This window comes from Schistocerca americana, chromosome 4, assembly GCF_021461395.2.
Source record: "Schistocerca americana isolate TAMUIC-IGC-003095 chromosome 4, iqSchAmer2.1, whole genome shotgun sequence".
Classification (NCBI taxonomy): Eukaryota; Metazoa; Arthropoda; class Insecta; order Orthoptera; family Acrididae; genus Schistocerca; species Schistocerca americana.
In genome coordinates this window covers 747,436,496-748,589,928 of record NC_060122.1, presented here as the reverse complement: position 1 = coordinate 748,589,928, position 1,153,433 = coordinate 747,436,496, and the positions used below count along the sequence as shown (strand labels likewise).

The 1,153,433-nt window shown below is 42.3% G+C and overlaps 2 protein-coding genes across 2 annotated transcripts; both read left to right on the top strand.

Annotated features, from left to right (window-relative positions):
- Nucleotides 1–226,777: 226,777 nt before the first annotated feature.
- Nucleotides 226,778–227,401, top strand: LOC124613774. The gene has a single exon (XM_047142490.1). The coding sequence runs from the start codon at nucleotides 226,778–226,780 to the stop codon at nucleotides 227,399–227,401; it is 624 nt and encodes a 207-aa protein (XP_046998446.1).
- Nucleotides 227,402–227,723: 322 nt separating this feature from the next.
- LOC124613773 (hemicentin-2-like) lies at nucleotides 227,724–1,030,953 on the top strand. The gene is made up of 13 exons (XM_047142489.1): nucleotides 227,724–227,949; nucleotides 664,593–664,725; nucleotides 718,335–718,534; nucleotides 736,034–736,144; nucleotides 798,311–798,517; nucleotides 815,465–815,616; nucleotides 839,765–839,909; nucleotides 886,912–887,042; nucleotides 943,179–943,332; nucleotides 980,433–980,720; nucleotides 989,663–989,974; nucleotides 1,016,098–1,016,442; nucleotides 1,030,664–1,030,953. The coding sequence occupies exons 1-13, from the start codon at nucleotides 227,871–227,873 to the stop codon at nucleotides 1,030,951–1,030,953; spliced, it is 2,547 nt and encodes an 848-aa protein (XP_046998445.1). The 5' UTR covers nucleotides 227,724–227,870.
- Nucleotides 1,030,954–1,153,433: the final 122,480 nt, after the last annotated feature.

Here is a 1,153,433-nt window from a genome sequence, read left to right as displayed (position 1 = left end):
AAAATAGTCGAACTTTTTTTTCCCTGATTTTACGCATGGATATGTTTCTGCTGATCATTTGTGACTGGTGGCAGTACACTTTGCTGGTCGTCACAAAATAATGAAATGCGAGTGCAGTCGAACGTAAATAACTATACCGATTTTGCTCATAAAACTAAATGAAAATAGACTTCGTCCATTTTCATGGAAAGAGGACATTTATTATCGCCGCGAATGTTTATTTTCATTTTTTTAATAGTTGCTTTATTATAGGAGTCGAGTTGATGTTAAATAGTCCAGTGCAGAACGGCGGGCGACTTCCCTACGAGGCCGTGGCTTTCCCTGGGTCCCAGCTGGACCATTCTCCGGAATTTCGTTGTTGTTCCAGAGGGGCCTGGTCTTTCCGAGAAATACTTTTAACGGATTGCAAGAAAGAGTTGTTGACGTTATAGAAAGGTGTTTTGCATCGCAGAACGAGAGACCTATTGGAGGCGTTTCGGGCCTGCCTAGTCTTCGTCAGGTGCCCCCCTAATCATTAGGGGCGGCTTGGTCACTATATTTTAGACGAACAAGATGCATTTGGGACAGCCGTCCTTTTATCTCCTATTGCTTAGTTAACTATACCTGCTTTTGTGTTGGCGAAGGAGCATCTTCTTAAGGCAGACAGCGGCCAGCACATGTGGCGAGGCTGTTGGTGGAGTAGCTCCTTCGCTTTCCACATCCCCCCTTCCCCCACTCTAAGGTGGTTGGAGGGAGAGAGGGGAGAGGGCATCGATTTTCTTCAGTTTGTGACTGACACTGAGCAGAACGCATGTTCGACTACCATCCCCTTTGCAGACCTTTAGAACGACGTATTTCCCCAGTACATGTGCTGCATTATGACCCGTTTGTTACAAGTGCTGGTTTTTTCATGACAATTTCGAAGTGTGATTAGAATTCTACATCTACATCTACATCTATACTCCGCGAGCCACCTTACGGCGTGTGGCGGAGGGTACTTATTGTACCACTATCTGATCCCCCCTTCCCTGTTCCATTCACGAATTGTGCGTGGGAAGAACGACTGCTTGTAAGTCTCCGTATTTGCTCTAATTTCTCGGATCTTTTCGTTGTGATCATTACGCGAGATATATGTGGGCGGTAGTAATATGTTGCCCATCTCTTCCCGGAATGTGCTCTCTCGTAATTTCGATAATAAACCTCTCCGTATTGCGTAACGCCTTTCTTGAAGTGTCCACCACTGGAGCTTGTTCAGCATCTCCGTAACGCTCTCGCGCTGACTAAATGTCCCCATGACGAATCGCGCTGCTTTTCGCTGGATCATGTCTATCTCTTCTATTAATCCAACCTGGTAAGGGTCCCATACTGATGAGCAATACTCAAGAATCGGACGAACAAGCGTTTTGTAAGCTACTTCTTTCGTCGATGAGTCACATTTTCTTAGAATTCTTCCTATGAATCTCAACCTGGCGCCTGCTTTTCCCACTATTTGTTTTATGTGATCATTCCACTTCAGATCGCTCCGGATAGTAACTCCTAAGTATTTTACGGTCGTTTCCGCTTCCAATGATTTACCACCTATGGCATAATCGTACTGGAATGAATTTCTGCCCCTATGTATGCGCATTATATTACATTTATCTACGTTTAGGGAAAGCTGCCAGCTGTCGCACCATGCATTAATCCTCTGCAGGTCCTCCTGGAGTACGTACGAGTCTTCTGATGTTGCTACTTTCTTGTAGACAACCGTGTCATCTGCAAATAGCCTCACGGAGCTACCGATGTTGTCAACTAAGTCATTTATGTATATTGTAAACAATAAAGGTCCTATCACGCTTCCCTGCGGTACTCCCGATATTACCTCTACATCTGCAGATTTTGAACCGTTAAGAATGACATGTTGTGTTCTTTCTTCTAGGAAATCCTGAATCCAATCACAAACCTGGTCCGATATTCCGTAAGCTCGTATTTTTTTCACTAAACGTAAGTGCGGAACCGTATCAAATGCCTTCCTGAAGTCCAGGAATACGGCATCAATCTGCTCGCCAGTGTCTACGGCACTGTGAATTTCTTGGGCAAATAGGGCGAGCTGAGTTTCACATGATCTCTGTTTGCGGAATCCATGTTGGTTATGATGAAGGAGATTTGTATTATCTAAGAACGTCATAATACGAGAACACAAAACATGTTCCATTATTCTACAACAGATTGACGTAAGCGAAATAGGCCTATAATTATTCGCATCTGATTTATGACCCTTCTTGAAAATGGGAACGACCTGCGCTTTCTTCCAGTCGCTAGGTACTTTACGTTCTTCCAGCGATCTACGATAAATTGCTGATAGAAAGGGGGAAAGTTCTTTAGCATAATCACTGTAGAATCTTAAGGGTATCTCGTCTGGTCCGGATGCTTTTCCGCTACTAAGTGATAGCAGTTGTTTTTCAATTCCGATATCGTTTATTTCAATATTTTCCATTTTGGCGTCCGTGCGACGGCTGAAGTCAGGGACCGTGTTACGATTTTCCGCAGTGAAACAGTTTCGGAACACTGAATTCAGTATTTCTGCCTTTCTTCGGTCGTCCTCCGTTTCGGTGCCATCGTGGTCAACGAGTGACTGAATAGGGGATTTAGATCCGCTTACCGATTTTACATATGACCAAAACTTTTTAGGGTTCTTGTTTAGATTGTTTGCCAATGTTTTATGTTCGAATTCGTTGAATGCTTCTCTCATTGCTCTCTTTACGCTCTTTTTCGCTTCGTTCAGCTTTTCCTTATCAGCTATGATTCGACTACTCTTAAACCTATGATGAAGCTTTCTTTGTTTCCGTAGTACCTTTCGTACATGATTGTTATACCACGGTGGATCTTTCCCCTCGCTTTGGACCTTAGTCGGTACGAACTTATCTAAGGCGTACTGGACGATGTTTCTGAATTTTTTCCATTTTTGTTCCACATCCTCTTCCTCAGAAATGAACGTTTGATGGTGGTCACTCAGATATTCTGCGATTTGTGCCCTATCACTCTTGTTAAGCAAATATATTTTCCTTCCTTTCTTGGCATTTCTTATTACACTTGTAGTCATCGATGCAACCACTGACTTATGATCACTGATACCCTCTTCTACATTCACGGAGTCGAAAAGTTCCGGTCTATTTGTTGCTATGAGGTCTAAAACGTTATCTTCACGAGTTGGTTCTCTAACTATCTTCTCGAAGTAATTCTCGGACAAGGCAGTCAGGATAATGTCACAAGAGTCTCTGTCCCTGGCTCCAGTTCTGATTGTGTGACTATCCCATTCTATACCTGGTAGATTGAAGTCTCCCCCTATTACAATAGTATGTTCACGAAACTTCTTCACGACGTTCTGCAGGTTCTCTCTGAGGCGCTCAACTACTACGGTTGCTGATGCAGGTGGTCTATAGAAGCATCCGACTATCATATCTGACCCACCTTTGATACTTAACTTAACCCAGATTCTTTCACATTCGCATTCGCTAATAACTTCACTGGATATTATTGAATTCTTTACTGCTATAAATACTCCTCCACCATTGGCGTTTATCCTATCCTTGCGGTATATATTCCATTCTGTGTCTAGGATTTCGTTACTGTTCACTTCCGGTTTTAACCAACTTTCCGTTCCTAATACTATATGCGCACTATTTCCTTCAATAAGAGATACTAATTCAGGAACCTTGCCCTGGATACTCCTGCAGTTTACCAATATTACGTTAACTTTTCCTGTTTTTGGTCTCTGAGGACGGACGTTCTTTATCAACGATGATAATGTCCTCTCTGGTAAGCCGTCAGGTATTTTATCGTTTCGCCCAAGGGGGGGTCCCTCTAACCTAAAAAACCCCCGTGTGCACGCCACACGTACTCTGCTACCCTAGTAGCTGCTTCCGGTGTGTAGTGCACGCCTGACCTGGCTAGGGGGGCCCTACAGTTCTCCACCCAATAACGGAGGTCGATGAATTTGCAACCATTATAGTCGCAGAGTCGTCTGAGCCTCTGGTTTAGACCCTCCACACGGCTCCAAACCAGAGGACCGCGATCGACTCTGGGCACTATGCTGCAGATATTAAGCTCAGCTTGCACTCCGCGTGCGATGCTGGTTGTCTTCACCAAATCAGCCAGCCGCCGGAAGGAACCAAGGATGGCCTCAGAACCCAAGCGGCAGGCGTCATTCGTTCCTACATGTGCTACTATCTGCAGCCGGTCACACCCAGTGCGTTCAATAGCTGCCGGAAGGGCCTCCTCCACATTACGGACGAGACCCCCCGGCAAGCACACCGAGTGCACACTGGCATTCTTCCCCGACCTACCCGCTATTTTCCTGAGGGGCTCCATAACCCGCCTAACGTTGGAGCTCCCTATAACTAATAGGCCCGCACTCTGTGACTGTCGGGACCTTGCCGGAGAATCGGCCACTGGCCCAACAGGCGAGGCATCCTGTGGTGGCTCGGAAACGATGTCATCACCACTAGGAAGCACCCCGTACCTGTTGGAAAGAGGTAAGGCAGCTGCCACGCGGCCAGATCCCACCTTCGCCTTTCGGCCAGGCACGCGCGAGCCCACCACTGTCCGCCATTCACCCTGGAGTGATGGCTGACCGGTAAGATGCTCACTGCCGGAAGACGCAGCGACATCAGGGGTTCCATGTGATTCCAAGGCCACCGAAGTAGGCATAGGTCTCACCACAGTTGCCCCAACGCCACTACGAGCCGACGCCTGCGCCTCGAGCTCGATGAGCCTAACAGACAAAGCCTCCACCTGCCCCCGAAGAGTGGCCAATTCTCCTTGCGTCCGCTCACAACAACCACAGTCCCTACACATGACTATGTTTACCCTACTCTATACGGTGACAAATTCCCAAGATAATCTTCTGATGAGCTACTCTGATAATCAAGAAACACTCACTGAAATACGAGACGCGAAAACTACGCTAGGTTTTCCCAGAAAAACTATTTAAAACCTAAGCGCAGCAAATAAGTACAAAAACGCTTTATACAAACAGTACTCGCTGCTGCTGGTGCTCTCGCTCTGGCTGTCACAAGACAACTGCTGATTCAAGTGACTAGTGGCTAACGGCCGCGAAACAAACAAAAGACGGTTTTAGGGCGCTTTCTGTTCTAAACGATCAAGAAAACACTAAGAAATCTAACACGAAAACTACGTAAAGTTTTATCAAGAACTGTTAGTTACTATGCAGAGCAGATAAACACAAATAGAATCCCTTCCTTAGTGGAAGGTCGTAAACAAAATGCAAAATAAACGCTTTATACAAACAGTACTCGCTGCTGCTGGTGCTCTCGCTCTGGCTGTCACAAGACAACTGCTGATTCAAGTGACTAGTGGCTAACGGCCGCGAAACAAACAAAAGACGGTTTTACGGCGCTTTCTGTTCTAAACGATCAAGAAAACACTAAGAAATCTAACACGAAAACTACGTAAAGTTTTATCAAGAACTGTTAGTTACTATGCAGAGCAGATAAACACAAATAGAATCCCTTCCTTAGTGGAAGGTCGTAAACAAAATGCAAAATGGACGCTTTATACAAACAGTACTCGCTGCTGCTGGTGCTCTCGCTCTGGCTGTCACAAGACAACTGCTGATTCAAGTGACTAGTGGCTAACGGCCGCGAAACAAACAAAAGACGGTTTTAGGGCGCTTTCTGTTCTAAACGATCATCAGCTGTGATTGCGTGTATTGGCTTTGTTTATTTGGGCTGTAGGGTGATTTTCAGTAGGCGTCTGTAGCGAACTCTGACGTCAAACAACGATAGATACTATACGCTTGAGGTAATACACATTTCAAAATCCTCTTTGTCTAGCACCAACATTTCGTCAGTTGAACATACACTCCTGGAAATTGAAATTAGAACACCGTGAATTCATTGTCCCCGGAAGGGGAAACGTTATTGACACATTCCTGGGGTCAGATACATCAAATGATCACACTGACAGAACCACAGGCACATAGACACAGGCAACAGAGCATGCACAATGTCGGCACTAGTACAGTGTATATCCACCTTTCGCAGCAATGCAGGATGCTATTCTCCCATGGAGACGATCGTAGAGATGCTGGATGTAGTCCTGTGGAACGGCTTGCCATGCCATTTCCACCTGGCGCCTCAGTTGGACCAGCGTTCGTGCTGGACGTGCAGACCGCGTGAGACGACGCTTCATCCAGTCCCTAACATGCTCAATGGGGGACAAATCCGGAGATCTTGCGGGCCAGGGTAGTTGACTTACACCTTCTAGAGCACGTTGGGTGGCACGGGATACATGCGGACGTGCATTGCCCTGTTGGAACAGCAAGTTCCCTTGCCGGTCTAGGAATGGTAGAACGATGGGTTCGATGACGGTTTGGATGTACCGTGCACTATTCAGTGACCCCTCGACGATCACCAGTGGTGTACGGCCAGTGTAGGAGATCGCTCCCCACACCATGATGCCGGGTGTTGGCCCTGTGTGCCTCGGTCGTATGCAGTCCTGATTGTGGCGCTCACCTGCACGACGCCAAACACGCATACGACCATCATTGGCACAAAGGCAGAAGCGACTCTCATCGCTGAAGATGACACGTCTCCATTCGTCCCTCCATTCACGCCTGTCGCGACACCACCACTGGAGGCGGGCTGCACGATGTTGGGGCGTGAGCGGAAGACGGCCTAACGGTGTGCGGGACCGTAGCCCAGCTTCATGGAGACGGTTGCGAATGGTCCTCGCCGATACCCCAGGAGCAACAGTGTCCCTAATTTGCTGGGAAGTGGCGGTGCGGTCCCCTACGGCACTGCGTAGGATCCTACGGTCTTGGCGTGCATCCGTGCGTCGCTGCGGTCCGGTCCCAGGTCGACGGGCACGTGCACCTTCCGCCGACCACTGGCGACAACATCGATGTACTGTGGAGACCTCACGCCCCACGTGTTGAGCAATTCGGCGGTACGTCCACCCGGCCTCCCGCATGCCCACTATACGCCCTCGCTCAAAGTCCGTCAACTGCACATACGGTTCACGTCCACGCTGTCGCGGCATGCTACCAGTGTTAAAGACTGCGATGGAGCTCCGTATGCCACGGCAAACTGGCTGACACTGACGGCGGCGGTGCACAAATGCTGCGCAGCTAGCGCCATTCGACGGCCAACACCGCGGTTCCCGGTGTGTCAGCTGTGCCGTGCGTGTGATCATTGCTTGTACAGCCCTCTCGCAGTGTCCGGAGCAAGTATGGTGGGTCTGACACACCGGTGTCAATGTGTTCTTTTTTCCATTTCCAGGAGTGTAGTTGTGTAATTAGGACCGAATTTTGTGTTTAATTACTTCATTTGTATCGATCTTTGCGTCATTTTCCCAGCTAAAAAAGTATAGTACACTAACTTAAACTTACTCTCCCACATCTGAACAGTAGCCATGTGTTGGGGGTACACTTGGGCTTTCCATCCAGGAACACCAGGTTTCGAGTCCCAGAGAAGGCACCGCCATTTTTAATGTCCCGTCAATTTAATCGTTGTAGGTGGGTGGACTCCCCGCCCAAGAGGACCACTGATACACTGCGTTTTTAACATGCACTGAGTCTTTGTTCACTGCATTATTTTCGGGTGTTTAAGCGTTGTGAGTGCGTTTACATAGCATTACACATGCATTATTTCGGTGAACTACGAGTGGTTTGCAGGTTTGTATGCTGTGTGCTCAATTCTTTCGGTAATTACGAGTTTGGAAAATTTGGATATTTGTGGTAAGGCCTTATGGGACCAAACTGCTGAAGTCATTGGTCCCTAAGCTTACACCCTACTTAATCCAACATAAACTAACTTACTATAAGAACAACACATACACCCATGCCCCATGGGAGGACTTGAACCTGCAAGGAGGGGGGGGGGGGGGGGGAGGGAGTCGCAGAGACCACGACCAGTGCACATCAGTGTCCTGCATTATTTACTAGTACTTTTCAACTCTGTAGACTATTTACTGTGACCTCAAGTATGTCTGTGTGAGTTTATTGTATCAGCATAATAAATAAACTACGTGAAATCTGGTCCTAAATAAATTGTTTCAAAAATAAATAATGTACACTTCTTCCTTTCTCCAGCAGCCCAGAACAGGCTGACTCCTTTTCCCACCATTTTCTCCTCCAGACAGGAGGGACGACAGTGCCCTCTATGGCAGTGCTGTGTTCTAGGTCAGTTGCACTCTGGACCCTGTGGTGAACATACCTGATGGAGGGACTGCCTTAAATTGTTTAAATAAAGACTGTTTAAATAAAGACACACATCCATCCTATCCAGAACAGGCTGAGTCATTTTCCCACCAATTCCAAGGTGGGGGTGGGGGTGGGGTGAGTGTGATGTCAGCACAGCCCTGGGACAAAGAAATTCCCCCCAAAATTTAAAATTCTCCTCCAAAATTTAAAATATTCACAAATAGAATAGGTTTGAGGGAGGGAGGTAGGGGTGGGAAGTGGGGGTGGCGGATGGGGGGGAAGGGGAGGGGGATGCGTAGGCTGGGGCCTACGTGCAGCTGGGATAACATGTGACGTCATCTGGGCGTGGTTGGGGGAAGGGACGGGGGTGATTAATTGATCAATCTAATTAATTTGCGTATCAATTTGATATCAATACTGTGCTCGTAGCCCCACAACCTTACTACTCATAATACCCAGCGTGAGACGAAAACGTAGTTTATAAAGTGATGTACCACAGAAGTATATGCTGTAAAGTGTCTCCGTTTTCATCGTAAGTGTTCTCGGGACGCCATGTTGCATTACTGAAGCACATGCAACAATTTGTGCACGTGGATCCGAGGTGCAAAATTATTAGTTTTTCGCTTTCATTTAAGTGAAGTATCAAAATTGTAGTATCGCATAAAGTTTTTCTCTTGTGTGCCCCATGCCCTGCTGCAGGAGGGAAAAGAAGGGAAACAGCAGAAATGTGCCTGTACTGGAACACGAAAAAGGAAAATATGCTTGTGTTTTAGAAGAGCTTGTCCGAAAAGTGGAAAACCAGATGCCTTATTCTACCTTAATCGGGACCTTTAAAAATTTTCCCAAATATTTTGGCATGCCAACACATTCACGTTTTTCTGTGCTGAGAGTGAAGGAGACAGTGGTAGTGGGAAAGACACGGGAAAGTGAGCATTACTGGAAGATAATAGACTATGGTTGTGGTGTATAAAGAGCGAGGGCAACAATGGCAGTTGAGAGAAAGAGAGGGGCACGTTGACAGTGGGACATAGTTGTGCTAGGAAAAGAGTGAAGTGGACAGTGCCTGAAGGAGTGGAATAAAGAGAAGGAGAAAGTGGAAGGGGACGAGGAAGTGATAATGAGAGACAGATTCATTGACAATGACAAGGAGGAAGAGAGAGATACTGACAGTGAGAAGAGACAGCAGCAGTGGTAAGGAATGAATGAGGTAATAGTAGCAAGAGAGAGCAAGAGGCAAATAGCGACACTGAGAGGAGACAGTATTAGTAGGACTAAGGAGGCTGTGGCCGTGAGACAAAGGATGACACCTACAGAGAAAATGAGGTTAGACGGAATGTGTGAGTGAGAATATGCGGGGGGTTTGGATGGGTATGAGCGACTTATCGATGGAATAGTGGATGTGAGAGAATTGTAGTTAGGGGAACTTGTGTGATTGAGAAGTGAACTGCATGTTAAAAAGGAGAGCAAATATCTCGATTTTGGGAAAAATTTTAAAGGTGCTAAGGAAGATAGAATGAGGCAGCCGGTAGTCAACTCTATCAAAGTCTTTTCAAATAGGAGCTTATTAGCATTTTGAGTGCTCCGATAGCAGCATTGTTTTCGGTGGTGAAATACTGCTGTTGGGTGGTGGGAAGGTTAAGACGACTGATGGAACGTGAGGAAATCTAATGAGGTACCTTATAATCGCTAGGTATTCTGCGGCGCAGCCATTTTCCCGACAGATATCAAATGAATAACGCTCTCACTGCTCCAGTATCGACCGAACTTCCCGACCTGCCTAATGATACCCGCACCCTGCCAATTTGGCCGAGTAACAGGTGGGCTCGGAGAGCCTGCCACCTGCGCCGCGCTCTAATGACCGCTACTCCAGTTAACCGACGTCTTTTGTGTCCCTCGTAATTGGTCGCAGGGACGAGAGCGGAACACAACTTCCAAACTCGCCACCGTACCTCAGGGAACAAATGAAAAGGTGTAACGGTATAGGTTGGAAACTCTGGCGAAGTTGGCGCCAGTTGCCGCCTCTGGTGAACGATCTTCGTCCACGTTCCGGGCGTAATGTCTACAGTCGCCGTAACGCGGCGGCTGGAGACCCAGAACGGAGAGACGGAGCGTTTTTCGGCTGTTACCCGCTGCCGCCTCATTGGTCGCGCGCGTTCGTACCTGACAGAGCGGAGGCGGCGTCAACGCTTGCAGCTCTAATGGCGGCTCGAGGCGCACCTATTACGCCCTGAGACCCTCCGTCTCGCAGCGTTCGGCAGTGCGGCGCGAGCCGGGCGTCGTCAAAGGAGACGGTCCCGCCACGCGGACACAGCGCCGCCGCCCCCGGTCCCCTCCCGCTCCGCCCCCGCGTTCGCCACCTACGTCATCGTCTGTCTGCTCCGCGCCGGCTGCTTTCGGGATGAAATTAAATTGCCGCCGCGGGACTATGAGGGCCCTCCGCTCGCTGCCTTAATGAGGACCTCGATGCTGCGCCACGCCTGCCGTGCCTGGTATGCAATATTCTGTACCTGAAAGGGCATTAGGACCAGACAGTCGGAGGTGCGCGAGCTTCTAACGTGAAGACGCGCTTCGCGCCAAGTACCTAGAGATCACCACCTCACTACATTCTAGGGGAACGTGAGGGGCCATTACTCTGCCACCTCTATTTATCTGCAACATTTTTGTACGAAAGCTATTACAACACTTCGCAGCCAAAGTTTGCTCGTTGTGAAAATTCGCACGCTTTTCAACAGCCTCTACCCAACGCAGTAATTGGCAAGACGAACGCCGACCACCATTTCGCTCTGAAATACGAAAATTGCATCTGAAGAAAGCTCATTAAAACTAAAACACCTGTTCTACTGGATAATCAGGTCGGAGAATTATTTCCAGTGTACCTATAGGAATGAAAAAGTAGAGTGCCGTGAGTTAAGTGTCCTTTTTATCTCATCGGTCCAAAAAAAGTTTCAAGAAATGTTAAGTTCACGATTTTAATGTTTCAGGTGTTCAGCACAGTCTTCTTTCCACTTCACAGAGCGCACAAATCTCATACAACCATGCGAAACTGTCAGAAAGTCCTTCTCTGGACAGTTCACCTTTTACATCACATTGGCTTGAATGTTCAGTTACGTCATCTAAGCTAGACCCATCTTGTGACTTTCTGCACTTTCTCGTTTTGTGGTTGGTTCATATTCATAACACAAAGTCTCGTCACCCGTGATGATTTTATCCAGAAAATAAATGTCTACATTTCATATTTGAAACAAATCGCGGCAGTCGTCGATACGTCGTTGTTTTTGTTCAGAAGTCAAGGGTGTGCGGAACACACTTCCCTGTTCTTCGAAACATTCTGGAGAATGCCTTGAGTACAAAATGCTTCAAATAGCTCTCAGCACTATGGGACTTTAAATCTGAGGTCATCAGTCCCCTACACTCAAACTAATTAAACCTGACTAACCTAAGGACATCACCCGCATCCATGCCCGAGGTAGGATCTATCCTGTGACCGTAGCAGCAGCGCGGTTCCGGACTGAAGCGCCTACAACAGTTCGGCCACATCGGACGGCTGCCCTCAGCACACAACAGTGTTGATATACAACGGCTTCACGTGCGATACGTGAGACTGACTGATCGAATTTGAGTGGTCGAATGCACATCTTTTCCTTTCAGTTGTTTGTTAGGACTGCCACCAAAGATATTGTGCTGGCGTTGTTTGTACGCCAGAAATAAAATGAATCTCTGAACAATTTCAGTGGACGGTTTGCGATTCTACACTCATGAGAAAGGGTGGTATTTTTACAAATATGTGTCTTCGGTTTCTTTTCCTAAAACACGCGCGTTGGTAGCGGTTATTTTCGGGACTATTCTCACACCGGTTGGGTCGTCTAGGATTGCATTCGAATTCATCTACGTCACATTCATAGCCCTACAAGCCCATAAAATTTAGTTACGTTCAGTTTGTAGACCCCTTTTATTATGGGGAACAGGTAACTAGGATGTAACTGACTTATTCTTCGATAGGCTGGTGAAATGGGTAGGAAAGTGACACTACAAGCAACGGGTGAATTCAGATACTGATTTGCTTCATAATCACTGGCTCTTTCTCAGTTTCAGCATCTCAGTTATGTGTCGCGTATATTAATACTTCTTGGAACCATAGGAGGCATATTAGGATGTAAAAAAGAAAAGGCACTTCAGCTGAGGGTACTTTGTGAATTCACTAAACTAAACTCCGTCAGGGCAGGCAACTAAAGGCCCAGCGGTACCGGCCGACCGCCGTGTCATCCTCAGACTATAAGCGTCACCGTATGAGGATGTGGAGGAGCATGTAGTTAGCACGCCGCTCTCCCGGCCTTCGCCGATTTACCAGACTGCAGCCGCTGCTTCTCTGTCAAGTACCTCCATAACCAGCCTCACAAGGACTGAGTGCACTCGGCTTGCCAAAACCACTCGGTAGACTGGACGGTTATCCATCCGAGTTCTACCCAAGTCCGACAGCGCTTGACTTCGGTGATCTAACTGGGACCGGTGTTACCAATGCGGCAAGGCAGGTGACACTTGTTGAATATAGCACCCTAATATTCAGAAACACTTCAATTTACCATTACCGTCTTACACTGAAATGGTGGACCGGTTTATTGTTTAACAGTTATCTAAATTACTTTCCACAAACGGTCCCTTACTAGACACTTGCGTAAAGGAAATAGGAAGCTAATAAAACAAATGAGGACACATAAACTACTACTGCTCGGCTTTTGGAAACGGGCCCTGCAGAATAATGAAGCGGAGAACACTCAAATCACTTGCAGATGATCACATACAGAACACGATAATATTTACTACATAGGCTACTATTATTCAAATGAACAGTGAGCATGTCGAAAGTGTCACAGGTTAGCATCAGGACTGGGTCGTTGTCTCTACAGTAAGTGGGACAAAATGCATAAATCAGCAACTGGACTGACATTTCCGTAGAAGTAGGTAATTTTACTCAGCATGAGGTGCCTTATTTATTGGACTCAGAGATCCAATATGACAGGTTTTTATGCGCAAGTCCCATAATATTCAAAAATAGGAATTAGCTACAGTATACGCTTTATTTTCTACAATTTGAGAAACACTGTTTAATTGCTGTAGCTTCTTAGGAAGCACGAGGTGGGTTAAACGGTAAGATTTAGTTTATATGGAGTAAATTCAGAAATGGGGAAACAGAAATTCTGTCCACATGTAGGTATTCGTGGACTCTCCGCTTTCTGATCTACAATTTGAGCAACAACATTTAGCTGTAATATCATCTGAGTAAGACAAGATGAGCTGAAGGATAATATCTACATAGATTTTAGTAAATTCGGAATTGGGAAAACTATGTAACTGAACCCCACATAGGTGTTCTTTTGATCATGTACTTTATGATCTTCAGTTTGAGTAATTCCATATAATCGTAACAAGTCTTTCGAGTATGTGAGGAAATCAACAGCCAGACTCTACCCTGCCAGACACAAAGACACACACTTCACGATGTAAAAGAATCGCGGTCCACAAAACAGCACACAGAATATGAAGAAAATGAAATCCCATTATCAGCAAAATCATTAAGGGTCTTTTATCATTATAAGGGTGAGCTTCACATGTAGGCGACCCACTGTCAGAACGATGGGCGACTTCACAAGTCCACTGAAACAATCGAAATTGAGGGAGAACTTCCAAATAAAATGGGCAAGAAGCACTGCCTAATCACTGTGACTGGAATGAATGAAACTGACCCTCATTTAAAGACAACTTATGTAACACCAATACACTTATCCATATACTAGCGAATCGTTAACACAAGCGTCCAAAGAAACAGTGCTGGAAGTCTCCATCGTTCACGTTCTTCACCCTGTAACCAGTGGTAGGAAGACGTTACACTTAGTAGCGGCGGAGTGGTAACCACGTTTCTCTACTCTGGTGTCTTGACCCTTGCCCTGTTAGCAATTAGAATCTTTCTTGTTTCCACGCCTACCAGCTCCAAAGTTAGGTTGGTAATACAAACTCCATCTCAACAAACTCTGGCCCTACTGGAGGCATCTTCAAAGTACCCAGATATTCGCATTTACCCACTCACGAGTATTTATAATGGACAGTGAGAGGTGGGTCACTGCCGTTACTGCCCAAAAACGGTGACAGATCATCAGTCAGAACTTTTTTATCAACGCATCTTGTTCTCAGACATCTGCGGTTGTCATATTTCACGGACATCAACATCAGCGCTTTCTTATCATCAAGACTTTTCCCAGAACTCGCATTCGGCTACCTCCAGCCATTCTCGGAATCCTGACATTAGTATCAGCGTTTTGTTATCAACACATCCACCCACCGCACCATGCCGCCGCTGGATTTTTGCTGTGACTGTTGTGTTCAGAGGCAGATAAAGAATTTCCGTTTCCTTCCTCATTCCTTTTACTGCTATGTTATGATAATCATTACACACATTGAGGTGACAAAAGACTTGTGATCCCTCCTAATATCGTGTCGGAACTTTTTCCAGGCGTAGTGCAGCAAACCGACGTGGCACGGACTCCAAACGTCGTTGGGAATATTGAGCTATGCAGAATTTATATCTGTTTGCATTTGCGAATGAGTTGTCAGTGCCGGATTTTGTGCACGAACTAGCCTCTAGATTATGTCCCATAAAAATTCGATCGAAACAAGCGATTTGTGTGGCCATATCATTCGTCAGAATTGTTTAGAATAATCTTCAAACCAACTACGAACCACTGTTGTTCGGTAATATGACACCTTTTTAGTCATAAAAATTCAGTCGTTGTCAGGCTGAAAATGGTCGCCCAGTAACCCGACGTAACCATTTCCAGCCAATGATCGGTTCAGTTGCACCAGAGGACCAAGTCCAGTCCATGTAAACACAGCCAACACCACTATGGAGCCACCACCAGCTTGCACAGTACCTTGTTTACACCTTGGTTCAATGGCTTCGTGGGGGCGGCGCCGCACTCGAATCCTACTGTCAGCTTTTACCGATCGGGACTCATCTGAGCAGCCGGCCGGTGTGGCCAAGCGGTTCTAGGTGCTACAGTCTGGAACCGCGCAACCGCTACGGTCGCAGGTTCGAGTCCTGGCTCGGCCTTGGATGTGTGTGATGTCCTTAGGTTAGTTAGGTTTACGTGGTTCTTTGTTCTAGGGGACTGATGACCTCTGATGTTAAGTTCCATAGTGCTCAGAGCCATTTGAACCATTTGAACTAATCTGACCATCCACGGTTTTCTAGTCGTCTAGTGTGTAACTGAGAAGGTCATGATGCCGGTAGCGGCGCTGCAGGCGTTGTCTTGCTGCTAGCAAAGTCACTCGCGTCGGTCGTCTTGTAACCTCCCCCTCACTTATCGACCTTAATGACAGTGAAAAATTAAACCGCGTGTACCTAATGGAAATTTGGGAAAAGCAATCGTCACCGAAGTTAATCTGTCGGTAAAGAGGGAGGAAAGGGTTACATCTAAATGAAAGGAAAAATGCAAATGAAACTAGTGGAAATTAAATTTGAAAAGGTGTAAAGTTAATAAAGAAAGTAAATGTGCGGCCGTTACGTTAACAATTAACTAGCGGTAATTAGATATTTGAGATTTGGGGGAAATTACGGTCGCCAGTTCTATGGACAGTTACTATAGTAACTGAAAACGAAAGGTTATTACACATATAATTAGCACTAGAAGCGTGGCAACTGAAGGTTGACACGTGTAGTGTGAAAACTGAAAGTTTGTCAGAAGTAATAAATTTTGCTACACTCTGACTTAATATAGCAAAAGAATTAATAAAACCGGAAAATCGAAAGTTAATTTAGTGACTGAAGTTAATAGTGAGCTTTCTTTCTGAAGCACATCGGAATTCAGTAAAATACGGTTAGTCTTGGACTACCTCAACAATCATTTCAAAAGCTACTTGAATCTACGCAATTTAGAAATAAGAGATTTAACTTTGAACTTGAATTAAATGATTCTGAACAATTAACAATAGTAAAATTTAGTAGTACCAAGCTGAGCTGGAGTCACAGGTAAGCTAAAATATGCAAACAAAACTCGCACTCTTAATTTGTGCTTGTGTAATCTAAATATTGTAGCCAGCTATGAATACCTTAACTGAACTTTGAAATTAAAGCAGTGAAATCGAATGCTTTTACTTTAATGCTGGCGTTTGAATATCAACGACACTCAAGTTCATTCCGGAAAAGGAAGTGACCCTGCTTGGTAATGCAATTGGGACAATGAGCAACAAATGTTCATGCTAAGTTGCTGTCATTATAGTTACGAAAATGGAACAGTTTGAAAAGCTGAGGTCAGCCATACAGTTCTAAAACTTTACGTGCTTCCAGTCTTCCTTGTTGGTTGATTGAAGGTTTGAAGCCGTCGATCGAGGAGGTGGCGACAGTCACTCATTGTCGGCCGTCGCTGTTGCAGAAGCTGGATGTTGGCGCGCCTTCTTCTCGACACGGTCACCTGGCGAAACGGGCTCTTGATGTGCGCCAGCTAATGCTTCCCGTCCGCGACACCGTGTCAGAAACTATCATAGCAAGTCGAGCGCAATTACATGCTGTCCAACCCCGAAAGCGCGGCAACTCGCGGGAGCGTCACACAACACACCTGCTCCACTGCACCACCCCAGCCAGACTCCTTCTCTGCCCGCGCTCCACGCGGCAGAGTTAACACTACCAAAGATCCTAAACACTTTCGTTCTCCACACGACCTATCGATGTATTCGTTCGATAGTATAGTTTTCCCTAGGCCGGACCCAGCGTATAAATACAAATAATATTCACAAAACAAACCAATTATACATATATATACAAATAGCAAAACCATTACAATATACAAAGACACAGAAATGTTATATCTTCAGGTAACAAAATAAGGAAAAAAAATTGCAGTGCAATAGATGGATATAGGAGGATATGCATTTCCGGCGTTACAGTCTGCTGCCATAGCCCATTGACGTCAAATTTCGACGCACTCTCGTAACGAATACGTCCATCCCTGATCTCGCATTGATTCCTGCATAAGCGGCGTTTGTGTATAGTTGACAGTGCTAACAGATACGCAACTACGCGGATGCACTCCACACTGAAACCAGTTAGGATTTCAGGGCTCCGATAGGGATGATTCCCACGTTCTGATAATCAGAACGTCAGATCATGTAGTTAGCATTTTTTCCTGGACGCGTCAGAACATTACAGCTGCTGCAGCGACCAGTCTTCACCCACAATGTGCCGTTTTCTGCTGCCGCCTGATGCAAGCAGAAATAGTACAGTAATGCTGCCCTAGCGTAGGGTTGTTAATTGATATTCGCAGCTCCCTGTTCTGAAGGAAAGAATGAGGAAGAGAGAGTAGGTTTAACGTACCGTCGACAGCGAGGTTATTAGAGACGGAGCATAACATCGGATTGTGTCAAGGGTAAGGAAGGATATCGGCTGTGCCATTTCAAATGAACCATCCAGGCTTTTGCCTGGAGGGATTTAAGGAAATCACAGAAAACCTAAATGTAGATGGCCGGACGCGGGTTTGAATCGTTTTCCTCCCGAATGCGAGTCAAGAGTACCGACCACTGCGCACCCTCACTTTCTCAAGGGAACCGTAGTTTGTTGTGTAGTTGATCGCAGTTGATTGCATTTGAATAGAATTAGACCTCACAGTGGGTTCATGTAAATAACATCAAATTGCTCTGTAAAAGGGGTTAAGTCGAGGGAGAATTTATTTACTTTCCACCCCAATGTATGCTTTGCCCATCAAACATCATTCTTTATCTGACTTCTGTTTCTCATTTTTGTGTAAAATTTATCCAGATAGTAGCAGTTACTAATGGTTTAATAAAACTTGTTATTATTTTTGTAAACTTAAATACGCCACTGATCTCGTTCATACTCTCTCTACTTTTCACAGTTTTTTATATATATTGTGGTTGTAAATGAGTGAACCATGGCTCAGTATTGTTAAATTTGTTGATCTGATTATTAATTTGACTTCTGAAAGAAATTACATGCATAGGTCATTTACGATTTAACCAAGCTACGGCTTGCACTTGGAATGCTGAACTCCCTAACTACTTCCGAAATGGTGTGTCCCATACGTCTAGCTCCAATTACGATTTCGCGTTCAAAGTCTGTTAACTCCCGCCGTGGTGCCCTAATCACGCCGGAAACCTTTCCACACGAATCACCTGAGTACAAATGACAGCTCCGCCAACGCACAGTCCTTTTATACCTTACGTACGCGATACTGGCGCCATCTTAATATGCACATATCGCTATTCCATGACTTTTGTCACCTTAGTGTCCGCCCCCGGTAGCTGCGTGGTCAGCGCGACGGACTGTCAATTCTAAGGGCCCGGGTTCGATTCCCGGCTGGGTCGGAGATTTTCTCCGCTCAAGGACTGGGTGTTGCGTTGTCCTAATCATCATCATTTCATCCCCATCGACGCGCAAGTCGCCGGAGTGGCGTCAAATCGAAAGACTTGCACCAGGCGAGCGGTCTACCCGACGGGAGGCCCTCGTCACTCACACACACACACACGTCACCTTAGTCTATAGATATTCCTCCCCCCCCCCCCCCCCCCCAATGTATTTCATCTATCATCACGAAATGCTCACAGCTACGCACAGAGCATATGCCACTGTCACAACAAAAAGACTGTCACAGACTATTAATATCCATCGTCTTACGGTAAAGAAAGTCTCTGCGCAGCTAATCCATTTTCGATACAAGAAGAATAAGTTTTTTCTTTCTAACATACATTGTCCTTTCCAGTATAGGTTAACTTTTGAAGTAACTGATTCTACAAATAACATTATCCGCAAATACTAAAGTTCTCAGACACAAATGGCAATATTTATTCAAACAGTTTCTTACGATTCTAACAGATGGCTTAACTGGATACAGTCTAGGGACGGTGGTGCATGCTTTAAATTATTCAGATTTAATTATGGACCTAAATTAATAAACTCATAATTAAACATAGTAACAGAATCTTCCGTCGGTTCTTGGTAGAGCAACATTATAATAAATGAATAGCACCAGTTTGCTTTTGTTCTAAAATATTACTTTTATTGTTAATCGGTTTTCGGGTTACAAGGCCATCTTCAGACATTTACTGAGTATTATCACCAAAGAAGTTAAATGTTAGCAGACAACATTGGAAGGGAAGTAACACATCTAGACTCAAATACACTCCTGGAAATGGAAAAAAGAACACATTGACACCGGTGTGTCAGACCCACCATACTTGCTCCGGACACTGCGAGAGGGCTGTACAAGCAATGATCACACGCACGGCACAGCGGACACACCAGGAACCGCGGTGTTGGCCGTCGAATGGCGCTAGCTGCGCAGCATTTGTGCACCGCCGCCGTCAGTGTCAGCCAGTTTGCCGTGGCATACGGAGCTCCATCGCAGTCTTTAACAATGGTAGCATGCCGCGACAGCGTGGACGTGAACCGTATGTGCAGTTGACGGACTTTGAGCGAGGGCGTATAGTGGGCATGCGGGAGGCCGGGTGGACGTACCGCCGAATTGCTCAACACGTGGGGCGTGAGGTCTCCACAGTACATCGATGTTGTCGCCAGTGGTCGGCGGAAGGTGCACGTGCCCGTCGACCTGGGACCGGACCGCAGCGACGCACGGATGCACGCCAAGACCGTAGGATCCTACGCAGTGCCGTAGGGGTCCGCACCGCCACTTCCCAGCAAATTAGGGACACTGTTGCTCCTGGGGTATCAGCGAGGACCATTCGCAACCGTCTCCATGAAGCTGGGCTACGGTCCCGCACACCGTTAGGCCGTCTTCCGCTCACGCCCCAACATTCGTGCAGCCCGCCTCCAGTGGTGTCGCGACAGGCGTGAATGGAGGGACGAATGGAGACGTGTCGTCTTCAGCGATGAGAGTCGCTTCTGCCTTGGTGCCAATGATGGTCGTATGCGTGTTTGGCGCCGTGCAGGTGAGCGCCACAATCAGGACTGCATACGACCGAGGCACACAGGGCCAACACCCGGCATCATGGTGTGGGGAGCGATCTCCTACACTGGCCGTACACCACTGGTGATCGTCGAGGGGACACTGAATAGTGCACGGTACATCCAAACCGTCATCGAACCCATCGTTGTACCATTCCTAGACCGGCAAGGGAACTTGCTGTTCCAACAGGACAATGCACGTCCGCATGTATCCCGTGCCACCCAACGTGCTCTAGAAGGTGTAAGTCAACTACCCTGGCCAGCAAGATCTCCGGATCTGTCCCCCATTGAGCATGTTTGGGACTGGATGAAGCGTCGTCTCACGCGGTCTGCACGTCCAGCACGAACGCTGGTCCAACTGAGGCGCCAGGTGGAAATGGCATGGCAAGCCGTTCCACAGGACTACATCCAGCATCTCTACGATCGTCTCCATGGGAGAATAGCAGCCTGCATTGCTGCGAAAGGTGGATATACACTGTACTAGTGCCGACATTGTGCATGCTCTGTTGCCTGTGTCTATGTGCCTGTGGTTCTGTCAGTGTGATCATTTGATGTATCTGACCCCAGGAATGTGTCAATAAAGTGTCCCCTTCCTGGGACAATGAATTCACGGTGTTCTTATTTCAATTTCCAGGAGTGTAGAAACATACAATAAGTAACATCTTTGCAATGAAAAAGTTAAAACTGAACAGTTCATAAATAAACATCTTACTCACAGACCAGATCTCATCCTAAATGACCAGACACAGCTCAACACTTCCCCTCTCCTAAACTTCATATAATCATCTTTGTTGTTCATCACTTCCCACACTCTTTCTTCCTACATATTCCCATTTTCCTGTATTCATCAAGTTGTTTTGTTGGTTGAAGATGTCTTTGAATTCCACATAGACTGTAGTTTCAATAGTTAAGGCTTTCTTTTAACTGGCACTTGTATTACTGTCCATGTTTAACACCCCTTGCAGTTGTCTCATGAAATACTGTTCATATTTTACTTTGCTCATTTATTTAATGAAAACTGGTACACAGCCACTGCATTGATTATAATGTTAATGTTAAAATGCAGTACCACCTCACTCTCAAACTGTAGGTTCCCTCAAACACCTCCATTTTTCTGTATTTATTAATTTCTGTTTATCTTACTGATATTGCCTAAGTTCCTTATGTATTCTGTATTTACATTGATAACTGTCTCTTCTTTTAACTGGTTGTGTATCACTCTGCATCTTTCATATCTCCTGATGCAGCCTTGTCTAGTACTAATTTTATTTTATTATTTTTGTTTATTAAGAGAAGCTGTTATGTAGGCATGCTATTCCTATTTTGTGCTAAAGATTTTCCTGTCTACGCCATTGATATTTATTAACTGTTTAGTTTTAACTTTTTCATTGCAAAGATGTTACTTACTTTATGTTTCTACTTCAATCTAGATGTGTTACTTCTCTTCCAATGTTGTCTGCTAACATTTAACTTCTTTGGTGATAATACTCAGTAAATGTCTGAAGATGGCCTTATAAGCCGAAAACCGTTAACAATAAAAGAAATATTGTAGAACAAAAGCCAACTGGTGCATTTAATTAATCAGAATTAAACATTATACTGTGCTTCTGTGATCAACAAGCTAGTAGCATTAAGTGTGTAAGTAGGCTGTTTAGGTTTTCTTATTGGTAGCGCTACGTAGCACTCTGTATGAAAATCACTGGCTATGCTGTGTGCAGTCTGTGGCTAGTTTGCATTGTTGTCTGCCATTGTAGTGTTGGGTAGCTGGATGTGGACAGCGCGTAGCGTTGCGCAGTTGGAGGTGAGCCGCCAGCAGTGGTGGATGAGGGGAGAGAAATGGCGGAGTTTTGAAATATGTAAGACTGTATGTCATGAACTGCTATATATATTATGATTTTTCAACACTATTAAGGTAAATATATTGTTTGTTCTCTATTAAAATCTTTCATTTGCTAACTATGCCTATCAGTAGTTAGTGCCTTCCGTAGTTTTAATCTTTTGTTTAGCTGGCAGTAGTGGCGCTCGCTGTATTGCAGTAGTTCGAGTAACGAAGATTTTTATGAGGTAAGTGACTTGTGAAAGGTATAGGTTGATGTTAGTCAGGGCCATTCCTTTGTAGGGATTTTTGAAAGTCAGATTGCGTTGCGCCTAAAAATATTGTGTGTCAGTTTAAGCACTATCATGTACAATTTTTCAAAAGGGGACGTTTCAAGTGTACCGGATGTTACTGTCTTAAATATAGTTGTGCCGTTACACGGTTCATCAGATCACAGCGGCAATGTCCACCATGTGGAAATCGTTCCTCCGTCAAGGATAGTAGACAGCTACACGAGCAATAGATAAGCCGTAATAGGTCCAACTTCTTTGCAAGTTGTCTGCGAACTGAGTAGATGTCAGAACAAGACTGGTCGGCTGCAGACTAACATACTTCCACAGGGACGTAAGTGATATTTATATAGACCTGGCCCATGTGCATTATCATTGTGAGATAGCCTTCACATCACTTGGCCAGATTTCCTTGTCTGGTCAGCCTCTCTGGTCTCCCTAGTTGCAGCTGAACGGTGTCTCAGCTTCACTTTTCAGGACCAGTGATGGGTTTAATTTGTAGACTCAATAACTGTAAACAGTTAATCTTGCATCTGAGTATCACATTCTTACCCCACTCTGGATCATCCTGTCTCTATGATTTCATTCTGCTACAGTGGCGCTTTCGACATACAGTTCCCACGATGAGTAGCAATTAACTCCGTTTTCCGGCTCTATTAGATGCAATATCAGCAGTCCTTCTTTGTTAGCATTCCGCCTGGCTGCTGTGTACTGACTTACTTTGTTCACCTCTTTCCTTACCAACGGAAGCATATTATTCTGTGGTGGTTCATAAGAGAGAAAAAAAGAAGCGTATGTATCCACAAAAAATAAGTCAGAATTATGAGTAGAACAAAATGTAAAAAGAACAATTGCTAAATAAGGAGGTAAAAATACACACAGACCACTTTGGGACAGATATATAAGCAGCCTAGAAAATGACATTCATGACAACAAGCAATTGCCCATAAAGCCATGAAAAATTCAAACAGACAAGAAAAAGATACATTAAACATTAACACAATTAATGAGAATCAGTGGGAAGTACATAACTGATAGTTGCGGTGTGACAATAATGTAACAGAACAAGCACAAATGCATGACAGTGAGAAAAAAATAGATGAAGTGCCATTATTAGAACTCGAATAGGCTTTAAACAAAATGAAAAACAGAAAGCCTCATGATATAGATGACATTAATACCGAGTTATTAAAATGCGGCGGCTGTTTAAGCTAAGAATTTTACATTTCCTAGGAGAAAGCGAGAATATTGGAAATCTGGCTAACAACTGTTGTGTGTTCAATTTTTAAGAAAGTCGATCAAAAATACTGTAGTAATTATAGGTACAAAAGTGTTTTAACAGCTCAGTATAAAGTGCATGCTAAAATTTTAACTCTAAGTTTAAGACCAGTAGCTGGAATGATCTTAACCAGAGTGGGTTAAGATAAGAACAAACAACAATAGATGACATAAGCACTTTGAAGATATTAATAAAGAGAAGAAGTTGATAATGAGACACTCACAGCTTTTATCGTCTATGTCAAAGCATTTGACAGATTAAACAGGTCTAAATTCTGAACATTATAACCAAAAAGTACAGTTCTGCGATTCTTACTGTGAAACATAAATAGCTTACAAAATGAAACTAATTTGCAGATAAATACAGGGAACGGAATAAGTAAGAATAAGTAACCAAGAAATTCTATAAATCTGCAGTTTTTCCCCAGTTTTGCTCAATTTATATTCAAATGACGTGTTTAAAAAATCGTACGAGGATACAATAAGCAGCAAAGTAATAAAAGTAGGTAAGGACCGTTATTTGAAAACATTAATGTATAAAGCGTATAACAGTCACTTGAAAGGAAATCAGTTTGGTCAAAATTTCAACTTCAGATATCTACTGAAAAGAGCAAAGTAATGGTATTATGAGGAAACCTACAGTTTCAGTGAAAAACGGTGATAGAAAACGAAATAATGGAGGAATTATGTCATTTTAACTACCTGGTCTGCGACACTTCTTTTGAGCATGGTAAAGATGCAAAGAGTAAGACAGTAAATTACGAGTAGAGCGTCTGTGGAACAATGAAAGAAAACAACTGAATTTGTGTAAAACAATAGCTGTTACATTGCTACTTCACCAACGTGAGGCTTGGACAGCAAACAAGAAAGACATAAATCGAGTATTGACGTGAGGAATGAAAGTACTCAGATCAATAGATCATATTAAATCGAAGACAGGATGAGCAACGAAGATATCAGAAACGAGCTGCAAATGATATTAGTAAAAGAAAAACTCGTCACATATAAGCAGAAATGGAAGGTACATCTAAAAAGAATACAAAAAGGCAGATACCTAAAACTGCTCTGCAATACGTACCCAAACGTACAAGTGGCATGGTCGATCCAGGAAACAATGGAACAAAGAGGCTGAAGCTGGAACAGTTTGTAAGTTGTTTAGGTTTTTTTATTGGTAACGCCACCTCTGTATGAAAATCACTGGCTGTGCTGTGGGCAGTCTGTGTCTGCTTTGCATTGTTGTAATACTCGCCATTGTAGTGTTAGGCAGCTGGCTGTGAACAGCGCGTAGCGTTGCGCAGTTGGAGGTGAGCCGCCAGCAGTGGTGGATGTGGAGAGAGAGATGGCGGAGTTTTGAAATTTGTCATGAACTGCTATATTTATATATGATGATATCAAGGTAAATACATTGTTTGTTCTCTATTAATATCTTTCATTTGCTAACTATCTCTATCAGTAGTTAGTGCCTTCCGTAGTTTGGATCTTTTATTTAGCTGGCAGTAGTGGCGCTCGCTGTATTGCAGTAGCTTGAGCAGCGAAGATTTTTGTGAGGTAAGTGATTTGTGAAAGGTATAGTTTAATGTTAGTCAGGGCCATTCTTTTGTAGGGAATTTTGAAAGTCAGATTGCGTTGCGCTAACAAAATATTGTGTGTCAGTTTAAGCACAGTCATGTATAATTGTTCAAAGGGGACGTTTCATATGTCGACCCTTAGCCGAGGATACCTCACTGGAATCTTCTGATTTTTTTTCTTGTAGTTTGTGTAATTAGTGTAGATTTTGTTTATTGATAGCGCGTAATCATAGAGAGAATTTCCTTTGTAGTTGTAGTTTTTCATTGTTGTACGGTAAAACAGTTCTGGCATGCATGTAGATTTGCACCAAGTACTTCGCAGCTGCGCTGGCAATTAAGTAGACATTATTTCCATTGCTATGTTATTTTATTTTGCTCTTCAAATTGTGCTTTTCTGTGTTATCGTGTGAAATATTGTGACAATTATGGCGTGTGAAAAACGTAATACTAGGCTCCAAAGTAAACTGAGAAATGACAGTGAAGACGAAAGCAGTGTGTTAGCGCCGCAGAGTAATGAATTAACTAATGTTCAAAGTAGTAATTTGGTAATTGCGCATAGGGAAATGGAGCGGGCGGCAAACAATGGTGTAGACAGTGAAACAGGTAGTGAACAGGGAAGCGCTATCGATCGATTGGACGGCAACAGCTCGCCTCAGGAATCGGGAATGACAGAACACAATATTGCAAATACTGCAGACTCAGGTTTTGGGTTCTCACCGTTTTCTCAAATGAGTCAAGACACATTTTCCACTTGTCAAAATGTGAATGTTGCCGGTGCAACTTCACTGCCGAAAAGCACTGAGGAACATGTTTCAGACACCAATGCATTGTTATTACAATTAATGCAAGAAATGGGACAAAAGCTTGAAAAGTTAGACACAATGGAACAACACCAGAGACAAACACAGCAACAGTTAGACACAGTGGAACAAAATCTCAAAAAGTTAGACACAGTGGAACAAAATCTTAAAAAATTAGACACAATGGAACAAAATCAGAGACAAACACAGCAACAGTTAGACACACTGGAACAAAATCAGAGACAAACACAGCAACAGCTTCAAAAGTTAGACTCATTGGAACAAACTCTTGAACAAACGCGTGAAGATTTAACTACTGAGTTACATAACATTGAATCGAAATGTCAAAAAGTCTGTAATGACGTAAAAACTCAAATTTGTGAGCATTTTCAACCTATTTTTTCGCGGCATGAAAAGGCATTACAGAATCACGAAGCAGCCATAAAAGAACTGCAAATTATTGTTCATGAAAATCATGAGACCTTGCAAGCTAAATTTGACTCAGTTGCATCTACCGATTCGGTTACGCAACTTGCAAAAACTCAGGAAAACTTAAAGAACACAGTAGATTCGATTTCAACACAAATGGACACTCTGAAACTTGGTTCAGAAAAACACATTGAGGAAATGTGTTCACTATCGGAGAAAGTAGCCGAACTTTCGGATCAGTTCACTAACTTATCTACGAAGGTAGATGATAATCTGAACGACACAAAACCGGTAGTCTTTAATGACACAGAAGAGTGCGAACAAATTAGGAAATTCAAACAAAATCAGAATCAAATTAATACGCAACACAAAAGAGAAATCCGGGAAGTACAAGATCAGCTGACTCAGGTAATACAAGAATTACGTATTTCAGAGGCCACTCGCGCTCCAATACGGGAAGAGGGACTTAGAAATACGGAACAACCACAAAATAATAACACAGGGCACTTCGGAAATTGTGAAAGAGATTGGCAATGTGCACCGAATTTTGAGATGGAACGGCCGACACGACCTAACAATGACCGATATGCGACTCGCCGACATGATGATTTTGACTATAAGCTGTTCATTACTACACGTAAATTCAAAACATTTAAGAATTCTGGCAACGACATTCATCCACAAGCATGGCTCCATCAATTCTCTCATTGTTTTCCTCCCAACTGGTCATTAGAGCACAGATTAGAATTTATGTGTGGCTACTTAGAGAATGAACCAGCTGTAAGAATGCGGTCGGTCATTCACGATTGCCACAGTGAAGGAGAGTTTTACCATGCCTTCCTCTCAGCATATTGGTCTCAGGCCACACAAGACCATGTAAAACAAAGCATCATAATGATGAAACGTTTCGAACAATCTGAATTTTCCAGTCTTATGAAATATTTTGAAGACATGTTGCACAAGAGTCAGTACCTGTCAAACCCATACAGCCCCTCAGAACTTATCCGCATTTGCTTAATCAAATTGCCTGAACATTTACGACACATTATTTTGGCAGGACGTTGCAAAGACGACATTGAAGCTTTTCAGGGACTCTTACAAGAATTAGAAATTGACACTGACAATCGCGGAACGCGAAACCAGGAACACAACAATTACAGGTCACATCCGTCACAATTCCGCGATGACAGAAATAATAACTGGACGCGACAAGGCTATTCTCACAACACAAATCGTGACCAAAACAGACACCACCCATATGACAACCACTGGCAGAGTAACACTTGTTACAGAGAAAGATCGCATTTCCGTAGTAATGACCACCACAGAGACAATCAGAGAAACAGGCAATATGGGAACCAAAATAATTATTATCAAGGGAGACAGAATAACTTCCGATGCAACGGTCCAGCGCGCAGTTACGATTCAGGGAGAAATTCTCCACCACTTAACCGACAAGAAAGAAACTACAGGAACTACCGACATGACGACAGACGATGAGATCGTAACGACAGACCTGAATTGCATCAGAACTGGCGGGATTCAAACAGGGCAGGGCCTTCTCGTCAGAGTGAATTTGTAGAAGTTAGGTCTCCTAATCCCAATAACGGCGCGCGCCAACAAAGAGACAGACAATGACTCGCACAGCAGGCAGCCGCGTGCGCCCGCTGGCTCCGAGAAAAATAACATAAGACGCTAGCCTGGAGAAAAATTTTAGCATTCTTTACCGATGTATACAACATGATAATTGCTTTGAAGTTGAAACTCTGTGCACTAGGAAGAGTAAAGATTTACACCACATTTCACATGTAAAACCGTTTATTGAAAGATAATCTGCTTTTTAACTTTGTCTTTGCCATATAACTTTTCCCTTTACATTACTAGTATGCTGTGTTAGACTTAAGAAACTGCTAACATACAACAATGTTTGAAGTTAAATATCCAGTCTAGAACCTAGGGAACATTTTTAAACAGAAATTACGAATGCATTGTTATAGTGAACAGACGACACAGTGTTGTATTTGTACATTCTTGCTTGTTAGTTGCACGATTACGTAACGACTATCAGGCTTACATACTTAGGACACATACTGGTACTGCTAATGAGATTTTAATGCAACATTTTGGTTTACTTGAAAATACATTCTGGGTTTAATGTACTTTCTGTGAGATACCAGACGACACAGTGGTTAGTTTGTGTGACAGTTACACGATTTTATCACGACGCTACTAATGAGTGACAATTTACAATGTTGCTTTTGTAGTGTTTCTGTTTTATTTCTGCACAGTTTTTCTGTTTTATTCTGCAAAGTAAAACATGTTTTAGTAGTAACTTTTGTGGTATAGCTACAATGAGATTGCCTTTTCCGTAGCACAACAATATGTTACACCACAGTACGTTCTTTACCACAACAATAAGCGTAATAACTAAAATATCTATACGCAAAGCATTTCACTTTCGTTTATCATGAGGTAAGCACATTGTCTTCTGCAGAACTTAGCTTTCGGAGGACGATAACTACGACACTTCCACAGAGATTATCTTACAGCAAGACGCATATTTAGCGCTACAGGACACGTATTTGAGTGATTAATTTTGTACTTAAAACATTTATTTTTAAAGATTTTTGAATTACAAAGAAAGTTTTCCGTGATACATTTCATTCCATTGCTGTAATCTCTAACACCTGAGGGTATAATTACAATAATCCTCAGGGGGGTACACGCCTACTTTGTGTACCATGTGTTTGGCAAGCACAAGGAACCCTAGCTAATATGGTATTTGCTTATACAACTTTACACATCGGTACCATATTCCTCTAACACACAAATTACACAGCTATCTGATCATTTAACTGAGAGAGACAAACATTTATTTTACTATATCAGTGACAGATGTTTACGTAATTACACAGTTGGATAACTTCACACTTATGAAATTGTATTTCGTCTGTACTTTGTGAAATGCTCATATTTTTTCGGAACCATTGTGATACTATGAGAGCTTTGAATGATGTATTTGGTATGGATTCATGATTTTTAAAGTACGTTTGAGGCAGATGACACTTTTGACATGAGCAGAGAATTTTTTTAATTATTGGAGGAAGCTACGACGATTTTGAGATTTGACTGAGGTGTTATGATGTTATTTTTACGACGACGATGTGTATTATGCTGCTGAGGTATGTTTACGATTAATAGGCTGAGGCTATATGAGTTATTTGATTATGCTTCATATTTATAATGACGAAATATTGACGAGTGTCAATGGATACGTATATGTGTAATAAGGTAAGGAGTAATGAATAGTGGGTAGGGACTCTTGACTTGTGAAAAAGGATGTTGGAAACCAAGAATCGTACTTTAAGAGTTATGAAATGTGTGTAAATGCGTGAATGTATCACAATGCCGGCGAAAATTTTTTGGACAACGTTATATTCATAGGATTTTCTTTCTACAGATTTGCAACGCTAATTCTTGACCTGTGAAATATTTTTACGTGAGACTGTCACTGTAGCGGAAACTGGTGTCGTAAATATTTCCGTAAGAAAGTTAAGTGACCACCTGCATGTAATGCGTCGTGGGCAGGCAGCTGTGTCAAACACCTGGAGAACAAGCCATTAGGGTGTGCCTTTCCGGAAGCACAGGTAGAAAAAAAAAAAAAAAAGCAGGCCTTTATCCTCGCCATTGGCATTCCTTTAGAGAAAATATTGCAAATGCGACACCCTCATTACTTCCATTAACTTTGCTATTGACATTCCTTTGTAGAAAGCATTGCAAATATTACACACTCATTATCTGAAAACATATGATTACTCGTACTTTGTGCTAATTACTGCAATGCTTATGAATTGATGGGAAATATTCGTACATCTGCACACCTGATTATGACAAGTGACTTTCTATGAGAGTTGAGAGCTACTGACTTACGAAATGCCACATGACTATTGAATGATATTTTTATGCTTTGCTTTTCGTAGTTGCTTATTTCACTTGATATCTGGTTTCCAGCTGTGTTGCAGCATTGCTTTTATAAAATAAAATGCATTTGCTAATGTGAACACTTTCTGTCAACAGATCTATTAAATAATTATTTTATGATCCACATTCTTTAAAAAAGGAGCACTTGGAAAGGAAAGAACAATAAGAAGGAACTAGTAACAGTAACACATAATTTTCTTTTCAAGTACATGGTAATATTTCTTTTTACAATCAGTTGTTGTGGTGCACCACTTTAATTACATAGATATTAAGATGTGAATATACATTTCCCTCATCTGCATTGTTGTTTTTACTGTAATATTTTTTCTGCTTGAGCTTTGTCATGTATAGATATATGTTTTATATTTTTTACATTTTTTATATTTGCTGCTGCTGTTTGCCAGGCATAGTGCTACTGAATTTTAAATTGTGTTACTCTGTTAAGCTAATTTTACTACTGACTTATTTTTCTTGCTACTGTACATTGGCTCATATTAGTTGTAATGTTGCATTGCTTGGTAATTTATATTTACTGTAGCTTGCTTTGCAATTTTCCATTTTTTTTTTTTTTTGCATTGCTGTTTGTGTTAATTTGTTATGTGCTGCTGCATTGCCTCGTCCCTTAGTTTAGTATCTGAGCTCAGTAGATTTAAGTTAGCTTAAGAGGAGACTATATAAGAAACTAACTATTATAAATTTATAAGAAATGCATTGAGAAGCTATCAGAAAATGGTCTGGCAAAATAAAAAGGATACTGTACATTGGAGAAAAACTATTATTGACAGAGGATGTGAACAGAATACAGAAAGCAGTGAGAAAAACTATTTTTGACAGAGGATGTGAACGAAATAAAGAAGGCAGGCTTAGATAGGACTTTTGGGAATAATGATGAATGAAGGGAGATCTCCAAGAAGCAAAGAAAGTTTTGTTTGCAAAATACTGCAATGAAACAAACCCTGTCCTTTCCTTTTGTGTTATCCCACTATGTGTTTGGGTACCCTTGTGTATATATGTTCTTCCTGTCTTTATATGTTTACCTCTTCAGACTTTTGTTGTAGAATTTTTCTCATACACAGCTACATGAACTATGATGAGGAATACTGTTATCCTCAAATATAATTTGCGTTAATAATATGTTATTTACTTTGTAAAGATGTTAGACATTATTAATTCTGTTTTGTTTTAATGCTCATATGTAAAGTTGATGTTTCAAAAGTTATTCTGATCTTTTATGTATTTACTTATGTCATAATTCCTGTAACACTGATGTATATGTTTATTTCTATTCTTTTGTAAAGCCCCTATTACTACAAACGTTATCTGTATTATTATGTTTTTAATGATGTGTTTTGTACCTTTGTTATTGTATTCTTATGTTATAAAATTGTAATTGTCACCAGTTCATGATATTATTAACTTGTTAGTTACATTTCACTGCACACGTTTCTGTTGGTCATAGTATACGGACAATATGTGAGAAGTAGGGACTGATAGTGTTTGCACGTGTGTTAATGATTCAGCAAGGGACTGGATAACAGCATTGCTGGTTCTAAGGACAATTTCAAAGACTTTGTGAGTGCACAAGTGGTGGTTTATGGACTTGCTATATTATTTGCAAGACTCTTCAACGGTGATTGTGCACCTGCACAGTCACAACAGATGGCTGCTGGCTATCTCTCCAAGGACTACAGTGGGTCTGCATCTTTGATGACCCACCAGTACCATTATCTCTATAAGGACTACAGTGGGTCCGCATCTATGATGACCCACCATGCCATTATTTCTACAAGGACTGCAGTGGGTCTGCACCTCTGGTGGCCCACCAATAACGTAATCTCTACCAGGACTACAGTGAGTCTGCTCTGTGATGACCTACCTACCAATACTCTTCAAAATTTCGACTGACTCTGCTGTGGGTTTGCTCTGTTGTGGCCCATTACCTGTCTGCATGTCCAGAGTCAGCACTGTCTTTCCATTGGAAGGACAACACTACTTCTTCAAGACTGCATGGAAATCCACTACTTCCGTGTGCATTTTCTTTTACTGCTCAGACTTTGAGAAAAACACTGCTATTCTCCTGTTATGTACGATTAGGACTGTCTTTATGGACTGTGAGAAACTTTTAGCTTTTGACCAACATTGTATCAATAAGTGTGCATTTGATTTCTTTGTTATTGTAATTATGAAAAATTTTTTTAAATCTGTATTGGCCACTGCCCAATCCAGTTTGTAAAAATTTTTTGTGGGGAGCATGGGGGCTATGTAAGTAGGCTGTTTAGGTTTTTTTATTGGTAACGCCACCTCTGTATGAAAATCACTGGCTGTGCTGTGGGCAGTCTGTGTCTGCTTTGCATTGTTGTAATACTCGCCATTGTAGTGTTAGGCAGCTGGCTGTGAACAGCGCGTAGCGTTGCGCAGTTGGAGGTGAGCCGCCAGCAGTGGTGGGTGTGGGGAGAGAGACGGCGGAGTTTTGAAATTTGTCATGAACTGCTATATTTATATATGATGATATCAAGGTAAATACATTGTTTGTTCTCTATTAATATCTTTCATTTGCTAACTATCCCTATCAGTAGTTAGTGCCTTCCGTAGTTTGAATCTTTTATTTAGCTGGCAGTAGTGGCGCTCGCTGTATTGCAGTAGCTTGAGCAGCGAAGATTTTTGTGAGGTAAGTGATTTGTGAAAGGTATAGTTTAATGTTAGTCAGGGCCATTATTTTGTAGGGAATTTTGAAAGTCAGATTGCGTTGCGCTAACAAAATATTGTGTGTCAGTTTAAGAACAGTCATGTATAATTGTTCAAAGGGGACGTTTCAAGTTTCCTGGAACCTAGTTCATGGATGTAGACGATGACGATGATGATGATGATGATGATGATGATTATAATGATGATGTCATTGCAAAAATTGCGTTTTAGTGATAAGTGGCTTGCAGTGGTTGATACGAGCGAATCAGTTTACTTACATTCTTTTTAATTTTCTAATTAGAAAACTCCTATATCAGTCCTTAAATAAATATTGGTCGGCCGACACATATGATAGACACCTGTTTTCACTTTTTCTCATCTGGGCCAGGAGGAAATCTGATGCTTCTTAATAACATTCCGTAAGCACTGATTTTGTATTTAGGAAGGGAAGCTAAATGTTTCTGGTTGCTATCAATGTAAACGCATAAAAGTTTTCATCATTTCAGTTACTGACGCTTTCCTTGGATCACTGTCCTATGAGCAGGGAAAGTCCCCCGTATAATCCGACTCAAACAAAAAACAAAAGTACTTAATGAAATGACTTTACGGTCCTAAAAATGTTACGTTTCTCATATACGTATTTATCCTTCGTACGGTATCGTATTGTTAGCATATGCAACAACAAAAAGGAACTCCTTACCGTTGGTGTAAATACCGCTCTAAGAGGCTTTGAAGTAAGGGCCATTGATCAGGACTGGGTATCATACTGACACGATGCATCTGCTGCGTGTGACGTCAGCTTCAATGAAAAAACAGCTCAACTACTTTAGTTGTATAGCTAAAATGTGGACACTTCCACGCATCCAATGGACAAAGTTCAAGAGCATTTTACAATACGGTTTGGACAGGTATGTGCTAGCAGATTTGTGAAGAATGGTTCGAGAACAGTGTTAGAAAGCTGCCACAAAATCAAAGACAGCTTCACAACAAATGTAAACGTAACCAGATCCTCACAAACAACCAAAAACCAGACGGGACGATAGTTAAAAATTCAGTAACAAGTACAAATTTTTTGTTTTATTGATTTTTGTTTACTTCAAACTAGTTTTTGACTTATTAGAACATCTTCAGGAAACAACTGACTAGCGTCTGAAAGATAACGTTGTAATTTCCATGATTCTTACAGCGCGTGATGTTGTGTAGAGAAAGGTCGCAACGCTGAGGATTTGCCAGCTAAATGCAGGATTTGTCTCAAAGGACCGATTCTTGCTACTGGGAGTGTTAGTTAGCCAAAGACAAAAACAAATGTGAGGCATTGCGATTATATAGAGAGAAACACACCTCATTGCGTGAAAACACGACTGCAAAAAGATCATTCGAAATACTTTTTTTCCTACATAAGAATTATACATCCAACCGCTTGAAAATAGCTGTTGGGTGCAACTAATATAAGTTTCGACACCTACTAAGGGTGTCTTCATCAGAATGAAATTTTGACGAACCGTAAAATTATATATCAGATATTGTTCCACAGTAGGCACACATGTCAAGGCTAGAACCCGTTTTATTTAGTTTTTAACTTGAGCATAGCTGCTCTAAATTATGGCCATTGCCTTCTCGCAATGTAATTTTACTGTTACTCAAAATTTCATTCTAAAGAAGACACCTTTAGCAAGTGTCGAAACCTAGGTCAATTGTACAAAACAATTATTGGCAACCGTTTGGCTGTGTAATTCCTATGTTTGAAAATTGTATATGGTTGCTGAGAAACAGCCATGTTTAAATCTTATCAGTGGAAATAGCTTATTTGTATGAAATATTTAGGAGTATGCTTGCGGAACGATTTAAAGTGGAAAGAACACATAAAATTAATGGTGGGTAAGGCAGACGCAACATTGAGATTCATTGGGAGAATCATCAGGAATTGTAGTCCGTCAACAAAGGTTATGAAATCCTCGTTCGATTAGTCCTTGCATACTGCTCCGTTCCAAATCGGATGGATAGAGAAAATAGAGAAGATGCAAATAAAAGCAGCAGGTGCCGTTAAAGGCTAATTTAGTAACCGCGAAAGCTTCGTAGAGATGTTCCGGTGAGCCATCCGCGACTTGAACAATATAACGGGGACTGGTAGACAAAGTACCCTCCACTACACTCCGCAAGGTGACTTCGGAGTATAGCTTTAGATATAGATCTGTGAATACGCCCTTTGTTTGGAACGCGATGCAACAAGTTCTAACATTTTCAGAGAGATGTAGATCCCTGTTGGTGTGTTTTATCATCCGTTGTTCCATCTTGTAAATGCAGGTGTTCTTCTCCAAAGTTGTACGTATCTCTAACTGGATGATTTTTCAGCTTCAGTTGAGGATTCACTAATGCACACAAAAATAGCATTTTAATAGTGCGAACCATACAGAATTCCATCCGATTTGGAACGGAGCAGTATGCAAGGACTAATCGAACGAGGGTTTCGTAACCTTTGTTGACGGACTACAATTCCTGATGATTCTCTCAATGAATCTCAATGTTGCGTCTGCCTTACCCACCATTAATTTTATGTTTTCTTTCCACTTTAAATCGTTCCGCAAACATACTCCTAAATATTTCATACAAATAAGCTATTTCCACTGATAAGATTTAAACATGGCGGTTTCTCAGCAACCATATGCAATTTTCCAACACAGGAATTATACAGCCAAACGGTTGCCAATAATTGTTTTGTGCAATTGACCTAGGTTTCGACACTTGCTAAAGGTGTCTTCATTAGAATGAAATTTTGCGTAACAGTAAAATTACATTCCGAGAAGGCAATGGTCATAATTAGGAGCAGCTATGCTCAAGTTAAAAACAAAATAAAACACGTTCTAGCCTTGACATGTGTGCCTTATGAGGAACAACATCTGAAATGTAATTTTACGGTTCGTCAAAATTTCATTCTGATGAAGACACCCTTAGTAGTTGTCGAAACTTAGATCAGTTGCACCCAACAGCTATTTTCAAGCGGTTGGATGTATAAATCTTATGTAGGAAAAAAAGTATTTCGAATGATCTTTTTGCAGTCGTGTTTTCACGCAATGAGGTTTGTTTCTCTCTATATAATCGCAATGCCTCACATTTGTTTTTGTCTTTGGCTAACTAACACTCCCAGTACCAAGAATCGGTCCTTTGAGACAAATCCTGCATTTAGCTGGCAAATCCTTAGCGTTGCGATTCCTAACGTTAGATGAAGTCCCTTCACGTCCATCTAAGGTGTGGTGCCATTTTTGTTGTGTTCCCATGACATACAGCGAAAGTAGGTTAAAAGATATATGACTCTTTGTAGATGGTGTAAGTAAACACACACTCAAAGGAACTGTCAGTTCATAGCAGACGTTATTTGCATTATTAACACATTTACGAGGAATTGTTGTACGTGCCTGCTAAAGGTAGATATACAGTTTGATATATATTACAACGCAATTCTCATGAAAGACTTCGAGAAGCGCCAAAATAAGTCCACTTTATGATAGCAATGAGTCAGAGTGGAAGATCTTTTCCTGGACTCAGCGCTATTCATCACGTGGATAACACGTGCTGATTTGATCACGTGATGATGCCACGCTGTGAGAATTACAACATGGCCAGGCAGCGATGACATGTGCTGACATGTCGGGTCTGATATTTAGCAAAGATAGTGCATTTTCTGAATATGTCTGCAATTCGAAACCTAGATCAAATATGCGAATTTTACCGACAGTTTCAAATTTAGTGACACCAAAGACGATCAAGGAAAATTTAAATCAGTTCGTATTTATAACATTTCATGTGGTGAAAAAGGCCATACCACAGGCAGCATTGCCTACACGATTTTAATTTGTACATATACGTTCGTGGCACCTAGTTAAATAACAAACTAAAACTCTTTAGACTAGTCCCCGATCAACATTTAGCTTGAAAACCACATGTGTTGACCATCGAAAAGACACTAAACGATAGATCACTGGCGAAACATGGCAATAATTTAGAGCCTACCTTTCTCATTACACGCGCACAGCCTTCGTTAGGGTTATCCACTTCTACACAAATCTGCGTCATTGTTAGACAGCGAAATCGACCTTTGTCCAATATAACGCTATGTTTCCCAAAACCAAATGTATCCCTCATTTACCATCTTATCATTTACTGCCGTCTTCTTAAACATGGCCCAGACTTAATCTCAGTTTCCTACAATTCCAGACCGCAAGTTTCTGCAACCACCCTCTGACCTTAATCTTATGCCTATGTTTCACATCAAATGATTCGTTGGTTTTCCATGTCTTACGGTCCTAAAAAAGCAAATAAAACTGTATCTTCTAAAAAAATTACTTCACACGGAATTTCTTTCTATTTGGTATAGTTTCTTACAGTGTTACCTTTTACAGTTATAACGGCTCTACCATCATCCTTCTTATGTACGTTATTTAACATTACTTATGTAAAATTATAAATTTATTTTCTATGTTTCCATGCGTGCAATTCATCTCTTGAACTACACAAAAATATAAATAATTTTTGGCATGTTTGGACAATGTTGTCTCTATTGTGAATTATCATCATTTGTGATGATTCGTGGTGTCTTCCCAGTATCTCGTTTAGCTTTCCTTACACTCTTGTTTAAAAATGTTGCTCTTAACAAAACTTCTTCACATCTTCTCAAAACTTTTCGACGAATTTTACGAGTACATTTGCCTGATGCTCGACTATCTCTCATGTTCATTCTATAGAATTTTATGCAGTCTCACAATCTCTTCAAAAGCTTCTCCTTTGCATCTTAAACTCTTCTTTTCTTGCTTTCGTCGTACCTGCAACAGCTTTTGCAGTTCAAGAAACTTTTTTAAACGGTTTCTCCCTTTCTTCTATGTCATCATAAAACTGTATTCCAATTTTTTTTCGATTTGTTGCTTAATCTATTCCTATGTAACTTCTTAAAAAATTGTTGCCAACATTTCTGTTTTCTCGCCTAATGAGACTGTTCCATTAGGTATTTTCAATTTGTATTATACGATTTTGTGATCAGTAGCAATTTGAATTTAATGTGACTCATATAATATTCACGATATTCACATGGCTTTGTCTTAATGTATAGTGTCGAATTTTCTGGATCTCATTACAATACTTGTCGAAAATGCAATCTTCCACATTACGCGTTTCTGAAGGACAGAATTTTGACAGGGCATGGGCTGACATTAGTCTAAATAACATGGTGTTTTATAAAAAATTTATTTTACATAAAGCGTGAATGTATTCCATTTTCCATTCTTATTTTTATTTTCGTTAATCTATGCTTTGTTTCAGCAGCTTCGCTGCAGTTGTGACAGTGGCGTTATATGTAGCTCCGCAAATAACTTGTCGATGCGGATGAAGCGCTGGTTGGCAAACACACCTGTGTATTGGAGATAGCATGTCACTTGCGAAATACTGCACGGGTAGGTGCGAGCACACATAGGTGACATTTATTCCGTATCTGCTATTGACCTGCTGCGTTTTTACAGCAGATCAACTTGGTGTGCTGGTGTATCGAGAGGGAAAGCTATATGTCCAGTGAAGCAAATGGTATTTGCTATTGAAAGTCGATCCACATCACAGTTTATAGAACGCTACTACTGCGTCGTGTTAGAGTTTTAATAACGTACGAAATTACAGTGTTTATCACAGAAAATACCCTTCAAGCTGTGACCAGTAGCGTATTTCACTCAAGAGATGTGCTACAGATATTATCAGTAACTGCTCTAGTCCACGCGGGTTCTTTTCAGATTCGTGAAAAAGGCCCAGGAATTGGAAACAAATATGCTGTGAGTTTTGCTCCCCGTATTTCATTCATAAACGAGGGATATCATACACAAGATACAAGCTGCCGTGTGTGTCGGAGTATTTAATCTGGTTCGTACATTTCCTACACGACAGTTATTACAAAAGTCGCAAAAGGCTACTGCAGATCATCCACCCACTACTATTTCACTTTCATTAAAGAAATCTGTTTCAGAAGTGGCTTATAACTTTATGAACAATTTTTATGTTAGAAAAGTGTAGCAAAATTTACAGAAATAAGGAATATGAATTATGGAAGAATGACCACCATTTAGTTTTTTACACAGCAGGATAATAAAGAGAGTGTTTTTGAAGTCCAATCGTGTGAATGCTGCTCAAAAAAATAACACTTGCCACGTTTCTCTGTGGCTGCCTGCTAGTGATGAACATGTATATGAGGACAAGAAAGAAAGCTACAACAAGCTATACAACTTTAGCTCCTACAAAAGCTACAATCCCAAAGTTTAAGATCTGAAGAAAGAACAGCTGATTATGGCACATATGTGCCGAAAAATGTTTTGACAATGTGATGATTTTGTTGCTTGCATGTACAGGGTAGTCTAGCTTCCATTTTTTACAAAAATGGGAGGGAATGGTGACACTGCAACACCATTCGATCTGCAGACGGTAAAGATGACGACTTTGGTACGTCGATACATCATATTTCTGGTTTTATCAAATTCTCTTTCTCGTTTTGAAACAGCAGTGAATAACGCAACTGCATTTGTTACAAGTACTTTCCGAGCCCTTACTGTGTTTCTCTTCCAGGCATATGAAAGTAAAGTATCTACCATAACGATGTTCGTCGATCATCAACAATTTCCGAATGAAATGCAGATAACCAACAGTATCAGAACTCACACAATATCAACACAGCTACATATTAAGGCTCTGCATAATTTTACTTATTGCGTTACCCTGCTGCAGGAAAAGGAGTCTACAGTATCCTTATCTTCAGTCCCTTTTCTAATGAGTACAGAAGGTTGGTTCAGAGTGGCAATTTCCTACAGCCAAATAGAAGGACAGCATGTATTGAGACAAAGACACGTAAGTTGGGACTTAATTTTGAACCACAAAAGTTTCACAAAAAGTTCACAAATGTCCTAACATTATAAAAACGCAGATTTACTTCGGCGTCATTAGAAGCTGGTGAACTCCTTGTCGTATTTTCATTGTTGAACCATTTTAAAGTAACTAAAATCAAAAATTTATTATTGTTGACTAAAATTTTACGACTACCGCTCGCAATTATCATCGTCAATTAATCTGCAAATGAAGCTAATCGGTTTAAGATTTACTGCAGCCAAGGCAAAATTGATTGCAGCAATATGATAATCACAGCTTCAGCAACACAAAAATAGGAGCAGGAAAAGTAGCAGGGGAATGTCCACTGTTCACCATGATAAAATACCGGGTTCATGTTCAAAGTGGCGTGAACATTCCCATAACATCACAGAACCAATGGTAGCCTAAATTAAAAACTCCACACACTGTGAGCTAAACTCCTCATATCGCCGTATGTATAGTCGAACTGCCTCTTTGAAAACGGCAGAATAGTGACTCTTCGAACCACACTACAAGCTCCCTTTCAGCTGCTCTCTAGTTTCTGTGCTTTTCGCCACATCGTAGATGAGCAACAGCCGGGTGTGTCCTTTACTGAGCTACGTACCTCTAAATATTTACTGCATGCAGTTTCCGTTGCAGTGTACCTTAGGATAATGGTTGATATGAATTTGCAGTCATTCAGAACAGAAGTTTCTGTCGTGTATGAAACGATTGTGATTGCCAGGGTGTGGCACTTGGTGTGTTTCTTTCCGGTTAGGGACTTTGAATGACCACTGTTCTTATGATGTCTCTCTTGGCTGTGAATGGTGCACCATTTTTTATAGAACACACTGAAGATTCTATATCGATTCACCAACAAATTGGACAACTTCGTACTGGTGTGGTGATGAGCGCGTCTACCACGAGGGATCCTTTTCTACCATTCTGTCGTGTAGCCATGTAGAGCTAAGCTGAATCCACACAATCGAGTTGCACATACACACATTTTCACTAGCGTGAAGTGAGCAACTGGTGTCAATTTTGCACCATGTACAGCAGTCCAAATCGACCAGTGTGTTCTTTTAAGGGAGTGGCTAATACACTCATTATCGTAAAAAGAGCTGCACCCAGAAGGACACAAACAATGCACTACATGGGTACATATGAGGCACACCATCAGCTACGCCAGTGAGTTCTTTAGGACGGTCGGCCACACACTGAGTGAGCGAGATTGGGGTCATGATGTCATGTTTATGATTTGATACAAGAGGCCCCAGTGCTGGCCAGTACGAAAAAGGGTATCATCAATAGAGAATCATCTGAACATGCGTTGTACTCAGACGACACGTTTGACAGTGGTTGACACCTGAATGAGTTCGAGACGGGTTGAGTAATAGGGCTGAGGAGGATAGATGCTCCTACCTCTTCCTTCAACAACAACGTAATAATGCCAGTTCCAAAGAAATCAAGTGCTGACAGGTGTGAATACCAGCGAAATATCCGTTTAGTAAGTCATGATTGCAAAATACTAACGCGAATTCTTTGCAGAATAAAGAAAATGGTAGAAGCCGACTTCAGGGAAGACCACTTTTGTTTCCAGAGAAATGTAGGATCACGCGAGACAGTACTGACCCTACTACTTATCTCAAAAGATAGGTCAAAGAAAGGCAAACCTACGTTTATAGCATTAGTATACTTAAGGCTTTTGACAGCGTTGACTTGGATATCATCTGTGAAATCTTGAAGGTTGTTGTTGTTGTGGTCTTCAGTCCTGAGACTGGTTTGATGCAGCTCTCCATGCTACTCTATCCTGTGCAAGCTTTTTCATCTCCAAGTCCCTACTGCAACCTACATCCTTCTGAATCTGCTTAGTTTATTCATCTCTTGGTCTCCCTCTACGATTTTTACCCTCCACGCTGCCTTCCAATACTAAATTGGTGATCCCTTGATGCCTCAGAACATGTCCTACCAACCGATCCCTGCTTCTGGTCAAGTTGTGCCACAAACTTCTCTTCTCCCCAATCCTATTCAATACTTCCTCATTAGTTATGTGATCTACCCATCTAATCTTCAGCATTCTTCTGTAGCACCACATTTCGAAAGCTTCTATTCTCTTCTGGTCCAAACTATTTATCGTCCATGTTTCACTTCCATACATGGCTACACTCCATACAGATACTTTCAGAAATGACTTCCTGACACTTAAATCTATACTCGATGTTAACAAATTTCTCTTCTTCAGGAACGCTTTCCTTGCCATTGCCAGTCTACATTTTATATCCTCTCTACTTCGACCATCATCAGTTATTTTGCTCCCCAAATAGCAAAACTCCTTTACTACTTCAAGTGTCTCATTTCCTAATCTAATTCCCTCAGCATCACCCGACTTGATTACATTCATTTTGAAGTTAGCAGGGGTGAAACATAGGTGCAAAAGTCTATTTACAACTTCCACTGAAACTAGGCGGTGGTTATAAGAGTTGAGGGGCACGAAAACTATGCAGTGGTTGAGAAAGGAGTGCGGGACAGGGTTGAGCCCTGCGTGGCTCGCTTGCGTGCCGTCCCTTATTTAACACCCTGTTTTTACCGTACTGCCGCCTCGTTATGTTAATTTTCAATTACTGGTGTCACTGAGTTGCTGCATTGCCTCCCCGTGAGAGGCAGCAGCAGTGCTTATCGATATAGGCCCTGCCGTATTACCTTTGGGACTGCTATTTCTTCATGGTAGTCGTGTCGTCTAACGGTTAGAACACGCCAGCAGTGGAGTTCGAACATGGCAGTCGGACAGTTGGGACGCGGCAGAAGTTCGGTCGGGTTGGAGCGGCAGTGAGGTTCGGATAGCCATGACTCGCCCGACCGTTGCCGGCACAAATGGCTGGGGACAGTCTTGGTTGATCGTCGGTTCGTCGTCTTACCGGACGACGTGTATTTGATCGCCGATTCCTTATGGGTTGGCGGTGTGTGTCGCAACTCGTGGTTCGTCCTGGTGATTGTACAGTCACTGCTTTTAGTATTGGTCGCGTTCTTCGTCCAAGTGTTTGTGAAATTGTGTGTAGCCTGTAATGTTCACAGCCCAGTTATTTTAGTGCCGTCTCCGTGCTGATGTGTAGCATTTGATCGGTTGGCGCAGTCGCGTTGTAGCACCAGTGGGGCATCCTCATGATGACTGGGTGTTGTGTGCTGTCCTTAGGTTAGTTAGGTTTAAGTAGTTCTAAGTTCTAGGGGTCTGATGACCATAGATGTTAAGTCCCATAGTGCTCAGAGCCATTTGAACCATTTGAAACAGTGGGGCACGCAGCGCCAGGGAGGCGCGGATAGCCACCACTCGCCCGACGATTTCCGACACACACGTTTGAGTGGCAACGACCTTGCTTGGCCGTTTGGTCGGTCGTCTGATTAAACGACGTGTATTTGGGTCGTCCACCGCTTATGGGTTGTCTGTGATCCATTCTCGTTGTTGTTCCAGTCCAGTTTTGATGCAAGTGTGGAGCGGAACTGATCTTGATCATTGGTCTGTTGGCTGTCTGTCGGTTGGGTTCCCAGCGGATTGAAAAGGGTTGGGCCGACTGCCTGTCTCACCTAAGCGAGCGTTAGTGTTTGAATTACAGGCTTACCCTCGAACATCTGGGCGCCCTTGTGTGTATTGCCTTTAAAATGGTTCAAATGGCTCTGAGCACTATGGGACTTAACATCTGTGGTCATCAGTCCCCTAGAACTTAGAAGTACTTAAAGCTAACTAACCTAAGGACATCACACACATCCATGCCCGAGGCAGGATTCGAACCTGGGACCGTAGTAGTCGCGCGGTTCCTGTATTGCCTTATTTTGTTAAATTTGTTCTTGTTGTTGGTACTTGTATGGCTTCTAGCCGGTTTTGTGTTTTAAATTAGAGTTGTTTTACTCTTAAGGCCTTCAGCCTAGCTGAAAGCACTGTTTCACGTAAGCTCTTTGGCATTAAAAAAAAATTTTTTTTTTTAGTTTTTAAGTCTTAGGTCTTCAGCCGATTTGAATTTAACTTGTTTACTTCAGCCTAACACAAGAACTGTTTTAAGATAAGGCTTGCCTTCTAAATTTGTGATGATGCTGGTGTTTTAAGCTATTGGCCTTCAGCCGTTTTTAAATTAAAGTGGCTTTCAGCAGGTAATTAAGTCCCAAAGATTAAAGCTGTGTGTTTGAAAAATATTTTTGGTCTCTTGTAATGTTTAATAAACTAGTAATAAAGTTGTATGTTCGAGTGTAACCGACAGCCCCTTTGCAAAATTTACACTATCTGTCCTGTCCTGCGCTTTAAGCAGGGCGTCTCAAGGGTGGTAGCCTATTCCAGGTGTTATTCGATCTGTACACTTAGCAAGCAGTAAAGGAAACCAAAGAAACATTTGGAGCTGGAACTGCAAGTTCAGGGAGAAGGAGTAAAAGGTTTAAAGTTTGCCGATAACATTGTAATTCTGTCTCAGTCAGCAAAGGAATTGGAGGAGCAGTGTCTTGAGACGAGGATATAAGATGAACATCAAAAGATGCAAAACATGGATAGTCGAATTAAAACAGGCGATGCCGAGGGAATTAGATTAGGAAATAAGACACTTGAAGTTGTAGATGAGTTTTGTTACTACGCAACAAAGTAACTTATGATAGCCGAAGTATAGAGGATATAAAATGTAGACTGGCAATACAAGAAAAGCGTTACTGAAGAAGAGGAATTTGTTGACATCCATCATAGATTGAAGTTAGGAAATCATTTCTGAAAGTATTTGTGTAGGGTCTGAAACGTCGCCTTAGAAAAATTTATGAATTATTGTGCTGATAAACCTCTTACATTATTTGATTTTCAAACAGCTGAGCAGAACTGAACGTACTCAGACATTTCGCTCTTTACCTGTTCTGATCAACACTAAACTGACACACAATATTTTTAGCTCAACGCAATCTGACTTTCAATAATCTCTACAAAAGAATGGCCCTGACTAATAATAACCTATACCTTTCATGAATCACTTACCTCACAAAAATCTTCGTTAATCGAATTACTGCAATACAGCGAGCGCCAATACTGCCAGCTAAATGAAAGCTTTTAACTACTGAAGGCACTAACTACTGATAGGCATACTTAGCAAATGAAAGATTTTGATAGAGAACAAACAATGTATTTACCTTAATAGTGTTCAAAGGTCGTCATATATATATATATATATATATATATATATATATATATATATATATATATACTCCTGGAAATTGAAATAAGAACACCGTGAATTCATTGTCCCAGGAAGGGGAAACTTTATTGACACATTCCTGGGGTCCGATACATCACATGATCACACTGACAGAACCACAGGCACATAGGCAACAGAGTATGCACAATGTCGGCACTAGTACAGTGTATATCCACCTTTCGCAGCAATGCAGCCTGCTATTCTCCCATGGAGACGATCGTAGAGATGCTGGATGTAGTCCTGTGGAACGGCTTGCCACGCCATTTCCACCTGGCGCCTCAGTTGGACCAGCGTTCGTGCTGGACGTGCAGACCGCGTGAGACGACGCTTCATCCAGTCCCAAACATGCTCAATGGGGGACAGATCCGGAGATCTTGCTGGCCAGGGTAGTTGACTTACACCTTCTAGAGCACGTTGGGTGGCACGGGATACATGCGGACGTGCATTGTCCTGTTGGAACAGCAAGTTCCCTTGCCGGTCTAGGAACGATGGGTTCGATGACGGTTTGGATGTACCGTGCACTATTCAGTGTCCCCTCGACGATCACCAGTGGTGTACGGCCAGTGTAGGAGATCGCTCCCCACACCATGATGCCGGGTGTTGGCCCTGTGTGCCTCGGTCGTATGCAGTCCTGATTGTGGCGCTCACCTGCACGGCGCCAAACACGCATACGACCATCATTGGCACCAAGGCAGAAGCGACTCTCATCGCTGAAGACGACACGTCTCCATTCGTCCCTCCATTCACGCCTGTCGCGACACCACTGGAGGCGGGCTGCACGATGTTGGGGCGTGAGCGGAAGACGGCCTAACGGTGTGCGGGACCGTAGCCCAGCTTCATGGAGACGGTTGTGAATGGTCCTCGCCGATACCCCAGGAGCAACAGTGTCCCTAATTTTCTGGGAAGTGGCGGTGCGGTCCCCTACGGCACTGCGTAGGATCCTATGGTCTTGGCGTGCATCCGTGCGTCGCTGCGGTCCGGTCCCAGGTCGACGGGCACGTGCACCTTCTGCCGACCACTGGCGACGACATCGATGTACTGTGGAGACCTCACGCCCCACGTGTTGAGTAATTCGGCGGTACGTCCACCCGGCCTCCCGCATGCCCACTATACGCCCTCGCTCAAAGTCCGTCAACTGCACATACGGTTCACGTCCACGTTGTCGCGGCATGCTACCAGTGTTAAAGACTGCGATGGAGCTCCGTATGCCACGGCAAACTGGCTGACACTGACGGCGGCGGTGCACAAATGCTGCGCAGCTAGCGCCATTCGACGGCCAACACCGCGGTTCCTGGCGTGTCCGCTGTGCCGTGCGTGTGATCATTGCTTGTACAGCCCTCTCGCAGTGTCCGGAGCAAGTATGGTGGGTCTGACACACCGGTGTCAATGTGTTCTTTTTTCCATTTCCAGGAGTATATATATATATATATATATATATATATATATATATATATATATATATATATATATAACGGTTCATGAGATACAGTCTTACAAATTTACTGTCCCTGATGGACACACATCCAGATCATCCGCTCTCAAATCTCTATCATCTCTCTTCCTCCAGATCATCCGCTCTCAAAACTCTATCATCTCTCTTCCTACATCCACCACTGCTGGCGGCTCACCTCCAACTGCGCAACGCTGCGCGCTGTTCACATCTAACTGCCCAACACTACAATTGCAATATTCTAAGAATGCAAATCAGCCACAGACTGCACACAGCACAGTCGGTGATTTTCATACAGAGCGCTACGTGGCGTGACCAACATAAAACCTAAACAGCCTACTTACAGGTTTAGCCATATATGAAAGTGGAACATGGACGATAAACTGATTAGACAAGAAGATAATCTTTCGAAACGTGGTGCTGTAGAAAAATGATAAAAGATTAGGTGGGCAGATCAGGTAACTAATGAGGAATTACTGAATAGATTGGGGAGAAAAGAAATTTGTGACGCAACCTGAGTAGAAGAAGGGGTCGGTTGGTAGGACACATTCTGAGGCACGAAGAGGTAACCAGTTTTAGTGGAGAGATGTGGGGAAGGTAACAGTTGTAGGGGGAAACCAAGAGTAAGGGGAATCAGAAGAATATAAGTTGGAGTTGTTATTCGGAGATGAAGAGTCTTGCAAAAGATAAACACGGAGAGCTGCATGAAACCAGTTTTCAGAGTAAAAGGCACAACAGCAACACAAGAGCCTTACGGATGCCAATATTTCCAGTTGTTGGAGGCAATGTATGCAGGAAGGTACCAACGTACGATGTCTATGATCTGGGCGTCCTAAACTCGCCACGAGCAGGGAGCGCCGAAAGACTGTCAGCCATGTGCGAGCAGATATAAGGGTAACGATAGGGGCCGGTCTGCTTAATGTCTTGTCCTCTGTGCAACATCTGGTAAGTGCTAGTAGCACTGGCAGGCGGCTGCCCTCCGGATTGTCGGATGACACACAGCACAACGCACGCCAATCGTTGTGACGTCTCCACACACACCCCTGCGGCGTCGCACTCGACTCGCCTGTGTTAGCAACGACGGATGGATGCACGTCATCTTTAGTGACGAGTCGCATTTCTATCTCAAGGGCGACAACCACCGTTCTGTGCCTAGAGGCACTGTGGAGAGCACCGCGAGGAGCGGTTTGTGGTCTCCCATTACACAACCACCCAGCGGGGTATGATGGTGTTGGGTACCTTGTGCTACGGTGCTCATTCACACTTAGTGTTCCTAACGGTCTCCGTGACAGCTCCTCGGTGCATGAAAAAGGTCCTGTAAGCGGTAGCTCTTCTGTTCGTGAACGTCCAAGACCACGCCCTATTTCAACAGGACAACTTTCACCCTCACACTTCTGCCACGTTCCGAGCGTGCCTTACATCACCACGGCAAGCCGCATCGCCCAATCTGTCCCCGATCCAGAATGTGTGGAATGCCATGGAGCCTGTCATTCCACCTCCAACAAATTGTTAAGATTTGCGCACTCAGGTGCAAGCGGCATGTGATTGACTATCATTGAACTTGGTACGTGATCTGTACAGCTCCATGCTGCAACCGTTGACAATTGTATTCACAACCTAAGGGCCCTACGTCATACTAGCACATATGTTTTGTGGCCGTGTACTATAATGTATGTGCCCATTCCAAGTAGAAAATGTTAAGCACGTCGTATGTATGATACGACCTACTTGCCTGCCAACAATGATCACAGTCCCCCTCGTCCTTTTGAGTGCAGCGCTTTTTATGACTATAAACGTACTGTCTCCAACGAGACTATGCAGTGTTTCTACAGGAAGCGCCTATGAAACTGGTGTAGGTAAGAGTGTTCAAATACACAGACATGTAAACAGACAGAACACGGCGCTGCAGTCGCAAACGCTTATATACGACAACAAGTGTCTGGCGCAGTCGTTAGATCGGTTACTGCTGCTACAATGGCAGGTTATCCAGTTTTAAGTGCGTCAGAACTTGGTGTTATAGTGGGCGCACTAGCTACGGGACATAGCATCTCCGAGGTAGCAATGAAGTGGGGTTTTTCCTTACGACCACTTCACGAGTGTACTGTGAATGTCAGGAATCCGGTAAAACATCGCTGCGGCCGGAGAGAGACCCTGCAACAACGGGACCAACGAGGCTTGAAGAGTTGCCGGCACGGTAGCTCAGAGTGTTCGGTCAGGTGGTTGGCTACCCTCTGTAATAAAAAAACTGAGTGAATAGATCAACGAGGAACTTGGACGGGTGTCACAGTACGTCCCCCCCCCCCTCCCCCCCCCCCCCCCCACAAACAAATACAACGAACAAAGTGAGAGTAAAAAAAAAGAGAGATTCGTTCAACGTGACAGAAGTGCAACCTTTTCTGAAATTCCTGCAGATTTCAAAGCTGGGCCATCAACAAGTGTCAGCCGGCCGGAGTGGCCGTGCGCTTCTAGGCGCTACAGTCTGGAGCCGAGCGACCGCTACGGCGCAGGTTCGAATCCTGCCTCGGGCATGGATGTGTGTGATGTCCTTAGGTTAGTTAGGTTTAATTAGTTGTAAGTTCTAGGCGACTCAGAGCCATTTGAACCATTTTTTGAACAAGTGTCAGCGTGCGATCCATTCAACGAAACATCACCGATATGGGCTTTCGGAGCCGAAGGCCCATTCGTGTACCCTTGATGACTGGAGAACATGAAGCCTTACGCATCGCCTGGGCCCGTCGACAACGACAGTTGATGAGTGGAGACATGTTGCCTCATCGAAGAAGTCTCATGTGGAATTGTATCGAGAGGATGGAAGTGTACGGGTACGTACGCACCCTCATGAAACCATGGACACTGCATGTCAGCAGGGCACTGTTCAGGCTAGTGGAGGCTCTATAAGGTGTGGGGCGTGTGCAGTTGGAGTGATGTGAGACCCCTGATATGTCTAGGTACGACTTTGACAGGTGACACGTACGTAAGCATCCTGTCAGATCACCTGCAGCCATTCCTGTCCATTGTGCAATCCGACGGACTTGGGAAACTGCAGCAGGGCAATGGGACACACCACACGTCCAGAATTGCTACAGATTGGCTGCAGAAACACTCTTCTCAGTTTAAATACTTCCGCTGGTCACCAAAGTCCCCATAAATGAACATTATTGAGCAGATCGGGGATGCCAGCAACGTGCTGTTCCGAAGAGATCTCCGCCCCGTCGTACTCTTATGGATTTATGGACAGCCCTGCAGCATTCATGGTGTCAGTTTCCTCCAGCACTACTTCAGACATTAGTCGAGTCAATGCCACGTCGTGTTGCGGCACTTCTGTTTGCTTACGGGAGCCCTACAAGGTATTAGGCAGATGTATCAGTTTGTTTGGCTCTTCAGTGTAACAGGAGACAGTTGTTGTATTACGTGTGTGAAGGAAGGAGTGCAGTCTATGGATGAAGAAGGAGGAAGGCGAACACATCGGAATGGGTAGAGATGACGGTGGATGGATGAAATTTGGTAACAGCAATTGCGTAAGTTCACGAGGGCTACTTGTATTTGCATTACACAGTTACGTTTTGAATATTGAGAACGAAGGACGTACTTCTAGAACAGCAGCCCTGTTGGTACGAGAACAGCAAACACGGGGAGAAACATCCGCTGCACCCCAGGGTTCTGAACGCTGCCCTCCGGATTGTCGATAGACGGCGCTGAGGAAATGCATTGCTGCGCCACCAGATTTTCGCCCCGCCGGCAGACGCTAAAGTGAGCTCGGGAAGCAAGTCGGGCCCTCGGGGGAAATAACTATCCGCCAGTGATAAATCCGCTTAACTGTGCGCCTCGCGTTCGCCTTGGCTGCGGCTCAGCTGTCGGGCCGTCAGTTGGAACTGACAAGTTCTTTTATTCTCCCCGTTCCTGCCTCAGTCCTCCGCTTCCTCTCAACCCTCATTCAGAGTGCTGCCCCAGCGGCGGTTGCCTGGCTAACAACATGACCCGATAAACTAAAGTGGGATACCTTCAGGTCCTCTGCAGGCCCTTGTTTCTACTAACACCCAATGAATTCATAATGTCTGAAGTACTCCAGCAAGCGAAGAGCTGCGGGTAGCAAGTTACCAGGCCAGCAAAACAACACCTTATCCAGATAAGACATTGAAAAAAATTTCATATTTAAATTTTTTTAGTTTTAAGCACATGAACTTTAACAATAACAACTAGAAATAAGCAAGCCAAAAATTTAATAACTGAAAACTGAGAAAAATTCAGTTGATATTTGAGAGCGATACACTACGTGGACCTTCTGTCAAAACTATTTTAAATGGCGCTGTGTGGAATCCAGGCATTATTATAACATGCCAAGGACGTTGCAATGGAAAAAAAAATCGTTAGTGGTCAACCTATCAACGGAGAACCGTAAGCCCAGCAAATGGAAGCAAGAAACGGGTGATTGTAAAATACAAGTTAGTTAAATCAACTTTAGCTCTTTAGATAAAATGGAAATGAATTAGACTCTTTGCGTAGAAATCACTTCATGAAAAGTGTGCAAGATAATTGATAGATTACAAACTGGGCTCAAACCCGCTAAAAAATAAAACGACTGTGCTATGAGCAGACAGAAACCTACAGCCGTTTATGCTAGCCAACGGTAACCGTTTTAAATAAAATAAAAGTAACTCAAACCCAAAACACGTCATGTAATGATTCGTGCGACCGAGAGGCTAGCTCCGAATGCTCGTGTAGTCTACACACTACTGCGAACAAAATGTTCTCGAGCTTGCAGCAGCGTTAAATGCATTAAATTCCAAGAATTCGTCATTGTTCAGTGTTACAACACCCAATGGTCTGCTGGTACCCCCCTCACATACACTAGCTGATTGATTGTATCAGTGAAATTGACCCCTCCGACTTACTGTTGGCGATATACTAGCGGTTTTGATGTAGTGCCACTGTTCACGAATGTGGCTACCAAAGGCTGTTTGGACTTACTGTCACAGTTCTAAGAAAGTGGCGTGGTCGAACTATTTACGTACGCACTTACATCTTCATTACAGTCTGACGTATGGCGTTGCAACGGAAGGTCCAGCTGTTGAAAACTTCGTTATGGAAAATTTATAGGATACTGGCTTAGATACTGCGCCTTTAAAGACATGTTTCTTGCCATACGTTGACGACACGTTCTTCTTTTGGCCCGATCGTGAAAACTTTGACGATTCGTTGGAGCATCTTAACAGCATTAGCAGTAGCATCTAGTTCACCTCGGAAGTTGATAGAGACGTCCTCGTACGTCGCAAACGAAATGGATACCTTGGCCACAGAGTCCACACTAAACCTACTTGCATACCACCTACCATTATCATCCGACACAGAAGCGCACTTGTTGTAAGCACTGGTATATCGAGCGAGAACGATATCACACGCCCGTTACCCCTCCCACGATCTCAGCGACCAGCCCAGGGTCTTCAGGAATCACTGCCGACCACCAAAAAGATGAGGTGACCTCATCAAGATTCACAATAAGACCAGCGACGTTCTTCTGTAAGACACCTTGCGAGTGATGCCGGTCTTATGTGGGACGAACAGTGCACACTGTAGACCAACGCAGGAAGGAGCATGAACGGCTTTATTGCCTACGCCACTCCTAGAAACTCCCATTACGCGATTTTGCGCTATGAAACGGTCAACGGATCAAATTTGATGAAACATCTGTCGTGGGTATTGAGACACTCTAGTTAAAGGAGCCGTAGGGATAAAGATTCCGATAACACCCTTAATAGAGATGGCGGCCTACAGCTGAGCGTGGTGTGGGATCCGGCTATAGCCGGGCTGAATTGAAAACATCGAACGCTGAGTTCACGTATGTCCATACATGGTAATGCCGTAAGTACGGTGCCAACGACATAAACGGGCGCTGTGGTATGCGACACAGCGTGAGACACTTAAAAATCTTACGCATTGCAAGGAGCGTCTTCAGCTGGGATCGAATTATATGCGACCGTTTTAAAACTTTATAGACGCGTGTTTAAACAGACTTACGCTCTCGATAACATATAAGAAATTTAAGGACTCTATTGGGTACGTTCTCACTGATGTGCTAATCCCTGACCTGCACCCGGATGTAGCCGAACGTTCGCGACGTACATCGAGCAAGCCAACCAGTGTGACATCACACATTCGTTTCGGAGTCCATATTTCCCGTGGGCCCATCAGTGACGTCATACCCGGCAGCTAGTGTATGTAAGGGCGTACCAGGAGCCCACTGGAAATCGTACCTCTTTACAATGGCGAGGGAGGATTTGGCCGAATGCTCGCGGAAATTTGACTAGTTAACGTTCCTGGAAGCTCGATAACATTTTATTCAGTATTACCGCCGCGAGACTGCATTCTTACACTACACACTACTGAGCTCAGCAAGCAAATTCAAAGAGCGGTAGTATTTACAATCCAGTAATTCCATATTATTTGTGAGTTCTATAGCCGTGAAGAAACAGGGCTATCATGCACCAAATCCGAGTGACTTGGCTCTGGGGCGTACAAGCTGATAAAATAGCGCAAACCACTGGCTCGAAATAATATTCAATTCCAGGAATCCGCCAGCTTTGGTAGTGAACATCTGAGGGCGAGCTGATGTGAGCCACTGCAAGGTCAGCGCGGCAGAACTCGCAGATCCTCCCTGGGAGACACGAAACGGACCTTTGCTTAGCTACTGGCAAAGAGGTTATATCGCGCTTTCCATTACATAACGAAATGGCGTACAGGTCGATGTGATCCATACAAATGGCACAGAACACAGAGAATGTGTATATATTTTTCTTTTCTGCCTGGAATGTTGCGGCTTTGATATTGCTGTTGCAAGTATTAAAACTACTACACTATCGTGAAACAGAAAGAAAGGATAAAGGTAACGTAACAAATATAAGGAAGGTGAGCAAGTTCGGCTTATGTTGGTGTAACGCTGATGTTTTTCTTTGGCACGGTAATTGTGAATTTTTAAGCTCTGTAGCGTGCTACAAAAATTATTTTTGACATGTTTCACCATCTAGCGAAATACATTGTACCGAAGTAGGTTACACGATAGTTGCCGCATCATCACAGGACATTCATTTATTTCCTCCGAAAATTTTAACGGCAGATTTTTAAGCATTTGCAATATATGAATACTGAATTATTAATCCTTTTTACTCGACATTTAGGTTACATTTTTTTGGTGTTTAGGTACCAGGCCTAAATAGAGATGTCAGAAGAAACGTATACAGGGAGTAGCGAGTACAAGAGCAGATATTTTAATATGGTGTACGTTAAAAGGTACATTCATCGGTTTGTTGCTTGTTTCAAGACCGTTTTTGGCTTTTATATTGAAGCCTTTTTCTTGTGGAATGTGTAAATTATGTTTCACAACAGCAAAATTTTCTGATTACATTATGAAGTAGCTTCAACGTAACAGCCGAGCAAGGTAGTCCGATTTCATTACAATTTCCCCAGAGCTTGTGCCAACCTATTTTTCTCTGCTGCATTCTGGCGTATTTTAATGGGAGTGCTTCATACTCAATGATGGTAAGGCTCGCCAAACACTACCAGTTGATGGTAACGATATACGACAGTAGAAATAATACCTTAGAAATTTCTCAGATTAACCTCTCAAAATTTCACAGCCTCTGAGTTTTATAGTTAAACCTGTTTTATATTTGCTAACTCCTATTCGCTAGATCATATCTCATATGTTAGACGAATGAGATCCTCATTCGGCATTGATTCCCTTGGTGAATGTCTGGAAGATGACGGTCCACACTGAGTGAATGTCAAACACATGAGAAATTTGTGAGCAATAACTTTGTCCGTAAACCGACATTTTTTATTTCACAAGCGAGAAATCGGGTTGTCTTTATAGGTCACACAATTAAACGGACATATCTTGTGTGTATTGTGCAACATATCATGCTGCTCACATCACATGTTTAAATTATATTATTTACCTCAAAGCTGAGGGCGTTAGCTGTTGGGTGGAATACCCTATTTCACATACGTGGTCAGCGTTTATGCTGCTGACATACAGTTAAAATCAATGTAGTTGCGAAGACGCCCAAAACATTTACTAACTGTGATTTATCGCAGTTTTAGAAGCATAGAACAGGGATGTGTTCAGCTAATCCTGGTGGCTCAGGGAGTTAGCTTTGGAACAGTTACACTTTAAATTGAAGACAGCCCAAGAACTAACACTTGTATCCTTGCCCGTGATACGTATACAGCTCAGGAAAATCTTTTTCTAGATCAGCAACCTCATTTTTTTGTTGCATGATATTAATGGGAAACCGAGGTATTATGTGGTACAGAATGCATTCTACGTAGAGCAGCACCCAATTTTGGTTTGATGAATTCTAAAACCATAGTTATTGAATTTGAATTTACAATTTCTCCATCGGACGGCATGTACGCTTTTACCAAAATAAATTGCACCTATACTAGGTACAGTAAGATGGCTAAAACCCAACATTGACAACAGAGAGGTTTTTGAGGTATATCAAAGCGCACATGGAACTGTAGGAGAATGGGAAATGAAGGTCGTGTATTTATCGCAGTAAAAAAGGAACTCAAAACCACCGAGATAGAAATTAAAGTAGTATGCGAAATTGTCTGGACAAGACTGAGTATAAATGGTGGTCATAAAAGTACTCACAGATGCAGCTAAAAACCGCAGAGGACACATCGAACTGCTAATACGAATGAGCTTTAACTAGAAACTGTAGAGAAAACAACAGATCACTAGTACAAATGTTCCTCAGTCATAGTAACATCACTAGATATGATTGGAGTAATCCAACAATTAACTGAGATAGTTACAGTTTTGCTAGTGGTGACAATAACAAAACGAGCTGAGAAATACAATTGAAACTCTTCTCTGAAAACTACCTGTAACAGATTGTTCAGAAGCCCAGTCACGACAAATATTCATTAGACCTAATGGCAGCAACTAGACGTCATTCCTATGGGAATGTCTGCATTGAAGCCGGCGTTATTGTCTAAAAAGGAACTGTAGCAACAATCATTAAAGCAAAATGTCCTGTAAAATCATTAAGAAGAATTACATATTCAGCAAGTTACTTAAAGAAGAATTCATTTCGCGTCTTAAATAACGTAACATAATAGCTTAAATTTGACAGAAGGGAAACTATTAAAATTTTTCGATTGAATCCTGACTATAGAAAATTGATACATAACTAAATCGACGTTATCAAATGATGTTAAGAGTGTTGATGATTACTAAAGGTGTTAAATGTCTTTGACAAACTGTTAAAAGTAAATGCAGTAATAGATACTGATTAAAGAAAGCAAAAGTACAATAATGAATCTTTTTTATTATTATAATGACTGCAGCATTTGTAGATTATTTCAATATGAATATTACTTTAGACGAAGCAAACAAGGAAGCTGGGAATCCATTTTGGCTTTTCAACCCGGACGTTTGTGGGTAACATTGAAAATACGTTGCTTGGAGAGGACGGAATGTAACGAAAAGACAGCATTCGCAGGCAGGGCAGCCAGGTGTGTGAACGTAGCTGAGCTATGTCTGGCTATGTCAAAATATTGTGATTGCTGAAACTGTGCATAATCGAGTGAAAATTAGTGTGTTGCAAAATCGCCTCCACAAATTGCGGTTTTTGGAGAGCAAAAATGTTGAACATTAATCTAAAATGGAATTTAGAACCAACACAACTTCTAGGAAAACCGCTACCACAAAGAGCGTGGTAGTAATAAATGAAGTCCATTTCATTGGAGACTTGATGAGCCTTGCCAATTATCATTCTGCACTCTTCAACTTTAGCACCACGATATCTACGATAAACAAAGCTAAATTATTTTATTAAATGTAAGTGATCAAAAGTGTTTTAAACAGTACAGTTACAAACTTCATGTCCTAGGTTGCGTTCACACTGCCGGCCGGGCCGAGCCGAGCCTGGCCGGGCCGCCGCCCGCTTCGATATCAAACACGTGGTTTTGAATTGCGGTGTTCACACTGGCGGCCGGGCCGCGCCGACACGGCGTGAGCCTCCCGGAGCCGAGCCGGCGACATCCCAAGTGTTTAATATTGCCGGCGCGAGCCGACCGCAGGCGCGAGCCTGTGGAGCAGCACTACAGCTTCTGCAGTACACGCATCACACGTCTCCCTTCTGCATTCATCACAAGTGGGACTGCACACGTCTTTTATTTTAAGATGTTACCTCACATTTCACAATCAGTGAGGAAAAATTACGTTTATTATAATGATACATGCGAAATTACTTTTATTTCATTTATTTAATCTACCGTATTTACATGCATTTTCAACAATAGTTTGCCAGCGATCGCGGCATTGCCGCCACTGAATAGTTCGCATTTACTTGTAAACGGAGACAGATATGAGTGTCACTGAGTGACGGAAATGTGTCCCTACCAGATGATAATGCATTGTAAAGTCATGCTGTGGCAGTTTCTTATCAGTGGAAATAGAACCACTAAGTCAAAGGGCATAATCTCAAAACTCTTCGCCTATCAATCTGTCTATCTTACAAGGTAATGAAAAGAATTCTGTGAGGTGATCAGTGGCTCCACATGATGAACCATTAGCACTGCCAAGCGCTGTATCATGAAGAAAAAAGAAGAAAAAAGTTGGAAAATTCTGAAGGAGTATTTCTGCGATTCTTCGTTGAAGGCACAGCAAGACATTACCCAAAATGACGAAGCTAATTACTTCCTAATGATTCTCAGGAGTCCCATAAACACTCTTCCCCTCAGAGGTAAGCGTTTGTGAAATTTAAAATACAAAAGCATGACTACAATTAATTGGAGGTAGTGAATGCTGTACAAAGTTCTACTGCAAACCAAAAGGTGTCTACTAACGAATCTTACCTTATCGTTATACACACATTTTCTTCTGCTGTTATACTTCTGCGAAAATTTGTGTTCTGTTTAGAAATTTTGTCTTGAATGTTCTGCAGCACATACTGAAATGTATTATGATTCATTCTGTAATTTGAATAAAATTTTTGAGGATAGTTTTTAAGTCCTTCATATAAAGAAAAAAACTCTCCTAAATGTCTGTCGCTATTTATGGGATGAATCCATAACCTCCTAGTTCTTCTGTACTTCAAACCTCGACGAGTTACTGCAGAGTCAAAACAATACCAATAAAAGAGTGAAGACATTGTTCTACACGACAGCACAGACTAGCTAAAGGCGAGCAACTGTTGACTGCAGCTACGTTTTCTACTGACTTGCTTGTCAGCTGTCGAAGGGTGGGGAACTTTTTAAATTTATTTATTTGGCCTCCCGCCAGCTATTTAGCCAAAGAGTGGGGATTACCTCGACAGTGCAGCGCAGCCCGCCAAGGAAGAAAAAAAAACAATGAAGAACAATGACACGCACACCTGTGCCGATCTGTAGTAGTTTCATTAACTCTCCATTATTTTTTCTGACAAAGTAGACAACGAGACTACAGAATTGCGCTTCAGTTATCTTTTAGTTCGAAATACGAAATGTACATCATACTAATTGTAGGATGTTGATGAGAAATAGTTATTTGTCTTTTGTGATGCAACGTGTGGCTAATTATAAAAGCATAGCAGATGATTGTCCAGTAGCCGAGGGAAAAATTCTTATACATTTGGTTTTATCTAGAGAATGAGACCATTAAAATAATAAGAGGGGCCGGCACTAGGTCTGCGCTGTAATTAGTTTCCACTAGTAATTAGTTTTTTTTCTGTGCTGCATTATATGACTACACTAAACCAAGCTGTAACCGAGCGAACTCCGTGGCTTGCGGTCGCGGCACTTACGCCACTGAATAGCTCGCATTACTTGAGACCAGAGACAGGTATCAGTATCATTATCATTTCAAAAACTTTTTGGTACTATTAGCTACATTTCATTCCCAAAAATGTATGGTTCAAAACGGATCTAACAGTAAGCTACCCGCTACATAACTTTTTCACTACAAGATTTGTAAATCAAGTGCACAACGTTGACAAATAGCATCATTTCACAATGACTGTTAAGAAATATGGAAAGATAAATGATTCAATACGAAGCTAAGATGTTGCACTACCACGTGTACAAAAATCAGAATCTTTAACCCGTACTTTCTTCAAAATCGGTTGGGAAGCGTTACGAAACTAAGAAATCACGCGAAACGAAAAGTAGACTTTTTCTTCTTTCACGACGTAAGTAACGCCTTTAAGGAAAAAATAAATTCATAAAACGATGTCGCGAAGTCTTATATACCGCTAAGAATTTTTAAAACATGAAAATCGGAGAAGTGGATTTTCCCCCATTTCGCCGTCCCGGCTCGGCGCGGCGCGCAGTGTGAATGCACTACACGTCGGCCTGAGCTGGCTAGGCACGAGCCGAGCCAGTACTCGTCAGCCCGGCCCGGCCCGGCCGGCAGTGTGAACGCAGCCTTATTGCTGAATGGATTCCGTTGGTTAAAGTTTTTTTTAAAGTCATTATCCTAAACTCTTCAAGTGAATACTAAAGTCCTTTTTAATGTGTGTTTAAATAATTTTGAGTAAATGTTGTGGCCGTACCTAACGGTTGCCGCTTGAGTGTAGTTGCTCTTCCAAACACAATCACATACGAACAAATCAGTTTGCCTGATATTGCTCTTACCTTAGGTGCTTGTGCTTTGCTTGATTCTGTTTAACAGGAATAGCTCGATGTAGTCATAGGGTTGAGGTGCGCAAGTCTCCTTTCATGCCCAGCAGCTAATTCGCTGCAAATAATAACCTGTAATTGTGATCCTACAGTCAAATAGTGTTCAAAATGTTCAAATGTGTGTGAATTCTTATGGGACTTAACTGTTAAGGTCATCAGTCCCTACGCTTACACACTACTTAACCTAAATTATCCTAATGACAAACACACACACACCGATGCCCGAGGGAGGACTCGAACCTCCCCCGGGACCAGCCGCACAGTCCATGACTGCAGCGCCTAGACCGTTCGGCTAATCCCGCGCGACGTCAAATAGTGTATGCAATGGTTAGAACTGGGAGTTAATAAAATACAAAGAAGTGTAAATGAAAGATAAATCAATAATTTCATAAAAAGAGTTATTTCTAACATCAGTAACTGATATAGAGGAAGAAAATTATGTTGAATAATGTTTAATCAAGAAAGGACATCTCAAATAAACGGAAAGTAGTCCTACGACATTCGGTTAAAATACATACAGAAGATACACCTATTAGATGAAATGAAGTTACGCTCAAAGCGTTACGAGAATAATGGCAATCAGGGACACGTGAAAAATAATAGCATTTCGTGATCACAATACAAGAAATATTCAGCAGCTCCAAACAGTTCAGAGATCTGCATGATGAATCACAAATTGAAGCACGTGATTCAGGGAATAGTAACTCTGTCTATTGGCAGTTCCGCATTACAAGCTGAGATAGTTATTGTTCCGCTCTGAAGCACATTCACACCTCTAGAAATACAAAGTTCCTTCAGAAGTTGAAGTATGGTAGCGGCCGTTCACTATCCAGAATCAACCACCTATACGAGCGAGTAACGCTCGTTAACCACAAGCAGATCTGCCTTCTGCAAGAACTCGACATTAAGCGTGCAGAATCGCCCCCTTGAACCCTTCACTCGAAAAGTCCCAGCGTCCACTTGATTCTCGTAGGGTTCTGTTACTGTCTCCTTTTCCATTTGCTGAAGGCTATTCGTACGATAATGTACTAGAAGTGAAATTAAACTCTCGGTTGCCGTTATGCTTGTAATAAAGTACTTATGTACAGACATCATTATTTCCTTACGATAATACTTGTAGACCTATAAGGATCTTAACGTATGATAGTATATTTTTTATATTTGTCTTTTTCTAATTATTTTCTATACTTGTTGACTCACGTGGAGTATTTCTGTAATTCTGTTAGTAAATTCAATGCGCCTACGGTTATTGTCTGTTTACGCCGCTAAGCGTACATGTTTATCGGCGTATGCGCCTCAGGATTTTTTTGTTTTTTTTTTCTTTGTTAATCACGCTCTTCACTATCACTCAGTCAGTATGTAGATCCAGCATCTCCTAGGATATGTTATAACATCAGCTTAAAATTTACAAATGTACATAAATTAAAAAATTATAGCATATTAATTAAATGCCAAAAGAAACACATCAATATAGATAAACTCCCGAGTCAGCAGTTTGTTTTCATAATTTTTTTAACACTTTTGCACTCAATTGATAGCATCTTGCCTTGACCAACTCATCGTAGCAGTTCACTATCACAGAAGTGATCGGTGCTCTAGCGTCAGCTGTTTCGTAGTCCAGCCGTCTGTGCCCAAGTTTATGACGTCCATGACCAAATACTACGCCGAAGCCTGCGTCGGTCCGCAGTCGCCGTCAGTACTGAAGGTTGATAGGTGTCGAAATGTAACTATGGTTTAGCTACCAATAATCATATGACTTCCTGAATCGCCGTAGATCAGGCACTGAACGTCCTCCAAACTGGAATCGCTACATTCGCTAACAGGAGAGCAACCAAATGCTGGTGAACAGCATATCCAAAACATTTTTAATCCAGTTCGACATTTCAAACACTCTTTCCGTGTTTCCACACGAAAACACGTCTTTTATGCTGTTTTTTTTTGTTCGACACCATAATTCACTTCTCTACAATTTTACCATGTCTAAAAAGAAAATTTAAAACTAATGCTACCTTGTGCAGAAATCACACATTTAACTTTCCTTTCAGCTCAGCAGATTACTGCTTTTTAGATCTGCATCCACATCTTACTCCACTAGCCACCTAATGGTACACGGCAGAGGGCACTTTTCGTACTACTGACACAGCCTTCCCACCTTGTTCCACTGGCGAATAGCGCGAGGGAAGAATGATTGTCGGGAAGCCTCTGTTCTGGCTCTAATTTCTCGAATATCCTCCTCGTTGCCATATGTACATACAGGGTTTGCGTAAAAAGTAATGAGACTGATTTTTTGCTGACGTGACTGAACTTTGCAGGGCGCGCTCGCCCTGGGGGATTGGTGGTGGGGGTTGTCTGGCCGAAAACGCGCGACGTGCCAGTCGCCTGGAGGCTCTTGTCTCGGCAGTATCGTGCGTTGAGTCGACACGTCGCGAAGTCGTCCGCCGTGGCGCCACGTGCAGCAAACGATCGAGCCACGTTACGCCATCAGGTTTTGTGTGAAACTAGGAAAACCGGCTACGGAAACGATGGAATGTGTCGGCAAGCCTACGGCTATGATTGCATCTCAAAAGCCCAGGTTTTCAGGTGGATGAAGAGCATTAAAGAGGGCAAGGACTGCGTGGAGGACGGGGACCGCTCCGGACACCCGTCAATCAGCAAAACCGGCGAAAAAATCGACCGCGTCCACGTTTTATTGAACCGTGACTGTCGAATGACTTTCAGGATGATAGCAGGCGACCTCAGACTTGATAAAATGACAGTGCACAACATCACCACCGAAGAATTGTCGATGAGGAAGAACTGCGCCTGCATGGTCCCGAAGATTCTGTCAGAAGTTCAAAAGCAAACATTTGTGGACACCTGCAAAGACAGTCTCCAGAGCCTTGAAGCTGATCCGGAATTTTTAGATACCGTTATCACCGGAGAAGTAAACTGGGTGTTTCAGTACATCTACATCTACATCTACATGATTACTCTGCAATTCACATTTAAGTGCTTGGCAGAGGTTTCATGAACCATAATCATACTATCTCTCTACCGTTCCACTCCCGAACAGCGAGCGGGAAAAGCGAACACCTAAACCTTTCTGTTAGAGCTCTGATTTCTCTTATTTTATCTTGATGATCATTCCTACCTACGTTGGTTGGGCTCAACAAAATATTTTCGCATTCGGAAGAGAAAGTTGGTGATTGAAATTTCATAAATAGATCTCGCCGCGACGAAAAACGTCTTTTCTTTAATGACTTCCATCCCAACTCGCGTATCATATCTGCCACACTCTCTCCCCTATTACGTGATAATACAAAACGAGCTGCCCTTTTTTGCACCCTTTTGATGTCCTCCGTCAATGTCACCTGGTAAGATTCCCACACCGCGCAACGATATTCTAACAGAGGACGAACGAGTGTAGTGTAAGCTGTCTCTTTAGTGGACTTGTTGCATCTTCTAAGTGTCCTCCCAATGAAACGCAACGTTTGGCTTGCCTTCCGCACAATATTATCTGTGTGGTCATCCCAACTGAAGTTGTTCGTAATTTTAACACCCAGGTACTTAGTTGAATTGACACCCTTGGGAACTGTACTATTTATCGAGCAATCGAATTCCAACGGATTTCTTTTGCAACTCATATGGATCACCTCACACTTTACGTTATTTAGCGCAAACTGCCATCTGCCACACCATACAGCAATCTTTTCTAAATCGCTTTGCAACTGATACTGGTCTTCGGATGACCTTACTAGACGGTAAATTACAGCATCATCTGGGAACAACCTAAGAGAACTGCTCAGATTGTCACCCAGGTCATTTATATAGATCAGGAACAGCAGAGGTCCCAGGACGCTTCCCAGGGGAACACCTCATATCACTTCAGTTTTACTCGATGATTTGCCGTCTATTACTACGAGCTGCGACCTTCTTGACAAGAAATCACGAATTCAGTCGCACAACTGAGACGATACCCCATAGGCCCGCAGCTTGATTAGAAGTCGCTTGTGAGGAACGGTGTCAAAAGCCTTCCGGAAATCCAGAAATACGGAATCAACTTGAGATCCCAGTATGACCTGGAGACAAGCGCACGAGTGCCGAATGGCACACTGCAGCATCTCCACGTCCAAAAAAGGGTCGCATGAGCAAATCGAAATTGAAAGCCATGCTGATTGTATTTTTCGACATCAGGGGCGTTGTTCATCATGAGTTGTGCCCAATGGCCAAACTATCAACGGTGTTTCTTATTGTGAAGTGCTCAAGAGACTGAAGCCAGGGTCCATCACGTGACGCCAGCTATCACCGATGATTGGAAGCTGCATCGTGACAATGCGCCGAGTCACACCTACTTCATGGTGGCCAGCTACCTGGCCAAGAAAGGGATTCCAACGATTCCCCAGCCCCTACACTCCCAGTGTGGCCCTACCAGACATTTTTCTTTCCACAAACAATAAACTTCCCTGAAAGGACACCACCATAGGACCTTGGAGGAGGTCCAAGATGCCACGATAAGGGCTTTGAAGGCCATCACGAACTCAGCGTTCGCGGCAGCGTTTGAAGTGTGCAGATCTCGCATGGAGTAGTTTGTTGACTCTCACGGGTCATACATTGAAGAGTACCAAGTGGCTGTAGCGATATCTACAATAAATTTTTGTTCACAAGCTCAGTCTCATCACTTTTCATACAAACTCTGTATGTATACATGTTGGGCGAAGTAAGATGTGGTCTGACTCTTCCCGGAAAGTGCTCTCTTGAGATCTCTGATGCACAACACCTCTCTTGTAACATCTGGCAATTGAGTTTGTTGATCATGACTGTAATGATCTCGCTCCGGGTAAACGATCCAGTGACGAAACGCACCACTTCCATTAAATCTTTTCCATCTCTGCTATCAGTCCTGCCTGGTAAGGATCCCAGATAGACAATAGACAAGCAATGCTCAAGATTCGGTGGAAAAAGTGCATTATAAGCCACATCCTTGGTGTATGAGTTACATTTCCTTAAGATTCTTCCAGTGAATCTGAGTCTGGCATTTGATTTTCATACTACTAGTATTATGTACGTAGTCATTCAGGTTAAAGTCGTTCTGCATTGTTACTCCTAGATATCTTACGGTAGATACTGTTTTCAACGGTTTTTTATCAACAGTGTAGCTGTACAGTAGCGGATTTCTTTTCCTACGTACAGGTATGAGTATTATGTTATATTTACTTTCGTTCAGGATCAACTGCCAGACATTCACCATTCATCAATTAGCTGGAGCCCTTTCTGCAAATTTTTACAGTCTTCTGGCGTTCCTACTTTGTTATAGACAACCTAATTATCTGCGAACGTCCTTAAAAGAACATCCGAAGCTTTCTACTAGATCATTTATATATATTGTAAACACTAATTGACTTTTCACACTTCCGAGAGGTACTCCGGAAATTATTGTAACATCTGTCAATTTTGTTCCGTTAAGAGCGACGCATTGAGTTCTATCTGTAAGGAAGTCTTGAATCAAGTCGAGCTGAGTTTTGCAGGATCTCTGTCTGCGGAATTCAGGTTGATTTTTATAGAGGAGCTTTTAAATTTACCGGTATCCTATTTGCATAGCAAAACACTTGTCCCTAGAATCAGTCTCTTAAATATTACGTAGTTGTTCCCGACATATTACACACAAATCTATTCGAAACCCTTAGAAAATAGCATTCATCACAGAATTAACCCACGTGATGTTCCCCAAACCTTAGCTCACACTCTGAATACAATGACATGTTCCGCTCCCACAAGTAATTAAAATTTAATGAAGTCTGATGACCTCCAGGCACCAAATGTTGTGTGAACAGTAATTACAAACAAACCACATTTTTTACACGTGAAACCCATCCAAAATACTACAAGTAACATACACAAATAACCCCTGAAAATTTACCCACAAATTCTATGTTTCACTCCTCTGTAAATGGAGAAATGAATTATGATCCACCGACCTCCACTCAGCAAGTTATGCGGCCAGTGTCGACCCCTCACGCTAAGCTGTGACTACACATTTCACATACATCATAAATTCACCATTTTTAACCTTTACACCAAGCAGAAGTAACCCCCAAATTTCTTAAAATAACTACACGTGAAGAACATTTAGTTACGTATTTGTATTAGTACAAGTCACATTTTCATTCACAAGACCACGCGGGATTAGCCGAGCGGTCTAGGGCGCTGCAGTCTTGGACTGTGCGGCTGGTCCCGGCGGAGGTTCGAGTCCTCCCTCGGGCATGGGTGTGTGTGTTTGTCCCTAGGATAATTTAGGTTAACTAGTGTGTAAGCTTAGGGACTGACGACCTTAGCAGTTAAGCCCCATGTGATTTCACACCCATTTGAACATTTTTTTCATTTAGAAGATGCAACTCTGGACCATTGCCTCTTGTAACATTTTTCTTGTAAGCGAGAGTATCTTTTGAATTCTCTTTTTTCCTGTTTTTGACCTGCTCAGATTCAAGCCCTCTTTCCTCGTTCACCAACGGAGTCTTTTTTTCCCATAAAATTTTTGTCTTCTGTTGGAGCACCACCTTTTGGTTCGAGAAACGCACACATTTTTTCCTCATCAGCAGTGATCACTTAATTTACTTTCACCCCTCTCTGAACACTGTTCCCGGAAAACATTATTTTTAATATTCTTTCCTTTCTCCTACATATCTGTTGTACACATTACAACATCAGATCATCAATCAATTTCATTATGACTATCAAACAATTCATTAAACACTTCCTTGTCCCAAAGTTCGTCGTTCTTCCCTTCAAGACCTATTTATACTTCTCCCGTGCCCACCAGTGAGGCAGTAATGACTTCAATATTTTTCCAAACCATCTCCTGACATTTGTAATCAATATCTTCCTTGCCGTACCATTCAGTACTAACATCATCTCCTAAAGAAAGACTCTCCCCATTATCCACTTCTGCATTGTGCCGATCAGTCTCTAAATCACCTGTGTGATTTAAATCGCCCTCATAATCCTTTGTTTCACCTTTCTCGTAAGCGTCAAATATACTGTTCACTTCGTCTGTAGTAACATCAGTGGCCGTAACATTCTCACAATGAACCACACAACTTAAAACATCTTTTCCCTAACAGGAAACGTCATTTATTCCCGCCAAATCTAAACAAACTTTTCACAATTTACCTTATTAATATCCACCGATAACTCATTAGCTTCATTACTGGAAACTTCCGCTACATCCGCCGATACATTATTGACAACACCACCAATAACTTCGTCCACCTCCCCCGACACACCTCTCAAACCGCTGTTACTGCATCGCACCACGTCGGAATTCACATTACACTCATATTCATCCAAATTCGGAACCACCTATGTCTTCGTAACATAATCTCTCCTCTCATATCTCTCCGACATTTTGCATTCTGATCACGTAATTAGCATTACGTTGATAATTATTTCTGTCATATTTATTAATATTATTGTGGATATTACTACTGTTGACGAATGGGACCCACTTCGCTATGTACAGTTCCCATGATGTGGCTTGAATTTCAACGCCTGGTGAAAATTCATCGATGGAATCTGTCGGACTGTGGACATAATGCCGTTGTAAATGTTCCAGTAAGTATCTCATGATCATCGTAGTCTCCGTCGAACGTATATTACTCAGGTGACAACCGGTAACTAGTACACGTTCGACGCCAATGTGCTCCTCCTGTCGACACTGTCAGCTGTTACTAATTCTTACCGACAACACAATACCAATTATACCGGGAGGTCCCCCTCTGGTGACCTCAAACAGTCTGCTACGTACTACACAAAGTTGTCGGGATACTTTGTTTAGGTAGTGCATGCCCCAGGAACTGAAACTGAGTGTAACAAAACAAAGACAGAAAATGTGGAACTCAGTTTCCAGATTTTCTTTTACTGTGACCAAAAGGTATTACATAGTCCGCTGCTTGCTTCTTTACAAAGGCTGATGTAGAATTTGTTATCAGTGGCATTCAGAAACGCGTTGAACTGTTAAAACTGAACAAGGCCCATGGGTAGTGAGGACCTCTCCCAGATTCTAAACTGAATTTACAGCTGTGTTAGCTCCCGTTTTGATCATAATATACCGTGGAGCCCAAGAATAAACGTCTGTCCACAGTGACAGGCCAAAATTACAGGTCATACCCGTTTACGCAAAAAGCATCAGAAGTAATCCACGTAACTACCGCCCGACCTTAAAGTTATTTATCAGTTGTAGAATGGTAGAACATATGCTGTGTGAGCTCAGAGAAAGACCTCCTCCATGTCAAGCATTCACGATTCCACAAACATCCAGCTTGCTGATCCCAACTTGAGTTCGTCGTACATGCTAAAAGCCATGGATCAAGGCATACGGATGGATGCAGTATATCTCCACTGCAAAAACGTATTTGACTGATTACCCTACCAAACCTTATTAATGAAAGTGCGATAGTATGCACTACGAAACGAAATTTGCCCCTGACTTGAGAACTATTAGTAGGCAGGGCGAAGAATGTTACCTTGAACAGAGAGTCATCGACTTACACACAAGTATTTTAAGACTTCTTCCAGAGAAATGTGCTGAGATTCGTGTTGTTCGTATCGTAGACACATCAAAAAAAGTTTTGCATCACACCGGTTCCCAGAACTCTTAAAGACAGACGTTGACTAAGCATATTGTATCACAGACACAGTCCTTTTGACTGTTCAGAGATGTCAGTAAACCCGCCCAAAGATGTAAACAACCATGCATGAGCAGAGCCTATTAGACGCAGGGGGTCCGACAGCCGATCAGTTCCAGTCATTCCACCTGGCAGGAGGTACACGGCTCGTGATATCTGTAGTTCAACCATGCCTAGACGGTCAATACTGCAGTTCGATCACTTTGTGCCAGGAAGGACTCTTAACAAGGGAAGTGTCCGGACGGAGTGAACCAAAGCGATGTTGTTAGGACATGTAGGAGATACAGAGAGTCAGGAACTGTCGATGACATGCCTTGCTGAGGCCGCGCAAGGGCTACTACTGCAGTGGACGATCGCTACCTAAGGATTATGGCTCGGTGGCATACTGACAGCAACGCCATCATGTTGACTAATGCTTTTCGTGCAGTCACAGGACGTCGTGTTACGATTCAAACTGTGCTGATTAGGTTGCATGATGCGCAACTTCATTCCCGATTTCCGTAGCGAGGTTCATCTTTGCAACGACACCATGCACCGCGGTACAAACGGGCCTAACAACATGCCCAATGGACCGCTCAGGATTGGCATCACGTTCTCTTCACCGATGAGGTTCGCGTACGCCTTCAACCAGACAATCGTCGGAGATGTGTCTCGAGGCAACCCGATCAGGCTGAACACTGTCCAGCGAATGCTGCGAGGTGGAGGTTCCCTGCTGTTTTGGGGTGGCATTATGTGGGGCCGACGTACGCAGCTGGTGGTCATGGAAGGCGCCGTAACGGCTATACGATACGTGAATGCCATCCTCCGATCGATAGTGCAACCATATCGGCAGCATATTGGCGAGACATTTGTTCAAAAATGTGTGTGAAATCTCATGGAGCTTAACTGCTAAGGTCATCACTCCCTAAGCTTACACACTACCGAACCTAAATTATCCTAAGGACAAACACACACACACCCATGCCCGAAGGAGGACTCGAACCCCCGCCGCGACCAGTCACACAGTCCATGACTGCAGTGCCTAAGATCGCTCGGCTAGTCCCGCGAGGCAAAGGCATTTGTCCTCATAGACGGAAATTCGCGCCCACATCGTGCACATCTTGTGAATGACTTCCTTCAGGATAACGACATCGCTTGACTACAGTGACCACCATGTTCCCAAGTCACGTACCCTATCGAACACACGTGGGATAGATTGAAAAGGGCTGATTATGGACGACGTGACCCACCAACTACTCTGAGGTATCTCCGCCGATTCGTCATTGAGGAGTGGGATAGTGCCTTGATGAACTTGTGGATAGTATGCCACGATGAATACAGGTATGCATCAATGCAAGAGGACGTACCACTGGGTATTAGAGGTACATGTGTATACAGCAAACTGGACCACCTCTGAAGGTCTCGCTGTATGGTGTTACAACATGAACTGTGTGTCTTTCTTGAGCAATAAAAAGAGCGGAAATGATGTTTATATTCATCTCTATTCCAATTTTCTGTACAGTTTCCAGAACTCTCGGAACTGAGTTGATGCAAATCTTTCTTATGTGCGTATTTAATGGCCTGGCAGATATTTTTACTACCTTAATTTTGTAGATGTTGATGTAATTATCTGTTATGAAGGACTATTCGGGAAACGCAGCAGAAATATGGAATCACAAATTGATAATATTGCGAAGTTGTGAAAACATAGTCAACTTGCTGTAAAAGAAAAGAAACATTATAGTCACCAAAGACAGAAACTTAATAACATATCGAGTAAAATTGCTCTAAGTACTTCATCCGAAAGTTACCTTGAGCAGTTTTATCAGAAAATCGACTCGTGACCATCGGACACAAAAGCAGCTGCAATAGCTCAACAGATGAATGACCACAGGATCCGATGTGATACCAATCCCATTCTACGCAGACTATGAAAAGAACTTTCCCCTCTTCAACAGTAGTGCACTGTAGGTTTTTTTATACTCGCGTAGTATGACATTTCCGGAAAACAAGAATCCCCACAGTAGGAATCAACATGAGTTCCGGAATCAATGATTATGTGAAACCATGGCTCTGTTCGCCCACGAGGCCCAGAAAGCAGGGCAAAACAGGCTCTCGGATGGATACCATGTTCCTTGACTTACAAAGAGCTTGGATACAGTGCTTCACTGCCTCTAAATGAACAAGATACGAACTTACGGAATATCAGACCAACTTTGCGATTCTACTGAAGATATTCGAGTAAACAGAACCCAGCATGTCGTTCTGAATAGAATTCTTCAAGCCTAAAAGTAAATTCGGTGGTGCCCCTAAGAGTGTTTTACGGCCATTATTTTTCACAACATATGTAAATGACCTAGGAGATGACATCTAAAATTCCACGAGGCTTTTTGCAGATGATACTGGTGTATACAGAGGAGTGGTAACGCCAGAAAATTGTAGCGAAAAGAAGGAAGACTTCGTGGATGGGGGATCGACGATTCCTGCAGGGAGTGACACGCTGCGAACAGGTAAAGCCCTTTTATTCTGTGAGTACACAATGGTAGAAAAATCACTGGAAGCAACTAATTCCATATCATACCAGGGATTATGTGTACAGATCTATTTCAGGTGGAACGACTGTATAACGTTAATGGTGTGGAAGGCAGATGCCAGACAGGTTCATTGGAAGAATCCTGAGGAAATGTAGTCCACAACAAAGGAAGCAGCTTACAAGACCCTCGTTTCCCCAACACTGGAGTACTGCTCGTCAGTCTGGGATCCGTGTCAGATAGGACTGACCGAGGAAGTACAGCAGACATGAAGAAGAGCAGCACGTTTTGTTACAGGTTTATTTAGTAAGCGCCACAATCACGGGGATGCTCATCCAGTCCCAGTGGCAGACGCTGCATACGTTCTGTATCACAGTATGACCTACTATTGAAGTTCCGAGACTAATCTATCGCTTCCTCTTACTTATATCACACGAAGAGATCCTGAAGATAAAATCAAAGAGATTCGAGCCAACACATCAACTTACCAGCAATCGTTCGTCCTGTGAGTCGTACGTAACTGGAGCAGGAAAAAGGGGAAGTGGCAAGGATACCCCAAGTACCCTCCGCCACGTACCTGTTGGAGGATTGCGGAGTACTGAAGTAAATGAAGATGTAGACGTATAACTTACGAATGAAATGTCAATGATTAACAATTAGAATTGATCATCTCGTACTAATACCTCGAAGCACTCCCCTCTGGTTTGGATCTTATTTATCACCGAGTAGCAGTCTAATAAATGAGTTATACTGAGGATAAGGAGCTGATCTGTTACTAGTGCTGTGGGAGTGGTTTCGTATCAGTGTTTCGGCTGCTGAATAATGTATCAACACAACCAGTAAGGCTGTAACAGTAATCGCTATGGTGTTGTACCGTATTTAACTGTGGTATTCTCGATTTTACATAAGTATAAGGCAGTTACTCCCTTCACGATACAATTTAATTATGTTTACACTCATCAGAGGTCACTCCTTCGTATCTTCTTATGCTGTAGCGTATACACACCCCAATCCTCACTGCAGTCCAGTTGTAGCCTCCGGCGAGGTTGACGCGAAACCCGTAGCCACGGTACGATGTAGATACTTAACAAAAACACTCCAAAATAAACTCATTTTTCACGATCAGTAAATTGCTGAGGGTCAACCCGCAACGTCGGGGACTCACTCACTTGACAAAAACACTTATTACGGCCAGCCGGAGCGGCCGTGCGGTTCTAGGCGCTACAGTCTGGAGCCGAGCGACCGCTACGGTCGCAGGTTCGAATCCTGCCTCGGGCATGGATGTGTGAGATGTCCTTAGGTTGGTTAGGTTTAATTAGTTCTAAGTTCTAGACGACTGATGACCTCAGAAGTTAAGTCGCATAGTGCTCAGAGCCATTTGAACAATTTGAACTAATTACGGGCGGCCTTCCGCCATTACACCATGTCCTGCTCGCTTATTGCTCTCTTAGCGACTTCCGCCCCTGTGCACTGCCTGTACTCCACTTCCTAGTAATGCATTATTTCTCTGGCGCTCTTGCCCTCTACGCTTGATACTTGGTCTACCTCGACCTTTCTGAAGAGAAACTACATTTATCTTTACGAAAGGGGCTGTGAACTCCTTAAAACTTGGGTCTAACAATTTGAGGGTCATGGAAAGGAATTATCACTCATGTTCATCAGTAGGTAAGGAATACTGAAGACTTCGGCTTGTTGACAGGCTAGTGAGAAAATGCAGCCACGTGTGCGTCTCATCTTCGAATATTGCTCCAGTCCGTGGGTTCCGTATCAGATGGAAATAGCAGGTGACATTCAACATATGCGAAGAAAGTTGGCTCGAATGACCATACATTTGACTCGCGAGAGAGCTTCGCGGAAATACTAGAAAACCGAAGTTACAGATTATTAACGATAGATGCAAAATATTTCGCGAATGCCGACTTACAACATTTCAAAGACTAATATTAAGTGTATAACATAGAGATAATGGATAATCTTCAACTAGCTACGCATGACTTCAGTGGGGGCTGTTAAGACATTATGAAAAAGTTAGCCTAGATGAAAGACACACACACACACACACACACACACACACACACACACACACATACACACACACACACACAGACACACAAACATACATAGCCACAGCCATTTAATCGACCAATCGCCCTGCATTCCACATGCAACTGGAACGGAAATAATCCGTGGTACGTAATTCCTTGCTACGTTGCCACTGCCGCGTACATCCCACTGGTATGTATTCATACGTCCCCTTTGAACAATTATACAGGACTGTGCTTAAACTGACACACAAATTATTTTTTTTTTTTTTTTTTTTTTTTTTTTTTTTTTTTTTTTTTTTTTTGCGCAACGCAATCTGACTTTCAGAAATCCCTACACAAGAATGACCCTGACTAACATCTAACATTAACCTGTACCTTTCACAAATCAATTACCTCACAAAAATCTTCGTTACTCAAGCTACTGCAATACAGTGAGCGCCACTACTACCAGCTAAATAAAAGATTCAAACTACTGAAGGCACTAACTACTGATAGGCATAGTTAGCAAATGAAAGATTTTAATAGAGAACAAACAATTTATTTACCTTAATAGTCATCAAAAGTCATAATATATATGTATAGCAGTTCATGACATCCAGTCTTACAAATTTCAAAACTCCGCCATTTGTTTCCCCACATCCACCACTGCTGGTGGCTCACCTCCAACTGCGCAACACTACACGCTGTTAACAGCTAACTGCCCAACACTACAATGGCAGACAACAATGCAAACTAGCCACAGACTGCACACAGCACAGCCAGTGATTCTCATACAAAGCTCTACGTGGCGTTGCCAATAAGAAAACATAAACAGCCTACTTACATAGCCCCCATGCTCCCCACAAAAAATTTTACAAATTGTTTTGGGACGTTGCCAATACATATTTGTCAAAATTTTTTCACAATTACAATAACAAAGAAATCAAATGCACACACATATTGATACAATGTTGGTCAAAAGCTAAAATTTTCTCACAGTCCATAAAGATAGTCCTGATCATGCATCACAGTAATATTGCAGTAGTTTTTTTTCTCAAAGTCTGAGCAGTAAAAGAAAATGCACATGGAAGTAGTGGATCTCCATGCAGTCTTGAAGAAGTAGTGTTGTCTTTCCAACGGAAAGACAGTGCTGACTCTCGACATGCAGACAGGTAATGGGCCACAACAGAGCAAACCCAAAGCAGAGTCATTCGAAGTTTTGAAGAACATTGGTAGGTAGGTCATCACAGAGTAGACCCACTGTAGCCTGGTAGAGATTACGGTATTGGTGGGCCACCAGAGGTGCAGACCCACTACAGTCATTGTAGAGATAATGGTACTGGTGGGCCATCAAAGATTCAGACCCACTGTAGTGCTTGTAGAGACGGCCAGTAGCCATCTGTTGCGACTGTGCAGGTGCACAATCACCATCGAAGAGTCTTGTGGACAATATAGCAAGTCCATGAAACATCACTTGTGCACTCACAAAAAAATTTTTTTTAATGTCCTTAGAACCAGCAATGCTGTTAATCAGTCCCTTGCTGACTTATTAAAACACGTCCAAACACTAACAGTCCCTACTTCTCACATATTGTCCATATACTATGACCAACAAAAATGTGTGCAGTGAAATGTAACTTACAAGTTATTGAATTTGATGGACTGGTGTCAATTACAATTTTATAACATAAGAATACAATAAAAAAGGTACAAAACACATCATTAAAGAACATAACAATACATATAACATTGGTAGTAGTACAGGCTTTACAAAAGAATAGAAATAAACATGCACATGAGTGTTACAAGAATTATGACATAAGTACATACATAAAAGATCAGAATAACTTTTGAAACATCAACTTCATGCATGAGCAACAAAACAGAATAAATAATGTCTAAACATCTTTTCAAAGTAAATAACATATTATCAGAAAAATTCTACAATGTAACTCTCATCAGATAAACACATAAAGACAGGAAGAACACAAATATACAAGAGTACACTAACACATAGCGGAATAACAGAAAGGGAAAGGACAGGGTTTGTTTTACTGCAGTATTTTGCATGGAGATCTCCCTTCGTTCATCATTATTCTCAAAAAGTCCAATCTAAGCCTGCTTTCTGTATTCTGTTCACATCCTCTTTCAAAAATAGTTTTTCTCCACTGTACACTACTTTTTTGGCCAATCCATTTTCTTATAGCTTCTCAATGCATGTCTTCCAATTTATCATAGTTAGTTTCTTATATAGCCTACCCCCTCTTAAGCTAACTTAAATCTACTGAGCTCAGATATTTATATACCAAGGGACGAGGCAATGCAGCAGCACAAAGCAAATTAAAACAAAGAGCAAGGACAAAAAATTCTTATTGGCAAAGGAAGCAGCAATATTACAACTAATATAAGTCAATGAGCAGCAAACAAGAAAAATAAATCAGTAGTAAAACAGGCTTAACAGAGTAATGCAAAGTGAAATTTAGTAGCACTATGCCTGGAAAACAGCAGCAGCAAATGCAATAACTAATATCTAAACATGACAAAGCTCCAGCAGAAAAAATAGTACACTAAAGACAACAATGCAGATAAGGGAAATGTTTATTCACATCTTAATATCTATGTTATTAAAGTGGTGCACCACAACTTATTCTACGAGAATTATTAGCAAGTAGTTGAGAAGAAAATTATATATGCAGTTACTGTTATTAGTCCCTTCTTATTGTTCTTTCCATTCCAAGAGTTCCTTTTTCGAAGAATGTAGATCAGAAAATAATTATTTAATAGATCTGTTGACAGAAAGTGTTCACATTAGCAGATGCATTTAAGTTTATTTTATAAAACCAATGCTGCAACACAGCTGGAAGACAGATATCAAATGAAATAAGCAATTAGGCAAACCAAAGCATAAAAACATCATTCAATAGCTATGTGCCATTTCACAATTTAGTAGAAATTCTCTCAACTCTCATAGAAAGACACATGTCATAATCAGGTGTGCAGATGTAAGAATATTTCCCATCAGTTTATAAGCATTTCAGTAAGTAGCACAAAGTACATGCTCCAGAATATAATCATATGTTTTCAAGATTGAGCGTGTCGTATTTGCGATGCTTTCTACAAAGGAATGTCAATAACAAGGATGATGGCCTCTTTTTTTTTCTCCACCTGTGCCTCTGAAAGGCACAAACTAATGGCTTTTTTTCAGGCGACTGTCACGCAGCTGGGTGCCCACGACTCACTTAACTTTCTTACTGAAATATTTACGACACCAGTTTGCATTAGAGCGACAGCATCAGCTTATTGATCATAAACATACCTCAACAGCATAATACACATCGTCGTCGGAGAAATAACTTCATAACACCTCAGTAAAATCTCAAAAACGTCGTAGCTTTCAGCAATAATATCAAAATCTAAAAAAAATTCTCTGCTCATTTCAATAGTGTCATCTACCTCAAACGTACTTTAAAATCATGCCCCTCTACCAAATACATCATTCAAAGCTCTCATAGTATCACAATGGTTCTGAAAAATATGAAGGGTTCACACAGTACAGACAAAATACAATTTCATAAGTGTGAAGTTACCCAACTGCTTAATTGCGTAAGCATGTGTCACTGATGTAGTAGAAAAAATGTTTATCTCTCAGTTAAATGACCAGATAGCTGTGTAATTTGTGTGTTAGAGAAATATGGTACCAATGTGTAAAGTTGTGTAAGCAAATACCATATTAGCTAGGGCTCCTTGTGCTTGCCAAACACATGGTACACAAAGTAAGCGTGTACCCTCTTGAGGATTAATGTAATTATACCCTCAGGTGTTACAGATTACAGCAATGAAATGAAATGTATCACAGAAAACCTTTGTATCATTGTACTTCAAATATCTTTAAAAATAAATGTTTTAAGTACAAAATTAATCACTCAAATACGTGTACTGTAGCGCTAAACTGTGCATCTTGTTGTAAGATAATCTCTGTGGAAGTGTCGTAGTTATCGTCCTCCGAAAGATAAGTTCTGCAGAAGTCAATGTAGTTACCTCATGATAAACAAAAGTGAAATGCTTTGCGTATAAATATCTTAGTTATTACGCTTATTGCCGTGATGAAGAAAGTACTGTGCTGTAACGTATTGTTGTGTTACGAAAAAGGCTGTCTCATTGTAGCTATACCACAAAAGTTACTACTAAAATATGTTTTACTTTCCAGAAGAATTCAGAAAAACTGTGGAGTTATAAAACAGAAACACTGCAAAAGCAACATTGTAAATTGTCACTCATTAGTAGAGTCATGATAAAATCGTATAGCTGTCACATAAACTAAGCCCTGTGTCATCTGGTATCTCACAGAAAGTACTTTAAATCTAGAATGTATTATCAAGTAAACCAAAATGTTGCATTAAAATCTCATTAGCAGTACTAGTAAATTTTCTAAGTAAGTGAGCCTTATAGTCGTTACGTAATCGTGCAACTAACAAGCAAGAATGTACACACACAATAACACTGTGTCGTCTGGTCACAATAACAATGCATTCGTAATTTCTGTTTAAATGAGTTCTCTTGGTTCTTGATTGGATATTTAACTTCAAACATTGCAGCATGTTAACAGATTCTAAGTCTGACAATGCATACAAGAAATGTGAAGTGAAAAGTTTATGGCAAAGACAAAGTTAATAAGCAGATTACATTTCAATAAACGGTTTTACTCTCCCTAGTACGCAGAGTTTCAGATTCAAAGCATTTATCATGTGGTTACGTCGGTAAGGAACACTGGAATTTTTCTCAAGGTTAGCGTCTATGTTATTTTTCTCTGAGCCAGCCGCCGCACGTGGCTGCCTGCGGTGCGAGTCATTGTCTGTCTCCTTGTTGGCGCGCATCGTTATTGGGATTAGGAGACCTAACTTCTACAAATTCACCTTGCCGAGAGGGCCCTGCCCTGTTTGAACCACGCCAATTCTGATGCAATTCTGGTCTGTCGTTACGATCTTATCGTCTGTCGTCATGTCGGTAGATTCGGTAGTTTCTTTCTTGTCGGTCACGTGGTGGGGAATTTCTTCCTGAATCGTAACTGCGCGCTGAACTGTTGCGTCTGAAATTATTCTGTTTCCTTTGATAATAATTGTTTTTGTTCCCATATTGTCTGTTTCTATGGTAATCTCTGTCATATTCATTACTATGGAAATGCGATCTTTCTCTGTAACTATTATTACTCTGCCAGTGGTTGTCATATGGGTGGTGTCTGTTTTGGTTACGATTTGCGTTGTGAGAATAGCCTGTCGTGTCCAGTTATGACTTCTGTCATCGCGGAATTGTGACAGATGTGAACTGTAATTGTTGTGTTCCTGATTTCGCGTTCCGCGATTGTCTGTGTCAATTTCTAATTCTTGTAAGAGTCTATGAAAATCTTCAATGTCGTCTTTGCAATGTCCTGCCAAAATAATTTGTCGTAAATGTTCAGGTAATTTGATTAAGCAAATGCGGATGAGTTCTGAGGGGGTGTATGGGTCTGACAGGTACTGATTCTTGTGCAACATGTCTTCAAAATTTTTCACAAGAGTGGAAAATTCAGACTGTTCGAAATGTTTCATCATTATGATGCTATGTTTTACTCGGTCTTGTGTAGCTTGAGACCAATATGCTGAGAGGAAGGCATGATAAAATTCTCCTTCACTGTGACAATCGTGAATGACCGATCGCATTCTTACAGCTGGTTCATTCTCTAAGTAGCCACACATAAATTCTAATCTGTGCTGCAATGACCAGTTGGGAGGAAAACAATGAGAGAACTGATGAAGCCATGCTCGTGGATGAATGTCGTAGCCAGAATTCTTAAATGTTTTGAATTTACGTGTAGTAATGAACAGCTTATAGTCAAAATCATCGTGTCGGCGAGTCGCACATCGCTCATTGTTACTTCGTTTCGGCGGTTCCATCTCAAAATTCAATGCGCCTTGCGAATTTCTTTCATAATTTCCGAAGTGTCCTGTGTTATTATTTTGTGGTTGCTCAGTATTTCTAGATCCCTCTTCCCGTACTGGAGCGCGAGTGTCCTCTGAAATATGTAATTCTTGTATTACTTGTGCCAACTGATCTTGTACTTCCCGGATTCCTCTTTTGTACAGTGTATTTGATTTTGATTTTGTTTGAAATTTCTAATTTGTTGATACTCTTCAGTGTCAGTGAAGGCTACAGGTCTTGTGTCATTCAGATCTTCATCTACCTTTGTAGGTAAGTTAGTGAACTGATCTGAAAGTTCGGCTACTTTATCCGATAGTGAAATTAATTCCTCTGTGTGTTTTTCTGAACCAAGTTTCAGAGTGTCCATTTGTGTTGAAATCGTGTCTACTGCGTCCTTTTAGTTTTCCTGAGTTTTTGCAAGTTGCGTAACCGAATCGGTAGATGCAACTGAGTCAATTTTAGCTTGCAAGGTGTCGTGATTTTCATGAACAATAGTTCGCTGTTCTTTAATGGCTGCTTCGTGATTCTGTAATGCATTTTCATGCCGCGAAAAAATATGTTGGAAATGCTTACAAATTTGTGTTTTTACGTCATTACAGACTTTTTGACATTTCGATTCGATTTTATGTAACTTAGTAGTTAAATCTCCACGTGTTTGTTCAAGTGTGGTGTCTAACGTTTGAAGATTTTGTTCCATTGCGTCTAAATGTTGCTGTGTTTGTCTCTGGTGTTGTTCCATTGTGTCTAACTTTTGAAGATTTTGTTCCATTGTGTCTAACTTTTGAAGATTTTGTCCCATTTGTTACTGATTTGTTCAATCGTTGTGTCTAACTTTTGAAGATTTTGTTCCATTGTGTCTAACTTTTGTAGCCTTTGTCCCATTGTTGCATTAACTGTAATAACAATGCACTGGTGTCTGAAACATGTTCCTCAGTGCTTTTCGGCAGTGAAGTTGCACCGGCAACATTCACATTTTGACAAGCAGAAAATGTGTCTTGACTTATTTGAGAGTACGGTAAGGACCCAAAACCTGATCTGCAGTATTTGCAAACTTGGGTCCTGTCATTCCCGATTCCTGAGGCGGGCTGTTGCCGACAGATCGATCGATAATGCTTCCCTGTTCACTAATTGTTTCACTGTCTACGCCATTATTTGCAGCCCGCTCCATTTCCATATGCACAATTACCAAATTACTACTTTCAACATTAGTTAATTCATTACACGGTGGCGCTAACACACTGCATTCGTCTTCGCTGTCATTTCTCAGTTTATTTTGGAACCTAGTGTTACGTTTTTCACACGTAATTATTGTCACAATATTGCACATGATAACACAGAAAAGCACAATTTGAAGAGCAAAAACAAGAGAACACATTAACATAGCACTTAAAACAATATCTAGTTAATTGCACGCGCAGCTGAGAAATATTTGGTGTAAATCCACATGCATGCCACAACTGCTTTACTGTACCAGAACGAAAAACTACAACTACAAAGGAAATTCTCTCTACAATTACGCGCTAGCAATAAACAAAAGCTACACTAATTACGCAAACTACAAGAAAAAATCAAAAGATTCCAGTGAGGTATCCTCGGCTAAGGGTCGACATATGAAACGTCCCCTTTGAACAATTATACAGCGCTACGTGGCGTTGTCAATAAGAAAACATAAACAGCCTACTTACAGTATACGCGTATAGAGCCGGCCAGAATGGCTGAGCGGTTCTAGGCGCTACAGTCTGGAACCGCGCGACCGCTACAGCCGCAGGTTCGAATCCTGCCTCGGGCATGGATGTGTGTGATGTCCTTAGGTTAGTTAGGTTTAAGTAGTTCTAAGCTCTAGGGGACTGATGACCACAGATATTAAGTCCCATAGTGCTCAGAGCCATTGGAACCATTTATTCATGCGTATAGAAATAGACTGTACGTTAGTTCACAGGTGAGCTGCTGGATGATAAACAGAAGTGCACATTTTCAAAAGTATGATAGAGACTATTTCCTTATCAATGGGTGCTATAGTGCAATTTACCTCAAACGATATACTGGAACGTTTGTAATTCCACCATCTTTTTCTGAAGAATACCATTAATGTGTTTCCTAGTGTTTTCACTTACACTCACAGTGTTCTTCATTACTGTTCACTTTCCTTGTGCAATAACTCGTGCGATTACGTACTTACATTGGATACAAACGAATACAGAATAGTTAGAACAATATGAGGCTCAAACATTTGACGATACAGATATACAACTGAAAGATATGACACTTCAAGAAAACGATGCACATATTCCTGCTAAGTTAGATTCACGCAGGTGTTTCGGGTTAAATATAAGTAATTGAAAAGACAGAGATATAGGGGCGTTTAGGAATTCACAATATTAGTAGTTTACCCTACAAAATAATATACTAATATATGTATAATCAGTAAAGCATTCAAGATCACTTGCGATGTTCTAATGGTGCTATCAACAGCGCATTGTAAGTTTATTAAATGTTTGTTGCCAGAATTATTTCTGACTATGGAGGAGGCAAGCTACAATGTATGATTATTAACTTAATCTCGAGTTAGGTGGAGGAAATTTAAATATAGCACAGTGTGGACAGCAACTTCTGAAAGTATTGTAGGGCGGAAATTAACAATATTAGACGAGGTGGTGTCCTTACTCCACTCTAAACAAAATTGCCCCTGCAGATTTACATGTTACATACTGATAGGGTGGGGGCAGGAGGGGGTGGAGGCGTTGGAAAGTGGTAAGATGCTGGGGATAATTATAAACGCAAACGTGTCAATAACTTACTCAAGTACTGAATGACTTTTGTTTCTAATATATATATATATATATATATATATATATATATATATATATATATATATATATATATATATATATTGCGATGAATTTATAACAAGAACAACTTTCAGCTAGGTTAGTTTGGTAATGATATTTATCTCAATATAAGTGAGAGTTTTAAACAATATAAACAACAAGAGAATTTCAACTAGCTGTAATATCATACTTGTTTTATAACAATAAATGATTACTTCCGCTTCAGTGACGTTGGCATAACCAGTCGACTGGTGCCATGGAATGGCAATAACAGAGGGACAAGATAATACATAACACTTTACTATAACAGAAAGCAGCAGAATTAGAAGTAGCATGTAGAACGTGAAAAATCATTAGCTAGTTTAAACGCAAATACATTGTGGTCACTTAAAGCGCGGAAAAAGCACGAACATACGTGACTAAAATCTTAAAACATTTAAAATTACAGCAGAATGCAACAAAAGAAAGTTATGGTTGAGTGCTCTTGACTGCATTCTTCTTTGGCTCTCCCGGAAACAACACAGCTTAAAAACAATAAAAAATAATCATACTGAAAGAATTCCGCAGCTGAGGCAGTAATAAGAGAGTCACAATATTCAACCGTTACCATGCGACTCAGATGACTATCAGTGAATATTATGACTCACAATAAAAGAAACTGGTGAACATAAACACAAAATGTCTACCATGGGTGACAGGACAAGTTAAAATTCAAAGACAAAACTCCAGTCGGATCCATAACGAGAATAGTTAACGTGAGGTTCGCACCAAAATAATTTTCATCTGTGACTGTCCTTGAATAAAGATTTCATAGCCATCGGTGTAGTCGGCCTATGTTAATGCACACGGCCTAAATTCCTTCTTAATGGGGTTCTTGAAGGCAACAGCCAAGCCTGGATTGCCCGAACGAACAGACACCATACATTCCTACAATTTGTTAGACCTAGCTGGCCAATGAATACACTTCTTCAGTGCGGACACACAAATACGTCCGATCTCCTCTGGGAATCTCGGAAGAGCGAATATGGAGGAAACGGACAGGGGATGCCGATAGATGGCGTTCGATGGAGTGTTTATCGGCCGTTAGGTTGGTTCAAATGGCTCTCAGCACTATGGGACTTAACTTCTGAGGTCATCAGTCCCGTAGAACGTAGAACTACTTAAACCTAACTAACTTAAGGACATCACACACACCCATGCCCGAGGCAGGATTCGAACCTGCGACCGTAGCGGTTGCGCGGTTCCAGATTGTAGCGCCTAGAACCGCTCGGCCACCCCAGCCGGCGGCCGTTAGGGGAACCGAAAGAGTCCGGGCAGTTTCCCTAACACTGGGCCCCGGATGGTGCACTTGGTTACCCCACCTTCCTAGTAAGTAGGAGATCCCTGGTTCGAATGTCGGTCCGGTGCTCATTTTCAGTCTTCGCCACCGGTATCGTGTAATGACCCGTTGCAGCTGACAGCAGTTATCCCTCTCTCTTCTTTTCCTTTCCTTTCTTCACCTCTCCACCTTCAGTCTGCAATAACTCGTCACACTGCTTCCATCGAACTACTCTTCAGAGAGCACAATCGCTCCACCTAAGGCGGTATACACCGGTTGTCCCCTATGGGCACGGAAGGTAAATACGTACTTGTGAGTCTAGCATTCTTACACGTCACATAATGTGAATGACTAATGTAACATCCACGTGATAAGTTTTAGCTACAGTGCGACGAGAAGAAACTATGCCTCCAACAGTTATAAACATTATCTATCCAACATATAGGAAAACAGTTGAATGAAACAAAACGATGATAAATATTAATTATTTATATAATATTTTATGGTGTCATTGGACATATCGATGTGTATCATACAAAGATAATGATAATTGTGAATTCCTTTTATGATCTGCGTTCGTCTTCCTTTGTTTTTAACTTATTTTGGTTGGCTTTTGTAAGTTGCGGACGCAAGACGCATATCAAACTGAGGTCTGTTAAGAAATTGTAATTATTTGTTAATTATTACTTGAGAATAGAGTTCATTATTATTATAAATATGAGTGAAAATTTATTTGTAATTGTAATTCCTCTCTCAATAAGCATTATCTGTGTTAATTATTTCTTTCCGCTGCAAGGAGAGCAGCCATTGATGATAGCGATTTCTATCGCACTTTTATCAGTGTTTCTTGCGGAAGTATCAAAGGTTTGCTTGATGGAAATTAGTCTAAATACTGTACAATATAAAAGTAAAATTTAATAAGAATTAATTCAAATACTTATCCTGTTAAAAGGAAATTTGCTCTAACAATAGAAAGTCTCTGTCAATTGTCTGGCACTACTTAACAATCATCTCAGCGGCAAATTCAAATTACGCAACTCTGCAGACATAAATGCCGAAGGTGACAAAAACGGGTAAAAATAAATGTGCACCGGTGGTCCCGAACTCAATTTAATGAAAATAATTCGAATCAGATAGGTTCTTTAAAAACAGTGCTCATAGCACGATCCGTATAAATAATTTTTATTGCTGATGTATGGAACCGAAATTAATTACGCACGAGTTGCGAAGAATATCGTTTCAGGTAACATACGTCAGTATTGTGCGCGGCTGATATTCGGTGGTTTTAATGATCATTTTGCTGAAGATAACTGTTTCCATCACAATCAATACTTGTATAGAACCTGTTGGATGAACTGTGATTTAGTGACACTTACACAATTAACAGACAACACTGTAACACAACGTTAACTAGGATTTCTTTAGCAGCTTGACCAAATCTTTAGCCGAGAGAAAAAATTATTTTATAATTACCCACTGTAATGAAATAACATTATCATTTTCATTTACAAATTAGTTAAATACCAAACCACTGAATAACACAGCGGACGCCACACTAAATAACACAGCAAACTGGCCTTCAGCCTGAAATAAAAACACATAAAGTAACAATAACATTTTTAGTGCAACTCGACTGCATACGGTAGTTACAAGCGAACTTGAACACCAGCTGCTCTTGCCTCGCATAGAGGCGCGTAAGGTTTTCAGCGCTTGCCACTGTCATACTTGGCAGCAATATAATGCTTCCTGCCAGAAAAGCTGCTAATGTTCCAGAGAACCAGCTATACCTGAAGGGTAAGTTTGACTGCGTCATACCACTATATACACTCCTGGAAATGGAAAAAAGAACACATTGACACCGGTGTGTCAGACCCACCATACTTGCTCCGGACACTGCGAGAGGGCTGTACAAGCAATGATCACACGCACGGCACAGCGGACACACCAGGAACCGCGGTGTTGGCCGTCGAATGGCGCTAGCTGCGCAGCATTTGTGCACCGCCGCCGTCAGTGTCAGCCAGTTTGCCGTGGCATACGGAGCTCCATCGCAGTCTCTAACACTGGTAGCATGCCGCGACAGCGTGGACGTGAACCGTATGTGCACATGACGGACTTTGAGCGACGGCGTATAGTGGGCATGCGGGAGGCCGGGTGGACGTACCGCCGAATTGCTCAACACGTGGGGCGTGAGGTCTCCACAGTACATCGATGTTGTCGCCAGTGGTCGGCGGAAGGTGCACGTGCCCGTCGACCTGGGACCGGACCGCAGCGACGCACGGATGCACGCCAAGACCGTAGGATCCTACGCAGTGCCGTAGGGGACCGCACCGCCACTTCCCAGCAAATTAGGGACACTGTTGCTCCTGGGGTATCGGCGAGGACCATTCGCAACCGTCTCCATGAAGCTGGGCTACGGTCCCGCACACCGTTAGGCCGTCTTCCGCTCACGCCCCAACATCGTGCAGCCCGCCTCCAGTGGTGTCGCGACAGGCGTGAATGGAGGGACGAATGGAGACGTGTCGTCTTCAGCGATGAGAGTCGCTTCTGCCTTGGTGCCAATGATGGTCGTATGCGTGTTTGGCGCCGTGCAGGTGAGCGCCACAATCAGGACTGCATACGACCGAGGCACACAGGGCCAACACCCGGCATCATGGTGTGGGGAGCGATCTCCTACACTGGCCGTACACCACTGGTGATCGTCGAGGGGACACTGAATAGTGCACGGTACATCCAAACCGTCATCGAACCCATCGTTCTACCATTCCTAGACCGGCAAGGGAACTTGCTGTTCCCACAGGACAATGCACGTCCGCATGTATCCCGTGCCACCCAACGTGCTCTAGAAGGTGTAAGTCAACTACCCTGGCCAGCAAGATCTCCGGATCTGTCCCCCATTGAGCATGTTTGGGACTGGATGAAGCGTCGTCTCACGCGGTCTGCACGTCGAGCACGAACGCTGGTCCAACTGAGGCGCCAGGTGGAAATGGCATGGCAAGCCGTTCCACAGGACTACATCCAGCATCTCTACGATCGTCTCCATGGGAGAATAGCAGCCTGCATTGCTGCGAAAGGTGGATATACACTGTACTAGTGCCGACATTGTGCATGCTCTGTTGCCTGTGTCTATGTGCCTGTGGTTCTGTCAGTGTGATCATGTGATGTATCTGACCACAGGAATGTGTCAATAAAGTTTCCCCTTCCTGGGACAATGAATTCACGGTGTTCTTATTTCAATTTCCAGGAGTGTATAATAGTACCTCTTACAGATTCTTCGAGAGAGTCCACGAGAAACACTTACATTACTGAAATGCTTACATTAAATCTCTCATAGTGAGTAGACCAGTAGACAACAAGCATAAAATTCCCTACTACATATAAATTACAGAAATCCCCTGATGGAAAAGTAGAGACGTTTTGGCTTATATCTACACATAGCGACAGACGATTTTATTGGAGGAGAGATGCACATAGAATGTTCCAGAAACGTTGCTCGAACAGCGAGGCTTTGTAGAGGGTGTCTCGAGGAACAAATGGTGAATAGCATCCCGTGACCGGGAACGTCACCAAACGAAGCTACAGAGCGTCGAACTTGTAGGCGCCGGTGACTGGCACTACACCACCCTTTCGGCAGCAATCGTGACTTTGTACGCTGCCGGATCGTAGACAGAAAATCTCGCAATGTAGTCTATTATTCAGGGACTGCGTCTGACTGCCTCTACATTTAGTGGAGAAGGTGGAGCTAGCGGCTGTGTAGTCAAGTATTGTCTCCTATGAATAAGATGCTCTGTTACCTTGGTGGAAGACGGTTTCGGACACGAGTTTCCTTCTACAGTTTATATCTCACGTATACCGAGAAACATTAGAGATTTAAGAATTTTTCGGGGGAAAAATAAGCTACGGACGGAATCCAAAAACCATCATTCACCGAGGCAACAGAGCATCGCATTCATAGAAGACATGGCCTGGCTAAACAGCCGCTTGCTTCATCTTCTCCACTGGCTATCCTGGTAATAAGTCGCGAACACTGAATAACAAATAACATTGCGAGACCTACCGCCTACTTTCCGTCAGAGTACAAAGACACGTGTGAGGCCGCAGGGGTGGCTTACGGGCTGCAGCCGTCACCTACAACTTTGACGTTCGGTAGTGTATTTGGGTAATGTTTCCAAACACGGTTTCCTGTCCACAATTTGTTCCTCAAGACAACCTCCACAACCCCTCTAACTCTGCCGCAAAATTTCTCGGACACCCCACATACAATAATTAGTACATGTACATGCGATTTGTCACATAACAAAACTGAAGATTAAGTGAACCTCTGTCCTGACTTTTATAATGTATTCATTATAATGATCTACACAACACTAGAACGTTTCCAGTGATTTAACTGTATCCAACAACAGAGTATATTCCAAGAGTTTCTGATGAGTTTGCAGATAATGACTTGCTGGAACCATTTTGAGAATCGTGTGTTAGTCGCTGAAGCGCACCTTACATTTAAAACCGAACAAAGTATTTAATTACTTGTTGAAATTATTCATCGAATCTCACCAAGATCTGTTTCTCACACCGCTATTTAACTATTGATGTGGTTCCGTGTTTCTTGCAGAGTTATTGTTTCCTTTGTATGCACAACGCTACGACGTCCAACTCATTCCCTGTCTCGATGCCAATCAGCCCTGGCGGCGAGTACCCACCACGGCAAACCTCGCAATACCTCAATAAGACGCCTGGGTCGGTAGTCGAAATATTGTGCATAAAACTGAAACAACAATTCGGCAGAACACCTGAAAGAACACCATTAACCAATCGCGCCCAGAAAACCTGGTAGATCACGACACATAACTAGTGGTGTGCATCCGTAAATCGTCAGAAATATATATTGGTTACTTTTCGTCCTCTTTTGTATACTCTAAGACAAAGAAAAACCGACGCACCACGAAGAAATTACACGAATGGGACGGAAATCGGTATATGTCATTTTCATGAGCAGACAAACAAATTATAATTATTTCGGTGAAAAAGGATGATTTACTCAAGAGAACGAGCTTCACAAACTGAGGTAGTCAGTAACGCCTCAGCCCACCTCTTGACCTCTTGACGTTATGCAAGCAGTTATTTGACTTGACGTAGATTGACAGAGCTGTTGGATGTTTTCCTGAGCGATATATTGTAAAATGCCATGCAATTGGCGCCTTAAATTGTCCAAATCCCGAGATGGTTAGAGGCCCCTGTCCATGAATCTCCAAACGTTCTCAACAAGGGAAATATCTGGTGACCTTGCTAACCTAGTTACAGTGTGGCAGGCACGAAGACGAGCAGTACCATCTCTCGCTGCGTGCGGGTGTGCGTTATCGTGCTGAAATACAAACCCAGGATGGCATGACATGAGGGGCAACAAAACGGGGCGTACAATATCGTCGACGCACTGCTGTTCCGTACGGGTGCCGTGAACGGCAATCAAGAGGGCCCTGCTGTGACAACAAATGGCACCCCAGGCGACCACTCATTGTTGGCTGTATGGCCGAGGACAGTCCAGTATGTATCCCTCCGCTGTCCGGGGCTTCTGCAGACACATCTTCACTGGTCAAAGGCGTTCAGTTCGATCGAAGCGCGTCTCATCAGTGAAGACAATTCTACTCCATTAATTATGCATGTAGGCAGAAGACGCCTCTGGAGTCACCCCAGAGAGCGTTCGGATACCAACTAGACAGTCGCCCGCCGTACGTCCCAACAACCAGGAGCGTATCATTTCATAGCAGGTTGCCTTTGGTTATCATCCACGGCACCCTTACAGCACAACGATACGTCGACGATAGCTTACTCCCCGTTTTGTTGCCCCTGATGGCAAGCAATCTTGGGCTTATATTTCAGCAACATAATGGCCCTCCGCACACAGCCCAGGTTTCTACTACTTGTTTTCGTGATTGTCAAAACAATCCTTGACCGGAAGTTTGCAGAATATATCCCCAACTGGGAACTTTTGGACCACTACGGATACGACCCTCCAACCTTCTCGGGATTGTGAAGATATAACGCGCAAATTGGACATAATTTAAAACTATATCCCTCAGGAGGACAATAAAAAACTATATTAGTCGATGGCAAGCCGAATAACTGCTTGCATAAGAGCCCGAGGTGGACCAATGTGTTACTGACCCTCGCAATTTGTGAAGCTCTATCTCTTGAATAAATCAATTTTTATGAAATAGTAATGATTTCTTTTTCTGTACACGTACATCACATCTACGGATTTCCCTCCCGTTCGGATAATTCCTTCGTGGTGAGTCTTTTTTTTTATAGTATATATTAATTAGTACTGTATGTATATCTGCTAGTAGTGCAATGTACCCTAAAATAAAATAAGTAATTTACGATGTTTCATTTTATTTGCTTATTTATTTGACTTGGAAAGTCTCTGTTTCAACTAACAGATTGCTTATAGGATGTCTCTCGAACAAAGTGCGACTAAAGCAATATATAGACATCACATTACTTATTAATGTTAATTCAGTGGCAGATTCTTTAGGAGTAGTTTGTGTATGTTATAGTACCTCCTTAAGCTACAAAATTTGTTATAACAGCAAAATATTACTGGAAACACTAAATGATGCTATAGATGTAGTATGGTAATTTGGTTTATAAATGGGCAATTAGTGCGAGTTTCCGTTGTTGACAGAGTATGGCAGCTACTGTGATAAACTTAGTGTTAAGAGTCCGTTAAATACAATTGCATGTCACGCTAAACAACATTAGTGCTCAGTTCTTGTGATCAATAAATGTGCATGATATTAAAATGAAATAAGTTAACAGAAGCCTGGATGTTGTCATAACCAGATTAGCTCATCTGATGAAGATATTTGTGTCAGGTATTAATATGGACATTCGTAAGAGCCCCGGAAAGTTTATTGTAAGACGATAGAATTGCAAAGTAAACCATGGGGATGGGAATCTCAAAGATAAAGAAATTAGCTCTATTTATAATCTGATGACATTACAATACAAGGCAAGTCCAAAATGACTTCGGAAAATGAGGATTTGAAATGTATGTGTATGCATTATGTTTTCACCGTCAGAATCAAAAGCTTTTTGGAATTCAATCCAGGTCACAATAAATGACGTAATAGAGCGTTTCGCTTTTCATTACGATGTATTAGCTGTGGCATTAGAGGAAATAGAGTCAGTCGTTTAATTCTATGAAGTGTGATAAATACAGCTTTCGATGTGAAAAGGGTAAAGAGTGTGCTTGTTTTGAACACAAATATCTGAATGTGAAATCCTAATGGCGGAAAAGCCGGCCGCGGTGGTCTCGTGGTTAAGGCGTTCAGTCCGGAACCGCGCGACTGCTACGGTCGCAGGTTCGAATCCTGCCTCGGGCATGGATGTGTGTGATGTCCTTAGGTTAGTTAGGTTTAAGTAGTTCTAAGTTCTAGGGGACTGATGACCACAGAAGTTAAGTCCCATAGTGCTCAGAGCCATTTGAACCATTTTTAATGGCGGAAAGACTCTAAACCAAGAGAATTCGTTGTAAAGGCGTGATTTCAGTGTACCTTGCAAGTTTATAAACACTGGTTAATAAGATCCAAAGAGAAATAGCAGTTGAGTTAATGAAGATACTACAAAAAGATAGCCATTTTATGTGAATGAAGATGGCCACACCACGTGCCAAGACTGTGAACAACAACTTAAACACCTGAATTTTGGTAAATGATCTTTGTATAACTACTGTGGCCTGAAGATGATTGTTGTACTGTGAAACATGTCAATTTCTTTAAAAAAATTTAAGTAAATCAACAATAATTTGTTATAGGTAGAGGAATTTTGATAAACATTCTCCTTTCGAAAGAGTCACGGTCGATGACCAGGAAATATGGTTTTAAAATAGACGGTCATTCGCAGTCATGTAACGACCGCCATGTTCAACGTCTACATCTACATACATACTCCGCAATCCACCATACGGTGCGTGGCGGAGGGTACCTCGTACCACAACTAGCATCTTCTCTTCCTGTTCCACTCCCAAACAGAACGACGGAAAAATGACTGCCTATATGCCTCTGTACGAGCCCTAATCTCTCTTATCTTTGTGGTCTTTCTGCGAAATATAAGTTGGCGGCAGTAAAATTGTACTGCAGTCAGCCTCAAATGCTGCTTCTCTAAATTTCCTCAGTAGCGATTCACGAAAAGAACGCCTCCTTTCCTCCCACCCGAGTTCCTGAAGCATTTCCGTAACACTCGCGTGATGATCAAACCTACCAGTAACAAATCCAGCAACCCGCCTCTGAATTGCTTCTATGTCCTCCCTCAATGCGTCCCGATACGGATCCCAAACGCTCCAGCAGTACTCAAGAATAGTTCGTATCAGTGTCTTATAAGCGGTCTCCTTTACAGATGAACCACATCTTCCCAAAATTCTACCAATGAACCCAAGACGACTATCCGCCTTCTCCACAACTGCCATTACACGCTTGTCCCTCTTCATATCGCTCTGCAATGTTACGCCCAAATATTTAATCGACGTGACTGTGTCAAGCTCTACACTACTAGTGGGGTATTCAAACATTACTGGATTCTTTTTCCTATTCATCTGCATTCATTTACATTTATCTGCATTTAGAGTTAGCTGCCAATCTTTACACGAGTCACAAATCCTGTCCAAGTCATCTTGTATCCTTGTACAGTCACTCAACGACGACACCTTCCCGTACACCACAGCATCATCAGCAAACAGCCGCACATTGCTATCCAACCTACCCAAAAGATCATTTATGTACATAGAAAACAACAGCGGACCTACCACACTTCCCTGGGGCACTCCAGATGATACCCTCAGCTCTGTCGACGTGCAGTAACGTGCAGTAATCGCTCACAGAGGATAGGCGGCATCTCTAGCAGAGATGCAAGCGTAAATAGAGCAGACGTTGTTGTAATGCGGAAACAGAGCGATTTATCCTGCTTCCAGACGGGTTTGATCATTGGCTTTCGGACAAAGAGTGGAACCCTTCCCGAAAAGGCAAAGTTTGGAAGCTGTTCGTGTGACGCCATGGTTAAAGCCCACTGCGCATGAAGAAATGGCGCTATCGAAGACCGGCAACTGTGTTGCACAACGGGCCGTAGATGACAGGGTAGAATGTCGACTGCGGAAACGTGCACGGGCGAACAGGTGTGCAACTGTTAAGCAACTGAATCCCCGATGAACCAAGGGATCTGTCACAGTGGTTCCTCATCGACTTCTGCGAATGGGCCTCCGCAGTAGGAGCCTAGTTCTTGCACCCACGCTGTCTGCTGTTCATAGGCGACGATGGTTGGAATTTGTACTCCAGTACTGCAACTGGTCGTGTAGTGAATCGCGACGGGTGACCTTTTTAGATGAATCACGTTCTGTGCTCCATCCGACTGATGGCCGCTGGCGAGTACGTCGTGGAACAAACGAAAGCAGAGGGTTGCAGGTCGGAGCGGAGCTTTGTGATCTGGGCATTGCGTGGGTGACCTCTTCATTCTGAAACACACTGAAGTATCCATCTATCCTTGGAGATCATGTCCACCCCTACATGCAGTATGTTTTCCCTCTGCATGACGGAATGTACCAACAAGACACTTCAACGTCTCTGACAGCGTACTCATGTTGAAACTTCCTGGCAGGTTAAAACTATGTGACGGACCGAGACTCCGAACTCGGGACCTTTGCCTTTCGCGGGCAAGTGCTCTACCAACTGAGCTACCCAAGCACAACTCACGCCCCGTCCTCACAGCTTTACTTCTGCCAGTACCTCGTCTCCTACCTTCCAAAATTTTACAGAAGCTCTCCTGCGAACCTTGCAGAACTAGCACTCCTGAAAGAAAGCATATTGCGGAGACAACGCAAAGATCCCGAGTTTGAGTCTCGGTCCAGCACACAGTTTTAATCTGCCAGGAAGTTTCATATCAGCGCACACTCCGCTGTAGAGTGAAAATTTCATTCTACGTACTCATGTTGTTCGAAGAGCGTGGGTATACTCTAGTGGCAATAACCTTTCCGATTTAAACCTGATCTACAATCTGTGGGACCACATCGATTTGGCTGTTCGCGTCATGGATCCTCAAGCGAGAAGCCTAGTGCACCCTGTCAGTACCTTCCAGAATCTCATTGACTATGTTCCTGCATGTCTTGTAGCTGCAAAACACTACTATCCAGGCTAGTGACAGGTAGTCGCATTAATGTAACTGGCGTAATCCGCGATGATTCCGTCGTTAATGTCACACACCCGAGGGTAGATAACTGAACTGGCGCCACTCAAGGACTCATGTATCCGAGTACCGTGGATCAAGTCCTTACTGGTAATCTCAGCGTCCATACGATGAGCGAACCGTAGCGGCCAGAACGCCGTCCACTGCAGAGGCGCGCGGCGACCGTAACAAGCGCAGCGTCCCCACTCGTTAACAAGTTGGGGGCGGCTGCCAAACTTGTTTCAGCGGCCTGTGGCGTGCTGTGCTGTGCTGTGCTGGCGCAGACGCACCTCCATTACTGGACGCTGATAGGGTACTCCCTCGTTACCATGTAAACTCGGCTATCCGCCGCTGGAATGACGGGCGCACTAGATGCGCCAAATCTGTGCCTAATAACCGAGCTCGATTTATTCTTTTACTGTAGCGCAGGGCATCGAGTGCTATGGGATTGCGGATTTCACGGGAAAGTGTTCTAGTAGTAATTAAAAAAGCATTTATGCCGCAGGTGTTTACAGGTATTTTATCAAGTCGATACAAAGGGGCTCATTACAAAACCAATTCTAGCGGAACACGTTAAGAGGGACGCAATCTACAAGTAGAAAATAACAGGGCTTCATTTTACCTTGTCTGTTATTCTATTTCTTATTCGACATGCCGGTAAACCTAATGTTTTTCTCATCTTAACTTGGAGGCAGAGTGGCTACCAGCAAGATTGAATATACACTCCTGGAAATTGAAATAAGAACACCGTGAATTCGTTGTCCCAGGAAGGGGAAACTTTATTGACACATTCCTGGGGTCAGATACATCACATGATCACACTGACAGAACCACAGGCACATAGACACAGGCAACAGAGCATGCACAATGTCGGCACTAGTACAGTGTATATCCACCTTTCGCAGCAATGCAGGCTGCTATTCTCCCATGGAGACGATCGTAGAGATGCTGGATGTAGTCCTGTGGAACGGCTTGCCATGCCATTTCCACCTGGCGCCTCAGTTGGACCAGCGTTCGTGCTCGACGTGCAGACCGCGTGAGACGACGCTTCATCCAGTCCCAAACATGCTCAATGGGGGACAGATCCGTAGATCTTGCTGGCCAGGGTAGTTGACTTACACCTTCTAGAGCACGTTGGGTGGCACGGGATACATGCGGACGTGCATTGTCCTGTCGGAACAGCAAGTTCCCTTGCCGGTCTAGGAATGGTAGAACGATGGGTTCGATGACGGTTTGGATGTACCGTGCACTATTCAGTGTCCCCTCGACGATCACCAGTGGTGTACGGCCAGTGTAGGAGATCGCTCCCCACACCATGATGCCGGGTGTTGGCCCTGTGTGCCTCGGTCGTATGCAGTCCTGATTGTGGCGCTCACCTGCACGGCGCCAAACACGCATACGACCATCATTGGCACCAAGGCAGAAGCGACTCTCATCGCTGAAGACGACACGTCTCCATTCGTCCCTCCATTCACGCCTGTCGCGACACCACTGGAGGCGGGCTGCACGATGTTGGGGCGTGAGCGGAAGACGGCCTAACGGTGTGAGGGACCGTAGCCCAGCTTCATGGAGACGGTTGCGAATGGTCCTCGCCGATACCCCAGGAGCAACAGTGTCCCTAATTTGCTGGGAAGTGGCGGTGCGGTCCCCTACGGCACTGCGTAGGATCCTACGGTCTTGGCGTGCATCCGTGCGTCGCTGCGGTCCGGTCCCAGGTCGACGGGCACGTGCACCTTCCGCCGACCACTGGCGACAACATCGATGTACTGTGGAGACCTCACGCCCCACGTGTTGAGCAATTCGGCGGTACGTCCACCCGGCCTCCCGCATGCCCACTATATGCCCTCGCTCAAAGTCCGTCAACTGCACATACGGTTCACGTCCACGCTGTCGCGGCATGCTACCAGTGTTAAAGACTGCGATGGAGCTCCGTATGCAACGGCAAACTGGCTGACACTGACGGCGGCGGTGCACAAATGCTGCGCAGCTAACGCCATTCGACGGCCAACACCGCGGTTCCTGGTGTGTCCGCTGTGCCGTGCGTGTGATCATTGCTTGTACAGCCCTCTCGCAGTGTCCGGAGCAAGTATGGTGGGTCTGACACACCGGTGTCAATGTGTTCTTTTTTCCATTTCCAGGAGTGTACATCTAAAAGAGAAAATGCAGCCTTTCTCGGCGAATTTGGAAGATGAAGTCTTCTCGGGCTGTTAGCGGAGTCAAGGCGTCGTTGTGAGGCAAAGTTTCGACAAGTTTCCTATTCGTCTTCTTCAGGCGAAGTGTCCACTTCACCTAAAGATCTCGAGTAGGAAATGTATCGAAACGTTGCCACAGAACGACACCTTACTTTGCTGAAAACCCAGGAAGATTTCGTCACATCTAAAAGTGTTTCAAACACATTGGAAGATGCTGAATTATACGAAGTTTGTGGGGTAGTTCAGCTAAATATGATAAAAATCTGTATTTTTGAAAGAAAAAGAGTGAGTATTAAGAATCAATTTTAATTGTTAAAGAGTATAATCTACTTCAATATAACACTTACCTAATATTTTAAAATTGCAAATGTAAACTCTGAAAAATAAAATAAAAACTTTGTATCATTTCTTGGACTGAAATTCTTAAATATGTTACGACTCGTCCAAAATATGAGCTGCATGTGATGTCCTAACGTATACTGAAGATACCTGTTTACAAAAAGGGAATCAGAAGAGTTATCTACCTCTTATAGAATCATGTAACATATTCTGAGCGCAAACAAAATGAGACATCTCGAAGAGAATGGCCTCCTCCATGTCAAACAGTCTCATTTCTGGAAAAATCCAGGTTCTGGATCACAACTTGAGTTCTACGGACAAGTTAAATGGATCAAGCCAGTGATGTGGTTGCAGTACGTTTTTACTGCAAAAATGCTTTTCACTGAGTACTATACCAAAACTTATCAATGAAAGTGCGGTAATATGCAGTAGCAAACGAAATTTCTTACTGACTTGAAGATTATTAATAGGCAGGACGAAGAACGTTACCTTGAATGGAGAGTCATCGACTTACAGAGAAGTATTTTAAGACTTGCCCCAAAGAAATGTGCTGAGATTCATGTTGTTCATATTGTATTTAACAGCCTGGTGTGTGTCATTATTATTACCCTCATTTTTTCGCTGTTGATGTAATTATCTGTTATGGAGTACTGCCCGGAATAGGCAGCAGAAGTACTGAATCACATACAGACAAGATTTAGAAATTAGGCGAAGAGGACTTAAAATGCGATAGAAAACACTCAAATCGATATGCGTGTGTAACTGGGTTTCTTCTGGGGAAGATATTTCTAGTATATTTATGGCATTGAACGTACGTAAGAACTACAGAAATTTCTATATTCGCTTATCCTGTTTGTAATACCATAAAGTCAACTAGCAATGGGTAGGAACTGTTTACAGTTAGAATTAATATATTGGCACTTATAGAAAAATAAGAGACGTGCGAAAGAGAATTCTTGTTTTTTTTCTTGAATATCAACAGGACCCTTAAACACAAAGCAGATTCCCCTTTTGATATTTTCTAACCCAGGAGCAACTCGAGACATCCGCCATTTCTCTATCACATCCCTCTTATTAATAAAAGTGTATCTCATTTAATTGAAGAACTATGTTGTCCTTGTGCACAGACTTTAGAGACGTAACTTGTAGAGCATGGGTTCCCAAAATTTTATTTGTCGCGCCTCTCTACTGCCTCAAATGCAAACATCACGCCCCCCTTCACAATAATATTACTGTATTACCTAGAGAAAGCATCGGAAAATGCGTCGATTAGCTCATTGTCTCGGGGGTTGGGGTGGTGTTGGGGTTAAAATAGAAAGTAGTAAGGGCTTGGCGAGGAGACGGGGTAGTGAAAGGGGAAATGCGTATGTATTAATTTCTCTCTCGGCATCAACAACATTAAGGTGGTGCGTGAGCTTCTATCGATCAGCCTCTACGGTGTCCGCCTCCAGGTTCGATTCTCGGCTGGGTCAGAGATTTTCTCCGCTCAGAGACTTGGTGTTGTGTTGTCCTAATTATCATCATTTCATCTCCATCGACGCGCAAGTCACCGAAGTGGCGTCAACTCGAAAGATCTGCACCCAGCGGACGGTCTACCCGACGAGAGGCTCTAGCCATACGACATTTACATTTTTTTAGCCTCTACTGTGTAAATAATGCACGGAAGTAACATGGATTCAAGAAAAATCATTATTAGAGCCCCAATTTCCAATCCTTATCATATGTTAAACATTTGTGAATTCACGAACTGCCACAAGACCAAAATTGCACAGTAAAGCAAAAAATAATAGAAATACACATTATCCAAACGCAGTGTCAGTTTCACATTTATATTTACTTTCATTTTGGTACATCCTTTTATCTAAAACGTTGGTCGACGGGCACCAGTTTCATTCCATAGGAAGTCTACTCATCTGTGGGTCTGGAGCACAATGGAAATGGAAATGAGCGTTTGGCGTCATTGGCCGGGAGGCCCCTCGCGGGGCAGGTCCGGCCGCCATATCGCAGGTCTTATTACATTCGGCGCCACATTGGGCGACCTGCACGCCGGATGGGGATGAAATGATGATGAACACAACACAACACCCAGTCCCTGAGCGGAGAAAATCTCCGACCCAGCCGGGAATCGAACCCGGGCCCAGAGGACGGCAATCCGTCACGCTGACCACTCAGCTACTGGGGCGGACAGGAGCACAATGTGGAACCAAGTCAACATTCTACCTCTCACGAACACAGCGGCTGAAAATCACTCCCTCTGCATCGAACACGCCATTGAGATAAGCTGCTGACTAAAACCGCGTACAACAACCACAACACAAATGTCCGTCATTAAAAATTGTTTCTCCGGTTCGTTTTGGGAGAAGGTCTCATCTTGCGATACTGGTAAGTGCAACGAGTACATTTCACTCTTCTGCACAAATTTATATTAATGTCCACGCGTTCATTGGATTATGAGCGGTAGATTATTTGCTACGAAAGTTTGAAGTTAATGTTTTATAGCAAGGGCGTGCATGTGGAGAAGAGCGAGAAAGTACCATTATTGCTGCGGTCAGGGTTGGCGTGAGAAGGAGAAGTTTATCTGTTTCCGATTCGGAGCTGCCAACAGAGTTTGCGTGCATCGTATTAAAAAGCTACAACGATGTAAATTTGGCTACCGAAGAAACACAGGTTGAGATTTCTCATTATCCAGGTATACACTCTACTTCAAATGTGTAACTCAGATGTCCAAGGAAAGTGAAACTGTTTTAAAGGTGTCGTAGAACTAAGCAATTAATAGGGAAAAATGTATTGAGAGTTTTAGGTACCGTCAGATAATTTTACATAAATACAGTCATTACCACTAATAATTAATCACTCAATTCACTGTTATTTAAAGTGTCAAAACCAGACAGTACACCACGGCACAGCCACATTTGCCTTACATCTTTAGTGTCACAACAGTAAGATTTTGACGATGGCGACAATGGGAAAAATGTTTATCGACAAGAAATGTTCCGATTTGCTCTGATATGCCTTGCGAAGAAAAGCTAAAAATGCGCATACTGTATTTCCCTCGGGCACTTTTCTTTGTGGGCGAGAATGAAGTACTTTAGCTTTGTCGACTAACGTCTTGACATAGAAGAAAACGTTTTACACCTTTTTTGTTGTATTTTACACACAGTTGGTTGGTTGGTTGGTTTTTTGGGGAAGGAGACCAGACAGCGTGGTCATCGGTCTCATCGGATTAGAGAAGGACGGGGAAGGAAGGCGGCCGTGCCCTTTCAGAGGAACCATCCCGGCATTTGCCTGGAGTGATTTAGGGAAATCACGGAAAACCTAAATCAGGATGGCCGGACGCGGGATTGAACCGTCGTCCTCCCGAATGCGAGTCCAGTGTCTAACCACTGCGCCACCTCGCCCGGTTTACACACAGTTCTAGGAAGCAAAGCGCTTAAAGAATTGGTAATAATATTCAGTTATCAAATAATGATTAGGTTAACCACATTACCATAAATTTCAAGTAATTTTCAAGTTGGTCATATTTCACGTGAGAAAAGAGAGTATCTATTATGCCTATGCGAGTTATTGCAACATTTCTATTGCAGTCAGGAAAATTATTTATAGCCCTTATAAATTTCTAAATTCACACATCAAAAAAAGGTTTGCATCACCTCGGTTTCGAGAGTTCCGGAACCTGTACAGAAGATTGGAGCAGAGATCAACATAAACATCGTTTCCGCCCTTTTTATTGCTGATTAAAACCACACATTGGACGTTGTACCACCATACAGCGAGACCTTTAGAGGTGGTGGTCCAGATTGCTGTACACACCGGTGCCTCTAATACCTAGTAGCACATCCTCTCGGATTGATGCATGCCTGTATCCGTCGTGGCATACTATCATCCCGCGTCCGGCCATCCTGATTTAGGTTTTCCATGATTTCCCTAAATCGCTCCAGGCAAATGCCGGGATCGTTCCTCTGAAAGGGCATGGCCCTCTTCCTTCCTCGTCCTTCCCTATTCCGATGAGATCGATGACTTCGCTGTCTGATCTCCTTCCCCAAACTACCAACAAACCATACTATCATCAAGTTCATCAAGGCACTGTTGGTCCAGATTGTCCCACTCCTTAAGGGCGATTCGGCGTAGAACCCTCACAATGGTTGGTGGGTCACGCCGTCCATAAACAGCCCTTCTCAATCTATCCCAGGCATGTTCGGCAGGGTTCATGTCTGGAGAACATGTTGGCCACTCTAGTCGAGCGATGTCGTTATTCTCAAAGAAATCATTCACAAGATATGCACGATGGTGGCGTGAATTGTCGTCCATGAAGACGAATGCCTCACCAATATGCCGCCAAAATGGTTGCTCTATCGGTCGGAGGATGGCATTCAAATATCGCACAGCCGTTACGGCGTCTTCAATGACCACAAGCGGCGCACGTCGGTCCCACATAATGCCACCTCAAAGCAGCAGGGAACCTTCACCTGTCTGCACTTGCTAAGGCGTTCAGTCTGACCGGGTTGCCTCCAAACACGTCTCCGACGATTATATGGTTCAAGGCATAAGCGACACTCATCGGTGAAGAGAACGTGATGCCAATCTTTGGCGGTCCATTCGGCATGTTGTTGGGCCCATCTGTACCGTGCTGCATGTTGTCATGGTTGCAAAGATGGACCTCGCCACTGACGTCGGGAGTGAAGTTGCGCATCATATAGCATATTGCGCGTAGTTTGATTCGTAACACGACGGCCTGTGGCTGCACGAAAAACATTATTCAAAATGGTGGCGTTGCTGTCAGGATTCCTCCGAGCCATAATCCGTACGTAGCGGTCACCCACAGCAGTAGTAGCCCTTGGGCGGCCTGAGCGAGGCATGTCATCGACAGTTCCTGTCTCTCTGTATCTCCTCCGTGTCCGAACAACATCGCTTTGGTTCACTCCGAGACGCCAGGACACTTCCCTTGTTGAGAGCCCTCCCTGGCATAAAGTAACCATGTGGACGCGATCGAACCGCGGTATTGACCATCTAGGGATGGTTGAACTACAGACAACACGAGCCGTGCACCTCCTTCCTGATGGAATGACTCAGACTGATCGGCTGTCGGACCCCCTCCGTCTAATAGGCGCTGCTGATGCATGGTTGTTTACATTTTTGGGCAGGTGTTGTGACATCTCTGAAGAGTCAAAGGGACTGTGTCTGTGATACAATATCCACAATCAACGTCTATCTTCAGTTCTGGGAACCGGGGTGATGGAGAACTTTTTTGATGTGTGTGCAATATATCAAATAAAAAATTCTTCGGCATCCGAATTTATTCCCTAAAATTGTCAATACACACATTTGCATACGAATTCAGTTTCTACTCTTTACAGAATTTAATATGTGGTGCTTATTTGTAGCAAATATTGCGAAAATTACTAAGCCTCTTGTAACGCATCACAATGAACAGAAGAAAAATGGCGGCTACTGTTGGATCGGTGAGGCTGCGAGAAGTGTGAAACAGAAGACAGCTCACACAAAATGCTTCAAACAAGGAAGATATTGGGCGACCGAACTACGGCCTGTCACAACAATTCGTGCGGCTAAGGGAAATAACGGAAAAAAATCTTTCATGAACTTTGCAATACAAATATTTTGTTGTAAACATATACGATTTGCAGGAGCAAATATATCATTGTGATGGATTAACTTAAATATTTGGCAAAGAATTTCAGTTATTAGTCGAATAGAAGAAAGTGCGCAACGTAAATCACTAGCTATATTCAGTTTGCTTCTGTAGATTCTTTTCATTTCTACAACTGCCGAAAACGGCCATTCGCCAGAATAAGTGCCTGAAAGTGGAAAGAACGGCTGCAGTGCTTGCTTTGCACTGCTGGAGTAAAGTTTCGTATATTTTCCCCAAAATAATGACTTATCCACTTCTCAAAGTCATATTTGGCCGCATGTCGTTTTTAATTTCCTAAGCTTGTTCTTGCAGTGTTTCCAACACCACATATGTGTCAACGTTAGGAGGATCTTTTGCCAATTTTTAAATGTTGCTATCACACGAGCTAGGGAAGTAGCGTTAGGATTCGTCAGTTAGATGCTGCAAATGATTTGATAGTTTATTCGTAGTATCAATTTGCTTAAAGGCCACCATAAAAGTCGTTCTTCCACGATGAAAAATAGATTGTGGAAACAATAATAGTACTGGTTAAAATTTTTAAGTTTCCGAAGTTGCAACTTATCATTATATGCTGTGGTGACGCCCCGAGGATAAATGGTGTTCGAATCGCCACTTCGCAATTTGAAGTTCACTAAGTTCAATGAATCGTAAATATCTGACAGATAAACAAATACAACGTCAACACTTGGCTTTCGTAGTTCCACACACAGTTCAGTTTGATTCTGAATTCCCAAAAACTGAATCACTTCATCTATAAGTTCAAAAAATCTAGCTAACATATTTCCTTTTGAGAGCCAGCGTACTTCCGTTTGAAATAGCAACTTCTTTGCGTTCTGTTCCCAAATCTTTATAAATGGCTGAAAAAAGACGAGTATTTAACGCACCCTTTTTAACATGATTCACAATTTTCATGCATAAATTTTAAACGTCGTTGCGTTCGTTCAGAAATGTCTTAACAGCCAAGGCTTGACGGTGTATTTCAACAATGGAATTCTTTTCTCTGACCATCTACACGAATTCTGAGCGAGATCCAAGCACTGACGGAGCGCCATCTGCGCATACGCCGATCAGCTTCAGCCGCGACAGTTCATATTTGCAAAAGAATTCATATATCGCTGTCAGTATATGAATTGCTTTCTAAGAAGTCATTAGCTCTGTAGAAAATAGTACCACTTTTTAATTGTTCGTTTTGTATGTATCGAACGATCAAGAACTGCTGACAACAATTTGCTCATCTTCAATCTCATATAACTGATTCTTTCACGGCCTGCACTACCTGATTTGTTACGTCATCAGCCGTATCATTAATCCGACCTTTAATAGCGTTGCAAAAAGCAGCTTTGGTGGAAGTTGTTGTTTGTTTCATGGTCCAAGAACAATATAAGCTGCTTCCAACAAACAGGGTTTGACACGTGTTTTTCCGACATTAAAACATTTCTAAACATTTGCAATGAGTAGCGATAGCTCATGGGAACCTAGGATCGCTTTTTGAGGAGACTGAGTAATGGATCCAGTAGGCGTACTATCCAACTTCATACGTTTCAAAGTCGCACATTTTGCAGCAAATAACTCCATCGGTTTACGTTTCAAAGATGTGTACGGATGTCGTTTTAAACCCAAGTATCACAAATATCAACTGGTTTCACTCATGAAGCATCTACACGGATGCTATTCAATATATATATATATATATATATATATATATATATATATATATATATATATATATATATATATATATATACACATAATACAGGAAATGTTAAAAGTTCTTTTTCAAAGAAGTGTAAAATATACATGAATACTGACACGGTTAAAACGGTTTAAGCCACCACATTTGTGATTACTTACATAAAATGTAGAGCACGTCATGAATATACGATACGGGACTTCCCAAAGCAAACATACAAAGTGTACTCAGAGCGGTACTGATGAGAAAATCAGAACTAAAGCTATTACATTATACAATACATTGAGGCGTTAATCAAATACCATTAAAAAGTATTTTCGTCGTATGGTATAAAATTGTCTCTATGACATAGAATAACATCGACGTTACAGTACGAGGTAGAAACATTATAAAACCCTAATGTTAGACAGTATCATATTCATTGCTTACACTTGATGTAATGTATATACACAAATGTCAATGACATCATAAAAGAAACGGAAATCGCATCCGTAAACATTAAAACAACCTAAAATACAGTGTTCAGAAATGGGTGGAATGTCACTCAACATTCATGTGCATCTAAGTCATAGTAGTGAATAATTACTGTCTAATATCGACTATATTTAATGGCAAACTTCGTCAGTAAATATAATTTCGTTCCAGCGCTTTATTAGAGGCCTAGTATGTCAGTAATGGTAGTCTCATAAAGAAGGTAGGGAATAAATGGCCACAACATAACTAACCCCATCACCAAATTTGGCTTTAAGGAATATCTACAACACATGTGTATAATAGTGGTAGTGATGAGTAACATACTTTAACCACTGTAAAACCTTAGCTCAAAGACGTTAGAGGCTTACAATGATTTTATCTTGGAACTCTTCTATTTGGTCCGTGTCTGCATAGAAACACAGTAATATCAGAAATTGAGTCCGCCTTGATGCAAGACATCTTGTTATTCGTTTATTTCTTTATTATCCCAAACTAGTTCCGGCGACAAGCAACAGAAGGATCAGAAACAAGGTGCGAAAGTTTTATTTTTCTGTGTATAAAAACAGCCACATACCATCCAACGAACATGACACGATGTGCGCTAAGTAAAAATCGGCAACAGAGAAAAAAAGAGAGAAAAAAAGAGCACAGAAAATATGTCGCAAACAGCGCCAATAATTGCTTAAAACATGCTGTAACATACAATAAATAAGAATAAAAAATACCAATGATGATGGTGATATTTGTCGCCGAAACTTGTTTTGGATAATAAAGAAAAAAACGAATAAAAAGGTGTTTTGCATCAAGGCGGACTCAATTACTGATATTACTGAATAGATGCATTGTCAATAAGTATATATTTCGAGAGGCATGTAGAAAAAATCTTCACATAATCAAGACAGGTGATTGCAAAAAAAATATTTGCATATGTACAGACTTAGAACCATTAAATGGAATGTAGACCTCTGGTTAAAGATGACTTATCTAATATATGAATGCATGATGGTGATGTACATAATAGCATTTGAAAATAAACAGTTTTAAGTAAAAAAGGAATATATGACCTTTTGCTCATTAAAATAAGAACTAAATTTGAGAGTGAGAACATACTTCAGGCAAAGGCCACTTATTGACCAGAGATCTATGTTAGATACGACGGTGGTTTGAAAAGTTCTCGGAATCACCACGAGAGGTCAGTGTTAGCGCAATGAGTTGTTCACGTGATATTCACTGCACTGTTGCCTGTGAACATGCGCCACGTCAGTGCTTCTGGAAGAGAGCTGTGGTGCTGACGTGGCTCTGTTGTTGTTCCCGCGTAGTGATTTGCGAAGATGGAAAAAAAATCGAGATTCGAGCAGTAAGTACTTCGTAAAGAAAGGTATAAAACACAGGACATTCATGTCGATTTCCAGAATACACAGGGGACTCTGCTCCTTCATGTTCAACTGTTGCCAAGTGGACAAATGAATTTAAATTTGGTCGGAAGAGCTAAGATGATGTGTTTTAGACAGGTACGTCCCGAGTAAAACTGTGAGGGACGGGAAAAACCCACCGTGGTTCAACAACAAAGTTAGGAAAGTACTGCGAAAGCAAAGAGAGCTCCACTCCAAGTTTAAACGCAGCCAAAACCTCTCAGCCAAACAGAAGCCAAACGATGTCAAAGTTAGCGTAAGGAGGGCTATGCGTGAAGTGTTCAGTGAAGTCGAAAGTAAAATTCTATGTGCCGACTTGACAGAAAGTCCTAGAAAGTTCTGGTCTTACGTTAAATCAGTAAGTGGCTGGAAACAACATATCCAGACACTCTGGGATGACGATGGCATTGAAACAGAGAATGTCACGCGTAAAGCTGAAATACCAAACACCTTTTTCAAAAGGTGTTTCACAGAGGAAGACCGCAGTGCAGTTCCTTCCCTAAATCCTCTCACAAACGAAAAATTGGCTGACTTCGAAATAAGTGTCCAAGGAATAGAAAAGCAACAGGAATCACTCAACTGAGGAAAGTCCACTGGACCTGACGGGATACCAATTCGATTCTACACAGAGTACGCGAAAGAACTTGCCCCCCTTCTAACAGCCGCGTACCGCAAAGCTCTAGAGAAACGGAAGGTTCCAAGTGATTGGGAAAGAGCACAGGTAGTCCCAGTCTACAAGAAAGGTCGTCGAGCAGATGCCCAAAACTGTAAACCTATATCTCTGACGTCGATCTGTTGTAGAATTTTAGAACATGTTTTTTGCTCGCGTACCGTGTCGTTTCTGGAAACCCAGAATCTACTCTGTAGGAATCAACATGGATTCCGAAAACAGCGATCGTGTGAGACCCAACTCACTTTATTTGTTCATGAGACCCAGAAAATATTAGATACAGGCTTCCAGGTAGATGCCATTTTCCTTGACTTCCGGAAGGCGTTCGATACAGTTCCACACTATCGCCTGATAAACAAAGTACGAGCCTACGGAATATCAGACCAGCTGTGTGGCTGGATTGAAGAGTTTTTAGCAAACAGACCACAGCATGTTGTTCTCAATGGAGAGACGTCTACAGCCGTTAAAGTAACCTCTGGCGTGCCACAGGGGATTGTTATGGGACCATTGCTTTTCACAATATACACTCCTGGAAATGGAAAAAAGAACACATTGACACCGGTGTGTCAGAACCACCATACTTGCTCCGGACACTGCGAGAGGGCTGTACAAGCAATGATCACACGCATGGCACAGCGGACACACCAGGAACCGCGGTGTTGGCCGTCGAATGGCGCTAGCTGCGCAGCATTTGTGCACCGCCGCCGTCAGTGTCAGCCAGTTTGCCGTGGCATACGGAGCTCCATCGCAGTCTTTAACACTGGTAGCATGCCGCGACAGCGTGGACGTGAACCGTATGTGCAGTTGACGGACTTTGAGCGAGGGCATATAGTGGGCATGCGGGAGGCCGGGTGGACGTACCGCCGAATTGCTCAACACGTGGGGCGTGAGGTCTCCACAGTACATCGATGTTGTCGCCAGTGGTCGGCGGAAGGTGCACGTGCCCGTCGACCTGGGACCGGACCGCAGCGACGCACGGATGCATGCCAAGACCGTAGGATCCTACGCAGTGCCGTAGGGGACCGCACCGCCACTTCCCAGCAAATTAGGGACACTGTTGCTCCTGGGGTATCGGCGAGGACCATTCGCAACCGTCTCCATGAAGCTGGGCTACGGTCCCGCACACCGTTAGGCCGTCTTCCGCTCACGCCCCAACATCGTGCAGCCCGCCTCCAGTGGTGTCGCGACAGGCGTGAATGGAGGGACGAATGGAGACGTGTCGTCTTCAGCGATGAGAGTCGCTTCTGCCTTGGTGCCAATGATGGTCGTATGCGTGTTTGGCGCCGTGCAGGTGAGCGCCACAATCAGGACTGCATACGACCGAGGCACACAGGGCCAACACCCGGCATCATGGTGTGGGGAGCGATCTCCTACACTGGCCGTACACCACTCGTGGTCGTCGAGGGGACACTGAATAGTGCACGGTACATCCAAACCGTCATCGAACCCATCGTTCTACCATTCCTAGACCGGCAAGGGAACTTGCTGTTCCAACAGGACAATGCACGTCCGCATGTATCCCGTGCCACCCAACGTGCTCTAGAAGGTGTATGTCAACTACCCTGGCCAGCAAGATCTCCGGATTTGTCCCCCATTGAGCATGTTTGGGACTGGATGAAGCGACGTCTCACGCGGTCTGCACGTCCAGCACGAACGCTGGTCCAACTTAGGCGCCAGGTGAAAATGGCATGGCAAGCCGTTCCACAGGACTACATCCAGCATCTCTACGATCGTCTCCATGGGAGAATAGCAGCCTGCATTGCTGCGAAAGGTGGATATACACTGTACTAGTGCCGACATTGTGCATGCTCTGTTGCCTGTGTCTATGTGCCTGTGGTTCTGTCAGTGTGATCATGTGATGTATCTGACCCCAGGAATGTGTCAATAAAGTTTCCCCTTCCTGGGACAATGAATTCACGGTGTTCTTATTTCAATTTCCAGGAGTGTATATAAATGACCTGGTAGATATTGTCGGAAGTTCCACGCGGCTTTTCGCGGATGATGCTGTGGTATACAGAGACGTTGGAGCATTAGAAAATTATAGCTAAATACAGGAAGATCTGCAGCGGATAGGCACTTCGTGCAGGGAGTGGCAACTGACCCTTAACGTAGGCAAATGTAATGTATTGGGAATACACAGAAAGAAGGATCCTTTGCTGTATGATTATATGATAGCGGAACAAACACTAGTAGCAGTTACCTTTCTAAAATATCTGGGAGTATGCGTGCGGAACGATTTGAAGTGGAATGATCATATAAAATTAATTGTTGGTAAGGCGGGTACCAGGTTGAGATTCATTGGGAGAGTCCTTAGAAAATGTAGTCCATCAAGAAAGGAGGAGGCTTACAAAACACTCGTTCGACCTATACTTGAGTATTGCTCATCAGTGTGGGATCTGTACCAGATCGGGTTGACGGAGGAGATAGAGAAGATCCAAAGAAGCGCGGCGCGTTTTGTCACAGGGTTATTTGGTTAGCGTGATAGCGTTACTGAGATGTTTAACAAACTCAAGTGGCAGACTCTGCAAGAGAGGCGCTCTACATCGTGGTGTAGCTTGCTGTCCAGGTTTCGAGAGGGTGCGTTTCTGGATGAGGTATCGAATATATTGCTTCCCCCTACTTATACCTCCCGAGGAGATCACGAAAGTAAAATTAGAGAGATTCGAGCACGCACGGAGGCTTTCCGGCAGTCGTTCTTCCCGCGAACCATACGCGACTGGAACAGAAAAGAGAGGTAATGACAGTGTCACGTAAAGTGCCCTCCGCCACACACCGTTGGGTGGCTTGCGGAGTATAAATGTAGATGTAGATGTAGATCCGTGCAGTGGTCGGCCAGAAATCATTGCAAAAGTGCACAAAAGGGTCTGAGGGATCGCCGATTGAAAGTGGATGAAATTGCTCACACTTACCAGATGTCATCTGAAAGGGTATATCACATTTTAACTGAAGAATTGGAAATAAAAAATTAACTGGAAGATGGGTGCCGCGGCGCTCAATCAAAACACATGTGCCATCGCCTTGGCATAATTATTCGAAGTAAGGTCTGCATTGTAGCCGTACCCCCATTATTCACCTGAATGGCCCAGTCAGACTTCCATATCTTCCCAAAACTTAAAATCTTTCTTGGAGGGCGAAGATTCACTTCAAACGAAGGATTGATAGCTGGAGTTGACAACCATTTAGCAGGCTTGGAGGAAACGTATTTTCGAGATGGGATCAAGGCACTAAGGCACTAGAACATATTTGGACCAAGTGCGTTAATCAACAAGAACACTACATTGAAAAATAAAGAAAAATTTTCAATGATGTGAGTACGTTTTTTCTATTCCGTTCCGAGAACTTTTCAAACCACCGTCGTATAATAAAAGTTAAACTAGAATTACTGAGTGTTTGACACTGAACACGCGAACACTGGTCCAATCAGGTTCAGTATCTGCGAGTGACACAATACTAACGGAATTATCGCAATGCTGGAACTGCAGTTGAGAAAAATATCGCGACAGTAATTTTTTCAACGGGAAGGGAATCCAAATATTTCACGCGAAACACGTACTCGTCTGCTGCAAAATCAGCGGTGTGGACCTGATCAGAGTTCGTATAAATTGTTTTGCAAGCCAATCGTGGATTTCTAGAGACGTGGGCTGCACATGTAGCATTGTTTTATCGAAAGTAAAGCTCATGTTACCTTGTCGTGGAATACGCGTGGAAACCGTGGTAGCTATAACAGAGCGGCCGAAGCCGCAGCAAGTAGACGAACACAAAAAAAACAGTTGAGCGGAGAGGAAGCGCCAAGACTCACTCGGCAGGCAGAATAACACTAACGAGGAAAATTTCACGCAAACGACACTGCGGCAAGTGGGACGAACAAGAACCTTCCCGCTCAGCCGTCGAAGCGGAACCAGTCGGTCAGATACGGATTCCTTGGCTGCTGGTGGCCACACTTAAGTATATATACATGCCTAAGATATTCAAAGTCGATTTTCTCGAAAACGGTTGAGACCTGTGCCAGCGTGGCTGAGAGCTGGCTGAGGATTGTATTTTGAATAGTCTTCACCTACTATGGCTCCGGCTGTCTGTAATGGGGCGTCGTTTAAGTCTGCATATGAGCGATTTACTCGTACTTTAAATTCGTGCATTTACTTGTTGTGAAAATTTATATAAATCTTGGTGTTTTCTAGTATTTCCCACATGGACTGCTAAACCTAACTAACCTAAGGACATCACACACATCCATGCCCGAGGCAGGATTCGAACCGGCGACCTCAGCGGTCGCGCTGTTCCAGACAGGAGCGCCTAGAGCCGCTCAGCCACCTCGGCTGGCTGTATGCGAGGACTGTGGAGAACTTTAAGCTGTGGGAGCTTAATTTGTCTTGTTAAAAGTTCTGGGATTTTACGTGTAGTATGCTGCGCAATACTGCAACTCATGGTTATGTAATTTTGAGACTTAGCTAATATTTTATTCCAGATTATATATTTAATACGTATGTAAAATTCTTGTGCAGTCTAGGCATCAGATTAATTGTATTTTATCGTGTTTATAAGCTTGTTTATAATAGTAAAGTTTCAAGGCAGTGAGGCCCAGGTATTTTGGCCGATTGGGTCCATCATAAGCCTAGTGGGTTGGTGCAAGGATTTGCTAAGCAAAATTTAATATTCATAACGTAGTTCAAATCTGGTCCGTCGGTCTATTCAGGTAACTCGAGTTTTCCCTCTCTTATCTAGTCTAATAAATTTCTGTATCCTAGGTCTGCCTCCCACCCTAGCCGTTAATGTACCTGTTTGCACAGGGTATCTTTCTTGTGTTAATCATCCACACTAGGGTGACTGAGAGGGTTGCACTGGCTAGTCTACACTTCTGCCTTCCAGATGGGGCGCCTAGAAATCGGGTGACACAACTTGCTGTCGTAATCATTCTAGAGGGACTCCGTGTGTACATTATGCCTGTTGCAGCTAGCACATAGCTAATTAGCGAAGTTAAGTTGTTGTTCACTGTGGCTGGAAACTGACCTTGGGACTTTAATATTTCATGTAACAACAGAAACATGTTTTTCATTTTCCAAGGAGTCGCTTGCTATATTGCTTGATGCTCTTGCATCTTATCTGTCACTGTACTGATTAATAGATTTATGGGCCTAGTCTTCCTTTAACTATGCACTGTTTAGACTCTCATTTCCCCAAGCCAACAATAATCATAATATGTTAATTCATCTTCTAATTTTAATACAGTTAATTTCCTTAAAGCGTGCAATTTTTTTTCAGGTAGCTGTGCTTAAGGGGCTGGTTCTGCATCTTAAATGAATTTACTTTGTTTAATGCAAAATAATTAATACTCAATGTTCAGTGCTATTCTGGGCATTAGTCAAACTGTGAATCTTGATTTTGATGTTATTAATTAGAGTCACGTTAAATGCTCTTGAGGTTGGTGAAGTAAATCCTGTATTAATTGATGGTTTAAGTAACCTTCTTTTAACTGATTAATTTTTTAATAAAATTGTGGTTTCTCAGAATGGTTATGATAAATGTATATTTGTATTTGAAATTAAATGGTGAATACTGGAGAACAACTTGTTGTCAGGTCTTTCCAAGTGAGTGTCTCCTTGAAATTCCTTGGGCTGTAACTACCCCATCTCATACTTCAATCTTCATGTATTAAATTAAGGGAATCTAACATGGTGATGAAGTGTTCTTGATTTGTCTGTGGATTTTGAACTAGTTTGGCTCTTCTGGCCAGACGAAACTTTGGTTTTAATACTTGCAAAACGTCGGGAAGTGGGATCATTCCAATACGTGGTCTTGCTCAAACAATTTTCGAAACGTTTTCGAAGACATCGTTGCGTACAGTGAAATGGTTCTCGGTTGAGCGTCTCCTTGCCGAATCTTTCTTGTATACAACCTGTCAAGTATTTTGACAAGAACGCCTTCTCAAATTCACCGTAAGTTTGGTAGTTCAAGCTATTTCAGTTATACAAAAGGCACCTTCTTCCTGAATGAACCCTGCAGTGCAGTGTTTCCAGTCTTTTTTTCCAAGTAAAAGTATCCAGGCAACCAATAGAACCATAGTAAAAATGTGTCAGCGATTTTAACGGCAACGTATTTATCTTTAATACAGCGTATTTATTATAAAAAGACCTACATTATACTCATTTCATAATTAATGTTAAACAAGGAATTACATAATTTTAATAAAAAATAAATGCCATTTTTCCATAGGCCTATGTTTTTGTATTACAGAACCCCTAGTTTTGTGATATGTACCAGGATGGTTAATTCATTAACTTTCATTCAGGATCAAAAGAAGACGAAATTTCTTTTTCATTAATTGCGAGAATATGTAGTACGTATTTTTACAAATGATGGTACTAGTTTTTTTGGAACATATTTTTCAACTCTTTTATAAAGCACTATAAGGAAGCAGTGGTTCACTTCACGGCAATCACCACAATCAACTCCGCGAAAGAAATGAGAAATTAACCACGTGACCCGCAACGACGATTTTGTGGGAATCCCGATGAATCCACAGAACTAGGAAAATAGAAACGACGTCAACATGCAGAGTGTGAATTAAAATGTGAGCTGAGCTCTGGCATCCTGGATCCGCTCGTTAGGAACTGCTGTACTTCGTCCTATAAAATAAATAAATAAATAAATAAAATAAAATATTGGTTATTAATTATGTATTATAGTGATTGGTTGTAATTAATATTTCCTTATCTGGAACGTGGACGTTTAATTATTTGGTATCAGACGCTTGACAATGGCTTTTTCGTAAATGCAATGTTATTCGTAGTTGACCGTGAAATGTGATTCAAATAATCGGACTTCGTATTTAAATCGTTTCCAAAGTCTGCTGCGGTAGGTGCGGGCTCAAAATCTAAATCCCAATATTAGAATAATTTGCCACCCATGTCAATACGTCGTACAGAGGTGACTGTCTACTAAACATAAAAAGTTTACACAGTTAGTTAAATCAGATATATTCAACGAATAAGCCTACAGTTAAATAATTCTACTTACTTTCATAAATATAAATTCTTTACAGAATCGAGTGCCTAGTAAGATTGCAACTCGCAGTGTTCTTATATAACATCAAATATGGCGGTGTGCCAGTTAATAAAATATACGTGCTTCCAGCCTCAGCTATTCTACAGGACCTACTTCTTCTTAATGAAACATAAGAGTTTCATAATTGTATTTTGTTTTATTAGCGTCATAGCGTTGTAGTTCTGTGCCATAGGCTTTATTTATTTGTCAGAGATTAATTATTTAATTAAGATTTCGCGTTTCCGAGGAAACTCACGCACGGCATGCAAATGTGCCTTTATATTGCCCCCTGAATTGCGAGGCGAAAGGACACACCTACACGCAAGCAATTCACCTAAAGGCACAAGAAAATCTAAGTTATCTACAACTATTTACATGGCATCCATTATACAGTATCTTATATACAAAATTTGAATGACGAGCGTGCGCCGTAAAAGTTCTTATGTTGGCAAAATAGAGAGCGCGCATGTGCAGAAGCGTCTATGTGACTCCGGCACTGCCGTTATATCGTAAATTTAGATCACACGGCACAGTATTGCAGTTCATATTGTTCGTGTGCGCGCGCGTTTCTTAGTCGTTGCACAAAGAAAATATTCCACCAAGATTACATATGGAGAGTACATTCTATGACAGGTAACTTAATTTTAAAATTACGATATTTGTTATAATCTATACAAATTTAGATTGTTGAATATTCTTAGTTACATAGTATTGCATTGAAATGCTTCATAGAAAAAGTCTTTTTATTTCAGGTGCGTTGGCCTATACACATCGTGTCGTTATTACAGTTTATATTCATCTGCTGCACAGTAATGTTTCACAGGTTAGTGTCGTCGTGGTAAAGTTTTTTGATCACAGTAACATCGATGTGTAACAACGTAATTGATACATAAGCACGTCCATTTCCTATTCCATTATAGTCATTGTGATGCAGTTCGTTGTGACAACAAGCATTGTTTATTACAGATCGGACGTGACCCGTCGAGTAATTGGTCCATATGCAGTTCGTTTTCGATATTCCGTGGAAGCTTGGTTGCAGAACCTCGGACGGCACATAGCTGACGTCGATCCTTGGACAGTCCAGGTAAGTGTGTGTCCGTCATATTTAGAGAACATTCCATTCCCTGAAGTTCCAACCAAAATTCTTCCACTCGTCGTGTTGTTTTCTGGACAGGCACGTTGTGACCATTTAATCCACTTAACATCTTGAAGTTAGACACTGTAGTAATGTCACTAGACGATGCACCAGTTATGTACTTCACATTTTCAGTTTTTATTGCTAAATATAGCTCACGTAAATGTTTGTAATTACTTATCAAAGAAATCGTTCATCGCGTTTACAAAGGTACGACGCATGATGAATATCATTAACAGTTTCTTTCACATAGGTTTCTGCGTAGTTGCGGACTTAGTAATGTACGTTAATGTCCGTGAACAGTGGTTCATTATGCAATTTTTTTTAAGTTTTTCACATTTTCGCAATCGTTATCGTTCAAATTTTCACATAATTTAAGTTACATTATGCATCATTTTTTAAAAAACATAAGTAATCATACATATACACGTCACATATTTTCTTAGCATAAACATAATACAGTTACACATAAACATGTTTACATCATCATTACATAGCTATAAATTATTACGTTATGTCACATTTGATTACATGAATTGCAGATATTTACATTCTCTTTAACGGTTTTGCTGGGTTTTTATCGATGTTTTTTGTGATGTCATCTGAAATTAAGGTAGGTTAGACAGAACATTCATTACGTCAGTAGGCAAGACCAGGCGTTTTCACTACTCAATAAATACTCAAAATATAAGAGACGGAAAACTGTTAAGATTCCTCGCGTTTTGTGCGTGTGTGTATAGTGTCTGTGTGGCCTTGGCTACTGGTAAATGCTTTTCTTGCTGAGAGATGTGCGTCTGATCTATTTCTCGAAGTAAAAGATCCCTTCACAGATGACGTCTGTCGGTTCGTCGGGTCTCACACCAAGTCAGTGGTACCTACAGTCACAAATGTTCCGCGAAAAATTAATATATCATTCACTGCTACATAATCATAAATTTTACCTTAATATTCAGTCTTCTTGGTAGTGCCGCGGCGTTGAAAGAAAAGTTCTTCTGTCTTCAACTGCGTCACTGGCACAGCTGAAATGAAAATTTCTATACTACTTATTATCTATGTTGTAGCAAATAGAGTTTTGCGAGTTGCTTAGCAATGTTTTCATGGATATGACTTTGACAATATTTAGCATGAAATGCTCTAAGATCTCGGTGTACGTATAGCCCAATAAGTTTGTTAGTTTTAGGATGTTGTAACAGATACGCACCAGGGTGCGGTATGTTAACAATAATACAGGGTGATTCAAAAAGAATACCACAACTTTAAAAATGTGTATTTAATGAAAGAAACATAATATAACCTTCTGTTATACATCATTACAAAGAGTATTTAAAAAGGTTTTTTTTTCACTCAAAAACAAGTTCAGAGACGTTCAATATGGCCCCCTCCAGACACACGAGCCATATCAACCCGATACTCCAACTCGTTCCACACTCTCTGTAGCATATCAGGCGTAACAGTTTGGATAGCTGCTGTTATTTCTCGTTTCAAATCATCAATGGTGGCTGGGAGAGGTGGCCGAAACACCATATCCTTAACATACCCCCAGAAGAAAATATCGCAGGGGGTAACATCAGGGCTTCTTGGAGGCCAGTGATGAAGTGTTCTGTCACGGGCAGCCTAGCGGCCGATCCATCGCCTCGGGTAGTTGACGTTCAGGTAGTTACGGACAGATAAGTGCGAATGTGGTGGCGCTCCATCCCGCTGAAATATGAATTATTGTGCTTCTTGTTCGAGCTGAGGAAACAGCCAATTCTCTAACATCTCCAGGTACTGTAGTCCAGTTACAGTAGCACGTTCGAAGAAAAAGGGACCAAAAACTTTATTGGCTGAAATGGCGAACAAATGTACAACTAAATGAAACTTTATAGCTCCCTTAATTCGCCGACAGATTGTGCTTAGCTCTGCCTTTTGTCGTTGCAGAGTTATAAATTCCTAAAGTTGTGGTATTCTTTTTGAATCACCCTTCATATAGCAGACGCCGCTTAGCATTGCGTCGTTTGAGTGCTACAGATTTATGATGAGTACGAAGTAGTACAAGCATTCCTGCCTTCAATTTTTGTTTTCTTTTTATTATGTTTGTGTGATGTTTGTTTCGTATCTGTGCGTGATGTGTCAGTGTAGTCAATACTTCTTTTATTTTCTGTTCAGGTGTGATTTCCTTGTCTGACAACTTAGGTAATGGTTCTATCCATTGATCGTTCTGTTTGCAATTGAACATGATCTCGTTAGGTGTGTAATTTGTATTGTAAATATTTAAGTTATTGTGTACGTCTTCGAAAAGACTTAGTATGTTTTGATGAAATATAGGTCCTCATGAATCGGTTTAGTTCTCGGAAAAGTCTCTCAGTCGCGTTACATTGTGGACTAAACCTTGAAATAAATATACTTTTAATGTTATTGTCCTTCAAGAAATATCTCCATTTGTACCCAGAGTAGTATGCTGCATTATCTGACATAATTGCTTTAAGTTTTCCCACGTACGTCAGATAATCACTTGAGGATTTTAAAGCATAAAGTTTTACATGTTTAGAAAATATATCGTAAAAAGCTAAGATATATTTGACACCTCCAGAGCTTGTTGGATGCGGTCCACTGATGTCAGTACACATAATTTCCAGGGGTTTACTCAATAAAATAGAATGTATATCTGTTTTCGTGGATAAATTCTGAGGTTTTCATTTTTGACATATGACACATGTTTTCAGTTCCCTGTAAATTTTTCTTCTCATATTGCTAAAATAACAGTATGTGCTGAGCTTTGTCAAACACTTTTTCGTCCCATAATGACCCCAAACTAAGTGTGTGTGCCAAATCAAATTACGTTCAGACTCTTCGGGAATGGATACACACCAGTTAGTAGCATCTGGATGTCGGCGATAAAATAATACATCATTGTGTAACTTGTAATACTTAGTCAAAGGATGATTGTGTTTTTCTACCATTAATGTTATTATCTTATACCAGTGAGGATCAGATTTTTGTAGTTTAGCCATGTTTCTGCGCATATCAATAAAATATTGGTGATACTGCTTGTCTTGCATTAAGAGAATCCTGTAGTCATTTATATTTTCTAAGTCACTGTTGGTTTCGAATGAAAGTCTAGACAAAGCGTCGGCAATGGTGTTGTCCTTACCCTTTATGTACTTAATTTCAAAAGAGTAGTTCTGAAGAGTAACTGCCCATCGTGATAGTCTAGGATGTACAAGGTAACAAGGTAACAAAAGTGGTGATCGGTATAAATTTTTATATGATTGCCAAATAAATAATAATTGAATTTCTTGAATGCCCAGACTATGGAAAGTGTTTCTAACTCAGTAGTGGAGTATGTGCGCTCACATTCACTTAGAGTACGACTTGCAAACCCAATAATTCTTATCTGTTCCTTTTCTTTAATCTTTACAACTTTAAATAAGCTACAGCCCAAGCCAGAACATGAAGCGCCACAAGTCATACAAATATCTAAATTGAAATCTGGATGGCTCAATATGTTTGCATTCACTAAATCATGTTTAATTGTATTAAAGTCATTCTGGCACTGTTCCGACCAGATCCAAACTTGATTCTTTCTGAGTATATTTAACAGATGTTTACTGTTCAAAAGTGGTTGTGGTAAAAAACGTCTGAAAAATGAACGTAGCCCAAGGAATGATTTTAACTGCTTTTTTGTTCGAGGGCTAGGAAAGTTTCTGATAGCATCCAATTTACTTGGATCAGGACATATGCCCCGTGAATTAATGATATGTCCTAAATAATTTATCTCACTGCAACCAAATTTTGATTTTCTAAGATTGGCTGTGCCTCTAGCTTGTGCAAATTTTTCAAAAATTTTTTGAAGTGTGTCAACGTGTTCATTCCAATACTGTGTAGCTATCAGTATATCATCTACATAGTGTGTGACTGTCTCAACTAAATCATCGCCAAGCACGGTGTCCAGGGCTGTAATGAATACTCCAGAACTGACATTCAATCCGAAGGGTAGAACACAAAACTGATAGGTTCGCCCCCCGAACTTAAATGCAGTATATTTCCGGGAATCAGGAGTGATACCTACTTGCCAAAATGAATTAGCGAGATCTATTGTGGAAAAATAGTTTGCATCTAGAAATTTCTGTAATTGCTCTTCTAAATTTTCGGGTTGTGTGTGAACCGGTAAAATTATTTCGTTAATTGCTCGTGCGTCTAACACAAGCCTAATGCTACCATTTGGTTTTTTTACAACAAGTAGAGGACTACAGTAAGGTGAGGTGGATGGTTCAATGACCTTCCAGTCTAACATTTGTTTTAGTTCTTGCCACACAGCAAGTCGTTGAGATAACGGTACGTTATATGTCTTGTGGTAGAAGATCTTGTGAGGCTTAACTTCAATCTTGTACATATACGTGTTGATAACACCTAATCGTTTGGTAAAAACTTGTAAATATTTGGATAACACTTCCTGTAGTTTCATACGTTCATGTACACTGAGAGCTGTAGCTTCATTTATCTTATGATCATGTAATGTTTTCAAGTCCATTATCTCTGTGTCAGATGAGTGTGTGTGCGTGTCTTGAATGTCTTTGTCAAGTACTAACTGAACCTTGTATCATGTACAGTGTTTGTCATGCTTTAGAGTTTTCCTGTCCAAATCAATAATAATTACACTGCCTTTATCATTTAAAATACATTTACCTTTGGAGAAGTCTATAATGCAGTCCTTCTCGCTCATAATATCTAATCCTAATATGCAATTTGTCACAAGGTTTTGTACAACCAGGAATGGCCATTGTACGGTTCCATTACCTATTTTAATGTTTACAAAAACTTGCTTCTTAACCCTACATGACTTATTACTTAGAGCAGTAGTTATTTTATAGTTTTGAGCGGGAAACTCAGGCACAGGCTCCAATTCACACATCTTTTTATAGAAATTGAAAGACAAAAGGATCACAGCTGCACCTGTATCTCAGATAACAGTAGTAGGAATCGCACCTACTACACCAGTAGTAGACACTAAAACAATTTCATTTGTGTTTGAACGACATTGTGTACTGTCTTGCAAAAGTTCATCTGATATATTCTCATTGTGGTTGTGTCTTATAAATAAAGCAGGTAGTTTTTGTTTAGAATTATTAGGCATATCAATATTTTGTTGTTCAATGGTAGTGTCAAATAACTGATTAACATTGAAGTCGCCCTCCAAGAATTCTTCAGCCACGACCTGGGGCATAGAAGTGACTGTTTCTAGTTTGTTGGATTAGCATTTGCATTAGGTACTGACACAGATTGAGGTGGTGTATCAGGTGTCACTTCTATTATATTCATATTCGGATATTGCCTGTTGTGATCTCCAAACTTTTGCGGTGGTTGTTGCTGTTGCGCATTATGACTTACCTGTCGGTCGTAAGGTATGCTCCAATTTTGTCCTGGTGGCTGCTGTGGTATAGCAGTGTTTGAATGAAAGTAGTGATCGCTACGAGTCCAGCCTTGATGCTGTCTTGGCTCGTAGTTATTATTGTTTCTATTTCTGTTTGTGTTTTTGTTGTTATATTTGTATCCGTTGTTACCGTTGTTGTTGTTGTTATTACCGCGGTGCCTTTTGTATGGATTGCTGCATGAAGTGTTATTACTGTAGTAACTGTTGTTTGTATTGGAATACGCGTCTTGATTTTGATTTCCGTATTGAGACGGCATGTGAGTTTGCTGTTTTTGCTGTACCGCATATCCAACTGTGGGCGCGCCAGAATTGAGTTGGCAAGCCTGCATGTCTTGAATACAACTAGTATAAACATTGTGGCTGCTGTTTTGCCGCGCGAAGCGCTGATCTTCTAGTAACATGTCAACAGAATCTAAAGCTGTTAAAAAATAATCTGGATCGTCATCCGGAATATGCAAGAGTTTTTCTTTAATGTTGAAAGGCAATTTGGCCTTCAACGCACGGAGTATACCACGTGTTGCGACTGGTTCGTCCAAAAAATGTCCCATGTTCCAGTATTTTTCAAAATATCTGCGGAAGTTACCATTTTTACTGTTAAAACTTTCAGGTTCTAAAATTTGTTTTCTGAGTAGCTCCTGGACGGATTGCGACCAGAATTTGTTCAGAAAGGCACGCTCAAACTCACTGTACGTGGTACATACGTCAGCTTGACTGTATGCCCAGACAGCTGCGTCGCGTTGGATGTAACCGACAATATATGAAATCTTTTTCCGGTCACTCCAAGTGCGTGGAAATGGGTTGCTAAAAGATTTAAGAAAACTCACCGGATGAATGGTTCGTTTTTCTGGGATAAAAGTCTGAAATTGCCTGTGTTTTATTAAGATTTCTTCTTCCTTTGCATTATGATATGGATTTGTTCCACTGTAATTACTGTAACGTTCAGATGGCGAGTAATTACGATAACGTTGCTGTGGTTTACCATGATAATAGCTTGTGTTTGTGTTTACACGTCGTGGTATGTGTTGTTGTCGTGCTGTGTTTTGTTCCTGTGTGTTTGTTGTGTGCGGTATGTGTGCCTCATACTCGAACGTATATTGGTTTCTGAACTGTACATTTTGACTGATATTTTCGTTACATTCAGACTGTGGTTGATCGGTGAATTGTGTCATTGGTGCAGTGACAGACTGTACTTCGTCACTAATGAGCTGTTTGTTATTAGTGATGTATTCCGCTACGGAGTCCTGCACAATTGTTGGTAAGTTTTCACGTATACATCTATAAAAATGTTTGTCTTTGTTCTCTACCCAATCATGAAATTCCTTATTAATATTTTGAAAATGAGCTGTGGCATCAGATTGTAATCTGCCAGTCAGGTGTTGTTCAACATCGTCAAATTTATTCTGCACGTCAGTAATTCGTTTTTCAAGGTTGTCATGTACTGAAGGATATGTTTGAATTTGTCCAGTAAGAGCTTCACACGTGACATTAAGGTTTTTTACTTGTGTCTGTAAAAGTGCTACGTCATTTGTAGTCTTTTCTTGTATCGTATTAAGCTTGGAATATTTCGTACTGAGTTCAGCCATCTGTTTGGTCAGTGTGGCGTCTATAAGTTCCACACGTTTACATAAAGTGTCATTACCTGTCTTGATTGCTATGAGATCAGATTTAATTTCGTCATTTTGTGTCTTTAACTGTTCATTTTGTGTCTTTAAGGTTGCCATATTTTCTGCGTTTTGTTTCATTAGCTTTTGTAACATGTTGACAATGTGTTGTGGCGTAACAAGCTAGCTACGCCACATTGAGAAGGGAGCCGAAAGGCACGCGTACACACGCGCCGACTGGCGTCAAGTCTGGAACTGGGTAACTATTGAATGGTAGCAAGAAAAGTACGTAGCTGCTTGATACTAAACTTTTAATCTTTGTTGGTTTACAACGTTCTTCTTGAGACATTTATACGATAACTCTCAAAGTAGGTAAGGCTAATGGCGCCTTGCTAGGTCGTAGCCATGGACTTAGCAGAAGGCTATTCTATTGTCTCTCGGCAAATGAGAGGAAGGCTTCGTCCGTATTGTCGCTAGCAATGTCGTCCGTACAACTGGGGCGAGTGCTTGTCCGTATCTCGAGACCTGCCTTGTGGTGCCGCTAGGCCTGCGATCACAGTGGCGACACGCGGGTCCGACATGTACTAAATGGACCGCGGCCGATTTAAGCTACCACCTAGCAAGTGTGGTGTCTGGCGGTGACACCACATTCCTCCCCCGCAAATCGGCGAACGGTCGTGTTATAAGGCTTCCGCCCGCCGTGGGGAGGACCCCATGTTGACGTATGCGATGTGGTGGGGAGCCTAACAACAGGCGAGGCTGTGCCACCCGCACCCGGCCATTCGGTCCGAGGGGAGCTAGGAAACGCCTGAAAACCTAGTCCAGGGTGCACGTCAACATGCGGTGTATGCGCCCGTAAAGAGACAGGAGGGGCCGAAGGGTCGACCTCCATTGCGTCGGGGTACCCTACGCGCGATGACGTCATGTGGTCCGGAGCGGGCAAGAGTTCCATGGCGGAGGGTAGCTGGTCACGGGAAGCGACCGGCGGCGCATGACCCAGGGAGGCGTTTGGCGGCTGCTGCGAAGCGTCGAATGCGGGCGGCGCCGGCGGGAGAACAGGCGGCGGCGGCGGCGGCGGCGGCTGCGGCGGCGCGTCTCCATGGGGCAAAATGGAAGGCAGCGTCGGTAACACCTGGGGATGAGGCGAGCCAGTAGATGGGTCCCCAGGGCGCTGACCGGACGGCACCGTCGCTGAAAGCAGACGGGGAGCGGCAGAACCCGTGCGACGACAGAGGCGCAGCTGATTGAGATGCCGACGCGCCTCACCAGAGGCCCCCAAAAACAAATACATCGCGCGGCCGAGGCGGTGAAGAATGCGCCCTGCGAGCCAACGCCGTGAACCTCGATAGTTGCGATAAAATACAACGTCGCCTGGAGCAAAAGCAGGAGTCTGCCGCTGCACAGGAACCTGATGCGGCGGATGCAGCAAAGACATCAAGGTTCGATGAGGACGACCGTGGAGCAACTCAGCCGGCGAGCGACCATCTCGGGGCTGAGAGCAATACGAAGACAAAAAGAGCAACAACGCGTCCTCCCGAGAATGCGACTCTTTCAACTTCAACATCTGTGACTTGAAAGTCCGGACCAATCGTTCAGCGGCACCGTTTGACTGAGGCGAAAACAGCGTGGATGTCAGATGTTGAATACCATTGGCCTGGCAGAATGACTGAAATTCTGCGGACATGAACTGTGGGCCATTGTCGGAAACAATAGTCTGCGGAAGACCTTCAATGCAAAAGATAGCAGACAACGCTTGGATGGTGGCAGAGGACGTCGTGGAAGACATCCGGACAACAAAAGGAAAATTACTGAAGGCATCGACCAGAACCAACCATCGAGCATTCCAGAATGGACCAGCAAAATCGATGTGCAAGCGTTGCCAAGGGGAAGTGGCTTTTGGCCATGCAAAGACTTTCCGCAGCGGTGCGGATTGTTGTTCGGCACACGCCATGCAAGAAGAACACATATTCGTAATCGCAGCATCAATTCCGAACCAAGTACAGTGCTGACGAGCAAGTAGTTTCGTTCGCACTATACCCCAATGTCCTTGGTAAAGAAGCCGTAAAACAGAGGACTGTAACGACCGTGGGACCACGACTCTGGACTGATCATTATCAGAACGCAACAACAAAACACCACGTCGAACAAAAGGTCTCTCCTTGTAAGCAAAAAATCGGCGAACCAACGGATCCTCGATCGGAGACTTTGACAAAGGCCATTGCGTAGCAACGAAACGCAAAACGGTGGCAAGGACAGGGTCAGCAGCTGTGGCTGTAGCTACACGACGAAAATCAATCGGAAACGATTCGACCACTTCATCGGTTTCCGAATCATTGAACACGCAAGCAAGTTTGGAAGAATCGAATGCTCTATCCTCAGCAACAGGCAAACGGGACAACGCATCGGCGTTTCCGTGCTTAGCAGTGGACCGATACAAGATATCGTAGCGGTACTGCGAGAGGAAAAGAGACCAGCGAATGAATTTCTGCGCTGTACGTGGAGGTACAGGCTTGTTCGGATGAAAAAGCGATGTCAAAGGTTTGTGGTCTGTGATGATGGTAAAGTGACGACCATACAAGAAATCATGGAACTTAGTAACACCAAACACGAGAGGCAAAGCTTCTTTCTCTATCTGTGAGTAATTTCTTTGCGCAGACGAGAGCAATTTGGACGCAAAGGCAATAGGGCGATCATGCGAGCCAACTGTGTGCGCAAGCACAGCACCGATCCCGAAATCTGATGCATCTACCATCAACAAAACGGGTTTCAGGGGATCGAATGGCGTAAGGCATGTATGAAAAAGCAACGCCGATTTCAACTGGCGAAAGGCGCGTTCGCATTCCGTCGTCCAAACGAACGGAACACCTGTACGGCGTAAGCGATGAAGCAGAGCTGAAAGGGAAGAGGCATTGCGCACATTCACTCACACCTTGTGATTCTAGATCGTTTAATGTTCTGGCGACCTCATCACGCAATGCGTGGGGAACATTGCGCGCTCTGAAAAATGTCGGTTGCGCGTTTACCTTCAGTTCCAAATGTGCTTCATAGTTCTTAGCGCAACCTAAGCCCGGTGCAAAAATGTCTGCAAATTCGTCACATAGCCGAGAAACACTGTCTGAACGCACAGTCTGATTCACTGATAGGACCTGATTTACAATAGACATGTTAAACAACTGAAATAAATCTAAACCAAACAAGTTCACTGCAGAAGAAGAACGAAGAACGTAAAATGACACAAGTTTTGTTTGTCCCTTGTATGTGGCAAGAAGAGTGCACTGTCCTATCACAGGGATCAGCTGTCCTGAATAACTTCTTAACTGAACATTAGCGGCACGCAACTGAGGTTTGCCCATTTGTTTGTACGTGTCGTGATTGAGCAGTGAAACTGCAGCTCCGGTATCGAGCTGGAATGGTACGACCTTGCCATTAAAGTCCAAATGTACAAAAAGTTTATTGTCCTGCTGACGACAAGAGCGACTGTTTTGTGCAATTTGAACAGACACTGGTACAGAAGCACTTGCTAATTGACGTGATTTCCGGCGACGTCGATGCACAGTTTTTGTGGGACGAACACAGTCACTGTTAGAGAAAGTGGCACTGGACGAAGCGGAATTAACGACATGAATGTCCATGGGCGAAGGTCCACGAGCCTGAGTGTCCTTGGTTCGATTCCGGCGCGAAGCAAAGGGCCTGGAATGGTTGTGATTGTCCGATCTGAGCTTTTTCTGGCAAACACTTTGAACATGTCCTTTCCTATTGCAGAAAAAGCAAATAGCTTGGCGTGACAGGCAATGTTCACGCGAATGTCTAGTTGCACACCGCGGGCATGATTTCACTGCATTTGTGTGCTGGCGCAGCACACCTGGTTTAGAGCGCGGCGGCAGCTGTGTCGAAGTGCGCGAGGGCCGGTGACTGGGCCGCGCAGCTCACCCGGCGGGCCGGTTAATGTTACACACTGCTGGCGAAGTTTCAAAAGATTCCTGAGCACAGTCATGTGTGTCTTGTCTATCCAATATGTCTTTCACTTGTTGAAGGGAGGGATTAACTAGTTTCAAAATTTGCTCCCGTATGCGAACATCAGAAACGTTCTGTGCAATTGCATCACGTACCATTGTATCTGAATAAGAAAGGCCACAGTCACAGTCAAAGGCACAGTCCCTAGTAAGTCCTTGCAATGTTGCTACCCACTCCCTATTAGTTTGACCGGCCGTACGTTTTGTACGAAAAAACGTATACCATTTTGCAACCACATTAACTGTTTCTTTGAAATAGGCATCTAAAGCAGACAAAATTTCTTCGTAGGACGGAGTTGCTACGTCGCGTCAGGGAAACAATTTGACTATCACACGGTAGGTGGACACAGCGACACAAGAAAGCAAAAACGGCTGCCGCTCATTACCTGGAATTCTGTAGGCGGCTAGATGAAAACCAAACTGTCGGGACCATTCTGGCCACGATTCTTGCGCTGGATCGTAGTGCCTAAAAGGCGGTGCAACTGCGAGTTGTGGCTGCGGTAGCAGTGAAGCGGCGGCTGCCGCATCGGTTTGAATGGCACGTTGACCCTGGACGAGCTGTCCAAGGGCATCCAATAATGCCTGCGTCTGCTGATTCTGCAAGCGATAAAATTCGGACAGTACATCTGGCGAAACCATGACACAAGTAAATGTATGCAATCAGAAAGAACACTTCTCTCGTCGCCAATCTGTTGTGGCGTAACAAGCTAGCTACGCCACATTGAGAAGGGAGCCGAAAGGCGCGCGTACACACACGCCGACTGGCGTTAAGTCTGGAACAGGATAACTATTGAATGGTAGCAAGAAAAGTACGTAGCTGCTTTATACTTAACTTTTAATCTTTGTGGGTTTACAACGTTCTTCTTGAGACATTTATACGATAACTCTCAAAGTAGGTAAGGCTAATGGCGCCTTGCTAGGTCGCAGCCATGGACTTAGCAGAAGGCTATTCTATTGTCTCTCGGCAAATGAGAGGAAGGCTTCGTCCGTATTGTCGCTAGCAATGTCGTCCGTACAACTGGGGCGAGTGCTTGTCCGTATCTCGAGACCTGCCTTGTGGTGCCGCTAGGTCTGCGATCACAGTGGCGACACGCGGGTCCGACATGTACTAAATGGACCGCGGCCGATTTAAGCTACCACACCTAGCAAGTGTGGTGTCTGGCGGTGACACCACACAATGTTTACTGTTTGCAAGGTCACTGCCCCCGCCGCGTCATTAGACGTGACGTCATGTATTAACATGGGCTCTGACTGAGACTTTGAAATTTTTGTGGTGGACGGCCTGTTGTCAAAATTTCCGTTAACACTTGCGTCAATATTTGATGAATCGAAACTACCGGTTGCTGTCGTAAAATCATTTTCAAACATTTGTCTGGCGTCCGAGCCGGATTGCATCTGAATAGCATGTCTTTGCTGTTCCACCTTTGCGTATTGTTTTCTAGTTATGACCATGCCACACGTAAGATATGCTTCAAGAAAATAAAATTTGAAACTGGTTTAAAATAAGATGCAGTTGAACATGAATAGCTCGTATGAACAATGGCTGTTTGTTAATTTAAAAATGTAAACTGAATATCGGATTATTCTTAATGGCTGCTGGCCATGTTACAACGTATCGTACAGAAGTCGGCCATATTGTACACTCGTTTATCGGTATTGTTGCAGAAGTTATTGTTTAAGGAAAAGTGCTGAGAATGAAATTTATCACTGAAAACTGCTACGCGCAAAAGAAATACTACAGAATCTACTGAAGAGCTAATACACTGAATTATGCGTCTGGTCAAGCCTGCCAATGCAAAGACGCTGCGTTTTACCTTATTTTGCTGGAAGCTTCGTTGCGTCTTCCCGCAAAATTTTAGAGTTGGCAAATATCTTCAGATTTTTGTTATTTCTCATATATTCAAGTCCAGGTCCAGAAAGTTGATTTTTCTCATGAAACAAAGAGAACAATGTAACAAATGACAAACTGAACAACGTCCTGTCACGGTCGCCAATATAAAATAAATAAAATAAAATATTGATTATTAATTATGTATTATCGTGATTGGTTGTAATTAATATTTGCTTATCTGGAACGTGGACGTTTAATTATTTAGTATCAGAAGCTTGACAATGGCTTTTTCGTAAATGGAATGTTATTCGTAGTTGACCGTGAAATGTGATTCAAATAATCGGACTTCGTATTTAAATCATTTCCAAAGACTGTTGCGGTAGGTGCGGACTCAAAATCTAAATCTCAATATTAGAATAATTTGCCACCCATGTCAATATGTCGTACAGAGGTGACTGTCTACTAAACATAAAATGTGTACACAGTTAGTTAAATCAGATATATTCAACGAATAAGCCTCCAGTTAAATAATTCTACTTACTTTCATAAATATAAATTCTTTACAGAATCGAGTGCCTAGTAAGATTGCAACTCGCAGTGTTCTTATATAACATCAAATATGGCGGTGTGCCAGTTAATAAAATATACGTGCTTTCAGCCTCAGCTATTCTACAAGACCCACTTCATCTTAATGAAACATAAGAGTGTCATAAAAGTATTTCGTTTTATCAGCGGCATAGCGCTGTAGTTCTGTGCCATAGGCTTTATTTATTTGTCAGAGATTAATTATTTAATTAAGATTTCGCGTTTCCGAGGAAACTCACGCACGGCATGCAAATGTGCCATTATAGTTCCTCGTCTCACTGCTGTCAATCCTAGCGATCTAATGTTTGGTTCGAATCTTGTTACTGAAATGCATTCTAGTAACCGCGGTGCCAAATCTTGCACGTTAACTGCGTGCGTATATTTGCAGCCATTCCGTATCACATTTGAACTTGGGCAACTTTTAAATGCACTTTCATAATTTTTTCTCGTTCCGTGTGATATTGTTGTCGTAGCAGATGATTGGCACGTAAACTAAGTTGTCAGTAATATACAAGACGCTGCCACTGCACCGCCGTTCCAGCCGGGAAGTTGATGTGGTCCCTTCTTTCCCCTGAAAACCTCTCAGAGGTAAATACTATCTGTACGAGACTTACTGACCCTAGTTCCATTCCGCAGAAGGGGGAAGAGATCGATAGACATCGTGTTGCTTCTCACTGCTGCAAGTGTTTGCTTATTTGAACTCTTCAACAGGTTTAAATTAAATTAGCATTCATTATTATAAATAAGTACCAGATCTGAACAGGAGCGAATTTGCAAGGTGCTTCCACAGAACCTTGTCACTTCCGTGTGACATTTATACCATAGCAGATGATCGTAATGAAACACACGTTACCAGCCACGCTGCAACTGCTTTCTCCTGCGACCGTGACCCCATGAGGAAGGTTTCGTGACCCACGGGGATTCGCGACCCACAGGTTGAAAAACACTGCTGTAGTGAACCGCATTATTTGTTGATCTGTCTATGATCTCGTGAAACTCTTTTAAGAGAATGATTGAACATGACTTCATGTCAGGTGTGAAAAGCTGACAGTGCCTCAGTGTCAATAAGCTTCGTTATGATGCTACTGTACAAAACATAGCAGTTCTGAATGTAGCCCCTTCATTTATTTGTGTATCTTTCATTGAAATCCCCTGTGAAAATCCTGCGAAAAACTTTCCCCCCGTGCGTCAAACATTTTCTTTAACCTCTTAACAGCTGTGAGCGTTTATAAACTAACTGCTACGCCGTTTTCCAGGTGCTGTGGAAGCGGCTACGCGCGCCGCTTGGGTCTTCCTACAGTGCTGTGGACTTCTGTATGCGTTCTCAGCTGCTGACCTGCCACTGCTGCGGACGACTTACTTCCATATCTCAGTGAATAAAAGAGTTTCATGTTTTTATCGTAAAAATACGTAGTCCTTACATTTATAAGATAAGACGTTTGTCATGACCACGTACAAGGATGTGAAGACGCGTCACCTGTGACTGTTCATTAGATAGATAACCCAAGACCTCGAGAACGATATCAGATACCGTTCTGCTGTCAGTTTTAAATACACTACCGGCAATTAAAATTGCTACACCACGAAGATGATGTGCTACAGACGCGAAATTTAACGGAAAGTATGGAGATACTGTGATATGCAAATGATTAGCTTATTGACACATTCCTGGGGTCAGATACATCACATGATCACACTGACAGAACCACAGGCACATAGACACAGGCAACAGAGCATGCACAATGTCGGCACTAGTACAGTGTATATCCACCTTTCGCAGCAATGCAGGCTGCTATTCTCCCATGGAGACGATCGTAGAGATGCTGGATGTAGTCCTGTGGAACGGCTTGCCATGCCATTTCCACCTGGCGCCTCAGTTGGACCAGCGTTCGTGCTGGACGTGCAGACCGCGTGAACCGACGCTTCATCCAGTCCCAAACATGCTCAATTGGGGACAGATCCGGAGATCTTGCTGGCCAGGGTAGTTGACTTACACCTTCTAGAGCACGTTGGGTGGCACGGGATACATGCGGACGTGCATTGTCCTGTTGGAACAGCAAGATCCCTTGCCGGTCTAGGAATGGTAGAACGATGGGTTCGATGACGGTTTGGATGTACCGTGCACTATTCAGTGTCCCCTCGAATTATTAAACTGATAGTTCGGTAATTTTCACATATGTCAACACCTGCTTTCTTTGGGATTGGAATTATTATATTTTTCTTGAAGCCTGAGTGTATTTGGCCTGTCTTACGCATCTTTCTCACCAGATGGTAGAGTTTTCTCAGGGCTGGCCCTCCCAAGGTTATGAGTAGTTCTAATGGAATGCTGTCTATTCCCGGGTCCTTTCAGTGCTCTGGTGCTCTGTCAAACTCTTCACGAAGTATATCTCCTATTTCATCTTCATCTACATGCTCTTCCATTTCCATAATATTTTCCTCAAGTACATCGCGTAAAACTATGGTCATCGACTAGCCGATAATCTCTTGAATGAATGTCAATAAGATATACAAGTGTATTTCAGTAAGTAATAAAAACAGTTGAGATATGGAAATATTTAATTTGAAGGGCCATTGTACTTACAGATTGTGGTACAACAATCAAAGGTAGATTGTCAACAAGTTTTATCAGTAGCGCCAAATGCATATCACATACATTTTCTTAAAAATATCTTACGCAACAATAAATTTACAAGAGTAATGGATCATGTATTTTGTGCTCGAAATCTTACATATTTTGGGAAGTAATACAATTATATTGTGCATTACGACCGATGGAAGGGTTGTCGGAATCTGCGGACATCCAGTTTGTGAAAATGGTTGAAGTAAAAATTGAGAAATCCTGTGGTGTACTGGACAGTTTCAAGCCATATTTCCTAACAACTAAGGGGTACGACGGTGTCTCGGGAGGCCACCGATAGACATTGTGGATATGGCGTCGAAGAGAATAGGAAAGGGACGTCCGTTATGGTTGAGAGACGGCTGACAGGAGAAGCTGAATTCTGGGCCCTACCGCCCTTCTCATTCTGCATTATGCGCGTACGTGACTGTTTCCATTCTCTTTATTGGTGGACAGCCTCTACCGACACATATTCTGGAAACGTTATCTCGTCAGCGAAGCGAAGATTAAGTAAGATGTCACCACATTAGTATTGCCAAGTGGTTTTGCCCAGGAACGTGGACAGGGAGTCGGTTGACAATGGCATCCAGATATTATACGGGGCCAACCGGATAAATTGTTCATGAGTGGCACTAGAACAGGTCGGATCACGAGAATTTGCTGTCAATATACGTAGGTTAACCACGAGACAGCCCTCGCTGTCGTATGAAATCGCACCCAGGTGTTGCTACAGTCAGTCCAGCACGCAGACAACTTGGTTGCAGGCCCTCATCTGACCTCTTCTAACCAACGGAAGGTAATACTGCTACCTAGGCAAAACCGGCTTTCATCAGAAATCACAACAGACCTCCACTCTGCCCTCCAAGGAGCTCAGGTTGACACCACTTAAAAAACCCAAATGGCGGTAGGTTGGCTTCGGTGTTCTGCATGCTACAGGGCGCCTGGCTCAGACATGTCATTGAAGTAACTGATTTGGAACAGTCCGTCGTGTTACTGTGGCTGCAACTGCTGCTCAAATTGCTGCTGCAGATGCAGTACGATGCGCCAGAGGCATACGCTGAACATTGTTGTCACCCTCTCACTAGTGCCACGGGACTGTCTGGAGCCCTGTCACCTTGCGACCGTACGTTCTCGTGACCACCGGTGCCAGTATTAATATACAGTGACTACAATGCTGCTTCTGGGAGCTCTCTTAGACGACCTCGTTCAACTCAGTGACGTGTTGATACTGGCGTCTTTGACATCTTAACGGTATTCTTGACTATCGCAGCTCACCCCGTCCAATCTCAAAGGTAACTAATGCTCACGACCGTTAAAGCGTGTACTTACAGCAAACGTGATTAGCATCTTCATAGTGGCTCTGTTAGCGCTGCTCTTATACGAACGGTGCGAAATTTGAGTAGACATTAATATAATACAAACAATTGCTGCCAGTCACTCTCTTGAAATAGCTGTTTATTCGATGAACCGGTTTTCGAACATCTTCAGGCTCAACTTTGGATGGTGTACTTACCTACTTCAAGACGTATTCCTGCGTGCTGACTCTGTGACAAAAAGATGGCACACGATTTACCGCATAGCCATGAGGACTGTTTATTATCCGATTTAGATCCAAAATTTAATTTTGTACTTTATGCGACAGTATGGGCGTCGTTGTTGTTAACATGCACTGTCTCCTTCCACTGTGATGGACAGTTGGTGACACAGTGACCACGAAAATGGTTAAGTTAAACCCTTTACGTTATTATAACACACTTCTAGATGTAGTAATGATCCTGTAACACTTGACCACCACCATGTACCTGCTACAGTTATAGGTCTATGCTAGTCGAGAGGTGCAGACTAACCAGTGACTTAGATATAACGAGTAAGTTAGGTCACTAGTGCAAGGTTACACCGGTATTATCGATGTCTCTACGTAGTTTCTAAAAATGTAGTTTCTAAAAATGTTGCCAGTTTACGCTAAATTCGCACCTTTTAGATAAGCCTGAGAATCACTACGATTGTCGAGTTCCGTTTTAATAGCTGTTAAAATACTGTACTGTTGCTGGGGGTGGGGAGGGCTAATATGGGTATGTTTGATTAGAACCTCTCTGCGTGGTCTATTTCGAAGAGAGGAAAGGATACAGGAAAGGTGTAATAATAATCATATATATGGGGAGTGTCTCAGGAAGTGAGCATGACCTCCACTTGCAACAGTTCAAAGAATGGCCGGTTCTTCTCTTGCTACTGAGAGGAGCAAATCGATTCTTTGATCTAATTGTCACACAAATATACTGTATATAATTAAAATATCGTATTGTTTGACTGCAGAAATAACTAACAGGAAATTTTATTGTTAATTCCTGACATAGTTAGGATGGGGACATTGCACAAAAAATTAAAAATTGTTCTTTACTATATCTTTTAATAGTAGATATCGCAAATAAATAACATTAAGTGATGACTAGTTAGCCGGCCGGGGTGGCCGAGCGGTTCTAGGCGCTGCAGTCTGGAACCGCTCGACCGCTACTGTCGCAGGTTCGAATCCTGCCACGAGCATGTTTGTGTGTGATGTCCTAAGGTTAGTTAGGTTTAAGTAGTTCTAAGTTCTAGGGGTCTGATGACCTCAGAAGTTAAGTCCCATAGTGCTCAGAGCCATTTTTGATGACTAGTTTCAGCTGATTCTACAGCTATCTCAGTCACAAAAACGTGTATAGTGTATGCTTCTAAAATGAAAGTGAGACCAGAGGGGACGCTCGTGGAAGAGCCAGATCTCAATAAATCAACGATGTATAACGTTGAGGTAAGGCATTACGTATAAAAGATCTAAGAAATAAATAGAATATATGAGTCCATATATATTATAAAACTATATTTATGTTTGTGTGTAAGTTCCACATCTGCTCCCAAACCAGTGGACCGGTTTCAGCCATGGTTGCTACACACATCACCTACTATCGCTGTGTGGTAAGGACCTTCTTCCAACCGAAGAGGCTGGGGTGGGGGTGGAAAAGGAGTATGAGAATGCGTTGTCACAACCTGACAATCTGAGAGAGACTTCACTGTGGGTCTCCACCCGATCGGCTATTCGAATTGTGCAATATCCAGATTTGTAGAGCGTTGTGATGTGACAGTGACCCAGTGTTGCACTGCATGTAAACGCGAGGATACGCATAATCGTCGGAAAGACTCCGTTCGACTACGTCCGGCCACCAATTGGAAGGATAGCCGTATTATGCATTAAACACATCGTTACTCTTTCATATCTGCACTTCCCATCCGAGGACATGTAAAGGTCTTAATATATCTGTGCCATTCCGCACCATTGTTCGTTGACTGACGGGGACTGGACTACGGAATTGTCGTCCTACGCGTAGGCTACTGTTAATAATATAAAACCACAACACGAACAGCTGTCTTTCGAGTGCTGTTGCATGTGAGAATCATGGAGTACTGTTGATTGGTGTCACATTGTGTTCAGTGATGGATCGCGTTTTTGAACTATCCTGGGTGACCATCGTCAGCGTCTGGCGATCTGGCGACAGGTCCTGTTCTGCCAACATTTTGGAGTGGCACTGTGGTGTTACCCCTGGCATCATGTGAGGAGCCATCTGGTATGAATCAGGTGACAGTTGATTGAGTTTGAAGGAGCTTTGATGACACTACCTTACTTCATGGATATATTGCGTCCTCAGGTATTACCTCTCATGAAACGGTATTCACGTGCCATTTTTAACAGGAAAACAATCTAAACTTCCAGGCAGATTAGAACTGAATACTGGACCGAGACTAGATACCGGGACCTTTGTCTTCCGCGGTCAAGTGCTCTACCGTCTTATCTACCCAATTACGATTCACGACCCGTCCTCACAGCTCAATTTGGCCAGTACCTTGTCTCCTACCTTCCAAACTTCACAGGAGCTCTCCTGGGACCCCTGCAGATCCAGCACTCCTGGGGGATGCTTCCAGAATGACATTTTCACTCTGCAGCGGAGTGTGCGCTGATATGAAACTTCCTGGCAGATTAATACTGTGTACCGCACCGAGACACGAACTCGGGACCTTTACCTTCCGCGGTGAAGTGCTCTAGCATCTGAGCTACCCAGGCGCGACTCATGATCCGTCCTCACAACCTCAGTTCTGCCAGTACCTGGTCTCCTACCTTACAAACTTCACAGAAGCTCTCCTGCGACCCTTGCAGAACTAGCACTCCTGAAAGAAAGGATATTGCAGTGACATGGCTTAGCCACAGCCTGGAGGATGTTCCCAGGATGAGATTGTCACTCTGCAGAGGAGTGTGCGCCGATATGAAACATTCTGGCAGATTAAACTGTGTACCGGACCGAGACTCGAACTCGGGACCTTTGCTTTTCGCGGGCCAATACTCTAGCTTCTGAGCTACCGAAGCACGACTCACGACCCGTTCTCACAGCTTCTGTGAAGTTTGGCAGGTAGAAGACGAGGTACTGACAGCATTGAAGCTGTGAGGACGGGTGGTGAGCCGTGCATGGGTAGCTCAGATGGTAGGGTACTAGCCCACGAAAGGCAAAGGACCCGAGTTCGAGTCTCGGTCCGGCGCACAGTTTTAATCTGCCAGGAAGTTTCGTATCAGCGCACACTCTGCTGCAGAGTGAAAAACTCATTCATGACAATGATCGCCCACACATAGCGCTTATACACTCCTGGAAATTGAAATAAGAACACCGTGAATTCATTGTCCCAGGAAGGGGAAACTTTATTGACACATTCCTGGGGTCAGATACATCACATGATCACACTGACAGAACCACAGGCACATATACACAGGCAACAGAGCATGCACAATGTCGGCACTAGTACAGTGTATATCCACCTTTCGCAGCAATGCAGGCTGCTATTCTCCCATGGAGACGATCGTAGAGATGCTGGATGTAGTCCTGTGGAACGGCTTGCCATGCCATTTCCACCTGGCGCCTCAGTTGGACCAGCGTTCGTGCTGGACGTGCAGACCACGTGAGACGACGCTTCATCCAGTCCCAAACATGCTCAATGGGGGACAGATCCGGAGATCTTGCTGGCCAGGGTAGTTGACTTACACCTTCTAGAGCACGTTGGGTGGCACGGGATACATGCGGACGTGCATTGTCCTGTTGGAACAGCAAGTTCCCTTGCCAGTCTAGGAATGGTAGAACGATGGGTTCGATGACGGTTTGGATGTACCGTGCACTATTCAGTGTCCCCTCGACGATCACCAGTGGTGTACGGCCAGTGTAGGAGATCGCTCCCCACACCGTGATGCCGGGTGTTGGCCCTGTGTGCCTCGGTCGTATGCAGTCCTGATTGTGGCGCTCACCTGCACGGCGCCAAACACGCATACGACCATCATTGGCACCAAGGCAGAAGCGACTCTCATCGCTGAAGACGACACGTCTCCATTCGTCCCTCCATTCACGCCTGTCGCGACACCACTGGAGGCGGGCTGCACGATGTTGGGGCGTGAGCGGAAGACGGCCTAACGGTGTGCGGGACCGTAGCCCAGCTTCATGGAGACGGTTGCGAATGGTCCTCGCCGATACCCCAGGAGCAACAGTCTCCCTAATTTGCTGGGAAGTGGCGGTGTGGTCCCCTACGGCACTGCGTAGGATCCTACGGTCTTGGCGTGCATCTGTGCGTCGCTGCGGTCCGGTCCCAGCTCGACGGGCACGTGCACCTTCCGCCGACCACTGGCGACAGCATCGATGTACTGTGGAGACCTCACGCCCCACGTGTTGAGCAATTCGGCGGTACGTCCACCCGGCCTCCCGCATGCCCACTATACGCCCTCGCTCAAAGTCCGTCAACTGCACATACGGTTCACGTCCACGCTGTCGCGGCATGCTACCAGTGTTAAAGACTGCAATGGAGCTCCGTATGCCACGGCAAACTGGCTGACACTGACGGCGGCGGTGCACAAATGCTGCGCAGCTAGCGCCATTCGACGGCCAACACCGCGGTTCCTGGTGTGTCCGCTGTGCCGTGCGTGTGATCATTGCTTGTACAGCCCTCTCGCAGTGTCCGGAGCAAGTATGGTGGGTCTGACACACCTGTGTCAATGTGTTCTTTTTTCCATTTCCAGGAGTGTATCTACGGCCTGTGTGCGAGATGTTTACGTACTCTTGTGGCTGGCGAGATCCCCAGCTATGCCCCTGAAAGAACGTGTTGAACTAATTCGGACTTTCAATCCATCCCTTTGCCAGTGTCCTGGATATCTGGGACCAGTTACGGAAGGTTCTGACCAGTTTTCCACAGGAAAGGATACATCGGCTTTGCAACACTCTTCCCAACCATATCAACGAAGCGTCGACGACAATCGAGGTGCCGCGTCACACTGATAACTGGATGCATGCTGCCAAGTTCACTGTGAATTTGACTTGATGCTGTAATCACCCAAATAACATCAGAAAACCTTTCGATCTGTAATGTTTCATTTCGTTTTCTTCTACTCTAAGTGGAGATTCAGTGGAACTTGTAATTCTGAAACAGGAATTTATCCAACAACCTATCAAGCCAGATAACTTAGTGCAAATCACAGGAAGGGATTCATTATTTTTTACTTGCTTGCGTTTATGAACTGTACTTAGACAATCAAAGTCAATGTACGTAGTTCTATTTTGATTATTTGTCTAACTCTAAGCATTATGAAGCACTGAATCAGCTCCAAACTAACGGATTTTTGCGTTTAAGTGAACCCCTGCAGCAAATAATCCACTAATAGAACGTCAAGTAAACGTGAAAAGTTAACGCCACTTACTAGTGTTTTCATTAGATTCTCAGGCCACACTTTTAATGAAGAGAATGGTAAGATGAACTTCCTCGCGTTCTTTAAAAGCTTAAGAACGCTTCCTCTGACCTGGTACTGCGCCGCGAGAAAATGTCTCCCCGCTAAATAAGGCGTCACCGCATACACAGTAATAAATAGGCTGCAGTTAATCGTAATAAGAGCTCCGAGATCAGGGTAACCCAATCACTGCTAAAAGCCCGTCCCTGGTCAGAAAACGGCCGGCCGGCATCAGGAGTCCCGCACGGCGGCCAGGAGAAACAATTTGCCGGCAACGTGGCTTTCCTAATGGAGCCGTCAATTAGCGCGAGGGACCTAGCCGGGTGGGTGAGGTGCGGGTCGCCCGGCCTCTTGCTGCTCCCTCCCCACCTATCACTCCCTCTGCCCCCACTGCCGCCACCGCACTGACCCTGCGCTGTCCTTACGGGCCCATTAAAAGCCCGAACGGCCAGGCGTCCTTCACGGGGCACCTGCCATCGAGCGCCCGCAAGGTAGTTCCTCTGTCCGGAGGATGCCCTTCAGGAAGCGCCCGCCAAAATAAATCGGCTGCGCACAAGCCCTCTTCTGCAGCTGCCGACAACCGTTACCGATTTTCTGCTGGAAGCAGGTGGCAGTTTTTTTTTTGCGGAGACGAAACGCGCTATTTGCAGAGAGTGGACATTACGGAACTGTAATAACTAGACTTCAGTTAGGGACACACTGAGAAGCATTATTAACAAAAGGATATAGTGTTACATAAAACCAGTACAAGCAGTTACAAGTGCGAAATTAAGATTTGCACTACAACATTACGTGTTCACTCATAATTTAACTCTATCATATACTAGCTGAGTACCTGGTGTTATTCCATTCTTCTATTAGTCCATCTCCTCCTTCACTTCCTCTCAGTCCATCTTAACTTCCTCTCTCTGTCCATTTTCTCCCTTCTTTTCTCTCTGTCCACATGCCCCTGCGCACTCAGATCAGTCCCTCCCCCTTCCCTCTAATTTCATCTCCTCCTCTTTCCTCCCTTTACCCACTTCTTTCTTCCTCCTTTCTCTGTTCATCTCTCCTCTCCTGTCTCTGTCCATCTCCTTCTCTTTCCTTTCTCTGTCCAATTCCGCCTGTGCTCTCTCTCCCTCTGTCGATTTCCTCAACCTCCTCTCTATGTGTCTTTCCTCCTCCTCCTCCTCCTCCATGTCTATCTCCTCGATCCCCTTGCTTTCTGTACATCTCCTCCCACCTCCCACATATCACTCTCGACATTCTCATTCTCACTGCAATAAGAGACTGGTGATTTACACACCACCGTATTTCTTTCGTAATCGCAATTCATATGTATACCAAATTTGGTTGAAATCGCCCCAGAGGATTAAAATGAGCTTTATACTCTCGTCTTTGGCCACGTAAGTATATGGCAGATGTGTTTAACATGAATTCAACACATTGTACACCTAAGTATGTACATAATTCACCCGTCTATCTGCCGAATTCCGCCATGGATTTTAGTTTTCACGCTATTCAATGTTTATGACGTATTCCTGACATATGCGCTGTTCTGTGAAATAATTTTGCAGGTATATCGAGTGGCATATAGAGTGGTATACAAGGCTACTGTCGGCGAAATGTGTTCTACATAGAGTTGGTAGTAAAGAAGTAATAAATTGTAACGTCATGCGTGATGCGGCAGTTTTACGCTCATCTCAGTTTTATGACATTATATCTCTAGAACTATTTGCCTCACAATGACATATTTTTTAAAATAAATTCTGGTCTAAAAGAGAATACTGTCTGTCAAAAATGTTGTGAATACAGATAGTAGTGGCAAATTAACTAATTTAAACGTTCATTATGGTGTGACAGCTTTTCACTCATCTAAGTGTTTAAAGCGTCTTATCTCCATGAACTATGTGTCCTACAGTGATATAATTTTGCTGGCAGATTCAGTGGTATGTTTCAATACTGTCTGCAAAATGCCACGAAAATAGGTAGCAGTAAAGAAGAATACACTGAATACTTCATACGGCAATTTCACTGCAAGAACAGTGAAAACGTAGTAAGTGAGAAATTTTTTTCCTTTCATCATTTTTTGAGGAAGAAAATGTTTCGTGAACCTTTGAAATTATACCTAAAGTATGTTTCAAGTCACTAAGTGCTGTCGTTTTCATGTACTGGATGAATAAAATTTGAAACTCCGCGTGTCGTGGGCCACACTGCTTTTTCACCCCCACCAATTTGACAAGTGTGTGTTTGTTACCCCATACAGTAACTATTATGTGTACCAAGTTTAGATGAAATTGGTTCAGTGTTGTAGGAGGAGATGTGGAACATACATACATGCAATCATACATGTATATGTAAATCTACATTTATATGTGTGGATTTCCTTCTGGGTAAATCAATACTTAGTTATTACGCCCAGTAATAAGTAGGATATGGGGCAACAAGATTCGATCATGTGTCAGGTTTCCGGCTTCCACCCAGTTCGTTTCCATCCACTCGTTATCTGTCGTTTCTAGGTATTGCGAGGTCTTCCTCCTGTATCGATCTTTTCCACAACTGTGCAGGATAGTGGATTCTTCCATCTTTCTCGAGTAGAAGATGCCCCGCAAGCTAAAGTCTTCTTTCAGCAACGATTTTATGCAGATAGAGTAGACCTCTCCTTCTCAACACTTCATCATTAGAAACGTGGTCGTTTTCCTTTGAAGACATCAACCTGTTTTTTTCTACATTTTCCTAGGAGTTATATATTTCATCGACATGGACAATAATAATTATTTGTGAGTACAATGGCCTTTTAGAATAAACGACCGTTTTCTACGACGTCCACATAAAAATTTCGCACACACGCACACACACACACACACACACACACACACACACACACACACACACACACACACGCGCACGCACACACACACACACACACACACACACACACACACACACACACACACAAATAAGAGAATCTCAAATTGAACGGTTACAGTTTAATTACAACTTTTATCACAAATTCCAAGTAAAATAAATTATTATATTCATTACTGCCAATAATGTTTATAACCTTTCAGATAAGTTTTTCATTTTTGTGACTCAGCACATAAGTAGCCACTCTGATTATCTTCTATATCTACATCAAAAAAAGGAGCTTCTTTTGTATGTCCCTATAGTCGCAGTATGGTCATGGTGAGACTTAGATACTGTAGAGGTTTTGAGGGTAACTGCCATTGTTGAATTACATCAGCATTACAATAGTCCTTACGAACTGCCTCATGTTCCATACCCAAGTTGAGTTACATTTGGTGTCCCATTTTTGAACGTTCCATTAGGCCTTAGGTACATGTCTGTGATTTTTGTTATTTTTACATGTACGAAGTCCCTCGAGCAGAACTTATGTTTCTCTCACCTTGCTACATTACATTTTTTTCCATCTCTCTGATTACTGCAATGGGATAATCCACTGGATTTAGATGTAACATATTCAAGTTTGTTCCCATCTAATATACTTTAGAATCGTGTCTTGAAATATGAAACGCTAAGAGGACTTGTACAAGTGCAAAATTCCTATGCAATCAACCCAGTTTGCCAACAGCACATTTTATATTGAAATATTAAGATTGTTGTATCTAAAGCATACAATTTTTTATACTTGAATAAATATGCTAAGTGCTTCTGTAATAAAATTTCGGAAAATGTAAAAGCATAAAAAATTTGATATTTTCTGTGTCGCAGAATTTTAGCGATAATATGAAAACAAATGTTGTAAGGGATTTAGCTTGTGGGTTTCATCGCATGAATTCATTTCTTAATGAAGATGTGTCCAAAAAAGCGATCCTCGTGAGTGGAAAGTGCCATACGGATCGCTTTGGAATTGTGGTTCCGTACCTAATGTTGAAATGTGTTTTCATTTTTTGTCGATCCTGAAAATAGACTAAGGTAAAATATGAAGAGGTTCTTCACAGAATCTAAGAGGACAGAAATATATGGAAAATACTGATAAGGAGACGGAGCAGGACGATAACACACATGTCAAGAAATCAGGTAACTTCTGCCACCAAATGTAGCGGGAAGAGGTGGAAGGCACCGTCTTAAGACTCGTCACAGCTTTCCAAATGATTTATTGTTTCCAACTACAGTGCCCACGTACATCTCATCTGCGTCACAGGGCCACGCAATGCTGAAAGGGCACCCCAGTGGCCTACACAATGCAATGCTGTGTCGAGACGGCCTTGGCCAGCCATGTAGTTCCGATGGCGTCAGGATGCGCCGCTGCCGACTCAGCTGTCCCCATTCACATTGCCTCAGCGCCGATCCGAAGAGCCACCGAGCGGTCCGTTGATAACTCCAAGATGGTCTGTCCTGTGTTCCTTCACCGGCATGGCTTATGACATGGCGACAAAAAGTGCCCGCGATCCGCAGCCGAATCTGCGACCCTCTCCCCAGGTGTACGAAGCCAGGACGCCTGCCTGCTGTAGTGAGCCTTGGAGTGGCCCACCGCTGGCTAGCTACGGACCCCGCATCGGCCTCAGAGAGTCGAACCAGCGACCCGCTGTGGACTGGAACGCTGGCGCCCCATCTGCTGCTGTGTGCAGCTGGTGGTGTGATATGCCCCGCCATCCAGGAGAGCTGCCACACTTGAATGAATCTCATTAGAAACCCACACCTATTTATATGCAGCTGTGCATCTCTGTTTTGCTGTTTGCACTGCTTCGTGTCACCTTCTCATAACATGCTAGGCTGGCACGTGGGCCCCTTTGCCTGTGATTTGCGATATGCAAAATCTCTGTGTATACTCTTTCAGCAATTTGTCGGCCCTGTAGCCTCTATTCTACATCGCAACTGTAGGTATGCGTAACTCACTGCAATCTGGCCTGCACCTGGCTGCAACTTGTGCTCAGAATATGGCACAAAACTAACCATCCCTATTCTATACAGTGGTACCGCTACACTTCTGTGGTATTAGAGAGAGCCTTAGAGGGTGCAAAAAAAAAAAAAAAAAAAAAAAAAAAGTGGAATAAAACTGTGAAGTTACCATTCTTGATAGCTTTTTTATGGGTGCACACATTACCATCTGCTGCGAGCACTTGGTATTATAGGTTATTCACATGTGTTACGGAAACAAAATAATTCCATCATTCCACTCCTTGACTCTTAATTTACATACCCATATTAGGTATGTAGGCTAGATTATTAGCAGTATTAATAAATTGTTAATAACAGTGGAGAGAAATTGAGCGATTTTCAGGAGAGGAGAGGTTTATAAAAGTGTCAGTTCGAACGACAGAGGTACTTTTTATTTTTTTACTAGCTGAGAGACTCGGCGTTGCCGAGGTATTTATTTATACCTCTACATTCATGCTCGTATTACTCATTGACTGGTCTTGTGCTTAATGTTCATAATGTCTTATCTCCAGAACCATTAGACGTATAATGGTATGAATTTTTAGGTACATTTAGCGGTGAATGTGAATACTGTACCATAACCGTGTTGCAAATGGAGTGAGTAGCAACTAAGTAACAAATTTAAACGTCATGCATAACGCGACTGTTTTTCACGCATCCCACTGTTTATGACGTCATATGAACTATGTGTCGTATAATGATACAATACTGTACGAACATTCAGCGGCGTACATGGATATTGCCTGCGAAATTCATTGCTAATAGAGTTAAGCAAATAAGTAATAATTTTAAACATAATACATGACGCGGCAGTTTTTCACGCTTCTCATTGTTTATACGTCATATCTACTGAATTATGTTTCGTACAACGACATAATTTAGCACTTACAATCAGTTTTATTTGCGCATACTGGCTGTAAAACGTCTTGTTAGTAGCAAAGAAGTAATAAATTGTAACGTCATGCCTCAAGCGGTACTTTCACCATATGAAGAGCAGAAAATTAAAGTGACAAGCATTTTCCCGTTCACTGTTTTGCAGGTGTTGTCAGCGACGAAAAACTTCGTAAAGTCTTAAAATTATGTGTTAAGTTTGTTGCAAGTCGCTAAGTGCTCTCATTCCCGACTACTGGGAAGTCGGGAATTGACGTGTCACTGCTTACGCTTCTACTTCACCCCCACCACTGGCCTTTACATACATAGGCTGTTATTACACCAACAGTGACTATTGCCTGACAGTACGGTACATATGCCCCAAGTACGGTTTAGGAGGAGATTTGAAACATAGAAGCACACACACAAACATCGATCTTCATGATATGTATGGATTTATTTTTCTGCCTGAGATGGACTGACAATTTGGGTCACAGTTCGCAAGTCAGCAGCTTTGCTAGGTGGTGATGTTGCTCGGTGAGGATGGAGTAGCTTAGGTGTACAACCGAGCGACTACCTACGCGGAGAGTGTGTCATTTGAATGCACTATGCGAAAAGAGCGATGCTACCATGGAAACGCCGCATTGTAGTGCCCCACGTAGCAACAAGACAACCACTAACAGCAGAAGGCCGCGCTGGAGGCTGCGACCTCGGCACCATTGCAGTGCCCACTTGACTGGTTGCGAAGCCCTGCCAGAACCACAGGCCGCAATACTCTCAAGACTCAATATTTCAGAGACTTTATCGAGTAAAACTATTTTAGAAATATCTCTCTTTCCTGTTTATTTTTTCCTTTCCTTTACAGTTTTATTGGGCTTTAGTGGAACATATGCAAGAACATGTAACACTACCAATGTAATGGTTGGTTTGGTACTTGATAGTTTGATTAACATTAACTTGGAAAATGTAAGCAAATTAAGACATGTTTACAACCATTACGAATGCGCTCTCACCAAACTAAGCTGTGACAGCCTCTGTGCAATGCTGCACTCAAGCGTAGCAGTTTGTGAAAAGCGTGAATTGCAGTCACATCCCTGTGTGCTATTTGACTAATTTTCTGCTTATTTTTTTGCTATTTTTGAGGAGGGCACGTGACTTGCTAACTCAGTCAGAAGGCTTCACCTTTTCCTGTTAGAAACGAGCTGGCAAAGGTGTTCATCCCGTAGTGTGGTTTCGCTGCCGGACGTGGTCACAGACGCTCTAGAGAAGGGACGTCTATCCTCAGGGTACTGCAGTTCGTAGAAGTCAACTGCGTTAACCCCCTCCCCCGCACTTCGGCAAATGTGGTTATCTTCTTTGAAGGCGGTATACTGCTAATCCGCTGCTAGTCCCTAGTGTATCAGTGTGACAAATTCACCTCCTTGTACGTAGACCTAAGAGCGGGCTCAGCTCTACTAGGACAATATGAGAAAATACGTGGCCTCACACACTACAGTTCCTTGTCCAACCAGATACGTCTTGCCCGTCAACTTGCTCAAACGTAGAAGGATTGACCAATGAGTGGAACGTGGATGGCAGCCGAATCAAACCTCTTGCATGTTAAGATGCGTTCTCTGAGACAGGAGTGTGACATTTCCGCAGGGTTCCTCAGCATTCACGCAAATAAAACTACATTTTGTTGGTCTCGCTGGCAGTGGCATCGAATTATCCCTTCTACGAGGAGTTTCCAAAGAGGCATAAGCGAGGAAAATACCGCACACGTACGCCCCTGCCGTAGGAACTTCTGGGCCTGGATCCGAGTAAGATGAACGCTTGCTGACACTGATTTGAGCGATCTTAATCCAGTGGCAATGGGCGCGATCTGACCCAGGTTTACCAAGTTTGGAGGAAGTGTCGCATTTCACATTAGCGCTTTGCACTTTCTGAGCAGCTTACAATATGCGGTATTTGATACTCAGCTTGTGTTGGCTTCATAATTGTATTGTTTCGTGGGTCTTGGGACTCGTTTACAATGCATTTTCGAGCTGCTAGGGTTAGGAAAGCTTGTAGCGTTTCCCAAGTAGTGTTCCACATAAATAAGGCATCTTTCCGTAGTGTTAACGGGACATTCTCAATTAAAATGAGCTCCTAGAGAGTTCTATGTTTCACTAGTTTGCTTGACTTTGTGCTCGTTGCGTTGGAGCAATTTCACAGTAAATTTCACGAGACTTCATCCTCAATTCACCAGAAACTTAATTCTTGTTTCTTAATACGGCATGTGTTATGATCTCGAGTAAATAAATGACTTATTGAACTCAGACTTGATTTGCAGTTCAGATCCAAACAATTGCCCTAGGACTGATCCTCACTGGGCAACCGTTTGAAAATGAGTATAATCAGTTTATAGCTTTCGTAATTTCCGGTCACAGACCGAAAAGTTTTGAAGGAATTTCTATTTTACGTACGGAAAAGAGTGGTCAAAAACTCGATGTACCTGAAGAACTGGAGATTTTCAAGCATGTTACTGGAAGGATGACCTCATCCTCAATGAACAGTAACAAAGAGTTTCTCAATGGTTGTAATCCAGTGCCTGCAGATTTTTGATTCCTTTATTTTTTGCTATGTTTTCCTGCCTCTAATTCTGAAACATATTTTTCTTCAAATACCATATAGATGTGTACTATAAAAGTTTTTAAGTCCATGTCCTTTTGGACTCCTCGCATATTTCACTAATTTTCAATGATACGCCATACATTACGCAATGGACGTTTAATCAGTAAAGCCTAAAAGATGGCTTTTAGTTGTACTTCATTTATTTGACTACTGTGTATGTTCTAAAATAAATTAAGCAATCATCCTTTCAATTCCGTTTCCTTACAATGAACTGTTGTTTAATTCTATTATTTCTGTTATAATGTCTCAAATGTCACTGTTCGCATGTGACAGGAAGCGCAGCTTGTATCTTGTTTTCGTAGCAGCAATGTATAAACCATTGGGCTGCTCAGTCTGATGTTGTTCCTTGCATGGTGTACGTACCAAAGGCTGGAACTCTTTTAATTTGTAACTTTTGACTCGGGCATGTCGAAATGTTTTGCGAGAGCCAACGTATCCCTGAGGGCTGGCAACCCATATTACACCACAGAAGACGGGGTAGTCTATGTCCAAGGCGTACCAAAAGCACCATGGTAAATACCAGCTATTTACATACAAGACATTGGAAACAGACATTCCGAGCACTACTTCCTGCAGGGGGGGGGGGGGGGGGGGAGCTCGAACCACGGCCTGCAGGGAGTATCGCTACGTCAAAACCTGATAGGCTGGAGACAGCTGTTTAGGGCCTAGAAGCAGACCCAAAGTTATACAGGGTGGTCCATTGATCGTGATCGGGCCAAATATCTCACGAAATAGGCGTCAAACGAAAAAACCTACAAAGAACGAAACTTGTCCAGCTTTAAGGGGGAAACCAGATGGCGCTATGTTTGACCCGCTAGATGGCGCTGTGTTTATTTTAAATAAGAACATCCACTTTTATTACATATTCGTGTAGTATGTAAAGAAATATCAATATTTTAATTGGACCACTTTTTTCTCTTTGTGATAGATGGTGCTGTAATAGTCACAAACATATGGCTCACAATTTTACACGAACAGTTGGTAACAGGTAGGTTTTCTAAATTAAAATACAGAACGTAGGTACGTTTGAACATTTTATTTCGGTTGTTACAATGTGATACATGTACCTTTGTGAACTAATCATTTCTGAGAACGCATACTGTTACAGCTTGATTACCTATAAATACCACATTAATGCAATAAATGCTCCAAATGATGTCCGTCATCCTCAATACATTTGGCAGTACGTGTAACGACATTCCTCTCAACAGCAAGTAGTTCGCCTTCCGTAATGTTCGTACATACATTGGCAATGCGCTCACGCATGTTGTCAGGCGTTGTCGGTGCATCACGATAGCAAATATCCTTCAACTTTCCCCACAGAAAGAAATCCGGGGACGTCGGATCCGGTGAATGTGTGGGCCATGGCATGGTGCTTCGACGAACAATCCACCTGTCATGAAATATGCTATTCAATACCGCTTCAAACGCACGCGAGCTATGTGCCGAACATCCGTCATGTTGGAAGTACATCGCCATTCTGTCATGCAAGGAAACATCTTGTAGTAACATCGGTAGAACACTACGTAGGAAATCAGCATACGTTGCCCCTTTTAGATTGCCATCGATAACATGGGGGCCAATTATCCATCCACCCATAATGCCGCACCATATATTAACCCGCCAAGGTGGCTGACGTTCCACTTGTCGCAGCCATCGTGGATTTTTCGTTGCCCAATAGTACATATTATGCCGGTTTACGTTACCGCTGTTGGTGAATGACGCTTCGTCGCCAAATAGAACGCGTGCTAAAAAAATCTGTTATCGTCCCGAAATTTCTCTTGTGCTCAGTGGCAGAACTGTACACGACGTTCAGAGTCGTCGCCACGCAATTCCTTGTGCACAGAAATATGGCACGGGTGCAATCGATGATGATACAGCATTCTCAACACACTCTCAACACCGACGTTTTTGAGGTTCACGCACTCGCGCAATTTGTCTGCTACTGATGTGCGGATTAGCCGCGACAGCAGCTAAAACACCTACTGGGCATCATCATTTGTTGCAGGTCGTGGATGACGTTTCACATGTGGCTGAACACTTCCTGTTTGCTTAAATAACGTAACTATCCGGCGAACGGTCAGGACACTTGGATGATGTCGTCCAGGATACGGAGCAGCATACATAGCACACGCACGTTGGGCATTTTGATCACAACAGCCATACATCAACACGATGTCGACCTTTTCCGCAGTTGGTAAACGGTCCATTTTAACACGGGTAATGTATCACGAAGCAAATACCGTGCGCACTGGCGGAATGTTATGTGATACCACGTCCTTATACGTTTGTGACTATTACAGCGCCATCTATCACAAAGCGAAAAAAGTAATCGAACTAAAACATTCGTATTTCGTTACGTACTACACGAATATGTCATAAAAAGGGGGTTCCAATTATAAAAACACAGCTGATATCCGTTTGACCTATGGCAGCGCCATGTAGCGGGCCAACCAAAGCGCCACCTGGTTTCTCCTTCAAGCTAAACGAATTTGGTTGTTTGTAGTTTTTTCGTTTGATGCTTATTTCCTGAGATATTTGACCCGGTCACTATCAGTGGACCACCCTGTATATAAATAAATACAAATATATGAAAACTCGTTCTATAACACTGAAAAACCCTCAGTGACAATATTGTAAATCTAAGTTTCACTTAGAGTTCACTCGTCGACGAGAATCAACAAAATTACTGCCATGACGTTGGCATTGTCAACATCTTACGACCGCAAAAAGCAGTTCCAGCTAGTTTACCATTCATCTATACATCTTCCCAGGTTTGGAATGCATTTAGCGTAGCAATATGATCAGAAGATCTACATCAGCAGATTCTGCTGGTGGTATGTAAAGTGAAGATTCTCCAACAAAAACTAATGCAAAGCGGAACTGTTGATACATATTTCTCTCAGCAGCATCATTTTACCCAGTGGAGGCCGACCTTGTGGACTTCGACCGCTGAAGATTACGTCTTCGTCTCTGAATCAGACATTTACTAGTGTGTTTGTGTGTGTTTGTGTGTGTGTGTGTGTGTGTGTTACCACGAACCTTTGTGGAAAATTAGAAGTGAACTTTTGTTTGCCTCAATTAGGAGACTTTTACCGGCATCGCTATTTTTACCTTTCTTTTGTTGTTCAGTCATCAACCTTGTAAACTAACGTAAATAGAAGTCGTGTGTATGATAAATTGCGAATTGTCCGTCACAACACTAAACTCTGACTATGCCTTCTCGCAGTGTAACTATACGTAAGTAACCTTTCCATGTCACGACATTTTTCACTTAGGTTAATGCCTCTGTTTTCTATGTATTATTTTATAGGGCTTTTGAATTTTTGTTCTAATTAAGCAATTATAGAGGTATCGAAACCTAGGTAGACGTATTAAGCAATTATTTGCAACCGGTTGTCTCTGCTATTTCTCAGTGATTCGTCCCTAAGTTGTTTGCCTCATTGTGACGGATTTCCGTTGGAATACAGTGTTTGCTTTACAAGCAGATATTCTGATCTGTTGTTTAACTCATGCATAATGATCATTGAAATCACACGTCTTGTATACTACTCATGATATCGTAAGTCAAGTCGGATTGAACACTACATGCATCAGAGTGAAACAAACTACGCTTGCATTTCAGATGTTGTGACGAAATAAACTGTTATAATGAAGATTAATCACCCATGTGACCATTAGTCATTTCAATCACAACCTTAAATTACTGTAATTTTAATTACAATCTACGTAGCCGCTGTTAACAAGTTTGTTTAACATATTGTGACGCTGCACGACCGTTGATAGCGAGCCAATGTTATTGAGGACAGGGTGTTAGTGTTCTGCCGATCTCTTCAGTGGTGGTCAGAGTTTTCATTCATCTCAGGACGTACCTGTTTACATCAATACGGCGTTCAGTAAATAATGCAACACTGTTTTCTTCTTGGCCAATTTCGGTTGAGAAAAGGAACAGAAATTGTTGTGGAACATCGTGAAATATTCTCACTTCAGACCCTATAGTTTTATAAAATTCTGAAGCGTGGCAGCGTTACGTGTAGACTTCAAAACGGCCTCTGTAAGGGAGTTGCGTTTCAAGCAGAGAGTTGTCATTCATAGCGCTTGGAGAATATCAACGGAGAGATGGCAGTGAATCAAAGCACGGTGAGTCGGTGGGCGAGGCGTGCCGGCTGCTGTGGCCGAGCGGTTCTATGCGCTTCAGTACGGTCCGCAGATTCGAATCCTGCCTCAGGCATGGATGTGTGTGATGTCCCTAGATTAGTTAGGTTTAAGTAGTTCTAAGTCTAGGAGACTGATGACGTCAGATGTCCCATAGTGCTTAGAGGCATTTCAACCATTTGGGCGAGATGTCCCATAGTGCTTAGAGGCATTTCAACCATTTGGGCGAGGCATGCGTCATTATCAGAATAAGATCGCGCAAGCCTGTCCGATCTCCCATGAGAGGAGACACACAGCTGTGACTCCTGCGAAGTTGGAACTTGCGGATATTCTCATTCGAGGTGATCGACGCATCACAATCAAGCACCTCCCTGCTCAGCTGGACGTCTCAGATGGTGGTGCTGACCCGTCCACCAGTTGGGATACTGAAAGAGTGTGACCGCTCTGTTCTTCGTTCATCTGTTGGGCCTAATGAATTGTAAACTCCGCGAAAATCAGTACAGAGGTGATGGGAAGGTCACTAATGAAGCGAGGCGTTGGCTCTGACGTCCACCAGTAGAGTGGTACCATGCGGACATGCGGACGGTAGACTAAGGCCGTCGCATTGAACCAAGATTACGTTGAAAATAGGGTTTTGCAATGAAAATACTGGGGAAAAAAGTGGTCCATTGGAATCCTGAACATAGATGTGTTGGACGCCCCTCGCAGATGTACCTGTCTGAGTGAAAAAGAAAAAAAAAAGATTGGCTTTGTCAATTTCTTTTGCGGACGTACTTCACAGATTTCGCCCTCGTGGTCTCTCCAGCAGCGCGGGCAAGAGCTCGCATTCTTTACACAGCAGCCAGATTAGGGTAAACATGCAGGTGAATGTTTAGCCGGCGCCCAGGTCGGCGCCGTAATCAGAATAATTAATAACTCAAGTTGGGCGGGATTTACAGCCCTCAGGAGGCCCGGCGCTGCGCGGGGACGGTGCGGGGGTGGCCCTGCTCGGCCCGGCCGGGGGGCAGTGGCCGCCGGAAGTTGCTACTTGCCGGCATAATTAGCAGCCGAATGATGGAGGGCGGAGCGATTACGCGCGTCTGGCAGCCGCCTGCGACAAAACCGAGCGCGGAGGCGCCGGGCGCGGAGCGGCAGATAATAGCGCAAACTTGCGGCGCCGCCATCTGCTGCTGAGATCTGACCCGCTAACGACCGCCGCCGCCGTCCATTACGTCGCGAATTCTTAGAGGGCGCGCCGCACCTGCCGCCGCGTGTCCACCTCGCGGTCCGGACACGATTTCGCTTTGATCGCTCCACCGCTGCAGGAATAAGTCCAGCGAATTAGACAAGTGGAGAAGGAATAACCCTCTACTGTCAAATGCTTTATTACATAGAGACTAGAATACATACGATGCGTATTCCGAAAGTAAGGTCAGATCGGTCGCCAATTGGAAACCGCCGTGAAAATCGAAAGTGTTTTATTTGCAATACTTAGCCACACCTTCCAGCAATGTCTCTACATAGTCGCCGCTCCGTCTGAAACATTTGTCGTAGTGTTGTACCAATTTTCCCTTTTTTTAAGTAAATTAAAATATTATGGCGTCACTGGTAGTGCTGCAAGGTGGTTTCAGTCACATCTTACTAATAGAAAACAAAGGGTGGCATTACGTAACACTTCAGCTGTTGGCAATCTGACATAATCTGACAGGGAAGAAATTACATGTGGTGTTCCCCAAGGTTCCATACTAGGTCCACTACTGTTTCTTGTGTATATTAATGACCTATCATCTGTTACTTTACCTGATGCCAAGTTTGTCTTATTTGCAGATGATACAAACATTGGAATAAATAGTATATCAAATATAAATTTAGGAAGGGCAGCTAATCAAATTTTTACAGACATTAATAAGTGGTTCATAGCAAATTCACTGTCATTAAACTTTGAAAAGACCCACTATGTGCAGTTCAGAACTTGCAAGAGATTTCCTTCTGGTGTGTGTATAAAACATGATGACATGGAAACAGGAGAGTGTAAAATTCTTGGGACTACAACTTGATAATAAATTCAGTTGGGAGCAACATACTAACGAACTGCTAAAGTGCCTAAACACATCTGTCTTTGCAATGCGAATGTCAGACATAGGAGATATAAATATAAAAATAACTGGCTTATTTTGCTTATTTTCACTCCATTACGTCATACGGTATCATATTTTGGGGTAACTCCACAAACAGAGAAAAAATTTTTTGCGTACAGAAGTGTATAATAAGAGTAATGAGTAGTGTAAATCCAAGAACATCATGTCGAAACCTATTCAAAGAATTGGGAATATTAGCCACAGCTTCTCAGTATATTTATTCCTTAATGAAGTTTGTTGTAAACAATACATCTCTTTTTCCAACTAACTGCTTAGTACACATTATCAATACTAAGAATAAGAACAGTATACATAAAGATTTAAAATCACTTACTCTTGCCCAGAAAGGATTCCAATATTCAGCAACGCATGTTTCCAATAAGTTACCAGCAACCATTAAGAGTTTAGTTTAAGACAAGGCACAATTTAACCATAATTTAAAAGAATTTTTGGTGGCCAACTCCTTCTATTCCATCCATGAGTGCAGTAGACCATTTTAATGAAAATATATTTTGCTTTAATTTTTGACAATACTTGGTTGTAACAGCAAAGTAACTACCTACTGTGTGAATGATGGATGTATGGAAAGCAGATGTAAGTCTTAAGTCTGTAAATAGTGGAAGTTTAATTTTAAATCTTCTACATAATCTGACTGTTCTTAACTGAGGATTACTGAAATGAATAATTTACTTTAATTTTTGACAATACTTGGTTGTATGAATGATGGATTTAATGAAAGCAGATGTAAGTATTAAACCTGTAAATATTAGAAGTTTAAATTTAATTCATGTGCATAATTTTACTGTTTATTGACTGAGGATCATCAAAATTAATGAAACTCAAGTTTTTCTAATTACATTTTTGTAAAGTGTTTGTCTGACATGTTCCCCACTCAGGAGGATTCCCTCTTTTACGGGTCTATGGAATGAATAATTAATCTAATCTAATCTGATCTCCAATACCCACGTCACAGAAGGCAGCCGTCTGCACTTTTCGCCGATTCTATACACTGATCTGCTATTCGCTGTCTGTGCGGAAACGTTGACTTCATAGCCAGCTATTCATATCAGCAGAGGTGAAAATCAGAGGCACCAAAGTCCGGGCTGTTTGGACAGTGATCAGACTTCACGTCGAAAACGCTGCAGGGGCGTCCTCATTGCCCCTACAGAGTGTGGCCGAGAACTGTCAAGAAGAAGAAAATGATGACAGTTATGTTGTGTGGGCTGCATTAAATCAGGCGAAATCTCTCACGTCCACTCATACTTGGCGGGAGACACTGTTCCCTAGGCACCTTTATGTGCTCACTGTGCGCTCAGAACTGAAAAGATAGACGTGACGCGACCAACTGGCGTACTAGAGACACAGTCCAACACAACTTCGCAATGCTTTATCGGATATTCACTGTGGTTTCCATTTCGCGACCGATCGGACGTTACTTTCGGAATACGCTTCGAACGTTCGTTTGCAGTGTAAACTCTCATGGTGTGCTATATGTGTGAGGAAAATAATGAATCCGACCATTTACCTGCAAAGTTTTTACTTTTTCCAATAACAATATAGCCCCCTTCATAATAAATTGGCAGCTGTACAGCCGAGGAGTCTTTCCCAGTCTTGGCACCTGCGCTGAAGGGCTTCATTTGATAGGGCATTCAACATGACAATCACTCTCTTTTTAACCCTCTCCAGAGACCCAAAACTATGACTTTTTAAGAAATTTTTTTCAATTTTGAGAAAAGAAAAGTGAGAAGGACACTGAACAGGCGGATACAAGGAGGGGGGGGGGGGGGGGGTGCTGTTAACAGACATTGTCTCCTGAAGTAGAAAATTCCGTGTTGGAAGTGGCCATATGACAAGGGGTGTTGGCATGGTGCAGCATTCACTTGTCAACAGTGTTCGTTCTCACTCGTTTCACCTTTTTCCTAATCCTTTAAAGTAAATCTTTGTAAAGCACTTGGTTGACATCTTGTTCTGGAGGAACCAAGTCGTTATGCATGATACCTCTACTGTCACAAACGCAAATCAGCGTTGTTTTGACCTTTGATAAGCACATTCGAGATTTTTTCAATCACCTTAGTGTGCCATCGTCATCTTACCGCTTTATCTCAGGATCATACTCAAAAATCCAGGATTCACCATCTGTGATCACGCGACTGAACCATTCGTTGCCATTGGCAATCCTTTTAAGATCACACGTTTCTTCAATTGTTCTTCTGCTCAGTTTTGTGGTTTTTCGGTACTATTTTGGCACAAACATTACACATGTCCATAACTTTGATCAAAATGTGATATACGGTGAAGGCAGCTCACCCACCATCCTTACTGTTAAACGTCAGTCTGATCCAATAAGTGCATGCATACGTTCGACGTTATAGCCGGTTCTTGAAGTTGAAGGTCACCCTGAGCGAAATACATCTTCGACGTGTTCTCGGCCTTCAGAAAATTATTTTTGCCAGTGAAAAACTTGTGCTCTTGATAAAGAATGTTCCCTATATGTAATGTTTCAACTTTTCAACGGTCACACTCGCGGAATATTCAAATTTAACACAAAACTTGACTGCATAACGTTGCTCTAAATTCCACTGATCATTTTTGTAATACACAACAAAAGCACAACTTCACTGACGATTTTCTCAAAAATCACCTGGTGGCTGTACGGAACTGAGACTCGGACTGAGGTTCTGGAACGGATGAACTCCACCGATCTGCGTAAGTTCAACAACTCAGCATTGCTAACTGGCTCGCAGTGTTGTCAGTCATATTTTCTCACACACCTCGTATGCAACATGTAGCAAGTGTATTTATGGTTGCCTGATGTTGTCTCTGCAGTGGAATTCTCACACCTACAAATGATTAAAATGACTCTCCCAGAGTCAGCTTACACCTAGGGATACCCAAAAAAGAAGAATTGTGTTTTCCTTGCATTTCAGTTCAGAACATCAGTTATACCTGTCAGATTTCTACTAGAATGAAAAACCTGGTGGACTAGTAAGTGGAACTCAACACATTTATTGCGAATGTTTCCCTATTCGCCGAAATGGAGTGCGCAAGTCTCGCATTTAACGATGGATAGTAGTTATATTGCACCAATGGACCACGCATTGGATTGCTGGCTACTCTGCAGATGACATATATACTATACCCGCTACTCTCTGCCCACACGGTTGACGCAATATGCCATTATCAAGCTCCTAATGCTGAAATTACTTCAGCAGAAACCGCTGCCCCTCTGCACAGTACACCACTCCCTCCCATACATGTGGACATGCAGCTTACGAATTCCAGCTTCCATTACAAATAAATTACCTCCCACTACGTGGATCATGAATCTGTCAGACAGTCACCTGAAGCTCATACTCCTTTCAGAAGATTTCCCGTTCAACATCCTTAGCACTCTGCCAGTCAAATACGCATCTCTCCTTTTCGGTGGAAAGCTTGCCCTGACGCTTCTCATGAAAAGATTTATCAAAGGTCGGCTTGTGACCATCATTTGTGACTCTGCACATTGCTTTGCTCTAAACTGACGTCGTTTCGTCTCTTTGCGCCATGACACTCTTTCTCCACGGACACTATCCTGAAATATTTTCCGTTCCACCTGAGCCCAAAACCCACATCCACTCGCCATGCTGTGTGAGTTGTGCAGTCTCCAGCACTGTAGACCGCCACCTCCTTACTCAGCTCTCTCCGAGAGCAGTAAATGTCCACTCCTGTAGAATACAAACAGTCTCTTTCCATCCCTCTTTAGCGAATAGCATCGCCTATGTTCCATTTCTGTCAATGCTCAGCTATGATTAAGCCTCAGATATACAGCACTACAGAAATAGTTAGTGTGCAGTTCTAGCCAGTATTAGTTCATGAAACGATTAACAACCTGACTGTGCATTTTGAACATTGATCTAACGTAAATGCAAATCGAAAAGTATATACACAATATTAAATATATGGTGACAAAAATCTTGCACTCTTAATCCGTGCACATATTGAGCCTGAAACATGTTTTGAAAATGTGTTTCCGGCTTCTTGATGTGGACACCATTTGGAAAAATGTTTGGAAACATGTTTCGAAACATCTGTCCGTAGCAGTGTCGGTACAGATCAAAGGAAACAATGCTTCAGGATAGCTTCCACTTGTTACCGCTGCACGGCACTAGCGCGTTTGTGTGTATGTGTCTTCTACTGTTAAGTGGTGTTCTATTACCTATAGTGTCGATTTCGCTTTATTTTTCTGAAATAGTGGAGTGGTCAGGGCAGAAAATTGTTGATTTAATTGTCATGTACCAGGGGGAGGATTGCTAATGGAACGTCCGGAGCAAGGAGCATAAAAACAGCGTTAAAAACACAATGCACTTGCAAAAATTGCAGCAGCTTTTGGCACGGATAAGGAAAGCGTAGAGAAAAAATACGATCGTTCGTAGTTGCTTACAGGCGTGAGAAAAGAAAAATAATTTCCAGCAGACCATCTGGTAGTGGTGCAGGCACTGCACATGACTCCAACTACAGTTCTTGGACCATGTTCTTGATCCGAAGGAGACAACAGATACAGTAGAACATGAAGTACGAAAATTATGCTTGTTTGTTTTTATTTGTATTTCATGGTACACAGTCACATTCACCCATAGTTATATTGGCACTGTACACTTCCTTGTGGGCTTAAAAAATAGTTAGCAAACTCGTCTAGAAGTTGTTTATTCGTGGAAGCGGCTTTCCTTGGTATATACTGTGCTGCAGTGAAACCTGATGCAGTGTTATCTCGTCTCCATGTGCCTAGAATCATCTCACTTGTTTGTAAATCGTAGGAATCGAAGCTTCCATGTGGGCTGTATTGGTTCCTTGCCTCAGCGTTTCGCTTTAAAAAACTGTGGAGACATACAGCTGTAAGTGTGACAGTTTTTCCCTTCTCCAGTTGTAGCAACATAGCTTTTCTAAATACACGAAAAACTGAAGCCATAATGCCGAAACTGTTCTCAACAACCATTGGGGCCCTAGGAAGTCTGTAATTAAAAACTGTTTCTTTTGAATCTTTAACATGTTTTCCTGGGTAGGGTTTCATAATGTTTTCCTAAGGGAAGAGTATCATCTGCTACAAAAACATATGCCAGGGCCTTTATGACACCTGGTAAGCTTTCAGCTTGTGGCAAGTTACGTTTCGTTTTGTTAATTAAGTCACTTATGCTTGCGTTTTTGGACACACCACTACCTGATATTCTCCCTTGGTAGTCGATATGTGCGTACAAAAAGTTGTAACTGGCATTGACGACAGCAAGCAGCACAATGCTGAATGAACCTTTATAATATTCATTTCCACTACCAACAGGACACTGTAGCCCCATATGTTACCCGTTAATTGCTCCGAGACAATGGGGGAGCTAAAGAATCTCTGAGAACAAACACGCTGCTTCACGCCTGTCGCTTTCAGTCGCAGGTATCTGAAAGCAAGAAATTTGATTTCATGTTTTCGTACATTCGCCAGAGGGCATAAATGAAGATGAAGAGATTGTGGCTGGACCTTCCAGTCCTCCTCGACGAAAAATTAGAAGAATGGTCGAGAAGAAAGATATGAAGCAACCCTACAATATTGCGTCTCAGTTATTAACTAAAGTGCTGCAAAAACAAGAAGATAACAAGAACGATGAATGTAGTACATATTGGCAGTATGTGGGATCAGTGCTACGGAAATTGCCAGAGTTACAAAGAGCAAAAACAATGCCTTTTCTTAATGAAGAGTTAACGAAACAGCACGTAGCATATTTGTAAAGTCAGCAGTCGACAGTGGGTATGAATGTGGCAGTGCCATCATCATCACGTAATAATTACCCTGTTACATTTTCGAGTTATGAAGACAGTGATAACACAATTGAAGAAGTTGTGTTTGATGAGATCTGTAATGTAACTAGCAAATAATATCATTTCGAAAAGATACTAATTTAAAGATGTTTTTCATTTACTTACCTTTACACAATCCTTCAGTACTTCCACCAGAGCTCCACATGCTTCAGGTACTATTGGAGACATTGCTTGCTTCGAAATGTGAAATAGATACGTAAGGCTCTGAAATGAATCTCCTGTTACAAGAAAACGAAGAGTAACTGCAGCCTTTGGTTGACTGAAATCGTTTTCCAGAAATTCGTGTCCTTTTTTTAAACAAATTGTGATACCATATTTACCAGATATTCAAAATCGGTAGACGATATCCGAGTGAAGTTACGGAAGACACAGCCGTCTTCGATATTCAGCTCGCGTAGCAAGTTACGCCCGACAGTTCTATAGAATGATTTTCTCCACCAACGACAAGGACGCCTTTCATTTTGTTTGTGTAAACCTTCTAGTATTAATAATGCAGCACCAAATATCATTATTGTTTACTCGACACCAGATATAATGCAGCAGCAGACGATACGAAGAGAGTAATACAAGGAGCACTGCAGACGGTGTGAACACACAACTAGAAATGTTTGCCGCTAGTGTGGGCGGAAACAGAGTCCAGAAACGAAGTCGGAAACATTTGCGAAACATCACAGAAAACAATGTTTCCAACAGAAACATATTTCCAATGGCAATGTGTATGCGGCTTTACACTATCGACGCTTTATCAACTAATTTTTCCCTATGATCACGAAACAGTAGGAAGGAAGAAGGCGGAAAGATTTTGGTTCAACATCTCATCGATAATGGGGTCATTGGAGCACAAGCTCACATTGTTTTTCTTAAGAATGAGGAAGAATATCGGCCAAGCTGTTTCAAAGTAACCATCTGGGGATTTGATTGTAGTGATTAAAAGAAATCTGGGAGATCTAAACAGAGGCGGATTTGAACCTCCATCCTTTAGAATCTAATTCCAATGTGACCACCACTAAGCCCCTTGGTCGGCTCTAGAAAATTCTGGTCATATGTAAAATCACTTAACAGGTCGAAGGCTGCTATCTAGCTACTGGTCAACGAGTCTGGTGTGGTAAACGAAGACAGCGAAAGGAAAGCTAAAATTCTAAATTTCACGCTTAAGAAATAATTCACGAAGAAGGACTGTACAAACATACCGTAATTTGACAGTCGCACGGATCACCTCATGGAGCACATAGAAATAGCCATCCCTGGTGTACAGGAGCAACTGAAAGAGTCGAAAACAAGTAAGTCTCCAGTTGTAGATGGAATCCCAATTTGGTTTTACAGAGAGTAGTCTGCGGCATCGGCTCCTTACTTATCTTTCAGTTATCGCGAATCTCTGACCCTGGGCAAAGTCCCAGGCGACTGAAAAAAAGCGCAGGTGACTCCTGTTTCTAAGAAGGGTAAAAAAAAAAAAAAAAAAAAAAACAGACCCACATAATTATAGACTGATATCCTTAATATCGGTTTGCTGTAGAATTCTTAAACTCATTTTGATTTCGTATTTAATAAATAGACTTTAGACAGAAAAGCTTCTGCTCACAAATGATCATGGTTTTAGAAAGCATCGCTCGTGCGAAACCCAGCTTGCCCTTTATCACATGCAACCCTACTAACTATGGCTGTAAGGGCAACAAGCGATCCAATATTCCTAGATTTCCGGATAGCGTTTGACCTGATGTCGCACTACAGCCTGCTGACAAAGTTCTGAGCATACGAATATTTCCAGATATGAGGGTGGCTCGAAGACGTTTTAACTAATAGAAACCAGTACCTCGTCCTGGACGCTGAGTCTTCATTAGCGACAATGGTATCGTCAGAAGTGCCCCAGGGAAGTGAGAGCGAGCCCCTATTACTCTCTATAAACATAAATGATATGGCAGACGGCGGGAATAACAATTTACGGCAGTTTACTGATGATGCTGAGGTGTACGGGAAGGTATCATATTGTGACTGTAGGAGGGTACAGGATTACTTACTATGAGTTTCTAGTTGGTTTAATAAATGGCGTCTTGCTCGGCGTGTAGAAAAATACAAGTTAAAGCAGATGAGCAAGAAAGGCAATTCCTAACGTTCGGATTCAGCATTAATACTGTGCTTCTTGACACAGCTGCATCGATTAAATACCTAGGTGTCGCACTGCAGCGTGATATGAAATGGAATGAGTGTATCAGGTTGGTAATCGATAACGTGAATGCTCGATTTAGTTTTATTAGTAGAATTTTGTGGAAGTGTAACTCATCTATAAAGGAGACAACGTATAAAATGATATTGCGACTCATCCCTGAGAACTGCTCGCGTGTTTGGGATCGCCACTTGATCGGATTAAAGGATGTCATTGAAGCAATTCAAAGGCGGGCTGCTAGATTTGTTACCGGTAGTCTGAATCAGCACGTATATACTTCCAAATCTCAAATGGGGATCCCCTGATGAAAGACGGCACTCTATTCACGAGACACTTTGCGGGAATGTGGAGAACCGGCATTTGCGGCCGACTGTAGATTGACTCTATTGACAACAACATACATTTCCCGTAAGGACCACAAAGATAAGATTAGAGAATTTATGGCTCTTACGGAGCGATAGCTCTTTTAGCAAGTGGAACAGGAAAGGAAATGATTGGTAGTAGTACTTTGTACCCTAAGCCATGCACCGTACCTTGGCTGGAGCATGTAGGTAAATGTAGAATACATGTTGTGACTGGACGGGGTACACTTCGTATCAACATGCAAAAATAAACTCATCCTCAGTAACCAGTCTCTACAGTCTCATCACAGTCTTTTCAGAATGTCCATCGCTCGTAATAAAGAGGTTTGCAAAAGATGGCGTGAGTTTTGGTCGTCGTAACAATGTTTGCACGTCTCTTCTATGGGTCGTTGGGCAGATATTGTGTATGTTCCTCTGGCGGAAACGACGATATCGTTCGTCTCCCAGCCGTAGCGTGAGTTCCCTCTGAATGAAATGATGTGTGATGTGTGTGAATTCCTAAGGGACCAAACTGCTTAGGTCATCGCTCGCTAGACTTACACACTACTTGAACTAACTTATGCTAAGAACAACACACACACACCCGTGCCCGACGGAGGACTCGAACCTCTGGCCGGAGGGGCCGCGCAGTCCGTGACATGGCGCCTCAAACCGCGCCGCCACTCCCTGCGGCCAGAATGAGGTGAACGCACAAGCAGTGAAGTCAGCTCCCTGTCCTATCCTATTTTGCAAAGTATACACCTGGCGTTTTGGAATGCGTGGCTTGCTGATGTGGAGCCTGCAGAGGGGATGTGAATTCTAACATTTGGAGACACGCAAGTAATTGCGCTTTTCTAGCGTCTAGATCAGGGCTTAACAACTGGCCGGTTTTGAGCGCGAGTACTCGCGTCTGCTCAGGCACGTGCTCGCGAGCAGGTGCAAGGTTGCGGAGTAGGGAGGGAGGGGAGGGAGGGGAAATGTGCGCGCATGTTTGATTAGGGCCGCAGCGTGCCTATTGAATTCGCAGCGACTGTGTAACGTTTAAAGTTCTACGATCAGCTCTAACAGTCACTTCGCTGGTTAAGAATCATGTCAAGTCGCCGTTGTGTAACCCCAGCCATGCTTTCGCACTTCAACCCCCATTGGGAGGAATTGTATCTGTTTACAGAAAAAGATGGTGTTGAAAAATGTTTAGTATGTCACAAAACGCTGAATTCTTTTAGGAAACTTAATTTGCAGCGACATTATATGTCGTACCACGCGAAAAACTACGGAAGTGGAAAATGTGATGGACCAGATCGTGCACAGGAAGCTATTAAACTTAAAAGGAAGCTATCCGAAGATGATCTGGACGACGAAGAAAAATCAACTGAGGCAGCTCTCAGAGAGAGTTACAAAATTGCTTTGCTTTTAGCAAAATCCCTGCGCCCCTTCACTGATGGCGAGTTAATAAAAGAATGTTTGGTAGTTGCAGCGGAACATTTGTGTCCATCTCAAGTTGAACAGTTTCGGATTGTGCCATTATCTAACATGACCATTATGCGTCGCATACAGGACATGGCGGACGACGTCCAGAGCCAGCTTGCAAATATCTGTAAAGATTTTATGGCGTATTCTCTAGCTCTGGACGAAAGTGTTGATATCACTGGAACAGCGCAGCTTGCCATATTTATTAGAGGTGCTAATAGAGATCTTCAGGTGAGGGAGGAGCTCCTCGATGTAGTAGCCATGAAGAACACTACAACCGGAGGTGATATTTTAAGTAGTGTTGAAGAAAGTGTTGAAAAAATAGGATTGTCGTGGAATTCTTTAGTTTCAGTGTCTACAAACGATGCATCAGCGATGACAGGGAACAAAACCGGTTTCGTTGCGCTGTTGAAGGAGAAAATGCAAAAACTGATCGTGCCGAACGAAATAAGGGGCGTTCACTGTGTGATCCACCAGAAAAACTTATGTGCAAAGAGTATCACTATAAAAAATGTGATGAGTGTTGTTGTTCGTACAACCAATTATATAAGGAAGCATGGGCTACAACAAAGACTATTTAAAAGCTCTCTTGAGGATGTAGAAAGCCAGTATGGTAGCCTGCCTTATTACAGCGAGGTCCGCTGGCTTAGTCGTGGCGAATTATTAAATCGATTTTTTTGCCTATTAGATGAGATAAATATGTTCATGGAAATAAATAACATGTGTGTTCCTGAATTGAAAGAGCCTTCATGGAAATGTGATCTCGCGTTCTTAGCAGATTTAACTAGCCATCTGAATGGTTTGAACATTTCACTACAAGGTAAAGATCTGCTAATTACTCATTTCATAGATCGAATACGAGCATTTAAAATGAAATTGACACTTTGGGTGCGTCAGCTGGCAAAAGGAAATCTAGCTCATTTTCCTAAATTATCATCCATGCAAGATGTTCACAAAGACTGTGAACGTTATTCACATGGTTTAGTTGCCATTAAGGAAGAATTTGATCAACACTTTCAAGATCTGACAGCACTAGACAGTGATTTTGATCTGTTCTCCTGTCCATATTCAGCGAATATTGAAGAAATTTGTCCTGAGCTGCAACTAGAAATTATTGACCTGCAGTGTGACAGAGAATACAGAGACAAATTTCAGAACAAGAAAAACATTTTGGAATTGTACAGACACTTCCTTCAGGATAGATTTCCTCGTTTGCACGAACTGGCGGCTACAATAATGTTCGGTTCCACGTATGTTTGAGAACAACTGTTCTCTGCAATGAAATATAACAAGACGCGCCCGAGAAATGCATTGTCTGATCGAAATTTAAACTGCACACTGCGCCTACAATGCACAAGAACAATTACTCCGAACATAGATGCAATTATAAAGGGCAAAAAGTACAAGATAACCGAGAATCCCACACTTCAGTGACACCTTTTATTGTGTAACAGTTCACAAATTAATACGAATGTATAGGCATACACTAAGCTAATAAAATTATGTGGCATGTGTACATTCTCCTTTATTTGTTTCATTTGTGGCAGTAATAATTCGTGAGTGACATCCCTGCAGGTGGCCGCGGATTTACATTGACTGGTGCCAGCTGTTGTGTGCCCCACGTGACTCTCCCCACTCTCTGCTCTGCACTGCTCCGTGATCGCGCCTTGCTGCTCACAGCTTGCTCCGCGAGCACGTATGTTGTGAAGCCCTGGTCTAGATGAACTGAAAATGAAGTGCTGTATACTGCTATTTTGTTGTTTTCGCACTATCTTGCCGCAGGTTTTTAACAGTTGTCTTCACTGGGACTTTGTAACTTGTCATTAGAGGTATTGCCTATTACAGATTTGATTACGAGCCACAATGAAGAAAGTTTTCGTTGCATGTGAATGGCTGCAATCTGTGTAGAATCAGTTATTTTAATTAATTTATAAACTCTTTCATAGAGGATATCGCAGTTGTCATTGCGTATTGGTTTTATATATTACAAGTTACTGAGTAACTCTTGAAATACTGCACTGTAATCAGCTGCAAAATGGGGTGACTGTTTAGATGAAATTATGTTATAATCACGTCACATGGAGCCAGATTGATATGTCATAACAGCCAACTTTTCAGCAACATTGTCCAAGATCAAGACATGGGACCTATCAAACTCGTTACAATTTGTTTGATTTTTAAAACTGTGAAGTTATACAAAGTCTTGCTAGCCTGTGCAACAATGCCTCTAAAATGACTCCATATGTTGTTCCTGCCATAAACGTCAAAGTGAACAGTTGTAACAATTCTACAGTTCACATGCGGTTTCTCAGGTGGATGTACACAGAAGCGCCAAATAAACTGGTATATTTAAGCGTATTCAAATACAGAGATCAATCGGCAATGCCCACATATGACAAGTGTCTGTCGCAGTTGTTAGATGGCTTACTGCTGCTACAATGGCAGATTATCCAGTTCTTAAGTGAGTTTGAACGTGGTGTTATAGTCGGCGCACGAACGTTGGGGCACAGCATTTCCGAGGTAGCGATGAAGTGGGGATTTTCCAGTACGACCGTTTCACGAGTGTACCGTGAATATCAGGAATCCGATAAAATATGAAATTACCGATTTCGTTGCGGCCGGAATGCAAGAATAGGACCAACGACGACTGAAGCGAATTGTTTAACGTGACAGAAGCGCAACCCTTCCGAAAATTGCTGCATATTTCAATGCTGGGCTATCAATATTTAGCTTGCGAACTATTTAACTAAACATCATCGATATAGTGTTTCGGAGCCGAATGCCCATTCGTCTACCCTTGATCACTGCACGACACAAAGCTTTACGCCTCCCCTGGGCCCGTCAACACCGACATTGGACTGTTGATGACAGTAAACATGTTACCTGATTGGACGAGTCTCGTAGTCTCGTTTCAAATTGTCTCAAGGGGATGGAGACAACTTCATGATTCCATGGACTCTGCATGACAGTAGGAGACTGTTCTAGCTGGTGGAGGCTCTGTAATGGGATGGGGCGTGTGCAGTTGGAATTATATGAGACCTCTGATACGTCTAGATATGACTCTGACAGGTGATACGTACTAAGAATAATGTCGGATCACGTGCATCCATTCACGTCCATTGTGCATTTCTACGGACTTGGGCAATTCCAGCAGGACAATGCGACACCCCACACGTCCATAAATGCTACAGAGTTGCTCCAGGAGCGCTATTCTGAGTTTAAAACCTTCCGCTGGCCACCAACCCCCCCGACATGAACATTATTGAGCATATCTGCGATGCCTTGCAACGTGCTGTTCGGAAGAGATCTCCTCCCCCTCGTATTCTTAGGTATTTATGGAGAGCCCTGCAGGATTCATGGTGTCAGTTCCCTCCAGCATTAATTCACACATTAGTCGAGTCCATGCCACGTCGTGCTGCGGCACTTCTGCTTGCTCACCGAGGCCCTACACATTATTACGCAGGTGTACCTTAGGCAAACGTCGCAAAATGCCTTACTGCACTCACATCGCTTCTTCATATGATGTTCTTTCTCATGGAGCCGAGTGGCTGATGTTTCGTTGCTACTCAGCTCTGACGATACGATGCTACGAAGTAATGGGCAGATAGCAGACTGAAATGATTTTTCACCTAACAGTCTACAACTGTTTGTATGGACCTAGCGAACAGCCTGAACATGTAATATAGCAGCGAAAACCATATATGATTATCATGACTACATATTTCGCGCGAGTGATATGTTCAAAGGAAATTAACATCAATGTTACGACACCAATCTGCATCCTTCACAGGTGCGTTTTCCTTCCTAACAAGTCAGCTTTCAATGACTTCTAAATTTAGTGTGTGATTTGAATTTCATCAGCTTAGTAGCGAAGTCGATACTTTCTTACCCAGGTGATCAAAAGGTTGGAAAATACAAGTTTCCCTATAAGGTAATATGTGGTGTCTGTAAAACGTACAGTCCATCCAATACCCATTAGCAGCATTTTCCTGCAATAAATACGGGGTTATTCATAACATATTATATTTAAAATCATTTACTCGAACAAGTATTTCCTCATACATTTGTTTCTTTATATGCTTACCTACTTACGAGCTGATACCTTAATTTTATTCTCTTATAGTTGATTGTCCTTTTCATGGCTCATAAAACAATTCTATAACCTTACACAACCTCTTGTTTGACCAATTAGCTTCCAATCACATTTTATAAACATTAGTTATCTGATCTGGTTCTCATTTTGTTACTTCTGGCACTATTAATTTTGTCATGTAGTGACACTAAACTTATTGATTGTTTCACATCTCACACTCTACATAAACAGTAACTGCTATATAAATTTACTACATGTTTCCTGGCTGAATTATTTGAACGACCACTACCTATCCTAACTACTATACACTAATTTCTTACTCTATGGATAGAGAAAGATGGTAGAGGAGTGAAACTTGAAATAAGAAATAAAGTCTCACCCAGCTGGGAGTGTATCAGTCGCCAATTGGTATACCAGCAAAAGAGTTGCTGGCTCCCTACACCTCTCTTATTTCTTCAGTTTGTACCTCATGATCCTTTCGTCTATCTTCTCCCCTTTCATAATTGCTGTTATTATCATCATCATAATCTCTCCCATGATTGTGGTGAAACTGTCGGCCATTGCCGTGGTTCCTACCTCCATTACCCCCACCTCTACCTCTGTAATTTGGTGGGCCATTACGCTGACTTTGATGGTAATTATTTCCACCATGGTTCTGATCATGCATCTGATTATGTTCCTGAGCACGAATAGTCTCTAATTGCTCCAATACTTCCATTAAAGTATCTTTATGTTTAATCAGCCTTCCAGATAAGTTTTCTTGCATCCTACTACTTAACCTCCTCTTAATTGATGATATCATTATGTCGTCATTCAATGGCTGCTCCAATGTTTCATTCAACTCACATAGATGCTCAACAAATTCTCTCAAGGTACCTCTCCAGATATTAAGGGACTTTCGATGCAGGAAATCTTCAAGTGTTGCACACTGGTGAATTTTGGACCAGTACTTCTTTAAAAACTCTTTCTTAAATTGACTGTAGCTGGTAACTTCTTCTTTCCTCCTAACTCCCCAGGTGAAAGCTTCACCTTCCATTCTGTCTATTGCAAACTGAATTTTATCTGCATCTCGTAAGTGTGCTGGGAAAACTCCTCGTCATCACTTAGTAAATATCATTGGGTGCAATGCCCCTTTGGGTTTATATTTTTACCCCATGTGCGTCTGGGTATACCTATTATCTGCGTTCACTAATGTAACGATATTGCCCTCCCCTACTGTTGAGGTGGCACTATTTATCTTCCTATCAATCTCTTTGGTTTTAGTTTCTAGCTGTTAGGCCCCCTCCTGCAATTGTTTGATCTCATTTGTGACTATATGTTCCACAGCCTCCTCCAATTTCACTTTCCTATTTCCCAATTTACCAATATTAACTTGGCACTGCTGTTGTATTTTTATCACGTCCTTAATCTGTCAGTGCTGATGTGTTTCAATTTTTTGCATTCTCTCTTCCAATTCAGTTTTGACACCCTCGACATCTACCTCAGCTTTTCCAATTCTCTCTGCCTTCATATCGTTCATCTCTTCTCAGAGTCTATCTGACTTCACCTGCAGCTGGTCATCTCTCTCCTGAAGAGTTATTCTCGTCTGTTCCTGGACTTCCTGCAGTCCTATCCCTAAGTTTTCTTTGGACATCTCTTTTATACTTTTCCTGATTTCTCTGTTTTCTTTCTTGATTTCCTTTCTTGATTTCATCATTTCCTGTAGACATCTCTTCTAAACGCTTGTTGATTTCTTGGAGCATCTTGAATATTAATGACTGCGATTCTCCATTCTCTAGACTCAGTTCCTTTCTAATTGGTTTTACTGGTGTCTCAGAGTAACTGGTTGAATGACCCAATGGGCTGTCGATTGACATTCCACCACTACCAATTCCTGACTCATCCTTGTCGTCCTGCCCTATCTCCATCTTTCTAACTACCTCCTCCACAACTTTTTCTTTCAATTCAGGATCCATTCTCAACTATCCACTATGCGCAGAGAAGAAAAAATAAATAAAATAACCTCCTAGTAACCCAAACACTCACTAATTAGCTAAAAATTAAATACTACTTCACTGTATTTGGTTAACCCAGACTGGCAAAATAGACTTCTCCATTGAACACCATAAATTATAGAAGCTTACTCAGATCAAACATCAATGACTGCATTTAAGCACAAAATCTCAAACTAAAGACATATAAACATGTACAATAAATAATGCAAATGAGACACTATTCTGTGCTGTACAGCTTGAAAACACGCGCATATAAGCATACCATGCTTCAGAGCAAATTCACCAAAAATTTTTAAAAGATATTGTTTTTATATTTTCTGCAATTGACATATTTAATTTGAGGCTCCTTCCGCGCTCTCAAGATAGTGCGATACTAATTGATCTCGCGCCACCAAATCGTCCTCACTCACCCCTCGACGCTCGTCGAAGTCGCGATGTTTTGACGTCTGAAGTCGCGCTACTAGTCGTGTTGGCGTTGGCTCCTCCGGCGCGGCGGCTGTCAGGCGAAGCGTCTTTGTAGCTGGTGTGTAGTGCCGTGTGCAAAGCTAAGCTCGAGGCGAATCGCGCTGACGCAGTCTCGTAGTTCCGTGGTTGGCGACGGGATGCAGCTGCTGTCACGTATTTCGTTGATCGGCGGGTAGGTGGCGCAGACGTCGTATACTTCGAGGGTTCGCCACTAGATGTAGAACTCCGCGTCGTCGTTGTTTCTACTTCAACCACTTGGCTCCGCTGTAGACACTGGTCAGTGTGGTACATCTCCGCAATCTAAATCCTTGATGTCGCGGCGTGTGGACCTTCTTTGCTGCTTCAAATGCTTTGGTTAGCCGCTCACAGTCTGGGTGACGTCATCCAATAATCACGCCATAGTCAACACTCGCAAATGCAGTAACAGTTTATGGGTCCACATCAAATTGAGCGATTTACACCGTCCAAAAGATAATTTCGAATACAAAGTCACTTGAAAACATGCTCCGGATACTTTCGTAAAGGAATCTTGGCTGGTTCACACGAAATTATGTACGAACTCGTCTTTTGTTAGAGTATGAATTTTACAGTAATTCACACACGTTTTCCTGTCCATTCTTCAATACATTGTTTATTAACTCTATTCTTGTCACTTGAACTCGTAAAAAGAAATTGTTTATTGTTTATCAGTCACTTTTGCACTGTTTTGTCTAAATAAGTCACTTTTGCACTGTGTTGTCTAAATAATGTGCTTCATTTCCGCGATTTATAATTTCACCATAAATGTTATATTACACTGTTTCTAGCTGAAATTCTCTAATTTACCGGATTGCTCTTGCACTAAAATTGTCCGATAATTGCAAATGTCATTCCACTGAAACCGAAAATGGTGCTTAATAAATCATTGTTCGGATCCGAAGATTGCAACTGTCCTTCTCAGGGGAGCCAAGATGAAACACCCCCGTTTAAATTCTTTAATTGGGTTTTGTGTGATTACCGAAGCCCGCAAACAACTAATTATTATAATAATATGACTGTGTGCTTAATGGATGAAGGCTATCGGTTTTCCTGCTGTGGTTTCGGGGATATTTCAACCGAGTGCGGCTGTTCTGAGACGGAATAGTTAATGATTGAAAGTCTATAATTAAAGACCATAAACGTTGCGATGTGCTAACTGATATGGATTTTCTACTAACACACAAATTGTGAGACTGATACCTTCGCCTTACACGTCTAATTACGGTTATATCTTTTATTGGTTGCTGATTTTAGGTACTTCGTCACACGCAATGATGATGGTTAACATTCACAACAATCCACACTGCTATCCACGGTTGTTGCTGGCCGACGCGAAACACATAATTCGGCACGTGCCACTTTTGGTTTCATATCACTCGCGAATCGGTATAGACGAGGGTCCACCCTGTGACGATCAGGGGGACGCGCTCGTCCGTCATACTCCGGTGAATTTACCGTTTACTACTCACTCGACCGCCATCCTTGCCCGTCTCTCCAGCACTACTTCTCACTCAACACTCGCCTCACTGCCTCCTGCAGCGCTCGACAATCGACTCCTGTCTGCTATCGACCTGGGCGTCGGATACTAGCATGTATGTTCGTGGGATCTCGGATCCCTTACCAGTTCCATCTCGCAAGAGACCTATTACTAATAGGTTTGTTGTGCAGCAGGACAGTGATCCCACACATGCTTTTAAACTGTGCAGAGGGTATGTCAACAGAACAGATAAATGTGGGGAACTGAAGGATATGATGTAGGTAAATCAGTCACCTGACTTATAACCCGTTAACTCTTAAGGATGAGCTTGCCAGGAAGGTGAGAAAACTGAGGTGATGTAATGCTGAAGATCAATGGAATAATCCATAGACTTGTTGCACTGAAAATTCTGAAAAACTACTACGAAATCTTATCTCCAGAAAGCCAATAGTTTGTGCAGCTGTTCTGAAGGCAAAGATTGGATACTTTAAAGAGGCTAAAATCTAAACCATATTGTATTGTACTACAGAGAAAGTAATTTTTTTGTTGGTCTGTTTAGTTTGTATGCTGTATTTGGACACTAAAAGATACTATATGTTATTTGTGATCGAAAACTTTTGACCGTTAGTGTACCTTGAACAAAAAATCGGCCCTCGCAGATGAAAGAAAGCTAATGCCACATCCATCTTCAAGAAGGTGAGCAGAAGCGACCCACAAAACTACCATCTCAACTCCTTGACCTTCATTTGCTGTAGAGTCTTAGAACATAGTCAGCACTCAAACATAATGAGGTATCTCGAACAGAACGACCTTCTGTACCAACCACCATAGTTTTCGAAAACGTAGAGCATGTGAAATTCAACTGTCACTTTTCTCACATGACATCCTGAAAACCATGGATCAAGGCAGTTGAGGTACCCGCAGTATTTCTCGATTTCCGAAAGACATTGAACTCAGTACCACAACTACGATTATTATCAGAAGTACTATCGAATGTGATATCAAGCGAAATTTCTGTCAGGACTCAGGATTTATGTACAGAGAGCACGCAGCAAGTTATCTTGGATGCAGAGTCATCGACAGATGTAGAAATAACTTTGCGTGTGCTCTGGGAAATGGGTTGGGCCACTTGCTATTCATACTGTATATTAATGACTTCGCGAACAATGTTAATAGCAACCTGAGACTGCTTGCAGATGATGCAGTTATTTACAATGATGCAATGTCTGAAAGACGCTGCGTAAATATTCAGTGGTATATTGACAAGATGTAAAATTAAAGCTAAAACATGCAATATCGTATGACTATAATATCGAGTCACAGTTGAAATCGTTCAAGTCATTCAATTTGTTAAGAAATATAACTAAACGAAGACATAGCTTATTATTCCACGAGGAAGGGCATTCTATGGAAACTGAAGAGAACTTCACAAACTGAACTCGCTAGAAAAGCAATTTATTGGATGAGTGTTATCGACAGAGCCATGCTGTCACCACTTGATCCTATGCTTTTGAATAAGATCGGATGATGACATTGAACTTCGCAGTTTGTGGAACCAATGCACAAATCTCAACAACCATGCTCGTCTCAGTCATAGACAAGACAGTGGTGGGGTCAGAGGTCTTCCTTGTTGATCAGTTTTTACATCCTTTCCGGACAGAGAGCGACCTGTCACTTTATACGCGCCAGGTTAAGTTGCATCATGATGTCAGCATGTTAGCTGTCGCCAACGCTACAACCTGAATCATCAACATTGGTCCTCTTGGCACACTGACGGCAAGACGGCCGGTGTTTGTCGCAAGAACTTCGCTACTCGTATTGCGCTGTTCCCCCAGACCCTTTGACAGCGTACAACTCATGGCGCAACCATAAAAAATGCAATTCCAATCTTACCATTGGAAAAGTGTTAAATGAAGAATCCAACAGTGTAATATTTTGCAAGAAACCCTCTTTTTTAGGCTGACATACCGACTGCGCTAATAAAAGTGCATGGTTGGATTATCAGACTTGTTATTTTACTACTCTAAGATCGATCTCACGTTTATTTTCCCTTTGCTGATCACTTTTCATCAGTAGTACATATACAACAATTACACAAAATGACTAAAGCCTTTTCAATAAAGTATTTCAATAACCTCATTACTCACAGTATAATTTACCAATTGCTGATGTCAGTAGTATGTTTAGTTCAGACAGAAACATTTTATTTAAGAAATATTCGTTATTCACAACAACTCTACACAATATGAACATCAAAATTATATACTGTTAAGGAGTGTTTGCTTTAATACAAGGGTTGGAACATAAATAGTGGCAACTATTAATTCACAACCGATACAAAACACTTACATGTTTGCACCTGTTCCTGTCCTTCAAAATAGTCACCAGCGTTGTGTAGAGCCCGTTGCTAACGATGTGGAAGGTGTAGTATACCTGATCTGTTGATGAAGCGAATGGAGTGGTCTACTGTCTGTCGAATCTCTGGAACAGTTCTGAAGTGGATGCCACAAAGTAGTTTTTTCATCTTCGGAATCAAATGAAAGTTACAAGGACTTAAGTTCTGGGAGTACGATGGATGATACAATACTTCCCAGTCCTATCGACCGAACAGAGCAGCCACAGCTTGCGCTGTATGCGCCCGCGCATTGTCGTGCAATGACGGCACATTGAACGGTGGACGTTGCTTTTAAGATGTGTTACAACCGGTGGCTCTACCCTTCATTCGATCCCTGCGAAACCCAACATTTCGTCAGGATAATGCACGACCGCATTTTGCAGGTCCTGTACGGGCCTTTCTGTATACAGAAAATGTTCGACTGCTGCCCTGGCCAGCACATCCTCCAGATCTCTCACCAATTGATAACGTCTGGTCAATGGTTGCCGAGCAACTGGCTCGTCACAATACGCCAGTCACTACTCTTGATGAACTGTGGTAGCGTGTTGAAGCCGCAAGGGCAGCTGTACCTATAGACGCCATCCAAGATCTGTTTGACTCAATGCCCAGGCGTATCAAGGCCATTATTACGGCCAGAGGTGGTTGTTCTGGGTCTTGATTTCTCAGGATCTATGCACCCAAATTGCGTGAGAATGTAATCACATGTCAGTTCTAGTATAATATATTTGTCCAATCAATACCTGTTTATCATCTGCATTTCTTCCTGGTGTAGCAATTTTAATGGCCAGTAGTGTATTTTTGGCACTCGCTCTACTTAATATGTGAAACTGGATTTTCAAATGCAGTAATATGGCAGTTCCACTTTCCTTGTTGCAAGTGAACCACCTTAACCCTACTCATTTAACACGAATAGTTTTATCTGGGGATGGATATGTTCTTCCAACAAATTCCGGGAACGTCCCATGTGAGAAAATGCTCCACCATTACATAATCCCTTTTACAAAAACGGGCCCGCACTAGCTGTCTGTTTTCAGAATATATCAGAGTGACAACTGCGGAAAAGACACACCACAATCGCTTCTACCTCTGTGCAGATGTTCCAACAGCCAGGTAATCCGCATCCGTTGGTGTCGTTTTTCAGGCTGTAAATGGTAATTACGCCATATTATATGGGCAAAAGCATTTTTCGCACAAAGGTGCACGGAACACACTTTCACATAAACTTCGCGTCATCGTGTTTCGTTTCGTTTCATTTCGGTTAGCTTTTTCTCCCGCCCCTTTATTTCTTTCTGTGTGTGCGCTTGGTAATCACTTAAGCGGAACGTGCAGTGCGGCAGGCGGCAGCGAAATTATCCCGGGCGCAAACAACGGACTATCTGTAGGCGAGCGAATCGGCGCTGCAATGTTTTCGGCAGCCGAAATTAGCCAGGACCGCGACGGGTAATTCATACGCGCTAAACGTTATCGCAGAGGAAGGCTCGAAATGGGGAGGGACGTGGGAAACAATTCGGACAGTCTGATTCTGAAACACTTTGTGCACGTGCCATAAACACGGCAACCCTCACCGCTTGTCCGCGCATTATTTCCGTTACAATTTCTGCCAATTAGTTTGAAGTTATGCTGGAACTAAGCTGGAATGCAAGTCACACGCCGGCTGCGTTTCGACACAGTCCAGTACACTCGATTCGACTTGCGAAGTCTTTTTTAATTCGCAGGTAAAAAGCGTAGGAACAGTTATTTACGTTCTCAGTCGTTACATAAACATGCAGACTCGTTTACAAAAACGCATCTTCTAAAAGCGGTTCTAAACTTTTCCCATAAGGTGCTTTCTTCCTTCCAAAGGAGGATAATATTAATAAAAAAGACGCATCTGAATACCAAATTCCTCCCGAGCAACCATTTATGCACAGGATACCGGACGGGCTTTTACAAAATGATGTCGCTATAGTCGTCAGTCTGAACGCTGCTACGACGCTGCTCTCCAAGCTAACCTCACTTCACCTCTTCATAACTTCTGCAGCCTACTTCGACATGAACCTGCCTGTTAATTGTATGCTTTAGTCGCTCGTCACGATGTTCCCCACACCCGAAAATAATCACCATCATTATTGTACTTTCGGACTCGGTGCTCAGAATTTATTGAAGGTAAAGTTGTGGAAATGAGTCCCGGTCAGACAACGAAAGTGCTTTTTGATTTGAAGATACACCTCGCTCAGGTTCCACATTAAAGAGGAGGTCCCCTTTTCCCGGCAGGATAAGTAAGATGGGTTAAGGGGGCGTAAGTCGCCGGAAGGGAGTCCAATTGCAAGAAATTACCGGCCGGCTGCTGGTTTCGGGTACTGAACATTCTCAAGTTCGTCTGTGAAACATAACACACCACAAATCAAAAGAGCTAGAACATAAAAGTCAAATACATTAGATGAAATGCGAAACAAACGTCAGAGTTGGTCTAAAGTGACAGATGAGGAGATATCGTTGTCGTTTCGTTAAAACAGAAGCGAAGCGTTCTATGCACGTTTGTGCACAGCACGGGCGTCAACGGTTGTCATCAAAAATGTAAGGTGTATGACATGAAAGTGCTTTCGATAACAATAGTATTACTACGTTATTAAAATACCACATCCGGCAGGAAGCTCAAGCAAATAAACCTTGTAAAATTTACTACAAATCACAGTTTATACACGAATTCTCTGTCACTGTCATGCGCATACACATGACTGCGTGGGAACATTTTACGTCTCAGTCAGAGAATTAAAATATAGTGATCTTAGTGCAATATCCATACGATTTCAGAGTATGTATCATCTGTATTAGTTATGTGGGAGACATGAGTACTAACATACACAACAATCGGTGTCACACATGATCACCGATACGGAAACATTTAATACGATTTGGAAGATATATATCACAATCAGAACATATATATTTATACCATACACTCGGTACGTTATTGACAAGCGATGTGTACAGTGTCGAATCTCAAAACTAATATTTTGTTATATAAAGTTGAAGAATGTGAGAAATTATATGGCTTTACTGTAAGAGGAAACGTTCACAACGGAGAGCATACACCAAAATCGAATGTCGGTAAAACAAACTCGCTAGGCGTCATAGATAACTGGTACGCACATAGATAATAATTAAGGTTAAATATTAACAATGTATCTAAGATAAAACGAATTACATTCAGAGATCGATGTGTATTCAAGCTGTACATGATATACATCTGTACATTGCGCAGTATGTGTCGATTGGCGTGTGTGTGTAACTGTTTGTGGTTGCTGAACGCAGAGCGATTTTTTAACGAAACGACACGATCAATCCACATCTGTTACTACAGGTGGGTACTGTGTTTCATACTGCATCGAATGTAGCTGTATGGTTTTCATGTTCTAGCTCTCTTTACTTACAGTATGTTACGTTGTTTACAAGCACTTGAGAATGGGTAGTGCCCGAATCGAATAGTACAAATAAAATATTTGAAAGACAGACAGATGTGCCCTTTATTGAGGCTGTAGAAGAATTACAAACGAAAATAAGATATATATTTTACATGTACCGTGATCTGTAATATGCGTTTTCCCGAAATAATCCAGATCTGTCACTAACAAGTTTCTATATACATAGAAGAGCCGAAGGACCTCGAACACCTGCCTAGTACCGTGCAGGGCCCCGGCGAGCACGCACAAGTGCCGCAACACGAAGTGACATGGACTGGACTAATGTCGAAGTAGTGCTGGAAGGAACTGACACCCTGAATCCTTTTCTGAACAGCACGTTACAAGGCATCCCAAATATGCTCAATAATGTTAATAACTGAGGTGTGTGGTGTCTAGCGGAAGTGTTCAAACTCAGAAGAGTGTTCCTAGAGCCACTCCGCAGCCATTATGGACATGGTTCAAATGGCTCTGAGCACTATGGGACTTAACAGCTGTCGTCATAAGTCCCCTAGAACTTAGAACTACTTAAACCTAACTAACTTAAGGACATCACACACATCCATGCCCGAGGTAGGATTCGAACCTGCGACCGTAGCACTCGCGCGGTTCCGGACTGCGCGCCTAGAACCGCGAGACCACCGTGGCCGGCAATTATGGACATGTGGGGTGTCACATTGTCCTGCTGAAGTTGTCAAAATCCGCCAGAATGCACAATAGACATGAGTGGATGCAGGTGATCAGACAGGATGCTAACGTACGTAAAACCTATCAGATTGGTGTGGATTAGATGTATATCACTCCAACTACACACGCCCAACACAATTACATGGCCTCCACCAGCTTGAACAGTCGCTTGCTCTCACGCAGGCTCCATGGATTAATGAGGTTGTCTCCTTACCCGTGCACGTGCATTTCCTTGATGCAGCCTGAAAGGAGACTCGTCCTAGCAGGCAACATGTTTCCAGTAATCAACAGTCCAGTGTCGGTGTTGACAGGTCCAGGTGAGTCGTAGAGCTTTGTGTCGTGCAGTCATCAAAGGTACACGAGTGGGCCTTCGACTCCGAACGCCATATCGATGATGTTTAGTTGAATGGTTCGCACGCTAATATTTGTTGATGGTCCAGCACTAAACTCTGCAACAGATTGCGGAAGGGTTGCACTTTTATCACACTGAACGATTGTCTTCAGTCGTCGTTGGTCCCGTCCTTGCTGGATCATTTTGTGGCCCAGCGATGTCGGAGATTGGATGTTGTACCGGATTCCAGGTATTCACGGTACACTCCTGAATTGGTCGTACGGGAAAATCCCCACTTCGTTGCTACCTCGAAGATACTGTGCCCCATCGCTTGTGCGCCGACTATAACACCACGTTGAAACACACTTAAATCTTGGTAACCTGCCATTGTAGCAGCAGTAACCGATCTAACAACTGCGCCAGACACTTGTTGTCTTATATAGGCCCTGCTGACCTGCCTATTCACGTATCTCTTTATTTGAATACGCATATCGTTACCAGTTTCTTTGGCGCTTCAGTATATGTTGATGCAATCTTTTTGCATTCTCAGTGCCCAGTCGCTGACATAGTCGTAAGTCCTTGGCGATCGGTTTACTCTCAGGCAGTAGCACTGATTGGCGGATTTCAAGCCGCGTAGCTTCCTTGTTGGAGCAGAATTATCCATTACAATACATTGATACGTCTAGTCTGGTTCCGGCTGCAAGGGGGAGAGCTAGAGCCTATCTGCGAGGGAGCATGCTTTTCTACTGCAGTCAGGTTCGTCTGTTGGGGAGCTACGTTGTTCAACAGTCGTGACTACATACATGACGTCTGGTAAAATCAGTCCATTTAATATTCAGTACTGAAGTAAAGTTTTCTGTCTGAGGTTAGCTGACTGTTTACTTGTATCGTTCCGGGAGCAATTATTTGATGTCGTGTTTCCTTGCAGAGGAATAGGTGAGAAGAGATTGCGAATTCATAACTGCTTGGAAGCTAGTTACTGCTCCACTTGTTACTTCATTTCATTCAATTCTATCTTAAATTGTTCGATGTCAGCTGTTAATGAAGGATATGATTACTTTTTGTACTGATGATTCTGCGTTCCATATACGATGAGGTTGTCTTGGGTTGTCAGAAGGAGGGTACATTAGATTACCCCAGCCCAAGTAGTCTTTCAATCCTACTTAATTCATCACTGATATCGTGTGCTGTAAGCCTTTTTCCCAGGATCGTATTATGGTGTATACTTGCTTCATTTGAATGTGTTGTAAGCTTATTTCCTAGGATCATATTATGCTGTATTCTTGATTCATTTGAGTGTGACACGCTCGTGGGCCACTATCTTTTCATGCCACTGAAGTGAAGTATGCTATTCATATACACTTTAATATGTTGGTTGGTTGCTTGGTTAGGGTCAAGGAACTAAACAGGGAGGTCTTCGGTCCCACCGGATTGCGCAAGCGGCCGTGCCCTGTCAAAGGAACGTTCCAGGCATTTGCCTGAAGTGATTTAGCGAAATCACGGAAAATCTAAACCCGGTTGACCGGATGCGGGTTACTTTAATATGTCGCCTCACAGATGCACCGTAGACAGTGGGGATTAATAACAGTCGATTGAATCTCTAAGCATGCTAGTCAGCTTTCAGGAATATGATTTAAAAATGGATTACAAACAGTCTCGACCGCAAAAACATTTATTTCGATGGTAACCGGTCTCGGTCAAAATTTCATCATCCTCAGACTTGCCATGATTGTAAGCGGTGCTAGTGAATGGTGCGGGTGTTGTGACTCCATTAATCGCCTTCGTGATATGAAGGTCTAAGGATAGTCAAATACTGATTATTTCTGTTTTTATTCTGTTAAAACGTATTTATGTGTCTGTATTCGGCGCCTCGATAACTGTGTGATGATGATGTTTTTTGATTTGTGGGGCGCCCAACTGCGCGGTCATCAGCGCCCGTACAGATTCCCAATCTGTACACTGGCCGATCTGGTCATCACTTTCACGAATGATGATGAAATGATGAGAACAACACAAACACTCAGTCCCCGGGCAGAGAAAATATCCAATCCGGCCGGGAATCAAACCCGGGATCCTCAATAATTGGAGATTGTCAGTATCGCACAGTACAATGAACATGGCTAATTACATTTCATCCGATATTCAGGAAAGGGTTCACTGTACATTGAATGTTAGCGTATAGACCTTAGACAATTTTAATGTAGAGCGGCAAGTACTTAGACGTATTATTTGATGTATAATGTAGCAGGCACATTGTCTAATCAGCAGTACTTTGTGATGTAGAGAAGTTAGCAAGACTGCTAGGAAACGTAAACTTGGCCAGTAGAGAGTTGGTTCAAATGGCTCTAAGCTCTAATGGACCATTCCCCTAGACTTAGAACTCCTAAAACCTATCTAAGAAAGAAATATAAACGTCTCAAAAATGAGATCGACAGGAAGTGCAAAATGGCTAAGCAGGGATGGCTAGAGGACAAATGTAAGGATGTAGAGGCTTATCTCACTGGGGGTAAGATAGATATTGCCTACAGGAAAATTAACGAGACCTTTGGAGAAAAGAGAGCCACTTGATGAATAACAAGAGCTCAGATGGAAACCCAGTTCTAAGCAAAGAAGGGAAAGCAGAAATGTGGAAGGAGTCTATAGGGGGTCTAAACAAGGGCTATGTACTTGAGGACAATATTATGGAAATGGAAGAGAATGTAGGTGAAGATGAAATGGGAGATGCGATACTGCGTGAAGAGTTTGACAGAGCACTGAAAGACTTGAGTCGAAACAAGGCCCCGGGGGTATACAACATTCCATTGGAACTACTGACGACCTTGACAAAACTCTACCATCTGGTGAGCAAGATGTATGACACAGGTGAAATACCCCCAGACTTCAAGAAGATTATAATATTTCCCATCCCAAAGAAATCAGATGTTGACAGATGTGAAAATAACCGAACTGCCAGTTTAATAAGTCACAGCTGCAAAATATTAACGCCAATTCTTTACAGACGAATGGAAAAACTGGTAGAAGCCGACCTTGGCGAGGATCAGTTTGGATTCCGCAGAAATGTTAGAACACGTCAGGCAATACTGACCCTACGACTTAATCTTAGAAAATAGATTAAGGAAAGGCAAACCTACATTTCTAGCATTTGTAGACTTAGAGAAAGCTTTGGACAACGTTGACTCTAACACGCTCTTTCAAATTCTAAAGGTGGCAGGGGTAAAATACAGGGAGCGAAAGGCTATTTACAATTTGTACAGAAACCAGAAGGCAGTTATAAGAGTCGAGGGGCATGAAAGGGAAGCAGTAGTTGGGAGGGGAGTGAGACAGGGTTGTAGCCTTTCCCCGATGTTATTCAATCTGTATATTGAGCAAGCAGTAAAGGAAACAAAAGAAAAATTCGGAGTAGGTATTAAAGTCCATGGAGAAGAAATAAAAACGTTGAGTTCGCCGATGACATTGTAATTCTGTCAGAGACAGCAAAGGACTTGGAAGAGCAGTTGAACGGAATGGACAGTGTCTTGAAAGGAGGATATAAGATGAACATCAACAAAAGCAAAACAAGGATAATGGAATGTATTCGAATTAAGTCGATTGATGCTGAGGTAATTAGATTAGAAAATGAGACACTTAAAGTAGTAAAGGAGTTTTGCTATTTGGGGAGCAAAATAACTGAGCATGCTCGAAGTAGAGAGGACATAAAATGTAGACTGACAATGGCACGGAAAGCGTTTCTGAAGATGAGAAATTTGTTAACATCAAGTATAGATTTAAGTGTCAGGAAGTCGTTTCTGAAAGTATTTGTGTGGAGTGTAGCCATGTATGGAAGTGAAACATGGACGATAAATTGTTTGGACAAAAAGAGAATAGAAGCTCTCGAAATGTGGTGCTACAGAAGAATGCTGAAGATTAGAATGGTAGACCACATAACTAATGAGGAGGTATTGAATAGAATTGGGGAGAAGAGAAGTTTGTGGCACAACTTGACAAGAAGAAGGGACCGGTTGGTAGGACATGTTCTGAAGCTTCATTGGATCACAAATTTAGCGTTGGAGGGCAGCGTGGAGGGTAAAAATCGTAGAGGGAGACCAAGAGATGAATGCACTAAGCAGATTCAGAAGGATGTAGGTTGCAGTAAGTATTGGGAGATGAAGAAGCTTGCACAGGATAGAGTAGCATGGAGAGTTGCATCAAACCAATCTCAGGACTGAAGACAACAACAACAACAACATCTAACCTAAGGACACCACACACATCTATGTCCGAGGAGGGATTCGAACCTGCGATGGTAGCAGCAGCGCGGTTCCAGACTGAAGCGCCTAGAACCGCTAAGCCACAGAGGCCAGCAAGAAAAGAGTGCATCACTATAAGGCTCTGAGTTATTATAAAGTGTAAATGCACAAAAGCGCTATAATACATTTCGACTGGTCAACATGATATTTCTTCCCAACAGAGACATGTAAAAAAAAAGCGTATTTTTTTGTTCATTGCTGATACTGATATTGGTGTATACAGCTCACTGCAGTCTGTAATGGATCTGGGAGATGTGTTATTTTCTACCGGATTTGTCGACACCAAATTGTAAATGTTTTCTTATATTTTTTCAGAATTTTTATATTATAATTTGCCTTATTATATGTTAATTGACTTAAATTTTTGAGAGTGAAGGCATATTGATTACTAATAGTAAATGTGTCGAAGAATAGCAAAGAGACTGATTACAATGGAAGCTTGTGTGTTGTGTAAAATGTCTTTGACGCTGGAGTCGTCTTTGACTATAGTCAGTATGCAGTTAACTCTTGGTGTGTGTTGACGGTAGAACAATGTGCAGGTCGCCGTCATAAATAATTTTGAATTATGTTACTATTTTTTTATATAAACTTTAAGAAGAAACTACATTCGAAGAAATGGTATTTGAAGCACCAAAAATGAGGCAAACACATTGAACCAGGTCATTTCTGCAGCCGACAAAGATGCATTGTGAAATCATACTTCCACTAGACAACTGAAGCCAAGACCAATTCCGCCTTGTAAACATCTAACGGAAAAGGTACTGTCACGAAATATGCCAAATTTAAGAAAATAAAAAATAGTGAGCATATTTCAACTTTGTGTCTCAGCCGGGATACCATATTTCAACTGGGGACTGTATCTGGGATATTGTGATCACGAGATCTTCAACAGTGCTACGAGGAAGAAAATGTTTGTGTCTTAATACCAGCTTTTTTCAGAATGTGTGTTACATTATTTGTGTTCATCGGGAAGTAAAAGTTTTGGAGAAGTAATGTCTTGGCAAAAAATGTAGTTCATGACAGAAGAAGTAATTTCAAGAATTTTGGTCAACAATCACATGGATGGAAAACGTGGATTTGCAACAGTAGAAGACTGTTCCAGATAAGTCACGAAATCCTCGTATTTTGTTAAAACAATATTTTTATCTTGTTTTGTATTGTTGTGTATGAATTTTTTTCTTCACAATGACTTATGAGATTTTTTAGAGTATTGTGCCTAAAGTAGAAAGTAGTAATTTAATAGACTTCGAAAATCAGGACAGGTCAAATGAAACAGAAAGAACTGATCAATTTGATTTAAAAAGTTTTCTTGTAAATTTCACGGAACAAATTAAACAATCAGTTGACGACAATAAGACTTACTGGGATGAAAAAATTGATAACATTTTGTTGCAAGTCCAAGCAGTCAATACCCAAGTGGGTCATCTTTCGAACAGAGTTGGCGGTGTTGAGGAAAAAATTGAATCTGTGTAAGCAAAAGTAAATGTAATTGATGCTAAATTGAGCAGTGAAATTAATACTGTAAAAAATGAGTTACTGGCAGATAGGGAATGAAATTTAATTGATTTTAATGAGATAAAAGGGGAAATTAAAAATTTGGATGAGAACACAAAAGTTTTAGTAAAAAATGTACAACAAGAAACTGACAATCGTTTGGTTACTCTAGAAAAAAAGTAGAGTGCAATGATTTAGGAAACAATAAATCCGTCAAAGAACTTAGCAAAAAAATTGAAAGTTTTGACATTGAATTTCAAAGCAAAAATCACAATGTCAACACATGCAATCTTGTATCTAATATTCCAGTGAAGCACTTTTCGGTAGATGGACCATTACATCCTGTTGATTTCATACAGTATTGTAAGGATTGTTTTTTACCTCACTCACCAGATGATATGAAAATTAAATTTGTGAAAAAATTCTTGGAAGGAGAAGCTTTGACTTGGGCAATCCAGATTTTAACTTTGGGGATGACCTTTTCAGAATTTCAATCAAAATTTCTGGAAGATTTTTGGGATATTCTTAAACAAACTAGAATCAAAAGTGAATTTTTGAATGGGAGGAACTATAGAGAATCAGATGGGAACATGAAACAATTTTGCAAAAGTGAACTTCAAAAACTTATTCATTTAACAAAACCTTTGGATGACTTGATCAAAATTGATACCTTAAAGAGAAGATTGTCATCAGCAATGCAGCTGAGTTTAGTTCATTGTACTGATAGTAATGTAGAGCAGTTTCTCAATTATATTGAAAAGTTGGATAGGGAAACAACAAGAACACACAGTGGGTTTACTCAGAAAGGAAATGGTCAAAATTGGGGAAATGACAACTTTCAAAAAAGTGAACAAAACAATTATCATGGTGTCAGTCAAAATTCACAGGGATATAACAATTTTCAAAAGAAGGACCATAATTTTTATCCAAAACAAGAACACCATTTTCGCGGAAATAATCAACAAAATAGAGAACACATTAGGGATCAAAATCACAGAAATTTTGATTGAGATCAGTACAGCAGAGACTACCAACAATCAGGTAATGTTTGGCATAGGAATGGGAACAGAAATGTTGATCAGAGACATTGGCAGAACCACAATCAGCACTTCAAGCAGGAAGAAGTTGTAATTCAGGAAATAAAACACGAGTAGATGCCCCCTTGAAGGTCCGCAAGGTTGAGGCAGAAGGTGAGCCTGATGAAAGGACCTATGGATGTGACTATCATAAACCCAAACATGACAGTTCCAAACCTAAGCCATAATATGAGGTCTTTAATTGTTACTTATTGAAGAAATTTCAAGAGGAAAATAATGATGATATTCCCAGAATGAGATTTTCACTCTGCAGCGGAGTGTGCGCTGATATGAAACTTCCTGGCAGATTAACACCTTGTGCCCGACCGAGCTCGAACTCGTGACCTTTGCCTTTCGCGGGCAAGTGCTCTACCATCTGAGCTACCGAAACACGACTCACGCCTGGTACTCACAGCTTTACTTCTGCCAGTATCTCGTCTCCTACCTTCCAAACTTTACAGAAGCTCTCCTGCGAACCTCGCAGAACTAGCACTCCTGAAAGAAAGAAATAGCGGAGACATGGCTCAGCCACAGCCTGGAGGATGATTCCAGAATGAGATTTTCACTCTGCAGCGGAGTGTGCGCTGATATGAAACTTCCTGGCAGATTAAAACCGTGTGCCCGACCGAGACTCGAACTCGGCACCTTTGCCTTTCGCGGGCAAGTGCTCTACCATCTGAGCTACCGAAGCACGACTCACGCCCGGTACTCACAGCTGTACTTCTGCCAGTATCTCGTCTCCTACCTTCCAAACTTTACAGAAGCTCTCCTGCGAACCTTGCAGAACTAGCACTCCTGAAAGAAAGGATATAGCGGAGACATGGCTTAGCCACAGCCTGGAGGATGTTTCCAGAATGAGATTTTCACTCTGCAGCGTAGTGTGCGCTGATATGAAACTTCCTGGCAGATTAAAACCGTGTGCCCGACCGAGACTCGAACTCGGCACCTTTGCCTGTCGCAGGCAAGTGTTCTACCATCTGAGCTACCGAAGCACGACTCACGCCCGGTACTCACAGCTTTACTTCTGCCGGTATCACGTCTCCTACCTTCCAAACTTTACAGAAGCTCTCCTGCAAACCTTGCAGAACTAGCACTCCTGAAAGAAAGGATATAGCGGAGACATGGCTTAGCCACAGCCTGGAGGATGATTCCAGAATGAGATTTTCACTCTGCAGCGGAGTGTGCGCTGATATGAAACGAGATACTGGCAGAAGTAAAGCTGTGAGTACCGGGCGTGAGTCGTGCTTCAGTAGCTCAGATGGTAGAGCACATGCCCGCGAAATGCAATGGTCCCGAGTTCGAGTCTCGGTCGGGCACACGGTTTTAATCTGCCAGGAAGTTTCATATCAGCGCACACTCCGCTGCAGAGTGAAAATCTCATTCTGGAAACATCCTCCAGGCTGTGGCTAAGCCATGTCTCCGCTATATCCTTTCTTTCAGGAGTGCTAGTTCTGCAAGGTTCGCAGGAGAGCTTCTGTAAAGTTTGGAAGGTAGGAGGCGAGATACTGGCAGAAGTAAAGCTGTGAGTACCGGGCGTGAGTCGTGCTTCGGTAGCTCAGATGGTAGAGCACTTGCCCGCGAAAGGCAAAGGTCCCGAGTTCGAGACTTGGTCGGGCACACGGTTTTAATCTGCCAGGAAGTTTCATATCGGCGCACACTCCGCTGCAGAGTGAAAATCTCATTCTGGAAACATCCTCCAGGCTGTGGCTAAGCCATGTCTCCGCTATATCCTTTCTTTCAGGAGTGCTAGTTCTGCAAGTTTCGCAGGAGAGCTTCTGTAAAGTTTGGAAGGTAGGAGACGAGATACTGGCAGAAGTAAAGCTGTGAGTACTGGGCGTGCGTCGTGCTTCGGTAGCTCAGATGGTAGAACACTTGCCTGCGAAAGGCAAAGGTGCCGAGTTCGAGTCTTGGTCGGGCACACGGTTTTAATCTGCCAGGAAGTTTCATATCAGCGCACACTCCGCTGCAGAGTGAAAATCTCATTCTGGAAACATCCTCCAGGCTGTGGCTAAGCCATGTCTCCGCTATATCCTTTCTTTCAGGAGTGCTAGTTCTGCAGGGTTCGCAGGAGAGCTTCTGTAAAGTGTGGAAGGTAGGAGACGAGATACTTGCAGAAGTAAAGCTGTGAGTACCGGGCGTGAGTCGTGCTTCGGTAGCTCAGATGGTAGAGCACTTGCCTGCGAAAGGCAAAGGTCCAGAGTTCGAGTCTCGGTCGGGCACACGGTTGTAATCTGCCAGGAAGTTTCATAATGATGATATTGATAAAGATAAAATTTTCAGTACACAAGAACATACAGTAGATAAAAGAAATTGAGATTCATTTAATTTAACAGAGTTTTACACTTGGGGAGAAAAGAACAACACTTTGTCAGATGATGTAAATTGTAGTAATTCAGAGACGTGTGTGAATGAAAGAGAGAATGCATGCTGTGAGAATGAAAATATTGGTGAAAGGGATCTGGTAACTTTAGAAAGGGAAAATTATATTTTGGGGAATAATTTGAATGTGTATGACCTGAATATGTATACTGATAATGATGTTGATGATAAAGTTGATTATGATAGTAATGGTATTGAAGATGATGTTGAGGAAAGGTATTTCATTAGTTTAAATAGGGAGTTGGGTATACAGATGGTTGAAAACGGATGAAATAGTGAAAATGTTATAGAAATTCCCAGGGATGTTACCAGGATGAATAAGGCTCACAAGCTGGGTGTATGTAAAAGTGTGAATTTTGATGTTGTTGGTAAAGAATCTGACTACACAAATAATGATGACACATGTACAACTTCTAGCCTAAGTGAAACTTTGACAGATACTAATGACACACACACATTTCTAATGAATATATGGCTGAACAGTGAGACTATTTCTTTTGACAAGAACTTTAGAAAGATGCTTATTAATGTATGTGAAACTGTATGTCCTAAGTGGTGGAAAAAGATGAGATATTTTATTTTTGAAAAGCTGAAGGATAAGTACTTCAATAGTATACAATGTGATTTGGATGAAAATTCTTGGCTATTTGAGCTAATAGAGAGTACTAATGACAATTTTGTATCTTGTGCAAATTTTATAACTGGGACAAATAATACATGTAATGATATACCATATGATTCTGATATGTATAGGTTTGGGGAAATTGAAAGTGATTTATTAGATGAAGATACAGGTTCTGAGCAAAGTGATCAATTTTGCAGTCCTTATACAAAAGTTCAAATTGGGTCATGGATTGGTAAATGTTTAATTGATACAGGAAGTGAGATCTCGGGAGTATCTGAAAGGTTAAGCAAGAAATTGAAAGTGGGGAAAGATTTTGTTGAAATGCCAGTTGTTGGGGTAAAGATAAAGGGTGCTACTGGGAAGAGCAGTAAATTGGTAAAAAGCTGGGCTTTAGTGACATTTTTAATTGAAGGCAAGTTGTTCACACATGGGTGTTTTGTAATTCAGGAATTTATTGAGAATTTTCTTTTGGTATGAATTGGTTAGTAAAAGTAAATACAGCATTTGATTGGGTTGGAAGAAAACTTTTGATAGAAACTAGTGAAAGGGAATACATTTGGACAAATTTTGTGAACACACTTGGTGATCAGAGTAATGGAAATTTTTACAGTATCAAAATAGATTGGAGAATATTGAAACTCACAGATTTGATGTTGATGAAGTTGAATTTGGGAATTTAGTAAATTTGAAAATTTCAGAAACACAAAATTTATCTGGGGAGCAAAAACAACAGTTAGAAAATCTGCTGTGGGAATACTGTGATGTTTTCAGTGACATACCTGGTAGGGTAAAGGGATATCAGTGTGAGCTTCAGGTAAAACTTCATGAACCATTTTTCATAAAACCATACAGTATTGCAATATCAAAAAGACCTGCTGTTGAGACAGAGCTAAAAAAGATGGAAGGATGTAATACAATAGAAAGGGGTATCAGTGCATATAATAATCCTCTAGTAGTAGTTTCGAAGAATGATGGAGGAGTAAGATTGGTTTTGGACTCTAGACACTTAAATAAAATTTTGTTCAGACAGACAGACCTTCCCGAAAATATTGATGAGTTACTCTATAAATTTACTGATACAAAATATATGTCAAGTTTGGATCTAACTTTGGGTTTTCATCAGGTACCACTTTCGGTTAATTCTAGGAAATATACTGCTTTCTTGTACAATGGTAAGAGTTACCAATATTGTGTTGTGCCATTTGGGTTAAATTCTCCTGTTTCTGAATTTATAAGAGCTTTGGATTATGTACTGGGGCAAGAACTTGCGTCTAAACTGATAATTTATGTAGATGACATTTTGGTTACAGGTCAAAATTGGGAGGAACATTTTTCGATTTTGAAGTCAGTTTGTGAAAAACTTAGAAAAGGGGGGATGACATTGAAATTAGAGAAATATAAATTTGCAGTTTCTGAATTAAAATTTTTGGGTCATATTGTCACAGACAAGGGAATTTTGGCAGATCCAGAAAAAATTAAAGTAATTTCAGAAATTCCTATTTCTAAGACTAAAAAACTATTAATGTCGTTCTTTGGGTTATGCCATTATTACCGAGTACATATAAGTAATCAGAGTCTGAATGCACCATGTTTAAGTCAGTTACTTAAGAAAAACTCTGTTTGGGTTTGGGATAAAAGTTATCAGGAATAGTTTGATAAAATTAAGCAAGAGTTGAGGAAACAACACTTATTACACAGACCTGATTTTAATTTACCATTTTGTTTGAACACTGATAGCAGTAATTATGGGCTTGGAGCAGAGTTATTTCAAGAAAGAGTAGAGAATGGAGTTAAGATACATTGTACCATAGCATTTCCAAGCAGAATGTTGCTCAAGTACGAAAAAAAATATACAGTCACAGAGAAGGAACTTTTGGCAATTCATTGGGCTTTTACAAAATTTAGAATTTACCTTATTGGACATAAAACCATATTATTTTCGAATCACAAAGCTTTGAGTTACTTACAAGAGTGCAAATTATACCACAGTAGATTGACCAGATGGGCAATATTTCTGCAACAGTTTGACTTCGAAATCAAACACATAAAAGGTTCTGAGAATGTAGTAGCTGATTCACTTTCAAGGTTACCAATTGGGGGAGAAAAGGAGATTTTTGAACAAGAGGAGGAAAAGCAATTTAAAATTAGTTACTTGAAAGGGGTGGAAAATGAGGAAACAATTAGAGCTATGTGTAACAAAATTAGAAAAAATCAAAATTTGGATCAGAGTTGGAAATTAATCAAAGAATGTTTAGGCAAGAAGGGGTATGAGAAACTTGATAAATTTTACAAATTACATAAGGGGATTTTATTTTGGAGAACAGATGTAGATTCTGATAATTGTGTTGGCCAGAGGCAGATGCTGATAAGCTGGTCATTTACATACATGAAAGTTTTGGTCATTGTGGGATACAGAAGTGCATTCAAAAGATACAAGAAAATCTTTATTTTTACAATATTGGAAAGAAGGTAAGAAAAGAGTTGGCTACCTATGACAAATGTCAGAGAGTTAAAGTGAGCAATCAAAGATGTGGTGGAGAGATGCAAAACATTATTCCAGAAAAACCTTTAGATCTTATCTTATATGGAATGTTGCCAAAGAGTAAAGGTGGTCAATGATACATTTTTGTTATGATAGATGTATTTTAAAAATTAATTAAACTATATCCAGTGAAAAAAGCTACTAGCCATGAAATTATAATAAAAATTGAAAGGGATTATTTCGCACAGGTGGGTAAACCAAAAGATATATTACCAGATAATGATTCACAGTTCACCTCTAAAATTTGGAAAAAGTTTATTGAAAGATCATAATTGAAGCATATACTTATATCTGTTTATTCTCCATCCACCAATCCTGCAGATGATATATGAGGGAAATTGGGAGACTTTGTAGAACCTATTGTAGCCATAAACATCCAACCTGGTTTGAGCACATTCGAAATTTTTAAGATATTATGAATAGCCTACAACATAGTTTCACAGGATTTTCACCATATGAGATTATGTTTAATATTAGACCTCCTAATCTTATATCAGAACTTATTGAATTTCTTAAATGTACACCTTTAACTATGCAAGAGAGAGAAGATATTGTCAGGGAAACTATGAGGAAACAAGGGGAAAAGAGGAATAAAAACCATAGCAAGAGGGTAAAATTAACCACTTTCAAAATTGGGGATCTTGTTCTGGTCAAATCTCATGAAAAATCAAAAATGTTAACTTCAGAAATTAAATAATTCTTTGATATCTATATTGGGACTTTGGAAGTCATAGAAAATCCACACCCTAATGCTTATCGTTTGGCGTATCCTAAGTCAAAGAAATTATTTGGTCTCAGGAATGTTGTCTCTTTGAAACTATGTAAGCAGAAATCATAATTTCAAAATTTAAATAGCCTATTATCATCTAAAACAAAAGTCCTCCACTGGAATATGCTTGTTAGAACCAAACTACCTGTACAACCAAGTATGTATATTTGCATGTATAAATTAATAATTTGAAGTCACATGTTAATTGAAACTGATGAAAAAAGACTGTTGTAACAAAGAATGAGAGAAAGATTTATTTTTACTTTTCTACAAAGAAAAAAGTCTCCCTAGTGAGCATTTCTGAATTTTTCTAATTTTTGGAAGCTAAGTCTTCCCTGTAGGTGAAGGCATGCATGTGAGGACATGCATGCAAATGTATAAGTTTCTAAAACAATTTTAGATAAAGCCATGTGATATATGAGCAATTTTTTGTTGTTTATACTGATGTTGTGGGGAGCGAAAGTACTCTTCACAAGAATGTGACTTGTAGTAATATTGTAGTAGAGAGGCAAGTGTACATAAATAATTGCAAAAAATTTAGATAACACTGATGTATCTTTAGCTGTACTAAAAGAAGAAAATCATAAGTAAAAAAATACAAAATAAAAAAACGAGTAAAAAAATTAAAAAATTAAAAAAAAGAAAATCATAAGCAAAAAAATATACAAAAAACCATGAGTAAAAATAAATTAAAAAAAGATATTGAAAAGAAAATCATAAGCAAAAAATATATATAAAAAAATATGAGTAAAAACATTCAAAGAAGAAAATCAGAATTAAAAATATATAAAAGGCAAATATATAGAAAAAAACAGTACACGATATATGTCCAGTAACATTTTTACTGTACAATATGTAAGCATAATGAAATTAACATTAATATAAAAAAAATTTAATTCCTATTCTAGGAAATGAGTTTTACCTTCCTATTATTTTCAATCTGTATGCTGTATGTTAGAGTATTTCTCATGTAAGTTTTATACCATGTATATTTGTCATGTCAAATAATTTCTTAACTTGAATTTTTTGTGTATGAGATTGGTGGGGAATAATCATTGAAGCAACAGCCGGTAACAAATCCACAGATTCAAAGAGTCCAAATTTGGAAGAGGCTATCAGACTGCATCATTAATGTCCTAATTCTGTAATACAGATCCATTACTGAGAGTGGTCGGGATTCTGTTGTATACGTCCATAACAACAAAAGCCCTGGGGAGCGGTTGTAATGGATCTGGGAGATGTGTTATTCTCTACCCGATTTGTCGATACCAAATTGTAAATGTTTTCATATATTTTTGTCAGAATTTTTTTAATATAATTTGCCTTATTATATATTAATTTACTTATATTTTTGAGAGTGAAAACATATCGATTACTATTAATAAATGTGTCGAAGAATAGCAAAGGGACTGATTACAAGTGGAAGCTTGTGTGTTGTGTAAAATGTCTTTGAAGCTGGAGTCATCTTTGACTATAGTCAGTCGGCAGTTAACTCTTGGTGTGTGTTGATGGTAGAACAATGTGCAGGTCGCCGTCATAAATAATTTTGAATTATGTTACTATTTTTTTATATAAACTTTAAGAAGAAACTACATTCGAAGAAATGGTATTTGAAGCACCAAAAATGAGGCAAACACATTGAACCAGGTCATTTCTGCAGCCGACAAAGATGCTTTGTGGAATCATACTTCCACTAGACAGCTGAAGCAAAGACCAATATCGCCTTGTAAACATCTAACGGAAAAGGTACTGTCACGAAATATGCCAAATTTAAGAAAATAAAAAATAGTGAGCATATTTCAACTTTGTGTCTCAGCCGGGATACCATATTTCAAGTCCCATAAAACCTTTTGAGGTGTCTGTGCTGCCCTGTTTCACTACTGATAAATTATGTTTAAGCAACTTCCGTGTTGCTGATGTGATAACTATTGCCTATCTTAAGGGAGAATGTCCCCCTTTTAATGGGACGATTCATTGTTTTCGGTAACTCATTTTCCCAATTTTTTACTAATATTTCTGTTGAGTCGAGTCCTAGGATGGAGGGTATCCGGAACAAGTTAGCATAGGGACGCACAATTGGACGGACGGTACTCTGAACTGAAAACTTACTCAGACCAGATGGTGAGCGGTGATCCTGGAGCAACATTTGTCACACTTTACAACCTGGCAGAATGTCACTCACCTAGAACTGACGCTGGAGATTCTTTCGAGACAGAGTGACGTGCTAGCTGTCAAATGGCTGTGTGCACAGCGAATTCAGGGTGACGGAAAGAGGTCAATTTAGTGCAGCCATATTAAGTCGCCAAGGAAAAAACCGTATTCGAATGAGGCCATTTATATTGCCAAGTTTTCTCTATGAAGTATAATGCAGTTGTGTTGTGCCCGCCATACTGCCATGTGAGGTCATTAAATTGTCAGTGATGCAAGTTGTTCAATAAACCCTGCAAAGCTCAGTTCTCGTGTCGGTGCCCGCGTCAAATGGTTCAAATGGCTCTGAGCGCTATGGGACTTAACTTCTAAGGTCATCAGTCCCCTGGAACTTAGAACTTATTAAATCTAACTAACCTAAGGACATCACACACATCCATGCCCGAGGCAGGATTCGAACCTGCGACCGTAGCGGTAGCGCGGTTCCAGACTGTAGCGCCTAGAACCGCTCGGCCACCTCGGCCGGCCCCGCGTCAAAAAATAGATACAGTTACAGTAACGAGTTGAGCTATACCCTGCACATTACTTGCCAACAAGATGAGTTATTAAACGTTTTGAAACGTTGCTTTGAACTCGTTACAAATTAGTCCTATCATAGAATTCATTCGAAAGTTCATTTACGCCCGCAATTATTATGTTGCGCAAAGTAAGCTATACCTACACTATTCTTGTTCTATTTCTTTAAAAAATTATAGTCAGGTTGCGTTATAATATCATCTCTTGGATCTGAAGTTAATACTGAATAGGGCGTTTGTTCAGGGCATCACTCAGGCTATATAAAGCATCTCCCCCAAAGTACTTGGAACTATCATAACTCGAAGAAAAATGACAAAATCTATGATTTTTAAGACACATAAATGCTAAAATTACTGATGATGTTTTACTGTTGAAAGTGTTCAAAATGTCCTCCGTCGGCAGCAAAGTAGCTCTACAATCCTGCGAAACAGATTGAAGTATATTTGCTATGGTTGTCCATGGAGAGCTCTGTCATGTCATCCAGAGTACTTGGCTTTGTGGTGTGGACGGTGTCCGTCAGGGATCCCTACAGAAAGGAGCCTAACGGCGTTAGATTGCGAGATCTGGTTCTCTGCCTATCCACCTCTCAACCAATGTTTCATTCAGGAATTGCACGTCAGTTTGGTAACGTGAATGTGCACCGTTCTGTAAAACTCATTTGCACTACTCCTTCAAATAAGAATTGCCCTTCAAGTAGTCTGGCAGACCTACCACACCACATAAATAAACTGATAATCCAGGAAGATTTAAGGTCTCGTTCTTCCGTAACATGGGGATTACCTCTTGTCCAGTAAATACAGTTATGGCGACTGTTGGTTCCATTCAGTTTAAACATCGTCTCATCAGACCAATCAATGTTGTCGGTCTCCTGCTGATTATCACAAATCCATTCACAAAATTCGAGGCACCTGTTTGGATTCTCCTTATCTATGGTGTGAGGCAACCTAGAAATGTAGGGTTTCCGCTTCGCTTGTTTTAAAACGAGGTTAACACTTGATTGGCTTACACCAGATTCAGGTGCAGATTGCCGTATGGACTTCTTTGGGGATCAATTGAAAGAAAACAGCCCTCAGTCACTGTTTTTAACGAATTAACACTACAACCGCCAGAACTAGAACTATACTTAGAACCGCCGATGTGGTCAAAGGCCCACTTTCTTTGTAAGTACATGTTGTGCTGTTTAATGTAAATTTTAATGACCTTGATAAGAATGTACCACTTTCATAACGTTTAATAACAGTACCATTGTATTTCACAACAACAATGGGAACATCATATTACTAATATTAAAGAACATAGTTCACAATATTTATCTGCAACCATACTCATTGTATTGCAGTAGTTTTAAAATTAATAGAATTTAATCTTAATGGAGAAACTAAGTACCCAAGAATATGTTAAGAGAAAGACCATTCATAAAATATGACGATGTATAGTACCTAATACTACTTACAAGCGTTACAAACCACAGTCTTTATTACTTTATATGTACACGGCCCACAAACATATCTCTTGCATTTACTGCATACTTCATTTGTCTTGTTTCTGCATTTCCTCGTTTGGCATAGTTTTCTTACTTTCGTAGGAATTTCCACTTCTTCTCTTTCTTCATCACCATCGTCCTTTTCTTCCTTTTCTTTTCCATCCCTTGGCATCCTTTCCTGATTCCTGGTTTCCATATAGGCTCTACGTAATTCTTCTGCTGGATTTGGGATGAAATTCCTCCAACCTATTTTGATCCCTGTCACTAGCTTGAAAATGATCCATGCGTTGATGGCTGCTAAATCAAGGATATTGTGAAATACGTGTACAGGCCATCGAAGAGTACCAGAGTGGACAGAACATTTCCTCGTCATCTGGTCCGAGACATCTACAGCAAATTTTGTGCTATTGTAGAAGCTCACTGTTTCGGGAAGGCGTTTCGAATTATTTCAACATCTGTGTGCTATACAGAAGAATATTTTTGTTCTTTTTCCCTTGGTAAACAGTCAGAGTACCACCTTCCCTTTTCAGGACAACAGACGTATAAAGAGGAGTTTTCATTTTTTTATAGTGTTCGTAATTTCTTTTCTTACACGGTTGATAGTGCGGACAAGACTAGTTTTCTCTTTTTCCAGTCTCTCTCCAAATGTGACCGTAGTGAAAATATTATAAGTAGTCACATTTCGCCCCTCATTGTGATGTGGAGCTACCAACTTCATTACTACTTGTTCTGGAAGTTTCCCATCAGGTGCCCTCTGTTCGTTCTTTCCAACATAAGGGAATCCATTACAAAGATATTTTGTTTCTACATTCGCTAGAAGCCAGAATTTGATTCCGAATTTATCATGCTTATCCGCCGTATATTGCAAATACGGACACCTGGTTCTGCTGAGGAAAAGTTGTTCGTCCACAGTGACATTTGATCCAGGTATGTAATTCAACTGACAGTTTTCTATAAAATGGATCCAAGTAGATGATATAAGTGCAAATTTGTCACTTTTCAAACGTTCTGACCGTGTATTTTTTTCATCAAAACGCAAATATTTCAAAATTTCTTGAAACCTGTTTCTGCTCATTGTGTCAGAGAAAAATGGGGCTCCCCACTTTTTCGTCCACAACTCATCTACTTCAATACATCTGGCACCTAGTGCACCACGAACATACAATAAAGCAACAAATGCATCTAATTCTTCTAAATGCAAACTCCAGGAATTATTTCCAAGAAGCCGTTGTGCCTCTGCTTCTGTGCATTTCTTTATGTGTTTCAACATTGATTGATCAACTAAAAGACGCCAGGCCCTCGGAACATTACCATTTGAGACGTACCGCTTTGCGTGTGAAGTAGGTCCCTGTGTTTCTTTCAATATACTCTGTTGACCTATCCTACCTGTGGTAGTAACACCGAAGTCTGCTACAGTCCACTCCGTGATCCCGTCCTTCCCCAGGAGTTTTGAGCCAGGTTCTGGAAGTGAACCCCCACTTCGTTCTCCTACGTCGATTCTGTATTGGTCCACTTACAGGAGTTGCAGTTCTTTTTTTACCCAGGATATGTCCTTCTCTCGCATTGCTTGGTCCTGGTTAGGCAACTGCGTGAGGAAAGAGACAATTAGAAATCTACAATTCATTATAAGGATAGCATACCACACAATAAAACAGCAGTAACAGAAGTAGCAGTAGAAGTGTCAGCCCCATTACAATAGTGATCATTATTCATATAGTAATAATAATAATAATAATAATAATAATAATAATAATAATATAAGTGAAAGTACATTACCTTCATCTTCAGTTTCGGAGCTGTCACTCTCCACATTAGCGACAGGTTGGTATTCTTCGTCTGTAGAATCTTCCACAAGGTCCTCAACTTCAGGATCATTTTCAGCATCCGATTCATACAAAAGTGTGACAATTTCTTCATCTGAAACTGGCCGTGGTTTGTATCGCTGTGACATCTGAGCCATGTCTGCTGCTCTGAGATCAGTACGCCGGCCAGGGTGGCCGAGCGGTTCTAGGCGCTACGGTCTGGAACCGCGCGACCGCTACGGTCGCAGATTCGAACCCTGCCTCGGGCATGGATGTGTGTGATATCGTTAGGTTAGTTAGGTTTAAGTAGTTCTAAGTTCTAGGGGACTGATGACCACAGCAGTTAAGTCCTATAATGCTCAGAGCCATCTGAACCATCATCTGAGACCAGTACTCAAATAATCAGTCCTGTTTATCCGAAACCCAATAGCAAACATTAAATGAGATATTGCATTGTTGAGCTTTTAAATTCAAACAATGCGAGTAAACTTCCATAACCAACATATTTAGTACATTGTTGACGAGTGCTAAGAATAAATCCGGGGAGTGATGCACAACAATCTTTAAATAATGTTTTCAAATATGCATGTAATGTGGTCAAAGTTACCACTCGGCGGTTTTAAGTATAAGTGGTCAATCAAAGAAAACTAATGAAGATAAAATAAATATAAGACTATTTATACGATCTACATAAACATTTAGGAAAAGTCATTAACTCACAACAATATAGATTAGAAATTGACCGAATATTAACATGTTAAAATATAGAAAGTGGTCGAATTGACCACTCGGTGGTCCTAGTGTTAACCGGGTTTCAACACTGCTAGGAGTGTCTTCCTCAGAATTTAAATCAAGGAATGGTCTATAACATGGTCTCAGAAATATGAATAAAAACGTATGATAACGAGTATAAGTACAGAATCACCGTGAAAGACCGGCAGTCCTTGCATGTCATTTATAAAATAATAAATATGCCAAAAGGGCATTAGTCACAAAGATATTTAAGATAAAAAAATTGTGATAGCGAGCCACTCCCTCCGTCCGTTTGCAACCTGTAACCGCGTAAGTAACGAGTAGCTCTTCAGTCACAAGTTTTTGTCATTATACTGTGCTAGAAACTAACCTGAATAATAAAACTGATATTTACATTTAATTTTCTTTAGGAAACTGGACTAGTAAATAACTTTACAAGAATTCCAATAACTTGCTCTATATTACAACTAAACAGACCACAAATTGAAAATGACGACTGGTGGTGCTCTGAACAGTTCTCAAAGTTTTTTGACAAAAGTTTTCTGCCTTGGCTTTTGTCTTTACTAATTGAGCCGCTGTAGTTGAGATGAATGACAGCTGGATGATGTCTTCAAGTCTTCTTAGTGGTAGCCACTGTTACATGTTCGCCTTTGCTCATTTCTGAGTAATTACGCCCTGGTTCGATGCACGCCACCTTGCCATCAACTCATCTACATCTACCTCTACGTGGATATTCTGCAAATCACATTTAAGTGGCTGGCAGAGCGTTCATCGAACCACCTTCGCCGGCCGGTGTGGCCGAGCGGTTCCAGGCGCTTCAGTCTGGAACAGCGCGACCGCTACGGTCGCAGGTTCGAATTCTGCCTCGGGCATGGATGTGTGTGATGTCCTTAGGTTGATTAGGTTTAAGTAGTTCTAAGTTCTAGGGGACTGATGACCTCAGATGTTAAGTCCCATAGTTCTCAGAGCTATTTTTTTAACCACCTCCACAATAATTATCTATTATTCCAGTCTCGTACAGGACGAGAGAAAAACAAACACCTATATCTTTCTGCGCGAGCTCTGATTTCCCTTATTTTACCGTGGTGATCGTTTCTTCCAATGTACGTCGGCTTCAACAAAATATCTTCGTATTCGAAGGAGAAACTTGGTGATTAAAATTTCGTGGGAAGATTCGGTCGCAACGAAAAAGTCTTTCTTTTGGCGACATCCATCTCAAATTCTGTATCAGTTCAGCAACACTCTCTCCCATATTTAGCGATAATACAAAGCGTGATGCCCTTCTTTGAGCTTTCAGCCCTATATGGTAAGGATCCCACAACGCGCAGCAGTGTTCTAAAAGAGGGCGTACAAGCGTAATGTAGATAGTCTCATCAGTAGGTCTGTTACATTTTCAAAGTGTTCTGCCAATAAAACGCAGCCTTTTGTTAGCCTTCCCCACAACATTTTCTATGTGTTCTTTCCAATTTAAATTGTTCGCAATTGTAATTCCTAGATATTTGGTTTAATTTACGGCCTTTAGATTTGACTGTTTTATAGTGTAACAGAAGTTTAACTGATTCCTTTTTAGCACTCTTGTGGATAACATCACACCTTTCGCTATTTTGGGTCAATTGCCAATTTTCGCACATTACAGATATCTTTTCTAAGTCGTTTTGCAATTTGTTTTTATCTTCTGATGACGTTACTAGTCGATAAACGACAGCGTCATCTGCAAACAAACTAAGACTGCTTGCTCAGATTGTCTCCCAAATCGTTTGTATGCATAAGGAACAGCGGAGGGCCTGTAAAACTACCTTGGAGAACCCATAAATCACTTCTGTTTTACTTGATGACTTTCCGTCAGTTACTAGGAACTGTGACCCTTATGACAGGAAATCACGAATCCAGTCACATAACTGAGACGATGTTCAACTCAGCCGGAAATATTTGCAATCTGACCATTTATGTTATGCAAACGATTTTCCCTATCGTCAAACCTAGCTATCTTCAACCTTGACGCTGATCACATTTAAATAAGCACTCTCAATATTGTTATACAAGAACGGATCTACTCGAATTCACAGTCGTGTCTCTACCACAACAACCCTCTGACGTCTGACTGTTGCTTCCGATCCCTGCCGCTGCTCACGCTTTTTCCACACTGCACTAACCACTCGCAAGGGCACTCAGACCTAACGCCTGTACATTGTTTAATGAACTGAACAACATTAAATCTAAGAAAACGTAAGTCTGTTACATTTTCAACAAATCGGTTATTGAGCGACTTAATACAAAAATTGTATTTAGCACATCAGCATTTTGATATGAAATACATGTCATAAGTAAGTGTCATGACCTGCACTTGTGCGAGCATATGGACAGGATGAAAGTTTTCTCGCACCTTATCCCATATTGTGAAAAATTTAGTACTCAAGACCAGCTTACAATAAAAGGCACGGACTGTCTTCAGAGATGGCCTGAAGATTCAATTCCGCGGCGTGGTGGATCGTCTTTGTAATGTCATCGACTCCTTCCCGGACACTGTCATGGTGTGCTGTCAGAGGAAATTGGCTGTACAGCGTCAGGTTCGTCTCTCTGAGGACCCACCGTTAGGTGAATCCATATAGGAAAATAGTCACTATAATATCGCGCTAAGATCACCTCTAGATGTGATGCTCAGGCACGGACGTAGACGGCTTCGAAAAACTGATGACGGAGTATGACCTGTTAGGAGAGCTAAGGTGTGCTCTCTGTCTCAATTTCTAAAAGCAAATATCGTGCCACCAAGAGACTGCAACTACTACATCATGGGTAGCGAAGTCCCATAGCACCTGCCAATAATTAATTCTCCACATAGGAGCGATGGTCGATGAATTGAGTGGTGCAGTTCGTGAGATGTAAGTCATCCAGATGTATCTGCCAGTAACGTCGTTTCGGCTGTTGTCATCACCGCTCAGTGTCACTTTCAATAAAATCTGTACCCCCTTATTCACGCACTAAATTTTGACTGCATTTTACTGTTAACGAATATTTCAGTGCCGCCGGATAATTTTTCATTTTCATTTTATGGCGGTACAGTAAGAACGATACCATACAGACTGATATAAATACACTACTGGCCATTAAAATTGCTACAGCACGAAGATGACGTGCTACAGACACGAAATTTAACCGACGGGGAGAAGATGCTGTGACATGCCAATGATTAGCTTTTCAGAGCATTCACACAAGGTTGGCGCCCGTTGCGACACCTAAAACGTTCTGACATGAGGAAAGTTTCCAACCGATTTCTCATACACAAACAGCAGTTGACCGGCGTTGCCTGGTGGAACGTTGTTGTGATGCGTCGTGTAAGGAGAAGAAATGCGTACCATCACGTTTCCGACTATGATAATAGTCGGATTGAAGCCTATCGCGGTTGCGGTTTATCGTATCGTGACATTGCTGCTCGCGTTGGTCGAGATCCAATGATTGTTAGCAGAATATGGAACCGTTGTGTTCAGGAGGGTAATACGGAATGCCGTGCTGGAAACCAACGGCCTCGCATCACTAGCAGTCGAGATGACATCTTATCCGCATGGCCGTAACGGATAGTGCAGCCACTTCTCGATCCCTGAGTCAACAGATGGGGACGTTTGCAAGACAACAACCATCTGCACGAACGGTTCGACGACGTTTGCAGCAGCATGGACTATCAGTTCGGAGACCATGGCTGCTGTTACCCCTGACGCTGCATCACAGACAGGAGCGCCTGCGATGAACCTGGGTGCACGAATGGCAAAACGTCATTTTTTCGGATGAATGCAGGTTCTGTTTACAGCATCATGATGGTCGCATTCGTGTTTGGCGATATCACGGTGAACGTTTCACCCGGCGTGATGGTATGGGGTGCCATTTGTTGCACGTCTCGGTCACCTCTTGTTACCATTGACGGCACTTTGAACAGTGGTCGTTACATTTCAGATGTGTTACGACCCGTGGCTCTACCCTTCATTCAATCCCTGCGAAACCCTACATTTCAGCAGGATAATGCATGACCGCATGTTGCAGGTCCTGTACGGGCCTTTCGGGATACAGAAAATGTTCGACTGCTGCCCTGGCCAGCATATTCTCCAGATCTCTCACCAATTGAAAACGTCTGGTCAATGGTGGCCGAGCAACTGGCTCGTAACAATACGCCAGTCACTATTCTTGATGAACTGTGGTATCGTATTGAAGCTGCATGGGCAGCTGTACCTGTACATGCCATCCAAACTCTGTTTGACTCAATACCCAGGCTTATCAACGCCGCTATTACGGCCAGAGGTAGTTGTTCTGGGTACTGATTTCTCAAGATCTATGCACCCGAATTGTGTGAAAATGTTATCAGATGTCAGTTCTAGTATAATATATTTGTCCAATGAATACCCGTTTATCATCTGCATTTCTTCTTGATGTAGCAGTGTTAATGGTCAGTAGTGTAATTTCATGACACCTAATGGTGATCAGTTGTTCTAAACTAGTGGTTGTTAAATATTTGTTTCATCAGCAGGCATTGGTGATTCTTGAAAACGAATATTTTCAAATAATTGTAGGTTAAGGGCACCACCCACACTGATATTAGTATATAGTTTTATTTTCAAAATGTAGTTTCTTTCTGAAATTAAATAAGATTTTGCCAATTGTTAAACAGATTTTAATAAATGTTTCAACAAACATTAAAGTCTCCGACACGTCGGAAATAATTTTCTTTCCAGCATGTGGTCTATAAGTGATACCTAAAGTTTGGTTAACAACCTTTTCTTCACAGTGATTTATTAAAAGAAGCGTCCCCGGGTATGGAATTTGGCATCCAGCCATTCTCCTGTGATCTGAAAGAGATGAGTTCGATTGTTGTGTGTCAGTCCCACAGCCACACAGGACACCGAAGATTCACCGAGTTTCCTTGCTTGGGTAATCCTTATACAACAGAGATATGGTTGTTTTTTCCAGAGGTTGTATAATGTAAACTTTAGATGGCATAATTAATAAAATATTCCGCGATATTATGCCGTGGTCTAAAGGATTTCACTTCAAAACCTGACGTTTCGTCGCCATCTGCGGAGAACAGATTCAAGGGGGATGGTAGGTTGATTGAGTATCAGATTCACACCCTGGCCCGCTACTGACTACAGCAAAATTCGGCTTACGCGAGCTTCCGCGCAGTGGAGTGACGTCACGATTGCCTCACAATCACGTATTTCAAATAGAACGAAGAGCTCTAAGAACAGACGGATGGTGTCGCTAAGACAGATTATAGCGAACTTCTTTACGGGAAAACTCGAGGAGCAGGCTTTGGAAACTGCGAACGAGAAACAGAATTTGTGGTTCTTTAACGTGGATGATACGTTTGTTTTGTGGCAGCATGGCAAGAAGGAACCGCATTGGTTAAGAATGGATGGTCGTTCGCTGAGGTGGAAAGAGCGTTAAGACTACCGCGTAGAAATCATAACGTTGCTCAAGCGCTAGTGAAATCGTGGGTTTTCTGCCGTTCACTAAGGACGTGACTGGCAGCGTAGGAAAAATTTTGACAGAGCAGAACATCGTGTTAATTTCCACACCCACACAGAAGATACAAGATCGTCTAAAATCGGCCAAGGATGCCCGCCAACCGCTATAAAAAGCTGGAATTTGTAGAATTCCGTGTAATTGTGGGGAGGTGCACGTGGGTAATACAAAAAGAACTGTCAAAATACGACTCGAAGAGCACAAGGGCAGTTGCAGAAGAGGGGAGACTGACAGATCAGCTGTTGAGGACGTCCTTTACAGCCAGGAGACCACCACATTCCTTTTGATAGGACTCAAGTACTGGCAGCCACAAACGGATACTATGAAACGCTGTACAGAGAAGCAACAGAGATTGTGAAGCACCCCAGGAATTTTAATGGGAAAGAGGAAGGCGCGAAATTGAATGAAACTGGGATTCCGGTGCTGAAGAAGATGTTTACGTCTTCCACTATGGGATGATAGTAACAGTGGACGATGGCAGTCCAGAACGGCCTGTTGCGCTTGCGTATTCAAAACATGTGACGTCACACCACTGCGCGGAAGCTCACGGAAGCGGAATTTTGCTGTAATCAGTAGCGGGCCAGGGAGTGAGTCGACATTTATCAAAGCTACGATCCCCCTTGAAAATGTCCTCCGCAGATGGGGGCGAAACTTCGGTTTTCGAAGTGAAATCCCTTACACCATGGCATAACAGCCCGGAATATTTTATTAATTGTTTCCACAAGTTAGCAACAAACGACAGTATCGCCTCATCCACCCCATCAGCACGTAGTATATTTGTGGTTGAGTAATTTTTATTTTCACAGAGGCTTGTACGTTTGTCGCTATCAGAGTGGTCAAGTCAAGGTCTCTCTTCTCTGTGACACAAAGTATGAAAATGTTGTTAAACCTATGACGGTTCGCTTACATCGGCCGTACATATACTTTTTTAAATATTTGCTCTAAGTAATATGTAGTGTGTGAACATTGTTGCTGGGCTGCAGAATTAAGCTACAAGTGAGTGGCAACCCTTGACACAATTTTTATACTAGGAGTAGCGCGCCGCCGTGCAGTTACTCGTCTAGCTGGGTGATTCAGTACTCAGCCGAATCAATTTTTCACACACAAGTAAGGGATAATTTCCAAAAATTGCGAATATTCAATCATATCATATTAGAAAAGTATTTACTTTCTCATTTGTTTTCCGACTTCAGACTTAAAATTATAACATCCTAAAAGCCTTGGAATTCTTGAAACAGATATCCTGCTAGTATTAATGTAGATAACAGGCGAAAATCGTAGATGGATGAACTGGCTATATGACTAATTAAATTTATACCGAACCCTCACAGCTTGAGTTATACTCGCACCTGGCCATTTTTCCTGACATTATTTGTAACTTTAGAATGGACTTTGAGCTCTCACTTCAATTTCCACCATTTTCTTTGTGTGTGGTTGGCTGCTTTGATACGACCTCTGCGTAACAACGCCTCATTAAAAAATTTTTCTAAATTTCAGTTCACTGTGGTGTTCTTTTGTGCACCCTTTGTTTCCGATAAAAATGCATAGGGCTTATGCATTTCACTGTGCTGCTCCCCCTGCACCTGACGTTGCTACCAAGTTAACCTAATGGCTACTGGAATCCATGAAATGCAGAGGTAGCAATGGAATGGGCGTGTAGCTGTGAAGACAGGTGGTATATTAGTGCGGCCACTCGTGTGATGTTCATTTGTTTTTCCGACGTGCATATTTTTCTGTATGAATTTATACGCGTGCTTTAGAGTCAGCTGTTCAACATAAACTGCTGTATAACGTGATTCTGTAGGATTTTCCGTGCATTAAGGACTTAAGTTAAATGAATCCATATTACTTCCACATGTTTTATAATTTCATCCACCTCCCTTATCGCTGTCTTTTCTTACTTCTTGTAGTACAACAGCGAACAAGCTTCATCCATCTAACTGCCGTTGCCGCTGTAATTGTTTTAATGTGGGTTTTATGTCTCCCATTGAGTACCCCGATCTTCGTGTTCTCTAAATTAGCTGTTCTCAAATTTTTTGCGGCCAAATCCTATTGAAATACTTCGTGTTTTACCGAGACTAAGGCGAGCAAAAATTAGTGTTATATTCATTCTTTAATTAAAAAATGTTGGATGTAAGTTTCGTCATACTTCGTTTTTTTTTTTACCTTTAGTGAGTCGTTAGATATGACACTGCTTGAAACCGTGGACTCTGGAGTCGTTATATCACCATCTTGAAGTCTTTGACGTTGATGACACATCTTCCCGATGAAAGACCTTTCAACCTCCGATGCAAGTTTTGTTGGGACATCTTTAAACCAACGCCCCACTCTATCTTTTATCCGCGCGGGATTAGCCGAGCGGTCTATGGCGCTGCAATTATGGACTGTGCGGCTGATCCCGGTGGAGGTTCGACTCCTCCCTCGGGCATGGGTGTGTGTGTTTGTCCTTACGATAATTTAGGTTAAGCAGTGTGTAAGCTTAGGGACTGATGACCTTAGCAGTTAAGTCCCATAAGATTTCACACACATTTGAACATTTTTTTCTATCTTTTAAAATCAACAGTTTAACCTACCAATGTGACAAACTCAGAGTAATATCATCACAAAATATTGAATTACGATATTGTAGTCTATAACAAACACGAATCGAAATACCGCAATTCGAGAGCGGTGCGCGGATTCTCCGAGCGGAACTGGAATGCGCACTGAGTTTGAGCTGTGCTCTGTGATGCGCGGTGCGGATTGTTGTTCTTGTTGTTATTCTTCTGGAAGGGTTTCTGCTTATGCAGGTCGTTCACAGACTCCTTTCGAAGCTTCTCTTTTCTCCCACAGTCTATTGTTCAACATTTCCCCCCATGACAGCCCTCTTCGGTTCACATCATTCTTCACCTGATCATTCATCCTTGTTCGTGGTCTTCCAATTGGTCTTCGCCCAGATCTTCTCCGTTCTAAAGCTCTTATTGGAAGTCTATCTTGTAACACTCTTTTAACATGGTAAGACCATTTAAGCCAGTTTCTACCGCAGTTTCTTTAGGGGACTTCCCTGAAGGGCATTGTTTCATTCCTTATCACGTCCCGTCTGACCTAACACAGGACGCCTCGCAGAAATCTGTTGCTTGTATCGTTGGCGAGTTGTTGAGGTCGTTCTTTGTCTGCCGTGCTTTCCTATTCGTAACGAATCCTGCTCATGATGTATCATATTCTTCTGCTGTTGATATTACTCTATACTCGTCTTACCAGAAATCCTTATACGTTTCACTGCACTGACCCTCACTACAACGATTCTGTGCATTTGTACTTCCGTTTCAGATTTTCTAGCTTTCCTACCACTTTTAAACTTCTGAAATTCTATGCCTCGACTCGTACACTGTTATCCTTTCGTTGGTTTTTGCGTCTATTCCGTGCTCACTTCCCCCTTGGCAGCTCCTTCCGGAGATGCGATGGGGGGATAGATCTGAAATCTTTTGCAAATTGATAGATCGTTATGAAACATCTTCAGTTACAGGTCACATGTCCTCTCGATATGCCTTATGTCTGTCTAATACAGTGGTTGCTATTGCCTTCTGCCTTTTCATGCCTTTGTTCTTTGTGATTCACCTATCTTGCAAAGCTATGCCTAAATAATTAATGGACGTGACAGTCAAACACTACACTATTAACAAAATGGTTCAAATGGCTCTGAGCACTATGGGACTTAACATCTATGGTCATCAGTCCCCTAGAACTTAGAACTACTTAAACCTAACTAACCTAAGGACATCACACACATCCACGCCCGACGCAGTATTTGAACCTGCGACCGTAGCAGTTGCGCACTTCCGGACTGAAGTGCCTAAAACCGCGCGGCCACAACGGCCGGCTCTGACACATACATCAACAGCATTCAGCATTGGTCAATAGTTATCTCTCTTGCTTCCTCTTTTCTACTTCCTATGGAATACCTTAAGGATTTTCTGCTGAAAGCAGATTTCCTGTTTAAGAACGCACAGTGTGCATATTATGTTTAGATAAATACTCTGTTTATAACTGCGTAATTAGGGCCTTCGTGTTAATAGTTCGTTATAGCCAAGGGTTGCAGTAGACAAACCTCATTTCACTTCCAATGGCTCTGTCTATTGTAAAGTCTGCGAACAAAGAAGGGGCAAAAATATTTGTTTTCCAAACATGTAAAAAGGAGCAATAAACGCCACTAATGGTTAACCATGCCTTATCAATAACGCGAAACGATTCACGTGGCATGTTTAATGCAGGAAAAAAACAAATTACAATGTGCTGAGTATGGACTTCAAAACAAAAATATTACAAGTAGTGTATAGCATATGCTACCGATGTATCGGTATTTTGTTAGTGGCGGAGTCAGTAGCGTCTGAAACGTTGTTTTAGTCGGCTGATAGCTTTCTTCAAAATTAACGTGAACACAAAGCAGGGTTATTAGGGCTACTCTGATTATTAAGTACACGTTCATTTTGGCAATGGTTTTTTGCACGAGTTGTTGTCTATCTTTAAGTTTGTAATTGTTTGCTATAGTCGTTAAATTGGTTACCAATTGTGACCTGGTGATTATCGTATTTTCAGGCTCATATTAGTTCTTTTTATCACATTATAATGTCCATATTCCGTAGAAAAACATACATCAGTCACAGATGTTCTATCCGAGTTAATGAATGCCCGATTTTTTGTGCGTGTGTGTTACTTTGTGGAGCTTTGCGTATTTCGTGAAATGCCTTTGCAAATTCGTTGTTTGTCTTTCGTGCTAAAAGGAATTTTTTTCTTTGTTGATATTTTCCAATTCTTTCAGTCACCAGAGCTCGCCGAAACCCAACACATGCACCTCATTCCATACAAGTGGCCAAAAATGCAAGGAAAAAAGGAAAAAAAGACGCACGGTTTCACCCGCCATGAAAATATTATAGACAGAAGCTGGTGCGGTAATTGTCCTACACCAAAATAGCTACAAAACCGGCCGTAGAACTATCCATGTGACAACGGAGAGAGAAACCGAGGATTAAAATGACGACCAACGAAGCACGAGCCATGCGATAACGACGCCCTGAGAGAAAGCGTTTGCCCACGCGGGCAGTCAGAAAGTCACGAGGCTTTTGACGTCCTCACACTTGCCACATTCTGCCTGGTAATGAAATACATCGCAGAAACAAACAAAAAAAAAAGAAAAGAAAAGTACAACCACCGTCGTTCCATTCGTCACAAAATTGTTAATTACTTTCACTAAGATAAAGAAGATTCTGAGTCTTGAATAACAAGTAAGTGCGCTTCTACGGCGAACAGATAACTATTTTCTGATACCGCAAAATAGACACTGATCACTAATGCAACGGTAAATGTGATTTTCCGATAATCAAGCAAACAAGCAAAGCAGTGTTTTAAAATTTTCGTGCTGAAGATTACTGACGCTTTTGTCAGATGATCCTCATTCAATGTGAGCTGACAGATTCACCTTTTTAGTTAACTGAGATTATATTATGTTACGGTCATATCATTACACTGCCTGACAACCTCCTCATTTCAGATACTATTTATTCGGCCGTTAGTATTGACCTTGGTGTCTATGGGTATTCTGTGGGGAGACAGGAGAATGGGGAGGTAGTGAAATGTGTCGCGTCAGTAACACATATAACTTGGTACACTGTGTAACAGAAACTGTAACCTACAATGATTGTTAGGTAGTTAAAATGTAAGAGGGGAACAAATAACACCGTATCATCTCCATAAAAATATTTCAATAGAACATCTACAGAATCACAAAGAGGGAGCGCTGACAACTTTTCCAGTTACTTTGTGCGTCGTATTTCGTCCATACCTAAAGTAATCGTTGATTTTAAAATTGACAGTGTTAGCTATGGAAGATAAGAAGAAAAGGAACTCTAAGAAGTGGATGGGATCTGCAGAAAGCCGAGCATGCATATGTTTCAGTTCTACACATGCCACAGAATTTACTTGGTTTACAATCAGTGGTGATCGACCACCATGAGACAGTTTTCCTACGTAAGTTTGAACTTCTACCACTGGACGTCCAAAAATAGCGAAAGATATTAGCTTTTTCCTTGCAGGTAAGTTCGAAAGGTTTTTTTTTATTACAGCAAACAACATAGAGAAACAAATATGAGCTGGAAACAAATATGTCATCAGGTCCGGATGGAATCCCAATTCGTTTTAGAAAGAGTACTCTACGTGACTGGTAGTTTGCATTGATCGCAAATCTCTCGACCAGTGCGAAGTGCCAAGCGACTGTAAAAGAGAGCATGTGACTCCTGTATATAAGAAGTGTAAAATAACGGACTCACAAAGTTACGGACCATTATCCCTGACACCAGTTTGCTGCCGAATTCTTGAACATATTATCAATTAGAATAACATAAGTTTCTAGAAGGAAAAATTTCGGTCCCTGAATCAGGACAGTTTTAAAAACAATTAGTTGTGCAAATCTCAGCTCGCTCTTTTCTTACATGATTTGCTGCGAACTAGGTATGAAGGGAAACAGGGAGATTCCATATTTCTAGATTTCCGAAAAGATTTGACACGGTGGCTACCGAAGACTGTTAACGAAGATACGAACGTAAGAAATGGGTTCACAGAAATAGGAATGGCCCGAAGACAGGAAACAGGGCTCAATAGATTTCCGTCGATGACGAGTGTTCATCGGAGACATAAGCATCGCCAGGGGTGCCCCAGGGAATTGTGACAGAACTGCTTTTATTTTCTATATATATAAATGATTTGGCGGACAGGGTGGGTAGCAGTCTGGGGTTGTTTGCTGATGATGCTGTGGTGTACGGTAATGTGTCGAAGTTGAGTGAGTGTAGGAGGATATAAGATGATTTGAACTAAATTTCTCGTGTGTACGATGAATGACAGATAGCTCTAAATGTGGAGAAATGTAACTGATTGTGGATGAGTAGGTGAAACAAATCAGTGATATTGGTGGTGTCCTGCTTGACACAGTCACGTCGTTTAAATAGCTGGGCGTAACGTTGGGAAGTGATATGAAAGGAAATGAGCATGTGAGGATTGTGGTAGGGAGGTGAATGGTTCATTTCGGTTTATCGGGAGAATTTAGGGAAAGTGTGGTACATCTCTGAATTAGACAGCAAATAGGACGTTAGTGCGACCTGTTCTTGAATACTGCTCGACTGTTTCGGATCCGTCCCAGGTCGGATCCAACGAAGATATCGGAGCAGTTCAGAGGCGATCAGGTAGATCTTTTAACGGTATGTTCAACGCACACTCAAGTATTGCGGAGGTGCTTCGGGAACTGAAATCGGAATTCCTCGAGAGAAAGTGTGATAAAATGTAGAGAAACGGCCTTTAAAGCTGACTGCAGAACGATTCTACTGCCGCCAACGTACATTTCGCGTAAGGGCAACGGAGATATGATACGAGAAATTAGGGCTCTTGCGGAAACATATAGACGGTCGTTTGTGCTCCCTCTACTTGTGACTGCAACAGGAGAGGATATGACAAATTGTGGGTACAGGATACCCTCCGCCACTCATCGAACGGTGACTTGCTGACTATCAGAGCAATGCGAAATTATTCTAGTGCGATAATTGTTTTATCCGTATGTATTAATACGGACAGCAGAACTCGATGAATAACTAGGACTCCAGCAGCGAAAGTACCACCCTGGGAGATAATGTCATACAGGAGCACACTGTGTGCTAAGACCCTTCCAGTCCAATAGCAAAAGTGATCTTACGTACGCTCATACATTTTTCGTTAGGCGTCAGACCACAACAAAACGGAACACATACTCCAGAGGTTAAGAAACATATCCACCTGGGTGACACACCTGCTGTCATCTAGGTCTGGGGCGAGCATGAATATCATATGCTCAATGTTCGGACAATCTATGTAGAGTCCTACAGAGGAGATCTCCGGCCTCCAGAAACGTCATAATTCATGAGCATAAAACCCATGAGCAGTGTCGTAAATTTATACAATAGACTAACGTCAGCGCATGGGTCGATATTTTTATTTGTCTGATAGATAACAAGCTTAAGATGTTACTGACCTGGACATCCTTCCAGTCACTAGGAACGCTTGATACCTCCAGCAACTTTCGGCAGATTGCCGCTAGAAGATGAGTGAGCTCTTTAACATACATAAGTCTATCGGACGGGCATCCACACCTAAAATTTTGATTGTTGTTGTGGTGGTCTTCAGTCCAGAGACTAGTTTGATGCAGCTGTCAATGCTACTCTATCCTGTGCAATCTTCTTCAAGTAACTACTGCAACCAACTTGCTTGTGAATCTGCTTAGTGTATCCATCTCTCGGTCTCCCTCTACGATTTTTACCCTGCACACTGCCCTCCAATACTAAATTGGTGATCCCTTGATGCCTCAGAACATTTCCTACCAACCGATCCCTTCTTTTAGTCAAGTTGTGCCACAAATTGCTCTTCTTCCCAATTGTATTCGGCACCTCCTCATTAGTTGCGTGACCTACCCATCTAATCTTGAGCATTCTCCTGTAACATTACATTTCGAAAGCATCTATTGTCTTCTTGTCTAAACTATTTATCATCCATGTTCCACCTCTATACAGGGCTACACTCCACACAAATACTTTCAGGAAAGACTTTCTGACACTTACATCTACACTCGATGTTAACAAATTTCTCTTCTTCAGAAACGCTGTCCTTGCCATTGTCAGACTAAATTTTATATCCTCTCTACTTCGACCATTATCAGTTACTTAGCTCCCCAAATACCAAAACTCATCTGCTACTTTAAGCGTCTCATTTCCTAATCTAATTCCCTCAGCATCATCCGACTTAATTCGACTACATTCCATTATCCTCGTTTTGCTTTTGTTGATGTTCATCTTATGTCCTCCTTTCAAGACATTGTCCATTCTGTTCAACTGCTCTTCCAGGTCCTTTGCTGTCTCAGACAGTATTACAATGTCATCGGCAAACCTCGAAGTTCTTATTTATTCTCCATGGATTTTATTTCCTACTGCAAGTTTTCCTGTTGTTTCCTTTACTGCTTGCTCAGTGTGCAGATTGAATAACATCGGGGATAGGCTACAACCCTGTCTCACTCCCTTCCCAACCACTGCTTCCCTTTCATGCCCCTCCACTCTTATAACTGCCATCAGGTTACTGTAAAAATTGTAAATTGCCTTTCGCTTCTTTTATTTCACCTCTGCCACCTTCAAAACTAGAAATAAAGTATTCCAATCAACATTGTCAAAAGATCTCTCAAGGTCTACAACTGCTAGAAACGTAGGTTTGCCTTTCCTTAATCTATCTTCTCAGGTAGGTCGTAGGGTCAGTATTGCCTCACGTGTTCCCACATTTCTACGGAATCCAAAGTGATCTTCCTCGAGGTCGGCTTCGACCAGTTTTTCCATTCGTCTCTAAGGAGATTGTGTTAGTATTTTGCAACTGTGGCTTGTTAAAATAATAGTTCGGTAATTTTCACTCCTCTCAACACCTGCTTTCTTTGGGATGCATGTTGAATTTTGCGTGTTGAACGAAAATCTCTACTGGTATGATAAATCATTAGTTAAAGGCACGACCGGTTGCACAATTTAAATTACACCATCGTGTGTGATACTGAATACAAAGAAGAAAGACACCGTAAACAAAATTGTGCAAAGACCATATCATGATGATAAGAAGTGTCCAGAAGACTGAATTCTTACATTATAGTTTTGAAGTCACTTTCAAAGATCGATCCCAAACCACTCTTTGAAATTTTGGAAATTTCGCAAAAAGCGATAGTCATAGATTAAAGCCTGTGTTGAGTCGTACATGGATGCTCTGAAGTTCTTTTGTTGAGCGATTTCAGTTCTTCTTGTTTTCAACAGTACCTGTCAGTCAGACGTTCGTCTGACGGTTCAAGAGAGGAATCACAGCACGATCTCCCTGAGCGAAACAAATTCAGGAAAACGAATTTACTACATTGGCATTCCTTGTTGCCGTCCTCCGGTTTGATGCCAACACGGTCACAGAATGATTGGACACACAGCTTTCATCCTAATATATTCCTCAGAGATGCAAAGCACATATGAGATTTTGGGGCCGTCTGCAACTCAGGAAGCACTGAGTTCGCTGCTGTAGACGTGCTCTCCGTATTCCGTGCTGAGGGTGGCTTTTGTTATGGCTGTACAGCTCGTCAAAATAATGCTCGTGCCAGTGCTGAGAGACGGCATTCCAAATGTTATGAAATACTTCTCATCCGATATTTCGAAAACTAATATGTGAAAAAATTTGATTTGTACACATTTTTCAGTCTCATATCTTCACCTGATATCGGCGATACTTACCGTGCTGTATCAGATTAAGTAAAACACTGCACACAATTTTAAAGAGTTTGCAGAGGAAAAAACACACTGCATAAACTTTGCGTAAGGTTGATTTTAGTCCATACTTCGCAGTGAATGAAACGCAGGGAATACATCTAAATTTATTTAAAATTGGGAGCAGAACGATATCTCATTTCGTTTTCGAGTTATTGTGTTTTATATCCGGCAGACGGCCGCGAATCATGTGGCGGAACAATCGTCACCTCTCATAAATGATTCAATATATCGAAATGGGGTGTGTGGCCTATGATATAACGCCATGAGGCACATACGTCGTATGAAAAATACTCCAACATTTTTTATTCAGCGAGATGTGGAAGTAATTCGTTCACAACAGTGGAAGGTCGGCGGATCAGGACGCATACAAATGTCCTTAGTTTTGAAAGAAATGATCAGCACTGGCGGCAAAATACTTTTTACTAAACCTCACGAACGGTTTCGCGTCAACTGATGATGCATCCTCAAGTGATAGAGCTTATTTTTAACAAGTCATGGTAGAAAGGTAACTACCTTAAAGCCACTACCCATCATTCGCGTCTAGTGCTTGCTGCTGCTCAACCACCTTCCTGCATGTGGCACGGTTCTGCTAGACCCTTCATTTTAACTACCGAATACCGTTTATAACGCCCTATTTCTTTATAACTTGACGTAACTGATGCGGAGTGACCTTAAGACAATTACCTTCCTCCATGACTTGTTAAAAGGGATCTGTATCACCTGAAGATTCGTCTACAGTTGATGCGAAACCGGTTGTGACTTTTTATTAAAAGTGTTTTACAGTCAGTGTAGATAATTTCAATCAATACGTGGAAATCTGGCTGCAGTTGCCCAAAATTTAAACTAACATGCTCAAGATATCCAAAGCAGTTTAGGTGAACTCAAGCAGAGTACGTAAGCAAGTCGACTGCACCTGGGGAACGTCATAATAGGTAGTGTATAGCCACCTACAGCAGCGAAAGGATTAAAGCTAGTGTCCACAGAGGGCGTCTCATAGAAAGACCTATTTTACCCTCCATACGTCACTCAAATATTTCCAAGCGGACATCGAAGCATGGGTTTAAGCGGACCACACGATTCCTCTCAGCCAATATCACTTGGTGATGGGACTGCCGATTGTTGTTAACGACCGATCGGCCAGTCGACTGTTTTTCCGTTCAATCATTTTTTTTTCACGCGAATGAAACAACCGAATGAAACTAGTCTTCACTGCCATGTCAGGTATGTGTATGTTTTCACTCACTCATGTCGCCTATGTGGATTCAGTCAATGTGAGCTACGCTACTGAAAAACGTCTCCATCGGTTGCAGATGTTACACGAATATTTTTCACCCGTTGACCGCGTTTGAGTAGTTTCATTTAATATGAGACAACCCACCGACAATTGTGTCGGTTGCAGCAGTTATATGGACTTTTTCCAGCCATTTTGGAGTACGTGAACCATGTTCAGATGTGTGTGAAATGTTATGGGACTTAACTGCTAACGTCATCAGTCCCTAAGCTTACGCACTACTTACCTAAATTATCCTAAGGACAAACACACACACCCGTGCCCGAGGGAGGACTCGAACCTCCGCCGGTACCAGCCGCACAGTCCATGACTGCAGCGCCTTAGACAGCTCGGCTAATCCCGCGCGGCCGTGAACCATGACTGACAGCTTCTTTATACACAAGTAAATATCTTATTTTAAAGATATGTGGATAAAACGTAAATTTCTAAAAAAACATTTTCAGAACATATGTATTTACTTACTTAAATATGACTTTTCGTACTTGTGGCATTAAATACCACTTTTTGGTGATTTAAAAGTGCAAAAAATGGTTCAAATTGCTCTGAGCACTATGGGACTCAACTGCTGTGGTCATTAGTCCCCTAGAACTTAGAACTACTTACACCTAACTAACCTAAGGACATTACACACACCCATGCCCGAGGCAGGATTCGAACCTGCGACCGTAGCAGCAGCGCGGCTCTGGACTGGAGCGCCTAGAACCGCACGGCCACCGCGGCCGGCTTTAAAAGTGCACTTTTTCGTGAAACACTATACGTATATATACACTACTGGCCATTAAAATTGCTACACAATGAAGATAACGTGCTACAGACGCGAAATTTAGCCGATAGGAAGCAAATGCTGTGATATGCAATGATTAGCTTTTCAGAACATTCACACAAGGTTGGCGCCGGTGGCGACACCTACAACGCGCTGACATGAGGGAAGTTTCCAACCGATTTCTCATACACGAACAGCAGTTGACCGGCGTTACTTGGTGAAACGTTGTTGTGATGGCTCGTGTAAGGAGGAGAAATGCGTACCATCACGCTTCCGTCTTCGATAAAGGTCGGATTGTAACCTATCGCGATTGCGGTTTATCGTATCGCGACATTGCTGCTCGCGTCGGTCGAGATCCAAACACTGTTAGCAGAATATGGAATCGGTGGGTTCAGGAGGGTAATACTGAACGCCGTACTGGATCCCAACGGCCTCGTATCACTAGCAGTCGAGATGACAGGCATCTTATCCGCATGGCTGTAACGGATCGTGCAGCCATGTCTCGATCCCTGAGTCAACAGACGGGGACGTTTACAAGACAACAACCATCTGCACTGACAGTTCGAAGACGTTTGCCGCAGCATGGACTATCAGCTCGGAGACCATGGCTGCCGATACCCTTGACGCTGCATCACAGAGAGGAGCGCCTGCGATGGTGTACTCAACGACGAACCTTGGTCCACAAATGGCAAAACGTCATTTTTTGGAATGAATCCAGGTTCTGTTTACAGCATCATGATGGTCGCATCCGTGTTTGGCGACATCGCGGTGAACGCACATTGGAAGCGTGTATTCGTCATCGCCATAATGGCGTATAACCCGGCGTGATGTTATAGGGTGCCATTGGTTACACGTGTCGGTCACCTCTTGTTCGCACTGCCGGACCCTTCATTCGATCCCTGTGAAAGCCTACATTGCAGCAGGATAATGCACGACCCTATGTTGCAGGTCCTGTACGGGCCTCTCTGGATACAAAAAATGTTCGACTACTGCCCTGGCCAGCACGTTCTCCAGATCTCTCACCAATTGAAAACGTCTGGTCAATGGTGGCCGAGCAACTGGCTCGTCACAATACGCCAGTCACTACTCTTGATGAACTGTGGTATCGTATTGAAGCTGCATGGGCAGCTGTACCTGAACACGCCATTTAAGTTCTGTTTGACTCACTGCCCAGGCGTATCAAGGCCGTTACTACGGCCACAGGTGGTTGTCCTGGGTACAGATCTATTCACCCAAACTGCGTAAAAATGTAATCACATGTCAGTTCTAGTATAATATATTTGTCCAATGAATACCCATTTATCATCTGTATTTCTTCTTGGCGTAGCAATTTTAATGGCCAGTAGTGTACATACATGAAGAACCACTTTTAATACGTTTTTATTGGGACGGTTTCTTGTCTAGTTGTTTGGTACAAACTTTTAAACTGACTTACCGATAAGCTAGACACTTCAGACTCTCAACATAGCTCATAAATGGCTGATACTGTGTTACCTCTTTCGAGTCTGGCGTTTGGCGCAGAGTACTTTGTTTTCCGTTCTGTCTGTCGAGTACTAATTTTGCAACTGATTTTAAACTAACATCTCGATAAGTTAAGGATTTGAAGCTTTAATCTAGCTCTGAACTGGATGAAATGCAATATTAAGTCGCTTTCTTTTTTTCTGGATATGGCGGAGAGTGCTCGAGTACCACTGCTGTTTCACTGTTTTCCTGTTCTAGTTGCGAATGTTTCGGAGTTATAAGTAATTGATGCTAAGCTTCTTTATGAGCTCGATTCTCTCTAATTTTTACATTCCCTGCCTTTTCGCGAGATATACGTGGAGGAAGCAATACACTGTTTGATTCAGTTGAAGAGAAACTGGAATTTACTACAGGTCTCTGTTGGAATCTCATTAAAAAGTCTGAAACGAATTGAAAAATTTCACAGAAAAGATTAAAAAGCAGAAAATAACGATCTGAATAACAAACGTTTTAATATAACATGTAGTTGAAATAGACTAAAACGTGCTACATAATATCTCCTATCCCCATATAAATTCCTAACGCCATGCATATACTCCTGAAAAGTAGTGCTTGGGATATATAAATATCTATGACAATTCTTGTAAAACTGAAAACATGGGGTGCATACAAAAGAAGTTTAGAAAATAACTGCTGTTGAGAAAAATCACACAACAGTTCGTACCATTTTAAGTTCAATAAAATTGTAGCGACTTCTGTGAAATATTTTGCATCATGCGTCCTACGTTTCTCGTTTTTAATTTTACAAGTATTCTCATAGCTATTAAAATTCACAAGCATAAATTTTCAGGGCTATCTGTATGGCGTTAGGAACCTGTATGAGCCAGTGAGAAATTATTTAATACATTTTAATCAGTTTTAAAAAACGTGTTCCATTGAATCGTTTTTTACCCAAATAATTACTTTTAATTTGAATTTATTGAAGCTCTGTCTCTCTCTTCCCATCGGTTGGCCTCCAGCATCCATAATTCTTTTTCATTCAGTGCTGAGATGACGTAAAAGTAAACCACACACCATACAATATTTTTAATTGGTAACTTGATCAGTTGTATTTGAAGGATATATTGCCACTTGTGGAAAGTATTTTTTCACAAAAAGTATTTGTCATCGTTTGTTAATTTCCATTGAATTACATTGTTTGATACAGATTCATAACCACCTTTGCGGATACTGCTCGCATTAAATTTGTCTTGTGGGTTACGTCTTACTCATTCATAAGATTTCTCTGATTCAAATAATTGTATATTTCTGGTTGAGAAATACAGTAATTTATATAATAGTTAAGACTGCTGTGTTTTCATTAGGCTTCTTGTACATGAGAACCATCTCCAGTACAATCTGTTTCCGTTTAAGGGGTTCAAACGAACAAAATACATTTATGAATTTCAAACTACGCACCTTTCTTCACAACGATGCAACCAACGGTTACTTCTAAACGTAGTCTTACGCGTGATGAGCCGCGCTGTGTAGCCGCGTAATCTAGGGCGCCTTAACAATGGTTCGCCCGTTACACGCCCCCCCCCTCCCTCCCCGACTCCCCCCCCCCCCCCCCCACGCAGTCAGAGGTTGGTGTTTTCGTTCGGGCATTGGTGTGTGTGTGTGTTGTCCTTAGCATAACTTAGTTTAAGTTGGATTAAGTAGTGTGTAAGTCTAGGAACCGATGACCTCAGCAGTTTGGTCCCATAGGAACTTACCACCTACCTCCACCTATGCGTCATGAAATGTCGCTGCGCAATGGTGTTAATATCTAAATAGCGTTTCTGTGTCGTGTAAATACGGTGAGTGTGAAAAAACGGTGTAACCCCAGGCTGACTGGCAAAATCGATTCCAAGTGACCGGGATTCAAACCGAGACTTCTCTCGCCTTCCCAAGTCTGGCACACAGCTAGTAAACACATTTTAAAAACAACATCCTAAATTTACTCAGCTGAACTACATTATGACATCATATAACGATGTTCATCTAAGCTGTGAGCGTACTCGCTCCACGTTACTATGAGTACAAAAATATTGCTGTTAGTTAGCTTAGTGGCATTTATAATTTTACAGCATTAAGTTTTCCCGGATTTGTCCTAGTTTTGAGGGCGTCCAGAGGCATATTGGAGGGATTTTTATACAATTGCCCAGGGTAAACCCAGACCTATTTTCGTGTCCGGAGAAATTCGATTTATTGGAAATAAAGAGAATGTAATAAACCTTAGTTAAAATTCATGAAAGACGGACCGGACAGTAGGTAGTTTCTTCGTTTACTGAAAATCCAGAGGCAAGCAGGCTTACAATTACACGCTCTCCTATACACATACAGAACATTCCAAACTTGTCGAAAAAAATAAAGCAATAATATTCTAACCGGTGTGTAAAACAAATTCGATTTATTGGAAATAAACAGAATGTAATAAACCTTAGTTAAAATTCGTGAAGTACGGACCGGACTGTAGGTAGTTTCTTCGTTTACTGAAAATCCAGAGGGAAGCAGGCTAACAATTACACGCTCTCCTATACACATACAGAACATTCCGAACTTGTCGAAAAAAATAAAGCAATAATATTCTAACCAATGTGTAAAACAAAAACAGACTGAGTTGACTTTTAATTCGGTTGCTCCCACAGACTGGTTTCACTCAAAAGAATGAATGAGTAGTGCAACCTAGTGAATCGATAGTTTTCATTCGATTGCCTCCATGATGTGTAAAACTACAATGAAGGAGTCGTTGGTTTTTCAACAACGTAATTAATCGATTGTTTTCATTCGGTTGTTCTCATCACTGACGTCACCATCAGCGTCACTGCCCGTTTTATCAACATGTGGGGCGGCGGGTTGATAATAATAACAATAAATCATATTATAGTTAAAAGGAAATATTAGAATATTGTTCGCCGTCTTTTACGAGAGCCTGAAAACTATTTCTGTGGTCACCTAGAAAGCAATGGAGAAAATACTGACCATACTTTCCAGTCTGCAAGTCCACATCCTTCTTCAGCCCACTGAAAGAAATGTTTCTATGTTATATTTAATCAAGCGGTATCAGGGACTATGATTATAAATGAAGAGTTCTAATTGATAGATATATTTGATCAACTTTCACACGTACAATACAGTAATATTCCTGCCTCTATCCTAAACAGCACGACGAGCAGTTCAAAGGTGACCTCTGCGGTAAGTTACCATTAAAAGGTCTTTCGCCCTGACTTCTGAGAATCAAAATAACTGTTCGCCACAAAAGTTGAAAATAACTGTCACAACTTGCCACGCGGATTTGTTAACATGACGGGCGGCACACAAACAGTTACTTCAGCGAAATCTGAGCGATCCAGGACGGTGTATAGTCGTCCCGAGTTGACTTCCTAATTGTACCGAAAACATGTGTTTAGTTGCAGTCTGGCTGTGACGTCATCCGAGGCATCGCGTGCGCTAGCGTTTGACTGACGTGGGCCATACGGTAGCTAGGTGAGAAGTGAAGTATTGCATCTCAGGCCGTATTTATACACGGGCGCAGCGGACGGTCAAGGGAACATCTGCTGTTATCCCCTCTATGCCCACGCTAGTAGCCACTAAACGGCCGCTTTCTCTGACACAACATTTTATAACACTGTTGTGTATTACTTTACAATCTTCGTAATTTTTGTATGAATGTAGATGTGTTGATTAAAATCACAGAAAAAGGTTTAGCTCGCGTGCATTTAAACTTTGCCGCCTAGAATTTTTAGAATGAAACTGACAGTAGAATATGACCTCTGAACTACAAATTTAAGAGACCTTTAATTTGTTATAATTTGCATCCAGGCCTTGAAACTGGTTACAGTTGTATTATTTAGAAGGTTTAATCACCTGCTCTAGCATTAATATAACATACTTAATTACTAAAATAAGGACGTTTTTGTTGCAAATTTAATTTTCAATAAATAACTCGAAAACTATTAGAGGTAGCTTAATGGGGTCACGTAGTTACAATTTTTATGTTGTGCTGAAGATTCATACAAATTTTCATGTTTCTAAGTCTAACATTTAGCGCCTTAAATTTTTCTTAAAAATGTGGATTCTGACCAAAATATTGCTTTAATCACGTTGATACGTGTACTAGTTAATTTTGACATAAGTCTGCAAATTATGACCAGTTTTTGGCTCCCTAGCTTTATTACTTAGCGTTTCTTAAAACGATGTATTTAGAGAATGATATCCACCTTATAAATGTTAGATTTGGCAATTTCAACATTAATACACTGAAGCATGTGTTGATAGAGCTTGGAAAAGCAACTTTAATTTTTAATTTCATTCTTAATTTATGGTATAATACTTGTGTGCTACACACAGATGCGTTATGGTGACGTGGCGCTGCTAGCAGTGAACTGTGGTAAGTCCCGACCCACTCGCTCCCCTCTGTATCTCTCAAATGATATGGCGCTTGTTTCGCCAAAAACAGCAACTAAAGACAGCATCAGGACCATGCCTATAGTCGTCACCAAGAAGAGCCAAACTCGAAAGTCATCAGTCACGCCGGTCGGGCTGGCCGAGCGGTTCTAGGCACTACAGTCTTGAACCGCGCCACCGGTACGGTCGCAGGTTCGAATACTGCCTCGGGCATAGATGTGTGTGATGTCCTTACGTTACTTAGGCTTAAGTAGTTCCAAATTATAGAGGACTGATGACCTCAGAAGTTAAGTCCCATAGTGCTCAGAGCCATTTGAACCATTTCATCAGTCACTGGATTCAAGATAAGTCCAGAATTGAACATTGATTTTTAAAAAAATTGAACATTGTACATCGACATACACTATCTTCTATACTAAACTAGTCTAATATTTCCTTTACTACATAAACTATTGTAAACTGTTGCTCATCTTGTGTTCCCGATTATTTTTGCCACAGTGTTCCCCAGTCCTATGTAGCACTGTGACGGTGCTGTATAGTTCCTGCGTCCGAGAAAGCTTCCACACAACAGTAACTACATTAGGTTGAACGGAGCACTCTTCCACACACCTACTTATGTTAAGCATCCATTTATTATTTCAACATCACACCCAATTCTGAGACATCAAGGGATCACCAATTTAGTATTGGAGGGCAGCGCGGACGATAAAAATCGTAGAGGGAGACCAAGAGACGAATACACTAAACAGATTCAGAAGGCTGTAGGTTGTAGTAGGTACTGGGAGATGAAGAAGCTTGCACAGGATAGAGTAGCATGGAGAGTTGCATCAAACCAGTCTCTGGACTGAAGTCCGCAACAACAACTCTAAAATAAACCATTCGGGTAGCCACACGCGCTCACCGCTTCCAGAATTCGGGGAAGAGTACTGTCCACAGATCGATCTGTCTGGCGGATAAACGATGAGGGCTCATCCTGGGTGTGGTTTTAGGCGGTTTCCCAAACCAGGCTAAGTGAATACTGTTTTAGTAGTCACGTCCTGCCTCAGTTGCACGATTAGGAAACTTTTCGAAAACGTTCACACCCTTTCGCATGGAATAACACTTGACGCAGGCCGATGGAGTAGACCAAACAAGTCGTCAGATCAAAACTACTTTTTTGACAGATCCGTAGATGATCTTATTTTCACATTCGCTGAATGTTTAAAGCACAGCTTCCGCTAGTTTTGGATTTGTTTCATTTCAGTTTGTCGACGAACTGCGATGAAGATCTGTTTACTTTAAGAGTTATTCGTCTCTACTGATACCTCGTTAGCTAAATGTAGTAAACCTGTATTCGAGGACTACCACCTAGTACGTGAATAGGTAATAAAATGTTGTGAGCGCTCTGGTTTTCTCGGCGTGTTTCATTATTGGCGTACTTACAGTTGCTCACTCGTGTTGTTTTCTAATGAACTGGGACGGTGGTTTCAATTTAAACAAGGTCTGCAGTCCAGCACTTAGGTTACCAAAATATCATCAGCATCAAATCCACCAGGGCTACGAAGCGCTGAGAGAAATTGCGTTCCGTGGAATATCAGTACGCGTTCTATAAAACAAAAGACAATCAAATAGCGGAAAGTGCGTCTGGAGTCTAATTCCCAATCGGCTATAAATAGCGGCGCCAGATCAGCAATAGTTCACAATTTGTTTGGAGTCCATCCAGCGAGCAGGCCTAAAAACAATAGCAGAACGGGCATCTTCTGCACAGGACGATAAATTCCATCACCGTAATATTGTGCATGAGACGGATACACCCGGAAGTATTCATTACGGTAAGAAAATGGATAACGTTACTACCACGTAGCCTCCGACAGGTACTACACAATGACTTGTTGAGTTAATGTGTAGATGTCTGTCGTCTTCTAATCTTGTGGTCAATAAACCTAAGCTGTCAGACAGCTTACTGGTATTCGTCTTATGGGATTACGTCGACAAATAGTGACGCATTACACCGGCTGCAGTCCATCGCAGGAGTTTGGTCTCAGAGTTCATTTGTGCTAAAGAATCTGTCTTCCATTAATTAAGTAAGATGTCAAAACATGTCTCCGTAAATAATACGAATTATCTAAAAAGAGTGCACATACAGTGTCACTACTATGAATATCGATCAGTCATGTTTTTTCAATGTTGTAATGTTGACATCCTGACTTTTTTTGACAATCACAAAAAGTGAAGTATTGAAAGTCTAGCGACTGACCGCAATGGTAAATCACACCAAACTGCCAAAATGTCTGTTGTATTCCTTAATATATATATATATATATATATATATATATATATACCTCTCCCCACCAGTTTAAGGGATTTGAGATCAAAAGAACGAAATATAAATATAACTTCGTAGTAAAAGTAAGCTGCCTGATGGCTAGCAATATTGTAATGTATGTTAGCTTTTACATAAATCATGTTGATTATTAATGTCGTAGCGACAAACTTTCAGATGAATGTGCCTGGTAGCCATCGTTCTGCCATTTTAGCAACATAAAAAATTGTAATTTTCACGAAAATTAAGACGATAGTGAAATAACGTGTAAAATGTCTCTTCTGGAAGGAATTTTTTTACTGATTTCAACACATTTTGTATAGTTTAGTATTACCATCTATATTTCATTAATATTAATTCGTCTCGAGCGCTTAGGTTACAGATGTGTATGTAAAACGTGATCTTTCGTTCTCTAACAACAGTTGAGTTATTTCTTTGGAAACAATCGTTTGACCGAATGCAGCACGACATAAAAATTTCTCTCGTTGATGCTTGACACAATTTTTGAAGTATTTTTAAAAAAATTTTAAAAAAATATTTTTAAAGTTTAACTACAGTTTTCACCAAATGATGGTGTAAAAAATGGTTCAAATGGCTCTGAGCACTATGGGACTTAACATCTGAGGTCATGAGTCCCCTAGACCTTAGAACTACTTAAACCTAACTAACCTAAAGACATCACACACATCCATGCCCAAGGCAGGATTCGAACCTGTGACCGTAGCGGTCGCGCGGTTCCAGACTGAGATGATGGTATATAGGACGTGAATGGTGGGGAGTGGCTACAGGGCAATGTTCAACGTTACCATGCAAATAGCGTATGTCAGTATTTCCTTGTCTCATTCAAAAAACTGGTTGTTGAAAAGTTCGGTTTATATCTCAGAATTGGGGGATCGAATAGTTTAGATGAGTTCTTATCATATTATATTTTGTACAGGGTGCCTGAGGATGCACAGATAAGTGGACCGAAACCGGTCGCAGATTTAATAAAAATCATTGATACAGCCAGAGCGGAATTTTGTTTGGAAAAATGTCGAAGTTTGGCTGTGGTTGCCTGCCCTGCAAAAGAACATTTTTGAAGCAGCCAAAAGAATAGATACGCAGTTGAACCTACTGTCATCTTAGTCATAGTCGAACATCAAGTCATGGCAGAAAAATATGGGGTGATGAACATAATTGGCTTCAACATCCAAAATGTGAATTTCTTACAGAAATCCTAAAATACAACTTCATACTGATCATACGGTATCTACAGAATTAGTAAGCTGTCTAGTGCTGTTAAAAAAACATGTGTTATGTGCCAAAATATTGAATCCTTCATCACTCTAAACCTAACTCAATATCTGTAGACCCAAGAATAACGGTCCAAGACAGAGCCTTGCAGGACATAGAACAGCTGCCATGCCTCGGCAGCTATCTTTCAGCAAATGCAAATATTGTTGCTGAAATACAAGACCGCCTGAAAAGTGTCACTGATGCCTTTGGTCGTCATAGGGTAAAGGTACTTAATAATCACAAAGTCGGCCTTAAGACGAAGCTCTATGAATACCAAGCTACTGTTTTACCATCTCTTATATACGGGTGAGAAGCATGGACTACTCACAGAAGGCACGTCCGATGTCTGGAATAGTGGCATCAGCACTGCCTGGGCGGATCCTAAGGGTGAAATAGCAAGATCGGAGCACTAAAATCAGTGTTATAAAGGAAAGAAGCTTTACTAGCGTTGAAACCATTATCATCGAGCATCATCTACGTTGGCCAAGGCACGTTGTTGTGCTTAAATCCCGTCTACCACAACTAATCATGTATTTCTTAAAGGACATCATAGTCGCCGTTTACTGAATAAAATATTTATTGTTACTATTGCAATTTCGGCCTTATGGTCATTTTCCAGTAACACTGTAAAGTTACATCTCTCACACCTAGATTATTAGAACGATGGTAACATCGACAGTTCAGTATATATTTTGTAAGGTGTCAGGCAAATCCAACACCTTCCATGAAAACCCTAACATGATAAGCAAATCCAGTAGTATCTCACATAGCTCCGAATAAATCGTTACATTAAATTAACCAAAGTAATACGAGTAACGAGTGAGCAAATGGAATACCACAGACTAACACAAGAATGCCTAAATGCATGTCATACTGACCCACCGTGAGACAGACGCAGTTCCGAGGGGAGAAACGAGAACAGAAGCTGAGAGCTGAACCGTGTTAAGCTGGAAGGCCCTACGATAAGGGACGGACTGGACACCCACGTCGCCAGCTAACCACTAGGACCACCCCAGCTGCAAGTTTCAGCGTGAGACTTTTTCGCGTCTCTGTTACGCTAGGGCCACCCCCCAGCCCATGTTAAAAGATAGAGCCCTCCAGAGGAACAGTATAGATCTTACGATAACGCTAAAAGGACCACACCAGCTGCAAGTTTTAGCGTGAGACTTTTTCGCGTCTCTGTTACGTTGCAAACTTTAAAAAACATTGCCCCACCACGAAAAGTATAACGTTTCTCATTGGATAGACAGAATTTTTGTAGCCAGAGCTTAAGGTTAACATTGAGACCCTGATTGGTCAGATGAAAACACAGCCAGATAGATATTTTTTAAACCAACTTCGGTAAATTGTAGTAAGGAGAAGTTAGGCGAGAGTTGCTTCCGAGACGACGAGGTGAGCGGAGCTGTGCTGTCCGCCGCCCCCTGACGAACACCGACAAGGTAATGAATGCACGCGATGCCGCATAACAGCGCATAAAGCTTCACTCAGAACTGCAGAAGTCTCATCTGTTACACCTCCTTTTTGCGTAATACTAGTGTCGATCGTCAATTAAAGCTCATGGTGTTCACATTTGCCACTTGAAGTAAAAATCTGAAACGCGATATTTTTTCTGTTATATAGTTATTGAGAAGCCACATCAGCCAATGTAATTTACGACAAGTTAGATAAGTAATTAATGATAATTGAGGGTCACTGTAGACCATTTTTATAGTTTTCTCTTTTGTGAAAATTTAAACCTAGATTATAGATGTGATATGGCATAGGTCATCCTTCGATCCATTGTAGAACTTGGAAACCCATTCAGGGAATATTCGTTCACATTTTTGTTAAACGCAGTTGGTTTTTACCATTCTGTATTAAAACATTTCCTTTTATCAATAGTGAAATTTATAAACAATGTTTTGTGAGTAGAATAAAATTTCCAATGGTAAACTTAACTGCTTTTTCGACGTTATTTTACCAGCTAACTAAAAATAGGAAAGCCTTGAACCCCTTCCACTAAATTTAGTTAGTATTAAGATTATTTTACAGGGAGTGCAGTGGATCTGACGCTGAAATCATTAAGTATTTGGTTATATCATCGATAGTCTCACTGAACTCTTCTGAATGCTACGTGTCATGTGTGGTCTGACGTCTCCTTACCAGCAACAGGTCCAAGGTTCAAACTAGTCAATTCCCTAAAAAAACACGCTCAGAGCATCGTTGCGTGAAAGTGGTAGGGAGACACGATATAGAACAACAGACTTCATGCAGAATGTTAGAATTTAACAACATATTACGATGTAATAAGTGTCGTACTCATAAGATCATGTGAGACTCTCACAGTCAAAAGGCTGCATTTTGACGACGACACGTACTCATGTCAGATAGTTTTATATTCTGACAGAATGTAACTTTACAGTGTTACTTGAAAATGGCCATGAGGCCGAAATAGCAACAGTAACAATAAATATTTTATACAGTCAACGGCGACTTTGATGTCTTTTAAGAAATATTGTATGACTGTGAATCCCAACCATAAGAAGTTAATCAAATTATGTATTCCCAACTAAAGGATGATCAAAGAGAACTAGAAAGATCACAGACAAGATAAAAATATGTATTAAAAGACAACATGAAAATACTTCAAACTGAAACTGGTAACTAGGAAACTACAGAACTTAATTCTCCAGTCACAGTGTCTGGAAAGAAATTCAGCACTTCGAACAACTGAGGTGCGTAACAGAAACTGAAAAGCTCAGAGCTAGGAAACAACGGGAACTCTTAAAGATAAGCAACGCTATGCAGTCAGTCCCCACGAGAATAAAGGTTTGTCGGGTGCGAAGCATGGACTACTAACAGAAGGTACGTCCGATGTCTGGAATAGTGCCATCAGCACTGCCTGGGCAGGATCCTAAGGGTGAAATAGCAAGATCGGAGAACTAACATAAGTGTTATATGGGAAACAAGCTTTACTAGCGTTGAAACCATTATCATCAAGTATCAGCCACGTTGGACGAGGCACGTTGTTGCGCCTAAATCTCGTCTACCACAACAAATTATGTATTCCCTGCTAAAGGATGGTCAAAGAGAACTGAAAAGATCACAGACAAGATAAAAATATGTATTAAAAGACAACATGAAAGCACTTCAAACTGAATCTCGTAACAAGGAAACTACTGAAATTAGTTCTCCAGTATGGAGTCGCGGTGTTTGGAAAGAAATCCAGCACTTCGAACAACTGAGGCGGGGAACAGAAACGGATAAGCTCAGAGCTAGGAAACAACGGGAACTCTTAAAGATAAGCAACGTTATGCAGTCAGCCCCCACGAGAATAAAGGTTTGCCAACAATGTGTAAAAATTTGGAACTTCAGGATTGACCTCTACAATCACATATGATCCCATAGGAACTGCGCCTCGAAAACGGAAATCGAACTTATCAGAGCATGGAAGCTCAATCTCAAGTACACAAAATAGAAGTTAACTAATAACAATATAGATTACGCTCAAAGAGCCTGTTGCTGGTGGTTTTGATTGCACTTTAATATTCTATAGTTAATTATCGAAATATATAACAAAAAAGATGTGAGGTGACGTGGCAGGGATTCGAACCACACTCCTCCCTGCTGTGAAGCCAGTGCGCGGAATTTAAAAGTAACGACGCAACCAGGCGCAGTGTACAATATCACGGTGAATATTTCTGACCCAATTCCTGCAGTGGGACGGTCGCCGTTTAAAGGAGAAAAGCGCCGGAAACGGCGCCTGAATATTCAAGCAGCACCCGCACAGGCGGACGACGCTCGTGACGCCACTCACAGTCCCCTCCCCCCCACGATGTTTCACTCCCTCCCTCGCTTCCAGTCTCTTTTTCATCCTCCGCTGCTCCTCCGAAGAACGAGTCATTTTTAAAAGGGTTGTACCGTTCGGCGGTGCGCGCCTACTCGGCCCACGCGCACCTTTCAGCTCGTCCATCTCCGCCGTTGCGGTAATTTGCATTTCTATGACGCGAGCGTCCGGTTCCTCGTGCCGTAGTGCATCGCTGCTGGGTCCGCGAAGGAAGAAGAGCAAGAAGCGCGCCGCGGCCGGGCGAGACGCCGCGGGCCGCTCCCCGCCCCCCAGCCGTACTGGCGCGCTCTCGTCCGCCCCTCTCTCTCTCTTCCTCCGCCTCCCTGTCGAGCATCCGCCGCCGACGCTTAAGTGTCGAGAGCTACATTATTCACTGGGCCCGCCAGCAAGGGCGCGCCTCTGTCGCGCGACAGACACCGAGCGCCGGGCCGGGCCGGCGGTATCGGGCCAACGCAGCGGCGGCTGGAGCAGATGCCGCCGTCGGAGGCGTCGCCACGGCGCGTGCGCCGACACCCCGGCGTCGGCGGCGGCGGCGGCGTCGGCGTCGGCGCCCCGCTCCGATGACGTCAGAGCGCGTCGCGGTGCCCGCTCGCTCGCCGCCGGGCTGTGTGCGGCTGCTGCGATCGCTAGCGCGGCGGCGGCTACTGGTCCGACTGGACGCGCCCGGGCGATGCTGCTGGCGTCTGCGGCGCCGCTGGGGAGGCGAGGGGTGGCGCTGCTGCCGCCCCCGTGCCGCAGAGCCGACTCGGCCGCCTCCAGTGGCCGCGCCACGCGCTGACGTCTCGGCCGGATGCTGTGACCCACTTACGCGGCGTGACGGACCCCCCGCGAGTGCGTCGACGAGATTCGCCTCTCCATATGTTACGACGCGCGCTCGGCACCCCCCGAATCCTGCGTTCGCGCCTCAGAATACAACCTTTGACAGACTGCTCAGAACACTCCTCTGCTCAGGACTGCCGTTTTCTGGACAAACTGTGTACATGTGCTAACAATGACAAAGTTTTTCTTTCACTTGATAAAAAAACTCTGGAAGATCGTTTCTATCTGCCGTGCGTGTCCCGCGGGTGACTTTCGGAGCTTCCTGCAGCCCTCGAAGTGGTCAAACCATACTTTTCCGTCGTTAGTCGTGAGAAAATATGTGGTCGTATATCTGTGAGACCGCAAATGTACGTTAATCGTCAAAGGTGATTGGTTCGGATGGAATTTCATACGGAATCGAAGATCTGCAGACTCTAGAGTTCTAGAAAATGAGTGGCAGAAGTGGTTGGGATGGACTTCTGTTGGCCCTCGCGCTTGTTTCTTCGACAGGCCTACTGGCAAAAGAGAGTAAGTATCCTTCTAATTTATCTCTCCATAAACCTGCGCAGAAAATGAAATTTTCGTTTCGTTCAGCAAATGCCTACCATTACGCTCAACGAACCTGTTGTTGTATCACTTGCACCTGTGCGGGAATGATCACATTTTCATTACAGTTTCTTAGAAGATATTGACAAACGCTAAGATGACAAGTTTTCGTAGATTTAGTAACGAGGAATTCTTTACTTTGCCTTTTGCCTTTCTTTTTTCACGTCTTTTAAACAGAACAGATAAGTGAGCGGTAACATTTACCGCTGCTACAAAGAGAAACAGCTTTTGTGAGTCACGCAGCCAGCGTTACGGACCTGTTGTAAGAGTTGCTCCAAATGAAAGGCGTTGCTAATCCTGCCTCGGATCGTGTTGGTGCCTCAATTCAATTAAAATAATTTCACATTATTTTTGGTATGATACGGAGGTAATTTGTGGCTACTAATTATTATAATTCTTGTGTTTCCATATACGCAGAATTCCTATCTGCCCAACTCAGTAATTTCACAGTTTTTATTCCGGCACAGACACGGCCGTATATACTCTATCAGTTACTGCTTAAAGGGCTGCAATAAGCGAAAAACTAGCCAAGTTTGCGGATGTGATATCGAAGTCACTGCTTCTCACACCTTTTCCATATTTTTCCTATTTATTCTCTCTATTTTGTCACTGCACCCGTAGCTTTTTCCGTACCTGTAACTCTCTGACTCTCTCCCCCCCCCCCCCCCCCCCCTCTCTCTCTCTCTACGTCCCTGTCTCTCTGAGATACATACACACGCGCGCACATATACACTCTCTCTCTCTCTCTGTCTCTCTTTCTCACACACACACACACACACACACACTGAGAGAGAGAGAGAGAGAGAGAGAGAGATAGAGAGAGAGATAAGCACACATTGTTATGGATTGAGGAGATCAGTCACAGGTTAGAGAAGATAGAAGAGGATATAATCTATACAGATGCAGGAAGACGAAGAGACAGGCAAGGTAATAACTTGGTTCATGAGTGCGTGTGCACATATACGTGGATGGGGTGAGGAGGGGGTGGAGGGGTCAAGAAGCAGAGGGGAAAGGGATAGCTAGAATAGCTAGATTGAGAGTGGCGGGGGGGGGGGGGGGGGTATGAGGGAGAGAGTAGAAGTGGAAGAGGAAACCAAGAGAACGAGCATAAGGCACGGGGCATGGTGTTAGCAAAAGGAGGCAGAGTGAGGGGTAGCAGAGAAAAACAACTATCAGGTAGAGGGATAATGACGCTGTTCACTCCACGACAGGAAATTTTAATAGCGGTAGGTTTCGGAGCAAGTTGTTCTACTTACCTCGCAACTCACTTTATAGGTGCTTACCTTTACCTTTAAGTAAGTTTTAAACTACGTTATCAAATTCATGTATGCCGATCACGTAGGTGAAAATATCACCCCTCTTGTTGTCAAACTAGACACTTTTGATAAGATTTGGCTGTCAGCAACAAACCAGATTCCTTTCAAGATCCTACAAAAACGCCGAAAAGCACTACAGTTATAGTGTTCGTGTTGAAAATACCCTGCTCAGGATTGTGCACACACGCATAGCACAGCAAACAGCCTGGAATGAGGTGGTTTCACGCAACGCAACAGTTGACAAAGGCATCCAGTAATGCGAAATATATCCGTATTGTCGATGGGGTAAAGGAACGTCCCTGGAATATCCGCAGACTTGTAACTGCTCCGCCCCGCATCGTTCAGTCGGGAACAGCAGCAGAAAGAAGTGCACGGAGCGTGTGCCCGCCTCAGACATTACGCAGCCACTCGCCGAGTTTCTGCGGTCTCCGTCCGGCCGCGGAGTTAACCCTAATACTTCCACGTTGCGGAATTAAATTCCCTCTCAAGTTCTGTAGCCAGGGGCTGGCGGGAGTTTTGTTTGTGTTTCGTTACTGCTCCGTAAGAGCTCTTTAGCTAGTTCGCTCTTTGGATTTCACCTGGCCCCGTTTCTGAGCCGTATGATTTCCTCAGACACTGGTTGAAGGAAAAGGAGAAGCCATTGGAATAAAATTAAGGACATTTCTTTATAAAACGAAAACAGTTACAGTGAAACTAACTGATTAAAATGCAAGCACAAGTGAATGAAGTTCACCTGCTTCAATTTGTATTGTGGTCTTCTTCGCTGCAACACTTTTAATTACTCCAGTCTCTGTATTCTTACCTCCGACTCTGTAAATACATGGAATTGAAGCATGCTGGTATTACTTCCACTCAGTATTTTTCATTCCAAGTCGTCTGAAATTTTTCTGCGCTGATTGGGCAACAAAGAACACAAGTCAAAATGTTTCATATAGCTCACTGATTAACGGATAAGTGAAACGAATTGACAGGCTACTTTCTAACGATCAATTCCCGCACTAATATGAATTTGTCGAGGGAATCCTCGAAAGTACTTAACAATCAAGTTCGTTGCATTTAAAATTCATCTGAAATATTGTTGGAAAGACAGTTTACTGTCAGTTTTCAGCCAGCGTGATAAATATGAACGAATAGTAAGGAAATGATTTTTCGATATGAGTCGTGTTTGAAACCAATGAGAGGCATCCGTTAGGGATTATTTCTCGTTTTTGCGGCTTCACGCCTTATTATCTGTCTATGTTATTTACGATAGTAGCTTAATCTAGCGCATAGTTACAAAACTGCCGCACTATTAGGAGCTTTTTGCTGCCGACCTAGGTGCACAAAGCAGATCAGGGTTGTCCTGCAGTTCCCTTACAGAGATTTGATCTTGAGTAACATACACTCCTGGAAATGGAAAAAAGAACACATTGACACCGGTGTGTCAGACCCACCATACTTGCTCCGGACACTGCGAGAGGGCGGTACAAGCAATGATCACACACACGGCACAGCGGACACACCAGGAACCGCGGTGTTAGCCGTCGAATGGCGCTAGCTGCGCAGCATTTGTGCACCGCCGCCGTCAGTGTCAGCCAGTTTGCCGTGGCATACGGAGCTCCATCGCAGTCTTTAACACTGGTAGCATGCCGCGACAGCGTGGACGTGAACCGTATGTGCAGTTGACGGACTTTGAGCGAGGGCGTATAGTGGGCATGCGGGAGGCCGGGTGGACGTACCGCCGAATTGCTCAACACGTGGGGCGTGAGGTCTCCACAGTACATCGATGTTGTCGCCAGTGGTCGGCGGAAGGTGCACGTGCCCGTCGACCTGGGGCCGGACCGCAGCGACGCACGGATGCACGCCAAGACCGTAGGATCCTATGCAGTGCCGTAGGGGACCGCACCGCCACTTCCCAGCAAATTAGGGACACTGTTGCTCCTGGGGTATCGGCGAGGACCATTCGCAACCGTCTCCATGAAGCTGGGCTACGGTCCCGCACACCGTTAGGCCGTCTTCCGCTCACGCCCCAACATCGTGCAGCCCGCCTCCAGTGGTGTCGCGACAGGCGTGAATGGAGGGACGAATGGAGACGTGTCGTCTTCAGCGATGAGAGTCGCTTCTGCCTTGGTGCCAATGATGGTCGTATGCGTGTTTGGCGCCGTGCAGGTGAGCGCCACAATCAGGACTGCATACGACCGAGGCACACAGGGCCAACACCCGGCATCATGGTGTGGGGAGCGATCTCCTACACTGGCCGTACACCACTGGTGATCGTCGAGGGGACACTGAATAGTGCACGGTACATCCAAACCGTCATCGAACCCATCGTTCTACCATTCCTAGACCGGCAAGGGAACTTGCTGTTCCAACAGGACAATGCACGTCCGCATGTATCCCGTGCCACCCAACGTGCTCTAGAAGGTGTAAGTCAACTACCCTGGCCAGCAAGATCTCCGGATCTGTCCCCCATTGAGCATGTTTGGGACTGGATGAAGCGTCGTCTCACGCGGTCTGCACGTCCAGCACGAACGCTGGTCCAACTGAGGCGCCAGGTGGAAATGGCATGGCAAGCCGTTCCACAGGACTACATCCAGCATCTCTACGATCGTCTCCATGGGAGAATAGCAGCCTGCATTGCTGCGAAAGGTGGATATACACTGTACTAGTGCCGACATTGTGCATGCTCTGTTGCCTGTGTCTATGTGCCTGTGGTTCTGTAAGTGTGATCATGTGATGTATCTGACCCCAGGAATGTGACAATAAAGTTTCCCCTTCCTGGGACAATGAATTCACGGTGTTCTTATTTCAATTTCCAGGAGTGTATTATACATTGCGCAACCGTACTCTTCATTCCACATGGAACACTAAATCATTATAAGGGTACTTCAAGCAAATCCAGTTCCGCCAGGATGTGACTGGATGTCACAAACAATATCTCTGGCAATATGGCGCCTTATGCGACACTTCTCACGGTTTGCTTCAGTTGGCTGAATGAACTGACACATCGCGAGAAATCAGAGGTGTTATCCGGAGGGAAATGCATCGGTTATCTAAAAGACTTCAGTTGAAATTTACGAGTAGAGATAGCCTCTCTGCAGCGCCGACATCAACCTGTGAATCGAAGCTCATACACGTTGTCTAACGAAATCCTTATTAATTTTCTAGGAACGGTGCAAAAAAATTCTTGGTGCTAGTGTGTTCGATATCTGACTGGTTACAAGACAGAGAAAAAAAGGGTAGGAATAAACTTCTTAGTTATACTGTCCTATGACAAAATGGACAGAGATGGTTTATGCAGACTACAAATATAAAAAGTTACGCTGACCCCGCTAACACTAGTGTGGGTTCTCGAACACAAATTAACCATCAAACTAATGATGCTGCTTAAGACTATGTGCCCTCAGCTGAAAAGGGTTTTTAAACCACTGCAAATAATAGATCACTGTGTGCAGCTGCGGAAGACTGCAGCAAAATTCGCCGTAATTCTAATGTCATGGGCGTATCAGAAGCTGCTAGGGGCAAGGGAGAAGGGAGGGGGAGGTACCTAGAGGCGTCGTGGGGGGCGGGGGGAGGGGGGAGTGGAGAGAAAGAGGTATGGACTAACCCATCTTAGTCTCATGCTGAGTAACAAAATATTTTTGAGGTATCACTCGACTCGCAAGTGCTCTGGGTACACTTGCTACATGATGTGTTGTGATTACATAGAAAGTGATACTAAGTTTTTATGTCGCTCTGATTCGGTAACAGAATGTTGGTTTGTTTTGAGAAGTCTTTTTTTTTTTTTTTTTTTTTGGGAGGGGGACGGAGGGTCGTGGCAGCTTTCGCTGGGTGCGATATTGCTTGCGTTTTCGCTCTTCTCTACACTATTATCAAGTTCCACCACAGTAAGTTGACATAGATTGTTTCTTTCACATGTTAACGAAACTCGCATCATGCACTACTAAACGAAATAGACGATCAGAATATTTCCGAGGTAGATAGCTTTTTGTTTGAGTGAAGGTCGGTGATACTCTAGGTATCCAGTTTAATTTTTCTTTCTTTAATTTGAAGCTCTCGGTATCCTTTTACTATAAGTGCCTGCCATGTTTCTGCACATTCCCGTAAAGCATTTTTTGCATGCTCTAAGCAATTCGGATACGCCCGCGTGCTGACCGTCTAGGGACGAATGTCGTGGAGTTAAACATCCAACTTCTACAGTTAAGCATAAAGTAGAACGGGGTTTCCAAAGAATTCGTTCAAACGTTTCACTATACCACGAACTCCGTTGGAGTGCGTCGCAAAATTTTGTTAATCGAGAAGAAGTACGATTCGTTTCACTTTTTAATGTTTGTTATAATAATTTATGATCTAGTTCGAGAGAGTGTGCACTAGCTAGCGCCTTTAACAGTGTCCAGATGTCATTTCCGTTTGTCGGCAATCTGTCCCGTGGTAAAAGTCTGGAACACTGCTTACCTTACTCTTCCCCTTAGTGTAAACAACAGTAAGAACAATCTGGTCAATTACTGAGTTTCAATATACACACTTCCTAAGTATGTAATAAACATTTTACTTCATCTTTATGGTGGAGAGACGCGTTATTTATGAGAGGAAAGCAGAATACGCTTTTCATATCTGCGATGGTGGTAGTGAGGCTACAAGAAATGTGGCAAAATAGTTGTGGTTTTCATCGTATAATGTAGACTTCCATGGCCCCTGTCATTTGAGTTACAACTTCAAGTCTGAGAGGCTGTGGTTGGTATATCATATAACGATTCCTCGATGATTTGTCTCAGACTGCGAAAGGAATCTTTGGAGAGTGACGAATTACTTCCCCATTTGCTGCTGCACAAGGATGTCGTTATGTACAAACGACGATTCTCGTTTCGGCAGGTTCCGTGCCTATGAATTGTACATTTGTTGTAAAGAGATGTGTGACACTGGAATTGATTGTGCTGTGATACGAACGTAAGTGCAAATGGAAAGATGTAAAAGGTGACACAACATATATATATATATTTTTTTTTTTTTGATAAGCCTCAACAACGCGGGAACTGAGAAATAATCTCAGTAGACTCTCCAAGACAGTTTGCTGTGACATGTAAAAACGTAAATATCTGCAAAAGTAGAGTAGGCCATTTAACATATACTTTATAACCCTAGACGAAAATATTGCTTATTGTATATTGCTGGATTACTTGAAAATGGCAAACTGTCGAAATGAGTTTATATACTTAAAGAGATAATAAAATCATTCTGCAGCTGAAAACGAGAAAATACTTAATGTATCATCCACTGACCTAAGGCGTAGTACGTGTCCATCTGAAAACAATCTTTTGCGTCAGGGAGTACCCTAGCTTTACGTATCGATCTCGGCTTCTCAGTCCGGAAGTTTCGGCGTTTAGGATAACATGTTGTAAGTCATAGAAATTTACAAAGTGATTGCAAAGTGATTAATGAACCACATTTTAAATATTTTCCTTGAAACCACATTTCCCGCTTTTCGTCAGCAAGTGCTTTCATCATTTAAGCCTTGTCAGATGGATTCAAATTTTCAGTGTTACATGTATTTAGCGTAAATATTCGCCGAATATATTTTCAACGGTAAATAAGTGCTTTCCTCCCATCGAATAATATATTTTACTGTGGCGGCAGTAAGAACCGACATTCTGTGAATCTCTCTCTCTCTCTTTCTCTCTCTCTCTCTCTCTCTTTTTCTCTCTCTCTCTCTCTCTCTCTCTCTCTCTCTTGTGCTATTCGAAAGTTACTGGAAATAATTTGAACATACTTTCGGAGAACCTGGAGGTACTCAAATGTAGCATTTAGAATTTGAGTTGGTCCAAGAAAAATGCTCGGTTGATATAATTATTGATAAAGGCAAACACTAACGCACGAGGACAGGTCCGAAACCCACTTCTGATACAAATTTTCAAAAGCAAAATTTCTATTATCTTTACGAACGTCCAGTATTGACAAACATGATTCTTTAGTTTGAATAGTACGTTATTTGCAATAAGATTTTACGTGGAGTAGATGTGAAAGAAAACAGAAGCTCATATACGTTATACGTCGACCTGAAACTTCTTGAGTGGAGGACTGGGAATCGAAATAGCGACCATTGCCTTTTGCAGGCACTACTCACGAGCCACGCTTGCAGCACCAGTACCCCTCACGTCCGCCAATCCCGCATACAAGGTAATGGCGGAACTTAAGCTATGAGCGTGGGTCGATGGTCGTGCTTGGATAGCTCGGCCGGTTTTAGCCTATACAGTAGCTCGGTAGGAAGGCTAGCTGCCTGCTGTGATAAAAATAAAGAAAACTGAGTGAAGTATTCAACGATGAATTTAAAAAGGTGTCATGCGACGTCCGCACAGACCAAGTTACGAGAACAATGACGAAAACAATGTCGGTACAGCACCTGCCATCAAAAATAGAGGTCCGAGTTCGATTACCGTATCGGCACATAGGTTTATTCTGTGCGAATTTTCGAAACAGCTCACACTCCGCTGCAAAGTATAAATTCATTCTGTAATACGTACATGGGCGTACTTTTTCTTTCCTTTTTTCCAATTTAGTCACTGATATTGAAAACCATGTAGAAACTAATCATCCTAGAGAATACCTTGACCGTCTTTTAGAGTCACAAAATACAAAATTTCATTCACTATTAAATAGAGGTTTGGAATTAGGAGAACATCCTCACATGTTTCATGCGAGCTAGAAAGCTACAAAGAATAGAAACATGTGATTTGCTTAGTAGGATAAGGTCAGGGAAATGGTCATCCAACTCTAGTGGCAGACGCTGTAACAGAATCTTTGTTTAACTACGGAAAGAAAAATATGACTTTCCTCAGTCATAAATATTGCTTCAGTTACGTTGTGGAAAGAAAATTTGCAAGACTAACTACGAGAAGTTTATCAAGGACACACAGTTGAGAAGAAATTAATCATTACCGTCCTCACCTCAAGCACTAGGCTTCTTTTTATTTTGTCTGTTACGGTGCCCATCACTTTCTCGGCTTTCCTTGACTTCTTCTCCCAACCGGCTTAAATCTTCTTATCGGGAGGCGTAATTGTTCTTCAGTTATTCCTTCGAATTTCCATTCCGGTTCTCCTATTTCCTTGAATTTTATTGAGGACATTAAATATATTCAGTTCTTCCCCAGTTTCCGAATTTAGAAATCTGCCGCCACTTGAGCATCCCTTATTGCCCTTAGCAACCTCATTTCTGTGGCTCGTTTGCAACTTTCCTGACATTTATATAATACTCACGATTCACTTCGGAAGGGAAGCACTGAAACTGCCGTCATCTTGTAAAATTCCAATTTTGTTTCTATCGTCGTTTTATTTTGTAGACATCTGTCTGTTATTCCACAAATATTCCCAACCTCTGCCCATTTCTTCTTTCCGTCTTCGTCACACATATATGTGACGTCAAAGGTAAATAGTTAAAATGTTTGACTTGTTTTATTGTTAGTCACAATTTCTGTTTGTACAGTACATTTTCCTTTGAAAGCCATTGATTTTTCCTTCTTTTTTGAAATTGTCAAATGGTACTCTTCCCAAAGTACTGTTTCCAAACCTTACGTAACCCTTCCTACGTCGTCTTCGTTATCGGCCGGTGGTGTGGCATCGTCTGCATATAAATAACAGTTCAAGCGGGAATTACTGTTAATCTTAATTCCCCTTTTAAAAAATTCTTCTATTCCCGAATTGCTTCATCTAAATAAGCATCAAAAGTACGGATAAAATGCTGAAACATTGTATTACTCCTTGGTTTGTGGTTGCAGGCTGTGTTAGAGTGGAGTTTATATCCAAAATTATATTCGTTTGTCTGTACAGACTTTTTAAAACGCTTATTAGGACTTGTGATCACACACTTTTTCTCAAAAATCTCCACAGTTTTCCACCAATATAACCGAGTGCCTTAATAAAATGAATGGACGATGAATGGGTTTCCCTATTACACGCCGGCCGGAGTGGTCGAGTGGTTCTAGGCGCTACAGTCTGGAACCGCGAGACCGCTACGGTCGCAGGTTCGAATCCTGCCTCGGGCTTGGATGTGTGTGATGTCCTTAGGTTAGTTAGGTTTTAAGTAGTAATATGTTCTAGGGGACTGATGACTCAGAAGTTAAGTCCCATAGTGCTCAGAGCCAACTGAACCATTTGAACCCTATTACACTCACTCTGTTTATCGATTATTAGTTTTTATTATACGTTGATCAGCCAGAACATTACGTTCAACCTACTGTCGATATAAACCTGTCCAGCCGATAACGGCGTCCCCCGGCGAGGAATGACTGCTAATCAGACACTTTAACTGCGCATGCAGTATCAATGAGCGTACTGTTTGTGCGTAGAAAGCGGAAGGCGTCCACTCCATCTGAGTTCGACCGAGGGCAGATCGTGATGTCTCGGAAGCTCGGCTCGAGCATTTCGGAAACTGCACGACTTGTCGAGGGTTCGAGAAGTGCTGTGGTGAGTGTCTGCAACACGTGGCGAAACCAACTGGTACAATAGGACAGATGGTGAACTGTGGCAGAACTAACGTCAGAATTTAATGATCGGCAAAGCACAAGAGTGAACACACACAGTGCACGAACACGCCTAACGATGGGCCTCCACAGCTGACGACCCATGAATGTGCCAACATCGACAAATGCGGCTGAAATCGGCACGAGACCATCCGCACTGCACGTTCGCGCAGTGGCAGAGCATTGCAAGATCTGATGAATCTCGATACCTTCTTCAGGGGTACAGCTCCTTGACACCTGTAGGGCGGGAGAGAGACAATCTGGTGGCGGTTCCATTATGCCATGGGGAACCTTGACGTGGCCATCCATGAGTCAAAAAAATGGTTCAAATGGCTCTGACCACTATCAGACTCAACTGCTGTGGTCATAAGTCCCCTAGAACTTAGAACTACTTAAACCTAACTAACCTAAGGACATCACACACATCCATGCCCGAGGCAGCATTCAAACCTGCGACCGTAGTGGTCGTGCGGTTCCAGACTGTAGCGCCTTTAACCGCTCGGCCACTCCGGCCGGCTCCATGAGTCAAGTGGAGCATGACGGCCATGGAGTATCCTACATTGGTTACAGACCACATACACCTCTTCACGACGTTCTTGTTTCCCGACAGCAGTGGCATTTTTCAATAAGGTAATGCGCCCTGTTACGAGAACAGAAGTGTGATGGAATGGTTCGAGAAAGACAAGGGCGAGTTTCAGTCGCCGTGCTGGCCCCACAACTCGCCAGACCGAAACGTGATCTAACACGTCTGGGATGTCATTGAACGTGGCCTCAGAGCTCATCAACCTCTTCCCGGTATTTACTGGACTTATGAGTCTTGTGTGTCCAGATGTGGTGCCAGTTCCCTCTAGCGACGTACAATGGCCTAATTGCATCCATTCCCTGCCTCTGTTATTTGTGCCAAAGGGAGACATACCGGCTGTTGGATAGGCGGTCATAATGTTTCGGCTGATCAGTGTAAACACTGCATCTTTTGTCGACCTGTCCGTCCGAAATCCCATTCATTCTTCCCGTAATAAACTCCCAGCTATATGTTTCACCTCCTGTTCACTATTCTTGCATATACTTCGTGAGCGATGTCCTGTACGCTGATTGCTCTATATGCTCACTGCTATAGTGGTTTCCATTTTTAAACTGTGATATCACCTTTACTTATGAACGTATTAATGTTGTATGAAAAATATTTTTACAATAGCGGGATTCCAGTTATCCTTTTCAGTGTGTCAGGTACAGTTAAATTACATTGATATTCTAGAGAACGAGTAGCATATATTTGGAATAAAAGTGTAATTAGCCAGGAAGAGACAGCTTTAATTCAGGTAGAGTGTTAGTATAATAAGGAATTAATGGCGCATTATAATCAGTCATCAAAAGCACAGAAATCAAGTGGTGTGCTCGAAAAATTAAAATATTGCAAAAAAAAAACAAAGGCCATTTGGATCTTTATTAAGCTTGAATCCAATAAATTCGGTAAGACAAATGATATTCAACTGAGGGATGACAGTATCAGAGACACAGATGATATAAAATTCATATAATTATATCTGAATTCAACGAATTCTTCCTAACATTAGCTAAAATGAAGGGGCAAAAAATTCGACCATGGAAAGCATGTCCATTACACTTTCGTATATAGGCATTTCGTACTCCTACAGTTTGGCCGAATTATCCGTTAGAGAGGAGGCCAAAATAATTTGGACGCTGCATGGTAGTAACTTTTCATGGTCTGATGGAACATCAGTATACGCTCTATAATCGTATGCTAGCTTCATAATACCGCCCGTCAGTTACCTTTGTTAACAGTGGCTGAGTTACAGTGAATTTTTTAATAGAGTGAAGCAGTAGTAACACCTAAGTATATAAGAAGAAATTTAGTAACTAACCTCTAATAATAGTCTCATCTAACTGTTTCTTGTCATCTCAAAAGTTTTAGAAGAGATAGCTTGCACCTGAATATTGAACCACCTCTCTGAGAATAACGTTATAGCACCACCTCAGAAAGCTTACTGAAAAGGTTTCTCTTCATAGACAGCGTTATATGATTTTTTTGTAGTACTTTAGAACAAGAAAATTTCACATGAGCATTTTATGTTATTGTGGCCTTCGATAGTGTAGATCATTAAATTCTTCTAGAAAAACTGAAACGATAAGGCGTCTTAGCCATTCCCCTTGCTCGTTTGATGTATCATAACATGGAAGCGGAAGGCCACATAAACAACTGATTAAACAGGAATGAGACAATACTTGAAGTTGGGAAACTTTGAATATTGGTGACACACAAAGTTTGCTGCTAGTCCCAGTCCTGCTCTTTTCTGCTAATTCCAAAATAATCATGTTTTCTGATTACATTAGAATACTAATAAAGGACACAAAGAAGTCCATCACAGCCAGAAAAATAACGGAAAAGGCTTGCAGCTGATTCACAGAAAACAATTTAACCATTAAAGTTTTACAGGATATTCAAAATAGTTCAAGGACTGGAAGTACAGATGAAGGGGTTCAGATAAATAAGGTTCCTAAATATCCCAATCGATAATAAACTGAGCGGGCGTCAGTGTGTTAATACAGTAGTGAAAAAGCCAATTCTATTTGCCATGTACTTACAGATATCATTTATTGTATCACTGCATTGACCTGCAGACGTGTGCAGTGTCTATTTTGATTTAATACTATCCTTTGGGAGAATCTGGGCTAATTCAGCGTAGGTCAAAAAAATATTTACTCTGCAGAAGCGCAAAATCAGAATACTGTATCATTTTATGCCAAATGAAGTACAAAGGTCTCCTCAGAAACCTAGAAAATCTTACTCTTAACGCGTAAAAACAAATACCCCCAATGGAATTTGTAGTCTGTAAAAAAAGTGGATAAAGGTGAACTGAGAAAAACCACAAGAAAATAATACATGTAAAAATAATTTCTATGAGGCATGTGGATCCTTAAATAGGGTTCTACTCATATTTTACAAACTTGTCTATCTCAGGTTGCGGAAATACAGAATAACGTATTCCACTCAACTTGTTTTATTCACTATGAACTTGCTTCCATGTTTGTTTCATGTACACAGAATGACTAATGGCTCAATCAACAGGTGGATGTTTGAGTGTTTAAATCGGTTTGCGTTTTAGTGTTCTAATGTAGACATGATGTTTTCTGTAATTGCCGTTTGTGTAAAGCGTAAGGTGGAAACACTTACGCAGTTCACCAGTGTATTGATTAGAACGGGTAACGTAGACGAGAGCGGGTAACCACCTGAGAAATCACATCCAGGCTGACCACCAGAGCCGGCCGGAGTGGCCGAGCGGTTCTAGGCACTTCAGTCTGGAACCGCGCTACCACTACGGTCACAGGTTCGAATCCTGCCTCGGGCATGGATGTGTGTGATTACCTTACGTTAGTTAAGTTTAAGTAGTTCTAAGTTCTAGGGTACTGATGACCTCAGATGTTAAGTCCCATAGCGCTCAGAGCTATTTGAACTATTTTGACCACCAGAACCGATCCGGAACCATCCTATTGCAAGACAGGAATCAGAGCCACGATTTGACGATCTTGTGACATTTCTGCATGACGATGACAGCTCGTTAACGGCTTTCTTGTTGGGAAGGGAACAAAACGAGTTTTAAGGTTATTATGTAAGTGCTGCATGTAACATACACTGTGTGTACGTTTGGTTGCCTGAAACTGTCTCTGCAATGGAATTCTCCCGCCTTTGAAATGATTAAAACGATCCTGCCATTGACAACCTGCACCAAGGGAATTCCATAAAACGAAGTATCCTGTTGTGCTTTTATTTCACTTTAGTTTAGCACATCAAACCAATAATTCCTGTTAGGATACTACTGAATCACTGCGCGGGATTAGCCGAGCGGTCTGAGGCGCTGCAGCCATGGACTCTGCGGCTGGTCCTGGCGGAGGTTCGAGTCCTTCCTCGGGCATGGGTGTGTGTTTGTCCTTAGGATAATTTAGGTTAAGTAGTGTGTACGCATAGGGACTGATGATCTTAAAAGTTAAATCCCATAAGATTTCAAAACAAAAAAAACTTCAAAATCACAACTTTATACCGTAAATCATTTATTCTCAAAAACATGTCAAGTGCAAAGCATTGTATAAATAAGAAATAAGATGTCGGGTTCTACCCTACATGCAATTTCGTGCATGGCAGAACATATCTCTTCCACTTCCACCTCCCCTCCCCCCCCCCCACTTCAGCCCCCCTCACCCGTAAAGGTAGACGAAAAGTTGGGTGAGGAATAAAAGATCTTCCTCCCCCCACTTCACCCCCCCCCCCCTCCCCCGTAATGGTAGACGAAAAGTTGGGTGAGGAATAAAAGATCTTCACCTTGACTGGCACTTTGAGAAAAAAACATCAGAGGGTAAGCAAATAGAACTCGACACTTTTACTATGAGTGTTTCCTTATCCGCCGAACCGGAGTTCACATATCCCGTATTGAAGTACAGACAGCAGTTGCACTGCATCAGTGATCAACTCGATGGGGTGTTGGCCGCTATGCAGATGATGTACATGGCGTACCTGCAATTGTCAGCCTAAACAGTGCCGTCTGCCAAGTTCCAGGTCTGAAATTACCACGGTACAAGACAGAACACAAATCAAGATTTCTGTTTGGTCACTAGTCGCGAAAAGATATTGAACTCAAGTATTCTCCGATGTGTGCCAGACTCCATAGAGAGCTAAAGAATCGTCACTGGAGTAAACAGAATAACATCTCTGTTCACAGAGAAATGACTTCATGTACTATTTGTGTCGCGAGCAACACTTCTCAGAATTTAGAGACCAGTTTCTCTGCTGTGGTTCTCGCAAGTGTGGCCTCTAGTTCGATCTACAGAGAGAAGTGTCTTCGATCGATCCCTGTAAGGAAGTTCCTCTCCAAGCCATAACCCAGTTCCTCCTGGACAGGTGGCTTCTACGTTTGCGCACAGGCGACATATCCCGGCGGCCGTTACAAAAACATAACATGGGTCGTGAATCTGCCAGCCAGGCACATGAAGCTAACATCCCTTTTAGAAGATCTTTTGTTAGTTTCCATTTCCACGTCTGCGTACTTAGCAGTCCGGCAGTCAAATAGGCGCCTCTGCTTTTCAGTAGGAAGCGTGCCCTGGCGCTTTCCAGGAGAAGACTCTTCACAGATCAGCTTGAGACCATCGTTAGTGATCCCTCACATTCCTTCTGCCCCGATACTCCTTCTCCAGGTAAGCTATTCTGAAATTATTTCTGTGCACCAGAGTGCAACCTCACGCCCGCATTGTCCGTGCTGCAGAGGTTCTGCAGCCTCCAGTATTGTATATCACCTCTTCACTCAGCTCTCTCTCAGTGCATTAAATGTTCGCCCCTGCAGAGCACAAGTCTCTTCCCAGCCGCTCTTTAGCCAATAGCGGCTTCTACGGAATGCGTGGCCCACGTCACTCTTCCTGTCATTGCTCGGCTCTAATTAACTCCCAGACATGCAGTACTACAGAAATTGTTAGTACATCCTGCTAGCCAGTATCAGCCAATGGAATGGTTAATAGTGCTATTGTGCATCCGAAACGATAATCTACTATCAATACAAATCGAAGATAATGCACAGAATATTAAATGTATGGTGGCAAAATTTTACTGACTTACAAGCTGTGTGAATCACAGAAAGAAGGAAGATTAACAAGACATCGTCGATAACAAGGTTATCTAAATTGGAACACAGGTTCGGATTTTGAAGCGGTATCAAAGAAATTTTACTATGTTCTGTTGGTAGGTGCCTTACAACTATTCACTGTAAGCACTTTAGGGAAACCACGGAAAACCCAAATGTAGATGGCCAAACGGGGATTTGTACCTTTGTCCTCCCGAATGTATGTCCAATATCTCGTCTTTGCGTTCCATCGCTCAATACAGGAAAATACAGGTAACAGGAGTCAACTGTGATTGTTGGTTGTAGTATCATGACTAATGTTTATTATGTCCATGATGATTTATTTGTTCTTAGGGCTCCTTTTATATACAGTTATACAAGTAATTAGGGTTAATAAGTGCTACGCGGTAAAATAGAAGTCTTATTTAGACCATACACGTTTCGTTTTACTTCAAAGCATTTTCAGTGGCCACTATAACAATTTGGGTTTATTTACAGATCTGTTTCCCAAAATCATATATGGTTCTCAAGATTTAAATCACAACTAATTAAGCGGACTTAAATCACAATAAGTGCTCCCCTCCTAATGTTCTTACAGATATATATTTTTATGTCATTGCTCTTCACCGACAGTCGATATAATTCAGTCTGCATATTGTGTAGATGCACTTTCAACTCGTCTGCTTTATTTTGATGCTATGAAGTGCGATCGGTTTCTGTTTGTTTCTTGCGGCTGTAGAAACCGTCTACTATTGCTCGTGTATATGTGTGCATGTGTGTGTTTATGTCAGTGTGTGTGTCTTTGTTTTCTGTAGGTCTGCTCCCTAGTACGCGTCACGGACCAATGTTGGATTTCGGAATCTTTCACCACTCCGTAATCCTGCTGAAATCTTCTTGCGTCTCTGGGCCTTTTCCATGTCCAACACTTCCTCTTGTGATTTATGAACAGCGTGTTCCTAGCTGAAATTTATTGCTGAAGATTATTATTTCTCCACTCTCATTCCTACTACCAAGCCCACTTTGTACTACAATTTTTATACTAATCTTTATGCTACTTATTTGTAGTGCACCATGATTATTAGGTTATTTTCTCCCTTTACATACCGAATTCCACAATCAATATTATCATATTCCTTGTCAGACTTTTCGTCTTATGCTTTCGACGTTGACATTGTTGCTGTTGTTGTTGACTTCGTTTTGTTGTTAATTTTATGAAAACAAGCCTATTACTGAACTGTCGACCATTCTCTCTACCCTACCTTTCTGTTCACGACGAAACACGTTATACAATTGTCTGTCAACATTAATATTATCCTGATCCTGACCAGAAATCCTTATCGTCGTTCAATTTGATTTCCTGACTCCCACTATCTCCAGATAGAGCCATTCGACGCTCCGGGTCATAGAACATCACTGTTTCATCATTTTCCTCATGGTCACATCCTCCTTGGCAGTCTTCTTCCGGAGGTCCTTTGACGATTGCTCCTTCCGCCTTCTTGTGTCACATGAGGGGAAGAGATTGCGCTAACATTCAGTCACTCCTTCCTCCTGTTTGACAAGGCGGTTGACAGAATGAGGGTGACTTCTTACACCAGGATTCAAACCACCAGTGCTGATGGTTCTTTTAAAAAAATTGAACCAAGTGGCTGGATCCGAGCCCAGGACGTTTTTACTCCTAGTCAAGAACTCTGTCCCTAGACCATGAGGTTGTTGTTGTTGTCTTCAGTCCTAAGACTGGTTTGATGCAGCTCTCCATGCTACTCTATCCTGTGCAAGCTTCTTCATCACCCAGTACTTACTGCAACCTACATCCTTCTGAATCTGCTAAGTGTATTCATCTCTTGGTCTCCCTCTACAATTTTTACCCTCCACACTGCCCTTCAATGCCAAATTTCTGATCCCTTGATGCCTCAGAACATGCCCTACCAACCGGTCCCTTCTTCTTGTCAAGTTGTGCCACAAACTCCTCTTCTCCACCATTCTATTCTATGCCTCCTCATTAGTTACATGATGTACCCATCTAATCTACAGCATTCCTCTCTAGCACCACATTTCGAAAGCTTCTGTTCTCTTCTTGTCCAAACTATTTATCATCCATGTTTCACTTCTATACATGGCTACACCCATACAAATACTTTCAGAAACGACCTCCTGGCACTTAAATCTATACTCGATGTTAACAAATGCCTCTTCTTCAGAAACGCTTTCCTTGACATTGCCAGTGTACATTTTATATCATCTCTACTTCGACCATCATCAGTTATTTTGCTCCCCAAATAGCAAAACTCCTTTACTACTTTAAGTGTCTCATTTCCTAATCGAAGTCCCTCAGCATCACCCGACTTAATTCGACTACATTCCATGATCCTCGTTTCGCTTTTGTTGATTTTCATCTTACATCCTCCTTTCAAGACACTATCCATTCCGTTCAACTGCTCTTCCGAGTCCTTTGCTGTCTCTGACCGAATTAAAATGTCATCGGCGAACCTCAAAGTTTGTATTTCTTCTCCATGGATTTTAATACCTACACCGAATTTTTCTTCCGTTTCCTTTACTGCTTGCTCAGTATACAGATTGAATGACATCGGGGAGAGGCTACAACCCTGTCTCACTCCCTTCCCAACCACTGCCTCCCTTTCATACCCCTCGACTCTTATAACTGCCTTTTGGTTTCTGTACAAATTGTAAATAGCCTTTCGCTTCTTGTATTTTACCCCTGCCACCTTTAGAATTTGAAAGAGAGTATTCCAGTCAACATTGTCAAAAGCTTTCTCTTAGTCTACAAATGCTAGAAACGTAGGTTTGCCTTTCCTTAATCTTTCTTCTAAGATAAGGCGTAATGTCAATATTGCCTCACGTGCTCCAACATTTCTACGGAATCCAAACTGATCATCCCCGAGGTCGACTTCTACCAGTTTTTCCACTCGTCTGTAAAGAATTCGCGTTAGTATTTTGCAGATGTGCCTTATTAAACTGATAGTTCGGTAATTTTCAAATCAGTCAACACCTGCTTTCTTTGGGATTGGAATTATGGAATCTGTACTCTAATCGTCATACATAAAGTTAAGAGATACATTCTGAAGCACTATGAAATGACTGAAACACTTTACCGATCGTCTGCCACCGGTGCACAGAGAAATAAATGTATGGAACGTAACAACATGCAGTGCTTTACTGTACACGAATTTTCGGTCACTTGAAAATGTTCTTTTATAATAAAACTGGTTGTCAATTGATGAAAGTACCTGAAGTACACCTGCGGTGGTTTTTATTGACATTTATATAGTTTAGATGTAAAAACACAAAATGGTGAAGAGTACTGTAGCTTGCTTTTCTCCGTGGCTCAGCAAAGTGCAACATTTTGTTCCTAATTCGACTGTTGGTTCTCCTCCTTCTACCTGCAACAAACATTAGAGAAGTCCCGACGTAAGTATATGTACAGAGAACCAAAACTGGATCTGCACTGAAATGAATGGTAAGCATATGTTTTCACCGAGTCCTCTTAAGTAAGCATATTTTCACTAATTCTTAGTCTGCAACGCCATAATTCTGACTCTTGCGTAACGGGGGACTGTTTTGCAGAACTTCGAAGGCTGAGTTCATTTCACTCCAGGCATGACGTAAGAGGACCGACGTTATGATGTAACTGAATGTTTCGCTTAGGTCACTGTTTCCGAAACGCGTTTCGCTTTTCATTATTGAAACAATAAACATGTTTGTTTCGTCACCTCACGTAACGTTTACAAGGCAAAGGCGGTAAAGTAGCAACAACTTAACCCAAGTTTGCTCCGTGTTACGTGCTAATATAGCGCAATAGTAACAATACTACCTGCAAATAAGGAGGTCGAAGACAAGCGCTATCTAGCAAGTTGGTTTTAAGTATCAGAGATGTTCAGTTAGCGAGGTTGTTACTTATAATTCAAAAGAAGCGTCATGTTAGAAAAAACACTGAAGCCCATTTTGTGAGAGGTAGTTAAGATAGTTCTTTACAATATAGATACACTGGTGCTGAAAGAAATGTTTAATTCTAGACAGAATAATGAGAGACTCACCAGTGCAATTGATCTGTTTGCCGTGCTACTAAACAGAATACTATGCCTAAGCAGAAGCTACTGATTCCTGCATGTTGATGTACATGGATCAAATGCATGAGCCAAACTAACATTGCTTCGAAGTCGATCCCATATTCTTCGGAAAAACCATATGTTATTCCACCATTACAGCAGGGGTGTTACCGAGGGATACGGTTCATAAGTTAAAGCACTCTGTTAGTATCTTGTACGAGATCCTCAGATTTTACTATGAACTGACTAACAAAAACCAATGATAATATATTTGCTCTTGACCAAATCTATTGTCAGAAAGATAGCTCACTTTTCTGGAACTGAACTAGTCATGTGCTCCTTAGGACGGTAAGTTTATAAATAGGCATGAATAAAAAATGGAGTTTTAACAACTTTAGCAGCAACAAAATCAGGAACTTACGATTGGCAAAATCTGAGAAGGAAGAAAATGAATGACGAAGCAGCACTCTTAACTGTGCAATTATTTCATGTCACACTCTCGTGCTGTTTTACGCTACATGCTGCACTAATCACTACGTAGCAGAATTTTCTCGCTAACAAACGTACAGCTTTGAGTACATGCAAGCTTCGACGCCGTATCTGTATGTTTCACCGTATACATTGCGCATTTGCGCGTTGGGTCTACACACAAATCGCTTTAAGAGGCACATTATCTGATGAATACTCAGCATCTAATAGATGAAAGGTTAATACTCTATTTTGGAATTCTGCTATCAATAAGATATCAACTTTATTATGCCGGTAATTTTCACCACAGTAGTAGCAATTACTGATTTTCCGTAACCTCAGAACGTAACACAATTTGCGGTCATATACACTATCCGCCAAAAAAGCGCAGCAACTGGAAGACACGATCGCTGGTCAATGGCGTTTCATTTCAGCAGCGTGCGTACCCAGTTCTTTATTACTGTACACTTCGTGGGAGAAACTAACAACAGCAGTGGTTGCGTTTGGGTTTTTCCTATATCCATGTTGTGATTCGGCAAGCATTTCGTGTTTTGAGAAGAAAGCTATGAACTTTTTCAAGTAATTTACTGAAGGTGGGAATTAGTATATAAACTGAAGCTTCTTCCATTCTTCACTTCTTATGGATGTGCTGAATTACACTGACTTTTAAGGCACTTGCATATGTCTTTTCACTAATACTACAATTAGTTAGAAAGGTAAGGGGTTTTATGATTTCATTGGCACATATCTTTCACACAATACTGCAGGTAAATTTTATTTTTTACCTTTCGTATTAGGTGGAATAGCTCCTGTTGTCTCATCTCCACAAGTTCTACTCCTGCGTAGTTCGTAATATTATTCGGAGTCTCTGGCCGTGTATGTGTCACCGGAGAAAATTGGCTACAAGGAGAGAGAAATTAGTTGTGGAACGAATTACATATTGAGTTTTGAACTATCACTAGACGGCCTTAATTGCTTATGATGCGTGGCTCTCCTTACACGTGGCTGGAGGTTGTACGATGTCTGTTGGTTACTCAAGTTGGGTGGATGTTCTACTGCATCGTTGACGAGGCAGAGAAGCCGGTGGTCCAACGGCTACAAAGACATGTAATGGACATAAACCCTATACTTCACCTGAAATGACGACTAGGAAACTTGTCGAAACGATGCCAAAGAATGACTCCTTCACTCGGCCGATAATCCGAGAAAATCGCATCATCGAGATTCGCCAAGACAGCCTGCGTACCCATATACGTAGCTTTGCTTCTTTATTTATATGGTCAATGCCAAATATTGTATATTCTGCCTTAATTAGACAAGACGGAAGTTTCAATCTACACTCCTGGAAATGGAAAAAAGAACACATTGACACCGGTGTGTCAGACCCACCATACTTGCTCCGGACACTGAGAGAGGGCTGTACAAACAATGATCACACGCACGGCACAGCGGACACACCAGGAACCGCGGTGTTGGCCGTCGAATGGCGCTATCTGCGCAGCATTTGTGCACCGCCGCCGTCAGTGTCAGCCAGTTTGCCGTGGCATACGGAGCTCCATCGCAGTCTTTAACACTGGTAGCATGCCGCGACAGCGTGGACGTGAGCCGTATGTGCAGTTGACGGACTTTGAGCGAGGGCGTATAGTGGGCATGCGGGAGGCCGGGTGGACGTACCGCCGAATTGCTCAACACGTGGGGCCTGAGGTCTCCTCAGTACATCGATGTTGTCGCCAGTGGTCGGCGGAAGGTGCACGTGCCCGTCGACCTGGGACCGGACCGCAGCGACGCACGGATGCACGCCAAGACCGTAGGATCCTACGCAGTGCCGTAGGGGACCGCACCGCCACTTCCCAGCAAATTAGGGACACTGTTGCTCCTGGGGTATCGGCGAGGACCATTCGCAACCGTCTCCATGAAGCTGGGCTATGGTCCCGCACACCGTTAGGCCGTCTTCCGCTCACGCCCCAACATCGTGCAGCCCGCCTCCAGTGGTGTCGCGACAGGCGTGAATGGAGGGACGAATGGAGACGTGTCGTCTTCAGCGATGAGAGTCGCTTCTGCCTTGGTGCCAATGATGGTCGTATGCGTGTTTGGCGCCGTGCAGGTGAGCGCCACAATCAGGACTGCATACGACTGAGGCACACAGGGCCAACACCCGGCATCATGGTGTGGGGAGCGATCTCCTACACTGGCCGTACACCACTGGTGATCGTCGAGGGGACACTGATTAGTGCACGGTATATCCAAACCGTCATCGAACCCATCGTTCTACCATTCCTAGACCGGCAAGGGAACTTGCTGTTCCAACAGGACAATGCACGTCCGCACGTATCCCGTGCCACCCAACGTGCTCTAGAAGGTGTAAGTCAACTACCCTGGCCAGCAAGATCTCCGGATCTGTCCCCCATTGAGCATGTTTGGGACTGGATGAAGCGTCGTCTCACTCGGTCTGCACGTCCAGCACGAACGCTGGTCCAACTGAGGCGCCAGGTGGAAATGGCATGGCAAGCCGTTCCACAGGACTACATCCAGCATCTCTACGATCGTCTCCATGGGAGAATAGCAGCCTGCATTGCTGCGAAAGGTGGATATACACTGTACTAGTGCCGACATTGTGCATGCTCTGTTGCCTGTGTCTATGTGCCTGTGGTTCTGTCAGTGTGATCATGTGATGTATCTGACCCCAGGAATGTGTCAATAAAGTTTCCCCTTCCTGGGACAATGAATTCACGGTGTTCTTATTTCAATTTCCAGGAGTGTAGTATTACTTTCCATATGACAGTTTATAAGTATCCTGGTTAGTTCTTTGAAATAGCAGCGGTAATCGAAATGCCTTATCTGGGATTCCATAAAATTAATCCATTTGCTTTCTGACCCTTTAGCTTGATATATGTTGTTCCACCTCTCGTCTGCTAGCTTAGTTTGAAAGGTGCTGACACCGGTAATGCTCAGACTCTGCTTTTTCTCAAATATTTTAGTTGTTTTCTTTACATCAAAGCTTAATTACGCTAACAATTGACAACAGTGACAAGTGTACTGGAAATCAGTACTTCCGTAGTCTACATTGTGTTTCACATTTCTGTTGATCCTCGCACAATCTATTTTACTGGAGTTCGACCCTGTTATCCCAGCGTCAGAGCTTAATGTATTTGCGGAATTGTATCAATTTACTGTACCTGTCAGTTTCATGTATGTTATACTACAGGAGTGTATGGCAATATTTAAGTCACCGGCTGTACTAATGTCAGTGGGGCCTGTCTGCTTAATTGGCGTGTTAAGTGCATCGAGACAGTATAGTACACAGCATTTAGTGGACAGTACATTCCAGTAATTTTATATTTATCTAATTCACTTGAGTAACTGTATATGTCGGGCAAAACACCAGCCATTTCAGTTACTCCTTCTTTACGGAATTTCTACAGAAAGCAGATTCCTTCTATGTATAAGGGGCGTTCCAAAAGAAGCGAGCCGGAGACATAATTACAGAAACCAAAACCTGTATGTTAGAAGTACTGAACCTGGCTGTTGATATACTTGTCCCACTGTGACACAAGGCGGTGAATGGCTGTGTCATAAAATTCCCGGGGCTGCGATGTTAGCCATTTCCGCACGTACAGCTGGACGTCGTCGTCCGAGGTGAATCGGAAAGGTTATGCTGATGTTCCTCTTTGACCAAGATGGCCCCCCTTGTGATTCACATCCTGCAGCACGGGACAATAGTGAATGCCCAGCATTACTCGCAAACCTTGACCACCCTTCGCCAAACGATCAAATCAAAACTACGAGGCAATCTCACCCGTAGGGTTGTTCTGCTCCACGATAGTGCAAGGCCTCATACAGCCAACACAGTCGCGGCACTCCTGCGGAAATTCAAAGGGAGGTTCTCAGCCACACTCCGTAGAGTCTGGACCTCTCTCCCTGTGATTAGGCCATTTTTGGTCCCCTTGAAAAGGCTCTGAGCGGCAAACGATTCACCTCGGACGACGACGTCCCGCTGTGTGTGCGGAACTGGTTAACATCACAGCCCCGTTAATTTTATAAGACAGCCATTGACCGCCTTGTGTCACAGTGAGACAAGTGTGTCAAGAGCCAGGGTCAATACTTCTAACATACAGGAACTGGTTTCTGTAATTACGCCTCCGGCTCGTTTCTTTTTGAACGCCCCTTGTAAGATGAAGAATGACTCTGAGCACTATGGGACTCAACATCTTAGGTCATAAGTCCCGTAGAACTTAGAACTACTTAAACCTAACTAACCTACGGACATCACACACACCCATGCCCGAGGCAGGATTCGAACCTGCGACCGTAGCAGTCCCGCGGTTCCGGACTGCAACGGCAGAACCGCTAGACCACCGCGGCCGGCTATAAGATGAAGAAACAAATATAGCCGCCCTTCGTGTTGTGGCCTGTAGTAATTATGTGCTAATATGTAGCCATCTAATTTGTAATGTACGAATTCAATGACATACTCGTATGGGACTAGCATTATCAGCACCGGACAGAATTGGAAGTGGACCTCATTGTGGGCCTCCATTTTGCTAGTTGGCTGCATCGTACAGTATCCGTATGTGTGAGGCTTACGGATGTGGCAGTGGACCGATGGTGGCCTGATTATGAACGAGAGTGCAGGTATAGGCCCTCCTCGTCATTTTAATTCCACCACGTGCGACCACCAGACGGGATGACCACCACATTGTGCACCATGCTCATCGCATCCCCTTTTCATCCACATCTGCTATGTAAGAAGAGGTAATGGTCTTCTTCCAACTCACTTGTCATCTAGCACCATTGTTCGGAGGGAGGGCTAGGGAATAACCATTCCACGTGGAGGCTACCGTTAACACCACGACACAAATGCCAGCGTTGAGAGTTAGGCTGTGACTGGGAAGCATCGACTGCTGACGAATGACGTTGTGGTGTCACCGCCAGACACCACACTTGCTAGGTGGTAGCCTTTAAATCGGCCGCGGTCCGTTAGTATACGTCGGACCCGCGTGTCGCCACTATCAGTGATTGCAGACCGTGCGCCGCTACACGACAGGTCTAGAGAGACTTCCTAGCACTCGCCCCAGTTGGACAGCCGACTTTGCTAGCGATGGTTCACTGACAAATTACGCCCTCATTTGCCGAGACGATAGTTAGCATAGCCTTCAGCTACGTCATATGCTACGACCTAGCAAGGCACCATTATCAATTGCTATTTATCTTGTGATGCATGTACCGTCAGACCGATGTTCACCAATTATGGATTAAAGTTTAGTATTCCAGAAGCTACGTACTATTTTTGCAACTATAAGACCTTGACCTGTTCCAGACCTCACGCCAGCCTGCGTGAGCTTGCACGCGTGCCTTTCGGCTACCTCATAGTTGCTTGGCTGTCTTGCCAAGCCACAACAGACGTCATATTGTATTCAACGATTAATGGCGACCCTGTACTTCTCCAGATGATCAGCGAATATAGCGGCTACCTGTGCAGATGTCCCACATTCGAAGTTCTTAGGAGAGGAAAGCCGGGGGGTTTCTGGTGTCATGGTGTAAGGGGCCATTGGGTATGACTTCACGTTACGGATGGTAGTGACAGAGGGAACTCTGAAGGCGCAGTCATACTTCACGCACTTCCTACGTCCTCATACGTTACCTCTCATGCGACTGTATCATGGTGACATTTTCAGCAGAACAATACTCGTAAACGAATAACACGGGTCTCTATGATCCATGTCATGTTGAGGCACTCCCTTGGTCAATATGATCCCCAAATCGGCCTCGGGCAGAACAAGTGTGGGGCCAGATCGTACATAAAACCCGTTACCGCACCAGAATCCACGATGTAAGGGATCAAATACAACAATTTTGGGTCACCCTCTCTGAGGAGAGGACACAGGTCGTTCTCCAAAACCTTCCCACCCGATTCAACTAATGCATCCAAGCCAGACAGGGTGCTAACTGGGCTCACACAGCAAAGTTGTTAGAAATTGTGACTCGATTTTGTAAGTACAGAAATAACATCTTTTAACCCGCAGTATTTAATTTCGTTTCCTCCTCATGTCAGGCAATGTACATTGAAGCCACCTTCTATTTTTAGTAACTAGGTTAGTGCTGTTCTCAATTTTCGCATCTGAAAACAAGCCTATACTTATATCTGAATTTGTCCGCTAATGTGGCTAGTCGTGATGTATTCACTTTAGTTCTAATAACTTACGCATATTGCAATATATTACAGCTTGCGGGCGACTTCACTGTCATTAATTGTTACCAGGCACTGGTATACTCGGTTTACACACACAAACGTGCGCATACACACACACATACACACACACACACACACACACACACACACACACACACACACACACATAAACACAGACATGCGCATGCACACACTCTCACACTCCGTATGACGTAAATTATGATCACTTAGTGTTTGACGGCTATAACGTGTGTACTACGGTGATTTACGTGAATTTTAACATAACAGAGATCTCATACTTGACACACATTTCATTTAATATTGACGTGCACAATATATGCCACCGATAATGACCAGTATTTTTACAAGCAGATCATTCCACGCAGGATGTTACCAATTAACAAATGCTGGGCAGTGCAGAAAAGTAACGCCTCCGAATTTTTTATGTGAAATCTTCAATATTTTTAAATTAATGAAATGTTATTAATTTTCTGCATCTTTATTCTGCAAGTCTACATATTTATTTCTCAATATGCTCATCCTAGCGACGAACTTGATTCTCCCAACGGGGGACCATTTTCTTGATACCGTCACTGCAGAATGATTCACTTTGGTGACGAATCCATAACCTCACCTCTGCTTGCACCGATTCGTTGCTACCAAAGTAAAATTCTCGAACGTGCTCTTTAAGTTTTGGAAACAGATGGAAATCGAATGGGGCCAAGGGGAAACTGTATGGAAGAGGATCCAAGGCGTCGGATTGCTGCCAGTGTCGCAGCACTGGCGTATGGTCTTGCATTGACATATTGAAGAAGAGAGTGGACGAATTCTTAGAATTCGAGACTCCTTTATAGCACGCCTTAATTCACGCACCGACGTAGGAATGTTACACTCTGCCGTATTACAATCTGAAATTCTGAGCCCTGTAGCGGCAAATGACTGCCAATATGTAGTCAAGAAGAAGAAAGATGTTGAATGCTAATAAACTTTGTTTTTTTTTCAAAAAGCTTTCAAACTTTTCATATAAAAGATCACAGCCCTTGCATTTCAGCGCGCCCTCGTACTTCATTTTCACACTCACAGCCTTTTCACCGACGATTTTCCGTTCGATTTCGCGATGTAAGTAACATCTCGTACAATATGTACCCTCAGGTGAAACTGCCATGATTTAATTCCAAGTGCTCAACTCCTAGTCCGCGTCAATGTAACTCAAACTGCTTCTAACGCACTGAATATTTTAACATGCTCCCTGAAGTGAATTGACATAAAGATTGGCCCCTACTGCCTAAAATTACATCCTCTAGTTTTAGAAGATTTTAAATCTTTTAGCGAAGTTTCTTTTGCCTGTGGCCCATGTTCGCCTGTTGAAATACACCAATGGGACCGAAGGCCACGTAATTAAACTCCTATTTGTTCTGTGAAAAGGAAGATCAGCCCAGAAGTCAATTATCTGATGGTGAGCGACATCATGGAGTCTGTGGCAGAATTACTCTGTAAGACATCTCGAATTTAACATGTTTCTTGTAGTCAAAGTATGATTCACCCATTGTAAATATCATGTACTGAACTTAAATTATGAGAAGCTTACTCGATGAGAAACTATAGAATAATATTTCCATCGCGTACAGAAGGTGAAAACCGTCTTTCCTTGGGCTTTTTCTTGCGAAGACAGAACAGCTGTCACTTTGTAATTTATATGCGCAGAAAAAATAACATAAAAGTCAAACCAGCACCAAGTGCTCCATCCTACGCAAGTATATAAATCGTTGTGTCATATCGGAGAGAGTGTAGTTCAACATTTTCTACCTGATAAATGGCCTTAAGTTCCTAATAAGGATACCAACAATTTTGTTACAATTTTAATATAATGTTAAATGAGATGTAATGTATTTCTCTAGTGGACTTGAGATAAAAAAAGTCATCTAGAAGGATTTTAATGACGTCATAAGCATAGGAGAATATGGTAACCACTGCAATCGCCAAAATCAGAATGCACGCGGAACATCAAAGAAGATTGTACCACCATCATGACCAAGTTCATTGCTTTTCTGTAATTAGCCGTATTTTACGCTCATTTGATGCTACCATGGTTATCGTCTATTGTATACATGACCGCTAACCATTGTTCTAGAGCTTCCTTCTTATCAAGCTTTGGCGCAAAAATACGATTTAAATATAAAACTAATAAAACTAGTAGCAGAAAGATCTGACTATCTTATAACTATGTAATTTTATGATAATAAGAGACACATAAATGTGTTTCCTGCTGTTACGTCTTCACGCGTATTCTACGCTATTATATTCATACTACAAAGTATAGTGTGTGTGATTACTTATAGCTCCGTCACGCATTTAAAGTCTTTCGAATCGAAATGCATGTTGCTTGTTTGCCAGTGAAACATCCATATAATTTCTTTTTACAGCTTGAGCTAAGGATTAACAGAGCATGAATAACCATTTTCCTATCACTTAGAACTAATAGTAAACAGGTTTCCTGAAAGCGGAGCTATGGCAGGGAATACGTTATTAGGCTTTCTGATCAAGATTAACAACGCCCGTGGATGTAATTACATGTCACTGAACCGAGAGCAATGACTTTGTGTGCGACGTTCCTCAAAGTGAACTATTCTGCTATTTGATTCTGGCAAAGCGATCATAAATTTCCGCGTCCACACATTCGTAGTATCTTCTTTTCCGTTTCAAATCAAATATACTGGCTGTGCAAAGCGTAATTAATCGTTGTCTAGTTTTCAGTTCTATGGAAAGAAAGGAAAATTTTCTGAAATAAATTAAATCTGCTAAAATTTGAAATATACCTATTCGAAAAGCTTCAGTGGAACATTGCCATGGATTACTGTACACAGATTTCCGTAATCGATTTTCAGTTTTCGAGATACTGTGGCTTTATTAGTTACGAAAATATATTGAAATTTTGTCGTTATACACAACAGGCTCTAACATTTTGTTAGGCTTTTTCTTTGAGTTATTAGCCTTCTGACTGGTTTGATGTGACCTGGCATGAATACTTCACCTGTGGCAACCTTTTTTCATCTCAGAACAGCAATTCAAACTTACGTTCCCAATTATTTGCTGGATGTATTCCTAACTCTGTCTTCCTCTACACTTTTTGCCCTCTACAGCTCTCTCTAGTAGAAAGGAAGTTATTCCAAGATATCTTAACAGTTATCATACTATCCTGTCCCTTCTTCTTGTCAGTGTTTCCCATATATTCCTTTCTTCGTCGATAATGTAGATAACCTTCCCTTAGCAGGCCTCCTAATTTTAACATTATTTTGTAGCACTATACTTTACAGGCCTATAGTCCCTTCTGTTACGGTTTTTCCACGGTCCATGTCTCACTGCCGTACAATGCTATGCTCTAAACATACATTCTCACAAATTTATTCCTCTGATTAAGACCTAGGTCCGGTATTAGCTTACTTCTCTTGCCCAGGTATGACCGTATTTCTCATTACTAGTCTGCTTTTTATGTCGTCCTAGCTCCGTCCTCTCATGGGTTATTTTGATGTCAACTTAGCACAGTTCTTTAACTTCATCTCCTTCGTGATCCACAATTCTCATGTTAAGTTTCTCGTTGTTATCGTTTCTTCTATTTCTTATTACTTTGGTCTATCCTCGATTTACTCTCAATTCATAATCTGTACTCATTAGACTGTTCATTCCATTCAACACATCCTATAATTTTCCTTCACTTTCACTGAGGAGAGCAATGTCATCAGCTACTTTTATCATAGATATCCTTTCTCCCTGAATTTTATCCGTCTTGACCCTTTCTCTTATTTCCATCATTGCTTTCTCGATGTACAGACTGAACGGTAGTGGTGAACTATTACACATCTACATCTACATCTACATTTATACTCCGCAAGCCACCCAACGGTGTGTGGCGGAGGGCACTTTACGTGCCACTGTCATTACCTCCCTTTCCTGTTCCAGTCGCGTACGGTTCGGGGGAAGAACGACTGTCTGAAAGCCTCCGTGCGCGCTCTAATCTCTCTAATTTTACATTCGTGATCTCCTCGGGAGGTATAAGTAGGAGGAAGCAATATATTCGATACCTCATCCAGAAACGCACCCTCTCGAAACCTGGACAGCAAGCTACACCGCGATGCAGAGCGCCTCTCTTGCAGAGTCTGCCACTTGAGTTTATTAAACATCTCCGTAACGCTATCACAGTTTCCAAATAACCCTGTGACGAAACGCGCCGCTCTTCTTTGTATCTTCTCTATCTCCTCCGTCAGACCGATCTGGTACGGATCCCACACTGATGAGCAATACTCAAGTATAGGTCGAACGAGTGTTTGGTAAGCCACCTCCTTTGTTGATGGACTACATTTTCTAAGCACTCTCCCAATGAATCTCAACCTGGTACCCGCCTTACCAACAATTAATTTTATATGATCATTCCACTTCAAATCGTTCCGCACGCATACTCCCAGATATTTTACAGAAGTAACTGCTACCAGTGTTTGTTCCGCTATCATATAATCATACAATAAAGGATCCTTCTTTCTATGTATTCGCAATACATTACATTTGTCTATGTTAAGGGGCAGTTGCCACTCCCTGCACCAAGTGCCTAGCCGCTGCAGATCTTCCTGCATTTCGCTACAATTTTCTAATGCTGCAACTTCTCTGTATACTACAACATCATCCGCAAAAAGCCGCATGGAACTTCCGACACTATCTACTAGGTCATTTATATATATTGTGAAAAGCAATGGTCCCATAACACTCCCCTGTGGCACGCAGAGGTTACTTTAACGTCTGTAGACGTCTCTCCATTGATAACAACATGCTGTGGTCTGTTTGCTAAAAACTCTTCAATCCAGCCACACTGCTGGTCTGATATTCCGTAGAATCTTACTTTGTTTATCAGGCGACAGTGCGGAACTGTATCGAACGCCTTCCGGAAGTCACGAAAAATAGCATCTACCTTGGAGCCTGTATCTAATATTTTCTGGGTCTCATGAACAAATAAAGCAAGTTGGGTCTCACACGATCGCAGTTTCCGGAATCCATGTTGATTCCTACATAGTAGATTCTGGGTTTCCAAAAACGACATGATACTCGAGCAAAAAACATGTTCTAATATTCTACAACAGATCGACGTCAGAGATATAGGTCTATAGTTTTGCGCATCTGCTCTACGACCCTTCTTGAAGACTGGGACTATCTGTGCTCTTTTCCAATCATTTGGAACCTTCCGTTCCTCTAGAGACTTGCGGTACACGGCTGTTAGAAGGGGGGCAAGTTCTTTCGCGTACTCTGTGTAGAATCGAATTGGTATCCCGTCAGGTCCAGTGGACTTTCCTCTATTGAGTGATTCCAGTTGCTTTTCTATTCCTTGGACACTTATTTCGATGTCAGCCATTACACACTGCCTTACATCCTCTTTAATTCGAGCACTTCGTTCTTGGTCTTCTACTCTTATCGTTTTCTCTTGCTTCTGCTACATATTGTATATTACCCATGTTTCCCTATAGCTTACTCCTATATTTCTCCGAATTTCGAACACAATGATCATATTATATTGTCGAACGCTTTTTCCAGGTCGACAGATTCTATGAACTTGAATTTTCTTTTCCATTCTTCTGTATATTATTCATGTCGGAAACTTGAAAACATGAGTTGTTAAGCTGACTGTGCGGTAATTATCGCACTTGTAGGCCCATGCATCTTCGGAATTGTGTTTTTCCGAAAGTCTGATGGTATGTCGCCAGTTTCACACATCAACGTCAATAGTCGTTTCTTTGCCACTTCCCCCCCAAAGAATTTATAAATTCGGATGAAATGTTACCTATTACTCTTGCCTTATTTGATCTTTAGTCGTTCAAAGCTGTTTTAAATTCTGATTCTTATGCTGGTTCCCCTATTTTCCCCCTGTCGCTTATAGTCACTTCTGTCACATCAGACAAGTGTTCACCCTCATTGAGATCTTCAGTGTACTCTTTCCACTAATCCTCTCCCCCTCCTTTGTGTTTAACAGTGGATATCCCATAGCACTCTTAATGTTACCGCCTTTGGCCTTAAATTCACATAAGGTTGTTTTGGCTTTTCTATATGCAGAGTCCGTCATTCAGACAATGCTTTAATTTTCTATTTCTCCACATTTTTCATGCAGCCATTTTGTGTTAGCTTCACTGCAATTCCTATTTATTTCATTCTTAAGTGACTTATACTTCTGTATTCCTGAATTTCCCTGAAGATTTTTATACTTTCTTCTTTCATCGAGCAATTGAAGTGTTTCCTCTGTTATCCACTGTTTCCTCGGAGTTACGGTCGTTGTACCTACTGTTTTTCTTCCAAGCTGTGTGATTACGATGTTTGGAGACGTCCAATCCTCCACAACAGGACTGTCTGTTGCGCTGTTCACCCTAGCAGCATCTATAGGCTCAGGGAACGTCAAGTACAGCACTTCATCCCTTAATATTTCTATATCACACTTCTTTGCGCATTGATTCGTCCTGACTCGTCTCATCAGCCTTTTCTTCATCATTACTAAATTGTGATTTGAGTCTATATCTACTCCGGGGTAAGCCTTACAATCCAATATCTGAATCGGAATCTCTGCCTGACTTTGACGTCATCTAACGGATCTTTCCGTATCTCCCGGCCTTTTTCAGTTAGATTTTCTCGTCTCATGGTTCTGGAACAGAGTTTTTGCTATCACTAACTGATATTTGTGGCAGAACTTCGTTAGTTTGTTTTCCTCACTTATTACTATTAACAACCTCATATTCTCCCTTTCTTGTACTGCTTCCCCGAAAACCGGACTCCAATCACCCTTGTCTGTTATATTTTCATCTCCCTTTGCTTACTGAATTTATGCGTTCAGTATCCTCATATACTTACTTTCTCTCTTTATCGCCTGCTTGCGACATCGCCATCTATACCTGAACTAATGTTGTCGGTATTTGTTCGTTGTCGACATTGACCAACAGAACCCAATCACTGAACTCATCATAGTAATTCACGTGGTGCCCTATGTTATTATTCATAATGAATCCTACTCCCGTTATACCATTTGAAGCTGCTGTTGACATTACCCTATACTCGTCTCACCCGTTATCCTTGTCTTCTTTCCACTTCACTGACGCTCACTATTTCTAGTTTGAGCCATAGTATTCCTCTTTTCATATTTTATAGCTTCTCTACCGTCCTCAAACGTCTCACATTACGCGCCCCAACTCGTAGAGGATGTTAACTTTTCGTTGGCTATTCAACCTCGTGGTACGTAAATTGAATACAGAAATGAGAATGATGACATAAAATATTGTGTGGTCTGTTGTAGAAGTAATCAGAAATGATGTGATGTTTTATGAGTAAAGAAATACATCATGTAAAGTCTCTAGTAACGGACAGTGTAAATAGCTTGTGGAAGGTGCCATTAATGAGATGTTTTTTCTTAAATCTAGGGTCCCATAAAGTAGTGCAAAAATTTCTGAGACTAGAATCATTCTCAAAAACATTTTCCAGTGAGGAACGGAGCTATGCTATGTTCAATAATTAATCCCTTACCACTGTACTTACATTAAAATTAGACGAATATATAAAATATAGAAAATGATCATTGACAGTTGAAATACAAATCTGCGTGCATATATATTATTTAGTCTCCTTTAACAAACATAATAAATGAGTTATTTGCATCTGGAACCTCTCAAGGATAAGTGAAATACGAAACACATTTGCTGCTATTGGTGAATGGTAATGCAGAATCACAGAAAACTACAGGCCTATTTCTATACTGACGTCACTTATAATTAATACAATATTTTGTGAAAGATAGATAATTGGATCACTTGTAAATGCATCACAATTTGGGGTCCACTGCTGAATTTACCAAATACTTTTGATACTGTTAACCATTTGTTTAGTAATGGTAAAGGCAACAGAACGGCAGGTGTTACTTTACTCTACATAATGGACAAAAGTGAAGAAAAATCAAGAAACGTTCATTGTATTTGTTGACTTTGAAAGAGCCTTCCACAATGTAAACTGTTGCTAGACAAAGAACAAGGTGGTTGGATTATAAAGGGCTTTAGACAGGAAACAGTCTTTCGCCCCTACTGTTCAATCTGTTCATCGGATAAGCAATGACGGAGTTAAAATAATGGTTCAAGAGTGGAATTAAATGTCCGAGTGAACAGATATCAATGGCAAGACGTGCTGACGACATTGCTATCCTCAGTAAAAGTGAAGAAGACGTACATGATCTTCCGACTGGAATTGACTGTCTAATGAGTACAGAATATGGAATGAGAGTAAATCGCAGAATGACGAATGTAATAAGAAGTAGCAGCAATTAGAGCAACGAGAGAATTAGAAATCATGAAATTAAAGACTTTTGTTACTTTGGAAGCAAAATGGTTTCTAACGGACGAAGAAAGAAAGAGATAAAAAGCAGACAAGCACTGACAAAGAGAGCATTCTTGGACAAGAGAAATCTAGTGGTACCTAGCATAGGCCTCAATATGAGGTAGAAGTTTCTGAGAATGTGCGTTTGGAGCACAGTATTGTATTGTAGTGGAATGTGGACCATGGGGTAACCGGAAAAGAGGAAACTCGAAGCACTTGAGATATGGTACTACTCAAGAATGTTGAAAATTAGGTGGACTGACAAGGTAAGGAATGAGAAGGTTCTCCGTAGAATAGGCGAAGAATGGAACATATGGAAAACTATGACGTGAAGAAGGAGCAGGATACGTCTTACGAATCAAAGAATAACCTCCACTGTACTAGAGGGAGCTGTAGAGGGTAACAATTGTAGAGGAAGACAGGGAGTGGAGTACATCAATCAAATAATTGAGGACTTAGGATGCGAGTGCCATTCTAAAATGAAGAAGCTGGCGCAGGAGAGTTATTTGTGACGGGCGACATCAAGCCAGTCAGTAGATTGATGACACAGAAGAAAATTAAAAGAAAAAAGCGGTAGTTTATACTAAGTAAACTAGAATGATCACGATTAAGAAATGTAGATAATGACTGGTTCATATTACTCGTAGAAAATAGGGTGCAATGAGTGTAGACGACACCAGGCTCTTATATGCCAATTTAGTGCAACATCTATCAGTACCAAAACACATTAATACAAAAGTGCCTCATAGCGGCATATTTCTTCTGTACGTAAATAAAGTTGCCAACAGTGTTTACCATCGCGATAAATTCTTTTTGCGCTTCACAATAATTTTAACATCACAGAAAAAATAAAGCAACTGTGTGAATGAATATTCATTGTCAGTGGAAGTTGTTTGAACTTGCAAACAAAATATCATCTGCGTTTTATGCTGCATATTATCAGTATATATACACACTCAATCAGTTGCCAGGTACGAAATTAGTTTTTGGATAAGTTCACAATATATGACCACAATTTTCAACATACAGAAAAAGGCCAGATGAGTAATTACCAAAAATTGTAATCAAGTTCATCGTAAAATTTTGTTAAAGAGATTAGCTATTTTAACCGAACCTGATTAATACAGCTGCTAGCGTTACGTAACATAAAAGGACTTTACAATTACTGCAATAATAGCTCTATCTATGACCATCAATATTATCTACATTAGGACCGAGATTTTAGTTACTAGGAGTGAAGCGGTGTGTTTACTTAACTGACAAAGATGAGTTGAATATCATTTATAGAAACTTTCTTTTGAGGCAGGCTCTATAATCCTGAAGCCTACAGTAGAGAGTCCGTCGAGACTGTGGGACTACAAGCTTGGAAGTCAACGCAGGAAACCACCGACACCCAGTAATGGCCACAGACACTTTCCTGTAACTGAGTTCGGTATAAGAACCACTGTTCAATCACATCTCCTAAGTTCGGCAGGCTACACAATACTGGAGGTGAGCATTGAAAGACAAGACAAGTTCATATTAATCACGGTCTTAAGAATTTTATGTTTAAAATTTAGTAAATACGATATTAACAAAATTGTACAGGCTTACAAAACTCTCTGAAACCCACAGATTCTCACAATTTATAAAATGTTTCAAAAGTATTTCCATTGCTACCATTACTCGAGTGATTATACCTTAATCATTAGATAATACACATTCAATTTTTGACGATTAATGTCAGTGCTTAAATTTTCTTTTAACAGGCTTTCGCCGTAAATTAATTAAAGGCAAGTGAATTTGTTCGCTAGGTCCCCGTCGACGGGAATCACTCCCCAATAACAAATTTACTGCACTTACTAACTAATGAACCCTGGTCAACAACCACCAACAGACGCAATACACATCACACAGAACTACTATGGCCCAATGCACCATCTTAGCTACACAGAGTTAAGTGCTACGTTTTAGAATTAGAGGGCCACCCTGTCGGGCGCAAAAAAGTTTTATACTAGCGCTTGCAATTAAATTAAATACTATACTGACAGCGAGTATAGAAAGGCCTCGTAGACTGCGCTTTATCACGCTAACTAAACCATGTTTCACTTGCCCGCGAAAGGCAAAGGTCCCGACTTCGAGTCTCGGTCGGGCACACAGTTTTAATCTACCAGGAAGTTTCATGTCAGCGCACACTCCGCTGCAGAGTGAAAATCTTATTCTGTAAACCATGTTTTTTTTCTGCTTATACTTTATGTGGCAGACTGTGAATTCAATTACTGGTAATTTTCACTCGAATTCATACGGCGAACAATACTTTCATAACGACTACCGCTAACGGGGAGAGTCCTGCCCTTTTATAGAGTGAGCGGTGGCTCAACTAGGTGTCTCAACAAGAATCCTAAACACGAGCTTTATTAAATCTAGAACAATCAGCACACATGCGTAAAATGTCTATCACGTTCCTACAAAAAAGGCCTAAAACATCGTTAAAGCACACCTTTAGAGCAGTCAACGCAGGGACAGAAAGAGAGACAACGAACAGCCCACGACTTATTACAGATTCAACCAAGACAAACAGAATAACAAGCTATACTCTACGACACCGCTGGAACTCATAGCTTTAGTCGTACATCGCATCAGACTCAGACGATAGTGACCTCATTCCACGTCCATAGATGGTGAACGTGGCACACCAGTAGAGCTAAGAAACTGCTGCAGGGTACCGTGGACTACCATAACTAAGAGTAAACTACAGTAGTTTTCCTACTGGATTTTGCCAGTTAAGATCATACCTGCATTACCTTTATTTTAGGTGTATAACATACCTATCATTATCATTGCGTTCGTTACGTATGCGTTCAGTTTCGTACTAGATTGTCTTAAATACTGGAAGCGCTGAACCGCCTAGAACCTGAGTGAGGATATGTAAAAGGCCGGGTAATCTACGGAATATTTTTCTTCTACATAGTTATTCACCTGTCTGTTACGTAAGAATAAACAGTATTTCAAGCAAAACTCAAGTTCTAAATGTTTAGTTCTGGTTTTATTCAAAACTTGTTGTTTTGTAACGTGAAATAAAAAACATAAGGAAAACGATGCAAGTTTATCATTCAGCGCTACAAAAAGTAACTGCCTTAACATAAAAGTAAAATGAAAAAGACTCAGAACAAAAATATGTAAAGATCGATTCAGTGCTTCGTCGAACGTGTATAAAACGTGTCTATATTATTCATAAACAACTTTAAAATTTGTCAGCCGCGCGTAATGGCCGCGCGGTTTGAGGCGCCATGTCACGGATTGCGCGGCCCCTCCCACCGGTGGTTCGAGTCCTCCCTCGGGCATGGGTGTGTGTGTTGTTGTTAGCATAAGTCAGTTTAAGTTAGTTTAAGTAGTGTGCACCTCTAGGGGCTTGATTTCAGCAGTTTGCACCCATTGGAACCCACACACATTTAAATATTTAGAATTTGTCAGTAATAGAAGGTAACTCTTGGCTTTGATGATGATGAAGACATTTCTGTTGAGTACAAAATAGGAACAATAATTATATGTTTGTGCATGTATACTGCAGTTGCATCAAAAGTAATTTCTTTGGTTACATAAAAGCGTAGAAGCTACGCAATCAATTATTTGTGTTACTTATAAAATGCAATTTATGTACTGTAAGGTATAGAGTACCCAATGAACTAATACTGAACGATGTGCGGTTCGAAACACGCGCAAAACAAGCAACAAAAGAAAAGAAAAGAAAAAGAGTAGTCGTCGGCTCCCATGTTCTCTCTTACACATCATTTACGTTCCTTTCCTTACCAATGCTACCAGTGCTAAGGATAATAATACTGCTTAATACGTCACTTATGTAGCGTAGAGAAACTACTGAACCGTAGTTTCGGTAGAGCTCTGCAATGCCCACCATACAAAGTCAGGAGATAATTTGTGGTGACTGATTTCCAAATGATTCCGCAAAATTTCAGTACTGGTCGCTGCTCACGCAATAGCACCTCGTCTCACTGTAAGATTCTTTCTCCAAGCCAGTAGTGAACACTCGCGAGAACGGCAAAGGATAGAGCCCTCTACTGACAGAAACGATGGAACAAGATTCCATAGCACGCCACTCACAATCTCGTCCACAAGAGTGTGCTTGCACACTAAACAATTAATAGCAGATCTAAAGTATAAAATCAACTAGTTTAACTCAGTAATGGGACGGTCTCTATTCAATAACAGGGTTGCTGCCCATGGCATCAACAACCCCGCACACTATTGCAATACAATTCTTTCAGAGCGATAACTCAGACAAGGATATGGAAGTTACGATTGCTAAAATTTGCCGACCAGCGATGTGGTCACGGACACCAACCATAAACACTTTGCTCTATTATGCCTGAGCCGCACAACGCTACTTCGTCGATCAGACCAGAAGATCTAAGAGTCACCATGCCACAGAGCCGACACACGGCTCCTGGTCTCCGCCGTATACCGCGTGCCCGCCACAGAGGGCTTTCAAACGACAGCCTAGAGGCTAATTGCCAAGAAGAGGCGCGAATTCAAATCGCCAGAAAGATGTACAACCGGCACACCGTGACCTTAACTTCATCAAGAATAAGTACACTTAAAATCTAAAACAGGGTTTTCTACCGCGGAAAAAACTGGACTACAAATACCCTATGCAGATTAAACAAATTATGAAGATATATACAAAAGGAAGTTAAAAAGTACATGTTAATTAAATGAAGAACTATATTAAGAGATCCAGGCGGTTCTGTTCATGAAATATCCGTAATGACCTCAGATAATTATTTTATTTATTAACATTGGTAAGCAGTTGTATACTGAAGACTTACTTACAGAGCTCTGAGTAGGAGGTTGGTCAGAAAATAACACATGATGACAAGAATAAAACTTCACTATACAAAATAATTTAGAAACAATTCATTTTTTGTTTATTTTTTTTTATTTTTTTTTTGTTTTTGAAATCCTCACGCCGTAACATTACAATGAACAATGTTAACATCGTATCCTCTGAAGAACAAGGCACGTGATTTTTGCTCAATCAAATAATTTCTTCCCAAGAATGTATAAACAAGACAGTACGATGACACACAGAATCCAGGAGGTTGATAATGGTATACATTGTACACTCCATACCACAACCGGATTCTATGGTACAAACGCAGGAGGGGGTGTGAGAAAGTGGGCGAATGTAAGGTTTAACAGTAGGTCTATTTTTAGTGGGAAGAGAATTGTAGATTTCTATTTTCATTCTCACAGATTCGTAGTCTATAGGTAGTGTCCTTGGCTGATAATCAACACGTCCTGGGAACCGGGTTAGAAACTCACCACTGGCTAAATTTTGAATGAAAGTAGAAAAGTTTCCAAAGGATTCCGGCATAAGAAATCACCTTCGCTCTACCAACGGCCAAGAGTGCAGATGAGCAAACAGAGGTTCGGGGGACGCGCTTACCCTTGGAATACGAAACTGCCCCTAAAGGGCGACTGAACCAGCAGTGATCAAAGCCACGAGGATGCAGAAGTCAATACAAATCACTGCATTAAACTCACATAAGGTGTATCCACAGGACATTTGGCTTCTAATTGGGGAAGTCTCGTGATGATATTTCTATTGACAAAGAGTCCTGATTAGCTCCTCACTCGGATCGCCAGGGGAGTGTTGCCAAGGAGCAGGTGACCTAGAGAAAAAGAAGTAATAACCTACGAGCCGGAGCCTGAAATTTCAGATGTTTGAAGATTTTAAGCTAGAAATCACGAAAAGCGAAATGCAGCATCTCAGTCTAGATATACAGTCTATTAAATAAGAAATTGAAATGGCTCTGAGCACTATGGGACTTAAGATCTGAGGTCATCAGTCCCCTAGAACTTAGAACTACTTAAAACTAACTAACCTAAGGACATGACACACATCCATGGCCTATGCAGGATTCGAACCTGCGACCGTAGCGGTAGACTGAAGCGCCTAGAAACGCTCGGCCACACCAGCCAGCTGTTAAGTAAGAGCGTGGTCGGTATTAGATAACGATGGTAAAAGATACCGCCATAGTTCTTCCACATTCCAATAGAGGGAGCCTTGGTCCTTCGTGAAGTGTCCATAAAGCGTTCTTTTACTTTGAATTCTTGACTGATATACACAAAAAGATACTTGAGAGCAACTTACGCGTCGCGTTTCGAGGCTGTGTTTCTGTGTAGCCACCCGTATTGAGCTGTGGTGTCTAAATATATGGGGAAATAAATGTCGTTTGTAAAAAAAGCGGTTAACACGTTATAATTTGGTTAAATACGTGGATGATTTTGAGAATGCGCTGCACCCATGTCGCTTCTTGTGTATCTCAGTCAAAAATTCAAAGTAAACTAATACTTTATGGACGTTGCACAAAGAACCAAGTTTCCCCTCTGTTGGGCTGTGAAAGAACTGAGGTTCACCATCTGTGTGTAATGCCGACCAGGCTCTTGCTTAATAGGAAGTAATGGGAGAGTGAGTGAAGTTAAATGGTAAGAAGAGAAGGGTATCTGGTCAGACGAATATAGGATAATAACAACAGCAGTAAAAAATGTTATAAACGAAGTAGAATTCGTTATGACAGTAGGGCAGAGAGTCAGTTACGAAGAACCGTTCAGTCACAGGATTGTTCTCATCAGAACAGACAGCAAGCAACGCCGACTACAGCAGTTTAGGTATACATGCCGACACCGCAAGCGGAAGATGAAGACACAGAGAAAGTAAATGAGAATATTGACCGGGGGCTTCAGCACGTGAAGGAAGAAGAAAATCTAATAATCATTGGGGACTGGAAACCAAATCTAGGAGAAAGAGAAAGGGTTACAGGAGATTGTGGGCTCTATTCTAGGCTAGGAATGAGAGAGGAAAATGGCTAAGTTCTGCAATTAATTTCAGCTAATAGTAACGAATGCACAGTTCAAGAATCACAAGAGGTGGATGTATACATGTAAAAGGCACGGATACGTGACAAGTCTCCAGCTGGATTACATCATAATTAGACGGAAATTCCGAAACCAGATATTGGACAGTAAGGCGAACCCAGGGTTTGGATCACAATTTAGTAATGTTGAAGAGTAGACTGATTTTTAAAAGTACAGAACGATAAAATAAGCGTGGAAGGAAGTGGGGCACTGAAGTACTCAGGAAGGATGAAACCCGTTTGACCTACCAGTTGAGGTAGCGCAGTGGCTAACTCAAATGATTCGCATTCGGGAGGGCGACTATTCAAACCCGTGTCTGGCTACCCAGATTTTTTTCATATCCTAGCTTATGCTCCGTCTCTGACCTCGCTGTCGACGGAACTTTAAACTTTAATCTCCTCCTCCTCCTCCTCCTCCTCCTCCTCTCCTCCTCCTCCTCCTCCTCCTCCTTCCCCCCCGTCCCCTTCTCCTCTTCCTCCTTTGACGTTTGAACTTCTGAATACGTAGATACAGTGTTACGGAATACAAGAACAGTCAGTTCAGCTGAAGAGGAGCACACGTCTCTAAACAGAGCAATCACAGATGGTGGAAAGACGTAGGAACTACGAAGGTAACTGCGAAGAAACCTTTGATAACTGAAGAAATAACTCACTTGATTTACGAAAGAAGTAGCTACGAAAATTTCAGGCAGTTACAGGAACACAGTAATGTGTAGCACTTAGGAATGAAATGTATAGGAAGAGCAGCGAATTGTAGGCGAATTGTTTGCAGGAAAAAAGTGAAGACATCAAAAGGAATGACTCGGTATATAGAAAAATCAAAATAGTCTTCGGCGAAATTAAAAGCAAGGGTGGCAAAATTAAGAGTGCAATGGGAATTCCACTGTGAAACCCAGAGGAGAGAGCGAATAGGTGGAAAGAGTACATTCAAGGCCTCTGTTAGTGACAGGAACTATCGAATGACGTGGTAGAAGAAGACAGTGGGTCGATTTGGAAGAGACTGGGGATCTAGTATTACAGTCAGAATTTAAAGGAGCTTTGAAAGCTTTTAAGACCTAATAAGGCAGAAAAGATAGATAACATTCCATCGGAGTATCTACAATGAATGGGGGAAGTGGTAACAAAACGATACTCAAGTTGGTCTGCAGATTCTTTGAGACTAACGATGTATCATGGATGCTCTAGAATCGAAGCATTCGCGATGTGGTGCTGCAGGGGAATTATGAAAATTAAGTAGGCTGATAAGGCACTATGGTCTAGGGGTAGCGTCTTCGATTCATAGTCAGAAGTCTTTGGTCCCGCGTTCGATCCCCGCCACTGTCTAAATTTTGATATATAATCAGCATTGGCGGCCGGAGACTTCTGGCATAAGAAGTCAGCCTCATTCTGCCAACGGCCTTGTCAAAGAGGGTGGAGGAGCGGATAGAGGTTCAGGGCACTCTCTTGTCCTAGGGGTGGGAAATTGCCCCTAAAGGCGGAAGAATCAGCAATGATCAACGACATGAGGATGCAGAAGGCAATGGAACCCACTGCATTAAAGAAACGTAACATGTATCCAGAGGACATGTGGCCTGTAATTGAAGAAGTGTCATGATGATCTCTCCATTGGCAAAAGATTCCGGAATAGTCCCCCATTCTGATCTCCGGGAGGGGACTGCCAAAGGATAACGTTCTACGAGCAGGGGCATGGAATGTGAGAAGCTTGAACGTGGTAGGGAAACTAGAAAATCTGAAAAGGGAAATGCAAAGGCTCAATCTACACTCCTGGAAATTGAAATAAGAACACCGTGAATTCATTGTCCCAGGAAGGGGAAACTTTATTGACACATTCCTGGGGTCAGATACATCACATGATCACACTGACAGAACCACAGGCACATAGACACAGGCAACAGAGCATGCACAATGTCGGCACTAGTACAGTGTATATCCACCTTTCGCAGCAATGCAGGCTGCTATTCTCCCATGGAGACGATCGTAGAGATGCTGGATGTAGTCCTGTGGAACGGCTTGCCATGCCATTTCCACCTGGCGCCTCAGTTGGACCAGCGTTCGTGCTGGACGTGCAGACCGCGTGAGACGACGCTTCATCCAGTCCAAAACATGCTCAATGGGGGACAGATCCGGAGATCTTGCTGGCCAGGGTAGTTGACTTACACCTTCTAGAGCACGTTGGGTGGCACGGGATACATGCGGACGTGCATTGTCCTGTTGGAACAGCAAGTTCCCTTGCCGGTCTAGGAATGGTAGAACGATGGGTTCGATGACGGTTTGGATGTACCGTGCACTATTCAGTGTCCCCTCGACGATCACCAGTGGTGTACGGCCAGTGTAGGAGATCGCTCCCCACACCATGATGCCGGGTGTTGGCCCTGTGGGCCTCGGTCGTATGCAGTCCTGATTGTGGCGCTCACCTGCACGGCGCCAAACACGCATACGACCATCATTGGCACCAAGGCAGAAGCGACTCTCATCGCTGAAGACGACACGTCTCCATTCGTCCCTCCATTCACGCCTGTCGCGACACCACTGGAGGCGGGCTGCACGATGTTGGGGCGTGAGCGGAAGGTGGCCTGAAGGTGTGCGGGACCGTAGCCCAGCTTCATGGAGACGGTTGCGAATGGTCCTCGCCGATACCCCAGGAGCAACAGTGTCCCTAATTTGCTGGGAAGTGGCGGTGCGGTCCCCTACGGCACTGCGTAAGATCCTACGGTCTTGGCGTGCATCCGTGCGTCGCTGCGGTCCGGTCCCAGGTCGACGGGCACGTGCACCTCCCGCCGACCACTGGCGACAACATCGATGTACTGTGGAGACCTCACGCCCCACGTGTTGAGCAATTCGGCGGTACGTCCACCCGGCCTCCCGCATGCCCACTATACGCCCTCGCTCAAAGTCCGTCAACTGCACATACGGTTCACGTCCACGCTGTCGCGGCATGCTACCAGTGTTAAAGACTGCGATGGAGCTCCGTATGCCACGGCAAACTGGCTGACACTGACGGCGGCGGTGCACAAATGCTGCGCAGCTAGCGCCATTCGACGGCCAACACCGCGGTTCCTGGTGTGTCCGCTGTGCCGTGCGTGTGATCATTGCTTGTACAGCCCTCTCGCAGTGTCCGGAGCAAGTATGGTGGGTCTGACACACCGGTGTCAATGTGTTCTTTTTTCCATTTCCAGGAGTGTAGATAAAGTAGGGGTCAGTGAATTGAACTGGAAGGAACACAAGGATTTCTGGTCAGATGAGTATCGGGTAATATCAACAGCAGCGGAAAATGGTATAACAGGTGTAGGATTCGTTATGAATAGTGTTGTAGGGCAGAGGGTGTGTTACTGTGAACAGTTCAGTGACCGGGTTGTTCTAATCAGAATCGACAGCAGACCAACACCGACAACGATAGTTCAGGTATACATGCCGACGTCGCAAGCTGAAGATGAACAGATAGAGAAAGTGTATGAGGATATTGAAAGGGTAATGCAGTATGTAAAGGGGGACGAAAATCTAATAGTCATGGGCGACTGGAATGCAGTTGTAGGGGAAGGAGTAGAAGAGAAGGTTACAGGAGAATATGGACTTGGGACAAGGTATGAAAGAGGAGAAAGACTAATTGAGTTCTGTAACAAGTTTCAGCTAGTAATAGCAAATACCCTGTTCAAGAATCACAAGAGGAGGAGGTATACTTGGAAAAGGCCGGGAGATACGGGAAGATTTCAGTTAGATTACATCATGGTCAGACAGAGATTCTGAAATCAGATACTGGATTGTAAGCCGTACCCAGGAGCAGATATAGCCTCAGATCACAATATAGTAGTGATGAAGAGTAGGCGGAAGACATTAGTCAGCAATACGCAAAGAAGTGGAATACGGAAGTACTAAGGAATGACGAGATACGTTTGCAGTTCTCTAACGCTATAGATACAGCGATAAGGAATAGCGCAGTAGGCAGTACAGTTGAAGAGGAATGGACATATCTAAAAAGGGCCATCACAGAAGTTGGGAAGGAAAACATAGGTACAAAGAAGGTAGCTGCGAAGAAACCATGGGTAACAGCAGAAATACTTCAGTTGATTGATGAAAGGAGGAAGTACAAACATGTTCCGGGAATATCAGGAATACAGAAATACAAATCGCTTAGGAATGAAATAAATAGGAAGTGCAGGGAAGCTAAGACGAAATGGCTGCAGGAAAAATGTGAAGACATCGAAAAAGATACGATTGTCGGAAGAACAGACTCAGCATACAGGAAAGTCAAAACAACCTTTGGTGACATTAAAAGCAACGGTGGTAACATTAAGAGTGCAACGAGAATTCCACTGCCAAATGCAGAGGAGAGAGCAGATAGGTGGAAAGAATACATTGAAAGCCTCTATGAGGGTGAAGATTTGTCTGATGTGATAGAAGAAGAAACAGGAGTCGATTTAGAAGAGATAGGGGATCCATTATTAGAATCGGAATTTAAAAGATCTTTGGAGGACTTACGGTGAAATAAGGCAGAAGGGATAGATAACATTCAATCAGAATTTCTAAAATCATTGGGGGAAGTGGCAACAAAACGACTATTCACGCTGGTGTGTAGAATATATGGGTCTGGCGACATACTTTCTGACTTTCGGAAAAGCATCATCCACACAATTCCGAAGACGGCAAGACCTGACAAGTGCGAGAATTATCGCACAATCAGCTTAACAGCTGATGCATCGAAGCTGCTTTCAAGAATAATATACAGAAGAATGGAAAAGAAAATTGAGAATGCGCTAGGTGACGATCAGTTGGGCTTTAGGAAAAGTAAAGGGACGAGAGAGGCAATTCTGACGTTACGGCTAATAATGGAAGCAAGGCTAAAGGAAAATCAAGACACTTTCATAGGATTTGTCGACCTGGAAAAAGCGTTCGACAATATAAAATGGTGCAAGCTGTTCGAGGTTCTGAAAAAAGTAGGGGTAAGCTATAGGGAGAGACGGGTCATATACAATATGTACAACAACCAAGATAGAATAATAAGAGTGGACGATCAAGAACGAAGTGCTCGTATTAAGAAGGGTGTAAGACAAGGCTGTAGCCTTTCGCCCCTACTCTTCAATCTGTACATCGAGGATGCAATGGTGGAAATGAAAGAAAGGTTCAGGAGTGGAATTAAAATACAAGATGAAAGGATATCAATGATACGATTCGCTGATGACATTGCTATCCTGAGTGAAAGTGACGAAGAATTAAATGATCTGCTGAACGGAATGAATAGTCAAATGAGTACACAGCATGGTTTTAGAGTAAATCGGAGAAAGACGAAGTTAATGAGAAGTAGTAGAAATGAGAACAGCGAGAAACTTAACATCAGGATTGATGGTCACGAGGTCAATGAAGTTAAGGAATTCTGCTACCTAGTCAGTAAAATAAACAATGACGGACGGAGCAAGGAGGACAATAAAAAGCAGACTCGCTACGGCAAAAAAGGCATTTCTGGCCAAGAGAAGTCTACTAATATCAAATGCTGGCCTTAATTTGAGGAAGAAATTTCTGAGGATGTACGTCTGGAGTACAGCATTGTATGGTAGTGAAACATGGACTGTGGGAAAACCGGAACAGAAGAGAATCGAAGCATTTGAGATGTGGTGCTATAGACGAATGTTGGAAGTTAGGTGGACTGATAAGCTAAGGAATGAGGAGGTTCTACGCAGAATCGGAGAGGAAATGAATATGTGGAAAACACTGATAAGGTGAAGGGACAGGATGATAGGACATCTGCTAAGACATGAGGGATTGACTTCCATGGTACTAGAGGAAGCTGTAGAGGGCAAAAACTGTAGAGAAAGACAGAGATTGGAATACGTCAAGCAAGGAATTCGTGGCGGGCCGCATCAAACCAGTCAGTAGACTGATGACCAAAAAAAAAAAAAAAAAAAAAAAAAAGGCAAGGATGAGGATGTTTCTCCACAGAATCGGTGATATATACACCTTCATTACAAGTGGCGACTGGTTGAATTCTGATTTAGATCATCATCAGACCACACTCTATAATAAGAGTAAAACCAGAGACTTAGAACGATGTATAAACAAAATGTACAACTTAAACCTAAAAACAGCATCAATAATTAATTTAAGGTACCCCCAAAGGCGGCATGCGGAGACGATGACACGAAGAAGTAACCATATGTGCGGGACATGGATTTCGACTGCTGGTTGCCATAAAGAAGGTACGGGTTAAGCAGAGGACACTCCGTCCCCTGTCTCTTGGTTGACGTCAATAACAGCCACTGAAATACAATGTACAGAGAAGTGTGCTAAACGGTACTGCACCTACGGGCTTAAAATAAAAAGTATGAGTACAAACAGCGTACAAAATCGTGGGGGTGGGGGCAGGGGGGGGTGGGGGGGGGGGGAATATTATGACCTGTTTATCTGCTAAAATTTCAATAACTATTAGGTACACAGCTTCCGGGTCCTTATAGAAAAGAATGTAGCTGAAATGAATCGACTGTCTTAATTGAAATTACTCTTAAGATATAATTTACGTAATGCTATCTGGAAATAATTCTTTATATAAAGATTTAGGCCCCTAATAATTAATAATGAATGTTTCAGTTTTGACAATATCAAAACTATCAGCTTCCTGCCTATGCGTAATTGCCGATTCAGTTATCGATAGCAAAACTAGGAAAACGAAAAATGAAAAGAGAATTTTGTTTGCATGACAACTAAAGTATAACAACAGTGGTTTGACTGTAAAATGGTTTTTACTCATTTAAGTTAACAGTTGTGATTACTAGTTTTCGCGGTTCAAGACTGATGTTGCCAAATGGATCAATATGAAAAATTACATTATTTTATCAGAAAAGCAGTGTGTTGGTGATCAAATATATACACAGTTGTCTTTAGATATAGAATATATAATTTAGACATAAAAAGTAACTCAAGTCAAGCCAAAATTTATACGAAAACGAACATTCCAATTGAAGTACGAGAGTTCTCAGGAGGCAAAATTCTTTACAGTATGCACCTGTTCTAAAGGAAAAGTCAAAAAGAGTCACACGAAGCGGTAAAAAGTCTAATTGCTGAGATATATCACTATATCACTACAGTGTAGAAAAAATGTATCTGGGATAGTACAGGGAAAAAAACTGTATCTGGCATAGTACAGGCTTAGTGCAGGTACCACATCCCTGTGCCAAAGGATTCAGGTGGTCTAATGAATCGGTTATATATAATCCATATTTTCGTTGAAAATTCAAGTGTAAAGTCGACATTCATACGGATTCTATTCCATAAATTTATCTTGTTGTACAGAATAATCCTCCGACGGATCACTCATAAAATTCCTTTCCAAAACAGCTGTAGAGTGTAGTCAAAGTCCAGGCTCCCAACAGAATTCAGTCACAAATTTAAAGTCTAAAATTACCGTTCCAAACGAAAAGTTTCGAAGTCCAGACGACACCAGACTTAAATACTTCAACGAACAAAGTTCCTTCACCACTTGCGACGAAATTTTCCAAGTCTAAACAGCCATCTCACCGCCATCGCAGCGAAATCCCTACACGACTAAGGCGGTGTCAAGAGTTCCACGTGTGCAACGCACGCCACACGTAAACTGATACGGTCTGCTGCCCAGGTCCGCGATTTACATGGTAATGCTTAAATAGCCAATCAACCCCCGACTGGTGACAATGGATAATGTAGGAACGCTCCATCGAGCGTAAATCATCTCATTATCGATAACCATTTATTTACAGTTTACAACTGCTTTTCCGGCTAAAGCGTGGAATGCGGTAATGTGTGTAGCCGTTCATAGACCATCTGAAAGTTATCATGCGGTATTGTGCCAGAAAAAATACATATTTTTCATTAACATCATAAGCTTATTATACCTCCTAGCAAGTGCGCATCATTTACTCGTATTAAGTATTTCCCAGTTATTGTATGTAACAAAACACCACACCTTCCTAGTTCAAAAATTTATGTCATGGATTTATGGACATAGTACTCAGACAGCCAGCAGATCCAATTTCTCAGAACCAGTGTTAACGATATATCAACCTTCTTGATTTTTATTGTTTCTCGCTGCCACTTCGTTTTTACAAACTGAAGTTATTTGGCTTTTTCTACTCTTCTATGTCTAAAAATGTTGTTGAGGTGTTCTACTATATTTTTCCTTTCTCTCTAAGCTGAGGGCAAGTTTATACTTGGTTTATGTTGCTTCTGTGTTTTATGTAACTAGATAATCACTGTATGATTTCAATTCATTGGATTCCCCGTTATTTCATACATAATTGTTGTGGAGACTTTAGGTAACTGAAACGATAAACTGATTACACCTATGTTTAAATATGTACTTATGTCTCCTTGCTCCCACAGTAATTTGTGGTTGTATAACTAGTATCTCTGATCAAGTACCGTTTTAGACCGTATATCTCGCCCTCTCCCAATTTTCTGCTTTGATGCTCTGCTTAGATGCTCTGAGAATACTAATTTAAATGTAAAGTGCTCTCCAAGCTAATACGCCATGTCACTTGTTGATATTTACATTGAATATGTTTCATAGGTCTTATTTAACGAGATTATCCGCGGTAATGGGAAAGACTGTACGTCGCTAAGTTTGTAAAGAAGCATAAAGTAGAGGTACTTTTATATACCAGTGCCCCTAATAGCGGTCTAATGCAGCTCATTCTAAAATGATTTCAATGAATCGCAGTGGGCTCAGCAGTAACCACTCGTTTAAAACACAGCTTAGTTTCTAAAATCCTGAAAGACATTCGCTACTGTACTACATTCTATAGTAACAAAATGTATACGTCAATGACAATTTAGCCACTAATAGTTTTCTCGAACCTCTGTTTGGATAATAGAACTCTATTTATATTGGAAGGCAAACTTCAACAGGAACAAATGTGATAATTCATATGTCATAGAATAGCGGCATGATGCAGCTAATATTTTCAATTAACATAGATAATTTGTGAAATTTAATGCTTTATTAATAACTTCATTCGCACATGAGGACATGGTCACATCAACGTTTGACCTTCGCGTACAAAAATGGCAAATATGTAAATAAGAACGCCCAGTGTAGGAAGAAAAAGATAATTAAGCGAGGAAAGTAATATTTTTGATATTTCAGCATGACTCCTACCAACCAATCCCTTCTTTTTGTCGAGTTGTGCCATGACGATCAGTTCTCTGCGATTAGATTCACTGATTACCCAAACTACCATTCTAATCTTCAGCATTCTCCTGTAGGATCACGTTTCAAAATCACCTGATCTGCCATTGTTTACGCTAATTATCTTCTATTTGCCAGTTCAATATAAGGCTACCTTCCAGACAAATAATTTAACAAGAGATTTGCTAACACTTAATTCTATATTCGATGTTAAAATATTTATCTTTCGCAGAAAACAATTTTCTTCCGATTGCATTGAACACTCTATTTATTTCTTCGCCAGTTAGGATGCTGCCCAAATAGCAAACTCGTCTACGACATTTTGTGTCCAATTGCCCCACCTAATTCGCTTAACATGGCCTAATTTAATTCGACTATTTTTCCTTTGCCTTTCCCTCTCTAAATATATCTTTTGTATCAATATTTGCTCCATGTACAGATTGAATAACATGGGGGGGGGGGGGGGGGAGGGGGGGTTCATGAGGGATGGGTAGACTAGAGTCGTGTCCTTCAACTACTCTCTCCCTTTGACGACCTTCGACTATTATAGCTGCAGTCTGGTTTCTGCATTTGTTTTGGTTGTCTTTTCATTCCCTATGTTTTAAAGACTTTCAGGCATTTCAAAAGATGTATTCCAGGTTCGGACGAACATTTTTGCTTATACATAGGCTAAGGACCACGTTTAAGCCAGAATATTGGCTTGGTCCTTTCTACATGACTCCGTCTATTCACCTTGCTTCTTTCTTCTTTTCGGCTGTTCATTTCTTTTCCTTAGTTTTCCTGCCTCTAGATCACAGGGTCCCAGGTTCGATTCCCGGGCAGGTCGGGGATTTTCTCCGGCTGGGGAGTGTTGTCGCAACCATTTCATCGTAATTCAGTGAATGGCGAGACTGGAAAGTGCAAATATTATGACTTTGTACAGGCGTTGATAATCATGCCGCTGAACGCCCCACAAACCAAAGTCATCATCATCATCATTTCTTTCTATATCGGGTACTGTTTTGTCTTGGGAACATCCCCAGCTCTTAATTTGATTTTTGTATTTCTCACTGTCTTCAATTTAATGCTTAATTATTGCAGTTCCTGCTAGGTCTTCGTGCACTTTCTTTAGCCATTTAGAATTTTTGCAATGTTGTAAAATTTGTCCGTAAGTTTCTCTACATGCCTGCATACTTTTGTTTCAGTTCTTAATTTAAATGTTTTATCTGTCATTGTGTACCCTAGTTACTGTCTTGTAATGGCGAATTTTCTTATTTCCACTGAATATGTTTGTTAATGAATGTTCCACAGTATTATTTAACTTTTATCTTGTCGTGAACCGATTTTCTACGCCATTATGAGACACTTAAGACTAAACACAGACCACACAAATCGCGGAGAACTTCTAGCTCTTCAAACATATGTTACGATTTGAAAATAATTCACCTATACGAAGAGTACAAGGCTGAAGCTTTCACTACGACATTAGTACAAAAAAAGAGCAAAAGAAAATACGTAACGATATACTAAATGTTTTAGACTCCAAATGTACGAGTACAGATCCCTAAACCCACTATCTGACTGACCTAAAGTCATATCTTTATACCTTTAGTTTAAACCATTCAATGTATTGTCGCATAATATTTACTTATTTACGTAATACATATTTCTTGTGCGATCCTATGACCCAAAACAAACTGAAGCTCTGCAGTGCTGTATTTTTCGTACAGTTATATAATCTTCAAACAGTGACGTATGTTTCGAAATTAAAGAATTTTTACAGTTAGGAGTTCCCGTTGATTTTGGGTGGACTTTTCGTTCAATATTAAGCTGTCTACAATGCCGGAAGCTGGTACACAACAAAATATAAAATACGTGTTATTGTGGAACATCAACGATTCATATTTCAGTTTCAAATATGGCTATGTCACTTCAAGTACAGATGGAATATTTCATAAATATGAAATCGTTTTACATTACAAACAGTTTACTCTATCGGTCGTAATCTCGCTCCGAAGGATTATTTTTCCCCTGCACTAGGCTGCATGACTTCTGCTAGATATTAAAATTTTTCTGGACTTGTGTTGGTTCCCTACGTATGACAAATTTTGACTATTAGTGCAGGTCTCTGGTAATCCATTGAGCACAGTGGGAAAACAGCTGGAAATGAAGTACTTGAGTAATGATAATTTGAAACCAACAGCTGTATTGTAATCCATCATCGTTTATTCGAAACATGCTATCAGTTTAGACGCCAAACAACAGAGTCGAGTGCAGCAGGGCCAGAACCAACTGGATTCCGTATCATCCTACAGTAACAAATGGCTCTGAGCATTACACACATCCGTGCCCAAGGCAGGATTCGAATCTGCGACCGTAGCGGTCGCGCGGTTCCAGACTGTAGCGCCTAGAACCGGCATCAGTAACAAGCCCACCGATTGTCAGACCACTGATAGATTTATTACTAACATGAATACATTGAATCCGGTTGATTTTGACCCCGCTGCACTCAACTTTGTTGGTTGCACATGCTGTTGTAACATGCTACACAGGTCGTACTGTTTCTATTTGAAAACTTCGTTTGTCTTTGTCATCGTGTTTCGTACGTCGATGGCAGATTATGCTTGGGGGCCTAAATCGGACCAATTTTGACATCGACAATGGTAGCACGTTTTGAATAAACGGCGTTGGACTATAACATAGCTGTTGGTTTCGATTATCACTATTCAAATATTAGCACATGTGACCTACACTGCACCCATGTCGGTCCCCTCGTGGACAGTGAGTAAGGAGTCAGTGCCTCGTCGCCCGGCTGATACGTGCAGAAGGGCCAGCCCTGCGTAGCGGCGACTCGCCCTGCTTTACGAGGCCCTTAAAGCGGCCGGACAAATTATGGCCCCCAGCGCGCGGGGTCGCCGCCGTGGCCCCTTTTGTATTCGCGCCTGTTGGGCCATCAGTTTTCCTTATCACCCCATCTCGGCCCTCTCCTGAGCCCCCGACCTCCGAAGACTTATGCAAGCTTCCGATCTGACCCGCTTCCACCTCAGCCGGCCGTACGCACGCCGTAGATTGCTGTACCTGTAAAACGCAGTCCACGCAATTTGTCGCTACCTCGGGCTGAACAAAGGGCCTTTAGAGAGATGCTGGGAAATAGAAGTTACACCTACCATTCCGATATTGCAGTTGGAAAACTAATATCGCTCTCTTCCTTAACTGGAGAGACGATAACAACTGCCACAACTTCCTCTCCTGTCCCAAATCCTTATTACAGAGGAGCATACACCTACGGCTTCGATTATTTCTCGTATATATTCCAGTCTATGCATTCTGCCACGGTTTTGCTCTCTACGTCTGACGTACGATGAATATTATTCTTTGATGTCTTAACATATGGCTCTCCCGCTTGCCAAAGTTTTCTCCACATTCATTACACCGACAGTTTTGTGGAGAACCTTCTTTTATCTTATATCGACTTCCCACTTAATTTTCGGTGTTATTCTCTAACATCGTATCTCAAACGTTGCAATTCCCTTCTTTTACGGTTTTCCCACAAGCCATAATTCAATTCTTTACAGTAATACGCTCCAAATTTACGTTTTGAGAAATTTCTTTCTTAAATTAATTCCTACGTAGATTACATTCGCAATGCTGCTCCCTTTGCCTGTGCCAGATAATGATCTTATATTCTCTTGTTTTGTCCGTCATACATCATTGTGCATCCAAGCATAATTCCTTCACTTGCTGTACTACGTGGTGAGCAATTTTCTTCTTCTTCTTCCTCTTCCTCCCTTCTTCCTAGGCTAAATCCTGTTTCCTTCAGTACGCCCCAGTCTAGCTCGAGGTTTTCAGTCTATATTTTCTTTGAATGTCTCACTTTTTTTTGTTTCAAAGGAAGTGCTGCGGAACGTCTGTATTGGTCATTAAATAAGAAGTCACCAGCTGATTAACCAATGACTTTATTTGACGAGTTTCGGATAGAGTGCATCTTCACAATGTCATGAACGTCTAGATGATAACATATATGAAGATAAAATGTAACAAACAAAGCTGTCATGTCGGGTTCAACTTGTTTGTTTGTTTGTTGTTTGTTTGTCATGTTCTGTCACGTATCTCTTCAGCAAGACGTTCATGATACTCTCAAGATGGCTTCCAACAGAAACGCGACAAGTAAAGTCATTGGTTTACTAGCTGCTGGCTTCTTATTTAGTGATCAGTGCAACAATTCTGCAGTACGCCTATTGATTTGCAATAAGGTCGCCTTTACGTCATAATTACACATCATATTTCTTTTACAAGCCGATGATTTATTCCTTACGTTTATCGCAATATCCCCTTCATCCATCCTGTTTATATGTTCGTTCCATTCATGATTTCTCTTACGCACCGACCCATTAATGGAGGCCAATTTACTTTCTTCTCTAATGCTTTCACTTCTCCATCTCGTCTTCCCAGCAACCCTCTACAGAATTTTCGTTTCGGTGGTTTGTAGTTCAGGATGTTTTTGGTCTTAACCCAGCTGTGTATGACATATTTGATCAGTGTATTGTTTTGTATTTTCTTGCTTTTGCATCTTCTCCTAGATATTACTTTTACCAAACCCATATAAAAATCCTGCCACTTTATCTGCTTAACTACTTTTTCAGTAACCTCCTTTCCGACATTTCTACCGCAGTACAATTCATTACCAAGGTATTTAAATATAATTACCTGTTTACTAATTTTTCTCCTACTTCCAGCTTGCATGGAATTTGGATCTACATAAAAGTTCAAGCATTCGTTTTTCTAAGTCGATATCACCATATTTAGATTTTTGGCTGCCACGTTAAATTCATGTGAAAGTTTCCACAGTTTACCTTCACTGTCTGCTAGCAAAACTGCATCTTCAGCATAAAAGTAATTTATATTTCTTCGTCGCATGTTCTATAACCACTACCAGAAAATAGCTCCTTTACCACCTCGTGCATGGCTATACTACAAAGTAGCTGACTCAAGGGGTCTCTAATAACCACTGTTAAGTGCTACACAGCTATTTAACTTGTGCCCAATTAAGCCTGGTTGCTGTTCTTGGAATAATTATCTTCATTTGATTTTATTATGTTGGAAAGAATAGCCTGACTATAGAGCAGATTTATCACATTTGTTAAATAAATCCTGTCTGAAGTCTTGTGCAAGTCATTGAAACGAAGATAAGCTGGTGTGTTATATTCAATATTCTTCTCTACAACATGTCTGAGAAAGAATTCCGCATCTGTTGTTGATTTAGTTGATCTAATACCATACTGCCCCTCTGTGAGGTTTATAAAGTATTTTATTTTATTTCCTAATTTTATATATTTAAGAGCTAAATTCATTAGATCTATCCCTTTGTAACTGGACAAGTCTCTCTTATCTCCTTTCTTGTACGTGAGAGTTGTGATACGAATTCTGCATTCACTTGGAATTTTGTTACGAATTCTAACACTGTCGACTAACTTCGTTAATTGTTCAGTGATATAGTATCCTCCAAACTCTAGTAACTCATTAGCAATCTTTTCTTCCCTTGGAGACTTTCTAATTGTTAGCAGACTTACAACTGCTTCTACCTCTGTGTGTGAAGCTATTACGCCATTGTTTACTTATATGCTGATCACTGATATCTTTCCGTTTATTCGAAGATTTTTTTTACCTTTAAGGAACTCCGTTAGATATACAACTCATATTCCTCATTTATTTCGTTCACTTTCTAAATTTCATTTAATATTGGCCTCTGTTGTTTGATTCTATGAATTTTGATGTCCGCAACTTTGATGTCTAGTTGATCGCTACTCTCATATATGATACTTCCCATTACTTTCGATTTTCTGCGATACACGCTCATTCCATATTCTGTGCTCGTTATATTCGACAGATATATCTTGCACATGTTCGCTGAGGATGCCAATGACGTCAGCGAATCCTGTTATTGATAAACATTCACGCTGAATACTAATTCCTCTATTGAACATTTCTTATGCTTCGTCATTGCTTCTGCAATGTATAGATTGAACGGTAAGGGAATTATATTGCAGCGTTGCCATTCAGCTGTTTTAATCCTAGCTCTGACCTCTTGGTCGTCCATTCCTACGTGTATTGTCGCCTCACGGACCTTGAACATATTGTACGAGGGCGAGCTGAAAAGCAATGCCTCCAAACTCTAACACCTTTTTAAATTATATATATATATATATATATATATATATATATATATATATATATAGTTAAGGCTCACCGGCCATTTGACCATCTTCTTCTGTGCGGATGCACGAACAGTGCCCGAACTCTTACACCTGTATGCTGCTAGGCGTATTCATTTCATTATAATCTTTCTGTCTATGTGCTTGCAGCCCTCTACCGGTAGACGGCTGTGAAGTACAGCGTGTAATATAGCAGTATGTAACGTAAGACATCACCTACCATTCCCCATGCGGTCTCGACTTGGCCCCTTCCGATTTTCATCTCTTTCCAAAACTTAAAGAGGACTTCACTTTTATAATTGGCAAGTGGTGCAGACAGAGGTGATGTTGTGGATTTGTCAACAAAGACATTCTACAGTGACGGTATCAACAAAATGATTTCTATTTGGGAGAAATGTGTTCGTCGCCAAGTTGAATATAGTGAGAAATAAACATATAGGCACGAAGAATGACGTTGTAGAATGTTAATAATATTTGCTTAATAAAAAAAAATCGATCTCAGTACTTTTCAGCAACACTGGTACGTCACATATCTTTCCATAAGCCTTACACCTATACTTCATGACACCTTCAATCATCTTTCAAAATTTTATATTGGAGAATTGATAGATTTTATGAACGTGTCTTGTTATTTCAGAAGTCCTCCACCTTTACCCCAAAGCAAAACTGAACATCTTCTAACAGATATTCAGTTTTCTATGTAATTCTTAGCATAACTTTTGTCAGCCACAAGGATGCGTTTGTTGTGAAGCGGTTAGTACAACATTCCTCGCATTTATCAACCGTAGATATATTCAAGATTATGTCGATTCTTTCAGAAAGGCTGTATATACCATCTCTTAATATGAAAACATAGCACAGATGGCCGGATAAGAACTACCACTTTGTCTGGTATTCATAGTATTTTAGCTTTTGAGCTAGTCCAATGAAATGTGTATTGACACCTCTTGAGAAATAGGTCAGCCATTCGGTACCACCATCACTATCTAATTTGAAAATTAGGTCTTCGTTCAAAAGGCTCTGAACACTATGGGACTTAACTTCAGAGGTCATCAGTCCCCTAGAACTTAGAACTACTTAAACCTAACTAACCTAAGGACATCACACACATCCAAGACCGAGGCAGGATTTGAACGTGCGACCGTAGCGGTCGCGAGGTTCCAGACTGCAGCGCCTAGAGCCGCTCGGCCACCCCGGCCGGCGCAAATTAGGTCTGTCGTCTTGTTCAGGCGCAGCAGTCCAGCTCTTCCTTAATCATCCCAAACACATTTGCGTATCGATGGTTATAGAATAGATCTTCAGTTCTGATATCTTCGTGTGAAACTTCGTCCATTCCTGCAAATCAATCGATTCAGTATCCTTATTTCTGTTTCTTAAATGTGATTGATAGCGATGGGTTTCTGGGCAAAACGTGGGGCTGCCCTCTTCCATATTCTTGAATAACTTCAGCACTGTCTCTGAGCGGTACGTTTTAGAAACTGCTCTCCCGATTGTGCCATTAATCCGTGACAAAACTGAAAATTTCATCTAAATATTTCGCTCGTACCGATATGCGACATTGTAACATGAAAATTCAAGATTAATTCACCAAATATTAGTGTAGTGATGAAACACATGTTAATGCTATAGCTTCTGCTTTACTTCATAAGGATGGTGAAAGATATAAAAGGGAGTCAGAAAAGAAGTTAATGAAGCACCAAAGCTCTTTTCAGAAATTCTAGAGCAGCATCTCAGATCATTAAAATGTAAAAATGAAGAACAAATTCATATGAATATAACGCACTTGTGTACCGTCCTTTGGATGACGAGATTGTACTTAATACCTGTTGTGCAGGTAACCTTTAATAGCGAATGGATGATATTAATACAGTAAATTTTAATATTGGCCTTAACATCAGCTACAACGAGAGTAAAATAATTTGTCTGTGTCGTTAAGAAATAACGTTCCCTTATACTACAACAAGTAACCCGAAAAGAAGTTTACAAACGTTCACAATGCTTCCATGGTGGCGTTTCATTTTTTCGTCTTAGATGGGTGAATAAAATATCTTGCTGCATATAAAAATAAACAATCAACGACGACTGAGGAGAACCATTCAATTTGACAGAAGTGCAACCCTTCCACATATTGCTGCAGATTTCAGTGCTGGGCCATCAACAAGTGTCAGCGTGAGAAAAATTCGACGAAACATCATCTATATGGGCTTTCGGAGCAGAAGGCCCACTTGTGTACCCTTGATGACCGCACGACACTAAGCTTTACACCCTGCCTGGGCTCTTCAGCACCGAAAATGGACTGTTGATGACTGGAAACATGTTGCCTAGTCAGACGAGTCTCCTTGCAAATTGTGGACGTGTACGGTTATGGAGACGATCTCACGAATCTGTGGAACCTGCATGTCAGAAGTGGACTGTTCATGCTAGTGGAGGATTTATAATGGTGTGGGGTGTGTGCAGTTGGACTAATATGGACCCCTGATATGTCCAGATACGACTCTGACGGGTGACACGTACGTAAGCATCCTGTCTGTTGACCTGCATCCACTCAGTCTCTGTATAATGTTGAAAACTGACGGCTGAAAGGCGTTTATTTTGACATCCTACATCCATTCATGCCCACTGTACATTCCGACAATCATGAGGAATTCCAGAAGTACAGTGCGACACCCCATGCGTCCAGAATAGCTACAGAGTGGCTCCGGGAACAGTCTTCTGCGTTTAAACACTTTCGCTGGCCACAAAACTCCCCAGACATGAACATTATTGGGCATATCTGGGATGCCTTGCAACGTGCTGTTCAGAAGAGATCTCCACCCCCTTAGTCTTACGTATTTATGGAGAGCCCTGCAGAATTCATGGGGTCAGTTCCCTCCTGCACTATTTCACACGTTAGTAGAGTCCGTGAAAAGTCGTGTTGCGGCACTTGTGTGTGCTCGAGAGGGTCCAGCACGGTAAGAGGCAGGTTTATCAGTTTCTTTGGCTCTTCAGTGTAATTTCTGATGTCATTCATTATTATTATTTTTATTATTATTATCAATATTACTGTGAGTGTCAACTATTACTATTATTAGTATATTACTGTTAATATTATCATAACTATTATTACTGAGTTTTTGTGAAATCTTTGGTAAGTGTTGTTCATGGTAAGAATACATATATACTACTCCATAAACTGAAGGGCCTAATCTGGTTAGGCTAGATAAGCAATAAATAAATATGGAAACTAGATGTAGGCAACAACATCTGATAATGAAATAATATAAGATGTTGGGACAAAGCATTTAAGAAAGAGCAGAATATCACATATGGAACACAGTAGTCAGACTGGACTAGATAGTAGAAGTTTTAACGGACGGACTGAAGAGTAAAGAAATATATGGATATGCCATGTCACACTAATTGAAGGATGTGGTACACAATTGCGAAGATAATATTACCCAGGTCAAGAAAGAGGTGTAAAGACCTAAGAAAGACAATAACCTCTTTCAGGAGAGGCGTACAAGAAGTAATAGGCAAAAACGGAACAATTGAGGAAAGACGAGGCAGCAACCTGATGTTTCACTTGTTTGTATAAAAAAATATATAAAAAGCAACGATTACATTTTTCTAACTATAAATACTAACTTCAGCGGTGTTTCTTGCACAGAGGACGAAATAATCGCCACCATAAAATTACTCTTTTGGCGGAAAGATGTTCAGGATGCTGGAATGTGGAGCAATGAGGTATAATCCAACTTTACTCCTAATTTCCGTAGCAGTCGGTTTGTTCTCGGCTGTTGGTGGAAGAACTGCTTCGAGAATACAGATATACTACTCCATAAAAATCACGCTCACTGAAGACAGTACAACAAGAGAGGTAGAAGGATGACGTAATTTACGCAGCAAATTTGTATATAGTGGGCGGGTGCGCGATTAACTCCGTGGGTATTCTATGTGATTCCCATAATCAACTTCGGCACATAATATGCTGACGCTCTGATCCCACGTGACTTAGACAAGTTGGAATCGCATTAAGGCACGCAGTTCTGCTGAATACGAAATACAATAAAATTAATCTGTAACATTTAACATTTTTGTAGATACAATAACGCCATCCCTTACGCCTCACTTTGCTCAAATTCGACTGCACTCCAGCCAATTAAGAAATAATTGCTACAAATATATAATGTAAGATATTTTTATCTGCCCACTTATAATGTATCCTCGCCTTCAAAATTCAGTTTATTAATTAAAAAACTAAGCATACAAATTGCCTTAACCTTCAGTTGGATGTAAGCTGAAAATTAAGCTCATGGATCAAGGTGCAGTATTTTATTAAACATCAGTAGAAGTATTAGTTTTATGCTTTTTAAAAGGTTGTTAGACCTGTCATGGCATGGCAGTTTAATAACAGAAACATTAGTAATATTTTCATCCTTTCAGAAGAGATTTAGTTTGGTCAGGATGTAACAAGTACTAGGCCATGGCAATATCCTCAGTTGATAATTTCCGAATATCTTCGTAATACTGTCCCTACTAATCTTGAAAACGACATACAGAAAAATTTATACTTAAAGCACCAACATTCGGAAGATTAAGTTATTCTACTTAAGATTATCATTCGATGTACTGTTAAAGTTATTATTGCATAACACGGCCTGCCAATGTTCGCAAGAATCTCTAAAATATCGTTCGAAGTTATTATTGTACGCTGTTAAAATTGGAGAATGTTCCTCTTTCATTTCAATAACTAACGACTGTTCTAAAAGCATCTACTGCAATGTTTTATAATTTTTGTTTCTATAAAAGTATTGCTCAGTTCCTTTACATTCGTATTTGCTGCCACAGCAGTAACTAAACTACTATTTTCTTTCGATATTCGGCTGTCTTGTATTTGGACAACAAACACGCAGGGTAAGCTAATAGTAGCCGACGTTTCTTCACAACAGAACATGGCTTTCAGTTAAGCGGTGCGTCATAAATCTGTTGTGTGCATTGCAAATGTACTGTGCTGATGATGAGCAAATTACGGGTTTGTTGATAGACAATTTGCCGATGACGCACAGTTCAGTCTACTTGTTTGCATGTAGCCACATATTTGTGGAGAACATAAGTCTTTCAGCTACATGTAGGTTCGTTTCCATTTTTAACCGCATTACGCTCATAGTGCGTCTATCTGAAAAACTGTGTACACTTCTCATTTTGCTATCGTCTTTGCTGAAACTATCGACTTTCTTCATTCATTTTAATGGGAATTAAATACAAATAATAATTTCGCTCGCATTTTTTTAAAACAAGACTTCTTTACTTGGAATCTAGATGCTGTTCGCATGAAGCTTATTATGGTCGCTTATTCACTTATTACAAGACCCATTGGACGTTTGTCACTATTGCACCTCCTGTATCTTAGTGCACTGCATATTATAAGCCAGTTGCTTATTAACGGAATCAGTAATCTAAATATATCTGTTGTACCACTGATTGAGCGCTCCGCTGAAGCACTTCTATTCCCAGCTGCGCCACACAGCATACCATACCTGGCTATGACGAATTATTCTGATTTGCGACTGGACGCATCATCATCAGGAGACAAAGAGATGAGGGGAGACTAGTCACTATAGAGCAACTCCGTTGCTATCTTGGGATTATTTCCTTAAGAAGGACTCGTCTTCATTGTCTGAGTACCAAACATTCAGGCATCACTTGACTTGTACAACTTGCTGTCTTGCATACAAATTCAGTTGGACTGTTCAAGTCCTCTTAAACGTAAATGGACTTCTCCAAACATAATAACCATTAGTATCATTATCGGGAATTCGACGTTCATGGCTGGGTAAAAGCCTCCGTCAAACTTTTCGGTTACACTTATCAGTGACACACACCCATGCTGTAACGTCATCTAGCAACATGGTATAAGCTCATCGTTATTATAAATGAAAAAACACCGTTTGGATGAGAATCCCTTTCATTAATGACTACCGATTTCGATGACTCCCAGTTCTGATCGAGACTGTATTTGTTCACTGATTACAACAAATAAGATCACGAATCTTGAGACATAGTGGCAATTAAGAGAGAAGACCAACGTTCTGATCCTTTCATACGTTTTGGAGTCCATTAATGAACTTACTTTCCGCCACCCATTCACCTGAAAATACGTCTTGCCACCACGTATTTAATTTTCATTAGGTAAAATTTACGCTTTCCACTACAGATGATTCCTTTACTAACTTTTTCCCGTTCTTTCAGCTGCCAGTAATTCTCAACATGCGTTTGTTCACTGTTAATAGAGCAATTCTCAGCTTTTCAATGGTTTTCCCTATCAAAAGTCATAATCGTTAATACGCTCTGATTATATTATTTTCAGGCACATCTCAATACTAATTTAGAAAACCATATTCTATTTACAAGAAACATTTCAGACTACATTAGCTGTTCACTTTGTTTATTTTTACAGTCCCGTTCTTGCAGGATCTTTTTCCGGCTGCAGCGATGTCAGAGAATTGATGTTTTACCGGATTCATTATATTGACAGTACACGGGTTAAATGGTCGTACGGGAATATCCCCACTTCATCCCTAACTGGGAGATGCTGTGTCCCATCACTAGTGCGCCGACTATAACACCACGTTCGAACTCACTTAAATATTGATAACCTGCCATTCTAGCAGTAGTAACCGATCTAACAACTGCGGCAGGCACTTGTCTTATATAGGCACTGCTGACCCCAGCGCGGTATTCTGCCTGTTTACATAAACGTATCTCTGTATTTGAATCCGCATGCCTATACCAGTTTCTTTGGCGCGTCAGTTTATATAAACTGCGTAAGGACTTGTGTAAACATAGTTATATAAATATAGTATGTAAAAATATTTGTTGTGTGGAAAACTATTATCCTTTCATCACCATTTTATTCGGCGTTCTGTGTATGATCCCACTGATATAGTTCAATAAATTTTTTCGTTTTTTTTGTACAGTTGATTATTTTGTCAGTCTGCCAATTTCTCATATTTACGTACGTTACTTTATCTGTACACTCTTTAATCACGACGCACATATAGTTAGACGTAATCCATTACTATGATAATTTTCAAATTCCAGAGGAACGAAGACAAATTTACATGAACTTTTCACACATTAATAGAACAAAAGTTGCTTAGGTTGTTCTCAATGACTGCGCATATTCCTTACCTTTCAGTGATTTTTCGTTCTAACTTTAACGTCAGATTAACATAACGCATGTTCGCATCTTCATGAGAACCGGCTGATTAGCTACTAAGTAAACATATATCCTTAGGTGAAACTTCGTAGAACATCAGTCTGTATTACTGTTACACTGACAACCATTGAGCTTAAATATGGATAATATGAAATTATTATTATAGTGGCTACTAATTCTGTCTGTGTTTATAGACTTCTCCACACTATTCGTTGCAGACTACTATAATTTTACAGTGTCCCAGCTCTACATTCGCCAGAATAGTTGCTGTTGTTTTAAGTACAGAGTTATTACAAATGATTGAAGCAATTTCACAGCCCTACAATAACTTTATTATTTGAGATATTATCGCAATGCTTTGCACACACATACAAAAACTCAAAAAGTTTTTTTAGGCATTCACAAATGTTCGATATGTGCGCCTTTAGTGATTCGGCAGACATCAAGCCGATAATCAAGTTCCTCCCACACTCGGCGCAGCATGTCCCCATCAATGAGTTCGAAAGCATCGTTGATGCGAGCTCGCAGTTCTGGCACGTTTCTTGGTAGAGGAGGTTTAAACACTGAATCTTTCACATAACCCCACAGAAAGAAATAGCATGGGGTTAAGTCGAGGGAGCGTGGAGGCCATGACATGAATTGCTGATCATGATCTCCACCACGACCGATCCATCGGTTTTCCCATCTCCTGTTTAAGAAATGCCGAACATCATGATGGAAGTGCGGTGGAACACAATCCTGTTCAAAGATGAAGTCGGCGCTGTCGGTCTCTAGTTGTGGCATGAGCCAATTTTCCAGCATGTCCAGATACACGTGTCCTGTAACGTTTTTTTCGCAGAAGAAAACGGGCCGTAAACCTTAAACCGTGAGATTGCACAAAACACGTTAACTTTTGGTGAACTGCGAATTTGCAGCACGAATGCGTGAGGATTCTCTACCGCCCAGATTCGCACATTGAGTCTGTTCACTTCACCATTAAGAAAAAATGTTGCTTCATCACTGAAAACAAGTTTCGCACTGAACGCATCCTCTTCCATGAGCTGTTGCAACCGCGCCAAAAATTCAAAGCGTTTGACTTTGTCATCGGGTGTCAGGGCTTGTAGCAATTGTAAACGGTAAGGCTTCTGCTTTAGCCTTTTCCGTAAGATTTTCCAAACCGTCGGCTGTGGTACGTTTAGCTCCCTGCTTGCTTTATTCGTCGACTTCCGCGGGCTACGCGTGAAACTTGCCCGCACGCGTTCAACCGTTTCTTCGCTCACTGCAGGCCGACCCGTTGATTTCCCCTTACAGAGGCATCCAGAAGCTTTAAACTGCGCATACCATCGCCGAATGGAGTTGGCAGTTGGTGGATTTTTGTTGAACTTCGTCCTGAAGTGTCGTTGCACTGTTATGACTGACTGATGTGAGTGCATTTCAAGCACGACATACGCTTTCTCGGCTCCTGTCGCGATTTTGTCTCACTGCGCTCTCGAGCGCTCTGGCGGCAGAAACCTGAAGTGCGGCTTCAGCCGAACAAAACTTTATGACTTTTCTACGTATCTGTAGTGTGTCGTGACCATATGTCAATGAATGGAGCTACAGTGAATTTATGAAATCGCTTCAATCATTTGTAGTAGCCCTGTACTATACAAGCAGGATCTCCATGTGACTAACCCACAGCGATACTAGCGATTATTTGAAGATTATGGCATTACACAACAGTTAAAATACTTGGACCAAAACCGTTGTTGATATGGCATCTGCTCTGGTGTGCAACCAGATACATACGATGCGCTTCGTTGTCATTCTCTGCCGCTTCCTGTCGTTAATCCATCGCAAATGGTTCCTATTACCTAGAATGTGCCACAATTGTCACAACTGACGATTGAGCCTTAACCCATGGACCAATACCTTTATTAATGCTGCATCTGTTGTTGATACGATTAGTCAAAAAGACGTGATAAGCGACGTACCGCCACATACCACTGCATGCAATGTTCTTATTCAGTTCTCCCAAGGAGACTGTGCTTCTGTCCCTCCAATTACTTGCTTTCCCTTTGCCTTTGAAGTTCTGTCCTTCCGAACACTGTTTTCCAAATGAATCTTCTGCTTTAATACCATGCCTTGCGTACCATATTTTTTCCCCAGTTTATTTTGGCCATTAACGATTTTTTGTTTTAGTGTCTTACATATAGACTATTTTTTGTATGTTTAATGTCTATGGAACGCTTAGGACCATTCTACGTTCCTAAAATTCAGAAGAATCGGATTTCCTACTGTCGAGTATTTTCAGTCACCATCACCGTCATCCGCGCTATAATATTGGAAATAATGAAGTTCCTCCCATTCGTATTCGGCTTAGTAGCGAAAATCTCCTTTCCTTCAACAGATTGCATAATTTAGTTTCAACAGTTTTGTCAAGCTGTATCCATCTCATTTCCTCGTTACTATCGCTGCTTTTGGAAATCATAGATCGTAAATATATTTATCTATCACTACGATTTCTGAATCTACCATCTCATTTCATTTGCGAGTGCGAGCTTCTTTTTTTTCTAGTTAAGTGTTTTCAATATTATAGCACACCCACCAATACGTTATCCTCCTAAAATGTGCCGCTCAATAATAGCGCAGGAATATATAAGAACGCAGAAAAACATTGTTTCTCCTGAAAGAAAAGGTCATTATCGAGACAAATAAAAATGTGGTTTGCTTCATATCTAGCAAAAATGTTATTATAATTAAATTAAACTCAATGTTGGAATTGCAAATCAAGATAACTACTAGGTTCTGTTGGAATTAAATACACAACACTGCCGAAATATACTTTACCTTAAATGGAACTTTGATTCACTTAACAGACTCTCTTCAGCATAATTTTTTGGATAAATAATTCATATCACAAATTTTACTGCAAATGCAAAGCAGTTTTTAATAAAGTGGTGGCCGCCCCGATAGCTGAATGGTCAGCGTGACGAACTGCCGTCCTAAGGGGCCCGGGTTCGATTCCTGGCTGGGCCGAGGATTTTCTCCGCTCAGGGACTGGGTGTTGTGTTGTCTTCATCATCATTTCATCCCCATCCCGCGCGCAGGTCGCCCAATGTGGTGTCGAATGTAATAAGACCTGCACCAAGGCGGCCGGACCTGCTCGCTAAGGGACCTTCCAGCCAAAGACGCCAAACGCCCATTTCATTTCCAATAAAATGGTTTCCCCTAGAAAAATATCCTTCTCGTTCTCAGAGTACGCTGGAAGATATGTCACATATTTCAAATCGGTTAGAATATTACAACAAAAGCTCAGGCAAAGCAATCTATTTTCAATTAACATTACGACAGTCACAGGGCATTTCGCGATTGTTATTTATTTATTTGCGCTGTTATTAGCATCTTTCCTCCAATGTGTCAGGTACGCCGAGGTTTTATTAAATTTATATTGCCACAGGTCTCCATTTGTTTATCTACGATTTTCTTGTAACGACAAACGTATTGCTACAAGTTCTCATTTGTTTAGGGACCATGTTATTGGAATAAATCAAAGTAATTATAATTCGTGTTCATTTAATAGTCATAAGTCTTCCTACTGATTACTTTGAAGGGTTAGCTTGCAAATTTAATTGACGCCGCTCAGGATTCTGTTCACTAACCTGGATTGTTGGGCCACGATTGATGTAAAAACGCGAACGTTTCCCAACATAGAAGATGAGAGTAGCAATTGCCAACTGGAGCGATGGCCGCTTGGTTCAAAGTTGTCACAGTGAACTTCCATGCTCGTTGCCTCGGATCGTCGGTATTAAAGTGTACACTTTCGAAGAGAAAGAGAGCTGTCATGAAATTTTCTCTTTGTTATTTTAAATGAAATAAATATTGTATATTGTTGTACCAGTGTGGTGTCTTTTTCTTTCATTAAGTATAAAATACTCTACCAAGAACAAACTGAACAGTCAATTAAAGCACAATACATTTTACTACTCACAAGTAAAAAGTGACCAGCGCAGCTGCCTACAGACTCTGTGTTCCGACCCTCGGTGCAGATTGATGAAATGTATTAATTAAAGGTAACGAAGTTTTGCTTCCAGTCACATAACTGGCGTGCACAGAAGTGACTTTCATTCTGTATCCCTGTGGCAGAGGACTTCCCTGCTTCCCCTGATTCTGTGACGAATATCACACGTTATACTTAGTGAGACAGAATCACAGAAAAAGTACAGCATACGCCGACTATTCTACATTTGTCATCCGCGTTAGTTGGTAAGTTCACGAATTATTTTGTTTTCCTTTGTTCACAATAAAATTTACATAACTGAAGTGACAACATCTAAAATACGTTCAGTTTTCATTCTTTCGTAAGAGCAAAGAGTTTTGGAAGAAGTACAGTTCTGATCCACACTCACAGAAACTGCTCGAAGCCCTCGTACAATTTCTCTACCTCATAATTTAGTGCAGTTTTTTCTCGACAATTGTATCTGAAATGGAATAACTTGTGCACGCAGTTACATAACCAACGTGTTCATGCATCTGTATGAACAAATTCTGCGACGTTAATACTCGCATCAGGAATCTAATGGTCAGATGTTGGCAGTAAGGCAAATTGTAATTGTGAATTAAGCTGTAATGCACGATCAAGACCGCCATTTACCAGTAAACTTAGCTGACGAATCTGGCATTGCCGGGTATTCAGTCTGCGAATTTTCTGTTAGAAATGAACTGTATTTGTAATGAATTACCAAAAAAATTTCATTTATGTGTATTGGTGAAAACATCTTTGAAATTATTAGGCAGTCGTAAACAAAGAAGGATGCATAACGCATAAATGTGTAAGTACACTATCAAAATTAAGAAACGTGACACCGGACAGTTTCCGTGTGCTGAGCGCAACTTCTTCAGGAGTCTACAACGCGATGTCGCGAACGTCCCTATGGCGATGCCTGCTCACAGCTCTATAGACGGCTATTGGTTTCGCCTACAGCTGTTTGCGCTTCGCAGTTGAAAGCTGTCAAAAGCGCTACCAGGGGTCAGTGATTTCCTTAAGTTGACTCAACTGTCTTAGTAGTAAACGATAAATGTACTAAAACTTCATGCATGATGCGCCACTTTTTGAGGTATCCCAATGTTTACCAAGTCATACTTCTTGAACGATGTGCAAGGTTTATGAGAAAAGTTAATATAATAACTTTTTTACATAGAAAGGTTTTTGTCTTTTCCAAACAACAATATTGTCCTCTTAAAAGTAGTTTCCGTCGACAGATATACACCGGCGGAGTCGCTGTGGCCAACCTTGGTGGCAGCGTTAAATAGGGCCTTTAACATGCCTGTCACATTCTTTTAATGTTCTACAGAGTCCGAAAATAATGTCCTTTTAAGATATTTTTTAAATTTCAGGATACGCAAAAGTCACAAGAACTCGGATCAGGTGAATAGGGGGACGGTGGGAAAACAGGAAGGGCTTTTGAAGTCAAAAATTTCGTGATGGTTGTGGCCGTGCGACATGGGACGTTGTGATAGTGCACCATCCGCTTGTCTGTAACGCCTGGTCTCCCTCGATTCACCTGTTTCCGAGCATTTCAAGGACATCTTTTCTAAACAATTTAAAGCGTATTCTCACTCAGGTATGCCTAACTTCCACGTTTTCGCAGGATTTTTAAGTTGAAAGTCTCCCTGCGTGAGGTTCACTTTCAGCGTGTTCTCGGATTTCCAAAAATTATTTGTGCCAGTGAAAAACTTGTTCTCTTGATAATGAATGTTCCCCATGGACCTCTTTCATTTTTCATAGGTCACAGTCGAGCAGTCCCGAGGTTTAACACAAATCTTGATAGCATAACGTTGCTCCAAATTCTGGTGTTCCGTTTTTGTAACATACGCAAAAGAAACGTAACTTCACTGACAGAGCTCTCAGAAATCACATGATGACTGTAGGGAGCTGAAACTCGGGCTAGGTATCTGGAAGCGATGAGCACCCCCAGCTGCATAAGTAGAACAACACAGCATTGCCAGGTATCTCGTCGTCTTGCAAGTTTCATTGCTTTGCTAACACACCTCCTATTTGTGTAGGTACATTCAGCGGACTATATGTTTTTTTTTTTGTCATCAGTCTTCTGACTGGTTTGATGGGCGCGCCACGAATTCCTCTCCTGTGCTAATCTCTTCATCTCAGAGTAGCACTTGCAACCTACGTCCACAACTATTCGCTTGATGTATTCAAATCTCTGTCTTCCTCTGCAGTTTTTGCCCTATACAGCTCCCTCTAGTACCATGGAAGTCATTCGCTGATGTCTTAATAAATGTCCTCTCATCCCGTCCCTTCTCCTTATCAGTGTTTTCCACATATCCCTTTCCTCTTCGATTCTGCGCAGAACCTCCTCATTCCTTACCGTATCAGTCCACCTAATTTTCAATATTCGTCTGTAGCACCACATCTCAAATGCTTCGATTCTCTTCTGTTCCGGTTTTCCCATAGTCTATGTTTCACTACCATACAATGCTGTACTCCAGACGTACATTCTCAGATATTTCTTCCTCAAATTAAGGCCGACATTTGTTAATAGTAGACTTCTCTTGGCCAGGAATGCCCTTTTTGCCATTGCTAGTCTGCTTTTGACGTCTGCCTTGCTCCGAGCTACATTGATTATTTTACTGCCTAGGTAGCAGAATTCCTTAACTTCATCTACTTCGTGACCATCAATCCTGATGTTAAGTTTCTCGCTGTTCTCATTTCTACTACTTCTCATTACCTTCGTCTTTGTTCGATTTACTCTCAATCCATACTCTGTACTTATTAGACTAGTCATTCCGTTCAGTGGATCATGTAATTCTTCTTCACTTTCACTCAGAATAGCAATGTCATCAGCGATTCGTATCACTGATATCCTTTCATCTTGAATGTTAATCCTACTCCTGAACCTTTCTTCTATTTCCATCATTACTACCGCGGTGTACAGATTGAACAGCAGGGGCGAAAGTCTACAGCCATGTCTTACACTCCTTTATTACTCGAACTTCCCTCTTGGTCATCCATTCATATTATTCCCTCTTTGCTGTTGTACATATTGAATATGAATAGCTTACCCCTACTTTTTTGGAATTTTGAACCTCTTCCACCATTTTACACTGTAGAATGCTTTTTACATGTCGACAAATCCTATGACGTGTATTGGCAGCGCGGAGTGGTCGAGCGGTTAGGGGCGCCATGTCACTGATTGCGCGGCCCCTCCCGCCGAGCCGGAGGGTTGAGTCTTCGCTCGGGCAAGGGTGTGTGTGTTGCTCTTAGCATAAGTTAGTTTAAGTAGTGTGTAAGTCTGGGGACCGATGACCTCGGCAGTTTGGTCCTATAGGAATTCGCACACATTTGAATGTGTCTTTGCTTTTCTTTAGTCTTGCTTCCATTATTAACCGTGACGTCAGAATTCAGAATTGCCCCTCTCGTGCCTTTACCTTTCCTAATGCCAAACTGATCGTCATGTAGCACATCCTCAATTTTCTTTTCCATTCTTCTGTATATTATTCTTGCAAGTAACTTGGATGCAAGAGCCGTTAAGCGGAATGTGCGATAATTCTCGCACTTGTCAGCTCTTGCCGTCTTCGGAATTGTGTGGATGATGCTTTTACGAAAGTAGGATGGTAAGTCCCCAGACTCATATATTCTAAACACCAACGTGAATAGTCGTTTGGCATGTTATCTACCCCTTCTGCCTTATTTGATCTTAAGTCCTCCAAAGCTCTTTTAAATTCTGATTCTATTACTGGACCATCTATCTCTTCGAAATCGACTCCTGTTACTTCTTCTATCACATCAGACAAATCTTCCCCTCAAAAGGGCTTTCAATGTATTCATTCCACCTATCCGCTCTCTCCTCTGCATTTAACAGTGGAATTCCCGTTTCAATCTTAAAGTTATCACCCTTGCTTTTAATGTCACCGAAGGTTGTTTTGAGTTTCCTGTATGCTAAGTTTGTCCTTCCAACAATCATTTCTTTTTAGATGACCTAACTTTTTCCTGTAGCCATTTCGTCTTAGCTTCCCAGCACTTCCTATTTATTTCATTCTTCAGTGACGTGTATTTCTGTATTCCTGAACTTCACGGAACATTTTTGTACTTCCTCTTTTCATCGATCTTGTGTTACCCCTGGTTTCCTAACGGTTACCTTCTTTGTACCTACGTTTTCCCTCCCAGCTTCTGTGATGGCCCATTTTAGAGATGTCCATTCCTTTTCAACTGTACTGCCTACTGCGCTATTCCTTATTGCTGTATTTATAGTCTTGGAGAAGTTCAACCGTATCTTGTCATTCTTTAGTACGTCCGTATCCCACTTCTTTGCGTATTGATTGTTCCTGACTAATGTCTTAAACTTCAGCCTACTCTTCATCACTACTATATTGTGATCTGAGTCTGTATCTGTCTTTCAATCTAGTATCTGATTTTGGAATCTCTGTCTGACCATGATGTAATCTAACTGAAATCTTCCCGTATCACTCGGCCTTTTCCAAGAATACCTCCTCCTCTCGTGATTCTTGAACAGAGTACTCACTATAAATAGACTAAACTTATTACAGAACTCAATTAGTCTTTCTCCGCTGTCATTCAGTATCCCAAGCCCATATTCCCCTGTAACCTTTTCTTCTACTCCTTCCCCTACAACTGTATTCCAGTCCCCCTTGACTATTAGATTTTCATCCCCCTTTACATACTGTATGATCCTTTCAATATCCTCATACACTTTCTCTATCTCTTCGTCTTCAGCTTGCGACGTCGGCATGTATACCTGAACTACTGTTGTCTGTGTTGGTTTGCTGTCGATTATGATAAGGACAACCCTCTCACAGAACTGTTCACAGTAACACATTGTCTGCTCTACCTTCCTATTCATAACGAACCCCACTCCAGTTATACCATTTTTTGCTGCTGTTGATATTACTTTACACTCATCTGACCAGAAATCCTTGTCTTCTTTCCATATTCACTTCACTGACCCCTACTATATCTAGATTGAGACTTTGCACTTCCCCAATTTAGATTTTCTAGTTTTCGTACAACGTTCAAGCTTCTGACATTCCACGCCCTGACTCGTAGAACGTTATTCTTTCGTTGATTATTCAATCTTTTTCTCATGGTAACCTTCCCCTTGGCAGTCCCCTCCCGGAGATCCGAATGGGGGACTATTCCGGAATCTTTTGCCAATGGAGAGATCATCATGACACTTCTTCAATTACAGGCCACATGTCCTGTGAACACACGTTATGTGTAATTAAAGCAGTGGTTTCCACTGTCTTCCGCATCCTCATACTGTTGATCATTGCTGATTCTTTCGCACCCCTAGGACAAGAGAGTGCCCTGAACCTCTGTCCGCTCCTCCGCCCTCTTTGACAAGGCTGTTGGCAGAATGAGGGTGACTTCTTACACCGGAAGTCTTCGGCTGCCAATGCTGATTGTTAATCAAAATTTAAGGAGCGGTGAAATTCAAACCCGGGACTTAAGACGTTTTCATTATAAACGAAAGGCGCTACTCCTAGATCACTGATCTTACTCCTAGCTAGATACTGTCAGTGAAATTCGTTGCGTATAGAGTTAATAGCAAAGAAGTAATAGATTTGAATGTCATGCATGTTGCGACAATTTTTTTCACACTTCTCAGTTTTTATGATGTCATAGCTCCTAAAATATTAGTCTGACCATGAATTCTTCTGTAGGTGAATTTTTGTGGAGCATGTGGATACAGCCTGCGAAATTTATTCCTGATAGAGCTAGTAGAGCAGAAGTAATACATTTAAACGTCATGCATGATTCCTTATATTTGACTTCATGTGGTCCGAAACGGATCCAGCATCGAAGCTCGCTAAAATAAGCGCGTCAGTTAGTGTGCCCTTTCCTTCGAAATCCACCCCCACAACAGGACTAAAAACTTGGAAACATTGTTCAGAAAAACGCAGTAAAAACAGGAACCCTGCCATACTAATTTTATAACGCTCTCTCTGTCTTTCTCTTCGTTTTTGAGACCACTGTTACGGTGGAGCAGGTTGGCGTTGTTTTCGATGCACGCCGTTGCTTCTTTGCCAGACGAGCAACTTTTCGAATACCAAGCGAGTCACGTTTATCCGATTTCTCAACCCCTCGCTTCTTTCTATCGGGAACTGACGGTGCATGCATCGGAAGCGAATGTTCCATCGATTTCAAGCAACACGTTCCCCGCAAATTCCGCTCAGGAAACAAGAAACCGTATTCACAACATTTCTCTCCTCATTGATAGTGGCAATATTATATAATTTAGTATCTTTAAACTATCACGTTTTAAGAGACTGAATACTGATTCAGTTGCACAGTTACGTGGAGTGAAAGGGTAGAACAGAGATGAACCACCCCATTCTAGCCTCAAGGCATTAAGGAAACTACACGACCCGCATATCAAAATAGCCGTACTACGACACCAATCCTCGTTTTCTGCAATCCAGGAACAGTTCAGCACCGGTTTGGAGTAAGGAGTAACGTGTAAATGTAATCGATATTGACCAGTAGCACGTGTGCTCAGTGCCTTTTGTCACTTTCAAGTAGTAAGATCGCAACGAGAGAAAAACTGACAGAATGTAATCCTATCCTCCTTCGTGATACCATCTATTGCCCACGTTAAACAATGTCTAGTCCAAGCGATTAATAAGCAAAGTATTTTATGAAGATTTGAAAGGAGCGAAGATTACAATAAACTTTCAAGCCTACTTATCTTGTCATCTTGTTGAGGTGCCTCCAATTCTAGGGGTCTGATTCTTGAAGCTGAAAATCTCACAGCTGATTTGAACTGAATAAATTTGAAGATTGTCGTTGCAGCATTTTCTACGTAAATATATTTTCTCACATTTTAGTATATCATACAGTATTTTGATTTTTCACATTAGCAAAGCCGAAATCACATTGTTCGCTCAAAAATACAAAAATACCTCCGATCACACCAGTGGGAAGCTTACGACTCTGACACACAGCGGAAACAACAATATTCCAAAGGGTTTACAATTTTTCTTAACAAAGGAATTTCTATCTGTTTCCGTCACATTATTATTTACGATAATTATTTCATAAATGAATCCAGAAATAAGCATAGGAAACAGCACAGAATTGCGTAATTTATAATAGAAGCTTTAAGTGTGTAAATAATTCGTAATTTAAAAATTTCTAAGAAAAATAATGTTATATCTACATTCACAACTAGTACTTTTCGATTATAATATCGAATCCTCTAAATTAATTCCTTTTCATAAATTTCAGCTTGAAATATAACACACCATGTATAAAATTATATGAATGTTTTCAGAAAGCAACTGAGATAATATTGACCTCTACAAAATTCGAAAAATATTACTGGTATCGACAACTACTGCTGAGGGAAAGCAATGTTAGAGGAGTATGTCCCGTTACAAGCATATAGTACGAACGTATTCATTGTTGTCAGTCCGTTGCAGGAACTGACTGCCGTAAGTCTGTAAACGAATCTGGTGAATTTTTAATGACGCAGCTAGTGTCTGTGGATTAAACAGTGACTCCTTAAAAATCAAGCACCCGAATAACAGATTGGTATTTTATTTCTCGTCATACCAGAAGCTGGACATAAAAAGATGACAGTGTGTCCTAGCTACCATGAAAACTGCGACACGCGCTCTCACTGTGTTTCCGTAATCAACGTGCTTGCAGAATGTTGCAACATGTGTGCGAATGGATGAAAAACATTATATGTAGCGGAATTCAGTGCGTCGTTACATTTCTGTCCGGCAAGTATGAAAATGGCAAGGTAGGAAACGTGTTTTTACCTCTCTAAAGTTTCTGCAGACGACATAATGTGCGGAAATGTAAACTCTTACGATAATTTTAACGAAATCTGCAAAGACCTTCGGGTTACAACGTGTCGTTGCCTACAAAATTTTGCACTTGCACGCAAATACACAATTATTTTGAGGACTTCCGAGCAAATATAACTCAGAATTCCGTTCTTCTTGGAAGACATCGGCATAAGATAATGCAGCGTCCTGCGTACCACAGTATGTGTGTAACTTGCGATGCAAAGCTGTCTAGGAGGCTTGCAACATTTAAGTAATCACGTATTTTTTCAGATCGTTATAGTAGCTAATTACAACAGTTCACTTATTGTTAAAACTTCAATTGTTTACGCGTTTTGTGCACAACCGATCATCAGAAAGGATTGAAAGGAGTACCGCGTTATTTCATTTCGGTCTTAAAATTGGTGTACGAATTTTAGAATTGAAGTCGTATACAGAGTACACTATATTAAGTTCTTTCTTTTCAAATTCTGATGAGATATTCCGGAAACGGATAATTGAATGAAGTTTAACATGAAGGACACTGTTGTTATTAGTGGCCAAAATGTCTTGAAAAAATGTGGGTAAATGCTAGTAGGTCTCACGCACCGAGATTCCCACACAAATATAAACGTGTACATTAGATAGTTCATCCACCCTGGGAATCGAGAATTTCGATGATTTCTCCCTGTTATCGATATGGAAACTGCCGAAATATGTAGCATGAACGGCTGCACTTTCTGACTTCATTGACGTAGAAGCTTAAATGTTGTAGCCGCAAAATGACCATAGACCTTAACGTGTGACACCCATTTCAAAGATTGACGTAGAAGCTTAAATGTCGTACACCGAAAAAGGACTGTAGGCCTTAACATGTGACAATAAAAAAATGGTTCAAATGGCTCTGAGCACCATGGGACTTAACTGCTGAGGTCATCAGTCCCCTAGAACTTAGAACTACTTAAACCTAACTAACCTAAGGACATCACACACATCCATGCCCGAGGCAGGATTCGAACCTGCGACCGTAGTGGTAGCGCGGTTCCAGACTAAAGCGCCTAGAACCACTCGGCCACTGGGGCCGGTAATGTGACACACATTTCAGATTCGTACGTTTACTCGTTCCTGGAAGGAAGGGATCATAACAGAGGGACGGACAGACAGACAGAAAGGCGAAAAATAAATGACAAAATGTTTCCACATGAGGCACTTACAAATTAACGATGTCCGTTTTTTTGCTTTACTTTTACTATGAAAGTTTGGTTGTCGCGAAATTTCGTGATTGTAGGCCAACTGGAAGCATCCTACAGGTTTTGCTGAGTGAGATTATGAGCATCAAAATATGAGAGATAAATGGCTGTATGTTTTGATGACATTGACGTAGACGGTTTGTTTACACCGTTAAGCGACCACAGACATTAGTATGTGGCGTACATTTCAACTTAATTCTCCTACCTGTCCCTGAGAAACAAGCCGGACAGACGGACAAACAGACGGATATTAATGTGATCCTATAAGGGATCCGTTTTTTCCAACTGAGATACGGAATACTACAAAAATGCTCAATATTCAGTGCAGGATAAAACGATCGCAGATGTTCTGGATATGCATAAGTGATCTGTCAGATTATGTTCGCAGCTCTACGAGGATGGTTGCAGGGGACGAGTTTCAGAAAAGGGGGAGTGATATAGTTAGGAAATTGTTTCGAAAACACAGATATATAAAGGGCGTATTTCAATAATGGTAGAAGACCATTACCTCCACTTTTGTGTCTATAATGCTTTTGCATTAATGGTCCAAAGAAACAGAAAGAAAGGTTCGTCTCTAGCAAGAATCCATATGCTTGAATATATCCGGTATCTCTGAAACGCCCCCTTTGGACAATTTTACATGACTGTGCTTTAACTGACACACAATATTTTGTTAGCGCAACGCAATCTGACTTTCAAAATTCCCTACAAAAGAATGGCCCTGACTAACATTAAACTATACCTTTCACAAATCACTTACCTCACAAAAATCTTCGCTGCTCAAGCTACTGCAATACAGCGAGCGCCACTACTGCCAGCTAAATAAAAGATTCAAACTATGGAAGGCACTAACTACTGATAGGGATAGTTAGCAAAGGAAAGATATTAATAGAGAACAAACAATGTATTTACCTTGATATCATCATATATAAATATAGCAGTTCATGACAAATTTCAAAACTCCGCCATCTCTCTCCCCACATCCACCACTGCTGGCGGCTCACCTCCAACTGCCTAACGCTACGCGCTGTTCACATCCAGCTGCCGAACACTACAATGGCGAGTATTACAACAATGCACAGCAGCCACAGACTGCACACAGCACAGGCAGTGATTTTCATACAGAGGTGGCGTTACCAATAAAAAACCTAAACAGCCTACTTACATAGAGGAAACATAAACAGCCTACTTACATAGAGAAAACATAAACAGCCTACTTACATAGAGAAAACATAAACAGCCTACTTACATAGAGAAAACATAAACAGCCTACTTACATAGCCCCCATGCTCCCCACAAAAAATTTTACACATTGGTTTGGGCAGTGCCCAATACAGATTTGAAAAAAATTTTCATAATTACAATAACAAAGACATCAAATGCACACACTTATTGATACAATGTTGGTCAAAAGCTAAAATTTTCTCACAGTCCATAAAGATAGTCCTGATCATTCATCATAACAGTAATTACAGGTTTTTTTTCACAAAGTCTCATTAGTGAAAGAAATTGCACACAGAAGTAGTGGATTTCCATGCAGTCTTGAAGAAGTAGTGTTGTCCTTCCAACGGAAAGACAGTGCTGACTCTTGACATGCATACAGGTAATGGGCCACAACAGAGCAAACCCACAGCAGAGTCATTCGAAGTTTGGAAGAATATTGGTAGGTAGGTCATCACAGAGCAGACCCACTGTAGTCCTGGTAGAGATTACGGTATTGGTGGGCCACCAGAGGTGCAGACCCACTGTAGTCCTTGTAGAGATAATGGTAATGGTGAGTCAGCAAAGGTGTTCACCCACTGTAGTCCTAGTAGAAATAATGGTATTGGTGGGCCATCAAAGATGCAGACCCACTGTAGTCCTTGTAGAGATAATGGTATTGGTGGGCCACCAGAGGTGCAGACCCATTGCAGTCCTTGTAGAAATAATGGTACTGGTGAGTCAGCAAAGGTGTAGACCCACTGTAGTCCTTGTAGAAATGGCCAGCAGCCATCTGTTGTGACTGTGCAGGTGCACAACCACCACTGAAGAGTCTTGCGGATAATATTTTGTGGGGAGCATGGGGGCTATGTAAGTAGGCTGTTTATGTTTTCTCTATGTAAGTAGGCTGTTTATGTTTTCTCTATGTAAGTAGGCTGTTTATGTTTTCTCTATGTAAGTAGGCTGTTTAGGTTTTTTATTGGTAACGCCACCTCTGTATGAAAATCACTGCCTGTGCTGTGTGCAGTCTGTGGCTGCTTTGCATTGTTGTAATACTCGCCATTGTAGTGTTCGGCAGCTGGATGTGAACAGCGCGTAGCGTTAGGCAGTTGGAGGTGAGCCGCCAGCAGTGGTGGATGTGGGGAGAGAGATGGCGGAGATTTGTAATTTGTCATGAACTGCTATATTTATATATGATGATATCAAGGTAAATACATTGTTCGTTCTCTATTAATATCTTTCATTTGCTAACTATCCCTATCAGTAGTTAGTGCCTTCCATAGTTTGAATCTTTTATTTAGCTGGCAGTAGTGGCGCTCGCTGTATTGCAGTAGCTTGAGCAGCGAAGATTTTTGTGAGGTAAGTGATTTGTGAAAGGTATAGTTTAATGTTAGTCAGGGCCATTCTTTTGTAGGGAATTTTGAAAGTCAGATTGCGTTGCGCTAACAAAATATTGTGTGTCAGTTTAAGCACAGTCTTGTATAATTGTTCAAAGGGGACGTTTCATCTCAATTGCAGATTTTACAGCGCTCATTTAACGTTAGGACTCTGTATCTCAGAATGAACAGAAGTGGACTTGTACCACTGTTGAAATAAGCCCTTCATATGCAGCTGATCAGCATCTGGCAAAACGACTTGCAGCTAGCTATAAACATGATCAGTAGCACTGCAGACACTTCTGATAGCAATGTTAAGGACCGGCTGAAGCGGGCTGCACAGGTGCATATGCCGGAGACAGTGGCTCTCTAGTACCGCGGCGAGTGCGGAATAAACAACGCCCAACTCAACAATAGCATCCATTATTACCCGATGTGCAACATGCAGAACTTCGATGGTGCTGGTGCTGGTCGTAGCTGGTCGTGGCTTGTGACATACTCTGAGACGGCGGCAGGCAACTAATGCAATGCGCCTGGTCAGTTAGGCGGTAAAAGGCCAAACAACGAGACAGCGAGTACTGCCCCTCCTCCGTGACGCTTACGGGAACAGTGAAGGCCGTCGGAGGTTGGATGGAGTTTTATGTCGATGGCAGCCACTGCGCGACCTCGCTACGGAGGATACAGATTGACGTCGAAACTGTCAGAGCCAGATTAGTGGCTTCACCTAGCCGCTGACGCTGATCGATGAGGTTGGGGTAGCTTAGCGATACGGTTGAACTGTGTGTAGTGCGCAGAATCTGCCGGTCGAAACCTCAACTCCCCAGTGCTGTTGAGCTGGGAGCATTTGTACTCCGCCGGCCGGTGTGGCCGTGCGGTTCTAGGCGCTTCAGTCTGGAACCGCGTGACCGCTACGGTCGCAGGTTCGAATCCTGCCTCGGGCATTAATGTGTGTGATGTCCTTAGGTTAGTTAGGTTTAAGTAGTTCTAAGTTCTAGGGGACTGATGACCACAGAAGTTAAGTCCCATAGTGCTCAGAGCCCATTTGTACTCCATCTCGCCAGGTGTGTTCTGTTACGACAGGAAGGTAGACTCTCTCATGTATTTGGCTAAGGAAATACCGGGATGTGCAAGGACGTAGCCAGAGGGGTTCGAGGAAGTCTGGATCCCCCTGTCACGTAAATGAAGTTACACATGACCTAGCTGCGTCAAGTGAAACTGAAAGATATTTTGATTTTCAATCATACCACGCAAGTGAGGTACGCACTATCGATATTCAACAAGCCCACGGTAGATTTAAACTGTCTATACATTCATAGCATTATCAGCTATCGCACGCTCTTATTTTAGATAACAGCAACCTTTGGCCTAGCTTGAGGTCAGTACCTCTTTTGTTAATCGGTTTAGTTCTTACTTGCCGTTGAATTTAATGTAAGGTGTGCTGCCGTTTATTGTGATTTCATTCCCCTGCCCCATATCGTCAGGGGATGGCTGTCAGTGGCACGATCCGCCGCTCTTCAGCCGAGTGACATTACAACTAAGACGAGAATAAAATTTACAGATAAGGCCATAAAAATGGGGGACATAAAACAGAGTAAGAGGAGATAATGGAGGTTCAAATGGCTCTGAGCACTATGGGACTTAACATCTGAGGTCATCAGTCCCCTAGATCTTAGAACTACTTAAACCTAACTAACCTAAGGCTATCACACACATTCGTGCCCGAGGCAGGATTCGAACGTGCGACCGTAGCGGTCGCGCGGTTCCAGACTGTAGTGCCTAGAACCGCTCGGCCACACCGGCCGGCAGATAATGAAGGAAAAAATACACTGACATAGAGACGTTCATGGGGGAATCTGTGCTTTGTGTCCTTGTGATACTTTTTAATTATAGATAAGTTTGGAGCAAGAAACAAGACGAAAACCGATTTGGATTCGTTCGCTAGCGTTATGTTAACTTAAAAATATGTACGCACTACTATAATACCCTTATTATGAGGGCTGCACGGAAAGTAATGCACCGCATCTTTTTTCACAACTGAAAATAATGCTACGAATGCGAAACAATTCTGTAAACTACTTAAATAGAAATAAGGCTCTATTTAATTTTGGATATACGATCGGCAGTCCGTAACGGAAACGGGGTAATATTGTAGGGCATGGAGTGGCCTCTCTTTGGTGCGATTTCAGTTGGAAATATCTGCATCTACGGACTGCGAGTCAATGGAGTTTCTTAAACATCCACGTATATATATAAGCTTATGAAATGAGACTGGAGTGTCGTTTACACAATCTGGAGAGTGCAATCTACTTTCATTTACAAATTAAGGGAGATAAGGTATACATAGGTGAGAAAAGTTATTGGATAGTGATACGCACATATAAAAATGGAGGTAGTACTGCGTACACAACGTATAAAAGGGCACAACATTGGCGGAGCTGTAATTTGTACTCAGGTGAACATGTGAAAAGCGTTTCCGACGTGATTATGGCCACACGATTGTAATTGACAGGCTTTGTACCCGAAATAGGAGATAGACGAATGGGATATTTTATTTTCCAAATCGTTAGGGTATTCAATATTCCGAGATCCACAGTTTCAATAGAATACCATTCAGGCCTTACCTCCCTCCACGGAAAACGCAGTGGCCGACGGCCTTCACTTAATGGCCGAGAGTAGCGGCGTTTTCGTAGAGAAAAATTGCGTGTAATGACCTCAGAACTCAATGTAGGACGTACAACGAAGGTATCCGTTATGACATTTTGGAGAAATTTGTCGTTAACGGGCTGTGGCTGAAGGTGACCGACGCAAGTGCCATTCTTAACATCACGACATCGCCTTCAGCGTCAGTCTTGAGATCGTGACACCATTGTTTGGACTCTAGCTGACTGGAAAGCTGCGGCCTGGTCAGATGAGTCCTAGCTCCAGTTGGTTAGAGCTGATGGTAGGACTAGACTGCGGCGTAGACCGCACGAAGTCATGGACCCACGTTAGGAACAAGGCACGGTGCAAACTTGTGGTGGTGGCTCAGTAATGGTGTGGATTGCGTTTACATAGCATTCACTGGGTCCTCTGGTCCAACTGAACCGACCATTGACTGCAAATGGTTATGTCGGCTACTTGGAGACGATTTGCAGTCATTCATGGTCTCAATGTTCCCAAACATTCATGCCATGTCACAGGCAGTTGGTTTGAAAAACATTTTGGACAGTTCGTTCGAATCACTTGGCTACCCAGACCTCCCTACCTGAATCCGATCGAACATTAATGAGACACAATCGAGAAGTCACTACGTGCATAATATCATGCAGCAGAAATAATTTCACAGTAATGGACTGCTGTAGAGACAGCGTGGCTCAATATATTGCATGAGACTTCTAATGTCTTGTTGAGTTCTTTCCGCCTCGAGTGTCTGCGCTACACCGGACAAACCGAGATCCGACACGATACTATTAGGTATTCAATCAGTTTTTTTTTTACCTACGAGTATATGAAGATGAGATGCAGGACATGATATTGAGAGAAGAACTGACGTGACACTGGAAGATCTCAGTTGAAACAAAGACCTTGGAGTAAACGACATTCCTACAGAACTACAAATGTCTTTGCGATAGCCTAACCCTTCCATTTGATGTACAAGGTGTAATGTACAAGATGTATGAGAGAGGCGGAATACCTTCACACTTCAAGAAAAGTGTAATAATTCCTATTCCACAGATATATGTTGCTGACAGGTACGAATACGACCAGACCATCAGCTTAATAAGTCATGGTTGCAAAATGCTAACACGAATTCTTTACAGAAGAAAGGAAAAATGAGTAGAAGCCGACCTCTTGGAAGATCGCCAGACAGCCGTTAAGACTCAGACAGCATGAAAAGGAAGCAGTGGTTGAGAAGGGAATAAGACATCTTTGCTGCTTATCTCCTATGTTACTCAGTCTGCACATCGAACAATCAGTAAAACAAACCGAAGAAAAATTTCGGATAGCAATTAATGCTCAGAGAGAAGAATAACAGAATTTGAGTTTGCGGATGTCACTGAAATCCTGTTAGAGACAGCAAAGGAGTTGGAACAGCAGTTGAACGGAATGAAAGGAGGATATAAGATGAACATCAACAAAAGCGAAACAAGGATAATGGAAAGTAGTGAAATAAAATCAGGTGATGCTAAGGGAATAAGATTAGGAAACGAGACAGTTACAGGGGTTGATACGTTTTGGTGTTTAAACAGTATAATAACTGTATAATAACTGCTGATGGGCGAAGTAGTGACAATATAAAACGTAGACTGGAAACCCCAAGAAAATCATTTGTGAAGAGCAGAAATTTGTTGACATCCAGTGTAGATTTCAGTATTAGGAAGTTTTATCTGAAAGTATTTGTATGAACTGTAACTATGTATGAAAGTGAAACATGCACAATAAATAGTTTAGGCAACACGAGAATAGAAGCTTTTGAAATGTGGTGCTTCAGAGGAATGCTTAATGTTTAATGGGTGGATAGCTTGACTAATGAGGAGTTACTAAATAGAAATGGGAAACAAGACATTTGTGACGCAACTTGACTAAAAGGAGGGATGGGCTGATGGGGCACATTCTGAGTCATCAAGGGATCACCAGTTTAATATTGGAGGGAAGTGTAGGGAGTAAAAATTTTAGAGGCATGCTAAGAGATGAATACAGTACTTACATTCGGAAGGATGTAGGCAGTAGTAGTTGTTCGGAAATACTCACACAGGATAGAAATGCTCGGCGAGCTGCGTCAAACCAGTTTTCTGACTGATGACCACAACAGCTATAATATTAAGGGGAACTCAGTATGGGATATATCGTAACAAGCATCATCTCAACGGTATATTACCATAGAAAAGTGTTTTGTGTACTTGGAATATCTATCTCGTGATACTTTCACACACATTTCAGCAGTGAGGCTTCTCGTCAGTTGTTAATTATCTGGAAAAAACTTTTTAGAATACTGTTCACTTACCTGTCAGACACTGTGTATTGTTAGAAACAGATGGTTGCAATTACGTGTGCTGCAGTAATATCACACCACACTTACGCTCTTACAACATGCAGAGGCTTTTAACGGAACTTACGAGGATTTCCAGAACTCTATATCAGATTTTCCTGCAAGTCCACGTACGCTGAAAAAACGGAAATGCTTAACCCGAAAAGCAAAACGGAATTTCAGAATCTATCTCTCCATCGTGCACAGACCGAAACAGACAGCTGCAGTACTCACGTCAAGATGTAGTATGCGAAACGGTCAGTCAATACACCTCCCTTACTTTATAACTTTCAGTTTGTGTCCGGCTCTGCGAGCATTTGCTCCTGACACACCAATGTCAAGCGTAATTGGCACGGCTACTTCTTTCCATCGCCGCTCCTATCTCGCCTCGTCCAGCTAAAAGCCGATACTCCACCTGCCAATGTCCGGAAAAAGTGCGTAAGCGCCGCCGCCGATCGTATCCAGCATTCCTGGAATTGGTTCGCTCTTCGTCGTACGTGAAACAGGCTGTGTTTAGCGCTGGCATCAAGAGGAAAACAGCGTACTACTCAAAGTAGCGATATCACATGAACTTCGCAACATTTCATTCACTGCTTACTAAGCTGTAAGTAATAACACACGTTTTTAGAGCACCATTAAATGTAACAAATCTATGAATGCTACATGGGGCTCCGACAATAATACGAACGGGCATCAGACATCGAATACGACCTATTAGTTTACATTCGGCAACTGCACTACTTTAGGAAAGTAATTCGGGCAAGCGACTTATACTTCAGAGAAATCGAGAGACTGACTTCTAAAAAGGAAAAATAGTTCATAAGTAATTATCAACTTTTTGTTAAATTACGTTCTTATTACTGATTTGATTAACATCTTAAATAATTCTTATTCTGTGATAGCTTTGGCGACGTGTGCACTTATCTGGTACTAATCAGCCTATGAATGTGTCTCAGAACGGAAATGTAACCTGGTAGTAATAGTAAAAGCAGTAGCAGCAGTATTTAAACTTGGATCACGTTTACAAGCATTTTAGTCTTGTTCCTCTGATCAATCCTCTGGCATCCATAGCATCCGTGATATCTCGATCTCAGCTCTTCATAGATTGCCAACACTTCCTTGTTTCCTTTGGAGTCCATCGCCTATCGTCCGTCCATTCTAGATCTCCATAACATTTTAGATATTTCATCTGTATCGTGTTTATTACTGATTTATAGACACCTGTGGCTCCTTTTATGTTGGTATTTGGTACATGGTCCAGCTTAGAGATTCCACAACTTCGCTTGTCTCCAAAAGCAAGAAAAAGCGCTGAAGTAACTTGTTTCTATGACGATTATTTACTTCTTATGCTTCTGTGTTGAGAAGGTTTCAGCCACTGAACTTTATATAGGATTTTTGGGCCTTTTAGGTATTTTATTATTTCAAACCACTGAGCTCTGTAGTCGCATGGCCTATTTGCCCTGCCCTATTTTCTCATTTACTTCTCGGCAAACCCTACATTGTCCTGGCGTTTATTTATTCCAACCTTCTGTTAGACCATCTTCTCCTCTCTTCTCTCTCTGTCCATCTCCTCTGTCCCCCACTCTATTCATCTCCCCTTTACCCCTCTGCCCTTCTCCTCCTCCTCTATCTATCCACCTCCTCCTCCTCCCTCTGTCTACCTGTGCCATCACTCTTTATCCTCTTCCCCTTACTTTATTTATCCCCTCTGTCCCTATCATCACCTCCACTCCTTCCTGTCTCTGACCATCTCCGTCATCTCCTCTCTCTGTCCGCCTCCACCACCCCCACTCTCTTTCTATCTCCCCCTGCCCCTCTCTCTGTCCATTTCCTCCTGCCCCTCTTTCTATCCATCTCCTCCTCCTCCCTCTCTATGAATTTTCTCCTCCCCTCTCTCCATCTCCTCCCTCTCCCTCACTCTACTTTCTCCTCCTGTCCTCTAGTTCGCCGGCCGGTGTGGCCGTGCGGTTAAAGGCGCTTCAGTCTGGAACCGCGTGACCGCTCCGGTCGCAGGTTCGAATCCTGCCTCGGGCATGGATGTGTGTGATGTCCTTAGGTTAGTTAGGTTTAAGTCGTTCTAAGTTCTAGGGGACTGATGACCACAGATGTTAAGTCCCATAGTGCTCAGAGCCATTTGGACCATTTTTTTTTTGTCCTCTAGTTCCATTTCCACCAATCTGTCTCTTTGTCAAGCTTTACCTCCTCTCTCTGTCCATCCCTCCTCCTCACTTTGTCCACCACTTCCTCTCCTTGTTCATCTCCTCCACCTTTTGTGTCCATCTTCTCTTCTCCATTCCCTCTATCCATCTGCTCCTCTTCCATTTCTCTGTCTATTTCCTCATGCATCTCGGTCTGTTCATCACCTGCTCCACCATCTCTCTGCCTGTCTCTTCCTCTCCCTGTGGCTTCCATCTCGTTCTCTTTGCTTTCTCTGTCCATTTCCTCCTCTCCCCTGTCTCTATGCATTTCCCCTTTCACTGTCTCTACCTATCTCCTCTTCCTTATATCTACGCCTATCCCCTCCTTTCCCTTCGTTGTCTGTTCATCTCCTTGTCCTCCTCTCTCCACGTCATCAAACTCATCCCCAATTCCCCTACAGTATTTCTTTCCAGATTTGATGGAAATGGTTCAAGGGGTTTAGGATGAGCATTTTACCAGTGTTTTGCTCTTACATTCTAATCTTACTTACATTTTACACATGTTCAACATATTTCAAGCGTATTTGTACTCATATTTCTCGTACAGGAGTATTTCTAGTAAATTTCGCACTGTTGCTTCAGCTTCACGCCGCTTAATGTTTTTGACGTCTTATCTCCTGACCTATGTGCTGTACAATGATACAATTTCGTGCGTGCGTCCAGTGGTATTTCTGCTTACTGTGGGCAACATGTGAGTAGAGGAAGTAATAAAAAAGCAGTTTCTGATGCATCTCAGTGTTTGTAACGTCATATCCGCTGAACTATGTGTCGTAAAATGATATTTTTCTAGGTACATTCAGTGGCACACGTGGATGCTGTGTGTCAATTGTGTTGCGAATAGATTTAGCAGCAAAGAAATAAGAAATTAAAACGTCACGCATCATGTGAAAGTTTTCCATGCATCCCAGTACATCACATCATACATCCTGAAGAATGATACACTTTTGTAAGTGTATTCAGAGGCGAATGTCGACAATGTCTGCAAAAAGTTTTCCGAATAGAGTTAGCAGCAATGAAGCAATAAATTTAAACGCCATGTCTTACGTGGCTGTTTTACGAAATGAACAGCTAAAATGCAATAAGCGGCAAACTTTTTCCATTCATCACTTTGTGGACCCCATCAACGAAACAAAATTCCGATAGGTTTGAAATTATTGTGAACTCAGTTCCACGTCTCTAAGTGCCCTCATTCTGAAATACTGGATCACTAAATTACGCGAATCCACCCGTCGTGGGCTACACTGTTTTTTCATACCTACCTCCGTTCGATAGGTCGGTGGTTTAAGCCCCACTGTGATTCCAGACAGTAAAAGATACGTGTACCACTTTTTAGTTAAAATCGGTCCATTCGTTTAGGAGGAGAGGTGGATCATGTGTACATGGGTATATACGTACACACATCTTTATAACTTGTATAGATATCATCTTCACTTTTTCCCTTGGCTGATGGGATACACCTTAGATACGTAAAAAGACTTCTATGGTACTGTTGCCAGCCTTCAGATATTCGAATTTTCTCCAGCAGTTGTGCGGTCTCATCTACCAAATTCCTCCTTTGACTTCGGAAACTTGTACTTAGCATCATCCTGGTTCTGTTGCGATGAATCAGTCATGAGCAAAGGTACCCCCGTTCCTTCACATCTGCTTCTCCAGGATTTAAATGTCTCCTTCACATGGTTTTTAACTAACATTTGACACAAAAATATAACGAAACTACATAACTGTTGGTTCGGACGTTGTGCCACTTTCTACGCGGCTGCCAGTATAAGATACGCTAGAAATTTGACCCAATAGTTTCCATCTGGAACTGCCAAGTAGTTCCGTCATGTTCTGATGACAATGTACAGCGATTGGATCACCACTATCTCCGGCATTCGCATATTTCTTCATGGAGCACTCTGGAGAGCACGCTTTGAACTCTGGGACGTTGCATCCGCCATATGCTTCCTGAGGAATGTTGATATGGGCCTACCGTGAAAGCGCACCTCAGCAATTCGTCAGTCTTATAACTGGTGTCAATGCCAACATTAAATTTGTTACTGAGATGGAGAAGGATGAAAATCTACCATTCTTAGATATTTTAGTTGAACTGAAGGCAGGGGACTAGCTACGTCATTCAGCATACAAGAAACCAACGTACGCTAAGCGATACTTGAAACCCAATAGTTTTCACCACCCAGTAAAAAAGCGGTCCTCAACACGTCAGTACACAGTTTGAAGATTGTTTCTGACGTCGACTACCTAAAATCAGAATTGCAGCATTTAAGACGCTTTTTCAGAGAGATAGGTCACAGCCAGGGAGACAATGCAAAAGCTTTCAGATGCCACTGACGAAGAACGCCTTGCTAAACAGGCTTTTCTGCCATACTACGGGTCAACGCGAATGACATAATTGATACAGCCTGCCCCAAGATACGAGATCCGCTACGCCGTGTTAAAGACGACATAGCTCGTCGTGTGCCCGATGTGAACGGTGTTCCTTGTGAATGCGGGAGCTTCTACACTGAAGCGCCAAAGAAGCTTTGAGACGTCCCCTTTGAACAATTATACACGACTGTCCTTAAACTGATACACAATATTTTTTTTTTTTTTTTGCGCAACGCAATCTGACTTTCAAAAATCCCTACAAAAGAATGGCCCTGACTAACATTAAACTATACCTTTCACAAATCACTTACCTCACAAAAATCTTCGCTTCTCAAGCTACTGAAATACAGCGAGCGCCACTACTGCCAGCTAAATAAAAGATTCAAACTATGGAAGGCACTAACTACTGATAGGGATAGTTAGCAAATGAAAGGTATTAATAGAGAACAAGCAATGTATTTACCTTGATATCATCATATATAAATATAGCAGTTCATGACAAATTTCAAAACTCCGCCATCTCTCTCCCCACATCCACCACTGCTGGCGGCTCACATCCAACTGCGCAACGCTACGCGCTGTTCACATCCAGCTGCCTAACACTACAATGGCGAGTATTACAACAATGCAAAGCAGCCACAGACTGCACACAGCACAGCCAGTGATTTTCATACAGAGGTGGCGTTACCAATAAAAAAACCTAAACAGCCTACTTACATAGCCCCCATGCTCACCACAAAAAATTTTACAAATTGTATTGGGCAGTGGCCAATACAGATTTGAAAAAAAATTTTCATAATTACAATAACAAAGAAATCAAATGCACACACTTATTGATACAATGTTGGTCAAAAGCTAAAATTTTCTCACAGTCCATAAAGACAGTCCTCATCATTCATCACAGTAAAATTGCAGTGTTTATCTCAAAGTCTGAGCAGTAAAGGAAAATGCACACAGAAGTAGTGGATTTCCATGCAATCTTGAAGAAGTAGTGTTGTCCTTCCAACGGAACGACAGTGCTGACTCTTGACATGCATACAGGTAATGGGCCACAACAGAGCAAACCCACAGCAGAGTCAGTCGAAATTTTGAAGAGTATTGGTAGATAGGTCATCACAGAGCAGACCCACTGTAGTCCTGGTAGAGATTACGGTACTGGTGGGCCACCAGAGGTGCAGACCCACTGCAGTCCTTGTAGCAATTGGTGGGCCATCAAAGATGCAGACCCACTGTAGTCCTGGTAGAGACGGCCAGCAGCCATCTGTTGCAAATGTGCAGGTGCACAATCACCATCGAAGAGTCTTGCGGACAATATAGCAAGTCCATAAACCACCACTTGTGCACTCACAAAGTTTCTGGAATTGTCCTTAGATCCAGCAATGCTGTTATCCAGTCCCTTGCTGAATCATTAACACACGTGCAAACACTATCAGTCCCTACTTCTCACATATTGTCCATGTACTATGACCAACAGAAACGTGTGCAGTGAAATGTTACTTAATTTGAAGAACTGGTAACAATTACAATTTGGTAACATAAAAATACAATAACAAAGGTACAAATTACATCATTAAAGAACATAATAATACAGATAACATTTGTAGTACAGGCTTTACAAAAGAATCGAACTAACATATACATCAGTGGAATTATGACATGAGTACATACATAAAAGATCACAATAACTTGTGAAACATCAACTTCACACATGAGCATTAAACATAACGGAATTAATAATGTCTAACATCTTTACAAAGTAAATAACATATTATTAATGCCAATTATATTCGAGGATAACAGTATTCCTCATCATAGTGAATGTAGCTTAATATTAAAAGAAGAAAAAATTCTATGAAACTACACAGAGACAGGAAGAAAACAAATACACAAGGGTACACAAACATATAGTGGGATAACACAAAAGGGAAAGGACAGGGTTTGTTTTACTGCAGTATTTTGCATGGAGATCTCCCTTTGTTCATCATTATTCCCAAAAAGTCCTATCTAAGTCTGCCTTCTGTATTTTGTTCACATCCTCTGTCAATAATAGTTTTTCTCCACTGTACAGTATCCTATTTCTTATAAATTTATAATAGTTAGTTTCTTATATAGTCTACCCCCTCTTAAGCTAACTTAAATCTACTGAGCTCAGATGCTAAACTAAGGGACGAGGCAATGCAGCAGCATATAAAACAATTAATATAAACAGCAATAAAAAAATGGAAAATCGCAAAGCAAGCTACAGTAAATCTAAATTACCAAGCAATTCAACATTACATCTAATATGAGGCAATGCGCAGCAAACAAAAAAATAAATCGGGCTTAGCAGAGTAACACAAAGTAAAGTTCAGTAGCACTATGCCTGGCAAACAGCAGCTTATATCTAAACATGACATAGCTCAAGCAAAAAAAATAGTACACTAAAGATAACAATGCAGATAAGGGAAATGTATAATCACATCTTAATGTCTAAGTAATTAAAGTGGTGCACACAACAACTTATTGTAAAAAAAAATATTACCCTGTACTTGAAAAGAAAATTATGTGTTACTGTTACTAGTTCCTTCTTATTGTTCTTTCCTTTCCAAGTGCACCTTTTTTGAAGAATGTGGATCACAAAATTATTATTTAATAGATCTGTTGACAGAAAGTGTTCACATTAGCAAATGCATTTAATTTTATTTTATGAAACCAATGCTGCAACACAGCTGGAAAACAGATGTCAAATGAAATAAGCAATTACGCAAACCAAAGCATAAAAACATCATTAATAGCTATGTGGCATTTCGTAAGTCAGTAGCTCTCAACTCTCGTAGAAAGACACTTGTCATTATCAGGTTTGCAGATGGAAGAATATTTCCCATCAATTCAAAAGCATTTCAGTAAATATCATAAATTACGAGCTCCACAGTATGCTTTCGACAAGGAAATGTCAATAGCGAGTATAATGGCCCCCCCCTTTTGTTTTGTTTTTTTTACCTGTGCCGCTGAAAGGCTAATGGCTTTTTTTCAGGCGGCTGTCGCCCAGGTGGGTGCCCGCGACGCATTACGTGCAGGTGGTCACTTAACTTTCTTACGGAAATATTTACAACAGCAGTTTCCGCTACAGTGACAGTCATATATACAAAATTTCACAGGTCGAGAATTTACGTTGCAAATGTGTAGAAACAAAATCCTATGAATATAACAGTGTCCAAAAAAATTTTCAGTGGCATTGTGATACATTCACACATGATTCACACATGTACACACATTTCATAATTCTAAAGTATGATTCTTGGTTTCCAACATCCTTTTCCATAAGTCAGAGTCCCTAATCACTATTCATTACTCCTTACCTTATTACACATATACGTATCGTTCGACACTCGTCAATATTTCGTCATTATAAATATGAAGCATAATCAAATAACTCATATAGCCTCAGCCTATTAATCATAAACATACCTCAGCAGCATAATACACATCGTCGCCGTAAAAATAACATCATAACACCTCAGTCAAATCTCAAAATCGTAGTAGCTTCCTCCAATAATTAAAAAAATTCTCTGCTCATGTCAAAAGTGTCATCTGCCACAAACGTACGTTAAAAATCATGAATCCATACCAAATACATCATTCAAAGCTCTCATAGTATCACAATGATTCCGAAAAAAATATGAAGAGTTCACACAGTACAGACAAAATACAATTTCGTAAGTGTGAAGTTATCCAACGGTGTAATTACGTAAACATGTGTCACTGACGTAGTAAAAAACATGTTTATCTCTCAGTTAAATGATCAGATCGCTGTGTAATCTATGTTTTAGAGAAATATGGTACCGATGTGTAAAGTTGTATAAGCAAATACCATATTAGCTAGGGTTCCTTGTGCTTGCCAAACACATGGTACACAAAGTAGACGTATACCCCCCTGAGGATTAATGTAATTACACCCTCAGGTGATACAGATAACAGCAATGGAATGAAATGTATCACGGAAAACTTTCTTTGTAATTCAAAAATCTTTAAAAATAAATGTATTAAGTACAAAATTAATCACTCAAATACGTGTCCTGTAGCGCTAAATATGCGTCTTGCTGTAAGATAATCTCTGTGGAAGTGTCGTAGTTATCGTCCTCCGAAAGCTAAGTTCTGCAGAAGACAATGTACTTACCTCATGGTAAACGAAAGTGAAATGCTTTGCGTATAGATATCTTAGTTATTACGCTTATTGTTGTGGTGAAGAACGTACTGTGCTGTAACGTATTGTTGTGCTACGAAAGAGGCTGTCTCATTGTAGCTATACCACAAAAGTTACTACTAAAACATATTTTACTTTGCAGAATAATACAGAAAAACTGTGCAGATATGAAACAGAAACACCGCAAACAGATTCTAAGTCTGACAAATCATATTAGTAATGTGAAGCGAAAAATTTTGTGGGAAAGAGAAAGTTAAAAGGCAGATTATCTTTCAATAAACAGTTTTACATGTGAAATGTGGTACAATCTTTTACTCTTCAAAGTACTCAGAATTTCAGTTTGAATGCAATTATCATGCAGTATACGTCGGTAATTTTTCACAAGGTTAGCGTCAATGTTATTTTTCTCTGAGCCAGCCGGCGCACGTGGGTGCCTGCGGCGCGAGTCATTGTCTGTCTCTTTGTTGGCGCGTGTTGTTATTGGGATTAGGAGACCTAACTTCTACAAATTCGCCTTGCCGAGAGGGCCCAGCTCTGTTAGAATCCCGCCGGTTCTGATGAAATTCACGTCTGTCGTTTTGTCGGTAGTTTCCACAGTTTCTTTCTTGTCGGTCACGTGGTTGAGAATTTCCCCCTGAGTCGTAACTGCGCGCTGGACCGTTGCGTCTAAAGTTATTCTGTCTCCCTTGATAATAATTGTTTTGGTTCCCATATTGTCTGTTTCTCTGATTGTCTCTGTAATAGTCATTACTGCGGAAAGGTGATCTTTCCCTGTAACTATTACTACTCTGCCAACGGTTGTCGTACGGGTGGTGTCTATTTTGGTCACGATTTGCGTTGTAAGAATAGACCAGTCGTGTCCGGTTATTGTTTCTGTCGTCACGGAATTGTGACGGATGTGACCTGTAATTGTTGTGTCCTTGTTTTCGCGTTCTGCGATTATCAGTGTCAATTTCTAGTTCTTGTAACAGTCCCTGAAAAGCTTCAATGTCGTCTTTGCAACGTCCTGCTAAAATAATATGCCGTAAATGTTCAGGTAATTTGATTAAGCAAATGCGGATGAGTTCTGAGGGGCTGTATGGGTTTGAAAGGTACTGATTCTTGTGCAACATGTCTTCAAAATATTTCACAAGACTGGAGAATTCAGATTGTTCGAAATGTTTCATCATTATGATACCATGTTTTACTCGGTCTTGTGTGGCTTGAGACCAATATGCTGAGAGGAAGGCATGGTAAAATTCTCCTTCACTGTGGCAATCGTGAATGACCGATCGCATTCTTACAGCTGGTTCATTCTCTAAGTAGCCACACATAAATTCTAATCTGTGCTCTAATGACCAGTTGGGAGGAAAACAATGAGAGAATTGATGGAGCCACGCTTGTGGATGAATGTCGTTGCCAGAATTCTTAAATGTTTTGAATTTACGTGTAGTAATGAACAGCTTATAGTCAAAATCATCATGTCGGCGAGTCGCATATCGGTCATTGTTAGGTTGTGTCGGCCGTTCCATCTCAAAATTCGGCGTACCTTGCCAACTTCTTTCACAATTTCCGAAGTGCCCTGTGTTATTATTTTGCGGCTTTTCCGTGTTTCTAAGTCCCTCTTCCCGTGTTGGAGCGCCAGTGTCCTCTGAAATACGTAATTCTTGTATTACCTGTGTCAGCTGATCTTGTACATCCCGGATTTCTCTTTGGTGTTGTGTATTAATTTGATTCTGATTTTGTTTGAATTTTCTTATTTGTTCATACTCTTCTGTGTCAGTGAAGGCTACGGGTCTTGTGTCATTCAGATCATCATCTACCTTTGTAGATAAGTTAGTGACCTGATCCGAAAGTTCGTCTACTTTCTCCGATAGTGTACTTATTTCTTCAGTGTGTTTTTCTGAACCAAGTTTCAGAGTATCTACTGTGTCCTTAAAGTTTTCCTGAGTTTTTGCAAGTTGCGTAACCGAATCGGTAGATGCAACTGAGTCAAATTTAGCTTGCAAGGTCTCATGATTTTCATGAACAATAATTTGCAGTTCTTTTATGGCTGCTACGTGATTCTGTAATGCATTTTCATGCCGCGAAAAAATAGGTTGAAAATGCTCACAAATTTGTGTTTTTACGTCATTACAGACTTTTTGAGATTTCGATTCAATGTTATGTAACTCAGTAGTTAAATCTTCACGTGTTTGTTCAAGTGTTTGTTCCAATGAGTCTAACTTTTTAATATTTTGTTCCACTGTGTCTAACGTTTGAAGCTTTTGCTGTGTTTGTCTCTGATTTTGTTCCATTGTGTCTAACTGTTGCTGTGTTTGTCTCTGATGTTGTTCCATTGTGTCTAACTTTTCAAGCTTTTGTCCCATTTGTTGCATTAATTGTAATAACAATGCACTGGTGTCTGAAACATGTTCCTCAGTGCTTTTCGGCAGTGAAGTTGCACCGGCAACATTCACATTTTGACAAGTGGAAAATGTGTCTTGACTCATTTGAGAAAACGGTGGGAACCCAAAACCTGAGTCTGCAGTATTTGCAATATTGTGTTCTGTCATTCCCGATTCCTGAGGCGAGCTGTTGCCGACCAATCGATCGATAACGCTTCCCTGTTCACTACCTGTTTCACTGTCTACACCATTGTTTGCCGCCCGCTCCATTTCCCTATGCGCAATTACCAGATTACTACTTTGAACATTAGTTAATTCATTACTCTGCGGCGCTAACACACTGCTTTCGTCTTCACTGTCATTTCTCAGTTTACTTTGGAGCCTAGTATTACGTTTTTCACACGCCATTATTGTCACAGTATTTCACACGATAACACAGAAAAGCGCAATTTGAAGAGCAAAATAAAATAACATAGCAATGGAAATAATGTCTACTTAATTGCCAGCGCAGCTGCGAAATACTTGGTGCAAATCTACATGCATGCCACAACTGTTTTACTGTACAACAATGAAAAACTACAACTACAAAGGAAACTCTCTCTATAATTACGCGCTAGCAATAAACAATAGCTACACTAATTACACAAACTATAAGACAAAAATCTGAAGATTCCAGTGAGGTATCCTAGGCTAAGGGTCGACATATGAAACGTCCCCTTTGAACAATTCTACATGACTGTCCTTAAACTGATACACAATTATTTTTTTTTAGCGCAACGCAATCTGACTTTCAAAAATCCCTACAAAAGAATGGCCCTGACTAACATTAAACTATACCTTTCACAAATCACTTACCTCACAAAAATCTTCGCTGCTCAAGCTACTGCAATACAGTGAGCGCCACTACTGCCAGCTAAATAAAAGATTCAAACTATGGAAGGCACTAACTACTGATAGGGATAGTTAGCAAATGACAGGTATTAATAGGGAACAAGCAATGTATTTACCTTGATATCATCATATATAAATATAGCAGTTCATGACAAATTTCAAAACTCTGACATCTCTCTCCCCACATCCACCACTGCTGGCGGCTCACCTCCAACTGCGCAACGCTACGCGCTGTTCACATCCAGCTGCCTAACACTACAATGGCGAGTATTACAACAATGCAAAGCAGCCACAGACTGCACACAGCACAGCCAGTGATTTTCATACAGAGGTGGCGTTACCAATAAAAAAACCTAAACAGCCTACTTACAGCTTCTGTAGGCATGCGTATTCAAATACAGATATATGTAAACCAGCAGAATACGGCGCTGAGGTCGGCAACGCCCATACAAGACAACAAAAGTCTGGCGTGGTTGATAGATCGGTTACTAATGCTAAAGTGGCAGGTTACCAAGATTTAATTGAGTTTGAACGTGGTGTTAAAGTTGGTGCACGAGGGATGGGAGACAGCGTCTCCGAGGCAGCGATAAGGAGGGAAGCATTTCACGAGTGTACCGTGAATATCAGGAATCTGGTAAGACATCCAATCTCCGACATCGCTGCGCCCGGAAAAAGATCCTGCAAGAACGGGGCAAACGACGACTAAAGAGAATCGTTCTAAGTGACGTAAGTGCAATCCTTCCACAAATTGCTACTGTCTGCAATGCAGGGCCATCAGCAAGTGTCAGCGTGCGACCAATTCAACGAAACATCATCGATATGTGCTTTCGCAGCCGAAAGCCCATTCGTGTACCCTTGATGACTGGAAGGTACACAGCTTTGCTCCTCTCCTGGGCCCGTCAAAACCGACATTGGACTGTTGATGACCGGAAACATGTTGACTAGTCGGAAGAGTCTCATTTCAAATTGTTTCGAGCGGGTGGACGTGTACGGGTATGGAGATAACCTCATGAATCCTTGTACCCTGCATGTCAGCAGGGGACTATTGAAGCTGGTGGAGGCTCTGTAATGGTGTGGGGTGTGTGCATTTGGAGTGATATGAGACCCCTGGTACGTCTAGATACGACTCTGACAGGTGACACGTACGTAAGCACCCTGTCTGATCATCATCATCCATTCATCTCCGTTATGCATTCCGACGGACCTGGGCAATTCATGCAGGAGAATGCGACATCCCACACGTCCAGAAATGCTACAGAGTGGCTCTAGTGACACTCTTCTGAGTTTAAACACTACCGATGGTCACCAAACTCCCCAGACACAACATATCAGGGATGCCTCGCAACATGCTGTTCAGATGAGATCTCCACCCACTCGTACTCTTACGGATTTATGGGCAGCTTTACAGGATTCATGGTCTCAGTTTCCTCCAGCGCTTCTTCAGACATTAGTTGAGTTCATGCTACGTCGAGTGGCGGCACTTCTGCGTGCTCACTGAGCCCTACACGATATAGGCAGGGGTACCAGTTTCTTTGGCTCTTTAGCGTATATACGTCAAACAAGTCGCACAGTTGCGGATTGTTGTACTGGGCACAAGAAACATATTAAACCGAGGGAGCTTAACAGGTGGACCGTAAATCAGAATTGCCTGGAAGATGGACACAAAATAAAGTTTGAAAAAACAGGAATTCTTGCTCATACGTAAACTTATGGGGTTTCTGTAGTAAAGAGGAGGTCGAGATTTGTAAAGCTAGCAACAATTTCAGCAAGGCCGGGGGTATACTTGTTGGTAGGGTATAGGGGTGGGATTTTGTTTACCGAAGAAAAATCAAAGATAGGTGTTTGGCACTTGTAGGAAGGCGGGCGTGGCAGTTTCAAACGTGGTGCCGGCCCCTTGTGGTACGTGACGTCACTGGTCCCTCAGCGGACAGGAGCTGCTGCGAGCTGCGCAACTCGCCTTCCCGTATGCGTCGTTTCGGCCCTTTCTGGTCGGTGCCAGAGGCTGCTATCGTGGCTATATAAGCTATATAATCGTGCCGGCTCCTGCAGCCAGTACTTTTTACTTCTGACGACGATGCAATATATAGCCATCGAAAACAGGAATATTTTGTTCGAAACGACGCAGCTTGAAAATAAAGATTTCATTATGTCAACATTTTGTTTTGTGGTAACGTATCATAGGCTTTGAGCGAATCCACGAAGACTAAATGGTTCTCTGTCCTTCTGGAAATTCTCTATTACGTTCAGGAATGTGAATACTGTATCTATACATTAGCGTTCTGGCTAAAACAATTCAGTTCCTCAGATGTTTTAATCTCCATCCGTGCTCTTTCCTTCACGATTCTCCCATATAATCGTCCTAATGATTTCATCATGACCCGGTAATTTCCAGCTCTGCCTACTTTCTTTCTTATAGAATGAAGTAATAACTGATCTTTTCTATTTCATGGGTATCCACTACTCTTCCTATCATTTATTATACAATTGGAGCAAGATGTCATACATAACCTCATGATCTGGCTTTATTAACTATATATTTATTCCACCCAAACATGGTGATTTCCTATTTTTCATATGCTTCACACCTTTGCAAATTTAATACGAGGTTGTCTGCTATGTACATGCTCATGGAGAACAGAAAGGAACTCATACGAGGAATGTTAAATTTGACGGAAGAGGACAAACATTCATCAAGCTGTAACCATAAAAAATAAGTAAACGATTTTGTTCATACCCACAGTTCAAGTGCAGAATATTTCGACATAGATACAAAGTTGGTCGTCAGCTGCACAAAACCTTTATTTGGTATAAACGTGTTTTCGTGCCTTTATTTGGTGTAAAGGTGTTTTCACACTTGTAGATCTACTTTAACAAAGATGGAATATGTAAAAGACCGTGGCCTAATAGATACTAGGAGTAACTTTGCCTGAATTAATTTAGGGAAACAACAGACAATTTGAATCAGGATAGTCGGATGCAATTTGGAACCTCTAACCTTCCGACCACAAGGCTGGTTTTATTTTTATTTATTTACACGTCAAGTTCCGTAGGACTAAATTGAGGATCAAATCTCCAACGTCATGGAACGTGTCAGTACATGAAATTACAACATAAAAGTAATAAAAGATAAAAATAAAACGTTTATGAATCCGAAAAAAAGTCAAGCCATAAGTTTAGGTGAACGCAGTCAACAATGAAACAAGAACGAGCTTCATTTGTCAAGTAACTCCTCGACAGAATAGAAGGAGTGACCCATGAGGAAACTCTTCAGTATCGATTTGAAAGCACCTGGATTACTGCAAAAATTTTTGAATTCTAGTGGTAGATTATTGAAATGGTTGTCGCAGTGTACTGCACACATTTCTGCACTAGAGTTAAGGAAGTCCGATCCAAATGCAGGTTTGATTTCTGCCGAGTATTAACTGAGTGTAAGCTGCTTATTCTTGGGGATAAGCTAATATTGTTAACAAGAAATGACATTAAGGAACATACATATTGAAAAGCCAATGTCAAAATACCCGTACTCGTGAATGGGGATCGACAAGAGGTTCGTGAACATACACCACTTATTACCCGAACCATCCGTTTCTGAGCCAAAAATATCCTTTTGGAATGGGAAGAGTTATCCCAAAACATAATACCATACGACATAAGCGAATGAAAATAAGCAAAGTAGAGTAATTTTCGTGTCGAACGATCACTCACTTCTGATACTGTTCGAATTGTAAAAATGGTAGCATTAAGTCTTTGAACAAGATCCTGAACGTGGGCTTTCCACGACAGTTTACTATCATATCTGAACACCTAGAAATTTGAACTGTTCAGTTTCACTAATCGTATGCCCATTCTGTGAAATTAAAATGTCAGGTTTTGTTGAATCGTGTGTCACAAACTGTAAATACTGAGTCTTACTGTGATTTAAGGTTAGTTTATTTTCTACAAGCCATGAAGCCAAGTCATGAACTGCACTATTTGGAAATGAGCCAATATTGCACACAAAATCCTTTACTACCAAGCTAGTGTCATCTGCAAACAGAAATATTCCACAGTTACCCGTAATACTGTAGGGCATATCATTTATATAAATAAGGAACAAGAGTAGCCCTAACACTGATTCCTGGTGCATCCCCCACTTGACCATACCCCACTCAGACCCCATATCAGAGTCATGCTCAACACTGATTAATGACCTTTTGCTGCCTGTTGCTAAAGTAAAAGGTGAACCAATTGTGAGCCAATCTTCGTATTCCATAATGGTCCAACTTGTGGAGCAATATTTTTTGATTAACACAATCAAATGCCTTAATTAAATATGCCTAGCGCTCGAAACCTTTTGATTAACCCACCCAGTAACTCACAGAGAAAAGAGAATATAGCACTTCCAGTTGTTAATCGACTGCTAAAGCGGAACTGTACATTTGATAGCAAATCTTGTGAAATAAGAAGATCAGTTATTTTTACATACCATACATACACAGCCTTTTCAATAACTTTAGCAAATACTGATGGCATAGAAATAGGTCTAAAATTGTTTATATTATCCCTTTCTCCCTTTTAAAAAACCGCTACCTCATTCGGTGTAGCCATAAGACAGTAATGTTTTTCAAAGAAAGCATTTCACATTCGAGGAGTTATAAAACCCTCTCCATTCATTATCACCGCCCACTATCATGTTTCTGGAAATGGCCAAAAGCTGACCGAAACCGGTTACTCCAGAATACATGTATTTTTCTGCGTTCGATATTGATTGTCTTAATTTTTAGAATTATTTAACAATGTTAGAAACTAGTGCCACACTGCTCGTTCAGTCCCTTTTCCCGACAAAAAAACACTACCCGACCTCACAGTACCACTTCTGTAAGCTCCTCTTAATTACCTTTTACGCGTCAAGTAATCTGTCTTGAATATCTTGTAGCACTAAAACTCCTAGAAAAGAGGATAAATGGCTTATGCACACGCTAGGGGCCTTTATCACGGGAAGCTTTCACTGTTCATACGAGTTATTGCTGGGAGTAATTCACCAGGAAGTTTCCCCATTCATTTATTAGTCTTATAGCAACCTGTTTTTAGTAACACGTCTGTCTAGTGATGCATGCCCCATTAACAAACGCTTAGTGGTAGCACGAGCCTGCTTTCTTTATATTACGTAAAGAGAGGAATTATTGTGTGGTACGCATCAAGATGCATCCGCAGCCGATAGTATATACGGTTTCGGCATATGAGAAGCATTCGGAACATTTGCTGCAAACCGAACACGGTATTGCAGCGTCCTACACTGAATTCGTATTCCGGAAGAACTAACAAGAAATTCTACATAGGCCAACCGAAATTAAATTTTACTAGTTCCTATAAATTATTTTAAGATAACAGAATGTTTAATTTACGATACTCACAGTCTATTTCCTATGTAATTGTTACTCTATTAATTTAGTGCTCTGTCTCTAGAGGCATCCTAAACGACGAGTCTAGGTGTTCTATCCATCTTTCTTCATTTTCTTAATTTCATATATTCGGCTTCCACTATGATAGTATCTTTAAGAGAGCGAGGTCTTGAAATAAGACAGGATTTACTTTTTCATAATTAACAAATATTTCAACTTTGTTTGCACTCCAATTCGTCGAATATTCTGTCGAGCGTTTCATTTTTACGTATACTGAGTAAAGAAAATAACCTGTGTTCATATAATTTACGTATTCATAAGATTCTGTTTCATTGTGTAATTAACAATTACCTTATGATTCTTGATATGCCTAATTAACTTTTGTAATCTTTCTATTCAGAAAGAAATCGTTATCTTTAGTTCAGTGAACCGAAAGTCGTAAACAGTTCAGATGGCAATACCTATGAGGTGTATTGTTCGACAATGAAAGGTGACAACTGCCTCTCTGTGGATATTAGAGTGGTCTAGTGATGATTGAGTATTATGGAAATGGTTAACAAATGCAACCGGATAGCGTTTTACACTGTTCTTAAGATCAGTCTAATCAAACTAACCTGTATACGAACGGAATTTAAGCCAATAAAATAACAGGTATACCAGTTGCCACATTGCAACTTAAGTACATTATAATTATTCTTACTCCAGCAAAATTCATTTATTTTTCTTCGAGGCGAAGTTGCTGGTAGTTGTCCTTCACGAAATTACTTAATAACTTTGTCTGAAGTGTCTGACTTGCAATAACATACTTATTTAATTAATTACACTGAACAGACTAAATCACTCTCAGGTGCATGAAGTGTTAATAGTGATTCACTCCTCCACAAGCCCTCTACACTACTGTGACACTAATAATTGTAGGTTACAAGTCTGCAGGCCGTTACAGCCTAAGGGCAACTTTCTGCATTAGCACTGACTAACCATGGGCTAGTCATGGGGCACCTGATGTAGTAAACCGTCTCGTATGTTCTTAGATGATGTGCATATTAAAACTATCTTTATCTATTATTTATTTTTTTTTTGATGGGGACGTGGCTTGTCAGCGTAGTGTATCTATGTAGCTCTGAAGGAGTCTGAATACATTTTTGACATCAGGTTCCCGCTCATGAAATCCTATTCCCCAACGCCTCTTATTTCTTACGTCAAAACCCTCGCTAATGCCAGCATAACCACCACGCAACATGCGCCAAGCATTGCCTCCCCTCCTCACCCCTCTCCTACTGCGAATTGACGCCCTCCTTCCCCCTTCCCCTCTCTAGCCAGTCTCATCGTAGTCTTAAAATAAAGCAGCCAATCGGAAAATATTTTCAATAACTGAATAAAATAAATTATAAAAAGTGGGTGGAGATAGCTTTGTTGTGCTTTCTTCCCACACGGCCCCATGGACAGAATTGACTACAAGAGGAGTTGTAATCGGTGTGGAGAGCTATGCGTCAGGACTCATTATTCTGCAGTGCTTAGTCATAGAGCGTAAACACGTAACGACACTATTCCATAACTTTTTGGCTGAGTTAAGTCAGGGTGATCTGACGGTCCCAGCCATAGTCCTAAGTTCACTGCTGTTTCGATAAATCATTGTGCAGCAATTACAGAGCGTTTACATGTCGTACTGTCCTGGTGAATCATGGTAACTCCATTAGCATTTTCTAACACCAGAAATGAATTCAGATATTCTTCAAGCATTTTCTCATACACACATGCATGCAATACATACATACATTAATCCTTGTTCCATAGATCATGAATACGACATTTCGTAATGGTGTGGAACTGTCACTTTAACATAAGTTTTCTTTACACAAAATAATTAATAGTTTTCTATTTTTTCTTTCCTTTTTCCTTTTTTTCTTTTTTTCAAGTAACTACTTCATAACTGAGAATTCATCTATTGAGTAGGAGTTGTCATTCGGTAATTCTTTTAACTTTCTTTTAAACATTGGTTAGCTATCTGTCAGACTTTTAATACTGTTTGTCAAATGACCAAAGATTTTTGTGGCAGAGTTATTCACCCCTTTCTGTGCCAAAGTGAGATTTAATCCAGAACAGTGAAGTTCATGCTTTCTTCTAGTGCTGTAGCTGTGCACTTCGTTGTTATTTTTGAATTGGGAAGGGTTATTAATGACAAATTTCATAAATGAAGATATGTATCGCAAAGGTAATGGGAATACCCCGAGTTCTTTAAATAAATGTCTGCAAGTTGATCTTCAGTGGGCCGGCCGCGGTGGTCTCGCGGTTCTAGGCGCGCAGTCCGGAACCGCGCGACTGCTACGGTCGCAGGTTCCAGTCCTGCCTCGGGCATGGATGTGTGTGATGTCCTTAGGTTGGTTAGGTTTAAGTAGTTCTAAGTTCTAGGGGACTGATGACCACAGCTGTTAAGCCCCACAGTGCTCAGAGCCATTTGAACCATTTGAGCCATCTTCAGTGGGCTCTAGCTATTATTCTGATTAGACGCTTTTGTGCAATGAATAATTTCTCTCCTAGTGACGAATTGACTCTAAATATGATACCATAGGAAAACAGTGAATGTAAATAGGCATAGTAGGCTAATTTACTGATATGTTTATCCCCAAAATTTGCAATGAACCCAACAGCATAAGTAGCTGAACCTAGCCATTTCAGCAGGTTATCAATGTGCTCCTTCCAATTCAATTTCTCATCAATGTACACATCCAGAAAGTTTGAGCGTTCTGCTTAGCAACAGACCTCTGTTCATAGTCTATATTTATTAATGGTGTTATGCCATTTACTGTACAGAATTACATAAACTGTGTTTTCTCAAAATTTAGTGAGAGTCCAGAGAACCATTTAATAACCTTCTGAAAGAGATTATTTACTATTTTCTGAGTTGATTCCTGTTTTTTTGGTGTGATTATTATACTTGTACCATCAGTGGAAAGAACTACCTCTGTATCTTCGTAAATATAGAGTGGCAAGTCGTTAATATACACTCCTGGAAATTGAAATAAGAACACCGTGAATTCATTGTCCCTGGAAGGGGAAACTTTATTGACACATTCCTGGGGTCAGATACATCACATGATCACACTGACAGAACCACAGGCACATAGACACAGGCAACAGAGCATGCACAATGTCGGCACTAGTACAGTGTATATCCACCTTTCGCAGCAATGCAGGCTGCTATTCTCCCATGGAGACGATCGTAGAGATGCTGGATGTAGTCCTGTGGAACGGCTTGCCATGCCATTTCCACCTGGCGCCTCAGTTGGACCAGCGTTCGTGCTGGACGTGCAGACCGCGTGAGACGACGCTTCATCCAGTCCCAAACATGCTCAATGGGGGACAGATCCGGAGATCTTGCTGGCCAGGGTAGTTGACTTACACCTTCTAGAGCACGTTGGGTGGCACGGGATACATGCGGACGTGCATTGTCCTGTTGGAACAGCACGTTCCCTTGCCGGTCTAGGAATGGTAGAACGATGGGTTCGATGACGGTTTGGATGTACCGTGCACTATTCAGTGTCCCCTCGACGATCACCAGTGGTGTACGGCCAGTGTAGGAGATCGCTCCACACACCATGATGCCGGGTGTTGGCCCTGTGTGCCTCGGTCGTATGCAGTCCTGATTGTGGCGCTCGCCTGCACGGCGCCAAACACGCATACGACCATCATTGGCACCAAGGCAGAAGCGACTCTCATCGCTGAAGACGACACGTCTCCATTCGTCCCTCCATTCACGCCTGTCGCGACACCACTGGAGGCGGGCTGCACGATGTTGGGGCGTGAGTGGAAGGTGGCCTGAAGGTGTGCGGGACCGTAGCCCAGCTTCATGGAGACGGTTGCGAATGGTCTTCGCCGATACCCCAGGAGCAACAGTGTCCCTAATTTGCTGGGAAGTGGCGGTGCGGTCCCCTACGGCACTGCGTAGGATCCTACGGTCTTGGCGTGCATCCGTGCGTCGCTGCGGTCCGGTCCCAGGTCGACGGGCACGTGCACCTTCCGCCGACCACTGGCGACAACATCGATGTACTGTGGAGACCTCACGCCCCACGTGTTGAGCAATTCGGCGGTACGTCCACCCGGCCTCCCGCATGCCCACTATACGCCCTCGCTGAAAGTCCGTCAACTGCACGTACGGTTCACGTCCATGCTGTCGCGGCATGCTACCAGTGTTATAGACTGCGATGGAGCTCCGTATGCCACGGCAAACTGGCTGACACTGACGGCGGCGGTGCACAAATGCTGCGCAGCTAGCGCCATTCGACGGCCAACACCGCGGTTCCTGGTGTGTCCGCTGTGCCGTGCGTGTGATCATTGCTTGTACAGCCTTCTCGCAGTGTCCGGAGCAAGTATGGTGGGTCTGACACACCGGTGTCAATGTGTTCTTTTTTGCATTTCCAGGAGTGTAGTTCGATCGTAGTTTCAATTATTTTTCACATCTATATGGTTGTCAAGTGTCACAAGGTAGGCAGGCATAGACAAGAATGAACTTACTGACTAAGCATTTTGCATGTGCCGACAAGACTCGTAGCCGACTGGACATATTGAAAAACACACATGGCCACAACAGCGCAGAGCGCACTTGTCGATGAGAGTAAACAATATCATTACGAAGTCAAAAACTCATCTCATATCAAAGTCAGTCAAACATTATTATCCACATCTATGTTGCTTATCGAGTACCACAATGTTCTTCCCACATGTAAAGTAACTGCAAAAATTTGTCATAAAGGCAAAATGAATTGCAGTGTTTACGTCAGTACAGTAATGTTAATATTCACATTACACATTTCCTGCAATCAGTGCCAAAAACATGACCATGAACTCTAAAGTAAGTACAGCAATCCCATTTCCATGCCTCAATAGTTACGAATAAAATGCTAAACTAACATTGGACATAACAAGTTAGGCTAAAAAACCGTGTCATAAAAGTAACCTGATCAGGCTTCTAACATTACCCTTCTTGCTGTGAGTCGCACTACACACTCAAACTAAATATTTCCAGAACTAAATTTTCTGTAGTGCTTAGCAAGACTTACAATGGTATTGCTCCATCTGACTTACATAAAGTGTGGTGATATATCCATCTGAGAAAATATTACTGGTGGTTCATAGAATATACAATCATCACTTAATGGTTTTAGAATCTATTGTGTAATGTTTCATCAACAATCTAGCGATGAAGGAAACCGTGTTATTTATGTTATTTATGATGCTGGTTTTTATAACAAATGATTGGGTCTATATGAGAGTAAGTACAGAAACCAACTGCTCCAAAATTTATCAGTCAGAACTATAGTGCCAAGGCTCCCTAAAAACATTTACCAGTCGGAGTTATGGTGCTCTCAGATTGTACTGCCTATAATCTAATATAAAAATATTCGATGTAAACCATTACCCCCACACAGCTTAGTGCAGCTCGATTTTCGATGTAAGGGAGAGCTTTTACCACTTCAACTGCAACACAGTATGATTACAGAAGAAGATGTTTCAATGAGTGTATTGTAATAAACTAGAGACCTTCAGCTTTGTTCACACACACCCAAACACACACAACACAATCAAAGATGGTGACAGAGATGTGATATCTCTGAAGAGCACGTCAGAATCAATACCCCGAAAATAAATTATTTGAAAAAATTAATTTTCATTCATAAAGTACAAAAAAAACACACGTTCGTTGTAATTAAAGATCTTCAAAATTCCAACTTTGCACCAATATATTGTAATATTTCGAAAACGAAACACAATTTTTAAGAAGAACGTTCCTTCAGATTAGACACTTTGACAGTATCATGTGTAATTTTCTTATTAAAATACAGTTCTCTTAATGGCACTACTTAAATCATTTGCAGGTTAGTAAACGTCCGTAGTTCTGTCTCCATATCGCGAATAAATTACATCTAAATAGATAGAAATATGTTTGCAAAACACATACAAGGGCACTGCTCAGGTCTCACTTAGAGGCTAAAGTGATCTGAGAAGTAGTGAAGCTAAGAACGACAACATCTTATGCTTGCAACAAGCGGTTCATCTATACATCTTGAAATGCATAGCAGCATGATCACAATAGAAATGTGTTCATCCTACGTAATGTCAGTTCTGTCTTTGAAGATCTGGAGCATTGCAGTACGTACATCATTATTTATTATTTTCTCCTGACAAAAATTCTGGGGCCAGCTCATATGTTTTTTGGGGTAATTTGAAGCATTTTGTGGGTAATCGGATACTTTTTCTGGGTAAGCTGGTAGAGTTTTGTGGTAAACTGATACATGTTTTTGGGTTGTTGATATATTTTTGGGGCAAGTTCTCCATTCATCCTATTCCTTTTTCTAGTCAATGATTTTTGACATATTTCTCTCCTCGCTGACTCCATTGAGAGCACTTAAATGTCTTGGCTAATGAGTCCATCTTAATTTCAGCATCATTCTAGAGCACAGAAACCGAAACATTTTGATTTTCATTTCAGATTTTCTAATAAGCTATGTTTCACTTTTATACTCCACTGCGCTCCAAATGTACGTTCTTAGAAATTTCTTCCTTGAGACCGATGTCTGATATTAGTAGACTTCTGTTGACCAGAAATACCCTCTTTGCCTCCACTAATCTGAGTTTTATATCCTCGTCACATTTTCGTCATGTGTTATTCTGCTTCTAAGGCAGCAGAATTTGTTCACTTCATCCACTTCATGATCCTCAGTTTCGATATCAAGTTTGTCGCTATTTCATTTAGACCACTCCTCTTTACTTTCATCTTTCTTCGATTTCCTCTCAGCCCGCAGTGTATGACAATTCCTTCCATTTGATACGTACTGCAGTTCTTCCTGAGTTTCACTGAGGATAGAAATAGCATCAGTGAATCTTATGATAGATCTCCTTTCACCTGAATTTTAATCCCATTCCAGATTCTTTCTTTTATCTCTGTCATAACTTCTAGTGTGTTCAGAGTCAACATTAGTGATAAAGACCTATAACCGTATATTACACCCTTTCTAGTGCGAGTACTTCATTCCCAACTGATTTTTGTACATGCTGTATATTAACAACGTTTCCCTATAGCTAACATCACTTTTCTCATTACACATTTGTATTTTGTATTTCAGAAGTTTATTACGATTTATGTATATGTTTTTAGGGAAAATTATAACCATTGGTATAGACAAAACCAGAGCTTCTGACCTCTGCAGCCGGGCAAAAACTAGAGATTTCTTTGACTTCCCTGTGCATATTGCTATTACATCTTCACATTCCACTGCCAACAGCATCTGGGGCCACTGTGCTGCGTTCACGCTAGCGCTTTGGGACCATGTGAGTCATATTTCATACGGCATCAGAGCCACAACAGCAAGAGAGAGAGAAAGGGAGAGGAGATGTAGCGCGGGAGGGAGGGAGGGAAGAGGGAGACCGTGGTATTAGGACGCCAGCTTACAAGGGATGCTGCAGGGTTCGCCGACGGTGTGTGTATTTCTTCCAGGACGGGCGCAAGGACTGGACCAGGGTGGCTGTTTGAAAACACTCTCTTCGAAAATACTCTCATATCACTTGGTCACGAATACTTGCCGCACTTTGTTACGACCATCCCCTCTATTAATTCATCTAACGATAAAAATTTATAAAGTTGAGAAATGTCTTTAGTTGAGTTTAAATTAGGTACGCTACTTTAGCAATAGCATCGCTAGTGAAGTACAACCAAAATGAGTAAGAAAGAAAGTCGCACAATAAAAATTCAATTTCTCAGCTGGCTCCTGTTACTGCGCGACGAAAACGTGGCTCGATGAAAGAATAACTTTGGGTCTACACAGTATGATCCAAAGTGTGGTTAAAATGCTTACATTTGTCGATTTGTTGCCTTCACGTTCAGGTTTTCACGTTGCCTGCAAATTGTTTACTTTTTCATTACAGTCAGTCACAGTAATTCCACAAATCAAAACTTATACGTTTTCCTCAAAACAAAATTTATGTAAGCAAAATAACGCGTCAGTGCGTTAATACATTCTCAGCTCTCATCATACAGAATCATCTGAATTAACATCCACCACAAATGTTTCTTGAAGTTATTTTGAATGTATATAATTAACAGTTTCTAATGATGATGTCTGTAAATGGAAGTAACATTAAATCAACAAATTTCGAAATAAACCCAATATATGTAAAATAATTAAATTATTTGAAAATTAATAAAACTCATATTATTCGTGATATTATCACGACTAAAATTGTGAGGTAATAATTCTGAATACATTTCTAGCCTATAGTAAATTTATGAAGTGTTGCGACGGTGCGATTCTTTCCGTCCCTTTACGACGGACCTGCACCTACCTGTGAACATTGTCTCAGCAGATCATCAGTAGGGAAGCCGAGTGAAACCTACTGTACTTGACGTGAACCAGGCTGCAATATAAGTCACTAATCTACGTTTCGGGAAAAAGTTTTCACACAAATGAAAGTTTGAAAATTTTGTCCTCAATTAATGTATTCTGAAACTTAGGTGAACAAGTGTCACTGCCAAGCCCGTGCTAGTCTTAACACATTCACTCATAATCCCTTTCACTCACGTTAGCAAGTTTATGGTGTAGCATTTCCCGAAACGTAATAGCTACAAAAATACTAATTGTTTTTGGTTGATAATGCTCGCCAAATATTAAGTCTGTCGGCACCAAGCGCAGTCACAGTTTTTGGCTACCGACCTGCTCAATACGCCACGCGGAATATAATGTATCTTCTCGTCACAAAATTCACTGAAAAGTTCCGTAATTTCTACACACCAACCGGAATAATTATGCCGTCACTTTCCAAACTTTTGATGTATGAAACACTGCTAGATCCGGCAACTTATCATTTCCATCGGAAGTACTACTCACGTCTGATCTGTTTCATGGCTCTTATCTAGATTACAATAGTCTTCTCTACCAGCAAAGAAAGGCGCGCGAAGAATATTGCTTTACCATTGGTCAGTTTACTCAACATTCTCCAGCGTCAATCCACACTTTTCCTCAATAACCAATCGCAAAATAGTAAACCTAACGACTGCACATTTTACCGACGTAATTATATAATATGCTGAAGTTTTGCTTACGCATAAAGTTATTTACTATTGTTATTTATACCTGAATTAACTTTCCCTTTACCATAAACTTACTTTACAAATCTATCCTACAAATATCACCTTTGTCCATATCCATACTTCTTCGAAATGTTCCCACACTAAATCCCACTACACAATTCGTTATACAGTTATCTTCATATTAACCTTAAACCACACTCACGCATCATTCATACTGCTAAAGCACATTTATAACATTTTACGTACACAAAAAGATAGAAAAACACTTTATGAAAATACTAGAACAGTTAATGAAAAACATTCTATTACTTTAGTGCACTCTAGTCGGCACAATCGAAACAAAAATCACAGTCCCCCTATCAAATATTGTCCTCTATCGGCTGATACATAAACTACGTGCGCGCCCAGCCTAGCGTCACCATCAGTCACTATCCAGCTCTGAGACACATCTCCCACTTAACCACCTCCAAGGCTGGATCGTTATATGGCGCTACGCCTCAGTGTGTAGGTAATCCTATTCTGAACTATGCCGACAAGTTCTATACGTAGCGAAAGATGAGCCACTGATCAGTTCATTACAACTAAATACGGCTGTTCCGCCTATTCTGGCTCAGTACACGGTACAGAATCCGATGGAACATCAGTTTGTAAGAGGGAAGGATCTGCATTAACTAAAAATCAAGCAGAGACTACAGAGTGAAATAAAGTGTTTTATCAGAGAGATTATGAGAGAGCTTGGTTCTTGTTTTTCTGCAACTGAAATGTCGACGTGACAACATTTTTATCACTGCATACAACAGTACAGGATGAACATTAATAAAACCGGCAAACGGCAGGGACGGATTCAAATGATTCAAATGGCTCTGAGCACTATGGGACTTAACATCTGAGGTCATCAATCCCCTAGAACTTAGAACTACTTAAACCTAACTAACCTAAGGACATCACACACATCCATGCCTGAGGCAGGATTCGAACCTGCGACCGTAGCGGTCGCTCGGCTCCAGACTGAAGCGCCTACAACCGCTCGGCCACAGCGGCCTGCCAGGAACGGATTCCTGACTGGATATGGAGAAAAGAAGGTCCTAGGAACAAGTGTCCGGAAATGGACGGCGTGCGTGCAACGTTAACAAATCTATCGTCCCGGAGCACAGTACGTAGCGGCATCGCATCCAGATGTTCAAAGTAGCCTCCATGGGATGCAGATTGATTCGTACAGCCGTGCTGCTTCTCGACCGTTTCCATCTGCCTAGCGGCACACAAACATCATCTCGGCTTGCTCATGACACGAATACAGGACCGTAATGCTGCTGACAGTACACAACCTGCAACACACAAGGAACACATGGCATGTGGTCAGAGGAACTTCCGTTCGTCAGCACCATCTACCGTAGCACCTGAACATTTTCTGATAGATGTTCATAGCATCTTTTTTCCTCCATTTCCAGTCCGGAATCCGTCCTTGTAGTTCGTAGGTATAGTTAATGTTCATCTTGTATATTTTGTATATGGGCATACCATTATTAAGCATTATTCACTTGATGTAAAGTACATCTATATACTATGAAATATTAAAATTCCCTCCTAACTTCACCTCTTCTACCATTCTGTTCGTTGTTGCTTTAGCAGCAGCCGCGTAAATTCAACTATTGGTGCAAAGTAGACCTCTTTCCAGTACTTGACAGACTCCATTCGGTATTACCTTGATACCCACGTCACTGCTGCCTGACATTTGTCTGACGATAGTCTATAGACCGAAAGTGCACAAAACTACAAGTACACACGATTGAGCCTGTTTCCCACAATCATCATAAAGCTATCTATGCAACTGCGCAGACATCACGTCTAAAATTGTCTACATCAATACTCCGCAAGCCACCTGACGGTGTGTGGCGGAGGGTACCTCGAGTACCTCTATCGGTTCTCCTTCTGTTCCAGTCTCGAATTGTTTGTGGAAAGTAAGATTCCGGTATGCCTCTCTGCGGACTCTAATCTCTCTGACTTTATCCCCATGATCTCCTCCCGGGATATGCGTAGGAGGGAGCAGTATACTGCTGGACTCCTCGGTGAAGGTATGTTCTCGAAACTTCAACAAAAGCCCGTACCGAGCTACTGAGCGTCTCTCTTGCAGAGACTTCCACTGGAGTTTATCTGTCACCTCCGTAACGCTTTCGCGATTACTAAATGATCCTGTATCGAAGCGCGCTGATCTACGTTGGATCTTCTCTCTCTCTTCTATCAACCATATCTGGTACAGATCCCCCACCACTGAGCAGTATTCAAGCAGTGGGCGAACACGGGTACTTTATCTTTGTCTGGGATCTACTTTACCGATAATTAATTTTATATGGTATTTCCATTTTAATTCACTCCTAATGCCTACTCCCAGCTAATTTATGGAATTAACTGCTTCCTGGTACTGACCTGCTATATTATAGCTAAATGATAAAGGATCTTTCTTTCAATGTAATCGCAGCACATTACACTTGTCTACATTGAGATTCAATTGCCATTCCTTGCACCATGCGTCAATTCGTTGCAGATCCTCCTGCATTTCAGTACAATTTTCCATTGTTATAACCTCTCGATATTCTACAGCATCATCCACAAAAAGCCTCAGTGAACTTCCAATGCTATCCATCATAACAGCAACGAAGTCGTATTATACATCTGCATCAGTGAATATCGCCAGGAAAACTTCATTCACCACAGACCATGTGGAAGCAGCTCCTGTCGTTCTTGTAAGGACGAATTTCTCATCTTGCGGCGTAGTAAGGAAGCGCTACACACATTTTCTTTAAACCGCAGCTCACTTGTCTGAGAAGTCTGTATATGCTAAACCAAGACGTGTTTACTGCATACAAACTATTCTGTCTGCGCCTACGAGAACAGTGGTACTGTTAAAATAACATGTTTGTAGAACCACGAACTCAAATACGGTATTTACATATAAAACACTTTTACATCACAGTAACTTAAAGAAAGTAACATTTAAAAAATGGTTCAAATGGCTCTGAACACTATGGGACTCAACTTCTGAGGTCATTAGTCCCCTAGAACTTAGAACTAGTTAAACCTAACTAACCTAAGGACATCACATACACCCATGCCCGAGGCAGAATTCGAACCTGCGACCGTAGCGGTCTTGCGGTTCCAGACTGCAGCGCCTAGAACCGCATGGCCACTTCTACCGGCAAAGTAACTTTAACACGATAAGTAGTAACGTGCAAGCAACACAGTAGAAATACAGTCGATTAGAAACATCTAATGCCATTTAGAGTAACAACGTTAAAGACTAACAGAAATACTTCTACTGTGGAAAATTGTAATGACAATACGTAACAGCAGAAGAGACAAGAGGTATTCGTCGGTGTAAAAAGAGCTATTTTATGAAACAGCGAGACAGACTTAACCAGTTTCGGACTTGGGGTAATGAGGTAGTTTCGTTGAGTTGGCAAGCTGGCTGCAATAGAGTCAGGGAGGCATTACTGTCATTACGTCTTTCGAAGCTGACGATGTTATTTATTTCTCTGATATAATCAGCGTGATCATTCAAGTTTCGGGTTTTTGCTACTGTAAAGGACTTAGAAGAGGCGTCTCAGTGACGGAATTCATTAGAAAAGATTTACCTGTAATTTAAACGTATATTTCTACTATGAACGTGACAGAAATACACTTTACCATCAGAGATAAATCTTTCCTAATACATTCAGGTCAGAGCGCTAATGTCGAGGAGACAATGAGGGACCTTATACGCTGTATGGCGCTAAAGGAGTGTGTGTGAAAATAGCCAGTTAATCAACTAATCTAGTACTGAAATGAGCTTTAAATAAGACATAGCAAACACTACGTGGCGGGTGACAGACTACGTAACACTGAAAATGTTAGTAGTCGTAGCGCGGAGCAAAATCTATGGGACTGCTATTGTGCCAGATTCGGGTATCGTAGACAAAATCTTCATGAAAAGTTTGAACGAATGACATAAATGCCTACTAAAGTTCATTGAATTAATTTACGATCTAATATGCTACGCGAGATCTCATATTTGTCAACTTTCTCTCAATGAGCTTTCCAGAGACGTTGAAACTTAAAACGACGAAGAGAGTTAAGTTCCATTACTGTCTTTCTATGTAACTAGATCATCTCACACATGCCAGAAGCTGTTAGCTTCAAGTCCCCGCGAAGCCTTGTTAGCGCCGTTCTTCGCCGACTCTTAATTACATTACCGTTGCTGTTAGAGAGGGGAATACAACCACGAAACTTTTGAGTCAGTGTTACTGTAAACACAAGCAGTGTATTTGCAGTTCATACAGGATAATGTTATTGACTCATTGTCAATTGGTGTTTCAAATAAAGAGTTGTCAGGCCGGTAATGTACTCTTCACTTGAAACCAGACGTTTCAGTCGTTTCAAAAGTGTAATGAAGCTATACTTTCCATCTTCAAGAAATCCGTTCCACTGTTATACTTATAAGGTTGGTGCGTAAGTTCGTAGCATTTTTGTTTTGAATGTTGGTATACCGATTGCTACGGGGTTTATTTATAGAACGGCATTTTTTTTTATCTACAGATCAATGTTGTCAATTGAGTTTGCATATTGTCATTCTGTCTTTTATAGGTACTAAGTGAAGCTGTGAACGCTAGAAAATTAAGTTCCCAGTGGAGAAATCGTTACAGTTCCGGCACATTCTTCTGTTTGAGTTCAGTAGAGAGGTGACAGCAGCGGAAGGAGCCAGAAACATTTGTGCTGTGTATGGAAATAGTGCTACAGGATAGTGCGCGGCAAGAAAATGGTTTTCTCGTTTTAAGGAGAGTCGTTTCGACAGTAGTGGCTCTTCACGTTCAGGAAGCCCTCCATGGATTGATGGAGATCATTGAAAAGCATTAATCCAGTTATCCACGTCGGTGTCATCGAGAACTAGCAAATGTGATGAACTGTAGTAATTCCCACACAGTGTGACATTTGCATGCAATAGGGAAGATTCACAAATCTGGTGTATGGGTACCGCATGCTCTAAGCAAAAATCACAAAAAGCCGGCGGGTGGCCTATGTGCACCTGTGCTTGCTCCTCATCAACTGGCTTGCGAACTAGACAGACCATTCCTATCCCGTATCATTACTGGTGACGAGAAATGGTTTCTTTATGCTAACATAAGGGAACAAATGGTAGAGCCCTAACAAAGCATCAACTCCCCGGACGAGGATCTGTGAGCGTCCTCTACAGTTAATGTTGGGCGTTTGGTGGAACAGCGATGTGTGGTGTAGTACGAATTGCTTCCTCGAGTGTAATCGTCACTGCTGCCATTGTCAACAACTGAGACATCTGCAGGAGCAATCCGAGAACAACGACCAAGAAGACTGCGTGAAGTGATGCTGCACCATGATAACGCTGTCAGCATTCTGCTAGACGGACAAAAAACACTACACAGCAGTTGGGTTGCATGATTTCTATAGTTACCGAATCGAAAAGCTACCCCAGCTAAGACAGGCAGTTGTAAATAGTGATGACAAAAATCTCTGTTTCATGTATCTGCTGTGTTCGTTAAATTTACAAGAAAAACGCTACCAACTTATGCACCAACCCAGTTAACTGTATTATACGGTTTTAGTGTTGCTGTCGAAAGTATAGTTCTACATCTTCATCTACATAGGGTGATTATAATTAAAGTTCAACTTTCAAAACGCTGTAGGAATAACACCACAGGTCAAAATGACGTCAAATTGCAACGGAATACTATCGGAGAAGGGGAAAAATGTATGGCAGGAGCAAAAAATTGTGTGAAAATTGATCGATAGATGTATGTACGAGGTGTGGCTAGAAAAAAACCGGACTAGTACTGGTGAAACAATAAAACGAATACAATAAGGCTGAAAGTCGCGTGGCCTGTCACGTGACTCTCGCTCCGCCTACTGCTCGAGTTTCATCTGCCTCCTGCACTCAGTCTGCCCGTGGCGTCTGTTTTAAGTAGTTACGTTTTGTCTGTGCGTCGGAAAATGTTGAGTGTACAGAAAGAACAGCGTGTTAACATCAAATTTTGTTTCAAACTAGGAAAATCTGCAAGTGAAACGTTTGTAATGTTACAACAAGTGTACGGCGATGATTGTTTATCGCGAACACAAGTGTTTGAGTGGTTTAAACGATTTAAAGATGGCCGCAAAGACACCAGTGATGACACTCGCACTGGCAGACCATTGTCAGCAAAACCTGATGCAAACATTGAAAAAATCGGTAAACTTGTTCGACAAGATCGCCGTTTAACAATCATAGCAGTGTCTGAGTTAACAGGAGTTGACAAGGAAAGTGTTAGGCAGATTCTTCATGAAAGTTTCAACATGAACAAAGTGTGTTCAAAAATGGTTCCAAAGTGTCTCACAATTGAACAGAAGGAACGCCGAAGAATGATTTGTTCTGACATCCTGGAAAACATTGAAAGTGAGCCCACCTTCTTACAAAATGTTATTACTTGCGATGAATCGTGGTTTTTTACTTACGATCCCGAAACTAAACGCCAATCGATGCATTGGAAAACTCTTGGTTCTCCACGACAAAAAAAAGCACGAATGTCAAAATCGAAATTCAAGGCAATGATGATTCTTTTTTTTGACATCAAAGGGATTGTGCACATTGATTGGGTACCAGGGGGACAAACAGTGAATCAGCATTACTACATTAGCGTCCTGGCTACCCTACGTGAGCGAGTACGGAGAAAACGGAACAATTTGTGGAGAAAAAAGTCATGGATCCTTCACCAAGACAATGCCCCAGCTCACAGTGCGTTGTCAGTGAAGACGTTTTTGGCCAAACACAACATTCCCATCTTAGATCATCCACCCTACTCACCTGATTTGGCCGCCTGTGACTTTTTTCTTTTCCCTAAAGACAAGTCAGCTTTGAAAGGAACTAGATTTGAGACTGTTGAAGCAGTAAAAGAAAAAGCGACGGAAGTAATGTATGGACTTACCGAAAATGATCTGCAGCATTGCTATGAACAGTGGAAAATTCGTATGGAGCGGTGTAGAGACCGAGGAGGAGAGTACATTGAAGGAGATAACATGAAATTGTAAATAATTGTAAATAAATGTTTTTTCCAGCATCAGTCCGGTTTTTTTCTAGCCGCACCTCGTATGTATGTATGTGTGAGAATACGTGAACAAAGACAGCTGTCATGCGCACGAACCATTGAAGTTGGTATAGACACGCCGGGTACGCGGCTTTTCCTCCTTTCGCGTCTGCGACGTTCGCCTTGACAGTCTCAATGCGGGATCGCGCTCTGATTGTAAAGTTGTATTACAAGAACGATAACAGTACACACGTAGCTCTACAGAAGTTCCGGACGCTGAAAGGTTTGAAAAAAGACGTTAGTCCTATTGCCGTGGGTCTGGAGAAAATGATCTGGAAATTCGGAAAGACGGCTTCTTTTGGTGTGCAACCTGGTAAAGTGAGGAAACGAATTGATTCGACGTCAATAGAAGCAGTGGCCGCAGCAATGCTGGAGGAGACGAGTGGTGGTGTGCAAACGCGTAGCGCACGGAGAATTGGTCGAACATTGGTCACACCCGTGAGTACGGTGTATAAAATCCTACGAAACATCCTTCTTTGCTATCCTTTCAAAATTAGCCATGTGCACTAGTTGCTTCCTGTTGACCTGCCAGCAAGAGAGATCTTTGTTTTAGAATTTCTTGCTCACATGGAAGTGGGCAGTGATTGGTCGTGGAAGATTTTGTGGACAGACAAAGCCCACTTCCATCTGACAGGATATGTCAATACAGAGAATTGTCGAATACGGGAAGCGGAATATCCACGCGCAAATCAACCACTACCACTTCATCCTGTGTCCTGTGGGTTTACGGAACCATTTATCATAGGGCCCCATTTTTTCGAAGAGACAGGTGCTTCCGATCCTGTTACTCGTACCGTCACTGGTAAGTGCTATGAGGGTCTACTGAGCAAGCAGCCCTCCAAAAGCGTGGATTTGTGGATAGAGTCATTTTTATATAAGATGGCGCACCTCCGCACATTGCAAATCCAGTCAAGCAGCTGCTGAAGCGTCATTTCGGAAATGCTAGAATTATTAGCCACCATTTCCCTACAGCCTGGCCGTCGTAATCACCTGATCTTAGTATGTGTGGCTTCTGGCTCTGGGACTGCCTGATAGGTATTATGTTTAGTGTTCTGATTGCAAACTTAGTTGCATTGATGGCACGCATTGCGCAACCCCTTTTGATCGTGGCCCAGGAAACACTTCGCTCAGTTGTGGAGCATGCTGTTCCTCGATTTCAACTTGTTGCAGAAAACGGTGGACAGCATATTGAACATGCTTTGCGCCAGTCACACGGAAATTAATAGTGCAATTTGATTTTGATTGATGCTTTTTATGCGGTTTCTGGTCCCAGGACAGCTAAAGACCGATATTTCCCATCGGATGTGATATGACCTTGGTGAATGGGCTTACGTAACTGATAGTATCACACCTATACACCCATGCACACTGATTCGTACAATTTGTTTGACTTCAAACGTATACCTTAGCGAGTGCTGTACGATTCACTTGTCATTTTTAGTCTACCACTATTAGATTATGATGCTTATAGCGCCTTCTATTGCTACGTTTTGTAACTATTTATTTTTCTTTTGACATACGTTTTCCCCCTTCTCCGAAGGTATTCAGCTGAATATGACGTCATTCTGACCAGTGGCATTATTTCTTCGGCGGCCTGAAAGTTTAATTAAAATTTCCCTGTACGTCTCATGGAACCTAACGTAACGTGATAGAACATATGTGCCTGTTACTATTCGTCCTTTTCCAGTTCAAGTCGGAAACGGTGTACTGGAAGACCAGATTCTTTGTAAGAGTCCGTTAGATTTCGAGTCTAACTGATTTTACCTTCATGTTCTCCTCACGAGGTACACACAGGAGGGCCCTTCCAAGAAATTCTGTCTCGGAATTTTATCATTGAACCATACCGTGATACACAAACTCATCTCTTGGAGCGTCTGATACGATACTGTGACGAAACCCCCCGCTTTCATTGGACTTCCTATCCTGACTGGTAAGGGTCCCAGACTCAAGTACTGGGCTAAGTACGGTTTTGTAAGCTACGTCCTTCGTCGGTTAACAACACATGGTACTTCCAATGGAACTCAATCTGGCATCTAGCTTTTCTACAGTTAGTTTTATGTAGTAGTTTCATTATAAATCAGTCCGAACACGTACTAGGATGAGGAGTGTAAAAGATAATGGATTACACCGCATTAGAGTGATGTAGCTAAAGTCGTGACAAACAGATTGATACCGGACACTTATGGTCAGTCAAGTCGGAAACAATCTCCTATTGAACTTTTTCTTCAGGCAGTTGTCAACAGGTCAAATGCGTTTCACAAAATACAAAAGACAAAGCTGTACTGGGTTCTTTAAAGTATTACCGGTCTCAGTTACAAACCATCGTCAGGTAGCTGTATCATCGTTATTAGAACAAGAGTCGCAAACATACAGGGTGACAATTATTGAACTATATGAGATAAAATCGTCATAACTTCTGAAGTGTTGAGTTCAGGACTTTCAAACTGCACGGTTGGCCGCGTGTCATGATGGGAATTAGTATGCGCATGCAAGGTTTAGTTTAACGACGAAGCCCACTTTCATTTGGGCGGGCTCGTCAATAAGCAAAAGTGGCGCATTTGGGGGAATGAGAATCCGCATTTCGCTATCGAGACGTCGCTTCACCCTCGACGAGTGGCTGTGCAGTGTGCAATGTGCAGTCACCGAACAATCTGCGCAATATTCCTTGATGGCATGGTGACTACCGAACGGTACGTGAAGGTTTTGGAAGACGTTTTCATTCCCATTATCTAATGTGAGCCTGATTTCGACAAGATGTGGTTCATGCAAGACGGATCTCGACCCTGTTGAAGCAGGAGAGTGATGTCCTGGAGGAGCACTTCCGGGATCGCCCACTGGCCACTAGCATGGGCCTCGATTGGGCGCCATATTCTCCTGGTCCGAACATATGCGATTCCTGTTAGTGCGCTTATATTAAAGACAAGATGTTCAGCAATAACCCCAAAACTATTGCTGATCTGAAAACAGCCATTCAGGAGGTCATCGACAGCATCGATGTTCCGTTACTTCTGCGGGTGATGCAGAATTTCGCTATTCGTCTGTACCACATCATCGTCAATGACGGGAGGCATGTGGAACAAGTCATAACCTAAATCCGAATATCTGTAGTGACTCGAACAGTCCACAGGTATACTGCCGGTCCATAGTGTCCAACGGACACAATATTTCGGCTATCAGACATGTCGCCATCGTCAGGTGCGTTGGCGAACTGAGCTCCTGAGGGTGGGCGGCTGTCTTAAATCCCCTCCCCTCACGAGGCGTTTTCCACGAGGTCCGCGCCCGCGCGTCAGCGGTCGGTGAGACGCTGGTGTCGGCGTCTGTGGTGGCATCGGTGTAATTGCCTCGTCCGCCCTTGTCGCCTGTTCGTTTCCTTTGCTGAGCGTCTTTTTAATTAGACTCTCTTCTGGTAACCATGCCCTGCTGAGGTTGAAGCCGCATTCTCGGTTGATGAGTCCGTCCCTGGTACGAATTTCGATAAGCTCTCTCTACCGAAGCTGTCCCAGTATTTAGATGTCTGTGCCAAGACTCTGGTATGTTGGTAGTCCATTTCGTGATTTTCGGACAAACAGTGCTCTGCGACCGCCGACTTGTTGGGGTACCCAAGTCGAGTGTGTGTCTAATGTTCTCGGGAATGACCTTCGATGGACGCACTGTCTGTCCACTATAAGTCTTCCCACATTGACACTGAATCTGGTATATGCCCGCCCTCCCGCAAACCGAGATCGCCTTTCACACTTCCCAATAATGCTCGCGTTTTAATGGTGGGCAAAAGACAGTTCCTAGTCGGTGTTTCCTCAATGTTCGTGCTATTTTCTCCAACAGCGCGTCAGTATGCGGTATGTAGGCAGTGGATATCTCTTTATCCGAGACACCTCAAGGACCTGTACCGCCAAAACTTTATAAAGCCCCTAAAGTCCACAAGGAAGGGATTCCGTTACGCCCAATTGTCAGCAACATTAGGACACCTACATATTCGCTGGCCAAATATCTGGCACAATTAGTAAGCTCTTATGTGGGTAAATTCCCTCATCACGTTTTTCAGGTTATCAGGATATATCAGCCGCAGTGCTAAATAATAGTTTCACCATAGCGATGGGAAAGTCAAAATGCAGCGTAAAAATCGTAAGTTCAGTATACATTATTTTTTGGCAAAATCGTTGTTGAATATTAAAAACTACAGGTAAAAAATGTAATGCTGAAGTGTGTGTAAATTTTACCTCAAAATACTGTGAATTAATAGTTACATCGTTTTGTTTGTCTTCCATTCTTGCCACGAAACTACGTGGTTGTTGGAATCGAATTGTAAATGTAACTGTTAGTTTTTGCTTAACGTTTAGAAATGTCTTTTTTTCTTTCATTGCCCTCACGGGAAAGTTTAAATTTTTAATGGTTAGGAAAAAGACCGCTAAGACGGTGATCTAAGTGAGCTTGGTGCCCATGACTGGCTTTTCTAGGTGAATTTGAAGTTTATTTCTCGACTTGACACACAGTAAGTGTCCCGAACTCCCTAACACTGTTTGGTACATTGTAAACAGTTATCATTTAAACACTAGGTACTTAATTAATCTGACTGATTCAAGTTACCTTCGTTGATCCATTATGGATCGTGGGACGACGGCTGGCATGAACTTCTTGATGCAGTAATTTACCAACAGCCGTATGTATTGTATAAATTTATTTTATTTTATGAACTTCTATGTGCTACGAGTTTCGACATTACGTTGATGCCAGCTTCAGGCCCCACTCGTCACTATGACTAAACTGGTAGCACATAGAAGTTCATAAAATAAAATAAATTTCAACAATACATACGGCTGTGAGTAAATTATTGCATGAAAGAGATTCAAGTTATTGTTCGGTAATCGTGTAAGCATACGCAAATTGCTCTTTTCACCCAGTTATGCAAAATAAGTTGCATTCGATTGATGCTGGGTATCACCTGTCAACCCCTGAACCGTTGTTCGACCCTCATCAGGTTTTCCTGCATTTGTTTAAGAATGTTCCAGAGTTGATCTCCGTACATACTGGCGTCATCGGTGAAGAAACTCACCCCTAGGTCATTCATTTATGTTATGAATACTCCATGGTGTACGCCAGAATTTCCTTCTAGGTCTGAAGATTACTCATGGTTACCGACGACATGCCGTGTTCCCTTTCCTTGGAATTCCCCAGTCTAATCACAAAATACTGGTCACGTTCGCAATTTTTTTTTTCATCAGGCGACACCGTGCAGCTACTGAAATTTCGAACTGGAACGTGGGATCAACCTAGCCGCTGATACACAGCGTGATTATTATCTCAAGGCAGACTCTCAGGTTTCGTTCGTTCCTCAGAATTTCTTAAATTTTTTGTGAAATCAGAATAGCTACTTCGTAAGAAAGAAGTACGGTATGTTGAGGTAAGTGAAGTAGTTACTTGAAAGTATGTTAACTAAAGAAGGACTAAAATAAGACATTCTGTGTGTATCACACGGTATAATACTATACAATTCAAATTATCTTTTACTTTTCTTTAATATAAGGTACAAGAAATAATACGCAATTATCTACTTATTTTGCGGTGCATCAAAGTGCGTACTAATTTTTGCAGAGGACAATAGTGCACGAAACAGCGACATCCGGAAACCAACTCACTTGAGATCAGTTTACGATGGTCGCCAGTCCCAGCCTAGTTCCCATACACGAGTTTAGCTACACCAACAGAAAGGAAAACCGCAACACCAAAAGTTAATTAGAGTAATGAAATTCAGGGAAAACATTTGTCTAGATAACATATTTAATTGATTAACATTGCAAGATCACACGTTAACTTAAGTGCGAGGTAAGCCATGTAAATGTGAAATGCTGGAACATTAATAACTGATATAACCACCGGAATGTTTAACGTAAGCATGCAAACGTGCATGAACTGTGTCTATCTTGAGGTTAGCATCACCACACGTTTAAAGGAGTGACACAAGTTTTAGGGCTGCAGTATCTCCAGCAGAACAACTTCTTGTAACCCTTCGATTTTTTGCAGCGGGGGAGAGTTAAACAAGTTTAATGTACTCTCATCGAATATCACTGGCCAAAATTAGTGGAACTGTGCCTACATTTGCTGGATTATCGTGATGTACTCAAAGATTTTGTAAAAGTAAGTGCTGTTATATCCTTTTTTATACATTCTTAACACATTAATACATGCATTTATCGGCACATACTACATATTCGATACCTTACCAATATCCCACTATCTGAAGTCAAGGAATGAAGGTCTCAGAATACCGTAGTAGTGACATGAACTTCAACCTCCAAGTAAAATTCGAAGTTGCCAGAAACACTTCAAACACATGACCCTACTTTAACTTAAAGTAAAAAGATTGTTACATTGAAATAAATTATTCATGAAATTATTGAATCAGAAGGACTCCACAGAGGTTTCCTAACTCCAACTTCTAACAGAAACTGAACAGTTACTTCAGATGTGGACCACTTGGAAGTCGCCTTTATGTAAACACAAGAAATACACTACAATGTTCGTGCCTAGTCACTCATCTCTGCAGTGCTTTTGCTTACTGACCGTAAACTGCGGTGTTTTTGCTCGCTGACAGTAAACTACACTCGATACAAAACTTCCCTCAACTAGTTTTTCAAACTCGCGATTTCAAACAACTGTTGACAACATCTGGAAACAAAGTCAAACTCTGAGTTGACAACAGTTGTCAATTGAGTTTGCTGCATTTGATTTTCGGTCTGAATGTACCTTGAAGCTTCCTCCAGTTTGAATCCAACTTTTTTGGGAACGCAAATGTACAAAAGCAACACGCTCCAATCATAACTGCACAGACGTCCTCCTTTACATTTAGGGGGCGATGAAATATCAAATATTTGCCACTGTATGGATATTTAAATTTATCTCCAAGAGCAAATGCCTCATGTCTGACAAAACAGGGTGGAAGAGGCTCACTGGAGTCAGAGAATGGTCGTCGTTTAGGAAAATTTGACTCAACAAGAGGAAAGCCTCGAAACGTGGTTCTTCTGATAAATCACAGAAAAATATGTGTATTCTGATATGCTACATTTCCTGTCGTCTGTAATTACCACTAAATCGGCAGAGATGGAAGAAACTGTTGCTCATACTGATGAGGTATATTGTTATGGTGCTCAGGAAGGCGTGACCTCCAACTCTCGTAAGAGACAAAGGGTGACAGATGAGGAAAAACTGTTTCAGGTACTTGCAGCAAATACCAAGGGGGAAAAAATCTGTTATGGCTCAGGCAGACGACGCTCACAAGTATTTTCTACTGTAATTAGATTCGTTCCCTGTGCCACAGCATTTCAAGATGAACTCGAAATTTGGAGTAGTGTCGGTTTTCAGGAAGTACAGCTGGTGTTACAGTTCACTAAGACACTGTAAATTTCAGTACACTCCACACATACCAGTACCTGTACGTACACTGGAGAGCCAAAGAAACTGGTACACCTGTCTATTATCGGGTACTGCCTTCGCTGGCACGCAGAAGTGCTGCGACACGACGTGGCATGGACTCGACAAATGTCTGAAGTCGTGATGGAAGGAACTGACTCCATGAATCCTGCAGGCCTGTCCATAAATCCGTAAGAGTACGAGGGGATGGAGATCTCTTCTGAACAGCACGGTGCAAGGCATCCCAGATATGCTCAATAATGTTCACGTCTGGGGAGTTTGGTGCCCAGGAGAGGTGTTTAAACTAAGAATAATGTTCCTGAAGACATTCTGTACATTCTGTAGAAATTCTGGACGTATGTACCGTCGCGTTGTCCACTGGAATTGTCCAAGTCCGTCGGAATTCACAATAGACATGAATGGATGCTGGTGATCAGACAGGATTCTTACGTACACGTCAGCTGTCAGAGTCGTATCTAGACGTACCAGGGGTCCCATATCACTCCTACTGCACATGCACCACACCAATATAGTACGTCCAGCAGTTCGAACAGTCCACCGTTGACATGCAGGGTCCACTGATCCCTGAGGTTTTCTCCATACCCGTACACGTCATTCGCTCGATACAATTTGAAACGAGACTGGTCCGACCAGGCATCATGTTTCCAGTCATCAACCGTCCAATGTCTATGCTGACGGTCCCATGCGAGGCGTAAAGCTTTGTGTCGTGCAGTCATCAAAGGTACACGAATGGGCCTTCGGATCCGAACGCCCATATCGGTGATGTTCCGTTGAATGGTTCGGACGCTGACGCTTGTTGATAGTTCAGCACTGAAATCTGCAGCAATTTTCCGAAGGGTTGCATTTCTGTCTAGCTGAATTATTCTCTTCAGTCATCGTAGGTCCCGTTTTGCAGGATCTTTTTCCAGACGCATCGATGCCGGAGATTTGATGTTTTATCGGATTCCTGATATTCACGATACGCTCGTGAAGTGGTCGAACGGGAAAATCCCCACTTCATCACTACCTCGGAGTGGCTGTGTCCTATCGTTCGTGCGCCGACTGTAACACCACGTTTAAACTCATTTAAATCTTCATAACCTGCCATTGTAGCAGCAATAACCGCTCTAAGAACTGTGCCAGACGCTTGTGGTCTTATATGGGCGTTGCCGTCCGCATCACCGTATGCTACCTGTTTACATATCTCTTTATTTGAATACGCATGCCTATAACAGTTTCTTTGGCACTACAGTGTAAAAATCCGTCTATAATTAGCCTTGCAAACAATCCAAGACCAAGCAAATCAAAACGCGATGCAAGACTTTCACCTGTGTCATCGGATTCTTCAGTTGTCACCGATTTTTCTCTGGGTAGCGTAAATAATGAAGAATATACTTCCGAACAAATTACTTTTAATCCTGCCTTAGTTGCGTAGTTATAGAAATTTGCAGACTTTTTTCTCTGAATTCCTCATAACCTGTGATAAAGGCGCCATGTTTCTGACCAAAAGTTAACATAGGATGAAGCCAGATCTTTCGTTGACGTCGGTGGCGTCTTTATTTTCTTTTCAGCAACAGAGCAAAAAGCAACACTTCGTCAGAATCCATTTCGTAACTGGCTCCCACAAGCATAGATACCTCTATTGTTATAGATGTTCTGCCACGTGGTTCAGTCTCGTGCCCGGACATTCAACCGCGCGGCTAAGATGCGTGATTGTCGTACGTTGCAGCGATTGGACCACGCGACTGAATCGGCACCACGAATTCGCCATTGCGAAAGCAGCCTCAACGTTTGATATGTGGCACTTAAAAAGACTTCCGTATGTAAGACAGGTAAATCGGTGACTGAACAGGTGCAGATTTGAAATGTGCCTTACGTGACGACCCGAACAAAAGCTTATCCACTTCTAAATCTGTATCGACATAGATACTACGTAAGCCACCATATAGTGCGTGGCGGAGGGTACCCTGTTCCACTACCAGCCATTTCCTTTCCTGTTCCGCTCACAAATAGAGTGAGGGAAAAACGACTATCTGTATGAGCCCTAATTTCTCGTACCTTATCTTCATGTTCCTTATGTGCAATCTATGTTGGCGGCAGTAGAATAGTTCGGCAGTCAGCTCAAATGCCGGTTCTCTAAATTTTCTCAACAGTGTTTCTCGAAAAGAACGTCGCCTTCCGTCCAGGGATTCCCATTTGAGTTTCCGAAGCATCTCCGTAAAACTTGTTCGAGCCTGTCGGTAACAAATCTAGCAGCTCCCTCCTGAACTGCTTCGATGTCTTCATTCCGACCTGGTACGGATTCCAAACACTCTAGCAGTACTCAATCATTGGTCGCACGAGCATCCTACATGCTGTCTCCTTTACAGGTGAACCAGTCTTTCCTAAAATTCTCACAATAAACCGATGTCTACCATTCGCGTTCCCTACCACAGTTCTCACATACTCATTCCATCTCATACTGCTTTGGAACGTTACGCCCAGATATTTGAACGACTTGGTTGGGTCAAGTAGGATATTAGTAATACTGTATCCAAACATTACAGGTTTGTTCATCCAACTCATCCTCTTTAACTTACATTTTCCTACATTTAGGGCTAGCTGCGGGACTAAGGCTTCCACACAGTCCCTTGTTGACCAGTCTGATGCGCCAGTTGATGATTTGCAAAATAAAAGCAGTAGTTTTAAATTTCACGTTCAAGAAATCGTTCACACAGGAGTCTCGTACAAACACAACGTCATTTGACGACCGGAGACACTCCCGTATGAACCACAAAGTAAGAAGCATCCTTAGCGTAGAGAAACAACTGAAAGTTTTCAAAAGTAAATAAACAACCAGGTCCGGATGGAATCCCAGTTCGATTCTACTAAGAGTACTCTACTGGACTGGCATCTTAACTAGTCTGCATTTATCGCGTATCTCTCGCCCAGCACAAAGTTCCTAAGCTATTGGAAAAAGGCGCAGGTTACCCGGGCCATGTAAGATGGATAAAATAGTGGATGCACTAAATTACAGACCAATATCCCTAACTTCCGTTTGATGCATAATCCTTGAACGTACTCTCAGTTCGAAAATAATAAACTTTCTTGTGACTGAGAAGCTTATGTGTGTGAATTAGCATGGTTTTAGATGGGATCTCTGGTGCGAAACTCAGCTTGCCCTTTTCTCACATGATACACATCGCAATATGGATGAAGGGCAACAGGCAGATTCCATATTTCTAGATTTCCGGAAAGCATTTGACACGCTGTCCCAGTGCAGGGTGTTAACGAAGTTACGAACATACAGATAAAATCACAGATATGTGTGAGGCTGGAAGACTTCTTAAGTAATGGAACCCGTATGTTGTCATCGACTGCGAGTGTTTTGGTCTGCTTAGTAGTTCCCCAGGAAAGTGTGATAGAACCGCTGTTGTTCTCTATTTACGTAAATGATTTGGAGGACATGGTGAGCGTCGATCTGCGGTTGTTTGCCGATGACGCCATGGTGGGCGCTCAGGTGTCGAAGCTGAGTTATACTAGTCAATAGGCACGTAGAAATGCCTCAAAACTAGTTTGCTACAGAAGGGACGTGCAAGGGATAAAAAGTGTAGTGTGACACCAAGGCTCGGCTACAATAAGCAAGTTCAAACGGATGTCGGGTGCATTGCGCGGAGAGAAGACTTTCTCCACAGGGACTTGTGTGGAGCGCTGCATCAGATCAGTTTCCCAACTGAAGAAGACGACAACGTTTACCATTGTTTCATGCATTTTTAGAATCCGTGTAATGGAAATATATCTTTATGCCCTGTTGAATATTGAGCTGCCCGCATCTCGTGGTCGTGCGGTAGCGTTCTCGCTTCCCACGCCCGGGTTCCCGGGTTCGATTCCCGGCGGGGTCAGGGATTTTCTCTGCCTCGTGATGGCTGGGTGTTGTGTGCTGTCCTTAGGTTAGTTGGGTTTAAGTAGTTCTAAGTTCTAGAGGACTTATGACCACAGCAGTTGAGTCCCATAGTGCTCAGAGCCATTTGAACCATTTTTTGAATATTGAGCTCTTCAATGTGCCCGAATTATAGTCTGTGTTTGAGTGATATTCATACACCACTCTTTTGCTTTAGTATACATGTATAACTCCGTAAAAACTTCACTTGGGTTAGAGGTAATGTGGAAACCGTTTCGTTCATTTAACATCCAGAACGTGTTAGGAAATATAGGGACAGACAGCTGTTGATGAGTGACACTGATTAATTACTTCTGCCACAGTTGAGAAATGGTTCAGCTGGTAGTGATGGGTTTCAGTTTTCAGTTCTTAAATGGTCGCACAATGTCACATTCCTCACAGCATATTTCTCTCTCAGTATAAAAATCCAGTACACCGACTTCGTCGTAGTCATTCAAGGTGACCTGTTGCCCTCTAACCAATCTGTACGGATATACACATCAAAAAGGGGTTTGCATCACCTCGGTACCGAGAGTTCCGGAACTAGTAAAAAATTTTGGAATAGAGATCAACATAAACATCATTTCCGCCCTTTTTATTGCTCATGAAAACCAAACATGGCATGTTGTAACAACATACACCGAGATTTTGAGAGTTGGTGGTCCAGATTTCTGTACGCACCGGTGCCTCTCATATCCGGCAGCACGTCCTCTTACATTGTTGCATGCATGTATTCGTCATGGCATTCTATCCACAGGTTCATCAAGGCACGGTGGGTCCAGATTGTCCCACTCCTCAACGGCGATTCGGCGTAGATCCCTCAGGGTGTCTGGTGGGTCACGTCGTCCTTAGAACAGCCCTTCTCAGTCTATCCCAGGCATGTTCGATAGGGTTCATGTCTGGAGAACATGCTGGCCACTCTAGTCGAGCTATGTCGTTATCCTGAAGGAAGTCATTCACAAGATGTGCACGATGGGGGCGCGAACTGTCGTCCATAAACACGAAAGCGTAGCCAATATGCTGCCGATATGGTTGCACTATCGATCGGAGAATGGCATTCACGTATCGTACAGCCGTCACGGCGCCTTCCATGACCACCAGCGGAGTACGTCGGCCTCACATAATGCCACCACAAAACAGCACTCGGTGGACAGTGTGTCAAAGGCGTTCAGCCCGACCGTCTTGCCTCCAGACACGCCTCCGACGATTGTCTAGTTGAAGGCATATACGAGAACGTGATGTCAATCCTGAGCGATCCATTCAGCATGTTGTTGGACTCATCTGTACCGCCCTGCATGGTGTCGTGGTTGCAAAGATGGTCCTCGCCATAGACGTCGGGAGTGAAGTTGAGCATCATGCAGCCTATTGCGCACAGTTTGAGTGGTAACACGACGTCCTGTGGCAGCACGATAAGCATTATTCAACATGGTGGCGTTGCTGTCATGGTTCCTCCGCGCATAATCCGCAGGGAACGGTCATCCACTGGGCGGACTGAGCGAGGCATGTCATCGACAGTTCCTGTCTCACTGTATCTCTTCCATGTCCGAACAACATCGCTTTGGCTCACACCGAGGCCCCTGGACACTTCCCTTGTTGAGAGCCCTTCCTGGCACAAAGTAACAATGCTGACGGGATCGAACCGGGTATTGACCGTGTAGGCAAGGTTGAACTACAGACAACATGAGCTGTGTACCTCCTTCGTGGTGGAATGACGGGAACTGATCGGCTGTCGGTCCCCCTCCGTCTAATGGGCGCTGCTCATACATAGTTGTGTACCTCATTGGGTGCGTTTAGTAACATCTCTGAACAGTCAAAGGGACTGTGTCTGTGATACAGTATCCACCGTCAACGTCTGTCTTCAGATGTTCTGGGAACTGGGGTGATGCAAAACTTTTTTTGATGAGTGTACAAAGACTATCTGTAATATCCAAAACTATTCAAAATAATCGGAATCATTTAGCACTTGGGACTGAAATAAATAATGTTTCTTGTTAAGAAACGACTGAGAGGGTTCTTGGTCTCATCGTTAGGTATAAGGACTTCGTATGTTACCATCACGTAATGTGAGGATAGTGAAGTATATTATCTCTGCTCCACTGAACGGGTAGATAAAGGCATGAAGGTGTATGTAATGGAGATTTCATTTTTGCTTTTTGCGCTGTTGCTAAGTATACCTGTAGTGCAGTCAGATTCACGAATCCTTTTATCTTCAAATGATTCTTATTTTGAAAAGTGGAATTTAGTTTCATTTTCGATTTCGGGGAATTAATTTATTGTTTAATAGAGTTCCTTATTTTTACGGTTAGTTGAATATTTCATATCCACAATGCAAAGAATTAAATTATTCACATGAAAATGAACAATTTTCCTTTGTTATTCTATCATTTGTCTTTAGCAGGGCGAGTTCCGTCTCAGAGAACGGTTTCCTGCTGTTTCTTCTGAAGAGCTGATAATGAAGTTCATATGTCAATTATAAACTTGTTTAATTTTCAAAATACTGTGGGTAACTGGAACATTAATGAGGCATTAATGGATTTGGAAATGAAACTGTAGCGGCTTTTGATTAAGTTAATGTCAGCGTATGCATTACGAATGCAATATGGAAGCTATGTAAACATAAATAACGAGATGCAACGTATTCACGAACATTTAATCTACCAGATGTTAAGTAGCACTGTGATATCTCCAAGTGAAGCGTAAGGTCGTAATACGGTTTACATTTATATGTGGATTCACACGACAGAAGGAGTGTTAAGACTTAAACTCCTAAATCCATTACCTATAAGATGCACCGCTAATGTTACTTCCTACTATTCCACCGTAGGGCACACTCGGTGCATTACGTGTTCCCAACTCCAGGTATATGAGAGAAAGTGCGGCATTTCCAGGAATGATCGATTTTTTGGTCCAAGTGTTATGGCTTGGGGAATCATACGTCGCATGGGCCTGCTGACCTCAAAATCTTTGAACACGATACATTCATCGTTGAACATCATCGTAACACTGTACTCTTTCCCCATGTAGGTCTTTTTAGATTCGCATTCGACCCCAACTAAATTTTTGTGGATAACAATGTACGACTACATCGAGTAGTACAGGTGAAGGAGCCTTGGAACTAGAGAATATTCGGCAAATGGATTGTCCTGTCCCTTCCCCCGACTTGAATTCCATCGAGCACTTGAGGGCACTGGACAAACCTATTGTAGTACATCCATATTCACCAATGACCATCAAGCAGCTGCCAATCGCACTGATGGGACGCCCTACAACAAGAACTCCTTTCCAACCGTATGTCCATCATGGTAGCACGTTGTAGAGTATGCTTTGCCGTCCGTGGTGATCACACACCCTATTAAGAACCATGTCCCGCCTTTTGTAATGCCCAGCGGACCGTCGTAAATCGCCGCGACGATAGTGTAATATTGTCTATGAATATAAGTTTTATTTCTGTTCGTTTCATTATTTCTTTCAGTTTCTCTGTGGGGTACTGGATGGAAAAACAAAGGGTCTCGAACGCTAAGCATTTTTTTATTTATTTAACTAAGGTGTTTCATTGTGTTGATCACAAAAGATTGCTCAAGATGTTGGACGATTATGGAATACAAGGAGTAGTTCACAATTGGTTCACCTCTTACTTTAACAACAGATGGCAAAAGGTCATTATTCACAATGGTGAGAATGGCTGCGATGTAGGACCTCAGTGGGGTGCAGTCAAATGAGGAGGTGCCCCAGGGATCAGTGTTGGGGCCACTCCTGTTCCTTATTTATACAAATGATATGCTGCAGGTAATTCTGAAATATTTCTGTTTCTGATGACACTACTTGATAGTAAAGGATGTTGTGTGCAACACTGGCTCTGTTTCAAAAAGTGCAGTTCATGACATAAGTCCATGGGCTGTAGATAAGAAACTAACGCTACATTACAGTAAGACTCAGTTCTCACAGTTTCAAACACAACTCAACAAAACCCTACGTTTTACTTTCACGGAATGGGCATTTTATAACTGAAACTAAATTGTTCCTATTTTTAGTGCTCAAGTAGATAGTAAACTGTCATGGGAAGCTCACATTCAGGATCTCGTTCAAAAACTTAACGCTGCCATTTTTACTATTCGAACGGTATCCGAAGTAAGCGATCGTTCGACACGAAAATTAGGCCACTTTGCTTATTTTCGTTCGCTTATGTCATATGGTATTATGTATTGGGGTAATTCTTCCTTTCTCCAAGGATATTTTTGGCTCAGAAACGGACAGTTTGTGCAATAAGTGGTGTTAAGTTCGCAAACCTGTTGTCGACCCGTTTTCTGTAGTCTGGGTATTTTGACATTGGCCTCTCAATATATATATATTCTTTACTGTCGTTTCTTGTTGACGATATCAGCTTATTCCCAAGAATTATCAGCTTTCACTCAGTTAATACCAGGCAGAAATCGTCTATGCGTTTGAATTGCACTTCTTTAACTCTTGCACAGCATACTGCTGCATAAATTTTCAAAAATCTACCACTACAATTCAAGAATCTTAGCAGTTATCCACGGGCTTTCAAATCGAAACTGAAGTGTTTCCTCATGGGTCACTTCTTCTATACTGTCGAGGGGTTCCTTGAAAAATAAAATTGATTCCTATGATATATTGTTGATTGCATTTTCTTGCTCTTATGGCCTGAATTTTTTTGATTTCATAAACATTTTATTTTATCTGTTCTTACTTTATGTTGTAATTTCGTGTACTGACGTGTTCCATGACGATGGAGGTTTTCTCCTCAATTTAAGCCTACGGAACTAGACATGTAAATAAACAAATAAAAACAAATTACATTCTGAGCCCTACTCGTATTGTAGCAGTACTTTCTATGTACGGTCCAAGTTTCACCGTGCTTGTCTACTTTGCAGTGAGAAATAAATCAAAGTTACTTTTGCTTACCGGTGTAATGTAATTTACAAAAGTGAGCTTCAAGCGTTATACAAGGAAATGCACAGATTTTGATAGAAACTACTTACAGAAAAGAAACAAAACTCTATTCATATACACGCAAGCTCCTACATTTTTTTTTTTTTTTTTTTTTTTGTCCAACCCAAGACGTGTTTCTGAAATTACTTAGTCTTGAGAGTTTACTGAAAAAGTAAAATTTATTTATTGAGTTTTATTTTGCGCTAGAAATGACTTTTTGCAGAAACAGTTTGTCTATAATGTGGCTCTACAAGCAGTTTCTAAAATAGATAATCTGAAGCAGTTTGAACTTTTGTAACCACTTTTACTTTCCCCTTTATCTTCATATCTTCAAAATTACTGTTGGTGTAGTAACAGTATAACAAACCTACTTTTCTTCAAGTTTGTATTTTTCCACTGCAGAATACACTGAGTCGAAATTTGAGCACTTTCACCAGACATTTCTTCGAAGTTTAAAAGTTTGACTTGGATTCCCTCTTCGACAATCAAGTATCTCCGAACAATCGGCACAGCTGTCACTGTACTTCTATTTGACCTATCCATCGTTAGTGCTGCAAGACTTACGTCTTCCAACGAACGAAACACATCAAATGTAAATTGCGAAACAACATGAACGTCACTGCCTCGGTTTTGGTTATAGTAGGTGGAAGCGTTGAGTCAGATAGCTGCTTAAGCCACGTTAATGTTAAGTCTGATGTTTTGAATCCGAGTTTTAGTCCAGCAGTGTGGTGTAAGAATGCAGCCTCATTAGCAGCACACTCCTCTTCAAACACACAGTACCCACCTTCGGATTTAAATGAAAACCTGCTTTATTTTGAACTAGTAGTGTTAAGAGTACTGCTATGTTTAGCTGTTTCCACGTCGTCTTTAAGGTTACTCTTCCCTTAGTGGGTAGCTGAATAGTCTATAGTACATATTGTACTACAAATACATTCATTACTCCTGCCATTACACAATTTCAAAAATTTGTGTCCAAGTTGGAGGTTAACGTAATTGACAGTGATACGAAATCGTAGGCCTCCATGTCCGGTGTCATTTTGGACCAAAAATTACGGGTACTGATCCAAGTCAACGTAAACTACTAAAGCAACTAAACTGCCAACGTTTCGACCGACTGATGCGGTCCTCTTCAGGACGATTCACCTGAACCTACTAGAAGAGTATGTTTTAGTATATGTAGTTAGCAATGGAGTTTACAATGACTTGGCTCAATACCCAAAATTTTTTGTCCAAAATTACATTCCTTTTATTTTCCATTGTTGCAGTAAGAGACAAAAACCAATGGAAATGAAATGATCAAAACCCTGTAGACCAGTTACTTCACACAAGGAAAGAGCATAAACACATTGCCCCCGTTTTACCGCCAAATGACTAAGTGAAATCTTGTGGTGGAATCGGTAGTCACACCTCTCCATTGACGTCAGGGGTTGCTCCAACGTCGATCGACAGAGGCGTCGCAGTAACAGAATGTTTAAAAACGCAATTTCCAACATCCAGGTCTAAAATTAAAAATAAATACCTGTCAGTCATTAAATTCTCAAACACTAAATTTTTTACAATCCCGGACATTGCCTCGGATAGTACTAACGAACCAGGGTTGTCTGGCATAATCGCGGACGAATGGTAAGCCTACATAGAGGCACTAGAACCTCAGACTTACCGCATACAAGATTAGATTTTTGAACTGGTAAGAGGCTTTTAAAGAGAAGGTGAGATACAAGTTTACATTACTTCACCAGAAAGAGGTAGGTCATTATTTGAAAGCTTAAAAGTGATTCCTCAATATCCCATTGTGCATCACTGTCATTCTACACAGCGAAAATCGTTCGGTCTAAATTTTGGTGCGTACAAGACACAGTTTGATGTCAAAAATTTTACCGATCGTTGCAAGGAACCATTGGTGTTCCACACATTTTATCCCGTCCCTCATTTATTATACATGATGCATAACATCAAATTGCAAAGTTCTAGCCTCGGAAACGCGTCTCTAATTCCAAACGTGGGGTCCGTCTTTTGCTTTTCACAAAGTATTTCTCTCGCTGTGACTTCACTTTACCACCAACTTATAAACCAAATGATTGGATAATTATTACTGTAGTGTCCTGTAACGACGGATACGCGAGGAATACTAATTGCTTTTCTTAAATTATGCCATCACGCCGAGCTTTCACTGCTTTCGTTACAATTTCAACCTTTGAAGTATTACGTAAAATTGGGGACACTCTAATGAAATACGCCGAAATGGTTCTTCTGTATGAAATCTGAGGTAAGCAGTTCTGAAAAATAAGGACACCACGTCGTCAAAACAACGTGTACTGGACCAATCAACACTTTAGACTATATTTACCAGGCTTTCTCTGGATATGAAATATCAGTGACGTAATAAATACAAAGAAATTACCCAGGAACACATCAAGGGCATTTCGAAACCTATTTACATAGTATCCATTCTTGTCAGATTACAAATGATAGTACAATGCAACTCCCAATCTCAGATAAATGACAGACAGATTTCACTACAAGGAATGAAGGAAGGGAAGGAGATTGGATTTAACTTCCTGTCGACATCGAAGTCATTAGAAACGGAGTGCAAGCACGGATTGTGTCAAGAATTGGAAAGGAAGTCGACCGAGCCCTTTCAAAGGAACCATCCCAGCATTTGCTTGGAATGTTTTAGGGAAACCACGGAAAACCTAAATCTGGTTGGCCGTACGCGTGTTTGAAGTGTGCTAATCGCCGCACAGCCTCGCTCGGTAGATTTCACTACAGTGGACGTGAATTCTATCGGGTCTCGACGTATGATCTCACAGTGAGATAAATCAACCTGGCGCACAGCTTTACGAAAAAGAACAGGGTGACCCTACAATTCTACATAAACTGCCAGGATATCTGTTATTTAAGAAAACGACCAGAAACTGTAGACATCAAAGGAACTGATTAATTAAATTGAGATGTATCGTTTGAGCATGGGAAATAGACATTCCGTTAGCAATGAGAGAGGGTAAAAAAAAAACGACTTCTGTTTATTTCTGTTGTTAGATCCCGAGAGAAATGGCCATAGGCGCTACTCTACACAAGCAATCAATCTGCCTGGTGAATAAAATATGGCAGCTGTTTCATTTATGCCACATACACTGTGCAAGAGAGCACTCACCATTCAGTACGGGCACGGAGGTCCAGCACGTTAATTAGCGCAGCTTGGAATAGGGACCATGGCATACAGCGGGTACAACTGCAGTGCAAAGCCGTTTGTACAGCATCACACCGCGTCAGAGAATTACATCACAATGCCTACAAAGTCACCACAGCTAACAGCTGTTCAATTTGTTCTGAGATTAAGCTAAAAAATGACGTGAGTTATATCTTCGAAAACAGAGGGAGAAACATATTTTGGCAGCTTTCTATTAGACAATAAGAAAGCAGAATTTCATGGAAACCAAACTTACCTCGAAATATCTCAAAGAAATTGAATTGAAAGATATTTCGTAAAAATAGTACGAGGACTGTTTGGACAGTAAAGTCCGATCAGGTGCTAAATGGATACCACAGTTAAAATCCAATAAGGTGTGGGGCGGCGGGTGGAATATTTTAAAATAAATGTTTTGTATTTATGCTGTTTGCTGTTCTCAACACTGGCTCTCTAATTACAATATTGGCAACCAGAAAGTGATTAGCAAAACGTGAAGCCTGTAATTAGAATTCCTAGTGCCCACTTCATCTGATAAATACATTTATAGCTACAGCTTATAGCTCTGAGGAATTAGGAGATTGTCTGGGATTCATAATCAAAAACAATTCTCTTTAAAATGTTCACTATATTCAGAAAGTCACAGACCAAATAGAATCCACACAATCCAACTACCAGAGCAGTTCAGAGTCTAATGCGCTGATGCCTCTATAACTGTTCAAATTAAATGCTTAAGTGAATGCTCGCCATAATTTGATGATAATGTTCATCAAACGCCACGCTAATAATGGTAGAATGTCTGTCATGCGGCGGCACGTGAAAATACGACATACGCAAACTAAAGATAGATCATTAACGTCATCCCAAAATTAACACTTCACTCGAAAACGATTTCATGGTTACGCGTATCCCGAGTAACTTATTACTGCATCTGAGGCTGTTTGTATCAATGATACCGACGCGACGCGACTCCCGGCACAGGTGGTGCGCTAATCAGCGTCTGGAGAGAACTGGGGCCTTCCTCTTCTCGCGCAGCGTTCTTACATATAAAGCCGCGGTGCGGACGGCTAAGGGAACGCCTGATCAAATCTGCTCTCCCGACTAGCCGCTGGACTAGTAATGCACGACTTCAAGTTATCGAATAAATCATTGCTTCCTTTGCTGATGGCCGATGAAGCTCTCAATTTAAATGTGCAATCAGCACAAAGGTAAGTAATCATAATAAAAGTCTGGCGTGGCTAAGTCAACTATTTTGGGCGAGATAATTAATTTAATTACACTACACACAGTAGACGAGCTCTGAACTTGCCCTTTGGAGATACGCTATCGCCATAGTTTTATAGTTATTCAGTTGAAACGTCTCACATCTTTATGATTATAGCGGATCTCCCTTCTACTTAAATTTAAACATCCTAGCTTTATTTATTCGCCTACTTAATCTATCTTGCTTCGTTAATTTTGAAGATAAAAACCGGAAAATCATGAATTTCAACTAAAACTTTAATTTTAGAGATCAAGAATACTGTTTCTACTAAATTATTATGCAAAAGGAATCTAAATATAAATTTTAAAAGTTTCTAGGTCTTTCCTGTTGCGCCAATGACTTTTACAGAAAAACGTCCACATTTCGAAAAATGGTTAAAGTTATTGAACTGATATTCAACACGTATTGATTTAGTATTACTCTTGACATGCTAGAAACGTTTCAGGTTATTTACTCGATTTTTAAAGTATTGCGCAACATTTATAACGTCAGGGCTAGTTACAGCTGACTGGCTGGCACACAATGGAAAGACTGATGTGAGTTTTATAAGGCGTGAGTAGGCTGCTTCCCTACAAAGGCTTTGCACAGATGTGTTGAGCAGTGTCCCTAGCATGCCCATCGTACGCGACACATTACTCTTTTCAAATCTGAGCGCGCTGTGAGCACATGATGCCTAGCTAAACGGTGTCTCCTGCAAAGTATGAGGGTCAAGTGAGAGATATCGCCCGATGTCATGCAGCCAACATAACACAACTCTCGTGCGGTTCCTTCTTCGTAACAATACTCGGCCGCACTCTGAAGGGCAATGAAGATGCTCCTGCAGAGTTTTCGATAGGAAGTGTTTGATCATCCACAATACAGACCGTAACTGGATTCCCATGAGTTTCATCTCTGCTTACATGAACCGCTGGCTTTGAAGACAACTTCTTGGCACAGTCAACGAGCTGCAGACAAGCGTAGGGAATTGGTGGAAAGCACAGGCGGCTGCCTTCTATGACGAGGGTACTGGAAAGGTGGTACAACGCTAGGATAACTGTGTAAGTCGGAGCGGCGACTACGTACACAAGTAGCTGGAAGGTGTAGGTAGCTGTAGCAAATAAAACATTTTTGCTTCTCACAGTTGTTTTCATTTCGCGACCGATAGGATCTTACTTTCGGAATAGTCCTCGTATTTGTAGCTCTTTTCCGTATGCACCATATTACACACACCTATACATCGTAGGCAACAATTTAGATCCCCATTTAGAACTGTGTCTAATGCATAGTCTTTCCGCGAATCAGAAAGGACTGTCTTACTTTCAGTAGCAACATTTACACCTTCCTTAGCATTACCAGTGGCTTATTCTTGATTGTCTCGAGCACTGATGTAGAAATTTTCTTTATATTTTAGTGACACATTTACTCTTCACAGCAAAGCATTAATTTTGCAGTGAACAAATAGTGCGTAGTGGGGCTATCACACTGTTGTAGAATAATTCAAAAGCCAAGATCGCTTAAATACGGTTTACTGGATAACCGGTTTCAACACACTAAAGGTGCCATCATAGGATCTGAATGTAGATTAACATATATAAACCATTTGGATATAACGATACATGAGGTAGAGCAGCTGATATAATGATTTTATATCAGATAGTCTGCCTCATGTATCGTTATATCCAAATGGTTTATAAATGTTAATCTACATTCAAATCCTATGATGGTCAATATAGTGTGTTGAAACCGGTTATCCAGTAAACAGTATTTAAGCGATCTTGGCTTTTGAATTATTCTGCATAACATTAAGTTCCATTGTGGTATGTTTCGCAACGTTTCTGGCCTCTGAGAACGTCCTTTACAGTTGGCCTACGTAGAAAAGGTGGAACAAGAGTCAGTCGGGGACGAGCTACCAAACTGTGCACTACCATGTTAAAATTGTATATTGTGCTGGTTCCGAGAGAGGCTTTTTCTGCCACGTTTCAATGCTTCGGATGGATGGATAAATGGCTGGAACCATCTGGAATTGGTATTCATCATCGCCACCAAGAAGGGCCAGAGTCCAACAATTCTGCCCGTAAATCCACCTACCAACATGCACTTGCCACCACATAGCGCAATCACTGTATCGGAATGCAATAATAACGTACAGTGAAGGCTCAGCTTATTGGATATGTTCGTGTGCTCAAATATAAGATAACTTATGACTGAATTTATGTACCTACCTTGATTTTTTTCCCTATCACAACACCTTTCAGGTTCCTCTCCATTTGAACTATGAATACCAAGTGTCCTATTTTGTGAAAAAAATGAAAGCCTCAAAGCTAGACAGTTAATTACATAATGTTGTTTGATTTTTGATAAGAAGGGAATATTAAGATTTACTGTCGATTTAGTGAAATTGTGGGAGATAGTAAATGTAGTTTTGTGAAGTTTCAAAGTCACCTATTTAATTATTTGCTTGAAAATAGAAGACTGTGGTAATAAAAAACATTTTGCTGCTTTTTTTATAAATTAAAGCTCTTGAAATTGAGGCTGATAAAGCTTTGCTTAGTTAATGATCATAGTGCTACCTGTAGTAAATTTTTAAAGGTAAGTCAGTTTCTTGTAAATTTGTCAACATCGTGTATCACTGTAGTAAAAGTCGTGAACTGCATTTATGGAAAGTTATATACTCATGTTTGCTAAGCATTTGTTTCTTTTGGGTATTGAAAGTGCATACTAATAGCGTAATAAAATCCACAGCTTATTCTTTTCCATTATTTATGAAAACAATAATTTCTTTATTCAAAAGACAGTATGAAATAACCTGTTAGTGAATTCCATGTAACTTTCATTCTAAACAGAATAGTATATAGTTGAGAGATACTTAACCTGTGACCAGTTAATAATTTTGCAGTGAACTACATTTATAATTTCATGCCAGCTAGGAAAATGTTTGATCAATAATACTCTACCTATGTCCAATTAATGATCCTGCAGTAAATGTTAATTGTAATGTTATAAAGACCATTCAGTCTGAACAAGCCCTGAAAGTAATAGTGTGTTTCGGTATCTGTTACATTTTTGCAAATAGTTTGTGCTACTCCAGCTGTTAGCTTCAATCTTAAAACATATGTATGTGTCAGAGTTCATTGCACTCGTGTGGGGCCAAGTCTAGGTTGTGTTTATCCATTAAAGTTACTAATAACTATTTTCTTGCACGAGAATGTTAATCATTCTCTTGCCTAGTTAGGCTGGCGACCGTTTTCTTTCTCCGTTAAACAGTGCAGATAGGCAAAATTTTGTTTGTTACTGTTCAAATATTTACGTAATTCTGACTTTCATTTCCGATAAGCTACCTCCGTTAGGTACAACACGGTCAACATAACAAAATTCCTCTCAGATGGTTACACTGCTCTGTTGCTTTATACCATAATTGCTTTAACAAGATGGTTTTATTTCACGACCTGCCCACAACTTCAAGGCTATGGTACAGTAGTAGCAGACGGTAGTGTTATAAGTGTATCACTTTACAGCACAAAGTTCAGGAGATACGACGTCAAGAAGAAACTACAGGGTGAAATTCAATAGAGATGTGGCTGAAATATGTATTCAAATAAGTGTACAATGTGTTACATGTATTTGAAACGTGTCATGTGCGTACGCGGCGAAAGCCACGAGTAGAATGCTTATTGTAAACCCCTGGAATGATATAAACATCGTTTGCCACAAATGTTACATAGTTAGAATCTGAAAAAAACACTTTAGGTGTGGAAACCACGAGCCCCCTATTAGGGTGACTGTGATAAAGCAGAGAGAGAAGGGCGAAGGAGGAGATTGACAGACAATGAGGGGGGAAGGCGCAGATTGGCACAGATGGGGGGAGGAGGGGATGGACACAGGGGGCAATAGACAGATAGAGGGGAGAGGAGGAGAATAGCACAAAAAGAGGACATGAACAGACAGTGGAGATGGGAAATGAAAAAGAGAGAAGGTGCAGAAGGAAAACAGAAATAGGGGGAAATAAATGGATAGAGAAAGGGAACAGGAGAAGACGGACAGAGAAATGTGGGAGGAATAGATGGACGAGATGGACAAAGAGGGGTGGGGGTTGAAGGAGCAGATGGAAAGAGAGAGGGGAGAAGGAGTTGATGGACTAACGAAAGACTGACATAAATACAGACCCAGGCAACGCTAGGTACACAGCTGTGTCAAATTTTTATTAGTCCGCAATCCAGATGATCACGTTTTTCGCCTTTTTCTTGCAGAGTGGACAGCAGGAGATTGCGGCTAGTAACTGCTATTTTCACTCAGCACATACTCAGTAAATGTATGACCAGAATTCTGCAGCCCCGTTATGTTAACGTTCAAACAATCTGGACGCTATACGTCAACCTGTCTGACTAACATAAATCTTATTACAGTCAAATAATTTTGTATGCACAGCTGCTGTACAGCAATGAGGTCTGGTCTTTGCTGTAGGACGTACTGGATTATTGAGTTCATCATGTAGTAGGAAATCTTATAGTTCCTGGACTGCAGCGTTTTGGTAACCTGCATGCATTAATACGCCACTTCATTCAAACAGTGAACGGAACAGTAGAGGGAGCATCGGGAAAGAGTATGATTGAACCCTTTGTTTCTTATGTATCATGATAGTGGTCAATCAGGATTGGTCTCCAAATGCTGGTGAAGATAACGTTATGACGCCTAACTTTGCTCGTAAATCTTCTTTGGGTACTTAACTATTATAACAAAATCAGGAAAAAAATTACACGTACAAAATGCCATATACCTTTCATGCTTTCCCAATCTGTTGTCTTGATCATTACTAAGTTTCTCCTTCCACTACAGTGTCTGAGTCGAGCAGTAAACGAAACTATTGTGCGTACTTTTTACCGCTACAAATCTTTTATCGGTGATGTGTTTTAGTTATCCCTTTTCTCTCTTTACATCCGTCTCTATCCTACACCAACAGGAATTTTCGATCGTCTATATTTGAATACAGACACCAAATTTAGAATCTTGTCTATGCCTCCGTCATAGAATGCAATTTATCTATGACGCAGGTTCGAATCCTGCCTCGGGCATGGATGTGTGTGATGTCCTTAGGTTAGTTAGGTTTAAGTAGTTCTAGGTTCTAGGGGACTGATGACCACAGATGTTAAGTCCCATAGTGCTCAGAGCCATTTGAACCATTTTTATGACGCGTGTCACGAGATCTGACCTTTTAATCCTGAAAAATCCGTTATGCATTCAACTATTCAGCAACACTTTCGGCTACTCTTCTGAAAATCACAAATTGTATTCCTAACCCCATATATTGATCTGCAATTCATGATTTTAGACACAATCCTGTAAACCTTATAGAACATAAATGACGAAAAAAACTCTGCTAGAAACCTGTCACGCAAGTCGATAGAAGGCATTAATATTATTATTATTTGGCTCGAAGAGCTTGTTTTAACCTAATGGCTAGTGTGCGGATAAAGTACATAGTCAATAGTTTCCTATTGATAAATGATCTCTAGATTATATTCATAAGGATTTTATTCTAGTTAAAGGAACGTCGGTGTAAGGACACATTTCATGTGCGCGAAATCACGCTTCACTTGTACTATAGAGCCAAACAAGCCGACGTAACGTGAATTTGACGGAAAACGTCCCTTCACCGAGTATTTTTTCAAACGTTGTCTGATGCATCTAGTTTAATAACGGCATAGCTATAGCTTTATATTTTACGCTGTTACTCCCTTAGCCCAGCGTAATTTTAAGCTCACCGAAGTGTGAATAACGAGTCTGTTCTCAGTTCACGTGATGGAAACATCAGAATGTCGACTCTTAATCCTTTGTGAAATATTGCTCATTGTTTTATTAATTTTCTCGCACTCTTTATCACCTGCGGAGATGAGAAATGATGAGCACAAAGGGAGAAATATAACATGAGATGGTAAAAAGTTCATCAAAGGAAGCAAACGCTTACTCATAAAATACTCGTATTATTTACTACTTGGAACCGTTCGACATATTTTCTCTTAATTTTCATCTTCGGCGTTGTTTCACAGCTATTCTTAAATACAATGAAGGAGTCCATAAATTCATCTCTGTCACTGATTAACCGTGAATGTGTTTTGAATGCATTATGATATCAATCTGGCAAAATTAACACTCTTTGAGCCATATTGTAGCAAAACAAGCTTCATCCATTTATCAGTCAAATCGTAATTTGACATTATTAATTGTCTATCTGTATAACAATGAAAATGCTAGCAATCTATATTCGAAATGTTAATGATGTTCCACTGCATCGAAGTGCCGTTTAAAGATAATACAGTTTTCTATCACTGCTGTTAGGTTTCTTCAGAGGACCTAATTAAATATTACGGAATAACGTTGTGAGGATTCTAATTTCAATACGCCTTGTAAACAGCAGAACTGAGAAATCGCAAATATTTAAATTGTTGACATCATTACAAAGTGTCTCACGATCACTGGAACATACATATCAACATTCAGCCACAGAAACTGTTTGTTTGTAATGTTCCACTGTTTTTATTTCTACTCTGACATTAAATCAGCACTCAGCCACACTATTATCCCAATATTTGTACCAACGTTTGCTTATTATTATATCTGTCAAAAGAGAGACACTTCCCTATTTGACTGTCTGTCTATCAACGAATGAATTATGTTACTGTATCACCATAGCTCATACAGAAACATACTGCTACAGAAAGTCTAAAATGTAAGAAAAGTAGTTAAACTGCCAAGTTATTGTTAGCATTGGTGTAATACCTACAAAAACAGTATGGTAAGTACTGTTACATTGGATATACTCGTACACATGTCCCCTGTATCCCTAAAACATCTTTGGTCGACATGTACTTCATCTCGGTATCCCTGTCAAACTACTTCTCGAATTCAACAAACAGAATTATTACCTCCATTTAGTTTATAAAATACCTCCTGGAATCGTTCAATTAAAACTACTACATGTCCCACTGCGTGATCTCATATATACCTTCGTTCCTGTTGCAAGAGGTGATGACACATGTACTCTCCCGCTGTAGATAAATTATTTCTCTCCTTACATGACTCACATCGCTCTAAAATTCGCTTTGGGACACTATTTGTCGTCGATTCACATAAAAGAGAGTACCAGATACTAAAATGACATATTTGGCTGCCTGGCCACACAAGATTGTTGATGTTTCCAAGAGGTGTCAGACTTTTCGCCTTTTGGAAATCGAAACTTTAAGAAGTTCTTCTTATGGGACACCCGTAACTCTATATGTCCATTTTGTATAGAACGTAAAAGTCTATAGAAAATTGTCTACTAGTGAATTAGTTACGAATGTGGCATCGAACCACCCTTTAAAACATAAAACTGCTGCCTTCCGGTCCCCCCTAAACAGATTAAATAGTATTCCCCGACATCAGAGTCTTATGCTACAGCATTCGTTATAATCAAGTTTCCTGCCGCGCCTAATGGGTATCCGGGGTCCATAACTGAGAAATTGATAAAAGAAAATGAGGGGGAGCATGGAAGGGAATCACTGTGAACCCAGTAGAGAAAAAGGCCAAATTTGATAAGATGCCATACCACGAATACACATCAGAGAGGACTGGAAAGAAACTGATGTTAAACAACTGAGTTCCGGAATTTGTCATACCAAAAAAGTTTGGCGGTAGGTCAAGGAACCGTGAACTTTTAGAACAGAATCCGTTCTCATGTTCCGGAGAGTATCGTACTGTGCGATACAAGCCAGCTGTGTAAGAGCAGCTACATTGGCAGAACAAGAACAAATTTTTACACGAGATTTAAAGAACATAAGGACCTGGTCAACTGAAGGTCAGTGTAGTTGAGTCACTGAACTATTATTTGAACATTTTGGGGATGAGAAGAAATATGAGGTTGCAGGTTTATCGTCGGATGGCCGGGGAATAGTGAGCTCTTAAGCTATTATTCGTTTTATTCGCAGAGCAAACATGTAGTTACCTGAGATATTAATGGAAAAACAGTATCGTCATTCTTGGTCAGCACCATCCGTTGGAGGGACATATTATTAGTTAAGCCATCAGAAAGTCACTTTGACTGTCACAGCAACAAAGGTTATTTTGGAAAAGCCTTATGGGAATGGGGAGTAGTGCGAAAGAGGAACTACAATTTAGCTGTTACTACGAGCACTGTTTGTTTTACCCATTGTTACGAAATGAGTTACCGACGGAATCAATCATGAATGTATAACGTATTTCCTGTCATCCTTTCAAACCAACATTTTTCCATCTAAAATTCAAGGAACTTTGATATGCCCGACTGCAGCAGATTGGACTATTATAATGAAGCAGCAAGGAAAAGCACAGAGAAAGCGAAGTTACACCATTCGCTAAACGCGGAAATTTCTCAAAACTTAATTCCAGGCTGCCACGAAAAACGAGTATAAAAATGATATTCTTCTGGAGAAACCTTTTATTGATTTTCGTGTGACAAGTAATAGGAAGGGTGCTTCTCACGTTGTTAATAACAATGATTTGGACTCATGTAATTACCTGGAAGAGTTTTATATTCAAAGTAACGTATTTAAAGTTTATGTGACTTAGTCTAATTCTCCCGTACTAAGAACTAGACTTCCACTATCGTAACCGCTGAATACAGTAACGTACGCGTTATTTTAACTGAATGAAATGAAAAAAAAGAAATAACAATATTCTCACTTACAGAAAAGTCAGCACAGAATCTACAGCTAAATGATTGAAAGGATATCAGGACCAATTCAGTCACCATGGAATTCATTTATGTCACAGCAGCTGTCATCTCCATTTGTTTTGAGATCTTTGTAGAAAATAAGGAATGCAGGTGGAGCAAGTTTCTTTTTAAATTGGTAATGTGTCACGATAACGTTTTGCAGGCTGCAGTTAAGTGCCTACTTTCCCTCTAAGAGTTAAGCTTACCGACTCATTCTCATTCAGACTCTTTTTGAAAAACATTTTTTCTGGTTCTGCAGTTACATAGCCAACTTCCCGTGTAATTGAAGGTCGTCCGGCAGTCACTATCTTATACACATTTCTGTCTTCACCTCACTTGACTCACTCTCTTCTGGTACACTGTCGTCATCAAAGTTTCAATCGACAGATATGTCTGAGAAAGGATCACTATCGCTGCTTTTTGCATCCTCAGCATCCTGGGCTACTCCTAACTGCTTCTCAGTTAGCTCCGATGATACATGTGAGAACGTATCTCCCTGTTTCTACTGGTTTACGCTCATATTTCTTCTACTAAGTTCATTAAGGCTTGAAATACACAGAATAAAGTTTGAACAATAGGAAATTTTGACTGTGAAACAGCTCCTTATGATAATACGCCTTACTGTATTCACTACTATCAAGAGCACCTGACTATTTCATAATTTTTGTTCTGTGTTAAAGATTTCTTTGCTCGTTCTAATATTCTTCATGGCGCAGCAGAAATCTTCAAAAGTTGTACATGATAGCTTGACAATTCATAGAGAGAACAGTTCTTTTTAAATACAGGTTTTAAACTATTAAAATGAAATTGAATGAAATGTCCAGTGGTTCGCTGTAGCTGCACTCGTTAAGATCACTTATGACCCCACACCACCGGTTTCGCAACAGTTAAGTTGCATCTTCTGATGCTATGTCGTAGGTTACAGAATGTCGGAGAGTAACAGTTGGGGTGGCTAGGTAAAGTTTTCTGCTCTCCTCAACTGACAAAAAACTACCGTCAACTGATACAAACACCATCGTCACTGATGAGTATTATGTATGTGTTAAGTCGCGAACTGTACATTTTCCGATTAAAATACTCTCTTGGCGGCCTATGTCAAGCAAAAAATGCTCCTCGTAGATGACAGGCTGACAAGAGCCTATTGTAATCGGATAATGTACATTCCGCGACTTAATACACTCATGACATTCATCATTGACGATGGTCTTTTTATCAACTGATGGTGGTTTTTCATGAGTTGAGGAAAGCGGAGAAACGTTACAGACCCACGCCAATTGTTACTCTGCGTCATTCTGTAATTTATGACATATGACTTATATTTGCATCAGAAGATGTAACTTAAAAGTTGCGAAAACGGTTGTGTGGGGCCATAAGTGACCTTAACAAATACAGCTGCAGCAGACCACTGTAAATTTCATTAATAGTTTTAACACCTGTATTTTAAAGAAATGTTCACAGTATGAATTGTCAACCGATCATTTATAACTACTTCAGCATTGACTGCCCCAGTTTTTAAATTATCTGTAATCTTCAAAATTATACTGTTTTCTGTTACTATTATTATGCCTTATTTACGTGATCGAATCGCCACATATCACTACACTACACACTAATAATAGTGAGACTTAGTCTGTTTTCCCACTCTAACCAAATCATTACGGCGTCAAATAGTGCTCAAAGATATTCTTTAATGGTAACGTGCTTTGTCTCAAAGAGGTTAAGTTATCACCTGCATCATTTCCCATGACCAGGTAAAGCAGCACAACAGGTCTTTTACTATTTTGCACTGAGGCAATGATAGTGTAAGTTGACTTGTACTGTTTTTCGCCAGATATATATCAATATGTGTACATGTACTATTAGGAGCAAATGACTTACAGAATATTACGTTCAATTCTGACTTAAACTGCTTAGACCAGAAGATTGACGTCCTTCCCAGGACTAAAGTTTTGGGGTTTATGGCTTACACTATTTTTGCTCTCACAGCCTAGAATTCAATGTACAGCCACAAAATTCTTTGATCGCTGCCATATAACATAATTTTTGACTGGTACTAAAACAAACTTCCTATGAAATTTAACCCAGTGTACTCTCTAGTAATCTGCATGTGGCCAGCATATACTTACGAACATCTATATCTAGCCCATAAACCTGCAGGACTTAGATTATTTCGACAAAAAATCTGGAAGTGATATACGTAACATATAATTAACCAGCAATAAATGTAATTCAGTGCAACTTGTTTTCGTATAATGTTACTGCCATATTCTCCGCCTCCGGTAGATGAGTGGTCAGTGCAACAGGATGTCAATCCTAAGGACCCGGATTCGATTCCCGGCTAGGTCGGAAATTTTCTCCACTCAGGGACTGGATGTTATGTTCTCCTAATCATAATCATTTCATCCCCATCGACGCGCAAGTTACCAAAGTGTCGTCAAATCGAAAGACTTGCACCCGGCGAACGGTCTACCTGACGGGATGCCCTAGTCACACGACAATAAATAAAAAACTGCCATGTTTGGTAAAATACGTTTTATTTCCAAACACAGTAACATACGAACTCCTACATTATAAACAGAATCAAATGATAGTCTTCAGATCAATGTGCAGCACACTTGTCTTAGACGGTGGATTGTCACTGATTTAAAGAACAATAAATATTCGAAATTAGGTCACTGACTTTAATAGTAAATTATTGTAGTAATTGGCGGTCGATTATTACAATAGGTTATTCGATTTAGTCCAGTGTCTGGAAAGATATAAATATTTAATAGTATCATTTCCCGAAAAATTTACTAAACCCTTACGTCGAAACCTAATTGAGGTGCACCAGTTCTGATGTGAATCTTCACTATCGATATCGTATGCTCCCCCTGTCAAATCAGTGACAGCTGGGCAAGAGCTACCTCCCAAGTCCCCTGCACAAAATGAAACCATCAAGGCTTGTTACTATGGCATCATCGTTAAATAGCGTTGTCCAAGGCCTTTTTAATCGTCACACTCTTAGGTTTCTAGCTTAAATTTGATTTTAGACGAGAACATCGTGAGTTATCTTTTTATTCGATGAGTGAGACACATGTATTTAACAGTCTTCATTACGCCGGATGGGCTTTAAATACAAGCAATGTGATCTTTGGTTGTCCGCAATATTGTTGTTGCCTGAGTAGCATTTGGGAGTATCAAGTGAGAGAATCTGGTGTTGGTCAAGCTGCTGAGCGGTCTGGGGATAACTACCAGAACAGGGAGATGCAAACGGAGAGGATGTTGATTCTTGGAAATATGGTTTTGTAAAGATTAATTTTAGAAGTGTGAAGACGTGCAGGTAACGTTGTTGATACATTGCTTGCTCGAGTTTCCGATCGTCAAGTTTTCAGTGTGATTGTTCTTCATTGATTCAGATAGGTTAGCATGACTGTCTAGATGATATTAAGGAAAGTTGTCGACGCCCATGGCTGAGGCTCAGAGTTACAGATTCACCACTCCTTTACCATTTCATTAATGAATTACATGGCGCAGTTATATCTTATATAAGAAGGGAATAATGTAAAGACTGTTGTAATAGGTAAAAGTCAGATGACTGCAAGACACAAAGCTTTATGCTTCGCCTGGGTCCGTGAACACCGACTTTCGACTGTTGATCACTCGAAACACATTGCCCGGTCGGACGAGTCGCGTTTCTAATTGTATCGAGTATATGGACGTGTACGGGTATTTAGGCAACCTGCTGAATCCATGCACATCAACAGGGGTTTGTTCAAGCTGGTGGAGGATCGGTAATGGTGTGAGGCATGTGTAGCTGGAGTGATATGGGACCCCTGGTACGTCTAGATACGACTCTGACAGGTGACACGTAGGTAAGCATCCTGTCTGATCACCTGCAGCCATTCATGTCCATTATGCATTCCGACGGACTTGGGCAATTACAGCACGACAATGCGACGCCCCACACGTCCCGAACTGCTACAAAGTGGCTGCAGGAACACTCTAATGCGTTTAAACGCCGTGTGGGATTAGCCGAGCGGTCTAGGGCGCTGTAGTCATGGACTGTGCGGCTGGTCCCGGCGGAGGTTCGAGTCCTCCTTCTGGCATGGGTGTGCGTGTTCGTCCTTACGATAATTTAGGTTACGTAGTGTGTAAGCTTAGGGACTGATGACCTCAGCAGTGAAGTCCCATAAGACTTCACACACATTTGAACTCACATTTGAGTTTAAACATTTTCACTGTCCACCAAACTCCCTAAACATGAACATTATTGAGCATACTTGGGATGCCTTCCAACGTACTGTTCAGAAGAGATCTCCACCACCTCGTCCTCTTACTGATTTATGGACAGCGCTGCAGGATCCATGGTGTCAATTCCCTGCAACACTACTTCAGACATTAGTCGAGTCCATGCCACGTCGTGTTGCGGCTCTTGAGCGTGCCCGCGGGGGCCCTGTACGATATTAGGCAGGTGTACCAGTTTCTTTGGTTCTTCAGTGTAGCAGAACCATTTTGGACATGTATTCTTTCAAAGTACGATTTGTAATTTTACGCGACATTCTAACTCTGTTGGTTTAGTATGTCGAAATTTGGAATACGAACAGTGACGTGATGCGTGGCAACACCGTTCACTGCGCTGCTCAATACAGAATTTCACATGATTGCTTCTTTGGTATACAGTTATATGTTTTCAAATTACTTTCCGAAAGAGTTATTGCAACGCAATTACCTGATTACAGATGGAATTCCTCACTGATTTCATGACATAGCCTCTATGTAAGCATATTAACACAGTTCTCAAGTATGATTGTCCTTACCATTGTGTCATTCGATGAGGATGAAGGTCAACGACATATCAATAAATGGAGAGTGCTCTCCACACAGGAGGCAGAATCTCTTACCGTTGTCTATGTGCAAATGTCGGTACTTACAGCGACGCAGGATGGCTTTTTATTTTATATTGTAAAGCAGTAAGGAATATACCATACAGATTGACGTAGTATCGTACGGGTAAGTGCCAAGAATGCTGATGGACGACCACAAGGCTGTGCGCGCGGCGTATTGCCAGGCAATGTTGAGGGGCGCGACGGTGGCATCAACGGCACATTCTTTTTATCCGTTGTTACAACGGGTGACACATGGATGACGTTTCCAATACTGAAACGAACTGACAGTCAGCTCAATGGAAGCATACGCACTCAAACCCACAAAAAAAAAAAAAATCGAATAAATGCCAGTGCTAAGGAATGTATGGCGGCCATGTTATGGGGCAGGAGTGGCTTAATCATAACCGTTGTGTCCCTAAGGGCACAGTAGTGCCAGATGCATCCTACCGAGATAATTTGAACAACAAGCTAATTCTAGCGTTGCGTAGAAAACGGAGGAAAACGCTGCATGTGTGCTTTTTCAACATGACAACACACCAGTGCATAGGCCGGACATGACGCTGTAGTTCCCTCGTGATGACTTTGAAGTGATTTCTCATGTTCCCCACTCAGACGACTTCGCTCCTAGCAACTTTTGGCTGTTTTCAACAACGGAAGACGCTCTCCTTCGTCGCGCATTCAGTTTGAAAACAGCCGGGCCGCTATTTCATCGGCGATTTTCCAGTGGTAAAAAACGCTCCCAAAGAAGCGTTGGCAGTGACAATGAGATCACGATGTCGGCGTTGTGAAAAATGAAAGTTGCCACAATTTCACCGATTTCGTGTGAATAGCTGGCGGGGAAAGATATCGTAGACGTATAAACTTGAAAGTACCTCGTAAATACCAGAAAAGGATGACATGGCATGGTGTATAGGATACTACGTTTTCGATTTTGTGGAGTGCAGTATCTTACATCTCTGCATATTTAACGTAAGCTGCCAATCCTTAGCACCACTCTCGAATTTTACCGTGTTCTTCCTGAACACTTGTGCACCTTGTTTCAGGTATTACTTCATGACAGCATCACAAAAAAAGTGTTAGAAGCTACTTCTACATATGTTGATGATTCTTGATCGAAGTTGACATATCGCGTCCACCTTACGAAGAAATATCCAGTCGTGTCAAAAATTTAGTTTCAATGAAGAGACTACCAAACGTTCACTTGAGATCGTTAACTCTGTCTTTTCTTATTCCTCGACAACTGTTGTCTCTCCGCTTTAATGACAGATCATGGTCAGTTTTCTAAAAGAGACAGCTGATACGAAGGTCTGGAAACTAATGTACCCTGGTTATTCTACCACGCTTTTAGTTAACATTCGCTTTAATTCCTAGTTGAGGTGTTTTGTTAAATCGCTTATAACTGACGCATCTACAAAATTCAATTACATGCAGTCAGGATGCACTATACACTTTGAAGTCACGGTATGTGAACATGTCTACTGCAGATCAGAATAGTCTGCAGCAGATTTATGTAAACGATATTTAGTCAGGAACTGACGTGTGTATTTCAGTGATTCCAGATCGTCTACAAACGTTTACTGAAGCAGTATCCTAACCCACCTGTCTCCAAGTTTCTTATCCAGTGATCTGCTGGACTGTACGTGTGCTCCTGCACGCATTCAAATTCCCTGCGGAGACGTTGTGCTATTTTTGACATTATTACTGTTCTGCAAGTAGCGCAGTGTAAGTTTCGCAATCTCTCTCGAGCTACGAAATCGGCTAAGGAGTGTCTTCAGAAACTTCGTGTAGCAGTATAGCGTAGCAGATAATCCTCACTTTAAACTAGGAGGAAACTAGTATCCTCTTCGGATGAACAAAATTTTCGTACTGAATTGGCAAATGGGAGAGCTGTTCAGTTTTAAGATTTTCCTCAAACCCAACGGTAGTGCTTATTTTCTAGTCGCAGCTGTTGGCGACTGTCGGCTCAGCTGCAATTTTCGCTAACTACATGTGTAGATACCTCTGCGGATCAGCTTTTATGAAGACGTCAACGTTATTTTAATTGATACCGGTATCTTCATCTCTAATATTACATCCCACACCCTTTTTACATACCATTAGACATTTTCTACTCTACTGTTACTTTAAACCTTAAGTTTTTTTCCCTTTATTCTTGCATTCTGAAGCTTTGATCTCATTAATATTTCCCTTGTGCTAGTCTTTTTTATAGAGTCCGTCCATCAGTTTTTCTTTGTAATACTTCTTAATATTTACTCGGCCAGTCCATTTAATGTTTAGCATCCATCTCTCACTTCACAGTTCTAATGCTTCCTGCCTCTTCTCCAATTTACCTACATCCCTCCTTCCTACAACACTGATTTCAGATGTACTTATATTTCTGGCTTCAGCTATACTTTATAGTCTACTTTCCCGTCTAGAGAAGTGCTGTGCTTCCTCTACAGTTAAGTCTTGCTCAATTTTAGTATTAGAGACAAGACATTTGTTCTTCCTAGTTTTGACTTTGTTTTTTCTTAACACGTATTCTGTGCTGCGCTTGCTCTCCGTTTCATTCAACCGGTCTTTTAAGTCACTTCTGCTTTCGGATGCAAAGCAATCAACCATCATCATCTAAAGAGAATTTAGTAGTACCTGTGAGACTGTACATCTACATGGATACACTGCAGTCAAATTTAAGAGCCTGGCAAAGGGCTCATCGAACCATCTTCACAATAATTCTCAAATATTCCAATATCGTACAGCGCGCGAAAAAAACGAACACATATACATCTCGGTGCGAGCTCTGATTTCCCTTATTTTATTACGGTCATCGTTTCTCCCGATTCGGGTCGGCGTCAAAAAAATATTTTCGCATTCGGAGGAGAAAGTTGCTGATTGAAATTTCGTGATATGATTCCGCGGCAACGAAAAATCTTTTTTTTTTTTTTTTTTAACGATGTCCACCGCAAGTCCTGTATCATTTCAGTGACACTCTCTCCCCTATTTCGCAATAATACAAAACGTGCTGCCCTTCATTGAAATTTCTTGATGTACTCCATCAATCCAACTGGTAAGGATATGACACTGCATCACACCGCACAGCAGTATTCTAAAAGAGGACGGGCAAGCGTAGTGTAGGCAGTCACTTTAGTAGATCTATTACATTTTCTAAGGGTCCTGCCAATAAATCGAAATCCTTTATTAATCTTCCGCCAACATTTTCTTTGTGTGCCTTCCAATTTGAATTGTTCGTAATTGTAATTAACAGGCATTTAGTTGCATTTACGGCTTTTGGATTAGACTAATTTATCGTGTAACCGAAGTTTAACGGATTCCTTTTAGCACTCATTTCCAATTTTCGCACCATACAGACATCTTTTCTAAATCGTTATGCGATTTGTTTTGATTCTCTGACGACTTTACTAGACGATAAACGATAAACGGCAGCGTCATTAGCAAACAACCTTAAACAGCTATTCAGATTGTCTCCTAAATCGAGTATAAAGATAAGGAACAGCAAAGGGCCTACAACACTACTTTGGGGAACGCGAAAAGTCACTTCTGTTTCATTCGACGACTTTCCTTGAGTTACTACGAACTATGACCTGTCTGACAGGAAATCAAGCAGTCCCCAAACTGAGACGATAATCCATAAGCATGCAATTTCAGTACAACCCGCTTGTGTGGTACAGACTCAAAAACTATCTGGAAATCTAGAAATACAGAATCTATTTGAAATCCCTTGTCAATAGCACTCAACATTTCGTGTGAGTAAAGGGTCTTTTGTGTTTCACAATAACAATGTTTTCTTAATCCTTGTTCACTGTGTTTCAATAGACAGCAATAGACAGTTGTCGTCGAGGTAATTCGTAATGTTCGAACACAACATATGTTCCAAGATCCTGCTGCATATCGACGTAACCGATAAGGGTCTGTAATTCAGTGGATTACTCCTACTATCTTTCTCGAATACTGATGTGACCTGTGCAACTTTCCAGTCTCTGGGTACGGATTTCTCGTCGAGCGAACGGTTGTATATCATTGTTAAGTATGGAGCTATTATATCAGCATACTCTGAAAGGAACCAAACTGGTATACAGTCTGGATCTGATGATTTGCTTTTGTTAAGTGAATTAAGTTGCTTCACTACTCCGAGGATATCTAAGTTTCTCATGTTGGCAACGTTCTTGATTTGAATTCTGGAATACTTACTTCGTCTTCTTTGGTGAAGGAATTTCGGAAGACTGTGTTTAGTAATTCTGCTTTGGCAGCGCTGTCGTTGATACCATTTCCATTGCTGTCGCGCAGAGAAGGCATTGATTGTTTCTTGCCGCCAGCATACTTCACATACGACCACAATCTCTTTGGATTTTTCGCCAGGTTTCGTGACAATGTGTCGTTGTGGAGAAAATTATATGCATCTGGCATTGAATCCCGCGTTAAATTTCGAGCTCCTATAATAGATCGCCTATCTTAAGATTTTGCGTCCGTTTAAATTTGGCATGCTTTTTCGTTGTTGCAGCTACTGTGTTCTGACACATTTTCTGTTCCAATGAGGATCAGCTCCGTAGTTTGTTAATTTAATTCGTATAAATCTGCTGGCGATACCATTTCTTTGAGTTCAAGTCACATCTCGTCTACAATTACACTGTTACTTTGGAAGGAGTGGGGACTGTCTCCCAGGAAGGTGTCAAGTGAATTTTTATCTGCTTTTTGAATAGATATGTTTGTCGTATTTTTTTCGAGGATTTGGGGGTTACAAAATTCAATCTCGCAACGACAATCCTTTGTTCATTAATACCTGCATCCATTTTGTTGCTCGTTACTAGCTCAAGATTATTTCCTGCTAATATGTCAAGTGTGCCGGCCGCGGTGGTCTCGCGGTTAAGGCGCTCAGTCCGGAACCGCGCGACTGCTACGGTCGCAGGTTCGAATCCTGCCTCGGGCATGGATGTGTGTGTTGTCCTTAGGTTAGCTAGGTTTAAGTAGTTCCAAGTTCTAGGGAACTGATGACCACAGAAGTTAAGTCCCATAGTGCTCAGAGCCATTTGAGCCATATGTCAAGTGTGTTTTCACAACTTCACTCCTGGAAATTGAAATAAGAACACCGTGAATTCATTGTCCCAGGAAGGGGAAACTTTATTGACACATTCCTGGGGTCAGATACATCACATGATCACACTGACAGAACCACAGGCACATAGACACAGGCAACAGAGCATGCACAATGTCGGCACTAGTACAGTGTATATCCACCTTTCGCAGCAATGCAGGCTGCTATTCTCCCATGGAGACGATCGTAGAGATGCTGGATGTAGTCCTGTGGAACGGCTTGCCATGCCATTTCCACCTGGCGCCTCAGTTGGACCAGCGTTCGTGCTGGACGTGCAGACCGCGTGAGACGACGCTTCATCCAGTCCCAAACATGCTCAATGGGGGACAGATCCGGAGATCTTGCTGGCCAGGGTAGTTGACTTACACCTTCTAGAGCACGTTGGGTGGCACGGGATACATGCGGACGTGCATTGTCCTGTTGGAACAGCAAGTTACCTTGCCGGTCTAGGAATGGTAGAACGATGGGTTCGATGACGGTTTGGATGTACCGTGCACTATTCAGTGTCCCCTCGACGATCACCAGTGGTGTACGGCCAGTGTAGGAGATCGCTCCCCACACCATGATGCCGGGTGTTGGCCCTGTGTGCCTCGGTCGTATGCAGTCCTGATTGTGGCGCTCACCTGCACGGCGCCAAACACGCATACGACCATCATTGGCACCAAGGCAGAAACGACTCTCATCGCTGAAGACGACACGTCTCCATTCGTCCCTCCATTCACGCCTGTCGCGGCACCACTGGAGGCGGGCTGCACGATGTTGGGGCGTGAGCGGAAGACGGCCTAACGGTGTGCGGGACCGTAGCCCAGCTTCATGGAGACGGTTGCGAATGGTCCTCGCCGATACCCCAGGAGCAACAGTGTCCCTAATTTGCTGGGAAGTGGCGGTGCGGTCCCCTACGGCACTGCGTAGGATCCTACGGTCTTGGCGTGCATCCGCGCGTCGCTGCGGTCCGGTCCCAAGTCGACGGGCACGTGCACCTTCCGCCGACCACTGGCGACAACATCGATGTACTGTGGAGACCTCACGCCCCACGTGTTGAGCAATTCGGCGGTACGTCCACCCGGCCTCCCGCATGCCCACTATACGCCCTCGCTCAAAGTCCGTCAACTGCACATACAGTTCACGTCCACGCTGTCGCGGCATGCTACCAGTGTTAAAGACTGCGATGGAGCTCCGTATGCCACGGCAAACTGGCTGACACTGACGGCGGCGGTGCACAAATGCTGCGCAGCTAGCGCCATTCGACGGCCAACACCGCGGTTCCTGGTGTGTCCGCTGTGCCGTGCGTGTGATCATTGCTTGTACAGCCCTCTCGCAGTGTCCGGAGCAAGTATGGTGGGTCTGACAGACCGGTGTCAATGTGTTCTTTTTTCCATTTCCAGGAGTGTATTTACTACTCGCGTGGGCTCATGAACTGACTCCAAGAAATAATTTTCAGGGAATGCGTTTAGCACAATTCCGGATGATGTTTAATGCGTGCCTTTGGAATTGAACATGTATTTTCGCCAACATGTCGAGGGTAAATTAAAGTCACCACCGACTATAATTGTGTAAATCGGGTACGTGTCTGAAATCAAACTCATGTTCTTTGAACCTTTCAGCAGTTGTATCATCTGAATTGGGAGGTCGGTAAGAGGATCCAGTTATTATTTTGTTACGGTTGCCGAGAATGACCTATGCCCAACCTGACTCACAGGAACCACCTACTTCTATTTCGCGACAAGATAAACCACTTCTAACAGCAACAAACACGACACCCGCAACCGTGTTTAGCCAATCCTTTCGGAACACCGATAGGTTCTACGCAAAAATTTCGGCTGAACTTATCTCCGGCTTTAGCCAGCTTTCAGTGCCTATAACGATTTGGGCTTCAGTGCTTTCTATTTGGGCTAGGAACTCATACAGTTTCCCAACACAGCTGAGACAATTTACAATTGTTATACCGATGGTTCCTGTATCTACGTTCTTCTTGTGTTAAGCGTGCACCCTTTGTGAATGAAACTCTTTTTGTGTTTTCCCGAGACTCTGTAACCTACCAACCGCCCAGTCCATTCCACACTTCCCCTGCTACCCATGTATCCGCCTCCTGCGTGTAGTGGACTCCTGACCTATTCAGCGGAACACGAAACCCAACCACCGTAAGATGCAAATTGAATCTGCAACCTACACGGCCGCAGAACAGCATGAGCCCCTTATTCAACGCCTACTCAAAAATGGTTCAAATGGCTCTGAGCACTATACGACTTAACTTCTGAGGTCATCAGTCGCCTAGAACTTAGACCTAATTAAACCTAACTAACCTAAGGACATCACACACATCCATGCCCGAGGCAGGATTCGAACCTGCGACCGTAGCGGTCGCTCGGTTCCAGACTGTAGCGCCTAGAACCGCACGTCCACTCCGGCCGGCAACGCCTACTCGGCTCTGTACCAGAGAGGTCCGCAATCGATCCTGTCGACTATTCTGCAAATGGAAAGCAAGACCGGCAGCCTTTACCACTTCTGTCAGCCTCTCGAAACCAGAGAGAATGTCTTCCGATCCAAAGCGACACACATCATTGTTACCGATGTGAGCCACCACCTGCAGTTGGTCGCACCCTGTGCTCTTCATGGCATCCGGAAGGACCCGTTACACGCCTGGAATGAACCCCACACCCCGGTACACACACGGGGTGCGCCTTGGCTTTCTTCCCTTTCCTGGCAGCCATGTCCCTAAGGGGCCCCATTACGTGCCCAACCTTGGTGCTCACACCTATCAGTAATTCCACCTACTGTGTTATCCCGGATCTTGCAGGCTGAGAGGTTCCCTCTGAAACAGGGCCTGAGACTGCATCTGACTGAGCGACAGTGTCAGCCACAGACAGCCCTTGGATCCTGTTTGTCAGACTAACCGGGGAGGCCTTACGTGCGGCTCGCTGGAAAGTCTTTCGCCGCCCGCCATGCACTGAGGAGACCTCCCAATCGACCATGGGTGAGTGGTCAACCTTAATGCGAGCAGTAACTGGGTTGGTCACCAGTGAGCACCGAATGGAGGACTCTGAGGTTGGATCCCAACGGCCTGCCCATAAGAATGGTGCCCATCCACTGCAGCTTCCAGCTGTTTAGCGGAAGGCATTGCAGCCTGGAGCTGAGAGAGAAGTGTCACCAACTCGGCTAGCACACAAAGAAATAATTTTCAGGGAATGCGTTTAGCACAATTCCGGATGATGTTTTATGCGTACCTTCGGAATTAAACATGTATTTTCGCCAACATATGGAGGGTAAATTAAAGTCACCACCAACTATAACTGTGTAAATCGGGCACGTGTCTGAAATTAAACTCAAGTTCTTTGAACCTTTCAGCAGTTGTATAATCTGAATTGGGAGGTCGGTAAGAGGATCCAGTTATTATTTTGTTACGGTTGCCGAGAATGACCCACGCTCAAACTAACCCACAGGAACTATCTACTTCAATTTCGCGACAAGTTAAATCTCTTATAACAGCAACAAACACGAAACCCCCAACTACGGATCGTGGAAAAATACACTACCCAGACAAACAGACTATCGACACGTTCTGCAGAACTCTACTGTTGACGCTGACGAAAACGCAAGAACTGTGTCTAATAAATTTTATTGATACGCTGAGATTCAGAAACCGAACTAACGAAGCACTCAAGTGAGACTAAATAATTCGCCTCTGATTAGGAACCACACGGATTCTGTGAAAGTATTTGCTCCCCTTGTAACTGCAGTTTATCATAATTCACTGGAGCAACCAAGTGTAACAACCAGTTAGGAAAACGTGAAGAAGGGGCTTCCTACTGATGAACACAAATATATACGAGTACATATCTCGCTGACTTCTCAGCTGTTGAATAATTCAGTACCACCTTAAATGCTCACGTTTTATAACCTTTTTAGTGACGAAGATCCTTTCTATTAAAAATCAATATGTAGTCTGCGAACAGAGATCTTGTGAAACAGAGCAAGCTCAGATCGTCCATAAAATGTCAAACGTCGTGGACGACGGTTGCCACGTTGATGCAGTGTTCCTCGAATTCAGTAAAGTATTCGATACAGTTCAACACTGTCGTATAGTGGATAAATTACATACTTACCAAATATTGGACCACATTTCTGATTGTATTCAGGTCTTCCGCGCCGACAGGACTTAACACGTCCTTAACAAGACAAAGTCGACAATTGTAGAGACAATTTCGTGTGTATACCAACGGAGTGGTATAGAGCTGTGGCATTGTATATTGATAATATTGTGGCTAATCCTGGTGACTCTGTGGGGATGTTCACGGGTAACTACCTTGTCTATTGGAACGATAGATCACCATAAAACTGTAGCTAAATCCAGTGATACCAGTAGAAAATCGATAATTATTGCAAGGACTGGCGGTTGAACGTTAATAAATACTGCGCTAAACGGGTATAGAGATTCTCTACTACTAGATGATACCCGTGGCAATAAAGCATTAGAAACAGTAACTACTGTAAAATAACCGCCTGGACCGACCAAAAGTGAAATGACTACGTCAGGCAAATTATGAGAAAATCAGTAACAAGTTTCTTACTCATTCACGAAGAAAAAGGGCTTACAAAACACTTGTTCCACCGATTCTTGGGTATTTTTTAAATGAGTCAGGGATTTTTACCGTATGTAATTAACGGAAAAGACTGAGAATATCCAGGGAAGTGTGGCGCATTTCACGTGATTGTTCGGCGCCAAAGTAATCCCGAAATTCTCGGCAAGTTGGTGTTGTGCTTCATGGAGAGGTTTGCTTTTCAGATTTCAAAAGCGTACATCCCACCCACATGATGAAAATAAACACAATGAGAAAATCAGAGACGTTAGAACTAACGCTGGTGTTTATTGTAAACCATTCTTCCCAAGCACCATTCGCAAACGCGCAAGTAATGAAAGAAAAAGCCTGTGGTTACAGAAGTAACCTCCGTCACTCTTCGTAAGATGGATTGCTGCGCACAAATGTAGATGTACATCTACATCTACATGATTACTCTGCAATTCACATATTAGTGGTTGGCAGAGGGTTCATCGAACCACAATCATACTACCATTCCACTCCCGAACAGCGCGCGGGTAATACGAACACCTAAACCTTTCTGTTCGAGCTCTGATTTCTCTTATTTTATTTTGATGATCATTCCTACCTATGTAGGTTGGGCTCAACAAAATATTTTCGTATTCGGAAGAGAATGTTGGTGACTGAAATTTCGTAAATAGATCTCGCCGTGACGAAAAACGTCTTTGCTTTAATGACTTCCATCCCAACTCGCGTATCATATCTACCACACTCTCTCCCCTATTACGTGATAATACAAAACGAGCTGCCCTTTTTTACACCCTTTCGATGTCCTCCGTCAATCCCACCTGGTAAGGATCCCACACCGCTCAGCAATATTCTAACAGAGGACGAACGAGTGTAGTGTAAGCTGTCTCTTTAGTGGACTTGTTGCATCTTCTAAGTGTCCTGCCAATGAAACGCAACCTTTGGCTCGCCTTCCCCACAATATTATCTACGTGGTTTTCCAACTGAAGTTGTTCGTAATTTTAACACCCAGGTACTCAGTTGAATTGGCTGCCTTGAGAATTGTACTATTTATCGAGTAATCGAATTCCAACGGATTTCTTTTGGAACTCATGTGGATCACCTCACACTTTTCGTTATTTAGCGTCGACTGCCACCTGCCACACCATACAGCAATCGTTCTTAAATCGCTTTGCAACTGATACCGGTCTTCGGATGACCTTACTAGACGGTAAATTACAACATCATCTGCGAACAACCTAAGAGAAATGCTCAGATTGTCACCCAGGTCATTTATATAGATCGAGAACAGCAGAGGTCCCAGGACGCTTCCCTGGAGAACACCTGATATCACTTGAGTTTTACTCGATGATTTGCCGTCTATTACTACGAACTGAGACCTTCCTGACAGGGAAGTGTGTACAAGCGTCCGTAATTCCTTCGACAGTGTTGTCTGCTGAGGAAAAACGCCACATGGACTGTAGAACAACTATGAATTCGGAGCGGTACGGAATTTAGTACCTCGGTCGTGTGTTAATTACTCCAAACTCTTCAGGGTTGTGTGAAGTTAAACCTCACAGGCACACCACGCAACCGAGAGACGAAAATGAAGACAACGTCGGAAAAATGATTGCAAAGTCTGGGTTACCCTCTTTCTTGTGCCTGTGTGTATAACATCATAATCGTTGTTCTCATTTAAGATATCTTTCAATTCACTCTCAAAATGCAATTTTGATTACGGTACCACTTGACCACTACCTTGATGTCAAGTGCCCAAAATGGGCGATAAGCGCTCGCCCTGTTACTCTTGTGACAAGATACTGGTTATGATGATGATTCTTAGGAGTCAAAACCGATTTATTTATGTATGTCCATCCAGTACGCTCGAGACAATAGCGCATAAAACATTTCTTTTCAAAAATATATCACATGCTTATTGATGTCGGTGAAAACTACTATCGAGCAGAATCTGATGGTGACATTTTCATATAGCCAAGTGTTAATGTTTTTTCAGGCACTTGCTTTCGGGTCAGTTCGTTGCGTCACAGGTGTCGAAAACAATTGACAGATTGTATAGGGAAGTACTTAGGGTTTAATACCTGAAGTCGCAACCAACAAGCCAAGCACCAATCTCATAACCGCGCACCTGGAAATTGAAGCTATGGCAGATGCTAGTCCTACAGCGTGTTCCATACCAAATATAATCGAAGTTCGTGGGTTATAGCCACGATTAGCTACGATTGTTTTTCATTGTCGACAGTGCTGTCTTCTAAGTTAAGACATTTGTATATCTGATGGTGGGACAATAGGGTTATTACGTGAGGCAGGTTTTGCTATATAGTATTTAATATATGGTTATTTGTCTGCTATTATCTGTTACAAGCACCGGGCTGCTTCCTGATTGCGTGGATATAATATTTCAGTCCATTGATGCACTGGAGGACCTATCTCCTGAAAGAGATGAAGTCCTGAATGTATCTAGAAATTGGTCATAAAATGTTACCTGAATGGAGTGCTTTTTACGTGAGAGATCCAAATGGAGGATCACATAGATTAGCACCTACGCGTTACCGTGGGAAGCCATCGCCGCTGTCAGGGGTAGCCGTCAGCAATTGACAGAGGTCTCGCCGTGCAATTAGTGCGGCATTCCGGACAGGTGGGATGAGATGGGAGGGTGGTGGTAGTGGGGGGAGAGTGGGGAGAGAGAGCGGCGCTGCCACCGACGCCTACCTGCCCGCTGCCCGCATGGCGGCAGGACGCGAGCACAGCGCTAATTGGCCGGGGGGTGTGCGGGGGAGGCAGAAAGTGGGGTGGGCGCCCATCGACCCTGCGTCCCTGCCGCGTGTGGGTTAAAGGTCGTCAGCACTGCTGCTTTGCAACGAGCACTGCGTGCATAAAAACAACTCGTTAGCTAATACTTCACATCACACTGACTGGATATTACTACATTTTGGGAGTGGACACAGAAATTGGGGAAACTGTTGACCATCCACTTAGGAACTCCCTTCGAAGCTTTTTGTTCTTTTCCATACGGCGGCGGTGCTTGCCGGAACACCAGTTATAAAGAAACTGAGGCGCGAAGTTTAAACATTTGGCGGCAAACTCCGAGAGTTTGTGCTATCAACAAATGTACTAAGAGAGCAGTAATACCAACTGCTGGGAACCTGTGATCAGTGCGGCTGTGTATTAAGTCTTCGGCTTTTTTAAGGCAAAGAAATGTCTGTTGATACATTCCTAAATCTACACTTGCCTCTACAGCTACACTCTGCAAGTTAATACAGAGCGTTTGTTTGGCAATGTTTTCTTTGTGCCTTCTACTACTCCGTCCTCTTCTTCCTCCCTCTCTTTCCATCTCCACCATCCCATCCCTCTATCCACCTGCCCCCCCCCCCCCCCCGGCACTCTCTCTCCATATCTTCCCTCTTCTCTATCTGTCAATCTTCTCCCCTTTCTGTGTCAATCTGCTCCTCCCCCTGCATCCATGTGCTCCTTTCCCCTCTGTACATCTCCTCCTCCCACCCCTTTCTGTCGATCCACCACTCCTGTCAACGTTTATCTTCTCCCCTCTTTGCAATCATCTCCTTCTCTCTCCTTTCTCCATCCACCTCCTCCTCTTTCTCTATTCATGTCCTCTTCCCCCTTTTTCTGTTGCCCCCTCCTCCCCCAACTATGCCTGTTCCTTCCTCCGCCTGTCTGCCCATCTATTCCTCTTTCTTTTCTCAGTTCATTTCCCCTTCTCCCCTCTCACTTTTCATTTCTCCCTCCCTTATCTCTGTCAATATCCTCCTCCTATCTGTGCTTATCTACTCCTCCTCTCACTGTCTATCCAACTACTTGTCCACCTGTCTTTTTCCATGTTATCACACGCACCCTAATAGGAGGCTGGTGGTTCTTAACTCTACAGTATTTTTTTTTCCAGGTTGTAACTAACAATTGTACCAAATTTGACCGATACCAAAATGGTTCAAATGGCTCCGAGCACTATGGGACTCAACATCTGAGGTAATTAGTCCCCTAGAACTTGGAACTACTTAAACCTAACTAACCTAAGGACATCACACACATCCTTGCCTGAGGCAGGATTCGAACCTTCGACTGTAGCGGTCGTGGTTCCAGACTGAGGCGCCTAGAACCGCTCGGCCATACAGGCCAGCGACCGATATCACTGCATGGATTTAGGATGAGCTTTTCATCCAAGAATTGGCCCACATAAGCACGTGTGAAATATATTTCACAATTATTTAACATATTTCGCACGCATTAGTACACATATTTCACCTGCATGAATTTCGCCCTGCAGCTAAATCTTTGTGACATCATATATTCAGAATTACATGCTGTAAGAAATGATAAATTAAAACGTAATGAATGATGCAACAGTTTCTCACATAGCTCTTTGTTTTTTATGTCGTACCTCAGTTGCAAGTCTCTAAGTGCTCTTACTCTCAAATATTGGATGACTAAAGAATGGGTAGCCTCGTGTTGGCGGCTACACTGCTTTTTCAGTCCCTTTCCCACCCCTTTCACAGCTGAGTGGCTCTCATCCCCAAAGTGATTCTTTCCATACAGCGAATGATTTGTGTACCAAGTTTGGTTGAAATCGGTCCAGTGCTTTAGTATGAGATGTAGAACATACATATATATTTCATGTACATCCATTTGTATAAATTTTATGAGTATCACGCATTTTTTCCGTTCCATTCACTGATAGGCGGACAAAACATTGGTAACACCTGGGTCTACGTGTGACTAGTTATTTTCCCGTTATAATCAGCACAGTCTCTACAAGACAGAAATGAAAGAAACTGAAGGGAATTCATAGTTTCTGCCCAGAAAGATATGTAGTTGTGTTTTAAAAGCAGGTTTTCGAGAGATGTGCATCGTCTTTCTTTCACTGTTCGCCAGTTTAACACTTTCGCTACGCTCTCTCGCGAACCAAACGAGCCTGTAGCAATTCGCACTGCCCTCACTTGTATACACTCGATTCTCTTGCAAGTCTGGAATGTGATGTGTTTCATGTCCATAATTGTCATGAAATATCGGAGATACAAGTGTTTTGTATACAATCCCTTCTGTTGGCAAACTCTAGTTTCCCAGTATGCTACCAATCAATCGTAACTTCACGTTCTCTTTACCTACATGCCTACGTTCTTTCCACTTCGTATGTACGTGGACTAATACTGCAGACTATTTGTGCGACATGAATAAAACCTTGTTGCTTTTCATCAATCCTGTAGTGACAGGTAGTGAAAGGGTACAGAGCCTTTACGTTTCGTTCGATGCGTAACTTACGTTTGTGTGTACAAAGCCTGATGCAAAAAACCATGAAGCACACAGAAGGAAAAGAGGGAGAGAAATCGAGCTTCAGGGACTGAGAAGGTATGGGAAATTGTTTCAGTGATTACAAAAACGAGTTACTTTTAGAGGAATTTCGCAGTACACCGTTTTTGCTCTCAATACACGTAATAATTCGCCTGGGACTGTAGTTGTAAGGTTGTTGTATCCTCTCCTAACGCAGCTGGGCCACAACTGACGCAAACATCGCCGACATCCAGGATACTGGCACAGGGAACGAGGCCGGCCGAAGCGGCCGTGCGGTTAAAGGCGCTGCAGTCGGGAACCGCAATACCGCTACGGTCGCAGGTTCGAATCCTGCCTCGGGCATGGATGTTTGTGATGTCCTTAGGTTAGTTAGGTTTAACTAGTTCTAAGTTCTAGGGGACTAATGACATCATCAGTTGAGTCCCATAGTGCTCAGAGCCATTTGAACCATTTTTGAACAGGGAACGAGTTGCGGTCTGAACTGGCCCCACAGCTGTGGCATCAACACATATGAACTTATGCAACTCATGTAGGCGTCCGAGATAACAATATCCTATCAGTTGTACTGTTCAACAATGAGACTAAGTTCCATTTAAGTAGAAAAGTGAAACAACGTAAGAGTATGGATAAAACGGCAGAAACATTCCATGGTCGAATTCGCTACTCTCCAAAGCATAGTCAATTTTGCGGCGTTTCCCGAGAAATTTATCAAGGCCCGTTCTTCTATGTGGAAAAAGACGGTCACGGGAATTTGTTGGAGATCTGAATTTTACCACAACTGCGAGAATATGCTGAAGATATTCTTTATGAACAGTACTGAGCACCTCCACACTGACACCTGCTTATGGGAGATTGCTCAACCAAGGGTCAGCCGTAAGAGAGGTAGAGATCTCTCGCGTTGCATCATTGGAATCCACGGTCGCATCTTCTGAAAATCTGGACTGCGGTTGTGGAGCATAAATACAGTGCAACGGCGCCGTAAGAGCACAGTTTCCGTTGCCGATCTGCGCAGGTGGTACCATAAATCGTTCTACCCGAAGGAGTCAATGGCGCGACATGGGCGACAATTATTCTCGTAGGTTTTATGACCCTGTACCGCTCGATGCACTGAATCGTCTCTGAGATACAGACGGAAAAAAGCGCAGCATCAAAAATAGTTCAACTGGCTCTAAGCACTATGGGACTTAACATCTGAGGTCATCAGTCCCCTAGACTTAGAACTACTTAAACCTAACTAACGTAACGACATCACACATCCAAGCCCGAGGCAGGATTCGAACCTGCGACAGCAGCAGGAACGCTGTTCCGAAATGAAGGGCCTAGAACCGCTGGACCACAGCAACCGGCAGAGCAGCATCAAATGTAATTGAGCTACAGCAGTGAAAAATCGGGAATATATTTGTCTCTTTATGTGTTTAACACTGAAAGATCACATGTTATTTTAAGCGTGAGATCAGACGTTGCAAGTTCTAAATAACCGATGAAATCGCCAGAATGTTGCATGCAATCGTGCATTCATTGTGTTGCACTTGTGCCGGATGTCTGCATGTGGGATGGAGTTCCATGCCTGTATCACTTGGCCGCTCTATACAGGAATATTTAATCCTCTTTGTCGACGACGCTGGAGCTGTTATTCGATGATGCAGCATATGTATTCCATTGGAGAATGATGTGGTGATCGAGCAGGCCAAAGCTAAATAGAGCATGCTGGATTGCAACAGCGGTATATGGGAGATATTATCCTGTTGGAAAACACCCACTGGAAGGCTGTTCTTGAATATCAGCCCAACAAGTCGAATCACCAGACTGTAAAAATTGCAGTCGGAGACGTGCGATAACACGAAAGTGCTCATGCTGTCATACGAAATAGCACCGCAGACCATAACTCCAGTGGTTATCACACTGGACTCGCATTCAGGAGGACGACGGTTGAAACCCGCGTCCAGCCATTCTAATCTAGGTTTTCCGTGATTTCTCTACGTTAGAAAATTTGGAAATTTGTGTTAAGTTCTATGGGACCAAACTACTGTGGTCATCAGTCCCTAAGCTTACACACTCTTCACTTAAAGTAACTTACGCTAAGGACAACACGAAGGCCCATGCCCGAGAGAGGACTGTAACCTCTGCCCCTGGAAGGAGGGGGGGGGAGGGGGGGGGGAGAGCAGCGCGGACCGTGGAAAGGTGCTTTAGATCGCACAGCTACCCCGTGCGGGTGTCTATAACCCTTCTGGGAAATGCCATGTCTGGTCCCCTCCCGCCAATCAACCAACCATAGCTCCAGTGTGTCTAGCATTCACACAGGTTGGTCGCAGGCCCCCAGCTGGCCTTCTTCCAATCAGCACACAGTAGTCACCAGCACCAAGGCGGAACCAGCTCTTTCGTCAGAAAACACAACAGACCTCCACCCTTCCCTCCAATGAACTCTCGCCTGACACCTCTGAAGCCGCGGTGGTTTGTGGTCAGTGGAACGCACGCTACAGGGCGTTCAAATGGTTTAAATGGCTCTGAGCACTAAGGGACTTAACTTCTGAGGTCATCAGTCCCCTGGAACGTAGAACTACGTAAACCTAAGTAACCTAAGGACATCACACACATCCATGCCCGAGGCAGGATTCGAACCTGCCACCGTAGCGGTCTCGCGTTTCCAGACCTACAGGGCGACTGGCTCGGAGCTGTCCTTGAGGTAACCGATGTGTAACAGTTCGTTGTGTCACTGTGGAGCCAACTGCTGCTCAAATTTTTGCTGTAGATGCAATACGAAGCGCCAGAGCCATACGCCGACCTTGATTGTATTCCCACGTGGCAATGCGGAGTCCAGTCTTCTTGCTGCCTTACATTCTCGTGAACACCGCTGCCAGCAATAATGTACACTGGCTGCGTTCCTGATAAGTCTTTCTGAAATATCGCAGATGGAACATCAGCTTCTCGTGGCCCTATTATGTGGCCTCTTTCAAACTCAGTGAGGTGTTGAGAAGAGTGTATTTATCGCCATAAGGGCATACTTTACTAACATCAATTCACCACGCCTGATCTCAAAGGTAACTAAAGCTTTCGATCGTTACAGCGAGTATTTAAGCAAACCTGATCTGTGTTCTCAATATGGCGCTACTAGCGCCTCTCTTGTGTAACTAACGCGAAATAGGAATAAACATCATCTTTCAGATGGAGAAACACGCTTACCAACTTTCGTTTATGTCGCACAACTCCTTCTTGGTGTTGCGATCGCTTTTACGTCAGTGTATGTTCACACACGAAAACAGACAACAAAAATGCTTCGAACGATGTAGCTGCAGCAACGTCTGCCAGATATATTAATCAAAATTTAATAAACGATAATGGTTATGCCTCTGATATTTGATACCCGAATACTACAGTACGACGATCTCTCAACAGAAGGTAACATAATACGTTCACATATTAAATTTGAAGAGTTATAAAATAAGTCCGTAATAAAATCCGTGCCGGCCGAAGTGGCCGTGCGGTTAAAGGCGCTGCAGTCTGGAACCGCAAGACCGCTACGGTCGCAGGTTCGAATCCTGCCTCGGGCATGGATGTTTGTGATGTCCTTAGGTTAGTTAGGTTTAACTAGTTCTAAGTTCTAGGGGACTAATGACCTCAGCAGTTGAGTCCCATAGTGCTCAGAGTCATTTGAACCAACCAATAAAATCCGTGAATATTACAAAACGTTCTAATATATCTATACATTAAAATTTCGTGCCAAAAACTGAAATATCACGGTCTTTCCCCTGAGATAATACACTAAGTCGTCACACCCCATGACGAGCAGTGGTTGATATTCAGTTTCCAGGCTGCACGATCCGCGATGTTTGCTGGTGACCCGTGCCATCAACATCAATGGGCTCTCGGCGCTGATTTTGTCCTAACCGATTGACCACGGGGTACACTTGACGTGGTGGGACGTGAATAGCCCGGTGCCTCCACGACTACAGAGGACATGTGGTTCCGAACAAATGCGAAGTTAACGTAAGCTTTTGCTGTGACGGCCTGTTCAAGGCGTGATTACAAACCAGTCACATGGCGTACAGAGGTGTTCTATTCCCCGTGCAAACAAGAGCTCTCTCTCTCTCTGCAACAAAAGCAGCTGTCTATAAATAGCTAGTCGTCAAGCGAAGATAACGTAGGGACGACTAGGGCAAAATAAATATATTAGTGGGTAACCGATTTTAATAAATTCTGTTATGAAGGCAGTTTGTTTAACTTCATACGCATTAAGTAACTTCATATTGTACTTTACATAGTTTTATGACTTTTATCGTAATATAACCACAATTTTATCTGTCTGACCGGCCGGATGGCCGTGCGGCTCTGGGCGCTACAGTCTCGAGCCGAGCGACCGCTACGGTCGCAGGTTCGAATCTTGCCTCGGTCATGGATGCGTGTGATGTCCTTAGGTTAGTTAGGTTTAATTAGTTCTAAGTTCTAGGCGACTAATGACCTCAGAAGTTAAGTCGCATAGTGCTCAGAGCCATTTGAACCATTTTTTTATCTGTCTATTTTAAAAGCTAATGTAAAGGTGTCACCTTGCTCCAGTACGTGGCAAGATGAAAACCCTGATAAAAGGTAAGTAATTTTTGTTCTTGTAGCGTAGAAGACATAAGTATGTTACTTAATTAAACTATTGTCTGCATTTCTTATCGAATATAATTATTAATTTGTTAAAAATTAGCTCTATGTCAGTCTTCCTTTCAACGAAAATAAAAAATTTTTCTCCTTAGAAATGCGAGCATTCCTCATCCCATAACTGTAACATTCTATTCCTTCTGCTGCTACAGAGCCAACGTAGTGCACATTCTTGACGCTGCACTATACTTACTTTCAAATATTTTCTTTGTTGTGTTAAATATTATTGATAAACTTTGTGTCGTTCCTAATAAGTCAGCTTATTAAAACATTTGCACTTTGCGTAGTGTAACATTTCCACTTTTTCCAAACATGGCATTTCTTTAGGCAATAGTTCAAATTGGAAATATTGAGCAATGTTTTATCTTAATGGGAGCAGCAGTTTTGAAAGTATTCGTTATTCATTATGGTCTCCCTGAAGTTCTTGAGAAGAAATAAAAATGTGTAGGTTTCCCTTTAGGTGTTGTGCTCCGGTCAGGAGCATTCTCAGATTGGATCGCAAAGACGTGTTCATCACATACAAACATTACAGTCTCGACGAGCACGGTAAAATGTTATACGTGCTACTCACAATGATGAAATAACTTTTTATATGCCAGAATTAATGGCGCAATTACAGCTGTGAGGACGGGATGTTAGTCGTGCATTGGTAGCTCAGCTGGTAGAGCACTTGCCCGCGAAAGGCAAAGGTCCCGAGTTCAAGTCTCGGTACGGCACACAGTTTTAATCTGCCAGGAAGTTTATATGGTCACCTGAGTCATTCGGCTAGCCGTATACATCTATTTTAACGGCTCAGCCACACAGACGCGTGTACACTGTGACACTGTGCGTGACTTATTCATAAATATCGCGCCGACGAAGATGATACGTGCAGTGTGCCAGCAGACGTAAAAAGGATGAAAATAGTCAAATAGAGGTTTCTCTTCTAATTTCAAAGTTGCAAACCGCAAGTAGGTTATCCACTGTCAGTGAAGAGTCTGTAAAATCGTTCTACATGTGCGAGTTGCAGCGCGTAATTGTAACAGATTCGTAGCCGAGGCGACCTCTTTATCTCCGGCATTTAGCAGACGACCTCTATATCACTGACATTTAGCAGCTACAAGAGGCGTGTGCCTTGCCATGTGTCATTCACTAATACGGCACTCTTCTCGACAGCTGCTACTATTTACATATTTCCCGCAGCTGTGCATATTCGGACAGGCACTAATTTAATGGACCTACATAAGGGACGCCGGGCAAGTGAATGAGTAATGTTAGATGATTACTCTGTTTAAATACATTTCGGTTGCATCACCGTAATACAGAATGGTAACGAGATAGGCAGCAGTAGTAGTAGAAGCTGCAGGTCAGACAACACTAATACAGGCGAAGGTGCACACTCAAAAACTCGGACCAAATGTACAGTCACCGGAGTATTGCGGATTTATTAGACAGTAATATTATGTTGTAAGAGAAATATAGAAACAGAAGAGCAAGTACAGCCACGTAGCCTAACCTAATCTAAGGAGACAAAAGTCATGTGATAGCGATGTAAACACATAAAATCGGCGCTAGTGCGGGCTGCACCAGGCAAAAAAAGGCACTGCATTGGCGAACACGTCTTTTGCACTCAGGTGACTCCTGTGAAAAGGTTTCCGTCGTCGTCGTGGCCACACGACGGGAATTCAAAAATGGCTCCGAGCACTATGGGACTCAACTGCCGTGGTCATTAGTCCCCTAGAACTCAGAATTACTTAAACCTAACCAACCTAAGGACATCACACACACCCATGCCCGAGGCAGGATTCGAACCTGCGACCGTAGCAGCAGCGCGGCTCCGGACTGGAGCGCCTAGAACCGCATGGCCACCGCGGCCGGCCGACGGGAATTGGCAGACTTGTAACGTGGAGTGATAGTTGGAGCTAGAACCGTGGTATATTTTGTTTCGGAAACCGTTACAGAATTCAATATCCAGAGATCTACAGTCTCGAAGTGTGCCGATAATAACAAATTTCTGGCATTACCCATCACCACAGACACCGCAGTAGTCGGTGACATTCACTTAACGACCGAGAACAGTGGCGTTTGCGTAGAGTCGTCAGAGTCAACAGACAAGCAACAATGCCTGAATTATCCCCAGAAATCAATGTGGGACGAACGTATCCTTTAGGACAGAGCAGCGAACTTTGTCTTTAACGGGCTGTAGCAGCAGACGACTGATACGGGTGTCTCTGCTAACAGCGTGGTACCACCTGCAGCGTCTCTGCTGGGCCCATGACCAGGTCGGTTGGACTCTAGATGACTGGGAAACGGTCCGGTCAGCTGAGTCCCGATTTCGGTTCGTAAGAGCTGAGGGTAGGGTCCGAGTGTGGCGCAGACCCCACGTAAGCCATGGACTCAAGCCGTAAGCAATGCGCTGTGCCAGGTGGTGGCGGTTCCGTAATGGTGTGGAACGGACTGGGTCCCTTGCTCCAGCTTAACTGATCGCTGACTGTAGGTGGTTCTGTTTGTCTGCTTGGAGACCATTTGCAGCCATTCACGCACTTCACGTTCCGAAAATTTTTATGGATGATAATGCGGCATGGCACAGGGGCACAATTATTATTCGCGATTCGTTTCGAGAACGTTCTGGAGAATCAGAGCGGATGTATGACCACCATTCAAACATTTATGGGACCTAATGGAGAGGTCAGTTCCTGCTCCAAATCCTGCAGCGGCAACGCTTTCGCAATAATGGGCGGCTATGGAGGCAGCTTGGGTCAGTATTTCTGCAGGGGACTTCCAAGGACTTGCTGAGTCCATGTAAGGTCAAGTTGCTGCACTAAACTGGACAAAGGAAGTTCTGCTCAAAATTAAGAGTTATCCCACGACCTTCGTCACCTCATTCTATATGTAGTATTCTCGAGGCTCGAAGTGTTCCTGAGATCCTTGCCCTCAGATATCGAGTAGTAGATCAGTCAGTGGCTGCCTAGGAATGAAAGGTATTCCCTCGATGACAGCTGTGGCATTCTATAAACTCGTTTCCTTTTCTTCCTATTTTTTGAATACATAATTGTTGATTTTAAGCGTCTCCTGCCGACCGCTGTGGCCGAGCGGTTCTAGGCGTTTCAGTCTGGAATCGCGTGACCGCTACGGTTGCTGGTTCGAATCCTGCCTCGGTCATGGATGTGTGATGTCCTTAGGTTAGTTAGGTTTATGAAGTTTTAAGTTCTAGGGGACTGATGACCTCAGATGTTAAGTCCCATAGTGCTCAGAGCCATCTGAACCATATGAACCAAGCGTTTCCATTTTTTCATTATTTTTGTGTTTACGAGTATTTAAAACGGCAAAACTGTCAAACAAAAATTTCGAATAGGCGTAATCTTCATATTTCGTATAGTTACAATTTAATATTATGCAAACACTACCTATCTGAGTTAATAGGCAGCAAATGAAGTAAAACGAAGTAATAAACAGCACAACCATTCCGATGCTACTAAAGATTGACGTGTTTTACAGCAGTTATTTATTCACGTCTTAATCTTTTAATCTAGTACAAAAATTCAACCAGCGAGTTTGGAAAGTTGACTGGAAGACATTTGCGACCTCGTCATCCTTTGTGCTCTACTTACATAAAATGAGCTACAGTCGATAATCCAGGAAATGGGTTCAAAGAATGTTAGATGAAACCCAATGATGCCCTTGTGTTTAATGAGCATCATTAAGTTACGGTGAAAATCACTGATACGGGCAGCAGCAAACATGAGAATGCTACTGACTGGACTACAACAGCTAAATGTAAACCTCGCTTTTATATAGACGTTTCTGCTACTTACGCAAGGCTTACCCTTATCGTCACATAAATAATCAAGATTTAAGTGCGATATTTGAATGAAAATACTGCTGTTTAATCCCACGGATTCATGGTAAGCGTATAGCATTGCTCCTAGACACTCTGGACGGTAGCGCTGAAATGATTATTGTTTCCATATTCTGGCACGTAGAACACTTCCTGCCATTTTCACGTTTGTTGAGTGAAGCCATCGTAGTTATGCTAATTTAATGTGCAGCACTGTATTGCACTGAATGGTCTAACTCATTGGTAGGCAGTGGATGTGGGGTTAATTGTTGATTCCTTGAGTAGCATGTCAGCAAAGTGGTAGGGAGCTGGTGTTGAGTGGAAGGACACTGGGCCAGTAGGAATTAGCACACATTTATTAAAAACACAAACCAAATTTTTAAAACACAGAAAATGTTGGAAGACAACCTGAATGGAACAAAAAAGTATTTATCGAGAACATAATTAAATTAATAAAAAATCATACATGCTTAACACAGAGGGCTAATCAAAAACCCATTCCCTAAAATTAACTTACATATTCCAAATTATCAGTTTCAAAAATACATTTAACATAGCTAACACGTAATTAACACCCCCATTCACTAGAAGGAAGACCATTGGTCTCAAGAAAGTAGTATAACCTTACAGCATTAAATTCAAGTAATGCTGTAAGTGGGAGTTGCAGAGCAAAGCAATTTCTCTTCCTTCATTTGAGTGTGGATGGCGATGACCACTAGAGACAAAGACACTCTCAATAAAGACATTTATGGTAACTAGGACTCTTTAGCTGGACCTACCACATAAACAATAGATAAATCAAACTATCCTGTAAAAGACGATACATTAACAAACAATTTGCACTGGCAATGCAAACAGACGCCGTAAATACACTTGAAGAAGCAGACAGTTGCACATGAAGCTTCTTTTTTCAGAATAAACCACAAATTTTAATTATAGCTGTAGCCAAACATAGTCAAGCATCCCAGTAACTACTGGTTTAGCCATGCACATTCACAGAAACGTAGACTGAGTGAATTTTGTACATTATTGGTGAGTGGATAACCAGGATGGCGAGTTAAAATAGCCACTGCCCGACACAACAGAAACAGCTATATGATAATTAGGCGTTCACCATAATTTCTTGCAGATCGAAGTGTAAATTGGGAAACCGCCCAACCAAGACCCCCCCCCCCCCCCCCCCGCCCTCCATGAACCATGGGCCTAACCGTTGGTGCGGAGGCTTGCGTGCCTCAGTGATACAAACAGTCGTACCGCAGGTGCAACCACAATGTAGGGGTATCTGTTGACAGGCCAGACGTATATGTGGTTCCTGAAGAGGGCCAGAAACCTTTTCAGTGATTGCAGGGGAAACAGTCCGAATGATTGACAGATCTGGCCTTGTAACATCAACCAAAACGGCGTTGCTGTATTGGTACTGCGAATGGCTGAAAGCAAAGGGAAACTACAACCATAATATTCCTAAAAAAAAAATGGCTCTGAGCACTATGGGACTCAACAGCTGAGGTCATTAGTCCCCTAGAACTTAGAACTAGTTAAACCTAACTAACCTAAGGACATCACAAACATCCATGCCCGAGGCAGGATTCGAACCTGCGACCGTAGCGGTCTCGCGGTTCCAGACTGCAGCGCCTTTAACCGCACGGCCACTTCGGCCGGCTAATATTCCTAGAAGTCAGCTCTAGTGTATGGTTAAATTATGATGACACGCTGTTGGGTGAAGTATTCCGCCCGTAAAATACTCCCCCATTCAAATTTCCGGGCGGAGACTACTCAGGAAGACGTCGTTATCAGGACAAACTAAACTGGCGTTCTACGGTCAGAGCGCAAAATATCAGATGCCTTAATTGGGCAGGTAGGCTGGCTCTGAGCACTATGGGACTTAACATCTGAGGTCATCAGTCTCCTAGAACTTGAAACTACTTAAACCTAACTAACCTAAGGACATCACACACATCCATGCCGAGGCAGGACTCGAACCTGCAAACGTAGCGGTTGCGCGGTACCGTACTGCAGCCCCTAGAACCGCACGGCCACCATGGCCCGCTGGTCAGGTAGGTTAGAAAATTTAAAAAGTGAAATGCATAGCTTAAATTTAGATGCAGTGGGAATTAGTGAAGTCGGTCAGTAGAAGCAGGACTTCTGGTCAGGTGAAAACCGGGTCATAAAGACAAAATCAAATAGGGGTCATGCAGGAGAAGGTTTAGGAATGAATAAGAAAATACGAACGCGGGTAAGCTACTATGAACATCATAGTGAACACATTATTGTACCCAAAATAGATGCGCAGCCCAGACCTACCACAGTGGTACAAATTTACGCACCAACTAGCTTCGCAGATAAGGAGGAGATTGAGGAATGTATGATAAGATCAGAGAAACTATTCAGATAATTAAGGGAGCAGAAAATTTGATAGCTATAAGGGACTGGAATTCGACAGTAGGAAAAGGAAGAGAAGGAAAAGTAGAAGGTTGATGTGGAATGGCAGAAAGGGAAAGCCGGCTCTTAATAGTAGCTAACACTTGGTTTAAGAATCATGACACATTGTTGTAATGGTGGAAGACATCTGGAGATACCGAAAGGTTTCAGTAGAAGAAGAATGGGTAGCTTAGAGAGATGAAATAGTGTAGGCAGCAGAGGATCAAGTACGTAAAAAGACTTGGGCTAGTAGAAGCCCTTGGGTAATACTGGGGATATTGAATGTAATCGATGAAATGAGAAAACGGTCAGACAGAGATTAAGAAACCACAATTTAATTTGTAAGACGTTTCCAGGGGTAGATGTGGACTTTGAGCACATTTTATTGGTTATGAATTGTAGATTAAAACTGAAGAAACAGCAAAAAAGGCAGTAATTTAAGGAGATAGGACTTGGGTAAACTGAAAGAATTGAAAGGTGGCTTTCATTTGTGACGTTCATTTCGCAGATTATTCTGCATTTTTGAAGTAAATAAACCTATATAATGGTTAATTAGTCTTATTAGGTGGATTAGGAAGAGAGATACGTGATGATTAAACACATGTCTGAATTAATACGGGATTTGGTAATGATAATACACTCCTGGAAATTGAAATAAGAACACCATGAATTCATTGTCCCAGGAAGGGGAAACTTTATTGACACATTCCTGGGGTCAGATACATCACATGATCACACTGACAGAACCACAGGCACATAGACACAGGCAACAGAGCATGCACAATGTCGGCACTAGTACAGTGTATATCCACCTTTCGCAGCAATGCAGGCTGCTATTCTCCCATGGAGACGATCGTAGAGATGCTGGATGTAGTCCTGTGGAACGGCTTGCCATGCCATTTCCACCTGGCGCCTCAGTTGGACCAGCGTTCGTGCTGGACGTGCAGACCGCGTGAGATGACGCTTCATCCAGTCCCAAACATGCTCAATGGGGGCAGATCCGGAGATCTTGTTGGCCAGGGTAGTTGACTTACACCTTCTAGAGCACGTTGGGTGGCACGGGATACATTGGGACGTGCATTGTCCTGTTGGAACAGCAAGTTCCCTTGCCGGTCTAGGAATGGTAGAACGATGGGTTCGATGATGGTTTGGATGTACCGTGCACTATTCAGTGTCCCCTCGACGATCACCAGTGGTGTACGGCCAGTGTAGGAGATCGCTCCCCACACCATGATGCCGGGTGTTGGCCCTGTGTGCCTCGGTCGTATGCAGTCCTGATTGTGGCGCTCACATGCACGGCGCCAAACACGCATACGACCATCATTGGCACCAAGGCAGAAGCGACTCTCATCGCTGCAGACGACACGTCTCCATTCGTCCTGAAACTTCCCCTTTGAACAATTATACAAGACTGTGCTTAAACTGACACACAATATTTTGTTAGCGCAACGCAATCTGACTTTCAAAATTCCCTACAAAAGAATGGCCCTGACTAACATTAAACTATACCTTTCACAAATCACTTACCTCACAAAAATCTTCGCTGCTCAAGCTACTGCAATACAGCGAGCGCCACTACTGCCAGCTAAATAAAAGATTCAAACTATGGAAGGCACTAACTACTGATAGGGATAGTTAGCAAATGAAAGATATTAGTAGAGAACAAATAATGTATTTACCTTGATATCATCATATATAAATATAGCAGTTCATGCCAAATTACAAAACTCCGCCATCTCTCTCCCCACATCCACCACTGCTGGCGGCTCACCTCCAACTGCGCAACGCTACGCGCTGTTCACAGCCAGCTGCCTAACACTACAATGGCGAGTATTACAACAATGCAAAGCAGACACAGACTGCCCACAGCACAGCCAGTGATTGTCATACAGAGGTGGCGTTACCAATAAAAAAACCTAAACAGCCTACTTACATAGAGAAAACATAAACAGCCTACTTACATAGCCCCCATGCTCCCCACAAAAATTTTTACAAATGGTGTTGGGCACTGGCCAATACAGATTTGACAAAAATTTTTCACAATTACAGTAACAAAGATATAAAATGCACACACTTATTAATATTATGTTGGTCAAAAGATCAAAATTTCTCACAGTCCATAAAGACAGTCCACATTGTTCATCACAGTAAAAATGCAGAGTTTTTCTCAAAGTCCAAGCAGTAAAAGAAAATGCACATAGAAGTAGTGGATTTCCATGCAGTCTTGAAGAAGTATCGTTGTCCTTCCAACGGAAAGACAGTGCTGACTCTTGACATGCTGACAGATAATGGGCCACAACAGAGCAAACCCACAGCAGAGTCAGTCGTAGTTTGGAAGAATATTGGTAGGTAGGTCATCACAGAGCAGACCCACTGTAGTCCTGGTAGAGAGTATGGTATTGGTGGGCCACCAGAGGTGCAGACCCACTGTAGTCCTTGTAGAGATAATGGTATTGGTGGGTCATCAAAGATGCAGACCCACTGTAGTCCTTGTAGAAATAATGGCGTTGGTGGGTCATCATAGATGCAGACCCACTGTAGTCCTTGTAGAGATAGCCAGCAGCCATCTGTTGTGACTGTGCAGGTGCACAATCACCATTGCAGAGTCTTGCGGATAATATAGCAAGTCCATAAACCACCACTTGTGCACTCACGAAGTTTTCGGAACTGTCCTTAGAACCAGCAATGCTGTTATCCAGTCCCTTGCTGAATTAGTAACACAGGTGCAAACACTAACAGTCCCAACTTCTCACATATTGTCCATATACTATGACCAACAGAAACATGTGCAGTGAAATGTAACTTACAAGTTAATAATATCATGAATTGGTGACAATTACAATTTTATAACAGAAGAATACAATAACAAAGGTACAAAATACATCATTAAAAACATAGCAATATAGATAACAATTGCAGTAACACAGGCTTTACAAAAGAATAGAAATAGACATATACGTCAGTGTTACAAAAATAGTGACATAAGTACATACATAAAATAATGAGAATAGTTTTCGAAACATTAATTTCACACATGAACATTGAAACAGAACAGAACTGTAAACAACTTTACAAAGAAAATAACATATTATTAAAGCAACTTATATTTGAGGATAACAGTATTCCTCCTCATAGTGAATATAGCTTAGTATTAGAAGAGAAAAAAAATTCTATGAAACAGTACACAGAGACAGGAAGAAAACAAATACTCAAGGGTACACAAACACATAGTGGGATAACACCAATAGGAAAGGACAGGGTTCGTTTTCAGTGTAACATTTGGTACTGCAGTCCAACCCAAAACTTCATATATCTTTCCTCTTATTTCATCCTCTGTTTCCACCAAAAAAAATTCTATCTAAGCATGCTTTCTGTATTTAAATGTTCACACATTTCGTACCTCAACATTTATTTCCAAGAAAATCCTACCTAAACCTGTTTTCTCAATGCATTTCTTCCAATTCATCGCAACTCATTCTCTTAGAGGCTACCCCCTCTTAAGCTAACTTAAATCTACTGAGCTCAGATGCTAAACTAAGGGACGAGGCAATGCAGCATCACATAACAAATCAACACAAACAGCAATGCAAAAAAATGCAAATTGGCAAAGCTAGCAGCATAAATGAGCAAAAGTCAAATTCAATAACACTATGCCTGGCAAACAGCAGCAACTTATACTGAAACATGACATAGCGCAAGCAGAAAAAATATTACAGTAAACAACAATGCAGATAAGGGAAATGTATATTCACATCTTAATGTCTATGTAATTAAAGTGGTGCACCACAAGAAGTTATTCTACCAAAAAGTTACCTATTACTTGAAAAGAAAATTATGAATGCAGTTACTAGTTCCTTCTTATTGTTCTCTCCATTCCAAGTGCTCCTTTTTTAAAGAATGTGGATCATAAAATAATTATTTAATAGATCTGTTGACAGAAAGTGTTCACATTAGCAAATGCATTTCATTTTATAAAAGCAATGCTGCAACACAGCTGGAAACCAGATATCAAATGAAATAAGCAACTATGAAAAGCAAAGCATAAAAATATCATTCAGTAGTCATGTGACATTTCATAAGTTAGTAGAAATTCTCTCAACTCTCATAGAAAGACGCTTGTCATAATCAGGTGTGCAGATGTACGAATATTTCCCATCAATTCATAAGCATTTCAGTAATTAGCACAAAGTGCGAGTAATCATATGTTTTCAAGTAACGAGGGTGTCGCATTAGCGATGAAAGGCACACCCTAATGGCTTGTTCTCCAGGTGTTTGACACGTCCCACGTCCCCTTTTTTTTCTACCTGTGCCGCTGAAAAGGGCTCGCAATAATGGCTTTTTCTCCAGGCGTCTGACACAGCTGGGTGCCCGCGACGCATTACGTGCAGGTGGTCACTTAACTTTCTTACGGAAATATTTACCGCTACAGTGACAGCCTCACATAAAAATATTTCACAGGTCAAGAATTAGCGTTGCAAATCTGTAGAAACAAAATCCTATGAATATAAGTGTCCAAAAAAAAAATATTCGTCAGCATTGTGATACAGTCACACATGATTCACACATGTCATAACTCTTAAAGTACGATTCTTGGTTTCCAACATCCTTTTTCACAAGTCAAGAGTCCCTTCCCACTATTCATTACTCCTTACCTCATTACACATATACGTATCCATCGACACTCGTCAATATTTCGTCATTATAAATATGAAGCATAATCAAATAACTCATATAGCCTCAGCCTATTAATCGTAAACATACCTCAGCAGCATAATACACATCGTCGTCGTAAAAATAACATCATAACACCTCGGTCAAATCTCAAAATCGTCGTAGCTTCCTCCAATAATGAAAAAAATTCTCTGCTCATGTCAAAAGTGTCATCTGCCTCAAACGTACTTTAAAAATCATAATCCCTTTACCAAATACATCATTCAAAGCTCTCATAGTATCACAATGGTTCCAAAAAAATATGAAGAGTTCACACAGTACAGACAAAATACAATTTCGTAAGTGTGAAGTTATCCAACGGTGTAATTACGTAAATATGTGTCACTGATGTAGTAAAAATAAATGTTTGTCTCTCTCAGTTAAATGATCAGATAGCTGTGTAAATTGTGTGTTAGAGAAATATGGTACCGATGTGTAAAGTTGTATAAGCAAATACCATATTAGCTAGGGTTCCTTGTGGTTGCCACACACATGGTACACAAAGTAAGCATGTACCCCCCTGAGGATTAATGTAATTATACCCTCAGGTGTTACAGATTACAGCAATGGAATGAAATGTATCACGCAAAACTTTCTTTGTAATTCAAAAAATATTTAAAAATAAGTGTTTTAAGTATAAGATTAATCACTCAAATGCGTGTACTGTAGAGCGAAACTGTGCGTCTTGTAACATAATCTCTGTGGAAGTGTCGTAGTTATCGTCCTCCGAAAGCTAAGTTCTGCAGAAGTCAATGTACTTACCTCATGATAAACAAAAGTGAAATGCTTTGCGTATAGATATCATAGTTATTATGGTTATTGGCGTGATGAAGAAAGTACTGTACAGTAACGTATTGTTGTGCCACAAAAAAGGCTGTCTCATTGTTGCTATACCACAAAAGTTACTACTAAAACCTGTTTTACTTTCCAGAAGAATTCAGAAAAACTGTGCAGATATAAAACAGATACACCGCAAAAGCAACATTGTAAATTGTCACTCATTAGTAGCGTCGTGATAAAACCGTGTAGTTGTCACTTAAACTAACCACTGTGCCGTCTGGTATCTCACAGAAAGTACATTAAACCCAGAATGTATTTTCAAGTAAACCAAAATGTTGCATTAAAATCTCATTAGCAGTACTGGTATAGGTTCTTAGTATGTAAGCCTGATAGTCGTTACGTAATCGTGCAACTAACAAGCAAGAATGTACAAATACAATAACACTGTGACGTCTGTTCACTATAACAATGCAATCGTAATTCCTGTTTAAAAATGTTCCCTAGGTTCTAGACTGGATATTTAACTTCAAACATTGTTGCATGTTAACAGTTTCTTAAGTCTGACAAAGCATACTAGTAATGTGAAGTGAAAAGTTTTATGGCAAAGACAAAGTTAAAAAGCAGATTATCTTTCAATAAACGGTTTTACATGTGAAATGTGGTGTAAACCTTTACTCTTCCTAGTACGCAGAGTTTCAACTTCAACGCAATTATCATGTGGTATACGTCGGATTCTGTAAGGTCCATTGTAAACTAGAAAGAATTTGTGACTCAAGTGTTTCTTCTTATGTGACAATGAATGAGCTTTAATGAGAACTTTCTGACCAATATACAATTTCTTTGTATTTGCTTTACCGTGTAGTTTTCTCCTTTTGTCTGCTGCAGATTTTATATTTTTAAGAGCCAAATCAATTATGTCTTTGTGTCGAAGTTTACGTGTATTTGGGAAAGGTACAAGCTCTCTGATTCTGTTCGGTGGTTCTTCATTCTTTAGTACAAGAGTAGGTGGTAAAGCAGTGGAATCATGAGGCATTTCATTCAGCACATTTTGAAATAAGTGTAAATATCTGTCCCAATGCTGATGCTTTCTGTGACAATAAAGTCTGCAAAGCTTATTGATTTCTTTCATAATCCGTTCAGACGGGTTACAATGTGGTGAGTACAATGAAATAAAAACAGGTTTGATTTTATGGTTGCGAAGCATGCGTGACCAAACAGCAGATCTGAATTGCGGTCCGTTATCTGAAATGACTTTACTAACGTGTCCAACTTCACGTAAGAAATTTTTAACAAAGGCGTTGGATACAGACCGTCCAGTGGCTTTACGTAACGGTGTGAAAGAAACAAATTTTGAAGTAAGTTCAACAGCGACTAGAACGTACGAAAATCCATTAGATGTTCTGACAAGCGGTCCCAAGAGATCAACAGCAGCAAATTCTTTTAATTTAGAAGGAATGATAGGAAACAACGGAGCACGATGTGAGACAGTAGATGGTTTCGCCTTTTGACAAAGTTTACAAATAGACAAGACTCTTCGAATTCGCTTTTCCATATTGTTAAAATAACAAGTCGTTCGAAGAATATGATAACATTTTCGTGGACCAAAATGTGCGTAGCTGAAATGAATGTACCAAATGAGCTTATTAACAAATTCGTCAGGAATGCAAAGTACCCATAGCTTGTCATCAACAGTGCAGCGTTTGAACAGTATGTTGTTTCTAACCAGATAATAATGCCGAATCTGTGTGTGTGTCCTTTCATGCCATTTGCTCTTGATGTCTTTCCAAATCGGATCTTTATCTTGTTCATGAGCAATGTCCTTTAAAGATGTGGTGATGAAGTTTTCAAAGGCGACTTTCTGAATGTAAAGAATACTGAAATTTTTCTCGAGGTTGCCTTCTGTGGTACTTTTCTCAAGCCCAGCCGGTGCGCGTGACAGTGCGTCCGCAACAATGTTCTCCTTGCCGGGAATGTAGACTATTGTGAAGCGGAATTCTTGCAGAAACAATGCCCAACGTTTTAACCTGTCATGATTTAATTTTGAAGACATAAGAAATTGTAATGCACGATGATCACTGTATACTTTTACGTGCTTACCAGAAAGAAAGAAACGGAATTTGTTAAATGCCCAAACGATAGCTAAAGCTTCTAATTCAGTAACGGAATATTTTTTTTCAGATTTGGTTAGCACTCGGCTAGCAAAAGCAATGGTTTTCTGAATGGTAGTGTCATTTTCTATGGCTTCTTGAAATAAATGGGCACCAAGACCGACTTTAGAAGAATCCGTGCTAAGGCAGAAATCTTGTGACAGATCTGGATGAGCTAAGATTGGCGCGTGAAGTAACGCTTCTTTCAAAGAATTGAATTCCAATTGTGCTTGTTCGTCCCAGTTCCAAATAGTATTTTTTCCAGTGAGAGAACAAAGTTTTGGTGTAACAAGAATTTGCATATTCAGAAAACGACGGTAAAAATTTACGAGACCTAGAAAACTGCGGACTTGTCTTTTTGTGGATGGAACTGGAATGGCTCTGATTGCTTCTAACTTTTCAGGATCCGGCTGAATCCCTTCAGAAGAAATAATATGTCCCAAAAACTTCACCTTTGTCCTTCCGAATTCAGACTTTTCCAAGTTAACTGTAATTCCAGATTCTGCAAAAATACGTAACAAACTGTTGAGGATGCGATTATGTTGTTCCCATGAAGCTTCTGCTATCAGAATATCGTCCACATACAAGGTGATGTGACGTTTTAAGAACTCAGGTAATATGGAATTTAACCCACGAATGAATGCTGCCGAAGAAATGTTCAAACCAAAAGGAAGTTTCCGAAACTGATAACAAACGCCGAAACAAAGGAAAGCTGTGTATTTTCTACATTCTGGATGAAGTTCGATCTGATAAAAGCTGGATCTGAGATCAATGGAAGACAACACTTTTACACCATTAAAATTTTGAAGAAGTTCTTCTAACGTTTGCGGCCTGTCTGTTTCAGGAATAATGATCGTATTGATTTGTCTCGAATCTAAGACAAGCCTGATCGATCCATTTTTCTTCTCAACAACATGTAATGGATTGTTGTATGAGCTTACTGCAGGCTCAATAATGCCCTCATCGAGCATAGATTGTATTTCTGTTCTAACACGGTCCCTATAATGTGCTGGAATTACATATGGTCTAACACAAAATTTAGTATGCTCACGAACACGAAATTGGTATTGAAATCCCTTGATTGTTCCCGTTTTATGAGTAAAAACTGTGGAATGTGCTTGTAAAATCTCAAAAAGGTCCTGCCTATCAGTGTCATTACAATTCTCAATTGTTTGAATTTTATTCTGAATTAACTTATTAGTGTCAAATGCGCCGTCGATATCATCCCTGTCAGTACTTGCAGAGTGATTGTTAGTGTCTAGTTCCGTAGAAAATTCCGAACTGTTGTCTAACAGAACGTAAAGCCGATTAATTTCCTCATCATGGTTTGAGAGCCAATCTTCAAATTTCAAAGCTATTGACTTACCTTCTTTTTCTAAAGTTATTTCAGCATCGTGAAAGTTTAAGATTGCTTTGTATTCATTCAAAAAGTCTACTCCCAGTATAATTTCCGTCGACAATAATGGAACAATAAGGAAGTTCGTAGAGAAGCTGTGGCTTTGACAAAAGAATTCTAGGTTGGTTTGTTGGCGTACATCTACACTTTTTCCAAAGATTGCACCTTGTAATTTAATCTTACGTAACGGAAGTGTGGGGCAATCGTTCGATTTGTTGCATTTGCTAAAGGCTGTTTCACTGATTACTGAAATGGGACTGCCAGAGTCCAGTACTGCCGTAAATTTTACGTCATTTACTGTAATGCAAATCACAGGATATGCAACGTTGTTATGTTTTACGTTGTGTTCTTGGAGTAAGATGTCCCTAATATCTTCCATTTTTACGTAATTACTAGCTACGGCAGCTGCGTCGTTAGTGTCATAAGAACGTTTTGTGGCTGCCAGCGGTGTGAGTCATTGCCTATTGTCTCTTTGTTGGCGCGCGTCGTTATTGGGGTTTGGAGACCTAACTTCTACAAATTCACCGTGACGAGAGGGCCCTGCTCTGTTTGAATCCCGCCAGTTCTGATGCAATTCAGGTCTGTAATTACGATCATATCGTCTGTCGTCATGTCGGTAGATTCCATAGTTTCTTTCTTGTCGGTCACATGGTGGAGAATTTCTCCCTGAATCGTTGCGTCTAAAGTTATTCTGTCTCCCTTGATAGTATTTATTTTGGTTCCCATATTGTCTGTTTCTCTTATTGTCTCTGTGATAGTCATTACCACGGAGAGGTGATCTTTCCCTGTAGTTATTACTACTCTGCCAACGGTTGTCATACGGGTGGTGTCTATTTTGGTCACGATTTGTGTTGTGAGAATAGCCTTGTCGTGTCCAGTTATTACTTCTTTCATCGCGGATTTGCGACGGATGTGACCTGTAATTGTTGTGTTCCTGGTTTCGCGTTCCGCAATTGTCAGTGTCAATTTCTAATTCTTGTAACAGTCCCTGAAATGCTTCAATGTCGTCTTTGCAACGTCCTGCCAAAATAATATGTCGTAAATGTTCAGGCAGTTTGATTAAGCAAATGCGGATGAGTTCTGAGGGGCTGTATGGGTTTGAAAGATACTGATTCTTATGCAACATGTCTTCAAAATATTTCATAAGACTGGAAAATTCAGATTGTTCGAAACGTTTCATCATTATGATGCTATGTTTTACACGGTCTTGTGTGGCTTGAGACCAATATGCTGAGAGGAAGGCATGGTAAAACTCTCCTTCACTGTGGCAATCGTGAATTACCGATCGCATTCTTACAGCTGGTTCATTCTCCAAGTAGCCACACATAAATTCTAATCTGTGTTCCAACGACCAGTTGGGAGGAAAACAATGAGAGAATTGATGGAGCCATGCTTGTGGATGAATGTCGTTGCCAGAATTCTTAAATGTTTTGAATTTACGTGTAGTAATGAACAGCTTATAGTCAAAATCATCATGTCGGCGAGTAGCATATCGGTCATTGTTACGTCGTGTCGGCGGTTCCATCTCAAAATTCGGTGTACCTTGCCAATTTCTTTCATAATTACCGAAATGCCCTGTGTTATTATTTTGCGGCTGTTCCGTATTTCTATGTCCCTCTTCCCTTATTGGGGCGCGAGTGTCCTCTGAAATACGTAATTCTTGTATTACCTGTGTCAGCTGATCTTGTACTTCCCGGATTTCTCTTTGGTGTTGTGTATTAATTTGATTCTGATTTTGTTTGAATTTTCTTATTTGTTCATACTCTTCTGTGTCAGTGAAGGCTACGGGTCTTGTGTCATTCAGATCATCATCTACCTTTGTAGATAAGTTAGTGACCTGATCCGAAAGTTCGGCTACTTTCTCCGATAGTGTACTTATTTCTTCAGTGTGTTTTTCTGAACCAAGTTTCAGAGTATCTACTGTGTCCTTAAAGTTTTCCTGAGTTTTTGCAAGTTGCGTAACCGAATCGGTAGATGCAACTGAGTCAAATTTAGCTTGCAAGGTCTCATGATTTTCATGAACAATAATTTGCAGTTCTTTTATGGCTGCTTCGTGATTCTGTAATGCATTTTCATGCCGCGAAAAAATAGGTTGAAAATGCTCACAAATTTGTGTTTTTACGTCATTACAGACTTTTTGACATTTCGATTCAATGTTATGTAACTCAGTAGTTAAATCTTCACGTGTTTGTTCAAGTGTTTGTTCCAATGAGTCTAACTTTTTAAGATTTTGTTCCACTGTGTCTAACTTTTTGAGATTTTGTTCCACTGTGTCTAACTGTTGCTGTGTTTGTCTCTGATTTTGTTCCAATGTGTCTAACTTTTGCAGCTTTTGCTGTGTTTGTCTCTGATTTTGTTCCATTTGTTGCATTAGTTGTAATAACAATGCATTAGTGTCTGGAATCTGTTCCTCTACTCTTTTCGGCAGTGCATTTGCACCGGCAACATTCACATTTTGACAAGCTGAAAATGTGTCTTGACTTATTTGAGAAAACGGTGAGGACGCAAAACCTGAATCTACAGTATTTGCAATATTGTGTTCTGTCATTCCCGATTCCTGAGGCGAGCTGTTGCCGACCAATTGATCGATAACGCTTCCCTGTTCACTACCTGTTTCACTGTCTACACCATTGTTTGCAGCCCGCTCCATTTCCCTATGCACGATTACCAAATTACTACTTTGAACATCAGTTAATTCATTACTCGGTGGCGCTAACACACTGCTTTCATTTTCACTGTCATTTCTCAGTTTACTTTGGAGCCTAGTGTTACGTTTTTCACACGCCATTATTGTCACAGTATTTCACACGACAACACAGAAAAACACAATTTGAAGATCAAAAATAAGAGAACACATTGACATAGCACTGAAAATAATATCTAGTTAATTGCAAGCGCAGCTGCGAAATACTTAGTGCAAATCTACATGCATGCCACAACTGTTTTACTATACAACAATGAAAGACTGCAACTACAAAGGAAATTCTCTCTATAATTACGCGCTAGCAATAAACAAAATCTACACTAAATACACAAACTACAAGAAAAAATCAGAAGATTCCAGTGAGGTATCCTCGGCTAAGGGTCGCCATATGAAACTTCCCCTTTGAACAATTATACAAGACTGTGCTTAAACTGACACACAATATTTTGTTAGCGCAACGCAATCTGACTTTCAAAATTCCCTACAAAAGAATGGCCCTGACTAACATTAAACTATACCTTTCACAAATCACTTACCTCACAAAAATCTTCGCTGCTCAAGCTACTGCAATACAGCGAGCGCCACTACTGCCAGCTAAATGAAAGATTCAAACTATGGAAGGCACTAACTACTGATAGGGATAGTTAGCAAATGAAAGATATTAGTAGAGAACAAATAATGTATTTACCTTGATATCATCATATATAAATATAGCAGTTCATGCCAAATTACAAAACTCCGCCATCTCTCTCCCCACATCCACCACTGCTGGCGGCTCACCTCCAACTGCGCAACGCTACGCGCTGTTCACAGCCAGCTGCCTAACACTACAATGGCGAGTATTACAACAATGCAAAGCAGACACAGACTGCCCACAGCACAGCCAGTGATTGTCATACAGAGGTGGCGTTACCAATAAAAAAACCTAAACAGCCTACTTACATAGAGAAAACATAAACAGCCTACTTACAGTCCCTCCATTCACGCCTGTCGCGACACCACTGGAGGCGGGCTGCACGATGTTGGGGCGTGAGCGGAAGACGGCCTAACGGTGTGCGGGACCGTAGCCCAGCTTCATGGAGACGGTTGCGAATGGTCCTCGCCGATACCCCAGGAGCAACAGTTTCCCTAATTTGCTGGGAAGTGGCGGTGCGGTCCCCTACGGCACTGCGTAGGATCCTACGGTCTTGGCGTGCATCCGTGCGTCGCTGCGGTCCGGTCCCAGGTCGACGGGCACGTGCACCTTCCGCCGACCACTGGCGACAACATCGATGTACTGTGGAGACCTCACGCCCCACGTGTTGAGCAATTCGGCGGTACGTCCACCCGGCCTCCCGCATGCCCACTATACGCCCTCGCTCAAAGTCCGTCAACTGCTCATACGGTTCACGTCCACGCTGTCGCGGCATGCTACCAGTGTTAAAGACTGCGATGGATCTCCGTATGCCACGGCAAACTGGCTGACACTGACGGTGGCGGTGCACAAATGCTGCGCAGCTAGCGCCATTCGACGGTCAACGCCGCGGTTCCTGGTGTGTCCGCTGTGCCGTGCGTGTGATCATTGCTTGTACAGCCCTCTCGCAGTGTCCGGAGCAAGTATGGTGGGTCTGACAGACCGGTGTCAATGTGTTCTTTTTTCCATTTCCAGGAGTGTATTTAGTTGCAAGCTGTAGGTGTAAGCAAAGTAAATTTGCCAGTGGAGGCGAGGAGTGGTCGGGCTCAGCCGGGGAGGCGAAGGCCGGTGAGCGCCGGAAGAGCATTGTGCAGGGGCCGGGGGTCCCAGGGGATGGGGCCACTGACCGGCAAGCATCAAAAAGGAACCCTGCCGGGTGCCAGGTGCGAGAGGGGAAATGTCGAGCAGACAGAGAGCGTCCAACGTACGCGCTGGCGCGGCCCGGTCGCGCGTTGTTTTAGCGGCAAATGGGTTGAGCTCTGATTGGGCAGTTCATAAGAAAGTGCAGGAAAAGCTGAGGGTCAACGCCCGCTGTTTGAACAGAGAAAATTTTGGATAGGTGGAGAAATTATATCACTCCGCGAGGGAGATGTGGGACGCCTTTGCAGCGTCGGGATTGGCTGATTAGAGTTTGGCGGCCAGATTGTCCCAAGAGCATGGTGCAGAGAGCTACAGGAGAGAGAGCGTCTTGTGCCGTGAAAGCGGGTGGTCGCAAAGTTCGGTGGCTCTGAGATAGGGACTTAGATCCTGCCGGCCGAAGTGGCCGTGCGATTCTGGCGCTGCAGTCTGGAACCGCGAGACCGCTACGGTAGCAGGTTCGAACCTGCCTCGGGCATGGATGTGTGTGATGTCCTTAGGTTAGTTAGGCTTAACTAGTTCTAAGTTCTAGGGGACTAATGACCTCAGCAGTTGAGTCCCATAGTGCTCAGAGCCACTTAGATCCTGAATATTGGGCTGTGTATGATCTAGAGTCTAAAGCTACAGTAGGACATCAGCGTCCACGATAGGCATTGTCTTGACTACTAGTATAATTGCGGTTGATTCCGCCTTATAGGCTGGCAGTCACCATTGAACGTAGTCAACCAGTACACAGAGCTATCATACTGGTATCGCACGTTAGTACAAGACACACTGAGCTGCACCTTAAAGGTTGTTGAGCCAGTCTTGAAAGCGTTGTATACCATTTAGAGGAAATATAGGGCTTGTGGTATTAGCAGTTTCTGAGTAGTTTATTCTGCTCAAGATATTTGAGAGACTCATCCCATTTCAGCGACTTCGCAGCTGCAGTCGTCGCCCCAGCAATATAGACGGGGCCAGCACGCTGGTAGACGGTATTGTAAAACTTGCAGCAGTGGCAGTAAAGTTCAGAAATAGTTGTTGGATCGTGTTCTTGCCATCCGCTGAGCATCCGTGCAGTTTTGGTTACGATTCGTTATTGGTTATTTGTCGTTTCACATGTCGTTTGGTTTTTTTTTTTTTTTTTTGGTGGTGGTGTCCGAAGTGCGTATTATTTCAGACACAAAAGAGATTATAAGAATGCAGTCAGATCGCATTTACCATTTGCTTATCCAGGGGCGTAATTAAATACAATTTGCAATCAACTTATCATTGAGATTGTAGGAATGCAGTCAGATCGTATTTACCATTTGCTTATCCAGGGATATAATTAAATCTAACTTCCAATCAACTTAACATTAAGAGCTGAGAGCCAATCATACCATTGTACTATATATAAGAACAGTGTACAAATTGTTTAATTTGTTTTCATTCATGATTTGTTCGATATGATCTAATTTCTATCATGAGATAATTTACAATAAATACAAGTCAGTTACAATATCGCTTTTGGTAGTTAGCCGTGACTGTCACATTAATATATTTTAATCGTGTTTGATAACGGCCTCTACCCCAATGGGAACCCCTACAGAATCAGAGGTTGTAGAGAGGTTCAGAAGGAGCATTAGGGGACGATTGACGAGAACGGAGAATAGGAGTATAGAAGAAGAAGAATGGGTAGATTTGAGAGATGAAATAGCGAAGAGAGCAGAGGATCAAGTTGGTAAAAATACGAGGGCTAGTAGAAATTCTTGGGTAATAGTAGAGATATTGAATTTAATAGATGAAAGGAGAAAATGTCAAAATGCAGTAAATGAAGCAGGTGATAGGGAATACAAACGTCTAAAAAATGAATTCGACAGGAAGTGCAAAATGGCCAAGCAGGAATGGTTAGAGTACAAATGTAAGGATGTAGAAGCATATATCACTAGTGGTAAAGTAGATACTGCCTACAGGAAAGTGAAAGAGACCTTTGGAGAAAAGATAACCACCTGTATGAATATCAACAGCTCAGATGGAAAGGCAGTCCTAAGCAAAGAAAAGAAAGAAGAAAGGTAAAACGATTATATAGAGGATCACTACAAGGGTGATGTACTTTAGCGCAATATTATGGAAATGGAAGAGGAGTAGAGGAAAATGAGAAGGGAGATATGATACTACGTGAAGAAATTGACAAAGCACTGAAAGACTTAAGTCGAAACAAGGCCCTGGGATTAGACTAAGTACCGTTAGAGCTACTGATAGCCTTGGAAGAGCCAACTATGACTAAACTCCTCCATCTGGTAAGCAAGATGTATGATACAGGCGAAATACCCACAGACTTCAAGAGCAATATAATAATCCCAATTCCAAATAAAGCATGTACTGACAGGTTTCAAAAGTACCGACCTATCAGTCTAATAAGGCTCGGCTGTAAAACACTAACACAAATCTTTTACACAAGAATAAAAAAATTGGTAGAAGCCAACCTCGGTGAAGATTGGTTTGAGCTGGGGAGAAATGTAGGTACGCAAGGCAAAAACCAGGTTTACAACATTTGTAGATTAGAGAAAGTTATGGCAATATTGACTGGAGTAATCTCTTTCCAATACGAGAGGTGGCATGGGTAAAATACGGGGAGCGAAATGCTATTTATGATTTGTACAGAAACCAGATGGCAGCTATGAGAGTCGACGGGCACGAAAGGGAAGCAATGGTTGTGAAGGGAGTGAGACAGGGTAGTAGCCTATCCCCGATATTCAATCTTTATGTTGAGCAAGGAGTGACGGATACAAAAGAAAATCTTGGAGTAAGAACTAAAGTCCAGTGAGAAGAAATAAAAACTTTGAGGTTTGCCGATGACATTGTAATTCTCTCAGAGAGAGCCAAGGACTTGGAAAAGTAGTTTTTTTGTTAAATTTATTTTTTCATAACGGAATGTACATAGCTTGAAACGAGGATATAAGAGATGAACATCAGCAAGAGCAAAACGAGGATAATGGGATGTTGTCAGAATAAATCAGGTGATTCTGAGGGATTTATATCAGGTAAGACAGTAAGACAGTAAACAGGTTTTGGTGTGTGGGAACTAAGTAACTGATAATGGTCGAAGTAGGCAGGATAGAAAATGTAGACAGGCAATAGCAAGAAAAGCGTTTGTGAAGAAGACACATTTGTTAATATCGAATGTAGATTTTAAGTGCCAGGTAGTATTTGTATGAAGTGAAACATGGAGGATAAAGAGTTTACACAAGAAGAGAATAGAAAAATGGTTCAAATGGCTCTAAGCACTATGGGACAACATCTTAGGTCATCGGTCCCCTTGACTTAGAACTACCTAAACCTAAGTAACTAAGGACATCACACACATCCGTGACCGAGGCAGGACTCGAACCTGCGACAGTAGCAGCAGCGCGGTTCCGGACTGAAGCGCCTAGAACCGCTCGTCCACAGCGGCCGTCAGAGAATAGAAGCTTTTGATATGTGGTGCTACAGAAGAATGCTGAAGGTTAGATGGGTAGACCACGTAATTTATGAGGAGGTACTGAATATAATTGTGGAGAAGAGAAATTTGTGGTACAACCTGACCAAAAGAAGGGTTGCAGAAACTGGTAGACAGGAACCCAACCCGTCACAACAATAGACACAGGCCTCTTGTAAATTCAAATGGAGTGAACAAATCGGGTTCCATACATCATGCAGAGATAACTTTTCAACAAGCAATCTTCAGGGCCCCATCCGCCACTCTACCCCGCCGCACCGGCAGTAAACAAAAATGCAACTTTCAACAGCGGGCGCTGCACGGGGTAGCTGCGCGTTCGAAGTTCGCGTGGCTCCCCCCGTCGGAGGTTCAAGTCCTCCCTCGGGCATGGGTGTAGGTGTTGTCCCCATCGTAAATTAGTTTAAGTTAGTTTAAGCAGTGTGTAAGCCAGTGAACCGATGACATTAGCAGGTTGGTCCCTTAGGAACTTACCACAGAATTCCAGATTTTGCAGCAGCGGGCAAAGGCACGACATTGTGGTGTTTACTCCAGCTGCTGTCAAACACACCGCTCCACCGCCCGTCACTTCGAGAGCGCCTCTTGGCCGCGACAGCGCCTCCTGGCCTCGCGACATCGCTAAAATTCTGACGTAGAGACCTGCTCTCAGCAGGCGACAAACTACTCGCGGAGGTAGTATGGCCAGGGAGAGGGAACTATCGATATAAAACCATGTAAACATAGCACATTGCCCTGATTGTAGTGTTTCTATTTTGAAGCCCACTCGAAGTAATTACAGTGAGTGGCCGACATCATTAATAGGCAGCGAATGTTATGTTAATAGCGGGTTGTTCCACTGTGAGTCCTCCAGATTGTAAGAAAAGCTGCGGTGTTGGAATAGTTCTGGGCATGTTTTGATCCAAGCATCTTCTACATCTACATACAGTACAGGGCGGATGGTACGTTGTACCATTGTTAGTCACCCACAAATAGACCGAGGGAGAAGAGGGTATCTATGGACTTCCGTGAGAGCCTTATACTCTCTTCGCGGTCCTTACATGAGTTACATGTTAGTTGCAGTAGTACAGTGAACAGGGGTTGCACAGTTCGTGCAGTGTTTGTCGATTATAAAACATTCCGTAAATATTCGATTGCGTGTTCAAGGCATCTGCGTTAAACGAAAGAGCTATGATGTCTCGCATTGTTCTGCTGAAACATGTCACCTGCATCAGGGTACTGTAACGCAGAAAGATATATCAGTGAAATGCCGAAATGTCCACTTAACGTGCACCTGCCATTGGTCTTTGAAGCCAAGAGAATAAAGCCCTGGCTATAACTGAGTCATCTTCTCCATGGCCAAAAGATGTTGACTTGCTGGATTCATAGCTTTTCAGGGCCTTGCACCCGCTATCGTCATCTTGATATAACCAAAACTGGGATTCATCGAATCATGCGACTCTCTAACAGTGTTTAATGGCCTGTAGTGGGACTTGGCTAGTCATTTAGCTTGTAAGCCACCTCAACCTTCTGAAATAGACCTCGGGTATTCATAAAGGTTTGTAACTGTTATTCATGCCCTGAAATAAGCCCTCGAACAGAAGAAACAATTTAAGGAAACACGATCTGATTTGAATGACAAAAAAAGAGACCAGGTATGGGCAGATTAGCAACGAAATGGGGGGGGGGGGGGGGGCAGGCGAAGGCGATCGGAAAGGGGGTGGGTGGGGTGGAAGGGAGGAACTCGTTTGATACTAATGCCTTCTCAGTATTAAATAGGATTGTGAACAGCGAGCTGCTAGTTTCAGTTTCTCACATGGTAACGAATAGAACGTTATGGGTCTTATCAGTTGACGTTTATTGTTCAATAAACTGCAAATCTCTGTTACTTGGCCAACATTATTAAGTACAAGTTGTCCGTCTCCATCGCCTGAAACTCTCGCAGAAAACTTCATGGGCGTCAGACAAACTTTACATTCTGAAAATCTATTACGGAAGATAATATCAAAGGAAACATGCTGGTACGATATGTCATACGTATATACAAATGTGTCCCATGTATACTAGCTTTTGTGGATTAGAGTTTCTAGGGTTCATTCAGCGAATTTGTGGATTAGAGTTTCTAGGGTTCATTCAGCGAATTCACTCAAAATTCTAATACTGTTGCTGTACCAAGTGGAAAGTTTGAACTCGAGAAAAGAGTGAAATAAATTAATGAATATTAGTAGACAAATTAAATTTACTGAAGCTGTGACTGAAAACGGAATCAAGTAAACTATTCAGGCCTGGTTGCTGTGATCGTGCACTGAAATTGACTATCTGTAAACGCTTTCTGTGCAGTTTTTCAAAAACGCATTAAAAAATTAATGTTCCGCATGTACCTCATGTAAGGTAAAATAAGCTACGTTTAAGTCACAAGATGTTTAGAACATCACGTTCTATAAAACAACTGCTCGATCGAACAAAGGCCCATATTTATCACACGAAATTAAAAACCCGATAATCAGGCAAAGCTCATTTGAAAAGAAGCTACTTTCAGTGCATGCTGCGATATGCATCTCACCATATTATCACGAAGTATGCTACTCAAATTCTTCCATCTGGCTCACTAGACATATCTCTGAGTAACCGCTTGACACGGCGTACTCCAGACGGCGACGAGTGAAGAATTAGAACGTCGGGCCCACCGATGTAATACCAGCGGAGGAGGAAAAGCTTTTGTGAGGAGCGAACCGTGTAATCCGAATAAGCGAAACTATCGCCTAGTATTCGTTTTGGTCTGACCCAGATTCCAAGCACCTTAGCGTCTCAGAAGAAAACAATGCAGAGTTGCACTACCATAGATACGCTGATCGACAGCCCCACCAAACAAATGACGAACACAGTGCGTATTGCTAAATCAGGAGGAATGAAATAGAGTCCGTTATTAAATGGCCACCTTTCAAGCTCTATGTCGAAATCTCAATAAAGGGACTAGTCGATCGTCGCCCGTGTAGTCCTAGGTTCCTGCCGCTCCGCGATCAAATAAATGGTGATCTGACACAGACTGTCGATCGCCCTGTTTGGTTTTACGTAGGGCACGTGACGTCCTACCGTCATAGCTGCTCTGATCGTCATCTGCGGCAGTTTATACCGTTGTGCAAACATTGTCTCAACGACATTGAAGTTCCACTCAAGAGGCTCTTTCAGAAACCACAGTTCTTGCTTTATCTCCCTAAGCTAAAGCCCATGCATCTGCCTATGATTATCATCTACGTCCAAATTCACCTAACCCACGACGCTCACTACACATCTTTCTTTAAACGATTGCTCAGATATCATCTCACGTCAAGTGGTGTAACTGCCAACAGCCTCAATCCAGTGGTTTGTAATTTTTATGTATTATTCTAACTCATATACGTCAGTACAAACCGTTTTTTATGCTTTGCTGTTTCTACTATATCTGCGATAGCAAAATCTAACTTTAGGATTTCGCTCTAAAACTGAAACGTCTTTTAACATGTGACGTAAGGTGTGTAACATCAAATAAGAAGAACGTTGAGTAGTTAGTGGAAGAAAGCATTGTGACTACTGTCTTGCCTAGATAAATAAATAAATCAAATTTTATCGGTGCAGTTGTAGCATCTTCACCCGCACACTTATGTGTGCATTTTAGTACAGCTCAGCTGCTGTAAAAAGACATTTCACCCTACCTATACCGGGTATCATTGATCGCGAAGAGTGCATAATTTCTCTGATAATGAGCACACAAAAACTCCACTAAATAATTCTAGAGAATGAGATTAAATTTCTTCTCTTTCGTCGAACACCGGTACGCAGCACGAAATAACGACGTGTCCGTTCTGCAAAAGCAATTACGAACCTGAGTACTATCGATCAGTGAAAACACGTATAAATTTTATCTCGCGATTCAAGTCATCGCACGTCTCGTATAACGAAATATCTGAAAAACAGATGATCTTAATAAGGTACTGATTAAAACTGTTTCCCGTTGAAATGTGTAAACAACTGTGTGAGTTTGTGTGCGTAAAATTCCGTTAACTTAATTAGAAAATTAACTTTTTATTGATGTTTTCATCGCCAGATATTTACCGAGCTTTGCTGGTACCAATGGAAAAATAAAAAAAAGGTCCCCTTCATATTGAGCGGAAATTTATCTTTTTACAACTGCATTTTTATGCAAGCTATATTACATGTCACCTCTCATTTATCTCTGTGTCATTGGACAGGGGATTTAATGGATGTTTTCCGTTCCCGCGCAGACGCTCCACCCGTTTTCACACTTTTATTGCAGTGTGCTTTTCGCTGAACATTTGGTTATCGGATGTCACTTGTTGCATTTATTCACATTTCTACGTATTCTCTACATCTTTCGGAACGTGTGATTATATTCTACAAATACTCATATTTCACAGCTTTGTTCCTACAGAGAACTGTCCTTCACACTTCTTGCCCATTGCTTAAGGACAGGTTTCTAGAAGCTATCTGTTACTTTCTGAGAGCCTGTATCTCACAATTACGCAGTTGGTAGATATGTACTTCCTCTTGGAGACTGGATAGCAAGGTTACGATAGTTAATGCTAATAACGATTGCATCTGATACCCTAGATCGTCTTTACAAATCACTTAATAAAAGCAACTTAATAAAAGCAAGTCTTCTGGTCCAGACTGTATACCAATTAGGTTCCTTTCGGTGTATGCTGATGCATGAGCTCATACTTAACAATCATATACAACCATTCGCTCGAAGAAAGATCCGTACCCAAAGACTGGAAAGTTGCACAGGTCACACCAATATTCAAGAAAGGTAGTAGGAGCAATCAATTAAATTACAGGCCATATCGTTAACGTCGATAAGCAGCAGGATTGTAGAACAGATATTGTGTTCGAACATTACGAATTACCTCGAAGGAAACGGTCTACTGACACACAGTCAACATGGGTTTAGAAAACATCGTTCCTGTGAAACACAACTAGCTCTTATTCACATGAAGTGCTGAGTGCTATTGACAAGGGATTTCAGATCGATTCCGTATTCCTGGATTTCCGGAAGGCTTTTGACACTGTACCACACAAGCGGGTCGTAGTAAAATTGCGTGCTTATGGAATATCGTCTCAGTTATGCGAATGGATTTGCGATTTCCTGTCAGAAAGGTCACAGTTCGTAGTAACTGACGGAAAGTCATCGAGTAAAACAGAAGCGATTTCTGGCGTTCCCCAAGGTAGTGTTATAGGCCCTTTGCTGTTCCTTATCTATATAAACGATTTGGGAGACAATCTGTCGTTTATCAACTAATAAGGTCATCAGAAGATCTAAACAAACTGCAAAATGATTTAGAAAAAATATCTGAATGGTGCGAAAAGTCGCAGTTGACCCTAAATAACGAAAGGTGTAAGGTCATCCACATCCACTCAAATCTCGGTTACACGATAAATCAGTCTAATCTAAAAGCCGTAAATTCAACTAAATACCTAGGTATTACAATTACGAACAACTTAATTTGGAAAGAACACTTAGAAAATGTTGTAGGGAAGGCTAACCAAAGGTTGCGTTTTATTGGCAGTACACTTAGAAAATGTAACGAATCTACTAAGGAGACTACCTACACTAAGCTTGTCCGTCCTCTTTTAGAGTACTGCTGCGAGGTGTGGGATCCTTACCAAGTACGACTGACGGAGTACATTGGAAAAGTTCAAAGAAAGGCAGCACGTTTCGTATTATCGCGAAATATGGGAAAGAGTGCCACAGAAATGATACAGGATTTGGGCTGGAAATCATTACAAGAAAGGCGTTTTTCGTTGCGACGGAATCTTCTCACGAAATTCCAATCACCAACTTTCTCCTCTGAATGCGAAAATATTTTGTTGACAACGACCTACATAGGGCGGAGCAATCACCACGATAAAATAAGGGAAATCAGAGCTCGTACGGAAAGATATAGGTGTTCATTCTTTCCGCGTGCTATACGAGATTGGAGTAACAGAGAATTGTGCAGGTTGTTCGATGAACCCTCTTCCAGGCACTTAAATGCGATTTGCAGATTATCCATGTAGATGTAGATGTAGATGTACATGACAACTTGCGATATTTGTGGCTACCAGCAGTGTGTGACGTTTATAAAATTACCCACAAATATCTTCCTTACGTCTGTGTCTAATTTCAAGTTTTGACCCGCAAGAACACAGAAAGGTCTTCGGTAGCGCGCTTTCACACAAAAACCCATTCAACGGAACAAAATTTTCAACTACGATCAGCTATACCACAAACTATGGTTCACCTGACAACAGGAAGCTGTAAATATCATTCAAAAACCCTACGCCGGAGCAACAGTATTTTACCCTTTCACCTTGATTCAGGCGACAGCAGAAACGGTGCGCTGTGGACTAGGAGCGGTCATTGCGGCATCTGTAATGTTCTGACGCGTCCACGAAAATACGCAACCTAAGCTGTCTGGCATTATGATTGTCAGAATGCGTGAACTTCCCTGTCAGAGCCCTGAAATACCGGCAGATTTCAGTGTGAGGTGCTACCGTTCCCTGATCTGGCCAAACCAATCTGACACACAGGCACGATGGTGCGTGCTGAAATAGTCAAATATCAGACGGCCGACTCTGGACGAATAAGTTCACCGTCGTGACACACGATATGTTCCCGACGATACGCGGTTCCACTGTCGATACAGTTGGAAACTGCCACAGGCTCTTAGTCCACCACAAGATGCAGGCCACAAGTCTCACACACTAGGGAAAGACCTGAAGCTCTACACCAGGGGATAAACAGAAGACGAAGTCCCCACTTTCTACCAAGCTTCGGTATGGGAGCCAAATTAGCAAAATGAAACCGCCCCACGTTGCACTAACCAATCGAGCTATCTTCTACTGATAAAATCTCCTCTTTTGACTGCTTTGTTGGCCTGGTAGCCAATCGAGACACAGCACCAGGGTGCCCACGGTGGGGAGCAAGCATCCCCTTTAAGTATACTGAAAGGAGCCAATCAGCACATCCAGATCTCTCTTGTATCAAAACAGAAGACTTTAGATTAGGGAAGCGTCTTTCTCAGAGTAAACATGGCCATGTTTTGGTAAAAAAAAAAAAAAAAAAAAAAAAAAAAAAAAAAAAAAAAAGGTGCTTCAAATGGCTCTGAGCACTATGGGACTTAACATCTGTGGTCATCAGTCCCCTAGAACTTAGAACTACTGAAACCTAACTAACCTAATGACATCACACACATCCATGGTCGAGGCAGGATTCGAACCTGCGACCGTAGCAGTCGCGCGGTTCCGGACTGCGAGCCTAGAACCGCTAGACCACCGCGGCCGGCTTGGCAAAAAACATCTACCTAGATGGGACGATAGTCTCTCATTTATGGAGTGATCTGATCTTTTTGGGCCCACCATTTCCAATTTCTGAAAGGAGGCTGTTAATCTGCCGAGAGAGTCATGCGTGCGAAATATACGTTTATTCCTCTCGCTAGTAAAACCTGTCAACTCCCTGGCATCTGGGTGGTGGTGAGACCTCCACTCTAGGAAAGTTCGCCAGCCACTCTTTCCTATTGTCCCAGCTCTTAACATGGGAATGCACAGAGTTGTATGACCTTTCAGCTGCTCGCAAAAAAGCTTAGTTTACAACAGTCCCTCTTAAATGGCTTTCTCTACCTACCTCCAGCCATCTGGCTGTCTTCTGCAATGGATTTCCACCTGGCCTAGGTAAAGTGTTTTGCGAACTGGCGTCCTTCAGTCTGACCCCAAGTGGAAGGAGGAGGACGCTTCAATCAGAAGTCCCTCTGCAGGTAAAAGCCGCTCAACACTGTTTCCCAGATTCCCCCGAACAGCCAAGTCACTGCACTCAGCATTTACAGCTCCCAATTCATCTCGCACCCTGTTCTTTGTTGCCTCCGCTACAGGCTCCTGGGTACAACCTCTCTACAGGTTATACATAAATTACGAAGACATTCCGCCCTCAGTCTCCTCGTGTATAAAAGTCCTTAGCTACACACAGCATATGTAGTACGAGAACCTTCCTGATAATGTTGTTAAAGTGAAAGACTGGAGTGCCGCCTCTCAACTTTCCAGCCATATTTTTAGGTTAGATGAGAGAGTAACACTTCAATCATACCTCGATTAAAAATTATCATTGTTTCTTCAGGTGACCCTGCTAGTAACTTCAATATTTCAAAGGTAACATTTCGAAATGCTTATAACGTTTAGTCAGTCGAATGTGACGTCGTTTACATGGGTATTTATACACTGGAATACAGAGGTAATAAGATAGTTGTTAATATTTTCCAAGACTGTGCCATCAGTAAAGATTTTGTTTATCGTGAGACAATAAATGTTCACTGTCGACCAGACAGGTCGTAAAGGAGAGTGACAGATTCTACTATGGATTAGTAGCCGAGATGTACAGTGAACTATCTCCGTACGCCAAAGAAGAGCTCTGACAGTTGAAGTGGACTTGGTGCACGTGCTTCGCCCATCCACGACGGCCAATCAGATCATGAGATATTGTTTAAATTTTCATGACAACGCCCCAATGTTACCGTAGGTGTAGGCGACCCCTGCTTTCCTAATTTTAGTCGCGTGTGCGTCGAAGCTGTCTTCCTGTAGTGCGGCTGGAATTGAAGCTACACTAAATAATCAAGCAAGCGAATTTACGTACAGCTTGCGTGATGATTTTGGAATGGAATCAGACAGTGGTGGACCTTTGATACCAGAGAGTCAAGTGACTGACAGACTGGCAGAAGCATTGAACATCACTACAGCGACAGTGAAGACAGTCACTAATTATAAAGAGTCTGCCTATTCAGCTGATAGCCCTATTATTGTGGCGCCTCAAAACTCAAGGAAGAGATCGTAAAGTGTGACCGAGACATACAACTTTGACGAGAATGCTATCAGGCAGTATTTACCGCGTGATCAAAAAGTCAGTATAAATTTGAAAACTTAATAAACCACGGAATAATGTAGATACAGAGGTAAAAATTGACACACATGCTTGGAATGACATGGAGTTTTATTAGAAAAAAAAGTACTTCTAGACGCGGGAAAGATCTCTTGCGTCGGGCGTTTGGTGATGATCATGTGCTCAGCCGCCATTTTCGTCATGATTTGTCTCCCAGGTCCCCAGACCTCACTCCGTGCGATTATTGGCGTTGGGGTTACCTGAAGTCACATGTGTATCGTGATCGACCGACATCTCTAGGGATGATGAAAGACAACATCGAACGCCAATGCCTCACCGTAACTCCGGATATGCTTTACAGTGCTATTCACAACATTATCCCTCGACTACTGCTATTGTTGAGGAATAATGGTGGACATATTGAGCATTTCCTGTAAAGAACATCATCTTTGCTTTGTCTTTCTTTGTTATGCTAATTATTGCTATTCTGATCAGATGAAGCGCCATTTGTCGGACATTTTTTGAACTTTTGTATTTTTTTGGTTCTAATAAAACCCCATGTCATTCCAAGCATATGTGGCAATTTGTACCTCTCTATCTACATTATTCCGTGATTTATTCTGTTTTCAAATTTATACTGACTTTTTGACCACCCGGTACTTGCGTATTACCGCAGGAAGCAATACCTGTCACTTAAAAAGTTGATGACATCGCAGTCGGACAGTGGTTTGTACACAGCCAGAAACAAAAGCCTGCCCATCCTTAAAAAAAAATTCTCAGCAATAAGGATACTAATGGAACGCTGAGACATTTTGGCATGGAGATGTCATTTCGGGTATGGGTCGCTAGCAGTGAATGTAATATAGATTAACGAAACGTGGATCAACGTGCGTCATGCACAATCCGTCGTGATGACAGACGACACGTAGCACTACACGTGTGCCAACTGGTAAGGGAACGCCATTAGTTATTGTTCATGTTGGCTTAGATGGTGTTTCAATATATCACGAGTAAATGAATGCATTAGATACATTTAAAGACTGATTCGTTAATGAATGGAGATACATTTAAGAAATGTTTCGCCACTATTTTGCTACCAAATGACTATTCTTATAGTGTTTTTGTAATGGACAACGTGTCATACCATTCTGTACAATTAAATAAGGCACCAACGACTGCTGCAAAGAGAGATTTAATAGTTAGCTGGCTGAAAGACAGTAAAACAGGCTTGGAGCTGAGTTTGCAAAAAATGGAAGTGAAATAAGTGAAGCTATACAAGCTGAAGAACATGCAATATGAACTGATACATTAGCAGAGAGCCACGACCACAACCATTAAATGCCATGGTCTCGGCTCAAATAGAAGCAGATATCGCAGAGCGAAAGGAAATCCTTACGCGGGACACAGAGAGGCTGGTAAATGAAGCTGTCTCGCGAATAACGCCAGAAAATTGGAAGAACGTCGATAACCACGTGGGGAAAGAGATTACAGGGTCGAATATAGAAGGAGGCGTAAGAGAAGAATCAATATAAAATATTATAATTTGCTTAGCAAACGATGAGAGCAGTAACAGAAGCTAAGATACAGAAGCCTGTGTGGTCGTCACGAAAGACGATCAATGAGATAACGATGATCTTGGGATTTCCGTTCTGCCGCATGAAAAATAAGGGCAACGTCTTCATTCGATATTTTACATGTAACATTTGAGCATTTTGCTGAACCACGTTAATGCCGAAGATCTATGTGTGTGTGTGGTTATGGAAGGAGGTAAACGCAACTAACTCATGAGGAAAAACAGTTCATCAAGGAACACAGCGCTGAGTAGAATGTTGCCAAAAATAATGCTAGAACGCTGCAATGAATCATGCGGTATTGTTAGCTTCTGTAGCATTAGGTGCCACTGGACCAATGGGAGGGATGGGAGGGTCTGTCACCCCACTTCACGGTCCGCACCCACCAGTCACTGACCCATCTGTGTTGAACACTGTCAACTGTGCTGCCACATGTTCAGAGTTCTTCTGTCGCCGTACAGAATATCAATGAAAGAACTCTGCAAAGAACAAGAGAGAAGGCGAAAGAGATAATGATCATGTCAATCCTGTTGATTATAACAAATGTGGAGAAGACAATATGCTATTGCGAGAATTAATATAAAGCTAGTACGCGTTGAATAAATTAACCGCTGCGGTTTAGGAAACAAACAAGAGTCGTAAGACTTAATAACACATTCGTTTTGTGAAAGAAATCAGACTACAGTAAATTCAGATAATCTAAACATAAATAGCCAGACAATAGGTAGGTCGTCTTAATCAGCGCATGTCACCTGTACATGTAGCGCAGTATATCGCCTTTGCTTGCCTGTGTGAGCAGGCGAAAAAGTCCACAGCAGAGAACAAGTGTTTTAAATTCGTGCACTGGCTGTGACACTCCGTTATTTTGGAACTGTTAAAACCACTACACACTGTCCAGTAACAACCAGTTGTTGGACTTTGAGGGCCAAGGCACTGTCGGTGATGCTAAGTAAGTAGTTTATTATCGTATGGAATGTTCCTAGTGAGTAGAAGAGTAGAAGAAAAAAAGTCCCGTCTCCGCTAGTTCACAGGTTCCGCCGCGAGATGTCAGTTGCTCTGCTTGTGACCCACGGAAATACATGTTATTACGCCAAACGTTGCACACGAATTCATTCATTCATAAAATTTATGTAATCATATGAAAAGGATTTAATTAAATTACCTCAGTAGACATCAGATGTCAGCTAGTTTCGATAGTTTCCGGGCATTCTTGGAAGTTTTTGAAGACTTCAACTCTTTCCGAATTTGTTTAATGCCAATAAAAAACCGGCATTTCATATAATGAAGAATCAGCTTGGAAACGATATCCCTCACATGATCTTCGCAGCATCCAACGTTAATATTTCAACACTTATGTGGTCCAAACTGTTGATGCAATCATAAAAAATGTCGCCTCATAAACTGTCGTCATGGAGTTTTACCGCAACTATATTTTCCATCTGCATAAGAACGTTGAAATCGCCTTTCGATGGATATGTGAGCAATGTCTTTTCTGTAGAAGAGCCGTAATCTCTAATAGACGTAAGTAAAGAGAATGGGATGTCAGACGAATTTCCACTTGGAATGCACAAACACTTATGGCATTTTACGGCTTTTCTTGCTTGATGCACCACGTAACCTGCCAGATGATAAACAAAACGTTCCTTTCCGGTGGTGCTTTCAAGACTCTCCGGAATATGCTGTGGATTGGGATGAGCCTCTGTGAAGTTATGTGGAACGCACAGCTGTTTTTTAATTACTTCCATTTCCAGAACCCTGTCTCTGTTGTTTTGCTGCAAATGTCTGGCTAACGTCCGCATTTGGCATACGTATGACGTCAATGAAAATTCACACTTATGTTGTCAGTTTCCGCCGAAAGATAGCGCTAGTTTTACAGGAATGTAAACGCACTGTAACATGTGCAAGCTCAAGTAGTCTATTACTGACGGGTGATCATTGCAACTCAGAGACCTTACGATACCGAAATGACGTTCAAGTGGGTCCTGATTAAATTTTGCAGTCAAGACATAGCCGAAACCTTCTTCCCACAAATATTTATATATCTCCAATGTACTTTCAACGGTTACTCTTAGAGACTGGAGAGTTCTTTCGGAAGCGAAGCTGTTATTTTTATCGGCGAGAAAGCTTTTCCATTTCATTGTGAGCCTCTGAGTTTTTGTAGATCCCTCCTTAGGAAACGAAGAATTAAGTGCGACCACTACGTTGTTCATACATCTAGTGAATGATTCCGTTGATCACTGCCTTCGAATCCTGTTGCTATAATTTCCCAGAAGAATCTTATGCCGTTGGCTACTGAGTTACTGAACAACTGCAAGGCTAATCCTACATTCATTCGTTGAAATGACGTCGGGTTCCAGTGGGTGGAAATTAGCTTGTGGCAAACTTTTAATCCGGGAAATCCTGGGAAATTACCTTCTTGATAGATTATGCGATAAAAATTATAGTTGACGATCTCATCGTTAAAATGTACTTCAGTCTTATCACACAAATTATTTCTTACTCATTTTATTGCGTGAACAGCGTCTGAAAATGCCCAAACTCTTCTGGTTTCGTCAACAGGTTTTGATATAGAGCAAGTTACTTTTTCTTTTTTGCCGCTAATTCCAAGACATTGTCAGACCTTTTTATTCGGTTGACTGCCATCACAAGTGACTGCAACAATTCTTGTTCCACCTTGTTCCAGCTGGATGATCACTTGAATTACTATCTGCAAGACGACGTCGCCTGGAGTTGCATTGCGACTTGCATACACAGCAACAGGTTGGATCCAGTTACGCAAAAGAGGAGCAAACATGAACACGAGAGCATGATTGGCAAGTTTATTCTTACAGTCGTCCAGAGTATACTCTCCTAAATTGACGAAACCATCAACTTTCAGGGAATTGTTATTCTTGGAGCTTAATTTGATCAAAAATCAGCACACCTAAGCGTTTGTTTCCACCTTGTTCTTGCCTAAAATAATTCTTAATGGCCTCCACAGCGTGCGTATTGATTCCATATGAGTATTTGAGATCCTTTACTAAATTTAGGAGATGTGTTTCAGAAGGAAGTGGCTACAAACCATACTTCGAACAATGTCTGTAACCCTTGGGTGACTTAATTTTTAAGAGCACGCTGTTCAGAAGAAACTCGTCATCATACTGCATTCCCTTAGTGCTCTTTATTTGGCATTTCTTTATCATGATGTCTACTATCATTTTCTGTTTCTTACTCAGTTCGGAATGATGTAGGCGATTTGTGTGAGCTGTCTTACGCTTTTCGTCTGAGGGCTGCTTTCGCAGTAGATGGATTTCTGCATTCGCTGTTCTTAGTTTACTACGTAACCGCACAACTTCCAGCTTCTTACACTTTAATGTTCTCTTTAGTGAAATGAGCGCTGCATCCGGTACTTTCCATACATTTTCCTCGACAGGTGAAACACTGCGAAACATCGGAACTTCATGCTGAACGTTTTCTTTACAGCAGGTACTCTTTAGTGAGTGTTTTACTGGCGGTGATTTTCTTTTGTGTAATATTTTCGATAGATATTTCGGTACATTTTGAAATAAATGAGGAACTGCCCCTGATTTTAGAGACCACCTTTTTCTTGGAATTTTAACTTGTTTGCCGTGGATGATAAACACGTCAGCTTTTATAACTTCCTCACAGAAATGTGGATCACACACGAAATTAATGTGATTTAGAATTCTGTCTTTCCGAGGAATTGCTCTGACCCATTTTGCAAATTCTACTTCGTCTTTGGAGGCCTATTTCTTTTTATTGAGTTTCGATTCCCCCCGAAGGGGTGGGGGATGGGGGGGGGGGGGGGATGGCAGCAGCTTAGTATGCCGCTCTTCAGCCTACAGAATTTGTTTTTAAAAAGATGAAGAGAATAAACAATAAAAGTAGGCGATAAAATCGGAGACTTAAATGGTAACATGGCGGAAAAATCGTGGAACTTAAAACATAGAACAAAGGGATGTTGATGCTAATAAAATACATATGAAGCAGACAGGTAAAATAATAGACAGATAATTAAAAAACACAGCGACAGTCTGGTTTCTGTTCGCAAGAGACATAAACTTCACACCCAGCGACAGAATGATTTCCGTTCTTAACACTTTGGAAAGACGAACAACACTGAACATTCACTCGAACACTGCACTAAAAAGTTGGCAAATATGACATACCACAGTCGAGTGCAGGTGGGGGGAACCTGAACAGATTACGGCAAATAAAAAGGGGGGAAGGAGAGGAAAAACGAACGGGGGGGGGGGGGGGGAAGGGAGGAAAGGAGCCGATGGAGGACGAGGACCCGTAAGAGCGGGGCGGGGGGGAGGGGAGGGGAGGGGAGGGGAGGGGTGCTGGGCAGACGTGACAGAGGGTGGGGAAAGGCAGAGGATGGGAATACAAAAGGACTCGGGGGAGGAGAAGCGAGGGAGGGAGGGGTTAGGCCAGGAGAAAACATTGGAGGCCTATTTTTTTTTTTTTTTTTTTTTTTACTTTATTGTTATTTTAAAACCTGTACAATTCAGGTAGGCTGGCAGCGGCACACTACGCCGCTCTTCAGCCATAGCGTTTTACAAGAGTATGAAACATGGTGAATGACAATGAACAAAGTGACGGGCAAAAGAGAGAGGTCACAGAGACATAAAAAACACGGAGTCGTTCACAGGTGACGATAACAACACTGAAAACACGTTGGCACGGCGCACAAAACACTGGTGAGTCCGACGGCACAAGTGAACGTAGGAGTGGGACGGCGGACACCAAAAACACTATATGACGTCACACACACGAAGCACAAAAGGCGACGATCTCCGGCGCGCGAATGTTCACTATACGTGTGCGAGTCCGGGGACCTGCCAAGAGAGGAGGAGGAGGGAGGGGAGTGGGAGAGCGAGAGGGGAGAGCAGAGATGCCACGGGCAGGGGAGATAGGGGGAGGGAGGAAGGGGGATAGGAAGCCCGGGGGAAGAGGGGGAAGGGAGGGGACAGGGAGATGGGAAAAGAAGGGAAGAGAAGAGAAGGGAGGGAGGGTGCCGAAAGGAAAGGACACGGGAAGTGGGGGGTGGGGCAGGGTCAAAGTTGATAGGAGGGGTAGATGGAGGGGACGAGGACATCATCAGGGAGAGGGAGCCGGCGGAAGCCACCTTGGGAGAGGGCATGGAGGGTGGAGAGATGGAGACCGGGTGGGACGTGCGAATACAGGCGCGGCAGCGGGCGGGGGTGGGAGAGGAGTGGGGAAACGAGCGGGTGAGGAGGATCAAGTTTACGTGAGGTGTACAGGATACGAATCCTTTCAAGGAAAAGGAGGAGGTTTTGAGGCCTAAGGAAATGTTTATCTTTACTTTCTCGGTAGCCAGATCTGCACGCTGGAACGAAACAAATCGGCATTTTTTATCCTTATTCAAATACGAGTAACTACATCCCGAAACATCACTTATTCACCACAGACTACACCTTCAACGTTCACTCACAACACCATAAATACACTCACAAAATAAGCACAGGCAATAGCGAAACACACCATCGGAATTTCCAAACCGTGCGAACTTGAGTCTCAAGCGACAGTGCTGCTCGTAGTTCGTGGGCACGCCACGCGTCCGATGCTTCCTTTGTTAACGGGCGGGGAGCCGGCACACTTTCTCTTCTATTCGCTATGTTCCTAGTGTCAACTATTTTTAATCGAAACACAGCTACAGAATATTTTCCGGAGGTACTAGGATAACATATTATGGACACAGTTATACAATTTCCCTGAATAATTTGACTGCTTACTGTTAAATGTACAGAACTGTTCACAACTTAATGATTTTTGTCGTTATGATAGCAAAATGTCATATCTCAGAATCGCGTGTCTTGCGGGAAACTAAGTAACTTTCCGTCACCCTTGTGTCGGCTACCGACGGGCGACCGCTCACCCTGTCCAAGACATGCAACAACAGTGACGTCTTATTCCTCTATCTAAGAAAATAAATTCATTAAAACATAAGTCATCCTTTGTTGAAAGTGGTACATTGTTTACAGCGTAATTCCTGGCAGATGGACATCCAGCTTCTGTCGATACATGTCGTACAGCATGTGTTTCTAGCTGTCCTTCACATTTCACATCTTCCAGTATCCAAATTCTCCTAAACATAAATATACAGGGTGGTCCATTGATAGTGACCGGGCCAAATATCTCACGAAATAAGCATCAAACGAAAAAACTACAAAGAACGAACCTCGTCTAGGATGAAGGGGGAAACGAGATGGCGCTATAGTTGGCCCACTAGATGGCGCTGCCATAGGTCAAACGGATATCAACTGCGTTTTTTTAAAATAGAAACCCCCATTTTTATTACATAATCGTGTAGTACGTATAGAAATATGAGTGTTTTAGTTGGACCAGTTTCATTGCTTTGTGATAGAAGGCGCTGCAATAGTCGCATACGTGTAAGTACGTGGTATCAAATAACATTCCGCCAGTGCAGACGGTATTTGCTTCGTGATACATTACCCGTGTTAAAATGGACGGTTTACCAATTGCGGACAAGGTCGATATCGTGTTGATGTATGGCTATTGTGATCAAAATGCCCAACGGGCGCGTGATTTGTATGCTGCTCGGTATCCTGGACGACATCATCCAAGTGTCCGGACAGTTCGCCGGATAGTTACGTTATTTAAGGAAACAGGATGTGTTAAGCCACATGTGAAACGTCGTCCACGACGTGCAACAAATGATGATGCCCAAGTGGGTGTTTTAGCTGCTGTCGCGTATAATCCGCACATCAGTAGCAGACAATCTGCACGAGAATCGAGATTCTCAAAAACGTTCGTGTTGAGAATGCTACATCAATATCGATTGCACCCGTACCGTATTTCTATGCACCAGGAATTGCATGGCGAGGGCTTCGAACGTCGTGTACAGTTCTGCCACTGGACACAAGAGAAATTACGGGACGATGATAGATTTTTTGGACGCGCTCTATTTAGCGACGAAGCGTCGTTCACCAACAGCGGTTACGTAAACCGGCATAACATGCACTATTGGGCAACGGAAAATCCACGATGGCTGCGACAAGTGGAACATCACCGACCTAGGCGGGTTAATGTATGGTTCAAATGGTTCAAATGGCTCTGAGCACTATGGGACTTAACAGCTGTGGTCATCAGTCCCCTAGAACTTAGAACTACTTAAACCTAACTAACCTAAGGACATCACACACATCCATGCCCGAGGCAGGATTCGAACCTGCGACCGTAGCAGTCGCGCGGTTCCGGACTGCGCGCCTAGAACCGCGAGACCACCGCGGCCGGCGTTAATGTATGGTACGGCGTTATGGGAGGAAGGATAATTGGCCCCCATTTTATCGATGGCAATCTAAATGGTGCAGTGTATGCTGATTTCCTACGTAATATACAACCGATGTTACTACAAGATGTTTCACTGCATGGCAGAATGGCGATGTACTTCCAACATGATGGATGTCCGGCACATAGCTCGCCTGCGGTTGAAGCGGTATTAAATAGCATATTTCATGACTGGTGGTTTGGTCGTGAAGAACGTTCACCGGATCTGACGTCCCCGGATTTCTTTCTGTGGGGAAAGTTGAAGGATATCTGCTATCGTGATCCACCGACAACGCCTGACAACATGCGTCAGCGCATTGTCAGTGCATGTGCGAACATTACGGAAGGCGAACTACTCGCTGTTGAGAGGAATGTCGTCACACGTATTACCAAATGCATTGAGGTTGACGGACATAATTTTGAGTATTTATTAGATTAATATGGTATTTACAGGTAATCACGCTGTAACAGCATGCGTTCTCAGAAATGATAAGTTCACGAAGGTACATGTATCACATTGGAACAACCGAAATAAAATGTTCAAACGTACCTACGTTCTGTATGTTAATTTCTAAAACCTACCGGTTACCAACTGTTCGCCTAAAATTGTGAGTCATATGATTGTGACTATTATAGCGCCATCTATCACAAAGCGAAAAAAGAGGTCCAAATAAAACATTCATATTTCTTTACGTACTACACGAATATGTAATTAAAAATAGGGGTTCCTATTTTAAAAAAACGCAATTGATATCCGTTTGACCTTTCGTTCTTTGCAGTGTTTTCGTTTGACGCTTATTTCAGTAGACATTTGGTCCGGTACGATCAATGAGCCACCCTGTGTATAAAGTTACCAACGTCTTTCCTCCTGAATCCCGTTAATACTCAGCACAAACACACCTTGGCCCACATAACTCTCCTTCTCTCGCCCATTTACATTCGGGTGCCAACGCTTCTCACAGTCCCGTTGCCAGTTTTTTCACTCTATTAACGCGTATGCTAACGCAACGTCGGCCTGGACCTTAATGCCACAAACAACACTACTTCCCTCCATTCTAATAATAGCCCTATGAAACATCACCATGTAGTCGCTCTCGATACTTTTGGGTAGCAGAAACCTTTCCGACATTATACCCTATTATCACAAAAGATAACCCAGTCTTTCCCCTTTCTATTGCCACCTAATTACTTCTCCGATCATCACATTCATTGTAACCACCACGTTTTTCTCTCTCAAATGAAACATTTCATTGACCTCAGGCACTAACGGTTCGTTTCTTTTACAACGCCTCGACAAGTTTCACAACTCTACCATTTATTTCGGCGGCAGTGTCTCTTTTAATTACTGCATAAATAGCAATCATGCCAGAAGAAAACATCATAAAAGTCTTAGCTAACAATCAGTACTCATCTGAATTACTAATCTGTCCTTTTACCCCGAAATAATTTATCCAGCCAAAAGTTTTCGACATGACCTAAATGATACTTAGAAAAGAAAATGTAACTACGACTTTCGCTTCATTACGCAAAGCCGATTACCTCCAGCTTGCACTGAATTTCAGTATTTATTTGTTCCACACATAAACACCTCCTGAAAGGTTTTGACGTTGATGATACGGTCGACATCAACTGAGTTTCCTGTTTTCATCGATTCCAGTTTCAGCCCGTTCTAGTGTGTGAGTCTGAGGATTTGCATGAGTCCTTAATAGACAGAAAAGAATTTGTGACACAATATTGTTTGTTTGTTCGAGAGATGGGGAGAACGTACAAACGCCTTCTGTCCTAATTTAAATTGTCTAATCCTTGCTTTCTTGTCTGCTATTTCCTTCCTTTTCATAGCTGCCACCCTGAAATTGATTAGCTCCTGTTTGACAATGTTTCCATGTCGTCCCTTTCGTATACGCAGATAGTCCGTTATTTCTCTATTCCGATCTCGAGGTTGTCAGTTATTCAGTACCGTGATGGGCCGAAGCTTCTTGGAGCCATGTGGCAACTCATTCATGACTTCATGGAAGTCTGGCAAGGAAACAGCCCAGCTCGTGTACTGTTTCGAGCAATAAATCCTACACAGACTTCCTAAATCATGCATAATACGTTCTGCAAGGTTGGATACAGGTCTGTAGGATGAAATGAAAATATGCCTAATACTATGCCTTCTTAATTTCCCCATCGATCGTTCCGTTCGAAGCTGTGGACCGTTATCTCAAATATATCTTTCTGAATGACCTACATCTGTCAACAAATCCCCCACCCTTCCGAAACCGGCAGTTCTCTTGCATCACTCAGTAGCGTGACTGCCACGTATCTTGAAGTTAATTCCGTAACAATGAAAAATAACAGAAACCTTGTTTCAATCCGGGAAGTGGCCCTAGAAGGTCACAGGCCGCGATCTGATTTCATTTCTTAGGAATAATCGGCAACGTGGGTGCCTGCGTAACTTGTGTCGAAGGTTACTCTTTTGGTAGTCCTTCCAATTAGCCAACACTTTCTAATCCTCCGTTCCGTATTGTGAAAACAACGTAGCGTCTCTAATTTCAAGAAACATTTTCTTGGTACATAGTGAGCGTAACTCAAATGACTGTATCGTACTGTATGGTCGATAAAATCTTCTGGAAGGCAGGGCATCCACATCGATTCGTCTGTGTTCCTTCTATACAATAATATCCCTTTTTCCAAAAATAGTACTGCCTGATATTCGCTTGGCTCTTGTCCTTCCATCTATTCTTGGTGGGTAGTAGTGCTAGGTCTTCCTTGCCTTTTAGCAATGTCCTTTAATGAGGTAACTATGAGGCTTTCCCCAGCTACCTTTCTAAAATAAAACAAACTGAAGTGATTCTCTACAGCATTCTCATTCATGTCTTTCGTCAACACTACAGGAGCGTAATAATGAGTCTGCTACAACATTCGTCGAACCTGGTACGTATGTTATTGAAAAATCAAACTGCTGAAAATATAGGATCTATCTCGTAAGAAGATCATGTCTCAAAAATTTCTGGAAGGCCCATGTTACGGCCAGTGCCTCTAGGTCTGTCACAAAACAGTTCCGATCACTCTTAAACAGCACCCTACTTCCGAATGCTAGTGTTTCTCCTAACCATTCTGCCAACCTCTTTATAATCTTGAAAGACCTCCACACCGAGTCCCGTCCTTGCCACGTCTGTGATTATGCAGAAATCTTGCGATAGATCTAGATTGGCCATAACCGGTGCATTAATCAGTGCTGACTTTAAGGCTTGGAATTCTTCCTCTGCTGTCTCGTCCCATACCCAAGGAGTTTCCTGTCAACGCATACAGCCGTGGGGTCGGTAATATTTCAATCTGCACAATTTCTTTATAAAAATTAATGACACGAAGAAAGTTTCTCAACTTTTCCTGATGTTTGGGGAGGGGAGTTTAGCAGTTGTTTCCGTCTTCTCCGGATCAGGTTTATTCCTTGTGCTAAGTTCATGTGTCCCAAAAACTTTACATGCAGAGATCCAAAATATGATTTGTCTAGATTTACAGAAACGCCATGACTTTTCAGGTTTGTAAGGAGTGTCCTCAATACCACATTGTGCTCTCCCTACAAGCTTTCAGCTATCAGTATATCATCCACGTAGTTAGAGATACATTCCTTTAATGTATCATACAGTATGCTATCTAAACAACGGATAAAAGCCACTGACGATATGTTTTATCTAAACGGTAGGTGTTTGATCTGCGAACATCTAACGAAAACACGAAATGGCGTAAATGTTCATATATTTGCGACAGCATTGGTGGAGCTCTATCTGTCAGAAGCTTTCTCATAAATAGATTGTCGCAACTAATGACATCCCATTAAACTTCCGTAATAAGGTCTCCAGGTTCTCCAGCCTGTCTGCCTCTAGCGCAATTATACTCTTAATCTGCCAAGAGTTCAGTACAAGAGGGATTGATTGATCCTTCTTTACCATCACATGCAAGGGGATAGTGTTAGGTGGTGTTGCATGCTGGATTATTCCTTCATTCAGGATCTTGTTCGGTTCTTCACAAATATATTTTTCCATTTACAAGTGGTATTGCAGATCATGTTGCGCAAAACGTCTGATGGTCATTGACTTTGAATCAGTATTGGAGAGTCCTCTCATTGCACCTGTCTTCTGCAAGAATATCTCCATACTACCCTGTAAAATACCATATAATTCTTACTTGTGTCGATCCTCGACATCTTTCTGTGCCCCCCATTATTTCCTTAATCTTCTGATTTATCTCACGCCTCATCTGTTTCTCCTTTTGTCGGAATCACCACAGTTTCCGACGAAATTCTTTATTTGATTCTACCTACGTTTCTGGTTCCACGGGCCATCTTAGACAACTCTCTGTGACCTCTGCCCTAAGAGCTTATTCCTCAAAACGTATTAACACTACTTTATCTCCTTTATGCGTACATATGCCAGGTTTGTCTAATGTGGCCTCATTTTCCGTCATGAAATGTATGCTGAATATCAATTCTGTTGCAAACTTACACTCCAGTTCATGTCTCTCACATGTCAATTCTATTCTAGCCCTCCTATTTGCTTCCATGTATTTTCCTACTATCGCCCCCTTTATGCGTGTGTTTTTAAAGACAGCATTAGCCACTGAGACTCCTTCTCAGATTTTTCAAAGGTGACATCGTAAATCACAGAGATTTCTCCACCACCATCAAAACTTTCATTCAGTTCTACCTTCCCCACTCTTACCTTTACTTCTGGGTGTAGCTGCCGATCGCATTACGCTACCTTTGCTTCCATCATGATCTCCGACATGTCTTGGACTTGAGTAACTTTATATTGTTCGTCGCTTCCCATAACACATAAATGCTTATTCTCGATCCCCATCATTATTTGCAATCGTTCCTCTTTATTACTGACATCGCCCTCGTATTGTGCGTTTCACACACCATTTTAGTTCCTCATTTGCTGCTCCCCCTCTGACATATTTACGGAATCTACAACAATGTACTGGTTTGCCCAAAGTTGTTCTGTAGGTGTTCTAAAGAATGATACCGTTTCTGACATTGGCCATTGTTTATTCTGATCTTCTGCGTGACAGCTGTCATGAGCATCTGCTGGTCTAGTCCATCATTTCCGCTTGCTGCACACTTTCATTAGGTAATGGCCACGTTGCTGTTAATTGTAGGTGATTGTTCAGTTGTAAATAGTTTCCTGCATCTTTGTTTGGTGGAGCGTCTGGAACCGCACACCCATGCCTGGTTGTCTGTTCCTGTTGTTTCTTCTGCTATTTTCCCGTCGCGGCGTTCAATGAAAGTTATTAGAATAGTTCCTACTGTTCTCAGCTTCCCTCCTTGTTTCCTTGTCCTGTTTCTCGCTGAAAGCAGACTCTAACATCTGTAATATGGTTTTAGAATGCTTCTATGTCTCCATCACACTTGTGGGCTAATACTTGCTGGTACCTGATAGGTGATTCCGCTAGTGCTATATGGCGTGTCCAAATACTGGTTCTTGCGTAAAAGACTGTTGATGAACTTCATCGGTCTCTTCTGCTTCTGATGATTCTAAATCTTTGTGCATCACAATACCTTGCTTGACGCGCTCTTGAGTTCCCTTCGACCAGTGCGTCACAAAGAACTCATTTTTTAACTCCCGACATGAGCTACACGTGTGTGCTATCCCTCTCATTCGTTCTGCTGGATCTCCTAGTGAATATGGACCCAGGATGTCTAACTTGTGTTTCAATGGCCATGATGGTAGTAATGTTAATCTGAACTGATATATCCACGCCTTTGGGTGAATAGATTTGCCGTTGTCTATATACGTTTGGAATTCCTGTACGGGAAGGAAGTGCTTAAACTCAAACGTTTCTTCTTCCTGAGCATACGTCCTATCAGTTGTATGTGTTTCCTTGTATACTGGTACAGATCCCCCGTATTTTGTTGGCTCACTACATTTACACTCATGTTCAGAATAAACAGAAAAGCATGAACGACTAGAGATAGGACGTTCATTTCACAGGACATGTACATTAGTACGTTCTACAGAAATTTTTAGCATTTGAGCCATGTCGGCTCGTGGGTTGAAGGTCAATATTGATATCGTGCTGCAACACTTACCAATACAATATACCTGTGGCTCTAGTTGTGGCTATAAACCGTAGCTAACGGATCAGTGTGACTTGAGTAGACGTGAAGGATGCCTCGCAGACGTATACATAAACCTTATTGTCAAATTAGTGATTTTGAAAGAGAGCGCATCGTTGGCATGACAGAATGTGATGCATCCATCCGGAAAACTGATGCTCGTGTGGGACGAAGTATTTCCACGGAACAACGGGTGATGCAGAATGGTTCACAGAAGGACGTAGAACACGACGAGAGGGGTTACGTCGCACCACTCAGCCCCCCCCCCCCCCACCATCCCCCTGAGAAGATCGACACATGATCCGACTGGTACTGCAGGACAGATCTGCGTCCGCCTCACTCTGCCGCAACAGTGGAACAGTGTAACGCATCATAAACTATCAGGGGTGACAGTCCGTTGCCGTTTATTATGGTATGGGTTAAATGTGCGTAGTCCACTTCTCCGCCTACCTTTTAGGGATAGGCAGAAATATGTAGGATGGAAATGGTGTTTGGGACGACGTCACTGGGGACAGGAATGGCATCAGACAGCGTTTACAGCCGAATCCTGGTTCTATTTGTTGAAAATGGAGGCCGAATTGTAAGTAGGCTGTTTATGTTTTCTCTATGTAAGTAGGCTGTTTATGTTTTCTCTATGTAAGTAGGCTGTTTAGGTTTTTTATTGGTAACGCCACCTCTGTATGAAAATCACTGGCTGTGCTGTGGGCAGTCTGTGTCTGCTTTGCATTGTTGTAATACTCGCCATTGTAGTGTTAGGCAGCTGGCTGTGAACAGCGCGTAGCGTTGCGCAGTTGGAGGTGAGCCGCCAGCAGTGGTGGATGTGGGGAGAGAGATGGCGGAGATTTGTAATTTGTCATGAACTGATATATTTATACATGATGATATCAAGGTAAATACATTGTTTGTTCTCTATTAATATCTTTCATTTGCTAACTATCCCTATCAGTAGTTAGTGCCTTCCATAGTTTGAATCTTTTATTTAGCTGGCGGTAGTGGCGCTCGCTGTATTGCAGTAGCTTGAGCAGCGAAAATTTTTGTGAGGTAAGTGATTTATGAAAGATATAGTTTAATGTTAGTCAGGGCGATTCTTTTGTAGGGAATTTTGAAAGTCAGATTGCGTTGCGCTAACAAAATATTGTGTGTCAGGTTAAGCACAGTCATGCACAAATAGTACAAAAGGGGACGTTTCATATGTCGACCCTTAGCCTAGGATACCTCACTGGAATCTTCTGATTTTTTCTTGTAGTTTGTGTATTTAGTGTAGCTTTTGTTTATTGCTAGCGCGTAATTGTAGAGAGAATCTCCTTTGTAGTTGTAGCCTTTCATTGTTGTACAGTAAAACAGTTGTGGCATGCATGTAGATTTGCACCAAGTATTTCGCAGCTACGCTTGCAATTAACTACATATTATTTTCAGTGCTATGTTAATGTGTTCTCCTATTTTTGCACTTCAAATTGTGCTTTTCTGTGTTATCGTGTGAAATATTGTGACAATTATGGCGTGTGAAAAACGTAATACCAGGCTCCAAACTAAACTGAGAAATAATAGTGACGACGAGCGTAGCTTATCAGCGCCGCAGAGTAATGAATTTACTAATGTTCAAAGTAGTAATTTGGTAACTGTGCACAGGGAAATGGAGCGGGCGTCAAACAATGGTGTAGACAGTGAAACAGGTAGTGAACAGGGAAGCGTTATCGATCGATTGGTCGGAAACAGCTCGCCTCAGGAATCTGGAATGATAGAACACAATATTGCAAATACTGCAGACACAGGTTTTGGGTTCTCACCGTTTTCTCAAATGAGTCAAGACACATTTTCCGCTTGTCAAAATGTGAATGTTGCCGGTGCAACTTCGCTGCCGAAAAGCACTGACGAACATGTTTCAGACACCAGTGCATTGTTATTACAATTAATGCAACAAATGGGACAAAAGCTTGAAAAGTTAGACACAATGGAACAACATCAGAGACAAACACAGCAACAGTTAGACACAATGGAACAAAATCAGAGACAAACACAGCAAAAGCTTCAAAAGTTAGATACAGTCGAACAAAATCTTAAAAAGTTAGACACAATGGAACAAAATCTTCAAAAGTTAGACACCACACTTGAACGAACACGTGAAGATTTAACTACTGAGTTACATAACATTGAATCGAAATGTCAAAAAGTCTGTAATGACGTAAAAACACAAATTTGTGAGCATTTTCAACCTATTTTTTCGCGGCATGAAAATGCATTACAGAATCACGAAGCAGCCATAAAAGAACTGCAAACCATTGTTCATGAAAATCATGAGACCTTGTGGGCTAAAATTGACTCAGTTGCATCTACCGATTCGGTTACGCAACTTGCAAAAACTCAGGATAACTTAAAGGACACAGTAGATTCGATTTCAACACAAATGGACACTCTGAAACTTGGTTCAGAAAAACACACTGAGGAAATGTGTTCACTATCGGAGAAAGTAGCCGAACTTTCGGATCAGGTCACTAACTTATCTACAAAGGTAGATGATGATCTGAATGACACAAGACCTGTAGCCTTCACTGACACAGAAGAGTATGAACAAATTAGAAAACTCAAACAGAATCAAAATCAAATCAATACACAGTACAAAAGAGAAATTCGGGAAGTACAAGATCAGCTGACACAGGTAATTCAAGAATTACGTACTTCAGAGGATACTCGCACCCCAATACGGGAAGAGGAACACAGAAATACGGAACAGCCACAAAATAATAACACAGGGCATTTCGGAAGTTATGAAAGAAATTGTCAATGTGCACCGAATTTTGATATGGAACGGCCGACACGACCTAACAATGACCGATATGCGACTCGCCGACATGATGATTTTGACTATAAGCTGTTCATTACTACACGTAAATTCAAAACATTTAAGAATTCTGGCAACGACATTCATCCACAAGCATGGCTCCATCAATTCTCTCATGGTTTTCCTCCCAACTGGTCGTTGGAACACAGATTAGAATTTATGTGTGGCTACTTAGAGAATGAACCAGCTGTAAGAATGCGATCGGTCATTCACGATTGCCACAGTGAAGGAGAGTTTTACCATGCCTTCCTCTCAGCATATTGGTCTCAAGCCACACAAGACCGCGTAAAGCATGGTATCATAATGATGAAACATTTCGAACAATCTGATTTCTCCAGTCTTGTGAAATATTTTGAGGACATGTTGCATAAGAATCAGTATCTTTCAAACCCATACAGCCCCTCAGAACTCATCCGCAATTTGCTTACTCAAATTGCCTGAACATTTACGACATATTATTTTAGCAGGACGTTGTAAAGAAGACATTGAGGCTTTTCAGGGACTGTTACAAGAACTAGAAATTGACACTGACAATCGCGGAACGCGAAACCAGGAACACAACAATTACAGGTCACATCCGTCGCAATTCCGCGATGAAAGAAGTAATAATTTGACACGACAAGGCTATTATCACAACACAAATCGTGACCAAAACAGACACCACCCGTATGACAACCGTTGGCAGAGTAGTAATAACTACAGGGAAAGATCACCTCTCCGTGGTAATGACTATCACAGAGACAATAAGAGAAACAGACAATATGGGAACCAAAACAATTATTACCAGGGGAGACAGAATAACTTCAGACGCAACAGTTCAGCGCGGAGTTACGATTCAGGGAGAAATTCTCCACCACGTGACCGACAAGGAAGAAACTACGGATTCTACCGAAATGACGACAGACGATATAATCATAACGACAGACGTCAATTTCATCAGAACTGGCGGGATTCTAACACGGCTGAGCCCTCTCGGCAAGGCGAATTTGTAGAAGTTAGGTCTCCTAATCCCAATAACGACGCGCGGCAACAAAGAGACAGACAATGACTCGCACCGCAGGCATACACGTGCGCCGGCTGGCTCCGAGAAAAATAACATTATATCTGGTACTGCTAATGAGATTTTAATGCAACATTTTGGTTTATTTGAAAATACATTCTGAATTTAATGTGCTTTCTGAGAGATACCAGATGACACAGAGGTTAGTTTATGTGACAGCTACACGATTTTTATCACGACGCTACTAATGAGTGACAATTTACAATGTTGCTTTTGCGGTGTATCTGTTTTATATCTGCACAGTTTTCTGTTTTATTCTGGAAAGTAAAACATGTTTTAGTAGTAACTTTTGTGGTATAGCTACAATGAGATTGCCTTTTCCGTAGCACAACAATACGTTACAGCACAGTACTTTCCTCATCACGGCAATAAGCGTAATAACTAAGACATTTATACGCAAAGCATTTCACTTTTGTGTATTATGAGGTAAGTACATTGACTTCTGCAGAACTTAGCTTTCGGAGGACGATAACTACGACACTTCCACAGAGATTATGTTGCAACAAGACGCACATTTAGCGCTACAGGACACGCATTTGAGTGATTAATTTTGTACTTAAAACATTTATTTTTAAAGATATTTGGAGTACAATGATACAAAGGTTTTCTGTGATACATTTCATTCCATTGCTGTAATCTGTAACACCTGAGGGTATAATTGCATAAATCCTCAGGGGGGTACACGCTTACTTTGTGTACCATGTGTGTGGCAACCACAAGGTACCCTAGCTAATATGGTATTTGCTTATACAACTTTACACATCGGTACCATATTTCTCTAACACACAAATTACACAGCTATCTGATCATGTAACTGAGAGATAAACATTTTTTTACTACAACAGTGACACATGTTTACGCAATCCACAGTTGGGTAACTTCACACTTATGAAACTGTATTTTGTCTGTACTTTGTAAACTGTTCATATTTTTTCGGAATCATTGTGATACTATGAGAGCTTTGAATGATGTATTTGGTATGAGATCATGATTTTTAAAGTACGTTTGAGGCAGCTGACACTTTTGACATGAGCAGAGAATTTTTTTAGGCTTAGAAATTATTGGAGGAAGTTACGACGATTTTGAGATTTGACTGAAGTGTTATGATGTTATTATTACGACGACGATGTGTACTATGCTGTTGAGGTATGTTTATGATAAATAAGCTGATGCTATATGAGGAATCTGATTATGCTATGTAGCTATCATGATGAAATATTGAAGAAGTGTTGACGAATATGTATATGTATAATGAGGTAAGGAATAATGAGTAGTGTTTAGGGACTCTGATTTGTGGAAAAGGATGTTGGAAACCAAGAATCGTACTTTAAGAGTTATGAAATGTGCGTAAATGCGTGACTGTATCACAATGCTGACGAATATTTTATTTGGACACTTATATTTATAGAATTTTCTTTCTACAGATTTGTAACGCAAATTCTTGACCTGTGAAATATTTTTATATGAGACTGTCACTGTAGCGGTAAATATTTCCGTAAGAAAGTTAAGTGACCACCTGCACGTAATGCGTCGCGGGCACCCAGCTGTGTCAGATGCCTGGAGGAAAAGCCATTATTGCTAGCCCTTTTCAGCGGAACAGGTAGAACAAAAAAAAAGGGGAGGCCATTACCCTTGGAAATATTCTTACATCTGCAAACCTGATAATGACAAGTGTCTTTCTACGAGAATTGAGAGCTACTGACTTACGAAATGCCACATGACTATTGAATGATGTTTTTACGCTTTGGTTTGCGTAATTGCTTATTTCATTTGATATCTGGTTTCCAGCTGTGTTGCAGCATTGCTTTTATAAAATGAAATGCATTTGCTAATGTGAACACTTTCTGTCAACAGATCTATTAAATAATTATTTTATGATCCACATTCTTTAAAAAAGGAGCACTTGGAAAGGAAAGAACAATGAGAAGGAACTAGTAACAGTAACACATAATTTTCTTTTCAAGTACATGGTAATATTTCTTTTTACAATCAGTTGTTGTGGTGCACCACTTTAATTATATAGACATTAAGATTTGATTATACATTTCCCTTATCTGCATTGTTGTCTTTACTGTAATATTTTTTCTGCTTGCGCTATGTCATGTTTAGGTATAAGTTGCTGCTGTTTGCCAGGCATAGTGTTATTGAATTTGACTTTTGCTCATTTATGCTGCTAGCTTTGCCAATTTGCATTTTTTGCATTGATGTTTGTGTTACTTATTTTGTGCTGCTGCATTGCCTCGTCCCTTAGTTTAGCATCTGAGCTCAGTAGATTTAAGTTAGCTTAAGAGGGGGTAGCCTCTAAGAGAATGAGTTGCGATGAATTGGAAGAAATGCATTGAGAAAACAGGTTTAGGTAGGATTTTCTTGGAAATAAATGTTGAGGTAAGAAATGTGTGAACATATAAATACAGAAAGCATGCTTAGATAGAATTTTTTTGGTGGAAACAAAGGATGAAATAAGAGGAAAGATATATGAAGTTTTAGGTTGGACTGCAGTACCACATGTTACACTGAAAACGAACCCTGTCCTTTCCTATTGGTGTTATCCCACTATGTGTTTGTGTACCCTTGTGTATTTGTTTTCTTCCTGTCTCTGTGTAGTTTCATAGAATTTTTTCTTCTTTTAATATTAAGCTACATTCACTATGATGAGGAATACTGTTATCCTCGAATATAATTGGCATTAATAATATGTTATTTACTTTGTAAAGATGTTAGACATTATTAATTCTGTTCTGTCTAATACTCACATGTGAAGGTGATGTTTCAAAAGTTCTTGTGATCTTTATATATGTACTTATGTCATAATTCCTGTAACACTGATGTATATGTTATTTCGATTCTTTTGTAAAGCCCATATTACTACAAATGTTATCTGTATTATTATGTTTTTAATGATGTATTTTGTACCTTTGTAATTGTATTCTTATGTTATAAAATTGTAATTGTCACCAGTTCATGATATTATTAACTTGTTAGTTCCATTTCACTGCACACGTTTCTGTTGGTCATAGTATATGGACAATATGTGAGAAGTAGGGACTGTTAGTGTTTGCACGTGTGTTAATAATTCTGCAAGGGACTGGATAACAGCATTGCTGGTTCTAAGGACAATTCCAAAAACGTTGTGAGTGTACAAGTGGTGGTTTATGGACTTGCTATATTCTCCTCAAGACTCTTCAATGGTGATTGTGCACCTGCACAGTCACAACAGATGGCTGCTGGCCATCTCTACAAGGACTACAGTGGGTCTGCATCTTATACCATTATCTCTACAAGGACTACAGTGGGTCTACACCTTTGCTGACTCACCAATACCATTATTTCTACAAGGACTACAGTGGGTCTGCACCTCTGGTGGCCCACCAATACCACAATCTCTACCAAGACTCCAGTGGGTCTGCTCTGTGATGACCTACCTACCAATATTCTTCAAAACTTCGAATGACTCTGCTGTGGGTTTGCTCCATTGTGGCCCATTACCTGTCAGCATGTCAAGAGTCAGCACTGTCTTTCCATTGGAAGGACAACACTACTTCTGTGTGCATTGTCTTTTACTGCTCAGACTTTGAGAAAAGAAACGGCAGTTTCACTGTGATGAACAATGTGGACTGTCTTTATGGACTGTGAGAAATTTTTAGCTTTTTACCAACAATGTATCAATAAGTGTGTGCATTTTGTATCTTTGTTACTGTAATTGTGAAAAAATTTTGTCAAATCTGTATTGGCCAGTGCCCAACACCATTTGTAAAAATTTTTGTGGGGAGCATGGGGGCTATGTAAGTAGGCTGTTTATGTTTTCTCTATGTAAGTAGGCTGTTTATGTTTTCTCTATGTAAGTAGGCTGTTTAGGTTTTTTATTGGTAACGCCACCTCTGTATGAAAATCACTGGCTGTGCTGTGGGCAGTCTGTGTCTGCTTTGCATTGTTGTAATACTCGCCATTGTAGTGTTAGGCAGCTGGCTGTGAACAGCGCGTAGCGTTGCGCAGTTGGAGGTGAGCCGCCAGCAGTGGTGGATGTGGGGAGAGAGATGGCGGAGATTTGTAATTTGTCATGAACTGATATATTTATACATGATGATATCAAGGTAAATACATTGTTTGTTCTCTATTAATATCTTTCATTTGCTAACTATCCCTATCAGTAGTTAGTGCCTTCCATAGTTTGAATCTTTTATTTAGCTGGCGGTAGTGGCGCTCGCTGTATTGCAGTAGCTTGAGCAGCGAAGATTTTTGTGAGGTAAGTGATTTATGAAAGGTATAGTTTAATGTTAGTCAGGGCCATTCTTTTGTAGGGAATTTTGAAAGTCAGATTGCGTTGCGCTAACAAAATATTGTGTGTCAGGTTAAGCACAGTCATGCACAAATAGTACAAAAGGGGACGTTTCAGAATGTTTGTTCGCTGCCGACAGAGGGAGTAGCATCACAGTGACTACATTCGATCTAGACATACAGTGCCAATTCAAGGCCTTATGGTGTGGGATGCTGTTGGAAACAACCACATATCACAGTTGGTGCGAGTCTGGCCCACTGTGGCCAGTGCGATATATGTGAATGACATCCTGCGATGCGTTGCCTTTCTGCACGACACCCCAGACGTCATTTTTCAGCATGACAGTGCACGACCACGTGTTGCTGCACGAACACGTGCCTTCTTAGTGTCACAGGATGTCATCCATTTTCCATGGCCTGTCACATCACCAGACTCGTTTCCAGTCGAAGATGTGTGAAATATGGTGAAACGATGGGTGCAGTGCTGTGACCCAGTGCCAACCATCATAGATAAACTTTGGAATCAGATGAATGCAGGTTGGTTGGTTATACCACAGGACGCCATTTGCTCCTTATAAACATCGACACTGAACAATTTATCAGAGCCCATGGCGGACTTTGTGTCATCTAGGCAACATGTCACATGCTGAAGAGAGGTGCTTGAAATGCTAATCATTTCTGCAGAACATACAAATACACACATCCTGTGAATATGAAAATGCTAACACTAGACGTTCATCGTGGTCTGTTTTCTCTGAACATGGGTATATTTTCCCTTGCCACAAACTCGTTCGCTGCATGCTTCCTCATGAGTGGAGTGCAATTATTTCGTGGACTGTCATCCATCTCCAGACGTTAACGTGGCACTACCGGCTCACGAAAACCTTATCGTTATTAATTTTTCTTTCCTGTGCTGTCCTGGACTGGGCCTATGATTGAGTTTCCTCATTTTTCCTTGTTGGAACTATATTCCGATTCTCAGGATCCTTGCACCTCTTCTGAATTTCGCGGGAGATTAATAACTCCTTGCGCGATTCTGACAGAGCTGTGGCTTCATTGAATTTCGTGACAATGTCAGCATCAATATTGTCAAATCTACTTCCGATTTTTACTATGCATATATCTTGTTTTTTCTGCCTGGTACTTACTTTGTCAAATTCCATTTACAGTTCAGGAATTTGTTGTAACTGCGTATTTATTCCTCCCAGTGCTTTTTCTACGTCCTCTGACAACTATTTAGCTGATTGGCTTACGTTCTCTCACAATTTGTTTCCGTCGCTAATCTTTTTATACCTTTCAAATTTTCGCCCAAAATATCCAATTTTGCATGTCTTTCCTAGTTACCTTCATTTCACTTTACATTTCCTTTCTTGCTGCCTCATTATTCTGTTCAATTTTTGGCAAAAATTACAATAAAACAAGTTCTGAGTTATATTGCTCATCTCTTCTACTGGGAGTTGACACTTCTGAACTCAACTGGGAATGCGTCTCCAGTGGTGAAATTGCCCTGCTGCTCCCATCCGTCCGGTAATCTTTGATGCTTCTAACGGTGCCCTCGTGTCGTGAAGCGACAGTGGCGTCTACTTTCTCGCTCTTCCTGTCATATCCGATCGAACCCTCTGACTGGAAGTTCTGCATCTGTTCACTCTGAAACACGGATTGTCCGTTCTGTGGAAAACGTTATCTGCTCCTCCCTCATACCTGATGATTCCCGGTCGTGATGTTGCTCCATGTTTGAGATTTCTGTTAACTGAAAAAACTCTCCAGCTACTCAACCGGTCTCCAAGTTTCCATTCAAACACGTATTCAAGACACCTCATGTACAGGTACATAAAATATTATTAAACCCACCCAAAATAATTTCGATGCTGTAACAACGCTGATAGATCAACAGGATGTGGATCAAAATGCACGAAAACCAGAGAATGTCAGAATATCACATACGCCAATTATTTAATTTGCGCCAGCACGAGTTGTGTGACTAACGCGGATTTATGTCTCTAGAAATGTGAGTACAAACCATTCTAATTTTAATTGTCAAAAATTTGTTCTATGAACATTACATTAGGCCAAATCTTTTAAAAACATTCCTGAAAATTAAAAAGTTCAAATTTTTATTCCTGACTACGTCACGTAATCTCCCATCACTGTCGTTATCCTGACAGGATCGACAAAATTGTACTACGCCACCGCCAACCCTCTTAGGTAATTAACCTGTATCGGTAGGTAGAGGGCACATAAAGACTGTAAACTATCATTTGTTGCGCAAGGATTTTTTATTAACGCTAAATTATCGCCCTACACACTTCAAAAGTATGGTGAAATAGTGACACTGTAATACTGTTTTGTGACCAGGTGAGATACGTATGAATGTCAAAGTTACCATAAGTTCTATTGTATATTATAAACCCTGATAGAAACGAGTGCAGTAGTTGCCCTGAAATATGGTACAAACGTGTTTAATTAAGAATTCATGAACCAATTATCACAATAACAATAAAATGTTGCGCGTTATTGTTAGCGGGGATTGAAGGCAAGGAACCGATAGGTAGATTACAACTTTATTAGCACACTGATGCGTTTCCGCGATCCGACGACTGTAATTGCCAAAATTTGAGTTCGTAAAGCTATGCATGCCAGAAAGGCGTCTTACTTTCACTAACACTCAAAGTTCACTGAGTACATTTCGACCCATACACGAAGAACCCGATTGTTGACCTTACCATTTTTTTTTCTTTTTTTAACAGCGCCGTTGTGTTGTCCGCCAGTGCTGCTGTCGGCGGTCGATGTGTCGGATCATGCCTGTGAACCCCGAGAAGCTACCTAATGCAAACTTTACATTATACTCCAGTTGGAGCTGCCAACTGTCAATGACTATGTGTCACACCGCCATTCTGCGAGCAGAATTCGAAGTGATTCTCTCACTATCAGCGAATGAAGACATTCCTTAGTTCCTCCTGTCTTCCCTCGTAAACATTCGTTCCTTCTTAGAGAGCTAGTCCTAGCCTCTCACGAGTAGTCAACCGACGACAAGAGTCAATTCTCCTGGAGCGTTCTCCAACTTCTCAATAATTTTCCAAAATTGCTTGGTCAGACCGGGTCGACTAATGAAATACCCCCATTTTCACGCTCAGAGGCTTACAGCTAAGGAAAGAAATGTGTTTTATCTCTGTTCTGTCAGTGCTTCAGAGGAGCGCTTGAGCATATTGTTTTCCACGATCATCCTACGATTCCTGTCTCCTTTTTATATATATTAGGGACCAGTTACAGGCATTTTTTGGGACGAGAAAGCTGCAGTCTCAGACTTATGAAAGCCTCACACCCCACCTACCATGTTCGGCCGGGAGGATAGTGCCAGAAATACTATTAGCTTTCACAGAGCATGCATAGTTTCCATCGGTATATTATTCTGGCGCCGTATTTCTTGCATTTTCCATCCAAAGCTCATTGTTGCCTGCCTTCGGGGACATTTACTGCACTTTAAAACGCCCTTACCTCAGAAAAACGCTATAGAAACTTCGGAGCGGCGGTCATCTCGTGCAGAATTCCAACGAAGACGTTACCTGCTGCCCGCTTTGTGTCGGCTCGCGACGGGCGTCCCCTCACCACATCCAGTGCACAGAACGGCTTTCGTGGAACGCTGGCGTCGGCGTCATGTTTTACAAAGTGTGTTAAGTTAATGGTGTTCATTGGCCCGCTTTGATCTGCTGTCTGTCTGTAAAACTGACTGCCCAGCCAAACGTAATTCTCAAGAAATAAAACGCTTACAAGTACTTCATGTATTACCAATCACTATGATATAATATTTAATAAAAAGAAAGGAATATCCTATTTTCTACTAAAATTAATTTGATCAACATATCACGCTATATAACATAGATCTCAAATATCGATAATGTGGAATTCGACGAAATCGTAAGTTTCGCCGCCTTTCGCTGTTTTGGAGCGTCTTGGAAGTAATTTTTCAATCCTCTTCTACATCCATTTCATACACAATATTCACGGATGTATTTACCTAAGAACCGATGTGTTTGTAACATACTGATCTCTTACATTTTTCATCGGATTAATTGATTTGCAGTGCAGTACTTCAGAAAAGTCTTTCAAAAGTCAGAAGGTACATACTTCGTGCTGGCCATGTTTGTTACAACTTGAATTCGTCACATAAAAATAATTAGCAGGAGATTAGAGCGCCCTGTATCTCGTTCTGCGTACAATTGCGGAATGCACACCATCCCATTCCATTTGGGGATTTCCTTTAAGTAAATATTATTGAATGATTGCTGTGCCACTTGCTATGTTGTAATGTTGTTACACGTTTGAGAGAAGTACATTTTCGTCCTGAGTACAACACTTGTCACTGTCGGGTATTTTAGAATGTCTTCTGTTACAGTCTTTTATTTTCGTGTCTAAAAACCTCCTGCAATGAAAGCTGCAAACAGAGTAGCATCTCGCCAAACTTTTTATTTTACACGTCTAATTTTCCCTGGTCATGGAAAGAGTCAATATATGAATGTACATTACAGCAGATTAACAAAAAAATTTTACACGAATCCTTTGCAGACAGCAGGTATTAGCATTATTAACAATGTAACACATTAACTAGCTTAATTATTTTCTTAAGTGCTCCGTGATGGAATTGAAGGAGTGACCAATGAAGACATTCTCCAGTTTGCACCTGAAAGTGCGAGGATTATTGCTAAGATTTTATTATTCTTGTGGTAGCTCATTAAAAATGAGTGCACACATTTCTGCCCAAGTGTCAGGGAGTCGCAATACGTTGCAGACTGGGTTTTCTGCCTAGTATTAACAGTGTGAAAGCAGCTAATTCTTGGTAATATTGTTAACAACAGACTACATAAAAATATATACATTTCGAGATGAATCTCAGAATTCGCTGACTCTTGGACAGGGATCGACAAGAGACTCGCGAACTTACACCACATATAGGCCGTTTATGAGCTAAAAGATCTTTTTGTGTATGGCAAGATTACTCCATCAGAATATAATGTTTTGCCATATAAGTGAATGTAAATAAGGAAATTAGGCAAATTGTCAAGATGTATTATCACTTATTGTAGCTACTGTTCTAATGGTAAATATAGCATCATTCAGTTTTTCAAGAAGACCCTCACATGGACACCCATTCTAGCCTACGATCTATCTGAATACGTAGGCACTTGAATTGTTCAGGCCCACTATCATACGCCAATTCCGGGTAATCGAAATGTCAGTTTCAGCTAAAATATGTGTCACAAACAATAAAAGCTCAGTCTTTCTGTTATTTGCCAGCAATTTATTTTCTACATCCAAACTTATATTTTGAACCACAATATTTCATGCATTGCCTATGTTGGAATGGTACCTCATTCACTACCAAACTGTTAACATAAGCAAACAGAGACATTTTCGAATCACCTCTCATCTTAGCAGGCATATCATTTATATACATTAGAAACAGTAGTGGTCTTAGCACAGACCCATGAGACACCCCGCACACTCTCACCTCAGCGTCATCCTCGTAGCTGTTCTCATTACTGATCTTTTGCCGTCTGTGAGCTGCTGCTCTTATTCGATAAAGTTTCAACCCCTGCGACAATATTTAGTGATCAACACAATTAAACGCATTAGTTAATGCAGGTAAGGCGCCTAGGGTTCATAACGTTTTGAACCGTTAAGTAAATCACAGAGGAAAGAGACTATAGTACCTCTGTTTGCTAAAATACTTGCAAAATCCGACGTCATAGAAATAGTCTTGAACTGTTTGCACAATCCCTTTCTCCTATTTTACAACGACGTTTTACTACTGAATACTTTATTATTCAGGAAACCGACCATTTCTTAAGGCCTAAAATTTGCATCACCTTGATTTAATATCCTGCTAGATACCATACAATATCCTTGGGAGTCATTACAGTTTAGCAACTTCATCACAAAGTCAGTCTGCTCCTTGTCAGTATCACGGAGGTGTATTCCAGATAGAGGTATTTGAAAGCCATTTTCAGAAAGAGTTAGGTGTTTTTATTTGAAGGTAAGTTCTTATTTAATTCACCTGCTATATTGAGGAAGTAATTGTTAAATACTGTACATAAATATACCTTATTCGCTTAGTTCCTAAATTATAAAAAGTAAAACTGTGACTTGCCAGTTTCCTGAAACGTAAGCGACACGAATGAAAGAAAAAAAATGTCGATTAAACAGCGCCAACAGTGCTCTAAGCAGTTTCATACTATAGTTATATTTGATCGACTTTAATAAAACAGTATAATAGATTACATATTACAGTAAAATATATACAATATCAACTTGCATAATCCACACATATTACAAAAATGAGTGTATGTACATATGCAGCCCACGACGCACATGTACCCATACTTTGATCATCGAGTTTTTGAGAATGAGGGCACTTAGAGACTTCAACAAACTTAAAATTTCAAATGCTTGTGAGACTTCTTCTCGCTGACAACGCCCACAAAAAGATGAAAGCAAGAAAGTTTGTAGCTTACTATAGTTTTGCTGCTCATGCAGTAAAACTATCGCATGAAGCATGACGTTTCAGTTTACTACTTGTTTACTATAAACTGTCTTTGTGACACATTTTGCAGACAGTATTTGCATTTACCACTGAATGTACCAGAAAAATTAGATCACTGTACGAGACGTAGTTCAAAGGACATGATGCCATGAACTGTGACACACGTTAAAAATTGCCATTTCATACAAGACAATTAAATTTATTGCATCGTTGCTACTAACTGCACCTGCAGCACGTTCCGTAGACAGTGTCTATATCTGCCGCCGAAGGTACCTAGAGACGTATATCATTGTACATTTCAGGTGATATTCCATTATAAAACTTGAACTGCATGAAAACGGAACTTCACAGAGAAATTCACTAGAAATACAAGTGAAATGTGTGTACAGCTCGCTAGACACACAGGTGAAGTATGTCACAAATACATGTGAAATATTTTGAATTTATGTGATAATATATCTGACACGTGTGTATGTGGACATTGTCATGGGTAAAAAAAACTCATCCAAAATTCCTGAAACCATTTAAATCAATTTTTACACATAATGCTTACTATGTGGACCGAAATACCATGGTAGTGAGAAGCATCAACGTCCGATTTGGGTGAGTGTGATAAAGTGGATAGCGAAGAAGGATGAAAAGATGGACAGTGAGGGTGAAGGGTGTAATAGGAGGAAGACAAGAAGGAGATGGATGGGAACTGGCGTGGGAAATTTACAGGAAGGGGGAGTGGAGGAGAAAGAGAAAGGAGAGAGAAAATGGACGACAGGGGGAGGAAGCGATACCAGAGGGGGAGAGAGAGAAGGAGATGAATAGAGAGGTAGGAGACAATGGGCAGAGAAAGAGATGGACAGAGGGAAGGGAGAAGAGGAAATAAAGAAAGGAAATGAAGGAGATGAACAGGGAGAGAGAATAGGAAGGTGGATGTGTATAGAGAGAGGGAAGAAGGAGATGGACAAAGAGGAGGTGGGGAGGAGTGGAAAGCAGAGGTGGGAGGAGGAGATTGATAGAGGAGGAAGGAGCAGATGGAAAGAGGGGCGAAGCCGATTGAGAGTGTGAGGGCGGAGAACGAGATGCGCAGAGAGAGGAGAAGGAGGAGATGGAAAGAGAGTGGGGGTGGAAGTGTTGCGCAGAGAGAGAGAGTGTAGGAGGAAGTGGACTAACAAAAGATTCGAATAAATAGATACCTGGGAAACACCGCCAACTCAACTAGTCAGTTAAATAAAACTCTTAAAGCTGCATTGTGGACAACCAAAACAGGGCAAAACTTGTCACTCTAACACAACCAGAGAGTCAGTCAACTTGTACTTAACATAAGTAAACTGGTAAAAATATAATATTGTATCCTAGGACTCTACCTGCGACATTATAAATCAGCAAGGATTGCTCATCGGAACGGTAACTACGAAACTCAGCGTTGTGACCAAAGCAAAATACCTGTCAAACGATGTCCTTCAAATATTGCTTCACCATGCACTTGTACCCCACCACAGGAAAATGGGAACCATGCTAAACGGCTTTTATCGAGATTTGGAGACTGCAGAGCCGTTCACTCGCAAGGAAGTTCACATTGGACCCTGCCAACGGTTTGGTCCTCTTCAACGCGCTGTCGCTCCAGCCAGTGCGTAACTGTCACTTCCACGTGCAACCTTATAGAGAGTGACTGACATAGCTCACGCCAGCGCGCCGTCCTCGGAACACAGCAGGATTTATATGCGCTGTATAGTATGGATGTATACGTACATCTATGTGCTAAAAACTTTAAAATATGCATAAAAAATAAAATACATTAATTTTCTCATATTTATTAATGTACATGAAGCAACCAAATTGTAAATTTATTCTGAAAGTCATTGATAAAAAATAGTAACTGCCTCCGGATCTCTTTTATTACTACTTGTTTTTATTGCAATAAACAATTAAATATTTTTTGTAGTTTTCTGAGAGAAACTATTTGTTCCTGCCACTTAAAATGTTTTTATATGAAGAGAAAGATCATTTTACTTCACATGAATAGGACACTATCGAAAAAAGACTGTCACACACGGAATAAACATTAAGTTGATTTTCAGATTCTCCTTGTAGCATCTTAATCACATACCGAAGAAGCATTAAACCTGGGTCCCTTGCTTCAGTGTTCTCAGTTTCGGTGCACACACATTTTTCCCATTTCTCCTGGTATGCCTCCGGCGACAAGTGTTTTGTTCACTAGCAGGGCAAAAGATAGAAGCATCCATTCTTCTTCCAAGAGTGTGATTTTGTATGGGAGTAACCTAAAATAGGTCTTAATAAACACTAATGTATTCTGGAGATTCTTCTCATTGAAAGTACTAACGGCAGCAAGGATACTTGATGCTTCGCTTTCGTCTGTCATGTCGAGCATCTTTCTCCCATCTTCGTCTGATCACTGTAACATAGAGCTGCTTCAGTCCTTGTTCCTCTTCTCGTGAGGTTCGACTCTGGGGGTAAACGATTATCTCGCATCATATCAGAAAATAATTTTACCCTTGATGCGCTTTCACAAATATTTCTCTCACACAGGAAATTAAGGCATTTAATTCTGGATGATTTAATCGAATTTCCTTCGTCAAGCAGTAAAGAGCGTGTGCTAAGCAAGTCAAGTGAATTACCTTCGGATTATATACACCCAAGGCTTTAACAGCCTTACTAAGATATGCTGCTCCATCTGTGGCTACTACCAAGAGTTTGTGCTCATATTCCTTAGCAAGCCACAAAAGACGTAATACAACAAGAACAACACTTGCAATCGTTGATTGGCTCATTTCTTCCAGTACCCCGGAAATGATGGGCTGTACCTCATTCAGATTCTGTCAGTTTTCCAGTGACGCGAGATGCAATAAGTCTCCCACGCGAGTCGGTTTCTTCACCCACAGATAAGTACAAGTCTGAGTCACCGGTTTGGTCTCTTACTTCTTGTAGTACCCGCAAAGAATTATTTGACTGAAAATTAGCTGTGGGAGAGGGGGGAGAAGGGTAGTTTAAGGTCTCACTTTTGGGGGGAACACGTTTTAAAAAAATTATAAAAATACATTTTTTTAATCATAAGCTAAACTAGGTGCAGCTGTTCGTAAATCTCGTGTAAGCTGGTATTTTTGGCATGGGACACCTATAACACTAGTACAAAAATAATGTAACTAAAATAGTTTCATAAAAACAAGAATCATTATCTCTAAAGTCGAATTTCTCTTTAAAATAGTCTGAAAATACAAATATAAAACTAACGTTCTATTCACACACTTTGCAAAGTACTTTACTTCTTTCTGTTGTTATAGCTGTAGTTCCATCAGTCCACTGTCAAAGCAAGTAAGGTTCACTGCTCTTCTCGTTTGACATTATAACATTCGGTCACCTCATGCTCAAGCTGGCTACAAATTTAAAAGCCAGCTGAAAATGACACTTGTTTCTGCGGGAGACGTTTTCGTTGGTAACAAATCGTATCTAGTGTTACCGTACGGATCGAACTTTAAATATCTGTCATTCGATTATTGGCAACTGTTTTGTTTATGTTAAGCTCCTGAGTGGCATATTTCTTTATGCATATCAGGTATCGCACATTCTCGATAGCTATGTTCTCCTCATTTTTCGGCAACCTTTCATGAATTGAAAAACATGACAGATAATAGTCCTCCTACACAATCACACAATAAAAGAAATTTGCTCAAGTCTTTCTCTTCTTCTTAAAATATCGTGGGGCAATATTTGTAATTCCAGAATCATTGCTGGAAGAGTAAAATATATGCATAATATGCGCAAATTGATTAAGCATTTATGTGCACTAACATTCAGATATGCAAAAATCCGATCTCTGGCGATAACTACCTGCCTTCTCGCCTACAGGTTTCTGTCTTGTTAACCTTCCACGGACTGCAGGCTAGCAGCCTACCCACAGTTCAATGGGCAAGACCGAATCTTGCCGTAACAGCATCTGACGAGAACTTTATTTCCATAACGACAACAGTTCCTAAATTATACCCGGTTAACGTGTTAGAAAACTAGTCCTAGCATCGGTATCTTTCTAGTAATTCCGTGCACCACGTAATATTCGCAGACAATTCACGGGAATTGCAAGAGCGTTAGCAGATTATTATTCTCTAATCTAACATTAGCTCTTGTTGTATACAATTGTAGCATATGAGATATTATGGAAAGACTGTTTCATCCACAGCATGTGTAAAAAGTCAACCAAAACTGTCATACTACCAACCGGAACCGTTTACAGTAATTTAGAATGTAGTGACCACGGAAAGCTAGTTACCACAAAAGCCCGTGCCTTGCTCAGATTCGCTGATTGAATTCACAGAAACTATATAATTCACAATGAAATTGCTTACAAAAGTATATTCCAATAAACAGATTTGCATTCCTAATCAAACTTTGTCCAGAAGTGGAACACAGAAGTCCCAAATGACAGCATCGTTACGAAGGTAACTTTAGTGTGATTGAGGCTGTCGCAGGTAAATTCGGAATTCTAAACCAAAGAATGTGAAATACATGTATGGTAAGTCACAAGTCAGACAGATGTCGAAGTGTGCGACACATTCACCCGCGTACATTCACATCACCCTACCACTGGACTGCAAATTATCGAACCTCTGGACTGTTCAGAGAAGCCTCCGCTCCCACGCACAATTTATTGATGCATGGAATGGGGACAGAGTGACTGGCATGCACAAAGCGCATTAATTTTCCCAGTGCAAATACATATGTAGATGCTATTCATGAAGGAGAGGAAAACCGAACACACTACGTGTTCCGTAGCATCAACAGCAAGCAGAGCCAGATGGCACGTTATAGCTCTCCGAATTCTAGGGTGCGCGGTAACGCGGTCACCATCTTCTGTGAGTAATTCAGCGCGATAGAAGAACGTAGAAATGATAACAGAGAAATGATAACAGAAGTCCGTGTAAAACTTTGCTAGCGCCACTTTCTAGTTTTAGGTTAACAGCACTTAAATTCTAATCTCTTACGTGCCCCTCCCCCCTTGCCCTCCACCTCCCCCGCGCTCTTCTCCAGTCTAGAAAATCACCAGTTTCGATGTTTGAAATCATTTCTACAAAATAATGTTCTGAAATTTAGGTTCTTAAAACATGATTTCTTGCAGTATTAAACAACATTTAATGTAAACAACAGATGCGACGGTCTGTCCTCGTAACAGTGGCACTTTGCTCCCTAGTTCTGCTCGATACATATCGGCACAAGTCGGTAATCTTCATGATTATGACGTCCTTTCCCCAACTGCTGCCAGCGACAACATTTGAACAGTTGCACTATAGCTGCTCGATTAATTACACAACAGTATGTGCTGTCTTGGAAGAACTTTCAAAGCAATTAAGGATCACAGTCACTAAATCCACAGGTCAGTGATTGTCAAATTGCGGCCCGCGGGTCGCATGTAGTACCATTAAAATACTCGTGTGGACCGCGGCTCTCAGCTGTATTTCATAGCAGTATCTATCAACTAGTAGCCGTTTCCAAAAACGTCAGTTAACGTTAAGAGGTTCTTAACAGTGTAGCTTTCTTGCTCAGTGACAAACAAAAATACTTAAAGGGGCTGTAATATTTAAAGTTCTTAATTTTAACTGAGACTGGTGGAGTCGTCGGTGAACTAAAAGGTTAGTCGCTTACCTTATGGGTGGCAACGTATGTAGCATGAGCAGTGTGGAATTACAGGATGTGAGAGGGGGAATGCTTTATTGTTTGTGTTACAGTGCTGAAAATTCACATGTGTGTGCCACTCATACCGATCAGCTACTAAGGTGCGAATTCTGACACAGAAGTGACATACATTCGTGAATATGCATCATAGGGACGGGTATTTCCAAATTTGGTGCAGATCGGCAGCAAGGAAAACGAAATTAAATTAAGACAGTTATAATACATCCCAATGAGGTCGGGAGGCGGAGGTAGCGGGGGAAAGGTGTCAGCTGCATCAGGACTTTACCCGGAACGAGCAGCAACGAGTGAAAGTGTGCACTGAACCGCGATTGGAACCCAGGATCTCCTACATACTTGGCAGGTGCGTTAAACACTGCGTCATCCCGGACACAGTGTTAGCGCAACTGCACAGACCATCCCCATGGCCGACCCAAATCCCCATCGAGCGCCACCTGTCCGCAGTCCCTGTGCCCGCTACTCCGAGATTCCCGTAGGAAGTCTGACGTACTTGTGCATCAGCACTGAAGAAGGCCAATTCATTACCCAATCCGACAGCGTACTCGCCTGAAGATGGTGGCCAGGTGACCGCCGAAATATTGTGCCAAGATGATGTTATGTTCCGGCTGGGGACACAACGTCAATATCATCAATTACTACGCCGGGAAAGGTTAATGGTCGACATCATGGATAATATGTAATTTGTGTTGGTTTTGCCCCACTGCTAGTATCTATTTGAAGAACGTCACACTTCAGAACAACCAAGAACTATTAATTATATGAATCTTTATTATCTACCTTCTCCTATCATCGACTCATCTTCAGGTATATTAAAATTACAAGAAGAGTGTGGGAAGCTTCTTACTGTGGTTTTACATGAAATAATAACCCTCTCATTCAATAATCGATACTATAACTCAAGTCGGGAAATCCTACAGGCTCTTCTTAAGTGGTCCACTTCTAAACCCCTAAGTCCCTTTTTATTTCTTTCTGTGAATTCCCAGCACTCTCTCCCATTGATGTGGGGAGAGATAATCCTTTCACGATAGATTTGTGTTAACGAATTTTAACCTTCAGCTCGAATCTGAGAATCAAAGAAAGGGGGTTAAGTTTTGGATAGCCACCCATCCATCTCTGATCCGTTGTAGGACATCTTTGCCACAGCTTCCATCCCTTATGTGTATTCCTGTACAAGGGAGACAATGCATATCCGAAGGAACTTTGCATCGTACTTATGAACAACAAAAGCATTGCAAAGTCGTATCCTATCGTCTGAAATGATAATTAAGTTTACAAACTCTGTACAAAAGTACTAATTTCCTGTGCATACACGTGTTTGTTGCATATTATTAGGTATTGTACTGTATCTTTTCTACTAACTTCTCCATATACTAAACGACCCACGACGAAATCAAGTGAACAGGTTCAGCTGTAATTACCGATATCATTTGTCAGAAATGTGTACTTTCTTAAACATAGGAAACATTTGAAGATACTATCACCTTCAGTAGGAAACCATATTCATAGAAACATTGACACTAGAAACCTATTTCTCAGTTGTAATAATCCCTCCCCTACACGGTATTAAAAATGTGTTCACGTTGGCGCCAGTTGCGTACCAGTTTCAACATTTTGGCTGTCATATTAATCCTGTCTACAAATACGAACGGTTTCACATTCCAATGGTAGAATGACCAGTGTCTGTTTACTGGAGATGGTGTATAAATATTGGGAGCAACAACGCAGAGGAAGCTATCACCTTGATTCAAGAGTAACAGTAGAGCGTCCAGAGACACGTGGACAACGAAAATTTGCAGACACAATCGGAAGGATTTATCTGCTCCGAAGAAGTGAGTAACCTGTTCTCTACCTGCCCTTCGGCCTCTGGACAACAATGTTTTTTACTCGTGCGCAGTTATCTCATAGTGCGCCCATATCTAGCATGTTAGATAACTCGGGAGTATCGTTACTACGACGAAATTACTTCCAAAACACACACGGTAGTGTTTAACACAAAACAGACAAAATGTTCAAACAGTACCGCATGCTTTCTAGTCTATGAACAAGCAGAAAGCGCCGTATGCCCTTGAAACATGCCTGATGTAACTGTATAAGCATCCACGCATGTCTTTCTACTACTCATTTACAACAAAACAAAAACCTAAACGCCCTGATTTAATTTTTTGTAGCATTTTAGCACAAAATTCTTAGGCAACGTAAGTCTATGTAATATTAACTATATTTAACTCTTGAGAAAGTGGTTCATGAATGATTCTCTGGATCTACTCTTTCAGCTATACGTATCCATACTAATAATAAAATAGTAAAACCATCGTGTCTGTCTATTTGTATGTTTGGGCACACTAATTTCCACAACCACTAGACAAATTTTTATCGGGTTTTGAGTCTAGCTCGGGACAACGAACGGGCTTCATTTCATCAAAATCTGATAACAGAAAAAAAGATACGGTGATTTAGTTTTATATACTGTCATCTGCTCAGCTTAGCGGTTCGAATGGTTAAACATCGTGGCATAGTGCAGCAAAGAACCAATAGATGGCGATATTAGCTTTTCTTTAACTCAATTGTAAGTGTATTTTTGGAAGTTCATGTTACTGACAGAAATAAGCGCCGTAAAATTATCTTTTTATTTTTTGTAATTTCGCTTTGTATATTAAAAATTTAAAGGCATTGCTTCGCTTCTTTCAACAGTTTTTTTTTCTATTTGTCAGGAAAACGAAATTATTTAATTCGTTTTGTGATTTGGTTGCCTAATCATTCGAATCTGATTTTGTTTTGATAACAAATAAAAATGCCTAGAAAATGGTGAGGTCTTCCTGAATACTCGAGAATGGCTAAAAGACTGAGGACTATGTCGTCTAAAGAATCCAATAGACATCGTGAAGCGAAACTTCCTACAGCTTGAGAGTATCTGGCCTTTACTCGCTCTTTGGAAGCTCCTCCCGAAATCGAAGCATGACGGAACTGTGACCGAGAGCATCATGCATTATCTCGCTACAGAGAACTCTTCTTTCATTGAGGCCTGAAGTTACTTCCCTTCGACGTAACATCATAGAAATGGATATTTTGACGGGATGTGGTGCAGGCTACGGATTTTTTGTACCATGAGTACTCTTTGTTCTTAACTAGATACCATTCCTCTTAAAAGGTATTCAGTTCCCAGTAGCTTACGTTTTTCAGTGGTATAAACAAACCACAAAGGTATGCCCTTCGTGTTGTATGCGTGGATCTTAGTTTCAGTTGCTTGTTATATGGCCAGCTCTACGTGGCTCTCTCCCATGTGAGTGCAGCAAACAAGCCCTTTGTTCACACGAAGAGCTTTGTAATTAAAAAAACAAAATCCACGCGCCTCATCTCAGGCACAGCTATAAATAAACACCTGGGAAACTCTGGGTTTCCCAGCTAGTTTTAAATGTTAAAACACAGTTTTAACTTATGGAATTAAATCACAGCAGTATTCCACATTGTAGTTGCTAGAAGCTGCTTCCACTTCGAATAGTTCATCATATTTGTACAATAACTGCTAGTCTGTAAAAGGAACATTCATCTCCCAAAATTAGCACAGACGATCAGGAACTCTGGACATCCACCTGCAACATTACTTAATTATGCGGTGATAAAAAAAACTATACCTGGATTTATTAAACATGATTATACACATTTGATTATCATTCTGCACTAACACTGATCTGCTTGGCAAACGAATTAACATTCACAAAAGACAAAAAAACTGTTTTCTGCTTTTCCTTAATTGAATAAATATTTTATTGCACTATTGATATAATTGTTTTGCTGGTTATAGAGGCTATTGTGATACTGGCCCTTTCTCATGTTAGAATATTAAACATCAATCAAATGACTGTGTCACCAGAAATTTCAGTTACTCCTAACATTGAAAATTTCTCACCTGTTACAATGTTTTCTCTACCTGTTCTGTCTCCTAACTCATTAATAATTTTTTCATAAGGCGCGACAGATATCGACTTAGACGGATTAACGTGGAGTCGTGGTTATTTCTCAGTCATTCAAGTGTCTGTCTTTACCTTAAGCTGTATTTTCGACATAGTTAACAAAATAGCAACACATGCTTAATCGTTCGGCGACATCTTATGTTCTTGAAACTGCGTGGCCAATCTACATATACATCTACATCTACATCCATACTCCCCAAGACACCTGACGGTGTGTGGCGGAGGGTACTTTGAGTACCTCTATAGGTTCTCCCTTCTATTCCAGTATCGTATTGTTCGTGGAAAGAAAGATTGTCGGTATGCCTCTGTGTGGGCTCTAATCTCTCTGATCTTTATGGTGTCTTCGCGAGATATACGTAGGAGGGAGCAATATACTGCTTGACTCCTCGGTGAAGGTATGTTCTCGAAACTTCGACTAAAGCCCGTACCGAGCTATTGAACATCTCTCCTGCAGAGTCTTCCACTGGAGTTTATCTATCATCTCCGTAACGCTTTCGCGATTGCTAAAGGATCCTGTAACGAAGCGCGCTGCTCTCCGTTGGATCTTCTCTATCTCTTCTATCAGCCCTATCTGGTACGGATCTCACACAGGTAATCAATATTGAAGCAGTGGGCGAACAAGTGTACTGTAACCTACTTGCTTTGTTTTCGGATTGCATTTCCTTAGGATTCTTCCAATGAACCTCAGTCTGGCATCTACTTTACCGACGATCAACTTTATATGGACATTCCACTTTTAATCACTCCCAGATAATTTATGGAATTAACTGCTTCCAGTTGCTGATCTGCTATATTATAGCTAAATGATAAAGTATCTTTCTTTCTATGTATTCGCAGCAGCCCGCATCTCGTGGTCGTGCGGTAGCGTTCTCGCTTCCCACGCCCGGGTTCCCGGGTTCGATTCCCGGCGGGGTCAGTTATTTTCTCTGCCTCGTGATGGCTGGGTGTTGTGTGCTGTCATTAGGTTAGTTAGGTTTAAGTAGTTCTAAGTTCTAGGGGACTGATGACCATAGCAGTTAAGTCCCATAGTGCTCAGAGCCATTTGAACCATTCGCAGCACATTACACTTATCTGCATTGAGATTCAATTGCCATTCCCTGCGCCATGCGTCAATTCGTTGCAGATCCTCCTGCATTTCAGTACACAGCATCATCCGCAAAAGCCTCAGTGAACGTCCGATGTTATCCACAAGGTCATTTGCATATATTGTGAATAGCAACGGTCCTCGTTTTGGTAGTGGTAAAAGTACTGAGAGTGTGATGGCGGAATCAATGTGTTGAAGGACTGACGATACAGTACCAATGAATATTGAACGTATGGACGTACTGATGATCTCTGCAAAGAGGCATCACGACGGGTTGAGAAGGGTTATATGCGGACACCACCAATTCCGGAAGTCATCCATCGTCACAAAGGATCGGTGCCCCAACTGCCTCAAACAGGTGGCGTCTGCAAATCTCCAGGAAACACTACTGCCCACAATTCTCTTCTCTCCATTTATCCGACATTCACAGTAAGCATGGGTTCAGAGTCATCTGGCATAAAATATGAAGCAGTTGTTACCATACCACAGTCACAACTCCACAAATGTACAATGTGATTATAAACAGACATGTAAATGTTCGTTTGTACGAAATCTTTGCCGGCCGCTATGGCCGAGCGGTTCTAGGCGCTTCAGTCCGGAACCGCGCTGCTGCTACGGTCGCAGGTTCGAATCCTGCCTCGGACATGGATGTGTGTGATGTCCTTAGGTTAGTTAGGTTTAAGTAGTTCTAAGTCTAGGGGATGGTGACCTCAGATGGTAAGTCCCATAGTGCTTTGAGCGATTTGAACAAAATCTTAACTCTCCGATAGTTCCTGACCGAGCACTACTTTCCGCCCCAAGAAAAATAAATAAATAAATGACGCAGGACGAAGAATTATCCGAACGGAACGGAAACTGGTAGATGTGATGTACATGTATAGACAAACAACTGATGATACAAACGTGCCCACCTGGGGAGAGACGGAGGCGTTACTGGTCAGGGTAGGGTTTGACAGTCACGAAGACAAGCAGTAGAAATTTTCGCCGTGTGTAGGCGGTTGTAATCTTGCTGAAATGTACGTAGGATATTGTCAACGTACCACTGTGCTGCAGGATGCCACAGATGACAACCAAAGGGATCCAGCTATGAAACGAAAAGCACACCAAGGCAATCAGACGTTGTTGTCGGGCCGTATGGCGGGCAGCAGAAATTTAGGTACCTTAGGCGCTGTCCGATGCGACTTCAGACATGACTTCGGCCTGGAATCTCAATGATTGGAGAGGAATTGTCTTTGGTGGTGAATTCCGCTTCAAACTGAGTTCCAATGACCAGCGAGGATGTGTCTGGAGACGCCCCAGACAGTAATGGTATACTAACCACATAATCAGTAACGGTGATCTGGAGTCCAATATCTTTCAATAGAACGACCCATTTGGTTGCCATCCGCACACTCTTACAGCGCAGCTATACGTCAGCGATATTGTACACCCCTTTTTGTGGTCCTCCATGGAAATCCATCCTGGTCCTACATTTGAAGCAAGATAATGCATAATCCTTGTCTTTGTGCTTGCAAACCAGGTTACCGATCCTCCCCTCCTCCCCCCCGCCCCCAAAAAAAAGAAGGAACATTATCGTCAGAGCTCTCTAAATAGCTTGGATTTTGACGACCTAAGGCGCCAACTGGGCAGAATTTGGCAGGATATCCCTTAGGACAACATCCAACAATTCCGTTAGTCAGTGCCAAGCCGAAGAATGGCTGCTTCCAAGAGGTGGACCAACGCGTTATCGACTTGCTCAGCTTGTGAAGCTCTTTCTCTTGAGTGAATCATCCAATTTTTCTGAAATTATAATCACTCGTTTATTCATGTCATGTTCATTTTTTGAAAATCTGTAGTCGGCGGAAGCTGTTCACCGAATGCTTTTAAATGTTGGCACAACGTTGCATGCAAATGCGCGCGTCTTTTTATACAGATAGTTTTAATATATATGGGAATTGCGATAACGATAATTTTCGATGTATACACAACATAAATGAAAAGGTTTTTAAGTAACAATATATAAATTTTTTGTTAAATACGATTGCGAGAAAGAAAATGGCTTGTTGTAAAAATGTTTGGCTTCGTGTTCTTTTTCGCAGCCAGTTTTAAATACACTAGCGGGGCATTTAAACCGTTAGACAGATTGTTTCTTCCTTATATATCCTTGCTCATTATACATATTTTTAAACATTGACTTCATACAAAAAGCAATGTGTTGTTTGTTTGCTTCCTCGCTGACGGTTTTCCCATCGAACAGGAAAGTTGCAATTATGGTTTTTCGGCTTATGATCAGAATACTAATAAAGGATCTGAATTTGCAACTACAGTACACAGCGATTAAAGCCAAAAAGGTTGGTGGGAGAGGGAGAGTGGCCTGTTATGAAACTGACATAGTGGAAAGGGGGAGATGGACAGAGAGAGGGAGCAGGAGGAGTCGGACAGAAGGAAATTAAAACATATATCCAACTGCCAAACTTATGAGAAACGTGTGCCTCTTTCATCTCCACTTCATTATACTGAAACACAGCAGTGCGTGTAGTGCTTAATGTAGCCGTAAATGTAAAATAGATCACTTTAGGAGTTCTCGTTTGTCTGGTGAAACTGACGTATAATATTTACGTAATTTATGACATTCATAATAGTAGTCATGTACGAGAAGACTGTTCCTTGTAATATACGACCCAAACACGTTTTAATATCACAAGTTTACTAACTTCCTTTTTTGCTGTTGAAGACATTGCTCTTACTGCCACTGTGCATGTTTCTGTATCGCGAAGTGATGGTAAGAGTCAGATTATCTTGGCAGAAATGTTGTTCTAAATTCGCGTGTTAGAAGTTTACGACTCTCCACAGTTATTTGATCAAAATTTTTCCGACGACGTTATCAGTTAGGTTTAGTGATTCCTTTCCACAATGAAAAAGTGGAACAGCAATTCGAGGTGAGTTTAGGATTCATTGATCATGTTGTTGTTGTGGTCTTCAGTCCTGAGACTGGTTTGATGCAGCTCTCCATGCTACTCTATCCTTTGCAAGCTTCTTCATCTCCCAGTACTTACTGCAACCTACATCCTTCTGAATCTGCTTAGTGCATTCATCTCTTGGTCTCCCTCTACGATTTTTACCCTCCACGTTGCCCTCCAATACTAAATTGGTGTTCCCTTGATGCCTCAGAACATGTTCTACCAACCGATCCCTTCTTCTAGTCAAGTTGTGCCACATACTCCTCTTCTCCCCAATCCTATTCAGTACCTCCTCATGTGATCTACCCATCTAATCTTCAGCACCACATTTCGAAAGCTTCTATTCTCTTCTTGTCCAAACTAGTTATCGTCCATGTTTCACTTCCATACATGGCTACACTCCATACAAATACTTTCAGAAACGACTTCCTGACAATTAAATCTATACTCCATGTTAACAAATTTCTCTTCTTCAGAAACGCTTTCCTTGCTATTGCCAGTCTACGTTTTATATCCTCTCTACTTCGACCATCATCAGTTACTTTGCTCCCCAAATAGCAAAACTCCTTTACTACTTTAAGTGTCTTATTTCCTAATCTAATCCCCTCAGCATCGCCCGACGTTTTATATCCTCTCTACTTCGACCATCATCAGTTACTTTGCTCCCCAAATAGCAAAACTCCTTTACTACTTTAAGTGTCTCATTTCCTAATCTAATCCCCTCAGCATCGCCCGACTTAATTCGACTACATTCCATTATCCTCGTTTTGCTTCTGTTGATGTTCATCTTATATCCTCCTTTCAAGACGCTGTCCATTCCGTTCAACTGCTCTTCCAAGTCCTTTGCTGTCTCTGACAGAATTACAATGTCATCGGCGAACCTTATAGTTTATATTTCTTCTCCGTGGATTTTAATACCTACTCTGAATTTTTCTTTTGTTTCCTTTACTGCTTGCTCAATATACAGATTGAACAACATCGGGGAGAGGCTACAACCCTGCCTCACTCCCTTCCCAACCACTGTCTCCCTATCATGCCCCTCGACTCTTATAAATGCCATCTGGTTTCTGTACAAATTGTAAATAGCTTTTCGCTCCCTGTGTTTTACCCCTGCCACCTTCAGAGTTTGAAAGAGAGTATTCCAGTCAACATTGTCAAAAGGTTTCTCTAAGTCTACAAATGCTAGAAGCGTAGGTTTGCCTTTTCTTAATCTAGCTTCCAATATTAGTCGTAGGGTCAGTATTGCCTCACGTGTTTCTATTTTTCTACGGAATCCAAACTGATCTTCCCCACGGTCGGCTTCTACCAGTTTTTCCATTCGTCTGTAAACAATTCACGTTAGTATCTTCCAGCCGTGACTTATTAAACTGATAGTTCGGTAATTTTCACATCTGTCAGCGCCTGCTTTCTTTGGGATTGGAATTATTATATTCTTCTTGAAGTTTGAGGGTATTTCGCCTGTCTCATATATTTTGCTCACCAGATGGTAGAGTTTTGTCAGGACTGGCTCTCCCAAGGCTGTCAGTAGTTCTAATGGAATGTTGTCTACTCCCGGGGCCTTGTTTTGACTCAGGTCTGTCAATGCTCCGTCAAAATCTTCACGCATTATCTTATCTCCCATTCCATCTTCATCTACATCCTCTTCCATTTCCATAATATTGTCCTCAAGTACATCGCCCTTGTATAGACCCTCTTTATACTCATTCCACTTTTCTGCTTTCCCTTCTTTGCTTAGAACTGGCTTTCCAACTGAACTCTTGATATTCATAAAAGTCGTTCTCTTTTCTCCAATGGTCTCTTTAATTTTCCTGTAGGCAGTATCTATCTTACCTCTAGTGAGATAAGCCTCTACATCCTTATATTTGTCCTCTAGCCATGCCTGCTTAGCCATTTTGCACTTCCTGTTGATCTCATTTTTGAGACGTTTGTATTCCTTTTTGCCAGCTTCATTTACTGCATTTTTATATTTTCTCCTTTCGTCGGTTGAATTCAATATTTCTTCTGTCATCCGAGGATTTCTACTAGCCCTCGTCTCCTTACCTACTTGATCCTCTGCTGCCTTCACTACTTCATCCCTCAAAGCTACCCATTCTTCTTCTACTGTATTTCTTTCCCCCATTCTTGTCAATTGTTCCCTTATGCTGTCCCTGAAACTATGTAAACCTCTGGTTTAGTCATTTTATCCAGGTCCCATCTCCTTAAATTCCCACCGTTTTGCAGTTTCTTCAGTTTTAATCGACAGTTCATAGCCAACAGATTGTAGTCAGAGTCCACATCTGCCCCTGGAAATGTCTTACAATTTAATACCTGGTTCCTAAATCTCTGTCTTACCATTATATAATCTATCTGGAACCTGTCAGTATCTCCAGGCTCCTTCCATGTATACAACCTTCTTTTATGTTTCTTGAACCAAGTGTTAGCTACGATTAAGTTGTGCTCTGTGCAAAATTCCACCAGGCGGCTTCCTCTTTCATTTCTTACCCCCAATCCATATTCACCTACTACGTTTCCTTCTCTCCCTTTTCCTACTACCGAATTCCAGTCACCCATGAATATTAAATTTTCGTCTTCCTTCACTATCTGAACAATTTCTTTTTATTTCATCATACATTTCATCAATTTCTTCGTCGCCTGCAGAGCTAGTTGGCATATAGACTTGTACTACTGTCGTAGGCGTGGGCTTCGTGTCTATCTAGGCCACAACAATGCGTTCGCTGTGCTGTTTGTAGTAGCTGACCCGCATTCCTATTGTTTTATTCATTATTAAACCTACTCCTGCATTACCCTATTTGATTTAGTATTTATAACCTTGTATTCACCTAACCAAAAGTCTTGTTCCTCCCGCCACAGAACTTCACTAATTTCCACTATATCCAAATTTAACCTATCCATTTCCCTTTTTAAATTTTCTAACCTACCTGCCCTATTAAGGGATCTGACATTCCACGCTCCGATCCGTAGAACGCCAGTTTTCTTTCTCCTGATAACGACGTCCTCCTGAGTGGTCCGCGCCAGGAGATCCGAATGGGGGACTGTTTTACCTCCGGAATATTTTACCCAAGAGGACGGCATCATCATTTAATCATACAGTAAAGCTGCATTTCCTCGGGAAAAATTACGGCTGTAGTTTCCCCTTGCTTTCAGCCGTTCGCAGTACCAGCACAGCAAGGTCGTTTTGGTTAATGTTATAAGGCCAGATCAGTCAACCATCCAGACTGTTGCCCCTGCAACAACTGAAAAGGCTGCTGCCCCTCTTCAGGAACCATACGTTTGTCTGGCCTCTCAACAGATACCCCTCCGTTGTGGTTGCACCTACGATACGGCTATTTGGATCGCTGAGGCACGCAAGCCTCCCCACCAACGGCAAGGTCTATGGTTCATCGGTGGGGGGGGGGGGGGGGGGGGACATTGATCATACATTCGTAATTGAATTTGTGGTATTGATAATAGCACAATATCATAAGACCGATCTCATAATTAACATGATTCATAACGTGCGTCATGGTTACTGCGACAGTCGGCCAATCACGAATTCTTCGTGAACGGCGTCAGTTTGAAGTACTGAGGTGTGGTCATATACTGTAAGTGTCTTATGGGCGAAGTATGTGGAGCTGCCGCATGCAGGAGCTGAGATTTCGCTGTCTAGCTACACTAACGTCTCAGTTTCCGATTGGCCTTTTCTATAATGAAAGATTGGCGGCGTTACTGATACAGTTTTAATCACGCTTCTATGCGCAGTGAATTATGCGTGTATGTGTAACTAAGAGCCAAACCCCAACAAGCTCACCAAGCATCAGAGTGGTTGCTACTTTGAGGTAAGATGACGTGAAAACCTAGTTGGATTCAACATTCTCTGGCAAATGCTGCTTGCTAGTATATATATGTTTCAGTTTTAAAGTCTTACCATGTAATAAGATACGGAAGTTGTACTAATTCTTCAGTATATTTCTCCTTAGTATAGCATCTAGCGACTGACGAATGAACAATTTGGCAAAAATAAACCTACTTACGACCGGATGCATACAAATTCCTGTTATTACATGAAAAGTGCAAGCATGACAAGAGCAGAAATACGATGCTGGTAGTTTCGCTTCCCTAAGCGCAAACTTCGTAGGCGACGTGCAAAAATACGTCAGACGTGATTTTACCAACAGAAACACGTACACATCAAGAACGCAAATTTACATTTGGAGACAGTGACAGCGTATATCGCCTTTTCTTTCCTGTCAACTCCAAACCCCCGTTACTCGGAATTCTGCTTTAATTTCAATCGGAGTTTTCCTGGAAGCGTAAGTAAATAGCGGCTCTCGCTGCTACGAGATAGAGCACATCTAAAAGTAGTCCAGTAACGAAGTAATTGGGATCGATTCAGCAGTGATAACGACTTTTTGTTACACAAATACGTTCGTGCTTGCTGGTGACAGGGAGAGAGAGAGAGAGAGAGAGAGAGAGAGAGAGAGAGAGAGGAGAGAACGTTCGTGTGTGCGTGTGAGAGAGAGAGAGAGAGGGGGTGACAACGAGCAAGTGAGAGGGGAGAGAGGAATAACAAACTTAGACAGGAGGAGGGGGGGGGGGCGGAGAAGGAGGTGAGAAATATTTTCTCACTTGCTTCAACTGCACATATTTTTGCTTATAGCGTTTCCTTTTCGTGAGCCATTACACAGTATCATCCTACAAGATGGCGCATGGTTGGCAAATTGGACTCGTATTCGGGAGGACGACGGTTTGAATCACCATCTAGATCTAGTTTCCCGATAAGTTTCACGCCAGACCGTTTCGCATTCGGCTGCATGCCATCACATTCCATCAGTTCTCATCACCCCGTTACACCAATATGATTCTACATGCATTCTCTAACAGTCGATACCTAGCTGAAGGTCCGTTTGTAATTCCCAAGGAGTTCGCCTTCGACGTTGATGGTGCGATCACAGTGGCGCGCTATTTTTCATGCGGTATTCGCAGTGCAACTAAATGGTTTGCTTTGAACATCTCTTGAAAGTTGACGATATCCCTGTTGTGAACTATAACACGTACAGCCCATAGAAGGTTAGTCTCTGAGTCTTCCGGGCATTCATTTTCTGTCGCCCTTCTGATGCGCATGGTGAGTTATTAGCAACTTATATTTTTCCTATAATTAATGTTAACACATAACTTCCAAATTAGCCTTGCTAAAGACTTAACTTGCGGTCTAGCCCTCAAGAGGTTCCTTGTAAGAGGGCCTCAGTTCTCTTTTTCCTTTTTCTCTATATTTTTTTCACAACTTCGATTCATGAGATGGGAAGCTGACTATGAATTGTTTTCGCACGTATTCGTCCTTGTTAGCTTCAGGTTTGTGTATGTCTCCACCTTCATAGGTTCTGATGACAAATTCTCCCCAGTCCGCAGCTCGTGGTCGTGCGGTAGCGTTCTCGCTTCCCGCGCCCAGGTTCCCGGGTTCGATTCCCGACAGGGTCAGGGATTTTCTCTGCCTCGTGATGACTGGGTGTTGTGTGATGTCCTTAGGTTAGTTAGGTTTAAGTAGTTCTAATTTCTAGGGGATTGATGACCATAGATTTTAAGTCCCATAGTGCTCAGAGCCATTTAAACCATATTACCCCAGCTATTTTACAAATACTGAGTGAATCTTATTTATACCTTCCGCTTTTATTTGACCACTGGTTTTCCAAGGCTCTACGAAACTGTGATTAATACTGCATTCCCTATGTCTTCCATATTGAGTTCCATTCCTTGTTACATGTCATCAGACATCACCCCATCCTCACCCTCGTAGCAGTCTTCAATGCACTCTTTCCCCCTATTCACCCTCCCGTCTGTCATAGTTTCATTCCTCTTGAACTATTAGCGTTCAAGCCTCTTAATTTCACCGAAAGTAGTTTTGACTTTTCTATCTGTTGAATCATTCCTTAAAATGACCGTTTATTTTTCGATTTCTTCTCACTTTTTCTGTTGCTGTTTCGCTTTGGCTTCCTATTTATTCTCATCCCTAAATCTTATATATATATATATATATATATATATATATATATATATATATACGAGGTGCAACAATAAAGTAATGAGACTGATCTTCTTTGCAAGATGTGGCAACCCTGCAGGTTTGCTTAGGCACATATCTTTGACCATGGTCTATAAGCTGCTGCTAGTCCAAGCGACACATCGATGCAACTGTTCAGTCGTGAGTTGTGCTGTTATAATTTAACACGTGTTTGTTTCTCTCGTCACGGAAATGGAACCGTATAATATTGCGCAACGATATGCCATTTCTTTTTGTGTTAAATTAGGTGAAAACGCGACGACAACTTACGGTAAGTTCCAGAAGGCTTCTGGAGAGGAAGTTATGTCAAGAGCTCAAGTTTTTCGTTGGCATAAAATGTTTATTGAAGGCAGAACGAATGTTGAAGTTGAAGACCGCAGTGGACGACCATCAACCTCATGGACGGATTTCAACTTGGCCAGGGTGCGTGAACTCGTACAATCTGATCGAAGATTATCCGGAAAATGATAGCAGATGAAATGAACATGAATCGAGAGACGGTTCGTCTAGTAATAACTGAAGATCTTGGTATGAGAAAGATTTGTGCAAAAATGGTCCACAAAAATCTCACACCACAACAGCGAGAAACACGGAAAAATGTGGCAGGCGATCTGTTAGAGCAAACGGAAATAAATCCAAAATTGTTGGGCTTGATGAAAGTTGGTTTTTTCAGTACGATCCAGAGACAAAACGCCCAAGTTCGCAATGGTGCTCAAAGGGATCACCCAGACCAAGTTAAGCTCGCATGTCAAAGTCAAAAGCGAAATGTATATTTGTGAGCTTCTTTGATTCCAAGGTAATTGTTCATAAAGGGTAGGTGCCTCCTGGACAAAAAGTAACCAATATTACTGCAAAGAAATTTTAGAAAGACTTCGTGAAAGAGTTCTTCGTGCCTGTGCAAACATTGCTGATAATAGGATTCTGCATCACGATAGTGCGCCATCGCATACTGCTCTGTCAGTACAGCAATTTTTAACCTCAAAACAAATGTCAGTGCTACCACAGGCACCTTATTCACCAGATATCGCTCCGTGCAACTTTTCACCACAGCAACCTTATTCACAAGATATCGCTCCGTGCAACTTTTTTTCTATTTCCAAGAGTCAAAACGGCGATCAAGGAACACTATTTTCAAACAACACAAGATGTCCAAAAAGCTGTGTCGAATGTCTTGGGGGATATTACAAAAGATGAGTTCCAGAAATGTTACCATCAATGGCAGAAGCGCTGGAAAAAGTCTGTGCAATAAGAGGGGAAATACTTTGAAGGAGACAACACTAAACTTGACTAAAACGGTAAGCAACATTTTTTTTTTTCACATCAGTCTCACTACTTTATTGTCGCACCTCATAACCTCATATTACTGTGTTTTCCCTACTATTTTTGTACTACCTATTTGTTTAAATCAGTTGAAGTATTTCCTCTGTTACCTAAGATTCCTTCGCAGTTCCCTTCCTTCCATGAGTCTCCGTAACAGCCTTTTTAAGAATGTCCAGTCCTCTTCACCTTAAGTGTCTACTGTGGTATTCATTGTCACCAGTATCTACAGCCAATGATATCATTAAGCTCACTTCATCATTCCTTCATATTTCAGTACCCCCCTAATTACCACGCTGTCTCTCCAAACCATTCTTTAAACATGTTTACTCTTCATCATTACTAAATTTTGGTCTCTGTGTATATCTGCTCCTTGTGTACGTCTTATACTCATCTGATTCCGGTATCTCGATCTCCTCGTGTTCTATTAAAGTGGGAATTATCCCTTGACTTCAAGGTTTTTCCAAGTAAACTTTCTCCTCTTATTTTTCTGTTTCGCAGTAAATTCCGTAGTCACTGTGGCCATAGTTAATACCTTCCTTAACACATCTCATATTCTGTAGAGAGAAGGAAGGAAGATAAGCCTCTACTACGAAAGATTGTAGAAGGAAACAGACTGTTTCCTTCAGAGAGAAACCATTTCGACATTTGCTAGAGCTATTTAGGAAAACTATATAAATAAAAGATTCAAACTACTGAAGGCACTTACTACTGATAGGCATAGTTAGCAAATGAAAGATTTTGATAGAGAACAAACAATGTATTTACCTTAATAGTGTTGAAAAATCATAATATACATAGCAGTTCATGACATCCAGGCTTACAAATTTCAAAACTCTGCCATTTCTCTCCCCACATCCACCACTGCTGAAGGCTCACCTCCAACTGCCCAATGCTACGCGCTGTTAACATCCAGCTGCCCAACACTACAATGGCAGACAACAATGCAAACTAGCCACAGACTGTACACAGCACATCCTGTGATTTTCATACAGAGTGCTACGTCGCGTTACCAATAAGAAAACCTAAACAGCCTACTTACAATGGTTCCTTTCATATGCATTGCCTCTTCAAATGCCGATTGGTCGGAGTTGAAAACAAATTCCTTACTAAATGATGGGATACGTTTGCTTCTCTGATCTACAAATTTTCGAGCCGTTTCGGCATTTTGTTGTGCATCGTCAAGTTGACGCTTTGTTTCAAAGTTCTGCTGTCTTAAGTCTTCCAATACCATAGCACTGTTTTAAGGTCACTCACTGCCTCCCTTAAAATCTCGGTCGACCATGTTTCGTGTAATTTCATATGGATGACAAAGCAGCTATCATTCATATTCTGTAAATTGTATCAAGCATCCTTGAAAAGCGCGAACACCAGTTCTTGTAACAAGTGCATCTTGTCCTTCCTTGAATATCGGTAGTTTTTACTATGCACTTCACGATCATATTGCCGTGGGCTTATTCTAAATCTGTTCGTAATTGTTTTAGTCCAAATTCGGATGATCTTCCATGTTTTAATTACGTTTAGTACCCCCTCCTTGGACAACGAATGTCCTTTACTACGTTTCATTGGAGATGAACTACATCTCTCGACACCTATTTCAGTATTACTTTGATTTGATAAGCAAGTGTCATCTTCATTGTACTCCTCATGTACACTGTCCGCATAGTCGAGCGTAAACGACACCGCACAGTCCACTGACTCACAGAGCTGAAACGCTGATATTTAGCCTGCCACTTCTTTCTCACTCTGCGAAATTCCTTGGCTTCGTTTCTGACGAAATGTCAACTCCGGTAACTGTTTTGTAGACATAACTCAATGTTTGCTTTGTTTATTGTTGTCATTGCGCAGCTTTGTATCAATGCCACTACCACTGTAGCACTGTTGTGAGTTGCTCGCCGACGAAGAGGTTCTACTACTCTTCGTAGCCTCATGCTGTACTCACAGTTTTATACTTCCAGTCCGCCCGCTGTTACGATTAGTAGCCAATACTGTTGTTGCATCGCAGACAGTATGTGGCGCGTCCAATACCGTAAACATTATTGGCCTTCTGTGACCTCGCACTCAAGGGGTTCCTTGTTAGATGAGGATCAGGCAAAGGCTGTTCTGACGTAGCGGCTGACAGTAAGATCGAAGACCAAGAACGAAGTACTCGGATCAGAGAAAGTTTCAGACCGAGTTGCAGTCTTTCGCCGCTACGGTTTAGTCTATACATCCAAGAAGTAATGACACAAATAAATGAGAGATTCAGGTGTGGGAATGAAGTTCGTGATGAAATATTGCTGATTCTCGCTGATGACATTGCTATCACAGAAAATAACGAAGAATTTCCAGATTCGTTGAATCGAATGAACAGTCTAGTGAGCACAGGGATGGATGACAGTAAACCGAAGAATGACGAGAGAAATGAGGAGAAGCAGAAATGAAGTTAACGACAAACATATCAGCATTGGGAACCATGAAGTTGAAGAAGTGATGGAATTCTGATACCTCGAAAGCAAAGTAGCACATGATGAATGAGTCAAGGAGCACATAAGGAGCAGAGAATATACGTCTGAAGTATTGAACTGTGGGGAAATGAATCGAGTGGTACTTTATGGAGCTGTAGAGAGTAGAACTGTAGGAGAAGAGAGAGAGTGGAGCACAGTTAACAAATAATTGTCCGCCCCCATAGCCCAAAGACTGGTGTCGCTACATTCGGTGAAGCATCATGCTCCGCTTTCCAGAAACTTCTCCAATTTTTTCGAAGGTGCGGAGTCCACTTAATCCATATGAGGCCAAACTACAAGTTGCTTGAATACAGAAGCAGCGAGGTAGTGAGTGTTTATGTGCTCGCGATAGCGACTGTTGGGATTGGCTACCTGCTGATCACGTGTCCCATGATCATGTTTTGAAGGCAGCAGTCGGTCAGTCTGAACAGGGCTAAGGCCTAACACGTAAGCGGTTTTTACGTTTTAATAACTGACGACATTTGGTGCAATATCTGCTCTTAGATGAAGAGGTTGAACAGGAGAGAAATTCTTAGCGGGTCGCATCAAACCAGTTGGAATATTAACCAATTTTTTTGAATGTTAATGCTAAACATTGCCGTGTATCATGGATAGATACAGGGAATCACTTACCGGGCCTTAATCTTGTGCATTACATTTACCTTAGTGTCTTCTTATGTGATTCTTTTTGGATATAACTGCAGACAGCCTTTGGCTGTGTAGTTACTTTTCAGTTCTACATCTTACTTGTTTTACCTTTCTCACAGCGAAGCTCTCCCGTATATCAGGCAGAATTATTTTTGTACTCTGCTATCAGCACCACAGTCACACAATTCAGTTAGAACCAGTGACCGGTAAAGAACACTCAGTAATGCTTTAGATCCCATCGCATTAGCTGTATGTACAGCGACACTTACAAAGGCGGGAGCTTAAAGTTAGTGCGCTGTTGGCAGTTTGACGTATTATGTAATTAAATCAGCTTCATTTTATCTTTAATACTTTGACTACCAACAGGAAGTATGTGCCTCATAATAGGTTGTTAGAGAATTTAATTAGTTGCTGGTTATTGCTATTTATAAGTGTCCCACTGGTAAAGGGAAACCAACTAATGGTTAGCAGAATTCTTATAATTACAGATTGTACCTATAGATGGTGGTGATCTCAACTTTCATTGTTAACCCTCTTAACCATATTGTCACATCTTATTAGTTCGTACCTGCAGGGAGGCAACTCTGTCACCAGATTCGCAAAGCGGGCTGCCTTCACGTCTTCTAGGGCACATTGCATCAACTACTTGCACCTACGAATTCGCGCTTGTTACGTATCAAACGAACCCATATTAACCACCTGCAGTGTGTGTTACAAACATGGAGAGATGCTACGTCCACTGATGTGTGTCTGTTTCAATATGTCTTGTAGGTTTTGCGGACTCTTGTTCTGAAAGCGTGGAGGTATTTATGAACAATCCTGTTTGTCCTACACCCACCATCCATCTTCTAGGAAAACGAAATGGAGGGATATGCTCTTTTTCTTTGGTTATTTACAACTAGAACATTAAGTAAAACAATGATACGTTAATGTTTTTGAAATAAAATTGGTAATCAAAGGTTTAATATCCTATTAATTGGTTAGGGTGTTACGCACCAACGACTGGAAGCTGTAATTGGCCACTGTTAACAGACTACATCTGATCGTGACGAATTTCCCTTCTCGCTGCGAAGACGATGCGGAACTTCCGTCAACGTGCTCCGCTGTGAACTCCGGTCTGGCAGCAAGCGGTCGTCCCATGGTGCCGGGTAGGACGTGCTCAGATCCGGACTGATTTCGGTAAGTAGGTTGTTTGTGACTAATGGACGAAAATCTAGCACCATCCCTCCAATGAACAGGTTGAGCAACTGCCTCCTACTGATAATAATACCCGTAGATATGTTTATCTAACAGGGGAGCACCACTGAAATCTTGAAAATCTTGACTTGTGGGCAAATATTTTCCGAACAAGGTCTTTAGGATGTGAAAAACCCAATGTTGTGAAGGACCAGTGTTAAAAAACTGCTACGTACACAAAAAGAGCTTCATAGCAGATTCAAGAGAAGTCAAAACCAAGCTGACAAACAAAAGCTGAACGAAGCGGAACTGAATGTAAGAAATGAGAGAAGCGTTCTTTGACTTTCAATGTAAAATTCTGTCAACTGGCCTGACTGAATACCCAGAGAGTTTTGGGTCTTCTGTAATATCAATAGGAGGCTCGAAATCGTCGATGCAGTTACTTAGTGATGATACTGGCACCGAAACGGAAAGCAACAGCAAGAGGCCCTAAATTCAAAATTTTTATTTATATTAGTTTGCTGGAGCAAAGCAACGTACCTAGCAACTGGAAAAACGCGCAGGTCAAAGCCGTTTTCAGGAAAGGTCGTAGGACGGGTATATAATTACAGGCCTACATTGTTGACGTAAATACATTGTAGAGTTATGGAACACGTTTAATGCTCAAGATTCTGGTCATGGATTCCGCGGACAGAGATCTTGCGAAACTCAGATCCATCTGTTCATCCATGAGATCCACAGCGTTGTGGACAACGTCGCTCAGGTTGATGCCGTGTCCCTTGACTTCAGGAAGCATTTGACGCAGTCCGCCCACTGACGAGTAGTGAAATGAAAAGCGAGCTTCTCATGCACTGAACCAAATTTGCGTCTGGATAAGAGACCTCTTTATAGATAGAATTCAACACGCCAGTCTTAAAGAAAAAAATCTACTTATGTAAAGGAGTATCCCAAGAAGGTGCGATAGTAACGATACTGGTTTCATCGTACATGAATGATTAAGTGGAAAGCGTCGGAAGTTCTTTAAGACTGATCGCAGATTATACGGTTGTCACCGGCCGATGCGGCAGAGCGGATCCAGGCGCGTCAGTCTGGAACCGCGCGACCGCTAGGGTCGCAGGTTCAAATCCTGCCTCGGGCATGGATGTGTGTGATGTCATTAGGTTAGTTAGGTTTAAGTAGTTCTAAGTTCTAGAAGAACCCTGGAGATACTAGAAGGTTCCAGGTAGATGTATAATGGTAAGACAGAGATTTAGGAACCAGGTTTTAAATTGTAGGCCATTTCCTGGGGCAGATGTGGACTCTCACCACAATCTATTGGTTATGAACTGTAGATTAAAACTGAAGAAACTGCAAAAAGGTGGGAATTTAAGGAGATGGGACCTGGATAAACTGAAAGAACCAGAGGTTGTGCAGAGTTTCAGGGAGAGCATAAGGAGACCAATTGACAGGAATGGGGGAAAGAAATACAGTAGAAGAAGAATTGGTAGCTTTGAGGGATGAAATAGTGCAGGCAGCAGAGGATCAAGTAGGTACAAAGACGAGGGCTAGTAGAAATCCATGAGTAACAGAAGAGATACTGAAATTAATTGATGAGGGGAGAAAATACAAAAATGCAGTAAATGATCAGGCAAAAAGGAATACAAACGTCTCAAAAATGAGATCGACAGGAAGTGCAAAATGGTTAAGCAGCGATGGCTAGAGGACAAATGTAAGGATGTAGAGGCTTATCTCACGAGGGGTAAGATAGATACTGCCTACAGGAAAATTAAAGAGACCTTTGGAGAAAACAGAACCACTTGTATGAATATCAAGAGCTCAAGTGGAAACCCAGTTCTAAGCAAAGAAGGGAGAGCAAAACGCTGGAAGGAGTATATAGAGGGTCTATGCAGGGGCGATGTTCTTGAGGACAATATTATGGAAATGGAAGAGGAGGTAGATGAAGATGAAATGGGAGATATGCTTGACGGCACTGAAAGACCTGAGTCGAAACAAGGCCCCGGGAGTAGACAACATTCCATTAGAACTACTGACAGCCTTGGGAGAGCCAGTCCTGACAAAACTCTACCATCTGGTGAGCAAAATATATGAGACAGGCGAAATACCCTCAGACTTCAAGAAGAATATAATAATTCCAATCCAAAAGAAAGCAGGTGTTGACAGATGTGAAAATTACCGAACTATAAGTTTAATAAGTCACGGCTGCTAAATACTAACGCGAATTGTCAACTTCTGGGAACAGTATCTACCGTATAATGTCCAGCAGTAACTGTTCAAAGTGACCTTAAGTGTAACATCCACATAAGACAAATGGTAGGAAAAGCAGAAACAGAATGAGATTCACAGGAAGACTCTTGAGTACCTGTAACTCTTCCATGAAGGAAGTGGCTGACAAGGCTCTTGTTCGACCGTTTTTTGAGTATTTTTTATCTATCTAGGATCCTTACCACGCAGGACTGATAGAAAACAGAGGGAAGATCCACCGAAGGGCGGCGACTTTCGGAAAGGGACCGTTTAGTCGGTGCGAGAGCGTTACAGAGATGCTCAACAAACTCTAGTGGCAGGCGCTACAAGAGAGGCGATGTGCACCACATTTACTATTGAAATTTCGACAGAGTACTCTCCGGGATATCGGACAACATTTTGCTTCCTCCCACACAATTGTAGCGAAAAGACCACGACGAGAAACTTCGAGAAATTAGAGATAATATACAAGAATACGAACGTTTATTTCACATACAATTAGAAATGGCATATCTAGGTGCAGCAATAGTTCCTGGATATCTGATGATGGATAAGTTCCGAAACGCGCCATATGAGCAATAGAGTCATTCCTTGCCTCATTTAAGAGCACAGACTTTTACCATTGCGACCCAGTCAAGCTGAATTCTGTCTACTAATTATTTGAGTACAGAGGCTTACGAACAATCATTAACCCACGCGCCGTTCGCGAGTGGAACAGGCAAGAGGGTCCTGTTATTGGCACCGGAAGTACGCTCCGCCACACGCCGTCAGGAGGCCTGCTTACAACTTTGAAAAGTAGTATTAAGGAGGGATCCAGAAATGTTCTTCAGTTCCCTACATATTGCTCTCTTCTTCCCGTGCTGCTTACGCTACTGGATCGGAAAGAAACCATGGCCATTACTATTATGCACAGTGATTAACTTTTCCCGTTTATCTTTCAGTCGATAATGAGGCAGAGCTACTGTTACTCGTCTCTCTTACTCGTCCTGTGATCTATCTTCTGTTGCAGTCGGGTGATCCACAGACATTAAAGCAGTTGCTCGTAGTTGTTAGCAGTGCCAACGATATGCGCGTGGTAGCTCCTCTCAGGGGAATTGCGTTACGGAAGGGAAAATAACCCAATGTACACTCGGTACTTATTGCAGGAAGAATTATGCAGCAAATGGAAGATGCCATTCCGACAGCATTTAAGAGCACAGGTCAGCTGCAGGTAGACGATCACATCGGCGTCAACGACGTAGGACGCGTGAACCCTGAGACTATTCTCAGTTCTTTCTTGAGACCGGTGGACATGGTGAAGACAAAATGGTTCAAATGGCTCTGAGCACTATGGGACTTAACTTCTGAGGTCATCAGTCCCCTATAACTTAGAACTACTTAAACCTAACTAACTTAAGGACATCAACACACACCCAAGCCCGAGGCAGGATTCGAACCTGCGACCGTAGCGGTCACGCGGTTCCAGACTGTAGTGCCTAGAACCGCTCAGCCACCCCGGCCGGCATGGTGAAGACAGCTAGCCTTAGTCATGAGGTCAGTGCACAGCTGTTGGTTTTGTGACGTGCTTGGTTGTAGACTCCTTGATCAACACAACTGCGTTGCTCAGGAATGATCAATACACTGTAAACAGCCTTTCGGATACCAAGGTGCGTTTCGAATAAACATTTTCATGACTCGCAGTGAGAATAAGAGGAACTACTACAATTACCAGGTAACAATTGTGGAGATTGAGAATTTTAGTTGTTAAGTGCCACTGTATTTGCATCAGACTCCCGCAGCTCATATCTCTGCCAGAAAGCGATGGCCCCCACACCACAATAGAAGTTCAGAGCTGGTTGACATCCGAAGTACAGAGTAGAGATATTTCCGACAACACGTGTAACGTACAATTGCAAAGACAGCATGCTCTGCTCATGTGGAGGAGAGTTTATACTGACAAGTAGAAACAACAGCTATGTTCGAAACGAATCTAACCGCTATCTAACATGGACAAGAGTGAGTGAGATCCGCAGATATAGATAATAATGGAATGATTTTATCAACTACCAGATATAGACACATCTGACATAGATTCATTCAAAGATAGCTTAAAAATTATGGCACGGAAACACGCTAACGGTGGTAACTTTAGCCTGGCCTGTATCGACTGGGAAAACTGCTCTTGTATTGTCGGAGGTAATGACAGTCGTTCAAAGTAGTGCTGAATACATTGTTAACAACCTCCACTAACTAGTCCGACAGCTGCCACGCTAAGGAAACGTTTTAGACCTCCTGCGGCCAAACATAACTGACTGTTTCGAATTAGTCACCAATGAGAGAGGAATTAACAGTTAACACTCCTGTTACAGAAGGGACGGGTATCGGGATCACAAAGGACGTCAGAAAAATGACTGGAGTATTTGTGTTAGGTCGTACAGACAGGAAATCATTAACAACATTTCTGAAAGAACGCCGGGCGTGGTGGCCGAGTGGTTCTAGGCACTTCAGTCTGGAACCACGCAGCTGCTACGGTCGCAGGTTCGAATCCTGTCTCGGGCATGGATGTGTGTGATGTCCTTAAGTTAGTTAGGTTTAAGTAGTTCTATGTCAAGGAGACTGATGACCTCAGAAGTTAAGTCGCATAGTGCTCAGAACCATTTGTTAAGTCCCATAGTGCTTAGAGCCATTTGAACCATCTGAAAGAACGCACTGAAAACATTTAGTTCAGAACCGGAATGGGTAGGGTAATTGTTAATGGTGAAAAAAGTTATAGATGCGGTATAGGGATGTTCGTACCAAATAAAGCAGTAGAATATGCAAAGACCAAAATTCATTTAATGGTAGTTACCAATGTGTGTTCAGAGAGCTTAAACTGCTACATTAAAAAAAATCCACAGTGTAATTGTAACTCGTAACGATGAATGTTGTCCGTCAGTATGACTCTTACAAAGTTAGGATATACGCGTGAGATGAAAGAGCTTCAAAGCAAATCTTCTGCATTCTCCTCTTTCATATAATAATGATGTTCTTTTTGGATCTGGGAGTGCCTTCGTTACTACTTCCAGGCACATAACAATGTTTTACTTTGAAGTTAGTTCGTGCAACGAATACCATAGTGCTAAAATTGTGCTGAAACGATTATCAACAAAAAACATCCGACACACAATTTTGTCGAAAAAAAACATTTAAATGCTTAAACGAGCGATTATAAAAGCGCATGCACGATCACTCAGCTTACGCGCAGAATACCAACGTAACACCAATTATCTTTATCGTGTCTAAACACAGAATATAGAACAAAACCTGGACTTTTCTCTGTCAGCCATGCGATATTCACACAGCATTCACTGGCTCCGAGGGGAAGATAAAATTGCGTTTCGTGCGTTATAAGCTGTTTTGGCAGCGTAATGCCAGCGGAAAAGGAGAAACGAACACACACAGATAGTCGTCCGAGCTGCCGTTGGCAGTCCTGCGATCACAACAACGGCACGCGAGTACTGCGGCGTCACGGAAGTGCTGTAAACATGTCACGACTCCAAAATAAACGCGTTTGCGAGGCCCAGTGTGTGAGCTCGCCAGTCAATCGGGCCATCGGCAGCCGGTAGCACTGTGGGGCGGAAGCGCTGTTCGCCCGTGTGTGTGTTTTTGGCGCCGGAGAGCTGCTAAATGAGGAGCAAATATTTTATACATCGAATAGATTAAACAAGCGCTTCCGGCCCGCCAGCTACATGGGCGCGTGTGGCAACAACGGAACTTTTTCCGTTCCAGTGGAGCCAGTCGCACACATGTCGGACACTTTTGTTAGCCTTTTTGTTGCGTGCGATGTTTTGTCAATAGAGAGGGCGCTGCACATCGAAGAAATGTGAGATAATTCATTGGCACAACTCAAGAGTACAACTCGTTCGATTTGACTCCACCGCTGGCCACGGATGGCGCCAGTCTTTGTTGACATGGCCATCGCGATATCGCTGTGGGAGAGGCGGAGGTTTGGGGAGACGGTAGTTCTATAATCTACGTGCCTTGACAAAAAAAAAAAAAAAAAAAAGCGAAGCTCCCAAAAGACATGGTCTGATGTCAACGCAACTTCGCACACGTGCAGACCATCAATGAGTATGCAAACAATTAATTTGGCAATTCTCTGTGAGAGGTTCAGTGGCCATGAGAGTGAATTAGAGCTGGATTAGAGTGATTCAGGTGCGCATACAGATCTTCTCTTATGCAACCCGCAACGATGTACCTCGCCTCCCCTATTCTCTCGCCCACTACCCGCAAACCGTTGAAACGTCCCCTTGCAAAAATTGTACAAGACTGTGCTTAAACTGACACACAATGTTATTTTGCGCAACGCAATCTGACTTTCAGTAATCCCTACAAAAGAATGGCCCTGACTAACATTAACCTATACGTTTCACAAATCACTTACCTAACAAAAATCTTCGTTACTCGAACTACTGCAAAACAGCGAGGGCCACTACTGCCAGCTAAATAAAAGATTCAAACTACGGAAGGCACTAACTACTGATAGGCATAGTTAGCAAATGAAAGACTTTAATAGAGAACAAACAATGTATTTACCTTAACAGTCATAATATTTATAGCAGTTCATGACATCCATTCTTACAAATCTACTGTTTCTGATGGACACCCCGCCAGATTATCCATTCTCAAAAATTCGCCATCTCACTTCCCCACATTCACCACTGCTGGCGGCTCACCTCCAATGCGCAACGCTACGCGCTGTTAACATCCAGCTGCCCAATAATACAATGGCAGACAACAATGCAAACTAGCCACAGACTGCACACAGCACTGCCAGTGATTTTCATACAGAGCGCTACGTGGCGTTACCAATAAGAAAACCTAAACAGCCTACTTACATAGCCCCTATGCTCCCCACAAAAAATTTTAGAAATTGTTTTGGGCACTGGCCAACACATATTTGTTAAAAAAATTTTCACAATTACAATAACAAAGAAATCATATGCACACACCTATTTATACAATGTTGGTCAAAAGATAAAATTTTCTCACAGTCCATAAAGAGCGTCCTGATCGTTCATCACAGTAAAATAGCAGTGTTTTTCTCAAAGTCTGAACAGTAAAAGAAAATGCACACAGAAGTAGTGGATTTCCATGCAGTCTTGAAGAAGTAGTGTTGTCCTTCCAACGGAAAGACCGTGCTGACTCTCGACATGCAGACAGGTAATGGGCCACAACAGAGCAAACCCACCGCAGAGTCAGTCGAAGTTTTGAAGAATATTGGTAGGTAGATCATCACAGAGTAGACCCACTGTAGTCCTGGTGGAGATTACGGTATTGGTGGGCCATCAAAGATGCAGACCCACTATAGTCCTTGTAGAGATAATGGTATTGGTGGGCCATCAAAGATGCAGACCCACTGTAGTCCTTTTAGAGACGGCCAGCAGCCATCTGTTGCAACTGTGCAGGTGCACAATAACCATCGCAGAGTCTTGCGGACAAAATAACAAGTCCATAAACCACCACTTGTGCACTCACAAAGTTTTTGGAATTGTCCTTAGAACCAGCAATGCTGTTATCCAGTCCCTTGCTGAATTATTAACACGCATGCAAACACTATCAGTCCCTACTTCTTACATATTGTCCATATACTATGACCAACAGAAACGTGTGCAGTGAAATGTAACTTACAAGTTACTTAATTTGATGAGCTGGTGTCAATTACAATTTTATAACATAAGAATACAATAAGAAAGGTACAAAGAACATCATTAAAGAACATAACAATACAGATAACATTTGTGGTAATGCAGGCTTTACAGAAGAATCGAAATAACATATACATCAGTGTTACAGGAATTATGACATAAGTAAATGCATAAAAGATCAGAATAACTTTTGAAATATCAACTTCACACGTGAGCATTAAAAAAAACAGAATAAATAATGTCTAAACATCTTTACATAGTAAATAACATAGTATTTGAAAAATTCTACAACATAAATCTTATTAGCTAAACACTTAAAGACAGGAAAAAGACAAATACACATGGGTACATAAACACATAGCAGAATAATACAAAAGGAAAGACAGGGTTCTTTTTCAGTGTGACATTTGGTACTGCAGTCCAACCCAAAACTTCGTTCTGTAGATCTTTCTCCTTATTTCAACATTTGTTTCTACCAAAAAAAAAAAAAAAAATCCTATCCAAGCATGCTTTCTGTATTCTGTTCACATCCTCTTTCAAAATTCTTTTTTGGCCAAACCATTTTCTTATAGCTTCCCAATGCATTTCTTCCAGTTCATCGCAACTCGTTCTCACATATAGCCTACCCCATCTTAAGCTAACTTAAATCTACTGAGCTCAGATGCTAAACTAAGGGACGAGGCAATGCAGCAGCACAAAACAATCAACACAAACAGCAATGACAAAAAAATGGAAACTGGCAAAGCAAGCTACAGTAAATCTAAATTACCAAGCAAATGCAACATTACAACTAATATGAGCCAACGTGCAGCAACAAGAAAAATAAATCAGTAGTAAAACTAGCTTAACAGAGTAATACAAAATGAAATTTAGTAGCACTATGCCTGGCAAACAGCAGCATGACAAAGCTCTAGCAGAAAAAATATTACAGTTAAAATGGCCATGTTTAATACCCATGTCACATCTTAACGCTACAGTGATGCATCACCTTGACTTACTCTAGCAGGTAAGTTACCAACCTGTTGAAAAATAAATTTTGCAATTCCTGTGAAGGGAAATGTCTATATGTGCTCTCTTTTCTACGAAAGAGCATCATAATATTATTCTTTACTGGGTCTGTAGACAGAAAATAGTGATATTAGTACATCTATTAAATTTTTTTTTAACCAATGCTGCTGCCGCTAGAAACTTGATATTAAACAAAATGAGCAAACTCTCAACTAGAAAGACAATAGATGCAGAATGTTTCTCATCATTTCATTGGGCATTTTAGTAAATATCATAAATTAAGAGCTCCACAGTATAATCATATGTTTTCAAGTTTGAACGTGTCCTATTTGCGATGGTTTCTACAAAGAAATGTCAATAGCGAGGCTAATGGCCTCTTTTTTTTTCCTCCACCTGTGCCTCTGAAAGGCACACACTAATGGCTTTTTTCCAGGCGATTGTCGTGCAGCTGGGTGCCACGACGCATTACATGAAGGTGGTCACTTAACATTCTTACACAAATATTTACGACAGCAGTGACAGTCTCACATAAAAATTTCACAGGTCGAGAATTTGCGCTACAAATTTGTAGAAACAAAATCCTATCAATATAACAGAGTCCAAAAAATTTTTGGCGCCATTGTGATACATTCACGCATGTACAAACATTTCATAACTCTTTAAAGTACGATTCTCAGCTTATTGATCATAAACATACCTCAACAGCATAATACACATCATCATTGCAATAATAACATCATGACTGATCAATCACATCTCAGAATCGTCGCAGCTTCTTTCAATAATTTCAAGACCTTCAATAAAGCCATCTCCCTCAAACGTACTTAAAAAATCATGATCCCTTACCAAATACATCATACTAAGCTCTCATATTATCACAATGGTTCTGAAAAAATATGAACAGTTCACAAAGTACAGACAAAATACAATTTCATAAGTGTGAAATTATACAACTGTGTAATTGCGTAAACATGTGTCACTGACATAAAAAAATTTTGTTTCTCTGTTAAATAATTAGATATCTGTGTAATTCTGTGTAGGAGAAATATGGTACCGATGTGTAAAGTTGTATAAGCAAATACCATATTAGCTATGGCTCCTTATGCTTGCCACACACATGGTACACAATGTAAGCATGTACCCCCCTGAGGATTAATGTAATTATACCCTCAGGTGTTACAGATTACAGCAATGGAATGAAATGTATCACGGAAAACTTTCTTTGTAATTCAAAAATCTTGAAAAATAAATGGTTTAAGTACAAAATTAATCACTAAAATGCGTGTCCTGTAGCGCTAAATGTGCGTCTTGCTGTAAGATAATTCTGGGGAACTATTGTAGTTATCGTCCTCTGTAAGCAAAGTCCTGCTGAAGTCAATGTACTTACCTCATCATGAACGAAAGTGAAATGCTTTACATATAGATATCATAGTTATTACGTGCCTTACTGTGATCAAGAATGTACTATAATGTAACATACTGTTGTGCTACGAAAAAGGCTGTCTCATTGTAGCTATACCACAAAAGTTACTACTAAAACATATTTTACTTCCCAGAATAATACAGATAAACTGTCCAGATATAAGACAGATACAGCGCAAAAGCAATAATATAAATTGTGTCACTCATTAGTAGCATCGTGATATAATCGTGTAGCTGTCAAATAAACTAACTACTGTGTCATCTGATATCTCTCAGAAAGTACTTTAAGTCCTGAATTTATTTTCAAGTAAACCAAAATGTTGCATTAAAATCTCATTAGCAGTACCGGTACATGTTCTAAGTATGTGAGCCTTATGGTCGTTATGTAATCGTGCCACTAACAAGCAAGAATGTACACACACAATAACACTGTGTCGTCTGTTCACTATAACAATGCATTCGTAATTACTGTCTAAATATGTTCCCTAGGTTATAGACTGGATAGTTTATTTTAACATAATTACATGTTAACAGTTTCTAAGTGTGACAAAGAGCACTAGTAACGTGAAGTGAAAAATTTTATAGTAAAGACTAAATTTAAAAAAAAAAAACAGATTATCTCAAGTAGCGATTCTTTCAAAGAATTGAATTCCAACTGTGCTTGTTCGTCCCAGTTCCAAATAGTATTTTTTCCAGTGAGAGAACAAAGTTTTGGTGTAACTAGAATTTGCATATTCAGAAAACGACGGTAAAAATTTACGAGACCTAGAAAACAGCGGACTTGTTTTTTTGTGGATGGAACTGGAATGGCTCTGATTGCTTCTAACTTTTCAGGATCCAGATGAATGCCTTCAGAAGAAATAATATGTCCCAAAAACCTCACCTTGGACCTACCGAATTCAGACTTTTCCAAGTTAACTGTAATTCCAGATTCTGCAAAAATACGTAACAAACTGTTGAGGATGCGATTATGTTGTTCCCATGAGGCTTCTGCTATCAGAATATCATCCACATATAAGGTCATGTGACGTTTTAAGAACTCAGGTAATATGGAATTTAGCCCGCGAATGAATGCTGCCGAAGAAATGTTCAAACCAAAAGGAAGTTTCCGAAATTGATAACAAACTCCGAAACAAAGAAAAGCTGTGTATTTTCTACATTCTGGATGAAGTTTGATCTGATAAAACCTGGATCTGAGATCAATAGAAGACAACACTTTTACACCATTAAAATTTTGAAGAAGTTCTTCAATCGTTTGCGGCCTGTCTGTTTCAGGAATAATGATAGTATTGATTTGTCTCGAATCTAAGACAAGTCTGATCGATCCATTTTTCTTCTCAACAACATGTAATAGATTGTTGTATGAGCTTACTGCAGGCTCAATAATGCCCTCGTCATGCATGGATTGTATTTCTGTTCTAACACGGTCCCTATAATGTGCTGGAATTACGTATGGTCTAACACAAAATTTAGTATGCTCACGAACACGAAATTCGTATTGAAATCCCTTGATACTTCCTGTTTTGTGAGTAAAAACTGTGGAAACTGCTTGTAAAATGTCAAAAGTCCTGCCTATCAGTGTCATAACAATTCTCAATTGTTTGGATTTTATTCTGAATTAACTCATTAGTTTCAAATATGCCGTCGATATCATCCCTGTCAGTACTTGCAGAGTGATTGTTATCGTCTAGTTCCGGAGAAAATCCTGAACTGTTGTCTAACAGAAAGTAAAGCTGATTAATTTCCTCGTCATGGTTTGAGAGCCAATCTTCAAATTTCAAAGCTATTGACTTACCTTCTTTCTCTAAACTTATTTCAGCATCGTGAAAGTTTAAGATTGCTTTGTATTGATTCAAAAAGTCTACTCCCAATATAATTTCCGTCGACAATAATGGAACAATAAGAAAGTTCAAAGAGAAGCTATGACTTTGACAAAAGAATTCAACGTTGGTTTGTTGGCGTACTTCTACACTTTTTTTCCAACGATCGCACCTTGTAATTTAACCTTATGTAACGGAAGTGTGGGGCAATCGTTCGATTTGTGGCATTTGCTAAAGGCTGTTTCACTGATTACTGAAATGGGACTGCCAGAGTCAAGTACTGCCATAAATTTTACGTCATTTACTGTAATGTGAATCACAGGATATGCAATGTTGTTATGTTTTACGTCGTGTTCCTGGAGTAAGATGTCCCTAATGTCTTCCATTTTTACGTAATTACTAGCTACGGCAGCTGCGTCGTCAGTTTCATAAGTACGTTTTGTGGCTGCCAGCGGTGTGAGTCATTGCCTATTGTCTCTTTGTTGGCGCGCGTCGTTATTGGGATTTGGAGACCTAACTTCTACAAATTCACCTTGTCGAGAGGGACCTGCCCTGTTCGAATACCGCCAGTTCTGATGCAATTCAGGTCTGTCGTTACGATCATATCGTCTGTCGTCATGTCGGTAGATTCCATAGTTTCTTTCTTGTCGGTCACATGGTGGAGAATTTCTCCCTGAATCGTAACTGCGCGCTGGACCGTTGCGTCTAAAGTTATTCTGTCTCCCGTGATAATAATTATTTTGGTTCCCATATTGTCTGTTTCTCTGATTGTCTCTGTGATAGTCACTACTGCGGAGAGGTGATCTTTCCCTGTAATTATTACTACTCTGCCAACGGTTGTCATACGGGTGATGTCTGTTTTGGTCACGATTTGTGTTGTGAGAATAGCCTTGTCATGTCCAGTTATTATTTCTTTCATCGGAGAATTGCGACGGATGTGACCTGTAATTGTTGTGTTCCTGTTTTCGCGTTCCGCGATTATCAGTGTCAATTTCTAATTTTTGTAAGAGTCCCAGAAAAGCTTCAATGTCGTCTTTGCAACGTCCTGCCAAAATAATATGTCGTAAATGTTCAGGTAATTTGATTAAGCAAATGCGGATGAGTTCTGAGGGGCTGTATGGGTTTGACAGGTACTGATTCTTGTGCAACATGTCTTCAAAATATTTCACAAGACTGGAAAATTCAGATTGTTCGAAATGTTTTATCATTATGATGCTATGTTTTACTCGGTCTTGTGTAGCTTGAGACCAATATGCTGAGAGGAAGGCATGATAAAATTCTCCTTCACTGTGGCAATCGTGAATGACCGATCGCATTCTTACAGCTGGTTCATTCTCTAAATAGCCACACATAAATTCTAATCTGTGCTCTAATGACCAGTTGGGGGGGAAACAATGAGAGAATTGATGAACCCACGCTTGTGGATGAATGTCGTTGCCAGAATTCTTAAATGTTTTGAATTTGCATGTAGTAATGAACAGCTTATAGTCAAAATCATCGTGTCGGCGAGTCGCATGTCGGTCATTGTTGCGTCGTTTCGGCGGTTCCATTTCAAAATTCGGTGCACCTTGCAAATTTCTTTCATAATTTCCGAAATGCGCTGTGTTATTATTTTGCGGCTTTTCCGTATTTCTAAGTCCCTCTTCCCGTGTTAGAGCGCGAGTGTCCTCTGAAATACGTAATTCTTGTATTACCTGTGTCAGCTGATCTTGTACTTCCCGTATTTCTCTTTGGTGTTGTATATTAATTTGATTCTGATTTTGTTTGAATTTCCTAATTTGTTCGTACTCTTCTGTGTCATTAAAGACTACCGGTCTTGCGTCATTCAGATTATCATCTAGCTTCGTAGATAAATTATTTAGCTGATCCGAAAGTTCGACTACTTTCTCTGATAGTGAACTAATTTCCTCCATGTGTCTTTATGAACCAATTTTCAGAGTATCTACTGTGTCCTTTAAGTTTTCCTGAGTTTTTGCAATTTGCGTAACCGAATCGGTAGATGCAACTGAGTCAATTTTAGCTTGCAAGGTCTTATGATTTTCATGAACAATAGTTTGCAGTTCTTTTATGGCTGCTTCGTGATTCTGTAATGCATTTTCATGCCGCGAAAAAATAGGTTGGAAATGCTCACAAATTTGTGTTTTTACGTCATTATAGACTTTTTGAAATTTCGCTTCGATTTTATGTAACTCAGTAGTTAAATCTTCATGTGTTTGTTCAAGTGTGGTATATAACTTCTGAAGATTTTGTTCCATTGTGTCTAACATTTGAAGCTTTTGCTGTGTGTGTCTCTGATTTTGTTCCATTGTGTCTAACTTTTGAAGATTTTGTTCCATTGTGTCTAACTTTTGAAGATTTTGTTCCATTGTGTCTAACTGTTGCTGTGTTTGTCTCTGATTTTGTTTCATTTGCTGCAGTAATTGCAATAATAATATATTAGTGTCTGGAATCTGTTCCTCTATGATTTCCGGCAGTGCATTTGCACCGGCAACATTTACATTTTGACGAGCAGAAAATCAGTCTTGACTTATTTGAGAAAACGGTGAGGACCCAAAACCTGAGTCTACAGTATTTGCAATATTGTGTTCTGTCATTTCAGATTCCTGAGGCGAGCTGTTGCCGACCGATCGATCGATAATGTTTCCCTGTTCACTAATTGTTTCACTGTCTACACCATTATTTGCAGCCCGCTCCATTTCCCTATGCACAATTACAAAATTACTAGTTTTAACATTAGTTAATTCATTACACGGTGGCGCTAACACACTGCTTTCGTCTTCACTGTCATTTCTCAGTTTACTTTGGAGCCTAGTATTACGTTTTTCACACGTCATTATTGTCACAATATTTCACACGACAACACAGAAAAGCACAATTTGAAGAGCAAAATAAGAAAACACGTTCACATAGCACTGAAAATAATATCTAGTTAATTGCAAGCGTAGCTGCGAAATACTTGGTGCAAATCTACATGCATGCCACAAGTGCTTTACTGTACAAAAACGAAAAAATACAACTAAAAAAGAAATTCTCTCTATAATTACGCGCTAGCAATAAATAATACCTACACAAATTACACAAACTACAAGAAAAAATCTGAAGATTCCAGTGAGGTATCCTCGGCTAATGGTCGACATATGAAACGTCCCCTTAGAAAAATTGTTCAAGACTGTGCTTAAACTGACACACAATATTTTTGGCGCAACGCAATCTGACTTTCAGTAATCCCTACAAAAGAATGGCCCTGACTAACATTAACCTATACGTTTCACAAATCACTTACCTCACAAAAGTCTTCGTTACTCGAACTACTGCAAAACAGCGAGCGCCACTACTGCCAGCTAAATAAAAGATTCAAACTACGGAAGGCACTAACTACTGATAGGCATAGTTAGCAAATGAAAGATTTTAATAGAGAACAATGTATTTACCTTAATAGTCATAATATATATAGCAGTTCATGACATCCTTTCTTACAAATCTACTGTTTCTGATGGACACACCTCCAGATTATCCATTCTCAAAAATCCGCCATCTCACTTCCCCACATTCACCACTGCTGGCGGCTCACCTACAACTGCGCCACGCTACGCGTTGTTATCATCCAGCTGCCCAACACTACAATGGCAGACAACAATGCAAACTAGCCACAGACTACACACAGCACAGCCAGTGTTGTTCATACAGAGCGCTACGTGGCGTTACCAATAAGAATACCTAAACAGCCTGCTTACACCGTTAGTCCTACAGAAAAAATAAACCTGACCTTCCTGTAGGAAATTTAATGTAGTTATATTTTCGATTGGGATACGTTTTCAGTGGAGGCCATGGTCTTCGAGTTATTCAAGAAAACCGTACAAAACTGATCTACAAACGAACCCCCACCCCTCCACTCGTTCCTTACCAATCAAGATTTCTACTATATGCTACCACTATACAAAAATTTCCGACTACACGAACTATTCCCGATATTAGACCTTTCTTGGTCGCTACTGACTGGGCTATTACGTTACCAGCTTACTCGGCTATTTCCTTAACATTATTAATTTAAAAGTCCCCATCAGCGTATTGAAAAGTAGATGACTTTCGTAAATGTCCGCTAAAACTAATTACGTTGACAGTTCGATCTAAACTTAACCCTTACAAACACAACAGATTCGTAGTCAGAAAGCCTCAGGAGTACAACGATGCAAATGTCTGTTTTAAGTTGTTAAAATTCCGAAAACTCTCGGGTCAAATGTACACAAACTTCAGTTTTAGAATTTGTAAGTGCTCGTCTAAGCCGATGGCACAATACGGCCATTTGACGGAGACCAGGAAAGGTCGAATGTGGCAAATAATTCGTGCAGTCACCAGTTGTTGTACAGAGGTAGTAAGGAGTGTAATTAACAACATACTGGAAATTTTGAGCGATGAGAGGTGTGTGTGGGAGCATAGGGTGCATCTGAAGATCTCTTTTATATTTGTAACTCAAATAATTCTAAAACTACGGTCTCTAAATAAAACGTACCACAGAGCAAAATTTAACTACATTGAATTAACCACAAAAAGTTCTTATTAACTTTCTCTGCAAGACTGATAGTTTACGCGTAGTGAGCGAGAGAATATGAAAACCTTGCTCGTAGGTTTTGAAGGCAAGATGTAAAACTGCGGGTTGCATAAAATGACGTCGATAGTGGTAGGTGATTCTCTGTATAAGGGATGTTAGTAAGGTCACATTTTGAGAGACCACTGCGAAGAACAGAAAGGTGTTGCGTACTCCTGTCAGAAAGTTTTATCAGCACCACACATCATTTGAAACGGGTCTCACTGCTTTTCCGGTTGGACAGCTGGTCGAATCAGGCTATAGCAGGGTTTAAAAAAAAATGATTCAAATGGCTCTGAGCACTAGAACTTAGAACTACTTAAACCAAACTAACCTAAGGACATCACACACGTCCATTCCCGAGGCAGGATTCGAACCTGAGACCGTAGCGGTCGCACGGTTCCAGACTGATGAGCCTAGAAGCGCTCGGTCACCACGGCCGGCAATAGCGGTGTTTCCGGGGCATTGCAGTGTGACAATGACCCAAAGAAGGAGTGCATGGGAACCTGAGGGCAGGCATACTGGTCAAGGTAGCGGTTGACAAAGTACGACCACCACAAAAGGGGATCGCCGTTTTGGGCACCAGGAACATCGTAGCCTCTTCACATCCGTGCCTGCCATCCACAAACAAGTAATGGACTGCCAGCAACATTCTGCGTCATCCAGTACCATTGACTGGAGACCAGCAGCAACTGGACTGGGGTTTCAGTGTTGTATGCGTGGACTGCCGTGAACACCATAACACAAACGGCTGCGTTTCAGTAGTGCCCTGTCAGGGAAGTGTGGACAGCTGGTGAATGGCGTCGCACATTGTATAGCTATGAACCGCCGTTCTGCTCCACTCCGGACAGCCATGGCCAGCATGTATGGAATGAAATGGCAAAGTCCACTTCTTCAAGTACTTCGGACAGGCAGAGCGGTGTTAGTCGTAGTGTAGTGGTGTAAGCAGTGTTCGGCTATGACATCAGGTCATAGTTGATAGTGACTGAGGTAACTCTACGTCCTACTGTTTTATCACTCCTGCAACGGCATCGTACTATGATTTTTCAACAGAACCATGCCCGTCAAAAGATCACGTGCCTCTATGAACTATGTGCGAGTTGTTGGGGTACTTCTGTGGCCGTGAATTTCCCCAGATCTGTCAATGATAGACCACATGTGGGATCAGCTCGTACGTAAGCTCTGTCCCAGTGCCGAATCCAGGATATCAAGGATATCAGTTGTCTCCTAGATTGCCACAGGAGGGTACAACTTTATAACACCTTTCCTAGACTGACTGGTACATGGATTCAGGCAGAGTGGAGTGTAACTTCATACACGTATGCTCATACCACCAAGTTCTAGTAATTTGATTCAGTTTTGGCCGGCCGCTGTGACCGAGTGGTTCTAGTTGCTTCAGTCCGGGACCACGCGGCTGCTGCGGTCGCAGGTTCGAATCCTGCCTCCGGCATGGATGTGTGTGATGTCCTTAGGTTAGTTAGGTTTAAGTAGTTCTAAGTCTAGGAGATTGATGACCTCATATGTTAAGTCCCACAGTGCTTAGAGCCATTTGAACCATTTTTTAACAATTCAATTTTGTGATCTCTGAAGTAACATAACATAACCTCTCATGCTGGAAAATTTATTTCGTTTCCATCTCTCCTTTTGGGTGCTTAACTTTTTAGTTTCCATGCAGTGTGGTTATAACATTATGACCGTTCTCAGTCCAAATGTCCAAGCTTCAGGTTTGACAGGGCCGGTAACAAGATTTTCTCATAAGTGTTATGTACGACTGTTTAATATCTTGTTTGTAGAAAACGGTACCACAGTACCTAGGCTACTATATGTGCCATATATTCTAAAATTCACTGGTAATTCTTGTCTTGGAGGTATGTGGCACCAGATATCTACGCGAAGGTCACAGAATTCCGGTAAATTGCAAGCTGGTGGTTTGTGGACACGTAGCTGGATTCCGATACTGTCACATATGCGTTTATCGGGCTTGGATCAGGTGAGTTTGGTAGACAAGACATCAACCTGAGTTCCCTATCACGCTCCTGAAACGCCTAGACTTGTGACACTGTTATCGTACTGGAAAATGCCATCGCCATCGGGAATATCAAGCACGAGTATCTGCATGTGATCTTTGATAATGTTCGCCTAGTCCACAGCTGTCATTCTACCTACCATTACTACAAGAGATAGGTTGGAAGCTCACGTGAATGTCTCAAATAGCATAATTCTGTCGTCACTAGCCAGTGTCCGCGGCGTGCTTCATGTTTCGAGCAGCCGTTTGCCATGATGGTGCCGTATAGGGAGAAAATCATTTACCTGATGTGGCATGAAACGTGACTCATCCGATCAAGGGACGCGTGTACATTTATCCACGGTCCTGTTTAAGTGATGGTGTGCGCACTGCAATCGTAATTGATGATATCGTGAGGTCGACATGGAAACACCTAGGAATATATACCACGCAGCAGAAAGTTCAAGGACGTACTATGAACAGAGTGCTCCACAACATACTCTGTCCTTTGATTTGCCAGAGATCGCCGCCTACGTATCTCATAGTGCGGACAAGCCGACGAACTCCTTATTCCATGTCGCTTGTGTTAGTGGATTTTGCTAGAATGATTCCCCTTTCCTTTCTATTCCGCTTAATTTTTAATACAAACTGAAAATGTGTCGCCTTGACAACTTCTCGAAGAATTTCTATACGTCTTGTAATGTGTAACAAGTGTAGGGTGAAAATTACTATCCCTCAGCTGCACTAAAAAAAAAAAAAACCTTGTAAATGGTCGAAATGCAGGCATATCGCAGCCCGGCAAGAAAAGTGACACAAGTCCAAAAGCGGCAATTTTTAATTTTCCACTGAAAAAAGGTGTGAAGTGCCGTACGTGCACGAAAAATATAATAGAATTTACTACCAAATACACCTACTTGAAATTTAAAGGAAGCTTTTATTGTTTTAGTGTAAGTTTTATTGAATTATTTCGAGGCAAGTTTCTCAAGTACTGTATTTTTTAGTTATGTCATTCTTCTTGCAGGACTGCGATATTTATTATGAGGTAATATAAATTCAAATTGACTCGAACAATACCGTGACGATTACTGTACAAATGGTCTAAGGACATGAAACTATCTAACTAAATTCGAAAGCCAGTCATTGCCTTAAACTTTCACCTTACAGTTATTAAGTTAAAATAACCCCGGTTCAATGCCCTGGACATTGCCCTTTAAGTGGAACCTGACCCTCGCTATGATTAAATTTTACCTTACAAGTCACACTGGTCAAGAAATTTCGCATAGCGCAGCAAAATAATCAACGGAGGGTCAAACATAACCTAACCCACATAAGTTCAAATCACAGCCTACGCAACAAATCATGTCTAGCTATTACGCATCCGTGTTCATCAGTCTCTCCTTGTAGGAGTAAATGGTGCAATACAAATGGATTTCATACGGTGTCCTACAAAATCTAATAAATTGAAAATGAGGTTATATGACAACTAAGTATCGATGTTGTCGTCACTGCAAACTCTGGAACCGAAGTACCAATGGCACCCAAACTTACATTGTTAACTGAAAATTCATACAAATCAGAAAAATGGATGTATGTATGCGTTTATGTACTGTGTGCTTGTATCTATGTTCCATATCTCCTCCTACGACGTAGGATCTATTTCAACCAAATTTATCATTTACTGTCTGGAAGGAATCACTGGGGGGTGTAAGACCCACCCGCTTATCAAGAGGATGGGGGTGGGAGTGAAAAAGCAGTGTAGTTCACGAGGCGAGGATACCCATACTTTGGCTGCCCAGTATTCAAGAATGACAGCACTTATAGACTTGCAACAATCCTTACACATAATTTCTAGCCTCTACGCAACTTTTTATTGCTGAAAACCCCCAGAGTATAATGAAGGAAAAAGGTTTCTCGCTTGCTGCATTCTCGCTGTTGATGCTGTAAAACTTCCGCATGAAGTATGAAGCTTTAATTTATTACTTCTTTACTATTAACTGTATTCGTAACACATTTTGCAGACGATAGTGACGCATACCACTCAATGTAGATGAAAAATTATGTCATTTATGACATTTAGTTCAGGAGATACAGCGTCACAAAATTTAAGCAACGTGAAAATGGAACTGCACGGCGAAATTCGTTATAAATACATGTGAAGTATGTGTGCGTATACGCGTAAAATATTTTAAATATGTGTGTAATATGTTTCACATGTGCGTATGCGAGCGAAGCTATGGGTATAATGCTTATACTAAACCCCTAGGAGGACTTCAAAAATGGTTCAAATGGCTCTGAGCACTATGGGACTTAACGGCTGAGATCATGAGTCCCCTAGAACCTAGAGCTACGTAAAACTAAGTAACCTAAGGACATCATACACATCCATGCCCGAGGCAGAATTCGAACCTTCGACACTAACGATCGCGTGGTTACGGGACTGAAGCGCCTAGAACCACTCGGCCACACCGGCCGGCGGGGGTACTTCAGTCAAATACGGAACACATATTTGCTACGTTCTGGAAAGAAATACTAGGGGTAAGAAACACTGGTGCCCAATTGTGATGAGTAATAACGTGAAGAAAGAAAGACGAGGCGATGGGAAGACAGTTAGGAGAAGAGGAAAATATGCACCACAGGTAGGAGGAGGACGTGATGGGCTGAGAAAGGGGAAGGGAAAATGTCGAGAGTCAGTGGAGAGGAGCAGATTCACGCAGAAAGAAAAGTGAAAGATATGGACGGAAACAGGGGCAGAAAGAGACTAGCAGAGAGATGGTGGAGGAGGAGATAGATTAATATAACGCCAGGTTTCTCAGCTAGTTGCATTTAAAACTACGTAATCCTTCTGCTGAAGGCAGATTATTCTTCTTCTTCTAACGAAACTGAATAAATTATCTCTTGGGCGTGATTCTTAATTAAGAGCGTATAAGGATTCAACAAAAGCTCGTAGGAGTGAAAAATGTCTTAGCAATAATCGCATGTTATGTGAATGCTGAATAATCTCCATATACACTCCTGGAAATGGAAAAAAGAACACATTGACACCGGTGTGTCAGACCCACCATACTTGCTCCGGACACTGCGAGAGGCCTGTACAAGCAATGATCACACGCACGGCACAGCGGACACACCAGGAACCGCGGTGTTGGCCGTCGAATGGCGCTAGCTGCGCAGCATTTGTGCACCGCCGCCGTCAGTGTCAGCCAGTTTGCCGTGGCATACGGCAACACTGGTAGCATGCCGCGACAGCGTGGACGTGAACCGTATGTGCAGTTGACGGACTTTGAGCGAGGGCGTATAGTGGGCATGCGGGAGGCCGGGTTGACGTACCGCCGAATTGCTCAACACGTGGGGCGTGAGGTCTCCACAGTACATCGATGTTGTCGCCAGTGGTCGGCGGAAGGTGCACGTGCCCGTCGACCTGGGACCGGACCGCAGCGACGCACGGATGCACGCCTAGACCGTAGGATCCAACGCAGTGCCGTAGGGGACCGCACCGCCACTTCCCAGACAATTAGGGACACTGTTGCTCCTGGGGTATCGGCGAGGACCATTCGCAACCGTCTCCATGAAGCTGGGCTACGGTCCCGCACACCGTTAGGCCGTCTTCCGCTCACGCCCCAACATCGTGCAGCCCGCCTCCAGTGGTGTCGCAACAGGCGTGAATGGAGGGACGAATGGAGACGTGTCGTCTTCAGCGATGAGAGTCGCTTCTGCCTTGGTGCCAATGATGGTCGTATGCGTGTTTGGCGCCGAGCAGGTGAGCGCCACAATCAGGACTGCATACGACCGAGGCACACAGGGCCAACACCCGGCATCATGGTGTGGGGAGCGATCTCCTACACTGGCCGTACACCACTGGTGATCGTCGAGGGGACACTGAATAGTGCACGGTACATCCAAACCGTCATCGAACGCATCGTTCTACCATTCCTAGACCGGCAAGGGAACTTGCTGTTCCAACAGGACAATGCACGTCCGCATGTATCCCGTGCCACCCAACGTGCTCTAGAAGGTGTAAGTCAACTACCCTGGCCAGCAAGATCTCCGGATCTGTCCCTCATTGAGCATGTTTGGGACTGGATGAAGCGTCGTCTCACGCGGTCTGCACGTCCAGCACGAACGCTGGTCCAACTGAGGCGCCAGGTGGAAATGGCATGGCAAGCCGTTCCACAGGACTACATCCAGCATTTCTACGATCGTCTCCATGGGATAATAGCAGCCTGCATTGCTGCGAAATGTGGATATACACTGTACTAGTGCCGACATTGTGCATGCTCTGTTGCCTGTGTCTATGTGCCTGTGGTTCTGTCAGTGTGATCATGTGATGTATCTGACACCAGGAATGTGTCAATAAAGTTTCCCCTTCCTGGGACAATGAATTCACGGTGTTCTTATTTCAATTTCCAGGAGTGTATTATGCACAAAAGAAATCCAAAAACTTATATCTTGCGTATTAGTGCCCCTCAACGGACCACGTGACTTTACGAGACCACGTAGTTTCAAAAGTCAGAAAAATTATGCTGTATTCATTTTGACGCCCATGGTAATAGCTAATGAGTGGAAAAACACCTTGCTGAAAATGCAGTTGCAGAGAAAGTACCGCATCTCCAAAGCATAAATCTGAAAAATCATGTATTGTATAATTACGCAAATGCCTTGCCAGTAAGCAGTGATCTCACCGTATTCCTGGGCGATGTCGCTTCTGCGCGCTAGTTTCAATATCACGAGGTATGCGTTAATATGATCCAGATTAGCATGTCACAGGAGGAAAGCATAGCGTTCCGCTGAAACAGACGGAAGCAAGGTGTGTCCCCTTTCAACACCAGTCATGCGGTGCCTTGCCAACTGATTCTCTGCGTCGTGCAGTACCACTGGTTGGCTGACGTTAAAGTTTGAGTACCGTGATTATGACATACCTTTCCAGTTCCCAACCAAAGAGCAAATTGCTGTAACAAACATAAGACTGGTTACATGTTCGTTGAGATTCTCTTCCCCGACAACCGAGGACTTTAAAGCAGATGTTCACCGTTGATTCCACGTTGTTCCTAGATGAAATTAAAACCGCCAAAAGCCTTCTGTCTACCAGGCAAAGCAACGTATTCAGGGATTCGGACTCCAATTCGCGACTCGTTGCTGCCGAAGCAGGAAGCAAACAGCCACCTCCATCGTGGCTGCCCTTTTAAAGGTCAATATCGTAGCGGCTGCCGGCCGGCGTGGCCGAGCGGTTCTCGGCGCTTCAGTCTGGAACCGCGCGACCGCTACGGTCGCAGGTTCGAATCCTGCCTCTGGCATGGGTGTGTATGTTGTCCTTAAGTTTGTTAGGTTTAAGTAGTTCTAAGCTCTAGGGGACTGATGACCTCAGATATTAAGTCACATAGTGCTCAGAGCCATTTGAACCATCTTGTAGCGGCTGGTGTTCGTGCGTTGCATTTGAATATAACAGAATGTTACCGTGAATATCACAATCGATGCGCCTCTACAGACTGGGATGAAGTTCGGTGAAGGACCTCACACCCTTTCGCTAACAGCCAGAGAGGTTCTCACTTACCTGGTAATACACTGCCCGTTGACCGTGTAGACTGTCGGATTCTTCACTTACTTGCAAGGCTACAGTTGTCTAGTGGTAGGGAGGATTTTAGCTGAAAGCGGAAGTGAGAAAGCTACGGAAGATGAGAGACCTTTTCAGAATGTAAGACGCTAATATATCCCTAAAAGGCAGCTCTGATACACGCATTATAAAGACAGTACCACTATGAATGCTAATGCGATGGTGAGCTTTTTATCTTTCTGTAGCCAAAGGGACATAAACGACAAACACTTGAAATTCTAAGAAGCGATACAGTTGAGAGTTCCACTTTGGAGTGAGAATACTGGTGGGAATTTAACCTCGATCATATTAATGGCCTACAATTCGAGGTGAGTGAAGCAGGAGCTGAGGAGGGAAAATGTAGCTGACCACACTACTGCCTTCGTACCCGCGGATCTGCATCGATCCGGGAAATTCTCTTACCGGTTGTAAGCGAGCCCAGTGGCCGCTTCAATAGGCCAAATAGTACTCATCGTACACGGTAACTACCAAACAATACGTGAGACTGCTTCCATGATTTGAAGAGACAGTCTAGGAAATGGCGGCGTCCTGCTACTTACGAAGCGGCACGTGTTGCATCTCTGAAAGTTTGAGAACGACTGGCTAAGAGCTTCAGATTTTTGTTAAGGCGAGCACTTCAACACACTGCATTTCCGCGATACATAAAAAGGTGTCCAGCACCAATTTAACTGGAGGGGGAATAGTTAACGGTCGTATGGCCCGTCTGAGGTTTAGGTTAGCGGGCCCACATGGGTGCCAACTCTTCCATGACACGCCGTACTGGTGTTCCTGCGCGACAACGTCCCAGCTGGACATGCATGAACCTAACGGCTAGAAAACTCTAGGCGACCCGCCGTCTTGCCGAGCTATAATATTATTTAATCGGGTGACGGGAAAAATTATTCAGCCGTCTGCACCAGACAGTACGCCTTGGAGTCGACTTCTGTGTAGTTTAATGGTCTGATACATTTGCCTTCAGGCTGAAATCAGATGTTTTAATTAATGGACATGAAAATTAATCGACTAACAGGCATCTGCTCGGTACGAATCGACTCATTTTCTCGCCAGCAATATGAGTCACTAGTCAGATTAATCAAAATAATTTTCCCTCACTCTCACTCTTTGTACGAGGGCAGTTCAATAAGTAATGCAACACATTTTTTTTTTCTCGGCCAATTTTGGTTGAAAAAACCGGATATTTCTTGTGGAATATTTTCAAACATTCCCGCTTCGTCTTGTATAGTTTCATTGACTTCCGACAGGTGGCAGCGCTGTACGGAGCTGTTAAAATGGCGTCTGTAACGGATGTGCGTTGCAAACGACGGGCAGTGATCGAGTTTCTTTTGGCGGAAAACCAGGGCCTCTCAGATATTCATAGGCGCTTGCAGAATGTCTACGGTGATCTGGCAGTAGACAAAAGCACGGTGAGTCGTTGGGCAAAGCGTGTGTCATCATCGCCGCAAGGTCAAGCAAGACTGTCTGATCTCCCGCGTGCGGGCCGGCCGTGCACAGCTGTGACTCCTGCAATGGCGGAGCGCGCGAACACACTCGTTCGAGATGATCGACGGATCACCATCAAACAACTCAGTGCTCAACTTGACATCTCTGTTGGTAGTGCTGTCACAATTGTTCACCAGTTGGAATATTCAAAGGTTTGCTCCCGCTGGGTCCCTCGTTGTCTAACCGAACACCATAAAGAGCAAAGGAGAGCCATCTGTGCGGAATTGCTTGCTCGTCCTGTGGCTGAGCGTGACAATTTCTTGTCAAAGATTGTTACAGGCGATGAAACATGGGTTCATCACTTCGAACCTGAAACAAAACGGCAATCAATGGAGTGGCGCCACACCCACTCCCCTACCAAGAAAAAGTTTACAGCCATACCCTCAGCCGGTAAAGTCATGGTTACAGTCTTCTGGGACGCTGAACGGGTTATTCTGTTCGATGTCCTTCCCCATGGTCAAACGATCAACTCTGAAGTGTATTGTGCTACTCTTCAGAAATTGAAGAAACGACTTCAGCGTGTTGGTAGGCACAAAAATCTGAACGAACGTCTCCTTTTTCATGACAACGCAAGACCTCACACAAGTCTTCGCACCCGAGAGGAGCTCACAAAACTTCAGTGGACTGTTCTTCCTCATGCACCCTACAGCCCCGATCTCGCACTTTCGGATTTCCATATGTTTGGTCCAATGAAGGACACAATCCGTGGGAGGCACTACGTGGATGATGAAGAAGTTATTGATGCAGTACGACGTTGGCTCCGACATCGACCAGTGGAATGGTACCGTGCAGGCATACAGGCCCTCATTTCAAGGTGGCGTAAGGCCGTAGCATTGAATGGAGATTACGTTGAAAAATAGTGTTGTGTAGCTAAAAGATTGGGGAATAACCTGGTGTATTTCAATGCTGAATAAAACAACCCCTGTTCCAGAAAAAAATGTGTTGCATTACTTATTGAACTGCCCTCGTATATGGTCCTGGAAAAAGAAATCGTTCTTGCTACACCAAGTGCTGTATCTGAACACAAAAAGTCTATGCATTACAACGTGTCTGCCTTGATGGTCCAGGATGAAGCCAGTCCTTCGCTCATTACACGGAGCCGTCAGGAAAATGTCGCCAACAAGTTACGGTACTACAGTGGATGCTCAACCAGCCTCCTTTCCAAAGCTTACACATGAGCCTTGATCTTTGCAAAGCACAACGTTGCGGTCTCCTAGATGGACGCCCGGGCTGCAGTTACAAGGAAATGAGCCAGAGACGTACCGCTAGGGGGTCAGGTATCGATAAATGCTCTCGCACAGGTCACTACTTTAAATTAAACTTTTCTTGAGAGTCTCCCTACGAAACTAAGTGTTGTATCTGGCTCCAGATTTGCTTACATCTTTGATGTCATTTCACTTTAAATGGTTTCAGATTCTGTCATATACTTAATGGCTGTGATCCTTTACTACTGACTGGCCGCTGATTATTCTAACGTTATCGAACCATTTCATCTATTTTGTGTATTTCCTTACATTTTCATTACATTTAGACATTTCGACTCAGCTGGTAAGCTTCATAATGGGCACTGATAATCTGCAAATTTCGCTGCATTTCGTGACAAAAGTCTAGCACACATCTCCCTGCACATTACGACAAATCAGCACAGCCATAGACAAGCAACAGGAATGAAATTCCTTAGGACACTACTCTGACTCACACACCTGGATGAAATGAGATACCGGAATATATGGAAATCAATTACAAAATATGCAACACTGGAAAAAGTGGACGACCATAGAAGTAACAGCAGCGAGCATTTAGAAAGAATGGTCAGTACTAGGATTCCGGAAATAGCAATGTCAGACGTACTGGCCAAAGAGACCCACAAAGACGGAGCCAAAGATGGGCTGAGGTCGAAACAGGCCGAAGCGGCTAACCCCTGAATGGATGATGATTATGATGATAATGATGATGAGTTCCCTGTACATATCTCCGCCTTCTGCTACTGTCCTCCTTTGCATTCGTGCAGACGTCAGTTAATTGAAATATGGTAGAATTTACTCTGAAGTAACGGGTACAGACAACAGATAAGAGTAGAGTAGCAGTGTCGTCTCAGCCTAACGATGATACACTTGTGGAAATTTAAGTTTTATCCATTGTTTTTCAGTGTTTCGTCCGCGACTGTTTTACTTTCGTAAAATGAAGAACAAACCGCCTTCAGTCACAAGTTGCGTTTATTTACTGTACTATGCATTTCGAGCCCTAGAGGCTCGTCTTCAGGTGCTTTTTAGTGATTTACATCAGGTTTTTTATTTGTTTGCAGTTTAACATTGTATGATGTCTGCTTCTGTTGTGCAGTTGGTATACACAATACACATCTTTAATTTTGCAGTACATACTGGGATATATACAGGGTTATTACAAATGATTGAAGTTATTTCACAGCTCTACAATAACTTTATTATTTGAGATATTTTCACAATGCTTTACACACACATAAAAAAACTCAAAAAGTTTTTTTAGGCTTTCACAAATGTTCGATATGTGCCCCTTTAGTGATTCGGCAGACATCAAGCCGATAATCAAGTTCCTCCCACACTCGGCGCAGCATGTCCCCATCAATGAGTTCGAAAGCATCGTTGATGCGAGCTCGCACGTTTCTTGGTAGAGGAGGTTTAAACACTGAATCTTTCACATAACCCCACAAAAAGAAATCGCATGGGGTTAAGTCGGCAGAGCGTGGAGGCCATGACATGAATTGCTGATCATGGCCTCCACCACGACCTATCCATCGGTTTTCCAATCTCCTGTTTAAGAAATGCCGAACATCATGATGGAAGTGCGGTGGAGCACCATCCTGTTGAAAGATGAAGTCGGCGCCGTCGGTCTCCAGTTGTGGCATGAGCCAATTTTCCAGAATGTCCAGATACACGTGTCCTGTAACGTTTTTTTTGCAGAAGAAAAAGGGGCCGTAAACTTTAAACCGTGAGATTGCACAAAACACGTTAACTTTTCGTGAATTGCGAATTTGCTGCACGAATTCGTGAGGATTCTCTACCGCCCAGATTCGCACATTAAGTCTGTTCACTTCACCATTAAGAAATAATGTTGCTTCATCACTGAAAACAAGTTTCGCACTGAACGCATCCTCTTCCATGAGCTGTTGCAACCGCGCCGAAAATTCAAAGCGTTTGACTTTGCCATCGGGTGTCAGGGCTTGTAGCGATTGTAAACGGTAAGGCTTCTACTTTAGCCTTTTCCGTAAGATTTTCCAAACCGTAGGCTGTGGTATGTTTAGCTCCCTGCTTGCTTTATTCGTCGACTTCTGCGGGCTACGTGTGAAACTTGCCCGCACGCGTTCAACCGTTTCTTCGCTCACTGCAGGCCGACCCGTTGATTTCCCCTTACAGAGGCATCCAGAAGCTTTAAACTGCGCATACCATCGCCGAATGGAGTTAGCAGTTGGTGGATCTTTGTTGAACTTCGTCCTGAAGTGTCGTTGTACTGTTACGACTGACTGATTTGAGTGCATTTCAAGCACGACATCCGCTTTCTCGGCTCCTGTCGCCATTTTGTCTCACTGCGCTCTCGAGCGCTCTGGCGGCAGAAACCTGAAGTGCGGCTTCAGCCGAATTAAACTTTATGAGTTTTTCTACGTATCTGTAGTGTGTCGTGACCATATGTCAATGAATGGAGCTACAGTGAATTTATGAAATCGCTTCAATCGTTTGTAAGAGCCCTGTACATTGTCACACACTTTTTCGCACATTGTGGTAGCAGAACGTAAACATGTCAAAGATGGAAGTGTTCCAAGCAATAATAGTCTGTAGCTAATACCAGAGTCGGTAGTAAAGAACTGAAGAGCGATCTGAGAGAAAGCTCGCGGCATCTGTGCTACGTGCGAGGTAGCTCGAAGTTTAAACCAGGGCTGCGTCCAAGTGCCTGTCAGAGCGCGATGCGCGCTTCGCTTGACAGATCGACCGTCCTAACCACTGCGCCACCTCGCTCATGGAGTAAAATCGAAAAAAGATAGGAATCTCTGTCGAGACGAATTTACGGTAGTAACACCGGCAGCAGAAAATGGCGTAACGGGTGTAGGCTACTTTGTAAATAGGAAAATAGGGCAGAGGGTTAGCTACTGTAGGGAGTTAGTGATAGGTTGCTCTCATCAGATTCGACAGCAAAACCAACGCCGACAACTATAGTTCAAGTATATGTGCCCATAACCCAGGTTCGCAGAAGAGCTTCTGTGAAGTTTGGAAGGTAGGAGACGAGGTACTGGTGGAATTGAAGCTGTGAGGACGGATTGCGAGTCGTGCTAGGTTAGCTCAGTTGGTAGAGCACTTGCCCGCGAAAGGCAAAGGTCCCGAGTTCGGGTCTCGGTCCGGCACACAGTTTTAATCTGCCAGGAAGTTTCATATGTGCCCATGTCGCAAGGAGGTGATGAAGAGGAAGAGAAATTATATGACAAAAATAAATGGGTAAATCAGTGTGTAAGGGAGATGATAATGTAATAATCGTGGAGGACTGAAACGTAGTTGCAGGGGAAGGAACAAAAGAAATGGTTATCATACGATATAGGGCACTGATTGGGTCATTCAGCCTAGCTATTACATGTGGCTGTTCTCGCCTATCAGTAGCTTTGTTGCAACAACTGCAACAACTGGTGGTGAGTAAGGAAGCTTTTGTACATACAATAAAATCAGGTGCCTCAGAGACCTACCTATTTGTCACACCCCACAGCCCTCCACACCCAACCTGCACACTGACTTAATGCGTGATTCAGTGGCATGTGCATCATCGCTGCCAGGCTTTGCCTATAAAGGGACATGGTCCGGAGTGCACATCTATCGATCGTACTCTTCAAGCAGCTATACATTGCACAAAGTGTACATTTTGCTATTATGTAACAAATTTAATAGTATTTTAACATGGTTTATATTCTGTAATGTAAAAAAGATATTCAGTTACCTGCTACACCCACTTAACGGACGATTTTCTTTTTTGCCTTTTTTCTTTTTTAATTTCTTTAGAAGCGAGTGTTGTTCTTCAGGATTCAAGATACCTCCCTACCAGCTTCTATGGAAATCCGTTCAGCAGTTTATTAGTGAAAACGTTACATTCTCATTTATCATATTGTATGGGTAAAATTTTAAATTACGATATATTCCTTCTTTTTCATGAATCAGTTTTCATGAAACGAATCTTACACGTTGCCCCAAGCTACCCTCAAGTTACATGTGAAACCCCATAACAGTTCGTCTAGAAGATTTAGAAATGGGCGTGTTCATACAGATAGAGAGACAGACACAATGGTTTCACAGGCATTAAGTTGTAAGGGGTACCTAGGTGCAGATATAGACAGAGATCACAGTACTGAGGAAGAGCAAACTGAATAAGAGAATCGCCCAGAAGAATCAGTATGGATGTGAATGGCATACTGAAGTGCTGATGAAGGATGAGACCGATTTTTTGGGAATTTGTGGTGAGGTCTTATGGGACCAAACCACTGAGTCACCGTTCCCTAAGCTTACATCCTACTTAATCTAACTTAAACTAAATGGCGCTAAGGACGACACACACCCATGCCCGAGGGAGGACTCGAACCTCCGACGCTGGGAGCCGCGCGGACTGTGACAAGACGCCTAAGACCGCGCGGCTTCCCCGCGCGGCAAGACAAATTTGAATTTCGCTAAGGGTGTGGATGCTGCGATAAGGAATACCAGAGTAGTCTGATGAGTTGACTTGGACTGGACTTGTCTAAAAGAAGTAATCACATACATTGGACACATAGACATAGAAACAAGGAATGCAACTGCAAGAAAACATTGGGTAACAGAAAAAGTGCTTCAGCTGATCGACGAAAGAAGGAAGTGCAAAAATGAAAGAGAGGAATACAGTAATATATATCACTTGTAAACGAGATATATAGCAAATGCAGGGCAGCTAAGGTGAAATGGCTGCAGAGAGGATGTGAAGAAATCGAGAAAGGAATAATCGTTGGGACGACTGACTCGGCAAACAATCTTCGGTAAAATTAAAATCAAGCATGATAAACGTTAAAAGAGCATAGTTAATTCCACTGTTAAACGTAGGGAATAAGAGGAAAGAGTACATACCACTCAGAAAGTCCTGTAGACCCCCTTCTTTGGTCATGATGTGTATTTATGTATTTACCTTTTTGTTTATGTGTTGTTTTCTTTTGGTTCGAACATGCCATAGCAGATGTGTGACAAACGGTGATCCCAGTTTGTTTAGCGATCCAGACCATCGGTATGGGCACCATCAATGTCGCGGCAAAAAAATATGCGGCACCAGGTCCTGTGTGAAATTTTCTGTAGCATAGGCAGTGTGATTTTCTTTAATGCCTCCCAAACGGTTATGTTTGTTTTGCGACATGCAGCTGAATTACTCCCCACAGGGAAATGTCGCATAATGTGAGATCTGCACTCCTGGGAGTCCACTAAATCGGCAGATGTACTGATCCTCTATATCCACCTCTTGCGTAACATTTCATCCAAGAGCTCTCGAATACGGAGAGCGTAGTGGGAAGAAGCTCCACCTTTTTGAAGCCAACTGTCGGCAAGGAAGCTTAGTCTCTGGAGCTCTAGAAAAAACCATTCATGCAACACTTGCAAGTAAAAATGTTGATTCATTGCACCGTCAAAGAAATACGGCGCTATGAGGTGCCTACTGCACATTGCAGCCCAGATACCCCTATTCCGCTAAGATCTATAAACTGCACATTCGTCTGAGAAGAAAACCCTGCGCAGATGTGAGAGCGTCACAAACACATCGAGTTACCTCGAGCTAGCTTCATGTCTCCGCCGCATGTAACCGTCAAACAATTCATTTACGATGTTGGCGCAAAAGATTTTAATTCCAGACCTTTTTTTCATTTATGTCAGAATAGCCGTTGTTGGGATTCAAAGTTTAGGATACCTTTTCTACGATAATTTTATGTGAGGTCTAGTCACAGAATCCGCCACCGCTGTATATGTTTGTTGTACTGATGGCCAACCGGTACTGTTTCCATCCTAAACAGAAAGTGGAAGCGGTTCTCAAGAGCTTTTGTTGTCATCGTAGTATTGTCCATTATGGTGGAGCTTCTCTATGGAATCATGACGGAAAATCCCGTTGCACCACTCTTATGGTTTTTCCGGCGGGTGCACGTTCATTAGCCACTTGCGAGAACACTTTCTTCCACACTGTACGTACTTGTGTCCGCCATCGGCAAGGTAGAAAAGACGTTGGAGTCCTAATATACATCATAACCAGAAATATTGTGGCAAAAATTTCGGGCCTTATTGTACACGCCTCTATGGGGATGAAAACTTTTCTGATGTAACAGAAGAGGAAACTGGAGTCGATGAGGAAGACATAGGGAATCCAGTAGTAGAGTCAGAATTTAAAAGCGCTCTGTAAGTCTCGAAATCAATTAAGGCAGAGGGGCTAGATCCATCGGATTTTTAAACTCATTGGAGAAAGAAGTAACCAAACCCAGTTGGTTTGTAGGATCCAAACCAATCACCCAGATCATTATGACTACCCACCTAATAGCAGGAATGTCCACCTTTGGTACGGATAACAGTGGCGGTGCATCGTGGCATGAAAGCAGTGAGGCCTTGATACGTCGGTGAAGGGAGTTGGCACCACAACTGCAACCGCAATTCCCATAAATTCCGGGAAGGGATGATGAGCTCTGACGCCACGTTCCGTCACATTCCCGATGTATTCGACTGGATTCAGATCTGGCGAGTTGGGGGCCCAGTACATCAACAGGAACTAGCCACTGTGTTCCTCGAACCACTTCATTACACTCCTGGCCTTGTGACATGGTTTACTATTTTGCTGAAAAATGCCACTACCGTCAGCCAATATGATCGTCATGAAGGGCAGAAGTCGACTGGAACCTTTGTACGATACTCCTTGGCCGTCATGGTGCACCTGCACGAGCTCTACTGGACCCATGGATGTCCTCGTGAATGTTTCCCAGATTATAATTGAGCCACCGCCAGCTTGTCTCTGTCCCGCAGTACGGGTGTCAAGGGGCTGTTTTCCTGAAAGACGACGGTTTTCGCCCTCCCATCGGAATTATGAAAAAAGTTTAGGGATTAATCATACCATGCAACTCTCTGCCACTGCGCCAACGTCTAGGGCCGATCGTCACGTCCCCATTTCAGTCGTAGTTGCCGATTTCGTTAACATTGGCACATGCAAGGGTCATCAGCTACGGAGGCCCATCGTTTGGAGTGTTCGGTGCACTGTGTGTTCAGACACACTTGTACCCTGCTCAGCATTAAAGTCTGATGTTACATCCACCACAGTTCGCCGCCTGTCCTATTTTACCAGTCTGTCCAGCCTACGACGTCCGACATCTGTAATGAAGGGTGGCCGCCCAACCACACGACGTCTGTACATACGTGGTCTCACCTCGGTTTCGCACCACGTTGAAGACACTCACGGCAGCACTCCTCGAACACCCGACAAGTCGTGCAGTCTCTGAAATTCTCTTGCCGAACTCCGAGCCATCAAAATGTGTCCTCCGTCAAACTCACATAGATCTTGTGCCTTCCGCATTCTACAGACGGGAAGTATGTTCACTGATGTTTCATACACCGTGTCTGTATCTAACTAGCAGTCATTCCTCGCCAGGTGACGCTGCTATCACCTGGACTGGTTAATATCGATAGTATACCGGTGATGATAATGTTCTGGCTGATCAGTATATGAGGCTGTTGACGTACCATGAGACAGTACGCTGGTCGGTCCTAAAGCATAGATCATAAGTCCTGGACAGGAACTTACTATCATGATTTGGACCCATGATTAGTAAGAGCCCTATATAATAAAATAACTAATTTTCATGGATGTGTTGAATATGTAGCCGAGAAGCCCCTTCATTTGAGTGTCGTTTTACTAGATTCGTAACATGAGGTGTAAAAAAGAGCTCTACAGTCTCTTTCGGAGACTCAATTGTTCCTTGTCGTCTTAGCCACATTCTTTTGCCCACTGTATTTCATACGGAACGCCGATATTCTCAATATGGCTCCATAACATACTCGCGTCCCCTTTTGGCCCCGAATTTATAGCAGTTCGTATCATTACTATCTGGTGGGTTGCAATGAACCTCGTCTTCATTCTCAAACGTTGAATTAGTTGCAGTTCCTTCCGTATCACCATCCACTTCACTTTCATCTAAACCTGATTGGCTCAAGACTTCTCCAAGCACTCTTTCAACTGAAATATCATATAAACGTTGTCTGTTCATGTTACTTGTTCAACAGCAGCAGACCTACTTTATAAAAAGATGTTTGAAAAAATTGTACAAAATTTCATTCCGATTCTTCGTTTTAAATATTTAAAACCAAAGTCTCAAAGAAGCTTCAACCACCTGAAATCTTTCCTTGGTATTACCGACCGATGGGGGGGGGGGGGGGGGGGGTTTGTCTGGGGACTGAGGTGGGAGCTTCTAAGGCGCATGGAGAATAAAATCAAATAAATAACGGGGGTGGGGTTGGAGGGGGTAAGATGTGGTCTAATATTTTACAGTAGCATCCCCTCGTTAATCCCATCTGCGACCGTTTTCCAACAAATGTGTCTTTCAGTTATGGTTGGCTGAGAAACTGAAGCAGATGTTAAGCCCAGCTCTGAAACGTGTAGAAAGTAACAATATTGTGACTGTAGGTTGAATATTATTAATTAATGTATCACTAACCTAGGAGCTAAATGCGTAAGGGAGCTGGAGGGGGAAATCGTGGCTGGAACAGTTGTGGTGGAGAGGAGGGGGGACGAAGGAGGAAAGCCGAGAGCGAACGACGCAAGCTTCAGCATGCACGCCCACATTCTGGCAATTGCCCAGCGCTGGTTTCGACAGTCACCGTGAATGCTGAACTCATTGACGGTGCGGAGCCGGTCTGTTTATGTACAGTAAATAGCTTCAAAATTCGGACACTAAGAGATTTTTACTTTGCTGCTTCATAACTGTATTCTGAATAAAAATACTATATATCCACGTATTGTATGAAGGTACATGTCTAGTAAATAATAGTATGAATGATGTTTACACAACGTATACCACTTGTTAAATAATACGATTGAAAGAAAGCACTCTTCGATGGTCACGTCACTTTAATATCGGGACAGATAGCAGTGCCGCACTTGTTTACACCTTTCACACCGGCGTAAATCTTCGTGTCAGAAGGCAAATGTGTGTTTACAAGCGCAGTCGACTGTCCAGACGGTCCGATGCCACCCAAAGCTAACACTACTTTTGAGATACGACAGCTTGCGATTTTTCACAACGCGAAAGGTAAATTATATAGGCAAATTGCTTCCACGACCAACATAAGTAAGAATACTGTGGCAGATATTGTCAAACGATTAAAGAAATGAGGACCGTATCGACTCTATACCGCAAAACGGCCAGCCGCCGAAACTGGATGCACGTGACAAGAGGCAGCCAATACGAAAAATAAAGAAGGGCGCTACACTCAGTGTACCCAGAATAGCATCTGAGCTGCTAAACGAGACTGGCAAGAAGGTACATCCTCAAACCATTCGCAGAGCTTTGAATGAAAGTGGCTACAGTGGAAGAGTGGCCATGAAGAAACCGTACGTGAATGAACAGAATCGGAAGAAGAGGTTGTACTTTGCCAGGGAGTTTATTACGAAGGATGAAATATTGTGGAACGACGACATTTTTGCCGACGAAAGGAAATTTAACGTGTTTGGGTCGGATGGACGAAGCATGATGTGGCGGAAGAAGAACGAAGAATTTACAGTCACAAATATTAAAACGACTGTAAATCATGGAGGTGGCAGCGTCCCTGTCGGGGGATGAATATCTATATTTGGACATGGAGAATTGGTGTTCATTGACAGTATTATGGACAAATACGTCTATTGGAGCATATTAAAGAACAATTTACGGAAAACTGCTGAAATCATGGGGGTCAAATGTAATGTATTGCGAATACATAGAAAGAAGTATCCTTTATTGTATGATTATATGATAGCGGAACAAACACTGGTAGCAGTTACTTCTGTAAAATATCTGGGAGTATGCGTACGGAACGATTTGAAGTGGAATGATCATACAAAATTAATTGTTGGTAAGGTGGGTGCCAGGTTGAGATTCATTGGGAGAGTCCTCAGAAAATGTAATCCATCAACGAAGGAGGTGGCTTACAAAACACTCGTTCGACCTATAGTTGAGTATTGCTCATCAGTGTGGGATCCATACCACGATGGGTTGACAAAGGAGGTAGAGAAGATCCAAAGAAGAGCGGCGCGTTTCGTCACATGGTTGTTTGGTAAGCGTTACAGCGTTACGGAGACGTTTAGCAAACTCAAGTGGCAGACTCTGCAAGAGAGGCGCTCTGCATCGCGGTGTAGCTTGTTGTCCAGGTTTCGAGAGGGTGTGTTTCTAGATGAGGTATCGAATATATTGCTTCCTACTACTTATACCTCCTGAGGAGATCACGAATGTAAAATTAGAGAGATTCGAGCGCGCACGAAGGCTTTCCAGCAGTCGTTCTACCCGCGAACCATACGCGACTGGAACAGGAAAGGGAGGTAATGACAGTGGCACGTAAAGTGCCCTCCGCCACACAACGTTGGGTGGCTTGCCGAGTATAAATGTAGATGTAGATGTATCAAATATGTTCAAGTTTAACCAGGAGAGTGTCCCGAAACATAAGGCTCGCACTGTGCAGGAATATTAGTTGAACAGTTGCCCCAAAGTCTTACAACCACACATCAATCACCAGATCTCAACCCCAGTGAGAATGTGTGGGGAGAACTGGAGCGACGCGTTAGAAAAACACCAGTATTCTCCAGGGAAACTTGAAGCGTTCTACATGCGGACTGTCTAAAAAAGATCATTTACAGTATGACACAGCGTTTGAAAGAAGTGATAAAACAGAATGGCTACCCGAATAGGTATTGAAACATTTAATGTTCCACAAAATCTTGTCTTGAAATCATTTGTTCTGCAAAGTATCCAAATATTAAAGAAACGTGAATATAGGACCAAATTGTACTTAAATAGTACTATAAAAGAACTTATGTACATTATCTTAATAAAGTTTATGCTATTATTTGCAAGATATGTTTTGTTTGTTTTGTTATGAATAAAGTTATGATGCTACAAGATTAACATATCATAGTGTCCGAATATCAAAGTGATTCACTATAAATATCATTACCTGAGATGTTGCGTACGTGATGTGACGAGATCCTCTTGATGTGACGAGAAAAATACCAGCGATGGAGTCCAGACATCAACGCGCCCTACCGCGCTACTTCGATTTATGCAAGACGATAGCTTCAGTACTCACAATGGCTACACAAGAAGAACTATAAACTCGTTTCGGTTGGCTCGGTTGTCTTCAATCCAAATGCGTAAGTATTCAGATAATCCGTGAGTATATTTTTTACCCGCGACTGCAGTTCTACTGGAAACTTTGTGGGAGTCAAAGAAACACACGACCAACCTTCTGAATCTCGTGGGAAAGTTCTCAGGTGAGATGATATAACTGTATCGGCCGTTTGCTTAATTTGGCTTCCTTCCCAGTATTCTCGCACAACTTAAGTTTTCTTCCCTGGAGCTGCTGTATTCACAACGCACGTGAAAGATTCATGCGACCAGAAAACATTGGATGCCTGAAAACTTCACAAAATATGATTTATCCTAACTTAAAATGTTGCATGCTGTTAGTAAGTTTTTGACAAGCGCTCAATTACTCCATCTTTCACTGTGCCGCTAGCATCGAGATGACGTATAAGTTGCGAATTGTAACTGATCATTTTTAATCACTTATGTTCTATTTTCTTCTGAGACGAAGGTTTATCACCTTTCGTGACTTCTTCTTCTAAGGTGGCAAGTGTGCTCTCCTCATTTATCACTTTCACTACAGCTACGGACGCACTATTAGGTCCTCTTTTTTTCCTCAACATTGCTGCGGAATTCTGTTTTTCTTCTTCCTATTCTTATGCTGCCTAGTCCTTTTGTAGTTGTTTATTAATGTACTTCACCTTCTTTAATCCGGCACACCTTCTGTGTCTGCGATAATTACTCTTGGTTCTTTGTATTTGTGACATGAAGCTGCTTACGTTTTCCTGTTGACGTACAAAGCCCCTGTCTGCCCCTTCTTTGTTGAAAAGGTTTTCCGTGTGTTCTCTAAACTTTCCAGCGAAATGCTTCATTTCCTGCTCTTCGAGGAGGTTTCTATGTGAATTCTGAACAAAGAATAGCATTCTCTACGTACAGATGTTTTTAGGCGCGGATGTACTTTTGCACCTGGCTATGATTTTCAACACCTAATGCTACTTACATATTTTACAGCACAATTTTCAGAATGTTTTATATATTTTAAGTGACACGCATTGAATGCAAATACACACCCTGTCTGTTCCACAGACAAACGAAAAGCTTTAAAATAATTACAATTTCATTTAATTTTACAAACTGATGTGAAACTTGCTATTCGTTTTTGAAATAATATATTTCATTCTCTGCATTCGTTCATTAACTAATGAATGAGCACCATTGAGGAGTGCTCTTCATTAATTTGTTGTGCTATATGTCGGAAATGTATTGTAAAGAAGTCGAGGCAACGAATTTTCACCATTCGAAATTTAAAATTCACCTACGATACTGTAACGGCTAATGAAAAGTATGAAAATTTTAATAATTAACGTCACGACTAAGGTTTCTTTTCAGCTTCATTAAAGTAAGAGGAGAAAATAACGTACGATGAGATCAGATATAGGTTTAATATTTACCACATACATGAAGGAAAGAAACCATTACAAAATGGCCAAACAAATATGACTAACGGCTGACTGTTTAGATTCATTAATTGTATAACAGACAAACATCCGAACAGAGGATCCATTTTCTCTCCTGTTTACACACACACACACACACACACACACACACACACACACACACACACACACACAAACTTACATCAACACATTCACAGCCAGATGTAAACAATTGAACGTAAAAACGGGGTAAGATGGTAACACTTAAAAAAGTCAGTGCCACACTGGACTCCAAAAATGGCCGTTATAATATCATGTTTCGAAGCAGCAGTAACGATACGAGAAATTGGAGACTTTCAATCGGCTTTCCGCAAGAGAGAAAACAGTATGTTTTTTAAATAATGAATTTGACGTTATTTTGTAAGTACCTTTCTATTTTGTTATAAAAACATCCATAAACTTTTTAAGACATAACCAATATGTTAGAGCGAAAAAAAATTGTGTAATATTCCACGACACACAGTGAAGTGGCCTTATTAAAGAAGCAAAAGGTATCTTGATTTATAAATAAAATAAAAAATTTATGTTCCATATGCTAACGGTGTTTTTCTTTTTATCTTAACTTAGACTGGAAGGATAGAAGACTTCAAAAAATTTATATACGCAGGGGAGAGAGTGATATTAAGGATCTGCAATGAGGAATCAGATGGGTCAAGTATCGTAAGACGTGTTCCCTGTCATAAACGCTTTCCAATATTTGTGCTGAGAAACTATGACAGAAAGTATGAGCAGGAAGAACTGCATGGAAAAACAAGAGATGTAGGACAAGACTTGTGAAATGTCGATTGACATGGACGGAGTTAGCAGCAGATTACGGAATAAGCACAGTACAGAGGAATGTCAGGCATTGTCTACCGTCAGGCAGATATCCCACAGAAGAAGAGCAGTCGCATGTCATAGTTGAGCAATTAGCTATCACATTTACCGTTTACAGCTTTAGGTGAAAAATGGAAATAATTAGCACCACTGAATAATTCCATGTGGAGCATACACTTAACTAGTAGAATATGACACCTAAAATGTAAAAATTATAAATTAGTGCAACGAGTATAGAGCTTTCTCGTACCATAAAGTTATAGAAATTCTAGCTAAATTTCCGAGTGCCTATTATTTTGCGATCAGAGGTTAAGGGAGACAACTCAAAAGCTCTATACGTCTTGATAAACGACGTATCTCGTTGTTCGTGAAGTGTGTGTAATTAACTGGCACACAAAATTAATAACCAGTGATGACTAAGTTCCTGTGCAATATAAGACTATGTCCATTCGCCTTCAAACAAGAGGAAACGTGTACTTACGTCCTTCTCAATCACACTGATACTACATACAAATCAGTGACCATTTACTTCTCAAACGCCTCAGTCTGTTCGCGTTAGTTCAGTATGGATCTGTAAGTAGGTATATTATTCAGCGTTCTTTCGTCCACACTAACAATCGATATCCACATAAATCGCGTAAGTAGACATCTGGATCCGTAAATTTTCTCCTGCTCAATTGTAAACACAATCGAATTCACATATTCTCATTAATTTTGCTGCTTGTACTATCCACAGTAAATTCATGTGGCCATTTCCCGAGACTCAGCCGATACAAAACCACTACTAACCTGCTCGCTCGTTGCTCATAACGTGTACATGCGACTCATCTCCCGAAACACGAAAATCAAATTTCAGAAGTCGTTTCTCGCTGTCGTGTTTATATGTAAACGCCCAAAGCGCTTTTGCTATACCGGTCAAATATGGCGACTGGAAATCAGTTTTCCGGTTTCTGATTTAGACAGCGCAATGACTCCATCTCCTTATTTAAGTATAAGAGGTAGACACCTTCGTGCTCAGTCTAATGTTTCTGCTTCTTCACTGCACAGAAAGTTACTTGGTCCATAGGTTGGTTGGTTTAAAGGCGGGAGAAGAGACCAAACTACGAGGTCATCGGTCCCTTGTTCCTAATAAAACAATGCCACAAGTGTGAGAATAAGACGAAGGAAATATATAGCACAAAACGGAAAGAAAGGAAAAGCCAGAAGAATGAAGGGAAGGCAACGAACACTAAAAGGAACAAAAGAGGACCAGAAAACAACAGAGAGATGCTAGAAACAGAAGAGAGTAAAACATGAAAGCAGATTACAGTGACTGGCCAACCACGAGAATAAAAAGGGAAAGCCAGCCGCTCTGCAACACATTAAAACCTCCACCCTAAAAGCACTAGGGTGGAGGACACAGAGGGTCAAAGACATCCGCTAAAACCTTTATAGAAGTATAAAACCTACTCTCACGGATAAAACGTAAAACTAAAGCTGATGTGGAGGCATTGTCGCCCAACACCGAAGGCAGGGTTCTGGGAAAGTTAAAAGTCTGCCACAGAGCGGCTAAAAGTGGGCAGTCAAGCAAGAGGTGGACGAATGTCACTTGGGAGCCACAGCGACACTGAGGTGGGCCCTCGCGACGGAGTAGGTAACCATGCGTTAGCCACGTATGGCCAATGCGGAGCCGGCAGAGGACAACGGATTCCCTGCGTGAGGCCAGCATGAAAGACTTCCACACATTCATAGTCTTCTTAATGTCAGGCAGTTCGTTGTGCGTACTGTTATGCCATTCCGTCTCCCAAAGCCGGAAAACCCTGCGGTGTAAGAAAGAACGCATGTCAGCTTCGGAGATGCCTATCTCCAGAAGCGGTTTCCGCGTCGCCTGTTTGGTCAGCCTGTCGGCAAGTTCGTCGCTGGGGATTCCGACGTGTGCTGGAGTCCACACAAACACCACGGAACGACAGGACTGTTCCAGGGCATAGATGGGCTAATGAATGGACGCTACCAGAGGGTGGCGAGGGTAGCACTGGGCGATAGCTTGTAGGCTGCTCAATGAGTCAGTACACAGGGGAAATGACTCGCCAAGCCATAAGCAGATGTACTCAAGAGCACGAGATATGGCCGCCAGTTCTGCAGTGAACAAACTGAAGCCAACTTGCAAGGAACATATGCGAAGCCCTCGTGACCATCAGCCTTTGAGCCGTCGGTGAAAATCACTTCAGAACCCCGGAACACGTCAATATTCTAGAGAAAATAACAGCAGAGGGCGGTGGGGTTAACGGAATCCTTAGGGAAATTGCAAAAGATCTGGACGAAGCTGCTGCCGAGGCGTACATCATGGAGGCGTACGTGAACGGACCGTAAGTAGAGGTGGTAAAGGGAAGGACTCCAGTTCAGAGAGAAGGGACCGCACGCAAACCGCAATCGTTATCCCCGATCTGGGGAGGGAAAAGGAGACGGTAATTCGGATGCTCAGGGGAACTATGAATGTGTGCTGCGTAACTGGCGACCAGTTGCACACGTCTGATCTGCAGTGGAGGGAGACCAGCCTCCACCAGTACACTGGTCACCGGACTCGCTCTAAAAGCTCCTGTCGCTAATCGAACCCCACAATGGTGCAGAGGGTCGAGTAAATGCAAGGCTGAAGGCGCTGCCGAACCATAAACCACACTCGCCTAGTCAGTTAGGGATTGGACAAGGGCTCTGTAGACCTGCAGCAGCTACAGCGATCTGCACCCCAATTGGTGTTGCTCAGGCAATGGAGGGCATTGAGGTGCTGCCAGCACTTCCGCATAAGCTCACGAAGATGAGGGAGCGAAGTGAATCGAGCGTCGAAAACTAGTCCCAGGACCTGATATGTCTCCACTACAGTGAGTGGATGATCATTAAGGTAAAGTGCTGGTTCCGGATGAACGGTACGACGTAGACAGAAGTGCATGACACACGATCTTGAGGCAGAAAACTGGAAGCCGCGGGCTAGAGCCCATGACCGCACCGTGTGGCTGGTCCCTGGAGGCGTCGCTCAGCGACAACAGCATTGAAACAGTAGTACGAGATGCAGAAGTCGCCTGCACACAGAGAAGGTGAGGCAGAGGGCCCGACAGCTGCTGCTGGACCGTTAATGGCCACAGAAAACAGAGAGACACCCAATACAGAGCCCTGCGGGACTCCATTCTCCTGGATATGGATGGAGTCATCAACTTGGAAACGGAAAAACGGAGTGACAGAAGGTTTTGGATAAAAATTGGGAGTGGTCCCCGGAGACCCCACTCATTCAATGTGGCAAAGATATGCTTTACGTAAGTCAAAATGGACGGCAATCAGGTGTTTCCGTCTGGAAAAGGCTGTTCGGATGGCAGAATCGATGGACACAAGATTATCAGTGGCAGACCGACCCTGGCGGAAGCTACCCTGACATGGAGCCAGCAAGCCACGTAACTGCAGGACCCAACCCAGCCGCCGACATACCATACGGTCCAGCAGCTTACAAAGAACGTTTGAAAGGCTGATGGGCCGATAGCTATCCACATCAAGCGGGTTTTTACCATGTTTGAGCACCGGAATGATTGTGATCTCCCGCCATTGAGATGGAAAGACGCCATCGCAACAGATCCGGTTGAAGATGACGAGAAGATGTCACTGGTAGTCAGATGAGAGATGTTTAATCATCTGGCTGTGGATGCGATCAGGCCTAGGAGCTGTGTCGGAGCAATGTGCCAGGGCACTGAGGAGCTCCCACTCTATAAATAGGGCGTTATAGGATTCCCTGGAGCGTGTAGTGAATGAGAGGACGTTCCCTTCTAGCAGCCGTTTGAGTGTGCGGAAGGCTGGGGGGTAATTCTCCGAAGCAGAGGCTCGATCAAAGTGCTCAGCAAAGTGCTCGGCAATCGCTTTTGCGTCGGTACATAACTCGCCATTTCTGGTAACACCGGGGACAGCTGTTGGGGCCTGGTACCCAGACCTGGGAAGGTGACGTGTGGCACCCAATGGTGGAGACGTATCTCTCCCAACACACTTTCTTCCGTTGTTTGATAAGGTGGCGAACACGGGCACGGAGCCCTTTAAAGGCTATGAGGTGCTCCAGGGAAGGGTGCCGCTTACGCTGCTGTAGAGCTCGCCGACGCTTCTTAATTGCTTCAGTGACTTCCGGCGACCATCAAGAGACTGCCTTACGCCTCGGGTACCCGAAAGAGCGAGGGATCGCGTTTTCTGCCGCAGAGACAATTGTGCTACTCGCCTGCTCAACCGTCAAATCGATGTTACCGTGCGGGGTAGATTCAGCGGTGACAGCACAGGTGGAAGTTCCCCAGTCTACCTTGTTCAAAGCCCATCTGGGCAGGCTTCCGCCTAAGGCTGTGGCAGTGACAGGAAGATGGGGAAGTGGTCACTACAACACAGGTCGTCATGTGCTCTCCAGTGGATAGATGGGAGAAGTCCTGGTGTGGGGCGGCGGGTGGAATTTTTACTGTTGTATAAATGTTTGAATGTTGAAACACTTCCCGGCCGATTAACCATATGAGGGGCGGCGGGTGGAATTAATTGTTATATAAATGTTCCTATAATTTAGAATGTTATTTATGCTGTCTTTCGCCGTTCTCAACACTGGCTCTCTGACTACAATATTGGCAACCAGAAAGTGATTAGCAAAACGTGAAGCCTGTAATTAGAATTCCTAGTGCCCACTTCATCTGAGAATACACTTATAGTTACAGCTTATAGCTCTGATGAGTTAGGAGATTGTCTGGGATTTATAATCAAAAACGGTCATGAAAAAACGTTCTGTATTCTGAAAGTCACAGATGAAAACAAAAGAATCCACACAATCTAACTAACAGAGCAGTTCAGAGTCTAATGCGCTGATGCAACTATAAATGTCCAAATTAAATGTTTAAATGAATGCTCGCCATAATTTGATGATTAGGTTCATCAAACGCCACGCTAATTAATGGTAGAATGTTTGTCCCGCGGCGGCACGTGAAAATACGACAATACGCAAACTGAAGATCGATAGTTAAGGTCATCCCAGAATTAACACTTCACTCGAAAATGATTTCATGGTTACGCGTATCCTGAGTAACTTAATACGGCATCCGAGGCTGTTTGTAGCAATGATACCGACGCGACGCGACTCCCGACACAGATGGCGTGCTATTCAGCGTCTGGAGAGCACTGGGGACTTGCTTCCTCGCGCAGCGTTCTTATATATAAAGCCGCGGTGCGGACGGCTAAGAGAACGCCTGATCAAATCGGCTCTCCCGACTAGCCGCTGGGCTAGTAATGCACCACATTAAGTTATTGAATAAATCATAGCTTCTTTTGCTGATGGCCGATGAAACTCTCAATTTAAATGTGCATTCAACACACAGGTAAGTAATCATAATAAAAGTTTGACGTGGCTAAGTAAAATATTTTGGGCGAGAGAATTAATTTAATTACACTGCACGCAGTAGACGAGCTCTGAACTTGCCCTTTGGAGATACACTATCGCTACAGTTTTATATTTATTCAAATGAAACTTCTCACATCTTTATGGTTATAGCGAATCTCCATTCTACTTTAATATAAACATCCTAGCCTTATTTATTAGCCTACTTAATCTATCTTGCTTCCTTAAGTTTTAAGACAAAAACCAGAAAATTATGAATTTAAACTAAAATCTTAATTTGTTAAATTCAAAAGTACTGTTTTTATTAAATCATTACGAAAAAGGAATTTAAATATAAATTTTTAATTCTCTAGCTCTTTTCTGTTGCGCCAATGATTTTTACAGAAAAACGTCCAAATCTCGAAAATGGTTAAAGTTATCGAACTGATATTCAACACATGTTGATTTAGTATTACTCCTGACATGCTAGAAACATTTTAGGTTTTTCACTTGATTTATAAAGTATTGCGCAACCTTTATGATGTCAGAGCTAGTTACTGCGGACTGGCTGGCACACAATGGAAAGACTGATGTGAATTTACTACTGTGTGAGTAGGCTGCATCCCTACACTGGGCTGCAAATTGATAATTCAAAGGCCGAGGAACTACCACGAGCCACAATGAAACGTGTGGCGGACCCAGTATTTAAGAGACAGATGTAGAAATGCGACAGTAAAGTTTCGACATCACTGCCTCAGCCAGTAAGCATGGTGCCACGCCACAAGGGGTTATGGGCATTAAAATCTCCCAGAAGCAGGAAAGGATTAGGGAGTTGATCAATCAGTGCAGTTAATACATTCAGAGTTACTGCAACATCTGGAGGAAGATATACATCACTGGCCATTAAAATTGCTACACCAAGTAGAAATGCAGATGGTAAACGGGTATTCATTGGACAAATATATTATACTAGAACTGACATGTGATTACATTTTCAGGCAATTTGGGTGGGTAGATCCTGAGAAATCAGTACCCAGAACAACCACCTATGGCCGTAATAACAGCCTTGATACGCCTGGCCATTGAGTCGAATAGAGCTTGGATGGCGTGTACAGGTACAGCTGCCCATGCAGCTTCAACACGATACCACATTTCATCAAGAGTAGTGACTGGCGTATTGTGACGAGCCAGTTGCTCGGCCACCATTGACCAGACGTTTTCAATTGGTGAGAGATCTGGAGAATGTGCTGGTCAGGGCAGCAGTCGAACAATTTCTGTATCCAGAAAGGCCCGTACAAGACCTGCGACATGCGGTCGTGCATTATCCTGCTGAAATGTAGGGTTTCGCAGGGATCGAATGAAGAGTAGAGCCACGGGTCGTAACACATCTGAAATGTAACGTCCACTGTTCAATGTGCCATCAATGCAAACAAGAGGTGACCGAGACGTGTAACCAATGGCACCCCATACCATCACGACGGGTGATACGCCAGTAGGGCGATGACTAATGCACGCTTCCAATGTGCGTTCACCGCGATGTCGTCACCGATGCGACCATCATGATGCTGTAAACAGAACCTGGATTCTTCCGAAAAAATGACGTTTTGCCATTCGTGCACCCAGGTTCGTCGTTGAGTACACCATCGCAGGCGCTCTTGTCTGTGATGCAGTGTCAAGGGTAACCGCAGCCATGGTGTCCGAGCTGATAGTCCATGCTGCTGCAAACGTCGTCGAACTGTTCGTGCAGACGGTTGTTGTCTTGCAAACGTCCCCATCTGTTGACTCAGGGATCGAGACGTGGCTGCACGATACGTTACAGCCATGCGGATAACATGCCTGTCATCTCGACTGCTAGTGATACGAGGCCGTTGGGATCCAGCACGGCGTTCCGTATTACCCTCCCGAACACACCGTGTCCATATTCTGCTAACAGTCCTTTGATCTCGACCAACGCGTGCCCGCATCTCGTGGTCGTGCGGTAGCGTTCTCGCTTCCCGCGCCCGGGTTCCCGGGTTCGATTCCCGGCGGGGTCAGGCGTTTTATCTGTCTCGTGATGGCTGGGTGTTGTGTGCTGTCCTTAGGTTAGTTAGGTTTAAGTAGTTCTAAGTTCTAGGGGACTTATGACCACAGCAGTTGAGTCCCATAGTGCTCAGAGCCATTTGAACCATTTTTGAACTCGACCAACGCGAGCAACAATGTTGTGATACGATAAACCGCAATCGCGATAGACTACAATCCGTCCTTTATCAAAGTCGGAAACGTGATGGTACGCATTTCTTCTCCTTACACGAGGCATCACAACAACATTTTGACAAGCAACGCCGGTCAGCTGCTGTTTGTGTATGAGAAATCGGTTGGAAACTTTCCTCATGTCAGCACGTTGTAGGTGTCGCCACCGGCATCAACCTCGTGTGAATGCTCTGAAAAGCTAATCATTTGCATATCGCAGCATCTTCTTCCTGTCGGTTAAATGTCATGTCTGTAGCACATCATCTTCGTGGTGTAGCAATTTCAATGGCCAGTAGAGTACATAGCAGACAGTTATTTCCTTCGTCGTCTTTATTCTGACAGCCACAGCTTCAAGAGGCGTTTGAAGGGGCACATGTTCAGACCGAGTTTAGGACATAGACGCAAACTCCACCTGACACTTGATTATAGTCGCTACGGTTCCTGTAATATCCCTTATAGCCGTGGAGGGCAGGGGTCCGCATTGCTGGGTACCAGGTTTCCTGGAGGGCAATGCTGATAGCAGGTGTTAAGCTTAACAGTTGCCGTAGTTCAGCCAGGCGGTGGAAAAAAACCTCCGCAATTACACTGCAGGATGACATCGTGAGACTGGGAAGGCATCGAACATTCAATGAGGCAGTTTACGCCTCAGAGTCACTTGCTGCCACCGATTTATTGAGTGAACGGTCTATATCGATTGTGTCTGAGGGTGTGTCGAGATCTAGGTAGTCAGCGGGCGCCAAAATCTCCACCCCATCCTAAGATGCAGAGCTTGTAGGTAGCGGTGGTGTGGGTACCACCGCAATTTCCTTGGTCTTAGGGGTTTTCTTTTTGGATTTCTCTCGCTGTTCCTTGGGTTTCCCTGGCTGGGAGGAGTTCACTGGCTCAGTCTCCGGGACTGAGGATGAGTCAAATTGTTCAAATGGCTCTGAGCACTATGGGACTCAACCGCTGAGGTAATCAGTCCCCTAGAACATAGAACTACTTAAACCTAACTAACCTAAGACATCACACACAGACATGCCCGAGGAAGGATTCGAACCTGCGATCGTAGCACTGAGGATGAGTCGACGACTGACGATGAAGAGGATGCAAATCCTTACAAAATCAACTTTATACCCAAATGTGACGTAGCTGGAACACAAAGAAACTATTGGAAAGGAATGCCAAATCGAATAAATTTGAGCCAAACAATGCTGCATTTACAAGACATTTATGCATCTTCTTACATCGTTGCCCTGTAACAGGAACTACCAATCTATTCTAACCAGCTACTTTAGAAAACGGCACAAATTTCGAGGCCTGGCAACAGTTTCAAGGTTCACGAAAAATAACTCTACAAAACTCACTGTACTCTATCAGTAAAGTGAATTGTGGCCGTTTTATGCTTAGATTATACCTTTTATTTTAAATTTTAGCCTAAACCTGGAACAGCCTACAAATGATGCTCCTGTTGCATATAACGTGGTAAACCTCTCCTCATTTTAGAAACAACCATGCGTATCAACGTATCAAGTGTCAGGTATTCACGGTCTTTTCTTTCGGGCCATCTACAGCTGTGTTTCTGAGGTTAGTAAATTAATAAAATGTGTTCTGACGATGGGACTGCTAATTAACCTGCGCGCACTTCAAATAAACTAATTAATTGCAGTGGTGCAAATAAACATTAGGACTTCTGCTTTAATTAAGTTTTCTACCTTTTATTACATTATTAATTACCCGAGAAGTGGTATTCTCATTTATTAATTTGACAATCATCTATTGCTGACTATATGGAGGTCAGTCATATTGTCTTCTCGAGCGTGAAACTAAAATCGGTACAGCAGTATTTGCTAAGGTCTGTCACAAACAAATATAGAACAGAGAGGAAATACAACAAGATTACAAACAAAACAGAACGCTGGAAACAGATCAGTTGTACAAAAATAGACGAAACGACGATAAACTGATAATACAAAAAGTACATCAACATCCTTCGTATAAACAGATTACAAATATTGAACATCATACACACGGAAGGCAGAATTTTGCCTTTGAGATGTAGAACATTTACATCAGTTATAAAGAGAGGCTACAACTACTGTAATAAAAAAACAATAATGGATAAAACGTTAAAAATTATGTAATGAAACTTTTACGACAAAAATGGTATACGTAAACCATACAACAAGACTACTGATTCATTAATAGACAAGCTACAGCAGGTTATAAAAATCTTGTAAAATCGTAAATCCTGAGACTTAGATTGAATGAATTTCGATCTTATTGAGTATGGAAGGAAGCTATGTTTATTAATTTCTTTACATTGATTCAATGAATGCTGATGAAGTTATAAATTCCGTGTTAAATGGAAGACAGGATAGATGATCTCTGTTTTTAAAAAATGAATTAAGTAAAATATGTGACAACTACGCAAGTACAAGTCTTTTAACTGTAGTTTACTAAGTTTACTGAAAAATATTAAATGATCGCTTGGGAACAATATCTGCTTTATTCCCAGAAGACAAACAAATTGCACTTAGAAAGTGACGCGCGCCGAACGAAAATATTGTCAGCATTAAGAGAATTCTAGAGAAATGATGCGGAGTCAGTCGACACACACATGTTGTTTATATTGACCTCGAGAAACTTTTCGCTTCGGTGATTACAAAAAGGCTATGGGCAGTAAAGGAAAAAAGGGGATATCCTGTATATCTTATACAGACATTAAAAAGTTATATGAAGGTTCCAAAATGACCACAAAGAGAGGCAGCTCGAAAACAGAAGAGGTAACGCATCAGACGAGGATGTAACTTACCAACGACACTCTTTAACAAACTTATTCGTCATCAGGTAAGAAAATGGAAGAATGAAGTAAGGTACATGAGGATGCAACTGAAGGAAGTTGTTATCTGAACGCTAGGTCATAGAGACGATGTAGTCATAATACAGAGCAAGGAAGAAAACACAGAATATTCTGTGTTTAGATCACAGGAAGTACGAATATATATGTATAGTTTCCTGTGGACCTATAACAGCTTTACACTCAGACAATGAAGAGAGCATAATTCACACAGTGAAAACATCTACATCTGCATCTACATCTACATCCATACTCCGCAAGCCACCTGACGGTGTGTGGCGGAGGGTACCCTGAGTACCTCTATCGGTTCTCTCTTCTATTCCAGTCTCGTATTGTACGCGGAAAGAAGGATTGTCGGTATGCTTCCGTGTGGGCTCTAATCTTTCTGATTTTATCCTCATGGTCTCTTCGCGAAATATACGTAGGAGGGAGCAATATACTGCTTGACTCTTTGGTGAAGGTGTGTTCTCGAAACTTTAACAAAAACCCGTACCGAGCTACTGACCGTCTCTCCTGCAGAGTCTTCCACTGGAGTTTATCTACAGGGTGTTTCAAAAATGACCGGTATATTTGAAACGGCAATAAAAACTAAACGAGCAGCGATAGAAATACACCGTTTGTTGCAATATACTTGGGACAACAGTACATTTTCAGGCAGACAAACTTTCGAAATTACAGTAGTTACAATTTTCAACAACAGATGGCGCTGCGGTCTGGGAAACACTATAGTACGATATTTTCCACATATCCACCATGCGTAGCAATAATAAGGCATAGTCTCTGTATGAAATTATCCGAAACCTTTGACAACGTGTCTGGCGGAATGGCTTCACATGCAGATGAGATGTACTGCTTCAGCTGTTCAATTGTTTCTGGATTCTGGCGGTACACCTGGTCTTTCAAGTGTCCCCACAGACAGAAGTCACAGGGGTTCATGTCTGGCGAATAGGGAGGCCAATCCACGCCGCCTCCTGTATGTTTCGGATAGCCCAAAGCAATCACACGATCATCAAATATTCATTCAGGAAATTAAAGACGTCGGCCGTGCGATGTGGCCGGGCAACATCTTGCATAAACCACGAGGTGTTCGCAGTGTCGTCTAAGGCAGTTTGTACCGCCACAAATTCACGAAGAATGTCCAGATAGCGTGATGCAGTAATCGTTTCGGATCTGAAAAATGGGCCAATGATTCCTTTGGAAGAAATGGCGGCCCAGACCAGTACTTTTTGAGGATGCAGGGACGATGGGACTGCAACATGGGGCTTTTCAGTTCCCCATATGCGCCAGTTCTGTTTATTGACGAAGCCGTCCAGGTAAAAATAAGCTTCGTCAGTAAACCAAATGCTGCCCACATGCATATCGCCGTCATCAATCCTGTGCATTATATCGTTAGCGAATGTCTCTCGTGCAGCAATGGTAGCGGCGCTGAGGGGTTGCCGCGTTTGAATTTTGTATGGATAGAGGTGTAAACTCTGGCGCATGAGACGATACGTGGACGTTGGCGTCATTTGGACCGCAGCTGCAACACGGCGAACGGAAACCCGAGGCCGCTGTTGGATCACCTGCTGCACTAGCTGCGCGTTGCCTTCTTCGGTTGCCGTACGCGGTCGCCCTACCTTTCCAGCACGTTCATCCGTCACGTTCCCAGTCCGTTGAAATTTTTCAAACAGATCCTTTATTGTATCGCTTTTCGGTCCTTTGGTTACATTAAACCTCCGTTGAAAACTTCGTCTTGTTGCAACAACACTGTGTTCTAGGCGGTGGAATTCCAACACCAGATAAATCCTCTATTCTAAGGAATAAACCATGTTGTCAACAGCACACTGGCACGTTGTGAACAGCACACGCTTACAGCAGAAAGACGACGTACAGAATGGCGCACCCACAGACTGCGTTGTCTTCTATATCTTTCACATCACTTGCAGCGCCATCTGTTGTTGAAAATTGTAACTACCGTAATTTCGAAAGTTTGTCCGCCTGAAAATGTACTGTTGTCCCAAGCATATTGCAACAAACGGTGTATTTCTATCGCTGCTCGTTTAGTTTTTATTGCCGTTTCAAATATACCGGTCATTTTTGAAACACCCTGTATCATCTCCGTTACGCTTTCGCGATTACTAAATGATCCTGTAACGAAGTGCGCTGCTCTCCGTTGGACCTTATCTATCTCGTCTATCAACCCTATCTGGTACGGATCCCACACAGCTGAGCAGTATTCAAGCAGTGGGCGAACAAGCGTACTGTAACCTACTTCCTTTGTTTTCGGATTACATTTCCTTAGGATTCTTCCAATGAATCTCAGTCTGGCATCTGCTTTACCGACGATCAACTTTATATGATCACTCCACTTTAAATCACTCCTAATGCGTACTCCCAGATAATTTATGGAATTAACTGCTTCCAGCTGCTGACCTGCTATTTTGTAGATAAATGATAAGGGATCTATCTTTCTATGTATTCGCAGCACATTACACTTTGTCTACATTGAGATTCAATTGCCATTCCCTGCACCATGCGTCAATTCGCTGCAGATCCTCCTGCATTTCAGTGCAATTGTCCATTGTTACAACCTCTCGATACACCACAGCATCATCTGCAAAAAGCCTCAGTGAACTTCCGATGTCATCCACCAGGTCATTTATGTATATTGTGAATAGCAACGGTCCTATGACACCCCCCTGCGGCACAACTGAAATCACTCCTACTTCGGAAGACATCTCTCCATTGAGAATGACATGCTGCGTTCCGTTATCTAGGAACTCCTCAATCCAATCACACAATTGGTCTGATAGTCCATATGCTCTTACTTTGTTCATTAAACGACTGTGGGGAACTGTATCGAACGCCTTGCGGGAGTCAAGAAACACGGCATCTACCTGTGAACCCGTGTCTATGGCCCTCTGAGTCTCGTGGACGAATAGCGCGAGCTGGGTTTCACACGACCGTCTTTTTCGAAACCCATGCTGATTCCTACAGAGTAGATTTCTAGTTTCCAGAAAAGTCATTATACTCGAACATAATACGTGTTCCAAAATTCTACAACTGATCGACGTTAGAGATATAGGTCTATAGTTCTGCACATCTGTTCGACGTCTCTTCTTGAAAACGGGGATGACCTGTGCCCTTTTCCAATCCTTTGGAACGCTACGCTCTTCTAGAGACCTAGGGTACACCGCTGCAAGAAGGGGGGCAAGTTCCTTCGCGTACTCTGTGTAAAATCGAACTGGTATCCCGTCAAGTCCAGCGGCCTTTCCTCTTTTGAGCGATTTTAATTGTTTCTCTATCCCTCTGTCGTCTATTTCGATATCTATCATTTTGTCATCTGTGCGACAATCTAGAGAAGGAACTACAGTGCAGTCTTCCTCTGTGAAACAGCTTTGGAAAAAGACATTTAGTATTTCGGCCTTTAGTCTGTCATCCTCTGTTTCAGTACCATTTTGGTCACAGAGTGTCTGGACATTTTGTTTTGATCCACCTACCGCTTTGACATAAGACCAAAATTTCTTAGGATTTTCTGCCAAGTCAGTACATAGAACTTTACTTTCGAATGCATTGAACGCCTCTCGCATAGCCCTCCTCACACTACATTTCGCTTTGCGTAATTTTTGTTTGTCTGCCAGGCTTTGGCTATATTAATGTTTGCTGTGAAGTTCCCTTTGCTTCCGCAGCAGTTTTCTAACTCGGTTGTTGTACCACGGTGGCTCTATTCCATCTCTTACGATCTTGCTTGGCGCATACTCATCTAACGCATATTGTACGATGGTTTTGAACTTTGTCCACTGATCCGCAACACTATCTGTACTTGAGACAAAACTTTTGTGTTGAGCCGTCAGGTACTCTGTAATCTGCTTTTTGTAACATGCCTAAGAGCACAGTAGAAAAGCTTTTACCAGCAGGGAATACATGCTCCTACACTACCCTGGTGTAGCGAAATAGAACTTGATGGATACTATATAATAAATAGTTCATACAAAAGAGATGTTGATTGATATTGTCATCAAATTCTAGCTCTTGCGAATACGTATGTTCTGAGGAAAATTTTGTAGGGTAGTATTTGTAGAACAACTGCCATACGTACATTTATGCTCGTCCTTGGTATAACTTACAGGGTAACAATTATTGAAACATATGAAATAAGATGGTCATAACTTGTGAACGGTTTGCGTTAGGCCGTTCAACCTGCACGGTTGGCCGCGGGGCATCATTGGAATTTGTATGCGCATGCAGTTTCGTTTAGCAACGAAGCCCATTTTCATTTGGATAGGTTCGTCAATATGCAAAACTGACACATTTGGGGGACTGAGAATCCTCATTTCCCCATCGAGAAGTCTCTTCATCCTCAACATCACACCACTGTGTAGTGTGCAGTGTCCAGTCACTGAATAATCGATGCGATATTCCTTGATAGCACAGTGACTATCGAACGGTACGTGAAGGTTTTGGAAGATAATTCCATCTCCATTATCCAAAGTGACCCTGATTTAGACAAGATGTGAGTCACGCAAGACGGAGTTCGATACCATCGAAGCAGGAGAGTGTTTGATGTCGTCGAGGAGGACTTTGGGAACCGCATTTTGGCTCTGGGGCCACCAGTATTGGCCTCGGTTATCTGCCGTTTTCTCCGGGTCTTATAACATGCGTCACTTCCCAAAACCAATACTGAGCTGGAAACACCCATTCGGGATGTTATCGATAGCATCGATGTTCCGACACTTCAGCGGGTGATGCAGAATTTCGCTACTCGCCTGCGCCACATCATCGCCAATGATGGTAGGCATATCGAACATGTCATAACCTAAATCCGAATATCTGTAGTGACGTTTGCATGTTGAATAAAGTGTGTGCACGCCGTAGTTTGTAACTAATTTGCGTTTTTTCCATATAGTTCAATAATTGTCTTCCTCTGCCAAAAACCCATGCAACTTTACAGTGTATACTTTACGAAAATTTAGCAGATATAGACTGTTACTACATTTTAACCCTGGTGACTCAGAGCAAGCGTTGCCATGCGTATGCTCTGTATGGCCTACTTGCCGCCTTCTACACATGATCTCCTCATAGGCATCTCCAGTCATAAGAACTGAATGTTGGCACTGCTAATGATTCTCACGTGTGTTACTGCGGCTAGTACGCGCTTGTTTTCTTATAAACCTTCAACTGTATTACATAGCCATTTTATTGGAGACCTAAAATTTAATACGAACCACGGTAAAACTTTGTGTTTCTTTGCATGTAAGAAGCTTAGCCAGAGGATAAGAAACATTCTTCTACAGTACATTTAGCCGCAGATCTTTGAACTGACAGGTACCAAGAAACGCATTTAGACTCTTAGCCAGCCAGCAACAAACTTTGTTTATGTGTTCCGTGCAGAGTATTTTTACGATTGGATGGTAGATATACTTAATGTCCCGTCGCCGGCGAGATAATTAGTGAGTGAAGACTATTTCGGTTTGGCGGTAAATGGTAAAGGAACCACACTGGTTCCTTATCTAAGGAACGACAAGAGCCTCCGCCCATTGTGATTTACGCAAAATGGGAAACATTAATCTTGATTTCAGGACGGAGATTGGAACCAGAGATTTTCCGAATGAGGGTAAAGTGTCATATCAACTACGCCACCTCACTTGCTTTATTGAACGGAAACCAGCCGGCTGGAGTGGCCGTGCGGTTCTAGGCGTTACAGTCTGGAGCCGAGTGACCGCTACGGTCGCAGGTTCGAATCCTGCCTCGGGCATGGATGTGTGTGATGTCCTTAGGTTAGTTAGGTTTAATTAGTTCTAAGTTCTACGCGACTGATGACCTCAGAAGTTATGTCGCATAGTGCTCAGAGCCATTTGAGCCATTTGTTGTTGTGTACTTCATCGGTCATTTTACTGAAAATAACTGCAGTGTCGATTTCACAACTTCGAGCGTTAACTCATAAAGTGACTCCCTTGCTCTGTCCTAAACATTACATAAAGAAGCATGTGATGTTATAAAAGAATTAACACGTATTATTGCAGGTAGTAGTGTTGGTAGAAACTAGAACAAAGTTCCTACAACCACATGTCCGATAGGTCAAGAAACCAATACCTGTTGACTGCTGATATGTCGGCTAAGCTGTCCTCTCATTCGCATCTGTCTGCCATGTAGAAATAGACACTACAGGCAGTGATGTATGTGTTTACCAGGCACTCTGCTGCTAAATGAGAAACATCGTTCATAAATAAGTATTGTAAATATTTAGAATATGTCATCAACAAATTTTTTGTCTCTTATAGTTTAACAAGTTCTGTAAATGGCAGAATATGTTTTCGAAAATCCTTTTAACTCTTTAACGTTTATCCCTTTATTGCAGCTACCACACAATGTCATATCAGCTCCCTGTACGAAGCCGGGTACCCCATCTAGTTCACAATAACGGAACTCTGCCACCATTGTCATGAATAAATTTATGTCACGTTGTTGTTGTGCTCTTCAGTTCGCAGCCTGGTTTGATGCAGCTCTCCGTGCTACTCTGTCCTGTATAATCTACATACTTCTGAATCTTTTTACTGTATTCATCTCCTGGTCTCCCTCTGCGTTTTTACCCCCCCCCCCCCCCCCATTCCCACCCAACACATCTCTCCAGTACTAAACTGGTGATATCTTGATGTGCCTTATCAATCGATCCCTTCTTCTAGTCAGGTTGTGATTCATGTTATAGTGACTAATAATTCTACCTTCTCTTATCTCTCTGCCTTAATGTCCGCATCTTTGCTCCATAAACTTGATTAGGTTTGGAGACAATATTCCGCATTGTATTATTAAAATCTTTCCTCGTATGTTCACCAACGTGCCTGTTGACAAGTTACGCGGCTGCTACGGTCGCAGGTTCGCATCCTGCCTCGGGCATGGCTGCGTGTGATGTCCTTAGGTTAGTTAGGTTTACTTAGTTCTAAGTCTAGGGGACTTATGACCTCAGATGTTGAGCCCCGTAGTGCTTAGAGCCATTTGTTAATGAATCTGGATACCTATCGAGCGATGTACAACACTGGGCTCGCATTCAGAACAACGGTAATGCAAATCTTCGTCCAATCACTCGGACTGAAATAAATGTTAGAATGATTCCTGTGAGATGAATGCGATCTATTTTCTTCCCAATCCTTCCACAATATGAGGTGGAGTTCCGTTTGTCGGCCGGGGTGGCCGAGCGGTTCTAGACGCTACAGTATGGAACTGCGCGACCGCTACGGTCGCAGGTTCGAATCCTGCCTCGGGCATGGATGTGTGTGATGTCCTTAGGATATTTAGGTTTAAGTAGTTCTAAGTTCTAGGGGACTGATGACCTCAGATGTTAAGTCCCATAGTGCTCAGAGCCATTTGGAGTTCCGTTTCAAATGAGTTAGTTGTGGACGGAACGTCACCCCATAACTCTCCTTCTTCGTTGTTTTTCTTTATGTTTTCACGTTGATAAACGTGTTACTGATATAAAGCAATCCAAACATTTAACTCAAATAATCTCTTATGTCATGTCGTCAGTAGCGCTTAAGCTTTCCACAGATAATTCCTCTCGCATAGCAACTGTCTTAGATATGACGGTCGATAATTTTTTGTTGCGTATTTCCAGAGTTTCATTCAGTTTTTGCACAATTCCCTCACAAGTTCTTTTATGAGTTCTTCGCTCGTGAATGAACAACACTATCGTAAAAGCATTGTAACATCTCAAGTCCGTTCTTCAAACAGTACTGATGAATAGTGGTGATTTCTGTTTTTTGGGCATTGGGCCGTGGTCCAAGACTTAATTCTCTGCCTAACGTTTAGTCTGCCAATGCTGGAGATACCATCAGAGGCTACAAAAACTCAAAAGACAGTTACAATCTGCACAAGATCAGCAATACGAACTGTTTTTACGTTTCCAAGCAACGGTCGGGTCGTGACATCACCTGACCATTGCCGAAGGTGCCACAGTGGCACCAATATCAGTGGACTCCGCCGAACATCGACATCGGCGAACAAGTCCGATATTCACAAAGTATTACGCCATTACGTGCGCGGTCCAGTGCAGACAATAACATCGCACGAACGTACATACATCGAATGACAGTCGGTGAAATCCAAATAAGTTGGGTTTCTTTGGACAAATGGTACGACGTCCTCATACGCGAAAGATGAACTGTAAGAAACTGATGTAGTCTAAGAAAAAGAAAAGTTTGCGGTATCTTGAGGATGATAAATATCTTAACGGGGATATAGTTCCGAATGTATGGAAGCAGCTTTGTTGGAAATCACAAGGAGGTAAAATATTTATTGCAAATTTTACACTTAAATTATAACATCAAAACAAAATTTGTTCAAGTGTCTGTAAGTTCATCTTTATACAGGTGGTTGTGGACCTCGGCTGTTCAATGCAAAATGTCTAATCAAAACATCAGGCTTCTAAATTTCCAGTTATGTTATTTGAGCGACCAGTTTCAGTGCTACATTACGCCATCTTCAGGCCCCCTGACCAACGTGTAAGAAGGATCCCACCTCAAGTTCAGTCAAAAAAGGGACCAGCATTCACGGATTGGTATCCGTAGATTTCCTCTTACACAATGATCCCTTAGACCACTTGCTTACTGTTAGAGACACTTTCAATGAAGTGATGATCGATGGGATCGCTATGCTAAGAAGAAACCTGCGGATACTAGTTAGTGAATGCTGGCGCCTATTTCAAATGGACCGCAGGTGGGATTCAAGCGGCCGGAAGATGGCGCACTGTAGCACTGAAACTAGTTACTCATATAAAATAACAACCTGAAATTTAAACGGCAGAAGGTGTTTTGATTTGACATTTTATAATTTCTTCAGGTGACAAGTGTGAAGTACCTTACGTTTAAATTAGCTTTTTATTTTGATTGCGGTTCATGAGTGTTACACGTCTACAAATAATTATTACTGCCTACTGGTGCTTTTATGCCAGTGGGGTGGTGATTATGTTGTGAGAGGGAGTTTGCCAATGTGGTGTATGTGTTTCCATAATTAAGTGCTTGAGATTTGCAGAGTATTTTATTCTAAAATTTATTTTTATCCTTCACACGTATCCCGAATGACTGTCACTGGAAGTTAATTAACATATGTGTGTTTTGGTGAGTTTATTTGAAGTTGTGCGGAGTGTGTGTAACCACTCTTTCCAATGTCACCATGAATCATCTGGAGTATTTAATAGATCATTTCTCTCTTCGTCTCATACATTCGTTGCACTTGGCTCGTTATTCCAATAACTGAGGAAAAAGTTCACCGATACAGTACTCGTAATGTTCTTTTTCAGATAGATATAGTTCATTGACGTGCATTCGGCGTCTTTTTAATAGCGAAATCTGCAGTGCAGCACTCGTTCCTAAGACAGAAGCGTCGTGATATCCACCCGGCCCAGAGGGGTTGAAATCTAACTTACTTCATCGAACAGATTCTAACCTACTGTAACCCATCTTCCCTGTAACAGAGAAATCTGACGAAGGAGATCGGACGCACTGTGACAGTGCGATATTATCGGCCGATATTATCGGGCGACCAAAGCGAGCGGTGTCTGGCGATCGTTGTCGGTGCCACTGTGATCGCAGCGTAAAGGTCGCCCGGTGGTGCAGATGTATGTTATGGAGCTTGTAGTGAGTAAGAGTTGGGGAGAAGGGTTAGAGTTGCTCATTTTATTTAATGCTACGGGCTACAAACAGTCTCATTTCAATCCTCCTTCTTTTCTATTAAACTGGTTTGTGGGCTGTACCTCTCTGTACAACCCAGCACAGTAATTATTAAATCTTGATAAAACCATAGTAACGGGGAAAAGAAATTCCAGGGCACCGAAGATACCTTGCAGAAAATAAAGGCGAAAAGCGTATGGCACGGAAATTGTGTTTCATTTAGTTGTAGCCAAACGGTCCAGAAAGTAAAAATTATCAACAACTGAGGAAGACAGGACTACAAAAGTTGAAAATTTGTGTTCCTGATTCCACTGCATGATCGGCTACTGCTAATTTATCCATGCTGCCCAGACGACAGTTGCTCTGGATTTCCTTAAGACGGGTTTTAATTATTCTTTTTGTAGTTCCTATGTACACTTGACGGCATGCGGGAGCGGTTTTATATACTCTTGCTGTGGCAAGCGGCGGCCGTAGATCCTTCCCAGAGTTCAAATAATCCCATACCTTTATTTTAGGTTTGAACAGTGTACCAACATCTAGTCTTCTGGATACGTACCTATGCTACGGTGTACGTAATGTTTTCTGTGACACGTACGTAATGTTCCGCTATTAGTGGAAAGAAGGAGTCGAATCAGAAGACCAGTGCTCACCGATAGAATGCAGGTAGCCACAACCTGAATACTATCGCATGATCGTTTGCAGCTTATGTACAACAACGATCGAAATGTAAAGAACTCAGGTTTCACTGTAGTTTGCCGTAATTTTGAACGGCAGTATTTAGTTTAATAGCCACGCGAGGTAGCCGTGCAGTCTGGGGCGCCTTGCCACTCCTCGCGCGGCTCTACCTGTCGGAGGTTCGAGTCCTCCCTCGGGCTTTGGTGTTTGTGTTATCCTTAGCGCAAATTAGTTTAAGTTAAATTAAGTAGTATGTAAGCTTAGGGACTGATGACCTGAGCAGTTTGGTCCCATAGAACTTATCACAAATTACCAAATTTAGTTTAAATGAATTTAACTTGCAGAATTAAACGGTCGCCAACTCCAAAACAAGCAAAAGTAAAATTCTTAAACGGTTATAAATGACTTCGAAATCACGCAAATATCGCTAGAGAAATACAAGCAACAACTGGACAAATTGCACACGGGCTATCTTACATGTACAAGACGCGTGTAACATGAACACACAATACGTTAATTTGGAATCAACTGGTGTTAGTTATCAAAACGATCACGAATAATAACCAATGACTACAGTCTTTACGGAAACGGCAGTGTGCGACGTAGTTCATGATAATGCTATCCGTCTGTAAATATACTTAAACGTATTCGTTACTTATTAGTCTGCAAATTATCGCTTTTAAGGTTTATGCAGCATAAACTTTAATTCATGGTAACTACTATTTTCAGGACTAATGTTACGTTGATGTATGCACATTATATCGTTTAAAAAAAGCAACTAATATTCTAAAACTACTTTGACTACAAGACAGCCTGCACAATTTTATCATGGAATATAAATTCCTTTTTAATCAACTTTAATTTAAACATTGTCAGCAGTAATAGTGGAATACTATTTCAACCACTATAGTTCCTACTTCTTTTGAACACAATAAGTACTTGACTGAATATCAATTGTAAACCCATGTAGATTTGTCTTCTTTGGACTCTTTCTTTCATATGTGACTCTTTCGGAATTTATGGTGAAACGATAGGATGTTACTGATGGTTAACGACTTGAGTCAATTAAGATTCTCACGACTAGGCTGGACCTCACTCTGTGATGCGTTTGCTTGATGTGCGATGTAGTGCTTAGTATTACATCCGTTTTAGGCAAAAGAATCTTCTTGATTAGCGATCAGTTTGAGTAAAATTGGACGACACAGTATTCTTATTACTTGCAAAATCCTCTTGTGACCATACACTGTGCACACATACTTGCTCGCGCATTTATAATTTGCCGACTCACATATTACAACAACATTTCCGGCGCAATACACTCTCACATTTGGGCGCCAAAGCATACGTTTGTTCCACACCACTGATGCGTCCCAATTACTTCTCCAGCTTCACGTATACGACTGCAAGCATTCACGCCTAAGATGTTATTGTTACACGAAAGATAATCTCTATGATTAAGTTCCTGACATAGCCAGAGTGTTCTCTACAATAATTTTACATAAATTATTCTTACTTGTTCTATTAACATACATTACATTTTCATAAACACTAGTTGCTGACAAAATTAATTCATAATATATTTACAAAAATGGTTTTAAATTCGGGAAATCAAGTGGCTGAAAATACGTGTGGTGCTAGGTTATAGTATTACAATACAGCCTGTGGCACTTTTTAGAAATGGGTTGCAAAATATCCCTTTAGTTAGCTCTTCTCCGTTAGAACTTCAGCATTTTTTAGGGTGTATTGTCCTGTTTATCTGTTTGTCAAAGTAGCCGTTTGTTGTGAAGGCGGTTCTTAAGTAATCGAGCTCGTTCTCCTGTTACTATGAGTCACAGGAGAAGTTCCAGAGGAACGTATACGAAAGTATTAATGAAAATGTGGATGGATTAAGCGAACATCTGAACTGTTCTGTGAAGAATAGCAAAATGAGTCAATACAGGATTCCCAAACTTTTCGCCCTCAATATACAGCAGCCTACGGTTACGCGATGTTAGGTCTAAACCGTCGTGACAAGATATTCATGGAAAACATGCCGCATGATGAGACTTCAGTGAAAATATGCATAAAAAACTACGTAATACAAAATGACCCATCTCCAAAACCTGTAATTTCGAATACGTGCACTGTTTCGGGCTGTAAGCCTCAAAATAATGGAATACTCCCGTACATGCTGGGCGGGGAATAACAAGCTCAGCAGCAAAACAGACAGCGAGTTACATCAACCGAGCGACCGAGTTTGCAACACTTTCGGTTAAAACACGATTTTTTTCGCACCATATTAAAGCGCGCATCAGTCACCAGAATGAAATATTTTCCGCCCGGATTCACACCTGCTTTGTTCGGATGAATAATGCGGCGGCGGTGGCGGTGGCGGCGGCGTGCACGCGCTCCGCAGCAAGTGGGGCGTGAGCTGCGGGCACTGGCCGCCAGATCGCAGCACGCGCGCGGTCGGCCCTAGCTCGCCACCGGCGCTTAATAGAGTCACGTAACGGCAGCAGAGATTGCCGGCATTGCGCTGCCCGCCAGCAAATCAAAATTGAATGCGATGCGGAAGCGTTTCACTCTGTGTCGCCGGCCGCTTTGATGAAATTGGATTTCGGCCGTCCTTCCTCCGACAACAGTTTGCCGGGCGGCTCGTAACGGTCTGCCAGTTCGCGACGAGTTACTCCGGTCTTACTGCTGTGTGACCGCCGTTGACGTCGTTATTGTAACACGTTAAGTGCAAGTGCCTCAGGTCGTCTAAATGGCTTCTCATGACGGCTGCCGCTGCTATCGTCGACATCAATGTTTATGGGGAAAAAGTAATAGAGGTTACAGTTCGTAGTAATTGACGGAAAATGATCGAGTAAAACAGAAGAAATATCCAGCGTTCCCCAAGAAAGTGTTATATGCCCACTGCTGTTCCTGCTCTACATCAACGATTTAGGTGATAATCTGAGCATCCCTCTTAGATTGTTTGGAGATGATGCTGTCATTTACCGCCTTGTAAAGTCATCAGATGACCAAAACCAATTGCCTGAATCGTGCGAGAAGTGGCAGTTGGCTCTAAACATTCAAAAGTATGAGGTCATCCACATAAGTAATAAATCGAATCCGCTTAATTTCGGTTACACAACTAACCAGACAAATTTAAATGCTGTAAAAACGTATAAATTCGTCATTTTTTCTGTTTTCCGTCTTTCCTGTAGCTGCTTTAAATTATTGGAGGTATGTACCATATGAGCAACCAGTTGATGGCAATTTGATTGTTGCCATACACGTTTCGCTTCATTTATCTGGGAAGCATCATCAGTGGCCTGTAATACATGTTTCCTTTTTTACGTACAATAAACGTATTGTACGGTATATATAATATGCTGCTGTATTACATTTTGTCGTGTCTTTCTCTTGTTTTTTAGCTTAAAATGAACTTTTGTAGCACAAAGTTCATAATGTGAACTTATCGTTCGGTGATACTTACGATTTCCAGCTCTGTTAACTCATGGTGCGATCCTGGAGATGTATTCGTTATTTTCCATACGCTAGCTGGCAGGTTTCTGGCGTTTGAGTGGAAACCAATCATCAGTGGCCTGTAATAGATGTTCCCTTTCTACATACAATAAACGTATTGCGTGGTAGATAGAATACGCTGCTGTATTACATTTTGCCGCGTGTTTCTCTAGTTTTCTAGGTTAAAATCAACTTTTGTAGCGCAAAGTTCGTAATGTGAACTTATCGTTCGGTGTTACGAATTCTAGCGCTGTTGACTTATGTGTGTGGTCCTGGAGATGTATTCTTTATTTTCTACACTCTAGCTGGCCGATTTCTGGAGTGTGGGTGAATGCCAGCTGGAATATGGAAAATAACGAGAACATCTCCAGGACGACAGACGTGAGTTAACAGCGCTGGAAATCGTAAGTAACACCGAACGATAAGTTCACATTACGAACTTTGCGCTACTAAAGTTGATTTTAACCTAAAAAACAAGAGTAACAAGCGACAAAATGTAATACAGCAGCGTAGTATATCTACCACGCAATACGTTTATTGTATGTAAAAAAGGGAACATCTATTACAGGCCACTGGTGATTCTTCCCTAATAAATGAAGCGAAACGCGTATGGCAACAGACTGGCTTCAATTGGTCATATAAATAGTTCGGGATTACAATTACGATTAGCTTAGATTGGAACGATGACATAGATAATGTTGTGGGGAAAGTAAACCAAAGCCAGTTATTTATTGACAGGACACTTACGAAACGCAGTGCATCTACTAAAGAGGCTACTTCCGCTACTCTACCCCATCAGATAGGATTATCTAAAGTGACGGTGGAAGTGGTAGGGAGGGGGGGGGGGAGAAAAGAAGTGAAAGTGAAGGAAATGATGATGTAGCTGTTAATAGGCAGTTGCGTTAACCATCGGACCATCCGGACATGTTCAAAAGAATGGACACCACACATTCATGCGCGTCGATGGGTAATCAAACCACAACCTTCAGTGCGGATACATAATATCGTTCGTCATCCAGCGAGATTTTAAAATTAGCGAGCATGGATAACATAGTCGGGGACTGCAGATAGGGGGCGCTAGGTGGGAATGGGAGTTGGCAGGGAAGCGTCCCGAGATAGTTCACACATCTACCATGAGCACTGTGTCCGGATGGTGCAGTTCCTTCCCTTTCCTTTCTGTTCTCCCAGCTCCAACCCCACTTTACATACTACAGCTGCGGATTCTGCAAGATGTCTGTTCTTCCGGACATGTCTGAAGAAACAGATACCACGCAATCATATAATCAGATAGGATTGACAGAGGGTATCGAAAAAGTTCAAAGAAGGGCAGCTCGTTTTGTGTTATCATGAAACAGGGAAGACAGTGCCACGGATATGAGAAGCGAGATAGGATGGCAATTATTAGAACAAAGTCGTCAATCGTTATGATGAGATCTTTTCACGAAATTCCACTCAACAATTTCCTCCTCTCAATGGAAAGATATTTTACCATCGCAGACAGATATAGAGAGAAATGGTTATCATAGTAAAATAAGGTCAATCAGAGCTCGTACAGACAGATTTAAGTGTTCATTTTTCCTACGCGGTAGTAGAGAGTGGAAAGGTAGAGAAACAGTCCGAAGGTAGTTTGGGGAACGCTCTGCTAGGCACCTAAGTGTTGACTGCAGAGTGGTCCTGTATGTAAGTGAAGACTGTGAGGCATGTACGCAACTTACCTTGCACCTTCTATACCGCGTTGCGCTGCAACTCCCTGGTAAACGACTAATTTACTGAGATGAAGATAAAGCGCAAATTATGGCCAAATCATTGGAGTTACATTTTCGAATATTCGTCATCAATGACGACGACAACAGCAGCAGACGATAGTTCTCGAACGCGTTACTTAACTGAGAAAACAAATTCGGAGTAGGATATTTCACCTGGTGGATAAGGACACTAATTGTTGTCTCATCATTCATTAGTTCAATTATAACGCACTTGGTCCCCGCCGGTTTCTCCTCTAAAACGTTCCTCCACAGAGTCATCACCTGTTTACCCACGTTTACAGTCACTGTCTTTCCTTATCGTACTTTCCCTCGGCGCAGAAGTCATCACCCCTCCCCAATCTCAGAAGATCATGCTTCGCATTCAGAGGTGTACATCTCAATTCTTCATTTCGTAAGTAAATTACTAGAGCGTATTCTACTGGAGTCACTTCAGAAATTCCTGAATCACCATCCTCCTAGCCGGCCGTTGTGGCCGAGCGGTTCTAGGCGCTTTAGTCAGCAACCGCACTGCTGCTGTGGTCGCAGGTTCGAATCCGACCTTGGGTATGGATGTGTGTGATGTCCTTAGGTTAGTTAGGTTTAGGTATTTCTAAGTCTAGGGGACTGATGACCTCAGATGGTAAGTCCAATAGTGCTTAAAGCCATCTGATCCATTTTTTGAACCATCCTCCTCTCAGAACGGTTTGAATTTTGAACTGAATATTCAACAATCTAAAACTTCCCTCACTTGGTTTACATTTGTGCCGTAATGAACCATGGAGAGAGTTGTGTACACTGAAGTGACAAAGGTTGACACCTCAGAATATCGTTCCGGATCTCCTTTTTCCCGGCGTAGTGCAGCGACTCGACGTGGTATGCACTCAACATGTCGTTGGAAGTTCCCCGCAGAAATAACGAGCCAAGCTGTCTGTATAGCTGTCCACAGCTGCGAAATTACTGCCGGTGCAGGATTTTGTGCACGAACTGACCTCTAGATTAAGTTCCATAAATGTTCGATGGGAATCATCTGAGTGGCCAAACCATTCGCTCAACTTGTACAGAACATCCGTCGAACCAATCGCGTAGAATTGTGGCCCAATGACATGACACTTCGTCATCTGTAAAAATTCCATCGTCGTATGGGAACAACATTTACGAGTCAGTGATCAGTTCATTTGGGCCAGAGGACCCGGTCCATTCCGTGTAAACACAGCCCATATCATTGTGGAGCCATCACCAGCCTGTACAGCGCCCTGTTCATAACTTGGGTCCATGTCTGTTTGAAGTCGGCACCACAAGAAGCTTACCATCAAATCTTTCCTACTTCAACGTGTTCAAAAGTATTTCGCATGACTGTCCGTCTTGTAGCCCCCGCAATGAATCCATACACATACCATTCTAAACTTGGCAGGTTAAAGTCGCCTGCAACTAGTATTGCATAATCTGGGCTTTGCGTGCTACTGAACCTAGACTTCCTTTGAATGACTCTAGAACTGCCACAGTGGAATCGGGTGGCCGGTAAAAAATCCAACAATTAATCTACTTTCACCTACACCTGTTTTTCGAGACCAGGTGACTCTACTGTCACAGTCGCTTCGACCTCAAAAAAGACAATGTGTTTGTCAACTGCAATGAACAAGACCTCTCATATGGCATCTAATCTGTCTTTAGGATAGACGTTCCATGACTCGCTAAATGTCTCGAAAGCTTTGCACTTCCTAGACTGAGGCAATTTTTCGGTAAGAGTATTACACTGGTGCCATATTTAACATCCATTCTAATTTAATAAGTTGGTTAAATATCTCGAAGTGACTGTCTTGGCATTAACGTTGGGAAATATGATTTTCGTTGCAGTCGAGACGGAGGAACTACTGTAACTGCTGCATTCGTAATGTACGTCACCGGAATAACCAACTGTACATGACATTCAGAAGTACAAAAACGAAACAGATGTTTCTTTGTTATTTTAATTATGTAAGGATGGAATATCATCTACACATAATATAAATTAAATCACTGCCACCTTTTTTCTTTCTGGATGTGAATCCAGACACGGCCAGTATGGCGGTTCTGTTAGTTTCGTGTTCGATATGTCGAAGGAATACAACGCTGCGAATGGGATTCCCAATTAGAAGTTATGAAATACTGGTCTGTGCTACCCTCCCAGCGTGGAGACGGGGGTCGCACATGCCACTGGACAATCAAGGCAGCTGAGTAGCATGTCGCAAATTACGATTGTGTTCCCATTTCTGCTCCCCCGATTACAGCGCCATCTGTGACGAAACTAAGAAACTGCTTCAGACGAAAGGTGCATACAATTTTCCGTAGAATCGTTATCTGGAATACATAACGGGGGGTTCCTGTTAAAGATGGATGGGAGGTCGAATGTTGTATCAATGGATTTGCCCCTCCGAAACAAAAAAAGTTGGAAATTTTTTTTTTGATCCAGTGTGTAGTTTACGAGACGTTTCAATGTCCTCACGAGGTACACAGGGTGACCCACTTATAAGTTTCAGCGCAGGTAACTTTGGAACAAAATTAGATATTGACGAACAACTTTCACTGGTATGAGTAAATGACAGGGGCTCATGAAAATAAATATAATGAGACGTCCTAAAACGTAAAGAAATCGTAGTTTCAACACAAATGTATGTTTTTTTAATGGACGATTCGTATTATTTCTTATGCAATCAGTAACATGAAATATCATAAAAAATAATGGCGTTGGTTGCATCGCAATAAGTCAATTACATCCCGAGACAATTTAAAGCCAAGTTGGCGACTGAAATAAATTAAACACGCAGCTATTGCACATCTGGGGATGCAAGTGTGAACACCACGTTCCTCATAATCGCTATGTGATTGATGTACGTAATCTTACTTTCACTGTTGTCACGAGGGCGGAAAATAATAATACGGGTTCCTGCCATAATCCTGCAATGAACAGTGATGCACGGGGATCGAGCTTGCATCCTGCGATGTCCAATAGCGGCATGTTTCGTTTATTTCGAGTGTCAAGTTCGTTTTGCAATTCCTTGGGACGTCATTGGCGTATTGCGAAGCAACCGACGCCATTCTTTTTATGATTTTTCATATTACTGACTGTATAACAAATAATACAAGTAAATAGACGCCCCGTATTCTTTCTTATGCAAACAGTAACACGAAAAGTCACAAGAAGAATGGCGTTGGTTGCTTCGCAATATGCCATTGACGTCCCAAGCAATTGCAAAACGAATATATATATATATCAGCTTTAGCAAAATGATCTGACAATGAGTCACACAGTTAAAAGGCACTTCGCCGGCCGAGTGGCCGTGCGGTTAATGGCGCTGCAGTCTGGAACCGCAAGACCGCTACGGTCGCAGGTTCGAATCCTACCTCGGGCATGGATGTTTGTGATGTCCTTAGGTTAGTTAGGTTTAACTAGTTCTAAGTTCTAGGGGACTAATGACCTCAGCAGTTGAGTCCCATAGTGCTCAGAGCCATTTTTTAAAAGGCACTTCATAAAATAATTATCAAAAGAGAAGGAGGACTATACGTTGAAAATCGGGAGCATTAGGATCACAATCCAGGGACCATAAGTTGAACAAGTCCACACTTTACTACAAATGCCGAATCATGAATTATTATCCAGCAATATTCAAGCATATGACAGAATTAAATTTTGATCCATCTCGAGTAGAGGAAAAGAGGAAAACGGTCGCAACCAGCCTCCACACGAACAGAATGTCAATAGCAGCCGCCCTCAGCCACGTAACATTAAATACGGTTTTTCTAAAAAAAAAAAAAAAAAAAAAGGAGACAACTTTTAACACCACAGTACAATAACTTTTAAAAGCCCTTAAATAAAACAAATCTCTTGGAAATAAGTGAAGATAAAACGGCCAACGGTCTTGCCGCAGTGATAACGTCGGTTCCCGTCGGATCACCGAAATAAGCACTCTGCGAACCCGGACTGTCACCTATCCAAGTGCGAGCCAAACCCCATAATACATCACAAATGCACAGTAACGTTGAGATCTGGTGACTGTGGAGGTCAGAAGAGATACAAGAATTAATCCTGGTGCTCCCAGACCCAGTCACGGACCTTGTGGACCCTGTGAACAGAAGCCCTGCCTTCTTGGAAAGTAACACCATTCTTGTGGAACAAATATTGTCCCACGTATGGATACGATGAGCCAAAATTGATCAAATTACGCTTGGGGTTAAGGCGAATTTGCAGAGTATCCATGGAGCCAATGTTTACCCAAGTCAGCAGCGAACCACCACCGTGTTTCACTCTTCAGACGTGATCTCGGCCAGCAGTTGGAAACAGAATGCAGCGAGACTCGTCCGACCAAATGATTTTCTTCCATCGCTGCAAAAGCTATGTTTTACGGCTTCGGTACTACGTTATCGCGTTACGGGTATTTGCATTACTGACGAGTGATTCTGCAACTCCACCTCACACTGCCAATTCCCTACTTACGGAGCTCCGTTCGTGTTGATTTGCTGTTGGCAGGGTCCGCGAGTGTGACATTCAGCTCTGCAGTGACTATTCCAGTTGTCAACCTTTACATTTCACAGTCCTGTTCATACGTCGTTCACCACACCTTCACCCGTGTTGGGACTTATCGGATGATGTTATTCTGCTTTCACTGTACGCAGTATAAGTACTTTATATTTTGCCTCCAGAAATATTCAACATTTCGGCTACCTTCACTACGGATGCACCAACCATATGAGTACTAACAATATGCCAACTTTCGAATTCAGTTAGCTCCGACACAATGCAGTCAGAATTACACTGAACAAAATCCTGAACATGGCTGACACTTGCGGCGTATTGACAACACTGTATCGTAGTCAAATGTAGCAGCACGCCCAGCGTTCTCGTCTAGCATATGTAATTATGTTCAAGCATGCATATCTCGCGCTGTTTGCAAAAGCTGTAAAAGCAATTGTGTACTGTGCAATAATCTTTCCGCCCGCAGATTTTTGATGTACACGGACTAACAATCGGAAATGGTTGTTGTTGTTGTGATCTTCAATCCTGAGACTAGTTTGATGCAGCTGTCCATGCTACTCTATCCTGTGCAAGCTTCTTCATCTCCCAGTACCTAATGCAACCTACGTCCTTTTGAATCTGTTTAGTGTACTCATCTCTTGGCCTCCATCTACGATTTTTACCCTCCACGCTGCCCTCAAATACTACATTGGTGATCCCTTGATGCCACAGAACATGTCCTACCAACATATCCCTTCTTCTAGTCAAGATGTGCCACAAACTCCTGATTTCCCCAATTCTATTCAATACCTCCTCATTAGTTATGTGATTTACCTATCCAATCTTCAGCATTCTTCTGTAGCACCACATTTAAAAAGCTTCTATTCTCTTCTTGTCCAAACTATTTATCGTCCATGTTTCACTTCCATACATGGCTAAATTCCATACAAATACTTTCAGAAACGACTTCCTGACACTAAAATCTATACTCGATGTTAGCAAATTTTTCTTCACAATCGCTTTCCTTGCCATTGCCAGTCTACATTTTATATCCTCTCTACTTCGACCATCATCTGTTATTTTTCTCCCCAAATAGCTAAACTCCTTTACAACTTTAAGTGTCTCATTTCCTGATCTAATTCCCTCAGCAACATCCGACTTAATTCGACTACATTCCATTATCCTCGTTTTGCTTCTGTTGATGTTCATCTTATATCCTCTTGAAAAGACACTGTCCATTCCGTTCAACTGCTCTTCCAAGTCGTTTGTTGTGTCTGACAGAATTGCAATGTCATTGGCAACCCTCAAAGATTTTATTTCTTCTCTATGGATTTTAATACCTACTCCGAATTTTTCTTTTGTTTCCTTTTGTTTCCTAATGGTATGCAGTAATATATGTCAGGTTGAAAAACTGATGTTATGCAGCGACCATTCAGGGCACAAATAAATAACACTGCGATGCATTCGTTCTCTTGGTGCTGTTCCACAATGCTGGACGTACCCTCATATTAAGAGAGATGCGAAAACATAATGCACCCAGGAACATCGTTGAACGTGATCGTTTTAGTGTCCAGGTTTTAAGGTGTGGCGAGACGTAATGTTGCATGGCGTACCGACCTCCAAATCCTTTAATATGGCTTACTCGGCAGTCGAGGGTATTGCTACAATGTACGCCTATTACACGTGCATCTTGCAGTGGTGGAATCGGTTGTAACTTTCTTTTTAAAGATGACAGTTCGCGACCGCATCAAACTGCACGCGTGGAGGAGCTCTTGGAACGAGCGGATATTCGATGAATTGACTGGTTTCCTGTTCCCCACACTTAAATCCTATCGAGAACGTGTGGGATGCTTTGGTTAGAAGAACTGCAGCACGTCCTCATGCACCAATGACCATCCAGCAGTTGTCAGCCATACTGGTGGAGGAATGGTACACCGCCCGCATCTCGTGGTCGTGCGGTAGCGTTCTCGCTTCCCACGCCCGGGTTCCCAGGTTCGATTCCCGGCGGGGTCAGGGATTTTCTCTGCCTCGTGATGGCTGGGTGTTGTGTGCTGTCCTTAGGTTAGTTAGGTTTAAGTAGTTCTAAGTTCTAGGGGACTGATGACCATAGATGTTAAGTCCCATAGTGCTCAGAGCCATTTGAACCATTTGAATGGTACACCTTACCACAATAACCCCTTATCAGCCCTATGGCCCGAGTGGGAGCGCGTTGCAGAGCATACGTTACCATCGGAAGTGATCAGTCGGCCTATTACGAAACATGTTCCGTGAGTGGACCACCACGAAATGTGGTAATTTAAGTGTAAATATGCTCTTCGAATAAAAGCGGCATTTCTGTTTTCGTGTGTCTTTCAGTTACCTTCTGTTGCTGTAAGTATACTGTAGCAGTTTGTTTCTGTGTACGATCCAAGTTTCATCGAGCTATGTTACCTGACAGTGGCAAATCATCCGAAAGTTACTTCCGTACTTAAGGTTTGCTCACCAGTGTAGTTTATTTATGCAGGTTGACATTATTTTAACTGTCGTAAGGATGATAATAATGAAGTAGAGCGTCAGATCGGTGACAGAAATCACTAATCACTGAATCATCCTGTTCACTGAGGTAAGCCTGCGGCAAGTGTAAGAACAGTCATTCAGGTTCAGTTACATTAGAGAAAGTAGATTAGCAAACAGTATAGATCTTTGTTAAGAAACTTCGTACAAGCCCTTATTTCTCTTTACGTCACCTTGCGGTCCATACGCCAAATGCTCCTTAGCGACAGTACAATCTATCTCCATTCAGCTGCAAATGGCGATTCTCAAAATTTTCTCAGTAGTGTTCCGCAAAAAGTACGTTTTATTCCCTCCGGAATTCCCATGTGAGTTCACAGTGCATTTCCAAAACACTTTGTGGCGAAATAAATAAAAAACATTTTACATTTTTAATTCCACGTCATTGTTGATTTAATCAGAGTTCTCACCTTAGACGTAGAATTAGTCCTTCTGCCACAATATTAATTCATTAGTCGTCATCGATGTTCTTCTCTTTGTTGACCGTGTGTACCATCATGAGTCGGCATCGGTTCACTTCACGAAGACGGTGGAAACCAAGGAATACTATGCTACGTCGCTATAAATAATTTTCGTAACACTTCGATACTTTTCACTATTTTTTATTCACAACACAATAAGACTTGCTGTGCTCGTCGCACAAACCATAATTACCAACCATATGGCTGCCTTTCCGCACAGTCCAAAAATCACGTCCATCCTCCACAAGGCAACAATCGAAAGTGTCCCTTAGCTCCTTGGAGTATCAAACAAAAGAGAATCCAATGTGAACTTTACAAAGATTATAATATACATGCCTCTCAATTTATCTTTGGCGCAGCTTTTAAGATATTGTATGTCTCTGCATAGGAATGTGTCACTACAACTGCCCCCCTACTGTATACTGTCACTAGAAAATTTTATTTGATTGACAGGATACAGTAGTCGACCTTGCAATTGATAGGTTTGGGGGTCTTTTATTTACACACTTCATTTTTATTGTCTCATTTTCATGGCACTGTGAATTCTTTGGTATTTCTGAGTGTGTGTCAGTTTTTTGGTACACTTATGCCAATATTTACAAACCTTAATCCTAATATACAAAGTTCTGGTTAATACTGAGAAAATGACATCTTGTAGTAAAGTTTGTACAATAAAATATACTCTGAATACAACGTTACATACAAATGTTTCCTTCCTCATCAGAGGCGAAAATTAAGTCATTGTATTGCTTTCTGTATTTATTCTGGGGCGACGAGCTTTGTTCGCTAGCCCGTGTTGAATATGGGCGGGTGATACGCGCGCTTGATTGTTTGGTCGTCCGTTAGCTGGCGACGTTGGTTGAATGCGCGCGCCAGTGCACTGAGTATACACCGACGTGCGGGTACCGTCAAGACTTCCGAACCTCAGTATGCGTGTGCTTTTTGTAGTTCCTTCCAGTACTTAGACTGGATACGACGAGGTACATTGGAATATGTACCCCGAAGAACACACCACACTATGTGCGAGGCGGAGGACGATCCCGTCGATGCAGCTCCTGGTAAGAAGCGTACCATGTCAAACTTGTTTGGCATTGTCCTTTCCTACTGTGACGCCATGGGTCGTTTGACGATACAAGCTTCAATTTTCGATGTCACTTGTTTAGGCTCGCTGACACTTGCAACGTAGCACTACTTTGCACAATTTTAGTTTCTACACACACCACTTTAACCGCGAGTATTGCGATCGAAACTTCCTTTTCACTACACTTTTTTTTTTCTTCGCATTAACCCCTTTTACCTATTGTACTGAGATTCATTCCGCTCAATACTTCTGGTCAATGCACATAATTTGTAAGTCACGGGACTTGGCATGAAATACAAAATACATCACATACAATGGAATAACATATAATACATACAATACATTGTTTACATTTACTACAGGAAAAAACTATCGACTAAAATTGAAAAAATTTTTGACCACTCATAGTGGCTTCTTCGTCTTGGATTTTACTGACACACACACTCGCCTTTTTCCATTAATCTGTTAGAAGGAACAAGTCCTTTGTTTTCCTTCTTGAACTCGAGTATAAGTTAAGGTTTACCTCCGTTACGTATTCTTCATACGCAACGACATGCATCAGCATGCAGAGAATACACCTGTAGCCGCTCCACTGAAGCTTGGGAAGGGAATTTTCTACCTTCTACTTAGGGTAGTGGCAACGACTACGTGTATGCTACGGTTTTTTGCGTATAAAATCTGAAAATGCACGAAATAATCATTTGTATGCAGCACAACCCTAATATGTACAGTGTTTTGTGCTTAAGCACGTTCTGGTGTGCTTGTAAATCATTACCTCTAATAAAATTTCCTACATTAACATAGACATATAAACATACAATCTTGAAGTTCAGGGCGTAGCTACTATTAATATGTACAGTGTTTCATAATAGCGGCACGCCCTTGTGTGCGTGTATCATTTTCAATTAAAGTGCGCTTATAGGCGTCTTGTGTTATCATGGGAGAAAAAATAGACATTTTAATGCATCGGTTGTCATGAAAATCTATGTACACGAATAATCACACTTTCATAGCTTCAGTGCAGCATGAAATTCTTTATGACGTTTTTGTTCATAATTCATTTTATAGACGATTCCTTTGCTTACATGTCGTCGATCACACTACTTACTTGTTTCTCGTATAGCGGCGACATCATTTTCATTCTTTGTGACTGTAAATTGTTATATGTGTGAAAGATATAATTTTGACATGATTTTTCCTTTCATGTTTCAAGTGGGTAAAGTAATTCATACCTTCCTTTTGCATACATGAGTGAAGCATCGCTAATGTTACACTTTGTATCAGGTTTTCCGCATTTTCTCGTAAACTCGTAGAGTCTTACGGTTTTAATTAAGTTGTTTCTTGACGTTAGGTATACCTGTTTATACGAGGTTGTCTTACAGTTTAATTTTCCTTATACACTTCTACGTTGTTTAAGTTCCGTACATGTACAGGGCTTCTTTCGCCTTTCACACATTCATACATACGTTTATACACAAAAAAATATCTACCACTATAATATACACCTTGCTGGTGGGGCCCTTTTTCGGTACCCTGCACCATTCCTTCAATATTCCAAAATAATTCAGGGTGTGCTGAGCATCGTCCCTTATACTAATAATACTTACAACTAAATATTTCTTCTTACATACATAACTGCGCTTTCGTACATGTACCCTCGTGTATAGCTTATATATTCTACAAAGTTGTTTGCTGAGTGCTTCAGGTGTTTCCTAACGTTAATGTGTGTCACTCTCTCTATAAACCCCAGGTATTTGTTTTGAGAGCGATTCAGTTCATTACTCACGCTGCATAGATCTGTTTATTATTATCCTATTGTAAAGCTTGTGTCACTCTTTTCCTTAGTCACAAAAATTCCCGCGTTTACCTTGTTGTTCATTCTGAAAATCGCTAGCTACTGTGTAATGTAAATGTATGCGTTATCTCTTTGATTTCCTCTTTGCTGCTTTTTCCATATACGTAATTGTGTGCTGTTCTCGTGTACATAGCCTTTCTTCCGGTTATATATCTGCATTATTTATTTATTTATTTATTTTTTATTTTCTTTCTCCTTCCGTACAAGCTAAGATTTTACTCAGTATAATATAATATTACAATACCATCCATGACCAGTATGTACTTGTATGTTCACTTTTATTGCGTAATACCAGCTTATAATTAAATTTTCTAAGTTACTATTTACGAGACTTGTGTACCCTTTCCTTTCTTGTTTTTGAATGACTTTCGTCTCTGTGTCTCATAGTAAGAGTGGTCTCAAAACTTTTAAACGTTCCGCGCATGTGCGCTTACGTACCACGACTGGACTGTAGGTGCGGGGAAAACTCTGCATTGTTGGTGAACATTATTCGTGATAGCCACCATCGTGTAATAGTCACGTGACACCTGGACTCGACTGCGCATGCGCCTTCTCGCTTTGTGTACGCTCAGCTGATCGGACATGGAGGGGGGGAAGATTTATCCCCGGCTCGCTGCCTACAGCGCGGCCAATGACCTCGTCTTGACATGCAGCTACCGCGTGCTCATGAGCTAAGCGTTGGATTGCAACTTCGACGCGTGGTTTGTGGCTCGTCTCAAGCGAACAAACTCTGACCTTCGCGCTAATTTGTCTTCGTTCCTCTCTCTTAAATAACTGAGTTAGACTACAAAAGTACCGTATGGTTTATTTTATAGTGTTAAGACTCACAGTAACACATGTTTCATTAGGTGTGGTTAACTATGCGTTGTTTAGCTGGCATATGCCCCCAGTTGATTACTAGTTTCGATGTTTAACTGAAATTTCAGTTATGTTTTCTATAATTGACCATTACGCTCTATTGTTGACTTTACAAGATTGACCTTCACACTACGACTGCCCACTCGGACATAGCAAAGTCCACTGCCTATGTCGATGTTCACTTTATACTGCCGGAAAACTTCCATGCCTAAAATACAATTGACGATTAACTTGTCAACGATTAAGAATGTACAGTTTATCGTGACATCGCTAATGGTAACAGGTATTTGCGTCTGCCACTTAATACTTTTTGATTTGTTACCTACAGCTGTCAAGATCTTACAATTTTCCGTTGGCAACACTGGTACTTTTAATGCTTTCGAAACTTCTTTAAATAAACTGTTAGAAATAATATTCGTAGATGCGCCTGTATCTAAAATTACGTTGGTAATTATAGTTCCTATCTTTGCTGTTATTACAGCCTGCACGAGGTCACTTACCTTGTTCGGTGCTTTCATCTCTTCTTCACATAGATCATTTTCTACGGTCTCATCCTGATCATATCTTAAAAATAATTGTCTAAGATGTAATGTGTGCTTGTTTGTGCCCCCTGTTGTCAAATCGGTCGGCCGGTGGGGGCTCATTACGACCGATTGTTGTTTACCGGGGGAGACAAAGGCGTTGCTTCAGTACTGTCCGTTACCTCTACAAAGTGTACTGAGTGGTTATTCTGTCGCCAATTAGTTTCCGGACCACTGCGTGCAACATTTTCTTGCGACCGGCCGTCGCTATTCCTCCTTGGTCTATCATTCCTATTACTGTAACTATTGTAATTTTCATTTGTGTGCCGCCTTTCATCACGCGGGCCTGACCAATCATTCACGTGATTTCTATCATTTCCATACCGGCGTGGACCGTAATCTGTACTATACCTTCGGTCTTCACGTCTCTGTGGCGCCGAATTCCTCCGATTTCCGTAATTCCAGGTTCCATTATTTGGCCTTGTCGCATACGGATGCCAACTGTGTTGGTTTTGTCCATTGCCATTAAAATGATTCCCGTTACCGTTGTTTTGATTGGTTACGGAGTGTTCATTCCGATTACTTGTGCTCGGCTCTTCTTCGTATATTAGATCAATTGAGTCAAGCACGGAAAGAAAGTATTCAAGGTCGTTCTCCGGTATGGTTACCAATTTTTCGCGTAAGTTCGCGGGTAGTCTGTTTTTCAGAATTTTGAGAACATCTACGTGCGGTATTGGATTGTTCCAATAGCGCGTCTTATTCAAGTACTTTTCGAAATACTTTCTCAACCCGCCGTTTTTGAGGTTGAACGGTTGTGGGTTGAATACCTCACGGCGCAGTCTTTCTTGGACCCCAGCAGACCAATATTTCTCCAAGAAAGCCCGTTCAAATTCTTCGTAGGTGACGCACTGTTCAGCCATGTCAGTGGCCCACAAAAGTGCGTCGCCTTGTGTGAAGCCTACTACATATCTAATCATCTGTGCCTCAGTCCAGTTTCTTGGTAAGACATTTTTAAATGCTCTTAAGAATACGACTGGTTGAGTTTTTCTGGATTCTGTGGAGAAAACTGGAAACTGTCTATGTTTCAACAGGCTCTCGTCGACTAGAATCGTCGAGATGCAAGGCGACACACCTACTGCCTGTTGCAGCACAGCGTTTGGCGAATAGCCATTGTTTGCCTGTGCCGGTACGTGCACATACGCCGGACTGGGCGCCTGATGTTCTGCGTTATTGACATCGTAATCTGGCACGCGCGTATAAGTGTCGCGCTGCCTGCTGCTTGACGTAGGCAAGTCATTTGAAACATTCAGTCTACCAGCAATTTCCTTGCGTATTCTGTCCTCGGCTACTTTGATTTCATTACCTAATTTTTCAAAAAGTTTTGTTTCCCGGTCAGTTATTGATTCATTTACATTACCGTTTTCTAAAGTTTCATTTATTTTGATAATGTCCGCGTTGATACGTCGAGTCTCCTGTTTCAGAAAACCGACTTCTTCGTTAACTTTATTAACTTGGTCAGGTATTTCTTCACATGCGAACTGTACTCTTGTTAAATTTAATTGAATAGCCTGTACGTTTTCATGTATTTCCTTTTGTACGGTTTGTGTTTGATTGTGTGTTTCTACTATTTCTGACAGTTCCTGTTCCTGTTTGTTTGTAAGATCTGACAACTTCTTTTCTAAGTCATTTGCCAATACATTGTATACACTATTGACAGTTTTGATGACTTTGTCTTCGATCTTTTGATCGATTTCATTGGTGAGTTTATTTAAGCGTTGATCGAAATGTCTGTGTATGTTCTCAAATTGCGTGTTTACACTTGAAAACTGCTGTTGGAACCCAATTTCCATGTTTGACAATTTTGTGTTTGTCATGTTGTGGCTGATTTCTAGATTCGCCAGTTTCTCGCTCACGTTTCACATCAGACTATATAATGCCTCAAGCGTAACTGACGAACCTTGTGTGTTTGTATTTATGCCATTATTTCTTGCCATTGTTTCTCTGTCACGGTCTGATTGAATCGAAACCGGGCTAGGTTCACTGATTGCACACGAAATATTTTCATCTGATCTGGTAATCGATGCTTCATCGACTGTGCACAAGGTTTCATTTGCAAGTGGTTCGTTATTGTTAATCCCTGTGGAGTGCAATTGAATTGTATTTACTTCTATATTATGTTGTGCTGAAAAACTAATTGCGTCATCATTTACGTCACTATTGTCAGAATCGGTGACGTGTCCATGAACATTTGTCAAATTAAAGTTCTCCGATTCCATTGTGAAGATATTATTTTTATCTCTACTTTACTGTTAATCTAAATCTTTAAATTTTCTCGCAGTTGAATTAACAAAAATATCTCGCGATTGTTATTTGTTGCGCGTCGGAAATTTACAAGATGGCGCACTACGTCTTCTAATTCTGCGATTGTTGAACATAAAAAAGTAATTATCAAAGTGTAATTGTGTGCTGCCACAAACACTACCAGGATTTTAATATGGACAGGAAAAGGTTCTGCTTTAAGTGGAGCTAAGCCAAGGTGCAGCCACTGCATGCGTTTGCGCTTTCCTACCTTAATTCCGGCGGAGCTACGTCACTCACGATTACGTTAGTTTTGTAAATCCTTGTCCTTGTTCCTTCTGGTTATTGTGCCATCCGTTTATACAGTTAATATTGTTTCACTTTATTCGTCATTTTCCATGTGCATCATGTAACAGAGAAACAGTAATTAGTACAAGTACATTTGTAGCACAACAATGAAGTACTTACTCTTTGTTCCACCAGCACTGTCCCTGTCAGCGGACGCCAGTGTGGCGAAATAAATAAAAAACATTTTACATTTTTAATTCCACGTCATTGTTGATTTAATCAGAGTTCTCACCTTAGACGTAGAATTAGTCCTTCTGCCACAATATTAATTCATTAGTCGCCATCGCTGTTCTTCTCTTTGTTGACCGTGTGTACCATCATGAGTCGGCATCGGTTCACTTCACGAAGACGGTGGAAACCAAGGAATACTATGCTACGTCGCTATAAATAATTTTCGTAACACTTCGATACTTTTCACTATTTTTTATTCACAACACAATAAGACTTGCTGTGCTCGTCGCACAAACCATAATTACCAACCATATGGCTGCCTTTCCGCACAGTCCAAAAATCACGTCCATCCTCCACACGGCAACAATCGAAAGTGTCCCTTAGCTCCTTGGAGTATCAAACAAAAGAGAATCCAATGTGAACTTTACAAAGATAATAATATACATGCCTCTCAATTTATCTTTGGCGCAGCTTTTAATATATTGTATGTCTCTGCATAGGAATGTGTCATTACAACTTCCTTGATAATAAAACCTATCAGTAACAAATCTAGCAACACACCTCTGAATTGCTTCGATGCCTTCCTCTAATCCGACATGGTGGGGATTCCGAAAATTCAAAAAGCACTCGAAAATGTATCCCACTACTGACCTTTATGGTGTCTCCTTTGTAGGTGAGATAAACTGTCCCAGAATTTTGCCAATAAACCGAAATCAAACATTCTCCTTCCTTACACCCGATCTTAGTGCTCGATTCATTTCATATACCTTTGCAACGTTACGACAAGATATTTAATCGACGTTACTGACTCAAGCAGCAGATCACTAACACTGTATTCACACATTAAGGGATTGTTTTTCCTACTCATCTGCACGAATTTTCGTTTACGTATGTTTAGGGAAAGCTGCCTAGGGCGGTATGGAGGTGGTTGGGAAGTGCTAAGGAGCTGGAATAACAAAATAGTATGCGCTTAAACAGTAGTTTATTATAGAAAATCGCCTGAAACTTTAAAATCAATAAAATACACAATTTAATAGTGGAAGCTCTGATGACTAGTAAATAAGGCGGTTAAACACAAGGCTCGCCCCATTAGTGAATACAGTTCTTCATCTGCATCAGGTGATAATTTGGAGAAAAAACGTGAGTGGACAAAAATAGAATCTATTTCCTGTCTTTATTAAAATAATTTAAAGTACTAAGCAGCCACAGGAAAAATTATTAATAGCCTTACGATGTTGCTCGTTAACAGACGGTTACAGGCCAATAACTTTAATTGATCGGACAAATAACTACACGTAGCGACATACGGTGTTGCTCGTTAACAGACAGTTACAGGCCAAGAACTTTAATTGATCAGACAAATAACTACACGTAGCGACTGCACAGACGGCTTAAGGCCTATTGACAAATAGCTTAGTCTGTGAAGCCCTTTCAAGTAATCGAATTTGTCGTTCAAATGTCGTTAGCAAACAAGATGTCTCGTACCTTAAAGATCAACTTACAACACTGACCAGTCTTAAGAGAACAAATTTTTGCTTCTCGGAAAACGTTAATAATAGTAAAGACAGAAAAAGAATAAAATAATTAACGGCTAGCAGCCATAAAAACAAGTTTTCGAACGGGCAAAGGTGTTTTAGTATTTACACGAAATTTGGTTAAGAATTCAAGCTGCCGATTAGTAATTATTTTAAGGAACTTTGAGCTCAAAACCGAACACGACTCATTGGACAGTTTGGCTACAAGGCTTATAAACACAATTTCGTAAGTAGTTTTTACAAGGAATCGAATGTAGTAAAACATACGTGGAACTAATTATAAAGGCTCACTAACCGGTACGCCAAAGTAAGGTAAACGCTTAATCTTAGGGGGTTACAGGCAAGCAATGGCAGTAGCCAATCAAATAAACAGAAAGGATTAGCTAACCCTGGTGGGAGGAAACGGAAACAAACATTTCACAATTTAACTACTGCTCAGTAAACTGTTAATATCATAGAATGCAGATTTACTAGCATGAGCTGGCCAGCTGTCTTACAGAAATAAATTCGTTTCCCCAGTTCTACGAGAATTGTACATTACCAAATACGATCTAATGAATACGACAACAACAAGTAAAGCATATGAAGCGGCCCCTTCATTGATTCGCTCTTGAAATCGAAAAACAGGTATTAAATAATGGCTAATCTATCCTCTAACACGCCGCGCGGAGTGGCCGCGCCCTTTGAGTCGCCACGTCTCGGACTGCGAGACCCCTCCCAGCGGAGATACGAGTCCTCCCTCGGGCATGTGTGTGTTGCTCTTAGCATAAGTTAGTTTCAGTTAGTATAAGTAGTTTGTAAGTCTAGGGACCGATGATCTCAGTAGTTTCGTCCCTTAGGAATTCATACGCATGTGAACTTTTCCTCTAACACACATACAGAAGGTGACTTCCATAAATAAACACTATTCTAGTAAAATACGAAACACCAATAATTAAAAGAAGGTTGACAAGCACTAAATACGCCACACAAGTGGCCAGGAGAAAATTTTTAACGGTATGTCTCGGCTTAAGTATACAATCAATCGAGCTACGCTACCCAGTAGCACGGTAAATAGGAATTAAAATACAAAGTACATTACACCTCGGCCACAAATCGCGAATACGTGTCCACAAAATTGGCTAAACATAGCGTGAAACTTCCTGGCAGATTAAAACTGTGTGCCGGACCGAGACTCGAACTCGGGACCTTTGCCTTTCTCGGGCAAGTGCTCTACCAACTGACCTACCTAAGCACGGCTCCCGCGCCGTCCTCACAGCTTTACTTCTGCCAGTACCTTGTCTCCTACCAACCAAACTTTGCAGAAGCTCTCCTCCTCGCAGGAGGCCCTACACGACATTAACAGGTATTTCACGTCTTTTGTCACCTCATTGTACGACAGAAGGTTGATTCGTTTGTTTCCGAGATTAGCATTTACACGAAGCGCGAAAGCCGCTGAACTCAACTGTTTGACCAGCTCAGTCATATGCTTCTTCCGGTTCAAGTGTTCATCAATATGTACGCCCAAAAATTGTGTGCGTATACCCCCTATTTATTAACTCCTGATCATGTGCTGCGTCAGTTGTTTTTATGTCTCTGTTTGTTGCACAGAACTGAAACGCAGGGATTGAGCACAAGTCCCAAATGGAATACACTGTCGTTGGAGGATTAGATAGATGCAGTTAACAACCGGGTGCACTCGTGACATTGCCCACTGTGGCTAACCATAAACTGCATCCCTACATCTTTACTCGTTCTGGACATATTTGGTGTTGCCTGCCCTAGCTGTCTCACCCAGCGTAAGTAACCTCAGTGACGCTCCGGGCTACAACACTGTTCATTAGGAAAACCTGTTTATCTGCAGTTGAGCTTAGAGGTGAGGACGCGTAAACTTGTACCACTAGCAGGCTGAATGGAGAACGGCAGTGACGTGGAGGACGGCCGGTGGAAATTAACGCGGCCGCATCTGCAACGCGGCGGGCCTTAGCAACAGCAGCAGCTCGGGCGCCCGCCGCCCATCCACCCACACACCCACCGAAATCAAGGACGGTCTGCGGCACGGCGGGGCAGCCATCTGCGGCTGTGGCGTGTTTGTCGGCGCCTAACGACGGCGGCGCATTACGCCAGGTGCTAAGTACTCCGCCGAGAGCAATTACTGTACATTAGGCGCGCCGGGCTCGGCTGTTAGCGCGCGTCTCACCCGGGCAGGCAGGCAGCCAGCAAGCACCAGGTAGACGCCGTCCGTTTGCGCGTCCCAGGGCGACCGCCGCGGCGGTGCTCCCTGCGCTTGCGTGTTGCGGCACCGTGCAGTGCTTGCTGAGCTCAGCTGTGTGATGCGGCCAGTAACGAGGCGCTGTGTGTGTGTGTGTGTGTGTGTGTGTGTGTGTACAAGGTTTCCGTCGCTCTCGTTTTACCTCTTCCCAGTTTGTGGCGTTAACTCTCCAGCCATACGGTTTATTTAGGTTAGTTTCTTTACTGCTAATGAAGATAAATGTATTGTTGTTGCAGCACACTGATTCAATAGATGTATCTCGAAAAGATATCTCCGCCATTTCACTGTGTATTATGTGCTAATTTAACTATCTACATTATCGCCTAGGCCATTTTCATAGGTTACACTGGAATAAACAAACAACAAAACCTACAAATAAAAAAAACCAAAGGCAACGATACAAAAATAGATAATTAATATACAAAATAAATTATTTGTGACATTACTTATACATTAAGGGCAACGGCCTTGCCGGAATGGATACACCGGTTCCCGTGAGATCACCGAAGTAAAGAGCTGTTGGGCGTAGCCGGCACTTGGATGGGTGGCCATTCAGCGGCCAAGCGCTGTTGCCATTTTTCGGGGTGCACTCAGCCTCGTGATGCCAATTGAGGAGCTACTCGACCGAATAGAAGCGGCTTCGGTCAAGAATACCATCATAACGACCGGGAGAGCGGTGTGCTGACCCCACGCCCCTCCTATCCGCATCCTCCTTGAGGATGAGACGGCTGTCGGATGGTCCCGGTAGGCCACACGTGGCCTGAAGACGGAGTGCCTTTTTTTTTACCTATACGTTAAAATTCGTCCGATTTACACGACACCCAAGTCATCGTCGATTCTTATTATTTTTCGAAGCCTCCGAAGGGACATAGATGGCTCTCAGGTAAGTAACTTGATATAAGACACACAGGGCCGAAAATGTCGGGAAATTCAACAAACGTTGAACACCTGACGTCTCCAGATGCCGTACCTCGCCGCACGTGCTGCGGTTGAGCCTATCGGTATGTCGGACCTGTTCATCCCGATCCAAGTCAAATATACATGTGGGCGTGGCTCTGGGCGTACCTGCGCGATTTAGCGCGGGGGAGGGATCCAGGTTTCGAGTTCTGTGTCGGGCTAGCAGTGTTTCTTTCATTGGATTAGAACGTTATTTGTTTACATTGAGGCAAGATTCATGATTTTGTTTAACGGTCCCGGGGTCTCCACTGATTTATTGTAAAGTACAGTACAACAAAACTTACGTTATTGTGTCACAAGTATATAAATATAAACTTCCGAATTTCGTCGATTCCATTAAATGATCTACGTTTTATTTACTGCACAATGTCTGTAAACAAAAAAAAAAGAAGAAAAACAGAAAGCACAAAAGGAAAGAAACAGAAAATGAGAACAGTTCTTGCTTGGTTACAACGAGGACATTAATTTCGTAACTTCTACATCTACAACAGATCACAGGTGTTGTGGAGCAATGTGTAGTGCTGCCCCAGCCAGCGAGTGCAGATGAGGTACGTCGTGTTGTAACAGCTCATGTTCGTCATTTGTCATCCTCTTTGGGGGTATTTCCCAACAAATACGGCCCCATGTGTCTAATATCAAATCACCTGTAGCAGCGGTGTCTATGTCGTTTCGGTTGTTTTTAAACATAATAACAACTACCCTGTACAAACCAGTTGTCTTGTAAGTAAATGTGACAACGTATCTGCTGTACCCAAAAAGGAAGGAGACTAGCATGTCTGGCAAATACAGCTAGGCTGTGATGTAACTTAGACGTCAAAAACGCAGTTTTCAGCTTACTTTAACCGTATCCAAACATCATCCAACGTAAGCATACGTGAAAAGATCATCCAAGTTCATAGTTCATCAGGGAGACATCACAATTTGCGCCATGGAATCTATGACGTGTCTAGGATCAGTGTAATTGAACTGTTTATTTAACAAGATGATTACATTATCTTTTCAATAAATACTACGTGGCAGTGTTTAAAGTGTGTAAAAAGGAGATCTAGCTTCGAAAATCGCATGTAAAAATAATAAAAGGCGTTATTGTGATACAAATACCAAGAATCGTTAAATTTGAACCTCTGCGAAAACCTTAGAAAAAGCGGGTGTGACAGCGCTTCTCTACAGCAAGAACTTCCGTGTCGGCGAATTTTACCATGAGCTCGGCTTCATCCAGCCCGTGCTCTGCCACGGCCGTTACTTTCACACCTTCTCAACTTGCCATGCCGCTTATGCTCGTTGATTCTGGTGTTGATTCATCCTTCAGTCATTCCAACTTTTCCGCATGCATATGGTATATGGTATATTTCTGACATTGCAAGTGGCTCGCTTTTCTCCTTTGCTGATCGGAGTGGTGGCCAAATTCTTCACCGGTCTGAGGCGCTGCAGTCATGGACTGTGCGGCTGGTCCCGGCGAAGGTTCGAGTCCTCCCTCGGGCATGGGTGTGTGTGTGTTTGTCCTTAGGATCATTTAGGTTAAGTAGTGTGCACGCTTAAGGACTGATGACCTTAGCAGTTAAGTCCCATAAGATTTCACACACATTTGGACATTTGAACAAATTTTTCACCGAACATTTAGAAGTACAAGCTGTGGAATTGGCACCTTGTAAATCTAAGGTGTGCAGTCATGGTGAGTAACAGCTCGGTGACATTCTAAGACACCTCAATAGGCACCACGACAATATGATATTTACCGCAGATAGCAAAGGAGCAGCTGCTACCCTTACTAGACCTGCTTGTCACGAGGGTGAAAATCTGGAACACAGCGTGAATCGAAAACCGATACACACGGACCGACACCCGCACAAATTGTCAGATTGCCACCCGAGCCAGAAAAGACAGCGATTAATACACTCGCAACGCGGGCAAGACGAATATGTAAGCTGCACCACCTTCTACGCGAGATTCAACAAATGGAAAGGGTTCTGAGGAGCAATGGGTACTCCACCATTTGCATAAGAGGTGTCACAGACGCTAACACTCGGCTAAGTGACACATCGGAAAAGGAAATTTCGGGTAAGGTCTTTCTACCATACATTCGCAAAGCGACAGACGGAATAGAAGTATACTGCGCAAACACGGCGTAAAGGTTATTTATCAACCGAGAAATATGATCAAAGTGTGTCTTAGCTCGGCAAAGGAGGAAAGGGAAGTCTATGTTGGAATCACACGGTGATGAATAAACACCAGCTCACCGAACATAAGCGGCATTGCGGGTTGGGGCAGGTGGAGAAATCGGCCGTGGCTGAGCATGCGCTGTGGGAAATTCAGCGACACGGAAGTTCTTGCTGTACAGAAGAGATATCACACCGGCTTCAGAGAAGCTACCCTAACACAAAACATGAGGACGGCTTCATCAAGAAAGAAGGAAGACTGAAAGTAAACGGATTCTAGTGCTGCGGCGAACAGCCACTGTGGGTAGCAAGGGGAGAACCGTAATGGAAATGCCCACGGAAAGACTTTGGACGTTGGCGCGCCACGTGCATGAAATCTGTGGCCTCGAACTCATCTACAGTCCACCACCATCAATGGAGAGTGGAGCTTTTACAATTCCAACCACTCGTGCTGACGATAAGTCAGAAAAATCATCAAAAAAAGTCGGCCGAAGAACGCGAGACGGAAACCAACAGGCTGTTTGTCAACAAGTGACCATAAACGTCTTGCACAATTTTGTTCATGGGCAGTTATCTGCAGCATTTCCTTGGAAGAAATAATTGTAAGGAATAATTGTGGCTTTAGGTATAGACGGTGCTCTGAAATGAATAAATTTTCAGAGGAAAGGAAACCACTGTTTGTTGTCTAAAATTATTCGGGACACTTTTGCCTTAAAGGAATAACATTCCATCTCAGAAACAGTCCCTTGTCCTCCTCTACGGTTTAATCTCCGATGAAAGCCAAACAGTAGCGCAGTAACTCGTGACGCTTAAACCTGTTGAACAACCATCGTAGCAAGGGATCTTTGAGTTCGTTTAGTAACACAACCATTTCAACTAGCTTACTGGAAAAGTGAAGGAAGTTTTTGTGTTGTCTACAAGGATAATCGATTATGGACTGCTACTTGCAACTTTTATTAGCCTCAATTATTAACTGAATCGATCAAGGATAATTTATCAGTTCTGATAAGGGAAAGGCAATGTCAGCATTAAGAAAGTTATATAGAGCCCCATTTAGACTCATTAAGCACCGATGAATTATCAGCAATACAGTGTACAGCGATATAGTATCTCCACAAACCTAGTCAACGCTAAATGTACGACAAAGGTGCCCCACAAATTAGAACAAAGAATCGGATCAAAATTACGAAGCAAATGTAAAGAATTGCTAACGAAATACTTTGCCAATGTGTCGGTTAGTGATAGAAAAGTAAAGAGAAAAATTAAAAAGAACACATGAGTAATCTAAGAGTAACGAAGAAGTGAAAGCGAGCTAGAAATTGAAACAGCAACGGCAAGACACACTTTTCAAGGCTTGGATGGCCAACTGCAGGGACTGTACGGCAGAGTTAGCGATAGACAACTTCTACGAGGGGCGTTCACAAAGTAAGCTCCGATCGGTCGCGAAATGGAAACGACTATGAAAATCCGATAAAGCTTTGCACAGATGTGTTGGGTAGTGTCTCTAGTATAACCCCTGTTAGCATCACGTCGCTCTTCTTATTTCTGGGCTCGCAGTGAGTGCTTAAAGGTCTAGAAAATAATGTCTGCCGCCAAGTACGAGGGCCTGGTGAGAAATTTCGCCTGAAGCTATGCAGCTAACATTACATAACTGTCGTGCTGTTTCGTCTTCACGACAATTCTCAGCCGCATTCTGCAGGGGCAATGAAGATGCTCCTGCATCGTTTTCAAATGGAAATGTTAGATTACCCACAATACAGTCCGCAATTGTCTCCCCCTGAGTTTCATCTCTGGTCACATGAACCGCTGTCTTTGAAGACAACATTTTGACACAGACAACGAGGTGTAGGCCAGCGTGGAGAATTGGCGGAAAGCACTGGCGGCTGCCTTCTATGATGAGGCTATTGAAAAGTTGGTACAACGCTATGACAAAAGTCTAAGTCAGAACGGCGACTACGTAGAGAAGTAGCTGAAAGGTGTAGCTAATTGTTAAAACATTTCTGATGTTCACTGTGGTTTCAATTTGGCAATCAATCGGAGCTTACTTTCTGAACAGGCCTCGTACCTCTTGCCTAGATGTTGGCCGCACAAATATTTTAGCACATGCAACTAGATCTCCTTGAACAGATGGGGGTAAATTCATAACCTCAGTTACTAGTTCACTGTTGGGATACGAAGGAAAGTTTCAAAAGAACGTTTCTAGACAGTAGATTCTACACGGTGGACAAAGTAAACGTGACCTGGAAAATATTTATGTTACTGACGAGGAATGGTCTCTTCTTAACGAACAGGAGAACTTCCCAACGCAGAATGTGCCGTATACCCTGATATCGATGCATTAATCGATTGCTGCCACATGTCCGTACATGTTCGTCTTACACATGCTCTGTCTGGAGTACCTCTCTGTGTCATTACGTCTGAGAGCTGCTTCAGCCTGTCTGGGAATGTGAACGCGCAGGACATGCGCCAGTATGCATCGGAAAATCCCAGTCAGTACTTTGAAGAGGCTTTGCATGATCTCAAGACTGGTGTTTGGTATGCCATGTGTAGCTTCCGCATAAAGGAATTTATTTCACCAAATTCTTAGCGCTAACCCGTATGTCCAGAAACTGAACAGTGCGTGGGAAAAATGAACATATTAATCTTTGCGTACGAGCTCCGATTTCTCTTATTTTATGGCTCTGAGCACTATGGGACTTAACATCTATGGTCATCAGTCCCCTAGAACTTAGAACTACTTAAACCTAACTAACCTAAGGACATCACACAACACCCAGTCATCACGAGGCAGAGAAAATCCCTGTCCTCGCCGGGAATCGAACCCGGGAACCCGGCCGTGGGAAGCGAGAACGCTACCGCACGACCTCTCTTATTTTACGATGATGATCAGTTCTACTCATATCGACTGACATCAATAAAATATTGTAGCATCTCATCGCAACGAAAAATGCCTTTGTCTTAATGCCTGCCTCCCCAACTAGCTTATCATATTCGCAACACTCTCCTCTATTTCGCCATCGATCGCTCACAGCGCTGCATCCACAGCAGTGGTCGCCATTTCGAGCATATCAGTCATATGTAAATATTTTCCAAGCCAGTCATAATTTTTTACTCATATCGACTGACATCAATAAAATATTGTAGCATCTCATCGCAACGAAAAATGCCTTTGTCTTAATGCCTGCCTCCCCAACTAGCTTATCATATTCGCAACACTCTCCTCTATTCCGCCATCGATCGCTCACAGCGCTGCATCCACAGCAGTGGTCGACATTTCGAGCATATCAGTCATATGTAAATATTTTCCAAGCCAGTCATAATTTTTCCATCCGGTAGATATGATGGCAGCTATGAAGCCAGCGGAACTTCCATCTGTGAGCATCTGAGCATTAGAATTGAAGGCCGTCGTGGCCTCTTAGCGCGGTTTTTACCATAACGAACCCCACCGAACGTACTGTTCATACTTCCAACAGCAAACTGAACGACAGTAAACTGATTCTTAGGCCAGCAGTGTCTCTACAAAGGGAAAGCTGTCTAAGGTGCTACGCTATGATTATAACAACTATCAAAAGCTGTCTTCATTTCTTTTTCGTTGTGAACGAAGGAATACAGTTCACTAACTGAGGCCGTTGTATCTCTATTGGGCTACCGTAGGACAACAATTCTTTTATCCGGAATAATAACATTGATATAATTACGCCAAAAAGTAAGTCAACATTTGGTTTTAATTTAAAATGTCTTCCATCTCACCTCATTAGGAAACATTGTAACCTCCCCACAAAAAAACTTATAAGACAATATTTAATAGAAATGGGAGCCAAACGTAACCTCCCTGCATGAAATGTACTGACTATGACAATTAAATGTTTGAATCGCAATCTGACTCAAGGTGTAAGCTGTCACACAAAAAAAATGAAAGTCAATTCAGTGGTAATGATAACTCAATTGGACCGAAATATCAGTCTTTGGCCCTGTGCAAAAAATCAGAATTAATTTCTTACCTCAGTATAACTGCATGTCAAATTTCTGCTCTTACTGTTGGCCACGGCTTGGAGGAACTGCATTGCAAATAATATTTTTTTTTTAATTTAACTAAAACTTTTCTTTAAAGGAAATGAGAGGAAATCGTTGGTTCAATTAAAAGGTTCTTTTGTAAAAATTGCTTTGAAATCAAAATTATTATTGGGGCGATTATTGCACAAATTAGTTACAGTTGATTTACATTATTAGCTGAGCGCATTTAAAAATAATATACCTCGTCCTGTATATTGACCAGAATGCCATGTCGACGCCCGCCGACTCCTCACACACAACTGCACTCGACTGCTACTACCGACATACTGCACTGCTCACAGACTGCCCACTGACAGACTGCTCGCAACTGTACTGCACGACTGCTGACTGAGTACTGGACGCAACTGAACTGAGCTATTGCTACCGACAGAGTGCTGCTCGCAACTCTCGCGCGGTCAAGCGCAGACTAACTACGATAAAAGTCTCTCTGGTCAAAGATTTTATCATGCCTCACCATCGCTGCTACGTTACACACACGTTTCATAACCCTCCACTGGGGCAGCGATGGTGAGTCATTAGGACTTGCCATCGCAAGAAATTTTTACAATTTACAGAATACTCAAATGTAGTACATAAATTAAATGTGGTGCACACGCACCAAGTACAAAATATATCAGACAAAGACAAAATGTGAGTACAAAACATATAAGCAAATCAGAAAAATGTATATACAAATTATTTGACAGATAACAGAGTGCTACAGAATGAGTACAAATCATATTGAAAAATGAGATAAGTGCACAGGCACTGAAGTTCAGTAGAAAACATATTAACACATGATATAAGTGCACATGCACTATAGTTCAGAACATATCATCAAAATAAAAATGTATATACAATATAAAAGACAAGAGTGCACATATACTGTACTTCAGAACAAATCGAAAAAATGTATTTAGCATTTCCGCAACAAATAAACATAATGGCAAAAAATCATGCCGATAAGTGCCATAAGTGTACTCGCACTGGAGTTCAGCGAATCGAAAAAAAATGTATAACCCATGAACATAAATGATGTTAGCAAAAAATGATTTTCACTATTAGGATAGGAAAGGGAAGGATTGCATCATGGTTGTAGCACTTTAGATTGCACACAGCTATTCTGAAAGTCCATATCTTCCCACAGAAGTACAACACCAAGTGACACAATTTGAAGTTCTTTTCCCATCAGAATTTATCAGCGTACCAAGACACTGAACTGTCATAGTAATGTTCTATGTTTTCATTTTGGCAGTACACTAGGTACACCAAACAGTGGGACCATAATAACGTCTTCATCGCTCACGGTGGTGGAAAGCATGTCGTGTCAACACCACGCTCTTACAAGGCACACCAACGTAGAATTAGTGCAAAAACCAAATATAGTGCTCCATGATCATGAGGATGGACAGGACAAATTGACATTGCAGTAATCCAGGGTAGTTAGCTCATAAGGTGAAGGACATTAAGTGACATAATATTGAGAATTACAGTAGTAATTTGCGGCATTCATAGCTTAGTTATTGAACATTTCTGTACCATGTATTTAGTATTACAGAATAATGTTCATAAAATTAAATTATTGGCATCATGGGTAATCGTATTACAATGAACATTGGCAGTCCTTGGCCAGTTACAAAGCATATTTAGTATGACAGAATAATGTTCATCAGAAGTCTTCATTGAAAAAAAAAGTAAATTATTGGCCTAGCATTAACATAATACATTGAGTTATACAAATTATTGGCACTCATTGGCCATTTGCCAAAACATGAAAAGTCAACACTGAAAACAAGAGCTAATTAATGGCATAACTAATAACATAATTCATTTAGTGACATTAATTATTGGCACTCAGTGGCCAGTAATATAACATGAAAAATCATCATTGAAAACAGGAGCTAATTAATGGCATAATTAATAACGTAATTCATTAAGTGACACTAATTATTGGCACTCAGGGCCCAGTTATAGAACATGAAAAATCATCATTGAAAACAGGAGCTAATTAATGGCATAATTAATAACATAATTCATTTAGTGACATTAATTATTGGCACTCAGGGCCCAGTTATAGAACATGAAAAATCATCATTGAAAACAGGAGCTAATTAATGGCATAATTAATAACATAATTCATTTAGTGACTTAATTATTGGCACTCAGTGGCCAGCAAGTATTGAATAGAATAAAACATTGTTCATCATTCAGTATTATTCAGATCATTAAGAAGTCATTATTAAAAATCAGTTAATTACAGTCATAGCATTAATAATCAAGGGCATTATAAGTAGTCTCATTACAATAAACAGTGGCAGTTATTAGCCAGTTACAAAGCATTATATTATATTTTTTTATTTTGTATCATTAAGAAGTCATTACTGAAGTGACATACTATTCAGAGCTGATCAGCATTACTCAGAACTCTTTTAAACTGGTATCACTATTTGGGACTGGTAATACATTTTTTTGTTTGCAATGCATTGCGTTGGGATCGATAATTAATTGCTGAGGCATAACAATATTTGCTTTTGACCTATTGCTGCAAATGAGGATAGGTAACGTCATTCGTCATGAGTCAGCTGTAGCAAAGTTATGTAACAAGGCAGTATATGTGATCACATTTATAAATGATAGACACAAATGGGTAAAAAAAAATAAAAATGCAAGTACTATAACAGGTATAATAAGTAATAGGTTTAGTAAGTATCATGAAAAGCTTCTCCTGGAAAAAAATACAAAATGGATTATTGACCTGAAAGAAGAAACGCACACTATACTGAAAAGTAGTGAACTTCGAATTAACAGGTAGTGAAATGTGTATAAAAATGTGTTCCATAGCTGTCCTTTCCAAAACTTTCCGTCATCCTACTATGCAATATAACACCTGCTGTCAAAGCAAACTGCAACAAATACTTAAATAACTACATAGCCTAACTATAACTTCAACATTATCCTCATCTGTAAAGAAAAAACTTCATTATCCATCACTTCATTATCCATATTATCATAACTTCATTATTATCATCACCTGTAAAGAAAAACTTCATTATTCATAACAGCATATCCTTCATCATTATTCATCAGCATTCATTATCATCTGCAAAAAATATCACTTCATTACTCATTACACAACTATTCCTTATCTCTAGCATATTTCATCACTAAAACTAAGATGTGTAGTTCTGTCTGACAGCCTGCATCAATCGCCTTGTATTCTGAAAGAAAAATTAGTTAAGACTGCTATTCTATGATGAGTATAGTAAATTCTTGTTAATGCTTGTTAATCCTGATCCATTTACTCTTCCTCATAAAGTTACTGCATCTTCTTTCGTTTATTCCGTAGGTGAAATTCCCATTTCTGTTGAATTTATTTCCAACACGCATCATTTCTTTCTGAAATTGATGAACAAAGATTAATGTCTTGCATTTAAATCATATACCCACTAAATAATGACTGGTTTATGGTGACATAATTAACCATACAGCATAACATGGCAGAAAACGTAATATGTCAAAAGCATAGACAGTGTTCAAAGGCAAAATGTACACAGAATAATACAATGCAGCAGCAAAAAGAAAATGTAAAACAGTCACTATGTTGAGATATCATAGGGCAAAAAAAAAATGTCAAAGTCAAATGGTGTGTGTTATATCTTAACTATTTCACAGTGCATACAAACAAAACTGGAATACAATCATATATACAAAAAAATGGAAAATGTGCACGGTCTGATGTGCAACGACAAGAGAAGCGACCTGCTAACCTTACCTTGTCGGGCACTTGCCAAGAAAAAATACGATAATCATCAGTAATTAGTCATGTGAATATAATTTCATAAGTGGTCATAAAAAAATTAGTAAATGGCATCATAGTGTGTCGAATCATAAAGTGTCTTCATTCAATAAACGGTTTAATATTTGACCAATGGTGGTTGCCTTTCGATTTTCTGGTTCTCAAAGTTTCGACGTGTACAACATTGGGGTGAGGGATGCTGCGAATCCGATATGGACCTGCGTATAAAAGTTCAAATTTACTGCACTTACCTTTTATTTTGCTGGATAAATAGTGTGTACGTACTAATATCTTCTGTCCAACGTGAAAGTCGCGGCGTGTACAAACCTGTTTTAGCTGTCTTCTCCGGCGCTCTGCGGCACGTTTGATGTTGTTCAGCGCAATGTCAATTATTTCGTGGTGTCTTAGTCGACGACATTTAGGGAAGTTTACTAATTCTTTAATGTTGTTTGGTGGCTCAACGTTTTTCAGTATAACAGACGGAGTTAGCATAGTGGATTCATTTGGAATGGAATTAATTACATCTTGGAATGAGAGTATGTGTGTATCCCAATCAATATGTCTTTTGTGGCAGTATATTCGGCACAGCTTACCAATTTCTTTCATTAATCTTTCACAGGGGTTCGAAGAAGCATGGTACTTGGATATATAGATCGGAGAAATGTTTCTAGCTCGTAACATGCGTGTCCATATGCCTCAACGAAATTGTGGTCCATTGTCAGAAATTACTTTCATCACATGCCCTACACGAAATAGAAAATGTTTTACAAATGCTTTCGAAACAGTTTTAGCTGTAGCTTTGCGTAACGGAGTGAAAGTAACAAATTTTGAAGTGAGCTCAACAGCGACAAAGATGTAGCAAAAACCTCTGTTAGTTCTCGGAATTGGACCAAAAATGTCTACAGCGGCCATATGTCTTAATTTAACAGGTACAATGGGATATAAAGGAGGAATATGTGAAGTGGTGTCTGATTTAGCTTTCTGGCAAATTTTACAAGACGCTAAAACTCGTCGTATACGTTCCTCCATGTTGGTAAAATAACAGTTCTGTTTCAGTATAAGAAAACATTTTCGTGCTCCGTAATGTGCGTAACTTAAATGAGTGTACCAGATTAATTTGTTAACCAGTTCGTCAGGAATGCATAATAACCAATTGTTGCTGTCAGGATGAGAGCGGCGAAACAGAATGTCATTGCGTACAGTGTAATGGTTTCTAATCGTAACATTATTCTTATCTTGCCAAAGGTGTTTAATTTCTTTCTACACGTTGTCTTTATTTTGTTCTTGCGCTATGTCCTGTAATGACGATGAAATAAAGTTTTCAAATGCAACTTGCTGAATGTACATGACACTGAAATTTGCTTTGCAGAAGTTGGTTGCTACGTCTTGTTGACTGTTGCTCAGAGAACGCGATAGTGCGTCTGCTATAACATTTTGTGTGCCGGGAATGTGAACTATTGTAAAATTAAATTCTTGTAAATGAAGTTTCCATCTGCTTAATCTGTCGTGAGTGAATTTAGCAGAAAGTAAAAATTGTATAGCTCTGTGGTCTGTGTAAACGGTGGTATGTCTGCCATAAAGAAAATGCCGAAATCTCGTGAAAGCCCATACAACGCATAGTGTTTCCAATTCTGTAACGGAGTAATTTCGTTCAGCAGGTGACAAAATGCGACTTGAAAATGCAATGTTTTTAATTACTGTAGACCCATCTTCTTCAATTTCCTGGAAAATGTGTACGCCTAAAGCGGTATTGGAACTGTCGGTGGAAATGGAAAAATTTCTGGTAAGATCTGGGTGCGATAAAAGTGGTGCATTCAACAAAGCATGCTTCAGGTTCATGAATTCAGAATGTGCTTGCTTATCCCAAAACCAAATACTGTTTTTACCTGTTAATTGGCATAACCTGGGTGTGTCTAAAGCGGAGTGATGAATAAATTTACGAAAAAAATTAATTAAGCCCAAAAAACTGCGTAGTTGTTTCTTCGTCGTAGGAACAGTAATGTCACGTAGAGCTTGAAGTTTTTCCGGATCAGGCGCAATGCCTTCTGCTGAAATTACGTGTCCAAGAAATTTTATAGAAGTTTTGCCAAAGTGCGATTTACTAAGATTAACTGTAAGTCCTTGTGCACGAAAAGTTTGCAATAGTTGTTCTAGAATCAGATTGTGTTCAGTCCAATTAGCTTCTGCAATAAGACTGTCGTCTACATACGTCGTAATTCAGTCCTTTAGTTCTGTCGGAAGTATAGTGTTCAGACCGCGAATAAAAGCTCCAGAAGAAATAGTTAAGCCGAATGGTAATTTGCAAAATTGATAACAGTCGCCAAAACAAAGAAATGCTGTGTATTTTCTGCAATTCGGATGAAGTTGAATTTGCCAAAATCCCGATTTTAAATCTAGTGTAGAATAAATAGCAGTACCATGAAATTTCTGTAAAAGTTCCTCTAGTGTCTGTGGTCGATCTGTTTCATTAATAATAATGTCATTAATGTGACGTGAATCAAGTACAATGCGAAGTGAGCCATCTTTTTTCTTAACAATATGTAGCGGGTTTATGTACGGACTAACTGCCGGTTCAATAATTCCTTGATCAAGCATATCCTGCAATTCTTTTTTAACTTGTTCTCTGTGAATATATGGAATGGGATAATGCTTTGCTTTAAATGTGTCGTGCTGTTTCACTTGAAATTCATACATAAAACCGGCCATAGTACCAGGAATATTGTCAAAAACTGGAGCTTGCTGTAAAAGAATTTTGCGTAGTTGTGTGCGTTCGTCGTCTGTATTTGCACTGCTTTGTTTAACGTTATCGGAAATCATCTGCATGACGTCGTAGTCAGTTTCGTCTGGAGTATTATAGTTGTGTACGTACGTATCAGTGAACAATGTGGGATTACAGTCTATGTTACGTGTTGCGGAAATGACCTCTGTGCGGTTAATTGTTTGTTCTTCCGCAGATAGTGAGTGCTGAAATTCTAAAGGAAGTTGTACATTATCATCCTTTAGCATTAAATAAGAATTTTGAAAATCAATAACTGCGTCATGTTGTACCAGAAAATTAGTACCTAAAATTACGTCTGTCGTCAATAAAGGAACAACCCAAAAATTTGAGTGAAATGTGTGACCTGCGACACAAAATGATAAATGCGTCTGTAATTTAACGTCTACTCCTTTACTCGATACTGCTCCCTTCACTTTGGTTTTGCCTAAAGGTAATGTCGGATAAGTATTCTCTTTGTTACACTCGTTAAAAGTTTCTTTATTTATTACTGATATCGGTGAGCCGGAATCAATTACTGCTGAGAATTTCAGTGAACCAATTTTAATTTCGATAACAGGATGTGAAATGGATTTCTGAGCGACAGGTCTTTCCTGTAAAAGAGTGTCTCTGATATCGTCAAAAGTAATTACATTTTCGTGAACAACATTTTGCGTGTCAAAGGTAGTGCTTGTGTTATTGGAAGATGCGATCTGTAAAGTATCTGGTCAGATTTCATCTGACGCGTTATTATTATCAGGAGGATGCTGTGGCATTTCTACTATTTGAACAGTTCTATTACTTCTTCCAGACGTATTACGCTCTGGATGATACCTACTGTCGGGTTCATTCATGAGAATAGGTTCTTGTGTATAATTTTGCTGTTGGTGAGACCGACTGTTATTACATGTACGCTGATAATTGTGCTCATCGTTTTTACGTCTGTCGTGATAGTCATTCCTATACGGTGCATTGCGATAGGAATTGAAATACTGTCTTCTCTGTACGTAGTTGTTTCCTTGCTGTCGTGCGTTGCTATTTGTTGGATCTTAGACTATACGTGCACGCGGCTGAACATTAAAGTTTGGTTGACCTTGTGCATTACATTGTTGGTTACGTATGCTAACCGGCTGACTTTCATGCTGTTGTGGTGGAAAACTTCTATTGTTACCAAAATGTGGTTCCTGTTGCTGATGATTTTGACGATATTGATAATCAGAATTCTGTCTGTGATTTAAGTTCCGGTAGTTATCGTTCCTAAAGCGTCTGTTACTTTTCCTATTGAAATTACGTCCCTGATCATAATTACTGTAAGTTTGTTGACCTTGGTTATTATACGAAAAGTTTTTGTTTACAAAAGAATAATCAGATTGTTGTACTTCCAAGAGCTGTAACAAATCTCAGAATGCTGAAATATTTTCTTTTTGCTGACCTGTTAAGAGTGACACTCTTAGTGACCGTGGTAATTTGGAAATGCATAATTGTATAAGTGCAGATTCACTGTACGGTTCACTCAGGTATTGGTTTTGTTGCACCATGTGCTCAAAAAATTGCGTCACACTGGGAAAATTTGAGTTCTCGTAATTCGGCAAACTAATTAACTGATCTTTAATTCCGCGCTGTGTCGTCTTCGACCAATACGCAGATAGAAAAGCATTCTGAAATTCCTCTACTGAGTAGCATTGCCTCGCGATCGGTCTCATACGAGTTGCCGGTTCGCCTTCCAAAAAACTGCAAATAAATTCAAGTTTATGCGTTACAGGCCAAGTCGGTGGAAAAGCAAAGCTAAATTGTTGTATCCAGTCTAGCGGGTGAATCTGTGTTCTGTCGTTTTTAAACACTTTAAACTTTCTCACTGACAGAAAATGTTTGTAATCAAAATTATCGTCTCTGTGTGATGGAACAGGTTCAGGATTGTAAGAGAATCTGTTGAACTGTGGTTGTTCGGAATCAAAGTCCCGTACTCTCTGTAGATTACCCAAATTATACGCACTGCGAGAGTCTGACAGATGTTCGCAACGTGGCGTCTGCTGTGATGTGTTATTAACTGAAATACTTTTCATCTCTGTTACTTCTTGTTGTAAACTCGATAACTTTCTATGCAACGTGTTATTGGACGAATCGATCTCATTAATTGTCTGCTGTAAATTTTGAAATTCAGGTGTTTGGTTAAATGAAATCGGTGCAGTATCGTCTGATTTATTATCATTATTACTTTCAATAGCATCAATACGACTGGCTAATTCATCATATTTTTCAGTCAGTATTTTTGCCTGATCATCGGTTTTAGAATCGGACGCATTAATCTGTTTTTGCAACTTACGTGTAGTTTCGCTCAGTTTTTTAACATCAGCTTTGATGACATCGCAATCCTGTGCTAGTTCTAATTGTTCTAGTCTGTCGGTCACTGTTTGAAAATCGGTTGTGTATGTGTCTGTTTTCAATTTAAGGTCAGAAATTTCGTCACGTAATTCTGTGTTCGACTGTTTGATGGAATTAATTTCGCCGGACACTGTGGCAATATTGTTGTCTACGCATGTCTTCGCTTTCGCGAACATTTTACGTTTGTCTTCCTGTCTCTGTGCAGTGATTGTTTCCATTACCTGGCGTTTTATTTTAATTTGATCCTGAATAAATTTACGGAAACGCGTATCACTGTTTTGTATGTGAACACTAAGACGTTCGTTAATTTGAGAGTTCTGTTGCTCGAATTTCGCGTCTACCTTTTCATCCATTGTGCGCGAAAATTCTACCGTCATTGCTTTAAACTCGTCCCGTAATTGTGTAGCTTTTTCAGAGCATTGTTTAGCGACTCCGCTAATTTCGTCTCTGAGTGTTTCTGTTGCAGCTGTTTGCAATTCCCTTAATTCCTGAGCAACAGACTTAATTTCTTCGCTACTTTTTTTTGAACAAGCCTCAATTTCCACGCGCAACTGTTCCTTAGTGTCATGGCACTGCGCGGAAACGGCTCTAATTTGTTCACTAAGCTGTCTGGAATTGTCGTCTAATTTTTCATTTAAGTGTTGTTTGAGTTTTTCGTTATCTTGTTTGTTATCTACACTCTGTTGTTTGACCTGTTCACTAAGTTGTCTGAGATCTTCACTCTGTTGTTTGGAATTTACATCATTATTGTCTAGTTTTTCATTAATTTTATTAAATTTTTTGTCCTGTTCACTAAATTGTTGTTAGAAATCTTCACTAAGTTCGTTCCTAAACTGTAGCATTACTGCCATAAATTGATCCAAAGTAACATTACCTACTCCATTATCTGTGCTGTTTGATTGTGTACCTGCAATTGAGTTCGTTTGTTCATCATTAAGGTAAAAGTCATCACTAGTGGTTGGAATGCACTGATTGTCAGTGAACGCAGGATTGTCATCATTACACTGCGTGTCACAAGTCCTATCGGTAAAGTTGTTTGAGTCGTTAATTTCATTCATAATACCTCGCGACACACTATTCACAGTCTTTCGCGGCATTTTTGCAATAGTCACAATTATTCACAAAATAAATAAGCACAATGCAAAAGCAACACACAAATACAACAGAGCAACGAATTACCGTTGACCTGTAGAAAGAAAGTCACAATATTAGCAAAAGCGTTGCGCCATATCCTAATTACATCTAAGCAAATAAGAGCAGATATCTGACTGTTTTTCAAAAGACTCTCAACGAAATACGATCCTGGACTGGGTGTCGCCAAGTGTAACCTCCCCACAAAAATTTAAAAGGACAGTAATAATAAATGGGTGGGAGCCAAGTGTAATCTCCCCACAAATAAATTCAATGACAATGACAATTGGACAAAAATTAGCAATCTGACCCAAGTATAAATTCCTCACAAAAAATATAATAAAAGATAATTCAGTGCTAATGAAAATTCAGGGATAATGGTAACTCAATTGGACCGAAATATCAGTCTTTGGCCCTGTGCAAAAAATCAGAATTAATTTCTTACCTCAGTATAACTGCATGTCGAATTTCTGCTCTTACTGTTGGCCACGGCTTGGAGGAACTGCATTGCAAATAATATTTTTTTTTTTTTTTAATTTAACTAAAACTTTTCTTTAAAGGAAATGAGAGGAAATCGTTGGTTCAATTAAAAGGTTCTTTTGTAAAAATTGCTTTGAAATCAAAATTATTATTGGGGCGATTATTGCACAAATTAGTTACAGTTGATTTACATTATTAGCTGAGCGCATTTAAAAATAATATACCTCGTCCTGTATATTGACCAGAATGCCATGTCGACGCCCGCCGACTCCTCACACACAACTGGACTCGACTGCTACTACCGACATACTGCACTGCTCACAGACTGCCCACTGACAGACTGCTCGCAACTGTGCTGCACGACTGCTGACTGAGTACTGGACGCAACTGAACTGAGCTACTGCTACCGACAGAGTGCTGCTCGCAACTCTCGCGCGGTCAAGCGCAGACTAACTACGATAAAAGGCTCTCTGGTCAAAGATTTTATCATGCCTCACCATCGCTGCTACGTTACATATGTGTTTCAACATTCATAAAATATTGTTACTTCCACAGCGTATTACATTTAACACGCTATTAGTCAAGAAAGCCAAATATCTGCAGTACAACGAATGAAGTTTCTTTTGAAAGCCAAATATTTAACATTACAGTATATAGGTAGGTACATTATATTAAATTAAACAGAGTACTTTTAAGCCAGCCTTTGCTTCTTAATCTGATTTTCTTTCGTTGAGGCCAACTCGCATCGCATGATAATGTAGACCCGTGTAAGGAAAGAACAGCAGAGCTAGGTTTTCCAGTCGATTATATGTGTCAGGAATACTATTAGAGGTGATGAAAATGTGTTTTCCATCTCCAGGTCTTTCAAAGCAGATCACTTGTGCAGTGAAACAAGTTCATATTTTTTCTCAAATATTTTTCTATCAGGACAAAGACGTTAAAATTTCGACCTCTACAATTATTTGTCTCTTAAATCTAGATAATGAAGTTGCTAATGTAAATAATAAAGGGAGAAGAAATTAATCTTGTTGCAGTAGCATTAAGAGTTTTTGCTTCACAAAGTTGAACGTCGATTTGCTCTCTCTGAGTTTCTCAAACCGTTTTAGAATGTTGTTGTTGTTGTGGTTTTCAGTCCTGAGACTGGTTTGATGCAGCTCGCCATGTTACCCTATCCTGTGCAAGCTTCTTCATCTCCCAGTACTTACTGCAACCCACATTCTTCTGAATCTGCTTAGAGTATTCATCTCTTGGTCTCCGTCTACGATTTTTGCCCTCCACGCTGCCCTCCAATGCTAAATTTGTGATCCCCTGATGCCTCAGAACATGTCCTACTAACCGGTCCCTTCTTTTTGTCAAGTTGTGCCACATACTCGTCTTCTCCCCAATTCTATTCAATACTTCATCATTAGTTACGTGATCTACCCATCTAATCTTCAGCATTCTTCTGTAGCACCACATTTCGAAAGCTTCTATTCTACTCTTGTCCAAACTATTTATCGTCCATGTTTCACTTCCATACATGGCTTCACTCCATACAAATACTTTCAGAAACGACTTCCTGACACCTAAATCTCTACTCGATGTTAACAAATTTCTCTTCCTCAGAAACGCTTTCCTTGCCATTGCCAGTCTACATTTTATATCTTCTCTACTTCGACCATCATCAGTTATTTTGCTCCCCAGACAGCAAAACTCATTTACTACTTAAAGTCCCTCATTTCCTAATCTAATTCCCTTAGCATCACCCGACCTAATTCGACTACATTCCATTGTCCTCGTTTTGCTTCTGTTGATGTTCATCTCATATCCTCCTTTAAAGACACTGTCCATTCCGTTCAACTGCTCTTCCAAGTCCTTTGCTGTCTCTGATAGAACTACAATGTCATCGGCGAACCTGAAAATTTTTATTTCTTCTCCATGGCGTTTTAGAATAGCTTCAGTTATTCTTAAAAGGGATATTTTCAGACAGACCATATCAATGTCGGAACTATTTTCTTCGAAATGTTTCAACAGGCTTGGAAAGTGAATAAAGGGTTCTCTCTCTAAATCTTTGGTAAAAAGAGATAATTTGTCTTCAAATGAAGAAAACCTCTTATAACAACGAAAGAAAAAGTGTTTCCTTTCCCCTGTAGTTTACGATTAAGCTGATTAAGATGAGACGTAACGTCTGCTACTAAATAAAACTTTTCGTGCCACTGACTGTTAGTTGTGGATAGTGAATCCCCTTCTCTATGACATTGAATGATTGATTGATTGATTTGGGGGATATGATTAGGGAAGTATGGGGTAGGAAATCGGCAGTGCCCTTTCAAAGGAACCATTTCGTCATTTGCCTGAAGCGATTTATAGAAATCACGGAAAACCTAAATCAGGATGGCCGGACGTGGGTTTGAACCGTCGTCCTCCCGCATGCGAGTCCAGTCTGCTAACCACTACGCCACCTCGCTCGGTTTCTCAATGACAAATGCTTTTGAGTTCGTTGAAGAAGGAAGCGAAGGTGGGGAAAGCATCGCCCATGGAGGAATCTTGGAGTGGAAGCAAAGCGCTTCTGAGATAATTAAGTGTAAATGCCAAAAGCAGTTGTCTGAGTTTTAACGAGATCTCTAATCTTTCCTGAGCGGATACTCGCTCGGAAGTAATACAGTGTTGAAACTATAAGTAGGTACGACTTGACGAAAGGCGTTGGCATTTTATGTTTCTGGTAATGTTTGCGTAATAAGTCACTTCAGAGTGCTCGCCTAAAGATAGACACATAAACACCAGCTAAATACTTAAAGACAGAAATAAGAAAACGAAGTATTTTTTGCACAAGATAAGGCTATATTTCTTTTAGTCGTTATCGTCTTGCTTTTCACTTATTTTTGACTCAGAATAACGCGCTTTCGTAATGATTCCTTGTTAGTTCATTATTAACATAAACATATTCTGTCACCAAGTTTCATGCTTTTTTCCACACCTCAGGAGAAACTGTCCTACCCTATTTCACGGAATGGACATTCCGTTCACAGCTTTATTTATTTTATTTTATAGTATTTACACGTCAAGTTCAGTAGGACCAAATTGAGGAGCAAATCTCCAAGGTCATGGAACGTGTCAGTACACGAACTTACAACATAAAAGTAATAACAGATAAAAATAAATGTTCATGAACCTGCAAGAAAATCAGTCCATAAGTTTAAGCAAACGCTATCAGCTTAATATTTCAAGGAACTCCTCGACAGAATAGAAGGAGGGACCCATGAGGAAACTCTTCAGTTTCAATTTGAAAGCGCGTGGATTACTGCTAAGATTTTTGAATTCGAATGGCATCTTATTGAAAATGGATCAGCAACCTTTTTGCACATGAGTTAAGGAAGTCCGATCCAAATGGAGGTTTGATTTCTGCCGAGTGTTAACCGAGTGAAAGCTGCTTATTGTTGGAAATAAACTAATATTGGTAACTAGAAACGACAATAAGGAATATACATATTGAGAGGCCAATGTCAAAATACCCAGACTCGTGAACAGAGGTCGACAAGAGGTTCGTGAACTCACACCACTTATTGCCCGAACCGACCGTTTCTGAGCCAAAAATATCCTTCTAGAATGGGAAGAGTTACCCCAAAACATAATACCATATGAGATAAGTGAATGGAAATAAGCAAAGTAGACTAATTTACGTGTCGAAGTATCACTCACTTTCGATGCTGTTCGAATAGTGAAAATGGCGGTATTAAGTTGAAACTTCCCCTTAGAACAATTATACACGACTGTCCTTCAACTGACACACAATATTTTGTTAGCCCAACGCAATCTGACTTTCAAAATTCCCTACAAAAGAATGGCCCTGACTAACATTAAACGATACCTTTCACAAATCACTTACCTCACAAAAATCTTCGCTGCTCAAGCTACTGCAATAGAGCGAGCGCCACTACTGCCAGCTAAATAAAAGATTCAAACTATGGAAGGCACTAACTACTGATAGGGATAGTTAGCAAATGAAAGAAATTAATAGAGAACAAACAATGTATTTACCTTGATATCATCATGTATAAATATACCAGTTCATGACAAATTACAAAACTCCGCCATCTCTCTCCCCACATCCACCACTGCTGGCGGCTCACCTCCAACTGCGCAACGCTACGCGCTGTTCACATCCAGCTGCCGCTGCCCAACACTACAATGGCAGACAACAATGCAAACTAGCCATAGACTGCACACAGCACAGCCAGTGATTTTCATATTGAGCGCTACGTAACGTTGCCAATAAGAAAACATAAACAGCCTACTTACATAGAGAAACCATAAACAGCCTACTTACATAGCCCCCATGCTCCCCACAAAATTTTTTACAAATGGTGTTGGGCACTGGCCAATACAGATTTGACAAAAATTTTTCACAATTACAGTAACAAAGATATAAAATGCACACACTTATTGATACATTGTTGGTCAAAAGCTAAAAATTTCTCACAGTCCATAAAGACAGTCCACATTGTTCATCACAGTGAAACTGCCGTTTCTTTTCTCAAAGTCTGAGCAGTAAAAGACAATGCACACAGAAGTAGTGGATTTCCATGCAGTCTTGAAGAAGTAGTGTTGTCCTTCCAATGGAAAGACAGTGCTGACGCTTGACATGCTGACAGGTAATGGGCCACAATGGAGCAAACCCACAGCAGAGTCATTCGAAGTTTTGAAGAATATTGGTAGGTAGGTCATCACAGAGCAGACCCACTGGAGTCCTGGTAGAGATTACGGTATTGGTGCAGACCCACTGCAGTCCTTGTATAAATAATGGTATTGATGGATCATCAAAGATGTAGACCCACTGTAGTCCTTGTAGAGATGACCAGCAGCCATCTGTTACGATTGTGCAGGTGCACATTCACCATCGAAGAGTCTTGCGGAGAATATAGCAAGTCCATAAACCACCACTTGTGCACTCACAAAGTTTTTGGAATTGTCCTTAGAACCAGCAATGCTGTTATCCAGTCCCTTGCTGAATTATTAACACACTTGCAAACACTAACAGTCCCTACTTCTCACATATTTTCCATGTACTATGACCAACAGAAACGTGTGCAGTGAAATGTTACTTAATTTGAAGAACTGGTAACAATTACAATTTTATAACATGAGAATACAATAACAAAGGTACAAAACACATCATTAAAAACATAACAATACAGAGAACATTTGTAGTACAAGCTTTACAAAAGAATAGAAATAGACATATACATCAGTGGAATTATGACATGAGTACATACATAAAAGATCACAATAACTTTTGAAACATCAACTTCACACATGAGCATTAAACAGAACAGAATTAATAATATCTAACATCTTTACAAAGTAAATAACATATTATTAATGCCAATTATATTCGAGGATAACAGTATTCCTCATCATAGTGAATGTAGCTTAATATTAAAAGAAGAAAAAATTCTATGAAACTACACAAAGACAGGAAGAAAACAAATACACAAGGGTACACAAACATATAGTGGGATAACACCAATAGGAAAGGACAGGGTTCGTTTTCAGTGTAACATTTGGTACTGCAGTCCAACCCAAAACTTCATATATCTTTCCTCTTACTTCATCCTTTATTTCCACCAAAAAAATTCTATCTAAGCATGCTTTCTGTATTTATATGTTCACACATTTCTTACCTCAACATTTATTTCCAAGAAAATCCTACCTAAACTTGTTTTCTCAATGCATTTCTTCCAATTCATCGCAACTCATTCTCTTAGAGGCTACCCCTCTTAAGCTAACTTAAATCTACTGAGCTCAGATGCTAAACTAAGGAACGAGGCAATGCAGCATCACATAACAAATCAACACAAACAGCAATGCAAAAAATGCAAATTGGCAAAGCTAGCAGCATAAATGAGCAAAAGTCAAATTCAATAACACTATGCCTGGCAAACAGCAGCAACTTATACCTAAACATGACATAGCGCAAGCAGAAAAAATATTACAGTAAAAACAACAATGCAGATAAGGGAAATGTATATTCACATCTTAATATCTATGGAATTAAAGTGGTGCACCACAACAACTGATTGTAAAAAGAAATATTACCATCTAATTGAAAAGAAAATTATGTTTTACTGTTACTAGTTCCTTCTTATTGTTCTTTCCTTTCCAAGTGCTCCTTTTTTAAAGAATGTGGATCATAAAGTAATTATTTAATAGATCTGTTGACAGAAAGTGTTCACATTAGCAAATGCATTTAATTTTATTTTATGAAACCAATGCTGCAACACAGCTGGAAAACAGATGTCAAATGAAATAAGCAATTACGCAAACCAAAGCATAAAAACATCATTCAATAGCTATGTGGCATTTCGTAAGTCAGTAGCTCTCAATTCTCGTAGAAAGACACTTGTCATTATCAGGTTTGCAGATGTAAGAATATTTCCAAGGATAATGGCCTCCCCTTTTTTTTTGTGCTACCTGTGCCGCTGAAAAGGGCTCGCAATAATGGCTTTTTCTCCAGGCGTCTGACACAGCTGGGTGCCTGCGACGCATTACGTGCAGGTGGTCACTTAACTTTCGTACGGAAATATTTACGACAGGAGATTCTGCTACCGTGGTAGTCTCATATAAAAATATTTCACAGGTCAAGAATTAGCGTTGCTAATCTGTAGAAACAAAACCCTATAAATATAACAGTGTCCAAAAAAAATATTCGTCAGCATTGTGATACAGTCACACATTTCATAACTCTTAAAGTACGTTTCTTGGTTTCCAACATCCTTTTCATAAATCAGAGTCCCTAAACACTACTCATTATTCCTTACCTTATTACACATATACGTATCCATCGACACTCGTCAATATTTCGTCATTATAATCAAATAACTCATATAGCCTCAGCCTATTAATCATAAACATACCTCAGCAGCATAATACACATCTTCGTCGTAAAAATAACATCATAACACCTCAGTCAAATCTCAAATCGTCGTAGCTTCCTCCAAGAATTAAAAAATTCTCTGCTCATGTCAAAAGTGTCATCTGCCTCAAACGTACTTTAAAAATCATGAATCCATATCAAATACATCATTCAAAGCTCTGATAGTATCACAATGATTCCGAAAAATATGAACAGTTTACAAAGTACAGACAAAATACAGTTTCATAAGTGTGAAGTTACCCAACTGTGTATTGCGTAAACATGTGTCACTGATGTAGTGTAAAAAAATGTTTATCTCTCAGTTAAATGATCAGATAGCTGTGTAATTTGTGTGTTAGAGAAATATGGTACCGATGTGTAAAGTTGTATAAGCAAATACCATATTAGCTAGGGTTCCTTGTGCTTGCCAAACACATGGTACACAAAGTAGGCGTGTACCCCCCTGAGGATTAATGTAATTATACCCTCAGGTGTTACAGATTACAGCAATGGAATGAAATGTATCACGGAAAACTTTCTTTGTAATTCAAAAATCTTTAAAAATAAATGTTTTAAGTACACAATTAATCACTCAAATACGTGTACTGTAGCGCTAAATGTGCGTCTTGTTGCAACATAATCTGTGTGGGAGTGTCGTAGTTATCGTCCTCCGAAAGCTAAGTTCTGCAGAAGTCAATGTACTTACCTCATGATAAACGAAAGTGAAATGCTTTGCGTATAGATATCGTAGTTATTGCGCTTATTGTTGTGTTGAAGAACGTACTGTGCTGTAACGTATTGTTGTGCTATGGAAAACCCTGTCTCATTGTAGCTATACTACAAAAGTTACTACTAAAACATGTTTTACTTTCCAGAATAAAACAGAAAAACTGTGCAGATATAAAACAGAAACACCGCACAAGCAACATTGTAAATTGTCACTCATTAGTAGCGTCATGATAAAATCGTGTAGCTGTCACATAAACTAACCACTGTGCCGTCTGGTATCTCACAGAAAGTACTTTAAATCCGGAATGTATTTTCAAGTAAACCAAAATGTTGCATTAAAATCTCATTAGCAGTACTGGTAAATGTTCTAATCGTGCAACTAACAAGCAAGAATGTACACACACAATTGCACTGTGTCGTCTGCTCGCAATAACAATGCATTCGTAATTTCTGTTTAAATAATTTCTCTTGGTTCTTGGCTGGATATTTAACTTCAAACATTGTTGCATGGTAACAGTTTCTAAAGCATACTAGTAACGTGAAGTGAAACGTTTTATGGCAAAGACAAAGTTAAAAGGCAGATTATCTGTCAATAAATGGTTTTACATGAGAAATGTGGTGTAAACCTTTACTCTTCCTAGTACGCAGAGTTTCAACTTCAACGCAATTATCATGTGGTATACGTCGGATTCTGTAAGGTCCATTGTAAACTAGAAAGAATTTGTGACTCAAGTGTTTCTTCTTATGTGACAATGAATGAGCTTTAATGAGAACTTTCTGACCAATATACAATTTCTTTGCATTTGCTTTACCGTGTAGTTTTCTCCTTTTGTCTGCTGCAGATTTTATATTTTTAAGAGCCAAATCAATTATGTCTTTGTGTCGAAGTTTACGTGTATTCGGGAAAGGTACAAGCTCTCTGATTCTGTTCGGTGGTTCTTCATTCTTTAGTACAAGAGTAGGTGGTAAAGCAGTGGAATCATGAGGCATTTCATTCAGCACATTTTGAAATAAGTGTAAATATCTGTCCCAATGCTGATGCTTTCTGTGACAATAAAGTCTGCAAAGCTTATTGATTTCTTTCATAATCCGTTCAGACGGGTTACAATGTGGTGAGTACAATGAAATAAAAACAGGTTTGATTTTATGGTTGCGAAGCATGCGTGACCAAACAGCAGATCTGAATTGCGGTCCGTTATCTGAAATGACTTTACTAACGTGTCCAACTTCACGTAAGAAATTTTTAACAAAGGCGTTGGATACAGACCGTCCAGTGGCTTTACGTAACGGTGTGAAAGAAACAAATTTTGAAGTAAGTTCAACAGTGACTAGAACGTACGAAAATCCATTAGATGTTCTGACAAGCGGTCCCAAGAGATCAACAGCAGCAAATTCTTTTAATTTAGAAGGAATGATAGGAAACAGCGGAGCACTATGGGAGATAGTAGATGGTTTCGCCTTTTGACAAAGTTTACAAATAGACAAGACTCTTCGAATTCTCTTTTCCATATTGTTAAAATAACAAGTCGTTCGAAGAATATGATAACATTTTCGTGGGCCAAAATGTGCGTAGCTGAAATGAATGTACCAAATGAGCTTATTAACAAAATCGTCGGGAATGCAAAGTACCCATAGCTTGTCATCAACAGTGCAGCGTTTGAAGAGTATGTTGTTTCTAACCAGGTAATAATGCCGAATCTGAGTGTGTGTCTTTTCATGCCATTTACTTTTGATGTCTCTCCAAATCGGATCTTTATCTTGTTCATGAGCAATGTCTTTTAAAGATGTGGTGATGAAGTTTTCAAAGGCGACTTTCTGAATGTAAAGAATACTGAAATTTTTCTCGAGGTTGCCTTCTTTGTTACTTTTCTCAAGCCCAGCCGGTGCGCGTGACAGTGCGTCCGCAACAATGTTCTCCTTGCCGGGAATGTAGACTATTGTGAAGCGGAATTCTTGCAGAAACAATGCCCAACGTTTTAACCTGTCATGATTTAATTTTGAAGACATAAGAAATTGTAATGCACGATGATCACTGTATACTTTTACGTGCTTACCAGAAAGAAAGAAACGGAATTTGTTAAATGCCCAAACGATAGCTAAAGCTTCTAATTCAGTAACGGAATAATTTTTTTCAGATTTTGTTAGCACTCGGCTAGCAAAAGCAATGGTTTTCTGAACGGTAGTGTCATTTTCTATGGCTTCTTGAAATAAATGGGCAACAAGACCGACTTTAGAAGAATCCGTGCTAAGGCAGAAATCTTGTGACAGATCTGGATGAGCTAAGATTGGCGCGTGAAGTAACGCTTCTTTCAAAGAATTGAATTCCAACTGTGCTTGTTCGTCCCAGTTCCAAATAGCATTTTTTCCAGTGAGAGAACAAAGTTTTGGTGTAACAAGAATTTGCATATTCAGAAAACGACGGTAAAAATTTACGAGACCTAGAAAACTGCGGACTTGTCTTTTTGTGGATGGAACTGGAATGGCTCTGATTGCTTCTAACTTTTCAGGATCCGGCTGAATGCCTTCAGAAGAAATAATATGTCCCAAAAACTTCACCTTTGTCCTACCGAATTCAGACTTTTCCAAGTTAACTGTGATTCCAGATTCTGCAAAAATACGTAACAAACTGTTGAGGATGCGATTATGTAGTTCCCATGAAGCTTCTGCTATTAGAATATCGTCCACATATAAGGTGATGTGACGTTTTAAGAACTCAGGTAATATCGAATTTAGCCCGCGAATGAATGCTGCTGAAGAAATGTTCAAACCAAAAGGAAGTTTCCGAAACTGATAACAAACGCCGAAAGAAAGGAAAGCTGTGTATTTTCTACATTCTGGATGAAGTTCGATCTGATAAAAGCTGGATCTGAGATCAATGGAAGACAACACTTTTACACCATTAAAATTTTGAAGAAGTTCTTCCATCGTCTGCGGCCTGTCTGTTTCAGGAATAATGATAGTATTGATTTGTCTCGAATCTAAGACAAGCCTGATCGATCCATTTTTCTTCTCAACAACATGTAATGGATTGTTGTATGAGCTTACTGCAGGCTCAATAATGCCCTCGTCGAGCATAGATTGTATTTCTGTTCTAACACGGTCCCTATAATGTGCTGGAATTACATATGGTCTAACACAAAATTTAGTATGCTCACGAACACGAAATTGGTATTGAAATCCCTTGATTGTTCCTGTTTTATGAGTAAAAACTGTGGAATGTTCTTGTAAAATCTCAAAAAGGTCCTGCCTATCAGTGTCATTACAATTCTCAATTGTTTGAATTTTATTCTGAATTAACTTATTAGTGTCAAATGCGCCGTCGACATCATCCCTGTCAGTACTTGCAGAGTGATTGTTAGTGTCTAGTTCCGTAGAAAATTCCGAACTGTTGTCTAACAGAAGGTAAAGCCGATTGATTTCTTCGTCATGGTTTGAGAGCCAATCTTCAAATTTCAAAGCTATTGACTTACCTTCCTTCTCTAAACCTATTTCAGCATCGTGAAAGTTTAAGATTGCTTTGTATTCATTCAAAAAGTCTACTCCCAATATAATTTCCGTCGACAATAATGGAACAATGAGAAAGCTCATAGAGAAGCTGTGGCTTTGACAATAGAATTCTAAGTTGGTTTGTTGGCGTACATCTACACTTTTTCCAAAGATTGCACCTTGTAATTTAATCTTACGTAACGGAAGTGTGGGACAATCGTTCGATTTGTTGCATTTGCTAAAGGCTGTTTCACTAATTACTGAAATGGGACTGCCAGAGTCAAGTACTGCCGTAAATTTTACATCATTTACTGTAATGTGAATCACAGGATATGCAATATTGTTATGTTTTATGTCGTGTTCCTGGAGTAAGATGTCCCTAATGTCTTCCATTTTTACGTAATTACTAGCTACGGCAGCTGCGTCGTTAGTGTCATAAGAACGTTTTGTGGCTGCCAGCGGTGTGAGTCATTGCCTATTGTCTCTTTGTTGGCGAGCGTCGTTATTGGGATTTGGAGACCTAACTTCTACAAATTCACCGTGACGAGAGGGCCCTGCCCTGTTTAAATCCCGCCAGTTCTGATGCAATTCAGGTCTGTCGTTACGATCACATCGTCTGTCGTCATGTCGGTAGTTCCTGTAGTTCCTTTCTTGTCGGTTAAGTGGTGGAGAATTTCTCCCTGAATCGTAACTGCGCGTTGGACCGTTGCGTCTAAAGTTATTCTGTCTCCCTTGATAATAATTATCTTGGTTCCCAAATTGTCTGTTTCTCTGATTGTCTCTGTGATAGTCACTACCGCGGGAGGTGATCTTTCCCTGTAATTATTACTACTCTGCCAACGGTTGTAATACGGGTGGTGTCTGTTTCGGTCACGATTTGTGTTGTGAGAATAGCCTTGTCGCGTCCAGTTATTATTTCTTTCATCGCGGAATTGCGACTGATGTGATCTGTAATTGTTGTGCTCCTGTGTTCCGCGATTGTCAGTGTCACTTTCCAGTTCTTGTAACAGTCCCTGAAAAGCTTCAATGTCGTCTTTGCAACGTCCTGCCAAAATAATATGTCGTAAATGTTCAGGTAATTTGATTAAGCAAATGCGGATGAGTTCTGAGGGGCTGTATGGGTTTGACAGGTACTGATTCTTGTGCAACATGTCTTCAAAATATTTCACAAGACTGGAGAATTCAGATTGTTCGAAATGTTTCATCATTATGATGCCATGTTTTACGCGGTCTTGTGTGGCTTGAGACCAATATGCTGAGAGGAAGGCATGGTAAAATTCTCCTTCACTGTGGCAATCGTGAATTACCGATCGCATTCTTACAGCTGGTTCATTCTCTAAGTAGCCACACCTAAATTCTAATCTGTGCTCCAATGACCAGTTGGGAGGAAAACAATGAGAGAATTGATGGAGCCATGCTTGTGGATGAATGTCGTTGCCAGAATTCTTAAACGTTTTGAATTTACGTGTAGTAATGAACAGCTTATAGTCAAAATCATCGTGTCGGCGAGTAGCATCTCGGTCATAGTTACGTCGTGTCGGCGGTTCCATCTCAAAATTCGGTGTACCTTGCCAATTTCTTTCATAATTACCGAAATGCCCTGTATTATTATTTTGTGGCTTTTGCGTATTTCTAAGTTCCTCTTCCCGTGTTGGAGCGCGAGTGTCTTCTGAAATACGTAATTCTTGTATTACCTGTGTCAGCTGATCTTGTACTTCCCGGATTTCTCTTTGGTGTTGCGTATCAATTTGATTCAGATTTTGTTTCAGTTTCCTAATTTGTTCGCTCTGCTCTGTGTCATTAAAGAGTACCGGTTTTGCGTCATTCAGATTATCATCTACCTTCGTAGATAAATTATTTAGCTGATCCGAAAGTTCAACTACTTTCTCTGATAATGAACACATTTCCTCAGTGTGTTTTTCTGAACCAAGTTTCAGAGTGTCCATTTGTGTTGAAATCGAATCTACTGTGTCCTTTAAGTTATCCTGAGTTTTTGCAAGTTGCGTAACCGAATCGGTAGATGCAACTGAGTCAAATTTAGCTTGCAAGGTGTCGTGATTTTCATGAACAATGGTTTGCAGTTCTTTTATGGCTGCTTCGTGATTCTGTATTACATTTTCATGCCGCGAAAAAATAGGTTGAAAATGCTCACAAATTTGTGTTTTTACGTCATTACAGACTTTTTGACATTTCGATTCAATGTTATGTAACTCAGTAGTTAAATCTTCACGTGTTTGTTCAAGCGTGGTGTGAAGATTTTGTTCCATTGCGTCTAACTGTTGCTGTGTTTGTCTCTGATGTTGTTCCATTGTGTCTAACTTTTTAAGATTTTGTTCCACTGTGTCTAACTTTTTAAGATTTTGTTCCACTGTGTCTAACTTTCGAAGATTTTGTTCCATTGTGTCTAACTTTTGAAGCTTTTGCTGTGTTTGTCCCATTTGCTGTATTAATTGTAATAACAATGCACTGGTGTCTGGAACATGTTCCTCAGTGCTTTTCGGCAGTGAATTTGCACCGGCAACATTCACATTTTGACAAGCAGAAAATGTGTCTTGACTTATTTGAGAAAACGGTGAGGAACCAAAACCTGAATCTACAGTATTTGCGAGATTGTTTCCTGTCATTTCGGATTCCTGAGGCGAGCTGTTGCCGACCGATCGTTCGATAATGCGTCCCTCTTCACTAATTGTTTCACTGTCCACGCCATTGTTTGCCGCCCGCTCCATTTCCCTATGCACAGTTACCAAATTACTACTTTGAATGTCTGTTAATTCATTACTCTGCGGCGCTAACACACTGCTTTCATCTTCACTGTCATTTCTCAGTTTACTTTGGAGCCTAGTATTACGTTTTTCACACGCCATTATTGTCACAATATTTCACACGACAACACAGAAAAGCACAATTTGAAGAGCAAAAATAAGAGAACACATTAACATAACACAGAAAAAATATCTAGTTAATTGCAGCTGCGAAATACTTGGTGCAAATCTACATGCATGCCACAACTGTTTTACTGTACAACAATGAAAGGCTACAACTACAAAGGAGATTCTCTCTACAATTACGCGTTAGCAATAAACAAAATCTACACTAATTACACAAACTACAAGAAAAAAAATCAGAAGATTCCAGGTTCGAATCCTGGCAGGGTCGCCATATGAAACTTCCCCTTAGAACAATTATACACGACTGTCCTTCAACTGACACACAATATTTTGTTAGCGCAACGCAATCTGACTTTCAAAATTCCCTACAAAAGAATGGCCCTGACTAACATTAAACTATACCTTTCACAAATCACTTACCTCACAAAAATCTTCGCTGCTCAAGCTACTGCAATAGAGCGAGCGCCACTACTGCCAGCTAAATAAAAGATTCAAACTATGGAAGGCACTAACTACTGATAGGGATAGTTAGCAAATGAAAGAAATTAATAGAGAACAAACAATGTATTTACCTTGATATCATCATGTATAAATATACCAGTTCATGACAAATTACAAAACTCCGCCATCTCTCTCCCCACATCCACCACTGCTGGCGGCTCACCTCCAACTGCGCAACGCTACGCGCTGTTCACATCCAGCTGCCGCTGCCCAACACTACAATGGCGAGTATTACAACAATGCAAAGCAGCCACAGACTGCACACAGCACAGCCAGTGATTTTCATACAGAGGTGGCGTTACCAATAAAAAAACCTAAACAGCCTACTTACAAAGTCTTTGAACAAGATCCTGAACGTGGGCTTTCCACGACAGCTTACTATCTATCTGAACGCGTAGGAATTTGAACTGTTTAGTTTCACTAATCATATGCCCGTTCTGTGAGATTAAAACGTCAGGTTTTGTTGAATTCTGTGTTAGAAACCGTAAAAACTGAGTCTTACTGCGATTTAACATTAGTTTATTTTCTACAAGCCATGAACTGAGGTCATGTACTGCACTACTTGAAACCGAGTCAATGTTGCACACAACATCCTTTACTACCAAACTAGTGTCATCAGCAAACAGAAATATTTTGGAGTTACCCATAATACTAGAGGGCATATCATCGATATAAATAAGGAACAGGAGCGGCCCCAACACTGATCCCTGGGGCACCCCCCACTTGACAGTACCCCAGTCAGATCCCACATCACAGCCATTATCAACATTGTGAATAATGACCTTTTGCTGCCTGTTGCTAAAGTAAGAGGTGAACCAATTGTGAGCTACTCCCCTTATTCCGCAATGGTCCAACTTCTGGAGCAATAATGTGAGAGCAACACAGTCAAATGCCTTTGTTAAATCAAAAATCCGCCAATCTACATTATCCCTTTCTCCCTTTTTATAAAGCGGCTTTGCTACTGAGTACTTTAATCGCTCAGGAAACTGACCATTCCTAAAGGAAAAATTGCAAATATGGCTAAATACAGGGCTAACATGTGCAGCACAGTACTTTAATATTCTACTAGACACTCCATCATAACCATGAGAGTCCTCAGTCTTCAGTGATTTAATTATTGACTCAATCTCCCTCTTGTCTGTATCATGTATTCTGCATGAACTTCAGCCAGTTAATATTTATCTCTCGCGTCTGATTTCGGAACATTATACATCCCCCCTGCCCCTAGCGAAGACATGATCGCAAGCAGCAAAACCGCTGCGGGTGGCAACGAATACACGTGGTGTCAGCGCTGAGAGAGAAAGACAGTTTCACCCAAACCCCTCCACTTCCTCGAAATAGATTTGTATTTTGTGCATAGGCCACGAAGTTCAGTCGAACTTCACGTGCACTTATTTTGTGAAGGAGCCACTACCCCCATGGTGCCAAAAACCGAATGTGATTCAAGACTCGCTGTTTGCCAACCACTGCACTAAATGATGTTGGGGCCCATTAAAGGGATCTGCTTGCTGTGATACATTACACCTGTAAATTAAAGTAATTACCATTAGTGAGCGATAAACAGCAAGAAAGTACTATTAATTGAAGTTCAGTACAGAACAGGCAATATTATAAGTGAATTATTTCCATAGATATATAGTAATGTTGCGGTTATGAAAGGAGTTAAATTTGACGGTGACTGTTTGTTAATAGTAAAGGTTTTGGACTACTTTTCATTTCCCGAAGATATATTTCGAAAGAAGTGATAAAACAAACGAGAATCGAAACAAGGTTCCATTAGTAACCAGAAACTAGAAACTGAGAGTGGTTTTAGTTGCCTGAGACTGCAGTCGTGTGTGGGAGTTGCGTTTGCGTGTGTGTGTGTGTGTGCGTGTGTGTGTGTGTGTGTGTGTGTGTGTGTGTGTGTATGTGTGTGTGTGTGTGCGTATGTGTGTCTGTTGTTGACAAAGGCCATTGGCCGAAAGCTTTAAGTGAGAAACTCATTTTGTTGTGCCTATCTGCGACTCAGCATCTCCGCTATGTGGTGAGTAGCAAATTTCTTTCTCATAACATTGGAAACCTATATATTAATTATACCTTAAACTGATCCTTCAAGTTTACTAGACAGTAACTACTCTGATTATACTTTTATGCGGGTAACTCTAATACTGTACTGACATTTCAATAAGAATGACATTTAAGCTAAGCACTTAAATCTTCTCTTGGAAACTACACTTTAGTGAAACTTTAACTATACTTGTGTGAAACACACATGGAACAGTTCAGAAATAAAACTTACAAATGGTAAAGTAATTGGCTACAACACAAAACTTATTAAATGTTGTTTTTGTTCAGTAATATAGGATACTTGGAAATATCGCAGCACTTGGAATGGGATCATGGCTACTCAAATATCTGAGGACAACATAAAGGTGCTCAATACGAAGTTCAGAGAACACCAATTTATAAATTGATAATCAAACACGTAACTGTACCAAACAGCTATACAGCACTCGGCTGGTTCTGTAAGATGAAAATGGTGGCTGTGACGATTTCCTTTGGCTGCTCAAAATAAGGCGGCAAACGTATCCCTGGCTCTTACTGTATAAGAAGCTCCTTAAATTCTCTTCTTAGTGTCGGATTTTCATAATACAGAACTAACCAACTTATACCACGAATAATTAGCTAAATTTCTTCCAAATCAAAGACTAAATTATATAATCTTGTTGCTCTCATTGCCTTGTTCAGCACCCTAGATGTGAAAACTTTGCCCTCTAATCACCGGCTAACTCTTGCAACAAAAGGCCTTGCAGTGCGAACGTCAAACCCCACTTTTCTATTCCGCTAAGCCAGTTTCATTGTGGACGGAAATCTCACCATGTTTTATATGATTACAGTCATAAGTTCAATATGCATTAACTACTGCTACAAATATGTTTTAACATTTCCATTCTGTAATGGACATAGATAATGAATGAAACATTTACGTAGATGTTACATCAAAGAGCATGGTTACAGAGATGTCACAGTAAGTAATAGCAGACAAAGAAGTTATATGAGGCAAGCATAGAGAATGTCGATATTGATGTTACAAGCATATTCTAAAAATGCTACTGTTGATATTGCTAACGGTCTGAGATAAGAGTACTGCTACATGTCCAACTATTGTCTATTGATCTCTGCGTGTAGAAAACTGCGCGGTGTGGTGTCAGCTCCACGTACGTGTTGTCGACCATAGAGCATTTAGCACTGAAATCTCGGGATATCTTCTGCCCTTTGTCTCCCTACCGCCAGTTACAAAGCTGCCTTTCTACTTGGACACTTAGTAACCAACGTACGCAGTTGATTTGCGATAGTCTTTTCACTGTCTTTACTCTGTGCGGTGCCAATGGCTCCGTAGCGATGATGCAGTCCAGCGCAGTGGTTATTCGTCGTCTGGCACAGACTGAAGGTATTTCTGGCGGCGAGGTAGCTATTGACATTTGAGGTTGCCTGTTGAGACGATAAAGGCCAAACGTCTCATTCCCGTGGGACATTGCTGCCGCCCCGTTTGCTGTGTACTGTGATTTCGGCCTAGCGGAGCCTCTCTCTATTCCCCCCCCCCCCCCCCTTTCCTCCACATTCTCTTCTTCTTTTGCGTCACCAGGTAACATTTCAAGCTTAGGTAAATGTTAAACGAGACATGCTGAAAACTTTTAAGTCAATCACAAAACACAAAGCAATTTCAGGATTTAACACATCATCAAATGAAAGTACCTCTGCAGGTACTGTAACATGCGTATGCCCGTGCCCACCTATCGCATATTTTGGACCATAAACGACATACGTAGGTGCGTATTGCGTCAATAGGAATGCCACCATAGTAACATCGTCTAGAAAACTGACTTTCCGTACTCAGTTTCTCAGCAATATGCTATATCTACCCACCAAGGAGGCTGAATGTTGGCTTTGAAGTTTACCACTATCACTATCGCCGGTCCATGTTCGATGAGGGAACAGTCGACGGGATGAACTTCTATAGGTAAATATCTGTGTCTGCACAGTTTGTATGATTTCCTCGTCATTTCATAAAATACATGTGTGGGAAGGTATATGTTAGTTCACCCTTCTTAGACATACTCTCACACAGTTCTAGCTACAAACAACGTCTCTCACATGAGCTTCCACTGAAGACTGATGAATATCTCCGTATCTCCGTAATGCTCTCGCTGTTACTAAGTGAAACCATTACTAGATGCTCTGCTCTCCTTTGCATCTACCCTAGCTGCTTTATCAACGCTGCATGTTAAAGACACTAGGATGACGAACAAAAAGAAAAAAAAAAGTTTCTTCCTTCTATCGTCATTGAATTACACTCCCTTAGGATTCTCGTGGTGAATGTCAACTGGAAATGTGATCTTCCTACAATACGGTCGTTTCTCTTTAGATGAATACAGAAAAATATTTTACAATTTTTTTACTGTTTCCGGTGACTTTTCACGACTTACGTAATCGAAAGTAAGAGACACAGGTTACGTCTATTCACGATGAATGACTTTTGTCATCCGTGAACCAAATCTCGATCCACTATGTATTTGCCAGAAGTCAGCTGTAGCTCCTAGCTTGCTTCTGTTGTACAGAAGAGCCTCACCCTCGAAGGACAGAATGGTTAGACAAATTTCCATGCGAGAAAAATTAGTAAGAGCTGATGTTATGAAATTTTGAAGGGTATCCTGTACTAAGAATTCGCCTTATTAAGGCCCATTTTTCTAACTTCTGTTCATTACAGGTTTAAGTTGAGTGATTAACGACACACGCATCGAAACACTTGGGGATGTTGTCCAGTGCGTTCCAATTAGAAGCGATCGAGCAACAAGTTTTAGTTCACACCATTGTCTACAGAAGTCTTACTTGAATACGCAAACAGAAGTGAGGAAGGAAACCATTGCCCTCGGCGTGGATTTAACTTTTAACTACGTTTCCATTAAACGGTGATTTATTCATTGTAAAAAGAATGAATATTAACGAAGAATAATTTCGCTTGTCATTACTTCGTTCGATTCCTCAATGATGACCATTCGGCAACCAGCTTCTATACATAATATACTCTTCGTGATACATCCAATACTATTGCTAAAACTTCACATGATGAATAAATCCGCTCCAGTTATACGTGCCAGATCCTTTATTTGGATAAAATTGTGCCTCACCCACACGGGATCTCGCATGCCACTCAATAAAGTTGCCAGATTCTTTACATGACTGGTACGATTTTCTCGCACGCAGACAGTTCCCTGAAAATTTTATTTGCAGCGTCAAACCCGGGTCGTAAGTGTGAGTTTATTCAAATAAGGAATTTTTCAAGAATAACCGGAGCAGATTTATTCATCACGAAAAATGTCTCTGTACAGAACGACTTGCGTTGAATGCCGTCCCATTGACCGACGGCCCTGATAAGTAAACGAACACCGTCAGCCTTTGGCAATGTGTTGCGTTTGAGCTTTATTCGTCATCGTAGTATTAGTGTTGCAGATAGCGTGTTACTTGGCCTGGAAAAGGTTTCACGTAGTTGCTTCTTTGTTTCCGAAGTTTTACATCTGATTTTGTATGAATTACGATTACGCTGACACTGTGTTCGTGACTTTAATAAAGCACGTATCGTGAGCAATCACTCTAAAAGTCTACTACTGCAGGCATCTGTATCAACTGTACTCAGAAATGGGATGGTATATGGTGAACCACCGTTATTGCTCTTCTCTTGCGGACTGGTTATCAGATGTGTGCGAGAAAAACCGTTGCAGCTACCTTCCGTAATCACCACAGCGGCTTTAATTTTACTTCCCGCTATCTTTACGCGGGATAGAAGTTGAAGCAAGTGCCCACTCCCTGGGTTTGGAGTTCATTCTTCGGCCCAAGCACTTTTTTTATTTGATGAATTGATACTTATTTTCCCCCTGATAATGGTTAATGTGGAAACTGCTAAGCTGCACAATGGTTCGGCGTCCAAGCCAAACTGTAGGATACTCTATAACGATCGATATAGGTCTGTTCAAAGGTTAGTAACGTTATCACCCCCCCCCCCCTCCCTCCTCCAACATCACCACAAAGAGGACAGTGGAGATCAAACCAATATTCTGGATTACATTCCAGTTAAAATGTTGCAAGGTTCCTCTCGACCCCCAACACCTATAATGTGTTTTTTCTGGCTGCAGTTTATTCACCATTTCTAAGGTTCTCCGACATTCCCTAAATAAACCGTGATCAAGGGGGCTGATGAATATGGAAGGAACCTTCTATTAATCCAACTTGTTACGGGTTGTGAACTGGCTAGTGCAAGTCGTTCTTAAGAATTAGTCGCAGTTTTTGTAAGGGGTCTCCTTTCTTGCAATTTTTTTAGAATTCCTGTAAAATGATACCTGCTCCTTAAGGAGGGCCCTTAACGCAGCTTCTAATACTCTGCGTTCAGTCTGATCATTTCATTGCTGACATAGTAAGTACGAACTAACCGCATTCAAGAGGTGCATGAAATGTTGGGAATATGAACAGCCTTCAGCTGCATATGGAATGACGACAATGAAAATTTGTGCTTGAGCGGGACTAGAACCCATATTCAAGTTTATCGCGAGGGGCCACCTTACCATTATCCGCCCCCGGTAGCTGAGTGGTCAGCGCGACAGAATGTCAATCCTAAGGGCCCGGGTTCGATTCCCGGCTGAGTCGAAGATTTTCTCTGCTCAGGGACTGGGTATTGTGTTATCCTAATCATCATCATTTCATCTCCATCGACGCGCTAGTCGCCGAAGTGGCGTCAAATCGAAAGACTTGCACCCGGCGAACGGTCTACCTAATTGGAAGCCCTAGCCACATGACATTTACATTTTCCTTACCATTAGGTTACCCGAAAACGACTCACGAACAGACGCAAACTTTCACATGTCGTCAGGCATGTGTCTACTACCTGCGCTCTTACATCCTATGTATATTCCCACATGCGGGAGACATTTTAATTGAAAGTCGCTTGCCAGGTTTCGGGGGATAAATACGATACTGCAGTGCCTATGTTGTTGAGAACACTCAGATCACTTTATAATATTCTCCATTCAGATTTTCTACTGTTCCCTAAATGATATCAGGTGAACAACTGGATGGTTCCCTTCAACAGACCACGAAAGATATTCTTCCCCCTCGCTTGTCCGAATGAACAAGTACGCTGTCAGCATGGGATCAATCCTAGCATCCCTTAGTTTCTCTTAATTTATCGTCAACTAATATTTTCTCTCAATAAAAGGTTATATATAATTAAATCCTTTGTTGGAGAAGACAACTGGGTGGAAACTACAAACCATACGGAAAAACCGAGTAGGACACTAACTCTGAGGGTTCCGCAGAAATATAATTCTTTGTACAGCTAATAATAATTTCGCATGACTCAGTGGTATGGTGCAAGCCCTTCGATTGGTCGCCCATTAGGTGACTTCAAAGTTCCTAACCTACCCCAGTTATCCAACCTGGGAAATGGGATCTATAGTTTAAAATGTAATCCAAATCCCTGTTGTTTCCGGCAACTGCTCATCCCGTCATGAGAAGACTAGGGTGAAAGGAAAACTAAAAAATCTGTACTTCAACCGACATTCAATCCCACGACCTCTCGGTTTCCAGGCATGCGCTTTACTGCAAGACCGTCATAACCCAAATGTATGTAAATAGTTCAATTACAAGTTTCGATGAGTGATTTTGCGAGAGTCAAAATATGTCTCAGATATGGCTGTACCCTTTGACTGTATCGATCTAGAAGCTTAAATTATCTACGCCACCAAGGGAGCTCAGACTTTAGTACACTCCTGGAAATGGAAAAAAGAACACATTGACACCGGTGTGTCAGACCCACCATACTTGCTCCGGACACTGCGAGAGGGCTGTACAAGCAATGATCACACGCACGGCACAGCGGACACACCAGGAACCGCGGTGTTGGCCGTCGAATGGCGCTAGCTGCGCAGCATTTGTGCACCGCCGCCGTCAGTGTCAGCCAGTTTGCCGTGGCATACGGAGCTCCATCACAGTCTTTAACATTGGTAGCATGCCGCGACAGCGTGGACGTGAACCGTATGTGCAGTTGACGGACTTTGAGCGAGGGCATATAGTGGGCATGCGGGAGGCCGGGTGGACGTACCGCCGAATTGCTCAACACGTGGGGCGTGAGGTCTCCACAATACATCGATGTTGTCGCCAGTGGTCGGCGGAAGGTGCATGTGCCCGTCGACCTGAGACCGGACCACAGCGACGCACGGATGCACGGCAAGACCGTAGGATCCTACGCAGTGCCGTAGGGGACCGCACCGCCACTTCCCAGCAAATTAGGGACACTGTTGCTGCTGGGGTATCGGCGAGGACCATTCGCAACCGTCTCCATGAAGCTGGGCTACGGTCCCGCACACCGTTAGGCCGTCTTCCGCTCACGCCCCAACATCGTGCAGCCCGCCTCCAGTGGTGTCGCGACAGGCGTGAATGGAGGGACGAATGGAGACGTGTCGTCTTCAGCGATGAGAGTCGCTTCTGCCTTGGTGCCAATGATGGTCGTATGCGTGTTTGGCGCCGTGCAGGTGAGCGCCACAATCAGGACTGCATACGACCGAGGAGCACAGGGCCAACACCCGGCATCATGGTGTGGGGACCGATCTCCTACACTGGCCGTACACCACTGGTGATCGTCGAGGGGACACTGAATAGTGCACGGTACTTCCAAACCGTCATCGAACCCATCGTTCTACCATTCCTAGACCGGCAGGGAACTTGCTGTTCCAACAGGACAATGCACGTCCGCATGTATCCCGTGCCACCCAACGTGCTCTAGAAGGTGTAAGTCAACTACCCTGGCCAGCAAGATCTCCGGATCTGTCCCCCATTGAGCATGTTTGGGACTGGATGAAGCGTCGTCTCACGCGGTCTGCACGTCCAGTACGAACGCTGGTCCAACTGAGGTGCCAGGTGGAAATGGCATGGCAAGCCGTTCCACAGGACTACATCCAGCATCTCTACGATCGTCTCCATGGGAGAACAGCAGCCTGCATTGCTGCGAAAGGATGATATACACTGTACTAGTGCCGACATTGTGCATGCTCTGTTGCCTGTGTCAATGTGCCTGTGGTTCTGTCAGTGTGATCATGTGATGTATCTGACCCCAGGAATGTGTCAATAAAGTTTCCCCTTCCTGGGACAATGAATTCACGGTGTTCTTATTTCAATTTCCAGGAGTGTATCTTATATAAATTTCAACTTGGCACCTCCACCAGTACTTGAGATAAAGAGATCTTTGCAGACGACAGTATCCTTTGTTGTGACTGACGAAGAAGCTGAAGTTAAACACAGGGCCAAGGGACCTTAGACCTTAGTACCTAACATAAATTAAAACTTGGTATCTCTAACCTTTCGTGAGAAAAGGTGTCTTGACAGTTGGACAGAAAGAAGGATGGACAACAAAGTGATCCTACTGTGCTCCATTTTTACTAAGTGATGTACGGAACCCCTAAAATGACGCATATCAGTTTGTACGTAGCATCACCGCAAGTTTCAATTCTTAATACGCGTCGTGACATAGCTGCAGTGTACGCCACTACAGGGCAGGCATTTCATAGCATGTAGACTGTTCATCTGCAGTAAACTGTCACGTCGAATTACTTCGCCCCTGTTGATAGGCAACCCCACATACAGATTTGAAAAGCGGGACGCTATCGCTTAGCTTTCCCGGGAAGCTGCAGCAACGACTTTAATTAATTGCGGGTACGTGTTCTTCCGCTCGTAGTGGCACCTGTCGCGTCCATGTGCAGCACGTTTAATGCGAATTAAGAATCAAGAGAGATGCTCTATCCACTGACCTGCGTATGTGTTGTAGTTTTCAAGCTGTTGTCTTCTGAAACGATAGAGGAACTAATGACTTATCACGTATATGAGGGTACTGAGGCATCACTTCCGAAAGTCACTTTCATTGCTACACTGCATGAATTAGAGGTTAGGTACTGGCGTCTACTGTACGCGATTGTGTGTAGCATCCAGAAGGCAGTGTGAGATGATTGCAAGATTGTACCTTTGTGTGATAAAGATTACGTACGCTTGTTGCAATGGCATAGCCTAGACGGTGAAGTAAAAGCAGAGGTTCATTTTCTGTGAGAAGAAAAAAAGTAATGAAACTGCTTATGTTCGCCCTGAAACTGTAATTTATGTAGCGAATGTGAAGACGTGTGGGAGGGCAAAGTGATCTTTTACTCGTGCTAGTCCTATGGCAGACCAAAACTAACAACTGATGAAAAGAAAAGCTACACCCGCCCTACCTAACGTGTGCGTACACGGTACGCCGTTGAATCAAGGTTTCGATTGTTGGGGCAGAGAAGCATGAAAACAGTAAACGGAAGCTCGTCCGCATTTAGTCAATTGTCTTAGCGTCACGATAAATGTAGTTGCGTGGCGTGCATACAGTAAAAGTAGATAAAGGTGCTACTGTTTGGTCCATACGTATTCACGCGGTTTAAATGAAACCCAACATATTTTCAAAAGTCAACATTTGTGCTACTAATGTATAGAAAAATGTTTTTCCGGGCTCAGTTGAATGGACCTTATCACGTTTAAGATGTTCATCCCATCGATTTGCCCTCGAATGTAATATTTAATCTAGGAATAATGTGTGCTTTCATTCCTGAAAATAAGCCGGCTGGGGTGGCCGAGCGGTTCTAGGCGCTACAGTCTGGAACAGCGCGATCGCTACGGCCGCAGGTTCGAATCCTGTCTCGAGCATGGATGTGTGTGATGTCATTAGGTTAGTTAGGTTTAAGTAGTTCCAAGTTCTAGGTGACTGATGACCTCAGGAGTTAAGTCCCATAGTGCTCAGAGCCAATCCTGAAAATAATCCGGATACGTGCGAGGAGCAGCGCACCGAAGATGCCGTACAAACTGAATTATGTATACAGACAGTCCACCCATGCCGGGAATAGTGAATCACGACGATTTCTGTCTGTATTACATGTCGACAAAGGCAAAATATATGTCTACACGTTCCTGAGAAAATGGGGTCTTAGCAAGAGGACAGACAGATAATTAGACAACAAACAACAAAAAATTATTTTTCCCACGTGATATAATTAGTAATTAACTAGTTTCAGACGTTTTTCATTTACTTTTACTATGAAACCTTCGTTCTTACCGAATTGCATGATTGTAGGTCAACGGGAAGTATCGTACAGGTTTTGATGTGTAAGTTTGCGAGTGTCAAAATATGTGATATAAATAGCAGTACTTTTGATTGCCTTGACTTACAAGGCATTACATCGCCAAAGGAGTGTACACCTCAGTAAACGACATTTATTTCAGCTAGATGCGTGTACACGTTTCTGAGAAAAAGGGGTCTTAACAGACGGACGGACAGACAGTTAGATAACAGATGACCAAAAAGATTCCAGAATGAGATTTTCACTCTGCAGCGGAGTGTGCGCTGATATGAAACTTCCTGGCAGATTACAACTGTGTCCCCGACCGAGACTCGAGCTCGGGACCTTTGCCTTTCGCGGGCAAGTGCTCTACCATCTGAGCTACAGGAGAGCTTCTGTAAAGTTTGGAAGCTAGGGGACGAGATACTGGCAGAAGTGAAGCTGTGAGTACCGGGCGTGAGTCGTGCTTCGGTAGCTCAGATGGTAGAGCACTTGCCCGCGAAAGGCAAAGGTCCCGAGTTCGGGTCTCGGTCGGGCACACAGTTTTAATCTGCCAGGAAGTTTCAGACCGAAAAGATTGTTTTTCTTGTGTTATAATTACAAATTACCACTTTCTGATTACCTGATTGTACTGTAAATTCGGGCTTCTTGCCAAATATAATGGTTCTAGGTCAATGGTAAGTACCCTACGGCTATTGATGAATAAGTTTGCGAGTATCAAAATATGTGACGTAAGTGGCCATATTTTGTGACTGTATTGTTGTAGAAGCTGCAGTTTTTTACAGTGCCAAGGGATCGTATAGCTAATATTTGACGTAAGTTTCAACTTGAGACGCCCCCCCCCCCCCATTCATTATAAAATGGGTTTTAAGAGCCTGGTAAACATATAGAGAGAAAGACGGACTAAGAAGTTATCCAAAAAGCTTTCCATATTTACCGATTAATGTACAGAAGCCTAATATAGTTTTCGAAGTTAACCGCCAGATGCAATACGTACTATTTATGATAGAAATGACAAGAATCAGCATGAAAGTCTCTACTGCCAGCACTCGAATCGCAGCCCTAGCCTTCCGCATAGCTGACAGCAATAATTGAGATCTCTGAGGAGACCCTTCGTGAGTCTGGCCACGAATTCCTTCCTCTGTCACCAACTCCCTTCGCACCCCACAGAGGCTCAGGCAGCCGAACTTGCAAAACAGGCCGCCCCCGGAAGGAAGATACTGCGCAAATTGAGTTACCAAAATCTAACGGCAGTCGCCTAGAATGGAAGTAGATTGGCAGGCATTATGAGATTGATTGAAACATTGCGTCTATCCCCTTTCCTGCGTTCAGGTAAAACGACACGAGAAAGAATTATTAGTCGCTCTTGAGACTTAATGTCTGGAGTCTTAATGTGTGGAGCGAAAATCTTCGATTTCAGACAACTCAAATATTCTTACGACAGCTTAAGATTTGCTTAAACACTCCTAGACGAAGGTAATATCCAGTCATCTGAGCCCCGAAGAACATTTTTCAATACAGTACTAGCGTAAATGCTGATATTTGAAAATACGTTGGGTTTTATTAAAACCGCGTGAAAGCCTATGGAAGCTTCCAAGCGTAAAAAAAACTTGTTTTAGAAAGCAGTAGAAGTTTCATGCTCAGTTACACTCAAAAAGAGAAAATTTTGTCTAAGAATTCCCAAAATGATGTTTATTGTTCACCGGAGGGCTGGCTTAAGGACTGAAAGTGAGTATCTTGATATAAAGCCGGTGACATAAACATGCGACAGGCAGTAATGATAGCCTGCCGCGATGGCCGAGCGGTTCTAGGCGCTTCAGTCCGGAACCGCGCGACTGCTACGGTCGCAGGTTCGAATCCTGCCTCGGGCATGGATGTGTGTGGTGTCCTTAGGTTACTTAGGTTTAAGTAGTTCTAAGTGTTAGGGGACGGATGACCTCAGATGTTAAGACCCATAGTGCTCAGAACAATTTGAACCACGATAATGATAGCGCGAGGAGTTGCAGAATGACGCTACTAGCACGTAATTGCAAACTTGATACTTCAGTATGCATTACTGAATTTCAGACTCAATTATTAACGAGAAGCAAGCAGAATGCGCCACGTCTGACACAGATGTACGCTGAGGATTATGAATAGGGATGCAAACAATACATCGATATTATGCAACATCGTGATTTCGTCCATAAATATCGACTTTAGCCTCAACGTTTTGAATGGCCGATGTATCAACAACAAAAGTCTAAAGGCATCGACGTCGTTCGACAATTAATCATTCATTCCGTCTTCGATGCTTAGTCTTCGACGCGTCGAGTCTTATAATTCGTGCAGTGCTAAATCTATTTTAATCCTCGTGATTTTAACACTTCGGTAGGTACTTACAATATGAGGTATATAAGATTATCAGTTGCTTCAAATACTCTCCACTGGACTATGCACCAGAATCACTGGGTATAATATAGATGATTCACATTGTCCCAGTGTAGAAGGTGCCGAGCCGACAAACAATAGAAAGCAATATAGACGATTAGTGCCTAAATTCACTGATGATGCAAAACACTACACTGAAGCGGCAAGGAATGTCCAAGATATTGTGTATTACAGGGAGCGCCAATGCAGGTACGAGATGCGAAAAATACAGGTAAAGACGGGCCTGAAAGAAGGCTAAGTTAAAAAGAAAAATCATACTTGGCGTTCGCACACAATGGAATTCGTACTAGAGTATGTTAGAACGATTCCGTTGTGAGAGCGATACTTTTAATTAGACCTGAGGCTCCCCCAATGGTTTCTAGCAGCGAATTAGACTGTAAAAAAAAAAAAAAAAAAAAAAAAAAAAAAAAACGGTGACATTGCTACGACCATTTGAAGAATTAACAATAGAAAATTCAGGGGCTATTTACTCATTACTCAGTAAAGTGATTCCGTTACTTAGTTGTGTTCGGGACGCAATCAAAGTTATGAAACCCAGAAATGAAATGAGTGTTCAATTCAAAAACGAAGTAAAGGAAGAACTGACAAGAAGATTTGACAGCTTCGAACATACCGCCATTCTGGCAATTTCAACCTGTCTTCTCCTGTTGCACTAAGAAACAGAGACCCTACTGTAATCAGGGAGAATATGAAGCCACTTTTCACGGAACTTTCCACCGCTGCCACATCTGTGACAAACCAGACCTTGTTCTCGAAAGCGGGGGCAAGAATCACCCAGGAAAGAAAAGGGCTGCAAGGGCCAATATTATCTAACCCTCTTTTCCTAAGTTCTGTATCTAAATTGTTAAATTCTAAGAGATGAATTCTTTTAATGATTAAAAATAAATATTCTTTACAGGATTCTTTTTATTTAGTTTCTTAACCAGACTTTTGTGATGACAGTTAATCATTACATCGGTCAACATTATTTCGCCTAATGAAAGTTAACATTTTCTTTTCTTTTCTACATCGGTGGTTTTCTGTGTGGACGTCGGTGCTTCTAAAAGCGATGTTGCAATCATAATTACACACCAGCGTTTGTCTCGATATTTACCACAACTACCAGCATGCAAAGTTGACATTTATTCATGACTACGATGCAGCCATGTTCATGGGTCAAGCGAACAAATCCAAAGACGTACCAACTATAAATTTCAGCAGCGTTTGACGACTAAAATTTGTCACAAGCGTCGGCATGTAACAAGTGACATTTATTCATAACTACAACCACGGGAGTGCAAATGCGATCTCCCACTCTTTTCTCCGCCATGATGAATCTCGAGCTGTGACGTCACCTGGCAGCTACTGCAGTTTTTTTTTTACAACGGTGTCACTCAGTGTTCCTATCGAAGGCCTGCATGTGAGTTCGTGTTGTACGTTAGTTTGTGAGTAATTCTTGTCCTGTCGAGTGTTCAGTTGGAAAGGAATTGTTCCGTGAGTCTTGTAGCTTCGTTCTTGGAATTATTCAGCAAATTAGTCGTATTGTGCAGTTGCTGAATGTAGTAATAGTGGACGGAAGACTGAAGGCGTCATTTATTATTGTTTTCCAAAAAATGTTCAACTACAGCGTAAATGGATTGCTCGTTGTAAACGAGAGGACAAAATTAATGTTAATAATGCAAGAGTTTGTTCTGAACATTTTTGTGAAAGCGATTACAAACGAGACTTGCAGAATGAATTGTTAGGTCTACCTACACGGAAACTGCTACAGGATAATGCTGTTCCGCCTCTTACCAAACTGGCACGGAAATATATTCGAAGTTCCAGGTCCCAGCATCGCGAATGTTACCGGTAGCGTTCTAACAGTGAGAGAACGTCGCTGTGACACTAGAACAGTAAAAGAAAGAAAGAGAGCTCTCTCAACGTTGAAAACTTTATCTCCCAAGAAAAGTAAGCTGGACAAATCCAGCAACACAGACGTTTTTACTGATGCGCTAATTTCACCTAAATACCAGGAAATTCAAGCACTGAAGAAAGAATTGGTTAGTTTGAAGATTAAAAATCTTCGACTGGAACAAAGAATTAAGTCAATGAAAGAAATTATAAAGCAAGCTACATCTATAAAACGTAATGTGTCTCACACTAAGAAGCACAAATGTGTTTGCTCGGATGTGAGAAGTACACTTTCACGGTGTTTCACACCAGGACAAATTCGCTGTCTGTTAAAGATGAGGGAGCAAGTAAAGTGGTGCTCAGAGAACATTTCAAATGCTCTTACATTGAGAGCTTTGTCTCCTAAAGCATATGCCTATCTGAGGAGGAAGTATTATCCTTTTCTCTGCAAGTCAACACTCCAGACATGGACGAAACAGTCCAAGTGCCGACCAGGTATTTTGAAACCAGTTTTGGAGTTAATTAAACGTAGGTCAGAAATGTTCACATCATTAGAGGCGATTGGTGTGCTAAGCTTCGACGAGATGAGCATTGACGGTCGTGTGACTTACGATTTGTCCGACGATGTAGTACTCGGACCACACAACAATGTCCAAGTCGTCATGGTTCGCAGCTTGTTTCCAAAGTGGAAGCAGCGAGTGTATTATGACTTCGATGTTGCAATGTCAAGTGATTTGTTGCAGAATGTCATAAAAGAAGTTGAAACAGCAGGAATCCATATCGTAGCTGTTACGTGTGACATGGGACCAAAAAATATGAATGTTTGGAAGAAACTTGGTGTGTCTACATCCAAGACATTGTTTTCAAACCCTGTTGATCATAGCAGAAAGGTCTGGGTTATTTTTGATGTTCCACATTTGCTTAAGTTATTAAGAAATCATTTTCTTGATGACGGAATCACTTTGCGTGATGGTACTGTGATTACAAAAATGGATATAGAAGATCATCTTCGACATCAGAAAGGCGATCTTTCGACCAATCACCTCATATCGGAGTTTCGTCTTAACGTTAGTGGACGTGATCGTCAGAATGTTCGAAGGGCTGCACAGATATTTTCACGTCGCACTGCCCAAAGCTGTGAGATATGTTCTATATAAAGATCGCGAAGGAAGCTCCATTGAACTCGTGAACGATGTTTTCGATGTGCTGAATTCGAGATACCCTCAAGATGAGAAAGCTCCCCTTAGAAGTGGTTACGGGTTTAATATCAGAAGTCAGGAAAACTCTCTAAAAGATTTCTTGATATGTGTTCTAATATGCGAGTAGGAAACAGAAACAGTCTTCTCCCATTTCAGAAGGGATTCATTATATCAATAAATTCACTTTTTGGACTTTACAATGACATGAAAAATTCCGGAGCTACTTATATAGTGACAGCCAGACTTAATCAAGATTGTCTGGAAAATTTCTTTTCCAGAATCCGTGGCCTTGGTGTCTTCTACAACAAGCCCACACCTTTCGAGGTGAAAAACAGAATTCGTTTATAGATACTGACTGGAAGTGCAAGTGAAATACCTTTGTCTTCTGGTGCTTCGACTTCAGAGGACAGAAATGAGAATTCTGCTTCTGAAAACTACCCGACACCAGCTGATGAAACTGAGGAAGATTTTGCACGTTCTCTCTCAAATGATTTATGTATCAGAGTAACTGATAAATCATTTGACGTCGCTACAGATGACGAAAACTTGCTCTTAGATTTCGAGCTCAGTGATTCAGTGTGTACCAGTGAAGACGTGAATGATGATGCTTTAAAATATCCAGCAGGATATATAGCATTCGTATTCAAGTGCAAAAACGTTGACAATTCTTTGGGAAATACAGCAGGGAAGTGTGTTCTTAATACAGAATTAAGTCTGAAGCAAGACTGGATTACTATTATTTCAAAAGGGGGCCTCATTTCTCCCTCTGCTGACTGGTTTGCTAAAATACGTGAGTTAGAAATTACATTTGCTGCTTTTCATGGAGCAAATATTTCTCATGGTAATAGAGTGATGGCAACCTTAGCAGATCACATACGTGCGAAATTTCCCGAACTTAATAGCAAAATAGTTCAATTATATGTCAGAACAAGAACTTTTATACGGATTAGACATTTAAACAAAAGCGCCAAAATTGATGCAATGAAACGGAATTCGGCAAGGAAGAATCCGCTCTGGTCAGCGTCCCCTTCAACATCTTCGACGTAGCTTCTGCATCAATTTGTAAGGTAAGTTCAAAGATTACTATCTTTTCATTTACAAAAACATGTGTAAAATAGGCAGTACGCAATTGTAAAATATTTACCGTAGTCAGATGCCTAAAACACGAGCACGAATGCGGATGCGAACATCGGCCACTAGTTTTGCTTGGCGATATATCATCATTGCAACTAATATTTAACGCATTTCTTTCGGAAACCTTGTATATAATATTAACATGAAGTGTGTTCAACCCTGTGAGCGCGAAACTTTAAGTTATATGAGAAGAGAAGAGACGTGAAAACGATTATTTTGCAATCTCTCATATTCTACAAACGGAGTCTGCTGCCGCCTGGCTGCCGGGTGACGTAACAAGTCGCTGACCAATGAGAGTGCACTAAGCCAATCTGGCAAACCTTTTTTATTCTATGTTCCTTGACTACAACATTATTATCGTGGTCAACCTGCCACAGGCGTACTGGCCGCGGTCGAGCAGCCGAGGAGGAGCACGTGACCTAACATCCGCACAACCAATCACACTCAAAAAACTAATATTGTCGATAATCACGAGCTCTTCGGGTTGTTGTTGCATTTATATATATTCACTTATTAATATTACGACTGCGAGAAAATTTATAAAGTAAAACTAACGTAACGTTTGCTGTATTTTGTTCCTGATGAATTAAACTCACTCCATGGCTCATTTAGGTTACCGGTACGGATCTAAACAGTACTAAAATCTTCTGACTTCAACCAACAACATATTCATACATAATGTTTAGTCTTTATATTTAGACTTTATTCGGGTTCCTTTTGTGAATTAAGTAGAGAAGGTTACAAAAAAACCGGAACGCACCAGCCCTCTAACAATGACTGTAATGTGCGCTTAGTCCGACACTGCGTTCAGCACTGAGTTGAATCAAAACCGCACTTATAAACAAAGCGACTAGATGAACTTCCTTCAGTTACTGCCTCCCAATTTAACATAAAATTTCAAGACGTCTCGAATAGGAGCTATCTTAATTATGACAGGAATCAGCGTTACAAACGAAAGGACAAATGGAATCGCAATTTTGGATGTGTGTATTTAATACAAAATTGATGCAATTGGAGGTAAACACCGATACTTACTTTCAATTTCCGTCCCAAGACAATATTTCTTAATGTGACGCATTGTGTACGCGTAACTCCTTTTTTCTCCGAGAAGAGGAGATTTTGGTGGTGTGTAGTTGCCGTCCTGAGAGCAGACGAAGGCCGAGAGAATTCCTTTAACAATAAGGCCCTCAACTGCTTCCCTTGTCCTTCCTTATCAATGTAAGTCAACAATGGCAGGAAATCGGCCTTTCCAGAAACAGCTTCACAGTCATTGTCATACCGAACGTAAATTATATGAATCATGCATGATTGGAAGATAGCTTTAAAGCTGTCAAAGACTGTACGCCTTAATGTTCTTTCCCTGAATTTCTGCACGCCTGCCGAAACTATTGAAGATTAGCAGTAAGATTATCGGCAGTATTGGGCACCATACAGTTGGCGAGGAGACAGTCTCTGAGCACTACGAGACTTAACTTCTGAGGTCATGAGTCCCCTAGAACTTAGAACTACTTAAACCTAACTAACCTAAGGACATCACACACATCCATGCCCGAGGCAGGATTCGAACCTGCGACCGTAGCGGTCACGCGGTTCCAGACTGAAGCGCCTAGAACCGCAGGGCCACATCGACCGGCTGTGAGGAGACAGAATTATGTTACCTTGGAGAATCCATGTGTATCGGGCGAAACACGGAGACACGAAACAGACGTAGTCAAAGCAAATGTAACAGTATCAAATATGCCTCACTTAGAGACATATATAACTATGACAAGGTAGCACAGTACCGTGTGTTGGTGAATCACAGACTGGAATTCCACAATAACAGAACATAATCGAACCGTTTGGAATAAAGTGGTACATAAGTATGCTGAAAATTCTGTGGTGTAATTAGATAAGAAATACGGATATTGTCCGCAGAATCGAGGAGGAAAGGAATTGTGGAAAAGACTGACTATAAGAGGACACGACAAGAGTACAGGCTTTAACCCTAGCACCACCAAACCCTATTCCATAACGCCCATTATGGGGGATGGGGGAGGATGGGGACGGTATTTTATGTCCACTTTAAAAAAATTAAAAAATAGATTCTTTAACTGTTGCTGAAAAAGTTCTTAAATATGTGCTCACGTGTCAGTAGAGTGTAGAACCTGAAAGTATCTTTTAGCACATTCTTAGCAATATCAACGAATTTTCAATGGCGTGTTGTACAAATCTGGGGATACTTTACGACAACCACAAAAAAATTAAGAAATGTAATTTTCATAATTATTGTCTTTAAGAAAATATTTTCTAAATACTGACTGATGTGTAACTAAGTACCTCAACCTGAAAATACTAAATGTAACAATCGTTGTGGAAAGTGACACACACTGAATTTTAAACATGGCTGCGAAATAGCAACTGCGCAAATCTGAAGAGGTTGAAAAAACCAGCCAACCAGAAGCAAATAAAGGTTTATTAGCCCTTGACCATTGTTTCGATATTTGTAAAAATATCTTCTTCAGAATTAGTGGCCAAAAGACTGCAGCGATGATCAGTAAACTGCAGTGAGATCGAGACAAACTGGTTGCATAACACCTCACCACCGTAACCTCTTGTTCTGGTGTTCCTGCTGAGGTTTCCGTGGCAACCGGAACCCACACGCCCAACGCCACAAAGAGGGGCCGGCTGTTATAGCAGGCACCACAGTATACTTTTGAAACCCTAACCTAGAATTAAGTAGACTGACATATCAACACACTTTACTAAGCGATCCTGGGAGGCACTGCACAGGGGTGTCGGGCTCGAGGTTGATCCTTTGTTCTCAAAACACGTGAAGAGACCGTTATTACTTAATCTGTCTTATACTCTCTCTCTCCGTCAGAACAGGCCTCGAAAGGCCCAACGCTTCCGACCGACAGCCATGTGATCCTCAGACGATAGGACAGAGAGCGACTTGTGGTTAGCACATTACTCTCCCAGCCATTGTCAGTTTTTGTGACCGGAGACGCTACATCTGAATCCAGTAACTCCTCGAATTGGCCTTACAAGAGCATTTTCTTTTCTTTTGTAATTTTCTATTGCCAGTGAGGCACATACCTAAGGTCTGTTGGGCTTCGTTAGTACTTGGATGGGTGACCGTCTGAGTCTGACGAGCGCTGTTGGTAAGCGGAGTGCGCTCAACACTTGTGAGGCCAATTGAGGAGCTACTTGATTGGGAAGAAGCGGCTCAGGTCACGAAAACAACGGCCAGGAGACCACTGTGGGCCCTTCACAGTCGCATCCACTGGCGCCTATCGGCCATGGATGACACGGCGGTCGGTCGCAAACGTTAAGCCTACTGAAGCCTCTTCGAACGGAGAGTAATATGATATATAATAGTTATATACGTATAAAACAGTTGTTTTCTACACAATAAAACAGGACAAAATACCCCACATCCACGAGATGCTGCATGGTGTCGGCTGCGTTACATGAGAGCTGCACGGTGGGGGCCGTTGGTTCCGGCTAAGTGGACTGAGTGGAGCACTACAGTCCGCACAATACTTATTAGATGGCGGGAGCTAATTAATACGAATGCAGCACGAAGATAAAAGGAAAAAAAAATGCAGCAAGTTCTAAAATTCTTATTTATTGACGCGTTTCGGGCACATTCCATCATTAGAACAACAGAAAGTCGTAATCCAAAGTATGGAGCCAAGCGAAAGCATCGGTTGAGAACGCTCCAAGTTTATACACTGAAGAGCCAAAGAAACTGGTACACCTGCCTAATATCGTGCAGGGCCCCCGCTAGCACGCAGAAGTCACGCAACACGGTAGTAAGGACTCGACTTACGTCTGAAGTAGTGCTGGAGGGAACTGACACCATGAATCCTGCAGGGCTGTCCATAAATCCGTAAGAGTACGACAGGGGGGAGATCTGAACAGCACGTTGCAAGGCATCCCAGATAAGCTTAATAACCTTCATGTTTAGGGAGTTAGGTGGCCAGTGGATGTTTTTAAACTCAGAAGAGTGGTCCTGGAGCCATTCTGTAGCATTTCTGGACGTGTGGGACGTCGCATTGTCCTTCTGAAAGTGCCCAAGTCCGTCGGATTGCACAATGGACTTGAGTGGATGCACGTGTTTACGTACGTGTCACCTGTCGGAGTTGTATCGAGACGTAGCTGGGGTCCCATATCATTCCAACTGCATACGCCCTCCACCATTATAGAGCCTCCACCAGCTTTAACAGTCCCCTGCTGACATGCAGGGCCCATGGATTCATAAGGATGTCTTATAACGGTACACGGCCATCCGCTCGACACAATTTGAAACGAGACTCGTCCGACCAGGCAACATGACCCCAGACGCCAACAGTCCAGTGTCGGTGGTGACATGCCCAAGAGAGGCGTGAAGCTCTGTGTCGGGTAGTCGGTGAAGGGGCATGAGTGGACCTTCGGCTCTGAAAGTCCATATCGATTATATTTCGTTGAATGGTTGGCACGCTTACACTTGTTGATGGCCCAGCACTGAAATCTGTAGCAATCTGAGGAAGGGTAGACTTCTGTCACGTTGAATGATTTTCTTCAGTCCTCGTTGGCCCCGTTCTTGCAGGATCTTTTTCCGGCTGCAGCGACGTCGGAAATTTGATGTTTTACAGGATTCCTGATATTCACGGTACACTCGCGAAATGGTCGTAAGGAAAAATCCCCATCGCTCGTGCGCCGACTGCGTTCGAAAGCACTTAAATCTTGATAACCTGGCAGTATAGCAGCAGTAACCGATCTAACAAATGCACCAGACACTTGTTGTCTCATATAGGCGTTGCCGACCGCAGCGCCTTATTCAGCCTGTTTACGTATCTCTGAATTTGAATACGCAACCCGGTACCAGTTTCTTTGGCGCTCCAGTGTATAATGGATGCCGGTCTCCTGCACGATTACATGATGAACCTTAAACGTATAGGGGAAGACCGAGATTTCAGTATATTGAACATAACATAAATATCGTTGGGTGAAAGTTTTCGTCACAAGAAGTAACGGCTGGGTGCACAAAACCATGCAGAATCTTCTCATACTTCCCTCATCCCTCTAATTCTTTTTTTTTTTTGACCCGTCACACTGATAGGTGTAGAAGCGAGGGAAGGCAAACAATCAGTAAGGATAATACTTCAATATTTCCGGCAGATCAACAGCCATTAAGATTTATATTAAGGTCAGGTTTCAAGACCCATTATATTCAAGACCCATTATATTCAAGACCCATTATATTCAAGACCCAATTGTACTTCAGCATCTGCTTTGTTGACGACAAGTGTCAATCCTAGGACAGAATATCATATAATGAGGCACAATGAAGAATTAAAAAGTAAAACGGTACGAGAAGAGCTATTCTTGCATATACAGAAACATTGTAGAGGCTAACCGTATTGAGTCTAGGAACGTAACAAATACAAGAGTGTAAAACTCATACTAACTCAAAGCATTTGTCTTTGCCATCTCGAAATGAATCAAACTTAGAACACATACGAAAGAGGAATACACAAAGAATTGTTTGGTTTAGAACAAGAGTCGATTATCCTGCCGTAAGAGTGTGTGAAAAGCCGTTTTGCATGAGCAGCAATTTTGCGAAAGAAAGAGCCACCCAACTATTGATTTATGTATTAACGAACTATTGATTTATGTATTAACGAACAATTTGTAAGAATCGTACACTTTGTTCAGCCAAACTGAAAACTTTGGCGCTGACGTTACTGATTGTACCAAACATGATTTCGGAAGTTAATCGATGGAACACCATAACATACGATGAGTACAAGGATAATTACGTAAACATAGATATGACATATATGCAGATGTTACTAAAGTTTACTACATACTTTACATATACAGAACAGAAGGTTTCAGATTCTAAGCAACTCCTGGACGTCATTTCGTACAGAGTACTTGCATCGATGCTACGATGGGTATTTTAATATCTGTTAAGAAAGATTACAAAAGGTGAACATTAATAAAACGGACAAACTGCAGGGGCGGATTACAGACTAGAAATGAAGGTAAAAATGTCCTATGAACGAACAAGTGTCTAGAAATGAACGGTGTGCTTGCGACGACAACAAATCGTACATAGCTGCATGGCACCCACATAATAATAGATGTCCAAAGTGGCCTCCATCGGATTTCAGGTGACAGGGAGAGTAGTGGTTGTCATGCAGGATATATGTAATCGTACTTTAGCGTACAGCATGTAGACGAGCCACTTGTCTATAACCTGTACTGGGACTGCTCTCAACACCCTAAAGAACCCAGGTCTCCAGATCTGGTGTATGCGCAGTTCGCCACCTCCCTGCATGTCCGTCTGTCTGAAAGCACTCATGAATATACGAGGGTAGTCCTAAAAGTAAGTTCACCTATTTTTATTAGTACATAGACCTGTTTATTTCTACAATGGTTTACATCAGTTTACAGCTTGAACATTTACCTATTTTTCGACATAATCACCATTTCTGTCGATGAATTTTTGTAGTCGCTGTGGCAGTTTTTGTATGCCCATGTCATACCAGCTCGCCGCCATGCTGTTCAGAAAGTTATGAACTGGCGTGATTGTTTCTTGGTCTCAGGTGTAAAGTGGTATTCCCAGGTTTCGTCACCCGTGAGAGTTGAGTCCAGACAGTTGTCCTGTTCGCCTGCAAGGCGGTGAAGAAATGCGCAGGAAGCATCAACTCGTTGCCGCATGTGGTCCTCAGTCAGCACGCGTCGCCCTCATCTTGCGCACACTTTCCGGCAGTTCAATGTTTCCGATAAAATTCTGTGAGCAGTGCTTCGGGAAACCTCAGGAACCAACGTGCAGAGATCATCCAGGGTGATCCGCCGATCTTCACGCATGCTTAGCTCGACCTTCAACACTGTCTCCTCAGAAATTGACGGTCTCCCGCTCCTTTGTTCGTCGTGAAATTCAGTCCGACCAGCTGCAAAGTTTCTACACCACTTACGAACATTTGTGACATCCATGTACGAATCACCATACATTTCCGTCAATTGGCGATGGAATTCAATCGGCGCAGTGCCCTTTGCGTTAAAAAACCGAAGAACTGCGCGCAATTCGCACTTGGCGGTAACATCCAACGGGAGCTCCGATCTCAACGGCTGCCAAGCCAAGACTGAGCGCCTCAGCGCGGCGTGCGTATGTTTACACACAGCGAGTGAAGCACTCTTCATAACAGTGTGACCAACTGCCACACAAACAGAGTTCTGTACTTATAAAAAAAATAGGAGACCTTACTTTTGGGATTAAGCTCGTACAAACAAAAGGCCTTTAAGCGTCGTGTGATGTGGTTGGTGTCTGCGAGAGCACTTGTCTTCGTATAGCCGTACTGCCTCTCGCCTCTTTCCATCTACTTGGACATACACAAACACCATCTCGGATTGTTCCCGACACGGCTACCGGACCACTCTGTTGTTTACAGTACGCTGCGACGATCACACAGCCTGCAACACACAAGGAACACACGGCACGTGTCATAGGAAATGTCATTCGTCAGTGAATGAATTTCCGGACATATGTTCATGGGACATTCTTCCTCCTTTTCCAGTTAGGTATCCGTGCCTGCAGTGTGTCGGTTTTATTAGTGTCCACCCTTTATAGTATTCTCTTCTTTAAAAAAATGATTAGTTGCAATGTTTCAAAGCATTTGTCACGAGTAAAAACTGTCCTTCACTAACATGACACGCACTCTTTTTGCTACTTTGAGACGCTGGGACGCAAAAAAGATATATCGTGAATCTCATAACCGTAGTTCGCTGTTTCATCTGCTTCACATCACTTCAACAACGACACCAGAACGACTTAAGTTCGATTCCTGGACTCTTCTAGCATTTCCCTTTGAGAGCAGGCTGTACCGGAGTGCAGTCATTCACTTATTTATCAATTGAAGGAGTGTTCGAAGGAGACGTTGATAGCGGTTCCAAGGAAACCGAAGTTAAAGGACGGGAGAGCATATCCCATTATCCTATCTGAGAGGGCGTGCTGAAAGTTATGCCTCCGAGCTATATCTGTGAAAGCTCTTAAGGAACTTCGACTAAAACAAATGTTATTAGCAATTTATATCTTCATTCTTCATGTCTACATATCTGCAACCCCCTAGAGGGCTCCGAATTGTAGCGTGTCACATGGCGTGAAAATAACTTCGTTGGCGCATGAGAATCAGACGCTGCAATCGATTTGCGAATTCGAGGAGTAGGTCCACACAAGGAACACTCTCTCTTTCATCATAACAACGCAGACCACACAAGAGCGCTGCGATATCTGCAGCGGTCCGATGCCTTGGTTTCACCATCATCGATCTTCTTCCATACAGACCCAACTTTGCCCCATCTCTCTACTAGTCACACTGTAATGGCCGACGAAAATTTTCCCATGTGAGGCCGTTACTGCATCGTATATGCAACGCGCTGCGACTTCGACGTAGGCAAGAGATTCGTGTAGCATTCGTCTCTTTCCGATGTGTGTGCGGCAAATGCGGAAACGCGAACTACGGCGACGTTGTTCCCAAATGTGTACAGGTTGGACCAACGTGCTGTTATTGTTTTCTTAGCAGCCGAAGAAAAATCACCGGTACAGCTACATCTGCATCTACGTGATTGCTCTGCTATTCACAATAAAGTGCCTGGCAGAGGGTTCAATGAACCACCTTCAAGCTGTCTCTCTACCGTTCCACTCTCGAACGGCACACGGGAAAAACAAGCACTTACATTTTTCTGCTCGAGCCCTGATTTCTCTTATTTTATCGTGATGATCATTTCTCCCTATGTATGTGTGTGCCAACAGAATGTTTTCGCAATCGGAGGACAAAACTGGTGATTGAAATTTCTTGAGATGATCCCATCGCAACGATAAACGCCATTGCTTTAATGATTACAACTCCAATTCATGTATCATGTCTGTGACACTATCTCCCCTATTTCGCAATAATACAAAAAGAGCTGCCGTTCTTTGCACTTTATCGATGTAATCCGTCAGTCCCACCTGATGCGGATTCCACACCGTACAGCAATACTCCAGAATAGGGCGGACAAGCGTGGTGTAAGCAGTCCATTAGTAGACCTGTTGCACCTTCTAAGCGTTCTGACAACGAATCGCAGCCTTTGGTTTGCTATACCCACAATATTATCTATGTAATAGTTCCAATTTAGGTTATTTGTAATTGAAATCCCTAAATATTTAGCTGAATTTACAGCCTTCATATTTGTGTGACTTACCACGTAATCGAAATTTAGCTCATTTCTTTTAGCACTCATGTGAATAACTTCACAAATTTCTTTATTCAGGGTCAATTGCCACTTTTCGCACCATACAGATATCTTATCTAAATCATTTTGCAAGTCGTTTTGATCATCTGATGACTTTACGAGATGGTAAATGACAGCATCATCTGCAAACAATGAAATCGGCCGGAGAATTAATAATGTGCATGGGGCAGCACAGATGTCGAAAATCACCGTTGTGCAATGGCGTTGCTTCTTCACATCGCTAATATCATAACACAACAGTTACGCCAACGCAAGTGGGAGAGAGTCGAGCACCCGTCCCATAGCTCTAATCCCTCCACAACCCATTATCACGCCTACTGTCCCTCAAAAGAGGCCTTAAAGTGTCTACGATTTCCGTCGGACGAGGATGAGCAGCAGGCATTACGGACTTCTCCACGCAACAGGCCACAGTGTTTTAACAAACGGTAACTTAAACCTTGTGCGTCGGTGGGATGGTTGTCTCAATGCCCACGGCGATTCTGTCTGATAGGCATATTGATCAAGGACTGTATGGTCTTCGAGTGAAAACTGTTTGATCGCCCCTTGTAGCCCGCAGCTCGTGGGAAAGCGATGCAAACGCGCTCATTAGTATCGCCACTGGTAAATACGAGGGCCGTTTGAAAAGTCTGTGCGAAGTCCGAGAGATGGCGCCACCGGAGCATATAGAGGTCATGTTTAGTTAGTAGCATCTTTGGAAAGAACGCACACCAAGTTTCAGGCATATTGGTCTATTTCTTTGTGTTTCGCATTCGTGTGAATCAAGGAAGTCGAGTGATTGTCAAAATGTGGACGAAAAATAATTTCATGTGGTGATTAAACATTTCTTTATGAAGATCAAAACACCTCAAGAGACTAAAGAGGAGCTTGATAAGCATTACAGTGTCTCTACACCTTCGATTAGAACGGTTAATAAGTGGTCTCAAAATTTTCGGAGTGGCCATAAGGGCACAAGTGATGCTGAGCGTACTAGACGCCCTGTGAAGGTTACGACTGCAGAAACCATTGATAAAATCCATGATATGGTAATGGATGACAGAAGAGTTAAGGTGTGTGAGATTGCTAGTGCTGTGGTCACCTCGAATGAACGGGTACATAATATTTTGCATAAACATTTGGACATGCGATAGCTATCCGCAAGATGGGTTCCGCGATTACTCACGCTTGACCAAAAACGGAATCGTGTGAAGGGTTGCAAGGATGGTGTGTAGCTATTCAGCAAGAATCCGCAGGACTTTAAGCGTTGTTTCGTCACTGTGGTTGAAACATGGACACATTACTATACTCCTGAGGTCAAACAACAGTCTAAACAATGAGTTACCAAGGGAGAATCCGCACCTAAAGAGGCAAAGACCATTCCTTCGGCCGGAAAGGTTATGGCGACTGTTTTTTGGGATCCTCTAGGGATAACCATCATCGACTATCTGGAAAAAGGTAAAACTATTACAGGTGTGTATTATTCATCGTTATTGGACAGTTTGAAAACCGAGCTGCAAGAAAAACGCCGGCGATTGGACTGCAAAAAAGTGCTTTTCCATCGCGACAATGCATCAGCACACACCTCAGCAGTTGTTGTCGCAAGATTAATGTAAATAGGATTCCAACTCGTTTCACTACTATTTGTTCCCCAATTTGAAGAAATGACTGGCGGAACAAAGATTTTATTCAAATGAGGGGTGATTCCAGCAACTAATAGCTATATTGCAGAATTGGACAATTCCTATTATTCGGAATGAATCAAAAAATTAGAACAGCGTTGTACGAAGTATTTAAGTCTAAAAGGAGACTATGTCTAAAAATAAAAAAGATTTACCCCAAACAAGTAAGTAGTTTTTATTTTTGCATGGATTTTGAAACTTCTCTCGTATGAAGGCGTGCTGAAAACTTATGCCTCCGAATATTTTATTCTCTTCTCAATAACGGTAGATGTATTACATGTCTCGACTTTGCCCCATTTAATTTTAATTTGGTTTCCGAAACTTAAACAACGCCTTCCACGATTTCACTTTGTTAGTGATGAAGCAGTGCTAGCAAAGGTGTGGTTGTGCTCCATCAACGAAGTCAACATTCTACAGTGAGCCATGAAGGAATAGAATGTTAATAGATTTTTTTTTATTTAAGACGTTCAAAGAGTTTTCACTTAAAAAATTCGGAGGCATTACTTGTCAGTACGTGCCCGTACATCCACGTCTATATCCAGCAACTATCTTCCGGTTTGTATCGGATGGTAGGTAATGTACCACTTACCACTAAGGGCTACGCTGTTCCGTTTGTTTCCATCACACTGCCGTCGGGTAGCCTACGTGTCAGCTTGAATATTTCTAAACGAACTTAATCGTATTTCGCGAAATGTACCCAGGAGAAAGTTATTGACTGTCTGGTAGTCCTTGAGACTTAAACAGGGCTGCTATAAATGATTCATGATTCATCCGTTATCAAAGCTCTTTATATTCTAAAATATTAGGTTTACAAATATGATAGATACTGGAATAGAACCATAAACTCATCAACTGCGTGTTTTGCACTCTACAAGTGTTCTGTGATTGCTCCTGTGGTCACACGATACACATCCTGTCAATGGTCATCAAAGTAGGCTTTATCTCTGAGCTGTTACAGTGTTCTTGGCGCTGGGGGATAAAAACCACGGTCTTTAATGAAACTCCAAACGTAAAGCTTTAAAGGCGTTAGGTTACGCGACCTGGCGACCAAGGGACCACAGCCACTTAGTCTTTACCATTAGTCCCAGTCCTGCGATGCTGAAGTTGGTTCTTTAGGTAACGAAGAAGATTGATGTACTAGTGCCCCGCTTTGCTGGAAGGTGACATTCTCGTAATTACCAGTCTATTGTGGAACAACTGCATCATATCAAGGTAAGAGATACTTTCACTGTTCTCTCACAGGAGGAAAACGACCCTACAGATACGTCTGTGACACTGCAAATCTCATTCATTGTCACAATTTCATCATGACGGTCAGTGCCCTACATGCTCCAAATTAATGGTCAGTTGCTTCGTCGCTGAATATCAATTTGGAGACGAAATGTTTATTCTCAAGCGGTTCGTGCATTGCAACGGAAAATTACAGTTGCCGGTCATAATCTTCCGGTTTTAATTGTTGCACGAGGTGCAGACGGCGCAGTTAAAAAAATATAACAACCGTAGTAAAATTTTCCACACAGTGTGCTGCGTGTGCAGACCGTTGGGTTTTTTGAACTACGTATTAAACCTTCCTACCCTCCCCATGGTTGACTCTGGCATACTTGATCGACCGATGCTTTTCTGTTTACAGAGACAACAAGTATCCCTAAAATGTCGGTACCAAACCACAATGTTCTGTTTACATGGCAGTTCTTTCGTATAATTTCTTCTCAAAGCAGTCCGTATTGTTGTATCAGATAAACAAGTCTGATATTGCAACACACAATAACTCTTATTATGCTTTGTCGCCATTCTGTCAACGGACGGGCACAACGTAAACTCAGTGAATTTACGGTTCTCTTCTTGCATCAGTTATATTTTACATACTTTGGATAATACAGAACGTTAGTAACGAGTGAATTATCTATAGTAGCCCAGTATCTTGGAACGTTAACAAGTAGCATCTTCGAGAGGTACAATGCCATCTTGCAACGTCTACCGCTAGAATTTTGTGATCATTTCCATTACATTCTCATGACTTTTAAGCAAAACAGCGTAGAACCGATCTATCCTCCTTTGGAAACCCTATACGTCTGTGTACATCTGGATCTGCATGACTACCGGCACTCTATAATTCAGACGTAGGTGTCTGGCAGAGAGTTTTCCGAACCATCCTCAGACTATTTCTCTACCGGTCACTAAATCTTTCTGCACAAGCTTTGATTTATCTTACTTTACTGTGATGATCATTTCTACCTATGTTGACAGGCGACAACAACATATTTTCGCGTTCAGAGGAGAAAGTTGGTGATTGAAATTACGTGAAAAGCAACCGCCGCAAAGAAAAACGTCTTTGTTTTAATTTTGTGCCGTCTCACATCGTTCATCGTAGCCATGATGCCCTGTTCCATATTTCGCGAAACGAGCTGCCCTTTTTTGAACATTTTGCATGTCTTCTGTCAATCCCATCTGGTAAAGATCGATGCCGCACAGTAGAACTCCAGTAGCCAGCAGGGAGACGGCCACACGTAGTGTAGGCAGTCTCTTTAGTAGACGTTTTGCATCTCCTAATTGCTCTGCCAATGAAATATAGTATTTGGTTTGCCTTCCTCACAACACTATCTATGGGATCGTTCCAGTATAGTTTATCGTAATCGTACTTCCTGTGTACAAAGCTCAATTGACAGCCTCCTGACAGCCTCTAGAGTTGAATGATTTATCCTGTAACTGAAATTTAACTGATTTATTTTCGTACTCACGTGGATCACCTCACACACTCTTCAAAGTCAGTTGTCACTTTTTGAGCGGTACAGATGTTGTGTCTAAATCAATTTGCGTTTTTAATTTGGTTTTGATCCAAACGGTGAATGACAGTGTCATCTGCAAACAAATGCTGCTCAGATTTTCTCTAAAGGTTTGGAACAGCAGAGGGCCTATAAGACTTCCTTGGGGAGAGACAGATATCACTTCCGCTGTACTCGATGATTTTCCGTCGATTACTACGCACCGTGAACTTACTTACAGCAAATCACGAATCCTGTCGCACAACTGAAGTGATACTCCATAGACACGCCCTTTGATGAGAAGTCTCTAGTGATGAGCGTTGCAAGAAAGCGGCCAATGGTAAACAGTCCGTAGAGACAAGCTGCAAGCAGCATCTACCCTGGGTTAATTGCATTTCCTCATGATTTTTCCTACGAGTCTGCCTGAAACCCTCTATACCTACAATCTGTTTAATGTGAACTCTACACTCGCAGATATGTTACTGTTCAAATGGTTCAAATGCCTCTGAGCACTATGGGACTTGACTTCTGAGGTCATCAGTCCCCTAGAACGTGGAACTACTTAAACCCAACTGACCTATGGATGTCACACACATCCATGCCCGAGGCAGGATTCGAACTTGCGACCGCAGCGGTCCTGGGTTCCAGACTGTAGCGCCTAGAACCGCTCGGCCACTTCGGCCGGCTGGTACTGTTACTCCGTCTTCAGGCCACGAGTGGCCTACCGAGACCATCCGACCGCCGTGTCATCCTCAGAGGAGGATGCGGAGAGGAGGGGCCTGGGGTCAGCACACCGCTCTCCCGGTCGTTATCATGGTACTCTTGACCGATGTTACTGTTACTAGTGTTGTAAATTATGGGATGTAATGTATCGTACTATGCTGGCGGTAGTGGAAATTATTACACCGTCAGTAATTTGATCAAACCACACAAAAGTGATGCTTTAGTATTTACATGCCTGTGGGATGTTTTGATTAAACAAAGGTTTTTTCAAGTACCGAAAAGATACATTCTCACAAACGAAGAACAGTGTGAGTACAAGATGACTCTTGGCTGTGTCGAACGTTAATGTCATTTTTGAAGTGGAGTTTGCATCACTGCTTGCTCTGAGGACGTGCACCGCATCTCTGTCTGTCAGACTCTGAGAGAAATCTAATCATTTTCAGGAGAGATATGAGACCGTCTCTCCAACATATCGAACAGATTGTTAGTCGTAAATCAATGGCTCCAGAACGAATTGTGACGAGCTGGAGTCAAGACATTAGTGTGATAAGAAGAGTGGGCAGGTGTTTTTCCGGAAGAACTGGACCACGGAAGGATCATACAATTGCACGGCAGGCTCTGAGGAAATAGGCTGATGATAACAGCTGAAATACCATCAGAGGATCAGGCACGATGCCAATACCTACAATCGGTTATAGATTATTGGAATCTGAGGCCTTTCTTGTGTTTCGTGGCCTTCAGCTGGATACATACAAGACCGAAAACGCAACTTCTTAGAAAGTTAGATCAACTCTATGACATGGTGAACAAAAACAAAGAAAACATCTTCTTAGAACCACTCACAGATCAGGTCCTAGGTCTCTTCTAACTGCTGCCTACAACGCAGTACGAGGAGCGATTTATGGTCAAGAATCATGTGGCCAGCATGTCACCAATCCCTCCAGCCGTTATTTTTCAATAAATGAATCCTGGTGAGGCCGTTGCTTCTTTATTCAAGCTTCTCGTCATCTGACTTCACAAGTACTGAATGGACCCAGTACGAGATTTCCCTACATCCGAAAAGGTCAAAGGAGGCAATAGAAATCGAACCCGAGTCCATCCGCACCGATGTCAGCGACTATAACCGCCTTTCTTTCCTTCTCCACAAAAGGCATCGACAGTAAAAGTCCTTTTTTTTTCAAAAACTTCCCGGTTACGGCAGCAACTTTAGAAAATGGCTCCAGTGGCTCTGAGCACTATGGGACTTAACATCCATGGTCATCAGTCCCCCAGAACTTAGAACTACTTAAACCTAACTAAACTAAGGACATCACACAACACCCAGTCATCACGAGGCAGAGAAAATCCCTGACCCCGCCGGGAATCGAACCCGGGAACCCGGGCGTGGGAAGCGAGAACGCTACCGCGTGACCACGAGCTGCGGACGAACTTTAGAACAGAACGAAGATAAATGCGAGTTGAGAACTACAACTTTCTTGCTTCGTTTGCCGCTGACGATACTGCAAAGTGAAGAGCCAAAGCCAACTGGGACATTGATGGCATTCTGCGGTATTCAGAAATACGTCTCGGTTCTGTTTGTGACTGGTCGATCGGCGCAGTTGTGTCAGTATCGTGCACTGTCCCAGACCTCAGCGATTCTTGAGACCTACCATGGTGTGGGAAGTTACGCCCTTATTGACCAGCATGCCAATGGCATACTCCAGTAAGATGTCATAAACGCTTTCTCTAATATAGGGATTCCTGACAGTGTTGCACGTTTCTCTGCTCTGTCGCCCTTCGATCATGTCTGGGATGTGACGTATCTATTTCACGTATGGCTAATAATTCCTCGAGATTACATTCGAATGCTGTTCGTCTCCAAACCACAAAGAATGCAAGAGCGTCACAGTCCATATTAATGTTGAAGACAGATTTCGGCTACGGAAGGAATGAGTGTTTTACACGCCTTCCATTTCCGGTACTGGATAATGGTTCTTCCTGTCTATTAATGTGTAAAACGTGGCATGTTGAGCGTCACTGCCAGTCTAAAACCTATGAAGGTCGTTGACAGAAATGGCATAGCAGTCGAGCAGCAGCTCCACGTGCACATGGGACAGTATTGGAGCTCTTGCTATTATTCGAAAGGTCGTACTTCTTCATAATTCAAACAGAGGTTGCCTAGACGTCATGAACAACAGTGCCATTTATAAACCATACATTTATGTAAAAGATGTGTCTGTGGTAGCTATTGCGGACAGTACAGAGAAAACGAATAATGTAGGATCTGAGATGTGGATTATCATGTTCTCATTTTTCATAGTTTGCTGCATGAATAGATTTTCTCCTTTGCGTGTTATGTCGACTGGAGGCAGTCATTCTATTCGCAACAGACACCGAAGTAAAGGTGCAGCCGGCATTTGAAAGGGGAGCCGGTCTTTTATTCACTGAGGATAGCAACGCATTCATTAAGAGAATTCCAACGAGAATAGAGTATGGCCTAATCCCCCTAGCTGAAACCGAGCTAGAAGCTATGATCAAAGCGAATTCCGAGTGCTCCCGGCCGCTAGGGTAGTAAGAGTTCTGGTATATACCAGCGTCTCTCCTTAATTAAGCGAATGGAATACAAATGAAATACCTGGATCTGTGTGAGCGTGTAATTTAAACGCAGAGGCTCATACACTGCAATATAAATACGGCAATAAAATATAAAAGAGGTCTTCCTTTAAAAAGTAGTTACACTCCAGTTGAATTACTTACAGCGCTACATCACAAGCAGATCTTGTACGAGGACTGCTTCAGAGTAAAAATTGGTTGCGTCCAGTATGCTGTGTCTTCATAATTTATTTTTATAGCTATAACGAAGGAATCAATACAAGGAATTAAGTTCGTAATGATTTTGTTGTGTCTTATTCATACATATTAAAGAAGTGGATGTACATACCTGTGTTCCACATCGTGCTATCTGGAAAGAAATAATGTGGGTATAAGAACCAGAAATCTTCTATTATGATGGCGGTGATGCCGTGGAGAGAGAAGGGGGAAGGAGGAGGTAGACACAGGTAAGGGGAGGAGATCGACAGAGAGAGGGAGATGGGGAAATGGACATAAATGGAAGATGATAAGGTGGGTAGACTGAGGGGGAGAAAGAAATGATCAGAGAAAGGGAAGAGGAGGAAATGGCCAGAGAGGGAGGAGACTTGGAGAAGGACAGAGAAAGTAGAGAGGAAAAGCGCAGAGAGAGGGTGGAGGAGGAGATGGACAGTGAGAGGAGAAGAGGAGATGGACAGAGAGGGGAAGGAAGAGATGGACGGAGTAGAAGAGGTAGACATAGAGTGCTGAGAGTGTGGACGAGAAAGAAGTAGATGGGGGTGAACAGGTAGGACGAGATGGACTGAGGGGAAGAGGAGATGCTCAGTAAGTGAAATGGCTAGTAGTTGAGGGTTGAGACGTAGATAGTCAGAAAGGGGAAGGAGGAGCAGATGGACAGAGAAAGGGAGCAGTAGCTGATGGACAGAGAGAGTGGCTGCAAGAGAATGGAAGACTGAAATAAATACAGGCGCAGGCAACGCCGGGTACTTAGCAAGTTTCATTTACAATTATATGCGAATTCATTATGGTCACTGCCCACAGCGAGATAAAATGCGACGTGTTGCGGTAACGAAATTACGTAAGACAAGGATATACTAATGGATTGCCGACGCAATACGATCCACAAATGTGGAAATACACTGTCATAATCGAGCCTTGGAAACAGCGAAACAGGTCTGCTGTTCATGTACTGTTGTCGTGAGCATCTATCCTTTGGAAGTCGAAGCTTTTTCGTTCTGGAAAGCAGGCTATGCGTCGATCTGTGGTATATGGGATAACAGAGTGGAAAATTTGTGCAAGTGTTACGGAGTACAGCGCATTGCTGAACACGTAGCACAGCAGTAAACGACCCTTGCATGGTCTTTTGTTGACCCAAGACCGTTGTCAGCTACGACTGGCAATCATCGAATTTGGACCGTGAATCAGTGGAAACTTGTCACATGGTCGGAAGACTCGGGTTTTCTTGGTTACCACAGGTGGATGATCACGACCGGACAGGCCGTTGTCCAGGAGACGTTTGAAACGCGCACTGCGCTTCATGCTCAGGCCTGTCATGCTAGTATTACGCTAAGGCAACTTTCACCTGATTTTCCATTGGAATTATGGGAGTATCCATAGGCAGCATGACAGGTGTGGGCAGCCCTAGCAGTACTGCGGACCACCTGTATTCCTTCATTGCCAGTGCCTTCCCTGACGGCAATGGCATCAAGGAAGTTAACGATCTGTACCAGACGGCCAGAATCGTTCTACAGTGGTTTGAGAAGCATGGTACTGGACTCACCTTTTATGTGCTCGCCACCAGATTCCATTGGAACATGTGTGGGACGTTTTCGTGTACGAACTCAGCCCCCACAGAACAATGGCTCGTAGTTTATGGGAATTTAGTGACCTGTGCATAGACATTATGCGCCACATATCATCTGTACAGGATGGCCGTATGGGCAGGTGGTGGGCGTTATGAAATGAATAGGACAAAATTTAGACAAAGGCCATTTATTGGCAAAAGCGTGTTAAAAAGGGGTCACATGGGCCTAGGGAGGTGAGGGTGACCCAGAGCGTAGAGTCTGATGAGACATAGTTCGCGAAGCTAAGTCCACAGTGCCGCAGCACCGGGAGAAGTGGGAAGGTCTACACTGCTACAGGGCACACGTCCGACTCGCGGGTGAGCAAGAATACAAGAGAGCGGGCCCGGCGACGGGCGGCTGGGTATATTCAACACATCACGTGGCCTCCTCCGCCCTCATTGGTCCGGACCGAGAAACCCGCGGGGGCGGCAATGGAACTTTCCAGAGCGTTGCCTGCTAAGCTACAGCTCGGGCGGCGTTTCCTCGTAAGCCCATGAGAGAGGCGCATGATCTAGGTGCCCTTCCTCGGTGCTGTCTTCCTGTTACTAGACCGTGGCATGAAAGAAATTACAAGCAGCTAACACTGCCGGCCGTGGCTTGGCCACAATGGAAAAACGAATGTACCGTTTGGAAGCTCATATAATAAAGTAAAATCCCCTACTGTCTGGCTCATCCTTTACACATCGGACCCGTGCCAAGGACTTAATCGAACCTATGACATGTAGAACCGTGGTTGTCCAAAGGTGGACGAACACGATATAAAGCAGCTGGTCATAACATTTGGGTCATTCGTGTAAATGTATGTAGTCAGTGGACATTGGCTCCTTGCTCTCTGAGTAGGAGTTTGCCTTCGAACCGGGGGAAGCCCTACTTAAACACTGTCACATTACTTTTATCACCTGTTAAAAGGCTAAATAACAAACGTTTGCCTTAGGGTTCGCTGTGAGACGAGCAGCATCAGACTCAGTAAGGTTCTGGAAGGTACGGATAGTGTTGTGGAGCCATGCTGACTCCACTGCCGTGGCCCGCTAAGCAATGTTTTCGGTTGAAGATCCATGTCGCGAACAGCCCGAGGTAGGTGATACTACAGATTCTCAATCAAATTTAAATGCAGGTATTTCGGTAGTCAGGGTAGAACGGTAACATCCAGGGGTGTACATGGTTCAAAATGGTTCAAATGGCTCTGAGCACTATGGGACTTAACTACTGAGGTCATCAGTCCCCTAGAACTTAGAACTACTTAAACCTAACTAACCGAAGGACATCCCATACATCCATGCCCGAGGTAGGATTAGGACGTGCGACCGTAGCGGTCGCGCGGTTCCAGACTGTAGCGCCTACAACCGCTCGACCACCCCGGCCGTCTGGTGTACATGGTCCCCTAGGACAGAGGCATCCATGGTGCTTTCCATAACGCCCCCCTTCTTCCGGTTTCCTTCTGATGATCCAACAGCCTTCTGTGTAATGGAGCATAAAACGTGGATAGGCTACTTTTCGGCATTCAGTGGACGTCCAGTTTTGGTACTGGCGTGCGAATTCCAGCGATCGTCGCCGATTAACAGCAGGCAGCACGGATTCATGAAACAGGCGCCCTCTGCGAAGGCCCATACACAGCAACGTTCGATGGGCGATCGTTGAGAAGACACTGTTACTGGCCAGCCACTGTGGCCGAACGCTTCTAGGGGCTTCAGTCTGGAACCGCGCAGCTGCTACAGTCGCAGGTTCGAATCCTGCCTCGGGCATGGATGTGTGTGATGTCCTTAGGTTAGTTAGGTTTAAGTTGTCCTAAGTTCTAGGGGACTGATGACCTCAGATGTTAAGCCCCATAGTGCTCAGAGCCATTTGAACGAAAGTTGATTTTAAACTAAAAATCAAGAGAGAGACACGACAAAATGGAATATAGCAGCATATTATATCTACCACATTACACGCTTGTTGTACGTTAGAAAGGGAACATGTACTACTGGCCACTGATGATGCTTCCCAGCCTATGAACCAGACGCTGTTCCCTAGGTTCATCTGGATCGTCAAAATGGTTCAAATGGTTCTGAGCACTAAACTTCTGAGGTCATCAGTCCCCTAGAACTTAGAACTACTTAAACCTAACTAACCTAAGGACATCACACAAATCCAAGGCCGAGGCAAGATTCGAACCTGCGACAGTAGCGGTCTCACGGTTCCGGACTGTATCGCCTAAAACCGCTCGGCCACTTCGTCCGGCATCTGGATTGTCAGAATCTCAACAGTTGCACTTCTATTCGGCCACACCCATGTCCATAGGCATCGTTCACCATTAGGTTATGGTGCGTCGTTCATCGAAGTTACCTCGGTGCCGGTTTTGGATAGCATTATTTTGCTATGAACGATACACTTCAACCAGGGCAGCCGCGAACAGTTTAAAACTCAGCTACTTCGGAAGTGTTTCCACCTCTGGTGGTGAAATCGTTTCGTTTCCACATTACGACAAAGACTCCAATGTTTTTCTCGTCCGCCCTACATGCATGGTATATCCACCGCTGCTGGTGGTGCCATCTGTGAGTGGTTATAGCACGTTGAAATGGAAAAAAGGTGGTGTGACCACTATTAAAGTGACAGGACCGTGTAATTGTCTACAGTTCGGCCACATGTAGGTACAGTTGTTACTAGCAGCGTATACACAACTAGATTTCGTGGTGTCGCTTGAATGTAAGTCGTTCTAATTTCGTGAATCTGTGATTCATACACTGTAGTATTGGTGTCAATATCCCTTCAGTTTTTAATCCGAGAGAAACTACTACTTTTGTTTTCTCTTTTTAAATATATATATATATATATATATATATATATATATATATATATATATATATATATAAAGGTAAAGAAGTCATCGGAGGGAAGGTTGGTTTAAACGCCGTAATGCTTTGCTAAGTACGCCCGAGCAGGAAGTAGACTTTTGGTTTCCCACTTTTTTGAACGAACTGTGTTAGTCAATTGTGCGAGGGACGGGAAGACTGGGAGGGGGGGGGGGGGGGGGGTTAACTGGCTGACCAACAGCTATCCACGTGACCATGTATTTCACAAAGAAACATTAGGCTGTAACAGGATTTCAAGGTTAGTGCCTCGATATCACGTTTCTAACATAGTAAGACGCAGTTATTGAAAAAAACTCAAAAATTTTCATTTGGAAGTTAGAAGAGTGCCGTAAGGGATAACATTTTTATGGCTAACTGACGTAGTCTCACATACTTGCATCCACAGCGTAGTAGGATTCTAATTATAATCTCACTAGCAGCATGTGTTTTTATTCTTATATAACTTGCACTTTAATGGGAAATGGAAACATTACTTAAAAACAATCACAATCTCTCTATAAAAATGATGTGATTTCGTTCTTAATTAGTATTAGCTGCGTTCGCCATGCGTTGCAATATCTCTTTATCTTTCTAAGTAGGTACTAATATACAAATGAGGCACATTTACATATACAAAATAAATGATATATAATCAGTGTTAGTGCACTAAATTAAATCTAAAATGTTTACTTACAAACTTTGGGATATACAACAGTTCTGGTCTTTCTGTCTTCTTGTGAAGATAATACTGATTATGAGAGATATTTTTGTCTATTTCTTATTTCTTTTCTTTTTCTCCATTTGCTCTGTAGGTGTATCTTTGATGGTCTAGTATATTTTCTTTTTGTTTTATTCTGTAATATGAAGTCCAATTTTTGCTTTAGTGATATTGCTACAAGAGTCTCTTTGAACTGAGCAAGCAAAAATTTCAGTACATGTTTCATTAACTTTATAATGCTTATGTATAATGCTCTATGTAAAACTAAACTTAATACGATGCATTGTTGTATAAACTGTGATGTGAGAGCGATATCGATAGCTGCAGTCGGGCAGTGACGACAGTCAAAAGGTGGCAGGGTATTGGCGTACGCACGGTTTATGTTGTGTGGTAGGCAGAACCATACGAAAATTCATGACGGAGTTCTTATTTTTCGTTCACTGTTTACACTAAGTTTCAACGAGGACGTAATGTAACAAAATGTTAGACTGTGTGAGTGCTGTGAGATTCGTGGAGTAGCATAAACAGCAGAGGCCACTCTTGCGCGAGTGGACAGTGATTGTCTCGGTTAGAACTGAGCAGTTTTTGTAGTTAACAGAGCTGAACGGACTAATGTACTTTGAATTTATTATCTCGTGTGCAAATTAATGAGTTGTCACGCGTGTCAAAACATCAACTGTCGCCGTAGGGAGTTTTAAACTGTTTGTTACGTATGGTACTATTTTTGCCAGAACTGTAAATTCACAATCCATATTGTTAAAAGAGTACGGACTGTAACATCGCGATCAGCGAGTGTAATTGAATTTAATACTGTTTTGAAACTGTGTGTGAGATGCTGATAAAGGATCCGTGAGCGTAAGAGATGTCATTGACAAGCACATACGAAATTGGATGTACGCAACAACTACGTCTAACCAGCATGTGGGCAAATGGGTAATACAGAAGATAATGTTACCGCCAGTAGAATCATTAACTAGGCAAGGGGATGTACCCAGGGCAATCTCATGACTGATGGAAATACAATAATTACGCCGCCCGGATCTCCAAACCGCCGCTGACGTCACAATGCAACGACCAGAGAGACAGATATGCTGTAACGCAAAACGACGGCCCTGTAAAGACTTAAAGCATTTCCTAAAGATTCAATTGTATTTTTTTTCCTATTTTATGATAAACGTTTCTCAGTATTTCCTTTCCTTAGAAGTAAATGTGAGTTGACTGAAGCGTATTTGTTAGATATGTCAACACTCTTGAACCAACATTAATATTCACTATTGGTCTTTACTTTCTCTGTCGTAATCATTTCTTTACTGCAGCTATTGCATATGTTTTACGTGTTCTTTTGGAGGTTTGTGCTTTTACACATGTAGGTAATGTTTTATCATGTGAATTTACGTGTGTTGTTCTGGTATATTCCACCCAGGGTAAATTGTTGTGTACGCCATTAGATTCCTGGTGCTGACCAATCATACCTAAGCTGCTCGCTCGCTATTGGTGCAAGACACGGTACCGGCGGAAAGTTTTATTATGACAGCTGTTAGCTAAGTAAACTGTGTTCGCATTCTATAAGACCTCATATTACGGCATTCTTATTTCCAAATGCTCCTTCAGTTTTATAACAAAATTATGGTCATTTCCTTGATTATTATGAATTTATTTACTGGAGTTTTCATGTAAAATGTTTTTTTGGTATATGCTGCCATACTGTCACGTGGTTAGTTTAGTTAAATTTGGATGCCAAACGGGTTCTTTATAAATTCACTGTCGAAATTAGGGAAAGTAGATATCTGAGAACCGTTTTCTTGACATTCTGCAAAGACAAGCTGACGCACTGAACAACACGATTAATAGAGAGTTAGCGCTTCTTGGATTTAAAGTATTCGAGGGTAGGAATATCAACAGGTCGATTTTGAACGTTTTCAAATCTCGACTCCCCACTCCCACCAGGGGTAGCTGATGTATGATTTTCCCGCAACTGTTTTGCTAATAGTAATTTGTATATCAAAGTACTCGAGGAATTCCTGAATGAACCATTTATGTCAACCCTTCTCATCCCCACCCACCGCCAAAGGGCTCCTGGAGCTGTCTTAATGTCATAGTCATTTCTTCAAGTTATACTTGCACCACGTTTGGTAGAAATTGCTGCTGTTGCTACAGGCATATCGTGATATGTCACTGTCTTCGTAGTGGTGGGCAAAATTAAAGACGAAAGAAACTTTATAATGATGTGTCACTTGTCAAGAACCCTACTGGCCATTAAAATTGCTGCACCAAGAAGAAATGCAGATGTTAAACGGGTATTCATTGGACAAATATATTATACTACAATTGATTACATTTTCACGGAATTTGGGCGCATAGATCCTGAGAAATCTGTACCCAGAGCAACCACTTCTGGACACAATCAAGTTCATCAAGAGTAGTGACTGGCGTATTGTGACCAGCCAGTTGCTCGGCCACCATTGACCAGACATTTTCAACTGGTGAGAGACCTGGAGAATATGCATTTTCTGCATCCAGAAAGACCCGCACAGGACCTTCAATATGCGGTAGTGCATTATCTTGCTGAAATGTAGGGTTTCGCAGGGATCGAATGAAGGGTAGAGCCAAGGGTCGTAACACATCTGAAATGTAAAGTCCACTGTTCAGAGTGCCGTCAATGCGAACAAGAGTTGACCGAACCAATGGCACCCCATACCATCACGCCGGGTGATACGCCAGTATGGAGATGACGAATACGCGCTTCCAATGTGCGTTCACCGCGATGTCGCCAAACACGGATGCGACCATCATGATGCTGTAAAGAGAACCTGGATTCATCCGAAAAAATGACGTTTTGGTATTCGTGCACCCAGGTTCGTCGTTGAGTACACCATCGCAGGCGCTCCTGTCTGAGATGCAGCGTCAGGGCTAACAGCAGCCATGGTCTCCGAACTGATAGTCCATGCTACTGCAAACGTCGTCGAAATGTTCGTGCAGATGGTTATTGTCATGCAAACGTCCCCATCTGTTGACTCAGGGATCAAGACGTGGCTGTACGATCCGTTACAGCCATGCGGATAAGATGCCTGTCATCTCGACTGCTTGTGATACGAGGCCGTTGGGATCCAGCACGGCGTTCCGTATTACCCTCCTGAACCCACCGATTCCATATTCTGCTAACAGTCATCGGATCTCGACCAACGCGAGCAGCGATGTCGCGATACGATAAACCGCAATCGCGATAGGCTACAATCCGACCTTTATCAAAGTCGGAAGCGCGATGGTACGCATTTCTGCTCCTTACACGAGGCATCACAACAACGTTTCACCAGGCAACACCCGTCAAATGCTGTTTGTGTATGAGAAATCGGTTGGAAACTTTCCTCATGTCAGCACGTTGTAAGTGTCGCCACCGGCACCAACCTTATGTGAATACTCTGTAAAGCTAATCATTTGCATATCGCAGCATCTTCTTCCTGTCGGTTAAATATCGCGTCTGTAGCACGTCATCTTCGTGGTATAGCAATTTTAATGGATAGTAGTGTAACATACCTCGATGAAATTTGGAGCATACATAGAAAGAACTGCTACAGTATAGTACAGAAGACAAAAGAAATAACGCAATGACTGGTCTCCACGGGGGCAGTGCTTTCGTGTGAGACAAAAGGTTGGTAAGCCGTTCTTGTGGTAGTGTTTTCCATTCCTCCACCAGCGCGGTTGATATCTGGTGGACGGTGAGTGGTGCATGTGGACATGTTTTATTATGCTTCCGTAACGCATCAAACACTTACTCTATGGGATTTAATTCGGACGAACATGCAGGTTAATCCATTCGCCGCGTTTCCTTTCATTTCAAGAACTTTTCCATCTGTGCTGTCCGGTGCGGTTGCACATTGTCATCCTTAAAAATGAACTCAGCACCGAATGCACACTGCAAAGATACACATCCGGAAGGAGTACGGTGTCACAATAACGCTGAACGGGAAGTGTACCGTGTTGAAACATTTTGACGCTAATGCAACATTGGGCCACCACACATCCTAACATCTGGACCTCCATAAAGATCTCGTACGACAGCGTTCCTGGGTTCAGTACTTGTTTCCAGTTCTTTACATACGAGAGCGGATAGGACACCCAGGATCCAAGTCAAATATGGTTCAAATGGCTCTGAGCACTATGGGAGTTAACATCTGAGGTCATAAGTCCCCTAGACTTAGAACTACTTAAACCTAACTTACATAAGGACATCACACACACCCATGTTCGAGGCAGGTTTCGAACCTGCGACCGTAGCAGCAGGGCGCTTCCGTACTGAAGCGCCTAGAACCGCTCGGCCACCGCGGCCGACAGGAACAATGTCGAACAAGATCGGTTTGGTTGTCCAGATGTTAGAGTGTGGAGTGGCGTAAAGTTCCACGGACATACTGACGCCGGCCGGTGTGGCCGAGCGGCTCTAGGCGCTTCAGTCTGGAACCGCGCGACCACTACGGTCACTGGTTCGAATCCTGCTTCGGGCATGGATGTGTGTGATGTCTTTAGGTTAGTTAGGTTTCAGTAGTTCTAAGTTCAAGGGGACTGATGACCTCAGATGTTAAATCCCATAGTGAAGAGAGCCATTTGAACTATTTGACATAATGACCTCCAATTGTTTGAACGCACTACATTTTCCAGTCAAAGGCCACTGAACTTCTTCCCCCTATGCGTCTTTTAATGGATGCAGTGTGACTGTCTTCGTTTATATGGATGAGAATGCGTGACCACATCGAACAGGACAAATACAGGAGCTCTTGGAACGAGAAGACATTTGGTGAATTTACTGCTGGACTGCTGACCTGCCCGTTCTCTCGACTTAAATCCTATGGGTGCTTGTGGGTTGCTCTGAGGATACGTACTGCAGCACAACCTCCTGCGACAACGGCCATTGAGAAACTGTCAATCACGTTGTTGGAAGAATGGAACGTCTTACCACAGGAAAGTCTTATTAATTCTTTGGCCAGCATAGAAGCACGTCGCACAGCATGTACTGCCGTCGATGGTGATCACGCATTCTACGAAGAATCAAATCCCGCCTTTCGGATTGTCCTAGAGTCCATTAAAAATTGGTGACACCTCAATAGTCTTTGAATGAAAGTGTTATTTCTGATCGCCCCTTTGCGTATTGCTTTCAGTTACCTTACGGATGATACTGTAGCGGTTTATAAATGTTGCAGGAACGATTTAATGTTACAAATTGTAGTAGTAGAAACGAAGATCTCTTGAAGTCATATAATTTATTTCATGCAAGTTTCGACAGAAACTCGTCTTCAGATTCTTAGTTCTCCCAGAAATGTAGCTATACATCAGTTTCGTCGATGTACTGAGAACATGCGCCAATTACCATAATACCATTCCACACAGGTTTGTCAAATTTATAAATCTTTTGAAATAAAATATTTTATTTAGCCAGTTTAATATATTTGACATAAATACTGCTCGACATTTGTTTGACAAATGTATAAATCTTGGTGAATAAAATATTTTATTTAGCAAGTTTGATATATATGACAAACCGGTGAGGAACGGTATTATTGTAATTATAGCATATTCTCAGTATGTGGAAGAGTTACATTTCTGGGAGATCTGGGAATCTGAGGTTAACAGCTATTTACTGTCAGCTCTGTTCATCAAATAAATTGTGTCCCATCAAGCGATGTTTGCTTCTCATATTACAAATTACTATAGCAGTTGTTTCTGGGAATGGTCCGGGTTTCATCGAGCAGTGTTTTCTAGCAGTGACACATCAAGCGGAGGTTACGTCCTTCCTTAAGACTTACACACCAGTTGCCGCCCGCGGTAGCCGTGCGGTCTCAGGCGTCTTGTCACTGTTCGCGCGGCTCCGCCCGTCGGTGGTTCGATTCCTCCCTCGGGCATGTCCTTATCGTAAGTTAATTGAAGTTGGATTAAGTAGTGGGTAAGCCTAGGTTCCGATGACCTCAGCAGTTTCATCCCATAGTCCTTACCGCAAATTTCCAATTTTACACACCCGTATATAAATAACTGAAGATTCAGAGACTTGATGTCAAACATTATGTCACTGTAGTAGATGGTAGACAATGACTTCGGCCGGAGTTGCTATGAAATCAGGAACATGTGCGTCAGGGTGGAAGTCATTTAATAGACCAGTAATCCCAGTCCATGTCGTAAATTTTTCTACAGCAGTAGGAGGGACGGTCATAAAATGAATAACTCACTGGTAGCGTAACTATGAAGTCAGAAACATCTCATCAGGAATGATTATTGCCTCGTACTGTTTCAAGTTCACGCTTGAATGGACTGTGAACACTTTTTTAACAAAACTAAATTTATTCGATTGAGCTGTCCTCGTGCTTACCATTCTCCTGAGAGATAAAAGTGCAATGACTTTCTTTCTCACTCTTTCATCCAGTACAAAGTACCTGCAATGCGGCTTAATTTGGCTTCGATTGTTACTCAAATGCCGAAAAACGCTGCCTCTTCACATGCAACGTCCCCACAGCGGAGTTATATTCCAATTGTGATATTTCTGACGATGTAATCCGTAATTAAATTAGTCCATATCCGCATGTGAGATTACATATTCGGAGCGACCCGATAAAACAAATCCATAAATAAAGCGCTGTAATCTCACGTTCTAACCAACTCATGTATTTATGTGCTATTGGAGGATCACAGCTGCTGAGTCGTCGGAGTTGTATAATATGGAAACGCTATGTACGTGTGTGTGTGTGTGTGTGTGTGTTTGAGCGAGTTGTGTGTGTGTGTGTGTGTGTGTGTGTGTGTGTGTGTGTGTGAGAGAGAGAGAGAGAGAATACGAGAAAGGGTGGGATGAGCACATAGGGGAAAAAGGAACGTGGATGGGGGAGAGAGAGGAGAGGTAGAATTGCTTTATTGTGTACACACGATTGTGTTTTGAGTTAGTGATATAGTGTGACTATTGAGTAATTTGATGATTTAATCAGACAACCAAATCACATAATTTTCACTCCGAAAACTCAATTACAGCTCTAATAGAAATGTGAATTGCAGTCCAGTTTCTGCAAGCGAGTGGTTCTCTCTCATTTTAATCGAATGCGGTTTATTTGCAAAACTATCTCCGTTAATCAGTCTGGACGTGCGTTGGTGAAATTTAGCATTTTGTTCCAATTAACTTTCTTTAATAGGAGCGCTGCAAAATCCGAATGTTTTACGTTTCAAGGGGATACGCCAAAAATTAAAGCAAAGTAATATCGGAAATCTGATACGTAATGAAAATCTAAAGAACAATCTACAACAAATTAGTAAGCGACCAGCCCAGAAGCCGGAACCCAGGGCCAGATACTAGTAGCAGGTTTCCTATCCAATAGCTTCTGAGGGCAACAAAAAATTTACCATAATCGTTTCGAGTAGGTATAGACCGAATTTAAGAGTTTAAAACGCTGTAATAGTTTACTCATTTAGAGATATAGTCTCATACCAGAAATTTAACACAAAAACACAAGTATTACAGTTATAGACTGTATGTTGGACTTAAGGCAGCGCAAATATGCAGATTTTATTCATCCAGAATGAGAATGAGAACACTTAGCGACGTACGTAATTTCCAACCTTTAAAAAGCTTTTTGTCGGTAACACCACCGCCAAATAGTGGAAGGAAGAACGGTCAAACATCAGCACCAGGTATGACGCTTTAATTCATTATATCTTTATTGCTACCTCTATTCGCAATACTCTTTAAGACAGTAGATACGTACACTCGTATATCACAGTTGAACATTTAGTTCAGAAGATATGACGTCTTAAACACGGAGATGCGTGAAAAACTTACTTTGCATGAAGTGGAACGCAAATTACCCAGGCTATATTTGTCTAGTGTTTCATAGCGAGACGACAACAAACTGTGAGCATAATTTAAAATCTTTTATAAAATTTTTCTCGCTTTCTTGCATAACATCAAATAATTAACGCTTTAACTTATTTGTAATCAGAAATTTGATTCTGTTTTATAAAGTGGAATTAAATTCCTTGAAGAATCTGGCATTTCCTGGTATATCGTTTTTCTCGAATATTCATTCAGTACTTTGCGCGTTATTAACTGCGCAGCGATATCTTCAAAATGTGCAAACTCTGAGAAACGAATCTAATTGAAGATAAGCTGTTTAAGTATGTTATCTCCGAAGGAAATTTCAAAATGGTTCATTCACATCACTCTTGCGTTTCACTTTGATGAATGTGACACTTTTAATTTGGAATTTTGACTTTCTTATTTCTCCTCATATTACCTACTTGTTTCAGTGTAAGCCGACCTGGGTGTTCGAACGGTTCTAGGCGCTACAGTCTGGAACCGCGCGACCGCTCCTGTCGCCGGTTCGATTCCTGCCTCGGGCATGGATGTGTGTGATGTCCTTAGGTTAGTTAGGTTTAAGTAGTTCTAAGTTCTAGGGGACTGGTGACCTCCGAAGTTAAGCGCCATAGTGCTCAGAGCCATTTTGTTTCAGAGTAACATGTCCTTTTCCTGCCCTGTCTGGCATTAAAATTCAGCGAATTATTGGTGTTTACAGGTATTAATACCATTAGGACGATGACACTGGTTCTAAAATCATGTATCATGGAACTGAAGCTGACTGTAGTCTGTTGTCCATTACTTTCGTACAATTTTCGTACTCTTTTTTAAAATAATTATACAACATTTGTTACTGTGGTAGTTCGCGCTATTATTCACCCTTGTTTACGACAGAATTCTCATGGTTCTTAGGAAAGCGATCTCCTTATTAACAGTTCGAAACTCAAACAATGGGACCGGAAAGTCAAGAAAATTCTATACCGACTATAAACGCAAATGTGGCAATTTAGCGTCCTTTTTTACTTTGGTGTTTTGTGAAAGACCTATCTATGTGCTGTCTATGTCTGATACACGTGTTCTATATACCCATATTGCAATTTAAGTCTCCCGCCGCCTATCTCGGTCTGTTTGTGAAGGGTAATCTCAGGTTTTACTGTGGGGATTTTGATGTGGTTTTCAGCAACCGAAGGAGTGATTCACTAAGGTTTCCGTATACTATTTATTACCCTCTATGCTCCACAAGACGTCCAGTTGCCGTATGAAACACGAGCGAATCGCTAATTATGCTGTAACTGTTTTTTTTTTTGGTCTAACGATATGCTGTAAGGATATCTGCATTGTATACTACCTAAATTAAAATACAAGAGGATGAACTAACGTTGGCTTGTTGAAATTAAAATGATGGTGTCAATATACGGTCCTCACAAACTATTCCTGAGATAGATTTTAATATTACGTGTCGTTCTAAAATATTTTGTTTGCTGATGACACTAGCTTGGTAGTAAAGGTTGTTGTGTGAAACATTGACTCGGTTTTAGAAAGTGTAGCATATGATCTAAGTTCACGACTTGTAGAGAATAAACTAACGCTAAATTACCGTAAGACTCAGTTTTTACAGTTTATAACACACAATTCAACAAAACCTGACTTTTTAATTTCACAGAAAGGGCATGTGATTAGCGAAACTGAAGAGTTCAAATTTCTAAATCTTCAGATAGGTAGTAAGCTGCTGTGGAAATCCCACGTCCAGGATCTTGTTCAAAGACTTAATACTGCCATTTTTACTATTCGAACGGTATCTGAAGTGAGTGATCGTCCGACACGAAAATTAGTCTACTTTCCTTATTTTCATTCGCTTATGTCGTAAGGTATTTTATTTTGGGGTAACTCTTCCCATTCTAAAAGCAAATTTTTGGCTCAGAAACGGGCGGTTTGGGCAATAAATAGTGTTAAGTTCACGAACCTCTTGTCGACTCTGTTCACGTGTCTGGATATTTTGACATTGACCTCTCATTATATACTTAATCTTTACTGTCATTTCTTGTAGCAATATTAGCTTATTCGCAAGAATAAGCAGCTCTCACTCGGTTAATACTCGGCAGAAATCAAACCTGCATTTCGATCGGACTACCTTAAATCCTGTGCAGAAAGGTGTGCAGTATACTGCTGCATCCATTTTCCATACGCTACCACTCGAATTAAAAAATATTAGCAGTAATCCACGCGCTTTCAAATCGAAGCTGAAGAATTTCCTCGTGGATCACGCCTATTCTGTCGAGGAGTTCCTTGAAAAATTAAGCTGTTTCTTGTTGTATTGTTGATTGCGTTCACTTAAACTTATGAAATAACTTTTTTCAGGTTCATAAACATTTATTTTTATCTGTTATTACTTTTATTTTGCAATTTCATGTACTGACTCGTTCCATGACACTGGAGATTTGCTCCTCACCTTGCTCCTACCGAACTTGACGTGTAAATAAAAATAGGCTGATGGGCCAATTAATTAGATACAGCTGGTGCGTTGTACGAATGTGGCTTTTTGATTAGGCGATTGCCTTAGTTCGGAGTGATATGCGTCTGTGACGTTAATCATACGTAGAGCTATGAGTGTCTAGGTGAAATGACAGAGAAATGGTCGGCAGTGGATGTGCAACGGCTCCAATTCACTGACGAATATGCTGCTAGTGCATAAAATTACAAATCCAGGAAACATAGCAAGTAGCGAAAGTTTACTTACTGGGTGTGTACAGTACAGTAAGAGCACTACACGAATAAATCTGTTTATCATTGTGGGATATATAGTATAGGACGCGAAATTCATTATAAGGAGCAGCAACCTCTTGCTACACGGTTGGGCGTTAAGTCAATCATACCTTATGTACCATAATGTGATACAAAATCCTATACTGTTTGAATGCATGTCACGGTTCATCAGAGTGGATGGCGCCTACTGCCCTGGTTGACTATTGGTAACCCGTTAACAGATGTTTACAGTGGGTATACAGGGTGTTACAAAAAGGTACGGCAAAACTTTCAGGAAACATTCCTCACACATAGAGAAAGAAAATATGTTGTGTGGACTTGTGTCCGGAAACGCTTACTTTTCATGTTAGAGCTCATTTTATTACTTCTCTTCAAATCACATTAACCATGGAATGGAAACACACTGCAACAGGACGTATTAGCGTGACGTCAAACACTTTGTTACAAGAAATGTTCAAAATGTCCTCCGTTAGCGAGGATACATGCATCCACCCTCCGTCGCATGGAATCCCTGATGCGCTGATGCAGCCCTGGAGAATGGCGTATTGTATCACAGCCGTCCACAATACGAGCACGAAGACTCTCTACATTTGGTACCGGGGTTGCGTAGACAAGAGCTTTCAAATGCCCCCATAAATAAAAGTCAAGAGGGTTGAGGTCAGGAGAGCGTGGATGCCATGGAATTGGTCCGCCTCTACCAATCCATCGGTCACCGAATCTGTTGTTGAGAAGCGTACGAACAGTTCGACTGAAATGTGCAGGAGCTCCATCGTGCATGCACTACATGTTGTGTCGTACTTGTAAAGGCACATGTTCTAGCAGCACAGGTAGAGTATCGCGTATGAAATGATGATAACGTGCTCCATTGAGCGTAGGTGGAAGAACATGGGGCCCGGTCAAGACATCACCAACAATGCCTGCCCAAACGTTCACAGAAAATCTGTGTTCATGACGTGATTGCACAATTGCGTGCGGCTTCTCGTCAGCCCACACATGTTGATTGTGAAAATTTACAATTTTATCACGTTGGAATGAAGCCTCATCCGTAAAGAGAACATTTGCACTGAAATGAGGATTGACACATTGTTGGATGAACCATTCGCAGAAGTGTACTCCTGGAGGCCAATCAGCTGCTGATAGTGCCCGCACACGCTGTAAATGGTACGGAAACAACTGGTTCTCCCGTAGCACTCTCCATACAGTGACGTGGCCAACGTTACCTTGTACAGCAGCAACTTCTCTGACGCTGACATTAGGGTTATGGTCAACTGCACGAAGAATTGCCTCGTCCATTGCAGGTGTCCTCGTCGTTCTAGGTCTTCCCCAGTCGCGAGTCATAGGCTGGAATGTTCCGTGCTCCCTAAGACGCCGATCAATTGCTTCGAACGTCTTCCTGTCGGGACACCTTCGTTCTGGAAATCTGTCTCGATACAAACGTACCGCGCCACGGCTATTGCCCCATGCTAATCCATACATCAAATGGGCATCTGCCAACTCCGCATTTGTACTGTAGAGCAATGAGTCGCATGTTAACACAAGCACCGAAGTCAACATTACCTTCCTTCAATTGGGCCAACTGGCGGTGAATCGAGGAAGTACAGTACATACTGACGAAACTAAAATGAGCTCTAACATGGAAATCAAGCGTTTCCGGACACATGTCCACATAACATCTTTTCTTTATTTGTGTGTGAGGAATTTTTCCTGAAAGTTTAGCCGTACGTTTTTGTAACACCCTGTATACAGTGTTCGGTTGAGGATCCATAGGGGGAACAGCCCGATGCTGCTGGTCCCAGAGATCTTTGGCTTGTTTTGAATCCGGCGAGTCTGGTGGGCAAGGGAGAGTGATAAGCTCATACAGGTGCCTGAAAGTCTCTTCGGGTTTGCTGCCGGATCCTAAAATGAACTTGACTCGATATTTCGGGGATCCAGTTGGTCGCCATCTTCAGGAGAGTGCAGTTTCTGCTGATTATTCCCGCTGAAAACTGATGCCAGGCTGCAAATCGACATCCTATGTAGGCCACCGTTGAGTACGCGGCGCATGCGGCCGCCCACCACGGTTGCTGCCCTCCAAGACAGGGAGGTGGCACCGCCCTTGGTAGAACACTGCTGGCAACGATATATCGCACTCAGGGCCGCACCGAAGAACGCTCAATTTTGATGCAAGACAATACAGGATTCCACGTCTTGCTAAGAGGAAACCCACCGTCTCTGTTGATTAAATTATCCGCCAACCTAATTTCAATCGCGTCTTTATAGACAACTACCACAATTTTATCAAATTTCATACCGTGTCCTTCATTTAAGCCGTGTTCTGCTACTGCTGATTTTTCCTGCTGTTGTAACCTCGTATGGCGGCGATGTACCACACACCTGTCATGAATTGTGTGAATCGAACGGCCAATGTAAGCCTTCCCACAGTGACACGGATTTATGTATACACCGGGTTTCATAAGCCCCAAATCATCTTTCACAGAGCCGAGTAGTGCCCTAATCTTAGAAGGGGGACGGAACACATTCTTAAAGTTAAAATTCCTGAAAATTCATCCGATCTTAAACGAGATGCCTCCAGCATAAGGGAGAAAGGCTACCTATCTACGCTTGCATCCTTGGCCTGAAATCCAATCGTCATGCACTTTATGACGTCAGGTAAATCGCTCTGTTCCCGCAGGGCGACGACTGCATTGTTTTCTGTGTGTTCCCCGATATGCTTTGTATTCCCTCCACCGTTAGTGCTCCCAACTGAAGTTCGTGAGTTGTTGGACGTTGACCTCAGACGCAGGGGTGGTCACATTTGCGTGACTAGACCCTGTACATACTCGCTCGACTTGACAGAGGACAGTGATACGGTGCATAATAAAATTACATCGTAATGATGTGGTCTGTAGTATGGAGTTTACTGCACTCGCAGAAAGGATCATTTGAAAAACCCAGTTACTCAGCCGCGCGGGGTAGCCGAGTGGTCTGGGGCATCTTGTCACGGTCCGCTCAGCTCTCTCCTTCGGAGGTTCGAGTCCTCCCTGGGGCATGGGTGTGCGTGTTGTCCTTAGCGTAAGATTAGCGACCGATGACCTCAGCAGTTTGGTCCCATAAGACCTTACCAGAATCGGGCCACTTTCTCACGCAGATTTTACAACGACTCACTCCATTTCTTATTTTGTTTAACCTTGTTGGGAGGCCAAAACGTCTAATCCGCATCGATTCACTGAGCTCTACATCAATATTTTTAGTACAGGCGCTCATTGTCTATACTGAGGCGCAGTATTCTACAGTAGTATGAGGGCGTACTGGAATGTATAACCTCTGAATGTTTTTTGTGAAAACTCTTACAGATTTTAAAATAAAACTACCATTATTATCTTTCTGCGTCTTTATTCTACGTGATTACTTATTTATTTCTCAACGTAGTCACTCTGGCGATGAAGACAATCTTCCAACGTGAGACCAGTTCGTTGACACTGTCAGCGTAGAATGACTTTGTAGACGGACCCACCACCTTACCTCTTCTGGCACCGTTCCATCAATTTCAGGGTGAAGTTCAGGAAGGTGTTCCTTAAGTTCTGGAAGCAAGTCGGGACCATATGGAGAATGATCGATGATAGCGAAATCAAGACGACTCACCGATGCACATTTCGCAGCGTGCGTGTGTGGTCATGGCTTTCCATTTTCATGCGTGCACGAACTCTTCGGCACGTTTTCTGTGGTTGGAAACTTGATTGCAGCACGCTGGCTCTGACACCCGATATAGTTACATTACACAACGCCATGTTACACGCTACAATTTGGAGCCATCTTGCGGCCGATGGTTACAACTTGCGTAAGGGAAGCAGGAAACTCGACCCAGTAAAATGGATGACATAGAAACATCAAAAAAAGTTTTCCATTACCCCGGTTCCCAGAACTCCTGAAGACAGAAGTGCATTGTGAATATCGTATCACAGACACAGTCATTTTGACTGTTCAGAGATATCACTAAACCCACCCAAAGATGTAAACAACCATTCATGAACACCGCCTATTAGACGGAGTGGGTCCGATAGCCAAACAGTTCCGGTCATTGCACCAGGAAGGAGGCACACGGCTCGTGTTGTCTGCAGTTCAATCATGCCTAGGCGATCAATACCGCGGTCGATCAGGGCCGAATTGTTACTTTGTGCCAGGAAGGGCTCTCAACAAGGGTAGTTTCCAGTCGTCTCGGAGTATATCAAAGCGATGTTATTCGGACATGGAAGAGATACAGAGAGACAGGAACTGTCGATGACATGCCTCGCTCAGGCCGCCCAAGGGCTACTACTGCAGTGGATGACCGTTACCTGCGGATTATGGCTCGGAGGAACCCTAACAGAAACGCCACCGTGTTGAATAATTCTTTTCGTTTAGCCACAGGACGTCGTGTTACGACTCAACATGTGCGGAATAAGCTGTACGATGCCAACTTCACTCCCGACATCCATGGCGAGGTCCATCTTTGCAACAACGACACTGTGCAGGGCGGTGCAGATGGGCCCAACAACATGCGGAATGAACCGCTCAGGATTGGTATGACGTTCACTTCACTTATGAGTGTCGCAACCACACAATCGTCGAAGACGTGTTTCGAGGCAATCCGGGCAGGCTGAACGCCTTAGACACAGCGAGTGCAGCAAGATGTAGGTTCCATAGTTTTATGGGGTGGCATTATGTGGTGCAGACGGACGCCACTGGTGGTCATGGAAGTCGCCATAACGGCTGTACGATACGTGAATGCCATCCTCCGACCGACAGCGCAACCATTTCGGCAGCATATTAGCGAGGCATTCGTCTTTATAGACGACAATTCGGGACCCCATAGTTTGCATCTTGTGAACGACTTAATTCAGGATAACGACATCTCTCGCCTAGATTGGCCAGCATGTTGTCCAGACATGAAAGCTATCGAACATTCCTGGGATAGATTGAAAAGGGCTGTTTATGGACGACGTGACCCACCAACCACTCTGAGGGGTCCACGCCGAATCGCCGTTGAGGAGTGGGACAATCTGAACAAACAGTGGCTTGATGAACTTGAGATAGTGTTCCACGACGAATACAGGCATGCATCAATGCAAACGGACGTGCTACTGGGTATTAGAGGTACCGGTGTGTACAGCAGCCTAGACCACCACGTCTGAAGGTCTCGCTGTATGGTGGTACAATACGCAATGTGTGGTTTTCATGAGCAATAAAAAGGTGGAAAATGGTGTTTATGTTGATCTCTATTCAATTTTCTGTACAGGTTCGGGAACTTTCTGAACCGAGGTGATGCAAAACTTCGTTTGGTGTGTGTATAATACCTCAAGCGACCGAGCAAGGTGGCGCAGTGGTTAGCACACTGGACTCGCATTCGGGAGGACGACGGTATAATCCCGTCTCCAGCCATCCTGATTTAGGTTTTCCGTGATTTCCCTAAATCGTTTCAGGCAAATGCAGGGATGGTTCCTTTGAAAGAACACGGCCGATTTCCTTCCCAATCCTTCCCTAACCCGTGCTTGCGCTCCGTCTCTAATGACCTCGTTGTCGACGGGACGTTAAACACTAACCACCACCACCACCTCAAGCGATATCAAGAAAAGAATTAAAAAAATTTGAAGCCATTAGTGTCCAGCAAGCCTTCGTAAATACCGGTGCCAATGCCGATGTGATCAGTGTGTTTGCATCGCTTCACCATGAGCTGCGTGCTATAAGAGGCGATGGAGAAGTTCCCGTTCGAAGGCTGCGCAATCCAGAATCGGCATACCAATCTGGCCAATTCGCCGTAAGCATTGAGACATTCGTCCCACCGACGCACCACTTTGAAGATACCCTTTTGACAAAGCACCGTATCCTGCTGCGTAAAAATGTCTGTAAATGCCTGCTGCACATCCTCGTACGAAGGGAAGTGTCGACTTTTCGTGGCTGAAGGCGTGATAATCGCATGGTATGAGATCAAGAGTATAGGACGGGTGTTAGTGTGTCTCCCACTTGAGCTTGTGTAACTTCTGCGTAAGGACGTTTACGATGTTGGAACGCATTACGGAACTTGGTGTATCATTCCACAATGGTGGTTTTCGACAGACATTCTGCCCATGCCCATTCTTTATTCTCCGAGGGCTGTCTACCGATGTCTGTCCTTCGGCAGCCAAGAAAAGCATAACAGCAAGTTTGTCCATTGTAGACGCATTTGGTAATAACGTCGCCATAGTTCACGTTTCGACGTTTACTGCACACATGTCGGAAAGAGACGAACGCCACACTAATTCCATGCCTACATGTAGGTGTTTATGTATCTGCATGAGTCGAGCAGTGTTGCATATACGCTACAGAAACGCCGTCGAACAGAAACTTTCTTGTCGCTCATTATAGGTTGACACTAGTAGAGTTTCTATTATTCCGGTTTTTGCTTCAATTCTCCTAAGTGGTCACTGGAGAAAAGTGCACGTTCCTAACTATACAGGGATGTTTTCGAGTTTAATTTGCTCTCTTTTGCGTTTAAGTTTCAGTTTGCTGTCAGCTTCTTTACTGTTGAGACTCGAAGTGATACTGATTTGAAAGGATTATATTTCAAGTTCGTGAGGCCCTGCAGAACTTGCTGCCATGCGGAGATGTCGAATTGTGTCGTGGAGGGTCAAGAGTGGTTGGGAAACATATGCTCTTGCGATGTCTTGTGAAAAGGTAACGTCAGATAGATCTAGAGCACGGGGCTGAGCGTCCGGTTTTAACACGCCAGTTATGCAACAGCTGCTGCCAAGACGAACTTGTGAATCCATCGGCGCACCATACCACCACGACAGATACTGTCCCGTACGGCATTGACGAATGCCGTGTAGCAACAGTCGTTCTCATTGGCACCAGGACTCGCCTGAGAAACGGGCGTCGTGCTACTCCAGGGTCCAGTGTTCTTATTGCGTGCAGCACTGTCTGAAACAGTGATCACCTCGTTGTTTCAGACGTCGTCTGTGTATGTCTGTGTATGTCGAAAGAAATATGTCTATCTTTACGATTTCTGGTGGCCTAGGGCCAGTGAGATCCTGCAATGAAAGTGGCCATCCGGATCCCATCGATTCCTTATCACGACAGCAGTATGACCACGGTAACGATAAAGCGCTGCCTCGACAGGCCGCTATACTGCCGCTGCCAAGTACTGTCGCATGTTGGTAAATGTTCCTTCTGCTTGCTCGAAGCATAACAGGATCTTCTTGCTATCAAATATGTTTCCTCTATGACAAATGCACAATTTAACCTTCGCTTAGGTCTGTCGCACCACTCTTGTCCGTCCTCATTTGGAGTATTCCTGGGCGGTACAGGATCCTTATCAGATAGGGTTGATGGAGGACATCGAAAATATAAAAAATGGTCTGCTAGCTCTGCATTTAAGCGAAATGGCGCAGAGAGATATGATACACGAGCTGGTGAGGCAACCATTCAAGAAAGGTGTTTTTGTTGCGGCGAGATCTTTGACAAAATTTCAATCACCAACTTCCTCCTCCAATTACGATACTATTTTGTTGACGACCACCTAGGTAAGGAGGAATGTTCTTAGCGATAAAATGAGAGAAATAGCTAACAGAAAAATATTTAAGTGATCATTTTTCCCGCGTTCTACTCAGGAACGGAACGACAGAAAGAGACTTTAAAAGCAAATCGATAAACCCCTGCCTGGCGCTTAAGAGTTATATACAGATATGCCTGGTAGATGCAGGAAAAATGTAGATGTAGAGAAAGTTAGTTAGTTAGTTACATGTTCCATAGATCATCTGAACAATTCTTTTATCGTAATGATTTGGAATGACTTAATAGGCAACCAGTTTTTAAGCAGAATTTCGTCCATGGAATAGAAAGAGTTGTCCAGGAGAAATGGTTCTAGGTTATATTTAAAACTCACTTTTATGACAAGAAGATATACTACCTAAAAACTTCACTCCAGTATGTTTGAGATACTTGAAGTTTATATAAACCCTTTACAATTTCATATTTTTTATCTAATTTCATAATTTTTATGTAAAAATTGTTCTTGAAAGTAACATTAAACTTACGCAGACATTTCTATGGTGCTGATTATTTCGCTTCTGAGCAGCACAGGGTACAAATTTGTCGCATTCCCACTGTCCGCGCGTGGCAATGCCTTGTTAACAATATGCACGCAGCTGCGCTCTCCCTCAGACGTCATGGGCTTGCAGTAGGTGGACTTCATCTGTCGTGTACACCTGGTGATAACGCACAGCTTCAAACGTCAGGCAAAATGTAATGACTTTATAAAATGTTGGTCAAATATTAAATTACGTGGCTCTTGCTAACTAAATTGCGGCCTTTTAACAATTTATCTTTATCTTTCCCTTTAGCAACATACACACATCATAAAAAGTATTGTATCACGCCACTTTCCAGAACTCCTGAAGATAGACGTTGACTGTGGATACTGTATCACAGACACAGTCCATTTGACTGTTCGGAGATGTCACTAAACCCACTCAAATATGTAAACAACAATGCATGAGCAGCGTCTATTAGACGGAGGGGGTCCGACAGCCGATCAGTTCCAGTCATTCCACCAGGAAAGTGGTACATGGCTCGTGTTGTCTGTAGCTCAACCATGCGTAGACTGCGAATACCGCGGTTCGATCGCGTCCGCATTGCTACTTTGTGCTAGGAAGGGCTCTCAACAAGGGAAGTGTCCAGGCGTCTCGGACTGATGTTGTTCGGACATGGAGGAGATACACAGAGACAGTTACCGTCGATGACATGCCTTGCTCAGGCCGCCCAAGAATATCGATACGAAACCTCGATAATCGATACAGACTCAAATGCTACAGTCCGCCATCTTGTGTTGTGTGTATAACATCGAAGCAATTTGTGCAGTGAATTACGAATCGGTGAAAAAATATAATGTGGGACAGTGTAATGTCAATCAACAGCTCCGCCATTACACAAGTGATGCAAGTGAAGCAGCAAGATAATGAAATTGTAAGTGATCAACTGTAATATAAAAGCCTTTCACACTATTTTCGTAACACATAACTGACACAGATCTATCTGCATCCTATATAGGCTGTGATAAACATAGTCAACCACAAAGAAGAAACCCAAGAGAAGACATCACTGTTTTCGATTTCTAGCCATACACTGCCCCTCCCCCCCCCCCCCCCCTCACCACCTTCCCCCCAAATGCCACACCAGCAGCTACAGTTAAAAACCATGGACATAGAGTTCTAGATTAATCTAGTTTAAGATTGTTTATTTTTAAGTAACATTTCTCTATATGTATGTATGTATAAATGGCTGAAGATGAACTGAACATGTTCGAAACCTGTTGCATTATGTTAGATTAGGCATAAAATAAAAAGTGACTGGTAGCAGAAACTTGAAATAAGCAAGAACATTTTGTTCTTATGTACGCTTCCTCTTCTACAAATTTTAGTTAATATATGGGTATGCTGATTTTTTTAAGCATATATCGATTTCTCTCAGCTGCGTGTGATGTAAAACTGCTGTGCCACTATTCAGGGGACTAATATCTCTTCTTTTCTCCTTTGTGCCGGCAGTTCCCCTGCAGCAGGTGCACGTGTTGGCTGGAGGAGACGCCCGCTTGCCGTGTGACGTGTCCTCGATGGAGAGCGGCGACGCGGCTCAGTTGGTGCTGTGGTACCGCGAGGACCTGGGCACGCCCGTATACAGGTGCGTGGCGCGGCGCCTATCCTGGCAGCAGGCCTTAGCTGAATGTTTCGCAAAGCACTAACCAACTTTACAAATTTATTATCCGAAGAATTCTACGCCCACTCGCATGTCCATTGCTTCTACAGTCGAGCTATTTCTGTAGCACACGTTGATGGTAACGGAGGCATGTGTGGGCTATAGTCTGGCACAGTCGTATCTAGGTGACGCCATTTGGACAGCTTTCATTTCAGGTGTCTTGAGGCGTAGCGCAGTAGCATAACAATGGTTCGGCAATCTAGGCTCGTGCCCCAGGACCCTTTTCCGTGGGGGAGTAGTTGTGAAGGAGGAAAACTGTGGAAGAAAAGTGGAAGAGTAAGGGCGAAGGTTTACGGAAGGGCAGATAGTATCGCTCATAAACTTTTTCGAAATCATAATATTTTCAGGAAGTTAGATTTGAACATTCTTCACGGTAAGCAGCATTAGGAAGAGATATTATGCTACGATACATAATGTCATAAATAATACTTTCATTGGTTTGTATACAGGGTGTAAATTTTAAGTTGACAAACCAGAATAACTCGAAAAATAAGCTTCACAGGAAAAAATGTGTAGAATCCAAAGTAGATTATTTACGAGGGGGACATCTGATGGTGCTAAAATTAGCCCGCCACCCCAGCCCGCTGGGGGTGGGGCCGGAGGCAACTTTAAAATTTCAAATGGGAACCCCCATTTTATAGTGCAGAATCAGATTCTACATAAAGAACTACATTCATGTTGTCCTAAACAATAGTTTTGATTCTTCATGGTTGCTGCTGTAATTCAAGAAAATCCATGTTCTCATTTTTGCGTGGAAAATGATTAGGGATAGTCTTTTACTTTGTTTACTCTGTTAGTTAACGAGTTCTTGCATTAGTAAGTAGTATGTTTTTTTAGTTAGCTAGCTAGTCAGATGATTTGTTTGATAATTAAAAGTTGTGTGGGCTCATGACCACGAAACAATACTTATTCGAATCTGCAGAAAAAATTAGTACAGTACTTGGGTCAACATTTGTAAAACTCTAATTCCTCTCTCTCAAAACCCTCCCTATGGGGGAAGTGGGAGAGTTTTAGTTTAACCGAATCAAAGTTTACGAAGTAAATGAGTATTTTTTTATTTGTCCGTAACCATTTTCCACACAGAAATGAGTACATGGATTTTCTTGAATTACAGCTCCAACTACCAAGAATGAAAACAAATCTTTAAGACAAAATGTATGTAGTTTTTATGTATAATCAAAACAAACCTTTAAGACAAAATGCATGTAGTTTTTATGTAGAATCTGATTGTGCAATAAAAAATAGGAGTTCCCATTTGAAATTTTAAAGTTGCCTCCGGCCCCACCCTCAGCGGGCTCGGGTGGCGGGCTAATTTTAGCACCATCAGATGTCACCATCGTAAATAATATACTTTGGATTCTACACATTTTTTCCTGTGAAGCTTATTTTTCAAAGTTATTCTGGTTTATCAACTTAAAATTTCCCATTTCATCTTGACCTCTTAAATAACTGTTTGTCCAGATGCAAATTACAAAATGTTTCAAGCAAATGTTCTTTAGCCGTCAGGGGGACATCAGTCAGCATGATTGCCTCGTTGTAGCTTTGTTTTGCACAAAAGTATGAACAGCCGTTGACTTTTTTAAAAGACAACCTGCATTTTTTATTCGGTAATTCATTTCCTCTCCTAAAGGCCTATTCGAAAACGTATGACAGTGTACCATTCACTGAATCACGACGTTATTAATTACATAACACAACACTGACGTTGACGCTCCCATCGCTTAGTGTAGGTACTCGGGGTAATGGAACACATCCAAGTGCTGACGTCGACAGAGAATAAATATAAACATAGGCAGAATGCACACCCGTCATTCCCTCAACCAACGTCAGTTGAAGAGTTGTGTGAATAGAATGTACATCAGCGAAGAGGAGGTAGAAATGCTACTCATCTATGGGGAACGTAAGTTAGCAGAACAGTAATTGCTATACTATTTTCTTATTAACGGGTATATTTAGTACAGTAGTTTAGTCCTTTTAAATTCTGTTGTGTAGAGTAGGCATACAGTAAAGGCTGTCCTTCCTACAAACTGCATCGACATAACGTTTCTTTTATTGTTGTAGTTGAGGGTAGGTAAAATGCTACGCGGGCAGCGGATCTGTACAGAGAGCGATATTCCGACAAGAACCTACCTTCCCGATGGATGTTTTCTCGTCTTGTTGGACGCTTCAGGTAACGGGAAGTTTCAAGCCAGGACGACGCACTCTTCGTAGCACTCGCACGGACGAAGCTGCCGTAGTTACTGTTCTCGCTTCCGTTGCTATGAATCCACATTTGAGCACGCCACAGTTTGAACACGAGACTGGCATTTCTAAAACCAGTGTACATCGTATTCTTACATGTCACCGGTTCCATCCTTATCGTGTACACCCACATCAAGAATGCATGGGAGTGATTTGCAGAATCGTTTTCAGCTCTGTCAGTGGGCACAGCCGCAAATCCTCGCCAACCCGAACTTCTTCTCCAATCTTCCATTTCCCGGTGAATGTTTCTTATGAAACAAAGGACAGGTAAATATAAGGAACATGCATTATTGGTCCAGCGACAACCCACGATGGCTTAGACAGGTGGAACATCAGCGTCAGTGGAGAGTTAACGTCTGCTGTGGGATGCTTGGCACTACAATTATTGGCCCTTATTTCATCTATGGTAGTCTAAACGGCACTGCGTATGCCAACTTTCTCAGACGAATTCTTCCTCCTGTTCTAGATGAAGTGCCGCTAAGAACCAAAATGCCTATGTGGTAACAACAAGACGGATGTCCAGCACATAATGCCTTGCTTGCAGGTCGCGTTCTGAACCGAAGGTATCCTGCCAGATGGATTGGTCGAGGGGGAACAGTTACTTGGCCTGTTAGGTCTCCTGATTTAAATCCTCTGGACTTTTTTCTCTGGGGATGCATTAAAGACGTTGTCTATCGTTATATTCCAACAAACTCCAGAGGACATGCAGGAACGTATCGTGCTAGCTTGTAACTTTCTTCAGCAGGCAACACTTGAAGCAGTAAGTAATTCTTTCATTCAACGAGTGCACCAGTGTGTCGGTGTCCAGGGTCACCACTTTTAGCACCTTTGAATGTTCTACTGTTGGTATAGGAGAGTCAAAGTAAATTTTGTGTTACGTTACTACTTGGTGTTCATTTGTTTTCTGAAAATTCCAGCAAGTGGACGAGTTTGTGATACCGGGCTCAAAGTCAATGTTGTGTTACGTAATTAATAACGTAGTGTTTCAGTGAATGGTACGCTGTGATAAGTTTTTGGATAGGTCTTTAGGGGAGGAAATGAACTACCGAATAAAATATACAGGGTGCCATTTAAAAAAGTCATACCGCTGTTCATATCTTGGTAAAAAACAAAGCTACAACGAAGGCAATCGTGCTGATTGATGTCCCTCACAGCTAAAGAACATTTGCTTGAAACATTTAGTAATTTGAATCTGTACAAACAGATATTTCCGGTTATCAAGATAAATGGGACACCAGGGGTGGAAAAAAATTGTCAGGAAATTTTAATCCTGGATAGCTGTTACCAGTAGGAACCAAAATTACTAATGTGTTGGTCGACAATTCACCATTTTTAAAATATTTTTAAACTACGGAAACTTGGCGCCATGCGGTCCGATTGGCGTGCTTATCACGTTGGGGTAGTGACGGGGCGAGGGACATAAGTATGTGTGAACCGACAACCACAGCGCTGCCCGTGAGCGGACGAACGGCAATAGAAAAATCCCGCGGCCAATCGGAGCGCGTGGCGCCAAATTTAAAAATGGTGCCTTGTCGACTTACAAAACATTAGTAATTTTGGTTCCTACTGGCATCAGCTATCCAGGGCTAAAATTTCGTGGCACAATTTTTCTCCATCCCGTGTATATAACGATTTGCATTTTGTTTGTTCTAATTTTAGTTGATTTGTCGGTTCCATGGATCTGTAACATGTAAGAAAATAATTTCAGTTAGAAAAAAGTTTAAATTGGACTGGAAATAAATAATAATCAAAAGTATGTAGAAGTTGAACATTTTAGTACTAAGTTTCCACATAGGGAAAAAGTTAACTAAAATCATCAAAAATTAATAATCAAGTCTTTATATTAAACTTTTGAACAGAATAGCCCAAAAGCGAAGTATTAGTTTAACCTTTAGTGAAGCTTTTGTAACACATATAGTAAAGAAGTTCAGCTTTACATGGACACCTCATCGGTCCAAACTTACAGACGTGGTGTTAATTTCAGTCTTCTTCGACGCTCGCATTAATCGTACGGTATTGTTCCCTTTTCACCACGGAATGGAAAAAAAGACTTGTTATTTCCTATAACAGCTTTCATGGCCACCTCATTGTTTTCCGACGAAACATAAGATCTGGTCCCTGATAAACTTCTAAGAAAATATTTCTCACTCGCTTCCCGATCGTGAGTTGACTATTTCTATTGCTTCTGTCAAGTGTCTAGCGTGGTATTTACTTTTTCACTTCTCCATATGTGGCCATTAATGAAAGACATCGCAAAAATTTAAATTTGTATGCTATCCAGTACAAACCGAAATTGGTTTGTCCTATACAACCTGAACGTAACTTCCGCTTTCCCATTATTATTATTACTTTGACTAAACTGTCACAGCCTGCAATTTAGAGAATAATGTCAATTGTATCTGAAGATACAGTAAAAAGGTGATGTTAATTACTTGCAAACAAAACCATACAATACGAAGTTGAATTCGTGCACGAAAAACTCACTACTAGCCTCAGATAATTTATCGCGGATCCGAAACTCACTGGAGTTTTGAATGGAAATTGCGTGAGACATTTTGTTCTTGCTTAGTTCACATTACAGTACCGCTAAAGATGATTGCACTACGGCTAGAGTTAATGAGCTCTTGGCCGATGCATTCGCCTGTCTGATACTACCAGATCTTCTCATGGACCTAGATTGAAGAGCGTATAAGAAGAAGAAGGAGAAGAAAATGCAAAACAAAAAGGGTCAAAGGGAACTAACGTGAAAAGGGCACGGAGATGTGTGAATGTAACTAACGGAGAGATCCGGATTGGGCTGTTTCGAGCAGCAGTTCCATAAAGCAGTGAGTGTCTGGGCTAGAGGTACCCATAAACAAATGCTTATTAAGAAATAACTCGACGTTTCAGGTTGTTGGGTAAATACGTAGTACCCATAAACAAATGCTTATGTAGAGATAACTCGACGTTTTAGGTTGTTGGGTAAATACGTAGTACCCATAAACAAATGCTTATGTAGAGATAACTCGACGTTTTAGGTTGTTGGGTAAATACGTAGTCGGTAGAGATACTGTCCAAAATGTGATCCTCACCATTTCATGAACATTGCTGCGTAGTATGACGCATGCGCACAATTCTTTACTATCCAGCAAGCAGAAGTACTGCTGACTGTCATCAAGTGGATGCCGAAACGAAAGGTGCAGTATGTGCTGTCGCTAGCATGGGTAAAAATCTGTAAAACATATTTAGCGAAGTGCAAGAAGAAAATGGAATGTGGATCCTGATACCAGTAAATCCATTTATCAGTGGGACGGAACTCATCAAGAAATATCAAATGCCAGTCCTAGAGCTCATGTGAATGAAGAGATCCTGAAATGTGTGCACGAGACATTCGCTACAAGACCACGTAAATCCGTTAAAGAAACATGTAGGGAACTACCCGTCATCCTTTCGACGGTGCACGACATTTGTTTAAACGACTGCGGCTACGTGCTGACAAACTCCAGCTTATGCATGACGTTAAGCCTGAGGATCACCGCGGAAAGTGAGTTTTTTGAAATGTCGCATGGTTTAGACGAAAACAACGACTGTCTCAATGCAGTGGTGTTGAGTGATTAATCTACCTCCCACATTTGTGGCAAAGTTAAGCGATATAACTGTCGGATATGGGGCAGTGAGAGTCAAGAATAAGCGATTTAGTACCAAAGGCGCACGCCAAAAGCAAATGTGTGGTTGGGGTCACATAAAGAGAGTGTGATTGGTCCATTTCTCTTTGGTCTGCTGTGACATGGCACACTTATCTCGACATACTGGTGAACTATGCTGTTTCACAGATTGCCAGATGCCTTCCGACCTCATTTCCCAGCAGTATGGTGCCCAACCTCATTCCCATGGGGATATCACCACACTTCTCCGTGAGACGTTTCCTGAGTTTTGGAACTGTTGTTTGATTGATTTGGGTTGGAGACCAGGTGAATTAGGGGGGGATGGTGAAGGAGGTCGGCCGTGCACCATCTCGGCATTTGCATCAAGCGATTTAGGGAAATTAAGGGAAACATAAATCAGAATGGCCAGAAGAGGGTTTGGGCCGTTGTCCACTCGAAAGTGAGACCAATGTGCTAACCACTGCAACACTTCGCTCGGTGTTGAAATGGATGATGTACGGGGGTTCACAGTGCCTGGCCCCTTCCGTCTCCCAAGATGACTCCGTTGAATTTCCGTGCATGAGTACAATCAAGCGTTCGAGATCCGGTAGGCTAGAGACAACCGATCTACACAGTAGTAGGGGTCGTGACACCTCTCATTCTTGTGACCATGTGACGGGAAGTGGAATACCGTTTCGAGGTCTGTACAGGTTACAAACGGTGCCCATGCTGAACTGTACCAACATGTATAAAGATTAATTTTTATTTATAGGACAACCACAACTGTTCAGTAACATGTTCATGGTGAAAATATCCGCCACTGTAGTACAAACTTGACGGACGTCTTTCACGACATAAGTCGCTATACAATTCCAATAAGATCAGATTACTGTAAAAACTAGTATTGATCTTTTTAAATTTCTTGAAATGTTTAAAATTTTTAATCTCTTACCTCATAATGTCACTTGGATACAATCTGTTATTTGTTATGTTAGGCTTTTCTGCTACTAGATTCAGGTTTAGCCAATTATATGAATTTTAACCTTTGGCTTATGCTGTTATCTACTTTAGCTTTCCATGTCGTGTGTGTTGCTTTGTTGCACTTATTCTGTTATCAGTGATGCTGCTTTTTCTTATTTGTTTGCTAAGGCGAACATCTTTTGTGATGAACCGCCATTACTTTCGGTTATTACCTTTATTGTTTCCGCATTTTCTCGGCATTCGTACGTGTTTGTACCTTAGCTCCTCCCCACGCCGTGTTATGCGTGCTTTTCACGGTATTCACCACAGATACGGCCTGCAGCGTTACTGCTGTCAGCTTTCCGTAGCCGCACGGGTCACACACTAGCGCTGTTTCGGCGTTTCGTTAGTGTTGGCCTCGAATGTAGGCGCTTTCGCGCGGTTCGTCATATCAGTTTGTAAGTTTATTTGCTCTTTAGGTTAACTTCGGTTTAACCCCTGACTTCCACCTAATATCCTATGTGCTATTGGCCTTTTGTTATAGACTGTATGCATTCCCGGTAGCAATTTTGGGACAAGCGAAATTTCCCCAGGCCGCGACTGCAGATTGGAGTTCCTTGCAGCCACACTTTGGGATGTTATTTGGCGGTCCACCTGCGATAGATGTTTTCCTGTTAGTTCTAGAGCATGGGCGTGAGGTCCTACTGCTGCTAGGTAGGCTATTGTTCAATTATTTTATCTGTTTTTAATTTTAAAAACTTCTTAATTGCTTAAAGGAGTAGGTTACAACTGTTGTTTTAGTTCAGCGCTAAGACCCTGAAACCGTGATAGTGTATAGCGACTTATGTCGTGCAAGACTTTTGTCAATGATGTATTTTACAGTTGTGGCAGATTTGTTTACCATGAACATGCGTGCGCATGTTTGAGCTTCAGTGTACAACTTTGGACAAACAGAGTTGTAAACCTTAATAGATACTGAAATATAAAAAGATGTTTTTGTCTACCTCTAGCCGGGATTCCCTGTACGCCTCTTAGTGGTTCTGAGACACTTGCTTCTTTATGGATTTCCAGCATGTTAGATTAACTGCATGAAAACAACTTTCTATATAGAAATAGCCGAAGTTACACAATTCACTTTTGTCATTATTTAAGCAAAAAAAGTGAATCTTTCTACTTTTGCTGTTGCTATATCGAGCTCGTTTCTTTCTACTATCTGGGGACATGTTATGCCAAGTGAGGCTACACAACAAAAATGTAAGATGTACATTCAACGTTATTTTTTCCGTTACGGCTTTGCATTGAGGGGAAATGGAATTGGAAAACGAATAGTATTATTACAGTAAACAAGGAGACTCTGGGGCTGTGTGTTGTACCGTATTTTGAACTGTACCACACAAAAAAGCATTACTCAAATTTATAACTTTCCTTCCCTGTCAACGTAATGATTTCAGTAAACGAATATAAAGACTACGCGGTGATGAGTGCTACTCAAAAAGTGGTGAGGGGGAGGGAGCGGAAGCACGGTGGTGGGAGGTCTCTAGAAGTCAAACTTAGCCCTGGGTGATAGTTTCCATAATTATGCTAGTGGTGGATAGGTCTCAGGTAGCTCACTGCAATTTCTATTTACTGTCAGTGTTGTATGTGTTGTTGATTGTGATGATAACAGGAGAGAAATGAAATTGTCTGCGTCAGACACATTTTTTAATAACAATCATGGCGCATTTCAAAGAATGGCACTCATCTTCATGGGCTACTGAGCCTTATACGAGTATTTCTGCTTGCTAGTCAGCGTTGTCTGTTTAACATGTCATTTTGCTACGCTAATTTGTTTTTATCGTCATTGTTGAACGTGGCACTGAATTTAGCGGTGCAAACGTAACACATTAGGGCTCTAGCTGTTCAAATAAGCCGTCCGTGGTGGTCGAGCAGTTCTAGGCGCTTCAGTCTGCAACCGCACGCCCGCTACGGACGCAGGCTCGAATCCTGCCTCGGGCATGAATGTGTGTTGTGTCTTTAGGTTAGTTAGGTTTAAATAGTTCTAAGTTCTAGGGGACTGTTGACCTCATATGTTAAGTCCCATAATGCATAGAGCCATTTGAACCATTTGAATTTGTTCCAATAAGGTGTATTCTGCAGTACTACCGAATGAATACAAAAGAAGAGGTCGCCATATTCTGTAAAGATGGAAGTAGGCCGTGCTTTATATGTCAAAGAGCACTGCGCAGCTGTTCAAAGATACAGATAAAATTAAATAACTGAATCTAGTGTTTCAAATAGCTATATAAATGTGAGCACATGAATTACATCTTTGATAAGCTATATATTACTGCCGATACTCCTTCACGTATTCCATGCATCCTTGAATAGTTAGGCTGTGCCCTCGAAAGAGGACTTTCTAATTGCTGAAACTTGCTACTGTGTTCCCTATTGGCTTTCGTCTCATGCTCTTCAGATAACGTTTGTTGAATGATTTTTCTGACGTCTAGTCGGCACGAGAGTTTGGCATTGTCAGAGATTTACGACCCATTAAGAAGGCATAAGAAAGCCTCAAGGTAAGCTGATCCTGGATTCTTGAGCTGCAGCGAACGACCGTCACAGATAACAATGAAAGAACCACAGCGGCAATGACAAGGAAAATTATCGCAGTCTCTGGCGCAACAGGTAGACGTGCGTAAGTCAAAATGGTTCAAATGGCTCTGAGCACTTAGGACTACTGTAAGAAAAAAATTATCTATTTTTTAAAGTACAGTTAATCAATACAAAAATTTAATCAAAAGCTTTAGCGTAAAGCTCAAAGAAAATAATGCAGTAATAACGAAATCCGATAAAGGCATTGCTCTAGTTGTTGCTAGCAAACAGGAGTATGTAATGCAAGCTGTAAAGTCTTTTGAAGAAAACAACATTTTCGATCTGTATGAGGATCCCACTCTAGTTTTGCAAAGAGAAATTAGATCTGCTATTAATGATGTTAAATTTCTACTCAGACCGTTTCATAAAATATGCCTGATTAACGTACTCGGTTTGAAGTCCATAGAATAGATTCCTCTATTCGACAGATTTAGAATAGTATGAGTAGTGCTTATCACGACCTACCGAAGCTTCTTCAAGCCATGTTCAAAAATTTTATCATTTTTCAGAAAAAAAATCAAATTTTCAACAGTCAAAATCTGGTTAGTAAAATAAAAGAACTTGTATTGTAATCGAAATACCAAGGCGCTATCGTTTCATATTAAAAGTCATTCGACGAGCCTAACTTTAGATAAAGCAAAAAAAAAATCTGAATAGAACAGAGATTTCTGATAAGCAGGTTACTGACTTCACGAATTTAATTCAGACTGTAATGAAATAGAGCTGTTTCGAGTTCAATGGACAGTTTTATCAACAATACGACGGTCTGGCGATGGGTACCCGTTATCTGGTATTCTTGCAGACATAATCATAAATTCCTTATTAGAAGTAAAATTTTTTAAAATATTTTTGAGCCGCCACTCTAAGTATTCTCTCATATTCCAGATATGTACATGAAGTTTTGATTATCTACTGAGGGCCTAATACCAACACTCATTATCTCTTCAAAATTTTTACGGAACTTGACAAACACTTATTTCACATGTGAGCCAGGAAAAGAATTCCGTTAGACAAATTATTTGGATCTAGCATTAGTAGTAGCTGATAAATTTTCTTTCAGTACGCAACGGAAAGAAACCAGCACTGATTAAATACTATCGTCCTATTCAAACACCCTCATTCTTACAAAAATGTCTTTTCTCATTATTCCATCACATAGCTGTTCCAACTCTTTTATCTGATGAATACCTCGATTCTGAGATTAATATGAATAAAGTTATCGCAGTCAATAATGGATTCGAACCAACCATATCGGACAATATTTTCTAAAATAAAACCAATAATAGAATCACCACTCTTGGCACTTGTCCTAATAACGGAAGTAATGAAAAGAATTTTTTTTGTGTATCGTCCTCAGGACCTGCATCTTACAGTATTCAATGTCTTCTAAAAAAAATGATGATCGTTAAGTAGCATTTTCTAATAAATCGCCCCTTAACAAATTCAGGTGTTCATAAAATAAGGTGTCACACATTTCCAGCCTATTACATAGGATGGACAGGAGAACAATCAAAATATCGATATATCCACATATTGGTAATTTTCCATAGTAATATCGATATATCTCAACGATATACTGTATAATTACCGATGTACCGATTAATCGCTAATAAATATTGAGTATGGAAGTGATACTTTTTGGTGTCCGTCTTTTATTGACCCATAGGCACTATAGTTCTCATTGGCAAATTTCTTTCTCATTCCAGTTACTACCAATCCTTTCAATATAACAGTAAATCTCTTGCAATGGGCTTAATCTCATTTCTTGTTTAGGACTACAAATGAGCACAAGATTTGAACATGAATGTATCTGTACTACGTATTCATGAAAGTATGTTACTTCTGTGTGTCCATTCTACCATTACAAGTGATAGGTAAGACTTGCAAAACGAGCACGTTTGGTGTCGGCACTGAATGAGAATGGTGCAAGTTACCACTCTCTCCTTCCAACTATGAGACAGAACGTGCGCTCTCTTTGTCCCCTGACTGCCTGGGTCAAGAAAACGTAGACGTACTGTAGAAGTAAAGTAGTCACAGCACAGAAGTCACATTACTGCACTGATTTTTAATGAAGACCTCTGGTTTTCTGAAAAGTTTGTGATAGGTACAATAAATGGTTCAAATGGCTCTAGGCTGAGGTCATCAGTCCCCTAAACTTGGAACTACTTAAACGTAACTAACCTAAGGACATCACACACATTCATGCCCGAGGCAGGATTCTAACCTGCGACCTTAGCAGTCGCGTGGTTCTGGACTGACGTACCTAGAACCGCTCGGCTAAAGAAGGCCGGCTAGGTACAATATTTTACCCGCAGATCACGTATCAGAAGCGATACAGTTCCGAGATTTCTCTCGCGTAAGGGTGGGTCAAAAATATAGACATTTCAAAATACTTTCATTTTGTCTCCATGATATCGATGTCTTTTATAAATAAAAATGCGATTTAAATGGATATTATTAAAAGTTTGCATATCCCTCTTTTGTACCAGTTCAACTCACACAAGGTTACGCAGGACGAAAGTCGGGATTATGGAACTTCCAACCTTTATTTAAGGTACACCACACAGAAACGAAACAAACGTGGTCAGTTGCCGATTGGTCGGGGCTCAGTAATACAGAAAAATGGCTATCAGGTAGGAAAGAACGACTTTTTGTTTTTCTGTTGTGCGCTAAGCAAATAGACAGCGAGCAAACCGAAGGGCTCTAGTTGTTACGTCCGGTGAAGCGTATGCGTTTGTTTATGACAGTTAATTAACACTTTGCTGTGGCACTTTGACCACAGTACACAGTTCGCACGGAACACAGCGACTTCTGGCAGGAGGTAACTGCTCCCGCTGCTACCGGGTAATTTTAACGAGAATGCAGTTTCAATGCCCTCGCTTCTGCTAATGTAGCTATGCTGTCAATTAAAAAGTCTTACTCCCATAGCTCTTTCGTCAGCGATTGCTACTATGCGATGGAAGCATGTGCAAAACTGCTTACTACTGGTTCCACTGTTCCGAACCTTAGTTTCACTGATCCAGGTTGGCGGCTACATTTGTTAGCGTACAGATAACACAAATTAGGAAGAGCGAGTTGCTGACATTTTATGTACATTCCTCACTGAGTTAACCTCTCCGAAGCAGCAAGAAGGGACTGGTTATTGAACTCTTGACATGTTGTGCCATAACATTTAACACCGTTTTTGAAATATTTATCTGACATAATGAACTGTGATAATCTGCTAGCAAATATATATATATATATATATATATATATATATATATATATATATATATATATATATATATATATATATGGAAGCTAGATGATTCTGCGTATCAGTCACTCCATCATACACAGAGGTGACAAAATGTCACGGGATAGTGGTATGCCCGCTTACAGATGGCGATAGTATTGTGTACACAAGATATAAAAAATCAGTGCATTGGCGGAGCTGTCATTTGTACTCAGGTGAATAACGTGAAAATGTTTCCGACGTGGTTCTGGTCGCACGACGGGAATTAATAGGCTTTGAACGCGGAATGGTAGTAGGAGCTCGATACGTGAGACGTACCTCTTCTTAAATCGTTAGGGAATGCGGCTATCTGAGATCTACAGCATCAGGAGTACGACTAATACAAAATTTCAGGCATTACCTCTCCGTACAGACAATGAACTGGCCTACGGCCTTCACTTACCCCTTACCGGGGCCGCTGCGTTTGCGTTGAGTTGTCAGTGCTAACAGAGAAGCAACACTGCGTGAAACAATCCCAGAAATCAGTATGGGGCGTGCGATGAAAGTATCCGTAAGGGCCACTGAGGCGTAATTTGACGTTAATGGTATATGACAAAAGACATAGTTTCGAGCGTATTTCCTAACAGCACGACATCGCGTGTAGCGCCTCTCGTGAGCTCATGACGATATCGATTTCATCATAGACGACTGAAAAACCGTGGCCTGTTCAGGTGAGTCCCGATTTCAGTTGGTAACAGCTGATGGTTTCACTCAAGTGTGCCACGGTCTCCAGTATTCAGCAAGGTTTTTTTCAAGCTGCCGGTGGCTCCATAGTGTCTACATGGATTTGACTGTGTCCCCTGGTCCACCTGAACCGTTCAATGACTGGAAATGGTTATTTTCGCCTACTCAGAGATAATATGCAGCCATTCATTGACTTCATGTTCCCAAACAATGATGGAACTTTGATAGATGGTAATGCGCCGTGTCAGAACATTCTGGATAATTCGAGAGAATAGCTTGGCTACCCGGATCGTCCGACATGAATCCCATAGAACATTTATGGTACATAGTCGAGAGGTCAGTTCGTGCACAAAATCCTACTCCGGCAACAGTTTCGCAATTATGGACAGCTACAGTGACACCAGGGCTCAGTGTTTCTACAGGAGACTTCCAATAGTTTGTTAAGTCCACGCAACTTCGAGTTGCTGCACGATGCCTGACAAAGGAGGTCCACCTCAAAATAAGGAACTATTCCATGACTTTCGTCGCCTCAGCGCAAATTTTGTCTTATTCAAACTTATTCAAATAGAAATCATTTAATCATGTAGAGCAGGTTTTCCAAAGCGTTAGGTAATTACCCCCTTGTATAAAATCCGAACGATGGAAGCAGGAAATGCTCCATTAAGTTCACTCATGACTAAATAATTTTTTGAAATGTAGTCTCCATCGTCACCATTTCTTTAAAGTGTAATATTTATAAGATCACTATCTCAGCCACTTTCCATTCGCATATCGATGAACCCCCCTCCCCCCACCAACAAACGTAACCTGTACTGTGCATTTCTGTTTCCAGTGATGCACATTATCACTGCTCAAGGATATTTTCTATTGCGTTCCTCACGCTTTCGGTTACATCGCAGTCTCGATTGCTTGGAATCCTTTGTCGATTTATCACCAGTTCACTTACCATGTTTTACTCTACTTAGTATGTATTACTCCACTTCACATTCAGTATTCATAAATACTTGCTTCGTGAGTGGGTCCACAGTCTCGGTGTGATTTCAGATTGATGAAACGATTTTAAAAATCCACCGTAGACTATCCAGTTCCGTTACACAAGATGACCATTATTACTTCGTACATGTGTGTACGACATTACTGGTCAGTTTCGCCCTGTGGCCACTTTCCAGTGCATTTGCGTCGGTTACGTATCGTATTTAAAACTTATTTAGTGCTGCACGGGAACAAGCGTCTGTTCCCACGTTGCATTAAACGGGCTTAAATATGATACCCGCATAGTCGATCGAAGTACATTTCGGAATAGCCACAGGCCGAAACTAGCCAGCAATGCCGTATCCCTGTATAAAGATGGTGCAATTAAATTCAACTTGCATAATAAAACCGGGCAGCCTACGGTGAATTTTCAAATTCGTTTCATAATTCACAAGCTATAATTGGATTTCCCCCTTTACTTTCTTATCGGCTGATTCTCTTAATGCGTTTCTACGTTTATTCCTGACAAATGCTCTATTTTGAAAGGTTCCCTCTTACTAACGTTCCATTACAATTATCGAAACTAAGGACGCTTACTGATTGTACTGGTCAACAACGAACTAAATATAAAAAAGTACTCTTAGGAAGACGTAGTATCAACAGTCTCATTGATCAAATATTTATTTGTTTTGTAAGAAAACTTCAAGGAAACTAGAGTCTTTACTTCCTGGCAGATTAATACCATGTACTGGATCGGAGTACTTATTCGGAACCTTATCTATTGGGTGATATGCTCTACAAACTCTGGTGCTGAGGCCCGAATATGGCAGTTTTCTTTGCGCCTGAAGACAGATTTTACCCGCGGGATGACGTCATCATGCGCATAGGGATGTCCACAGCAAACTGTGTATCAGCAGGTAGTCGACTTCAGTACCACCATCGAATATATTTTAGAACCTACCGCAACATATGATTTTCTGTAGACGACGTCATCGGAATTTCGTCCACGATCCCCTTCAAATTATGTTTGGCTTGAAACCATTTAATTTTACGCGCATCAAACTTGAACTCGTGATAACATGTAACTACTAGTTAGCAGTTTTACGTTCCATGATGGGCTTACAGTAAGAGGAGTAAAGTGTAATGTTTAACTTGTAACACAAAATGGAACCTACTTCCTTCTTCTGGTAGGAAAGAAATTCTTTCGGAGCTCCTATTTTTGTTGAATTTTAGTGTTCTGATATATGTCAAGTTATACTTCAGCATCTCCTTACACAAGGAAATAGAGGAACAGCAGTTGTCTCTTACATTTGGAAAGACGAATCTGAGTTCGTTTGTGGAACGTTTTCTCTGCCTCAAATAGTGTTGCTGTTCGCTCTGTTTCCCCTCGTAAATATAACATTTATATAAAAATACATGAGGTACATGACGTAAAGGCCATATTTAGCAGTTTCCTTGGACATAAATATTTAGAATTGGTGTCTGTCTCTCATCAGCACATGCTTAATTCCCAATGGAATAGACACTCTCACAGGTAGATATATGGGAAATGTTTGATACAGCTGGTTCAGTATCATTTCTGTTCCTTTGTTCGCGAGTAGATGCGTCATCATGTCTCAGAGCCACCAGTAAAAGTTCATATCGTTTCAGAGATATGGTTGCACGAAAAACGGGACGTCCAGTACAGTCACTTGCAAAAAGTGATGCAACGTTTTGACGCTCAGACTTGAAAAAGGAGCATAGAACTATCAAACCAGTCGGTCTTTTTCAGTTTGGTCTCTGCCTTTATAATTAGAGGAGGAAGATTAAGGGTTTTGTAGTTCATTTCTTGTGTCTTCCTATTTTGAATTCATATGTACTACAACCTGGTGGAAAATATCACTGTTGGAAAACAAACGCCATATTTCTTCTGGGTCTGAACCAGTTGCTAAATGATTGTGGCAACCGCAATCTAATTGTTTATAATATCCTTGTGTCGGGTCTTAGTACCACAACTGGGCGCTCTGGAACTCAAAGTGAGACAGTTCATCTTGCCAAGATGAGATGTGTTGAATTCGATGTCATTAACGCCCCTACTCGGAACACGGACGTTCTGAGAACATCCATTTTTAAAACACTGTCATGGTCTGAATCTCAAATGAGATATTCTTCTGGATCATAGGGATCGTCTGGATTATAGTCATCGCTTTTGTCTCATTGCTCTGAAGCCAGCTGCAGCATTCATTTGATTCTTTGTGGCGTATCGCTCCACTGGTAGCCACCTGTAAATAACGAGATATTTCAATAGTAAGGAGTATGACACAAAAAATTTACACGTTTAAAATAATATCCGTCTATCAGAGGTAGGAAAAAGCTTTACCTCTACTATACGTTGTGAGATTTTATACCTGCCTATGAGACGGATGTTACAACTAAGGTTTGAAATATGCAGAAGACTCTTTTATGTAGAATCTTCCGAGGAATATTTTGTCTTATTAGAGTTATCAAGAAAAAATTAATCATTTTGTGAAAAATTTTGAAAATGGAAGAAATTATCTTTTGGTTAGGGGAAAAGGAGGGGGCGGTCCACCATCTCTATGAGCAGGGAAGGGACTTTTCCGTATCTTATTACTACGGTCCGTACGATAAATGTTCCGAAGTTTCAAAACCTTATAAAATCTTTCCACCATTTCCTGATTTTTGACTAATTGCCTTGGGTAGTGGAACCCAGATAGAAAACACATTTGAGTGTCCAAGAGTCTCAGTCATGGCACATGAGCTGCCAGTGCCCACCAATAGCTGAACAGCGCCGTTGTGATGCATCGGTCTGCACGAATAACGGCATCCGCGTGCTGCAGCATGTCAGCAGCTTTAGTTGTGAGAGGACGTTCCGAACGTAGCCGATCATGGTGTTCAATCTATTCGCTTCAGACTCCATAAGTCCCTTCACCCATCACCGAACAGTGCTCCTATCAACTGAATCATTACCATGCACTGCATACAGGGGTTTTTTCGTTGTTTACGACGGTTTATCTCTTCAGAACCAATAATTCAATTACAGTACATTACTACTAATGAGCGTCTTGCGAAGACGCTATTTACCCGTGTGTACGTGCAGAAGAATCATCAAATCTAGAGGTCACAAAAAACTATTGTATTTTCTGATATATATGGTGTTTGTTTTAACTTCAGGCAACCAAAGATATCGAAAACGACACATCGTCCGACAAAAATGTTATAGATGAAAAGTTAAGGTTAGTAAAGGGAACATTTGCGTGTGCAACAACTGGCCGACGTCTAACCAGCTCTCTTGCCCGCGGCAGGATTTGAATCTGCGACAGTAGCGGTCGCGCGATTCCAGACTGAAGCGCCTATAACCCTCGGCCACACTTGCCGGCCGACTCATTCGATTCTACATTTCATTTATAATGTATATGTAAGCTTGTGTGTTGTAACAGTAGATATATATGTTTGAAGCGTACTTTAGTGATGTAAATTTGATTTTATAGTGCGATACAGGTAGCCATTTCAGTGTCTGGTTAGAAACTACATTTAGCGTCATCCAGGAAAAACGACGTGGATGCAACAGTTTCCTGTTCCCATAGGTATGCTTGGAATCAGTCAGTTCCATTGCCATAGAACAAAGTTCCCCGCCTCTGACCACTGGGGTGCTTGATTTCTGGGAGTATCCATGGCAGCTCCGCCTTTCCCTATCACATCACGGACATTTTACCTTGTTACAATTGTTATGATTTGTAGTCACCTGGTAGCTGCATAGCGGCCAGTACGATAGTTACGGCGGCTGGATGGATACCCACACCGAGATCAGTCACTCTAATTGCGGGGTTCGAGGGCGACAACCGAACAAGCATTCCGTTGGTTTGGGGACTCACCACAACGGCACTTTAGGGAACAGGAAAGTTGCTTACCATACAAGTAGCCTATTTGCCAGAACTTTCAGTGTCTAGGTACATTATTTGTACTGTACAATTACATTTACAATACTCAAGTATCGTTTGAACGTTTGTATCAGTCGTTAGAAAACCAAGGTTGACATTTACATCGTAAATGAAATGTAGAATAAAATGCGTCAGTTCATAATTGCAAAAACAGGCACACCTGATATTTTCCAATTACAGCCTCATCTACCACGTATGAAAAATAATGTTTCAGTGAACTGTACAAATTTTTTTCCGTAGAATCCGAATATGCAATAAAAAGCAGGGTTCCCATTTGAAAATACGATGTTGACCACGCCCACACAGAAGGGGTGATTAGCAGGTGGGTAGTTGTAGCACAGACGCATGTCCTCTTGTCCTCTTTACTGATATTAAGTTTTCACCTTGAACATTTTTTTCGTATGATGCGTCATTTTAGAGTTATTTAGTTGACTGAAGTTGAAACTAACACCCCATTTATTAACGACAGAAAAATTTGGGGCACTGTGTAAGAAAACAACGTACAGAAAATTTTACCGCGTACGGGTTCAATTCGCCGGAAATGTCGTTCGCTTACATTAATGCACAAGTGGCATCTGCAGTTCTCTGTCTCCCTCAAAGTAATCAGGTATTACAAGAAAAATGGCTGAAGCCTCTTATCAATGTCTTGTACACAATACGAGTATGCTTCATCTCACCCCCCCCCCCCCTCCCCCACCTTCCAAGAGAAACACAATGGAGGTCAGCAACATCTACAAAACAATATTCATTCCGTGGCAACCTGAACAAAATATCAACGTAGTTGAAAATCACTAACGTCAATACCTTCACGAATCTGTAGCAGGATACTGTACGCCTATGACATATTATGTAACATGAGAAAAGTTTATCATTTTATCCTCTCTAAACAGTCTAAAATTTTATCTACCTCGTTTTTTTCACCCAAGAGAGGAAATGTATCATAACCAAATAGTTAATATAAAATTAATTATCTCTGTAGATTACAGAAAACATCTAAAGCTACAAGACACAAAAAGTTTGGCTAGAAGCAAATATCAAATTCAATTCCTCAAGACATTTAGTGTAAGGGAGGAAACTGAAAACGTTACGCCATGAAGCTCCTGTCTGACATTTGTCATATTTCGTGGAGATGATCGTTAAATGATTATTCATTCATTTAGCCTGAATTTGATGTGCATCATCAATATCAGTAAAATGTGACCCCACACCGCCACGAGTACACTCTTGTATTCGCTGTGGAGTGAAAGGAAACGACATCCGTATGTCATCTTGAAGAATTAACTGCCAAGCATAACATACATGACGTGTGACTTCATGTACACTACTGGCCATTAAAATTGCTACACCAAGAAGAAATGCAGATGATAAACGGTTATTCATTGGACAACTATATTATACTAGAACTGACATGTGATTACATTTTCACGCAATCTGGGTGCATAGATACTGAGAAATCAGTAATAACGGCCTTGGTACGCCTGGGCACTGAGTCAAACAGAGCTTGGACGGCGTTTACAGGTACAGCTGCCCATGCAGCTCAACTCGATATCAAAGTTCATCAGAAGTAGTGACTGGCGTATTGTGACGAGCCAGTTGCTCGGCCACCATTGACCACACGTTTTCAATTGGTGAGAGATGTGGAGAATGTGCTGGCCAGAGCAGCAGTCGAACATTTTCTGTGTCCAGAAAGGCCCGTACAGAACCTGGAACATGCGGTCGTGCATTATCCTGCTGAAATGTAGGGTTTCGCTGGGATCGAATGAAGGGTAGAGCCACGGGTCGTAACACATCTGAAATGTAACTTCCACTGTTCAAAGTGCCGTCAATGCGAACAAGAGGTGACCGAGACGTGTAACCAATGGCACCCCATACCATCACGCCGGGTGATACGCTGTAAACAGATCTGCATTCATGCGAAAAAATGACGTTTTGCCATTCGTGCACCCTTGTTTGTCGTTGAGTACACCACCACAGGCACTCCTGTCTCTGATGCAGCGTCAAGGGTAACCGCAGCAATGGTCTCCGAGCTGATAGTCCATGCTGCTGCAAATGTCGTCGAACTGTTCGCGCAGATGGTTGTTGTCTTGCAAACGTCCCCATCTGTTGACTCAGGGATCGAGACGTGGCTGCACGATCCGTTACAGTAATGCGGATAAGATGCCTGTCATCTCGACTGCTAGAGATACGAGGCCGTGGGAATCCAGCACGGCGTTGGAATGTTTCCTCGTGTCAGCGCGTTGTAGGTGTCGCCTCGGGCGGCAACCTTGTGTGAATGATCTGAAAAGCTAATCATTTACATATCACAGCATCTTCTTCCTGTCGGTTCAATTTCGCGTCTGTAGCACGTCATCTTCGTTGTGTAGCAATTTTAATGGCTAGTAGTGTATATTACTGGCTACAGACTGATATACTGACGTGTAGAAGGTGAATTTCCTCTACTGGAAATATGATTTCGTAAGGACCAAAATTTTTAAAAAGATTCTGATAATCATGGAAACACTGGCGTATCAATTTCTTAGCGTTCAGTCAGTGTGTAATACTTGCCATTTACGTAAGTTTACTATTCCTGTATATAAGATAAACAGCGTACAACTGACTAAGACTGGAGGCAAATGTAAATACTACAACATTCTGATACTAATGTGGCTGACGAGTTTTCCTAATGGGATCGATTACTTCTTCCCGTGTGCTCTTGTCGAAACAACGGTAAAATTTACTGCTATTGAACTGTTGTTGTTGTTGTGGTCTTCAGTCCTGAAACTGGTTTGATGCAGCTCTCCATGCTACTCTATCTGTGCAAGCTTCTTCATCTCCCAGTACCTACTGCAACCTACATCCTTCTGAATCTGCTTAGTGTACTCATCGCTTGGTCTCCCTCTACGATTTTTACCCTCCACGCTGCCCTCCAATACTAAACTGGTGATCCCTTGATGCCTCAGAACAAGTCCTACCAACCGATCCCTTCTTCTAGTCAAGTTGTGCCACAAACTTCTCTTCTCTCCAATCCTGTTCAATACTTCCTCATTAGTTATGTGATCTACCCATCTAATCTTCAGCATTCTTCTGTAGCACCACATTTCGAAAGCTTCTATTCTCTTCTTGTCCAAACTATTTATCGTTCATGTTTCACTTCCATACATGGCTACACTCCATACAAATACTTTCAGATACGACTTCCTGACACTTAAACCTATACTCGATGTTAACAAATTCCTCTTCTTCAGAAATGCTTTCCTTGCAATTGCCAGTCTACATTTTATATCCTCTCTACGTCGACCATCATCAGTTATTTAGCTCCCCAAATAGCAGAACTCCTTTACTACTTTACGTGTCTCATTTCCTAATGAAATTTCTCAACATCACCCGACTTAATTCGACTACATTCCATTAACCTTGTTTTGCTTTTGTTGATGTTCATCTTATATCCTCCTTTCAAGACACTGTCCATTCCGTTCAACTGCTCTTCCAAGTCTTTTGCTGTCTCTGACAGAATTACAGTGTCATCGGCGAACCTCAAAGTTTTTATTTCAACTCCATGGATTTTAATACCTACTCCAAATTTTTCTTTTGTTTCCTTTACTGCTTGCTCAGTATACAGATTGGATAACATCAGGGTGAGGCTACAACCCTGTCTCACTCCCTTCCCAACCACTGCTTCCCTTCCATGTCCCTCGACTCTTATAACTGCCATCTGGTTTCTGTACAAATTGTAACTATATTTTCGCTCCCTGTATTTTACCCCTGCCACCTTCAGAACTAGGTGGAGTAAAATTTAACACACAGAGGTAAGTTTAGATCGCCATTTGGAGGAACCTCAGCAACGTATTCAACGCTTTCCTCATGTCTCTCAACATAGGCGATACGCTTTGCTCTGATATTTTCCTCTTGATCAGTGTCTTGGTGCGATCAGTTCCAGTGGGTCTCATGAAGGTTAGAATTATGGTATACAGAAGATGTGCCTCTCAGGGCTATGTAGTTACATGTCATCGCATAGAGTTAATAGTAGAAAGATTGTGTGATTATCGAATCCATCGATCAGCAACCAAAGGCACTTCAGTTGCAGTATTATAAGAAGTTTCTACTTGTAAATAACCGTAAACACCACTTACGGATGAGGCGTTCTGACTGGTCGACTGCAGTGTACAAGGCAGAACAAGGAGCGATCTAAGATCGTGGGCCATGATATCAGCATGTCGTCTTTCCCATCAGCCGTTAATGGCACTGCATGAATCCTGATGTTGCCACTGGTTCTATATTCCGACAGCTCCTCACTTGACCTCACAAGGGCTTTGTGAACCCCGTAACAGAACTCCCTGCCACGGACAAAACCTGAGGAGAAACGGGGGATCCTTACGCACCGACGGTAGCAACGCAAAATTTTTTTCGATTCATCTGCCTTTTTGTTCGTAATTTTTCGTTATTACGTCTGTGGAGATGTCGCTTGACGCCTCTCAAATCATTGGAGACTTCACTCAGTTTTTGTTAATCACAGGCGTTGGGGAGTCTCCTGATCGAAGACCATTGGGCGATGGAAGTCATTCAGTTGGAGCTGTGCAAGAAGATAATAAAGAATCAAAAAGACTTTTTTGATCCCTGCTAAAGTGATACAAACTGTTACACAACCGCCTGATAAATATATGAAAAAAGCAACCTGTCAGAAGCTGATGCAGATGCGACAAAAGCCCACTTTCGTTTATAAAGGAGCGGTGCGTGGCAAACATCAAGTCTTTAACTGATGATCCAGTAGTACTCCAGGTACTGAAGCTCAGAACATTCTATAGCTACACACAGCGCTGAATATGGTTTGCCATTGCACCTGGAAATGAGGGTGCCTTGATAGTCTTACCATGAGTTTTTATAGTAACATTTCGCGAGGACACGCTGGACCTCTTAATAGTATATGCACAACTGTCCAGAAGGCATTCAGAGTGCCATACTTTCTGCTTAGTAACCACCGTAATTTTAATAGTCAAAAAGTACAATACAAAGTATGACATAATAGGAACACTGCATAGAGCCCACTAGCAAACTTGGGACAGATACATTAGTAATACAGACCATTATATTAAAGCCCATCAGCAGAAACCTACAAACCCTTGAAAACATTAAATAAAAGAAAAAAAGGATATGTTTCAATGAATAATTTTACCACAGAATAGTGGTTTAAGTACTATGAAACTAAGTGGTATGATGTTAAAATGAAGAATAAGAAAGAAGAATATTCAGAAATAGACACAAAAGGCCGTAAAAACTTTGAAAGCCGCAAAAAATATAGAAGAAAAGGAATTAATTGGGATTAATGTAGAGTTAATTAAATATAATGAATTATCATACACCTTGAATTGCTACACTTGCTGGAAGCAAAAAGAAACATCTAGAAAATAGAAGGAAGCGGAAGTAATGCCGATATATAAAAAAGGAGAAAAAATATTTGGGAAAACTACATACACTATGCGATCAAAATTATCCGGACACCTGACTGAAAATAACTTACAAATTCGTTGCGCCCTCCAACGGTAATACTGTAATTCAATATGGCGTTGGCTCACCCCCACCCTTAGCCTTGATGACAGCTTCCACTCTCACAGGCATACGTTCAGTCAGGTGCTGGAATGTTTCTTGGGAAATGGCACACTATTCATCACAGAGTGCGCACTGAGAAGATTAGATTAGATTAGATTAGATTAATATTAGTTCCATGGATCATGAATACGATATTTCGTAATGATGTGGAACGAGTCGAATTTTCCATGACATAATTAGGTTAATTTAACAACATACTTAAGTTAATATAACTACTTTTTTGTGGTTTTTTTATTTTTATTTTTTTATTTTTTTTATCTTTTTAATATTTTTTTTCTTAATTTATATCTAAAAATTCCTCTATGGAGTAGAAGGAGTTGTCATTCAGAAATTATTTTAATTTCTTCTTAAATACTTGTTGGTTATCTGTCAGACTTTTGATACTATTTGGTAAGTGACCAAAGACTTTAGTGCCAGTATAATTCACTCCTTTCTGTGCCAAAGTTAGATTTGATCTTGAATAGTGAAGATCATCCTTTCTCCTAGTATTGTAGTTATGCACACTGCTATTACTTTTGAATTGGGTTTGGTTGTTAACAACATATTTCATAAGAGAGTATATATACTGAGAAGCTACTGTGAATATCCCTAGATCCTTAAATAAATGTCTGCAGGATGATCTTGGGTGGACTCCAGCTATTATTCTGATTACACGCTTCTGTGCAATAAATACTTTGTTCCTCAGTGATGAATTACCCCAAAATATGATGCCATATGAAAGCAATGAGTGAAAATATGCGTAGTAAGCTAATTTACTAAGATGTTTATCACCAAAATTTGCAATGACCCTTATTGCGTAAGTAGCTGAACTCAAACGTTTCAGCAGATCATCAATGTGTTTCTTCCAATTTAATCTCTCATCAATGGACATACCTAAAAATTTGGAATATTCTACCTTAGCTATATGCTTCTGATTAAGGTCTATATTTATTAATGGCGTCATACCATTCACTGTACGGAACTGTATGTACTGTGTCTTATCAAAATTCAGTGAGAGTCCGTTTACAAGGAACCACTTAGTAATTTTCTGAAAGACAGTATTGATTCTCAGGTGTGATTACTATACTTGTATCATCAGCAAAGAGAACTAACTTTGCCTCTTCATGAATATAGAATGGCAAGTCATTAATATATAATAAGAACAACAAAGGACCCAAGACTGACCCTTGTGGAACCCCATTCTTGATAGTTCCCCAGTTTGAGGAATGTGCTGATCTTTGCATGTTACGAGAACTACTTATTTCAACTTTCTGCACTCTTCCAGTTAGGTACGAATTAAACCATTTGTGCACTGTCCCACTCATGCCACAATACTTGAGCTTGTCTAGCAGAATTTCATGATTTACACAATCAATAGCCTTTGAGAGATCACAAAAAATCCCAATGGGAGGTGTTCGGTTATTCAGATCATTCAAAATTTGACTGGTGAAAGCATATACGGCATTTTCTGTTGAAAAACCTTTCTGGAAACCAGAAGAGGTATCGATGTCCGTCGGTGAGGTCTGGCAAGAAGTCAGGGTTCCAAAACATCCCAAAGGTGTTCTATAGGATTCACGTCAGGACTTTATGCAGGCTAGTCCATTAGAGGGATGTTATTGTAGTGTAACCACTCGGCCACAAGCCGTGCATTATGAACAGGTGCCGATCGTGTTGAAAGACAAATTCGCCATCCCCGAATTGCTCTTCAACATTGGTAAGCAAGAAGATGCTAAAAACATCAATGTAGACCTGTGCTGTCATAGTGCTACGCAAACCAACAAGGGTGCAAGCCCCCTCCATGAAGAACACGACCATAAAATAACACAGTTGCACCCGAATTTTACTGTTGGCACTACACACGCTGGCATATGACGTTCACCGAGCATTCGCCATACCCACACCACTGCCATCGCATCGCCACATTGTGTACCGTGATTCGCCACTCCACACAATGTATTTCAACTGTTCGATCGTCCAGTGTTTACGCTCCTTACACCAAGCGAAGCGTCGTTTGGCATTTACCGGCGTGATGTGAGGCTTATGACCAGCCGCGCCATCCATGAATTGCAAGTTTTCTCATCTACCGCCTAACTGCTATAGTATTTGCAATGTATTCTGATGCAGTTGGGAATTCCTGCGTGATGGTGTGGATAGATGTCTGCCTATTACACATTATTGGTAAGAGATGGAACTGATCCCCTATAGTAAACAAAGCATGTCCGAACGCTGTTGCAGAGGCAACGGAAAAAGCATGCGAAGTTCAGAAGAACGCGAAATCGCGAAGATTGGCTAAAATTTACAGAAGCGCGAAATTTGGCACGGAGTTCAATGCGAGATGCCTTTAATAGGTTCCACAACGAAACATTGCCTCGAAATTTGGTAGAAAATCCGGTCGTATGCAAAGTACACAAGCGGCAAGACGCAGTCAATACCTTCGCTGCGCAGTGCCGATGGTACTATTACCGACGACTGTGCCGCTAAAGCGGTGTTATTGAACGCAGTTTTCTGAAATTCCTTCACCAGGGAAGACGAATGGAATAGTTCAGAATTTGAAACATGAACAGCTGCTAGCTTGAGTTTCTTAGAAGTAGATACCTTAGAGGTTGCGAAGCAACTCAAATCGCTTGGAACGGGCAAGTCTTCATGTCCAGATTGTATACCGATTAGGTTCCTTTCAGATTACACTGATACAATAGCTCCCTATTTAGCGATCATATACAACCGCTCGCTCACCGATAGATCTGTACCTACAGATTGGAAAGTTGCGCAGGTCGCACCAGTGTTTAAGAAGGGTAGTAGGAGTAATCCATCGAACTACAGACCTATATCATTGACGTCGGTTTGCAGTAGGGTTTTGGAGCATATACTGTATTCAAACATTATGAATCACCTCGAAGGGAACGATCTATTGATACGTAATCAGCATGGTTTCAGAAAACATCGTTCTTGTGCAACGCAGCTATCTCTTTTTTCTCACGAAGTAATGGCCGCTATCGACAGGGGATCTCAAGTTGATTCCGTATTTCTAGATTTCCGGAATGCTTTTGACACCGTTCCTCACAGGCGACTTCTAATCAAGCTGCGGGCTTATGGGGTATCGTCTCAGTTGTGCGACTGGATTTGTGATTTCCTGTCAGAAAGGTCGCAGTTCGTAGTAATAGACGGCAAATCATCGAGTAAAACTGAAGTGATATCAGGTGTTCCCCAGGGAAGCGTCCTGGGACCTCTGCTGTTCCTGATCTATGTATATGACCTGGGTGACAATCTCAGCAGTTCTCTTAGGTTTTTCGCAGATGATGCTGTAACTTACCGACTAGTAAGGTCGTCCGAAGACCAGTATCAGTTGCAAAGTGATTTAGAAATGATTGCTGTATGGTGTGGCAGGTGGCAGTTGACGCTAAATAACGAAAAGTGTGAGGTGATCCACATGAGTTCCAAAAGAAATCCGTTGGAATTTGATTAATCGATAAATAGTACAATTCTCAAGGCTGTCAATTCAACTAAGTACCTGGGTGTTAAAATTACGAACGACTTCAGTTGGAAAGACCACATAGATATATTGTGGGGAAGGCGAGCCAAAGGTTGCGTTTCATTGGCAGGACACTTAGAAGATGCATCAAGTCCACTAAAGAGACAGCTTACACTACACTCGTTCGTCCTCTGTTAGAATATTGTTGCGCGGTGTGTGGTCCGTACCATGTGGGATTGACGGAGGACATCGAAAGGGGGCAGAAAAGGGCAGCTCGTTTTGTATTATCACTTTATAGGGGACAGAGTATGGCAGATATGATACGCGATTTGGGATGGAAGTCATTGAAACAAAGAACATTTTTCGTCGCGGCGAGATCTATTTACGAAATTTCAGTCACCAACTTTCTCTTCCGAATGCGAAAATATTTTGTTGAGCCCAACCTGCATAGGTAGGAATGATCATCAAAATAAAATAAGAGAAATCAGAGCTGGAACAGAAAGGTTTAGGTGTTCGGTTTTCCCGCGCGCTGTTCGGGAGTGGAATTATAGAGAGATAGTATGATTGTGGTTCGATGAACCCTCTGCCAAGCACTTAAATGTGAATTTCAGAGTAATCATGTAGATGTAGATGTAGACGACCCTTTCCAACTGTCGGCGGTCTCTGTCAGTCAACAGACGAGGTCGGAGTGCACGCTTTTGTGCTTTACGTGTCCCTTCACGTTTCCACTTCACTATCACATCGAATACAATGTAGCTAGGGATGTTTAGGAGTGTGGATATCTCGTGTACAGACGTGTGACACAAGTGACACCGAATCACCTGACCACATTTGAAGTCCGTGACTTCAACGGAACGCCCCATTCTGCCCTCTCGCGATGTCTAATGATTACTTAGGTCGCTGATATGGAGTACCTGGCAGTAGGCGGCAGGACAACGCACCTAATATGAAAAACGTATGTTTTGTGGGCGTGTCCAGATACTTTTGATTTCATAGTGTAGGTATAGGCTTAATTGACACAGTATATAAACGTTATGAAAGAATTTTAAACACAAGACTGATAACAATATCAGAATGATTACCAATGGAGAAATGGTCGGATAAACTATTGCTGCAGTTTTTATTTTACAGCAGCTTATTGAAAAAAAGAGATTCTGCAGATTTTTAAACTTTTGTAATTACTGTAAAATACTACGTAAAGTACCTCATGAACATCGAATTTCTGTGCAGTTCAAACCAACATATAAATATTTTGGTGAATACTGTATGTTTTGTGCAAGAAATCTAGGCGTAGAAAGTGGCGTAACTAATTATCCTGAAACGTACTTTTCATGTATAATTTTAGTCTGTAATGTGTCTACGGGGTGTTCGTACTTCATAACAATTACCCTTCTGATAAAGGTTAAAGGATACTAGACCCCATAACGGCTTGCGTTTCGTTATGACGACACCGTGGTACATGAAAGCATGCTCATTAAGCGGAGGCTGTACAGTATTTTCCATGTGAATTATGCGAACACGCTGCTGATTTCAGTTTTCGTGCAACAGGGTGGTGGTTCAGTATATCATGAAGACAAGATGTAATAAGCTTACGTCAGTGTTAAACTGAGGACGTCGAATGTGCCTTTAAGTGTGCAAACAGAAGGAGAAATCTGCCAGAAGCTAACAGATAGTCGACGTTTGTTCAAGACCCAACTTTAGAGAATACACCAACTGAATACAAAATGTGGAAGTGTACAGCGCGCATATTGAAGCGAGATTAATCTTGTCCTTGCTGTTTGTGTAACAACGGGTGATAAATGGCAATGAAAATACAATTACTGCGTGTTAATTTTGCTCAATAGAGTTATCGAAGCGAAAAGTTATTCCGCTGCTGACATTTCCTGTGAACTGTGCAACATTTGCGGACCTACAGCAACGGGCGAAGGAAAAACGCCCCTACTCTGGAAGATATTACACGAGAGATGAATACATGAATGAAAAAGATGAACAATAATGTCGTTTTCACCTTACTTATAATGCTACAGAAATTACGAACTGGTTCTTCATGACACTTCATAAAATTGTTGTGGAAAAATGAGATTACCGAATACTGTGTGTTCCAACAAAGTACAAAAAATCTACAGAACGCTCACGGAATTACATCAGCAAATGCGTATTTAAACCATTACAGAGAAGTAAAGAAAGGCCGGCCGGTGTGGCCGAGTGGTTCTAGTAGGCGCTTCAGTCTGGAACTGCGGTCGCAGGTTCGAATCCTGCTTCGGGCAAGGATGTGTGTGATGCCCTTAGGTTAGTGAGCGTTAAGTAGTTCTAAGTTCTAGGGGACTGATGACCTCAGATGTTAAGTCCCATAGTGCTCTTAGCCAATTGAACCATTTGAAGTAAAAAAAGTTTTCTTTTACTGTTTCAGTGACGGTGAAACATAATTCTTTTCGTTTGAAGCAGTATGTACCATGATATCATTAAAATTCAACAAAGCCTAAAAATGTTATAACGAAAATCACAAACGTCACGAAGAATCAGAACAGCTTGTTTTGGGGCCGCACGGAGGCCTGTTACTGTCCGTATTTATGTAATCGGTTCCAGCAGGGTGTCTTCTCTGACTCGTTGTCAGCCCTGATTTCTCTGAGTATTTTGGTGGACTTTTTGAACAATTTCAGTTGCTTCAGTACCTCTTATACCAGTTGCGTTCCACCAAGAATTAGTTTTAAAAGTCCTTTAACTTGTCGTTGAAGTTCAGTGGCATTGCAGTACTTTTCATTCTCCTGGTATTTCGGCAGTTGATTCAGATCACTCGTATGAGGCTGCCAATCGATAATTTTTGTAGTTAAAAACGCAAAGTTAGTCAGTTTAAAAGAAACGGTACCCGATTCCTGTAGCGGCAGCAGTGTTTAAAGTGATGAGGTACATGAACAGTTCTGGTACAAAGTAACTTGAATAGAAACGCTATCGGAGCAAAGGTAAAATACTTTGCAATGAAGTGTTATCGCAGTGGTAATGCATTATGAATATGCGCTCATTTTGGATACTGATGTAACTCAGATTACGTAATTCCTCCCAGGGGCAACGGTTCGCCCCTAATCGCTGCTCGTTACCTCACCTGCATCGACTGACTAATTGCTGGTCATTTAGCATCCTGTTTCAATTTGCAGGATGTTGCTGCCGCAAATTCGTATGGGGAGCAGCAATTAGCCAACACATTCCATTCTCCTGACCATTTGCGGATATTCTAAACTTATCTTTCGCCTTAATAGACCCTTTTTTGACATTATAAAGCCTCCAATTAAAATCATATGTTAGTTAGTTAATTAGTACTTCGCTTTAAGGTGATGCTCGAACGCCTTGAATCTTCCCATTAATTATGATGAAGTTAATATGAATTTCTCTCGCTTTCATTTTCCTTTTTATATTGCGAGAAACATGTAAATACGTGACGATGCAATAAAAATATCCGTAAAAGCTTACCATTGAACAGAATTATTTCTTTAGCCGATGGGAATTGAGATTTTTCACGAAACATACACACTTTCAGCATATGCTACGATTTCTAATAGATTTCTAGTGTTCAGATAAGCAGAAAATGTTGTTATTTTCTTGTTCAGTATCGATGCCAGTGCGTGTACTTCCTGGAACATATATGGTACAATACAACCACATTGCGACGTCGGTATGAGGTACGTTGCTTTTTCTTTTCTTGAACGTTTCCACCACATAAATTTTTTTGTTGATTCTACTAAATTTTTAGGTTGTTGTTATGGTTTTTGCTGTGGTAGTAATGGTAGTGGTCCCTAGTGTGAAGGCTAATTGGTGCAGCCTCTCCACGCAGGCAGTGAATGGGCATGCCTTCGAGAACTATAGCGGCTGTATTTTCCCCTTGCTTTCACCTTTCGCATTGCCAACGTAGTGCAGCTACAGTACACTCACTTGTATGATTGAGGTGCATAAGCCAATCTGCCTCAGCAAGATTCATGTTACTTTTTTGAATTATAAGTTCAATATGTGCTTCAAATGAAACTTACATAGAAATTCAGTCGTATGAATGTCCCATAAAATACTCCTTCTGAAATTAAGGAAATTAAATATTCTCTCCAAAATAAAAACTGGTCTACATTTGACCATGTTTCCAAAACACTACCAACGACTTGTTCCCATATAATAATCATTGCCTTTTCTGAAATATGTAATGCGTAACTAGCTTAGAGCATTTTTTCATTAAGATTGAAATATTTCATTGTAAATTCTCACTGAAAGAAAGGTGATACGAGAGATTTCAGTAGCCATTGACCCATTGAAGTACTGACATTATCTTCCGAAAATATTTAGAAGTTTAGGTACCCAAGAACAGTATACCACCTATACCGTAGTAGTATCCACAGTAAACCCTAGTTCGAATTACGGAAGATTTACCACGTTTTGTAAGCATTAAATAACAAATAGCACCGACTGGTAATTTCACTGATCTATCTAAAGCATTTGACTGTGTCATTCATAACATTCTCGAAGGTAAAATGAGGTTTCATGGAACTGATCGTATAACCACCGGTGGACAATGTTATATCCAACTAAATGAATGCTGAAAGATGTATTTTTTAAATAATTAAACCAATGTAAGTAGGGGAGATTCTTCTGTCTTATGAGAAATCTTTAGAGATGGTTCCACAAGGATCAGTCTTCTGTCCAGTATTATCCCTCATATATGCAAACTAGCAACTGTCGAATGTAGTACAAGCACAAATAGCTCTTTGTGTCAATGTAAGCAGTCCAAACGTACAGACAGCAACAGAAGACCTGACAAATAATATTCCTAAAGCTTTTATTGGATACTTGCTAGGCATATCTCACTCTCAGTATAAAAAATAAACAACACATTCAGATCTGTACATCTAGAGGTACTGCAATAATGATAAGTGTAACACAGGGGGAGGAAATAAGAACTAGGTGGTAACTTCGAAATTTCATGGTCTCCGTATTAATGAGAATTTAAACTGAAAAAAATTTATAGCTCCTGAAATAACTTAGTTCAGCCATTCAATCACATTTGCTCTATAAATCATTGCAAATGTACATTGATATACTTTGCGGGGTGTGTTGAATAATGTCATATGGAATAATGTTCCAGGGCAAATGATCACTAAGACACAATGTGTTCACTGAAGAAACATTGTGCTCATCCACAATTAATTTCTAAAACATCTGTTTAAGGGTTTAGGCATTCTGAAACTGCTTCATATACATTTTTTTCTCTGAACTTGTAACACACACAATGACGTACTCAATTACTATACCAGATGGAAAATTGAAGTTTATACCGAGTGCTATAACCTAAATTTTTGCTCACTTATCAATTGACGCAAGATTTCTGGCAGTCAGGATAGTTAAATCTGAAAACAATGTGGAATAGTATCTCCTTGACAGCTTATTCTATTCCGTGGTATAATTTTTAGTTTGTAATCAGGAAACAGCCACAATCTGTGCAACAGGTATTTAAAATGACTCGTTCCCTTCATTACAAGCAGGTGTAAAAAAAGATCCGTGTAACATGAAACAAAGTGAGTAGCTAAAGAGTGTAAAGCTGTCATTAACTCGAAGATTAATTTGAATGCCAGAGGTATAAAAAGCTTTACGTGAATATGATTCGACTGATGTTCTTTGTTTCAAATCGTAAGGAGCATTGTAACTGAACATGGTTTACCATTTAATCTTCCGGTTTCCTCTGAGGAAGTTTCTGCTAAAGTTTTAGTTAGATATCTTATAACCGTAGAATGGTTTATAAAATTCAGTAACAGTTGTGTAAACCTTGTGATCGTTGTTATCAGATCTTCCCAGCGCAGACTAACCCACATTCCTAGAACCTTCCGTTGCTATTTTTTTTCCACCCAATGGAAACGTCTCTCACTCTGTACGTGTGGTACATACAAGGTACCAGTCACCTGTCTTCTGTATGACATTTAAATTCAGTTATTGCTGTCTATATTACACACAAACACACACACACACACACACACACACACACACACACACACACAGCAGTATACAAAGTTCTCGGATTTCCACGTCTTGACTATTAGCTTCTTTGTGATTTATCAGTCTTCTAACTGGTTTAACGGGGGCCCGCCACGCTGTGACAATACTTTCAACTCAGAGTAGCATTTGCAATCTACATTCTCAATTACCTGCTGGATGTATTCCAATCTCTGTCTTCCTCTAAAGTTTCTGCACTCTACAACTCCTCTAGTACCATGGAAGTCATTCCCTCTAGTCTTAACAGATATCCTGTCATCCCGTCCCTTCTCCTTATCATTGTTTTCCACATATTCCTTTCCTCTCCGATTCTGCGCAGAACCTCATCATACCTTATCAGTCCACCCAGTTTTCAACATTTATCTGTAGCACCACATCTCAAACGCTTCAATTTGCTTCTGTTCCGGTTTTCGCACAGCCCATGTTTCACTGCCATACAATGCTGTACTCCAGACGTATATTCTGAGAAATTTCTTCCTTAAATTGTGGCCTATGTTTGATACTAGCAGACTTTTTTTGGCTAGGAGTACCCTTTTTTCCATTGGTAGTCTGCATTTGATGTACTCCTTGCTCCGTCTGTAATGCTGTATTTTACTGCCCAGGTAGGAGAATTCCTTAACTTCTACTTCGTGACCATCAATTCAGATGTTAAGTTTCTCGCTGTTCTCAATTCTGCTACTTCTCAGTTACGTCTTTCTTCGATTTACTCTCAATCCATATTCTAAACTCATTAGATTGTTCATTCCATTCAGCAGATCATCTAATTCTTCTTCACTTTCACTCAGGATAGCAATGTCGTCAGTGAATCGTATCATTGGTATCCTTTCACCCGGAATTTTTAATTTTTATCATTGGTTCTTCGATGTATAGATTGAACGGTAGGGGCAAGAGAGTACATCGCTGGCTTACACCCTTTTTAATCCGAGTACTTCGTTCTTGGTCGTCCACTCTTATTATTCCTTCTTGGTTTGTGTACATGTTGTAGATTACCCGTCTCTCCCTATAGCTTACCCCTATTTTTTCTGAATTTCCAACATCTTGCACCATTTTACATTGTCGAACGCTTTTTCAAGGTCGAAAACTTCTGTGAACATATCTTGAGTTTTCTTTAGTCATGCTTACATTATCGACCGAAACGTCAGAATTGCCTCTCTCGTGCCTTTACCTTTTACGAGCGAAACTGATCTTCGTCTAGCATGTAATAAATTTTCTTTTCCATTCTTCTGTATATTATTCTTGCCAGAAACTTGGATGCATGAGCTGTTAAGCTGACTGTGTGATAATTCTTACGCTTGTCAGCTCTTGCAGTATTCGGATTTGTGTGGATGATATTTTTCCGAAAGTCAGACGGTATGTCGCCAAAATCATACATTCTACACACTAACGTGTATATGGTATTCATCCCTTCTGCCTTATTTGATCTTACGTTCTCCAAAGCTATTTTAAATTCTGCTTATAATACTGGATCCCCTTTCTCTTCTAAATCGCTCCTGTTTCTGCTTCTATCGCATCGTACAAATCTTCCCTCATAGATATTTTCAGTGTATTCTTTCCACTCGTCCTCTCTCTCCTCTGCATTTAACAGTGGAACTCCCGTTGCAATCTTAATATTACCAGCCTTGCTTTCCATTTGACCGAAGGTTATTTGTACTTTACTATATGCTGAGTCAGTCCTTCCAACAATCATTTTGTTTTCGATTTCTTCGCATGTTTCATGCAGCGATTTCGTATGAGCTTTTCTGCGCTTCCTATTTATTTCACTCCTCAGCGACTTGTATTTCTGTATTCCTGAGTTTCCCGAAACGTTTTTCTACTTCCTCCTTTTATGGATCTCATGAAGTATTCCTTCTGTTAGATATGGTTTCTTCGCAGTTACCTTATTTGTACCAATGTTTTTCTATCCAACTTCTGTGACTCTTATTATTGATCGCCCCGAGTTTTAATACCGCTCCTGAACGTTTCTTGTATTTCTGCCGTAGCTTCATCGATGTATATAGACTCAAGAGCAAGTATGAAACATTACATCCCTGTCATATACTCTCTTCGATCCGAGTAATATGTGTTTAGCCTTCGAGTCTTGTCGAACGCTTTATCTAGGTCGATAAATCCACGAGCGTGTCTTGATTTTTCTTCAGTCTAGCTTCCACTATCAAGCGCAACGTCAGAACTGCCTTTCTGGTGTCTTGCCATTTGTTAAGTAAAACTGATGGTCATCTAACATACATTCAGTTTTCTTTTGGATTGACGTTGGCAAGATGTGGTGGGAGCCCCGTACCTCTCACGTGAGTTTTACCCTATAATTAATTAATGCATAAATCTACTTGGTATGTTCATGCTTTTACTTCATATCACTAAAACTACCTATCAAAATGTTATCCGTCAAAATAATTGGTATTCTCTGAGTATTCTCTGCTGTCTGACAGCTTCCATGCAACTGATTTAATTAAACTCATTTTAGTGCAGCTTAAAAGTAGTTAACATTATCACCACTTATTTCACAGAAAAAGTTTGGTACATAGATTTGGAAAGTGTATTAAACAGTGTTTTGTCACGTTATTAAATACCCCTGATTTTAAACAAGCAAGTACTAAGTAGTATTCGGACGGGCATACAGGGAGAGACTGACAGACATATAAGAGGTTAATGCGGGAGTAGTATTAACCGTTCTGACGGACCCCTAAAAAATTGACCTGTTTTCGTATATTATATGCATTAAATATAACTGAACCTTTTCTTTGCAGATGAAAGACCACATTGTTTGTATCTTAGTTTGAACCTTATGACTACGTAACTTTTCATTCTCTTCATTTCCGTGATCACTAAAGGAAGTCTTGTCGGAAAACTTCAGCTTAACTGTCTTGCAAAAATTGTTAACCTCTTGCTGGCTCGTTTGTTTTTACTTGTCTGTACGCAGTCTAACATACGGATTGCAATGTTTTTGATACAGATTCATTCTGAAGACAATAACGTTGGCTTTACATGCGTTGCAGAATATCACGACTGACTGACACGCATTGATATCGACCGGTGCGGCAGGGAACTACCTGAATGAATTTGATACTTGTGCAGCAGTTGTCTCAAATCGGTTGATCTGGAGCATGCGCACGTGTAAAGTAGTCAGTATACAGAGACCCTAAAGACTGGCGGGTGAGGATTTAATTTTATAACACAAAATGTTATCCTTTATAAAAATGAATAAACTACGACTTAAAAAGTTGACATGAGATTTCCATTGTCCCCACTCCCAGTCCTTAAATGGGATTCGGTGAAATTCTGCCGGATCCTTACCCCTTCCTCTCCAAATTTGAGCTCATGTAATTAATGGACGTCCCCTTATTTGATCCCTAGTATTCCAAAACTTTGTTAAACTCTGACACTAGTACTGATCTCCTATGTACCCATATGCACATTCATTTGTTCTCCATAACGTCATCGGAGCCGCGCGACTGCTACGGTCGCAGGTTCGAATCCTGCCTCGGGCATGGACGTGTGTGATGTCCTTAAGGTTAGTTGGGTTTAAATAGTTCTAAGTTCTAGGGGACTGATGATCATAGATGTTAAGTCCCATAGTGCTCAGAGCCATTTGAAACAATTTCCATAACGTCATCGACAGAGCCTTCCGTTCATAGATGTCTTCGATGGACTCATTCCTTACAACTGGTCTCTCATCTACATTTAACAGTGGTATTCCCACTACAGTCTTGATGTTCTCGCCATTGCCTTTAATTTCACCATGTGTTGAATCAGTCCGTGTGACTATTATTCTCTGTCGATTTCTTCGCATTATTCCTGCAGGCTTTTTGTCTAGGCTTCCCTGCAGGCTTGTCTGTCAAACTTCTGCGACTGGCATTTTCTAGCCCGTCTATGAACTGCCTATTGTGCTATTCGTTGTCAAGCTATCTACAGCTTCAGAGATGTTTCCGACGTACCTCATCATTTTCCGCACCCCACTTCTCCGCACATTGGTTCATCCTGATGATTCTCTTCAGATTCAACCTACTTTTATCATTAGTGAATTGTTGTCTGAACCAAATTTATGATCTCGGAATCTTTGTCTCACAATGAGGTACTCCATCTCTAATTCTTCCTTATCTACAAATGATATCCGTGTATACCTTCTCTTCTTGCGATTTTAGAATAGTGTATTCACCATTATTAGCTGAAATTAATAATATATTCATTAGTCCTTACTCATTCTTATTACGAAGGCCAGTCTCATTCCTACTCTCGAGCCTAAATTTTGCATTAGTTCTGTCTTCTTTTACTTCCCCTACTCTGTTCCGTAATTCATTAGAATTATCTGCTTAGTATGTTGCCTCTGTCTCATCATTTCATGCTTATCACGTTGACAGGTATACATGAACAGTTATTATTGGAGTTAGTTTCCTGTCGATTCTGACAGAACAACCCTATCGTTGAACTGTTCACAGTAACTCAGCCTCTGTCCTACCGTCCCGTTCTTAACGAATCGTACTCCCATAATATCATTTTCTGCAGCTGTTAATATTTTTCAGTCTGCGTTTACCGTAGAATCCACCTCTAATCGATATGAAGGTATACGAGGATCTACATGCGTCTCGGATTCCGATTTAAACTGTAGGCGTTATAGTCGCTAGGATTCCTGGAGTAGGCTAGTCTATGACAGTCCTCACACTGGCGTCCAATTGAAAGACTTGAACATGTGGTTCAACATCCCACTTGAGGGATCAGTCAATCGTACAACGCGACTATACTTTTCCTGTTCCACAACCTCAGTTTCTCCTCACTGTCGATAGAATGAGAACTTTACATCACATTCAGTGGGGAGCGGCTTTCAAAAGAACTGCGTGGACAGATATTTTGACGATAGTTCAAATGAAGTCAGCAACTGAAGAGTGGAAATGTCAAACAATCTAAGTGCCATTTTTCGTAACAGGCCTGGTCAGTGCTATTGTGCTCTCAGTTAGGTTCAGCTACTTATGCTATTAGGTTTATTGCCAATTTTGGTGATAAACATATCACTAAATTAGCCTCATATGCCTATTTTGATTCATTGCTTTCATATGGCATCATATTTTGGGACAAAAACGTCATTAAGAAAGATAGTATTCATTGCATAAAAGCGTGTAATCAGAATTATAGCTGGAGCCCACCCAAGATCACCTTCCAGACATTTATTTAAGGAACTCGGTATAGTCACAGTACCTTCGCAATTTGTCATTAATAACCCATTCCAATTAAAAAATAACAGTGAAGTACATAGCTGCAACACTGGAAGAAAGGATGATATTCACTATTCTTGATTAAATCCAACTTTCGTACAGAAAGGGGTAAATTATGCTGCCACAAAAGTCTTTGGTGATTTGCCAAATAGTATGTAAAGTCTGACAGATAGCCAACCAACATTTAAAAGAAAATTAAAAGATTTTCTGAATGACAACTGTTTGTACTCAATAAATGAATTCTTAGATATGAAGTAGTATTAATTAATTATTTTGTGTAAAAAAACTTATGTTAAAGTTAGACGTTCCACATAATTACGAAATGTTGTATTCATGATCTATGGAACAAAGATTAGTGTATGTATATATAATGCTCTGTCACATGTACAAATCATGTCCATTATAATTATCCGGGCTGTTATGCCGTGGTCGGTTGATGAATCCTGTGTCGATTCCCAACGTTTCGTCTCCGACTGCGGGAGACATCTTCAAGGGGGTCCGTAGCTCAATGGAAGGTCCAACACACCCACTGGCTCGCTACTGAGCTATGGACCCCCTTGAAGATGTCTCCCGCAGTCCGAGACGAAACGTTGGGAATCGACACAGAATTCATCAACCGACCACGTCATAACAGCCCGGATAATTATAATGGAAGTGATATTTCCGGTCGTGAAAGTCTACATTTTAGTATCACATGTACAAAGCCCTTTGGCTGCTGGAAACGTGCTCGCTGCATTCCGCGGAGAGCATGGCTTTGTTGTCGATCTGTATCGCTACTTGGGCTGAGACATGGCCTGCCAACCTACACCTGTGTACTGGTTCTGCCGCAACGTCCGGCTTACCTATGCTGAATATTCGTGGAGCGTCGGGCATGCCAATTTCGTCTGCCGCTCTTGGTTTCCCAGTACACTATACAAGATCTACAGCTACATCTTCATAAATACTCCGCAAGCCACCGTACGTGCGTAGCGGAGAGTGTTCTGTACCACTACTAGTCACTTCCTTTCCTGCCCAACTTAGAAATGGCGTAAAGCAAAAGCAACTGTCTATGTGTCTCCATATCAGCCCCAGTCTCTTATCTCATCTTTGTAATCCTTACGCGAAATGTGAGTTGGCGGTAGCAGAATCGTTCAGCTTGAAAAGCCGGTTCTCTAAATTTTCTCAGTAGTGTTCCTCAAAAAGAACGTCACCTTAGGTTCCCATCTGAGTTCCCGAAGCATCTGCGTAACACTTGCGTATTGTAAGAATCTACCAGTGACAAATCTAGCAGCCCATCTTTGAATCGCTCGAACGTCTTCCTTTAATCCGACCTGGTACTGATCTCAAACATCAAGACTGAAGATTCCTGCCCACCTTGTCCGCCAGATCATTTATGTATACAGAAAATAACAGCGGGCTTACGACACTTCCCTGGGGCACCACCGACGATACGCTTGTCTCTGAAGCAAAGTCGCCGTCGGGACAACACACTGGGTTCTAACCACACACACACACACACTCTATTACTTGATAACTCTTCGTGACACTCACATTATGGGTACCTATTCCACATGCTCGTAACTTCGTTAAGTGTCTGCTGTGGACACGTTGTCAAATATTTTCCGGATACTTAATGATATGGACTCTGCATCTTTCACTTCATCCATAGTTCACGGTATACTGTTTGAGAAAAGTGCGAGCAGATGTTCGTACGAGCGATACCTTTTAAATCCTTGCTGATTCATGGACATAACCTTCTCGGTCTCAAGAAAATTAATTATGTTTGAACCCAGAATACGTTGAAAGATTCTGCAGCAACCCAATGTTAGGGATACCGGTCTGTAATTTAGCAGGTCCGTTCTTTTACCCTTCTTATAAACCGTACAGGAACCAAAGAAACAGTTACTCTAACATCTTACGGGTTTTCACGTCTAACTTCCTCTAGAAATGAGTCATTATAGGGATAAACACACAAGTATGTCAGTAGTATTTCACGCCGTACAACTGTATCTTTCCTGCTGTTTTTAGTAGGCTGTTAGATGCCTGTGATAAAAGCGACATTTCACATTGCATTCATCCCAGTTAACTTATTCTTCTTTCAAAATTACTCTTTTTGACACTCCACGTTTGTTTTCGTTCTCTGATTCTCAGCGACGCGATTGAGCGGACGTGCGGGCCGCTGCTGAAATGTTTATCATTTGATTAAAAAAAAAAAGGTTTGGCGAATTGATTCTTTCACATCTTACAGTGTGATATATTCGCTCGACTTTCTTCTGTTTCAGTCATCGTCTCCTGACTGGTTTGATGTAGCCCGCCACGAATTCTTGTTCTGTGCCAACCTTTTCATCTCAGAGTAGTACTTGCAGTTAGTAGCAGGATGTATCCAAATCTCACTCTTCCTCTACAGTATTTACCCTTTACAGCTCCCCATAGTACCATGGAAGTCATTCCCTCACGTCTTAACGTATGTCCTATCATTCTGTCCCTTCATCTTGTCAGTCCTGTCCATATATACCTCTCGTCGCCGATTCTGCGGAGAACCTCCTCATTCCTTACCTTATCAGTTCACTTAATTTTCTACATTCTTCTGTAGGACCACATACTAGTAGACCTACCTTGCTCAGCAATGTCCTTTTTTCTCTGCTTGCTACGTTCGTCATGGGCTATTTTGTTACCTAGATAACTGAATTCCTTGACGTCATCTACTTCGTGATCACCAAGTCTGATGTTACGTTTCTAGGTATTCTTACTTTTGTTACTTATCATAACTTAAGCCACTCTTCGATTTACTCTCAATCCATTTCTGTACTCATTAGACTTTTCATTCCATTCAATACAGCATGTAATTCTTATTCACTTTCACTGAAGATAGCTATGTTATTATCGAATCCTTTCGCTGATGTACTTTCACCTTGAATTTTAATCTCACTCTTGAATCTTTCTGTTATTTCCGTCTCTGTTTCTTCGTTGTGTTGAAACATTAATACGTGCCAAAGACTACATCCCTATCTTACACGTTTTTTAATCCGAACGCTTCGTTCTTGATCGTCCACTCCTAAGCGTCCCTATTTGTTCTCTCCAGATTGTATATTACACGTTTTTCCCTATAATTTACTCCCGTATTTCTCATAATTTAGAATATCTTGCACAATTTATTTCATCTCTAAGTGACTTGTATTTCTGTGTTCCTGACTTTCCTTGAACGTTTTTGTACTTCCTTGTGCCCTTCATCAGCTGCAGTATTTCTTCTCTTACCTACTGTTTCTTCGCAGAAAAACAATTTAGCAAAAAATTTGGTTGTTTCACGTGTTGCAGTATAGTATCTTCTCTCTACATAGAACCAAACTTATTTTTGTTAATCGTCTCTGTTAATGCGCTGCATCTAATGAAGTAAGGCATTGAACGATATTTTAAGGTTTTTGCCAAGGTAATAACAAAAAAATGGCTCTGAGCACTATGGGACTTAACTTCTAAGGTCATCAGTCCCCTAGTACTTAGAACTACTTAAACGTAACTAACCTAAGGACATCACACACATCCATGCCCTAGGCAGGTTTCGAACCTGCGACCGTAGCGGTCGCGCGGTTCCGGACTGTAGCGCCTAGAACCGCTCGGCCACTTCGACCGGCAGGTAATAACACATTGCGTAGACCTTGCATATAGTTTTTTACGTAATTTATTGCTGTGTATGTAATGTAGCTAGCATATCGAAAATGTATTTAAAGCTGAGGACAGAGCGATGTATATTACCGTTCTCAAATCATTGGTTTTTATGTCTACAAGCCGGTTTCGCGAATTGGACCTAGTGAAAAAAATGGTTCAAATGGCTCTGAGCACTATGGGACTAAACATCTGAGGTCATCAGTCCCCTAGAACTTAGAACTACTTAAACATAACTAACCTAAGGACGATATACACATCCATGCCCGAGGCAGGTTTCGAACCTGCTGCCGTAGCGGTCGCGCGGTTCCAGCCTGTAGCGCCTGGAACCGCTCGGCCACTCCGGCCGGCGGACCTAGTGATCTGTCAAAGTGAAAATTGAGCCCTGATGTTGTAACACCCATCGTATCTCATAAATGGTTCGAGATATCGAAACGAGGTTTCTTGCAAATAATAACACACCAAAAGGTGCGTACATTTCCGTATGACTAATACTCGAAACTTTTTCATCTGTCGAGGTACACACGTAAATATAAATTTTTTCGATGGAAAGATGTACTTCAATTAACAGCTGTGATTCAAAAGGCCTCCTCCAAAGGTAATCACTTACGGCCAGAAGACAACCAACACTTGTAAGCTGGTATCAGTGATATTTCTACATTTACTGTCTCTTCTAGAGCCATTATCCCTTGACATCGCTCTAATAATTACATCCTAGAGGCATATGCTAGTCTTGTTTACCAACTTTGTACTGACTTTACAGATATGACCTGTTGATGGTCTAAGAAGTAAGAGAATATCTCGTAATTTTATATCAGCGTGCATCTAATATTTTTTGAAAAATTCTCAATTTTTTACTATGTATCTTACTATTTGCAAGTTTCACCTTTTAGCATTATATTCCGTAAAGACATAAAAGGCGAAGTCTAGATATCACGGAATAAAAATGCAGTCATATACAGTTAATTGGCAGTTTATTCTTTCAGAAAATAAGACTGAATTATTTAAGCTCAACGAATAACAATTTCTTCCACAAAAACGTCTGATAGACCTACCACCAAATGCCCAAAACGCAAAGCCATCACCCGCAACTCATCGCTTTACTATTCTTTAAACGAAAGCATAACGGTTCTGACCGCATGGGAAGACCCATATTATCTGTTATACTATTCTGTTTCTAACCATGTATCTGTAATCTTGTTGGTAGACTGCCTTACACCGGTACAGAAAGTTGAGAGGAAGAGGGTACCTTAGAATATCTTGTAGGAAGAGATCGTGCAATTAAAATGATTTGGTGCCGACTACTTGAATTTTAAAGTTATGTTCGAGGGATCTTCAGAAAGTTAATTACATAATGCATGGAAGGCAAAGTTTACTGAATGCTGCACTACATTTCAAAGTGACGCAGACACGTGACAATACTTTTCACCATAGCTGCCATAGCTCTGCAAATAATGCTCAGAACGTTATCTACTGGTTCAGTTCTTCAACTACAGAAATTCGCTCTTGGGCACAGAGCCACTCGAGAACTACTGAATTACCCTCCCCATAGTTTGGCAATCTAGTTCACCCAGACGTTCATTCAGCTTACGGGAATTATGGAAATCTCATGATGCCAAATCTGGACTTTCCTATTGCTCAAATGTGTGTGAAATCTTATGGGACGTAACTGCTAAGGTCATCAGTCCCTAAGCTTACACACTACTTAACCTAAATTATCCTAAGGACAAACACACACACCCATGCCCGAGGCAGGACTCGAACCTCCGTCGGGACCAGCCGGGACTTTCCTATTAACATCGTGTGGCCTTAGTCAACTTGTTGCCATCATGTCACCACTGCAAAGACATGAAACTGCATTTGGTCCATACAGAATTCTGCCAGAAATTCATTGCAAATCCTCGTACAATTTAGCCACAAGAATGGTACTGTCCCGTGTACTTCAGCTTCGGAGTACGTTTCCATTTGGAGCGCCGCTTCACTCCCTCACTGTGATGCACCTGTTATCCGTAGGGCAGCAGAACTCTGTCTGCACGAAACACAGTATAGACACCCTATTTTGACAATGCGCAATTCTTGTTGTGCAGTGTTCTTAGATGTGGTATTCAAACCTACGTATCTCTCAACTAGAGAATTTTCTGTATGAACAATTTCCGTGAGAATCTCAATAACATTTCTGACCACATAGCGGCTTAATTCTGAAACAAGATGACCACTTTAAAATAAATTATCGATCTGTGTTCAAAGACGGCATAGATTAACGAAGCGGAAAATGCGAACGCGTTGCTCTGTGGCTCAAAGTACCTTTGCATAGGTGCACACATAGTCATTACACATCGCATGTAGTGCACCGTAACGATAAAAGCATTCCGGAAAAAAAGAAATGTCTTGCTTGAAACAAGACTCACCAGGTCTTCTTGCATTTAAAGAGCAGTATCCATACAGAAAAGTATGAGTAACGGTAGAACAATATGAATGATATGACAAATGGGTAATGGTTCAACCAGGCAAGTCTCCAAACGTCCAGTTGTTTACTAGGCAAATGAGTCACATACAGGTTTTACAAACTGCCTATTGGCTTCTGTTTCGGGTTCTTCGGCCGACGTTCATCTAATGATTTTTGTGACGGTTCGCCAGCACGAGTGGCTGGCATTGTCAAAGTTTCACCCTCCATTGCCGGTGGTGAACTGGAGCCGAGCTCGCGGCCGCAGACTATATGTACCTGGCGCGCCAACGTCCGAGGGCTTCTCCGCGGTCATTTCCGGTGCTACCTGCGACGGTCGTTCGCTGCAGTACGGGAAGCCAGGATCCGTTTGCCTTAAGGCTTTGCTCTTTCTTGTTGAAAATGTTCGCGTGTTTTTGTATTTCTACAGCTTCTCTGAACAAGCGCGTGTGATAGTGCTTCTCTACAGCCAGAACTTCCGTGTCGGCGAATTTTATTACGTGGTCGGTCTCATTCAGTGCGTGCTCTGCCACGGCCGATTTCTCCACCTGCCCCAACCTGCAATGTCGCTTATGCTCTTTGATCCTGGTGTTAATGGATGGTCCAGTCATTCCGACATGAACTTTTCCGCATGTGCATGGTATACGGTATATTCCCGACATTGCAAGTGGGTCTCTTTTCTCCTTCGCCGATCTAAGACACTCTTTGATCTTCCGTGTCGGTTTGAAAATCGTCTTTACGCCATGTTAGCGCAATATACGGCCGACTCTGTCCGTCACTCTGGGAATGTATGGCAGAAAGGCCGTACCCGACATTTCTTTTTCTGGTTCCTTACTTCGCCGAGTGTTTAGCTCTGTTACACTTCTAATGTAATTTGTGGAGTACCCATTGCTCCTCAGAACAGTTTCCAGGTGTTGCATTTCTCTTTTGAGGTGTTACGTCTCACATATTCGTCCTGCTCTCGTAACGAGCGTACTAATCATGGCTCTTTTCTGGCTCCGATACCTGCACAAACTTTCAAACCACCACCCGAGCCAGCATGATTCGTACGCTCGTAACAAGAGCAGGACGAATACGTGAGACGACAACTGAATTCCTACGTGCTATAAGTGCACCAGTCAGGAAATGTCCAAAATGGAATTAAGCACATTGAAGTATTGCTGAAAGGTAGCCGCATCTTTTAATGCTAGAAGGCACTCAGTCAGATGCTTGGTTATGGTAGGAAATATGTTATCGAAATCATGTTATGTGCTATGAAGACTTCAGTCTGTGACTGAACCTGATCTCTCGTATTAGGAGCCCTGCCATCAGAATCAAGAGAAACTATCCAGCAACACACTGAAACATTTCCACTAAAGGAGAATCATTATGCCATTAAGGACAGATTTGAATGCCTCACCTAACCTTTTAGTGATGTATAAGTTATTGAAGGAGGAACATTCCCAGATGACGGTTACCTTATCCTACATTTTTAGATGAAAATTTCAGTTTGAATTTCGGACTCTCTCAAACAGGCTGCTGATGCGCATCTGAGGAGCTGAAAGTGAGGATAAAAATGTAAATGCCGTGTGGCTAGGGTCTCCCGTCGGGTAGAACGGTCGTCTGGTGCAAGTCTTTGGAGTCGAAGCCACTGCGGTGACTTGCGTGGCGATGGGGATGAGATGATGATTATTAGGACAACACAACACCCAGTCCCTGAGCAGAGAAAATCTCCGACCCAACCGGGAATCGAACCCGGGCCCGTTGGTACGACAATCCACCGTGATGACCACTTTTTTCTTCTGAATTCTTTTTTTTTTTTTTTTTTTTTTTTTTTTTTTTTTGATTTTGCGTTTTGTTCGATTTCGTTCGTTGCGTTTGGTCTGGGCGGACGTCACAAGACATTCGTTCAAGTTGATCGTTGATTCCTTTACTCAGTTTTTTTATTACTCAACTACCGGGGGCGGACAAAGAGAGAATGGGGAGTCCACACTTTATCGAGTTTGCAAGGCGATATGCCACTGGAGAGCTAATCGTTTACAAGAGAAGGGCCCAAAAATTTTGCACTGAGTTTACAGAAGAAGCTAAAAGGAGAGACGATCCCTGTGTAGCTTTTGTCATTTAACTACGAGGTGCATTCAAGCTCTAAGGCCTCTGATTTTTTTTCTAATTAACTACTCACCCGAAATCAATGAAACTTGCGTTACTTCTCTACATAATCGCCCTGCAGACTTACACATTTTTCACAACGCTGACGCCATGATTCCATGCCAGCGGTGAAGGCTTCTTTAGGAGTCTGTTTTGACCACTGGACTATCGCTGAAGCAGTAGCAGCACGGCTGGTGAATGTGCGTCCATGGAGAGTGTCTTTCATTGTTGGAAAAAGGCAAAAGTCACTAGGAGCCAGGTCAGGTGAGTAGGGAGCATGGGGAATCACTTCAGAGTTGTTATCACGAAGAAACTGTTGCGTAACGTTAGCTCGATGTGCGGGTGCGTTGTCTTAGTGAAACAGCACACGCACAGCCCTTCCCGGACGTTTTTGTTGCAGTGCAGGAAGAAATTTGGTCTTCAAAACATTTTCGTAGGATGCACCTGTTACCGTAGTGCCCTTTGGAACGCAGTGGGTAAGGATTACACCCATGCTGTCCCAGAACATGGACACCATCATTTTTTCAGCACTGGCGGTTACCCGAAATTTTTTTGGCGGCGGTGACTCTGTGTGCTTCCATTGAGCTGACTGGCACTTTGTTTCTGGATTGAAAAATGGCATCCACGTCTCATCCATTGTCACAACCGACCAAAAGAAAGTCCCATTTATGCTGTCGTAGCGCGTCAACATTGTTTGGCAACATGCCACACAGGCAGCCATGTGGTCGTCCGTCAGCATTCGTGGCACCCACCTGGATAACATTTTTCGGATTTTCAGGTCGTCATGCAGGATTGTGTGCACAGAACCCACAGAAATGCCAACTCTGGAGGCGATCTGTTCAACAGTCACTCGGCGATCCCCCAAAACAATTCTCTCCACTTTCTCGATCATGTCGTCAGACCGGCTTGTGCGAGCCCGAGGTTGTTTCGGTTTGTTGTCACACGATGTTCTGCCTTCATTAAAATGTCGCACCCACGAACGCACTTTCGACACATCCATAACTCCATCACCACATGTCTCCTTCAACTGTCGATGAATTTCAATTGGTTTCACACCACGCAAATTCAGAAAACGAATGGTTGCACGCTGTTCAAGTATTTAAAACAGTTCTCATTCTCGCCGCTGGCGGTAAAATTCCAGCTGCCGTGCAGTGCTGCCATCTCTGGGACGTATTGACAATGAACGCGGCCTCATTTTAAAACAATGCGCATGTTCCTATCTCTTTCCAGTCCGGAGAAAAAAAATCGGAGGCCTTAGAACTTGAATGCACCTCGTACATGCAAAATTCGCAGATTTCACAAATTGCTGTCCATGGTACATTTTATCTGCGACGGGTGACAGCTCATATATTTTGTTTTTATGAGATTAAAAAGATAACGCACACATGCACACACATGATATTATATGACGGTAGGAACTTTAATAGTGGTAACTATTTATTTACGGCTCGTACAAAACAGATACGTGTATCGAAGTTTTACTAATCTTCAAAGTAATCACCAGCATTGTGTATAACCCGTGGTCAGCTATGTGGAAGTAGTAGGATACTCTTAGCAGTGCCAGTTGTGTTGACAGTTCGCGCGGGGCGGTCTATCGCCCGACGAATTTGTAGCAGTTCTGAAGCGAATGCCGTGAAGTGTTTCCTTCAGTTTAGAAATCGAACTCACGAGGGCTTAAGTCAGGGGAGTTCAGTGGAAGGTATAGCACTTGGCAGCCCCATCAGTCAAATAAATCAGTAACAGCTTGCACTGTACGTGCTTGAGCATTATCCTGCAAAACGATGGTCAGGTTCTGCAGAAAGTGTCATCCCTTCCGTCTCTAAGCTGGTCGAAGGCTGTGTTTCAAAAATGAACAGCAAAGAGACGTAAGTGATGACACTTTCTGCAGGACGTGACCATCATTTTGCAGGACAATGCTCAAGCCGGTGTAGTGCAAGCTGTTACTGATTTGTTTGACTGATGGGGCTGCTAAGTGCTATACCACCTACTGCACTCCCCTGACTAAAGCCCTCGTGAGTTCAACTCGATTTCTAAACTGAAGGAAACACTTCACGGCATTCGCTTCACAGCTAATACAAATTCGTCGGGCGATAGACCGCGCCGCTCGAACTGTCAACACAACTGGCACTGCTAAGAGTATCCTACTACTTCCACATCGCTGGCAACGGGCTGTACTCAACACTGGTGACTACATTGAAGGTCAGCAAATCTTTGAAACACGTACCTATTTTGTACGAGCTGTAAATAAATAATTGCCACTACTAAAGTTCCAACTCTCGTATATATATATATATATATATATATATATATATATATATATATATATAATCATTTGTGCTATCCCCTTCAAGAGCGCATTTAGACTAAACTCCATGTCCATTTCCCTTTTGTTTTCTCATTACGTTCTGCCCAAACTTCCCTCATACGTGTGCTGTGTTTCTGCTTTCGATTTTCGCTCCACTTTAGGTCGTGCTTTCTCTTCGGCTTCTCTTTTTTCCTGGTCGCCCAGTGTTCCTTCACCCTCTAGCTGTGCTCTTGTCGTCTGTGTTCGGTCCATTGTGTTCATTTGTTGTGTCGTGCTATTATAATTTGTTTCTTGTGATCAGGTTCCTAAGGAGTGTTTTGTTTTGTATTATCTCCTGTGTGATGCTGAGTTGTTCCATGTCATTCCTTACTTCAGTCATCCATTTGCTGTTTTATCTTGTGCTAACCCAGTCCAGGATCTGTCTCGTTATCCTATGTGATGCCGTTCTGATGAGTTGTCCGTAAAACTACAGTCTTCGTTTACTGAATTGGTCTGTTATTTTCTCTATGTATTCGTATAGTTCCTCAGCTGGGCTGTTTATCCATACAACGTTTTTTGCGTCATTCCGAATATTTTCCTCAGTATTTTTCGTTCCGTCTTCTCTATCCGTTTGATTCGCGTCTGTCCTTGCACTACTGTGGTCTCGGCTGCGTATAGTACTTTTGGTAGCCCCACCGTCTCCTAGTGTCGTAGCTTGGCCTTTCGTGAGATAGCTTTCTTATTGTAGTGATTCCAAGTCAGTTTTTTGGCCTTCTTTAGTTTCGATCTTCTCTCTTCGTTAGATACCTTATTTCTTCCTGTAATCTGTATTGTTTCTCCTAGGTACTAGAAATTCTCTGTTCTGTATATTGTCCCATATTTTGTGTAGTGATTGGTGTTTCTGGTTGTCATATATATATGTATTTGTGCCCTCATCTGTTGGCATATAATTAATGTAATTCAGTAACTGATACAGGAACGATCAGCTGAAGCTTACAGAAGAAAGTGCATACTTCGTTAAGCTCCAGTTTTCCAATATATATATATTGGAGCTCAACGAAGTATATATATATATATATATATATATATATATATATATTGGAAAACTGGAACTCAACGAAGTATATATATATATATATATATATATATATATATATATATATAGTGGTTACACAAACTAACAAGGCTCAAAACAAATACTAGCATTGACCAAATTTTTTCTCACACAATTCGATGCAACGGATATAGTTGACTTCAAGACTTTTTGGCAGCGGTTATACAAGAAGATTTCTGCGTCAGATGAAACTTCGGTAAAACTGTTCAAGAGATAAGGCGATACTGTTTATTATATTTATATAATTCAGTTTATGATATTTTACATACAACACCAGATTACTTTTTTCAACACATTTGTAATTTTCGGTTATTTTTAAAGCCACTCGTTTGCTTATGCAAGTCGGTCACAGAGCTTTTGCTAAGATTCTCTTTCCTACCATTTAGCTTATCCTCCCATAGCAGTCCTCCTCGGTTCAGATAATCCTTCACCTAGTATTTCCGACTTCTGCGTCGTCTTCCAATCGATTTTCGTCCGGATTATGTTCATTCTAGGGCTCTAGATCTCAGTAGTCTGTCTGGCCACAGTATTTTACGTGACCAAACCGTTTAATCCTATTAATCTCCGTAATTTCTTTTAGGGGCTTGATCGTTATTATATTTCGTATTATTTCATTCGTTACCCTTCACTTCTTACCCAGGATCCCTTGCAGAAAGCGCATCCCTGTTGCTTGTATTCTAATCAGTTCCTTCTTTGTACAACTCCAGCATTCTGATCCATAGGTCATAACTGGAATGTAACATGACTTGTACGTTATGATCTTTGCTTCGGCAAGTATTTTCCAATTTCTAATTACGTCCAATAGACAATAACAAAAATTTCGAACAGTTTTCTATTCTCTACGAATTTTCATTCTTGTGTTTCCTTTCTTCATTAATTTAATCACTCGGTACCTGAAAATATCAACTTCTTTAACAACTTTTTCACTGCAAGTAACATCCTTCATTTTTTTCATTTTTCCTGCTTTCATTACATCAGTTTTTATTAAGCTTATTTGCATGCCTGTTTCTTGAATTACTCTCTGCCAGGTGTTTAGTTGTTGTTGAAAATTCTGCTCAGTTTCTTCCGAAATCAGAACACCATCTGCATATGATACCATTTTCCTATCATCTGCTGCTGAACCTTAGTGAACTTTTCTTATGTTGTTGCCTATATATTAAAAAGCAATGGCTACAGCACACTTCCCTGCCGAGCCCGTTGTAAACGATTCTGATTTTTTGTCGTCCAATATAACGCGGTTCACGTATTTCTTGTACATAGTTCTGATTCTGAGTTGCATTCCTGTTGACAGTTCCCGTCTATTCATACCTTGTCATAGCCGTTCCTTTCTAGCGGTGTCATAAGCCGTTGCCCGTGTCCCATGTCGTGAAGGAGAGCTTGAATTTGTGGGTGGAGTTAAAGCCACTGTGAACACATTTCTAAAGAGCAAAAACCGTAACTACTTTAGGAAATCCCGAAATTTGCTAAGGGGACATCAGGCAACATGGTTTAAATTTTTTACGTTCGTTTCTTTAATTGTTTTCACATGGTGTAACGAATTCTGATTTTTACCCCAATATTATGCTTAATGATACTTTTTCTGTTTCCACGAAATTTGGTTGGAATGACTGAAGCTCTTTTAGCATGGCATGTTCGTCTTGAAACCTTCCCGTCCCCTCGATATCTCTTTTGTTACGCAGCCTTCCCTTCTACAATAACCTATGAAACCTTCCCTTGGGATTTCTGTCTCTTGCTTAATAATAACAAATGAAATCTTCCCTATGACATTTATTATCTTTCTCAATCTTCGGATACAAATTTAATTGCTGCTTATTAAAAGTGATTTTATGATTATTTCCACGAAACATAGAATGTGTCGTTATTTTTTAATAGCAAAGCTGACGTTATTCTTTAATTAATGTGACTGACGTTACGTAATTCACAGTTAAACTTTTTCTTGGCAACAATAAAATTTTGCAAAGTTTTACGTTGATGGTTTTCGGGATGGATTACTATCATAATGCAACATTGCTGGCAAAAATTAATTATATTCTGAATGAAATGATTTTACAAACGTTCAAATGGGACTTACTTTTTTAAATAATCTTACAACTAGCATTGCGCAAACATACCTTCAGTAGTCTTGAGTTTCTCAAAAAAGAATAATTCAGTAATATTAGTTCCCCTTCTGAAAGATTTTTATGGAAGTGAAAGATGGACGATAAATAGTTTAGACAAGAAGAGAATAGAAGCTTTCGAAATGTGGTGCTACAGAAGAATGCTGAATGGTTCAGATGGCTCAGAGCTCTATGGAACTTAACATCTGAAGTCATCAGTCCCCTAGAACTAAGAACTACTTAAACCTAACTAACCTAAAGACATCACACACATCCATTCCCGAGGCAGGATTTGAACCTGCGACCGTAGCTGTCGCGCGGTTCCAGACTGAAGCGCCTAGAACCGCACGGCCACTCCGGCCGGCAAGAATACTGAAGATTAGATGGGTAGATCACATAACTAATGAGGAAGTGTTGAATAGGATTGGGGAGAAGAGAAGTTTGTGGCACAACGTGACTAGAAGAAGTGATCGATTGGTAATACATGTTCTGAGGCACCAAGGGATCACCCATTTAGTATTGGAGGGCAGCGTGGAGGGTAAAAATCGTAGAGGGAGACCAAGAGATGAATACACCAAGCAGATTCAGAAGGATGTAGGTTGCAGTAGGTACTGGGAGATGAAGAGGCTTGCAGAGGATAGAGTAGCATGGAAAGCTGCATCAGTCTCAGCACTGAAGACCACAACAACAACAGTTCCTCTTAGTTAGCTGATGTCTCTGTACATCCGTTTATAATCTCTTGTAAATCATAGCTGGTGGCTGGCAGGCACACCGCTCCTCTCAACCACTCGCTTCAGACCTGCTACCGACTCTCTTCACATCTCGCTTACTACTGACTGTCTACGAACGCTGAAGTGCGGTCTCTCACCCGGCAACAATGCTTTCTGGTACAGACAATCCCTGCTACTATTAGAAACTGTATCAATGCGCGGTCTTTCCCGCTCTTTTCTTAAAATGTATCCACACGCGGTGTCTCCCGCCCTTTTTAAAATTGTATCAACGTGCGGTGTCTCCTGCCAACAATACTTTGGTGCAGACATTCCCTGCTACACAATTATTTTCTAACATTACAAATATTAATTATTGCTAAACATCTTGCACAAATTGTGGTTTGACAATAGACAATAGAAAGATACAAGTCTTACAGTCTGTATAACATTTTACTTCTTAAATAGCCTTTGTATCGGCATTCTGATAAGTCGTGAGTGTATTTGTGGGAGACGGCCCCAGCTAGCCTGCCATCCGCGTGTTGCAGCATGGACGCGCGCGGCGGGCAGCTGCAGCGCTGGTCGGACCAGGAGGTGCTGGACGGCCGCGCGCACTTCTGGGCCGACCGGAGGCCCGCCGAGCTGCTCATCCGGCGCGCGCTCGCCTCCGACGCCGCCGTCTACCGCTGCCGTGTCGACTTCCGCGTCGCCCAGACCCGCAACTCCAGGGTCAACCTCACCGTCATCGGTAAGCAGCACTAGATTTAGCATCCGTACACATTACAAAAAGGAATGTATATATGTATGTATGGTCCACATCACTTCCTAAACCAGTTGACCGATTACAGCCAAACTTGGTACGCGAAACGCTTAATGTATGGAAACAACCACCTCCACCCCAAAGAAGATCAGTAGGGGGTGAGAAAGATTGTAGCTCCACAAATGGCAAGACTAAATTCAAAAAAATGGCTCTGAGCACTATGGGACTTAACATCTGTGGTCATCAGTCCCCTAGAACTTAGAACTACTCAAACCTAACTAACCTAAGGACATCACACACATCCATGCCCGAGGCAGGATTCGAACCTGCGACCGTAGCAGTCGCGCGGTTCGACTAAATTCATCCGCTAGTTGGGAATGTGTGTTCTCAGTGGCTTGAAACGAACTCTCCGCATAATTTCAAAGCTTTACGAGACTCTTTTTTGCTGATGAAAGGAAAAAAGTTTCTCGGTCACTGCATTTTTTCTGTTCCTGCAGTAAAACTGCCGGGTCATGCATGACGTTTTAATTTATTACTTCTTTACTGTTAACTCTGTTCGCATCACATGTAGTAGATAGTGTCCACATATACAACTGGATGCACCTACACAATGTCCACCTCCGGTAGCTGAGTGGTCAGCGCGGCAGAATGTCAATGCTTAATGGCCCGGGTTCGATCAATACCAACTAAAACTTTCTCATCGCTGCCCGCAGAGCCTTACTAGCCTCCTGCTTCACAACTTTGCGCCGGCCTCATTGTCCGCCCCCGTACTGGTATCGACCATTCCAAGCCCCTTTCATTACATCCAACGATTTTTCCTGGAGTTCAGTTATGTCTACCGGTCCTTACCACTTACACGTTTGTACCTCTTCGAATTGTTACAACAGTGCCGCCTGTCCAACCCCATCGAACGTAAGTATCCACAGTACGTGTGGTGACACATATGGAAGGCGATCCATGCACGTTTTCTCGAATCAGACGTTCAATCAGCGTGGTACATCACCGTGAATGGCAAACCAGTTAACCGAGATCGTCTACACCGCATCCATATCGCAGGTTAATCCCTCTGCACCCACTGTGGAGTGGATGACACGGATGTCCACCGGTTCCACTGTGGCACAGCATTCGACGTCTGGACACTTGGGCGGCGATTTTTGGCGTTTCTTACTCGACAGACACCAGCTCAGATCGACGTCCACATGCTATTGTACCCCGATCAGACTTTCTACCCCTCCACCAAAACTCACTCTGTGAATTGGATCTGTGGCCACACGATCCGCTATCTTTTTACTTCTGGCGACAAGTCTACGCTAGGATATTGGACTTATCTCAACGAACGACACTGCGTCCTGATACGCAACCCACGCTATAAGCAATATTTTTCCAGTTTCTTACGGAGCACCTTCGATGAGCCACCTCGTTGCTGGAACGTCCAAGCCGTGAAAAGCTGAAAACTGTATTAACCGAACCGAACTGAATAGATCTGCTACCCAGAACCCACGCCTACGCAATGAGAAGACACGTTTGGACGAGCTGGCGTGCTGTAGGCGGAGACACTTCAGGCGCTCCTATAAGAACTGGTCTTTACCTACAAGTCGCACGACGACTTTATGTATTAAAATAAGAAAAATAAAAGAAAACTTTTCCTTATTTATTCCTCATAATTTCTTCTTAAAGGAAAATGAAATTTGATTTTGGCTTTGAGAAACGTTTCTTTTTTTTTTTTTTTTTTTGTTCCACAAGATTGCTTCTTCGCCATCAAGACGCGAAGGAGACTAAAATTTTTGTTTACTGGAAGGCGAAGTCAGTATAATTGGAGTATTTGTTTTCAAAAAAATAAAGAAATAAAAAAGTGGTAATCTTAAAAAAAACCTGTATCCAGTTGTTGAGTAGGGCTCTGGTTCGCGTGTTTACACTACCAATTTTTTTTCCTAACATTAAAAAAAAAAAGAAAAAAAAAGTTTCACGGCTAGGTCGGAGATTTTCTCCGCTCAGGGACTGGTTGTTGTGTTGTCCTAATCGTCATCATTTTATCCTCATCGACGCGCAAGTAGCCGAGTGGCGTCAAATCGAAAGACTTGTACCCGGCGAACGGTCCCTAGTCACACGACATTTACATTTTACATGCACAATCATATACCAATTTGATACACACTTGAGGAAATGAAATGAAACGAGCGTATGGCATCGTTGGCCGGGAGGCTCCATCCGGAGAAGTTCGACCTCCAAGCGCTAGTCTTACTCCAGACGACGCCACACTGGGCGATTTGCACGCCGGTAATGAGGATGAAATGATGATGAGGACAACACAACACTCACTCCCCGAGAGAAGAAAATCTCCAACCTGGCCGGGATCCAACCCGGGTCCGTTTGCGTTTAAGGGCGAGCACATTATTACCTAGCTAAGCAGGTGGACACACTTGAGGAGAAGCGTCGTCATAGGCACTGAACAGCAAGAAAACGAAACTACAATGCTAAATTCGCAAAAGATACAGATGAAGTACGTGCACAAATAAGAGCGAAATGTGTTAATTACATGTGAAATATATGTAACACGTGCGTACGCGGACAAAGCCGCGTCTAAAAAGCTCCTTCGAAACCACTGCATCGATTTCAGCCAAACTTTGTACACCTATTACTTACTATCTCGAAAGAAATACTGTGGGAGTAAGAACTAGCAACCTCCTATTGGGCGTGGGGCTTGATGATGAGCAGAGAAAAGCCAACGATGAAACTGGACTGACGGAAAGGGGTAAAGGAGTAATTAAGAGCTGGACTGATGGGGGGGGGGGGGGGTGGAGGAGGAGATGGACAGCGAGAAAGGGAGTAGGAGATGGACAGATAGGTGGAGAGGGGGCTGGAGATGTACAGATAGAATATTAGAATAAATACATACCATCCGGGCAACGCAGGGAACTCTTCTTGTTTGGACAACGCAAGCGTCGTTACGTGGATCAGACAGCTTACCATCTGCAGTGAGACTACATTAGGGTATTTAACAAGTATAAAGCATATCCAGTGTACTAGACGTTTTCGAAAAGTAAGACCCCCTCAGTCGTATAAAAAGTTAATCACTAGGAAAAGTTATACTGGTGGTCCTAGTTTCCTGGAAACCTGCTTCACTTCTAAAAGCAATCCTCATTCACTCTAATCCGTTGTAGTAACAGTGCATTAATTTCTTGATGGTCTCTGTATTCGCTATATCCACATGGGAAATGAACCGGTTGACAATGGCGGTCCGAACACACTGTCGTCCTGAAACACTCGTAAACCCATTACAGTTTCAATTGAAAGAAGACACATTATTATTTTATGAAAGACTGTACTCTAAAAACAGGTCACCATCCAGTATATGCAGTCCTGCGAGCCTCATCTGTAAGATGAACCTAAAAATGTTCGATCAGTTATTCATGAAAATAAAGAAGTATTTATTGAGTGACTGTTCGCAGCTCTTTGAATTTTTGTACCTATTTCATCAAAAGTACCCGGGTAACTGTTAACGTTCGTTAATATGGGGTGTGTAGAACTTTCGACTTCGTGCTGTCATGGTTTCTGCTGGGGCCTCTTTCAGTGAGGTGTCTCAATGTCTGTGGACGAATGGCAGCGCATTCTTCCTCAAGAGACGATACCAGGGAAGGTGGGACCTGGAATGAAGGAGAAATACGGAGCTTTGGGCAGGCACATCCACTTCTGGAATGCTTGTGTCCACATCCAGTGCTTCACGGATGCTGCTTCATAACAGGGTGCATTTTCACGCTGATACAGTCAACGTCTCGGAACTGTTCCTCTATTTACGAAGTGCTCAACGCTTTAAAATGTGTTAGTATCCTTTCGCACTAAGCCTTTCTTTAAGCGCAATAAGGAGACTACAACCTTACCACGAGAAACAGCCCCATACTATAACATCACTTCCCCCCTACTTCACTGCTGGCAGCACACGTGATGGCAGGTTGCTTTCTTCTGGCATTCACTTAAACCCAAGCCCTTCCATGAGATTACCACAGAGTGTAGCTTCATTCAGCACTCCAAATCACTCGCTTCCGGTCACCACCTGTCCAGTGGTGACGTACATGGGGCAACCGCAAGCGTCGCTTAGGACTGATTACTAGAATGTGTATCTTGTGATGAGCTGCTCTACCATTTCCAGAGCGAATTTTCAAACTGCAGCGTAGTTGCTCTACCGTCGTACCCCATTCTTCTTGGCTCCCTTCGCACACTCGTTGAGCTAGCTCGGCTGCTGGTAGTACTTTGAAAAACCAATAGTGACACCTCCCACTAGTTCCATGCGACATTTTTCAACCATCCCCCGCAGTGGTCGACGGTCTCTGTCCGCAGTTACGAGGTCACTCTGGCCTTGATTTAGTTGTGGTTGTTCCCTCGTGTTTCCACTTCACAGTGACACGTTAAGTGTGAAACCTCATCAAAAATGACTTTGTTGCTTCAACAAGAGGTGCGTCTGAATTTCTAGTGCAATACTGTGAAAATTTCTCACCCCCAGGGTTCCTTGACAGAGATAGTAAATTTCTAATTTCTATAAATTTGTGGCTGCTGCAGTCCGTGGCGTTCGCCAGACTCACAGACAGGCACCAGAAATCATGCCCACTGTGCCTGCTACGAGGGGTTTTGTGGGGGACTTAGCAGATGAAGTTTTGATGACGGACTCTTGTTCGGAAATGTACTGTTTGGATGTAAAATCAGTTTAAGGATCGTATAGCTCTCAAATCTCCCGCTTCACGGTTCGCTCACACAGGAGACAATGCACTCTGACCTGAGTGCTGTAGGAGTACAAAGCATAGGCAGTGTCTTGAATATGTCTCTTCACGTTCTCTTCGATGTGACGAAGAACGTCCTCTTCAAAGACAAGAGTGCAGGGTGACTGTGGAGCACGTCCAAGTTTCGAATATACTAATTTCTCGCTGCGGTTGTTGTATTGGTACTAAGATGTTAACGGATGCCATAATTGTAACATGGGCTCTATTCTCAACTTGTCCGCGTACCATGAAGTGAGAGATTTGAAAATGATCCGATCTTCAAATTTATTTTCTGCCCAAACGGTACATTTACGTACAGACGCTCCCCATCAAAACTTCACCTACAACCTCTAGAGGTCTGTAATAGGAATTTTGAATAGTCTTGGATATGGGACAGTTATCCTGGCCTTATGCAGGGTTGTTCAGTAAATATCGTTATGGAACAACGTCATGGGACTGGAACATGGTCTAGTCAGGCACTCAATGACAGGGAAAATGGTTCAAATGGCTCTGAGCACTATGGGACTTAACATCTGAGCTCATCAGTCCCCTAGAACTTAGAACTACTTAAACCTAACTAACCTAAGGACATCACACACATCCATGCCCGAGGCAGGATTCGAACCTGCGACCGTAGCAGTCGCGCGGTTCCGGACTGCAGCGCTTAGAACCACGTGGCCATCTCGGTCGGCTGACAGGGAAAAGGAAAACATGCTTACAGTGATAGTCTCTTCACTATGTTCAGTGACACTCTTACGTACACACACATTCATACTACTACACGTTCAGAAATTCTGAAATATAAGGCATTGTCATGCAAATATGATTTTAGTTTGGGTCTAAAGCTAATTTTGTTATTCATTCGACTGTTATATTACTGGGTAGTTGGTCAAACATTTTTACGGCGAAGGCCAAAGTCCTTTCTGTAGGCTGTGTGATGGATAAATGTGTGATCTTCTTCCTGTGCGGTTCTTACAGCTGCCGCTGCATCCCACATAAGTGAAGAAAACGGTTTCCACCTGGGCATGCTTCGTCGCCTTCTTTTATTTTTCTGCTCTTTCGTGACCTCTTTTATCCCCTCTAACCGGGCAGCCTCTGGGGTCCCTCTCCTCTTTGTTCCCCGCGGATGGTACCTCAAGGTCACATTTTGCACCTGTCATTCGTTTTCTGTGACCATACTAGGCGAGCTGCCTTTCTATTTGTGATGCTTTCTTGAGTCTATGTAATTTTTCTAATTGTATATCTTACGTGGTGACGCCGAGACATCCTACACAATCTCCTCAGCTAGTTCACTTCTATGACTGATTTTTTAATTTTTTTCCAGTAGAATCCTAGCAGTTGCATTCGTAGGTCTCGATAGGCTCTCTGGTTGATAGCGTATATCATTTCTCCTTCTAGCGTTATGATGATAAATGTTACTGTAATACTCAAACTGTGACTGGTTGTTGACAACGAATTTTATGAGGGGGTAAATGTACAAAAGGGATGTTACCAGTATGACCAACTGTTTAAATATACGTCAACAAGAGGTTCTTTGGGGTCGCTACAGTTTCCCCTTATACAGGCATCCGTGCAAGAAATAATTTTGTACCCCAATGAGCAGTTACCCCAGACAATGTTGCAATAAGACATTGCGGTGAGTGGAAACAGGTATCTAGTACATTGTTTCTATGATATGACGTGCACCTCCATACAGCGTGAAGAAAAATTGGCGCACTCGGAGGTCGATATGTGATTTCTCATGCACATTGAAGACAAAAGTTTACCTGGCAAAATCAGAGTGGGTGCATTTTGCAAACATGTATGAAATGGCAAAATCAGATTGGGTGCATTTTGAAAACATGTATGAAAACGAGAAGCTGGCAACACTAACACATCGTGTAGCTCACCAGAATGTACAGAGTAGCGTGTACCACGTCGTACCACCGTGCCAGCAGTGGTAGTTCACTGAGAAAATTGTAGGGACGTCAGACCTACGATGAATACGTCGATATGATTTTGTAGCTGCGTGCATTCGATAACGTAGCTGCTGCTGCTCTTGCGTATGTTGCATGGTAGCCATAAAGGCGAAGTCCCGATAAGAATGGTTTTCGTAGTCTTCGAGAAATCTTCATTCATATATACACATCAAAAAAAGTTTTGCATCACCCCAGTTCCGAGAATTCCTGAAGATAGACATTGACTGTGGATATTGTATCACAGACACAGTCCCTTTGACTCTTCAGAGGTGTCACTAAACTCACCCAAAGATGTAAACAACCAGCAATGAGCACCGCCTATTAGACGGAGGTGGTCCAACAGCCGATCAGTTGTCATTCCACTGGGAAGTAGTTACACGGCTCGTGTTGTCTGTAGTTCCACCATACCTAGACGGTCAATACCGCGGTTCGATCGCGTCCGCATTGTTACTTTGTGACAGGAAGGGCTCTCAACAGGAGAAGTGTCTAGGCTTCTCGGAGTGAACCAAAGCAGTGTTGTTCGAACATAGAGGAGATACAAAGAGACAGGAACTGTCGATGACATGCCTCTCTCAGGCCGCCCAAGGGCTACTACTGCAGCGGATGACAGCTGCCTGCGGATTACGGCTCGGAGGACCCCTGACAGCAACGCCACCATATTGAATAATGCTTTTCGTGCAGCCACAGGACGACGTGTTACGACAGGTCAGGCTGAACTCCTTAGACACACTGTCCAGCGAGTGCAACAAGGTGGAGGTTCCCTGCTGTGTTGGGATGACATTATGTAGGGCCGACGTACACCGCTGGTGGTCACGGCATGCGCCGCAACAGCTGTACGATGTGTGAATGCCATCCTCCGACCGATAGCGGCAACCATATCGGCAGCATATTGGCGACATTTCGCACCCCCATAGTGCACATCTTGTGAACGACTTCCTTCGGGATAGCGACATCGCTCGACTAGAGTGGCCAGCATGTCCAGACATGAACCCTATCGAACACGCCTGGGATAGATTGAAAACGGCTGTTTATGGACGACGTGACCCACCAACCCCCTTGAAGTATCTACGCCGAAACGTCGCTCTGGAGTGGGACAATGTGGACAAACAGTGCGTTGATGAACTTGTGGATAGCATGCCACGACGAATACAGGCATGCATCAATGCAAGAGGACGTGGTACTGGTATTAGAGGTACCGGTGTGTACAGCAATCAGGATCACCACCTCTGAAGACCTCGCTGTATGGTGGTGCAACACGCAATGTGTAGTTTTTATGAGCAATAGAAAGGGCGGAATTGATCTTTATGTTGATCTCTATTCCAATTTTCTGTACGGGTTCCGGAATTTGCGGAACCGAGGTGATGCAAAACATTTTTTGATGTGTGTACAGTGGACAGTTGCCGTCAAAGCACTAGACGTACGCCAGTAACCACGTCGAAGTACCCGTGGTACTGCAAGGCAGTTCCAGATATCTGAAAGGCTAGTTGTTAGTTTCACGACGTAGAACTGCATCCATTATCTTTACGTTAACTCAACACCACCGGTCAGAAGACTGAATTCGAGGTACAATTTTGTGATTGGGTTTCGTGTCAAGTGGAAGATAATGAACATTTTATAAATAATTTGATATGGAATGAAGAATCTAGCTTCACTCGTGAATACGTTTTCAACCGCTTCAACAGTCATTATTGCTCGTAACACAACGTACGTGTCATCCATGAATGTGACTCCCAGTCATGCTTTAGAATAAATCTGTGGGATGATATCGTGAGAGAAATGCTTTGGCACCCTTCCCTATTGCCGGACAAGTTTAATGCACCATGTATCGTACGTTCCTTTTCAATACTTCGCTTGACGCATTAGAAAACTTCTAACCTGGTGCTCGGTGACAGCTATGTTTTCAGTATGATGGTGCATCGCCACACTTTGGAATGAATGTGCGTAACGATTTAAGTCTTCCAGGGAAATAAATTGGTCATAGAGGTCAAACGTTATGCGCTCCACGCTCCCCGTATTTTAATCCACTAGGTTTTTACATGCAGAAACATTTAAGGGGAGCTTTACTATCTTTGGCCCGAAAAAAGCATGTTCTTTGAGAATTTTTTTGGGGGTGTGTTATAGATATGAATGTCCAATTTGCTCAAAATATTTATTGATACGTCCTCTACAAACTGGAATTTTGTCGACCGGAAATGTCGAAGAGTAAAGGCGGAAGTGCTGCAGTAACGAAACAAAATATCGATGTAGACCTCCACTCGCGATGTGTCACAGGTCAGCCGTCTGGTCTGAAATCAAAACTGAGTTGACGGTAGCGAAGTATATAAGATTCTTTAGAAGTTGTACCTCGCTTAAGTTATTTGGACCATAGGAAACAAAATGGCGACCATTTGAAGAGAAATAGGGTTTTTTCATCGATTTTTCGACTTCGTCGGCCAAGTAAAAATATTTCTGTTTGATGGATCGGAATAAAAGTGGTACAACTCCTATACAATTTAGTTAGCTTCGTCGGAAACAAAGAATTATGCCAATCGATTGAGTAGGTTTGTAGTTTCCATACCGCGCGATAAAAGAAACGTCATTTCGAGAAAAACGCGTTTGAAGTTTTGACTACATGTAAATGCAACATTATAGTACGTACGTTCAATCTGCTATTCCTGGTCCATAAACTAGTCCTTCTTCTTCCTCGCATAGGGCGTTCTGCTCGATCTGGAACATACTGCCCTGCTCCAGAGGCGCTCGTACGGCCGGTCGGTTTTCGGCCGCTTGAAACATGTGGTGGTCTGAATGCTTGGCGAACTGCGTGGAATAGAATCCCAGGGTGACGTCCATCGTTTTCACTGTCTTCAGAATTGCTGAATACACTTCGCTGATGCTGTTCACTGTCAGGAAAGTCACAATCTCCACAGCCTTCGCACCAGAATGCAAATGCTTGGGGGCTAAATTCTAGACACACGCGTTCAAACTTTCATTTTAATTTTGTGTGTTTCCTCCCAAGCACCGGCACAGTAACTCGTCCTCCAAAAAAAAAAAAAAAAAAAAAAAAAAACTGGTACGTGAAAAAGGCCGATTTCAGGCAGGTGCGTTTTTTGTTCAACCGCGAATAACAAACATTTCCGTCCCTACTTCGGAAATATCGTTTCAGGGGTGGATTCTAAACACTTTTATGGATCCAAAAATGCAATTTTAAAACAAATCGATTTTTGAACCAAAAGACAGTAAACCTCCCCTTAATGAAAAAAGTTTATAGTACTCCTGCCATAGATGTACACGACCTAAGAGCTCCCGTGCCTGCCGCTTCGGCAGTGGTGCATGCAGGTGTGTTGTGTAGCGTTCAACAAATTATGATCCGGCAAGTGGTAAAGAACTTCCAAATACTAGGTGGTCGCTTTGAACATCTCTAAAGGGAAAGTTATTCGTACGTGTACGTACCGTCTCTATGACGATAAGCCTCGACGTCATAAGTACAGAATGGAGCTACTGTGCGTAGCATAATCTGCAATCTGGTGTAGCTTACCTGTTGTGTTTTTTGTGCCTCGCTGGAGAGAGATGATGTTAGTGGATCCAGTATTATTTTCTGTTATCTTTATTTGTTTCATGGACGAATTACTTTGGTTTACGTCTGTAAGAAGCTCATATTATGTCTTAATTTCTAAATAAAAGTAGTAGTAACACAATAAAATATACAAGTTACAGAATTTTTAGGTATAATATTATTAAATTTGAAGCTTTAACTGGAAAAAAATATTTGACTGGAACGCCACATCTCTTCGTCTCATTTGGCTAATGAGTCACCTCTGCACGGCTCTGCGTTGATGGCACCTGTTCTTGACCACGCCGCACGCAGTTATGCGTCGCCAGAACCTCGTTTTTTAAGCGGCATCCTGTTGGCGGGACAAGGTTTTGCTGGACACACTTTGGCTTGAATTAGGATGTGGAATAGCATGGCAACTGCCAATTGTGGCATTATTTCTTACATGACGCTGTTAGTAATGTTCTTTTTGGAGGTCCTGATTCGAACCGTTCATTGCACACAGTCCTCTTCCCAATGTTTTTTTTTATTTTCTTTGTTTTACACTTCTATTTCCGTAGGGTGAAACTGAGGAGCAAATCTCCAAAGTCATGGTACGTGTCCAACAGGAAATTACAACATAAAAGGAATAACAGATAAAATAAAATGTTTATGAACCCGAAAGAAGACAAGGAACAAGCTTATGTAAACGCAGTCAACAATATAACACAGGCGTCAGCTTAATTTTTCAAGGAATTCCTCGACAGAATGGGGGGAGTGACCGAGGAGGAAACTCTTCAGTTCCGAATTGAAAGCTCGTGGATTACTCCTGAAATTTTTAAATTCTTGTGTTAGCTTATGAAAAGTGGACAGTGGCGCCAAAGCAGAGTCACTAAACACAGCCTTCCGAAATACCTTCACAAAAGAAGACGAAGTAAATATTCCAGAATTCGAATCGAGAACAGCTGCCAAAATGAGTAACGTGGAAGTAAATATCCTCGGAGTAGCGAAGCAACTTAAATTACTTAATAAAAGCAAGTCTTCTGGTCCTAACTGTATACCAATTAGGTTCCTTTCGGAGTATGCTGATGCATTAGCTCCATACTTAACAATCATATAGAATCGTTCGCTCGACGAAAGATCCGTACTCAAAGACTGGAAAATTGCACAGGTCACACCAATATTCAAGAAAGGTAGTACGAGTAATCCACTAAATGACAGGCCCAATAGTTAACGTCGATTTGCAGCAGGATTTTGACCGAGCGAGGTGGCGCAGTGGTTAGCACACTGGACTCGCATTCGGGAGGACGACGGTTCAATCCCGCGTCCGGCCATCCTGATTTAGGTTTTCCGTGATTTCCCTAAATCTCTCCAGGCTAATGCCGGGATGATTCCTTTGAAAGGGCACGGCCGACTTCCTTCCCCATCCTTCCCTAATCCGATGAGACCGATGACCTCGCTGTTTGGTCTCTTCCCCCAAAACAACCAACCAACCAGCAGGATTTTGGAACATATATTGTGTTCGAACATTCTGAATTACCTCGAAGGAAACTGTCTATTGACACACAGTCAACATGGGTTTAGAAAACATCGTTCCTGTGAAACACAACTAGCTCTGTATTCACCTGAAGTGTTGAGTGCTACTGACAATAGATTTCAGATCTATTCCGTATTTTTGGATTTCCGGAAGGCTTTTTACATTGCCCCACACAAGCGACTCGTAGTGATATTGCTTGCTTATGGGATACCGTCTCAGTTATGGGATTGGATTTGTGATTTCCTGTCAGAGAGGTCACAGTTCGTAATAACTGACGGAAAGTCATCAAGTAAAACAAAAGAGATTTTTGGCGTTCCCCAAGGTAGTTTCTTATCTATATAAACGAATTGGGAGACAATCTGAGCAGCCATCCTCGGTTGTTTGCAGATGACGCTGCCGTTTATCGAGTGACAAAGTCATCAGAAGATCAAAACAAACTGCAACATGATTTAGAAAAAATATCCGAATGGTGCGAAAAGTGGCAGTTGACCCTAAATAAAGAAAAGTGTGAGGTCACCCGCACGAGCGCTAAAAGGAACTCGTTAAATTTCGGTTACACGATAAATCAGTCTAATCTAAATTCAAATAAATGACTAGGTAACACAATTATGAACAACTTAAATTGGAAAGAGCACATAGAAAATGTTGTGGGGACGTCTAGCCAAAGACAGCGTTTTATTGGCAGGTCACTTGAAGATGTAACAGGTCTACTAAGGAGACTGCCTACTATAGTGCTGCAACCCTCAGTGTTTGACCGGTCACTGTTCGCCTGTTGACGGGGGCACGGAGCAGCTCGTGTCCGGCCCCACACGTCTCGGTCACGTACTCGCCCCATGTCTGTTGTCCGGATTCCGGACACGCAGATAACCGAGCATGACCGGTCACCGCTGACGTCTCACCTCGCCTCGCCCTGGCTCGCTGCACTGGACTGTACTAATCCAACGCCTCTCTCTCTCGGATAGAAGACATTTCCAAACAGTAGATATATTTTTCCTTTCAATAATAGGAAACATTAAATAAGTGCTGTCCCTGAGATCTAGAAGACAACCATCTTCATAAAGAAAGCACACAAAGAACATTAAACATTTACAGACTAAGTTGTCATACTTTTCACTTGTCTGTGACAGAAACAAAATTATAGTTATTGTTGATCAGCAGTAAATCACTAACGCGTTCCGGATTTAATTGGCTGCGGCGATTTGTTGGTAACATGCCGGCTTTACTAAAGCATCTTTCGCTAGACGCACTTGTTGCTGGATACATAAAACACGCCTTGCAACTGCAGCCAGTCCTGGCAGATCTGTTTCGTGTCTGCTACACCGATTCAAGATGTCATCATCATCTCCGGGGTGCAATAAAATGTAGAGATCTACTTCATCGGCTGCTGATGATCTGTTGTTCCTCCATTCTTTGAAACGATCTCTCTTTCTGGGTGGTAATGACACAGTATTTGAAGGACCTACGACAATAAACAAAAGAGACAAGTAATACAGAACTGATGTGGAAATCATCGAAACGTTCCTGTAAAAACGAGGTGTTTTACGTTAATGAAATATTATACGAATCATAACATTCCCGTTTCTCTAGACGGCCGATGTGGCCGTGCGGTTCTAGGCGCTTCAGTCTGGAACCGCGTGACCGCTATGGTCGCAGGTTCGAATCCTGCCTCGGGCATGGATGTCTGTGATGTCCTTAGGTTAGTTAGGTTTAATTAGTTCTAAGTTCTAGGCGACTGATGACCTCAGATGTTAAGTCGCATAGTGCTCAGAGCCATTTGAACCGTTTCTTTATATAATAGACTATCCACTAACTATGCAAAAACGATTATTATAATGAGTGCATGTTGTACCTGATCAAGAAGGACACATTTGTCGCACATTATTAAGAATTTCCTGCTTTTCATTTATTTCAAGCACATTAATATCACAGAAAGACGGCCAATGAAACGTAGCAATTTTATGTCTGGAAGTGATGACAATCATCTCTCAAACGAAAGTCAAGGCTTGATTTTTAATCCTTTGTACCTGCTGTTAAAAAATACATCTCTGTTAGTACACATCAATTACGCTAGTTAATGATGAATCTATAGCGTATCGTAACAGTGCTTTTAACTGCAGTAATTACTCACCTGACAGTCAGTGTCATTGACACTGCAAATTTGTTGCAGTTTTTGAAACCATAGAAGAACTAACTGGATTGTCGGTTCTTTTTCGCCTTGTAATTCGTCTGTGGCCTCTTTAAATGGTCTCAGAAAATGCGCAATTTTTCAGCCTGTAAGCGGAGTCTTTTTCCATCAGCAAAGCAGCAACTTCGTTATACTAAGTGCGTAAGGATTCCAGCTTAGTGTAGAAGCTGTTCTAGCGTGTGCAGACCTCTTGTTTCAACGCTGATTTCAAAGACGAGCAGAGGCCACTTTTCTTAGTGTACCTTACAATGTATTTTGCAGTATTTACTGTTGATGCGATGTTCGGGGTATGATTTAACAAGAAGTTACCTTCATCGAAAGTATGGCTAAGTGCTGCGTTTATACAATGAGCAGCACAAGGAATCCTTTCATGATTTTCCAAAGCCTTTATTACATTGGCACACTACTCGGAGATAAAAACAAAACTGTGCAACATGGCCAGCAAAATGTCCCAATCAGCCATCATCTCTTCAATTTCTTTCATAATATTTACTCCCGTCTTCTTAACGTCCGGGAATTTTGTTGTAAATAAAACATTGTTCACAATAGACCAATCTGTGTTAATGTAATGTGTTGTAAGAGTCAAATGATGCACGTGATTTTACGAATCAGTCTACATATGAACTGTCGCAGCACATGTTTTATTAATAACTTCCGCAATAACAGAGGGCAATATGCTGTTTATTATTGGATCAGCTTGTTCTTTGACATGTCTGTTTATAGTAAAGGGATGTGTCATGACATCTGCCAAGTTAACTTCTCTGTAATGCGCACCTAGATGTATTAATTCTTGCCGCAGTTCTCTGAAACCTTCACCGGAAACAGCATTAAAAGCTCTCATATCTTTAGCACACATTGCTGTAATACTATTTTTTATTACTGTCAGTATCCCTGAAGGAGCTGTATCTTTGTGAGGTTTCTTGCAACTGTGTTTCTTTAAATGAATGTTTCCCGACTGGAAACACAATAATGTGGAGCAGTTTACACACGATACGTACCCAGTAGACGCACTGGGCCGGCCGCGGTGGTCTAGCGGTTCTGGCGCTGCAGTCCGGAACCGCGGGACTGCTACGGTCGCAGGTTCGAATCCTGCCTCGGGCATGGGTGTGTGTGATGTCCTTAGGTTAGTTAGGTTTAAGTAGTTCTAAGTTCTAGGGGACTTATGACCTAAGATGTTGAGTCCCATAGTGCTCAGAGCCATTTGAACCATTAGACGCACTGTTTTCGTCTACAACCAACCGAAATGCACTCCATACTTGGCATTTTAGACCTTCCCTTTTCTTCAATGTGTAAACATTGGTTTCAGTCTTACGTCTTACTGCTTCCTCGCGCTGTATGATTGCAGAGAGAGAGACACCACAAATGAGAAACCCGTACTGGCTGCAGTCTCACACGGATAATGACATGTGTAATGTGTTTGAAGTTACGTGCTACGTATTCGGTCCGGGCTTCTGTACTCGGTCACTAGAACTTGTCCGGCAGCCTATCCAGTTAGGGTGTGTTCGCCCCATCTCGTATTTTGTGCTCGCTTACTCGCTCATGCAGGACTCTACTGCCTACACTATACTTCTCCGTCCTCTTTTAGAATACTGCTGCGCGGTGTGGGATCCTTACCAGATAGGACTGACGGAGTACATCGGAAAAGTTCAAAGAGAGGCAGCACGTTTTGTATTATTGCGAAATATGGGAGAGTGTCACAGGAATGATACAGGGTTTGGGCTGGAAATCATTAAAAGAAAGGCGTGTTTCGTTGCGACGCAATCTTCTCACGAAATTCCAATCACCAACTTTCTCCTTCGAATGCGAAAATATTTTGTTGATACCGACCTACATAGGGAGGAACGAACACCACGATAAAATAAGGGAAATCAAAGTTCGTACGGAAAGATGTAGGTGTTCATTCTTTCCGCGCGCTATACGAGACTGGAATAATAGAGAGTGGTGAAGGTGGTTCGATGAACCCTCTGCCAGACACTTAAATGTAATTTGCAGAGTATCCATGTAGATGTAGATGTAGATATACTGCACGCCGTTCTGCACAAGAGTCAGGGAAGTGTGATACAATTTCAGATTGGATTTCTGCATAGTATTAACCAAGTGAAAGCTGCTAATTTTTTGAATAAGCTGAAATTGTTAAAAAGAAACGACAGTATAGAATATACATATATTGAGAGGCCGATGTCAGATTACCCAGACTAAAGAACGGGGGTCGACAAAAGGTTCGCGAACTTACACCACTTATTGACCGAACCGTTGGCTTCTGAGCCAGAAATACCTTTAGAGAATTGGAAGTTACTCCAAAATATAGTACCGTGCTCCATAACCGAATGAAAATGAAGTAGACTACTTTTCTTGCAGAATGTCACTTACTTCAGATACCGTTAGAATAGTAAAAATGGCAGCGTTAAATCTTTGAACAAGATCTAGAACTTGGGCTTTCCGCGACAGTTTACTATCTGTCCGAACAAACAGGAATTTTAAGTGTTCAGTTTCACTAATCATATGCCCATTCTGTGAAATTAAAAAGTCGGGCTTTTTTGAATTGTGCTTAGAAGCTGCAAAAACGGAGTCTAACTGTAGTTTAGCGTCAGTTTATTTTCTAAAAGCCATGAACTTCGTTCTGAAAATTATTGAAATTGACTAACATTCAGTGGCATTAGCAAGTCATGCTGGGTTCTTCTTGAGAAAGCTGTAAACGTTTCCGGCCACTATCTGTTAGGGTCTTTTATCGACCACTGTTCTGTGTTACATGGCTTCAAGTGGAACACATCACTTAGTTTGACTGAATGTCATGAGTGGTTGTGGGTCACGTGATCACCCAGCGCACAGGATTCTGCAAAGTAGTTTGCTCCTTTTAGCTGATGCTATTGCTTTGCCCAGTGAGTTTAAATGGTTCAAAATTGCTCTAAGTACTATAAGATATAACATCTGAGGTCATCAGTCCCCTAGACTTGGAACTACTTTAAACTAACATAAGGACATCACGCATGGCCGGCGAGAGTGGCCGAGCGGTTCTAGGCGCTACTGTCTGGAACTGCGCGACCGCTACGGTCGCAGGTTCGAATCCTGTCTCGGGCATGGACGTGTGTGATGTCCTTAGGTTTGTTAGGTTTAAGTAGCTCTAAGTTCTAGGGGACTGATGACCTCAGCAGTTAAGTCCCATAGTGCTCAGAGCCATTTGAACCATTTGACATCACACACATCCATGCCCAAGGCACGATTCGAACCTGCGACCGTAGCAGCAGAGCGGTCCCGGACTGAAGCGCCTAGAACCACTCGGCCACAGCGGCCGGCAGTTTAAATGGAAATGACATTCATTCAACTTGGTACTGTTCAGGGATAAGTCGAAGAGTTGTATGAGACACTTTTGTTTGTAAATTACACTTGCTTGCAAGTAGCAGTGTGTGTGTGTGTGTGTGTGTGTGTGTGTGTGTGTGTGTGCGTATGTGGGTGTATGTGTTGACTTGAGTTCCTTGAGTTGTGGCTAGGGCTTTAGATTTAGGTTGCCACGCAACTGAGACGTGACGGCCACTAATTTTCTGCTGCAGTGCCTCCGACGCGACTGTTGATCGAGGACGACGCCGGCCACAGGTTCACCTCCGTAGCCGGGCCCTTCTCAGAGGGCGACACGCTGCACCTGCGATGCATCGCCTTCGGTGGTAAGTCGGCCGCGAGACCGCTCTACGCTGCGCCATGCAGATTCTTTCAGATGCAGGGAGCAGGGAGTGGCAACTGACCCTTAACATAGACAAATGTAATGTATTGCGAATACATAGAAAGAAAGATCCTTTATTGTATGATTATGTGTTAGCGGAACAAACACTGATAGCAGTTACTTCTGTAAAATATCTGGGAGTATGCGTACGGAACGATTTGAAGTGAAATGGTTATATAAAATTAATTGTTGATAAGGCGGGTGCCAGGTTGAAATTCATTGGGAGAGTCCTTAGAAAATGTACTTCATAAACAAAGGAGGTGGCTTACAAAACACTCGTTCGACCTTTGCTTGAGTATTGCTCATCATTGTGGGATACGTACCAGGTCGGGTTGACAGAGGAGATAGTGAAGATCCAAAGAAGAGCGGCGCGTGTCGTCACAGGGTTATTTGGTAAGTGTGATAGCATTACGGAGATGTTTTGCAAACTCAAGTGACAGACTTTGCAAGAGAGGCGCTCTGCATCGCGGTGTAGCTTGCTGTCCAGGTTTCGAGAGGGTGCGTTTCTGGATGAGGTATCGAATATATTGTTTCCCCCAACTTATACCTCCCGAGGAGATCACGAATGTATAATTAGAGAGGTTCGAGCGCGCACGGAGGCTTTCCGGCAGTCGTTCTTCCCGCGAACCATACGCGACAGGAACAGGAAAGGGAGGTAATGACAGTGGCACGTAGAGTGCCCGCCGCCTCACACCGTTGGGTGCCTCGCCGAGTATAAATGTAGACGTAGATGTAGGTACAGGGTGCTTATGATTAAACGTCGCTACTTGAGAGGACCGCCATGAAAAACGACTATGAAAGTGATATTTTGTGGAAACATTTCTGAGTACATGCGGAACGGAAATAATGAGTAAACCGCTGAAAGAAACACATTTTAATTTCCACATGGGAGTCTAACCTTTATTAATTGCATACCATGCTGACATTTCGGGTTACAAACGTAGCTCAGTGTGCACGAAAGGCTGGAACTGCACTAGATACCATTTCACAGTAATTGTCCACTGACTTTTTGAACGGTGGACCAGGGAATGTTCAACTGTCGTGACAAGGCTCGCTGTTTGAAGATAGCACATTGCGTCCAGCATGCTCAGCCGTGACAACAGCAACTTCTTCAACAATTGTTGGGCTATTGGCCGTCGGCCTCTCTCGGGAGCAATCCCAAAATCACCAGTTAATTCGAACTTCCGAAGCATGTTCCTCAATCTTGGTGCGGAAAGAGGACCTCTTCGTATTCCTTTAATTCATCGATACCGGCCAATAGCAGCTACACTATTGCTGTGGTTTTGATAAAACAGCTAAGCGAGAAAAGCCCTGCTCAACGTGTCCTCACCAGTTACGGCAAGTCATGATACTAGACTACTAAATTTCTTTTATTTCACGTCCGTGGTCACAAACGTATAGGTCCTCAGACTACCGGTTTCGGTCAGCAATGACCGTCATCAGATCTGCAGCAAAATATAGAAAAAACACACAACTAGTTGATTGCCTACAGCTTCAAACAATAGAACAGGCCATGATGGAAAGTACTACTGGCATAGACGTGAAAATTGTGCGCTTTAAATGTAACGAGGCACCTCTGTTTCATAAAAAAAATATCCTAATATACTGAAGCCAACGTTGCATCGTCAAATGCTAAACACAAAATCAGCGTCAGCATCGTCACAGATATATTACTTATAGTTTATACAGGAGTCGTCTTGTCAGCAGCGCTTTTGTTCAAAAGATACTGCCGCACAGGCCACAAAATGTTTGTGTCGCAAGTTCGCCAGATGCCGCTACTGTAGGCGTACATACAGGATGTTTCGAAAATGACCGGTATATTTGAAACGGCAATAAAAACTAAACGAGCAGCGATAGAAATGCACCGTTTGTTGCAATATGCTTGGGACAACAGTACATTTTCAGACAGACAAACTTTCGAAATTATAGTAGTTACAATTTTCAACAACAGATGGCGCTGCGGTCTGGGAAACTCTACAGTACGATATTTTCCACATATCCACCATGCGTAGCAATAATATGGCGTAGTCTCTGAATGAAATTACCCGAAACCTTTGACAACGTGTCTGGCGGAATGGCTTCACATGCAGATGCGATGTACTGCTTCAGCTGTTCAATTGTTTCTGGATTCTGGCGGTACACCTGGTCTTTCAAGTGTCCCCACAGAAAGAAGTCACAGGGGTTCATGTCTGGCGAATAGGGAGGCCAATCCACGCCGCCTCCTGTATGTTTCGGATAGCCCAAAGCAATCACACGATCATCGAAATATTCATTCAGGAAATTAAAGACGTCGGCTGTGCGATGTGGCCGGGCACCATCTTGCATAAACCACGGGGTGTTCGCAGTGTCGTCTAAGGCAGTTTGTACCGCCACAAATTCACGAAGAATGTCCAGATAGCGTGATGCAGTAATCGTTTCGGATCTAAAAAATGGGCCAATGATTCCTTTGGAAGAAATGGCGGCCCAGACCAGTACTTTTTGAGGATGCAGGGACAATGGGACTGCCACATGGGGCTTTTCGGTTCCCCATATGCGCCAGTTCTGTTTATTGACGAAGCCGTCCAGGTAAAAATAAGCTTCGTCAGTAAACCAAATGCTGCCCACATGCATATCGCCGTCATCAATCCTGTGCACTATATCGTTAGCGAATGTCTCTCGTGCAGCAATGGTAGCGGCGCTGAGGGGTTGCTGTGTTTGAATTTTGTATGGATAGAGGTGTAAACTCTGGCGCATGAGACGATACGTGTACGTTGGCGTCATTTGGACCGCAGCTGCAACACGGCGAACGGAAACCCGAGGCCGCTGTTGGATCACCTGCTGCACTAGCTGCGCGTTGCCCTCTGTGGTTGCCGTACGCGGTCGCCCTACCTTTCCAGCATGTTCATCCGTCACGTTCCCAGTCCGTTGAAATTTTTCAAACAGATCCTTTATTGTATCGCTTTTCGGTCCTTTGGTTACATTAAACCTCCGTTGAAAACTTCGTCTTGTTGCAACAACACTGTGTTCTAGCCGGTGGAATTCCAACACCAGAAAAATCCTCTGTTCTAAGGAATAAACCATGTTGTCTACAGCACACTTGCACGTTGTGAACAGCACACGCTTGCAGCAGAAAGACGACGTACAGAATGGCGCACCCACAGACTGCGTTGTCTTCTATATCTTTCACATCACTTGCAGCGCCATCTGTTGTTGAAAATTGTAACTACTGTAATTTCGAAAGTTTGTCCGCCTGAAAATCTACTGTTGTCCCAAGCATATTGTAACAAACGGTGTATTTCTATCGCTGCTCGTTTAGTTTTTATTGCCGTTTCAAATATGCCGGTCATTTTTGAAACACCCTGTATATTCAATGGTAATTGTAAAATGTAAAATAAAAAGAGGGATAAAATCAGTAAAGTCTGTAGTGCGCTTATAAGGTGTAAAAATAATTACAGGAATAAAACGAAATACATTCAATGACGACAAAAGTCATATTGTTAAAAGGGAAAATATTAAGTGACAGTAATTTTGATACTCTCTAGTGGCCTCGTCTTATTTAAATCGTAGAGTTTTCGCTTGCATGTCAGTAATACGTTTCATCATGGCCTATGTCACTGTTTTCAGCTGTAGGTAACCCACCAGTTGTATTGTGTTTTTCCTATATTTTGTTGAAGATCTAAAGATGGTCACTGCTGACCGAAAACGGTAGTCGGAGGACCTACAAGCTTGTAGCCATAGACGCGAAATAAAAGAAATTTATTCTACATTTTCAGGCCACTGTTCCATTCGCAGCCATGTCGAAGCTTGTGAGACCAACACTAGTAACAACGTAAATACTTCAGCGCATACTCTGAACATTATTTCTATACTATGTGGTACCCGTATCGTAAATAGTTTTCCCTATACACTGACCCATGTAGCGACAGCTTAATTATAACCACCTTGCACCTAAGATGGTGTAGAATATTACCGATTAGGTCCGATGGTCTTCATCGAGGGCGTGGTAACTTCTCCACATGATACTATCCATCAAACGGCAGTGGACATCTATCAACGAGGGTGTCTGTGTGGGTCATTGGGCGGTAGTTGTCCAGGTATCCTGAACGCTGAACACTGATTTTACGTCTGCACCTACATGATTTTATTGCTGTATGAAATGCTTTGTGCTGCCAATCATATATGCAAATCGATAATGAAAATGAAATTGTTTGTAACTTATTAAGGCTTCCGTCAGAGTTGCAAATAATATTTTTATTACTGACTAGTTTTGAACTTCCTCGTTCATTTTCAAACTATTACCTACACTGGAAGGCACAATGTTATTAACAAAACCTGAAATAGAGTATTTTCAAACTTCTTGTGAGCACAGGTTACAGAAAACATTTAAATCATACACTCCTGGAAATGGAAAAAAGAACACATTGACACCGGTGTGTCATACCCACCATACTTGCTCCGGACACTGCGAGAGGGCTGTACAAGCAATTATCACACGCACGGCACAGCGGACACACCAGGAACCGCGGTGTTGGCCGTCGAATTGCGCTAGCTGCGCAGCATTTGTGCACCGCCGCCGTCAGTGTCAGCCAGTTTGCCGTGGCATACGGAGCTCCATCGCAGTCTTTAACACTGGTAGCATGCCGCGACAGCGTGGACGTGAACCGTATGTGCAGTTGACGGACTTTGAGCGAGGGCGTATAGTGGGCATGCGGGAGGCCGGGTGGACGTACCGCCGAATTGCTCAACACGTGGGGCGTGAGGTCTCCACAGTACATCGATGTTGTCGCCAGTGATCGGCGGAAGGTGCACGTGCCCGTCGACCTGGGACCGGACCGCAGCGACGCACGGATGCACGCCAAGACCGTAGGATCCTACGCAGTGCCGTAGGGGACCGCACCGCCACTTCCCAGCAAATTAGGGACACTGTTGCTCCTGGGGTATCGGCGAGGACCATTCGCAACCGTCTCCATGAAGCTGGGCTACGGTCCCGCACACCGTTAGGCCGTCTTCCGCTCACGCCCCAACATCGTGCAGCCCGCCTCCAGTGGTGTCGCGACAGGCGTGAATGGAGGGACGAATGGAGACGTGTCGTCTTCAGCGATGAGAGTCGCTTCTGCCTTGGTGCCAATGATGGTCGTATGCGTGCTTGGCGCCGTGCAGGTGAGCGCCACAATCAGGACTGCATACGACCGAGGCACACAGGGCCAACACCCGGCATCATGGTGTGGGGAGCGATCTCCTACACTGGCCTTACACCACTGGTGATCGTCGAGGGGACACTGAATAGTGCACGGTACATCCAAACCGTCATCGAACCCATCGTTCTACCATTCCTAGACCGGCAAGGGAACTTGCTGTTCCAACAGGACAATGCACGTCCGCATGTATCCCGTGCCACCCAACGTGCTCTAGAAGGTGTAAGTCAACTACCCTGGCCAGCAAGATCTCCGGATCTGTCCCCCATTGAGCATGTTTGGGACTGGATGAAGCGTCGTCTCACGCGATCTGCACGTCCAGCACGAACGCTGGTCCAACTGAGGCGCCAGGTGGAAATGGCATGGCAAGCCGTTCCACAGGACTACATCCAGCATCTCTACGGTCGTCTCCATGGGAGAATAGCAGCCTGCATTGCTGCGAAAGGTGGATATACACTGTACTAGTGCCGACATTGTGCATGCTCTGTTGCCTGTGTCTATGTGCCTGTGGTTCTGTCAGTGTGATCATGTGATGTATCTGACCCCAGGAATGTGTCAATAAAGTTTCCCCTTCCTGGGACAATGAATTCACGGTGTTCTTATTTCAATTTCCAGGAGTGTATATATGTGCACTCAGCCTCGTGATGCCAATTGAGGAGCTACTCGACCGAATAATAGCTGCTTCGGTCAAGAATACCATCATAACGACCGGGAGAGCGGTGTGTTGACCCCACGCCCCTCCTCTCCGAATCCTCCACTGAGGATGACACGGCGGTCGGATGGTCCCGGTAGGCCACTCGTGACCTGAAGACGGAATGCTTTTTTTTTTATATGTGCATTTGTGAAGTGTCACTGTGAAAAATATATTTGTTTTTTCACCATACCAGTACAACAAACGTCATTTGACTGTATTACGATTGTCTTCACACATTCAAAATTCGACAGGCGCCCTTATTTCTTTATACACAAAAAATTTGAAAGGCGGTCTCAGTTGTTTATTTTGTGGTCGAATACTGCGTGCTTTAGAGATCGTAATGTTGCAGCCAAATACATAGTTACTGCATTTGATAAAGGTGTACTATTCTTTAAGTTACAGATATATCATAAGCTAACTACTTTACTGAATTTTGAAACATTTTTAATATATATTATTTATCACACTACTATAATCCGTGCAAAAAGTTTTAAAAATTGTATTTCAAGTTTCGGTTATAACACTGTGCTTTCAAATGTAGGCAATGGTTTGACAATGAACGAAAATGTTCGAAAAATGTTATTTGCTACTCTGACGGAAACGTTAATTACCAACAAACAATCCTGCTGGAGTAGAGGTTGAATATACAGCTTCAGTTGTAAGCTTGTATTTATTATTCAGTACTTAAAACACGACCGTTTTCGGACTCTTACAAGCCCATCATCAGCAGTGATACTGGAAATACACAAGGGACCGAATCTAACAATAATTTTTACACGCGATAGTACACATGAAAAAGCAAAAATAGAAATTCAGTATAAGATTTTAGAAAACATCTGTCGTGATAGCTGTGGTAAAACCTAAGTAAAGGGCAAAGCGACACCAGACAATACTACGAACGACTGCCTGGTTAGTGAAATACGTGAAGAAAACCAAGACATTTACGCTGTTTGCTGTGATCCCGAGCGTCTTTATGGACAAATATAATACTTAGAGTACCACCAGCGAGCGCAAAGCACGGAGTAGCGTACAGAAAGACGGACGCAAATTGGTAAACCAGAGACGCAAAGGTACTGACGGCCATTCACAATTTGAATTAGTGATTTACATTCAAAAGGAAAAGAAAACCACAAGAAAGCTACATGAAAAGCATTCATAGTACATTATCAGTGGTAAAGCAACATACTGAACACGGGCAGAACAGAACAGTGGTAAAATTAACTGGAACCCGACGACATAAAGTTTATGTATAAACCGTAAAACACAATGAAACATATTGTTCCTTTCTGTGAATGGTATGCAAAATTTTATTTAGTGGGGACACATACGGTAACCTGGAATAACGTGCAACAGTCATGAGTTAAAAGAACGCACACTTGTGCCACTCCTATTAAAGAAGCATCTCGCTACTAAACAAAATGGAAGGTAGAAAAAGCTTGAAGTCCACACTGACAAAAAACTCCTATACCAGTTAATAGCCAGCAGCAGTAACACTAAGGGGGCACATTAAAAGTAGGAACAATTCAGAAACAGCTAACCCACACGGCAAGTCAAAGAGGTTTACGTGAGATGAGATGTGAGACAGACTGCATATGTAGAACGACAGACAGATTTTCATTTAATGAGGGCACAGATAATAACGCACAATAATGCGCTGCAGTCACAGGACGAAAAAATATAAATATGCAAACTTCCATTAAAAGAGGAGCTTTCCAGCTATGTTTAACAGAACGTGGGTGGACCATACAGTCATTACTATAGAAAATGGGCACATGCCTTATAATAGCTAAGCTTCATTAGGCCACCAAAGCAATAGCGAAAACACTGACCCAGTTAAGAAGTACACATGTGTAACGTACAACTACCAGTAAACAGGAGGAGGAACTGAGGCTGGGCGCTACTTCAAAACAGAAAAGTTATTCAAAAAGGCTGCTTGCTTAAGCGAAGTTTGCTCATTAGAAATGTCCGACGGATCACGGTTAATGCTGAGGATAATTTTTATTTCTTCTAAAAGATTTAAAACAAGTCGTTTCGTTGATTACTTAAAATGCTGCAGTTAGTGTTTATAAATGAAATGAAATAATTATGATTCTTCAAGTGATTAGTGAGGGCGGATTTAGAATTTCTAAGGTCCTGGTGCTCTCTATAGTGTATGCTAATGGAGCGGCCACGTTGGCCTATGTAGGCGGTGGGACACTAACTACACTGGATGCGACAGACACCCGATTCCGCGTTGCGAGTGTCTTCTCTGTTTTAGTGGTACTTCAGTAGGTGCCAGATCTTAGTGGTGATATAGAACACGGGTATAACGTCCTCTTTCCTGAGCCATTAGCCGATCCTATCGGATATGACATCTACGTATGGTTTTTTTAGGGTTATCATTACTATTAGATGATGTGGTACAGATCGCTAGAAGCGACTTCCGATTGCCTTTTTTGGAGTGAACATCAATAACGTTCAGCTAGTAACCATTAGCAAGTGCCATACGTTTAGTGATATCCTACTCATGCTGGTAGTTTTGCTTTGAGAGAGGGACTCTAATAATTCGGTAAAGTATTGCACGAAGAGCAACCATTTTTCGCTGTTTCGAATGAGCTGAAGAGCAGCCAGTAATAGAACCAGCCGTCGTTGGTTTCCTAAATATATGAAAGCGAACTTTACTGTACTCTAACGTAATTTCCAAATCCAAAAAAGGGAGTGTAAAACCAGAGTTGTAAACTAAATCATGACATTAATAATAAAGAGGAGCTAATTACTCACCTCACACGAGTGACTGTAAGCAGTGAAAAAAATCTAGCAAGGATACGAATATCGCCGTTAAGGAGGTGACTCTTGTTCCTGAATCCAACTTTTGGGGAAACTCTCGTCTAGATTTACAAGAAAATAATAATTTCCTTCGTTTCTTCAGAATTTTTATCTGGCTAACTACTTTGCTTTTAAAAACACCGTATATGTACTGACTGATGAGTTAGCCATATGATCTTCATTGCACGTGTAATAGCTAAAGTTTACATCAACCACAGTGAAAATCAGCTTTTTTCAAACCACCCCCAACACCTTCACGTCAATGACATCAGCAAAATGCACTTAAAGATTCAGTGTAGGCTTTCGACTCCCAGTTTTGTATTTGGAAATCACGTTACAGGACACGAAAGTTCACATCAATATATTTAGGAAACCAGAGAGGATTTATTCACTGTTCTTCAGTTCATTCAAAGCAGTGCTTTACCGCGCGATTGGAGTTCCTCTCTCAAAACAAAACTGCCAGCGTGAGTTGGATATCATTAAATTTATGGCACTTGCTAATGGCTACCAGCCAAACTTTGTTGATGTTCTTCTCCACCTAATGCAAACAAAAGTCACTTCTAACAATAGGTTCCAGATTGTCCTGTCGTCTACTAGTATTGAGAATTCAAAAAAAAAAAAAAATTGCATGACACCATATGTAGATGTTTTTTCCTATAGGATTGGCTAATGGCTTAGAAACACGGCAGTATATCCTTCCTCTATAACTCAATAAGATCGGATACCTATTGAAACCAGAGAAGTCAATTTCTATGCAGAATCTGGTGTCTACTGCATCCTTCCGCTTATATTGGCCAAACTGGCCGTTCCTTTAGCATTCTTTTCAGACAGCATCAGGATCTCGGCAATTCTAAATCCGCCCTCACTAAACACCTGAAGAATTATTGTCATACGATTTCAGATAGAAACACCATTCTGTATGATCAACGTAACACCTTTCTTTTAAATCTTTCTGAATAAATAGGAGTTATCCGCTGCATTAACCGTGGTACACCGGGCATTTTGAATGAGCAAACTTCGCTGAAGCAAGCAGCCCGTTTAAATAAATTTTCTGTTTTGAAGCAGAACCAGCCTCATTTCCTTCTCCTGGTTTCTGATTATTGTACATTACACCATTTCCTATAGTAACTATTGCAGGGTCCACCCAATATGTATTAAACATAGCTGCAAATTTCCTCTTTTAATAGAAGACAGCATATTTTAAATTTTTAATTCTATGACTGCGAGGCATTGTTGTGCGTCGTTATCTGTGTCCTCACTAAATTGAAATTTCCCTGTCATTCATGACGTACAATTTGTCTCACATCTTATATTACGTAAGCCTCGTTGACTCACCAGCATTTACATAGCTGTTTCTCAATTGCTCCTACTTTTAATGTGTCCCTTTACTGCTATTGCTGCTAGCTTTAATTGGTACAGGACTTTTTGACATTGTGAAGCTTTTGCTGCCTTCCATTTTGTTCAGTAGCGACATGATTTTTCATAGGAGTAAGTATACGTTCTTTTAACATACATGTTTATGTTCTTTTAACTCATGAATATGAAACGTTATTCCAAATCACCTTAAATGTCCTCATTAAATTAAAAACTTGTATGCCATTCATAGAATCGAAAAAAGTTTTTGATTGTGTTTGTACCTAAATTCTATGTCGTCGGCCTTCAGTTAGTTTCACTACAGTTCTGTACAGCCCCTGTTCAATTTGTTCCTTTACCGATCATAATTTACCCTTAACGTTTTTCATTTAACTTTCTTGTAATTTTTTGTCTTTTCAATGTAACTCACTAATTAAAATTGTGAACGGCTATGCTAGTTGGTCTCTCGTTGTTCTTCCCGTCAACAGATGGCAGTACCTTTGCCTGTCTGGTTTACCAGTTTGTTTCCTTGTTCGTGTACGTTGCCCCGTGTTCTGCGCTCCTATACTCTACTACGTCGCTCGGGGTCAGAGCACAAAATGTAAGTGTCCTTGTGTTCATTGCAAATTTTTTTTCCCCGGACTGTCATTCGTATTATTGTCTGCTATCGCTTTGCCATTGACTTAGGTTTGTATGTAACTATTAAATGTTATTGTAGATTTTTATTTTGCTTTTTCATATATACTACCTCGTGTAAAAATCATTATTAGATCCGGTCTCTTGTTCATTTTCAGTACGACACCTGATGGTGGGCATGTAAAATCCCAAAACCTGCCGTGCTGTACTGAAAAAAGAAATGAACCCAACAAGTGAAGCGGTATCTTCAAACCGTAACCTAATTAATAATTTACAAATGTACTTAGTTACTGATCATGATACCAAGACAAGGCTGGAATTGCACAAGGAAACTGTTGATCCTTGTAACTCTTTTATGCCATCATGCAGCCTTTGTGTTAACTTCTTAATGCACTTTACTTACGTACACCCAGACGTTACAATGTATGGTAGAACGTGTTGTTTTATATTTATTTGTTTCTAGACACAAGATCGTACTGTATACCCAGCTGGCACTTATTTATCAGCAAGACAAACGTGTTTTGTTATTGGATACAGCTGTTTCCATCAGTTCTGTAATTTATTATTGACCCTGTACATGGGCAGTACGGGCATCTTTTTTCTGGGTCATGAGTGACAAAGTTTCTCACGCCATTCAACATTGTTTTACGGGGCATGTTAACATGAGTATGAGGGAAAACAGACTGGTGATCGGAACCAGCCGGAAAGAAAGACAGAAACAATCACATGTCGGCTGACAAAACATTTTAATCAGGCCATGTACATTGCCGCTACATCCGGCATTCGGTGTTCTCGAATATGTGAAGTAATCAAGCGAACATACGGGTTGACGTCACGCACCGCACCTCGCCTGTGTTTTCCAGCTTTCAACATTATGTGCCACATCTGCAGCCTATGACCATCGTTCCGTTACCTTTAATGGTACATAGTTTCATAATTTTATTCAAAGAATGAAAGAGATTTTTTCCCTGTAAAAATAACAATGAAATTCGGTAACGTTTAAGAAGCTGTTCAACTGCAAGAAGAAATGCTAAGACACAAAGTGCTATCCATACTTACTGCAGTACACACTGATCCTCTCTGTCGCCGGCCATTTGCAGTTGCCGGTGGACTACGTCATTCTCTATGTTTCTTTATGTCTGTCTTTGTGACACATGAGTACATTTTTAGTCCAAAAACATTAATCGCCACACTCTCTGTGATACAGGCCGGTTTTCAGCGCATAATGGTTTGTCCTCCATAAAGCGACCCATTAAAACTGTTGCCTTTTGAGTGCTACCAGTAGCTCAGAATTCCTTCTCGTGTTGTGTCAACTTACAAAGGAAACCACGCAGTACTTATTGATTCTGATCCTGAACATATCCAGCTATTTGAAACTGTGTCTTGTTATTTGATCCTTACTATGTAATCCTCCATACATTGTCACTATTATAAATATTAATTACCTTACCTTCCTTCCTACTACAGGTGTCATCCGAGGCTCTGTCCTATGTCCTTTCCTTTTCTTAATTTAAACTATCGATAAGCCTAAATTACTTCCATCTGTTGACTTTTTCGCCTCCTTCATTACGGTGAGGGAGCAGCTTACCTATCTTTTCTACGTGTTACTGCACGAATACCCGCTTTTCTTATGACTTTACCTTCATTAGCTAGCGTCCACGTGTAACCAATAGCCTATACACTATTCCCTCTCTCATCACTTCTAAATAAGAACGTCTCCTCTCTCCTCCATCATGTTTACCCTTTTCCTATTCATTATATGCGTTGGTTATAGGATCGAGAGTCGAGAAAGGCTAACTGAGTTCTGCAATAAATTTAGGTTAGTAATAGCAGACTCACTTGTTCAACAACCACAGGAGGAGTGGCTGCACTTTGAGAAGGTTTCAAGACGTGGGAAGATTCTAGATGAAATACATTATGGTCAGACACACATTCCAAAACCATATACTGGATTTCATGGTGTGCCAATGAACACATATAGTCCGGAATAACAATTTAGTAATGATGAAGAGCAGGATGAAGTTTAGGAGACTAATACGCAAAGTGGGATACTGATGTTCAAGGAATGACGAGTTGCCCTAGGAGTTCACCGAGGCTATTAGATACTGCAATATTAAATATCTCAGTGGGCAAATAAATTAAACGTTGAATGGGAGTCAAGTAATTTGGAATGAGAACACAGCTACAAAGAAGGTAGTGGCGAAACTCTGGGAGACAGAAGAAGTACATCAATTGATCGAAGAAAGAATGGAGTACAAAAATGTTGAGGGAAATTCAGAAATACAGAAATATAAATCACCAAAGAATGAAACATATATGAAACGCAGGGAACCTAAGGCGAAATCGCTGCAGGAAAAGTGTGACGAAATTGGAAAAGAAATGGATGCCGGATAGATCGACTTAGCATGTAGAAAAGTCAAAACAACCTCATGTGAAATTAAAAGCAAAGGCGGCAACAATAAAAAAGAGATGAAAGTCCAATGTAAAGTGTAAAAAGGAGAGTAGATATGAGGAGAGAATACACTTTATGGCCTTAGGAGGGGAACGACTTGTCCGCTGACGTGATTAATGAAGAAACAGAAGCAGATATCGAAGACATAGAGATCTGGTATTAGAATTTAACAGAGGTTTGGAAGACTAGCGATAAAATAAGGCAGAAGAAACGGATAACATTCATTCGGAGTTTCTGAAATCATTGGGGAGTTGGCGAACAAGTGACTATTCAAGTTGGTGTGCAGAGACATACCATAAGATTTTCGAATAAAGATCTTCTACCCAATTTCGAAGATAGAAAGGGCCGACAAGTCAGCGAATTATCCCACAATCTCCTTCACAACTCATGCATCCAAGTCACTGATAGAAATAATACACGGAAGAATGGAATAGACAAACTAAGATATTTTAGAAGACGAAAATCAAGGCTATCGGTAAGAAATAGAAACTGCTGAGGCAGTTCGGATGTTGACATTGGTCATGGAAGCAAGACGAGAAAAATCAAAGACGCAATCAGAGGATTTGTCGACCTGGAAAAGCGTTCCAGAATGTAATATGGTGCAAGATGTTCAACATTCTGTAAAAAATAAAAGTAAGGATTCAAAGTTTGTACAAAAATTTAGAGGGCACAATAAGAATGGAAGATCAAGAACGAAGCGCTCGAATTAAAAATGGCTTAAGCGAGAGATGTAGACTTTCGCTCCTTCTGTTTTACCCATAAGTAGAAGAAGCAGTGGCGGAAATAAAAGAAAGATGGAAGAATAGAATAAAAAATCAGGATGAATGTGTCACAGTGAAGATTCTTTAACTATATTGCCATTCACAGTAAAAATGAAGAAGATTTATTTGGAATGTTGAATGAAATATCAGGATAATATGTAAAGAATATGGAGTGAGAGTAAATCGAAGGAAGACGGAAGTTAGGAGGAGTAGCAGAAATGAGACAACGACCAATTTCAGAATTGGGAATACAAAGTAGACGAAACGAAGGAACTCTGTTACCATCGAAGCGCATGACAGACGAAGTAAGGAGGACATAAAAAGTAGAGTAGCACAGACAAAGAGGCATCCTGCCCAGGAGAAGCCTGCTATTATCGAACATCGGCTTTAACCAGACGAAAAAATTTATACGAGCGTAGTGTGAAGCACAGAAGTGTACGTTAACGCATTATGGACTGTGGGAAAATCTGAACAGAATCTATGCGTTTGGGATATAATGGTACAGAAGAATGTTGAAAACGATACGGTAAGGAATGAGGAAGTACTCCGCAGAATCGACGAAGACAGGAAAATATGGAAAGCACTGACAAGAAGAAGGTACAGGATGTTGAGACATGCGTTAAGACACCAGGAAATAACTTCTATCGTGTTAGAGAGCTGTAGAGGGTAGAAACGTTAGGGGGCAACTGACTTTGGAATATATCCAACAAATAATGAGATCGTAGGTTACAAGTGCTACTCTGAGATGAAGAGGCTGTCACAAGAGAGGAATTCGTGGCGGGCCTCATCAAACTAGTCAGCAGACTTACTACCTCCTCAAAGTACTACAGCTCAACCTACACACAAATTTGCTTCTCCCTTATTGTATTTTTGCCATCCAACCCGACACCTACACTAATCCCCATTTTTAGCACTCGAACGCCTCCGGATCCCTCTTCTTTTACCCACACCCTACAACACTGTAGAAAGCCGAACTTTTCCATCCCCTAAATTTCCTTCACAGTGCACTTCCTAATGTCCTTTTCTTTAGCAGAACAAAACGGAATTTGGTTTGTTTTCAGTCTTATACATAAAAGTAACAGATTTTACCCGTGGAGCACCCAGTTTCGCATTTCCAAGGAATTGGAAAGTAGGCTTTTTGATTCTGAGGGCCTACGACATGGTGCAAAGAATGAGTCAGAGCCTTCCGAAACCTCCTTTAAACAACAAACCCATAATATGAAACACAGTAACATTAATTACATAGCCGCTTTTAATGTTCTAATGAACATCCTTTCGATTCAGAAGGATTCATGATATTTAAGGAAAAACCAATGAAAGTAATTATGAAAAATTTTCCCCAATTGGGAACAGGTTTCATCATAAACAGAAACGTATTAAACTCAGTAAGAGATCTTAAATCAATAAATGTAGGACTTCCCACAGTAAAAATCAAATAATCAAACAAAGCTTACACCGTTTTATTTGCACATGCACAACAAATGAGAAAAACAGAACACTGAAAGAGCAAACAGGAAATTTAGGGCGAACTGTGTCAAACACCCCAGATCACATTCAGTCGAAAAACACAGTTTTACTTCGTGGAAATTTTAATGCAAAAACTGGCAACGAACGTCAGCACAGATCAAAATTAGGAAAATTGCCTGCACCTAAAGGGACCAACGTAAACGGAGATTCTTCAAAACACTTGCTAGAATATAAACTGCATGGATATCACCAAATCTGGTTTGTAGCCAACAACGAACGACTCGATGGCATTGCAATAAGTGGACATTTGCGATGGAGGTTTGCAATTTACACAAGTTGCCAAGAGCGCCGGTTCAGATTCAGACCACTACCCATCTGTTATTAAATTCAAGGAAGACCAATATTTAGAAAAAAGAAGCAATACCATCCCACAAAGTTTGACATACAGAAGTAGTCTAGACAAAATGATTAGAAAATGCGGTTGGGAAAAAGAATACCAAAATGTTGGGAACAACTTGAAAAAGACATTACTTAGCCTACAGAAGAAATTATCCGTCTTTCAAAGAAATGGAAACAAGCATTTTGGAATAATTATTGTATTGAGCTAATTAAAGTGGTCTCAAAAATATCAGAGTGCGACATATAAAAGATCAGGTAACGTCAACTGAGTTACAGTTTAAGCAGAAGAAGTGTTTAAAGAAATACACGCCACCACTTTACAGCTCATACAGCTAGAAACACAAAAGGCTGCATATAATATCAAAGAGAACAGCACAATATTGCAGACTACTTCAAAGAATTACACAACTGCTATCCACTGAAAACAGAATTTAATTTTTATAATTTAATCCAAATACTAGCAGACTCAAACTCACGAACAATAGAGGATGTCAGAAAAATCATAAAACAAGTTAAAAATAATAAAGCATCAGTAGAACACAATATACTTGCAGAACTGTGAAAAAACACTGGTGACAACATTATTCTATGTCTAACAGAAATAAGTAATGAAATTGGGACAACGAACAGCTTACCTTAAGAATGGACATCGGCATTAATACATCCACTACACGAAAAAGTGAAGAAAACTGATCCTAACAATTATGGAGGGATCTCCAGTTTACTAGTGACATTCAAGATCTTGTCCATGGCACTTCGAAAGGGAGCTGAAGGAATACTCGACCCACAACTAGCAGAGTATCAAGCAGGATTTAGAACCGGAAGGTCTTGTGCAGAGCAAACATTACATCGAAATAATATAGTGGATGTGAGGTAAATCAGACAATAAAACGCGAGAGAAATTAAAGGAACTTTAACGATCACAATTTTAAAAGTAAGATTTATGAGAAACTGTCAAAAAGTTTCGAAATAAAATCAGGAGTATGACAGGGAGTTGGTTAATCGCCCCTACTTTTTAACCGCGCATTATACAAGGTAGCGAGAAAAAGAGAAAAACCCTAAGAAGTAAGGTGTTTAATTATAATAAAACCAAATAAAATCATAATAAATTGCCTAACATTTGCGAATGGTATGGCATTAATTAATGACTCACGGGACAGAGCCAAAGAACAATCACAGAACTATAGGGACAAGCAGACTATATAGGACCAAAAGTATCGTTTGAGAAACACATCACATGGTAAACATCAGTGATGCCCCACCATATCATAAAATTCATAATAACACAATGTCTAAAACAGTTTTAAGTACCTAGGATAATGCATGATGAGCAACACAAAACAAAAGATAGCTATAGAAAAGTACATGTAATGGAAAGGGCATTCCTATTGACAAAAACATATACAAGAAAAAACTTTGTTCTGGAACGCTAAACTAAAGCAATATCAAACATTGGTCAGCTATGAGACACTTTATGCAGCAGAAACACTTAGACTAATAAGATTTGGGGATCTTGAAAAACTGGAGAAACTTGAAAGCAGAGGAAAATAACTGGGACCTGGAAGTAATAGTAATGGTGAATACGAATTAAGATTAAACGAAGTGCTCTGTTCGAAAATGGGAAAGGTAACTGATGTAATGAGGAAAATAAGACTACTGTTTTTTGTCGACATACAACAAATGGATAATAACAGACTAATCATGATTTTCAGTTTACATACATCTTGAAAGTTGAATGTTAATACTTCTTTGGAAAGTTGGCCAATGATTCTGCTGGTGTGGATATACAACCTGTGAGGTTTTATTATCGCGATTGGCTGTATTTAAATTATCATTAATCTCTTCCCGTTTGCTTCTAGATTCCTTAATCTTGTCATTTATCTCGTCACAAAACAATTTTAACTTCTCTACCTGTAACTTGAAGTTTTGTTCCTGTTTGCTTCTAGATTCCTTGATATTGCCACGAAATTCGTTGATAAACTTTTGTATCTCATTATGAAACCCTCTAATTTTATTATTGGATTTTCTAAACCATTCGTTATTGGAGTTTCTAAACTAATCATTATTGGATTTTCTCACCTAATTAATTTGAGCCACACACCGTCAGGTGGCTTGCTGAGTATGGATGTAGATGTAGAATAATTGTGTAACATTGTTATTGAAAGAGGGGAAGACAAAATAATTTTTCTCGGTAGGAATAGAGGCAGTACCTGAATCTCTCATAACAATATTGGATTGTGTTACCTGATCACCTGAATTGCGTCATGTATGACAAACAATAATAGCCTCTACTCTGATTACTCACTGTATTGTTCGAAAGTTTCCTAACTTCATTATGCTGAGAATAATTTTCTACATTCTGTCTCAGATTTTCCGACACTTCATTTGAAGCTATCTAACGATAGCTTGTCTTGTCCATTACTGCCTGTGTTCTAGTTTTCATTGTCGTTGCAAAAGTAAAGGAAATAATAGAAAATGAAAACATCATGCACAAAACGGTTAACTTCACTGTTGCAAAATAAATTCTGAAGTAGAAAACTGCTGAAATGAGAGTGTTGCTATTACTGCAAAGCAGCGCGCAAGCAACAGAAATGCTATGTAACAACTACTGACCAACTACTATAGCATAAAATTTTGCAAATGTAGTAGCAAGACGAAGCACCTCTAACTGCAAAATCGTCCAACGAAACGAAATCCTGGCAGACAGGTGAAATTTAATTCGTAACTGATTATTAAACTCGTGCAAATTTGTAGTTATTGTTTTGTTCTGCTGAAGGAAGCACGGAAATATCTGACAATTACTGAATTCTGATTGAGAACAAAACGAAACTGAAATCACTTATTTGTGTATTTGTCTTCTTGTATGGCAATTTTCCATCGGGGCGGGCTCGCAGCAGCGTTTGCGGATCATAAACAAATCAGTTCTCAACTATCGAGTTTTAAAAATATCTCTAACAACCCCTAAAAACAGCTCTGCAAAGCTTGTGTAAGTAACAGATATTTCAAAAGCAAAACTGCGATCGACGCAGTGTGCAATCATGGTCATAATTTGACTGCAACAACAACGACCATAATTTTTTTTTCTGGTAGAGAGAGCTTGTATGGTCAACTAGCCTTAAGAGGTGTAAAGAAAGGAAAGAAACTAATAAAGACTTTAACTTACTACAATCAAAAAACAGATTGTTTAAACACTGACACACTTTACACAGACCTTAATTATTCCACAACGTCTATACTCAACAAACACGTCTCTGGCCACAACAAAGATATGAATATTACTCTCAATGTATGCATACACAAATCTGCCAAAATCCCCCCAGTTCTCAAGCAAGCAACAACTACGCGCAATAAAAAGGCGAAATAGCAAAAAGCCTGAATTAACACCAAAGTTTCCTCCGGCGCTACTGACACGATCACCGCGGGCTGTAACCTCACATGTCGCGCGGCATCTTTCCAGCGCAGGCTGCGCTGGCCGACTTTTGACTCCTCTCAACAACTGTTCGCTCGCTACTAATCGCGATAATAATATCTCACACTCAGAGTTTGGGTGTCACACCAACAGAATCATTGGTCAACTTTGCAAAGAAACTTAAACGTCCAAGTTTTAAGCTACAAATCCAAACCCACATGGATCACCGACATTGGCATGAAAAACACGGGAATTTGAATAGGCATAATAGAAAACAGAATACTTTTTAGATAAGCAATACGAACGAACCTCTCAGAAAGGTTATTCGAATAAACAGATGACATGAAATTATTCCACGAAGAATAGGTAGAAGACTTTTTAAACATATCAAACTGTTTATTTACTTTTCTGGTAACATCAGTGCAAATTAACTTCTAGTAGTTTGAGAAACCTATGTAAATGGTTTTCTATATTTATTGGACATAATGTATTTTCAAACAGTGACTGAAAAATCACGATATTTCTTCACTGTCGCACCCTCATGTAGCAGGAGAATAGAACTCGAGAAACCAAATCTCTAGTGGGAACTCTACCTGCTATCCATCCAAGGAAAAGCTTACGATAGACTAAAGCTGCTTCACCGTTCTCCACACTTCGGAAGTTCCGATCAGATTAATCGTCTTCCCTGCTAATTTCGCATTTTCTCAATGAAAGCACTTGATCGTCGTAAACTCTGCTTTGCTTACATTATCCCATCACCCGCATTGTTTTGAATCTTTTACCGAATACTCAAAATTTTCCTCCCTCCTTAGCTACAATGAACGTCTCCACTTACACTGAAGAGCCGAAGATACTGATACGGCTACCTAATATCGTGTAGGGCCCCGTGAGCACGCAAATGTGCTGCAACACGACGTGGCATGGCCTCGACTAATATCTGAAGTAGAGCAGACGGGAACTGATACAATGAATCCTGTAGCGATGTCCATAAATCCGTAAGAGAGCGAGAGTGTGGAGATCTCGTCTGAAGAGCACGTTTGCGAGGCGTCCCAAATATGGTCCATAATGTTCATGTCTGGGGAGTTTGATGGCCAGCGGAAGTGTTCAAACACAGAACACTATTCCTGTAGCCACTCTGTAGCAATTCTGGACTTGTGGAGTGTCGCATTGTCCTGCGGGAATTGTCCAAGTCCGTCGCAATGCACAATGGACATGAGTAGAGCAGGTGATCTGACAGGATGCTTACTTAAGTGTCACCTGCCAGAGTCGTCTCTAGACGTATCAGGGGTCCCATATTACTCCAACGGCACACGTTCCACACCATTGCAGAGCCTCCACGATCTTGAACACATGCAGGGTCGAAGGATTCATGGAGTTGTCTTTATACCTGTACACGTCCATCCACTTGATACAGTTTGTAATGAGACTCGTCCTACCAGCAAACATGTCTCCTGGGAAGAACTTTGGAACGTAAGAGACGAGGTATTGGCGGAATTAAAGCTGTGAGGACGGGTCATGAGTCATGCTTGGATAGCTCAGATGGTAGAGCACTTGTCCGCGATAAGCAAAGGTCCCGAGTTCGAGTCTCGGTCCCGGGCACAGTTTTAATCTGCCAGAAAGTTTCATATCAGCGCACACTCTGCCGCAGAGTGAAAATTCATTTTGGAAACACCTTTCCAATCATTAACAGTCCAATGTCAATGTTGACGGTCCCAGGCGAGGCGTAAAGCTTTGTGTCGTGCAGTAATCAAGGGTACACAAGTGGGCCTTTGGCTCCGAATGCCGATATTGATGATGTTTCGCTCAGTGGTTCGAACGCTGACACATGTTGATGGACCATTATTGAAATCTGCTGAAACCTGAGAAAGGGTTGCACTTCTGTCACGTTGAACGATTCTATTCAGTCTTTTTGGTCCGATTCCTGTGGGATGTTTTTCCAGCCACAGCGAAGTTGGCGATTTGATGTTTTACGGGACTCCTGATGTTCACAGCACACTCGTGAAATGGTCGTACGGGAAACTCCCACTTCATCACTACCTGGGAAATTCATTGTCCCATCGCCCGTGCGCCGACTATGACACACCGTTCAAACTCACTTAAATCTTGCTAACCTGCTATTATTGGTGCAGTAAGCAATGTAACAACTTCGCCAGACACTTGTTGTTTTACATAGGCGTTGCTGACCACAGCGCCATATTCTGCCTATTTAAATATCTCTGTATTTGAATATGCATGAATATACCAGTTTCTTTCACGTTTCAGTATATTATACACACCCCGCTTATGCGACTACCAGTCTTAGAGTTCGCTATAGTAAATTAATAATGTCGTGTGGCTCGAAGTCCTAGTGAAAGTCTGTCAATTGGATACTATGTCGGTGACTTGCGTGTCCCTAAAGTAACCTAGGTATCCCATCGGGAAAAGACGACTTACACTTTAACCTGGAATTCAAAACAAATGTCATTACTGGTGAATCCTTACCTTATAGAGAGATGAAAGGTATGTTCGACTAGGCCATGAGGCACGACCAGATTACCATTCTTACCAGTGCTGACATGTTAACAAATCTAGACCACGAAACTTTATCGACTTCACGTACATATTCCATACAATCACTCTACATAGGGACTTCAACAGCCCTCCACACTACAACTTGTATTTTCTGTCTCACCTACATCACTCCTACATGTTAATTTTGTTTATGTTCCTCGCCTCCTCTTCTCCATTTGAATACTTCTCACCTCTCTCCATAACCATGGCTTTGCTTCTAATCCAATTGCCCACTCCAGTTACTGTACAGACAAGTTGCTATACAGACTTTATTCAAGGTACTAAGGTACAAATAATTATTATCGTCATCAGTTTGCACAACCTTTTAGCAGTTTTAAAATACATGTATATCATAAATTTGCTTTTTTTTGGTAGTTTTAATTGTGATTTATTATAAATTCTGTCATCTGAAAAGTAGAACAATGAAGTGTTTTTCGCAAGGAAATGAAAAACAATTAGTACAAAAGAGATGGAGCAGAGAGTGCTTTTGAAGGAACTATATTATCCCAAAAGCTGATAGCACACAAGTGAATATAGAATAAGTAACCATTAATTTGAAGAAGAATTTTAGCAGCGAAGGGTGGTGAAACCATTTAATCTTCCTAAAATGTACACTGCTCTGCAAAACGTAAGGGCGAGTTAGATGAAGTAACATAACATATTCCCTACTTGGCGGAAGTGAATGACGGTGCGGGAGCGTATTGCCAGAGGCCTCCCAGTCATATACAGAAAGCTGAACGTCACTTGACGTGAGATCAGTGTGACCTCAGCGCCAAATATAGCTGGCTCTGCAACACGAGGCAGTTGAAGGAACGGAAAAAGACAGTGCGTCAATCAGCGAGCAGTTATGGTGCAGTTAGATGCTGTTCTTCGTTACAACATGGCCCGGAAACAACATTTGGATGACTCCACACGGGGAAAAAGTCAGCGGAAAATTGCGAGAAGGATGAAGTGTATCGCGAATAGCCAAGTAGTTTGGCATTACTCACATCATTCATTCATGTGGTTGGTTGGCTGGGGGGGGGGGGGGGGGAGAGGGGATAGACGAAACAGCAACATCATTGGTCCCATTGGATTAGGGAAGGATTGGGAACGTAGACGGCCGTGACCTTTCGAAGAAATCATCCCGGCGTTTGAATAATGCGATTTATGGGGAACACGGAAAACCTAAATCAGGATGTCCGGACGCGGGTTTGGACCGTCGTCCTCCTGAATGCGAGTCCAGTTTGCTAACCACTGCGCCACCTCGTTCAGTGTTTCATGTGCATGTGGAGCACTTCAGAATACAGGAACTGTCGAACAGCGGGTGCATTTGCAACAACATTTGAAATGACTGCAGACTCACTCTCCACAGTCAGACTGCAACTGCATGAGGGCGGTCCCTTTGGCCGACGATAAGTCTGTTGTGTTCTGTTGAACCTGCACATCGGTGACACTTTTTGCGGTGGTGCTAACAGCAAACGGAATGGACCTTCGAGAAATGAGTCGCTCTCTCTTCTCGGATAGCAGCAGTTTCAGTCTGATTCTGAACATATAGCGAGAGGTAGGAACACGTAATGCACCTAGGAACATCTCGAATATGATGTTTTAGGCGTTCTACGTTTAACGGTGGCGAGAAGCCTGCGATGAGGTGACAAAAGTCACCACCTCCTAAAATCGCGTCCCACCTCCCCTTTTAGGCTGCGCAGTGATGCAGCTCGACGTGACATGGACTGAAAAAGTCGTTGGAAGTCCCCTGTACCGCCACTGAGCAATGCTGTCACTATAGCCGTCCATAGCTGCAAAAGTGTTCCCGTTGCAGGATATTGTGCAAGAACTGACATCTCGGTTATGTCCCATAAATGTTCGACGGGATTCATGTCAGGCGATCTGGATGTTCAAATCACTCGCTCGAGCTCTCCAGACAGTTCTTCAACCCAATTACGAACAATTTTGGTCCGCAACTGGTGCATTATCATCCACAACAGTCCGGTCGTTGTTTGGGAACATGAAGTCCGTGAATGGCTGCAAATGGTCTCCATGCAGCCTAATATAACCATTTCGAGTCAATAATCGGTTCAGTTGGGCCAGAGAACCCAGTCCATTCAATGTAAACTCAGTTCACACCATTATGAAGCCACCACCAGCTTCTACAGAACCTTGCTGGCAACTTGGTTTCATGGCCTCATGGGGTTTGCGCCACACTCGAACCTACCATCAGCTCTTACCAACTGAAATACGGACTCAGATCTTCAGGCCACGGTTTTTCTGTCGTTTGGGGTCCAACCGATATGGTCACGAGCCCAGGAGAGGAGCTGCAGGTGATGCCGTGCTGTTAGCAAGAGCACTCGCACGTGTTGTCTGCTGCGATAGCCCATAACCCAAAGTCTCGCCTCACTGTCTTAACGGATACGTTTCTCGTACATCCCACATTGGTTTCTACAGTTATTTCACGCAGTGTTGCTTGTCATTTAGCTCTGAGTCGTTGAGTGAGGGCTGCTGGCCCCTGCGTTGCCCTTGATGGGAAATAGAGTCTGAAATTTATTATTCTCGGCACACTGTTGACACTGTGGATCCCGGAATATTGAAATCCCTAACGATTTCCGAACAGTGTGTCACATGCGTCTAGCTCCAGCTAGCATTTCCCGTTCAAAGTCTGTTAGATCCTTTCGTGCTGTTATAACGATGTCGGAAACTCTTTCACATGAATCGCGTGAGTACCAATGACAGCTCTCCCAATGGACTGCCCTTTTATACAGAGCGGCCCAAATAAAACCGTCCCCTGCCCTGAAAGGAATAGGAATGAAGAAAATCAATGTACATCATCATTTTCTTACATTTTTATTGTACAGTTTCTGTGGTGTCACCGCCAGACACCACACTTGCTAGGTGGTAGCCTTTAAATCGGCCGCGGTCCGCTAGTATACGTCGGACCCGCGTGTCGCCACTGTCAGTGATTGCAGACCGAGCGCCGCCACACTGCAGGTCTAGAGAGATTTCCTAGCACTCGCCCCAGTTGTACAGCCGACTTTGCTAGCAATGGTTCACCGACAAATTACGCTCTCATTTGCCGAGACGATAGTTAGCATAGCCTTCAGCTACGTCATTTGCTACGACCCAGCAAGGCGCCATTATCAATTGCTATTTATCTTGTGATGCATGTACCGTCAGACCGATGTTCACCAATTATGGGTTAAAGTTAAGTATTCCAGAAGCTACGTACTATTTTTGCTACTATTAAGACTTTGTCCTGTTCCAGACCTCACGCCATCCTGCGTGAGCTTAAACGCGTGCCCTTCGGCCTCCCGTCCTAGTGGATTGGCTGTCTTGCCAGTCCACAACAGTTTCATTATTAACTATGTAATTAACAGTTAAAGTAACAGATTTAATTTTATTAGTTTAATAAGCATATTATAGAAAGGAATTTAAAGTCTGTGTTCAAAATGTTCTCCGCCAACATCCAAGCAAAGTTCTGCACGGCGAAGCACGTTAACGAAAACCCTTTTCAGTACTCTTTGAGGAATGTTCGAAATTTCTTCACATATGTTGTTTTCTAATGTGTCAAGTGTTCTGGGATTGTTCAAATATTCAAATGTGTGTGAAATCTTATGGGAAGTATCTGCTAAAGTCATCAGTCCCTAAGGTTACACACTACGTAACCTGAATTATCGCCGGCCTAAGTGGCCGAGCGGTTCTAGGCGCTACAGTCTGGAACTGCGTGACCGCTACGGTCGCAGGTTCGAATCCTGCCTCGGGCATGGATGTGTGTGATGTCCTTAGGTTTAAATAGTTCTAAGTGACTGATGACCTCAGACGTTAAGTCCCATAGTGCTCAGAGCCATTTGAACCATTTTGAACCTAAATTATCCTAAGGACAAACACACACACCCATGCCCAAGGGAGGACTCGAACCTCCGCCGGGACCTGCCTCGCAGTCCATGACTGCAGCGCCTTAGACCGCTCGGTCTGGGATTATTGCAGTCGACTCTAGCTTTAGAAATCCCCAGACGTAAATGTCACGTGGTAACAAATCGGGAGAGCGGGGTGGCCACAAGCCCTTGCTAATGGTCTTCTCTTCTGTAAAATCAGTATGTATACGAACTAAGGACAAATCCGACGTATGAGAAGTTGCCTCATCTTGCTGGAAATACGCACAACATTTTTCGTTTGGAGTTAACAGAGCCGAAAATTCATTGTAGAATGCAAGTAAACATGTATGTTGACAGAATGAGATATTCACTCTGCAGCGGAGTGTGCGCTGATATGAAACTTCCTGGCAGATTAAAACTGTGTGCCCGACCGAGACTCGAACTCGGGACCTTTGCCTTTCGCGGGCAAGTGGTCTACCATCTGAGCTACCGAAGCACGACTCACGCCCGGTACCCACAGCTTTACTTCTGCCAGTACCTCGTCTCCTACCTTCCAAACTTTAAGGTAGGAGACGAGGTACTGGCAGAAGTAAAGCTGTGGGTACCGGGCGTGAGTCGTGCTTCGGTAGCTCAGTTGGCAGAGCACTTGCCCGCGAAAGGCAAAGGTCCCGAGTTCGAGTCTCGGTCGGGCACACAGTTTTAATCTGCCAGGAAGTTTCATGTATGTTGACAGTTTCGTTGAAGAACAATGGCCAGATAATTCTGTTACCAGATACAGCACACCATACACCAATTTCTAAATCGTGTAACGGCTTTTGTAGTATGCCATGGGGATTCTCTGTAGCCCAGTATCTTGTGTTTTTTGAGTTAAAGTAGCCCGACAGATGAAACCAAGCTTCATCCGTCGGAAAAAGGAGAAAAGGATCAAGTGGCCCCCAGCGACATTTTCCAGCAACCAATTACAATAATGTGTACGCTTGCCGTTGTCCGCTTCTTTTATTTTCTGAACAACACTCACACGGTAAGGTTTCGTTTTTAAGCCATGAAGGATGCGTTGACATGACCCGCAAGATATTCCTAATTGCTGTGATAATCGTCGTGTTGACTTGTAGGGACACCTTTCAGTGTGTGCCGTCAAGTTTGCAACAACGTGTACGTACAGTCGGTGCCGTACTTCTCTTTGAATTGACAATACTGCCCGTCGAACGCCACTTTCTCACTAGATCATAAATCGTTGATTTTGCAGGAATATTACTTTCACGAAACTTTTCATGAAAAGTGTCACGAATAACATTAATGGATTCAGACCGCACATATTCTTCAACAATGAACACACGTTCTTCAGTGGAGTAAGGCATGATAATGAAGTACACGGTTTATAATGACTACGCTCCGTATGAACTACTCACACGCTACTGCTGTTGGAAGGTGACAAAGAAACTGAGAAGATAGTAATGCTACTCACGCGCGTTCGCATTCCGGTTCGGTCTGGTTTTATGTGCGCCACTCTGTACCTTGTGTACGCGATAATACCACCACCTTTATAAGTTGATGTCGCTTTCCCATGAGTTTTGTCCCATCAGTGTAATTTAAAAATTAGCATAAACAGTCACAACCGCAAGAAACTTCTCTTTTTTTAGGTTATCGGTTTCGGTCCGTTTCACTTGAGTAGTTAGTGTTAGTGGAGTCGTAGCGCATGCTCGGTTCACCGCCACCGTCATCATGGTGTGAGTTCTGATGATTGTCTGAAACAGACCGAAACCGGTAACTTCTTGCGTTTGTGACTGTTTATGTTCATTTTTAAGTAGTAAAGAAAACTGCTTCTCTCCAAGAAAAATGTTCTCAAAAATTACGTCAGTGCAATGTTGCACTGACGCAATAACTCCAAATCGTTCAATTCGGTACGCTACCGGTCAATGTTCTTACGACACTGTACTTCTTTTCATGTTTGTCTTTTAAGGTGTGCATTCGTCCTTATTTCCTTTTTACGGCTGCGTACCTCAGTTCTTTAAAAACGGAACCTTAATGGGGTCAATTGTTGCCTATCCGTTGGTCTACCTACCTCTGTGCCTGTTCGACTATTAAAAACGCCGTTTCTCAGAAATGAGTAGACATATTAAACTGACGTTTATGTCCCATATTAAAGTCTAGATTCTCTTGTCAGTGGAAGAAATTGAAGCTTCTACGTCAATGCAGTGAAGAATTGCGGCCATTTATGACACATGTTTTGTTACTCGCAAAGTCACTCATCAAAGCCTGTAGAGTGCTTGCCTTTAACGTACAATTGTGAAATTTGGTAAGAAGCAAAGTTTCACCGTGAAAATAAATAAAGATCCTTAAATACCTAATTTGTAGTCATATCACATAAAAATAAAATCTTTTTTGTCATTTGTTATCCCACATTCTGTCTGTCCTTCGGTTAAGCCCACTTTTCCTCAAGAATGTGCAGACATGTGTCATGCCTGCATCGTTATCGATAACAAGCAAAAATCGTCCGGGATCCCGCATGCATTGCTGTACGTGATGATCACACACCCTATTAAGAACCACGTTCCGCATTTTCAGTGTCCAGGGCACCGTCATAAATCGCTGTGACGTCCTGCTTGACATAAAACAGTCTCAGTCGAAAATCTATTTTTCTACGGGAAATGACGCGTTTCGCCCTTTTGGGGCATCATCAGATTAGCGTAAAAATTAATGTGGAAAACGAACATTCTTCCCTCAGTGCCACATATGACATTAAGATAAAATTTTACAAGGAACCATCTTAGAGCCATAAGTGGGCATTAATGGACGAATGTTGGTTTTCCTCGGTAAATGGTTCAAATGGCTCTGAGCACTATGCGACTTGACATCTGAGGTCATCAGTCCCCTAGAACTTAGAACTACTTAAACCTAACTAACCTAACGACATCACACACATCCATGCTCGAGGCAGGATTCGAACCCGCGACCGTAGCGGTCGCGTGGTTCCAGACTGAAGCGCCTAGAACCGCTCGACCACTCGGGCCGGCTTTCCACGTTAAGCTGTACCCCAATGTGCTGATACCCCAAAAGGGCGAAACGCGTCATTTTCCGTTAGTAAAAAAGATTTGGCAACCCATACCGTCGTATTTCAAGAAATTCTTAACCGGTTGCTGTATCAATCGTCCTGTATGGAATGCTAACACTTTAGTTAGCGGTAAAGTCGTTTTAATTAATGTTTTTGAGTAGCAGCTTCATTTCTGTTCTTCTCATTACGTATTTTATTCACTTACCTTATGTAGGATACTGTTGCAGCTCGTTCTCTGTATAGTTCAGATTTCACAGAGCTATGTTACTCTGCAATGACGAATCATGTGGAAGTTACATTCGTCCTTACGTTTTGCACACCAGTGTATACATACTTTCGCTTCCAGTTTTATTTGTTACAACTTATTCACCAGCGACAAAAGACTACGATTTGAGCTACAAACTGGAGAACATTATATAGAAATGTTTGGTTATTATTAGCACACAAAACAATCCTAATCATTCTGAGGGGCATCCGATGAGCTATATGATTAATAGTTCATGTAGTCTAGTTTCTAACAACGATGAACACTCAGTGAGTCTCCATCCTTCAGTTTCGTTGTGTCATCACGGTTCATAGTCTGATCTTGCCTTTCACGGAAGTTAACGTCTGGTGATTAGCTGCTTGCATTGCTGGGTGACCACTGGTCTCGACATCTGAGAGCCAATAACAGGGCACAGTGGCTCCTCAGTCGGACTGCCGGATACCTGTGTGCGTCTGTGCTGCAGCTATCAGATGGTTAACCTCTCAGCTAAGTGACTGACCTCTCAAGCTTAGTTCAGTACCTACGTGGCGTATGGAGAACCACATAGCAAGCATTGATATGACGATTACGCTAGCCTAGTCCACGCTTCAGAGTGTTAATTTGAAAGCTTGACACTGTATGTGGCTTCCTCTGATCTGCTAGTTTTATTCATCGTCCACAACCAAAGACATAGGTTAGGCATCACCAATGAACTTACGATCGATTATCCAAACACATATCGCTGCACTCTTTTGGAAACAAACGTGGGTTGCGACTTTGATGAGACAGTAGGATGACAAATGCATTACGCTGTAAAATATTACACTTACTGACAGAAAAATGTGGGAGATAATAGATGCACATACAGCGCCATTCTTAGTTTCTCTAGGGTTTCTGTAGAAGAATGTAAGAAAACTACAGGGCATACAAAAAAAAAAAAAATGTTACTCGAGGGAGCATATGTCCTAGTTCCGATTTGTAATACACACCATGAAGTGGTTGCACTCTCGGGTGGGCATGTCACAACGGGTTGACAAGTCATCGTATCATTAATGTCGCCTCGAATGACGTCACACCTACAGGTATATAACACCGTGAACAGACTTTGTAGAACTGGCAGCTGTCTTGCAATTTCGAGCCACCTGTGTCCGTGACTTCAGTGATCTGCGCTCATGTATTGGCGTTTGCCGCATCACGCACGAAGTCTATAGAGAGCACCCGCAGTGTGAGTTAGATGCTCTATCCACTTATGTGTCATTTTTCTGTACGACTTGCAGATTTCGAGTAGTCATCTACTGAAACCCTATGTACACGCACAGTCACGTATAAGAGACAATAGTTCATGTTAGAATTCTGTGGAAACGCATACTAAGCTTTTAAACCCTTTATGTATATAACAATTTTAAATGTTTCATTTAAATGTTGCGAATGATAGTAATTATGGACTTGACTGTGTAACCTCCCCCTCACTTATCGACCTTAATAACAGTAAAATTTAAGCCGCATGTACCTAATGGAAATTTGGGAAAAGCAATCGTCACCGAAGTAAATCTGTCGGTAAAGAGGGAGGAAAGGGTTACATCTAAATGAAAGGAAAAATGCAAATGAAACTGGTGGAAATTAATTTTGAAAAGAGGTAAGGTTAATAAAGAAAGTAAATGTGCGGTCGTTACGTTAACAACTAACTGGCGTTAATTAGATATTTGAGATTTGAGGAAAATTGCGGTCGCCAGTCCTGTGGATAACTACTATAGTAACTGAAAAAGAAAGGTTGTTGCACATATAATTAGCACTAAAAGCGTGGCAACTGAAGGTTGACACGCGTTGTGTAAAAACTGAATGTTTGTCAGAAGTAATAAATTTCGCTACACTCTGCCTTAATTTAGCAAAAGAATTAATATAACCGGAAAATTGAAAGTTAATTTAGTGACCGAAATTAATAGTGAGTTGTTTCTGAAGCGCTACGAAATTCAGTAAAATAAGGTTAGTCTGGGGCTACCTCAACAATCATTTTGAAAGCTGATTGAATCTACGCAATTTAGAAATAAGAGATTTAACTTTGACCTTGAATTAAATGATTCTGAACAATTAACAATAGTAAAATTTAGTACGTACCATCTGAGCGGCAGTCACAGGTAAGCTAAAATATGGTAACAAAACTCGCACCCTTGATTTGTGCTTGTGTAATCTAAATATTGTAGCCAACTATGAATACCTTAACTTAACTTTGAAATTAAAGCAATGAAATCGAATGATATTACTTTAATGCTGGCGTTTGAACTAGAACGACACTCTGGTTCATTCCGGAAAAGGAAGGGACCCTGCTTGGTAATGCAGAAACTAACATAGCAAGTCGAGCGCAATTACACGCTGCCAAACCCCGAAAGCGCGGCCACTCGTGGGAGCGTCACACAACACACCTGCTCCACTGAACTACTATCGCCAGACTCCGCTCTGCACGATCTCCACGCGGCAGCGTTAACACTACCAAAGATCCTACACACTTTGGTTCTCGACACGACCTATCGATGTAATCGTTCAATAGCATAGTTTTCCCTAGGCAAGACCCAGCGTAAAAATTACAAGTAGTATTTAGAAAACAAACCAATTTTTTATATATATATATATATATATATATATATATATATTAAAATAATTACAATATATAAAGACACGGAAATGTCATATCTTCAGGTAAGAAAATAAGGAAAAAAATTATAGCACAATAGATAGAAATAGGAGGATATGCATTTCCGGCGTTACAACTGGAAGGAACTTTTTTTAAATCTGCTCGACAGGACGTTTCGTAGCACACAATGAAGCGTCATCTGCTGGGCAGTCTGTATAATAATTTAAATATTACTAAAGGGAAGGGAACAACTATAAAACAAGTTTGTTTGCGTGCTCATCCTCTGCAGCAAGCATAGAAATACGTATTTTGTAAATAAACCCACCTCTCCTGCTGCCACTTAATTTATTTATCCCAGAAGCGTTTCGCCCTTTTCTTGTTCTAATGCATCATCAGTGGGTTGATTTGCTGATCTGTGTTTCCTCTCATCTGGTCTGGACATCGCTCTACCACTTTATTACTGACATATAAGTACAACTTTGCGTCGTGACCTTCTTCACACTTCTTCCAACGTGTAATGGAGTTGCAATACTTAAGTTGTTAGAAGCAGTGTCCGTCGGAATAGTTATACCTAGTGGCAAAAATAGCAATAGTACATCACAAAAAATCAGAAACATGGCGAACAATGTGAAGAAGGTCACAACGCACAGTTGTGCTTACATGTCAGTAATAAAGTGGTAGTGCGACCTCCAGATCAGATGAGAGGAAACGCAGATCAGCGAATCATCTCATGATGATGCCTCAGAACAAGAAAAAGGCGAAACGCGTCTGGGATAAATAAATTTAAGTGGCAATAAGAAAACGCGATTTCAAAAAATGGTTCAAATGGCTCTGAGCACTATGGGACTTAACATCTATGGTCATCAGTCCCCTAGAACTTAGAACTACTTAAACCTAACTAACCTAAGGACAGCACACAACACCCAGCCATCACGAGGCAGAGAAAATCCCTGACCCCGCCGGGAATCGAACCCGGGAACCCAGGCGTGGGAAGCGAGAACGCTACCGCACGACCACGAGATGCGGGCAAACGCGATTTAATATACAAAAAAAAATAATTATAAAAGTTTGTCTTCCTTTCTTAAATATTCACTTGCTGCAGTTGCCGCAATATTAACATTCTGCAGTGATAACTTTCGAGTACAAGTTCCCCAGTTTCGAATCAATGGCCCACCACGATTTCCCACTACCACGGTAATTTTCTCATGCGAAATCTGACATTTCGTACGGCTGGATAAATTCGCCTACAAACTACTACCTTTTATTTTTAATCTTAAAATTATGCATGATGTTGTGACGTAACAAGACTGTTACGCCACACTGAAGTAGCCGAAACAAAGGCACGCGTACACACACGCCGACTGGCGTCAAGTCTGGAACAAGATACGTTATGACTGCTATCAAGAAAATACGTAGCTTTGGAATATACTTAACTTTATTTACTCCTTGTGATACATCTCTCTGGATTATACAAATGAGACTCGTAAGATACATGCACTGTTACAATTGGCGCCTTGCTAGGTCGTAGCCATGGACTTAGCAGAAGGCTATTCTAACTGTCTCTCGGCAAATGAGAGGAAGGCTTCGTCCGTATTGTCGCTAGCAATGTCGTCCGTACAACTGGGGCGAGTGCTCTATCGTATCTCGAGACCTGCCTTGTGGTGGCGCTAGGTCTGCGATCACACAGTGGCGACACGCGGGTCCGACATGTACTAAATGGACCGCGGCCGATTTAAGCTACCACCTAGCAAGTGTGGTGCCTGGCGGTGACACCACATTCCTCCCCCGCAAATCGGCGAACGGTCGTGTGATAAGGCTTCCGCCCGCCGTGGGGAGGACCCCCTGTTGACGTATGCGATGAGGTGGGGAGCCTAACAACAGGCGAGGCTGTGCCACCCGCACCCGGCCATTCGGTCCGAGGGGATCTAGGAAACGCCTGAAAACCTAGTCCAGGGTGCACGTCAACATGCGGTGTATGCGCCCGGAAAGAGACAGGAGGGGCCGAAGGGTCGACCTCCATTGCGTCGGGGTACCCGACGCGCGAAGACGCCATGTGGTCCGGAGCGGGCAAGAGGTCCATGGGGGAGGACAGCTGGTCACGGGAAGCGAGCGGCGGCGCGTAACCCGGGGAGGCGCGTGGCGGCTGCAGCGAAGAGTCGAATGCGGGCGGCGCCGGCGGAAGAACTGGCGGCGGCGGCGGCTGCGGCTGCGGCGGCGCGTCGCCATGGGGTAAAGTGGAAGGCATCGTCGGTAACACCTGGGGATGAGGCGAGCCAGTAGATGGGTCCCCAGGGCGCTGACCGGACGGCACCGTCGCTGAAAGCAGACGGGGAGCGGCAGAACCCGTGCGACGACAGAGGCGCAGCTGATTGAGATGCCGACGCACCTCACCAGAGGCCCCCAAAACCAAATACATCGCGCGGCCGAGGCAGCGAAGAATGCGCCCTGCGAGCCAACGCCGTGAACCGCGATAGTTGCGATAGAATACAACGTCGCCTGGAGCAAAAGCAGGAGTCTGCCGCTGCACAGGAACCTGATGCGGCGGATGCAGCAAAGACATCAAGGTTTGATGAGGACGACCGTGGAGCAACTCAGCCGGCGAGCGACCATCTCGGGGCTGAGAGCGATACGAAGACAAAAAGAGCAACAATGCGTCCTCCCGAGAATGCGACTCTTTCAACTTCAACATCTGTGACTTGAAAGTCCGGACCAATCGTTCAGCGGCACCGTTTGACTGAGGCGAAAACGGCGCCGATGTCAGATGTTGAATACCATTGGCCTGGCAGAATGACTGAAATTCTGCGGACATGAACTGTGGGCCATTGTCGGAAACAAGAGTCTGCGGAAGACCTTCAATGCAAAAGATAGCAGACAACGCTTGGATGGTGGCGGAGAACGTCGTGGAAGATATCCGGACAACAAAAGGAAAATTACTGAAAGCATCTACCAGAACCAACCATCGAGCAGTCCAGAATGGACCAGCAAAATCAATGTGCAAGCGTTGCCAAGGGGAAGTGGCTTTTGGCCATGCAAAGACTTTCCGCGGCGGTGCGGATTGTTGTTCGGTACACGCCATGCAAGAAGAACACATATTCGTAATCGCAGCATCTATTCCGAACCAAGTACAGTGCTGACGAGCAAGTTGTTTCGTTCGCACTATACCCCAATGTCCTTGGTGAAGAAGCCGTAAAACAGAGGACTGTAACGAACGTGGGACCACGACTCGGGACTGATCATTATCAGAACGCAACAACAAAACACCACGTCGAACAAAAAGTCTCTCCTTGTGAGCAAAAAACCGGCGAACCAACGGATCCTCGATCCGAGACTTTGACAAAGGCCATTGCGTAGCAACAAAACGCAAAACAGTAGCAAGGACAGGGTCAGCAGCTGTGGCTGTAGCTACACGACGAAAATCAATCGGAAACGATTCGACCACTTCATCGGTTTCCGAATCAATGAACATGCAAGCAAGTTCGGAAGAATCGAATGCTTTATCCTCAGCAACAGGCAAACGGGACAACGCATCGGCGTTGCCGTGCTTAGCAGTGGACCGATACAAGATATCGTAGCGGTACTGCGAGAGGAAATAGACCAGCGAATGAATTTCTGCGCTGTACGTGGAGGTACAGGCTTGTTCGGATGAAAAAGCGATGTCGAACGTTTGTGGTCTGTGATGATGGTAAAGTGACGACCATACAAGAAATCATGGAACTTAGTAACACCAAACACGAGAGCCAAAGCTTCTTTCTCTATCTGGTAATAATTTCTTTGCGCAGACGAGAGCAATTTGGACGCAAAGGCAAGAGGGCGATCATGCGAGCCAACTTTGTGCGCAAGCACAGCACCGATCCCGAAATCCGACGCATCAACCATCAACAAAAGGGGTTTCTGGGGATCGAATGGCGTAAGGCAAGTATTTGAAAGCAACGCCGATTTCAACTGGCGAAAGGCGCGTTCGCATTCCGTTTTCCAGAGAAACGGAACACCTGTACGGCGCAAGCGATGAAACGGAGCTGAAATCGAAAAGGCATTGCGCACATTCATTCACACCTTGTGATGCTAAATCGTGTAATGTTCTTGCGATCTCATCACGCAATGCGTGAGGAACATTGCGCGCTCTGAAAAATTTCGGTTGCGCGTTTATTTTCAGTTCCAAATGTGCTTCACAGTTCTTAGCGCAACCAAGGCCCGGTGCAAAAATGTCTGCAAATTCGTCACAAACGCTAGAAACACTGTCTGGAGGCACAGTCTGATTCACTGATAGGACCTGATTTACTATAGACATGTTAAACAACTGAAATAAATCTAAACCAAACAAGTTCACTGCAGTAGACGAACGAAGAACGTAAAATGACAAGTTTTGTTTGTCCCTTATACGTTGCAAGAAGAGTGCACTGTCCTAACACAGGGATGAGCTGTCCTGAATAACTTTTTAGCGTAACATTTGCGGCACGCAACGGAGGTGCGCCCAGTTGTTTGTACGTGTCGTGATTGAGCAATGAATCTGCAGCTCCGGTATCGAGCTGGAATGGTATGACCTTGCTATTAAAGTCCAAATCTACAAAAAGTTTATTGTCCTGCTGACAACAAGAGCGACTGTCTCGTGCAATTTGAACAGACACTTGTACAGAATCACTTGCTAATTGACGTGATTTCCGGCGACGTCGACGCACACTGTTTGTGGGACGAACACAGTCACTGTTAGAGAAAGTGTCACTGGACGAAGTGGAATTAACTACATGAATGTCCATGGGCGAAGGTCCACGAGCCTGAGAGTCCTTGGTTCGATTCCGGCGAGAAGCAAAAGGCCGGGAATGATTGTGATTGTCTGATCTGAGCTTTTTCTGGCAAACACTTTGAACATGTCCTTTCCTTTTGCAGAAAAAGCAAATAGCTTGGCGTGACGGGCAATGTTCACGCGAATGTCGAGTAGCACACCGCGGGCATGATTTCACTGCATTTGTGTGCTGGCGCGGCACACCTGGCTTAGAGTGCGGCGGCAGCTGTGTCGAAGTGCGCGAGGCCCGGTTACCGGGCCGCGCAGCGCTTCCAGCGGGCCGGTTAATGTTACACACGGCTGGCGAAGTTTCAAAAGATTCCTGAGCACAGTCAAGTGTGTCTTGTCTATCTAATATGTCTATCACTTGTTGAAGGGAGGGATTTACTAGTTTCAAAATTTGCTCCCGTATGCGAACATTAGAAACGTTCTGTGCAATTGCATCACGTACCATTGTATCTGAATAAGAAAGGCCACAGTCACAGTCAAAAGAACACTCCCTAATAAGTCCTTGCAATGTTGCTACCCACTCCCTATTAGTTTGACCGGCCGTACGTTTTGTACGAAAAAACGTATACCGCTTTGCAACCACATTAACTGTTTATTTGAAATAGGCATCTAAAGCAGACAAAATTTCTTCGTAGGACAGAGTTGCTACGTCGCGTCGGGGAAACAATTTCACTATCACACGGTAGGTGGACACACCAACACAAGAAAGCAAAAATGGCTGCCGCTCATTACCTTGAATTCCGTAGGTGGCTAGGTGAAAGCCGAACTGTCGGGACCATTCCGGCCACGATTCGTGCGCCGCGTTAAAACTGCGAAACGGCGGTGCAACGGCATGGTGTGGCTGCGGGAGCGGTGAAGCGGCGGCTGCCGCATCGGTTTGAATGGCACGTTGACCCTGGACGAGCTGTCCAAGGGCATCCAATAACGCCTGCGTCTGCTGATTCTGCAAGCGATAAAATTCGGACAGTACATCTGGCGAAGCCATGACACAAGTAAATGTAAGCAATTAGAACTCTTTACTCGTCGCCAATCTGTTGTGACGTAACAAGACTGTTACGCCACACTGAAGTAGCCGAAAGAAAGGCACGCGTACACACACGCCGACTGGCGTCAAGTCTGGAACAAGATACGTTATGACTGCTATCAAGAAAATACGTAGCTTTGGAATATACTTAACTTTATTTACTCCTTGTGATACATCTCTCTGGACTATACAAATGAGACTCGTAAGATACATGCACTGTTACAATTGGCGCCTTGCTAGGTCGTAGCCATGGACTTAGCAGAAGGCTATTCTAACTGTCTCTCGGCAAATGAGAGGAAGGCTTCGTCCGTATTGTCGCTAGCAATGTCGTCCGTACAACTGGGGCGAGTGCTCTATCGTATCTCGAGACCTGCCTTGTGGTGGCGCTAGGTCTGCGATCACACAGTGGCGACACGCGGGTCCGACATGTACTAAATGGACCGCGGCCGATTTAAGCTACCACCTAGCAAGTGTGGTGCCTGGCGGTGACACCACACATGACACACACCTGTTTAATTGTTCTTTGTTATAACTACCGGCTCCAGTTTACACCATCATCGAAGTATGAAATATAAAATATTAATCGTGCCGTAGCATACCATATTAGTGCGCTATAGCATGTGATTAATTTTATACGCAATGGTGAAAGTATAAACTGAAGCTTATAGATATAATAATAGACAAACCGCGGCATATCATGCTCTCTAAAAAATTTGTAACAGCTGTTGGTAATCGTCTTCAGCTTGCTGATTGTTCATCTTCATTTCTCAAGAATACATCCAAGAATCATTATTGTGAAGTACTACCTCGATGGACATAATCTACAGGTTCCATCGTCGTTAAAATGAATATCTCTTTGTAGGTCAGTAGGCGTATATTAGGACGAATAATCCACTAATTAATCCCACACAGCTGATGTTCCTGATATGTATTACCTGTCACCTTTACCTACGACAATGATGTAGGCTTAAGGAATGAATTAAAATATTTACGGTACGTATTCCGTGTAGTTTTAGCTGTCGCAATGTTAAGTGTGGCGCAACAGGTAGCGCGTCTGCCTACTAATCAGCAGACGTTGGTTCAAATCCTAGTGCTGATGCAAATTTTAATTCATTGCTTCAGCGTACATCGCTGTCGTAAGTTTGCTAATTTTTGATCTTTTAAATTTCATGATGCATTTGTATATTCGCACATGTTTAAATCAAAGCTGTGACTCCACTAGTACCTCTTTTGTGAATTACCACAAAAGAACTTTTGACATTGCAGCACGTCAGCAATAGTGAATAGTTTAATGATTATAAAGGATCCGCATCGATTGCAAATAGAAACCAGATGTTGACCAAGGTTACACTATTTTGGTACATATCCGATAGCACTATTCAAAATTACTTCTGTCGGTCATTAGGTATCAAGGGCGATGAAGGCGTCGTTGTACGTCCTTTCACGCCATTACATTAAGCCTGTCATAGTAATTTGACCCGTTTCTGGTCAATAGTGCTTAGAATTTAATATAGTAACTTTACACGCTTATCCAAGCGTAGTCGTTAAATACTGTCACCGGCCCCAAGTAATTGAAAAATGGGTTATTCATCCCCTATATTTTTAGCCTGCTTGTGGCTGATGGTATTTTGTCTGTCCCGCGTGCATGCGTTTTGACCATCGGTGGAATTTGCTATCCCACATATATAGTTTCAGCCTGTCCTCGTTTTATAGTTCTATAAAATCGTCCTCGAGCTAGGACATTATACATACACACGCATTAATTCCTGCGCCTTTTTCCCGGTCATAAGATCACTGTCGTAACACATTTTATGCCAATCACACGGAAGAAGACGATTTCTGAATTTGCGCGTGCTCGTTCCTTTCTGACATTCTCACAACCTAGCTGTCTAGCTGAGAGCCCGCGGCTCACCGAACGTTGGATGGGGTGAGAAAGCACGCTTCCGACGTTTGAGCTAAGTACAGCTATTGACATGGTACACACGTACCGTTTATTTTAGATTTTATGCGAGTCTTTTGCTCTTTTGGGCGTTCTGTATTAATGTTGGACCATGCCTCTTTAGGCAGTTTGTAGTTTTAGTGTGTTCCGAAGAAGGCGTGGTTATCCGCGCCGAAACCTAGGTCAACATCCGGTTTCTATTTGCAGTCGAGGCGGATTCTTTATAATAATTAATTACTGCAAACATTTAATTTCCTGACAGATTAAAACGGTGTACCAGAGCGAGAATCGATCTCAGGACCTTTGCCAGGTCCCAAGTCCGTCTCTCTGTCTGCCAAACATTTTTAATCTTCCACTAAGTTATATCAGTACCCCCTCCACTAAACAGTGAAAATTTCATTCTACTAGAAATATTGTCACTGAACTAGTTTTTTTATTATTTCCTTTGAACTTTTCAACCAGTTTTCTCCGTATGTCGCTATTTCAAGTTGCACTACACCGCCTTTCCAACTCACTAAACACTTCTCCAATGTGACTATCCTCCAAATTATGCCCAATATACAGGTAAAATAAATGCATAAATAAATAAAATAAAATAAAATAAATCACTTAAAAACTTGCACCTCTAATACGAGTTGTAATAAAATGTGTACAGCACGCATGTGTACACTAGTTACGTGGGTTCTGACCAGTAACGAGACAACTGACCACCACAGGTTGTGTTTGAAATGACCAACGGCATCGACAATACACGCTCCCAGATTGGTATGGAATGAGTGCTGCACGCACACGTGCTTGCATTTCAGCGGAGATATCCCAGTAGTCTGCAGTAGTACATCGTTGTTTATCATCAGTTGTAGTTGTTAAGTCCTTCTAGACAGCATCTTTCAGCTGTAAACATAGAAAAACGTCTAGAGCCGGCAAATCCGTGCGAGCAATCTAACGATCTGCAAACAGTTCGTGAAGACATGCTGTAGTACTTTGTGCGCTACGGGCTGGACACCCATCATTTTGCTTCCAAAGGTTCCTCATAATCTGTAGCGGAACGTCGTCCAGCATCCGCGGAACATCACCTGTTACAAGGCTACGATTACAAGGCTACGATAGTTTGGTCGTTCAGTGTTCTGTTATGAGCTGTTGGTTCACTAACCCACGACACACGTTTGCATTCCACGCACGCTAACGTTCCACCTGACGAATCCAACGGGGACTTACAGTGGACCAATAATGGTGGTTTACCTGGCTATGATAGGTAAATATGGCTTCGTCTCTAAACAAGATACATGATACATTTGGAGTATCCTGTCTGAACGCCTATGTACAGAAGTTAACACATTTCTCATAATCGTTTCCATGTAGAACTCGATAGAGAGAGATGTGATGTGAATGGGACCATGTTGATGGAGTGTACGTAGGACACTTGCCTGACTCATGCCACTTTCTTGTGCGAGGGTGTCTTCTTTGTAGATTTTCACTTACTCGACTCCTTAATAATAAAAAAAGTTGTTTCAGATGGCTCTCAGCACTGTGGGACTTAACATCTGAGGTCATCAGTCCCCTAGAACTTAGAACTACTTAAACCTAACTAACCTAAGGACATCACACGCATCCATGCCCGAGGCAGGATTCGAACCTGCGACCATAGCAGTCGCGCGGTTCCGGACTGAAGCGCCTAGAACCGCTCGGCCACCGGGCCGGTGACTCCTTAGTCTTTGTGTGTAAACAAGACTTTCGATAATTTCCCGCTGTCACTGCAGGCACCACTGAGATTCTTAGAATCCTTTTTCACCACGAAACAATCGGCCGCCATAGAGCTATTGCCGATTACTTGCAGTCAGTACAGTCTACTTTAATCATCGTCGCGAAGTCGTTAGGTATGATTAAAATTCATTCCTGGTGTTTACAGGCCGAAGTTTCATTTACTACATAAGGAACTGTTATGATATTGCTTACAGCTAGAACGGCGTTATCGTGAACTACTGTCCTAAAGTCCTCGAGTACTTCCGCCCTTCAGTGACAAGATCGCTAACGAACGGTACTGGAACGACGCCCGATGGTGACATAGTAGTTAGAATCCTGGTACCGGTAATGGAGAATATTTTATCGCTTTATCTGTATGGCAAAGAGAGGAGATGTGATGACGTTAAGTTCTTGCCACCAGCCCGCCTGGTAGTACCCTACATTAAAAACTAGATAACGCTTGAAAAAATAGATTATTGGCTTGTAGATGATGCAGTTTTCGATAGAATGAGATAATCTTCGCAGAAATGTTGTTGCTGTGCGACAAGAGGAGATTATTATACGAGGGGCGTTCAATAGGTAACGCGAAACATTTTTTCTGTAGGCCAGTTTCGGTTGATGAAACGTGAAATTTGCTATCGGACTGAAGACTGTTCCCGCTTCATCCCCTACCGCTTCCTGAAGACCCTGTAGGTGGCGGCCTTCAAAATGGCGTTTGGGACAGAGGTGCGTTCCAAGGAGAGAGCTATCCTTTTGGCGGGGAACCAGAGCATTGCAGATATTTATATGCGCTTGGCGAATGTCTACGGAGAACTAGCCGTGACCAAAAGCACGGTGGGTCATTGGACGAGGTGTCTGCCATCATCACAGCAGGGTCGCACAAACCTGGTCTTCCCCCCGCATGCCGGCCGGCCGCACATAGCTGTTGGAACGTGCGGACAGTCTCATTCTAGACGATCGACGGATCACAGTCACACACCTCGCGTCTCAACAGGACGCCTCTGTTGGTAGTGCTTACTCACACGTTGACTGGTTAGCGTACTCAAAGGTCTGTGCAAGCTGGGTTCCCAGCCGCCTATCACAATACCATAGAGACCAACGTAGAACCATTCGTGGGGAACTGCTTCTGCGTTTCGAGGCTGGCCTTGACAATTTTTTGTCGAACATTGTCGCAGGCGATGAAACATGGGTTCATAACTTCGAACTGTGGATTGGCACCACACCACCTCTCCTCTGAAGAAAAAGTTCAAAGCTGGACCCTTAGCCGGTAAACTATGGCGAAGGTCGTCTGAGATTCTGAATGGGTTATTCTGCTTGATGTGCTCCCTCATGGTGCAACGATCAATTCTGAAATGTAGTGTGCTACGCTCAATAGTCGAATTAAGTCGGATGATGCTGAGGGAATTAGATTAGGAAATGAGACACTTAAAGTAGTAGATGAGTTTTCCTATTTGGGGAGCAAAGTACGAGGGTCAGTCAAAAAGTAATGCCTCCTATTTTTTTTTCTACGTTTAATTGTCAGGAAATTTAAATGCAATTACATAGGTTGAAAACCACAACATTGAGGATCATTTTGTCATTTTTCAATGTAATCTCCGCCCATCTCTACAGTTTTGGTCCATCTTTGAACAAGGGCATGTATCCCAGCACGGTAAAAATCACAGCTCTGCTTCCTAAGCCATTGACGCACGGATGTTTTGACGGCCTCCTCATCTTCAAAATGAATCCCACGATGAGCTTCTTTTAGTGGCCCGAACAGATGGAAGTCTGATGGTGCCAGGTCAGGGCTGTATGGGGGATGAGGCAAAACTTCCCATCCAATTTTGACAATCTCGTCAGAGGTGTGACGACTGGTGTGTGGTCTTGCATTGTCATTCAAAAGAAGAACATCTGCCATTGATTTTGTTGGGCGAACTCGCTGAAGACGTGCTTTAAGTTTGTTGTGACGTATTGAACAGAATTTATTGTGCATCCCTGCTCCAAAAAATCAACCAGAATCACACCCTCTGTATCCCAGAAAACTGTTGCCATAACTTTCCCTGCCGATCGCACAGTTTTGAATTTTTTCTTCCTCGGCGAGCTTGTGTGACGCCACTCCATTGACTGCCTCTTTGATTCGGGTTCAAAAAAATGCACCCATGTTTCGTCCCCGGTCACAATTTTTTTCAGAAACTCATCTCCCTCCAAACGGAAGCGCTGCAAGTGTTGGGAGGCTATTGTTTTCCTTGCCTCTTTATTCTGATCGGTTAACATTCTTGGAACCCACCGTGCACAAACTTTTGAGTACCCCAATTGTTTAATAATCGTGATCACACTGCCTTTACTAAGAGAAATAATGCGACACACTTCATCTGCAGTCACCCAACGGTCACCACGAATGATGTCATCAACTTGCTGAATGTTGTGTGGAGTCACTGCACTCACCGGCCTGCCGCTCCGCTTTTCGTCAGTCAACGGTGTTTGCCCTTCAGCTTCCTTACAACGACGAACCCATCGTCTAACAGTGCTGACATCCACTGTCACAACACCATACACCTTCTTCAGTCTTTCATGAATGCGTATGGGCGTTTCACCTTCTGCATTCAAGAATTCAATCACACAACGCTGTCTCAAACGAACATCGATGTCGGCCATCTTATAAACTTCTGCTGTGCTGCCACCTGTTGACACAGAAAGTTACTACTGCAGTGGATTGCAGAAGAAGGTTTGAGGAATGGCGCCAAATTCAAATTTTTCACTTAACTTAATTTCTTTAAGTAGAAAAAAAATGGGAGGCATTACTTTTTGACCGACCCTCGTAACTGATGATGGTTGAAGTAGAGACGATGTAAAATGTAGACTGGCAATGGTAACGAAAGCGTCTCTGAAGAAGAGAAATTTGTTAACATCGAGTAAAGATTCAAGTGTCAGGAAGTCGATCCTGAAAATATATGTATGGAGTGTAACCATATATGGAAATGAAACATGGACGATAAATAGTCTGGACAAGAAGAGAATCGAAGCTTTCAAAATGTGGTGCTACAGAAGAATGCTGAAGATTTGATGGGTAGATCACATAACTAAGGAGGAGGTATTGAACAGAATTGGGGAGAAGAGAAATTTGTGGCACATCTTGACTAGAAGAAGGGATCGGTTGCTAGGACATGTTCTGAGCCATTAAGGGATCACCAATTTAGTATTTGAGGGCAGTGTGGTGGGTAAAAATCGCAGATTCAGAAGGATGTAGGTGGCAGTAGGTACTGGGAGATGAAGAAGCCTGCACAGGATAGAGCAGCATGGAGAGCTGCATCAAACCAGTTACTGGACTGAAGACCACAACAACAACAACACGCTCAGGAAATTGAAGAATCGGCTTCAGTGTGTTTTTCGCCACAAAATGGAAACGAGCTTCTCCCCAAGAGCCGTCCGGAGTGGCCGTGCCGTTCTAGGTGCTACAGTCTGGAACCGAGCGACCGCTACGGTCGCTGGTTCGAATCCTACCTCGGGCATTGATGTGTGTGATGTCCTTAGGTTAGTTGGGTTTAATTAGTTCTAAGTTCTAGGCGACTGATGACCTCAGAAGTTAAGTCGCATAGTGCTCAGAGCCATTTGAACCATCTCCCCAAGACAACGTAAACACATGTCTCCGCACCCGAGAACACCTTGTCAGACTTCATTGGACTGTTCTTTCTCATCGATAGTACAGCCTGGATCTCGCCTGGCGTTATCTTTGCGCAATGTCTGAGATTTTTTAAAAATCTGTAAGTTCCAGAAATTAAAATATACCTTGACAACACAAAATTCTTTCATTTCCCTCGCGACTTTACTTTCTTAGATGTTATTGACTTATTATGGCATAACTGCTGACGTTCGCCGCGTATCTGACCGGTCCAGCTATTATCCACGTTTTTTCAAACTGTTGCCGTGCTGGGCGTCAGTGACGTCACACCACCTACTCTAAGAACGGCTAATGCTTTTAATATTATGGAAGCTTACATCGATTACTCCATTGCATACAAAGAACGACATCTGACACAGTGTCTCCTACCACTTCATTTTGTCGGTACAATTTTTCCTCTGTCGTTCAGTGTTCCCTTGGACTCTTTCACCATGTCTTACTGAAGGCGTGTCCACTTCTGCAAAATATGAATTATTTTAGCTTTGGATACCGTATTCGGCCCTTCCAGATGGCGTTAGCCGAGTCCAAGTACGGATGAGATGCGTTCTCCTGGTAAACGCAACCCTGTTACGCGATCATGGTGGTATGTACTCATCTACGGATCGTATGAATTGATATCAGTCTCGTGATTCTCCACTTGGATCACGATGCTGTTTTGAGCAAACTCATTCTAATAAAATTTTCTCTGCTGCTCGACTTGCTCCGGGTCACAGTGTCGCTCGCTCGCCTTCGTCGTTCATAGTTCGCTAGCCGAACTCTTCGGACGCAGAAAGGGAGACAGAGTCGAGGGAACGTCAAAGTCCCGCTCAAGCAGGAATAGGCTCCAGTTGCCGGTCGGTAGGATCCCCCGCGTTCGGCGCAAGGGAAACTTCGCCGTGCGCATCGGCGCCACGCCGTCATGGAGTAACTCGCAGATGAGGTGCTCGAATTGGCCGGAAAAGCGGCTCGCGACAACAAGAAGACGCGTGTCACCCCGCGCCACTTTCAGCTCGCAATTCGCAAAGACGAGGATGTCAAAAACCTACTGTCGAGCGTTATCGTCGCACAGGGTGGTGTCTCGCCCAACATCCTGACCGTGCCGCTAATGGAGAAGACCGAGAGGAAGGCCTAAACAGCTCGGTCAAAGCCCGCCGTCCCATCCAGCGCTGTGTGCCGTCCCTGCCCCCCTCATGCAGCGGGCCCAGCCGCGGCACGTCGGCTACGAAACAATGACTGACAACAATACCATGGATTTCGGCAGTCATCGCCTTTTTAAAAGTAAAACTGATGAAAGAATACTTCATAACACTCCACATCTAAGAATTGCTTTTACAGTCTCGAAAAATATTTTAAATTCAGTAACGGAGGTAAGCCTATTAATAGTAGACTAATTAAAATTTCTCTTAAATGCGCAAATAAAGACATATGCCAGTCAGTGAGGAGAATCGTCAAAAACCTGAAGAAGTTAATGAAGCTTGGGAAACGTTTGAAAGCATCATCTCGAAAATTCTCCATGTTAAAATTATAATGGATGATTTTAACGTTAAATTAGGTAAGGAGAAAAAAATATAAGAAAACGGTAAGTAGATTTTCTGCGCGTAAATTGACAAACCGAAATGGCCGAAGACTTGTTGAAACATGAAAAAATTTTGACCTAAAAATCATGTCAACACATTCTGAAAAGAACCCTTTTAAACAAAAAACTTGGCGGGCACCCAATACATTTATTGAGGAATTTCAAATCGAACATATAGAAATTTCATACCCTAGGTACAAAGAAATTTTACATGTTCCAATTAGGAAAGGGACTAATATTGATTTTGACCATTATTAAAGCGAATAAAAGTAAAACTTCAACCTCAAAAACTCTTCAAAACTAAAACTGTTGTCCCAGAATTTGACTCTGCTAAAATAACCCCAACTCTAACAAGTGAACTTAACAAAAAATAATCCAACAATTGGCAAAGCCTGAAAGAAAAGTTCATCAGAACCACACAAAATTTAATTCCGCTTCGAAAGAAACAAAAACACCTTTGGTGGAATGCGGATTGTGAGACAGCAGTTAAACCTAGGCGTGAGGCATTCAAAAACTGGAATAGTAACAGAACTGAAATTACGTGCAACACCTATCTAAATGTAAGAAAAGAAGCATCAAATTAATCAGACAGACTAAAAGAAACTGCGAAAATGCCCAACTTTTATAAATCGAAAAAGACTTACGAAAGAATAATACAAGAAACGTTTGTAAAACATTCAAAATAAAACTAACCAGTCACCAACCTCAAAGTCTTTGCTTCAAAATTGAAAATGGCAGTTTGGCTCGTAACAACCAGTGAAACCGTAAGGTACTTGTTAATTATTTTGAGAAACTATTAAACTATCCAGAACCAGCTAGTAAATTTCAACCATAACCAAGTAATAATACCAACCCTAAGTCTAAGAAACCAGACAAATTCGAAATAAGTAATCAAATTAAGCGACTTATAACAATAAAGCATCCGCAGAAGGAGTTATAATTGCAGAACTACTAAAATCATCTGGCTCTAACATTATAAAGGAGATCACTCAACTAATAGGACATATCTGGCAAACTAAGAAAACACCTCAGGATTGGAAAATAGCCGTAATTCATCCCTTTGCATAAAAAGGGGGATAGAGCACATGTTAATAATAACCGAGGAATCGCTCTTCTCCTGGTCACGTACAAATTTCTCTCGCAACGTTTACATGATTGAGCCCAAGAACAGTTAGCACCTAAAATTGGTGAATAACAAGCAGGCTTTAGACCAAAACATCCTGTGCAGAACAAATTCCTCATTTAAAACTAATCCTTGGGCATCAAAGGATTTCTGGTAACAATATTATATGTACATTTGTAGATTTTAAAAAGGCCTGTGACTCAGTTCATCGTGAATCTCTTTTCTAAGTTTATAAGGAACCAGAAGTAGGTAATAAAACTCTAACACTTATTAAGGAAACATTAACCGACACCAGCTCTAAATTTATATTCATGGGAGAAATTTCTGAACCATTTGAGATAAAGACTGGTGTTAGACAGTGAGATGGTTTCTCCCCATTACTGTTTAACTGTGTTTTCGAAAAGGTAGTTACAGAATAGGGAGAGCAAAGGTCGAGTCAAACTGTAGATCAATCAATAAAATTGATAATGTTTGTGCATGCACACGAATGTATTTACATATTTCACCAACTCAATAAGTGATGACAAGTTAGGGCTTGCAAAATGAATTGTCAGATCATGCTTGTTACTGCAAGAGTTTCATATTTGACTGAGTAAAGATATGTAGAAAGACTGTGACTTGCAAAATGCATAATCACCGAGTGCAGGCTTTCCAGTGGCTAATCAACATGTATCTTAATAAAATGGCGAATCCAAACATCTTCAGCTATCTAAGTTTCTCGTTATTATATTATTCGAACATCAAGTTTCAGTTCAACGTTACATCATGTTCAGGCCTCCTGACAGACTTGTAGGAAGAATACCGACTCTGGTCCAGTCAGAATAGGGGACAGCATTCAGTGACTGGTATACGTAGATTTTTGACACAGCGATCCCATCAATAAGTACTTGCCGACTAAAATCTAAAGGATCGCTGTGTCAAAAATCTTCAAGAATCTGCTGACATCAGTCACTGAATGCTGGTCGCTATTTTCACAAGATCAAAAAAATGGTTCAAATGGCTCTGAGCACTATGGGACTTAACATCTATGGTCATCAGTCCCCTAGAACTTAGAACCACTTAAACCTAACTAACCCAAGGACAGCACACAACACCCAGTCATCACGAGGCAGAGAAAATCCCTCACCCCGCCGGGAATCGAACCCGGGAACCCGGGCGTGGGAAGCGAGATCGCTACCGCACGACCACGAGCTGCGGACTCACAAGATCAGAGGTGGGATTCTTCCTACACGTCGGTCATGGGGCCTGAAGATTTTGTAATGTAACACTGAAACTGGCTGCTTAAACAAAATAACTACTGGAAATTTAGACTGTGTTTGGATTCACCATTTTATATAGAACAGTTTATGTCCGGTACCATCTGTACAAAGATGGGCCTATGGAGAGTTTTGTCGTATAAGGTCAAATGGATGTCACAGCAAAAGATTTGTCGGAACAAGTAAAATGCTCAGTCAGTGGGAAGGCACACAGCACATTCCAATATGGTTTGTAGAGACATCAAGTACTATTTCGTTAAGTGTCAGTTATGAATTAACCTAAATCTGTAGTATCATCATTGAATACGATAGTTAATGGAGCATTTTTAAAACATGCAACAAATCGTTCAGAAAAGCTTTCAACATAGTGCTAAACTGCGTAAAATTCAGACGGTTTAAATACTTCTGAACACGACGAAAAATTCTGATGCTTTTGAACACGACAGGATACTACACAGCTTGCCAGTGGTGCGGTGTGGCACAGTAGTGGGTGGAAAGCATATCTCGTGTAATCAGAGCTGTAACTGACTCGCCTGATTTGTCGTTTGAATGCTGCCAAATGGCGTACACATATATTTATTAATTCAGTAACGGCTGCTAAAGCAGTCATCTCGCAAATGACAAGTTTACGGACTCATATCTACTGCAAACATTTTCTTGCAATTAATTATGGTATTCACTGTGTATAACTGAGGTATAATTACCGTTTACTAACGTGGTTACGGACATATAGCACTACAGTATGCAAACTAACACCTCTGACCGTGATATCAAGGTGTCAAATCATCCTTGAGCTCGGTTAATCTTGTGGTTCTGTCAGCAAATCCATGTCGTGTCGTTCGGAAATTTGTCAGTGTGCCTGTTCCATACCTTACTCAAACAATACCTTATGAATTTGCGCCTAACTAACCCTATCTCACTCGATGACACATCGGTTACCTGGCTTTCTGAATTGCTTATCTTTCCCCTTACGACAACTACAAATGACAGCATAAAAAATGCAATTCATGTGAGGACCAACAGCGTTACAAATATTTAAAAACTGCAGAATACTCAAGTTCTCAAAATTTATTTGAAAAATTGTGTACATTCCTGTTGTGAATTTGTTAAATCCACGACGTTAGCTCCACAATGTGTCAACTTGCATTGTCTTTGCAGCTCAAAGAGTAATTTTTTTTCTCTCCCACGATGATTTACTGCTATCATGCAGACTTTACACAAAATTTATAGCGTTTCTGCTGTTTCATAATCTCTTTGTTCCTATTCATACAATACCCTAACATATCCAGATTTTGTGACTTAATGCAGCATATAAGCATTTTCTTCAAAGTTTCACTTTCGCCATGTAAGTAACACGTACATTATAAAACGAAAAGACATGTTCTGTTATGAGCTATGTTACTAGAAATTGGTCGACAGCTCTTATTTAGTCAGTAAAGTAAATTATGCAAGATGAGCATTAATCAGTTGTTTTTATATAAATGTTCTGTATTTTCATGCTAGTTTGTAAATGTTGTTCTATTCTGTCGTTAAGTGGCGACGAATTAATTTTTATTAGAGCGTCGCTAAATGTTGGGCTCTGTGGAGACGAGAGAAAAGATTGTTGTCACTGTATTGTTGACCTTCCTGTCAGGCCTGATTATTATGAAGTGAGAAGTTGCTAACTGTGTGTGATATAAACTGTAGACAGAAAATGTTATTTGTAGCTGCTGTGAATAAATATCAGTTCGACAAAAATGAGCAAGAATACCAAAATGGCTGATTTTTATAATGCTCGCAGGTAGTCACGTACCACGTACTAATCTCAATTAACAAAATCTGTTTGTTTTCTTGGGAAAACAACCCATGTCGTCGATATGTAAGCAAGAGTAACGTATAACGTGTGCATATACAATTTGTCAGCTACATAGAACATGTCAAATTATATTCGTAGGAGCGTAAAAAGAGAGTACTAAGTTATTGAATATGTAACTGCAATCTACGAGTGTCGTGATGATGCTTATTTCAGTTATCTAGTTATTCGATAACTGTAAAATTTTTGCTTGGTACTTATCATTGTAAGTTTCACGCAACAGTAGGGAACTCCTCAATACATCTTCAGTACATTAAAACACGTTAATGCAGATTTATAGTGCAGTTCTATGAGGCATCAGAGTATGGGATTTTATATATAATACAAAAGTGTGGTGGTGATCAGTAAGTAGATCTTTGTGGTAGTTATGTATGGAAAGAAATGTTTTTCTCCTTTGACTTATTAGAATTTCATGCAATTTTACATTTTCACTCTTAACAGGACGAATAGTGTTGTACAAAGGTAACAGTGCATAAGCTCACTTGATAGGTATTCCTCACTGACACTACTACGTTTGTATAATCTCATTATTTCTTCAGTTTTTGCTTATACAACCTATCTAGCCATTCCAGTAATACATCATCACATAATCTACTAAAATATTCAACTGTGTAATGATTCAACCACTTAAACACTGACAATTTAGCGTTGACAATTTAATATTTGCGGCCTGCCATTTTCTGTGTAAGCATTTATCATTTCCCGGTAAAAACCTAGCAATTGTTTTTAGAATGCGTTTCAGGGTGTGTATGTGCGGACTGGCATGGCTGAGCAGAGGAGTACGGAGGAAGAAGAGAAGGATAGTGAGAGGGTGAAGTTGAGATGGACAGAGACAGGGGTGGAGGAGATAGAAAGATAAAGATGGGACGAGGAGTTGGACAGAGAGAGAGAGTGGTGTGGAGGAAATGGACGGGGAAGAGGGCGGGAAATGGGGGAGAAGAGCTTGACACACAGAGAGAGATGGGAGGAGATGGACAGAGAGGGAGGAGAGACACATAGCCAGAGAGCCTGTGAGGAGGAAGTGGACAGAAAGGTTTTTGAGGAGGAGATGAATGGAGAGAAGTGGATGAGGAGATAGTAAGAGATAGAGAGGGGAGATGAGAAGATGGACAGATCTGGAGGATGGGAGATGAGGTTAGTAGATGTGAAAGAGTAGGTGGTTGGGAGATGGTCAGAGAGAGGCAGGAAGAGTTGATGGACAGAAAGAGGCGGGCGGAGTAGACGGACAAGGAGATGAGGGAGGAGATGGAAAGCAAGTTTTGAGCAGTGATGGACAGAGAGAGGGGGTGCAGCAAATGGACAGCAAGGGTAGATAGGAGGAGACAGATGCTATATATGTGGCACATGCCTGAAAAAGTGAAGCTGCCAGTATAAGGGTAGTGCTTCATAATTAATAGTGTTTGCCCTTTTATTATCACGTATTTATAAAGTGCTTTTTTATAGATCTGTTGGATTCAAATTTTGCAATTGATTTTAATCAAACATCCTAGTGAGCTAGTGAATTGTAACTGCACACATAGGCCAGATCTGTGAGCTAGTGAATTGTAACTGCACACATAGGCCAGATCTGTTTAAAAATGCAAAATCTGTTCTGTAACAACCATCATGGATTCCGAAAAAAACGGTCCCTACTCGCTCTGTTCGTCCACGATATAGGCGCCCTGGTAGATGCTGTGTTCCTAGTCTTCCAGAGGGCATCTGATACAGATCCCCACTCCCGACTAATGAACATAATGTGAGCATATGGAATATCAGACCAACTATTTGATAGGGCTGAAGAGTTTCCAGCAAACGCAACATAGCATTTCATTCTACAGATGTAAAAGTAACTTCGAGCGCGCCCCAGCGGAGTGTTGTAGCACCATTACTTTTCACAATACACATAAATGACATACTAGAAACGTCAGAAGTTCCACGAGGCTTAACGTACTGCGAATACGTAGACAAAAAATATCCTTTAATGAAGTCACATTCTTCCATGTTGTTAGACCACGTAATATTTCTTCAAATGCTCGACGTTTCGACATCTCTGCTTGGTTCGTCTTCAGGATCTTGTAGTGTCCACTGTTGTTTGAGCACTTTCAGAGACCAGTGTAGTCTTCTCTTATAGAGGAGAGTGCTGGAGAGGTCTGCTCATTAGTTAAAATGACTTAGTGACACTGGTCTCTGACAATGCTCAATCTACTGTGGAAACCATAAGATCGTGAAGAACTGTGACGCCGCCTAACAACCAAGAGATTTTAACGTCAATAACATCGGCCACGAAACTCTGCAAACTTACATAGATCCCTTACTGTATGGTTGCACAATGGCAGAAAAATCACGGAAAGCAGTCACTTCCATAAAATAACTAGGAGTATAGATGCCGAGCCAACTGTAGGGGAACGAGCACATAAAATAAATCTGAAATAGAGAATATCCAAAGAACAGTAGCCTGTTTAGCTGTAGTTTATTGTAGTAAGCGCAAAAGCATTACGGAGATCATCAACCTACACCAATGGCAGACGCCACAAAACAGGCATTCTTTGACGTGGCCGGGTTCCGAAGCGTACGTTCCTAAAGGAGTCGACAAATACATTGATTCCTCCTACGTACATCTCGCAAAAGAGCTCACATGGAGGCTTACCAAAGACGCTGAAGATCGTGCTTGCCGCGAAGTATTCGCGACTGGAACAATTGGTTCAAATGGCTCTGAGCACTATGCGACTTAACTTCTGAGGTCATCAGTCGCCTAGAACTTAGAACTAATTAAACCTAACTAACCTAAGGACATCACACACATCCATGCCCGAGGCAGGATTCGAACCTGCGACCGTAGCGGTCGCTCGGCTCCAGACTGTAGCGCCTAGAACCGCACGGCCACTCCGGCCGGCACGACTGGAACAGGGAAGGGAAGAAGTGACACTAGCACGCAAAGAATCCTCCACCACACACTGTAGTGTGGCTTGCAGAGTGTGGATGTAGGTGGAGACTTAACTCGGTTTCTTGTCAGTCTGTTTGAAAGAGATGGTGCTGAAGGTGAAATGCGTCAGCCCCTCTGGCATGCTAGAGAGTGAAATCCACCGTTTATTTTGACTTCCACCTTCTGAAAAAAGGGAGAGAGAGACCAGCTCCAAGATAGTGATCTCTATTATTCTCACAGGAAACTATCTGGATCTGCTCTGTTACAAATCTCTCCTTCCCCTTATGAGTGCGGAACTGCGTCAGCCAAAGGCAACTCCATGTGGAGTGAGATCAGCCTTTATGTAGAACAGAAGGGAAGTATTTCAGTGCCTGATCTTTAAAAAAAATAAAAAAAATAGAGAGAGTGAGGTACAGACTGGCAGTTTCTCAGAATTTTATATGCAGGAAGAGAGTCCACTTTCTGGAGTCTTATTGAAAAACATATAAAGGAGACTTCCGATTAGTGGAGTTTGTAGGGAGCGGAGGGCAGGCAGCAAGCTGTAGATCAGTTTAATTCAGTCTCTGCTTCAGGTTTTTCTATTTTTCGTTGATGACTTCGGATTGGAACGCCAAACTCGCTTAGGGGAACTTGAAATTCTGGCTTGGATATGGGGTGTAAGATGACTGATTTTCCGGAGAGAGGTTGCAGCTTTCAGTTGCCGACATTTAGCTTTAGGCAGCTAACCACCCAGTTTGGACTCTCCAGCACAAGAATAATGGTGAGAATCTTCAGCACAGCGAAATGGGAATACGATTTGTTAGTTGTTTGTTGTCGCACGGTTTTTCCTGAACTAGGTTTCGTGTCTTTTTTAACATTTGGATAGGTAGCCGAAGACTCATCAATGACAGATCGATTTGTGTTACTTCCATGTGGATTTGATATGCATTTCTGGTACAACTCAGCAGTTCCTGTAGGTACATCCACGGTCTGCTTACTAAAGACTTATGAGGTGATGATAATTTCATTTCCACTTAATATTCGTAGACTTCATCAGAAGTAAGCCTGTCATTAGTTAAAATTGTTATATATTTACAAATGGCAGTTTACCTTTCTCTTCGTTTAATTTCCTGGTTCTTCTTTTTCTTGTGCCCTTGTCCTTCATCGGCCCAGGGTCTGTATAGTTCTTAACAGATTTACTATTTTTAATTTACAGGGTAGCAGGACGCCTTTATTGTCACCATTCAATTCCTCTCCCCTCCACCCCCACCCACACCCTGTCTGCATGTGATTTATTGATGCGATAGTGAGGAAAGCTTTTCTAAACGTTTGCGAATCGTGTGAGTGTGAGGCAGGCCTTGGATACTAGCCCGGTATTCGCTCATTGAAATGTGGGAAACTTCCTAAAAACTACAAAAAGGCTTGTTGTCATATCGCCTCCTGACATTATCCGTCTGGTGGATTCAGTCTACGGCTGGAGCGGCTCGCTGGAGCAGGTAAGTGGGCAGACGTGTCATTTCTTGTTCCCATTGACGCATTTGCTAAGGAGAATATCGTAATAAATTAGAGTCAATTTGGCCTGGTGTTTCCTTTCAGTGGTTGGTCTTTCCTCTTTCTTGTTACTGATATTCATTATTCCATCGTGCCACAAAGTCATACTCCTGCTCCCAGATTTTTTTTATATGGTTATCGAAACTTTTCTATTAGCTGCGTAAATCGATAATGCCAATACTATTGTTGCAAATATCTACAGATAAAAACAAAGGCAAAACATGTGATGATTCGTAGGACAGACACCAGATTTATTACAAACACTGTGGAGAACAGACTGCAGAGGTTATTTTTGGTAAACCTTACATGCTCTCACGACTCGTTTGTGAGAAATTTATAACTCTTTTACTACCCTAGAAAATAGTTCTGCACGTCATTCATTACTGAAAATAATATGCCAAACAACTAAGCTTTTGGGAACCCCAGTAACATGCTCTTCTCAGTTCAAATTCCCATCAATATTTATAACTTAAATCTTCGAGCATTCTGCTCTATTCAGCGACTCATGATCACATGCTACTTTATTATGTGCATTATTTTGTCTGTTCCGCATAACGAAATGCACGGTGTACTGAGTACTCAAGCGGTAAACCCATTTTCCCCACATTGTTAACAAATTCTCTGATCAGATTTACAAAACTTTTGTCAACTGTAAAGAGAGCCTAGTCTTTACCTACGAGGTCTTTGACAGATATAGGGAACGACAGAAGACAAACGGACCCGACGTTTGATCCTTTAGTGCTCTTCGGTTACTTCTGTATTCTTTCTTTCCACAATTACGGAACATAGCTTTTTACGTTGTATTCTGTTAAAACTGATTCATACCATGTAAATTTTTCAACAGTTAACGTTGACAGCAAAATCTCCCCACTCTTACTCGTAGTGAGCGATCAGTCACTGTTTGTTGCTACAGTGCCTCTAACAGGTAGTACGCCAGCTGCACCACTGTATCACTGCATGTACCACTTTAACGACTACTTTCAACAACTCTCTTGTGGTAACACATTTCCTTCAAAATCACAATCGATGCTAAAATAATTACTTTATCCTCCTGAGCAGTTTCGTGTCATTCATACGTATAAAACGTTTACCTTGCGTATGAATGGGAAACTCCATAGGCGACCGATTGCCATTAACTGTGCTCAGCATACATGCTGCCGATGCGTATGTGTTATGAGAAGTTCTGAAGCTACGCCACTATTAGATTTCCATCGGGAATCAGTGCTTTACAGAAGTATTGAATAGTCAATCAAAGCCCATAGAAGTTCATTCGAAGTCCGCTACGCTGGCGGGAAAATCCAGGACTTCTTCTCGCAGCTCTCATGACAGGAAAACCAAATCTCACTTCAGGTGTCATAGAAGAGTGTGTAAATGTCAAGTCTAAAAAAGCACATGTGATCTGATTTGAAGTGGAAGAAAATTTCGTGTTTTCATAAGGAATGAGAACGTTAAAGACCAATGAGAATCTACAAAAGATGAAGTCGTATTTTACAGATTTTACATTAGAGATGCCGCTAACATCATATCTTAACATTATATTTTTACATGACGCAGTTACCAAAATACGTATTTCACAAGTCTGATCCGCTTTACCCCACTACTTTATGTAAAGTGGACCACCTGTGTATTTTCGTATTTAAACAACAGTATCCCGTCCACGATGAAATACCGATCATTATTAGAATTTTTTAGAAGAAATAATGATGCACAAGTTGAACATTAATAAAACCGACAAACTGCGGGTGCGGTTTCCTGACTGGAAATAAAGGAAAAATATCCTATGAACATGTGTGCAGAAACGCGTCGTTGGCATTGTAGATGGCGCTGACGAATAGCAGTTCGTGTCACACGTGCCATGAGTTCCTTGTGTGTTACTGGTTGTGTGACAGACGCAGCATACCGAAAGGAGAAGAAGGGTCCGGTATTCGTGTCAGAAACAATCGGAGGTGGTGTTTGTGTACGACCAAGCAGGTGGAAACGGTCGAAAGGCAGCACGGCTACAACAAAACAAGAAACTTCACAGACATCAACCTCATCACTCCATCTACGTGATTACTCTGCTATTCACAATAAAGTTCCTGGCAGAGGGTTCAATGAACCACCTTCAAGCTGTCTCTCTACCATTCCACTCTATAACGGCACGCGGGAAAAACGAGCACTTAAACTTTTCCGTGCGAGCCCTGATTTCTCTTATTTTATCGTGATGATCATTTCTCCCTATGTAGGTGGGTGCCAACAGAATGTTTTCGCAATCGGAGGAGAAAACTGGTGATTGAAATTTCATGAGAAGATCCCGTCGCAACGAAAAACGCCTATGTTTTAATGACTGCCACTCCAATTCACGTATCATGTCTGTGACACTATCTCCCTATTTCGCGATAATACAAAACGAGCTGCCCTTCTTTGTACTTTTTCGATGTCATCCGTCAGTCCCACCTGATGCGGATCCCACACCGCACAGCAGTACTCCAGAATAGGACGGACAAGCGTAGCGTAAGCAGCCTCTTTGGTAGACCTGTTGCACCTTCTAAGTGTTCTGCCAATGAATCGCAGTCTTTGGTTTGCTCTACCCACAATATTATCTATGTGATCGTTCCAGTTTAGGTTATTTGTAATCGTAATCTCTAAGTATTTACTTGAATTTACAGCCCTCAGATTTGTGTGACTTATCACGTAATCGAAATTTAGCTGATTTCTTTTAGCACTCATGTGAATAACTTCGCACTTCTCTTTATTAAGTGTCAATTGCTACTTTTCGCACCATACAGATATCTTATCTAAATCATTTCGCAAGTCGTTTTGATCATCTGATGGCTTTACAAGACGGTGAATGACAGCAACATCTGCAAACAATCTAAGACGGTTACTAAGATTGTCTCCAATGTCGTTAAAATAGATCAGGAACAATAGACTTCCTTGGGAAACGCCGGATTTTACTTCTGTTTTACTCGATGACTTTCCGTCTATTACTACGAACTGTGACCTATCTGACAGGAAATCACGAATCCAGTCGCACAACTGAGGCGATACTTCGTACGCACGCAGTTTGATTAGAAGACGCTTGTGTGGAACTGTGTTGAAAGACTTCTGGAAATCTAAAAATATGGAATCAATTTGACATCCCCTGTCGATAGCCCTTGTTACTTCATGAGTATAAAGAGCTATTTGTGTTTCACAAGAACGATATTTTCTGAATCCGTGCTGACTATATGTCAATAAATCGTTTTCTTCGAGGTACTTCATAAAACCCTACTGCAAATCGACGTTAGTGATATAGACTTGTAATTCAGCGGATTATTCCTACTTCCCTTTTTGGGTATTGGTGTGACTTGAGCAATTTCCCAGTCCTTAAGTACGTATATTTCTCAACATTTCAAACCCTTTTCTGGCGTTTATGGCATTAAAGGTCCTTTTCGACAGACAAGAATGCTGGGAGGCGACGGACTGCGCGCATATCAGAGTTGGGGGGCCGGGCTACACAGGATATTGTGACAAACCCTTGTGCAAGTTCCAAGCAAGTGGCCTGCCAACATAGCGTAAGCAAAAAAAAAGGTTATGTGTATCCTGCATGACAATCGCAACTATCCTTATCACCTGCATTCCGATGGAAGCCACTCTGAACATCTGTCTTGACATTAATGCGATGTAGCTCTCTAATGTGTTCCAGGACCTTTTATTGGCGTTGCACGCACACCGTCCATTTTGGACACATGTCAATAGTACCTTTTTCCCTCTATTTCCAGCCAGGAAACCGTCCCTGTAGTTTGTCGGTTTAAATAATGATCACCCTGTAAATTTGAATAAAAAACTTTTACATTAAAATTACAACTAAAATACAGTTTGATTACCAATATTTTTAAGAACTTGAACACGAAATCAACAACTTAAAAATGTTATAACATCGCTTATGGCAACTCTATCTAACTCACATTTTCTACACTAATGTCAGACACATCATATCCGCCCCTCTTCAAATCTTGCTTTTTTACCTTACAGGTAATGTTTGTAAGCTGATATATCATGACGAAAAATTTACCTAACCTTAGTTTTGTAATTCTGTTAGTAAAGAGATTGTTTAGCGTTGTAATGATATCTGTATTTTACAGCCTGTAGCGTAGCGTACCTCAATCGCTTCGTTCAGTGCAGTTCCCTGTGAGGGAGCCAGGTGCCTATTTATCGGCTTCCAGGGAGAACAATAATTTGATATGCTGCCATAACCTACTCATTATGGAGAATAATATTCCGTGAAACGTGTAACACAACAAGACAACTATTAAAGCTAGAAACTACGTACACGTCATGAAACTGCCAACTCATGGCGCGCAAATAACCTAGTATACATTGTTCCAATGTTTGAGAGTGTGGTCGCTTGGCAACCTCCTACGAACTTTGCACATAATTCCATATCTTTTCGAGACTTTTCTCGCTGACAGTAAAAAGGCGAGTGAAAGTAATAAAAGTTTCCATTTACTATATTTTTAAATTATAAATGAAGAAATTCCTCCAGCTGTTTTTAAGGTGTCGATTTTATTTTGACAACTAGTTTCAGCGTTGTAACAACGTCGTCTTCAGGCCCGTACACTTGTTGACGTCAACTGCGTGCGGCTGATATTAGAAGTTAGCGGTGAGATACGGACGTGCTCCGTGCGGAAGGTGAAAGTTACTAACTACCTTCCGCATGGAGCACGTCCGTATCTGCCACTGACTTCTAATATCAGTCACACGGAGTTGACGTCAACAAGTGCATGGGACTGAAGATGACGTCGTTACATCGTTGACACTAGTTGCCAAAATAAAATTGACACCTTAAATACAGCTGGAGGAATTTCTTCATTTTTAATATTAATTTATACCAGCTGACGTCCCACTGTCCTCCCTTTCAAATATAGATGTATGAAGATTACTATTTTTTGTTGTTCACGTTGTAAAACTTCGGAATCATGCATGACGTTTCGATTTATTACTTTTATACCAGTAAATCTATTCGCAAAACAAGGAGATATTGTGCCGTAAACGGTGAGATGCGCGAAAGACCAGATTTTTCTTAAAACGGAGCTGTTGTATGTATGGCACATCGATTCTTTGCATAATCGGGTTGTGTGGGTGACTAGTAGAAAAAGAGTAGGGATTTAGGTACCCATTTCTATTACGATATAGAAAACCATACAAAAAACTGGAAACGGTGGACCACTAGGAGCTGGAAATTATAATGTGTCAGATCACAAAGAACGTAACATGCCACTCAGAAAGGATAAATTAATTTTATTTAAAAAGTTGTGGAAGCTATTGTGATGAATCTTTTATTAAACGTGAAATTTGACAAGCTCTGATCTACAACAATCGAAGAAAATCAGCAATAAGGTTTTACTTCTCCCAAAAGGCTTAATACAGATTACAGATTTAAAATCGTGACACTGTGTAGAGCTGTACCTCACTCAGGTGGTGGTTCTGTCTCAAAACAAATTCAAGTGCTACTAAGAAGAACATTTCTGTTAACTAATGTTAAAGAATGTATAGTACAACCTTTACGTAGCTGAAAGGAGCATTATGATTAGTCTTTTAAACAAGCAGCAGTTGTTTCATCAAAGAGCCAATGATTAGGTGCAAGTATCCGAACACTGAATAGGGTGGAATGCGAATCTCAGGCAAGAGAAATTGTAACAGAGTGCGCTGTCTCACCTTAAGTTTTTATAATAGTTTTATAAAGGAATGCATAAATAAAATTTAAACAAGAACGCCTACATGGTTTGAAGTAGTACAGCAAATACTTGAATGTGATTTACATTAATCCTGAGTACAAAACCATTTCCACGTAAGCAGCACATATAATATTCAAAATTTACGAAGATGGATCAAAAACCGTTAGACAGGAACTAGACAACGGAAAATACAGATATATATATTTATTGTTATCATAAAATCTAGTCATCCACAGAGCAACATGAGAAACCGTTGACCTGCTTCTGTCGGTAAAACAACAAGTTCACTGAAGATGTTCATATATTAATGAAAGCCATGGATTTGCGTATCTGTGTCCGCGGGTTCAGTCTCGTGCCTATTATGAATGGAGTGACCTATATTCTAATAAATACGACTAAGGTTTTCAGCAGGTGCGATTGACCTTAGCTCTAGAGCATTTTCATTCCAAATAAATGTTATGTACGAGAACGTACTGAAAGTAGTGCCTTTTAATTTTATGTGTGAAAACTGTTCAGGTTTTTAATGAAACAAACGTTATTAACATTCTCCATCTTTATTCTTCATGTCTACATATTTTATTTATCAGCACTGTCAACCTGGCGACGAACACATTTCTTCCAACGACAGACCAGTTTGTTGATGTCAACAATGGTTTCACTTTGTTGACGGAGCCACAGCCTCACTTCTGGTGGCGCCGCTTCAACAATATCAAAATGAAGACCTCGAAGGGGTTCTTTAAATTTTGAAAACAGATTAAAATAAAATGGTGGGAAATCTGGACTGTATGAAGGCTAATAGACGACAGCAAACACAATGCGTCGGATTGTTGCAGATGTCTCAGCGCTCGTGTGTGGACTGCCATTCTAATAGTAAAGGAGAGGATGCTCCACATGGGCACAAACTCTTCACATACGAGCCGCGCGGAGTGGCCGCGGCGTTAGAGGGGTCATGTCACGGATTGCGCGGCCCCTCCCGCCCGAGTTTCGAGTCCTCCCTTGGGCATATATGTGTGTGTGTTGTTCTTAGCATCAGTTAGTTTAAGTAGTGTGTAAGCGTAGGGACCGATGACCTCAGCAGTTTGGTCACTTTAGAATTCACACACATTTGAAAATTCTTCACATACGTGCTTTTGGTTTTCTGAGGGTCTGCCATGTTACATGCTACAATTCGGAGCTCTCTGGCGGCGATGGTTGCAATTGGTGTAAGCAAAGAGTGAAAGTCGAGAGAGCAGTATGCATGACATTTAATACCTGAATCGACAACGAGAACACAATGGCCGGCCGGAGTGACCGTGCGGTTCTAGGCGCTACAGTCTGATGCCGAGTGACCGTTACGGTCGCAGGTTCGAATCCTGCCTCGGGCATGGATGTGTGTGATGTCCTTAGGTTAGTTAGGTTTAAGTAGTTCTAAGTCCTAGGGGACTGATGACCTCAGAAGTTAAGTCGCATAGTGCTCAGAGACATTTGAACCATTTTTTTTAGAACACAATAAAAATCAGGAGGCATTACTTCTCAGCTCCCCTTTGTAGATCTTAATGTAAAATTTTTGTTGTGACCATTGTGTGCGCAGGGTCGCCACCACCCACGGTGCAGTGGTTCCGCGAGGACGAGCCTCTGGGAACGCTGGGGGTGGTGCTGCCGGACGGGTCAGCCGTGCGTGCTGACGTCACTCTGGAGGGTCTCCAGCGGGCGGACCTGAACACGAGGCTCACCTGCCAAGCAGCCAACACGGAGCTCACCGCGCCCATCGAGGACTCCGTGCTCGTCGACATGAACCGTAAGAATCAATGTGTTCGGTGTCCTCTTAACCATGGAGTCCTTTGTAGGGGAGGAAATCGTATATTTTTCTCTTGTTGTTGCAACGCCGTCAATTCTCATAGCTCTGGCATGTAGCTGAATGTCTAAATCTGTTGGTGCGAATTCTCAGTGATGCCTGCACAGTTGCAACAGTAGTATGTAGAGATGGCAGTGACTAGAGTTGGTGGCTTGCATAACACTCCTACAAGAGACACCAATGACAACTCAAAATTTGTACAGTCATCGACTATTAGTTTATTTACTTGAGGACACTCACAACGAAATACTCAGAAAACGTATACTAATCAATTTTGTTTAGAACTCAGATTTGCATATGCAGCATAAAGTTCTACGGTTGTACCACTTGTCTGGTGTAGCAGTAAATTATGTACACTAACCTTGCTCATGTATAAGTCTGTTACTGGAAATAGTACTCCCTGGTATTAGCCTTCACACACAGACAGATAATGAAGGTGGGGAAATTTTATTTATTATAGATGTAGAAGAGTATAGATCCCTATCAAGCTTCGCAGCAGATGCAGCGTCTGGTTAACCTTTACCCGCCAGATACAATCTACTCTATAGATAAACATCTCGTAATTCGCTTCATTGGCACAAGATGACACTGCAAATGACAATTCAGTATGGAACAGTTAGCAACACATATTATTAAACACTTGCCATTAATGAAACTTTCAGCCAGATTAAAACTGTGTGCCGGACGGAGACCCAAATTCAGGTTCTCTCCCTTTCACGGAGAATTGCCCTACCGACTGAGCTATCCAAGAGCAACTAACGACCCGTCCGCATGGCTTTACTTCTTCCAGTATATTGTTTCCTACCTCCCAAATTTCAGAAAAGCTCTCCTGTGTAACTTGCTAGGCTAGTTTCCTGGGAGAAAGGATTAGGAGGGACATGGCTTGGCCACAGTCTGGGGCATGTTTGCGGAATGATGTTTTCACCCTGCATTGGAGTGTGCGCTGATATGAAACATCTTGGCAGAATAAAATCGTGTGCCAGTCCAAGACTCGAAATCGGGACATTTGCCTTTCGCGAGTAAGTGTTCTACCGACCGAGCTACTCAAGCAGGACTCACCAGCCGTCCTTACATCTTCACTTCCACCAGTAGCTCCTCTCCTACATTCCAGTCTTAACATAATGTCTCCTGTGAATTTTGCAAGAATAGCACTCCTGGAAGAAAGGGTATTGCTGAGATATGGCTTAGGCGCACAGCCCGGGGGATGTTTTCAGAATTAACTTTTCACCCTGTAGCAGAGGGTGCCCTGAAGTGAAACTTTCTTGCAGGTTGAAACTTTGAGCTGGACCGACAAACGAAATCGAGACACTTGCCTTTCGCGGACAAGAGCACTACCAACATTTTTAAATAAAATATAGCCCATTTCTAGCAAGTACTCTACCAACTTAGCTATTGACCTATTTTTTTAATTTTTGTAAGAGCTCATTCGCATTTTTAGTTGTGATCATTTGCCTAAACTTCTTTTTTTTGCTTTTTATAATAACATCACGTTTGTTGGAAAAGAATGATTCCATATCTTTGTTTTTATAATTCCCGTTTAACAGAAATATGGAATTTAAGTTAAAATAAGAACAGAAAAATTTGTTGTTAAGAAGAGCAGTGTAATTTATTAACAAACAATATAGAAAGGAAACTTCCGGTAGTACAATATAGGCCTAAGAACGACGACCACTTGAGAACATCAGAAAGTAAATTTTATCTGGTCCCAGTGTTCCACATTGGGAACTCGTATATGTGTTCTCAGGATACAGTCATGTTCAGTCGTCCGTGCCAAGAATCAAGTCATTGTCCACCAGAATCAACTTCTCGTAACTGGTGCTACTTCGCTTCAGATACACACACACACACACACACACACACACACACACACACGCATGCACACACACACACACACACACACACACACACACACACACACACTTTAATACACCGTTAAAGTAATTAAGAAAGGTGTGACTATATTTGGAAATTTATTGTAATTGCTCGTGTCGTTCCTGCAAGGAAGTCCAAAAGTCAAACAGTACTTTGAGACCGTTCCGAGAAGGATAGCGCACGCGAAATCCTTTGATCCAGTTAATCGTATGTGTCTTTGATTGAAGAAAGTACGTCTTAACCGTCGAAGAAGCATTTCAGGCTCGATAACGTGAGGCGGTACTCGGAGACAGAAGGAAAGCGTCTTGAGAATTAGGTCATGCGAGTACATCTGCAGAACGTCCACATTCCAGGCAATGTTCATCCGTGTATTTTGCATGCACATCGGAGAGCCAGGCAGAGCAACGTTTTGCAGTCTTTGTCTTGTCGGAAACTGTTCGTTGACGACGAGGTTATTGGTGAAGCAGATATATGTACAGTATTTAACAAACACTTTCTAAGCTTTGCTAGTGTATTAAATAACAATTTAGTTTCTACAGGGAATCATATAATTCTCTTGGCAAATGTCTTTCCGAGATTGAAATCTGAAATACCCCTCTGCCATACAGAAAAGGGGGAGTTTCGGTCAATAATTAAATCACTGAAGACTAAGGACTCTCAAGGGTATGATGCAGTGCCTAGCATAATATTAAAATACTGTGCTGCACACTTTAGCCCTGTTCTTAACCATATTTGAAATTTTTCCTTTAGGAATGGTCAGTTTCCTGAACAATTTATATACAAAGTAGTAAAGCCGCTTTATAAAACGGGAGGAAGTATACCTTAGACAATTTTAGACCTATTTCTATCCCATCAGTGTTTGCAAAAGTTATTGGAAAGGCTGTGTGTGTAAGTGTAATTGATTGTTTTATATCACATAATTTGCTATCAAATGTACAGTTCGGATTTAGAAGTCGTTTAACAACTGAAGGTGCTATATTCTCCTTTCTATGTGAGGTACTGGATGGGTTAAACAAAAGCCTTAGAACGTTAAGTATATTGGTGAGCTAACTAAGGCGTTTGATAGTGTTGATCACAAAATATTGCTCCAGAAGTTGGACCATTATGGAATGGAGGGAGTTGCTCACAATTGGTTCACCTCGTACTTTAGCAACAGATAGGAAAAGGTCATTATTGGGAATGGCTGTGATGTGGGGTCTGAGTGGGTTGTGGTCAAATGGGGGGTGCCTCAGAGATCGATGTTGGGACTACTCCTGTTCCTTAAACGTATAAAGTATATGCTCTCTTGTATTATGGGTAACCCTAAAATATTTCTGTTTGCTGATGACACTAACAAGGTAGTAAAGGATGCTGTGTGCAATATTGTCTCGATTTCCAATAGTGCAGTTCATAACATTAGTTAATGGCTTGTAGAAAATAAACTAACTCTAAATCACAGTGAGACTCAATCTTTACAGTTTCTAACACACAATTCAACAAAATCCGACGTTTTAATTTCACAGAATGGGTATACAATTAGTAAAACCGAGCAGTGCAAATTTCTATGTGTTTAGATAAATAGTAAACTGTAGTGGAAAGCCAAAGTTCAGGATCTTGTTCAGAAAATTAATGATGCTATTTTTCCGACACAAAACATAGTCTACATTGCATATTTTCATTCCCCTATGGCGCAAGGTATTTTTTTTCTGGTAACTCTTCCCCTTCTAAAAGGATATCTTTGGCTCAGAAATGGGCGGTTCGGACGATATGTGGTGTAAGTTCGTAACCCCTTGTCGACCCCTGTCCAATAGTCTGGGTGTTTTGACACTGGCCTCTCAATATATATATTCTTTACTGTCGTTCCTTGTTAACAGTGTCAGCTTATTACCAAGAATAAGTATCTTTCACTCGGTTAATACTCGGCAGAAATCCGACCTGCATTTGGATCGGACTTCTTTAACTGTTGTGGAGAAAAGTGTGCAGTATACTGCTGCATCCATTTTCAATAAGCTACCACAAGAGTACATAAGTCTTGCCAGTAGTCCAAGCACTTTCATATCGAAACTGAATAGTTTCCTCATCGGTCACTCCTTCTATTCCGTTCAGGAATACCATGAAAACTTAAGCTGATAGTTATGTTATATTGTTGATTGCGTTTACTTAAACTTGTGGCTTGATATTTTCGGGTTCATAAACGTTTTATTTTTGTCTATTATTACTTTAATGTTGTAATTTCATGTACTGACACGCTACATGACCTTTGAGATTTGTTCCTCAATTTGATCCTACTGAACTTCGCGTGTAGATAAATAAATAAATAAATAAAACGAGGCGAGGATCCCCGCCGTAAAATACCGCAGATGAGCTGTGCTTAGGTAGCGCAGTCGGTGGCGAACTTGCACACTAAAGGCAAAGGTCCCCAGACATAATCTCCGTCCGGTACACTACTGGCCATTAAAATTGCTACACCACAAAGATCTCGTGCTACAGACGCGAAATTTAATCGACAGGAAGAAGATGCTGTGATATGCAAATGATTAGCTTTTCAGAGCATTCATAGAATGTTGACGCCGGTGCCCACTCCTACAACGTGCTGACATGAGGAACGTTTCCTACCGATTTCTCACAAACAAACAGCAGTTGACCGGCGTTGCCTGGTGAAACGTTGCTGTGCTGCCTCATGTAAGGAGCACAAATGGGTACCATCACGTTTCTGACTTTGATAAAGGTTGGATTATAGCCTACCGCGATTGCGGTTTATCGTATCGCGACATTACTGCTAGCGTTGGTCGAGATCCAATGATTGTTAGCAGAATATGGAAACGGTGGGTTCAGGAGGGTAATACGGAACGCCGTGCTAGAACACAACGGCCTCGTATCACTAGCGGTCGAAATGACAGGCATCTGGCCGGCCGCGGTGGCCGTGCGATTCTAGGCGCTCCAGTCCGGAGACGCGCTGCTGCTACGGTCGCAGGTTCGAATCCTGCCTCGGGCATGGGTGTGTGTGATATCCTTAGGTTAGTTAGGTTTAAGTAGTTCTAAGTTCTAGGGGACTAATGACCACAGCAGTTGAGTCCCATAGTGCTCAGAGCCATGTTTTTGAAAGGCATCTTATCCGCATGGCTGTAACGGATTGTGCAGCCACGTCTCGATCTCTGAGTCAACAGATGAGGACATTTGCAAGACAACAACCATCTGCACGAACAGTTCGACGACGTTTGCAGCAACATGGACTATCAGGTCGGAGACCTTGGCTGCGGTTTCCCTTGACGCTGCATCGCAGACAGGAGCGCCTGCGATGGTGTACTCAACGAAGAACCTGGGTGCACGAATGGAAAAACGTCATTTTTTCGGATGAATCCAGGTTCTGTTTACAGCATCATGATGGTCGCATGCGTGTTTGGCGACATCGTGGTGAACGCACATTGGAAGCGTGTATTCGTCATCGCCATACTGGCGCATTATCCGGCGTGATGGCATGGTGTGCCATTGGTTACACGTCTCGGTCACCCCTTGTTCGCGTTGACGGCTCTTTGAACAGTGGACGTTACATTTCAGATGTGTTACGACCCGTGGGTCTACCCTTCATTCGATCCCTGAGAAACCCTACATTTCAGTAGGAAAATGCACCAATTGAAAAAGTCTGGTCAATGGTGGCCGAGAAACTGGCTCGTCACAATACGCCAGTCACTACTCTTGATGAATTGAGGTATTGTGTTGAAGCTGCATGGGTAGCTGTACCTGTACACACCATTCCAGCTCTGTTTGACTCAATTCCCAGGCGTATCAAGGCCGTTATTACGGCCAGGGTTGGTTGTTCTGGGTACTGGTTTCTCAGGATCTGTGAACCCAAATTGTGTGGAAATGAAATCACATGTCATTTCTAGTGTAATATATTTGTCCAATGAATACCCGTTTACCATCTGCATTTGTTCTTGGTGTAGCAATTTTAATGGCCAGTAGTGTATTGGGATGGGTCGTGAATTGTGCTTGGACAGCTCGATTGGTAAGCACATGCCCGCGATAGTTAAATGTCACGAATTTCAGTCTCGGTCCGGCACACAGTTTTAATCTGTCAGGAAGTTTCATATCAGCGCACACTACGCTGCAGAGTGAAATTTTCATTCTGCTCTCATTATTTCGATAAACATAAATTATATAAGCAAATCTTGCTTGTGAATCATCAATCTGTCGATTAGTGTAAACCGTATCCATGGCCCTACACTGTTTCCTGACAAGAGAAACTTTCCATTGAACCCCCTCCAGATTTAGTGGTAAAATGGTCCAGTAGATGGTGCGTGAAAAACGGAACCCAGATCAAGCGTGAAAACAGGAAGAACGAGCACAGAACTGCGAAAAGAAGGAGCAAAATAGAAACAGTGTGCTGTCGAGCTCAAGACGTACAACAGCGAATGAACTGAAGAACACGGCGTTGTGGTTACGTGGTCACGGTGTTCGATTGCAAAGCAGGAGCTCCTTGGTCAAATCTCTCCCACTCCATTATTTTTTCAGAAAATCATGTACTGTACAAGGGGTCGCTGAGGATTTGTTATCATTCTGTAGTCTCGGCAATTCTCGTGCAACAGGTTGGTTATACAATATAAGCCATGAGGTAAGAATATATTTCCGTCGACACAGACCTATCACAGAAACGAAACCAACAAGTAGATGGGTGTGTACTGCTAGAAAGAAGCGAATCAAGAGTCAAAACTTTCAAAATACAAAGCAAGACTCACAACATGTGGTACTTGTGCTGAAGAAAGAGAAGGTTAGTATGTCTGGAGGTCCCTCCCTTACACTTCGCTGTGGCAAACTGACGTTACACTATGACAGACACAAATCTAAGTACAGCCAACAGACATGTCAATGAGCGGACGGACAGTTCATAATTTTGCAAAGAAAATGTATACGGTGCAGGAGAAAAATTCGAACACAATTCTCCCCTTTCGCAGTCCAAAATCGTGACTACATAATCACAAAACTATGGCTTCTCAAATTATCTCGACGTAGCACATCTTAAGTTTGGACCGTTCTCTGTTTCTATTTTGCTCCTTTCTTCTCGGTTCAGGAAACCTAGCCCCTGTTTTCATTCTAGATCTGTGTTCATTTTTTGACGGGCTATCCACTGGCCCATCTTACCACTACATCTGGGAGGGGGTGCGATGGGAGGTTTCCCTTGTTAATACAACACAGACCTACCCTTGGATGCTGCATACTTCAAGTCAAGCAGCACATTTTTGACTTCTTAAACCTACTTGCCGTTACCTGTGGTGCGGTTGTTCTTACACTCGCTACCATATGTGCATCTAGTTGAATCTTGCGAGAATACAGCTGAATGCTGAAGGGGTCGGTACACCACTGAAGGAAGAGCATACTAATCTGGTAAAATAAAATGTATTCATGAGACCCATTGTCCTCTATTTAAATTTGTGTACATGAGGCCTATGTTAAAGCATCTATGCTAAAGTCACAATAGCGCTTACCAGGTGTTGAACCACGACTCAGACATAAATCTGAATGCAGCGAACAGACACGTCATAGACTGGACGGTCAGTTTATTATTTAGTGAAACAAAAGAGGCACATGCAAAATTTGAACACAGAACTCTCCCTTCACAGTCCAACGCCGAGACCATATTATTATTATTTTTTTATAATTTCAATTTCTTTAATACTAATCCTTGCTTGATTTTCTAAACTATGCTCAGTGTTGCACTTTTAAGTGCAGGTATCTCGTGTAGTACAGCTTCAGAAGCCACGCAGCAGCTCTAACCAGACAACAGCAAAAATGATGCCTGGGCCGGGAATTGAACTCGGGCCGCTCCCATGGCCGGCAAGCATTCTACAACTTTTTTTGTTCAGAAATAGTTAAACAACATTATGAAATTGCTTATTATAGTGACATGGTCCTAAAGGTAATATTCTACATAACTGTAAGCCTTTGCGAAAACAAAACATTTCTTGAAAGTGATGTTCGTCGTTTGATCGTACGTGCTTTTCATCGATCAAATCGTCTCTCGTTTTTCCATTGACCGTTCATCCACGACGTCGTAGCTGTTCAAATGTTCCAATGTGTTTGAAATCTGCATCGCCTTAGACGTCGTAGCTGTCCGAATTCGCTCGAGGTTGCACATCTTGAGCTTATACCTCTCATTGTTTCTATTTTGTTTCTTTTTTTGAGAGTTCAGAACACCTTCTTCCTGTTTTCATGCTTGATGTGTGTTGAGTTTTTGACAGGCTATCCAATGGACCATCTTATCGCTGAATCTCAAGAGTGTGTGTGTGTGTGTGTGTGTGTGTGTGTGTGTGTGTGTGTGTGTAGGACGGAGGGAAGCAATGAGGGGTTTCCCTTGTGAGATTAGCCTTTATATAAAAAGAGAAAAAAAACGGTATGGGACTTTAATTTAGGAAACGGTAAAAGTTTCTTTAAACACTTACAAACATTAACAAGAACAGTCCATGATGGGGGAAAATCTATGACAAAATCATCTTTACCAATTTCACTTGCCTTAATCACTAGTTTATTGTCAACTAGTAAGTCAAATAGTTAGTTGTACTTTCCATAGTTCATTAAAACGATTCCTTATTGAAATGATATGAAATGAATCATTTTACGGAATATGTATTCATCAATATTGTTATAATTAATGAAGAAGCAATCATTCTATTGCTACTTGTGCACCTATGCTTTAAAATAAGTGTTCTTTTTTGTTTCAGCTGGCTACCAGTTTTTAAGCAGAAATTTGTCAGTGAAATGGAATAGTGGTTCAGTATAGCTGTAGCAGTAGTTCTACGTCACCTAATTTACAACTTTACGCCTTATGAGACACATCCAGAGGGAATAAAGTTTACACAACACATCTGAAGTCTGTTCACCAGATTCTACTTTAAGAAATTTGCTTTTAACATTTCCCCCAACTTATCTCAAGATGTATGAACAATGTTTCAGACAGTCCCTCCACCTCCCCCTCTCCGGAGCTCTAGTACCATGTGCAACAGGAAATTCTTTTTTACAACTTACGCATTTCACTGTGAACGAATTGACACATGATGTTGTTCGAAATTTCTTTTTCCCATGTTTCTAAAAAATGCTGTATCACCTGCTTGGGAAGTACATTACATTTTAGTTCGAAGTTCTCGTAATTCGCACGAAAAACTGCTAAGTTGAGTTTCGACTGTTGATATTAACGTCCATTGTCTACGTGTAGTTGCCGTTGGTTCGGAACTTCAATTACTACTGGTATTTTTAAATAAGGCGTTGACCATTTTTCATTGGTGCCACAACTTTTCAAACTTTTCTAACTATAAATATGTGAGGTAAAGTGCTGTACGGTGATTCTGAACAATCGTGTTATAAGACAAGTTCCTACTTCAACAATATAAGGGCCTAATATTGATATAATTTCGACAAATGAATAACTGGAGTAAGATAACAGAATAAGGTAAACTTGACCAAAAATATCATAAAGTAGATTTTAGCGTTCTGAACGAGGTCCATATGCGGTATTTATTTTAAGTACAAATTACGGGAAACTCATTACAATGTGGGACATTTGGTAATCTAGGCAATGAGAGACATCGCTGATGTACAGGCAGCACCCGAATCTTCACCAACGAAATTTCAGACATTTTTCAAGGATATTTTCTGGTATAAAGCGCGCTTGATATCCTAGAGCCTGGTACATAGTATTGACGCAGTTATTACTTATTGCTAGATCACTGTAATTACCTTTGTGTTAGTGAAATAACCTTGGTCATAGTGGAAAAGCCTACAACAGGAAATCATTCTAACATGTCAGGATCCAGTTTCTCGTAGACGTTTATGTACAGACGCAAAGGTAATGTAAGGTGATGTGGTAGGCGTCGCCTCTAGAACAGCTCAACATATCGTTGTGGTGACACGCTTCAATTGTATTCAGTGAGGACACACACGAGGTACATTTCGGACAACTCAATATTTGCAAATCTATCGTTACTGCTATCGTTAGTAATGTAAAACTAACAATGGAAAAGTACAGAAATGAGGAGAAGCCGAGCAGTAATGAATACAAGCTTGAAGCAGAATAAGAAGAGACGCTGGTACTGTCAGAAGTAACTATCGTGAGTCAGTGGGGCAAGTTAATTTCGAAATAATACACACAATTCCTTCTATCGACTTTGGCACTAGTGTGCAGACAGTTTTAATTCAATAAATAACTAGGATAAATGTGGGGGTAGTTAAAAAATGTGGAATTCAGTGACGCAGTTCACATCATATCTCACAAGTATATTGAAAACTGAATCTAAATCGTTTGAAACTATCTGTCAATGTTAGTTTCTGTTGCATTACTGATATAGCAATCATAGAAGTTACGAACTATTGTTTCTTCATGTTTCAAGTATTCTGATAGCTTTTTTAATTTCAAGGTAAGAGGTAATCTGTTTTGATTTATGGAGGAAAATGAAACAAGCAAACATACATTCCAACTTTCACATAGAAAAACTTTTGCAACTGTGGAAAGGAGCAGTAAGGAACAGAAATATCCTAAGGCTGAGCTAGGTTTCAAGCGTTAGGCTTTGGATTTGCTAATACACATCAAGTAACACGAAGTAGAGTATTTTAAATTTAAAACATTGTTTCAGCTACAAATGCTTAACAGTTTTTATGTTGGAGGAGCTATTACTATGTGATGAAATTTTGTACTATTAAATTGATGTAAGGCCCAGTTGGCAACATCTTTCTTGACCACCACAATCACCAGATCTCAGTTCTGTTAAGACTTTGTAATCTACCCCGGAGAGTAGGATGCGTCACCACTATCCACCTCCATCTTCGATACCTAGAACTCTTGCAGGAGGAATGCTGTAAGATTCCCTTGAAAACTATACAGGGCCTTTATTCATTCCGAGACGAATTGAAGCTGTTCGAATGCAAAGGGTTTGCCTACACTGTATTAGAGTGGTAATGCTTTGCGTTTCGTGTTTCCATAAATTTTGTCCACCCCATGTACAAACTTTTAAAATATAATGAATGAATTGTGATGTACAGTATTCAACTAGCGAAGTTCCGGCGATTCCATCATTCAGTCATCTCTGTGTATAAAGTAACTAACCATATCTCTGACATGTGTAACATTTTTTATGTGAACACGTACAGCACAGAGCACATGCAGGAAACAGCAGTATGTAGCATCTTTTCGACTATCCTTCCCTTGTACGAGAGTGCGATGAAAGGCAATGCCTCATAATTTTTTATGTAAAATTAATGATTTTTAAATAAAACAAACGTTATTAACATTCACCATCGTTGGATAAAATGATGATGAGGATAACACCGAGTCCATGAGCGGAGAAAATCTCCAACCCTGCCGGGAATCAAACGTGGGATCGCTTGCATGGGAGGAAAGCACGTTACCACCCAGATAGGCAGGCGGACTACAACAGGTGTATTTAGAACAGGATAAGTGCTTACCAATAATCAAACTATCACTGTGCCCTTCACTGTTAGTACAGTAATTCTATTCTCATAGACATCATCACTCCTAGAGGCCCATCTAAATATAGTCGCGTCCCTCCACTTGTTCCACAGTTTGCACCTGGAGCAGTGTCTTCAATGGGGACGAACATCAATTACATATCCCGATATCCGTGGCTTGGGGTTGGGTTGTTTTGGGGAAGGAGACCAGACAGCGAGGTCATCGGTCTCATTGCATTAGGGAAGGACGGGGAAGGAAGTCGGCCGTGCCCTTTGAAAGGAACCGTCTCGGCATTTGCCTGGAGCGATTTAGGGAAATCACGGAAAACCTAAATCAGGATGGCCGGACGCGGGATTGAACCGTCGTCCTCCCGAATGCGAGTGCAGTGTCTAACCACTGCGCCACCTCGCTCGGTCCCGATATCCGTGATCCACTCTCTGAACTAAGGCAAGACAACACAAGCCGAGTATAGACGCGGAGACACTGTGCTGTTCCCTTTGCCTATCAGAGCCTAACACCGGCACATACAACCGCGACTCGCCGCGGGACACAACACACAACTCGACGGCGTACTGATAGTAGCTCTGTCGTTTCCCCTCTACTCTCAGCAGCGAAGAGCGTTCACTCACCTGTCGCACCAAGTGCGCTCGAAGCCCGTGCACTGGGTGTACCCCTCCAAGGCGCTAGTCTCACTATCTATCCAAGCGCTCCTAGTGCTCAGCCTTTTAAATGGCAGTACCAGACTTCCTATACCAAGCAGAGCTCCGAAACTATAGTGAGACATCGAACAAAGATACCTATAGACACATAAGCAAAGTCAAACGCGCCCGTGGTTCGGTTCTTTGGCTTCGGCACCATGTTTCCTGTTATGGGCTTTTGCACCACTGACCTGTGATTTTGTAATTAGAGCTCACCCGGCAGAGCATTTGCACCACTGACCTGTGATTTTGTAATTAGTGCTCGCCCAGCAATTCACAGCTTATGGACCTGCCTTCGCGTTGTTTTGGTGACGCGACATTCAGTTCTGCAGTGACGTTTGCAGCTGTCGTCCTCTTATTTCTAGTCATTGTTCTCTCCAGTGATCGTTTGTCACTCTTTGTCACCGCGCGGGGTAGCCGCGAGGTCTTGGGTGCCTTGCCACGGTTCGCGCGGCTCGCCCCCAATCCGACGTTTGAGTCCTCCCTCGGGCGTGGGTGTGTGTGGTGTCCTTAGCGTAAGTTCGTTTAAGTTAGATTCAGTAGTATGTAAGCGTATGGACCGATTGAAAAATTGTACCCTTGTTTATTTGTAAAGTATCAATTATAAGATTGTTCCAAATTAATTATTCAACAAACCTGCATCTGACTGCGTCTGTGAACTTGTTTCGTGCACTCCTCCATTTTGGCAGAAATGCAACATGTATTTGACTCAGCAAACAAGTTGAAGAGAATAATGCCGTTTGTGCAATGGCATTAAGATGGTACTGAAAAATTAACTTTTGGCCCTGATGTTTACTTAATGAAATTATATCTTGACTTGAATAATGGCAGTTGCGCAGTGGCATAAAATTAGTTATTTGAAATAACTTTGCTCTGATAACGTTAGTTATACCAAAATCGATTTCAAACTATGAACTGCACATATATTTAGCATAGAGGCCTCATTTTACTTACGTTCTTTCATTGGTGGGTAACTTTACTTTACTTATCATTTTCATATTCAGTACAAGCAAAGGGTGTGGATTATGATTCAGGCTGTTAGATTTAAACACAATGTTGATCCCAATATATTTATTGTTAAAATTTTAAGTCATACACAAAACCTACCATTTCCAACAATTTTGTAGCACGGATCATTCTTACAAAAAATTTTACAAAACGCTTACTGTGTCGAGCCTTGGACATACAAATCCTAACTCTGAACATTAACTAACAAAAACCAATTTGAAATCATTATATATCTTCTCTCATTCACGTGCTAAAGTTTGGTCACAGTAACTGTGCAGTGAGCGCTACCTACCTTAAAGCTGTCACCACGCGTCTGCTTCCTCCGGGCACCTAGCTGAGACTCTACGGATTTTTTCTACGCCCGCCCGACTCTCTTAGCCATCAAAGATCCTTCTACTCAAAGATATTATACTCGTTCCACATTGCGGTTGGCCACTACCGACTTTATTTTCTGGATCTACCCTGATCTGACCTTAGCACATACCTTTCACGATGTCCTCAACAGTTTGGTCCCATAGGAACTTACCACAAATTTTCCACTACCATCAACAAACATTCTCGTCCACGCTATGACTTAGAGGATGATGTTTTCGGCTTTCTCTGTATGCGGTATAAATCTTCGATACGATGCCTCCTGAAATACCTAGCGCTTCGTCCACCTTGGTTAGGAAGCACCCACCGTCGAGCAGTAACAATTTGTCCACGCTCGAATTCACTGTGCTCCTACATAATGCACTCACAACTACACAGAACATGATTCTGATCACGACTAACACTTGCAACGTACTGAGAGCATTTCACAGGTGCCTGTAGTGTTCAAATACAACAGTGCCTGTTCCACCTGGAGACAGGCTTCTCTATATCTGCATTCACGTTCAGGCATGCATTTGCCTCTGTGTTCCCATACATTTGTCCAATCCCTTTGTATACATTGTGTCTGTCTTACAGTTGGTGAGGCGCACTTTTGCTGGTGTTTCGTCTGATATTCACAATTTCTTTTTCCATGTGTATCTGGAGACAACCTAACCGTTGCTGCCTTCCACCACTTTCCTGTGACGTCTGATGTTAATCTGGTATCAACGGAAAACGTCGGTATGTTTCCTGTTGTAAACAAAATAATTTTTGAAGTGGAATTTAATAAGCACCTTCCATAGAAACCATTCGCTGGAATAACAGTTACAGAACGTTCTTCTCGTTGCAACAAAGTAATTTATTGACTGTTGTCCGTGGCTCGTGGTCTAGCAGATAGTCTTGCTTCTTTAGATCACGCTATAGTCATTTTCCTCTCTCATTTGTTGCTCCAAGCTCATATTGTCCTTTTCTTCTATTTCTTCTATTTCTTTCCCTACAACTTCATTCCACTCCGCCCATTGCTTTTAGATTTTCATCTCCCTTTACGCAGTGTATTACCATTTCACTACCCTCATATACTTTCTTATCTCTTCATCCTCGGCTTGTGACGTCGGTATCTAAATCTAAATTACCGTTGCTGGTCCTGGTTTTCAGTTGATTCTGATAAGAACCAATCTATCACTGAACTGTTCATAGTAACACACTCTCTGCCCTGAGCTGCCTTCCTGTTCATAACGATTCCTGCTCTGTTACATCATTTTCTGCTGCTGTTGATTTTACCCTATAGTCATCTGACCAGAAATTCTTGTCTTCTTTACATTTCACTTCACTGACTCCTACTACAACTAGATCGTGCCTTTGCATTTCCCTATCCAGATTTTGTAGCTTCCCTACCACGTTCAAGTTCCTGACATTCCACGCCCCCACTCGTATAACTTGTCCTTTCGTTGATTATTTAATCTTTTCCTTATGGTCACGTCCCACTTGGTAGTGCCCTCTCGGAGATCCGATGGTGGCTATTCCAGAATCTTTTGCCAAAGGAGAGATCACCAAGACACTATTTCAATTACAGGCCATACGTCCTGCGGATCCATGTTATGTGTCTATAATGCAGTGGTTTCCATTGCTTTCTGCATCCCCATGCCGTTCATCACTGCTGATTCTTCTGCCTTTAGGGGCAGTATCCCGCCCCAAGGATAAGAGAGTGCCCCGAACCTATGTCCACTACTCCGCCCTCTGTGAAATGGCGAAATACGTGAGTGTACAGGAGATGAGCACATGCTGACATTTTACGTAAACCTAATGGAGTATCGAAATAAGGCTTCCAGTATTTCCTGTGGTGAGCAGTTCCCTTGCTCATTTACAAGTGTCTGTTACGCGCCAGTCTCATAAATACACTACTGGCCATTAAAATTGCCACACCATGAAGAAATGCAGACGATAAATAGGTATTCATTGGACAAATATATTATACTAGAACTAACATGGGATTACATTTTCAAGCAATTTGGGTGCATAGATCCAGAGAAATCAGTACCGAGAACAACCAACTCTGGCCGTAATAATGGCCTTGATACGCCTGGCATTGAGTGAAACAGTGCTTGGATGGCGTGTAGAGGTACAGCTGCCCATGCATCTTCAACACAATACCACAGTTCATCAAGATTAGTGACTGGCGTATTGTAACGAGCCAGTTGCTCGGCCACCATTGACCAGACGTTTCCAGTTGGTGTGAGATCTGGAGAATGTGTGGCCAGGGCAGCAGTCGAACATTTTCTGTATCCGGAAAGGCCCGTACAGGACCTGCAACATGCGGTCGTGAATTATCCTCCTGAAATGTAGGGTTTGGCAGGGATCGAATGAAGGGTAGAGTCACCGGTCGTAGCACATCTGAAATGTAATGTCCACTACTCAAAGTGCCGTTAATGCGAACAAGAGGTGACCGAGACCTGTAAACAATGGCACCCCATACCATCGCGCCGGGTGATATGCCAATATGGCGATGACGAATACACGCTTCCAATGTGCGTTCACCGCGATGATGCAAAACCCGGATGCGACCATCGTGATGATGTAAACAGAACCTGAATTCATCCGAAAAAAATGACGTTTTGCCATTCGTGCACCCAGGTTCCACTTTGACTACACCATCGCAGGCGCTCCTGTCTGTGATGCAGCGTCAAGGGTAACCGCAGCCATGGCCTCCGAGCTGATAGTCCATGCTACTGCAAACGTCGTCGAATTGTTCGGGCAGATGGTTGTTGTCATGCCAACGTCCCCATCTGTTGACTCAGGAATCGAGATGTGGCTGCACGAACCGTTACAGCCATTCGGATAAAATGCCTGTCATTGCAACTGCTAGTGATACGAGGCCGTTGGGATCCAGCACGGCGTTCCGTATTACCCTCCTGAATCCACCGATTCCATATTGTGCTAACAGTCATTGGATCTCGACCAACGCGAGCAGCAATGTCACGATACGATAAACTGCCTTCGCGATAGGCTACAATCCGACCTTTATCAAAGTCGGAAACGTGATGGTACGCATTTCTCCTCCTTACATGAGGCATCACAACAACGTCTCACCAGGCAACGCCGGTCAACTGCTGTTTGTGTATGAGAAATCGATTGGAAACTTTCCCCATGTCAGCATGTTGTAGGTGTCGTCATCGGCGCCAACCTTGTGCGAATTCTCTGAAAAGCTAATCATTTGCATATCTCAGCATCTTCTTCCTGTCGGTTAAATTTCACGTCTGTAGCACGTCATCTTCGTGGTGTAGCAATTTTAATGTCCAGTAGTGTATTTCCTCGCTTGTATTTTACTGCCCAGTTACACTTTGCTGCCATTTAGAACACGAACAGCAAGGCTGCTAACACTTCTCTGAGTCGCACCTGAAGTTGCTGTCGATGACTGTCGATGAGTCTCCATCCACGAGGGCATGCCGTGTTCTCCACACCAAGAAACCCTTAATCCTGTCACAAGTGTGTCACCATTAACGGCACCTGTGTTTTGTGTGTATGCTGCAGTGCGGCCCCTGGATGTGCGTCTGCTGGGGGTGAGCCAGCCGCTGTCTGCCGGCCGCCGTTACGACCTGCTGTGCCAGTCCTCCGGGTCTCGGCCACCGGCGCGCATCACGTGGTGGCTCAACGGACAACGCCAGCAACACAGTAAGCTCACGGTGAGCCACCGCGCAACTGACGCCAGCACTCGCCTAGTCTAGCTACCCCTCATAAAATCTGCCCAATATGAACACACAGACCAGGGGTAGTCTATCTTGTTTACCTACCGCCCACTGTCGTGTCTCTTAGTAATAAAACTTCGTAACCATTCACAAAGTCCACAGTAACGTCTATCTGTCGAGTTGTTGTTGTTGTGGTCTTCAGTCCTGAGACTGGTTTGATGCAGCTCTCCATGCTACTCTATCCTGTGCAAGCTTTTTCATCTCCCAGTACCTACTGCAACCTACATCCTTCTGAATCTGCTTAGTGCATTCATCTCTTGGTCTCCCTCTACGATTTTTACCCTCCCCGCTGCCCTCGAATACTAAATTGGTGATCCCTTGATGCCTCAGAACATGTCCTACCAACCGATCCCTTCTTCTGGTCAAGTTGTGCCACAAACTTCTCTTCTCCCCAATCCTATTCAATACTTCCTCATTAGTTATGTGATCTACCCATCTAATCTTCAGCATTCTTCTGTAGCACCACATTTCGAAAGCTTCTATTCTCTTCTTGTCCAAACTATTTATCGTCCATGTTTCACTTCCATACATGGCTACACTCCATACGAATACTCTCAGAAATGACTTCCTGACACTTAAATCTATACTGGATGTTAACAAATTTCTCTTCTTCAGAAACGCTTTCCTTGCCATTGCCAGCCTACATTTTATATCCTCTCTACTTCGACCATCATCAGTTATTTTGCTCCCCAAATAGCAAAACTCCTTTACTACTTTAAGTGCCTCATTTCCTAATCTAATTCCCTCAGCATCACCCGACTTAATTAGACTACATTCCATTATCCTTGTTTTGCTTTTGTTGATGTTCATCTTATAGCCTACTTTCAAGACACTGTCCATTCCATTCAACTGCTCTTCCAAGTCCTTTGCTGTCTCCGACAGAATTACAATGTCATCGGCGAACCTCAAAGTTTTTATTTCTTCTCCATGAATTTTAATACCTACTCCGCATTTTTCTTTTGTTTCCTTTACTGCTTGCTCAATATACAGATTGAACAACATCGGGGACAGGCTACAACCCTGTCTTACTCCCTTCCCAACCACTGCTTCCCTTTCATGTCCCTCGACTCTTATAACTGCCATCTGGTTTCTGTACAAATTGTAAATAGCCTTTCGCTCCCTGTATTTTACCCCTGCCACCTTTAGAATTTGAAAGAGAGTATTCCAGTCAACATTGTCAAAAGCTTTCTCTAAGTCTACAAATGCTAGAAACGTAGGTTTGCCTTTCCTTAATCTTTCTTCTAAGATAAGTCGTAAGGTCAGTATTGCCTCACGTGTTCCAGTGTTTCTACGGATTCCAAACTGATCTTCCCCGAGGTTGGCTTCTACTAGTTTTTCCATTCGTCTGTAAAGAATTCGTGTTAGTATTTTGCAGCTGTGACTTATTAAGCTGATAGTTCGGTAATTTTCACATCTGTCAACACCTGCTTTCTTTGGGATTGGAATTATTATATTCTTCTTGAAGTCTGAGGGTATTTCGCCTGTTTCATACATCTTGCTCACCAGATGGTAGAGTTTTGTCAGGACTGGCTCTCCCAAGGCCGTCAGTAGTTCCAATGGAATATTGTCTACTCCGGGGGCCTTGTTTCGACTCAGGTCTTTCAGTGCTCTGTCAAACTCTTCACGCAGTATCATATCTCCCATTTCATCTTCATCTACATCCTCTTCCATTTCCATAATATTGTCCTCAAGTACATCGCCCTTGTATAGACCCTCTATATACTCCTTCCACCTTTCTGCTTTCCCTTCTTTGCTTACAACTGGGTTTCCATCTGAGCTCTTGATATTCATACAAGTCGTTCTCTTATCTCCAAAGGTCTCTTTAATTTTCCTGTAGGCGGTATCTATCTTACCCCTAGTGAGACAGGCCTCTACATCCTTGCATTTGTCCTCTAGCCATCCCTCCTTAGCCATTTTGCACTTCCTGTCGATCTCATTTTTGAGACGTTTGTATTCCTTTTTGCCTGTTTCACTTACTGCATTTTTATATTTTCTCCTTTCATCAATTAAATTCAATATTTCTTCTGTTACCCAAGGATTTCTACTAGCCCTCGTCTTTTTACCTACTTGATCCTCTGCTGCCTTCACTACTTCATCCCTCAAAGTTACCCATTCTTCTTCTACTGTATTTATTTCCCCCATTCCTGTCAATTGCTCCCTTATGCTCTCCCTGAATCTCTGTACAACCTCTGGTTCTTTTAGTTTATCCAGGTCCCGTCTCCTTAAATTCCCACCTTTTTGCAGTTTCTTCAGTTTTAATCTACAGGTCATAACCAATAGATTGTGGTCAGAGTCCACATCTGCCCCTGGAAATGTCTTACAATTTAAAACCTGGTTCCTAAATCTCTGTCTTACCATTATATAATCTATCTGATACCTTTTAGTATCTCCAGGGTTCTTCCATGTATACAACCTTCTTTCATGATTCTTAAACCAAGTGTTAGTTATGATTATGTTGTGCTCTGTGCAAAATTCGACCAGGCGGCTTCGTCTTTCATTTCTGTCCCCCAATCCATATTCACCTACTATGTTTCCTTCTCTCCCTTTTCCTACACTCGAATTCCAGTCACCCATGACTATTAAATTTTCGTCTCCCTTCACAATCTGAATAATTTCTTTTATTTCATCATACATTTCTTCAATTTCTTCGTCATCTGCAGAGCTAGTTGGCATATAAACTTGTACTACTGTAGTAGGCGTGGCTTCGTATCTATCTTGGCCACAATAATGCGTTCACTATGCTGTTTGTAGTAGCTTACCCGCATTCCTATTTTCCTATTCATTATTAAACCTACTCCTGCATTACCCCTATTTGATTTTGTGTTTATAACCCTGTAGTCACCTGACCAGAAGTCTTGTTCCTCCTGCCACCGAACTTCACTAATTCCCACTATATCTAACTTCAACCTATCCATTTCCCTTTTTAAATTTTCTAACCTACCTGCCCGATTAAGGGATCTGACATTCCACGCTCCGATCCGTAGAACGCCAGTTTTCTTTCTCCTGATAACGACATCCTCTTGAGCAGTCCCCGCCCGGAGATCCCAATGGGGGACTATTTTACCTCCGGAATATTTTACCCAAGAGGACGCCATCATCATGTAATCATACAGTAAAGCTGCATGCCCTCGGGAAAAATTACGGCTGTAGTTTCCCCTTGCTTTCAGCCGTTCGCAGTACCAGCACAGCAAGGCCGTTTTGGTTATTGTTACAAGGCCAGATCAGTCAATCATCCAGACTGTTGCCCTTGCAACTACTGAAAAGGCTGCTGCCCCTCTTCAGGAACCACACGTTTGTCTGGCCTCTCAACAGATACCCCTCCGTTGTGGTTGCACCTACGGTACGGCCATCTGTATCGCTGAGGGACGCAAGCCTCCCCACCAACGGCAAGGTCCATGGTTCAAGGTCCATGGTTCATGGTTCATGTCGAGTAGGGAAGTTAAAGTACTTCACGAAATTTACGAAACACAGTTACAGCAAGTTAAAGCAATGCTTAACAAATACTTTGTGTCAAAATTTTATGTAAACCTAATGAAAATTCCTTGAAAACTCCCAACAGATGCCGTCCACCATGAGAGCTGCAGAGCCTACTACATGGCGGTATTGCCGGCCGCGGTGGCCGAGCGGTTCTAGGCGCTTCAGTCCGGAACCGCGCTGCTGCTACGGTCGCAGGTTCGAATCCTGCCTCAGGCATGGATGTGTGTGATGCCCTTAGATTAGTTAGGTTGAAGTAGTTCTAAGTTCTAGGGGACTGATGATTCAAATGGCTTCGAGCACTATGGGACTTAACTGCTAAGGTCATCAGTCCCATAGAACTCAGAAATACTTGAACCTAACTAACCTAAAGACATCACACACTTCCATGTACGAGGCAGTATTCGTACCTGCGACCGTAGCGGTCGTGCGGTTCCGGACTCTAGCGCCTAGAACCGCTCGGACACCCCGGCCGGCGGGACTGATGACCTCCAATGTTAAGGTCCATAGTGCTTATAGCCATTTACCATTTATGGGCGGTAGGGAGCAGGTTGACTGCCACTGACCTAAAGTGTGGCACGCAGCATTAACGGACCATTGTTTTCATCTACAATTGGGCGAAAGTACGGCTCACCATGGACGTAACTGAAAGGAACATCAAAATATTTCCCACCGCATTTCAGACTTGGCTATCATGCAGACTGTCAGAAGAAACCTTTCACTATGACCTTAATGCCGAGATAATTTTGTCGTGTGCTAAGGAAATCTGTTCTCGTCACCCCTCACTCTCGTTTTAGTAACGACCTTTGCGCTTTTGCTTCTGCTATACAGATAGTCTCTTGTAAGAGTCGTCGGGAGCGTTTAATCTAGTGTTTTGGCCAATACTTGAAATTTCGTTTTCTCATGTGTAGCTGTGGTCAGCCCAAAGAAATGATGCTCACCGGGTCTTTCATGCGACGCCTGGTGTCGTAGGAAAGCGTCGATCTATTTTCGTTTCCAAACAAAATTATATTTGAAGTATAATTTTACTTCCTAATTCAGTACAGCGATCCCACAGTAGTCTAGTGCGGTATTTGTTGTATACATAAATTAACAGGGACACTGAAACACGAGGAATAACCAGTACTCCAGCAGCGAAAGCACCGCTCTGCACTGCGCTCCATGCTACCGCTATGCAGAAGTGTGCTGCTCAGTTGCTCGTGGAGTACTACTTTTTTCATGTTGTGTTGTCCCTGTTTCTTCATATCGATGAAACAGATATCGCATTACACTAATCTGGGACCGCTGTATCCACAGAGTACGTAAAATTACGCTTTAAAAATTATTCTTTTGTATCGGGAAAAAAACTGACGACACTGGTGTCGCACAGTGCAGCGCCAAAGAAACTTGTGTAGGTATGCGCATTCAAATGCAGGGGTGTGTAAACAGGCAGAATACGGCAATACAATCGGCAACGTCTACATAAGACAACAAGTGTCTGGCGCAGTTGTTACATCGGTTACTGCTGCTACAATGGCAGATTGTTGTTGTGGTATTCGGTCCAAAGACTGGTTTGATGCAGCTTTCTATGCTATTCTATCCTGTGCAAGCCTCTTCATAATAACTACTGCAACCTATATCCTTCTGAATCTGCTTAGTTTATACATCTATTGGTCTTCCTCTACGATATTTACTCTCCAAATTGCCCTCCAATACTAAATTGGTGGTCCCTTGAGGCCTCAGAATATGTGCTACCAACCGATCCCTTCGTCTAGTCATGTTGTGCCACAAATTCCTCTTCTCCACAATTCTATTGAATATCTCCTCATTTGTTACATGATATACCGGTCTAATCTTCAGCATTCTTCTGTAGCCCACATTTTTGAAGCTTCTATTTTCCTCTTGTCTAAACTGCCGGCTGTCTATGTTTCACATCCAGACATGTGTACACACAATACAAATATTTTCACAAAGGCTTCCTTACACTTAAATCTATACTCGATACAAACAAATTTCTCGACTTCAGAAACGCTTTCCTTGCCATCGCTAGTCTACATTTTATATCCGAACACATCCACTACTTTAAGTGCCTCATTTCCGAATCTAATTCTCTCAGCATCACCTCACTTAATTCGATCACATTCCATTGCCCTCGTTTTGCTTTTGTTGATTTTCATCCTATATCCTCCTTAAAAGTCGCTGTCCATTGCGTTCAACTGTTCTTCCAAGTCCTCAGCTGTCTCTGACGGAATGGCAATGTCATCGGCAACCGACAGAGTTTTTATTTCGTCTCCCTGCACTTAAATTCCTAATCCAAATTTTTCATTTGTTTCCTTTATTGCTCGCTCAGTATACAGATTGAATTACGTCAGGGATTGGCTACAAACCTGTCTCACTCACTTCGCAACCACTGCTTCTCTTTCATGCACCTAAACACCTATTACTATCATCTGGTTTCTGTACACATTTAACATGGCCTTGCGCGCCGTGTATCTTACCTCCGCCACCTTTAGAATTAGAAAGAGGGTATTCCAGTAAACATTGTCTAAAGTTTTCTCTAAGTCAAAAAGGGTACAAATGTAGGTTTGCCTGTTCTTAACCTAGCTTCTAAGATAAGTCGTAGGGTCAGTACTGCCTCACGTGTTCCTACATTTCGACGGAATCCAAACTGATCTTCCCCGAGATCGGCTTCTACCATTTTTTCCATTCGTCTGTAAGGAATTCGTGGTTGAAGTGGTGTTATAGACGGCGCACGAACGACAGGACACAGCAACTTCGAGGTAGCGATGAAGTAAGGATTTTCCCGTATGACCATTTCACGGGTGTATCATCAATTATCGGAATCCGGTAAATCATCAAATCTCCGTCATCACTGCGCAGGAAAACGATCCTGGAAGAACGGGACTCACGACAACTGAAGAGAATCGTTCAACGAGCAACAAATGCAACCCTTCCAAAACTTGCTGCAGATTTCAATGTCCGGCCATCAACAAGTGTCAGCGTGCGAACCATTCAACAAAACGTCATTGGTATGGTCTTTCGGAGCCCAAGGTACACTCGTTTAGCTTTGATGACTGCACGACACAAAGTTTTAAGCCTCTCCTGGGCCCGTCAACGCCGACATTAAACTGTTGTTGACTGGAAACATGGTTCTTGGTCAGACGAGTCACGTTTCAAATGGTATCCAGAGGTTGGACCTGTGCCGGTATCGACTCAGCCTCATGAATCCATGGACACAGCATGTCAGCAGTGAATTGTTCATTTTGGTGGAGGCTTTGTAATGGTGCGGGGCGTGGGCTGTTCGATTGATATGGGACCGCTGATACGACTCTCACAGGTGACACGTACATAAGCATCCTGTATGATCATCTGCATCCATTCATGTACATTGTACATTCCGATGGACTTGGGCAAATCCAGCAGGACAATGCGACACCCCACACCTCCACAATTGCTACAGAGTGGCTGCAGAAGCACTCTTCTGAGTTTAAATACTTCCGCTGGCCACGAAACACCCCAGACATGAACATTATTGAGCATATCTGCGACGCCTTCAATGTGCTGTTCTGAAGAGATCTCCAACGCCTCGTACTTTTACGAATTTATTGACAGTCCTGCACCATTCATAGCGTCAGTTCCTTCCACCACTACTTCAGACACGAGTGGAGTCCATGCCACGTCGTGCTGCGGCACTTCTGCGTGCTCGTGGGGTTCCTACACGATATTAGGCATGTACCGGGTGATCAAAACGTCAGTATAAATTTGAAAACTGAATAAATAACGGAATAATGTAGATAGAGAGGTACAAATTGACACACAAGCTAGGAATGAGATGGGGTTTTATTATAACAAAAAAAAAACGTTCAAAAAATGTCCGACAGATGGTGCTTCATCTGATCAGAATAGCAATAATTAGCATAACAAAGTAAGACAAAGCCAAGATGATGTTCTCCATCATTCCTCAACAATAGCTGTAGTCGAGGAATAATGTTGTGAACAGCACTGTAAAGCATGTCGGAGTTATGGTGAGGCATTGGCGTATGATGTTGTCTTTCAGCATCCCTAGAGATGTCGGTCGATCACGATACACTTGCGACTTCAGATAACCCCAGTGCCAATAATCGCCCGGACCTGGGAGGCCAAACATGACGAATGTGGCGGCTGAGCACACAGTCATCACCACCCCAATGCCAATAATAGCCCGGACTAAGGTCTGGGGACTTGGGAGGCCAAATATGACGAATGTGGCGGCTGAGCACACAATCATCACCAAACGACGCGTGCAAGAGATCTTTCACGCGTCTAGCAATATGGGGTGGTTTTTTTTTTTGTTGTATTAAAACCCCATATCATTCCAAGAATGTGTGTCAATTTTTGCCTCTCTGTCTACATTATTGGTTCAAATGGCTCTGAGCACTATGGGACTTAACAGCTGAGGTCATCAGTCCCCTAGAACTTAGAACTACTTAAACCTAACTAACCTAAGAACATCACACACATCCATGCCCGAGGCAGGATTCGAACCTGCGACCGTAGCAGTCACGTGGTTCCGGACTGAAGCGCCTAGAACCGCACGGCCACCGCGGCCGGCTGTCTACATTATTCCGTGGTTTTTTAAGTTTTCAAATTTATACTGACTTTTTGATCACCCGGTACACCAGTTTCTTTGGCTCTTCAGTGCATAAAAGACGTGATGAGTTTGAGCTGATTCCAGCAAACACGAAACCACAAATATCTGCGGAGACACATCCTACACAGATTTATTTTATTTATCTGCTTTGAATTCGTGACATTTTGAGAAGGTTCCATAAGGACTTGGGTATTTTCACTATGAGTGTTCTTTCAGAAAAACCAAATATCTGAAAGCCAAAATTAATTTGTGTGTTACGGCACCAGAACCAGAATGTTTCTTTTTAAGACTTCTTTTGACATTGGAAAACACTTCTGTATTTAAGGGACGAGTACAGTTGCTTTCCACTTTATTTGGAACTTACTCTTACCAAGAAAACGAAACAGTGGAAAAAGTAAGGAGGATGTATTGCCTTTTACGTTTGGTTTGATGTGTTTGTACATACATATTTTCTCTATCAACTATTTTTCCCATTGTTCCTCTTTTCAACAATATGAAAAATTTACCATCAACCGTGGTTAAGAACATCCTATATAAGATTTGCTTTGGCCACTTTTAAAGTTGACAATCATTGTTATTCCCTTAACTATGTAAGGTTACAGTTAGGTGGTTTCTTGATCTATGACTGCACATAACTGTGTAAGCTGTAATGACATTGTTTAATATTGCAATTTTCTCACGGAAATACACACTTTTACACAGTTTACAATGTGACAACGTTAAGACAGTTGTCAAAATGATGCATCTAGGCCTCTGAAAGTGAACTAATCCTAAACACAGAACGTGAAATAATGCTAAACACAACAATTTCAAATTTTAAGTAGAAGTTTATTTACAAAATTATTCTTACGGTTATGTAATGATGTTGGCCAGTACTATGATAAAAGCTGGTGAAACAACAAGTTTACGCCTCTGCACACGGTATTTACCTTTGCTACCATGAGTTGTCTTCTGAATGGCTCCTCTCACCCACTGAAGTTCGTATAAAATCTAATTAAGCCTTTGCTCAATTTTCCAGCACAAACTCTCACTATGTTTCACAATATGTAAGAAAACATGAACTCATCCCTAGTCTCATAATATGGCGATATGCATGCACATGGCTGGAGCAGAGTGCATATTGTAATGCCCTCTCAGCTCTTGCAAGAACAATTAACTAACTGTCTGGTTTGTTTCTCCACAGTTGGAGCTCAATCATGCTACAGCTAATTTTCAGCTGTGAACGCAGTGTTCACACAAATTTCCCCTATGCGTTGTACAGAGCGTTATGTGCTCTGTTCTGCAGTTGACGCCAGTTCAGTGAAGAGGCCCCTAAAATTTCCGTATTGTCTTTCTCATAGCTGAACTGTCTCTCCACCTGGGTTCTGTCGTTCTCGACATCACGGGTTTTCTCGACCAGTAGGAGCGTTCCTCTTATTTTGTGGAAACTCTCTCTACCAATCGCAAGGATCCTACTATTAAACATGCTTTGAAATATCGGCACTTTACTCCTTCCTGGTGCGCTTCTTCCCATCGGACATTTTGTGCCTACTCCAGACGCCAAAAAAGCTACATTTGCCTATTACGTATGTACCACTTGCAGTTCGTGTGATCGAATGCGTCACTGGTTTTAGTCGTATCCCTTTGGCATTCCAAAACTAAGTTTTCTAAAGCTTCTCTCTGTCCTACTTCTGGTGGCCCCATTACGCCCCCTGCAGTATGCATCCCTGTCCAGTCGTTGACCTGCCATGGGATGCGCCACCTTAGGAGTTTTCTGTAGTGCCTCCCGGGGTGCGGCCTCTGCATCTGCCCACACTGGCTTCCACAAAAGAAGTTTCCTCTCGCTGCTTGTTTCACCTTCTGCTCATTGGCATGCATTATGTAGGAGTGGTGTGTTAATACCTCCTATTGAGTGTCATCCCTTTTTCATTACATCCTTATAGGAAGATATGCTCATTACTGCCGAAGTAAGTTAGGTGTCATATTCACTTTCCCGTTCCGATGTATAAAACTCGTATGTAAGGTGCGAAATTGGTCTTCATTGATCCTGCCACCGTAGAACTATTGTGATATTGTATTATAATTTTATATCGCTGATGGTACACTGTGACCTCAGTTTCGACGTTTACTACTGGGGCAATCAAACTAATGTTATATTGGCGTTCCATTCAGAGCGAAAAAGTCTCCATTCGATGGTGACGTTCTGTTCCCTTATCGTTTGTGTAGCGATGGGTTTTACCTATGGGTTGTGCAGGCTTAGGCTTATTTTGGCAATAAAAACGCAAATAATTTCTTCAACGAACAAAATTAGAAAATTAACAAGAGGGGATACAAGTGTTTCGTCTAGCTGTAAAGAATCTGCGCAACAATCAAAGGTAAATAATATAAAATGTCTTCCAGTGCTATAGTACGTCAATTTGATATTAAATACCACCCCATTGACAGAAAATGTTGGTGCGATAACAAAACAGTGTAAAACCAACAATTCTTGACCTCTTGGCACATTTACCATAATAAAACACAAGAGAAAGACCATTACTTAGACAGACAAACATAGCAGCAACTATAAATTCACAACTGCGGTCCATAACATTGCAATAGTGTGTACATTCACATAAAATAAAATCCACCTATACGTCTACTAATGACTCTCTTCACTAGCTATTCACTACTGCTAATACTACTACCAAAGAACTAGAATTTTACCAAGAGTAAAATCACACCAATTAAGTAAATCTCTGTATAGCTACAAGTACACACTCATATAATCCGAATCAGTTTTGCAGTGTGCTGATCTCAACAGAATTTATAGTGCTCTCCTCACGAGATGTATTAACACATACCCAATGCGTGTAAGAAACTTCCATCTAACCAAACATTTGACATTGTGTTCGCGACACCTCCGTTCTAGATATATGTCTTCCTGAAATCAGATTAAATGGTCCATCACTGCACCCTGCACTAAGTTCACACAACACAGAAGGCGACCATTTGACCAAAATGGCTCCCAGCTGCAACAGCAGTAGTGCTTCCTTTCTCGTACAGGAATCGAAGCTCTTCTCAGCGTTTCTCGTGGAACATTCGACCTCTCACGCCACTGCATGTTCGTAGGAACTTTGCATCTTAATTCGGAATAACAAAGGCAATTAAATATCGGTATTTATCCGCCGACACCAGGCGAGCGACTTTCGAATAAATTGTCTCCCGTGTATGGGGAAATACGTAATGGACATACTAATATAGGTTGTGGACACATGATTGATAACATGTGGAACTTTGGGTCTCCGTGTATCGTGCTATGATAGCCTAATGGTAAGGCGACCACTCGCAACAAGCGGGATATCCGGATTCGAATCTCGATCTGAGACACCTCTTCATTGTCGTCATTCCCTTATATAGCTGATGGTTGTCCATATTCGCAACTGCGAATACATTACATGTATTTCATAACGGCTGTAATCGGTGCAGTGCCTGTTCCTTCAGAAATGCACGCATGTCCGAAGGAAAACTGCATCATAATTTGGAATAACACAGATACAGAAATACCTAATGTTGAAAACCAAATTGACTGATAAGGAATGAGGAGGTTCTCCACAGAGCCGCTGAAGAAAGGAACACATGGATAACGGTGATAAGAAGAAGGGACAGCATTATAGAAACGGTGTTAATGCCTCAGGGAATAGCGTCCAAGGTACCGGAGGGAATTATAGAGCTTAAAAAGTGTAGGGGCAGACAGAGATTGGAATAGATCCAGTAAATATACGAGGACTTCGGGTACGGATTCTACTTTGAAATGAAGAGATTGGTCACAGCGGATGTATTCGTGGTGGTTCGCATGGAATCAGTAAGATGGGTGTTGACTAGGAAAAAGAAATCCGTTGCTGCATCCATGGCTGCTGTGCAAAGCATAAAAATTATACGTCACTCTGATAAATACCAGTTTGATTAACAAAATATCCCGCTACACATAATAGCAGTGCAAACGTGTGCTAGGTCATCTTTACGTACAGTGAACGCTATACTACACTCCTGGAAATTGAAATAAGAACACCGTGAATTCATTGTCCCAGGAAGGGGAAACTTTATTGACACATTCCTGGGGTCAGATACATCACATGATCACACTGACAGAACCACAGGCACATAGACACAGGCAACAGAGCATGCACAATGTCGGCACTAGCACAGTGTATATCAACCTTTCGCAGCAATGCAGGCTGCTATTCTCCCATGGAGACGATCGTAGAGATGCTGGATGTAGTCCTGTGGAACGGCTTGCCATGCCATTTCCACCTGGCGCCTCAGTTGGACCAGCGTTCGTGCTGGACGTGCAGACCGCGTGAGACGACGCATCATCCAGTCCCAAACATGCTCAATGGGGGACAGATCCGGAGATCTTGCTGGCCAGGGTAGTTGACTTACACCTTCTAGAGCACACTGGGTGGCACGGGATACATGCGGACGTGCATTGTCCTGTTGGAACAGCAAGTTCCCTTGCCGGTCTAGGAATGGTAGAACGATGGGTTCGATGACGGTTTGGATGCACCGTGCACTATTCAGTGTCCCCTCGACGATCACCAGTGGTGTACGGCCAGTGTAGGAGATCGCTCCCCACACCATGATGCCGGGTGTTGGCCCTGTGTGCCTCGGTCGTATGCAGTCCTGATTGTGGCGCTCACCTGCACGGCGCCAAACACGCATACGACCATCATTGGCACCAAGGCAGAAGCGACTCTCATCGCTGAAGACGACACGTCTCCATTCGTCCATTCACGCCTGTCGCGACACCACTGGAGGCGGGCTGCACGATGTTGGGGCGTGAGCGGAAGACGGCCTAACGGTGTGCGGGACCGTAGCCCAGCTTCATGGAGACGGTTGCGAATGGTCCTCGCCGATACCCCAGGAGCAACAGTGTCCCTAATTTGCTGGGAAGTGGCGGTGCGGTCCCCTACGGCACTGCGTAGGATCCTACGGTCTTGGCGTGCATCCGTGCGTCGCTGCGGTCCGGTCCCAGGTCGACGGGCACGTGCACCTTCCGCCGACCACTGGCGACAACATCGATGTACTGTGGAGACCTCACGCCCCACGTGTTGAGCAATTCGGCGGTACGTCCATCCGGCCTCCCGCATGCCCACTATACGCCCTCGCTCAAAGTCCGTCAACTGCACATACGGTTCACGTCCACGCTGTCGCGGCATGCTACCAGTGTTAAAGACTGCGATGGAGCTCCGTATGCCACGGCAAGCTGGCTGACACTGACGGCGGAGGTGCACAAATGCTGCGCAGCTAGCGCCATTCGACGGCCAACACCGCGGTTCCTGATGTGTCCGCTGTGCCGTGCGTGTGATCATTGCTTGTACAGCCCTCTCGCAGTGTCCGGAGCAAGTATGGTGGGTCTGACACACCGGTGTCAGTGTGTTCTTTTTTCCATTTCCAGGAGTGTATGATCAGCTAGAATGTTATGACCATCTACCTAATAGCCGTTATGACCAACTTTGGCACGGATAGCAGCGGCAACGCGTCGTGACATGGAAGCAATGAGGTTTTCGCAGGTCGCTGAAGAGAGTGGTCACCACATCTGCACAGACAAGTCACCTCATTCCTGTAAATTTCAGTGAGGGGTGCGATGAGTTCTAACATCCGAGATGTGTTAAATCGGATTCAGATCTGGTGAGTTGGGAGGCCAGCACATCAATTGCAACTCGCCACTGTGTTCCCGGAACCACTCCATCACACTCCTCGTCTCGTGTCATGACGTATTACCGCGCTGAAAAATACCATTACAGTCGGGAAACATTATCATCATGAGAGGGGTGTACATGGTCTCCAACCAGTGTACGAGACTCCTTGGACTTCATGTTGCCTTGCACGAGCTCTACTTGACCCATGGACGCCAATGTGAATCTTCCACAGAGGATAATGGAGCCGCTACCAGCTTATCTCTGTCCCGTAGTACAGATGTCAAGGATCTGTTCCCCTCAAAGACGATGGATTCAAGCCCTCCCATCGGCATGATGAAGAAGCTATCGGAATTCTTCACACCATGCAACGATCAGCCATTGCGCCAAAGTCCAATTTCCATTGTCACGTGCCCATTTCGGTCGCAGTTGACGATGTCATCGTGTTAACAATTGCACTTGGGTCGTCGGCTGCGGAGGCCCGCCGTTAGGAGTACTCTGTGGATTGCGTTTTCAGACGCACTTGTACTCTCCCCAGCACTAAAATCTGGTGTTAGTTCTGCCACAGTTCGCCGCCTGTCCTGTTTTATCAGTCTGCCCAGCCTACGACGTCTCACATCTGTAATGAGGGGTGGCTGCTCAATCCCACGACATCTGGACGTGGTTTCACCTTGATTTTGGCACTTTTTGAAGATGATCATCATAGCACTCGTAGAACACCCTACAAGTCGCGCAGTTTAGGAAATGATCATGCTGAGCCTCCGGGCCGTCACAATCTGCCCTCGGTCAAACTGAGATAGATTGCGCTCCTTCGCCATCCTACAACACGGGTAGCACACTGACTGATATTACACGCACCATGCGTGTATCTGACTACAGTCATTCCTCACCAGATGATACTGCTATCGCCTGGACGTGTTAATATCGATAGTAGGTCGGTGGTCACAATGGTCTGGACGATCAGTTTGTGTATAATGCATATTGCATGTTATTTAGCTATTGTGAACTTATTAATATTTTTCTAATTAAAACCATCTGTAGTCTAAATTCTTTTTACTTTATAAGTAGTCTAATTCTACTAGGAAAAGGGGGAGCAGTTTCTCTTCAAAATTATGTGCCACTTCGTTTGCTGATAATAAATATCAGGCATTGTTAATAATTTCGTACAATTTTGTCTTCTGGATAACTACGTTTTTTTTAATTTCTTTTTTGGGGAGGGGGGGGCAGAAATTGTACAACTTACTGTGACTCACAAAAGAATCTAAAGGAAAGTGTGGTTCCTCCAACGTAAGAAGAGTTTCATTAGACTTGAGGACATTGAAACTGTAATTTTATACTGGTAAAAGTTGTGAACCTCGTGACAGGTAGTACCGGGAAGCCCTGCTCTAGTGTGTACACGAAGGAAAATATTTCGGAAGTTGTTCAAGGTTTATTTATTAGTAGTTTTGCGTAAAAGCTTGCGATGCTGATTCAACTGTTACAGAGTAATGATTACTATTTATTCGATTAGCTAGCCGAAATACCTGCATATCTCGGAAAATACTTCCACAGAAACAGTGAAAAATTTGTAATATGAAGTTGCCATCATTTATAACACAAAACATACGACACTCAGTTATAAAAAACTATGATGTGGTTGCAGTCGCTACGCTAACGTCTCAGCTTAGCACCGTTGTACCACTCGCCGAGCATTCAGTCAACCCATTAGCAAATGCAGTGAGGCGTAAGTCGTCATACAGAACGAACAGTCGAGGAATGGTGCCAGCAGGACACGAGTGACGCTAAATTCTAGCAACGAACTGAACCTGCGGTTGCCAGTTATTGGATATTTATAGACGGCTCTACGAAATATGAATAAACGGAAGTGTCGAGGCAGACCCCTTCGTTTTGGACTTGTGTTTGAACGGAGGCTCTTGAAAGACGAGTGGCCTGCAGGCTCATCAATAGCCCTAATCACAGTAAGGGGCGGGACCTAGTGCTCACCCAACAGAAGTCATAACGTCTACTGAGCGCGACTTCCGAGCCCCACTGTGGTGGCAGCGTTGTGGGACCGGTGTTCCGGTGTTCGCGCCCAGCATTCCACGGTCGCATTCCGCTCCCCCTCACCCCCACCAATCTCCATCCCCCACTACTAAACCCGACGAGTCGCGTGGCCGGGTAATGAGGGAAGAGATGGAGAGCTGTAGGGGTAGAAAGGAGGAGCCACGTAGCAAGTATCACTTGAAGGTGACGCAAGTCACCCATCGAAATATCGTGTTTCGTAAATGACTCCACCAGGCTGGGCACCCGAGAGTGATACTAACAGTTGATCTGCCAGGAATTATTACAGATACTGAGTGGTATTTCAGTTGTCAACAGGAAGTCAGTGACTAAACTGATGCAGCTGTGTTTACATACAAGACACACAACACTTACAGTCAGCATTTCCACTGCTATACAAATACTTTCAGTACAGCGCATGTAGAGTGATACACTGGGATAAAAAATCAAACGACATACAATTAAACTTCCTGGCAGATTAAAACTATGTGCCCGACCGAGACTCGAACTCGGGACCTTTGCCTTTCGCGGGCAAGTGCTCTACCAACTGAGCTACCGAAGCACGACTCACGCCCGGCACTCACAGCTGTACTTCTGCCAGTACCTCGTCTCCTACCTTCCAAACTTTACAGAAGCTCTCCTGCGAACCTTGCAGAACTAGCACTCCTGAAAGGAAGGATATTGCGGAGACATGGCTTAGCCACAGCCTGGGGGATGTTTCCAGAATGAAAATCTCATTCTGGAAACATCCCCCAGGCTGTGGCTAAGCCATGTCTCCGCAATATCCTTTCTTTCAGGAGTGCTAGTTCTGCAAGGTTCGCAGGAGAGCTTCTGTAAAGTTTGGAAGGTAGGAGACGAGGTACTGGCAGAAGTAAAGCTGTGAGTACCGGGCGTGAGTCGTGCTTCGGTAGCTCAGTTGGTAGAGCACTTGCCCGCGAAAGGCAAAGGTCCCGAATTCGAGTCTCGGTCGGGCACACAGTTTTAATCTGCCAGGAAGTTTCATATCAGCGCACACTCCGCTGCAGAGTGAAAATCTCATTCTGGACATACAATTACTTTGTTACTATCTATAGAGTACCACAGCCCGCTTTGGGATGTGTCAGCTTGTGCAAACCAACCTTTCGCCCAATGTAACAATGTTTTCCGGCTGGACCAACCGAGAGACAGATACTTCCCCATGAACTCAGGTACAGAAATGAATCTGTCGTCCTACAAATCATATGATGAGATAAAATTCGCTTTTATAAATGAGTTCTAGGAGCCAGTTTTCACAAAATCACTAAACATTGTTAATGGGAGAGGTTTAATTACTTAGCGTATAGAAAATCTTGGACTTGGTTAACCGTAATTTTATTTACTTTTCTCGAGCCCACGCTCGAAAAGAAGGGAAGCTACACATTAATAAGAGTAGCACGAATATAAAACAGACATGACAAGTATTGAACATTGAAACGATTTAAATGGATATGAGATCGACTGAACAAGGCCTACAAGAAACAGATAAGATGTGAGTGACCATCATTTCAACAGGAAATTCTCAAATGCATAATAGTTTGGAGGGCAATGATCGCTGCAGTTGTGCCATGAAACAAGATGTAGGTTCGACTTACAAATGCCTGAAGCTGCTAAGTCTTTGATGTGTACTCAACTAGGAGACAAGATATTGTGTCATATTTTCTAACCATCTCTAAAAGAATTGAATCGAAAACGCCTAATCACAATCCTCCCATGATAATCCACACTGCAACCTATTCTCACCAGAATCGTCAATACAAGGTCCAGTACCCTCTGTGACCAGCTGATGACACCAATTTGTCAATGGTGATGTGATGGGTTCATTCTGGAGATAGCAGGCTGTTGATCTCCTAGTGTCTCCCAGCAAAATCTGTTTCCCTCCGCATCTCCCGAGCCAGACTGTCATCTTTCGCAACTCCAGCATGAGTCCCCCAAAATTTTACGTCTCCTTTCTGCTCCGCGCCAAAGTCTGAGCAAATGCTCTCCTACCAAGGGATTGGCATGGCCAGTAATTAACCAATGAGATTTCTACAAACTGTTGTCGAAGACTACATCTACCATCTATCTCGTAAGCCACCCATTGAGCTGCCCTCCCACATATAAAATTTTTAGAAGTGAAGTTCTCAACTCCCACTTAGCTTACTTTTTTCAGGTTACCCAACAAATGCCTTCCCACACCACACCTCCCCCATAATGGGTAAACTGAAATAGTTTTAACAATAATTGCCACACGTCTTTCTCATTTAAGCAATGAGGTGACAACGTTTCAACCAGCCTGGTTCCCTTCAGTTTCCTCCGAAGTCCATTCAGCAAAAAACGCACCACCGGACTTTCCTGTGACAAGAGATACCCATTTGCCAAACAGTTTATTTTGCTTTGGCTTGGTTGTGCGACGTTACCACCCCCCACCCCCCACCCCACCCCTCTCCATGCCGGCCGAAGTGGCCGTGCGGTTAAAGGCGCTGCAGTCTGGAACCGCAAGACCGCTACGGTCGCAGGTTCGAATCCTGCCTCGGGCATGGATGTTTGTGATGTCCTTAGGTTAGTTAGGTTTAACTAGTTCTAAGTTATAGGGGACTAATGACCTCAGAAGTTGAGTCCCATAGTGCTCAGAGCCATTTGAACCATTTGAACCCCTCTCCATTACCCATTACTGCATAGGGTGGAGGCTGCTTTTCTATAGAATTTTTTACATATCTGATGCTATGGTAGAAAGTACGGTCTGTCCACTAAAGTTTACTTGCTGATCAGCGTTTAGGCTATTTACCCCTACTATAGAGCGACTCAGATCTTGGCAGTTGCTCTTGTTCCCCAGCTCTCCAGCCATTCCCGGGATTTGCCTTCCCTTACTGACTGTTGTAGCTCACCCAAGAATCTGCAGAGTCGTACAACTCATTAAATAAATTCAAAAACTGGTATTAGACTTGACCGCTGTATTTACTAATTTTTTCTGCCTCAGATTTCGGCCTTAGACATTTCTCAAAGGCACAGATTGCACGTAATACATTGATGTGTAAAACCTAAACTTCCAAACCTGTCTACCTTCCATAATGATATTTGAGTGCAAACTAATGACACCATGTAAGGTAGACCACGTAGTTTGTATCCATGTTTGACAAATCCGGTTTTGGTTGTACACACGAATGTTTTAGATACGCTACCGCTCATTAATTTCAATACACCCAGATACTTCAGATTTAAAACACAAATCAAAAGTTATTTCTCACAACATGTAATTATATTCACTTCCACATCATTATATTTTACTTTCATCAAAGTACCCTCCCCTGGATTTAAGGACTGCCTCACAAACTCGAGGTATGTGGTCAATCAAATTTTGTAGGTATCGTGAATCTATAATTATGATTCCACACATTCTTAACAATATTCCAGAGAGGTTCTTTGCTGGATTTATTAACTTCCCTTATACGTAAGTCCACTTAATCCCAGAGCATTTCAATGGGATTACAGTCGGGGCTTTGGGACGGTAATACCATATCATTCATTACTTTCTGTTTTTCCTTTGATGCAATGTACTTCGTAGAGTATACCGGCCGATGTTTTGGGTAATTATCCTGTTCTAAGGTGAACCCTTTTCCACTTTGTAGTGCATCATACTGAAGTATGCGGTGGTACTGCTTCTGATCCACACATCCTTCTATTTTCACAAAGTCGCCAATTCTATCTCCGGAAAGACATCCCCAAACCGTAATAGAACTTCCACCGTGTGTAACTGTAAGCAGAAAGACTGATCGGCTACCCCTTCCCCTAAAAAAGGAAAACAAGTATTCTCCTTCTGATTCCAAAAACTCGAACACCGATTCATCGGTGAATAACACCTTCGTCCACTCTTCCGGTGTCCTATTACGATGTTTTCTAGCCCATTCAAGTCTCTTCTGTTTATTTTTGGGCCTTAGAAGGGGTTTTCTTGCTGTGACATATCCTTTCAAGCCAGCTTCAGTTAGCCTCCTCTTTACTGTTGCAACAGATATTGTTGTCCTGTTCATTTGTACCAATTCTGAACGAATTGGGGGCGCTGTCTTGAATCTATTTCTCTTACTGGTAATTCTGAAATATTTACAACCACTTTTAATTGTTTTACAAGGTCGTCCTGGTCGTGATATGTCCTTACAGCTATCTGTTGTCTTCCGGCGGTGAAGGGTGTATTGCACTCCCCCGGGGGGGCAAATAGATAAACCTACTTGGCTAAGTGCTGCAATTGCAGCACTTTTCTATGGATATCTCCACTCGAAGAGTCATACTAGCGATGTGCTCACTTCAATGTCGCAAAGGAACTGACGTGCAGGAACCGCATGTTATGTATCGTAGCAATGCTTGCCGTTTGCTGTGGGCATAACATCACCACAGGGAACGACAAAGGTGCCCCAAATGCGGCGTCCGTTGGTATATAACTGAACAAACATATAAGATAGGTAGACAACATTTATGTACACACCATTGTTTTTGTATTCTATTGTATCTCGATAACCACAAACAAAAATCTTGACATGTGTACAACTGTTGTACTATTCCTTTGCTTCCTAATCCGTATTACGTTATTAGACATTATCTACAGAGAACTAGATAACATTTGTTGGGTGTATTGAAATTAATAAGAGGTAGTGTGTGTATTTTGAGCCTTTGAGAATGACATTAGGTTGTAACGCGCAAGCCAGAGTAAAATAAACTAATACGGTGACCCGAAGTAATATCAGTTTTTGCGTGCATCAAAACTGGTCGCTACATCTCATAAAGCATTTATGCATTTTGCTAATCAGGTTTCCACTCATGTGGTACGCTCGTACCGAATTGCGTAGCTGCGAGTGCTAGCGACAGTTGCAGCGAAGATGGCTGCCGTTACCAGTTCCAAGCATGTTCGCTGTGTGTTGTGGCTTGAAGAGATATCTTGGAAGTTTTTTAACCTCCTAGACTGACGTTAGCGACCAAGAATGTAGCGTACAGATTACGAAAGAGGGCACACCGTCACACTACTTCTCTGATGGCTGCGATTTCTTGAATATCCTCTTTCCAGGTAAATGGATTGGCCGATATTCGCCAACTGCAAGGCACCCACGTTCACCGAAAATGACAATTCTTGACTTTTCCTTTTGGGCGTTCGTCAAGGATACCAGGTTCGTTTCACGTTTACCACCTTCTCCACCAGAGCTCAGAACTATGATCTTCCTCGCAACTGATCTAGTCATGCCTGATGTGTTACAGCGAATTTGACATGAAATCGTACAATCAATGGAAGTGACATTGAACCTTTTTGAGCACAAGATAAAATAATTCATCGATTTTGTTACAAAATGGCACCAAACCAATGTCTGTAAGTCAAATGAATAAATCAATATTTGTTTTCAATGTTGTAAAGTCCTTTTAGATACACCAATTACTTATTGAACCTGTCCCACTATGCTAAGAAAAGATTATTCGGATTCATTTCAGTTCATATGGCGATATCAGAAACGTCTTTAGGAAAAACTTTATAACCCTAGGAAGCAGATGTTTCGTGTCAGTCTGTTATACTGGGCGGCAAATATTCATGAGAAACAGAAGTAATACAAGATAAGTGTAATGGAATCTTTAACATTGTCGTTATACGTAAATAAGCCATTAGATCGAATCAATGGCATCATCAGTTTGTTTACTAACGAAGATGTTGAATGTGGAAAAGTTTAGTTGGCCAATCATAAGGAAAGATGGATCTAAATATTCACTTTTTGTAATTAATTTCATTTCTTTTTATGTGTAGATAGAAGCAATACAAAAACTTTGTGTTTATTTTCCAGACTATTTTAACGCTTTCTACAGATGATTGAAAATGGAGCTACTAGACATAAACCACTCTTTTAATAAATTTCACAAAATTCATCACAAAAGTTATTTGCTTGGTTGATCTTCTTCCTCAATAGAAAGAACTTAGTCATAGTTATTCATTATGCAAAATTTTTATTCATCCCCTTCTCTATGTCTCACTTACATCTGTATTTCATCTCCAGATTTGATTAAGCCAATACTGATGTCATACGTTTCTGTACCATGTCACTGCCCACATTTAACAAAAGGCCAATGAAGAAATTTCTTTACACAGTTTTAATTAGACTGACATTTCCAAAATACCATATATTCATCACCATAAGTATTACATTTTGTATGTATTATGCACATTGTAATGATTGCAACATAACTTTGTCTATTACATATTAAACAAATTGTAATGTTAACTTACCAGAGGATGAGAGGTTAAGTAAAAGTGGCAGCCAGAAACTCCTCACCTTGCTTGTTGAGATAAATACATAAATTAATGTTCACAAAATATATTATCTCTACTTTTCTGGAACTTTACGACAGTATGCTCGTTGACCATCAATCAACAATCTCGAATCAGCGAGTCCACATAAGTATGAAATGTGACCTCTTTCAGTCTGAGTGGGTCTGAACAGTGCTTCTCCAGAACATATTTTTATTTGTTGTGCTGTGAGAATGCAGCTACAAGCCTAACTTATGTACTGCTCAACCATTCTCTCCACACATAGAAATGTGAATTTCACAGGCAAACTGACATTCTCATATTGCTTAGTCATATTGCCTTGTCTTCTTCGTTGGATGCATTGGAAGCAATATATTCAAATGTATGGCTGACGTTGGGCCTATTACAGTTAAATGACCATCCCTTATCATCACCCATTGTGGTCTTTCCATGTTTGTGTCAAACGTAGTAGATATTGACGTAAGTTATAACAATCTATATACAACCCGTTTAGAGTAAAAAATCTGGTCTAAATTTCATGGCGATAAAAAGATCTGATATTTGCTCGTTCTTTCGTCTTTTCAGGCTTAGTTTCCTATTACAACACATATTAAATTCTTGGCAGCATGTTTGAGAAATGCTCCATTTATGACTACCAGTAAAGCTCTGGAAACGATGTTGAAGTCCATCGTGGACACATCACAAACAATAACAAGAGCAGTAATAGCAATGTTAATTATAATAATGGAATTTAGTCATCTTTTCATTATTGTCTACAATTACAGTATAAGGGTATATCGCTGAGAAAGAGGTATATATTATGTAGCCAATGCTACATGGAAATCACTTCTTGTCTTACGTCAAATACAATGAAAAGATGTTCAAATTCACACACAACAGTGACACTGTATAGAAAACTTCACACGTATTTCAACTCATAAAATTATTATTAATTTTCAGCAAACTCACTTCAACAGCTGTATGAAATAACTAGATCAGAGAAACAGTAGCAGAAACGCTATTTATATGCGAGACATTGTCAAACACAGCATATGTGTTCTTTATGAAAGAGGCTCGTTTTCCTCATTGGGAACAACTCTTAGATGTTATAATTCCAAGCAGGTATAGGCATTTTTTCACTTTGTTCTTAATTATTTTGTTATTGAGGTTTTGTTTAATGTTATATAGAATACCGTTCCGATGTAGGAGCTTATAAAAACCTACTTCTAGTTCATTAGTTGTGAAATTGCCTTTTTAACACACAGAATTCCCTATATGATTAAAGGTAACATCTAGTTTCAGTTACACACAGTCATAGAAGAGCTAAATTTCAAATGCCAGAAAGTGTTCTTGCATGACTTCGTATCTGTAATCCCTTTTCCTTATTCTTGTTGTACGTTCTTGCATTTTCACAGACTGGTGTGTAAAACATGTATTGGCTCCAAAACGTAACACCATACAGTAACAAGCTATCCACTTTTCATAGTAATCACCTCGAAGCGTTCTAATCTTACAGTACTCCCTAAGTATTTTTAAACCCTTCGTAAATTTATGCAACCCTTTGTTCAATAACTTCTTCCTAACCAAAACACTGTAAGCTTCGTAAAGATGGTTGCTTAATGCTAAACACATTTTAATACGATTATTATGTTACCGGCTTCTCTTCTAGTGTCTCTGAGTTCACACATACCATTTTCTTTCTTTTTAACGCTATAAAATTCTTTCTAAACCATCTTTCACAATTATATATTGATTTCTAAGATTTTGACACCATCGTCGGTGCAATGGGCAGAGATTTGTTATGAAACACAAGCTTTTCACAGACATGTGTCCCAAAGGATATGCTCATTGGTAACTTCATACTCCCAATATTGTCCATTTACGACCATTTGCTCTTTGACTGAACTTGGTTTATGGTGCTCTGCCCTAGGCGTAATTTCTACCCTATTAATTTGAGTCACTCCGTGTTATGTTGAGATTAAGCGAAATCTGACGTGGTCTGGGCCAAACGTAACTGAAGATGGATTTTTGTTTCAGACGTCGGTGGACGGAAACACAACGACGTCAACTCTTTCTTTCGTGCCAAGCAAGGAGGACGACGGCCGCTTCCTCGCTTGCCAGGCTGAGAATCCCAACGTCTACACTGACGTGCCCGAAGATGGCGCCAAGCTCACCATTCACTGTAAGTAAGGATACCTGAGGACCTGTTACACGACTATCAGTTTGACTTTAAGAACGCTGCATGCACCCACAGAGGAATTTGATGATGGAAGCAGGACTTACGAGAAGTCGGAAACATTCATACGATTTGCTGATCTAGAGAGGGCATTCGACAGCGTAACATGGTCGAATATGCTTGAAATTAAGTGAAAACAGTAGGGACGGAGGAGTATGACGAAATGCATAAATACACTTATTTTCTGTCTGATGATCACTGTTTCTCTTTAACTGCATAACAGTGGCCCGTTTCTGGCAATGTCTCTAGATCATTTTTCCCAGTTACGCCGCAGTCGGGGTAACAAAACACTAATATATTTTCAACAGTTGACAGGCAAGAAATTCAGTACGGAACCGCGCTGCTGCTACGGTCACAGGTTCGAATCTTGCCTCGGGCAATGTGTGTGATGTCCTCAGGTTACTTAGGTTTAAGTCGCTCTAACCTACGGTACTGATGACCTAAGATGTTAAGTCCCATAGTGCTTATAGCCATTTTTGACAGACGAGAAAGAAGTGTATTTCTTGCAGTAAGGTTCACAGATAACTCACCTACCGACAAGTATGAAAGAAATTAACAGGAAAAGAGGGCACTCGTAACCAGAATAGGCCTATTAGCATTAAACAAGGTCTTAAGTTGAGTAATAAATTTCTCAGACTAAGATTCGAGCGTTGTATGGAAATGACTGATAGACTGAGGGAAAACATAAATACAAAATAGGCTAAGTGGCCTCAGATGTGACGCTACAGAAGAATGTTTAACGTTAATGGACTGGTAGGATAATATAATATTTGAAGAGATTCACTGCAGGATTGTGAAGAAAGGAACGTGAGGAATATATTGACAAGAATAATAGACAGAACTATAAGATATGTTTCAGACATTAAGGAATAATTTCCTGTGGGCTACGTTATTTCCAACTATCAAACGAAGATTACCCTGTCTTGAAATAGGTCCATGGACGTTCTAAGTAGTTTACCTTAGAATTATGCATGGGAGAACATTAAGGAAAACACATGAAAGGTGGACCCACATATTTAGCCATTTGTTGTTCCATTGAATACTCTTTATTGCTTAACAGTAATATTGTAATTACAATTTAAAGGAAGCCTTGTTAAAAGAATCACAACGCTCACAATCCTTAAAAAAATTTTAACAGGCTTAATTAATTAAAAACGAATTTTAACAATTAGTACCATTAAGAGCAGGCCCTGAAATTGTAAGTATACAGTTCCCAGAACAAAAAAGAAGTCGCACCAATTAGTCATGGCTGCAAGCAGGTCCAACAAACAATTTTATCAGTGGAATGAATTACAATAACAGCCACTAAATGTACTAACACTTTCCAAGCTCGGGTAACACAGTGCGCAGGAGGATAACGCCCATTCAAAATACAGAAAGCATTAAAAGTCACGCCACTGATTGTGGCTGTTGGGAGCCCTTAACATCGTATAAGCCTTAATACAAGTCCCTTAAGCAATAAAATATGCAATCAACCAAAAAACAGACAAAGCTGGTATCGAATACCATTTAAATGTGTCTCCTAGCTGGTAAATAACGACAGAAACGTTCACAATGACCTTTAATAAGCTTACAGTTGCCCAAAATGCAAGATAAGCTGGTAGGACACTCAGTGTAAATAAGTCTCCCAACTGGTACACTCCAGCAGAGACGTTGACGATGACTTTGATAAAAACACAGTTGGTCAAAGCACAAGATAAGTTGGGAGGACACGCATTTTAAATGTGACTCTCGACTGGTACACATCAGCAGAAACGTTGACAATGACCTATAATGTATATATAATTGCCCAAAATCCAACGTAAGCTGAGAACCACAGTAAACGGCTATGACACCCGACGAGGAAGAAGCAGGCAAGTTTCACAATGAATGGAGTTAGCTAGTGTCTGTGAATCAAAGGAAACGCTGAATAGTTTATATTGATAAGGAAAGGGCCTTAAACGTAAAACTCTCAGAAGTAGCAATAAGGGTTCAAGCCTTAAAAGAGTAGTTAAAGAGCAGCTATAGCAAGGAGGAACTTCGTGGTGGCAGCACACGCTTTAAAATAGGACAGACTTATGTTCCCGGTTAAACTGCCTCGCTCAGCCGTGGAACCCATCAAACTATCAACTTTACTTAACTTGAGCCACCACGACGCAGCTGGTAGAGGCACCAGATTATCGGCCAACCCCGGACGCCGTGTGACGACGGAAGTGCCGCTACGGCAGAAAGCAAACACGTCTCTGCTCCGGGCCCAAGGAACATAAACGCGCCGTCCACTACCAAACCAACCCTGTCAACATACATCAAAGGCGAAAAGTAATCTGCGCAAATGGGGCTACAGACGACAATGTCTAAGCTGTAGAAAGTCTCAATTGATCGCGCAAGCGCTTACACCTACAAGTTATAAGTTTAACACTTGTTAAAAGTACTTGTTACTTAGAAGCGGGAATTTCAGTGCATGCTGATGCAATGATTCAGGCATACTCATCAAGAGTGGTTGCTTTTCTTCCGTCACACATCATGTTACAAAAATAATTTCGCCCATTCAACTTATAACAGAGAGTACTCATACACTTGCGCGGAATATAGCTTAGATTACAAACTGCGATCAGTTACACTGCCAATGATCACACACACAATCACTCGTAGGTGCTTTAATATTACCCAAGTACCCAAAAATAAGAAAACAACACTTAACACCACTTAGGTGTGAAGGAGCCGTGACTTGCAGGATTCCAGCCGGGGTGTTTCTACCTGTAATCTGTACAGGCGGTCTTCGATGTGCAGTAAAGTTTAAGCTTGCAGATAGGCCGGGAACTAGCCAACTAAGGTGTACACGACGTCATCTGCTCTTCCCACAGCTCGCCGCTACAAATCCTTTGGGGGGGAGGGGGGAAACCACATTAGGAGGCTGTTTGACACAGATCTTTTGGGATTTTTTTGGATGGGAATAATTAATTAGAATTTAATCAAATTTTGCAACATTTTATTCATATTTCTAAAAGTTTTGTGAATTTTTTGAATACTTTCAGCCAAAAATAACAAAGTTATGCTCTGATGTCCGCTGAAGGTTGTGAGTGTAGTTCTCCAATCGCGTGCAGTGTAGCCATTCCGATTTTCATCTGAAATCAGAAAGATTAAAAACCTATTTTCTAACAATTGCAGGTGAAAATAATGAAAATTAAAGATTTTGAGGCGTAGGAACTATTTACTTCGATTTCACAATTTTTCTCTAATAATGCAAAGAAAAATACCCTTAGAATCCTGACAGGTTGGTCCATATAATTCGTAATTTTATAAAGAATCATACGTCAGTTTTCGTAAAGATCGGTTCTATACTTGTTGAATTAGTCTGCACGAAAATGTGAAGAAACCCATTTCGAGATAAACACGTTTGAAAAATAGATTCACGGAAACTAGAAATAGCCACGCGGGATTAGCCGAGCGGTCTAAGGCGCTGCAGTCAATGACTATGCGGCTGGTCCCGGCGGAGGTTCGAGTCCTCCCTGGGGCATGGGCGTGTGTGTTTCTCCTTAGGATAATTAAGGTTAAGTAGTGTGTAAGCTTAGGGACTGATGACCTTAGCAGTTAAGTCCCATAAGATTTCACACACATTGGAACATTTTGTAAGTAGGCTGTTTAGGTTTTTATATTGGTAACGCCACGTAGCGCTCTGTATGAAAATCACTGACTGTGCTGTGCGCAGTCTGAGGCTGGTCGGCATTGTTGCAATATTCGCCATTGTAGTGTTGGGCAGTTGGCTGTTAACAGTGCGTAGCGTTGCGCAGTTGGAGGTGAGCCGCCAGCAGTGGTGGATATGGGGAGAGAGATGACGGAATTTTGAGAGCGGATGATCTGGACAGAGACAGTAAATTTGTAACACTGGATGTCATGAACTGATATATATATATATATATATATATATATATATATATATATATATAATGACTTTTGAACACTATTAAGGAAAATACATTGTTTGTTCTTTATCAAAATCTTTCATTTGCTAACTATGCCTATCAGTAGTTAGTGACTTCAGTAGTTACAATCTTTTATTTAGCTGGCAGTATTGGCGCTCGCTGTATTGCAGTAGTTCGAGTAATGAAGATTTTTGTGAGATAAGTGATTTGTGAAAGGTATAGGTTAATGTTAGTTAGGGCCGTTCTCTTGTAGGGATTATTAAAAGTCAGATTGCATTGCGCTAAAAATATTGTGTGTCACTTTAGTGTTGATCAGAATAGGTAAAGAGCGAAATGTCTGAGTACGTTCAGTTTTGCTCAGCTGTTTGAAAATCAATAACGTAAGGGGTTTACCAGCACAGTAATTCATTAATTTTTCAAAGGGGACGTTTCATAATTTGAAATTAGAAATTCAAGGATGTTAACAATAATTAAAATGATTACCGATTAATCTGCGCTTCCAGCACCATGTAGTAATCCTCCTCCTTCCTCAAAGGCTTCGATTTGCCCTTGCAGCAGAGCTTTCCGAGCTTTCCCACCTCCCTTCGATTCCAGTGAGCGACGTCGATTCTGCCGGATCACGCGCTGGTTAACCATTTCTTCGGCATAATTGAAGCCTTGGGTGCCTACTACAATTTCTGCTTCGTTCATGACCATCAGAAGGGATGAATTTCCTTCATTGAGTAAGCCCGCTGCTAAATACGATGCCAATCCCACGACCTTTAGTCCAGAGTGCAAGTGTTTAGGAGCTAATCACCAAATAGTGGGATAAAAACTTTCATTGGCATTTTGTGTGTGGTCACCTAAACGTCTCTCCAGTAATTCATCCCTTGATAAATCTTCGTATATTGGAAGAATTTCCTTCTGTACGTCGGGGTGCAATGCCGTAGGGTACAGTTCATGCTCCATTCCAAGAGCCGTTCGTTTCTGCCACTTGCACCAGCTGTCTTCTCCCTCTGGGCAATACTCGTGTCGAGGATTTTCATCCGTGGAAATCATATGATAGTATGTCGCCATAATTGCTTGCACTCGGTTCTAAAATCTAAACGAATGCGAATTTCGCTTTAAAATTTGAGGGCGTATTCTACGATTTATGCAATAAAAAAGTGGTATTTTTTAACCTCCTATGTGGTTTCCCCCCTTACGCGAGCCGGCAAGTCTTGCCGCCTACCGATTTAACTATTCGCGGCTTCTCCGAGGCCCGCACCGCACGGCCGGAGTCTCCCAAAAGTAACCAGCCACCAGCCCTGACTGAACCAGGCCCCGCCAAACCAACAACATACGCCCCCCCCCTCCCCCCCCCCCCCCCCACCAAAGAACATAGCCCGTGACATACGATCAGATCGACGTCGGCAACGTAAGTGGCACCAGAAGAGTCCCGTGCCGCCAAGATTAAAGCCGCCACTGTTAAACTACCGGAATAAATTTTCACTCTTCAGATGGGTGTACGCTCATTTGAAACTTCCTGGTAGATTAAAACTGTGTGCCGGAGCGGAACTCGAACCAGGGAAATTCGTCTTTGGAGGATAAGTGGTCTACCGGCTAAGAGACCCAAGCACAACTCATGACCCACCCACACAGCTTTCCTGCCATCAATACCTCATGTCCTGTCTTATGTACTTTGTAGAAGTTCTCTTGCATACGTTGCGGAACTAGCACTCCTGGAAGAAAACATGGGGAAACATGGCTTAGCCTTAACGTGGGGGATGGATTTCAGAATGAAGGCAAAGGTTTCTCCGTTGAGTCCTGGTTCCCCACATAGTTTTAATCTGCCAGGAAGTTTCAAATCAGGATACACTTCATTTCGTGACACGACAATTAATTCTGGAAGCAATCTGCAAGGCTTTCGGTAATCCATGTCTCCACAGTATCCTCTCCTGCAGCAGTGCTATTACCACAGTATACAGGAGAACTTCTGTGAAGTTTAGATGGTAGGATATGAGGTACTGGTGGAAGTAAAACTTTGAAGCCAGGTCATGTCTCATGCTTGGAGAGTCCAGTTCGTAGTCCACTTGCTGGCGAAAAGCAAAGGCCCGAGGCTCGAATCCCACCCCACCACAAAAAGCTTTTATCTCCCACGAAAATTAAGTTGATCTTGAGATTTGAGTTTCTTTTCGATTGCGTGACAGCGGAGACTCTATGTTTCTGCATTTGAGGCTTCTGGTTTAATCACTGCCGTAGATATAGAAATCAATGTTCTACATCTACATCTACATCCCCACTCCGCAAGCCACCTGACGGTGTGTGGCGGAGGGTACCTTGAGTACCTCTATCGGTTCTCCCTTCTATTCCAGTCTCGTATTGTTCGTGGAAAGAAGGATTGTCGGTATGCTTCTGTGTGGGCTCAAATCTCTGTGAATTTATCCTCATGGTCTCTTCGCGAGATATACGTAGGAGTGAGCAATATACTGCTTGACTCCTCGGTGAAGGTATGTTCTCGAAACTTCAAAAAAAGTCCGTACCCAGCTACTCAGCGTCTCTCCTGCAGAATCTTCCACTGGAGTTTATCTACCATCTCCGTGACGCTTTCGCGATTACTAAATGATCCTGTAACGAAGCGCGCTGCTCTCGGTTGAATCTCCTCTGTCAACCCTATCTGGTACGGATCCCACACTGCTGAGCAGTATTCAAGCAGTGGGCGAACAAGCGTACTGTAACCTACTTCCTTTGTTTTCGGATTGCATTTCCTTAGGATTCTTCCAATGAATCTCAGTATGGCATCTGCTTTACCAACGATTAACTTTATATGATCATTCCATTTTAAATCACTCCTAATGCGTACTCCCAGATAATTTATGGAATTAACTGCTTCCAGTTGCTGACCTGCTATTTTGTAGCTAAATGATAAGGGATCTTTCTTTCTATGTATTAGCAGCACATTACACATGTGTACATTGAGATTCAAGTGGCATTCCCTGCACCATGCGTCAATTCGCTGCAGATCCTCCTGCATTTCAGTACAATTTTCCATTGTTACAACCTCTCGATGTACCACAGCATCATCCGCAAAATGCCTCAGTGAACTTCCGATGTCATCCACAAGGTCATTTATGTATATTGTGAATGACAACGGTCCTACGACACTCCCCTGCGGCACGCCTGAAATCACTCTTACTTCGGAGGACTTCTCTCCATTGAGAATGACATGCTGCGTTCTGTTACCTAGGAACTCTTCAATCCAATCACACAATTGGTCTGATAGTCCATATACTCTTACTTTGTTCATTAAACGACTGTGGGGAACTGTATCGAACGCCTTGAGGAAGTCAAGAAACACGGCATCTACCTGAGAACCCGTGTCTATGGCCCTCTGAGTCTCGTGGACGAATAGTGCGAGCTGGGTTTCACACGACCGTCTTTTTCGAAACCTATGCTGACTTCTGCAGAGCAGATTTCTAGTCTCCAGAAAAGTCATTATACTCGAACATAATACGTGTTCCAAAACTCTACAACTGATCGACGTTAGAGAAATAGGTCTATAGTTCTGCACATCTGTTCGACGTCCCTTCTTGAAAACGGGGATGACCTGTGCCCTTTTCCAATCCTTTGGAACGCTACGCTCTTCCAGAGGCCTACGGTACACAGCTGCAAAAAGGGGGGCAAGTTCCCTCGCGTACTCTGTGTAAAATCGAACTGGTATCCCATAAGGTCCAGCGGCCTTTCCACTTTTGAGCGATTTTAATTGTTTCTCTATCCCTCTGTCGTCCATTTCGATATCTACCATTTTGTCATCTGTGCGACAAACTAGAGAAGGGACTACTGTGCAGTCATCCTCTGTGAAACAGCTTTCGAAAAAGACATTTAGTATTTCGGCTTTTAGTCTGTCATCCTATGTTTCAGTACCATTTTGGTCACAGTGTCTGGACATTTTGTTTTGATCCACCTACCGCTTTGACATAAGACCAAAATTTCTTAAGATTTTCTGCCAAGTCAGTACATAGAAATTTACTTTCGAGTTCATTGGACGCCTCTCGCATAGCCCTCCCCACACTACATTTCGTTTCGCGTAATTTTTGTTTGTCTGCAAGGCTTTAGCTATGTTTATGTTTGCTGTGAAGTTCCCTTTGCTTCCGCAGCAGTTTTCTAATTCGGTTGTTGTACCACGGTGGCTATTTTCCAACTCTTACGATCTTACTTGGCACATACTCATCTAACGCATATTGTACGATGGTTTTCAACTTTGTCCACTGATCCTCAACAGTATCTGTACTTGTGACAAAACTTTTGTTTTGAGCCATCAGGTACTCTGTAATCTGCTTTTTGTCACTTTTGCTAAACAGAAAAATATTCTTACCTTTCTTAACATCTCTATTTACGGCTGAAATCGTCGATGCAGTAACGGCTTTATGATCGCTGATTCCCTGTTCTGCGTTAACTGTTTCAAATAGTTCGGGTCTGTTTGTCACCAGGAGGTCTAATATGTTATTACCACGAGTCGGTTCTCTGTTTAACTGCTCAAGGTAGTTTTCAGATAAAGCACTTTAAAAAATTTCACTGGATTCTTTGTCCCTGCCACCCGTTATGAACGTTTGAGTCTCCCAGTCTATATCCGGCAAATTAAAATCTCCACCCAGAACTATAACATGGTGGGGAAATCTACACGAAATATTTTCCAAATTATCCTGAGGCAGGGGGCCTATAGAGACATCCAATTACCATGTCTGAGCCTGCTTTAACCGTGACCTTCACCCAATTTATTTCACATTTGGGATCTCCGTCAATTTCCTTCGATACTATTGCACTTCTTATCGCTATAAACACGCCTCCCCCTTCACTGTCTAGCCTGCATCTGAGGTATAAATTCCAATCTGAGTTTAGGATTTCATTACTGTTTACGTCTGGTTTCAGCCAACTTTCTGTCCCTAGTATTATATGGGCATTGTGACCGTTTGTTAATGAGAGCGGTTCTGGGACCTTTCTATAGACGCTCCTGAAGTTTACTATTAGCACATTAATATTGTTATTCCCTGTTGCATTTTGCCTACTCCTACCTTACCGCGTCTCAGGAGGCGTCTTGTCGAGCCTAGGGAGGGAATTCTCTAACCTAAAAAACCCACATGTGCACTCCACACGTACTCCGCTACCCTTGTAGCCGCTTCCGGCGTGTAGTGCACGCCTGACCTATTCAGGGGGACCCTACATTTCTCCACCCGATAGCGGAGGTCGGGAAATTTGCACCCCAGATCTCCGCAGAATCGTCTGAGCCTCTGGTTTAAGCCTTCAACTCGGCTCCAAACCAGAGGACTGGGATCGGTTCTGGGAACGATACTACAAATAGTTAGCTCAGATTCCACCCCGCAAGTGAGGCTTTCCACCTTCACCAATTCCGCCAACTGCCTGTACAAACTGAGGATCACCTCTGAACCCAGACGGCAGGAGTCATTGGTGCCGATATGAGCAACAATTTGCAGTCGGGTGCACGCAGTGCTCTCTATCGCCGCCGGCAGGGCCTCCTCCACATCTCGGATGAGACCCTCCGGCTAGCAGAGTGAACACTGGCCGTCTTCCCCGACCATTCCGCTATTTCCCTAATGGGCTCCATCACCAGCCTAACGTTGGAGCTCACAGTCACTAATAAATCCCTCCCCCCGTGTGCCTGCTCGGACCTTGCTGAAGGAGCGGCCACATGTCCAGTCACAGGCAGAGCGGGCGATGCCACACGGCCAGCGTCCACATTGACCCTCCGCCTCGTGCGCCGCGAACGCCGCTGAACCCCCCACTCCCTTGGGGAGAGGGTGGCCCAACCGCGCCCGGTACCCGCGAAGATGTCTCGACAGCAGGGACAGTGGGTGAAGCATGTAACACCTGGGTTGTACCATGCGACGCACCAGACTCCCCACTGCCGCTAAACTCCGAGGCAGCAGCCTGAAGACGGCTGACCGCGGCCATCAACACGTTCAGCCGTTCGCGAACAGTGGCCAGCTCCTCCTCCGTACACAGCAGTCACACATCCTATCCATCCTAAGAAATCAGTTTACTGTAGAGAGTTGATCAACTTTTAACTAGACTGCTAATTCACTAAATTCGGCTGATAGCTGACTAAACTGTGGTTACTAGACACTTCTTGTTCAAAACAATGAAAGTAAGCACTACCTGTCTCTGGACTGTATTCAAAACGAACGCTAGCACTACTGGCACTACAGCTGACTAAAGGGACTCTCTGACTGTATGTTCCGAAAAGATGATACAAAGCAATGCTTCATAATTGTTTTCTTGTTACTGGAAGTCATTAAGTATTGTGAACTGCTCGAAGTGAACTAAGTATCATTTTGTTCGAATTAATGAATTTAACACCACGGCCTAAACACACTGTCCTTTCTTTACTTGTTCTTTTTAGAGACGAAGTATTGAAATACTAGTCGGGATTTAAGAAATTAGACACCATTGACGTACCTGCCTTCCGCGAACCTACTCTTTCTCGCTAGTTGTTAGCTAAAGGATTTCACAATGTCCAATTATACCACGTGTTCTCTGAGTTTCTTTAATGGTATTTCCCCACAATAGAGGCACTGGTTCTGATATTTATACGGATACCGAACACATAAATATACTATAGAAAATGCTATACAATATACCATCGGTACACCATTCCTTCCGAAGAGAACAATTTTCATTTGGTATTTTTGGAACAGAGCAAAATTTCCCTAGAGTTACTTGATTTCATTTACCAGTTAACATAAATGAAGGTAGCTTTCGCAGAACGTAGAACAATATGCGTGATATGTTAACAGTGGTTCTAAATATTGGTTACGAACAGAAACCATATACAATCCACATTAATTAAGCACACACGATTTGACAGTTTTGGATGCAGCAGGCGTAATGTTAAACTGGAAGAACGATCTACAGTATTCGAGACCGCTGCCAATCGATCCTAAATTTTCTTTCGTTTCGCACCAAGATCGATTTCGGCCAATTACCCAACTTCAGGTAGCAGTCACACGTAGGAATGTAAAAAATCATGCAGAGCATGTGTAGGTATATGTGCTACACGAAAGTGGATATTTTTCCGAAAGCAACTGCGGCTCGATGTATAAGGAAATTAGGATCGAGGCGTTCTGGTTCTTAATTTTGAAAGACATTTTTCTATATTTTATTGATGATGATGAACATGTTCGATTCTGTTAAGGACTGATCTCATCTCATGGTGAAACACATGCCCTGTATTTACCCCTGCTTTTTCTCTTACACAATTTCTCCCATGATATTTCAAAATATCGTTCATCAATTGCTATCCACTAAACACTATAATCCGGTACGCATATTAGTGTATTTGTCCTCAGCATCAAGGAAATCTCAGCAAAGGAGTAAAAGTTTCAACCGAGAATGCAGGAAATAATTATATTTCTCTTTAGTTACTCAACAATACGTCATCGTAGCTTCATATAGAACGATGTAGTACTGATGAAAAAGAATCGTTGACCATTCCCTCAGCACTCATGTTAACCCTCTGTGGTCATGACTTTTGTTTCTGAAACCAGTTTCAATAAAAACAATATCTAGAGGTAGGATCTTACACAGAAATTAGCATGTGATAGTTTTAAAACAGGAAGTTTAACTTAATTTTTATTTATTCAATATTTTAATTTTTTGCCGTACGGCAGCATCATGTGTGTCACAACATATTCATCATATTTTTAATTTCTTATTTTATAAACTGGAAGAGGACTGGAGACACTGGAAGGTTTCTGATTCATTATACGATGGTAAGACAGAGATTTAGGAACCGGATTTTAAATTCTAAGACTTTTCCAGGGGCAGATGTGGACTCCGACCGCAAATTACTGGTTATGAATCGTCGATTAAAACTGAAGAAACTGAGAAAAGTGGACTACTTGATGAGATGGGACTTGGATAAACTGAGAGAACCAGAGGTTTCAGAGAGTTTCAGAGAAAGCATTAGGGAACGATTCACAAGAACGAGGGAAAGAAACACAGTAGAACAAGACTGGGTGGAGAGATGAAAAAGTGAATGCAGCAATGGATCAAGTAGGTAAAAGGACGAGAGCTAGCAGAAATCCATGGGTAACAGAAGAGATATTCAATTTAATTGATGAAAGAAGAAAATGTAAAATTGCAGTTAATGAAGCAGGCAAAAAGGCATACAAACATCTCAAAAATGAGGATCGATAGGAAGTGCGAAACGTCTAAGCAGCGATGGCTAGAGGACAAATGTAAGGATGTAGAGGCATATATCACGAGTTGTGAGATAGGTATTCCCTACCGGAAAATTAAAGAGACCTTTTGACAAAGGAGAACCACTTTTATCAACATCAAGAGCTCAGATGGAAACCCAGTACAAGCGAAGAAGGGAAAGCAGAAAGGTGGAAGCAGTATATAGAAGGTGTATACAGAGGCGATATACGTGAGGGCAATATTATGGAAATGGAAGAAGACGCAGATGAAGATGAAATGGGAGATATGATACTGCGTGAAAAATTTGACAGAGGACTGGAAGACCTAAGACGAAACAAGGCCCGAGAGTAGACAACATCCAATTAGAACTACTGACAGCCTTGGGTGAGTCAGCCCTGACAAAACTCTACCATCTGGTGAGCAAGATGTATGAGACCAGCGAAATACCCTCAGACTTCAAGAAGAATATAATAACTGGAAGTATTATATTCCAGTTCCACAGAATGCTGGTGTGAAATTTACCGAACTGTCAGTTTATATGCCAACACGAATTCTTTACAAACGAATGGAAAAAGTGCTTAAAGCCGACTGGAATACTCTCTTTAAAGTTCTAAGGGTGGCAGGGTTAAAATACAGGGAGCGAAAGACTATTTACATTGTGTACAGGAACGAGACGGCAGTAAGAGTCGAGCAGTATGATCTACATCTACATCTACATCTATACTCCGCGAGCCACCTTACGGTGTGTGGCGGAGGGTACTTTTTGTACCACTATCTGATCCCCCCTTCCCTGTTCCATTCACGAATTGTGCGTGGGAAGAACGACTGCTTGTAAGTCTCCGTATTTGCTCTAATTTCTCGGATCTTTTCGTTGTGATCATTACGCGAGATATATGTGGGCGGTAGTAATATGTTGCCCATCTCTTCCCGGAATGTGCTCTCTCGTAATTTCGATAATAAACCTCTCCGTATTGCGTAACGCGTTTCTTGAAGTGTCCGCCACTGGAGCTTGTTCAGCATCTCCGTAACGCTCTCGCGCTGACTAAATGTCCCCATGACGAATCGCGCTGCTTTTCGCTGGATCATGTCTATCTCTTCTATTAATCCAACCTGGTAAGGGTCCCATACTGATGAGCAATACTCAAGAATCGGACGAACAAGCGTTTTGTAAGCTACTTCTTTCGTCGATGAGTCACATTTTCTTAGAATTCTTCCTATAAATCTCAATCTGGCGCCTGCTTTTCCCACTATTTGTTTTATGTGATCATTCCACTTCAGATCGCTCCGGATAGTAACTCCTAAGTATTTTACGGTCGTTACCGCTTCCAATGATTTACCACCTATGGCATAATCGTACTGGAATGGATTTCTGCCCCTATGTAAGCGCATTATATTACATTTATCTACGTTTAGGGAAAGCTGCCAGCTGTCGCACCATGCATTAATCCTCTGCAGGTCCTCCTTCTTGTAGACAACCGTGTCATCTGCAAATAGCCTCACGGAGCTACCGATGTTGTCAACTAAGTCATTTATGTATATTGTAAACAATAAAGGTCCTATCACGCTTCCCTGCGGTACTCCCGAAATTACCTCTACATCTGCAGATTTTGAACCGTTAAGAATGACATGTTGTGTTCTTTCTTCTAGGAAATCCAGAATCCAATCACAAACCTGGTCCGATATTCCGTAAGCTCGTATTTTTTTCACTAAACGTAAGTGCGGAACCGTATCAAATGCCTTCCTGAAGTCCAGGAATACGGCATCAATCTGATCGCAAGTGTCTACGGCACTGTGAATTTCTTGGGCAAATAGGGCGAGCTGAGTTTCACATGATCTCTGTTTGCGGAATCCATGTTGGTTATGATGAAGGAGATTTGTATTATCTAAGGACGTCATAATACGAGAACACAAAACATGTTCCATTATTCTACAACAGATTGACGTAAGCGAAATAGGCCTATAATTATTCGCATCTGATTTATGACCCTTCTTGAAAATGGGAACGACCTGCGCTTTCTTCCAGTCGCTAGGTACTTTACGTTCTTCCAGCGATCTACGATAAATTGCTGATAGAAAGGGGGCAAGTTCTTTAGCATAATCACTGTAGAATCTTAAGGGTATCTCGTCTGGTCCGGATGCTTTTCCGCTACTAAGTGATAGCAGTTGTTTTTCAATTCCGATATCGTTTATTTCAATATTTTCCATTTTGGCGTCCGTGCGACGGCTGAAGTCAGGGACCGAAGCAGTGGTTGCGAAGGCTGTGAGACAGAGTGTAGCGTATCCCCGATGTTTTCAATCTGTATATTGAGTAAGAAGTAATAGAAACAGAAGCAAATTATGGTGTAAGAATTAAAATCCATGAATAAGAAATAAGAACTTTATGGTTTGCATATGGCATTGTAATTGTGTCAGGGACAGCGAAGGACCTGGAAGAGCAGTTGAACCGAATGGATAGTGTCTTCAAAAGAGGACATAAGATGAACATCAACAAAAGCAAAACGAGGATAATGGAATGTAGTCGAATTAACTCGGGTGATGCTGAGGGAATCAGATTAGGAAATGAGACACTTAAAGTAGTAAAGGAGTTTTGCTATTTGGGGAGCAAAATAACTGATGATGGTCGAAGTAGAGAGGATGTAAATGTAGACTGGCTACGGCAAGGAAAGCATTTCTGAAGAAGAGAAATTTGTGAACATCGAGTATTGATTTAAGTGTCAGGAAGTCGTTTCTGAAATTATTTGTATGGAGTGTTGCCATGTATGGAAGTGAAACATGGACGATAAATATTTTAGACAGGAAGAGAATAAAAGCTTTTGTATTGCGGTGCTACAGAAGAATGATGAAGATTATATGGATACATCACGTAACAAATGAGGAAGTACTGCACAGAATTGGGGAGAAGAGGAATTTGTGGCACAACTCGACTAGAAGAAGGGATCGGTTGGTTGGATATGTTTTGAGGCATCAAGCGACCACCAATTTAGTATTGGAGGGCAATGTGGAGGGTAAAAATCATAGAGGGAGACGAAGAGATTAATAAACTAAACAGATTAAGACGGATATAGTTAGCAGTAGTCACATGGAGATGATAAAGCCTGCACAGGATAGAGTGGCATGGAAAGCTGCATCAACCAGCCTCTGGACTGAAGCCACAGAAACAACAACAACCTATTTTATGCAAAACATAAATGCACTATTAAATAAATCAAGAAAAATTTTATGTAAAACTATTAGACAAGGTAACAGTTTGAACCCACTTCAGTTCAATACAATTAAGAATTTGTTGATAATCAAGGTTTTGGCTAACAGTGGTTACAGAGTAGGGAACGAAGAAATAAGAATCAATTGTTATGCTAACGATAATGTCCTGCTAGCAACCAGTAAAGTTAACACATATAAACTTTTACATACACACTGAAGCGCCAAAGAAACTGCTATAGGCATGCGCATTCAAATACAAAGATATGTAACTAGATAGAATACGGCGCTGCGGTCGGCAGAGCCTAAATTAGACAACAGGCGTCTGTCACAGTTGTTAGATCGGCTGCTGTTGCTACAGTGGCAGGTCATCAAGATTTAAGTGAGTTTGAACGTGGCGTCATACTCGGCGTACGAGCGATGGGACACGAGAATGCTGTAGGTATCAGGATTCCGGTAAAACATCAAATCTCCGACATAGCAGCGGCTATTCCACGTCGTTTTGCGGCATTTCTGCATTATCGCGGTGGCCCTACAAGATATTAGGCATGTGTTTCATTGGCTCTTCAGTGTATTTAACTTTGCAATACTTCAAGAACGGGACCAAGGACGACTGAAGAGAATCGTTCAACGTGACAGAAGTGCAACCCTTCCGCAAATAGCTGCAGATTTCAAAGCTGGGCCATAATCTAGTGACAGCGTGCGAAACATTGAACGAAACATCATCGATATGTGCTTTCGGAGCCGAAGGCCCACTCGTGTACCGTTGATGACTGCACGAAACAAAGCTTTACGCCTTGCCTGGGCCCGTCACCACCGACATTGCACTGTTGATGACTGAAAACATGTAGCCGGGTGGGACGAATTTCGTTTAAAATAGTATCTAGCGGATGGACGAGTATGGGTATGAATTCATGAACTCAGCATGTCAGCAAGGGACTGTCAGTCCGCAGCTCGTGGTCTAGGGGCTAGCGCTGCTGCCTCTGGATCACAGGGTCCCGGGTTCGATTCCGGGCCTGGTCGGGGATTTTCTCTGCACGGGTACTGGGTGTTTGTGTTGTCCTCATCATTTCATCATCATTATCATCATTTGTGAGAGTGAGTAGATTGGATCGTGAAAAGAAAATGGGCCGTGTAAACATTGGGACTTTGTACGGGCGCTGATGACCTCGCAGTTGAGCGCCCCACAGATCAAACATCATCATCATCATCAGGGTACTGTTCAAGCTGGTGAAGGCTCTGTATTGGTGTGGGGCGTGTGCAGTTGGAGTGTTATGGGACCCCTGATACATCTAGACACGACTCTAACAGGTGACACGTGCGTAAGCATCCTGTCCAAACATCTGCATCCATTCATGTCCATTGTGCATTCCGACGGACTTGGGTAATTCCAGAAGGACAATGCGACGCTCCAGACGTCCAGAATTGATACAGATTGTCTCCAGGAACATTATTTTGAGTTTAACCACTTCCGCTGGCCACCAAACTCCCCAGACACGAACATTATTGAGCATATCTGGAAAGCCTTTCAACGTGCTGTTCAGAAGAGGTCGTCACACCCTCATACTCTTACCGATTTACGGACAGCCCTGCAGGATTCATGGTCCCAGTTCTCTCCAGGAGTACCTCAGACATTAGTCGAGTCCATTCCACGTCGTTTTGCGGCATTTCTGCATTATCGCGGTGGCCCTACACGATATTAGGCATGTGTTTCATTGGCTCTTCAGTGTATTTAACTTTGCGATGAGAAAGCTAAATACGGTCATATCTACTTAAAAAACCAGATGTATCACCATGTCTGTGAAACCAACTAGACGAGAACTGAAATGGTATGAAAAATTGTTCGGCACGTATTAACATTTAAAAATCTTCGTAGTGGACCTTGCAACAGTCGAAATGTCAGATAGAAACTCAGAGTTCAAGTAATGAAAGCAAACACTGGTGGTGTTACACTACAAAACGAGCGATCCGTGTTGAAACCTCTCTCATGCCTTTCTTCTTTTTCTCACAAATTTATCAACTGTCCGTCCGGACCTTTGTGCGCATGTTCTCCTTCTGTAGTCTTGGCATTTGTCACACTGTACATGTTATAGAACATGAGTCACGAAGTAAATGTGATGAATAGTGAGAGCAGGCGATATGCCTCATAGATCTCTCACAGAAATGAAAACAGCAATTGAACTGGTGTGAACTGTGTAGCACCGAAGGAATTCTAGAATCAAAACTTCCGAAAAGGAACTAAAGTGGCACAACATGTGGTACTTGTGTAAAATGAATAGCAGGTACATATGTCTAGAGGTCCCTTCGTTACACGCCGCTGTTGCTAACAGACGTTGCATCACAATAATGACCGAATGACAGCGAACAGATACGTCAGTGACTAGACAGTCAGTTCATAATTTTGTGAAAAAATGGGGCACGTATGAGATTTGAACCTAGTACTGCCGTTTCGTAGCTAACATCGTGACCACATATAAAAGACGCCACGGCCACTCAATCCGCTCGATGTTGCACACGTCGATCTGGGACCGTTCACTGTTTCTATTTTTCCTCTTTCTTTCCACAGTTCAGTACATGTTCTTCCTGTTTTCATGCTTGATCTGTATTCAGTTTTTAACGGGCCATCCAGTGGGTCATCTAACCACTAAAGTGGAAGGAGTTGTCATGGGTAGTCTCCCTTGTAAGAAGTACCGCAATTGAGAGGACAGAATTGGGCACAAATAAATTATTTAGGATCGTATTAAATTGAAATTTATTAGAAGTAAACGTTTTATGGCTGCTGGTAGGATACTGAAAATGTGTATTCCAGAGTAATGGACTCTTTCTTGAAGAAAGTGGCCTTAAATCCTTATGCAGATCATTCTTATTTCTACGACTCACGCCATGAACTGAGTTGTTTGTTTGAAAATGAAATACAGCAGGGTATGTTGGGCGAGTTGAGAAAAGATGTAAGATGACTGAACACTTTCACTCCAACTTCCATGTATCATCGTCATACGGGTATTACTGAAGCTTGACATGGTGAGAAACTAAAAACTAGCACAGTGAAACCTCTGCCATATAGTCAGGGTGCGTTAGAAAATTGTCGCGGACGTTGATTCACGTTTCGCAATTTTCAAGTGTTTCAACATAAGCGCCTGTGGAATAATTGACAAAATATTTGCTTATTGTTTCTTATAGATGTCTAAATAGACTACGTGCTTTGCACAGTCACTACTGATTCATGTCTTATTCTCCTGACCAATTTTAAAATAGCCGAGTGGCACAGTTTTTGGACGTTGCCACCTACTGAGCTCTGCTTACTAAGCAGCTGCAGCCGGTAATGTGGATAGGATTGTAAGATCGAACCTTATGGACTCCTAGTGTTGGATGACGCCTATTTTGCTGCGGCGAAAACCACATGTCTTGGTGTTGTATGGATTATACCGAAACCTGAAACTACTACTGCTGTCCCACACAACTCATTAATCGGCTGGCGTCCATGAGACAAAAGTACCAGGACTTGCAAAAACGTCTGCCCCAAACAGTGTAGAAGTATTTTCGGTTATAAGACATTGCTTAAGGGAAAGTTATGTGTGAAAAAATCCGGAAAGCCACGCAACGCTAAGTGCTGGTACACTTATTTTGACAAGTTCGCCTCTAAGAGCCGATGATGACTGATAAGGAAGCACGTAGCATATAACACGAATAATTGAAACAACAAAGAAAAATTTCCAGAGAGAGTGGTAGTGTGGTTTTCTGCACGTGATTTGACCAACGTTTACCCTACATCAGAAAAATGGATACTGAGTAGTAAAGGCAACACACGGTGGCAAATGCAACAATTGGTGGGATGAAGAATGGTCGAGCCTGAAAGAGAAAAATGTGTGTCAGATTTTCGTTAGTAAGGAACAATGATCTAGAGTTACATTAATATTCATCGCAATGGTCCTTACACTAAATACTTTTCACCCTTTCACGCGTAGTTGTCTTATGGATTTTATGAATAAAAGGTTTATTGAACCTCCACGGGTATTTTGGTATTGCCAAGTGGTCGGAGGCATCTTGCCCCAGCACTGAGCAAGTTGATACTTTTGCCTTAGACTGAGAACTTGAGAAAGTATTTTTGATTGTGTTATTATATTAAAATGAAAATTAATGCCACTACACAAAATACAATGACTGACCGTTCTATTGATACATGTGCAAAAAATTGAATATCTTTCTAACATGAGCTTACTAAAAAGGTTTAACGCCTATCATCTCCATCCTGTCCCGATATCCCCGACCTACGGAAGGGGTGGATGTCAGATACGGCTATTACACGGTGAACAAATGGAGTGGACTGCATCCTAACAATTAAAAGAGCCGTGTGAATGACCTCCTCAGAGTGTGGACGAGAAGCCAGCGGCGTCGTCCGAATCGACGCCGGAAGGCCGCGTCTTGTCGGCCCTCGCTTCAGGGTTGGAGTGCCGATAAGGACACAAAAGGACGTCTCACCCCACCACCCAAATCCCTTTAAGTGTGTTTCGGCACAGATACGCCAGCAAGGGTGGACGTTTTAAAGAGCAGCAGCAGTAGTACGAAAGTCGAACAGTACTCGGCCGTCATTATCCTGGAAGAATCGCTGACCTTGAGTCCACATGCTGTCGTATCTTAGCAACGTGTCACTGAGTGAAATGATTTCCATAGCCATATTACGTACATTAGCAATATATATGAAGATGGTATCTGTTTTTTTCGGACATGTCCGGAAGAACAGATACGATCTTCATATACAGGGCTATTACAAATGATTGAAGCGATTTCATAAATTCACTGTAGCTCCATTCATTGTCATATGGTCGCGACACACTACAGATACGTAGAAAAACTCATAAAGTTTTGTTCGGCTGAAGCCGCACTTCAGGTTTCTGCCGCCAGAGCGCTCGAGAGCGCAGTGAGACAAAATGGCGACAGGAGCCGAGAAAGCGTATGTCGTGCTTGAAATGCACTCACATCAGTCAGTCATAACAGTGCAACGACGCTTCAGGACGAAGTTCAACAAATATCCACCAACTGCTAACTCCATTCGGCGATGGTATGCGCAGTTTAAAGCTTCTGGTTGCCGCTGTAAGGGGAAATCAACGGGTCGGCCTGCAGTGAGCGAAGAAACGGTTGAACGCGTGCGGGCAAGTTTCACGCGTAGCCCGCGAAAGTCGACGAATAAAGCAAGCAGGGAGCTAAACGTACCACAGCCGACGGTTTGGAAAATCTTACGGAAAAGGCTAAAGCAGAAGCCTTACCGTTTACAATTGCTACAAGCCCTGACACCCGATGACAAAGTCAAACGCTTTGAATTTTCGGCGCGGTTGCAACAGCTCATGGAAGAGGATGCGTTTAGTGCGAAACTTGCTTTCAGTGATGAAGCAACATTTTTTCTTAATGGTGAAGTGATCAGACACAATGTGCGAATCTGGGCGGTAGAAAATCCTCACGCATTCGTGCAGCAAATTCGCAATTCAACAAAAGTTAACATGTTTTGTGCAATCTCACGGTTTAAAGTTTACGGCCCCTTTTTCTTCTGCGAAAAAAAACGTTACAAGACACGTGTATCTGGACATGCTGGAAAATTGGCTCATGCCACAACTGGAGACCGACAGCGTCGACTTCATCTTTCAACAGGATGGTGCTCCACCGCACTTCCATCATGATGTTCGGCATTTCTTAAACAGGGGATTGGAAAACCGATGGATCGGTCGTGGTGGAGATCATGATCAGCAATTCATGTCATGGCCTCCACGCTCTCCCGACTTAACCCCATGCGATTTCTTTCTGCGGGGTTATGTGAAAGAGGCAGTGTTTAAACCTCCTCTACCAAGAAACGTGCCAGAACTGCGAGCTCGCATCAACAATGCTTTCGAACTCATTGATGGGGACATGCTGCGCCGAGTGTGGGAGGAACTTGATTATCGGCTTGATGTCTGCCGAATCACTAAAGGGGCACACATCGAACGTTTGTGAATGCCTAAAAAAACTTTTTGAGTTTTTGTATGTGTGTGCAAAGCATTGTGAAAATATCTCAAATAATAAAGTTATTGTAGAACTGTGAAATCGCTTCAATCATTTGTAATAACCCTGTATATGTAGTTACGGCTCACCGGCCATTTGACCATCTTACATGCGGATGCACAAATAGTGCCCGAATCCTTACAGGAATCGGCAGTAAAGCCGCGAGTAATGAGTATGACGAGCAGGGGCACTATGTATATAGTGTGGGAAAATAAGATTCGAATGTGGGTCTCACGGGAGGCGTGCCAGAGATAAGTCCGTGCAGCCGCATTAATCTCTGTGTCCTACGTGACTCAGATGGATAGAGCGTCTGCCTTGTAAGTAGGATATCCCAGGTTCGAGTCCTGGTCGGGGCACACATTTTAAAGTGTCCCCGTTGACTTATATCAACGCCTGTATGCAGCTAAGGGTATTCATTTCATTGTAATTTCAATAGCAATATATTTATAGCAGAGGTGCAGTAGCATGGGACTTCCGCAGAGACGGCAGAAATCACTTCCTAGGGTAAGTTCCACCATCAGGAACAGAGGACCTTGCGATGCCGCTCAGCTGCCGTATCATCGACTGCCATGTGGCGTCATTTACACAGCCTGGTGGCAAAAAGAGTGAAAAACCCTCCATGGGAAGAGAAAACGAAATGAAACTTCACGGGATTGAGAGGGTATGTAGTGTTGTTGCAGTCATTACAAAACTGATTCAAATTTGCAAATAACTAGGCAGTAAGAACTCACTTATCAATATCATGCTACACCTTCTGTGTGGCCTGGGTTCATTAACTGATTCGGTTGGGAAGAGTATCATAAAGCCATTGTAGACTTTCCCGAGGTAAACTGGCTGACAACTGTTGTAACTGGTCCTTCATACCGTGGACACTGGAGATCGAGATAGTCCCACACATCTTCTAACAGAGATCTCACGATCTAGCTGGCCGCAGGAGTGCCTCAACATCTCCCTGTCACTTCAAAGAGACACGTGCCTTGTGTAGATGAGCATCGCCCTGTTCAAAAATGACAACGAGATAATGTAACATGAGACGTAACACACGAGGACTCAAGATGTCCGTGACGTGGAATTGTGACGTTTGACCTGCCAGCTGTGGCCTGAAGTAACACCCGATATCTTCCCCACATCTACATCTACGTCTACATTTCTACTCCGCAAGACACCCAACGGTGTGCGGTGGAGGGCACTTTACGTGCCACTGTCATTACGTCCCTTTCCTGTTCCAGTCGCGTATGGTTCGCGGGAAGAACGACTGCCGGAAAGCCTCCGTGCGCGCTCGAATCTATCTAATTTTACATTCGTGATCTCCTCGGGAGGTATAAGTAGGGGGAAGCAATATGTTCGATACCTCTCGAAACCTGGACAGCAAGCTACACCGCGATGCAGAGCGCCTCTCTTGCAGAGCCTGCCACTTGAGTTTGCTAAACATCTTCGTAACGCTATCACGCTTACCAAATAACCCTGTGACGAAACGCGCCGTTCTTCTTTGGATCTTCTCTATCTCCTCTGTCAACCCGACCTGGTACAGATCCCTCACTGATGAGCAATACTCAAGTATAGGTCGAACGAGTGTTTTGTAGGCCACCTCCTTTGTTGATGGACTACATTTTCTAAGGACTCTCCCAATGAATCTCAACCTGGCACTCGACTTACCAACAATTAATTTTATATGATCATTCCACTTCAAATCGTTCCGTACGCATACTCCCAGATATTTTACAGAAGTAACTGCTACCAGTGTTTGTTCCGCTATCATATAATAATACAATAAAGGATCCTTCTCTCTATGTATTCGCAATACATTACATTTGTCCATGATAAGGGACAGTTGCCACTCTCTGAACCAAGTGCCTATCCGCTGCAGATTTTCCTGCGTTTCGCTGCAATTTTCTAATGCTGCAACTTCTCTGTTTACTACAGCATCATCCGCGAAAAGCCGGATGGAACTTCCGACACTATCTACTAGGTCATTTATATATATTGTGAAAAACAATGGTCCCATGACACTCCCCTGTCGCACGCCAGAGGTTACTTTAACGTCTGTAGACGTCTCTCCGTTGAGAACAACATGCTGTGTTCTGTTTGCTAAAAACTCTTCAATCCAGCCACACAGCTGGTCTGATATTCCGTAGGCTCTCACTATGTTTATCAGGCGACAGTGCAGAACTGTATCGAACGCCTTCCGGAAGTCAAGGAAAATGGCATCTACCTGGGAGCCTCTATCTAATATTTTCTGGGTCTCATGAACAAATAAAGCGCGTTGGGTCTCACAGGATCGCCGTTTCCGGAATCCATGTTGATTCCTACAGAGTAGATTCTGGGCACAATGTGATTCCTTTCATAATTACTCCATTTTTCTCGGTCCCGGCACCACTTAAAACGCAGCTGTTTGTCTGCTGTGTTAATGCCGGCCTATTGATGGGGCGATGAATACCAAGCCCTCCTGCTGCCAGACTTTGATCAACAGTGAGGAATCGCACAGAATTTTGTTCGGAGTACATAGTTTATTCTCGGATGCCAGGCACGGATGTGAAGGGATTATGAATGCTTCGTGTACGGTACTTCCATCCGTCCTCTTCGTGGTGAGACGTGGTCCATTAGAACCTTGACGACGAGTATACCAGACGCGCGGGATTAGCCGAGCGGTCTGGGGCGCTGCAGTCATGGACTGTGCGGTTTGTCCCGGCGGAGGTTCGAGTCCTCCATCGGGCATGGGTGTGTGTGTTTCTCCTTAGGATAATTTAGGTTAAGTACTGTGTATGCTTAGGGACTGATGACCTTAGGAGTTAAGTCCCATAAGATTTCACACACATTTGAACATTTTTGACGAGTATACCTGATCTCACGTTCCCATGCGGTCAGTCATCGGGCTATTGTCACATGCGAATGTCCCACACTTCTGGATACTGCATTATTAGACCAGCCAGTCAAATGCAGATCCACATTGAAGCCCATTTCCGTGTCTCAAACGAGTACGTGGCATCTCCGTATACTACACTATTATTACGTCATAAATGGCGCTGTTCATCCCCCGTACTTACCCTACTAAGCCTGGTAACAGCACTAGACACGTAAAACACTAATACACTTTTGAGGGCGTTTCCCTGCCACAGAGAATAGCAGCTTCAATCATTCACCTATCTAACAATGTTGAAGTCACATTGGTATTCGACTATGGCTTCTGCGTGCTTCATTTTTTTATGTCGGGCAGTGGAAATGTGGCAAATAGCGGCATTTGGTAAGCACGCCTTCCTCACGGCAACTGACATCTTCCCAGACACTGGAGCCGATTCTCATTCTGATAGCTGGTCAATAGGCATCACGACGGTAAGTATATTCCGTTTCGGTTCTCCAATTAAGCAAGAATCACTGGCACTACCAGCGACTTTCACATGATATTCATAAGCGCAGACTGCTCAGTTACAGAACCGGATTCATAAAGGAGCAAACATTTGTATCAACATCTATACTCTACAAATTACGTTACGGTGTGTGGTGCTGTAAGATATTTCGGGTGCCAGTATCAGTTCTTACCGCCGGCCTTGGTGGCCGAGCGGTTCTACGCGCTATAGTCTGGTACCGCGCCACCGTTACGGTCGCAGGTTCGAATCCTGCCTCGGACATGGATATGTGTGATGTCCTTAGGTTAGTTAGGTTTAAATACACTCGTGGAAATTGAAATAAAAACACCGTGAATTCATTGTCCCAGGAAGGGGAAACTTTATTGACACATTCCTGGGGTCAGATACATCACATGATCACACTGACAGAACCACAGGCACATAGACACAGGCAACAGAGCATGCACAATGTCGGCACTAGTACAGTGTATATCCACCTTTCGCAGCAATGCAGGCCGCTATTCTCCCATGGAGACGATCGTAGAGATGCTGGATGTAGTCCTGTGGAACGGTTTGCCATGCCATTTCCACCTGGCGCCTCAGTTGGACAAGCGTTCGTGCTGGACGTGCAGACCGCGTGAGACGACGCTTCATCCAGTCCCAAACATGCTCAATGGGGGACAGATCCGGAGATCTTGCTGGCCAGGGTAGTTGACTTACACCTTCTAGAGCACGTTGGGTGGCACGGGATACATGCGGACGTGCATTGTCCTGTTGGAACAGCAAGTTCCCTTGCCGGTCTAGGAATGGTAGAACGATGGGTTCGATGACGGTTTGGATGTACCGTGCACTATTCAGTGTCCCCTCGACGATCACCAGTGGTGTACGGCCAGTGTAGGAGATCGCTCCCCACACCATGATGCCGGGTGTTGGCCCTGTGTGCCTCGGTCGTATGCAGTCCTGATTGTGGCGCTCACCTGCACGGCGCCAAACACGCATACGACCATCATTGGCACCAAGGCAGAAGCGACTCTCATCGCTGAAGACGACACGTCTCCATTCGTCCCTCCATTCACGCCTGTCGCGACACCACTGGAGGCGGGCTGCACGATGTTGGGGCGTGAGCGGAAGACGGCCTAACGGTGTGCGGGACCGTAGCCCAGCTTCATGGAGACGGTTGCGAATGGTCCTCGCCGATACCCCAGGAGCAACAGTGTCCCTAATTTGCTGGGAAGTGGCGGTGCGGTCCCCTACGGCACTGCGTAGGATCCTACGGTCTTGGCGTGCATCCGTGCGTCGCTGCGGTCCGGTCCCAGGTCGACGGGCACGTGCACCTTCCGCCGACCACTGGCGACAACATCGATGTACTGTGGAGACCTCACGCCCCACGTGTTGAGCAATTCGGCGGTACGTCCACCCGGCCTCCCGCATGCCCACGCTGTCGCGGCATGCTACCAGTGTTAAAGACTGCGATGGAGCTCCGTATGCCACGGCAAACTGGCTGACACTGACGGCGGCGGTGCACAAATGCTGCGCAGCTAGCGCCATTCGACGGCCAACACCGCGGTTCCTGGTGTGTCGGCTGTGCCGTGCGTGTGATCATTGCTTGTACAGCCCTCTCGCAGTGTCCGGAGCAAGTATGGTGGGTCTGAAACACCGGTGTCAATGTGTTCTTTTTTCCATTTCCGGGAGTGTAGTTCTAAGTTCTAGAGGACTGATGACCTCAGAAGTTAAGTCCCATAGTGCTCAGTCTTATGACTCACATGACTATTTTTACAGTTTCTACGGACACTAGAGGCCAGTTTTGAAGGACTCGCGCAGATGCCGTTTCTGTTTGCATGCAAATAATATTTAAATCTTATCACGTTATAATTGGGATCTGAGGGAAGAAAACATACAGAGATGATAATCACAGCAAAAAGGAAAACGTCAAAATCAAAATAAAACAAAATGTGACCAACCACGACAAGAGACCATGACATTAACGTTGCAGGACATGGCCTACGCCTCCCCATACGATGAATACTTTGATAGACACTTGTCTTCTTTCTGTGCCTTAGTGAAGTAGGCTGCATTATGTCAATATGAGTGGGTGTTATGTGGCTATTTAACCATACTCCAACGACAAGAACCAGAGAAACTACCCTAGGAAAGCAGTTTGGTGGTTTCGCCTCGGTCGTTAGGCAAATATCAATTTCGAACGCACTAAGTCAACCAGAAAGACCAAAAATCACTGAACGTGAGAGAACTTATGAGAAATGCCATAGCCAATTTCCTCTGCTCATAAAACTTTCTCTGTTTTCCGTCGGAAGATACCGTTCATACCCATGGCCCTAGACGTTTATCACGGATGTTTGAATTTTACGACGTCACCACCGCCCATTTTGGGTCTTGTCGTTGTTGTTGTTATGGTTTTCAGTCCAAAAACTGGTTTGATGCAGCTCTCCATGAGACTCTATCCTGTGCAAGCCCCTTCATTTCCAAGTAACTACTGCAACCTATATCCTTCTGAATCTGCTTACTGTATTCATCTCTTGGTCTCCCTCTACCATTTTTACCCTCCACCCTTCCCTCCAAACCGAGCGAGGTGGCGCAGTGGTTAGACTCTGGACTCGCATCTGGGAGGGCGACGGATCAATCCCGCGTCCGGCCATCCTGATTTAGGTTTTCCGTGATTTCCCTAAATCGCTCCAGGTAAATGCCGGGATGGTTCCTTTGAAAGGGCACGGCCGACTTCCTTTCCCATCCTTCCCTAATCCGATGAGACCGATTACCTCGCTGTCTGGTCTCCTTCCCCAAAAACAACAACAACAACCTTCCCTCCAGTACTAAGTTGGTGTTCCTGTGACGCCTCAGAACGGGTCCTATCAACCGATAGCTTCTTCTAGTTGGGTTGTACCACAAATTTCTTTTTCCCCCATTCCTATTTAGCACCTCGTCATTGGTTACGTGATCTACCCATCTAATCTTCAGCATTCTTCTGTATCGCTCTCTCTTTGGAAGCGGTAACATCCGTCAAGTATCTGGGTGTGACTATTCGAAATGATCTCAAATGGAATGATCAGAATACACAAGTAACGGGTAAGCAAACTATAGATTGCGGTTTATTGGTAGAATCCTGAAATGATGCAGTCCTTCAACAAAGGAAATAGCTTACAATACGTTAGATCGTCATGTCTTAAGAATAGTGTTCGTCTCTATGGGATCCTTACAAGTTGGTTCTGATTCAAGAGATTGAGAAGATCCAAAGAAGAACGGCAAGATTCGTGACTGGTACATTTAGCCATAACGAGAGCGTTACAAACACACTTGCAGATAGACGGTGCGCTAAACGGAAGGGACTGCTCACTAAATTCCGAAATCCGATCTTCAACGAGGATGTAGAGCATATATTATTACCACCAGTTTTCAAATCGCTCAATGATCACCATTTATATATAAGGGAAATTAGAGCTAGTACCGAGGCGGTCAGACAGTCGTTTTTCCCTCACGCAATCCGTGACTTGCACAGAGGGGGGGCAATATCACTCTGGAGCAAATTGTGCCCTCCGCCACATACCGCTTGGTGGCTAGTGGAGTATATATGTAGATTTAGATTTCAAATGCTTGCATTCTCTTCCTGTCTAAACTGTTTTATCGTGCATGTTTCACTTCATTACATTGCTACACTCCATAAAAATACATTCAGAAGAGACTTCCTGACAATCATATATTCGATGTTAACAAATTTCTCTTCTTCAGAAACGCTTTCCTTGCTATTGCCAGTCTACATTTTATATCCTCTCTATTTTAACCATTATCAGTTATTTTGCTTCCCAAGTAGCAAAACTCATCTACAGCTTTAAGTGTCTCATTGCCTAAAATAATTCCCTTAGCTTCACATGATTTACTTCGACTACATTCCATTATCCTCGTTTTGCTTTTGTTGATTTCATCTTGTATCCTCCTTTCAAGACACTGTCCATTCCGTTCAACTGTTCTTCCAAGTCCTTTGCTGTATCTGACAGGATTGCAACGTCACCGATAAACCTCTGTCTTTATTTAGCCGGCCGGTGCGGCCGAGCGGTTCTATGCGTTTCAGTCTGGAACCGCGCGACCGCAACGGTCGCAGGATTGAATCCTGCCACGGACATGGATGTGTGTGATGTCCTTAAGTTAGTTAGGTTTAATTAAGTTCTAGGGGACTGATGACCTCAGATGTTAAGACCTATAGTGCTCAGAGCCATTTGAACCAAAGTCTTTATTTCTTCTCCATGGACTTTAATTTGTACTCCAAATTATTCTGGTGTTTCCTTTACTACTTCCTCAATATATCGATTGAATAACCACGGGGATTGGCTACAACCCTGTCTCACTCCGTTCTCACCCACTGCTTCACTTTCGTGCACCTCGGCTCTTATAACTGCCACCTGGTTTTTGTAGAGATTATAAATGGCCTTTCGGTCCCTGTATTTTACTCCTGCCATTTTCAGAAAGAGTGTTCCAGTCTTTGGTCTTAGGAAGTTATTTTAATGAAATATGGATTATTATTACTTCTGTGTGTTAAGGCTAAAAAAAAGGTACACACCACGAAGGAATTACCCGAATGGAACAAAAATCGGCAGATGTGATGTACATGTACGGACAAACGAATAATTACAATTTCTGAAAAACTGGATCATTTATTCAAGAGAAAGAGCTTCACATACTGAGCAAGTGAGTAATGTGATCGAGTTGTCGGATGTGCTACTGAGGGATACCGTGTCAAATTCTGTCCAGCTGGCGAGTTTCATTGTCAAAATATTTAGATGGTTTGAGGGCCCTGCCAATAATGCTCGTTACATTTTCAGATGAGAGACGGGTGACCTTGCTGGCCAAGGTAAGGCTCGACAAGCACGAAGACAGGAATTAGAAATGTCGTTTGCGATCGGGCAATATCTTTCTGAAATATAAGTTGAAAATGACCTGCTATAAACCACCACAAAACGGGGTGTACACTATCGTCAGCTTGCTGCCGTGCTGTAACGATGCAGCGGATGACAACTGACGGGGTCCTGCTATGAAAATATATGAAACTCCAGACCATCACTCCTGGCATCGAGTCGCGTGGCAGTTGACATCAGGTTGGTATACCGCCGCTGTCTGGGGCTCTAGAGACGTCTTCTTTCGTATTTGGGCCCATATCAAAGCGGGACTCATGACTGAAGTCAATTATACTCCAGTCACTGACAATCCAGTCCGAAGACGCGTCTGAAGTAGCCTCCGACAACGGTAGGATACCAAACTGACTGTCTCCCGCAATGCGGGGCTACAACTAGGTTCAAGTGGTTCAAAGGGCTCTGAGCACTGTGGGACTTACTATCTGAGGTCATCAGTCCCCTAGACTTAGAACTACTTAAACCTAACTAACCTAAGGACAACACAAACATCCATGCCCGAGGCAGGATTCCAACCTGCGACCGCAGCAGCTTCGCGGTCCCGGACTGAAGCGCCTAGAACCGCTCAGGCACTGCGGCCGGTGCTACAGCTAGGAATGTAGGCCTGAGGTGCTATTTCTTTTCATAGTACGACGCTTTTGGTTGTCATCTGCCTCCACCCTTACACTGTAGTGACACGTTGGTGATATTCTACTCTCCGTTTTGTTGCCATTTACGGCATGTCATCCCTGGGTTTCAGTTTCAGCAAGATAATGACACGTCCCCCCCCCCCCCCCCCCAATACCATGGACTTTTCTATTGGTGGGGAGGCTTGCGTGCCTCAGCGATACAGATGGACGTACCGTAAGTGCAACCACAACGGCGGGGTATCTGTCGAGAGGTCAGAAAAACGTGTGGTTCCTGAAGAGAGGCAGCAGCCTTTTCAGTAGTTGCAGGGGCAAGAGTCTGGATGATTGATCTGGCCTTGTAACACTAACCAAAACGGCCTTGCTGTGCTGGTACTGCGAACGGCTGAAAGAAAGGGGAAACTACAGCCGTCATTTTTCCTGAGGGATTGTAGCTTTACTGTATGGTTAAATGATGATGGCGTCCTCTTGGGTAAAATATTCCGGAGGTAAAATAGTCCCCCTTTCGGATCTCCGGGCGAGGACTACTCAAGAGGACATCGTTATCAGGGGAAAGAAAACTAGCTTTCTACGGATCGGAGGGTGGAATGTCAGATCCCTTAATCGGGCAGGTAGGTTAGAAAATTTAAAAAGGGAAATGGATAGGATATAGTGGGAATTAGTGAAGTTCGGTGGCACGAGGAACAAGACTTTTAGTCAGGTGTTTACGAGGTTATAAATACAAAATGAAATAGGGGTAATGCAGGAGTAAGTTTAATAATGAATAAAAAAATAAGAGTGTGGGTAAGCTACTACAAACAGCATAGTGAACGCATTATTGTGGCCAAGATAGACACGAAGCACATGCCTACTACAGTAGTTCAAGTTTATATGCCCACTAGTTCTGCAGATGGTGAAGAAATTGATGAAATGTATGATCAGACAAAAGAAATTATTCAGGTAGTGAAGGGAGACGAACATTTAATAGTCATGGGTGACTGGAGTTCGAGAGTAGGAAAAGGGAGAGAAGGCAACATAGTAGGTGAAAAGGGATTGGGGGTAAGAAAAGAAAGAGGAAGCCGTCAGGTATTATTTTGCACAGAGCATAACTTAATCGTATCTAACAATTGTTTCAAGAATCATAAAAGAAGGTTATATACAGGGAAGAATCCTGGAGATACTAGAGGGTATCGGATAGAATATATAATCGTAAGACAGAGATTTAGGAACCAGGTTTTAAATTGTAAGACATTTCCAGAGGCAGAAGTAGACTCTGACCACAATCTATTGCTTATGAACTGTAGATTAAAACTGAAGAAACTGCAAAAAGGTGGGAATTTAATGAGATGGGACCTGGATAAACTGACTATACCATAGGTTGTAGAGAGTTTCAGGGAGAGCATAAGAGAGCAATTGACAAGAATGGGAGAGAGAAATACAGTAGATGAAGAATGGGTAGCTTTGAGGGATGAAGTAGTGAAGGCATCAGAGGATCAAGTAGGTAAGAAGACGAGGGCTAGTAGAAATCCTTGGGCAACAGAAGATATTTTGAATTTAATTGAGCCGGCCGAAGTGGCCGTGCGGTTCTAGGTGCTGCAGTCTGGAACTGCGAGACCGCTACGGTCGCGGGTTCGAATTCTGCCTCGGGCATGGATGGGTGTGATGTCCTTAGGTTAGTTAGGTTCATCTAGTTTTAAGTTCTAGGGGACTAATGACCTCAGAAGTTGAGTCCCATTGTGCTCAGAGCAATTTGAACGATTTTAAATTTAATTGATGATAGGAGAAAATGTAAAAATGCAGTAAATGAAGCAGACAAAAAGAAATACAAACGTCTTAAGAATGAGATCGAGAGGAAGTGCAAAGTAGCTAAGCAGGGATGACTAGTGGACAAATGTAAAGACGTAGAGGCTTATCTCACTAGGTGTAAGATAGATACTGCCTACAGAAAAATTAAAGAGACCATTGGAGAACAGAGAACCACTTGTATGAATATCAAGAGCTCAGGTGGAAACCGAGTTCTAAGCAAAGAAGGGAAAGCAGAAAGGTGGAAGGAGTAAATAAGGGGTCTATACAAGGGCGATGTACTTGAGGGCAATATTATGGAAATGGAAGAGGATGTAGATGAAGATGAACTGGGAGATACGATGCTGCGTGAAGAGTTTGACAGAGCACTGGAAGACCTGAGTCTAAACAAGGCCCCGGGAGTAGACAACATTTCATTAGAACTACTATCGGCCTTGGGAGAGCAAGTCTTGACAAAACTCTACCATTTGGTGAGAAAGATGTATGGGACAGGCGAAATACCCTCAGACTTCAAGAAGAATATAATAATTCCAATCCCAAAGAGAGCAGGTGTTGACAGATGTGAAAATTACCGGACTATCAGTTTAATAAGTCACATCTGCAAAATACTAATGCGAATTCTTTGCAGACGAATGGAAAAACTTGAAGAAACCGACGTCAGGGAAGATCAGTTTGGATTCCGTAGAAATGTTGGAACACGCGAGGCAATACTGACCTTACGAGTTACCTTAGAAGAAAGATTAAGAAAAGGCAATCCTACGTGTCCAGCATTTGTAGACTTACAGAAAGATTTTGACAATGTTAACTGGAATACTCTCTTTCAAATTCTGAAGGTGGCACCGGTAAAATACAGGGAGTGAACGGCTATTTACAATTTGTACAGAAACCAGATGGCAGTTATAAGAGTCGAGGGGCATGAAAGGGAAGCAGTGGTTAGGAAGGGAGTTAGACAGGGTTGTAGCCTCTCCCTGATGTTATTCAATCTGTATATTGAGCGAACACTAAAGGAGACAAAAGAAAAATTCGGAATAGGTATTAAAATCCATGGAGAGGAAATAAAATCTTTGAGGTTCGCGGATGACATTGTAATTCTGTCAGAGACAGTGAAGGACTTCGAATAGCAGTTTAACGGAATGGACAGTGTCTTAAAAGGAGGATATAAGATGAACATCAACAAAAGCAAAACGAGGATAAGGGAATGTATTCGAAACAAGTCGGGTGATGCTGAGGCAATTAGATTATGAAATGAGACGCTTAAACTAGTAAGGCAGTTTTGCTATTTGGGGAGCAAAATAACTGATGATGGTCGAAGGAGATAGGATGTAAAATGTCGACTGGCAATGGCAAGGAAAACGTTTCTGAAGAAGAGAAATTTGTTAACGAGTATAGATTTAAGTGTCAGGAAGTCTTTCCTGCAAGTATTTGTATGGAGTGTAGCCATGTATGGAAGTGAAACATATAAGATAAATAGTTTGGACAAGAAGAGAACAGAATCTTCTGAAATGTGGTGCTACAGAAGAATGCTGAAGATTAGATGGGTAGATCACATAACTGATGAGGAGGTATTGAATAGAATTGGGGAGAAGAGGAGTTTGTGGCACAACTTGACTAGAAGAGGGGACCGGTTGGTAGGACATGTTCTGAGGCATCAAGGGATCACAAATTAAGCATTGGAGGGCAGCGTGGAGGGTAGAAATCATAGAGGGAGACCAAGAAATGAATACACTAAGCAGATTCAAAAGGATGTAGGTTGCAGTAAGTACTGGGAGATGAAGAAGCTTGCACAGGATAGAGTAGCGTGGAGAGGTGCGTCAAACCAGTCACAGGACTGAAGACCACAACAACAACAATGACCGCTCGCACATGGCGATAGTATCTCCTTCTTGTCTTCATGCTTGCCAAACATTACTTTGACAGGCAAGGTCACCGGATCTCTCAATTGACAATGTTTCGAGCAATACGAGCAGTGGCCTCGAACCAGCTCGGTATTTCGATGCTCTAACGCGACAGTCGGACGGAAGTTTGCCTGATATGCCTTAAGAGGACATCCAACCACTCCATCGATCAATGCGAAGCCGAATAACTGCTGATACAAGGTGCAGAGGTGGACCAACGCTTTTATGAAGCTCTTCCTCTTGATGGTTCAAATGGCTCTGAGCACTATGGGACTCAACTGCTGAGGTCATTAGTCCCCTAGAACTTAGAACTACTTAAACCTAACTAACCTAAGGACATCACAAACATCCATGCCCGAGGCAGGATTCGAACCTGTGACCGTAGCGGTCTTGCGGTTCCAGACTGCAGCGCCTTTAACCGCACGGCCACTTCGGCCGGCTCTTCCTCTTGAATGAAATTGTAATCATTCCTTTGTCTATACATTGCATCCAGCGATTTTCTCCCCATTCGGGTAATTCCTTTGTGTTGCCTCATTTATTAAATTTTTTTTCTTAGAATGTGCATTTGATACATGACAAAGACAAGGCATTATCCGTAATGAATTAAACAAGAATTTTTAGTATTCGTCGGTAGACACTAGGATGTGTTTCTTTCAGGGAAGATAATAGCGGTACTGTTTTATGCTTCTCGAACTAAGTTGAAATGGTTAAGCAATATAGGGATCAGGGAGCTCACGGAAGTAATGTTCTAAAAAAAGAATTACAAGATTAATCAACAAAGGAAATATAGCACATTTTAAAGACAAGCTTCAAGTTGACTATAGCACCAGTCAAGAAAAATAAGCACTAAGCAAGTTTCAACTAAACTGATCACAGTGAAAAGAACTGAGACAAGGTATCTTCAGTTAACATCGTACAATCACAAAAGCAGTATTCAAGGAAACTTAACGATTTTTACCATTAGCAAGGTTAACAGATAGAATATAGCATCAGTGATTAAAAGTAATATAATTTATATGCTTCCCTGTAATAGGACCGTTAATCCAACACATCGATCAAGGTTGCCTTCTTACAGGTGAGCGTATTTTTTAAAAATTACGAAGACCACTAGTGCAAATCGGCCATGTTTATACCACATAACGGAAACAGAGTTATACGCATCGCACATAAATTAAAACATCCAGTAAGTGGGCCACGGATTATAAGATACTTTCGGAAAATAACTGCAAGCTAAGCAATACTCAGTGCATCACGGGGCATGAACCTCTTAATATGTGCGTATTACCGATTCCCGTACACAATAAAAATTCGGGTACCACAACAGTCAAAGCTTGGAGCGTGGCCTCATTTGTAACGAGTTTCAAAAGAAGTAACTTAATACAAGTGAACTTCATCACGTGGAAAACTCCTTATAAACACGTTGATAATCTCCAGCACTTCTACGCTTCCTTTTATTTCGTCGAAGCTCAGCCAGGGACGTTAAAATATAATTAGGTTTAACAAATGAAGGTTCACTAGATGCTACATAGTCCAGTTTCTTATGTGGAATCCCAGCATATCATCAGTGACGTCTCCCTGAGTAATCTGCAGCCAAGAGTTCAAGGGCCGTCCGATGAATTTCTTCCATCCATTGCCACCCACCACACACAAAGAGACGCACACTCGAAACTCATTGATAAGGGCCGGTGCGCGTCTCAAAATTTGTTTCTATGCCTTTTAACTGTGGTTACCGAATTAGGCCGTCTTCAGAGCTAAAACACACGACGATCGCTAGTGATATCTACAACACCTACGTGATTACTCTGCTATTCACAATAAAGTGCCTGGCAGAGATTTCAATGAACCACCTTCAAGCTGTCTCTCTACCGTTCCACTCTCGAACGGCATGCGGGAAAAACGAGCACTTAAATTTTTCTGTGCGAGCCCGGATTTCTCTTATTTTATCGAGATGATAATTTCTCCATATCTAGGTGGGTGCCACCAGAATGTTTCCGCAATCGGAGGAGAAAACTGGTGATTGAAATTTCATGACAAGATCCCGTGGCAACGAAAAACGCGTTTGGTTCAATGACTGCCACTCCAGTTCACGTATCATGTCTGTGACACTTTTTCCCCTATTTCGCGAAAATACAATACGAGCTGCCCTTCTCTGTACTTTTTCGATATCAGCCGTCAGTCCCACCTGATGCAGATCCCACACTGCACAGCAATACTCCAGAACAGGGCGGACAAGCATGGCGTAAGCTGTCTCTTTAGTAGACCTGGTGCACCTTCTAAGCGTTCTGCAAATAAATCGCAGTCTTTGGTTTGCTCTACACACAATAATATCTATGTGATCGTTCCAGTTTAGGTTATTTGTAATTGTAATCCCTAAGTATGTAAGTGAATTTACAGTCCTCAGTTCTCTGTAACTTTCCGCGTAATCGAAATTTAGCTGATTTTTTTAGTACTCATGTGAATAACTTCACACTTGGTCCTTCATATTTTGGGCTTGCAGCCGGATCGCGTTGACATCTTGGCACGATATTTCGGCTAACAAACATGCAGCCATCTTCAGGTGACTACGAGACTGAAGATTACTGGTGCGCGTCGTTCTATATACACCGAAAATTGGCGCGGCGGCGCCTGCGCAGATGGAGAAGGTTAATACCGCGCCCTCTATCAAATTTGGCGCGCTCTGCAGCAGAAGCGCGCCGCGCATGCGTAGTGGTGTACCTACATTTGCGCTATGTGTCGTAAAGAGCCTTCGCGCAGTTGAGGCGCGGTAATCGAAAGTATAAAGTCAACTTTCGTCAGCCGTCGCACTAGATGCAGACCCATGTCTCTGTGAAGCGATTAAAGAAATTGCAGGATCCCATGCTTTATCCATCTGAAAGCCGCCGTCTCGATTAATATCTTTTGCCAATCGTATTTCCACGGACTCCTTGATACTGGATTCCCAAAAAGATCTAGTTGTCGCTAAACTTTTTGTTCCACAATAATTCATGGAGTGTCCCGTCGAAATACAGTGTTCTGCTATGGCTGATTTGTTGGGCTGTGTGCTGTCCTTAGGTTAGTTAGGTTTAGGTAGTTCTAAGTTCTAGGGGTCTGATGACCTAAGTTGTTAAGTCCCATTGTGCTCAGAGCCATTTGTTGGGTTGTAGTAGACGTGTGTGGCGCTCATGCTCCACGCATCTTTCCCGTACTGTGCGAGTAGTTTGGCCAATGTAGGATTTGCCACATTGACAGGGGATCTTATAAATACCCGCCTTCCTCAGACCCAGATCGTCCTTCACAGAGCCAAGCAAAGCCGATATTTTCGTAGGTGGTCGGAAGATCACTTTAACACGATGTCTCTTTAAAATCCTTTCTATTTTAGAGGAGAGGTTACCCACATACGGAAGATATGCCCTGGACCTGACCACCTCTTTGTCTTCTTCTTCTTGTTTCTCTTTACATTTCTTCTTTGTTACAGCTGTGCGGATTGGGCGTGTAGAATATCCATTCTCCCTGAAGACGGATTGCAAATGTTCTAATTCTTTAGGAAGGCTGTCCTTATCAGATATCACATGCGCGCGGTGCTCCAGAGTTCGCAGCAAACCCATGGTTTGTGCAGGGTGGTGGCTGCTTGTCGCTTGCAAATACAGATCTGTGTGTGTGGGCTTCTGGTAGACGGTGTGCCCCAAAGATCCATCGGTTCTACGATTGACAATGACATCCAAAACGGCAGACATCTATCTTTTTCGACATCCATGGTAAACTGAATATTCTTGTGAATGGAATTCAGATGTTTTAAGAATCCTGCCAGTTTTTCTTCTCCATGGGGCCAAACTACAAATGTGTCATCCACGTAACGCCAGAAGACTTTCGGTTTAAATTCAGCCGACTTGAGTGCCTCCTCCTCAAAGTCCTCCATAAAAAGGTTTGCTACCAAAGGGGACAAAGGACTGCCCTAGGCCACACCGTCAACTTGTTCAAAATATTCATTACTGAATAAGAAATAAGTTGAGGCCAGGCAATGATGAAATAATGCTGTTATGCCGGCTTTGAACATTCTGCTAATGAGTACCAGTGAATCCATCAGTAGAACCTTAGTAAATAAAGAGACGACATCAAAACTCACTAATAAGTCAGAATTGTGGAGTTTGAGCGACTTCATTCTACTAATGAAATCGGCGAAATTACGAATGTGATGTGGACACTTGCCCACGTAAGTTCTCAGTAACGAAGACAGATGTTGTGCTAAGTCATAGGTTGGCGCACCGATATTACTAACAATAGGGCGTAATGGTAGTCCCTCTTTATGAATTTTCGGAAGACCATAAAGCCTCGGTGGAACAGAGCTATGCGGTTTCAGTCTTTTAATGACTTCAGGTGGAAGCGTAGAAGAGTTTAACAAAACTGTCGATTTTCTTTCTACTCTGCTCGTCGGATCTTTGTCGATCTTCCGATATATGGATTCATCAAGGAGGCTATAAATCTTCTCGTTGTAGATGTTTCGTGGCAAAAGTACCGTCGCATTGCCCTTGTCCGCTCGGAGAACCACAGTGTGGGGATCTTCACGAAGTTTGCGAAGTGCAGCCCTCTCGCTAGAAGAAATGTTGTTCTTCAGAGGAGTCGCTGTCTTAAGTGCACGGCATGTTTCACGCCTGATTTCTTCAGCTGCGTCGCTGGGAAGGGGTCTAACAGCTTCTTCATTAGCACTTATGAAATCCGCGAAAGGTGGAGTCTTACGTGTAGGAGCGAAGTTAAGTCGTTTTCCGAGTACAGACAGCGTCGTGTTGTCCAAAACTCTATCCACGAAATTAACCACGGAGCGTCGAAAAGTGCCTTCTTGCGGCGATGCTGTCGATAGGCGTGCAAACTTCGATGACTGCCTAGAGCCGGCCGCGGTGGTCTAGCGGTTCTGGCGCTGCAGTCCGGAACCGCGGGACTGCTGCGGTCGCAGGTTCGAATCCTGCCTCGGGCATGGGTGTGTGTGATGTCCTTAGGTTAGTTAGGTTTAAGTAGTTCTAAGTTCTAGAGGACTTATGACCTAAGATGTTGAGTCCCATAGTGCTCAGAGCCATTTTTTTTTGACTGCCTAGAAGATGACTTGTTGTGAGCCCAGTCCATGGGCAGTCCATGGGCAGTCCTTTGTCCCCTCTGGTAGCAAACCTTTTTATGGAGGACTTTGAGGAGAAGGCACTCGAGTCGGCTGAATTTAAACTGAAAGCCCTCTGGCGTTACGTGGATGACACATTCGTAGTTTGGCCCCATGGAGAAGAAGAACTGGCAGGATTCTTAAAACATCTGAATTCCATTCACAAGAATATTCTGTTTACCATGGAGGTCGAAATAGATAGATGTCTGCTGTTTCTGGATGTCCTTGTCAATCGTAGAACCGATGGATCTTTGGGGCACTCCGTCTACCGGAAGCCCACACACACAGATCTGTATTTGCAGGCGACAAGCTGCCACCACCCTGCACAAACCATGGGTTTGCTGCGTACTCTGGTGCACCGGGCACATGTGATATCTGACAAGGACAGCCTTCCTAAAGAATTAGAACATTTGCAATCCGTCTTCAGGGAGAATGGATATTCTACACGCCAAATCCGCACAGCTGTAACAAAGAGGAAATGTAAAGTGAAACGAGAAGAAGAAGACAAAGAGGTGGTCAGGTCCAGGGCATTTCTTCCGTATGTGGGTAACCTCTCCTCTAAAATAGAAAGGATTTTAAAGAAGCATCGTGTTAAAGTGATCTTCCGACCACCTACGAAGATATCGGCTTTGCTTGGCTCTGTGAAGGACGATCTGGGTCTGAGGAAGGCGGGTATTTATTAGATCCCCTGTCAATGTGGCAAATCCTACATTGGCCAAACTACTCGCACAGTACGGGAAAGAAGCGTGGAGCATGAGCGCCACACACGTCTACTACAACCCAACAAATCAGCCATAGCAGAACACTGTATTTCGACGGGACACTCCATGGATTATTCTGGAACAAAAATTTTAGCGACAACTAGATCTTTTTGGGAATCCATTATCAAGGAGTCCGTGGAGATCCGATTCGCAAAGGATCTTATTAATCGAGACAGCGACTTTCAGATGGATAAAGCATGGGATCCTGTAATTTCTTTAATCGCTTCACAGAGACATGGGTCTGCATCTAGTGCGACGGCTGACGAAAATTGACTTTATACTTTCGATTACCGCGCCTCAGCTGCGCGAAGGCGCTTTACGACACATAGCGCAAATGTAGGTACACCACTACGCATGCGCGGCCCGCTTTTGCTGCAGAGCGCGCCAAATTAGGTAGGGGGCGAAGTATTAGCCTCCTCCATCTGCGCAGGCGCCGCCGCGCCAATTTTCGGTATATATAAAACGACGCGCACCAGTAATCTTCAGTCTCGTACTCACCTGAAGATGGCTGCATCTTTGTTAGCCGAAATATCGTGCCAAGATGTCAACGTGATCCGGCTGCAAGCCCGAAATGGTATGGACCAATCAATACGCCGGGAAAACTTCAAGATACACAACTTCACACTTTTCCTTATTCACTGTCAATTGCCACTTTTCGCACCACGCAGATATCTTATCTAAATAATTTTGCAAGACCTTTTGATGAACTGATGACTTTACAAGACGGTAAATGACAGCATCATCTGTGCAAAAAATCTAATACGGCTACTCAGATTGTCTCATATGTCGTTAATACAGATCAGTAACAACAGAGGGCCTACAACACTTCCTTGGGGAACGCCGGATATTACTTCCGTTTTACTCGATGCCTTTCCGTCTATTACAACGAACTGTGATCTATCTCACAGGGAATCACGAATCCAGTCACCCAACTGAGGCGATACTCCGTAGGGACGCAGTTCCGTTAGAAGACTCTTGTGAGGAACAGTGTCGAAAGCCTTCTGGAAATCTAAAAATATGGAATCGATTGGACATCCCCTGGCGATAGCACTTACTACTTCATGAGTATAAAGGGCTAGCTGTGTTTCACAAGAACGATATTTTCTGAAACCCTGCTGACTATGTGTCAATCAATCGTTTCCATCGAGATACTTCATAATGTTCGAATACAGTATATGTTACAAAACCCTGCTGCAAATCGACGTTGGTGAAATAGGCCCGTAATTCAGCGGATTACTCCTATTTCCCTTTTTGGGTATTGGTGTGACTTGGGCAGTCTTTAGGTTTGGATCATTCTGTGAGCAAGTGGTTGTATATAATTGCTAAATTTGGAGCTATTTTATCAGCATATTCTGAGAGGAACCTGACTGGTATACAATCTGGACCGGAGGCCTTGCCTTTATTAAGTGATTTAAACTGCTTCGTCACTCCGAGGATATCTACTTGTATGTTTCTCATCTTGGCAGTTGTTCTTGATTGGAATTCAGGAATATTTACTTCGTCTTCTTTGTTGAAGGAGTTTCGGAAAACCGTGTTTAATAACTCTGCTTTAGTGACACTGTCATCAGTGACTTCACCGTTGTCATCGCGCAGTGAAGGTATTGATTGCGTGTTGCCACTGGTGTGCTTTATGTATGACAAAAATCTCTTAGGGTTTTCTGATAGATTTCGAGGCAGAATTTCGTTGTGGAAATTATTAAAAGCATCTCGCATTGAAGTACACGCCATATATCGAACTTTTGTAAAACTTTGACAATCTTGGGGATCTTGAGTTCTATTAAATTTGGCATGCTTTTTACGTTCTGCAACAACAATCTGACCCGTTTTGTGTACTATCGGGGATCAGTACCATCACTTATTAACTTATGTGGTATATATCTCTCAATTGCTGTCGATACTATCTCTTTGAAAACATTCCACAACTTTCCTACACTTACATGATCAGATCGGAAGGAGTGAAGACTGTCTCTTAAAAAGGCGTTAAGAGCATTTTTATCAGCTTTTTGAAATTGATATACTTCGCGTTTCTTTTTGATGGTTGTAGGTGTTACGCTATTCAGCCTAGCAGCAACTGCCTTGTGGTCGCTAATCTCTGTATTAGTCTCAATATTCACTGTTTGTCCAGAATTATTTGTTGCTAAAAGGTCAAGTATGCTTTATCAACACGCGTCAACTGGCGCACGTTGCTACAGATCAACGTCTTCGATTTCTCTGCAGTCGAATATATGAAACAGCTACACGTTTGTTATTGATTTACATGTCACGGTCTGCTGTTTACTATCATCATGAAACCAGATAATGTATTTAAATAAATTACAATAATAATGCAACTGGTGCGTTAATTCGACTGTAAATCAAAAGTGCATTAGCGTAATCTGCCCTACATTAGACAAATAATGGTTTAATGCTGTCATCCTTTTTCCTACCTATCTCTATTGCCCATAACCTGTTATATTTTGTCTAAGGTACTTCTGTCCCTCTCTGTCACTATTGCTCTTCCATTCGACAGCCATTTCCAACACCAATCCAAATCTCGCAATTACCTCTACCTTCTGCCGGCCAGGTTCTTTCATATATTACTTTCTTCTAGTCTGTTTCCTTCACTTCTTACTTAATCTGTCCACATGCTTTTAAACATTCTCTGACGCTGTCGCACTTCAAATGCTTCTCCCGGCTTCCGATGATCCAAGTTTCCCTTCTCTACATTGCTGTGTTAGACACATACTCGGTCTGCAAATTATTATCCTTTTCTCTAAGCAGATATGATACCAAAAGACCTGTTCTATTGTAGACATCTTTCCTCACGTCGACATTGTTTTTGATATCTTGCTTACTTTTGGCATCATCTATTAACTTACTTCCAACATAGAAGAATTTTGACACTTACTCTACTTCAGTGAAGTCCCTAATTTTCATGTTCAGCAAGTCATAAATCTTTCTTCACTACTCTTGTATGTTTTCTACCGATTTTCAAATACTCATCCTACTCGATGGTAAGACTGAAAGCGAGCCTAGAGCTCGTTTGAATAGGATATGTCTCAGTCAGTTAAATTTACGAGCTGGTGAGTAGTTAAATCGTTTTAAATTCTGAGGCCATCAGTTCCCTAGAACTTAGAACTACTTAAACCTAACCAACCTAAAGACATCACACACATCCATGCCCGAGACAGGATTCGAACCTGCGACCGTAGAGGTCGCGCGGTTCCAGATTGTAGCGACTAGAACCGCTCAGCCACCCCGGCCGGCTACATCATTTTAGATTACAATGAATCACTGGAAATGTATCTTCCCGATTTCATTAAACTGAATTAAAGATGCTCAGATTGACACATAAAATATAGAATGCTATAAAATCAAATAGTCATTGGGAATTAGATGCATTTGAAGAAACCAGACTGGGAAGTCGGGTGGGTTGTACTAAATAACGCTGGTATCACAAGTGAAAAACTACTGAACATTTGTTCAAGAATTTAAATTACGAAAACACCATTAACTTAAACAATAATCGCAAAAGAATACGTGATTTACAGTACCTGCTTTGTAGCCGTATCTCAATACGTGGGAAAAATATAGGATAAGTATGAAAGGGGTGAGACAGGATTGTAGCCTCTCCCCGATGTTATTCAATCTGTATATTGAGCAAGCAGTAAAGGAAACAAAAGAAAAATTCGGAGTAGGTATTAAAATTCATGGAGAAGAAGTAAAAACTTTGAGGTTCGCCGATGACATCGTAATTCTGTCAGAGACAGCAAAGGACTTGGAAGAGCAGTTGAACGGAATGGACAGTGTCTTGAAAGGAGGATATAAGATGAATATCAACAAAAGCAAAACGAGGATAATGGAATATAGTCAAATTAAATCGGGTGATGCTGAGGGAATTAGATTAGGAAATGAGACACTTAAAGTAGTAAAGGAGTTTTGCTATTTAGGGAGTAAAATAACAGATGATGGTCGAAGTAGAGAGGATATAAAATGTAGACTGGCAATGGCAAGGAAATCGTTTCTGAAGAAGAGAAATTTGTTAACATCGAGTATAGATTTAAGTGTCAGGAAGTCGTTTCTGAAAGTATTTGTATGGAGTGTAGCCATGTATGGAAGTGAAACATGGACGATAACTAGTTTGGACAAGAAGAGAATAGAAGCTTTCGAAATGTGGTGCTACAGAAGAATGCTGAACATAAGGTGGGTAGATCACGTAACTAATGAGGAGGTACTGAACAGGATTGGGGAGAAGAGGAGTTTGTGGCACAACTTGACAACAAGAAGGGATCGGTTGTTAGGACATGTTTTGAGGCATCAAGGGATCACAAATTTAGCATTGGAGGGCAGCGTGGAGGGTAAAAATCGTAGAGGGAGACCAAGAGATGAATACACTAAGCAGATTCAGAAGGATGTAGGTTGCAGTAAGTACTGGGAGATGAAGAAGCTTGCACAGGATAGAGTAGCATGGAGAGCTGCATCAAACCAGTCTCAGGACTGAAGACCACAACAACAACAAGTAAGAAAGGAAGAGTTTGTCAAACTACACGAACACTCCCATTCGAACCAATTATTCACACATAGAAGAGACCGCAAGGATAATATCGGTCAGCAAACTCATGTACGATGCGCCAGTGAGCAATTAACTTTACCCGTCAGCTGCTTGGTCAGTAACTCTCATTCACCTTCTCTGTTTCGGAAGTACGAAAAATACGGAAAAATTTACAAATAAAGCAAATTGTCACACGACTTCTAATGTGAACCAATAACAATGTCCAGCTGATAGCTCACAGGTGAAGTAAATTCACGTGCTGTAATTCATATAATAAAACAACGTAAAACACGGAATTCAAGAAAGACTTTCAACAAAAATAAAATTACATTCGCGCGGCAAGTAGTAGAAAGGTTGCAATAAGAGGGGAATGAATTACCGGAGCGGAAGCTCAATATGACACATGAGAAGCAGTTCACGCGCTACGAAGAGCACGAAACTCTCGAAATGAAGTCAAATCGAATTAGATAGAGAGAATTATAATACCAGCTTATAGAAAATATATGAAACATTCACAAATGAGATGCACATTAACTGAATTGAGTTATATTGGTCACGGCAACCTCCCATAGCTAAGCTACCGAAGGATAAAGAATCGAGTTACAGAAATGACATATTAGTAAGCTTTGATGGTGCTCCCTACAGGAAAAAAAAATTACTGTATGCATTACCATGGCTAGACGTGAACTAACTCGTTAACATCTCAACTAAACTAAGATCTGAGACGTTCCAACTTCCTAACATAAATCACGATGACCAAAACTGTCCCGTTCCATGCTGCCGGACAGAGGTCCACAGATAGCAGAGGAAAAGGGCAAAAAAAATTGGTCCTGCCTATCTGTACCAACCTATCAATAGCTGTGTACAGCACCTACTAATGTCCCTTTGGCCAGGAAGAACACTACTGAAACTCTGCAATAATGCTGGCTTGACTACCACTCCCATTCAATGAACTCGTATCCGTGAACCACAGTATTTGGAAGCATCGCACAGAAACTCACACATTCCAGGAGACCAGGTAAAAATCAGGAAAAGCAAAACATAAATATAGCATGGGACACAGAAATACAGTATAAACGTGGTTGTAGGAGCACATACACACTTTGTATACCTACAGATGTGTCAAACGTAGGATAAAAGTTAAGAAATTACAGAATCTGAACGTCCTTGTACCACACTAATGATACGCTCTACTGTTCGTCCTCCCCAGCTTCAAAAGCACAGTTGCACAGACAAACAGAGGTGCTGCAGGGTATATAAAGGTCGAAGGAAGCTCAATAGAGGCGATGGAATAGCTCATGTTAAGACGTTTCGGTCTTGATCGCCTTCATTTTTGCTCCGTTGGTTCTTGAGTCGAATACTGTGCTAATTACGCTGCCCATTCCTTTCGGTAGGTCTTGCATTTTTCCTTTCCTTCCTGTACGAAATGCCATATCGTTTGTGAACCGTAACACTGACATCTGTTTCTCTTGCATGCTTTCTCCGTTCTGAAATTTTCTTTCATTCGCTGCACTGATTTTGTAATTTGTAGCCTCGAATCAAATTCGGTATAAGCTGTGGTTCGTATCCTTCGTAATACAGAATTGTCTTTCATTACTTTATGTTTGTGCTACTTCAACTTGAATTCTATACATATTGTATCTCATTCGTCTTCCACAAATTTTAATGTTGCTATCGTATTTTGGCATCATACATAGCTGAGAGTTTTCTCTGGATCACAATTTCAAGGGATTTAACCCGATTCTTCCTCTATCTTCTCCAAACCAAACTGATATTTTTAGTGTCTGTTCTTCGTTCAGAATAACCAAATAAAACTGAGACTAAAAGTCCACTGGGAATATAACCGATATTCTTTGCGACGACAAATTCCCCTAGTTTATGCAGAAGGAGAACTAATTAAGAGAGATCATTTTGTCTGCTGTCTGACAATTGAGTTGTATTTTGCATGTTAAAATTGGAATTTTGATGAAAAGGTTCCCCATATGGCGAGAAATGTAAATCACATGCATGCAAAACTTGAAAGACTCGGTTTTCAGTTCTTTGTTATGAATTCACATGTTGCTGAGTTAAACCAACTGAATTTCTTCACAACTTAGGTTTCTGAATCCGAGCAATCAGTCTGCGTGCAGGGATCAATAAGAAACATCATTTGGAGGCAGGTGTTTAACACAAGTTATTTACTTTCTTTGTAGATGGTTGTACTACAGAATATGGCCAAATAATGGCTCTCGGGTATTAAGCCACTTTTAGAAAGAAGTGTAAGAGAACATGCTACTACATTATGGAAGAAATGTTGTGGTTTCGTTAAGCATTAATTACACAAAAGTGGCATACAAAGCTTCGAAAAAATTGCCGTACTTAATATGCGAAAAACAGCAGGACATTAGCAATTTTTATGTTATAGTAGAGGAGCGTAGGGTTCTGAGAACTTTTTCGAGTCAGTTAAAACGCCTTTGCTATAACACCCCATTAGTGGAAGTGCACTTGTATTGAAGAAAGGAATTATGACATGCTTTACTGAGCAAGGAATAGTTATTCACATATACTGATTTTTGTACCACGAGTAATAACAGTAGCTATTCTACTGCACAGCGTTGACACGCTATGAACACGCTTGGATGTAGGGATCAGTGGAGCTTCAGCGAAGTCTCTGTTTGTCCTTCCAGACGCCCCTGAGGTGACGGTTAGCCTCGGCCCTTCTCTGGACCCAACGGACATCCGAGAGGGCTCGGATGTGTACTTCGACTGCCGCATCAAGGCGCAGCCGCAGGCGTTCAGGGTGCAATGGCTGCACAACGTAAGTACCCGCGATGTCTGCTGTGCTTTTGATAAAGCTAAGAGCGTGATCTGAGTCAAACATTTCTAACGAGTGTGTGTTATTTAAGATATGTGTTGTAGCATAATTGTCTCGTGAGTCATTATCTTTGAATTTCTGTGCTGGTAATAGTAATAAAAGCGGTGACACGTGCGAAATTTTACCAGGGTGCTACAATGTGATGGCCAGCAGCTTTTTGACTCACAAGGATACTAATCATAACTAAAATTACTATATTAATTTTGTGTACATAAACTGAACTTTTTAAAGTAAATATTATACATTAATATATTTAAATTTCAGCCTCTAAAAATGGGAGGAGTAAAATGAAGTATAAAAGAATTACCGGAGCAGCGGGAATCAAAAGTGAGCCGACAATCTGTTAGGCAGTGCTCTTAAATAACTGGCCTATCTGCCGTTGCATGAAGCGGTGCTCATAAAGCGCTTATACTCTACACGTAAATCTTTAGAAAGTGGTTTTCCTTTTCCTACGTCACACTCAGGCGAAATATTGCACGAACTTGAAAAGGGAGTCAACCTACTTCTGCTCACATCGTTTTATTTTATCTACAGTTTCTGTCAACGGAATCAATGGAATTTTGGATACCAACAAACATCTTTTTAATCCAGGAATCTGTGGCAGATGATTGACATGACATCAAGTAGTTATTCATAACATGATGTGCCCTATCTAAATCCACCTTACTATTTACTACTTGTAGCTGTAGGTGTAGGAAATATGCAGCAGTCCTCAACAGTTAGGAGGCCCAAGTCAGATGCAAAGTATAACAGGCGGAATAAGGTTCTGCTGCTAGGTAGTTCACACGCTAGAGGTGTGGGCCAGAAGTTGCAGAAAGTGTTGGGGAGTGAGTACCGGGTCACCAGCATCGTGAAGCCTAGTGCAGGGTTGGCTCAGGTGACCGGCAGCATAGGGGAGCTATGTAGGAATTTTACGAAAGGGGATCAGGTAGTGACTAATGTGCATTTCGTGCAACTGTTTCAGCGTCGTGATCGGCCTCATCTTAATGCGGCAATTAGGCAGGTTAACATGGGGCTGGTCAAGGCACGGAGTTTGAGGGCATGGGCCACAATGCAGTGTTGCCAGTTGAGTCTATCAGTAGATCGTGTTTTACTGGGCATGGACTGCACCTCGATAGGTATGGGAAGGGGAGGCTGGCAAAGCTTATAGGTGACAGTGTTGAGGGGTAGTGGGATCACTCACGGAAAAATTCCTGTAGTAGTTAGTGTAGAGCTGCACCGTTTTTAGACTGAAGTCAGGTGATAGGTATATCTGCTTAAAGGAAGCCCCTCTGACTAAGGAATCATCTTTAGAGGCCGTCATGTCTCCAAGTAGAGAAGGAATCAGTATATTTCATCAAAACGTAAGAGGTATTAGAGATAAAGTTGGTGAACTGCTTATAGATGTTGACTCTCAAATTATTGGTATATTGGAGCACCACTTAAGTAATTTGGCAATTCAGTGGCTTCCTTTACCAGAATACAGATTAGCTGGCTGTTTTTCAAGTTGTTCCTTGCGGAGTAGGGGAGTGGCCATGTACGTATAAAACAGTATTCCATTTGAGTGCATAGACGTATCATGGCACTGCAATGAACAGATATCTGAATGTTGTGCAAGGACAGTAGAATTTAGTGAAACTAAACTTGTAATTGTTGTTGTTTGTAGGTTTCCTAACTCTGACTTCAGAGCATTTCTGCTCAAGCTAGAGAGGGTACATGATTCACTTTACAGGAAGTACCAGGAACTAGTTATACGTCGTGACTTCAATATTAATTTTGTGTATGATTGTGCAAGACAAAGGATGTTGGTAAATCTCCTAATTCATATGGTCTGATGCTGACAGTGTCTCTTCTAACTAGGTTGCAGGGTAGCAGTAACACAGTCACAGATAATATTTTATTCATTCTTCATTACTAGATGGGCATAATATCAATAAAAGGGTGAATTGCCTTTCATACCAAGATGCACAAATTTTAACACTAAAAGGCATTTGTACTCCTACAAGTGTTACAAACTATGCAGTAAAGCTATTCCAACGGCAACAGAGGTTTTTTTTAAATTTCGTGAAGGAACAAGAGTGGCAGGATCTTTATAACGCCAGTAAACATAATTGACAAATATAATGCTTTCCTTAACACATTTCTCGTGCTCTTTGCGAGTTGTTTGCATTAGAACGTTCTGAACGGGGTACTAGCAGTGAAAGGGAGCCTTGGAGGATGACTAGTGGGATAAGGATATCAAGTAGAACATTGCGAAAAATATATCACAATATTAGAAGTAGTGACAATCAAGCTACAAAGCCCATTACAAACAGTACACTAAGGTGCTTAAAACTGTTATTAGGACAAAGAGTATGTGGTACGCAAATAAAATAGCTAATTGACAGGATAAAATTAAAATCATATGGTCAGTTGTGAAGGAAGTGTCTGGTCAGCAGCTCAAGGTCGACGATATAAAGTCAGTCCTCAGAAAAAATATTTCTGTTACTTATAAATCAGATGTATGTATAGTATTTAACAATCATTTTCTGAACATTGCTGGTGAATTAAACAAAAATTTAATTTCTGCGGGGAATCATATAACTGCCTTGGCAAATGCCTTTCCCAGATTGCTGTCTGAAATACTCCTCTATGATACAGACAAGGGAGAGATTGAGTCAGTCATTAAATCAATGACGACTACGGACTCTCTTGGATATGATGGAGGGCCTAGCAGAATATTAAAGTACTGTGCTGCACATTTTAACCCTATACTTAACAATATTGTAATTTTTCCTTTAGGAATTGTCAGTTACCTGAACGATTTAAGTACGCACCAGTAAAGCTGCTTTATATAAAGGGAGAAAGGGATAATGTAGACAATTTGAGACCTATTTCTATGCCATTAGTGATTGCTAAAGTTACTAAAGTTATTGAATAGGCTGTGTATGTAATAATAATTGATCATTTTGTATCACATAATTGGCTGTCAAATGTACAGTTCGGCTTCAGAAGTGGTTTTATAACTGAGAATGGTATATTCTCTTTACTCTGTGAGGTACTGGATCGCTTAAAGAAAACGTTTCAAACGTTAGGTATATTGTTTGAGTTAATTTGATTGTGTTGATTGATCACAAAACATTGCTCGACAAGTTGGACCATTATGGATTACAGGGAGTAGTTTACAATTGGTTCACCTCTTACTTTAGCAGCAGGCAGCAAAAGTGTTGAGAATGACTATGATTGGCTGTGATGTGTTGTCTGACCGGGGGGGGGGGAGGGGGGGGAGGGTATGGTCAAACTGGGGGGGCGGGGGGGGGGGCGGGGGGGGGGAGGGTGGCCCTGGGATCAGTGTTCGGGCCACTCCTGTTCCTTATTTATATAAATAATATGCCCTCTAGTATTACGAGTAACTCTAAAATATTTCTGTTTGGTGATGACACCAGCTTGGTAGTAAAGGAGGCTGTGTCCAACATTGGCTCAGTTTCAAATAGTGCAGTTCATAACATAAGTTCATGGCTCGTAGAAAATAAAATAAGGCTAAATTACAGTAAGACTCAGTTTTTACAGTTTCTAACACACAATTTAAAAAAACCGACGTTTTAATTTCACAGAATGGGCATATGATTACTGAAACCTAAGAGTTCATATTTCTAGGTGTTGAGACTGATAGTAAACTGTCGTTGGAAGCTCACGTTCAGGATCTTGCTCAGACTTAATGCTGACCTTTTACTGTTCGAACGGTACCAGAAGTAAGTGATCGTTCGACACGGAAATTAGTCTAGTTTGCTTATTTTCATTCGCTTATGTCGTATGGTATTATATTTAGTGGTAACTCTTCCCAGTCTAAAAAGATATTTTTGGCTCAGAAACGGGCGGTTCGCGCAATAAGGGGTGTAAGGTCATGGAGGTCTTGTCGACCTCTATTCAGTAGTCTTGGTGTTTTGACATTGGCCTCTCAGTATACTGTATATATATCTTTACTATCGTTTCTTGTTAAGAATATTAGCTTATTCCTAAGAATAAGCAGCTTTCACTATGTGAACACTGGCAGAAGTCCAACCTGCATTTGGATCGGACTTCCTTAAGTCTTGTGCAGAAAGGTGTGCAGTATACTGCTGCATCCATTTTCATAAGCTACCACAAGAATTCAAAATTCTTAGCTGTAATCCACGTGCTTTCAAATCGAAACTGAAGAGTTTCATCATGGGACACTCCTTCTGTACTGTCGACGTGTTCCTTGAAAAATTAAGCTGATCCTTACGTTGTATTGGTGATTGCGTTTACTTAAACTTGGACATTTTTGGGTTCATAAACATTTTATTTTTACCTGTTATTACTTTTATGTTGTAATTTTATGTGTTGACACACCTTGGAGATTTACTCCTCAATTTTATCCTACGGAACTTTACGTGTTTCTACTCTGTTTGGAATAATCTTGGAAAATACGTTATATGCAACTGCATGCAAAAAATGTCTTTGTTGTGTTAATATTTATTGACTTTCTTATGGGAGTCCTTCTGTTTCCAGGTTTTCTCCGATATTAGCTTTTGCTTACTTTTTTATTTTCGGTACAGACTAGTATAGATTCTTCTCCACTAGGTTCATATTGATTTAATAACTTTTTCAGTTTCTTTCACAGCTGCGGGTAAATCTTATAGATTTTCGTGAGCGTTTGAGTATTTCAGCTCATGTATTTGTTCTGGACATTTAAGAATACAATCAAAATATTTTGCAAGTATTTCGAAATTTTCAGTGTTACGTACGCCTTATCAGTGATCCTCGTCCCAAACTCCCTGTTCTTAGACTTACATTTGAAGTAGATCCACCTGTTGTTGTTGTTGTGGTCTTCAGTCCTGAGACTGGTTTGATGCAGCTCTCCATGCTACAGTATCCTATGCAAGCTTCTTCATATCCCAGTACCCACTGCAACCTACATCCTTCTGAATCTGCTTGGTGTATTCATCTCTTGGTCTCCCTCTACGATTTTTACCCTCCACGCTGCCCTTCAATTCTAAATTGGTTATCCGTTGATGCCTCAGAACATGTCCTACCAACCGATCCCTTCTTCTAGTCAAGTTGTGCCACAAACTTCTCTTCTCCCCAATCCTATTCAACACCTCATTAGTTATGTGATCTACCCATCTAATCTTCAGCATTCTTCCGTAGCACCACATTTTGCAAGCTTCTATTCTCTTCTTGTCTAAACTATTTATTGTCCATGTTACACTTCCATACATGGCTACACTCCATACAAATACTTTCAGAAACGACTTCCTGACACTTAAATCTATACTGGATGTTAACAAATTTCTCTTCTACAAAAACGGTTTCCTGCCCATTGCCAGTCTACATTTTATATCCTCTCTACTTCGACCATCATCAGTTATTTTGCTCCCCAAATAGCAAAACTCCTTTACTACACTGCTGGCCACCGTAAATGCAACACCAAGAAAGACAAGAGGTAGCACAACAAAATTTATTTTGTAGATAACATGTCGGCCAAGTATCAAATGATTACGTTTACAGATGTCTGTGGCATGTGGTTCCTGCCAGAATCAGTAGCCAGAGTAGCCGCCATTGTTGGAGATCACCGCTGCCACACGTCTCGGCATTGAGTCAAAGAGACGTTGGATGTGTTCCTGGGGTACAGCAGCCCAAGCAGCTTCCACACGTTGCCAAAGATCATCTGGTGTGGCAGCTGAGGATGTCATCTGGGTCACTCGTTGAGCAACCATGGACCACATGTTTTCTATCGGCGAAAGATCCGGAGAGCGAGCCGGCCAGGGAAGCACTTCAATCTGGTTATTGACGAAGAACCTTTGGACAGTGCCTGCCACGTGTGGTCGCGCATTGTCCTGTTGAAATATGGCTGTGGCCGAGCCCTGAAGGTAAGGAAGGACAACTGGCTCCAGCACCTCGGATATGTAGCGCCGGCTATTTAAAGTACCGGCAATGCGTACTAGAGGCGTGCGAGAGTAATATCCAATACCGCCCCGTACCATAATACCCGGTGCAAGACCAGTGTGGCGGTGCATAATGCAGCTGTCCAGCATCCTCTCTCCACGGTGTCTCCACACTCGAATCCGACCATCGTGGTGCTGCAGACAGAAGCGTGCCTCGTCAGTAAAGACAACGTCATTCCATTCTGCCGTCCACATCCGTCTGTCATCACACCATTGGCGACGGAGACGTCTGTGGTTCTGCGTCAATGGTAGACGAAGCAATGGACGTCTTGCGGACAGACCACTCTGCTGTAAACGGCGTCGAATGGTACGCGCAGACACTGGATGATGCGTTACAGACGCAATGTGCTGTGCTATGGTTCGGGATGTCACTGAGTGATCCGTCACTGCCATGCGCACAATTTGCCTATCAGCATGTGCAGTGGTGCACCGAGGTGAATGCGATCGACCACGTCGGTCCGTCGTACCCTCCTGCATCCAACGGTCACATATCCGCATTACAGTTGTTTGGTTTCGTCCAACACGACTAGCGATTTCTCTGTATGATAATCCACAATCTCGGTAAGCCACCATCCTTCCTCTGTCGAACTCGGATACTTGATCAAACGATTTTCGCTGTTGTCTACGAGGCATAACTGATCGTCATGTGAAACAACCACAAGGTAAACACACGTGTCGAACGTATACTCGTCGAAATCGCCAAGCTTTAAATGGCGCTATGAGGTGGCGCCACAGGCGCGCGTGATGTGCGTCTGCGCTGAAATTCTAATCAGTTGCATATCTCATCGCTGCAAACCCATGGTGTAAATTTCACATGATTCGGATTCTTCCTTCAGGGTGCTGCATTTACGGTGTCCAGCAGTGTACTTTAAATGTGTCATTTCCTAATGTAATTCCCTCAGCATCACCCGATTTAATTCGACTACATTCCATTATCCTCGTTTTGCTTTTGTTGATGTTCATCTTATACCTTCCTTTCAATACACTGTCCATTCCGTTCAACTGCTCTTCCAAGTCCTTTGCTGTCTCTGACAGAATTACAACTCTTTAAAACTCTCTTTCTCCTCCAATGATCTATTGGAAAAGGGCTTGTGTAGAACATCGTCTAAAGACAACACTTTCATACTAAACTTCTCGTGTATTAGCTCGTTTTATCATCATTTAGCCCACAGCCTGTTGGATTAAATGGTATTTTCTTAACTAAAAAGAAAATTTTAATTTTACATATATAAACTGAACAGCGCCCCCCCCCACCCCCCACCCCCTTGACAACAGTCGGGATGATTGACTGACCTGGCCTTGTAACACTAACCAAATCGGCCTTGCTGTGCCGGTACTGCGAACGGCTGAAAGCAAGGGGAAACTACAGCCGTCATTTTTCCCGAGGGCAAGCAGCCTTACTGTATGATTAAATGATGATGGCGTCCTCTTGGGTAAAATATTCCGGAGGGAAAATAGTCCCCCATTCGGATCTCCAGGCGGGGGCTACTCAAGAGGACGTCGTTAGCAGGAGAAAGAAAACTGGCGTTCTACGGATCGGAGCGTGGAATGTCAGATCCCTTAATCGGGCAGGCTGGTTAGAGAATTTAAAAAGGGAAATGGATAGTTTAATGTTAGATATAGTGGGAAAAAATGAAGTTTGGTGGCAGGAGGAACAAGACTTTTGGTCAGGTGAATACAGGGTTATAAATACAAAAACAAACAGGTGTAATGCAGGAGTAGGTTTAATAATGAATAAAAAAGTAGGAGTGCAGGTAAGCTACTACAAACAGCATAGTGAACACGTAATTGTGGCCAAGATAGGCACGCAGCCCACGCCTACTACAGTAGTACAAGTTTATATGCCAACTAGCTCTGCAGATGATGAAGAAATTAATGAAATGTATGATGAGATAAAAGAAATTATTCAGGTAGTGAAGGGAGACGAAAATTTAATAGTCATGGGTGACTGGAATTCAACAGTAGAAGAAGGAAGAGAAGGAAACGTAGTAGATGAATATGGATTGGGGCTAAGAAATGAAAGAGGAAGCTGTCTGGTAGAATTTTGCACAGAGCATAACTTAATCATAGCTAACACTTGTAGCAAGAATCATGAAGGAAGGTTGTATACATGGAAGAACCCTGGAGATACTAGAAGGTTTCAGATAGATTATATAATGGTTATTATATTATTATTAGATTTAGGAACCAGATGTTAAATTGTAAGACATTTCCAGGGGCAGATGTGGACTCTGACCACAATCTATTGGTTATGAACTGTAGATTAAAACTGAAGAACCTGCAAAAAGGTGGGAAATTAATGAGATGGGACCTGGATACGCTGAAAGTACCAGTGTTTGTACAGAGTTTCAGGGAGAGCATAAGGGAACAATTGACAGAAATGAGGGAAAGAAGTACAGTAGCAGAAGAATGTGTAGTTTTGAGGAATGAAATAGTGAAGGCAGCAGAGGATCAAGTAGGTAAAAAGACGAGGGCTAGTAGAAACCCTTCGGTAACAGAAGAGATACTGAATTTAATTGACGGAAGGAGAAAATACAAAAATGCACAAAGTGAAGCCGGCAAAAAGGAATACAAACGTCTCAAAAATGAGATCGACAGGCAGTGCAACATGGCTAAGCAATGATGGCTAGAGGACAAATGTAAGGATGTAGAGGCTTATCTGGCGAGGTGTAAGATAAATACTGCCAACAGGAAAATTAAAGAGATCTTTGGAGAAAGGAGAACCACTTTCATCAATATCAAGAGCCCCGATGGAAACCCAGTTGTAAGCAAAGAAGGGAAAGCAGAAAGGAGGAAGGAGTATATAGAGGGTCGATACATGGGCGATATTCTTGGGGACAATATTATGAATACGGAAGAGGAGGTAGATGAAGATGAAATGGGAGATATGATAATGCGTAAAGAGTTTGGCAGAGCACTGAAAGGCCTAAGTTGAAACAAGGCCCTGGGAGTTGACAACATTCCATTAGAACTGCTGACAGTCTTGGGAGAGCCAGTCCTGACAAAACTCTACCATCTGGTGAGCAATACGAATGAGACAGGCGAAAATCCCTCAGATTTCAAGAAGAATATAATAATGCCAATCCCAAAGGAAGCAGGTGTTGACAGATGTGAAAATTACCGAACTACCAGTTTAATGAATCACAGCTGCAAAATGCTAACGCGAATTCTTTACAGACGAATGGAAAAACTGGTAGAAGCCGACTTCGGGGAAGGATAGTTTGGATTCCGTAGAAATGTTGGAACACGTGAGGCAGTACTGACTCTAAATGGCTCTGAGCACTATGGGACTCAACTGCTGTGGTCATTAGTCCCCTAGAACTTAGAACTACTTAAACCTAACTAACCTAAGGACATCACATACACCCATGCCCGAGGCAGGATTCGAACCTGCGACCGTAGCAACAGCGCGGCTCCGGACTGGAGCGCCTAGAACCGCACGGCCACTGAGGACGGCCCAGTACTGACCCTACGACTTATCTTATAAGAAATACTAAGGAAAAGAAAACCTACGTTTCTAGCATTTGTAGACTTAGAGAAAGCTTTTGAAAATGTTGAGTGGAATACTCTCTTTCAAATTCTGAAGGTTGTTGTTGTTGTGGTCTTCAGTCCTGAGACTGGTTTGATGCAGCTCTCCATGCTACTCTATCCTGTGCAAGCTTTTTCATCTCCCAGTACCTACTGCAACCTACATCCTTCTGAATCTGCTTAGTGTATTCATCTCGTGGTCTCCCTCTACGATTTTTACCCTCCACGCTGCCCTCCAATACTAAATTGGTGATCCCTTGATGCCTCAGAACATGCCCTACCAACCGATCCCTTCTTCTGGTCAAGTTGTGCCACAAACTTCTCTTCTCCCCAATCCTATTCAATACTTCCTCATTAGTTACATGATCTACCCATCTAATCTTCAGCATTCTTCTGTAGCACCACATTTCGAAAGCTTCTATTCTCTTCTTGTCTAAACTATTTATCGTCCATGTTTCACTTCCATACATGGATACACTCCATACGAATACTTTCAGAAATGACTTCCTGACACTTAAATCAATACTGGATGTTAACAAATTTCTCTTCTTCAGAAACGCTTTCCTTGCCATTGCCAGTCTACATTTTATATCCTCTCTACTTCGACCATCATTAGTTATTTTGCTCCCCAAATAGCAAAACTCCTTTACTACTTTAAGTGCCTCATTTCCTAATCTAATTCCCTCAGCATCACCCGACTTAATTAGACTACATTCCATTATCCTTGTTTTGCTTTTGTTGATGTTCATCTTATATCCTCCTTTCAAGACACTGTCCATTCCATTCAACTGCTCTTCCAAGTCCTTTGCTGTCTCTGACAGAATTACAATGTCGTCGGCGAACCTCAAAGTTTTTATTTCTTCTCCATGAATTTTAATACCTACTCCGAATTTTTCTTTTGTTTCCTTTACTGCTTGCTCAATATACAGATTGAACAACATCGGGGAGAGGCTACAACCCTGTCTTACTCCCTTCCCAACCACTGCTTCCCTTTCATATCCCTCGACTCTTATAACTGCCATCTGGTTTCTGTACAAATTGTAAATAGCCTTTCGCTCCCTGTATTTTACCCCTGCCACCTTTAGACTTTGAAAGAGAGTATTCCAGTCAACATTGTCAAAAGCTTTCTCTAAGTCTACAAATGCTAGAAACGTAGGTTTGCCTTTCCTTAATCTTTCTTCTAAGATAAGTCGTAAGGTCAGTATTGCCTCACGTGTTCCAGTGTTTCTACGGATTCCAAACTGATCTTCCCCGAGGTTGGCTTCTACTAGTTTTTCCATTCGTCTGTAAAGAATTCGTGTTAGTATTTTGCAGCTGTGACTTATTAAGCTGATAGTTCGGTAATTTTCACATCTGTCAACACCTGCTTTCTTTGGGATTGGAATTATTATATTCTTCTTGAAGTCTGAGGGTATTTCGCCTGTTTCATACATCTTGCTCACCAGATGGTAGAGTTTTGTCAGGACTGGCTCTCCCACGGCCGTCAGTAGTTCCAATGGAATATTGTCTACTCCGGGGGCCTTGTTTCGACTCAGGTCTTTCAGTGCTCTGTCAAACTCTTCACGCAGTATCGTATCTCCCATTTCATCTTCATCTACATCCTCTTCCATTTCCATAATATTGTCCTCAAGTACATCGCCCTTGTATAGACCCTCTATATACTCCTTCCACCTTTCTGCTTTCCCTTCCTTGCTTAGCACTGGGTTTCCATCTGAGCTCTTGATATTCATACAAGTCGTTCTCTTATCTCCAAAGGTCTCTTTAATTTTCCTGTAGGCGGTATCTATCTTACCCCTAGTGAGATAGGCCTCTACATCCTTACATTTGTCCTCTAGCCATCCCTCCTTAGCCATTTTGCACTTCCTGTCGATCTCATTTTTGAGACGTTTGTATTCCTTTTTGCCTGTTTCACTTACTGCATTTTTATATTTTCTCCTTTCATCAATTAAATTCAATATTTCTTCTGTTACCCAAGGATTTCTACTAGCCCTCGTCTTTTTACCTACTTGATCCTCTGCTGCCTTCACTACCTCATCCCTCAAAGCTACCCATTCTTCTTCTACTGTATTTATTTCCCCCATTCCTGTCAATTGCTCCCTTATGCTCTCCCTGAATCTCTGTACAACCTCTGGTTCTTTTAGTTTATTCAGGTCCCATCTCCTTAAATTCCCACCTTTTTGCAGTTTCTTCAGTTTTAATCTACAGGTCATAACCAATAGATTGTGGTCAGAGTCCACATCTGCCCCTGGAAATGTCTTACAATTTAAAACCTGGTTCCTAAATCTCTGTCTTACCATTATATAATCTATCTGATACCCTTTAGTATCTCCAGGGTTCTTCCATGTATACAACCTTCTTTCATGATTCTTAAACCAAGTGTTAGTTATGATTATGTTGTGCTCTGTGCAAAATTCGACCAGGCGGCTTCCTCTTTCATTTCTGTCCCCCAATCCATATTCACCTACTATGTTTCCTTCTCTCCCTTTTCCTACACTCGAATTCCAGTCACCCATGACTATTAAATTTTCGTCTCCCTTCACAATCTGAATAATTTCTTTTATTTCATCATACATTTCTTCAATTTCTTCGTCATCTGCAGAGCTAGTTGGCATATAAACTTGTACTACTGTAGTAGGTGTGGGCTTCGTATCTATCTTGGCCACAATAATGCGTTCACTATGCTGTTTGTAGTAGCTTACCCGCATTCCTATTTTCCTATTCATTATTAAACCTACTCCTGCATTCCCCCTATTTGATTTTGTGTTTATAACCCTGTAGTCACCTGACCAGAAGTCTTGTTCCTCCTGCCACCGAACTTCACTAATTCCCACTATATCTAACTTCAACCTATCCATTTCCCTTTTTAAATTTTCTAACCTACCTGCCCGATTAAGGGATCTGACATTCCACGCTCCGATCCGTAGAACACCAGTTTTCTTTCTCCTGATAATGACATCCTCTTGAGTAGTCCCCGCCCGGAGATCCGAATGGGGGACTATTTTACCTCCGGAATATTTTACCCAAGAGGACGCCATCATCATGTAATCATACAGTAAAGCTGCATGCCCTCGGGAAAAATTACGGCTGTAGTTTCCCCTTGCTTTCAGCCGTTCGCAGTACCAGCACAGCAAGGCCGTTTTGGTTATTGTTACAAGGCCAGATCAGTCAATCATCCAGACTGTTGCCCTTGCAACTACTGAAAAGGCTGCTGCCCCTCTTCAGGAACCACACGTTTGTCTGGCCTCTCAACAGATACCCCTCCGTTGTGGTTGCACCTACGGTACGGCTATCTGTATCGCTGAGGCACGCAAGCCTCCCCACCAACGGCAAGGTCCATGGTTCATGGGGGGGGGGGGATTCTGAAGGTGGCAGAGGTAAAATACAGGGAGCGAAAGGCTACATACAATTTGTACAGAAACCAGATGGCAGTTATAAGAGTCGAGGGATATGAAAGAGAAGCACTGGTTGGGAAGGGGGTGAGACAGGGTTGTAGCCTCTCCCCGATGCTATTCAGTCTGTATATTGAGCAAGCAGTAAAGGAAACAAACGAAATGTTCGCAGTAGGTATTAAAATCCATCGAGAAGAAATAAAAACTTTGAGATCGCCGATGACATTGTAATTCTGTCACAAACAGCAAAGGACTTGGAAGAGCAGTTGAACGGAATGGACAGTGTATTGAAAGGAGGGTATAAGATGAATATCAACAAAAGCAAAACGAGGATAATGGAGTGTAGTCGAATTAAATCGGATGATGCTGAGGGAATTAGATTAGGAAATGACACATTTAAAGTAGTAAAGGAGTTTTGCTATTTGGGGAGCAAAATAACTGATGATGGTCGAAGTTGAAAGGATATAAAATGTAGACTGGCAATGGCAAGGAAAGCGTTTCTGAAGAAGAGAAATTGTTAACATCGAGTATAGATTTAAGTGTCAGGAAGTCGTTTCTGAAAGTATTTGTATGGAGTGTGGCCATGAATGGAAGTGAAACATGGACGACAAATAGTTTTGACAAGAAGAGAATAGAAGCTTTCGAAATGTGGCGCTACAGAAGAATGCTGAAGATTAGATGGGTAGATCACATAACTAATGAGGAGGTATTGAATAGGATTGGGGAGAAGAGGAGTTTGTGGCACAACTTGACTAGAAGAGGGGACCGGTTGGTAGGACATGTTCTGAGGCATCAAGGGATCACCAATTTAGTACTAGAGGGCAGCGTGGAGGGTAAAAATCGTAGTGGGAGATAAGAGATGAATAAACTAAGAAGATTCAGAAGGATGTAAGCTGCAGTAGGTACTGGGAGATGAAGAAGCTAGCACAGGATGGAGTAGCATGGAGAGCTGCATCAAACAAGTCTCAGGACTGAAGACCACAACAACAACAACAAACTGAACTGATTATATTTAAATCTATAATTAAAAGTTTAACACTGCAAGGCTTAAAAGATAAATATGGAAGGAAAGTAGATAACAGTAGGGATCGGACTTGAGTACATTAGTTACCAGACCGTGCACTATACCACTAAGTCACGGCGCCATTACAGCGACAGCTTCTCAAAACTTTCTTGTACTCTACCCTTCCACAATATACATCACACAGTTTCAAAGAAAATTATTTTCCTGGTGCACTGAGCTACACAGCAGTCAGAGGGCTAGAAGGGATGATAACACATCAGAGCATGCCTACACTGAAACAGATAGCTGCGTCTCTACTCCGAATTGAGCGTAGTATGGCTGACCGTCATTTCAGCAAAGGATACTGGTTTCTAATTGTAGTGGAGAGAGCGCTACAAAACATTTTTCTGATCTTTTTATTGGCATATCAGCATGCGTTCGAAAACAAGTGGCGTAGTTTTACTGCTATTTCCTGCTCATGTTCGAAGAAGACTGGCGTAATTGTAGTGCAATTTGAGGCTCGCAGAAATGGCTTAATTTTAGTGCAATGTCTACGGTGTGGTGTAGTACATTAGTGCAAGATAAGCGGCTGCCCCTGTGACAGACTAAATAATAGAGAAAAATCAATTTCCAACGCGCTGGTAATGAAGTCTGCCTCTGTGACAGACTCCATCTTGTGAGCTGTTTCTTGTAATTTTTCTTACATATTTATGCTAGTTTCAAACAAATATTTCTGCCCTGAGACATACCGTCACATAGGAAAATCTTTTAGCAGTAAGTATGCATTTAGTGTAGTGGTGAACTGTTCCCTTCACTGTTTCAAATCGTAACGAGTAGCTGGATGGATTCTCTTACGTCTAAAACTTGCTTTAATATCAACCTGAAAATCTTTACTATTTACCCACGAATAATAAGTGCACGTAGTTCCTTTCCGCTGCCTAATGACCGCTGAGAAATTGCATCATCGTCGAACAAACTTTATGATGTAAAATTACTAATGATAGTTAAGTTCAAAGGGAATATGTTGTAATCTTTCGCTTCTGTACTAGTTTATATGTATAATATAATAGCGTTCACAGATTTCTGCTGCTTCCGTCCTTCTTCGATTTACTCTAAATCCACATTCTGAATTCATTAGACTGTTCCTTCCATTCAGAAGATCCTATAATTCTTTTTCGCTTTCACTGAGGATAGCAATGTTATAAGCGAATCTTATCGTTGATATCCTTTCACCTGGAATTTTAATTCTGCTCTTGAACCTCTCTCTATATTACTTCTTCGATTTATGGATTGAACAGTAAGGGTGAAAAATTATTCCCTTGTCTTACCGCCTTTTTAATCCGAGTACTTCGTTCTTTTTCTTACAATTTCATTATTCCTTCTTGAATCTTGTACATGTTACATATTATCCATCTCTCCTTATAGCTTAATCGTATTTTCTTCAGGATTTCGAAAATCATGCAACGTATTACATTGTCGAACGCTTTTTCCAGGTCGACAGATCCTATGTACGTGTCTTCATTTCCTTTAGTCGTGTTTTCATTATCAACCAACGTCAGAACGTCCTCCCTGGTGCCTTTACCTTTCTTCAAGCCGCAGTAATTGTCATCTAGTACACCCTCAATTTTCTTTTCCATTCTTCTGTATATTATTCTTTTAGGCAAAAATGGATGCACGAGCTGTTAAGCTGATTACGCAATAATTTCCACACTTGTTAGCTCTTGCAGTCTTCGGTATTGTATGGATGATATTTTTCCGAAAGACAGATGGTACGTCGCCAGGATCACACATTCTACACACCAATGTGAATACTCGTTTTGTTGCCACTTCGTCCAATGATTTTAGAAATTATGATGGAATGTTATGTATCCCTCCTGCTTTATTTGATCTTAGGTCTTCCAAAACTTCTTTAAACTCTAATTCTGATACTAGACCCGCAACCACTTCTACATCGATACTTGTTTTTCGTCTATCACATCAGACAAATCTTCCACCTCGTAGAAGCCTTCAATGTACTCTTTCCATCTATCCGCTCTCTACTTTGTATTTAATAGTGGAATTCTCATTGCACTCTAAACGTTTCGTCTTGTTTCCCTGCATTTCCTACTTATTTTATGCCTCGGTGACTTGTATTTCAATGTTCAGAATTTCCCTGAAGAGTTTTGTACTTCCTTCTTTTCGCGATCAACAGAAGTATTTCATCTGCTACCCATGATTTCTTCGCAGTGACCATCCTTGTACCTATGTTTTTCTTTGCAACTTGTGGTTGTCCTCATTTGGAATATCCGTTCCTCTACAAGAGAACTGCCGACTGAGCTATTCTCTATCGCAGTATCTTCAACGTCAGGTAGCTTCAATCGTCTCACTTCATACCTTCGTACTTCCGTATCCCATTTCTTTGCGTACTGATTCTTCCTGACTAGTTTCTTCAACTTCAGCCTACTGTACGCCTTATATAATATCGTTCACCGATTTAAATGGAAACAGTACTTTGGATGTCATGTTGCATGCCAGGCTTGTGATTTAGGAAAAGTTGAAATAAGTTAATAAATGTCTATAGGCAAATGTCTATGGCAGAGAGTATAATTGAATTATGAATCAATTATATAATTCAGCTTTGGTGACTGTGGGCGCATACTGAAATTCACTGATTTTACGTATTCAGCTACTAACTTTTTTATTGAGTTTCATTTTATTTTATTTATTTACTTTTTTACACTAGTCTTCCACTTCTGACTTGCTTGATGCTGTCCGCCACGAACTCCTATGTCACCCTCTTCATCTCAAAGTAGCACTTGCAACCTGCATCCTGAATTATTTGCTAGATGTATTCCAATCTCTGTCTTCCTCTATAGTTTTTCCCTCTAGAGCTCCCTCTAGTACCATGTAAGTAATTCCCTGAAGTCTTGACAGCTGCCATATCGTTCTGTTCCTTCTCCTTGTAAGTGTTTTCCGCGTATTCCTTTCATCTCATCTTCTGTGCAGAACCTCCTCATTCGTTACCTTATCAGTCTACCTGATTCTCAAAATTTGTCTGTAGCACCACATCTCAAATGCTTCGATTCTCTTCTGTTCCGGTTTTCCCATTCATGTTTCACTACCATACGTCCATTAGTCTTGTCAGTATTGTGTTATACTTCTTTCCTCCCCGAATTCTGTGGGTATTTCACACAGTGTTGCGTGTCTGTTACCACTGACAATTCAACGCAAACACCACTGCTCTCAAAGTCAATTCCGTCGGCCACTGCGTTGCCACTGGTGAGATATAATGCTACAAATGTGGTATTCTCACCCATTCTTGACACTGTAGATCTCGGAATACTGAAGTCCAAACTATTTCCGAAATGTAGTGTCCCGTGCGTCTAGCTTCAATTACCATTCCATCTTCCAAACTGTTAATTCATGTTGTGCGGCCTTAATCACATCGGAAATCTTTCCACACGAATCATCTAAGTACAAATGACAGCACCGCCAATACACTCCCGTTTTATGCCTTATATAGGCGATACTACCACCATTTGTATACCGTATTTAACACAACCAAAATAGACGTTCCTTTACAAGTTACTGTAAGGAACATCATTTGCTATTTCGTAAAGTATTTTAATACACCTTACAGATTTCAGTCATTTGAATGGAGGTTATATGAGAGACGCCAATGTCGTTGTATGTTGGAATATGCAACAGCGTTAATGACGTATGGAGTTCTATAGTCGATTTTCCTGTGATTGGGAATCTTTGAGTCTTTTATGAGAATACGTTTATTGCATTTTTTGATTCACAAAGCAGAATTTAATTGTTAATATTGGAATAAGCTCATGAAGCCAGGACATCAGAATCTCATATCTCAGTGGAATAACAAAACTAGGAAGAAAATTTTATAAACTGTGGATTCTACGTCACGTGCCGGTTAAAGAGAAGCTGTTGTAGAAAACTCTGCTGTACCGTTGTGAATATTTCCACGACGTAGAAATTAGGAAATTAACTCAAATATTAGGGCAGGCCTATGGCTTCAAATTTACACAGATTATGCATCAACAACTATAATGATAGAAGAAATCGTTAGACCAATTACCGCCGAATATTATCAGAGGAGACGAAACGCAGGATTCTAACTGGAACCAGTGTGCTGCAATGTATTACTTACGGTATAGCCCTAATCCTATGCTCCAACGTATTGCTATTAAGCAAGAGTGCCGTCGGTTGATGTCGAGTAAAGACTCGATACACGTCTAATGTTGCAAAACATTATGCACTCCAGGTAGCCACAGCTGTGGAAACACATCTTCTTAAATAAAGAACCGCAACAGCTCTTTAACCCTAGAACACTAAAGGGGGGAAAATGTCACGTTTTTACCTAACCATCATAAATTTTGCTATACTGCATTTTATTCAATGGGAATCACAATTCATAGTTTATGCACTAGTTAATTCCAGTTATAATGTCTCCAGTTATATGTCACATAGAAAATGCACTAAAAATACCAGACTGAGGGGAATTGCGAATTGTGGCTATCTAAAAATAAAAATTTTACGCGGGGTTAGTAATCTAGGGTTAATGATCCTTTGTTGAAACGACCTGTTTCGCAGCATATATCTGCATTCTCTGACACACATCTGCGTAGAAAAATTTGGGAAAATAAAATAATCAACATTGTCTGTATTCCAAGTTTAGAAAAAGGATGTAGTAAGTAACAGATAGGTACACTCACAAAAATTCATATAAAGTCCAGACCATGATTGAAAGGGCCACTCAACATTCTCAGTGAAATGAAAACAAATCATCGAAGGAACGGTAGTCAGATAATAAACTGGGAGGAACAATGGAGTCGACTACCACAACTGCTAAAGATCCTACAGTAGAAAACGCCCAGGAAACTGATAGCGTCTAAAATTCAAAGTTTCAAAATGTGGAATTAAACTGAAGGTAATTAATGAAACCGAATATAATTAGATAATCTCAGCGTTTGGAGAGCAGCATGGAATAGATACACGTGTCAGTAGCGTGCGGTGGTGCGTAGACAGAAAACTAAACCAGACCAAAACCACGGTAAAGAAGGGAACCTAAAATAAAACGTTCCAATATAGACAAGTTTGGGGAAAAATTGGTATAGAAGGACCAACTAATTAACATACGCTGAGAAAAGGATGATTTTGAGGAACTTACTAGAAGGTGAAGCTCACTAGTCACTTATCCAAAAGAAACATTGGAGAGAGCTGGCGAAACACTGGGCACGTGAGAGGATGGAACCAACAGGAAATTCAAGCACACAAACTAGGTATTAAGCGATACCACTCGTGAGTAAGAGAATGCTACAAATTAACGGGACGGAGAAAGTAAGGTGGCTTCCTAATTAATACAAATATGTCAGAGTATAATCCGACTTTATACGAAAAATAATCTTAACAGAAAATATAGGTCATTAGGTACAGCTGATAATAATCAGATTCCAATAATGTTGAAAATACCTATTCAGAAATTTCGGCGATGTATTTAACGTATTTTAATTTCTGTTGCTGGTTGGACTGTATTTTTTATTGTAGGGTCCCTAGCAATCTGGGCCGGGGGGGGGGGGGGGGGGGGGGGGGGGGAACTCTATTGTTCCGCCGGTTTTAATACCTGGCTACCGTTCCTTCGATGGACGTTTTATTTTGATTTGGCGTTTATCCCAGGTCTGTATTTTATATGAACAGATTGTGAATACTCTTATCCGTCATATTCCATAACTCACGAGGTGACTTTTGTGTAACGTACACCACGAGGTGGGCACTCTGGGACCCCCTATATTCAAACCGAGATCTAAGACAAAAATCATATGAAATTTTTAATTTATGCTATATAACATCTATCTTTACAATTATAAAAGCGTTGTTTAAATGCTCCTAGTTTGTTTTATTGCAATTAGCAAAGCCTGTACCATTTTACTAATAATCACATAAAAGCACATAATTTTGTGTGGTTCTTAAAGTAGTACACGTAAATGGACTGTTACAGAACTGAATTTCACAGTTTGAAAAATTATATGATCACTGTAGCAAATAAATTTCCAAATAAATTCAAATTCCCGGGCTTGAATTTGCGCATAAAAGTTCCACCCGATAGGTACAAAAAGAACGTCTGTTAGATTGACATTCATTACTTATCACCACTCAGAACACATTCGATTTTAACTGACACTTTAAGTTTATCATTGAACAAATAGACAGATCCCCATCACATCATTCCTGAAGTTCCTCCTCTGAATTATACCCTTGTTCGGTAGCAGAACTGTGATCACTGGCTAAAGTAAAATCGTCTTTTTCGTTTGTATCTTTATCCATATCACTGACACCTTCCTCCATAGACCGGCAAACAATTTCATTAAACTTGAGAAAGTTAAAACTGACACACTCGTGCGAACACATTTTGAGCTAGCCGGCCGGAGTGGCCGTGCGGTTCTAGGCGCTACAGTCTGGAGCCGAGCGCCCGCTGCGGTCGCAGGTTCGAATCCTGCCTCGGACATGGATGTGTGTGATGTCCTTAGGTTAGTTCGGTTTAAATAGTTCTAAGTTCTAGGCGACTAATGACCTCAGAAGTTAAGTCGCATAGTGCTCAGAGCCATTTGAACATTTTGAGGTATAGGGTATCGTACTGAAGGAAACAGGTACTTAGTTCACGAGGTGCGGTCTAGGAGACTCCATCACCTGTCAATAACACGTGTCATCCTAGGCTTGGCAATTTAAGGTTGGAATGGGAAGTATAGAAGCATTCCACCACATCTGGCTGTGGGCGTGAGTTAGAATATTTTCACGCGGTCTGAGAGACCATACCTCGTGAGTTAAGGGATGTAATACATCCTTTTTTAACTTGGGGTGTAGACAATATCATTTCATTTACTTTTTTCTCATTTTTCAATACAGATTTATACCTGATACGCAACCGACGATTATTTGAATAAAGGATCATTCAACAACTGTTGCGGTTTCTCATTCTCCTAAAGTTGATCTCTATGTTGGAGTGATGCATTAAACTTGAAGAAATCCGTATGAGAAAGGCTTTCATAAAGTACCTTATTTTTGCTCCATAGAAAAGGAAGTAACTGATGCCTTGACATTTCAGAAGAAAACACAATAAGTAGGAAATGGAAACGCCATGGCATGGGCATTTACTGAAGGTGAAGCTCCTGGAACTCACTGATCTTCCCCGGCAGGAGTGCTTTTGCAAATCTAAAAGCCAACTTAGTGTGGATGCTTTGCTAGTACTGCACATTCTCACACGATAACAGGTAGCCTGGATAACAGGCTTACCACAGAGTGAGAATTTTCTCTCCAGTGAAAAAATACTACAGCTTGAAAGACTTAAAGAAGGGACTGGACTGGAAGTGGTTCAAGAGAGGTCTTCTCAAAGTTTAGCATAGAAGAAGAATACCTGCATCAGTAGCAGAAGCTCTTTGGTAAATTCTGACAGAACCAAACTGTTGGTGTTAAGGTAGGGAGATTGAAGTAACCTACTGTTGAAAAAGTGGAATAAATACCGGGAGATGGGAAAGATACTGGGATGGAAGACGCAGAGCGGTAGTTGAGTGTAGTATTAGACGATAGGGAATAGGACAGAGAAGCGGTGCACAAGCGTCGACTTGAGCAACGAGAAGCCAATCGACTGCCACAAAGTTATAATGGTGAAACATTTCACTCTGTTAGACGTGTCTCGTTGCGTGGTTTTAGTCAACTCCTACTCTATGTGTTTGTAGACGGCAAGAAAAATTGATGCTTTTTACCGACAGTTCTGGTATTATAATGAATCTCGTTAGAGAGAAACAGCAGAAGAGATTGAAGACTATGTTGTAATGTTTTTTAAAGAAAACGGACTGTCTCTAAACTATGAGAAAATACACTGCATTCATTGCTGCACAGCAACCAGAATTACACCAACAAGTGATGTAGCACCTAAACAGGAGTCAGTAGACCGGGTAGTATGCTACAAATATTTATGTGAACATGCTGAAATGCACCCGTAGTGTAGGGGTTTTGTCTTTGATTAGTAATCAAAACGTCATCAGTTCCGCGTTCGAAAATAGCCTCCGCTGAAATTTTGATGAATAATCAGCTTTGGCGGCAGAAGATCTCCTGCATAAGAAGTCTCCCTCATTCTGTCAAAGAGGGAGGAGGTTCAGAGGATGGGAAACTACCCTTAAAGGAGGATGAATCAGCAATGATCAACGGCATGAGGACGCAGAGGGCAATGGAAACCACTAAATTAAAGACTCATAACGCGTATCCACAGGATATGTAGCCTGTAGTTGAAAAAGTGCCATGATGCTCTCTCCATTGGCAAAAGATTCCGGAATAGTCCCCCATTAGGATCTCCGGGATGGGACTGCCAAGGTGTAGGTGTCCATGAGAGAGAGACTGAATAATCACCGAAAGAAACGTTATACGAGTCGGCGTGTGGAATGTAAGAAATGTGAACGTGGTAGGAAAGCTAGAAAATCTGAATAGGGAAATCCAAAGACTCAAACTAGATATATTAGGGATCAGTGAAGTGAAATGGAAAGAAGACATTTCTGGTCAGATGAGTGTAGGGTAATATCAACAGCTGCAAAAAATGGTATAACGGTAGCGTGATACGCTATGAACAGTAAGGTCGGATAGGACAGAGAGTGTGTTTCTGTGAACAGTTCAGTGATAGGGTTGTTCTTATCAGAATCGCCAGCTACCGAACACCGACAACGATAGTTCAGGTACACATGCCGACGTCGCAAACTGAAGATGAAGATATAGAGAAAGTATATGAGGATTTTGAAATGGTAATACAGTACGTAAAGGGAGATGAAAATCTGATAGTCATGGGTGACAGGAATGCAGTTGTAGGGCACTGAGTAAGAAAAAAGATTAAGGTAGAATGTGGGCTTGGGACAAGGAATATCAATTGAGTTCTGCAATAAATTTCAGCCAGTAATAGCTAATACTCTGTTCAAGAATCACAAGAGTAGGAGGTTATGGGGGAAGATTTCAGTTGGATTACATCATGATATGGCAGAGGTCCAATATCGAATGCTCGATTGTATGGCTTACCCAGGAGCAGATACAGCTCAGATCACAATTTATGGGATGAAGAGTAGGCTGAAGTTTAAGAGGTTAGCCAGGAAGAAGCAATATGCAATGAATTCGGATACGGAAGTACTAAGGAATGACGACGTACGTTTGAAGTTCTCTAAGGCTGTAGATACAGCAATAAGGAATAGCTCAATAGGTAGCACAGTTGAAGAGGAATGGACATCTCTGAAATGGGCAATCATAGAAAGTGGAAAGAAAAATATAGGTAAAAAGAAGGTGGCTGCGAAGAAACCATGGGTAACAGAAAAATACTACAGCTGATCGATGAAAAAAGGAAGCACAAATATGCTCAGGGAAATTCAGGAATACAGAAATATACGTCACTGATGAATGACATAAATAAGAAAACGCTGATAAGTTAAGACAAATTGGCTGCATAAAAAATTTGAAGAAATCAAAAAATTGGTGGTTGTTGGAGAGAAAGTCAAAACGACGTTCGGTGAAATAAAAAGCAAGGATAATAACACTAAGATTTCAATGGGAATTCCACTGCTAAATGCAGAGGAGAGAGCAGGTAGGTGGAAAGAGTGAATTGAAGGCCTCTGTGAGGGGCTAGATTTGTACAATGATAGAAGAAGAAACAGAAGATGATTTAGAAGAGATAGGGGTCCATTATTAGAATCAGAATGTAATGCGCTTTGGAGGACTTAAGATCAAATAAGGCAGTAAGGACGAATACCATTCCAACAGAATTTCTACAATCATTCGGGGAAATCGCAACTAATTGACTATTCACGTTGGTATATAAAATGTATGAGTCTGGCGACATAGCACCTAACTCTCAAAAAAATATCCCTCTCAAATTCTAAAGACTGCAGCAGCTGACAAAGGCGGGAATTATCGCACAATCAATTAATTGCTCATACATCCAAGTTGCTGACAAGAATAACATACAGAAGAATGTAAAAGAAAATTGGGGATGTTTGGCTTTAGATAAGGTAAAGGCACGACGGAGGCAGTTCTGATGTTGCGGTTGAAGAAAGAAGTAAGACTAAGGAAAACACAAGAAAACAAGACACGTTCATAGGCTTTGTCGACCTTGCAAAATCGTTCGACGATGTAAAACTGTGGAAGGTGATCGAAATTCTGAGGAAAATAGGGGTAAGCTGTAGACAGGCAAGGGTAATACACAATACGTACAAGAGCGATGGGGGAATACTAAGATTGGACGACCAAGAACAAAATGGGAGAGGAAAGCAGCATATGTTAAACACTGACAAGCGGAAGGGACAGGACGACAGGACATCTGTTAAGACGTCAGGGATTGACTTCCATTGTATTAGAGGGAGCTGCATAGGGTAAAAGCTGTAGACGAAGACAGAGATTGGTATACATACAGCAAATATTGAGGACGTAGGTTGCACTCTGCTCTGAGGTGAAGTGGTTGGGACAACAGGGGAATTCGTGGCGGGCCGCATCAAACCAGTCAAAAAACTGACGACTCAAAACAAAATGATGAAAACTTGAACCGGAAGAATCGTATTATTGAGCTTCTGAAACAATTAAGTTCAGCTGCTTTTGCTGTCTGTACTTTTTTTTTTTTTTTTTTTTTTGGAAGCAAGCGAATCAAGCTGCTGACATACGAGTATTTTACATACATTCCCTTAGTAATGTTTTATGTAATATATTTCTGGAGTAGGAAGTATTGAATAGGATTGGGGAGAAGAGAAGTTTGTGGCACAACTTGACCAGAAGAAGGGATCGGTTGGTAGGACATGTTCTGAGGCATCAAGGGATCACCAATTTAGTATTGGAGGGCAGCGTGGAGGGTAAAAATCGTAGAGGGAGACCAAGAGATGAATACACTAAGCAGATACAAAAGGATGTAGGTTGCAGTAGGTACTGGGAGATGAAGAAGCTTGCACAGGATAGAGTAGCATGGAGAGCTGCATCAAACCAGTCTCAGGACTGAAGACCACAACAACAACAACAACAACAATTTCTGGAGTAACTCATCACGTAGAAGAATATTACTGATTGCACAAACGCGAGGAGTAAGTATAATATGAGTTGTTCACAGGGTGGTCATGAAGTTAATTCTTCAAAGAGTTTGGCATTTTAGCTGCTTCTTTACAAGACACATACTCGTTACTGAAACTCATCGTAAAAAATTCATCACAATTTCAGAAAAATTGTGATGACAAAAGCTACAACTGTAGGAGCAAAAATGGTCTTAATTAACTAATATGAAAGTTGTGAATGAGTCAGAAAAAACTGCAGTATCCAAGAGTAAAATTTTTGCCGTTTGAACAATAACTTAGAACATCTGACCGCTGTAAAAGCAAACTTTAAATGCCATCTAAAAACATTTCTCCTGGAAAACTCATTCTATTCGATAGATTAATTTCTGTTTAAAAATAAGTAGCCGTTAACAGAAAAAAGTTTTAAAGTCTATTTGCATGATTAGAACTAAGGAATACGTTCATTAATTTTGACACTAATCGTGATTGTATACATGAATCTGCCTCGTTGCGCATCAATACGATAAAAAAATCATTCAAATGATGTGTGGAACATGTAATTAACTAAGTAAATAACTGAATGTTTTTATGTGAACATGGTCAGTCTGTCGCTACGGTGTAATCATATTTAATTCGATTTCTAAAGCCCCCCCCCCCTCCCCACACACACGCATACTCACATACATTTATCTTTGTATTTCAATGTTACTGAAAACATCTGCCCAGCAATGCAAATATCGACGATATTCACTGTATTCCATGTTCAGAAACAAACTCGTTCCGTTCACCCAATTTACTTAATGTTGACAGCAGTAATCCGCTCATGCTTGAAATCAATACTGCTCCGGTGATGTTAGTTGCACTTTAACAAAGGTACACGCTAATGTGGACAGGATTGCCGATGAAGAGTGTTCGATATGCATCTCGTGTGTGGTTACACAGAATAAAATGGAAGAGCTGCAAAACAATGATTTGCTGAACTTTTTGCACAGAAACACCTTCATCTCAATTGTTTTGCATCAGTATGCTACTCTATATTTTTGTTGGATGTTTACGTGATACCGTGTTAGAGACGTTTGCACTTGCGTGAAGATATTTTCACTGAGACATTGGTAACTGAGGTAACAAACCGAACATATTATGAATATAAATTATCTGCAAATCCCTCTGGCCGATTGCAACGAAAACCGTATAAAGATTATTTTTGAATAGAACAGTTTCGGTTGCTAAAATATCTTTTTAATGACGCGCTTCGCCTTTGTAAGCCATCATAGATTATCTACCAAAACAAACAAGGGAAAATAATAGTTACGGTATTGTCCTATCACGCACAACTGTAATAAAATATCAAAGGACAAATTTAAGAACCATGGACTGAGAGACGTTCCTAGAACTACTGCGTTAGAGAACGAGCACAGCTCCAGATCGAAATAATCTGGACATGATCCTAGACACGAACTGATAAGCAAACCTTAAAAAGGAATAAATAACGTAGTGCTAAGCCAAATAAAAGTTAAAATACAAAACAGTTAATTAAAAAGCACTCAAAGGACGAACCTGACATGTTAAATCTTTTTAATTTTTAATATGTATCTCGTCGCACTCATTATTTCATTATTGTTCTTCTTCTACAGTGCTTCTGCCGCTTAGTTTCGGAATTTTTATTGTAAATCTTAGTTATGATGTTAAATCTGCTTATGGGTGCCTTCTACATGTGTTCCCGCTATTTAACTGTACCTGGCGCTCAGGCTAATAGTCTGTTCTATACATGATCGGCGCCTTATGTGGTTTTAATTGCACTTTATTCAGTGAAGCAAGATGTGTCCAACTCTCATAATTGTGCGTTCCTGCACCAGCCGTCATGAATATATCGGAGGTATTGTTTTGTATTTTAATATTTTATTTGACTTACCACTGCGTCATTTGTTAATTTTTAAGTTTTTCTTATCCATTTGTGTTCATTGTCCAGGCACATGCCCCGGTTAGCTTGATCTAAAGATATGCTTATTCCACTGCATAGTAATTCTATGAATGTCTCTCAGTCCTTGATAAAGCGATTTTGTTGATGTTCCCAAAGTACCAATGTCCTTATGGTTTGTTGAGAGTAATCATTTCTGCGGTAAGATGGCTGAAATTATAGGTGATAGTCTGTAGCAAAATTTTCTTAGATATGTCATTGCAGCCTTGCTTGATAGGATGATACTTTAACCGTTATTTTTCCTTTATTCCTTTTGTAGATAATCTGATGATGCCATACAAAGGCGGAACTCGGCATTAAGTCAATATTTTCCCAGTAAAGACTGTTTTATTAAAAAGAAATAATAATGATATAATTAATCGTTAACGCAATGACTTCCTAATTAGAAGGTATTCATATGTGCGCAGATAATCACTAAAAACTGAGTATACTGTACACTGTCAATGAAATATGGAGAGAGATCTCAGCAGTTAGTAGAGCAGTTTGCATGCCTAGTGAGGACTGTGACTGGTATGTGAAAAGAAGGCGGTGCTATCGAGAGAGGAGGTGGTGGAAAGAATTATCCTACACAGACATTAATCATATTCATCCAGACTGTGTTGATACTTCTGAAAATCAATTCGAAAAAATGCGAAGCTGACTTCAGAGCAACGTTTCCCTAGGCAGAGATGCGCTATTTGTGACATTCATTAATAGTGAATTATTTTGACTTTTGAGACTGTGGTATCACATGCACACACAAACGAAAGTTATCACAAATGTCATACACGTTCGCCCAATAGCTACTACTCTTGTTAGACTTCTAGTATACCACAGCAGACTAAGTCACCGAAGAGAAAATGGAAACGTGAAAGCAATGCTCATGACGTAATCGACATCAAAGGACACAATATCGGTAGGTTGTGAGTTGTTCGTTGGTCTTTAAGCCTATGTAGTAGTATCCGGGTGACATGCCTGTAGCCAAATTATCCACAGATCAGTGATCGTGCGAATCTCAATTTGCCCTGCTCACACAGTACACCTTCCATATCGTGGTTGATTTGGTGCTTACAGATTCCCGAAACGCTTTTCATTCGGTACGAAATCGGAGCTTTGAAACAAGAATACGTCAATGTGTGATATCTGACCAGATTAGGGAGACGGATTGAAAACCCTGTGACAAAGAGCCTCATCACGTTATCCCGCATACAGAAACTCTGAAGATACATGTGTAACGGTCAGTGTCATGGTGCAGAGCGCTATAAGACCCATCTTTTCGTGTATACTTTAACCACTTATTAACGTTACATTTTGTCTCAACCAATACGACGTTCATTCAGTTCTCTGCAAGAACTTATAGCCAGTAAAAGTGCAGTAACAGACTGATAAAAGTCAATAAGGTTCCAGCCGTTTGCAAACGTTTATGACCATACTCTTCAAGTAGACGAAATTGAAGTTGTATGTATCAGGAAATTGTGATCGTGTATTACTACATTTCTAAGAGGCCGCTAGAGTGTGCCTCTCAAACACCTACTTACGACAAAAAATGTGAAGAGGTATTAAGTGAAGGGAGCACATAGGTAAAAAAAAAAAAGGCAGGCGTACAGTTACTGATGTGATTCTGGCAACCTTCTGTTCCCAGCGAAATAGTCTGCGTACAAAATATTTGTTCAGCGCCGACTTGAGTACTTGTTTTACGCTGTTCTTCAAAAATCTGCCTGATCCCGGAGGAGGTTCGAGTCCTCCCTCGGGCATGGGTGTGTGTGTTTGTCCTTAAGATAATTTAGGTTAAGTAGTGTGTAAGCTTATGGACTAATGACCTTAGCAGTTAATTCCCATTAGATTTCACACACATCTGAACATTTGAACATTCAAAAAATCTATCAAACTTTGACCCCAGTACGGGATCGATTAAGTTACTCACATAAAACCATTTTTTTCTTCTTTGACGTTATCAGACAGTTCCTTCTCCTGGCAGAAACGTTCTCTGTATTCTACCCACCTGATCACTCGCTTCTCTGCGTTATACAGCGTAATTCCAGTCAAGCCTTTAATGTTGTTGCGTAGCATATCTTTTCAGTGGAGGTTCTTTTGATTTTACTGCGTGTTCAATCAATTTTCCTATTCGAATACTTCGCATTTTCCTGCAGCCATTTCGCCTTGACTTTCCTGCACTATTTACTACATTCATAATTGAATTTGTACGAGTATTTTTCGTCAAACGCCAGGTGTTTTTTCCTGTCACCAAAGGCTTCTTTCAATTACCTTTCTTTGAGTAAGTTTACGTAACTATATTAAGGTATTGTACTCTGTATGCAGTTTCAGTGAAGCATTTTGTTTTATTTATTTGGCACTGCAGTAGTAATGGTATCATCATACAGGCTGTTATTACATGTCTTAAGTTTTCCTATGCTGCTCGGTTGCTCGAAACTGGTACTGTATAAAATTTGGGCGCGCGCGATTAGCCGAGCGGTCTAGGGCGCTGCAGTCATGGACTGTGCGGCTGATCCCGGCGGAGGTTCGAGTCTGTTTGTCCTTAGGATAATTTAGGTTAAGTAGAGTGTGTAAGCATAAGGACTGATGACCTTAGCAGTTAACTCCCTTAAGATTTCACACACGTTTGAACATTTTTATAAAATTTGTTTCTGGAGCAGCCCTTTGTGGCTGTCAAATTACTGTAGGAGTTGTTGGACGCCAGATAAGCACAATATTGAGCGTACTCTGTTGCTATCTAAATCTCTAGCGCTTACCCTCTGACAGCAGTTTAAATTTTTCTTTTAGTTGACATTTTATGGTCAAATTCTGAATTGTATTCTATAACTATCAGGGTTCTGCCATCTAATTAACATCCTTTGCTTTCCCACAATTTATTGCAGCAGCAAGAATACGACAATTCTCACCTTGGTTTATCTCGAAATGTAGACGTGGTGACAACATTTGACGGTGTGAAAGCTGTTTGCAATGGGTGTTTATTTGGGACGGGTCACGCAGTGGCGGCCGGCGTCTGTTGGCGAATATCGCCAGTTGCGGCCGCTGCGGTGGGAGCCTCGCTGTGGACACAGCTGTTCAGCAGCCGGCGCTACCCACGGCCCCAGTTGGGCCGGCAACCCGCGCTACGCGGTCAACAAGCGATACAGCAGAAGCAGGCGGCGTTTCCACTTTGCCCTCGCCGTGCTTCGCTTCACAGCGCCGTCCCTCTTTCCTTCCCCGTAATGTCCTTAGTGACCACTTACACGGATGGCTGGCTCCAGGTGGTCTCGCAGTTCCGCTCATCGTTAGCAGCGAAGCGAAACGCCATTTAATTCTAAACACTCCCGTATACCCCGGCGTTTAACCTAAGGAGAGGACCGTGGCTTCAACAGTTTTCACGTACGTACCAGTTCCTACCGTCGGTATGTTCGTCATTCCCTTCTGTGTTCAATAATTTCATACAAGTCCGCCGAAACAGCTACAAATTTACCCTCATGCAGTTATGTACCGCATGGCACAAGTGGATGTAGCTCTCTTCGTTTTATTCCTTACCTGTCTCTAAGTACAGTCCGCCTGAATTGCATTGTGAACCTATACTTTTGGGCAAATTCGCTTAAAACGATGGAAACACGGTATAGAGTTCATTCAGTTGATTTAACAGTCATAGAATACGAAGCCTTGCGCTTCCTATTTCTAGAGCTCTGCATTTCCGCGTTTGTGTGTGTGTGTGTGTGTGTGTGTGTGTGTGTGTGTGTGTATGTGTGTGTGTGTGTGTGTGTATGTGTGTGTAAAAGGGGGGGGGGGGGAATGTTGTCTTGGTGCTCATTTCCCGTTTGAGCTACGAACATGGGTTGAAAATTTGTCGATTTGGTTATGACCAGCAGACATTTGTATAGTCATTCGAACGTCTGTCTTACTCTAGCTATGTTACAGAATATTAAGAAACGTTTGAACGACGAGCAAAGCCTGGAGCCTGTGAAATTGTGCGAATCGATGAATTTCTTTTGTAAGAGATGCTAACTGGGTTGAAAGTGATGCTCAGTTAATGGCATCGTTCGCCTATGCACAGTACGGATTTTATGTTCTGCTTCTGTGCTTTAAAGATGTACGAATAGGATCAAACCTTTGACTAAGGAAGATAAATGTTTAAAGTCAACACAAAATATTTCTTATTCAATAATCTTTAGTCGTTGACAATATACGATGGTTTTATGTCAGGTTAAATGTAGTACGTAGAAATCATTCTTACGTGAATTGAATTTACGGAAACTGTTTAAAGTTATTCAGGTAAATAAAATGCTTTCGTAACTTAACAACGAAAACTCGCTTTCAAAAATGTCGCTTCATTCGTATTTTACGTAAAAAACAGGTTTTCTGTTAGTTTGTTTACACGTGCCACTTACAGGATTCAGACTTGCGCAAATCGGTTCAGGTTTTGTAATAAGACAGACAAGTAAGTGTAATTAATGGTCGTCCTGACGTTTTGTGAAAGCTTTATCCTTTGTAGCGATATAAGCAACATGGTTCTAAAGACAATAAAAAAACGTATACAGGAACAGTCATCACTCGAGTCAGAAAAAAATCGGCATTCGTAGCCAAGCTAAGGCCGTGTGCTGTCAAAATTATGAAAGATTACAAGTTGGGAACCAGAATGGAAAATGTTCCTATCATAAAAAACCAAGCGTGTCATGGGTATAGTTAGGGACGTAAAAGAAGTTAATTAACTTTCCTACCAATCTAGATTTAAGTGTCAGGAAGTCATTTCTGAAAGTATTTGTATGGAGTGTAGCCATGTATGGAAGTGAAACATGGACGATAAATAGTTTGGACAAGAAGAGAATAGAAGCTTTCGAAATGTGGTGCTACAGAAGAATGCTGAAGATTAGATGGGTAAATCACATAACTAATGAGGAAGTATTGAATAGGATTGGGGAGAAGAGAAGATTGTGGCGCAACTTGACCAGAAGAAGGGATCGGTTGGTAGGACATGTTCTGAGGCATCAAGGGATCACCAATTTAGTACTGGAGGGCAGCGTGGAGGGTAAAAATCGTAGAGGGAGACCAAGAGATGAATACACTAAGCAGATTCAGAAGGGTGTAGGTTGCAGTAGGTACTGGGAGATGAAAAAGCTTGCACAGGATAGAGTAGCATGGAGAGCTGCATCAAACCAGTCTCAGGACTGAAGACCACAACAACAACCAATCTAGTAGCTTCAAAGACATTTAAATTTAAACATCTTGACAGTTCCGCGGCCTTTTACGAGTTAACCCTACGCTGCAAGCGCACTGAGCTCTCTTAGCTGCAAGGTATTGGCACATCTGCATCTTACAATTTTGGCTAAAGTCTCTGATCCTCTGCCCAAAATCCAGAGGAATCGTCAGCCATGTTAAGCAATATATATCAAATGGCTGAAGACTATACATGTAATAGCTAAAAACGTTTTTCTGGATGGATACAACTTCTGGGGATGGATTTATTCCTGGCGGATAACATCATGCATCATATTATTTTCCTTGACACGGTGCATTATAGTACGTGACATGGAAGCTAATACTAACAAGTAAAAATATGTCAAGATATTTTGATTGAAATGTCTTTGAAGCTACCAGATAAGTCGAAAAGAAAGTTACGATCTTTTACATTCGAACTCTGCCCAGGACACATTTGTCTTTGGTTGTTCTTTGTTTCTGATTCTGGTCTTACGAAGATGTTAGTGCCATACAGCTGATGCAGCACACTGTCGCAGATCATTTTATGATTCGGGTGAAGATTGCATTCGTGCTGCAATACATTTCTAGAAGGTTCATGAAATTCCTTTTTTTTTGTATATTATGGAATATTCGATGTTTGTTTAAACGGCAGTACTCTCTGTCCGGCCACGTAGTTCTGTTCTCACTATACCTTGGTGTTTCTAATAAATGTGTTTTCAGTGCTAAGTACCGTAATTCGAGGACCAACTTGCTTTTCGGTTTGGACTTCAGAGTGCTTCCGACGTGACACCTCAAATCTTGTGAAGATGTTCTTCCGAAATAGTAGCAAAATGATTCAAATGTCTCTGAGAACTATGGGACTTAACTACTGAGGTCATCAGTCCCATAGAACTTAGAACTACTTAAACCTAACTAACCTAAGGACATCACACACATCCATGCCCGAGGCGGGATTCGAACCTGCGACCGTAGCGATCGCGCGGTTCCAGACTGTAGCGCCTAGAACCACTCGGCCACTCCGGCTGGCGAAATAGTAGCAACTGCACATGTCTGTAAGCTCTTTTATATGTTCACTCACCTTTTATGACGGAAGGATTGTTGTTACGTTTGAGCCTGATATTTGACACCACACAGGCAAATGATTACAAGCAATATTATTATGGGATGCGCCATTTCTTTTATTAAGCACAAATGTGACACATGTCGATATTATGGTAGCATGTGGAACGAATTTCACACGAAATTCATGAATATTGTAAAAATGTATGTATGTGTGAAAATGTGTGTATGTTCCACATCTCCTCCTAAACATCGAGCGAGGTTGCGCAGTGATTAGCACCTTGGACTCGTATATGGGAGAACGATGGTCTGGCCATCCTGTTTAAGTTTTCGTGATTTCCCAAAATGCCGTAATGGTGCCTTTAAAAGGGCACAGCCGATTTTTTCCCCATCCTTGAGATCCTGGAGCTTGTGCTCCTTCTTTAATAAGCACAATGTCGACGGGACATTAAGCCCAGTCTTCTTCCATCCTTTTCTCCCTAAACTACTTTTGAACAGAACTTGATACACATATCCCTTACTGTTCTGCAACAATCGGTGATGGTGTAAAAACCACCTACCTATTATAGTTCAGCAGACATGACACCATAAACAGTGAGATGCGTGAAAAACTGCTGCATCACATTTGACGTTTAAATTGGATACTTCTGTGCTACTAACTCTGTTCGTAATAAATTTCACCAACAGTATCCACGTAATAGCTGAATGCACCTACAAAGTTATATCGAGGTATCACACACAGGTCAGGAGATATGACGTCTTAAACACTGAGATGCGTGTGAAACTGCTGCATTGTGGATGATTTTTAAATTTATTACTTCTTTGCTACTGCCTCTATTTGCAATCCATTTCGCAGACAATATCCACATACGTCTCTGAATGTACCAACCCAAATCTATCATTGTACGGGATGTAGCTCAAGAGATACGACGTCGTAGACACTGATGTGCGTGAAAAAAGCCGCATTATGCATGAAGTTTTAATACACTATCCTTTACTGCAGTGGGGTATGTAATAATTACGAATAATAGTTGGTGTTATTTATGGTTGTTCAAAGCAGAAAAACACGTAAAGACTTATTATAAGTTAAGTCAATATTTTAGGCAGCGGTCGAACAAGGAAAGCCGGCATGTGTGTCGATATTGGTCACAATTCTGCCCAACGTGAGAAGGTCGGTTACCAGTGGAGTTTGTGCAGCAGCAGTCAGAATTTCAGCAGATCAACGACCGAGAAGACGGACAATGCTTTCAAGGAGAACATCGACTAGCGCAGTTCGCACATCAGCAGCCAATGCTCCAGGACTGACTGTATACTGAACTCACGTGCCTGACGTGTATGGCAATGCTGAGCAGAACGACAGGGCAATGCCCGACCATGGCAGCGTAGAGGTAAAACAGTGAAACGGCGGTACGTGTGTCCACATTGGTCACGTTTCTGCCAAACGTGAGGAGCATAGATCAACTACTGAAGAGTAAATCGCTGTCCTAGAGAACTTCGCGAAACTGGCAAAACCTCCGGGCATGAGGTGCTCCTTGGAGGAGGTCCTTCGAGGGAAGAAAGAAGACACGAAGAAACGTCTCCTGGGCCGACAGAACGATGGTTGGTCAGCAGACGTCATAATTTGTTACAACGACTTAGCCGCTACGCTGCTTGACAGAAGAAGATGTCGGTACCACGCCAACAGTTCAACACAGAAAATGCCATCCCAGATGTTACCAGAAAGAAGTTGGTTTGGTACTTACCCAGGTGGCTGGTGAGGAGAATGGCACTGCGGCCGCACCAAATGGGTCTCGTGTGAATTCACAAGGAGTAGGCCACGCCGTCGCCACAGAGAGTCACGGGCATGTACTGACCGAAGAACACAACACCTGACGCACCGCTGCAACAGGAGCCGTCACCGTATCAGTGGTCACTGGAATCTGCATGCTACGACTCCTCCGCTCTGCAGCCGCGATGAAGTGAGCGAGTTAGGGCACATTGTATTATTCTGTTTGATTAAACGGTCCTACGTGTGAATAAATGTTAGTGGAACCACCAATGTTTCATTCACACCTCACCCAATGAGACAAGGAAAGACATTCCACAGACCACAAAGTCTTGTTTTCCCTTCCGCCATCCCTGACAAAATAATGACATTTACTCCCCTCTGTCACTGGCTCTAAATATCTAGTGTCACTAAACCTGACCCGCTACATGACAAAGCCTCTCCTACAGTCGAGTCTACTTAAGGAAATCATTGACACCTGGCAGTGCTTTTCAGAACTTGCGACTGCTAGACGCAAACGGCTTATGCGAAAACGATCTCCATCTATAGAGCTGTAGGAAGACGTTGCCACACAGACGATTACAAAATTGCGTTTTAGACACGCAAAGCAGCAGCACCCAGCGTGCAGAAACTGTCCGGGATATACACTGCAAACACAGTTTATTTTTAATTTCCGGTTCTAATATAAAATTGGTAAAATGAATGTTGGGACAACGCCAGGTTGTCAGCTATTTGACCTACGTAAGATTAATATGCAGTACTGACATCATTAAGGTACTTTTATGAAAGCTACTTCTAAAGTAAAGACGTACGGAATGGTTGGCTGAGAGACCTCGAAGGTCTGTTATTCTGAGCACCCAGAAAATTGTGTCTGAACCAAAGCCCCTGTGTCACCCCACATAGTCGTCAAGTCGCACTGGCGCCATCTCTTCTGCACCACGAGCCAATCAAAAGGTAGAATCTGATGCACCTCCATGTAAGGGAGATACTGAAGCATATACAGAGGGGTCCAAAAAAAATGTATCCACTGTTTAAAAGTCTATAACTTGCAAACTAATTGACGGAGTTGTCTCATTTTTGGTGAAAGCGTAGCTTTAACTCCAACTTAAAGATATCACTGTAGGTGGTCGAAATGGTCTCCATTAACATCCACACACAAACGATGCCGCCGAACTGCAGCAGAAACTACTGACTGCAACGTGTTGAGTTGGATATTTGCAAATGAATGTACGATGGATTCTCGAAGTTCATCCAATCGTGTGGCTTTTGTCGACAAACGACGTCCTTTAGTGTTCCCCACACGTAAAAGTCCCGAGGAGTTAGGTCTGTGGAACGTGGTGGATACTCCACAGCACCTCTACGGCCTATCCATCTTCCTGGTAGATTTTCGTCGAGATACGCCCTAACACGACTTTGGTAGTGGGCTGGGGCACCATCTTGTTGAAAGTAAACTCTTCCGTCTCCATACAAGTCTTGGTTGTCAGGTAAAATGGATTTCGGAAGTTTCTGAAGGTACACCTCAGCGATAACGAATGGCCCATTCAAGCTCCGGTAAGATAACCCACACCACACATTTGCTCCTGGCAAATTCACGGCTTTGTCTAAATGGAAGTTCGGATTTTCGGCGGCCCAGTAGATGCAATTGTGGCGATTTTCTATACCACTGAGTTTGAACTGTGCCTGATCAGACCACACAATCATCTCTGCAAACTCTTCATCGTTGCGCATCATGTTAGTAAACCACTCGCAGTACTCCATTCTACGACCTGGTTCGTCTTCGTTCATTGCGTGTAGCAATCGTGGTATGTAGCACTTCCACTTTGCAGTCTTCGAAATTCGCCCAACACTTGAGCGACTCATTCCAGTTTCAGGGGCACACTGTTTTACAGACTTCTGTGGTGAGCGAGTGAATTGTTGTAACGCACGACGGGAATTAGCTGGACTCGTTACTGTTACAGATCGTCCAGATCGTTGTTTGTGTACATCATTAACACAGCCTTCGGCCTCAAATTTGTCTCGAAAGCGACGAATCGTTAAACGTATCGGTGCCTCTGTTTGATACTCATTTCGCCATTGCCGTTGAACCTCATTAATGTTTTCGTACTTAAAATATCACTTCAAACCTGACTTCCTTTCATCGAATGTAAGCCATTCGCCAGCCACGTTTACTCTAGTAACTAGGAGCAACTAAGAAAAAACACTGACTACCTGGCGACTGCCATCTGACATAACAAAACAAAGCAATACAACGCTTCTGTGGCGATTTCCAGAACTACAAACTATTACACTACCAAAGTTGAAACACCTCCGTCTATTAGTTAGCCAGTTATGGACTTTTAAAAGGAGGATACATTTTGTTGGACCCCTCTGTAGAGATTAGAAACGTGTCGCTGCATGTCCTTTCACGTAATCGTCAACACCACCAGTGCGTGATAATGACGAAGAACGCTACCCGAAAGTTCTATGTCGGACGCTTCCAGGTAGGCAATGCCACATTGTACGATGTTGCTTAACTAAACGTTTTTAATGTAAGATAAAACCAAAACGTCCAACCGATTTTATTGTCAGCAACATCATTTCCTGTCTTATCAGATAAATCTTGTTTAAGGATGGCACTAATTCACCATAAATATTACATACAATGCTTGAGAAATGTCAGCTTTTATTCACATTTGTCCTCAGCCACTATAAATATCATTAACGAAGTTATTTTCCTACGTTGTTTTGAAATAAAAACTATATTTAATTTCACTGCGTTGGTCAAGTCAAGTGTTTTCAGTTTAGAATCTATGTTATTATGCTGGCAGGATAAGAAAACTGTGTATATGGATTTAATTTATTTCATATATTTAATTATTTTCACATCTATGACCAACATTCACCTTCGTAAAAGCTTAACAGGGATGTCATTACATGATATTATGTGGGCAACAACATGTTGCAAGTAACAAATAATTTATATTGTGCTGCATTTTTAAAACGCCCAGCGGGGTGATATTTAATTAATTACTAACAATGAAGAATATTTAAGAAATCTTCCAGTACTTTCGAATGAATAAACGAGAATTCGGTTAACTGCATGTGCAACAGAAGAATTCTATACAGAACAGAAACATTCGTTAGAGAGTTGTTTGAGCATACATAGGTTTTTGCCCAACAATACTGCTCCATACGTTTTTACATACCCATGTACGCAGCTCCGAGAACCTAATAAAACACAAAATAAAAAATAGGTAGAATGAACGTAGCTACAGTTACTTTTGAAATCTTTAATTTGTTTGTAAGGTCTCTGTTTAGAAGATGTATGTGAACTTCAGTACCTTTATAAGTACATTCTCTTAGAAGAGCAATAGTTTCCCTCTTCTGATATCCATCCCTCTCGTCAAGTATTTTTCATGTTTTTTGTATAGAAGATATCAATAGTTTCAGAAGCGAGAATGAATAAGTACCATCCCTGTTATTGCCTCAATATGCAAATGTCCTACATTTCACGACGAGCTTTCACCTACTGATTCAATTGATCTTCCGTTTCTAGCATTAGGTAGTGGAGCCACGTCTCGCTTGTCATAATGAATTGTAACACAAAATAAATTTCATTCTCTCGAAAATTGTTGCAATGTTGCTGAAATGATTCTGTCTCGATTTTCTATTTGACGAGCATCCAATAAAAGTTTTCTCATAGTTCATTATATTGCTTTGATTTAACTGTTTCACAAATCAACACTTTTAGTCGCCGATCGCCAAATAAGTAATCTGTGCGCTTTCTTGACGCTTTAAAAATGCGCTCACTGTTACATCTGAATGCAGGCATTTCGTAGTTGTTCAAATTATTGAAACTGAAAGAGCGGAATCCTTGTAAACTCACGTCACTCTAAAAATAGGTAAGACGAAAGCAGAGAAGTATCAGCCTAGCTCATTACTGCCAGCAAATTACAGTTTTTTTTAGAAGTCATGTACCCTTGAATTTAGAAGTACTTTATACAGAAAAACATTTTTATTGGCTAATTGTTGCGATAATCAGAGCTCCCGCCAACCTCCTTGGCCCTCCGTCCAGTCCATGTTTAGAGCTTATTATGGCATTAGAAGGAGTTAGAATTAATTTATTTTGGCCTTAGAGCTCAGATAGAGGTAAAGAGGGAAAGGCTAAGGTTTGTGACTGACTGTTCATGTTTCCATTTAAATATAGGGCAAAGGAAAAACGCAGCTCTTGGAGGTCGGCATGCGATTCATCATCCAGATTCTAGACAAACCTTTGTCTAGAAGAATTAGGACGCGTGCAATTTGAAAACACATGTATGATAACGAGGAACTGGCAATACTCTCACATCGTGCGGTGAATCAGGATGTACAGAGGAACGTGTGACCCTGTGCTACCGAAACATCCGTCATAGCTGACTGAGTAGACTGCAAGAGCAGTGGATCGAATCGTCGTCACGTTCCTTTGTTCTATTTTTTAGGCGTCTGTTCCTCAGCTCTCGTTGTTTATAAATAGGGCATCACTTAGTCACATGATAATAGTCTACCATATGATACTGCGATCTATCAAATTCCATGCATATGTCTACTGACAGCGCAGTGCACAACCATAACTCGTCTTGTCAAGTTTATTTAGAGCGGCTTCCAGATGGAGTACACAAGCGATGAATACGTTAGTATGCTTTTTGTGCTGGGTGCATCCGCTAACCAAGCTGATGCTACTGTTCGGTACCCTCAAATGCACCACCACGATAAGAAGGTATTTTCAGCCTACATAGAAGCCATTATTGGTCGGAACACAACATACATATTACATGGTATTCGACGACAGCTATGGTTTCAGCATGATGGGGCAGCACCACACATTAAATGAATGTGCATAACTGTTTAAATGAAACATTTTCAAGGAAATGGTTTGGTAGTGGAAGTCCAACGTTCTGGCCTCCAGATTCCCCAGACCTTAATCCACTGGAATTTTGTTTGTGGCGGCTCTTAAAGGAACAAGTTTATAGTACTCCACCCACGGATGTACACAACATAATAGCTCGCAAGCATGCCGCTTTGGCAATGGTGACTGCCGGTGTTTTGAGTAGGGTCCAGCAGAGTATAGTCCAGTGAGTGGCTAAGTGTTTGCAGATGCAAGACGGTCGCTTTGAACGTCTTCTCTAAAGGAAACGTTGTTCCTTTATGTACGTATCGGCTACATGAAGATAATGCTGGAAGTCCAACGTACATAATGTAATTATTGTGTGTAGCATAATGTGAAATCTAGTGTAACATACCTATTGTTTTTTTGTACCTCATTGGATACAGACGATGTTATTGTATCCACTGTTATTTTCTAATGGCTTTATTTTCGTCATGGACGAAACAAAGTGGTCGTTTATGTCTGTAAGAAGTTCAAGTTACGTCTTAATGTTTAATACACTAACAGAAAGAGAAATAAATACACAATATACCGCACTGTTTAGGTGGAAACTGGATATAATTTGATGCTTTAAGTGAAAAAGAAGTTTGGCGCCAACATCGGCGAATATCCATATGTGTTGTAAGTAGGCTGTTTATGTTTTCTCTATGTAAGTAGGCTGTTTATGTTTTCTCTATGTAAGTAGGCTGTTTAGGTTTTTTATTGGTAACGCCACCTCTGTATGACAATCACTGGCTGTGCTGTGGGCAGTCTGTGTCTGCTTTGCATTGTTGTAATACTCGCCATTGTAGTGTTAGGCAGCTGGCTGTGAACAGCGCGTAGCGTTGCGCAGTTGGAGGTGAGCCGCCAGCAGTGGTGGATGTGGGGAGAGAGATGGCGGAGTTTTGAAATTTGTCATGAACTGCTATATTTATATATGATGATATCAAGGTAAATACATTGTTTGTTCTCTATTAATATCTTTCATTTGCTAACTATCCCTATCAGTAGTTAGTGCCTTCAGTAGTTTGAATCTTTTATTTAGCTGGCAGTAGTGGCGCTCGCTGTATTGCAGTAGCTTGAGCAGCGAAGATTTTTGTGAGGTAAGTGCTTTGTGAAAGGTATAGTTTAATGTCAGTCAGGGCCATTCTTTAGTAGGGAATTTTGAAAGTCAGATTGCGTTGCGCTAACAAAATATTGTGTGTCAGGTTAAGGACAGTCAGGCATAATTGTTAAAAAGGGGACGTTTCATATGTCGACACTTAGCCGAGGATACCTCACTGGAATCTTCTGATTTTTTTTTTCTTGTAGTTTGTGTATTTAGTGTAGCTTTTGTTTATTGCTAGCGCGTAATTATAGAGAGAATCTCCTTTGTAGTTGCAATCTTTCATTGTTGTACTGTAAAACAGTTGTGGCATGCATGTAGATTTGCACCAAGTATTTCACAGCTGCGCTGGTAATTAACTAGATATTATTTTCAGTGCTATGTTAATGTATTCCCCTATCTTTGCTCTTCAAATTGTGCTTTTCTGTGTTATCGTGTGAAATATTGTGACAATAATGGCTTGTGAAAAACGTAACACTCGGCTCCAAAGTAAACTGAGAAATGACAGTGAAGACGAAAGCAGTGTGTTGGCCCCACCATGTAATGAATTAACTAATATTCAAAGTAGTAATTTGGTAACTGTGCATAGGGAAATGGAGCGGGCGTCAAACAATGGCGTAGGCAGTGAAACAGGTAGTGAACAGGGAAGCATTATCGATCGATCGGTCGGCAACAGCTCGCCTCAGGAATCCGAAATGATAGGACACAATTTTGCAAACACTGTAGATTCACGTTTTGGATCCTAACCGTTTTCTCAAATGAGTCAAGACACGTTTTCCGCTTGTCAAAATGTGAATGTTGCCGGTGCAAATTCACTGCCGAAAAGCACTGAGGAACATGTTTCAGACACCAGTGCATTGTTATTACAGTTAATGCAACAAATGGGACAAAGGCTACAAAAGTTAGACACAACGCTTGAACAAAATCAGAGACAAACACAGCAAAAGCTTCAAAAGTTAGACTCATTGGAACAAACTCTCGAACAAACACGTGAGGATTTAACTGCTGAGTTACATAACATTGAATCGAAATGTCAGAAAGTGTGTAATGACGTAAAAACACAAATTTGTGAGCATTTTCAACCTATTTTTTCGCGGCATGAAAATGCATTACAGAATCACGAAGCAGCCATAAAAGAACTGCAAACCATTGTTCATGAAAATCATGAGACCTTGTGGGCTAAAATTGACTCAGTTGCATCTACCGATTCGGTTACGCAACTTGCAAAAACTCAGGAAAACTTAAAGGACACAGTAGATTCGATTTAGACACAAATGGACACTCTGAAGCTTGGTTCAGAAAAACATACTGAGGAAATGTGTTCATTATCAGGGAAAGTAGTTGAACTTTCGGATCAGCTAAATAATTTATCTACGAAGGTAGATGATAATCTGAATGACGCAAAACCGGTAGTCTTTAATGACACAGAACAGAGCGAACAAATTAGGAAACTGAAACAAAATCTGAATCAAATTGATACGCAACACCAAAGAGAAATCCGGGAAGTACAAGATCAGCTGACACAGGTAATACAAGAATTACATATTTCAGAAGACACTCGCGCTACAACACGGGAAGAGGGACTTAGAAATACGCAAAAGCCACAAAATAATAACACAGCGCATTTCGGAAATTATGAAAGAAATTGGCAATGTGCACCGAATTTTGAGATGGAACCGCCGAAACGAAGTAACAATGACCGATATGCGACTCGCCGACATGATGACTTTGACTATAAGCTGTTCATTACTACACGTAAATTCAAAACATTTAAAAATTCTGGCAACGACATTCATCCACAAGCGTGGCTCCATCAATTCTCTCATTGTTTCCCTCCCAACTGGTCATTCGAGCACAGGTTAGAATTTATGTGTGGCTACTTAGAGAATGAACCAGGTGTAAGAATGCGATCGGTCATTCACGATTGTCACAGTGAAGGAGATTTTTATCATGCCTTCCTCTCAGCGTATTGGTCTGAAGCTACACAAGACCGTGTAAAACATAACATCATAATGATGAAACACTTCGAACAATCTGAATTTTCCAGTCTTGTGAAATATTTTGAAGACATGTTGCACAAGAATCAATACCTGTCAAACCCATACAGCCCCTCAGAACTCATCCGCATTTGCTTAATCAAACTGCCTAAACATTTACGACATATTATTTTAGCAGGACGTTGCAAAGACGACATTGAAGCATTTCAGGGACTCTTACAAGAATTAGAAATTGACACTGACAGTCGCCGGATGCGAAAACAGGAAAACAATCACTACAGGTCACATACGTCACAATTCCGTGACAACAGAAACAATAACTGGACACGAAAAGGCTATTCTTACAACGCAAATCGTGACCAAAACAGACACCACCCATATGACAACCGCTGGCAGAGTAATAATAGTTACAGAGAAAGATCGCATTTCCGTAGTAATGACTATGACAGAGATAACCATAGAAACAGACAATATGGAAACCAAAACAATTATTATCAAGGGAGACAAAATAACTTCAGACGCAACAGTTCAGCGCGCAGTTACGATTCCGGGAGAAATTCTCCACCACATGACCGACAAGAAAGAAACTACAGGAACTACCGACATGACGACAGACGATATGATCGTAACGACAGATCTGAATTGCATCAGAACTGGCGGGATTCGAACAGAGCAGGGCCTTCTCGTCAGAGTGAATTTGTAGAAGTTAGGTCTCCTAATCCCAATGACGACGCGCGCCAACAAAGAGACAGACAATGACTCGCACAGCAGGCAGCTGCGTGCGACCGCTGGCTCAGGGAAATATAACAAAGACGCTAGCCTTGAGAAAAGATTTAGCATTCTTTACCGATGTAAACAACATGATAATTGCTTTGAAGTTGAAAGTCTGCGTACTAGGAAGAGTAAAGGATTGCACCACACTTCACATGTAAAACCGCTTAGTGAGAGATAATCTGCTTTTTAACTTTGTCTTTGCTATAAAACTTTTCACTTTACATCACTAGTATGCTTTGAAAGACTTAAGAAACTGTTAACATGCAACAATGTTTGAAGTTAAATATCCAGTCTAGAACCGAGAGAAGTTATTTAAACAGAAATTACGAATGCATTTTTATAGTGAACAGACGACACAGTGTTGTATTTGTACATTCTTGCTTGTTAGTTGCATGATTACGTAACGACTATCAGGGTTACATACTTAGGACACATACTGGTACTGCTAATGAGATTTTAATGCAACATTTTGGTTTACTTGAAAATACATTCTGGGTTTAATGTACTTTCTGTGAGATACCAGATGACACAGAGGTTAGTTTATGTGACAGCTACACGATTTTATCACGACGCTACTAATGAGTGACAATTTACAATGTTGCTTTTGCAGTGTTTCTGTTTTATATCTGCACAGTTTTCTGTTTTATTCTGGAAAGTAAAACAGGTTTTAGTAGTAACTTTTATGGTATAGCTACAAGGAGACAGCCTTTTCTGTAGCACAACAATACGTTACAGCACAGTACTTTCTTCATCACGGCAATAAGCATAATAAGTATGATATCTATACGCAAAGCATTTCACTTTGTTTATCATGAGGTCAGTACATTGACTTCTGCAGAACTTAGCTTTGGGGGACGATAACTACGACACTTCCACAGAGATTATCTTACAGCAAGACGCATGTTTAGCGCTACAGGACACGTATTTGAGTGATCAATTTTGTACTAAAAACATTTATTTTCTAAGATATTTGAAATACAATGATACAAAGTTTTTCCGTGATACATTTCATTCCATTGCAATAATCTGTAGCACCTGAGGGTATAATTACATTAATCCTCAGGGGGGTACACGCTTACTTTGTGTACCATGTGTGTGGCAACCACAAGGAACCCTAGCTAATATGGTATTTGCTTATTCAACTTTACACATCGGTACCATATTTGTCTAACACACAAATTACACAGCTATCTGATCATTTAACTGAGAGATAAACCTTTTTTATTACATCAGTGACAGATGTTTACGCAATACACAGTTGGGTAACTTCACACTTATGAAACTGTATTTTGTCTGTACTTTGTAAACTGTTCATATTTTTTCGGAACCATTGTGATACTATGAGAGCTTTGAATGATATATTTGGTAAGGGAGCATGATTTTAAAGTACGTTTGAGGTAGATGACACTTTTGACATGAGCAGAGAATTTTTTTAGGCTTAGAAATTATTGGAGGAAGTTACGACGATTTTGAGATTTGACTGAGGTGTTATGATGTTATTTTTACGACGACGATGTGTATTATGCTGCTGAGGTATGTTTATGATTAATAAGCTGATGCTATATGAGGAATCTGATTATGCTATGTAGCTATTATGATGAAATATTGAAGACGTGTTGATGAATATGAATATGTATATGTGTAATAAGGTAAGGAATAAGGAGTAGGGGTTAGGGACTCTGATTTATGAAAAGGTTGTTGGAAATCAAGAATCGTACTTTAAGAGTTATGAAATGTGTGTGTATATGCATGAATGTATTACAATGCAGACGAAAATTTTTTGGACACTGTTATATCAATAGCATTTTGTTTCTACAGATTTGCAACGCTAATTCTTGACCTGTGAAATATTTCAATGTGAGACTGTCACTGTAGCGGAAACTGCTGTCGTAAATATTTCCGTACGAAAGTTAAGTGACCACCTGCACGTAATGCGTTGTGGTGCCCAGCTGGGCCAGCCGCCCGGAGAAAAAGCCATTAGGTGGAGAAAAAAAAAGGAGGCCATTAACCTCGCTTCTGACATTCCTTTGTAGAAAACATCGCAAATCCGACACGCTAATAATAACTTGGAAACATTCTTACATCTGCAAACCTGATAATGACAAGTGTCTTTCTACGAGAATTGAGAGCTACTGACTTACGAAATGCCACATAGCTATTGAACGATATTTTTATGCTTTGTACATAATTGCTTATTTCATTTGATACCTGTTTTCCAGCTGTGTTGCAGCATTGCTTTTATAAAATTAAATGCATTTGCTAATGTGAACACTTTCTGTCAACAGATCTATTAAATAATTATTTTATGATCCACATTCTTTAAAAAAAAGGAGCACTTGGAAAGGAAAGAACAATAAGAAGGAACTAGTAACAGTAACACGTAATTTTCTTTTCAAGTACATGGTAATATTTCTTTTTACAATCAGTTGTTGTGGTGCACCACTTTAATTACTTAGACATTAAGATGTGATTATACATTTCCCTTATCTGCATTGTTATCTTTAGTGTACTATTTTTTCTGCTTGAGCTATGTCATGTTTAGGTATAAGTTACTGCTGTTTGCCAGGCATCGTGTTACTGAATTTTAATTTGTGTTACTCTGCTAAGCCAGATTTAATTTTTTGTTTACTGCGCATTGGCTCATATTAGTTGTAATGTTGCATTGCTTGTTAATTTAGATTTACTGTAGCTTGCTTTGCAAATTTCCATTTTTTTTCTCATTGCTGTTTGTGTTAATTGTTATGTGATGCTGCATTGCCTCGTCCCTTAGTTTAGCATCTGAGCTCAGTAGATTTAAGTTAGCTTAAGAGGGGTAGACTATATAAGAAACTAACTATGATGAATTGGAAGAAATGCATTTAGACGCTATAAGAAAATGGTTTGGCCAAAAAAAAAAAATGGTATTTTAGGTAGGATTTTCTTGGAAATAAATGATGAGGTAAGATAATGGAAAATAAAAATGAGGTAAGAGATGTGTGAACATATAAATACAGAAAGCATGCTTAGATAGAATTTTTTTGGTGGAAACAAAGGATGAAATAAGAGGAAAGATATATGAAGTTTTGGGTTGGACTGCAGTACCAAATGTTACACTGAAAACGAACCCTGTCCTTTCCTATTGGTGTTATCCCACTATGTGTTTGTGTACCCTTGAGTATTTGTTTTCTTCCTGTCTCTGTGTAGTTTCATAGAATTTTTTCTTCTTTTAATATTAAGCTACATTCACTATGATGAGGAATACTGTTATCCTCGAATATAATTGGCATTAATAATATGATATTTACTTTGTAAAGATGTTAGACATTATTAATTCCGTTCTGTTTAATGCTCATGTGTGAAGTTGATGTTTCAAAAGTTATTGTGATCTTTTATGTATGTACTCATGTCATAATTCCACTGATGTATATGTTAGTTCGATTCTTTTGTAAAGCCTGTACTACAAATGTTATCTGTATTATTATGTTTTTAATGATGTATTTTGTACCTTTGTTATTGTATTTTTATGTTACCAAATTGTAATTGTTACCAGTTCTTCAAATTAAGTTACATTTCACTGCACACGTTTCTGTTGGTCATAGTATATGGACAATATGTGAGAAGTAGGGACTGTTCGTGTTTGCACGTGTGTTAATAATTCTGCAAGGGACTGGATAACACCATTGCTGGTTCTAAGGACAATTCCAAAAACGATGTGAGTGCACAAGTGGTGGTTTATGGACTTGCTATATTCTCTGCAAGACTCTTTGATGGTGAATGTGCACCTGCACAATCGCAACAGATGGCTGCTGGCCATCTCTACAAGGACTACAGTGGGTCTGCATCTTTGATGGCCCACCATTACCATTATCTCTACAAGGACTACAGTGGGTCTGCATCTATGATGACCCACCATGCCATTATTTCTACAAGGACTGCAGTGGGTCTGCACCTCTGGTGGCCCACCAATACCGTAATCTGTACCAGGACCACAGTGGGTCTGCTCTGTGATGACCTACCTACCAATACTCTTCAAAATTTCGACTGACTCTGCTGTGGGTTTGCTCTGTTGTGGCCCATTACCTGTCTGCATGTCGAGAGTCAGCACTGTCTTTCCATTGGAAGGACAACACTACTTCTTCAAGACTGCATGGAAATCCACTACTTCTGTGTGCATTTTCTTTTACTGCTCAGACTGTGAGAAAATTTAAGCTTTTGACCAACATTGTATCAATAAGTGTGTGCATTTGATTTCTTTGTTACTGTAATTGTGAAAATTTTTTGTCAAATCTGTATTGGCCAGTGCCCAACACCATTTGTAAAATTTTTTGTGGGGAGCATGGGGGCTATGTAAGTAGGCTGTTTATGTTTTCTCTATGTAAGTAGGCTGTTTATGTTTTCTCTATGTAAGTAGGCTGTTTAGGTTTTTTATTGGTAACGCCACCTCTGTATGACAATCACTGGCTGTGCTGTGGGCAGTCTGTGTCTGCTTTGCATTGTTGTAATACTCGCCATTGTAGTGTTAGGCAGCTGGCTGTGAACAGCGCGTAGCGTTGCGCAGTTGGAGGTGAGCCGCCAGCAGTGGTGGATGTGGGGAGAGAGATGGCGGAGTTTTGAAATTTGTCATGAACTGCTATATTTATATATGATGATATCAAGGTAAATACATTGTTTGTTCTCTATTAATATCTTTCATTTGCTAACTATCCCTATCAGTAGTTAGTGCCTTCAGTAGTTTGAATCTTTTATTTAGCTGGCAGTAGTGGCGCTCGCTGTATTGCAGTAGCTTGAGCAGCGAAGATTTTTGTGAGGTAAGTGATTTGTGAAAGGTATAGTTTAATGTCAGTCAGGGCCATTCTTTAGTAGGGAATTTTGAAAGTCAGATTGCGTTGCGCTAACAAAATATTGTGTGTCAGGTTAAGGACAGTCAGGTATAATTGTTCAAAGGGGACGTTTCAGTGTTCTCCACTGCACTGTCTCGTCTCACAGAGCTAATGAGACAGCTGCTTCGGAGCACAGAGTTCATCCTGCCTGTTATTGGCCACTGTGCATGTACTACAGCGTTGCCAAAGCCTCGGTTTTTGAACAGCATTTCTATTAAACATATTCGCCAAATGTCCTGCAAATTATGATCATTACTGGTTTTCATTCAAATAGTCAATAAAAACGAGAACTATAATTCAGCAATTCAGAACGAGAAAGGTAAATAAATATAATCGCCATTTGTTTGACGAGTTTTTCAACCCAAACAGATCCAGCTCGGACTTGCACTCATCACTACGCTTACCCTATGATCGTAGTCATGCACGATGGTACTCCACGTAAAGCACGAAGATTTAACTGAAATTTCGTATTGCACAACTTTTTTTAGTGATCAGTCTTCAGATTGCATCAGTGAGACCCGCCAACAATTTTTATCCTCTGCAGCTGCTCCGAGGACTAAGGAAATTAAATATTGATGCCTTAGCAAATGTCCCATCACCCAGTTCCTTCTTGTTGTCAGTCTTTACTTTATGTTACTTCCCTCTCCATTTCTCTAAGGAAGCTCCTCATTCCTTATTTTATCAGTCTGCCTGTTTCTAACATCCTAATATAGCACCAGGTCTCTAACACTCCTCTTCATTTTCGATTTTCCCACAGTTCTTGACTCACTGTCATAAAATGCTGTGTGCTCCATACATAAATTCTCAGAATTTTCTTACATACATTATTGCCGTTGTTTGGTAGTAGCAGACTTCTCCTAATCAGGAATGTCTTCTTTGCTAATGATAGTCTACTTCTTATGCTCCCTTGTTTCATCCATCGTGTGTTATCATGTTTTCAACGTAGTATATTTATATTTCTTTAACTTCCTCTGCTTCCTGGTTTCCAATTAGGATGTTAAGCTTATCGGAAATCTCATAGCTGCCACTCCTCATTGCTTAAGATTTTTCTTTTTTTTGGTTTAGTGTCAGTCCACAGCATTTACTCATTAGATTGACATTCCATCAATTCATCTTCTCATTCACTGAGAATAGCAAAGTCATCAACAAATCCTATCAAATGGTTCAAATGGCTCTGAGCACTATGGGACTTAACTGCTGTGGTCATCAGTCCCCTAGAACTTAGAACTACTTAACCCTAACGACATCATACACATCCATGCCTGAGGCAGGATTCGAATCTGCGATCGGAGCGGTAGCGCGGTTCCAGACTGTAGCGCCTAGAACCGCTCGGCCACTTGGGCCGACCAACAAATCTTATCATTGACATCTTTGCAACCAACATTTTGATTCCACTCGAAGGAAGGAAGGAAGATTGGGTTTAACGTCCTACCGACATCAAAGTCATTAGAGATGGAGCACAAGTTCGGCATATGTCAAGGACGGGGACAGAAATCGGAAAATATTTATATTTCATCTCCCATGTCCGTATTTTCCGCAGTTTTCATCCTTGAACCTACGTTTGTCACTCAAACTCCTGTGTTTACCTGTCCAGAGTTTAGAGATGTCGGGTCTTCAAGTGGTTTGAATCGCAGTATCTACAGCCCTCTTGAAATTCATATTCATCATAAATCACTGACGCTACCGGTTGGTTCTCTTAATATTCCAACTACTGTCTATCACTAGGGGGTACTTTCACCGCTGCTGCGGTCATCAAAGCTGCCCGACGATGGAAGTCAGCCGCTCTCGCCCAGCGCCACCTGTCGAGGCGTAGCGACTGGCACTGCTCTACTGCCCGCGATTCCAGAGACTGTTACAGTCCCTGCTCAACACCGTCTTCTGCCTCGTTTGGCCTGCTCTGTCCGACCATGGGACGAGGGTGGTTGTACTCGTCACCCATGGCCCTCGGTCACTGCTACTCCCAGGACAGTACCTGACTTGAACCTGCACCCTTCTGGACTCCGTGCCGCAACTGGCAGCCAGTGGTGCTTGCCGGATGGCAACACCCACTGCCATCCCTAACGCTGTTTCAGCGCTGTTGCACCTCCCACACCGTAAGCCTCACCCTGACCCCGGTACGCCAGGTGGGAAGCGAACGTGGCCCATCCTGGACCTGCTGCAGACCACTGTCACTGCCCTCCTTCAGGCAGATCATGCCATCTCCAAGTGCCCGGCTGCCGTTCCATCCCACCATGGTCTTATGTCCCCAGAGGCAGAACACAGCCCGAAGAAGTACATAGACTCAAAGCACAGGTTTACACAGTATATTTACAACATCGCTGCCAGAGAGGCCCCTATAAGCGTAGACCAGTAGAGGTCCGAACCGACTGATCTGGCACAACCCCTCAAGCTAAAAGTGCCTGACTATTTATACTGCTTTTCCCCTTGCTTCTGACGTAGTGTCAGAGAGAGACAGAAACTATGGCAGGGGTAAATTCCCATACGTCAGCCACTTACACATCGCCACACCTGGCTCTGGCCTACTGCCACGCCTCATACATCGCAATAACATAAAGCAACGCTGTAGTTCCCTGCCTCGCTGTTGTTCCACTCCAAACAAATCGTATGTGCAATATGCCGCTGCAGCTCCACGCCATGTTTACTCTGCCTGACGTACTGGCTGCCGAATATTACCACACACTGCCGGCCCCCCAGACATCATCGCCCATCCGCGCCTCCACTGAACTTTAACAAAATTCCCCTTTCCTACGACTAAGACTAATACTAGCGCAGCACACGTTTCTCCTTTCAACAAGATTCGTCCCAAACCCCAATATAACAGCCGTGGCCTGTGGCTGTGTAAACATACCTTGCTCACAAAACTTCTATGCTACAGACTAAAACTAACGAGAACATAAAAACATTATACACTGTTTACACTGGTTACCCATGCCGTAGCAACAGATGTGTTGGCACATCCTCTACTGGTGCACGTTTCCACACTCTCCACGCCGGCCGCGGTGGCCGTTACGTCCAACGGAATGGAGCAACTGCCCACACAGCCAGCCGAATCTTGGAGCACATTTACACAATCTTCATGCCTGACCGAGTTGTTAACAGAGGTCAGGCTCGTCGAAGCCCTAGCTAACTACCAGGTCACCTGATCTGCTATTCTGAGATTGTGTGAGGAGCCCTCAAGTCCAAAGTGTATTACTACAACCCTCGTAATCTTCAGTAACTCTAGCAGAATATTTCGGATGAGACTGCAGCACTTCCAGGAGTCCAGATTCGATCTGTCTTCACCAAATTGCTGATCAGGGCCGAAAAATGCCAAGAGATGAATGGTGCTCACTTTAAACATCTGCTATAGTCAAGTTAGTACAAAAAAACGAAGTACCTGGGACGGAAACAGCAAATGAAATGAAACTTCGTTTTCAGAGGATAAAGATATTATTTCAGCGATTACATAGTCGAAACTAATTTACAAGGAAATTGCGAGTATGAGCCCACATTTCGGTATGACGTTGGCCTGGATATGTGCACTGATTTGTTTGGGAAGCCCTTTCTCAGGAAAGCTCACGGCGGCTGTAACTGGTTACGAATGCTTGTTTTCGTCGTACCTAGGTTTTCGGCTCTTTGACCGTATTTCACAGTGATATGTACAGATAACCTGGCTGTGTACCGACAAGCACAGAAATATCCATATCCTCTGTCTTCTCTATTGTCTAACTCACCAACACGGTCCTTCATACCTTCCTCTCTCCGCGACCTCATCTGGTAAGGCTAAATAAACAAAACAAACCCGTTGCACCTTCTTTCCTGCGATAAAATGGTCTTAGATATCCTGGATACTCGCACTGGGACGAAGATGTCTTTAGGTCTGGTACTACACATATTCTTTGGGGGATAGATGTGTAGATTTCGATGGACACAGAGTAAATCAGCCTATCGCAGACATGTTTAGAGACGGCGAAGAGTTCTCGGGCTTCCACCCGGGTGGCGGTGTCTTCAAACTGCGACGTTTCGACGAGTGACACACTCATCATCTTCTGTCGAAGTGCCGAGACTTTGCGGATGCCGGTCGCTTTATACCTGCGGTGTGCCCCCACCACCTGGCCGCGTGAGGCTGGGTCCAGAGGAGCCGGCGGGCGGGGTGGAGGGGGAAGCGAGTGCACCGTTCGTGTCTCCGTCAGAGCATTCTGATCGCGTCTCGTGAGCTGGACGGTTCTTGTTGCGTTCCTGGCGTATTGCGGCTAATGCTGGATTCCAGGCCGCGCTCAGTTGATAGCCTTCGTCCCTGTTCACAAGATTCTCGTGGACCGGTATTTCTATTGATTCTTTAATGACGCTATCCCAGTAGCTCCCGGCTCGGCACAGCACCCTGGTGTTTTCGAAATCAAAGGTGTGGTTTTCTTTGATGCTACGTTCAGCTATAGCAGATTTCTCTATCCGTCCAAGTCGAACATGCCTGATGTGCTCCTCGCACCTTTTAGAGATGCAGCGCTGCGTTTGACCAACGTACTGCACACCACATTCGCAGGCAATGCCGTATACTCGTATACCAGGTGTGTTTAGTTCGAGTGGGTCTTTAGCTGAGCCCAGCAGCTCTTTCGTCTTCGTCGGTGGTCGGAAGACGGTATTTATGTTTGATTTTCTTAATAGCCTCCCAATTTTGGCTGATGTAGGTCACGTAAGGACGGGAATTTTTCAATAAAAAATGATACTGTCTCATGAAAGGTGACACTTGAGGAGGTAGGAAGTCCGTAACGTGCTGCTATGCTCTCAGAGTTCCTTCAATCACTACCAAGCATGACCAAGTCGTATTAGTAGGCTCCACACACCGTGACACCACAAGTAACTCACGCCAACGGTGGTCATCCAGGTTGGTGCAGAACTATAATTCAGAATACGACGTCATCATTTATTTATTGGTACATGCTTCTGGTCACAAGTTGCAGTTTATGTTGTTGTGTTAATGGTATCCTGCTAATGGAACGCTAATTCCCCAGCTTCGCTGGCGTTAGTATGGTATGGGATAGCACAGAGTTTTGCTGGGAGCCCATTGTTTGTCCTCAGATGGCTCATGCAGATGTGAAGTCATTACGATGTGCTTGGCGCATTATATAGCGATCGTCTCTCGAGTGCACAGACGTGACAGATTGGTGTCTTGACTATGCATATGCCTGTCCTGTCATTTTCATGGATACTAATTTCGTGTTACTGTCGTAACTGAATGTTCCGCAAATAATAACATTGTACGATTCGACCAGCCGGCCAAATCGACACCACATGCTAATGATCGTGTCTCACACGAGTATGTAGCATATTCACGTCTTTCACAGTGATCGCTCAATATCTGACGCTGTTCGCAGAAACCCGAACAACAGGGGACTGACGTACTGGGACATGCATTGATACCGCGAAATAGTGCGTTGATAATGGCTAAGCACTAACCGAAATCTAGATTTGCCTAATAAAACCTGAAAGAAAAGGAAGACTGATTCTTGTGCTCCATCATTTGAATGAAACCTTTATTCATATTCTATGCAGTTGGATAAACAGTACAAATACTCGTAATTAAAAACAAAGCTGCGAGGTGGCAGTGTTGTTTCTACATCTACATCCATACTTCGCAAGCCACCCGACGGTGCGTGGCGGAGGGTACTTTGAGTACCTCTATCGGTTCTCCCTTCTATCTGAGTCTCGTATTGTTCGTGGAAAGAAAGATTGTCGGTATGCCTCCGTGTGGGCTCTAATCTCTCTGATTTTATCCTCATGGTCTCTTCGCGAGATATACGTAGGAGGGAGCAATATACTGCTTGACTCTTCGGTGAAGGTATGTTCTCGAAACTTTAACAAAAGCCTGTACCGAGCTACTGATCGTCTCTCTTGCAGATCTTTCCCCTGGAGTTTATCTATCATCTCCGTAACGCCTTCGCGATAACTAAATGATCCTATAACTGCTCTCCGTTGGATCTTCTCTATCTCTTCTATCAACCCTATCTGGTACGCATCGCACACTGCTGATCAATATTCAAGCAGTGGGCGAACAAGTGTACTGTAACCTACTTCCTTTGTTTTCGGATTGCATTTCCTTAGAATTCTTTCAATGAATCTCAGTCTGGCATCTGCTTTACCTCTGAGGCGCTGCAGTCATGGACTGTGCGGCTGGTCCCAGCGGAGGTTCGAGCCCTCCCTCGGGCATGAGTGTGTGTGTTCGTTCTTAGGATAATATAGTTTACGTATGTGTAAGCTTAGGGACTGATGATCTTAGCAGTTAAGTTCGATAAGATTTCACACACATTTGAACATTTTTGATCATCTGCTTTACCGAAGATCAACTTTATATGATCATTCCATTTTAAATCACTCCTAATACCTACTCCCATATAATTTATGGAATTAACTGCTTCCAGTTGCTGACCTGCTATATTGTAGCTAAATGATAAAGGATCTTTCTTTCTATGTAGTCGCAGCACATTACACTTGTCTACAATGAGATTCAATTGCCTTTCCCTGCACCATGCGTCAATTCGTTGCAGATCTTTCTGCATTTCAGTACAATTTTCCGTTGTTACAACCTCTCGATATACTGCAGCATCATCCGCAAAAAAGCCTCAGTGAACTTCCGATGTTATCCACAAGGTCATTTATGTATATTGTGAATAGCAACGGTCCTACGACACTCCGCTGCGGCACACCTGAAGTCACTCTTACTTCTTTAGACTTCTCTCCATTGAGAATGACATGCTGTGTTCTGTTATCTAGGAACTCTAGTTCCGTACCATCTGTCACCCCTTCAGCTGATTAACTAGTTACTGCTACGGAAATATATCTTTACGTCTGTGTTGTAAAGTAACAAAGGAACTGAAAAAAGACGTTTGATGGAGTGAGGCGTAGTAGTAAAAAACAATAGCAGTGCTTTAGAGTCATTTTATTAGAAGGAAGCGGCTGATATATTTAAAAAAATCGTTCTAGTGATAGTGATGTCGGTTTATGGAATAGTTTTTATTTATTAATTTTTTAATACTTCTCTTCGTTATAGCGAAATACAGCCGCCCAGTGAAACGACTAATGCAGGTAAAATAAATAAAACAGTGCCAGAAACTGCACTGTATTGGTGTATGAAATTGGTGTTTCTAGCTTGCAGTAAGGTTGACCAAACAAATGTTCAGATGCGTCAGTAGAGTTAGCTGTGGACGTGTAGCACCAGTCATTAGGTACGAAGAATACATATGTTCCTTTTGCACCAGTGTGCTTGAAAAAATTTTGGCGAAGGAAATTATTTTGCACCAATCTGTTTCTACCCTCGATTTGAAACTAGTTTTGCCACGCGGAGTGGCCGCGCGGTTTGAGGCGCTGTGTCACGAACTGCGCGGCCCGTCACGCCAGATGTTCGAGTCCTCCCTCGGGCATGGTTGTGTGTACTGTTCTTAGCGTAAGTTAGTTTAAGTTAGTTTAACTAGTGTGTAAGTCTAGTGACCGATGACCTCAGCAGTTTGGACCCTTAGGAAGTCACAAACATTTGAACATTTACAAACACGTTTTTCCTGCAAGGGTGTGAGCGGACCCTCGAGAAACGTGCTGAGCTACTGGAGACCGGTGTGTTCTGCTGCGCAGGGCCACCTGCTGCGGCCGGGCGCGGGGGTGGTGCTGAGCAACCTGAGCCTGGTGCTGCAGGCGGTGGGCCGCGCCGCTAGGGGCAACTACACCTGCGTCGCCTTCAACGCTGAGGGCTCCGGCCAGAGCCGGCCCTTCCCTCTCGACGTGCTATGTGAGTACCGCAGCCGGAAAATGTCACGCTAGCCCGCTAACTTTTCATCAAACAATAGCTACGCACACTGGAGATATAGCTCACTCCCCCCCCCCCCTCCCCCGCTCTTTGGATACCTGTAAGTGACGCAAGCAGTTTCTGATGATTTAAAAGGGAGCTTTAGGCAACTATTGAAACATCGCTACAGGACACAACAGAATGTGAATGACTAGCCGCGAGAGATGAAACACGCAGGCAGCAGAAGAGCACACAAGGATGAAGATGACACTCACAAGGGGAGTCCACGACGTTTGGAACGCGGATTTACTTCAAACTTCAGACACTCGTTGCAGCTACTCCATTAGGACAACAAAATGTGTAAGCAGTATCGCGTACTTCTCAAGCGTTATTGAGAAAATCGCAAGATAATTTCGGTCGTTAAATATATATGGCTGTGCGTGGGCGTTTTTACCAGGAAGCGGCGGCAGCCGAGTGGGTAGCGTTCAAGCCCCGTGATCGTTGGACCGAGTCCCGTTCGTCAGGTTTTTTATTTTTAACACAGTCATTCTCTTTACTATTTATACAACAATTGATATAACGGGAAAACTACGTGTAATCGGATGAACTTTAATTAAATTTACAATGTTATTTGGCAGTTTACAAATTTTTATTATCATAAATAATATAATATTCATAACTATCATCCAGTAAACGACCAAACGCATAAAGTGATACTGAAAATGTATGAGAAATCCCTTATACCTGGAAGGAGCCCGAAACTACTGGTTACCTCCAAGTTTTCACGAGCACAGACGGCTTTCGAAAGATGTACAATTAATCGTCGCTTTCGACATTACGAGTACAATGGCGGGATGGTATTTTTCGTAAAAACATGGAAAACTTGAAGTTAAACGGCACCACCTGCATTGAATAAATGCTGTTTCCGCATACGCAAAGTCTTTTGAGGTTTTCCGTGGAAAAACAAACCTCGTTAACATTTTAAAAAACATCTCTTTCAGCCGATAATTTGGAAGCAAACCACGCATAACGCAGCATTTTGTCAAATATCGGCGCTGATAATTGATCATGGAGTATCGAGTGTATTTTAATAGTGTCTTCACGAGAAGCAATTTCTCGTTCTTTTTCGATTAAATACAAAAAATTTTGAAGACACGGACAGGCATACATTTTCAGTATCACTTTATGCCTTTGGTCGCTTACTAGTTGATAGTTATGAATATTATATTATTTGTGATAGTAAAAATTTGTAGACTGCCATATAACATTGTAAATTTAATAAAAGTTCATCCGATTACACGTATTTTTCCCATTATATCAATTGTAATGTAAATAGTAAAGAAAATCACTGTGTTAGAAATGAAAAAATAACTGACGAAAGGGACTCGATTGAGCGATCCAGCGATTACGGGGCTTGAACGCCCACGCACAGCCATATATATTTGACGACCGAAATTATCTTGCGATTTTCTCAATAACGCTTTGGAAGTACGCGCTACTGCTTACACATTTTCTTTTCCTAATGGAGTATTACGAGAGTGCGAAGTTTGAAGTAAATCCGCGTTCCAAACGTCGTGGCCTCCTCTTGTCAGTATAAATACAAGGTGTTTCAAAAATGACTTCACAACTTTCAAAATTCATGTAAATTAATCCATTGTACCTACAGAGATTATTTTAAAGTCAGTTTGTAGGAAAATACATCAAGTTTTGTCTCGCGTAATTCTGAAGTACCGAATCCTGCCGTAAGGAGCGCTAGCGGCAGTTGCGTTAAAGATGGCTGAATTCACTGGACTCGAGCATGCGAGCTGAGTGTTTTGGTTTGAAGAATCGAAGTCGGCAACAACAGTTCAGCGTAATTTCCGTACCAAGTTCGCTAAAGATCCTCCTAGTAGGCCTAAAACTTATGAGTGGCATAGATGTTTTGAAGAGACAGGGTGCTCGGTAAGACATGGGAAATCATCAAGTAGTCCAAGCGCATCTGACGACGTCGTTGAGAACCATCAGTGGGATAGTGTACCTGGATATGTTACAACAATTTTTGATACCACAGATTTATAGCAGTGACCAGGAACTAAACTACCTGCATCTGTTGCACCACCTCACAACGTGGATGACGTCTGGGATTTTCTCAGTGACCGCTTTCCAGACCAATGGGTTGGCCATGATGCGCCAATTGTATGACCCTCACGTTCCCCTCACCCGACACCACCCGACTTTGTTTTGTGGAGATTCATCAACGATATCGTTTTAGTATCTGTTGTGCTGGCTTCGCTAATGAACTTAGAGCAATAATTTATGCCGCCACTGAGCAAGTTACACCCGCAATGCTACAGAGAGTTTGGGAAGAAACTGACTTCCGAAGGGATGTGTGCAGGATAACCAACGGAAACCTCAAGCAACGTCTTTAGTTTAAGGTAAAAAAAAAAACCTTTATGTGTTTCCCGACAAAATAACACTAAATCCAGCTCTATACTTTCTTTTCAATAAGTTTATATGCATCTTTAAAGATGTAAAGTCCTTTTGAAACACCCAGTACGTATATGACAAACAAAATGTTGAGTGTAACAGAGGAAAGGAAAAATATAAAAAATGCAGCAAGTGGTGCAAGAAAAAGCAAATACAAACATGATAGTGATTTTAAGAGCAAGATGACAAACGAGAAATTTCTGGACGAGAAATGCTAGGATGTAAAATCACCTACATCTAGAGGAAAGATAGGTGCCGTGTTTAGGATATCAATAGTCCTTTGAAAAAGCATCTGTATCTCTAAATCTACAAACATACTCCGCAGAGCACCATACGGAGTGTGGGGAAGGGCACCCTTTCCTTTCGAGTTCCACTCGCAGTTAGATAGAGGGAAAAACAATTATCCATATGTCTCCGTATGAGCTCTAATTTGTCATTCCGTATCTTCGTTGCCCCTACGCGAAATGTATGTTGGTGGCAGTAGGATCGTTCTGCAGTTAGTTTCAAATGACGGTTCTCTAAACTTTCTCAGTAGTGTACTTCCAAATGAATGGCTTCTTCCCTCTATGTATCCCCACTTGAGCTCCCGAAGCATATCCGTAACACTTGCACGCTGATCGAACATTCCGGTAACAAATGTAGCAGCTCGCCTCTAAATTGCTTCGATGTCTTCTTTTAATCCGACCTGGTGCGGATCCCAAACACTCGTGCAGTACCCAACAATAGGTTGCATATGCATCTTACATGTGGTCCCGTTTGCAGATGAACCACACTTCCCTAAAATTTTCACAATAAACCGAAATCGGCTATTCGCCTTTCCAATCACAATCCTGACATGTTCAATCCATCTCAGGTGCTTGGCAACGTTACGCACAGATATTTAAGCGACGTGACTGTGTCAAGCAGGACACTACTAATTCTGCATCCGAATATTAACTGTTTTTTTTTCTCCTACTCATCCGCATTAACTTACATTTTTCCACTTTTAGGGCTAGCCGCCACTTATCACACAGACTACACTCCTGGAAATTGAAATAGGAACACCGTGAATTAATTTTCCCAGGAAGGGGAAACTTTATTGACACATTCCTGGGGTCAGATACATCACATGATCACACTGACAGAACCACAGGCACATAGACACATGCAACAGAGCATGCACAATGTCGGCACTAGTACAGTGTATATCCACCTTTCGCAGCAATGCAGGCTGTTATTCTCCCATGGAGACGATCGTAGAGATGCTGGATGTAGTCCTGTGGAACGGCTTGCCATGCCATTTCCACCTGGCGCCTCAGTTGGACCAGCGTTTGTGCTGGACGTGCAGACGCTTCATCCAGTCCCAAACATGCTCAATGGGGGACAGATCCGGAGATCTTGCTGGCCAGGGTAGTTGACTTACACCTTCTAGAGCACGTTGGGTGGCACGGGATACATGCGGACGTGCATTGTCCTGTTGGAACAGCAAATTCCCTTGCCGGTCTAGGAATGGTAGAACGATGGGTTCGATGACGGTTTGGATGTACCGTGCACTATTCAGTGTCCCCTCGACGATCACCAGTGGTGTACGGCCAGTGTAGGAGATCGCTCCCCACACCATGATGCCGGGTGTTGACCCTGTGTGCCTCGGTCGTATGCAGTCTTGATTGTGGCGCTCACCTGCACGGCGCCAAACACGCATACGACCATCATTGGCACCAAGGCAGAGGCGACTCTCATCGCTGAAGACGACACGTCTCCATTCGTCCCTCCATTCACGCCTGTCGCGACACCACTGGAGGCGGGCTGCACGATGTTGGGGCGTGAGCGGAAGACGGCCTAACGGTGTGCGGGACCATAGCCCAGCTTCATGGAGACGGTTGCGAATGGTCCTCGCCGATACCCCAGGAGCAACAGTGTCCCTAATTTGCTGGGAAGTGGCGGTGCGGTCCCCTACGGCACTGCGTAGGATCCTACGGTCTTGGCGTGCATCCGTGCGTCGCTGCGGTCCGGTCCCAGGTCGACGGGCACGTGCACCTTCCGCCGACCACTGGCGACAATATCGATGTACTGTGGAGACCTCACGCACCACGTGTTGAGCAATTCGGCGGTACGTCCACCCGGCCTCCCGTATGCCCACTATACGCCCTCGCTCAAAGTCCGTCAACTGCACATACGGTTCACGTCCACGCTGTCGCGGCATGCTACCAGTGTGAAAGACTGCGATGGAGCTCCGTATGCCACGGCAAACTGGCCGACACTGACGGCGGCGGTGCACAAATGCTGCGCAGCTAGCGCCATTCGACGGCCAACACCGCGGTTCCTGGTGTGTCCGCTGTGCCGTGCGTGTGATCATTGCTTGTACAGCCCTCTCGCAGTGTCCAGAGCAAGTATGGTGGGTCTGACACACCGGTGTCAATATGTTCCTTTTTCCATTTCCAGGAGTGTAGAAATGTGGTCTATGTCATCTTGTATCAACCTACAGTCACATATCTTCGATACCTTCCTGTACATCACAGCATCATCAACGAATAGCCACAGATTGCTGTCCACCCTGTCTGCTTGATCTTTTATGTGTATAAAAAATAGCAACGGTCCTATCATACTTTTCTGGGGCATTCCTCATGTTATCTCTGTCTCCGATGGGCACTCGCTGTCGAGGACAACATACTGAGTTCTGTCACTTAAGAAATCGTGGAGCCAAACATGTATCTGGGATCGTATTCCTTATGCACGTACCTTCGTTAATAGTTTGTAAGAATATTACGAATGTCCAGAGCTCTGACTCTAAACCGTTTCCGAGCAAAGAAGTGGAGGCTGAACAGTGGAAGGTTATACATAACGGATATACAAGAGACAGGGAGGCCACACTATTGAAAGGGAAGAGGAAGTAGATGATTATGAGTTGTGAGATCTGATACTGAGAGAAAAATTCCACGGAGCCCTGGGAAGTCTACTTCAAAAATGGTCCATGGAGTAGACGACTTTCTCTCAGAATAGGAGCAGCCAGCCGTGTAGAAAATGTTCCACCTGAAGTGCAAAATATTTGAGACAGGCCAAATACCCCCAGACTTCCAGAAAAATGTGATAATTCTTATTCCAAATAATACAGGTGGTAATAGTTGGGAATATTACCGAACTATCGATTGAATAACCATTGCTTGCAAAATATTGACCCGAAATATTACAGAAGATTGGAAAACTGGAAGCCACCGACTTGAGGAAATTCAGTTTTGGTTCTGGAGAAATGTAGAAACACAAAAGCCATACTGATCTTACGACGTATCTTGGAATAAAGGTTATAGAAAAGCAAACTTTCGTTCATAATATTAGTATACTTAGAAAAAATATATTTCACAATGTTGACTGGAGTACACTCTTAGAAAGTCTGTAGTTATACGGTACAGGGTTTGAAAAGTTATTTGCCATGTGTACAGAAACTAAATTGCTTTTATAAGTGTCTAAGAACATACTGGGGAGAGATTCATGGTTATAGATTTTCCTCGATGTCATTCAGTTGTGCTGCGAGCAAGCAGTAAAGAAACCAAGCAGTAATCTGGGGAGAAAATTAAACTTCACGGAGAAGAAACAAAAGACTTTCAAGATTGCCAATAACTTTGTAACTCTATCAGAGAGAGATAAGTGCTTGGAAGAGCAACTGAATGGAACGGATAGTGTCGTGGAAAGAGACTGTAAGACGAACATCAACAAAATTGACACAAGTGAACTGGAATATTATTGAATTAAATCTGGCAATACAAAGTTCATGATGTTAGAAATAAGATACTAAAAGTTGTAGAAGACGTTTTTTATTTTAGCAGGAAAATAGCTAAAAATGGCCGAATTAGAGGAGATATAATGGAGGCTGGCTGTAGGAAGTGCTTATAAGGGAAGGAATTTGTTGACATCTAATTTAATTTAAATGTTGCGAAGTCTTGATTGAAAATATTCGTCTGATATGTAGTCTTGTGTGGAAGTGAAACGTGGATAATAAACAGTTTAGTCAGGAAGAGATGAGCAACTTTGGAAATGAGCTGAAGAGAGCTGAAGAATAGATACATAGATCAAGAAAGTAATGAGGAGACAATGAATCGAATTCCGGATTAAAAAAAAAAAATTGTATGGCGGTTTCTGTGGGAACTGAAATCGTGTCAGTGTTACCAAATCTACTGAGGGGTTGTTTAGCCGGATTTCAAAAGACAGAATGTTCATATACGTCGAGGAGCAAATTAGATTACAGTAGAGAACATCGTGCAGTGGCTACATTTTGACTTTAATACAGCTAATTGCAAAGAGACTGAAGAGGAATCTGGGTAACGATTTAGTGTTTACTGTTCTCGAGAAGGAGTGTGACACAGAACCGCTGAAGAAAGTGAAGTCCTGAAGTGGAGTGGGCTTGAAAAAACGTATGTTACAGGTACATACAACTTATACAAGTTGTCAGATTATGTAATCAAATTGCGGAATAAAATTTCTACTCACCCTTTCAAAATTGCAAAAGACGGAGACAGGGATGCTGCTTGTCTTCTCCATTGTTCAAATCATCGAGTAGTTACGATAGTGAGCTGTAATTATTGTATGGCAGCGAAACTTAGTAGATATGCTAACGCTGGCAAAAAAAAAATAGTTTCAGTTGTGACCACCAAGTGCAAATTGGGCGCTCTGAGCTGTTTGTATGACGATATGACACTCTCGGTGCCATTTGACAAGCCATAACGTCAGTGAAGGGTATGGCTATCGAGAAGTGAAACCGTGCACTGTTAGTGAAACTATTTCATAAGATCTGTAGCAGTTACAGTGCTGCACTGAGAGAGCATCGCGACTGAAAGGTCGGGCGTTAGGCCTGATGTCATTAAATAGATTAAAGAAGATAATAATTAAATTCGGAAACACGGGTGTGCTCGGTGTGGCACCTGGAAGAGAAAGGCGTCCTATCCTGGTGGAAGTCATTAATGAAGCTCCTGTTCCTGTAACTGACTATGCCAGTTCTCATACAGTGTCACAAGAACTGTCCATCCTGTAGTCACAGTACGGAAAATTAGCTGTGTATTTGGCACTGAATGGTCCAGACAGCGCAGTAACTGAAACCTCATGTTCGGCATTTACTACTTCAGTTTCTGGTACGGATCGAAGGTGATGACATGTGGCCGGGCAGTATTGACTGACGAGGTACATTTTGCACTACAGGGGACAGTGAGTATACTGAAATACCCAGTTTCAGATACCGTTAAGGGACGGGTTGTGCACGAAGAGTCACTGCACTTGCCGTACATGTGTGACGTGTGGATTCACTCTCGGCCCGTAATTCTACGAAAACAAAAACGTACTCAGATGGTCTGTCAGGTGCACGGTAACGTACGCATGTTATTGAGACTGTCTTGTACAGCATGTGAATCCTACTATGGTAGAGCGCAATTGTATGGAAATCAAAGGTTTAGTGCAAGAGGACCTAACACCTCAGGGCGCTCGTCCAGAGAAAAATCTGCTTAATGCAACCTTCCAAGAATGTGGTATCTCAAGAGGTTTTCCAGATAAGTGGCCTGCTAGACGACCTGATCGGAATCTATGTAACTTTTGTTTCCGGGGATATCTAAAGTACATGTTTACCAGGGACACATTTGGCCTCTACCTGATCTGAAGGCCAGTATGGGAGGACACTGTCGCTCAGACTTCACTGGAACTGCTGCAAACAACTGTTGATCACGTAGTTTTACGGATGAAGCTTCTCCTCGACGTCTACGGTGCCCACATAGAACAAACAGGGTAAGCAGCGGTTAATAATAAAATCAACATTGTGTCTTTCTCGCTTGTCTGGCCTTTTATGCTCACGTCCTGTTCCTAATCCGTGCACGGAAACGTTTCTATAGATATTTCTGTATTCACAGCACCAAATTGGCAACCTGGTGGCCAAAATTGGAAATAATTTTTTTCTAGAGTAAACCGCTTACGGGTGTATTTATCAAGTTTTGCTGCCATACAACACTGAAGCGCCAAAGACACTGGTATAGGCATGCGTATTCAAATACGGAGGTATGTAAACAGGCAGAATACGGCGCTTTGATCGGTCACGCCTATACAAGACAACATGTGTCTGGCGTAGTTCTTAGATCGATTACTGCTGTTGCAATTGCAGGTTATCAAAATTTTAGTGAGTTTGAACGCGATGTTGCAGTCGGCGCATGAGCGTTGGGACACAACATCTCCAAGATAGTGATGAACTGGGGATTTTCCTGTACGATCATTTCACGGCTGTGCCGTGAACATCAGGGATCTAGTAAAACATCAAATTTACGACATCGATGTGGCCGGAAAAAGATCCAGCAAGAACGGGACGAATGACGACTGAAGAGAATCGTTCAATGTGACAGAAGCTCAAGCCTTCCAGAAATTGCTGCGAATCATTCAACGACACATCATCGATATGGGTTTTCGGATGACTGCGCGACATGAAGCTTTGCGCCTCACCTGGGCCCGTCAAAATCGACAAATGGACTATTGATAACAGGAAACAAATTGCCTGGTCTGACAAGTCTCGTTTCAAATTTTATCGAGCGGATGGACGTGTACTGGTATAGATACAACCTCATCAATCCATGGTCCCTGTATGTCAGCAGGGGATTGATCAAGCTGGTGGAGGCTCTGTAATGGTGTGAGGCGTGTGCAGTTGGAGTAATATGGGAGCCCTGATACTTCTAGATAACACTCTGATAGGTTACACGTGTCTAAGCGTCCTGTCTGATGACGAGCATCCATTAATGTCCATTGTACATTCCGACGGACTTGGGCAATTTCAGCAGGACGATGCGACACCCCACACGTCCAGAATTGCTACAGAGTGGCTCCAGGAACACTCCTTTGAGTTTAAACAATTCCGCTGGCCGAGAAAGTCCCCAGACAAGAACATTATGGAGCATATTTGGGATGCCTTGGGACGGGCTGTACAGAGGAGATCTCCATCCTCTCTTACTCTTAGGGATTTGCTGATTTCCCTGCAGGATTCATAGTATCAGTTCCCTCCAGCACTACTTCAGATATTACTCGCGTCCATGCCACGTCCCGTTGCGGCCCTTCTACGCACTCGCGGTGGTCCTGCACGATATAAGCCAGGTGTCAGGTGTACCAGATACTTTGGGTCTTCAGTGTATAATTAAGGCCGATACTGGACCTCTGTCAGTAGCTACACTTTTATTATAACCCCTTGTATACATGCAGATTGCATTAGAAATGTGGAGTAGGAAATGAGTAGCAATGGGTATCAAAATAAGAGTAGATCAGTTTATGTAGACCTTGTTCTTCGCAGATGATCAAGTAGTAACACCTAGTGAAGGGGGTGATATCTGTAGCATATTAAGAAATGCATTTGAAGAATAAGATAATAGGGCGCTGAAAATAAATTTTCAAAAGACTGAATAACTATGCCGTGGAGGAAATGCAGGACACGTAACAGCAAATGGCCAGCACACCTAGCAACGTAAATATTTATGTTTGAGGTAAGCATCCTATAGGAAGATGGGACAAGTAATTGGGAAATGCAGCAGAGACCAGCCCGTGGGCCGCGCGGGATTACCCGAGCGGTCTATGGCGCTGCAGTCATGGACTGTGCGGCTCGTCACGGCGGAGGTTCGAGTTCTCCCTCGGGCATGGGTGTGTGTGTTTGTCCTTAGGATAATTTAGGTTAAGTAGTGTGTAAGCTTAGGGGCTGATGACCTTAGCAGTTAAGTACCATAAGATTTCACACACATTTGAACATTTTGAACCAGTCCGTGGAAAAACAGCAGTTCAGAATCTAGAGCGTTTGTTATTGTCTTCTAAGTTAAGTTGATACAGGGTTCAAATGGCTCTGACCACTATGGGACTTAACATCTTAACATCAGTCCCCTAGAACTTAGAACTACTTAAACCTAACCAACCTAAGGACATCACACACATCCATGCCCGAGGCAGGATTCGAACCTGCGACCGTAGCGGGTAAGTTGATAAATGGAGATGATGCTGTAAAGAAACACTGTAGTAACTACAAGACTTGTGAATGCAAATGCTGCAACCTTACTGGAAAAAATAAAAACAAATTTAGAGTTGTAGAAATGGAGTAACAAGGTCGGAGAGGGCATCTCTGCGAGAAAATGTAAGAAATTTAACTATTAGGGACATGATCCGAGCTGAAGAAACCTCACAGACAACATAAAACAGCAGCTCGGCAGGGATGCAGATGTGATGTGAATCACAGACTACAGATGGCCAGATAAATCTTTGATATACCAGCCTTTGGACAGTGAGAGAGATGACCGAATGTTGCCTGATTGAAAGGGTAAAGTAGGCTATCAAGGAAAGAGAAATATAGGACGACGAGGGCGCATGGGAGGATAGAACCAGAGAGCGACAGATATGTGGGTTTCTACGCCGCATGCAGTTACCTTACAGGAACAACAGATAAGTTAAGGCAAAATCTGACTGATCGGAGGAATCAGTTGATTGGATTGATTGGATACATCCTTAGGCATGAAGTAATTCTAATTTTGGTAAAGGCGTGAAATGTAGTGCATTGAAAATGTCGAGGGAGATCAATGGTTGTAAACGGAAAGCGAGTTCATATGGATGTTGATTGTAGTAGATGTTTGGAGATGGAAAAGGCTTCCACGTGACAGCGCAGAATGAAGAACTCCGTCGAATGGGTCTGCGACCAAAAGCCAGTGATAATGTTTCAAAAACAGATTGTATGCAACCCATACAAGGCGGTCATATGGCTCTCCACTACTGACGTAAATCATTACAGTGGTGTAGTGTGTATGTGGCAGAAGCTTGTATGGAATGAGCGCAATAACACGGGCCGAGATCGAGATATTATAGAATGTCAGGATGGAACGACTTTGTTTTGACGTGCATATGATACTACTGTGAATGAGGCTGCCAAATTATTTGGTTTATCAAGGAATAATGTACTATTCGCATCCCTATCTAAATGTGCTGAAATGCCATAAGAAGATCATTACCAACACGCACCAAAGACAAGTGTCGCGCCTTGTAAATGATAATCGCTTAGAATAGTTGCTGCTAGTGAATGCAGATGCATCTCAACTAATCTCCGAGTGAACACCGCAGAGAGAACTGCTTGCAATAGGCGTTCGGAATCAGCAAACTCACAAGAGATCATTAATCAGTTGCTTACAGCGGCACATAAAGCTGCGCGCTTGATCCATTCATCAGGGTGAGTTTGCTGCCTAGGTGGCTGAATTTGTTAACTTGGTCAACCTCATGATTAGAAATTATTACTTTAAATTTCTCGCGGTTCTTGGTTCTGTTGTTTTCATTACTTTCGTCGTCCTTCGATTTACTCTCAAATCATTTTGTTTAGTCATTCCATTCCACACATCCTTCGCGTTTCTTGACTTTCGTTCAGGAAAGCAATGTCGATGTGAATCTTATCACTGACGTACTTTCATCTTAAATTTTGATCCCACTCATGAACCTCTCTTTTATTTCAGTCACCGAATCATCGATGTATAGACGAAAAAGTAGGGATGAAAGGCTACATTGCCCTCTGTTACCCTTTTAAATTTGAGCAATTCGTTCTTGGTCTTCAAGATTTATTGATCGCTGTTTATTCTTGTACATAATGTACGCCCGCATCTCGTGGTCGTGCGGTAGCGTTCTCGCTTCCCACGCCCGGGTTCCCGGGTTCGATTCCCGGCGGGGTCAGGGATTTTCTCTGCCTCGTGATGGCTGGGTGTTGTGTGATGTACTTAGGTTAGTTAGGTTTAAGTAGTTCTAAGTTTTAGGGGACTGATGACCATAGATGTTAAGTCCCATAGTGCTCAGAGCCATTTTTGAACATAATGTATAGCGCCCATGTTTCCATGTAGCTCACTACATTTTTTCTCAGAATTTCGAACATCTTGAACAACTTTAGACTTAACAAGGGAACCTCCCCATCGCACCCCCCCCCCCCCTCAGATTTAGTTATACGTTGGAACAGGGAATAGGCCTTGAAAAACTGAACACAGATCAATCGAGAAAACAGAAAGAAGTTGTGTGGAACTATGAGAAAAATAAGGAGAATATGCAAACTCAGTAGTCCATGCGCAAGATAGGCAACATCAAGGAGAATGTCATCTCAACAGCTCCGTGGTCCCGTGGTTTGCGTGAGCAGCTGCTGAACGAGAGGTCCTTGGGTCAAGTGTTCCCTCGAGTGAAATGTTTCATTTATTTTCAGACAATTATTATATGTTTGTCCGTCCGTCCGATGTGAGGTAACTGCGCCGTATTATGGGGACGCTACACCTAAACAAACATCTAAACAAAACATATGTTTTGACAGAGCACAGGGAAAACTGTGCGACTGTGAAACTGTTGCATTCATTTGTTGCAGTTTATGTGACAAACTCTTTTTTGGGCGTGATTATCACATCCACAAGAAACCTAAATCGGGCAAGGTAGAAGAATCTTTTTACCCATTCGCCAAGTGTACAAGTTAGGTGGGTCGACAACATATTCCTGTCATGTGACGCACATGCCGTCAGCAGTGTCGTATAGAATATATCAGACGTGCTTTCCTGTGGAGGAATCGGTTGACCTGTGACCTTGCGATCAAATGTTTTCGGTTCCCATTGGAGAGGCACGTCCTCTCGTCTACTAATCGCATAGTTTTACGGTGCGGTCGCAAAACACAGACACTTAACTTATTACAGTGAACAGAGACGTCAATGAATCAACGGACAGATCATAACTTTGCGAAAATAAAGAAAGTAAACTCTTCAGTCGAGCGAAGATTTGAACCGAGTACCTCTCATTCCACAGCTGCTCACGCTAACCACGGGACCACGGCGCTCCCGAGCTCGCACTGTCCTTGATGTTGCCTATCTTGTGCATGGACTACTCAATTTGTATATTTTGCTTATTTTTTCGTAGTACCACACAACTTGTTCCTGTTTTCTTGATTGGTCTGTGTTCAGTTTTTCAAGGCCTATCCACTGCGCCAACTTATAACTAAATCTGAGGGGCGTGCGATGGGGAGGTTCCCTTGTTAAGAACGCTTTCTCCAGGTTGCCAGAACCGATGAAGGAGTCTTGATTTTCCTTCATTCTTGCTTCCATTGCGAACTTCAACGTCAGAACTACCTCTCTGGTGCCTTTACCTTTCCAAAGCACAAAATTATCGTCTTTAAGAGGGACGACATAGAAATTCACAAACACGACAATGGTATTAACAAAAAAGAAAGTATCAAGATAAACGGAATTTGGATTCCATTGATGCACCGACCGACAATTACAATGAGCTAAGGCAGAGCCACAGTGCTGATGACCTGGAAACAAACTCAGGTGTTGGCTTCAAAGGTACATAAATATTTCCGGCCGCGTTGCTCTAATACTCTACCAACACCGTAGGATACAACTTCGACATTTTCATCCACTCGTCTTGGCGAAACGTCAGCAATATCGTCGAACAAGATCCCGTGACAGAAGCCAACACATAATATCTGAACAAACTTGCGGTCCCTTCGGCCAACTTTTCCAAGCTTTTAACTTTTATTCCGAGTCGGTCGGTGTATTTAAAAAATAACGAAAGCTGTATGCTTATGTCAACACTGGACTATATGTCACCTGGATGTGTACAGTAGAATTAAACAAATGAACGAAGGTGCTCATTCGATCTGCGATCGAAAGATTCGCTTCGTTCCCAACCCCGCTGCCCCATTCGATTTCGCTGTTATCGCGTTTTCATGCCAACCCCACTGCGATCTGCGGCCTCATGTACGATCAGGAATTACATCGACTGATTGTGTTTCCATTATTCTGTAGGATCAAACAATAAATCAACGAACGTGGTCAATTTACGCTCCAAGGGAAAAGACAATGCGTAATAGTCTCCCGACGGGCGCACTAAATAAGCTGCGATATTAATGCGTGCTGGTTGGGAGGCTACATTACTGAAACGCAGAGCAATGACCATGATTAACGAATGAGTGTGACGTAGTGAATTGCGACCCGAAAGTTGGAGCTCCAGCAGTAATAAATACATTTTCATTTGGCGGGTTCGCTATTCCGTTGCTGCTTATTATTTCACGAGGTTTCCAGCGGTTTTTATTAAAAACTTCGGCAAACAATCAGACGTACATTTCGTGGATAGTATTCCTTCGCCTGCCAAAATAAGTTATATAGAATACGTACCGTAAAACAACAACGGAATAAACCTCAATTTCCTCAAAAAATATGAAGCCTGTTACAAAAATAACTATACTCCCTTTAAAATAATAAGTCACAGATATTTTGCTGTCGCCTCGCCCGTTCAGCGTAGTGCCCTCTCATTTTCACACATTTGCCCCTGCGGTGTTTCTACTGTGCTTTGCAATACTGACAAGTGCGTTTTGAAACGTTGTTAAGAGTCCATGATGACTTATCCTTCACACATGGGGCGAAGGTACACCACACATGTCGAACAACACATGTATACACATAAACATACACTCATATCTACACCAGGTTTCACGCTCTGTGTTGGAGACATACCTTCCCAGAATTAAATTAAAAATATATTCCATCCCCCGTTTCTGACAAAATAGTTTGGCTGTAACGGAAATGCTAGAGATCGAAACTCCCTCAGCTCCGCTAAATGAAGCATCACTAACTCTTTAATGGGTGGCTGCTCGAATATTCCGCTCCAACTGCTAAAATAGAAAAAGGGTGGACATTAACGAAACCTACAAACTGTAGGGATGGATTCACGACTGGGAATGGTGGAGAAAAGGTCCTCTGAGCATCTGACCGCAAATGCATCGCTGCCACAGCAGATGGTGCTGACGAACGGAAGTTCCTCTGACGATGTGCTGTGTCTTCCCTGTGTGTTGCAGGCTTTGTGATTGACGCAGCGTACTGTAAGCAACAGAGTAGTCCGGTATTCATGTCGAGAACAACTCGAGATTGTGTTTTTGTGTGGGCAAGCAGATGGAAATGGTCGAGAAGCAACAAAGCTATACCAAAACAAGTACCTTCACAGACACCAACCACGTCACACAACATTTCAAGCCTAATTTGGGTTACTTCATTGAAATGAACTTGCAGCGGACTTGCGGCGGACTGAGTGTACTCCACATTTGAAGGGCCATATTCTGTAGGGTACTGAGACGAACGCTAATACAAGCTCCAGGCAAGTGGCCCAACGAAACGGTGTGAAACGAAGTACGATTATATGTACCCTGTATAACAACCGCTACTATCCGTATCACCTGCAACACAATGGAGACCACTTGAACATCTGATGTGACGTGGATGCGATGCAGCTCTGTCCTGTGCTCTGGGAAGATTTGTCGTAGTTGCACGCTCGCCGTCTATATCCGAACACAAGTTCGTAGGACATATTTTCCTCCATTTCCAGTCTGAAATCTGTGCCTCCAGTGTCGGTTTTACTAACTTTCGTCCCGCACATTGTATCGCCCCCCCCCCCCCCCTCACTGAAAAACAGTCTGTTTTCAAAAAGAAACCCATATCCGCAAACACATACCTTGGACGCTGGAGAGCGTCGAAGTCAGAGAACGAACACCTAGTAATGGTTTGTTCCGATTCGTTTTGGCGTCTGAATACTGAAGATATGCAACCCTTTAGCCATCTGTGTGCTGCAGATGGACGACCTGAGCCTAATAACGTACCTGACTAGGGAACCTCCCCATCGCACCCCCCTCAGATTTAGTTATAAGTTGGCACAGTGGATAGGCCTTGAAAAACTGAACACAGATCTGTCGAGAAAACAGGAAGAAGTTGTGTGGAACTATGTGAAAAAAATAAGCAAAATATACAAACTGAGTATCCATGTGCAAGATAGGCAACATCAAGGAGAGCGTGAGACTAGGAGCTCCATGGTCCCATGGTCAGCGTGAACAACTGTGGAACGAGAGTTTCTTGGTTCAAATATTCCCTCGACTGAAAATTTTAATTTCTTTATTTTCGAACAGTTATGATCTGTCCGTTCGTTCATAGACGTCTCTGTTCACTGTAGTAAGTTTAGTGTCTGTGTTTTGCCACCGCACCGCAAAACGGTTCGATTAGTAAATGAAAGGACGTGCCTCTCCAAAGGGAGCCGAAAACATTTCATCGCAAGGTCATAGGTCAACCGATTCCTCCACAGGAAAACACATCTGATATGTTCTATACGACACTGGTGACAGATAATAATTGTCTGAAAATAAAAAATTAAATTCTTCACTCAAGGGAAGACTAGAACCCAGGACCTCTCGTTCCACAGCTGCTCACGCTAACCACGTGACCACGGCGTTCCTCAACTCATACTTTCCTTGATGTTGCCTATCTTGCACATGGACTACTCAGTTTGTATATTTTGCTTTTTTTTTTCATAGTTCCACACAACTTCTTCCTGTTTTCTCGATATATCTGTGTTCAGTTTTTCAAGGCCTATCCACTGTGCCAACTTATAACTAAATCTGAGAGGGGTGCGATGGGGAAGTTCCCTTGTGAGTATGAGCTGCATTTCTCTACACAGAACTTGTGCGCATCCTGCCGTGCCCGTTGGTTTCCTCTTCTGTCAATTTGCATTTTGCGCCGCTGCGGTTCACAGTTCCTCTGTTCTCCACGGAGTGTTGACTGTTCCTACGTGCACGAGTGCCGGTGTGGTGGCGTTAGTGGTGTCAAAGCTGACAGCGTGCGGTAGTGTGAGCTAGGTCGGGCCCCCAGTTCCTGACTACCGGTGTTTAGGGTCACAGTGTTGCATGGGGGCACCGCAGCGACGAGGCGGAGCTGTGCTGGCCAGGGTCGTCGCTGTCGACAGCAAGTGTGTCCTCAGGCGTTAAACTCTGCGAAAGCACTGAAATACGTCCGTGGCTGAGCAAGTCTCACCACTAAATCTTGCGGGAGGCTTTTCTGGAGGGTCGGCCAAAATCCAGAGCTCCATCAGGACCGAGACACCGTTCGCTTCCTGTCATCACAGAGCGGGCAACGGGTGTTGAACATTCGAAAAAGTTTAATTTTTAATTGCTGAATCCCATTTAAGGAAGTTAAAAAGACTGATTCCATTCCACTCTCGACAATAATCCAGCCCTCCAGTTCTACGACAGTTGGAATAAAACTCTACCACCTAAGAAGGCTTCCAGTAAGACTGGACGTTGAGACTGGAACCCAGGACAAACTTACAGCACTCTGTGGCAGGATCTCTAAAACTAAGACCACAACCACTACCTTCGTCCTGGAAGTCACTCAGCGCAAACTTAGCAGCGGCGTTAACAGTCTAAGCTTTCAATAAACCCTTAAATTTCAGCATCGGTCCTTTTTAGCTCTCATGGGTGCGGCTTATGCCCGGAAGCTCAACTTTATATAGGCCAAGCATATGATTACTAAATTAAATTAATAGAATCCAGCGTTAGCAGCAAGGCCTTTTAAACTTACTATGCTGAAAAACCTTTATACTGGCCAAGAGAATGATTACTATGAGGGTTGTCCAGACAGTAAGTTCCGATGGCCGCGAAATGGAAACCAGAGTGAAACCAGAAACGTTTTATTTGCAACAGTTAGGTACACCTTCCATCTACTTCTCTACCCTGTCGCCGCTCCAACTTCGAGTGCTGTCGTAGTGTTGTATCAACTTCCCAATATCTTCTTCATAGGAAGCAGCCGCCAGTGCTTTCGGCCAGTTAACTACACTGGTCTGCAGCTCGTTCCCTGTGGAAAACTTTTTTCTTCATAGCCAGGGGTTCTTGTGAGCAGAGATGAGACTCAGGGGAAGCCAGTTACAGACTGTACAGTGGGTGATCAAACACTTCTCATCGGAAACGCTGTTGGAGTTTCTTCATTGCCGCTGCAGTGTGCGGCCGTGAATTGACATGAAGAAGCAACTGATCCACAATTGTGTTATATGGGCTGCATGACACAGGCGAAATCTCTAACAAGGCCCTCATACTTGGCGGGAGACGCTATTCCCTACGCAGACACGACACGATTCACGGGCTTACCAGAGAACTACCCAACACATCCGTGCAAAGCTTTACCGGCTTTTCTAGTGATATCCATTTCGGCACCGATAGAAACATACTTGTTCGACAACCCTCGTATATTCAAACTGAATGGGCTGAGAGGGCTTAGGCAACAAGGCTTTCAAAACTTAAAACACTAAATTTAATACTGGCCAAGCTCAATGACCACTACATTTAGACAATAAGCTACTGCCACCCAGGCGCTCTATACGCTGACAGGGCCCCCACCGCAATGAGAACGTTATCGGGGCCTAGCCACGTAAGCGAGGACGAACACGCGCCATGCTTTAACTGTGCGCACACTAAGAGCTGCGCAAAACAATGTTAAATAAGCCCGTGCGGCAGTCCGCAGTTCATCACCTGAGGTCATGCACTCTTCCTGTCAAAGAACACACTCCGCAATACAACCGCCCCAAAGGGCAACATACGGACTTTATGGTATAAACTTTATTGCCAATTCAAAGGTACAATACTATAAAATCTCTGACCATACTACGGCCTCCACTGCTACAACATTGTGAACCCAACACAGCTCAGTGATGTCTCTACTATGAACGTTGTGTAGCCTGCCAGTGCAATTACCTCGTTGACAGCAGTGCGACAAGTTCCAGTAAACAGCTGCGGAAATGACCGACCTGGTGCTTTCTCCTGGACAGAATATCAGATGCTGAAGTGTAGCTATGTGGATGTTAAACGATTACTCTGTACTCTCATGTGTAGCCCATGCCTGTGTGCAGTTCCGACCTTGCAGAAAATACCCTGCAGTAAATTACACTGAGGTGACTAACGTCGTTGGTTACTTCCTAATATCGTGTCGGAACTCGTTTTGCCAGGCGTAGTGCAGCAACTAGACGTGGCATGGACCCAAGAAGTCGTCTGAAGTCTCCTGCTGAAATATTAAGCCATGCTGCCTCTTTAGCGGCCCATAAGTGCAAAAGTATTGCCGGCGCATGATTTTGTGCACTAACTGATCTTTCGCTTATGCCCCATCAGTGATCGATGGGATAAGGTTGCCAAAGTCATTCGTGAGAATAGTCTGTAATGTTCTACAAGCCAACCACGAATAACTGCGACCCGCTGACATGGCGCATTGTCGTCCGCACAAACTCCATCGACTTTGGGAACGTGAAGTCCATGAATAGCTGTAAGTGGTCTCCTACTAGCCGAACATAAGTATTTCCAGTCAATGATCGTTTCGGTTGGACCAGAGGACCCAGCCCATTCCAGGTAAACAGAGCCCACACCATTTATGGTGCCGCCACACGCCTGCACAGTGCCTCATTGACAACTTGGGTCCTTACTTTCATGGGGTCTGCGTCACACTTGATTCCTGTCATCAGCTTTAACGAACTGAAATCTGGACTCATCTGACTAGGCCACTGTTTTCCAGTCTGCTAGGGTCCAACCGATATGGTCACCAGCCCACATTGATTTCTGCGGTTATTTTACTCAGTGTTGCTTCTCTGTTAGCACTGAAGACACTACGAAACGCCGCTGCTTTCGGTCGTAAGGTGTAGGCCTTCGGCCACTGTGTTGCCCGTGATTGGAGGTAATGCCTGATATTTGGTATTCTCGGTACACTACATTGTGGATCGCGGAATATGGAATTCCTATATATATATATATATATATATATATATATATATATATATATATATATATATATATATATAATTCTGGCTCCATTGGTGATGTGGGCTGTGTTTAGATAGAATAGGCTAGGCCCTCTGGTCCAACTGAGCCGATCATTGACTGGAAATGTTTATGTTCGGCTACTGAGAGACCATTTGCTCCCATTCATCGACCTTGCATTCCCAAACACCAATGGAAATTGCATGGGGATATATTTAACTTATATATCCCTTAAGAAACAAAGTTTCTTCAGCTCTAATATTAATTCTGAACGCAGGAAAAGTACCATTGGCGTGACGCGACGATAGTATGGTGGTGGCGAGGACCATGATGCGTTGGTGTACCTAAGTGGGAAGGCACATGATCATGTCGAAGTAATCATGAGTCTTTCTTTAGGACTGTGGTCTCGTTTTCCGAGTGTTTCTGCATTTCTTAATAACTCAAAATTATCTGTTTGACCTAGTCGAAGAAATTTTAAACCGACGGTTCCACTGAGGACGAGGTAGCTGTTAGCGTCACTTTGGATTACAATGACTGTCTTGCAGTATGGTTGTTGAGATAGTTTGCCAAACGACTGTGATGACTAGACTTTTCTGTCAACGTTGTAACCATAAATTTAATCCTTATTTCCTTTAATGGCCTTTTCCATTAACACGATACACGTTTGAACGAACTGAGATTCCAACTCTTGTGAAAAATCTCTGACTATAGACGGAAATACTCAGCAGGTACTTTACCTGAACGCAACCAACGTAGGTGGACAGCCTTTCAGAATTAACATCATCACAAGTAGACTGCCGACCATTTTTGAATCGAGAGAACCTTCATACGTCGGGTGTAGATACTCGTACATTGGATATTTAGACGTACGTCATTCAAATACACATGAACAAATATATTGTGCAGATGACCTAGCTAGTCTGATCCGTATTTCAAAATTTTTACTTTTCTTCTTTTGCTTTCTAATATTTTACGGTGATGGTCAAGTACAATTCATTGTCATCTGCAGGGGGTGCTCACAAATATGGGAACATCACAAACGCAACAAACTATCCTGTGCAGTACTACTGGAATTCAAAACTGTTTCTAATCGTATAGGGATGGATAAATACAGTGCTCTATGGTTATCAAGGATATCTTATACTATTTTTCCTGCCAAATAATGGAAAGTTCGGATAACGATGACGTAGGTGGATAGCGGTCAGCCAGCCTTCTCTGTAACGTCGTCCACACAGGCGCAATAATACTGTAATCTGGTGTCTTTGGTGGCTAGGGGATGTGTGACGATTCATCCTTGTGCTCAGAAAACCAGTCTTGGACAATACGAGCTGTGTGGCCAGCGGCCATGTCGTCTTGAAACAGAGAATCACTATTGGTGAACAAACATCGTTCTATGAAATGGACCTCATCAGTCAGAAGGCCATTATGCATGACAGTGATACTACCTTGCAGAGAAACCATGGGTCCCATGGAATAACACGATATGGCTCCACCCCCCCCCCCTCCCCCCATGTTTCATTCTTGGCATGAAAACTTAGTCAGATGTTGGAAACAATATGAAACTACACTCATCAGAACAAATATGAGATGTCGTGTGACGAGGGCCTTCCGTCGGGTAGACCGCTCGCCTGGTGCAAGTCTTTCGATTTGACGCCACTTCGGCGACTTGCGCGTCGATGGAGATGAAATGATGATGATTAGCCAGTCCCTGAGCGGAGAAAATCTCCACCCCAGCCGGGAATCGAACCCGGGCCCTTAGGATTGACAGTGTGTCGCGCTGACCACTCAGCTACCGGGGGCGGACATCAGAACAAATGACATTTTTCCATTGCACCCTAGTCAAGGTTTTATGGTTTTGCCTGCGCAGTTTTCTGCAGCAGGCACTCTCATCACTGGGTGGTCTTGGAATTAAGACTAGCCCGGCAATACCGTGTTTATGGAGCTCCCTCCGTGTTATTCTGGGGCTCACAGGGTTCACATGTGAGATAATCAGTGGTGCAGTGACTTTCGCTGCTATGATCCTCATTTCTCGTCGCAAACCTCTACAATGAGCGTTCATCACGATCACTCAACACACACTTTCGTCGACATTGTGATTTAACGAATGATGTTTGTCCGGTTTCCCTGTAAGCCGTAAAAATCTTTGATATGGTGCCACTTGTAACATCAAATACTTCGGCTCTCTTTGTTACGGAAGCAGTCACGACACGAGCACCAGCAACGTGACCACGTTCAGATGCACTGCGTTCGACATAATGCGTCCACAACTGCACAGGACGCTGTTCGGACCCTGACTGACACACGCAAACTCAAGATATTGCACATCTGTGTCGTTCGTGGTCAAAAAGAACACTGTAACGCGCCGACTACCTCTGCCTTTAAGAACGCATTGCTCGCGGTGTTTCCCTATATTGTTCAGTCCCTGTACGTGCTATGCAGGATCCACCCCTTAAGCAGTCTGATTGTTCCTGTGGAGCATGATCTCCTGACACTCTACACCAGTTCTCGGAATCCAAGTGGAAGCGTGTGAGAGAGTTCACTTATGGACTGCTGCACCCCGGCTGGAGCCTTCGTTTGCAGCTTGGAAGCTCTCTTTGGCACGAGCTTCGAACTAGCAGGGACGGGAATTCTCTCCTACGCATTTTTCAACTGACGTAAATCTAATACTGGAATTAATGTCTTCTCGTGACCTCCATGACTGACAAACGGCTTCATGACCTGACCTAGATGCGCCCGTATGTATCCTGTCTACTGAATACAGAGAGTTTAGTAGCTTTTAACCAACGCTTCCATTGAAAAATAAAAAAAATCCCTTGAGATGCACACATGCTATTTATCCTGACCAGGGCCCATAGTGAATCCCTACACATCTCTGTAAGCAAGTTTCAACTGCACAAACTTCTCATTAGCTTTTGCTTTCTGTGTTTTAATTAATGAAACAGCTGGGGTGCTTCCACTGCAAAGGAAGTGGTCGTCTTCCCTCCTTATCTTTCCTAACCAGATCGGTTCAATGACCACGTCGCCAACTCGATGTTAAAGCGTAATCTTCCTTCCTCCTAAATTTAAAATTAAGGCCCGCTTACGGAGACTTGGGTATGCTGGATTTTAAGAGAAACATACCCGTGTGAAAAACAGTACAGAATTTTAGGACATAGAAAGCTGTAGCGAGGCACTCCTTTTCAGTACCAGTGTAATTTACATCCCTAGACGTCTCCTTGGAGTGGTAGGAAATTGGCTGCTGTGATCTGTTTACAGTTTATTTTACACGACGGCCCATATTCCATTTTCAGAGGCATGAGCTGACAGAATTTCCATAATGCTTCTTGTAACATTATACGTAAAGCGCTTAAATTCTTTTCCGGTTCCCACAATCCGTCATTCACTTCCACATGATGCGGTGCTTCGATAAGTATTCTCAGAGACCTTTCCCTCGAATTATGGCCTCCACTCGACACTAATGAACGTTTTTTAACAAAGGATGCACTCTTTTCCAGCACTCCTTTCTGGTTTTTGCTGAGGATATCATTGTAATCAGCGATTCTTATCATTGATATCCTTTCGCCCTGAATTTTGATCCCACTCCATCACTGCCTCTCACACTCAGCGGCTGAAGAGTAAACTGTGCGCCCTGTTCGATCCGAACACTTCTCTCTTGGCCTTCAACTTTTATCGAGGCTTCTTATTTCTTGCATATCTTTTATATTATTCTTGTTCCATTTCTGTATAGACTTATTTGTCTGAGAATTTCAAATAACTTCCACCATTTCACGTTTTCTAAGGTTTTTGGGTAGCTCCACACTCATATCACTGTCTTTTAATTTATTGTAACTCTTGTTTTTATTATCTTGCGCAACGTCAATAAATCATATCTTGTGGATTTACCATTATTAAGCCAAACTTGTAATCAAAGAACCCTCAGTTTTCTTTTCCTTTCTTTCTCTTTAACAGCAACACTGTTTCATCAGACACGTGGCTGCTTGTCCGATGGATGTCGCTTGTATGTGCCCTTGATAGCCATACGAAAGTCCGATGTCATGATTTTCACTCTCATAATTGTTTCATATTAACTCGGATCATTATTTTTGTGTCATTCCCTGTTGTGGATTGGCAAGACAGCCAACCCACAATGAGAGGAAGCCGAAAGGCACGCGTTTTAGCTCACGCAGGCTAGCGTGAGGTCTGGAACAGGTCAAGGAAATGAGACTAACAAAAAAAGGTACGTAGCTCCTGGAATACTTAACTTTAATCCATAATTGGTGAACATCGCTCTTGACGGTACATGTTTTACAGCATCAATAGTTACTGGTAATGGCGCCTTGCTAGGTCGTAGCAAATGACGTAGCTGAAGGCTATGCTAACTATCGTCTCGGCAAATGAGAGCGTAATTTGTCAGTGAACCATCGCTAGCAAAGTCGCCTGTGCAACTGGGGCGAGTGCTAGGAAGTCTCTAGACCTGCCGTGTGGCGGCGCTCGGTCTGCAATCACTGATAGTGGCGACACGCGGGTCCGACGTATACTAACGGACCGCGGCCGATTTAAAGGTTACCACCTAGCAAGTGTGGTGTCTGGCGGTGACACCACATTCCTCCCCCGCAAATCGGCGGACGGTTGTGGCATAAGGCTTCCGCCCGCCAGGGGAAGGACCCCATGTTGACGTATGCGACGAGGTGGGGAGCCTAACAACAGGCGAGGCTTTGCCACCCGCACCCTGCCATTCGGACCGAGGGGACCTAGGAAACGCCTGAAAACCTGCTCCAGGGTGCACGTCAACACGCGGTGTATGCGCCCGTAGAGAGTCAGGAGTGGCCGAAGGATCGACCTCCATCGGGCCGGGGCACCCGACGGGCGATGACGACATATGGTCCGGAGCGGACAAGAGTTCCATGGCGGAGGACAACTGGTCACGGGAAGCGATCGGTGGCGTGGGACCCAGGGAGGCGCCCCGCGGTTGCAGCGACGCGTCCACTGCGGGCGTCGCCGGCGGGAGAACAGGCGGCGGCGGCGGCGGCGGCGGCGCGTCGCCATGGGGCAAAATGGGAGGCCTGGGGCTGAGGCGAGCAAGTAGATAGGTCCCCAGGGCGCTGACCGGACGGCACCGTCGCTGAAAGCAGACGGGGAGCGGCAGATCCCGTGGGACAACAGAGGCGCAGCTGATCGAGATGCCGACGCACCTCACCAGAGGCCCCCAAAACCAGATACATAGCGCGGCCGAGGCAGCGAAGAATGCGCCCTTCGAGCCAACGCCGTGAACCTCGATAGTGGCGGTAGTAGACAACGTCGCCTGGGGCATAAGCAGGTGTCTGCCGCTGCACAGGAACCTGATGCGGCGGATGTAGCAAAGACATCAAGGTTCGATGAGGACGACCGTGGAGCAACTCAGCCGGCGAGCGACCATCTCGGGGCTGAGAGCGATACGAGGACAAAAAGAGCAGTAACGCGTCCTCTCGAGAATGCGACTCTTTTAATTTCAACATCTGTGACTTGAAAGTCCTGACCAAACGTTCAGCGGCACCGTTTGACTGTGGCGAAAACGGCGCGGACGTCAGATGTTGAATACCATTGGCCTTGCAGAATGACTGAAATTCTGCGGACATGAATTGTGGGCCATTGTCGGAAACAATAGTATGCGGAAGACCTGCAATGCAAAAGATAGCAGATAACGCTTGGATGGTGGCAGATGACGTCGTGGAAGACATCTGGACAACAAAAGGAAAATTACTTAATGAATCTACCACAACCAACCATCGAGCATTCCAGAATGGACCAGCAAAATCGATGTGTAAGCGTTGCCAAGGGGAAGTGGCTTTTGGCCATGCAAAGAATTTCCGCGGAGGTGCTGATTGTTGTTCGGCACGCACCATGCAAGAAGAGCACATATTCGTAATCGCGGCATCGATTCCGAACCAAGTACAGTGCTGACGAGCAAGTTGTTTCGTTCTCACTATACCCCAATGTCCTTGGTGAAGAAGCCGTAAGACAGATGACTGTAACGAACGTGGGACCACGATCCGGGACTGATCAGTATCAGAACGCAACAGCAAAACACCACGTCGTACAAAAAGTCTCTCCTTGTGAGCAAAAAATCGGCGAACCAACGGATCGTCGATCCGTGACTTTGACAAGGGCCATTGCGTGGCAACAAAACGCAGAACGGTAGCAAGGACAGGGTCGGCAGCTGTGGCTGTAGCTACACGACGAAAATCAATCGGAAACGATTCGACCACGTCATCGGTTTCCGCATCAACGAATATGCAAGCAAGTTCGGAAGAATCGAATGCTCTGTCCTCAGCAACAGGCAAACGGGACAACGCACCGGCGTTTCCGTGCTTAGCAGTGGACCGATACAAGATATCGTAGCGGTACTGCGAGAGGAAAATAGACCAGCGAATGAATTTCTGCGCTGTACGTGGAGGTACAGGCTTGTTCGGATGAAAAAGCGATGTCAAAGGTTTGTGGTCTGTGATGATGGTAAAGTGACGACCATACAAGAAATCATGAAACTTAGTAACACCAAATACGAGAGCCAATGCTTCTTTCTCGATCTGTGAATAATTTCTTTGCGCAGGCGAGAGAAATTTGGACGCAAAGGCAATAGGGTGATCGTGGGAACCATCGTTGTGCGCAAGCACAGCACCGATCCCGAAATCAGATGCATCCACCATCAACAAAAGGGGCTTCCGGGGATCGAATGGCGTAAGGCAAGTATTGGAAAGCAACGCCGATTTCAACTGGCGAAAGGCGCTTCTCATTCCCTCGTGGAGACGAAAGGAACATCTTTACGGCGTAAGCGATGAAGCGGAGCTGAAATGGAAGAGGCATGGGGAACATATTTGTTATAATAATTTATTTTTCCCAGCACACTCTGTACCTGCTTCATATTCTGCGGCTAAGGCAAGTCTTGTATGGCACGGAGGTGCTCGGGACTGGGATGTATGCCTTGGGCATTGAGTACATGTCCCAGGTAGGGTAAGTCACGAGCAAAAAACACACATTTGTCCTTCCGCAAGCGAAGACCAATTTGTCGCAAGACCTGAAATAATGTTCTGAGATTGGCTAAATGTTCTTCTTCCGTCTTTCCGGAGATCACAATATCGTCCAGATAGTTTGCTGCAGTAGGGGCCGACGCACAAACAGTTTGTAGATATTGCTGAAACAATGCAGGGGCGGATGCACACCCGAATGGCAGTCGTTTGAAGCGATACAAAACAAGATGCGTGTTAACGACCAAACCGCGCTGGGATTCTTCGTCCACCAGTATTTGCAAGTACGCATCTGCTAGGTCCAACTTCGAAAAATATTTACCCGGGCACAGTTTGTCAAAAAGATCTTCCGGGCGGGGTAAAGGAAAAGTTGCAATCACTAGTTGTGGATTCACTGTTGCCTTGAAGTCCACACAAAGTCTCAATTTTCCGGAAGGTTTTGGCAAAATTACTAACGGTGATGCCCAGAGAGAAGCCTGCACACGTTCAATCAGATTCCAAATCGTTTAATATTCGTGCGACCTCATCACGCAATGCGTGGGGAACATTGCACGCTGTGAAAAATTTCGGTTGCGCGTTTACTTTCAGTTCCAAACGTGCTTTATAGTTCTTAGCGCAACCAAGGCCTGGTGCAAAAATGTCTGCAAACTCTTCACATAGACGAGAAACACTGTATGAAGACACAGACTGGTTCACTGATAGGACCTGATTGGATATAGACAAGTTAAACAACTGAAATAAATCAAAACCAAACAAGTTCACTGCAGAAGAAGAACGAAGGACGTACAATGACACAAGTTTTGTTTGTCCCTTGTATGTTGCAAGAAGGCTGCACTGTCCTAACACAGGGATCGCTTGTCCTGAAGAGCTACTGAGCTTAACATATGCGGCACGCAACGGAGGTGTGCCCAGCTGTTTGTACGTGTCTTGATTGATCAGTGAAACTGCAGCTCCAGTATCGAGCTGGAACGGTATCACTTTGCCGTTAGTATCCAAATCTACAAAAAGTTTATTGTCCTGCTGACGACAAGAGCGACTGTCTCGTGCAACATGAACTGACACTGGTACAAAATCACTTGTGACATGACGGGATTCCGTCGATGTCGACGCACACTATTTGTGGGACGAACACAGTCACTGTTAGAGAGAGTGGCACTGGGCGGAGTGGAATGAACTACATGAATCTCCATGGGCAAAGTTTCACGAGCCGGAATATCCTTAGTTCGATTCCGAATCCTGGCGCGAAGCAAAGGGCCTGGAATGGTTGTGAGTGTCCAATCTGAGTTTTTTCTGGCCAACACACTGAACATGTCCTTTTTTATTACAGAAAAAGCAAATAGCGTGGCGTGACGGGCAATTCTCACGTGAATGTCTAGTAGCACACCGCGGGCATGATTTTAGCACTGCATTTGCATGCCGGGGCGGGACACGTGGCTGAGAGCCCGGTAGCAGCTGCGCAGCCGGGCGCGAGGGCTATTTACTGTTCCGTGCAGCGCGCCCGGCGGGCGGGTTAATGTGACACATGGCTGGTGAAGTTTCAAATGATTCCTGAGCAACATCAGGTGTGTCCTGTCGATCCAATATGTCCATCACTTGTTGAAGGGAGGGATTGACTAGTTTCAAAATCTGTTCTCTTATACGAACATCAGAAACGTTCTGTGCAGTTGCTTCACGTACCATAGTATCTGAATAAGGGAGTCCACATTGACACTCAAAAGCACAATCCCTAGTAGGGCCTTGCAAAGTTGCGACCGCTACAGCCGCAGGTTCGAATCCTGCCTCGGGCATGGATGTGCGTGATGTCCTTAGGTTAGTTAGGTTTAACTATTTATAAGTTCTAGGGGACTAATGACCTCAGAAGTTGAGTCCCATAGTGCTCAGAGCCATTTGAACCATTCTGAACCTTGCAAAGTTGCAACCCACTCCCTATTAGTCTGACCTGACGTACGTTTTGTACGTAAGAAAAATGGTTCAAATGGCTCTGAGCACTATGGGACTTAACATCTAAGGTCATCAGTCCCCTAGAACTTAGAACTACTTAAACCTAACCAACCTAAGGACATCACACACATCCATGCCCGAGGCAGGATTCGAAACTCCGACCGTAGCGGTCGAGCGGTTCCAGACTGTAGCGCCTAGAACCGCTCGGCCACCCCGGCCGGCTTGTACGAAAGAAGGTATACCGTTTGGAAACTACATTGACTGATTCTTTGAAATATGCATCTAATTCAGACAAAATTTCGTCGTAGGACAGTGTTGCTACATCGCGTCGGAGAAATAATTTGACTATCACACGGTACGTTTGCATCCCGACGGATGCTAACAAAAAAGGCTGCCGCTCGTTACCTTGAATTCTGTAGGCGGCGAGATGGAATCCAAATTGGTGTGACCACTCCGTCCAGCTTTCCAGTGCAGCATCAAAAGGTCGAAAAGTTGGTGCAACAGCGTGTTGTGGCTGCGTGATCGGTGGAGCGGCGGGCGCCGCATCGTTTTGCATTGCACGTTGACCCTGGACGAGCTGTCCAAGGGCATCCAGCAAGGCCTGCGTCTGCTGGTTCTGTAAGCGATAAAATTCGGACAGTACATCTGGAGATAGTGGCGAAGCCATTACACAAGTAAATCAGAGCAGTATAGTTACGAACGCGAATTGGCCTCGTCGCCAAATGTTGTGGATTGGCAAGACAGCCAACCCACTATGAGAGGAATCCGAAAGGCACGCGTTTTAGCTCACGCAGGCTGGCCTGAGGCCTGGAACAGGTCAAGGAAATGAGACTAACAAAAAGCGTACGTAGCTGCTGGAATACTTAACTTTAATCCATAATTGGTGAACATCGCTCTTGACGATACATGTTTTACAGCAACAATAGTAACTGGTAATGGCGCCTTGCTAGGTCGTAGCAAATGACGTAGCTGAAGGCTATGCTAACTATAATCTCGGCAAATGAGAGCGTAATTTGTCAGTGAACCATCGTTAGCAAAGTCGGCTGTGCAACTGGGGCGAGTGCTAGGAAGTCTCTCTAGACCTGCCGTGTGGCTGCGCTCGGTCTGCAATCATTGATAGTGGCGACACGCGGGTCCGACGTATACTAACGGACCGCGGCCGATTTAAAGGTTACCACCTAGCAAGTGTGGTGTCTGGCGGTGACACCACATTTCCCACAGAGGATTAAGATATTAGCAATTGATGCTATCGGTGTCTTCTGCCTTGTTTGATCATAAGTGCTACAGCACACAGACTTTATTGTAACTGCCAGAAGTCTGTTACAGAGTGAATACAACTGCTACTGATTAGCCTTAAACAGAAAACTAAGCGCCAGCGAAAAACACCTTTATTTTGATGATTTCCAGCCCAAATCCTGCATCATTTCTGTGACACTCCCTCCCATATTTCGCGATAATACAAAACGTGCTGCCTTTCTTTGGACTTTTTCGATGTGATCCGTCAGTCCTATCTGGTAAGGTTACCACACCGCGCAGCAGTACTCTAGAAGAGGACGGTCAAGCGTAGTGTAGGCAGTCTCCTTAGTAGGTCTGTTACATTTTCTAAGTGTCCTACCAATAAAACGCAGCCTTTGGTTAGCCTTCCCCACAACATTTTCTATGTGTTCTTTCCAATTTAAGTTGTTCGTAATTGTAATACCTAGGTATTTAGTTGAATTTACGGCTTTTAAATTAGACTGATTTATCGTGTAACCGAAGTTTAACGAGTTCCTTTTAGCACTCAAGTGGATGACCTCACACTTTTCGTTATTTAGGGTGAACTGCCACTTTTCGCACCATTCAGATATTTTTTCTAAATCGTTTTTCAGTTCCATATGATCTTCTGATGACTTGATTAGTCGATAAACGACAGCGTCATCTGCAAACAACCGAAGACGGCTGCTCAGATTGTCTCCCAAATCGTATATATATATATATTTTATTATATATATAGGGGACAGCAAAGAGCCTATAACGCCGCCTTGGGGAACGCCTGAAATCAGTTATGTTTTACTCGATGACTTTCCGTCAATTACTACGAACTGTGACCTCTCTGACAGGAAATCGCAAATCCAGTCACATAACTGAGACGATATTCCATAAGCACGAAATTTCACTACGAGCCGCTTGTGTAGTACAGTGTCAAAAGCCTTCCGGAAATCCAGGAATACGGAATAGATCTGAAATCCCTTGTCAATAGCGCTCAGCGCTTCATGTGAATAAAGAGCTACTTGTATTTCACAGGAACGATGTTTTCTAAGCCCATGTTCACTGTGTGTCAATACACCGTTTCCTTCGAGATAATTCATAATGTTCGAACACAATATATGTTCTAAAAATCTGCTGCATATCGACGTTAACGATATGGGGCTGTGATTTAGTGAATTACTCCTACTACCTTTCTTGAATATTGGTGTGACCTGTGCAACTTTCCAGTTTTTGGGTACGGATATTTCGTAGAGGGAACGGTTCTATATAATTGCTTAGTATGGAGCTAAGGCATCAGCATAATCGGAAAGGAACTTAATCTGTGTACAGTCTGGACAAGAAGACTTGCTTTTATTATATACCGACCACAAACTCGGAATGTAGCAAAACGGTCGTATCTTTCCAAAGGAACCATTTCGGGAGTCACATTAAGTGATACTGGGGTTTTGAAAACGTACTTTCGTTGACTGGACCAAACTTTGTACTCCATCTTCCCGAAAAAGTGTCCAGGATGTGATCACTTCACCTACTCACAAGCTATTAACGAGAGAGTTTGCAAAACTCCGGCCACGGTGGCCGTGCGGTTCTAGGCGCTGCAGTCCGGAACCGCGGGATTGCTACGGTCGCAGGTTCGAATCCTGCCTCGGGCATGGATGTGTGTGATGCCCTTAGGTAAGTTAGGTTCAAGTAGTTCTGTGTTCTAGGGAACTGATGACCTATGATGTTAGGTCCCATAGTGCTCAGAGCCATTTGAACCACTTTGCAAAGCGTCACCGTGGGCGTTGTAGTCAAGGGTTCGCTGGCTTCAAGAAGTAATCCGCATGTCTTTGAAGTCCAAGGTAGCACCGTCATAATTGAATCCCGAGCTAAAGGCGTCATGTTTCAATTGTCACAATTCTATCTCACATTAAGAAGTTCGTGGAGTGTTGATTTTGTCACTGACTCTTGTTGCGCGTCGCCTGCGTTAAACACTGTGCAAACAGGACTTTGGGTCACACTCGCATCGACAGTCGTATCGGAGATGCTGATATAATCCGGCTAGGACACAGGACGATGCCTCTGCTGATGATGAAGATGCTTCCGTTACTCATGATAAAGATATTGACGGTCTTACATGTGTTTTGGGGCAATACAACATATTTTTCATCGATCAAACGAAAAGGTTTAAGAGCTGTAGTTTCTTAAGAGACATCCACTTGAGTTTCAAGGTAATTAAAATATACCAATTCCCTAAAAACCAAGACCACATTTGTGTATAGTTTTCTGTCATCAGTTATCCGTATATAACTCGAAAGGAAAAAGAAACACAGAAATATGGAAAATAGAAGTACACAAATAATCGTGGCTGACTGATCACTGGACTAAAAAGGACAAAAAGGACCAACCAGCAACTGGAACACACTGAAACCTCATAGGTGGAGCATCTGAACGATTTACATTATTTTAAAATGCCTAGCACACTAGTATTGTGGGATCCGAGAACAATGCGTGAGATGAATGTTGCTTTTGTACGATTCTGGCCGCGAGAAAATGCGGAGTGTATGTTTAGACAGGTCTGAAAGGGAATCGCCGTTATTTTTAGCTCTTACTTTTGAACTGTGGATGAAACTTGGCTACACCAGTCATCCCTCAAAATGCAACAAAAATCAAAGTAGCGAAAGTATGTCTGTGATTACGAAAAAAGCTGCCTAGTACACATGTTGTGCCAGAAAAGCATTGTTATTATTACATGGACTGCAAAAGCATTCTTTTTATTGGCTGCTTTGTGGAACAGCAAACGACGAATACTACGTACGTATTCCGAAACAACGGCGTGGCTAGAGTTCCAAACTAAAAACAGTAAATAGCAATCAGGACAATGAAACAACCGTAACAGGTGCTTTGAGACGTTGTTGACCATATTTAGTATCTTGTATCTGCTACCTGTGTCACGCATCGAATGAAATTTTCAGCCATAGAACCTTTTCTGTGCAGATTATGACATCTGTGAATTACTATTTTTCATACTTTCCAGAATAGCAAGATGCGATGGAATATTGCCATTAAAACATTTAAATCGAGTATTAGCCAATAATATGTGGAATTTGGAAAAGAGGGTATGTCTTACCTACCAAGCCGAAAACTGAAGAAGAACAAGAGAGAACCTTACCATAGAAACAGTATTTTATTTTGAACGAAATACAAAAAAATCTCATAATGTTTAGCTACTTGATTTACGCATTGTTATATGAAGGTGAACACTGGCTTGCAAATATTTTATCAATGAGATTAGTTGAAAGCACTACTCAGATGTTAATCTCCAGCCACAAAGAGCCCTTCGAAAACGTGAGTTGTATCCGGTCAGCATATTTTTCGCTAGAATTCACTATGCTTACAACCAAATATAGACATGAAAAAGATTGCTACACTACCATCGTTCACAAGGTGCGACATAATCGCGAATAAGGTCAGTGACTCAGGAAGCATAGCAACTGTTACTTTAATTCTGGTCCATGTTCAGAAAAGTAGTTATCAGACCATCGATTTCCATCCATGTGACCATCGTCACATCTTAAAAGGTATCCTGATATAAAAAAAACGCAACTGGCTTGTGATCATAGACTGGAATTTAATAAAAAAAAGGAATTCTTCGTCACCATCCGATGGTTTTATTTACAATAAAGAAATGAACGTCTTGTTTTAAAATAAATACCATAGAATTTAGATTACCGTCTGTCACTGGTATCGAAAGAAAAATAATATTCTTCCAGTTTCTTAGGCCCAGAACTGTAAGCGGACATATAAATACAGGTTTCTTAATGTTCAGCGTGTTGAGTAGTTACTGAACAGTCCAGTGCAAAGAAAGCCAGCTGTTTGCTAGATTCCCAATTTTTTTTAATGTTAGGGTATCAGAAGCTTCGGGCAACATCTGCAACCATAGTCAGCATTATTTTCTTGTATATACTGTCAGTTTCATTTGTGACAATGTCATGTGCGTGTAAGAGCATCTAGTATCAGTCTTCCGACGGATGAGCTTTTCCCATACATGTATAAACTAGGCTTCACTTGCTGTGTATTACATTGCAATGAATTAATGTCGAACTCCCACTGGACTAAAGTGCCCTTTGTTTTAGCCAACGGCACTGTGGCAGATGGTGTTTACCGAGATAACGCTATATATCTTCAAAGACCGTATTATCTGCTTAACGACTTTCACATATCACATGTATACGGTTCTAGTACAGAGCGTTTCACGAAGGACGGAAGCAGCGTCTCCTGCGACTCGGGAGAACTAATTCCCCTGTAGGCAGCCCTCAGTAACCGTACCACGCTTCGGACAGTGTGGGAGGCTGCTTATCGGTATTACCTGACCATAAATTGAGCAAGCTAGGAGCGAGCTTGCAGAAAACCGTGAAGCCATTTAGTACGACAAATAGGTGTGTCAACAGAATCTGCCCACAGAGCTATAACAAACTGAAACCTTACAAAATAACAGCTGTTCGTCACCCGTCCAATTAAGATACTGCTGCTCGACTTCAATGCTGAAAGTGGTTACTGCGTTGTATAGTGTCGGAGAAGTTTAGACTTACCGTCCCTTTTTTACGGTGGAGCACGGCTACAGCTGCAGCTGCGCTGCACAACACAGTTAAAGGGTCAGTTTTTCTAAACCCCTTAATTGCTTGCCATTGTGACGCAGAAGTCAGATCAAAGGTGTCTCCCTCTGCAGCGATGTAAAAGCGTGGCTCCTAGTGACGTCACCTTCAGGTTCCGTAACGCTTTACACAGCAAGGTACAGAACATGCGATAAGAAGGCAAGAGCTGAGAAACTGATGTGAGGTGTAAGTTAGTTGGTTTAATGATGTCACGTTGACACCAAATTTCACCAAAACTCTGCCCAGCTCCATCGAGGACCTGTCACACGATGAAAAGGTCGTCAAACCCCTCTCACTCACACATCACGCCTTACTTTCACAACTCTACGACGGATGTCATATCCGCGACGTCCATCGTTGAAATCATTAGGTTTTCTTGAGGGTGGCCGAGTAAATCATTTCAGACTCACCGCCGCTCAGAATCGACGTGTAAAGGCCCGACGGGTGGCATAAAGACCGTCAATGAAACCACCCCTTCACATGGGGCGTTGATTCGTGCTTGACAACCTTCGACACTGCTGTCACTCCCCATCATTAACACTATCCGTAGCAACGCAAAGGTCACTAAGCAAAATTGTCAAGACAGATGGTACTTCATACCCAACCTAAAAAAAGTAAAAAAATAAAAGAAACAGATTTCTTTAAATGTTGTTGACTTTTATTAACGACATAATTTTTCAAAAGTTGCTTATGTGTAAGTAGGGTCCATATTCTGAAAATATCTTTCTGCACACTCTCAGCAACGTGAACATATTTTTAACATTGTTGATTACCAATGTGTGGGTAGTTTATGATCAACACATGAAATTTTTTTTTAAAATACGAATTTCGTTACTTGCAAAAAATCTCTATTCACGACATAGCTTCTAAAGAGATTCCGATGTCTATGTGAGGTACTGAAAATATAGAATATGACATTCACTGAGGAAAGGGATATCTGCTAATTAGATTTAAATTTTTGGATTAATTTTAAACAAAAAATTACAATATTTTAAAAAGTTCTGCGGGTGTTATCCCCCTCCCCCCCACTCCCCCAGGGGATTGCGAGGGTTAAACACTTCTCTAAGGAAAATTAGGGGTTGCGACCCTAGTAAACGTGATCTGACCTCTTCGGAGTGTTGGGCGATCCCAATTTGTGATCTGGTATACAGGATGGAACCATTTCATCTCCATCTACATCTACATCAACATCCATACTCCGCAAGCTACCTAGCGGTGTGTGGCGGAGGGTACTTTGAGTACCTCTATCGGTTCTCTCTTCTATTCAAGTCTCGTATTGCTCGTATTGCATTGAGAATGAATTGCTGCGTTGTGTTATCTAGGAACTCTTCAATCCAATCACATAATTGGTCTGATAGTCCATATGCTCTTACTTTGTTCTTTAGAGGACTGTGGGGAACCCTATGAAACGCCTTGCGGAAGTCAAGAAACACGGCATCTACCTGGGAACCCGTGTCTATGATCCTGTCATAAACATTCGACGTAATTCAAACATGACCTGAAGCAAAAGAGTGCGTTTATGATTTTTCAGCCCTCGTGTTCAAAAATGATTCAAATGGCTGTGAGCTCTGTGGGACTTAACATCTGTGGTCATCAGTCCCCTAGAACTTAGAACTAATTAAACCTAACGAACCTAAGGACATCACACACATCCATGCCCGAGGTAGGATTCGAACCTGCGACCGTAGCGGTCACGGGGTTCCAGACTCAAGCGCCTATAACCGCACGGCCACACCGGCCGGCTAGCCCTCGTGTTTCGCACCTACCTGTGCCTCGATCACAAGGTGTTGCGACATTGACACACGCGTGAATAAATCAGCAAACGGTATCTCTGAGACACAAACAGTTCGGCAACACCTTCAGTGCCACCCACGTACCTTTGTTAGGCACTTTAAAAATTTACCTGTGCAGAGATAGCCTTTGCTTCCATGGTGCCATTGCAGCAGGCAACCACTTCGACACATCTCCGCTGAGTAATTCTAAGTCGCTGAAGTAGCATCTGCTGGCCGCATGCATCTACACATTGATTCATTAGCGAATTGCGCATGACCACACTGCACATGAACGCACTAATCATAAAATCAATGCTGTCACGGTATGCCTCTTTACTTCCCCTACAACCAGTAGTGCGCCTAGAGCTGACCCTGCCATCACAGTAGATCCTGCCGCTTCCCGGCCCCACCCTTCCCCGCACTCCCTGCTTTGCCTCTGGCTCGGCGGCTGTCGTGACGGGCGGCAGTGTGTGGCGGTGCGCAGTCGCGCCCGTGTGCGCAGTGTCGGGCGGCGGGGGCGGCGGGGGCGTGCGGACGCTGGCGGTGGGCCGCGGCGAGCGCGCTGACATCCGCTGCGAGGTGGACGCCAACCCGCCGGCCGGCGCCTTCCGCTGGGCCTTCAACAGCTCCGGCGGCGGCGACGAGCTGGCGGGCTCTGCCAGCATCTCGTACACGCCGCACACCGACCTCGACTACGGCCACCTGCTGTGCTGGGCCGCCAACAGGGTGGGCCGGCAGGCGGCCGCCTGCGTCTTCCACATCGTGCCCGCAGGTACGTAACACCTCTTCTCACATGTTAAAGAAAAGCTACACTGGTCTATCAACGTACACTACAGTTTATGATGTTCTGTTTGCCTGACCCTTCAGTTGTAACACAGCAATACAGTGCAGTACCATTTGGCCTTATCTGACGCTTGTATGGTATGATGATGGTGAAAGAAGATTCGTTCAGTTATTTATGTCAATGAGCAAACCAGGAACCTCCTTTCATTCCGTAAATTACTTTAACCTAACAGCAGCATTTATTGTTTCGTGCCGTAAATACGAGGCGTGTTTTTTAAGCAAGTACCGTTTTCAAATTAAAAAAAGCCGTGCTAAGATATCTCAGTAATTTTATTTTTACATGATAGCCTGTACCTTAGTCTACGCTCAGACGCCATTAGAGTCTGATTCTTCCTTTTTTACGTTGTGTACTGAGTGTTAAGATGCCTCCGATAATTGTGAGTCCCGCTGACTGTGAGGTACAGGCTGTTATAAGAGTTGTTAGTGCTGAAAGCTTAAAAGCGATCGTTTAGACAGTGGATTCACTTTCCATGAGCGGTACCACAACGACGGTGATGATTTCTTAAACCAAATTGTTACGGGAGGTGAAACTGGGTGACCTACGTCAAACCAGAATCAAAGCAACAGTCCATGGAAGTTGAGGAAGAGCATCGTTTTGCTGCAAGACAATGCCCGTCGGCATGTGGCGAATCAGACCAAAGATCTCACCCCATCTTTTCCATGAGAAACTCTAGATCATCCTCCGTACAACCCCGATCTTGCGCCCAGTGACTGTCATCTGTTCTTGCACTTGAAGAAACACCTGGTCGGTCAGCGTCTTAAAGACGATGACGAAGTCAAAACAGTGGTGATGCAGTGGTTAACAAGTCAGGCGGTAGACTTCTATGAGGAGGGTATACAAAAACTGGTAGAACGTTATGACAAGTGCCTCAATATTGACGGAAATTATGTACAACAGTAGATTAAGGTACAGGCTTTCATGTAAAAATAAAGTTATTGAGATATCTTAGCACGTCCTTTTTTAATTTCAAAACGGTACTTGCTTAAAATACACGCCTCGTACTACACTGACGAAGAAAAAGACTCCAGCACCAAATAGAAAGTGTGCGACACAAACGGAAGTTGGTAGGCGTGTTTCTACATCTAAAAGATGATGTCTATCCGGATTTCGCGCCAGTCGCGTAAGAGTGGCGCTAGTAGTGCCACTATGAGGATCCAAATCAGGTATGGTTTAAACACACACTGTGATGGTCGTGAGCGTCACTTACCACTGAGATTGGACGTGGTGAGTTGAGTTTAGTCAAGAATGCCTTAAAGGCAACAAAGACGTCATTATCAGCACCTCACTGTCTTTCAACGAGATTGTGCAATAGGGTTACGAGAAACTGAATGTTCCTTCTGCCATATTGCTGAAACACTTGGCAGGAATGTAGCCTTTGTACATGACTGCTGACAGCGGTGGTCACTAGATTGTGTGAATGTGGGAAGACCGACTCTAAACAGACGCGTGGCTTTACCGAGAGGGAGTATGGCTCTGGCGCATCGTATCGCATCTCCAGCAGCGGTTTCAGCAGCACTTGGTACCACAGTGACACAACGAACTGCTAGTGCAAGGTGGCAACCGATGTGGCCCCTCTAAAATGAGTGCAAGACCCACATCACAGATGAGAATCTTAATTGGAAAAGTCATATTTTGGATCTCCTAAAGCTACTTGGTTCAGCAACTTTTGCAATCAGAGTAATTGCCAATTTTGAGGATGTAGAGATTAGTAACCTAACATACATTGCATACTTCCACTTGTAACACTACGCTACTGCGCACGATACTTATTAAAGCCTGTACTATGGTACGTTGACGGGCTTCACATTATAAGAAACGATTTTTGTATATATGTTGACCGCGTGTACCAGAATGGAGGCAAAATCAGACTTTCACCCACTCAGTAACAACAATGATACGTCAAGCAAGTCTGAAGTGCAACTACACGTTAGGACGGACAAGAAACGCCCACAGCAGATGATACCAAATTGTTAATAATACGGTCGCTAGCCTAATTAGGCATTAATTGAGTTTCTTCCCCGTACAAGTTGAAGTACGTGTATGCAAAACAACACGCATTAACACTGCATAATATGGTAAATTTTAGAACCAGAAAATCTACTGAACTAATAATTTCACTTTCTGTACTAATATGAACAAGCCATAAATACACAGCAATATACTATAATGTTTACTACAAACTTCGTACAGTCTATTGATCTGATTAAAATCGGGCATAGGTTACCCTAGAAATAGCACTTTCGAAACACACATACAATGTCAATTTTGAAAAAGGTAAAACACTAATAACTTTTGGTTTTATCTCGACTTTAACTTTGCTGGTCAAATCAGTTCAGTACATTTCAGAATTTGCATGAATAGAAAAGAAAACGGGGGGGGGGGGGGGGGGGGGGGGGGAAGGGGACCCTGAAACTGTTATGATCACTGTACTGAAATTTTTGATTATCGAAATCGTTAATCACCCAAGATTTCCAATATATGAGTTACTACTCTTTTTGTCTTATTTCTTGCTCATTTAACTACCATTATTTTTGTCTCAAATTAATTAGCCTTCATTACTAAACCAATTTCAACATTATCTTCCAACTTTGTCAGACCTATATTATTTACCTATTTATTCATTAACAACAAAGTTCTTTAACATCATTCTAACATAGATAGGTCTGCAGGTAATTATTATTAACATAAACTTTAAATCTTCATCTCGGGACAGTCGGACTGCACAACATGTGGAAAGGACCCTGTCTAGGTTAGTGATGAGGATAATTAAATGATAGGACAGTTCTGGTAAAAGTTAAGTTGTTATTGAACAGTAAGAAACAAAAGTAACACTGGTCCACACGAATACAGTACTAAAAGTTTCAACCTGTTCGTATCGATGCGGCGGTTGGCGGGCGGCGAGATGGCGAGGCGCAGAGCACACATACAATCACAGCTATGGCTCTTGACGTATCGGCACTTTACTTCTTCTGAGCGTCGCAATACATTTCCATTTAGTGCCTATAGAATATAACCATGCTGTATAGTCGTCGGAAACGGCACATCCGAGGCTCAATGAAATCACGTTTACCAGGAGAGCCTCCTCGATCCAGAGCGTGTTTCTCAGACCGATGCCCAACTCCGACTACTACTGCTGAGCCCGTTATGCCGTGCCGCGCTCGCCTGCCATCCACCTTTTACCGCTCCCCTACAGACAGGGTATTCACCCGAGGTTTTGCATTCTACATATCCTAATACATTGTCTACGTATGGACCAGGCGCACAATTACAACTTTAACATCTTACAACAGTTTCAACATTTCTTACATTTCAATTTTGTTATAAAATTGCTTGCTATTTGACATAAACATTAATATTTACATCGAAAATTGTTTTCAGTTTCTTTAACATAATGACATGACAAGAAAAGAAATGAATTCAGAACATTGATTACACTAATTTATCGAAAATCAGAAGAAGAAATTATTATATGTACAATTGTACAGCGTTGTTGTTGTTACACACTCTCTGATGTCATACGGAAAAATATTCTGGGGCAACTCAACACCTAGGCTAAAGGGATTCACTGCTCAATAGAAAGTAGTTAGAATAATGTGTGGGGTTCATAGTCGCACATCTTGTAGGCATCTGTTTAAAAGGTTAGGAATTCTTACAACTACTTCACAGTACATTTACTCAGTAATGAAATTTTTTCTCAACAACATGAACCAGTTTGAAATCAACAGCGACATTCATTATTACAATATCAGAAAAAAGGAAGCCGTGCACTGTCCTTTACTTAACCTATCTTTGGCACAGAAATGGGTAAAATATGCTGCTATAAAACTTTTTGATACATTACCAGATGAAATAAAAAGTCTGACAGACAGCAGTAATAGTATCAAAAACAAATTAAAATCATACCTCCTTGACAACTCCTTCTATACCATAGATGAATTCTTGAATATGAGTAAATAAATCTGGAGATACAATATTTATGCATTTTGTGCCATTTAAGGGAATAGGTATAACACTATAATGTAAAAAAAAAAAGAAACACTTGTTTCCTGTGCGCATTTCTTGTGCATTTGACACGTTTCACATCATAACGGTTTTCCGTTCTATTGATCAATGGAACACGTAGCTAACTAACTAACTAGCCCACTTTACATTTTTAAAACACAACGATGAAGTTTGGGTATTGTTGCGCGGAATCATTCTCAATATTTCTAGTTATCTTCACACCGAAGTAACTAAACTGGGCATGTGGTGATTAAATGTCTCATTTCACGCAAGTAGCAAATTCTGTAGCAGATGAAAACAACGCAGTTAGCTTCGGTTTTGTGAGCGACTACAATCTTTGGACAGATGACAGAGGAGTAGCGGAAATTTTGTCGCAAGGTGATGATTGGGCAGCTGCTGGTGCAGAGTAGGAGACACTGAGGCTATTCTCGACCTAATAAAAAGAACATATAAGATGTTGGAAGAACGAAAGAAACCATTCCGCATTTGTAGAACATTTAGAACACCATAACCACCATCTTTCCAACATGGAACAAGAAATGAAAATAATGAGAATAAGAAACCATGACAAACATCTGATACAAACGCCAAAAAACTTCCAAATTTAGAAAGCCATCGCCGAAAACAAACATCTGATAAATGAACAAACACACTTCAGCACAGGCTCCCTACTACACTTAATAAAATAAATGATAAGATAAAAAAATCGTACCTCATACACAATCAGGAGAGAAAAGAATGAAAATCTCTTACCTCCTTCGCCTTCTGGACACACACACACACACACACACACACACACACACAAACACAGCCCACAAAAGAATTACATCTAAACACACACACACACACACACACACACACGCACACACAAATGCATACGTAAGCAGACCACAGATACTTCAATAATTACACTCAAAAGTTCGGCAATAACTTTCGATCTTTGGCAATAACATCTGACAGTCGGCAACACAAACCAAAACATAGCCTCGAAACAAGTGTCAAATTCATAGTGCTGAGAAATGTGGGAAAAAAACCTAAACTGGCATTTACAAGAAGAACAACACCAAAAATGCAACAGGAGCATAATATGAAGGAAATCGTCCACGCCACCTGTAAGTACTGTTCAAAATATTACTACGTAATAGGAAATACCAACCACCAGAACTGTTTATAACCCATAGCAAAATAACATCAGACGGAACGACACAAGAAGCAGGGTAGCACTGGAAATCGGACATTCCAGGCCAAAGGTAATGTACAAGCATCAAACATCGGCGTTAAGGAAGAAATTTCTGAGGCTGTAGGGCGACAGTGTATGGTAGTGAACCATGGACTGTAGGGATACCAGAACAGAAGAGTTAAAGAAGTATTAGAGCTGTGGTACTATACACTGACGTTTAAAACTATGAATGGAAATGTTGTCCACAGAATGGGAGAGTAAAGCGATATGTGGAAGAAACTGGAATTGGCCCTCGAATTCAATTGGAATTGGTTTCCGCCTCGTAAGGTCGCTGAACTGTGATGAGCGCTATTGTGACTTTTGCATAAATGCTGTAACGTATGTACACAAATGTAAATGGAGCACAGTGGGTCTCAAGAATATATTTGATTTTATCAAATTAGTATGCGCTTTCTTGAGTGGTGTAACGACCAGTTACAGCATGCTGGTGTATTCACGCAAGGTTAAATTAGGTGTACGTATGGCAGGAAGGGAAAGAACAACCGCACCACACGTAAGGGTAAGTAGGTTTAAGAGGTCGACGATGGGCGGTTGGACTTGAAGTGTGCAGGATCCAAAGGTAGGTCTGTGTTGTAACTACCAAAGGAAATTCTCCATCGCAGTTCGTCAGTTTTAGTGGTAAGATGGCCCACTAGATAACCAGTCAAAAACTGGACACAGGTCAAGCATGAAAAGAAGAAGAAAATTTATTGAACTGTGAACGGTCCAAGCTCAATACGAGCAACATCGAGCGAATTTGAAAAGCCACAGTGTTGTGGTTATTTGGTCAGGGCTTTAGACGCCGATGGGGAAGATCTGTGTTCGAATCTCAGTCATGCACCGTATGCACCGTATACATTTGTTTGCAAAGTTATGAACTGTGGCCGGCCGAAGTGGCCGTGCGGTTAAAGGCGCTGCAGCCTGGAACCGCGAGACCGCTACGGTCGCAGGTTCGAATCCTGCCTCGGGCATGGATGTTTGTGATGTCATTACGTTAGTTAGGTTTAACTAGTTCTAAGTTCTAGGGGACTAATGACCTCAGCAGTTGAGTCCCATAGTGCTCAGAACCATTTTTTTATGAACTGTGCATCAGGTTAGTGACGTGTCTGTTCCCTGTATTCAAATTTGTGTCTGTATCTTGGTGTAACTTCAGTTTGCAACAGCGAAATGTAAGGGAGGGACCTCCAGACGTACGTACCTACAACTTTTTTTTTTTTTTTTTTTTTTTTTTTTTTTTTACGCACAGGTATCACATATTGTATCACATATTATGAATCTTGCGTTCCGTTTTGTAAACTTTGACTCTTGAATTCCCTTGTTATATCATAGTTGACACCTGTTTATTTTTTATTTTCTTTTTTGTGGAAGGTCTATTCGGCATCTCTCCTGCTCTCACTATTCATCACATTTACCTGCGACGGTAATATATTCTTACCATACGACTCATATTCTACACTCATGGTTATAAATTAAGGATAATGCTGATACATGGTGAAACAACGCTCTGATGGGCGGTTTGCAGGTGTAAATCACCTTGGGGTGTGACCATGCGGTGCATTTGACGTGCGGTCGTCGCACGGTGGCACATACGCAGAGGTGTGTTGGTGTATGTTGGAGTACGGTGCAGCGAGTAAGTATGCAAACGTTTTGAGAGGTGCTAATGGTTACTGTGTGTTGAAAATGGCTAAAAGAACACATATTGATGACGTCATGAGGGGTAGAATACTAGGGCGATTTTAGGCTTGTCAAGCACAGCAGGTAGTAGCACGGGCCCTCCGTGTGCCACAAAGTCTGATCTCAAGATTATGGCAACGATTCCAGCAGACAGAAAACATGTCCAGGCGCTGCAATACGGGTCGTCCACAGTATACAACACCACGAGAAGACCGATACCTCACCTTCAGAGCCCGCAGACGGCCACGGAGTACTGCAGGTAGCCTTGCTTTGGACTTTACCACAGCCACTGGAACAGTTGTCTGCTGACAGACTGTCTACAGACGACTGAACAGACATGGTTTATTCGCCCGGATACCTGCAAGGTGCATTTGACAGACCCCTGGTCACAGGAAAGCCCGTAAAGCCTGGTGTCAAGAACACAGTACATGATCATTGGAACAGTGGTCCCAGGTTATGTTCACGGACGAGTCCAGGTATAGTCTGAACAGAGATTCTCGCCGGGATTTCATCTGGCGTGAACCAGGTTCAAAAAATGGTTCAAATGGCTCTGAGCACTATGGGACTCAACTGCTGTGGTCATAAGTCCCCTAGAACTAAGAACTACTTAAACCTAACTAACCTAAGGACAGCACACAACACCCAGCCATCACGAGGCAGAGAAAATCCCTGACCCCGCCGGGAATCGAACCCGGGAACCCGGGCGTGGGAAGCGAGAACGCTACCACACGACCACGAGATGCGGGCTGGCGTGAACCAGGAATCAGATACCAAACCTTTAACGTCATTGAAAGGGATCTGTATGGAGGTCGTGGTATGATGGTGTGGTGTGGGATTATGATTGGTGCACGTACAGCCCTGCATGTCTTTGACAGAGGAACTGTAACAGGTCAGGTACATCGGGACGTAATTTTGAACCAGTATGTCCGCCTTTTCAGGGGTGCAACGGATCCCACCTTCCTCCTAATGGGTGATAACACACGGCCCCGCCGAGGTGCCATCGTGGAGGAGTACCTTGAAACAGAAGGTATCAGGCGAATGGAGAGGCCTGCCTGTTCTCCAGAACTAAACGCCATCGAGTACGTCTGGGATGCTCTCGGTCGACTTATCGCTGCACGTATTCAAACCACTAGGACACTTCAGGAGCTCCGACAGGCACTGGTGCAAAAATGGGAGGTGCTCGACTACCTGGTACAGAGTATGCCAACCCATTGTGCGGCCTGTGTACGTGTGCACGGTGATCATATCCCATACTGATATCGGGGTACATGCGCAGGAAACAGTGGTGTTTTGTAGCACATGGGTGTCGGGACGGTTTTTTTCAACATATCACCAATACCGTGGACTGTCAGATCTGTGTCGTGTGTGTTCCCTATATGCCTATGCTATTGGCGCCAGTTCTGTACAGTGCCAGATTGTGTAGCACCACATTCTGCAATTATCCTTAATTTATGAGCATGGGTGCATAACCAATGTATCGTATAATAATTGCCAAGACTACGGAAGGAGAGCACAGACATCAGTCATCGGAGGGGAAGTTCATATTTTCGTGAAAAAAAAGGGACACGAGGGAGATTTGAACACGGATCTCCCGCTTTGTAGTCCAACACCTTTTGCACACTTCAATACACTTTCTTCTTGTTTTCATGACCGATCTGCGTTCAGTTTTCACGGACTATCCACAGGGCCATTTCACCACTAAATCTGATGGGGGTGCGATGGGGAGTTTCCGTTGTAAATCACACAGCCCTGCTGGACCATGGCTTACCATTCTAGATAGGTTGTTCGACATTATTTCACAGATGTGAGTTTTGCCTGGTTATTTCTCTTGGTGGAAACAATTGCAAGTATACTGCAGGAATAACTGAGCAGTAACGTAACATAGGTCTAAATAGCTTTAAGCTCCTTAAGTACCCGAGCATGCTGTAACGACTGCCACCTGCGAGAGCTGACCCCTTTGCCCTGCCCCCGGCAGGTCGCCCGGACAAGGTGCAGAACTGCACGGTGGGAAACGTGACGGCGCACGCGCTGTCGCTCCGGTGCGCAGAGGGCTTCAGCGGAGGCCTGCCGCAGTCCTTCCTGCTGGAGGTCCGCGAGGACGACTCGGGCGAACTGCGCGCCAACCTTAGCGCCGGCGCGCCCACCTTCCACGTGCAGCAGCTGCGCGCCGGCGAGCTGCACCACCTCGCCGTCTTCGCGTACAACTCCAAGGGCCGCAGCGAGCCCGTCTTCCTCGCCGTCACCACCATGGCGGCGCTCGAGCGCCAGCTCAAGGCCGGCCACCACGGTAAGGCCGCGCCCTGGGCGCTCTGTCATTAGACGCTTCATCTTCTTCACATCTAGTTGCTATGTGAGGGTCACAGTCTACCGTTGTCAGGGAAAGTTAAGCTCAAAGTACAATTTTTAAACCACAATAATTTGCAAAACTCAAAGATTGATGTGCCACAGCCAAGTAACATACATAAAATGAGCTGCTAGAGTACAGTACAATATAGAAAATAACAGAAAGAAACATGCAATGACATACATAAACGACACCTCTACTCGAAGTCCATAAGTAGACAGAAGCCATTCCGATTTATGATGGTCACCTAGATATTAGAAAAGGTGGGACGGGATTCGAAATTGGGTGTGTGATCACCAAGAATGGCACCTGTACTCTGCTACAAGCTCACATGCTGGCCACAATACTGGAAAGGAGTTATTAGAGATAGGACGTTCTATTCCTCCAACAGTGCGGTTGACAGATGGTGGATGGCAACGGTGCATGGAGGTACTCAAATAGATCTCCCCAAAGCGTCCGACACTTATTCAATGGGATTTAAGACGGGGGAACGGCAGACCAGTGTTTCTCCGAATGTAATCTTGTCCGAAGTGATCCTCCACCAATGCTGATCAATGTGATCGAACATTGTCATCCATGAAAACGAACCCAAGACGCATACAGGGACGGAGTACTGTGCCACAATATCACAATAACTTTGAGCAGCTTGTGTACTGTGTTCAGGGATCTGGAGATCAGTACGCCGATGCTGTGTTATGCTTCCCCACACCATACCCCCTAGATCAAGGAAATGATCTAGTTCGACAGTTTTTCCTCGATCTATGGCGTGTTCCCACATGACGCCATAGAAGGTACGCCCCACATTGTCGAACATTACCGCTTTGGCCACCCAGATGCTGAGTTGTGTGGAAATATAATGTTGCAAGACCATAGTTACAACGAATCTCTGACTGCAGTTCACTCACAAGTCAACTTTTTTGTGACACAGTACTCATTTCCCAAGCGCATGGCTTCAGCGGTGGATTTGGCCAGATTTAATTTTTGTGTATGGCAATGCGGGACTGACGGTGGAGGAGCTGTTGGAAAGAGAGGACCTTCAGCGAATGGATGGCCTATCCTTTTCCCCTACTTAAACTCCATGTACCCGTGGTCTAGGTCCCGAAACCGCCTCAGATAATGGTCCTTCGAATGGTCGACGCAGGAGACATAAATACCGCCCACACTGGCAGAAATGGTCAAGATTATATGGCTTTCTGCCAGGTTTATGATGCGACACCGCGTGCTTCAGGGATTATGATGCAGATGATAACTTCATTTTCACTCCCGCCCGTGACTAGGATTGTCATTCACTTTATTCCTGCTACAAAAAAAAAAAAAAAAAAAAAAAAAAAAGAGGGCGGCCTTTGCGTTGATTTTATGGTTTCCAAATTTTTTTTTGCTGTCTTGATACTTTTCTCATCCCTAGGACAGCACAATTGTACGATTAAAGATTGTTTGTTTACCCTGCCTTCCTATTCCCAAAAAAAACATAAAAAAACAAAAAAAAGTGGTCGCGTTGTTGGACCATAAAACGGAGGAACAGCGTTTCTATTTTTATTTTATTTTACCAGAAAAAAGGGTCGGTAGAGCAAAAAAAAACACCAAAAAAAGGGTAGCGTCTTTGATTCATAATCAAAACGTCTCCGGTCCCGCGTTCGATCCCCGTCACTGCTTAAATTTTGATAAATAATCAGCATTGGCGGCCAAAGACTTCCGGCATAAGAAGTCAGCCTCATTCTGCCAACGGCCTTGTCAAAGAGGGTGCAGGAGCGGATAGAGGTTCAGCGCACTCTCTTGTCTTAGGGGTGGGAAATTGCTCCTAAAGGCGGAAGAATCAGCAATGATCAACGACATGAGGATGCAGAAGGCAATGGAAACCACTGCATTAAAGACACTTAACGTGTATCCACAAGACATGTGGCCTGTAATTGAAGAAGTGTCATGATGATCTCTCCATCGGCAAAAGATTCCGGAATAGTCCCCCATTCGGATCTCCGGGAGGGGACTGCCAAGGGGGAGGCTACCATCAGAAAAAATTGAATAATCGACGAAAGGATAACGTTCTACGAGTGGGGGCGTGGAATGTCAGAAGCTTGAACGTGGTAGGGAAACTAGAAAATCTGAAAAGGGAAATTCAAAGGCTCAATCTAGATATAGTAGGGGTCAGTGAAGTGAAGTGGAAGGAAGACAAGGATTTCTGGTCAGATGAGTATCGGGTAATATCAACTGCAGCAGAAAATGGTATAACAGGTGTAGGATTCGTTATGAATAGGAAGGTAGGGCAGAGGTTGTGTTACTGTGAACAGTTTAGTGACCGGGTTGTTCTAATCAGAATCGACAGCAGCCCAACACCGACAACGATAGTTCAGGTATACATGCCGACGTCGCAAGCTGAAGATGAACTGCTAGCGAAAGTGTATGAGGATATTGAAAGGGTAGTGCAGTATGTAAAGGGGGACGAAAATCTAATAGTCATGGGCCACTGGAATGCAGTTATAGGGGAAGGAGTAGAAGAAAAGGTTACAGGAGAATATGGGATTGGGACAAGGAATGAAAGAGGAGAAAGACTAATTGGAGTACTGTAACAAGTTTCAGCTAGTAATAGCGAATACCCTGTTCAAGAATCACAAGAGGTGGAGGTATACTTGGAAAAGGCCGGGAGACACTGGAAGATTTCAATTAGATTACATCATGGTCAGACAGAGATTCCGAAATCAGATACTGGATTGTAAGCCGTACCCAGGAGCAGATATAGACTCAGATCACAATATAGTAGTGATGAAGAGTAGGCTGAAGTTCAAGACATTAGTCAGGAAGAATCAATACGCAAAGAAGTGGGATACGGAAGTACTAGAGAATGACGAGATACGTGTTGAAGTTCTCTAACGCTGTAGATACAGGAATAAGGAATAGCGCAGTAGGCAGTACGGTTGAAGAGGAATGGACATCTCTAAAAAGGGCCATCACAGAAGTTGGGAAGGAAAACATAGGCAAAAAAAAGGTAGCTGCGAAGAAACCATGGGTAACAGAAGAAATACTTCAGTCGATTGATGAAAGGAGGAAGTATAAACATGTTCCGGGAAAATCAGCAAGACGGAAATACAAGTCGCTGAGGAATGAAATAAATAGGAAGTGCTGGGAAGCTAAGATGAAATGGCTGCAGGAAAAATGTGAAGACATCGAAAAAGATACGATTGTCGGAAGGAAAGTCTCAGTATACAGGAAAGTCAAAACAACCTTTGGTGACATTAAAAGCAACGGTGGTAACATTAAGAGTGCAACGGGAATTCCATTGTTAAATGCAGAGGAGAGAGCAGATAGGTGGAAAGAATACATTGAAAGCCTCTATGAGGGGGAAGATTTGTCTGATGTGATAGAAGAAGAAACAGGAGTCGATTTAGATGAGATAGGGGATCCAGTATTAGAATCGGAATTTAAAAGAGCTTTAGAGGACTTACGGTCAAATAAGGCAGAAGGGATAGATAACATTCCATCAGAATTTCTAAAATCATTGGGGGAAGTGGCAACAAAACGACTGTTCACGTGGGTGTGTAGAATTTATGAGTCTGTCGATATACCATCTGACTTTCGGAAAAGCATCATCCACACAATTCCGAAGACGGCAAGAGCTGACAAGTGCGAGAATTATCGCACAGTCAGCTTAACAGCTCATGCATCGAAGCTGCTTACAAGAATAATATACAGAAGAATGGAATAGAAAATTGAGAATGCGATAGGTGAAGATCAGTTTCGCTTTAGGAAAAGTAAAGGGACGATAGAGGCAATTCTGACGTTACGGCTAATAGTGGAAGCAAGGCTAAAGAAAAATCAAGACACTTTCATATTATTTGTCGACCTGGAAAAATTGTTCGACAATATAAAATGGTGCAAGCTGTTCGAGATTCTGAAAAAAGTAGGGGTAAGCTATAGGGACAACCAAGAGGGAATAATAAGAGTGGGCGATCAAGAACGAAGTGCTCGTATTAAGAAGGGTGTAAGACAAGGCTATAGCCTTTCGCCCCTACTCTTCAATCTGTACATCGAGGAAGCAATGATGGAAATTAAAGAAAGGTTCAGGTGTGGAATTAAAATACAAGGTGAAAAGATATCAATGATACGATTCGCTGATGACATTGCTATCCTGAGTGAAAGTGAAGAAGAATTTAATGATCTGCTGAACGGAATGAACAGTCTAATGAGTACACAGTATGGTTTGAGAGTAAATCGGAGAAAGACGAAGGTAATGAGAAGTAGTAGAAATGAAAACAGAGAGAAAATTAACATCAGGATTGATGGTCACGAAGTCAATGAAGTTAAGGAATATTGCTACCTAGGCAGTAAAATAACCAATGACGGACGGAGCAAGGAGGATATCAAAAGCAGACTCGCTATGGCAAAAAAGGCATTTCTGGCCAAGAGAAGTCTACTAATATCAAATACCGGCCTTAATTTGAGGAAGAAATTTCTGAGGATGTACGTCTGGAGTACAGCATTGTATGGTAGTGAAACATGGACTGTGGGAAAACCGGAGCAGAAGAGAATCGAAGCATTCGGGATGTGGTGCTATAGGTAAGGTAAGGAATGAGGAGGTTCTACGCAGAATCGGAGAGGAAAGGAATATGTGGAAAACACTGATAACCAGCATTGTATGGTAGTGAAACATGGACTGTGGGAAAACCGGAGCAGAAGAGAATCGAAGCATTTGGGATGTGGTGCTATAGGTAAGGTAAGGTAAGGAATGAGGAGGTTCTACGCAGAATCGGAGAGGAAAGGAATATGTGGAAAACACTGATAAGGAGAAGGGTCAGGATGATAGGACATCTGCTAAGACATGGGGGTATGACTTCCATGGTACTAGAGGGAGCTGTAGAGGGCAAAAGCTGTAGAGGAAGACAGAGATTGGAATACGTCAAGCAAATAATTGAGGACGTAGGTTGCAAGTGCTACTCTGAGATGAAGAGGTTAGCACAGGAAAGGAATTCGTGGCGGGCCGCATCAAACCAGTCAGTAGACTGATGACCAAAAAAAAAAAAAAAAAAAAAAAAAACTCCATCATATTTGGGTTGAGAGGTACGCTGGGGTTTCCACCTACCCTGTGGATGTCAGAATGATCGACATTAGTTGGACAGGCCGACAGCTGATCGCTCTCCGTGGGCAGATTTGCGTTAATGAACTGTAGTGCAGTGGGGAAGTAACGGGATATGGATGGCCATAGCAAACATGTTACACTGATGTTGCGGCTCACAAAATATAATAAACAGAGGAATCAGCTATATATTAAATGAAACACTAGTCCCAATAAACCACCTTTTATTTCAAACTTCCCTGCATACATAAACATGGAAAAAAATAATCACAGGATTTATTCCGTCTTGAAAAGAGCAGAGAACACGAAAACAAGCAATTGTTAACATGGAATAGCTGTCAACTATGACACAAATGACCAGGAAAAGAACAGATAGTTTAGGAGAATGGAACAGAACGGGAATCTTACAAATGAGACATGTGAAGACAAATCTGCAGTGGACGCAAAGTGATTACCCGATAGCGCCAGAAGAGTGAGTAACTGTAATATGGAAACAACATCGCTCGTTGAGTCATAAATGAGCCATTAATCACTCGGAAGAAATATAAGATTCGCATAACCTACTTAACCCCAAGAATACTTGTACTAAAAATGTAAATACCGTGTGGCTAGGCCCTCCCGTCGGGTAGACCTGGTGCAAGTCTTTCGAGTTGACGCCACTTCGGCGACTTGGGTATCGACGGGTATGAAATGATGATGATAAGGACAACACAACACCCAGTCCGTGAGGGGAGATAATCTGCGACACAGCCGGGAATCGGACCCGGGCCGGTAGGAATGATAGGAATGATATTCCGTCACTCTGACCACTCAGCAACCAGGGGCCGATAATACGTGTACTAACGCACGTGAAATCTTATGTCTAATACCCTGCTCGCCTAAGCTACAGTTTCTCACCATATTCTGCATCCAGCACTGTGGAATGCTGTGGGTGCCATGTCCTGCTGCATTTTGCAACACATCAGACTGCGTTTGTGGGAACATAACTTTTTTATAGTTACAGGCTAAGGCCTCCCTCAAGAGCATTTCTTCAGTATCTCCAACGAAAGTACTCTCTTCTGAATCCCCAGACCAAGTATTAACTAACAAAGACCTGTCCATCCTCTCTGCAAGTCCACTCAGTTGTCATGCACCAATGAAAAACGCTCTGCAAAATGGTAGCCAATGATACTGTTGTGCCGGCCGGAGTGGGCGTGCGGTTATAGGCGCTACAGCCTGGAACCGCGTGACCGCTACGGTCGCAGGTTCGAAACCTGCCCCGGGCATGGATGTGTGTGATGTCCTTAGGTTAGTTAGGTTTAAGTAGTTCTAAGTTCTAGGGGACTGATGACCGCAGCAGTTAAGTCCCATAGAGCTGAGAGCCATTTGAACCATTTGATACTGCTGTAAATAAAGGCACTATCTCTGCAGCTACCAAAAGATACACAGAGTTAACCAATCACCTATCCCCCATGAGCTCAGTCCTCAAACAGTTATGTGTTACACTCTTAGTGTGTAGTTAAGTCATGATAGTCGCCACATCGGAATTTCTTGGAAACTGGCGTTCTGACTCCCCCTTCTCTGCTATTTTTTAGGATTAACCAATAATGAGCCCTCTTTCAACTTCTTCGACAACATCGTGGTCATCCGGTGCCAGGAAGTTGGCCCATCGCTTAGTAAAACATAATAACTCCTTGAAAATAATTAAGCTGTGTCGCTTCCCACGGAACAGAACCCCCCCCCCCCCCCCCCCCCCCTCTGGCTCCAGCAGCGTTCCAGGAGGAAAGACACACTTTTGCTTGAACCGGAGTTCTTTTGAAATATATTTTGACCAGATGACAAAACTTGTGAAAGCCAAGCTTCTGCACAAGGGCGGATACTCGTCATTGCAAGTCACATAACATCTTCGAGTGTTGTGAACATTACATGAAAAACTGCTGGAATGCGACTCCCAGACGTCCAGGGCACAGAATGCTTTGGCTGTAGCTTTGTACATGCCGCAAGCGCACACTTCGCTTCATGCCCCTCGCATTCTTCCCGGACAGGGGACTAATAGAATTGGGAGAGGGGGGGGGGGGGGGAGGAGTGTTGGGGTAGGCTCGACCGGACACCGAGTCACTGCCATGGGGCTCTCTGCTTACCCTAGCTCATCTAGGACGCAGCTTAACTACAGAAAGGATCACATGCTAAACAGCCATCAGAGAACGAAAAATTATAAAGAAACTGCTTAATCCCTGCCACGACTTAAGTTACCTATTAAAAATAAACGGGCTAGAACTTAGACTGTAACAAATTTCAGTCAATTTACAGTGAAACGTAAGAAATAAGAGTACAGAAATGAACTAACACGTATCACCCGCCTACAACCTTGGAAAAATTAGCACAGATGTAGCTTCATTCAAGCAGATTTTTATTAGGACCTTGTAATGGCAATGGAGAGGCTTCGTTGAGGCTATACGAAAAAGGTTCTTTGCCAAGACTGAAAATCACCTCTGAAAGAATCAATATGGCTTCGCAAAATAGCGATCGTGCGAAACCCAGGCCTTTCCGTTCGTCCTCGAGGCCCAGATCACGGTACATAACGATGACCAGTTTGACGCCGTGTTCCTTAAATTCCGGAAACGTTCAATTCGGTTCCACTCTGCGGCATAATGAGGAAAATACGAGTCTACGGAATAGAAGGCCACTTTTGATAGGATTCAAGGGTTTCTAGTAAATCGGAACTTAGCATTTGAGTATCAAAGAAGATAAATCTTCAGACGTCAAAGGAAACTGGGGCACATACCAGGAAGTGTTGCAAGACCACTGCTGTTGGCAATATATAATTTATAAATGACCTAGCGGATGACATCGGAAGTTCCATGAGACTCTTTGCGGGTGGTGCTGCTGTACTCACAGAAGCCGTGACACAGAAAATTATGGCGAAATGGAGGTAGACTTGCGGGGATTGGCAGTCGATCTTAGCTTTAAACAAATAAGAGCTGAGTAATGCACATACGTAGGCAGAACTACCGATTACTGCATGATCACACAATTTCGGAACAATCTGTGGAAGCGGTCACAACCATAAAATATCTACAAGTATGTGTATGGAGCAACATTAATAGGAACGTTACGAAATGTTTCACAATGCTGATATTTTAGATATGTGCTGTATTAAGAATAAGAATTATACCTACTGGTGCACCTGAAAACTTCCGCCAGATCGGGACTCGAACGTTGATTTGGCTCTTATTTCGAGCGTTCTGCTTAATAACCTCACCTGTCCCTTCACGTTTCCAGGACCGATCAAATCGTCCATATGCCAGAGTTTCAACGCTCCCATAGCTCTCAGGATACCTGGATTCCTAAAACATCGTTAATGGGACTAACGTCTTCAACGATAGTATTACCGTCGTTTTGTTCGTCAAGGCAGTAATAATAAACACAAACGACCTCCTAAAACTAATCTCAGGTAAGGCCGTTCCAGACTGGGATTCACTGGAAGTCGAAGTGAAGGCAATGGTAAGTGATAAGATCTTATGGGGCCAAACTGGTGGTCGGCCGGAGTGCCGAGCGGTTCTAGGCGCTACAGTTCGGAACCACGCGACCGCTACGGTCGCAGGTTCGAATCCTGCCTCGGGCATGGAAGTGTGTGATGTCCTTAATCCTGCCTCGGGCATGGATGTGTATGATGTCCTTAGGTTAGTTAGGTTTAAGTAGTTCTAAGTTCTAGGGGACTGATGACCACAGCAGTTAAATCCCTTAGTGCTCAGAGCCATTTAAACCAACCAAACGGTTGAGGTCATCGGTCCGTAAGCTTACACACTACTTACACCACTACTTAAACTAACACATACCCATGCCCGAGGGAGGACTCGAACCTCCGACGGGAGGAACAGCGCGAGCTGTGACAAGACGACTCAGACCGCGCGGCTACCTCGCGCGGCGAAGTGAAGGCCATCCGCAAAGAAGACAGCTTACAAAATCCTGTTTCGCCCATACTAGGTAGTATTTGCAAAGGAAATAAGAGAAGATCCTAAGAAGGGCAGCGTGTTTACTTACAGCTTCATTTAGCAAGCGCGAATGTGTGACAGAGATGCTCACACCCAAACCTCCAGATGTCAGACACTCAGATCGGTACCAAAACTCGTGTTTCGATAGAGCATCAAACAAAATACTGATTTAGTTCCTGCTGTGTGCTGTCGTCCAGCAGAAGATGCGTAAATGGTAATTAAAAATATCAGAGTATAGGCAAACCGTATCTGTAAGCTCTAAGTCTGAATGTTTCTGATAAGTAAGTTGGTAGAGCTTCAAATCGTTGAATTAAAAATTCGGAGCTCGAAACCCATTGATAGCGATTTTTTTAACAGATTGCACGACAGACTGTTATATGGGAGAACATTTTTCTGTCATGCAGAAGGACATTTCAGAGTTTGTAGCAATGTTGTTTTGGTGGTCTGCTTAGTAGAAACTACCGAACCTATAGCGTATATTTGTATAGATTACACCAAACCTATCTATACAAATGCACTTTATAGGTTTTCGAGGACGTACGTTCTTCGTACGTACATCTCGAGAAAAGACCATGAAAGTAACAGTAGAGAGATTCGAGCTGACATGACGGTTTACCAACAGTTTATTATCCTGAGAACCTTCGCGACTGGAACGGGGGAGAATTTAAATCGTTGTCATGGATTTCCAACGTACTTGATGATTATTTATGCATATGTTTTGTCTCAAGATCTCGCCTCTGTGCGCTTGGCCAGTGGCTCCAAGTACCCGCGACGGTAAGCGTGCAAGATTTTGCACTTGCTGTTTGTTACTGGATACACCCGCGGTGGTCGCAACTTTTCACCACAGCTCTGCATAGTGTCGGCTCGTACAGTATTCACAGCGCCTCGGGCAGGGTCGCCACTTCGGCGCTCTGCCTCTGCACAGCTCAAACTCGTGGAGTACCAGTACTGCCCTGCGCATTGTTACGGCAAGTGAAATATGGGCAGGAATATCTTTGGACCGGTAGCCCCACAGGATGCAGTTCTCTTCTTGAGAGCATCGAATAGCTCCAGGCCTAGAGCTTACAAAAATAAGTAATCACTCTTAATTCTTTCTTTCGCTTCGGAAAATTTTGTCGACCGTCTATAGAAAATGGGCACTCAGCGCAAAAATTATGTTTTTCAATTTCATGAAGACACTATGAAACACATGGTGTAAAGGGGAACGTATATGAAATTTCTGTGTATTTAGATGAGATAAAAACACTTTGTTCTCTGACGATAGTGCCACAGGTGTACTGTTTCACCGCTAGCGGTCCGTGAAGTTATTGAAATTAGTGATGTTCATCGAAGATTTTCGGATGGCCATGTTATGAGTATTACTTTATATAGAGATACTACTGAAAATGCGCAACTGGATTCTGTGTGCTTTTTTGATTCTTTGAGTCATCAGTCAATTGACTGGTTTGATGCGGCCGGCCACGAAATCCTCTCCTGTGCCAACCTCTTCATTGGCATTTTCAGCCTACGTCCTTACGTATTTACTAGGTGTATTCCAATATCTGTCTTTCTCTACAGTTTTTGCCTTCTAGACATCCCTCTAGTACCATGGAAGTCATTCCCTGATATCTTCATAGATGTTCTATCATCTTATCCCTTCTCCTTCTCAGTCTTTTTCCGTATATTCCTTTCCTCTCACATTCTGCGCAGAACCTCCTCATTCCTTACCTTATCAATCCAACCAATTTTAAACATCCGTCTGTAGCACCGTATCTTAAATGCTTCGATTCTCTTCTGTTCCCGTTTTTCTATGTTTCGCTACCATTCAATGTTGGTCTCCAAACATACATTCTCAGAAATGTGTTCCTCAAATTATGGCCTATGTTTGATACTGACAGAGTTCTCTCGGCCAGGAATGCCTTTTCTGCCAGTGCTAGTCTGCTTTTGGTGTTCTCCTTGCTCCGTCCGACGCTGGTTATTTTCCAGCCTAGGTACTAATACAATTTCTTAACTTCATCTTCTTCGTGACCATCAATCCTGATATTAAGTTTTTTGCCGTTCTCATTTCTGTCTTCCATTTACTCTCAGCCCATATGCTGTCCTCATTAGACTGTTCACTCCATTAAGAAGATCATACAATTCTTTTCACTATCACTCAGGATAGCAATGTCATCAGCGAATCGTATCATTTTTAGTCTGAGCACTTCGTTCTCGGTTGTTCACTGTTATTATTCCCTCGAGGACCATGTACCTTTTGTATATTACCCGTCTCTTCCTGTAACTTACCCCTATTTTCCGCAGAATTTCGAACGTCTGGCACCATTTTCCATTGTCGAACGCTTTTTCCAGGTCGATAAATCCTATGAAAGAGGCTTGTTTTTTCGTATGTATTGTTTCCATGACCAACCGTCCACCCCCGGTAGCTGAGTGGTCAGTGCGATGCACTGTCAATCCTAAGGGCCCGAGTTCGATTCCCGGCTGGGGCGGAGATTTTCTCCACTTAGGGACTGGGTGTTGTGATGTCCTAATCATCATCATTTCATCCCCATCGACGCGCAAGTCGCCGAGGTGGCGTTAAATCTAAAGACTTGCACCAGGCGAGCGGTCTACCCGACTGGAGGCCCTCGGCACACGCCGTTATTATTATTGCCAACTACCAGGTCAGAATTGCCTCTCTTGTGCCTTTACCTTTCCTGAAGCCAAACTGATCGTCATCTAACACTTCCTCAATTTTCTTTAATTGCGTAGCACGCTCAAATTACCGGGATATTTTGCAAGTAATGGCTGCAGCCTTAGCCAAACGGACAGCCAACTGTTGTAGATTGTCTATGTGCGTCTCGTGTGCTAAACGTTTCATCTCCCAACACACAAAGTAATTCATAGGAGAGAGATGGGAAGTACGTGGCAGCCACGGTACTGACGCACCCCTCCCAATCCAAAGAACGAACGTTATCTAAATGTTCTCTACATCAACGTCAACGTGTGGTTGGGCCTCATCACGTTGGAACCATAGTCATTGCCAGACAGCAATCGAAACATTTTGCAACATTGCTAGTGGCGCTCCAGGAGGACAGACACGGTAATGTCCTCCACCGACGGTGTTACGCAGTAGATACGGCCTGATCAAACAATAATAGACCAAACTTTTATGATAAGTCTGCGTTGGTGGAGGGACACATGAGATGCCTTAGGTTTTCACAGTTTCCAGATAAGACTGTTGATACTATTGAATATTTCTTGCTTTGTATAGACAGTCCCATCTGTAAAGGAAACACACGATTGTGAAGTCATGAATATTTACGTCTCCTGTAGATTCCATTGGCAGAATTACATGCACAGGTGAGATCCATTAGCTGATAGGTATTGTACCTACTGATACTTCAGTTGTTTCATGTCCGACGTGTACTGGAAGTTGCACACATTGGTGCAGGAGATATTTAGTTCCTGGGCTACGAATCGTGTGCTGGTGCTGGGTTGCCCTCATTCGTCCGAACGCAGCTTCCTCAAACTGAACAGGTCGTGCACTGCGAGGCCTACCAGTTTCTCATCGGTTTGATAGAAAGGATCTTGTTTCACCCGCACTGCCATCGAGTCTTCGATATGTGATATGATTTGGTAACTTCCTCGCTGGAAACAGTTCTGCAGACAGGCGCCGCCTTGTTGGTCGACTCTTGCATCGTGTCTCCCCATAAATGAGATGCATGGCAGCTAAGTCAGTTAGAGTGAAACCAACTAGGAAGAATTTGTACACCTCGGTAGAAATGGTCATGCAAACACGAAGCAGCATAAACACTAATAATGTGATTTTTGGTCCGTTGATGTGGACACTTTAGTAGTAAGCGAAACTTAAGTTTCCTAGCAGGAAAGTGGGCCAGTATTGCAACTCAGAATACCATGTCGACTTGTTGCACACGAAGCAGTTTAAACAGCAGCAGTGAACACTGCCCTAAGCGAAATACGGCGCCATACTCTTCAATAACCTCCAGCTGTAAACGGTGCACCTGCGACTTTCGGGCAAAAAAAAAAAAAAAAAAAAAAAAGTGTCTTTCAGTCTTGTATAACATTAAAAATTTAATTTCAGGCAAAATTTTAAACATAGAAATATTTATTATTTTAGATCAAACATGCAGTTCCGAACTTGTGGACTAGGAGGTGTGGTGGGACAAGATATGTTTAACCATCACATTAAAAGAACTTATTTATTGTGCTAAATACCAGAGACGGTTAATTTCAAAATTACAACTTACTGAAATCTCTTGTACTTTGTATTACCGAACCATGACAAATGAATTTAGGTACATTTTGTAACGAAATAGATTAACCAAAATGTTTACACAAACTTTACAATAAATATAAAGCAATCAAAACTTTCAACTTTCAAATGTTCAATAATTTCTACAAAACCTTTAGTTAAAACTTTACAATAAGTTAAAAAACCAGCTTTCCAAAATTTTTCAACAAACAAATCATTTGAAAAGAATCAAGTTGGACAATCCCTTTAACCGTAAGTGATATCAGGAGCCTTATTTCCATAAGGATCCCGTTTGTATAGCGGCGTTTACTCTAGACTGGGCTGTTGAGTAATACCGCCTATACATTCCGCCTCTATAGCTTCCAATTTGGCCGGACATCAATTTTAGTAATAAACTTCAGCACATAGTAATAGCTCATGCAGCACAACTGGTAAGCACTTACAATAATTAGGTAACGTGAGTAAGACATTTTCAGTCTTGAAACAACCAGGGATTGATGTAATTAGCAGATTTCAGGTACCGAAGAATGTTTCTTACTTAACAAGAGAAGATGCCAGATGGGTTGTTGACAAAATCTACTAGCACATTTAAATATCGTAAAACTGTACTGGAATGACTTGGCGAATGGCAAACTTTAAACTTAATGAAAGGTCTTTCCCTCGCGCTATTATACGTACGCTGAAACTAAATGAATGGCTGGTAACCCAGATGGCAAACTTCTCACAGTTTTACTTTAGTGTGTGTATTTAGAACAGGGTAGTGGTTGAGCCTGGTAACTGTGCCTAAGCCGGCGTCAGAAGATAGTTTTGAGTGGAAGGACTGTACCTTGGGTAATTTAAAACACAGTTCACCATTAAAAGGACGAACACCATTGTGTCACACTCAGAATTTAAAACGATTGACAATAACTGTTACTGAAAGTTAAAAATTTTCGTTATCCTTTTTTGTCCAAGAAAACCGTGAGTACACTCAAATTTTAGCAGTGGAAGTTACGAGCAATCTTTTAACTGTCCAAGTGAACAATAGATAGCCTCAAATTTATAGCAACTCGAAATTGCACATAACACCAACCAACCAAGGTAAAGGTGCAGTAAAATAAATGAAGAATATTAAACAAGCAAAATACTAATCCATGGAGAAAACCGCCCTTTAAGGTTCAAACCAATAAAAGAACGACAGAAACAGTGGTAAAATTGTAAGACTTTTAAAATTACAAAATCACTTAATTCCTTCTTTAGTCGTGGAAACAGGACAGTCAAAAAGTACTAATTTGCAGGACAAACGTAGCCCGAGCTGCGTGAAATTATGGCTGACCCTTCTGCTACATTTGTTGCCTATGTCCAAACGTCTAGGTTGAGGTCTAAACTGGCCAGTAGCACCGAACGCCGACCATGATTGGAAAACAAAATTTAATGCTGCCTGTAGTGCAGAAAAAGACTCTTATTTAAAACAATAATTTTTCATTACCAGGTTCGATACGAATTGGCATGCTTCATGAAAGTCATTTAAGGTAAGCTACAACTAATGGAAATAAAGAGGCTTCAAAAAATTGTTTCCTGACTTTAATCATTACTGTGACTATAATTCAATAACAATATTTATGGCCGAATTAAGACAGCCTGTATCAATTAGGGTTGGCCTAAGTACAGACTGCAGCTTCAGTCACCTGTTAATGACCCCTACTAGCAGATAATATACATAACAATTGTGCACTTAAAAAATTTGTTGCCTTAGCGACACAATAAACCAACGAGGGCCCTTACATGTAATAGATGATTATGAACCGTGTGAGGACTTGCTAATCAAAAGATAGGTACTCATTACATCTAATAATATTAGCGCTACCAACTAGCCTTAACATTCATTTGAAATAAGAGGCATTTAAAATAGTCAAAGCACGTAGAGGCGTGCGACTTTTAGTCCCAAAATTGCTGCAAATGCCGAATCCTACTACCCGGACGTACGGAGAAACACTCCGTGTGTCTAGACATTTCGCGTCCACTTTCTCAATAGCCGCCCGTGGTGGCCACAATACTCCAGGTGCCGACGCACGATATTTAGCCGACTCGAACAGCCGCAAATCAAAGAGCGAGAATCCTGTCGAAAATGGAATCCATACGAGCCACCACGGCTCTATGGTAACCTGTAATCAAACTTGAACATTTTTGGAAGGTGTCTACTAACCGCCGTCAAATGTATGAAATGCATGTCTGACTATCAGCTATTTTTTAATTTAAAACTCAAATACTGACCTATTTCAGTCACAGACCAGCTTCGCAGATTAGTGGTAAAACAGTTTAGGCCACAACATCACATTTTTCGTTCCTTAAATAATTGCATATTCTACATATGGGTCGTGGCCATTAGTTAAGTAATTACAGATATTATGTTGTGATCTAAACTGTTTTAACCCTAATGATTTCTGACGGAAACCGGTCGATATTTGGATTTTAAATAAAAAAGTAGCTGATGGTCAAACTTACATTTTGTACTGTAATGCCGAGCGGTCTAAGGCGCTGCAGTCATAGACTGTGCGGCTGGTCCCGGCGGAGGTTCGAGTCCTCCCTCGAGCATGGGTGTGTGTGTTTGTCCTTAGGCTGACTTAGGTTAATTAGTGTGTAAGCTTAGTGACTGATGACCTTAGCAGTTAAGTCGCATAAGATTTCACACACATTTGAACATTTTTTTGTACTGTAATAAAACTCCCTTTGCAACCTTCATTGCTTGTGCTATAATTCCAGTCCCATATACAGCGTGTTCAAGAAGGAAATGTCGAATACTTTGAGAGGTGGTAGTACTCATCTAAACAAGAAAAATTAGTCAGATATCCGGGGCGTTTCTGAAAGAAACTAGCTGGATGCGTAATCACAGGAACTAGTACGTGTGTGTTAGAAGTTGAGACACTTGTCCCACTGTGACACAAGGTGGTGAATGGCTGTCTCATAAAATTCCCGGGGTTGCGATGTTAGCCAGTTCGGCACATACAGCTGGACGTCGCCGTCCATACGAGGGCAGGGAATGCTGAGCTGACGTTCTTCTTTGACCAACATGACCCCCTTCTGATTCACTTCCTGAAGCACCGGACAACAGTGAATGCCAAGCGTTACTTGCAAACCTTCACCACCCTTCGCCAAGCGATCAAATCGACCAGGCAATCTCATCCATGGGGTCATTCTGCTACACGACAATGCAACTCCTCTTACAGCCAACACAGTCGCGGCACTTCTGCAGAAATTCAATTGGGAGGTTCTCGGTCACCCTCCATTCAGTCCGGACCTCTCTCCCTATGATTGCACCGTTTCGGTCGTCCCCTTAAAAAGGCTCTGAGGGGCAAACGATTCACCTCGAACAACTACGTCCAGCTGTACGTGCCGAACTGGTTAACATCGCAGCCCCGGGATCTTTATGAGACAGCCATTCATCGCCTTGTGTCGCAGTGGAATAAGTGTCTCAACAGCCAGGGTCAAAACTTCATACATGCAGGTAATAGTTTCTGTAAGTATGCCTCCGGCTCGTTTCTTTTTGAACGCCCCTTATAGGCATGGATCCGGAAACGCTTACTTTCCGAGATAAATATGTGCCTATAGGAAGGGCTGCGAGACGCTTGGTCGCGAATATTAGCACAGTCGTTCCATTGGCGCTACGTTAAATGTGTCGGCAGGGTATTGTGATGTCTTAAAAACAATACTGTACCTACCATTAGGCGGTCTGAAGTCAGTTGTGTGGTTCGAGTCGTGTTGCAGACTACGTTAATTTCCGTCGTCGCATTACTGTGAATCCTTGGTACGTGTCTTGGTGTTTTACGGCCTTCCAAGCGCGGATTCACTTACGTATTTCCTGTTTTTGCGCTGTTTGTATTTACAGATGTTGTGTTACATTCACAATTTCTCTCTTCGACCACTTGTTAGCAACAGGAGCCTACTAATCAACAAGTGAAATGGCGGATATGATATTCTACGGTGTAGCAAATGGACCTAGCCTGTGAGTCCGTGACCTCTACGCTGGAAAATATCCTCAGCACAGAGTGCCCTCTGATAAGCTGTTCGGCAGACTTTTCCAGCGTCTAAGGGACACAGGTACTCTGGCACCTCGGAATACTGACTGTGGAAAGCCCCACACAATCCGCATGCTAGACCTGGACAAGAGTGTGCTGCCCGTGTATGACTATTAGAAGCAGCAGAAGGCGTGTGTCTTTCTCTCTTATCTGGAGGGTATTTCAAGAGCATGTGCTGTATCCATGTCACCTGTAGCGCGTTCAGGTCCTAAGGCCACACTATTATCAGAGAAGACGGCGGTTCTGTCAATGTCTGTTGGAGAAGTGTGCTGCGGACGACTGCACACATCCAAGATTTTATTTACCGATGAGGTAGGGTTCATAAGAGAGATGGGTGTTGTAAATTTCCATAACCGGCATGTAAGGGCAGATGTAAATCCCCAAGCAATGGTGGATACAGGGCATCAACACCGATTGTCAAGCAACGTAAGGGCAACCGTTCTTGGTTTTAGGTTAATCGTGCTATACGTGCTACCAGAAAGGTTAACTTAGGCACATTAGCTGGAATGTCTCATTAATGTGTTGTCTAACTTGCTGTGAGCTGTGCCACTGCAGCAACAAGTACAAATGTGGCTCACCAACACACTTTCGTCACAATGTGCGCAAACATCTGACGCAGGCATTTCAAGACTGCTATATTGGTCGCACGCCCTCACACCTTTCCCTGCTCGTTCCCCAGTCCGCAATCCCCTAGATTTTTCGCTGTGGGGACACTTGAAGGAATTGGTCTACGCCACGCCAATCAACGATGAGCGGACACTGCAAGATCGCGTCTTCAATGCGTGCCAATAGGTGCAACAATAACTGGGTACACTTCAAAGGTTGAGTCTTTCATTACGCCGGACGGCAGTGGGGTGCATTGCCATGGATGGACGCAACGTTGAACACGTTCTGTAAACATGTGCTTATCTCAGAAAGTATGCATTTCCGGACCCATGTTTATTGGACCTATTTTTCTTGTTTCGATGAGTAGTACCACCTCTCAAAAAATTCGACATTTTTTTTGAACACCCTGTATATTAGCCACACTTAGCGGGCCCTCCAAAGCTGACTAAGTTCCTTACGTTATCGGCAATAGCTTGACTCTCTAGCTGTATCTGGAGCGATGCCTTCAATAGGAAACAAACAGTAACCACATTTTTCGAAAGCGGTGAACCACATTTTCACGAACTAACACGTGTCTAGTGCCGACACTGAGAGACTATGTTCTTCGTTAGCCTGGTAGAACCCACCGACGGGAGCCACAGTCCACACACAACACAGTGCCCGTGGCGTACGGCGAATTACATGGTGGCTCCGCCTCTTCTCTCCGCAAGGAAGTACTTGCTCCCCGGTTTCTCTCTCTCTCAACGCCAGTCTGCTTTGCCTTTCAAAACTACCCTCATTAGAATTCCTCTAGTAATAATAGCTTCAATTTGGCGAGAGATATTAAACAAAGAAAACCACTGAACCAACGTCGACAGCGCCACGGCTCCGTAATTACTGTACAAATTGGGATACATTGTTTCATACACCTTATATATTATTTGTTCTATGGCTGCAATTGACCCTGTCCAGACATTCATATCTGTGTTTTATTGAATATTTTAACTGTAACACCCTACGAACCAGGCATATTAATCAAAGTCTTTATCACAAACAATTTAGACAGTCTTCCATTTAGAATGCTTCAGTCGATTACTTGATATTTTCCTTCAATAAATAACCACCAGTGTATCTTTTCTACGATGGATTGAATGTTTGCTCGAATTTTTTCGAGTATCAACATCGAACCTCTGAGTCAAGAAATGCGTACAAAACCACCAGAGATGAAAAACTCCAACGTATAGAGACGTAGAGAAACTCAAGTAGTAATGACGCGAATTCATCCAAGTGACCCGTCCGCCAAAAAAAAACGCTCAGAAACGTCTCATTTTTGCAGTTTTCTCGAACTCACTATTCGCTAATGTGTAGTGGGCTGATAATAACCGTCCCATTCATTTGCAGATGAGTACCCATGTGCCCCATTCCTGGCACGCCTCATATTAAATGAAAAGAAACGCGATACTACAATGGACAGAGTCTCAAACAGCCTGCCATTACTGATTTGCTTTTAGCAGCCACAAATTCAATAAAAGGCAGCTGGAAATTATTTGGTTGGGCGGGGGGGGGGGGGGGGGGGGGGGTTAAAATCTCACACATGGGGAAACATTAGAGGGTTACGAGGTGTGACCATGTGTCTCATACCAGTTCCACATCCCTCTTGCCTACATTGCAGTTTCATTCACGGTATGGTGCACGTGGTGCAATTGAATAATTTTGGTGTACAAAGTATTAGTTATACTTCCTGTTTACTAGACAACGATTTCAAACTATCAATACTACAAAAAGTATTAAGTTAACAATACTACAGCTTACACTCTCTTTTCGATACCTTCACTAGTTCACTAACGATAAAGTCATTCAGCATATAACGCTCGAAAAACAAAAGTTTAACTGAAACAAGTTAAAGGGCAATTATTGTTTGTCTTTAGGCACCTACAGCTTTTAATATTCAAGCAAATCACAACGACGCAGCTTTCTAAACGACTTCGTATTATCTTTATTTCCTCTGAATTTACTAATTAATATTCTTATTCTTATTGCACTTCTGCTTCATACATTCCATCGGCATTTGTCTCACTTTTAATATTCGCTGTTTGATACGCGTTAGCAACCGAGGAGCTGAATGTAGTAATGCGCCGGGCCACAATAAACATAACACTAAACCCAGACAGTTATCTCAGTTTTAATATTCACTATCAGAAATACACTCCTGGAAATGGAAAAAAGAACACATTGACACCGGTGTGTCAGACCCACCATACTTGCTCCGGACACTGCGAGAGGGCTGCACAAGCAATGATCACACGCACGGCACAGCGGACACACCAGGAACCGCGGTGTTGGCCGTCGAATGGCGCTAGCTGCGCAGCATTTGTGCACCGCTGCCGTCAGTGTCAGCCAGTGTGCCGTGGCATACGGAGCTCCATCGCAGTCTTTAACACTGGTAGCATGCCGCGACAGCGTGGACGTGAACCGTATGTGCAGTTGACGGACTTTGAGCGAGGGCGTATAGTGGGCATGCGGGAGGCCGGGTGGACGTACCGCCGAATTGCTCAACACGTGGGGCGTGAGGTCTCCACACTACATCGATGTTGTCGCCAGTGGTCGGCGGAAGGTGCACGTGCCCGTCGACCTGGGACCGGACCGCAGCGACGCACGGATGCACGCCAAGACCGTAGGATCCTACGCAGTGCCGTAGGGGACCGCACCGCCACTTCCCAGCAAATTAGGGACACTGTTGCTCCTGGGGTATCGGCGAGGACCATTCGCAACCGTCTCCATGAAGCTGGGCTGCGGTCCCGCACACCGTTAGGCCGTCTTCCGCTCACGCCCCAACATCGTGCAGCCCGCCTCCAGTGGTGTCGCGACAGGCGTGAATGGAGGGACGAATGGAGACGTGTCGTCTTCAGCGATGAGAGTCGCTTCTGCCTTGGTGCCAATGATGGTCGTATGCGTGTTTGGCGCCGTGCAGGTGAGCGCCACAATCAGGACTGCATACGACCGAGGCACACAGGGCCGACACCCGGCATCGTGGTGTGGGGAGCGATCTCCTACACTGGCTGTACACCACTGGTGATCGTCGAGGGGACACTGAATAGTGCACGGTACATCCAAACTGTCATCGAACCCATCGTTCTACCATTCCTAGACCGGCAAGGGAACTTGCTGTTCCAACAGGACAATGCACGTCCGCATGTATCCCGTGCCACCCAACGTGCTCTAGAAGGTGTAAGTCAACTACCCTGGCCAGCAAGATCTCCGGATCTGTCCCCCATTGAGCATGTTTGGGACTGGATGAAGCGTCGTCTCACGCAGGCTGCACGTCCAGCACGATCGCTGGTCCAACTGAGGCGCCAGGTGGAAATGGCATGGCAAGCCGTTCCACAGGACTACATCCAGCATCTCTACGATCGTCTCCATGGGAGAATAGCAGCCTGCATTGCTGCGAAAGGTGGATATATACTGTACTAGTGCCGACATTGTGCATGCTCTGTTGCCTGTGTCTATGTGCCTGTGGTTCTGTCAGTGTGATCATGTGATGTATCTGACCCCAGGAATGTGTCAATAAAATTTCCCCTTCCTGGGACAATGAATTCACGGTGTTCTTATTTCAATTTCCAGGAGTGTGTATTAGCAAGTGTGGGAGTTCGGGGTGATAAGGTGCCAGTCCACCGAAAACATGACAGTGTACTCAGGAAAGATAAATTTATTTAAGCAAACGGATGTTATAAACTTTGACAACTCAGATGAAAGCAAGAAAATCAGAAGTAAAAATTTGTTATTTATCTGGTTGAAATGGCTCTGAGCACTATGGGACTTAACATCTGAGGTCAGAACTACTTAAACCTAACTAACCTAAGGACAACACACACATCCAAGCCTGAGGCAGGATTCGAACCTCCTACCGTACCGGTAATGGAAATGTCGTGTGGCTAGGGCCTCCCGTCGGGTAGACCGTTCGCCTGGTGCAGGTCTTTCGATTTGACGCCACTTCGGCGACCTGCGCGTCGATGGGGATGAAATGATGATGATTAGGACAACTCAAAACCCAGTCCCTGAGCGGAGAAAATCTCCGACCCAGCCGGGAATCGAACCCGGGCCCTTAGGATTGACAGTCTGTCACGCTGACCACTCAACTACCGGGGCGGACACCGTACCGGTTGCGCGGTTCCAGACTGAAGCGCCTAGAGCCGCTCGGCTACACCGGCCGGCTGGGTATTTAAAATTTGGACAATTTTCAATTCAGGTTTCTTCGCAACATTCTGTAGAGTTTCTGTCTCAAAATGAAATCATTAAAGCACAGTAGGAATTCAAGAAGTACTAGAAAATAAGAAAAAAATTTCAGCTAACAAATATTCCGAATAATATTCTTCAAGCATCACTAAAAATTTATTAACATAGTAATTAACAACTGCAAAAACAGCAGATCAAAGGAGGCAATAATCAACTATGAAACAGTACGATATCTACCCTGTGTGGAAATCAGAGATATATTGCTTGAAATCTCATGAATGGGTAGCGCTTGTCTCATTGAAACAGACATACATGGCGTTAATTAGAATGCAAATCTCAGCCATAAGAGTATGCAGCAATTTACGTTGTGTTAACGTCTGCTAGTTCTATAAAAGAATGAAAAAATAAAATTTAATCAATAATTTTAACGGCAGGTAGTCAAAAGGAACTTCCATTAATCGTGAGTACGAGACAAATTGCAAAAAACCAATCCAAATAATATTCATAAATTACTAAAAAGGCTCAAGCACAACAGAGAGAAGGTAGGCACTTGGAAACCAGTACACTCTTTAAATGAAGTCGTGGTTAACGGAAAGTAAAACAATATAATACACATAGTATACAGAACCCTAGACCACAGCGGATGGCTCGAAATAACTGTCTGTGCAGTCTACACTCTAAACTGCTGACCTAACAAGCCTAAGACTTGGCGACTATGGCTCAATCATTACACTTTTCCCTTGTATTTTGTAGACATACATAGCAGACAAAGTTCTGAGGCATCTTCCACCGAGTCTGGGCGATACGCTTCTCGGGTCCTTAATCCTTTGAGTACCAATGCTTTCTGCCTAAAACCACCATTTACTGATTTTTTAAGTAGTAGTTCCTTTAGAATGAAACCGCCGATCCTAATGCAAGGCGGAGACATCTAGTGGTACTCGAAGAACGCTTGTGGTGCATTTTACCAGTCACTTATAGCGTTCAGAGCAACTGTCGGCGCCGAGATCCTGCTGGGTAACTGTAGGAGGTTATAACGTGTTTGTTTTGTAATGATCATACTGAGGATATCATTAACGCGGAAAGCAGGTATATCTAAAGTTATTGTGACGTTAAATTTGTGTTTGCACTACTGCTGATATTAGTGGTTACGAAATGTTACCACTGGAGCAGTATGTACTTTTGACATTAAACTTTAGGGTCATATTTTGTTATTTACAACTCTAATTTATTTTAGGCATTATGATTCACAACTGAATAAAGGCGGTGCAGGTACTATACACTTTGTTGTTGTAATAGACGCAAAAGTCAAGGGGGACAGCCGGCCGCGGTGGTCTAGCGGTTCAGGCGCTCAGTCCGGAACCGCGCGATTGCTACGGTCGCAGGTTCGAATCCTGCCTCGGGCATGGATGTGTGTGATGTCCTTAGGTTAGTTAGGTTTAGGTAGTTCTAAGTTCTAGGGGACTGATGACCACAGATGTTAAGTCCCATAGTGCTCAGAGCCAAGGGGGACAAACTCAGGAAATACCAGATAAAAACTGAAACAAAGTCGTTAAGCATAATCAGAGATACTGCTAGACGGACTGTCACATAAGTGCAAACTAAGTCAACACTTTGGATTACATGTTCAAATGCTTTGGACGCCACAAGTTCATGGAAGTTTCGAGATGTGGGATTGCTTTCAAATGCATCTCATCAGACCATGGGTGGTCGAGAATTGTGTGTCCCGTTAGTTCCAAAGTCAAACCACAACTTTAAAAAAAAATTACTGTTTGCTTTTTGGCTATTTCTTTGTTATTCGTTGCTTTTTATGTCAGTAAAGACTAACTTTGTGAAAAGATTTAAATTATATACCGAAGTGGAACCACCTCCTTAAAACAATCGATTGTTCACATTTTGCCAATTTATTCTTGTGTTCGATGCATACGATAGCGATAGAGATCAATTCTATGAAAAATTTTGAAATGATCTCTTCTACATTCCTGGGACTCGAATAGTTTAGTTGGTACTGAAGAGAATCATACACTCATTCAAAAAGTCATATTCAACACCGGAAAATTTTCACAGCGAGCATGTCCCACGACTCGCAGCATTGTCCCTGGACAACCATCATTAAATTATCGGGGAAAAGGGCAGAGAGCGAACTCATGCACAATGTTGTTAGGTCGAAGCGAAAGAGTACGCCCTTGTCTCCTGGTTTGACAGGAAGGAGTGAGCAGCTTAGCTAAGCAGGCTAAGAGATAAGAGATTATAAATGACATTTTCGATTTCAAATCGAAACACCGCGCGGCTGACAATTATTCGATATAACTTTATTGCACTTTCATTCCACGTACATTCCCTCGCGAAGCGACCAGTTCGATCTCTCTCTCACTTTGTCACAGTCGATTCTCTACTCTCAAATACTTGAAAGTCTCACTGCCAGCACGTACACGACCAACTGCTATTGGCTTAAAAGAAGAATTTGGCCTCCAGTACATGTTGGCCCTCGTACACGCTCAGACCCTTGGAGAAGACAATGGATGAAATGTTGATGTTCGTACTTCAGGCGCGACCAGCTCAGCGTCATCAGGAGTGGAACTTTACGGGGTGCAAACCCCACAGATGAACCGAAACCATAGGAAACTACCCAGCACACTTCAAATTACAAATCCACGAAATAAAAATCTCAATAATTTCAACTATGTTTCATCATAAAAATAAGAAAACTTGCGTCTTTTGTAACTGAAATTCATTGATGAGTACCGATATGTTTCGCCTATTCTTGTTGGACATCTTCAGTGGTCTCGAACACATAAAAATTATTTAATTATACAAATTTTCTTGTGAGATTTGTAGTGATTCTCAGTTTGATTTGTTTTTACAATTATTTATTTGTATTATATTTACAATTATGTTGTGATTGTATTTACAATTATATATTAGTATTTTTCGCTTAAATTCATTTTTGTGACCTGTTCGTCCTGCTGTTTGTTGTTTCTATTAGTGCTGAATGCAAGTGTTACAAATTTCTCCCAGTATATGCTACTCTGCACATAAGCTATAGTGTAGAAATCTACATATGTGTGCTGTGCTTCTGCTCACATGTAGTAGAAGTGATTGACGGATCATGGGCATTGACTGAAAGGTATTGGGACAGTCGAGGTGGGTATTTCGATGGGGACGCGGGAAGAGTGGGTCGGTGAGGGGGGGGGGGGGCACAGTAAAAATATAAGTCAAATAAGTAAATGAATAATAATTAAGTAAATACACACACACACACACACACACACACACACACACACACACACACACACACACACACACACACGCACGCACAGGTAATCACTGACAGTGCCACACCACCCACCCAATCTCCATCCCCACCGAGGCATCCAACTCCATTCTCCCAGAATCCCTCAGTTCTTTCCCATGATGCCTTTCCCAGCTCTATTGCATGTGACCAAGAGCAATGCCAACATGTTACATTTTCTGCGGCGTACGCTACGTGCAGAGACGTATTTACTCGAAGAAACCTATACCATGTGCATTTAGGACATACAGAACAACAAACGCCTGGAGGATGCGGTAGGAAAAATGAACGTAAGCAAAACAAAATGATATAATTGTCAATAAATTATCTAAATCTAAAGAAATTGCCAAAAAATCATCACAGATCTCACATTAGTATGTGTATAATTAAATAACTTTATACGTCTCATCGACCACTGTCGATGTCTAACAGGAATAGACGAAACATGTCTGATACTGAAGAACAAATTTCAGTTGCAAAAACGGCAGTTTTCTTATCTTTGTGAACTGAAACTTTTACGAGAACCCGAGGAAAATGACTGGAATTATTAACAAAAAAGGTCAACGTATCCTAATTTGTGGGTCTGGCGGATATAGCCTTGAGCCATTTGTTTACGAGTGTGAACTTGAGCTAGGGAACCCGCTCGCTGCCGCAGAGACCGCGGGCGGCGGCTCGTCGCTGATGGCGGTGTGGCTGGTGCTGGCCGTGCTCGCCTCCATGGTCGTGATGGGCGTCGGCATCGCGCTCGTGACGCGGCTGCTGTGCCGCTCGCAGCGCCACGACCACCCGCCGGCGCTGGGCCCGCGTGGCGACAACGGGGGCGGCGCCGCGGGGGCCGGGGCGGTGGTGGCGCTGCCGGGCGCGCGTCCACACTGCGTCGACAAGGCGGTGGGCGGCGCGCCGCCCGCGGGGGCCGCCAAGCTCATAGACCCCGGGGGGGCCGACGACCCCGACATCATCTCGCACGCCGCCTACCCAGGTACCGTCCGCTCTTCCGTCTGCCTCGATGCGCTTAAGCTGCGACCATTATGTTCAGGGGAGGTTTTCCATCTTTGGCCCGAAAAAAGCTTGTTGTTTGAAATTTTTTTTTTCAGGATGTGTTATAGATGTCGATGTCAAGTTTGGTCAAAATGTTTACTGATATTTCCTCTACAAACCGAAATTTTTTTGACCGGAAATGTCGAAGAGCAAAGGCGGAAGTGGCGTCAGAATGAAACAAAATTTCTATGTAGACCTCCACGCGCGGTATGTCACAGGTCAGCCGGCTATTCTGAAATCAATATTCAGTTGATGTTAGTGAAGTATGTAAGATTTTTTAGAAGTTGTACCTCGCTTAAGTTATTTGGAACATAGGAAACAAAATAGAGGCCATTTGAAAAAAAATGCGTTTTTTCATCGATTTATCGACTTCGTAAAAAAAAAAAATCAAATGTGTGCGAAATCTTATGGGACTTAACTGCTAAGGTCATCAGTCCCTAAGCTTATACACTACTTAACCTAAATTATCCTAAAGCCGTCGGCACACGGACCGTGCATCCGAACGTTGAGCGTTGAGCGTGCCGAGTTTCTGACGTCATAGCGTGGAATTGCACTTTCGGGAGTCTTTCCGAGCGTGCAGAGCAATATCTGGCATGTCAGATATTCTGAGCGTGCGTCTGAGCGTTGACCAGTGAGATGACACAACGCCACCTACGTCACACGCACGCCATCTCCCTTCAGTACAGAGCTGTGAGGCGCCATATTGGCGTTCATTTCAAGCCGATATGTATACAGGGTGAGTCACCTAACGTTACCGCTGGATATATTTCGTAAACCACATCAAATACTGACGAACCGATTCCGCAGACCGAACGTGAGGAGTGGGGCTAGTGTAATTGTTTAATACAAACCATACAAAAATGCACGGATGTATGATTTTTAACACAAACCTACGTTTTTTTAAATAGAACCACGTTAGGTTTGTTAGCACATCTGAACATATAAACAAATACGTAATCAGTGCCGTTTGTTGCATTGTAAAATGTTAAATACATCCGGAGATATTGTAACCTAAAGTTGACGCTTGAAACCTCCGACGTTCAGTTGCGTGTTGTAACAAACACGGGCCACGGTCGGCGAGCAGTATCTCCAGCGACATGTTTACGATGACGACCGTGATTACGAGTGTGGCTGTAGTGCACTGTTGTGGTTTGGTCTAGCTGTCGCAGTGTCCGTATGTAGCACTTGATGCTATTGTTATTCTGCATTCGTCTCCGCCCGCAGACCAACTGTAGTACACCGTCTTACCAGACGTCTGTGATAGTGTAGTGTTGTAGGAACTGTGACCATGGTGTATTCGATTCCTGAAAAGGCGGAGATGATACTCATCTATTGCGAGTGTCGACGAAATGCAGCTGAAGCCGGCAGGGTGTATGCAGAACGGTACCCGGACAGAGAGCATCCAACGCGCTGCACATTGCAAAACCTCTACCGCCAACTGTATGCAACATGTATGGTCGTAGCACGCAAACGGGTCCGTAACAGGCCCGTCACAGGAGAAGCGGGTGCTGTTGGTGTGTTAGCTACTGTTGCCATGAAGCCACACATGAGTACACGGGACATTGCGAGAGCCGGTGGACTGAGTCAAAGTAGTGTCATGCGCATACTGCATCGTCACCGTTTTCACCCGTTTCATGTGTCGCTACATCAGCAATTACATGGTGATGACTTTAATCATCGAGTGCAATTCTGTCAATGGGCATTAACAGAGAATGCGTTCCAGTTCTACCTGTTTAGCGATGAAGCGGGTTTCACAAACCACGGGGCAGTGAATCTACGGAACATGCATTAACTGGTCCGTGGACAATCCTCGCTGGCTCAGACAGGTAGAGCGACAGCGACCGTGGACTGTAAATGTATGGTGCGGAATCATTGGCGACCACCTCATTAGTCCTCACATCATTGCAGGGGCCCAAACATCTGCAACATACATCGCGTTTCTACAGAATGATCTGCCAACGCTGCTCGAAAATGTCCCACTGGAAACGCGCCGACGTATGTGGTATCAGCATGACGGTGCACCTGCACATTCCGCAATTAACACTAGGCTGACCCTTGACAGGATGTTCGACGGGCGTTTCATAGGACGTGGAGGATGCATAAATTGGCCAGCCCGTTCTCTTGATCTTACACCTCAGGACTTCTTTCTGTGGGGTACGTTAAAAGAGAATGTGTACCGTGATGTGCCTACAACCCCAGAGGATATGAAACAACGTATTGTGGCAGCCTGCGGCGACATTACACCAGATATACTGCGGCGTGTACGATATTCATTACGCCAGAGATTGCAATTGTGTGCAGCAAATGATGGCCACCACATTGAACATCTATTGGCCTGACATGTCGGGACACACTCTATTCCACTCCGTAATTGAAAACGGAAACCACGTGTGTACGTGTACCTCACCCCTCATGTTAATGTACGTACATATGCGTCAGTGAAAAAGACCAATAAAACGGAATAAGCATGTGGACGTAATGTGCTGTTCCAGTCTCTTCTGTACCTAAGGTCCATCAGCGTTCCCTTTGGGTCCCTACGTAATTCGGTGCTCTCCGATACACACGATCGAACAGCGGAGGAGTGGTTCTCAAGCGTCAACTTTAGGTTACAATATCTCCGGAAGTAATTAACATTTTACAATGCAACGAACGGTGCTGCTCACGTATTTGTTTATATGTTCAGATGTGTTAACAAAAATAACGAGGTTCCATTTAAAAAAACGTAGGTTTGTGTTAAAAAACATACTTCCGTGCATTTTTTATGGTTTGCATTAACCAATTACACTAGTCCCTCTCCTCACGTTCGGTCTGTGGAATCGATTCGTCAGTATTTCATGCGGTTTACGAAATATATCCAGAGGTAATCTGAGGGGACTCACCCTGTATATGCCGTTTCTGAGCACCAGCAAATTGAGAATCACTGGAAAACCCGTTGTTAGTTGTGTGATTCGTTCCAGTAAAATAATCAGAAACATCATATTCGTGGCAAAAGAATTATTGTAACTGGCGTATTATGAGAGTAGGCTATTTGAGGGCAACGACACACTGAAGATCCACCCAAAACGCATTGTTCTTCGTACAATTTGTTATAATTAAATTTCAATTAGTAACATAATTACCTACGATTAACGGTTTTAGCAAGGGGTAACACATTGTGATTGAGTACGATAAGCGTGCTGTTGGTTTAGTGTAGTGAGTATCGTCTCTGTCTAATGATGAGTTTTTGTTGGGGTGGTGGTTCGCGTCGTAACACCTGCAATTTTTTTCCCTAACATTCCCGTTTTTATTAGGTTCTGATACTTTATTATTAGTTTAATATAAGTATATGAAATAATAATTTCTGTTATGTAAATATAAGTTCACCTTTTTCTGAGAGGTGACTATTCGATTGGCTTAATCTACGGGACAGCTTGCGCTACCTGTATAAAGATATTTTGCATCTTTTTCTTTTACGCTTCGTAATTCACGTGTTGCAAAGATTCTGCTACTGGGTAGGAACAGTGATCAAGTAAGACTGACATTGGGGTTTTACTAAAATGTGGGAACGATGAAATAATGTGTATCTTATGCGGAGAAGTAATCCAAATTTGTACCGCACTGTTTGTAATGGAACTTTTATAAGCCTGTGTCATTGATTGGACATGGTACTTTCCTTTTAGTGGACAATGGAGGAAATGTGCGTTCTAATAGAGCTAACGTGGGAATTTTACGCGCGCCCGTTGAGTAAACAGTGTGATTTACGAACTTGAAACACCCCTCAACTGCCGCGGGAGTGCGTTGCGATCGCGTATACCACGTTGGGGCCCACGTACCGTATGCACAAGTCGCATCGTTCCTGAGCGTTCAGCAGCACGTTGAACTTGGCACGCTCAACGTTAACGTTCGACAACACGGTCCGTGTGCCGATGGCTTCAGGACGAACACACACCGCCATGCCCGAGGGAGAACTCGAACCTCCGCCGGGACCAGCCGTCGACTTCGTCATCCAAGTAAAATTATTTATAGTTGATGGACCGTAATAAAAGTGGTACAACTCCTAGACAATTTAGTTAGCCTCGTCGGAAATAAAGAATCATGCCAATCGGTTCAGTAGATTTGAAGTTACCATACCACGCGATAAAAAAAAAAAAAAAGTAAATTCGAGAAAAACACGTTTGAAGTTTTGACCACATATAAATGCAATATTATGCAACTTACGTTCAATCTGCTATTCTGGGTCAATAAACTAGTCTTCCTTTTCCTCAAAGAGAGCGTTCTGCTCCATCTGGGCCATCCTGCGTCGCTCCAGAGCCGCTCGTACGGCCGGTGACATGCGGTTTTCGGCCGCTTGAATCTGGTGGTCGTCCGAATGCTTGGCGAATTGCGTCGAATAGAGTCCTAGAGTGACGTCCATCGTTGTTGTGGTCTTCAGAATTGCTTAATACCCTTCGTTGAAGCTGTTCACTGCCAGGAAAGTCACAATCTCCACAGTCGTCGCACCAGAATGCAAATGCTAGGGGGCTAGCTTCCAGACACACGCGTTCAAACTTTCGTTTTAATTCTGTGTGTTTCCTCCCTAGCACCGGTACAACAACTCGTCCTCCGAAAGAAAAAGACTGGTGCGTGAAAAGGGCCGATTTCAGGCAGGTGCATTTTTTTGTTCAACCGCGAATAACAAACATTTTCGTTCCGTATTCCGAAAAACCGTTTCAGGGGTGGATTCTAAACACTTTCATGGATCCAAAAATGCAATTTTAAAAAAGACAGATTTTTTTAACCAAAAGATAGTAAACCTCCCCTTAACACATATTCTGAAAATACTATTGGCTAGTCACACTTCGTATTTTAATAATTAAAAATATATTTATTGTTTTTATTGATTTCTTATATCAGATTCAATAAATGTTTTAAAACTTTCAGGTAAACGTAAAATAGAAATTTATGTCTAAGTAGTAATTATTTCTTTTCGTGATAAATGTCGTGTTTGCATAACTCTAGCATGCTGGGTATAGTGGGACAGCAACTCATTTTTAGACTGTGATGCAGAAAGAGACAGCTACAGTTGGATGTTTATTTACTCGGTAACCACTTTTGGGCTACGCCCATTCTCACACCAACTAATCTTTGGCAAAGATTGTAGCAGCAAAGTAAGTGCGAAAATTAGGTGGGACTATGAGCATAAGTACGCACTTTGTTTGCTGTTATTTTGGCGGATATTTTACCTGGAAAACCTTTGGTTTGGGAATGGGCGTAGCCCAAAACCGGTCGCCGACTAAATAAACATCCATGTTAATTGCACTGGCAGTCTCATTTTGCTTCACGAATCTCATATTCATATTTTCAACTTCAGGATCCTTCTCATACATCTGTATGTCTTTAAAAAGCATGTTGTTAGTAGAACTTGACGTTATTTTCTGCCATTTTTGTGGTAGTCATCAATTAGCCCTCTTCTCTGTCCACACATTACGGAAAATGCGTTGGTACTGCTAAAATTGTGCCACATTTTCAAGTTATGGACCCTTCTTATGCGTAAGTACCTTTTTAAAACTGATGCTGTTGCTAAATTTTAACAACAATTAACGAAAACTGTTTTTTAACTTTCTTGTGTAGGGCATCAAGTAAACCCCCTCCCGCCCTTAGAAATATGCGTTACAGAAAATACGTTGGTATTACCGTGGTTAACTCTGAGCATGTCTCATGGCTTTACATTATTAGGTCTACGTCTCTATTACATTTCTAGACGGGTTTCGGGGGTAGCCCACACTCAGAAAATCTGCCAAATGAGATACAATTGCCATGGCATTTATTGAAAAACATCCACAATTAAGTATCGTTACCATAGAAAACCTTTAACACATAATACCATGTCAAATAATTATTTTTTCGCCATCAATACTCAATTAATGGTGGTCTTCTCTTTCAAAAACTAATTACCAGCACATGCCATCTGGTAAGTTTATCTTCATTAGACCACTGAACATCTTTTCCAGGTGTGGCTTATAACAACTGCTTCTAGGCATTCGTGTTAGATTTCGTTGCTCTTAATCAAACTGTCTAAGATGTCCCGAGAAAATTATTTAACGTACCATTAAAATAACTTACGTTATCGACAATCGACGATATTTCGACAGATGACTACTTTGTCATTTTCAAGGCAAAACTGCAGCTAACAAGCGCTGGGCAAGTGAATTTAAAACCTCGGTTTGTAGAGCAATAGCGGAAAGGTAAAACACACACACGAATTATTTGTGTAGAAAAATTTCACAAGCTGGCAACATTCTCAGCATACACGAAAAGCTAATGAACAAACTCGAACACTGCAATACTGCACTGAGCGCGGATCACATGTAAATGCAGTTCTGTTTCCAAAGTGAGGTTAAATGCAAATGACGCCAACTCAGCGTAAGAAAAAGTGCTTTCAAAAAAGGCGGGAAACTGCTATGTGTAAATCTACAACGAAGTTTCTTTCGATCTCAACTTCCGCCATGAACGAAGGAACTTGGACTCAAACTTTAGAAAGGAATACTGATTTTGATTTATATCAACTATAATGTACTTAAATTTGTATCTATATTTCCCGAATGTCCACAGGAGGTGCTCTGTAAATAAAAGCGAAACGCGCCTGGCGTAGATCTCATTTTAATTAGTTTTGCAGTAAGCTTAAGACGTAGAAACCAACAATAATTGATTATTTGTGTGTAATTTGGCATGACTACGCACCCTTCACGACAGACATGTACCTACACTGAATTCCGTGTTAACTGATCGGTAGCACCCGCGGAGCAAGATTGTTACTTTCTCTTTTTAATAAAACAAGAACCAAGACCTTACTGTGGCTACGAGCCTACAATGCAATTATTTCTTCAACTCTAAGATTTGCGGCGTCATTTGAGGCTGCCCTCATGAAGAATACCAAAAACATAAGTGACTCCACACACAAGACAGCTATTAATCCGAACACAAAATGACTATCGCGCTAGTGCATCTTCAGAAGCCAAATTTTAGATGGTTCAGCGGCTGCCTCCATACCATATTCAAAAATCCACAGTCTACTTGACCAACACTGTATAACGTATTACCATGAAAAGTGGCCCCACAGCCTTGGAAATGTCTAAGTAGTACTTCTGGTTATCGTTGCTTTCATTAATTTTAACTTTTAATAAGTTGAGTGCTTAACATTCGGAAGGCACCTTTGGTATTTAACGTTACTATTTTCTGCCTTCTTCTGCTGTTCTAATTTCTTACCGAGGGAATGAAAAATCAGTGTGTAAATCACTGATTACGCAAGTCTGTCTGTTTCCCACTAATTTTTCCACCATTTCTTTTACACTTTGGTATGATGTAGACCTTTCTCTTCCTAGACAGATTTTACAGACACACTACACTTCATGTTGATTACGCACCATATTACCTGAAAACTGTTAACAGCTGTTGATTTCACAGATTTCGGAGCACAGAGCGTCCACCTGCCGACAATACGATCGCCTCCGCCAGTGCAACTTCAGCGACGAAGGAGCGAAGACATTTACAGGAGAACGGTGCGTATAACTGCAACAAAAGTAAGCAATATTCCTCAGTACAGTTCTTCCCTCTGGGGACTGCATACCGTTTATTTAAACACCCAAGAGCACACCCAGTTAATACTGCTACAGACCCGTTTATTCATTGCTCTAATAAATGTTTTGCAGATTAAAAACTGACTCCTTGTGTATGTTTTGAGCTTAAGGCACCTCTCTATAGCTTAATAGCTATTGACTCCATTTGTCATAATAAATTCCGTGTAAAAAACCAGAAAGATGTAATCAACGTTTTTTTCAACTTACGTCATGTCCATCTCTAGAATGGTACGTTTATCTGTAAAGCTGGATTCCTACTGTAAAAGACGATGAAACAGTTTTTCTTCTTCATATTTGTCGTTTTGGGCGCGTAAGTCGAGCGGTTGTACATGAGTTGTTGAACGAAGTACATCTCAGAGATGTGTTATTCGCGATTTTGCCTAACGGTTCGCTTTTGAAACTCAGTATTTACAACTAAAGTAACTAAATAACGTGTAAGGAACAAAACCGTCAGTATTACCCATAATTTATGTGTATAATGCGAAAGAAGGTACACTCCTGGAAATGGAAAAAAGAACACATTGACACCGGTGTGTCTGACCCACCATACTTGCTCCGGACACTGCGAGAGGGCTGTACAAGCAATGATCACACGCACGGCACAGCGGACACACCAGGAACCGCGGTGTTGGCCGTCGAATGGAGCTAGCTGCGCAGCATTTGTGCACCGCCGCCGTCAGTGCCAACCAGTTTGCCGTGGCATACGGAGCTCCATCGCAGTCTTTAACACTGGTAGCATGCCGCGACAGCGTGGACGTGAACCGTATGTGCAGTTGACGGACTTTGAGCGAGGGCGTATAGTGGGTATGCGGGAGGCCGGGTGGACGTACCGCCGAATTGCTCAACACGTGGGGCGTGAGGTCTCCACAGTACATCGATGTTGTCGCCAGTGGTCGGCGGAAGGTGCACGTGCCCGTCGACCTGGGACCGGACCGCAGCGACGCACGGATGCACGCCAAGACCGTAGGATCCTACGCAGTGCCGTAGGGGACCGCACCGCCACTTCCCAGCAAATTAGGGACACTGTTGCTCCTGGGGTATCGGTGAGAACCATTCGCAACCGTCTCCATGAAGCTGGGCTACGGTCCCGCACACCGTTAGGCCGTCTTCCGCTCACGCCCCAACATCGTGCAGCCTGCCTCCAGTGGTGTCGCGACAGGCGTGAATGGAGGGACGAATGGAGACGTGTCGTCTTCAGCGATGAGAGTCGCTTCTGCCTTGGTGCCAATGATGGTCGTATGCGTGTTTGGCGCCGTGCAGGTGAGCGCCACAATCAGGACTGCATACGACCGAGGCACACAGGGCCAACACCCGGCATCATGGTGTGGGGAGCGATCTCCTACACTGGCCGTACACCACTGGTGATCGTCGAGGGGACACTGAATAGTGCACGGTACATCCAAACCGTCATCGAACCCATCGTTCTACCATTCCTAGACCGGCAATGGAACTTGCTGTTCCAACAGGACAATGCACGTCCGCATGTATCCCGGTGCCACCCAACGTGCTCTAGAAGGTGTAAGTCAACTACCCTGGCCAGCAAGATCTCCGGATCTGTCCCCCATTGAGCATGTTTGGGACTGGATGAAGCGTCGTCTCACGCGGTCTGCACGTCCAGCACGAACGCTGGTCCAACTGAGGCGCCAGGTGGAAATGGCATGGCAAGCCGTTCCACAGGACTACATCCAGCATCTCTACGATCGTCTCCATGGGAGAATAGCAGCCTGCATTGCTGCGAAAGGTGGATATACACTGTACTAGTGCCGACATTGTGCATGCTCTGTTGCCTGTGTCTATGTGCCTGCGGTTCTGTCAGTGTGATCATGTGATGTATCTGACCCCAGGAATGTGTCAATAAAGTTTCCCCTTCCTGGGACAATGAATTCACGGTGTTCTTATTTCAATTTCCAGGAGTGTATATACGCTCCAACTTTTTAGCCAGCTTCACGATCCCATGGGCTACCTCCACACTGCATAATACACAAAGTGCTTTCTAAATACCAACCATCTGTGGCTCTAAACCTACCTGACGAAAGTATTTGAAAATGCCGATATAAAGGGAATAGGCGTAATATCTATTTTTACCACTGTCGTAGGGTCAATGTGCATAATGAATAAAATAAAAGAACGGTCTTACTCTACCCTACTCGTAGGGCTCGTATGCCAGCACGATGCCACTCGACAGAACGACGTTCGAGACAACGTCTTGCTGCATCAATGAACTCCCATTGATCCACTTACTGCTTCACGCCGAATGTGTTCTTCATTGGGTAAAACAGATGGAAGTCGGAATGCTGTAGGTTGGATGAGGAAGACCAATGCAGTTTCGTGAGCTCCTCTCGGGTGCAAAACTTATGTGAGGCCTTGCTTTGTGATGGAGAAGAAGGAGATAGTTTGCATTCTTCATTTGTGTGCTGCGAGATGTGTGATCCTGATCCATCTATAACGTCGTGTGAGAGAGTTTGCACGTTCCAACATTGCGTGATTCTCAGCTGCTTACGGCCTACCGGCACGGGGGAAGATCGGATGGGTGCGACCTTGTTGGCATGGTGACAGACCCCTCGCACAACGACTCATCGTGCTTTTGTTCACTGTCCGGTCTCCTTGGGAATTCTGCAAGGGCCTACTAATATGTGCGACGTTCTGGCTTTTCCGCCGAATTAAACTCAGTGACAGCTCTCTGTGATGAGTGTAACTCCATTGCAGACACCATAGTGAAAGCTACGTATAGCACTGTATAGCACTGCCAGCCATTGGAACATCATGAAACAATAGGGGTTGAAGGGAGAATATTTCGTACCGTCCCAAGAAAATTTCGTAATTTTTCAACCAAAACTGTGCGAGAAATTGTGAATTTGTTACTGAACGCCCCATATACATTCATGTTCATAAATTAAAGGTAATTGCAGAATGTGGTGCCACAGAACGAGGCACTATACAAAACCGGCGCTAATAGCGCAGGCACATAGGGAACACACACGACACAGATATGCAAGTCCACGGTACTGGTGATAAGTTGAGCAAACCGTCCCGAAACACATGTGCTACAAAACGCAACTGTTTCCAGCGCATGTACCCCAACATCAATATGGGATAGGAGCACCATGCACACGTACACAGGCAACACAACGGGTTGGCGTCCTTTGTATGAGGTGGTCGAGCAGCTGCTGGGGTATAGCCTCCCACTATTGCACCTCTCGGAACTCCTGAAGTGTCATAGGGGTTCGAAGACGTGCAGCGATACGTCGACCGAGAGCATCCCAGACGTGCTCGATGGGGTTTAGATCTTGAGAACAGGCAGGCCACACCATTCACCTGATTTCTTCAGTTTCAAGGTACGCATCCACGATGGCAGCTCGGTGGGGTCGTTCGTTATCAACCATTAGGAGGAAGGTGGAATCCATTGCACCCCTGAAAAGGCGGACATACTGGTGCAAAATGACGTCCCGTTGCACCTGACCTGTTGCAGTTCCTCTGTCAAAGACATGCTGGGATGTTCGCACACCAATGGTAATCCCACCCCACACCATCAAACCACGACCTCCATAGAGGTCGCTTTCAAGGACATTAAGGGGATGGTATCTGGTTCCTGGTTCACGCCAGATGAAAACCTGGCGAGAATCAGTGTTCAGACTACACATGGACTCGTTCGTGAACATAAACTGGGACCACTGTTCCAGCGACCAGAGCTTTACGAGCTCTCCTGTGACCAGGGGTCAGTGGAATGCACCTTGCAGGCCTCCGGGCGAATAAACCATGTCTGTTCAGTCGTGTGTAGACTGTGTGTCCGGAGACAACTGTTCCAGTGGCTGCGGTAAGGTCCCGAGCAAGGCTACCTGCAGTACTCCGTGGACGTCTCCGGGCCCTGATAGTAGATATCGGTCTTCTTGTGGTGTTGTACACTGTGGACGTCCCGCACTGTATCACCTGGACACGATCCCTATCTGCTGGAATGTTGTTGTTGTTGTGGTTTTCAGTCCTCAGATTGGTTTGATGCAGCTCTCCTAAACTTGTACTACTGTAGTAGGCGTGGGCTTCGTGTCTACCTTGGCCACAATAATGCGTTCACTATACTGTTTTTAGTAGCTTACCCGCACTCCCATTTTTTATTCATTATTAAACCTACTCGTGCATTACCCCTGTTTGATTTTGTATTTATAACCCTGTACTCACCTGACCGAAAGTCTTGTTCCTCCTGCCACCGAACTTCACTAATTCCCACTATATCTAACTTTAACCTCTCCATTTCCCTTTTTTAATTTTCTAACCTACCTGCCCGATTAAGGGATCTGACATTCCACGCTCCGATCCGTAGAACGCCAGTTTTCTTTCTCCTGATAACGACGTCATCTTGTGTAGTCCCCGCCCGGAGATTCGAATGGTGGACTATTTTACCTCAGGAATATTTTAGCCAAGAGGACGCCATCATCATTTAACCATAGAGTAAAGCTGTAGTTTCCCCTTGCTTTCAGCCGTTCACACTACCAGCATAGCAAGGGCGTTTTGGTTTGTGTTACAAGGCCATATCAGTCAGTCATCCAGACTGTTGCCCCTGCAACTTCTTAAAAGACTGCTGCCCCTCTTCAGGAACCACACGTTTGTCTGGCCTCTCAACAGATACCCCTCCGTTGTGGTTGCACCTACGGCCACCTGTATCGCTGACACACGTAAGCCTTCCCACCAACGGCAAGGTCCATGGTTCATGGGGGGATAGCTGCAATTATCTTGAGATCATACTTTGCGGCCTGCTGTGTTTGACCAGCCTCAAGTCGCCCTAGAATTCCACACCTCATAACGTCATAAATATGTGTTCTTTGAGTCATTTTCACAAACAGTCACCATTACAACGTCTGTAAACGTCTGCACACTAACTCGCTGCACCTTACTGTGACATGCACCAACACACCTCTGCGTATGTGGACTGCTGCCAGCGCCACCATGCGACGACCGCAGGTCAAATGCACCTCATGGTCATAACTCGAGGTGATTTAAGCCCGCAAACCGCCCACGAGAGCGTTGTTTCACCATGTATCAGCATTATCCTTAATTTATGAGCATGAATGTATTTTACTAATACAATACTGGCCATTAAATTTGCTACACCACGAGGATGACGTGCTACAGGCGCGAAATTTAACCGAGAGGAATAAGATGTTGTGATATGCAAATGATTAGCTTTTCAGAGCATTCACACAAGGTTGGCGCCAGTGGCGACACCTCCAATGTGCTGACACGAGGAAAGTTTCCAACCGATTTCTCATACACAAACAGCAGTTGACCGGCGTTGCCTGCTGAAACGTTGTTATGATGCCTCGTGTCTGGAGACGAAATGCGTACCACCACGTTTCCGACTTTGATAAAGGTCGGATTGTAGCCTACCGCGATTGCGGTTTATCGTATCGCGACATTGCTGCTCGCGTTGGTCGAGATCCAATGACTGTTAGCAGAATATGTAATCGGTGGGTTTAGGAAGGTAATACGGAACGCCGTGCTGGATCCCAATGGCCTCGTATCACTAGCAGTCGATATGACAGGCATCTTATTCCCATGGCTGCAACGGATCGTGCAGCCACATCTCGATCCCTCAGTCAACAGATGGGGACGTTTGCATGACAACAACCATCTGCACGAACAGTTCGACGACGTTTTCAGAAGCATGGACTATAAGCTCGGAGACCGAGGCTTCGGTTACCGTTGACGCTGCATCACAGACAGGAGCGCCTGCGGTGGTGTACTCATCGACGAACCTGGGTGCACGAATGGTAAAAAGTCATTTTTTCGGATGAATCCAGGTGAACGCACATTGGAAGCGTGTATTCATCATCGCCATACTGGCGTGTCACCCGGCGTGATGTTATGGGGTGCCATTGGTTACACGTCTCGCTCACCTCTTGTTCGCATTGACGGCACTTTAAACAGTGGACGTTACATTTCAGATGTGTTACCCTTCATTCGATGCCTTTGAAATCCTACATTTCAGCAGGATTATGCACAACCGCATGTTGCAGGTCCTGTACGGTCCTTTCTGGATACAGAAAATGTTCGACTGCTGCCCTGGCCAGCGCATTCTCCAGATCTCTCACCAATTGAAAACGTCTGGTCGATGGTGGCCGAGCAAATGGATAGTCACAATACGCCAGTCACTACTCTTGATGAACTGTGGTATTGTGTTGAAGCTGCATGGGCAGCTGTACCTGTACACGCCATCCAAGCTCTATTTGACTCAATGCACAGGCGTATCAAGTCCATTATTACGGCCAGATGTGGTTGTTCTGGGTACTGATTTCTCAGGATCTATGCACCCTAATTGCGTGTAAATGTAATCACATGTCAGTTCTAGTATAGTATGTTTGTCCAATGAATACCAGTTGATCATCTGCATTTATTCTTGGTGCAGCAATTTCAATGGCCAGTAGTGTATGTTAGAATCACAATCTAGCCTCCTCGTGAAATGGAAAATTGTAGGTATTTTAAGACGCGGCACCACGCCGAGAAGGATATCAATGCTGTTTACTCTCTACCTGCCTGCCGTGCTGAAACGCGTGTCGTGTCCTGTCCTGCCGGCAGCTGGAGGTGATGTCGCCACACGCGCTGTCGCTGGCCACGTCGCGGACATCGCTTCACGCACCAGCCTGTCGGCTCAGCGGCGCGGCCCTGGCCTGTTCTTCGGAGACGCTGCACGTGCGCGCCCACGAGAGCACCGTCTGAGCCAGCACCGCCACCGCCTGAGGATGTCTGCGTCGGTGTCGGCGCCGGCGGTGCTGTCTCTCTGCGTCACCGGCTGCAGGCTGGCGCGAAATACAATAGACTCCTGCAACCCGACATCCAGTGCCGTGTTCACTGAGCGCATCGTCTAGTCACAGTAAATGCGTCGATACACCTATTCTTACTTACCAGACAGTCAGAGCGAGACTCATTAATTCGTGACAACTTTTGGCCATAAACTGAGGATCTTCAGTAACCAGTAGTGCTAAGCAGCTTCTGGTAAACACACTGCAAACGACATGGTTTCTCGTATTGTTTGCTTTGAGGGTGTTCGGAAATTCCCGTTAGAAACTTGCAGGTCTTGTGGAATGGAATGAGTACATAATATTTTGAACATGTACTCATCTCCAGAAAAATCCTTTTATCAATTAAGGACATTTTTTTGCATTAATAATTACACGCGACGTGTTTACACTATTGAAAAACAAAAAAGAGCGCAACACAAGGAACGTACAGAACCATAGGTAACAGCAGCTCGATGTGGCGTCCTCTGTCGTTGTTATAGTCATTGTACCTATGAACCACGTTCTGCTACACACTCTCCACGCCACGTGGTGTCTCTTCGTTTCGTAGTGCAGCGGCCGGAACTCGTGCCAGCAGAGCTTCCTCTGTCTCTGTAGTACTCCGTCGTCAGGCCACGAGTGGCCTACCGGGACCATCCGACCGCCGTGTCATCCTCAGTTGACGATGCGAATAGGGGGGGCATGGGGTCAGCACACCGCTCTCCTGGTCGTTATGATGGTATTCTTGACCGAAGCCGCTATTGTTCGGTCGAGTAGCTCCTCAATTGGCATCACGAGGCTGAGTGCACCCCGAAAAGTGGCAACGGCGCATGGCGACCTGGAAGGTCACCCATCCAAGTGTCGGCCACGCCCGACAGCGCTTAACTTCGGTGATCTTACGAGAACCGGTGGAGCCACTGCCGCAAGGCCGTTGCCCTCTGTCTCTATAGTAGTCTCGTAAATTAACCATTGAATACGAAGTTAATTAACATCAGGTGACCGTCTAATGTAATAACGTCATCCTTCTTGCTCCGTTGCATACATGGGCAATCACCTCAGACTTTACTCTTTCCCTCAGCACACGTGGACGCCTTACGCATCTGAATGGAAACCGTCGTGGGAAGGAAACATTAAGTTTCTGGACATGGCTTCCAATTCCAAACACTAAGTACTCACCCCCATCTACAGGTCCTAGAAGTTTGTAGCGGAAATACCCGAACACCCTGTATTGTCGAAAACGAAAAAGGATGGTGTACTCTCTGTAAAACCCCACTACAGTCTGGATGGTTAATATTCACACACATTTGCTCATCTTACGTAACTCACTACTGCTGCAGGTACAATAAGAACTTCGGGGTGGCGTTCGATAATACATCGCAGACGTAGCAGGTAGTAATTAAGTGAGAACGAGAAACGTACCTATTACCTGTGTTAGTAGTGGCGGGGTGAGAGCATATTAGCTGGCCTCGAATGAATAAACAGTTTTGGGATTTCACCAAAAATACCTCTAGATACTTTTGCTGCCAGTGAGTGGCCATTAGTTTTATATTTTTCTTAAGACTAATGCCGAATTAACACGTCTGCTTGGCCGAACGACTGCACGTTCTGTTTTACAATTTTTTATCCTTCGGAGGGGAAAGGAGAGGGGGAAGGTGGCAACTGCTGCCCTCTCTTGAGCTTAGTTGAGTATTCCTTCGTTGAGAACCCTCATATTCCAGAAAGATAAAAGTTGAAATTACATTACAAAATACATTAGTCTGCTTATTCACCCCATAGATGTCCACTCCTCATACAAAGACTTCCATGCCGATGTTTGGTGCACGGTCTGGATCCTGTTATCTCAGCTTATCATTGGATGTCGTCTGTGCCTCGTCGTATGTCATCCGAAACTTCTCTTTGACTCTCCCGGATACCATTACGTCATTGTTTTGGACCATTTGAAGTTGTTGCTCTCCATGTGTCCCGCGCAACACGAAGGGAGCCCAAGCATTGAAATTTTTAGTTGTTATTCATAACTATACCGCCCTACAACCAAGATTCAAACTGGCGTTTTTTTCTCTGCCTTGAAATGTACTGCTAATAATGGTAGCTCTCACACAAAGCGTTACATGGCTCAAACTATCGTCAAAACACTGACAACCTGAGAAAATGACTCGAATCTTGCACATATTAAATACAATAACGGTAGAAGAATCAGTTCTCGACTAAGTTTACATAAATTTCCTCCATGGACATTTAAAAATCTGACGAGTGCTCATGAAAATAAAATGCTGCATACTTAAAAACCGACGAATGGAAATCAGTAACTAGAAGAATGTTTATTGAGTGAATGAATCAGAATTTTAAACTGAACTAATTTTTTTCATGAAACTGTGTTAGCTCCTTACCCAATCTGTATGTAAAATCAAATTATGGCCGTGTTGATTGAAATATAACTACTGTTTTACAACTTTCCCTGTAGCATACTAAAATTTGCTACCTGTTGTTCATTCACTTTAAGTTGGAATAAAAAGCTCAAAGTCGTTCCACTGCAGCAATTTTCATAAGGTATTTTGATTTCGAAAATATAGGAAGCGATATACCACAACGTAAATTTATCTTTGCTTAAATTTCATATTATTTGCTTTGAACATTTTGCGTGCTTAGTGTGGCAACAAGTTTAAAAGGGAAGCTTAATTTTCGGCATTTCTGTTTCGGTTTAGTTTACAAAATTGTAAACGATTTTTCTGAAACTACACGAGGCTGATAAACACATCGTCAAGCGTCAATAACACACACACAGGAACCACATAGGTCGACGTCTTTCGTACAAGTGGTTATGTGTCTTAAGTTCATGCAGAGTGCATGACATGTACCATAGTAAACGTAAAACGGAGCTATGTGACATTCTTGTTGAAATATATCGGTATTGTTATAGGGAAGCTGGCTGCAAGTTCTCTGGCTCGTAAAGATAGGTTTAAATTAATCGCCAACCATTCTTAGCCCATTTGTACGTGCTGTGATTAATTGCTTTATAAATTATTCGTGACGATCTTACCACTTTATTTCTTAAGTGGTCTTTTCTCTGTCATTACATGTTCATAACGACAACGTCTAACGAATTATAACCCTGGAAACTATAACTTACTTTACGTACCATTATAAGTTACTTTTTTAATTCTGATGTTACTCATTACTGTTTAGGGAAAGCTTCCTTCTTACATCTATATGAGAATTATTGATTATGGAGAAGTGACTCTAACTTTTGTAAAAGCTTCAACAAGTAACAAATTCTACGAAAAGAAAATCTGTGGAGATAGACATCAAAATGTTAATCAATCTCAGGTCCTTTTGTATGTCTACTCAGTCCGTGTTTTCGAAAAGCGAACCACGCTCTAAATACGTGTGTCCACGTTGGTGAAAATATCTCTCAAATAATATGGTGTTAGGCATGAAATTACTTTCACATACAGTAACACATGGAACACCAGTATCTCTTGTGTGACAGACATAATGAGCAACCGGCGACGACACTTCATCTAGATATAAATAAAATGGTGGGGTGTTGGCTTTATACACGGTTAACTGTAGTACACATATCTGCTATTTTCGACCAAAAGACATAAAGAGAGTACAAGCCCTAACATGTTAAAAGCAGGATAGAAGTAAATAGATTAGGACATACGAACATTTTTGTTCTGTTTTGTGTTGGGTTTATTTCTACTTGTTATGCCTGTCTCTTATTTCACACTAACTTTGTTTCATCTGATTAAACACAATTTGTTTCTCCTGACAGCGTTTGAAAAACTGGTTGTACTCTCAGTGTACTACTGTGTAACCGGACGTTTGCTGGCGCGCAGAAATATTGTGACATGAACCATTATGATAACAATAAGTGAAAACTTTGACTCGTACTTGAACTGTTTGAAGTGATTAATTGTCCACTTAATTCTGTCCCGATATAAGGAAGAATATTATTATATCAGACTATCTTTCATATATTCAGTGATATAAATGTGATAATCGTGTGCAAATTGCGATAAATGTGTGTCATACCCTTTCTCAAGAAAGATAAGTGTCCTTTGTACAAAATAAGACAAATATTTTAAATTCGATGTGTTTTTTCTATATGTGTTGTTGTCCGCTTTAATGTCACTTTATAGCCGTTGATAAACAATAAAATGTTTTATGATGTTCACTTTTCAGAGATAAGCTATAATATTGGGAGATATCAAAAAATAACACCTCTAAACTGTTTCTTGCAGAAAACACTGCATGTAAGGTTCGGATCTGGATCATTTCAAAAATGTTGCTTGACAACATATGGATAGTCCTTTAGTTTTCAGATGGCGCCAATGAATCATCTATAAAACATTGTTCTGTGGATAAAACAGCGGACCATGAGCGTTTTCTGTGCATTCATTTTCATTGAGGTTTGTAGAATTTTTATGTCAACATAATTGCATTTGACTAAATTTTATTGATGCTTGTAGACAGAATTGGTATCCACTTGCTAATAACACTGACTCTGGTTTCTTGCACAGCACAGTGACCTCGGAACCATCATTCATGGTGATGTTACTTTTTTTACGTGTAACTTGTAACGACAGAAAATTTCTGTTTTAACTACTCCACTGGTAACTATAACATCAGTTACATGGTGGGTGCAGAATTACAGTCATTAACGACTCAAGGGAGAAAATAATATCTTTCTTAGGAAGGAAACGCGTTTTATTTTTCATTTTATTAAATCTTTTTGTTCTGTATTCCAAGGAATTCCCTTCTTTGGCGTATGTGTACAATATCATCAACTTGGTTTTGAGATCTGTTGCATAATGGATTAGTGACATCATGAGTGTACGGCTTATGAGGTAATGTGCCATACGGCCACAGAGTTCACAAATCCAATATGGAACAAATCAAATAGATTGAGGTTTTTGATATTGTGAACTTATGCCAAAGAAGAGAAATCATTGCGAAACTTTTGGAAGCGTGCCGAGATGTGGATCTGTTTCTTCGGACGGCATTGGCGGCATTGGAGGAGTCTTAGTCTCAAATAAGCTACCTGCATGACGGCGTCAATAGTGCACTCTGTCATTGAACGGGCAACACGTTATGTACAAGAGAGTATCGTTTCTGAATAGCTGCAAGGAAATGCAAACGAGTTAGACGAATTATTTACATGATGTAGTGGATGGTAGCTTAATGCAGTTGGTCGTATGTGTGTGCAATTCTTATGGTCCAGTAAAACATAACTTTAGAATTAGTAATATGCGAAGTTAGAGTGCACAGCAGTATAGGTGCTTAGTCAGTAAAGAACACTCTCCACAAGATGTTTGAATGCTTGTCATAGTCTTCGAATTCGTAATTTGCCGAGTTTGAGTGTTCAGCAAAGTAGGCACATTGTCAGTATTCAACGGTCTCCAGAAAATGTCTGAATGGTTATTAGTTGACATATCGTGGTAAGATGCCGATGTCATCTGACCGCAGTCCTGACAATACATAGAATACTTACTACGCAAAACTTCAATAATCGCAATGTTGTTACCTTTCGAAACGATGCTGAATAGAAGGAACACACATAACCAGAGGTAAGAAAAGGATGTCTACAATTTCTTTTTCTGAACATTGTAATAAAGTGATGTGTAGATGTAAGGGTGACAGTTTGCAAGGTTGTCGTATGACCATACCATGAGTATCTGTAGGAGCCGCAACTGATTGGACAAATACTGGATATCGAAATAAATGAGTAGAAGGTACTTGCTCTGAAAAGGGAAACTTTCGTGGGAAACACGGGCCAGATTTCTAGATGAGAGACACTGCCAGATGACTGTACTGTCTCGATAGAACACTGAAAGCCATTAAAACGGCGATGCCAGGCTGAATAATAAATAACAATATTTTACTTAAACGCACAAGAGAAAAAATACACGAATATATGAGGATTGATTGAAAAGTAATGCCTCCACCTTCGTAACTCTTCAACAGTTGGCAGCATTGGTATGCGGCAGGTACTGGTTTGTTGCGTAGCATCTTCTATACACCTCCAGTTGGGGGAAAACCTCAGCATTGAACGGTTGTGTTGTTACAGTGTAGAGTATGGAACACTGCGCAGACGGTCGGTCAGTGCGACTTAAGCAACGTGCAGTCACTGAATTCTTGACAGCAGAAGGTGTCACCCAAAAGGAGATTCATCAGAGAATGAAAGCAGTTTATGGTGATTGTGTTGATGTAGGTACTGTACGTCGTTGGGTGAGTAAGTATAAAGATGGTGAGGCGGGAACATATGACCCGCGTGACAAACAAAGAGTTGGACGGCCTGTGTCACTGTATCTCTGTGCCTCTTAATTCTCGTAACGCAAGAGGAGTTCCTCGCAAATTTCTAGTTTGTGCAGTTTCATTTCAGGAGTCAGCATCCGGGGTACCCATCGTGCATACATATTCTGATAGCCAAGCAAAGCAATAATGTGATCCAAAAGTTCTTGTGAAATGTCGATAGTGCTTGCAGATCCTCTCTGAATGGTACGACGATCGTCCTGAATCAATATGTCAACATTTTGCTCGCGTAACTCGGTGGTTGCTGTCACAGGACGTCCAACTCTTTGTTTGTCACTCAGGTCAGATATTCCCGCCTCAACATCCTCAAACTTAATCGCCCAACGACGCACAGTACTCACATCAACACAATCACCATAAACTGCTTTCATTCTCTGATGAATCTCCTTTGGGGTGACACCTTCTGCTGTCAAGAATTCAGTGACTGCACGTTGCTTAAATCGCACTGACCAACCATCTGCGCAGGGTTCCATGCTTTACACTGTAATAACACAACCGTTCAATGCTAACAACGGAACCTCCCCATCACACCCCCCTCAGATTTAGTTATAAGTTGGCACAGTGGATAGGCCTCGAAAAACTGAACACAGATTAATTGAGAAAATAGGAAGAAGTTGTGTGGAACTATGAAAAAAAATAAGCAAAATATACAAACTGAGTTGTCCATGCGTAAGATACGCAACATCAAAGACAGTGTGAGCTAAGAAGCGCCGTGGTCCCGTGGTTAGCGTGAGCAGCTGCGGAGCGCCAGGTCCTTGGTTCAAGTCATCCCTCGGGTGAACAGTTTACTTTCTTTATTTTCGCAAAGTTATGATCTGTCCGTTCGTTCATTGACGTCTCTGTTCACTGTAATAAGTTTAGTGTCTGTGTTTTGCGACCGCACCGCAAAACCGTGCGATTAGTAGACGAAAGGACGTGCCTCTCCAATAGGAACCGAAAACATTTGATCGCAAGGTCTTAGGTCAACCGAATCCTCCACAGGAAAACACGTCTGATATATACCATACGACACTGGTGACGACATGTGCGTCACATGACAGGAATATGTTGTCGACCCACCTAACTTGTACACTTGGCGAATGGGTGAAAGATTCTTCTACCTTGCCCGATTTAGGTTTTCTTGTGGATGTGATAATCACTCCCAAAAAAGTAATGCAAACATAAGAGTTTGTCACATAAACTGCAACAAATGAATCCAACAGTTTCACAGTTCTCCCTGTGCTCTGTCAAAACATATGTTTTTAACGTTTTCAAATTTTTCCTTGTGTAGACCGTCAAATCCTGCATATGTCCAAGTAAATCTGAAGATGTCCTGAAATTTTGGAGAGCGAAGTTGATTATGTGTGAGTGCCTGAACTTTGATAATTGTCTGAAAATAAAAAATTAAACTTATCACTCGAGGGAAGACTTCAACCAAGGACCTTTCGCTCCGCTGCTGCTCACGCTAACCACGGGACCACGGCGCTCCTGAGCTGGCACCATCCTTAATGTTGCATATCTTGCCCATGGACTGCTCAGTTTGTATATTTTGCTTAATTTTTTCGTAGTTCCACACAACTTCCTCCTGTTTTCTCGATTGATCTGTGTTCAGTTTTTCAAGGCCTATCCACTGTGCCAACTTATAACTAAATCTGAGGAGGGTGCTTTGGAGAGGTTCCCTTGTAAGTCTTGCCGCCAACAGGAGCTCTAGTGAAGAGCCTACAGAACAAACCAGTACCTGCCGCATACCAATGCTGCCAACTGTTGAAGAGTTGCGAAGGTGGAGGCATTACTTTTCAGTCAACCCTCGTATTTACAGGTCACTTGTGAGTATACAATGTGCGAAATGTGGTGCAGAGACCAGTCTCCACTGGCAGCAGCGGTGGCTCTGCGGCGCACTGTGTCGAACAGAGCCTGGATGGTTAGTACAGCTACGTTATTCCATGCTACATGCTGCTTCATCAATGTACCACAGTTGATCTTTCATAATGGTTAGCGAGTAGTGTAGTGCCAGTCTCTCGGGACTCAATGTCCAAATGTTTTCAATGGAAGAGTGATCCGAGGAACTTGTTGGTTAGGGCAGCAATGTATCCTCTTTTGAGTTAGGTCAAGTTAACAAGGCTACAATGTGGTCTTCCCTTATCTTGCTGAAAGGTAACGTTACAGACACCTCGAAAATTGGGCATTGCACCCGGCCTCAACTAGTCAGAAATGAAATTTCCTACCAGATGAAAACTGTGTGTCGGACAGTCTCGAACTTGGGATATTTGCCTTCCCTCAGACCGGCACACAGTTTTAACACGCCAGGATGATTCATATCAGCACACTCTGCTGCAGAGTGAAAAGTTCATTCTGGAAACGTCCTCGCAGCTGTAGCTAAGCCATGTCTCCGCAATATCCTTTCTTCTAGAAGTGCTAGTCTGGCAAGATCCGTAGGAGAGCTTATGTGAAGTTTGGAAGGTACGAGATCAGGTACTGGTGGATGCAAAGGTGTGCAGAGCGATCGTGATTTGTGCTCACTCGGTAGAACACTTGTCTGGGAGAGGCTAAGGTCCCGAGTTCGGATCTCGGTAAGGCACATAATTTTAATCTGCCAGGTAGTTTCATATGAGCGCACACACTGTTGCAGCGGGAATATTTCATTCTACGTCAGAAATGTGTTGCCTAATGCCGGAACTACAATGGGAACCGATGTTGATCGTTTTCTCTTTTTCAAAGAAATTTTCTCCGCTCATTCATTTATTGAACAGAACAATGATTTCGTCTTTGTAGCCATTGCCAAGGGAAAGATGAAATGCCAAAAATTGTTCGACACGCTAAAATGACATGTCATTTTATGACATTTGAACTTGTACTTAGTCATTCACGCATGTCGAACATCTCATGAGATTTCAAATTGCACTTGTGACTAGCTATAAAACCATTGTTATAAATTTGTGAAATAAGTAGGTTGGACTTAAATTGTGGCAACACTGCTGTGGAGACACTACGCAATGAAATCTACTCTTGTCGCTGATAGCACACGTTGTTGGCATACCTATCTCACCTCCGAGCCAATGGACTCGCCCGTCCCAGTCTCCGCCGTACGCACAATCGAGGAAAACACAGTCACTTGTGAGAGAGCGGTCTAGCGTAACGGTGTCGCTATGTTTTCGAAACAGGAACAACGGAGTTGGATCAAGATTGAATGATCCAGAGGTCGTTCAGCACGAGAGTATCATTAAGGTCATCAAGAGGCGTGCGGGGACTCGGCATTGCCGTACAGAACAGTGGCACGTTGGGTAAGAGCCTTCAACGAAGGTCGGAAAACTGGGACAGACATGGATCGGGCGGGTCGTCCTAGCGTGTCTGAAGGAAAAGTGCTTGCTGTTGCCGCGTTAGTGGACAGTGATCGACGCCACACGATTCGTCAGCTCGCCCACGAAACCAGATTAGCCTATACGACTGTGCTTCGCATCCTGAAGGAAAGCCTGGACATGCGAAAATTGCATCACGATGAGTTCCGCATGACTTGACGGAAATGAAGAAATGGATGCGTTACGATGCTGTTCAGAGGGACCTGAAGTGCTATGAGCGCGAGTGAGAGGCGTTCTTACGCCGTATCGCAACACGGGATGAGACATGGACCACATCGCACGAGCCGAAACTAAAGCGCCAATCCAACAAATGACGTCATTATGGGTCGCCGCGAAAGTCGAAAGTGTGTCGAACCGCAGTATGGTGAAACTGATGGTGTTATCCTAACGCATTAAGTTCCTCCACGGCAGACCGTCAATGCCCAGATTTACTGTTTGATTTCGGAGCACCACCTGCCACCAGCTTTTCAAAAGAAGCGGCAACACTTTCTTCGCAAACCACCCATCATTTTGCACGACAATGCGCGGGCGCATATAGCGCAAGCTGTGGTTGCTCTGTTCGGTCGATGGGATTGGGATGTACTGTATCATCCACCATACTCCCCAGACTGAAGTCCTTGTTACTTGGCTTTGATTCCGAAGATGAAGGAACCACTCCGTGGCATTCGCTTCTGAACTGTTCCAGAGATTCGACTGGCAGTCGACCACTCCACTCGCACCATCCACAGAACAGGCTCTGCTAACGGTATACTACGCCTTCCAAATCAGTGACAACGGGTTCTACACAACGCTGGTGACTACTTTGAAGGACAGTAACCGGTGCAAACATATAACTCTTATTATCGGTTGTGAATAAATAGTTGCCACTATTTAAGTTACAACCCTCGTAAATGAATAATAATTTACTGTGAAATGGGTGACATTTTTTCCAATGCCTCTTTACTAGTAGGAAAAATCATTAAAGAAGACTGTGTCCGAGTACCAAACAGCACAATCACCCAAGATGCCAAACCCCATGGCCTTGCTGAATGCAGTCTGGGAACGTTCATGCTCCTGGGAACCTCCAGACGCTAGGTAAATCGTGACGTTGTCCACAGAGCTGTAGTTCGTCTGAACAGACGATGTGGTGCATCTCCTGTGCCCAATTTTGTCGTTGGCCGAAGCGCTGCCAGTGGACAAGGGCACTCTCCCTGCTGCCGCGTCAAAGGAAGCCGAAACAGTGGCGTTCGCACTGACAGTCTAACTATAGATGTCGTCGTATTTGCTGTGTGAATGCTTGTCTTGCTGGAAGCTAGCTTGGTAAGAGGCACAAGGTACCTGACGTGACTGTACAATCGTTACATCGGAATAAACATGTCTGTCTTTTTGAGCTCTAGTCACACAGCCACATGGCTTTCCCAATGTTAGTCATGAAATCCCAACATCAGGACAAACAATACCACGGAACTGCAGTTTAGATAGGCCGTGATTCCGTCACTGACGTACTCCAGCATGTTCTAGCAAAGGACTATTCACGAGACGTGCTTTGCACTTTGTGCAGTTGCGATAAGGTTCATATAACTAACAACGTCTTGCAGTACAACAGTACAAACATGTTCAACCGTGCCAAAGGCGGAGGGGGGGGGGGGGGGGGAGAACCGATTTCGGATAATAAGCCAACACGTAACTTCTACACTTATCAACTAGAACGTTAGGAACACTGACCTGCTATCGATATAAACCGTCCAGGCGATAGCAGCATCATCTAGCGAAGAATAACTGCTAATCTGACACAGGAACGGTGCATGTAGTATTAGTGAGCGGGCTGTGCATGTCTAGAACGAGGAAGGCGCGCGATTTATGTGAATTTCATCGAAGGCAGACTGCGATGGCACGAGCATTTCGGAAACTGCACGACTTGTCTGGTGTTCGAGGAGTGCTGTGGCGAGTGTCTTCAACACCTGGAGTTAGCGAGGTGAAGCCACTTCCAGACGTCCTGAGTTGGGCTACCGCCCCTCATTACAGATGTCGAACATCGTAGGCTGAACAGACTGGGAAAATAGGACATGCGGCAAACTGTGGTGTAATTAACATTAAACTTTAATGCTGGCAGAGTACAAGCGTGTCTGAACACACAGTACACTGAACACTCTTAACGACTGGTCTCCGCAGCTGACGATCCATGCTTTTGCCAATGTTGAAGCCACAGCATCTGCAACTAGGACTGAAATGTACACGTGACCACTGGCACTAGATGTTTGCGCAATACCAGAGTGTTTCATAGTCTGAGGTTACACAATACCTTCTTCATCAGGCCAATGAAAGACAGCGAATCCATCGTCTTCCAGAGGAACAGATCCTTAATCCCTGTAATGCAGGATGGAGACAAGCTGGAAGCGGTTCCATAATACTCTGGGGAACATTAACGTGGGCATCCAATGGCTCAGTGGAACTCGTGCGAGGCACCATGACGGCCAAGAAGTATCGTACACTGTTTGCAGACCACGACACCCCTTCATGATGATCATGTATCCCGACGGCAGTGGCATTTTTCATCAAGGTAATGCGCCATGTCACAAGACCAGGAGTGCGATTGCGAGGTTCAGGAAATACAGTGGCGAATTTCAACTGATGTATTGGCCTCCCAACCAGCCAGATCTTAACCCTATCCAACACATCTGGGATGCCATTGAACGTGGCGTCAGAGGTCATCGCCTCCTTGCCCGGAATTTACGAGAATCAGGTGACTTGTGTGTGCAGATGCGATGCCAACTCCCTCCTGCAACCGTTCAAGGCTTTATTCCTTCCTTGCCTCGACGCGTCGCCGCTGTTATCCGTGCCAAAGGCGGACAAACAAGTTATTATGTAGGTGGTCGTAATGTTATGGTTGATCAGTGTAGCTCTGTCTGACTGGTGAATCAGTGGGTGGTGTAGGAGGTTAACCTTAGGAATTCAACCGCCCCCGGAAACCACAGCCTTAAACAAACTTGCCTCGTATTGTTTTCACGAGCATGGCCTTTTTTTTTTTTAATTGGCGATTTCCGGAATCTTTTCCGATGGCTCAGGTTTCGGTTGATCCGAGTTCGGTTAAGCGAGGTTTTACAGTAGTCACTCTTCACACCAAAGCTACTTTAGTAGCGTGCGCCATGAAGGCGTTGCATTTTTAACGGGTTGCAGAGTACATCTAATGAACGACCTAAAAAAGGGTACAGAATAAACAAAACAGCCCTTGGAAGTACATACACACAGTTCACTTTCCCGGATGGCGATTGTTTGTTACAATGAGAATCATGACGTTATTGCTGCCTGCATGTCTTGTCTCTACTGATACACTGAACGGCAACACTTGCAACGCGTTTTGAAGGGATACTCATTTTAATTCCGAAGTATGTGGTGACTCTCGACAGTGCATGGTAACTCCAGTACTCAGACTACTATAAATATCATTATAGACACTGCGAATTTTAATTAGCGCGTTTCACCAACAGTACATTAGACCGTACTGTTCAGTAAATATCAAAGAGGAAATAGATCTTTTCGATACCTTGTACACAGACAAGTATCACAGATCATTCACTATACCATTTTCACCTTCAGCTAATATTTGGATTAATCGTTTATGGAGCAATAGGTGTTTAAAATCAAGTCATAATCAACAGCCATGCGGGATTAGCCGAGCGGTCTCAGGCGCTGCAGTAATGGACTCTGCGGCTGGTCCCGGCGGAGGTTCGAGTCCTCCCTCGGGCATAGTTCTATGTGTTTGCCCATGTGATAATTTAGGTTAAGTAGTGTGTAAGCTTAGGGACTGATAACCTTAGCAGTTAGGTCCCATAAGATTTCACACACACACATAATCAACAGAAGTCAGAGAATGAACAGAGAAGGAAGTACTTTCTACTTTCAGCGAAACAAGTGCTTGGTTAACAGCGGACAAAATCTGTAGGGAACCAGAATACATATTTTGATACTAAGCATTTAAAAAGTCGTAAAGTATTTTATACAAATGTGGTACAATTTTCTTGGAAAGTAAATGATAGAATGTAGTATAGTCTAATGAGTACTAATATGTGTACTTGTTCGAACATACCTCGACGGAACAGTTAGTGATTACCCTCAGATTGTTTCGAAATATTTTACTGCCTGTATTTATCAAGAGACCTTCCTGTATTAAACAACATTTAAGAGCCAGTTAGTATCGGAATGCTTAAAAAATCAGAGCCGACTAGCAAGAAATGGCTGTGATTCCGCAACATCAAGAAGAATTCTACGATCTGCAAAGTACAAACAGAAATACGGTCACCGTAGCCGAACGTTGCCTTTCAGGAAGCTTGTCTCGGAGTGTGGTTACATGTGTTGCACGTCAGAGCACTGTCTGTTGTGGTCGAACATCAAATGACCGATATGTCTTGAAATCAGTACAGCTCTGTAGATTTGAATATTATTCAGATTATTAAGAAATTTCCAAATGTACTACCGGGCACTCAGCAATAAAGGACATATGCAACAGTTTACTTCTTAGGCATATCTGAAGGAAGGGTATTTTACATTTTACATGAATAATGAATTACTGCAAAGCCTCGCGCAAGACGAGAGCTAAATTTGTGGGACACCGAACAACCAAAAAGTCGAAAAAGTATTTCCCAGTAACGTGTTCACCTTGTAAAAATAATCCAGTGGAGTGTGTGCCGGTTACTCAGTCTGGATGAGAATTCGTCCCACTGCTTCAGGTTGGACGTGGATCAACACTGTAACAACGGCTGGACCTCAATACAAATTCCGTGTTGTTGATTTCAACCCTCAGAAAGACCATATCCGTTATTTCCTTCGTTATTTATTATAGACGAAAGGTTGCGAATTGACAGCCGAGTACTAGGTAAGTTTCCTGGATTTAATGGATAAATAAACAAATGTTAAAAGTAATGTATTGCATTTTATTGTAGGCCAATCTATCTGCCAAAAAACATGCTTTTAAGAAAGGAAAACTGGGCGATCTCTAGTACGATGCGTTGAAACATTTACCCTACTCTTCCGATACCCTCAGACTTCCCTGTTATAATTGCTGTCAGCAAGACATCATCCACACGACGCAATGACTTGACACATCCTAATAGTTAGATGGAAACCGACAACAAGCCAAGTGCGCAAACGAGTGTGTGCCGCCCAGCACGGCACTGCAGGATTCGCGTATCTGTTTGACTTTGATTCTTACTTCTGTGAACCAAATCACGATGCTGAGAGAGTGAGCTACTACAATAAGCAATGATTCAACTTGAACGTGTTTAAGCGTTAAAAGCAGCGCCAATGGTGCTGTTGTGCTACTTCTCGTTTTCTTTCAAATTCCTTTGGGATACTTAATCTATCACATTCCTTCACTAGATGAATACAGAACTATGATCCACTATACAGGGTGGAGAAAAATCGTGGCACGAAATTTTAACCCTGGATAGCTGATGCCAGTAGGAACCAAAATTACTAATGTTGTGTAGGTCGACAACTCATCAATTTTTAAACTACAGAAACTTGTTGCCACGCTCTCCGATCGGCCGTGGGATTGCCTTGTTGCCATTCGTCGGTTGACGGGCAGCGCTAGGTTGTCGGTTCACACGTATAAAAGTTCGTCGCCCCGTCACTGCCCCAACGTGATACAAGTGTTCAATAGGTCTTGCTGTTTGTCTCCACCTCACGTCAGAGGCATTCACACGTAAACTTCGCTTCGGAGCACACACACGTCACCTGCGGTTTAGTCATACAGTAAGCATGGCGGCACTGTAATCGTTTGAAGAACAACGAGATATGGTTTTTGTTTATGGACTAGCCGACGGTAATGCGCATGACGCTCGACGGTTGTATGAGGTACGGTACACACAACGACGCCACTCACGGCCGTAAACGTTTACAGCAGTTCACGACGGACCGGCTGCATTTGAAAAGAGTGTCCACGAGCACTTCGAGGAAGAACCTACTATAAGTATTCGAACGGTTGGACATGACATTTGGGTCACTCATCAGTTAGTCTGGGAGGTTTTTAGGGATGACGGCCAGCATCCATTTAGATTCCACCCTTTCCAAGACGTACGTCCTGAGGCGGACTATGAACACAGGCTACGGTTATGCCGGTGGTTTCTGCGACGTGTTGCACGAGATCCCTACTTCCCCGCCATTGTGTTGTTTACCGACGAGGGCACCTTCCATCGGGATGTTCTTTACAACACTCGAAACGTTCAATACTGGGCAAGGGGAAATCCTCACGCCACGTACGTCCACGGACACTAGGAATGATTTTTGCACATCATTTGGGCAGGTATTGTAGGAGACAATTTCATTGAGCCAGCTCGTCTACCTCTTCGACTTACCGGGCAAATTACGTTCACTTTCTGCCGGAAAATCTGCCCGACCTGCTGGAAGATGTTCCCGTAGATATACGGTTACGCATGTAGTTACAGCACGATGGGGCGCCCGCAGGTAACAGTCGTGCCGTGCGCGGATATTTAAATGAACTTTCCGACGGCCGGGTGATTGGCAGAGGTGCTCGAAGGACATGGACCCCGTGATCAACAGCTGTCACACCATCGGAATTTTTCCTGTGGGGATTCTTCAAGGTTCTAGTTCACCCACCCGGACGCAAACCACACAGAAATGAAGAGGATTTAATGAATCGCATTCAAAATGCCGCCAATCACATCAGGACAATGCCAGGAATCTTTGAAAGAGTTCGGCGTCACAGGGTCGCCAGTTCGAGCACCTGCTTTAAGTAAATTTCTGAAAGTGAGCTACGTCTTATGAAACTACAATGGATATGTGTGTCGGGACCCCGGCGGATTTGCTCCCAGGCTCCCAGATTGGAAGGCTGGCTACCTCCGAGCGTGCGGGCCGCCTTGGATACATCTTATCTTCGAAGGTCAACTGAAGAAATGAGAAAGACATTAGTAATTTTGGTTCCCACTGGCATCAGCTATCCACAGTAAAAATTTCTTGACACAATTTTTCTCCACCCTGTATATTGTTGGAAGAGTAAATAACTTTTAGCGCAAAATGAAAAATAGAATGAAAATGAAAATAAGCCCCAGTGCATGCTTTCCTTATGGCATGTATTACTAAGAAGAAATTCTTTTTTCGAACACGATAGCCATCAAAATAAGTCAGCTTCATTTGTTGACACGCCGTGCTCCGGCATAATTCTTAAACTTACACTAGTCAGGTACTGGTAGGTGTGAATGTTCTTGTTCATTGCTGTAAAAGTAATTTAGCAAAGTACTGACAAGAATTATTTATAGAACAATGCAACGAATGTAGAACCCTTGCTTGGGGGAACATGCGGGCCAATACTAACCCTATATCTTCTCTTCGAAGGTAGACTGAAGAAATGAGAAAGAAAAATTAGGAAAGGGATTTGATGTTCAGGAATCAGAAACTAAATTTTAGTTTACCAATGACATTGTAATGCTATCAGCAAGATTGAGAAGTTTAGTTGATCAAAATGTGTAGAGAGAAAAAAATCACTTTTTTTCCATTTCATCTCTCATACTTTCTTGTTTAAGGTACTTTGTAATATCTACATTCCTTTCTATGTTCATTCTTGTGTTTGTCTTAACTGCTCTGAGAAATTTCATTTCCCGTGGTTGCAGTCTCCTCCAGTCCCTTTCTGCCATTGTCCATGTTTCTCCTTCATAGGTGACATTAGGGAAGTTTTGTTTTTTTCTGAAAATTCCTTATGTCATATCAGGTGTTTTATTGTTTGGTAGAAATTTCCTCCCTTCTGTAACCTCCTATTAATTTCGTTGGTTTTTCTTCCCTCACTTGATATTTCACGTCCTAAATAAGTGACACTGCCTATCGCTTTGAGGGGTTCTCCATTCAAAGTAATATTTTCGTTGATCTCTTTGCCTCTTCCAAATACTTCACTCTTATCTTTATTTATTTTTAGTCCATACCTTTTCATTATTTCCTTCCACTCATCAAGTTGTAACTGTACATCTACCTCTTTATCGCCCCATATTACCTTATCATCTGAAAAATTTACTTTTTGTTTTTTTTTCTTTTACTGTATCTTTAACTGCCCTATTGATTCCCTCCATCACAACATTAAAAAGTGCAGGAGATAGAATACTTCCTTGTTTACCTCCTCGTTTTATTTCGAAGTGTTCGATTTCCCCAGTGGTTATCTAATTCTACAATTTGGTCCTCTGTACATTGTCTTTATTACATTAATGTATCCATCTTCTATATCTATCTTCTTCATTTCCCTGTTAGCTGAGTCATATTCCTGTTATATGTCTATAAGAACCATTACCACCCTTTTGTTATACGTCCAACGTTTTTCCATCGGTTGACGGATAGAAAATATCAGGTCGATAGTGCTTCTTCCTTTCCTAAACTCATGCTATCCTTCACTCAACTCCTTCTCTATCTTTTCACTTATTCGATTTAGTAAAATTCTTTGAAAAATCTTGGCTGTATGACTCATAAGGGTTATTCTTCTGCAGTTTTTACACGGTATTTTATTGCTTTCTTTGAAAATGGGAACAATGTCTCCCCTTCTACAATCTTCAGGTATTGTACTATTTCTCTACACACTTGATAGTGCTCTATTCAGCCACTGCATTCCAACTGGATCTGCTGCTCATATCATGCCCACTGATACTTCATCAGGGCCTGGTGCTCTCTCCTCACTCATCTTCTTCACAGCTATTTCCATTTCTTCCCGTGTAATTTGTCGTAATTCTGCTTTCCAACGACCCTCAATTTCTCCATTATTTGTTGTTTCGTCGTGTACCTGCTCCTCAGCATTTAAAAGTTTCTTAAAATGTTCTCTCCAGAGAGCTTTTATATTCCCTGGATCTTCAATAACTGTACCACCCTTTGTTTCCATCTTTACTGGTACTTCAGAAGCCTTCCTTTTATTTTTCATCATTTTATAGAATACTTTCTTATTGCTCTTCACATCATCTGCTAATTTTTGTGTAAACTCTTCCTATGACTTTTTCTTTGCTGTTTCCACTGTTTCTTTGCGCTTCTTCTTTTCCTCTGTATATCTTTTATGGTCTCCGTCATTTTTAGCTTTCCACCACTTTCTCCATGCTCCATTTTTTCTTCGAACTGCTTGGACTGTGGTATCATCCTACCAACTTTTCTGTCTTACTTTCTCCTTTCTAGATGTTCTAGTACATACTTTATGTGCTGCTTCGACTAAAGTGACTTTGAATAAACTCCATTCTTTTTCTACATCGCAGAAAACTTCCTTTGGAAATTTTTGGGTCATTAATTGTCTATATTTTTCAGCACTTTCACCTCACTTATTATTTGTTATTATTATTATTATTATTATTATTACTGATTTCGGCGTTGGGCACCTTTAGGTCTGTTAAAGTAGACAATACTAAGAACTACATGACAACCCACATAAAAAATTGCAATTCTTACTGGTACAGATCCATCAGTGATGTAGATAGAATGTACATACACATCTATTCTTCCCACTGATCGATACTAAATGCACTCTAATACACGTTTTTCTGTGCATGATATACACATCAGAGTCTGTAAGTGCTGTGGGTGGTTGGTATGGTACGTCATATTTACGTTCCTCAAGAATGTTACACAAATTTAAATTTATTTATTTGTGTTTGATGTAATAACATTTTAATGATAGTTTCTCATTTATATTTGCTGTAACAGATTTGATGATGGCTACTGCCGAAACCGACTATCATAATAAAGTGCATATGACATCAGTGTAAGATCATGTGTAGGTAAAGTGTCACAGTGATCGCGATCTTTCAGAGTGAGGTTATAACCGTCTTCGAATAAGCGAGGCGTTGCCGAAGGAATTGATCTGCGTCATGAAAAACTAAAACAGTCGATTGATTTTGCTATAGGGACAGGAAAATTACTGAGTACGAAGAAGTAGAATGAATATAAAATATTTTCTGGCAATAACAAGAAAAGATATTCTGTAAAACAGCGGTCTTAAAATTTTTCTATAAATACATGTGTTAGGAAATCTTTTCTAAAGGTGGTGGTTTGGAGAGTAGCCTTGTAAGGAAGTGAACCGTATACCAAAACCAGGGCAGACAAGAAAAGCATAAAAACTTGTAACGCGGATCTACAGAAGAATGGTAAGTATTAAATAAGCAGGTGGGGAAACTAATACGGAGGTGAAAGGTAGCTTCTTGGTTTTGGTTTCACAACTGTGGTACTATGAGCAAGAGGATTAAGATGAAAGTTACCATTGTGAAAAGGGCGCTCATACTTCTTACTGATTTCTTCTGGTCCATAGTTCTGTATATAATACGTTACTCCGACAACATACACTTTCTGCTGTAAACCTGGGTGTTCGTTGACCATAAGTGCAATAGCCATACCGAATTCTAAGTTATTCAAGAACCATCTAAGTTCTGGAGTTAGTATATCATGAGCCCAAACTAATCCTGCGTAAGGAGATAACCCTAAATCGGTACGAGGTCATGGTAACTTTTTGCTTCGTTTCATGTGCTGTTTCAAATATATCACATCTCATATATTACGTGCTATAGTTGCCGTAGTTGGGGGAACAAGATGAATGAATCTAGTAAATAGTACAGCGACACTCAAGCTAACAAATTATTAATACTGGGTGAACATTAGACAGAACAAGATTTTTAATACGGTTTGTAAGTGTGATTGTCCCGTACCAATTTGTTGTCGAAAGTAAACACAGTTCGCATTGCAATCAGAACTGAGACGCATATCTGTACAGAATGGATAATCTACTAATGGATCTGTTCGTAGCCATTCAGGTTCTACGCAATCTCTGTTAACAGCCGGAAGAAAGAAGGGTGGTTTCGGGAGCTATATTTACAGCAGACCATATCCACAATTCAACAGAAATGGCAAGGCTATAGTTCTGTTACATAAGATGTCTACATACAAGAACGGATTGGCTTGGCTGCATATTTCGGTGCGTCGTGAAAGTGCTGCCTGCACTTGAAAAGGTAAGTCATCTTCTCTCCGTCGCACTTCGTCTTATAATTTTAAACTGGACTTCACATGAAGATATTTTCTATGTAATAGAACATCATGTACTACTGAAATGTGTATTCCCCGGTATCGCGGGCACTGAGAATCTTGTTCTCGTGAGCCCAGACCGTCATACCATCATCGTGTTCCAAGGTAGCTTCTACATATAAACTTTAAAACACAGTGTTACAAGCACCTAAAATGAATTTACTCATTTATCAACGAAATGGAAACAATTACACCATACCTTCTATTTGAACGAGTCCATTTGACAGCGAAAGACTTGAATCCTTTGAAATTGCCGTATCGGTGGCCTCTCCACCGGATTTGTAAACTCAGTGTAAGACAAGGCTAAAATAAGTCAACATCTGTTGTAAGACGTGATTAAAAGTGCCTTGTCAGGCGGCTTCCACAGATAAGTGGATAACTCCATGATATACTACTAGCACTATACATTATTTCTACGATAGAACTGACGTTGTACCAAACATCTATGTGGAAAAATATTGTTCTGAGGCATTGACGGTGTTTATGGATGTAAAACGAATATGTTTCTTGTATTTACATTGTAAACTATGTCATACCCATTACAGAGCTCATTTTACAAGGCATTATGAGCAAAGGTACAGATGCTCTTATAATTGGCGCCGTAATATAGATTGGCAGGTAAATTCGTAGAGTTTATATTTGTAAGTTGGTGTTCCGGTTGCTATGGATTTAGTTATCGATTTTCATTTTTTATTTGTAGTTCTCTGTTGCTATTTGAATTTACAAGCTGTCATATTCTCATTTGGGGACAGCGAGTGGAGCTGTTGGCGCTATAAAGTGGAGTGACAAGTGGAAACATCGGAACATTTCCGACACATTCTTCTCCTTGAGTTCAATAGATGGATGATAGCAGCGGAGGCAGCCAGAAATATTTGCACGTTGTGTGGGGATAATGCAGCCGGACTCAGAGTGGCAAGAAGTTGGTTCTATCGTTTTAAGGAGGATCGTTTTAATACTAGTGACTCAACCACGTTTAGGAAGACTTTCGATGTTTGATGAAGATCGTTGAAACGCATGAATCCCCAATGATCCACGTCAGTGTACTTGAGAAGTGGCAGATATGATTAAATGTGATGATGCCACCACTGTGCGACATCTGCGTGCAGTTGAGAAAGTTAAAAAATCGGGTGTATGAACACCGCATGCCCTGAGATAATGTCACAAAAACAGTTGCCGACCATAGACGCATCTCTGCTTGCTCGTCCTCAACTGGCTCATAAACTCCGACCCCTGGTATCCTGTATCGTCAGCATGAAGGCAACTGGTGTGTTTATGCTAACATAAAGGAAAGAAGGATTCGTAAAGTGGGTAGTGTCTTTGATCAGTAATCATAACGTCCTCGTCCCAGGGTTGTAACTCCGCCATAGTTTAAATTTAGAACGAAAATCATCATAAACGGCGGCCGAAGACTTCTGGCGTAAGAAGTCACCCTCATGAAACCAACGGCCTTGTTGAGGAGGGCGGAGGAGCAGACAGAGGTTCAGGGCACACTCTTGTCCTCGGGATAGGAAACTCCCCGTAAAGACAAAAGAATGATCAACGGCATTGGGATGTAGAAGACAATGGAAACTACTGTAATAAAGACACTATCCAAAGGACATGTAGCTTGTTTTGGCAAAAGTGACATGATCCTCTTTCCATTGACAAAAGACTTCGGACTATTCCACCACTCGGATCTCCTTAAGGAGGCTGTCAAGGGGGAGGTGACCATGAGAAAAAGACTGAATAATCAACAAATGAAAACATTCTACGAGTCGGGATGTGGAATTTCAGAAGTTTGAACGTGGCAGGGAAGCTAGGAAATCTTAAAAGTGAAATGATAAGAGTCAATCTAGATATAGTGGCGGGCAATGCTGCGAGATGGAAAGAAGACAAAAATTTCTGGTCAGGTGACTATAGGGTATTATTAACAGCAGCGGGCAGTGGTATAACGGCAATAGGATTCCTTATGAACAGGAAGGTAAGTCAGAGAATGTATTACTGTGAACAGTTCAGTGATAGGTTAGTTCTCATCAGAAACGACAGCAAACCAGCACCGACAACAATATTTAAGGTATACATGACGACGTCGCAAGCCGAAGATAAAAAGATAAAGATAGTATATGAGGATGATGAACCGGTCATTCAGTAGGTAAAAGGGAGATGAAAATGTAATAGTCACGGACGACTGGAAAGCCGTTTTAGGTGAAGGAGCAGAAGAAATGGTTACGGGATATTATGGGCTTGGTGCTAGGAATGAGAGAGGAGAGAGACCAATTGATTTCTACAATAAATTTCAGCTGGTGATAGCTATTACTATGCTTAAAAATCACCAGAGGAGAAGGTATACGTGGAAAAGTCCAGCATATACGGGAAGATATGGTTAGATTACAACGTGGTCAGGCAGAGATTCAGAAATCAGATACTGGATTGTAAGGCCTACCCAGGAACCGATATAGTCTCAGATCACAATTTAAAAGTAATGCAAAGTTGGCTGAAGTAGGAGAGACTAATCAGAAAAAATAAATTGGCAAAGAAGTGCGACACCGAAGTACTGAAGAATGAAGAAATACACTTCAAGGTCTCTGAGGTTATAGATACTGTGATAAGGAATAGCTCAGTAGGCAGTTCGTTTAAGAGGAATGGGTATTTCTAAAGAGGGCGATCTCAGAAGTAGGAAAGGAACACACAGGCACAAAGATGCTAACTGCGAAGTAACTAAGGGCTATAGAATGATGAAAGAAGGAAGCACACAAATGATCAGGGAAATTTAGGAGTGCAGAAATACAAGTCACTTAGGAATGAAATAAATTGAAGCTTCATGGAAGCAAAGGTAAATGGCTGCATGAAAAATTTGAAGAAATCATAAAAGAAATGATTGTCGGAACGAACGGCTCAGCATGTACAGAAGTCAAAGCCACCTTCGGAGATATTATAAGCAAGGGTGATAAGATTAATAATGTAATGGGAATTCCACCATTAAAGGCGCAGGAGAAACCAAATAGGTGAAAAGAGTACACTGAAGTCCTCTCTGATGGGGAAGACTTGTCTGATGAAATGATAGAAGAAGAAACAGGAGTCGATATAGAAGAGACCGGCTATCAAGTATTAGAACGACAATTAGAAAGAGCTTTGGAAGAATTAATATCGAATAAGACACAAGAATTGGATAGTATTCGATCTGAATTTCTAAAACCATTTGGGGGAAGTGGCAACAGAACGACTACTGACGTTGATACGTAGAATATATGAACCTGAAGATGTACCATCTGACTTTCGGAAAAATATCATCCACATAATTCCGATGACAGCCCGGAGCAGACAAACGGTAAAATTATCACACAATGAGCCTAACAGTTTATGCAGCCAAGATGCTGACACGAATAAAATACAGAAGAATGGAAAAGAAAATTAAGAATATGTTAGCTCACGATCAGTTTGGCTTTAGTAGAGGAAAAGGCACTTATGACGTTGCGGTTTTATAATGGAAACATTACTAAAGAAAAGTCATGTCATGTTCAAAGAATCGGTCGACCTTGAAAAAGCGTTCGACAGTGTCAAATGGTGCAAGGTGTATGAAATTCTGAGAAAAGTAGTGGTACGCCGTAGGCAAAGACGAGTAGTATACAATACGTCTAAGGGCCAAGAGGGAACGATGGGAGTGGAAGACCAAGAACGATGTGTTCGGATTAGAAAGGCATAAGGCAGGGCTGTAGTCTTCCGCCCTTACTGTTCAATCTATATATCTAAGAAGCAATAGCGGAAACAAAAGAAGAGTTCCAGAGTGGAATTAAATGTCAAGCAGAAAGGAAAGCAATATTAAGATTCATTGATGACGTAGGTGTCCTCAATGAATTAGAAGAAGAATTACAGGATCTGGTAAATGGAATGAATAACCTAAAGAGTACTGAATATCGGTTGACAGTAAACTGGAAAGTGACAAAAGTGATGAGAAGCAGTAGAAATGAAAATAGCGAGACTTAACATCAAAAATGGTAACCACGAAGCTAAGGAATTCTGCTCCCTAGGCAGCAAAATAACCGATGACTGATTGAGCAAGGAGGACATAAAAAGCAGACAAGCACTGGCAAAAAGGGCGTTCCTGATCAAGAGAAATCTACGGGCATCAAACATAGGCCTTAATTTGAGGAAGTTATTTTTAAAAATGTACGCTAGGAGCACAGCATTGTATGATCGCGAGACATGGACCGCGGGAGAAACTGAACAGAAGAGAATCGATGCACTTGAGACGTGGTGCTGTAGGAAAATGTTGAAAATTAGGTGAACTGAGATAGTAAGGTAGGGGGTCTTCCAAAGAAGTGGCAAGGAAAGGAATATGTGAAAAAACACCGATAAGGAGTGATAGGACATCTTTTAAGACATCACGGAATAACTTCCATCGTACTAGAGGGAACTGCAAATGGTAAAATCTGTAGAAGAAATCAAGGATTAGAATACATCTAACAAATACTTTAGGGTAGGTTGTAAAAGATGCTCTTCGATGGAGAGGTCGGCACCAGAGAGGAATTCGTGGCGGGCTGCACCAGACTAGTCAAAGACAAAAATAAAAGAAAAATCGTGCGACGTTTCCATCAGTGGGGAAGACTACACTGTAGAATCGGGTTGATGGGTATTGCAAGCGACCAGGTTGTTAGGCGTATCAATGCGGATATCTTCACCGACGACTGAGGACAATGTACTGAACAACATTACATCAGTATTTACTTCATTTGCAAATAATAACTGTCGTTGTTACAAGCAAGATGATTTTAGGAAGGTTTGTACCTCCAAGTACGCCTGGTACAAGGAAGCCATTAATGATTACTTTTCTCTTGGCACCATGTAAGGTACTGAAGTGTGAACGCGAGGAAGCAATATGTACTGTCAAGTATAGTCCACTCCGAGATGCTCTGATGACCGTGGAGAAAATATCATGTAGTAAATTATGTGTTTCCCAGTTTTCCCAGTCACTTCTGTGGAAGACCCCCTTCCTTACCTTTACAGTACACCTAATTTTCAACATTCTCCCGTAGCACCACGTCTCAAGTGCTCCGATTCTCTTCTGTTCGGTTTTTCCTACAGTCCATGTCTCGCCATCATTCAATGCTGTGCTCCTATGGTACATTTTCAAAAATATCTTCCTCAAATTAAAGCCAACGATTAGGTAGTTTGTGTTTGAAAGCGTTGCTGCATCGTAAATGACAAATAGCGCGACTACGATGCGGGAGTATAAGCATCGGAATGTGGGCACGGGGTTACTGTGCCATTCTTGTCTTCCCGACGCGCGTTTTCAATGAAGAAACTTGTACAAAGGCGACGTTATTACCAAATACGTCCGAACAGCACCAACATGGTGTTGTACTTCTCTGGGCTGCCGAAGGACAGACACCGGTAGCCATCCTCCAGAGAATGAAGAACAGGGCTGCGAGTCTGTGGTAAACCACCAATATTAAGATTCATTGATGACGTAGGTGTCCTCAATGAATTAGAAGAAGAATGGGATGGTGCACCAAGTTCAGTGCTGGTCGCAATTGGACAAGATACACCCCATTTTGGAAATGTCAGAAAACAGAAGTTAGGTCTACTCAAGTTGGAGGCACTCAGACACCTGCCATATTGTAACGATATTTCCCCATACGATTGTCTCTCCTTTGGCCTCTTAAATGGGTCTTGAAGGCTCGATGATGCCTGTCGGACAAGGACGTGCAGCAGGCAATTGCAGGCTTCTTCACACAACAGGACAAGGTATTTTAGTGGACGCGTGTCTTCAGCTTGGTGTACCGGTTGGATGCTTACCTTAATGTTCACAGCAATTTCGTCTGATGCGCACACCGATTCTGGTCCGTATAGCCTTCGAACGGCAGCTTTTTGACTGTCCCTTATTAATTTCTGTATTTAACACCATTTACGTCTACACTCAACAAGATATCTTAGGATGTATGGTAAAGGGCAACTCTGATGACTTTCTGATTTTCACATGAGACGTACGATTGTTGACAAATCTTTGGGTGAAGTTCGTTTTTTACGATTTTCTGCTCGCCATCATTTGGCATTATGTGTGAGCTAGTAATATGTTTTCCGACATCACTTGGAACCTGCCCTCTCTAAATTACTAACAGTAAGCCTTGAAGAGTTATCTCAATATCTACCATTTCGATATTCTCAATACACTGTCATGTGACAGCGATATCCACATACACAGGTGGTGATAGCGTAGCGCACGCACATTATAAAAGTGCTGTGCATTTGTGGAGCAATAATTTGCACTGAGGTAATTTAAGTGAAAAGGTTTACGACTTGATTATGGCCGCACGACGGCAATTAACACAGTTCGAAATGGGTGGGGGGTGGTAGTTGGTGCTAGACGGATGGGACATTTCGTCAAGGAATTCAATATTCTCAGACAGACAGTGTCAAGACTGTACCGAACATACAAAATGTCAGGCAGTACCTCTCACCGCGCACAACGCAGTGCCCCGAGCCATCACTTAAGGGGAGCCGGAGGTGCCTATGCTGCCCATGTTACAATCACTAAGTTTGAGGAACATTTATGAATAAACTACCAAATAGAAAAATTTGAATATTTTTTACATATAGTGTGGTTTAGTATTGCAGTTATGGCAGAGGGATTTTGGACTATCTTTTCTAGTTACCTTCCGATTATTTTTTTTTATAAATGACCAAAATTGTTTTACAAATAATTGCTTTATAGTTAAACTGAAATGAAACTACTGAACATACTGCCAAATGGCTGTGTTACAATGTACGTTTGACCACTAGGAGTGCCGTATAAAAATTTCATCTCTCTAGCTTGAGTGGATTTGAGAAAATGTTCCTTATATTCGAAAAATTCTAATTTACGGGAAATGGCTATCAAAGTTTCTCAATACATTCCTGCACTATAGGACAGATTATCAGGGTCTTCTTCTTCGTCCTCCAAAAGCTTCCTCTTCTGTCTTCTTTTCTGGCCCATTGTTCCATCATACTTCATATGCCTTTCTCTTCTTCCTGCTCCTCTTATACTTTCTCTGTCAATATTTCTTAGTTCTCGTACAGTGTTCACCCCAGCTGTAAATCCCAATGCCTTCAGAACTTCACACTTCACACTGTTCCATTGGTTGTAGGTTGCTATTGCACCATAAATGCCAAAGTGCAGTGTTTTTATGCTTACAAACACTCTTTTAGGAATCACTTTCGAAATCAAATTGTTTACGCTCTCATTAGAATTCTGCGTCTTTCCGTGTTGACATTTATGTAACAATTCTGGCTGTGCTAAGTCATGAAAAACTGATTTTATTGTTCCCTCCTGATTGTTGTACATACTGCATATTACCCGCTTTACACAGGAAGTATAATACTACCAACAACAGGCGCAACACTGAACTAATTCGAAACGGTAAACAGCAAAGAGACGATGTTCTGCGCTCTTATTCATTGTAGTATCGCAACTTGGTATTAGTGTTAATTTTCTTTTCCCTACGTTCTTCCTCTTCTTATATACACGGTTACTAAAACGTGGCATCGTAACCAGAACACAAGTGTACGACAATATTAAATGGAGAAAGATGTTCGAAATTCTGAGGAAAATAGAAGTAAGCTGTTAGGAAATACGGGTAATATTTGTCACAGAAAACAATGTAGCCAACCCTTGCACACTCGCTGTATGCGTAACATAAGGCGCTGTATGCGTAACAGGCCGAGAAAATTCCAAGCAGTTCGCCACGAAGTCACGAGACGGTGTTAGATGCATTCAGCGGCCGTCCATTTCTTCTGCAGGCGTGGGGGAAAATGATAATAACTCCACTTCTAGGGCGAGTAGAACAATAATTCAAAGTTTACATTAAAGAGGAATGTTCCAATTAATTTTCGGTAGCAAAAAAAAAATCGTAATTTTTTGGATTTGACCACCTCCGGCTCCCCTTAACGACCTACAGCAGCGGGGTTGGCGCCGAGTTTTCAGTGCCATTACACCGTCTGTGGCAACGATACGTAAAAGACAGCAACGCCATGCACATTCCCATCCCGATAGGACCGTAGTAGAATGATTTCAGTGCGAATACCACATTGCCGCAGTACAATCACAATTCAACCAATTCAGAAGACGCTCACCCGGTATATTCCTTCTGCGTTCGTCTGTCGGTGGTAGTAGACTCCACTAGGTTTCGTGGCCGACCGTGGTGGCCCAGTGGTTCTAGGCGCTTCAGCCCGCAACCGAGCGACTGCTTCGGGCGTAGGTTCCAATACTGCCTCGGGCATGGATGTGTGTGAAGTGCTTAGGTTAGTTAGGTTTAAATTGTTCTATATTCTAGGGGACTGATGACCTCAAATGCTAAGTCCAAGTGCTCAGAGCCATTTGAACCATCAGGTTTCGTGGGTAAACTGTTCCCTCCTCCTGTCGCTGCCCGGGCAGACGGGAAGGGCTTGAAGTGATGTTTTCTTGATGCTGGTGTGCGCTCTACAGAGCGGACTCAAGCGGTGTGTCTGTGGCCAGCAGAAGAAAAAAATGTTCAAATGTGTGTGAAATCTTATCGGACTTAACTGCTAAGGCCATAAGTCCCTAAGCTTACACGCTACCTAACCCAAACTATCCTAAGGACAAACACACACACCGATGCCCGAGCGAGGACTCGAACCTCCGCCGGGACCAGCAGAAGAAATTCGTGGACTGGCTGTTCCAGACAGCTAGCTAATTCACACAGTCGGTATGGTGCTGTATCTTCCGGACCAGCTCATTCCTTATGCGTGGGCAGTACGCTCTTTCACAGTCGGCAGCGAACCAAATATTAAACCTTTCTAATTTGACTAATTGCCATCCTGACAGATCAATTGCCATATTGGCAGGTTCGCCATTATCTGATACTCCACTCCTTTTCACGTTTGTTAGACAAACACTCTGTGAGTACATTAGCGTCTGTAGAATGACTGACCGGAGTTATGAGTGGACCCTTATTCTATGACAGAGCACACTGGTGTTTAGCTGTACACATTTTTTTTTTTACTTTCAGAATTATTGTTAAAGAAGTGCACGAATTTACATATATTGTGACATGACTCTTACAGGACAGTTATCGATATAACGCATTACGTCCTTATAATTATTTCCGTGAGATATTTAAGACTCTTTTTATTGTCTACGATAATGATCGAAGCAGACGAAATGAATTAAAATTGGTGCTGCGGCCAATACCGAACCCGGGTCTTCTTGCTTGCTAGGCAGAAATGCTGACCATCGTACTGCGGTGGTGTAATGGTTAGCTTTTCTGCTTAGCAAGCAAGAAACCCGGGTTAGAGTCTCAGCCGCAGCACAAACTGTAATTCATTTCCTCTGCTTCAAGCATTACGTCCTGTTTAGTAGAAATAACTCTGAACACCACAATATCAAATTTAAATAGAAGGTTCTCTACAAAGTTATTCTTACTACTACACCGTGAAGCTGGCCAATATTACGACAAACGACCCGATTCCGGTTCTAAGTTTGGTGCTATTTACGATGACAATCAAGTCTGCGGAGGATGGTTAGTTCTTTTTGGGACAATATGAGCAAAAGATTTCTCAAGGTTGCTCGAGTTCACAGTGGACGCAAGCTGATGAACCAACAAGCTTACGCGTCTGCCAGTGGCGATTACCTTTTAGCTGCTATGTGCTGTCGTCTGCCTGGTTGCTCTCGCCCTATGAAAATCCTATAAGAAGCTAATCAAAATCGTTAGTGATTTTATCAGCTGAAAATGTCCTACGTTTCTCGTTCGGCGAGAAAACGTGCACTCATACCTAGTCTGGAAAATATGGTGATATACACATGTATAGGTAGTGCAGCATGTCTATTTCAATGCCCTCTAAGTTCTCGCAAGAACAATTAAGTGTGGTTGTTTCGTTTCTCCACTATCAGAGCCGTACGATTCTTCAACTAATTTCCAGCTGAATGTAAGCCAAAGTAAACGCAGTGTTCACACGAAATTACTTTTTGGCCTCATCCAGTGCTTGATACGTCCTGTTCTACACTTGACGCTCGTTGAGGGAGAGTATCCAATGTTTTCTGACTTGTGTCTTTTGTAGCAAACTGTCACCCACCTGAGTTCTTTCGTGCTTCATGTCATGGCTTTTTCAGAGCAATGGGAGCATTCCTTTCATCTTGTGGAAACCACCTATGCCAATCGCAAGGGGCCTACCTTTAAACTGCTTAGAAATATCGCCCCTTTCTACTCCTTCTCAGCTTATTTCAGCCAATATGACATTTTGTTCTCGCTCCTGACGCCTAAAAGTTACACGCATACATCACAAACGTACCACAAGCATTTCACCTGATCAACTGCATCGCTGGTCCGTTTTCATCCATTTTGGAATTTCAGAAAGCAGTTTTCTAAAGAATTTCTCAATTGCAAGCAGCGCTGGCCTGCTACGTGCTCTCCTCAATGTATTGTCTGGTGCGTTCGTTGTCCCTCTCGCCACGGGTCACCAACTCCTTGTTAGAAGTGTTACGTTGTACTCGGGCAGTGATGGCACAACTCGAGTCTGCCCCCAAACTAAAACGTTTCCTCAGCAGCTTTATACACATTTTGCTCATTGACATGCAGGATTTAGGTTCAGTGTGTTAATACCGTCGAATAGAGTGTCATCCCTTTGCATTACATACCATACATTTTAATTGGTATATCTGCTCATTATCACCGAAGTATGTCAGGTGACATATTCATCTACTTGTTACAACATATAAAAACTCCGGCCGAAGTGGCCGTTCGGTTCTAGGCGCTGCAGTCTTGAACCGCGAGACCGCTACTGACGCAGGTTCGAATCCCACCTCGGGCAAGGATGTGTGTGGTGTCCTTAGATTAGTTAGGTGTAACTAGTTCTAAGTCCTAGGGGACTAATGACCTCAGAAGTTGAGTCCCATAGTGCTCAGAGCCATTTGAACCATATAAAATGTGTCATGTAAGGTGCGAAATTGACATTCATTCAATCTGCCACCTTATAGCTGCTAATGTGTCCAAGTTTTTGATAAGAGTAATATACAGAAGAATGGAAAAGAAAATTTAGAATATGTTTGTTGATGATCAGTTTGACTTTAGAACAGTGACAACACCAGAGAGCTAGTTCTGATATTGTGTATGGTACTGGAAGCAAGATTGAAGAAATTCAAGAAACATTCATAGGATCTGTCGACCTATAAAAAGTGCTTGATAATGTAAAAGGATGAAAAAGTTTGAATATCTGAGGAAAATAGGTGTATGCTCTAGATAAAGATCGATAATGTAAATATGAACAAGATGATGATGATGTGTGTGAAATCTTATTGGGATTCAACTGCTAAGGTCATTAGTCCGTAAGCTTACACACTACTTAACCTAAATTATCCTAAGGACCAACACACACAAACACACACACACACACACCCATGCCCGAGGGAGGACTCTAACCTCCGCCGGGAACAACCGCCCAATTCATGACTGCAGCGCCTTAGACCGTATATGAACAACAACCGAGAGACAAAATGAAGATGGGAGGACTAATAACAAAGTGCTCGGTCTCGCGCCTGTATTGCGACAAAGATGCAGTGACTGAAACAAAAGAAAAGTTCAAGAGTGAGATTATTATTAAGGGTGGAAGAACATCAATATTAAGATCCATTGATGACTTTGGTGTCCTCAGTGAATTTAAAGGAGAGCTACAGGATCTGGTGAATGGAGTGAATAACCTAAAGAGTGCTCAATATGGGTTGAGAGTAACTGGAAAAAGAGAAAAATGATGAGAAGCAGTAGAAATGAAGATAAGGAGACTAAACATTAGAAATGGTCACCATGAAGCAGACGAAGTTAAGAAATGTGGCTTCCTTGGAAGCAAAAGACACGATGGAGATGATGTTTGGTTTGTGGGGTGAACAACTGCACGGACATCAGCGCCCATACAAAGCGACAATTCCTTCACAGTCCATTTTTTTCACAGTCCATTCTAGACACTATCACAAATAAAGAGGGTGATGATGAAATGATGAGGACAACACAAACACCCAAAAGACACGTAATAGACGAAACCAGTGAAGACATGAAAAGGAGCTAGCACTCGTAAAGAGGCGTTTCTGACCAAAATAGTTTTGCTAGTATCATACATAACCCTTAATTAGAAAAAAAATGTATTTCTGGAACACACCGTTGCCTGGTAGCCAACCATGGATTGTGGGAAAACCAGAACAGAAGAGAATCGAAGCGTTAAGATACGGTGCTACAGAAGAATATTGAAAAACCAGGTGGACTGATGAGGTAAGGAATGTGTAGTTTCTGTGTTTAACCGACGATAAACGGAAAATATGTAAAACACTGATAAGGAAAAGAGACAGAATGATAAGCCATGTGCTATGACATCAGGGAGTATTTTGCAGTGTACTAGATGGATCTGTGGAGTATAGAAGAAAGAGATTAGAATACATGCAACAAATAATCGTGGGCATAGAGCGCCAAGAGGTAATCAGACATGAAGTGGTTGGGAAAGGGGAGGAAAAATCGTGGCAGGCCGCATCAAACGCCAGAAGATTGACGAGTGAAAAAAAAAAAATGGGAAGTTCGGGATTAATACATTGCACTTACGGCCGTTATCAACTTCCCAGATCTTCGAACCGCTACATCGCACTCAAGTAGCTTCTCTGTTGTTCCGTTCATTTAGTTCCAGTCCTCTCACCAGGAATGTATCACTGACAGTATCGGGAATCGCCGTCGGCGTCATCCCATGTTGTGTGGCAGATGGCAATTCAAGTAGCCAAGGAGTGTCATCTTGCTCGAGTGCTATTCTAGTTCTATTTGTATCAATGGAATTTACATCTAACCTCATATCTGATATTACCATCATGCTCATTGCCCAATGAGAGACCCATCATTCGCAACAGCCAGGTCTGAGAAAGTATCTCAGATTATGACTAAGTCTGTAAGTATCTGTGATTGGTGTGCATTATAAATAGCGTACAGCAACTTGAAATGATGCTGTTGTTCGTAATTCGGAGAAGGATAGGTATAGTAAAAGTAAAAAGCAAATTCCCGTCCAGCCATTCAAATTTATTTTCTCCGTGATTTTCCAAAATCGCGCCAGCCGAATTCCCGGATGGTGTCCTTTGTAAAGGCACGACCTATTTCCTTCCCCAGGCTTCAAACAATATGAGCTTTTAATCCGTCTGTAACGACGTCGATATCCACTGGATGTTAAACCCTGATCAACCTCTCTTTCTCGTCGTACAGAGATGCAGTACAGTGTGGTGTGTACTTGAGAATGACTTTGTGATTAAGCCCAAATCTAAATTTCTTCTTTTTTCTTTGTGCAGGGATGCTTTGCAGTTTGGCGTGCTGTTGGGAAAGGTATGGTGACTAAACCCTATTCTACCTTCCTTCCTTTCTCTTCGTGTAGGATACATTCCAATGTGATGTGGACTTGAGAAAGACATTGTGACTAAACCCTAATCTACCTTTCTTTCCTTGTCTTAGTACGGAGATGCATTGGCCTGTGACATGCACTTGAGACTGACATTGTGACTAAACCGAAATATACCTTCCTTTCTTTCTCTTCCTGCATAGATGCATTGCAGTGTGACATGCTTTTAAGAATTACATTGTGAGTAAACCGTAAAATACCTTCCTTCCTTTCTCTTCATGCTGGGATGCATTGTTCTGTGGTGTGCACTTGAGAACCGTACTGTTACTAAACCCTAATCTACGTACCTTCCTCTCTCTCTTTCTGCTGAGATACTTTGCAGTGTCATGTGCACTTCAGAGTGACATTGTGACTAATACCTAATCTACCTTCCTTTCTTTCTCTCCGTGCAGGGATGCATTGCCGTGTAACGTGTACTGGGGAATGACATTGTGATTAAACCCAGATCTGACTTCCTTCCTTTCTGTTTGTGCAGAAATGCATTGCAGTGAGGTGTACTCTTGAGAATGACATTGGTGCTAAACCCTAACCTACCTTCCTTCCCTTCACTCCATGCAGGGATGCATTGTTGTGTTGTGTGCACTTGAGAATGACATTGTTTCCACACCCTAACCTACATTCCATCCTTTCTTTTCCTGCAGAGATGCATTGCAGTGGGATGTGCGCCTGAGAATGGCATTGAGACGAACCCCTATCATGCCTTTCTTCCTTTCTCTTCATGCAGAGATCCTTTGCCATGCGATGTGCACTTGAGAAGGATATTGTTACTAAACGCTAGTCTACATTGCTTCCCTTCTCTTCGTGCAGAGAAAGGAAGGAAATTGTGACTATACCCTAATTTACATTCCTACATCTCTCTTCGTGCAGAGATGCACTACAGTGTGATGTGAATTTAATGATATTGTGATGATAGATCTCTTCAGGACGCGCGCTGTATTCAGAACCCCCGCTGCTGATCTCTGTGCGGGCTGTTGCACACTGTGCGAGTGAAGTTACGGCGCGCCAGTAAGACTGGAGGCACTACGGAATCCTCTGGCAGTGTCGAACCGGCAGACGTGTATCACTCTTCTTGGTTAAGCAGGCAACAAATGCTCTTCCTGAAGAGACAGCGTGCCGCGCGACGGGTCTTTCAAGTACAGAGCCGCCGCCTAGCTGCGTTGCGTCCACCTGCCGAGTTTCGCATGAACAGACTGTTTTGGACCTGTGCTGATCGGCATCAGTTTGTGCGAAAGAAGACTTTGTACGCCTGTAACGGGAGAGCTTTTCTTTGTTTGTTTGTGTTTAGGCCCACGTTCTTATTCGGTCGCTGATTTATTGTGAAGGTGATTATTGCAGTGTCAGTCGGCTACCTGGCTTTGTATAAATCCGCTTATCTCGCTGCGAGCCAGTGCTCGCAAAATTTATGTAACTGTGTTTAATTCGACGCTGGCCAGTGAGCATAAGATCCATTGAAGTGTATGTCTACGCTGTTGTGTCGGCGGATAGATTTATGTAAAATTTTATAGTGGCGTTGGACAGAAGGGACAAAGATAACCTTAGTTATTTTATAGGTTGTCACACTTTCCTTTGGTGGTCAATTATCATTACGCTGTGAAACTGATTTCGGAGTTTTTGGTATTTTCTGCTGGAGATACTAGTGGACACGCGTGAGTGCATGATATCTGATTGATTAAAGCGAATTATTTGTTTTAATTTTTATGGTAAATCGCAGACTGATAATTGTGTTTTAAGTACATGCATTAATGATATACATCTCTTATTCTTGAGGTAGTTGTTCGAGGTGTAGCGTCAATCGTTGGACGTAGTATTTTAGAAAATAGAGTAAGACGTGTATATTTCTATTGTTTATTGTCAAATTACAATTTATGAAAAATGTTTATATTTTATTAATAGGATTAAGTAGGAATAATTAATATTTGTCATGTTGGAAATAATTGTGGTAGCAGGGAATACCTGCACCAAAGTATTGTTGATATAACTTTAAAAAGGGCGGGAGAAACCGCGTAAGGACACATTTTAAGAAAAGAGCGGGAAAGACCGCGCATTGATACATTTTTTAATGGTAGCAGGGATTTTCTGCACCAGAAAGCATTGTTGGCAGGAGAGACCGCACTTTAGCGTTCGTAGGAAGTCAGTAGTAAGCGAGATGTGAAGCGAGTTGGTAGCGAGTCTGAAGCGAGAAGTTGAGAGGAGTAGTGTGCCTGCCAGCCACCAGCTATGATTTACAAGAGATTATAAACGAATGTACACAGACATCAGCTAACTATTATCGTAAGAGGAACTAATATTATTGAATTACTTTCTTTGCGAAACTCAAGACTACTGAAGGTATGTTTGCTCAATGCTAGTTGAAAGATTATTGTAAAAAGTAAGTCCCATTTGAACGTTTGTAAAATCATTTCATTACCAACAGTAAATATTTGAAGCGTTTTCAGAATATAATTAATTTTTGCCAGCAATGTTGCATTACTGATTATAATCCATCACAAAAACCATCAACGTAAAACTTTGCAAAAATTTTATTGTTGTCAAGAAAGAATTTAACTATGAATTAGTAACTTCAGTCAAATTAATGAAAGAATAACGTCAACTTTGCTATTAAAGAATAACGTCAGCTTTGATAATAAATACAGACACTTATTATGAAAGCCCATCAGCAGCTAATAGAGTATAGCAAAACAAAGTAAGTATATTCATGTCGCAGTTCGATGTAGCAGTCAGATGGCGATCCAGTAACAATAAAAAAGGTAAGGAACAGGTTTGGGTTATTGAAGATAACGACTGAGGGCCACGACGACGATGCATTCAGACAATCAGAAAATCACTTTTAATAAGCTGCAATTAAATTTGTATGCGAAGATAGAGAAAGAGAATATATTTCAAAGGGAATATTTCATTTGTTATTATTAAGCAAGCGATAGAAATCCTAAGGAAAGGCTTCATAGTTTATTGTAAAAGGGAAGGTTATCATTAACAAAAGAGGTATAGAGGAGACGGGAAGGTTTCAACAGTAGCAATATTTTAATTTTGGTGGATCGTACTTTAAGTCCCTTTAGATGACTGAGATGACTGATCTGATTGTCAATGGGAACACACACCTAAGAGTGGTATTGTAAGTCGAATTTTGAAGTGTAAGCAAATGTTTGCTTGGAATTTGTGCACGCCACTCAATCGAGCACTCTATTCCACATCCTACAGCCCCTACGGAAGCGGCGGCGCTAATTTGAGGAATAAGTTTGGTGCTGCAAAGGATGAGCCAGACAGTAGGGGATTTTACTTTATTATATGATATTTCAAACGGTAACTTCATTTTTCCATTACGGCCAAGCCACGGCAGGCAGTGTTGGCTGCCTGTAAATTCTTTCATCCCACGGTTTAGCAACAGGAAGTCAGCAGCGAGGAAGGGCACCTTTGCCACGCGCCTCCCTCACGTGCTGACGAGGTAACGCCGCACCAGGCGTCACTTATCAGGCGACGCTCTGGAAAATTCCACACGGTTTTCTCGATCCCGACCCATCAGGCCGGAGGAGGCCGCATGGTGCGTCGAATATACCCGGCCGCCCGTCGCCGGGTCCGCTCTCTTGTATTCTTGCTCACCCGCAAGTCGGATGCGCGCCCTATAGCAGCGAACATCTCCCGCTTCTCCAGGTGCTGCGGCACTGTGGACTTAGGTTTGGCAGACAACAACTTTTCTTAGCTTCGAGAACTATGTCTCGTTAAACTCTACACTCTGGCTCACTCTCACCTCCCTAGGCTCATGTGACCCCTTTTTAACATTAGTTCACCAATAAATGGCCATTGTCTAAAGTTTGTCCTGTTCATTTCATAGCGCCCACCGCCTGCCCAACCGCCCATCCTGTACATTGCATTGCTTTGTATGCAGCTGAATCATTGACGACGGGAAAACAGGAATAGTAGAGGACCGGAAGTTGGAGAAGTGGCATTAGAAGAGGACGCTGAAAATGAAGTGGACTAATAATGTAAGGTAGAGGTGGTCCGCCGCAAAATCTTCGAGGCAATGGAACATGTAAAAAAAAGTTTCCTATATCCACGAGTATCACTAGTGCACAGAGGGTTCCGTACATACATAATTATGTATATAGATAGTTCGTCCACATCGTAAATCGAGAATTTACATGATTTTTGGGTTATCAGTGACATTACTGACAAGATATAAAAATATGCGACATAGGTGTTGACTGCGTTAACATAGGAGCTTACACACCTTAGTATGTGAAATAAATTTCAACGTCATATGTCTACTCGAAAACTGACGTTCTACGGATCGGAGCATGGAATGTCAGATCCTTTAATCGGGCAGGTAGGTTAGAAAATTTAAAAAGGGAAATGAATAGGTTAAAGTTAGATATAGTGGGAATTAGTGAAGTTCAGTGGCAGGAGGAACAAGACTTTTGGTCAGGTGAATGCAGGGTTACAAATACAAAGTCAGATAGGGGAATTGCTGGAGTAGGTTTAATAATGAATAAAACAATTGGGGTGTAGGTAAGCTACTAAAAACAGCATAGTGAACGCATTTTTGTGATCAAGAGACATGAAGCCCACGCCTACTACAGTAGTATAAGTTTATATGCCAACTAGCTCTGCAGATGACGAAGAAATTGATGAAATGTATGATGAGATAAAAAAGATATGCAGATAGTGAAGGGAGACGAAAATTTAATAATCGTGGGTGACTGGAATTCGATAGTAGGAAAAGGGAGAGAAGGAAACGTAGTAGGTGAATATGGATTGAGGGTAAGAAATGAAAGAGGAAGCCGCCTGGTAGAATTTTACGCAGAGCATAAATCAATCATAGCCATCACTTGGTTCAAGAATCATGATAGGAGGTTGTATACATGGAAGAAGCCTGGAGATACTAGAAGGTGTCAGATACATTATATAATGGTACGACAGAGATTTAGGAACCAGGTTTTAAATTGTAAGACATTTCCAGGGGCAGTCGTGGACTCTGACCACAATCTATTGGTTATGGACTGTAGATTAAAACTGAAGAGACTGCAAAATGTTGAGAATTTAAGGAGATGGGACCTGGATAAACTGACTAAACCAGAGGTTGTACAGAGTTTCAGGGCGAGCATAAGGGAACAATTGACAGGAATGGGGGAAAGAAATACAGTAGAAGAAGAATGGGTAGTTTTGGCGGATGAAGTAGTGAAGGCAGCAGAGGATGAAGTAGGTAAAAAGACTAGGGCTAGTAGAAATCCTTGGGTAACACAAGAAATATTGAATAAAATTGATGAAAGGAGAAAATATAAAAATTCAGTAAATTAAGCAGGCAAAAAGGGATACAAACGTCTCAGAAATGATATCGACAGGAAGTGCAAGTTGGCTAAGCAGGGAACGATAGAAGACAAATATAAGGATGTAGAGACATACACCACTAGGTGTAAGATAGATACTGCCTACAGGAGAAAAGAGAACCACTTGTATGAATATCAAGAGCTCAGATGGAAAGCCAGTTTTAAACAAAGAAGGAAAAGCAGAAAGGTGGAAGGAGTATACAGTGGGTCTATACAAGGCCGATGTGCTTGAGGACAATATTATGGAAATGGAAGAGGATGTAGATGAAGATGAAATGGGAGATATGATTCCGTGTGAAGAGTTTGACAGAGCACTGAAAGACCTGAGTCGAAACAAGGGCCGAGGAGTAGACAACATTCCATTAGAACTACGGACAGCCTTGGGAGACCCAGTCCTGACAAAACTCTACCATGTGGTGAGCAAGAAGAATGTAATAATTCCAATACCAAAGAATTCAGATGTTGACAGATGTGAAAATTACCGAATTATCAGTTTAATAAGTCACAGCGGCAAAATATTGACGCGAATTCTTTACAGACGAATGGAAAAACTGGTAGAAGCCGACCTCGGGGAAGATCAGTTTAGATTCCGTAGAAATATAGGAACACGTGAGGCAATACTGAGCCTACGACTTATCTTAGAATAAAGATTAAGGAAAGGCAAACCTACGTTTCTAGCATTTGTAGACATAGAGAAAGCTTTTGACAATGTTGACTGGAATACTTTCTTTCAAATTCTGAAGGTGGCAGGGGTAAAATACAGGGAGCCAAAGGCTATTTACAATTTGTACTGAAACCAGATGGCAGTTATTAGAGTCGAAGGACACGAAAGGGTAGCAGTGGTTAGGAAGGGAGTGAGACAGGGTTGTAGCCTCTCCCCAATGTTATTCAATCTGTATATTGAGCAAGCAGTAAAGTAAACCAAAGAAAAATTCGGAGTAGGTATTAAAGTCCATGGAGAACAAATAAAAACTTCGAGGTTCGCCGATGACATTGTAATTCTGTCACAGACAGCAAAGGACTTGGAAGAGCAGTTGAATGGAATGGACGGTGTCTTGAAAGTAGGATATAAGATGAATATCAACAAATGCAAAACGAGGAGAGTGGAATGTAGTCGAATTAAGTCGGGAGATGCTGAGGGATTCAGATTAGGTAAGTAGTAAATGAGTTTTGGTATTTGGGGAGCAAAATAACTGATCATGGCCGAAGTAGAGAGGATATAAAATATAGACTGGCAATGGCAAGGAAATTGTTTCTGATGAAGAGCAATTTGTTAACTTCGAGTATAGATTTAAGTGTCAGGAAGTCGTTTCTGAAAGTATTTGTATGGAGTGTAGCCATGTATGGAAGTGAAACTTGGACGATATATGGTGTGGACAAGAAGAGAATACATGCTTTCGAAATGTGGTGCTACAGAAGAATGCTGAAGATTAAATGGGTAGATCACATAACTAATGACGAGGTATTGAACAGAAATGGGGAGAAATGGATTTTGTGGCACAACTTGTCTAGAAGAAGGGATCGGTTGGTAGGACATGTTGTGGGGCATCAAGGGATCACCAATTTAGTATTGGAGGGCAGTGTGGAGGGTAAAAATCGTAGAGGGAGACAAAAAGGTGAATACACTAAGCAGATTCAAAAGGATGTAGGTTGCAGTAGGTACTGGGAGATGAAAAAGCTTGCACAGGATAGACTAGCATGGAGAGCTGCATCAAACCAGTCCCAGGACTGAAGACCACAAAGCAATGTCTACTCGTCCGTGAGAAAAAGGGTTCTTAACCGTCGGACAGACAGGCAGACAGACCGATCACAGTGTGATCCTATAATGGATTCGTTTATACAGAATAAAGGAATGTAACCCTAAAATGATTACACTGCCGAAAGGAATTGGTACCCCTGGAAAAATTTTGACACGTAGATGGTTTATACTACCTGGTGGATAGCAGATGTACTGAGAGTGATTTCAATCTCGCCACCAATTGATAGCGTACTGTCATAGCTACCAAAGCGCCATCTGCTTCTGTCCTTTGCCGGGGAATGCTCACAGCCAGAAGGGTCAGTGTGGTGCAGGCATGTGACGCTAGTAGGTAGCCATGTCACAGAGACAAACCCGTGCTTCCTACAGTCAAGTGAGCGAGTTTGATACGGGTCAAATTGTGGCGGTCCGAGTGGCGGGATTGTCTCTAGGAGAAGTACCACACAAGTTGGAAGTGCTGTGTTAGTTACAATGCCGGTATCAGTGGTCACGTGAAAATTCTCACGTCTGTAGACGAGTTTCGGGACGTCCACGCAGCATCGACGTAGCACAGACGTCTGCCAGGTTCGTCGTACTGTACGAGCAGCAGCGGCATATCGTACCGCCTCCTCAGCACAGATAAGAGGGCTTGTGAACTCACATATGTCAACACGAACCTTTGCAAACCGCTCATAAGTAGTGGGACTATACGTACGCACACCTGTTGACTGTGTTCCACTCACGACACAGCATGAACGTTTGTGACTCGACTAATGCCGTCATAGGATCACGTTGAAGATACACTACTGGCCATTAAGACTGCTACACCACGAAGATGTGCTCCAGACTCGAAATTTAACTGACAGGAAGAAAATGCTGTGATATGCAAATGATTAGCTTTTCAGAGCATTCACATAAGGTTGGCGCCGGTGGCGACACCTACAACGTGCTGATATGAGGAAAGTTTCCAACCGATTTCTCATACACAAACAGCAGTTGACCGGCGTTGCCTGGTAAAACGTTGTTGCGATGCCTGATGTAAGGAGGATAAATGCGTATCATCACGTTTCCGACTTTGAAAAAGATCTACTTGTAGCCTATCGCGATTGTGGTTTTTCGTATCGCGACATTGCTGCTCGCGTTGGTTGAGATCCAATGACTGTTAGCAGAATATGGAATCGGTGGGGTCAGGAGGGTAACACGTCTCGACCCCTGAGTCAACAGATGGGGACGTTTGCAAGACAACAACCATCTGCACGAACAGTTCGATGACGTTTGCAGCAGCATGGACTATCAGCTCGGAGACAATGGCTGCGGCTACCCCTAACGCTGGATCACCGACAGGAGCGGCTGAGATGGTGTACTCAAGGAGGAACCTAGGTGCACGAATGGCAAAACGCCATTTTTTTGGGATGAATCCAGGTTCTGTTTACACCATCATGATACTTGCATCCGTGTTTGGCGACATGGCGGTCACCGCACATTGGAAGCGTGTATTCGTCATCGCCATACTGGCGTATCACCCGGCATGATGGAATGGGGTGCCATTGGTTACACGTCTCGGTCATCTCTTGTTCGCATTGAGGGCACTTTGAGCAGTGGACCTTAGATTTCAGATGTGTTACGACCCGTGGCTATACCCTTCATTCGATCCCTGCGAAACCCTACATTTCAGCAGGATAATGCACGACCGCATGTTGCAGGCCCTGTACGGGCCTTTCTGGATACAGAAAATGTTCGACAGCTGCCCTGGCCAGCACATTCTCCAGATCTCACACCAACTGGAAACGTCTGGTGAGTGGTGGCCGAGCAACTGGCTCGCCCAATACGCCAGTCGCTACTCTTGATGAACTGTGATATCGTGTTGAATCTGCTTGGGCCACTATCCGTACACGCCATCCAAGCTGTTTTTGACTCAATGCCCAGGCGTATCAGGTTGATCTGGGTACTGATTTCTCAGGATCTAGGCACCCAAATTGCGTGAAAATGTAATCACATGTCAGTTGTAGTATGATATATTTGTCCAATGAATACCCGTTTATCATCTGCATTTCCTCTTGGTGTAGCAGTTTTAATGGCCAGTAGTGTAGAATGTCGCTGAGTGCTTTTTAGCGATGAAACCACACTCTGCCTGTACGCAAATGATGGTCGTCCGCACGCACGGCTGAGAGATTGTGAGCACTGTCTCGTGGAGTGTTTTCGTCGAATAAACTAAGGCAATAGCCCAGGCCTTATGGTCTTGCGATGCGATAAACTATTATTTTCGTTATCTTTGATGTTTCTGTAGGAGACGCTAATCAGCACTCGGTACATGCAGAACGTTGTTAGATCAGTTCTTTTGCCCTCCCAGCAACAGGAAGATGATATATTGTTCTAACATGGTTATATCTCGCCTACACAATGCCGGTAAAACTCAACGTGCTGTGCAGCATTTTCACTCCAGGCCTGTCTCCGATCTAGAACTTTTGGGATGTCATAGGACGATGATTCGCTCGTGAGACTCGTCAACCAACATCCCTTACAGAACTGTGTGATCAGGTCGAGCAGTCATGGCATAACGATCGTCTGGATGCCAGTGTGAGTGCGGGCATCACCGATCGTGGAGGCTACACCACGTACTAGTATGGGTGTACCTCATGGGTCGATACCCAGCACCTCAGGAACAACGGTGCTATTGAAACTTCCTGGAATATTAAAACCGTGTGACGGACCGAGACTCGAACTCGGTACCTTTGCCTTTCGCGGGCGAGTGCTCTACCAACTGAGCTCCCAAGCACGACTCACCCCCCGTCCTCACAGCTTTGCTTCTGCCAGTATCTCGTCTCCTACCTTCCAAACTTTACAGAAGCTCTCCTGCGAACCATGCAGATAGGACTTGTGCTATTGATCTACACTACTTGCCATTAAAATTACCACACCATGAAGAAATGCAGATGATAAACAGGTCTTCATTGGACAAATATTTTATACCTGAACTGACATGTTATCACATTTTCACGCAATTAGGGTGCACAGATCCTGAGAAATCAGTACCCAGAACAACCACCTCTGGCCGCAATAACGGCCTTGATACGATTGGGCATTGAGTCAAACAGAGCTTGGATAGCGTGTACAGGTACAGCTGCCCATGCAGCTTCAACGCGATACCACAGTTCATCAATGGTAGTCACTGGCATATTGTGAGGAGCCAGTTGCTCGGCCACCATTCAACAGACGTTTTCAGTGGGTGTGAGATATGGAGAATATGCTGGCCAGGGCAGCAGTCGAACATTTTCTGTATCCAGAAAGGCCCCTACAGCACCCGCAACATGCGGTCGTGCACTATCCTGCTGAAATGTAGGGTTTCGCAGGGATCGAATGACGGTTAGAGCCACGGGTCGTGACGCATCTGATATGTAACGCCCACTGTCCAAAGTGCCGTGAATGCGAACAAGAGATGACCGAGACGTGTAACCAATGGCACCCCATACCGTCGCGCTGGGTGATACGCCAGTATGGCGACGACGAATACACGCTTCCAATGTGCGTTGACCGCCATGTCGCCAAACACGGATGCGAGTATCATGATGTTGTAAACAGAACCTGGATTCATCCGAAAAAATGACGTTCCACCATTCGTGCACCCAGGTTCGTCGTTGAGTACACCATCCAGGCGCTCCTGTCTGTGAGGCAGCGTCAGGGGAAAACGCAGCTATGATCTCCGAGCTGATAGTCCATGCTGCTGCAAACGTCGTTGAACTGTTTGTGCAGATGGTTGTTGTCCTGAAAACGTTCCCATTTGTTGACTCAGGGCTCGAGACGTGACTGCACGATCCGTTACAGCCATGCGGATAAGATGCCTGTCATCTCGACTGCTAGTGATACGAGGCCGTTTGGATCCAGCACGGCGTTTCGTATTACCCTCCTGAATCCACCGATTCCATATTCTCCCAACAGTCATTGGATGTCGACCAACGCGAGCAGCAATGTCGCGATAAGATAAACCGCAGTCGCGGTAGGCTGCAACCTGACCTTTGTCAAAGTCGGAAACGTGATGGTATGCATTTCTCCTCCTTCCACGAGATATCACAACAACGTTTCACCAGGCAACGCCGGTGAACTGCTGTTTGTGTATGAGAAATCGGTTGCAAACTTTCCTAATGCCAGCACGTTGTAGGTGTCGCCACTGGCGCCAACCTTGAGTGAATGCTCAGAAAAGCAAATCACTTGCATATCACAGGATCTTCTCCCTGTAGGTTAAATATCACGTCTGTAGCACGTCATCTTCGTGGTGTACCAATTTTAATGACCAGTAGTGTACAAATATAATCATTTCATGTAATCCATATGAACTGCTGCAACAATAAAAATGATTGAATTGGAAACAAAGAGGTGAACCTTTCCCTTATTGCCGTGTAGAAGGAGGGACAAGGCGCTTGGACATATTTTAAGAAGTCAGAAATCAACTTCCATGGTACTAGACGGCACTGAAGGGGGTAATTGTTGTAGAGGGGGACAGACAATGGAATATATACAACAAATAATCGTAACCTCTGAGCTGGAAAAAATGACATATGTCGGGAAGATCTTGCTGACCCCGTGGGACGAGTCAAAAGACTGATGGTCCCTTCCTCCCCCTAACAAAAAATTACGATAATATATCTCAAATATGATATTCTCTCTCAATTATGAACAGCCAGTGGATGTGGGAGCACCTCGGAACGCACGTCGACATTCTTCCCCCTGCCCACGTACTCCACTGATTATCCTGGCCGCGCACGCCGTAAAAGTTTACCGGGTGAGGCCGATCGATAGGAACTTTTCACCCCCGGCCAGAAGGGTTACGTGTAATTAATTTTGCATGCCAATAATGTGAAATCCTAATAACAACACGAGGCGTGATAAATGAGATCAGGAAGGCGCGTCGGCGCCCGTGCATCGGCGGAAGCTGCTGGCCGGCCGGGTTCGCTTTTGCCACCCTTTCTCTGCAGATGAGTGATGAAAAGGCCTTGTATATTTAAATTAATTGACGTGCCGCAGCGAACCGCACCGCGGCGCGCAGTGTCGGCCGCTGACAAAGAGCAATGGGCGACCTCTTGGCAGGCGCTGGTTCGTCCTTGCCTCGTGGACCACCTCACAGGACCAACCACACCTCTATCAGCTAAGGCCCCCCTGTGGCTGGAACATCTGGCTCCACTCTCTTTTATCAGCACGACGCGCGTATGTAATCACCTCGCATTCTCTCATTTCCGCCTATTTCTTTCTTCCTCTGCCCCAGCTCTCACCCTCCACGGCCGTCCTTTTCCCGCCGCGGTACCACGCTCACCACCACTTTAGGCTGGCGGCCACCTTTGTTTCGTTCAGTCCCACGAGAGAGAGGAAGTGTAGACAGACGCAACCTCGTTTTCTTCTTTTTTTTTTTTTTTTTGCTCCCGATGTTTCCATTCCCTTTCTCTATCTCTTTCCTCGTCGCTCCTATTTTTTTGTGTGTTCCTCCGTCCACGGCTAGCGAGCAAAGGCACCGGCGGGATAGCCGCGATGCGATGCTTCGGCACCGCCAAAAGCGGGCGAGTATCTGAAAGCTTGCGGAGCGCTGGCAGCGGTAGTCTCTGATTAAACATTTTGTTATCAGCCGAGGGAAGCAGCAGGCGGAAGCCGACGAGACGAGGGAGCCGGGCAGCTGGGTAAAATTTTTTATATCCAATGCAGCGCGATTTCGAGCAATTTATCTCTGGCGGATTTGAGTTTACAGCGGTTCCCTACGGCTATATTCACGAAACGAACGTCTCGTTCTGCTGCCGCTGAGCGGAAATTGTTCGGCGCTAGACGACCGACGTGCTTCCCCCGCCTGCTCCGTGCGCGCCTTGAAGCATGTGTGCGTGTGTGTGTGTCAGTGAGTGTGTGTGTGTGTGTGAGAGAGAGTGAATGAGTATGTGTTTCTGATGCGGTGGGTGCGGAGAGCGTATAGCGCATGCGTGGGTGGCCGAGCGGCGAGGACAGATAATCGCTGAGCTTTACTGCCTGCTACGCAGATTATAGGACTCCGTAAATGAATACCGGCGCAGTATCCGTTCAGTTAATTTCCTCTTCTTCAGTGTTGACGCCGGCGAAACACTGGACCCTCTATGGTATTTCCACTTCTTGTTGCCTCTCATTTCGAAATTCCACCTGATTTATTCTTGCGATTTTGTTTTGCCCAGGTGAGGACCATGTGTTGCTCGTGCGGTAATACACAAGGGGAATTAAGTATTACACATTCTCGTGGATTCACGTTTATAAATCGGTTTTGCTACTATAGTGAACAGCCAATGCTTCATTGAATGATTTATATTAACTGCGTAGAATGTACACACAAAATAGCAGTCAAAATAACACTTGTATACTAATCACAGATGTTACCACAAATGCATACACTTTATTAGCCATCTAGAGTTTCTGGCGTCTTTTAGCATCCTAAACTCCCGGTTTCGATGTGCTATTTGGGAGCGACTCTTAAGTAGTTTGACGTCCAAAACCGAAAGATCTGCAGTTCTACTTTTGTATAGTAATCTAGCTAAGCACCCAGCGTTGCTCGGATAAGTATTTATTCAAACCTTATATTAGTCCACCTCCTCGTTCCCCCTTTTTCCGTACACAGCTCCTCCGCTTTCCTTTCCTGACCTTCTTCTTCTCATCTCAAACTCCTCCCTCGCAGCTTTCTGTCCTTATAACCCTGCTCCCTTATCTCTCTATCACCAGGCTATGATCCCTGTTCTAATAGGAAGTTGGTGGTTCTGAATCCCACGGATCGTACACGACGAGTGTGCCAAGTTAATTTAAAAGTGACCGTAGAGTTTAGGAGGAGATACCTCCCCCGCTATTACCCGGGTCCGCACATGTCGCAGATATTACACTTAGTTTTTACATATTTCACAGATATTTTTTCCTAAATTTCCCTTGTGTCTCCATCGCACTTCGCAGTGGAGTTTCGTTTTCACAAAGCTCATTGTTTATGGCGCATATCTACTGAACTGTATGACGTACAAAGACATAATTTTGTAGATGCATTAAGAGGTATATTAGTTAATGCCTGAGAAGTATATTGCTAATGGAGATAGTAGAAGTAAATCAAATTAAAACGTCATGTCTGGTGCGATAATTTTTCTCTCGTGTCAGTGTTTATCATTACATGTATCCTGACCAAAGTGTCGTAGAATGATATATTATCGCAGATTCAGTGAGTGCTACATGAGAATTCTATTATCACATTCGGACGATATCTTGGAATCGAATGTCACAGAACTTAATGCAATACGAGGGTACCTCAACTTGTAAGTTACACATTATTATGTCGAGGTAAGTAACTTGAATGCTGCACTCCCTCCCCCCTCCCCCCCCCCCCCCAGAGTGACACAGATACGTGAAACTATCATTCAACATGGTCACCAAGTCTCTAAAAGTAACGGCCTCAAGGTTAACCATTGGTTCAATCACTCAACGACAGACATCCACTCCTGGTAAGGGGGCCTTTCAAGAAGCGCTATGTGTACGGCCCACCACTGAGAAATCTCTTTTCCTCTAAGAGTTTTCCCAAGCGATGGGTATCGCATGGTGCAAGATCTGGGTTTCTCGATCAGCATTACCCGCCTCTGCGTAGCGTTGCTCATATCGTTGGCACCATTTAGCTACGGCTGTGCGCCCCTGTATTTGGTCCATATACTGGCAGGATGGAAAGGTGAATATGTGTGCAATTTAGTCTTTTTGCGCACAAGAGTAGTACTGTTCTGCGTACTTAAACTCTGTAATAGTTTTCCAATGCCGAGCCACTTCAATCGCACGCTGTGATTTACCTGTTAACCATACCGAAGCAGCACGTTGGAGGAAAAATGAAACATGCACTCTCTTCTAAAAGTGTGACACACTTATTGTGTATTTGGCTTGTAGCAAAATCTGATAATTGGCCTATATTTTGCCATTAGCTTACCTCTGAAAAAAAAAAAACAGATGTGTACCTAGCGGCCCACACATGAGTTGGGTGGAGTGGAATTTAGCTGGGGTTTTGCAAGCATGGGCTTATAAGTAATACACATATCAAAAAAAGTTTTGCATCACCTGTACACAAAATTGGATTAGAGATCAACGTAAACATTATTTCCGCCATTTTTATTGCTGACTAAAACCACTCATTGGATGTTGTACCACCATACAGTGATATCTTCAGAGGTGGTGGTCCAGATTCCTGTACACACCGATACCTCTAATACCCAGTAGCACTCCCATTGATGCATACCTGTATAACTCATGGCATACTATCCACAAGTTCATCAGGGCACTGTTCGTCCTGATTGTCCCACTCCTCAATGGCAACTCGGAGTAGCTCCCTCACAGTGGTTGGCGGGACACGTCATCCATAAACGGCCGCTTTCAATATATCCCAGGTATGTTCGACACGGTTCATGTCAGGAGAACATGCTGGCCACTCTAGTCGAGCGGTACGCTATCCTGAAAGACGTCATTCACAAGATGTGCACGAAAGGGGGGCAAATTGTCGTCCACGAAGACGAATGCCTCGCCAATATGCTACCGATATGGTTGCACTATCGGTCGGAGGATGGCATTCACGTATATTACAGCTGTTACGGCACCTTCCATGACCACCAACAGGGAAAATCCACCTTGCTGCACTCGATGGACAGTGAGTTTAAGGTGTTCAGCCTGTCCGGGTTGCCTCCAAACACGTCGCTGACGATTGCTAGTTGAAGGCAAATGCGACACTCATTGGTGAAGAGAACGTGATGCCAATCCTGAGCGGTCCGTTCGGCGTGTTGTTGGGAACATGTGTACCGCGCTGCATGGTGTCATGGTTGCAAAGATAGATCTCGCCATGGACGTTGGGAGTGAAGTGGCTCATCATGCAGCAAACGTTTTAACTACGGGAAATCTGGGAAGAATCGAAACATCTGTGACGTGGTGTTGCCGAAGGGTGCTGTAGTGATTGAATGTATTCATAAAATGCGAAATGAAAAGTCAATGATGAAATGAATACGTGGCAAATAATAACAAGAAGACATTAGAAGATGACAGAAACTGTGTTAAGACATAGTACCAGTGAGGGCCGGAGGAGACGAAACTGCAGAGGTAGGCGGAGGTAAAAAATTCATTGAAGACGTTGAGTGGTATTGGTGTCCTGAAATGAAAAGTTTGAGTCGTAACACGACGTCCTGTGGCTGCACGAAAAGCGTTACTGTCAGGGTTCCTCCGAACCATAATTCATAGTTAGCGGTCATCCACTCCGGTACTAGCCCTTGGGAGGCCTGAGCGAGGCATGTCCTCGACAGTTCCTGTGTCTCTGTACCTCCTCTAAGTCCGAACAACTTAGCTTTGGTTCACTCCGAGACGCCTGGACACTTCCCTTGTTGGGAGCCCTTCCTGGCACAAAGTAACAATGCGGACGCGATCGAATCGTGATAGTGACCTACTAGGCATAGTTGACCTGCAGACAACACGATCTGTTTACCTCCTTTCTGGTGGAATGACTAAAAATGTTCGGCTGTCGGACCCAGACCGCCTAATTGGCGCTGCTCATGCATGATTGTTTACATCTTTGGGCGAGTTTAGTGACATTTCTGAACAGTCAAAGGGATTGTGTCTGTGATACAATGTCCACAGTCAATGTCTGTCTTCAGAAGTTCCGGGAACTAGGATGATGCAACATTTTTTTGATGTGTGTATTTCCTCTGTTGAGAAACTATATTACAACTTAACCACGCGTATGGATAATAAGCCTTTGCATTCAGTTTCAGTTTCAAGAACAATAACTTCAGTATCTGATACAAGAGATCCACAACGTATGATGCACCTGCAGAAATGGGATGAGGTTATCTCCCAAATAACAATCACAATATAGAGCAGAACTGATGCTGACATACATCCATAACTTACATAAATAAAATAACCTTACACGAGCCCAGAATAAGTGGGCTTGACACCTTGTTTGCATCCATTATTAACCTCACAAGTAAGAGCTAAAATGAACGAAGACAAGCAACTGACTCATTATAACTCACTACATTCTACTGCCAACACCTGTCACCAACAGACAACACACCACCTGGAACTACATCTACATCTACATCTACATCTACATACATACTCCGCAATCCACCATACGGTGCGTGGCAGAGGGTACCTCGTACCACAACTAGCATCTTCTCTCCCTGTGCCACTCCCTAACACAACTAGGGAAAAATGACTGCCTATATACCTCTGTACGAGCCCTAATCTCTCTTATCTTTGTGGTCTTTCCGCAGTCAGCCTCAAATGCTGGTTCTCTAAATTTCCTCAGTAGCGATTCACGAGAAGAACGTCTCCTTTCCTCTAGAGAGTTCCTGAAGCATTTCCGTAACACTCGCGTGATGATCAAATCCACCAGTAACAAATCTAGCAGCCCGCCTCTGAATTGCTTCTATGTCCTCCCTCAATCCGACCTGATATGGATCCCAAACGGTCGAGCAATACTACAACTACATGGACCACAAGAGAATGCAGATAAGCAAAGTGACAATAACAGAAAACGCGATAAGTAAAAGACACAATCATTTATTGCTAGTACACAGTCAATGAACAATGGCCCTACCCTGTTTACGATATCTAAATCAAAATGTTACACTAGGCCACAACAAACACGCCATGCAAAACGCTTGAAAAGTGCTTTGGCACAATTGTATTCCTCACAGCCTTACCATGCTTTCATACAACAAACTGAATAAAGCTGACCTCACTTACCCCCAGCACACACCACGACAGTAATGTAGTCTCCCATACTCTGGAATTCTTCTTGAAGCCTGAAGGTATTTCGCCTGTCTCATACATCTTGCTCACCAGATGGTAGAGTTTTGTCATGACTGGCTCTCCCAAGGCCATCAGTAGCGCTAATGGAATGTTGTCTACTCCCGGGGCCTTGTTTCGACTCAGGTCTTTCAGTGCTCTGTCAAACTCTTCACGCAGTATCTTATCTCCCATTTCGTCTTCATCTACATCCTCTTCCATTTCCATAATATTGTCCTCAAGTACATCGGTCTTGTATAGACCTACTATATACTCCTACCATCTTTCTGCCTTCCCTTCTTTGCTTAGAACTGGGTTGCCATCTGAGCTCTTGATATTCATACATCTACATCTATACTCCGCGAGCCACCTTACGGTGTGTGGCGGAGGTTCTCTTCTCTCCAAAGGTCTCTTTAATTTTCCTGTAGGCAGTATCTATCTTACCCCTAGTGAGACCAGCCTCTACATCCTTACATTTGTCCTCTAGCCATCCCTGCTTAGCCATTTTGCACTTCCTGTAGATCTCATTTTTCAGACGTTTGTATTCCTTTTTGCCTGCTTCAATTACTGCATTTTTATATTTTCTCCTTTCATTAATTAAATTCAATATTTCTTCTGTTACCCAAGGATTTCTATTAGCCCTCGTCTTTTTACCTACTTGTTCGTCTGCTGCCTTCACTACTTCATCCCTCAGAGCTACCCATTCTTCTTCTACTGTATTTCTTTCCCCCATTCCTGTCAATTGTTCCCTTATGCTCTCCCTGAAACTCTGTACAACCTCCGGTTCTTTCAGTTTATTCAGGTCCCATCTCCTTAATTTCCCACCTTTTTGCAGTTTCTTCAGTTACAATCTGCAGTTCATAACCAATAGAATGTGGTCAGAATCCACATCTGCCCCTGGAAATGTCTTACAATTTAAAACCTGGTTCCTAAATCTCTGTCTTACTATTATATAATCTATCTGATGCCTTTTAGTATCTCCAGGATTATTCCAGGTATACAACCTTCTTCCAGGTATACAACTTTCTTATCATGACATGTGACAAACTGTTGTACTATTCCTTTGCTTCCTCAACTGATCCCATGGTGCTAGACTTTATCTACAGAGAACTAGATGTCATTTATTGGGTGTATTGAAATTAATAAGTGGTAGTGTATGTGTCTGTCGACCTCCTGCATCCAAGCGAACGCTCTGTTTTCCCACATACTCTCTCCCGTGCTTCTCCTTACACTTTTTTTGAATAGATTGTATCTATGACAATCCTCTTTACAACCAGGGTTTAACTATATGTGACATGCTTTCCTCCCATCTTCATCCACCTGCAGAAATTCCTTGGTCATCCATTCAGTTCTAATTCTTCTCTCCCAACCCCTCTAAAGCCTCCTACCATGACTTCGTAATCTACAACGTCAGGAAATTTAAAGCTTTCAATTTCTAATAAATAGGACATTGAAATTCGGTTATGCAGATCTGCAGAAGACAGCTTTTTCACTGATTATCCGGCCGTGTCTCCTGACGAAGTGCCGTTACCTAGGGCGGCGTCACTGGCTGGCAATCAAAACGTTGTTTGCCCCGCCTTCGGAAACAGTCACTACTTAAATTTTCAATAAAAATCATCACCAGTGGTAGCGAAAGTCTTCCTGCATGAGTCATCCTTGTCGGTGAAGACGGAGGAGCGGGCAGAGGTTCAAAGCAGTCTCTTGCTCTTATGGTGGAAAACTGCCCCTAAATGGCGAAAGAATCAAAAATGACCAACGCGATGGTACATAGAGCAATGGAAACTACCTCCCAACCATCCTAATTATATCTTTACGGAGCAACACTGCTTGGGGTCCATAATTGAAAAAGTGTTATGATGACCTCTCCATTGACAAACGACTTCTTACCAGTCGTCCACTCCGCGAGGGGACTGCCAAGAGGGAGATAATAATGAGAAAATGACTGAATAACCAATGAGAGGGTAACGTTCTACGAATCGTGGTGTCTACAGTCATAATTCTGAAAATAGTAGGAAAGTTACAAAATCTGAAAAGCGAAATGCTAAGACTTGATCTAGATATAGTTGCGGTCAGTGAAGTGAAATGGAAAGAAGACAATGAATTTTGGTCAGACGAGTATAGGGTAATATCAACAGCAGCACTAAATGGTATAACGGGAGTAGGTTACAGATGAGTAAGAAGGTAGGACAGAGAGTACGCAACTGCGTACAGAATACTGACAGGGTTGTTCTCATCACTATCTATGACAAACAAACGCCAACCATAATAGATGCTGACGTCACAGGTAGACGGTAAAGACCTAATTATAATTGGATATTGAAGAGGTAACTCAGTACAATAGGAGATGGAAACTTATTAACTCCAAAAAGAATGAGAGGGTGGTTTCCCGTCTTTCATAGTCATGTCTGGTTACCGTTAGTATCCAGTACTGCTGAATGCATCAGCAGAGTTCTACAGAAATACTACATACAGACCATATTACTTAATGAGAGCAAAGTAAAAGATTTTTCCCAAGAAAACACCGACGCACCTCGTTACCTCCAAACTGCAGAAATTTGTAACGTAACTTGTGACTGTGGCAGAATGTATATAACTGAAAGGGGAGAAACTATTGTAGAGTGTATTAAAAGAGACGAACGCCGTTCGCAATTGAAACAAAGAAATCTATTGCAGAAGAACATCGAGAGAACTTGGGCCCAGTCATTGATTACAGCAAGTTACTTATTTCTGGGAAATGCATACATTTAGAGGGCAATAGTATCGTGTAACAAGGTGTAAAAGGGCAGTGCAGTATTGGAGCTGTCATTTGTACTCAAGTGATTCGTACGATAATCATCTTTTGGACGCGGTATGGTGGTTGGAGCTAGTCGCTTGGGGCACTCCATTTCGGATATCGTTAGCGAATTTAAAGTTCTGAGATGCGCAATATCAACAGTGTGCCAATAATACCAAACTTCAGGCATTACCTCTCACCACGAACAATGCAGTGCCCGACGGCCTTCACTTAACGATGGAGAGCAGGGGCTTTTGCATAGAATTTTCAGTGCTAAAAGACTAGAAAAAATGCTCGAAATAACCGCAGAAATCGATATTGGATGTACGACTAAGGTATCCATTTAAACTGTGCTGTGGGATTCGGGTTATGGCAACAGATGACTAACGTGAGCGCCTTTGTTAACAGCACGACATCGCCTGCATCCCCTGTCCTGGGCTCGTGACCATTTCACTTGAACCATAGATGACTGGAAAACCGTGGCCAGGTCAAATAAATCCCGACTTCAATTGCTAAGAACTGATGGTAGAGTTCGAGTGTGGCGCAGACCCCACAAAGCGATGGATCCAAGTTGTCGGTACTGTGGTCCAATTGAACCGATTATATACTGGAAATGGTTATGTATGTCTACTTGGAGACCATTTGCTGCCTTAGATGGACTATTGCCACACAACGATGGGATTTCTATGGAGTAATGCCCCATGTCGCCCGATCGCAACTGTTAGCGTGGGGCTGGCCGCAGTGGCCGAGCGGTTCTAGGCACTATAATCTGGAACCGCGCGACCGCTACGGTCGCAGGTTCGAATCCTGCCTCGGGCGTGGAAATGTGTGATGTCCTTAGCTTAGTTAGGTTTAAGTAGTTCTAAATTCTAGGGGACTGATGACATCAGAAGTTAAGTCCCATAGTACTCAGAGCCATTTGAACCATTTTGTTAGCGTTGATTTGAAATACATTCTGGGTTATCCGAGAGAATGGTTTAGCCACCCGGACCACCCGAGATGAATCCCATCGAACTCTTATAAGAAATAATAGAGAGGTCAATTCGTTCACTTTCGCAGTTTTGGACGGCTATGAGCCAGCATAGTTCAGTGTTTTTGCAGGAGACTTCCAATGACATCCTGAGTCCATTCCACATCGAGTGATCCGCTACGCCGGGCAAAGAAGTGCTCCATAGTAGTCGACTGTAGAGTAATCCCATGTTGACCCACTGACGTTGTCAATTATGGTTGCAGTTGACACGCTGTCATTCGGAATAACCACACTTTCATCCAGGGAAATGACCGCTCGAAACATGTACCTTACCACGAACTACCTCCAGTGGGGATAGTATTATGCTACGGGGGACATCATTGGGGCTCCTGTGAAATCTGTGGTAGTAATCGAAGGCGTTGTGACAGCTGTGGACCACGTGACCGTTATCGTGGGCCATCTGCATTCCCATGTTCTTGATATTTACCCCATCGGTACTGATATCGGCCAGCAGGATAACTGGCCGTGTACACAACGCCACACCTCTCGTTACAGTGGTTTAAGGAACGTGATAGTGAACTCACGTTGATATCTTGGCCACCGAATCCATCGGACATGAATGCAATGTATCACATCTGTGACACTATTGAGAACTAGCTCCGTGTCCGTAAACCACCTGCTCGTGACCTATACATGGACTTCTTGGGCCACATACCTCGGGAGACCTACCAAGGAATTGTCAAATCCATGCCATGCATAAACCCTGTTGTATTGCTTTCCAAAGGTGGACCAACGGCCTGTGGCATATGTGTTCACAAAATTTCAATTAGTCCAGCTGGCAGATACGTACGCACTGTAACAGTATAACGAGACCAAATTTTCTAAACCCTTCTCTTCTTTACTGGCTGCGCACCTTGGTAACATCTCTCTGATTTAATTATAGCGGAAAGCAAATAGAAGCCTTATTAATATTAAAACCCTTATCGCAGTTTGTTTGATGTTCCGCTAGTCAAATCACCTTTGCTTCACTAAAGACTGTTGCAATACGATTAGGTGAAAGCTAAAATATTCACACCGGTTCAGTCTATTTCTGTGTAATGTTCCTCCGCTGGTGACTCGCCTGATTGTCCAATTCAGGAGTATCTTTCTTGTTCAACACGTCTGTCACGAAAATTTGTTGTTTGGCCAGGATGTGATCTGTCATTACACCCATAAGGCAACTCGTACACACCCTCCTTCAACAAACAATGCATGCTATGTGATGATTTCAGTTCAGTTGTTCGAATAATCGTTCCTCGTAGATAGACTGGATCCTCGAGAAACATAGCGTAAAGGTGATTCACCCCTCTCTAAGAGATCAGCCCTCATCGTCGGGTGAAGGGTAGCATCTTGCTTCGAAATACAGGCACATTAATGTCTTAGCAGGTGATATCAGTTTCAACCTCAGGCTCTTTACAGGTAATCCGGTTATCTATAAGGAGTGTTTGTCTATATACATCAAAATACGTCCCACAAAACAAAGTATTGATCTGATGTAGTGTGTGCCAGCTGGCTCTAAAGTTAAATGACAGTCCCGCATCATACAAGACCTGAGAAAAAATAAATTTCCTGTCTACACGATTAACGAAACAGCGGAAATTCACGTAATATAGAGACGAGTGCTAAGCGTGTAGGTGTACCAGGTGTAAAGGTGGCAGAAAATAAGTGAAAGAAATATCAAATGGCAGGCTACAGTATATAGATCAGACGTTGACTTGCTTACAAAACATTCTACCAAGACGTTGCCCGCGATTGTGACCGAGGCCACTTAAAACACGATTGTGTAGATTCCGAAGGCAGCTGGTTCGAATCTTGGTGCTTAAGAGCGTTTTCATTTCCAGTATTTGGCTGGAAAGCGGGGGACTTCTCCGAACATCACACCGTGTCACTGCTCTGGATTAGATTACAAACTACTCCCGGTATCCCGTGGAGTACATGCATCCGAATCACTCGATTATCATCAGTCTGTTGGATCGGTGACTTAGGGGTCAAGCTACACATCGCGCTATTCGGCCGTAGCAGGCCTTGGTTCACAACCGCTCTTTTCTGTCACTAACGACTATACTAGAAGTACATCCGCCACTGCAATAAACGCAACATAATTGTGAAACAACTTCACGCTTCACGAAATTGCCATTGTCCTCGAAGAGATTGCAGTTCCCAAGAATTTCCCCTGTTAATCCATAATAGTGAGTATTCTTCACAAATTTAATTGTTCCTTTTTTCTTGTTTCGGTCTCAACATCAGAGTCACCGTTTCTGTGTTACCCTTACGTAAAATAAAACATTAAGGAAACGAAGCTAATACGCTAACTCCAGGACAGTTACACACAAAACAGATTTTTTGAGATGTTTAACACATTACAGCAAGTCATGATTGCACACAACCATGCCTTTAATCGCAAGGCAAAGATTTCTCATGACGCCCCTAGTGTAGGCCACATCTTAAAGAACTAACGTCTAAATGATCGTGCACAAATTTAAATGGGTAACGCAAAATTATGGCCCTAGGCATAGCTGTTAAAGTGGGGAACTTGCACAAAATTTCACTCTGATTGAGACTATCTGAATGAAGTAGTGCCTTGGTCATGATGTAGATTCGATTGATAATATCATCTAGGATATAGGCTAAAAGCCTCCGACTTAAAATATGTGAAAAAGTCGAACAAACAATGATTAAATTCCATAATAACTTTTTCAAGTAACAAATTTTTGGGATAAACATATAAATGAGTAATCAAAGCGTTAAATAATTACCTCCGTCCAAATTTGCGTGACAGTTAAATGGAAAACAGTAAGACTCCCATTTCAGTCAAATCACTTCATGCCCTCTTAAGAATTTACTCTCTCCTGATATTCTCCAATAACTGACAACTATTTAATCCTGTACCTCTCGATCGGAACAGTGACTCGAAGCTGGTGACTAAAATCCCAGTAGTCCACACATTCATTAGCAGTGCAAAAGGAGATTAGACAGGTGATCGTGCTGAATTCCACATGTAGGAAATCAAGTTGAACTACTCTGCCGGTGCTGCAAATTGTATTCACCGTAAGTACGACTGGGCTGCGCCGAGCTATGCTCTGCAGATGCGCTCGCCCGTTCTTAAAGCCGGAATCCTTGGCACATTCGCAGGACTCCAAGAAGTGATATCCTCCATTGCGTTTCTATGCCAAGGGGGTCAGGACACCCTCTCGTCCAACCGGAATGTCAAACAGGAAACATACCGATAACTGCCGTTCCTGGCAGTAGCGGACAGGCAACGCTGGCGAAACCGAGTGGCGCCAGTCAACAGGAGAAGAAGACAAACAACCGCAACTATGCCTACTAAACGATACCACCTGGCCTCCAACAGAGGGCGCAAACCTACAAACAACACCAGCGCGAGCCGCAGCACAGCTTAAGGGGGTGCAGTGGAAAAATAAGTGGGGCTCCCCAGAACTTTATAATTTCCGAGATATGGTGGAGACACCAGCAATCGGTAAGAAAGGCAATAGGAGGCTGTGTAAGTAAGAGAGGAGGCAGAAGCAGTAAGATATACTGCAATTCAATGGGAGGAAAAGGAGACAGTGGGAGTGAAACGGTGATGCTATGGAGGCCTAATTACAAGCAGAGACCGAGTAAAAGGATTTTAAATGATCTGTGGCGAAATGGCGCGAATATGTCTGCATGCCGAAATTTTTGTCTACAAAATCGGAAAGAGGATTGAGGCAGCTAGTTCCCCACTTTTCTGTCAAAATCTTTTAAAGGGGAATATACTCGTCTTTCTTCCACCATTATATTAATGAAAGTCTATGCTGTTTTCAAACTGCGATTGATTGTTGAGAACAAATTTGGCAAGAGAGTGAATATACTGTAAAAGTGTCATCAGTATTCTCATATGGTTTAGAGATCTGGCTACAAGAGGTTCTCGAGTTGATGCCACATGTTGTCCTCCTTTCACACTTCTGTGCGGAAAACGCAGTTTTCCTCAATGACGAGTTGCACCGTAATGTGATACCATGGACTTTAGTGAATGAAAATGGGATAGTATGTCAGCTTCTGACACTTTCATCTGCAAAATCTGATTTCATCCGCAACGCAAAATCTGCTGAGCTTAGACGTTCAACAAGACCTGCAAAATGTGCTTAGAGTTCAGCTTATTCTCAGTGAATACACGTAGAAAGTTGCGTCAAAATAGACTTTTAACTAAATCCCAAAACAATATTTGGTTTAATGAAGAAAATAATTTACTGAATGAATCTGCGATCGTTGTGGACGTTTTGTGACTAAAACCTTCAAAATCCCTTAATATATTAATGGGATTTGTTACTAAAGTTAAAGGAACGTGAGAATGAGAGGTGTTTTTATCGGGCTACATTCAGGGACAACATAAAATTTAAGAATAAAAAACGTAAACATGGTGCGTAGTAGTCCGTAATGCGATGTTTATTTAAACGTGCGGTTCAATAAGAACTGTCTGCAGAAGGAGGTGATACCAAGGTGCTTGTCAATAACTTATACTCAAAATCAGCTAACCGCACGATTCAATACATACCGCATTACAGCCTACTACGGACTATGTTTATATTTATTAAGCGCCTGTAGGCTACGAATACTCACAAATACAAAATTTTAAAATGCAAGGTATTTAAACCGACGAACCACGAAGAAATTATCTGAGTGGGACGGAAATCAGTTGATGTGACCTTTTTTTTTTTTTTTTTTTTTTTTTTTTTGAGTCATCAGTCTTCTGATTGGTTTCATGCAGCCCACCATTATTCCTCTCCTGTCCTGTTCCAATCTCTACATCTCAGAGTAGTACTTCCAACCTACGTCCTCAATTATTTGCTAGATGCATTCCAGTCTCTGTCTTTCTCTACAGTTTTTGCCCTCTTTAGCCCCCTCTAATAACATGGAAGTCATTTCTTGTGAAAGAGCAGACGAAATACGCACTGAAACAGCCAGCATACTGCGCCAAGCAAAACCATCGGCTTGCTGCATGAAGAAAGAAGGTGTACAGGCAATTAAGAACCTCAACGCCGACAAGAGTATATTAGCACTACCTGCCGATAAAGGAAATGCGACCGTCATAATGAGGACCAAACATTATGTGGAGAAGATCCGGGACCTACTAGATCCGACGACGTACAGAAAACTAAACGCAGATCCGACGCAGCGTATCACACGGAATATGAATCGATTAATCAAGGCGTCTTCTCTGCCGGCGGTTATGCGGAGGAACCTGCGGACCACAGAAGCCCTACCACCTCGGCTGTATGGATTACCTAAGATCAGTAAGAATAACGTTCCACAAAGACCGATTGTTTGCGCTCCTGGCTGACCGACGTATAAACTGCCAAAACACTTGGCCTCTCTGCTCGAGCCGCACGTGGGGAAGACTGACACATACATAAAGGACTCAAGACATTTCATTGAGAAGCTGAAGAAACTAAAACTTGTATCAAGCTACATCCTGGTCAGCTTTGATGTTGTTTCTTTGTTTGCGAAAGTGCTGCTCAGTGACTCTCTGGAGCACATATGTTCCACTTTCCCGCAAGATATCCCAAAGCTTTTTCATACATGTCTCACTACGAGATATATCACGTCGATTGGCAACTTCTACAAACGGCTGGAAGGCGTCACCATGGGTAGTCCTCTTAATCCAAAGGTAGCCAACTTCTTCACGGTACATTTCGAAGCATAGGCACTGGACTTGGCACCTTGTATACCTTAGGTGTGGTACAGATACGCCGATGGTAGCTTCGTTATGTGGAGCCATAGTAGAGAACAGCTCGGTGACTTCCTAAGACACCTGAACACCCTCCATGCCAACATAAAATTTACCATTGAAGTAGAAAAGGACAAAAAACTACCTTTCTAAGCGTGCTGGTCACAAGGATGGTGAAAGCCTGGGACACAGCGTGTACCGATAACTGACACAAACGGACCGATACTTGCACAAACTTTCAAATGACCAGCCGAGGCAGGAAAGAGGTACTACTAATACGCTCGTAAGATGAGCAAGACTAATATGAGCCGCAACACCTCAGATGCGAAATAAAACACTTGGAAAGTGTTCTGAGGAGCGTTAGGTACTCCACAAGCTATGTTAGAAATACAGGGTGCGCACAAGCTCTTGCCCTGATTATAAAAATTCATTACAGAATAACCGTTTGATATAATAATTTACATTTGATGCCGTTGCATAGCTTAGTGTTACTAGTTTTTTTAAGACCACTTACGTTAGTAAACCACAACGTGTGCTCCCTTGGTAGCTCGGAGAATGTCGAGGCGGTATTTCAGTTCCCGCCAGGTGTTTCGTAACATGTGTTCTGTCACAGTGCTCACAGCAGTTTGTATCCTAGCCTTCAGTTCGTCGACGTCAGCTACAGGTGTGATGAAGACTCTGCCCTTGATACAGCCCCAGAAAAATAAGTCTAGGGGCGCAATGTCTGGAGAGGGTAGTAGTGTCCGGATTGGAACGAACGGTCCAACACCCTGGCCATCCCGTTCTTCAGACATTATGCTCCTTGACTTTTTTTTTCTGTGGCTGTATCAAGGACAGAGTCATAGTCACACCAGTTGCTGACGCAGACGAACTAAAGGCTAGGATACAAACTGCTGTGGATACTGTGACAGAACACATGTTACGAAACACCTGGCAGGAACTGGAATACCGCCTGGACATTCTCCGAGGTACCGAGGGAGCACACTGAGCCGTGGTAAAAATTAACTGTTTCGAAGAGCGGGCCGCACCGCGTAGTGTGAAGCAGTCGCCCTCCGTTTCTGCCGGTGGCGCCGCTGTGGCAATCACAGCTTTGGTGTCTGCCTCTGGTGGGAAAGGGGAGAGATAGCCTGTTACGTGCATTTAAGGGGCGCTATGAGCTCGCTAGGTGGCGAGTCTGGTCAGTTGGTCAGTAGGAGTGAGGCTGGATCAGTCACTCGTCACCAGTTGCTGGTTTGTCTCTCGTCCGCATTTGCGCGGCAGTTAGTGTCTGTCTGTCGTCTTGAGTGCCAATATGTCTGTCGTTCGGACCGACCTTTAAGGCCGGTTGGATCGATCGGTTGGTCGGTCGCGCACTGGGACACAAGATGACTTGTCCGCCTTGAGCGTCGGCGCGTGGTGAGGTCGACACGTGCGTCCAGTGGGCCGCGCCGTCTAGCGAGTGGTAGTGGCTTCGAGGCTGACACGAGAGCAACCTGAATCAACCCACGACATCGGTCTGGCCGGTGCGAGCTGCGACGCCGTGAGACGGGAGATCGGCGCGCCTTCCTGCGTCCATTCAAGCGAATGGCAGCGGACGGTTCGGGAGAGCGTTTTGGGGGTGCTGCGCCAGGTGACCGCTACGGTCGCAGTTTCGAATCCTGCCTCGGGCATGGATTTGTATGATGTTATTAGGTTAGATAGGTTTAAGTAGTTCTAAGTTCTAGGGGACTGATGACCATAGATGTTAAGTCCCATAGTGCTCAGAGCCATTTGAACCATTTTTTTGTCTCTCGTCCGCATTTGTTAGGCAGTTAGTGTCTGTCTGTCGGTCTGCCGTACGTTAATAGCTGCCTCTATCATGTTTGTCGGATTCGGTGTCAACGAATTTATTGCTTGAAGTGTAACGACCGAATTCCTGAAATACGTTTCTATCTTGCCTATCATCTTCAGAGGTGGCATGTTTTGCCAAACTTGTATATTTTATTGAAAACTGCATTTCATGGGTTTTTATTTAAATGGTCATTTTAGTATACAAAGTTGCCACCCTTCCACCGTAAGACCTTTTTTTTTTTAATTAAGTTGCACCTTCGGTGGCAAGTTAATCTTTAATGTTAGTGTTTTGTACCATTTCCATCCCTCTTACGGGGTGCATAGTTTATGTGCTTGTGTGAGTTGTTAAATTTTTTTAGTTTAAAGTAATCTGTTGTGTTGCAGATATGCACCAGTGTAGTTTTTCAGAGGTTGTTGTGAGCGGTCGTGACTACGGCCGTGTCAAAAGGGAGCGGCAAGGTTCTCAGCCCGACAGCTCATACAGTCAGAAATTTGTTCTTTCTGCCTCTGAATAAATTGTAACTTGATATTTAGAGGGTGCTTTCTGATTATAATTTTAAATCTGTTTTTTAAAAAAAAGGCTTTTAGAAATAAATTTCCATTTGTTGAAAGAAATTTGATTTGTTTTCCATCAGTTACCCACTGTAACTTGATATTTAGAGGGTGCTTTCTGATTATAATTTTAAATCTGTTTTTTAAAAAAAGGCTTTTAGAAATAAATTTCCATTTGTTGAAAGAAATTTGATTTGTTTTCCATCAGTTACCCACTGGCAGCTACTTCCACGCTCATATAGCGTGATTAAATGTGTTAATGTTCTTGATGAATCGCTAGTAAACAAAGTAAATTCTTGAGAAAAGATTTTGAAAGTTAATTCACGGTTCACACATGCTGAGGTTTACCAAAGTAAGTGGTCTTAAAAAAAAACTAGTAACACTAACACATGTAACGGCATCAAATGTAGCTTATAATGTCAAACGGATATTCTGTTATAAATTTTTATAATCAGGGCAATACTTTGTGCTCACCCTGTATAACACAGCCAAATACTCGGCGAAGTGACAAATCAGAAAAAGAAATGTTGGGCACGGCCTTTCTGCCATATATTCCCAGTCAGAATTGTCCGTATACTGCGCAAACACTGCGTAAAGGCTATTAACAAACCGACAAAGAAATGAAAAGAGGGTCTGAGATCGGCAGAAGAGGAAAGTGACCCAGTTGCAAAGGCAGGTGGAGAAATCGACTGTGGCAGAGTGAGAGCTGTGTGAGACGGATCACGTAGTAACATTCGCAGACACGAAACTTCTCGCTGTAGAGAAGAATTATCACACCCGTTTGTTGAGACAGACTGTAAAAATACATAAACACGAGAATAGCTTTGTCAAGAAAGAAGAAGGCCTCAGGGTGAACGGATCCCGGCTTCCCGTAACAAGAGAACTGCACCAGAAATGATCGCGGAGAAGTCCTTGGACTTGGCGGGCCAGGTACATATAGTTTGCGGCCACGAGCTCGGATCCAGTCCACCAACAGCAATGGAGGGAGACGTTTTGGCAATTTCAGCCACTCGAGCTGGCGAAACATCAGGAAAATCCTTAGACGAAGAATCCGAGACAGAAAACAACACGCAGTTTGTCATTCCTTGATGTCTTAACGGGTGTCCTATATCCCATCCCTTCTCCTTGTCAGTGTTTTCCTAATATTCCTTTCCTCTCCGATTCTGCGCAGAAACCTCCTCATTCCTTAGCGAATTAGTCTCATTAATTTTTAACATTCGTCTGTAGCACCACATCTCAAAAACTTTGATTCTTCTCTGTTCCCGTTTTCCCACAGTCCACGTTTCACTACCATACAGTGCTGTGGAAGGAGTATATAGAGGGTCTATACAGTGGCGATGTTCTTGAAGACAGTATTATGGAAATGGAAGAGGAGGTAGATGAAGAAGAAGTGGGAGATATGATACTGCTTGAAGAGTTTGACGGAGCACTGATAGACCTAAGTCGAAACAAGGCCCCGGGAGTAGACAACTTTCCATTAGAACTACTGACAGGCTTGGGAGAGCCCGTCCTGACAAAGCTCTACCATATGGTGAGCAAGATGTATGAGACAGGCGAAATAACCTCAGACTTCAAAAAGAATATAATAATTCCAATCCCAAAGTGTTGACAGATGTGAAAATTACCGAACTATTAGGTTAATAAGTCACAGCTGCAATATACTAACGCGAATTCCTTACAGACGAATGGAAAAAAATGGTAGAAGCCGACCTCGGAGAAGATCAGTTTGGATTCCGTAGAAATGTTGGAACACGTGAGACAATACTGACCCTGCGACTTATGTTAGAAGAAGGGTTAAGGAAAGGTAAACCTACGTTTCTAGCATTTGTAGACTTAGAGAAAGCTTTTGACAATGTTGACTGGAACACTCTCTTTCATATTCTGAAGGTGGCAGGGGTAAAATACAGGGAGCGAAAGGCTATTTACAATTTGTACAGAAATCAGATGGCAGTTATAAAGAGTCGAGGGACATGAAAGGGAAGCAGTGGTTGGGAAGGGAGTGAGACAGGGTTGTAGCCACTCCCTGATGCTATTCAATCTGTATATTGAGCAAGCAGTAAAGGGAAGAAAAGAAAAGTTCGGAGTAGGTATTAAAATCTATGGAGAAGAAATAAAAACTTTGAGGTTCGCCGATGACATTGTAATTCTGTCAGAGACAGCAAAGGACTACGATGAGCAGTTGAACGGAATGGACAGTGTCTTGAAAGGAGGGTACAAGATGAACATCAAGAAAGGCAAAACGAGGATAATGGAATGTAGTCGAATTAAGTCGGGAGATGCTGAGGGAATTAGATTAGGAAATGAAACACTTAAGGTAGTAAAGGAGATTTGCTATTTATTATTATTATTATTAAGCATTACAATCCATGAAGGCTTTTTGCTGCAGAATGGACAATGTTGAACCACTTTGCTCTGTCTTTACAAGTAATTTGCCACTGTCTGTCATGTCCTAGTTTTCTGAGATCGTCTTGAATATTGTCCAAGTATCTCATGCGTGGGCGTCCAAGAGGTCGTCTTCCGGTGGGAATCTCTTCAGTCACTTTCTTGATGGTCCTGTTTGGTGGTGCTCTGATGACATGCCCTATCCATTTCAGTCTTTTGGCTTTAATTTTGGCCACTATATCGGAGTCTTTATATAATTTGTAAATTTCATTGTTATTTAGCAATCTCCATTCATCACTGATCCTATCTCTTATGGGTCCAAATATTTTTCTCAAAATTTTTCGTTCAAATACTCTTAATCTGTTTTCCTCTTTTTTTGTGAGAGTCCAGGTTTCAGATCCATAGATGAGTACTGGTATAATCAATGATTTGTATACTTGTAGTTTGGTGTTCCTAGAAATTAACTTGCTTTTGAAAACTGTCAAGAGACTATAGTAGCATTTGTTAGCCTTCTGAATTCGTGATTCTATTTCAATTTTTATGGAGTTGTCAGAGGTTACTACTGTACCAAGGTAATTAAATTCATTTGTCTTTGTGAAAGCTGTGTTATTAATTTGCAGTACATTATTATTTGATGGATAGCGGGATAAGATAAAGTACATTGTTTTGTCTGTATTCAGCTGGAGGCCTGTGCCATTTGTGGCTTTAATTAATTGTGCAGTAAGAAGCTTCAAATCATTCTCACTGTCAGATAATAATGCAATGTCATCAGCGTATGCTACAATGTTAATTTTGCTTTCCAGTTGTGCTCCAATTTGTAGTAGCTTTACTTTTTGGATTATTTTATTGATTACTATGTTAAAAAGAACTGGTGAGAGTGAATCCCCTTGTTTGACTCCAGTTTTAACCTCAAAGTCTTCAGAAAGTTTGCTAGCTACTTTTATTTTGTATTTTGAGTTTAAAGTGCAAGATTTTATTAAATTTATCAATTTGTTAGGGATGCCAATCTGCCTCATGCACTTCCATAAATATTCCCTGTTGATACTGTCAAAAGCTTTTTTAAAATCAATGAAAAGCATATGTACATTTTGATTGAATTCATATTTCTTTTCACCCAACATCCTTAGGACATATATATTGTCAATAGTCGATCTGTTAGGTCTAAATCCACATTGGGCATCATCTAGGGAGTCTTCAACGTAAGGGCTTGCTATTTGGAGAGCAAAATAAGAGATGATAGTCGAGGTAGAGAGGATATAAAATGTAGACTGGCAATGGCAAGAAAATCTATTCTGAAGAAGAGAAATTTGTTAAAATCGAGTATGATTTAAGTGTCAGGAAATCGTTTCTGAAAGTATTTGTATGGAGTGTATTCATGTATGGAAGTGAAAAATGGACGATAAACAGTTTAGACAAGAAGAGAATAGAAGCTTTAGAAATATGTTGCTGCAGAAGAATGCTGAAGATTAGATGGGTAGATCACAAAACTAATGAGGAGGTATTGAATAGAATTGGGGTGAAGAGGAGTTTGTGACACAACTTGACTAGAAGAAGGGATCGGTTGGTAGGACATGTTCTGAGGTATCAACGGATCACCAATTTAGTACTGGAGGGCAGCGTGGAGGGTAAAAATCGTAGAGGGAGAGCAAGAGATGAATACACGAAGCAGATTCAGAAGGATGTAGGCTGCAGTAGGTACTGGGAGATGAAGAAGCTTGCACAGGCTAGAGTAGCATGGAGAGCTGCAACAAACCAGTATCAGGACTGAAGACCACAACAACAACAACAACAACAATGCTTTATTCCAGACGTATAAATTTCTTCCTCAAATGAAAACCTATGTTTGATACCAGTAGACCTCTGTTGGCCAGAAATGCCATTTTTGCCAATGCTAGTCTGCTTTTGATGTATTCCTTGCTCCTTCCGTCATTGGTTATTTTGCTGCCTTCCTTCCTACTCATCTACTTCGTGACCATCAATCCTGATGTTGAGACTCTCGCTGTTCTCATTTCTGCTACTTCTCACTACCTTCGCCTTTCTTCGTTTTACTCGCTCTACTCACTAGACTGTCCTTCCATTCAGCACATCACGAAATTCTTCTTCATTTTTACTCGGGATAGCAAACCGTATCACTGAATCCTTTGAATTTTAATCCCACTCATGAATGTGTATATACAGACAAACAAAACACTCTAATTTTAGAAAAACTGTGTGAGAGAAAGAGCTTTCCAAGTTGAGCAAGTCCGTTGGAACCTGGCAGTCAAGGGAAGGCTGGATTCGGGTACGATTGTGGACGGGGATGTAATCAGATACTATTGGTTGCATTTAGAGCTACACACAATATGATTTAAACCAGTAATTCCAGACTGAACAATAAATAAAACATACCACACATTATTAGTGAAGGAATAAACAACTGTGTAAATAATAGTGTTTTCAGTGAGTTACAATGTAGCAAATCACCGTTATATTGAGATACAGCAGATAATGTTTTAAAGCAAGCCACTGTCATCTGGACAGGAATGGCAATAAATTAAGAAATGTTCAAAACGCGCTGCAACTTACAAACTAGGGGTATTGAAATGTTATAGGGTAGTCGCCAAAAGCATAGCAAAAGGCATCAGACGCCAGGGATGGCAGTAAATAAGGTTTTGAGACTTAGTGCTAAAATACAAATATCAAATTAGAATTTTAAGGCAAATGACCACAATCACTGCTGCAGGTCTTACACACCAGGAACGGCAATAATATAAAAGTTTAGAAATCAGCTGTAAAACAGCAAATACAGTAGCAAAGGTTAATTTAAATAAAGAAGCAACTGATCACCAAAAGGCTGAAATAAGATGGTGGTAGGTAAACTTTCTAACAAACCCTTAAAATCCAATGAACACTACACTCCTAGGTTTATTCCAGAAGGCGACCATAACTATTAACTAGACATATATATAACCTTTAATGTAGGTATTACAAGGTATTGTAATAAATAATACAATAGTAAAACACAAGAACCAGTACATAAGTTCCTTAAAGGGTACTGAGGCAGCTGATACCCGCAGTAGGCGTGGAGTGAAAGAGCGTTACACTACTACTACTACTACTACTACTACTGGCCATCACGCCTCCTTTTAGAACACACGTGTCTTGTAAGAACCAAGGGTCCACAGACGGTGCTCCAGGAATCGACTTCTGAGAAGGTCCGGTAACAAACACTCCCGCGGGCGACGAGATAGGCAACCAAGAGTTGCATTCACTTCACAAGATGGTAGCTCAGACAAGTGGCAGTCTAACGAATCACTAATGATAATCTTGCTGAAACTACCTGATGTCTGATAATCCAAAGGCAGAGATGGAGCAATACGCCAAAGCCGCAACCGGCGGTCTGTACTACGTCCCCAGACTACTGTGCTTAAAGAAATCAGAACGAGAAAGGAATCACTACCACGAGAGTAGAAGAATCACCAACCGGCCTGCAATCAAGAAAGCTGTCAAAACTACACACCTTACGGACAGCAGCGGGAAGGCGAGGAAACGTACACTGCCGTTATATACCCTAACCCCCAGGGCAGGTAACTGGGGCGTTATCGTCCACCAGGCAAGAGAAATTACCGCTGGTTGAACAAATTGTAAAAAGTTGAACGCAGCAAATAGTAATAAGAAGAGGAAGGCTAATCAGATCCGCCTTCCCCAAGCACTCCACTCGCTGCTCTTCGCGTCGGCGACACTACGAGCAGCAACACGAACGCAAGTCACTGGAGAATCTCAAGATATCACAATGGCGGAGGTTTCTCTACTTGGGTTGAAATGCACTCATCTTAAAGCTTGCTGGATCCGGTTTACGACGAGGTCGTGCACCCTCGTCACCACAGCCCTTCCATCCGGCAGTCCATGCGTGCCGGCAGCGGTCCCAGTGTGTTGTGGCACTGCGCGGACCTGGCTCCTCCTGAGTCCCCAACCGAACTGGCCCACTAACACGACCCGGAAAAAAAACGACGTCGCCCCAAAGATAGGGCAACAGTTACTACATTTTGATAACCACCGCTGCAGCTAATAGCAGACAGGCAACGTTTGTGAAACCGAGAAGAAGAGAAACAACTGCAACCATGCCAACTAAACGATACCGTCTGGCCTCCAACAGAGGACGGAAACCTACAAACCTCACCAACGCGAGCATCAGCACAGCTCATCCATAAAGCATGTTTTCATCTTTGGCACTCGTTGACACTGATTGATTGAGCGCCTGGATCTCCTCCTGAAAGATATCGTACTAAATTCTGTCCAGCTGGCACATTAGACCGTCAGAATCCGGAGATGGTAGGAGTGCGTTACCCATTATGGTCCAAATGTTGTTAGTTGGAAGAAGTCCGGTAATCTCACTGGCCTAGGTATGGTTTATCAAGCACGAAGACACGCAGTAGAAGCTCTTGCCGTGTGCGGACGAATATTCTATAGCCGGAACGTAAGTCAAGGATGGCTTGCTATAAAGGGCAACGAAACGGGACGCAGAATATCGTCGACGAACTTCTGTGCTGCAAGTGTGCGGCGGCTGACAACGAGACGGGTTGATCTACGAAGCTAAATGGCACTGCAGACCATCACAACTGACTGTCAGGCCTAATGGCAGGCGACAATCAAGTGGGTATCCCACCCATTTGACGGGCTTCCCCACACTCGTCTTCGCTTTTCATAGGCCCCAAGATCGAAGGGGGGCTCATCACTGAAGACAGTTCTATTCCAGTCAATGATGTTCCAGGCAGAGCGGAGGGCGTTGGGATATCAACCTGACTGTCACCCGCCATACGGCCCGATAAGCAGAAGTGATGATCACAGGTTCCTTTTCTTTTCATAGTAGCACCAGTTTGGTTGTGATCCACGGCACCCATGATCACAACAGTACGTCGACGATATTCTACACTCTATTGTTACCCTTGGTGGCAGGTTACGTTGAGCATACATTTCTAAATGGTTCAAATGGCTCAGCCGGCCGCGGTGGCCGTGCGGTTCTAGGCGCTCCAGTCCGGAGCCGCGCTGCTGCTACGGTCGCAGGTTCGAATCCTGCTTCGGGCATGGGTGTCTGTGATGTCATTAGGTTAGTTAGGTTTAAGTAGTTCTAAGTTCTAGGGGATTGATAACCACAGCAGTTGAGTCCCACAGTGCTCAGAGCAATTTTTTTCAAATGGCTCTGAGCGATATGGGACTTAACATCTCTGGTCGTCAGTCCCCTATACTTAGAACTACTTAAAACTAACTAACCTAAGGACATCACACACATCTAAGCCCAAGGCAGGATTCGAACCTGCGACCACAGCAGCAGCACGGTTCCGGACTGAAGCGCCTGGAACCTCTCGGCCAGATAGGCCGGCTATACATTTCTACATCTACATCTACATCTACATGGTTACTCTGCAATACACACTTAAGTGCCTGGCTGACGGTTCATCGAACCATTTTCATAATACTTCTCCCCCATTCCACTCTCGAATGGCGCGTGGGAAAAAGGAACACTTAAATCTTTCTGTTCGAACCCTGATTTCTCTTATTTTATTATGATGATCAATTCTCCCTAAGTAGGTGGGTGTCAACAAAATATTTTCGCATTCGGAAGAGAAAGTTGGTGATTGAAATTTCGTAAACAGATCTCGCCGCAAAGAAAACAGCCTTCGTTTCAACGAGTGCCACGCCAACTCGCGTATCATATCAGTGACGCTCTCACCCCTATTGCGCGATAACACGAAACGAGCTGCCATCCTTTGCACTTTTTCGATGTCCTCCGTCAATCGTATCTGGTAAGGATCCCACACCGAGCAGCAATATTCCAGCAAGGGACGGATAAGTGTAATGAAAGCTGTCTGTTTAGTGGGTTTGTCGCCTCTTCTAAGTCTTCTCCCAACAAAGGCTAGTGTTTTTTCGCCTTCCCCACAATTTTATCTATGTGGTCTTTCCAATTTAAGTTGCTCATAATTGTAATTCCTTGGTATTTAATCAATTTGATAGCCCTTAGATTTGTGCGATTTATTGTATACCCGAAATTTATCGGATTTCTTTTAGTACCCACGTGGATGACCTCGCACTTTTCTTTGTTTAGTGCCAATTGCCACTTTTCGCACCATACAGAAATTCTCTCTAGATCATTTTGTAATTGAAATTGATCGTCAGATGATTTTACTAGACAGACAACTACAGCGTCATCTGCAAACAACCTAAGGGAGCTGCTCAGATTATCTCCTACATCATCTATGTAAATCAAAAACAGCAGGGAGCCTATGACACTATGTTGCGGTGCGCCAGATATCACTTCTGTTCCGCTCAATGATTTACCATCTATCACACGAACTGTGACCCCTCTGAGAGGAAATCACGAATCCAGTCACACAACTGAGACCATACTTCATATGCATGCAATTTGATTAATAGTCGCTTGTGAGGAGCGGTATCAAATGCCTTCTAGAAACCTAGGAATACTGGATTGGATCTGAGATCCCTTGTCGGCAGCACTCATTACTTCATGGGAATAAAGAGCTAGCTGTGTTGCAAAAGAACGATATTTTCTGAATCCGTGTTCGTTATGTATCAATAAGTCGTTTTCTTCAAGGTGATTCATAAAGTTAGAGTACTGTATATCGTAAGGGCCCGGGTTCGATTCCCGGGTGGGTCGGAGATTTTCTCCGCTCAGGGACTGGGTGTTGTGTTGTCCTAATCATCATCATTTCACCCTCATCGACGCGCAGGTCGCCGAAGGGGCGTCAACTCCAAAGACCTTCTCCAGGCGAACGGTCTACCCGACGGGAGGCCCTACCCTCACGACATTTCATTTTTTTTCACAGTATATGTTCCAAAATCCTACTGCTAATTGAGGTCAGTAATATGGGTCTGTTACTCCTATATCCTTTCTGGAATATTGGTGTGACTTGTGCTACTTTCCAGTCCTTATGAACAGTCCTTTCGTCAAGTGAGCGGTTGTATATGGTTGCTAAGAAAGGCGCTATTGTGTCTGCATACTCTGAAAGGAACCTGATTGGTATACCATATGGACCGTAAGACTTTCCTTTCTTAAGTGATTTGTGTTGTTTCCCAACACCTAAGATATCTACTATTATGTCACTCATGCTAACGGCTGTTCTGGTTTCAGCAAGATGATGTCCGCTTTGATATTGCTAAAGTTTCTACTGCTTGTTTCGTGCTAGCCAAACCTACCTTGACCAGCAGGGTCACCGGATCTGGCTCTGAGCACTGTGGGACTTAACATTTAAGGTCATCACTCCCTTGGACTTAGAACTACTTAAACGTGTCTAATCTAAGGACATCACACACATTATTGCCCGAGGCCGGATTCGAACCTGCGACCACAGAGGCAGCGCGGTTCGGAGAATGAAGCACCTAGAACCGCTAGGCCACTGAGGCCGACAATGCGAAGTCGAATAACAGTTTGCATAAGGGCAGTGGCGGACTAACGTGTTGTTGAATTTGCTCGGTTGGTGAAGCCATTCAATTATTATGAAATTGTAATCATCTGTCGGTTTGTGTTTTACATGACATTTACCGATTTCCGTGTCTTTCGGATAATTCTTTGGTGATTCGTCTTTTTTTCCTTTTTTATCTTAAACTTTATTTTAACTTCTTCAGTTTTCGTCCTCTGTAGTCTGATAATAATATACAACGAACGCTTCTCATTCCTTTCTAAGTTTTATTTTAATTACACGTCGGATGATTGGAGCAGAAGAAACGATGATATAAAGTAATATATTTTTAGTAATAAGGAAGTTTTATTCACAAAATATCAAGGGAGACGTTATAACTTCAATTCAGTAACATAACTGTAAAAATATTCATTCCTTATACAGGTAGGGTGACCAGATGCAATTGTTTAAAAAGGAGGACAAACAGCTTCAAAAAGGAGAACAAAGGAAGAAAAAAGGGGACACATCACACGGGTCAACTGCAGATGACGATACCACCCGTCAGCACACTCACAAATCACACGTGCACTACAGGAAGCCAAGCCAATATAAAGCGAAGATACGAAACGAAAATTTTAAATAATCGATATTGGCATTCGCTCGTAGGTCGATCAACGATAACATCGACGATCCTGGTGCACCTATTAACACCGCCTTCGTGCTTGTTTATCACGAAGGCTGTGCCCATAGTTAAAGTATTGAAGAAAAGAACCATAGAACGAGGGTAATTTTAAATTTACCTGTATTAAGCCCAACTTTGCGGAAAAGCACGGGCTCTGTAAAAATCCGCCCAGACCCCGGACAAAGAGCTAAAATGGAGGACATGTCCGGATTAATCCGGACGTCTGGTCACCCTATATACAGGAAATTACAGCCATCCTAGGCGGACATCTTTCAGTTGCAAAGAAGATACGCTCATTATGCTCAAATTTAGTAGCTAACATGTATCTTTATCTAGGGGTTTATTTCTATACCCTGCAAGCCACTTTACGGGTGTGGTGGTTTCTGCATCTCGAGCTCTTTCCTTCTTCCTTGTTCAGTTCGCGAAAAGTGGTGTTAAGAGAGTCAGTAATCCTCCGTGTTAGCTATGATTCAGCACAAATAGACAGAGCATCTGTTTTAGAATTATAGGTGCTATACAGGTACGTTTATCCTTCCTTACTTCTCCACAAAAGTTCAGAAAGCTGCCCGCAGCTACCGCTTAGGCCAGTGGCACCGAGTTGCAGTAGAAATATCTCGTCTCCCCAAGTCGGGGAGGTTGCCGGGAGCCCGGGAGGGTAAATAGCCGTTCTGTTGACTAAGGAGCGAGTGCCTATATGTGCCCGCTGAGTGAAGTGTCAACAGCAGAATCTTTTCCGGAGGAGGGTCGCCGTGGGCAGGTGAGGAAGAGGGCAGCGGAGGACGGAGGACGGCGAACCAGCTGCCGAAGCGCGCGAACGCTAAGCCCACCGGCAAACACGGTTTGCGGCAACGCACCACACCGTACCCAGCTGGTCCGCGGCGCCTGGTGTGGGACAGGGGAGATGACGACACTTTCCTACACCGGGGGTGAGAACCCTCTAGGAATGAACACTTCATTTACAGACTCTCTGAGGGCGCCCTCTGATTTACAGACGGTGTGGGCATCCAGCTTCCTTGCAAAAGTAAATGTAGTCCTGCAAGTGTTGGGTGCAATTCTCAAGTGACTGGGAAAATCGCTGCTCGACGCTGTGTGTCCCAAACCTTAACAGTGAGAACTGTACAGAGAATTAGAGGACAAAAATTTACCTGAGAAAAGGGACCTATGGCGGGAGCTAAATGTTTCAGAAAGTACACTGATCAGCCAGAATATTGAGACCATTTACATAATAGCCAGCATCTTTGGCAGGTTCAAATGGCTCTGAATACTAAGGGACTCAACTTCTGAGATCATCAGTCCCCTAGAACTTAGAACTACTTGAACCCTAACTAACCTATGGCCGTCACACACATCCATGCCCGAGGCAGGATTCGAACTTACTACCGTAGCGGTCGTGCGGTTCCAGACTGAAGCGCCTAGAACCGCTCGGCCACTACGGCCGGCTCATCTTTGGCAGGTATAACAGCGGTGACACCTAGTGGCATGGAAGCAATGAGGCCTCGGTAGCGTAACGTCGCGAGTCAATACGCAATAGCATTTTATTGCAGTAAGCTACTCTGCAGTACGGCTCGTAGCCTTGGAGCCGTTGGCGGTGACAGAAGTAGCCACTTGTATCTTAGTGTGACTCATTCGCACCTGTCGCTAGCCTAGCCGTGTGAAGCAGTACCTGTGTCCATTCGAGTGACAGAATATTGAAGCCCCTAAGAATCTAAATAAACTATATTAAATATTACTCAGTTTAGTTAAAATCAATATACGGCCCTTTGTCATTAAAAAGAAGATTGTGCAAAAATCTCAGTTTCCTAGCTAGCATACTTTCAGTGTTAAAGAAAATTACCTAAATCACCCCAAACCGACACTTGTAAGATTAAAGTCAGTTAGTATTCATAACAGTTTGTCTTTTAGTATCATTTGGAATCATTACTGAAGTTCACAAAATGTTAGGTCAACTTGTTTGAATTTTCATATTTATAAACGTTAACTATTTTTCATTTTCGTAATATAAAATTCAGAAAAAAATCAGTATTTATTTAATGTGTTGTTTTGTGAGTAAGTGAGGATGAGTGAGAGTGTGTATGTGGGACATACGAAAAAACTCAATAATATCTCATGTTAAACAGTAACTATCTCATGGAAAAGTGTTAGGCAAGCAAGCTGCGATGAAAAATGTAATTTCCCCACCGTGCTGATGATGGGTGTCCAAGGGCATTTGCTTTTGTAAGAAGGTAGCCAGAATAGCCGTTTTCTAAATTTATTTCAAGATTAGTTTCCTTTCTGCTAGGATTTGTAAAACATTTTATTAATATTTGCATGATGAAGTGACGTGTGTATCTGGAAATGTTGATTGGCTTAAGACAGTTTTATCGAGAAAAAGAACTCGTAGGACTGTTTTCATTGGCTGGTCATTTTGAACAACCATTCAGATTTAAGCATTTCCCGCGCATTACAAGTAGTTACAGGCTCTGGAAGGAACGGCAAGAAGGGAGTCGCTAGTCAGCTGTCGGACGTGCAGGTCATGTTGAACGCTGCCGTCTTCATTATGTGTGAAATGAAGAAGTAATTGGCTTCTCGCGTCCAGATTGTGTGGCTGTAATAGCAGTTGCATTTACGGACACTTTTATAAAGTTTGGAAGTTTTTGGATTGTTTCGTTGGAAATAGAGCCGCGTGTGAACTTTCGGCCTTAGTTAAAATTCCGCGTGGCATGTTTCATATTCGTTTACGGAATATTTGGCGAGCAGTTTCTGTTACAGAAATCATCTGAAATGGACCGAATGTGAAACTCATATACAGGGTGAGTCATCTAACATTACCGCTGGATATATTTCGTAAACCACATCAAATACTGACGAATCGATTCCACAGACCGAATGTGAGGAGAGGGGCTCGAGTATTTGGTTAATACAAACCATAAAAAATGCACGGAAGTATGTTTTTTAACACAAACCTACGTTTTTTAAATGCAACCCCGCTAGTTTTGTTAGCCCATATGAACATTTAAACAAATACGTAATCAGTGCCGTTTGTTGCATTGTAAAATGTTAATTACATCCGGAGATATTGTAACCTAAAGTTGACGCTTGAGTACCACTCCTCCGCTGTTCGATCGTGTGTATCGGAGAGCATCGAATTACGTAGGGATCCAAAGGGAACGGTGATGGGCCTTAGGTACAGAAGAGACTGGAACAGCACATTAGTCCACATGCTAACACCTTTTTATTGGTCTTTTTCACTGACGCACATGTACGTTACCATGAGGGGTGAGGTACACGTACACACGTGGTTTCCGTTTTCAATTACGGAGTGGAATAGAGCGTGTCCCGACATGTCAGGCCAATAGATGTTCAATGTGGTGGCCATCATTTGCTGGCGTAGTACATCTGGTGTAATGTCGCCGCAGGCTGCCAAAATACGTTGTTTCATATCCTCTGGGGTTGTAGGCACATCACGGTACACATTCTCCTTTAACGTACCCCACAGAAAGAAGTCCAGAGGTGTAAGGTCAGGAGAACGGGCTGGCCAATTTATGCCTCCTCCACGTCCTATGAAACGCCCGTCGAACATCCTGTCAAGGCTCAGCCTAGTGTTCATTGCGCAATGTGCAGGTGCACCATCATGCTGATACCACATACGTCGAAGCGTTTGCAGTGGGACATTTTCGAGCAACGTTGGCAGATCTTTCTGTAGAAACGCGATGTATGTTGCAGCTGTTTGGGCCCCTGCAATGAAGTGAGGACCAATGAGGTAGTCGCCAATGATTCCGCACCATACATTTACAGTCCACGGTCGCTGTCGCTCTACCTGTCTGAGCCAGCGAGGATTGTCCACGGACCAGTAATGCATGTTCCGTAGATTCAATGCCCCGTGGTTTGTGAAACCTGCTTCATCGGTAAACAGGTAGAACTGCAACGCATTCTATGTTAATGCCCATTGGCAGAATTGCACTCGATGATTGAAGTCATCACCATGTAATTGCTGATGTACCGACACATGAAACGGGTGAGAGCGGTGACAATGCAGTATGCGCATGACACTACTGTGACTCAGTCCACCGGCTCTCGCAATGTCCCGTGTACTCATGTGTGGGTTCATGGCAACAGCAGCTAACACACCAACTGCACCCGCTGCTCCTATGACGGGCCTGTTACGGACCCGTTTGAGTGCTACGACCATACCTGTTGCATACAGTTGACGGTAGATGTTTTGCAATGTATAGCACGTTGGATGCTCTCTGTCCGGGTACCGTTCTGCATACACCCTGCAGGCTTCAGCTGCATTTCGTCGACACTCGCCATAGATGAGTATCATCTCCGCCTTTTCAGAGTTCGAATACACCATGGTCACAGTTCCTAAAACACTACACTATCACAGACGTCTGGTAACACGGTGTCCTACAGTCGGTCTGCGTGCCGAGACGAATGCAGAATAACAATAGCAGGAAGTGCTACATGCGGACACTGTGACAGCTAGACCGAACCACAACAGTGCTCTACAGCCAGACTCGTAAACACGGTCGTCATCGTAAACCTGTCCCCGCAGATGCTGCTCGCCGACCGTGGCCTGTGTTTGTTACAACACGCAACTGAATGTCGGAGGTTTCAAGCGTCGACTTTAGGTTATAATATCTCCGGATGTAATTAACATTTTACAATTCAACAAACGGCACTGATTAGATATTTGTTTATATGTTCAGATGTGCTAACAAAACTAACGTGGTTCCATTCAAAAAAACCTAGGTTTGTGTTAAAAAACATACTTCCGTGCATTTTTGTATGGTTTGTATTAAACAATTACACTAGCCCCTCTCCTCACGTTCGGTCTGTGGAATCGGTTCGTCAGTATTTGATGTGGTTTACGAAATATATCCAGCGGTAACGTAAGGTGACTCGCCCTGTATAGTTGCAGAGTATTGACTGTGAAATCGCGCATTTAATCGGGTCGTACTAAAGTGCGTTTCTGGCTGCTTTGCGTGTCAAATATGTGGCATGACTGTGAACTGAGAACAGTGATCTTGTTAGTTAAGTAAATCCGGGCTGATGGAAAGTGTTTGTTTTCGAACCTAAAGAAGTAAAAGAACTCGTTGCAGCATTTTTCCATTTTTCTAAAGAGATGAAGCAATCGCCCTCCACCCAAAATAAGTTATTAGATATTGTAGGACAGCTTGCTACCAGAGATTACGCGGACTTTGCTAAAGTGACTATTGGCGGTGTTTTTCTTCAACGCTGTTTTTAGCATTGTCTTGACAGTGTCTACCTATGCAGAGAAACGGGTTGGCGATCAGACGCCGTTACTGAGGCAAGTGGAACTTCGGTAGTTCACAGTACGACGAGAGTCAGTGAACAAACACTGATGCCACATTTTCAAACCCGCCTTGCCGCAGTAGGTCATCGGAGAGAGTTGGCACCACATCTGCACGCGCAAGTCACCTAAATTCCATGAATACTGGGGCGGGAGGGGGGGGGGGTGGACGATGAGCTCTCACGCCATGTTCAGACACATCTCGAATGTGTTCGACCAGTTTCAGATCTGGTGAGATGGGGGCCCCACATCAACTGGAAGTCGCCATTGTGTTCCTTGAACCACTCTGTCACACTCCCGTCCTTGTGGCATCGCGCATTACCTGTCCAAAAATGCCGCTGCCGTTGGGAAACATGATAATGATTAAGGGAAGTACGTGGTTTTCACCCAAGGTACGACGCTACTTGGCCATCATGATTCCTTGGACGAGCTCTACTAGACCCACAAATGCCTGCGTGATTGTTTCCCACAGCGTAATGGAGCCGCTGTCAGCATGTCTCTGTCCGGCAGTGTAGGTGTGAAGGAGCTGTTCACCTGGAAGACGACGAATTCGCACCCTCGCATCGCCCTGATGAAGAAGGTTTCGGAATTCATAAGGCATTGCAACACTCTGTCGCTGCGCCAACGTTCAGTGTCGATGGCCACATGCCCATTTCATTCGCAGTTGGTGACGTAAACATTGGCACACACATGGGTCGTTGGATGCAGAGGTCCACCGTTATGAGTGTTCGGTGCACTGCGTGCTCAGGCGCACTTTTTCTCTGCCCAGCGTTAACGCCTATGTTAGTTGCGTCACAGTGCGCCGACTGTCCTGTGTTACCGGTCTGCCGCGCGGCGTGTCCGGCCTGTTTAAGGCGCCATGTCACGGATTGCGCAGCCCCTTCCACCGGAGGTTCGAGTCCTCCCTCGGGCTTGGGTGTGTGTGTTGTTCTTACCATAGGTTAGTTTAAGTAGTTTGTACGTCTATGGACCGATGACCTCAGCAGTGGTCCCCTAGGAGTTCACACACTTTTGAACATTTTTGTTACCAATCTGCTCACTCTATGACGTCTGACATTTGTTGAGGGATGGCCGCCCAATCCCATTACGTCTGCAAGTGGTTTCACCTTTGTTTCGCTACATGTTGAACACACTCACCGCAACACTCCTCGAACACTCGACAAGTCGTGCAGTTTCCAAAATGCTCGTGCGTAGCCTCTGGGCCATCTCAACCTGCCCTCGGTCAGCCTCAGACAGATCGCGCGCTCCCCCTTTCTACATAAGGACAGCACGCTCACTGATACTACGTGTACCCTGTGGCTGTGTCCGACTACCAATAGTATCTCGCCATGTAACGCTGCTTTACATGGACAGGTTTATGTTGATGGTGGCCATAAAGTTCTGGTTCAAAATGGTTCAAATGGCTCTGAGCACTATGGGACTTAACATCTGTGGTCATAAGTCCTTTAGAGCTTAGAAATACTTCAACCTAACTAACCTAAGGACATCTCACACACCCATGCCCGAGGCAGGATTCGAACCTGCGACCGTAGCGGTCAGGCGGTTCCAGATTGAAGCGCCTAGAACCGCACGGCCACGCCGGCCGGCTATAAAGATATGGCTGATGAGTGTATAGTACTCTTTAACATGTTCTAATATGTGTACTTGTTCGAACAGACCTCAATGGATTATTTAATGGATACCCTGATGGTCTTGAGCTATTAAGAGTTTCAAATTATCAAGAGATAAAAAAATGGCTCTGAGCACTATGCGACTTAACTTCTGAGGTCACCAGTCGCCTAGAACTTAAAACTAATTAAACCTAACTAACCTAAGAACATCACACACATTCATGCCCGAGGCAGGATTCGAACCTGCGACGGTAGCGGTCGCTCGGTTCCAGACTGTATCGCCTAGAACCGCACAGCCACTCCGGCCGGCGTCAAGAGATATTTCCTGTGTACTTCCTGTATGAAACAATTTTTAAATGCCTCTTAGGATTGCAAAGCGTGATCAGTTTATGACTTCTTGAATGAGAATTACATGAAAAGCACTTGTTTCTAAAATGGTTTGTTGCATAAGCCCTGAAGACGGGAGAGAAAAACATCTCCGCACTGAGCGTCATATCCAATGAAAAGTGGAAAAAGTAATATACAGAGACACAATCTACACAGATCTGAGAAAGTATCTACAACAAAATAGTGCATCCGATTACAATGAAGAGGCTACGAGAGACTTTTAAAGGTATGAGTAGCAGGAAAGCTACTGCAATGCATGGAATAAACTTCGAACTAGTTATATAGGAAACTTTGTCACATGAAAAGTATTTTACAAGTAATACATGATAGTTGTTAGAACAGCGAGATACCAGACTCTTAGTACAGAGTAGAAGTAATCACTCTATTCGAGAAATAACTATAAAAAATGTCGTGACATCAGTCTTCTAAACACTGGCTACAAACTGTACTCAAAGGCAGGCAATAATTGTATGAAGAATACCACTGAAGTTGTTACTTCCGACAAACAAAATGGATCTACGTTAGGTCCTTGGTGAAATCATAATGTGTTTGTAACTAAAATCGTCATAGGAACACACAGAGTATTTCATCTCTAAACCAATATGGCTTTAATCGACCTTTCCACCGTGTGGGCAATAATGGCCTATGGAAAATTATATGTGAATGTGGGTGTCCTTATCACATAATGGAGATACTCAAAAATCATTATCAAAATACTCGCATTGTATTAAACACAGACACAAATCATTTAGAAGAAATATTTCTTTCTGGTATAGACTTCATTCATGAAAATGTAACGCAGTTAAGGGAATTAAAATATGGATATAATGTCATAATCAAAATTTTGCGGAATCCTAGAATATATTCTGAGCTCAAATGTTATGTCTATCCTGGAAGGAAGCTGGAATCAGCACAACTTCAGTAGCAGCATCTGAAGTTGTCTGGCAGCACTGGCGTAGATCGAATTCGCTTGAATATTAAGCTCGTGAAGATAACTAATTAATTCTATAATAACTGTCAATTAAGTTAATATTACACCGTAACGAAGATAATTAGAGTCTCTTTTACATTATTTATTGTAGGTTTCACTCGTTTCAAAGTATTTCTCGAAAAAGAACAAAAACATATCGTAACGGCCGGTTTCCGCTTACCTTTAACGTAGGTTTACATACAAATTTATGAAATATCTTTAAGTATTAAGTGAAGAATTTAGGTTGTTTTCCTAAAACATGTATTTAGTAGTGCCGTATCTACTCGGGGAATTAAAGGTTTTAATTTCTATCTTTTATTTCCTTTCGAAACGCGTAAAGTACGTATCGCACATACACGATCTCAGGCCTAATTCTTAGGGAATGCAAGGAATACAAGTCTTGATTTTTAACGTTAGCTTAACTGCATTATGTTTCTATATATTAATAGTATACACGTATAAAAGTATTCCACATGACTGTAGTGACTCTTGTGATCTGTAGTTAATAGAATATTACTGTTAATGCCTAGATGTTGTTGTTGTTGTCTTCAGTCCTGAGACTGGTTTGATGCAGCTCTCCATGCTACTCTATCCTGTGCAAGCTTCTTCATCTCCCAGTACCTACTGCAACCTACATCCTTCTGAATCTGCTTAGTGTATTCATCTCTTGGTCTCCCTCTACGATTTTTACCCTCCACGTTGCCCTCCAATACTAAACTGGTGATCCCTCGATGTCTCAGAACATGTCCTACCAACCGATCCCTACTTCTAGTCAAGTTGTGCCACAAATTTCTCTTCTCCCCAATCCTATTCAATACCTCCTCATTAGTTACGTGATCTACCCACCTTATCTTCAGCATTCTTCTGCAGCACCACATTTCGAAAGCTTCTATTCTCTTTTTGTCCAAACTAGTTATCGTCCATGTTTCACTTCCATACAAGGCTACACTCCATACAAATACTTTCAGAAACGACTTCCTGACACTTCAATCTATACTCGATGTTAACAAGTTTCTCTTCTTCAGAAACGATTTCCTTGCCATTGCCAGTCTACATTTTATATCCTCTCTACTTCGACCATCATCAGTTATTTTACTCCCTAAATAGCAAAACTCCTTTACTACTTTAAGTGTCTCATTTCCTAATCTAATTTCCTCAGCATCACCCGATTTAATTTGACTGCATTCCATTATCCTCGTTTTGCTTCTGTTGATGTTCATCTTATATCCTCCTTTCAAGACACTGTCCATTCCGTTCAACTGCTCTTCCAAGTCCTTTGCTGTCTCTGACAGAATTACAATGTCATCGGCGAACCTCAAAGTTTTCATTTCTTCTCCATGAGTTTTAATACCTACTCCGAATTTTTCTTTTGTTTCCTTTACTGCTCGCTCAATATACAGATTGAATAGCATCGGGGAGAGGCTACAACCCTGTCTCACTCCCTTCCCAACCACTGCTACCCTTTCGTGCCACTCGACTCTTATAACTGCCATCTGGTTTCTGTACAAATTGTAAATAGCCTTTCGCTCCATGCATTTTACCCTTGCCACCTTCAGAATTTCAAAGAGAGTATTCTAGTTAACATTGTCAAAAGCTTTCTCTAAGTCTACAAATGCTAGAAACGTAGGTTTGCCTTTTCTTAATCTTTCTTCTATGTTAAGTCGTAAGGTTAGTATTGCCTCACGTGTTCCAACATTTCTACGGAATCCAAACTGATCTTCCCCGAGGTCCGCTTCTACCAGTTTTTCCATTCGTCTGTAAAGTATTCGCGTTAGTATTTTGCAGCTGTGACTTATTAAACTGATAGTTCGGTAATTTTCACATCTGTCAACATCTGCTTTCTTTGGGATTGGAATTATTATATTCTTCTTGAAGTCTGAGGTTATTTCGCCTGTCTCATACATCTTGCTCACCAGATGGTAGAGTTTTGTCATGACTGGCTCTCCCAAGGCCATCAGTAGTTCCAATGGAATGTTGTCTACTCCCGGGGCCTTGTTTCGACTCAGGTCTTTCAGTGCTCTGTCAAACTCTTCACGCAGTATCTTATCTCCCATTTCGTCTTCATCTACATCCTCTTCCATTTCCATAATATTGTCCTCAAGTACATCGCCCTTGTATAAACCCTCTATATACTCCTTCCACCTTTCTGCCTTCCCTTCTTTGCTTAGAACTGGGTTGCCATCTGAACTCTTGATATTCATACAAGTGGTTCTCTTCTCTCCAAAGGTCTCTTTAATTTTCGTGTAGGCAGTATCTATCTTACCCTAGAGAGACAAGCCTCTACATCCTTACATTTGTCCTCTAGCCATCCCTGCTTAGCCATTTTGCACTTCCTGTCGGTCTCATTTTTGAGATGCCTAGATAAGTTATGTAAAAGTATTGTGAACAGCCATGAGCGAGAAATGTTTGAGCTGCCGTAGGAAAGTTAATTCTGGGGTTCTGTGCAGATGTTGTGAAAGATGAGTGCATTGGGGTGAATGTAGTGGCATGGATATTGCGGAAGTAAATGGGTCTCATCCATGGTATTGAAGATTATGTCCAAGGAATAGGAAAATAAAGGAACAGGATGGGAAGATTAGAGCCCTTCAGGCTGATGTGAATAGTACCAGGGAGGAACTGATGATATTAAGAGGGGAGAAGGGTGAAGACTAGTGGGAAGTGGTAGCAAGAAACAGGGGCCATAGAAAGAGAATAGTATCTGACAGTTACATCATTGGTAGAAGCAAGAGATTTGCCTTCCTACATCAGTCAACTAAGGAAGAGGCTCAAGTAGATGTAAGTGTAGTCAGCACTCAACAGACTTACAATAGGAAAAGAACTGTTGCAAAAAAAAAAAGTAGGAAAGTTCTGTTGGTAGGTAGCCATGGAAGAGATGTGGGCCAGATCTTGTAGGAAAAATTAGGTGACAGGTACCTCGTCACAAGTATTTTTAAGACCAGTCCATGTCTTAGCCAAGTGATAGAAGATATAGGATAATTGTAAAGGGATGTACAAAGCCGGATCATGTTGTGGTAGTGGGTGGAAAGGGAAACAGTATTGACAGGGATCAGGGCTACAATATTGAGTGTGACCTGGTAAAAATAACATAAGCCATGAACCATAAAAATGTTGGCTCGGTTCCTGCTTTCATGCGGTTTGATCGGTCCCAACTGAATAGCTCTGTCAGAAGGGTCAATATTGAGCTAGATCAGCTGCTTCAGGCGGCTAGTTTGACAGGCATAGATGTGGTTCCTGTTGATGGTATTGGCAGGTGGGACTTCACAAGTCATGGCCTGCATCTCAATAGGAAAAGGAAGGGTAAACTGGCACGGATAATAGCAAAACCTTTAAGGGGGGCACTGAAACTTATGGGAGCCGTTTCTAAGGCTAAGATCAGTGTCCAGTCATCCAATATTGATTCACATTAAGCTCGATGAAAAGTTCATAGAGGTAGTTACTAGAGACATTAAAATATAGCTGGATTCTCATAACAGTACAGTGAAAAATAATGTTATTATTTCACAAGATTCACGTAAAAGCACACTGAAAAATAATTTTTAGAATAATGCATCAGAATATCAGGGGATAAAAAAAATAGATGAGCTTCTTGTTTGTTCAGAAGATTTAGAAACTGCGGATGGAACAGATGTACTATGCCTGTCTGAACATCATATAGTCACAGGTATGGAAATTGTAAATGTAGGTGGATATATGCTTTCAGTACATGCACTATTGGCCATTCAAATTGCTACACGAAGAAGTAATGTTGATGATAAATGGGCATTCACTGGACAAACATATTATACTAGAACTGACATGTGATTATCTTTTCAAGCAATTTGGGTGCATAGATCCTGAGAAATCAGTACCCAGAACAACCACCTCTGGCCGTAATAACGGCCTTGATACGCCTGGGCATTGAGTCAAACACAGCTTCGATGGCGTGTACAGGTACAGCTGCCCATGCAGCTTCATCCTGATACCACAGTTCATCAAAGGAAGTAGTGACTGGCGTATTGTGACGAGCCAGTTTCTCGGCCACCAATGACCAGACGATTTCAATTGGTGAGAGATCTGGAGAATGTGCTGGCCAGGGCAGCAGGCGAACATTTTCCGTATCCAGAAAGGCCCGTACAGGACCTGCAACATACGGTCGTGCATTATCCTGCTTAAATGTAGGGTTTCGCAGGGATCGAATGAAGGGTGGAGCCACGGGTCGTAACACATCTGAAATGTAACGTCCACTGTTCAAGGTGCCGTCAATGCGAACATGAGGTGACCGAGACGTGTAACCAATGGCACCCCATACAATCACGCTGGGTGATTCGCCAGTATGGCGATGACGAATACACGCTTCCAATGTGCGTTCACCGCGATGTCGCCAAACACGGATGCGTCCATCATGATGCCGTAAACAGAACCTGGATTCATCCGTTACAGCCACGCAGATACGGTGCCTGTCATCTCGACTGCTAGTGATACGAGACCGTTGGGATCCAGCATGGCGTTCCGTATTACCCTACCGAATCCACCGATTACATATTCTGCTAACAGTCATTGGATCTCGACCAACGCGAGCACCGATGTCGCGATGCGATAAACCGCAATCGCGATAGGCTACAATCCAACTTTTATCAAAGTTGGAAACGTGATGGTACACATTTCTCCTCCTTACACGAGTCACCACAACAACGTTTCACCAGGCAACGCCGGTCAACTGCTGCTTGTGTATGAGAAATCGGTTGGAAACTTTTCCCATATCAGCACGTTGTAGGTGTCTCCACCGGCGCCAACCTTGTGTGAATGATCTGAAAAGCTAATCATTTTCATATCTGTAGCATGTCATCTTCGTGGTGTAGCAATTTTAATGGCCGGTAGTGTATAAGTAGAGGCTCTATGGAGAGAGGAGGAGTTGCCACATACATTAACATCTGTCATAGTGCGAAGACTTTGGAAACTAAAAAATTTAGCTTAGAGAAACATATAGAAGGATGTGCATGTGAGCTTCCACTAAATAATTGTACTTTTATAATTGTAGTAGTGTATAGGTCCCCATTGGGAAGTCTTCAACTATTTTTGAAAAACTTGGACTCTATGTTGTGCCATCTGTCAGACAGAGGAAAGAAAAGTATTGTTTGCGGGGATTTCAATGTTCATTATCTGAAAGAGTCCAATAGAAGGCTTGACGTAGAGGTATTACTTGATTCTTCCAATTTGACATCAGTTATTGATTTTCCTACTCAGATGGTACAGGAAAGCAGCAAACCAATAGATCATGTTTTCATTGATCAAGATAAATTTAATGAAATGAACACTTTTCCTGCTAAGAACGATCTGATTATGATGGACATCTAGCTACAATATTTGGTATAACTCCATACAGTATTGCAAAACAGTCCTCCAGAATACTGTGTTCAATTAACGATATAACAGTTCAAAATTGTACGGCAAGGTAGCAACAGTTAGACTGGGATGAGGTGTAAAGGAACATGATGCTAATCTGAAATTTAGCCTACTTCATGATGCATTTCTGAGTAAATTTGAAAACAGTTTCCTAAGAAAACAGTGAAAAATAGTTGTAAGAAATGAAGTAAAAAGCCATGGCTTAGTAAAAGGATAAAAATACCTGGTAAACAGAAAAGGGAAAAGTATCTTATAGCTAGGATGAGTAATGATCCCAAAACAGTGAAACATTATAAAGACTACTTCACTGTATTATTAAAAAGTCCAGACGTATGTGCATTATGTCGGAGATTAGCTCATCTGATAATAAAACTAAAACAATTTGGAATATTGTTAAAAGGGAAACAGGGCAATCAAGAGCATAGGAAGACCATATCTCTATCAAACTCGACAAAAAGTTTATTAACAAGAAGTCACAAGTAGAAAACATTTTTAATAATCATTTTGTAGGTGATACTGAGAAAATAGGATCTCACTATTCATTAGAAAATGCAAGACCATATAAATACCTACGCTATTTGATAAAACTGAAATTCAACCCACGTATTGTACTGAAATTAAGAAAATAACAATTTCACACAAAAGTAAAATCTTACATCGAATCGATGGCATTTGCAACTAAGTACTAAAGGCTTGTTCCCAACAAATAAGTATGATTCTCAGCTACATATGCAGTAGCTCACTGAAACAGGGCATGTTTCCAAATAGTCTGAAATACACTAATATTAAACCATTGCATAAAAAAGGGGATAGATGTAATGCTTACAACTACCAGCCAATCTCACTTATGACAGTTTCATCCGAAAGTTTTGAAAAAGTCATGTATTCAAGAGTAGCATCAAGTATTTGTAAAAAAGAAGTACTTACAAAACGTCAGTTTGGTTTTCAGAAAGGATTTCCAACAGAAAATGCTATATACACATTTACTGATCAAATATTAAATGAACTGAATGACCAAACATCATCCATCCACATATTTTGCGGTCTCTCGAAGGCTTTTGATTGTGTGAATCATGAAATTCTTCGAGATAAGCTTAAGTACTGTAGTATGAGTGGTACAATGCACAAATGGTTTAATTTATACTAATGAATGCAGAGAGAGCAAGAATGGAGAAGTTTGAAATCAGCAGTACAGATAGTCTGAAAAATCAGCAGAGCGCTCTGATTGCGCAGATATCAAGAATGGTGTCCACAGGGTTCAGTCTTGGGTCCCTTATTGTCCTTAACATATATTAACGACTTGCCCACTCTATATTCATGAAGATGCAAAGCTAGTTCTTTTTGCTGATGATACAAGTATAGTAATCACACCCAACAAACAAGAATCAGATGAGGAAATTGTAAATAATATCTTTCAGAAAAGTATTAAGTGGTTCTCTGGAAATGGACTCTCACTAAATTGTGAGAAAACACAGTTTGTACAATTCTGTACAGTAAATGGCATAACACAGTAGGTAAATATAGGCTATGACTAGAAGTCTGCTGCCAAGGCAGAATACTCAAAATTTCTGTGTGTGCGCATTGATGAGAAATTGAATTGGAAGAAACACATAGAAGATCTGCTGAACTGGTTAGTATGTAAGCTACTTATGCTATTAGGGTTATTGCAAATTTTGGTGATAAACATTTCAGTAAATAAGCCAACTACGCCTATTTTCATTCACTGCTTTCATAAGGCATCATATATTGGGACAATTCATTATTAAGAGCGAAAGTATCCATTGCACAAAAGCGTGTAATCAGAATAGTATTAGGGTTACAACTTTGCTTTCGCCGTTTTGTAATTGAAGGCAGTAGCGGGAAGTGGGGTTCAGGTGGTTGGTCATAGGTGTAATACAATAAGCTTAGGTATCTGTATACATAATGCCATGAAATGAAATGAAATGTTCGTATGGCACTGTTGGCCGGGAGGCTCCATTCGGGGGAGTTCGGTCGCCGTATTGCAAGTCCGTAAAAATATTAGTCGATTTTTTGTTGCATCATGAGGTTATTCTCGATTACGTACGTCAACTTACGTACCCATTTCTCGCCATTTGAGGCAAGTTTTAATTTTCTGCTTTAAAGTGAAGAAATCAGCGGCTGTGGCTCTTAAAATGCTGCGTAAGACCAATGGTGAGAGAAATAATAGTGGAAGAACTTGCAGAGAATGTCTTCAACACCTTAAGAACGGCGATTTTGATGTCGAAGACTGGCATGGCGGTGGAAGACAGAACGTTTTCGTAGCTACTAAAACAGACATGTCGCAAAACCCGTCAAAATATACACGGAAAAGTAGAAATGAGAGGCCTTGTCCCTCCCGCCGTATTCTCCATACGTTTGTCTCTCTGACTACAACCTTTTTTGATCAGTGGCATACAATCTGTCTGACAAGCACTTCAGATCATATGAACAAGTGCTAAATTGAATCGATTCATGGATCCCCGCAAAAGACGCCAAATTCTTCCACCATGAGATTCGTATGCTATCCGAAATATGTGCGAAAGTAGTGGCCAGCGATGGGCAATACTATGAATGATAAATTTTTTGGAGGTTTTTCTCAATAAAGCCCCGAACTTCGAGAAAAAACGCCGGAAGCAAAGTTGTAGATCTAGTAGCTGGAGCCCACCAAAGATCACCTTGTACACATTTATTTAAGGAACTCGGGGTATTCACAGTACCTTCGCAATACATATATACACTTATGAAATGTGTCATTAAAAACCCATTCTAATTTAAAAAGTAACTGCGAAGTGCATAGCAAAAACGCTAGAAGAAAGAATGGTCTTCTCTATTCTGGATTAAATCTCACTTCACCGCAGAAAAGGGTGAATTACGCTGCCACAAAAGTATTTTGTTATTTGTCAAATAGTATTAAAAGTCTGACAGATAGCCAACCAACATTTAAAAGCAAACTAAAAGAATTTCTGAATGACAATACCTTCTACTCAATAGATGAATTCTTAAATATGAAGAAGTAAATGTCGAAAAATAACTAAAAATTAAAAAAGTAGAATAAAAGTAAAAAATAAGAAAATGTAATAATTGTTTTATGTAAAGAAAACTTACGTTGAAGTGACATGTTCCTCATAATTACGAAATGTCGTATTCATGATCTACGCAACAAGGATTAATGTATGTATGTATGTAATGAGGAAAAACCGTTTGTGTGAAACACCGCATGCTTTATTTATATGTGCTGGGAAGAGGTAGATTCCGTCTTCCTAGGTTTGTGAAAGATATCCGATACCATACCACACTGTCTGTACCATACCATCTGCTACTAAGCAAGACACCATTGATAAAGAGTGGCTTCAGATACATATCAGTCGCTCAAGGATGTTCTTAATTAACATAGGGCATTATACTTAATAGCAAATATTCTACATGAACGAAAATAACGACGGGTGTGTCCCAAGGAAATTTATTCAGACCTCTAATGACATCGCTTGGGCAAATTCAGGATGGCAGCACCTGACACATGTGATGAACAGAGTCAAAAAAAGAGACTGTGTAATAGTCTTTTGTGAAATCAAATATTAAGGTATTGTTACAAAACTATGCCAGACTATGTAAAACGAAGCCAATGTCAAATGTTTCGAGGCTCAGCATGAGGCGACGATTAGCTTCTTCAATATTCTATATTTTATGAAACTTTTAAAGGTAGGTAATAGTTAACTTAGAAAGGTGCACCTTTGGAATTAGGTTCCATCTGTTATAAAAATGTTCAGCAGAAATGTTCTTGAAGCTACCTCCTTAACTTTTTAAATTATGATGTAGAAACCTATTTTCTAGAAAACATATCACATTTACTCTAGTATTTAAGCTACAAAACTAAAATGAGAGTACTATATTTGCTGTAACTAATAATGACACTGTACCAGCTTTCACTGTGACACTATAGTTGAATAAAAGGTACAGAAATTGAAAAAGAAACAGTTCACAGGCCACTGCCTACCTTGGGTTCCATTTGAATAATTCTGGAACTTAGAATTTTATACAATATTGACAGAGTATAGATTTACTTGAAGAAAAATTAGGATCGTTGTAGGTCCTTATCTAACTACGGTGTAAATAATTTTGTAGTCAAAAAGGGTGCCGAATGAACACTGTTGCCGACGGTGCAACCAGTTTTTGTGCAACTGGTTACTTCAACGTTCGCATCGAGTATATACGGAAACAATCCGAAATGTTTGTAAGGATATTGTAGGGTAGGTTGCACTAAGAACCAGTTTTTAAGAAAAAAATCGAAACGAAGCTCCATTTTCGAGATAATTAGCATCGAATTTAGCCAATCAGACCGTTGCTCGCTCAAATTCAAGTTGTCTGCCATAGATGGTGTCCTTCGTTTGGTTTCCTAGAACCGAATAAGAGAGGGATACAAAACTTAGTCAGAGGAGAGTGGTAAGAATCGAAGCTGAAGCTAAGGCAGACGAACTTCGTGAGCTATCACCTACCCTAAGATTTATTCGGTTGTAGTCAACCATACGAAACATCTTACACTTCGCTGAAGAATGTGCCGTGGTTCTGTTTATGTTCGAGACTACATAGCCTTGGCTGGCGTTAATGATAACTGACAAACTGCTTTCCAGTCGTATGAAAGATCGCGCTAACCCAGTGCAAATTTGTCGAAATGAACAAACTGATCACTCACGGGCAAGCCTGTGTTTCGTTTTCGATCTTCGGTTCCGTGTGGCACCCGCTAAATTACAGAAGACCGCATGGCAAACGTCTTGAGATTTTTCTCCATTTTTAAAGCAAGCTGTTAACCTCAAATAATTAGGAGCAAAGAACAGACATCGTCCCTGAACTCTGTGAAGTGCTGAGTGTGACAGAACAAGCCTTAATAATTTTAAAAACTAACTCTTGCATTGTAAACTTTTGTCACGATACACTGCTCAGTTAAACGACAGTAGACTGTAATTTATCGGTGTGCTTGCTGCCTCCTCTGCCTTACTATGAGAGAAGGTTTTATTTTAGTTTCAGCGACCTGAATTGTGGACCTGAGGTGCTTTCTGTCTTGTAAGAGGCTGTGGTATGCCAAAATCGCACAAGGCCATCAAATATTTCAACGTTCAGAAACGAATGAACAAACTAAGTTAACTTTTTCCCGTCGGCCCAGAATATACGCTGAGTAACCGTGTTGCATTGGTGAATAATGATGATGTCCTCTAAAGGGAAGAAAAGACTTCGAAAGAGGACTTCGAAAGTGTGACAAGAATTTCTTCTAAGCGTAATGAACAGTAGCTCTCCTTAAACGTGGATTGTTGATGTGATAACGTCTATGACAAAGAGAAAAAAACCATAAGATCGAATTACGTTATTACATAACTAAACATATTGAGCATGACGCATCTTGGAAGCATTTAGAGGTAATACTAAATTCTGTTTACACAATTTCACTGGGTAAGATCTTAAACAAATTCTGCTTTCAATCGTGGTCAGAATGACACATATAAAGGGTTCCCGCAGAACAGAGAATCGAAAGAATGTAAAGTAGGGGCCCCAGATTTCGTCAACTTTGTTAAGTTAGGACCTATGTAAGTCCTGAAAGGTTTAGGAAAAGGCTGAAAACTGTTACATATATTCCTGAATTTACGCTCCACGTGAACGCAAATTACAACTAAATTGTTGTAACATGGTATAGTCAGTATTTGAAATAAACTTTAACACCGCAAAAACAAAATTACCAAAAAGTGTTAGTCATTTCGTTCCCCATAATATCTCACTAAAGTACAATAAATTTAAAAGGAATTCCCTGTCTAACATTGAAAGAGAGTTCTAGGACTTGAAGCACTTGGATGTCATGAATGAATAATCCTTCCAAAGATGTGTACCATATGAATGTGTATGCCTTTGTGGATAAACATAACGTTTCGTGATGACAAACTAAGCATTTCGTGCAAAGAATCTGTTTCTCTCCCCTTGCATTTTCCGACATAAATAAGTAAACTAATCGTTGCAATTATGAAATGAAATCAGTCTTTAAAAACGGTTCCAAATTTCGTCCCCAGCACAAAAGTAGGAAATCCATGGGAAACGAAATGACGAACATCCCCAGATTTACTATACTGGTCGTTGCAGCAATATAGGCTATAACGAATACACAGCAGGACCCACAACACACGAATGAAATATAGTCCAATATTTGAAAGCAAATCAGTGCTCACTGTAGGTGCTGCCGGCTTTTAATTTGACTGCTACACTAATTCACCTCAGTACAAACAAATGAGTTGCTTCGTATTCGTAAGTTACACGTACTCCACACAAAAAACTCTCTCAACAATACAATGGACAGAGGTCACGTTTAAAGGCGCAGTTAAACATTTTTTACGAACTGTGAAAACCGAAAATTCCTAGGGGAACGAAATTAGGAAAGGGAACCAGAAGAGACATCTAACAAATTTTCACAACTGTATATATTTAAGAATCTTTAATATTGTGCAGCCCTGTCAGTAACCGTGAAAATTGAACATGTAACACGTCAGCCTCAGTTGCAAATAGAAACCAATCTTTACCCAGGTTTCAGCCAAAATAATTTGTCCTTCTTCAGAAGCCAGTGACACTAAACTGTTGCATGCCAAAGTTTGGTCATGTCAAGTATGAAACTATAGCACCATAGTAACGAGTCATAAATCTACATTACTCTAATTTCTACATAAATCTGTGGCGCAGTTCTCACGGGCTACTGACGTCGTCCGCGCAGTGGGGGCTACCGTTTCTCTTCAGCCCAAGTAATGTAGATTTATGACTGGTTACTACGGTGCTACCGATTTGTACTTGACATGGCCAAACTTTGGCATTCAATAGTTTATTGTCACTGGCTTCTGAAGAAGGCCAAATTATTTTGGCTAAAACCTGGGTAGAGATTGGTTTCAATTTGCAACTGAGGCTGCCGTGTTACATGCTCAGTTGCACAATTGTAGCTGTCATATAATTTTGAAATAGGTTTCATTATGTTTTGTTCTTTTTCACATTACGGAAGACCGAAAACCTTATACACAGAAACACGCATAGATTCCAGGAACAATGATCTTGCGAAACCCAACTCGTTCTGCTTCATACGAGATGGAGCAGGCTGTAGAAAATCGGTGCCCAATTTGACGCGGTGTTCCTTGACGCTCAAAAATGCGTGTGAATTCCAAAGGGACCAAACTGCTGAGGTCATCGGTCCCTAGACTTACACACTACTTAAACTAGCTTAAGCTAAGAACAACAAACACCCAAGCCCGAGTAAGGACTCGAAACTCCGGCGGGAGGGGTCAGGCAATCCGTGACATTATGCCTCTAACCGCGCGGCCACTCCGCACGGCCTTGAATTTTGGAAGAAGTCCTACACGGAGCCATACTTTAGTCAAAGAAGAAAACAGGAGCGCACTGAATATCTGACGACCTTAGCGACTGAAATAAGGAGGTTCTAGAAAATTGAATGATCAACTTATTTCTTAACAAATAAAAAAGGCTACCCAGCCGTTGACCTTCGTCTGTGCGAATGCGCACAGGTTGCCCAAACTCTAAAGGGAATCGCCAAAACGTGCGCGAGTAATGAGTGGGTGGGCAAATGTCTATAAGGTACATTACATATGTAGAATTTTGGACAGTTGGGAACGTGAGTCTCACGGGAAGCGTGCAGGGGATAAGTCCCTGCAGTCGCGCTATTCATCTGTGTCCAAGGTGGCTCAGATGGATAGAGCGTCTGCCATGTTAGCAGGAGATCCCGGGTTCGAGTCCCGGTCGGGGCACACATTTTCAGCTGTCCACATCGAGGTATATTAACAACACCAGTCGGCAGCTGAGGTTTTCAGTTAGTCATCATTTATTCCAGGGAAAAGCTGCACGGTCGTCAACAGTAACTGTTCTTTCGAGAACAAGTTACTGTCTTCGTAAATAAAAAACTGTTCTTGTAAAATTACTTTCCTGCTTACCCCACTGGGACGTAACACCTTGCTGTTCAAAATATACATAAATGACAAAGTGAGTAACGCCAAAATCTCCATGTGGCTGTTCGCGGGTGATGTTGGTACGTACAGACAAATCACAGCGCTAAAAATCTGTAACGAAATGCAGAAATTTCTACAGGAGAATGACGCTTGCTGCAACGCTTCGCAACCTAGACCGCCAACATAAATAAATGTAACGATTTGCGAAATAACCACTGGAAATCGTCACATTCGTGGATGGTCCATTGATCTTGACCTGGCCATATATCTCACTAAATAAGCGTCAAACGAAAAAAACTACAAAGAACGTAACCTGTCTAGCTTCAAGGGGGAAACCAGCTGGCACAATGGTTGTCCCGCTAAATGGCGCTGTCATACGTCAAACGGGTATCAACCGCGTCTTTTTAAATAGGAACCACCATTTTTATTAGATATTCGTGTAGTACGTAAAGAAATGTGAATGTTTTAGTTGGACCACTTTTTTCGCTTTGTGATGGATGCCACTGTAATAGTCACAAACATATGGCTCCCAATTTTAGACCAACAGTAGGTAACAGGTAGGTTTTTAAAACTAAAACACAAAACTTAGGTAAGTTTGAAGGTTTTATTTTGGTTGTTCCAATGTGATACATGTACCTTTGTGAACTTATCATATCGGAGAACGCATGCTGTTGCAGCGTGATTACCTGAAATATCACATGAATGCAATAATGCCGAAAATGATGTCCGTCAACCTCAATGCATTTGGCAATACGCGTTACGACGTTCCTCTCACCACGAGTAGTTCGCCTTCCGTAATTGACAATGCGCTGATCCATGTCGTCAGCCGTTGTCGGTGGATCACGATAGCAAATACCCTTCAACTTTCCCCACAGAAAGAAATCCGGGGAAGTCAGATCCGGTGAACGTGCGGGCCATGGCATGGTGCTTCGACGACCAATACACCTGTCATGAAATATGCTATTCAATACCGCTTCAACCACATGCGAGCTATGTGCCGCACATACATCATGTTGGAAGTACATCGCCATTCTGTCATGCGGTGAAACATCTTGCAGTAACATCGGTAGGAAATCAGCAGACATTGCACCATTTAGATTGCCATCGATAAATAGTGGCCAATTATCCATCCTCCCATAATGCCGCACCATACATTAACCCGCCAAGGTAACTGATGTTCCACTTGTCGCAGCCATCGTCGATCTTCTGTTGTCCAATAGTGCATATTATGCTGGTTTACGTTACCGCTGTTGGTGAATGACGCTTCGTCGCTAAATAGAAAGCGTGCAAAAAATCTGTCATGGTCCCGTAATTTCTCTTGTGCCCAGTGGCGGAACTGTACACGACGTTCAAAGTTGTCGCCATGCAATTCCTGGTTCACAGAAATATGTTACGGGTGCAATCGATGTTGATGTAGCATTCTCAACACCGACGTTCTTATGATTCCTGATTCTCGCGCAATTTGTCTGCTACTGATGTGCGAATTAGCCGCGACAGCAGATAAAACACCCACTTGGGCATCATCATTTGTTGCAGGTCGTTGTTGGTTTTCCACGTGGCTGAACACTTCCTGTTTCCTTACATAAAGTAACTGTCCGGCGAATGGTCCGGACACTTCGAGCCGGCCGGAGTGGCCGAGCGGTTCTAGGCGCTACAGTCTGGAGCCGCGCGACCGCTATGGTCGCAGTTTCGAATCCTGCCTCGGGCATGAGTGTGTGTGATGTCCTTAGGTTAGTTAGGTTTAAATAGTTCTAAGTTCTAGGGGACTGATGACCTCAGAAGTTAAGTCCCATACTGCTCAGAGCCATTTGAACCATTTTGAACTCTTGGATGATGTCGTGCAGGATACCGAGCAGCCCGTTGGGCATTTTGATCACAATATTCATTCTTCAACACGATATCGACCTATTACGCAATTGGTAAACGGTCCATTTTAACACAGATAATGTATCACGAAGTAAATACCGTCCGCACTGGCGGAATGTTACGTGATACCACGTACCTATACGTTTGTGACTATTACAGCGCCATCTATCACAAAGCGAAAAAAGTTGTCCAACTAAAACATTCATATTTCTTTACGTACTACAAAAATATGTAATAAGAAATGGGGGTTCCCATTTTAAAAAACGTAGTTGATATCCGTTTGACCTATGGCAGAACCATCTAGCGGGCCAACCATAGCGCCATCTGGTTTCCCCCTTCAAGGTAGACGAGTTTCGTTCTTTGTCGTTTTTTCGTTTGATGCTAATTTCTTCAGATATTTGACCTGGTCACTATCAATGGACCACCCTGCATATATATATATAGGTACAGAGCGTTTGTTCTGTCAATTTGTGTTCAAAATAGCTGTTTTCGTAAGATAATATCAGAAGTTTTTTCTCAAAAGCGATATACGTTATTTGGGGTATTCAGTCAGAATTTTAAGTTTGCTGCCTTGTAATAAGGTGGACTTCTCAAGGGAAAACGCGAAATACACACCACTTTAGGTTTTTTACATGTTTTTCCTTATATCTCGAAAACTATAAGTTTTTCTAATGTGACTACTCAGTTCAGATTTAGAATACAGAAAATTTTCTACAAAATGCACTATACAGGTTTGAACTTCTGATGAGCGGTGTAGGCAGTACAACACGATGAAGAAAGCGATTGCTGTGCCAATGAACTCGACAACGTCACGTAGCACCGTTCAGGGGTTGTCCCCTATTCTTTGCCTCGAATGTTTGCCTGAAGTCAGTGTCGGACAACGGCACTCAGTTCACTTCAAATGAATTTGAAACACTGTGTGATCGCAATGGCATACAGCATCTAACTACAGCATCGTTCCATCCATAGTCCAACGGCGAAGCGGAACGTTTCGTTAGAACCTTCAAGCAGCAGATGCCCAAACGTCGCGCCGCACACACCAAGGATCAAGCATTGCAACTGTTTCAGGCCTCATATCGTTCGCACCCACGAGATGGACCATCGCCAGCGGAACTGCGTCGTGGCCGCCGCCATCGAGCGCTGCTCCACCTGATCCACCATCCTCAGCATCCGGTGCCAAAAGAATGCCGCAAGTATAACTTCTCGCCGAATGATATTGCGTTTTTCAGGATTTTTAGCAGCAGACATTGGGCGCGAGTCGAGATCCTTCGTCAACTTGGTGCATCCAAGTATCTCACTTCAGGCCCAGACGGATTGAAGCGCCGACATCGCAATCAAACTCGCCACAGTCATGTGCACGGTGACCTTTCTCCATCTCTTCCTCCAGATTCACGGATCCCGAGGACAGCGCGGCCACAACAGCCACCAGAGGGTGCCGTCACGACACAGCGGAACGACTCCATTGAGAGGAAACCTTTTCCTCCTCCGCCTCCTCTCGTCCTACCAAAGGAGCTGGACCCACCCACGCCGCAGTGGTGGACACCTGCTTCGTGGCATGAGCCTCAGGAGGTGAATGCGTACCCTTCTGGGCGTTTTCTTGGTGAAGCATCCACCAGAGCGCAGTCCGGATGGCGGTTTACGACCAGGAGTTTGACGTCTGCTCCAGCCACAGCTTCCGATCCATCAGAGCGTCCACGCTCCTGCCGCCTCTCCCATTGTCGTGCCCCATATACGACGACGGTCAGTTGCTTTGAGGGGGGCGGGGGGGGGGGGGGGTGTTAGGCGTAAAGTCAAGCTCCAGCACGCGAGCCGGAACGACAGGGAAGAGAAGGCTGTGAAAAGAAGTCAGCCATTTGCACGCTGACTGGACCTCCGTCCAGGACGACCAAGCGATAACAGCGGCCCCTATGTGGACGTAAGCGCCGTGACCGACTGGTGACGCTCCAGTTCAATAGCAGCTTCAAGATTAGGCAGTTGAATAGCAGCGTCAACGATAGCGAATTTGACAGCAGTCCAGGAAAGACTTTTGTCAGTTAGAGATCAGCGGTCATTGCAAAGACTGATTATTTCGTATGTCACGCTTTCTACATCTACATCTACATGGATACTCTGCAAATCACAGTCAAGTGCCTGGCAAAGGGTTCATCGAACAACATTCATAATTCTCCATTATTCGAATCTCGTAATGCGCGAAAAGAATGAACGCTTATATCCTTCCGTACGAGCTCTGATTTCCCTTACTTTATCGTGGTAATCGTTCCTCCCTATGTAGGTCAGTGTTAACAAAACATTTTCGCATTCGAAGATGAAAGTTGGTGACTGGAATTTCTTGAGAAGATTCCGTCGCAACGAAAAACGCCTTTCTTTTAATGATTTCCTGCCCAAATCCTGTATCATTACTGTCACACTCTCTCCCATATTTCGCGATAATACAAAACGTGCTGCCTTTCTTTGAACTTTTTCGAGGTACTCTGTCAGTCCCATCTGGTAAGTATCCCACATCGCGAAGCAGTATTCTAAAAAGTGGACGGACAAGCGTAGTGTAGGCAGTTCCTTAGTAGATCTGTTACATTTTCTACGTGTCCTGCCAATAAAACGCAGTCTTTGGTTAGCCTTCCCCACAACATTTTCTGTGTGTTCCTTTCTATTTAAGTTGTTCGTAATTGCAATACCTAGGTATTTAGTTGGTGTTATGGATTTTAGATTAGACTGATTTATCATGTAACCGAAGTCTAATGCGTTCCTTTAGTACTGATGTGGATGACCTCACACTTTTCGTTATTTAGAGTCAACTGCCACTTTTCGCAACATTCAGATATCTTTTATAAATCGTTTTGCTGTTTGTTTTTGTCTCCTGATGACTTTATTAGTCGATAAATGACAGCGTCATCTGCAAACAACCGAAGACGACTCCTCAAATTGTCTCCAAAATCGATTATATAGATAAGGAACAGCAAAGGGTCTATAACACTACCTTGGGGGACGCCAGAAATCATTTCTGTTTTACTCGATGACTTTCCGTCAGTTCCTACGAACTGTGACCTCTCTGACAGGAAATCACGAATCCAGTCACGTAACTGAGACTATATTCCATAAGCACGCAATTTCACTACGAGCCGCTTGTGGGATACAGTGTCAAAAGCCTTTCGGAAATCCAGAAATACGGAGTCGATCTGAAATCACTTGTCAATAGCACTCAGCACTTCATTTGAATAAAGAGGTAGTTGTGTTTCACAGGAACGATGTATTCTAAACCCATGTTGACTGTGTTTCAATGGACCGTTTTCTTCGTGGTAATTCATGATGTCCGAACACAATATATGATCTAAAAGGCTGCTGCATATCGACGTTAACGATATGGGCCTGTAATTTAGTGGAATACTCCTACTGCCTTTCTTGAACATTGGTGTGACCTGTGCAACTTTCCAGTCCTTGGGTACGGATCTTTCGTCGAGTGGACAGTTGTATATGAATCTTAAGTACGGAGCTAACGCATCATCATACTCCGAAAGGAACCTAATTGGTATACAGTCTGGACCAGAAGACTTAATAAGTGCTTTAAGTTGCTTCACTACTCCCATGCTAATTACTTCGACGTTAGTCATGTTGGCAGCTGTTCTCGATTCGATTTCTGCAATATTTACTTCGTCTTCTTTTGTGAAGGCGTTTCGGAAAGCTGTGTTTAGTAACTCTGCTTTGGAAGCACTGTCTTCGATAGTATCTCCATTGCTATCACACAGAGAAGGCATTGATTGTTTTTGCCGCAAACATACTTCACAGACGACCAGGATCTCTTTAGATTTTCTGCCAGCTTTCGAAACAAAGTTTCGTTGTGGAAACTGTTATAGGCATCTCGCAATGAAGTCCGCGCTAAATTTCTAGCTTCTGTAAAAGATCGACATTCTTGGGGACTTTGCGTCTGTTTAAATTTGGCATTTTTGTTTAGTTGTTTCTGCAACCGTGTTCTAACCTGTTCTGTGTGCCAAGGAGGATCAGATCCGTCGTTTGTTAACTTATTTGGTTTGAGTCTCTCAAATGCAGCCGATACTATTTCTTTGAATTTAAGCCACATCTGGTCTACAGTTATGTTAGTAATTTGAGTGGAGATTGTTTCTTAGGAAGGCGTCAAATTAATTTTTATCTCCTTATTTGAATAGCTATATTTTTTGCTTAATTTTCGAGGATTTGGGGATTACAATATTCAATCTCGCTACGACAACTCTGTGTTCACTAATCCCTGAATAGGTTTTGATGCTCGTTATTAACTCAGGATTATTTGTTGCTAAGAGATCCAGTGTGTTTTCGCAACCGTTTACAATTCGCGTGGGCTCGTGAACTAAATGCTCGAAGTAATTTTCAGAGAATGCGTTTAGCACAATTTCGGATGGTGTATTTTTGCCAACATATCGAGGGTAAGTTAAAGTCATCACCAACTGTTATCATATGAGTCTGGTATGTGTTTGAAATCCAACTCAAGTTTTCTTTGAATCTTTCAGCAACTATATCATCTGAATTGGGAGGTCAGTAAAAGGATCCAATTATTATTTTATTCCCGTTGCCCACAGTGACCATTGACCATACGAACTCACAGGAATTATCTACTTCAATTTCGCGACACGTTGAACTACTTCTGACAGCAACAAACACGCCACCGCCAACCATGTTTAGCCTATCCTTTCGGAACACCGTTAGGTTCATCGTAAAAATTCCGGCAGAGCTTATATCCGTCTTTGGCCAGCTTTCAGTGCCTATAACGATTTGAGCATCAGTGCTTTCTATTAACGCTTGGAGCTCTGGTACTTTCCCATAACAGCTACGACAATTTACAACTGTTATACCAATGGTTCCTGTATCTACGTTCTTCCTGTGTTCAGTCTGCACCCTTTGTGAGTGAAGCCCATCTTGTGTTTTCCCGAGACCCTCTAACTGAAAAAAACCACCTAGTCCACGCCACACAGCCCCTGCTATCCGTGTAGCCGCCTCCTCCGTATAGTGGACACCTGACCTATTCAGCGGAACCCGAAACCCAACCTCCCTTTGGCGCAAGTCGAGGAATCTGCAGCCTACACGGTCGCAGAACCGTCTGAACCTCTGATTCAGACCCTCCACTTGGCTCTATACCAGAGGTCCGCAATCGGTCCTACCGACTATGCTGCAAATGGTCAGATCTGCTTTCATCTTGCAAGTAAGACTGGCAGCCTTTACCGCATCTGTTAGTCACTCGAAACCAGAGAGAATCTCTTCTGATCCAAAGTGACACACATCATTGGTGCCGACGTGAGCAACCACCTGCAGTTGGCTGCACCCTGTCTGTGCTCTTCATGGCATCCCGGAGGACCCTTTCCTCGTCTGGAATGACTCCACCCGGTATGGACACGGAGTGCACATTGGTTTTCATACCCTTCTTGTCAGCCAAGTCCCTAAGGGGCGCCTAACTTAGGAGCTCCCAAAGGCCAATAATCCCACCCTCTGTGATTGCCCGGATCTTGCAGGCTGAGTGGTTTCCTCTGAAACAGGACAGGCCACAGCATCTGGCTCAGCAACAGCGTTAGCCACAGACAGCACCTGGAACCTGTTTGTCAGATAAACTGGGGAGGCTTTACGTGCGGCTGGCTGGGAAGCCTTTCGCCACCTGCTTTGTTCCGGAGCCACCTCCCACTCGACCACAGGTGAGGGGTCAGCCTTAGTGCGAGCAGTAACTGGGCTGACCACCGGTGAGGACCGATCGGAGGACTCTGACGTGCTGGGTGTCAGATGGATCCCCACGATCGGCTCACAACAGTGGTGCCCGTACACTGCAGCCTCAAGCTGTGTAACCGAAGCCATCACAGCCTGAAGCTGAGGGCGAAGTGTCACCAACTCGGTTCGCATCTGCACACAACAATTACAGTCTCTGTCCATACTAAAGACCGTGGAAAACTAAACTAAGCAGATAAAAGGAGTATCGGAACGTGCTGCGCACTATGACGGAAACGCACGGACTGTGCCTAGCAATACGCAGATATTCGAAAACCTAACTTCCGAAGCACATATGTTGCGGCACATCTGTGTAATTGCCAAAGTTAAGTATTGTATTTGATTAATTGTAATAAAACTCTTTAATACGACTTGTTTAATTGTTTGTCTAGTGAACCATTTATACAGGCTTCTTAGCTACTACACTCAAATATACATATCAAAAAAGTTTTGCAGCACCCCGGTTGCCAGAACTCCTTAAGATAGACGATGAATATTGTATCACAGACACAGTCCCTTTGACTGTTCAGAGATGTCACTAAACCCACCCAAAGATGTAAACAACCATGCATGAGCAGCGGCTATTAGACGGAGGGTCTCCGACAGGCGATCAGTTCCAGTCATTCGACCAGGAAGGATGTACACGGCTCGTGTTGTCTGTAGTTCAACTATGCCTAGACGGTCAGTACTGTGGTTCGATCGCATCCGCTCAAGATTGGCACCACGTTCTCTTCACCGATGAGTGTCGCATTTGTATTGAATCAGACAATGGCCGGAGACGTGTTTGGAGGCAACCTGGTCAGGCTGAACGCCTTAGACATACTGTCCAGTGAGTGCAGCAAGGTGGAGGTTCCCTAATGTTTTGGGGTGGCATTATGTGGGGCGTACGTACGCCACTGGTGGTCATGGACGGCGCCGTAATGGCTGTACGATACGTGAATGTCATCCTCCGACAGATACTGCAACCTATCGGCAGCACATTGGCGAGGCATTCGTCTTCATGGACGACAATTCGCACTCCCATCCTGCACATCTTGTGAATGATTTCTTTCAGGATAACGACATCGCTCGACTAGAATGACCAACATGTTCTCCAGACATGAACCCAATCCATAATGCCTGGGATAGAGTGAAAAGGGCTATTTATGGACAACGGGACCCACCAACCACTCTGAGGGATCTACGCCGAATCACCGCTGAGGAGTGGGACAATCTGGACCAACAGTGCCTTAATGAACTTGTGGATAGTATGCCACGATGAATACAGGCATGCTCAAAGCAAGAGGACGAGCTACTGGTTATTAGATGTACCGGTTTGTACTACCTCTGAAAGTCTTGCTGTGTGGTGGTACAAGATGCGGTGTGTGGTTTTCATAGGCAATAAGATGGCCGGAAATGATGTTTATGTTGATCTATTCCAAATTTCTGTACCGGTTCCGGAACTCTCGGAAACGAGATGGTGCAAAACTTCTTTTTGATGTGCGTATATATGTGTGAAACCTTTATCCAGGACCATATCTTCGCAAAAGAATGTCATATAAATAAATCCTTCCTATTTATCAATTCCCACGTCTCAAAATGAAACGAAGGCCAATAGTAGCCCCATGAAACAATAAGGTGTGTGATATTGCATTATAACAAATCAGTTGAGATAATTGTCCTCGAAGGAACATACTAAAGTAACTTTAGCAGCCTCTCAAATTAGCATTCAGTGTGCAGGTGTTTGGCATATTTTCAGACATCTGCTTCAATGTCATTAATGACTATCATAAAAGGATCTCACAATCACAATGAAAGATTTGAAAAAAAAAACTGGATGAACGTGTTCAAATACTACTTACTTTTTTATGAATGTCTCTCATCCAGAATGATTAATAAGAAGTAGAGAACAATTTTCAGTTATTTTTTTATCCTATATCGTCGAAATCTACTTTTCAGACAATTGAATTACACAAAAAGCGTGAATGTTTATGTTATCTTTACAAAAAGCAGAAAATCGATAGATTGGGAGATGTCCTGTTTCCATACACCTTACAACAATATCACTTACATATTCTAGGAATATAAACTTCAAAATGAACGCACTCTTAAGTCTATCAATTGTACAGCATACTGAAGCAAGAACATCACGGTCTGACTGTGCGACACTTGTTTTTTGTTTTTGCGGAATTGAAGCGTACTATAGTTGCTGACCCCTTATGTTAGGCATTCGAGTGTGATAAATATATACGGAAATTTTTGAAAAATGAGCTTAGATAAACTGCGCAAAATCCCTTATTAACCTCATCTACATGCTCCGTATTGGATGTAATACAAATATAAAGAATAGCGCAAATTTTTACTCCTTAGCCGTATTTCTCAAAAGTAAGTGGCATAGTGAATACTAGTGTATAGAACATGAACGAAAAACCTTAGAAATTTGTGAGTGCTTCGTAGCATAATGTAGTAGTAAACCCCGAGTAAGCATGGTCTGCTCTTTGTTTTTCCTGGAATGAACTATTTGCAGTCTGTTGAGCTGTTAGGGCGTTAGGTGGAAACCAGCGAGCTAACTACAGTTTGTAGCATAGAAACGACACACTCTGAAACATGTACATTCATAATGTTACTACTGAAATTCATTTGTAGCTTTGAGCCATTTGGTCAGAAAATCGTAAATGTTAATGGAAGTCAATTTATACTGTCACCACAGCACTCTTCTTGTTATTTATACAACAGTTTTACTTTTACATAGCAAGCGAACGATGTCAGCAGTAGTTTGGATACCTTTGGAGACGTCTTAAGCAGAAGATGAGGTAGATAGAGTATAATATGACGTAGGCATTCATCGGGTAACTCAGTACGTAATGGAGGACGAAATCCTGATATTCATACTAACTGTGATGGCTGTAGTAGGGAAGAGAAAAGAAAGAGTGACAGGGGAACATCGGTAGCAGAATTGAGAGAGTATTTCTCCTCCTAAATTCTTCTTAAGTTCCGCAATAAATGTGAACTAGAAATAGCTAACAAACTGTTCAAGAATCACAAGAGGAGGGGGAACACTTGAAAGAGGGTCAGGGACAAAGAAAGAGACCTGTTGGATTACATAAGAGATGCAGAGATTCCTAAATCAAGTTTTGAATGTAAGCCTTACCCAGAAGCAGATATGGACTCAGATCACTACGTAGTGATAAAGGAAAGCAGGCTGAAGTGGAAGAGAACCGGAAGGAGGTATTAATTTTCTTTTTGAGTGGTCAGCCTTCTGACTGGTTTGATAGGTCCCTTCCTGTTCCAGTCTTTTCATCTCAGGGTAGCACTTACAACCCTACGTCCTCAATTATTTGCTGAATGTATTCCAATATTTGTCTTCATCTCCATCTTTTACCCTCTACAGCTCCCGCTAATGTAATGGAAATCATTCTCTGATGTCTTAACAGGTGCCTAATCATCCTTTCCCTTCTTCTTGTCAGTATTTTCCATACATTCCTTTCCTCGTCGTTCCTGCGGATAATCTCCTCAATCTATACCTTAGAGGTCCACCTAATGTTAAGCATTCTTCTGTTGCACCACGCCTCAAATGCTTCGATTCACATTTTTTGCAATTATACAAGAGTCCATGACTCACTGCTATACAATGCAGTGCTCCAAATGTATATTCTCAGAAATTTCTTCCCCAAATTAAGGGATATGTTCGATTGCAGTAGACTTCTCTGTTCTCATTTGTGCTACTTCTCATCACATTGCTCTTTCTTCGATTTACTCTCAATCCGTATTCTATACTCATTAGACTGTTCATTCCATTCAACTGTGGTGTAATTCTTCTTCATTTTCACTGAGGCTTGCAATGTCATCTGTGAACCCTCAATCTCAGTACCAGTCTTGAATATTTCCGTCATTGCTTCTTCGAAGTATAAATTGAACAGCACGGCCGAAAGACAACATACGTACCTTACACCATTTTGAATCCTAGAACTTTGTTCTTGATCGGTCAATCTTATTTTTCTCTCTTGGTTCTTGTACATACTGTATGTTACCTGTCTTTACATGTAGCTTACTCCTATTTCCTTCAGACATTCGAACATCTTGCACCATTATACATCATCGAACACTTTCTCCAGATCGACAAGTACAATGGATGTGTCTGGGTTTTTCTTCAGTCTTGCTTCGATAATCAGCCGCAATGTAATAACTGGCTTTCTGGTGCCATTACCCTTCATGAGGCCAAACTGATCGTCTTCTCTAACACATCCTCAGTTTTCTTTTCCATTTGTCTGAATATGGTCAGGAACTTGGATGCATGAGCTGTTCAGCTGAATGTGTGATAATTCTCGCTCGTGACAGCTCTTGCTGTCTTGGGAACTGTGTGAACGTTGTATTTCCGAAAGCGTGATGATATATCGCCAGTCTCATACAGTCTACACACTAACGCGAGTAACTTTTTTTTGCCATTTTCCCAATCTCTTCTGCCATATTTGGCTCTAAGTTTTCCAAAGCCTTTCCAAATTCTGATTGTGATACTGGACCTGCTATGTCTTTCGTATCGGCTCTTGTTTCCTCTTCTATCATGCCACTAGATACGTCTTCCTCCCTTAGCCCTTAACGTACTCTTCCACGTATCACACCTCACTCCTCTGCATTTTTTTGCTGCGCTGGGTAGCCGCGAGGTCTGGGGCACGTTGCCACGGTCCACGCAGCTTCCCCGTCGGAGGTTCGAATCCTCCCTCTGGCATTGGTGTGTGTGTGTGTGCGTTGTCCTTAGCGTAAGTTAGTTCAAGTTTAAGTAGTGCGAAAGCTTACGGGCCGATGACCGCAGCACTTTGGTCTCATAAGAACTTACTACAAATTTCAAAAGTTTTTTCCTCTTTATTTAACAGTTAAATTCCCACCAGACTCTTAATGTTACCACCCATGATTTTAATTTCACCACTGGTTGTTTTAACTTTTGTATGAGCGGAAGTCAAAAAAGTTAGGGGACATTTGAGAAATTGAATATTTATCCTGATGATAGAAAACTGAAACATCTATTATTTTTCTACACAACCTCCCTCCACTACAATGCACTTAGTCCAACGTTTCACAGGTTTTTTTGTTTCCGTCGGGAGAAAGATTTTGGTGGCACCTGTGACCAATTTAGCACCACATCAATGACTTCTGCAGTGGTTGCAAATCTTCTTCTCTTGAGCGCCTCTTGTGTAAAAGGAATACGCTGAACCGTGACTGATATGTAAAGTATTGGCGATTTTGTCCACTGTGATTGGTCTGTGTTCTATCACCGTACCCTCAACGATTTCCAAATTGCCCTCAGTTGTTTATCAAGCAAAACGCCGAGAAATTGCAGGAGTCCATTTACTTTTTAAATTCCTCTCGTATATGCTGCATCCGTCCTTCCGACAATCATTTCTTTTTAGATTTCTTCACTTTGTCGTGCAGCCGTTCATGCAGCCTTGGCTTCCCTGCACTTCCTATTTGTTTCCTCCCTAAGGAATTTTCCTGAACACGTTTGTGCATCCTTCTGCTGTCGATTAACTGAAGTGTTTCCGGTGTTATCCATGGCAACTTTGCAGTTATCTTCCTTGTTCCTATGTTTTTCTCTACAGATTCTGTTATTGCTCCTTCTAGAGAGAGCCATTCCTTTACATCTGAACTGCCTACGTAGCTATTCATTGTAGCATTACCTACACCCCCAGAGAACTTCAAGCGTCTTCATTCCTTAACACTTCCGTATCCCACTTCCTTGCTCACTGATTCTTCCTAACTAGTTTCTTATGTTTCTGCATACTTTTCATCATCACCAAATTGTGCCTCAGTCTATATCTGCCTCTCGGTAGGCCTTACAATCCAATATCTGATTTCGGAATCCTTGTCTGACCATGATATAATCTACCTGAAATCTTGCTTAATCTGTCAGCCCTTTCCTAGTATTGCTCTTTCTCTCGTGATTATTGAACGGAGTATTCGCTATTACCATTTGAATTTTTTTGCAGAATTCAATTAGTATTCCTTCTCTTTTACTCATAATACCAAGCCCATATACTCAAGTAACCTTTCTTCTGCAACCACATGCCAATTCCCTATGGTTATTAGATTTTCTCATCTTCCTGTACTACTGAATTACCCATTCAATATTCTCATGTACTTTCTCTATCTCTTCATCTTCTGCTTGTGATGTCGGCACGCATACCTGAATTGCTCTTGACGGTGTTGGTTTGCTGTCGATTCTGTTGAGAACAGCCCTGTCACTGAAGTGTTCACATTCACCCACTCTCTGTCCTACCTTCCTGTTCATGATGAATCCTACTCCCATTATACCATCTTCTACTGCTGTTACCGAGCGAGATGGCGCAGTGGTTAGACACTGGACTCGCATTCGGAAGGACGACGGTTCAATCCCGTGTCCGGCCATCCTGATTTAGGTTTTCCGTGATTTCCCTAAATCGCTCCAGGCAAATGCCGAGATGGTTCCTTTCAAAGGGCACGGCCGACTTCCTTCCCCGTCCTGCCCTAATCCGATGAGACCGATGACCTCGCTGTCTGGTCTCCTTCCCCAAAAAACAACAACAACAACAACAACAATCTGCTGCTGTTGATATTACCCTACACGCGTCTTTCATTTCACTTAAGTGTAGCTTATTCCATCTATATTGAGCCTTAGCATCTCCCCTTCAAGATTTTCTAGATTCCCTAACACGTTCAAACTCTTTGTATTCCACACCACCGTCTCGTAGAACGTTATCCTTTCGTAGTTATTCTCTCTTTTCCTCATGGTCGACTCCCAATTGGAAGTTTCTTCTGGAGACCCGAATGGGCGACTAGTCGGGAATCTTTTGTCAATAGAGAGAACATCAAAACAGTTTTTTAATTACAGACCACATGCTCTGTGGTTACAGGTTCTGCGTATTTAGTGAACTGGCCTCCATTGCTTTCTAAATCATCATTCCATTGATCATTGCTGATTATTCAGCCTTTTAGGGAGAGTTTCCCATTCCAAGGAGATGACAGTGCCTTTAAACTCTGTCCGCTCCTCCACTTTCTTTGACAAGACCGTTGGCATAATGTAGTTGACTCTTGTGCCGGAACTCTTCAGGCATCGTTGCTGATGATTTTTATTCAAAATTTGAACAGTGGCTTGGTTCGTACCAGGGACCGAGGATATTTTGATTACTAATCAAAGACACTTTTCCGACCACGGGTGCAATGTTAATACTTAATGGAAATGAACACTGAAGTGCTGAGAGTTGACGACGTGCGTCTGAAATCATCCGAGGCTGTAGAGATAATGAAAATATATATTAGAAGTTCAGGTGAAGAAGACTGGGCTTCCCAAGAAATGACAGTCATAGACGGTGAACAGATAAATATAACAACAAAGAAGGTATCGATGAAGAAATCCTGATTAACAGAAGAAATACGTCAATTGATCGACTGAAGAAGTAAATACAATAATAGTCCTGTTAACGAAAGATAGCGAATAAAATGCACACAGATGCAGAGGCTAAATAATGGCGGAGCAAATATGAAGAAATCAAAAAGAAAATGCAATCGAGAGTTCCGGTTCATCTACTTCCAAAACGCTAAGTCTCGTCTCAGTAGCCACAGCTTTCTCTCTCTAACAGTCCTCTGCATGTCCGCGTGTGAATAACATCTCGTCTCACTTATCATATTTTTAAAGAGGATGTTCTCGGCGGTTCAGTTTTTTTTCTCTTCGATTTTACCTCTGAAAAGCATCTATTGTGCAAGAATATCGTGTATAATTAGGTCTGAAATGAGTTTTTGGTTTGGCGCTACCCTGAAACTTTCTTCAGTCCTTTCGTCTCTCCTATTTCTTGTAAAACTATCTCATTCGTTCCTCTGTCAGTCCAACAAGTTCTTGTAACTCACCTCCAGAAGCATATTTCCACAGCTCAGAGACGAGTTTTCTCCTGCTTTGTTAGCGTCCAGGTTCACATATGTCCGGACACACCACACAAAGATCCTTACTAAACATGTTCAGTACAAGGCTTTCCTTATTCTGAACGGCATTCTCTGCCAGTGTTATATGCCTCTTGGTATCCTACAGACGACTATTTATTTTCTCCAGTCTGCTACCTACTTAGTGAAATTAGGTTCCTTTCTCGAGTAGCTTGTGGTTTATTTTGATGTTAGTTTAACCTAACCCTCCCTTCTCATCTATAAACAAAAATTTTGTCCTCTTAGTATTTATTTTTACTTTCACTTTTGCTGCTCTTGATTTCAGAACTTAAGCATTTCTCAGAGTTTGACACTATTGCAATATCATCGGCGACTGCCATGCCATTTTTACAATGTTTTATTTCTATAACACAACCGGGTTGCTGCTACCATGCCCTTCTTCGGATGGTTACATAGATGTTTCGGTCAGCAACACATCGTCTGGTCCTGCACTCCAACGTTTCAATAATAAAAACATTGCTATGTCATTTCATATATTTAGATATAATGTGTAATAGTTGTATTTACTCACACAAATTCTAGTGGACGTCTATTTGTGTTGTTGTGGTATATGTAGTTGCCCAAGTGATGTATGAGCTGTTGAATTCTAAACACTACGCATATTATACACTCCTGGAAATGGAAAAAAGAACACATTGACACCGGTGTGTCAGACCCACCATACTTGCTCCGGACACTGCGAGAGGGATGTACAAGCAATGATCACACGCACGGCACAGCGGACACACCAGGAACCGCGGTGTTGGCCGTCGAATGGCGCTAGCTGCGCAGCATTTGTGCACCGCCGCCGTCAGTGTCAGCCAGTTTGCCGTGGCATACGGAGCTCCATCGCAGTCTTTAACGCTGGTAGCATGCCGCGACAGCGTGGACGTGAACCGTATGTGCAGTTGACGGACTGTGAGCGAGGGCGTATAGTGGGCATGCGGGAGGCCGGGTGGACGTACCGCCGAATTGCTCAACACGTGGGGCGTGAGGTCTCCACAGTACATCGATGTTGTCGCCAGCGGTCGGCGGAAGGTGCACGTGCCCGTCGACCTGGGACCGGACCGCAGCGACGCACGGATGCACGCCAAGACCGTAGGATCCTACGCAGTGCCGTAGGGGACCGCACCGCCACTTCCCAGCAAATTAGGGACACTGTTGCTCCTGGGGTATCGGCGAGGACCATTCGCAACCGTCTCCATGAAGCTGGGCTACGGTCCCGCACACCGTTAGGCCGTCTTCCGCTCACGCCCCAACATCGTGCAGCCCGCCTCCAGTGGTGTCGCGACAGGCGTGAATGGAGGGACGAATGGAGACGTGTCGTCTTCAGCGATGAGAGTCGCTTCTGCTTTGGTGCCAATGATGGTCGTATGCGTGTTTGGCGAGGTGCAAGTGAGCGCCACAATCAGGACTGCATACGACCGAGGCACACAGGGCCAACACCCGGCATCATGGTGTGGGAAGCGATCTCCTACACTGGCCGTACACCACTGGTGATCGTCGAGGGGACACTGAATAGTGCACGGTACATCCAAACCGTCATCGAACCCATCGTTCTACCATTACTAGACCGGCAAGGGAACTTGCTGTTCCAACAGGACAATGCACGTCCGCATGTATCCCGTGCCACCCAACGTGCTCTAAAAGGTGTAAGTCAACTACCCTGGCCAGCAAGATCTCCGGATCTGTCCCCCATTGAGCATGTTTGGGACTGGATGAAGCGTCGTCTCACGCGGTCTGCACGTCCAGCACGAACGCTGGTCCAACTGAGGCGCCAGGTGGAAATGGCATGGCAAGCCGTTCCACAGGACTACATCCGGCATCTCTACGAATGTCTCCATGGGAGAATAGCAGCCTGCATTGCTGCGAAAGGTGGATATACACTGTACTAGTTCCGACATTGTGCATGCTCTGTTGCCTGTGTCTATGTGCCTGTGGTTCTGTCAGTGTGATCATGAGATGTATCTGACCCCAGGAATGTGTCAATAAAGTTTCCCCTTCCTGGGACAATGAATTCACGGTGTTCTTATTTCAATTTCCAGGAGTGTACATATATCACTGTGGAACATATCTTAGTGTCAGTGCCAAGCATCGGGAATAACTATACACTTGATGTGTGTATCCATTAAGCAAAGATTTAAGGGTATCATTCATTTGCTACTGAACAATATATACACACTTAAAAAAGGTTTTGCATCACCTGTTCAGAAAATTGTTATAGAGATGAACATAAACAATATTTCCGATCTTTTTATTGCCCATGAAATCCACACAATGCATGTTGTACCACCTCACAGCGATACATTCAGAGGTGTTGGTCCAGATTACTGAACATGCCGTTACCTCTAATACCCAGTAGCCCGTCCTCTTGCTTTGATGCATGCCTGTATTCGTCGTGGCACACTATCCACAAGTTCAACATGGCTCTGTTGGTCCAGATTGTGCCACTCCTCAACAGCGATTCGGCATAGATCCCTCAGAGTGCTTGGTGGGTCACGTCGTCCATAAACAGCCCTCTTCAATCCAGCCCAGGCATGTTCGATAGGGTTCATGTCCGGAGAACCTGCTGGCCACTCTAGTTGAGCGATGTCGTTATCCTGAAAGAAGTCATTCACAGAATGTGCACTATACGGGCACGAATTGTCGTCCATGAAGACGAATAACGTCCCAATATGCTGCAGATATGGTTGCACTATCGGTCGGAGAATGGTATTCACGTATCGTACAGCCATTACGACGCCTTCCATGACCACCAGCTGCGTACGTCGGCCTCACGTAATGCCACCCCAAAACGGCAGGGAACCTCCACCTTGCTGCACCCGCTGGACAGTGTATCTAAGACGTTCAGCTTGACCGGGTAGCCTCCAAACACGTTCCCGACGATTGTCTGGTTGAAGACATGTACGACAGTCATCGGTGAAGAGAACGTGATGCCAATGCTGAGAGCTCCATTCGGCATGTCATTGGTCCCATTTCTACCGCGCTGCATGGTGTCTTGGTTTGAACGATGGATCACGCCATGGACGTCGGGGATCATGCAGCCTATTGCGCACAGTTTGAGTCGTAACACGATGTCCTGTGGCTGCACGAAAAACATTATTCAACATATTGGGGTTGCTGTCAAGGTTCCTCCGGGCCATAATCCGTAGGTAGCGGTCTTCCACTGCAGTAGTAGCCCTTGGGCATCCTGAGCGTGGCATGTCATCGACAGTTCCTGTCTCTCTGTATCTCGTCCATAACTAAATACCATCGCTTCGGTTCACTCCGAGACGCCTGGAGACTTCCCTTGTTGAGAGCCCCTCCGGGCACAAAGCAACAATGGGGACGCGATCGAACCGCAGGAGTGTTGAACGTCTGGGCATGGTTGAACGGCAGACAACATGAGCCGTGTACCTCCTTCCTGGTCGAATGACTGGAACTGATCTTCTGCCGGACCCCCTACGTCTAATAGGCGCTGCTCATGCAGGGTTTAGTGACATCTCTGAACAGTCAAAGCGACTGTGTCTGTGATACAATATCCGCAGTCAACGTCTATCCTCAGGAGATCTGGGAACCGGGGTGATGGCAAACTGTTTTTGATGTTTGTATATACAGCATAGTAATATATATCAGGTAGTCGGTCATAAAAAGGAAACATTGTTATAAAGTTTAGTTATCGGGTTTTCAGCTTAAAGCAGTCTTTTTTCTACAGGAACAGTTTTTACTCTCATAATTTACGTTTTCCTACCATGAAAGTGACAGTGTCAGTACCAAAGGCTATAGTTGGAAATCAGTGAGCTTGCTCTCACAAGAATGTGTTATTGTTTAGTTTTAGTGCAAGGAATTAGTTTGCATAATCATGATGGTTACAATAGGACTTCATAAAAAACATAGGCTGCATACTCGACTTACAAATACTGAAATGTGATAACGATAGTGCGCACATGGCACGCGACCGTTGCGTCACTATACCTAATGGTACCAACAAATTGAACATGCAGAAAAATATATAAAAGCCGCTATTGTTACGGAAAGACAGAAATGTATATACTTTTACCGAATAAAACGTAAATGAGTTATTACTGGTTACTATTTCACATCATTTAAATTACAGGTAAGGTACAGAATTCTACTAGCTTTGCTCAAAGAACAAGCAGGAAGAGTACGATCAGCTTTTCTTATTTTATTACACCAGATAAACGAAGGCGACAGCTAATAAAAATATTCTGTTGGTACACAGATCCGCAGCGTTCCCCATAAGTTTCATAAACACAACAGATACACGTAACAGAACTTTGGTGATCAATAATACTCTCCTTCACTACTTATAACAGTCTTTCAACTTTGGGGTAACATTTCGCTACCGTGACTGTAGGAATCACGTGGTTTTGAGGCATAGAACTCAACGAGCCATGCTCGGAGAGCAGTGTCATCCGCAAAGGAAGTTGCTAGAAGGTTGTTCGGTAGAGAGATGAAAATATGAAACCTCAAGATCAGGTAAATAAAGTGGGTGCGGAATAACTTCACAACCCAACTCCCATACAGTGTTTTTGTGTCTAGAAGAATGCGGGCTGCCGTTTTGGGGATGTAGCATCACTTCACGCAGTCTTCGGTGTCATTTTTCTTCTACTGCGTGTGCAAGACTTCTCAGTTGTTGACAACAAATGTCAGCAGTGGTGGTTATACTTCGGGAAAGCTATTCTTAGTACTCCGCATTGTCGCCGTTCCACCAGAAGCATAAAATTATCTTTTATGGATATGAGTAGGTGTTTGTACGTGAAGTTGCTGTCCAAACGATCTTCATCGAAGGTCTTAATGAGCATGGAGCGACACTAATGTCATAAGGACCCTTCTAAAACAGGGAAAAAATTTTCTTGCTGTGCTCTGTCCAACGGTATTATCCTCACACACAGCCCAAATGTTTTTGGGCTGCGTCCGCTGCTGTTATCCCTCTTTTTAAATCATACAAAAGAAAATGACAACGCGTAAACACAAATTGGAACAGTAGACTACAAACAAAAAATGAGAATCGATAAATAAATCCGTAGCAACCGGAATAATAACATCCAAAACAAAAACTCTGCGAACGTACGCACCATCATAATATTAACGGGAAGTTAACATTCTGCGATATGGTCTAATATCGTTCAAGTACAATATTCTGCTTCGAAATGTGTGGCGCTCAAACTTGACATTGAGAATATTATGAAGTTTGCAACAGTGATTTATTTACAACATTTGCACTGTTTACAACTCGACAATATACAGATGTTCCTGAAAAGCATGTGGACCTCAGCAAAAGAAATCTCCATCCCTGTAACCTATGTAAGTGAATACAACTATTGCTCATTACAGATAAATAATTGCAAGCAGCTTGGCATGTTTTTTATTTATGAAATATCTTGTACATCGAAGAAGTTGAAAAATTAGCCAATCAGTTGCAAAACTAAGTTTTATTAGTCCTTGACCTAGGTTTAGATATTTCTGAAACATGTTATTCAGAAGGAGTGAACATCGTTACATCACATGATGGTACATTAGATTTGATGAAGCCGAGAGCCTCTTGTCATATTTAAAATTGATAAAAGGAGAATTATCCGAAGCCATGGATTTAATAGCAGTCACATTACCTTTGGCGTACTACAGAATGAATGCTCACTAGCAATTGCCCACAGGTAGAGGCTCTTGTCAACATAAGATTGTAACTGGTGTGACAGTTCGCCGTAGTCTCTGACATGGTGTAGACGTAACTTATGCAAATACTTTATGATATGACTCCTGTCACAATGTTATGTTGACAAGAGCCTCTACCTGTGGGCATTTACTAGTGAGCACTCATTCTGAAGTGCGATACATGTAATCTGGCTACTATCTAAAGGCGTATCTTGGGATACTTACTGCTTTGTCGATTTTTGCAAAAGACGACAGTAGCGGCAAGTGGGGTTCGAGTGGTTGGTCATAGGTGTAATACAGTAAGCTTAGGCATCTGTATACATAATGCCATAAAATATTAGGCGATTTGTAATTGCATCACAAGGCTATTCTCGATTAAGTACTTCAACTTGCGTACCTAAATCTCTCCATTTGCGGGAAGTTTTAGTTTTCTGCTTTAACATGAAGAAATCAGTGGCTGTGGCTCTTAGAACGCTGGGTAAGACCAATGGTAAGGAACTATTATTGGAAGAACGTGCAGGGAATGTTTTCGACGACTTAAAAACGTTGATTTTAATGTCGAAGACCGGGATGACGGTGGAAAACAGAATGTTTTCGTAGCTACTGAAACAGACCAAGACAGTCACAGGACATCATTGTCGAAAGCAATTTATGCGTTCGAACCCAGCAATGAAACACAAACGGCCACAATACAGCGATAGGCACGTAAAGGTAATTTTGCTGCATGTAAGTGCTCGACCCCACAACGCAAAACTCGTCAAAATATACGTGGAAACATTGAAATAAGAAGTTCTATCCCTCCCGTCGTATTTTCCATAGGTTGCTCTCTTTGACTACCACCGTTTTCAATCAGTGGAATACAGTCTGGCTCACAAGCACTTCCGATCATATGAACGAGTGCGAAATTGAATCGACTCATGGATCCCCACAAAAGACGCCCAGTTCTTCCCCCACGGGATTCGTACGCTATCCGAAAGGTGAGAGAAAGTAGTGGCCAATGATGGGCAATATGAATCATAATTTGTTTGTACGTTTTTCACAACAAAGCCCAGAACTTCAAGAAAAACTGGTGGAAGCAAAGCTGTAGACCTAGTATATGACAAGAGCTGCATCTAATCTATTGTACCATCATGTGATGTAACAACGCCAACTCCTTCTGAACAAGGTATTTTTAGAAATATTGAACCCCAGGTCAAGGGGTAGTTGAAGTTTGGTTGCAACTAGTTGGCTGATTTTTCAATCTCTTTAGATTTATGCAATTGGTGTTTCACAGCCGTATTTAAGATTTTGGTGTTATATAGTAGCACTAAATAGTCACATGTTCTTGTGCAGTATACAGGAGTAGATGACATGCTATTGACCAAAACATCTATGCACTTGAAAAGTATTTGTGGCTGGTTGGTCTTTTACCAACTATCATCGAGGATAAAATAACACATTTAATTTAATTTCGTGGAAAAATCAGGAGCAAAATGTACAGCCCCTGAGGTGGCTGCAGTCTCACGAACTGCCACAGTCCACACAAGAGGACGCAAATGAATAGACTTTATACGAGGGTGGGCCGGCCAAATCGGCAACGGAGCGCATCAGTCGACGCACGCCTCACCCACGAGCTGCCGTACCGCAGGGCGAGGCGCAACCAGTTACAAATAAATGGCAATAATTCCCCGTCGGCAGGAGTTCAGCTACACCGACCGCCACTGCAAATGAGTTCCCCGCCGTGTGGCGAACCAGGCGCTCCGTCGCGCTGGGAATCGACCCATTACCGTGCAGCGGCGTAAACAATGGCCCGCAGATTCTGTCACCAGTCACATGATCGCTGATGGATATTGCGCACCTAACACCCCGATTAGAGCGAACAATTAGCCGAACCTGTAAACTCCGCTCGCAGGGTACGATATCTGTGATCTGTGTGTGCGTGTGCAAGCGAGTGTGTGTGTGTGTGTGTGTGTGTGTGTGTGTGTGTGTGCGTGCGTGTGTGTGTATACGTGCGTGCTCGACAGAAACAGATCCGTGATTTTCAATAAATCATTTCCTCGATCTGTTTCCTCACTCCCGTTTTCCACACTGTGCACTGTGTGGGTCGTGCTGGTTCCCTGAATTTGTCACACAAGTGCTGCAATTTGTCACTTTGACGGAGGGCGGATACACATATATATATATATGTACCTTTTTTTCGAATGCGGAAGAGCTGATGGACGTTAAAGGCGGGATGAAGGAAGGGGATGAACCGGATCTGAAGGACGTCTTCTTTGGATGATTGATCTCGGGTGTTGCTTGACCGCCGAAACGTGAACGCTCGGAGGCAGATGGAATTCGAGCCTGAGAGAACCTTTTGTGTACGAGTAGGGCGTCTCGAAGGAAATGGTTGGGAATCCACTGAAGAGAAGTGAAATATTTTAATAGAGTCTTGCACCATGCCGCAGAAGCACTTCGAGCCTGATACCGCATCAGTGCAATATTATGCACCACATACACGAAATACGTCTAGGATGTAGGCGGTAATACTGTAGATGTTTGTATCATATACCAATGAATAAGTCTGTGAAAGGAATTCCTCGACGATATTAAGTGTGTATAACGACGCAGTCATTGCGTACGACAAAGTACGTTACTAGGCAGTAGTTCAAGAGGACATCGTCCCGCATTTTCGTACTATTTTATTTCTTTTCTCCTTCATCGTCCTACTTTTCCTCTGCTTTATGGTTTCAGTGAATTCTGTACTTTGAAGTATATTACGTAATTAGTCAAATGTGTTTCGTCTTTGATACTGTTGTTGGCTTCAGATAATATTTTAAGCTTCATGTCTGTCAGATGATCCGGATTAGTAATAAGCTAGTAACAGATACAGTCTCTGTTTCTGTACTTCCTAACCTTTCCTTACATTGAGCAGCGCATGTTAGTCAAATATTCAATAGTCTTTAATATACACAGGTTCACAGACGCTGTGAAAATTTTTAGGGAAATCATGTTATTGTATTGCAATTTTTTAAAGACGTAATAGAAAAACGGACCATCGGAAGCAGAAGTGTATTCTGCAACTGCTAAAACTATACTCGACAGCATACATAAATACTCGCGTACAAGAAGTTTTCATCCAAGATGTAAGCATTTAAAATCAGACTGAATATTCTCATTATAAGAGTACTAACTGGCGATCTGTTTTAATTTTTCAACACCATCCAAAAGTCAAGATCGCACAAAGTATTTTTTTTATTCAAGGCAACCGGTTTCAATAGCCTTACCTGTCATCGCCAGGCCTTAATCATTATTTTTTCTAGTAAAACGTGTTCATTTTACGTTAAACCTGATGCACAAGTTATCGAGTGGATAAAACTAAGCACATTATAAACGTTTGCCATCGCTAAAACATTTAAAAACACACAGCACCTCGTACAAAAGGCCATGTTGAGTTCAAATGGCTCTGCGCACTGTGGGACTTAACATCTCAGGTCATCAGTCCCCTAGAACTTAGAACTACTTAAATCTAACTAACCTAACGACATCACACACATCCATGTCCGAAGCAGATTTCGAACCTGCTACTGCAGCAATGTAACATTAATCTGCGGGCAGTACGTATAAGGACATGGCCTTTTGGACAAGGTGCTGTGTGTTTTTAAATATATTAGCGAAGACAAGCGATTATAATGTGCCAATTTTTATCCATGTGACATCTTACGCACGAGGTTCAGCGTAAAATGAACATGTTGTACCACAACAATATTTTAGGATGTCAAGATGACAGCTAAGACTGTTGAAGCCGGTTCTCTTGAATAAAAAGTATTCTGTGTGATCTTGGTTTACGGATGGTTTTTAACATTTCGAATCCTTTAGTGGAAGAAATTTTGCCACCTGCTTTTCTGTAGAGAGAGTAGCGTCCAATGAAGCGGATAAACACGACCATTGTGCTGTTTAAAAATACACAAGTTTACATGTCATTGCCTCTCCTTCTATTAGTTTATAAACCATTCGTTAAAGGAATACAGCTCAATTTTCCGCCACTACAGTGATACCTATGTAAGGTTTCCGCAGTCCCTTAAGCAGTGAATTTGATTGTACACTGACACATGTCAGTTGTAGGTACAAAGTGCGATTATCGAACTCGGAACACTAAAAGTTCTGTGTCGGTGATAATAGTTGCTGACAAGTAGAGTCGTTGTGTTAATTATAAGCACTGGACGAAGTGTCAACGGACGAAGTAGCGGCTAAGTGCCCTCCCCCCCCCCCCCCTCACCGTGAGTGAACCCCCATTAAAACGATATAATTATGCTGCTTGATGAAATAATGCATTTTTAAAATTAGAAGTGATTTTCCGCGCATAGTGGAAATTATCAGAGTTCACGTAAACAGCTCCAGCTAATGGATTACAGTGTTAACCACGTGGGTGTGCCATCAGAATAGCGTGTGACAACATCTCATTTTATTTGTCTGTGTTGAAAGTAGACGTGGGTAATCTGAAAGTCGAAGTGTTGACTGTCACCATTAGGTTTAAAAGGAACGCATTGCTTCAGATATTACAGACCTAATGATGACCTTGGTTAAGACGAAACCTAAGTTAGTGCTCATCCAAAGGTATTTTGTAGTATCTCCCACACCAAAACCGATAATCCATACAGCTAAGGCACGGTCACAGTAATGAGACGTTATGCTATTTCGCTGTATTCTGTTTCTTTGGAAATCAGTTAATCGAAAATGCGCCAGCGAGTCATCATAATGTATACTGGATACGCCATTGTTTCTCTCGAGTGCTGTACATAGTTTACAAAATATACGCGTTAAGACTAACTCCATCTTCTACCAGGGTTCGATATACAATAGTTTTCAAGTATTATCCCAAACAAAAGTCGAATTTAACCAGGAGAACTTGGAGGCTAGGATACTACTAGGCCTCTTAGTACCCATCTGGCAAGAAGTCACACTGATAATTAAGTTAAGAATTAAAACTTAACCAGATGTAACAAAGAGGTAATTTATAATATTTCGTGAGTGGAAGAACTTCATGTAGTATCCTGGTAAATTTCGTTTCTGTGTTATCAATGGTTTATGTAGTAAGAAGAGTTGTACTAAACAAGTGAACAAAGTGTTTAGTTCTCCATCACCGTTGCCGGTTAAACTACAGACGTACGCAGCCATAATGTGTTTTATATGGTAACTATTACAGACTTCCTGAGACCATTGTTTATTGACAACATATACGATCGATTTGGAATGCGCTTTTCGTCATCATATGTATTAAATATTTACTGGCTCAAAGAAAGGATATCTGATAAACACCATTACTGCACCACACTACTTAACCACGTATATAAAATCATCAAAATCTTTTAGTGTTCTGTACCTCTCTCGGTAAAATCACAAACCTTATAGGATCGTACCATATTTGTGTGGTGTCTCTTCTGTCGGACATCTCCGACGGAACAGACACCACAAAAACATAGCATACCTGTAACCTTGACTACTATGATTTCCTCACTGTCGGCAGCACAATAGCGTCCGAACATCTTTCGGGAATACAGTAAACGTTGTGAGTAAATGGGATAAATTGACAGGGACGCTATATAT

Bases quoted from the DNA above. Each gene is read 5' to 3' on its own strand.
- LOC124613774 (XM_047142490.1), top strand. From the start codon at position 226,778: ATGACGCGAGCGTCCGGTTCCTCGTGCCGTAGTGCATCGCTGCTGGGT.
- LOC124613773 (XM_047142489.1), top strand. From the start codon at position 227,871: ATGAGTGGCAGAAGTGGTTGGGATGGACTTCTGTTGGCCCTCGCGCTT. The intron at 815,617-839,764 runs GTGAGCCACCGC...TTTTTGTTTCAG, and splicing joins AGCAACACAGTAAGCTCACG to ACGTCGGTGGACGGAAACAC. The intron at 980,721-989,662 runs GTACGTAACACC...TGCCCCCGGCAG, and splicing joins CTTCCACATCGTGCCCGCAG to GTCGCCCGGACAAGGTGCAG.